The sequence below is a fragment of the Chlorocebus sabaeus genome, chromosome 21, assembly GCF_047675955.1.
Source record: "Chlorocebus sabaeus isolate Y175 chromosome 21, mChlSab1.0.hap1, whole genome shotgun sequence".
NCBI classification, from domain to species: Eukaryota; Metazoa; Chordata; class Mammalia; order Primates; family Cercopithecidae; genus Chlorocebus; species Chlorocebus sabaeus.
This window is the reverse complement of record NC_132924.1, coordinates 68,019,791-69,026,669: the sequence shown is the minus strand read 5'-3', so window position 1 is coordinate 69,026,669 and position 1,006,879 is coordinate 68,019,791. Positions and strand designations below refer to the sequence as shown.

At 34.4% G+C, this 1,006,879-nt stretch overlaps 3 protein-coding genes and 1 long non-coding RNA gene across 8 annotated transcripts; 3 read left to right on the top strand and 1 right to left on the bottom strand.

Annotated features, from left to right (window-relative positions):
• Positions 1–32,098: 32,098 nt before the first annotated feature.
• Positions 32,099–554,557, bottom strand: SEMA3A (semaphorin 3A). Of its 5 annotated transcripts, none has more exons than XM_038004552.2 (21): positions 554,276–554,557; positions 437,684–437,760; positions 375,768–375,852; positions 363,443–363,532; positions 252,946–253,139; positions 193,297–193,454; positions 186,552–186,614; positions 167,268–167,387; positions 123,564–123,657; positions 115,502–115,621; positions 83,700–83,842; positions 80,646–80,760; positions 80,485–80,554; positions 77,113–77,257; positions 75,116–75,335; positions 71,734–71,825; positions 61,349–61,390; positions 57,108–57,265; positions 53,249–53,316; positions 39,511–39,653; positions 32,099–38,132 (listed from the first exon to the last, which is right to left on the bottom strand). In XM_038004552.2, exons 5-21 carry the CDS (start codon positions 253,055–253,057, stop codon positions 37,677–37,679), a joined length of 2,319 nt encoding a protein of 772 aa, XP_037860480.1. In that variant the 5' UTR covers positions 253,058–253,139; positions 363,443–363,532; positions 375,768–375,852; positions 437,684–437,760; positions 554,276–554,557; the 3' UTR covers positions 32,099–37,676. The 5 variants fall into 5 exon arrangements, with proteins under 5 accessions (XP_037860480.1, XP_037860479.1, XP_037860477.1 ...); XM_038004551.2 differs by lacking the exon at positions 554,276–554,557 and adding an exon at positions 438,098–438,342; XM_038004549.2 differs by lacking the exon at positions 554,276–554,557 and adding an exon at positions 438,055–438,309.
• Positions 411,055–411,388, top strand: LOC119626236 (large ribosomal subunit protein eL39-like). Its single transcript, XM_038004554.2, has one exon. The coding sequence runs from the start codon at positions 411,096–411,098 to the stop codon at positions 411,249–411,251; it is 156 nt and encodes a 51-aa protein (XP_037860482.2). The 5' UTR covers positions 411,055–411,095; the 3' UTR covers positions 411,252–411,388.
• Positions 554,558–590,269: 35,712 nt separating the features above from the next.
• Positions 590,270–642,494, top strand: LOC119626182 (uncharacterized). The gene is made up of 4 exons (XR_005242341.2): positions 590,270–590,400; positions 608,293–608,399; positions 630,032–630,160; positions 642,328–642,494. It is a non-coding gene; the product is annotated as an uncharacterized lncRNA (long non-coding RNA).
• A 211,853-nt stretch (positions 642,495–854,347) lies between these two features.
• LOC140709591 (uncharacterized) lies at positions 854,348–950,199 on the top strand. The gene is made up of 2 exons (XM_073008677.1): positions 854,348–854,508; positions 949,719–950,199. The coding sequence occupies exons 1-2, from the start codon at positions 854,348–854,350 to the stop codon at positions 950,197–950,199; spliced, it is 642 nt and encodes a 213-aa protein (XP_072864778.1).
• The last annotated feature ends 56,680 nt before the right edge of the window (positions 950,200–1,006,879 follow it).

Here is a 1,006,879-nt window from a genome sequence, read left to right as displayed (position 1 = left end):
GGAGAACTCTGTGATCATTATTCTCTGTAGGTCAGAAATTGTACTGGAATTTGCTGCCCTGAACTAGAAGTATTAAATGCAATGGGGATAATCAGATCCCATGGTGGCAGAGTCCAAGTGGTGTCACTTAATTATAAAAGAAAGTGTTTGTGCTTACTGTAAAGCAGCAGAGTCAAAGCAGATCAGAATAGCCTGTCCCTAGAAGTGAAATAGAGGAGCATTCTATTAAATTATCTCTTGATCTTTATAGATAAAAGAGTTCTAGGTCAAGTAAATAGAAGTCTAATTTCACTTAGGAAAACATAGTTACAGCTTTTTGATCAATTCCCAGACTTGAGTCAGTTTATAGACCTGAAACTCTTTGAATGAAGGGGTGGCCAGGTTACCTTGAAGAAAAACCTGGATACACTGCCAAAAAATCCATACTGTTACTCTTTCATCAGTTTTCTGCCAAGGAATCTGTAGACTTTTACTAGGATGACTCTGCACTGGGGAAAGAAAACAATCAGACATTTGGTGTATTACTGGACACTGGCTCTAAATTAACACTAGTTTTAGAAGACCCAAAACATTACTATGGTCCACTCACCAGTCTTACTAGGGGCTTGTGGAGGTCGGGTGATCAAAGGAATTTTAGCATAGTTCTGTCTTACAGTGGGTCCAGCGAGTCTGTAGATACATCCTCTGGAAATTTTTCCTTTCTGAAATGCATAATAGGAATATACATACTCAGCAACTGGAAGAATCACCACATTTGTTTGCTGACCTGCAAAGTATGGGCTATTATGGTGAGAAATTCGAAGTGGAAGCCACTAAAATTGTTATACCTAGGAAAATAATAAACCAAAAATAATACTGTATTCCTGGAGAAATTACAGATATGAGTGCCATTATCAGACACTTGACAGGTGCAGAGGTGGTGATTCTCTTCATACTACTATTCAACTCATCTATTTGGCCTATGCAGAAGACAAATGGATCTTGGAGTATGACTGTAGGTTATTGCAAATTTAACTAGGTAGTGACTCCAGTGACAGCTTTTGTAGCAGATTTGGTTTCATTGCTTGAGAGAATTAACCCATCTTCTGGAACCTAGTGTGCAGCTGTTGATCCAGCAATATTTTTTTTTCTCAATATCTGCTAGTGAAGACCACTAGAGCAGTTTGCATTCAGCTAGCAGGGCGAGCAATGTACCTGTACTGTCCTACATTAGGGGTATATCAGTTCTCTAGTTCTAAATTGTAATTTAGTTCAGAGAGATCTTGACCACCTTCTCCCAACCCCTGGCCCCCAACAAACATAAGATATCACCCTGGTCTATTAAATTGCTAATATTCTGCTGTTTGAATCTAGTAAGCACTAAGCAGCAGCTACTCAAGACTAGGTAAGGCATTGTTATGTCAGGGGTGGGAAATAAATTGAACAAAAATTCAGGGATCCTCTACCTCAGTGAAATTTTTAGAAGTCTAATGATGTGGGGCATATAAAGATATCCCTTATATGGTAAAGGATAAGTTGTTGCAGCTGGCCCCTCCCACAATCAGAAAAGAGGCACAATGCTTAATGGGCCTCTTTGGATTTTTAGAGACAGCATATTTCTCATGTGAATGTGCTACTCTGGCCCATGTATGAATAGCACAAAAGCTGCAAATGTTGAATAGGGTCCTGAACTAGAGAAGGTTCTGCAACAGTTCCAGGTTGCTGTGGAAACTCTTCTGCCTCTTGGGCCGTATGATCCAGCAGATCCAGTGGTGCTTGAAGTGTTAATGGAAGATAGGGATGCTGTTTGGAAACTTCAAGAGGGGTCTCTAGATGAATCAAAGCATAGACCCTTAGGATTGTGGAGCAGTGCCCTAGCCTCCTCTGTGGATAACTATTCTTTTGAGAAACAACTTTTGACTTACTGTTGTGCCTAAGAAGAGGGCAGAACCACAGACAGACTTGATGTGTGTGTGCACACATATATGTGTATATCCTGAGAACCTTCTGTTATGCAGCCTCCACTGACCCCAAGAAGACCATGTTTGCTTCACTAGAGCGTAACTCAAATAGAAATGCACTGGACCAAATCTTTGAAAAATAGGCCAGAAAGAATGTACAGTTTTATTCGAAAATACTGAAAAGCATTTAAGTTATATATTTTTAGGCAAAATATATTTGCCTACAGTCACCAAGATGAAAATGATGATCTTCAAATAATGGAAACTCTATAGAAGATATCAAATTAATTACTGAATATGACTTAATTTTTCATGATTACTTGGAAAACATCAAAATGAAAAAAGTGACCAATCTGAAAACCCTTAAGATGAATGAAAATACGTACAGAATAATAATAAAGCAAATAAATAAATAAACTAGAGACCAATTTTTACTTATAGCTATAGATTTTACATCATATGACAAATGCCAATCATTGGCAATTACCTTGTCTTGCTGTTGCAATAAAAACCTTCAGAGTCGGAGTGATTTTTAAAATATGTTTTAGCATCAGAACATCAGTTATATGTGACTTTTTTTAGCACAGCATGCTTGTAACCTTCCTTTAGATTTTCAGTCTGCTGTAAGCCAATGTTATTTTTAAGAACTGTAAGAATTCTATGGAAACATCAGTAAATACACAGAATATGTGCCACAAGCAGCAATTAATCTCAATGTCATTAAAGAAAAAGCTACCTCTGTGGTACCAGATACTGCTTTAGTATTTTGCCATAATTACAATTTTTCTCTTTGGTTCTTCTTAAACAGTCTTGATAATTTGGGTTTGCCTCTAAAAAGAAAGTCTGTTCTTATTGTAAAGCTATAAATATACTTCTGAAGATTTGAAAGTGAAACCAGAACATAAGCAAAATGCAAAAGTTCATTTAAAAGTTGATAAAGTTTAAGTGTACTCTTTTTATTGTAATTAGGAAAGACAGTTAAAAATGTTTAATGAAACTAGAGAGAAATTACAGATTATTGACTTGGCTATTTTTGAAGGATACTTTCTTCTGTCATTTAAAATTTATTAAGAAACGGAGAGAAAGTTCAGATAAAGCTGAAATATAAAACAAAGTGATGCACAATAACAATAGGAGAAATCGTTCTCATATCCAGTAGTGAATTGTAACAAAAAATTAGGTAAACACTGAAAGTAGTAATGTAAGAAATAGAGATAAATTTTGAGTGTGACACACCAGGGCCTGTTGCGGGGTGGGGGGTGAGGGGAGAGAACTTAGAGGACGGGTCCATAGGTGCAGCAAACCACCATGGCACATAAATACCTATGGAACAAACCTGCACGTTCTGCACATGTAACTTTTTTTTTTTTTTCTAGAAGAAATAAAGAAAAAATAAAAATAAAAAATAAATAAAAATCTTCCCTGTCAAAAAAAATTTTTTAAGTGTAAGTGTTGAATAGGTTCTTTCATTGTATGATAATCAAGTTATTGAAGAGCAATAAATCATATGAACACATCTGAAAATACTGATGGTAAAAATAATATAAAACCCATAATGCACTGCTACAATGAGAATAGGAAATATTCAGGAAGCTGTGATATTCTGTAAAATACAGTATTATGGTTTATGCAGAGAAGTTACTTCATAGATGCTTTCCCCCATTTGATAACAATCCTAAGAATTTCATGACATTATCTAAGTTGCGAGGCTGAAATGTTTCTAAGCTACTAGCAATTTAAGACAGAGACATTTTTATTATCTCTATAGAAAATGCTATTACAAATTGTTGTAAAAGTAAGAGGTAGTGAAAAGGTATGTAATTAAAAATGTAAGAAAAAATGTGTTATTAAGGTGTATCAGTCAATTAATAAAATTTTTTATTTTATACTGTTTGTGTTATTTGTAGTTTTAAAAGATGGTTTAATTGTTGTAATTTCATTTCGCATTCTAAATAAATATTTGTTTTCTTATTTAAGTTTGTATATAGTTTGTATACAGTTTTGTGGGGTTTTTCAGTGAGGGTTTTTACAAATTGTATCATCTTCAGGTTCTATGGAACTGAGTCTTGCACTACTGATGAGGACCAATTCCTATATCACAAACTTAGAGGATTCTATTGAGAGTAAATAAGACTTTACTGTATGTTATTTTGATTTGGTATTTTGCTTAACCGTATGATGGATTCTAAGCAGTTTTTCCTTTCATTAATACACAAAACATATTTTTAATTCTACTTTTTTTTAGTTTTTGTCTCTAAGTACAATAGTAATAAAAGATTATTTTTCTAACTGATTAATATAAGCTGGATTCCTTCTCTGCTTTTCAGTATGTTGGTACCTCTGTGTGATATGAAACTATCAGAGAAAACTTTTTAATCAAATATTATGAAATAAATTATTTGTCAGGTTTAAATAATCTGTCCAGCCCTGTCACTGATAAGACTATTTATTAAGTCAATAGAAACATTATTCACCATGCTTTTTAAGATAGGCAATATTAAAACCTATTTTATCCTTTCAAAGGGAAGGAGTGTCATCTTCACATTTCCAATGTCATAACATGTATTTACAAAATACTAATCTGTATAATTATACATTATATATGAAAAAATATGTTATCTTGTATACCTAGAGTACTAGAAAATGCTAACTTCCATGACTCACTACTATTCTTTTGCAAATATTTGTTGAATGCACATTCTTTTAAAAATCAAAAACATGGGATTAGTTATCCCCTATATTAATTTCTTATTGTCACCAGAGAACAATACCAAACATTTGTAAATTTGTTGTTCACTTCAAGCAATATCCATTTATTATCTCTCAATTTCATTGGGCCAGAAGTCTAGGCACCATGCAGCTTGCTGCTTCTCTGCTCTGCATTGCAGAAGGAACACATCAAGTTGTTGGCAAGACTATTCTTTCATGGTGAATCTAGTGACAAATCCATTCCCAAACTAATTCAGGTTGTTGTCAGAATTCAGTTTGACTGGCATTGTTTTATATTTTAGCAAATTTGTATAATATCTGGCAGTAAAAAAGAGCTAGATTCTCTGTCATCTTCTGTCACACTGCACACAGGGAAGGGTGCCTCTGAAAAACTCCACTATACACCTATGAATATATGAAGGTGAAAAGGCAAATGATGCATTAGTATTATTAATGTATTTTTGACCTTATGAATCCACTGAATGGACTTGGGGTTCCCAAGGGGTCCACAGAAAACACATTGAGACCCACTTTTCTAGTGGGAAAACATAAAAAAAAAGATTATTTAGAGGAGTGACAAGTGAGGAGAAGGGTCATACAAAGTGTTCATTTGTAACTAGGTCTCTAGCTTATCATGCTATAGAGGGCATCATTCTCAACGTTAAACTATCCTTCCCAAGCCGGAGCATAAGAGGAAAGGACAATAATAAATTCCAACATGTATTTTAATTTACTTTAGAATGAATTTAAGAATAAGTAGGTGTGTGAGAAAATGTATGAAGATTTTCTATTTCCTTTAAAGAATAAATTCTTTAACAATTTATTCTTTTTTTTTTTTTTTTTGACCTGTAGTTGGAGAAGCCAATGCTCTTAGGTTTTCAAACTATCGTTTAGAACCAACTGCTCCTGACTAAAACTCATCATCTCAGGAGCTAGGTTTTCTACTAGCAACTGGTTTAAGTTGCCACCTACCTTCTATTTGTAATAAATTGTCAATACTTTTGTTTATATATTTGTTTTTCAACTTTTATTTTTATTTCAGGAGTACATGTGCAAGTTTGTTATGTATTAGGTTAGTCCAAAAGTAATTGCAGTCTTGTCATTAAAAATAATGGAAAAATGACAATTACTTTTGCGTTAATCTAATAGGTAAACTCATGTCAAGGGGGTTTGTGGTGCAGATTATTTCATCACCCAGGTACTAAGTCTAGTTCTCAATAATATTGTTTTTCTGCTCCACCGTTTCCTCCCACCTTCCACCCTCCACCCTCAAGTAAGTGCCAATGTCTGTCGTTTCCCCTCTGTTTCCATGTGTTCTCATCATTTAGCTCCCACTTATAAGTGATAACATGTAGTAGTTTTCTGTTCTTGTGTTAGTTTGCTAAGGACAATGGCCTCCAATTCCATCCAAGTTCCCACAAAAGACATAATCTAATTCTTTTTATGACTGCATAGTATTCCATGGTGTATATGTACTACATTTTCTTTATACAATCCATCATTGTTGGGCATTTAGGTGGATTCCGTGTCTTTACTATAGAGACACATGTGTGCATGTGTCTCTATAGTAGAATGACTTCTATTCCTCTGATATATACCCAGTAGTGGGATTGCTGGATTGAATGGTAGTTCTGTTTTTAGGTCTTTGAGGAATTGCCACACTGCTTTTCACAATGACTGAACTAATTTATACTCCCAATAACAGTGTATAAGTGTTCCCTTTTCTCTGCAACCTGGTCAGTGTCTCTTATTTTTTGACCTTTTAGTAATAGCCATTCTGACTGTTATGAGATGGTGTGACATTGTTGTTTTGATTTGCATTTTTCTAACAATCAATGATATTAAGCTTTTTCTCATATGCTTCTTGGCCACGTGAATAATTTATTTTTAAAAGCTTATAACCATTTCTCTCATTCTCTACAAAAACAAAGGAAATACTGGGCAGCTGTGTTAGTCCGTTCCTAGGCTGCTATAAAGATCCTACCTGAGACTGGGTAACTTACAAGCAAAGCAAGTTTAATTGACAGTTCTGCAAGGCTGGGGAGGCTTCAGGAAACTCACAATCATGGCAAAAGGGGAAACAGACACCTTCTATACAATGTGGCAGGAGAAACTGTGAGTGTGTGAAGGAGGAACTGACAAATACAAAACCATCAGATCTTGTGAGAACTCACTATCATGAGAACGGCATGGGGGAAACTGTCCCCATGATCCAATCCCTTCCACCAGCTCCCTCCCTTGACATATGGGGATTACAGGGATTACAATTAAAGATGAGATTTGGGTGGGGACAGAGCCAAACCATGTCAGCAGCTGAACATAATCTTTTAGTGGGTGTGTACTTAAAATAATTTTCTCTGTGGTTGCTGACAAACTGCTCTCTGGCCTCAGCTCTTTTATTCAGAGTCCTGTTAGAGTATTTAGTTCCTGAATATAATTACCTTAATCCTGAAGGGAAAAATGAATACGTGAATGTAATGTTCATATACATTTCATTCATTGGAACGATATTTTTTCATTCATATTACTAGTCGTTAGGCCCTATAATTCACAATTTCTTTTATCTTCACCTATAACAAATGGCTCTGTGAGTTTTTTATTTACCTGATGTAACACCAGATTTCTCTACTTTATTAGCTGGTTTATAAACTGGAAAATTAAGAGTTGTCTAGCATCCTTTGTGAATCATTTTAAAAGTTGATGCTTTTAGAGCAGATGGGAAAAGAGCAACAGATTAGGAAATGTGCACAGAGATACAGCATGTGATGTTGGGCAAAATATGTTTCAAAAATAAAATCAGTTATGCTTTTGGTGTAATAATAAGCTCTTTCCCCATTCATTTTGACAGATTCATCAGTTATTTAGTTATTTATTAACAGCTCTTGATCTTGGATCCTGGGTCAGGCACTGGGCTGGGCACAGAGAATACATATGTCAAAACACATACAGTCAGGCCTTGGTAAGTTTACCTTAATCAAGGGCATTTCAAGCTGGTAGCATGCAGCCTAAATCCAGCCTAGAGAGATCCAAAACAGTGTGCTTTGTTTTTGTTTTTGATAGTTTTACCACTTATCAAGTTTTATCACTGGCCCCAAACCACAGGTAACTGGCTTCTAAGCCATACTCTAGTTAGCGAAGCAAGCACACCACAGAAAAAGTAGTTTCCTTGAGATACTTTCATTGTACTGGGGGAGGTGGGTAAACACAAAATTCGTTGGGAAAGGCACTGTCATTTTATGAGATTATTATCAAGGGAGATGCTAATTCTTTGGTGGTAGAAAGAGTTGGAGAAGATTTTATAGAGGTGCCATCTGAGCTAGAATTGTAGCATTTTTAACAGGCACAAAAGCATCTTCTGGGTAAGGACTGAGAAAGGCAGATCATGGTATATTTGAGAGAGTACCAATTATTATAATACAAGTGAATTTTAGCCTGCATAGGAGGCTGAACAATGGGAAGTGGCCAGATATAAAAGTGAGGGGACTATAGCTTGGAATAATATCAGTGTATGCAAGGCTATGAAAAAGATGCTAAGAAAAAATGTAAATAGAGGAGTGGCTTCAGATTTGAGCTTCAAGTCAAATCCATGGGTGGTTACTATTATGCAATGTAGAAATAACATCCTGAATATTCCAATAATATTGAAAACTCTTCTACTTAGAGGAGAGACACATAAACAAGATATAGAGCTTGATTTGGTTACAAAGTGTGTGAGTCCACAGCATTAACTACCCAATACCATATGCCCATTGTCAAACATTAAGCATGAAGAAGGACTCAGGATTATCTAAGTTCAGTTTCAATATTACAACTTAACTGCTCATTTGTCTACATAGCTTTTGCTTGAGCAGGAAACTCAGTTATTTAGATTCAGTATACTTTAAAATATTATCACCATTAGGCCTGATCCCATATGTAGAATCTCCAAATTCCCTTGATACAAATACTTTGCATTAAGCTAAGTGTGTAAAGTCTCTTACTAAAAGCATATATATGGCACAACATAGAGATAACATAATGATCTTATTAGATAATATTTCCAGGATGTAGAATATTTTATAACCTTATTATTATTATTATTGAGACGGAGTCTCACTCTGTTGCCAGGCTGGAATGCAGTGTCACGATCTCAGCTCACCACAACCCCTGCCTCCCGGGTTCAAGGGATTCACCTGCTTCAGCCTCCTGAGTAGCTGGGATTACAGGCGCTTGCCACCATGCCCGGCTAATTTTTTTTTTTTTTTTTTTTTGTATTTTTAATAGAGACGGGGTTTCACCATGTTGACCGAGCTGGTCTCTAACTCCCAACCTCAAGTGATTCACCCACCTCTACCTCCCAAAGTGCTGGGATTACAGGCGTGAGCCACAGTGCCCAGCCATAGAATTATTTAAGTAGTCATTTAGAAAGGCTTTGAGAGTTTGTGGCATTCTTTAAGGATAGATACATGTTAAAAATTTTAAATTCAAAATGGCTATACATTATTAAAAATTCAAACTAACACTGTTTTTCATTTTCACATAATTTTTTTTTCTTAACCATAAAAATTTGTTATAAAGAAGCCTTCTTTAAATCAATTTTTAGCTATCAACAAAATGATACTCCAAGTTTGTTGCTGTTTGATAATCAAACTTATGGCTGAATATATTTCTGAAATGTTATAAAATGATGTGTAGCTGTTTGTCATTCTGTTTTCTTCTCCTACCTGGGAATATGAATGACCTCAGCTTTTAGACTCTTGCAGTAAGATGTTGCCTGTAAATAACCACTGGCCACAGAATGGCAGTGAAATGATACATGCACCTCAGACCATCTGTGTGATTACATTCCATCTACAAGCTGGAGTTTGATGCCCAAGTTCACCCGAGAGAGCATGAGTTGAAGGTATTACAGTTTCCATAACCTGAGACCCTTTAGGACTTCCAGGAGAATACGTCCCTTCCCTACTCCTCCCCACTCCTCATCAGCAACACTTCATTGAACTTCATATGGACTAAAGTAAACAAACAAGCAAACGCACACATTTTTATTATAATGTGCTACTGAGATTTCAGGAGTTACCTCGTATAGCAACTATCCTTACCCTGCGTTGAACTACTTGTAAAAAACGCTAAAACTGTGGATGTGTTTAAGAGACTGAAGTTACCCAGGAGCAATTTGTAAGCAGCATGTTAGGTCTCACTTTGGGACTAACTTTGACAAGTTCAGGGAATATCGATGATGGAGGCAGTGGGATCTTGTAGGATCTGGAAAAACTTTCTTTTCCCCATTGCTCATCTAATTGATAGGATTCAGGAATTCGCTTGAGTTTTATTTATTTTCTTGTAGTGGAGAGGAGGGCTCTGAATTGTTATGCATTTGTGAATCCCTCCTACTGGTAATACAGTGAGTTTCCTTTCCTTTGTTGTTTTGCAAAACCTGAAAAATTACTCTGTAAAATTTTAGGTGTGTTGTGTATGTGAATTAGTATTCCATAATGTCCCTGGACAATTGATTTAACTCCAGGTTCTCTTTCTGATTTGAGATTCTCGTTTTATACAGTCACATGTCTCGAATGTTTTAAAAAAGGAACAGCAACAAAGACAACCACCTTTAGTTCACAAAATATAAATTAAAAGATTGACGCTTCCTAGAAATACTGCCATAAATGACATTTAATAATTAAAGCAAGTTTCCTCTCACTGTTCTGTATCTCAGATTTTTGTTTGTTCCCTTCATTTTATATACTAAATATGGAATTATTTTAATTATTTTATTTTTGAAATTTGTCTAATTCTCACCATAATGCACATCAGAAGAGGCCTTCTACCCTTTTTTATTTTATTCACAATTGTGTCCTGGGACTTAACCAGAGCAACCAAAGCATAGTAGAAACTTAATAAATATTTGTTAAGCACATTAATTTAATACAGTAAAAAGTATTTTCTTAGTATTTACCACTAGAGGGCATTTTTCTTCTGTCTTAAATTTCTAGTTCTTAAGACAAAAAGCCTTTTTTTTTTTTTTAAGCTGAAGGTACTAAGTACCACTTTATTAACTTGTAAAGATAAAATCAACCATCTCAAGTTATCAAAAGCATATATTCTTTATGGTACATATTAGCTTAAAATACATACTTTAAACATTCATATTCTACAGTAACATCAGCTCAAATTTAAAACATTGATCTAATATTCAGGATTTACAATTTAGATTAATACATCAGTATTTTAACACATAGACATACACATAGGATTATGTAAAATATTTCAATGATGTAAAATAGACATGATGGCCAAACACAATGTATTTTGTAGCATTTTAGTTGTCTAAACTTATGGATTTGATAAGATTTGATGAGAGATAAAGATATTTTGATTAAGTTGAAGAATAAAGCCTTTTTTTATAGAAGAGGACAAAACAAAATCACATGGTCATAACAAGGCTGTCTTTCAGCTTGAATTGCTGTTTCGGTTTCTCTGGAAGCAGGAGATGGAGTTCCTGCAAAGTGTTCACCAGAGAATACTATTGGGGTCATCCCAGTGGACAAGAGGATAAGAAAGCAGAACTGGGCCAAGACAAAGGCCAAACTCAAGTTAAGAAGTTGAAGTTGATAGGAAACAGCCCTCCAAGAAGTTCCGGAGCTACCATGGCACATCAGAGGAGTGCCAAATTAACTCAAAATCGCTGGCTTTTATATTCTTGATCCCAGCAGCCAACAGATGTGGGTGGACAGAGGAACTGGAGCAGTCAGCTTGCTGCAGCTGAGGAATCTCTGAAGAAGCCTGCAGCCGAAGTGTAAGGCAGGGAGTCCTTGGCCAGGATCTCTGGGAGAGGCCTGGCTACATTTATCACAACTTAATTTTGTGAAGAATTTATGGGAAACGAGGGTTAGGTAGGGACTGTGGAACTGGTAAGTATATTTAGAAACACAGTATGTATTGTAGATGGAATAGAATTGTTTCAATGTAATAATTTTTTAATGCATGGATATTTAAATGACATTAAAACTTAAAGATCAGAAATTGAGAAAAAAGTGTAAAGTGTGCATGCATAAATGAGGTTTTAAGTAGAAGACGTTGTGAACATAATTTAACATTAATAAATCAATTTTATAATTCGGTTGTGTTTTTGATATATGCTTGCTCTAATTTAAATATTAATATTAATGTCCTTGAGTAAAGAATTTTTTTTGTTGTTGTTTTTATTTTTTATTTTTTATTTTTATTTTTTTATTTTTTATTTTTTTCAGACGGAGTCTCGCTTTGTCGCCCAGGCTGGAGTGCAGTGGCCGGATCTCAGCTCACTGCAAGCTCCGCCTCCCGAGTAGCTGGGACTACAGGCGCCCGCCACCTCCCCCCGCTGGTTTTTTGTATTTTTTAGTAGAGACGGGGTTTCACCATATTAGCCAGGATGGTCTCGATCTCCTGACCTCGTGATCCGCCCGTCTCGGCCTCCCAAAGTGCTGGGATTACAGGCTTCAGCCACCGCGCCCGGCCTATTTTTATTTTTTTAGACAGACTCACTCTCTCTCGTGCAGGCTGGAGTGTAGTGGCGCGATCTTGACTCACTGCAAGTTCCGCCTCCTGGCTTCACGCCATTCTCCTGCCTCAGACTCCGGAGTAGCTGGGACTACAGGCGCCCGCCACCTCGCCCAGCTAATTTTTTTTTTTTTTTTTTTTTTTTTTTTTTTTTTTTTTTTTTTGTATTTTTTAGTAGAGACGGGGTTTCACCGTGTTAGCCAGGATGGTCTCGATCGCCTGACCTCGTGATCCGTCCGCCTCGGGCTCCCAAAGTGCTGGGATTACAGGCGTAAGCCACCGCGCCCGGCCAAGAATATGTTTTGACCATCAAGAATTTCCACACTACTTAATAGCTAATTTACCTGAAGGAATTTACAATAAAGTATAAATAACTAGTTAGGAAATGAAACAAAAAGACCCTCTCTTCACAGTAAAATTAACTGCTGTTAATGTTCTCTGTCAAAATACATCCCTTTGTCCTCCTTCTTCCCCTTTCATCCCACTTTACTTTTTAGAGTGCATTTTTTACTTCATTTTATGCAACTGGAAGTGGAGTAATATCTTGATGAGGAAATGATATTTTTAGCAATTCTGTAATTCAGCTTCAAAGAAATGAAAATTCTTTGAGCAATAATTTTCTTTCCGAAGAGATTCAGTCTTCTGTGTGTGCTCAATGTTGTTACCCAGCAGATGGCACTCTTGCTCCTCGGCAGTGAACCTGGAGGCTTTGAAACTTGTCAAGAGTATGGGTCAAATATCTTCCTTTGAAAGAAGTGTAATAAAGAAGGCGCCTTCAGCCTGTATATCTGAACCAATTGAGATTCTTTATGTGCAGGTGCAACTAATCCTTTCAAGATGTAATGAAGCTCAATAAATCCTCCTTTTGCAATATCTTCACTGGTCTTTCAGGCTGATTTTGCTTTCTGTAAGAAGAAAAGTGCAGAACAGCTCAGCACAATGCTGTATGTTTAAGCAATAAGGAGACTGACCCATTGTCTCATGTCAAACTGCCTGGGACGCAATTTCCTTTTTCCTGTTCTCAAAATTAGCTGATGAGAGCAAGTTCCCTAGGCGAGCATAAGTTCCCCCAATTTTTTTTTTCTTTCTTTCCTGAAGTAGGTGGCCAAAGAACTACACCTTCACTAGCTGTTATTCTCTATTTTATGTGCTGGGAAATTCACTTGAGCACAATAAGTTATTTTTCATATCTCCATCACTGCTTCTTATTCATGAAACAAAGTACTTACCTGTTATTCATTTTCCTTTTAGCCATTTCACAAATTCTGAAACTACCCATTGGAAATAGTCAGAACTCTTATTAACACAGGGATCGATAGCATGCATTATTTATTTTTTTTTTTTTTTTGTACAGGTAAATTGTTCTTTGTTTATTTATATCACACAAGATAACCAACCTTTTGGACAGCATATTCAATACCAATCATTTCGTGTTCGCATTGTTTGCCATTTTTAAAGGAAATCTCAAATTCTCCGATGTGGTTAGCTAAGAATATTATTGCTAACTATCTATGTCTATAAGAAATAGTATAAATGAAAAAGAAATAGGACTTTACATTATTTTTAGTTCAAGAAAATTACAATATCAGTACTATCAATTGATAAACTATGAGTCTTAGCCCTTCTTCACACTCTTAGTTTGGAAAACCAGCAGTTGCTCCTGGGAGTGGATGGAAAACAAAATGAGAGGAAGGCTGCAATTACTCATATGACAATGATTTGTATTTGGTGTTGGCATTATCCTCCCTTAATATTCTTCCATTTTTCTACTGTCATTGTATTGATACTAAAACACGCTGCCAAAGACAGGATTAAGAGTCTGGAAATAGCATGTTGAGCCTACTCTAAGCCACTCCTCTTTATGACTATATGCTATAGACAGAAATACTGGGTAGAAGAGGGCAGTTACCCAGCAAAGGCCCCACCCTCAAGCCTGGAAACCTGTGGCCCTAAATGAGAACAGGTATTCCTATTTTCATGCCCAAATAGTTGCCTTTTGGCCTGCTATGCCCCCTATCCTGTACCCATATAAACTCCACATCCCAGGCTCCAGAAGTGGCCGAGCAGATGAAAGGCAGAAATGCGAGACATTTCGAAGGAGAGAAGAGAAGGAGTGTCTGAATGTCGAGAGGAGTTTGTCTGAGGACTATTGGAAAGGAGGTTGGCCACTGGACAGCCAAACTCCAGGGGAAGATCATCTCCCCAATCCATTCCCCTCCCAACTCCCCATCCATTCCGTGGAGAGCCACCTCCACCACTCAGTAAAACCCTAGCTTTCACCCTTCTAGTCTGTGTGCGACCTGATTCTTCCTGGATGCTGGACAGGACCTGGGTGCCAAGAGGATCCACTGAGCTGTCTAACACTTAAGCTATCCATGAATGGCAAGGCTAAAAGAGTGCACTGTAACTCACACCCACTTGGGCTTCAGGAGTGTCAGACATCCACTCCTAGATGCTGCCATGGGGCTGGAGCCCAAAAGCGCTCCCCTTGGTTCCTGCACCTGCCTGTCTGCATGCTCGCCCTCCCATAAAGGGTTTGAGCTTGTTCAAATGAGAGTTTGAGAGCTTGTTCAAACAGAGAGCCACACCCCTGTGGCAAGTCCTGTGAGGGTGGTCAAGGAACTCTCCTGTCTCACTAGTAATTGAAAGGCCAACAACACAAAATACATTGCCAGGTAGAAATCAGAGAGAATTTTTTAAATGTTAAATACTGATTCTACTTTTTGTTTACTTTAAAATTTTCACACAGTTTCAAATTGGATTTAGAATTAAAATCTGTATAAATTCCTATGTTATATGAATCTTGAATTCCTTTCTCACCTGTGTCATACCCTTCTATCCTTAGTCCATTTGAGCTTTAGCCTCATTTTGGTTCCTTAAATTTGCCACACTTAGGAGTTTTGCTGTTACCATTTCTTCTATTATGAGCATCCTTTCTGCTTTTCTTTTTTGTGGCTAGCTCTTTATTTTCACGCAAACCCCAGAATCAATCTCATTCATTGATTTTCTGTTGTATAATTATCTTCCTAGTTCTTTACCTCCAATGGATCACTGCTGTATTAGTGCTGCCATAACAAATTACCACAAACTAGGTGGCTTACAACTACAGAAATTTATTCTCTCACAATTTTAGAGGCCAAAAGTCTGAAAGTCAGGTGCTGAAAGGGTCATGCTCTGTACAAAGGATCTAGAAGTGAATTCTTCCTTGATTCTTCTGGTTTCTGGTGGCTCCTGGCATTTTTTTCCTTTTGGAAGCATAACTAATTCTGCCTCCTTCCAAGCTCACATGGCCTCTTCTTTATGTGTGCCTCTCTGTGTTCCTCTCCTTTTCTGGTCAGGACACCAGTCGTTCAATTTAGGGCCCACCCCAATCCAATATGACCTCTGCAAAAACCCTACTTCCAAATAAGGTCACATTCTGAGGTTTGGGTAGACATGGATCATAGAGGGACACTATTCAATCCGCTGTAGTCACTATTTGATATTTTTCTTGATTTATGTATTGTATACTTTATTGTTATCCTCCTTCACCCATGACAACCACCTTGAGACAAGAAACACTACATGCTTATGTGATATACTGATATATAAGAGAATTTCAAGAAATCTTTTTTTCTTTTTAATGAAGAAGTGATGGTTCCAATAATAACCTGAAGCTCTCAGACATTTGAATCATATAACTAATTCCTTTTGTCCAGATTTCATGCTAAATAGAAACATCCCATTGTATGCTTTTCTATCTCATTCACAGTTATATTTATCATTGCAAATTAGTAAATTATCATTCTGCTTTCCACATTGAATTTTGTACCACTAGATTCAGCATCTCTGAGTACATAAGCTCTGGAAATCTGGCAGATCAGATTTCTGAGCACGTAAGGACTAGACAATGGGCCTTGTTGAATATAAGATCATTCTTCTTTGTGTGGCTTTTTAAAAATTAATTTTTAGAATATTTCCTGGAGATACCCTAAATTTACTGGAGCCACTTTTTATTCAAATAATAGGCAATGGCAACAGAGGAAAACCAGCAGAGGATAAAGATAATATCATAAATCCTAGAATGCTCTTTCAATTTTATAATAGACATCATAGATTCAAGCTCTTCCTCTCCTCTATGAGTGTGTGTGTGTGTGTTAAATTCTTGTTATTGATATCCTATCACAGAAGGTTGCATCCTTGGCTGGATATAAATGTCACTTGAGAAGCTTTTAGAAATCCTGATCCTCCGGCAGCACCCTGAACCAATTTTATCATAACACCTAAGGGTGAGACTCAACACTTTTTTCAACACTAAAGTTGAGTTCTCAACACTTTTATTCTTTAAAAATATCTGGCAAATAAGAATTGAATATATTCAAAGCCAATGTAAACCTACATATACATTGTCTACCGATCGCCACAGTCACATTAATTAACACATCCATCACCACAGATAGTTTCCTTTTTAAACAGATTCCCATGCAAAAACTATCTGCTGATAGTCACTGTTCATCTAATCTGTTTTCTCTAGTTCAGATTCTCCTGTTTTATTTTTAATCTTTCATGGGGCAGATACTTTTAGGGTGTCTCATGATTCTATTGAAGTGTTCTTATTGGTAGTCCAGCTTCTCTTTCAAGTATTTGGTTATTTTAGCTTAGTAAGTCTGTCTGGGGTGGAACACTCAAACTACAGCTGGCCCATTTACTACCCACAGTTTTCAGTGATTCTAGCAGAGGGGCCAGATTAGCCTTAGGTAGAGGCTAACCCCTGCTCTTCTTTCTTTCATTTTTTTCTCAAGCATTCCCAGCTGCCTACGGCATCATCTTCTGTCTCCGTCCATGGAGTTCTAGCTGGAGACAAACACGAACGCTATAGATTGTACTGGTGGAGAAGTGTGTGTGGTGTGAGATGGCAGAGGAATAGGAAATGGGCTTGGGCTAACAGACTAGTCCTTTTGTGATACCCCAGTTAATTCTAATGTGCGTGCTCCAGCCTCCTCCCACTACAGGCCTCTACCATGGAATTTCTGTGGCTTTGCTCCTATCGAGTTTTAAAAATCACACTCTTCCAAAAGTTTGATGAGCTGGCTTTCTTCTGCATGATCAAAGTTTGTCCCTTTTCAGTCTCTTGGGAATAACTCTGTTTTGATCTTCAGAAACTTTACTTACCACTTCTGAGCATTACCCTACATCTATGCAACGTTTAAAAACATAATTCTTAAAAAATATTTGGTTCTAGGGTTTAATATGCGTGAAGGAGACTATGGCATGTCCTCAGTGTGCCTTTTTGTTCAATGCTATGGTGCAATATCAAGTTTTCTACAGTTGATACTATACTACGTATATGTGTACACTCATGCCCATTTGTCATTCATACTCAAATACAGCACTCTCATTTTAAAATATGTGTAAAGTCTGACATGTTTCTAATAGTAATGCAATTACAAATCAACCAATTAAACACCGATTGAGTACTTACTGCTATGTGTCTAGAACTATGCTTGCAGCAACAGACATAAAGACAAATCAGATAAGTCATTTTTTTTCCCAAAAAAGCTCACCATCTGAGTTAAGATGCCAGTCAGATTAAAATGTAAAGTATATGTTGTATGGATATATAAAACAGGAAGTGCTGGAACAGAGACATATGGGAAGCTTTTCTGAAGAAAACAAAAGATAAAATAAGTAAAATGGCCTATGCCTTTGAAGGATCAAAATTCAATATCTGTCATTACTTTTCTGGTTTGTGTGAATTGTTGGTTTCCTCTGCGTTCTTCACCTGAGTTCAGGGAATTTTACTGGAAGGATAGTGGTGCTTTTGTTCAGGCCTCATAATTGGGGTCATCTGACTTCCTATGGTCATGGTTATCTGAGCACTAGAAGTCTCTGTTAGTTTTCCATTCTTTATACACTTTGACATTGCCTATTTGTCTTGTGAACTGTGTTAAATTTGTGCTTAAAATGTGTCACTCTATCTTAGCTCAGTGTCAGACTGACCTGCCTGCTACCATTGTTTCATTGGTGACTAATCTACGTGGCAAGTGCATTTCATCAGTGGTGTTATTGTGTTCTTTTTGCCTGGGGTCACTATATTTGATTTTAGAAAATATCATTTTATTGCTGTTTTTCATACACACTTATCCCATAATAGTTTGAGTAAAGTATATCAATTTATTGGCATTAAAGTGGCTTTTCCTTATCCAGATCTTATTGGAGAATCTTGTGTTCTTTCATGACTAAACTCTTCTGAGAAAAATACATTTTCAAAAATTGTTACAACTTAATTGTATGAAAGTGTTAAGTGGTGGTTTCCTTTTTAATATTGGTTATTTTGATATATTGCATTAGCTGGTGACTATGAAAAATAGAGAAATTACTCTACATAACATCATTGCAGACTGATGTGTTTTATGACATTTCATATATCTTTCTAAAAATTGTAGTTGATAAACAACAATCAATCCTGATATTAGTTTCTGCAATTTTGCACAAATGTTTCAATATTCCTTTGTTTTCCTATTTCATTTTTGGATTTAATATTCTATAAACTTGATCAAGGCAATAAAAATATTGCATTAATTAGAAAGTACTGACAAATTTGAGGAACTATTGAGAAGTTGTGTATTAAAATATTTACATTGCTAGTTTAACTGCAGGGTTAGCTTTTGCCCAAATATTTTGGATAGTGGATATCTTTATTATGTAGCTAATTGCACATACCTAACTAGCTAACATTCGGAGTTGAGTTGGGTGGCAGTAAGTAAGAAGCCCAGTCTATTTTATATTTTTCTTTTTAGAGATGTGAGTCTCACTATGTTGCCCAAGCTGGACTCGAACTCCTGGACTCTAGAAAACTTCCAGCCCCAGCTCCCGAGTAGCCGGAACTACAGGCATTCATGTCCAGTAGAAGCCCACTCTATTTTAAATGTAATACGTTTTAAATACTTTGGGAAATAATTCACCATTTTTAAAACATAATTTTGTTATATCCTAACGGGAAAGTCTTTTCCTCAATTTTGATTTGACTCTTTTTAAAGTTATTCCTTAGTTTTAAAATATTAGGTGCTATAATAATATGTAATTAAGATTAATAGTCTCTCATTTTAAAAGTAGGGGAATTGAAGTTTTTATAAATGTACTTCTCATTTGAAACCACAGTCATTTGGAGAATTCATACAATATGAGTTTTCTCAGTTAACAAAGAATTTGGGAGAATCAATGCAAATAATAAAATGTAATATTCAACTCCGCTGGGATTTCAGAGTTAAGAGATAGTGGCAGAAAAGAGGTGTTGTTAGGAGAATGTTCCTGAATAAGTAGATTGTCTACATTTTTCCACGTTACTCTGTCCCACTTACTCATTTAGGTTTATATTACTTCCTTTCCCCTATTAACTAGATTTCCCTTCAATTGCCTATGAGAAAACTAAGAAAGAAAAGCATTTTCTCATGGTATTGTTTCTAACAAGGAAGGCCATGGAGGCTAAAGAAATATTTTTTAGGTGAAGGTTTATTTATTCTATATTTGCAGATGTACTTATTCACTTGTTAATTTTGGTTCTCCATCAGTGAAATATATTATAATTTTGTGATTTATGGTGCCTACTTACCTTTTAATAAAAATAGGTGAATTTAAGCAAATGAACTAAACTTATGTATGGAATCTACATATGTCAAACACTTTGACTCTATTCGCGTAATTACAACCTCAAATAGCATTAGTTAAGTTTTACCAACTGACACCAATGGAAACTATCATAGATTTACAATGTGTCATTTTTTTTCTTTTCCTGAAGGGTTTTCATTTGAAGAAGGACAGATGTTGAGATTCAAACTGAGTGAGGCCAGTTCTCAATTAAGTGGTTCCCACTTGATTATATGTTCATGGCATAATATTTGCAAGTGCAAGTTCTTACGTGGCTGGATAACAGGAATAAGTTTAAATAGACTGATTTTAAGGGTTAGTTAGCTAAATTTTATGTTATGATAAGATACAGAGGAGTTTGTCTCGTATTAAAGGCTTTCTGTGTGTATATGCATATTTTCTGGAACATTAGAGGTACTCAATTATTTGTTGAATTAATAAAGTAAGATATGTATTATCAAAATTTAATTATTAGCAATGATAAAAGGAAATGATTATAACACAAGTAGTGGAACTATCAAATTATATAATAATCAGTTTTAGCACTTATAACACATTTTATCCCCCTACTTGGTATGTCTGCCATTCTGGGTGCTTTCACCACTTCAGTTTGTATATTGAAGCCACTTTGAAAAGACTAATTTTCAGCCACAGCTGCAGAACCGCTTGACTATTTTAGCTTGCACACTAATACTGACCTATTACTCATTTTACAGAGGTATCACCATCACTTGTCAGACTGATTCAAATAATTAGCTGAAATAGCATACTCTTTTATATCTTTTGATTCTGATTGATTGTGAATTGTCAATTGTGAATTTCACCACCCTTGAAAGTGAAGAAGGAATAAGATGTCTTTATTCCATCCTTCCTGATTCATTCAGGTGCAGCCACCCACACTTAGCTGTATCTAACCACCTACCAGAACATTACTAACTCCATGTCTTTAATTTTTGTAACACTTACAATGTGTTGTGCATAAGTTTGTGTTGAAGTGAAGTGATGCTTTCCGTGATTTACTATGTGGTAGGCAGTGTGATTTGCACATTTAGTACATTGTGTTTTTAAAATCTTTACAGAAACACTGTAGATAACTCTTTTTATTCCCATTTAGCAAAGATGATAAGTAGCTTGTTAGTAAATAGCAATGACAGGCTATATCTTTCATTCAACAAATAGTTGTTAAGCACTTACTATGTATAAAGCACTTTGCTTAATGCTAAAGAAAACTGTGGGAAAAACAGATATGCCAGATATATACTTGTTTAATGTTTTATTGTGGGTTTCACACACTGAAATGTAAAAGCCTTTAGTGTAGGAATTTTGCCTTTTTCTCTTTCACTACAAAATCCTTAGCACTTAGAAACAGTTTTAACATAAAGTAGCAGCCCTCATAAAACATTTACTGAATGAATAAATGAATGAATGACCAAAATATGTCCTCTTGGAGTGCTGATAGGTGGGTCGGAGGTCTAGGTGAGATATCACCTTCAGAAGCAATTCCTTGCGCAGGATTCCAAATCCAATTTAAAAACGAGAGTCAATGATGACAATCTATTTTCTATGCTCATTATCTAACCTCATCAGTTGAGTTTTGTCAAAGATTAGACAGATTTACGATTCTGTCAAGTTTTTCCAAAATGCAAGAGGAAGAAGGCAAAAATCAAAAAAGGAAAGGAGATTTCACCACTGAAAGTGGGACTCTAACAGTTGGAAATAAGTTCAATGAGATTTATAAAAAGCTTTCACTTCATTCAAGGAAATCACACAAGCGTAGGTCCCCAGGGAAAATGTCAAGTGCAGGTGGGCTAAAATCATGGAGCTTTTAAGTTGCCATACTCATTTGGAATCGTATAATGTTACATTCTTCAAGATAATGACACATGGAGATGCCTTTCAACTGAAAAATAAAATGTCAAAAACAAAAGTTGCCACAAAATTCAGACAGACATTTTATGATGTGAAAATAGCCTTTGCAAAACTCCTAGATGCTCATATCCTGAGAGGTCTTTACTTGAAAAGTTGACAGACTGTTGATGTTTTCCCCCAATGCAAACCCATTCTCAAGACTGAACTCATCCCAAAGTATATTTTAAAAAGTGAACACACAATTAAAAGTTGTGCATTATATCAGCACAATGTGAAAGAAATAAGTAATCTAAACTCCTAGGATCTTTCTACATAAAAGCAAAATAATTATTAAGAAGGGGTTAATAGGAACCAAGTCATGGAAGCTACTAGTAGGCAAATTGGAAAGCAGAGCGTTACCAGTATATTTGTTTTGGAAATATAAAACATATTTACACATAAGCAAATTTATATAAAAAGTATATTTGTATAAATATTTCAATTATCATAGAGAAACATTTATGTTAGCTTCATACGTCATAGAGACAGTGCTATTTAGTATGATCAGCACTGTAAGAAACATTAATCCATCTGGGCGTGGTGCCTCACACCTGTAATCCCAGCACTTTGGGAGGCCGAGGTGGGCGGATCACCTGAGGTCACGAGTTCAAGAAAAGCCTAGTCAACATGATGAAACCCTGTCTCTACTGAAAATACAAAAATTAGCTGGGCGTGGTAGCATGCACCTGTAATCCAAGCTACTCGGGAGTCTGAGGCAGGAGAATCACTTGAACCTGGGAGGCAGAGATTGCAGTTAGTCAAGATCATGCCATTGCACTCCAGCCTGGGTGACAAAGCAAGACTTGGCCTCAAATAACAAAAAAAAAAAAAAAAAAAAAAGAGAGAGAGAGAGAGAGACATTAATCCTAGTGTCAAAGCCTTCGACTACATGCCAATTTCTCTGTATAATAGGGCTAAGAAAGCTGGATGTGCCTGACAGAAGGAAGTGGCTCTTGAATTATTTCTGAGGCTTTTTAATTTAACTACATGTCTCATGAATTGTTGTAGCATGTAAACCTCTTTTTTAAATATGCTCATCACTTTCTACTATATATTTCAGCATCAACTATCTTATCTCAACTGGCAGGTTGTAACCGCCTAGAAGTCAGGTTTATATTTCCTATGCTGAACACAGAGTAAGGATTTGATAAATAATATTTGTCCAGCAAGTAAATGAGATATATCAATATATTTTAGTCTTCCTGAGCCCATTGTCAATCCCTTCATCATGCATGTTTGATTAATTTTTATATATTCTAAGCACGTGACAGTCAATTGCCTATCATACACACCTGTTTCTGATTAATAGATCTCTAAATAAATCATCAAATTATGATGATAGTATGGATGTATTATAGGAGACAGCATGACATTTTTTAAAAGTGAACTCAGATTCTAACAATAGTACAAATGCCTGGGTATCCACAATTGTGAGCAGTGTTGAACAGGTCTCTCCTTGAAGGAGAGACTAAAGTAAAGTAAATTTCGCAGGAAGGCAGAAGAGGCAGTAATGTGGTAGAGGAGATTTGGGGAAGATCCTTCCTATTCCGGAAATACTTTCCTGTTAGTGTATTATGTTGTAATTCAGATAGTTTCAAAATCCATCATATACAGCAATTCTTTCATGTATGTTATGATGCACAACCTGGAAAATTGTTAGAATCACATTTGAAATCTGTTTGGAACAGTCCTGTGATACTTGTTGCATATCCCAAGGGTCTTCCTTGGTTCATCTTCTTTCCTCTGTAATCTATGGAAGGTTTTGAGGAAGAACTTGAAAAAAGCTTCTCCTAAAAAAAAAAAAAAAAATCACTCTAGGAAGAGAATGAGAACAATTGCATTTGGGCACTCTCACCTGAGACAGAAAAAATGTCTGATGCAAATCTTCATCTTGCCTGAAGTCTCTTCTGGTTAGGTTTACATGGAAAATTCTTAAAAGAAATGATTAAAGACATTTGAAAATGTGTGTAGACTTATTACTACTATTGTTCAATTGTGTGGATCAAACCAGGAACCAGAATATGTCAGATGTAGGAAGGCCAGGGTAGTAGAGGAACTGGGATGGCACCATCGAGTGGCATAAGGAACTGCTGTGGCTTCCGAGCACAGGGATCTGGTGCTGGGTATGTGAGCATCAGCTAAGACAGGCTCTTAGTTGGATCTAAAAGAGCAGAAGGAACTGAAGGTGGGTAGTGGCAGGGTCCAAGACAGAACTTGAAAGTCAAGAATTGTAGGAGGAATGTACAACCATGGGGTGTATATGACATTTTATTTCTCCAAGTTCTCCTTGAGTTTTGGGGGAAAGATGGAACTTTTGAGTTTCTTACCACTGAAATGTACAACCCTAGTGAAGCAGAAGTTACAGTCCGTTCTATAAGCGAATGGTGTATAAAATGCAAAGATGAGGAAGGTGAGTGGCTGCTTGCATCATAAGAAATATTGATTTCCAACAGCAATTTTAGCTTTGAATATAAGAATCCTACAAGTGACTTGTTTTTAAATATAAATAAATAGGGCTATAATGTGGACATGTTTAAATTAGTTCAAACACACACACACACACACACACAGAGTACATAGGTGAAACAACCCAAGATTTGAGAATCTGTGTTTCCAGCTAAATTAGCTACTCCCTGAACCAACCATTAAGTCTTGCCTTTTTTCAGATTAGCTCAAACCCCAAAATTATCTTTCCTGTAGCTTCACTGTAACTATTGTCTTGAAAATTCAGATTTCTAAAAGGAAGAAAGGTAAAGTTAGTTATCCTTCCATCTTTTCTCTCACTGATCTTCTTACTTCTACTTTTGGGCAATTACTCTGAACCCTCAATCATATGTAGCTCTTTTGCTTTGACCTGAGGAGACTTTCCTCCTCTCTGGAAGTGGTCAGAGTGCTCCTGTTCCCACCCTATGACCTTGCTATGTGCTTTGTGGTTCTCTCTTCAACCCCAAAGAGAAAAGGATGCAGGAAAGCATAGTTCTTCTTCCATACTGAACAATTTTCCACTATTTTTGACTAATTAACTAATTAAAACCTTGCCCACTTTACGTAACATTTGCGTCATGAGCTACTGGCCACTACTCTATGGTGGTCAGCACAGGATTTGAGCGGAAGGCATGTGCATTCTCCACTGCATCTGGCCAAGAAAACAGTTCCTAAACGGTCTTGGTTCTAAGTAACTTCCCATAAATATGTGTCAAGACAACACATTTATCAATGCGTACCTAAGAGTGGACTCTCTGCTATCAACGGAGATTTGGATTGTAAGATTCTGTAGCACTAGGCTTTGTGTCTAAAGACATGGCTGTTAAGGCTATATGAAATTTTTATTTAAGGGCTATCTTTTTAGGATAAAAATAGAAAAGTACGACTTTTATCATCATATTAAGAAGCCTAACACATAATGGTACAGATGAAATGGTTATGTTTTATAAGAGAGATAGTAAACTAGCACTTCTTTGTTAGTGTCTTAATTTTGTCCTGTAACAACTGCTCAGTTAGTGCATCATATCTGCTTTAGAAACTTTCCCGCACCTCACTTTGCCCCCTGATTCCCAATCCCATTGTTCCCAATTTATCCCTTCTCTCCAACAAAAATTTAGGAGCCTGTGTTACACATTAGCAAATCAGCAGTATTTTAAGATGATTTACAGAGAGCTTAAGATAAAACTGTACTTTTCAATCTCCATAGCTGGAAACTCCCTTGAGCTTTAATTTAAAGTCCCTGCTTCCTGAAATCTCATTGACATAAAACATTCAGGACTTCAGTTCTAAATGATTTTGTGGAAGTGATTTTTAATAGGCACAAAATGCTGCTGCTATTTAATAAACTATTTTCATACAAATAATAGTATAGGCACTTTTTTTTTTTTCAGTTTTCTTAAGGACAGACATTCTATTTGACAGAATGTATGATCTGTGACAATTGACAGTCCAAGAAGTTCACAGCTTTCTTAAACACATAGTGTCTGCTGCTTTGACGTGCAGCAGTGAGTACAACATAAAAAAAAAAAAAAAAAAATTCATTTCTTCATGATCCTACTTGAATTTTTCAGGGCAGATTATTGGGTGATTTTAACAGTATTGCAAAATTTTAATTGTACAATTAATGGTAGACATTGATGAGGGCAGTGAATGGGTAAACTTGCTGAAACCATTTTAAATATCCTCTGGTACTTAAACAATGCACACATGGATTTTATTTATGATGATTTTTCAATAACCCTGAACTTGGGATCATTTGGTTGTAGTGTAAAAAACAGTAGTAGACCACCCAGTAAGAATTGAAAAATAAATCTTAGAAATATACAGCATGTATGCATGCATACATTGTTAATGTTGGTTGTATTTTTAAATATTGGCTCTATATATTATTGGATTTCAATGGCACCAAAATTTTCTAAGGAAATAGCCTCTGATTACTGCTTTTGCTAAAGTTGCATAGTTTAGTTTAAAAGGTCTTTCAGTTGGTAACTTGAGTATTTCTATTTATAGGAAATATTTAAGTTACTGTATTTCCTTCATAGAATAAAAATACTGTGAAAATTACTGGAAAAAAATTGTTGAGAAATCAAACAACTCTCACTGCTGCCAAACTTCATGAAGCCTAATACTGTAATAATTCAGAAAAATGTGTACTTTCATTACACTGAAAGCCTAAAAGAAATGAGAAGATAACATTATCTATAAAGTATACTCTTCCATTACATTACCATTACATTGCAATGCGCTGACTCCCCTAAGGATGTTATTTGTCAGCTGGATAAAAATATTTCTATAGTTGAGGTGTTCCATATTCCTTTTTATCAATTTTTTAAATAAGGGATGCATAACTTTTGAAAAGCTAAATAGGGGCCAGGTGCAGTGACTCATGCCTATAATGTCAACACTTTGGGAGGCCAAGGCCGGCGGATCACTTGAGTGAAGGAGTTAGAGACCAGCCTGGCCAACATGGTGAAACCCCACGTCTACAAAACCTACAAAAATTAGCTGGGCATGTGGTGGCATTGCCTGTAGTTCCAGCTACTCGTGAGGCCGAGATGGGGGAATCACCAGAGCCTGGGGAGGTTGAGGCTGCAGTCAGCCATGATGGTGCCACTGCCCTCCAGCCTAGGCGACAGACCCTGTCTCAGTAACAATAATAATAGTAATAATAATAATAATAATAATAATAGGAAGAAGAAGAAGAAGAAAAACAGAATAGTAGAAATAGTAGGAGTAGAAATTATCCTACCTCCAATTTACCCTATATCATTGCTGAGTAAATATTATTTAGAACACAATACTTTCTAATGATTTTCATCACAACCACTCTGAGATATTTAATAGTCTCTTTTTCATCAGCGGACTAAGTAATTTTAACCTGATGTTTTAGGGCCCTTACATCTTAGTATCTGATCCTCACCCGTAAGGACAGCAAACCTTGGAAGCAGGTAAGCCTTCTTAGAATTCAGACAGGAGAAAGCCTGAGTGGAGCCACTGGGTCAGTGAAATCTTGACAAATCATTGGGTAAGAACACTCTAAATTTGTGCCCCTGAAAGAGTGAGATACAAATTTATATGAATCACTAGTTAAGCAGTGGTTCCCAACCTTTCTGCATCAGGGACTGGGTTTGTGGAAGACAATTTTTCCATAGTCGGGGTGTTGGGAATGGTTTCGGGATGAAACTCTTCCACCTCAGATCATCAGACATTAGTTAGGTTCTGATAAGGAGCACCCAACCTGGATCCCTGGCATCCACAGTTCTCAATAGGGTCCATGCTCCTTTGAGAATCCAAAGCCACTGCCAATCTGACAGGAGATGGAGCTCAGGTGGTAATGCTGGCTCCTCCACCACTCACCTCCTACTGTGCGGCCCATTCCTAACAGGCCATGGACTCGTACCACACTCTGGCCTGGGAGTTAAAAGCACTGGGCTCAAGCATTGTTTGCACACAAATCACCTGAGAATTGAATAACGTTGATTTTGATTCTGTAGGTCTGGTATAGGTCTTATGTATCTGTATTTCTCATGAACTCCCAGGTGATAGCAGTGTCCATATTCCACACTTTTATCACATGTTTTGAGTATACTGGACTTAGTGGATGGTTACCCATGTTAGACAATCTAAAGAGAGATGGATATCTCATAAGATTAGGATCTGCAGAAGGATAAAAAACAAACAAGACAGTAATCCAAGCATTTGCACTTTCGTTTGTTTGTTTGTTTGTTTGAGACGGAGTCTCGCTGTTGTCGCCCAGGCTGAAGTGCAGTGGCCGGATCTTGGCTCACTGCAAGCTCCGCCTCCGGGGTTTACGCCATTCTCCTGCCTCAGCCTCCCTAGTAGCTGGGACTACAGGGGCCCATCACCTCGCCCGGCTAGTTTTTTTGTATTTTTTAGTAGAGACGGGGTTTCACCGGATCTCCTGACATCGTGATCTGCCCGTCTCGGCCTCCCAAAGTGCTAGGATTACAGGCTTGAGCCACCGCGCCTGGCCGCATTTGCTCTGTTAATAAAAGAGATGATATCTTTGTTCTTTTTCCGCTGTTACTTCCTTTTAAAATCAATGCATTTTCTTTCCTTGCTTTTTTGAGCCCCTATTCTCTCTTTCAACCCTCCCAGCATTGAGATTTTTCTGGTTCATTATGTCTTCATTTTCTAAAGATTTTGAGCACTTTGCAATTCAATCTCTTAACATTGTATTAAGTATTTTAGCATGATGTGACTAATAAAAGAAAGCTGAGTATGTAAACTGAACTGTGTTGTATTCAATGAAAGATATTTAAACATAGGACAGCTGCTAAGAAGCACTCAGAAACTTAGATATGCCTAGACCTAGATATGTATAAATGGTGGATCTATAATCAATGCATGAAAGAAATCTTAGTTCAAATTTTATCTGAAAATTATCCTCAGTGCTATCTACCATGACTATATTTAGACACACTTATGTATAGCCTATTGGGTTTTTAAATTAATTCTCTTTGAGTTATGGACAGTATAAAATATTTGTGTACAGGCTTTACTCTTTTTCTCCCTTTTAGATTGTCTAAACTCTAATGTATACAATTGTCTTTTCTGGGGGCCAGCCCAAATCGTGTCTTTAAGTTTCTATGAACAAAATGATTATACTTCAAAGCCTGCACTTTCGTTTCATCTTTTTGTGCTGCTTTTTATCAATTTCCAAGATAGTTAAAGCTTAAAGACAACAATACTTCAAACAAAAGCAATTATTTAAAAAAAGATTACCAAATAATTGAAGTCAATCAGTGTTCACACTTTTGGAACTTTTATCCTTTCCTACCAGACCTTGAAGTCCATCAGATTTTGCTGAGACCTTCATATTAGTGAACATCTGGATCATGTCATAGTTTGGTTTTATTTTTGCCTAACAGTTTCTTTGTGGATTTGCCTCCCACAACACATATGGTTTATTTCTTATGTTTATCCCTAGCTTGGCAGGGTTTTGAGGTGTCACGTCTCTTTTCATCTCTACTTTTTAAAGGGAATGATTTTGCATAAATTATCATCTTTTTAGGTGTGAATTATGGTAGTGGTCTTTTCATGCATTCTTTAGAGACTATGAATAAATGCCTCTGCTTACATTTTCTTCCTGTGAATTATATCTTATTACAATACATAGAATTTTTTCAACAATATATATTTTTTGAGTTTGATTTTATTTTTGAAAGCTCTTCATCAGCACTTGCAATTGCTTGGACTGTGTCTCAAATCTTTTCATATATGAAAACACACTTAATATCATATAGTTTATTTCATTGAGCCTGTATAAAAATCATCATTTTGTCTTCTGGAAGATACTTTATTAGGTAGTGTATAGAAAACTGTCTCCTTTTTGAGCTGGAAAATGCTAACTTTGAAAACTATATATTAAAAGAATTAAATATGTGATTACTTAGTAAAAAATAATTGCCTAATGTATTCTAAAATACATTCTTAGAGGTCATGATGGCAGACAGTAGCTCCAAAATTAGGAATTAAAAGTTAACATGGTTGGAAATTAAGATAAAAGTGCTGGTATCTTAATGCAGTGTTTTTTTAGAGGATAAAAAGTCAAACATCTGTTATCTTTGATTAGGAGTCATTTAGAATTTCTTTTGCAAATATTTATGGGCAAAGGTAAGCTGTAGAAAAGTGCTCACATGAAAGACATGACTAAGGGAGATTATATCTATTTTTTACAACTACTACTTTAAAATGGGAAGCAAGAGAAATTAATGACAGAAAGCAGAGGCCTAAAGATCTACAGAAGGTGGTAATAGATATAATAAAAAACATTTTATTTGGAAATGAGAAAGAACATCATGTTCTCATCATTATCAGGATGGAAATCAAGAAAAGTGAGTAAATTTTAGTGTTAGCAATAAACATTATATGTCAATGTTAACTATTACCCCAATTCTGTGAATAAGTTTTCTATCATTTATCTCATATAGCTGGAAGAACTGAGATATTAAAATCTATACATGGGCGAACTGAGGTCCAGAGAAGTAAAAATAAATCAATACTAAAAGACATCACTAAGTACATGGGTATAGCAGGTATTCAACCCAGGTTTGCAGGTCTCCAAAACCTGTGTTTAACTACTCTGCTGATTTCCTATTTGATGGTCTCTCCTGTCTTAGTGAAAGATATATTCCCTTCTTTCTAGGTCAATTCACTCTCTATTCTCTCCTTCATCTTCTAAGAGTCTTTGACATCTTTTTTCTCTCTTTCCATACAGCATGGCACGTTAAATTGTATTTACAATAACTAGTTATCTTTCTGGAAACACAGGTTGTTGTAAACCATACTTGAATTAGAACTTTATGCCTACTGCTTTTGATCATGTGAATTGAGCAGTTAGTTATGTAACCATTCTGTACTTCAGTTTCTTTATTGAAAAAATAAGGATAAAATAGGATTTTCTGAGTTGTTATAATAATTTAAGTAATACAAATAAAGCACTTCATAAGGAAAACAGTATGTTGTAAACACTTGATATTACTGCTATCATTACTAATGTGACTACTACAACTATTATTATATCCCTTGTATGAGACATCATGTTAAATGTTGTGTTTCCCTCTCTTCAATAGACTGTGAGTTTCTCAAAGTCAGAGGCTAATTCTCACTCACCATAGAAAACCCAAGTACAGTATGTTGTGAGAGATCCTTAGGCTGTGTGTCCTACTTCATACGAAAAGGCCTACATGATATCATAAAAATATTTAGATTATAATATCTAAAAACACAATTAATATAAAAATAGGTAGTGAATATAATATCTAAAAACACAATGAATATAAAAAATGTAATGTTACTATCACCAGGCAGTAACTGTAGCACTTTAGGATGTATTAATGCTTCTATACTTGAGCTTACGTTGATTTTGTTTAATATTATATTATTACATTTAAATTAATACAGTACAATGTATTATAAAGACTTTCTGCTTTGGGCTTATTGATATAAATTTTATAAATTATATAAATATTTCCTTCTAGAAGTTCAAGAATATTGCTTCTCAATAATGAATATAGAGCTTCCTGATATGATGTAGTTTTTAGAAACAACGTCTAAGGACCAAGAGGATCTTAGAAGAAGAAGACCAGTATGGTCACAGTTGCAAATTACATTCAAATCTTCACTGAGGGGAAGAGGACCTGCTACTTTTTAAATGATAAGTGATTTTGCCATCTAGATTACTTGTTGATTTTTTGTTTGTTTTTGTTTTGGATTTTAGAGAGGTCAGAAAGTTAAAGAAGAAACCTAAACAATGTAATGTTTCTAAAGTTAATGACTACACAATTGTTTTGATCAAAATAGAATAATCCTGGGATAAGTATTCTCTTATGTTTTGAGTAAATAGTTTAAGAATTCAATAAACTCCTTGACAGTATTCTTTTGCATATGGATAACAGATTATTTTTGTGATGCTGTCTAATATTCATTGGGTAATAATTTAAACCACTTCTGAAGCCAAATACAATAAAAATAATTTCAACAGGCATGCTATTAGGGTCAAAAGTTCTGCAAAGAAGAAAATGAGCAATGATTCTGAAATTGATAGATGGCAACAATGCAAATTGGATACTTAGACCATTATTCATCAGAATCTAAATTTAAATTGAATACATTGAATGGTATATACAGACCTAGACTTAAACTAAGTTTTTCACATTTATCAGCAATTTAAAACACTGCATGAGTAAAATACAAATATTTGAGGGCTAATAAAACTGTCAATCTTTTTTGAGGGATGAAAATCCCTAAAAATTGTAGTGTATTTAAAAAATTCCTAAAGTGGCTGTTTGATTTTAGATGAAAACTTTGTCTGAAAATGTTTAAGCTTCTCTGGAATTAGTTATCAACAAGACAAACAAAACATTAAGAACTGAGCTACACAAATGCAATGGATTTTTTACAAATGTATTTACTTGAGGTCTAATGCTTCAGTGAGATTTACAGAGAGAGAAGACGGAAGTTGAGACTTCAAATTACCTGAATTGTGATGACATGAACACATCTATAAAAACTTTTGCTTAGGTCCTATATAAATAAACATTGTATATACAAGTATAGTGTTTAGATTAAAAGAAATAAAATCCATTCTTTTGTTATATGAGAAAAACATGACATTTAATACAATGGTGGTGTGGGATTGACATATTCAAGATGAAGGTGGATCTCATTTAAAAAAAAAAAAAAAACTTTTTTGGTTTGTTTGTTTAAAATAATAGAAGTCTGCCTATCTTGGCCATGGATTACTCCAACTAAGGTATGCCTTGAACAAATGCAAACTTCATATTTTAATGCTATCTTTGCTGAAGTCTTGTTTGTGTGCCACGTTGCTTTTTAGCAAGGCAATGTTGGAACTCATTGCTGAGTAGTCTAATGCTAGCTAAGTGAGGTAAGGCTGTAGGTAGGTGAAATATAACACAAACTTTCGTTTGAACTGAGTCAGAGCACCGAGGAGTCTCTGATGAAGTTAGCTTCCTGTAAATATTTATTTGTAGAATTCAGAGTTTCAGCTGATGCGTGGTGGTTTGAACTAGAGAAGAGATTATGAAATAAGGATTAGTTTGAAGATGGTTGTGGGAACACTGCCTAGTGCTATGACTTTAACTGAGTAAAGATAAATGAGGTGAACATTAAGAAGGAAGGTAAAGAGCTTGTGGGGTGGAAGTGTGGGAGGCTGAATGCATGACATATGACAGTCTGCGCCAAGGATGAGAATGTGGGGTACAAACAGAGGGCAATAAATCAAAACCCAGGAAAAAGTAAATGCACCATTTTGACTCATAGTACTGGGACATTTAACTTTTCTTCATGAAACCTGTGTTTTATCTGTTTGAATACTTGTTCTCAGAAAAAGGACTTTTTTTTGCACCTCTCCTCCTTTCTCCTTATTTCTTCTACTCAGATTGCCATTTTGTTTCTTCATCTAGGCATATCTGACTGATTCACAGCTGGAAAGTCACTTGTTCTCTGAAGCACCCATGATCTCTCTCCACAAGTTAATTCCTCCTTTTTTTTTTTTTCCTTTGATCCATACTACTTTTATTGTGAGCTTGTATTTGGCAATTGTCATATGGTAACTTGGTTCTTTTCAACAGTGATTTATTGAGCTCCCTCTTTGTGCCAGGCATCATGCTAGACACTGGGGACAGAGATCAATTAGATACAAATCCTGCCCTCAAGGAGCTCACAGTCTAGAAATGGAGATGGAAACATAAACAAATAAACCACACACTGGGGTAGTGTGACAATAAAAGCTATATACAAGGCACAGGTTTAGCACAGAAAAGGTGGTTAGCTTGAACTAGGGATGGGAGGATCAGGAAAGACTTGCTGGATTAGATGATGATAAGTCATCTCTCTCTGTTTCCTTAATTTCAGTGTGAGCTCTTTGAGAACAAGGGTTATGTCTTATTCACTTTAGTGTCCTCATCACCTAACATAATGCCTAGGACATTGTAGATACTCAAGATCTATCAGTGGAATTTACTCGGACATGTAGGAAGCTGGTTCTAAAAGGCAAAGTGTCTAGAGGCCCAGTTTTTTTATATTCAAAATCATCTTTTTGTTTGGTTTGGTTCCAGCTTTGCCTCTGCCTGTGTGTGCCTGCATGTTTGAAATGATAACAAAGCTGTTTTCCTTGGTTACGTTGATTGTGAAACTGTCCTTACTATATGGGCTGCCACATATATTGATTTCATTCTCTCTTTCATTTAGATATTTTCTTAATTTATTAACTTGAAAAATTATGTTCACTTAATTAACTAGTTTAAGAAAATTTTTAGAGATCCAACAAACTAATAAGATTTTACAGATTTTTGAAAAATACTGTTTTCTTTTTTATGGAAACGTGTATTTGTAACCATTAACATTGACTTCAAATAATTATTACAAATCAAGTTAAAAGTAATAGATGTCTTTGGTGTTAGACTAGTTAAATTCTAACATGTTATTACACAATACGGGAATGTTGAATCCTATTTAAGTCTGTCTTTGAAATCATGAAACCTGATTGAGTTTCATTAAATTGAATGGAAATTGTGTTTTAAAATGAGCTAATAAAACAAAGATTTTAACATATTATACTAATGGCTGCGTATTAATAAAACGCTTGTCTGTGACCTTTAAGATTAGCTATTTCAATAACAATCATCTGACATTTTTGTAGATCCTGAATAAAACCCAACTGATTATGAAAATGACACATTATAAAAATTTATCCCTACATTTCCTTTTTAGGTATGACATTAAAAAGAACAATATTTAATTTAAAGGGCGTAAAAATTCACATCCTCACTATAAACATAGAATCCAGTTTACAGATGATTACAATGAAGAAATCTGTTAGCTAATTATGTAGCAACCTGCCTCTGGTTCTCAACATTTTATGAGCTTATGTTCCTTAACACCATATGTTATAGGGAACAGTAAAGACATCTGAATTCAAATATTTTGAAGAAATGTGTATTTAGCAAGTGAATACATGCTAAAAGGAATAATTTACAGCAGCAGTTTCATTACATTTTTCTCTCCAGTTTTTCTAGTTCCCATCTGAAATGCAATGATAAATACAGATATGGAACATATTTCCTACCTGGCAAAAAACATGCTTATTCAATGGGCACGCACCTTCTGCCCTTATATAGTACATAAACCACCTTGTCACCTGCGTGGGAAAATCTTGCATTTTAGGATGTTGAACACACTGAAATGGAGTACCTATAGAAAGTTTTATTTTACACTGTTCTTTCTCTTTTTCTCCCAAATTATTTACATCTTTTTTGCCTGATGTGTAGGTAGCAAAAATATTAAACACATACCATTGAAAATTACTAAATAATACATAAAATGAAGTGTGCATTTACATGCATTTACATTTTACATTTGATATCAACTGGGCCATAAATATCTCTGCCGTGATGCATCTTTTTCATACTTTAAGACTGCTGTTGTAATTTTCGTAAGGTCACATGAGTCTCTCAAACAGTTTCATCTCTGATGATTCATGCATATGACAAAGTCTATTAAAGCTGAATTATTAAATGGGCTAATAATTCTTTTTCGTGCAAACTGCCCCCTCTCAATACACATGGGTAGAGATTATGACTGTAATGAGTTACTTATCTGCAAGTTATATCTACAATTTTCTTGGAAAACTTAGACCTGATGGTATATAAAGACATGCCTGTAGATTTGTTTATTTGTGTAACTTTTAATTGAAGTCGAGACTTTTTTCTATTGTCATTTCATAACGCTAAACAAAATGCATTCAGATTTTGAAAGGCTTCTATAAAGTTATCATATAATCTCTATCCCTTCAAATCCTTTATTTTTGAGGATGAATAATAAGATATTTCTGCTATTGCAAATAAATTTATTTCAGCTGCAAAATTTAGAATGAAACACAACACTGAATGTTAGTACAGTTACTTTATGAAAATAAAAGAATGACCTATTTTTTGGAGCACTCTTTGTTCTTTGATTTATATTTCAAACACTATTTTCTGCACAGTGGTGTGTCCTTCAAATAATTTAACGATTCGGCATCCATTTGAGGATATACAGTACTTCCAAAAGCAACACCATATTAGTCAATGGAGCCTAAAATTGAATGTAGATTATTTTTAGGCTTCTGTTTGAAACAAGTGGCAACAACTTGTTTATTCAAGGCAATCATTAAAACTGAAACATGAGCTTCCATCTGTGAAATATTTCAGCTGATAGAAAATAAAAATTCACTGTAGTCTGAGGTGAGAAATTGATGCTGAGTTAATTAGAATCCAAACACAGCTAGAATTAGAATTTCAATGTTGCTTCATTAATTACTAATAAGATGTTTTCTTTGCATTTTTGTGCATGATGAGGAACCTGGGGGAGGAGTCCTGAATAGGTGAGTGCAGTGCAAAAGAAACCACAGTATAATGCTGAAAGTTTTAAATATCTCAAAGTCAGTGATTCTCAATGAAATGTCTTAGGACAATGAAGGAAGCAAATCTTGAATTTTAGTCTTTTACCTTATTTTGTAAGTTGTTGCAGGAAACAAAGAGTTTTACATTGTTTAAATGTGAGTTGCATCCTGGAAAATACTTTGTAGAAAAGTCCCTCCCATTGACATGAAAAGAGTCATGTGTTTCTTGTACAAATAATTGTCTTAAATAAGGAAAGATAAGAGGCACCTGATACAGATGTAAATGGTTGGAAACTTTGCCTTTAACATGTTGCTCTGAATAGTTATTGATCTCTCTCTTTCAAAAAAATTAAGTGACACAGATAAAATTCTTAGTGGAATCATAAGAGAGATCTTTGTCTCAAATATCATGCAGGAATTCAAGCACAGAATTAAGACACATTTTCTATTAACAGTATATTAAGACAATGCTTATTATTTTCATGAAATATGCAGTTCCTTTTCCCTTCATTGATTCATTATAGTAAAATGCACTTAAAAATCAATTTATTTCTTCCTTTTTTCCTGGTTAAATGTTCCGTTTTTTTTCTAAGAACATTATGAAAGTAAAAATTGATTTAGATAATGCTTAAAGAAGGGGAGGTGTGAACAGCTTCCATTTGTTTGATTTTCTCAGAGAAATAAAGCATAATTTCTATCTTGGTTTTAGAGGTTCACTCTTAATGATGTATATATGTTTCTAGAACAATATCGTCTATCCCTCTTACAGAATTGAAAATAAAATGTCCAAAGAAAGCAGCACACCATTGGAATTTTTAAAACAAAAACTATATAGCACAATAATTGTAAGACAAATCCTACTCTAGCTTAGAAAACAACTAATTTTTACTGCATATTTGTCATGGTACATTTAAATTATAGTTTTAATAAAATACATCTTTAGATCAAAGCTGAAAGAAGACATCAGTAGTAGATCAGTGTACTCCATTTTTCTTCTGGATGATGGATGGCTTATGTTTTCTTTTTTTTTTTTTTTAATATTTCCACAGAACGTTTCATTCAGTATCATTTTACTCATTTTACTCCTCAAGTACATACAAACATGAGGGCCGGTAGACAAAATATATCCTTGAATCCAACCACATTTTGGAATATTCATCAGCTTAGTAAATCCATGCAGTTCATTTTAAACTTTTAGTTCAATACAATGGCTTTGCTGATGCAGTTTTTCTCCTTTAGATGGCAATATGGCAAATGACGTTTTTATTTCTCAGGCAAAGAAGAAAGACAAACCTGTACAGTGAAATCTCATAGGAAACATTAAGTCTGCTAAAGTGAACAACTGCATTCACCTGTGTTCTCTGTTAGGTGTTGGTATTAGGAAAAAAAGCCTATTAGGAAAGTTACTCATGGATTTAATTTATAATTGGTGGAACTCAGTTGAATTTCCCACCATTGTAAACATCCACATAATGCCATGAAAAAAGTTCATGTATATTGCATTTTTTTTCCAGTTATTGTCTAGGCAAGTTTCACTTGTTTGAGGTTTCTAGAGGTAATGCAGCTCAGACACTCCTGGGTGCCCTCTCAAATTCGTGGGTCCTCCTGTTTCTACCTTTCTTATTTTCCTGTAAGTGCTTCCATTTGTTACTGTTGCCTTGGGTATGTCCTGGCCTTTGCCGACGTTGTTTTCGGTCCCTTTTCCAAACTTGTTCACAGAACTCATCCATCGTGTTGAGATTGGGGTGGTTGATGAGCTGCATGAAGTCTCTGTACCAGACCTTCTGGCTAGGTGTCATGCTATTGGACATTTCTTTGGTCTTAGAGCCATCTCCATCATCATCTTTATGAAGAAGTTCTTCCAGATGCTCTGTGTCAATGACTTCCAGGGTCACCTTAAGAAGAGTTTGTATGAACCCATGTTCCACCGCATGGCAGAGGTAATTGCCTGAATCCTTCCGTTGTAGACTACGCAGCAGAAGGCCTTGATCTGTCCTGATGATATGATCATCCACTCTGATCTAGCAGGTTAAAAAAAGGCAGTGTAAAATATACATATTTAAAAGAAATACAAGCTCTGAAACTCTGTGTCTGTAAAACTTTAGATTATGTATCGAGGCACAGTTTAACAGTTAATAAAATTTTTAATTTAAGAAAATTGATAGCATTTTTCCATTAGGAGAATTATAATATCTGTCAATTATTTTTAAGATGTATTGGGGAGTATTGGTTATATTACTGTCTTCGTAGAATTTCTTATCATAATGATTAAAATAGTCAAGGTAACTGGAGGAAAGAGCAAAGATACTTTATAAATTTGAAAGTAGGTCTATAAATGTAGGATAAAGTTAACATTAAATATTGAAATTAGAACTACAGAACCATGATACTAGAAAGATATGGGACATTAGAATGAATTTATAATAAGATTTCCAAAAATGAAATTAAAAAAAATAGAAGTTGAACAAGCAGAAAATTTCATGCTTACTAATTATTTATTTCATTTAGTTGGTCTTGAATGGGAATATATATGAGACCATATTTTTGAATATTTGTAACGTCGCTTTTATTTTGAATACAGTTTACAACAGAGGTCTCAAAAAGCCTCACCTGGTAATGCATAAAGTCAATCTTGCATTTTATGATGGGATTATATAGTTTTAAGACTGATTAAAATGTGAAAAGATAATGGAGGAGTTTTTACCTTTAACATCGTATTATGTTTGTAAAATTGTCTGAATATAATACATTTTATTAATCAACTTAATAGTCTGTTTACACTTATTTAAGGCTGTTAAAAAGTTTTAAAGGCTCATAGTGCTCACTAAGATTTTCTGTATACAATTCTTTACTCTTAGGGAGTTATAAGTGGATCAAATGCGCAGGGAAATCTGCCTCATCCTGCATCAATAGTTGGTATCAGAGCTTATAGTGCAGACTTAAATCCTTCATCCTACATCTACTACTATCTTTTCCCAATCTCCCTTCCCCATTTAAAGAGGAAGGTAATGGATAAAGAAAAACAGATTTTGATAACATAATTAATTTAACACAATTTAAAATTAGTAGGAGGGTTTTTTTTTTAATTTGTGCACAAATTTAGATAACACAATTTCTTTGTAGATAAACACAGTAAGAAATAAGGGGAGTCTATTATGTATCTCTAAACTGCTTCTGGGACAGAAACTCTTACCAGGTTACCTTTCTTTGTCTAATTCATAGTACAGAGTCTGTCACATCATCAGTCTGCACCAAATACTTGTTTAATGAACGAGCGATTGATTGGTTCAGAAGAGGATAAGCATTCTCAGTGCTTTTTCTTTCCTCAAGTAAAAAATACAAGGGTTACTTAACAGTATATCTTAGATATAAATAATCCAGTCAGTTTCATTCCTGTACCTCTTCTTTTCGCTCTTCATTTCGCCTCTGGAATTGCCAGTAGACCAGTGCTCGCTGTGACTTCGGACTGCATTCCAAAAATGTGCTACTATTCTCTACACCGTAGATGATTCGCTCTTCAGGGCTGTGGCCATGGTGATTATCTGGTCAGTGATGAGAAAATGAAATGAGAAAATATTAGAGAAGTAATCTCAACTTTCCAAAGTTTTTATTTGGAAATTCAGGAGACAAGTTATTGCCAAGTTTCAAGTTGTTTCATATTGATTGAGGATGACAGAAATGTCAATGATGTAAGGTTTCAGAGCCCAAATGCCTACCTAAATCGACTAATCATTTTGGTATGGGTTACATAAAACAGACGGAGATTTGTCTACCAGAAAATGGCATTACATTTACAAAATCAGTCATGTGTGTAGCAGAACTATACGTCTTTATATGTCATGATAAATACTCTACAGGAAATTATTTTCACTGCAAAACTCCGTGCTTGGACTAATGGGGCCAGTTTGTATTATATTATTCTGTAACACAAAAAGTTATTGGATTAAGTTTTTGGAAACAAGGATGTATTTCAGAGAAATTATTTTGCCTCTGTTTATTTTTTATCTGTAAAATTAAATTTGCCAACTAATATTTATCTAGCATTTTACAGAAGGTAGAGTGCAGGAAGTTTATACTACCCACCAATAATTCCTAAATAATCTACAAGTTTGTTCTGAAGATCAATTGGTGTGAAAATTTAGGGATGGCTTTGAAAAACAGATGCATAATTACAATGCAATGTGGTTTCAATTGTTCTTATTTTAAAATGACACATCTTTTATTATTTTCAGGAATTAAGCTATGGAATAAGGCAAAAGTACATAATAAAGTGCAGCAAAAAGAAAACCTGTTTCCTGATTAAGTTGCTATTATTTTACCCTTTATGTAACCTCCTCCAATGTGGTAAATGAAACACAGTTCAGATCAAAAGTACAACACAGGGAGTCTAGGTAAAATTCATTTAGAGAACAAAACTGCTTATTATCTTGCATAATCCTGTTTCCATGATGACATCCTGTACAATCTGAAACTCATTAAATTAATTTAGAAAATAATAAATATGTTTTACATGCACAGAAAGCTGACAGTGTAGACAGATGAAAAATTTTTGCTCTCTACTTCAAACTCAGCTAGATTTTTAATTTAAAAAATGTTTCCCCCTTTTTTTGTCATCACTTTGACAGTTTTACTCTTGTCATAATCAACTGAATACTTTTGACTGTCATAGCTGATATGATTTGCTCTCACTAGGTTTAAAGCCTTCAAAAATGCTACTCCCATACCATCCCTGTACAAGGCCTGTGTCTATCATCTCCTACTCTCATCATACCCTACCTACTTCATTCCACCTTCTGGCTTCAATTGCTATCTCCAGGAGTGTTAACCTCAGCATCTATTTCTCAAATGCCCTAGGTATGAAACAAAACTCTTCCAATATTGGGAACTATCTGTCCCTTCTTACTGAAAAGATCGATACCCTGGAAATAGGAAAATAAATCAGAAATGATTGCAATGTAAAGGAACAATATTTAACTGATTCCAAGTCACATTTTAAAACATATTGGAGATGCATATCTTCATGTGTCAATCAATATCTACATTGTGTAGGCTGTGTTTTTTTCCCTTTGAAATTATTAGTGTGTCTTGAATTGAATGCATATGGAGCATGTTGCTATACTCATTTGTAAGATATTTGCTTCCTGGGATACAGGCGAATTTAACTGCTATGACCAACAGGGGCTGGAAAATCTGTAATTCAGGAGCTACCATGAATAATTAGAATGCACTATCACAGAAGTTAATGCTATTTACATTGAATACATTATTTTTCTACCTGTTCTGTGGTTTAAACTTCTTTTTAATTAAGAAATACTTTTAGGAGAAGACCTTTCACTCAATCTCTGTATATGAATGAATTATCATATAAATGACAGCATAACATAGAAAAATCCACTGGATTTAGAAACAAACAACCCAGTGATCTGCCAGCATCTCCTTTCTCAACAGCCATGTCTCCTAGGTCTATTTTCCCAGCTAGAAATTTACAATTATAACTGACTTGTCTCTTGCATAATCTGCTAAAGCTACTAAAGAAAACTATGGTATAAGTAAGTTATTACTCTCAAACATAGAACTTCATATAAATCTTTCAATATATTAATTGACTAAGATAAAAGGAGACATGTAACTAGTATAATAGAAAATAAGTGTTTCAATACCAATGTAACACCAATGGGTACATTTTTTTAAAAAATCACTGAGTTGTCTTCTTTCTAACTAATTTAATCATTCTAGTTAGTGCACAGAGATAATTTTCTGGTAATCTTTCTTGTAGTTCTAGGTAATCGCTCAGTTTTCATTTCCTCTTCAAGACATCCTCTGGTGGTGGCAAGCTTTTTCCAATGTACCAGAAAACATATAAAAATAATTCTTTCAATAGAAAATATTTTCTTATATTAAAAAAGTATTTCATTTGATCTGCTACTTCTTCATAGTGGAATCTAGAATATATAGACTATAAGATGGTGTTTGATTCAGCAATGATGATAACAAATTGTTTTTAGTTTAATATAGTAATATTTCACGCTCTTCAAGAAACATTCTGATATTCAGGTACTTTCTCACCTAAATAAGGCAAGAACCACAATTGGTTAATTTGGTTTATGAGCTTGGTGCCCTTAGTAAGTTTGCTTTGATAACTACTCTTACCAGTACCTAAAAGTCTCATTATTTCCCAAGTTGACCCTTTCTTTCCCCTTTTCATCCAACAAAAGGAAACAGAATCATCCAGTTGGTAACCAGTGAGGCTAAAAGCTCTGTCATGTTAACTATCAATCACGGTCAAGATACAGCAATACCATTGTATTTCTTTGGTTTAAGATCATCCTATTTTATGTTTTGTTAGGTTCTGTTGCGATCAGCAATAATTATTAAAATATATATATATATATATATTTTTTTTTTTTTTTTTTTTTTTTTTTTTGAGATGGAGTTTCACTCTTGCTGCCCAGGCTGGAGTGCAATAGCACGATCTCGGCTCACCACAACCTCTGCCTCCCAGGTTCAGGCGATTCTCCTGCCTCAGCCTCCCTAGTATTTAGGATTACAGGCATGTGCCACCACGCCCAGCTAATTTTGTATTTTTAGTAGAGACGGGGTTTCTCCATGTTGGTTAGGCTGGTCTCAAACTCCCGACCTCAGGTGATTCTCCCTCCTCGGCCTCCCAAAGTGCTGGGATTACAGGCATGAGCCACTGCACCCGGCCAAAAGTAAATTTTTATTGGATGCAGTTATTTCTATTAAGTCTTCTGCCATAGGATATTTCTACCATCAGCAACGTCTGACTTAGGAACAGAACTTTTATTCAAAATGACCTCAGCCAAGCACCCATATATTTGGGTGTTCAGAAGTAAAAAATTTTCTGTTAATTTCCCCTAACCTGACATCCTATAAACAGATACCTAATCAATATTTTAAAATAATAATTAGAAGGCATTCAATAAATATCCTTTCCATTTCCTGACTGTTCTAACGCAACCACTTGCATAAATTTTGTACAATATAGGAAACATTACAAATCCATTAACAACGTGTTCTATCTCCCTCCAACCTCCTTCTCTCCCCAGCTCCAGAAAAAAGTACAAACAGAAATAATATTTCAGTTCTTCTTATAACCTTATTAAGTTCTTCACATTTTCTTGGGATGTCAAACATATTATCAATTTTGCCGGGCACGGTGGCTCATGCCTGTAATCCCAGCCCTTTGGATGGCTGAGGTGGACGGATCTCTTGAGGTCTAGGGTTCAAGACCAGCCTGGCCAACATGGTGAAACCCCATTTCTACAAAAATACAAAAAATTAGCTGGGCATAATGGCGGGTGCTCACAATCCCAGCTACTCCGGAGGCTGAGACAGGAGAAGCGCTTGAACCCGGGAAGCAGAGGTTGCAGTGAGCCGAGATAGCCCCATTGTAGTCTAGCCTGGGTGACAGAGCAAGACTCTGTCTTTAAAAAAAAAAAAAAAACCAAAAACTATGAATTTTAACTTTTTGTTTTGTTTATAATTGACATATAATATGTGTACATATTTATAAGATAGTGTGATGTTTCCATACATGTATACATTGTATACATTGTATAATGATCAAATCAGGGTAATTACCATATCCATCACTTTAAACATTAATCATTTCTTTGTGGTGACATGTAAAATCCTCTAGCTATTTTGAAATATATACTACTTTATTATCTGCTATAGTCCCCCTACTGCATGCTATCAATTTGATTCTTTATTCAAGCAAACAGCCACGCACAGCAGAGCTCTACTCTAGGTACTTCTCAGAGAGTATAATATTTAATTCATGGTTACCTAATATAAACAAAAACTCAACTGAGGAAGTATTGGTGATTACGTATTTTCTGAAGGATATCAAATCTTATATATTCAGGATAAGAGTGATATAAAATCTCCTTCTGGATTAAACCAGTTGATCTGAGAGCAGTTTACAAGGAACACACCATGTTAATTACATCAGACAATTGATTTTATTAAATTGGTTTTGGCAGGGTATTCCCACCCTATGCTAAGTAAGACTTTTCTCAATTCTCCATTACTCACTGTATTTATGTCACAATATTTTTGATATGATATTGATGGCATTGCGGTGTTTACTCTGTGTTTACCTTTGTGAAATTTTTCTTTCAGATTTTATTTTCTAGAAATTATTGAGATTCTCTTGAACAACAGATTCTTTTATTTTTAAATGAACTTTGTGATCATACTTCCATCTACATTGACTGACAAAAAGCAGTTAGACAAACATATGTCTTACCCTTATAACTTCTTGGTAAATATTCTTGCCACATGTCTATCTTTGTTCTCTCTCAGTCTACTTGCTCTACATGTGTGATGTTGTTATTTTTATCTTATCTTTATTTTTACCGAACAATTGCAACTCATCTTGTATATATTAGATAGGTCATTTAGCAATTTTAGACAATGAAATATTTTTATAACCCTTTTTTTCTTTCTTTCTTTTTTCTTTTTTTTTTGAGAAACAGTCTCACTCTCTCACCCTGGCTGGAGTGCAGTGGTGTGATCTCTGTTCACTGCAACCTCCGCCTCCCAGGTTCAAGTAATTCTCCTGCCTCAGCCTCCAGAGTAGCTGAGATTACAGCTGCCTGCCACCACGCCTGGCTAATTTTTATATTTTTAGTAGAGATAGGGTTTTACCGTGTTGGCCAGACTGGTCTCAAACTCCTGACCTTGGGTGATCTGCCTGACTCAACCTCTGAAAGTTCTGGGATTACAGGCATGAGCCACTGCACCAGGCTTTTATAACCCTTTCTATTTTTGTTATTCTTAAAATATTCTTGTACAAAAATATTAGCACAGTATCTGGGCACAGCAATAGTCATAAACATGTCAGGTGACATCATTATTATTGCTGTTGTGATAGTTTCAACTGCTAATTAAATTAAATCTTAAAATCCTTTATTGAGAATCCAAATGAAGACAAATTACACTCTTCAGTGTGAATCCTACTCCCCTACAACCATCAAAGAAAATATTTCCTCTTTTATATTGCCAAAAAAACCTCTCTTTAGTTATCTCCTTAGAGTTTGTGTAGTTACATTTGTTACAATTATTCTTAATCTGGCTTATTCCCCTCGTTCACCACCTGTGTATTCATAATCCTGGCAGAATGGTAATCGTAAACGCTTAGCTGATGTTTGCTAAATGGCAAATCCAGATAACAGGTTGAATTTAAAACCTGAAATCTCATATAACTTTGACATTCTCAAGACACAGAGTTATCACAATTATATAAGAGTAATGAATAAAAGTTTAATCAAGCAAAAAGTAATAGGGTTTATAACTCTGATTATGATGGAATACTTTATTGAACTGCTGGAGGATGTAAGCATTTCAAATATTCTAAATTTGTTAAGTTGGATAATGTTATAAAAATTGACTTGAGAGAGGGTGGGAGATGATGATGACTAATCATGTCTACTCCAAAATCAAAAATTCCAAATAGGGAATAAGAAGAAGAGAAAGAGAACTGAGAAGTCACATGAATATCTTCTCACATCTCCAAGGATACCTGTAACACTAAAGGATGTCATGTAATAGATAATGTTGCGGGCTTCCAGAAAGAAAGCAATCTCACTTTAAATCATTTTTAAATAAATTTCACACTTAGAAAGCAACTGTTTCGAATACAAACTTTTGTCATGAAAATTGCCAGTAGAAAAGAAGGGTATCCTTGTTAAATTGGCATAGTGATTCCGCATGGGTTCAACCATCTGAATGGTTAGAACAAAATAATTGAGAGCAACAAAACATTAAAATTCTTTTAAAAGCACCACAGTGTGTTTGGATAACACAATGTTTCAATATGTTGCAGCTGTTAATGACAAGAAATAATGTTTTTAAGGAAGCAATCTTCAATTAATCATTTCCTCCTTTAGTGGGATAATTTATGGAAATGAAATGAAGCTAATAAACCAGAAAGAATGGGAGGAAAGAAAATAGTTAAATAAATTGCTTCCTTTTGTAACAACAAAAAAGTCATGATATCCATCATTTGACCAGAAATATCATGTTGCTAAAGGCCTTATTTAGCATTTGATTTTCTTCCAATATAGCAGAAACAGAAGGCATCACATTTCAGCTTTCTATTTATTCACTCTCCATTTTAACCCCGTAAATGTCTTGCAAGATTGAAATGTTAATAATGCAACCTATCTGAGGAAATTTGATGTTCTATAGAGAAGACAGAGATGGATGAGGTTGTGAATCATATTCATTCAATTTTGATTTGTTGTCAATTTTGGTGTTCTTCCACTTTATTATGAGTTTAATTTGTAAATAATAAATGTAAAACTAAAACAATTTAGGACATGGGTAAATGAATGCCAACTATTTTACATATTTATTTAGGTTATTTAACAAATACAGTTAGTTTCTGTACCACATAAAGTGAAATAAAATTCCAGTTGTTTTCATTATAATTTTAATATTTCTTTCAATAATACTCAATGTCAAAGGTCAAGAACAGGAGGAAAGGAAATGTTGCCCATAAACTCCTGGTGACACAGAATACTGTAACAATGCCTAACTTAAAGTATAAGCAGCATTACTTAGATTTTTCTCATTGGATTCTATATGATTTTCTGCAGAAATACAATAGATGCTCTATCAATAGAAAACACCAATTAACTTCAAGTGGATGGAAAACACTTCAAAGATGGGTCAATATCTCTTGCAAAGACATAAAATATTTAAAAATGTGTAAAATGAAAACAAAAAAATTCATTCATTCTTAACATTCCTGAATATTTTGAACCTGAGTGTTAAGATGGCTAACAGGCAGGGCATGGTTGTTCATGCCTGTAACCCCAGCACTTTGGGAGGCAAAGGAGGGTGGATCACTTGAGGTCAGGAGTTCGAGACCAGCCTGACCAACACAGTGAAACTCCATTTCTACAAAAAAAAAAAAAAAAAAAAAAAAAAATCACCAGGCATGGTAGTGTATGCCTGCAATCCCAGCTACTTGAGAGGCTGAGGCAGGAGAATTGCCTGAACCCGGGAGGCAAAGGTTGCATTTTGCAGAGATTGTGTTATTGCACTCCAGCTTGGGCAACAAGAGTGAAACTCCATCAAAAAACAAAAAAGAAAAAAAAAGTGCTAACAAACTATTTGATAATATCATATATTGCAGTGCAAATAAAACAAAGTCTACAGTATATACTGGAGTATATAACAGTGATTTTGTTTACTTTTCGAGGTAATGTCTAGTACAATGTTTTTCCAGTGTCTGGTATGATATTTTCACCAATTAGATTCTGTGTAAATATTCAATGTGAGTTTGCAGGCATGTATGTGTGCATGTACCAACAAATGTGGTTAAGAACATGCATCTGTGCTTAACCCATTTACTAGAAATAGGACCAATAAATATGAAGTTAGTGGATGTAACTTGCCAAGTACAAAAAGACAATGAAATCTTAAAGAAAATTTAAACTTGTAATTTTTCAACTGGCTAAAATTTTAGTTTTAGACTACTTTGTTTTATGCCCTAAATTAAGATGACTTTGGTGCTGGGAAGTAATTATTAACCAGGATATAGTATTTAGAATTGTATAGTTTAAGTGTTTCTAATCTTTCCTGAATCCATAGATTCCTGAGGATTTGAACTTAAAATTGGCTAATCTGTGTGTATATGTGTGTGTACATATATATGTGTGTGTCTATATATATGTGTATATATGTGTATGGATGTATGTATATACACACACAGAAATACACATACATATGCATAGATATAAGTATGAATATATATACAAACGGTTAAACAGTCATAGGGTCAACATATTTTAATGTTATTATTTATAAATATTTTTTGGGGGTAGAGTCACCAGTATCTTACTTTCAGAGATCATTAATTTGAAATATGATAAAATTTCATAACTTTGAAGCCACTTGAATAGTTACATAGAACACTGTACTTAATATCTTGTGATGTCATGGATAATATGCTTCCTTAGTATAGGGCAGGCTGAAACTCATTTACTTAACAAGCAATACCAATATGAAGATATCTACTGTAATATTTAGTTTATATTGAACATCTGGTATGTTTTATTTTCATGATTTTACAGCAAATGCATTACAAAAGAAAGCACAAATAATCTCTATGCCAGAGCAAAATTATCATAGGAACGTTTACTTTAAAAAATCAGGAAACATAGACTTTAATGTTTCATTTACTTTTCCCCAAGAGATATGACGGGAGATGGAAAACACCCATTTGCTGAAGCGGAAACCTTCCATAAACAATAATGGAAAAAGCATCTTGTATTTTAATAATATGTGATCCTTATAACTTTTGAAATAAAAAAATGCAACGAACTTAAAAAAAAAAATCTCAGTTTGTAACAGTTGAATTGTAGGTGTATGAACAGGTGATCTCTGATGACATACTTAAAGACTTCAGTGGAGAATAATGATACGTAAGCTATTTCAGACCTCTTCTTATTCATGTTATCTGTGCATTTGCCTTGCACACATATAATATGAATAATTAGATTTTTTTTCCTAAGCAGAAGACAAGTATCGTGATGACTGATTATCTCCAGTGAAAATATTCAAACATGGTTTACAAAACTCATAGAAGGTAATACTGCAAGCATTTGATTCTAAGATGCATACTTCTTTATACTTAAATATCTCTGATATCAGAATGTGTCTTACAATTGTTCTTGATCTGAGTTGAAGTTGCTTTCTTCTAGGAGAAATTCTTTCTTACTTCTGCCAGACATGTGGGATCCTACTGACACGATACCTCTTTAAATTAAAATCTCTGTCGGAAATTTGGGTCCATTCTGTTTGTGTGAATTCAGAAAGTAAGTCTTCATAAATACCACCTTGTAGTTCAAGGAGTATTTTTTAATCTCTTTCCAACCAGACATGATTATGATTGAAACAGACAATTTTCCTTGCTATTATCATCTGAATAAGAGTTTATTTCTCCTTTAGACTAGTTTTGAGTCATTTGGTGTCCCAGTTTGATGCTGGGATCATCTGGCAGACTGACCATCTTCAGCAGTTTTTTTTTTCTTAAAAGTACATAAAAGAATGGTATATTTTATATTATATCATCTGAGATTTGATGAAATTTGATAATTTATTAAAGGTAGGGATTATTTTTAAGGCTGACATCATGCTCATCTATCGAATCTTGAGGCTCCTCTTGGGGCTAAATGCTCAGATTCATCACTGGAGGAGGCTAGGGCACAGACTATAATAGCACTGCCCCAAAATACTAACTTTACAGTTCTGCAGATCATAAAGATGGCACTGCCAAAGACATTTGATGAAATTTTGGAATGATTCTGATGCTAACCAAGATATAATTGAGATGGACAGTTTAGGAGATAATTAAGAAGATTGAATTCTGTGGACATATTACTTTGAGGTGTCAGAAAGGTAATGAATGCATGCAAAAATATTAGAAAGTGAAATTCAGTCATACCATTAGACTAGAAGATAGGACATAAAGTATTTCAAAGATTCAGAAATCTAACATGATGATACGGTTAAAAAAATTAGTACTGATGGTGTAATTTTGTTTTTCCTTTCTGGACATGTAATCATAATATGGCCCATTCTTAGTGAGAAAGAAAATAGGAAGTAGTTTATAGGTAAATTACCTTGATCAATCATTTTCTTGAGTACAAAGTCAGATGAGCTCCAATTTTGTACACAGCAATTATTTTAGGGAAAGGAACAGATTGGAAACAACCTGAGATTTCTCTTTAGCATCCTGTTTGAGGTGTGAGTGGGAAGACAAGAGTTGCCAGCACATGTATATTAAGATTTGATACTAAAATCTACCCTAGGTGACCAGCCACGAGCAACAGAGGAGAGTATCCTGGGATCAGGAGGAGGTGTAGCTGGATTTTTCCGTTTCACCTGGCCTAGTTCACCACTTGGGCCACTTCACATATAAGGGAGCAGAGTGCCAAGTGAGTGTTAAATGTGTCATCTAAAGTGAAATTTCTTCCACCTTACTTCTGAGTTATTTTGTATACAGTCTCTCTATTAAAACCTCTGGATGTGTAAACTATAGAGTGTTACAGAATGTGTTCACCATTACAGCTGGAACTGATCATCCTGAAGTGCGTAATCTGGCTTCATATTGTTTACCAGCTTTCTGTGAAAATATCTCATATTTTTACATGTTTCCACATGTGCACATATATTTTATTCGATGAGATAATTGATATTAGCAAGGCAACATACATGATTTAATAGGGCTGGGTTCCAGATTTTTGCTCATTTTACTTTCAAATACTGACATCAACTATTCCAAAATAATCACTGATTCCTAACGGTAAGGCTCAGCCTGGGCAAATGGGAATGCCTGCCTTAGTTTCCAAATGTTTGAAATTTAGTGTAATCTATGATGTATATGGTTTATGTGTGGTCAGTTATCAAAACAAGCAGACAAGGGAAAAAGAGGCATTCAAAAAAGGAATGTTTTATGGCTGCAGGGTTTGTTGGGCGAGTTTACCCTTTCCTCCCAGATATCACAAACATCTCGAGTTGTTTACCACAACCCTCCCCCAAAAGACCCTGTAACATTAAACAGTAGCACTTTCTTTTCTCTCTCCAGTATGCATTCTGACATAAGAATCAGGAGAGAAATTTATTTACACTCACTTTACTTCTTACTTCTTGTAGCTAAGCCATTCTATATGCCAAATTTTAATAGTCTTTAACCACTCTAATTTTATCAAAACACATCTTTAATATCTGAAACTCTCCAAACCCCAGTCATTGAACAGTCAAAAATATTCATGTATCCACAGTCTTATTTTTCATAAAAATTCCTTTGGTCCATTTTTCCCTGTATATATTTACACTCATAACTCTAGCATTAATATAATTTTGAAATACAAACTGAATCTATAAAGGGATCGCTAAACAAATGAATGTGCCATTAAGATAATATATGCATATAATCTCTAACAATTTTCAAAACAGCATAATGTCCTACACATGATGGCATATAATCAATATTCATTAGCTAATTGATAAGTTCATAATGATGCTTCCTAAGAGAGATTTTGTTTTTGAATATAATGCTGTTAATAATAACATTATATTAACCTTACATGTTAATGTATGACATAAGGTATTTTTTACAAAAATCAATAAGTGCAATTAGTTCAAATCTCTACTGAAAAACCAAAGTAACAATACAAGTATCTAGATTATAACTTGAAATTTTTGGATCATTCAGTCAACAAATATTTGTTATCTACAATACTCATAATGTTGTATCGATATAAACCTAGAAATATACAATGAGCAAAATAATGTTTCATTTTGACATGGAGATTAATGTCTGATTGATTCAGTTACATTCTCTTGATTCTTTTACTTCCAGTAGTTATCATTAACTCTCCACATGTAGGCAAATAGATTATTTAGTGTAATGAATTAATATTTCAAAATATTACATTGCTGGAATGGTGCTGATCATAATTCAATATTTTCCCATGAAATAGATTAATGAAAGACTAGCAAATATTTTATGATCTGATTGAAATATGCCATTTGAAAAAAATTAAGGAAAGTGTTCAATAAATGCACCATACTAATGCAGGGACAGTCATAACATTTACTCCAGTTTTGTGGTATCTTTCTTATGTATAGTGAAGATAATCACAGATAGGAAAGTCCCTGGTGAGAAAATTTGTAAGCAAAGTGGTTCCGAAACACTGGCTTCATTCGTGGTTACCTGTCTCCTGGTATTAGGATTCCCCAAACAATCCTGTGAGCATTCAAAAATCAAATACCAACCCATCCAGCTTATGCCACAGGGGATCTGAATTTTAGAAAGTAAGTTTTGGAATGTATGCTGGGGTGCTATGTATGGTAATGTTTTCTTAAAATTCATAAACAGGAATATTCCACACATAGAATTAGTAAATCAAAGAAAAATTAACTGATAAATATTAACTACTTTTAGAATAAATGGCATCAAAAAATTAATAGAATAATTATGTTAAGTGACAATGTTTACATTGTACATTTCAGCCATTTTTAACTATGTTCATTAGCAGTATTGTCATTGATAAGTTTCCCCAGCAGAGGGAAGCATAACCTCATTATTATTTCCATAATAATATGGCATAATGTTTGAATTATGGAAAGTGGGGCATCATTACAATTTTACTCCATTTTAAGTGAACGTTGGTTGATGTTTCTGCATTTACTAAGCAACTTTGACATTAAATATGCTTTGACATCTTTTAGGAAGCAAAAAATGAATTTGGTATAAAATGCCCAGTGTAAGGGAGTACCCAACTAGTAATTCAGTGTAAGGATACCCACATTATCTTCTGCTTGACTAGAATGCCCAGTAATGATATATTAGATTTATATCATGAGCATAGAAAAGAATCATTTGTAAGGCATATTTTAAGACTATAGTTTTTTTCTTTGGTATATTTTAATGAAAATTTCCATTGCCTACTCATCTCAGGTTGCTACTATATGCAAAATGAAGTACTTGCACATGGCTTCTTGTTGTTAATATAAGAAAGTTGAGCTTTAAACCTTGTAAGCATCTAAAATTTTGAATTTATCATCATAATAAAACAAAATTCATGATAATAAAACGTAATTCAGTGTTTTTTTTTTGTTTTGTTTTTTTTTTTTTTTTGAGACGGATTCTTGCTCTGTCACCCGGGCTGGAGTGCAATGGCCGGATCTCAGCTCACTGCAAGCTCCGCCTCCCTGGTTTACGCCATTCTCCTGCCTCAGCCTCCTAAGTGACTGGTACTACAGGCACCCGCCACCACGCCCGGCTAATTTTTTGTATTTTTTAGTAGAGACAGGGTTTCACCGTGTTAGCCAGGTTGGTCTCGATCTCCTGACCTCGTGATCCGCCCGTCTCAGCCTCCCAAAGTGCTGGGATTACAGGCTTGAGCCACCGCGCCCGGCCAATGTTTTGTGTTCTTTAGCATTTACTTTCTGTAAGATTTTATTTCTCTTCGGCTGCATTTCTTTAAGTATTCCGGGAGAGATGCATACATTGCATGCATGTGCGTGAATATGCATTATTACTTAGGATTTTAGCCTGGTCTTAGCAGGTTGAAAGATGAAAAATGTGACTTACCATGGTGTTGTAAGTCGGAACAGTGAGTCAGTGGGTCTCCATTTCTTATATCTTGTCGTCTTGTGCGTCTGAAACAATTGCATTTAAAAGGTCTTATTGTATCCTTATTTTTCCATTTTAGGAATTTGTCATAAGAATGAAGAAAAATTTAAAAAAATATAGATATCATAGACTCTAGGAACTTACAGGAACAGATGAATCTACATCCAACCAAAAGACTTTTTTTAAAAACAGTTCATTATACCTGTAAGAGCAGTCTCCAAGATAATCAAAATGGGAAACAAGATCCAAATATACTAACAACGTATTAAAAGTCTTTAAAATAGTGATAACAGAGAATTCATGGCTTTTTCATGACCAGATGTCAATCAATAACAATCTAATGTCTAGAAACTCAAGGCTTAACTTCTGTGGAAAAAGCACAACATTTGAAATAATAATCCATTTTTTTTTTCAATAAAAGGAATTAAACTTTTTCTGATTATTAATGAAGAAATAAGTTTGAAAATTATAATTCACATGAATATTCTCTTTCTCTGAATGCTTATACATAATTCCTTAAATAGACTTTTGCTGAATTTTATATTAAGACTAGAAATTATATTTTTAAGCTAGTTTTAAAATTTCTTTTCTTGGTTGTTATATCGACCTGTTCTTTTTTAAAACCATTTCTTTTATGATCATACAGCTATGATTGCAAACCAATTTACCTGTGAAGTGAATAAAAGCAACAATAAATGTTGAACTTAAAGGCAAGGCTTCCTCTTGCCAGAGGAATGAAAGAGAGAATAGATGAACTTACATTTAAGAGAAAAGCAAAGTTTGCTTATAAAAAACAATTTCTTCTACATTCTATCCTCAGATCACATGTGAGCTGCAGCACATCGTGAGTTTCCTTTCTCTACGTTTTGCTAATGGTTGCCTGGGAAGGAGGAGGTAGGCTCTAGTCATTGTGGTGCAAAAAAGATGTGAAGTTCCAGGAAGAGGCTAAAAATGGAGACTGGCTATGTGTAACAGACTGGAAAAGATTGGGGGACACTTGCCCAACTGTTTGCTGCTGCTATTTTAATGGGTATTGTTTTGCTGCAAAATTAGTTACCATCCCTAAAAAGAGCTCTCACAAAGTCCATTGAGAATTGCAAATATGGAATTTGTTACTGTATTCATAAATTTAGAAGTCTAAAGTATTTATAGATTTCTATTTGTAGAATTAGTGAAACAATCAAACAGATGTTGCACATTTCAAAATTGAGCCAACAAGAGAACTTGTGAAACACAAACCACAAAGCATTTGGGAAGGCATTTTTCACTGCCATTTAAGCTTTTGAAAAATGCCATCACAAAGAATATATAAATCATGAGACTTCTAAACATCCTTTTTAAAGACAGAGTGTCACTCATGAAATTGGATTAAGTAAAATCCGTAAGGCATAACAAAAATGTGCTAATGAAAATTCCTTCAATCTTGAATTGTAGGTATACAATAAATACTTTTAAAATATGTAATAACATATAGGTTTTAACTTATTATAGATGTGTTTATGATTTTCTTTTTATCTCTTTCCTTATTAAGAAAAGCTTAAAATTCAAATAGATTATTACTAAATTATATAATATTATAAACTTTCTCATGAAGAAGAAATAATACTCATTTTAGTTCAAACATGGATTCCACTTTTTTTTTTTTCAAAACAGTCTTGCTCTGTAGCCCAGGCTGGAGTGTGCAGTGATGCAATCTCAGTTCACTCCAACCTCTGCCTCCAAGTTCAAGCAATTATTCTGCCTCAGCCTCCCAAATAGCTGGGATTACAGGCACCTGCCACCACATATGGCTAATTTTTGTATTTTTAGTAGAGACAGGGTTTCACCATGCTGGCCAGGTTGGTCTCAAACTCCTGACATTGTGACCCGCCTGCCTCGGCCTCCCAAAGTGCTGGGATTACAGGTGTGAGCCACGGCGTCAGACTGAATTCCACATTTTTAAGTAAAATAAAAGCCACCTAGAGTAAAACGTTTTTGAGAAGCATTAACTTTTAATCTTAAAAAATTTAATTTCACTGCTGTAAAGACTGCATATCACTACTCCTTAAATTACCTACAGTTTCTTTAATCAAAAGACATTATCTCCACAATAAGATTTATTTTAAATTTGAAATTTCAACAAAATGAATGTTTATATAAAAGTAATACAAACATGTTACCTCAATTCTGAATGTTGAAGGTTTAATAATTCTATTTCTTATATTATATAATACTGCCTATAGATTTAATATTATTAACAGGATACTGTGTTTTAATCCATTGGACTGATTATGTAACAGACTAAATTGTAGATTTTTCTACACTCAGTCAATGTTATCTAAAGTGTGTAATCAGAAGATTTAAGTAGGCATTAGGGCCATTTCTTTGGTCAAATATTTTACCAAATATTCAAGTTGATACAAATGTTGTAGGACATACTTCATTAGCTATAAAAATCTACATTCATGACTTCTTTGAATAAAATAGCTATAATAAACAATAAATAAATCAAATTATATTGCTTCTAAATGCAGAGGTTTCATAAAGCTGGTTTTCATTTTATGTTTCAATAGGTTGATATACATGCTGTTAATCTTTGGGCTCATATTAATGAGATACTGTATGTTAATTTCGTCCACCATTCTCATTTCCTAAACCCTGCTAAATAATGATAGAGAAAGACATCCTTCAGTGAGTAGTAAAGGATATGCTGTTGAAAGGGCTATTTTGTCAAATGAAGGCAAATGAAGGAAGAGTTATCTTAGCAACTTTTATTCAATCATGTCCAAAAAATACTTTTAAGTATTATCAAGAGTATATTTAAGAGATATATATGTATATATATGCCGGGCACGGTGGCACACGACTGTAATCCCTGTAATCCCTCCCAAAGGCTAAGGCAGGTGGATCACGAGGTCAGGAGATCGAAACCATCCTGGCCAACATGGTGAAACCCTGTTTCTACTAAAAATACAAAAATTAGCTGGGCGTGGTGGTGCATGCCTATAGTCCCAGCTACTTGGGAGGATGAGACAGGAGAATTGCTTGAACCTGGAAGGCAGAAGTTGCAGTGAGCCGAAATCGTGCCACTGCACTCCAGCCTGGTAACAGAGCGAGACTCCATCTCAAAATAATAATAATAATAATATATATATGTATATGTGTGTATACATATATTATGTGTGTGTATATACATATATACATATATGCATACATATATACATATATATTGCATATGCACAGATATTTTATTACATGGTTTTATGTTTCAAGTTCAAATACTGCAAATGCGAGGTGATACTATAATAATATAATACTTAAATTTTCTTGAAACAAATAGACGTATTTGGGGATGTTAATCAAAATTACATATATCACATATTAAAATGTAATATTTTTTAAAGTAAAAATAAATTATTCTGGACTTTTTATAATTAGGCACCTGTGTATTACCTAAGACTATAAAGGAAAATAAATTCCTTTCTCTGATCATTTTCTGTTCATCCAGAGACATAAATTGCCTTATTAAAGTTTAAAAATGAGACAGAATGTTGCTTTATAGAAATAGAAGAACACGTTTGGAAAACAGAGTATGTTGGTCTAAAGGGACAAGGCTCAGTCTAGATTCTGTTCATGACTTTCTCTGTGACTTTTTTTCTGATTTAACTATTTGAAGAAAAGAGAAAAAAAACAAAACAAGCCCCTCCCTCTGCCCCCACATCTTTTTATTCATTAGAAAAAGTTGAGTTGATGCACTTATTTGAAGAAAGCTATTTCAAGCTTGGAATCAGATAGGATAACTAGCAAACATTTCTTTTATTTTGAATATTGTTCCTACCTCTTTGCAGTGGGAAAATAGCGAGAGCATGAAGAACCATCCCAAGCACAGTAAGGGTCTCGGGCAAGGCAACACTCGGCACAGGCTTTCCCGTAAATATCACACCGGTGTAAAGGGAGCTGGGCAACCCCAGCTGTTGAACCAATATATAGTTGTTGCTGTGGAAAGAATTTACTGTTGTGACAAAAATTATCTTGTTTTTTAAATCTCTTTTTCTCTTAAAAAAGAGTTTATTTATATATAACTTCTCAGAGATAAATGAAGGGTTTAAAAAATCGTCCCTTTATTGATAATTTCTTTAAAGACCTTCTAGACAAGATGGCAGTTTAAAATGGAGCAAGAGCAAGTTCTAAATATTTGACTGAAACAGATGTCTTTTATTAAGTGTAAAACAAAGGGAAGATGAAGACAGTAATATACCAACCAATGTAATGTTTAAAGCTACAGTTTTGTAGCTTTGTCTTTGCAAGTTTGCTTTTTTACCTTTACTGTTTATAATACTCATACACCAAAATGTCTTTATTACCATGTGTTCCACATCGGCCAGAGGCAGGAATCATTGCTGCTGACTTCTCAGTACCCTATTGTATTGCCTGTGATGGAATGTGCCCTTTCCTATGATATGGGAAGGGGCAAAATTTTGGTGCTTACATTTGAAAAAACTTTGGGCTCAACCCCAAGAACTGTCTTGCTCTTGCACTACCTCCAGGAAGATTACTTTTAAAAAGACTACTAAATAACTACCCTTCAAAAACATCTTTCAAAAGAGGAACTAAGTGCACTCTGGTGCAGTCTGCCAAACCAAAAGCTGAGGTGTTTTGGAAGAAGCATAGGGTAGAGCATGAAGGTACCCGGATTCTAGGTCTCGTTGCCCATTAACGCCCTGTGTGATCTTCTGCTATTCATATACTTTTTCTAAGAATTAACTTCCTTATTAAGATGAGCATGTTTAACAGGTCTTTAAAGTATGCATTCAGATAAACATTCTACAATACATTTATTCTCAATGAAATTGGTGGTATTGAAAGAACCAGAATATGGAAGATTTAAAAAATTGTTTTTCTACTATTCAGGATTTCAGTACAAGCTTTAAAATGCCTTTAACAAAGTTGAGCCAATGTAGCGTATTAGCTGCAAATTTATGTAAGCACAAAATGAAATAAAATTATTTTGCACTTTCTCCACATTTACTGTTATTGGTACCATAGCTCTCTTTTCTTGCACTAGAGGATTCAATCATTGTAGTAAGCCTTAAATAAAACTTAAATAAATACTGAAACATGTAATGGTATACATTGAAAAGACATCAAAAGTGTATTTTAGTTTCTCTAAATAAGTTTAGTTTCTCTAAATAAAAAATAAGTTTTAGAAAAGTCGGTCTCTGAACAATGATATGCTTTTTCAATACTACACATTTTCTAATAGCTAACAATGAACATAAATAAAATTGCATTTCCAAAGACATTCATTTATAAACTGCATGTATAAGTAACCAGATAAGTTGAATGCAGACTGAACTGAAGTACCTATGGTAATCTAAGAAAATATTAAGGTTATAGGGAGTGTTTACATAGAAAATAGTTCCCTGCTTAAAACTCACCAACTAACTTATACCTTATTACAAGCAAAGTAAATTAGGGAAAATGTAATACAATAAAATCTAGACCATTGTGGAAATATTTATCTTCATTAATATTATTATTCCATTTCACTACATGGAAAAATGAAATTACAGTGTATATTACTAAGTGCTCAATATTTTGCTATATTCAACTTTTATTATAGTATTGAATTTTGCTATAAACCAGGACAAATTAGGAAATGATGGTTAAATTCTTTGGGAAAAATAGATTAAGTATTGTTAAGCTTTCCTTCTCCTTTTCTTTCTTTCCCTCCCTTTCTTCTTTTTCTTTTTCTTTCTTTTCTTTCTTTCTTTCTTTCTTTCTTTCTTTCTTTCTTTCTTTCTTTCTTTCTTTCTTTCTCTTTTTCTTTCTTTCTTTCATCTTTCTTTCACAGCCTCCTTTTTTAAAAATGAACTTACACACTAATGAAGGTAAGCACTTTCAGTATATGGACATGTCAATCCGTACATTGTGTTTGCAACTGTTTAGGAAAGCTACTCATCAAGTTAGTCCCACAGTCAAAGGATCTCTATGTTTGGCCAATAACTTCTAAGAAGCATGAACAAAATATATATTTATAGATTTTTTTTAAGAATATGACATTTAAGTAGGAAAAGTGTTATTACCTAAATAACAATATCTAATTATGTCACGTTCCTTTAGGGAAAAACAGAGAAATAGTATGTGCAAAGAATAGAAAACCAAAATATGGCAACTGAAATTATTATAACAAAAACCTGAAGTGCGATAAAATGCCAAAAGTAACTATAACTCAATGTCATGTTCGTTTTACCATAATTTTGCAGTATTATTAATGAAGTGCAAAAATAATTATGCTATCCACATGAAATATAGGGTAAGCCTTTAGGCACCATTGAGCAGAAACCAGTCACTAGTAAGTAACCTGATGTGCTTTTTCTGCCCAATTGAACATCACCACAGGCTTTCTCACTATCCTCCTTAACAAAGTGTGGGGTATAGGAGGAGATGGGTTCATTTATCCAGAAAATTACTTGAAACACTACTTGTCTCTCTTGAAACTACTATCTCACTTTAAAAATGCCCATAAGCCCATAAGTGTGAATGAAATTGAGTCACATCTGAACGAAATCAAATCATTTCCTCCAGTAATGGAAAATAAAGGAAAAAGACACTTTCTTCTCTCACGGTATTTTAAATTGATAGATTGTTTGTCTTTGTCAGTAAAATGTTGAATTAATATGTAATTTTTAAGTAGCTTTAAAAATGTAAAACAGAAATAAATGGTTTACAAAAATAGATGCAGATTTAGTGTAATTAAGATTGACAATGAGGCTTAGCAGAGAATAAATAAATAATTTTAAAAATCATTACAGGAAAGAATATCCCAGTCTAGCTTCCATCCTGGAAATCCCCAGATTTATTTGCCAACCTCTAACAATTTTTAGATTACAAGAACAGGTGAACACATACTTATGCAGTGTTAGATAACAGTATCAGGTCAATCATATCTGTTCTCTGGGTTGCTCTAAATATCTTGGAGATTATCAATCTATTTTCATATGTCTGTGTGGGGAAAGGATGCACACTGAATTTTACTGGCAGAGTAATTTAATGTCTTGTTCAAGGGATAAAGTATGGTCAGAGATAAAACATATAAATGGTTCAGAAATAAGATTTGCCAAATGATTCTCACTTTACAATTGTGTATATAAGTTTTTACTCCAGTAAGTGAGGCACACCCTACTTCATTCTGGCTTTTTCTACTTTTTTTTGTTTTTGTTTTTGTTTTCTGCTTTTTTTTTTTTTTTTTTTTTTTAAGTTACCATTGATATACTGACAGAAGAAAGTCTAGGTAACATTTATGGAGAAAATATAATTTATTAGATATTAAAACTATATTTGTTTACACATATTACACAGTATTTAGAAGCAATTGACTTTTCTGAAGCGTCTTGCCAAAGCATTTATTCGATATGAATAGAAAGACTATTAACATGCTGCCCTTAATCTTTGAATTCATGAAGTTTTAGAACTTATTTGGCAGTGACCTTTTTTTTTTTCCTTTGATATTTAGGCAAAGTTAAATGCACAATTTGTTTTCTCTAGCATACAATACTACTGGAAAAGTAAAATTAACTTTGAAGTCAAGGTCCTCCAAACACATATAGCCAGTGAATAATTTTACTAGCTTCTAAAAATGCATTTTTGTTTCTATTTGCAAAGTAAGAATCAATTATAATTATTTTATTCCTGAAATATCACAATGCTATTTCAGTGTATACACACACACACACACACACATATATATAATCAGAAAAGATGAAAATTATTATTGAGTATTGAGTAAATTATATTAAAATGACCAAAATATGCTGTAAGTAAAAATTTATAACAAATAATGATCTGGAAAATATGTTTATAGAACACAGATGAGATTGATCCAAAACATGAGGGCAATGAAAACTATCTTCAGTTTCTAATCTACTAGCTTATTGTAAGAATGATATCTGTTTTCTCCTGTATTTTTGTACAATTGTTAACAAATCTGTGAAATTTAATAAATAAATAGATGTATCTATTTGAAACACAAGAATTAACAAAATATTGGATATCAATGGTAATACATAATGATAGTACCTGCTTGGTGGAAAGCTCCATTGCTGAAATAGTAGTCGGTTCCTAAAGGAGAAAAAGAAATATGTGAAGTGTTTGGTCAATTAGAACAGTCAGCTATTAGTTAATTAACTCAAGGCACTGCTATTAGTTTTCAGAGAGAGAGAACTTCAGTGTCCACAAGAAGCAATGTGATTGGGAAATAAGACACATGAAAGAAACTGCATAGATAAGGGTTAAATATGTGGAGCAGGCAATAAGATTGTGTCAATGTCATACAGTCTACATACCTGTAGTTGACCAAGTTGGGGTTATTGCTTGCTAAAATATAAGAGAAAACACGAGCCTGCGCAATGAGCACAGTGTGAAGGTGTTGGAAAAAACATGTTTTGAACTTGTGTTAGGTGATTGAGGGAGGGTTCAAGGAAGTAGAGTTTTGTTCTACCTTGGATGTTGTCAAAAAGCAGGGGTAATTCTATGGTTAAGTGTCTTCATACATCATTTGGAAGGGAAGAACAAAGTAAGGCTAAAGCTGTGACTGGTGAAGAAGTAGCAATAACTCGTGATAGGCAGGATAGGGTATATATGGTCATTTTTGTGGTTTGGACAATGTTCATGTTTTTGTCTGTGGACGTGATTACAAAATGGTTTTGCTTTTATCTTGATTCATCATGGTGTCAGAGTGGTCCTTTCTGATATTGGTATTCTGTGAAAATTGTTCTGTTCAACTGGAGAACGCTGCCTTAGCTGAGAGTGCCAGCCTCATTCCTAACAACACCAATGACAGCTGATGAGAGTAGGTCACTTTCCAGCTAACAAGGACTACAAGAGCTCAGGTGGGATGAGATTACTTCATTATTATGAAAAACATGGTTTCATGTGCAAGGACTTACACCCAGGTCTTTGCCAGAGAATATAATCTCTTTAATGTCTATCAACAGGTTAGGGAGTAATAACTAGAGAAGTAACGCTCACCAATGCACTTCATTAATTGTTCTATCTGGAGCTTATCATGAATGTGTATAGGCTTGCATAAATAAATTGTGTTCTTTGATGTAGGCAGACTACCAAAAGCCTATATAACTGAACACATGAGTTTACATCCTTTAGGTTCACTGTCAACGAACTGTGCTGCAGGCTGTATCTTTCATTCAAGACAAACATGATGAGAAGACAGAGACTGTTTGTGGGTTTCTGAGAGGTCTGATAAGAAAGATGCTTAGGTGCAATGAAGGATCTTAAAAGACTTCACTGTGTAGGTGACTGAAGCTACTAAATTAAGTGTGAAGAGTTGGACTCTGGAGCCAAACTGCTAGGTCTCAAATTGTGATTCAAATCTGGCCAGAAATGCAGTATGAGGCAAAGTGTGTAAACTTTTTGGAATTCAGTTTTCTCATTTGGTGCCTCTTATAGGGTTGGTGAGAAGACTGAATGAATTAATACATGTAAAACACATTACAAATGTGCTTGGTATATAGTGTTTATTCAAATCTCTCCTCCCTCTCTTCCTCTCTCGTCTCTCTCTCTTTCACATACACCCACACCCACATGCACACACACACATTTCCATCTCATTTCCTTGCTTTAGTTTTTCTTTTTAGTGCTTATTACTGGTTATATATATATGTATATATATGCATACACATATTATCTAATAATATATTATTAATATGTCTTAATAATCAATAAATTTTATATAGATACATATAATTCATTTTTTTGTCTTGTAAGTTTCTTCATACATCCCAAAGCAGAATCTGAGATAAAATCTTGTTTGCAGGTTTGGGGCAAGAGTAAAGAATTGAGGATTGAGAAGGTGGAAAAAATCAATTAAAAAGTGTATTATGGAAGTCAATACTAAGAAAAAAAATCTGAGGATAGTTGACAATGACTCTCCAAATTGTCCACTGAGGTTTGTACCAAGAAAAATACTTATTCATTCCATTCCTCATTCCATGCTCTCAGGGGGTAAAGTCTCCCACAGCCCCAGCTGTGACTCTAGCTTGTTTTTTGGCCTGCTGGGGCATAAAGAAAAGATTCCTCATAGGAATCAGAAGTGAGGTGAAAGGATGTGAGGAGGCAGCTGAGGCATCTCATGTGTCTTTCCGATTGCCTGTCCCCCTCAATTTGGGACAGAGATTTTGGCTGTTTATTTCACAGCCAGATCCCTAGCACCTGGAATTATTCCTGGTATTTACAAGTTCTTAATACATATTTGCATGAATGAATAAATGAATGAACGAATTCTTTATCAATGTTCCTCTTTCTCTCCTCTCTTCAACTTACCTCACTATACTCTCTTTCTTCCACTTAATTTATATTTAAGATAAAGATAGCCGTTCTATTAAGTCTTTCTTTGTTTCTTATAGCTTAGCTGGAATTTCTTCAAAAATAATTTAGAATAGTCTACACTCACTGCTTTTGCTTGTTCATCTCTCATCCAATGCCTTCCCTGCTCAACCCACTGAGTCTAACTTTTATTCTAGAGAGGTGGCCTACTATCTTCAGAAGCAGAAATCACCAATGAACTGGGTATTGCTGATAGGACACTTTTCTGTATCCATAACTATTATTATTAGACTTTGTTTTATATGTTACTATTGATGACTTATTCTTTCTTGACTGCTTCCTCTAATAAATTCCATTATGCCTTGGGATTCTTTATTAATTATTCCTTAATGACCTTTAACAGTCTTCTTCTCATCCTCCAGCCACTCCTAACATATTTACTGTTCCTTGACTACTCCTTTCTACTCTCCTTTGGATGCCGTTTTTCTTCCCTAGTAAGCTCTTGTGTTTTTGTTTGTTTGTTTGTTTGTTTGAGACGCAGTCTCTGTCGCCCAGGCTGGAGTGCAGTGATGTGATCTCGGCTCACAGAAAGCTCCGCCCCACCAGTTCACGCCATTCTCCTGCCTGAGCCTTCCAAGTAACTGGGACTACAGGCACCCGACACTAAGCGCTGCTAAATTTCTTTTTGTATTTTTAGTAGAGATGGGGTTTCAGCGTGTGTTAGCCAGGATGGTCTCGATCTCCTGACCTCATGATCCACCCACCTCAGCCTCCCAACTCTTGTGTTTTTAATTACTCCCTATGTGCTATAGAACTGCAAATCTCTACTTCAAACCTGATGGATGAGCTGAGAACAGAATTTTCTTAACAAATTTAAGACAATCTGCCTGAGACACAAATGAAAGAAATGATTTAGGAGGTACATTAATGTAATGGTATAATTTAGAGATTTTCCATAGTTTCCAATTTTTATAGCTTAAATGAATTATATTAATTATTAAATATAATAATTTTACACAAAAATTATCAATCATAAAGACAACTATGATGAAAGGAATGTCTATCAACTTTTTCTATGCAGAGATATAATCTTTAGAATTTAGTAGCCTCAACTCAAAAACTAAGGGCACAACGTATCATGGATATTCAGCCTTAAAAAAAAAGTTGAAGACTGTATTTAGGTTTGTATAATATTAGAATCAATAACCAAAACAGAAAATTTAGAAGAGTAAGGAAAATTTTCCACAGATACTTCTTTCATTCCAACAATTTCACATGAAAAATAGTTATGCGGTTATTAAGGAGCTTATTTCATGAAGACTTTTATGACGTAAAGTTTACAATCAAATTTCAAAGAAAGTGTTTCTTAGGCAGAGAAGTATTAACAGCTAATGTAATTGAAGTGAAATTAGCTAGCTCTAAGTACTTTCAAAAATGAAGGCGATTAATATTTATACATTTCATGTTCCTTAATAATACAAAAAACAAATATCTATAAGATAGATAAAAAATATTTCATTTATGAATTGTAAAACATAAAAGAAACCCTAGTACATAACAGACTCCATTGTGTCATCTTAAGATTTTAACGTTCTTAAGATTCTAGAATCCATTAATTAAAGGAACCTTATTTATTATTTAGACCAGGAAATTAATAACAGTTTGGAATAAGATGAACTATATGCTGTCTGTGGTTGAATTTTAATAGACAATATATTAAGATGACATTCATTTAAATAAGCTATGGGGATTTTTTTCTGAGAAATAGCGGGTAGTGAATATGACTTCCATTTAAAACAGATGTAGCTTCATAAGCATGTTTTCATGAAACTGGTTTCAGTTGCATTTAATTGGTGTTCAAGTAAAAATAAAATTAAAACTTAGCATCTTTTCAAGGCTTTCTATGACTCCAATTTACAATTTTTTTCAGATATGTTAATCTAGTCCTTATTAAACTTTCTCACTTGCAAAGCTTTTCAACCTGCTGATCCCAGGAGATTCTGACACAGCCTGTTGGATGCTAAACACAAGGACACTTTTTTAGAATGAGTTAATAGACTAGGCTAGGAAAGTATCATTTATGTTTTCATTTGAACAAAAATTAAACTCTTTCATTTGTCTGCTCAGCTGTTCATGGAGTATTTCACAAATTGGGTTTAAAATGTGTTATCAATGTAACTGCCTTGCAATTCCATGCATTCGGTAGAACTATAAATAAAGCCCACTGTCCTAAGAGCATTGCAACTTGATATAACCTTTCAGTTTCAAAACTAAACCCTCTTTGATTGTACTGGAAAGAAAATCCCAAACTGACTAGTTAAATAGAAATCAACATAAATTAGGCTTTTGTATCTTCTGAGTATTTTTATACAACAAGGTATATGTATGGAATTTTCAAGCATTTTAAAAGAGATTTTCATTTGTATAACTAGTTAACAATAGCTACCATTTACTAGTAATCTTTTTTTTTTTTTTTTTTTTTTTTTTTTGAGACGGAGTTTCACTCTGTCGCCCAGGCTGGAGTGCAGTGGTGTGATCTCAGCTCACTGAAACCTCCACCTCCCAGGTTCAAGCGATTCTCCTGCCTCAGCCTCCTGAGTAGCTGGGATTACAGGCATGCGCCACCATGCTCAGCTAATTTTTGTATTTGTAGTAGAGACGGGGTTTCACCATGTTGAAAAATCAGTCTGGTGTCAAACTCCTGACTTCGTGATCCTCCCGCCTGGGCTTCCCAAAGTGCGGGGATTATAGGCATGAGTCACCGCACCCAGCCTTTACTAGTAATCTTAATTTTAAAACAAAACACTTTTTAAAAGTATTTATAATCACAGTCTTTATTGTCAGACGAAAAAATTGAGGCTCAATTGACTTTAACGTGTTCAGAATCACATAATAAATACGATTGAAATTCAGGTTTATGATTGCAAATCATTTTTGGAATTAGGCTTGTTTCTTAGTACTTTAATGTCATTTAGGGTATTTTATAGCAAATCAAAGTCATTTCTAGAGTCCTATACCAGTGCCAGTTTTATTTCACCTCTTATTACTTATTAAAAATTTTACTCAAAAATGAAAATGTTCATTACTAAGGAATATTTTTCTTTCTATACTCTGATCGAGATTTGATTTCACCCCAAATAAAAGTATATTGGATATAACTGAAACCACTGGAATATGTATGATTAGTCAGGGTGTTTTCCTGAAACCAACTCAAAATGGGAATGGGTGTAGTACCGGTTTTAATTCATGTATTTATATGAGGTTTGGTTATTCATTCTGTTAAGAACACGTAATGAACATGGTCTCGTGAAGATGATAATATGGTAAAATTAACTGGTTGGATATCATTAAATGTCTTTAATAAAATCCAAGAATATCAGATACTACCACTACTCTAAATCTTTAACTGTTCTATTTACCTTGTCAAATAATCCCTGACCTTTTTTATAGTATTTTATTTTAAATGGATTGCCTTACATGGCTCAAATAGAAACAAAGAAACAGTAAAATTTGTCTGCTTATTTCACTGTATATAGCTATGGCTTTAATGTGTTGTGGGGTTTTTCTTCCTTCCCACTGTAAAATTAAACAAAGTTTGACAGTGAAATATTCCAATTGCTAGACCACAATATATGTATGAACTTTGCCTGATAGAATAGAATGTGGAAAGTAAATATTTCTCTAAACTCTGCCCAAATATGTTTTGTCTACTTGAGTGCCAAAGAAATAATAATGACAATAATGCATAGCAGAGACTACAGAAGAGAACTGAAATGGTTTTCTATCAAAGGAATATTGTTCACGCACAATCTTTTTCCAAAATTTTAAAGTCCGAAACAAGCATTTCCATGCCAGCACAATAGTATTCATTTGCATTTAATTGTAACAGATTGATAATAATGAAACATTTTTTTTTTCTTTGAGATGGAGTCTCACTCCATCACCAGTGCTGGAGTGCAGTGGTGCAATCTTGGCTCACTGCAACCTCCATCTCTCAGGTTCAAACGATTATTGTGCCTCAGTCTCCTGAGGAGCTGGAATTACAGGCACCTGCCACTACACCCAGACGATTTTTTGCATTTTTAGTAGAGATGGGGTTTCACCATCCTGGCCAGGTTTGTTTGGAACTCCTGACATCGTGATTCGCCCGCCTCGGCCTCCCAAAGTGCTGGAATTACAGACGTGAGCCACTGCATGATATCTTAAATGCTACACAAATGTCATCTAATAGCTATCAAAGGTATAAGTCGGTTATGTATTTCTCTGGAAACTGCAAAAAGCTAAAAAAAAAAAAAAATCTAATAGATATTAAATACTCGTACCATCATGTATGGGTTGATGACAGAGATACATTCTGAGAAACACATCATTACGTGATTTTTGTCATTGTGTGAAAAATCATAAAGTACACTTACCTACTACCTAGGCTAGATGATACAGTCTGTTGCTCCTAGGATACAAACCTGTATAGCACGCTACTGTACTGAATATTTTAGGCAATCATAATACAATAGTAAGTATTTGTGTATCTAAACATAGAAAAGGTACAATAAATGTATGGTCGAAAAGATTTAAAAATGGTACACCTGTGTAGGGTATTTCTCATGAATGGAGCTTGCAGGACTGGCAGTTGCTTTGGTCAAGTCAGGTAGTGAGTGGTGAGTGAATGTGAAGGCCTAGGACATTGCTATGCACCACTGTAGACTTTGTAGTCACCATTTTTCTTTCTTCAGTAATACATTAATCTTAGCTTTCTGTAAATTTTTTACAATATAAACGAATTTTTAAAACTTTTTGACTCTTTTGTAAAAACACGTAGCTTAAAACACATATTATACACCTGTCCCAACATGTTTTCTTTCCTTATATTCTTGTTCTATGAACTATTATTGTATTTAAATTTTGTTATTATTATTTTACTTTTTAAACTCCTTTTGTTAAAAATGAAGACATAAACACATACACTAGCCTAGGCCTACACAGGGTAAGGATCATCTATCTATATCTCTGTCTTTCACCTCCATATCTTGCTCTACTGGAAGGACCTCAGGGTCAATAACACATATATTTGATATCTCTATATTATAGGAGATAACACATTATCTCCTACAATAACAATGCTACCTTCTGGAATACCTCCTGAACGATCTGCCTGAGGATGTTTTATAATTAATTTTTTATAAGTAGAAGGAGTACAATGTAAAATAACAACAGAAAGTAAACTATTGAAAATGTTAGGCAATAGGAAATTTTAGGCCCATTATAATCTTATGGGACCACTGTCATATGTGGGATTTATTCTTGTCCATAATGTTGTTATGCAGTGCATGACTATACTCGCAAGATTGTTGATTTCCAACATCTCATAATTTTCGTAATTTTGTTAAAAGTCATTTAGTAGGTCAGTTTAAATTAACACCTTTTTAAATTAAAATTCTTATTAATGTACTAAACAACATAGCCAAGATGTGAAATATAAACTTAAAATCCCTGGAGATACAAATAATAAAAATTCACTAAAATACAATATCACTGCAAAATTATGCACATTCTAATTCATAATATCAGAAAATAATTAAATAATAAAAAATAACCTTATTTTTACAATGTCGTGATATGATACAATTCTACAAAATAAAATGTAATTGCATTAATAGGTAGTAAAGTAAGTCCTAGAAACTGAGATTGATAACACATCATAGTCTTTGAGCTGCATGAAGTCAGAGACCACTTTTATAGTGTTCATCTCTGTATCACCAGAATTTAGCATTGTGCCAGTCCCATCATATCTACTAATATACATTTATTTACAGTGGAAATTAGTTAATGAACCCTGTTTTAAAAATGTATTATAACTGAAAGGAAATATGCAAATGAACCATGACAAATGCAAAAGTAAGAGATTCTGGAAATTAGAAATTCTTAAGATAACCATATTTTAGTGTCTCCTGTAACTTCATTTGCAATAGTAGTGGCAAAATTCGTCTCCAAATATATGTTGGTAAAGGTTTTCTACTGGAGAATAATATGGTGCAGAATCAGGATGATAACTTGTGACTATTCCTAGTTTATTTTTCTCATACTTGGGCACCTCACTTTAAGCATCGTCTCCTTGAAGAAGGCCTTAAATTCTTTAATTTCTTGTATTTCATTTTTTCATCAATACTAATTAATTCACTCATTTAATACATGTTGGTTTAAAAGACATTTTAGGTTTTGGAGATGTAACAATAAAGACAAGACAGCAATTTATATATCCACCCCTGAGTGCCTGTATAGTTTTCTAAATCTAAACATACTCTATAGTGGCCAAATAGAGTCCATTTGGATAGTTGTTAGCTGCTGTTGTTAATTTCTAAGATAAAGTACCAATGTGTTCATTGGGGTAACCTATGGGACATGGTGATTGATAGGGATTAGTCATCACTCTATACTGGACTGATAAATTAGATCACTTTGATACTTTAGCATACAAATTGTTATAAATAAATAAGGCTAATGTGCCTGATTGTAAAAATCATAATAGAATTATGATTATTTTATTATTTTGAAGACTTAAACCAAGAATTAGTAGGAAAGGCTACTGGGAATGTAGCTCATTTTCAGTTTAGCTAAACTAAAATAATAAAATTATATTAGCAATGACATTTTGAGCTAAGTGCCTGATACTGTCTTTGATGCACGACCTACAGTGTTTCTAAGTCTTCCAGTGTCCTGGGGAAATAGATATTATGCTCACTGTTTTACTGATGGTGAAGTTCAGAGGAATGGTTTAAGTGTTCCAAATGGATTTGTCATGTAGATATGAGTGTAGAGTCTAAACCCTTTCCAGTAGAACATTGTGTAGCTTGTTATCATAAAACATCTATGTTACAATTCACCAGTTATATGTTTCAATGTTAATTATAATGCCAGTTTAATGAATATGTATTACGAGCTTTCCATATTATACTTCATTTTTTCTTTAAAATACTACTAAAGAGTGAAGAATAACTTATTGTATATAGGTATGTAAGTATTGGGGTAAGACATCTTGGGAAAACTGCTTACCATTAAAATATTGAACCAACTGAAAATTTTAATCAAGCCCATTCATTTCATAGGTAAACTACCACAGACACCTAAAGACTAAATGAGATCACTTGAAGTTGTCAGACTAGAAGCGATATTTTCTCATTTTTCTGTCTATCAACTTCTTCTAATACACGGTTTTGGTGTGTGTGTGTGTGTGTGTGGTTTGTTTTTTTTTGTTTTTTGTTTTTTGTTTTTTTTTGCAGTTATAAATGTCTCAATAGATGTTTGCTCTATTCTTTTATCAAAAAATTCAAACAACACATTTACAGGCATATATTTTTCCGTCATATGTCATTAATGATCTCAAGGTGTGCTTCAATTTAAACTATTTCTATTAGCTGACTTCCCAAAAGGAATAACAGACATGTGGTATATGTTAGACTACTCCAGTTCTCCTCTTTCCCTTCACCCATCCAATGCCCTTCTCACCTGTACCCCCATTCCTCCAACCCTATACAACTCCCCCGGCCTGTCTGTGATTCAGGACAATGGGACAAATATCTGTACATTTCTTAAGCGTGTAGACTAGGAATCTATAACAAATTTACTGTCAGTGATATAGACCTCTCAAATTTTCTTTTGCTAACAAATGATTTCTTTAAGAAAATATAAAATAATTCATACATAAGCTAAAAATTGATTAAAATATCTTCACTATTCTGTCATTCTGAATGTATTTCCTTTAGTACATTCATAGAAGTTACATATCATTTCAGTTATACTATCATGTGTAAAATAGATTTTAGGAGTGGGGAAGAGTTTGTTCATTGAGATAACTTACATAAATAATATAAAATGTAAATAATATATTTTATCATTGGGAAAACAAAATATGAGCCAAAAATATATTTCTTTACATCTTTAGATTTAACCAGCATTGAAAGTTTCAAGGTTTATTTTGACTAGTGTCTGGTTTTCTAATTGACAAGCTAATTAGAAGGGTATGTATGCTAGACTACTTGTCCATACCAAGTTTGGTGTGCAGCTGTCCTGGGGGAAAGACGTACAACTGAACTTGTTGACACTTGAAATTAAGCAGAACTCACCCGAAAAACTGTCATTTCTTCCAGCAAAACCTCTTCTAAATCATGCCACGTCTCCTTAGGAATTGAAACTACTTTAAGGACGGTCCCAACATCTTTGAAAGAAAGAGGGGAGAAGACCACAAGTTTAGTAGATCTGAACAGAGTTTAGTGTTAATGAATGAAATATGTATTTATCAGACAAAGAACCTTTGATATCAGTCTTCCTTTTAATTTATTTTTTGGTCAAAACACGAGTAAAATACATATTTGAATGCATTTCTTGCAGTTAGACAAAGTATAAGGGTAAACTATAAAGACAAACTTCAATATAAAAGACTGAATTTTTAGAAATATGTTAAGCCTTGAAGGAAGTTTTATCATGAGACTGCATACATTTTTAAAAATATAATAATTATTACAGAGATTGCCTGGGTTGGATCAATTCTTTTCATTATTTCTAAAAATATCTCCTTAATTGCCTGGTGTCTCAGAAACAAAACCTAAAAATAATATTAGTTTGTCATGACAGGTTCTTCCACTTTTATTACAAAATCAGGGTCCTACTATGAAGACTCAATATAAATGAAAAATGCAAGGAATGTTGTCAAGCAAGGGAAGTAGTCAGAGCTTCAGAGCCCTGGTTGCTCATCTTGTCATCTAAAAGTCTTTAGTACTTAGAAGTTCCTAATGATGGCTCAATGGCCATTATGTGATGAATGACAATAACCCGATTTCTCAAAGTAAACACCTAGGATTACTTATTGCTGTGGTCTTTCAAAAATGCACACTTTGGTTATTCCATTTTAGAGCATTAAGGAAATTTAACATTCAGAAGCCAAAAGCATAAAAATATTGAACACATTTTATAGAGATTTCAAACCTTATTTGTTTTTCTAATTTGCATTTTTGAAAGAGACAACTTGTTTTAATAACAAGGGTTGTCACTCTTATTTTAAGTTGGGCTTAAAAGTTATTAATTTTCCAGTATTACAAGTATGTTCCTGTTCCTTGATGGAATGAGGAACAGGGGCTTATTAAATTCAAAAATTGTACTCTTCAACCTTCTAGTTCTGACTAAACTTGATCAAATCTAGTTGGCCTCAATTGGTTCCTTTTAATCAAGTTCAACAAAGTAATTGTGAAGAAAATCTTGTCAATGAAGAACAAATTATATGAGAAAAATAATTCATTGATAACTATTTTTAGAGAACCAACACGATATGTTATATGAGATCAAGAAAGGTTGCTAATTTATCCCTTGTAAAGTTAAACCAAAAAAAAGTACACTTTTAAGAAGATCCTTTTATATTTACAGGACCTTAGGCTACTCATAACACTAAAGATTAAAGGTAAATTAGGTTAATCTACTCAGTGCCTCTGATCGGGTCTCTGGTACCCAAACACAGCTTTATCTCTTTTCCAGATCAAGTTTTACTGAGTAGTATTTCAAACAATTTCACACAAATTGAATCAGATTACTCAACTAGGATCAATATACTATGATGTGCAACTTAGTTAAAAGATAAAATTACTGTAATCAGTTTACTTTGCTGACAGATGACCCTGGTCTGTACTGACCGATAGACATCCACATCATCAGTCAACACACTCATGAAATTGGTGCCTTTAAAGACACGTTGCGTCCAAGAGGAATTAAAAGCTCATGATTAGGTTTATTTGGTCAAATACCCGGAAGCAAGCTTTGTTGCTTTGACAGTGAGAGACTTCTCAATACATTTAAGCCAGAGGTGAAGGAAAAGGCAAGTGTGACATGACTGAACAAACTTAATTACTCTGAAAAGAAAAGAAATTATAATTTGATGTTGAATGATAAACTAATATTTATCTGAGAGAAATACTATTTCTTATATGTTCTAAGGATATTTATAACCAGAAATTGATACTGGCAGTTCATTGACTTTTATGAAACCCTGGGTCTGCTTGAGATTCTTTTATTTGGTAGAGAAACTTTCTCACTCATAAAAGTGGACTTTAATGTATTGCTCAGAACCTGACACTGTTACACCTGATAACATAAGTATTTCACAATTTTGTTATAAAACTTTAAGTCTTTAAAGCACTTACTATATGGTCGCCATTCCCCTGTAGTTAATGCAATTTTTTTTTTTCTGTTTCTCACTAAGGGAAAATAAATGTTATTATACAAGGTTTCAGTGGAGCACTCACTCTGTTCCCCATTGATTTATGTCAGTTAACAGTGTTAATGGAGACTAGAAATTTATTACCTTGGAATCTGACCCTAAGTAGCAAGTATCAGATTTGTAACTAGGACGTTCAAAAATAATATTACTGTTAAAAAGAGCAGGGAACAAAATAAAATAATATATCATAATAACAATGGAATTCATTCTTAAAATATACCTGAAAAAGTCTGTTTCTAATTATGGAATTAGTAAAATGAATTGTTAAATGTCCATAGAAATGTATCTAAGAATTATTTGAATCAATTATGTTGTTTTTCTAATGATTTTTTTTTTCTTTTCATTGTATGGCAGAAACACTGAAAAAATTTTATTGCTAACATTTATTTACTAGACAATGTTCACATTATTGTAATTTTAAAGTTCAGATAATTTTGCACTAATATTCTGAAACTATTATTGAATGTCTTGAGAATTTAAGGCAGAACTTGAGTCATATATCTTTGTTCTAAAAAGCCACTGGCCAGAAAAGTTATGATGCAATTATAAATATTGATTGCTTACCTAATCATTAGCTTTACCTGATTAAACTTACCAACTTTTCACTGAAAAGGGAATTTATTTTAAATTAGTATGTCTCAGCTTGTCTGAAAAGATAATAAATTTGTAATGAAAGAATATTCATGTTATTTACTCATTTATTAAAGGTGAATTATACCTTGAAGGTAACTACAGAAACTGGCCTCAGTTCTTAGTATACATTTGACCCTTGAACAACGTGGGTTTGAACAGTGTGGGTCCACTTATATACAAATTTTCATCTGCTCCTACCACCCTTGGGAGAGCAATGCCAACTCTTACTCTACCTTCTCTTTAACCTACTCAACAGGAAGACAACGGCAATCCAATTCCACTTAAGGAATATTAAATATATTTTCTCTTCCCTATGATTTTCAGAACACTTCCTTTTCTCTAGCTTATTTTATTGTAGGAATGCAATATCTAATACATACGACATACAATATGTGAAGCTAATCAACTGTTTATGTTATAGGTAAGGCTTCCAGCCAACAGTAGGCCATTAGTAATTAAGTTTTGGGGAAATCAAAAGTTACATGTGGATTTTCAATTGCACAGAGAGTTGGCACCCCAACCCCTATGATGTTCAAAGATCAACTTTACTTAATCAGTTAAACATAGTGTTCTGGAAAAAAGTTTACAGTTGAAATTTAAAAATTTACCTGTTCCGATAAACATAACATCATACTGTCCATCTTCTGCATCCACTCGGTCTACTACAATTTGTGTAAATTGATAATTTACATCCGTTTTGATCATTATCGGGCGATTGTTTATAGGAAACACTGGATTGTACATGGCTGGATGACTTCTTGCAAAGGTTATAACATCATCAGGAAGGTCCTTTGTAGAGTCAAAACCACCAAATGTTTTGCTGGGACACTATTATGATAAAGAGAACAGTATCTTTTGATTAAAATCTAATAAACATAACTGTACATCATATAATAACACATGGCCTCAATGGTTCTACTTAAAATAGCAGTTCAGGCCAGGTATGATAGCTCACACCTGTAATCCTAGCACTCTGGGAGGCCGAGGCAGGTGGATCACTTGAGGCCAGGAGTTCCAGACCAGCCTGGCCTAACATGGTGAAACCCCATTTCTACTAAAAATATAAAAATTAGCTGGGCGTGATGGTGCATGCCTGTAGTCCCAGCTACTTGGGAAGCTGAGGCAGGAGAATTGCTTGAACCTGGGAGGCGGAGGTTGCAGTGAACTGAGATCATACCATTGCACTGCAGCCTAAGCAATAGAACAAGAATCTGTCTCAAAAATAAAATAAAGGAAAAGAGTAGTGCAATATATAGTATATATTTCCCAAATATATCTTAATTCTCAGTGAGATTTAGTTATGTCACTAATTCTTAGGCAAAATTACGAATATATGTAATGAATTCAGTGTACAGGAGAAGTTTGGTGCCTCTATTAGTGCCACAAGCTTGAGTGTTATTAGTAAAATAGGTGAAGTATTTGACATAAAGAATGGAGTATACTACAACTAAATGCAATTAATCTTTGAATTAGAGATACTCAGAATAATTTTATTGAATACATTTAACTTTTTACTATGGCATCATGCTAAAATACAAATTCTCTTTTCAAACTGAAAAAAATATATTCTTTATTGTTTTGTTTCTAACATAATGCTAAAAAAGTACCATCGAGAAATGTAATAAATAAAATAATCCCAGTGATAAGGAAAAGTGTTATTCAAAGTGTTTAACAACCTGTATTGCACAAAACGTGACCAATCAGAATGCACGTCTTGACCAAGCAGAAGAGAAAATGGCCCCAGCAGCCAGAAAGATGCTGGTTTTGCACTGGCATAACCCCACCTCTGGATGTAAACACTCTATGTAAGACAATACAACAAAAATGACAAATTAAGATTTCACCACCTCCTTTCACTATAGTTATTGATGCAGTGCAAGCATTTATAGAGTACAATATCTCCAATCTCTTGCTTTTAGTCTCACACTTAAGTAATTTCTACCATTTAATGTAAAAGCTTGGGAGCTAAAATGTAATTATGAGAGATTCTTGATCTTACAAGAAGCTTAGAATGAGAAATCAATTGTCTTTGCCACTAGCTTGAAAAATATTAATAATTCATGAGAAATAAAATGAATGTGTTTTGATATGGTAGGAGTATATATAAATACACACATATATATATCTATGTATGTATATATAGATGCACAATAGTACAACAATATAACAGTTAAGGAATGTGAGGTTGTATTTCTTGTTTTGTATGTAAATTATAAAATTAAGGTTATAGAAATATCAAACATTTATGTAAAAACCTGGAAGACACGATAAAGTGTATTTTCATGAGACTGAAAATTATTTCTGCACTTCTCTAATACCATGTAAAAATAGTTTGCAAAAATTTAGAAATGTGTGATCAAAAATTAAAATAAGATTTAATAATTTTAGATTTATATCTTACACTGAATTTAAGCAGAGACATCTGTAAAGAACATGTTTTTAAATGTGAAATTTCATTCACTCATGGAAAATCTTTGTCTTGTTTATTATAATCTTGAAATCTTTTTTTTACATTACAGGATACATTTAATATCTGTCTGTAACTGCATTGTTTTTTGGCCTTTGGCAGAAATATATTCATCTCATAAACACCTAAGCTACTTACAGTTCCCGGCCGTGGATAGGGGACTCTTCCTTGATAAGGCACCCACTGATAGTTGGGTCCATCCCTGTGGGCATATGGACCGAGGAACACCCTTCTCACATCACTCATGCTATACATACACACGGCTGATCCCTTGAAAATGTTACTGAACAAGACAGCAAGAATAAAAACAGATGTTCATCTTTATACAATGGTAAGAGAAATACTGATACTGAGTTCTTACATTTTTGATATTTATTAAAATATAAATATAAATTGTTAGCAATAATGTTTAGGATTTTTCTAGTCACGTGTATGCATTTAACAATATACAAAAGAACAAAAAAATGTGATTTCTTAAAAATAGAAGGCATAGCTGAAAATGGCTTTAGTACTCAGAATATATGCCTTCATATGAAACAGAGTACTAGGTTTTGATAGGAAAAACAAATACATATAAGCTATAAATGAATATGTAATTTTAATATCATGGGGAAATTTTTAAAAATGTAGATTAAGTCTCAAGCATTATTACAGAACCCAGGAAACTTTTAAATTAGCAAGAATGTTTAAGAACTCACTTTGTAGGCTGAAACTAGTACAAAAAATAGTGTCAAATGATGTGTCACATTATATTATTTTTAAATTCCCAAAAGTATTAGATCAAGTAGGAAGTTGATTCTTGTGAAGACACTTAAAATCAGCTCTTTCTAACACAGAAAATAATTACGTTAGTACCTATTTCACTCAATTAAAGTGGAGAATTACAGCAATTATACTCATCATTTCACTAAACAAAAATTTTGTTCGCTAAACAAAAAATCAGGTAAACTGGAAGCAAGCCACTGAATTGCCACAATTTTCCATTTTATTAGGCTTATAGAAATGTGGCTTGAGTAATGTATTTATAAAGGTATTAAACAGTTGTGCACATTTAAAATATGGAATGCTTATCTTTTAACCAAACTTTCCCCCTTGAAAATTACATATAAATCAGACCAAATGAACAACATGTGCTCTCTACAGTTTATTACTGGAAACTGCTGCATATAGACAGCGTTTCATAGACTGCAAGCTTCATGAGGGAAGAGACCATGCCTGGCTTCTTTTTGGCTATCTAAATTATATATCATATGGCATTTCAGAGAGTAAGCCTCAATAAATATTTATAGAATTTAATAACATTTTCATAGCAGAACAAATAGCAAATTAGTGCATACTTGATACATCACACCATGTAATGTTTGGGTTATATATCCCCTTTCCGTTGTTATTTACTTTGCTTATCTTTGATTAAATCAGCTATCATCGAAATACTTAAGGAGTATGATATGTAGCTATTAAGACTCACATACAAATATGCATTCTATTGAAATAAAGCAGTGAAATTATTTTATCTCTAGCTCTCAAAAGGTGGTAGACGGCATGGGCATCACCTCGGTACTTGTGTGAACTGCACATTCTTAGGTCGCATTTAATTTCTATTGAGTCAGAAACTCTGGAGGCAAGGCCTAGGAATCTGAATTTTATCATGCTCTCTAGGAGATTCTGATGCAGACTCAAATTTGAGCCCCTGCACTGAGCAATGAGGAACCAGAAGAAATGGATTAATATTTGTTTGAGTATCTTAAGTTCTATAGATTAGTCATTCTGTTTTTTTTTTCCCAAAGGGAAGAAATATTATTTAGGTATGAAGAACTTCAAATAGTTTTAGACATACAGATTTTTATGTGATTTTTAAATTTTATTTAATTTTATTTAATTTTTATGTGATTTTTAAAAATTATTGAGTAAAACATCCAAGCAATTTGTAGTGGCTTTAATAGTCACAGAATAAAACAGTGTTGGACATTGCAGTTAATCATTTTCTTTACTATCAAAGTTACTTGCAGTACTTGTTCTGACTTTTGATTTTAAATTATTTTTCTTTTAACATTTCATCCACATCCCAGTGCAGATCCTTCTTTATCTGCATGTAAATGTACATGCATTTCTTTCAAATGTACATGTATACACGTACAGTATAACGTGAACTTTATACTGAATGTAATAGTCTGGAGGGAAATAATCTCTGCTTAATTGATAGCAAGAGACTTAGGGACCATGAAAAATAGGAAAAGAAGTGTGAGGAAAGAGGGAAGGAGGCAAGAGGAAGAGAGAGAAAAAGAGGAAGCAGAAGGGGAAGGAAGAAGGGAAGGAGCCAGTAGAGAAAGAGCAGGAAAAGCAGGGCAGGGATAAAAGGGGATAAAAGGACAAGGAAATTAAGTTTGAGTTTGACACTGGTTCCAAAAAATAAAAAATAATAATAAAAAAATCATGCTGCAGCACTGAAGGTTTTTGTTTGTTTTTATTATGTGCTGTAATGCTGAAGATTCTTGTTTGTTTTTATTGTCTTTTTATGTGGTTATAATGTAACCCTAGTGCTGTAATGCTGAAGGTTTCTGTTTGTTTATTTTATGTCTTTTTACATGATTATTTTAAAATCTGGGTTACAAGGTAGATAATAAAAAACCAAATGGAGTCTCAGGAAAAAAAAATAGTTTTTTTTACAAAGATAATCTATTTACTGACTTAAAAAGTTTTAAAACTATTTATACTACGTAAAGGGTCTTCCATTGCTGTATTAATAAGTTTTCACACAATCTTAAAGGTTGAGAAGTGATGATTGTATTAATAATTTTTTTAATTACCTAAAGGCAATTAAAAAATTTCTTTTGTAAACAATCAACTTTCTCCAAACATATACATTTCTAGTTTAGTTCTAGGGTTAAAGGTTTAAAGACCAAAGAAAAGCGTAGCAAATATCCCATCTGTGGAATAGACATGCTGGGAAGAACCATGAACTGTTTTGACATTTCTAGATGTATTTTGTCCCCAGATTCCCATACTAATCATCTGGTCAAAGATACGACTTTCAGTGGAATTGCTTATGGGATTTTCTCTTATCTCATTCATTAGCAATTGACTAAAGTGACAGAGAGATCAAGAGACAGAGAATTGTTTCCGATATATTTTCAACAAATTTAAATTAATTTTTCCATCCTTAATTTATATCCCTACAAACTCTTCCCAAACCTCAGACTTCCATCTCTATAATATTTTACATTTTATTCAAGGTTTAAAGTCAAAGATATGCATAAGATGACATAACCATTTCAAACTGTTTCACCATAACACATTCACATCATTACAATGATGATTTTTTGTCTAAAGTTCATTTAAAAAACAAACATCTACATAGATCATAACTTCTTTCAGTCACCCAAGAATACACAACAGCTCAAAGGTTAAAGCAACACTTGTCTTTCAAAAATATACTTTCACAAATTATGGGTACTTGGATACCACCTAAATAACATGAAGTTTCTATAAGGTAGTTAAAAAGTTGTTTACCTGGAAGTCGTAAACACTCCATATACAATTGGGTTTTTAGGATCTTTAAAGTTCATTAGGAATACATCCTCTGTTTAAAAACAAAATTGGAGAAAGTTGCTTTTTTATGGAATGGCAAAGTCTGAACAAATATTCTCTATACATAAACACTAGCTTCTTACGCAGTTCATCAAAATGAGTGTCAATGCCATTTGGACCTGGCACTGAGCAAATCAAACGAGCTTTGAGGAATGTTGTCCATTTATTCACCAGACTTCTGTGCCCTCCAAAGTCATTCTGAAAGAAGGGAACACCAGTATTAGGCACTGTGAATGCAAATGATAATTTCATATATTTCTGTTTTCTTTATATCTTCAGACAAACAAAAAATACAGTTCCTCATGTTTTAAAAGTTCCTAATCATTTTAAATGACCAGATATAGGTAGCTATCACTTATTGTTACATTTGTGGTCAAATCATTCCCTCAAGTTTTTTTGACTTTTTAAGGGATATTTATTGTGAGTAGTCCCTTTATTTATTCAAGGGATTACTTATAAAATCAATTCATGTTCATCTACAGATCAATGGATAAAGAAATTGTAGTCCATTTACACAATGGTCTACAATTCAGCCTTAAAACAAAGGAAATCAAGTAGATAAGAGGAAGAAACAGTTTTCTCTTTGAGATATGTTGCACAATGTGGTATCATAAATAATAATGTATTATACATTTCAAAATCATAGTAAGAAAGTAAATTTCAAATGTTCTCACCACAAATAATAAGTATTTGAGGTGATGGGTGTGTTAACTAGTTGATTTAATTATTCCACATTATATTCATAAATCATAACATTGCTTTGTAATCATAAATTTATGTAGTCATAATTACCAATTTAAAGTTTAAAAATAAAAATCAAGAAGAAGGAAATCTTGTCATTTGAGTCAACATGAATAAACCGGGGGACATTATGTTAAGAGAAATGAGATAAGCACGGAAAGACAGATACCACGTGACCTCACTTATATGTAGAATATAGGAAGCTGAACTCAAAGATGCAGAGAGTAGAGCGGTGGTTACCAGGGGCTTTGGGGGAGGGATGAAGAGATTTGGTCCAAGATATAAAATTTCACTTAGATAGAAGAAATGAGTTTAAGAGATCTATTGTACAACATCATGACTTTAATTAATAACAATGAATTATATTATTGAAATTTGTGAAAAGAGTAGATTTTAAGTGTCCTCACCATGAAGAATTAAAAGTATGTGAGACAATGCGTATTAATTAGCATGATCTAGCCATTTCACAGTGCCTACACATTTTAAAACATCGTATTGCACACAGTAAATATATACAATTTTTATTGTCTATTAAAATAAATAATAGAATCTTAAAAATCACTTAACTTTCCTTTCTACTCTGCAATGAATGAATTCGTTTTGTTTTGGTATAATGCTCTGTCTCCTACCTACTGTGCATTGAGATCTTACCTACATAGGTGGGTTCACAGCCAGTGCTTGTACACAGTAGGCATTCAGTGAGTATTTAAAGAATGGATGATAAACATATGCCTTAAATACCCATACAAAAAATAGATCTCAGACAAAAGCATGCTAGCGTCAAATATTTCATAAGCTGAAGAAGTTGAAGCAATTTATGTTTTACAAACAACACGTTGAGAAAATATTTGAATAACCCTTAATAAAGGAAACTCATTCCAGAGAAAACATTTTGAAAGGCTTCTCACCTTGAAGAAAACTGATTTAACCTAAGCATAGTAACAAATTCTATTATTGTGGTAGGTGTTTACTAGAAACTAGTTTTCAAAAATGGTACTTATGTACATATATTGAGAGAACATGCTCCTTTAGAGTAAAACTGATTTATATTTTGTTTATATACTTTTATACACCTCAAAGATTTTTTTAAGCCTTGAAAGTAGTGCTTTTAAATATGACATGTTTTTTGTAGAGAAAAAAGTCTCACCTACTTCATATGTTATTTGTATGTTTTCAAGTATTGAAAACTTTTAATTTTTCAGTAATTGAATACACTAGAGATAATAATTAGATCATATTGGGGTAACAGGTCACACATAGAAAGAAACAGATTTTTTAAATTTCAGGATGCCTTCTTCAAAAGACAGAATTCAATTTTAAGATGATCATGGAATGTGGCTTATGATTTTCTTTATCTGAAGGGTGCTTTAGTATATACTAACAGTTAACTTTTTCATATTGCATAAATACTGCACTATGCACCATAGAGGGAAACAAATGGCACTATTGTATTTTCACACTGATGATACTAATTATAAGTGTTTGTTGAGCAATTTTTATTCCATGTATCTAACAGTATAATGCAAAATTACATTTGACATTAAGCCATACAATGAGTGAAATACCTCAGATAGGTAAAGATCACAGCTTCAAAATTGTTTTTGTATGGGTGTTTGTGTGTGTGCTGTGTGTATATGTGTACATAGGATGCTATGATCAGTTTGTACAAACGAGCTTTCATGTTTTTCTCTCTTAAATGAATACTTCACATCTTCCAACAACAAATATTTATTCAAAACTTACAAGGTAGGCCGAGCGCGGTGGCTCATGCCTGTAATCCCAACGCTTTGGGAGGTCGAAGGGGGCGGATCATCTGAGATCAGGAGTTCAAGACCAGCCTGGCCAACATGGTGAAACCCCGCCTCTACTAAAAATACAAAACTTAGCTAGGCATGATAGGGAGTGCCTATAATCCCAGCTACTTGGGAGGCTGAGGTGGGAGAATCACTTGAACCAGGGAGGCGGAGTTTGCAGTGAGCTGAGATTATACCACTGTACTCCAGCCTAGGGGACAGAGCAAGACTGTGTCTCAAAACAAAACAAAACCCAACAAACTAACAAGGTATCGAAAACTATGCTAGGACTGAAAAAAACATAAATTGTCTTCTCCCAGGTAAAGTAAAATCATTTTATTACTCTAGAATTTCAAACAGATATTATGTAAGGTAATTATGAAACAATGCCAGTTACCTCACAACCTCTATCTGCATATTTGACTGTGTAGAGTTACTCATAACCAACTATAATATTCAATCATTATTTACCATTTATTTGTTATATCAGCCAAACTGTAGCCAGAATTTTTATTGTATGTGCACACAGGTAGAAAATTTTAAAAAGCAAAGTCCTTATGGGAAAATGACATCCTTCTCATTTTTTTTTTTTCTTTACCTCACCTTGCATATCTGACCTATTCTAGCGTGAGTAGCTTTTCCAGAGTGTTCTCCATCTATTGCATTTTCACGGAAGAAAAAGTATACTTTGTCATCTTCAGGATTGTCACTCTCTGGGATGAGGTGGGCACTAATGAACCTTGGATCTGAGAGACAAATTATAGCATATATATTAATTCACAGCTTAATAAATAATACCATTCTTTATGGTCCATTTTTACTTTTTCTTAACTCTTAATTGATATATTTCAAGAAATGTATCTTTCCTTTTTCCATTTTGTAGGTACATATTAACTGGTTTTTATGCATTATAAAGTATCTTATAAAATATCTTATATCTCTAGAAAAATTTATGTATTTTGTTCTGAAGGTTAGGAGTAGGTACAGAAAGAAATCTTTAGGGTGATCATACATTGCAGATCCATGGCTGGATATTAAAATATTTTGCAAACTGTAAGTACTATCAAATATTACTTATTGCTGTCACCATTGTTATTCTTTCTTTTAAGCATAAGAATTTAAATGAAAATACTAATCGGTCTATTTCAGTTTTCAGCAAAGACTGAGTGGGAAGGGAAAAGTGAGATCTATATAAAACAAAACAAATCCTCTCCTGTCATTCCGCTTTCCTGTAAATGGCAGTGTCATTCCACTAGATACAGGAAAAAATCCTGGTCATCCTTGAGTTCTCCCTTTCTCTCATACCCAACATTCTATCCATCAGCATATCCCTATTTATCTCCATTTCTTACCACATTCTTCAATACCACTTTCCCTCAGGAAACTGCTGCCAATATGAATTACTAAAGTAGATTCCTAACTAGTTTCTCAGTTTCTACCTTACCAACCCTTGTCTCCACACAACAGCCAGAATGAACCTCTGCTCTACCACTCCTTCTCCAAACTCTCCAATATCTTAATTGGATTTATTGTCTGATATGATACATCTCCCAAAGTATTTATTGATTAATCTATCCATTTGTCTATCTAATCTTCCTTTGCTTATTGTCTGTCTCCCCCGCCACCCCAATGAAATATACGTTCCATGAAAATAAGGATTTGTTGTATTTTTTTTTTGATGCAGTGAACCTAAAGCTTAAAACATGATAGGCATTCATGAATATCTGTGCAACGAGAAAAGAAAAGAAAAATGGTGAGGGGAGGGGACTGCCTAGGTTATGCAGAATGTATATCAGGGATATTTAGAGCTCCACTTCAAAAAGCACTTTTGAATGTTCTTGGGTTGATATGCCTGTGTCTCACAAACTATATAAAATATGTAATAGTTTCATAGCCTTAAGAAACTATGTGCTATGAAGCTAAGGGTACCTCACTGAAGGCACTTAGGGTACTGCAGACATTTATATTCTTACAATAATCTACATTTATCCCTTAGTGTATTATTTTATCCAGGTAACAATGAAATATACACGTACAGGTCAGCACCATTCTTAAGAGACCAGGAAGAGATCAGAACTTGAAACTAGCTTTATCCACATATAATCCAAGTTATTTAGTCTTGATCTTCACACCTGTGAATAATCATCATTATCATGTGTCCTATGCTTGTAACCTTTTAACGTTTGCTCTGGGACCATGCATTCAAGTATATTTCACAAGGCCAAACTTTGCTATCCTTTTCAGGCAAATTCTACAGACTCTGGAAATAACGTGAAACATATGAAATATTACCTGTTCATATTTAAAGCTCATTGTGCCAGTGAACAAGAGTAGAATAATAATAATTTTAAAGTAGAATTGCTTAGCACCAGATTTTTTTTAAAGATCCATACAATAATATATTACTTTAACCTGGATAACTGTTCAAAGCTTTCTTTTGTTCAAAAATTTCTACTTGTTCATACGCATACATATCTATTACATATGTAAATATGCATGTATAATGAGGAGTATATTTTCTCATAATGGATGGTGAGCAGAATAATTAATGTGACATGTTAGGAATTACTGTCACAAACTAAAGAATTACAATCACATTGGTAAAGTTAGGCTCCAGAAGTGTGTGTGTGTGTTTGTATGTGAGCACATATGTAACACAAACCTGTTTGTGCAGTGATTTAATTTAGTCACTTGCAGCTTCTGTGTCCTTTAACAAGACTCTTCCCTCTCTGAGCTCAGATACATAATTTTCATATTATGTTTATTTCAAATCGAGTTACTTCAAACTGGGATCTATTCACCTTGTCTGTCATAAATAGTTAATATAAAGACACATATTTTAAGTCTAAGACATGTGAAATGAATTTGTAAAATGTTAACAAATATACTATATTAATATTATTATGATGATACTGAAAGGAAGCCTCCATCACATGGTAAGTTTGAGGATATTATAATCCAACTGCAGAATAAAAATGAAAACAATCATACATTCTTCCGCTTTAACACTGGAACAATGGAGGGAGAAGTTAGTCTACTATTACCTCCAAAATAGTGTAGTTGTTCATACAAACACTTGAATAACTTAAAGAACTCCGAGTAATTAAATTCAGTTGCCTGTTGTTAGATCACAAGTATGTGCAAGACGCCATGTACAAAAGATAATCCATAATATATAATCCTTGTTCTCAGAACGTCACAGTCTAACAAAAGCAATGTTAAAAGCACGAAAATGACAACAAATAAAACAATATTTTACATGTGCAGATTCTTATGTTCTCTTGGTGTTTGGGCATGAGTGAAGATGTTATTGAGCACTGCACTGACCTCTCTAAAATATGTGAGGATAATTATTATCTTACAAATCTGGACTCTAGTGGGAAATAACTCAAACAAATTATCAAGAATATTCATTGCTGAAAGGACCTTCAATCTTAGTCTCTTCTTTAACATATGATAACTACAGATGTGGGGAGTTTTGCAGGTGAATTAACAATCTTATCCAGTGTCAGGTACAGCCAAAAAATAGAAGTACACACAGAAAATGAAAACCAAATTCATTAACACAGAAAATAAGACTATCCAAGAAAAACACTGTCAATTTAACATAACTTGTGTTCAAGAAATTTAGGTTATATCTCAGACTTGAAAATCAATCATTCCCATTTCCAAATATAATAGGCCTTGATTTTAGCTGATCTCTTCCAACAATTTAAAAGGAGCCATTCTTCTAATGTTTCACATTTAGAAAATCTGCTTTTTGGTCAAAACCTCTGCTCACCACACATTTTCTACTTCTTCAGTCCCACAAACATTGCCTTCCCCTTTCTTGTTATGTTTTGTCGTCTTAGCCTTCTCTCTTATTCTCTAAGTGTATTCATCCCCTCACTGATGAATCACCTCTTTATTCAATCCGAACCTTAAAATCAGTCATTCCAACTATCCTATTATCTAGGATTTCTTGGCTGCTGGAATCTCCACTGTAGCAGCTTTATAAATCCCCAGTTTTTTCCTTTTGTCCTTACACTTAAGCAAGGGTTTAAAAACCCATGTACGCATAGTAAATATATCTGCTATAAATTGAAGCTATTTTTCCTAAACAAGAACCCTAGTGTTGCTAAGAAATTGTTTTATTTTCTTCTAAGATCACTATAGATTTACTATCAACAACTATTTTAAAGCACCTGCTCTTCCTCAAATCGACAAATATACATCTTTAATTTGCTCTCTAAAGATGGTGTTGTTGCCTGCTGTACTGATAGGACCAAAGCCATTTAGTAGTAACTCTCTCCTTTTCCTTCCTTCACCTCTTAATTTCTCTTCTTTCAGGGAAGAATGATCTTTTCTTATTTTTAAGTCTAAAGTCTCTCACTATGTGCTCTCAATCCAATATTCTACAAACTTTTGCACAAATAACTTTATTCTTCATGCAATCACTTACCATTTATATTTTTGTTTATAAAATAAGTGTAACGCACCTACTCTATACTCTGGATTGTGGAAGATTAGGGCATATTAAGGTAAAATGTTTTTTGTCTAGATTGTAGTTATTATCTTCAAGGGAATTCTGGTAATGAAACTGAACAATTGTTAAACTGCACAGAAAGAACAAAAATAAGAGCTTAGAAAAAAATGCCATGGGAGATAGGGCATTGAAGGAATATACCAGAAATAATTTGCATAAGTCTTAGTCAGAAGATATAACATATACTTCAAGATCTGAAGAATAACCAGAAACATCTCAGGTAAAGGAATGCATTTGCAAAATCACAAAAACAATAGAGAAAGTTGTACACACAGAGAGTAGTCAAGAAAATGGGAGGTGGTCAGGAATGATGACAAAGTTAAGCAGAGACAAGAATATGCAGGAAGTCATGTTCAGGAATATATCTGTCCTACTGGCTCTGGACAAAGCCACTGACGTGTTCTAGACCTAGTAATGACATTGTCAGGAGTATATTTTCAGAAGATCACTCTGGCTGCTGCAGAGAAAACAAACAAACAAACAAACAAAAAACAACAAAAACAAAACATTTCCAGTGAGGCCAAAATGAAGAGAGGAAGACCAGTTTGGTGGCTGTCATAGAAACACAAATGAGAAAGGGCAGTGACCTGGATGTGGATGGGATAGTGAGGATAGAGAAAGGAGACATGCAGGGATCAATTGAAAATACAATTGATGAATTATGCTCATTGATAATATGTCAAATGTAAGAAATAGTGAGAACAGTCATAAAAAAGAAACTTCTGATTTGAATAATTGCTTGTAGAGGAGTTACTAAGATAGAGAGCATGTGAGCAAGGGAAGATTTCAGAGATGGAAGGAAGATGAATTCTGTTTAGTGTGTCTTTAGAGTGAGAGCCTTGTGAAGACCCAGAGGTCATGAATAAAAAAGCTTAGGAAGGAAATGTGGACTAGAGTTGAAGTTATTTGAAAGTGAGCCAGTGGAGTGATTAGGATTGTACAGAGTAAAAAGAAAAAAGAAAACAAAACAAAACAAACAAACAAACAAAAAAAAAACCAAGACAACCTAAGACCTTGAGAAAGGTGAGGAAAAGTAGAAAGGATTCTCACAAGTGGGGAGTTGCAGAAAGGAAGGAAGGAGATATATTTCTTCCTTAGATTTTTTATTCTTTCCCTTTTTAATGACACTCCTTACATACAAATATGCATTTAAAAATTTCTTTATCCTGAAAATAAACTCCCACAGTCACTGTATGCTGTAGAGTCTCATGATTCCTTGCATTCATTCTTTAAACCAGAGGACTTCTTCAATGGGTGTATATATATATATATCCTGCCATTTTGCATCCTTCACTGCTATTGTATTGATAATCAACAGGAACGATCAAAAAATAGATTTGTATACTTATCCTGTTTTAGTTGTCTTCAGACATTGGCACAATAAAATTTCACGTGTTTCTAATATTTCCATTGCTTTTTCTGGCTTCTTGTGGCTTTTCTGACCCAGGACCTGAATTGTAAGCTATATAAACTTCACTATTTCATTCATGACTTCTCTTTCCCTTTTTCTAAATTTCTATATATACTTCTTAAATTTTTCTTTAAGTGCCCTTTATTTTCTTTTACTTCTATATATGAAGTCATCACCTAGTGTTTCTTTCACTATTTCAATATTGTTAATGATCTTTCTTTCTTCTTTCTTTCTTTCTTTCTCTCACTCTCTCTCTCTTACTTTTTTTCTTTTTTTTCTTTCTTTAGACGGAGTCTCACTCTGTTGCCCAGGCTGGAGTGCATTGGCATGATCTCAGTACACTGCAACCTCTACCACCCGGGTTCAAGTTATTCTCCTGCCTCAGCCTCCCAAGTGGCTTACAGGCGACGCCACCACACCCAGTTGATTTCTGTATTTTTAGTAGAGATAGGATTTCACCATGTTGATCAGGCTGGTCTTAAACTCCTGACCTCAGGTGATCCACCCACCTCGGCTTCCCAAAGTGCTGGATTACAGGCGTGAGCCACTGTGCCCAGCTGTTAATGATCTTATATTTGCTTATTTCTCTTTGAGAACTTATATACTTCTGTAGCTTCAAGTTCATCAAGCTATGTCAACTTTCCTATTTTTTTTTTTAGACCTAATGCTGCATTTCAAAATTCTACATAAAAATTTCTATCTAGATACCTCACTGCAACTTTAATTTATCATACTTATTTTTTAATTTTATGAGAAATGTCTTAAGTAATTTCTTAAGTTTATAAGTTTCTTACTTATAAACTTTCCTCTTGAAACTGCTCCTGTTCCTACGTTTGTCATTTTGGTTAATCTCATCATCAGGCATATAAATAAAATGTTATTTTACCTTAAAAATTTCCATCTCTTGCAGGACTTCTTTTTCAGTGCTCTAAATTTAATACCAAAAGTATTCCTATGGTTTTCATTTCCTTTTCTTGTTTTATAATCTTAATGTTGCCAGTATAATTTGTGTCCTTATTATTTTACAGTGATATTTTGGAATAATGTAACTGGTCTTCTGCCTGCATTATCTATTTCCTCTAAGCCCCCCATACAGTGTATAAAAACAAATATGAATGCATTTATACGATACATTCTCCAGAACAGACTTCAGGTTTCATAGATTTGATAAATTAACATAATTTAAGACATACAAACAAAAAAGACAAAACTGATGTACTGACGTTATTCTGTCAGGACAAAGGCTAAAAGTATCTACCACGTGGATCAATATATACACTTGAGGTGGGTCACGATTTTGGCTCCCAAGTCTTTTAGCATGATAGGGAAATGGGAAACCTTGTCAGTTACATTTTCATAGTGTTCCTAATATTCATTAACTAACCTTGATGTATCTTTCCACCAGAACTGACCACAGACTCTCATTATGAATCCTTTAATTAAACTGTTTATCATTGTACAACACGTTACCTACTATCTTTTTTTTTTTTTAATCTACTATCTTAATAAACTTGTTGTTCATATGACATGGAAAGAATCTTTGCTTCTCCTTATTTTATAACATTTAATTCTCTTTATAATATCTGCATTTTCATACTTGTCTTATGACAGGCATTTGTCCTATATTTCTTCCTCTCTCGCCTTCAGCTTCTATATATAACAATGTTTTCCAGTAAGCTTATTTTTAATCTTTCCCACTGCAACTATCCACATGTAGGCCCTTATCTTTTCTCTCCTGGCAGTCACATTCACTCTGTTTTCTCTGCCTCCAGCCTTACCATCTCCAAACCACGTTGTATGGTCTATTGCCTTTTAACACACAAACCTTTCCCTGGCATCTGGTGCATATTCCACAATTAGAATCTATAAAACTCTCTCTTAATCACTTGTTTCCCTCCATCCATCTTCTTGTAAACTAATATCCCTATTTTTTTCTTTTTCTTTCTTGCTAAGCATAAATCCTGAAACAGTGTATAGTTCCCAAATGACTCAATGAATGAATTAATACATAAATGAATCTCCTAAACTAAAATGGTAGGTTCCTTTGAAAGAAGGAATTACATTTTCTTGTTTTTTGGCAAGGTTTACAAGTTTTTTGGATGAGTTGAGCTTACCATAGACTCGAAAATGTTTAGGATGTCAGTTAAAGAAATGCTTACACATGCTTCTTTAAATTTGCTACTATTTCTGCAAGCTATTATACAATGGCAGGTTTTCAAAATGCTTTTTTGAAATTTTATGAATGTTCTTTTAACCTAGAAGCTGTTCTTCTCTTTGCAATAGATAATTAATGCATTAAAATTTTCTATTTGCAATTCTTCAGAATTAGATTTTGTCAGTAGGATTAAAATAATAGAAAACATGTCTCTCCATTTTATGTAGCTAAGAACAATGCATATGTTGGAGATCAGAGATTCCCATTGTCCTGTGAAACTACAAGAAATTCAATAACTTGCCTTGTCATCAAAAACTCCCTATGGGAAAGGTTTACCAATATCTATTCAGATTGACCTACTTTATTAATTCCCCTTGGTAACCTAAGAAAGTTCATGATATTCACAAAGGAAGCTATTCTACGTCCAGTCACTCCCATTAAATGGCAAGCAGAAATGAAAAACTCAAATCTAATAATTAAGTTTTCTTTTTTAAACCTGTGTCCTGTAGCCCATTAAAGTAAAGAATACCTATTTTCAGCCTGCAGTTACAAATTGTTGATTTCAATGTGGCCGCTGAAACTAATTGACACAAATACAGATCTTTAATGATGTATACAGGGACCCTGGATGTCTTTCCACATGAAAATGCCATCTACTCTGTTCACAAAATGCCATCTAACAGTAGTGTAACAAAATAGTTTTGAAATTAATTTGAAAAGATTTATTGCTTTGTGAAGGAGAAAGTCATTGTGAATGTATATTAAAAGCTGAACATCAAAAGAAAGGGGCAATATCCATTTTAGCAAGATCAAAGTGCATTAATCTCACTGCCATAAAAACTGCAATGTAAACACTATGAAAGGTAAATAGAATTGGAAAGAATTCTTGGATTTGCATAGCTTAAATGGTATGCCTTTGGGGAATAAACTTTGTATTTACAGATACTAGGGCAATTTTGCAGTGTCCTCAGCACATAGTGGAAGCTGAACAAACAATCACGTTTACTAATCTTGGGCCAATGCTATCATGTGAAGCATGGAAACTTTACTTATGATAACAGCAATAAACGCTGAATAAATACACCACTTTTCTCTCTTTCCCCTTTATCTCCTTTACCACCCCCTTGACATTCTTCCATACCTCATCCCACAGATGGCATTTCTTGCAAAATTCACGTTTGGGCACCACCTGCCACTTGTAACAGTACCACTCTGTTGAAATATTTTTAGCAGCTGCAAATTAAACTGTCCTTCAGGTGCAATCTTACACTTAATGAAAATGACACCTTGGCACAGGACACACGCTGCACTTATGATTCATTTGGCAGCTTGAGCTTATTTAAATAATGAATGCATTTTGCTGCTCTCAGCATTAGAATCAGACTGAATGTCTAGTACAGCAACATTTTGACCAGCATTTGGCTGGACCTATCCCTTCCACCAACAAGCCCCCAAAAGGACAAGAACAAATTTTTTTTTTTTTTCTGAGAATGAATCAAATGTACAGAATGATTAATTAAGGCATTTGAGGTATCTGTAAATTTAAAAGTTGGGATATGTATTGGTTTTCTAGGACACAAATCATATAAATTTCATTTGTAAAAAGGGTGGAATTAATAATTATAAACTCTCTCACACAAGTGCTGCAAGGCCTAGTTAATTTCACACCATGAACCACTCAGCCGATCCTCTTGTAAAACATGTCAGAGGTTGCAGAGCAGGGAAGGAGGATCATAACCCCACTGCAGAAAAATGACAGAAATCCCCTCTCTCTGAATCAGTAGTAACACCCTCTATGAAAGGAAAAAACAAGGCTTTAAAATGTAGATAGTCCACAGAAATACACATACACATTCTTTTCTTCACACTTTAAAGGAGATCCCAGTGACATTATAACTATGAAGGAAAACTCTTTCAGAAAGAAACATAAAAAGAAGCAAGTTTTTCCTTCACTGTATTTATATAAAAACTGTTCTGTGATAGGATTCAGAGAAAATGGGTAGAAATTAGGCTTCTCCCAGTCACTAGATTTGTTACTTCAAAAATATCAACTTGGCCGGGCACGGTGGCTGACTCCTGTAATCCCAGCATCATGGGGAGGCCGAGGCGGGTGAATCACTTGAGGCCAGGAGGTTGAGACCAGCCTGGCCAACGTGATGAAACCTCATCTCTACTAAAAATAAAAAAAAAAAAAAAAAATTAGACGGGTATGGTGGCACACACCTGTAATCCCAGCTACTTGGGAGGCTGAGGCACGAGAATTGCTTGAACCCTGGAGGTGGAGTTGCAGTGTGCTGAGATCGCACCACTGCACTCCAGGCTGGGCAACAGAGGAGACTCTGTTCCCCCATGCCCCACCGCCCACCCACAATAAAAGAAAAAAGAAAAAAATATCAACTAGCCTCAGTTACTTTATATCAGAAAGTATATATCTTTGAGGAATGTTGGGAGAATTAATTAGGGAATACATATGCATCTATCTATCTGCCAATGCCAAGCATATTATTGGTCTTGAAAATTGCTGGCTGTTATTATTTTATAACATTGTTTTTAAAACTTTGTGAAATATTGTATAAAATATATGTTTAAAAGTTAATGGTAACATAAGATCAGGCGAGGTGGCTCATGCCTGTAATCCCAGCACTTTGAGAGGCCGAGGCAGGCAGATCACTTGAGGTGAGGAGTTCAAGACCAGCCTGGCCAATACGGTGAAACCCTCTCTCTACTAAAACACAAAAAGAAGCTGGGCATGATGTTGGGTGCCTGTGGACCCAGTTACTTGGGAAGCTGAGGCAGGAGAATCTCTTGAACTCAGGAGGTGGAGGTTGCAGTGAGCCGAGATGGTGCCATCCACTGCACTCCAGCCTGGGTGATGAAGTGACACTCAGTCTTTAAATCCATACATAAAAATAAATAAATAAATAATGGTAACGTAAACTTAGATTACCAGTGGAAGCAAGTTGATAGCTGATAAGGATTCTAAAAACCTGCTAAAGACAACTAAAATAACAAAGACTAATGATAAATCATGTACATTATAAAGTTATATTAATATTTCCAATATCACAGCCTCAGACTTCAAAATATTTACAAAGAAACTAGCTGGGAAGTTGGTAATGGGGAATAATTATCACCAGATGACTGCCAGCACACCGGGATGGCAGCCGCAGTGACCGGTTTCTTCCCCTTTCAGCTATGCCACAACATACAGAAAACAAAAGCCCCAAAGAATCAATAGACCATGAATGGGAACTTTCAGCGCATTAAGAATGCAGGGAATGCAACATAAGGTCATCTCACATTCTTAGCTAACAGCCTAAGCAGAGTAGATATATCATTTTTGGCTGTGGAATAGAAAAACCTCTGGCTGCCAAGGAACAGGCCTGGAAAAACTTCTGATGCTAGCTGGCTGGGAAACTGTGAATAGCCCTTGGGATAGTTTAACCCCAAGAAAAGTTCAAGATGAGTCACATCAGGAGAGAGAGAAGGGCTGATTAGAATGAAAGATAAACACACAAGGCAAGTGAAAATAATAGGTACTATTTATTGCACCCTTTCCTTCTGTACTATCTGCATTATCTAATCCATGCGTACCCCAGAAAGAAATCCTGGGATTAAGACCCAGTGAATGTTCCAGGTACAAACTAGTAACTGGCAGAGCCAGGGCATAACAAGAGCCTCGAGTTCCTTCTACTGCTTCAAGCTACACGGAGTGCTTGCACCTATGTAATTTGCAATATGTCTCTAAGTTGCAGGTACTTCTACACTATTTGGTTATTTAATTTACTATTTTAACATACTTTTTAATCATTAATCAAGAGAATAGTAGGAAAGCTTGCTACCATCTACCACTACAAAATAAGGCTATTTGAACTAAATGGACATAACCAAAAGAAATGGTTTATAGTTTTCCTCATAAAGGCAAATGACTGAAGAAGAAGTAAAAGGCTTTGGGATATTGGACTTACAAGCATAAATAGATAAAGTCATCACGAACATCACTGTGGTGTGGAGTGACCTTGACTCTGTACCTTAAATCAAATTAAGTACCTTGTATCTCTTATTCAACCCTGCCTTGAGGAGAAAATGTTTTCCACTTTCATCTTTTCAGTTTCATCTCCCATATCTATTTAACTGGCAATTACTACCAATTCTCCACTAATAATTTTTAGAATATTTTTCCCTTATTTACTTTTTTTCTATTTAAAGTCTTCCCATCTCTCTCCTAAAGGACTGATGTGACCTCTCGAACGAGTCCCATGCTTTGAACTACCATGCAACCCAGCAAACCCATTACTAGGTATATACCAAGAGGAATATAAATCATTGTACCATAAAGACACATGCACACAAATGTTTTTTGTAGCACTGTTCACAATAGCAAAGACATGGAATCAACCTAGTGATAGATAGATTGCCCATCAACGATAGATTGAATTTAAAAAATGTAATTAGTACATGTACACCATGGAATACTATGCAGCCATAAAAAAAATGAAATCATGTCTTTTGTAGGAACATGGACGGAGCCAGAGACTCTTATCCTTAGCAAACTAAAACAGGAATAGAAAACCAAATACTGCATGTTCTCACTTGTAAGAGGCAGCTAAATGATAACGACTTATGAACACAAAGAAGGGAACAACAGACACTGGACTCTACTTGAGGGTGGAGAGTGGGAAAAGGGAGAGGAGCAGAAAAAAATAACTATTGGCTACTAGGCTCAATACCTGAGTGATGAAATAATCTGTACAACAAACCCCTGTGACATGAGTTTACCTAAAAAGCAAACCTTCCCACGTTCCCCCAAACCTAAAATAAAAGTTAAAAAAAGAAACTGCGAGCAAAATTATGTGTGTGTACCTATAAAAAATGGACCACGGCTTTAAATAATTTTCTTCCAAATCAATATTTTATAATATTTACAAGGTATATCTCTAAATATACACAATTTTTTAATGGTTTTTCATTGGCTAAGCAAATTCAGATGCTTTTAAAAGACATGCAATGTCTCTGCTACCTAGCCCCAAAATACAAATTCTAGGCTCAAAAATTACATAATTCTAGGCTCACTTCCAGTTGAATTTCCTTGTATCCTCCTACCCTACCACTTGGGATTCCCAAAACTTTTATTCTTAAATTACTTTGTTTATGAAAATTGTTTTACCAAGAATCATGACAATTTTTCAAGACTATTTTCCAATATATTTCACAAGTCCTTTCTCTAAATTTGTCAGGTGGAAATTTCTCTTCTGCATTTTTATAATACAGTATTTTGTCTGATTTTCAATGAGTTACCTGCCAACCAGCACTAGTTTATTCTTTAGAGCAATACAAATCTGGGTTTCTATTTCTATTTCACTAAGTTTTTGTTTGTTTGTTTGTTTTTAGTTAGAGTTTGCCATCTTCTTTGAATCCTCTCTAGTTCCTAACAATATATTACACTTTAGGATACTTGTTTACTTGAACTTAAACAAACACTATTATATATACTTACATAATTGGCTTATGGTTTATAAACTGCCTTCATGGAGATGATGGCAGTGTTAAGAAGCTGTCACAGTATCCAGTTTAGCTACACCACTTAGTTACTGTGTGACCATGAGCAAGTTAACATCTCTGTCTTGAGTTCTCACTCATAAAGTGAGCATTTGGAGACATTATAAAGATAATAGAGCTGATACACCCAGGCTTAGAACAGCATACTATTGTGAAATATCTATCCTTATTGTTATCCCATGGTTGATTACTTCTGCTTCATTATTAAGAAATGTGTTTACCACCAAAAATCATTTTCTGAAAGTGTGTCATTGACGTCATCAAAATACAAGTATTCTTTCTGAAAACTGAAGTGGAAGACATATCATTAATCATGTAAGAAGGGTGTACCGATGTCTGAAGCTACTTTGCCTTAATAAAAAGAAAGATGATTGATGAATGGAGAGATGAGTGACTGGATAAATACATGATACACTGTAGTAAATTGTAAATTTGTAGAATCTAGGTGGAAGACAAAAGTTTATAGCAGTAAAATTATTTTAACTTTCCTGTATTTGAAATTTTTCATATCAAAATATTAGAAAAATACTTTTATGCTTCCCAAAACTAAAAAGCAGCATTTATTTTTAACATTCAGCAAAGGTGAACTTAGGTGAATATAAAGATTAAGGCAAAACTAAGAAAATACAATATGTAAATGCAATAATTATTATAATGGGTGATATATGATTTAGTTTCTTTTACCAGTACTGTACTTGTCCTAATGGTTCACACTTATCCTTAACCTGGAACAAAATCAACAAAGTGTGTTGTTTTTACTTAAATATTGTGGTCGTTAACATTTTATAATTCAATAGGAAACTTAATTTTTTTGGGTTTTTTTTTTTTTTTTTTTTTTTTTTTTTGAGATGGGGTCTCTCTCTATTGCCCAGGCTGGAGTGCAGTGGTGCTATCTTGACTCACTGCAAGCTCCACCTCCAAGGTTCAAACCATTCTCTTGCCTCAGCCTCCCGAGTAGCTGGGATTACAGGTGCCCGCCACCACACCGGGCTAATTTTTTTTTTTTTTTTTTGTATTTTTAGTAGAGATGGGGTTTCACCATGTTTGCCAGGATGGTCTCGATCTCCTGACCTCATAATCTGCCCGCCTTGGCCTCCCAAAGTGCTGGGATTACAGGCGTGAGCCACCACGCCCGGCCTTTTAGGAAACCTTTTATAATGTAACTGGCTATATGCTATAGAATTGCTTTTGAAAATTAAATGTATAATAAAGTTTGTTTATTTATTTATTTTTAGATGGAGTCTCACTCTATTGCCCAGGCTGGAGTGCAGTGGCACCATCTTGGCTCACTGCAACCTCTGCTACCCAGGTTCACGTGATTCTCCTGCCTCAGCCTCCTGAGTGCTGGGACTCAGGCGTGTGCCACCATCCCCAGTTAATTTTTATTTATTTATTTTTTGTATTTTTAGTAGAGACGTGGTTTCACCATGTTAGCCAGGATGGACTCGATCTCCTGACCTCGGGATCTGTCCACCTTGGCCTCCCAAAGTGCTGGGATTATAGGCGTGAGCCACCACACCTGGCCATAAAGTTTGCTTTTTAAGACAATTTATTCTGTCACATTTCAACTTTGTATTTCTATATTATTGATTGATTGATTCCCATCCTGATATCTTAAAATAGGTTTTCTACCATGGTGAATGAATGCCTCAAATTGAATTGCAGGAATGTAGTGCTGAGTACAAACATATTTTAAGGAAAGTGCTGGGCATATTAATCTAATTTGGACTAAATAGATATATGAAAATTTATTTAACTTTTTTGTTATTTTATATCATGATTTGATAATTATTATCTACTAAATTGTGACCTATGCTTAAACTCTTTTATCTTATAAGTATGTGGTGTTTTCTACTGACTGTTTAAGAGACAATTTTTCAATATTTCAATGTGGGATGACATAATTATGTGCCTTTAAAAAATTTTTTTACAGTGGTTTTTGTCCATTGCAGATGGCAAAAGTTGCATATAATGTCTTGTTATTTACAAGTTCACTATGAATAATGATTTAGAGGTCTGTATCTTATAATGCGAAATATGGATTAGAAGGATTTCAATGTGTTTTGATTAATCTAGCTACTTTAACTATAATATTTATAGGCATTTCTGTAATATTTGGTTATTTATTCCCTCTTAACTACAGGAAGCTGCCATATTTACAGATGCTTCTTTGCATTAGGTCTTCAATAAATAAATTCATAGTGTAAATGTATTCATCCATCATCATCAACTGTCCTTGAATAATTTACATTGTTATGCTTTTGAATTACATTAGGTATAAACCTAGTGTGTGATTAGATTAGATGTTCTTGTCATTTGAGTATATCTGATAGAATTTCATTAGGTAAATAATCTCTAGGAACAATTTTTTTATTATCTCACAAGGTTACACATATGCACACACATCCCTTCCACATACACACACACACACGCACACACATATTTTAGAAAGTAGTAATTTGGATATTGCCCTTGATTACATTTAAAGACATAAAGACAATACACATGTTTTTAATGAGTTTCTATAAAACTGAACAGATTTGGAGGACAAGATGATCATCTTTTTACATTGTCAACACAAGAATGTCGATTTAAAAGAAAAGTGGAGTATACATAAAAACATTCTGCTCTTTAGAAACAAAATGGTCCTCTCAGTGGGGCTCATGTTCAAGAAGTAATTAAAACATTTTTCTACAGTGCAATTAAAAATAACTTTTGAACTTGGATGAAGTAAACCAAGGCAGCAAACCTTCATATCCTACACCCAAATAATATAGAACTTTCTATTTAGAAAACCTTTGCTCTATGATAGCAAGTAATTTATATGATTTTATTTAATCGATGACTTCACACTAAAATGTTCTCTTTAAAGGGAAAATTGGTAGTGATTCAAGAAACATGGTATTTCCTAACCTACCTCATTTTTAAATTAGAGCACGTTTTTCTTCCCTTTGCCAGGAAGTTCATCAAATTTTTAAACAGTGTGCTTACTCTGCTTTATTAAATGAGATGAAACAAGTACATTTAAGTGTGTGTGATTTATTTTTCTTAAAGTTTCAGTGCTTCAGCAGGAGCTAAAAAAACTGAACACACCAAAAAGATATAGTAGAGGCATGATTTAAATCTCTCTGAGAAAAAAGAAAAATATACCAATTCTTGTTTCAACTCTTTCTCCAATCCACAGTCATATCTCACTCATTGGTTATGTTTAAAACAAGGAGTCTAGATAAGTTTAAGATGCATCTCATATACACATATATATTTTTCAAAGAACAATTATAATAACAGATTCCTTGAATTAATAACGTGTTTGTATCCATTAAGAACTTTAATTGGGATTCAACTGTTTCTTGGTTATGTTAAGAACATTTTCTTCTTCTCCTAGCTAACATATTTAAATTGATCACACACAAAAAAGATTTTTATCTAATTTTTAACATTGTACTGGGGAAAGTACATATTTCATTTTAAATATTAAGTTAATGAACTGAGCTAAGAAAATTCTTTAATAGAATTGATTGTATAATTTTATTTAGAATATTTGGATATTCATAAACATATTTGCTTCTAGTTTTACCTTTTGTACACTTTTTTGTTTTGTTTTGTTTTGTTTTGTTTTGTTTTGTTTTGTTTTGTTTTGATACTGAGTCTTGCTCTGTTGCCAGGCTGGAGTGCAGTGGTGCGATCTCGGCTCACTACAACATCCACCTCTCGGATTCAAGCAATTCCCATGCCCGAGCCTCCCGAGTAGCTGGGATTGCAGGTGTGTGCCACCACCCCTCATTAATTTTTTGTATTTTAGTAGAGACAGGGTTTCACCATATTGGCCAGGATTGTCTCAATCTCCTGACCTTGTGATCCACCTGCTTCAGTCTCCCAAATTGCTGGGATCACAGGCGTGAGCCACTGTGCCTGGCCCTGTCAAGTATTTTTATTGGTGATATTATAACTCCATGTAAGTTAGATGACTTGAAAATCTTTTTCATCTTTGTCTGTGCTCTAAAACATTTCTTAAAGGTTTCATATAATTTTTTTGCCCACATATTCTATACATGAGTCAAAGATAAACTGATTGACAATAAACATAGTCAAAAACCAAATAAGAAAACCAATAAGCAACAGAAAAACAAAAGCAAATACGTAATAACAACTTAATGTTTTTTTTGTATTAAGATGTCCTAAAATATAAGCAGATACTCAATTTATGCGTACTTTTTTTCCTCTGAAAAATAGGTTAGAATCTACAGATAAAAACATGGATATTTGTGAATTCCAGTAACTGTTTAATTCAAAATACAAAAAGATTGTCAAATGATCATAAAACTTACTTTATCAAAAATTGTTGAATACATAATCTCACAAAACATTTATACCGTGAAATAAAAAGTTAATTTTATGCAAAATGGAGAAAGTTTGTTTTGATGGCCACCTGTTCCCTAGGGCATGCGAGGAGTTCAAGTACTCATTAGAGGATGGCATTGGCAGCATGACTTGTCCTCTGAGTTGCCCCTGATTAGGCCCTAGGGGTCTAGTGAAAGGGATATATCTATAAGAATGTGGCCTGATTCTTAAAATAAAATAATGAGTTAGGGACCAGGAAAGATTTAGGTCAATTTTTATTTGACACAGACCGTGGCAACTTTTTAAATAACATGAATGTGATTATAGATAGAACCTAATTATACTGATTGCTACACAAGAGGAGCTTCAGCACTTCGATTATTCCATGGTCAAAAAATGTTCTCAAAAACACCAGAAATTCAGGATCTTTACAAAGAAGAAAAACATGTTTAACTGCAATATAATTAGCAGTTTCTATGGCTTTTGTTCATAAGAGACAATAAGAGTTTTGATTCTTGAGAATGCCTAATTATATGGGAAGGAAATTCAAGACAGAAAAGCAGATAATTTATAGCATAATTTTCAAAGTAATTAGAATTCGTACAAAACAATTCTTATCACACATTCTGTTTAATCTGAAAGATCTTATTATCTTTTAAGAAATAAGAATTCAAATTCAACATTAACTACCATGGTTTTTGAACTTTTCTAATCATAATATATTGAAAATAAATAATAATTATTTATTTGTTTAGTATCCTACCTTGGTGAACTAAATAGTACAAAAGTTGTTATATTTACATGAATTTGAAGAGTTCTTTTTATATTGGGGAAGTGATATTTTATTTATATAAATCATATTATATACCATAATTTAAAGTTTAAGGTTATGACATAAAATTCAAAGTTTTAACATAAGATGTATAATTCGTGGTTTCATATTTGAGTTTTAAGTTATTGTTTTGCACTAAAAATCTTCCTTGCTTTCCTTTCCTGAGAGCTTCTGACAAAAAGATGTTTACAGGGAAAAGATTGCAGATTACCACATATTATAAATACTATTTGCTGTTTTATCACTCTATTTATTATTTAAAATACACCATTAGTCTTTATGTGGTTCCAGTTAAAGGCAGTTAATTCACATTAACCTCTTCTCAAAACAACTTTGTTAAACCACTGTACTTTGAGACTTTTCTTGAAACCCAGAAGTCACGACTTCTACTACATATTTTTAAAATTCTTATTATGTAGTTATGGAAAATTTTTAGGCTACCATAAAGAGCATTTTCTTTTAAAAAGAAAGGTTTAAAACAAAACTTTGTAATAGTGCTAGCAGCTATGTTAATCTGACACTGCCTCAGTGAAATGATTCAAGCAGTGTTAGATGGGCTTTCACTGATTGTTGCTTGAAAATCCAACCTACCTGTTCAAAGAATACACTTAGACTATGTTTTCATCTTCCCAGCTTAAATGGAACAAGCCACTAATTTGAGATGCACAAAGAATTTATCCCTCTTAAATTGCAAAATTTGAATTACATCACAAATGAGCAGTAAACTTAATCTAAATAATGATGCACCTGCCCTGCCATACACATTATTTCGTGCTAAAAGTAGGGATATAAAAGAATCTATTCAGGTAAAAGGGAACAAAAACTATTTTTATGTCTCTTTTAAAAATCAAAAGTATAATATACTTTGGTAGTTTAGTTGAGTTCTTCTCAAATTTTAATGTGGGCTCTTGATAGAGGACAGATTCTCACTCAGTAGAACTGGGTGGGCCCTGAGATTCCACATTTTGAAAAAGATTCCATGGATGCACATCCTGTTAGTTCAAGTGCCGCACATGTAGTAGCGAGGGTCTACATAAGCTAAGTTTTCAGTGATTTTAACTATGTATAAATAACGCAAATCTTTGGTTTGTGAACTATGGTATGATAGAATCCTTCAACTTTGGCAATTTTTTGTTTTTATTTATTTATTTTTTTCTAGGCAGAGTTTTACTCTGTCATCCAGGCTGGAGTGCCATCGCATGATGTCAGCTCACTGTCACTTTCGCTTCCCAGGTTCAAGTGATTCTCCTGCCTCAGCCTCCCAAATAGCTCGTACTACAGGCACATACCACTACACTCGGCTAATTTTCGTAATTTTAGTAGACATGGGGTCTCATCATGTTGGCTGGGCTGGTCTCGAACTCTTGACCTCAAGGGATCCGCCTGTCTCAGCCTCCCAAATTACTGAGATTACAGGCATGAGCCACTGCACCTGGCCTGCTATGCTCTTTTATCTTACCTTGCAACAGTATGTATCTGACTCGACAAACTATTCCTTACATGTAAATATTTTGCAAATTGCAGAAATGTGTAAATTTTTAACATGGTAAAATTAATTTCATAAAATTAATTGTGAAATGAATTTAATCTCAGTTATCACTAAATATCAATTTATAACTCACTTTTTGCAGGTTACTTAATTTGATTATCAACAGTTTTCTAGTTCACAGGGTTATTGGGAAAAAGAAGTGCTCTTGTAGATAGCACTTTGAAGATAATTAAATACAATGCAAATATAGTCTCTTTGTTGTTCATGATTATTTCAGTTATTTACTTCTGTAGGACTGCCAATTTTTCAAATATTGCTTTTAATGATAAAACTGTCAAATACTCAGTGTAATAACTCCAATGTCACGACACCTACAATTTGTTGGGTACAATTTTAAATTCCTGCTTATGACTATCAAGTATTGGTCTTTGTTCAGTGCAGGCACGCCATTAATCCTATTTCCTGTTTTTGTTTTATTGTTGTTGTTTTCCCCTTATTGAGTGCTCATATGGAGTTGTTTGCATAAGTACCTTATCAAGACTAATAAAGGTTTTTCTAAACTAATCTGATACTTCCAACTTTCTTTTGAATAAGCACATGGTTCCTCTCATTTTATGTTATTAGCACAAAGAAATGGTTTCCAGTATGTTTATATAAAGTTAGGTTTACTTTCTAGTGGACCTACTATTTTCTACCTTTTCCCATAAAATAACTACTAGAAAATACCTAGAATCATTATTCCTGGACAATGCTGAGTTTTCTATAATTAGATATTAATTAGAATAAAATTATTAGACCATCTATAAGAAATGTTATACATATATTTATTTGTTAAAAACAACAAATAAAGTATATTTCACCACCTTTTAAAATAATATGCCTCCAGATCTTACTGAGACCAACGAAAATGCTTACAGATTTTATGTAAATAGAAAAGCAATTTAAAAAATATGCGAACAAACACAACTTACACATTTATATAGTAAAACCCAAAGAAGTTGGGAAATGACTGTGCTTTTTATTTTCTTTAATCATAAAATAGGAAGGCAGTAAAATTACTGGTATATAAAAATTCTATAGCAAATAACATGTTAAATATTTTTTGTCCATATTGTAAGTGTATTATTGTGTTTATCATTGATTAAGATTAAAAAAATTAAGAAATTTTCCCAGAACATGTATTTTTTAGGTTCCTATTTATTCACTCCTTTAAATGATCAAAGAAAAAATTAAAATCTTAAAGCAAAATAAAACCCCTTAACTTTGGGAAAAATGTCTGGACCAAGAACCACTATTATTCCTAATGATTAATTTATTATCATTTTACATGTGGCTTTTAAAGTGCAGAGACTAGCTGAAGAGACCTTATTTTACTGTGATAACAGTCCACGGTGTCAGTTATCAAGCTTCTACTGAATAGAAAAGAATACTGTTTCTGGTTTCTCCCCACTCTCTGATTACTTCTTTCTAAACACCAATCTTTTTCATCTCATTATTTTTTCCATGATTTCTGTTCACAATTTACTTATAGTTAGGGACATTTGTCACTGAGATAACATAATTTAAAAATCTACAGTCATATAATCTACAAATAATATATAGTTTTTCTGGTTCCAACTGATTCCTGTCCTTTTCTTCAAAACTTAAAAAAATAATTTCCAATTTCTTGTTGTTTTGAACTCTGTTGTACACACACTCTCTAACAGAAGACTGGATATATTTAAACAAAGGAAAGCCTGCCTCATAAGTTGTCATCTCCTGCTTTCATTTTATAGTGAAATCCCCAGTCTGTAGTTGTAATACTAGGTTGAGAGCCTGAAAATCAATCGATTCAAAAATTTGTTTAATCTAAAGGAAGATGGATAGTAACTCCTCCCTTTCCTATGGGTTAAACAATGGTTTTGAGATATAAAGACATTTTGGGAATATATGAATATGATCCTATTGATGTATTAAGACTTCTAGGGTTTTTCATTAGATAAAAAAGTACTATAGGTATTATCCTGGAAGGTAGGTTTTTCACTTAATTTTGTTTCTTATAACAACAGTTCCTTGAACCTAGTGAATACTATTTGCATGTAGAAAATGGAAGTTGCCAGAGTATATATTGGTAGCTACCTAATGTAGTTCATACACTGTGCTATTATCAGTGATTCTAGGAGGACTTATATTAGCAGTAGGGAAATGAGAAGAGAATAACATTCTGTGTAGGTAACTGGAGTGATTTAGAAACCTAAATTTTCTACAGGTAAACAAAAACATTGTTGAATGAGAGGAGAAGAGACTAGACTTGGGAATATAAAAATACTTACTGAAAATCAAAATTTCAAAAAGAAACAAATTGATAAACAGTAACTGAAATGAATAGCTTAATCTCTGTAGACAAATACCTAGTCTTAACTTCTCATTAATAATGTAGCTATTTTACCTCTATCATATTATATTACATAGTATCTTAATCGTTTTTACGGACAACCATATGGTCAGATATAAAATGGTAATCTGAGTATTCTTAGGAATTAATATATGTTCCAGTAGCATTTTTTAAAATGTTTTGAGCCTATAGAAAAGTCCTTAAGTATGTATCACCTATAACTTGCATTATAAAATTGAGAGTTAAACCTTTGGATAGAAGACTTTATACAGTTTGGGGATATTTATTTCTTTGTTGATGTCATTGATTTTATTAAGATGATATATGTTTAATATAATCAAGTAATGACAAAAATCTCATCAGGAAATTATTTTTAACCATTAGGAATTATTTTCTTTTTTCCCTTTCTTCCTCCCGCTCCTTCATCATTCTTTGCAGATTCCTTCCAAATAGCTGAGTGAGGGTTTTTTTTTTTTTCTTTTTCTAAATTTTGTTTTCTCTTTAGGATTACCTGTTTTCCTATCCTAGAGAACATGTAATAATTCCGATTCATCAATGAGAATAGCAACACCAGTTTTCCATAAATACCCTTACAAATGTATGGGAAAACTCTCTGTGATATCAAAGTCCTGGTATCTTTTGTTTATTTGTTGTTTTTGTTCTTGTTCTTGTTGTTTGAGACATGGTCTGGCTCTGTCACCTAGGTTGGAGTGCAGTGGCATGATCACAGCTCACTGCAGCCTTGACCTCCCAGGCTCAGGTGATCCCCCCACCTCAGCCTCCCAAGTAACTCGGACTACAGGTGCATGCCACCATACCTGGCTAACTTTCAAATCATTTGTAGAGATTATTATTTGGATTCATAAGAATTCAGACAAATTTGTAAACACATTGAAAAGTTACATTTTTTGATGAGTGTCTTATGCAATTAGCCTATGTGAAATCCAACAGTAATTAAAATTTAGCAAATCTTCAAGTAAAATAATAAAAACCATACTTCTACTGACAAAACTGCACCCATATTAATTTATAAAATTATTACTAGAAACAAATTGTGATTCATTTTAAAAGTAAAACTCTATTTTTGAATAGATTTTTAAATAATAATAATAAATATATAATGGTATGCAACTTAAAATGCAAAATGTATGTGATAATAAAAAAGTGCCATAGGAAACTGATAATTGGCTGAGAACAAGGACTTTGATATTCTCTTGTCTAATTTCTTTAGTCATGTAGTAACCGGTATATTTCTACCTTGAAAATGTTTATTTTAAGGGCATCTAAATACACATATTTTTTACCAGTATTTTGGGGAAACATTTTTAAAGACCCTTTACCTGAATAACATTTTTAGTTGATATATGAAGCTTAGAACATTTTTAATGCCTTTTTGTCGTGTGTAAGTAACTTAGCAATAAGTATATCACTAAGCTTAGAAAAATCCTTTTTCTTTTTATGGAAGCAGAGTCAATTTATTTTCATCAAAATGAGCAGACACCATTAAGCAAGAAATCCTGTATGTATAGATTCAGTCTAAGGAAAGGACATAGATCACTATCACTTCATCTGGTCTTGTTTTCCCTAAGCCACTTTGATTACTTTCCTAGAAATATGTGGCTGCACAGTTTAATGAGATTGTGCATTTTACTACATTTTTAGCACTTGGTGTATTTATGTATTTTAATTGTTCCATTCATTAAAATTCTTACACAATATTAACACAACATCAACTGAATTTCTTGTGATTTTTGTAGTAGTCACTTTTCCAAATGCACTACATAATTAATTCATATCTGATTCTCATAACAACCAAATGAGAGAGAAACTGCAGTTATTCTCATTTGAAAAGAAGAAGTTGGTCACAGAGAGCTCACACTAGGTCACAAAGAGATCTCTTTACAATTGCTGAAGTCAGACAGTAGGTCTCCAGAAACTCCATGCTGTTAACAGTCATCCCAAAGATTATAGTTGACGACTCCTCATGAAAAATTTAAATGTTAAACTGCGATGCAGCAGGAGAGTCATAAATGCAGTTAATGTCTTCTTAACCATTTTATTGAAAAAAAAATTACTGCAGAATTAACCTAATTGTTTATTTAAGTTTATTAAGTTATAAGTATTGTACTTACTAGAGATAAATTAACACGTAGAGAAACACATTTCATTACAATTTGGCCTTTTGCTCTTGTTTATAATTTCATTGTTTCATCTTCTAATTTTGTAAAACACAATGTGTTTTATGATTTTAATACTAAAGCTAAAACTATTACTAGAAACATATTACATATTCCTGATGTACTAATTTCCCCATATAATGATAGTAGCTATCAGTTAAAATATAACCAAATAGCTTGATAATATTTAAAGGAAGACAAACATAAACTTCAGAGTTGTTTCTTGTATCAATTTACTAAACATGTATTGTCTGCTTTGCATGGAGGTGGATATAGCTAACAGCAGCAGCAATGACAGTTAACATGAGCATTTACTGTATTATCAGATACTGTTCTAATTACCCTATATACACTGCCTCATGCATTCTCAGAAAAACAGTATGAGGTATTACTATTAATCCTTTCTTACAAACCTTAAATGTGTGGCAAATACAAATAACTTAAATGACTCCCAAAGTCATGTAAGTAATAAATAGAGGAACTGGGATACAAACTGAGGCAGATTAACTTTAGGGCCCCTGAAGAGATTCATTAGTTTCCTATTTCATATATCCTAGGGTAGGAGGCTGGATGTTAGGCCCTGTGATAACTACAAACATACATCTATCTGGTCTTGGGGTTCAAAGGTGCAAACACTTAAAATCCCGTGGGCAAATGGTAAGGCTATATGAAAAAGATAGCAAATTTGAGGGCCACCAGCTCTATTTGATTTGAGTATGGTAGAGTTTAATATTGGAGAGGTCACTTAGGATTAGATGATAAAGGACTTGACAGGCAGCAGAATCTGGATTCAATTTGCTTGTAAATTGAGAGACATAAACGATTTTTGAATGAGAGAGTATTGTAAAGTAATCAGTGCTGTATTTAGGGAGAAATCTATCAGTTATATCCAAAAAGAAATGTATATATGGCTTAAAGTGTTATGCAATCTTATAAAATTAAGCATAATCAATAACTTTATCAAAATAAATTTTCATTAATAAAAAAATTGCATCTAGAATTTGTCCTAAGCCTGTAGACACAATATCTAGGTGTAATTATCTAAAGTGATATTTGTAAAAATAAACACAAGAAAATATATTCTCATAAGTTAACATTTCCCTCTGTGTCAGTATTAATTTTATAACGCATCTGAGGATTGTATCTTATTTAAGAGTAGAGTAGATATATGAACACATATTTTATCAACATGGAAAGGCAGGTTATTTTGGAACTTTAAAATAAATATTATATGACATTTTGAGACATTGTCATTAATATCTTCCACTGTGAAAGTTTCTGAAATCTTCTATTCTGAAAGTATTTGTATCAAACGTTGAATATTTCATAATATTGTAAACCCATTTCTTTCACTCAGAGTGATTAGGGTATAACAAGTGGCTTTTTTTCTTTTTCTTTTTTTTTCTGGTCAAAACTGTCCATGCCATTAAAATTCAATGGCATTTCTTCCTGTCATTCAGCTTGATCTGGGTAAAATCCTTTAATTCCCCAGCCCCTGCTGCTGGGGAGCTCTAGGCTCATCACACTTAACCTCTGCCTGGGCTTCTCAGAATAGAATTTGTTTCACTCCATTCATAGCTTCAATAGTTGAGCAAGCCACACGCAAGTGCACACTGGTCTTTTACCCTGAGCACACTAATCTGATTGTTTTTCCACTCTACAAACTCTGGGTCAACAATCAAGCTGCCGCCAGAAACTAATTAATTTGCAAACAGGCTTCTGTTTTCACAGAGGGAAAGCTTTTGAGAGCCGTGTCAGGGAGGCCGGTCACACCATGGTTACATGCATTGTCATGGCATCCACTTCTCTTGGTAAATCTCTTGCTTGATGTCACTGCACACAGGAACCCAGATTACCCAGTCAGCAGTAAATCCCTATTGAGGCCCACCAAGCTTTGAATGTAGTGACTCTAGAAGAGGAAATTGGTATAGACAGGCTGTGTATTCATTAAACTGATGGTGAGACAAGAGAGAAAAAAATGTAAAAAACAAGAAGAAAAAGGAAGCTGCCTTTGATATAAAGAATTGTCCAATATATTGTCTCATGTGATCAACTTTCATTTAAAAAGCCGGATTACCTTGAGAAAATATAATAATACTTCTAAATCTTATATTTCTACTCTCATCAACTGTTAATTTCAAAGCAAGACATTCAAAATTTGCTGCCTGTATGCCACATCTGGGAGTTGTACATTTTAGCCCAAGATTTTAAAAAAAAATCAAATGGTAAAATTTGAACAATTTTATTCAGGTCGCTTTTCTTAGAAGCCTGGAAAAAAATAAAATCAGTTTTTAAACATATTGCCATTAATGAGTTAATTTTTATTCCAAAGCTTTATTCATATTTCCTCATTAGTAATTTCAAAAAACTCGCTAAAAGTCATTATGTTCCTTAGACAAAAAGTGACAGAGAAAGTATGTCCTTGATAAAAGATATCAAGGGATGGTATATTTTGGTAACTTTTAACTCTTTATGAAAAAAAGAAATATTTAGTGATTTGATTAAATGTACTATTATTTAGAGAGTAGAATAATTTCATGGTGTATACTTATTGTTTAAAAAGATACATTTCTAATGGCTGTGTATTATTTGTTAAGATGAAAATTTTTCTGAGTAATAGATTCCTGAGAAAACAAAACTTAACTACTAAGTTGTCTTTAGGTATAGACATAACTATTGTTCTAAAGTTTGCATATTCAAATTTTCAGCGTAATTTAAAGAAAATAACTGTAAGGATTGTCATTTTATTTCTGTTACTTTATACATTGATACTCCAGAATTGCTAGCTAATGCGTACACTGCTTACTCATAGAATGCATAATTCAAATGTTTAAAAATACTGCATTCTTGTTTTCTTCTTTCATTGACTATAAAAACTAAGAGGACCTTTGTTGTTGCTGTTGTTTTAACTGAATGATCTCTCAGCTCCTCTAACACTCATCTGCTCAAATAAGCATGAAATAAGCTTATAGAGGGCTTTTTCCCCAAAGGTCAGCAAAATATTACTAACTTGCTTAAGCCAAAGAAATAATCAAAAATGACATCATCAGAAGTCTGACATTATGCAAAACTAGATGATCTGTTTTACTTATTAAAGAAAATGCAATTGGATACTCTGACGTTTTTTATGTCTCCAAAGATAGTAAGATCAAAATAGTGTATTAAAAGAGCTGTACAAGTGATTTGAGATTGGGTATCTGGTAACGTGTAATGTTAACTTGTGTATTCATAGTTTATTTGCAGTCATATGTTCCGTCACTGGGTCTAGTTTTCTAAAAACGCATGTTGTGGAGAAATTCGAATCTTAAGAGAGTACGAAATATCCTAGTACATGACCACAGAGGAAGCTATGCTGATTCCAATAAGGGCAGGCCATCAGGGTATGAATATTACAAGTGAGAGGAAGTGGAGTGATGACTTGCATACCATTTCAATTACAGAAAAAGAGCAAGTGGGTTAGTCTATCTACAGGCACGATCCTTTTAGGAAATTCCACTAAAAGAAAACAGGTCTTCCTGAAATGAGTGGGAAGGCGTCACACTCCAGGCATTGTAATTAGGTCTGTTTGTGTTCCCCAGGCCTTGGAATCCATGTGGTTTCATGTATTAAACCCGACTCTGGCTGCCCTTTCACCCTGACTCAAACATAATCACTCACAGAGTGAGTCAGGCCAAGCTTCCTAAGTGTGCTCCACCCAACAGAAGTGGGATAAAGGGTACCCAGATAATTAGCATTTATTAAGTGCTTACTACATACCAAGAACTTGCTCAGTGCTTTTTATACATTATTATGTGGTCATTTTTCCACAATAACTATAGGAGACAGGTAGTACCTCTGTTCATTTCATTACTGTAAGGGCCAAAGTAAAGTGAAACCATGCCTCATTCTAAAGATATTCTTTCTTCCAAATCATGTATCATCCACTATTACTCCAAGACATAAACAATACTGGAAAACAGTCTCCATCAAATAAGAAAAATAAATTGGGCTAGTAATCCAACTGCTCTAATGAATTGTTAATATGGATAATAACTAGGTAGTAGTATTTTCATAATAAATGCTAAGATATCATGATAACAGCAGCATAAATTTATCTGTTTCCTTACTATAAATATACACAGAACAATTTTATTTTATTTCCACATTCAGCTGAAGTTGGAATTGAAATTTGAAACCATTAATACTGAGAGAATTTATGTAGTATCAGAAAAAACTACTGGATTTTGGCACATCATGCCAAATCCCTAGCAGTATATTTTCTGAAATAAAAAATTGTTATAACATTTAGAAACCCTAAATTAGGGTTTATCATAACTAATGAAGATGTTTTAAGAATGTTATTACATGTTAAAATGTAAAATACACAACAGATTCCATTGTCTGAAGTTTCTTAATCTGAAAGTGTTATTCACTCCTAAATTTTCCTGTTAAAACTGAATTTAAACGTTTATTGGCATCGTTATATAAACTTTCTAGTTATGAAAGTAGTGAAACTCCATTTTAATAAATCGAGATATTTCAAGTTCCAATTTTAGACAACTGTTTTGTTGTTTGTTTTTCCTTACCAGGAACAAAAATTAAAAGTCATCTAAAATAGGTGAACTGATTCTTCCAAAAGAGTTGAATTGATTTGAGAAAAATAAAGTCCTATGCTGAAATTAATTTTAATAACCCTGAAGACCCTTGAAAAAAAATACTTTGCAAAGCAATGTATTAATTCTGGAACACATATGATTGTGTACTCTATGCTGATGCCTCAAAACTCATTTATTTTATTCATGAATGTGTAAACATTACATTTTCAATTTTATTGTGTAACGGCATTTAATGTCACAAGGCTTGTGATTCAGAGTCCCTTGGTTCTATCTCAAACATGTCTGTATCCTCCATCTTGCAGCAGTTCTGTTTTTTGCACCCTGTCAGATGTAACCTTTGTGTTAATTTGGAAAAATCAGTTCTCACGTTTAGTGCTGAGAGACTGATAACTGAATTCTCAAATGAACTACACATTTTCAGAGATGAAGTACAGAGCTGTGGACAATGACTGTGTTTTCCCACAGTGTAAATTCTTCAGACTCAGCTGTCAACATGTGAGTGTGCAGCATAAAAGCAGCTTTAACTTGATGGCTTTTTTTTCTCCGAGGCCATAAAAATGAAATGGATACTATACTCTCCTTTATGTTATTCCATCTTCTAAATGAGATTTTGTTTCTCATGGACAGAGAAAGCCTGTATGCCCTTTAGGGTACTTAGTAGATCAAAGTCTTCTTTCTAAATAGAAAAACAAACATTCTCCCTCCCACACAAATATTTCAGTTTGTGAACAAACCAGATAGCAAAGTTAAGAGGGTTTTGTTTTTTTTTTTTTTCCTACTAATTTTGCCTCTGCACACATCCTAGGGCTAATAATTTATACTGGATATTCTAGAATATTCCTCTGGGTTTTTGGAGTTCTGCACATGCTCTTCTCTTCATCTCAGCACCTTTTCTTTTCCCCGGTGAGGCATCAAATTTCTCACATGGTCACCCAGGTACCATGAAACTCTGTCTACCCCCGGTGGGAGAGGAACATTTGACAACATGTCTAATCCCCTTTGATTACCACAGTGTTTGTATGCAGTCATCAATTATGTTAGGCATCATTAGGATTTAAAACAGTAAAGAAGTGATGTCAAATTTAGAGAAAACTTGGGAGGTCAAGAAATAGGGGAAGCTAAGAGAAGAGACTTTAAAAGAATGGGCTAGTTAATGATAAATACTGCAGGAGACATTGTCAAAGTAGAGATTAATAAAAAGTAATAGAAAATCATTAGTGTCCTTTGGAGGAATAATTTCAAGGAAGTAATTATTGGATGAATGCCAGGTTTAAAGTAAAGGTAGTGAAACATTGAGGAAACAAGTCCTAACCAGGCTATGAACTTAGATATATTGGGACTTTGTGGCATAGCATGACAGAACAGTTTTGCATAGGATAAGTAAGATTTTAGCTTGGGGGAAGAAATTAGTACTGAAAAAGAGATAAAGATAACAAATGAAATGTAAATTGACTAAATTAATCAAAGAACATCAATGCCATTAAGAGCCAAGGCTGAAGGGTCAAACGAGGAGGAAGGGAGCTTGCCTTTGTCACTACTACATGGAAAATTATAGGACAGTCAGAAATGCTGTCACAGGAGGGAAGAGATGCTGACTGAGGTAATTTGAGGTATGTTTTGTGTTTTGAGTAGTCACTTTGAAGTATAAGATGGATCAGAACAAAGGTTGTCACACAACTCATGGTCTCTTGGAATTTCAATGAGATCTAGAGGTAGACCTGTGATTTTTCTCTAACAACTAATGAAAGACAGAAGGGATGAACTATATTTTGAGGTTCCTGAAATAAGGCAGGAACAACAAGTGTGGCAGAAGTTCATAGAATGAGATATTCAAGTGTCTTACTGAGAACATGACTATAAACCATAAGTGTCTTTCTTTGTAATGAATTATGTATAACCAGGAAAAATTTCATGCTTCATTCTTTTTAATGAGTTATGTACAAGCAGGATAAATTTCATGGAGAGATAATTGGAGATTGGGTGGCTTTGTTTTTTAAGATTGGAGGTAGGCATAAATATAGATCATTAAGTAACAATAAAAACAACCATGGTTAATATACTAGGGACCTTTATAAAAATTTTTGGTAAATGTGTAAATGACTAACCAAAAAAAAAAAAACAAAAAACATTGAACTCTAGATAGGAGGATATGAAAAGATTGCTTAGTTAAAATTTTGAATAAGAGTAGTATTTATTTATTTTGGGTATATACAGCTTGTATATTTTCTGCTATGCCAAAATTATTTTCTATACTAAAAAGAAAATAGAGAGTAATAGTAATAAATAATAATAAGCATCTACTTGATCAAGTAGTTAAGCCAGTGCCTGAAGTTCAGAAAACTGGGTTTCTGTTCTAAACATTCTTCTACCGGATTAGATAAAATATTGACCTTAAAATCCTAACCTATAAAATGGGAGAGGGGTTTTAGGATGATTAAGATTAAATGTGAATCATATGAAATCATGATTTAAAATACCTTTGAAATTTTGAAAAGACTATTAATATGTTATTCACACTGCAATAACATTCAATTTTTGACATTCACTAGTATATAAGATGATGTTTTCAAGGAAATAATAAGAGATGTAAAGGGAAAAAAAAATACTACCCTGTAAGATTTGTTGTGGTGTCCCCATAAGACAGAATTGGTAAGTCATCTTATCGTTTTCCATTGCCTCCCTTCCGTAGCTCCGATCCAGATCTTTCTTTCCATAGCTAACTACTGAGAAACTTCAACTTTGGCACTAAATGAATCTTTTCCTGAATATTTAATCTCTCTTTTCTTTCTTTGCCGAACTTTCTCACACCCAACATCATGAAGTCACCACCATTAGCTTAACTGCACACTAAATTTCAAATCATATTTCATGTACTGTAAAAGAGTTCTCCAGTAACTTAATACAGTTACATATGTTATATGTCTATTTTCTTTCATAAACCACGTACCATTAAGCCACCTGGAATCATGCTGCTCTGTCCTGATTGGGTGGTGGTGCCCAAGAGTTCGGAAGATAGCAAAGTCTCGCCCCATAAAATCAGCTGCAGTTCCAGAGTATAATTCTCCATCTGTGTTGTGACAAAACCACATACACATTCTTTAATTCAGTTAAGGCAAAAACAAAGCAAAACGAACAAACAAAATGCAAGTTTCATGTTATGAGCATGCTAAGAAGAAAACTGAAATGCTCTCTGCATCATTATGCAGAGTTACTTATTTTTTAATCCTATGTCCTTATTGAAGGAATTATTTTATCAAATACTTATTCACTGATTTAGCGTATGACTACTTATCTGGTACAAACTTAGAAAATCTGAATAAAGTCCGATTCAGTGAATCTTGCTAAAACATAAAATTATATTCTTTTCTACTATGACCACTGACAAACTCACAAAATGCAAACTACATTTATTATATCATTTGCTGTTATATGTGTACAGTTACCATGGTTCTAATATCCTTATAACGTAGAGTGAGGTATCATTATAAAATTTTATTCATAGCTTTATTCTAATGGCAATTAAATCTTTTATACACTTCTTTCTCAGTGGGATCTGAATTAATGAGATTTTGCTATGATTCAGAAATGCTGATTTTTTTTGCCAGAATTTCTTTCTTGCTTCTTATTTTTTAATGTATCTAGTGGGAGAAGTGTTTTTATTTGTTATAAGCTATCAACCAGTCCAAAAATAAATCAACCACATGACCTCATATACAGCAGAAATGTGTTTTAAGAGGAAGGAATTTTGACAAACCCAGATCATAATCACTCCAATGCAAGATTCCATCACTTTTTGACTCATTACTACTTAAATTGAATTAACTCTAGGTCAGAGTTTAATAATGGAGGAATCATAACCAAACGGTAAAGAATAGAAGGGAAAAGACAAGAGGGGGGGTAAAAGAGAAGTTAATATTTACTGAATTTCACTCCGTGTTTGTCAGGCAGTTGGCACTGGCTTGACACATTCAAGTTATCTCATTTAGTTCTGTTAACAATCCCATAATGTAAATAATGTTATCCTTATTTTGCAGTTCAAGAAACTCAAGGTTGCTCGGCTAATGGCAAGTCAAGGTGAAGGTTCAAACCCAGGCTTGTTTAATCCCAAGCCTTTTATACTTAACCATACTATGTTTCAATAAACTAAAGTTTGTAAAAATCACTCTTTCTTACTTGGAAACAGAAAGGGCCTTGTATTCTCTCTTCCAGAAAACATGTAGTTGCCTTTCTGCATACAGTAAATTATTTGAAAACAAAACAACAAAACTTAAATATTTTCCTTCAAATAATCCATGACAATTACAGTATATCTTAATATTATCTTGTTGATCGAATAGGTTAATGTTTATTTATTGATTTGGAAAACATGCAGATAATAAAGAGGGCAAAGATAAATTATAACTTAAGCATTTGTGTAACATTACCATATGTTCACATACCTAATTCTTGCAAATAAAGGCTTTGCAATGTAAAATTGATATTCATAGTGGCCCAAACCAAAGCAATTCCTTTGGTAGAACCTTTGTCTCACTTATATGTCTGAACAGACTTGATTTTGGAGACCCTCCAGAACAGTGGAGAATAGCTACACAGAGAAAATCACTGAGCAACATAAACATGTTATTACTCTAAACATCCATAGATATGAATCTCATCTTGAAAACTGAGTTTAAAAATGTGATCTTTCATTTTAGATTGTTGTGACTGAAGATAAATAAAAATGATAGTTAGATAATTTATTGAGTATAAATTATTAGTAAGTGAATTGTTCTGTCATGTCATCCTAAATTGTCACAGCATGGTGTCTTTGGGATTCAAAAGCACTTTATACTCTCTTCACTTACTTAACTATCAAGTGGAATCTGACTTGTTCTCACTAAAATATGCCTTTTTTTTTTCAGAAATAGCCCTTTTCTGAAAATGCACAAATGTTATGATAATCTATGTATAAATTTCAAAGCCACTTTGAAATACATAAATGCCTGTTGTCTCCTTAATATTAACCAATATTCAAGCACCACAACATTTTTATTAAGGGTAATATCTAATCTTTTCCCAAAATGTTAGCAAATAGATGATGTATTTTTAAACATCAGGTGAATAATTTGTTATTGGTCTGAGTGAATAAGAGGGTCTCAGTTAAAAGTGTGTTGTCAAAACATCATAAAATGGTCATGCAAATTTCAAACATTTTCATGATGGAACACCTGTGAGAAGATAGCTTGTGTCTTCTTTTCTTAAAAAAAAATCAAAAAAATTAAATTACTGGTTGAACCTCTTTGCCTCTAAACCACACTTAAAAAACTAAAAATAGAATAATTAAAAAAATGAAAACTGAACAATTTAATATCAGAATTTAGTCAAACCATGCCAACAGGAGGTTTAATAGGAAATATTAGAGTAAATAATGTAATCAATCAATCATTCTTGTCATTTAGCTTGCTTTAGGGTAAGAAAATCCATACTTATGATTTTATTATATTTAAAGTCTATTCAAGAAGCAGTTGAAATAGTAAAATCAACAACTAAAACCTGTTACTTGGATAGAAAAGGTGTTTATCTCTCTCTTGCATTTGGTTGTTTTATAACATTTTTTAATCCACCCTCATATTAGAAAGACAAAAATCAATGCAAAGCAATGTAAAGGCAGAAATAATATTTTCTTTCTCTTTTCACAAAGGTTGAGAAGGTCCTTCAGAGAAAGCAGAATAGGTATGCAGTAAACGAGCTACTCCGTTTAAGACTAAAAGAGAATTAAACAAGTGACTTATAAACCAAAATAAGTATGCAGTTTAGGCACCAGTTCCTCCAGCTATAGGAAATTACCTCCCACATGAATATTATTTTTGGCAAGAGTTAGATGATTTTATTGAACTGGAGGGTACCAGATGATTAAGTGGCCATGAAGGGCACATTCCCATCTTGTCCATGCTTAATGTCAGTGACTGTTTAGTTGCACCAGGGCTTAGATCACATTTCCTGGTGAGAATTCTATGGGGAGTCTTATCAATGATGATTGCTCTAGATAAGGTATGACATCTTTGTTGTTTTGCCCAAAAACATAGGCAGTAGTATATTCTATCTTCTCTTATTTCTCATTAAGAAGAAATGTAATATCAAACCAGAGTATATGCCATTTAATAAACTTGAACATTTACATTCTGTGGCTTTCTGAAATAAACTAAAGGTATCTGATGACTATAAGAAATTTATAATACCTCAATTGACTTATTTTGGAGAATGGATATATTTTTTTTTAAATGTCTACTCAGCAAACTTCTTTTGTGGTTTCTAGGTCACTTATAAAGTTATCAAATTATATGTTGATTCTTAAGCATAGTGTTAATTTGACAATTTTCTGATCCTAATATATGTCTTATTGAGAATCTGAAGTAGTGTATTAATTAAGTGTTATTCTGCAATAATTCAAATGGCGTTATGATTGAGGTACCTACTTTACGGCTGTTCACATATACTAAGCCAATTGTGAAAGAAATAAACATTTGTCCAATTTTATTAAATTGATGGTAGAATCATATATCTAGAAATTATTATCTACATTAAAAGGTGGTTGTGAATACTATACCCTACAAGATCTTTAAGCCTCTTGAAAAAAGTACCACACGGGCAGTTTAACATTTCAAAAATAATATATTGAACTAAGACAAATTAGTGCTGACAGATGTAAACTATCATCCAGAAACTGTCAAATACAAAAGCTGCTATTTGAGTATATGACCATTCTTTCTTAACTGGAAGCTTTCTTAACTCTCTCACAGGAGAGCATACTGTACTGAGATGAACAAAAACAGTTTTGTGAACTGCATTTCTATTATGGCTTAGTTGCCTGAGAAGTATGTATTAAAAACAAAAGTTCATATATACTCTAGACTTTCTGTTCAAAACTCAAAATGAAGTAAAAATGTGGCTTAGATCAGTGAATGTATTGGATTACAATTCCTAAGCAGGGTGTGGTGAGGAGAAACAGAAGGTGGAAACAAAACCACATTTCCTGATGAAATTGCAGCATTACTAACACAGGTGAAAAGTGTGACATGGATGTGAGCAAAATATCAAACAAACTTAAACACCAAGCCATTATGTTGTTAACACCTTAAGTAAATTCCACTCACAGAGCAGCAAAGAAATTAGAAACAGAAGGGAAAAAAAGAAAGAAAGAAAGAAAGAAAATACCCCCTCTATCTCACACACACACATGCATACACACACACACACACAGCATGGATGAAATCCATGGATGTAAGAAAAATTTTTCACTATTACATTTATTGAGCACCTTCTCTATATCAGTAAATATAATATGTTGGCTTCATTACTCATGTTGTTCTTTTAAAATTAAAATTTTTCAACAGTTTATATGTCTACATGGTATAAAATTGAAAATGTAAAATTTATAAGGTACCAAATCTCCCTCTCAGCCTTTCTACAGGCAACCACTGCTACAAGTTTGCTTATTTTATCTTTGCTTATATTCCAGAATTACACAAGCACCGAAAATGGTAGTATGCTATTATGTTGTATTATTTCTCACAATGAACTAGTGAAAGCAAAACTGCCATGCCATTTCATGTACAAGGAAACTGAGCTCAGAGAGCTTCAAATAATTTTCTCAATTGTATGCAATTCACTTAGAGAGTTCCTTATTTGCTCTAATATCAAGTGAGAGCATTTTGTAATGTCAAATTATGCTCTTTCCTGAGACAAGACAGCATTTTGACTTCAGGATATAACCTTAGCTAAAAGCCTCAGGACTTTGAAATAGGACTCAGTAATACCTCTTAGGGGTGGAATATTTCTAAATTACTAGTGCTGCATTGCCTGGAAAAGATTTTAATGAAAAAATAAAATTGCTCTCAAGTTGACTATTCTTTCACATCATGAAAATGTGAGACAGTACTTAATTAGTGTTGGAAAATACTGAGATTTATCCTTGTGCTATGTTCACACCTGGCATTTATTATTAGCAGGTGTGTAATTGCTATCTGTAAAAAAAGATTTTTTTTATAACAAATTCATAAAAAAACATTTGCAGGTGGATGAAATAAGAAAGGGTAAAAAATATAAGGTCATGCACTGTGACTCACACCTGCAATCTCAACACTTTGGGAGGCCAAGGTGAGTGGATCACCTGAGGTCAGGAGTTCGAGACCAGCCTGATCAACATGGTGAAACCGTGTCTTTCCTAAAAATATAAAAATTAGCCAGGCCTGGTAGCACATGCCTGTAGTCTCAGCTACTCAGGAGGCTGAGGCAGGAGAATTGCTTGAATCTGGGAGGCAGAGGTTGCAGTTAGCTGAGGTCATGCCACTGCACTCCAGCCTGGGCAACAGAACAAGAAAAATAAAGACTGCAGCAACTTCATCTTGACAAAATTATCACTTTTAAAGGAGATTGCAAAATTAACTTTACCATGTTGGTTTGAAAAACTTAGGACATGTTCTTGGATTTGGGGACTTAATTTGGTATCAGGAGATAATCCAAATTCTCAACAGTCCTCAGCTTAAAAACCCATGCCTTTTTGGAGAGAAGTCATACTAAACCTTGCTAGTTTTGGAAACTAAAATTTGAAGCTGTCGTCTCATTTTAAAGTTTACTACTGTTTGAAACTACTTCTTTCCTAATGGGATTGATGGTATAAAAAATATTTGCTGCCAAGATCCATCTAACCAGTTTACAGATGGTTTGAGCCCAAGCTGAAATTTTATTTCCCAGTATTGGGGAAGGAAGCAGCCTGGAACCACCTTGAAATGTCTATCTTATTTATAAAATGAGGAAGGTATCCGAAAACTTTTGGGAAGATAGGTTTTCCCAACGGCCATTTTCTGATATACAAAGTACAACCTGTTTATTTCTGAGACAGCTGTTACCCTTGTATGTAAAAGAGTTTGGGAAGTGCCGTAGAAAATGTTTATGTTAAAAATCTCCATTAAACTAGTGAGCATTCTTTTTAGAGAAGTATGAGAGAAAATGCCAAGGAAAACCCAACAAGGAGAATTAAATGTACCATAAGAAGAAGAATTTATAGCACAGTTATAAAGAAAGCAAATAACTTCAACACAGAGAGTTACAGCTGTTGAATTAAAATGGTGTTTCAGGTATGAAGGATTTTACCAGGTATAATACGGCCTGTTTCTTTTTCTGTATCTTGCTATTCAATGAATTCAGAAGTTAATTTATTTGGTCTTGTCAATAAGCACTACATGCCTCTGAAAGTTACTAAACTATTTTACCATATTAGATAGGTTAGGTCTGCACTTCCATCTGAAAGTTCTTTTTCTGAAACACCTATTGTTCTTTCTGGCCATATCCTCTTCTTGACCTTCTGAACTTCACTCATTCTCTTTGCCTTTTCATAAACCTATATGGCTTTTTCAAAGATATTCAAATATAAAACTAGAACTGTGGAGTTTCATTTTCTTTGTGGACTTTGGGTGGTTGCATACCATATGAACTATGTAATACCTACTTGTCATCATTCTTTCTCAGCGGAATATTAAAATAAATAATCAAGCAAGTCCCTACTGAGAAACACAGCACAAATTAAAGCTGCTTTGAGCACACTTCAGCACACTGCTTTTTAAGGAATATCTATTCTTTTTTCAGTGTGCAATTTAAATAAGTATAGGCTATAAGTTCATACAAAATATGACTCCTACCCTTTGTTTAAAACAACGTTCAAATTTCAGCATGTATTTTTGAGGAAGTCATCCACAAATAATCACTAGGCCATCCGTGAATAGGAAAATTGTAAGTGTGCTAGGTATGCTGCATTCCTTCAAGTCTTAAACTTTTGTTAAAATGCTCCATAAATGCATGAAATGGACTAAAAGTGTCCCCATTTGAAAAACAACAGAGGAGATAATTCATGCCACAATGGATTTCTTCTTAATAGAATAAGGATCAGTGAAACATGGTGATAAAAGAAAACACTAGAGAATACAGAAAAAATATATATATCTTCATGGTTAATATGGCAGTCAATATGACTAGAGTTTATTTTTCTGAGTAGAAAAAAAAAAAGAAGAGAAACATGGAAAACTTTAAAAACTTATGACACATCAGATTACTTAAATTTAATTTTTTAATCAAGATTTATTATTTAAAATTTAATTAGAAATTTTAGATTTGAAAAGTTTCATTATTATTTTGTTTTGCTATTAAATAATTCTTTTGCATATTTTACAGAAAAGGGAAACAAAAAGGTACGTAATTTCTACACAATTATGTAGAAAAATACATTCAAGAACAGAATCATGACCCAGAATTTTTTTATGTTTTAGGTTGTTGGTATGCTCAAAATTTACAAAATAAAAAAGAAAGAGAAAACTGATACAAGAAAAACAAGAATTTTAAAAATTACTTCATGATTTGCCACTTTTTGTTTGTGTATTTAGTTAATTCCAGTACAGAGGTAGTTAAAAGAGTTTGGAAAAAATTCTTTGTTTTTCAGTACAGACTAAAGTTTTATCTTACTTGTATCTATGTCTATTATTTTGAACTATAAGCATTCCCCACTTATAAGCAATGCTAAATGAAAAGAGGAGAAAACTAGAAAACAAAGTGGTTACAGAAAAGGATAGAGGAAGTCACATCAAATATTTTGTTAGATTTTTCAAAAAAGAAGAGCTAATTTCAATAAAGGTGAATACAGAATGTATCTTCCCTTAGCCAGTATATGTAATATGATATTAGGATGAGCCAGCATAAGGTAACACAATGGGTCTTTGCCAACTGTACCAAGTGGGGATGAACAGTAATTGAGCCATTTGAAGATCCTATTCCATTTCAATTAAAAGAATCAGACTAGTTGGTGCAATAATGAAAATACCATTTAGTGTTTCTTCTTCATTTTCAAACATTTGAATATATCACAACTAATTTCCTTGTAAAACAATTATCATTTCAATAATGGAAAATCTTGGTAGGTAAAAAAGAACATGGAAACTGTTATCTGTAGAAAACTCACTGTTTGATTGTTGACTACGCACCTATTAAAAGAGATGCTGTCAGCAGCTTAGGGTCATATGGACTCTTCCCACGGCCGTTTTCAAAATGTGAGTTCTCCAGCTTAAAAATATTGTCCTGTAGATTTAAAAAAAAAGAGAGGAGGGTTTCCTTTATATATAAAAAGGAATGTTTTCAACATATCAGTTAATCAAAGAGATGTCAAGTATTCATGTCCAACACAAGAGTTATTTTTATTTGTTCAAACTTCTAAGATGGCAAAAAAAAAAAAAAAAATCAAGTGTATTGAAAGTAGGTAATACTAGCCAAACATCTACTTAGCTTAATGATATTTAGTAGCAATTAGCACGTTACAAGTAATAATGTGTAAATGAACGATAAAGAACAGGATGTGTCATGATAAGAGGAGAGTGATTATTTTGTCACACAGGTGTGTTAAGATCTATCATAATGGCTTTTGAGGAAAGAATGTTAAACTTAAATAAAATGACTCATTTCCTTCCTTTGTAGAAGAGAAAAATAGCAATTCACTACGCTAGTTGTCTAGAATAAATTACACAATCTTGTCTGTATGTACTTTCCGGAACACATGCTAAATAGCCATCAAATTTATTTTCCCCACTATGTCCTTTGTACATCTTTGGTGGCTACACGCTTCTTGTGTATTTTTAAGTTACATCAGCAGCAGGTGAAGTGCCTGAAATGCCTCATTCACTTCTCTAAGAGGGAAATATCCCAGGTTAGGAGAGCAGTGTGCCTGGAGGTGCTGTCATTGGAATAACAAGCGCATTATTACCACGGAAAAGCCTGCTCTGTTGGGTCCCTAAGTACTCAGAAACAGGAATAAACTTTTGACTACATATAAAAAATATACACATGTCTCAAGGTAGAATATGTGCAGGAAAGCGTGACATCAAAAATCTTGATAAGGAGATAACTAATTCATGCTTGAGACCCTGTTGTCAGAATGTGTCTACCTACTGCAATCTATTTGTGACAGTGGAGTATATCTGGGGACATTTCTGAGCATTCTTTTAAGAACCAAGTGCCCTGGGAATTAATTAGATAAGAATATGTATGCTTTTTCCAGTAGCACATTAAGTTATCCACAGACTGAAATAAAATAGCTTTTTATTTTTTGGCAATTTCTCTACTGTTCACATAAAAGTATTTTCTACCATCTTGGGATAGTAAATGATGTCCATTTTATGATCAATAAGGATCGTTTTATTTAACATTTAATATTTCTGATGGAACTAATGGCAGGGTTTCAAATTATTACTCTTAAAACTCATTTGAATTAAGGATGAAAGTTAAAAAAGAAGAAATTCCAAGTGTTCTGTTTTTATTACCGTGAATGAGAATTACTAATTATATTCTTCTTTCTTTGCATTTATTCTGTATTTGGCAATTAGCTGTCCCGTACTAATGATATTTCTTTAGCTTAGTTCTAAAATCTATACTGTGAAATAATTTATGGGCTTTCACAGAATTGTGCTAAGTTACAGTGGAAAACGCAATGAGCCAGGCACCAGACTTAGCTCTGGTTTTCTGGTCACTGTTTCATATCTCCAAGCCTCTAGTCCTAAAATGTCAGCGCAGATAAGGATATTTAACATCACAAGTTAATTGGGAGGGTTATATAATTTATTTGAACCATTTTAAAAGCAGCAAAATTTTAAAAATCCTTTTCATTTCTATTCTATTAATAATGTTAATATTACCAGTATAACAAAATAATACGCAAATTAACACAGGTTGTTGCCGTTATTTTCAACTTTCCTAACATAATAAGAAAGAAATATTACATTAAGACAGTTATATAAATCACTAAATTCCAAACTTTTTCACAAATACAAATTTGTCGTAGGCATTTAAATATTAAAATTATATGAAACAACATATTCTATTCAAAAACTTAGAAGAATCATTAAAGAAATACCCAGATATATGTGTGTTTTGATTAAAAATTAGGAAATAGTAAAAAGGAAACATAATAAAAGACATATACCCTATTGTCACAGTTCATACAAAATATTAAAATTTGTATATGTGACTATAGATTACAGATTAAAAGAAGCAGCACAACGAAGTGGTAGTGTGGTAGAAATTATTGCTATAAATATTATCTTTTCTTGTACTCGAGAAGATATTTTACACTACTGATACAGACAGAGGTGCTATCTCCTCAAAGCATAAGATACTTTATGTCTGGGATCATATGTCCAAGTTAATCAGACAATGCCAAGGTAGATGAGAAGTACTTCCAATTTCATGCAGTATTTGATTTACAAGGTAAAGGATTAGACCTCATAGGAAGAGAGGTTAAGCATGTCAGTTATGGTTCAAAAGAAGATGAAAAACCATCCTTCGTCATGGTGTCAGGTAATGTGTTCAAAGCTGGCATCCCTTTCCTTTCCCCCTTTTTGTTCAACCCCATAAATAAATACTAAGTTAGTCACCTCTTTTACTGATACATAATATGTTTCCTTTTAATATAACTCCTACCCAAATTTCTGGGAATCTACCCTGTAAATCTTCTGTATTCTTACGTGATTCCATAGAGAATCAAAATAAATTGAATTTCCTTTCCAGTCTAGTGAGATGAGGATCTGAAATAAATATAATTTGATTTTTGGATAGGGAGATAAAATGACATTTCTTACACATGTTTGTAGTGTAAAATTCATGCCCATTACATGTAATAAGGGACTTTAAGGATGTTGAAATCGGGCAGAACTGGGTGTTATCTCTGGCTATGCCTTTTATTAGCTCTATGCCTCAGGCAAGTTCCTACACCCTTCTGAAACTCAGACTCCTGTAATAAGCAGATACGAAAATCCCATAGTTGAAGTGAAGAGTTCTTGTAATAATGTCTAAAAAATATTTAGTATGCCCTTGAAAGAGATTTATTAATTTCCCTTAACCATTGGTTATAGTCGTTACAGTAAACTTATTCTGTTCTACTATGATTGAAATATCTTATGTCATAGTGGAGATGCCAGTCTGTATTTTTATCAGTCTTAATTATAAGGCGTGTTTGAAATATATGTAAATATTTCGACCTTTCACAATGCATTGAAAATTCTTCTTATAGGTAGATGAGAAGCTAATTGAAAATATTTCATGAAAAAATAATTTAAATTAGAAAAAGTACATTATTTTTCTAATATGTGACATTCTTTCAAAAGGACTATAACTGCCAATTCATTAAAATATTTTCTTGAGAATCTCTAAAATTTACAACATTATTACATAGAATGCGTGTGAAAATCATCAATTAAAACAGTGTCCTCTTTAATATATCTGACAAATTTAATGTCATTGATATAAAGAGACACTATATTGCTGTTTCTGTTATCTAATGAGCAGGACCTTAATTTAGATGTGTGAAGGTATTGAATTATCATGAAAGAACAATGCTAATATAATTGCATATTAACACCCTTTGTTATCATATGAAAAATATCACAGAGACCACTATCTGACTTTACTTGGAAGGACTTTCAAAATCTGATTGCTACCCAGTGGATTTCTGTTTTGGAAGAGTGTAAAATAGATCACATATGCAAGTAATAAGACTGAAAATCCTAAGACCAATGTATACAACTAAACTGTATAGCTTATATGTCTTACTTGGGCTGAAAGAGTTTTCACTGTAGAAATACATGAATAAAACTTTAGCTACACGGATTCTAATTGCTTTAGCAGATGCTATGAGCATATCATATAAGTTTTTGTGCTATATTTTATTACATGATTGCATCAGTTTTCAACGACTGTTTTTAGCTTTCAAGACCACTCTCTCCCCTTTGTCTTTTGGATTTCCTGAATGTTATTAGACTGTGGTGAGGTAAGGCATTAGAGGAAATAATAACTGTGCTAATGTCTAATCCAAAGTCTTATAAATTAGAAACCATTGGTGACTTCATGGCAATAAATTTCCTAAATCTCAATCTTGTCCAAGTCATAAATTTAGGTAACAAAGTTGTAATTTTAGTTGTTTTATTTAATGATTAAAACATAAATGATGTTTGTAAAAGAAAAAGAAAGGAAAGGAAAAGAAAGGAAACCTTTATATATGTGATAGGATAAATATTTTAGGTGGGAAATTGCATAAAATTATGTGAAAACTAATAGTTGGACAGTATTGAAAGAATGTATATTATCTTTTTTTTTTTCAAATTGTATTTCCTGCCTTTCTGTTTCTCACAAAATACACTTTCTATGCCAGTTATACTAAATTATTGAATATTCCCCTGGTCATGCCATCCTTTTCTCATCTCTGCCTGAGACCCCTTCATTCTGCTCTTACTCATCCTCAGGCCCCAACCTGAGGGTGACCTTCTTTTCCTTTGAGATTAAATTCAAAAGTCACTTCCTGGAAGTCTTCAGAGATTCCTGCTGATATAATTGGTTAGTCTTCCTTTGCACATACTTGAATTAACAATAGTATACAGGCGATAGCTATATAGGGTGAAACTACTGGCTTCAGCAAATAAAGAGTGTAATAAGATCTCAAAGGAAATATTGTGACATATTGCACTTTGAGCAAAAGAGATCCTTCTGCAGATCAAATTTATCCATAATTTACTTTTCCTTAAAAGGCAACTTTAGATATACACTGTGCAATACTACAGTCACACGTTGCTTGTGGTTATTTAACTTTAATCAAAAGGAAAAATTCCATTCTCCAGCTTCATGAGTCACATTTCAAGATGTCAATAGTCACGTGCAGCTAGTGGCTTCTATAATGGATAAAGGCAAATACAGAACATTTCCATTGAACAACACGTGTCCAAATCCTGAATCCTATGCCCTTAACGGCACACAATAGAGAGTCCACAGTCAGAGGACCTCCAGGAAGAGAAATTTTGACATCAGATCACAATCGTAGTAGAAAAAGTCCATGAGATCTACAAGGAGGGATCACACTGAAAACATCAGTTTAGTTTTTGGGTTAATTGTTTTTTTAGGCCAGGAGTTATGCTAAGTCGTATTTAATGGTAGTACAGATGAACAAATACTCACTCTGTTTTTCCTGTATGTCATTCTTCATGTACTTGGAGTCACTTTTCCCTAATCTAAGCAGGTACAAATTTTACTTATTACGTAAAGATTAGGCCATGATGCACAGTACATTAAATGTCCAGTTATTTTCCCCAGGAGAGAAAAATGTATTGTCTCTGGAACTTGCATAGCAATCTATCCACATCTTTCTTCTGTTATTTTCTTTAAACTTCAAACTTGATATTCGGTGATGCCTGTATTCCTTTATTTTATTAGATTTTTTTTAAAGGTGAGGGACAAATCTAACTGCATTTCTTTCAAATGTAAATATAGAGCTTTGCACTGAGTTAAAGCTCATAAAAGAATCAATGAATGAGTGAAAACATTAGTAACTGGATAGAAGAGACTGTGGAAAAACTACATACAAAGAGTAGCAAAGACACATCCCAGGAGCTAATAATTTCGCCTTCAGGAGTTAATAATTTAAGGATCTGACACAGATGTGAACACAATTGTGTGGGAGATGTTAGCCTACAAAATTCAAATATTACCAAGTTTTCAAGTGAGTTTTGGGAAATACTATACGCTTTACCATCTTGGTGATACGTGTGTTATTATTAATATATTATTGATGCTTACAGACTTCAAATATTAGTCTACTCTTGTTACAAAAGATTAAAAAATAAAACCTATAGTTTAAAGTCCCTTTATCTTTATACTAATCTTGCTCCTCTTTAATTTTCACTGGGCCTTGTAATTCTTCACCTGATTTTTATATTAAGCTAATCAATAAATGTTACCCCTCTCAAAAGGGTCATCCTCACTGATGGGTAAAATTATCAAATTATTTATTTGTGGAACATAAACTTATTTCTGATTAATGTAATGTCTCTCCTGTGTATCCCATCATTCCAGTAGTTTTTTTCCTGACTTCTTTTGCTCAGTAGAAATTACTGCAGGCAGCTCTGGGATGTAGGCAAGTGGAGGAGCAAACTGGAGAAACTGCTTGGGTTTGTGAAATGTAATTTTCTGTTTATGGAAATACATAATTGATTTCTGATATTTTCACCATTGTATTTGTTTTTGAGGCTTTATTAATTTATGTAAGTCTTTGAAGCACTAATATAAATATTGATGCCTCAGTAGATACATATCGAGCTGTTTCTATGTAAGATTTATATAGGTATTTGGAATATGGAGGTGGAAGATGTAGTTGCGAATCTCAGGGAGTACACCACAGAGTAGAACAAAAATTATATAACAATAATACATTACATACACTATTATAGAGTTTACAAATTATTTGTTAACTATTTTCATTTAAGTGTTAACATTGCCTTAAAACTTCATGTATATATTATTTCACTTAATCTTCATGACAACCGTACTGTTATAATACCTGCTTTGCCGATGAGAAAACTGGGACATTTTGCATATAATAACAAATCACAAAGCTAATAATGGAGGGAATAAGAACTTGATAACATCTTTTTCCAAAAACATGGTTTTAACCACTATAAAAAATGCAGGATTCACAAACATAATATTATTTACACAAAATAACACACTAAAATAGTAGAAACAATTTTATTTTAGTATATTTATAATACACTAAAACTATTTTATTTTTGAGTATTCATAACACACTAAAATAGTAGAAACTGGAAACCATAAGAGTTCAATATGAGTGGAGTGAATGTTCTGTTTTAGTATATACATAATACCTTTATTTGATTGAATTCTTGAAAATATATTTTGTAGAAAGATGTGTGTGTGTGGGTGTGGGTGTGTGTGTCTGTGTGGACTGGATATGAGTGTAGGAGGCCCATAGAATCCAGAGAGAGAGGGCAGAGGAAAGTAGGGAGACAGATTATTCTATCTAGAGGAAATAGCACCAGCAAAATTTCCAAAGAAAATAAATATAATTCATACTTGAAGAATAACATAAAGTTGAGTTTGGACAATGAAGAATATATACATACATTAAAAAGATGAGGCTGAAAAATAAATGTGGGACCAAACTTTGGAGAGTTTTCTATGCCAAAATAAGCAATTTAGTCTGTATTCAGAAGGTGCCAGTGACACAGTGATAATTTTAGTTGCAGAACAATAGCATCAAAGAGGTGCAATATGATGATGAATCTGACAGGGACGATTTAGAGACACACAAGCCTGGTAGCAGGCAAAGAACGATTTGCCATAGCTTGGGAAGGGAAGAATTAGGTCTTTTTATGCATTACGGCCGTTTATAGGAATTTTAAGTGTTGTATGCCGCAACTTGGTCAGGTCACTTAGCTTCTTTAACTCATGTTTCTCAACATCTGTAGCATCAGAATCCTCTTTGATATTCCAACAAAGCTATGGCTTAAAAAAAGCTATTTAAAAAAAGCTAAAAAAATGAAGCAAACCATACATATGTTTTATCAGCAATCTTAGAAAGTTATAGACTTTATGTAGTCATGGTAAGAACTTCTAAATTAATTATGCAAAGGTCTTTCCATTTCTAACACGGTGTAATTTTAAGGTCATATCACTCTGAACGTCTACATTTACGTCTGCTTTCATTCCCTGTCTCCATCCTTGTAAATAAATACAGAGATTATCCAGATTTTAAAAATATCTTTCCCTTTGCACTGTCTACATACTATTATATGGAATTCACTTATTTTTATAAATTCAATTATCAAACCTCAGCCCTCATTCTTCTGCTAATCAAATTGCTTAAACTTGGTTTCCTGACCTGTATGAAATTTCCTTACTTTCCATAGTTATTTCAAAATTGCAAGCTATTAAGAGTCCTTGGATCTTCAAAAGAATATGAAAGCAATTACTAATTATAAGCTTCATAAAATTAGTCTGTCAGAAGTAGTTATTTAACAATATACATTGTGGGAAGATGCAAAGAAATGTAACCCTGATCTCTGTCACCAAGTGCTGAGGAATTTAAAATATAAACTCACACGAATAAAAGAAAGTATAATTTCCTGCCTTGTTTATAATGTATTAACCTTACTTTAGATTTAGCTATGATTTACAGCCATAGTCCATTAGAATTTCACCTTTCCCTTCAATAAAACAAACAATAAATTGCTGCAAATAAGTTACTATTATAAATTGAAAGAAGAACTTCAGTGAAAGATAAAAGTTTAAGGAAGATGTGTACCTATAAGGAAATTTGGGTCTGAGTATAATAACTTTTTAATATTAATTTATAGTTTTGAGTAGTTTTAGATGTATAATAATTATAATATTTAGTTTTAAATCTAAAATGTAGTTGCTAACTAAAATGTTTTAATCATTAATTATAGTTATTTTGCTTACTCAAATAACAACCACTAGTTTTTCAAAAACTCCACACTTTAGGAAAAAAAATCTCAGCAACCACAACTACAAAGCAACTATAATTGCTTAATAATTGTTTTGACAAAAATGCATTTTACTTATTAAACAGTAAAATTATTCCATCTATATAAATATAATCCAATTTAATATTCATGTATAATCTGTATGATTGATCTTTAGTTGTATCTAGGCTAGAATTTCTTTACTGATTAAAACCTCTGTTCCTAGAGAATCTCTACTAGAATCTAAAATAGAAGGAAAGATCATATTTATTATCGAGCTAGACAATATTTCCAGAAAGTTGATCTACAGGCTGAATCTAAGTAGGAATGCTTTGTCTCTGCCCTCATTGATTTCAACCTTTTTTTTTTTTTTTTTTTTTTTTTTTTTTGAGACGTAGCTGTTGCCCAGGCTGGAGTGCAATGGCGTGATCTTGGCTCACTGCAACCTCCACCTCCCGGGTTCAAGTGATTCTTCTGCCTCAGCCTCCTGAGTAGCTGGAATTACAGGCACCTGCCACCATGCCAGGATAATTTTTTTGTGTTTTTACTAGAGACGGGGTTTCACCGTGTTGGCCAGGCTAGTCTCCGACTCCTGACCTCAGGTGATCCACCCACTTCAGCCTCCCAAAGTGCTGGGATTACAGGCATGAGTCACAGTGCTGGGCCTTTTTTCTTTTTTTTTGCTACAGAGTCTGGCTCTGTCACCCAGGCTGGAGTGCAGTGGCGCGATCTTGCCTCACTGCAAACTTTGCCTCTTGGGTTCAAGTGATTCTCCTGCCTCAGCCTCCCAAGTAGCTGTGATTACAGGCATGTGTCACTGCCCAGCTAATTTTTGTAGTTTCAGTAGAGATGGTGTTTCCCGTGTTGTCCAGGCTGGTCTCTAACTCCTGACCTCAAGTGATCTGCCCATCTTGGCCTCTCAAAGTGCTGGGATTACAGGAAGGAGGCACTGTGCCTGGTCATTGACTTCAACTTCTATTGTGTCCATTCAAGCACTTCTCTATTGTAGCAGAAATCTTACCTTTGATATTGGTCACCAGGCATTATATGGCTTTTCTGTGACTAAGAATTCCCCCATTACTTAACCTTTAAGGTGCATGTAGTAAAAATATTATGGTTTATCGATTATGAAATCTAGATTCTCTGCCTCATTGTAAAATTATTGATTGTATATTCTAAAACAAGTTTTAAAAATATCTTTGAAGTGTCAATATTCTTATCTAGGAAAGGGAAATCCTCTACCGATTCCAGGATTAAATGAAATAAAAATATGTATTAACGTAAGGAAGCATATGTAAAACCTATAGAAATTTAGTTAATTATAATTTATTACCACAGATACAGCTATGGTACACTTATGGTATATCTTTGTTATGATAGATAGTATGTGAATAATTCATTTTCTAGGATAATTATTGCTAATAACTGTTAGGCAGCCATCAGCCAAGAACAATCTTTTAAGTGCTTTGTAGATATTTACTTTTTTATCCGTATAATGCCCCTTGAAATACATGGTGTGGTTGTTCCACTGTTGTAGATAAAGTAGCAGAGACAGAGACAAAGTAAAGTAATGATTAATTTCACACAACTGGTTGGTAGCAAAACCACATAACCTATTCCCAGAACAGTAGTTAGTGGAGAGATCATAAAAACCTGATTTTTTTTTCATACTTGATTTACTCAACTATGCTACTTTACTGATACACTTCAGAAATAAAGAGTTGTTATACCATATATACTGTCTCTTAATATGCCTTTGCAGTTCCTTTAGTTCAAGCATGTATTAGACCTTGAATTCATCTGAACTGCATTGACCGTGACAGATAGTGTTGTATTTAATATGGTCTTCACGTTATAGCGTTAACATAGTAAAGGTAAATAGAATGAATTAACATATTTTCTACTTTATTTGCAAAAATATATAAAGTCACTTTGTTTCCAAGTTTGTGAAAAGTTAGTATCATGTTACCTATTCCCATTCTAATACAATATGTACATGCACAGAACCCTTAGAGTTGGATTAAATAGGATTTGCCCTCTTAAATTTAAGGGACCTGAATTTATCTGGGTTCCTCCAAAAAACATTGGGGTCATAATTCATCTGCTTTTTGTCATCATTAAAATTAATGGTAGAATCCAAGGAAAACAGAAAGCATGTGTGTTCAAACTTCAAGTAGATTATGTTTTTAATAGGAGCTTAATTTGAGTTTATGCAGATATCATATGCCTGCCATGGTATAATTATTCAGCTATGAATGCCTGTTAACTCCCAAGATATATAACAATGAAAGGGAAAATTCTATCTTGGCTAGAATGAGAAAGTCCAGAACATGAACAATTTACTCTACAACATTTTGCCCCAGTGAGACCTGGTAAAGTAAGCTGAGTCAGAAAGCAAATCAATGGTCTACAAAAAGTAAAGTAATAGAACAATTGACTTGATCTCTTCATATGTGCATTTTAAGTCTTCTACACTCAAAACACAGTTATTTTTATTTGTGATATTATAATTTCTTAAAGCATCAATGTTTTTAGTACTAAATTGTGAAAGTAAAGCTATTACTTTTTTACCACTTCTTTTTATAAACATGTTTGTCAAATCCATGATTAGACATCACTGGGAAATTTTATCAACCTAAATGTAAATATGTCAACAGAAAAGAGCATATGTCCTGTAAAAAGAATTGGAATCTAGTCATATGGTTTCTTTACATTTCAAGATTTTTTTCAGAGATGCCATCTGGGAAGTGACGAGGCCAAAAGTATTAACATTTTATTTATACCAAACTTTGTTTCAGCAAAGCCTTGTCATTCAAGCGCTGTCATAATGGTATGATGTAACTATATGATTTTCTTTTAGCAAATTAGCGAAGACTTCAAAAATAATTGTTATTTTGACAAAGTTATTCTGGGAAAGAGACAATTCTGTCAATTCTTAGCGATAATGCACATTTAGAGAATAATTTGGGAATTTGGAGGATCGTTAAAAATGTCCATACAATTTAACTTGATTATTTTACTGTAAATATATCTTTATGAAAAGAAAAAAGAAAAAAAAAATCAAAGCAAGAAGTTCATCATGGTGAACTCAGTATTTAAAATATTGAAAAATTTTAACGCCAGTTGAGGGAAATGGCAAAGTATTGCCTATCTATATAATTGATTATGAGATAGGTGTTAAAAACAGATGTTTAATAACTCTACTGTTTCATTGCAGAAGCAATATGGAATGCTGTGACAACTATTTAAGATGTGTGGAGAAACATTTTGAAGAAAATGCATTAAAATATTAGGTCTTTAACATATGGGATTTAGGAATTTATTCTATTTGTAAATTTTTTCTCTATTTAAAATATTTTTTACAAGGACCATACGAGACATGTATTACAATAAGTAGGGTCCCTGTATCCCGTTATGCAATTTCTTTAACTGACAGTGTACGGAGTGAATCTAGCCCAGAGACAGGCTTTATTTACTTGACACAGAGTTGTGAAATCTTGAATTTGAAGGCCTTTTCATGAAACCTAAGGGCTTTTCAAGGGCGAATTTAAAGTTTCAATTACTTCTTATTATTTTGCATTTTTAAAAACATCTATTAAGATGTTTCTATATTTTTATATCAACTGACTGAGCACTGTAGACATTTGAGTTTGCAAGCCTTCTAAAGCATTGTAACTCATCTGATCTCCAAAACTACACTGCATTTATGTTCTAAATACTTGCCATTCTCTAGCTTTACTTCAAATAGCAAAGTTTTCAGAGGGTTGTGGTCCTGCTCTCCTATCTCATGGTAGAGATACTATATAGTTTAGCAATTATGGTTGGACAAGGAAGTTAATGGGAACTTCAAAGTGATTTGGAACTCTAGTTTAATTGTCATAGTATCATAAATCTCCATAGCTTTTCACTCATTGCTTTATTATTTTATATATATGTAATTATGTAATATGTATGTATATATGTTTTATATGTATACATACACACACATACTGCTATTTAACACTATGTCTCTGTTTTATTTAGAAAAAGAAAACTCTGTTTCAAATATTTATGTCTACATTAAGGGTTGAACTGTAGGGATATGTATTTAATGATTTCAAAATACAGGCAGGGCGGTTCTTAGTTATCTAGATATTAAGTGACTTATTTTGCTATGAACTTAATCACCATAGAGGGTACTCTGTATTACCTGTTGAATTGTTTTTAGGTCATTATTTATAATCCACTATAATTAATACTTGAATTATTTATAAATAATTTATCTCACTGGTAAAAATTTTTGTCTAGAGAGCAAGACATCTTTGCATCAGATAAACAATTATGATTACATCATCTAGAATGAATCAGGCATTTAATTTGTTTTTTTAACTACAATGTTTGATGTTAAAAATTATACTGTAGGCTTAAAATTAGCATTCATATTTATTGAACATTTATCACTCCAAATTATATTTTCATTTGGAGAAAACATATTAACTATTTATTATAAGTTATTTTGAGTAGTTGAAAGTTTGATTAATATCTTACTCCACTTACTAATTGCAACTTATAATTATTTAAAAATATACTTTAATCTCTGTGATTAAGAACTTTTAAAGTTTACATGTGGGGACAATATTAACACATATAAAAATATAAAAATAGTAAAAATAATTACTATGTTATGATATGAATTCCTATATAATTTGTGTTACATTTGTTCAAATTAAAACAATGCAAGGTTTAAATAAGTTGAAGAAAGAATGCACATGATTCATATCTATATATGAGATCATTGCATATATATATAGTATATGTTAATTATCTTTGTAGCTAGATCTAGATATAGATCTATATTTAGAAGAATGATCCAACCTGAAGAGTAGACTGATAGGGGCAGGATAGGCAAAAAAATTGGGGCAAATTTGTGTTTTCGAGCTGTCTAGGCACTATTGAATTTAAAAAAACTGGTAAAAATTTCCCAAGCTCGTGTGTTACCAATGTTGATGAGTAATACAAACAATTATAGTCAGATAGCCCCTAAAAATTATGCAAGCAAATAAATAAACTTAATGGAAATATGCAGATATTAAAACATTACTTTGGACTACTTATTACATCCATATATACATTTGTACAAATGTACAAATAAACGTACAAATAAAACATATGTTTTATCTCATATATTTTAAGTAACATATAAATATGCATATGACTTAATGTTACGTGTTATATTTATAATCTCTTACCTATGCTCTTTTGTTTACAAATATTTAAACATCTAGATACACACAAAACTACAATGTCTATTTTTGAAGTTAAGAATAAAGAAACACTTAATTATCGGATTAACTAAAAGTTTCCCTGTTTTAATTTTAATTTATGCTTTCCTCCTTATTTTTGTTTTTATTTTTTATAACACTGCTGGAAACAAGGCTAAGGGTGGTTTGCCCCAAAGTGGTAGAAGAAAAGGACTTAAAAATGAATTTTACCTTTTGAGTACCTTATCTGTCTCACTCATGGTTTTGCTTTAATGTCGTTCTTTTCTAAAATGTATCATCCTAGTGATCTATTGTATTGACATGTCCTTGAGTACACAGAAGCAAGAGGTATATGATGTTGAAAGATAACATATTATATGTGTTTCATTCCTTTCCAATTGTAAACTATTTATCTGAGCTATGTTCTAGCCACAGAGCTACATGGCAAGAATGAGCAGCAGGAAGTGGGAAGTGGAAAGTGGAAGGAACCTAATTTGCTATTAACAGATCATAAGAAAGGAGTGCAAAACATAACAAAAAAGACACTGGGTACATTGTGAAGTAGTAACTCCTGAGAAATTAAAGTAACTTCTAATATTATAATCGTAACTCCAAAAATTCTTTATTACTAAATAAAACAAAAACTACTTGGAAAATAAATATATTTTAAGTCATCTTTATTTATGATCATGTATAAAGACACTATTCCTTACTTTGAAAAGAAAAGGTTATATTTTGTTAAACTTGAAATAATTTAGTACCAAGGTCCTTTTTAAGGATTGATTAAGAAAAATCTAGGAGCATGTTGAATATGGAATATCTACAAGCAAAGTCAAAGATGCTATTAGATTTCGAGTTCAAATAATTTCTATAAATTACTGCTATTATTCAAACTCAAAACAAGTCAGTAGAAAAACTAGATTTTGGCTTTGGCAAAATTAAAATATTGCAGATGTCATCATCTCAGAGCCATCATCTATACCTAAAAATGCACACATTCAAATCTTGTCTCCTTTTTACAGGGTCACTTAAATAATGTATGATGCCAATTGATAGTGATATTCATACCTGTATTAAAATAATTATAATAAAAATAGAAGTTTCATTCTCTAAATTTTATGTAATAATTTGAGTCATTTGGACATTTATCTTCACAGTAATATATAACAACATTTTAAAAACTTAGACTGTCAAAAGGTAAACCAGGCCCAAACTTGATTGAAAACCGATGAATTAAAATTTTTTGGAAAATAAACCAATGTATGATAAAATTTCCTATCTTTAAATTTGTATTAAAGGGCATTAAATGATGGGCATCTGATATGAGATGCTTTATTTATACATATATATATACACACACATATTTGTACTTTATTATATACTATTATTATATTGAATACTAATTTGAAACCATATTTCTTTTTCTTTTTTTTTCTTTTTACTTATTGTGGATACATAATAGTTGTACATTTTATGGGGTAAATGTGATGTTTTGACGCTAGTACACAATGTGTAATGATAAATCAGGGTAATTGGGATATCTATCACCTTAGGCATTCATCATTTTTTTGTGTTAGGAACATTCCAATTCTACCCTATCAGTTGTTTTGAAATATACAATAAATTATTGTTAACTAAAGTCCTCCTATTGTGCTATCAATCACTAAATCTTATTCCTTCTATTTAATTGTATTTTTATTCCCATTAACCATTCCCTCTTCATTTCTACCTCCCGACTATTCTTCCTAGCCTCTGGTAACCATCACCTGATTTCTTTTAAAATTTGCTATATAATTGTATATCAATTCAAATAATGGCAAAATAATGACTGACTCAGGTAAGTAATAACCATGACTGAGTAATAAAGACTTTTTTATCTTAACATTTTATATAATCCATCCAAATATACAAAAACACTAAAGTTCAGAGAAATTAAGTGACTGTTCAATATCAAGATTCAAAGTTTTCAAATCTTTTCCACTAAATAATTTGGCTCTTTCCATGGTAACCTCTGTGGGTTACTGTCATATCTATTATAAGTTCATAGCTAATGATATAAAAGGCATTATTCCATTCACAATAACAGCTAAATCTCCAGTGTCACTACTAATTATATTATGTTTCTTTTTGCTGACCTGTTTCAAGTCCAAATTTCTGCTTGGCTGAGCATCACTGATCATACAAGCAGTGGTCAAAGGGTAGGTCTAAAAGCACCAATCGTTTCAATGCAATTTCAGCTGGTCATATATGTTTAATGCCTTTTGACTTTTGAGTTTAATCTGGAAGAACCATGTATAACTTTTCTACAGTTCTCTATTCCTTTCAAGTCACTGAGAAGTATTTATTTACTTATTTTCCTAATAATGCTTTCAAAAAACTGATTATAAAAGCCAGACAATGACTACCTGGCTATTGTTTTTACTTAGTCTTTGAAATTATTTTGAATGGTCAAATAGTTATAAGAAAAAAACATATTTATATTTTATTTGAAAACAATTATGAAATTAGTAGGGGTAATAAAAATGACACTGTAGGAAAAATATGTCTAACTAGTGAATTGTAATTCTATTCATGCGGTATTACAAATTTTCATTCAGAAACTTTTGAAAATAGAAAGGATACCAGTCAGTTTGTTCGATAGAGACTGTAAATTGAGAATAAATGTAAAAAAAAAATAGGTAAAATCATTTACAGTGTAATCTGGTCACTCCAATGTTCCATAACATAAATCATAAAATAATTCCTATTCTATTGTGTTTAGAATGCCTAATGGCTAATTTGAAATTGAAAGTATTTGGGGGGAAAATGAATTTAGTACATTAAATGGTTAGCAAAATAACTCTGGCTGATCTACATGACATAAAAAAGTTATTTTAAAAAACACAAAACACTTTTTCATAGGGCTTCTTCTTTTGTGGTTTTAAAAAATCAGCATTCCTGGAATTTGACCTTAATTTCCCATCATTTAAATGTATGTTCCCTGATTTGGCATGTATTGGAAAGCTAGCTCTTGTTTATTTGAAGACACTGAAATATTGCTAATTCCAAGACAGTATGTGTAGGGGAAAATGGAAAACTTAGCTTTACAATTGATTACTACAGAGCCACAACAATACCTGTTTGCCTAAAATATCCTGTTGCTTAAGTCAAAATCTCTTACCTTAAACAAAATAAGATAGGGATCTAATCATAATGGTAAGTGAATTATTATTTTCTTCTTTATAGATACATTTAGAAAGGGATCTCTTTCAAATAAAGAGGATGTCTATGTAATGTAAGACCTACCAATGTGGATTTCTCAAGGAATGTTAAGAATAAGGGTCAAACATAAACATGTGTCAGTATTAGCGAGGGTGGATGCTTCATTTGGAATGAGATTTTTTTTTTTTTTTATTTTGTGGCTAACTACATCAATGGACTGCATTGAAGTTTAGGAGGAGCAAAGGGAGGATGAGTGGGGGTGTCATAGGAAATGAGAACATAGATGTAGGAGGATATCATATTACACAGGGATTTGAAACTGACCATAAAATCGTAGACACTATTCTGGGAGAAAAAAAAAAGTAAACTGGTGGGCTGGATGAGAGCAATGAGTGAACACATATGGAAGTAAAAAAACTGTAGCAAGACCAGTACAAGAGAAATAATGATAGGAACTGAACTGAAGAATATCCTGAATCATGCACTAAAGCTATAAACTATAGCACACTGTGAATTTTAAAATGTTTATTTTTTTTGCAAATAAAAAATGTCTATTAACATTTAACAGGGAAAAATGATTAGAAACATGGAATCAATTTGTTGAACTATTTATATCATAATATTAATTTCCTCTATAACACCCTTTATTTTATCCTACTTTTTTGGTATCTTTCTTAACCTTTTAAGGTAAATGAAGCCAGCATTCTCCTCTAAACTTTTGCATCTTCCTTTTCCTTTTAAAAATAAATGAAGCAAAATGGAAAAGATGCATATGCATGGGTTGTCAGAAAGTAAAGTTTTGTTTTTAGTCAGAAGCTCTGACATATCCTCTTTTTTGGAAGAGAGATGTACAACTGAACCTTAAATATATTGTCAACCCAAACTGTTTGGTTCCCACAATTTTCTTTTTGCCATTATTGGATACACTGTAAGAGTTTCAGCTTCTAAAGATATGTAGCCACACAGAATCAGGGAAAGGGCCAGAATAATGCTATTTTTCCTGCTCTTCTACTACTGTTGCTATTATAAATGCTCTATGAATGCTCTGTGTGATAAAGTCACAGAACCAGAGAATGTATGTCAAAGGCAGAAAGTCTGCTGCTGATGTGACTACTACAATCACTACTACTGCTGTCAACCTTTGTCAGCACTCTCCCTGGTACAAGCATTGAACTATAGCAGCACAAGCTGAGAACACAGGAAGATGCTGGGTCCTGCGCTGGTTCCTACAACAGTCTCTAGATTTAGCATACCTGACTTTGAGTCCAGAATCTGCTGCTCTGTAGTTGTGTAATCATGACCTTAATCTCCTTAAGGCTGTTTATTCCTATGTGATGATAACATATACACTCTTAACTATTATTATTATTTTTAATATTTCATATTATATTTATAATCCTCACAATTCTCACAAAAATAAAGGTCGCTTATGCTCCAGAGGGCACAACTCATAATTAACTATGCCTGAATTTATAATAATTATATGCATGGCCAAGATAGGCATAACTGTTCGAGTTGTTGCCACATGAAATATATGATTTTTACAAATTCATAGCACAAAAGATGTGGTTGGTATACTGAAGAAATATTCTGGGAACGAGGAACTATTATTTCTAATCTTACTCTGCCACAAGTTGTCTTAACTTCTTTCTTCATAGGTTCAAAATGATAACGAGGGGTCTGGTTAATCTGCTGGCTATGGGTTAACAAATGATAGAGCTGAGAAACAAAGGTAAGTCCTGATTTTTTCAAAGAATTAATTGGGAAACAGATTTCATACCTATAAAGATAAATTTAGTGGTCACACAACTTGTTTTGCCTCCTGACCAAACTCTCTTGAATTTGACTCTTTTCACCATCAAATTTCATAACATAAGTCATTTTATACTTGCTGTTTTCCCTCAATTACCCCTTGTACATTAACACTTTATTCTGAATTTCATTCCACTCTTCTACTAAAAGGTCATATAAGAAAGCACCAATGACTTTCTTGTTCCAACTCCCCTGGAGTTTTCACAAGTCTTTTATTGTTGCTTCTTTGAATATTAAAACTCTGAGTGCCTATTTATTTATTTATTTGTTTATTTTTATTTATTTTGACAGAGTCTCGCTCTGTCGCCCAGACTGGAGTGCAGTGATGCAATCTCGGTTCACCGCAACCTCCGCCTTTTGGGTTCAAGCAATTCTCCTGCCTCACACGCCCAAACAGCTGGGACTACAGGCACCTGCCACCACGTCTGGTTAATTTTTTTTTTATTTTTATAGAGACAGGGTTTCACCATGTTGGTCAGGCTGGTCTCAAACTCCTGACCTCATGTGATCCACCCGCCTTGGCCTCCCAAAGTGCTGAAATTACAGTCATGAGCCACCGCGCCTGGCCCTCAGTGCCTATTTTAAGTTATGGTTTTCCTTTTGACTCTACTCTGTATTTGTTCTGTCCCATCTCTATTTCTATTGTCCATTTCATTTAATACTTCCTTCGGTTTCTTAATCACTCCTCCCCCAGCTTAATTAAAGTATCTTTAGTAAGATTCAGTCTTTGGCTTTCTTCCATTGTCTCTCTCTAATAATATCAATAATATTGAATTATTACTCAGAACTTAAAAGTTATTGATACCTCTCCTTCTTTTTCCTTTTAGCTCAATACTAGCCTAAGTCATGGCTTGCTTGGATGCCCCTTCCCAATCTTAACCTCAACAGAGTGAAAGTCAAGCGTGTACCTTCTTACCTCAAACACCAGGATCCTATTGTCAGGCTAGTTCTCCTAATGATGTTTCAAATCTTAGCAATAAATCATTATTATTCATTACCCACATTAAAAGCTTAGAACATGCTTTTGGCTTATCAGGTTGATGTGTTCTTTATCATATCTTTTTATCCTTTACAAAGGAGCTCATACATACATATATATATATATATATATATATTTTTTTTTTTTTTTTTTTTTTTTTCCACACTCACCTTTCAAGTATTGGCTGTGCTTACATTAACTAGATTTTTTGCCCAGCTTCCTGATGGACTTCTTTGGTGCTCTATCCTTCTTTATCCAATTACTTCATCACATACTCCAATAAACTTTATAATGCATGCTTTCATCATGTTAAGTAGCTACTCAGTAATTCTCAGCAGCTCTCTCTTTTCATATACATGATTTTCTTTCAAGATTCTTCACAATTTGACTTAATCCAAATCATCAAATTTGTCTTTCTACTATTTTGTAATATTCAAAATGGTTTGTAAAGAACATTCTCTTTATTATGCAACAAAAATGGTACATTTGCTCTTTTATGTCTTTTTTGTTGTATTATTCTTAATGAAAATATTTACGTTGTTCCATCCATTTATCCAAATATTCCAGGCCACTATCAGTAGTTTATCATAGTTACTGTATTAAGAGGTTAGTACTCATAAGGATCTGAGTTCAAATCATGGCTCTGTGATTCCTTAGATGTGTGATTTTGTGTTATTTCACATTTAATTCTCATTTTTCTCATCTATAAAATGCAAAAATCCCATCTGCCTATTTAGAATGTTACAGGAATCACATGAAATTGGCATAGTGTGTAGACATGGAGTCATTCATTTCTACAGTATTTGTTGTGATCCTACTTCATGCCAGGGGCTAGGGTTCTACAACTGGATAAGACAGATCCAGTATTAGTCCTCTGGTGCTTACAGTGTTGTAGGGAAGATCAGCATTAAGCATATACTTTCACAATATTCATGTAATTGTAATGAATATTCTTACAAGGACAATATCATGTGAAAATATATGATGGTGATTTAACTTAGTTGGGGACTAGAAATGAAATAGAGATGGCTTCCCTAGAGGACATCTAAGCAGAGATGTGGGGGAGTAAAAAGAAGCTATGCCAAAATGTGTTTAGGTGTAACTCCATGTGTAGTAGTTGATTATTGTTATATTGGCATTGCTGTTACTACCTTCTTGAATCCTTTTCTGAACACTTCATTCCCATGAACTTCTGTTCTCTGAAAACGTATTGCACAGCATTTTATTATTTTACTATTGTTGGCCTTCCTCTATGTTTTTGCATTTCGTTTTACTCTGATTCCACTTTGCCTTGCAGTGTTCTTCTCATTTGCTGAAATGATCCTATTCTTGTTTCGACCCTTTTTGGAACTAGCTCAAATATTCCTAGGCATAATTAAATATCCCTGTTTTAGGGATCTTGTAACACTTTGTAAGTAGCTGTAGTATACCAGTCATTGTTCTATGTTACATTTATTTTTCCCCCAAATATGTAGTTCTGAGGGCGAGAAACATGTTAAATTTATCTTTTCATTATAAATCCACATGTTGTCATCACAAAATGAAAACAAAAAAGTGTTTATTGAAAGTATGCTTGCCGGGAGCGGTGGCTCACACCTGTAGTCCCGGCACTTTGGGAGGCGGAGGCGGGCGGATCACAAGGTCAGGAAATCGAGACCATCATGGCTAACACGGTGAAAACGCGTCTCTACTAAAAATACACAAATTAGCCGGGCGTGGTGGCGGGTCCCAGCTACTTGGGAGCTGAGTCAGGAGAATCGCTTGAACCCAGGAGGCAGAGGCTGCAGTGAGCCGAGATCGCACCATTGCACTCCAGCCTGGGCTACAAAGCGAGACTCCATTTCCAAGAAAAAAGTATGCTTGACAACTATACTAGCTTTATGTCTCTCAGTGAATTCTAAACGTTACTTAAGGGGAAGAGATTCCTATCTTAATTTCAATTTTATTTATCATGATTATAATATTGTAAAAATTGTATTATGTATGCGTCTATATGCTGGTTGATTGGGAATACATTTTTGACATCGATTTAAATATGATAAAATCATTAACATTTGACAATAAAATTTGACATATTCAGAAAACAATATGAAATGCATGATTCTATTTATTTTTCCACCTTCCTCCCCAACATTAAAACTACAAGAATATAAAATAGTAGTTGGAGAATTTAAAAATGCATAGGGTGCAATTTGATCTAGTTGATGTTTAGTTACTTGCAGCATGATTAATACATGAAAGTATTCCTTTGTGAGTGAGAAGCCTCCCTTGTTGCTCAGAATGTTCTTTCATGTTAATATTTTTTTTTTAGGATTTTAAACAGTGGGGGAGGGGGTTTTATTTGTTCAAAAAAGCAAAGTTATTTTCTTAACTTTTTAGAGCTTACAGTAAGAGTTAAAAAGAAAAGGCTTTGAAGTAATAATTCTCCTAAGACACAATAATGCGTCAATTTAGAGCTGTTAGGAAGAAGAATGCCATTTGGTGAAAACGTATATGTAAACACTCATCTTGAGCACTACTTTGCAGCATGTTGTCAGAGGAGTAGTGCAAAATACTTCCCTTTAAAGAAGAATAGAAATCTCAAAATCTCACTTAGTTTAGTAATAACCGTTCTGTTTAGTAGTCTGTTTGCAGGAGAAGATACGCTGTTGTACACACACATATAATGCAACTAGTATAACTGGTACTAATTTTGCCATTTTTTAAATGAATGAAGTCCTATGCAAATGCAAATATGTCAACAAAAGTAAGAATTTTCAACTACATAGGTAACAATCCTCAAAATTTGTCAATTATTAACATATGAATAAATACTATATGGTAAATGTTATTTCATAGATAAAAATAAGAAGTGTTAAAATTATTGATTTTAATGTAATTATGGGTTTGGAGTAGACCGTATAACAGTCTGTAGCCTTCAGTTATTGTATTGCCTGTCCATTATTTTAAGATCAATACATAAAGAAGTTTTAGAAATAGAAAGGAGGGAGTGTATCTAACGATGTAGCAGTCATTAGTTCTCTCATTGACAAATTCTCATCTTTTTATTAAATACACATGATGATATTTCCTATGTAATATTAAAACTCACTTACCTAGTACATAAACCCACATAGTTTTACTTATAAAGTTCTTACCAACTTCTTTCCAAATCAAACTTTAAATCTGGGGACTGCATAAAATTACTCCGTATGGTAAACGTTATTTCACAGATAAAAATAAGGAGTGTTAAAATTATTGATTTTAATGTAATTATGGGTTTGGAGTCAACCATATAACCGTCTGTAGCCTTCAGTTATTTGACTGAAATCATACATATCTAAATTACATAAACTTATGCTGTAATTGCAAATTGTCTAAACATCTAATAAAAAATATAGTCATTCCTAGGACAGGCGCAGTGGCTCACGCCTGTAATCCCAGCACTTTGGGAGGCCTAGGCGGGTGGATCACAACGTCAGGAGATCGAGACCATCTTGGCCAACATGGTGAAACCCCATCTCTACTAAAATACAAAAAATTAGCCTGGCGTGGTTGTGCTTGCCTGTAATCCCAGCTACTTGGGAGGCTGAGGCAGGGGAATCACTTGAACCCGGGATGCGGAGCTTGTAGTGAGGTGAGATCATGCCATGGCACTCCAGCCTGGCGACAGAGCAAGACTCCGTCTCAAAAAATATATATAGTCTTTCCTTTAAAGCAATTATTAGTATTTGAATAGTAAATCATTATGGGAATTCTTTTATAAATTGGTTTTTTTAATAATTATATAATTCTATAAGGACTTTTATCTATATACACATTTGGTAAATATATGTGTACAGATAAATAACTTATAGACATTTGTGTATCATTTTATATAACTAGATTTATTAATGGAAAAGGAAGCCTTTGGTGCTATCAGACTAAATTTTAAAGGTTATGAACTGTGCTGAAGATGCAATATTGATTTGTAAACTTGATACATTTAATAACTATATAGAGACTAAAGTAGGACATTTACAAAATTCATTCTTAGAAAAATATATTTGAAAATACTATTATTATATGATGGATGATTTGAAGTTAGATCTATTTTGTTATAGAAAATAAATTTGAAAAATTATGCTCATGAAAATTTGAAAGATTTTGAAGTTTAATCCCATTCTCTGAGTAACAAAATAATACAAAATATTATACAAGATGGTTTTCATTTTTTTTGTTGCAATGGAGGAGTAATTTTATGCAGTCCCCAGATTTAAAGTTTGATTTGGAAAGAAGTTGGTAAGAACTTTATAAGTAAAACTATGTGGGTTTAGGTACTAGGAAAGTGAGTTTTAATATTACATAGGAAATATCATCATGTGTATTTAATAAAAAGATAAGAATTTGTCAATGAGAGAACTAATGACTGCTACATCGTTAGATACACTCCCTCCTTTCTATTTCTAAAACTTCTTTATGTATTGATCTTAAAATAATGGACAGGTAATACAATGTTTGCAGACGATTTGTCTAAAACTATGCAAGAATAGCCTACTACATGGGAATAGCATGTTTTCTCTGCAAGGAGGAAAGATTCAACCTAAATGCAAAGAAAAGGAAACACAGGACACAAGTTGAACAAACAATGCAAACGTGCATTAAAGCTTATGTGTTGAAGAAATGAAAATAAATAAAAGGGGGACCAAATGTATGCTTTTAACTAAGCAATTTTTGTTTAAAAAAAAAGAATATTATTTAATATTGATAATTTTAAAGTTATAATTATGTTGACACGGGTATCTATAGTCATTTATTGAAATTAATAAATATTATCAAGTGTGCAAAATATTCCAGATACTACACTGTAGAAAACTGTGTAGGTTGGCCGGGCGTGGTGGCTCACGCCTGTAATCCTAGCACTTTGAGAGGCCGAGGCAGGCAGATCTCTTGAGGCCATGAGTTTGAGACCAGTCTAGCCAAGATGGTGAAATGCCATCTCTGCTAAAAATACAAAAATTAGCCGGGCGTGGTGGCTCATGCTTGTAATCTCAGCTACTCAGGAGGCTGAGGCAAGAGAATCACTTGAACCTGGGAGGCGGAGTTGGCAGTGAGCTGAGATCATGAGATCATGCCATTGCACTCTAGCCTGGGGAACAGAGTGAGACTCCAACTCACAGTGAAAGAAAGAAAGATGAAGAAAGAAAGAAAGACAGAAAGAGAGAAAGAGGAAGGAAGGAAAGAAGGAAGGAAGGAAAGAAGGAAGGAAGGAAAGAAGGAAGGAAGGAAGGAAGGAAGGAAGGAAGGAAGGAAGGAAGGAAGGAAGGAAATTGTGTAGGTTAATATAAAGAATATTCTTTTACGCAAAATATTTTATATTTCACATCTAACATAAAGAGTAAACTCCAAACTAAAATAACACACACCTTATCAGGGTGTGCTGGGTTAAGAATGTGAGTGGAGATTTAGAATGATAATTATTTACTGTCACAATCAGAAGCTATTCAGCCGAGTGCTTTACTAGGTTATCTACATTTGATCACAGTATCCCTTTGAGGTAAAACAATATAATTAAACTTCAGTCTAACACTGTGGACAATCCAAAGTGGTTTCTAAAAATTCAGTCAGGATTAGAGAAAACTGCTTTAATTTGGCTCCAATTTTTAGAGAATGTCTTCATACTTTTCTCAAGATGAATATCCAGAAACTTAATGATGTATTAATAACCATTAGCAAAGAGTTTAAATAGTCATTTTGATGATAATGTTCTTTTTCTAACCTGCAAAGCATATAATTCTGAGATGCTTTATTTAGAATCTAAATCAGTAAGTTATGAAAAAATGAAATTCCATAATATTAAAATGTTATACTTTTTCCTAATAGATATGCAGGTTGTATTTTTATATAAGTTTACACACTATGCTAAATTCTGAATTCTAGGCAGAGTACCACAAGAATACTCTATTAGTATTAGAGTATCAGAATACTCTAGAGTATTAGTGAATTAATGTTATACATGTGCCAAATATATACGTGCTGTTCACATAGATTTTTTAAAAGGCATTTTTTTAAATGCTCCCTCTCAACCTTCTCAACTTTCGAAATACCCGATTGTTAAGCAGGTTGTGTCATCTCCTGCCGATTGAAATCTTGATGGAGGAAGATAAAAGGCAATTTTTTTATCCAAATAAAATTTACCATTATCCTCAGAGAGCTTTAATTTGAAACTCAAACCAGTGGAGCATAGTTTTCTTGTAGTGCCGCTTTCAGTGATTATCTTTTGAATCCGCATGTACATACGAATGCATTTGTTTCTACTTGTCTCCTTTGCACTCTCACTTTAAAACTCCCACTTCCCTCCAGTGCCGGGAAGAAAGCTGCCGCTGAACATCACATCACTTTTCATATTTATTGCTTCCTGTGTGTCAGTTTCCAGGAATAAAATGTACAATTTAACATAAACATGCTACTTTTTTTCAATGTAACAAATGAGAGGGAAGATCCCCACAAAATTTTTGTGTCATACCTAATTCAGAATATTGAAGTTTACAGACAAAGCATTTCTATTCTATTTTAAGTAAAAGACATGAAATAAAAGTTAACAGATATTATTACCTAACAAATTCCAGTATTAGCCAGATTGGTTTTACCAAAATAGATCTCGAGGTATATTTCTTACTTCCTCCTTCCCTCCATGCCTCCTTCTTCCCTCCTTTAATTGTGGATGTGCATAACCTCCAACTATTTCTTTGCTGACTTGCTACAAAGGACTTTAACAGAGAATAACTTTTACTTGCACTTCTGTGTAAATGTTATTGTGAATAATTCATTTAAATTTATTTTCTGTTAGGTCATATGTATATAAGGGAAAAGACAATTATATAATACCAACCAAAAAAAAATCAAATGTGTTAAAATTATAGGATAATATTTGTTAATCAGTATAAATTATTCCTGACATCAGTATTGATTATTCCTGACATATATTGATATAGTTCAGATATAAGAAATGACTCATATTGAAATATGGAGATATTATATTTTATTTTTGAGAGACTTCTTTGGTGTTATTTATCTAAGAATTCGAACTGGCTGGGGACATTTATTTCATGCTCTAATTCTAATTTGCACCCTGTAACTTTTTGCAAAAATAAACACAAAAACAACTAACATTTGGGAGATGAAGAAATGGTCTTCAATAGTTTAGAGAGTTTGTGAATCCTACATGCAGATATATACCCTACTTCAGACAAATTCTTTAATTACTATTACAGCACTTACCACAAGATGTGTATTTATTTACTCATCTGACTTTTTGCTGTGTTGCCGTGAGAGCATATATAATAGTAGACTACAATACAAGTTAGTGGAACTTGTTCTGAAGAAGTAATGCATGAATTGAGATCAGAAGGATGAGATGGATTTATTAAAGCAAATATCCAAGAGAAGATTTATCCACCCAACAAAAACAATAAATGCAACGTCCTAGAGAAGAGAGATGAGCAATGAAAAGGAATGGAAAGAACAAGACACACAATGTAATATGTATATACATCATAAAATACTATGCAACCATAAAAAGGAATGAGATCATGTCCTTTGCAGGGACATGAATGGAGCTGGAAGCCATAATCCTCAGCAAACTAACACAGGAACAGAAAACCAGACACCGCATATTCTCATTTATAAGTGGGAGATGAACAATGAGAATACATGGTCATAGGGAGGGGAACAACACACATTGGTGCCTTTGGGGAGTTGGAAGGAGAGCATCAGGAAAAATAGTGAATGCATGCTGGGCTTAATACTTAGGTGATGGGTTGATAGGTGCAGCAAACCACCATGGCACACGTTTACAATGTAACAAACCTGCACATGCATCCTAGAACTTTAAAAAAAAAAAAAAAAAAAAAAAAAAAAGGATGCAGAAGTAGGAAGCACCAAGAACCAAAGGCCAATTTCTCCAACTGCTAGGACAAAAGGTAAGCAAAGGAACGTCTGTAAACAGAGGCTACCAGGCTACCATTTGCCTTTTTTGAAGTTTGTTCTGGCTTTGATGTGGAAGTCAGACTGGATAGTGTAAGTCAGGCCAAAGAGGGGAGAGATGGAGAGAGTGGGATGTCGATTAAGATTGTTATTTCACGAAGAGGAACCATAAGCCTTGGAACCATAAGCCTTGGTAATACTTACACTTCTGGTCTGCTGCCCAGGGGAAAAGTACACTTAGTTCATTACATACAGGCACCATCTTTGAGGCAAACGTCCTTCTTTCTGTATTTTTAAATTACTTTCTCCCTATATATAAGATCTTAAGTTTGTGCCTTTTTTTTTTTTTTTTTTTTTTGCCCATGTTATAGTTTCTCTGATCTTAAACAGGCTCTGTTTTCCTGAACTTAAATTACATATATTTTCAATAGCATTCTTTTTATCTTATTATTTTACAGAAATTAAGTCCAATTCGAGGTGAAAGCTCTGCTGGCATTATTTTATCTACTTGTATTCTAGAGCATTCATATGCACATAACGATGGATGTTCTTATGAAAGAATGTCACATATGTACATATCATCTGCTAGATATAAGATTGGGAACTGCAGCTATGGCATTCAAAATCTTAGAAAATACTATGTTACGTGATAGTGGAATCTATGTTTCTAACACCATAATATGACACCAATTCTAAAATTAAAAAAAAAAAAACACCACCACCATTAACAACTAAAACACACTTTGCAACACAAAAGTTCACAAACCTGAAAGTACATCAAATTTATTAATTGCCTATTGAAATATTTTTGCTTTGAGTATTTGCTGTAGTTGAGAGATGGACAATGCCCAGGTAAATACATTTGTATATAGAACTGATCCACTTCAAAGGAATCACCTTTCCCATAGCAGACATTTATTTCCTTAAGTGGAAAACTGATTGAAGCCTACATTACAAATATATATCCAAGCAGTCTAACATTAATTATAGTGTTTATATAACGCTTTCATAGTTTTGTCTAAGGTATTGTCACACACCATGAGTAAAAACACACACACACAATATATAGTGTATATATGTAATTTATTTATAATGTATATAAATAAATATGCTGTGGATCTCTCTATATATTGCATTATATGTAATTATATGTATTGTATATTATATAATTATATTTATATATTATATGTTATTATATATTATATATAATTATATATATAATGCTATATATATATATATATATATATTCCCATTGAAAACATTTTAAGAAACTCACTTCTAGATTTTTACCTACTTTAAACATAAATCAAACTGCATTTATTTCAATATTTTTTTCTAAGTCAGACTTTATCTCTTTTGACTAGTAAGGTCTGAGGCTATAAATAACTTGGCTTATGCATTTTATCTTTTTTTTTTTTTCGTGCCCTATGTCTTATGTCAAGTAGTCTCCATTCTGTTCACTAAACCTTTATTCTAACAGATGTTGCTTTTTTTTTTTCTTTTCCTCTTTCATGTTATTCAGGGGAGATCAAAGCATTTAGTCATTCTTGTCCACTGAATGCAGAGGTGTGTGTGTGAGATTTTGCATGATTCCTGTGTTCAGGTTGCTTCTCTAATGTTTCTAATTATTTTATTTGATAATATTTGATATGTGTTGACTGCTTCAACTGATAGAAATCATCTTATATCCAGCTACTTTAATGAAAATAAAAGTTCCTAAAGTATTGAAACAATATTCACATTTTGTCTACTTTGATTTGGCAGTTGATTAATTTTCAATAAGTAATACTATTTTTATAAAAGAAATCATAAATATTTTCCCTGAAATTACATAATATAGTTTATAATCAGACCATTTATGCATGAAGAGGTAAAAGACAACTGTATTTTAACAATAATTATTAAATGTTACTAATGAACATTCAATTTATTTTGATTTTTGAATACAAAACCTTATAAACATCTTGAGATACATGGAAAATTGTGGCTTTCATTTCCTTTTAAACATTTGGCAGTGAGAGTGAAGGCAATGTAACATAATGGAAAAGACTCTGAATTAGCTGTCAAGAGAATTGAGCTTAAGTTCAGCTCTTACCACTAAATAGCCGAGGGATTTCAAGATATTTTTTAACTAATTCGAGTTTAAATTTTTTATATTATAAAGTGAAGGATAGGAACTAGAGAAGCTGTACAGTAACTGAAAGCTATAGTATTTTATAGACATATTTTTTAGCAAGAATTTTATGGAAATTTTGGCCACAGCTTTTCTCTGGACATCCGTTTTTCTCAAAGTAAAATACCATATATTGTTGAGCTTTGTGTTCAGTATTGCATTAAGCATAAGTAGTTATGAGTAGATAAAAATTTACAAATTAATTTTTTGTACTACAATATTCCAGATGAAAATTATTTTCTTAGAAGCATTAGTTGAAAATAACTTTCATTTGTGTCTTAGGATATTATTAAATCTTTTAGACTTTTCTAAATACAAGATAGAAAAGTAAATAGGATAAACTTTTTGTCAGTTATGTGTCAAGCACATCATTTCATTTTGTCTTTTCATTTTACTTGAAGTTGATTTGAATTCACATACAGGAAATTACTGATTGCTTCTGATGCACCCTAAAAAGCAGGTACACAAGTCACTTCTATTTTGCTGGATTTTCATATGATAAAAAATTGAGATATTTTGTTTACCACTCACATAAATTGTTCCCATTCTTCTGTTAGATAAAGTATTATACATTTCTAGAAAATAAAATATTTTTACATATGTCTAAGATACTGTGCAATTTTAACGTGAATTTTAAAATGCTTCCATATTGCAGTTAGAAAAGTTTGATCTGGTGTCAGGGTAGTACCTAGGAATGCTATCTAGCATGACAAGAATAAGGATTCTTAAAGGCAAAGGTTACAGTTGTCCCCAAGATTGAGGCCAGCAAAGGGCAAGTAAATGTGGGACGCCAAGCATCCATCTGTTCCAGGTGAAGCAATTTAAATATGAGGTAAGACAGTTATTAAATGCCAACCAAAGATAAATCAGAAGAAGACAAATTTGCCAGAAGAAAAGCACTTAAAAGGATCTTGAACCCTGGCACGTATACAAAACCTCATTTGCAACACAAGAAAAATACAGACTTTTAAGCCTCTGTATAAAGCTTTGTGCTAATCTCAAGTGAGGTAACTGATTGAAACAGAAAGTAGTCTAATATTTATCAATCAGTAATCTATGTTCTTTAGTGTACATGCATAGTGAATAGATAAGTATTTTTTCAACACAACAAAAATACAGAGGTATAAAAATGCTGGTTTAAGAGACTGGTTTAATGTCATTTCAGTGGCAGCAAAAGGCACACAATGAATCAGTGGCAGACTTGCGAATTGATTTTAGATCCCATTAGACTCGCTTTTTAACCACTCAGCAATTCCTGGGATTGCTTTCAGGAACCAAAGATACACAATGGAATTAAAATGGCAGACTGGAAAATAAAGATAAAGCAAAAATGGAAAGAAGTCAATGGATGTGGTTTGATTTCTGATAATTTGAAGTAATATTATTTTTCACCTATAAATGTACAAATCTTAAAGCTGTATTTGTGTAGTATTACCAAATAGTCTATCATTTTTACAGAAATAGATTTTAAATTACTAAAGAATAATAGCAAAATATGCAAGGATAAAAATAATTGCATTCAATGAAAGTTGGATATCTATGGCATTTGCTTTTTTCACGCAATGATTAAAGGATGAACCTTCACATAAATATATATTTCTCCAAATACATTTGTTCCTGCTGGAATTTCCAAAGATTCATAAGTACAAAATTAGAGTAAAACATAGCCTTTGGGGAAAAAAAGGTAATATTTCAATATTCTTACAGCTAAGGATAGCTTGAAATGGCCCATTTACATTAGAAATAATAGAAAAAAGAGTATGCCCATCTTCTGATATTTAATAATAATTTATGCCATATAAAATTAAGTATTTGCTGATTCTTTGAGTATCTATAATTCGTTGATAGTATACTGGTATTCAGATGTTTTTGCGTATTTGAAATATTACACGATCAAAATATTAGGAAAAAGTAAAAGGACATGCTTCATTGGTAAACTTACTTTGAATGAGAGTTGGAAAACATTTATTTTTATTTTCATTTTAAGTACTCTATTTCAAACATATTTGTATTAATGCTACAAATCCTAACTTTTTCCTTTTGGTAAAAAACATAAGTACATTTTTCTCTGATTGTAATACATGTTACTATTCTTCTTGTCCCGGTAGATGTAAGGATAGGTGGGTTTCATTTATCTTTGCTCAGTCCCTAGAATTTCTACGGAGATAATTAGTAGTAACAAAATAACTGTTTTGTGGGTTATCTTAGCACTAGTTTTATTAAAACACAACTCCAGTTTATGTTATTACCATAATCTTTTAAAGGACTCTGTGAATTTGCCACTGCCAAGGAATTTTACCAAGGCGACATACACTGTCACTATTTCAGCATGAAGAATTTAATGCTACTTTCAAGAAGTAGCATTAATAATGCTACTTGTAATTTAATAATGCTACTTGATAATGCAAATTGTGATAGATTTGATTTGAAATTCAAAGTTTTGAGAGTGTTTAGAACTAAGTACTAATAAGCACATCATATAGCATAATCTCAAAGGGGTATATTATTGATGCCATTAGAGAGGCCATTTGTTATGACGGGTATGAGGACAGCTGATTTACTAGCTGTGTGATGCTATGTAACATGTTGAACCTCCCTGAGCCTTAGTTTCCTCAACTGAGAGACAGAGATAATGCTTCTTTCACAGAATTATTAAAATCAAATTATATAATTTTGATAAAGCTATCAACCATGCCTACAATAATAGCCTCTAATAGTAATAAAAGTAATAACAACAATCATGGACAATAGTTATAGCAGAAGATAAATTGGATAGCATAACCAGAGATTAATTAGGAATTGCATTTTCATTAAAAATTCACATAATTATTATAAGCTGTAATATAGTAAAGAAGTATAAATAAAGCATAGCTTAGTGAGTCTTGTTAAAATTCACTGTTTCTAAGTGCTATATATTAAATCTTGTTTCTTTCTGTTTAGTTGATTTTTGTGTTTTGAATTTTTTTTTTTAAGAAAAGTGCATTTGAATTATTTTCACATATACATTCCCCAAAATAGCATTTTCCTTATTCACAAGTATGGAGAAACTCTCCTTTGTGATATGCTATCAATGCAAAATTCACATAACTTTGCCTATAGTAGCTTAATGTTTTATGTACAACGTAAATGCAGCTTAATGCAGCTTATTTGCAGGCTCAGGAGTTAAAATTAAATGTGCATGAACCACAATATGCTATAAAATAAGTTTGACTAATTCACAAAAGAATTGTAAACTCTTTTTTAATGAGGAGTTTAAACAGTGTCATCACCTCAGTTATATTTCATCTAATGGCTTATGAGATCTGGTTATTACTCAGATATCTTGATGTTTTCATTTGAGAATTGTAACTTTATGCAGCATCTTTCAGTCAATATCAGAATAGGGTCTTATCATGTCACTACTGAACTTTTGCTATAGCCTCAAAAGAGTATGTTATGTATATGTCTATTAATTTTTCTCCCATATTTACGCCAGAAATATGTTTCAAAGTGAATCATGGCAATAGTGGTTGTGTCTTGCTGAAAACTTGCATGGTTCTTGACTAGCTTCCCTAAACTGAACTTGATCCTAACTTTCTTGTCTCCTTTTTTTGAAAAGCAGTAAACTCTATGCACACTGGGCTATTTGCCATTTCCCTGTTGGACTACAATCATTTATGTTTTTCTCCTTCCATTCGCTGTTCCCATAGCCTGCCTGTCTTTCAAATCTATCAATACCTTATCCATTTCCAAAATCCAGTTCGAATAAGATGGCCTTTGTTTACCTCATCAAGTGCTCCTTTATTTACAATCATTACTTTGTCCAAACGAAGTGTGCACTCAATATTTCTGAAGTATAAATCCAGGAGAAACAAATCACTCCGACATAGTCCTCTAAACTAGAACTAATCATTTTACTTTTCTTCTCCTACTGTTTGGTGCTGGAATTTCCTTTTAAAGGCGCAGGTTCTGGATTCAGATATGAACTACTTAACAGCATGATTGCCTCGGGTCTATTACAAAACGATCGTGAAAAATCTTACTTTTCTCATTAGTAAAATGAAGATACTGAGAGTAGCTACCTCATCAGATTTTGTGATAATTAAGTAAAGTAATACTTTTAAAGAACAGGATATATATTCATCGTTCAATCACTATTAGTTGTTGGGAGTATGATTTGTGTTATTGCAGATGTCTTTACCAACACTGAAGTTAGATATTTGTTTCTATGTGAGCCCTTTGAGGGAAGATATTTGTGTTTGTTATTCCTTACCATTAATATTAGAAAATTAAGAAAAAATATTCCTAGGTTTTTATTAAAGCTATTTTATCACTACTGAATCATTCATGTGAACACAAATTGCTTCCAAGGTCATCTGGGCATTGTTAATTGCAGTTGAGCAGTATTGTAGCCTCAAATCTGAAGAAACATAGAGATGAATGTTAAGCCTCCATTATTTTCTAGTACTCTCTCAAATATATGTAATAAAACCTTTATTGCAGAAGGTTTGTTCATGATGCTTTTCTTTTTGACCTCAATGCTAGTCTCATTACTTCATGCTGATTCTCATCCAAGTCCCTACTATTTCTACTTCCCCAGCTCTCATGCTGTAGGAGAATAATGGTGCAATGCTGACATTAAACACAAAGATACAGCAGACTAATCAGACTGCTTCCCCATGGTACCCTATGATGTCTTTTTTTTTTTTCTTTACATTGCAGTTGCATTTATATCAGTACAAACACATCTCAGCAACTTAGATTATGATATATCTTCTGGCTTGTTATAATTGCATGTGTATGATCTTACAGCGAAACTGTTAGATCCATAAGGTTAGGTCCTTTCCAAACCAAAAGCACAAAAGCTTTCATGAAATGTCATGGATAACAAGAGGAGTTCCATAACTTTGGATACAAAGCTATGACATCATTATCCTCCTTTTCACTATTCCAGAGTAACATTTATTTTCTCTTCTCTTGGAAATAAGGACTCTTTCCCCATATTTGTATATTGGTGAATGTCAACTGACATTATGCAATATTTGAATCTTTCACCATAAAATGATTTGAAAATTTACCATTATGTTAAAACCACTGTGCAACTATAACACAGTGGTTTTCTCATCCCACTATCTTGAAGTTCAATTGTGCAACATGCCAGCTTTGCTGGGTTATACTCCAATTAGTTCTAACCGCTAGATTTCATTCAGTTTTGTTGGGTACATGTAAAACAGGTTAAATAATATTATCATAAGCAACAATATTGGATTTCAACTATCAGATATTGATTTTTACACAAATGGTCATGTAGATATGATGATCACCTGTCATTCTGTATTCTATCTTTGCTTTACCTTGTAGTACTGAGCTGTCCTATACGGGAGCCACTAGCCAAATGAAGCTATGGAACATGGGAAATGAGACTAGTCTAAATTTATTTGAGCTATAAGACCCACAAAAACTCTAAATTTCAAAGGCAGTACAAAAATAATGTCAATGTTATTAACAATTTTATATTCATTACACATTTAAATGCTATTTTGGATATATTGAGTTAAAATAAATATATTAAAAATAATTTCACCTGTGGTTATTTTTATTCCTTTTAATATAGCTACTAGAAAAGCTAAAATTACATATGAGGCTAGCATTATACTGCCTTTGAACAGAGGTGTTCTAGAAAACCCTAACTTTGATAGACTCTAATGGAAATGACAAAAATGAAGTTTTAAACAAGAGTACTAGTCTATGCCCTATCATCAATAAACTGTGTGATTTTGTGTTAGTGATATCAACTCATATGATTTATTTCAAGATGCTAATTTAGGATAAAAATGTGACTATTAAAGTGTGCTTTTCTACTTTTCTGCCTTAAGAGAGTTTCTTGACTTATTTTTTACAAATCATGGTAATGTTTCTATTATGACATATGAGTTTTAGTCATTTTTTTAAACCACAAGCTATCTGACTTTGACTGTGGAAGACAATGATCTACATGTTCTAATTGGATGAGACATTAATCCAGTAAGGAAAAAAGCAGAATTAAAGCTATACTGACCAAATGTGCTAAGTCTGGAGCAGCAGAGAGCCATCGGGACCCATAGACCAGGGCTATAAAATTAGGGCAAGGAGAGTATCCTCTGGTGTGAACACAGAAAGGGAGATTGCATTATCTTTTTTTTTTTTTTTTTTTTTTAAACAGAGTCTCACTCTTGTTGCCCAGTGGCACAATCTTGACTCACTCAACCTCTGCCTCCCGGGTTCAAGCAATTCTCCTGCCTCAGCCTCCAGAGTAGCTGGGATTACAAATGCCTGTCATCACACCTGGCTAATTTTTGTATTTCTAGTAGAGAAGGGGTTTCACCATGTTGGCCAGGCTGGTCTCAAACTCCTGACCTCAAATGATCCGCTCACCTCAGCCTTCCAAAGTGCTGGATTATAGGTGAGTCACTGTGCCCGGCCTACACTATCTTTTTAAAAACACTTGTAAGGTGTCTTCTAGCATGTTGTCAGAGTTACTACATATTGTATGGGTTTTTTCGACAGCAACTAAGTATATGCTCTTTATATTTAAAATTAAATACCAACAAAATTGGAAAAAAAATCCGATCAAAATTAATTACAGTAATGTAACGTGACAATGACATTGCTATGTATACTGAAAAGTAAATACATTTTTGCTGTGTGAACATAGTCCTAGTGCCCAGAAGCTACAGTCATTGAGGCTGCCAATTAAACTTTCCTGTGCTCTGGGATGATTTAATTCTCGTACCATTTTTCTCTTTTTCAACCACAGCAAAATCTTCCTTCATACTGTGCACTCTGGCCTTACTTTGGCCCTTAGTTGGCAGAGTATAGCATTTGCATATCGAGTCAGGCTTTGTTTCTTTCTCATTAGCCCAATATCATTAAAGGAGCATTTTTGGCATTTAAATAATCACAAGCTTCAAGCAAATGAGGGCACTAAAATTAAAAAAGAAAAAATTATGACTATGGGGTAGCCATCCAAATAATTTAGAATGTGCTTACATCATTTTTTACATTATTATCAGAATAAATCATCACAGTTAAAAACAAGACTGAGAGATAACTTACTGATTCCATTTATTAGAAACACATTGCAGGAGGAGATGAAGGTATTCTGATTTCAGGAAATTCAGTCTAAGTTTGTTATGCTACTTTTCTTACATTTTTAAGAAATAACAAACTTACTCCTTTCTCATCTGCAGACTCAAGCTGTATTTCCACTCTTAAACTTTGGTTTTAAAATGAAATTATTTACACAAGGAGACAAAGAGATAAAAAATGAAAATAAAAATAAAACATAGAACTAGAGTCGAGAGGTAAAAGAAGGATCATGATGCCTGGAGAATGAAAAGGAGATGAAAAAGTACCAAACAGGTGAACAGGCAATGGGATTTAGTGTTGTTCTTCATGTTTTTGTAAATTTAATATTTATAACAAATAAATGGAAGCTTTGATGAATAGAAATTTCCTCTTAAAGTAGGTTATATGGGACATGTGTGTAAGAGAATCAATCAAAAGAGAAAGAGTGAGAATCATCTATGAGAAAGAGTAAGTAGGAGATAAATAACTCCAGTAACTGTCTCACCCCAGTAAATGTAGGAGCTTTGATCCAAACCAGGTATTAGTCTACAAGGAATAGGAAAACATGTTTATGCTTAATATTAACTGTATATGATGTAGCCCTTATCTGCATTGATTTCTGTTGAATAAAGAAATCATTCAAAAATCAGATACTATAGTGCTCGCTTCGGCAGCACAGATACTAAGACATAAAGTACTACAGATAATATATTATTTTAACAGGTGATTGAGAATGGCATTATTGCACCAATATGGCCTTAGAAAAACCATTTAAATTTATCCAAATACTTTACCTGACAATAGTGTGCTATATGTGCTAAAACACAAAACTAAATATCCTTCAAGGTAAAAATTTAATGCTAACATTTCCATTTCTATCTGTCACTGTTTTTAGGGGAAAAAAGACTGCCAAGTAGTATCAGAAAACTTTACAATTGAGCAAACAAGTGGTACAGGATAAATGAATGTTAATCTCAAAACTATGGTGTTTATATATCAAATATTCGGGGAAATCAAGTCAAAATATAAAACGCTGCCTTGAAACATTTTAATTAAGGGTGTGAAGGATGTTCATTTGGGTTTTGGTATCTTTTTTTAGCATTTTAAAATTTTTTCTTGTTTCAAATTACGACTTAGGTCACCTTACTCCCTCACTTAAGCACTAGTTCTATTAATTTTGAGAAATAGTCTTACTGATAATATTTAGAGTTTAGAACTTTAACAGTTCATGCAAAAATACACTAGTGAGTTATCTCAGAATTTATTAACTGTAAAGCTTCTCCTCAAGTACAAAGAGCAGATCATTTTAAAATTTAATTTTGAATATAAATGATGGTCTCCTTTATTAAGCAAGGTAACTTCTACAATTCCATCTTCCAACATGATTCCAGTATTGAAAGATTAGGAAAGAAAAACCTAGAAACCACTATGGACTTAACTCTAATCACATTTGGCTCGGGTCCGTAGTGCAAACGAGGGATACGCTGCATCTGATGGAGACACTGAGCAGTCGAGTTGTCAATAAATCTCAACTTTTCTCACTGAGGCTAGTGTGCTACAAAATAAATACAGACTCCAATGTAAAATCTCAGAAAGATGATACACCTACCCCAAAGCACCTCCTCATTATTTTCCCAAGATATCTGAATTTCTCAGCTCCAGTACCAATTCATAGAAATAAACTTGCTCTTCATTGGACTAAATAGTATAATAAATTGAAAGACGTAACTCAACTAGATTGGGTTAGATTAGATGGATAAATTAGTCGACAGAGCATTACCTCGTACTTAAATAACATTTTGGCCTGGGGGACTGTTACTAAGAGGATTGATTCAAAGTTTTGCATCAGAGCACACTCTTATTTCTAGTGGAAGGGAAGAACCAGACAAAACATTTTATTTCTTATATAGATATATTGGTTGTCATTGTGGAAATGACCTTAGAGATAGCCATTAAGCCTCATTGCATTTCTTAATGTACCTTTAGATCTATCATAAATCGCAATCATGACATTATGAGAGTATTTATGGAGTTAATACAATTCAGCTCTCATCTGTGCCTGCCTTTTTCTTTTTTTCTTTCTTTTTTCTTTTTTTTCTTTTTTTTTTTTAAATTTCCTGCCAGTAAGTAGAAAAGACCCATTTGGAATTTGAGAAAACATCCAGAGATGTCTTTGAAAATCTGTACTTCTAAATTCATACTTTGTTTTATTAACAGATGTACATTTGAAGGAGAAATACCATATACTGTAAGCCATTTGGGAATATTCTGCCTGTCAAGGATGACTCATGCTTTTCATTTCAATGGCATGGATGCTGAGAGCTTAAACTCCAGACTCATCTGTACTCTAATTCTAAATCATTTTTTCCATGAACTCTGCAAGCATTTTATGATAAACACACACATGTGTATGACGTATGTGACCTCACCGGGAGTTTTCTGCAGTGTCAAGTGTTATTGGAAGATACCCAAGAATTGATTGACACATATCTTACAGAACTGGAGTTAATTAATAGGTCTACCAATTCCCAAATGTACCACAGGAAAGAGAAAATCTGTTTAAGACAGCAATCAATGACATACTGTGTGTGGTCAGGAGGTATTCATGATATAGCAAAAGTAGATTTTGCAATACGCTATTCAGGAGTGTAAATATAGTCAGGTGGCACATAACATTTTGGTTAATGATGAACGGCATATAGGATGATAGGCCCCTAGGATTATAGTGGATCTAAAAAATTCTTATTGCGTAGTGACCTCATAGCCATTGGAAAGCCTTGTCTCTGTTTACATATGTTTAGATGCACAAATACTTATTATTATGCTACACATTGCCTACAATATTCAGTACAGTAACGTACTGTACAGATTTACAGCTTTAGGAGCAATAGGCTCCACCAGATAGCCTAGGTATATAGTAGGCTATCCCATCTAGGTTTGTGTAAGTACACTCTATGATTTTTGCACAACAGTAAAATAGCCTAAGGACATATTTCTCAGATTCTATCTCTGTTGTTAAACAACTCATGATTTTATGCTATTAAAATGCTTGAAGGGTGAAAGAGGTCTATTTTCATAACTAGAGGACAAAACTGAAGGTTATTTTGCAAATGGTTGTATTATTACTTTAAAGGAGCTATTAATTTCCTCCTATAAGATCCAAAGCTATTAAATAATTAAGTAAGCCCTGATTTCCTTCAAAGTGATGTTTTTACTTCTGGGGCATTCAGCCATATAGGATGCTAAGTCTATAATGTCATTTTCTGACAATGGAGTTTCAACATTCTTGAAAACAGAATGTAAGATGATAAGTTGTTTTAAAAGGAAGAACACTGCAAAGAAAAAACTGAATGTTTACATGTCCATAAAAGTCTTAATAAAAGCAACAAATGAAATGTCTTTTTTTTCTATGATAAAATTATTTGTAATATGTCTAGACAAAATTTTAAAAGGAGATTAGTCTTTCACCATTTTAAGTGGGGCAGGTAATAGCAAAGTACACACACAACTTCTAAACTAGAATTTAGGAGAAAAATGGGTTCTTTATCTGAAAAGTTGTCCTTGAGAAAAGAAGTCGATATATTCAAACTCTGTGAGAGTTTATGAACTCTAAGCCAATAATCCTGGCCTCTGTTTCGATTGCTATTTTGTTTCTCACTCTCTCAATCTTTCTATTACTGTCTTCTCCCAATAGTACGAAGTATACACTGTCTCTTTTTTTCAACTTCACAAACAGCATAACAATTTAAATCCAAAGGTAGTGTTTTAAGTATAATATAGATGAATTTAAAGCAGATTCTCTCTTAAGGCAGCTTAAGCATTGAAAATTAAATTTGATGTAGTCTAGACAAGCTATATTGATAATATCTTTTCCAGAATTTCATAGATTGACTGTCTAGACTGCTTCAAATTCCCCAGGTAATTGCATAATCATCTTACTTCTGACCCCCTAAACAGTCTGGAACAGCATTTCACAATCTATAGTTATCATGCAAATCAAAATCACTGAGCTTCTGAAGGAGGACCTCTCTCAAAGTCTGTGAGTTTCAGAGTCTCAGGAAAATACTCGCATTTCAATCTTCCACCTCAGAATGCTTGGACAGGAAGCTTTATATATTGGCTATTTGGGTAGAGGAAATCCTGGTAAATGGCCTGGCTCCAGAACCTGTACCTCTTCATTTCCCCAGCGGCCCACCCATAGGGCAGCAATGAGTAGTTGATGAGTGAAAGAGGAAATAGACTGTTAACTCTATTAAAATCTCAACTTCAAAAATCAACATTTCGGGAAAATGATAAAAATGCAAGGATAGCATATGGCGTTTTAATTTAAATGACCATCAACATCATGTAAGCCTCGCATTTAAAAAGGGGAAATTAAGAAAGGTGCAGAATCACCCGGCAGCCATGAGAATTCAGTGCCATAATTTACGATCTCTGATGAAGTGAGAAACATTTAGGAGGCAAAGTGACAACTGCTATTAAGCAAAACAGCAACACAGGTTTTAGGCTGTGATGCAGATTTATATTTTGTATTAAATGGGTATAGACTTGTATTTTAAAATAGTTACAGTTTCTAATATTAATTGACTTTTTTTTAGCTCTATTATCCATTAGACAATGTTTAACTTTCACAACTCTATGAGGTACAGACCATTTTCCTTAAAAATTTCTAGCTTAGAAACTTAGATACAGAGGAGGTAAATAATTTGCACCAGATTAAGCAGCTAGTACCAAGCTGAGGTTGAATGCAAGCTCTGCAGTCTGAGGCTAGCAGATATGCTTTTAACAATGGTGGGATTAAAACTCCTTGAGTTTCTACAGGGACAAAAAAAAAAAACTCAATGGGTCATACTGTGCTAAGAGCGGTAGAAGGCAGTTAGAGGTAATAAGTTAACCTTGCATTTAAAATATACAGACCCCGAGAATCAAAAGATTGTTTTTAGCTTGTGTTGCATGTGTGAGACAGAGTCTCAGAGAAGTTAAGTAATATTTCCAGTGCTCCACAGCTAGTAAGTTGTAGAGCAAGATCTGAAGACAGATGCGACACCAAAGTCCAGGTCCTTTCTGCTAATTTGTGCTAAAAGTTCGGCATTCCTGCTGGGCTCTGTCACTCACGCCTGCAATCCTAGCACTTGGGGAGGCCGAGGTCGGTGGATTGCCTGAGCTCAGAAATTCGAGACCAGCCTGGGCAACACGGTGAAACCCTGTCTCTAGTAAAATACAAAAAATTAGCCAGGCATGTCGGCGTGCACCTGTAATCCCAGCTACTTGGTACTTGGGAGGCTGAGACAGGAGAATTGCTCGAACCTGGGAGGCAGAAGTTGCAGTGAGCCAAGATCACGCCACTGCACTCCAGCCTGGGCAACAGAGCGAGACTCCATCTCACACACACACACACAATAAGTCAACATTCCTGATTCCATTGCCAATCATGTAGACCATAATTCCTGACGCATGTAAAAAGTGCAATACCATGACTCATGTAAAAAGTGCAATATCATGTGGAGGGGGTTCACTAGAGCTACCTTCAGAATATAGAAAAGTGAGACAATCGCCTTGGGCCCAAGCTTTAGGACAACTGATGTATTACAATAAGAACTGGTTGAGAAGACAGCAAAGAGAGAGTGACTAAATCAAGTGCTAAAACAAATTACATGTACAAAGTCTCCAGTACCATGTGCATAAATTTATCCCTAATTTAATCAATGTAAAACAAGCAACATCAGTAGAATTGCCTGTCCTAAAGTTGCTTTTTACTTAGAACTCTTCAGTCTGTCAGCGTAAATACTATACATATGGGCTTATAAAAAAGAGAAGAAGGAAGGATATGGTTGGGGAAATAGGATGAAGAGAGACTGGCAACTAGTGAGATCTTGGGAATGTGTCTTCCCTGGTTCATCAAGAAGAAAAAATAATTGTGTTTAGTCTAGAAACTGCATAATATCTAAGGTGATTTCTTATACAAAGAAGATATAACAGAAACTATTTTGATTTCTAATTCATTTGGGTCAAAAGACATACTTATATCACTTTGGGACACTTTATGAAATTTAGGGAGAGAGTCTAAAGTTTAAGTTATAAAGAAGTGAATACCATGTCAATTTTATTTTATCTTTAGGATATCAGAAATATTTCAAGAATAAGTCCTTTATTTGTTGAGTATTTCTGAGTTTCAGTTTTGAAGAAAATTCTGTCACCAATGATTTTCTCATCACGTGAACACTTTTGTTCCTCTTAGGATTTCATGCCAAAAATTACAAGAGGGTTTATAATTGAAGGCTATTGATGAGCCAGATTCACCAAACTGCTTTCAACATTAGCAACTTTTTCTTTATCTTGATTTTTACTTAAATGTACATAATTTATTCACTAAAACATCTTTACAAGGAATAGAGAGATTTTAAAAAAACGACATTTTTTTCTTTCCCATACCTCCAAAATAATAATCAAAAATATACAATCAAAGCTTAGCCAAGCAAGAATACAAATGTGAATAATGTGAGTCAAACCTGAGACCAGATCATTGTGCAAATGTATGGCATCCTTTCTTAATCCCTAGGCAGAAGAAAACAACTGGGTGGCAGACACTTCTGGCTGAGGATGGAAATGGAGGAGAAGGCTGGCAATATACAAATGAAGGAGAAAACACCACACATTCAGCCTGCTGACATCTGCTGCACATGCAAAATGGATTGGACTCTAATCCAGGGTGAAAACAAATGCTTTCTTCCTTCCTTCCTCCTGCTCCCTAGTTTTTGTTGAGTGATGTTCTCATTCTTTTTGCATTCACAGATTAAAATTAATAACAGCATCTGAATTTGAAGTAGGTCCCACTGAATAGTGAACCAGAAGCAAAATGAACTGAAGAAATTAGTAATGAAGCATTTTGAATAGAAAGGGGTCATGGACAAACACAATTTTTTAAAAGCCAGCTTTACCTCAGGATGATGTCCAATTTCAATGTAGGTGCAAATTGGATGAAAAGCCCCCGTTCCACAGGCGTACAAGTGAGTCTGATTATACGCCTTAAGTACCTTGATGAAATTAGCACATTCTTTCTGTAAGACAAAAGGAAAACCAAAGATTTTCAGCAATCAGCATGACTGAGGTATCCTCTAGGGTGCTAGGCATGCTGGAACAGATTTGTCTTTTGTTTTCTTTTTTTAGCATCCCTTTCACAACATTGTAAGGACTTATTTATTTTTCTATTGTTTTGTTTATATTATAACATGCATTAAAATATAGAGTTTCTTACTCTGGTGAGAACAATTATTTTATGACCTTCCATCAGTCTTTCATTAAAACTATTTTTAATTTATTTATATAAAAGCAGAAAAAAAAATAGATTATCAATAATCACAGGTGATTTTTCCAGAAATGAGGAGAGCAGCAAATTACTTGATTAACTAATGAATTAACTAAACAAAATGATGGTGAAAATTTACTTGCAAAAATCAGTTTTCAGTTCCATTTTAGGAAAAGAAAACAAAAATATAATATAATATGACCCTCTAATAAACATAAAGTTTAAACATCATTAGTAACCCATTTTGGAAATATCCAAATGAGTATTCACATGGTAAATAATAAAAACTGCATTCAAAATGATTTTGTTAAAGGCTATAGACTTCCTTAACTACCTTTTTTTTTTTTTCTATAAACATTTGGAATTAAGAACCAAATATGTAACTATAAATGCAATTAAGGATCAAGTGTGGACAACAGTACAAGCAAGGCAGGCACACATGACAGGACTGGGTTGTTCCTGGGACTTCTAAGTGTGTCACACTCCCAAAGTCATTCTCTATGACTTGCCAGTTTTCAAGTGAAAGCTCAGAGTGCTTTATGTAGTCAGTTGGAGCTTACAACTGAGGCGGTAAAATTATTTGAGTACATTTCCACATGACATCTGTATTCTATATTTGAGGCTGATTATTTTTATCTTAATTCCATTGCCCCCGTAAAATAAGGATCAGGCAACCAAACTTAAGCAGATTAATTGATATTTAAATTCAAATAATTGCTGTCTATTATCACTTATTTTTCTAGGATGAAACCTGATGATGACCCTAAAATACATTGCCCTAAAAATGAATGTGGCCCATTTAAAGTAAAATGCGAAAGTTTCTAGTTATGACTCCTCCCTCATTCTTTCCTAACATATGCTGAGTACTTTGGGGGTAACTAAAATAAACATAATTTCTTCCACTGTTTTGCTACACAGATCCTGAGTCTTTCTTTTGTCTGGTAAGGCACTACAATGTATAACTCACTGAACTAAATTGATCTTGCAAGTTGTTACGAGGAAAAATTTCCTAGCTTAAAAGGTATGTGGATCTCATCCGTGTTTCACTTTAAATAGGGTACCTCTTAGGTAAAACTATGAAACAGATATAACTTAACTTCCACTACTCTTAGCAACAAGCTCTCCATTCTGTAAGAGTCTCTCCTCCTTCCCCAAGAGAATAGAGCATGAAGGCTTGGGCAGAGGAAAGAGGTTGTGGAAAGGGAAACATCTGATAAACTCATTTACAAACCAGGCATTCATGAGCCTTACCCAAAGGATTTATTTGTGTTCTTAAAAAAATTTCAGTCATTTGCAAAGAAGCCATTTTCAGGAAAATGTTTACTTTGAAACACGTAGGTGGCCACATACTCTGCTTTTATATAAAGATAATCATCTCTGATTGTGGGCTCAATATTATAGTATTCCAGATTAGAAATAACCAGTTCCAGCGCCATATGCTGAAACTAAGAAATTGGCTGTGTACATATTGGTAGGCAAACAGATATTCTAATAAATAATAGTGGCAGACCCAGATGGATGTCTTTTTCATTCTAGAAAAAAACAGGATTTCAGTTTGCATGCCATGCCTTTATAGATATCATGCAATTTTTTCCACAAACCCCAATTTTTTAGTCTTATCAGTATCTCCTAACTGCCTCCTTAGAAATACGACAGTGGAACTTACTTCTCCATAATAAATAAGGAAGAACATATTTTACCAGTAAGAATACTTGTGAACAAAACAAAGGCTCATGTCACCTCTGCAACTGTTATGAATCATAATATCACAGAATTTGTGGGCTCTTTATCTCTTATAGATTGAATAACTGATTAGCAATTTATAGTGACTACATCTGTCCTTCGGAGGAAACTAGCAGATTGTAATTAATGACTGAAAAACTCTCAGGGTTCTTGCTAACTATGAAATTGGGCTCCACTGAATATCATAATTTTAATTTGTTCTCCATTAACTACTAAAGAGGAACCACTATAACATGACAACAATTCCCCTACAGAGCTGTTGGAACAAAATCAATCACAGGACTATGGCTGTGAAAGCTGGCAAAGGGTTCTACCGAGAGTGCTGATAACGGGATTCTATCTTTTTACTAAGCAACTAGACCCACCCTATTGGCCTAAGGCCTGGAATGATCCCCTTCATTTCCCCACTGAGCTCTCCCAGTTGGCAGCAGGTTGTATTGTTACCATGCCCTGGGGGCAAGCTCAATATTATTTTGAAAGTGGAGGTTGATGCAAATATAATGGAGAGAAATTTCTTGGGCTTAGAGGATATAAAGATGCTTGAAATAAAACAAAGGAATGGAAGGAAATACTTTCAAATTCGGTTAAAAATAGCTGAGAGAAGACCCATCAAGAACAATGGAGGAGGAAAGTGTATTAAAAGAACTGGACAGAGAAGAAGCAAAAACTTGACAGAGACATTGTTAGCAAGGATTTGTTCTTAACAGAAAACCTACATAAAAGAGTATCAATCCTGTCATTCATTTGCCTTCATTCTCTAGCTTGTTGCTGCCAAGGTTTTCGAGTGTTCCAAAACAGGATATTCATTTTATTTGGAAGCAGCTTGGACATTCCTCTAAAAAAGAAGGAAGCGTGGCAGAAAAAGGAAACACACTTCACACATTTCTGCTCTAGGGAGACAGAAGAAGAGTGTTTCTGACCTTTTCTTGAACCATGACGATTCTTAAAACTCAGAATGTAATGTACTTTTTGGCCTTAAACTACTGCACTGCTTTGCTCAGCACTGGAGGATTTACAATGTAATAAAGAGAGTGGAATCAGTTCAAAATGAATTCATTTTTCAAACCTTGATCCTTTTTGGAATATAAGTTGATGAACACAGACAAGTTTAGCAACAAGTTGACTTCCCCACAGTCAGGCAACCATACTGACCTCTTATTTTACTGAAATGTTCTCCAGAGCAACAGTGTTATAGATTGTTAGCTAGAAATAAAAGTAAGGGCAGTTATAAACCAGTAAAATCCAAGGCCACACCTGAGGAGTAATGATTCATCACCCTTAGTGACAAACCGCTTACACTTATGTTTTTAAGGGTCTCTGGTCTTTCCACATCAAAGGAATGAGGAATTATGTATAAAGATATTACCTGGAGTAATAAATTTAGAAGAAAATGTCTACCCCTAGAAAAAGATACAGGAGCCAAAAGCACAGTGATTCAAAAACAAACATTGCAGATATGAAGCACTGATTAGACTGTGTTACACAGACTTTTCCTGGACGGTTACAAAAATAAAGTCCATCCATCTGTCAAAACAACTGCTCCATGCATGAAAATTAAAACAGAACTGAGGTGTTTTTAACTAACTTCTGATAATTATACTTTCTACAAAAGAATATGATTTACCTCCAATTCCAATTACCTTCTTGTATGTTCTTAAATTCTGGATGGAGCAGTTAAATTTTACTCTAAGTAAGCGAAGAGAAAAGGAGAGAAGACTTGTGAACGTGAACAATCTCTATTCAAATATATTCAGTTCATGATTAAATCAAACAACTTGTTCTGGCTCAACTACAAATCAGTCCAAAATGAATGGGTAGCATATAACATTGACTCAGGTCAATGAGAATTCATGTAAAAAGAAAAAAAAATGCTTCTATCCCATCGATAGTTTATGCAGAAATATTTTGGTGCATAATCTAGCAGTTGGGAAAGCAAAGGAAATCTTTTCCTATCATGATAGGTGGATACATTTATGCCTGAAAACCCATTAATAAGCTTAATTCCTGAAGTTAATCTGTTGACTTTCTTTTTCTCTGGTCAATTTATTTGGCAAGCTAGCTGAATACTGGAATCTTCGTGCCAAAGCAGTAATCCGTGAGATTGTTCCTGTCACTCACTTTATCCCTTCCTCTATTTAAGCTTTTCCGCACTTATCTGGCAATAATGTTTAGTCTTTTTTTTTTTCTTTTAACCTTGTGCTATTACAGCTGTAATCCGATCATCCATAATTGTGTCTTTCTAATACTTTACTATTCACTAAAGGATGTTAGAAATCTCTTCTCCAAAGAGGCTTATCTAATAAAACTAAAATATAAACCATGTTATAATTATGATATTAGCCTTCTAATGTTGAATTTGTGACTTGGAATTTTTTAACATTCACCTTTTAAAGTGATGAATAGGCAGTTCTGTCCATTTTGGGAAGCATTTTTACCATCAGTATTTAGAATATGCCATAATAAAATGAATTGAACTTTCCATATCAATGCTTTTATATTTTTTAGAGATTTAAAATAATACTGATTCAACTAACACAACAAAGTTAGCAACGTTACATAGCCAGTAATTTTGGTATGTAAGCATATTCATATTAATTGAACTATATCACCATTAAACCTATAATAACTGAAAAACAACTTTTAAAGTGGCTTGAATTATATGATTAAACTAAATGAAGACTCTCTGTATAAGGTTCCCAAATTATTTTACTTAAATGTTCATTGCAGTTTAGTGCCCAATTTGACTGCTCTTTTCCCTCTAGATTGACTATTTGTTTTGAAGTTCTGGAAATATTGTTCAAGATTCTATAAACATTTTTCTTTCAAATTACTTGAAACCTTCAAACATGTTCAAAATGATTATCCACATAGGCACTATAGACCATGCTATTAGCAAAAGCTGACCGCTGTGATTTTCTTTTATTTAAAGGAGTTCAAAAAATTCACTTTGAAATTCTGTGTGGACCATAGAAGCTTATGATATCAATTTTTAGGCTTATGTTTTCTTTTATATTATACTGTCACTTGGATTCATCATGATGTGTGCTATTCATTTGCATGATTTGACTGTGGTCCATTATGTGTACCTAGCATAACCTTTCTTCATCTCATATTGCAATAAATGCAGAAAATTGCAAATATTCTGGGAAATCTACATAAATATGTTTCCTCCCAAACCAGGAAAATGATGAAGTACTCACAATCCTCATCCTTATTTCAAAAATGATATTCAGTGGTTTCCAATTTTATGCAAGGGGCTGAATATTTAGTGTTCATGCCTTAATGCAACCAAGTCATTTGTTTACATCAAGTAAGGAGAGTTACAATCTGAAGGAATTTATTGTGGACAAAATTATTTGGCATATTTAATTCTAACATACATGCCTTTACCATAACAGAAATCATTACACATAAAAGAGAGATGAACTGCATCTTTAATTGCACGTGAGATGTAGCCTTAGAGAAAGACAGAAAAACTGAGCCCATATTTTAGAAGAATGTTTGATTTCATTCACATCCACCTCCTTTCTACCCCCTGTCTTGCCTAATATCAAACATTAATTTTTGTTGGAGTCCTTAAAGTCCAAAGTACTAAAGTCTGTTTTTTGTTTCTGTTTTTGTTTTTTTTTTGAGACGGAGTCTCACTCTGTTGCCCAGGCTGGAGTGCAGTGGCCGGATCTCAGCTCACTGCAAGCTATGCCTCTGGGATTTATGCCATTCTCCTGCCTCAGCCTCCCCAGTAGCTGGGACTACAGGTGCCTGCCACCTCGCCTGGCTAGTTTTTTGTATTTTAGTAGAGACGGGGTTTCACCGTGTTAGCGAGGATGGTCTCCATCTCCTGACGTCGTGATCCGCCCGTCTCGGCCTTCCAAAGTGCTGGGATTACAGGCTTGAGCCACCGTGCCCGGCCCTAAAGTCTGTTTTATAGTTATAATATAAAATATTATCTTAATGTATCTTATAATAATTGAAGACTCTAATCAAGTTTAGTGTTTGTTACATACACACTGATATATCACTTATTCAAATGCAAGTGCCTATGGCATATTTCACATGTATACTCTTGTCCTTTTCTTTCTTTTTTCATGACCAAAAATTTAGTTGATTTAAAAGGAGATTAAAAAGTAGAACATTCAGAAAGAAAGAACTTTTACAATATAAAAAGGTTTGAAAAGAAGTCAAGTGCCCACAGGGTAAATGAACTATCAAACCAGAGTTGTGAGATTGTCTTATAGGCTGAACTCCATTTTCTCAAAATTTATACCTTGAAACCCTAATCTCTACCATCTGGGAATATGACTCTATTTGGGGATAGGGTCATTAAGGAGGTGACTAAGTCAAAATGAGGCCCTTAGCGTAGACTCTAATCCAACCTGGCTGGTGTCTTTATAAGAAGAAGAAACTTGGACACATAAGGAGACATCGGGGGCATGAGTGCAGAGAGGAAGGGCCATGTGAATAGGCAGCAAGAGGACAGTCATCTGCAAGCCAAGGAGAGGAGGCTCAGAGGAACTCAACTCTGCTTATACCTTGAACTTGGACTTCTAGCCTCCAGAACTGGAACATAAATTTCTGTTGTTTTAGCCAACCAGTCTGTGCCACTTTATTATGCTAGCCCTAATGGAGTAATACAAACATTAAAAAGAAAGTGGGTAATTGGAGGCAATCTGCTGCTTAGTCAAAAGATACTTAAATTTACCATTGCTTAAAATATTTTTGACCGTCAGAACATACGTGGTATCATAATTTTGTCACCCATAAGCCAACTTTGGATCTTCTGCTTTGTACAGAATTAGATATTAAAGAGGACGTTTTACAAATTTCATTTTTTTCTGGCATAATTTTATTATTTCTTCAAATATCCATATATCATAATCTTCCCAAATATGTACATATATGTGGATATTTGTACGTAAACCGTATGTATATACCAACTTGTAGAAATCATTTATGCATGCACTTAAATTTCAGAAATTAGGAATTGTTAAATTTATATTTATTGATATGTAATGAAGATGTTACTTTTTCAAGGATATTTGCATTTGAAAAGGTATTCTCAAGAACTTCAAGAAAAAACATGTAGGGCAAAACGAACAATTTCATAACGGTGAAACAGAAAGGGGGATAATTACTTGTATCAGTCTTGCACAGCAGGAGGTGAGCAGTAGGCCAGCCAGCACAACTGCCTGAGCTCTGCCTTCTGTCTGATCCGCTGCCGCATTAGATTCTCATAGGAGGTTGAACACTTTTATCAACTGTGCATACAAGGGATCTAGGTTGAGGTCTCCTTGTGAGAATCTAATTAATATCTGACGATCTGTGGTGGAACAGTTTCATCCCAAAACCATCCCCTTTTTGGCCCATGGAAAAATTATCTTCCACGAAACCAGTTCCTGGTGCCAAAAAGATTGGGGAACCACTGCTTTAAAGTCAGACATGGGTTAAAATTACTCAGGCATTTTCCATTTGCTGTGTGACTATAACAAAGTTACTTAGAATCTCTGAGCCTGAGTGCCCTCAACTGAAAATGAGATTAATGATATATTCATGTAAATTACTTAGCATGATGACTAGCACTTATTAATTGATAGGTAACTGGTTATCCAATTCTTTTTTTTTTTTTTTTTTTTGAGATGGAGTTTCGCCCTTGTAGCCCAGGCTGGAGTGCAATGGTGCGATCTTGGCTCACCGCAACCTCCATCTACCGAGTTCAAGCGATTCTCCTGCCTCAGCCTCCTGAGTAGCTGGGAATACACACATGTGCCACCACCCTGACTAATTTTGTATTTTTAGTAGAGACAGGGTTTCTCCATGTCGGTCAGGCTGGTCTTGAACTCCTGAACTCAGGTGATCCACCTGCCTCGGCCTCCCAAAGTGCTGGGATTACAGGCGTGAGCCACCGTGCCCAGCCCCAATTCTTAAAATAATTAAAATTCACTATTGTTTGGATATTTCTCTGACTGCTTAACTCTCACACTCTTCTACATATTATGCCATTTCAAAAATTATGATGAGCTCCATTATGAATAGTTCATTCTTTGTAAGGATGCAGTTAGCAGAGTTTAAGCCCATACTTAGTGCTAAACAGAGAGAGATTTTTAAAAATTGGTTTTGAGTATTACTTTATGCCCATTTCAGCTACCAAGGGCAATTGCATTTTGTTCAATAGAATTTATATGAAATCCTAGTCCTCTGGCAGTGAAGACTTATAAATTATAATCACTGTTGTTATCAAAGCAGTAAAAATGCCATGATTCATTGTCTCAATACAACAGCAAATACAGCATGTGTTAGTCAATAGCTGTGGCAGAATTGTACTGTGCCAACTGAAATACGCTAGAAAAATATTTCCTCAAATTCCCTTTCCTGCAGGTTGGTTTAGGCTGGCTATCAGTGAAATCTGCATGAGGTTTGGGAGGTATAAATTAAGCTGCAACCATTACACTCCCCAGGTTGTTCTGATCTGCTGGCCACATTGTTAGCGTGGGGCAGTACCAGGGCCTCCAGGTCCTCTGGCTTCCACCAAATCTCATTTGTTAGTTTCTACCCGACTGAGTCCTGATAATTGTATAGCTCCATGACAAAGGCATCCGTTTCTTCTTTAAGTCACCCAAATCGACCCAAAGAAAGTTAGAGGTAGTAAAAGACAGACTCTGGTCCTAGTTTGTGCTGTGGGTCTCAGTTCGTCCTTACTCTTTCTACTTCATGTCTGGCTTTTCTTCTATAAACATCAACAACTATAGTTACCTACAACAACTTCACACCCACTACCTGTCTCAGGCAGTAGCCTTCCATAGAATTCTTCACCAGCTCTCATGATTGTATAAGGTCTAATTCCCATAATAAAACTCTTTCCATATCAATCACACAGGTGGTCTCTGATAAAACCATGATGAAAAGATATATCTTACTGCCATAGACTAGCTCATTGTGATATGTAATATAAAGGGAACATAAATTTGACCTGTTTAAAAACACACACATGCTCACTGTATGAACTAATGACTAAAGGTCATTAGTTAATAATTTTATTTACTTCTAAATATGAAAGATTTCTGCTTTTTAAATGCATATTAAAATCTATAATCAAAAAGTTGTATTAATGTTGGTATCATTTCAAGCACAATACTAAAAAACCTTTTAGCGTTGAATACATGTGGAATAAACACATGCACACATATATGCATACATAATAATTACATTTAACACCATGGATAGCATGGATAGTACAGTATATTTTGCACCTAATTTGAATGGAACAGTGAGAAGCTTCAGGAATTTTCTGCTCTTAAAGCCAAAAGCCAAGATTCTCCATCTCTAGAAATAGTGTGTCAAGTTTTCAGAGCTACCATAATTTTGCAGTCTGTTTTCCTCGCTACCAACTAAAAAGGTTAAAAGTAAGTAGATGTGTATTAAAATTAAATGGCAGAGCTTCGGGAAAGTTTCATGAGGTCCTGTGGATATAAGAAGCTGATGGTTTTTATTGTTATTGCACAAATGAGTTTTACTGTTATTGCACAAATGATTTTTACTGTTTTTTTTACTAGGTCAAGCAAAAGGAAAACAGTCAAAAGTTGGTGATAGCATATTTGTCTTGAGACATAACATATCTAAGTAAAATACTATTAGAGTCCCTGTTTAATACAAGATATGATGGACAGTGTACTCTCAGAAATGAGTAGAAATCCACTTATGAAGATTATCAGACACATATAGAAGAATACTAAACACAAGTATTAGAAACTACATGTCAGTGGGACTTGGATCAACTTGCTAAATATGAGGAAAGAAGATATTGGCCAAAATCTTTTCTCCTGAAGGAACTGGAGAAATCATGATAATGGACCTTCCAGATTGTAAAATACTTACTGTACTCTAAAAGTATGTACACTGATGCACGGATGAATTATGGTGTCATTATTATTATTTAGATTTGACTGGTCAAATCTAAATAATAATTTGTTAACCAATGCCAAATATTTCATCTTCATTTCAGCCACTTAAGGACACAATTGAAATTTCCAGTAAAAAGGAAAATAAATCAAAATCTCCAAATCTTCTAAAAGATTTTTATAAAATGTCTCTATTTCCAATGTTAGCCTTACTTTGCAAAAATAAATAAATAAATAAATAAATAAATAAATAAATAAAATGCATTTAAATTTTAACCCTGACCCTAAAAGGTTTCCAAAAATTTCAGTTTATCTGTACGAGACTTGGTTCATGGCAAGTCAAACATAATTAATACCAACTTATTTGACTGTATTAGTAAAATGTATTAATTCAAAATATGAATACTATGTAACTTCTGAAATAAACTTAATGACAAAGTTTTATTTGCCATGTATCTTTTACCTTATATGCAAAATTTGCTTGTTTAATTCCTTGAAAAGAAATATGGACTTGCAACCAAATCCAAGTCATCTAAACGAGTTAATATACGAAATGCATTTAGATCAATACCAGGTATAAAGCAAGCTCTCCATAAGTGCTGGATATTATTATACTACTTCTGAAGGCTAGAGTTAAACTGTAAATATTTGGTTCAACATACCAGATATTTACCCACAAACAGATATACACATACATATGAAAGGTACATACATATGAAAATCTATGCTCATTTCTGTGACGTGTGATAAGGTATTTACTGGAGTTCATCAAAAATCAGTTATCTGTACAACTGAAGTGCCATCAAAATTCTTGATGAAAATCATATTTTAAAATGGATAAACTCACCGTATTCTTTCATTTGTAAGATTGTCCAGAGTGTCCACATAAAATTGCAATTGATATTTTAAAAAATTATAAAGGGTCTGGGGTTTTACCCTATTTGTAAGATAATGAGTTAGCCTACCATGCTTTCATGAATACTAACAAAAGATTTGTGACTCAGGGTTCAGAGATAAAGGACTTTATTACTCACAGAAATAGTACTAGCCAGAGTATTAGAATTTCTTGTGCTATTTCCACTGGGTATTCGGAAGAGGATCAGGTAATACCTATACATGTGGTGAGTTGCATTATTGGAGAGGAACTCTGGATGAGAAAACCGAAATATTATATAATAGGTATAGCATGCTGACCTTTAGATATTGAGGGAGATATTATGTTGATTGCACTGGACAGTGCACATGTCTGCCCTTTGCTTCAGAGGGAGGCATTCTCTCTGTTTCCCAAGACCATTTGCAAACCAACATTCTACTTCAGAGGAAGATACTATCGTAACTGTATAAACAGTTTTTTTAAAAAAAACTTAACAAAACGATTTTTTATTATACTTTAAGTTCTAGGGTACATGTGTACAACGTACAGGTTTGTTGCATATGCATACATGTGCCATGTTGGTGTGCTGCACCCATTAACTCGTCATTTACATTAGGTATATCTCCTAATGCTATCCCTCCTCACTACCCTCACCCCACGACAGGGCCCGGTGTATGATGTTCCCCACCCTGTGTCTAAGTGTTCTCATTGTTCAATTCTCACCTATGAGTAAGAACATGCAGTGTTTGGTTTTCTGTCCTTGCAATAGTTTGCTCAGAATGATGGTTTCCAGCTTAATCCATGTTCCCACAAAGGACATGAACTCATCCTTTATATGGCTGCATAATATTCCATGGTATATATATGCCACATTTTCTTAATCCAGCCTATCATTGATGGACATTTGGGTTGGTTCCAAGTCTTTGCTATTGAGAATAGTGCCGCAATAAACATACGTGTGCATGTGTCTTTACAGCAGCATGACGTATAATCCTTTGGGTATATCCCTACGTGTGCATGTATCTTTATAGAAGCATCATTTATAATCCTTTGGGTATACATCCAGTAATGGGATGGCTGGGTCAAACGATATTTCTAGTTCTAGATCCTTGAGGAATCGCCACACTATCTTCCACAATGGTTGAACTACTTTGCAGTCCCACCAACAGTGTAAAAGTGTTACTATTTCTCCACATCTACATATCTGACAAAGGGCTAATATACAGAATCTACAAAGAACTTAAACAAATTTACAAGAAAAAATCAAACAACCCCATCAAAAAGTGGGAGAAGGATATTAGCAGACACTTCTCAAAAGAAGACATTTATGCAGCCAACAGACACATGAAAAAATGCTCATCATCACTGGTCATCAGAGAAATGCAAATCAAAACCACAATGAGATGCCATCTCACACCAGTTAGAATGGCGATCATTAAAAAGTCATAAGCAGTTTTTTTTTAAAAGTGTGCAAAAAGGTAGTCAGGACCTCTGCTTATAAGATGTGAGAAATGTGAAGAACCATAAAAAACTATATTCCAACAATTATACATGAGGATTTTGAAATTAGAAGGTAATTCTAATTATCCACTTAATGCAGTTTTATTATGTCTCGATGTGCCCAAAAGAAAATTTTAAAAAATTAAAAGTTAAAGTCAAATTTGACCTTTGAAAAAGTAATGAAATTTAAGGGTTGACATAGGCATTTTGGAATGCACTGTAACTTAAGATGCATGTGCAGCTTTACATTCTCAATTGCATTCACTTGGCAAAAATTAGTGCTATTGAGGTCCTGCAATTTGAGCCACAGTAAACATGATAGACATTATAATATATATCATATCATTAAGAAGAGTAACAACTAAGGACAAATATATAAAAATAAATCCCTCAAGAATTTTAAAAAGTCTCAAAGTTCAGGTGCATGATACAACACTTTGAAATGTATCCAAGAATCAGAATGTTATGAGAGTCTGCTTTATTGTTCCTCTCAGATGGTTGAAATTTTGATTTCCAATGATGTTCAAAATATTTCTAACAGTCATACGGTTGCCATTTGGTTTTATTGAAATTTAGTGCAAAGAGAGATGGTTTAGTAGGATAAACAAAGAAGATTCAGAGAGCTATTGATTCAAAACAGATTCTTTTACCAGCTTAGAATGTATTCAGCTTTCATTTGCAAAACAGGGTCAACGAAGTTAAGCCATCAATAGAAAAGTTACTGTGTATAACAAAGTGAATTTTAAGCACTAGAAAAATACCAAAAATGGGAGCAAAGGTGAATAACGGCAGCCAGAATACAGGTATCTTGACTGTATTTATTTCCTTATCCAGGGTCTCTGTTCAATAGTATTATATACTGTATTATATATATGTTTTTCAAATAACAGCTCTCAAGTAACAGCAATGGAAAAATTCATGAGCATTTCACTACTCTAATGCTAAAAATTCCATAGCAATTTGAAGGTTTAGAATCTACAATACCAAAAAAGACATATTAATATGATGATTTGTTTTATATCCTGTACATTCTGTTCTACAAGAGAAAATTAAATTTAGATGAATATCATAAATGTCATCACCAGCAGATGCATGCACATGCATGCACAGGCACACACACTCTATATAGAAAAAATATATAAATATATAGAAAAGCAAATATTAAAAGAATAAGGGTTATCAGATAATATATATATATCAGATAAAATATATGTATTTAAAATATACAAATATTTTATCTGATAATGATATACATATATTTATCTGATAACCTGATATATATATATGAGAGAGAGAGAGCAGAAAGTATAACTATGTGCCTCAAGCTACAGGCTTGCTCTTTAACAACAAAGTCCATTCTTTGTGTAATAGTTGCTTGAATTACAGCTGTTGATTTAATATATGTGTTTGGTGCAAAACTGGGCAGAGAGTAATGATGAGTTATATTATCCCAGCTGCATGAGGGAATGTGGAGAGGTTTCGCTTTTCTGTATGATAGCATACTCAGTGACACAGAAACTATGTAGGTTCAATCCAGTGGCATGTCCTGGCTTCTGGTTTACTGTGTTGTCATAGCCATAGGAAAGAACTGTTTCTTAACTAGGCCTAAGAATGGCCCACTCTAAAAGTGCATAAGATTAACCAGTGTCTTGACCCCTCTTTTCCTATTGTAGCCTTCTATCTGAATCTAATGCTGCAACGAAAGTCCTTTACCCAGTGTGACTTGTTTAAAGGCACTTCATTTCCAGTAGACTTTTCAAGGAAATCAGTAGGAAATGGTAAGCACAGGCTCCGGAAATCAGGGATAACAAGTAAGGAGGTTGTTTGTTTATTTTACTATAAATGTTCAGGTCAGTTCCTATTTTGGTTACAATCCTGTCTTGCAGCCCTGATGGCTGCCACAGCCACTCACACCCATTCTTGTGGTTTTCAGTATTACAGGAGACCTTTGAAAGGAATCATTATCAATAAGTCACAGCTGACTATTATTTACTCAAGATACAGTGCAGAATTTCCATCAAACTCTCCTTGTGTCACTTTGGAAATCAGGTGTCAAATGAAAGAAAAAGTCTCTTTCTTCTTAATATTTATTTCTTACTGTTTATTTAAATCATTGTTAAAAATAATAATGCTATTTATTTTCTTATGTTTATTAAGGAAGGGATGGTACAAATCCCAGGGAGCCATCCAATAGCTATTTCTAAAATCATATATTAAGAAAGAAATGCAAAAATTGCATCTGTAAATTAAAGTCCAAAAATAACCAATGAATGCCATGAATCATCTTGAAGTGCACAAAATATTTAAACTGAAGCATTACTTAAATGAGGTTAACTGAAAATGAAAATAAATTTTAATAAATTTCTAAGTGAATAAAATATACCTTGCATTAAAAAAGTATGAAAAGCAATATTAAAGGATCTATAAGGGTTATCAGCAAAATAGCATGAAATATATTTTAATGCTGAGTAGAGCTGGAAGAAAAATATATTTCTCCTTGAAATAAAATATATAAAAACTTCTGTTTTCCTTTCACTATATAAATCTTAATGGAGAAAAATCAAAATCTTGATTTAATGCAGAATATGAAGAAATACCAAAACACAAATATTTTATAATGTTACAATTAATTAATTGATTTTTGAAAACATTAGTAAGGCAATATTATCACACCATCGCACTTTTAAAAATGTGTGTCTCTCTATGCACCTCTATCATAATGATTTATATTTTTTCAGGATCCTTATATACAAGGTACTGTGAAATGATCTGGTGTCACTCTATCAGATTCAGCAAACTCCATGTCTTAGATCCTTTTAATTAAGTTCCATAAAATTCGTAAAAAATTTTAGTAAGTGTGGAAAAATGCAGTGAAGTTGCTTTTCTTCTTTGAAAGTATTCTTGACCAGCCTGGCCAACACGGTGAAACCCTGTCTCTACTAAAAATACACAAATTAGCCGGGTGTGATGGTCACCTGCAATCCCAGCTACTCCAGTGGCTGATGCAGGTGAGTCTCTAAAATCATGATTCAGTGATTAAGTTATCCTCCACAGGGCATTGTGGATCATGAGTTTATTGAGGCTGCTGAACTAACTGCATTTGGACTAACCACAAGAATCCCTTAGTTGTTTGTATTAATAATAGGGAGAGAGAGGCAGAGACAGAGAGGGAGAGAGAGGAGAAAGTTCCATAAAAGATGTGGGAAATGCCTTGAGGTGAATAATTTCAGAAATCACAATCACAAAATACATCTGCTATCTCAGCCACTGAATGAGTTGATCCGATTATGAAATCAAATATGCTTGATTGGGTTGATTCAATCGTGAAATCAAATAAAGCTTCAGTTTGTATTATAATATGCAGATAATTTGTAAGATAACTAGATAAGCATGGTTATTACCTTCAACTTTCAGACCAAATCAGATTCAGAACAATGAAACACTGCAGTGGTCACAACCGTTAAGGAGTATTGAATTAATTTCATTAACAATGTTTTCACTTAGAAATTGTCCATACTACTCTATTACATATACCAATAATAGCAATAATGACTAACATTTTATTTATATTGTTAATTATTAATATCTCAGTTACATAATGTTTTGCATGGGTTCCTTTGAGCCTTACAGGAATTCTGTGAGTTAGTTATTTTATTTTACTTTTTTTTTTGAAACAGAGTCTCGCTCTGTAGCCCAGGCTGGAGTTCAGTGGCATGATCATGGCTCACTGAAACCTCCACCTCCCGGGTTCAAGCAATTCTCCTGCCTCAACCTCCCCAGTAACTGAGACCATGGGCATGTGCCACCATGCCTGGCTAATTTTTGTATTTTTAGTAAAGATGGGGCTTCACCATGTTGGCCAGGGTGGTCTCGAACTTCTGACCTCAAGTGATCCATCATCCTCAACCTCCCAAAGTGTTAGGATTGCAGGCACGGGCTACCATGCCTGGATGAGTTGATTATCATTATACTTACATAGTTGATGAGCCAGAAAAGGTAATATATTTGTTCAAATCCATTACTTATCATCTGTGTGTTAATGGGCAAGTTCAAATCCAAATATTCCAATTGATATCAAAACATCATCAGGGACACTGAAATTTTGATCTCAATGTCTAGAATAGTACCCAAAACATCTATAAATTTTTGAATGTAAAGATTTTTAATGAAGAATCTGAATCACTATATTTCCTGATCAAGCATAGGAAATCATTCTATTTTCTGATCAAGATCAAGAAAATGGGAGTAACTATATCTGCCTCATAAAGCTAGTGTTGAAACTACATTTACTAAATGCTAGTTATCATAGTAATTAGTAGAGGAAAGATTCGATTTTAACAGAAAGGGAGAAGTTTGCATTTTCAAAGGTAACAGCTGTATATAGGTAAATTAGCCATTTCCATCGATCTCAGGTATTATCTCACTGAATATTTTAACATAATTTGTTCATGGTAAATGTAGCTTTTTGATGTTAATAGATTTTCATTTGTTGAGTTATACTTTTAGCCTTATATTATTGAAGATTTTTCTACTTTTCAAATAATTTCCACAAAAACTATTAGAGTTGTTTCTCACAGTGATATATATGTTGTCTCACTTAATAGATGAGAAGCTAAAGGCCAAAGAAAGTTAGCATACTTGCTCACTATATTCATGAGTCAGTAGGAGTATCAGCACAAAATTCTCAACCTCTCCGGGTTCTTACTTCATTGTGTTTTCTATTTACTCCTTTCCAAAAGTTTCAAATTATGCATCAGCTAGGGATAGTATAAAATTGGATAGAAGAACACACTTTTTTTTTGATCCACTGTTACATAACCAGAAAAACGTTTGCTATACTATGAAGGTGTAAAGTGACTTTCAGTTGACAGGTTCTCTCCTTACCTAACTCTAGTCAGACTCCCCTGAACTCTCTTCACAAGAAGGCCCTGACTGTCTGATTTCCATGTTCATCTCTGCTTGGTCCAGTTTTCACAAGAATCCTGTTTAGTCAGTTTACAGAAATTCTCCCACCGTTGATACGTGTGATCAAATTCTTACCCCACTGCCCTACCTCACTGTCAATATCTTATCACCCTGGCCTGCCTTCAGTAATAATCCTGTCTAATCGATTTACCCACAATTCCCATTACTCCGATGTTTCCTCTGGGCAATTTTCCACCCACTAACTCCCACTTTGCTTCTTAGCTATAAATTTCCACTTATCTTTGTATTCAGGATATCCTGTATTAAACTCAATCTCTTACCCCCATTACAAAACTTCATTGTAGCAGTACCCCTGAATAAAGTCTGCCTCACTGTCTTTAATACGTGTCATGAATATTTTAACATAATAACTATATATTTAATATGCAATTGTCAAAGATGAATTTCCCGTGTTTGCTAATGTATAGGTATTAAAGATGAGGGATACCTTTGCTTTGTGATCTTCTACCTAACTTCCTTCACCTATAGGCAACATTGCTGCTAGATTGAGTCAGTCTTTTCCCAGGAACTCAGATTCCAACTCTAAATCCTTCTAAACATATACATCATTGTAGGCAGCTGTAACAAATCAATCAAGTTGTCCCTCAAAAATATCTATGTATCTATACACATATGTACAGTTTGATTTATGTCTTTAGGCAACACACAGAATAAATTTATTCTAAATCCTAATACTTTTAAACACAGATAAAACTTTTAAACATATTGCTTTGTATTTTAGACATCCCCAAATATCAATTAAACATAAAATTATATAAAATTATATATTTTAAAAATTCTGTAATTCATTTTAATTAATTTATTTATGTGATTATAATTACTTTTCATGATCTGTGCAAATACTGGGCTATTCCTCAAACCAGTCACCCACTTAATTTTCCTGACAGTTTACTTTACAAAAAATGGCCTGTGTCTTTTAACAATGGTAAAAACATTATAGGGATTTCTTACTATTCATCTTTCACTCCAGAGTGCCTAGGACAATTCCTATTACATGGTCCTTTTCCAACCCATATTTATTTAAAGGATGAATACATGGAAGGAAAGGAGAGAGGAAGAAAGAAAGGATGAAAGAAAAGAAAAAAGATGGGGAAAAGGAAAGGGAAAGAAAAGAGATAAAAGGAAAAAAATGGAAAGAAGAAAAAATAGGTAATTTAATTATGACTCAGAAATGGAAACATTTCATAGCATTTCAAGAAGAATTCCAGGGGAATTAACATAAATATCAACCTGTGGAAAGAACTTGACTTATTGAATATAAATATGTATGCTACAAAATCACATTTTGTTAATTAATTTTTGCATATATAAACAGCCAAAAAGACCAGATTTTTGCTTTATTAAGGAATATTATTTTTACATATATTCTATACATAAATCTGTCAGTGTTCCAAAATTGAATGCTATCATTTTATTTCTCGAGTGATAAAGTTTAAAAGTAAAATGTGGTGCTTCATAGAACACTAAACAAAAATAGATGACAGAGTAATAAATTACTTATGTCATTACTACAGGTAGAGCATCCCTAATTCAAAATCCTGAAATCTGCAATCCTCCAAAATCTGAAATTTTTTGAGCACCCACATGACACACAAGTGGAAAATTCCACACCCAACCTCATGTGATTAGTCACAGTCAAAATGCAGAAACACAGCAGAGTTTTTTCAGCATCCCTGAGGGGAAAATAAAATTACCTTTAGGCTATGGGTATACCATGTATATGAAAAATAAATACATCTTGCTTCTAGTCTTGGGTTCTATCTGAAAGATATCTTATTATATATATGAAAAGATTCTAACCTCTTCCCCACCAAAAAAAAAAAAAAAAAAAAAAAAATCAGAAATTTGAAACACTTTGGTCCCAAGCATTTTCAATGAAGGATACTCAACCTGTATAATAATTTAGTAGGTTAATGCTTACCAGGATGTCTTTTCCAGCCCACTTGCATTCATCTCTTCTGGTGTAAGATACTGGCCACACAATCTAAGGACAGAGAATAAACATTGTTTTATGTCAACTAAGTTGTCTCAGAGATCCAACACCATATAGTCTTTTAGATGACATTGGGGCAACTGAAGTAAAGTTTCGTAAAGACTCTTTCAGGAACCTTTCACTTTAGATCTTCCAGTGGCGTCAGTTAATTGGTGTGAACATAAGTCACTGATTCTCCATCTACCCAATAGCCTTTGCTGTATAAAAAAGTTGAGCAAGAGAGAAACTGACGCAGACAATAGATCTAAGCCGTGCAGTGTGACAAGAACTGGCACACAGATTGGGAGAGGGAGATCTTCTTGAGAAGATGTGAGAATTTAGTGAAGAGAAGTAGAAACTGGCATAGAATATGGCTCAGATTTTTCTAAACTGGCCTTTATCATGAAATAGTGATTTTGTAATTTTAACATTTGGGTGCTTTGGATACATTTCCCTGCAACAAATCTCAGCATGATATTTTAGAATAAGTAACTGAAAGGATTTAAAAAAAAAAAAAAAAAAAACTTAGAATGAAACTTCTCTTTTTTCTCCTCTTTACTGTTTTTGTTTTTTTGGAAAGGGAAAATATTTATAAGTAACATGGTATATGCTAGAGAAATAAAGGTAGATTGAAGAAGCAAATAGATAGCTCTAAAAAACTATTACCCTCTCTAATGTGGGCTAAAAGACTAGTTGAGAAACAATTATTTGTGTTTTTATGCCTCATATTTAGTCTTCATCCTTCCAGAAAGTCCCATATTGTGTGAATACAGTGACAGTAGTAGATGAACCAAGATGTTAGTGGTGGCTTGGAGGACAGTGGATTCATCCCCCCAACAATATTAATCCAAATACTCCGCTCATTTGATTTTAATATAAAATCCCCTGAGCAATTCCAATGACTCTTATCTGTATAGGGGCAGAACAATTTGTTTTTTATTCATTTTTCCTTTCTAGTAATATTATTAATAGTTAATTTCAGTGGGAAAAAAGTCATATATTAAAAAAAGAAATGGTGGCACTTAATCATTCGTGTCTGCTGGAAAGCTTTTAGTCTAAAATGACTGATTATCATTCATTTGGGAACTTCTAGATAAATCTTTTTTTTTTTTTTAAGACAGAGTCTTGTTCTGTCGCCCAGGCTGGAGTGCAGTGAGTGGCGCTATCTCAGCTCACTGCAAGCTCTGCCATCTGGGTTCACACCATTCTCCTGCCTCAGCTTCATGGGTAGCTGGGACTACAGGCACCCGCCGCCACGCCCAGCTAATTTTTTGTGTTTTTTAGTAGAGACGGAGTTTCACCGTGTTAGCCAGGATGGTCTCGATCTCCTGACCTCGTGATCCACCTGCCTCGGCCTCCCAAAGTTTTGGGATTACAGGGGTGAGCCACTGCGCCCAGCTAGAGAATTCGATATAAATGATCATAAACTTGGGCAAAAATATGATATTCAATCTGGAGAATTACAAAGCAAAACAAAACACATTTACAAACAAGGATTTGGCACATACTGAAGTAATGTATGATGACTTGATAAATGCATTTCAGGTTCATGTCAAAACAGTATGCCCTAAAAATTGTTGGATAGGGATAGGCATTCTTTTTTTTTTTTTTTTTTTTTTTTTTTTTTGAGATGCAGTCTCACTCTTGTCACCCAGGCTAGAGTACAGTGGCTGGATCTTGGCTAATTGGATAGGCATTCATTTTTAACATTAAGTTCTAAATTTCTTTCTATTTTATGTGCTTTCCTTTTCACATTTGCCTGCATATGTAAATTAAAATTATAGTTGACTTGTTCCACAGGCTTTTACAAAGTAGTCATATAAAAACATTCAAGATCAGTAAATGTATTGTTCTTATAATTAACATTACTCTGACTGCTGGATTTCTATAGTGATTGCTGGGCAATCCCAGCAGTTGAGTCTTCACATTGGATATGGAAAGGCAAGGGGATCTATTTTTATTTAAGGTTTATAATGTAAGAGGGTAAAACATAAGTTTTCTCTAGGGCATAACAGTAATAATATATAACAGTTAAGATTTATTGACTTTCATATTCAGCTTTCTAGCTAAATTGTGCTGAAATCACTGATTGTTAAAGCATATATACGTTTAAAAACAAAGTTACAACATATAAATATATATATTTTAAAAGACAAGTTGTTTTCTCATAGTTTCCTAGCTCTTGTTGCTTAATTGTTGAGACAGCATGGACGTCATTTTATGATTCTCTGTGATTCTATTATCTAAGTAAAATATTTATAAACAATAATCTGTATAATATTCATGCTAAAAATTCTTAGACGTAAAAGGGTCTATTAACTTTCTAGAGTTGCAGGGTTAATAATAATAATAATAATAACAATTAAAAGTTTAGAAGTCTGACATGAGAAAAATAAATTTTGATGCAGAAATGTTCTTTTGGAGAACAATTTAATGAGGATAAGTATAAGCCAGTGGAACAAAGGTAAATGTATGTTTAATAGTCTTTTAAGTATTCATTTCCACAAAGAATAATTACTAACATTTTGGTTGGATTTGTTAACTGTTGGTTGTTGGAATTGTCTTTTTATTCTTTGCTCACAAATTTCTCAGTTAACTATCTAAATTTCTTATTCTCATTTTCAAAATGCTTTATAATCTATTTTGTACTTTTTCATCCTTATGCCTCTACACTTCCACTCATGGCAGGCTCACTTACACATGTTATGTAATAAGCATTTATGCTTTAAAGAGATCATACCCTTTTATCAAAGCCAAGAATCTTTCCACAGTTCTTCCAAACCTGAACATGTGTTTTTGCCTCTGAGAGGGATTTGCCTAGTATTTACCCATAAGATTACTCATTTACCTTTACTGCTAACCTTGTAAGGTCATCAAGAATTATTAATAACATATCATAAATCTCCTGTAGTGTTCATCACAAAAAATAGGTGCTTAGAAGAAAGCTATTTGAACATTACATATGCTTAGGTTAAAAGGAATATTAAAACACCCCAAATATATGTATAAACAGATCTAATATGTATGTATGTATGTATGTATGTATTTATTTATTTTGAGACAGGGTCTCACTCTATTGCCCAGGCTGGAATGTAGTGGTATGATCACAGCTCACTGCAGCCTTGACCTCCAGGGCAATGATTGTCCTGCCTCAGCCTTTAGGTTAGCTGTGACTACAGGCGTGTGCTACCATGCCCAGCTTATTTGTGTATTTTTGTTTGTTTGTTTGTTTGTTTTTGTAGCAACAGGATTTCACTATGTTGCACAGGCTGGTCTCAAACTCCTAGGCTCCAGCAATCTGCAGGCCTTGGCCTCCCAACCTGCTGGGATTACAGGTGTGAGCCACCACACCCAACTGATATAAATTCTTAAGTAAATTGGGTTCAATTGTATAAACAATGTGACATAATTAAAATTAAATAATCTGTTTGTAATAAGATGTTTTAAAAATTAGAAATATACCTTTTATTGGGCCGGGCGTGGTGGCTCAAGCCTGTAATCCCAGCACTTTGGAAGGCCGAGACGGTCGGATCACTAGGTCAGGAGATCAATCGAGACCATCCTGGCTAACACGGTGAAACCCCGTCTCTACTAAAAAATGCGAAAAACTAGCCAGGCGAGGTGGCGGGCGCCTGTAGTCCCAGCTACTCGGGAGGCTGAGGCAGGAGAATGGCGTAAACCCGGGAGGCGGAGCTTGCAGTGAGCCGAGATCCGGCCACTGCACTCCAGCGTGGGCGACAGAGCGAGACTCCGTCTCAAAAAAAAAAAAAAAAAGAAAAAGAAATATACCTTTTATTATTAGTAGAATGATTTTAAACTCAAAGGCAAGCACTATAACAAGAATATCACAATTTTGGACAAATGATTTACCTTGTAATTCATTACTTTAAAATAGTTCATTTTAAGTATATTTGGTAAAAGATACTGTGATATATTCTGAGTGTACAAATGGCTGTAGAGATTTTCTTAGATATAAAATGGTAAATTTTTTATTTTATAATTTGATTATTTTCAGTTTTAGAAATAATGAAATAGTTTAACCACATTCAGAATATATAGTCACAGAAAAATGTTAAATAAGTTAAATATATAATCTTAGGTATTCTATGCTCATAATGCTCTCTGTCTATAGATATATACATACATGAATATCACAAAATGATAAATTATTATAAATACCTACAATTTTAACTGATACAATTTCCTAAAATCAATACATCTAATATTTCTTAGTTGAGTTAGATTTTTTTTTTTTTTTTTTTTTTTTTTTTTGAGACAGAGTTTTGCTCTTATTACCCACGCTGGAGTGCAATGGCATGATCTCGGCTCACTACAACCTCTGTCTCCCAGGTTCAAGCCAGTCTCTTGCCTCAGCCTCCCAAGTAGCTGGGTTTACAGGCGCCCATTACCACACTCAGCTATTTTTTGTATTTTTAGTAGAGACAGGTTTCACCATGTTGGCCAGGCAGGTCTTGAACTCCTGACCTCAGGTGATCCACCAGCCTTGGCCTTCTGAAGTGCTGGGATTACAGATATGAGCCACCGCACCCGATCTATTTTGTGCTCACTTTAAAAAGAATGGTTTTCTTTTGGTGAAACAACAATAAAAATCTGCTTATTTTATGATATTTTCAGAAGACTAAGATAAATATTTATCATTTCAGAAAAACAAGTGAATAACCAATATTTTTAGACAATAGATAACAGGCATTTATTATTATCATCTGAGGGGGCTATGAAATCAATTGAATTGAAAAATCAAAATAGAAACACCCAAAGTTACTTTTTTTGAGACGGAGTCTCGCTCTGCCGCCCAGGCTGGAGTGCAGTGGCCGGATCACCTCACTGCAAGCTCAGCCTCCCGGGTTCACGCCATTCTCCTGCCTCAGCCTCCCGAGTAGCTGGGACTACAGGCGCCCGCCACGTCACCCGGCTAGTTTTTTGTAATTTTTAGTAGAGAAGGGGTTTCACTGTGTTAGCCAGGATGGTCTCGATCTCCTGACCTCGTGATCCTCCCGTCTCAGCCTCCCAAAGTGCTGGGATTACAGGCTTGAGCCACGGCGCCCGGCCTCCAAAGTGATTTTTAAAGTTGGCATATCACAATTCTAAAGTACATTATAAGTGTATTACCATTTTATATGACACTATATATAATGAATCAAATTTCTTTATGCCGTGGTCAGATTTTTAGTGTTCAGGTAATGGAAGAAAAGCAAATGTCTTAGGTTTATGCTATACTCTATTAAAAATATAAATCAGCTTTGAATTTAAAACTGCATTTTTATCCCAAAAGCAACACTCTCCAACCAGATAAAAAAGCTTGTAAAAATTCTGTTACTTCTTAAAAATCATCACCAAATCTGTTATTGGTTGTGAGTAGTTGGGACATACCAGTTCAAAGCCCGCAATGTTAAGAAGTAAAACTAATACAAATAGAAACAGATAGGGATGTATTCCAAAATGAATATTCTACTATTACCTTTATGAAAGCTACTGCATAAAGACCTTTATTCTTCAGATAATTAGTATCAGAAATATTGACTGTGATAAAATGGTTCACTTAGACATACCACATGTAGACTTAGTAGCACAATTTTCACTAATTTGTCAATCCATGTTTTTATTTGTTAAACTGTATAGCTTATAAAAGGTCGGGCGCGGTGGCTCACACCTGTAATCCCAGCACTTTGGGAGGCCAAGGCGGGCAGATCACTAGGTCAGGAAATCGAGACTATCCTGGCTAACATGGTGAAAACCCGTCTCTACTTTAAAAAAAAAAAAAAAAAGTATAAAAAATTAGCCGGGCGTGGTGGCAGGCACCTGTAGTCCCAGCTACTTGGGAGGTTGAGACAGGAGAATGGCATGAACCTGGGAGGCAGAGCTTGCAGTGAGCCAAGATCACACCACTGCACTCCAGCCTGGGCGACAGAGCGAGACTCCATCTCAAAAAACAACAACAACAAAACAAAAACAAACAAACAAAAAAACTGTATAGCTTATTAATGAAATAAGCCAGAAATACTATAAAGAATAAAGACAGAACTTATATCCTGCTGATGTCTGAATGACCACATTTAAAAAAAATCTGATACTTTGATCTTCTAGATCAGGGTTTGGCAAACTCTTTGTTTAAAAGGCCAAATAGTCGTTTCTGTAGACCAGTTGATATCCTTTGTAACTACTGAATTCTGCTGTTGTAGCACAAAAACAGACACAGGCAATATGTAAATGAATGAGAGTGCTTGTGTTTCAATAAAACTTTATTTACAAACACTGATAGCATGCCAAATTAGGCATGTGGGTAATGGCTAGATAAACTCTTCATTTTCTGGAAATATAGAGAAATATAAATTTATACCTACACACATATGCATAGTTCATGAAGTCAATTATGATGTATTGCTACAATGGTTCAAGTATTTACTTTTATGTAGGAAAAATAGATATGAAAGGATAAGCTGAAGTTCATATTTCTTATACTGATTACTGCAAATACTGTGGTTTCATCCTTGATATTTTTTTAATCTATTGCATCCATTGATTCATTATTGTCATTTTTATTTGCAGCAGAAAAGACAAAATATTAATTCAAAACAACTTTCTGTCAGTAATCATGCTTTTAAGTAGCTACAGAATTATCTATGACTTGAGATGCTTCAAAATAACTATAGTGCATATATTAGAATACTGATACCTTTTGAAAATCCTTGATATTAACCAGGTTGAATGAAAATATGTGATCCTTTGCTCCAACATACAGCCTACTCCGTTCCTCATCCAAAAGGAAGGTATGATAACTGGAGCTGTTGGCCAAGCCATTGAAAGTGATCACATTGTTGGATTCCAACATTTCTGCAAGGTAACAAAGCAAAACATTGGGTATTAATGTGAAGCACTATACAAGCATAGACTGTTGGTACATGGTAACCTGACTATATTTACTGTTGTAGCTATCAATCAGTGCTTATTCTTCAGGGTACTAAGAAATATATTGGAACCGGAACCAAAATGTGTGCATTTTACTTTTTTTTTTTTTTTTGAGATGGAGTTTTGCTCTTGTTGCCCAGGTTGGAGTGCAATGGCGTGATCTCAGTTCACCACAACCTCCGCCTCCTGAGTTCAAGCGATTCTCCCACCTCAGCCTCCCAAGTAGCTGGGATTACAGGCATGCACCACTACACCTGGCTAATTTTTGTATTTTTAGTAGAGATGGGGTTTCTCAATGTTGGTCAGGCTGGCTTCGAACTCCTGACCTCAGGTGATCTGCCCACCTCAGCCTCCCAAAGTGCTGGGATTATAGGCGTGAGCCACTGTGCCCTGCCTGTATTTTATTAAAATGGGAGTTATATTCCTATTTGCTGGTTTCATACTTAACATGGTACAGTCCTAAAGAAGAGAGGAAGAGGAATACCTATACTTTAGTGACAGGAATTTAAGTCCACTTTTGTGTTAGGAAGGTAATTGTTGGCTTCTCAAAGATATGTTTTGCTCAATGCACACACACACCCACACACACAAACACACACCACTCCCATGGGATAGAATTTTTGAGGATTCTCCAAAACTGTATCTCCAAAACTGTATGTCCTGAATCAGTGCTTTAGATTTTTCGGGTGCACACTTAGTAGGAAACTTTCAGCAGCACACACAAAATGTAGAATGCAACGTGCCTTCCAAAGACAGAAAGCTGCAACGTAGACCTGTTCTAACACCTGTTCCAGCTGTTAACATCAGGAAACATATATTAGTCATGTGACCGATTGCCTTGTTTTATCTATTTGTCCTACTGACCTCTTCATTTTATCATTTTATCATCAAAAATATGATTTCAACAGAGGATAAAATTCATACTCTTTAACTTAACACTAAAGATCAGGTCACTATCATTGCAGTTTAGACCCTATCCCAGTACTTCTCATGTCCTCTATCATGCGGGAAGTCATGCACTGTGCTCATTCACTCCTTGGCCTTTGTTACTATTTTTCCTGACTCCGACAGCTACAGAATAGATCCACACTTAAAGCTAGTTCAAATGCAACTGCCAAGAAATTCTCAGAGAGCTTCCTGTTACATTTTGCTTGAATTACTCTTATAACCTGCATCCCACTGTCAATTATTGCAATCTTATCTACCAGAATGAACGTTCCCTCAGGAAATAGATAATTAATAGCTCATCATGCCTAACTCACATGTTTTTTTCATATTACTAGGTCAACAACATAAAATGGAATATCTATCTTTTTGTATATTTACCTATCCTATAGGCAAAAAATGTTAACTAATTGTTAAAAGATACTTTTCTCATTTCTTCATGAGAAATAGTATAATACTAGGCTGGCCTTAGTCCCTACCACACCCCATTCCCCACACACACACAAAAAAGAAGCAGGAGAGGAAGGAAGGGACAGAGGGAGGGAAGGAGGGAGGGAAGAAGGAAGGAAGGAAGGAAGGAAGGAAGGAAGGAAGGAAGGAAGGAAGGAAGGAAGGAAGGAAGGAAGGAAGGAAGGAAGGAAAGAGAAGAGTTTAATTCATGTGAATCACAGCTGAAATAAATGACAGCGGTTAGTCTCCAGAGAAGAGGGACAGATAATCCACTACATAATATCTTAATTGAAATGGAAGTCATTGGCTGGGCACAGTGGCTCATGCCTGTAATCTCAGCACTTTGGGAGGCCAAGGCGGGCAGATAACAAGGTCAGAAGTTCAAGACCAGCCTGGCCAACATGGTGAAACCCCGTCTCTACTAAAAACACAAAAAATAAGCCGGGCGTGATGGTGGGTGCCTGTAATCCCAGCTTCTCGGGAGGCTGAGGCAAGAGAATTGCTTGAACCCGGGAGATGGAGGTTGCAGTGAGCCGAGGTTGCACCACTGCACTTCAGCCTGGGTGACAGAGCAACATTCAGTCTCAAAAAAAAAAAAAAAAAAAAAAAAAAGACATAACATTCATTTCATTGGCATCCAAAAGATTACAACTGATCAATGCTACACTACGCAGAGTCAAAAGACTGAAATTTCAGGCACTCTGAGTTGTGTGAGGATGGAAATGGGCTGCTGCCAGAGGCAAGGGCTCTGTCACTGGATATGTTCAGGCCCTGATTGAATGGTCATTAGAAAAGATCCGTTTATCAAATGGATGCCCTTCATCCTTACTTCCAATTCTAAGATCTATAATTCTACCTTAGTTTCAGAGAGGCCAAACTTAAAAAAGAAAAAAAAGCCCACAAACTTTAAAAAAAAAAAAGCCACCTCGGCCTAAACCAAAAAAATTACATAGAGATATTCAGCAATTAAAGGGTCATGTAAGAGATACAAGAATGGATTTTAATTGCAAATGCATAGAAACTACATAAGGGATCTCTAAGCATTAATCGGAAGAAGTTGTAGGAAAATAAATACTATAGCTATAGATTTTGGAGTTATACAATTATAAGTAAGAACACAAGCATCTCCACAGTACTTATTTTTTAGGTGTACAAACAAGGACAAGTTCCTTAAACTCCCTGGCCCCAAGTTTTATAGAAGATGGGGTGAGTAATGTATCTTTTAAGAGTTCATGTATCTTTTAAGAGTCACTGAGGTGAAATTAGATAAAGCCTGTAAAAAACCTAGAACAAGCATTTCCTAGTAAGCACTCAATTAAATATTTCCTGTTTGTATAAGTAGAGGTTAAATATTTGTAGGTTGATCTTCTTGACCAGATGTAGCAAATTACAGTCCAGATGGAGTAGACTGAAAACTACATACATATATATGTGTGTGTGTGTGTGTGTGTATAACCTATCTTACTAAGTGTCCTAACTTGTTAACATCAGTAATTTTGTTTGGTAGAGGGAAAATAAGAATAGCAATATGTTCTTTGATTTACATTAATATTAAATGTAATGACATTTTAAGAACAATAAAGTATTCCTTCTTCTTTTCCAATGTACGTATTCTCAATTTTAAATAATAAAAGGAATGACTTTCTATATCACAGTTCCAAACAATGAAAATATTTTCCCAATTGAAAAATATGTTCTAGGGTGAATTTTGCAAATTAGTTTGGACAGAATTATTGGTCCCTACGTACAAACAATTTATGGAAGTTTCTGGTGGCTTATATGTGAAATCATCATGAAAACAACCCACAGTTTTAAAGTGTTACTTCTCAACAGTTTGATTTTTTTAAAAAGACAATACTTTCCTGGCGTATGTGTTAGTAGCTGTTTTCCATTGCTCTCAAATGTGCTTAATTTTGTCTCATTGTTCCTTTCACTCCAAATCCTTTAGATGTTCTTCTCCAACATGAGCTTTTTATATTGCTTTATAACTTAGAGAAGAGTCTTAAAAACAAATGTCAGTGAACAATACAAATTCTGGATTGCTTAGGTTATATCACTACTTTCCAGTGTGAGATTAAATATAAATTGGGTGAAATTTTATTAGATTAAATAGAAATTTGGGTAAAAATCAGACACATTTTTTTTTTCCAAATCTAGTTCTCAGATTCTTTAGTAATTTGTTTTCCTCAGTTAATGCATGACTTTGACTTTCCTAGATGTAGAGACAATTCTCTGCATCTGATAGTAAATAACTTTGAATGTACTCCTTCAGCATTTTAAGTCTTTCTTTTGTTTCATTTATGTATCTTACAATGACATAAACTGCTATGGGAAGTATAGTAAAATTCACTAATGTGAAATGTGTAGTATTCTTCTAACTTCTTACATCTTACCTATGCTCCTATTCAGTTAAACAACAATTGTTATTTTTAAAAAACAACCGAAGTTTCTATAAAATTAATTTGACTATGGTGAATCTGAGTAGGACAAAGCTTTTAAAGGCATTAATTCTCTTTGAGTGTAATTGTTTTTCTCTGGTTGAGAGATTACTTCAACTTCCACATGCTGTGTCGAATTATAAGAGAAGCAAATGTAGGATTGTAATTAAAGATGCCATTTCAGAACACTCTTTAATAAAGTATGTATTCTTAAATTTGGAAGGTGAGTAAAGAAGCATTCTGTTCACTCCAGATTCACCAAAGGATTTAGTGTATTTATGAGTTGCTTAATGACAGCATGGAAAACACACTGACTGTAAAACCAGACAGAGACAGGGAGTTTGTGCTCAATAAGTGCTAATTATTGTCACCATTCTTACTATTATATAATATAAGACAATGAATATGACAAGCTTTAGTGTAGATATCTGGCAAGGCCGAAAAAATCAACTTAAATAATTTCAAGTGTAGTGTTGTCAATTATAAATAAATTGTACTCTCTTGTGATGTAGTTTCACAAGATAGAGGAGTCTCATGAAATTCAAGACTCATATATGAAGTCCATTTGACAGATTTCTATTTAAGAGTATGTTACAAAAGAATAAATTATAATTGATCTATAATATGCTACCAGTTAATCATGGGAGAAAAAAACATATTTTATAATGAGTCAATTCTAATTTTTATTCTATTTATCTATAAATGTTCATATTTGCTTTTCCCCCCAGAGTAGTCATAATCTCTAATGTATATTTACTTTTAAAAACAAGCATTTGAAGGGAGAAATTCATAGCAATCATTATCAGTCCCACATTTGAGATATTAAAGGTTATTTTATAAACTAGTTTTCTTCTTATGAATGTGTTTTGTTACATGGAAAGAAAAAACACACTTACACCAGAATCATACATGATGATTGGGAACACTTACACAAAAATAATAAAAGATGATTCACCCCTACATAACAAAACTGTCTGTTTCCTGTTGTGTTCTGATTTCCTTTAGGATGAACACAGATTTACAAAGATGGTTACATTACAATGACTGGGTCAGAGTCTCAAAAAGGCAATGAAATGAATACAGATTTCTGGTTTGCAGGACTGCCTAGAACTAGAATTTTTATAGTGGGATGAAGAATTCCTGTATATTTGACCTTCAAATCTAGACAATATCCACCCTGTTCTTTATATTTCTGACTTCTGTTACATTTTTCTGTCTCTCTTTTTCCCTTCTAAGTTTTGTAACATGAAAGGTAATAGGACCCCACCAGTTGCTGGACTCAAATGAATTGCCTGTATTCATTGATGGCTTTAGGCTTATGTCCTTTTTCCATGACTTGAACTTTGTCCTTTTCATAGAACAGTCAAAGAACCCATTGAAAGTAGTCAAAGGCTGAGTCTATATGATGCCAAAACATTTTGGCTAAATGATGACCACATCTAGATATTTGTAAATATTGGAAAGTTCAGTAAGGTCCGACAATTTTAGATCCTATATTTTAGTACTTCCTAGATTTTATTTTTAATTTCATGAACCATAAAAGTTCCAGAATAGAGGCTGAAATAAAGGTTCACAACTTTTTCTTGTACTATAAGAACAAAAAAGAAACAAAGGCAAGGACTATTTGCTATCATTGTCATTTCATTAGGAGAAAAAGGAGGGGGGAGCCATTTTATTTTATGAATAAAATGATCAAAATGAGCAAAGACATGAACAATGAATAATCTTCAGAGATAAATATATTTGCATAATGGAAAAATTCTATTTATTTTCTTTATTTCACCAAGGACTAGTTTTTAACACTTTATTATACGCAAGATTAGGACCTTTTCACAGACTGATGTTTGGCAAATACAGCTCTAAGGTAACTGTGTGGAGGATGAATTCTACTCCTACTATTTCTGGTCAGTGCATCTTGTCATTGTGTAGATGGAGCCAATACCAGTGGGCATCTATATGCTTTTATTTATTCGGTGATGCTGAGAATATTCTTTCATTCTACAGTGTTTGCTAAGTATTGTTTGAGTCCATTTATTAAAAATTATCTTCTAACTTCTATCGTAGTAAACACTTAAAATATGCATCAAGCTTACACATCCTGATCTGTTACTAAGTTTTACCTTGACTAGTCTCTCCAGTTGGTGCCAGAGGCCACAGCAATCTATGAAACACAGCTCTACCACCTTTTCCTAGGACATGTTTCCAAGCTCTTCTTCCAACTTGTCCCTTTGTATTTATTGATGTTCTGTACTCTAACGTCTCTATCCACTGAATTTATGCCAGGATTCTCCTCTGCCAGATGCTTATTTTTAGTTAATATGAATAATTGGTTTTACTTGTATAGACTTTCTTTTTTTTTTTTTAACGTGTATTTTAAGTTCAGGTTACATGTGCAGGATGTGCAGGTTTATTACATAGGTAAACGTATGTCATGGGGGTTGGTTGTACAAGTTATTTCATCACTCAGTCGTTAAACCTAGTACCCATTAGTTATATATCTTGCTTCTCTCCTTCCTCCCACCGTCTACCCTCCAATAAGCCTCTATGTGTGTTGTTGTTCCCCTCTACATGTTGTTCCCTTCTATGTGTCTACGTGTTCTCATCATTTAGCTCCCACTTATAAGTGAGAACATGCAGTATTTGGTTTTCATTTCCTGTGTTAGCTTGCTAAGGATAATACCCTCTAACTCCATCCATGTCCCTGCAAAGGACATGGTCTCATTTTTTATGGCTGCATAGTATTCCATGATGTATATGTACCAAATTAAAGTACAAGATGCATGTACCTGAGTTTTGTACAACTAGTAAAGGTTCATTCTCATCCCAAGTCCAACTCCCATACTTCTAGACTCCACACAAGACACAAGTGTCCTAGGCCATGTTGTCAGGGAGAGACACTATATTTTTCCTCAAATATGCTTATAAAACTTCAAGGGTAGAACTATATGTTATATGAATTTATTTTTCATTTTGTATATGTGAAAAATATTTATGTAAAGTTGTTCATAATCTAATTTTATGATTCAGATTTTTATCACTTAACTATCATTCACCTACTAAGTCAACAAAAACACATTTAGTCCATAATATGTATAACACATAGACCTTGACTAAAAATTATGTGGAGTATTAAGAATAATAAAAACTTTTATGCAAACGTAGACAAATACCTTTAGAGAAGCAAAACCTAAATCAGTAAAAGCAACAACAAAAAGAGGCTAACTATAGTTAAGGAAGTTAATACGAGTTCATTCCCATTTTTTTCTCATGAGGAAATTGACTCAGTTAGTTAGGCTATCAGGAATATCCTAGGTCACAGAGCTAGTATGATGTAGAGTTGAGATAACTATTTCCATCTGACATCAAAGGTCTGGGTCTTTCTGTTTTTATCCATAATCACTACTAAGGAAGGTATATTTTGGAAAATACTAAGAACTGATTTTTGAAAAGTTTGTTACCTTTCACTCTCATATAATTTGCTTTAGCTAACAGCTCTTGCATATTTATATTATTTTATTTGCTCTGTACTTGGTCTTTTTGCACATTAATAACTTGGTGGCTAATCTTATCTACAACTATGGCTTTCATCACTAGCAGTATTTTGACATGTCTCAAATATATATCTTCCAAGAGATATTTCCCTCCAAAGTCCAAACAAAGGCTTACTAGAAACCTCTATTTAGATATTGTACAAACATCTCAGAGTCTGCACGACTTAAACAGAATTCACTCCTTTTTCTTCTTTCCATTACTGACATCACCTTTCTGCATGTTTTAAATTTGTTGTATCAATCATCACAGACCCATGCAAGTCAGACCCTTCTTTATCATTCATTGATCTGATCCATCACTTCATTTTTGCTTAACACAATAATTTCTCCTGTATTTTCTTTTGCTTACATACTCACTGCCACTATCCTAATTTAACTCCCCATAATATCTTCCCTCAATTACGGTAATCATCTTCTCACAGAACTTCCTTTCCAGGTTTCCACCAACAAACCATGTTACATACTGCCCCCAGAGTAAACTTTCTGCAAAACACATGCACCTTCTACTGGTGCAAGATGACAGAGTAAAACCATGTGTACTCTATCCCCTTCTTTTGACTCTCAGGAAAATAAAAAAGATGAAAAGTGTAAGAGGAAAATATACATATTAAATAAAGAAACAACACCAATTGATATCTAATTATTAAGGAAATATTTCAAATATAGTGAAACTTGAAACATTTTGATGTAAAATACTGAGATCTGGCATATCTCTCCATATTTTCCAAGTAGGATAGAATTAGTTAACAAATCATAGAGATCGCATCCACAAATTCTTGTATTACAGAAACACGCTCTAGGAATCTACACGACTATAAGATTATTGGAACAGCCCATAAAGAGTGGAGGCACAGATCGAACACAGTGGCTCAAGCCTGTAATCCCAGCACTTTTGGAGGCCAAGGTAGGAGGATCACTTGAGACCAGGAGTTCCAGACCAGCCTGTGCAACATAGTGAGGTCCCATCTCTACTTAAAAAAAAAGTTGCTGTGTGTGCTCAGGCTGAGCAGGAGGATGGTTTGAGTCCAGGAATTCAAGTTTGCTGTGAGCTATGATTACAGTGTGAGACCCTGTCTCACAGAAAGAAAGAAAGAAAGAAAGAAAGAAAGAAAGAAAGAAAGAAAGAAAGAAAGAAAGAAAGAAAGGAAGGAAGGAAGGAAGGAAGGAAGGAAGGAAGGAAGGAAGGAAGGAAGGAAGGAAGGAAGGAAGGAAGGAAAGGGAGGAAGGAAGGAAGGAAGGAAGGAAGGAAGGAAGGAAGGAAGGAAGGAAGGAAGGAAAAAAGAAAATAAAAAGAAAAAGCGGAGTTATAGGTAAAATATAAAGGCATGGTCATCATCATTATAATCATCATTTCAACTAACATGGGCAAGCCAAGCTAGGTACTGTTCTAATCTCCCTCTCCCTCTGTCTCTCTCTTTCTCTCTCTCTCTCACATACACGCACACTATTTATTGTGTATGCATTATCCTTCTAAAGGATATCACTGTAGGTAAATTAGTATGAGGGCAAAAGTGAAAGGTATGAATACCTGACTATCTCACAGGGTGTTTCTGATGGGGCTTCATGAGAAACACAACAATCACACCAATCAAGATATGAAAAATAATAATAATAATAAATAAAGTGAGGTGTATTCCCAGAAGAAAATATATTAAAGATCACAGTGTGTTTAAAGTCAAAACAACAAAAATCATAGGCTGTAAATTCCTCCAGCTCATTTCCTTATTGTCAGAAGGAGGAAACAAGTTCACTAAAATGTAAATAAAGGGCATAGGAAAGAAGAGGAGTTGGCACAAGAAACAGAGGATTAATTCTGGTTGCAAAAGTTACAAACTAAGTAATAATAAAATCTAATTTTTTGAAAGAGATGAATTGATTAATATGATAATCGAAATGAAAGATAAGGAAATAAAACATCAAAATAGAGTTGAATTTACAGATCAAAAAGTTTCTTACAGAAGTAATAATTAATGGAACTTACTAAATAAAGAAAAAATACATTTGGAATTTATGTGGAAAACTGAGTCACGTACAAGGGAGGATATCAGGTGGACCTCATACTTGTTCGAAACAGCGTTATTTGTCCCCAAACAGAGAAGCAATTTGCACAAATAACCAAGTGAAAACATCTGTGACTCAGCAATTTGTTTTTCAAATGAGAGACGTATCACCAGTCATTCTCAAACAAGTGAGGTTTAAGGAGCAAACATTCAAGAAACTATAACAATAACAACTTCTTAATAATGAAATTCATTCAAACAAGGCATGAATCAGAATCAAACAGATATTACATTACGTGCCTCCTTAAAACCTGGCTAGAGTTTTTCATTATCTATGTGATTTGGGCTCTTTATATTTGACATACTCATTTGTTTGCTCCTTCACCAATAGAGTGTGTGTAAGTGTATATGCATGTGTGTTTACCCCTATATACAGCAATATATAAATATGTATTTTATTTACATACACAAAGAATATTTCCAATTAGCTCGATGACATGCCATCTATAGACTCACAAATTAGAATGCTCTTTATCTCCCCAGTGCTTTCCATCTTCCACCCTCACCTGCTTAGGTAGATTTATTCACCTTTCAAGACCCACGTCAACCCTCTCTTGTGAATTCCTTGACCTTCTAAGGGACAATGCATCATGCTTTCCTTTATGAAGCATAGTGCCCTGTACATACGTAGATTAACCACTGCTTTATCTCCTTAGCTCCCCTTGTAGAGTTAAAATATGCTGCCTTTACTTATTTTTGTATGTCTAGCCCTAGAACCTACTCCTAGAATATACCTATTACTGACACACAGAAGCAAGTGAGTCAATATATGTGATTTGAACCACATTGTTTTTTTAAAGCAAAAAAGCTTTAGAAAGAGTAAATATGATAAAAATATCTAAGAAAAAGCAAATGTGGCAATATAAATTATATGTCAGGATATACATTAGCTTTGCTAATTAAGTTATAAATTATGTTCAAATGACTATTAAAATTATATCATCTAAACCTTAAATTATTTATAAATTGGCTATGAAATAACAATTAAATGGCTAATGTTTTTTAATTTTATGTGCTCAGCACTGTTATGGTTGTTTTACATACAATAATCACATGAATAAATTTCTTGAGAGTTCTGTTTTGCCAGCAGCATTAAACACAAAATCTACTGAAACAGCAAAGTAACTTGTCTTTATGTTCAATTTCTCTCAATTTTAGTATACTCTTCAAGTCACCGACATATAAATTAATGAGAAGACATTTCAAAAATGTAATGCAGCCGGGCGTAGTGTCTCACGCCTGTAATCCCTGCACTTTGGGAGGCTGAGGCGGGTGGATCACGAGGTCAGGAGATTGAGACCATCCTGGCTAACACGGTGAAACCTCGTCTCTACTAAAAATACAAAAAAATTAGCCGGGCGTAGTGGCGGGTGCCTGTAGTCCCAGCTACTCGGGAGGCTGAGGCAAAAGAATGGCGTGAACCTGGGCGGCAGAGCTTGCAGCGAGCCGAGATCATGCCACTGCACTCCAGCCTGGACGACAGAGCAAGACTTCGTCTCAAAAAAAAAAAAAAAAAAAAAAAATTAATGCTTTTATTAAAACAAAGCACAGACCGACACCCACCACCTTTACCTTAGTACCATCTTATTAACAGCAGTTGCAGTCCCTAATCTTGTTTTGCTATCTCATTTTATGCCTGTTTCTGTAAGTTTCCACAATTCACTCTTTTCTAAACCTGGGTTGCTGCCTCCCGCTTCTAGTTTATGTTCCCTTTTCTTGTGCTTCAAGCTGCAGTTACAAGCTATCTCTCCCATCAAAGACTTGAGAATTAGCAGACATCTATCCTCCGATGGATGCCTCACTGTGCTTTCATTATAACACACAGTCATAAATTAATTGCATGCCACTTTTCTGCTTGAGTATTAGAGTACACACATTAGTTCACTTAGATGTAAAGGTTAGCACAATGCCATATGGGTCAAATTATACGTGGAGGAAATGGTTAACTAGATAATCAATCATTAAATTAAAGATCTAGAAGGATCTTTAGACTGTCTGAAGTCTGACTACTTGCATTTAGAAAAGAGCATACATGACTTCACCATTAACAGTTGCAGAGGTCAGATTTAAATATAGGTCTCCTGGCTCTACATTCGATGTTCTTTCTAAATAATTTTCTGGAAAAATTGTGACTTTAATATTTCTCCACATTTTTTGCTCCCTGGTCCCTGATATTGATAGTAGCCTTTTGCACAAGAATATAGGCAAAAAATAAAAGTTGCAAACAATTTACAAAATAACTAATGAGCAATATTAATTTTTACTTCTTGAGGGAATAACGGGAGTTTAAATGTAATGATTGCATAAAACAAGTAAATGTCATAATGTGGACAAAAATGGATAATTCAAATGTGCATTGCCATCGGTCACTCGTTTTTGTGTGAGATGATTAGTCAGTAAAAATTTAGGATTAAAGTGCAGATTCTTCTTTTAAAATTCCCATTGGTTTTATTTAATGCTTTAAGTGATGGGCTAGTAATCTAGAAATCAAAATTTTGTTTCTGATTCTGCCTTATATTTTAATTATATATGAGACTCCTCTATAGGCAAGTCTCTATTATCAATCAGTCCACTGATAAGTGCTCATTAAATACCTATGAGTGGTACGGATTGTATTATCATTAGCAAAGTGAAAAAGAGGAAGCTTCTCTGCTTCATACAGTTGAAATACGATTTTTTCAGTCAGTCTTGCTCAATTATTTACTGTAACACAGCACATGTTTCAGAGTGTTCTTCAAATAACCATATTTCACATGGCTACAAGAAAGCACGTGTTTTTTAAAAAAAGAAAGCACATGTTTTCTGACATTTACAAATTATATATACTACATTTTCCAGTAACAAAACAGTGGAAAATATTCACATATGGAGAAATAAATAGTGATAAACCACTTTGTCACCCATTACCTGTTGCATATGTCTACTATAAGGCATTTTTAAAACTAAGAATGATTTATTTAAATTGTTTTAATGCTGAGCAAAATGAGTGTTTTTAGAGAAAGAAGCTTAGTATTTTATCCAGGATATTTCTATCATTTCCATCCCAAGATACATTTTGGGGAGGAAAAAAGTCTTCCTTATTCACTGACAAAAGCTGATCTGTATAAGTGCAAATATACTGGAGAACATATTCCTATCAGTGTTCATGGATGTTCCTTTTATATCTGAGGCAAGCGTCTATTTCATTCCCAGAGTGAAAAGAAAGAGAACTCAGGAGATCACATAGACATACTCAAGGATCAATCACGTAACCAGATCAGAGAGACAGGCTTGTGTGGCTGGTGGTACGAATTACCTAAACTGTAGATTTGTCTGACAACAGGTGCTTAGTATATACTTATTGAACGAATGAGTAAATGGATTACTGAATAGTCGGATAAAGTAGATATGTTTATGAACATGTAATAGTGCATATGGGTTAGATAGCTCATAATTTATCATGCTGCTTTTACTAGTTTTACTCTCTTCATTTTTTTGCAACGTGCCTGGTGTTATAAGCAAATGCAATTTAAATGTGTCATTTTAAAAAATAGTTGTTTCCCTCAGAGGTTATTTTCTTCTTTGTCTTTCTTACTCTCTCTTTTTTCCTTCCTCTCTTTTTTTTTAAGACAGTGTCTCACTCTGTCGCCCAAGCTGGAGTGCAGTAGCATGGTCTTGGCTCACTGCAACCTCTGCCTCCTGGGTTCAAGGGATTCTCATGCCTTGGCCTCCCAAGTAGCTGGAATTACAGGCATGAGCCACCATGCCTGGTTAATTTTTGTATTATTTTTAGTAGCGACGGGATTTTGCCATGTTGGCCAGGCTGGTCTCGAACTCCTGACCTCAGGTTATCCACTCACCTTGGCCTCCCAAAGTACTAGGATTACAGGCATGAGCCATCACACCCCGACCTCTTTTTTCTTTTCTTTTCTTTTTTCTTTCTTTCTTTTTTTTTTTTTTTTTAAAGAGGCTTCTAGAGAACATTGATATGACATTCCTAGCTATGTCCTGCACCTTTATCTAGAATAAATACATTTTGATTACAAAGACTTCTGGCTTCCCCATAAAAGGATTTCATTAGAATCAGAGCTCCATGCAGAGGGATGGAAGGAGATGGGAGAGCAGTATGTTGAAAACCAACAAATTCAAAGAATCTCTCATGAAAACCATACAGTGTAGTCCGGGTACATTGTTATCTTAGTAACAATAATGTCCTATGTCCTATTTATGATAGCACATTATAAAATTGTCTTCCCTAATAGTGTGCTTTAATTTTGGAGTGGACACATTTTGGAGTTCGTGAAGTCAGATACCCTAATGAAATTTGTACATAACAATTCATTGATATATTATAACTTTTCTAAGTTGACCCTTGAACAACATCGGTTTAAACTATGTGCCTCCACTTATATTTGTATTTTCTTCTACCTCTGCCACCCCTAACACAGAGAGATGAATCCTTCCTCTTCCTCATCCTCCTCCAACTACTCGAGGAGAAGACACTAAGGATGAAAGACCTTTATGATGATCCACTTCCACTTGAAGAGTAAATATTTTTTCTTTCTAATAATTTTCTTTCTTTTTTTTTTTTTTTTTTTTTTTTTTGAGACGGAGTCTCGCTCTGTCGCCCAGGCTGGAGTGCAGTGGCCGGATCTCAGCTCACTGCAAGCTCCACCTCCCGGGTTTACGCCATTCTCCTGCCTCGGCCTCCCGAGTAGCTGGGACTACAGGCGCCCGCCACCTTGCCCGGCTAGTTTTTTGTGTTTTTTTGGTAGAGACGGGGTTTCACCGTGTTAGTCAGGATGGTCTCAATCTCCTGACCTCGTGATCCGCCTGTCTTGGCCTCCCAAAGTGCTGGGATTACAGGCTTGAGCCACCGCGCCCGGCTCTAATAATTTTCTTAATAGTGTTTTTCTTTTCTCTAGCTTACTTCATTAGAAGAAAATAGTGTATATAGTACACAGAACATACAAAATATGTGTTACTTGACTGTGTTATTGGTAAGGTTTCTGATCAACAGAAGGCTGTTAATAGTTAAGTTTTTGGATAGTCAAAAGTTATATGTGGATTTTTGACTACACAAAGGGTCGATTCTTCTAACCCCCACCTTGTTCAAGAGTTAACTGTATATACAAAGAAAAGAAGGAATAATTGGATTATCATGTAGATAAGTTGGACAAGATTAAGTTCTACTATATCCAGCTCTCCCCAAGTAATTATTTAGTGAAAACTATCTGAAAGTATTAATTCTAGAAATTATTTTGATGGCAGAGAAAAAACAAATAACAACTTAAGGATTTTATCTTAATTGGCAAATGAGAAAATATTAAATTCTTCCATTTTGTTTCCAAATACTTTCTTGCTATTAATGTAATTGTCTAAAATTGGGTCATATTTAGAAATGTAGGATTGAAGTTAAATATTATGTGAGCCAGGTTTGGTTTAAGACCTCTAAGGACAACTCATGATTCCCTTGAATGAAGCGAAAATTCCAGCTTGTTTGTTGAAAATCCCTGCTCTCACAGGACCCATTAAATCAAGCACACCTCTGGGTTGGAAAGGACAATAGACTAAAGATTTTCTAGACCAATGCAGGACACACAATATTAATCCTCACAATGTCAAATGTCAAATTCAGAACCAGATTTACCTCTTGAAGATTGGGCAAAAACATAACATAAGCTAATTTCTCATTAAACTTCCTTCTCTACTTCACCATAAAACATGATTGTGTACCATTGACAAAAGCAAAACAAAAACAAAACACTACTAACAATGTTAAAATTACAAGTCATAAACCTTGTTTAGAGTGAAATATGATCTCTATTTAATCCCTGCTGGCCACAACATTCATTGAAAATGAGACACTAACATTAGTTTGAAGGCAGAGAATAACAAGGGTAAAATTCACCTTTCCACATGAAAGAAGGGGAAGTAAGTGTTATTGCTCTTAAATTCTAATAAACTCTCATGACAGTTCAATGTGAGCAACCAGAAGAGTCATGTAATATCACTAAGGTTGCTGATTTCTTAATTCTTTCATTTTTCTGATATTTATTTTGCATGTAAAGAGTTTAAAAATGAGTATCTTTGTCAATCACATCTTTATAACAATATTGTCATTAATCAGTTTTGGATTGAATAGTTGAAAATAGTTTTATGTATTTAAAATTGAAATATTATTTATCTGAGGATAACTGGTAGGAATTATTTTTTAACTTTACCCTCAAATTAATAAATTATTATGAAAATAATTACTTATGTATGTCTGTCTCACGAAATTGCTTTAGAAGCTGAGATTATGTACTTGGCTGTGCCTCTAAGTGGCAATATATTTTCACAAAAGTTACAAGATTTATTTATTTTATTTTTATATTTTCTATAAGATAATTATGTAAAGCAGGCATTTGTTTTTATTAGCTTAAATGCTATTGCATTTAAATGTAAAAAAGTTGTAAAAACTAGCAGAATTATAAAATTGAGAAAAAATTCTAGCTTTTCCCAATTATAACTGTTATTTTATCATTTCTAAGTACTCAAGGTGGAAAAATGACTTCCACTTAAAAATACTTCTACTTAAAAGATCAAGAAATTAGTTTAAAAGTTCATAGTTGAGTTTGTTTGATGATCTTAATGACTTTCACCTCATTTAGTAAATCAGAATCTAAAAAATGCTATCCCCTCCTTTTGATAAGCTCTGGAGTTTATCAGCCCTGCTTTGCCACTTCATTAGCTGTCAAGAACCAGTAAGTGATATTGCTATGAAAGTCTTGATTCAGGTAGTTGAAAATGCTCTTGTTGCAAAAGTACCAATTATCAACAGACTTGAAGTTAAAAGAGGGTCTATCAGGAGAGGCCTGTCATCCACATACATACAGTTGGTTATCATCTTTGTGGACATCAAAGAAAGAGGGAGCATTTGAACTATCAGTAGTTCACTTATAACATCCAGAGGAAAGGACACACACTGATTTAATATACACTGCAGCAGAGTTATTACTGACCTTAGAAATCTTACCTTATGATCATGTGATGGCAAGTAAATGAGAATAAAAGGTGATTTGTTTTTCCCCAAAGGAAACAGCATAAAATATGAAAAGATGCATGTTTTAATTTCTACGTTTAAGTAGTTTCTTAAATTTAGCCTTGCATTGTTTTATGGTGAATGTTTCCTTAAATGTGTTTTTGTTATTTAAACAACTCTGACATGAGTTTCCCCTTTAATATAGATATACCTTTTGAGGTCTAAAATGGTACTTTAATAAAATTTACTTTTAATTACAAAGACTTTTATTTCCTCTCTAGCTTCCATTACACTTCTCTACAGTTAAGCATAATATTAAACAAGAAAAGCATGTTGATATAAAATCTTGAATAGTTCAAATAAAAGTTAAAAATATTTTCTATTTACAGAACACTATTTACATATTAAGAACAATTCACCCATTTCTTTGCTTGAAGAAAGCAAACATACATATTAATGAATGAATCCTTTACAGAGATGTTCCATAAAACACTAGTTCCTTGTGATGTTCAATGGAAGAAAGGGTTCCATGAGAAAATGAATTCAAGAGAACACTACATATTTTATTATATTAATTTCAAATAAATATATTAAAGATTTTGGGAGGTCTAGCTGTCAAGACATTTTCTTATAGAAACCTTATTAAACCAAATGTCTCTCAATTCTGTACAAGATAGAACCATTTTTTTTTATATATAGTGTAACTTAATTTTCAAGGAATATTTAGAGAGATACTGTAATATTAATAATAAACTGATTATTAAAAATACAATACAATGTATGAGTAAAGCTGGGAAATATTTGGGGGAAAATAGTTTGATGGAAATTGGTTAAAAATCATAGACATTTCTTTGGCTAATTATTTTGAAAAGTCAATAGAGATAAGCTCCTTTCTTTAAGGTAAATAGAACATAAAGACAGGTGATGACGCCAGGCACGATGGCTCACGCCTGTAATCCCAGCAATTTGGGAGGCCAAGGCGGGCGGATCACAAGGTCAGGAGTTCGAGATCAGCCTGACCAACATGTTGAAACCCCGTCTCTACTAAAAATACAAAAATTAGCCGGGCATGGTGGTGGGCACCTGTAATCCCAGCTACTCAGGAGGGTGAGGCAGAAGGATCGCTTGAACCTGGGAGGCGGAGTTTGCAGTGAGCCGAGATCGCGCCACTGTACTCCAACCTGGGCGACAGAGCAAGACTTACTCTCAGGAAAAAAAAAAAAAAAAAAAAAAAGACAGGTGATGACATTAGTGCAATAAATATTTTAGGTCTAATTCAGATGAATCTATTAATTCATATTGTCTAAATAATAAATCTGGATGGCTTCCTAGAATTTCAATCATATGCCTAGAATTGAAAAAAAAAAAAAAATAGAACGTGTCACTTTATATTTGCTGTAAGTTTTAAGAGGCAAAATTTTTAGAAAATACATTTATATCAATATATTTTTGGTCAAGCCTGTTATTGGTTTATTTCGAGGACAATTATATTTTCATGCTGAAGCAGCATGTCTGAAGGTCTTGGGTCCAAATGTCCACCTCTCTTTGAGAGTTGTGGAATCCTTAAAATGACAGTAGCTAATTTAATTCCATTTGTGTGCAAGATACTGCATTTTACAAAAGCAGCTGTTTTTCGTGGACTAAGTCCAGGTTTTCTCCTCAGGATATGAACCAGTGACCTCATACTTCCAACTCAAGACCTATCTATCAACACTCTTTCCCATGAAGATTTTCATGACGCAGGATTCTGCCTATGATTGAATCAGCATATCCAGGACCATATGAAATAGTGTCTCTTTTAATTAAGCTCAAATATGCGCATCTTACATTGAATTTTCGTATTTTTAAAATTTACTCCAACTCTCTGGGAGAGCTGTGGTCTATTTTAGCTTTCATTAAACTCTATACTTTACTAGTCCACCGCTTCCACATTTTGAGAAGTCAATGTGCTTTGGGCAGGTATGCTTCCTTCTTCCCAAACAACTTGGCAAAATCATTTGACCTCAAATAGGCCATCTTTTCCACTTTAGGAATTTCTCTTCGTTGGATTATAAATTGTGTCAACTTTTACCAAACATTGCCTTAAGTGGTTACCAAATGCAGCGTTCTTGGCTTGCATTACTTGTTTCTGCTTTACACTCATTATCTTAATTTAATCATGTAGGAGAGGATAAGGAAGATTAAAGTCAAAATGTTTTCTTACTCTAACTTTTCCAATAAAACAGAATTTAAAGTATGTATTCCATTTACTGGTAAGAGCTGCTGAGATTTTTTTAGAAGTTATGTTAATAATTTTTTCCTTGTACTTATATCAACGTAATATAATTTTCAGATTCAAACATATTTAGTTTAACTGTAGGGTAAAAGAAGATTCAGAAAGCTCAGTTTTTGCTCAGATTATTTTATTTAACCCTATGATAGATTTATGACAGAACTAATGGCAAGATTCTGTGTCTTTGTCTGACTCTGTTTGACCACATATAAAATACCTGTCTCTAAATATTTTTCAAGCAAACTTTAAAAAGTATGATGAAATGTCTGACTATCTTTAAAGCCCTTTTTTTGAGTTAAAATGATTCCAATTTTTTAAAGTTCCTATACAGCTTTTTATAATTAGGATTTTGTAAATTACAACAAGTCACATTTTGTTTTTGCCTTATTCATATCATCCTTTAAAATCAAAGGTTATTCATGTTTACATGACGCATTAGAAAAAAATAAAGAAATTCTGGTGTTTATACTTTCTTACTTCTTAGGGTGTATTTCTGACTAAAGTATAACATTTTTTACTTATGGCTATGACAACAACTTGGTTATTTAGACTCAGTCAAATTTGAAGTCTCCACTGGTGAAAGTTATGTGACAAAGTAATCTTTCAAATATTACCCGTGACAGGTAATCATGAACCTCTGAAAGTGTAACATTTTATAAATGTTATTGTTAGAGCTATGATAGCATTCTCAACTTGCTAGCATTTCCAATATAATCCATTAGAAAAAATGATTTAATTATTGTTGCATAATTGAGGAGGCCACAGAAATGATTATTTTATCACTTCCTTTAATATTCATTGACTGGATTCTGTGTGAAGAAATTAATTGTAAAATATACATTCCGATTCTACGTATGTGGCATGTTTCTGTGGGAAAGTTTGTATGCATGCGAGTCTGTATACAGTGAAGATACACATGTCAAAAAGACATGAAATGTATGTGGGAAGATTATGTTTTTTTACCAGCTGTGTGTTTTAGCCATAAGATTTTTTTCTCTATATATTTATTTGAACGAAAGTCATAGTCCTCTAGCCTGACCCATAAAATGTTAATCCTTTCAAGAACATTTCAATTTCTTTTGTTAAAGGAACTCTGTATAACATTATCAATCCCAGAGCTGGTTTTACAATACATTATTATCAAATTCTTACTTGTAACTAACCTTTTCACCTGCAATATCATGGCCATGCTTGAAATGTCTACTATTCATGCCAGCACTGATTTAAAATACATGTATAGAATTTGTTTTGTCTTTAAATTCCTGAAAAATTGGCAATCAGCAATGTAATTTTCAATCTGGGTACATTTTGATCAAGAGATTAAATGCCCTATGCAATTTTCACATTACCTGAATATGTGCGTGAGTAAAAATGCACTCTTTTAAATGGCAGTAGATGAAATGCCGATTATTAACATATCTTTGAGTACTAAAGTCTGCTAATTTTCCTTCACACTGGTACTTCTGCTTTTCCAGACTTCTCATAACAATACTTTACAATGTGTGTTTACATGCAACAATGCAGGTATAACTACTGGCTTTAAAGCATTTTTCCATGCTGTAAAATGACTACATCCTTTGAAATACCATACTTCATTGTTGAGAGATGAATAACTTCTGCAGGCATCTCAAAAGCCTTGAGTTCACAGTCTTTTGAGTACTAATTTGAGAATTCACACACACGGTTTTGTTGTTATCATTGATGACCACAACACTGTTTAAAATCTCTTAATGTTAAGGGGATGCTGGAGAGCAGATCTGCTGGGAAAACATTAAAAGGTGGGTGTTGTGTTCTTATCTACTTTGTGTGTATATGAAAATAGCACTGGAGCATATGGCTAGTTCAAGCAATTTTAATATTCTGACTAAGGTATCTTCTACATTTTAACTATGAGGGAATTGATAGAAAACCAGTCGTTGAAATTACCCAAATTTGGAAAGTCATTGTTAACTCCGTCCTTAGAACACATCTCAATCTTACACATATCTTTCACTTGCCACCACTACTGCTCTAGTTCAAGACACTCTTTTCTCCTTGTACTCATGCAACAGAATTCTAAATAGGCTATGTTATTTGACTACAGCTTTAATGTATTCCACACAGAACTATCAGGCGTATACTCTTAAAACATAGGTCATATACAATTCCCTGTGCAAACTTCCTACTATGTTTCCCTTTACATATGGGATAGAAATCCCAACATTTAAATTTTCCTTAAGTCCCTGCCATAATAGAGTCAGTATCTAATTAATTCCTCCCTCTTTCCTTACACTTAGAGATAAAGTTCTTTTCTGTCATAGGTCTTTAGCTGATGCTATAACTTTGGTCTGCAATCTTCCAATCCTCTCTACCTGTTCTTCCCTTTGCTACATTGAACCTTATGCTTAATTTAACAGCTACTTCTTCTTTTTTTTTTTTTTTTTTTTTTTTCCTGAGACGGAGTCTTGGTCTGTTGCCCAGGCTGGAGTGCCGTGGCGCGATCTCAGCTCACTGAAACCTCCACCTCCTAGGTTCAAGTGATTCTCCTGCCTCAGACTCCCGAGTATCTGGGACCACAGGCACACACCACCACACCCGGCTAATTTTTGGGTTTTGTTTGTTTGTCTGTTTGTCTGTTTGTTTGTTTTTTGAGACGGAGTCTCGCTCTGCGGCCCAGGCTGGAGCGCAGTGGCCGGATCTCAGCTCACTGCAAGCTCCGCCTCCCGGGTTCACGCCATTCTCCTGCCTCAGCCTCCCAAGCAGCTGGGACTACAGGCGCCCGCCACCTCGCCCGGCTAGTTTTATGTATTTTTTAGTAGAGACGGGGTTTCACCGTGTTAGCCAGGATGGTCTTGATCTCCTGACCTCGTGATCCGCCCATCTCTGGCCTCCCAAAGTGCTGGGATTACAGGCTTGAGCCACCGAGTCCAGCCTAATTTTTGTATTGTTAATAGAGAGGGGATTTCACCATATTGGCCAGGCTGGTCTTGAACTCCTGACCTCGTGATCCACCTGCCTTGGCCTCCCAAAGTGCTGGGATTATAGGCGTGAGCCACCGTACCTGACCAACAGTTACTTCTTTAGTGATGCCTTACTTGATGTGACAACAAAAAATAAACCTCCCTGTTAGATTTTCTTATGAGGGTTTGCTTGCTTCACAGCATTTATCATAGGATGAAACTCTATATACGTACATTTCTCATAATTTTGTGCACTGCCTCTCTTCCCAACTAGACGATAAGTGTCATTTGGGTAGTGCCATGTAGGTTTGTGCTTCCTTACACAGTCTATACCTAACACGTTGCCTAGCACACTGTCAGTACTCAGAAGAAATTAATTAAATGAAATTTGGATTAAAAATTATTGAGACAATTTTTATTGCTAATAATTCTTACACTGACACTTGCAAATTGTTGTGATGCCCTGAATTTTAATTCCTTTCTAGATTTTTTATCATTAAAATATCCACAAGATGAGTCAGGCGCAGTGGCTCACGCCTGTAATCCCAGCACTTTGGGAGGCCGAGACGGGCGGATCACGAGGTCAGGAGATCCAGACCATCATGGCTAACACGGTGAAACCCCGTCTCTACTAAAAATACAAAAAATTAGCTGGGTGCAGTGGCAGGCGTCTGTAGTTCCAGCTACTCGGGAGGCTGAGGCAGTAGAATGGCGTGAACCCGGGAGGCGGAGCTTGCAGTGAGCCAAGATAGCTCCACTGCACTCCAGCCTGGGCGACAGAGCGATACTCCGTCTAAAATAAAAATAAAAATAAAAATAAAAATAAATAAAAATTCCACAAGATAATAGCAAAGAAAACTTGTAAATTTTCTATAAAAATTAATGCATATTAGTTTCTGTAGATCCCAAGCATTTCCTGAATTTATATAATAGGTCATAGCCCAGTCCTAAATTAAATTTTACAGACCACGTTTTAAAGTGGCATCTAGGAAAGTAGGCAATTAAAAACAATAAACCAAAAAAAAAAAAAAACACCTTTGCATTACTTGCTGGACCTGATAAATTAATGACTTCACATTATCGTTAACTCAGAAGGTTTAGCGTTTTTCTTTTTTTTTTTTTTTTAAAGAAAGGGACTGCATATTCTGTCTGCCTTCCCCTCTTTGTAGAAACTCAGAGCTATCTGCCACTGTACATAGTACATAGTGAACAGCCACTATAAATTGTTTACCAAGGTCTTAAAGGTAAAATAGTCATAAAATTATAATTCACATTTTAGTGCTTAATATAATTATGGTAACACTAAAAGATTATTTCTACATCGACAGAGGCATTTCATTCTAACTGCTACATCTTGCAAGAATAGCAATTTAAAAAAAAAATCTTTTTCCGCACCTTTTTATTTTTAAGTAATTTAAAAGAAGTAGAGTGATGTTTTTGGAAGCACTGATCTTTACAAATGTATTTCTCTCCAGGAAATATTACACATAAATCCTGTCAAATAGCTAAACAAGTTAGATGCAAAACTCCTACTTGAAGCTCTGTCATTCTACCCTTGCCTTACTTCCAAGAAAGTTGACATAGTAATTGTGGGGGAAATAAAATTAGAACACCACCTCTTCACACCAGTAGAGAAAAGCTTTCCAACATTAAGGCAATTTGCAGTTGGAGAAGCATGCTACTTAATGATACTATAATTCCATCACAGAATAAACCATCAAAAAATATAGTTTAGACCCTTAGCTCTTGATGCAGTCTCAGGATTAATGCTTCTTATAATTTGAGGACTGGAAAGACCCAATTTTGCTATTAGTTTTAGAAAATGACTTATATGCTAACTGGGTGTGAACAACTGTGTTCTAATGAGCTTAATACGAGTTTCATAATTTGGGCATTTTGCTGTTAGAAAGCCAGAAAACAAAACAAAACAAAACATCAAAACCAGTGTGAACAAGAGTTACATGATGGACAGCATCAATTTTCACAGCAGAAGGAATAAAAACAGGCAAAAAGACTGTAAGTTGACCCTTAAAATATGACTGATTTTTTTTTTTTTTTTTTTTTTTTTTTTTTTTTTTTTTTTTTTTTTGAGACGGAGTCTTGCTCTGTAGCCCGGGCTGGACTGCAGTGGCCGGATCTCAGCTCACTGCAAGCTCCGCCTCCCGGGTTTACGCCATTCTCCTGCCTCAGCCTCCGGAGTAGCTGGGACTACAGGCGCCCGCCACCTCGCCCGGCTAGTTTTTTGTATTTTTAGTAGAGACGGGGTTTCACCGTGTTAGCCAGGATGGTCTCGATCTCCTGACCTCGTGATCCGCCCGTCTCGGCCTCCCAAAGTGCTGGGATTACAGGCTTGAGCCACCGCGCCCGGCCCAAAATATGATTGATTTTAATCCTTATGAGATAATTGTGAAGTCTTAAAATCTGAGATATTGAAAACTTAGAGTGAATATATATTCTTAAGAATTATAATGATTCCACATTTATCCTCATTGACAGAATTGCACCAAATATTGGTACTTAAGTGTTTACCATAGACCATTTTGTGAGATTAAAAAAAACTATCTATCTGTCTATCTATCTGTCTATCCATCCATTCATCCACCTATCTATAGTTAGTTAGTTCTAACCTATGCGAAGTGTTCTATCATACCCTTTATATATAACACACTTAAAATAACACCATAGTCAGCCTGACCAACAAGGTGAAACACTGTCTCTATAAAAGAAAATACAAAAATTTGCTGGACGCAGTGGCACATGCCTGTAGTCCCGGCTACTCAGGAGGCTGAGGGAGGAGAACCACTTGAACCCAGGAAGCGGAGATTGCAGTGAGCCAAGATCGCACCACTGCACTCCAGCCTGGGTGACAGAGTGAGACTCCATCTCGAAATAAATAAATAAATAAACAAACAAACACAAATAAACAAACAAAAAAAACTCCGTGGGGGTCAGGTGCAGTGACTCATGCCTGTAGACTTTGGGAGGCCAAGGCGGGTGGATCACCTGAGGTAGGAGTTCGAGATCAGCCTGGGCAACATGGTGAAACCCCATCTCTACTAATAATACAAAAAAGTTACTTGGGGGTGGTGGCACGTGCCTGTAATCCCAGTTACTTGGGAGGCTGAGGCAAGAGAATTGCTTGAACCTGGGAGGAAGAGGTTGCAGTGAGCCGAGATCCCGCCATTGTACTCCAGCCTGGACAACAAGAGTAAAACTCCATCTCAAAAAATAAATAAATACATAAAATAAAATAACTCCATAGGGTAGGTAGTATTATTTTTACTTTATTGATGGGAAGACAGGACCCTTATCACAACTGCACTTTCTGTGAGCCTCAGCAGACATGGTCACCAGAATTAGGATGAAAGGTGGTTGTTACATGGGTAGAAGAGGATAATACTTTTTATTTAAGAATTTTAAAATTTAGGCTGGGCGTGGTGGCTCATGCCTGTAATCCCAGCACTTTGGGAGGCTGAGGTGGGCGGATCACGAGGTCAGGAGATCGAGACCATCCTGGCTAAAATGGTGAAACCCCGTTTCTACTAAAAATGTAAAAACTAGCCAGTTGTGGTGGTGCACTCCCAGCTACTCGAGAGGCTAAGGCAGGAGAATCACTTGAACCCGGGAGGCGGAGACCGCAGTGAGCTGAGATCACACCACTGCACTACAGCTTGGGCAACAAGAGTGGAATTCCGTCTCAAAAAAAAAAAAAAAAAAAAAGAATTTTAAAATTTAATCTAGAAATTAGCATGTAAAAACACAATCCTTAGACTACAAAACACTGTCTACAGCACAAATCATCCCTAACACCCTCATGGGACATCAGGTCCCATGAGGCTCTTCTACATTAGAAAAATCGGTGTTAGAAGGTTTTCACACTACCAAATTGTAAAAGTCGTTGGCAAGCTCATGAAATAGGTGGCTAGAAGTGATGTGTGAAATGATTTCATTGTACAGTGTGTCTTTTCCTGCTTTCGGACATTGTAGGAATGCCTTGATTTATGGAGAGAACTGCTAGATCTTTATGGTCTAATTTTGGAACTGGTACAGAGCAGACACAGGATAGGGGTTCATTCATATATAAAAATATTTGCATGTAGTCTTTACTAAAGAACAAAAGCAAATATATGTTTAAAATGTGAGAGGCTGACTAAGAAGAGATGATATGAGTATATTCTATTTTTAAAATATTCTAGAAAAACTAATATTTAAGTTCATTTAATACTATTAATGTTTCATTTTTCTAGCACCTTGATATGAGCTTATTATTAAAAACAACACTGACAATATGTCAGAAAACTGCTTGGCTCTGCAGTAATTTAAGTCCTGACCCTAATTCCCAGTGCTGAGAGTGTAGCCTGCTTAAGTATACAATATTTAACATATGGTCTTATTGGATTTACTAAAAATAAAATGTTTATATTTTGAATTTAATGTTACTGGGCAAGAATATTTAGCTTCATATAGTGCTTGTTGAATAGGATAAGTATATGTTTGAATAATTCATTTTATATCAGTGTGCAGAAGCTCTTTTATGTTTGGAATTTGTTCCAAAATGCCATTTATTAGGTCTATTTTTTTCTCTAATAAAAAAAGAGTCGCTACAGAAACAATTGGATGTTATTATGCTCTGTGAGTGGCTGGCAGAGTTGACCCTGTGTGTATACGATAGTATGATTCTACAAATGTAAATGTGCAAAGGGTGAGGAAGGGTAGGGAGAGAAGAGAAAAGCAACGTGATCAGCTAGAGTCAAACCTGGGATCCAGGCTTGGCTAAATTTCAGGAATTGGACCTGGGGACCCCTCATTTGATTTAGGGCCTGTGAAAGGAGAGACAAGAGAGAGAAACTTCATAACAGCTCTCAGGAATAAAAACTGAAGGATGATTCTGATTCTAAGTACAGCAATGGTATTAATTTGTCTTTTGGCTCATATCTTCGATTTTTTTTTTATTTTAGGAAAAAATAGATATGATTTGCTTAAAACACTTTTCAGAACACAAGTAGCAGCTTAACTCCCTTTATTGTAGAATGTTGCACAGTCTGGGAAGGCATCATTACTGTTAACTTACCCATAAACAACCAGGGAGCTTGGGCACCTCAGGTTCTTAGAAGCAATACCTTGCTTAGAAGCTCTATAAAACTTAGCAAAGCTGTAGTCATGTCCACCCAGTACTACTAGGCCCAAGGAGAGTAGAGAAGCACAATTAAGCAATAGTATTATCTGCGCAATAGTTCATGCCAGCTGCATTAGATTTGTTTCATGAAATAGACTCTGGAAACTTCCGTAAGTACCTAGGGAATGGAGGCTAGGATCTTGCATTAGGAGTTGTATACCAAAGTCAAGAAAATACAAGTGATTAATCAGTGTAATTGCTGGTAAGTCAAGAAACTCAAATTCTGGGTACTCTGCAAGATAAATACCACTAAATTTTATTTTATTTGTAACCAAAAGTAGGCTATTAGTGGTAAAATAATTTCTCAAAATCTACATAATAAATTGCTAGAGCTTAAATTTGATTTAAAATTGTTGATTCTAAAATCCAAGCTCTTTTCTGTATTTATATGCTTTGTAAAATATTTTAGTTCTAATAAATTATACTTAAAGGTATAAATGTATCATTTTAAGCCATATATATGTGTGTGTGAATGGGTGTACACAGGTATGCATACTTTTTAAAACACACTTTAAAAAGCAGCACAGTGAGTGAAGATAGATGGTAACAGCAAATATATAGTAAGAGACCAAATAAAAGAAATCAACTGTCCTTATGTTATATGAATATGTGTAGATCCACCTACAATTTTCAAAAAGAGCAAAGTTAAAATGATGAACTCATGACTCAAAATTCAGCTTAAATAATGTGCACATTCTGATATCAATGATGCATAGAAATACCTTGAACAAAATTATATAATAAAATATGAAATTGGAAGAAAGCAGTATCCCTCCATATATTGTTTTATATGTATTTTTACATGTTAAACAATTAATAAAATAAATGGTATAAATAAATATTTTTTCTACATCCCTAAAGTTTATAAATTCAGGTGGACCAATATTTGGGAGAAATCTTATATGTAAATTCTTGATCCCCATCCAATTGAATCATTTTTTCCATTTGCAAATATTTAGGCTTTTCAGATAAATCACATTCATATGAGAAAATGGCAATTGATTTCACGCAGTACAATTTTGTTTTTGTTTTTGTTTTTTTTTAGATAGAGTTTTGCTCTTGTTGCCAGGCTGGAGTGCAATGGAGCAATCTCGGCTCACCACAACCTCTTCCTCCTGGGTTCAAGTGATTCTCCTGCCTCAGCCTCCCGAGTAGCTGGGATTACAGGCATGTGCCACCACACCTGGCTAGTTTTGCATTTTTAGTAGAGACAGGATTTCTCCATGTTGGTCAGGTTGGTCTCCAACTTCCAACCTCAGGTGATCTACCTACCTCATCCTCCGAAAATGCTGGGATTACAGACGTGAGACACCGTGTCCAGCCACACAGTACCATTTTTACCAGATATGTTTTATCATAAAACCAAAGGTGAAAAATTATTTTTAAAATACTTGAATAAATCCTGGGAACCATTTTCTGTAACTCTACTAATTTATCACTAAATGCATTGCCGTGACTTATCCTAAATTTTTACTAAAATAGAAAGATGTTTCCAATAAAAAATTTTGGAATAAACTTCATACTTTCAGCTCCAAAACTTTTACGTAATTATGAAAAATTAGAGTTGTAGTTAAATAATACTCAGTGGCTGAGTAAACATTTCTTTATCATGCTTCTTTATCATTCTCTGGATGATAATGGGATAATCTTATCCCATTGGATAAGGTTGTATATTTGGATAATCCTGTGTATTTGTCAATCACAATAGTCTGATAACAGCATCAACTGCTTTGACTTATGGAATGTTTATACAGGCCACGCAGATCCATATGAACACATTTAGTCCTAGCAATACCCTATGAGGTAGATATTATTATTATTTCCAGTTTACAGTGAGAAAATATATGCTATGTATAATTTGCATGTAGTAAATCACTTGAGAACAGAACAAGGACAGCTTGGCTTAAGAATACTCTTGTCTATTGTACCACACTGCCTATATGCCCTGAAACAATGAATCAGAAAATAGTTCTTAACTCTTAACACATTCCTTACTAGCAACGTAGTAGTCCCAGGTAACAAATAATCTGCATTTTAATATAATCATATAAAGAGCTCACCAAGGAAAATTATTAATGTGTATATTTTAGAATATGCTCTAGTGCTACCTTAGAAAAATCTCCAAGTACCGTAAACCCAGCACTTTAGGAGATTGAAGTGGGTGGATCCCTTGAGCTCAGGCATTCAAGACAATCCTGAGCAACATGGCGAAACCCCGTCACTACAAAAAATACAAAAATTAGCCAGGCATAGTGGCACGTGCCTGTGGTCTCAGCTACTTGGGAGGCTGAAGCGGGAGAACAGCTTGAGCCTGGGCGTTGGAGGTTGAGTGAGCCATGATTGTGTCATTGCACTCCAGGCTGGGTGTCAGAGTGGTCCCTGTCTCTAAATAAATAAATAAATAAATAAATAAATAAATAAATAAATAAAATATCTCTACTGTGACAAGAACCCATCAACATCTCATCAAGAAATGCTGCTCTCTTGTCATCCCCTCTTAAAAGTAGATCAATATTTTGAAAGAAATTTGGGCAACAATATATATTTTTAGAAATAGCTAAATTAAAAACCATTATAATTGCGTAATTATATGGGGGCATTTAGGTAACACCTGATGCCAATGAGTTAAAAAGTAAATATTTATTGAGTACTTAATATGTTGGAAGGGAAAATCTTTTCTGTTCTAGTGAAAAAAAAGTATTATATATGGTGGGCACATGAGCTCACTTACAGCATGGCTAGTTATATACACCAGTAACTTCTTTTTTTTTGAGACGGAGCCTCACTCTGTCACCCAGGCTGCAGTGCAATGGCACGATCTCCGCTCACTGCAACCTCTGCCTCCCGGGTACATGCGATTCTCCTGACTCAACCTCCTGAGTAGCTAGGATTACAGGTGTGGACCACCATACCCAGCTAATTTTTGTATTTTTAGTAGAGACAGGATTTCACCATGTTGGTGGACCTGGTCTGAAACTGCTGACCTCAAGTGATCTGCCCACCTCTGCCTCCCAAAGTGCTGGAATTACAGGAGTGAGCCACCACTCCCAGCCTGCCAATACCTTCTTAATAAGATCCTTGTCAACTTACAATTCAGCTTGTATTTACACTAAACATGAGTATATCTAATATGTGAAAATATAAAATGTGGAGTGTGTGAAGCGGTAAGATAAGAAAGATGAGATAGAGACAGGTGAGGTGGTTCATGTCTATAATTCCAGCACTTTGGGAGATCAAGACAGAAGTATCACTTGAGCACAGGAGTTTGAAACCAGATTGGACAACATAGGGAGGCACTCTCTCTTCAAAAAGTAAAACAAATATTAGCTAGGCATTGTGGCGAACTCCTGTAGTCTCAGCTTCTGGGGAGGCTGAGGTGGGAGGATCGCTTGGGCCCAGGAAGTCCAGGCTATAATGTTAGCAGTGATAGAACCACTGCACTCCAGCCTAGGTGACAGAGTGGGACCCTGTTAAAAAAAAAAAAAAAAAAAAAAGAAAGAGGCCGGGCGCAGTAGCTCACATCTGTAATCCCAGCACTTTGGGAGGCTGAGGCGGGTGGATCATGAGGTCAAGAGATTGAGACCATCCTGGCCAACATGGTGAAACCCCGTCTCTACTAAAAAATATAAAATTAGCCGGGCATGGTGGTACATGCCTATAATCCCAGCTACTCAGGAGGCTGAGGCGGGAGAATCTCTTGAACCCAGGAGGCGGAGGTTGCGGTGAGCCAAGATCATGCCATTGCACTCCAGCCTGGGCAACAAGAGCAAAATTCCATCTCAAAAAAAAAAAAAAAAAAAAAAAAGCCAGTCGTGGTGACTCACACCTGTAATCCGAGCACTTTGGGAGGCCGAGGTGGGTGGATCACGAGGTCAGGAGTTCAAAACCAGCCTGGCCAAGATGGTGAAAACTCGTCTCTACTAAAAATACAAAAAAAAGAAAAAAAATTAGCCGGGCCCGGTGGCAGGCGCCTGTAATCGCAGCTACTCGGGAGGCTGAGGCAGGAGAATCCCTTCAACTTGGAGGGCAGAGGCTGCAGTGAGCTGAGATTGTGCCACCGCACTCCAGCCTGGGTGACAGAGTGAGACTCTGTCTCAAAAAAAAAAAAAAAAGAGAGATGAGTAGCAGCAATGTTGAATTAATAATGGACAATATATTCTATATAAATTTGTTTGTGCCTATTTTGCTTATTATTGTATTCCCACTGCCTAGAAGAGTGTCTATCACATACTGAGTGTTGAATACTTGCTGAATGAGTGAATGAATACTGCAAAAACAGCAGATTTGCTTGATCATTCATGCAAATGACAGATCAGAATTATGTAATAATAAAAAGACAGGCATATCCCCAAAATATAGTGCATCTTGTAGGACATGTCAAAAATATACATTTATCCAGAAGATGAAGAGGAATCATTGCAGAGGAAAAAATAAATAGAAGGGACCTAATCAGGATTTCAGGATTGAACCCTAGAAAGGTCGCATGTGGTTCTTAAGCTGCCTTTGGGGCATGTGGTTGATATGTCTAGGTGGCAGTTGAACAAAGCTTGAAGTCATACAAATTCTTAATATATATCACAGCCACAACCTTCCTCTGAATAATATAAACAGTAGTTCCTGGCCATGCTTTATATCATGCAAACACAATTTAATGGAATAGCTATCTTTGGCTGAGCCACAGTCTCTATTCTATATACATCTGACATGGACTGGTATCATAACTCTTTTCAGTAGTAGAAACATTTTGTTATTGAATCCTATCTGAAAAGATTATATTGAATCTCTTAGGGAGTTTGAATACTAGAGACACAGAGAGTTGAGTATGGCAAACATCCAGACACATAGAGAGATGATTGTAAGAACTCATGACAATAAACGTCACAAAAAGCAGAAACTATGAGGTGGGGTAGAGTGCAGAAGAATTGGTACCAAGTGTTTCAAATTCTATATTGTCCCCAAATATATTAATCATTGTGATGAAAATGACACATCTATTGTAAATTATAAATATTTCTATTGCTATTTAATAAAAATAAGTGGTGTTAACAGAGTAAGACAGAGGGAAATGATAATCATCTGATGCAGGCTTCTCTATGTAAGACAGATAGTCTGAGAAGTCCCAATTTTTTCATTTTTCTAGTTCTGCTTAATCTCACTCCAAGAGAATAGGATAAAAGTTAGCATAATATCCCTTCTAAAATACAAATGTAAGAAACAAGAGCCATAATATTGAGACAAATTTGATGTAATAGCTTAATTTTGTAAAGGATTCATGATCATGTCCATCTTTTGAAGCTAAAAATGAATGGCAATATCTAAGTGGATCATAGATAAAACCAACAGTTAAGTTATTAGAAGAAATTAGTGTTTAGAGTTCCTCTGTTTTGTTCAATCATATTTACTATTTTCATTCCTGTAGATTATAAAACTATATCTCACTCAGTAAGTGAGGTATTACCTATGAAGAAATAAGGCACCATGTTTTAAGGTCAAGGATAATTTATACGCAAGTGAAATAATATTTTGAAATTCCATGTTCAATTACAAAACACTGCTTCTGAAAAAAGGACAATGAAAAATAAACAAAGAGGTAGCAAGACAAAATATTGTGCCTCTTGGGTTGTTGTTTCCTATATTGTCATGATTTCTGCAAAAAATCAAACTAAATTAATGGGTATATCTCCCTCTTTAAACTTGTTTAATTTATGATGCATTTATAAACTCTTTTGTTCTATTTGCAACCCACATGCTGAAATAGCAATTTATTTTCTATTGCTTTAACTTCTAATACTTTAATATTTTGGTTTTGCCAAAAGATGAATGTATATAGGTCTCTTTACATGAAAAACAGCTAGGTTTCCACAATGTTGATTGTTTTATTAAATAAAAATCACAGTAATACTACAAATATACACAGAATTACTAAAAGGAAGAAATATATATACATTTATACAAATGTAACTGGCAGCAAGAATCAATGTATTTTCCAAATTAAAACATGTTCTTTTCAACCTACAGGGAAATAAATGATGCCTATCTAGTTATGAAAATTATAAACTTTATTTTAATCAATTTATGTCATTTTATAAACAAATTAGATAATTACTAGAAAGTCATATTATTTCAGAATCTGGTGAGAACTAATTGACACCTCACATTATACCTACCAGTTTAGAACATATGAGATTTTTTTCATTTACATTAATATTCTAATGTAAACTTTTACAATTATCTTCACTATCTAAATTTATCAGATAATAGTTTAAATTTCTTTTCTACTTGTCTCTAATATATAACTTTATGTTCTTGAGGGTTCAAGTTTGTATTGAATTATATAATACTAGAACAGTGAACATACATTAATGTCACCTGACAAGCTTAAAAAATGTTGAGGCTAATATAATTGATCCTGAGTTGAGGTCAGGAGCCACTATTTTATTTTTTAACAATCTCGCCAGGTGATTTTAATGCATACCAAGTGTTTCAAATTCTATATTGTCTCTAAATATATTAATCATTGTGATGAAAATGACACATCTATTGTAAATTATAAATATTTCTATTGCTATTTAATAAAAACATTTCCCAAAAAAAGAGAAAGCTTCTTTATTATTTATGAAAATAGTGCAATATGATCAAATGTTTTAAAAACCTAAAATGAATGGGCCATAAACTTATCTCTGCCACAAGTATTTGAAAATGAAAGCCTAAGTTAAAATTTCATAATTAATAAAGTTAATATATTGGCTTATAGGATGTCTAATGTAATATGACATACTATTCTAAAATTTGAATATTGCAGATAATCATTTATGTATTTAAATAAATGTTCTTCACTATAAGTTTTGTTTACTGAAGCAGTATATAAGTAGTAGTGAAGGATTTTTAAATTAATTACAATGAGTTCACTGTATTTCCATAATAATAATTATATAATTTCTATTGTTCAGATACTGAAACTTATATTCATAATATTAAGATGGAATAACTTTTCCAGAAGTTTCTTCTTGGCTTTAAAAAACAAAATACCAGGCTGGGTGCAGTGGCTCATGCCTGTAATCCCAGCACTTTGGGAGGCCGAGGCGGGTGGATCACGAGGTCAGGAGATTGAGACCATCCTGGCTAATACGGTGAAACCCCTTCTCTACGAAAACTACAAAACTTTTAGCCTGGCATAGTGGTGGGCGCCTGTAGTCCCAGCTACTCGGGAGGCTGAGGCAGGAGAATTGCTTGAACCCAGGAGGTGGAGGTTGCAGTGAGCCGAGATCAGGCCACTGCCCTCCAGCCTGGGTGACAGAGTGAGACTCCGTCTCAAAAAAAAAAAAATTTTCTTTGTTGTTAGATCACCATAGATAGTCTACAATTAATCACAAAAAGAATGATGCTTTCTTTGGAAGTAAGATTAAATAATGCAATTACAAACTGCAATGAGATTAACTTATTAAGGCACATACTAAAGTTAATTTAAAAAATAAGACGCTATTTGTTACAAATGACCATAACTGGTTACAATTCCTTTGCATAAATCTTCACAATTTTTTAGTAGAAAGGATATTACTCTTCTCATTAAATAGCTTCATACTTAACAAATATTAAAACCCAAAGTTCCTCTTCTAGTCTATATTTATTTAAAAATAAGGTGCCCTCATCAACTGAGAATTCTAGCAAGAAAAGTAAAAATTTTAAGAAGAAAAATGAAAAGAAAGGAAATGACAAATATTAAGTGTCACCAAGAACACTGCAATTTCAGTTTTCAGTTTGCAAAGATGAATGATACTTCAGGTGAAAATAACTTTGTTAGAATAGTCCTGATGTAAGTTATGGAAGATGAACACAGCCTGGAGCTCTCAGTTACGATGACTCATTATCTTGTAACGATAAAAAATTTTAAACATGCATTGCTTTATATTTTTTCAATATTTTTATTTTTAAAAACCTTAACATTTCATTTGGAAAGTAAAAGTTACTTTTGTAATACACAAAATTAAAATGTACATGATGTGCAGCTACTGCAGTTTCTCAAGGTGCTTGATTCCACATGGCAGTGATTTTGTAAATGAGATTTGAGTCTTTTTCACTGGTGCTTTTTATGCTAATAATGCTACACTTTAGCAAATACTTTATTTGGTTTATTCAGAAAATGCTATTGCAAATGTTATCTGTTATTTGCTATATTTATATTTGCAACAATCATATGAGACACATTTTATAGTGTGCATAAAACTTTATACAGAGTGAGTTTTCAAATTGAATAAAACAACTGAAAATTATTTTAGAGTATTTTGAATAAAGTAATTAACTTGTTTTATATAGATAATTATATATTAAAATCTCTGAGAGTGTTTTCAGATTTTTCTTGCATTTCAAATTTTAATTATTGGCTGTGCACAATTGATCCTCATGAAAAGCTCTTGCTGCATAAAGGGATTTCCAAGTTGGAAATAGACAGTGTGTGGCTTTATGTTTGCCAAGTGTTGCCATCTTAAAATCTTGACTGTTGAAACAATAACATTTTGGCTGCTTTTATAACACTCATTTAATGTTTACAGTTTAGTAAATGTGCATTTTTATAAACAGAGGGCTTACCTAATTAAACTGGACGTGTAAGAACTAGGTCAATGTATTATGAACAAAATAATCCCAATATGGTTGGGTTATGGAACAGCTCAATTTTGCTCATTGAGTTCTATCGATTTTTGGCAGAGAGAAAAGAAGGAAAGAACAGATGGTGAAAGAAAGAAATTGAGCTGCCGGTGATGGAATACACTATCACACTGAATTATAAAGAATGGTGCTCTAATCCCCTGAATAGTTATTTCAATTAGAGTACAAAATTAACACATACTGCTTATTTCGGAAGCAACATAATATTTTAAACAAAATGAACATTCATTTAAGTTTCATGTTGTGATGAATCAGTGTTAAAATATGACATCATACAAAGTAGGAAGGTTGCTTTGTGCAGTTAGATTAATGAAAACAATAAATTGTATTTCCCTCTTTGGGTTGGAGAGTGGAGAAAGATTTGCACTTCTTCATTGACAATTTCAGTGTTCAAATCTGAGGAACTTACAACACTTAGGAATACGTGAAACTTCTGAATATATGTTAATTACCTGTAAATATGTGAATTAACACCTTTGCCCTGACAAAGATTGGAAAATGTTCGACCTTCAAATAAACAAAATCACTAAAAAATTAATCTATTTCAAAATAATAACATAAAGGTCTCAATTTAGAATAATATGCAAATTAAGTTTCTATAGACAGTATCAATTCAAATGTTTTTTCATATAAGTTTTGATAAATAATATCTTAAACGGCTTAGCGGTAGTTTCATGTAAGACTTGTAAAACCTAAGATGATGCAAATATAAAAATATTAATCAAGAAATTATAATTCTCATACTTGAATTGCTTTGATTAAAAAACATATTAAGGGAGGAACAAATTATTTTAATGCTAAATATTTTAATTTTTTTTTACTAAAAATTATATTTTATTCTGCTTAAATGGAAGCCTTATTATTTTAAGTCTTTTACATTTGCTGTTTCATGAGAATAACAATTCAAACCGTATCAGGCTGCTTCAAGTAACGTTCAAAAAGAGAAACAACAGCCATTAACTTTTATGTTCATGTGGTAGCAGAAGAAAGCTTCCTCAAAATCAAAAGTAAGAATTCACTCTACTTTTTTCAAATCCCAATTTCTTTTTAAGTTTCAAATCAGAATCTGTCTATAATTTGTGAGTAGACTGATATATTCATTTTATACATCTCTAGGATTTTAGTCATTGGTATTAAATAGACCTTTGCTCTCTAAAAGAGCAAAATGAAAAGCTCAGTCATTTTCCAGTGTCATTTAGTTAGCCATACGCTCACTTTTCCTTTCCTTTCCTTTCCTTTCCTTTCCTTTCCTTTCCTTCCCTTTCCCTTTCCCTTTCCCTTTCCCTTTCCCTTTCCCTTTCCCTTTCCCTTTCCCTTTCCCTTTCCCTTTCCTTTCCTTTTCCTTTCCTTTCCTTTTCCTTTCCTTTTCCTTTCCTTTCCGTCCCGTTCCTTTCCAGATGGAGTCTCGCTCTGTCGCCCAGTCTCACTGCCCAGGCCCGATCTTGGCTCACTGCAACCTCCACCTCCCGGGTTCAAGCAATTCTCCTGCTTCAGCCTCCTTAGTAGCTGGTATTACAGGTACCCGCCACCACGCCCAGCTAATTTTTATATTTTTAGCAGAGACGGTGTTTCACCATGTTGGTCTGGCTGGTCTCGAACCTGACCTCGTGATCCACCCATCTCGGCCTCCCAAAGTGCTGGGATTACAGGCATGAGCCACTACGCCCGGCATATGCATACTTTTTCTAAGGGCCACATATATATAATAAATATTTTTGACACTCCAGGTCAAGAGGCAACACTGAAAATATTGTGTATTATATACAGCAAGAGGGAACACAGTGCCCTACATCTTTTATTGACAAAATTAGAAGCTTTATTTATGGAACTGAAGTTTAAATTTCATATCATTTTCATGTCACAAAATATTCTTTTGATTTTGCCTTCAGCCACTTTTTTTTTTTTTTTTTTTCTTTTTTGAGACGGAGTCTTGCTCTGTCACCCAGTCTGGAGTGCAGTGGCACGATCTCGGCTCACTGCAAGCTCCGCCTCCTGGGTTCACCCCATTCTCCTGCCTCAGACTCCCGAGTAGCTGGGACTGCAGGCGACCGCCACCACATCCGGCTATTTTTTTTTTTTTTTTTTTTTTCCAAGTAGAGACAGGGTTTCACCATGTTTGCCAGGATGGTCTCGATCTGCTGACCTAGTGATCCGCCTGCCTTGGCCCTCCAAAGTGCTGGGATTACAGGTGTGACCCCCCGCAGCGGGCCCGCTTTCAGCCACTTAAAAGTGTAAAAACTCTTCTTAGCTTGTATGCTATCTGAAAACAGGCAGCAGCCTGGATTTAGCCCACAGACTATGATTTACCAACCTCTCAGTTAATCTATTGTTTTACTTTTGTTTTGGAAAATATTGAAGTTCTAGAAAAAACATAAATTTATTTTCCTGACTTATTACAGGTCACTTAACCTGAGATTTTGGTTTCTGAGATATGTACCAGGGAAAGTTTTGGGAAAATATTAATCTATTCAATGACAATTCTAAATTATCTTGTGTTCCTGCCCACAAGGTAAAGGGTAAGTTTTTGTTTCTCCTACCACTTTATGACCGTATTTTCAGAGGAAAAGTACGGTAGGAAGCAATAACTTTGTGAAGCAAAAACATAGTTATTATTTAATATTTTACTTATTATGTATGCTCCAAGTTTCTCTCTTGTGGGCCTGTCTTTTGTCACATAATTTTTAAAGTATCTTTCCTAATCATTAAAAACAGTAAGAATCTTCTACTGAATCCTCTGAATTATCTTTAAAAGTCTTGGCTGGGCGCGGTGGCTCACGTCTGTACTCCCAGCACTTTGGGAGGCCGAGGCGGGAGAACCACCTGAGGTCAGGATTTCAAGACCAGCCTGGTCCACCTGGTGAAACCCCATCTCTACTAAGAAGATACAAAAAATTAGCCAGGCGTGTTGGCACATGCCTGTAATCTCAGCTAGTCGGGAGGCTGAGAGAGAAGAATCGCTTGAACCCGGGAGGCGGAGGTTGAGGTGAGCCGAGATCGCGCCATTGCACTCCAGCCTGGGCAACAAGAGTGAAACTGTTTCAAAGAAAGAAAAAAAAAAATTACAAAAATTGTTGTTTTACTTTTTAGGAAGATGTATTTGATTAGCAATCGAATACATTTCTACATAATGGAGAAACCCAGCATGACTCAAGGTTTCTACTCCGCTACCCCATAGTGCCATACACCAAGTGGTAGAGCACGGCTTCCCAACCTCCCTGCCACAGATGGGTACCAGCCCATGGTCAACTGGGAACTGGGCCGCACAGCAGGAAGTGAGCAGCAGGCAAGCAAGCATTACCGCCTGAGTTCCGCCTCCTGTCAGATCAGCGGGGGCATTAGATTCTCATAGGAGCGAGAACGCTATTGTGAACTGCACATGAGAGAGACCTAGGTTGCACGCTCCTTATGAGAATCTAATGCATGATGATCCAGGGTGGAGCTGAGCCGGTGATGCTAGCGCTGGGGAGCAGTTGCTAATAAAGATTAACATTAGCACTGAGGTTTGACTGCAGAGACCATAATAAATCAATTGCTTGCAGGCTTATATTGAAACCCTATCAGTGGGTGGCAAGTGACAAATAAGCTGCATCTGGTGGCAGGCTTTATAGTGGCAAGTGAGTTGAAAAAAAAAGGGGGAGAGGCACAATAAATGTAATGTATTTGAATTATCCCAAAACCGTTCCCCCCCACCGGCCAATCCCAGTCTGTGGACAAATTATCTTCCATGAAACGGGTCCCTGGTGTCAAAACGGTTGGGGACCACTGTGATACAAGACAAGAAAAAAACTGGAAATTTTACATGAACCAGGTCCAAGTTGCCAGCAATGCTGGAGTAATATTTGGATGTAAGGAAGGAACTTATGGTTTAAATAGTGAAATGTGTGAAGCATAGACGTTTTACGTTATTTCGGTCTCAACCAGCAATCATTTAGAAGTTTCACTTGAGCTTTGCATAAAATTTTCATTAAGTCTATAATATAATGGTTTATATACTGAAACAACTTATGCATCCACAAAAATCAGAAGCTAGAACTATTTACTTTTACAACAGTTACTATTTACTATGTTTGTTATTTCAGTAAACTTAATTATGTAATGGTATATGATTGTGTGCTACTGGAGAGCTATACATTATAATTCACCTCAAAAACAATGGAAGTTTTTATCCAAATCATTTATTAAACAAAGAGATAGAATAAGTGAAGATATGGTTTATAATTAGTATTCTTGTAGTTCTAATTATTCATCTTTATATGTAGTCAATACCTTTAGAAGAAAGCTTTCAGTTTTTCTGAAGATTTTAGGTATTGTTCTGTGTTTTAAGTGAGGAAAAGAAAAAAAAAATTCTGGTTAAATTCTTGCAAACATAATATTCTCTAAAAGGTTTAGCATCTCAAATCTAATAGCAGTAACTTATAGCAAGAATTTTTAGGACTCCGTGATTTGACTGTTACTTTTTAAATTTTTTTTTAACTGTAATGACTATGCATAGACTTGAACTCTTGCAAGACTTGAACTCTTGCAGCCTTTGAATGAAAGTCTCTTCCAGTTGTCTGGAATCATATATCTTCAGCCAGAGCAGTGATTAAAAGTAAGTAAGAGGCTTTGTGTCCAAAAGACTTGGAGATTCTAGCTTTTTCCTACTGCTTGTTCTACTTTGAGCCCTGGTTTCCTTATCTGTAAAATGATAGAAAATGCCTACTGTCTGGATTTGCCATGATGATTACATGGGATAATTTACATAAATTTATAGAATTGTTTCTGGCCAAAAATGAATATCCATTAAATGGGAATTATTAATATTATTTTTAATATCACTGTTATTTACTGTAACACAAACATAGGAATTATATTTTTCAATTAACATTAAAAACAATTGTTTTAACGCTAACTTTATTTCAAAATGCAGTATGTACGAACATTAGGAAAGACTGATCTCCAGCTGGCACCTGGCTGTGTTACCTAGTCCCATAGGGCATCCTGAGTGTCAATTTCCCTTGTAGGGTTCACCACCAGGAGGTATACAGCAAGTAGTCATCAGTAGTCTGTATCATTTAAGACACTGGTTCTAGGGTTGGAAAGGGGAATTTTCTTGTAAACAAGTTCCATTTCCTTCTTTCAGAGTCATCTGGATGTCTGGAAGGTAGAGTATGAAACAGACAAATGGTTTTTGTTATCTAAATGACAGCTGACAAATGTTTCAGTTGGAAACCTATAGCAACCTTTTTTTTTTCCTTTTCTCTGTTATTGCATCCATTATTTTGAATAAAACAAACTGATAAATAGTACATCAGTTGTAGATATGTACTATTAAAAGCTGGGTACATGAATCCTAAATGTCTGGAAGTAGGTACAGGAGCAGACTCTGTGAACCTTCCTTGCCCCACAAAAGAATGCTCTGAAGTTTTATAGCACTTTTTATTTATGGTCACAGTGATTCACCAACACTAACAAGCATTAAATTTTCACAGCACTCCTATCACTTTATTTGGCATGGGTAATTGTTAGTATGCTATGGCCTAAATATGCAAATTCTGAATTAAAATATTCAATGCTTATCTTCCTTAAGAACAATTATTTCTATTTAGTGTCTTCCCTTTTCAATAATACAATAATCTTGTTTCCTGGGGTTTATAAATTGTTTAGGATGCAGTTCTCCCATTTCAGTTGACAGAAATCTTGGTACAAAATGTACATTATGAGGCTATTCTGTGGTATGCTGTAAATTGCCAAAGCAATTTAAGTGAAGGTCCCAATTAGTATAAATAGTAAGAACTTTAAAGAAAAGGACCAGCAAGTCAAAATATTAGTATCCAGACTGGAATAAAAATCAGAGGGGTGTAAATATGTTTTCTGTTGGGATTTCTCCCACAAATGGTTCATTTTCCTTGAATTTAATGGAAAACATACGATGAGTTTGATGTAAACCTATCAAAAAGTATTTATTATCTTCTAAGATGTATGAGCATATTTATTTATGAAAGATGGTATGGAACATCACTAGGGTGCCAGATTAATGCCTATGAGTCTGGAACAGTGGCTCAAAAATCCCAAGGATAGTAGTTTAAAGGATCAGTATTTGTAGATCAAGTGAATAGTTTAACATCTAAGACTCAAGAGTGGTGTTTAAGAATGTACACACATTTTTTAAGCATTTAATCCAACTTTTGGACCTGAAAGGGAGCAATTCCTGACATTCCCTATTCAATCACATGTCCAAGCCACTCTGACAATGCTAGTTCGTGAAGTGGAAGCAATGACTTTGACAAAAGTAAATAATTCCAACAATTCAGTCTAGTCATTTTTCCTAATAGAATGAGCTAAAGTTTCGGGTGTGCAACATGCAATTTCAGTAGTGAAGATAACTGACTATGGAAACTGGAAAAATGCTACCATCTAACCCTTCTTTCACTTTTGCATAACAATGTCTAGTCCTAAGCCATAAAATTAGACTACTTCGGTGGTGCTGTCAAGTTTCTTGGCAGTACTTTTGGAATAGTCTTCTGTTATTAGGAACACATAGGGAACAAGTTAAGAAAATGCCTTCAAAAAGTAAAAAGAACATGATGAAGCATGTTCATTCAAGTAAAGCTCATGCATCTACATGAATCACTTAAGTAAAAATAGTTGAAAGAATAAACCCATAATCCAGTGGAATGCCTTTAGAACTGTTATATCAGAAGAGAGGATGAGAAAAAGATACAGCATTTACTGTATGTAGCTGGTATGACTCATGAAGTGTATTTTGATCTATCAAATATCAGAAGGCACTTTATAATAAATCAACATAAACATAGGTTACTTGTATTTGGTTTACCTCAGTAGGCCATGCATTTCATTCTCCTGTGTGGTTATAACATAAAGTTATCACCTCTGTTCTTTACCTACAGCCTCTGTCCATTATTGTTACACAAGGTAAAACACTCTATTTTCCTGGGCTAGAAGAAACTACATATTCTTAAACACAACTTCAATAATAAATGAAACTTAATGAAATTATGGGAACATGTTATTCAGTAATAACGATAAATTATTTTTATGTTTTGTTCCACGCATGATATTTATTATGCTCACTTTTTCTAAAGTATATTGAGAAAAAAAAACTAGTAATTTTTATCCAACAATTAAATATCCTCTACAAAAGTGTAAGTAATTTTGTAAGTTGGAGTTGTTTCCTCTCTAAAATGAATAAGAGATGTAAGAAGAAACAAAAGTGTTAACTGATTTATTTTTAAGGAAAGTTTCTCGTCCCCAATTGCACCTCACAACATCTTTTCTTTTCTCTGGATTCCATTCCTCTGACTTGATTTACTTCCATCCCTTTAATTGTCATGATAAAATTCTGGATATAACATTGTATTTAACATCTGTATTGTTAGCTGCAACTACTGGAATATCTTGTCATCTTACTCTTTCAACTCTCTCCTAATATATACATCTTGGCTTAGTCACTCTTCATCAATCCTTTCAGAAGACAAAGAGAATAATAGAAAGTCACACACAACAATTACTATGTAATTCATCAAATGTAGCCACACTGAATGAAATTATTTATTCAACTGAATGGTTAATACAATGCAGGGAAAAAGCAAACATATTATCTTTTTCCTCTCCAAACATAGCTTGTGTATTTACCTAATTGCCCACACCATTATCTTAACTCTTGAGTTATCTTACTTGTCTTGTTCCTTCAATCCACAACTCTTATCTAATTCCTTTGTAAATAAGGTCTCTCTTTTGCTTTTTTATAACACTTATTGTCTATTCAGCACTTTGATCACTTGACCTGATACTTCATATTGTGAGTCATTCTTACATTTTCTATCAACGTATAATATTCACTAAGCCTTTACCATGCCAAGTCCTTTGCTGAGTGCTCCGTGTGTCTCATCCATACACATTTTTAAACAGGCACTGTCCAAGTCTCATGTAATCTACACAACAATCCAAAAGAGGTAGATCTTTTATTATTATCCCTATCTTACAAATAAATATTAAATTTTAGTGGGCTATATTGTCCAAGGTCACAGAGAAAATTAGTGTCAGACTTGAGTTCAAATCTCTCTGATTCCTAAAACCAAGCTGTTAATTACTATACTAATTCCAACTAAACTGTAGTTCTTAGTGCCTTGCTAATGTACCCAAATATATAAATTAAATATAATAACTATTGCAATTTTATAAATTATTTAATTATTTCCATTGGAAACTAAAGTGAAAGAGGGAACAATTACTGACTACCTCTTTTGTGATGTCCTTTGTTTGCTTATAGAAGTTACTTGCCCATGGTTATTCAATTAGCACCTGACCTTATCTGATACAATTTTCTTACAAATGTCTTGGCAAAGTAAAATACTGAACATTTAATCAGATGCTGTTGACACTTTCTCTCTTATTTTTTATTCATTCTACTTCCTTCAGCTAGAATGTTCTCCATTATTTCCCACCCCTCCATGCCTGCCAAACGGTTCTTTGATTCCTACTTCAAATACTTCTCACATGAAGACGTTCCTGATTTCTTGACCCACTGTGATATCAAATTTTCTCAACACTTACGGTTCTTTATTGGGATATATTACACATCTTCCCCATAATGTGTGTTTTGACATACTTGCCTACCTTTCCCATTGACTGTAGGCTCTTTGGTGCAGTGTGTATCATACTTATCTATACATATTCCATAATTAATATTGCACCACCTTGACTATTATATTAGTACTTATTAGAAGAATGATCAAAGATTATACAGAGTCATTGATCACTGACATACTTGGATTTTCAAAATTGGCTCCCATTGTCTTATTATCTGCCACTCCATTCCATATGAGGTTAAATTAATTTGCTGTTTCTCAGATACACAGTATACATTAATGCCTCAAGTCTCCAGACAGTGTGCTTCTACTATAAAGCCCTTCTCCGTGTTTTCCTTGCAAAATTTTTCTCATCCTATGTAAGTTCAGCTTAATTTTCTCCCCCTGTAAAACATATTTTCCTCATACTCAATAGCATATCTTAGAACAATTAACAAATCATTGTCACCTGTAAACATTATAGCATTTGTTTTACATCTGAATGATAGACCAATTTGCTTTGTCATTGTGTGGTGTATTTTCTCCAGCACTATGCTGGGAGGTCTCAAAAAGAGAGGCTAATCCTATGTCTTTCTACTCCTAGTAATTATTACAATGATTGCTGCACAATCATACTTAATAAATCTTTGTTCATTTGAAATGGATTTAAAAGTTTTAAAGGAACATTTTTCTAATGAGAAAGAGAACAGTAAGTATAGAAGCAAGAGTGTAATATTATGAAGACAAACATCAAGAGTGATCAGAGTTACCCCAGAACCCTATACCAAATTGTAACAACAACAACAACATACAAACACTCACATATTTGAGTTTTCTCTCTTCTGGCAATTTTCATATCTAGTATGTTTAGTCAATGCATCTCTGCTTAGCTGTTCTATTCCTGGTCATTCTCTTTCACCTTCCTTCCCTCTACCATTGCTGCATGAAATGAACTCCAAATGGCAATTGGCATTTATCTAGTAGACTATAGAATTAATTCGATTCTTGAAAATTTTGTAGTTTTTAAAAGATTCACCTGACGAGGCTGGGTGTGGTGGCTTATGCTTGTAATCCCAGAACTTTGGGAGGCCGAGGCAGGTGGATCAACTGAGGTTGGGAGTTTGAGACTAACCTGGCCAACATGGTGAAACTCCATCTCTACTAAAAATACAAAAATTAGCTGGGTGTGGTGGCACACGCCAGTAATCCCAGCTACTTGGGAGGCTGAGGCAAGAGAATCGCTTAACCCGGGAGGCTGAGATTGCAGTGAGCCGAGATTGTGCCACTGCGCTCCAACCTGGGCAACAGAGCAAGACTCCATCTCAAAAATAAATAAATAAATAAATAATAAACAATAAATAAAAATAAAAATAAAGAAAAATAAATTAACTTGAGATACACTAAATCCTAAGTAATCCTAGCTATATTGAAGATTGAAGGTCTTTCTGTACAAAGACTGTCTTTTATCTCTGTCCCAGTTTCTCACAGGTCCCAGTTTACTAAATGAAGGACGCATGTTGACTCAAGATGTGAAGGCTATTTCCTTTGTTGAAATACTGTCAGTTTTATTTAGATATTGATTATAATGATTCACTTATTGGTTCCCTTAAGTAAATATGTTAAAATAAGCAAAGCTTTATTTCTAGTTTTTATAAGAAAATTGGGAGTACAATACACTTGATTTCAGTCTAACAAAATAAGACCTCATGCTTTTTCTTCCCTTGAAAAGTTGATAAGGTAATGGCTAAATATTTGTCTGTGATTTCTTTTCTTTTGCCCCTTTTTCTTTCCCACCTCAAATTTTATATATGTGTGCATGATGTCTAGTAACAGGACTTTGAATTTGTGTTGTTTTAATATCTGGGTTTACATATAGCAGATGATAAAAATATTTTATCATTGATTTTTATCATATCTATCTCTCTATATATACTACACACACACACACACACATATATATATATATATGAGTAGAAAGAGTATATGACAGGAAAAAATTGATATCATGCTAAAAGGAAAAGAAGGGGACTTTTTAAAAATGAAAGTTAACTGTAGTCAGTCTAAAATGCTACTCTTGGCAAAAGTAGTTTTTCAGAGATAGACTGACATAATTATGTCTAACTACAGCTACTTACATTTTAACAATTACTTAAGGAAAAAAATATTTGTCTTTGAATACTGTATCCTAAAAATAATGTAACAGCACAAAGTAGAACTATAATTTACATTTATTGGACTTTACTAAGAAAACACTAGTAGTTTTACAAATTCATCACTGATTATTTTTACATTTAAGTTGCTATTTTTAAAAACTTGTTCTTTGTGATGTGGTTATAATTTATAACCACAGACAGTCTAAGTTTTTAAGCTAAAACTATACCTCACCTTCACATATCATTTACATACACTGATTGCTTCCACATGTCTGGCATAAGGTAAAATAGTTTATGAGCATTGTAGTACAGCTAAAGCCACAATGAAATAAAATTCATCTTTGTCTAGAGTGCCTCAGAAACTTAGGTTGGTGCATAAGTGTTTTCCAAAAAATTTCTGTCTTCCAGAAAAACTCTATAAAATCTGACTGTGGTTAGTATCACCTCCTTTTCTAATGACGTCTAGATTTCTGAGTCTGGCTTCCAAGTGTCTTCTGTTAGACAAAAGCCCCTTTAAGTTGCTCTCAACATGTTCTTCATTCTATTTACTAGATTCAGACTGCAAGTTTATTTTCTTGAGTGACTGAATATCCTCTTTCCTGCAAATGAGTTATTTGCGATCACAGGTGGTTCACAGAATTAGTCAGCTAGACTCAGACTTTATATCTACAAGGTTTCATTCAGACTTGGAGACATATTAAATAATTCCTATGTGGATTCAATACTCCTTAAGTTGTCATGAAGGATGTTGTGTCTTCATGGACCAAGTCATAACAAAATAATATTCAAGGCAACCATTACGCCATTTTAGAGGATATGTTGTAAGTACAGAAGCAAATAAAACTAGTCATTTCCTGGTCATTTTTACTGAATATTAAATGACTGACTTCAGTTCATGTTGAAAACATAAACTGGAACTTACAGTCTGAGATGCAGCCAACCCTTTCCTGAAGAAACAGGTGCTTCCTTGCTCAGCCTGGCTCAGTAGGTACTCAGATCCAGAAAAACTAATAATTAGGTCTCCTTTCATCCTCATCATTAACTTCATGTACACACTTATATGACTCCAATGAAATTACACTGAAAACAATTACACAAATTACATTGAATTTATGCTTAACACACTTAAAACTGTGTTAAGCAATAGGTCTACAGTTAAGACATTTAGCTTCACCTAAATGTAGGTGAAAGACTGAAAATCCTGTTAGACTCAGGTTTTCTCATCAGTCGTTTACTTGAAACATTACCATTTTACAAAGCTTCCTCATGTCTTAATTGACTAGCAGCTATTGACAAATTTCATGTTTTAAGATATTCATGGTATTACGCTACATTTCTTTGAAAGACACACACTACACATATAATATTTGTAATTTAGTTTTCGTTATTACTTTTAATATAATCTCCAAAGCAAGTAACAGCTAGAGAATACACACAAGTAAACCACTACAAGGGAGCAAAACATTGTAATCCAAATCCTAGGCATTACTAATCTGCCTCAAGTAATTAATAGTTAATGAATATCTTCTATGTATCAAGCACTGGTTGGGCACCCTACATTCATTATTTACATTGTCTCTGTAACAGCTTCTAAGTGGTAGCTATTCTCCCCATATTAAGAAAGAGGAAACTGAAGCTGAAAAAGAAAATATCATGTTGCAGTCACCTCACCTAGAAAGCGTCAGAGCCTATTCAATGTTTTTGTCACTCTAAGGTTCCTCCTGTACTTGTGAAATTTGTTTCAGTAGCTATGTATGAAAACGCCATTAATTTTCAATAGGCCAACAAGTAGGTACTTGGATAGTATAAGCAGAGTATGATCTATCATTCAATAATAAGTAATGACAATGCATATTACCAAATATATTTTTAATTTGAATATATAAAATTTTAAATTGAATATATGAAAAAGTACTTTCTGACACCTGTGAAATTACTTAGCAAGGCAGATCAGTGTCTGCTTTGCCCACTCGTGCTTCATCAGACCTAAATTAATTTTCAGTAAGCCAACAAGTAGGTACTTGGATACTATGAGCAGAGTATGATCTATCATTCCATTGTAAGTAATAATAGTGCATATTATCAAATATATTTTAAAATTTAATATATGCTATCATTTGGACGTTCCAAGAAAGTAAAATTTTACCTGTTTTGAAATATGAAAAGGCAATAACTCTGGCACAATAGAGACATTCAGCCATGATCTCCTTCTATAAAGAACACTAAATGGTATAAAATATGTGGTATGATATGAACAAGAGAGCACTCATTTGTGTGAAAGTGTCCATAGTGTGTGTTATGTGTGGTACAGCTCAGTATTATAGACTGAGATTTGTATGAAAGAGATAAATTGCTATACCATCACTAATTTCACTTCCTTATATGGAATCTGCTTAAAATAGACTAAACAGATTCTGTCAGTATTAATGTGCTGATGTTTATATAGTTGTGAACAGAAGTATTGTCACAGAGGAGATAGTTTTTCCCTACTTGACAGCTAAAGAGAAAGGCCAATCTCAGATAAGTATTAATTTAGGTCTGATGAACCACAAATGGGCAAAGCAGACATTGATCTGCCTTGCTAGGTAATTTCACAGGCATCAGAATGTATTTTTAAAAATCATTTGGTCTCATTTTGTTATGTTAGATCTTAAATAGTTGTCTGGAAGAAGGGATTAAGTGACAGAGAGGAGGTCTGTATACTAAAATATGCAAAAGAAACCTTAATTCTGTACTGACTAGGCACCCTGGGAAGTAAAAGAAGTCTGAGACTCCATTGAACGTGGGGATCATGTGGTGGAAGTAAGAAACTGTAGCTCTGGGCCAGTGTGGGAGAGCCTAGCTTGAGATTGATCTGCTAAAAACAAAAGGTTTCATTTTTGAGGCTTGGAAAGTTTTCCCATACCCCAAAAAGAGAATTAACAGGATTTTGTTTTTGAAAGGATAGCCGTAAATGAGATTTATTTGGAGAAGTCAAAAGATATAGATTGAAGTACTACCAGATAAAAAGGTGGGGGCGTGGGTGCGGGGAGAAATACTTTTTTTTTTTTTTTCGATATATTTCAAACCTGGAAAGATAGAAGGCTATCATATTGGGGGAATCTGTGTGCTGATCAGACCCTGCAATGAACATAATCTCCACCCTGGAGGTGGACAAAACCGAATAGAAGCATTACGTGCATGCCTTCAGAGGCAAGGCAAGCACTAAGGTCCAGAGCCAATATAATGAGGAGGATTAGTGGAAGGGTGGCAGAAAGGAGACTCTTGGTAACTTTTTAAAGTAGCAGTGCCCAGAAAAGAGCAGAGAACTTGGTTAGACAGCAACATTGAACAATGGAACGTGCCCTGGGAAGGTCAACCACAAACGACAGATCACAGCCAATCACGAACTGCTTAAGACCTGACACAAAGCAAAGGGAGAGACTGTCTCTCAAGATCTGCGTCCAGATCCTTTATTCTTGTGCTCTAATAATTGGTGTTTTAATTTCAGTAATTCCCAATTAAATGTAAAAAAAAAATTAGAAAAATAACAGTATATGACTTTTCTTGTACTTGTATATTATGGATATACACAAACACACACATACACTAAATATAAACCCATGAATTTATTTATTTCTTTATCAATATACAACTATTCAAGTACTAGGAATTACACTCTTTTGAACAAAATTCCAGAAGTGACTTTTTTCTGTGTTGCCAGGTACCATGAACCTACATTATCTAATACATATTATCAAATATTCCCAGACTTGTTGTGAAGACTTTATTCACAACCTGTTGAATTAAAGAAATAGTAAGGGGCTGGGTGCGGTGACTCATGCCTGTAATCCCAGCACTTTGGGAGACCGAGGTGGGCAGATCACCTGAGGTCAGGAGTTTGAGACCAGCCTGGCCAACATGGTGAAACACTGTCTCTACTAAAAAAAATAAAATAAAATAAAAAAATAAAAAATATTACAAAATTAGACAGGAATGGTGGTACATGCCCATAATCCCAGCTACTCAGGAGACTGAGGCAAGAGAATCACTTAAACCTGGGAGGCAGAGGTTGCAGTGAGCAGAGATCATGCCATTGCACTCCAGCCTGGGTGACAAGAGAGAAACTCTGGCAGGAAAAAAAAAAAAAAAAAGAAGAAAGAAAGAAATAATAAGGAAAGCACGGTGGCTCAAGCCTGTAATCCCAGCACTTTGGGAGGCTGAGACGGGTGGATCACGAGGTCAGGAGATTGAGACCATCCTGGCTAACACAGTGAAACCCCGTCTCTACTAAAAAAATACAAAAAACTAGCCGGGCGAGGTGGTGGGCATCTGTAGTCCCAGCTACTTGGGAGGCTGAGGCAGGAGAATGGCGTAAACCCGGGAGGCGGAGCTTGCAGTGAGCTGAGATCCGGCCACTGCACTCCAGCCTGGGTGACAGAGCGAGACTCCGTCTCAAAAAAAAAAAAAAAAAAAAAAGAGTTAATTCAAAAAACATAAAGAAACCATCATTATAAATCATTTTATGTTATAGTTTTAAAAACTGATAATAAAAGTGTTTTCTACATCAGATAATCAAAATCAACATTCTTTTCTTTTTCCCTTTGGTTAGAAATAACTTTGCTTCTGTATTTTATAGATACATTCCAAAAAAGAAATAGAGAAGTCCAACTGACTGACCACTCTAGAAGGTCCTCACAAGTATGTGTCACTTGTCCCTACTGATCTCACTGTCTGTCAAACATAGACAAGCACGTATCAACTCTATGAAGTTCCTAGTCTGCTATGCTGCAGCTCTAAGTTATATAAATTATTTTAAATATATTGCTGTTTTCCTAAAAAGAAAATCAAATCACAAAGAAATAGTTTCTGATACAGTAGTTACCATTCTTCTCTACTTTTACCTTCTCATATTTCTCCTATCATTCAAGGCCCAACTCCTTTGTGTCCTATTTTTAAAAAGCCACCCTAAAATCTTTAGGTAGATGTGATATCACCTTTCTCAAAAATTCTACTATATTACCTTTATTTATCCAAGAATCTATTCATAAAGGAATCTGACAGATGAGTTATGTGGCTTTATGTGTCTATTTTACACATAGAACGCAAGTAAGAAATACTTAGTAATGGTGCTTTTGTAAATAAAGTTTGCAGAACTTATGAAAACATACTTTCATTTAAGCTAGTTCTTAAGGGATAGTAACAACAAAACAGCATTTATTCTCTTGAAATTCAAATTTGAAGGTTAAAACAAAACAAAATTTCTGACCCATATTATGAAGATTCATAAGCACTTTGACAGTTTGATTTGACCTCAGGTGTAAACAACTTTGTTTTAGCAATGCCCAAATATATTTCTAAGAGTTTGGATTACGTGTTAATCATTTTTCAGTACCGCTTGATAACTATGATTTGTACATAACAACAGTGCTATTAGTAGTTGTCCCATTGTCCTTTCCTGGCAATATTTCTACCATGTCACAATGACTATATATATGTATACATATATATATAAAGAATTTTCCAATGAACATTTTAAGTTCATTTTATTTTAAATACCAATCTACAGATCTATATATAAGTGGCCTGAGGAAATTAGCCTACCATCTTCTCCCACCCTCTCAATCAGGATCTTAAACAAATAACTCAACATATATTTTTCATATTCACACTTCAGCAAAGATTTCCGTGGTGTTTCCTATCACAACTAGTCTCTTGAGTAAGTCTGAGGATGGAAGTGGATCATACTCGGAGGCTGTGGAATGCAAGGCCAAAGGAAGAAAAAGGATGACTTGGAGATGTAGCTCAGGGAGCAATGGACAACTGTTGCTCTTGACAAGTGTAGGAGGGGAAGCAAGAAAGGCTCTGAATTGCTAAATCTCAGCAAGCTGTCAGAGAGCCATGTCTGGATTCTCCTAAAAGTATGGACAATGAAAAAGAACCAATTGAAATTACTCAAGGATTACACTTACAACTTCATTTGGTAGAACTGATTTGATCTACACAAACATCCAGATACAATGAGACTGAGAAGGGGATGCTTTCGCTTATCTTTAGCTACTACTGGGTTTTAGAGTAGAAACCTCACTTTCTTTTCTGGCTGTATATATTGTGATCTGATAAGAGGATAAGGAAAATCAGGGTTTTTATCCAAAGGAAAGCAATAATTCCTCAGCCTGGTTCCTGATTTCTAGAGCCTTCCAATGTATTTATTGTACGTTTCCTATCCCTTAGCTGCAGACTATCAAATATGACCTGGATACTTTCTGATTCAGTTCTGGAATAGGCCTGGTTCAGAAGGAGATACTGTTTATGGAGATAGTCTTACTCTCACAATCCTTTGCTCACTCTTAAATGCCTTGACTGATATCCTCCTGCCCTGGCACCTAACACTAAACTTACTTTCTCTACTGTATATTATAATGCACAATTCTTTCATAATGTATTGATTTATTATAAATTTTCATTGTTATTATCTCCAGAAATAATTTTGTTTTATTAACAGACATATTATTTGTTAATTTTTAAAAGGTGTGCCAAGTAAAGCACAAAATCATTCAACAACGAATAATTCCGTGCTAGCCATTGAGAATATAAAGATGAAAAATAATACATATCCAGCCTTAAGAACCTTAGAATCTGGCACAAGAAGATGATTCACATAAGTAGTTTCACAGACTGAGTGAGTCAATTGACGTATTCAATAGAATGAAGCTTCATTTGGCTTGCTGATGAAGCCTCAAGTGGGTCATGTTATATTTTATCTAAAGACATGTTTATGATTGCTGCAACACTTTAAGTTACTGTAAGTTTTGGTCAACATAGTTTCCCACGCCACATTTCTCCAAGTAAGGGAAACCTAGAAATGCAGGTTTAATGACTCATTCAGGAGATGACAAGATTCCTTAAAATGTGTGGTTCCTTTAAGTTTTACCCTAAGCTTGTAAAAACTACCAAGACCAAACTATTCTTCATATTTATCAACAGAATTTTATTTTTGCTTATCTTCATTCCCCAATTCAAGTATAAATTGTATATTTTCTTATCCTGGGTTTGACAGACTCCAGCTTTGTTACTGTTTGGAAATAGTGTGTGGATTGCCTATTTATACTGATGTTTATGTCTTGGCAATAGTGGTAGATAGTAGCTGGAGACATTCATACTTATTTGTGTCAGATAGAATGTATTGATTCTTCTATATGTTTAATTAAGATAACTATGTTAAAGAACCTACAAATTTAAAGGAGTCAGTCTTTTAAAAACATACCAAATGCAATTTTCTTAACATTATTTTACCTTTTCAACTACCTACTCTCCAATCATAAACGGTTGTAATAATGGGCCACAGGCAGGCTACTTCATTCTTGTAAGCACACATCATATAATATATAATATTTAATATATACAGGCACATGAATCTCTGCTTCCATCATTCTAATTTTTAGTATCATTGTTTCATTCACTATTTTCTTTTACTTTTTACAGATTAATTTCACATATCAAGTCTTATTTAAGTTAAAATATATGTATTTGCTTTTTACTTAGAAATTTTAGTTTTTCAGGATCAAAATGTACAAATAAATGCATGCAAATAGCACATCAATATCTTTAGCAAATTTCATTTTAACTAATGCTTCTGTTTTGTGAATGTTAAATTTCATGACTATTCCACCAATTTTTCCGAACTTGGTCTGCACACCTTATTCTGTGCATATTTACCCTAGTAGCCTGCCCATTTCCAAATTAATGAAAGAGTTGTCACAAATTGCTAGTGCCACCTATTAGTGGAAGCACAGAACTGCAAATCATGATAATTCCTTTATATAGTACCTTAGAAATCATGAAAGGTAAAAGCCATCCCAAGATTCACACTTGTTCAAATGTATGTTTACAACTGTTGGTCTTTTTAAAATAAACCTTCACCACATGTCCAAAACTTATTTCCAGACTGTCATGAGTGTTGGAGAGTTTGCCTCTATAACTTTGAAGCAATGAATTATTTATCACATATTACTTTTTCATAAAGGTTTGACAAGAGCAATATCTTAGTCGATTAATATGTAACTGTAATATCATGACTTTGTAAATAAAAGTTGTTGGATAATGATCAATTCAAAATTTATATTAGTATTGGTCATTTTGGAAGATTTTGTAAAAATTCAAGTTAAACGTTATTCAGAATAATCCTGACTTTAGATTTTGAAATTCTTCAAAGCTTGTGAAGGTGTGGTATTTTGACTTTTGGAGCTATGATACAAAGGTGTGTCACTGGAGTTAAAATGAGAAAAATTGGGATAAGTTAAACCACACAATTTCTTACAGAAAACTTAAAATTCATAATAACTTGAAAATACAAGTTTCTTAAAATGCAAACCTGAAAACATGATAGAAAATTTAATGCCCTATACAATTATATATTCACATTGAGCATAATATCCTCCATAACAACAATTTAACATTAATTTTTATTACTAGGAACATATGCAATCATATTAATTAATTCTAATTAAACTTATTACTGAAAGATCCTTGAGATACATTAAATCTTTACTACAGAAGTGTAATTGACTCCAAATTATAATATATGATTTATATAATAATTAAAATCAGAAAATAAAGGAAAATTAGATATTGCAGATCAATATATCTGTTTAGTTTGCTAATATTTTAGCAAACTATGTATTTCATGTCACTGACAACCGTAGAACTCTAGAAATCACTCATATGAAGAGAAATAAACCCTAAACCCTAAAAAGTTAGAATCGGGAAAATTATCTATTCAGTATCCATATTTATTTAAGCTGTTAATGACTGAATATCATTATTAAAGCTGGTGAGTTAGAGGCTTACATGAATTTGTGTTGCAGTCTCAGTTATTTTCTTATTTTATTGATTGCTAAAGTCTACACTGTATAAATTCTTTCAAAGGTCAATCAGGTTGGTAGCTTTAAGCAGAGTATCCACAAATTGGAGATTTATATTAGCCCTCATCTGATCTGACCAGCATTGTATCACAAGACGTGTGACTGTTTTATTTTATGTTCATTTTACATTATTTTGCCAGGGTATACTTGTTGTATAGATGAATAAAAAGTTCTAGTTTTCAGTGTGTTTAAATTCAAGATTTCAGAACCAAAATATGATTTATAAGGTTAATAGAATTTGCGAAGAAAAGGTCATCCAAAGACCTGGTGACAAATATACAGTGAGTATTTGAGAAAAGTCATTGCAAATAATTGATAACTTCATCGCTGTATGCATGTGTGTACGTATGTATGTGAGTGTGTGGGTGTGTCTTCCCCCCCAACTCTCACATCTCTTTCCTAAAAATATTTCATTTTAGCTGTGAGGAGATTTTTAGGGTAAGACTAACTCTATCTTATACTGTTATGTGAATGTTCAAGACATCCATGAAAACTTTTCATGGGACACAAAAGACAATACCCACTCTATTATTATATATATATACACGCAGGTATATATAATTTAAAATATCAATGTCATTTTAAACCGATAATTTTATTTATGAAGAATTGTATTGTGATTCGCAACTTGTAGATTGCTGAGGTTATTTTCACAATTATAAAATGAAGTTATTTTCTGAATTATAAAATTATAAAATGAAGTTATATTTCCTATGTATTGAAATATATGTATATGTATACCTATGTGTACACATAAATGTATTGGTGTATACACACACACAAACACACACACACACACAAATACTGCTCCGGTGAAAGTAAAGAAAATCTTAAAGGAAAGACAAAAAGTTTAATTAGAAAATCATTATTCATATTAATTAACTTTTGAACTAATTGTAATTTATTGAACAAAAGGTAAAGAACTTTTGCAAATTTTACTTCAGAAATTTTAACTAAATAAAATGATCTTCTCTTGTCACAAATATACATGAGAATTTTTATTTAATTGATAACGTCATTCTTATAATAACACCTTGACTGAAAAAAAAAAAAAAAAAAAACTTTAGAAAATAGAAAAAAGGAAGCCTTCAGAATGTCTACCACTTTTTAAAGTTCTATTTACTAAGTCCTTCCTATGAAGTTAAGGTTAAAATCATTGATTTAACCTTTGGATTCACAGGATCACCATCACATGGAGACATGCATGTGTCTTTGATTTCTACCAAAACTGAAGCACACAGTGTCCTGGAATAGCCCATTACATTGGATGATGGAACATTTGTCATTTGTTTAAAACCCAAACCCTAATTATTTTCTTGTGATTCACGCAGGTTTTTCTGAAGACTTCATTGTATCACATATCCCAAGTGGAAGATTATATAATTTTCCTGTATTTCATGAGAAAAGTGAAATTTGACTAGTTTTGTAGAAGAAATAAACACTTATGCATGGACCACTTTTTAAAAGAAGGATTTTATCATTTAGCCATATTACATATATTTAAAGATGACAAAAGTATTTCTGAGTAAATGTTTCTTAAGGATAATTTCCATGTAACTGCTGAGATTTACAGAGTTCTCACATTTTCTTCCCCCATAAGGATTCTAAATCAGATTGGTGCAGAGGAAAAGCCAGCATACCCCATTTTTCTAATATTATCACTTCTCCAGATGGTCCTGAACACATCTATTCAATTCCTTTTTCCTAGAAAGTAAAGAGGTATCTTATTAGATATGTACACCCGCTACAAAAGCCACCTTCCTGTTTTTACTTCTTTTTAACATATCAAGTCTCTTTCATCTCCTACCAGGCAAAAATGACAAGTAGAAACTAAGCACAGTGATTGCCTGAAACTTCATCTTGGCAACCTGAGCAATGACAGAGTTAATGGTGGATCTTTGAAAACAAGTGACCATGGGAAATTAAGGTTGGCAGGGATTTAACTCTTCATGAATCATGCTGGAATATTTTTAAGGGCAATGCAGTGGATGTTTTAACTGTGTTTGACATCTAATTAAGGAGAAGCAAGAAGTAGCTTAAAAAAAATCTCTATTGTACTTTAGAAACAAAGTACTGGCAATTGGCTACCACATACTTGCTTTGGCCAAACAAATGTACATGTAGAGAAAAAAGGTAATGACAGATTAATAAAATAACAGAAAAAAAGATTCCCCAGGCCATTCCTTTTATTCTTCTTGCTGTTGTTCATTTCACAGTTTATTTTAGCAAATTATTAAGCTCTAGGTGTATCAATGGAATTGTTACGTAGCTGTAGAGCAGTTTTTACTTAAAGGAAAGCAGAATAATTCTAATGGGTGCCACCACTAAAACAAGGCTTATAAAGACAGTATCAAATATATACACCTTGCTAATAAATACTGCTTGCTTCATCAGACAGGTTTAAAGCATATGTGCACAACAAAGGATATTCAAATTAAATGCAGTCTTTTTAACGTACAGCAAGAACAAGTGCCTCTTCTATCATGGAGAGTAACCTATTACCATGGAAATAAAATTCTTGCCAAATAAAAAAGTTTAATTCCCTATTTTTATTTTATTTTAAAATGTATTTATCATTTAGATATATTCAAACCTAGATTTTTAAAATATATTTCATGATTTTAAGCTGTTAAACTAAAAGTATTACAAATAGCTAGTCACATCTTTGAGAACTAAAGTTGCATGTAAAACTTACTCATAGGGAACATAAACTTGGATAAAGTGGACCATCAACTTAGACTTATTTGATGTCATCTTGTCAAGGAGTGAAAACAGAACGCAAAACTGATAAAAACACAGATACCATAATATCATATACTATGGAGATAATTTAAAGACAGTTACTAAATTAATTAAATAATTAATGCTATATGATTTTTTAAAACTTACATAAGTACAATTGCACTTCTGTTTGCTGATGTTTAAGTCTCTATTCCCAACTTGATACTCAGGAAAACATTACACCAAAAAGTAAATAAATATTCTAATTCAATGAATTTTATCTAACGAGCACTAAGTCCAAACAAACACATTACTAGGTGTTTAATTTTCTAATTCAAAGTGTGAAAATTACATCTCTCTTTCTGATTTGAGATCTTCATACACACTAGGGCATTCAGAAAAAGATGTTCCCCATCATATGAGAATTAAGTAATATGTTTTCTGGCATAAGGGCAAGGTAGAGTAGACATACATCTCTACAAATACCTTCAATAATTTTTCTTTTAACTTATAGGCTAAAAACTAAGCTTAATTAGAGCTTCTCACTGCTCCACTCCCAATTTTAGAAATCTGAGAATCATAAGAAATCAACACCTTAGGGAGTAAAACTACTTGAGTTAAAGCAGTTTAATCTTTAACTCCATTTTAATAATGCCTGAGCTATAGAAAGATTTACTGCGATTAAATTTAGGTATATCATTTTGGGATCTACTTTAGCATTACTTTACACATCATCTATTTATAAGATCTATCTAAGCAAATGTAGAACAAATATAAAAAATCCTCATTAAAATAAACACATACATTAAATTGTAACCAAATAAAGCACTAATGATAAAGCTCTTTTTTCTCTCTTAAATTTATAGTTTTTAAAAGAGAAGTTTACACAACTACCTATGCAAGTAGACAGTAATGCATCTGCAGTTCTCATTGAAGTACATATAGAATTAAATAACATAATATTTCAAAGACTTTAGCTTTACATAATTAGTCAAATACAGTCTTTTGTACAATCATAACACGCTGTGGAAAAACTAGTCTGTTCCATCCAGTTTATGTTCTCTTGGCAAACCATGATCTACTGCTTATGTTAAGCATCTGATTGTCAGATTTGAACAAACTGAATATTCATGATGACGATTAACCATTTCGTGTCTAAAACTAAGAAAATGCAATTCATCATAGTAATTATAGGTAAGGCATGCACATCTACAAAGAGACCATTTTTGCATTTCTATTTTTAAGAAAATATTTTAATAGAATTAAAGTCGGAAAAATTAACAGGCATAAGATAGGATAATAAGATATACAGATCAGCGTGTACCAGGCGTACAGCTCTTTTTGGCAAATGTGATTAAATGTTCTTTGTTTGCATTTAAATTGTCATATATCAAACAGAAGACATGCTTTTTACAAAAAGGGTTTAAAGCATCAGAGAAAGATACACATAATCACATAGGTTTACCGGGTTGAACTAAAGGTTTGATGATTTGGGGTTGGGAGGGAGTTCAAGGAATTAAGGGGGGGCGGTTATTACAAAGATAACCAAATAAAAGAAAAATAAGATTTACCTTTGTAGGATAATTTCAGCCTTGGCACATTATTCTTCCCATTTTGATAGTTTGCTCTTGCTGTAAGTAATACTCCCCAGAAAAGACAGACAATCCTAGTTAACCAGCCCATGCTGCAGACGCTGTAGGTCCCTTTGCTTCTTTAGTCTTCCTTCCTGTATTGTGCGGCCAGAGAAGTTCAAACAATCTGGAAACTGGAGGTAACAGGTGATTTAGGTCAGTTTCATTCATAAATGCAGACAATCAAGACCTCATGGCAACACTAACACCTCTTCTTCTGTAACAGTCACTGAAGCACAGAAACTTCAAACCCTCCAAAAAGAAAAAAAAAAAAAAAAAAAAAAATTCCGAGCCAGGCACCGGATAATGAGGCACAACTGTTGTGTGGAAAGAAAAAAAAAAAAAAAAATTAACAAGGTCTGCTGCAGTGGTGCTTAAGAAGCAGTTCCTTTTATCTAAGCTCCTCTGATAGCCGGTGGCAGACTCTAATCCTGCTCACTGCTTCATTCGGCTCCGGGGAAGCAGAATGAAAGGGAAACAGAGAGAGAGAGAGAGAGAGAGAGAGAGAGAGAGAGAGAGAGAGAGAGAGAGAGAGAGAGAGAGAGAAACCGTGAGCAGCGCGGACTTTTCCTGTACGCATGTAGGGGGAGATGACACAAGATCCCACAGACAGGTTTCCCCAACACTCACTAGACTGGCTGACAATGGGAGAACAGGCGAGCTCAACCCACTCCCCTTCCCTCCTGTCACACAACACATGCAAAAAACATCTCGTAGAGATTAGAGCCGGGAGCAGAACCCTCCGGCGTGCCTGTGAAAGGCATGTAGCTATAAATTTACTTCCCAAGGCAAGCGTTGTTTTATAGCCATTTTTGGGTGCAATTTTGATTTAAAAAATCTGAATTCTGCTACCTACAAAATTTACAATTCATGCTCATTATACAATCCTGTTGAACTTATGCATTGTGTGTGTGTGTGTGTGTCTATATATCCTCATCAATACAACTTTAACCACTGAAGGTTTTAAAGCCTTGTTAGAGATCATTCCCGCCTCCCAACAAACCCCCTGGGCTCAACCACCCCCTTCCTCTGTCCCACTGCAATTTCAGGGAAGAAATTCCTAGTAAAGCCCATTCCAACAATCAGTTCAAGACAAATATAGGTCCTCTGAGAATTATAAATTACAACGGGGGATTCTCAAAAGGATACTCAGAATTTAAAAACATCTATGGTTTTCCAGCTTCTGGAATGTTCTGTCTAACATTTTTAATGCATCACATCTCATTAATTAAAGACACTTCCCTAGTTTTGGTTTAAAGGGCAGCGGAAGATGACAAAGTTCACAAAAGTCCCTGCTGAGTGTCAAGGAGTAACATGAAAAGAATATCTCTGTGTCTTCATGAGCTGCTGAAGGGTTACTAAATTTTCTGTGGTTCGCATAGGCATGTGTTCATGCAGTCATACGAACACCATTAGTTCTTCCTTCTGAAACAAGTAGTTGTCTGTGGCCTCTCAGTTTTCTCTCTTATTTTTGGTTCAGTTTTACTCAAAGCTGATATTTTTATAAGAATCTTTAGGGGATGTACAAAAAAGTTAACAGAACAGAACTTTCTCTCCTTTATTCCCCCAACTGATTCTGCCCTACCCTCTCCTACCACCGCACCCCACCCCCCACCTCCAGATACAGCACTTGGAATCCAGAGACTCAACTTCAATAGTATGGAAACTTCTTGATTGAAGGGAGAGAGTGAGTCTCACAATTAAAAACATAAACACCTACTGAAAGTGGCTTAGTATTCTTAAGAAAATGATCTAAGCATTGTCACTACAGCTTTCATTACTTAATGTCTACAGACCAACAGAGAAAGCACAGCGCTGTCTCTCTCTCTCTCTCCCTCTCTGCCTTTGAATGTGTGGCTTGTGTGAATGTAGGTGGAGAAGGAGGAAGAGGACCAGGAGGATTTTAAAGAGGGGGAGAATGGGGAGAAGGGAGGAGGAATTCTCTCTACTTCACTAGATTGACTCATCAAACAGATCTTATTGTATTTGTCAGTTTCCGCAAGCCTATTGATCAGCCAGTATTGTTAAGAAAATAAAATCCAAAAATAATGTTGATTTTACTGATTCCCACACTTGTTATCCTGGGCACTTTTCATGCTCTAGGCAATGGATTAAGGATACAGATGACAAGAGGCTTGTCTGTCTTCCATGGATTACTCTCTATAGACATTCATTCTGCAGAGGAATTCATGTCGCTTTGGGATTATTTCAAGGATTGGACTAATGAACCAGCCTATTGAAATCTCACATATAATTAGTTTAAATACTTTAAATAGTTTTACCATTTTATTAGTATATATTTTATGTCTTTAAAATATTTTTATATGTTTACTCTTGTTTTCTAGAAGAGCAAGTTATTTTGTCAAAACTAAACAGGATAAAAATATGTATAAGCGTATCCATTTCACCTGTGTAATGTCTACTCCTGAAATATTTTGATATGCTCCAAGTAAAACAAAAGGCTGTACATTTAGATAAAAGAGGGTCAAAATTTGCTACCTGGGGGAAGAAAAACATAAAATCTGGATTTTGAATCACAAAATCAGGACAGAGTTATTTCACTTCAGAAAACGAAAAATTTAAATCAATGTTGATGCATAGAAGTTGGTAGCACAGACACCTCCACATATACACTATTTTTATAAACTGTGATCTGATTATTTATTTTGATATTTTTCTTACCCTCCAAATTATTTATGATCTTCGTGTTTTTCCAGATGTTTAAAAGTTTCATGAGTTTGCATTTACATTTGCTTTTCTGCAGATTTTTTATTTAAGAAATGTAAAAATAGTAAATTATTCAGGCAAACTAACTGTCCTAGACTGATTAAGTTGTAAAATATTAGAAATGTCCGGCCACACACAGATAATTCAAATGTTAAATTAAAAATGAAAGAAGAAAGTAAATGCCTGAAAAATACTCACAAAAGCATTTGGAATATTATATTTCTACTGCCTTCTCATTCGAGTTTGCTCAGAGTTGAATAAAATTGTATTTAAATTTTTTTAATATCCCCAAACACCTGAGGATAATCAAACTTCAATCTATTTCTCAACTAAAGTAGAAGCAAGATACGGGTAGACCTCGATGTGAGGTATCAGAATCTATCGGAATCTGACTGCATGTGTACATTGAAGATTTTAATCCACTCCTCCAAAGATCAGTCCTTTTTTTTTTTCTTTTTTCTTTTTCTTTTTTTTTTTTTTGAGACGGAGTTTCGCTCTGTCACCCAGGTTGGAGTGCAGTGGCATGATCTTGGCTCACTGCAACCTCCGCCTCCCAGGTTCAAGCAATTCTCTTGTCTCAGCCTCCCAAGTAGCTGGGATTACAGGTGCATGCTGCCACGTCCAGCTAATTTTTTTGTATTTTAGTAGAGACAGGGTTTCACCGTGTTGCCCAGGTTGTTCTTGAACTTCTGAACTCAGGCCTGCCTTGGCCTCCCAAAGTGCTAGGATTACAGACGTATGCCACTGTGCCCAGCCAGATCACTCCTTACTCTGAGACTCTGTGGCCTAACTTCTGAAATTAGAAAACCTGCTGTATTTGACACCATAACCATTGATTTTATTTTACTGTATCACTTACTACTTTTTAAAAGTCACAAATATTATATTATATTGGCTTTTTTTTTTTTTTTTTTTTTTTGAAACAGAGTTTTGCTCTCGTTGCCCAGGCTGAAGTACAGTGGCACGATCTTGACTCACTACAATCTTCACCTCCCAGTTTCAAGTGATTCTCCTGCCTCAGCCTCCCGAGTAGCTGGGATTACAGGTGCCCACCACCAAACCCAGCTAATTGTACAGCTAATTGTATTTTTAGTAGAGACAGGGTTTCACCACGTTGGTCAGGCTGGCCAGGTTGGGGTCAAACTCCTGAACTCAAGTGATCCACCCGCCTCAGCCTCCCAAAGTTCTGGGACTACAGGCATGAGTCACTGTGACCAGACTTATATTGGCCTTTTAACATTGAATTTTATTTAAGGTATAAGTGAAATATTCTTATATATTTCTTCCCCTAAGTAGCCTATTTTCAATTATTTTCTAACCCACAATTTACATCATGTACTATATTTAACTGTATTTGTAACTGAGTGTCTAATATGTTCTAACAATTCGAGTTTTCAAATATGATTAACTTCTGCCATGGAGTTAAATTTGAGCAGTTGCTTAATAGGATGATCATGCCGTTGTATACTTTTCTGTCAAATAAATCAGTAGTTTTTAACTTCACCTCCCTCTGTATTGAGAAAGAGTGCTAAAATTTTTGACAGTGGCAACTTTCTGGATGGTGTGCTTGATCTTCTAGAGGAACAATACTTCCCACTTCACAACAGGATAGTTAACTTGTTTTTCAGTAAAGACCTCTGTAGTCATAGAAGATACATATTAAAGTATTTACACATTGGCTATGTATTTTTTATCTTTTCAAGAATTGGATGAAACCAATGGGTATAATTTTAAAATGTTCACTCTCTATATTTTGCTATTATTGAAACACATTTGGATAATAATAAACACTGTAATTTAAGAGCAGCATTGTTTCCTAATTTGTGAGATAGTCGTCTAAGTACTTTCCTAGGTTACACATACCCTGATCTCTCTGCGAATGGTTAGGTAGAAATACTAGCTGTATTTGTGCATAAAAGAATATAAGGAGAAATTGTATTTTAGATCTATTTCAAAGATTTAGTGGACAAAATGTATCTGAAATTACGATGCACTTGATTAAATAATCTCAGCTCTTTCTGCAGTTCACCTTCCCCACCCATTTTATTGTGATCAGATACAGGAAATCCCCAAAAGTGTGCCACTCTCAGAAGCAGATGAACTCTTTAAAGGAAATTACTAAATTAGGAATTTTTAAATGAGTTAGTTAATCTGTTCTTCTAAGAAATAACACCAAAGAGGAAACCAGTACTAAAAACACAAATTTTAGTGTTCTTGGCAAGGTGTTTTTCAATTGAGACATGTAAAAAACATATTATTTTTCAATCAACATCTTTTATTTCCATTTTTATCTTCAAGGAATGCTTCATTCATATTTGAAAACGGCTTACAATCAACAGAATTTTAGCAAATGTCATAGTCAAACATTTGCCTTGCTCTGACTTCTGATGTTGGAAATTCATTTTTAATGAGGGTTTTTCTATACAAGAAATTTGAACCTTTTTTTTCTAAAAAAGAATTGTGTGGGTGAAAAAATTCTTTAGACGATCAGAAGACACTCTATTAATTGGGGAAACTAAATAGTTGATGTATTATTATTCATTCTAGCCAAAAATGATAGTGATTTAGGAACTATTACAGTTGTTGCTGGAAACTGGGGGTGGAGGTTAAAAGCAATGTTTAAGAAATTAAGTTAAACTTTTAGAATCTGACCCTTATGAATGCTTTCAGTATAAGCAACATGTGAAAGCATGAGTTGAGAGAAGGAATTGATAAAATGCAAAGAGAATTCAATCTCTAGGGAAGCATTAACTCTTCCCTCTCCCTTTGACTCTCCCACCCCCCATGCCCCGATCCACCCTCATCATGAATAGTGATTTCAGTAAAAGAAGCTCTTACTTCTCCTGGACTGAATTTGTAACAGTTTGGAGAAAAAAAAAAAAAAAAGTTTTGTGTTTTCCTGTTTTCTTTTGCAATATTAACGTTTATAATACTTTAAGGTAAATAGGGACTCAGAGCATAAAAATATTCCTTGTTTTTCAAATGAATTGATGTGATAAGTCTTAATATTAAAACAATATAGAAGGAGAACAAAAACTGTTCAAATAGTCATTGATGATGACGGTAGATTTGAAGAAAATCCTAGACAATTTAGGTTATCAGAAATTACAGAGAAAGTCTTCTAGTGGTAAACTGTCCTTTCCCTGAGAGTTTGAGTAATGGAGCCGGTAGGTGAACTTTATTAGGTTAGTAAGTTTGAGGGGGATGAAAGAGAGTGACAAGAGAAGGGATGCATAAAATTTCATAAGTTATGGTTAGTATCCCACTTGCCAAATGTAGCTAAAATCCAGTTATAGGAATGATTTATCATTTCTATGGTCTCTCTTTTCTTTTGTCTTCTTAAATTTTTAACATTTCAGATTGTTTGAAAGTGGCATTTTCTTTTTGCCATTTCTATCTGCTTAAGGGTCTTGTCATCACTACAGCTACTTTGTGAGATTATCTGAAGTATGAATGCAGTGTTCCGGAATACTAATATATTAAAAGCAGTGAAACACTGAAAATACCTGTTTTTTTCTTTTTCTTTTTCTTTTTTTTTTTTTTTTTTTTGAGTGAGAGTCTCCACCTCAACTCAAATGGAACAAGAAAGTTTTCAAGTGAGACAAAAATCCCATTGTTAATACTGATCAGTACAGGCTAGGCAGTGAGGAGGAAAAAATGAGGCATCTGTGGAATACAAATGAAATGAGCAGGTTGGCTATCGGGTGTTTCAGGATATTAAGTTATTAGTTATTCGCTTTCAGTAAAGGCATACACACACCTTTTCACTGAATAAATAAATAAGTAGGTCTACACTAAATAAACAAAGTGAAGAGACTAAGCAATATGGTTGAAAGGATTACTTTACATCTGAGTCACGCAAAGCAGATGCATAGAGTTTCCCTTTGTTATCCACTGAAAAAGAATGTTGCACCTCAGATGTAAGTTTATTACAATATCTATAGCCTAGGAAGAGGCCTTTTTTCTTTGTTTTAAATGTTTTTAATGAACTTGAAGCTGATAAGGATTAAGAACAGGAATGCTGAAACCTAGAATTAAAGCTCCTTAAAAGGGTTTATTATAATGGCAAAACCAACTGTTTGGTAAACGGTGATTCAAAATCTACTGTGCATTCTGCTTTTTAAGGGCACAGATTTCTCTAAGTTGCAATAGTTAGAGAAAAAAATGACTTCAATTATTTTTATTCCATATTGTCTCAAGTGTAAAATATCATTTGATCCAGTTTATGCTTTCCCCGCCCCCCAATGTGTAGAGTAGCATTATATTCCAGGTTTAATTTCACTGCCTTGGCTACAAAAGCAGCTGTCACCTTATGGAGGAGATTAGAAAATGCCTTGTTTATTAGTTAACAATGCTTTTATTATGGACAATAATATGTTTTTAAATATCCCCTTTTTTATTAGAGCATATCCTTAGAACTAATCCCTTTGAAAATCAATCGACATAAATTCATTTTCCTTTTCCTGTTGTATCAAGGAGAACAGAAATAACATCCAATACATCTAACTTTGAATCTTCTTAAATTACAGATTCAAGTTGAAAAAGTTTGACTTGAAGACTTAAGTGACAATGTGAGTATTCCTTTGGTTGATTTTTTAAAGTTGATACATAACTTTGGTGACTTAAAGCACTTTAAACATCCCCAAACATCTAATTAAATTTTATAATCTTCCTTTTGAGACAAAAATGATGTTTGCCCAATGCAATTGTGTTCTTACATACACCTGGCCATCTCAGCTAAAGCTTTATCAGTGAACTGCCATAATGTGCGGATTATACGTGAGGAAAACAAATTAATTTATTTTTTGAAACTATGATTTCAGACAATGAGTGTAGTTCTCATTGTGTAACTTTGTTGAAATGACATTCGATGTTTTTGATAGAATTGTACAACACGAGGCCGGGCGCGGTGGCTCAAGCCTGTAATCCCAGCACTTTGGGAGGCCGAGACGGGCGGATCACAAGGTCAGGAGATCGAGACCAGCCTGACTAACACGGTGAAACCCCGTCTCTACTAAAAAAATACAAAAAACTAGCCGGGCGAGGTGATGGGCGCCTGTAGTCCCAGCTACTCGGGAGGCTGAGGCAGGAGAATGGCGTAGACCCGGGAAGCGGAGCTTGCAGTGAGCTGAGGTCCGGCCACTGCACTCCAGCCTGGGTGACAGAGCAAGACTCCGTCTCAAAAAAAAAAAAAAAAAAAAAAAAAAAAAAAAATTGTACAACACGGCAACTGTAGTTTGCAATATATTGAATTCTAGAAAAATGCTAAGAGAGTGAATGCAAAGTGTTCTCACCACAAAAGTGATAACTATGGGAGGAAATGCATATGCTAATTAGCTAGGATTTAGTCATTTCACATTGTATATATGCTTTAAAACAATATGTCCTACACAGTTAATATATTCAATTTTATTGTCAATTTTAAAAATAATAATCTAATATTTTAGTGGTCTAATTTCATCTATTAAATACTCACTGCACATTTATTGATGCTGTGAAGCCTCTTTCTGTTCTAGTAAGTCAAAATTGCAATCACTTATGGAAATAGGAAAACTGAAATAGAGCAAATCGAGTTAATGTGGTAGTCTCTTTCTTGGGTTGTTGACATGACTTGGTAGGTGCTTGCCACAGTGTGCAATCCAGCGCACTTAATTTGTTTCTAGAGAAATAATTTTAAATATATTCTTTCTCTACTCTCAAAACCGGTAAACATTGAAAACATTTTACTTATCAAATATCTTGCATTGTTTCCTTTATATTTATCCATTCATTCAACAAAATTTTGAGATATGTTTAGGCACCAGTCTTTGTGACTTACAAAACTAATCACAGGTTATTTTTTTAGGATAGCAATGTATATTCCTAGTCATGAATGTGCTAATGTCAATTTATCTCTTTTTTCCCTGCCCCAAGTTATATAAACTATCTATAAATCTTCCTGTATCTATTTTGGCATAATGTGCTTAATTTTTTAATACATCTATGCTGTTATACTCATTTCATTAATTCCTGTGTTGTTTTTCATCCCTTCTATTAACATCTTCTATATTCTTCTAGAAGACTCTAGCAGATGACAGATTGTCTATATATTTTGTTGGATTACTCATGATTAAGGGCTATTGTATTCTCCTAAAGCTAATCTGCCTACAGTTTGCATTAGCGACTCAGGATATAAGATTTTGCATTAGGGTCTCAGTATATAGGATTACTTTACATACTTTTGAAAAAGGCTTGCATAATAATCACAATATTTTTCAAGTATTCTAGGAGCTCCTTCTTCCTATGTTTCTATGGTGTTGAGTGCATTTATCTATTATGGCACTTATTGCTTTGTATCACATTTCTTCAGTAGACTCTAAATTCAAAGGAAAGAGAAGCCTTTTTTTTTTCTTATTTTATTTTTAATGCTCAGCATAAAATTTGGCACAGAGTAATGCCTATCTTATTAATTAATGGATTAATTAATTAGTAAAGGGAAATGTATACTAGTTAAAATACTATGTTCAGAAATCTAGTTTTAACAGTTTTTGTAGAAATTATTTATTTGTGTGTATATAGATTATATACTATATACTATATTATATTTTATATAATATATAATATACAATATATGATGTATGATTATATATTGTATATTATATATTATATGACATATATAATATATAGTATGTATAGTATATATAATATATAATTATATATTATATCATATATTATATCATATCATATATTATATATGATATTATACATGATATAATATATATGTTATTTTATATATATATATATATATATTTTTTTTTTTTTTTCCCTGAGACAGAGTTTCACTCTTGTTGCCCAGGCTGGAATGCAATGGCATGATTTCGGCTCACTGCAACCTCTGTCTCCCAGGTTTAGGCAATTATTCTGCCTCAGGCTCCCAAGTAGCAGGGATTACAGATGTGCACCACCATGCCTAACTAATTTTTTTTTATTTTTAGTAGGGACGGGGTTTCACTATGTTAGTCAGTCTGGTCTCGAACTCCTGACCTCAGGTGATCCAACTGCCCCAGCGTCCCAAGTGCTGGGATTACAAGAGTGAGCCACACACCCAGTCTCTTTGTAGATATAATTGCACTAGTTGTTCATGCTTTTATATTAAGCATGTATTGGAAGGCAGCCCATGGCATTAGAGAGAATTCTAAAACACTGCTAAAATAAGTATATTATAGTTCACAAAACAAAATATGTTTAGTTTATCCTTCAAAACATAGAAAATTTCATTGTTACTAACTTTTATGCAATTATATATCTCTTTTGAGATTAAAGACTCCTCTTCAGATTTACCATAGTTACTATGATTATTATGTTACTCCTATAGATAATAATCAAAATGAGTATTCTACGGTGTTTCTAAATGTGTAGTGTTTCCAAATGGTAATGCTCCATTTTTTTAATTTAAAAATTAAGAATGATAGTTATGAAACTCTCAAGAAATAAAGCACCACAACTGTGAAAATTCATGTATTGTGTAAGACAGAACATCTGGATTTAAATCATAAGATCATAATTTGTAGCAATATAATATAAATGTCAGTTTCTTTGTCTAGAAAGCAGTTGATCACCATCATGGCTGTCAAATGGGATATATATTTTTTTATTGCCAAATACAAGGACATCCGGGGTTCCACACTCCCTGACATTGTGGAGTCGGATTTTGCAGTCACAGAGTTTGGGTAAGCTTCTGGGCATCAGAACTGAACATGGGGCATGAAGATATCAGGTAGATACTGAGGAGAAACATTAGTGATTCCGAAATGCCCTTTAGGAGAAAGAGGAGGCAACTTCTTGAGAATCACTTCACATAGGTACCACAAAGGCTAAATGAAAGAGAGGAGGATCTAGGCTTTTGTTAATATTATGGCTTGAAAAGTTGCCCTTGGCCGGGCGCGGTGGCTCACGCCTGTAATCCCAGCACTTTGGGAGGTCGAGATGGGCGGATAACGAGGTGAGGAGATGGAGACCATCCTGGCTAACACGGTGAAACCCCGTCTCTACTAAAAATACAAAAATTAGCCAGGCGCGGTGGCGGGCGCCTGTAGTCCCAGCTACACTGGAGGCTGAGGCAGGAGAATGGGGTGAACCCGGGAGGCGGAGCTTGCAGTGAGTGGAGATCGCGCCACCACACTCCAGCCTGGGCGACAGAGCGACTCCGTCTCAAAAAAAACAAAAAGAAAGAAAGAAAGAAAGAGAGAGAGAGAGAGAGAGAGAGAGAGAGAGAGAGAAAGAAAGAAAGAAAGAAAAGTTGCCCTTTATGTATTACATGTTAGATTTTAAATGTGCTAAATTTACATATCAAATGCAGTAGGTTTTACCATGAAGATTCAGATCATCTGTATTAAAACGTGAAGATTAGAGAGGGCAGTAGTAAGCAGAGAAAGCATGACTTAAGACTAACAAGTATGAGGTTGCCTTTGCTAATCAGCCCTGCAACTGCAGGCAGCTGCAAATTGAAAGAGAACAACATTTCACCACTTCACAAATTGCTGGTGACTCACTTGGCCAGATGTGCATTTGAGATCCTCCATCTTTCGTGGCTTGCACAGAAAGAATGTTATCTTTTATGGTAAATCAAGCCCTAAATTATTAGAAGACCCATTACTAGTACTAAATCCTCAACATGTGAGTGAGTTTTAATAACCTAAGTTACAAACCGCATGAGTTAGTGAATATTTATTTTTCAGAGCAAATTATTTTCCCAGATAAGTGTCATAGTTAACTTTAGGAAGCAGAGAAGTTAAGGTCAACAGGTGAAACACCTGTACAATTATTATGGGAATATCTCCTGCTACTATTTATATTTCAAGTCATTACATCTCATAGGTCAATAGCACTCTTTACTATTTTAACTACTCAACAAGTTTTGTTTCATGCTGTTTTCAGAACACTGGGGAATCCTGATTGGCTGGTAAATAAGTTAATTTTCCATTCTGGTGGAATTTTTACTATAATAGTTTCAACAGGAACATTCTCTCTTTACCTTTGATATCATTGTTAAAATAGCTTGGCAAAAACATGACAATGATTACAGTTATGCAATCATCTTTTAACAGTTTCTCAGATCTGCAAATGGACACCCACAAAAATATCATTTAAATTCATGAGATGAATTTTTACAGATATCTAAATTTACAAAATAATTCATGTCCATATTTATTTTTTCATAATAATTTCCAGAAGTCTAGAAACAGTATAAAGTTAAGCATGAAAATATAACTGCCATAATCTGAATAGAATTACAATTCCTATGCATAAGTCTCAATCCATGACAAAATTCCTAGATTTTTTAGCAATAAGTAGTGTGATATATTCAGTAGACTTTGAAGAATCATGTTTTATAACACTATCCAGAATTTTGAAAGTTCATTCCTATTGTAGTGCCTCAAAAATACTGTTTCAAATGTATTCAACAGTACTTTCAAATATGAATTAAATAAATGTAGAAAGCCACTTAGTCTCTTACTAAACTGAGTCTATCAGAAAGTGGTTCAAAGGTCACTAATTATTTTATAGCAATAATCATGTTGTAGCTTTAAACAAACTTAGGCTTCAGTCTACTTTAAAACTAGAGTGCCAGGATGAAATTAAAGACCTTTCTTTCAGAAATAGAGATGATTGAGTTACATTTAACAAGATGCAGGATGTGGCACTTCAACTATCTAACAGTGACGGGCTGTTTGCAATCCCAGCAGCTAGATCATATTTCCTTTCCCTCACACAATCTCAGAATAATTTCACAAAAATTACATGATTGACACTATGGCATTCTTCCCATTCCTATTTATTTAAATGTTAATACCTCCATAATAAATATATACTTAAAAAGTATTAAGAAAGAAAATAAAATAACCCAATTTTACTTGGGTGAATTTTTAAATGCTTAGTTTATTGTAGAAACCAAGATAGCATTTTATTTACTCCAAATAAAATTTAGATTAATTGAATGTTCTGACTGCTGTTACTTATCTATTAAATGGCCTCGAACTCCTGACCTCAGGTGATCCAACCGGCTCAGCCTCTCAAAGTATATACTATTAAATGGGTACTTCCTATTAAATGGGTACTTTCTATAGTTCTTTCTTGTTCAACTGCATAAACAAATGACAGGATATGGTTAAAAAAAAATAGTAAGATATTTTTCTATGTTTTATATCACAGCAATTATATATTATAGTAAATATCCTTTTCTGTAACTTATTCTATCTGTACTTTGATTACTCACCTTTAAATATTCAATTATTTACAGAGTCTTGCAAAATTATTTATCCTAATTATAGGCACCCAAACAGTGATTATCATTATTAGTTAAATCTCTATGCATATAGGTGTTTGGGCATGTTTACATGTATTCATCCTGTCATACAGTGCATATTTCATTAATATATTCGTCTTGCAGCACTGCTTTAATTGAGAGACCTCTTCAGTGGTGAGGCTCATATGGACTGTTTCCTGTGAGGTTCCTAGTAACATTCCTTTCACACAATGGGACCTCAATAAATGTCAGTGAATTACTTCCTGACTATTGTCATGGTTCCTGGGAGATGCAGGGTGGGGTTGACAGCAAGAGACAAAGCTGGCTGTCAAAACTATTATTTAGATGAACAGTGAAAGTAGGATTTAAAACAAAATCTGAAGGTTTTCAGAACTCTGCCCATTTTATCAAATCCTGATTCAAACGATTCTATGTACTCCACAACCCACTAAGATCCATTTGAAAAACAAACTCCAGAATTAGAAAACTGGTCAAAGACCATTTTCTTACTTAAAATATAATTGCTTAAAAGGGCTATATTTAGAAACTATGTTTAACTGCAGAAATTACTGTGTTCTGTTTTGGGATATGTACAAGAGTAGTTTGTTTTAGGATAATGAAATATGCTTAAATAATAGAATTTCATTAGGTATAGGTCTGGCAAAAGTGGCTTTCATTTTGCCGAGTTCTCTGACCCATAAGCTGAAAATCAGGCATGATAAAATTTAAGAGGTCAAGTCGTTTTCCTGTGGACATAGGTGTAGGAAAAATGTGTCTTCCTTTTCCTAGGAGTTTGGTGGGGCTGTTGCTGTGGGAGGCAGGTTTCCGTGCAATTGCGCTGCAATAAAGGAAGACTGCTGTGAGAGAATAAGGCTGTGTGTGGAATGAGGACCCTAAAACGGAGAAACAGTGAGGAGATTGCTGTCATGTGGATGTTTCTCTTCCCAAGGTTATAAGGCATTTTTAGTATTGTGTATTTTATATATGTGTATATGCACACACGCACATGTATACATACCTACACACATATGTATACATATTTATGTATAAACGTATATGTGTATATACTTATGTATACATGCATGCCTACCTTATATACACGCGTGCATATTTAATGTAATTCAAAATAGTTATTAAACTTTTATGCTAGGTTATATACTAAAATGTTAAGAACGGAAAGACAACCCGGGCGCGGTGGCTCACGCCTGTAATCCCAGCACTTTGGGAGGCTGAGGTGGGCGGATCCCGAGATCAGGAGATCGAGACCATCCTGGTTAACACGGTGAAACCCCGTCTCTACTAAAAATACAAGAAATTAGCCGGGCGTAGTGGCGGGCGCCTGTAGTCCCAGCTACTCCGGAGGCGGAGGCAGGAGAATGGCGTGAACCCGGGAGGCGGAGCTTGCAGTGAGTCGAGATTGTGCCACTGCACTCCAGCCTGGGCTACAGAGCAAGACTCTGTCTCAATAAATAAATAAATATAACGGAAAGACAAATGAATACATTCTCTGCCATCAAAAATTTGTGATTAAATCAGGGAGGCAACGTAAGACTAGCCTTTTAGAAATATACAGCAACAATCTACATGTCATTCAACTATAAACTTTAAAACATGGATGAAAGATAATTACTCTTATCTTTAAAAAAGTATTTAGTTAAGCTGAGGTAGTTTCCAATAAAGTGTCATAAAATAATTCTCTTCTCTACTGAATGATAGAAACTCATGAGTGATTTCTGGCATCTTAAGTATCAGTGGAACGGTTGACTTTGACCCATTTCCTTATTCCAAAGAATTGCTCTCAGATTTCAGTCTTGCAAAAAGTGATAAAGGCTGGTTTCAGAAATCAGATTCAGAACACAGAAAACTGCAGGTTTCTTATTACTGCATTATACATGGATCTAAAGGTAAACACTATCACCCGAGTCTCATTACCAGAATTGGATACTGAGTATATGTAATGCTCTAGAAATTATATTCAACATCTAAATAGAATGTTATTTTGCAACAGATGGACTAGTGGCCTATTTACACCTTAATTCAATTTTAAATATTTGTGACTAGTATTTGCACTTTAGAATCTTCTTGTTCCTCCAAGAGTTTTATTTCATATATGCTATGGAAGAAACATCACTTTTCAGACTTTCATTTTGTTACATATACCTGCATAGAATCTGGAATGAAACTACAAAGCAGAGAAGAACGTTGTGTAACCACTTCTTAGTGATTCAGTTAATTTTCGAGTTGGGCCTTTTATATTACTCAGTGATCCAAGTAGGAATGACAACACAAGGATTTTATTATTTAATCACTTCATGTAGTAGACTGTGTATGTGCGTATGTTTGTGCATGTGTTTGTGTGAGTGCAGGCTTAGGTTTAGGCCAAAAATGCATAGATTGTATTATTAAATAACAAAGGAAGAGGCAGTACAGTATGATGAGGGAATCCCAACCTGAGTTCCATTTACAGTTTGGGCACTAACCAATTATATATTATGGGTTAATGAATTTCTTGGGGGCTTGATATCCTTTTCTATACATGAATGAGATGGATTAGATAAATTCCACCTTCAGTTCCTTCTAGTGCTGAAATAGTATATCCAAAAGTGTATTTCAAAAGCATAGTGTAAAATGTATCACTTAAATTATTAGCAATATTTAATTATTTGGGTTAGGAATAAGAATTTAATGGTTCATATTTCTCCAAGCAAATCTATAATTTTAATTGGAGAATAAAATGTAGTAACTGTTATATAATACTCTGCCATTCAAACTATTCAACAGTAACTATGATAGCCCCAATAACAACATCTTAATTTATTAAATAAAAGTATTTGTAATATACCTCCTACACTAGACTCTCAAGTAAGAACCTGGGATAAAGTCAATTACACGCTTCTGACATTAAAAGTAATTGGTATGGTGCAGAAGAATTTGGCTGAAGTTAAAGTTTCTGGAGGGTGTCCACCATTCTTATTATTTTGGGAAGAAAGGTTACTTTTTTTTCCTAAGGGGATTATTAGAGACAATAATGTACATGTTTGATTTACGTTCTTTTACTCAATTACATCAAGATATCCATAGAGCAGAAAGAAAACCAGTATTATTGATAATAATTTTATCCATCTTATTTCAATGAATAGCTATCGTTTTCAGCCTTGGAATCATTTCGACACACTGAAGTATTTTTTGTGGGGAAGAAAAAAATGAGTAAGATGTGATTCCTGCCCTTGAGGAGGTTCCAATCTAATGAGGGAAAGAGTTACATAAAAATAAAAAAACAAACACAGCATGGTAATTGCTCAGATAACACAGATGTTAGGCGCTGAGCCCAACTGGTTTTACAGGAGGCTTCCTGTGGGAGAAGGTGTCTGACTTGGGTCTTAAATGATGAGTAAGAGTAGGTGAAGAAAGATGAAGAGGTCATTCCAAGCCTTTAGCCAAAGTAAAAAATCCACAACATAGGAGAGCGTGTGTGAGTGCAGGAAATGGGAACAATTTTGTCATTAACAGGGTGTAAATTGCAAATAGGAGAGAAAGGAGAAATTAGCAGGGACCAAATCAAAAAGCATTGCTGTAGTCATGCTTGTAACTCTAATGTAGGTGACGAAAGCCACGAAAGGATTTTAAGGAAGACGATGCCATGGGCAGATTTTCTTCTTAGAAAATGGAATGTGGTTGCAGTGTGGAGTGATGTATTTACTAGGAACAAACATAGAGCTAAGAAGGCTATGTAGGTTTCTTCTTTTTCTTTTTCTTTTTTCCTTTTTTTTTTTTTTTTTTTTAGAAAACGTATTTATTATTTACACCACTGAACCTTGTCCTGTAAGAACAATATACACCATGTTTCTTTAAAAGGATCAATTCCTTTCAAATACAAGAACTGCATAAAGCAATGCTGTCAACACAAAACAGTGATAACATTACATATCTGCAGGCTTAAGCATTGCAAATAATATTTTTTAAATTTTATGGCTAGATATTTTTACTGAAACAGTGTTAGCCCTTAGACAAGATATATCTGGAACAGAGCAAAAACCTTTTGTTCATGCTTTTTCGGAATGAATCAGTGATATGTCCCTTTTAAAAATTTATTGCTTTTAATTGCTTTTATGACAATGGTTTTAGGCAGATTCTACTTGGTCACCAAAAAGAGATTCATTCTCGTTCTTTAGTTTTTATTCTTCGGTCTATGTAGGTTTTTAATGGGATGGTCTATACCAGAGATGACTAAACCCCAAATCATAGCAACTGAATATGAGGAGAGAAGGCACATTAGGTTTGTATAAAGGCGGCAAATATGCTAGCCTTGGTGAAAGGTTGTGTAAAGAGAAGGATAAAGAAGTGGGATTGGCCGGGCGTGGTGGCTCACGCCTGTAATCCCAGCACTTTGGGAGGCCGAGGCGGGCGGATCACAAGGTCAGGAGATCGAGACCACGGTGAAACCCCGTCTCTACTAAAAATACAAAAAATTAGCCGGGCGCGGTAGTGGGCGCCTGTAGTCCCAGCTACTCAGGAGGCTGAGGGAGGAGAATGGCGTGAACCCGGGAAGCGAAGCTTGCAGTGAGCCAAGGTCGCGCCACTGCACTCCAGCCTGGGGGACACAGCGAGACTCCGTCTCCAAAAAAAAAAAAAAAAAAAAAAAAAAAAAGAAGTGGGATTTTAGGGAGGCAGAGCTTGCAGTGAGCCAAGATTGCGCCACTGCACTCCAGCCTGGGTGACAGAGCAAGACTCCATCTCAAAAAAAAAAAAAAAAGAAGTGGGATTTTTTAAAACATTTCTTGGCCAGGTGTGGTGGCTCACACCTATAATCCCAGCTCTTTGCAAGGCTGAGGCAGGCGGATCACCTGAAGTCAGGAATTTGAGACCAGCCTGGACAACATGGTGAAACCCAGTCTCTACTAAAAATACAAAAAAAAAAAAAAAAAAAAAAAAAAAAAAAAAAAAAAAAAATTATTTGAGCATGGTGGTGCACGCCTGTAATCCCAGCTACTTGGGAGGCTGAGGCAGAGGAACTGCTTGGAACCCAGGAGGTGGAGTTTGCATTGAGTTGGGACTGCACCATTGCACTCCAGTCTGGGCAACAAGAATGAAACTCCATCTAAAAAACAACAATGACAAAAAATTCTCATAATTCCTATTATTTTGGCACAGATAAATAGAGATATTAACTGAGACCAGCAAGCAAAGAAAAGGTGTGAATATGCCTGAGGAGACAGAAGGCAGTTGAATTTTGAACTTGCTGATTTTGAGAAGATTAACAAGTTTGTATTTTAGGTACACATAAGCACTTGGGAATCAGTTTGAAGCTCACATGCCAGAGACAAAAATTGTTCTATTGGTGGGACTCAAGATCAATGTAAAGATAAAAAGTAGGCTGAGGACAGAACTCTGCATTGCAGTGTGGAGCAGGCAAAAGAGTATAACTTTAGCTAAGATAATGAAACAACCAACCTGGGAAGAATCGTGGAAAGTAATCTCATGCTTATCCAGGTAGAAACTATTACGGCAGTCAGCCAAATATGGAAGATGAATATCTGGGAGCTGAGCATTGCATGTACTATTTGAAGGAGTTAGATGGAAAACATCGCTACCCCATGAAGAACAGAGGTGGCAATGGAAACAGAAACCACACTGTGATTGGTTTGGGAGACCAAACTACAAGAGAAATAATCAACTAATAATTATCTGATTTTGACAAATCAGTGCTCTCTCCTTCTCAAATATAAAAAGATTTAAGAATTATTTTCTGTCCTAGAATTTTGAATTCACAATGAAAGTGAAAATATTAACTCTAAAAACAAAAACTCTTTAGAACACACAGTTTTTCATTTAACATCACCATATTGGGGAAATTAATTCTCTTTTCTTTTAAATGATTCAATTTCATTTACTTCTCCATTTCCCCACCAAGTGTTTTCACAGGCCTCTAACAGAAATTGATTCAGTTATCACAATGTAATATTATGCCCTTAGCTTTTGTTTTAGGTTGCCATAACAAATGATCTTATGAAGAATACTCTTACAATGTCTGCAAAACCACTATTCATTATACTAGTCAGCATCTCAAATAATGACACACGTGAAAAATTTCTCCCAGAATTTAGTGCTAGAAAGTGTTTCTTCTGATGAAGAACTCATATACTTATTTTTATCAGTAAATTAAAATGTATTTCGTTTTTAACCTTGGTGTATAGGAAGTTTAACATGAAATAATGTGGCGTGGAAACCAACTTTTTCACATTTCTTAGTTGGTAGCTGAGTATATATTTTCCTTTCTTTTATGACTTTTCTTGTTCTGTAATAGTTTAATTGTTTATAAATGTCTGCATATTTGTGTTTATCAAAGTCATCATCAAGTTTTATTAAAAATAAGCAGTACATAACAACAATACAAATATTAGCAATATATTATTTGGTTCACGTTTTATTTCAGTCTCTCTTCCTTATTTCTTAATTTTTTTTAAAGACAAGTCTTGCTCTCTCACCCAGGATGGAATATAGTAGAGTGCAATAATAGCTCACTGCAACCTCAGACTGCTGGGCTCAATGGATCCTCCTGCCTCAGCTTCCCAAGTATCTTGGACTACAGGCATGTACAACCAAACTCAGCTAATTTTTTATGTTTAAATGTTTTATACAGATGATGCCTCACTTCGCTGCCCAGACTGGTCTTGAACTCCTGGCTCCCAAGTGATCCTCCATCCTTGTTTTTTTAAAGTGCTAGGATTATAGGCATAAGCTACTGTACCTGGCCTCTTCTTTATTTTTGAAGCTCCCATTTCCCTCCCACACAAACATTGGCATAATAATAATTTTTGTAGTATCACATTAATTCAAGATAAATCTTTCTCTACTTGAATTTTCTTATCAGTTACTTTCCTCCTTTTTCATATATTTAATTCCAAGAAAAGAGATGAAATAGAATGTAATACTGGCTTAAAAAGTGTTATTAATTTATTATGCTTCTCTTAATTTTTAACTACCTAATTTTGGGCCTAGTACCAAATAGTACTTTCATTGATAAGAAGGGAGGCTGTCCGGGCACTATCATGGAAATAGAGGCATTAGGCTATGGCCCTCAACAGGACATCCAAGTGTGTTACTAACCTACCTTTTATTTGCTCCAAGTGGTATTCTTATAAGAAGAGAATATGATAGTTATGAAAATATGAGCATCGTGGTTTTGTGACATTTAAGTTGCTTATTGTACCTTAAGAATAAACATTGCAATTGATTTCATGATAATAACATGCATCAGTTTTCAATGCCCACAATAAACCAGATATTGGACTATAAATAGATACTTTTTTGTACAAAAAGTTTAATCTCACAACAGTATGCTGCAATATAAAAAAGAAATTATCACCATATTACCAATGACCAAACTAAGCCTGGGCAACTTAAGTAATTTTATGATTGACAACAAAGCTCCTATTGCATTTTTTGTTAACTTTTCATCTATACAGTTGCAATTCAGTTGGACTTACATTGTATGTCTCGTTAGATAATATAATGCCAACATTATCTATATAAAGGATTATATTTTTTCAAATTCATCTGCCTTCTGAAATTGGGACAAACATTCTGCCAGCACTGTTATTCTTTAAATTATATTTATTAGAATGATACAGATTCTTTTTTTTTTTTTTTTTTTTTTTTGAGTCAGAGTGTCACTCTTGTCGTCCAGGCTGGAGTGCAATGGCACAATCTCGGCCCACCGCAACCTCTGCCTCCCAGGTTCAAGTGATTCTCCTCCCTCAGCCTCCCAAGTAGCTGGGATTACAGGCATGCACCACTACGCCCGGCTAATTTTTGTATTTTTAGTAGAGACAGAGTTTCTCCATGTTGGTCAGGCTAGTCTCGAACTCCTGACCTCAGGTGATCCGCCTGCCTCGGCCTCCCAAAGTGCTGGGATTACAGGCATGAACCACTGCACCCGGCCCGATACAGATTCTTATACTCACGAAACGTGATGAGGAGACATATTATTCCAACTTCCTGTACACAGGGAACAGTTGAATTAGGTACAATGTCTACCTTCTCACCTCAGAAGAGTTCCTAGAATAGAAGCCTAAGCTCTGCATTCTTACACATAAATAATCAAAGGCCAAAAGCCACTGTTCCTCCTGACATGCTCCCTAATTGCTACAGCTCTTTCCTGTATCTACTTAAAGCTTACTTTTTTTTTTTTTTTTTTTGAAGTGGAGTCTCACACTGTCAGCCGGGCTGGAGTGCAGTTGTGCGATTTGGGCTCACTGCAACTTTCGCTTCCCGGGTTCAAGCAGTTCTCCTGCCTTAGCCTCCTGAGTACCTGGGATTACAGGCACCTGCCACCACGCCCAGCTAATTTTTTGTATTTTTAGTAGAGACAGAGTTTCACCATGTTGGCCACTCTGGTCTCAAACTCCTCACCTCGTGATTTGTCTGCCTCGGACTCCCAAAGTGTTGGGATTACAGGTGTGAGCCACCATGCCTGGCCCTTATTTTTTTTTTTTTTATTATTTTTATTTTTATTTTTTACCTGGAGTTTTATTCTTGTTGCCCAGGCTGGAGTGCAATGGCACGATCTTGGCTCACGGCAACCTCCCCCTCCTGGGTTCAAGTGAACCTCCTGTTTCAGCCTCTCAAATAGCTAGGTTTACACCATGCCTAGCTAATATTTTTGCATTTTTCATAGAGATAGGGTTTCACCATGTTGGCCAGGCTGGTCTTGAACTCCTGACCTCAGGTGATTCGCCCCCCCTTGACCTCCCAAAGTGTTGGGATTACAGGCGTGAGCCTCTGCACCCGACCCAAATCTTATTCATTTTGAATAAGATTGTGTTCTCCCTGACAACTCAGTTTAAACCTGTAACTCTTTTTTCCTGTCTCCTAACTCTATTTTTCCCCACAGCCCTTATTGCCATCTGCCATATTATATGCCTTACTTGTTTATGTGGATTCTATTAACCACCTCTATTAGAAAGTACTCTCTACACCACATCTGTTTTATTCCATATTACTAGCATTTGGAATTGTGCCTGGGACATAGTAGGTATCACTAAATATTTATTGGATGAATAAATTCATAGCATACCTAGTATAACTGTGGAAAATTAATGAACTCATTTTTCATTCACTGTGAAACAAATATTATTTTTCTAGGTCATGTAGAAAATATGTAATCTTTTATAAAAGGGCAAAGACAAGATTGTAGTGTCAGTTAAAAATGCGTATATATACATATATATACACACATGTAATTACCTCAAAATTAGAAATGAACTGTTAAACATTAATATTCATTTATTGAACAAATAGCTGTCAAGGATGATCTTTTTGTCTTTTATTGAAAAATGATTCCTTTGGTAGTAAAAACTAATCTATCCTTCAGAGGTTTTTTGTTTGTTTGTTTGTTTGTTTGTTTTTTCTTGACGGAGCCTCGCTCTGTCTCCAGGTTAGAATGCAGCAGCGCGATCTCGGCTCACTGCCACCATCTCGGCTCACTGCCACCTTCGCCTCCTGGGTTCGAGCGATTCTCCTGCCTCAGCCTCCCGAGTAGATGAGATTACAAGTGCACACCACCAAGCCCGGCTAATTTTTATATTTTTAGTAGAGACGGGGTTTTACCGTGTTGGCCAGGATGGTCTCGATCTCCTGACCTCGTGACCCACCTGCCTTGGCCTCCCAAAGTGCTGGGATTACAGGCGTGAGGTACCTCACCAGGCCTCAGATTTTCTTATAGATAAGAGCGGTTGGAAGAGTAGCTCATTGCATTAGGATATTAAGAATCTATGATGAATATTTTTTAAAGCATTTTTTCAAACCTGATCCTTTCTCCAGCTCAAATTTTACGATTTTTTTTAAGATAGATTAAAACAGCACGACAGAAGAGTAACCTCAAGTTATGCCACTGAGAATAAGACAGAAATTGTTAAACAGTCATGCCTCTAAGTCACATTAGGCAGAATGACAAATGGACAATGATACACGTAATGACATGGGAGTCTCTGGCTTTGTACAGAGGTCCATAAATATTTTGCACATGCTTGGAATACATGGACGTCCAGTTGACAGACTCTCCAAGAAAATTCTAAAATTAGATACTAGATCTAAATTGGTCTCAAGAATTTAATAAAAAGGAATGTCCTCAGAGGCTTTCAGGTCATCACACAAAGGGGTATTCATTATGCTTTATTTAGCATTGCCTTACAAGCCATTTTGGAAAAATTGAGTCAAAAGAGCTGAATATTAAGACATTGATTCACTTTCCCCCCATATTGCAATCAATTTGAATAGCAGCGGATATGCGATTCATGTTAATTGTGCCAAAACAGCAGCAGCATGAATGTTAAATTATTCACCATGTTCACAAACTGTCAAATGGAGCAAATAGCCAACTATTCAAAATAATTGCAAAAAGATTGGCACAGCTGTAATGTGTTTTCAGTGTGTATTTTATATCCTCCTGAAACCAATAGTTAATGCAGAAAGGAATGCTTCTCTTTGATAGACTTAGATGGGAATTTAAATTTCATTCATAAGTGTTTCAAGCAAAAATTAATTAATTCATCTGTACTATAATTTCCTCCTCTCTAAAAAAGTAAAAAATCAAAATATTTTCAGGATAGAAGAAATCAGCAATAAAAAGTGAACCTTCAAAGATATGTTGATGATGCATTGAGAGGTGCTTTGTCTCCTATGCTCAAAAGGAAACGAAGTCATTATTTCTAAATTGCAGCCCTGTCAATTTTTATGCTAATAAACACACTTGACCCTATATAAAAAATTTGTTTCCATTCTAAATGTTATGTTATAATATGGTTTACTAAATCTACCATGTGCTGTGGTGTTTAAATGTGCTACATTTTGAAAAAGGTGAGGGGAAAAGATGGGGTGTGGGGAGGGAAGCACAGAATAGGAGGGCAGAAATAAGGAAGAAGTAAAACAGTTCAAGGTTTAAAAACTTTAAAATATCTTTATCAGATCTCTTGAGGCAAGAGTTCAAGAGTTCAAGACTTCATTGAGCTATGATCCTGCCAGGGCACGCTAGCCTGAGTGGCAGACTGAGACTCTGTCTCTTAAAAAAAAAAAAAAAAAATTATCCTCAGGCTGCTCAGGCTGGGTACCATTGCTCATACCTGTAACCCAGCACTTTGGGAGGCAGAGGCAGGAGAATCACTTGAGGCCAGCAATTTAAAATCAGATTGGGTGGGCAACAAAGTAAGACGCCATCTCTACAAAAAATTTAAAAAACGTATTAGCTAGTGTGTTGGTACGCACCTGTAGTCCCAGCTACTTGGGAAGCTAAGGCCTCAGGTTAGGAAACAAAAAAAAATTATCTCATACAAGGTTAATTGACTTTTGTCTTTATTTCAAAATGTCCTGGTGATTTTTTTTTTTGTATAATTTAATAAAATTCTTACCTAAGAAAAATATCTTAAATGTTACATTTGTATAATAGAATTTCAGATAAACTGTATATTTTGTTTCTAAATCTTTTATATTCAAAATCCTAATAATTTGAAATATTTTTGGTATGTTTCTTTAATCTGCATATTGCAGATCTTTGGTCCTTATTGATGGCATTTTTTAATACTAATAATGATTTAAAAATTAAAGATGTTTTATTATATAAGAAGAGTTTTGCCCCAACAACTAAGTTGCATATAGTACTTCAATCTGGAAAACAAAACAAAAAGAATTACAATTCGTAGACTTCTCATGAATTACATGATCTTATCTTCTGCATTCAGATAGGTTAAGGATCATTGTTTCATAATCCCTATTTTTCTTGCTTCCTAATAGGAAATTATGTATACAAGACATAAAAATAATTTAGGCAAAATTGCTTAGAAACATCAAACTGAATATTGAAAACCCCAAATCTGCCCATTATTTTTTGGCCTCAATGCAATTTGATATTCAATCTGAATTTTTGCTATTCAGTTGGTCTTCATTAAATAACGGAGATGAATGACGTTTTTTCTTAAAAAGATATAATGCATTGGTGATAGGTAGGGATTTCAACTGTATATGGTAATATAAATGACACGTTTAGCATGACCTTATCTTCCTATAGCTTGTCCCTTTAATTTTTCCTGACTTAGAGGAGATGACTCTACTCTGGGTGGTGAAGACATACAATATTCTATATTTAACCTCCCCATCATATTACTCTATGCCTTCCTATCTTCAATTATGTTGAAATCATGCCTACCTATCTTAGGCAGGATCCCAACAGGAAATTGACAACTCAATCCTACTCAAAATAGGAAAGTTTGAATAAGGTTTATCTATTTACAAAGGAAATATTTCAAAAAATATTGATATGGAGGATCCACAAAGCACTCACTTCTCCCCTCAAGGAGACTGACTCTACATAATCTTTTCTATCGGAGTTCTAGTAATGGCTCCACATCACCAACAGAAGACTGATAAACCAGTGAGAATAATGTGTGACAAAAAATCATCTTCAATAAAAATTAAAAGGACCTTTACTAAAGATACTTAATTATTTATTTATTCTTATATCTAATACTTTTATATTTTCACCTCACTTCCAAATAAAATGAATATGTGCAGCCTGTCAAAGGATAGGAAGTCTTTTCAGATGTCTGACAGATCTTCAGAACTACTCCTTAGTATGGTATAACGTGGGAGAACATATCTAAATGGATGTAGATCTACAGAGATCCTATTAAGACTTTAAGTATGATAATTAAGTACACACAAAAATAGTCAGAGAACTAGCTATAGACTGTCTGAGGAAGCCTGGCTTCATCATGTATAGTCATAACTCAGAGATATTGCAGGTTAGATTCCAGACCACCCCAATAAAGTGAGTATCACAATACAGTGAGTCATGCAATTTTTTTTTTTTTTTGTTTCCCAGCACATATAAAAGTGATGTGTCAACTATACTGCGGTCTATTAGTTTGCAAGCATTATGTCTGAACAAACAAGGTCTACATCTTAATTTTAAAATACTTGGGCCGGGCGCGGTGGCTCAAGTCTGTAATCCTAGCACTTTGGGAGGCCAAGACAGGCGGATCACGAGGTCAGGAGATCGAGACCATCCTGGCTAACACGGTGAAACCCCGTCTCTACTAAAAAATACAAAAAACTAGCTGGGCGAGGTGGCAGGCGTCTGTAGTCCCAGGTACTCGGGAGGCTGAGGCAGGAGAATGGCGTGAACCCAGGAGGCGGAGCTTGCAGTGAGCTGAGATCCGGCCACTGTACTCAAGCCTGGGCAAGAGAGCCAGACTCCGCCTCAAAAAAAAAAAAAAAAAAAAAAAAATACTTTATTGCTAAAAATTGCTAATAATCATCTCAGCTTTCAGCAACTAATATCCGTTGTTTAGTGTAGTTACCTTCACTAATTATCTTAGCTATATCTTCTGATGCCTTGTTGCAGCTTCTCTATCCGTGCTTGCTGCTTTGACTTGCACTTTTATGTTATGAAAGTGGCTTCTTTTCTAAACCACATGAACCAACCCCTGCTAGCTTTTTTCTGGTGAAGGGTCTTGACTTAATGTTGATGACTGTTGACTGATCAGGGTGGCAGTTGCTGAATTTTGGGGTGGCTGTGGCAATTTCTTAAACTAAGACAACAGTGAAGTTCACCATACCGACTAACTCTCCCTTTCATGAAAAATTTCTCAACAGTATGTGATGCTGCTTGAGAGCATCTTAGCCACAATGGAATTTCTTTCAAAATGTCTCAACCCTGCCACTGCATTATCAACTAAGTTTATATAATATTCCAAATACTTTGTTGTTTCAACAATGTTCACAGCATCTTCAGCAGGAATAGAATCTATTTTAAGAAACTACTTTCTTTCTTCATAGGAAGGAATTCCTCATCATAAAAGTTTCATGATGAAATTGCAGTAATTCAGTCACATCTTTAGGCTCCATTTTTAATTCCAGTTCTCTTGCTAATTTCACCACATCTGCAATTATTTCCTTCACTGAAGTCTTAAAACCCTCAAAGTCATTCGTGAGGATTGGAATGGACTTCTTCCAAATTTCTGTTAATGTGGATATTTTGACTTCTCCCCATGAATTATGAATGTTCTTCATGGCAACTAGAATGAATCATTTACAGGTTTTGGATTTACTTTGATCAGATCCATTAGAGGAGTCACTATCAATGGCAGATATAGCATTATGAAATGTGTTTCTTAAATAATAAGACTTGAAGTTCAAAATTACTCCTTGATCCCTGAGCTGCAGAAGAAATGTTGTATTATGAGGCATGAAAACAACATTAATCTCCTTGCACATCGCCATCAAAGCTGTTGGGTAACGAAGTGCATTGTCAGTGAGCAATAATATGCTGAAAGGAATCTTGTTTTCCTGAACAGAAGGTCTCAACAAAGAACTTAAAAGATTCAGTAAACCTTGCTTTAATCAGATGTGCTGTCACATGGACTTCATCGTTCCATATGCAGCACACAGGCAGAGTAGATTTAGCATGATTCTTAAGGGCCCTAGGATCTTCAGAATGGTAAGTGAACATTGCCCTCATCTTGAAATCACCAGCTATATTAGCTTCTAACAAGAGAGCTGGTCTGTGCTTTCAAATGTTGAAAACAGGCATTGACTTCTCCCTAGCTATCAAAATCTTGGATGACATCTTCTTCCAATAGAAAGCTGTTTCATTTACTATGAAAATCTGTTTAGGGTAGTCACCTTCATCAATTACTTAGCTACTTCTTCTGAATAACTTGTTGCAACTTCTGCATCAGCACTTCCTGCTTCACCTTGCACTTTTATGTTATGCAGATGGTTTCTTTTCAAGATCTCATGAACCAAGTTCTGCTGGCTTCAAACTTTTCTTCTGTAGCTTCTGCACTTCTCTCATCCTTCATAGAACTGAAGAGAGTTAGGACTTTGCTTTGGATTAGACTTTGGCTTAAGAAAATATGTCTGGTTTGATCTTCCATCCAGATCACTAAAATTTTCTCCATATCAACAATAAAGCTGTTTTAACTTCTTATCATTTATGTGTTCACAGGAGTAGCTCTGTTGAATTTCCTTCAAGAACTTCTTTGCATTCATAACTTGGCTAGTTTTTTGGTACAAAAAGCCCAGCTTTTGGCTTATCTCAGCTTCCAACTTGCCTTTGTCACCAAGCAAAATCATTTTCTAGCTTTTAATGTAAAGTGAAAGAGGTGCAACACTTCCCTTCATTTGAAGTCTTAGAGGCCAATGTAGAATTATCAATTGGCCTAATTTAAATACTGAAATTATTATTCTAAAACAAAATATTAGGAAGACCCTAGGAGAGGGTGAGAGATGAGGAAATGGCCAGTGAGTAGAGCCGTGAGAACACATAGAGCATTTATTGATTAAGTTTTCTGTCTTATATAGGCACAGTCTGTGGCATCCCGAAATAATTATAATAGTAACATCAAGGGTCAGTAATCACAGATTATCATAACAAATATAATAATCTGAAAGTTTGAAATATTGCAAGAATTACCAAAATGTGATACAGACATGAAGAGAGCACATGCTGTTGAAAAAATGGCGTCTATAGACTTTCTCTATGCAGGTTTGCCAAAAACCTTCAATTTGTAAAAAAACACAGTATCTGTGAAGTGCAGTTAAGTGAAGCATAATAAAACAAGATATGCCCGTATATCAATACTTAATCCTCTGTCATATGATTCTCTACAGTATTACTTACTAATATAATCTAGTCATTGCTCCCAAAATTCATTTTTATAACTCTGAGACATTTCTCAACATAGCAAGATATATGCCAAGGATAAAAAACTTTCCATCGATTATCATCTTACACCCAATGCTATTAAATGAAAAAATGATCTAATAATATTTGAATTAAAATATAAAGGGAATTAAATTTCTTTTTTTTTTTTTTTTTTTTTTTTTTTTTTTTTTTTTTTTTTGAGATGGAGTCTGGCTCTGTCGCCCAGGCTGGAGTGCAGTGGCCGGATCTCAGCTCACTGCAAGCTCCGCCTCCCGGGTTTACACCATTCTCCTGCCTCAGCCTCCGGAGTAGCTGGGACTACAGGCGCCCGCCACCTCGCCCAGCTAGTTTTTTGTACTTTTTAGTAGAGACGGGGTTTCACCGTGTTAGCCAGGATGGTCTCGATCTCCTGACCTCGTGATCCTCCCGTCTCGGCCTCCCAAAGTGCTGGGATTACAGGCTTGAGCCACCGCGCCCGGCTAAATTTCAATTTTTATATCTGTGACACTAAGTATAACCTCTAAACGATCAATATGACATCCTATCTTCAGGTACTCTTACACTTATGAATAAAGCAAAAGTGCACAGTCACCAATGATAAATACCTAGATGCAAGGTAGGTTACCATGACTTCTCTCAAACACACTAAAATCATGATATGGAGGACAGGACAAGCAGGAATAGCTATAAGCAGACGAATCCATCATTTGTAATATTGTAAGCAGATAAGATAAAAAACAATGACAACATTTAAAATTTCATAATTACTTAGCAATTGGCACTTCCTAACAAAGCAGCCTGTAAAGAATTAGTTTACCTTTGTTCTAAAGCTTAATATTAATTGTAAACATATGGTAGATTTTCCCTAAGAAATGCATATATTTTATATAAACAACAATTATTTTTTAATTGCAATAAACTTGGTTTTAATATAGAAATGTTTATTGATCCTAAGTAAATATTTTCAGTCTTATTCATTTACCCATTAAATCATTATTTAAGCACATAATGCCAATAATGGTGCCAAGCTGTTCAAGGGTAATGGTTCTCAAAATTTGCTGTGTTGGTATCACTAAGAAAGCTTATGCAAAATACAAATATGCAGAAATTATTCCAAACTTTCTCATTCAGGATCCAAAGATGTAGAACATAATTATGTTTTCAATAAGTTCTTCAGATGATTTCTATGCCAGAAACACAGATTAAACAAATTAAAAAGCTTTTTAATATAAAATCTTATAACAGAATTATTTCTGGACACATTATATAGGTACACAAATACTGTATATCAGGTTCCTTTGGCACAGCAACTTACAAAACAGATGTAGACTGAGAAAAGATTTGCACCTTCATTGAAACTTTGAGGACTAAAGACAGGCAAGGGAAGATCTTTGATAAAAGTCATGCTGACAATATGAAAAGTGCCAGAGTCCCACCAAACTTTAGTTAATATTTCAAGAAGAAGAAATAGGGTAGGAAGAAAAATCATCTGAGTAGTAAGTAAAGCTGGTTTATTACCTCTCTCCATATAGAGGTGTGTATGTATGCTTGCATGTGCGTACACATGTAAATGTGTGTGTGTGCATGCATATACATGTATGCTTGCCTACATATATACATATACATACACACATATTTACTCAACATGTTACACTATCTGTAATATTGTCTTTGTGATCAACGGAGCGGTTAAGCCACTGATAAAGTTCAAATCTTACTGATAGAATCTCTTTTTGATATCGTGATGCTTTAATATTTTAGAAAATAACAAACTTACTTGATGAGATTGCATATAATTACAGACACAAAACCTAAAATTTAAGTTACTTATGTTTCAAAATTCAACTCAATATACAGTGTGTTTCTCTTGTAAGAGTTAACCAGTTAGAATGGAGATTCTAAAAACCATAGAAAACAGGCTCTGAGGAGGAATACTTTATATGTATTTGAAAAACTAAGGCTTTAACATATGAAACCAATATAGGGAATAAAGATAATAAAATTAACATGACATGTAGAGAATTCCAGATATCATGAACTTTAGGAAAGATAAGATGATATCATAGTTTAGAAATAAAATAGAAATCTTAACTGAACCCAGTTGCAGAGTTCACCAGTAGAAAACCTTACGGCTTATATTACATACTTCTATTGAAATAAATGTCCAGGCATACGTAAGGATAATTACAAGAATAAAATCTTGCCAAAAGCAAGGACAAATATAGAAATAAAAGTGCATGGCCAAGGAATTTCTTTAAAAAGCTTCTATAGAAATGTATATTTAAAAAGGGGTTAACAGGATAATGTATTGAAATTGTACATTATTAGACGTTAAGAATAAACAAAATGAATTATAATTTTCTGACACATTTTCCCCATCTTTAATTTAGTCATTCGTTTGCCATGTATTCTACGTGTCCTATTTCATACTAATTTAAAGGTGATTAATTTATACCAAAAGATAGAGGAGACATATAAAAGTGACCTATGTAAGAGATGACACTCATAAATCAATTACTGGTGTTTCACTTTTTATCTGAAGGTTTAACTCAAAAGACATTGGCTTTGCATACAATTAAAGTGTTTTACTTTGAAAATTACAGAAAAATTCAAATATTACAGTGTTAATTGTGTTCTCTGTATGATAGAAAGGAATTTTAGAGATGATCTTCACAACTCAAATTTTCTGGATTTAATTATTTATAAGAAATTGTCTGGTAAACACACCAAAGGGTAAGAGGTCACTTAATTTTTTGCTCTATTTATGTTTTAAGAAAACAGACAACATCATGATGAATGAGTATTGACCCAGAGCTGAAACATTCCCAGGAAAATATACATTATGAACTATACACAATCCATTAAACAAGACAAAGTCCATTCCATTTTAGTTTCTTTCTAGGCAGTGTGAAGAAAGAGAGAGATTTAAGACACCTTGAGCACCCTTTCGAGTGCCACTAATGAAATAAATAGTATTTGTTGTCACATCACCCACTGAGAAGTAGGTATGACTTCATGCTTTTTCATTTGTCACTCTCCAGTTGAATAACGGTTCCTTTATAGGCAGACTTTTCCCCCATAGCTAGTAACTACCCACATAGAAGTTAATTGATTCATTGGTTTTCCCTAGAATCTGTGGATCCTTGGGATAGTAAGCCATCAACACTACATATTATTAGGTCCAACCCCTGCTATGAAAATAAGATGATCCTGCTTTATAGTCGCCCCCAGTATATGTAATGGAACTCTATGTCATTAGAAGGAGCAAAGTTGGGAAGAAATTAATTACAAAGTACAGAATGAGAATAAGTTTCTTGTAGGCCTAATAGGAAATACTTTAAAATAGTATTTTTGTGTTTTACAGCAAAGTTAGATTTACTTTTCTAATTGGTTATACATCAGTGACTTCTATTTCTATATCTCATGATTCTCAGTTTCAGACTTAATACAATTTTAGAAAAATATTGCACGTAGTGTAAAGAGAGATGAACCATGATCAAGAAGTCTAAGTTTGTGGTCACTGCTTTGTAGAATATGAACAGCATGTAATTCAATAATTAAACATTTTATCATATTGCACACATTGTGCTTGATCTTGATATGCCACAGATTGTTTCTTATGGGGAAAGGATGACACATCCAAAGTTGTGGTAACACATTAAAAATCTCCAAACCAGTTTATCTATTGAGAGAAAGTAAGACTATTGCTTTTGAGTGACGCATAAGAAAGTAATGAAGTAGGTCTTGGAGGTTTGTTGATCTGCCATTAGGGGAATATCTCTTTCACAATCAACAAAGAATGAGTGCAGAAGAGGTGTCTGGCCCCTTTGAAAAGTGAGGAGACTCTGTTTATAAACTAAAGAAGTTGTTTTTAATATCTTAAATCTTGTGCAACATATTCAGTGTGTTTGCCTGCATCCATCACCCTGAGGGCCAAATGTAAATTCCTAGGTCATCTCACGGAGGCAACACAAAGACACTCACGCAGTATGTGCTCTATCTTGTGGAGAAGCGTGCAAGAAAGCTGTGTGTAGGACGTGGACATAATAGTATAAAAGAATTCTAGGCAGCTACAGTGGGATAGTAGGAAGTGGAAAAAAAGTGAAAAGAGTAAGATAACGTGCTGTCTACTTTACAAGCAGTTGCACGAAGATTAATGGGCTAATTTCAGAGAAGCACTTAAACAGTTGTGGATGCCAAGTTTAAACATTATTATTTATTAGTTGGCTATGTGGTAAATTTCCCCTGAGAGCACAAGTGAAAGCCATATAAAAATGTATCTTGTTATGCAATTTCAATATGCATATTGCATATATGGTAGATTTTAATTGTGTAAGAGTATTTGGAAAGATAATAAATTATCTTCAAGTAAGTCTAAGATAAAAATTATATTTATCCAAATATGTAAGCATGATCAGTATTCCAGGGGTGAAGAATCAGAAATTACCCGTTAAACAAGACTTTTGGTCCCTAGAGAACAAGATTTAGGACAGGGAACATAAACTTAGAATGGTGTTGTGGGGTAAAGAAAAGGTGTCAGAAATCACACATTTTGCCATGGACTTCCCTATAAGAAAGTCTGAAAGTAAAATGTCTTTAAATATACAAGTAGAACCCATAAAGCTTTACAAACACACAAAAAACAGAGGTTTAGGGAACCCAGACTTTCAAGTGTTCTGGAGAAATTCTGAAGCACTTTGAAAATTTGTCTACAATAAAATTATAAGGCATAGCAAACAAGAATAAGTGTTCATGCAGTAAAAATCATATCTATAACTTTTTCAATGTAGTTTGGTGCCCATGAGAGTAACCAAAAATTTAAACCATATTATCACTATTTAAAATAAGTGTGATTTTTAAAGCGCCACATTGTAGCTGGGCAAAAATTTATAGCCAATATCATAGTCAAAATATCATATTCCAATTAAAAGCCAAAGAGCCAAATATTTACAATCATTCTGTATTTTCTATTCACATAGTTATGTTCTATAATAAATATCTGATACTCCACAGTAACCAATATCTGAAGTTTAAAAAGCAAGATAATTTTGGTATACAATTTTGAAAAACATCTAGTAGAAATGACATATTATTCTATTCTTAATGGCCGTGGCATTTTGGAAATGAAGATTTATAGTCAGTTATCATTGCCTATAATTATAGAGATGCCATTAAAAACCCTCTGTGCATTAAATACGCCTCACTGATTCAACCCTCATTATTTAATGCTTGAGGATTTTTCTTTGTAGGATAGAGAGACAATAGAAATGAGAGCAGCTATCCTGTACAAGGTTAATTTGTCAATGATAAATGAGTGGTTTAAAATGAACTGCATAGGTTACAGTTTAAACAGGTTTTGGCAGAAAACCAGTTTTCTCTATTGGGGAGATATATATACATATATATACACAGATAGATATAGATAGATATATAGATATATATGAGAAAGATTCAACAGCCAACAGCACAGGAGAAATATAATTGACTACTGTAGGAAGTCTTTCTTGAGACAGATTAAAGAGTTTATCAAGAATTTTTCAATCTCAAAGCAGCCAAGATTTGTGATCCTAACTTCAAACCAGCAAGCATTCATTTGCTACCTCATTTCTTGAAACAACAGCAAAACTAAAATTATATTTTTTTGCTTTAAATAAGTGTGTCTCGTGTGACAGTTGAAAAAACAAAATGCATTTCAATGAAATAGCTGCCTGGAAAAGTCATCCTATCCATCTTCTCAATTTATTCAATTAAACTCAGGTAAATCAAAGCCACTTTCTTATTATATTACTTCTCTTTCAAATAAGAGTTCTACAGCCATGAGTGATTTTCCAAAAATTCTGAGTAGGCGTCCTTACAGGCATTCTACTTCAAGGTATTAGTCCTGACGCCTGGGGTGCGGTGAGATTGGAGGTGTATTACTTCTTTACTATGTAGGACCACCTGTGTGATGTGATTTGAATGGAACTGAAATATCCGGCTTATGCAAAATAACTCCCCCACCAGACTATCAAAGAAACTAACCCTTCTTTGCCAGTTTGAAATTCTCATTGCCAAGTAATTTTCTCCTCTTTCCCTAGCTACTGAAAGCTGGTAGATGATGTAAATGACGTAAGTCTCTGTGTGTGTGTGTGTGTGTGTGTGTGTGTGTGTCAGGGTGTCGGGGTGGGGGCAGGTAGTAGTTGCATGGGAATGGTAAGAAAAGGAAACAGATGAGGAGATTAAAAAATTATTAAAACATGAAATGTGCCTTTAATACTTTGATAAATTCTTCCATTCTATTAATATGGAGGGCAAGATATGGGTTGGGTTGGTTGGGTGCAGAGATTTAGCAACATAGATGTGCTATAAAAATGGGTGATGAAGCCAGAGTACAATGAGCTAGGATGAAATAGTTGGGCCTGGAATAAATGGAGGACTAAGTGATGGGTAAATTGGAAACTATGAAGTAAAGGAAACATTTCACTAATAAGAAAATAGAAATAATCTTAACCAAGATTGAATCAAAATTAGGTGGACCTTAAGGAGACTACAAATACCATACCTCATCACACAAATATTCTGTACTTATTTAGCATTTATTGATTGGGGCTACTAAGAAACTGATTTTCTTTTAATGAAATGTTACCTCATTATATACATTATATATATATTATACACATTAAAAATAGACTATATATATGCTGAGGATTTTCTATTTGCCCATCCAAAACTTCTCTCCATCTTATTTATCTTCTGTGTGCACAAAATGATTAGCAGTTAAGGTAAAAATTCATGTATGTATAGTTCAACTATCATGTTATACATAGTAAATACATAAAAATGTATGCCAATTTAAATGAATACATTTAGAAAAAAAAAAAAATCAACTGAGTCTGATGTTTTCTGGGTTCTATTTTGAGTTTGCCAATGAGGATTAACAGCAGGAGATCAGAGTGAATGAGAAAGGGAATGAAAGCAAGTTAAGTACCACGTTCATTTGCCGGGATTCCTCCCTGCAGGATTTCATTGGCTGACTGCATGCTTCCTGTCCGTTTTTCCAAGTTCTGTAAACACTTCTTCCCTTCCACTCCTTTAAGTCCTCTGGCTGATCATGGTGCCTTCTATTGAAGCCCTGTAATACCTCATCGAGGTTTTTCACTTGAAATTTCCCTAAACCCCACCAATATCTTTCTAAATTGTCCCTTTATTAAACTTTCCTCAAATTAACCATTTTCAGTGTGCCAGCTGTTTTCTTCCAGGATTCTGACTTATTTTTCTTACTTTTTTTTTTACTAATTTGAGATTGTCTTTCATATCTCCTTTTTGGTTTTTTGTCACTTGTAACTAGCAGCTGAGGCACTCACACTAAAAGTGGATGATTAAACACGGATATAGTTTTACAAGGTTGCTTTAAAATTCTGGAGTAAATTTGGCAAAATAAAAATTTTTTTTGTTATGTTTTTCTCGTCTCGTTTTGAGCAATAGTTTTTTCCCTTGATAATAAAACCAAGTAATTCAGATATTTATTCACCATGAACAATTAAAAAGCATTTTTAAAAGTTTAATATAATTCAAAATTGCAAATGAAACTCATTAGGCTCCCTCTTAGTAGTATATTTTATTTCATACATAGAGTGAGTGACAGAGTATTTACTAGAATCTCATAGATAAACATACTATTTTTCCTTCAAGTTTCATTATCAATCTATTTAACCTTGGATTATTATTTAACCTTGGATTGCTGATTAAGCACAACATGCCATCTGGCAGAATTTGCTTTTCCAGGCAAATTCTCTTAAAAATATTTCTTAGTTTCTGGGGACTACCAAAATGAAATCTTGTGGCCTCTATAGTTTTTCAGTGTCTTCAAGTCCTATATTTCTATGTCAATGTTAGTTCTTAATGAAAAGTTTTCTGTAAAGTGGAAATAAAATAATAAAATTTAATTTTGATTTTTGTAATGGAACACAATTAATTTCTGGACTCTCTACCCAGAGAATAGTTACATTAATCCCTTTCTCTATTATCTCTGGTATACCTCCCCACTTTCATCTTTCCTTGGTTCTTTTCTTTCAAGTCAACAAGCGTGCTCAAAATCCTGACTTTATGGAAAGAAAAAGGAAAACAACTGCAGTAAAAAAAACCTCCTTGTCCTCATATGTCCCCCTTTTGCTTTGTATCAATCTCTATTTCCCTTTACTGTCAACCTTTTCAGACAACAAATTAACTGAGACTAGCTCTGATCTTACTCCCCTTTACTCTACTTAGTTCTCATCAGTCAACAGAATGCCCTAAGTAAATTACTGATGATCTTCTAGTTATCTAGTTTTCATCTTATTTCAAATCTCTGGCATTTGACATTCTTAACCAATTGAAATTCCTAAAATGCCACCTCCTTCCTTTTTTATGATATGGCCTTCCCTCAACTCTCTTACTTCACAGGTCTATAACCCCCATCATGAGCTTTGTTAATTGACTCTCTCTCTCTTCCTATACTCTCTTTTTATAGAAGTTTTATCCCTGCTCTTTTCTCTTTTCAGTCTAACAACTTTTAAAAATTAGATTTTACCTTATTATCATGACTTCAATTATGACATATATTCTGATATTTTTTTAAAATCAATGTCTGTAGCCTATAACTCTCTTTCAAACTTCAAAACTCATATTTCTAACTACTTTGGAGTGAGGTCCACATAAACAGCCTCAATTGAACTCAACTTTAACAGTTCAATTTAATATTATCCTAAATAAAGCACTCCTCTTTTATTTGTACTTTCTCCAATGCACATAACTTTGAAATCCCAAGTCAACAATGTTGTTTCAGTTATGTTAGCTCATGTGTCTCCTAGGTTTTATTTTGTTGTTAACCTAATCACCATGTCTTTTTTTTGATTCTACGGTCTAACCATGTCTTGTCTGGTTCGGCTCTTATGTTTGTTGTCATCAGCTTGGTTTGGTGTCTCAACTTCTCTTGATTACAGTTTTGCAATAATGTCCTCAAGCTTATAATCTTGATTACACAGTTATCTAAGTTAAATTAAAATTGTTTATATTTCTCTATTACACATGTTTTTAATGCCTTCTCTTTCTTTGTTGTTATTTTTAAAAAGTTTTTGATATTTTCATAATCAAGCTCCTGTTGTTATTTCTAACTTTATCTTCTAGCACGTCTCTGTTACCAGTCTGTCCCAGTTATTCCAACAGTATTTACAGTTTACCCCCAAATCTTAGGGTATCACAGTAAGGTCTGTATGTGCAATCATTTGGGCTGTAACGCTATACTACTAGGTTTCTGACTGGAATATCCTTGTTATACTTCAAAAAATTTCCTCACCTGATGCTTCTTCCCTGGGATGATTCTTGAATCTCATAAACAGAATGAATCACACCAACTTTGGAGTATCTACATATATTTATCTGCACATATCTCACTATACTGAAATGTTTCATTTACACATGGGATTCAAGTTATCCTATGGCCTTCTGACTGTAGCGTATGTGCCTTTGTTACTTTAATTCCTCAGTTCCTAGCACAGTGCCTGGATCATAGCAAGCAGTCAATAAATATGTGTCTACCCACAGGGAATAAGTGTAGGAGGGAGAAGGAATACATGACAATCTCATAGTTGTCTATCATGTAGGCCAGGAATAAGAATCCATGAGGTTAGATGGAGAGAGACAGTGAGTCACCATCCAGTGGAAGATCAGAAGGAAGAAAAGTTCTTTGAACATAATTTTTCTGGGAGTGGAAAGTATAAACAAGGTGGTAACAGCATTCTAAAACTAAAATAAAATGAGACTGTATGTTCCTCATTTAATTTTTAAGGAGAGACCTATTACACTACTTAAAAGCCAGTTAATATAGAGCCCCAGATAACCATGGGAAGCTGCTGATGTGGTACAGTGACAGAAAGAGTCTTGAGAAGTTTGAGACATTTTTTGAGGCCAGAAGGGACTGGAAAAACAAATCCTGTAAAATAAATTACCACCCTGAGGACATCCTTTTGACTGATCTTTACAAAGCAAGAGTGTGTTTTAGTAAGCTGAGTCTAAAAAGACAGCAGGCAAAGCCAAGGCCAATGTCAGGTTGGGTAGGAAGCCACTTCAAAGCCAGAAAAATAGCTCTTCTACTTTGGGAAACAGAAAAATAACTTCCCCAGAGAGGATATATGGAATGCTTAGCCTTGGTTCTTAAACTTGGTTCTTAGAGTAGAAGGAGAGCAAGACAGACAGAGTAAATAAAAACAAAGGTATGTGTGTGTGTGTATATATATACACACACATACATATGTAAATATATGTTTGTATATATATGTGTGTGTGTGTGTGTATATATGTGTATATATTAAGTCAGCCATGATGTATTGGTGTTTAAATAATAATTCAAATAACAATTCAAAGAAAGCCAGTATAGCCTTATTAATATCTGCCAAAATTCTCTTTAAGTTATAAAGTATCATTCATGAGAAAGAGGTTCACTAAACATGACAAAGCATTTAATTCCATAGATTTTATACATACATATACATATTTTTCAAATTTTCTTGCAACTAAGGTCATATTTTGAAAATATAAAAGGAAAAATGTCCAGTTTTCCAAACAGAAATTGACAGACTCATGACTAGAATAAAAGATTTTAAAATATCTCTGTGATAGATTGTTTAATATCTCTCTCTCTTTCCCTCTCTCTCTCTGTCACAAGCACGCATACACACACATGCTCATCAGTAAAGATACAAAAGATATAAACAACAAAACTAACAAGCTTGTACCTAACAGCTGAAGAATATAACTATCCCTTTGTAAATAAGAGCCATACTATCCTTTTGGTTTCAATTATATTTCTTTTCACGTATTCTTTTCTTCATTTTAACCACAGCATATAAGAAAACACTGTATTCAATATCACATAACTTGTCTGAGACAAGTTTAAGAGGTTTTCCTTCTAATTTTCTTACAAAACTAACTTTGTGTTTCTATTTTCATTCATTTTCTTGAAATGCCTCCAAGTTCTCTTTAAATGCAAAAGAATGCTTTACGCAAACACAGATTGCTATTTCACAAACATTTTGTCATCTTTGCTCTTCTAGGTGCTTTCCCTTCTCAGCATCACCTCAAGGATTATTTCCATGAGTCTGAGCCAAGTGTCAGCTCTTCCCTTCGTGGATAGCTTACATAGGGTTCGATGTCAACAAGCCCCTTCTTAGGATGTATTGAGCAGTGAAGGATTAATTTAATAAAGAACATTGCTTTACCCCTAGGAAAATGACAAGTTGCTAAGGTGGAATTGGTCTTTGGAATTATTCTATTTTTTGAGGTATTTCAATAATTTGTAGACTTTCCATTACCCAGTTTGGCTGACTTAATGAATTAACTTGTAACTTCTCAATCATGAAATATTTTCTTCGGTTTAATTTGTTTTTGCCCCTTTTATGTAGTTAATACATTCACTGGTTAAGAACAAACCTTTTCTTGCATACATGTATTGTCTTGGGTAAAAAAGTATGTTCTGTTGAACGCTCTAGCAGAGCAGAAATACTGACAAACATTTTAAATCCCCATTTCACTCCTTTAATAGTTGTGTGATTTGGCTACTTATGTAACCTCACTGTTCTTTGTTTTCTTTTATACTCCCCTTAAAAAGAGGCAAGGCAAATAGCATTTACTTAATAAAGTTGTTGTGAGGATTAAATTAATGTAGACTATCTGCTACAGGATATTCTGTGTCATATAATAAAATTTCATGGGCAAATTCACAACTATGCAATTTTTACACATAATGAGAAATGAAAATTGTTTATTGTCAATGAATATAATTTACATTAATAAAGGAATTTTAATTTAAAAGATAATAGAAAAGTGAGTCAACAATTTTAAAAAGCCTTGAGAAAGATTTCAACCATGGAATGATATATTCAATAATACCATAGTGCTGTCTCATTCCCTGAACACTTATTGTTAGCTGAATAGATTCTTCCTCTTGTTTTCAATTCAGTTTGACTAAATCAAAAGAAAAAATATTTGAAAAGCAATACCTTTACTGTATTTACTGAGTGGCCAAACAATGTCTGGCAAATTTTGCCATGCAAAGACATAGCAGTGATTTTGGTGAAGCATAGAGCCCTGGTAGAAATGCAACATTAACTGACTCTTCAAATGCCTGAGATAAATGGAATTAATAATAAACATACAATATTTTGACTATCATGTGAATCTAACTGATGCTCTATACTAAAAAAAAAAGTCCCATTTTTATAAAGTATTTTAGAACCACAGTTATTAGTCCTATTTGTTCATTTGTTTATTATAATGATAACCTTGAAACCATAATAAAATATAAGATGTCAATATGAACCTGCATAAAAAGTAAATACACTGTTTTAAGGGGAATGGGGTGGGTGTTAGAGATGGCCTTCATATCATTTGTTCTCATTCTCTACTTCTAAACTGGAATTGCTTCTAACTAAATTCTGGATCTTTTAAAGACGTTAAAAATCCTACAACCTAATATTTTCCTGAAATACAGTCTCCACTTTCTCACCTGAACCGAAAACTCTCCTTCCTCTGGTGCTGCTATTTACCCTAAAACCCTTCCACACTCACACTCATGAAGAGGTTAGTGTTCTCATAATGCTTGTTGCCATGTTGAGACCATTGCCCTGGTATCATTTATCAGTAACTCTTTTATTTTGAGACATGTACTATTCAGTTATGCGGCCTTCTTCCCATTGATTTGTCTTTATTTCTCTACTGCATGGGGTTCTTCTCTTTCCTCATTGATGTAAGTCTGCTGTGATCACAATATTCTTTGATTACCCTTCCTGCTCTGGTTCTTAACATTCAAATTGAGGAGACTTTGAACCACACCCTTGTTGTGCTTGGGCGTCTTCAACTCCAAAGACCTCGATTTGTATTTTACCCATATGTTTCTCTTGACTTTTCCTATTCTTGTAAGTTTTATCCACTCCATTCCAGCCCCAACACTCACTGTAGGCTTATTCCTTTTAGATTTAACAGCAGGCAGTTTCATTATTTATTTTATATATTTCTAGATTTACTAATTACTCAGTCTGACCTTCTGCCTGCCATGTGTGTGTGCCATTTCAATTTTCAAATCTAGGGTAATTTTTTGTAGTTTCGTTACTGAGTACTGAGCACTGTTGGAGAAGGTCAAATAACAAAGGTAATTTTATCTATTACAGATGAATTCTAACTAATATCATTTAATATCCCAATGCTGTTTTCCTGCATTTTTACTCTGCATGTAGCATAAGGGGAAACTTTTACGTCAACTTGCCTAGAGTGCAACTTCATGGAAACATTCTGAAAGGACATTTGGTAATATATATGAAATGATTTAAAAATAAATTCTTTAAAACAGGAAGGCCATTATTAGCCAGTTATCCAAAGACAAACATCAGATGTCTGTACAAATATGTATTTTTTCAGTTGTTCATAATAAATTTGTTAAATAAATTATATAAGTATAGTAGACTAGTATGCATTCATTAATTGCATATTATATTAATAATGACTAGATATTTTTCTGCATTATTGAGTGAAATGAAAGATAAGCTGCTATGATACATATGATTATATATATTACTTTATATTTAATATAGGCAATCATTTACAAGTGTCTTGTATGTGAATAACTATGTATTTTGTAGTTTGGAAAAATGTTAGCTGGATTATTAACAATTATTGATTTAAGGTATTGAAATTTTGATTACTTTTGATATTATTGTTTCTCCTTTATTTCTTTATTTTCTTCTCCATATTTTCAATGTTACTTGAAATACCTGCATGAATAAATACTATTGGAATAAGAAAAATGATACAGTAAATGCTATTAATTTTTTTAAAAAGTAGTTTGGGTATAACTGTTTTAATTCTTAATTCCTCTTCTCCATTTTGTGTCCAAACAAACTAGAATCTACTTTCCTCACTCCATCTACTCTACTAAAATGGTTCTCATAAAGACCAATTATCAATGAGCTTATTATCCAACCGAAATACCCTCTATTCTTGGGCAACAAGGAGAACTCTAACATGGTCGAGTATACCGTCTTCACGAAAACATAGCTACTTTAGCTCTGTTTTCCATAGTTTATGCCGTTGCATCTTAAGCTTTTTCACCAGTTTATTTTCCTTCACTTGGCTCCTAAGAACAGATGTTTCCTAAGGCCCCATGTTTAGGGTGCATTCCTTTCCACCCAACACACTTTTCACTAATCTATTTTCCTCCCACAACTTCAAATATCACCCTCACTGGATGATTCTCAAATCATTATCAAAACATCAAAGGCACATGCCTAATTGACTACTGTTTACTGCACAAAACAAGCCTGATGTCACCTCAAATTGCCTATGTGCAAATTAGAATTCATTTGTTTCTCTTCCAAACTTTCTCCCTATGCCTTCAATTTTAAGTGCACCACTGCCACTCTCCTTTGCTTGGGTTAAAAATTTCAGTTTTCTTGAACTTCCTCTTCCTCCTGTCTGTTAGCTAGTCACCACATCTGTATTGATTATGTGCCTATCACATATTTGTCAGTGGGTGAATGAAGTAAAGTTTCAGATGAGGTGTTATTTCCTTTATGCTCCCAGTTATACTAGCCTAATTTGGACATTAATCACTTCTATCCTGGATATCCAATATAACCTCCTAACAGAGGTTTCTAACTCTCCCTTCAGTTACACAGTCAGCAGCATTAATTCACTGTAAGTTCTGAATATGATTGCCTCTCTTTGCAAGAGAAAATGAACATTACTAAAACATTAGTCTGACATTTCAAGCCCTTCCTCCAAGATGTTATTGCAATCTTCCCGTTTAACTTCCTTTTCCATGCACAGTTTATCTTCATCTCACAAATACTCTATTAGTCACTAACGACTAATCCCATTCTCCTAAGGGCAAGTCTTTTCGGTCTATGATATCAATTTGATATAGTAAAAGAGTTTGAAATTCACTTGGAATACAGGTAATTATTGATTTTGCCCTATCCTCTTGGTCGTTTTGCCTCAGTCTATCAAAACCAATTCAAGTGCGTTATCTTCCATTTCCTTGAACAAATCTCTCTTCCTGTTGTTTATGGAGTGTACATCTGAGGTGCAAAGTATTTCAGTTAATTCTATATGTGAGTCACCTTCATGACTGTGAATACCCTCAAAGCAGAGGCCTTAAAAAGGATAGTCTGTATTAATTACCTGGAAAAAATGGCAGTAACTGATATATTTAAAGCAATATCATATATATTCTATTTAAAATAAATCTAACAGTGTTAGGGAGGGAAGGAAGTTAAACTCACATTCTAAAATTTAAAATGACCAAATAAATAAATTGGGAAAAGCAATGCCGAACATTAATAGTGAAAACATATTTTTGAAATAATTAATACCTGAATCATAATTAGCAACTAAGTGTAGGAAGAAACTGATGATGCTGAAAACAAAATGTGTTTACTTTATCCCAGAGTTAAGGAAAAGACAAACATAAGTAAGTAAGTGAATTTCTGAGCAACAACTTCTTAGCAATCAAAGTCTAACTTACCAAATTTAATATTTGAGATAGTTTATATCAACAGGTAAATTTCATTATTAAGCAATTAGCCACTCATTCTCTTACTCAAATTTATTACTCATTGAGTTAATACAACATACAAGACATAGTATTAGGGAAAATGTCTTTAAGAAGTTCATAATCAAGAAAAGAGAATAAGAAGGAAAAGGAGAAGAGGGGAGGAGAGGAAAGAGATGAGAGGTATGAGAGGGAGAGACAAAAGTAATATTGAATGCTTACAACATACCACCCATTTTCCTAAGTGGTTTACATTATCATCTCTTACACTGTGCCAAGATAGCTACTACTATTGTCTTTATTATATAGGTAAGGGAACTGAGGCATGATGTGACCAAATTTTTTTTTTTTTTTTTTTGAGAGTCTGACTGTGTTGCCCAGGCTGGAGTGCAGTGGCGCCATCTCGGCTCACTGCAAGCTCCACCTCCTGAGTTCATGCCATTCTTCCGCCTCAGCCTCCCAAGTAGCTGGGATTACATGCACCCATGATCACACGGGGCTAATTTTTTGTATTTTTTAGTAAAGACAGGGTTTCACTGTGTTAGCCAGGATGGTCTTGATCTCCTGACCTCATGATCCACCCACCTCGGCCTCCCGAAGTGCTGGGATTACAGGCCTGAGCCACAGCGCCCGGCCCCAAATAACTTCTTAACAGGAATCATTCAGCAAAGAAAAATCTGAGCTGAGTTTCAATCCCAGAACACGTAGTCACTATGGTTTACTAGAGTTAACATACTGTGCTGAGACCCCGATGCAACCAACCAATAGAAACATACTTCAGGAATGCCTTTAAAAAATTCTGTGAGAATGCAGATCAGTGTGGGAATCCCAGGCGACTGAAGTCCTAACAGAAAACTTAACCGTAGAAAGAAGACTGTACTATCATAGAACACCATCTCCACGGAGGAATAGCAAGACTGTATTGGAAGTACTAAGGAAGCCAAATTTGGTGGAGCATGGATGTTTTGGCGAACAGTAGATGAGAGTGCCCCAGAGGGATATTCAAATTTTTTGTTTGTTTGTTTTGTTTTGTTTTTAGATGGAGTCTCACTCTGTCCCCCAGATGAGTGCAGTGTGATCTTGACTCACAGCAACCTCTGCCTCCCAGGTTCAAGCGATCCTCCTGCCTGAGCCTTCCGAGTATCTGGGATTACAGGTGACCACCACCCCGCCCGGCTAATTGTTGTATTTTTGGTAGAGACGAGATTTCACCAAGTTGGCCAGGCTGACCTGGAACTCCTGACCTCAGATGATCCACCTGCCTCAGCCTCCCAGGCTGAAGAACAGTGGCATGATCTCGGCTCACTACGGCCTTCACTTCCGTGGTTCAAGCGATTCCCCTTCCTCAGCCTCCTGAGTAGCTGACACTACAGGCGCACGCCACCACACCCGGCTAATTTTTTTGTAGTTTTAGTAGAGGCAGGGTTTCACCATGTTGGCCAGACTGGTCTCGAACTCCTGACTTCAGGTAATCTGCCTGCCTCGGCCTCTCAAAGTACTGGGATTACAGGCATGAGCCACCACGCCCGGCTGAAAACTACAATGATTTAAAGCCATGTAGCAATGTAGACCAAAAGAATGTAGACCAAAAATAATTATATCATAATGCTAATATTAAAATAAGTTTTTAAAAATAAAAATAATATATTAACATTTCAGAATAGTCTGCAAGATTTCATGATTGTGCAACTGTGCATATTTGCTTTAGGTAAAACCAAGCATTTAAAAAATTAATAGTTTTTTAGTTTTCTACTTATTCAAAAGTTTGTCATAAGGAAATTATATTTATAAAACATTAGGCATGTTATCTAAAACAATCAAGCAAAGGCTTTTGTTGAAAATAAATGTAATATTTTGCCCATGGGCAATTGTATTCACTAAATACTCTGGAAGTAATCCACTTTTTGTGGCCAAGTGGTGTACTCATTTTACACCCAAATATGAAAGAGAAATGGAAGACATGGGTAATAAACAATATTTTGGAAATATTGGAACTGTTGCTTGAGGGAATAATTACAGAACAATTTTTGAGAGTCTTGTATAATGAATTCATTTTTAAAGCATCTGGTTATCTTTCTGACTAAAAATGCAGTGCCAATTATATTTTATAGGTAGCAATTTCTTTTTATAGTTTAGAAATTGGATCGTAAAAAAACAACTGTAATTTTTCTAACATATTTTTAAGAATAAAATGATCTGATACACTAAATTAGAGGACTTAGGACTTAAAGATAAACCACACACTAATTTTTACCATCTTTGGAGGCCATCTTAATGAAACTGATTTTGTGAATGTTACAGATGCATAAACATTTATTACTGTCACTGCAAGTCTAGTCAAAGAATATTCTGATTCGAAATAAAGAGATCATAAAAAATTCACCCATCCCAAATAAATATTAAGGTGGATGCAGTATGGTAGATTAATATTTTCTATTATTTCATCAGTCTGACTAATGTTAGATGAATGTTTTAATTAAAAGCAATATATATAACTATAAAGCCACAGTATCCTATAGATTTTTAAGTGTTTCAAATTACCAATTTATACCCAAGGGGTAGGTTGATCTGTAGGATCCCAAAAGAAATAATACTACTTGTAAATATTTTAAAACTACACCCAAACTTGCCTAGATATAGCATATTCAAATGGAGAGTAAAGAAAAGATGGGAGATTTATAAGCAGTCTTAAAATACATAAGCAAATATTTCATTTGTTATACATAATTTTTAAAAGAAGATTTTAGTAGGTTGAATAATGGCCATTCCAGGATCTTCAATGCCTGGAACCTGTGAATGTTACTTTGAGTGGTGAAGTTTTGCAGATATGATTAAGTTAAGGGTCTTGAGATTAAAAAAAATTCCTATTATCCCTGTTTGGGCCCTAAATGTCTTCACAAATGTCCTTATAAGAGAGAGGAAGAGGGGATTGGGCATATACCCAGAAGGCCAAGGCCATGGAAGATGGAAGTAGAAAGAAAGATTTGAAGATGTTGCATTGCTGACTTGAGGAAAGGGCCACAAGCCAGGGAAGACAGCTTCATAAATTGGAAGAGGCAAGGAAGAGATTCTCCCACAGAGCCTTGCAAAGGAGCATAGGATGGCTAACACATTCATTGGACCCAGTGGTACTAATGCTGAACTTCTGGCTTCCAGAATTCTGACAAAGTTAATTTTTTGTTTTTGTTTTTTTTTTCCGATTTATTTTTATGTTTGTTATTTTAACTCACAATTTATATAAAAGCAACGTACATTAAAGTTAGATTTAGATGTGAAAAGAGGTTTTGAAATAAATCAAAGTAGTAGCAATAGAGAACTTAACTATTTTGTTGATTGAAAGTAAATGCAGGGCTGGACGCCTGCAATCCCAGCACTTTGGGAGGCCGAGGTGGGTGGATCACGAGGTCAGGAAATCGAGACCATCCTGGCTAACACAGTGAAACCCTGTCTCTACTAAAAATACAAAAAAATTAGCCGGGCGTGGTGGCAGGCGCTTCTAGTACCAGCTACTTGGGAGGCGGAGGCAGGAGAATGGCGTGAGGCCAGGAGGCAGAGCTTGCAGTGAGCCGAGATCCCACCACTGCACTCCAGCCTGAGCGACAGAGCGAGACTCCGTCTCAAAAAAAAAAAAAAAGAAAGAAAGAAAGAAAGTAAATGCAACAAAGAAATTCTATTACTTAGGATACAACATAAATTTATTCTATTTGGATGTTTACCTTTCAAATATATATTTAATCTAATTTCATTTGATATAAGTATTCTGAAATCATTCAGAATAAATGTCTAACATATTAACTCAATATTTAGCAATTAATAATTTCCTTGATATGTTTCATAACTTTCCTTGACTCTAAATAAGATTCTTTTTAAAGATGTATTCCTGTCTCCAAGTTTTGTATTTTCTCAGTAATAGGTCTCTTATTTTGTTCCTATAAATTTATTAAAATGTTTTGTTGACACACCTCAGCAATGAAGTGAGTATCCTCATAAATAAAGCTTAGATTTTAGACTGTAAAATTTAACCATTACCATAGCAGGATTTGACACAAACTTTGCTTTGTTCTATGTTACAGCAGTGTTGTTTTGTTTAAAAAGCCTTCATGAGATACAATCCACATACCATGTAAATCACACATTTAAAATATACAGCTCAGTGCTTTTGATGTATTTAAATATATGTGCAGCCATCTCTCCACGGTTATTTTTAAAACATTTAATCACCTCACAAAGAAACTCCATATCCGTTAGATATCAATTCGCTGTCCCACCACTACCCACCACCCCTAAGAAACCACTAACCTACCTTCAAACTCTATAGGGTTACCTATTCTGCACATTTTCTTAAAATTATACTTTTTAAGTTCTGGGACACATGTGCAGAACGGGCAGGTTTGTTACCTAGGTATACATGTGCCATGGTGGTTTGCTGCACTCATCAACCTGTCATCTACATCAGGTATTTCTCCTAATGCTAGCCCTCCCTAGCCCACTACCCCCTGACAGGCCCCTGTGTGTGATGTTCTCCTCCCTGGGTCCGTGTGGTCTCAATGTTCAACTCCTACTTATGCGGTGTTTGGTTTTCTTTTCCTATGTTAGTTTACTGAGAATGATGGTTTCCAGCTTCATCCATGTCCCTTCAAAGAACATGAATTCATCCTTTTTTATGGTTGTATAGTATTCCATGGTATATATGTGCCACATTTTCTTTATCCAGTCTATCATTGATGGGCATTTGGGTTGGTTCCAAGTCTTTGCTATTGTGAGCAGTGCTGCAATAAACATACATGTGCATATGCCTTTATAGTAGAATGATTTATAATCCTTTGGGTATATACCTTGTAATGGGGCTGCTGGGTCAAATGGTATTTCTGGTTCTACATCCTTGAGGAATTGCCACACTGTCTTCCACAATGGTTAAACTAATTTACACTCCCACCAACAGTGTGAAGGCATTCCTATTTCTCTAAATCTTCTCCAGCATCTGTTGTTTCTTGACTTTTTAATAATCACCATGCTAATTGGCATGAGATAGTATCTCATTATGGTTTTGATTTGCATTTCTCTAATGATCAGTGATGATGAGCTTTTTTTCATATGTTTATTGACTGCATAAATGTCTTCCTTTGAGAAGAGTCTGTTCATATCCTTGGCTCACTTTTTGATGGAGTTGTTTGTTTCTTGTAAATTTGTTTAAATTCCTTGCAGATTCTAGATATTCGACCTTTGTCAGATGGATAAATCACAAACATTTTCTCCCATTCTGTAGGTTGCCTGTTCACTCTGATGATAGCTTTTTTGTTTGTGTTTTGTTTGTTTGTTTGTTTGCTGTGCAGAAGCTCTTTAGTTTAATTAGATCCCATTTGTCCATTTAGGCTATTGTTGCCACTGCTTTTAGTATTTTAGTTATGAAGTCTTTGCCCATGCCTATGTCCTGAATGGTATTGCCTAGGCTTTCTTCTAGGATTTTTATGCTTTCAGGTCTTACGTTTAAGTCTTTACTCCATCTTGAGTTAATTTTTGTATAAGGTATAAGTTAGGGTTTCATTTTCAGTTTTTTGCCTATGACTAACCAGTTTTCCCAAAAGCATTTATTATATAGGCAATCTTTTCCCCATTACTTGTTTTTGTCAGGTTTGTCAAAGATCAGATGGTTGTAGATTTGTGGCATTATTTCTGAGGCCTCTGTCCTGTTCCATTGGTCTATATATCTGTTTTGGTACCACTACCATGCTGCTTTGGTTACTGTGGCCTTGTAGTACAGTTTCAAGTCAGGTAGCGTGATGCCTCCAGCTTTGTTCTTTTTGCTTAGGATTGTCGTGGCTATACGGGCTCTTTTTTGGTTTCAGATGACATTTAAAGTAGTTTTTTTTCTAATTCTGTTAAGAATGTCAATGGTAGCTTGATGGGGATAGTGTTGAATCTATAAATTCGTTTGGGCATATGTGAAAATGGTCATTTCCACAATATTGATTATTTCTGTCCATGAGCATGGAATGTTTTTCCATTTGTTTGTGTCCTCTCTTATTTTCTTGAGCAAAGGTTTGTAATTCTCCTTGAAGAGGTCCTTCACATCCTTTGTGAGTTATATTTCTAGGTATTTAATTATCTTTGCAGCAATTGTGAATGGGGGTTTGCTCATGATTTGGCTCTTTGTCTATTATTGGTATAGGAATGCTTGTGATTTTTGCACATTGATTTTGTATCCTGAGACTTTGCTGAAGTTGTTTATCTGCTTAAGGTGATTTTGGGCTGAGACGATGGGGTTTTCTAAATATGCAATTATGTCATCTGCACACAGAGACAATTTGACTTCCTCTCTTCCTACTTGAATACCCCTTGAATACCCTATATTTCTTTCTCTTGCCTGATTGCCCTGGCCAGAACTTCCAATACTATGTTGAATAGGAGTGGTAAGAGTGCATCCTTATCTTGGGCTGATATTCAAAGGGAATGCTTCCAGCTTTTGCTCATTCAGAATGATATGGACTGTGGGTTTGTCATAAATAGCTCTTATTATTTTGAGATATGTTCCATGAATACCTAGTTTTTTGAGAGCTTTTAGCCTGAAGGTGTGTTGAATTTTATTCAAGGCCTTTTCTGCATCTATTGAGATAATCATGTGGTTTTTGTCATTGGTTCTGTTTATGTGATGGATTATGTTTATTGATTTGTGTATGTTGAACCAGCCTTGCATCCCAGGGATGAAGCTAACTTAATTGTGGTAAATAAGCTTTTTGATGTGCTGCTGGATTCGGTTAGTATTTTATTGAAGATTTTCATATCCATGTTCATCAGGGATATTGGCCCGAAATTTTCATTTTTTGTTGTGTCTCTGCCAGGTTTTGGTATCAGAATGATGCTGGCCTCATAAAATGAGTTAAGAAGGAGTCCCTCTTTTTCTATTGTTTGGAATAGTTTCACAATGAATGGTACCAGCTACTTTTTGTAACTCTGGTAGAATTCAGCTGTGAATCTGTCTGGTTCTGGGAATTTTTAATGGTAGGTTATTAATTACTGCCTGAGTCTCAGAACTTGTTATTGGTCCATTCAGGGATTCGACATCTTCCTGGTTTAGTCTTGGGTGGGTGTATTGGTCCAGGAATTTATCCATTTCTTCTAGACTTTCTAGTTTATTTGCATAGAGGGGTTTATAGTATTCTCTGATGATAGATTGTATTTCTGTGGGATCAGTGGTGATCTCCCCTCTAACATTTTTTATTGTGTCTATTTGAATCTTCTCGCTTTTCTTCTTTGTGTGGCTAGTAGTCTATCTATTTTGTTAATCTTTGCAAAAAAACAGCTCCTGGATTCATTGAGTGTTTTGTGAAGGGTTTTTTGTGTCTCTATCTCCTTCAGTTCTGTTCTGATTGTAGTTATTTCTTGTCTTCTGTTAGCTTTTGAATTTGTTTGCTCTTGCTTGTCTAGTTATTTTAATTGTGATGTTAGGGTTTTGGTTTTAGATCTTCCCTGCTTTCTCCTGTGGGCATTTAGTGCTATAAATTTCCCTCTAAACACTGCTTTAGCTGTGTCCCAGGGACTCTGGCACCTTGTGTCTTTGTTCTCATTGGTTTCAAAGAACTTATTTATTTCTGCCTTAATTTCTTTATCCACCCAGTTGCCATTCAGGAGCAGGTTGTTCGATTTCCATGTAGTTGTGTGGTTTTAAGTGAGTTTCTTAATCGTATGTTCTAATTTGTTTACACTGGTCTGAAAGACTGTTATGATTTCCATTCTTTTGCGTTTGCTGAGGAGTGTTTTACTTCCAATAATGTAGTCAATTTTAGAATAAATGTGATGTGGTGCTGAAAAGAATGTATATTCTGTTGATTTGGGGTGTAGAGTTCTATAGCTGTCTATAGGTCCCCTTGGTCTAGAGCTGAGTACAAGTCCTGAATATCCTTGTTCATTTTCTGTCTCATTAATCTAATATTGACAGTGGGATGTTAAAGTCTCCCACTATTATTGTGTGGAAGTCTACGTCTCTTTGTAGGTCTCTAAGAACTTGTTTTATGAGTCTGGGTGCTCCTGTATTGGGTGCATATATATTTAGGATAGTTAGCTCTTCTTGTTGCATTGATCCCTTTACCACTATGTAATGCCCGTCTTTGTCTTTTTTGTTCTTTGTTGGTTTAAAGTCTGTTTTATCAGAGACCAACATTGCAACCCCTGCTGTTTTTGATTTCCATTTGCTTGGTAAATATTCCACCATCCCTTTATTTTGAGTCTACGTGTGTCTTTGCACATGAGATGGGTCTCTTAAATACAGCACATGGATGGGACTTAACTCTTTATCCAATTTCCAGTCTGTGTCTTTTAATTGAGGCATTTAGCACGTTTACATTTAAAGTTAATATTGTTCTGTGTGAATTTAATCCTGTTGTCATACTAGTTGGTTATTTTGCCCATTAGTTGATGCAGTTTCTTCATAGCCTCGATAATCTTTACAATTTTGTGTTTTTTAGTGGCTGGTACCGGTTTTACCTCTCCATATTTAGTGCTTCATTCAGGAGCTCTTGTAAGGCAGGCCTGGTGGTGATTTTCTTCTCTCAACATTTACTAGTCTGTAAAGGATTGTATTTATCCTTTGCTCATAAAGCTTAGTTTGGTTGGATATGAAATTCTGGGTTGAAAATTCTTTGCTTTAAGAATGTTGAATATTGGCCCTCACTTTCCTCTGGCTCCTAGGGTTTCTGCAGAGAGATCCACTGTTAGTTTGATGGGCTTCCCTTTGTGGAAAACCCGATCTTTCTCTCTGGCTGGCCTTACCATTTTTTCCTTGATTTCATCCTTGGTGAATCTGATGATTATGTGTCTTGAGGTTGCTCTTCTCGAGGAATATCTTTGTGGTGTTCGTTGTATTTCCTGAATTTGAATGCTGGCCTGTATTGCTAGGTTGGGGAAGTTCTCCTGGATAATATCCTTAAGAGTGTTTTCCAACTTCATTCCATTCTCCCCATCAATTTCAGGTACACCAATCAAACACAGGTTTGATCTTTTCACGTAATCCCATATTTCTTGGAGGCTTTGTTCATTCCTTTTCATTCTTTTTTCTCTAATCTTGTCTTCACACTTTATTTCATTAAGTTGATCTTCAATCTCTGATATCCTTTCTTCCATTTGATCAATTTGGCTATTGATACTTGTGTATGCTTCACGAAGTTCTCATGCTATTTTTTTCAGCTCCATCAGGTCATTTATGTTCTCTAAACTGATTATTCTAGGTAGCAATTCCTCTAACCTTGTTTCAAGTTTCTTAGCTTCCTTGCATTGGATTAGAACATGCTTCTTTAGCTCAGAGGAATTTGTTATTGCCCACCTTCTGTTCATTAGTTTTCCTTCTAATAGTCAGGCCCCTCTTCTGCAGGTCTGCTGGAGTTTGCTGGAGGTCCACTCCAGACCTTGTTTGCCTGGGTATCACCAGTGGAGGCTGCAGAACAGCAAATTGCTTGTTCCTTCCTCTGGAAGTTTTGTCCCAGATGGACACCCACTAGATGCCAGCCGGAGCTCTCTTGTATGAGGTGTCTGTCGACCCTTGCTGGGAGGTATCTCTCAGTCAGGAGGCCTGGGGGTCAGGGACCCACTTGAGGAGGCAGTCTGTCCCTTAGCAGAGCTTAAGCACTGTGCTGGGAGATCTGCTGCTTTCTTCAGAGCTGGCAGGCAGGAATGTTTAAGTCAGCTACAGCTGTGCCCTCAGCCGCCCCTTCCCCCAGGTGCTCTGTCTGAGTGAGATGGGAGTTTTATCTATAAGCCCATGACTGGGGCTGCTGCCTTTCTTTCAGAGATGCCCTGCCCAGAGAGGAGGAATCTAGAGAGGCAATCTGGTTGCAGCAGGCTTTGTGGCACTGTGGTGGGCTCTGCCCAGTCTGAACTTCCTGGTGGCTTTGTTTACACTCAGTTGGAAATGCAGAAATCACCCGCCTTCTGCATTGGTCTTGTTGGGAGCTGCTGATGGGAGCTGTTCCTGTTCAGCCATCTTGCCCAGGAATATAATTTTGTTGTTTTAAGTCACCAGGTTTGTAGTAATTTGTTACAGCAGTGCCAGAAAATTAAAACAAGGACTTTCCAAGCATAAAATCAATAGAAAAAATGATTTAAAAATACACTCGACAACATAAAATCTTAAACTTACATATGTCGAAAATAAAATGAAATGTAAACTGTTCATATGGTTTTGCTAAAAACATTAAAAAGGATTAATAATTTCAATATATAAAAAATGACTAACACCCCCACATTAAAATAAGACAGACTTATATATAGTGACACAATCTCTGGAATAATAAATTCAAGAGATAAAATATACATGTATATTATATATCCACAATGAAAAGCAATCATATACATGCAAATGAACTAATAATTGCTACTAACTTGTCAAAATTCTCAAACTCTCTTTTTTTTTTCAGTATAGATGAGGGTATAAAATTTAAATACTAGCATCCTCTTCTCATGGGAGGACAAACTGTATCATCCTAGAAAAGAGCTTGATATGTATACAAGTACAATGAACTATAAGTGTGTGTTTTTGATTCTGTAATTTAACTTTTAAAAATTAGTCTTAAGGGAGTCATCAGAATGATTTATACAAGGTTATTTTTCACAGAGTTATTTATAGTAGAAAATGATTGAAATAAAAGCAAGAGCTTAACAATATGAGAATATATTTATAATTATTGCAAAATGATATAATGTAATACAGAGGGATGACATGATTAAAAATCATGGTTTTTAAGTGTCATTAATGACATTAGAAATGTTTTTAGTGGTGACGTCTGAAAGCCTAAGAAAAAAGTAAAATATCAGATTGATATTTGATATTAGTATATAAAGATTTGTGGCAGTAAAACAAACCAAGAAGAATTATGAGAAGGTACATTAAAAAGCAAGCACAGAAAGACTTATCTGATTTTCATAATAACTAATTCTGCATGGCAGTTATGTAGGTGAATTAGTTTTCTTATGTTTAATCTCTAGTGGTTTTATAATGAAGCTTTATTAGCTTTACAAATTTTTAAAATGTAACTACTTCAACTTCACAGAATATGTATAGTACACATTCATTCATTCAGCATCAAGATTAACATATTGTAATATTTGGTTCTAGTCTATCATATTTTCTAGTTTTTAGAAAAATTGAAAAAATGACAATATTAAAAGTAGACTCCCTCTCTGTTAACAGTTATCATAAAATTGGTATGGATAACCTATGTAATTGGGAAAAATGATATTAAAATTTTAAAGTAACACAACTTCCCAATATTTACAGCAAAACATTTTGACTGGCCAGGCAGACAAAGGAAGAAGAAGAAAAGGAAATTATCTGCAAGATGTAGAATAAATAGCTGTTTCTGCTTCTAAAATTCATTTAATAAACTCAGTGAGCCACTGGAGAGTACGTAAACCATAGTAACTCCCCTTACCCCAGTGACCACCCACCGCCTGGTAGCTGTTGGTAGTTGTCCAGAAGAGAGTGCGAGAATACTGCTGCCTGGAAAGTATGAGTCTTAGAAGAACTTAAAAAACTACAGACAGTGACGACTCAGTGTTTAGAAGGTAAAGTATGTGATAAGTTTAAATTATTTCTTAAAGGTCCTTTAAGCATGATTTACCTTCTGGATTACATCTGCATGAATTGACTACCTAGGCTCTTTTATAGTTTATATTTTATGTTTATATTTTCAACATGAATCATTCTGCTTTGTGTTGGGCAGTATAAAGAAGTCATTCTCTTGTCACCATCCAATAAATAAATGCGTACGTAAACAAATAATCATTCATACTATCTACCTTTATTGCTCCAATATAAAAACTGACATATGTGGTCTCCTTTCCAGTAAATGACAAACATAATGAATGCTTAAAAATATGTATTTAGGCCGGGCGCAGTGGCTCAAGCCTGTAATCCCAGCACTTTGGGAGGCCAAGACGGCCGGATCACGAGGTCAGGAGATTGAGACCATCCTGGCTAACCCGTTGAAACCCCGTCTCTACTAAAAAATACAAAAAATTAGCAGGGCGAGGTGGCGGGCGCCTGTAGTCCCAGCTACTCAGGAGGCTGAGGCAGGAGAATGGCGTAAACCCGGGAGGCGGAGCTTGCAGTGAGCTGAGATCCGGCCACTGCACTCCAGCCTGGGCGACAGAGCGAGACTCCGTCTCAAAAAAAAAAAAGTATTTAAAGATAGTTTTCCCATGTTGATGTTTTCCCTCAATTCTCTGCTTTCTCTTCAAATAACTTTTAGTTCGTCCTTTAAAATGGCTGTTAATAATTTATTTGAGGGAAAATTATTAAAATTGATTTTTTTTAAAGTACTTCAAATTCTTGACCATGCCACTCTGACAAATTAAAAGCACAAGTATTTTCTACAGCCCTCCTGTGTGTGTGTTGTATGCCCGGCATGTAAATACTTCACAGCAAAAGGGAACTGGGAGAAAAACCTTTTGCTTGGAGGCTGTGGCATGTGGTCAAGCAAATAATTTCATCATAAACTGAGCATTCACATGTCTTTTTGTGAGAGTCAGCAGATACACATTTAAGTTCCTCTACAATGTGTCTCTATTCTGCCTAGTGTTAAAAACTGCTTTTTAAAATTTTTTTTGGCTCTGTTATCTATGAGTTAAAATATTTTTTTCAGACACATTTCAATAAACAGCACGTCAGTGATTGTTTATAGTGTTAAAAGGTTTTCTCTAAGCATATCACGTAAAACAACTCCACTCTTTGATCTCTCTCTCTCTCTGTTTCTCCCTCCCTCCCTCCCTCTTTCTCTTTTTAAAATTACACAGTGTGTTTTAGGAGGGCCTCTATCTAGGAGAAACTACAAAAATGTTCCTTAAGACGTAATAGCCCAGCGTTCCCACTATGAGGAAGTGTAAGGCTTCAAGGAACAGGAAACGTACTGCTCCTCAGAGACTGCGTCTTTCCTCATGGCATGATCTGGGTCAATGGAAGGCTACATGTGACTAGATGTCTGTGAACAAGTTCTAACCTCATGAGGAATGAGAGTCATGGGTGTGTCTAGGCTTGGCAAATCATATACAATATTTCATGCAGTTCAACTTTTAGCTTCCCTGTTTCAGAAGAATAAAGTGCTTCTCTGAACTCTGCTAGATTGCCAGTCCTGTGGCTCCTCAAGGGAGCCATGTTCCTGCCTTAGCTACTGTATCTGGAGATTGCCCAGAATCTAAAGTATCTCTTAAAGGGTCATTCTTCAAACCGGCCCTTCCACTTGTATTTACCCACACTGAAACACTTTTATATTAACTTCAAGTAGATAGTATTTGTTCTGAGAATAGCAATTAAGACCAAGATGGAAAGGAAATTAGTAAGGAGGAGATTTGTGCTGGTCACAGTCTCTCTGTCTCTCTCTTTCGTTCTTTATAGATATAGATATAGATATAGATATATACATATTTAACTTCTTTTTGCCACCACATGCAGGTAAAATAAACACATCTAGCTTTCCTGTTCCCCATGATGATGGGTTAAGATATATTTGTCATATACACAAATTTCAGTAAATAGTATGTCAACTATTGTTTATAGTGTTAAAAATGTGTTCATTAGGAATGCCACCTGTTTTTTAAAGAGATAAAATGAAATACTCTATGATACTTAAAAGAACCATGATTCCAGGTCTTATGTCATGTACATGTAATATGTGGAATTAGCAGTGCATTTGAGTCTGGTTCCAACTCTTAAAACATTAAATATGTCATCTTGGGCAAGTTACATCATCTTCCTGATATTCCTTTCTAAAAGAAAATATTGTCAAATATCTCTCTGCCTTATACAATTATTTCAGAAGTCAAGTGAGATAAAAAATATGAAAATTATTCACATAAAATAAAATAGGCTGTGCTTGCTTAATGCTCTAAGGGAGGAGAAGCAGTTGCATCCTGTTTTTTTTAACTCTGAGACTGGTATTCTTTCTAATTGACTATGCTCAAACATATGAAATATTATTACCACATTTCAACAAGCCTGATTTCTTTCCTCTCTAATCCAAAATTATAGACTTCCCAAGTCTTCAGACAACATATTGCAAAGAGAAAATCTTATAATCAGTTACTTGCTGGAGATACACAAACTATACTGCTGTGTGATTTCTTTTGAAAAATTAATGTATGGAAACATATAATTAGGCATAAAATGCAATTTCTTATGTATCACTTTATTACTTAGAGATACATACAAATTTTCATTTTGGTTACGTTAATAATTTTTTTTCCATCTGTGGTTTAAAACCAAACCAAAAAAAAGAAAAAAAAAAGAAAAAAAAAGTAACATTTAACTGTTTAATTGCTTCCATTTTGTTTGGGAAACTTAACCTCAATTTAACCTTTGTGGCTACTGTGCAAGTCAAAATCAAATGACTTTGACGATCTCAGTCCCAGAATAATAAACTCATTGGGGGCTTTAAGACTCTTTACCTTAAGCAGGGGGAGCTGAGCAGTCTTCAACTTGTTTGTGTTCATTGATTGATAATGAGCAGTTTCTCTGTCTACATCTGTGTGGGACCCTGTGAGGTCTGCTTTAGCCTGCTGGGAGTTGAGAGGAGGGAGAGGCAATCACAGTGTGTTTAAAAAATTGTTCTAAGGATGACATTTGGGAGGCAAATATTTTGGCCACAAGCCAATGTAATTTTTTTAATGCTAAGACAAGCTTGGCACTTTACATTTTAACTTTAATCTGTTTTCATAATTCAATATAAATTGACACATCACTATTTCTATGTAATGGAAAGTTTCTTCAAGTGGTTACTTCTATCAATAGGTTATTTTAAAAATACAGTTATGAAATTTTATTCTGATTTCATCATTTGCTTAAAAAAATCTATTAGGCCCCAACTCTTACTTGTCAATCATTAAATACCAATTTCTTACTTTTGTTTTCTATTCAATTTGGCGAAGTATGCATGTGTCCAGGACGTAGATATTCTCAAGAGATAATTTTTTCTTAGTAAATTGAGATGAGACAGTAGTGATTAAATTCTTAGAGCTTACTGTTACTAAGGGTTTCTCTTATCTTTAAAATTTCAAAGTATAAATAGGTTCAAATATGACCATTGCATTTTGTTTTTCCATTTATGTAACAAAAGAAAGGTATGTCAAATTTCAACATATCCATGGTTTAATGACACCATTAATTTCTTTGTTCTTTGCTACTGACTAACTTTAATTATATCAACATTCTGGTTCAGTATTGTGTTTTCAGGAGTATTAGTTAAAATGAAAAATGTCATTTGTTGATCCAAGGTACTATGTTTTGGAAGTGATCAGGAGAGCAGCTGGGCTGGAATTTCTGATTGAGAAATTCAGCAGGTTAGGAGCCAGGAGAGCTGATTTACATGATTGTTAGCCAAGAGTGTGCTTCCAAGTGGACAGGAGGACTTGAAGCAGGTACACACGGTCAGAAGAACTAACTCCAGCATAAGAAGCAGGTTCTCATTTATTTTTAAGTGAGGACATCTATGCTAAAGTGAAGACAGAGAGATTGTCTTTGAGCCAGAAGGCTGACTCAAGAAAACTATATTCCTTTATATCTTGAAAGGCTATTCATGGAGTGGGTGTCCCACAGAAACCATGCTACACAGTTAGTGACCGCCCTAGCACTCTTTACATAAAACTTATTATTATGTGACTCATCCAGCCTCACCACATACTGAGCTTCTCCTAAGCAGCAAAAGCAGTTTGTTTTATCCTGAGAGTAACTGGTAGGATTTCCTGGGTCACTGAATCTGTAGAATTCTTACAAAATTTAGAAACTCTTTTCTGATTAACCTAGATCAAGAGAACCTAGACCTTCTTTTCCTACTCATGTAAGCTACTGATTAAAGAATGAGGATTAATTCTTTAATCCTCATTCTTAAGAATGTGATTCAGTGTTCACAGAATAAAAAGAAAACAATTGCAGAGAACATATACTTATTGAAACTAAAGAATTTGGAGGGGGAATTATTCTTATAATTAAAACCACAAAAATAATATGGCTTTCAAAATGTCCTATAATTCCAAAAAAGTAATTCTACCTGAGGTCAAAATGATGTAAATTTGAATACTCATCTGAATCCAACAATGGAGTCTTCTGAGTAACTGCTAGACTGGATAGAAAGTACATGCTCCCAGCAATCCTCTTCTCTGAAAGTCACTGTTCCCTGCAGAGACTTTGGTAAGCATTCAACAGGAGTAAGATCAGTGTTAGACCACTTAATTGTTACCTGGTGGGCATTATTCTATGGTGTTGCTGAAGTGTAGCATCACATAATTTAATAGTCAGTCATGGGGAAATAGGATTGACAGTCACTTATGAAAGAAGAAAGATGGGAAAGCAATTCATAATCAAATAGAAGAGTACTGACCTCCATATAAGGGCAAACCACACAATAACACAGAAAGAAAGAATTTTTCCAGATGTGGCATTGAGTCTGCTATAGCACACAGAACAAAATGGGCTACATGTAACAGAGCCATTGTTGAAAGTGAAGTCTCCTTCATCAGTTATGAGACTGTCATAAAAATTACTGCTTACCTCAGGCTTTCCTAATGCTTGAAAGACATTTATCATTTATTGAAAAGCAAATTTCCCCATATATCAACCAGGAAAACAAATCGTTACCTATACAGTAATTCAGGATGACATGAATATTAAGAGCTTCTGCTATATAGTAAATAATAAAAATATATGGATGATATAAACCATGATATTTCACTCTCTTATCTATTTACAGAAATTGTATATATAAAATTATCAATTTATTTTAAAATACTAAGTGTAAATTTTAACAAAGTTTCTAAGAGAACTTGAATCTAAAGACTTTGTGGGTATATATTTCTGTGCTGAAGTTACTTATCTTTATTTTTATTTTGTTTTTATTTTTTTGAGACAGGTTGGGGTCCAGTGGCAAGATATCGGCTCACTGCAACCACCACCTCCCGGGTTCAAGCGATTCTCCTGCCGCAGCCCCCCGAGTAGCTGGGACTACAGGCGTGTGCCACCATACCGGCCAATTTTTGTATTTTTAGTAGAGACAGGGTTTCACCATGTTGGCTAGGCTGATCTCAAACTCCTGATCTCAAGTGATCCACCTGCCTCAGCCTCTCAAAGTGGTGAGATTACAGGCATGAGCCACGGAGCCCAGTCCTGAAGTTACTTAGAATCATACTTTCTACAAAGGCCTGGTTAAGAGCTACATGGCGTTTTATAACATTAATTAAATCACACAGTAAGTATTTCTTGGGTATCTTCATTGAAGGGTTTGGAAGTATATGAGTAGCAAGACAGAACTAGCCTCAGATTATACAGATTCTCTAGCCTGGTGGAGAGTCCAAAAAAAAAAAACCCGAAAAGTGTGCTAAGGGTCACAATGTGTCTATTAGATTAAGTGACCCAGTTACTTGCTATCTACAACTTTAATGAGGTGAGTTTTGTAGAGATAAATTGTGTGCAAGATATTCATATATATTTATGTTATATATTTATGTGTATACAGTATCCATTATGTTAGATATGGATGTATAATGCATGTATTCCATACATATGCATATAATATGTATGCTTTATATTTAATACAGGTGGTGCAAAATTGGGGTGGTTCTCTCTCATCTGATGGTTAATATTTTCTCCATTGAAGTAAGCAGTTGAATTGTATCTTGGAAGGAGGGAGGGATAGAGATGAGCAAATGCTTTAAGAGAAAAAGGTAAAGATACCTTGAAATGACTTCTGTGGAGAATTGCAGAGAGGGAGTTGACACAACTAAGAATCTCTGGGCAGGATTAGGACCTGGCTGCTGCTGGTCATCATGAATGTGTACCATTACCAACTTGCATTGATCTGTGATTTTCTCCAGTAGTTCTAGTGGAAGCATGGAGATGCTAGACTAGTACCAACGATCCCAAATTGGGGTTTGGCAGAAAGATGCAAAGGTTTGATGAACTTAGATAAATAAAATATTAACATGATAGTAAATAACAAGGAGGATAGAAAGGAAATGACAAAAATGACAACAACTGAGAAAATAGAGAGATCAAGCCATCAAATGTGTGAATGAGACAAAATCTTGAACTGCTCTCCTGAAACATCTGAAAGAGAGAACTGGAAAGAAGGAGACCGTGAGAGATTTAGTTATCTCAGTCTTTTATTCTAAACTTCTCATGATGACAACAAGGGCCAGATGTGACTATTGGGATTTTTTTTACTGAGGTTGAATCAAGTGGAGATGAGGTCAAGGAACTGAAAGGGCAGGTTGTCATCTGAACAAAAATAAAGACATTAAATTTCCTTAAGATAGCTATAGGTTTTGCATGGGGAAAAACAAAACAAAACAAAAACTTGAGTTGGTATGCTAAAGTTTTCAGCAAATTACAGGAAATGATTTGAATGTGAGTGAAACTCACTAGGAAGTAGAATGAAGAGATAGAGCTGAGTGCTATGGCCTAAAAGTGTATGTATTTGTACCTGAGTTGATCTTCAGTGGCTTGGAAAGTTCCCTGAGAATTAAAACCAGAGGACAATGACCCATAATATTCCAATGGGAATTCTAAATATTGTACATTTCGTGAAAATCCTTAGTTCTTGATATCTCTTCTTCAAAAATGTAAGCAGTTTTACTATAGTATGATGATTATAAAGTACACATATTTTAACTGCCAATTGACACATGTTTACAAAGTGGACTTTCTATGTAATCACCACCCAGTCAAGACATGGACTTACCTACAACCCTTGCTTTGTAAACCTAATCTTTATCCATACTCTGACTTTTGTCATCATGGATTGGTTTTGTCTATTTTTGTCTGCTTTTATAAACTGCTTGACCTATTTGATGGTCTACACATATGAACCAAAAGTCATTTATATGAAGTTATTGAGTATTATTTGCAATTAACTTCCTCAAATTTTAATGAAATAAAATTTAGCATGTACTTCATTTAAGAAGAAAATGAGTCTTTTCACGTTCTAGTTTTTGACTGCTGGGGAAAAAGTTCAAGTGAAAGGCAGACAGAAGTAAGATGAGGCTCCAAAGCTTTGGAAGTAGAAAGTGGATTGTCATCATGGAGTGAAGCACTTGAGGACATTTCGTACCTAGCTATATGTATGAGTACTTGTCCATGGGCAGGACTTCATTCAAAGGTGAATTTATCGAAAACACCATAGCAAATAGAAATATTAGTTAATTTTTTATTAAGCACGGATCACAATACAGGCATTATTTTAATAGCTGCGTATATATTATCTTGGTTATCTTCACAGCCATTCTGTAAATTTGCTATTCTCCAACTTCCATTTTATATCTCTCTAAACTGAAACATAAATAATTGAGATTGTCTTCACCCAGGATTTCCATCCAGACTATTTCCCCCAAAGGCAACAGTCTTTCATAGTCAGACTCCTTTCAAACCAAACCTTGACCCCTTCACAAAGATTGTCGAATTCCAACTGGAAACAGACAGGAACCCATCTGTTACCCCACAGCAACTCTGATGAAATCTGATACCTGAAGAATTACTCAGATAGATAGTCTTTGGTGAGTGTTTCTGGAGTCTACATTCTCCTTTTTCTTTGGTCTAACCTAGAAAACTTCAAGGACAGATCTCTCCTATGTTCTTGTCATAATTCCATTGATTGCAAAAGTCTTAATGGTTTTATGCTAAGGTCACATTCATTATCAGCCTCATTATGAGAGCTGACTGGTAAAGAGAAAAATGGCACATAGATTAGTAAGCATACCAAAATCACCTCCAAAAATAAAAACAGAAACACTCAGCATTGATTTTTTTTTTCTGATCCTTTAAACAATTGCCAACTGATAAAATAGGCAAGACTTTTAAAATTTTAATGTCCTCTTTATTATGATGGCAGATAAAATAATCCTGCTTCTATCACTTTTTAATTCAGATTTATTGAGTATCTAGAGGTTTATAATCCTTTCCCCAAGCACAAGAATAAAATGTAACATATAATCAGCATCTGGAACTTTTTGAAAATGATGTGATTGACGGACGTGACAGAGATGATGTAAAGGTGTCAATAGCACATAAGTCAATAGCACTCAAGTCAATAGCACTCTGTATGTTTGATTGTGTGCATTTACAGTCCCATACCTGCTTAAATACATACCAAATGCAGAGAAAAATATGAATATGACTATCTTCCACAAGAAATGACATGCTACAGTAGGTGACAGAGTGTTGCTTTAACATATTTAGTAGTCAATAAGTGATATGTGAATGTGTGAGGTGAATGTAGTACATACAGATGCACTATATACCCTGTGATACTTAAAGTTACATCATTATTTAAAAATAATGGGCCGGACGCGGTGGCTCAAGCCTGTAATCCCAGCACTTTGGGAGGCCCAGGCGGGCGGATCACGAGGTCAGGAGATCGAGACCATCTTGGCTAACACGGTGAAACCCCATCTCTACTAAAAAATACAAAAAAACTAGCCGGGAGATGTAGTGGGCACCTGTAGTCCCAGCTACTCGGGAGGCTGAGGCAGGAGAATGACGTAAACCCGGGAGGCAGAACTTGCAGTGAGCCGAGATCCGGCCACTGCACTGCAGCCTGGGCAACAGAGTGAGACTCCGTCTCAAAAAAATAAATAAATAAATAAAAAATAAAAATAAATAAAAATAATGATTTGTCTCTAACTCATTTATCTTTGAACAAGGTAAATATATTCTTAAATCCCTATTGAAGTGTATTACAACTGCTCTGAGACTTAGAGATCCTTTGGACATTTTTAAAGCCATTATTTAAATCACTATTTTATCTAAAAATATTGTTTTAAAGAAAGGCAAATAAGGAAAACAAAAGCCTAGTGAATTTTAGCATCTGTCTGAAAGTAGTCTAGTAAACCACTGTAATAAAAATGATGTGATATACTGAGTTTGCTGAACAAAGGAAGCTTACAACACACTCCAGGGTAGCAATGAAGGGGTTACTGTTTATCATAATGTACAATGGGATGGAAAATGCATACTGGCTTTCAAGTTCAAAGGGCTTGAAGAAACTTTGGTAACTTTATCCCCTTTAGTTACAAACTGTGAGATGACATATGGTTAACATCCTTTTTTTGGTGTTATTTTTAAACTTGTTTATAAGACATAAATGCAAAGCATTCTAAACCCAATAATGACTTTTCTCTCTGAGTGGAAACTTGATTGTGATCGCCAAGCATTACTTCTTGCAGTTTGATATCTGATGAATTTTCTCTTCACTGGTGAAGCAATAATGGATGCTGGAGAAACCAGAATCTAAAAGGCTAATATATTATATTGTTGCTCTTCTTTTTTTTCTCTTTTGAGTTTTCTCACGGCATAGGTATTCCAGACATAGACAGCTTCGATGGTTGAAAAGGGGATTTAGAGAACTGTCAAAAATCATTTGGAGAAAGAGAGTGTCTCCACAATTTTCCATGAATCAAATGGTAACAAGGGAATATTATTTTCTGACTAACTTAATTTCTGACTCTATAGCAGCTAATGGTTTGGTCCTCCTAAATCACACAAGATTTTTTTTAAAGAAAAGAAAAGCCAAAGGAAGTAATAAATGTCAAACTCTCATCAAAAACAGGCTGGGCACTTTAATTTTTTTTTTTTTTTATTTTAGTCTTCACTGGAGCTCTTTGAACTTGTAAAAAATAACCCATCTGCAGTTCAAATCTACTGTAAAGCTGGTTTACCATGCTACCTGTTTTAAAACTTACATTTTTTTCCCAGGAGATTAGGAAACTGGGACCATAATACATTATTAAATAAAGGCATCTATTCCCTTTAATTTTCTTTGGTATATATTTAGAATCCTATACACTGTAATCAGGTAACATTTAAAGTATTAAGATGCATAAACATGTGGGTACTAGCTATAACACTGAAGTCATTTGTTTTAGGACAAGAATGTGTACCTGCTCTGAAACATTAATCCCCGCAGAGGATGGCCAGGGCCTCCCAGTAGAAATTAAACAGTGCCTGCTGTGATTTTCTCTAATCTGATTCATCAACTGTGTGTGTATTGGCTCTCCTTAAATGAAACTGAAAAGCAATAAAGACCCAGAATGAAACTTCATAAAGACACTACTTTTTTCTAGTGCTTAATTGTGGCAAAAAGTGTATATGTTTTTATTCATAAAATGTAAAGAAAATGGTTTAGATGGAATGAATATCATGACACAAACAAACTAGTGAGACAAAACATGTGGAGCAAAATAATATAATATGATTAACATTTTATTTCTATATTAGACATATAAACAGAATGGTATTTCATTTCTTGTGTTTCTTACTTTTTCTGTGACAACTCAAATGTTATTGCAAATACTCGTGTGACATATCTGACATAAGACAGAACAATGTCTCATTTCAAGCTCTGAGATACAGGTCATTGTCTTCGTGTTCAAAGACTGGTTCTCTCCTTTCTTCTAGCAACACTCCCTCACACAGGGTCAGCATATCACTGGTTCCCCTTTCTTCATCATGTGGATTCACATCCAGTATTTCATTGACTTAGAGTGTTTCTTCTTGGGGGTCAATTGGTAGAAGAGATCTGTGGCTTTCAAGCAATCCTGATATAAGCTGGTATTTCCAAAGGTCAGATGCTGCTATTGCTTAGTTTGTAACTGTTATTACCTTGACCTCACTTCCTATGTATAATAGGTATTCATGGATGGATGTTTAGTATTGTAAAGTTTCTACTGAACTCTTGGGGAATTCTTTCCCACCACATAACCATTCAAGGGAAAGAGAAAATGGAACATAGTAATCCAAAGAAAGATTTATATGCTATATTTTGAGAAGATAATTCTACCCAATTCAATATTATACTCTCAACCTTGTGAAAAATAATAGGGACAGTCACTTTGGTTTCTGCAGGATTTTACACATTTTCAGACTAGCAAAAATATCCCCTATGTTTCATTTTTTGCCATCTGAGAGTTGAATAATATTTTAAATGCTTCTGGTCACAATGAATATTTGCTCGGTGTGCTTTTCACAGAATCCTAGAAACAGTCAGTCAATTTTTATTTATTAATCAGTGCTGCTTTACTGCTCCATGAGACAATGAGTAAATGGTGCAACCAAAATTATAGCCCAAGATTCCTCACTTCTAGTCATAAATTCCAACCATAAAACCTCATTTTTCTTTTTAAGGTATTGCTGTAGGAAACTTGTTTTATTCCAAAGCCAACACTCTAGGAATTATCTAAACCAGAAGGGATGATTTTTTTTTTTTTTCTTTTCTGAGCTGTGGCCTTGCCATCTGCTATATTTCCCTTGTTTCACAAAACTGGTTTCTATGACCAACAAACTTAAGCTCCAGCAAAGAAATAGGATATCTTATGATGGTCTTTTAGTTTAGAGAACAGTATGTTTAAATAATCTCAATGTTGAGATACCTATATTTTACATATTTTCATATTATTTAGTTTTTCAAAAAATAAAATAAAGCATTTGAGCATTAAAAAATTCACATGTATCTTAAACTAGTCAGTAATAATTTCCAGCAACTTTTCACTTAGTTTACACTACAGATGACAGGTTGTATGTTATACTATTTTTCTATTAGTTCTATGCAACACACAATTTATGAAGAGAGTTTTGTTTCTTCTATACTTGGTCTGAATAGTATGCCACCTCCAGGATAAAGTATGACCAAAGAGATGAGTATGTTTTTTTCCTCTTTCATATCTCCACTCACTTCATTCTGAAAACAGAAATTAGTTCCCTACAGCTATGCAAGATTAACTTCTCAGTTCGAAGGTATGTAAGATATATATATATATATATATATTTGTCCCTGAGGTGGGGAGAATTGGGAGTGAAATGAGGAAGGGGTTTGGAGAAAGAGTTACTTGAATATACAACTGAGAAAAAAAGGAAAACATGAAAATAAATAATTATTATTTAATTTTCCTGCAATAAATCTTAGGTACTTTTTAAAGAAGAAAATAAAGGAATATTTATGGTACTGAAAAAAAAAAGGGAATCTTCCCTTGCTAAGATTAAATGTTGCCCAGGAGGAGATACAGATGTCATTAATGAAAACCTTGGGTAGGAAAAAAATTAAAGCAAGCTACAAGTGAAGATCTAAGTGATTAGTGCAGTTAAAACAAACAAACAAAAAACAAAACAAAAAAAGAAAAGAAAGAAAGAAAAAGACCAAGCAAGTAGAGTAGTTGACATAAAACGGCATAAGATGAAGACAAGCCCCTGGCTGTTCTCTGGAGAAGGGGAGTGGTCTAGACCACAGCTCACTGTAGATGCCAATACACAGCAAAACTTTTGATGCTTTGTGTCATGTGCCTACAGTTATTTTCAAAGACATTTTCTCATATACTTTGCTGCATCTACAACAAACAGAATGATGCTTAGCATTTAGTTGGTAGTAAATAAATACTTCTTGAGTGAACAAGTAAATGAATAAATGAGGGAATTAATAAAATATGAAAATAACTGAATCATTTAAGTGTGGTATACCTTTAAGAGATTCATAGAACAAAATAAGTAAAATGTTACTCTCTCCATAATACTAGGTCACTTTACATCAAATAAATAATGTGTACTATGTACCATAATAGGTATACTACTGATAGCAGTGGCAACCCATCTGTAGCTGCCATTGCAAGGATGCCAGCTGCAGGAGGAGAGGTGCAGCTGTATACTACATAGGTCCAGAGAGAGCCAGGAACAGGCTACAGGGCCACTCACCACCAAGTTTGTGGGGCAGGAGCCCACACTCCCAAGCTCAGCCACAGCTGCCCAGACACAGCTCCAGACCCCAGCATCCCTGTACTCTCCAGGGACCAGGAAGCCCTTTGTCCCTGAAGGCCTGAAAGTGTCTGCTCCCACCATCTGGCCTCTCCCCACTCCCGGCACCCACTCCAATTTTGGACCAGAGTTGTAGCCAACCCCAGGTGTTGTCACAACCCAGTCAGATATGAGTGCTCTCAGGGGTGGCTCTGATATGCTGGCCCCTGCTGCCTTGGCTCCCTCTGGATTTTAGGCACCAGTGAGCATGGGAAGGAGGTCAAGGGGGGACTGAGGGAGGCTTGGCATAGGCCTTCAGGCAACCCTCGGCATGAACAGCCTGTGCGTCATGGATGATATGTTGATGGCAGCAGAAGGCAGACAGCCTTAGGGGCAGAAAGGGGAGTATCCTCAGTGAAACCCCACCTTCAAGCCAGGGATGGCCTGAAGCTTGGGGCCCAGACTGTCCATTCCAGGTGGAGTCTGTGGCCAAGAGCGAGAACTTATGGGGCTTTGTCTGGGCCCACCCATGACTGTCCATGGACCAATCAACATGCATTTCCTCTCTTTTGAAGTCCATAAAAACCCCAGACTCAGCTCAACTCACACAGACATAGGAACTACCAACTGTGAGAAGGAGATACCCAATCTGGGTCTCCTCAACTCATTGGGATGACCTGGCTGTGGAAAGGAGCTACCCACTGAGGGTATCCTTTCTAATGAGAGCTGGAGAACCATCAGGACTACCTACTTTGAGTCTGTGGAGAGCTGTTCTGTCATTCAATAAGGCTTCTCTCTACATGGCTCACCCTCCAGCTGTCTGCATATCTCATTCTTCCTGGACACTGAACAAGAACTCAGGACCCACTGAAAGGCAGAACTGAAAGAGCTATAACACAAATAGACTGAAACAACCCCCTTGCTGACCACACTGTGGGCAATGAGAAGGAAAAAAAAGCTGTGGCCCTTTAGGTATCCCAGATCTATGGGCTCCCTGAGCTAGGACTGTAATACCTTATTTGGGGCTCTGTGATTTTTGGCATCTCCATGCTTCAAGAAGCCACCACATTCCCCTCATCCAGACATGGGTGCCCACAGCAGAAGCTGTTTGAGGTGCATCTGATCCAGCTGCAGGCTTGCACAGAGCCAGCACCTGTGCTGATGCCTGGAGCTGCCCACCTTGCTGCACCAGCTGGCATACTTGGCTGTGCACAGAGACCAGATCCAATGCTCGCTCACTCATGCACACCTCACTGCTCTCCGCCTGGCTCACCCTTGGCAGGCATGGCATCCAGGCTGGCTGTGCAAGCTGAGCACAGCCTGCCATGCCAAGTGTGTGGAACAAGCCCAGTGGGCCTAAGAAAAACCCAGGCAAAGGTGCCACCAGTCACAGAGGTTTCAGCTGGAAAAGTGATACCATAAGGATCTTGTGACATTACTAATATTTATAACGCTTATAGTCATTCTTTAAAGTGAATATTATTATCTTTCTTCTTAGAGAAGAAATCCTCTTTTAGCAGATCTGCAGGATCCTTTTGAAGCAAAACCATATGCAAAAGCAAGATTATATATTGTGACCTTGTTTGTGAAGACTTTGTATGTTTACATTGAAGATTATCACTAAGTTTAATGACACTTTTTAAAAATCAAATTACTGCTTTATATCAATGGAGAAACTATAGCAAGTATACTTTCAACTGACGGTCAGCACACTTTTTAGACTTGCCTCTATTTTCAAGATTTTTTTTTTTTTTTTTTTTTTTTGAGACCGAGTTTCACTCTTTTTGCCCAGGATGGAGTACAATGGCATGATCTTGGCTCACTGAAACCTCCACCTCCAGGTTCAAGAGATTCTCTTGCATCAGCCTCCCAAGTAGCTGTGACTATAGGCACCTGCCACCATGCCCAGCTAATTTTTGTATTTTTACTAGAGACAGAGTTTTGTCATGTTGGTCAGGCTGATCTTGAACTCCTGACCTCAAGTGATCCACCCGTCTCGGTCTCCCAAAGTGCTAGGATTACAGGTATAAGCCACCACGACCAGTCAATGTATTTTCAGTCATATTAATGTATTTATTCAATGAAACTTATTCAACATTTTAAAAAGATGGAAACTTTTGCCTTAAATTACTTTTTATAAGAAGAAGAGCTAAGGAAATCAATACCCATATTCATATCTACTTCTATATCTGTAAACTTGTAGATATATGGGCGATAAAAAACGCTTTCTTAGAAATATAATCAGTAGAAGTGCTTAAACTTAAACTAGTTTTTATTAACCAATTCTGAGAAGACTAGTCTAATGTTTGGCAAATACCTAAAAATTTTTCCTGTTCATATTCTATGAGCCTTACATGTCAGATGACTATTTCAGGAAGAGTAGACTAAGAACTTGTATAGCCTCTGCCAGGTTTTATTCAGTGTATCAGGGTCAAGCTCAGAAAAAGAACAGATATTTCATGGATGACCCGTGGAAGAGGAAAACATGTGGTTTGTTTTTGGAGGAAGTGAAAGGTTTGGCTTTAAGAAGCTGTAATGTTGGGTATAATATATACATTTATAAGTCTTCTTAAATGTGGCATGATTTTAAAAATAAATTATGACATTTATACATGTTCCCAAATGTGACTTTTTCATTTACTTATGGAATCTTCCCTCTATATTATTTTTTGGGCAAAATATTTTCCCACTTCCTTAATTTTTGAAATATATCCCCAAATTCCAAAATACATTGCATTATATAGATATGTGATGGAATTTGTGCTCTTATTCAGTCTTGTGGACAAAGAGCAGGCATGTGTAGGTGGGAATACTTGAGGTCTGGAAGTCCCAGTAACTCCCACTTGGAAAATTGTGTAGGTAGTGCAGAACACAAGGTCAGACTTCATTGCCTCAGAACAAAAATATCTGTCTTTTACAGCGTGTAACTTTAATATTGGCAACAAGAGCTATGGTATTTTTTCTTAGCTTGTCTTTGTATTACTTTTAGTTTCCCCATTGAGATATTTTATGCTGTATATACCTCCGTGTCTATGGAATGGGTTTAATAAAAGTATCTAATGTACAGAGTTGTTGTAAAGATTAAATCCGTTTATACACATAAATCATTAGCAACATGTCTGGTACATGGTCAATGCCATATAAGTGTTTGCTATTATTATTCCCTCTCTCTTTCTTCTCACTGACACCTCCGCCTATTGCATTTAAAAGTTATCTCTGAAAATGATGTTCCATGCTCCTCATTACTTCCTGTATCAGTTTTTGGAGTATTTGAATGGAGATCTGTTCTATATCGTTACAGTGCTTAGTAAAGATGGAGTACTTGTTAGGTATACATGATAATCATATAATCATAGCCATGACTCTTGGTCTTAAAAGGAAATAATGCATTCCAACCTAAATTATACTAACAATTAATAAAACTTTTCTTTATAGAGTTACAACGGAGATTTGAATAGTGGCAACACAATCTATTCTGGCATATTTCAAACTGTTATATGTAAAATATAACATATACTTATTTTTAAATGTAAATTGTAAATAAATTATGAAACAGTCAGCATTATCACTGCTACAACCACAAACAGACATTAATAATTGACCCTCCACTACTGTTTATGATAGTATATATATTTGTATTTTTTTTACATCCAGTCTTCTTTATTTTAATCAAATAATGAATATTTTAAATGTTTATAAGTCTATCTTCCTTCTAATACAAGTTTAGAAATCTTTCTCAGCTATTTGCATAGATGGAATACTTCAGAAAATTTAACCTGATGATTCCAGAATGTGTTAGGAAAGAATGTAAACATTTGACCTAAATAAATAGTAACCTAAAGCAAACTACTTGGGGGGCCTATAACAACAATGTGGATAATTCTTTTTCTTGTTCTTTTTAATTTTCCTGAATATTTATGCACTGGGCTTCTGGCTAAGGATGGCAGCAGAATAGCCAAGAGTCTGTAACAAAAATTACCCCTGCGGTTTTTTCTGGCTGCTGTAACAGCAATAAATTCAGGGATACCAGATACATTAAGATAACGTATTTTCATTAGCTTTCTAACCCAATTGTGGATCCATGTGGTTCAGATGAAATGCATTCATGTATGCAGATCTGAAATGCTCATCATAACCAAACTGAACTCAATGCCCTGGAGCATTATTCATCATGAGAATAAGCCACATTCATGCCTAAAAAACAAAATCCAGTTTGTAATTTGGGTTGGTAGGGGGAGGGTTTGGAAGGTCTTTATTAGACTGCTTAGAGCTGACTTGAGCCAGGGCAGACTTAGTCTTCTATCTTTTCTTTGTTCTGCAGTGAAAATTTAGGTACCAAGTCACTGTCTCCTGTAAATAATCCTGGGTCATAGCATCTTATGTTGACTAGTTTGTTCCCAGATTCTAATAAGATTTCAAATTGTCTAAGCTTGTGTCCCTATTTTCTGAGCCAGGTTTCTTGTGTGGTCTCCACTTTGAGTTTCTCTCTCAGTCATCAGTTTGCTTATCCATTTCCCTAGTACACTAAGGCTCTACCAATAGCACTACGAATAGCATCCACTTCCCAACCCAGGATAACCCACTTCGAAGATGAAGGCTTCTACTTGAGTTTTGTTTGGAATTTTCAAAATGTTATATGGCGCTTAGGAAGTTAAGGAACTCCCCAGGAACGAGGACTAATAAACAGCAAAGCTGAGTATATTATTACACGTAATCATATTCATTTCATTTCAAAGCCTGTGAATTTCTAAGCTATTACTTTGATTTAGGTTTTGTCTTTTTTTTCCCATGAATATAAAGAGTACAGAATATAAAAAGTACTTATATACATTCTGGAATCTGCACCCGATTCCAGAATGGAGCACAGCAACCCCTGGAACCACTCCTTAAATGCTGTTGGATGCCTGATCTTGAAGTAGTATTTACCTGAATCCACTGTAACTCCGTTCTGCTTTCTTTAAATATAATATATATGATATATATTTTTAAATATAATATATCTTATATATACTAAATGTTATATAATATATAATATGTGTTATATATAGTATATATAATATATATTTTTATATCTTATATATAATATATATTTATATGTATCATGCATATATATTTAAGACATATATATATTTGAGAGGCTCTAATACCCCATTAACTGATATTTTGAACAAACTGGAACTAAATATTTCATTCCTATTTGTCTACCATGCCTGCCTGAAAATTTGAAAATCTCCTTTCTTAGTAGTTCTGTCTATACTCCTAGGCCCAGCCTAGTAGACTAAGCTAGTAACAGGTCTCATCCCTGCCACCTCTCCCACTGTCCCCTATAATTCTGAACACTTTGCCTTTTGTGAGCAAAAAGTCTTATTTAGGTGAAGCCAAACTGTGGGTGAAAGCACAGAAAATGTAACTGATATATTGGCTACTTTAATAATTACTGAGAAACAATGCTAGAACATTTTTAGGATTATGTCATGGATGACTTCTTAAATGCTAAAGAATTTGAATATAATTTAGTAATAAATAAGATTCTACGGATTATTTGGATAGGTCAGAGAAATATTTTAGAAAAATTTTTCTAGCTGGGCATGGTAGCTCACTTCTGTAATCCCAGCACTTTGGGAGGCCAAGGTGTGTGGATTACCTGAGGTCAGGAGTTCGAGACCAGCCTGGCCAACATGGCAAAACCCTATCTCTACTAAAAATACAAAAAAATTAGCCGAGCATAGCTGTGCACTCCTGTAATCCCAGCTACTCAGGAGGCTGAGGCAGGAGAATTGCTGGAACTCAGGAGGCAGAGGTTTCAGTGAGCCAAGATTATGCCACTGCACTTCAGCCTAGGTGACAGAGCAAGATTCCGTCTCCAAAAAAAAAAAGAAAGAAAAAGAAAAATTTTTCTAATTGTATCACAGTAGCAGAATAAACAAGAGGCCATTTTAGAAATACGGAGTATGTGGGGGAGGGGGGAGGAATTGCACTGGGAGTTATACCTGATGTAAATGAGGAGTTGATGGGTGCTGACGAGTTGATGGGTACAGCACACCAACATGGCACAAGTATACAAATGTAACAAACCTGCACGTTATGCACATGTACGCTAGAACTTAAAGTATAATAAAAAAAAAAAAAAAAAGAAAAGAAATACGGAGTATGGGTGAGAATGGCTATAAAAGAGTGACTGCAAATTGAGAGGCTTTTTTATGGGTCTGTAAGTGTCCAATATAAAATTATTATTCTTTGATTTGAGCAAATTTGGAGAAGTTAGATTTTGAGTTAACAAAAATGTAAAAAAAAAAAAAAAAAAAAAAGACTCATGAGTCATCCAGAGAGAAAGGTGTACTACTTAAAACTGCAATGAAATGGAAGGCCAGATATAACTCAAAAGTTAAAAACATAATTGAAAAGAAATGTAAGGTGCCAACTGGCATATAAATGGAAGGAAATTGCTTTAGCTGGTGAGTGAGAAAATAGAAATGATGAATTAGCTGAGGTTTGGACACCACAGGACTTGCTAGTATGTTTCGAGAATGTTATGAATATTACACACAAGAGCTTATTGAGAATATTTACAACCTTAAGTATAATATAAGCATTACTTAATCACTGGTGTGTCTATCAAATTACAGTTACAGATTATTTATCATTATTATAGACACGATACAGATTATAAGCGAAATATAGTCAAATTTATGGAAATTGCTTTACATTCTCTAGCTTTATTTTTAATACATTGCATTAAAATATATAAAATCAATTTCACTTATTTTAGCAAGGGTACATATATGATGCCATCCTTTGAAATACATACACACTACTGAGTACACAGGTTGAACATCCCAAATCCAAAAATTCTAAATCCAAAATTCTCCAAAATTCAAAACTTAAGTGACAAAATGAACTCAAAGGAAATGTTTATTGGAGTATTTCATATTTTTTGATTTGGGATGCTAAACCAGTAGAATAAAAATATTCCAAAATTTTAAAAAGTCTAAAATCCAAAACACTTCTGGTCTCAAGCATTTCAGATAAGGAATACTCAATCTGAATTACCAAAATAATATGTTTTCATGACTCTCTTACCCTTATCCATCTTTCTTGGTCTTTTGTTTTGTTTTGTTTTGTTTTTGGAGACAGAGTCTCGCTCTGCCACCCAGCATGGAGTGCTGTGGTGCGATCTCGGCTCACTGCAAGCTCCACCTCCTGAGTTCAGGTCATTCTCCTGCCTCAGCCTCCCAAGTAGCTGGGACCATAGGCACCCACCACAAGGCCTGGCTAATTGTTTTGTATTTTTAGTATAGACAGGGTTTCACCATGTTAGTCAGGATGGTCTCGATCTCCTGACCTTGTGATCCACCTGCCTCGGCCTCCCAAAGTGCTGGAATTACAGGCGTGAGCCACTGTGCCCAGCCACCCTTATCCATCTGTCTTACACATGCATGTACACACCAGCACAATTAACAACTTCTCAATGTAGGAATTGTTAAAACATGTTAAAAATTCCCAGAACCTATTACTTTTGCTTGACAATCAATAAATTTGTTAGTAAATAGTGTTAAACTATGTCTCTTACCATACCCAACAAAGTATAAATATGATTTGTAAACAATATTTCATAGTTGTTTAAAAATTTATTTTTTTCTATAAATATCTGTGCACACGTAGGCCTATACTTGAAAATGTATACAGTTTTTTTTGCGAGTTTTCATAAAAATGATGACGTGTGTCACAATTAACAAGATGATTTTGTGGCTGTGTCTGCAAAAAGTAGACTGAAAGACAGCTAAAATAAAAGTGATTTCATGGTCATTTACATGTCTAAAATATTTAATAAAATCACCAACTGTTCTTTAACACACACATATGCAAACACATATACGTAGACTACTCAACCAAATTAAATCAACATTATATTTTATATGTAGCTAAGAAGTTCAAGTTGTAATTTTAAGGCAGCAAAACTTTATTCTTTTCTAAATATTTATAAATGCTTGCTTGTATTTGCCAGCTTGGTGTGTTAATTTCTACTTTTGTTTGTAATGTGTCTGATTTTCTTATAGAAATAAATATACAAAGTTTATTTGAATTACATTAGGGCAGCTATGAAAATGGAACTGATAGCTGTGTAACTATGTTACTTTATTGCTATTCTCTAAATACTATTGAAGCGACTAATTGGATTAAGTAGACATAGCACCCAATTTACTTCTGGTGGGAGCTGCACTTCATTAAACAATGGATATGGTACCTTTTCCATATGGTCATGGTGATTTTCCTGTAAGACGAAAGGGGCACCAAACTGAGCAAAGCGGAGATTTTTCCTGAGAGACACGTGCGGGTGTGTGTGTTTGTGTGTGTGTGTGTGTGTGTGCAGGTGCTCTGAGAGAACTCTGCCTTTCCTGCTTTTCCCTTTGGAGTTTCAAGGTAGGATGAGGCTAGTTGTGACATTTTCCTTCTCACCTCCAGCTTGGTAAAACACATGGTCTGCAGTACAGAAGAGTAAAGTTCACTTGGGACTGGGTGAAAATGAGAGGGTAAGGCTCTGTGAAATATCTGAGTGCCTACTTCAGTAGAGCCTGAAGCAAATCCTACTCCTGTCCTTCCTAGTATTTTCCCTTTTTCTTTAAGATAAATTGGGTTGGCTTTGTGTAACTTCAATCCATAGTATTTCCTTGACATTCTCAGCAAGAGAGGGACTCACCCTCAGGGTTACGGACAATTTACAGTCCTCTGTTACACCACCCTTCCTTTCCTCTCTAGATAGAATGTCAGAATGGAAGCAAGGAGGTTATTATTACAGGCTTAACCTAAATGTGTTCTGATTTACTTTAAAGAAAATCATTTGCAAACTTTGCTCCTTTAACAAATATCAAATTACTTGAAATTCACCTCCCAACTAATCACGATCCATCAGTGTATCCACACCTCTCTTGAGAATTGCAACTCCAGCACAAGGAAAATGAATGGTTTTAATTTGCTTCTCATACATGGGCCTAATCAATGAGCAATTTCACAGTGACTCCTCCTCCTGCTAGGAAAATGGACTTTACTGTACAACTAGAAGAAGGCTTTCATTACTCTTACTACTCCTTGGTTCTTTCCTTTCTTCATTCTTTCTTCTTTTTATCATTCTTTCTCTCAGAAATAATTTCTCCTTTCTCCCATCACTCTGGATCAATAAATAGCCTGAATTTGTTATGAGTAGATTTTTTTTTCTGTTTATATCTCGTATGTATACTGTATTGCAATTTTCATCATCCCATACAACTGGAACACTCTGCTCCTTCCATAGTTTATCTTATTTGGTTTAATTTATTGGAGTTAAAATGTTAATTATTTGATGAATAAACTTTAAATGTATTTTAACGAAACCTATAAAAATGTGAAACATGGCTTTGAAGTACTTTATTCTTGGACACACTACACATGTCAGTAATCTTTATGAACCCTGACAAAAACTGGGCCATGTGAACTGATGGAGATGGGAATTATGTGAGGTTAGCCTTCTAGCATCACAGAAATTTTAGAGCTTATAGGGACCTAGGAGATAATGCAGTCAAACTCTCCAATTTTAAGGATAATTAAATTTAAATCAAGAAAGGGTAGGGGAATTGTATAAGATAAAACAGCTAATTGATGGCAGAGCACAGATGAAAATTGGGGTCACCTATCTCACAAGTCAAACATCTTGCTTCTGCAACATGATCTATGTTAGTCTAATGTTAAGGAAATAAACATTACTGTATAATTATAGTGTATTTTTATTATTATTTAGGTTTGCAAAAGCAACTCTCCACTTAGAGCTTCATTTTCTAAATAATGTTGGTTGCTTCATATTCCATTAACATTTACCTCTGCAATATAAATTACTTTTAGGTAAAATATTTAATTTAGTGTTTTTGGCATATGTATGCTTTTTTTAACCAACTTTCATGAAATATATAAACATATTACAGTAATCATTTTAGAACAAAAAGTAATTTTTTAAAAGAAGCTTAATTTAACTTCTGAAGATGAAAATAAGGAAAGCAATTTCTTTATAATGAAGTCACATTTTCTCAAAACAAAAAATGCTTTTCTCCTCTACAAAACTTGTTGAGCAAGTATGGTTTAAAGCAGGGATATTTAAACGGAGAATATGATTTGGCATCCCCTGAGGTAAGATCAGTTTTCAAAGGATTAAGCTTGGGAATTTTCTCAAATGATTTACCTGCTAATCTGGTTGGCCACGAAAGCCGGAGTGGCACTACGTTTTGCTTTATTTCTCAGCCTGGGTGGGCTTAATTCTGGGAATAAGGTAGAGAAATTTGTGCTTGGAATAATGGAAAATAAAAACTGAAACATCTCTGTGTCAAGTACAAATATCTGTATGTTTTGCAGAATATCTGTGAAACACACGGTATCTCAGAACTTTATTTACCTACTGTGCAAGAGAATACAAGTGAAGGGAGTGAATAAAGTTGAAGATGACAAGATGAATAAATAAATCTATCTCTTTAGTTGCTCTCAGCAAGTACTTCTGACTGCTTGTTAGTTTTGTTGTTTATCAGCCTTTGGCAATAATATCTTTTTCTTTCTATTCATATATATATGAATATATATATTATTCATATATATGTGTATATATATTCTATTCATCTATAGATACATATGAATATGTATTCTATTCATATATATGAATATGTATTCTATTCATATATATGAATTTATATTCTATTCATATATATGAATTTATATTCTATTCATATATGTGAATATATATATTCTATTCATATATGTGAATATATATATACATATATGCATCTTTTATTTGCTTAGCTTTCTTGTTTGGTAAATCTCAGGAATACATTAGGAATAAGTGTTATTGGTTATAAGAATAAAAGTACTTGCAAGTATTAAATTTTAAAATAATCTAACAACATTTCTAAAAATAGAAGCACAATTTATAGGCAGCAATTGTGCTTTGCAAGTTCTAACAGTAAGGCAATTTCTATAAAATGGAACTTTCAGGCAGATTGCTTCTTTTAATCCCTGATTTTACCCAGTTCACCTATTGAATGGGTTGACATTTTTTCAGATTAGTAGTACTCGGTTTCGCTGTTTCTATTATTGATTTATATCCGGACTCAATTTTCTATTATGGGACAAATTTAAGAATAATTAAATTTTGTAAGAAATATATAACGACTATATATTGTGGACAATATCATCTTTCTAATCACAATCTGATTTCTTCTTTCCTCTTTCTTTTTTCTATTTATTTTTAGCTACCTCCTCTGATGTGTACTCATTTTAATGTTCATATTTTTTTGAGACAAAGTCTCACTCTGTCACCCAGGCTGGAGTGAAGATGCGTAATCATAGGTCACTGCAGGTTCAAACTTCTGGGCTCACGCAATCCTCCCACCTCAGCTTCCCATGTAGCTGAGACTACAGGTGTGTTCCACTACACCCAACTTGAAATGTGCTAATTTTAAAGACACAAGTACACACATTTAAAGAGACTAAGATAATGGACCAACAAAATGAAAGTGGCTCTGAAGTTTTCAACTTCAGAATAGCCTCCCTCAGGTCATTATTCTAATATCTGGACAACCACAATCACTAAATCTTTAATAGAAACACAAATGTAAATAAAGAGAAAATGAAATTATCAGCCATATAGAACCATGTTATCTGCTTTCTGACAACTGTTATAAACCTGTTGTATCAAGTGTCTAGGTAATTCTGACACTTGAGGAGAATACTAATAACACAATCCTAAGCAATCTTACATAAGCCACCAACTCTCTTTTATGTTGCAACCATGACTCCCTTTTTAACTTTAGCAACCAAAGATGCAAGATGAGGCAATGGAGTGGGCACAAATCTGTCAGCACTTTTCAAAGTTCACGCCCCACTAAAATCTAGTCAGAAAAGTCTTCCTCAGAAATTCCAGAAAGCACAGTATCAGTAATGTAAACATAACAATTGTAATAAAAATCTTCTCCTAGTTCAACCTTTGTCTTTGATATAAAATAGTACTTTATACTTCATGGGATTTCTCTCAATTACTAAATGCAAACACTGAGTCTGTTTACTCGCCACCGTCTGTTTTTCTCACCGTGCTATAAGCTCCTTACAGCAGATACTATGTATGTCCTGCTGATAGATATACTCAGAGTGTCTAGCACCTTGCCTGGCACAGCTAGGATACTTGATGTAATGAATGGATGAAATAACTAAAATAAAATATGAGCTTTATAAAAGTAATATCATAAATTATGTCAATAGGGTCATTACAATTAGTTGCAGGAAAAGATTGAAAAACAAAGAAAATTTAGAATCTATGAAAAAAGAGCGTGATATATTGGGAACTGGGGTAATTTCATGTGCACCTGCTGCTGATTTTGTAGACTTTGGAATCTGTTTCAGTGACAATCAAGAACATAAAACTTTCAGATGCTTGCCTCTCTAATAGGTTATTAACTGAATAATTATGTAATTGTTTATTGTTACATAATGGACTATTCATATACATTCTGATCAATAATTAATACAAGATTTAACTTAGTATTAACAGCAATGAAGTGATAGAAAAAAAAAAAAAACATTTGGTTTTCTATTCAAATATATTAAATGATTATGGCCAAAGGAACCTAGTTCTGAGGAACTAGGCAACAAAATAAGATTATATTGGTAATAGCATCTAGGACCTTCTTAAATACTATTTTATTTCACCAATTCTATTGGCTCTATTTTATTCTTCAAGCTTTTATTGATTGTAAATGAGACTAGATTACAAAGCCCAGTGCAAAGAGATATTTTCCCACACTTCCACCAAGTTAACCTTAGTATAGGCAGGTCAGGTTACGCCATTATCTCTGAGCATCTGGAAAACGGTAGTATTTGGTCCCTAGCCATCTCCAAGCAAATCTTTAGAGAATTTTCCATTTTTCCAGCTCAGCTTTTTTCCACCTTAAGAAATAAATAATAATCATGAGTTGAAATGTAAATGCAATTATTTACAATGGTACATTTTATCATCCCAATAGCATCAATGATGATTTCTTACATTATACTTTTGAGAGTATATATATCTTCTTTTAAAAATGTGCATATTGCTTAGAATAGATATAGATATGTGCATACTAACCTTTATCAAATCAGAGGTTTAATACTCAGGAATGTTTCAATATTATTTGTCAGGTTCCTAGTCAAGCAGGTCTTTTGCTGATACATTATTATTTTGCTACTACATTATTATTAATGTAGGCATGAAAATAACACTGCTGTTTCAGATGTAGAGGAATGCCCAAATAATTAAGCAATGGAAATACAAATTTACCTAAAATATTTTGAAAAAATTGCACAATGCTATCTTTGATATTCTTTTTTTTTTTTTTTTTTTTTTTTTGAGACGGAGTCTCGCTCTGTCGCCCAGGCTGGAGTGCAGTGGCCAGATCTCAGCTCACTGCAAGCTCCGCCTCCCGGGTTTACGCCATTCTCCTGCCTCAGCCTCCCGAGTAGCTGGGACTACAGGCGCCCCCCACCTCGCCCGGCTAGTTTTTTGTATTTTTTAGTAGAGACGGGGTTTCACCGGGTTAGCCAGGATGGTCTCGATCTCCCGACCTCGTGATCCGCCCCTCTCGGCCTCCCAAAGTGCTAGGATTACAGGCTTGAGCCACCGCGCCCGGCCTTATCTTTGATATTCTTTAAACTTAGGTATTCATGTCAAGGCCAACCACATGCTAGGAATAGAAATAAATCAGCAACATTCCTCTAGCCCCCAATTTCCATAATGTTTTCTGTGGGACACTAGTCTCCTGGAATATTAATAGACTGTATTCAAACTAAAAGTTCTGTAGTTTAAGAAGCATAATTAATGATGGAATAAACAACGTTAAACAGCTAGACTGGCTACTGCAAGGAAATCTAAGACATTTTAGTGCATGAATGCATAAAGTGAATTTTACTTAGGACAGTAATAGAGCACACAAGTTTCCTACATTTACTTGAATGTGGCACATTTTCCCCAAAGCATATTAGAAAAGCTAGTGTTCCAAGGAACACATTTTGAGAAATGTTGTCCCACCCAAACCATCATTATGTGAAAAATACTAACAACTGTTTTAGGCAGTGTTGAGGATGCTGAGGGAGCAATTGCATGGTGATTAGACATTCTGTAGTTTAATATATATACATGCAATGTAAACTTTTGACATTCCTTGTCAAATGCTTGTTATATTTTTGTAGGCTCTGTGTCCTGCTCTGTTTTTTTTTCTTACTATTAGAGTCATGTATAACAAATAATCCTATGTTTCTTTTATTTCCATATTGCAGGGTTATTTAATTGTTGATTCAGTACATCCCTCTTCACATGATTGGTCTGTCTCATTATGGATCATTGAAATTTCATAGTGCATTCTCCAAAATTTGTTAATCTCATTCTTTTCAGTTTAAATAAAAAATAAAATTATATTTATGTGGAATGGAAAAGTACATTTATGTAAGTCTTATTTTCTTGATATAGAGTTTTGGAGTTTCAAAATATTTTCAGAAATTACATAAGAATCCATTTATTTCGAGTTTGGCCCATTTTTAACCATTTAAAATTCAACTTTTGCTCTTTCTGCTTAAACATAAAATTTCTATTTCCAGCATAGGTGTAACTTATCCCAGGTGAACCGTTTAAGTGGATGATCCACTTTATGGTTTGCAAAGGCGCCTGTAAGGTCTCACAGGCCACTCTGATTTGATTTGGTGAAGTTGCTGCCTCCTGTTCTTGCGCCTTTCCTTTGGTCAGTAAACAATCCACCATGCAGGAAAGGCCCCTGAAATTCCTAACAATTATTTCTCCCTCTTCCCACAATTAAGGGAGTAGAGAGAAGAAAGAGAGTAGAGAAAAGTACACAGCTCTGCTTAGACTGTCACTTTGCATCAGTCTGAGAGGGAACACATTCCCAGGCTGAAAGGGGTTGCCCGGAACAATTAAGCATGGGCTAAGAGTGAAACTGGGAAACATTCCAGCTTCTCAGAAGTCAAGTCTTCATTGTGTGATCTTCAAAATAACAGAAAATAAATAAATGGATCTCTACTAGAATGCATGTTCATTCATTCTAAAATTAGGCATAGGTACTCTACTGTACTTATAAATTTTTTATATATTATAAAATACCCAAAAGATACATTTTGTGTGTGTGTGCATGTGATAAGCAGGGTGATCAAAAGATTTATTTTGCAAACAGGGCTGGGCTTCTTTTGAAAGCAAAAGGAGGTGCTTTAATACTTACATTGAGACAACTCAAATCAATTGGAACTCCCTAGGCAAACCTGGACATAAAAATGCCTAGCACAGATTAAATAAAAAATAGTAACAATATTTTGCTAATTATAATGGCTTTATATTATCATTAGGTAATATCTGTAAGTATGATACTTACGTGGAGCCAAGTTCACCATTAACTATAGGGTTGTTAACCTACATTTCCAGTAGATATTTTGATAATTTTACTACAAGTTTCACTCTGCCACTCAATAAGTCTGATGATACTATTATTACTTATTACAAATAATTCAGACTGAGAATGACTTTCTATAAGGATTGAAAGGGTTAGCTCTGCATTTGTTTTCTTATGTATTTGTAAAAATATTTTATAACCTTCATTTTGTGAGAGTTAGTTTAATCAATGCTAGGAAATATAATAATGACATCCATACATCTATTTACCAGACATAGATAAGAGATGATATATACTCTCTCTCTTTTACGTAACTTTAAGTCTTACCTCAGGCTGCCAGATATTAATGACATGAGACAATCTGATATTTGGACCAAATAAAGGCATCTATGTCAATACAATATCAAATATTTGTAAACTCTAATTCACTTTGTACTTTTAAGACATAATTAATATACTTTATTATCCTAATCCAATCTTCTTGAAGACCAATAGCATTTATATTGTCTACCATCTGGGATGCACACAGCTGACATTACAGCTGAGTCACCTGGACTTTTGCTTCTCTGATATCTACATACAGTCACCTGGAGAACTTGAGAAAATACAGATCTAATTTTGTTGATCTAGGGTGCAGCCAGGATTCTGCATTTCTAGAATGTTCTTAGGGGTTGCTGGTCTAGGGATCACATTTTGAGTACCAAGAATCCTACCCCTGTACTCTTTAATATAATAACCATTAGCTACATGTGCCTATGGAATATCTGAAATGTTGCTAGTCTAAGTTGAGAATTACTGTAAATGTAAAACGCACACCAAATTTCAAAGACTTACGTAGGGCACAAAAGGAATGTAAAATATTTCATTAATAGTTGTAATTTTTGATTACATATTGAAATAATTTTATTTTTATGATATATAAATGTTTAGTGTAGCATATAGATACATTAATTTAAATATGCCTCCTGGAAATTTAAAATTATTTGCATGGCTCATATTATATTTTTATTGGATGATACTACTTAAAACCACAAAATAATGTCCTGGTCATGTAAAGTGGTAGTGAAATAACTCACTATGTGCCTCAATTGATCTTCCCAGACTTGCCTTTTTCCACTCTCTGTCCCATGCCCTAAGTTCCAGCTATATGTTACTTGATATTCACCCAACATCTATTCTTTATTTCTTTTGTTTATTCAGTAAGTATTTATTGAGTGCCTACACTGAACCAGGCAAGACTAGTAGGCACTGTATGCACAAGGGTATAACACTGAAGAAAGATGAACATGAACCAAGTCTCATTTAACCTAAGAGCTCTAATTCTTCTCATTTCTTAAAAGGAAAAATTCCTTTTAACCCTTACTCTCTCTTTTTCTTGAAGTCACTCACTATCTCCTTAATCTGTACTTCTGTAGTGTTTTGTCTGTTTCATAAAAAACATTGCCTTATAACTGATATATATATATAGCACATGTTTTTCTTCAAACAGGTTGTTAATTAAGTCTTTGATGGCATGATTTAATTATGTCTTTGATTCTAGTACAATTTCCAGCACATAGTAGGTACTTAAACAATTTTGAATAGATTATTTCACAAATAAGATGGTACAATTTTAAAACAATTTAATTTCAAAAAAAGCACTGATTATTTTAATTTGATTTCCTTTTGATATGCTTCATTCCAACCCTTCTTTTGTTATTACAAATATTTTGTATAGTAATGTACTATCAAGCTCAGCTGGTTTAAAATCGATTCAACACAATTTGATCTATGCCTGACTAGTGCTGTTACTATACTTTAAGCATTTCATTTAGTCCTTCTGAATACTGATCTCATTAACAAAATGGATTTTTAATTCCTGCTACATGTTTTGTTGAAAAGATTGAAAGATTCAATTTATGAAATTGGTCCTAGATCATGGAAGTCCCTCAATAAATATGAAACTTAAATAGTTCAGACTTAGTCATTTTATTTCCTTTTTATTAACTAAATGTAAAATAACGTTTTGTGGGTAAAGCATTAGGCCACTTATGAGTTCCAAGTCAAATTTAGGGCTTTACATGTACCTAAATGTGTTGCTTTGCCAAGTAGTTTCACTTCCCTCTATATCAATTATCTTACATGTAAGATAAGATTGGACAAAATGGCATCCCTCTCCTATCTACAGTTGTATGAGTCTTTGAAGATGATGATGAAGTCTTTTTTGGAAATCAGCAATAACAAAGGCCTTTTAATCTTTTCCTTCCCTCCTTTCTTTTTCTCTACAGTTGCAAACATTATTAGGTACGCATGAGTGATAGTAGGTTAGAATTGGGAGTATTGGTATGAAATCATGGTTTAATATATAGAGATAGATGTAATGATAGATATAGATAGAGATGTAAAGTTGTGTGGGTGTGTCTGTGAGTACGTATACTTCCTAGTTCTGTCCACTTAAAGGGCCTGTGAATAGCGTAATCCACAAAATAATAAGCACATCTAGTACTGAAATTTTGGTTGCTACATACTTTCAACAGAAAGAAATCAGTGCTTCTTAAAAAATGGGCTGTGACTGAGAAGAACCTGAAATATTGTGTTGTGCCAGATAGCAATGAAATACTCAAAGAATGATGTTGTGTTAGTCCATTCTTGCATTGCTATAAAGAAATATCTGAGACTGGGAAATTTATAAAGAAAAGAGGTTTAATTGGCTCATGGTTCTACAGGCTGTCCAGTAAGCATAACACAGGCATCTGCTTCAGGGGAGGCCTCAGGAAACTTACAATTATGGTGGAAGTTAAAGGAGAAGCAGTGTCTTGCGGCTGCAGCAGAGTAGTGGGAACCTAGGCCTGGCTCACAAAAGCATTCTTTCCTTCTAGGCTTCAAGACCTCTGATGGGACTGGCTGCTGCACAGGTCTCTGAAATGTCTTGGAGGTCTTTTTCCTATTGTCTTGGATATTAGTACTTGACTTCCTTTTTGTTATGCAAATTGATCTAGCAAGTGGTAGCTACACAGCCTGCTTGAATTCCTCTCCCCTAAAAGCTTTTTCTTTCTCTGCCACATGGCCAGGCTGCAAATTCTTCAACTTTTTATACTCTGCTTCTTTTATAAATATAAGTTTCAACTTAAAGTCATTTATTTCCTCCTGCATATGAGCATTGGTTGTTAGGAGCAGCAAAGTGACATCCTAAATGCTTTGTTGCTTAGAAATTTCTTCCAAAAGATACCCTAAATAATCAGTCTCAAGTTCAAAGTTTCACAGATCCCTAGGGCAGGGGTACGATATAGCCAAGTTTTTTGCTGAAGCTTAACAAAAGTGACCTTTGCTCCAGCTCTCAATAAGTTTCTCATTTCTATCTGAGACCTCCTCAGCCTACACTTCACTCTTCATGTCACTATCAGCATCTGGGTTACAACAATTTAATGAGTCTCTAAGAAGTTCCAAACTTTCCCTTCTCTTCCCTGTCTTCTTCTGAGCCCTCTACCCTCTTTCAACCTCTGCCTGTTACCCAATTCCAAAACTGCTTTCACATTTTCAGGTATCTTTAGAGCAATGCTCCATCCCTTGGTACCAATTTTCTGTATTAGACCATTCTTATTGCTATAAAGAAATATCTGATGCAGGTAATTTATAAAGAAAAGATGTTTAATTGGCTCATGGTTCTGCAGACTGTACAAGTGTCAGGCCTCTGAGACCAAGCCAAGCCATCGCATCCCCTGTGACTTGCACGTATATGTCCAGATGGCCTGAAGTAACTGAAGAATCACAAAAGAAGTGCAAATGCCCTGCCTGGCCTTAACTGATGACATTCCACCACAAAAGAAGTGAAAATGGCCAGTCCTTGCCTTAAAGCTATGATATTACCTTGTGAAATTCCTTTTCCTGGCTCATCCTGGCTCAAAAACCTCCCCCAGTGAGCACCTTGTGACCCCCACTCCTGCCCGCCAGAGAACAACCCCCCTTTGACTGTAATTTTCCTTTACCTACCCAAATCCTATAAAACGGCCCCACCCTTATCTCCCTTCACTGACTCTCTTTTCGGACTCAGCCCGCCTGCACCCAGGTGAAATAAATAGCCATGTTGCTCACACAAAGCCTGTTTGGTGGTCTCTTCACAGGGACGCGGATGACATTTTGGTGCAGTGACTCGGATCAAGAGACCTCCCTTGGGAGATCAATCATCTGTCCTCCTGCTCTTTGCTCCCTGAGAAAGATCCACCTATGACCTCTAGTCCTCAGACCAACCAGCCCAAGGAACATCTCACCAATTTTAAATCGGGTAAGCTGCCCCCTTTTTACTCTCTTCTCCAACCTCTCTATCTCTCAACCTCTTTCCCCTTTCAAGCTTGGCACTACCCTTCAGTCTCTTGCTTCTCTTAATTTCAATTCATTTCATTTTCTGGTAGAGACAAAGGAGACATGCTTTATCCATGGACCCAAAATGCCGGTTCCGGTCATGGACTGGGGAAGGTAGCCTTCCCTTGGTGTTTAATCATTGCAGGGATGCCTCTCTGATTACTCACACATATTTCAGAGGTGCCTGACCACGCTGCAGGGACGCCTGCCTTGGTCCTTCACCCCAAGCAGCAAGTCCTGCTTTTCTGGGGGAGGGGCAAGCACCCCTACCCCTTCTCTCCCTGTCTCTACCCCTTCTCTGCTTTTCTGGGAGAGGGGCAAGAATCCCAACCTCTTATTTTTGTGTCCCCTCTTATTTTTGCGCCCTGACCTCTTAATTTTGCGCCCTGACCTCATATTTTTCGTCCCCTCTTATTTTTGCGCCCCCCTCTTATTTTTGCATGCTGATCTCTTATTTTTGTGCCCCAATATCTTATTTCTGCTTCCCAACCCCTTTCCCGCTTTTCTGGAGGGCAAGAACCCCTGATCTCCTTCTCTCCGTATCTCTAGTCTCTCTTTTCTCTGGGTTTGCCTCCTTCACTATGGGCAACCTTCCACACTCCATTCCTCCTTCTCTCTTAGCCTGTGTTCTCAAGAACTTAAAACCTCTTCAATTCACACCTGACCTAAAACCTAAACGCCTTATCTTCTTCTGCAACAACGCTTGGCCCCAATACAAACTTGACAATGGCTCCAAATAGCCAGAAAACAGCATTTTCGATTTCTCCATCTTACAAGACCTAAATAATTTTTGTCGAAAAATGAGCAAATGGTCTGAGGTGTCTTATGTCCAGGCATTCTTTTACACATCAGTCCCTCCCTAGTCTCTGTTCCCAATGCAATTCATCCCAAATCTTCCTTCTTTCCCTCCTGCCTGTCCCCTCAGTCCCAACCCCTAGCGTCACTGAGTCTTTCTAATCTTCCTTTTCTACAGACCCATCTGACCTCTCCCCTCCTTGCCACGCCGAGCTAGGTCCCAATTTTTCCTCAGCCTCCGCTCCCCCACCCTGTAATCCTTTGCCTTGCCTCCTCACACCTTGTCTGGCTTACAGTTTCGTTCCCCGACTAGCCCTCCCCAACCTGCCCAGAAATTACCTCTTAAAAAAGTGGATAGAACTAAAGGCATAGTCAAGGTTAATGCTCCTTTTTCTTTATCTGACCCCTCCTAAATCAGTTAGCGTTTAGGCTCTTTTTCATCCAAAAAAAAAAAAAAAAAAAAAAAAAAACTTAACCCAGTTCATGGCCCGTTTAGCAGCAATCCTGAGATGCTTTTCAGTCCTAGACCCTGAAAGGTCAGAAGGCCGACTTATTCTCAATATGCATTTTATTTTATGACCCAATCTCCTCCCGACATTAAATAAAGCTCCAAAAATTAAATTCCAGCCCTCAAACCCCACAACAGGACTTAATGAACCTCGCCTTCAAGGTGTACAATAAGAGTAGAGGTAGCCAAATAGCAACTTATTTCTGAGTTGCAATTCCTGGCCTCCACTGTGAGACAAACCCCAGCCACATCTCCAGCACACAACTCTGAATGCCTGAACTGCAGTTGCCAGGGGTTCCTCCAGAGCCTCCTCCCCCAGGAGCTTGCTGCAAGTGCTGGAAAGCTGGCCACTGGGCCAAGGAATGCCTGCAGCCCGGGATTCCTCCTAAGCCGTGTCCCATCTGAGCGGGACCCCACTGGAAATCGCGCGGCGGCCTCTCCCAGAGCCCCTGGAGCTCTGGCCCAAGGCTCTCTGACTAACTCCTTCCCAGATCTTCTCAGCTTAGCGGCTGAAGACTGACGCTGCCCCATCGCCTCGGAATCCTCCTGGACCATCACAGATGCTTTGAATAACTCTTACAGTGAAGGGTAAGTCCATCCCCTTAGTAGTCAATACGGAGGCTACCCACTCCACATTACCTTCTTTTCAAGGGCCTGTTTCCCTTGCCTCCATAACTGTTGTGGGTATTGATGGCCAGGCTGCTAAACCTCTTAAAACTCCCCACTCTGGTGCCAACTTGGACAACATTCTTTTATACACTCCTTTTTAGTTATCCCCACCTGCCTAGCTCCCTTATTAAGTTGAGACATTTTAAATTATCTGCTTCCCTGACTATTCCTGGGCTACAGCCACACCTCATTGCTGCCTTTTCCCCCAGTTCAAAGCCTCCTTCACATCCTCCCTTTGTATCCCCCCCCCACCTTAACCCACAAGTATAGGATACCTCTCCTTAGCGACTGATTAGTCACCCCTTACCATCTCATTAAACCCAATCACCCTTACCCCACTCAATGCCAATATCCCATGCCGCAGCACACTTTAAAAGTATTAAAGCCTGTTATCACTCACCTGTTACAGCATGGCCTTTTAAAGCCTGTAAACTCCCCTTACAATTCCCCCATTTTACCTGTCCTAAAACCAGACAAGCCTTACAGGTTAGTTCAAGATCTGCGCCTTATCAACCAAATTGTCTTGCCTATCCACCCTGTAGTGCCAAACCCATATATTCTCCTATCCTCAGTACCTCCCTCCACAACCCATTATTTTGTTCTGGATCTCAAACATACTTTCTTTGCTATTTCTTTACACCTTTCATCTCAGCCTTTTTGCTTTCACTTGGACTGACTCTGACACCCATCAGGCTCAGCAAATTACCTGGGCTGTACTGCTGCAAGGCCTCACAGACAGCCCCCATTACTTCAGTCAAGCCCAAATTTCCTCCTCGTCTGTTACCTATCTCGGCATAATTCTTATAAAAACACATGTGCTCTTCCTGCTGATCCTGTCCGGCTAATCTCCCAAACCCCAATCCCTTCTACAAAACAACAACTCCTTTCCTTGCTAGGCATGGTTAGTGCGGTCGGACTTCTTACACAAGAGTCCGGACCGCGTCCTGTAGCCTTTCTTTCCGAACAACTTAACTTTACTGTTTTAGCCTAACCCTCATGTCTTCACGCAGTGGCTGCCACTGCTTTAATACTATTAGAGGCCCTAAAAATCACAAACTATGCTCAACTCTCTACAATTCTCCAAATTGTATATTACAAATACATTTTTAATTTGGAAGTATATTACAAATACTTCCAAAATCTATTTTCTTCCCCCAACCTTTGCTCAAGACAATGGTTATGCTGATAAGGTAAAAAAGCAGCCATCAAAAGGCATCAGATCCCATTGCTCAGGACAATGCTTATGCTGATAAGTTAGCTAAAAAAGCAGTTAGCGTTCCAACTTCTATCCCTCCAACTTCTATCCCTCACGGCAGTTTTCCTCCTTCACAACGGCCACTCCCACCTACTCCCCGCTGAAACTTCCACCAATCAATCTCTTCACACACAAGGAAAATGGTTCTTAGACCAAGGAAATTATCTCCTTCCAGCCTCACAGGCCCATTCTATTCTGTCATCATTTCATAACCTCTCCCATGTAGGTTACAAGCTGCTAGCCTGCCTCTTAGAACCTCTCATTTCCTTTCCATCATGGAAATCTATCCTCAAGGAGATCACTTCTCAGTGTTCCATCTACTATTCTCCTACCCCTCAGGGATTGTTCAGACCCCCTCCCTTTCCTACACATCAAGCTCGAGGATTTGCCCCTGCCCAGGACTGGCAAATTGACTTTACTCACATGTCGGAAAACTAAAATACCTCTTAGTCTAGGTAGACACTTTCACTGGATAAGTAGAGGTCGTTCCCACAGGGTCTGAGAATGACACCGCGGTCATTTCTTCCCTTCTGTCAGACATAATTCCTCAGTTTGGCCTTCTTACCTCTATACAGTCTGATAACGGACCAACCTTTAATAGTCAAATCACCCAAGCAGTTTCTCAGGCTCTTGGTATTCAGTAAAAACCTTTATATATTTACTGTCCGCAATCTTCAGGAAAGGTAGAATGGACTAATGTTCTTTTAAAACCACACCTCACCAAGCTCAGTCACCAACTTAAAAAGGACTAGACAATACTTTTGCCACTTTCCTTTCTCAGAATTCAAGCCTGTCCTCAGAATGCTACAGGTTACAGCCCATTTGAGCTCCTGTGTGGACACTACTTTTTATTCAGCCCCAGTCTCATTCCAGACACCAGAACAACTTGAACTACACCCCAAAAACTTAGGGCCTAAAAACTCACCAACCAAGTAAGTAATTATGCTGAACCTCCTTGGGCACTCTCTAATTAGATGTCCTAGGTCCTCCCAATTCTTAGTCCTTCAATACCTGCTTTTTCTCCTTCTCTTACCTTGTGTCTTCCATTTAGTTTTTCAATTCATACAAAACCGCATCCAGGCCGTCACCAATCATTCAATAGGACAAATGTTTCTTCTAACGACCCCACAGTATCACCCCTGACCACAAAATCTTCCTTCAGCTTCATCTCTCCCACTCTAGGTTCCTACGCCGCCCCTAATCCCGCTTGAAGTAGCCCTGAGAAACATCGCCCATTCTCTCTCCATACCACCCCCAAAACATTTTCGCCGCCCCAACACTTCACACTATTTTGTCTTATTTTTCTTATGAACATAAGAAGTCAGGAATGTCAGGCCTCTGAGCCCAAGCCAAGCCATCGCATTCCCTGTGACTTGCACCTATACGCCCATCTGGCCTGAAGTAACTGAAGAATCACAAAAGAAGTGCAAATGCCCTGCCTCGCCTTAACTGATGACATTCCACCACAAAAGTAGTGAAAATGGCCAGTCCTTGCCTTAAGTGATGACATTATCTTGTGAAATTCCTTTTCCTGGTTCATCTTGGCTCAAAAACCTCCCCCACTGAGCACCTTTTGACCCCTACTCCTGCCCGCCAGAGAACAACCCCCCTTTGACTGTAATTTTCCTTTACCTATCTAAATCCTGTAAAACGGCCCCAACCTTATCTCCCTTCACTGACTCTCTTTTCAGACTCAGCCTGCCTGCACCCAGGTGAAATAAATAGCCATGTTGCTCACACAAAGCCTGTTTGGTGGTCTCTTCACATGGACACGCGTGACAACAAGAAGCATAGAGGTATCTGCTCAGCTTCTGGGGACATCTCAGGAAACTTACAATCATGGTGGAAAGCAAAGGAAGGGCAAGCAGAGCACGTGGTGAAAACAGGATAAAATGAGAATGTTGGGGAGGTGCTTCACTTTTAAACAATCAGATCTTATGAAAACTCACTCACTATCATGAGCACAACACCAAAGGGATGGTGCCAAACCATTCATGAGAAATCCATCCCCATAGTGTAATCACCTCACACCAAACTTCACCATCATCATTGGGGATTACAATTCAACATGAGATTTGGGTGGGACACATATCCAAACCATATCATATGTCAAAATGATTAAGGATCTAGCTTAAGGGACTTCCATTCATCACATGTGAGACAATAATAGTAATTATTAGAATACTCTAAATAAAATAGGTGTTCATTCGTTCACACTGATATAAACAAATGAATAAATGAGTGAGAAGGTAAATCTCTTACTTAGAATGCCAACTAATAAAGGCATTAAAATAATTTGAAAATAACAATTTGACAATCATAGTAATAATATAGGCAAGATTATCAACAGTTTATAAAGTAAATGGATAAAATATGATTAAGAATGGGATATGTTTTTAGTTTCAAAGTATCTCTCTTCAAAGTACTTACTGATTACAAAGGAAAAAAGAAATGCAACTTTCTAGTGGAGAAACCTAGCAGTGACCAGGTTACTTGGTCACTTAAGATAACTTGATAAAGATAACCTAATATCACCAAAAATGGAACACATCAATATTATATACTAACTAATGGGATGTAATAAGAAGGACATAGCATCACTCTTGTACTTTCCTACCCAAAATGCATAAAGGAGATAGAACTTTGGAGAAATCCTGGAAAATTCCGCATTGAGGAACATTCTACAAAATCAGTACCCTGTAAACTTAAAAAAAAAAAAAAAAAAAAAGTCAAGATTGTAGAAGTTACGGAAAGATTGTAGAAGTTAAGGAAAGACTAAGGAAATGCTCTTATTGAAGGAGATGAGAGAGACATGGCTACTGATTTCAAGGGACCATGCTGGATTGGATTCAGTTGTAGTAAATGCCCGGGAAAATGGGCAAAATTGAATTTGGGGCAAAGGTTATGTGGGAGTTCTTGTTACTACTGCAATTTTTCAATACGTTTGAATGTTTTCCTAATAAAATTAATTTTCATAAGAAGATATAAAGCCAACAAAAGATTTTCTAATATGAAATAATAGACTATATGTGAAAACTTCTTGTAGTCAAATACATAATAGTTGGAAGCCAGTGTACTCACTAGGAATGTGTGATATTGACTGTATCCATGCTCTCCATTGTTATATTTTTCTTTTTTGTCTCTTGATAAGTAATAACATATTCATGTATTTTTATTTTTACTTATTTATTTATTTTTGGCATAGGGTCTCACTCTGTTGCTCAGGCTGGAGTGCAGTGGTGTGACCACATCTCACTGCAGTTTTGAACTCCAGGGCTTATGTGATCCACCCACCTCAGCTTCCTGAGTATCTGGGACCAAAGGCACATGTCATCATACCTGGCTGATTTTTGTATTTTTCTGGAGAGACGAGGTTTCATACATTGCCTTGGCTTGTCTCAAACTCCCAGTCTCAAGCGATCCTCCACCCTGGCCTCCCAAAGTCCTGGGATTACAGATGTGAGATACCGCACCCAACCTCTTATTTTGGTGAAAGTTATTTCAGTCATTGTTCATCCTCCCAGTCAATTTAGATGTTACTCTTTCTGTATATCCACAGCATGCTTTCTATACCTTTATTAGCACAAATCACAGTATCTCCTAAGCTAAAATATAAGATCTGTGATGGCAGGAAGCTTGTTGGAAAAGACCACTGTACCACGGTAATTTATTTCAGAATTGAAGTTACGCTATGCTCATATTGTGAATTATGTATCATTTATCAATATGTAATTAATCCTTTGTTCCGTTACATCTCTTTATTCTTTAAAATGTCTGTATAGTGGCCAGGCATGGTGGCTTACGCGTGAAATCCCAGCACTTTGGGAGGTCGAGGTAGGCAGGTCACCTAAGCTCAGCCTGGCCAACATGGTGAAACCCCACCTCTACTGAAAATACAAAAATTAGCTGGGCATGGTGGTGCACGCCTGTAATCCCAGGTACTGTGGAGGTTGGGGCAGAAGAATCCCTGGAACCCAGGAGGCAGAGGTTGCAGTGAGCCAAGATCTCCACTGCACTCCAGCCTGGGTGACAAAGTGAGACTTGGGGTCAGAAATAAATAAATAAATAAATAAATAAATAAATAAATAAATAAGTTGTATAGAAATAATAATATAAAAATTGCATTGGCATTTTTCACAATAGCAAATTTTAAGCATTTGATCTTTCACACAGTTTATCATTGAATTTAGTTTATTTTTCTTTCCCTAAATGACAGATGAATCTTTTAATATGGAATGTTCCCACTTACTATTATAAATGATACACTTCTATGTCCTTTTCTTTAATGCCATGGCTCCTTGCCATCTCCTTTACTTTTGTTATATAGGTTATGTGTAATTTTATTTTGAATTCACTGCTATGTTAGAAACTGAATGCCACATTTGGACTTGCCAGCCATTGCTCTTGAATTTTCAAAAGCAGTTTCAAAACCGTTAGTATTTTTTTCTAGTTGTGAGTGAAGATTGATCTCTAGGATAACCCATTTCTGATAGAAGACTCTGTCTCCTTACTTCTCAGTTACTATCATAATGAGGGTTGGATTGAGGAGGATGGCAGTGGAATAGAGATCATCCATAGAGGAGGTCTGCTGTGCTGAAAGGAAAAACCAGCCTTATGATAACCACTTGAAGAGAAGAAACAGCAGCCTGGGGATACTGTCGACATGATCCACCGTAGATCCAAGGACTTACATGGAAACTGGGTGGAAGTTAGTCAACATGTGAAGTTAATGTGTTAACAATCCATGTGAGCATCACCCAGGGATTACACTTGGATAGGATTAGATAGGGATGACCCAGACTACATTCCACAAAAAAAAGGATACGCAGTTTAGTTAATGATAGCCTGGGTTTCTTTCATTAAAAATGTATTTTTCTCAGTTTATTCCAACTTGAAATCATTATCAATTTCTTATAGATTTTGATATTAGACAGTATAGTGTGGTGTTCAAAAGAACAGACTTTATCTACATTCAGTAGGTTCAAATCCCATCTTTGTTGCTCATTAGCTGTGCAGTCTTGAGTGTTTTACTTAGCTTCCCTGTCTCAATGTCTTCAGTTATAAAATGGTGGAAAATGTGGATAGCCATAAAATATTTGAAAAGAGAAACGCAGTCAATATTTATGGTAATACTTTTTTGGCATAGCTAGAATTCAACAAATGTTCATCATTATTAAAGTGTGTTTTGATAGTGTTGATATGTTTTCTTTTTCTTCTGTATCTTCATGGATATTTAAAAGAACAGAGAAATTGCCATTTGTCTGCTACCCAGAAACCATACTAAAATGGAATTTCTTGATCATCCATTTTAAATGATATTTTCTGTAATACTCAGAATCACCTGAGCCCTTAACTGCACCAACCTTGCACTGACCAAGATGATGTATATAGAAATCCCACCATCTGCGTGCATGTCACAATGTCATCCTTTTTGGAATAAATCCACCACTATTAATTAGCTCCACAGTAAATTCATGATTTTTAGTCACTGCTGGATCCTCAAAGCTGGTTTACAGTTAAAATAAATAAATAAATAATTCCTAGTTGACTCCTCATTGCATTTCCTTTTGTGGCTGTTATAAAATAATTTCATTCTCCTTGACCTTGCCAATTATTTACTCAACTTCAGCTAACCGCCAAAAGCTTTGTAAATAAACCTACTTTTTATGTTAGCAATTAAATTAATATGTATTCTAAGCATCCTCATATATTTTAGCAACATTGTAATTTATTAAAATGTTATTATCTTTACTAAGTTTCCTCCATTTATTAACAAACATAATTGTCTTTCCTATCCTAAAACATCTTCTGTTATCTTCTCATTTGTGAAGTTTGTAGGCTTCTCTCATTCTAACAACTGTGCTGTCTCTCACACTTTCTCCAAGAAAACTCCACCAAAACTAAACAAAAACTCCCATGATAAAATAAATTTTGGGGCCAGGTGCAGTGGCTCAGGCCTGTAATCCCAGCACTTTGGGACGCTGAGGCCAGCGGATGACTTGAGGTCAGGAGTTTGAAACTAGCCTGGCCAACATGGTGAAACTTCGTCTCTACTAAAAATATAAAAATTAGCCAGATGTGGTGGTGGGCACCTGTAATCCCAGCTACTTGGGAGGCTGAGACAGGAGAATCACTTGAACCTGGGAGGTGGAGGTTGCAGTGAGCAGAGATTACACCGCTGCACTCTAGCCTGGGCAATAGAGTGAGACTGCATCTTAAAAAAAAAAACAAAAACAAAAACAAAAAAAACACTTTTTTTTGAAGTAATGAATAAAATTATGTAAATTGTATTTACAGAAAAATAAGCATTTCAATAGGTTAATGTTGTTAATCTTTAAGAGTTGTGTGTGTGTGTGTGTGTGTGTGTGTGTGTGTGTGTGTTTGGGGTTTAAAGGTTATGAACAGTAAGAGGAAACTTGGCTTCCAAACCTACTGGAACACTTAAATCTTCTCAGCACACCCAACATTATACCATTCTAGAAGCAATATACCAATGAATACATACTAAACATTTCCAGAATGCATGGAAAGCAGATACATCAATACATGCATGTGTTAAACTATGGGTTGCAACTTTTAAAGTAATGTATCAAGTCAAATCTCACCACACCTACACTAATTTTTCTCCTCAATGTTTCTGTTCAACTATTACTGTTAATGTTACATATCATTAGGCTTAGAATCCGAAAAAAACACTCAAAATAGTATTTGATTATTTTCCAGTGCTCTAATTTACTAAAACACGAAGAGGACCCAAAAAAAGGTGTTATCAATGAAAATGGAACTACAGAAATAGATATATTTTATGGAAGAATGTATAGAAGTTGGCAACTGACTGCATGTGGCAGAAAAAAAAGAGGATATTAACAAAAATGACATAATAGAAACAAAGTATCAAGCTAGTTGCTTATTAGATATATATGCAGGGTTTTTTCCCACATAATTCATATAGTAAAAATGTTATTAAACATAATAATAAAATAATAAGATACTTGGAATTTACTAGTTTAAAAGTAAATGCTATATATGCCACTGATTCACTGGTCTTATTTTAATTTTGCATATGGAAACATAACTTCTTAAATTCCAGTTACAAAGATTGTCAGAATTTTTAAAATGTCACTTTCTTTCATTGTATAAACATACTTTGCATTTTTTAAGAATAAAAAAATTAACTTTATTCCTTAAATTTTTTTTTCCTGGATACTGGACAATCAATTATTTAAGATTTACGTGCTTTGAATGTGTTGGTTCCAGAATTGCTGACAATCCTAGATTGGGGAGGCAATAAATGCTAAGTTGCATACAAACCATATGAATGAGGCCATTATGGTTATTAACATCAAGTCTGAAAATGACCTTTTTGATTTGTTTTAAAATTTAGATAGTTGTATGATGCAAGGAAATCAGATGACTAATTTATTTATTTTTTATTTTATTTTATTGATAGATAGATAGATTGATTGATTGATTGAGACAGAGTCTCGCTCTGCTGCCCAGGCTGGAGTTCAGTGGTGCGATCTCGGCTCACTGCAAGCTCCGCCTCCTGGGTTCACGCCATTCTCCTGCCTCAGCCTCCCGAGTAGCTGGGACTACAGGTGTCCGCCACCGCACCCGGCTAATTTTTTTGTATTTTTAGTAAAGACGGGGTTTCACCGTGTTAGCCAGGATGGTCTTTATCTTGTGACATCATGATGCATCCGCCTCGGCCTCCCAAAGTGCTGGGATAACAAGCGTGAGCCACAGCGCCCGGCATGATGACTAATTTGTACTTAATTTTATATTTGAAGGATATTTGAACATTTACATTCTCTTATAAAGTAAATGCTATGTGTATCTGTCTCTGAGCAGGTCTTTGTTTCAAACTTTCGGCTGACACTAGTTGGTAAAAAGAGCAAAGGGACTACCTACTAAAGGAATGTTCAATCTAGTTCTCCTGACAGTCAAAGGATTCGATTATCATTTTCTAAGTATCATATTCTTTTTGTTCAATCGCTATGATTCAAGAACAATCTTCAAAATTGACTTTGAAATACTGAAACAAAGGCAAAACAGGAAACACAGCCCTAAATCTGTCCTAATTGAGAGTATTACCATCTGAGTTCATCAGAATCTCCTCCCCGAATTTTGGGGTGAGATCAGACAAGGCTAGGGAGATGGCCAAATGTAGAATGGTAAAATGCTTCATCTCCTAGAACTCATCAAAATGAAAAGAAAACTTGACCTTCAGCTTCAGTGTCCCTTTCTGTAAAGAGTGTTGAGCACTTTAAATAGGATACTGAATTCCAGTTCAAAATTGTGTCTTATGAACTGAATGATTTTTCTTTTCAAAGTTATTGATAACAAGGGTCATGAAGGAGGAGAGTGTGCTTATTTTTTTCAACTCACTGTCAAATCTATTCTCCAATTTTCTAAATTATGTTCCTTTTTTTTTTTGATTGATGGACCTATTAAGTTTCTGGGAATAAAAGCCAAATACACACATCATACAGAGGTTTGCTTTAGGCACACAAATTCAAGTTCTGTTTAACACAGTGGGGTCACCAAACATCTAGTAAAGCCTTTGCCAATGTTTGTGTTTTCTTGCAATTAGATGAAAATCAAAGCCATGTGGACACCAACAGGGAAAACAGCAGGTCTCAATGTGTGTTTGGCAGTGCACGTTCTCCACTTCTCTTGTACGCTTTTATTTTTTTGACAATGTAACCAAAGCTTTATTTTATTTTATTATTTGTGTTGTGGTGGTGGTGGTGGTCTCAAACATTTTTCTCCCATTTTACTCATATTGTTTATCTACAATTCCCAGGTGGCTTCAGAAAAGAAAATCAAACTTCCTTCTGTAATAAGTCTACTTCCCTTACTGTTTAAATACAGAAGACAATATAGCAGGTGCCTAAAAACCTGTGGGAAGACATTAAACAAAAGGCAAATACAAAGAATTTTTGACTTTATGCTCTACCAAAGGTTTTTTCCAGGAAATGAAAGCAATACAGGCATACCAAAAGTATATAAGAAAAAAATATGTGCACATATACACACAAGCATCCATGCGAAATTTAATTTTTAAAACATGCAGCTATGGCAGTAGGAATTAATAAATTCCTATTTATTTAATAGAAAACTTACTATATTTCTTTTTCAACTAAATATTACAATGTAAAGGCTGGTGATGTCAACAATTGTAAGTGACTAATATAAATTCAAGCATAAGAAATGTTTATTACTTTTCAATTTTCTCAGAGTTTCATTTAATGTTTTGTTTGTTTTACCTTTGGTTCTCATAAGGGAAGTTGAATATAAAGAAATAGTTGGCAGGGTGTGGTGGCTCACGCCTCTTATCCCAGCACTTTGGAAGACCTAAAGTGGGTGGATCGCTTGAGCTCAGGAGACCAGCCTGGGCAACATGGTGAAACCTAGTCTCTAGAAAAGACAGAAACAGGGCCGGGCGCGGTGGCTCAAGCCTGTAATCCCAGCACTTTGGGAGGCCGAGACGGGCGGATCACGAAGTCAGGAGATCGAGACCATCCTGGCTAGCATGGTGAAACCCCGTCTCCACTAAAAAATACAAAAAACCAGCCCAGGTGACAGAGCAAGACTCTGTCTTAAAAAAAAAAAAAAGAAAGAAAGAAAAGACAGAAACATTAGCGGGCATGGTGGTGTGGACCTGTAATCCAGCTACTGGGGAGGCTGAGGTGGGAAGATCACCTGAGTTGGGGATGTCCAGGCTGCCGTGAGCCGTGATTGTGCCACTGCACTGTACAGCCTGTTTAACAGAATGAGACCGCATCACAAAAAAAAAAAAAACAAAACAAAAACAAAAAAAAAAAAAAACAGAGGAAGAAAGAAACATTTCCTTTGTTAACAAAAGCATGACCCTCAAATTCAATGTATAAACTGTAAGGATTAAAATTCCATTGAAGTCTTGACAGGTTCAATTTTGTTAAAAAATTTTAAAAGTCACCTTCTTTTTCTATCTCAACTTTGAAAAGTACATATTAGTGGACTTTTTAATCTAAGGGAAGAAAAATTAAATAGCTATGAGGCACCTCAATGGAGCTGTAATGACTTTGACTTGACATTCATCCAAACTAAATTCTTTCATTCACATATTGAGTTCACATCAAATTCAGCGCCAGACAGTGAAGGAATGTAGAACAGATAGAGAGTAATGTAGATAAAGGAAGGAGTGGGCATAGAATTTCATTGTGAAGTATGATGCCATCCTTTAAAAATTATTTCAAGAATTGCTGAAAATTTTGTGTCTAAAATAGTAGACTTTGATAAATAATGAATATAAATATGAGTCTCTAGGAAATAAAACAGTATTTAAAGCTCTCTGATTTATTACCTTTAGTTTTATAGGATTCATATTTTATTAGATAATGATAGCTAATAATTTTTTGATAAAAATTATGTTAATACTTTTTCTGATTCATCCTCAGGATGGCTCTTTAAAGATACATGGCTCAGAATATGGGTAAAAGTTCAGAGAAATAGAAGACAAGATAACTAGAATTCAAAGGTAGTCCACTTTCCCCACCAAAAAAAATCCCCTTTCCATCCACACCCTAACTCAGATTTTTTCCAGCTTTATTGAGGTATAATTGACAAACAAAAGATGTATATATTTAAGGTGTACAATGTAATTATAAAATAATTACTACAATCAAGGTAATTAACACATTCTGCAACCTACCAAAAGACATCACTCCCATTTTTGTTTTGTTAATTTTGTCCTTACTTTTAAGGAAATTAAAAAAAAAATTTAGTATATTCCATTTGCTTTGAATGTATTTCTGTTTTTCAGTAATTTCAAAAGAGCATGTATTTCAGAAGTCTTTCTAATTGGAAGAATGGATTGTGAGAAACTGTAAACCTCAGTCAACAATCTAACAGATGATCTTCTCAAATAATGCAATTTTTCACTTCACTAAATTTCCTTATGACTTTCTTCAATTTGTTTAATTTTTTTCCCTATCTATATATTCCTTTACCTTGAAAAGTGGATAAAACTATTTTTTCAGATTTATGATTATGTGTATTACTTGGAGGAAAATGTATATTAAATGAAATTAGTACCACCAGTATTCTGTTCAGTGTACCTTTGTGTAGACCAGCCATGCCAAGCACTCAAATGTTGTTCGTTTGCCACTGATTTTTCATAGTTATCTGAAAACTCAGCATGTACTTTTGTGGTTTGTATTAGAAAGTTCTTATAGGACAGTGAGAAAGACTATTTGACTAGTTAATTTTTCAACTTATAAAAATATACAAAAATAATAGTAACAGGTTTCAAAGCTGGGTTTAGAAAAATGGTAACAAAAGAGAAATTTTCCTTTTATATTCCAGTATCTCTCTGAGAATCATCACTGCACCACATGTAAATACAATGTGAAGCCCAATTTTCCCATGCTTCAGGAAATAGATACTTCCATCTTTATTACTTAAAAATTTAACATCTTAAAATGTTTATATATGTAATCTTTTTTTTTTTTATTTTATATTTTTGGAGGCAGTGTCTCACTATATTGCCAAGGCTGGATTTGAACTCCTGGGCTCAGAAGATCTTACTATCTCAGCTTCCCCAGTAGCTGGGGCTACAGGTGTGGCCCACCATGCGCAGCTAATCTTTAAACAAATTTAAAGTCAATTTTTCTAAAAAATATTGAATTTTTAAATGATTTAAATTTATGCTACCCTATTTCACAAATAAGTGGCACCCATAAAGCAATTTATGTCATTTAAAAATAGTCAGGACATAAGATATTTAATCTAATCAATGCATTTTATAAATGAACACAATGAGGTCATAGAAGTTCAAAGACCATTTGGGAGTCCAAGGCGGGTGGATCACTTGAGGTCAGGAGTTCAAGACCAGCCTGGCCAACATGGCGAAATCCCATCTCTACTAAAAACACAGAAATTAGCCAGACCTAGAGGTGCATGCCTCTAGTCCCAGCTACTCAGGAGGCTGAGGCGGGAGAACTGCTTGAACCCGGGAGGTGGAGTTTGCAGTGAGCCGAGATTGCACCACTGCACCCCAGCCTGGGCAACACAGCAAGACTCTGTCTTAAAAAAAAAAAAAAAAAGGCAACCATGTCTGTGTGTTCTTTGAACTTGTCTTACATATTGTTTGGTGGGAATGTGAATTAATACAGCCATTTTAGAAAAGAGTACGAGGTTCCACAAAAAAATCTATAATCCAGCAGTCCCACTAGTGGGTATATATCCAAAAGAAAGGAAATCCGTACGCTAAAGAGCTTACGGACTTTTCCCATGTTTATTAGAGCACTATTTGCAATAGCCGAGAAATGGAAAAACCTATGTGTCCTTCCATAAATGAATGGATAAAGAAATTATCGTATATATACATCCAGTGAAGTACTATTTGACTGTTAAAAAAAAAAAAAAAAGTAATCTTCTCATTTGCAGCAACATGGATGAGCCTGGAGGACATTATGTTGAGTGAAGTAAGCCAGGCACAGAATGACAAATACTACCTTTTCACTCATATGTGGGAGCTGAAAGAGGTGATCTCATAGAAGTAGAGAGTAGAATAGTGATTGCCAAACTGGAAAGGGTAGGCGGGAGGACAGGATAGGGAGTGGTTCATTAATGGGTACAAAACTACAGTTAGATAGGAGCAATTAGGTTCCTGGGTTCTATAGCACAGCACGGTGACCACAGTTAACAATAATTTATTGTATATTTCAAAATAGCTGGAAGAGAGGATTTTGACTGTTCCCAACATAAAGAAATGATAACTGTTTGAGATGATGAATATGCCAATTATCTTCATTTGATCACTGCACATTATACACAAGTATAAAAACACCATACTATACCCCATAAATATGTACAATTATTATCAATAAAAAATTAAAAATAATACAGATAGACACACAAACATAAAATAAATGCAATTAAAACCACAATGAGACACTACTTCACAACAACTAGGATGACAATAATAAAAAAAATACAATAACAAATGTTAGCAAGGATATTGAGAACTTGGAACCCTCACATGTTGCTAGTGAGAATGCAAAATGATGCAGCTGCTGTGGAAAACAGTGTGGCAGCTCCTCAGAAAGCTATACATAGTGTTACCGTGTAATCCAGCATTTCCACTTGTAGATATGTACCAACAACGAATGAAAACATGTCCATGTAAAAACTTATACAAGAATATTCATAGTATTACTCACAATAACCAAAAAGTAGAAAAAATCCAAATGGCAATTGATTGATAAATGGTAATATAAATTGTGGTATATCTATTCAATGGGATATTATTTGGCAATAAAGAGGAGTGAAATATTGATACATGCTAAAATTGAATGAACTTTGAAAACATGCTAAGCAAAAAGTCACAAAAGAACATAAATTATATAATTTCTTTGATATAAAATGTCAAGACAGGAAAATCGATACAGGCAAGAATTTGATTAGTTCTTGCTTAGGGTTAGAAGTGGGAGAGAATGGGATGTGACAGCTAGTGGTTTCTTTTAGGGAAGATGAAAAAATTCCATTGTTAGATTGTGATGATAATTATACCATCTCGTAAATGTACATGGCATTATATACTTAAAATTGGTGAATTTTATGGTATGTAAATTATACATTAATAAAGCTGTTTTTACAACCAAAAACCAAACCAAACCAACCAAACAAAAAAACTGTCTGTGACCTTGACTCATCTAGAATCTGAGGACATCTTCTTTGATCTCAAATACCCTTGAAAAAGGGTTATCTTTTGTATTGCTTTCCATGTTATACTCTTTCCATTTTTAGATTTTACACATTTAATTTTTTTTCCCCTATTTATCTTAACTGTGTCTAAGGAGCCATAATATTCTGAGTACTAGCCAGTGGATTCACACAGTTGAAACTTCACCTTCCTTTCATCATGTGACAGCCTTCAAATTGTCTCCTTTCCCAAATTCCTACAGCAACCCCCACAACTCCCATGGCATGGTAAGTCCTCTCACCAGAACAGCAGTTCTCTTCTGAAGTAAGCCCTTTTTAAAAATTAACTATTCATTTGAAATCGAACATAATTTTGTGGATGTATTAAATGGGCCTATTGCTACTGTTGTTTCATGTACTAAACTTCAAGTAAATATTTTACCTTTACTGGACCACTTCATTCAGAGATGAACATTTAACTGTGGATTAGATGACTGTACCCTCTTGAAAAGATTTTACATGAGCAGACTGAGAAATAATTTGGAACAGAAAACCCTTTTCTTTGCCCCTAAAATCTTAAAGCATTAATGGTCTAATCATTGTATTGTATTTCTTTTACTTTGAAAAGGTCAGGTACTTAAATGAGAGCTAACATTTCTGATAAGATTGTTGATTAACTGTAAACCCATGTCGATGTTCCATAAAACCTGGACTTTAAAGAGTTAGACTGTATACCACATACTGTTCCTGCTGGTACCAAGGAATCAATCATAAATTATTCTCAATAAACTCCTTTCTGTGTGTTATATGACCTTGGAATGTTGTTTGTAGCATCTCATTATTTATCATATTATATTTAATGAACTATAAGATAAAAATTTTAGATAATGAATTTTTAGATAAATAAATAAGTTTTTAGGTAACATTACTTAGTATTTCTTTGTGTAAAGCTTAAAACAGAATTTATTATTTGCATGACATAGATTTGCATTTCAAATTATTTATCTGTTCTTAATATATTTTACCCATTATTGCAACATACAATATTTGCACAGAGCCAGTACAGAAATCTTGGAATCATAAGACTATGGATTATCAGTGGTGTATCTAACATTCAATTTTTATTTTAAATTTATTTTATTGAATTCCTTTTCCTTCTCCATTTCCATCTAATTTGCATGACCTATCAGGAAAAAAATTATGTAATGCTGCCTCTTCCATTAAAAAGAAAAAAAGAAAATCGATTTCATAAAACATTGAACATTTCCATTTGGAAATTTGTGTTACCATGTTCTTTCAAGTTACAAAATCAGGTAGTATGTTCCCATAAAATTTTTAAAATAAGAAAAGGCCATCCAGAAATATAATAGAAGATGATTTTCTTCCCATAAGTTGTTTAGTCTTTATTACTAGGCTAACATTATTGACATCTGACACTGGCCATTCCTCAGTTCAAAAGTGAAAAGCTTCTTAGAAAGCAAAACCGTTCCTCCATTTTAATTCCCTAAAGAGTTTATTCCTTTGGGCAAAATAGTCATGTGGAGCACCTGTGGTGCAAGTGCTAAAGAAATATCAAGCAAAACCCAGCCACAGCTGTGCTGTAATCATTGAAGTGTGCCCAGTGCATAATGGCACATTAGGTAGGCATTGATCTCTGCCAGTTTATGAGGTCTCTTACAGAATTAGGCAGACTTTTTCACTGAAACCCATGGAGCAGAAATTGCTACTTCTAAGCTAATCCATTTTCAAATTACCAACCAATTGTGACTGATGACCTCACTACAAATCCGCTTATCTACCTCTAACCACTCAACAAGCAAGGGAGAATAAATCATTATTTCCCTCTAATTTCAAATCTTTACAAAAGAAAACTCTTCTTGCCATTCTTAATCACCTTCAGTGCCACTGCAGCTGTGAAGATAAGCATGATAAATGTTAAATGCTGCCTAATTGTCAGTGCTTATTTGTAAGGAAAATGAGAAGGTAGAATATCTACTTACTATGATACATGGTTTTATTAAGATTTAGTTTAAAAATTTCTGCTAAGCATTATTACTAATTTTATGTATTTATTAAAATAATTTATTCAGAATTGAGTGATATTGAATACTTGATTTAAAAAAACCTATTAACACATTATGCAACCATTTCTTGGTGTAAACCTTGGGTCCAGTTTAATCACCTGAGTAGATAAAATTCAAAACATGTAAGAGAGGAGCCGTATTCTGAAAATAGAAGCAATGCTCAATACCTTTGTTAATTGAAGTCAATACTATGTAAAAATCTGTAGGAGGTAGAAAATGCACAAATTAGGGTTGGCCAAAACCTATTCCTAAACTCTCCCCAACAAACTTTACCACAGAAGGTAACATTAATGATGTTATGGTCCACAAAACTTGATAGTTTCAAGAATGTGTACGGAAAGAATGTAATAAAATAATGCTGACTTGCATTTCTTTCTATTAGAAATTGTATTTTATTTTACATTTCATAGCCTTAGGACATATATTAAATCAATATTTTAATATACTTTATAGGTTATTTATGTTGTGAAAAATATATTGCCCTATTCTCTGAAAGATTTTCATGTTGCCCATGTAGATGAGGCCTAAATGGCAAATATATTAATATATGTATAAGAAATTCATTTATGTGTTTATTGCATTACATTATATACACGTAGAAATTTAAAAACAGTTCTAGCAAAATTGTAGAATTTCTGTTTACAAATTCACTGGACAAAGCACTAGTTATAAAAACTTAGTCTTTGCAGTGTGACGGATAAGGAAGAAAAATCATTACTTCTATGTCTATACTTAAAGCACATTTTAAAAAATGTTTCTAACTTGAACTTAATTAAAATTCAAAGATCTGGACCAATCATTGCTGTGAAGCATCAGCCTAGCTGTTTTATCCAGACCATATGCCATAGACTGACATAAATCCTATTCAGAGTCAGTTAGTAACACTTTGTATTTTTGAAAGAATAGCTTCTCAATGGAGTTAGAATTGCTCTCTCATATTTGCCTTTTGATTGATGTAACTATGTCAGAGTTTCTTTCTGAACATGAATCAATAATTTTTTTTGTATTTGGCATGTAGTCTAGGGCAAGTCCTTTGTAAAGCAGGACAATATTATCTACTCCAACTTACTTACTGATAGGCATGAGAAAAGGTATCAAATTAACTTTCAGATGCAAAAAATATAACAATTACATATTTTGTTAGAAATCTTAAGTTTAAAAACAACATTAAATTCTTAATTATCTATACAAGTGGATGGGGAGAAGTCACAGTTCCATAACTTACAAACATTAGTAATAAAAAATACTTCAAGTTCATTCCTGTCATTACTTTACAACATTTATGTTTTTGTTACAATTAATATTTTCAAGCAAAATCATAATAGGTTTACCTAAATTAGTCAAAATATAAGAATCTGTGTAAGGGGAAACATGAACAACAATCCATATATGAACTGCATTTCTTATGCTATAGGTTTCTAAGGTTAATAACAGCCTTTTCCGTATCCTTCCTCACACAGATGAAAAGATGTGTATACCTATATATCATACACAATGAGTTTTATGTTATTTGTTTAAAAAACAGTATTACAGTGTCACAATAAAAACACTGGGAAAAATGACTTTTTCACAAAACATGTCAAAAGAAAGCCTCCAGTCAAATGTATGAATCTGACCAACACTTTTAATCAAGGTAAAATATTCAATAATATGGATCAAAACCATAATATTTAACTTTTCCCCAGTGATGAACATTTTGGATATTTTTGGAGGGTTTTTTTTTTTTTAACTTTTCTCCTTGTTTATTTGTCTTACTAGTTAGTTACTATTTTATTAAGATTATACGTGTTTATTTTAGTAGATATTCCTTTGCATGAATTAATAGTAATTTTGGATTTTTACAAGCCATGAGTGTGCCTACTTCCTGGCACCCTAGGAAACACTGACTGGCATCCCCACTTTTAATTTTCACTGACCTGAAGGAAGGAAAACAGTATCTCATCGCTGCTGTAATTGGCAGTTTCCTACTAGTAAGCTTTAGAACCTTTCATATGTTTGCTCCATATTTTAGCCTGGCTTGCAATAATCCCTTATTTATATGATTTGCCCAGTTTTATATTAGGTTATTTGTCCATATTTATCACCATAATAAAATAAATTAAATTCCTATATTCTTCTCATGGGAGTTATATGAAGGCTAAATGAAGACTGAGAAGTGGGCACTCTGCCATTTTAGCACTTAACATATTTCACTGAAAAGTTTACTATATTGCTCTCATGATGGCATTTTTTTTGATTGTAGGAAATTTACTTTTACTCCTCTTTTACTCCAATAATTTGTAATAATACTTGTAATACTCTAAATATTCAGAAAATAAAGGTTGAACTGGTAAAATAGTGAGAATACATCTTCAATCGAACTGTCAGATACTTTGATCAAGCTGTGAGTGCAGGAATCACATCTCAGACATACGTGTCCCCCCACAGAAAGTTGTTCAGAAAATACTACTGAGTTAATTGTAATTGGTTTCTCAATCTTGAAATCTTTTTCCTAACCTTCCCAATTCCTCCCTGGAAGTAACAATAGGTCAGCTTCAAGTTTAAATATGTGAGCCGAGAATGCTGGGGGCCCTTCTTTCCTGCTGCTCTCTGTAGAACATTTATACAGTAAAAAGTTTTTATGTTAATTTTTCTTAGTTTCCTTACTTTTAGTATTATGTTCATTCCATCCAAACTTGGCAATTGAAGACTGTGTGGAATTTCAACTAACACATCTCAGATGTGCATGATCTCAGCCTGTGGGATATAAAAGGATTTGATTTAGAAGGTAACTCCGTCCAACTTTGTAGTCTAGACTAGCAATTGGTCTAGAATATTTCTATAAGACAATGGTCTCTTGGTTCAAAATAGACATTAATCAAAATGCTGACAGTATCATTTTGTTGTTAAATGAGTGACATTAGATTCATTATTTTTTTGGATATCCTTGCATTAAGTCAACCAGGCTGTAGAGGTAAAGATTTCTGTCACTCACAAAATGTGAATGTTGTAATTTATCTTTTGCTTGGGGCAAAATTTTTCAAAAGAATACATTTTTAAATTTGGAAAATATCTGAAATGAAATCCACATGTTTGCAGTCGGAAAACTGTCTTTGTAGGTCTCAAAATTAGGTTTCCAAAACTAAGCTTTCTATCAACTGTGTGATTTGGGACAAATCATCTTGCCTTTCTTTTTTTTCAATCATTTCATCCTTATACTTAAGTAAATTATGCAGAACAATCTACAAAATCGATTCCAAGTTTAATTTTGCTGTCTTCGGTTTTAAAAAAAGCAACTGATAAGTTAACAAATTTGTAACTATGCCCTCTAATATTCAAGTCAAAGTTTAAAACATGATTTTTTTCCCACTACATTTTGTACATCTTCTTGGTTGCACTTTACTCTCAGTTATAATAAAATACTTTCATTATGATTCTGAAAATAAATAAACCAATATATTGAGGGTAATGATTGTAAAATATTTTCATAACATATTACCATGTGTGGATTTGACAACTCAAATTACATCTATACATCCACAATTCAAAGCCACTTTTACAATACATTACTCATATTGTGTTAGAAGCAGCAAGAAACCATGAAAATAATTCAGCAAAATACATCATATTTAGATGTAAGCTTATTTAATCAAGTTACTAACTGAGCAACTACAAGAAATAAAACAGTACATAGAAAGAGATTTAAAATTACTGACTTAAAAGAAAATGTAATATACAGAAGACCTGTCTTAAGAAACAAGTATACTCTCACTTCAGCTACCCTAGTAGCTGGGATTATCGTAAAATATGAAGGTATTTTATTTTATTTTATTTTATTTTATTTTATTTTATTTTATTTTATTTTATTTTTTTTGGTGGTGGTGCTATTTAGCTAAGATATGAAGGTTTGTATAGAGTTAGCTAGATTAGAGGATGAGATTAAAATTAGGCACTTTAACAGACCAATCATATGATGTAATTCTATCAAAATGGCCACTTCACATATGCACCCTCTTTTTAATCATAAATTTGAGCAACATACTCATCTACTAGTTTATAAGTTACATGAGATGCATGGTAAGAGGTGGAAGGATGTTTGTTTTACATATTATCCAGTAATAAAAATTTAAATTCCTCATTTCATCAGGTCTCATTGCTTTCTTGGATGAATCGATAGCAGAGTGGCAAGCCTATGGAGCAAGTTAGAGTAGTGTTGCTTTAGAGGGGCTTCTTTACCACTTAAAAAAGAAATTTGGGATGTTATTTAAATTTATTATAAAACTGCAATTGATTTTTTTCTAATGGTATAAACAACTAGAATCTAGATGTCCCGAAACATTTTTATGATTGCATATGCTTTTATTTTACTCATCTTTGTATCTCCATACTCTTTGTGATAGCTTTTAAATCAATATCCAAGGGAAATTTCATATTGTGAGTAGCAAATTCTACAACACGTTAGGGGAACAATCTTTTTAAATGCCATTATTATTTTATAAAAAAATGTTTTTAATGGTAAAATTCCAATCAAAATGTCATATATCGATGAAATGATAACATATTTAAAGGTTGAAAACCACTTCAAATTATGTGAATTTTGACATAGTATTCAGGAAGATAGCTTTTTTAAAACAGTTTGGTGTTCTTTTCTGAGATTTATTTTTATTTTTATTTTGGGAATGGAGTTTCAATCTTGTTGCCCAGACTGGAGTACAATGGCGCGATCTCAGCTCACTGCAACCTCTGCCTACCAGGTTCAAGCTATTCTCCAGCCTCAGCCTGCCGAGTAGCTGGGATTACAGGCATGCACCATCACATCCAGCTAATTTTGCATTTTCAGTAGAGATGGAGTTTCACTATGTTGATCAGGCTGCTCTCAAACTCCTGACCTCAGGTGATCTGCCAGCCTCGTCCCCCCAAAGTACTGGGATTACAGGTGTGAGCCACCGAGCCCAGTGGAGATTTTTAATCACACTTGATAAAGCACTACTTAAAATATAGACGGTTAAGTAATTTTATCTGAACTTCTCTGTTCTGATTGAAAAATAATTCCATAATTTGATCTTATTTTTTTTGACTTCACAATTGTAGAAACCAAACAGAATTGTCCTTAACAAAGAAAGCTCAAGGGCACTTGCAAAGATGTATTTAGAGTAAAATGAGACAAAATTCCCTAAAACTTTGAGGGTCTACTTTTCAACTTTTGTAGTATAGATGAAAATAAATTGTTCCAGAATAACAATCAAAATACCTAATCTACATAGATCTATGTGCAATGATCTACAAGTCTCACTTTTGTTAATGCCCTGCTGCTCTATAATAACTTCTTCACCTTTGTTATTGTAAGTTCTGGCTAACTGTTGGTTACATTTCCACTAAGGAAGAGGGAGTGGGACAGTTTTCAGAGCAACTGTCTCATACCTCAGGCAAATTCCCAATGACTGTGGGTAGCACTCCTAGACATAAATTGTTGCAAAGTCCAGTTGTAGCTCAACAGGGATTTAGTTTTAATGAAACCCAGATGAGCTGCAACTGTATTTCAGTCTATACTCCCACTTCAGCTCTAGTCAATTACCTATGGTAATAGGAGGACAGAAATAACATGAGTAATGGAATCTGCAGATAATCCCAAAGCATTATTTTAGCCAATAATTCCCAATCTCTCCTGTATTAAACCTCTTACTAAAACTTCTTAGCATGTATTAAAATGGACAGATGTGAATCTTTGTCTCTTCCTATGGTAAAGATGCCAATAAATTATAAAATGATCCTAAAAATATGGCCACAAAGGAGGGAGAACTGATTAATTACTGGCATTGTAGATATTTATTTTTGAGAACCTCAGGAAATTATTTCTTCTGCCTATCAAACCTATGGAAACATATTGCCATCATTCATAATAACATTTGAGTTAAATAAACCTATGTAAAATTATGTAATTATTTATTAAGAGCATAATATGAATTCTAATTAAACCAGACAGATTAAGCACAAAAGTCAACCTCCCCTCCTTTTCTTAACCCCAGGAAAAGCATAGCAGAGAATTAAAACAAACAAACAAATATATTCATCCATTAAGACAAGGGGGAAAGATAAAGTGACCACCTCAACATAAGATTTCAAGGAACTGGGGGAATAATGAATTCACGTAAAATTTATTAACTTAGCAAATGGGAGTTAGAGACCTCTCACGATAAGCAAGCCCATTCACTCTAAGGAAACTGGGAGATGATCAGCATTTATGGCATACTCTACGAGAAGAAGAGATGAGGAGGCAATAGTTGCCTACATCTTGTTCCAAAAATATCAGTAATCAGCAGATATTTCTCCTTTGTCAACTATTGAAGAAACTAGAAAGCACTGAAGAACTTTCTACATATTATCTGTGATGGCTAATATTGAATGTTAACTTGGTTGGCTTAAAGAATGCGAAGTATTATTCCCGGGTGTGTCTTTGAGGGTGCTGACAAAGGAGATTAACATTTCAGTCAGTGGACTGGGAGAAGCAGACTCACGCTCAACCTGGGTGGGCACCATCCAATAAGCTACCAGCAAAGCTAGAATAAAGCAGGCAGGAGACGATGGAAGAGCAGACTTGGTGTGTCTTCCGGCCTTCATCTTTCTAGTGGGCTAGATGCTTCCTGCCCTTGAACATCAGACTGCAATTTCTTCAGCTTTTGGACTCTTGGACTTACATCAGTGGTTTTCCAGGGGCTCTTGGGCCTTCAGCCACAGACTGAAGGTTGCACTGTCGGCTTCCCTACTTTTGAGGTCTCGGAACTCGAACTGATCCACCACTGGCTTCCTTGCTCCTTAGCTTGCAGAACTTGCAGGCAGCCTATTGTGGGGCTTTACCTTGTGATCCTGTAACTAAATTCCTTTTAATAAACTCCCTTTCATATGTATCTAAAACAGTACATATGTATAAATCTATGTATATGACTAGTTCTGTCCCTCTAGAGAGCCCTGATGAATCATTTGGTAGTCCTAAGTAAAAAGACGGATACACTTATTGGTCAATATAAACAGCAGTCTGATAATCTACAAAACACCCTCTAACCTCTTTCATACCCAGGCTAACTCCCACCCAGCACAGTATTTTCAAAAATGGCTTTATTTCTCACTTATAAATACCAATGGACAGCTTAGCATTACTTGACCATGAGGAAAACGGATAATATAAATAATGAACAAAACCCTCCAAAATCTCTAATATAAAGGGAACTTGGAGGAAATAATGAGGAACGTGAAGACCATGTCAAGTCAAAACTATGATATTCTCTAGCAGTAAGAAAATGCATTTAATCTATTAAAAATAAACAAGCAAACAAATGAATAAAACTATTAAAAACTTACGGCTGGGTTCAGTGGTTCACATCTGTAATCCCAGCACTTTGGGAGGCCGAGGCGGGTGGATCATCTGAGGTCAGGAGTTCAAGACCAGCCTGGCCAACATGATGAAACCTCGTCTCTACTAAAAATACAAAAAAATTAGCCAGGCATGGTGGTGGATGCCTGTAATCCCAGCTACTTGCGAGGCTGAGGCAGGAGAATTGCTTGAACCAGGGAGGTGGAGGTTGCAGTGAGCCGAGATCACACCATCGCACTCTAGCCTGGGCAACTAGAATGAGACTCAGTTCCAAAAAAAAAAAAGAAAGAAAGAAAGAAAAGAAAGAAAAAGAAACTTAGGAATTAAAACTATGATAACTGAAATAAGAACTTCAGTAGAAGTGTTGGAAGATAAAGTCAAGAAAGCTTTTCATAAAGGAGAAAATAAAATGAAAAAAATAAAATAAAACAGAATTAGTGGATCAGTTAAAGAAGTCAAATATCATATTTTTGGGACTAACAGACTAGAGGGAAGAACATATATGCATATATTTCATATATATATACACATTTCATACACATATACACATCTTGCTATAAATACACAGAAAATTTCCCATAACTGAAGGGAATGAGTTTTCAGGTGGAAAGCGTGTACTTAATCCTTAGTATAATGAAAACAAAATAAAACAAATCCAAAAGGCATAACATAATTACACTTGAAAATATCCGTGATAAAAATAAAATCCTAAAAGCTTTTTATTTTGGTAGGGGCTACATGTTACATAGAAACAGAAATCAGAATATTTTAAATATTCAACAGCAGTACTACACATATGGCTTAAAATGAAGACACAAATAATAAGCATGAGAATGCTGGAATGACTATATGAATGTCAGCTAAAATAGACATAAAAGCAAAAACATTATCAAATATAAAAATAAATATTGGATAATAACAAAATAGTCAATTTATAAATCTTTGAAAGAATTACAAAGTACAAACGAATACTTGACTGAATTGAAGGAAGAGAAAGAACATTGCATAGTTATTATAAGAGATTTTATTTTTTAAAAGAACCAAAAATATTGATGAAATCTTGGTGCATCTAAATAATGCTTTGAAGCATCTTGACCTAATTGACATTTTTAGAGGATATAGTCATTAACTGAAAAGTAATGTGAGTGGACTAGTCACTTAGATCTACACATTCTGGGTCTTAAAACAACTCTGAATAGATTTAAATTATTTCTATCAGAGTATGTTCTCTGACCATAGATTTAGAAATTAATAGTAAAAAGATATCCAGAGAACATTAATTGTTTTATGGATTAAAAAATTTCAATAAAAATTTTAGGAGATGTTTTTCCTGTAGGGTAGGGGAGTTAAATAGATCATAAATAGATTATAAACTTTGAAAACAAGTATAAAACTCTTAGAAGAAAACATTGGAGAAAATTTTTTAACCTTGGGGTAAGCAAAGGCATCCTACATAGTACTCAATAGCACAAGTAAAAAAAATAAGAAGAAAAAAATATTGTACTTCATCAATAATAAAATTTTTGCTTTTCAAAATAAACTGAAAAAGAAAATCACAGAATGGTAGAAAATATTCACAAAACACACACATGAATATATCAAAGAATTTGTCTTCAGAATGCATAAAATGCTCCTGTAATTCAATAATAATAAGTCCAGAAAGTCAACGAAAAAGATGAGCAAAAGTTTTGAATAGATACTTAAAGAAAGAAGATATGTGCAGATGGTAAATACACAAATTTAAATATGCTCAATATCATCAGTTATCAGACATATGCAAATTAAATACCTATTTAGATACCACCACATACGCATTTAAGACTCATAACATGAAGTTTTGCTAGGATGTAGAGCAAGGGACAGCAACATTTTTGTTTTAAGGGTTGAATAGTAAATATCTGATGCTTTGATGGCCATAAGGTCTCTTTCACAATTACTTAATTTTGCCTTTGTAATATGGAGGCAGCTCGTTCCTAAACAAGTGTGTCTATATTCCCATATATTTCTATTTACAAACAAACCCGAATCTGGCTTAAGAATTATAATTTGCAGAGCCCTGATGCGGAGTGACAGGAACTCTCACACACTGCTCAGGGAAATGTCAAACGGTACAACCGTTTTGGAAAACTGTCATTTCTTCAAAGTTAAACATACACCTATCAAATGACCCTGATTTTCCAGTCCACGTATTTTCCCAAACTAACTGAAAACACATATTCATACAAAGACTTGTATACAAATACTCATAGGAAAGCAATTCACAAAGGACAAAAGATGGACACAACTATATATCCATCAAGTGAATGAATAACCAAATGTATATCCATATAGTATATCCATTCAATGGACTACCATTCAATAACAAAAAAAAAAATCAACTACTGATACACATAAGTCATAGATAAATGTACAAATTTTTTGCTAAGTGAAAAAGTATACACTTACATTTATATACTTATTTATATGAAACACAAGTTAATGCATAGTATCAAAAAAGGAAAGAGGAAGAATTTTTTCTGGGTAATAAAAATATTCTAGATTTTGCTTGTGATAATGGCTTAAAAGATATACACTTCATTAAAACTCAAGAAACCTGAGCCCTTTAAAATAGATGAAGCTTGTTTCATTTAAATTATTCCTCAATTAAGTTAATGAAGAAAAATAAACATGTAGAGAGGACTCCACCAAAACATTTTTACATACCTCAAGGAGTTTTATGCAGAGTGTTGTGCCTTTCATATATATATCAACAAATATTTAGCCAGCCATAAAATCCCCTTCCCCAAACAGAGTGGTTTTCTGAAGTGCTATATTAGATGTGTATTTTAAAAATTACCCGATCTTTCTTACTCCATTAATTTTATTCATTGACAGACTTTTATTGGTAGAACAGGGGGTCACAAATTTATTTTGTTCACAAATACAAAAATTGCTGCTTATGACAATGATATTAAATAATGGAAATAATGGAAACTATCAAAAGATCCCCAAAATAAATGAAAAAGAAAGTTTAGTAAAAGGAATATCTTGAGAGCCAGATCTTACTACATAAGGGCAACAAATGTAGAATTAGATTTGGGGTTTCGGGTTCTTGGTTTCTATGATTTGTATTCATCTTTGCCCCAATTTCTTAATGTAAACATTGAGATGATTTTTCTAAGTTCCTTCTGGCTCGGAAATTCTGTAGACCTAAAAACATTCAGTACAGATTATCAAAGAAAAAGAAAAACAAAAGAACAGTTTGAGGAAAGAAGAACTAATTAGCCAGCAAAATAAAAAAATAAACTACTCCATCTCAATTTGAAGTTGGACTTGTGAAAATATGCAATGAAGTTTTTCAAAGAGGTAGGTGACATTCCACACCTACTCATAGCCATTCCAATCCCCACCCTCATTGGGAGCAGAGGAGGTTAGGCATGTATGCTAGATTTTCTCAGGGGCAAACCAAGCCTCTAAGCACTCTTTATGACCCTGTGGGCACTAACATTTGAGTCAAGGCCATGAGGTAAGAACTTGCTACTTGACTGGGTCACCAAGGTTGCTTGTTACTAAAACTGAATTTGAACTCACTTGCAGCATAATTTTCTTAGTATGCCCAAGCCATCTCTTTAAAAAAAAAAAAAGTCTAGGAATTTTTAAATAGGGAAAACATATTCTAGTTCCATCAAACATCTTGTAAGTGATCAGAAAACAGACTGAGATATAAATATGGTATAAGGTAAGACAACTTATTTGAAAATCAAAATTAAGTAACAATTAGTAACAGCTAAAATAATAGGTGAACATATTGACTATTCTTCATTTGAAAAAAAAAAAAAGGTATTAGTTTGTTAAAGACGGATGGTCCCCGACCTGGTGCTGGTTCAATTTAAAAATTTTTCAACTTCACAATGATGCAGAAGTGATACACATTCAATAGAAACGGTACTTGGAATACCCATACAATCATTCCGTTTGTCACCTTCAGTACACCATTCAATAAATTACATGAGATATTCAACATTGTATTATAAAATAGCTTTGTGTTAGATAATTTTGTCTGACTTTAGGCTAATATAAGTGTCTGAGCATATTTATTGTAGTTTAGGCTGCGCTACCATGTTTGGTAGGTTAGTTGTATTAAATGCATTTTCAACTTACTATATTTTCAACTTACTATATTTTCAACTATGTATGGATTTATCAGAACATAACCCCATTGTAAGTTTGGGAGCATCCATCCTAACATTTCCTAGAGAATTTTAAATGTTCTTAATGGTTTTGTTTTAACTCAATTCACTGGTAATATTTCTATACGAAAAGGTTCTTATTCTTTCACTCACTCACTGAAGTAATATTGTCTGTCCCTTTAAACTGGTGTGTGGAGGCAGGCATAAGGAAGAAAAAAATAGAGGTTCATAAAGCATTCAAAAGAAGCTCCTCATGGAGGAAGGTGTTTAAAAACCAGAAACATGGACAGAAATGCTTTAATTTACAAAATAGATGTATTTCTGAAAAATGTGTGAAGTAAACATTCAATTATATAATATATTGAAGTAGAAAGCTCTGAAGTATACTGGGAGAAGGCATAGAATCAGAAGTCATGTTCTAGTTTCTAATCCTGGCTCTGCTTCATTAGCCTTATCCAAGTCACTTACTCTCTCTGAACCTGTTTCCTCACCCAAAATATATGGGTAATTTTCTATCTGCTCCAAGTACTTCACCGGATTATGAGGATCAATCAATAATACAATTTTTGAAAAGTGTTATAATAAATAATTACTTGCCAAATAAAGAATGCTTTTCAAAAAAAAGAAGAAAAGTATTTTTCACTTCAAAATCTTACAATCTTGAAAAGAAAAATAAGACATACTCAAACAACCATTAAAAACAGTAGAATGCTTTTACAAATAAGATGAATATAGTTTCAAAACTAATCACAGAAAAGGAAAAACTATTTCAAAATTCAATTTATAAAATATTTCAAAATATTTGGATAAGTTTAAGCAAATAAAATTAAATACGACCAGCACTAATATATCAATGAGAAAATGAAATAAGGTAGAATAATTTTCTCAAAGTGAAATACTGATACAGCTTGGAATTCCAGTACTATCTGAGTCTGTAGTGCAATTTCATATGAGATCATTTACATGCAAACCAGATCAAACTTATTCAATGATCATGTAAAAATAAATGCATTTAAACTTGAAATAGCAAATTATATACTACTGTTGATCTTAGCATTCTGGTTTTTATCTATTTCCTTGTTATCTACATATTTTCAATTTCACTTTTAGCTAATGTGGAATTTTATTTACTTTCCACTTTTAAAATAAATGCTTGAAATCTTTATTATGAGATTGCTAGTAAGGCATTTGTATATATTTAATCTAGAATTTGTTTAGAATCAAACATATGTGGAGTCATGTTGAGGGAATAGTCAACCATGGCAGAACTATTCTCAGATTTGGAAGAGGAAATAGATTTATCATGGATCCTGCTATGTAGGCATTGCTTAAGCAAATAAGTTATTTACTGATAGACAAGAAAAATACATTGTCTATGTTTTTAAATCATTATTTATATAAGTTATTTCAAAACTCATTTGATACGTTAACAATTCTTTTTCAGGTTACTTCAATTAAAAAAAAAAAAAAAGCAAAAAGAATAGATAAAATGAAGGTCTGATAGCCCCCAATTTGAGATGACCAGATATTTTCCAACCAATTGATATTTATGTATGCTAGTTTATATGTGTGTTACCCAAAACTTAAAATCATAAATTAAGTTCTGCAAATAGTTCTATTAGATGCAATATCTGGAAGCAAAATTTCACCAGATTTTAGTTAGATTTGCTAAATATTTTATAAATTTTCATTGGTTGACTTCTATACACTATCCTGTTTCAATTCAATATGTATATTGTCAATTGCATTCAATCATTTAAGACTCATCCATATGAGCTCTTCATGTTTTTATAAATTAATTTTTAAGAACTGGCTTGATTCCAAATAAACATTACAAGACAATGGTGGTAATGACAGCAACACCAGGTCTATGTATAACTTTGGCCTTCATACATTTGAAACAGATTTTAATTAGTACTCAGGAAATTCATCTCATGAATCTTGCCTCCTTTACTGGTGAACTTGGAAGCAATTGTAAGTGAAGGAGCAGAGGTTTATTATTTACTGAAAAAGGAAGCAAGTGTTTAGTCTGTGTGTGTATGATGCACTCCTGAAAAATAGCATCCAGAAAATTAGTATTGTGGAAGTCTGAAAATTATTCTAGCCAAATAATGACTATATACACATATGTATTTATTCATATATGTATATATGCACATATAAATTTACATATGTGTATATATGTATGTATAAATGAATATGTATGTATTAGAGAAGTGGCACGACAAGTCGTTTTTGAAGTTTTTAGTGCTCTACCAATTCTAAAGATATGAGGTATACTTCCCATAAAAGCATTAAACATCCTTACCAACTTGATGTGAACTCTAACGATTTCAACATACTTCTTAAATCAGTAAATTTTTGCCTTATGTGATAAATGTTTTTGTGTCTGTAAATGATGTTTCCATATAGCATTGCATATTTTTTCATAAAATTTTTACTTTTATTGGTACTAATGTGGATAACCTAGAGACAAATGTATTCGTTCACATGAAATGGGAATAATCATCCAGTTAAACCAAAAGGAACCCAATAAAATTGTGAATTCTTCAGATTTACTGTAATAAAAATCAAAACAAAATTGACAAATGAATTTCATTCTACTCAAACTTCCATAAGAAAAAAAGAAACATATTTAAATTAAATGTTATTTTCTCTTAACAGTCCCATACAATATAGATCTTCAAGAATGTGTTTTCATTTCTTTGTTTATTGTAGCCATTCCTTCTAATAGCAACATATGTAACCATGGTGGAATGGTAAACTTAATGTTGCCAAATTTTCTTCCTACTTTATACAATGAAATGAATCCTGAGAAACCTTCATGGTTGAAAAGCCTTAAAATAAGTAATACGGTATGTACACATTGGGATTTCCTGACTGTATTTTACTTTACAGGTTATATTTCAATCTCACACGCGAGGTCAAAATTAAGATGGTGTAACACATTATAAACTGACTTCTCCACCCTCAGTGTGGCACTCAGCCTTTGAGTAGATTCTGGATGATAGTAACCATATGTGGGCCAAGAAATGTAGAAGGGGCAGGTTAGCCAAAGGATTTTTGTGGATAGAAATATGCTCACATTCCAGCTATCTCTGCTCTGTGGCTCCTGGGGAACATCACAAACCCAGTGAAATTCCCAAGTATGGAGGTGTTTTTTTGTTTTGTTTTGTTTTGTTTTGTTTTATTTTGTTTTTAACCAAAATGGTGGTAGTAATCCATCTCTTAACATTTTGAATGGCAATTCCTACAAACTGATTTGTATTTTAAATGTTGGAGTCCTCTCATCTACCCAAGTAATTCTACAGAAGATTATATAAACAAAAAAAGAAAGTGCTCTTAATTTTTAAAAATTATCTTATAAATTATATGCCACAGATGCACAGAAGTATCTCTAAATTTTCACTAAAACTTATTAACATGCAAATGTGTATAAGTTTAATTATCTTACCTTCTTTTAGGAAAAATTCTTAATTTCTGAGGTACATGTGTTCAGTCCAACTTGTTATTGTAAGTACCTGGACACTTTAAATACCCTATAAAAATAAACAAGTTTATTCTTAAAATTTAATATAAATCAAACAATTACCAATCAATTAATATATGCTCCACTTAATTAAAAGTCAGTTTAAATTTCTTCAAACAACCCCTCTGTCTTGTGTGGGATAATGTAATGTATGAAGGTAAAGGAATTATGGAAAGCAGGTACTGAATTTTGCAAACATTTTACTCTGGCTCATCTAAACAAATGACAATTTGTAATCACTAATCGGATTTGATGTACTTTGAAATAATTCATTATTTAGGCTCTGGTTCTACTAAAGAATAACTGATTTATTTGAGAATTAGGTGAAACACTAACATGTTCTATTGATTTGCCCATAATACTATGATGTCATTAACATTTGTCACCGCTGATGATGAAAGGCTCACACTGACAACCCAACTAAGCAGTAATTTCATGGCACTGTTAGTAAGTAACCGGATTTCACTTTAACAAAAGCTCTTCCTCTTTTTCTGGATAAAGGAAATATATCGGATATTTAAAGTAAATAGAAATTTTAAATAATTGGATTTTTCAAACGTGAAATTTAAAAAGTGCTTTGGAAAACTTCACTATACTAAAATAGATGCTCTGTAACATTAGTTGTACACATTTCATAGTTGAATAAATAATGTAAACAACTTAGAAGATAAAATAAAGACAATTCAAAGCTGGGCCAAAGAATTAACATATTTGACAAAAAAGTAAAATTTGGTGAAAACAAAAAAAGTATGCAATGGAGGTTCATTAGCTAACTTATTAACCTTATTAAACATTTTAATCTTATTAAAGTAAAAAAAAAAAGATACATATTCTAAAGTAGTGTGTCTTTCCAATCCTTGTTTTTTTCTTACTGTACTATTTTGAGAAATATAGAATATTTCTATATTACCATATATTTAAAAATAGAATATATTATCCTATATGCATTTTTCAGCAGACATTTATTGGATCTCTTACGTTGTGATAGGATTAGATAAAATTTAGTGAATTAATTTAAGCAAATAATTTATGCTAGGTGTATAGGTAAGTTATCAGAAAATGGTACCCCAAATGTATATACAAGCATTTAAAACTCAAATGTCGATACCATACCAAACATCCCTTGGATACATGCATCATGAGATGGTGAAATTATTTGAAGATAGTGATTAGATGAAAAACAAGCTCTTTGTGGGAGAGGAGTCAATCAACTGAGGAACTAGAATTTTTGAAGACTTATCTGGGTGGTTATTAGAATTGCTATAATATATGACAAGAACGGAGTTGAAGAGACTGACAGTAAGCTACAGCTAAAATCTTAACAGAAGAGGGGAAGGGGCCAGAGGTTGGTGGAAAACTTCTCTAAGGGGTAGTAGCAGAGTAGCAGAGAATATCTACTGATGTCTGGAGAACACAGCTAGGAGATTTCAGGGAGGAGAAATGGTACTGATCAGGAAGTGGCACTGAGGAGCAAAGAAAATTATACCAATCCCAATCTCAGTAACTTAAGTGGAGTGTGAGAAAAATATCACTGTTTTGTTTTTTTTTTTTTTTTTTTTTAGTTGGAGTTTCACCCTTGTCGCCCAGGCTGGAGTGCAATGGCGTCATCTCAGCTCACTGCAACCTCCGCCTTCCGGGTTCAAGCAATTCTCCTGCCTCAGTCTCCCAAGTAGTTAGGATTACAGGCACCTGCTCCCACACCCGGCTAACTTTTGTATTTTCAGTATAGACGGGGTTTCACCATGTTGGCCATGCTGGTCTTGAACTCCTGATCTCAGTTGATCCACCTGCCTCAGCCTTCCAAAGTGCTGGGATCACAGGCATGAGCCACCACACACAGCCAAAATATCCACCTTTTAAAAGTCGGTGTGTAATGCAGAGTCATCAGGCTTCATTTGGGGTGATGATAAGGGGGAAATATACAGAAGTGAAAGATAAAAGGGCTTTGTTGTTGAGTTCCAGAGAGGACAGTGAAAGAGTATCCAGAGACAGAGAAAATTAGAGGATGAGGATTAGAGTCTTAGGGATCAGGAATGACTTGGAAGTTCTGAGTTCCTTCTGGTGACTGACATAAAATGATAAAATGAACATGATGAGTTAAGTCCTAATTTTTCCTAAGCAGACAATAGTGATGAGGTTATGGAGGTCAGTGGGAACAGAGAGATGGTTGTAAGGTCATGTCAGGAGTGTTCAGATTGTTCAGGTGTCCACTTAACTCTTGATGATGGGCTTCTCTGACACAGCAAAGGGTGTGTAAATTCCTCTTGACTTCTACTGATGGACCCCTCTAGGCTAGCAATGGGTCAGCCTTTCTCCCTTGATCCTAACCAGCAGTGGCCTGTAGAACATATATCACGCATAGGCTTCTTTCTGACATACTCAGTGTTATGAAATAATAGGATAGAAGGAATCCCAGTATTCATTTGCTTGGGACGGTCAGGGCAGTCTTCTGTATTGGTAACGTTTTATCTGAGACCTGAAGGAAGACTATGCTGATATTTTGAGGAAGTATTTACTAAACCGAAGGGGCAATAAATACAAAGACCCTGAGGCAAGATCATGCATTGACTATTCCAGAAACAGCAATAAAGTCAGCAAGCAATGCGTGAGAGAAGGGTGATGAGGGAAATATGAAGATGTAAAATAAAATATGGTTATAACTATAAACCAAATTTAAATGATAAGAAAATAAACTGCAAACATTGGCAAGATCTATAAAATACAATTCTTATTTTTAAAAAGTGTATTGATCAAATCAAAATATTGTAGAAAACATACATAAGCTACGTTAAATATAATTAAAATAACCTAATTACACAATGGAGGTTTTAACTATTTCAGGTATCTCCATTTCATATTGACTCAATGCAGTCATCATGTTGGTCGAAGATATCACTCTAACACACAGAATATTGTTGAATTCAGTCCTGTAATGATAATTAGAATATACATGGCTGACAAGAAAAAATATACATCTTCTCTAATAATGTAGAGAATCTGCTGGTACAAATGAGTTTTTCACCTATTTTTGGGGAAATTATGTGAGCCAAGCAGGTACTGGCAGATACAAAATAACTGATTCAACCTGACAGTCTTTTTTTTTTTTTTTTTTTTTAATTCACACCATATAATTTTTCTTTAAAAAAAAAAATCTGTCAAAAGAGGTTCCATTAGTGTCAGGTAAAGATTCCTAACAAGCATACTTTTCACTTGTTCTAAATGATAGTAACAAGTAAAACTTAAATGGGAAACTCCTACTACAAATAGATGATAATTCTTTATCTTATCTATTTGTTTTCTTTGATCCTGGTGTTCTTCTGGAAATTCTAAAGGAGTTGTGACTTAGACAAATCTGATGTCTGCTAGTTCTTACAGGGCCATACTAAGAACAAATAAAATATTATGCTTTCTGCTGTACTTGTTTTCATTAAGCCATGATTTACTGGCAGTTAGAACTGCAACTTATACTGGTCATTTTCTTTTAAAATAGCAGAGTGAAATTATTGGAAAGACTTAAAGCTGTCATTAATATTGCTAGAAAAGTTCATTCCAAATTTAGAATATTTCCCTCTCTTTCTCTTCTCTCCATCCATTTCGCCTTCCATTTGTCTCTCATGAGAGGGTGGGAAGATGAGGTAATTTCGGCAATAGATACAAATAAATTAAAAATGAATCAATTAAGGTTTAATTTCATTTCACATGCAGATTTCCGAGTGATTTTTATTAGAATTAGTAGATGTAATATATATATTTTTATATAATGTTATATATTATTATATATTTATAATATATAATATATAACAACATATATTATATATAATATATAAATATATATATTTCTAATGGCTTGAGTTGTTACACTGAATATTGAATGTATACTAAAATTATGTAAATTTAAGTAATTTCAAACAATCTTATCTTTAAACATGCAATTTCAGTATTTTATTAATAATCTGAAAATACTTTTTAAACATACTATATCAGGCAAGGTTTCAGGTGCAAAATTAAATTAGACATACAACCAAAATATAACCTTTTAGCTGGCTGGGACTTGTTTTTTAGTTGCTTCCATACCTTCAGTGAATAGAACAGTGCCTTCAGGGAGTTACATTAAAAAATCTCTAACGAATATACATTTTATGTGAATGTCTCTATTAGAATAAATGTATGTATTTGAGTAAATGAAGGAATGTGTACCCATCTCCTTTCTTCTGTTTTACAGAGGGAGTCACACAAATAAGTCAGTACATTGTAGTATGTGATGAGTATAATGATGGCCATATATACTGAATGCTTAGCAAATGTAGAAGTAAGAATCTAAATCAGATTACAGGGATTTTTGTGCTCCCAAGTCTATGAAGATAAGATTAAAGATGAATGGTAAAGATTTATGGTACACACTTCAGGGGTTGGTATATACCTTAGGCACCATAGAACATTGCTCAAGGAAGGCAAGTACACTTTTCCAGTACCCAGAAAAATATTTAAATTGTGAAAAATGCTTTAGTTTCTATTAAAAAAGGTATGCAAATTAAAAACTAAGAAATTTTAGCTAAATGTCTATTAATTTACCCCCAAACTTATCAGTTGCTCAACTGAAACCTTTTCATAGTGAGATTTTCTCCCTTTGCAAGTATCTCCCAATATGCATAATAATTATTTTTTAAGATTACAGACAATTGTAATGAAGTGAAAACACATATTTATAAAATGTTTTCCAATTTTTGCAAACATGAAAACCCATAATGCTTAATATTGGGCAAAGGTAAATTTTCATATATTTAAAATATTATGGGGTGACGCCACCAAAACAAACAAATGACACCTAGGACATCAGAAGACCTACAACACCTCTGTATCATCTCGTCTTATACTGCCTCTGACGCAGGCTGAAAATAAACGTAATTGGTCTTGAATGTGTATGGCATCTATCTTTTAAGTAAGCAACTTCTAAACCTAATTTGTTGTTGATGGTCTCTAGAGTAGAAAGCTGAAACTCAAAATTTCATCATTTTTTTATTTTTCAGTGATATCATAAAGAATATACAAATAGAAAATTAACATATGTGTCCTTCAGTTAAGATTCTTTAGGAAAATTGCTGCCTTAAATAAAGTTCTTAGTGCCTTTTTCCACAGACTTTACATCAGCCTGGACAAATTTCTTGGGACAGTTTCTGTTCATGAAAAGGTCATGAAGAAAGTCCCAGTGGCAAAAGATCGTTCCTGAAGGTTTTTAAAAAAATTACACTGAAACAATATTTCCCTTAGAAAATAAACAGAAATTCTATAAACTATCATACAACATACATTTAAATGTTTGAGTTTATTCATATATGACGATCTTGTAAACTTTCATACATATGTATTTTATAATATATACACATTATTTACATGTATATATACCTTATGGAAACATACAGTATTAAATACAAAATGCATATCCACAACATATATGCATATGTACACATTTGTGTGCTTGTACACACATGCATGTACACATAGACGCTTTGGAGAATCCTTAGTTGATTTGCATATGCTTTGCTATCATTTTAACTTGGTAACCTTTGAACCTAAATCACTCAAGTGCCCAAGTGTTCAGTATCACCAACATTTCTGGAATCCCTATTTCTTTCAGAAGATATTTTGATGTTCTACTATACACACACACACACACACGTTACATATTATATATAATATTTATTATATATGTGTATACATATGTATGTGTATGTATATTATATGTGTGTGTGTGTATATATATACATTTCCTTATTCTGAATATATGACTCCTGATAAGAGAGTCTTTCTTGACTACAATTATGAACCTTGGTACAATCACTATTTTGGAACCTTCTAATGTTTGCAATGTCTCCTATTCTAAAATTATTTGCAGCATAGTTTTATTATTCTTCTCTTTGAAATATTATGTATAAAATATTTCTCTTTAATCACACTATCCACTTGACTCTAATTACATCATGCATTGGTATTTGTCACTGTTTTTTTGAGAATATCAGCTTGATGATTTTTGTTTGTTTGTTTGTTTGTTTGTTTTTTGGAGACGGAGTCTCGCTCTGTCGCCCAGGCTGGAGTGTAGTGGCTGGACTTCAGCTCACTGCAAGCTCCGCCTCCCGGGTTTACACCATTCTCCTGCCTTAGCCTCTCGAGTGGCTGGGACTACAGGAGCTTGCCACCTCGCCCGGCTAGTTTTTTGTATTTTTTTAGTAGAGATGGGGTTTCACCGTGTTAGCCAGGATGGTCTCGATCTCCTGACCTCGTGATCCACCCGTCTCGGCCTCCCAAAGTGCTGGAATTACAGGCTTGAGCCACCGCGCCCGGACCCCTGATGATTTTTAAATACTTATTTTTTTTCTGAAGTTCTGTTGTCGTCCTAAGCCACAGAATCCAATTTTGAAAGTAAAACAGCTAAAATCATAGGAATAGTAAAACTATCCTTCTATAAGCGCTCTCACGTAAGCTATTTGTTTTGTAATTCTGTGAAAACAAAAATATTGACTCATAGTTCTTTGAGAATAAATCAAATTAATTACTTAGTTTCCTCCTCTGTGGTCTTAATCATTTTAACAGTAGGCTTTCATTCTTTATATTATCTGGTAAGAAACTGGTATTGTTTTTCTTCTTCAGTAGGATGGCACCACATACAGCTTTACACTTAAGGCAATAGATAAAACTGTGCTCGTTGAATGAGTTTATGATAGCAAGGTCTTGAGGTGTATGCCCAAATATGTCTTATGATGAGTGAAAAGGGATTACCATTTTACAAATATAATACTCAACATTTATACCTTCCTATGTGTGTATGATAGCTTCTCAAGTTCACTCTAAAATTGGTCTGTATCCTAGACACTTTAACAGCCTGATGTCTATAAAATCCTGTCAGAATTCAGTCAGTGAGTCTATCTAGTTTTGCAATTAGATAAAGAGATAACATTTTAATTAAGGCAGAGATCATCATAATCAATGATTTAGTTCTTTGGTAACATTAGAGATGTAAACATTACAAACAGACATCCGTGCAATAGGATTAGACTTGCCACACTACTGATTTTACACTTAGTCATATGACTTATGTGGAGTAATGGGACATGACTACAAGTAACCTGTGCCACATCCGAGCAGAGGTTTTAAGAGCCAACTCATTGTTCTGGTCTTGCTCTTTTCTTTCTGCCATGAGACTAGTATATCTCAGATGGGGTTTGGTTCTTCATTTTAGAATGATAGTGCAGAGCCAAAGCTGTCCATGATAGACATATAGCATGTGCAATATATAAACTTTGTTGCAATAAGCTATATAGATAGATGTTGAGATCAGCCTGCACAATATAGGAAGATGCCATCTCAAACAAAACAAGACAAAACAAAACAAAAAACCTCCCTGTTTTCAAGCTAAACTTCTTTTATCATCTTTTTTCATTTTAATTTGAGAGAAGTTAACTGTGATGAAATTGCTCAAATTAGAAAGACCACTGGTTACTTTACTATGTATAATTTTTAACTTGCAGCATAACAATTGTAACCAAATTAAATCCAAAGTTAGCACCAATATAAAGAGTTACTTGGAAATAAATTAGTTAATATTTTCAAGTAATAATACTTGAAAATCCTTAAAATGAAAAAAGGAGTTATTTCACAATGCACAGAATGAAGGTACACAAAGTAAAAATTCACTTACAAACATACAAAAACTTCTTAGTTTTTGGATCATACATAGTATATTACGACCATATGAAGTCCACCATTAACAAGATAAAAGAGGTGCTATAATTCTATATATTAAAATTATGCGTGGAAGCATTAAGAGAGGAGATAGAGATAGAGAGATAGAGAGACAGAGAGAGAGAGAGAGAGAGAGAGATTTACCATTTAGAAGCTCCTGTGAATCTTCTCTCCTATTACTTAATGATATTTTTATAAAGTGGATTTTTTTTAATCTTCCATAATCACATTCTATTACTTTATTTTAAAGCTATAATCCAGAAGTGGATTTCTTTTTCCAAAACTGCTAGTGGTCAAAGAAAATAAAGGACAAGGAGAGGTTGTGGGGTGCCCACAATGAAGCCGATTAAATTGCAGGATATGCGGTTTGTCAAAAACCTTTTTGCTGCCTCACATTTCCTAAAAATGGAAAAGGTGAAGCTTTCACAAATAGCAGGCTCCAAATAAACCAGTACACCCAGTGCAAAGCTTGTGATAACAGCAAAACATTATTTTTTTTCCCCACATTAGGAAATTCTACTATTAGCTGGTAACCATCATCAGAATAGGACACTTCTACATATTAATGTGAGATTTGGCTTAATGGAGTCTAAAAACTCTTTCTATCCCTCAGGCTACATTTGTCCCAAAGAAGCATAGTCACAATATAGCCTTGAGGGACTTTTATACAAAACTTTTAGGAGTATACAGATTCTTTCCTTGGAAGGGAAACATACAAAACAAAACTGGGTCACTAATGGTGATTGTTAGTACAGTAAAGCTAAGAACACTCCTTTACTTTTTCTTCTTCATTTTATTTTCTGTTTTACTCTCTGATTTTCTAGAGATAGAAGTACTGTGTGTAGAGAATCCAATATGGACTATATGATAGTCACACATGATGCTATGTATCAGTGACAGCATACTCTATCAAAATTCATTTACTTCTGTCCATCACCCTATCTAGGTGTTGAAGTAATAGTCTAAGGCTTTTTATATGTGTGTGGAATAGAGCTTTATCATAAGATAGCTTTCTTCTTTTTATATTTTAACTTATATTTTTACAAAATCTTTCTTTACCTAAATATTACTATTTCTCAGCTTAAAATATTAAAAGCAAATATGACATGATTTTATTGACATTATTCTTCATTTTTCCAGGTGTCTGCTTTTCCTATTATAAAATTTGTGGTATATTTCACATTCACTATACTTGACTACTCCTTGTCTTAACATATTTCATCAGTTATTGTGGTTGCTGAGTTGCCAATAAATTATTTAACTGAAATAACTGTTCTCTGGTGGACAGCATTTCTTAGGAAAAACTCCATGAAAATGAAACTACTTTAGGAAGTCTTGAAAATGCAAAGCAGTATTAAAAGTATCTGATTTCTAGGTAAGCTTTGAAAAAAATATGATTTGGGGTATATTTGTTTCTTAAAATTCAATTTATCTAGAAACAACTGGTGTATTGTTATGCCATAAAAATAGCATGAATAATAAAATAAACAAAAGAAACAAACAAAAAAAGAGAGTTGTCCATAAAATGTTTTTAGGTCATATTTAAGCCTCCATTTTTAATCCATTAAAATTAATAAACAATAACAAATTCTTAGGCTTTTAGTACAATATTATTCTTTTTAAACATTTAAAATAAAAGAAAAATATGCACTTACAAATAAAAATATACATTTTTACATCTAGTACCATGATTGCTTTAGCTATTACATGTTAATACCAAATTGATAATCACCAACTAACTTAATAATGATGATTTGTGATGACAATTTTGAAACACAGTTTAAATAAGGAAGCCATTAAACATTCTGTATTTACAACTTGTGTGAATAAATGATTTATTTGTTTTATACTCAATGAGATTTATAGAATAGAGCCAATGGATCAGTGGGCATAAAAAGCCTTTCCTATACACTTATATTGCTCAATAATATTTTTCAACAGCCACTCTTATCTTGTGACTTGGGTGATAATATGCAATCCCATCATACCCAGATTATATATTTAGATATGGTCTTGGGAATGCATTGCTTAATGTATTTATGTAAATGGCTATCACAAATGATATAAACTCACCAGATAATACAAATAAACAAGGCTAATCAAACAGTAACCTTAATTTCAAGGGACTTATTGTCTCCTAATATACTACATAGATGTCGATTAGTGTAGTAATTCATCATGCATCAGTCACAGAGGCACAGAGGTAAGAATAACAGCAGCTACTCTTACTGGACATTTATTGTAATTCAAGGACTTTTCAAAGCACCTAATACCTATTGATTATTTTAATACTTACAATGTTTCAGTGAGTTTGTTGTTTTTAATTCACTGTACAGGTAAGAAAATGGAGGGAGATAAAGCTCAATGAATTTGGATAACCAGTGACAATATTAGAAAATTATTCAACCTGATTGAAAAGATTCAGATCTTAATCAGGAGGCTCTGTGGACTTTGCATCAATGTTGTGATCAGGAACATTTAGAGGGAAAAGGAAACATGGAAGAGTCAATAGACCAGAGTGCTCAGTTCATTGATGCTAGGCTCTAAGAAAGGGCAATTTTTGTAAAAAATACAAATGCATTTTTGTTGAGTAAGTCTGGTGCACCAAACAGGAAGGGGGCAAGGGGTAAAGAGCTAGATTATATCAAGGATTTACTTCAGTGGCATAATAATTTCCTTAACTTCCATCAGTAAAAATTACTAAGAATCCCAAGGCTTATTAGCCAGGAGATACACAGACCACCAAGAATTCCATGTAAAATTTGCCTGCTGGATGAACTTGCATTGGAAATTTTTAAAAATAACATTTAACTGAAGATTGGCATTTCCTTCATTTACAAAAATAGGTAACAAACCACAGTGGCATTAGCAATATCTGTGACATTATCACCAAAATACATTGCAGGTATTTTCATATCACATTATACTTCTTTTGTAAATCTTAAAATCTCATTTATACTCTCCACTTTTTGAAAGTTGTGTTATTAACAAGTCTTTCACCACATCCTCTTATTTAATGATTTAAATAAAAAGCACATGTATTACTAAATCACAAATTTGTATTTTTCAATACTTTTATAATTTTCACAATATAATGGATTTTGCTTGTAACACTATGTATGTTATATTATGCATTAAAAAAATCACCATTCTAAGAAGTGATTCAGAGAATTCACCACACTGCCAAAGACAAGAAAATAAATGATTTCTTGTTGCTAAACCCAAACTAGGAGCCCAATTGATAGCAAGGACTTCAGTTGAATCACTTATCTGTTACCATATCTGAAAATGTCACACTTCAGTTTCTTATTTTCTGGGCCTACACTATAATTATGATAATGGGAACACTGATTCCCTTGACCACACATCAAGATAATTTGGTAGTAAAAAATGTATATCTGTGTGTGTGTGTGTGTGTGTGTACATATATATATATATATATAAATATAAATATAAAATAATATCCTTCCTTCTACAAGAAAATAATTTTTTGTCTCTGGGTATTATAATGTATTGCCTTTTTTGTCCATCTTAAATTAATCATCTGTGTATAGGATTTTTACTTACTCTATTAGGGTACAGTTAAAATAATAAGTTTCTTCCAGTACAATGAAAAAGTTAAGTTTCAGCAGGAATTCCTCCAAAATTTTCTAAAATTTATTTAAAAAATCTAAGTAGTTGTTTCCTATGCTAGCCTAATTATATATTTTATATTGCTAGCATCAACTAATAATATTATTGAATGCATGTAGTTGGAAATGTAGAATTATTTATAAAAAGTAAAAGTGAAATACAATTTCTTTTTTTTTTTTTTTTTGAGACGGAGTCTCTCTCTGTCACCCAGGCTGGAGTGCAATGTCATAATTGCGGCTCACTGCAAGCTCCGCCTCCCGGGTTCACTCCTTTCTCCTGCTTCAGCCTCCCGAGTAGCTGGGACTACGGGCGCCGCCACCACACCCGGCTAATTTTTTGTATTTTTACTAGAGACGGTGTTTCACCGTGTTTGCCAGGATGGTCTCGATCTCCTGACCTCGTGATCTGCCTGCATTGGCCTCCCAAAGTGCTGGGATTACAGGTCTGAGCCACCGTGCCAGGCCCTGTGAAATACAATTTCATTTGCAAAAATAAACAAAGAGTTGAAGGTATTTTTGTTAGATCATTTTGGTCATAGAAGGGAAGTTTGTAATGTACTTTAGAAATAAATTAGGTATGATTTTTTTTTTTTCTGCACATGGGTTTCTCACTGTAAAAATATAAACTATGTATAATCGTCAAATTGCAATTATTATACAATGTGGAGTGTCATGATGTAGTGAGAGGGTAGGAGATTTGAAATCACATGAAATTTCTCCAAATTACTTTCTGTGTTACATTAGTGCAGGTTGCTTAATCTCTCTGTGCCTTCTTTCTTTCTTTTGTAAAATGAGTATGATAGTAATTTTCATGCAGAATTATTGTGAAGATGAAATGATAAGATATATGAAAATGTTTGACTCACTGGTGTGTTAAATATATTGTGGCCAAATTTGGTGAATTACCTCATATTAGTCCAATATGTATTTAGCTGAATTTTATTCTTCGTTGTTGACTTTAGGAAACAGTTCTTATTTGATAATAAGTTTGATTAGAATCACAGTTTTCTAAATCTTAGTTTACCTTGAAAAAATCAAGTGATTTGGACACAATGTATGGAGAAGAACACATAGTTTGTAAATCTAAATCCAGTTGATAATTCTAATCCCGTATCATAATCGTTAGTTCTCTATTTTGGTTAACTTTAACTGTATCATTGCAGATTTAACTCAACAAATATTTATTCATGAAAATTGTTCTTTATTGTATGTTTTTCCAAGTACATTACATGATTTGTGAAACAAAATGAACTATAATTATCACTAAAATTAAAATGTTAGGATAGTGCTTTATGAAAGTTCAACAGAGACTAAATACACCACCATGTCTCTCCACAGTAAAATCAGCAATAAGCATAAGAAAGTAAAATACACAAGATCTAAGACCAGACTGCCTGGGTTGATGTAATTGCTCTGCAACTAACCAGTTATGTGACCTTAGTTTAATTGTATGTAAAATGATACTAATACATAGCAATGCTATGTACTAGTCCTTTCTCACATTGCTATGAAGAAATACCAGTGGGCTCACGCCTGTAATCACAGCACTTTGGGAGGCCAAGGCAGACAGATCACGAGGTCAGGAGATCGAGACCATCCTGGCTAACACAGTGAAACCCCGTCTCTACTAAAAATACAAAAAATTAGCCAGGCATGGTGGCAATGCCTTTAGTCTCAACTACTTGGGAGGCTGAGGCAGGTGAATCGCATGAACCTGGGAGGTGGAGGTTGCAGTGAGCCGAGATCATGCCACTGCACTCCACCCTGGGCGACAGAGCGAGACTATGTAAAAAAAAAAAAAAGAAAGAAAGAAAAAGGAAATACCTGAGACTGCACAATTTTTAAAGAAAAGAGGTTTAATTGACTCATAGTTCTGCATGACTGGGGAGGTCTCAGAAAACTTATCATGGCAGAAGTCACCTCATCACAGGTGGCAGGATGGAGAATGAGTGCAAGTAGGGGAAATGTCAAACACTTATAAAACCATCAGATCTCATGAGAACTCACTCACTATCATGAGAACAGCATGGAGGAAACTCCCGCCGTGATTCCATTACCTCCCACCAGTCTCCGCCCTAGACATATGTAGATTATGAGGGTTACAATTCAAAGTGTGATTTGGGCGGGGACACAGAGCCAAAGCATATCATACTACTTACTCCACAGTGTTGTGAGAATTAAATGAATTAATACTTGTAGAACAAATGCCTGTCACAAGCATCTCACAATAAAATACACTTATTTTCTCACTGTTATCATCATTCATATTTTAATTGTGGATGTGGCTTAGCTATGTCACCAATCAAATCTCATCCTGAATTGTAATAATCCCCATGTGTCAAGGGCAGGGCCAGGTGGAGATAATTGAATCATGGGAGCAGTTTCCCCCATGCTGTTCTCTCGTGGTAGTGAATACGTTCCACGAGATCTGATGGTTTTATAAATGGGAGTTCCCTGCACAAGCTCTCCCTCTCTTGCCTGCTGCCATGTGAGATGTCCCTTTGCTCTTCCTTCATCTTCTGCCATGATTGGGAGGCCTCCCCAGCCATGTGGAACTGCGAGTCATTTAAACCTCTTTCCTTTATAAATTATGAGTCTCAGATGTGTCTTCATTAGCAGCGTGAGAACAGACTCATACAATTATTGTCAAGGAAAACATAACTTTTTAGAAAGATACAAAAATATTATTTGAGGATTTAAAAAATGTGAAATCACATCAGTCATGTTTAAACTACATACAGGCTTCCTGAAGGACTTTGCATTTGAGAAGAGGGACTTCCATTTCTAATACTGAGGGAGAATAGCATGGCAGGTATGTGTGTATCCAGTAGAGCCACACTGCCTAGATTGGAAACTCGATTCTACCATTGCATTCATTGGACAAAATTTGGCAAACAACCACAACTGTGGCCTTCATTTTTTAACCTGTAAAGTGAGGAAAATAATAGTACACCCCTTTTCAGTTTATAATGAAGATTAAATCACTATTTAAACGAACATGATCAAATCCTATGATTAAATGGAGAATAAATGCTCCATAAGTATTAACAACAATGCTTCCTTTAATGATCTCTGAAGATTAGCTACCAATAGATTGACATTAATTAAACTAATTGTGCATTTTGTTCTATAGTTTAATATTTATTCAATCAAAAGTATTGATACTCAAGAGTACTTGATTTGCTCTTCAAAAGATGCAATTCACTGTGGTAGGCTTGCTAAAGTTTGTTACTATTCATGTTAGCAAATCTCTTAATCTACATGTTTTTTGTCACTAATCACTACATAATCAAGTATGCCACATATGACAGACAGACCACCTTCAGCTAAAGCAGAACGTAAGTACTATTCCTTTCTTATAAAGAATACACTTCTCTGATGAAGAGAAATCATGTCATTTCCTGAGCGGAAGTTCACAAGGGGGTACTTGCAAAGCGAAGAGAGTGAAAACAAGTCCATTTTGAGTGGAAACATAGGGAAAACCCAGAAGAAATAGTATATAGTAAAAAAAAAAAAAAAAAAACTTCTTCAATGCTAAATACAACCCCTTCTTACAATGAACTATAGTTCTTTTAAAATGGAAAGCTTATTCTCTGATTATATTCTGTCATAAATCATATGGACAGATGTGCGCCTTAGTCATGCATCATGGTTGATTACCATCATTCAAGGTTTATGCAACACAGGCCGAGTATTTTATTTTTTAATTTAGAATTTAATTTTCTGATATTGTAACAGACAGAAAGTAATATCCCATGAATTTTTCTTTGTTATAGTACGTCTGCACAATAGAAATATTTACATGAAACATCTTTCTTTGTGACTTTAAAATCATATATAAATCTGTTTATTCTCTTCTAAAGAGTAGCGTATTTTAGTTTTTAAATGTGGTTTACAATAAAGTGTTTGAAAGTTTGTACTTATGTACTACCTTTCCTAGTTGTTAAAATAAATGGTAAATCAACACAATGTCAAAACGTGTAAATAAATAAGATTATCTGAAGAACTAATGTTTATCAGTGTGATGGCAGAGACAATTTAAATTTTTGGCACAAAGTCAAGGATTTTAAAAAATTACAGTGTGTGTGAAGACCTTTCAAATATTGTTGAGCTATAGCAGCCTGACTTAGGTGGGTGGGATAAATCCATAGGATGGTTTCCCTCAAAAGCAAACTCTATAGGACCAGAGTAATCTATTGGAGTTTCCATTCAAATCTTGTTGATTAGTGCAAGTCAGAACTGTTACACAGAGAAGATTAACATGAGATTACTCAATATTTCTATTAGACAGAGTTCAGATTTGACATTGGTCATGGATATAAAGTTAATGCTGAATTGGCTTCGGAATTCCAACTCAAAGTTATCTGCCAGCTCCAATGAATGAACAAAAACAAGACTGTCATAAAGCAAAAAGAAAAGAACATATGGCTGAAACAAAACAAATGCTGTTTTTGGCTGATAGATAGCAAAATGGTAATTATATATACATTGGCAATCATATTTTATCAAGTTAGAATCTAGATAAAAAAATATGTACTTTTTTTACCTGTAACAAGAAAATTCAAAATAAAGTCTGAATTTATTTTGCAAAGAGACTTCAATTTATTATGAAGCACATGGTCTTAAAAATCATTTTCTATTCTTGTGAAAAATACATAACAAAATATGCTTAGCTGAATAGACTATAATACATAGGTGAAAATGGAAAAAAAACAGACTAGAGTATAATCATTAATCATAAAAATAACTTCATTCTTTCAACATTGAACAAATACTTATTGATTGATAAAATGTATAAGGCATGTGTGGTATTGTAGAAAACACTATAATTCAGTAGATTCAACCCACTCTGCCCCTCAAAGACCTTACATTCAAAAGGAAAGACAAAAAGATACTTTACATAATATGAAGCATGAAAACAAGTGGTATCTAACAGAATAAATGCTATATATACCATAACTTATATTTGTCTTTTTAAATAACAGACCTACAGATCTGTCACAATGGAGAATGTATATCTCTATCTATCTATCTATCTATCTATCTATCTATCTATCTATCTATCTTCATATTTTTTAAATAGTTGTTTAGTTGGGTCAAGTGTGGAGCAGGGTTCTGAACTCTGAAGTTACAGTAATGGATACATGAAGTTCCTGCTCCTATAAAACTTACATTTAAGTGAGAAGAAATAGACAATCAACTAATCAACCAAACAATCAAATTATGATTTAAAAAAAAATACTACCAAAGTAGGACAAAAAAGAGAGTGATGAGAGGTGCTGTTTTAGATTGGAAGGTCAGGGAGAACTTCTCTGGAAAGGTCACATTTGCACAAAGATCTGAATGAAGACAGAAAATCTGCCACAGGATGTCTGAATCTGAGACAGAAGACACTCAAAGTATACAGGAGGAAGTATTCTAGGAGTAGCAAGGAAGGCTGTGTGGCTGCAGTGGCCCGAGCCAGGGGACAGATGGCAGAGGAGATCAGAGACATATGAGGGAGTATAACCACCAGTCTTGTAGACCGTCAAGGAATAGGCAGGCCATGAGGAAACTTGTATTTGCAAGGTTTTGAGCAGACGAGTGGTATGATTTGCCACATTTTATTTTATTTTAGAGAATAAAATATTTAATTATCCAGTAAAGATTGAATATATTCAAGGAACACAAGATGTTATTCAATATACATATACATTGTTTAATGATTATCACAATCAGATTAACACGTCCATCACCACTCATGCTGTAATTTAAATCACCAGAACTTGTTTATCTTATAACAGAACATTTGTATCCTCTGGCCAACATCTCCCCATTTCCCCACCCTCAAACACTAGTATCTGCTGTTCTGCTCTCAGCTTCTGTGAGTTTACCTTTTCAGATTCCACATGTAAGTGAGATCATACAGTATTTGTCTTTCTCTGTCAGGCTTATTTCACTTATCATAATGTCTTTCAGTTTCATCCGTGTTATAAAAATCGGCAAGGTGCTCTTCTCTTTATGGCTAAATAATATCCCTCTGTGATCTGGCCTACTTTAAAAGAACCACTCTGGCAACATGGTGGAGTATGGACTATAGAGCTGCCAGTGCAAGCATGGAGATAATTTAGAGAGCTTTTACAATAGTTTAGAGGAAAGATGCATGTTGGTTGCCTATGCAAGGGCATTCATAGTGATAATGGTTAAATAAGTATTTCTGATCAAATTCTACATTGATTAATTCTATAGTATGGGAGAAAAGTATAAACCAAAGTTAAGTGATTTATGAAGCATAAACAATAAATATTTTCTTGAATTATTTGCTTTTGACTGATTTGGGTTTTTGAATATATAACTAAAATCCATGGGTAAATCACAGTTTTGGAAAAGATACAGAGTGACTAATTTTATTTTGTAAAATTCCTTGTGAAAAATTGAATTTATAAGTGGTATGTATTTAATAAATATTTTATGCATATTAGTTTGATGATTATTTTTATTTAGTTTTGTGAAAATTTATATGCCATAAAAATGTATCCTTGTGTTGAAAATAGTCTAGAAGACTGTTACAGGCACAATACCATAGACCTGTTTTTAAAATGATAGTTTGACAAAAACAAGCAATAGGGAAAAGACTCCCTATTCAATAAATGGTGCTGGGATAGCTGACTAGCCATATGCAGTAGACTGATGCTGGACCTCTTCCTTACACCATATACAGAAATTAACTCAAGATGGATTAAAGACTTAAATGTAAAACCCAAAACTATAAAAATCCTGGAAGACAACCTAGGCAATATCATCATGAACATAGGCATGGGCCAAGATTTCATGACGAAGAAACCAAAAGCAATCACAACAAAAGCAAAAATTGACAAATGGGACCTAATTAAATTTAAGAGCTTCTTCACAGCAAAATAAACTAACAGAATAAACAGACAACATACAAAATGGGATAAAATACTTGCAAACTATGCACCTAACAAAGGTTTAATACCCAGAATCTATAAGGAACTTAAATCTATAGGAGGAAATAATAGGTTGTCTGAAATATGCAAAATCTGTTGACAAGTTTATTGCTACTCTTAATAGATTCACAATATTTTCAGAGAGGTGCAAATTTGCATATGAGAGAATTCCAAAAGATCTTTCAAAATAAAATACATAAAATAACTTAATTCTAGGTCATTGGGTATGTTCAATGACAGTCAGAAAGCAGGTAGTCAGTTTTCATTGAAATAATCAGGGGGCACTTCATATAAAATGAAGTAGTCATGATGGGGAAAGGGTGAAAAAAATGCTAGGAAGGAAAGGAAAAAGATAGAAAGGGAGGTAGTGGGAGAAAGAAAAGCAGGTAGGCAAAGGTAGTGAGAAATAATGAGCCATTGATATATGCCAAGAATTATACTAGGATTTTTTCACATATAGCAAGGTACTATCAAAGAGCATGTGTAATTTCTAACAGAATACATGACAGCATGCAAAATTATTCTTGATTTTTATAAGATCTCTCAGGATTTGTATATGAGATCTTTAAAAAATCTATAAAATTATGAATTTTATAGATTATAACCATCTTTTTTTACAGAATGTTTAATTTTTCAAAGTAGCATTTTTTTGAACTAGCTCCAATTTTATAACTTTCACCACTGCTAGCTACATGCAAGTAATGTGGCATTTCATCACAGATTTCAAGCATAAAAGCATGCAAATGATGCAAGCTTCAATATAGAAAAGCAGCTATGGAACACAGTCTCTTTGATAAATGGATAATCGTAAGGCTGTTTTCCTTTTTGCTAGATTTTTTAGCCAGAGTTAAAATGTAAACTAGGATTAATGGCAACAATGTAATGTAATATTTGCATATATTTTCCACACAATCAAACAGAGAGATAATTTATAGTATGCTCTAACTTATTGGGATAATGGTTGACAGAATATGATTTTGAGTTTATGAATTAAATCTTTATAAGTGCCTCCATTTACCTTTCAATAATCAATTCTGTTGGGTTGCATGTAATTTCTTTTGTACAAATAAGTGTGTTTTTAAATTATTTTTTAAAAGCCAGTGTAAATCTTTAGGGATATTACTCAGAAAACCCAAAATGAATCAAATGAATAAGGACTGGAAATAAGATAAGTCAGTTATTATTTATGGCAGACCTGTGTGGGAAAAACTAATTTAGTGTTCTCATCTTTACATTTCATAATACTCATTTACATCATCACAACACCGCTTGATAAACATATGTAAAGATGAATGACCCCTTTAACACCGTGTCCTAGAGAAAGTTCTGATATAACATAAATGTTCAGTTCTTGAAAGAAAGAAACAGTCAAAGAGAAAGAAAATGAAAGAGCAGGAGATAGAGGGGAAGAGAGACAAAATAGACAGTAATTTTTAGAACAAGAAGCTTCTTATAGGAGAAAAATATCTTTGAAAAATGCAATGTTGCTTATAATGCATACAATATTTGAAGGTTTTTCTTTTGATGAGATAGACTCTTATTTACATTGAATCAGATGATTATAACTGATCTATTTCAACAACCTATGGTAAATTTATACAGAATGAAAATATCTGTTATTGTATTGACTTTTATTCATTTTGACTCACTTCCTTCCTTTGTTTATTCAACAAATATTTTCTAAGGATTTAGAGCCTCTACAAGATACTACTAGAAACACAGTTGTGAATGAAATTCAGTCTCAGCAGAAAAGGAACTCAAATTCCCATAGGAGGGAAAGGCATACAAATACATGACGGAAAGAAATGCAAAAATTTAACTGAATCACAGACACAGAGTTATACAAACTATCTGGGAAATAATTTCAACTTCCTCTCACAGGTAATTTCCTAACAGAGGTCACTTTCGACCTGGAACTTTTTATTCATTTATTTATTATTGTTATTATACTTTAAGTTCGGGATATATGTGCAGAATGTGCCAGTTTGTTACATAGGTATACATGTGCCATGGTGGTTTGCTGCACCCATCAACCTGTCATCTACATTAAAACCTGGAACTTTTAAGGAAAAAAACCCGACTGCATCAAGCAAATGAGGATGCCGTGAAGGGGGTTAAGAGAAATCAATGACATTTTGGCAGAGGTAACATTATGTATAAAGGCATGAAGGCAGTAAAACATTGAGTGTTCAAGACATTACATGTAATTTTCTGTTTCAAACCAGACATTTTAATGAAACAAGTTGGACAAAGATGAGTTTTGAGATGTTGTCATTCAGCCATGTCCAACCCTTTGAATGTGAGAACCTTTTTGCTTAAATGTGGTCATGGATATCACCACATTATGCCTGGTCTTTATTTTATTTTAGCTCATTAACCATTGTTAGTGCTAATGTATTTTACACGTGGTCCAAGACAATTCTTCTTCCAATGTGGCCCAGGGAAACCAAAAAGATGGACATGTGTGGTCATGGCAAAAGATTTGAGGAAGACTGTAATCAAAGAAGAAACATGCACATATCAAAATTTTAGGAAGGACAGTCTCCCAGAGACCTAGAAGAAAGACTGAACAATTAGATCATGTGACTATTATAATATCCAAGTGAACAACAATGAGATTCTAAAATAAGATGGAGGCTGTCATTTTGCTTACTATACCCTTATAAAATATAGTGTTACATTACATTTTCTAATTGAAAATTAAAATAAATATTTAGTGCAAAATAAGAGGGAACACAATGTGTAATTTCAAAAGCTGTGTTATTTTATATTACATACTTGCACTTCTCTTCTTGCTCTCTGGCCTTGAAATAAATTACAGTCCCACACTGCAAAATTTTATGGTATTATTTTTCTGGCCAACTTAGGGCTTGTAACTGCTGGTTTAATTGATGTGTTCCACTATATGATTAATTCAATAATAGTGATTTTGGGCCAATCATAATAATCCATATCAGATGCCTGACACTTTTACCTAATAAGCAAAGACGAAGGCATAATCTAGAAAACACAGATTCTCATAACCAATAACGTAAGTAAAATAAAAGCAAGGCCAGTTATGTGCAATATATTTTAAGGCATCATTGGCTTATACTTAGCAGAAATAAATATTTTATATCCTGGATATATGTCTCATTGCTCATTTTTACCTATATAACAAACCTGCACATGTACCCCTGAACTTAAAATAAAAGTGAACTTAAAAAAATAGATCGCATTATTAGGTATTTTCATAGCACACTTCAAAAGTGAAGTTGATAATTATCTCAAAAGTAAAGTATGGGTGAGAAAAATGACTTTTTAAATGTACCTCCTGAACAATTAGGAATTATAATATCAAACTCTGAAACAAGTAAAAAAAGTAATAAATTATCATATGCATTTAAGTAATAAGATCTACTGACTTAAATGTTTCCAATGAAGTTCATGTGTTTCGATGAATATCATAGTAAACATTTGGAAGACACCAGTGGCAGAGATGGTGAGGACATAAAGCAGAAAGGCACATGTACATTTTCATTTGTCTTATCACTGCAAGGGTATTACCTAGTTTATTTTTGCTTTACCACCCAAAATAGTCATCTACAATTGACTTTCTATCACTTTTTTCCCCCTGTAGTGCATGGGATATGGTAGTGGTTTTTTATTTATTTTTTTGCATGCTTAAATGACTAGGTATTTTAGAATTCTACAAGCACTTTTTTAAAAAAAATATTTCAACTCCTCCATGAAGCATATGCTAATGTCTGCAACGGTCCTTCCCTCATATTCTGAGATAAGAATGGTTTGGGTTTTATTAAATCAAAGAAGATGAAAAGTATAGAAATGGATTATGTCCTATATCTATCTCTTTGATATGCATCTCTGAGGGTGGCTAGCCAAGGCATCTAAGACATAAACCAATGATTCCATGCCATGGAAAGAAAGGAAAGAATCATACACTGTTTTTATAGATCAAAGTCAGTATCCTAGGTTTTATATTTGAATGTCATGATCTATGTAGAAATGTACTGAATGAAGTTTCAAGTAGTCAATACCTGTGACAGACATGGTTTTCTTTTTGGAACTATTGATTGCTTTTCTGAGTAATCTCCAAATCCCACCTTGAAGCCATTCAATCTGGATCACAAAAAGATATCTTAGATGACTAAGGAATTTGCCAAGGGTATTTGGAAGAATTTTTGGCTTTCTTCCAAAGTATTTTTTAGCTTAAAATCAAGGCTTACTGTTTTATGACAAGAGCTTTTTACCTTAAACAAAGTCTGTTGAGTTTCTGCTTTTAATCCCAACACACAATTTTATAATAAAGTTTGAAAATGAAAGATTCAGGTGATTCTAGTTACATTCATTGTTTTAAATTCACTTAATTTTTAAGTTCTCATTGCCCCTTATCTACAATTCATTGAAATTGTTCTTTATTACTAGCATTTTGTGGTTTTATATGCTTCTAACTAATCATTGTTCATTATACCAAGAGAATCAGATTTCCAACTATGGTTTGATGTCATTGTGTATATACAGGACGTCCACAGGTGCCTGGAAGGCCATAAAGAAAAAGAAGGAAACCAGCCAAGATTAAAGTTTCACAGGTCCAGATGTGGCTGCTGCTGCTGTTTGGGGAAAAAAAAAAAAACATTTTAGACCTTGGCATTTCGGCATTACAGCTGGCAAGTAATAAGAGAGAATGAAGTCTGTGTGCGTGTGTGTATGCATGTGAGCATGCTCTTTTTGTGACAGAAAAGGGGGAAATGGAAGGCAGGAAAGTCCAATCTGCTGGAGTAAAATAGAAATGTGGATGAGAGACTGTTCAACCCCACTGGCAATGAGGTATTTCCCTTTTATTAATGAAATGTTCTGGCACAGTGGAAAAATATAATTTGCATGAACGAGCACATCAATCTAAAAAAGTAAAAGTCCTGACTTGTAGTCATTTCTTTCAGTTTATTCACAAAATTATCATAAGCAGGATTCAGTTGTCTTCCTCATTAGTTAAGTTATTATTATTTTTTTCACCATTATTCAGCTATATACATCCTTCAGAGAGAGTTCCAACAAGGGATCTGGAGACTACATAGTTCATTAAATCATGTGATATGTAAATATCGAGTGGCTCACAGCAGATGTTCCTATCAGGATATTACAAATAAATCCAAAATTCTAAGTCTCAATGACTCATTTCCAGAAAAAAAAAAGCATTATATTTGCTTAATATTAAAATGTCATCAATGTGATTGTAAATTATTTTGAATTATTTTTCATGTATATGTAATCTACCTCTTTTTATTTTTCACAGTGCCCATCACTGGATACACCACCAATGAAAAGAGATGTTCTTAATTCTAGTCTAGGAAGTCTTGGAGAGTAGTCTGCAGAAATCTAAATGGCAAGACAAGTTAACATCTGTTCATTCTTTACTGTAAGTCTACACTTACAGGATAAATTGAGAAAAGACAATTTAAAATCGTCCTAATCTGAAGAAACTAATCCTTGTTTTTTTCAATGGCAATTTAGTGTGGTAGTTAAAAGAACACAGCTTTAACGTGTGGCCGTGACATCAATCCAAGGCACTGATGAGTTGAAATGTATGTGTGTGTATACACACACAGACATACAGACACACACACACACACACACATAAAAATCTGCACTTTATTTAAAAGGCATAGAAGAAAAAATATTTTAACACTATTTATTAGTTCTTACCCCAGAGTAAATGTTCACATTCTTGACTATATTAAAACATTCAGTATCTTTATTAAGTTTGCTACACTGAAATATGTTATTGCTTACATCTCTCGACTTATTACATACATATTATCAATGTAGTGACTTAACATTTCAGGGTTATAAATCATTTTATCATTTAGGATAAGAAACTGAAATAATGCAATCTCATTCTATAAAGAGTCTTGATTCCAGCTAAGACTCTTATCATCAATAATATATCAGGACTTGATTTAGGGAGTCACTTCATTAGTTCTTTAGTTACCTCTATTGATACTATTTTCGTGAAATTGCTGGTCGCGATGGAGCATGTCTTATATAAGATGTGAAAAATGACAATAGTAACTTCGTAATTCTTGTGTCAAATTAGAAATTGCTTTTAAAACTTGCTGTCTTCCAAAATCCTCAGTTGAAGCACCTACCAAGATTTTTATCACAAAAACACTTTAAGACCTCCCTTGACACTCCCTAAGTTGGTGTTTTCATCTCCCCTAGATTGTACAAAATGCAACACAAGGAAGAAAGTATTCCTTAATACTAGTTGGAATGCTAGTTGGCTAGTATTCCAACTCAGTAACACTCTAACTTGACCATAAAGATATTGAAGCTTTTCTACAACACTGACTCTAGAGTCTTTAGCCTCATCATTTACTTCTTTACCATAATGCTTAGCACACATAGAGGAAACTAAAACAAGCAAAGAAACAACACAATGAGGTGAGGAGAGTGGCTTTAGTTAATAGAATGATACCAAGGAGTACTTTATTATTATTTCAAAATTTCAAACTGTTCTAGCTTGCTAGGATATACTCTACTTTCCAAAGAAAAATTGAAATGAAGAAAAATACAGTTCTAAGACAAGAAAGTAAGAACATAATCTGATAAATATGCTAATTTTGAAATGTTTTAAGGCAGGACATTTTCAAAGGTGTAGTGCCTATAAGCACTGACATTTTTCTCTTTTGTTTTCAGCTTGTGGCTTTTAACCAAGACATATGGTATACATACAAAGTTACTAAATATCTGTTATAATTTAAATGAATTCTAAGCCTTGGGGCATCAGGGAGGTTATTTTTAAATTTTAAAGGGAAACTACTTTTGAATTTGCCATACTACATTGTGTTCCATTGCAAGAAATTTAATCTGAATGCACTGAAAAGAAGAGATGTAGTTTTTACTTTCTGGATTGTGCTACATCCTATATTTAACAGATTTTTGTCATATTCTTAAAGTCCACCAAATGTACTGAAAAGTAATAGTGTATATCCATGTCTTTCTTTTCTTACAATTGACTAAATACTAAAAACAATAGTTTTTTTCTTAAAAGTTAATCATCTAAAACGCAGTAAGTAATCACAAACTAAACTTTGATCACTACTAGTTTAAGTTCTGTCTACATAATTGCAAATCTCCGAATTGATCTTTTTAAAAGTAAATATTTTGGAATAAAAATTCATTTTCCATTTATATATTTGCTATTCTATAAATTTTGTTTTCATAAATATATTTATAAATTTTATGTAATGAAGATTTCAGAGTAACAATGAAAATATTTTTATAATTAAATTCTAAAGTTATTCTCTATGTTTATAATCTGTAATTTACCTCATGAATTTCAATCTAATTTCATATAACCTGAGATGAGATTTTATGGATGAGAAAAGTTTCCAGAAAACTAGACTATTTACAATGTATAATTGAATAAATAATAAAAATATTTTATTAAACTAATGGCTTGTAATAAAATAATTTTAGCCCTCCATTCTTCCCCTTATTTCCTGCCCTCTTCCTCCACCTGTTCCCTCACGTTTCCTCTTTGCTTCCCGTCTTGCTCTTCCCTGGTCCTGGCCCTCGCTTCTCGCCACCTTCCCATCCTCTGTCTTGTTTTCCTATTTCTCCCCTAACCTGCTGCCTCCTGGTCACCCCCATCTTCTTTTCCACAACCTCGATCCTCCCTTTTGCTACCTCCCCTTCCACTTGCCCCCTTGCTTCTTCCCTCCTGTCTCGATCCACTTTTCACCCCTCCATCTTCTCTCTTGTTTCCCTCTCACTCACACCCTCTGCCCTCCCACCATTCCCACCCTTTCCTCCTGGCCCTGCTCCCTGGCTCTTCCACAGCCCTTCCTCTTCAATTTCCCCCTAAGTCCCACCCCTCATTTTCTACTTAGACCGTCCCCTCATTTTCTGCTTAGACTCATGCCCTCAAAAAAAAAAAAAAGAATAATCGTTTTATTTTGACATTTTGTGTAAAAATCTTTTAAAAATTTATTACAATTTCTAATATGCTGTATATACTTTCTACTATAAATACTTTAATATTTCCTTACTGATATGAATTCACCCTTAAAAATTTCAATTATTTGAAATACTTTGAATCTATTCTGTAAGATAGGGAGGACAAATTCTCTAAATTACTAGAATTTCCTATTGATTTTTGTATTTTTCTCCACTATTAATTTATTATGAATGTTGGTTGCAAGTAGAACTTAAAGGTAATAGGCTTATAAAATACGTGTAATTGTACATAATTTCAATGGGTCTTGGTATAATGACAGATTACACTACTTTTATAACAAAAAAACATGAGTTTTACAAATTTTGCATCTTTATTCCTAAGATAGTTTGTATTTATAGTTTGAGTATGAAGGGTCATTCCCTCATAAAAAAGATATTTTTACATTAGCAAATATAGGTTATCGTTGTGGAAGATAATAATTTATTAGTCCGACTAAGAAATTGTGATGTGTGTGTATGAGAGAAAGTGGGAGCGAAAAAGAGATCTATCTTGATATCTGTCATATACACACACAATATGTTTAGTCCTTGCTGAAAAGTGAAGATTATGCAATTCACATTTTCTTTGGAAATTTGATCATGTTATCTTTAAACGACAGACATTTATGAACTACGGAACGGCATCTAAAGCAAAGGAGTTATAATTAACAATAAGAATGAACGTATGACCTTAAAGAGTGAATATACTAACTAATTTTGTTTACTGACATTATCTCAAATTTCAGAAGTGGTCTAAAGAAGCCCTGCCTATTTGAAATACAATGTGGGCTACATATTTAATTTTAAATTTCCTAGCAGTCACATTAAAAATAAATTAAATTAAAAGGTGAAAGGAACTTTAATAGTATATTTTATTTTACTTAATATATCTACTAAAGTATTATTTCAGTGTGTAATAATTTAAAATTTATTGACATATTTTATGTTTTTTTTTTTTCCTTATTTTGTCTTCAAAATCTATACATTTCAACCCAGATTAGTCCAGTTTAAGAAGTCAGATGCCACATGTGGCTACTTGATATTTATAATATTGGACAACACAGGTCTATAGTGTAGCTAAAATCCAGTAACAGCATGATCTTCTTTAAAAAATATCAGAGCACCTTCTTCCTAGACACCATATTTAGAAGAATATAAGCAGGCAACTGTCACATTTAAATATTACAATGACTATAGAAACAAACCTTCTATGAGTGCAATTAAGAGGAAACTTTTCAAAACAGAGGAGTTAATTAAGTAGAAAATGTGTGGTTAAATCCACACAAAAAATGTTGGATGGAAAGATCCTTTTCTAAACAGAAGAACACCAAACATAAAAGGACAGAGGAGGGGCTGAAACTTAGCATAGGCAAAAATTACCATATTTACTGAATAGAAGGCCAGTTTGGCTCTGGAAAACTTCTTCTTTTTTCCCCCCAGAGAGAATGGCCACACGCCAATAGATACAGGCCTAAAATAGAGTATATACTATGGTAACCATAGTAATGAGTAGATGGAACTAAAAAAAGCTGGTCTTGGGTGAGCAGATGTTCAGTCAAAGCAAGAATGAAAACATGAACTGCATTTCACAACCTCCATTTTATCTACATACAGTAGGACAGTGTTCTATGAGCCTGTGGGAGAAATGTACTGAAGGAGGAGGAACCAGAATGCCAGGAACGCCTTGTTATCAGTACAGGCACACAAAGCTAGGTTCCAATAGAAGAATTCATCAGCAAGAAACATCCCCAAGTAAGTCTATGAGAGATTGATACATATTCCAATTACATCTATATCTACATTCATGCATGTACACTTTACTAAGTAAAGTAGCATGTCTTGTAATCTTGTAAAATAGTCTGTCTAGGTTGAAGTATGAAAAAATTATGTACTATTTCTCAATTTCCTTCAGGAAGTCTAACTTAAATATAATTTTTCTAAGAATAACATGGTTATCTATATCATGCCAACACCTTCCTAGACTTCAAGTTATTTTTACTGCAGAACTAGATCAGTGTTGTGGTTAGGAAGGAATATTATGCAGATTGCCTGGGTTTGAATCCTAGCTCACCAGATGACTTTGGACAAGTAACTTAAACTCCTTAAGACTCAGTTAACTCACCTTCAAAACAGAATTAAATAGTGTCAATTCATAGTATTGATATGAGGATTAACATGAAGAAATTAGGAGTGTCTGGCACACAGCATTAACAAATTTTAGTTATTTTTAACAATAATTCATTGTTATTTTTATGCCATATGCCAATAAATTCCCAAAGACCTGGCAAGAAAAACATTGAAACTATGTTTTACTGTGCCTAGCACATTTTTGTTGATGCATGTGTAATATATACATAAATGCACGAAAAATGCACAGAGACCCATGTCCACATATACTTCTATATTTTCCATACCTTGAAGCAGGCATCTGATGAGAAAATAAAGTCATACCCAGAGAAGACAGGTAGTTCTCATCTTCCAATGTGCTGTTTGGCTAACAATCCATCATTGCATTCATCTGGCAGTGTTTCAAAACATATCCCAAGCTGCAGAAGACTACTGAGCCAGAGGAGCACTGAGTCATAATTAGCTCAAGATTAAAGTTCACCAAGGAATGGATTCAAATTCAATTTAACACAAAAAGGCTTTAGAAGGAGGGATCATTGTGTTGAGATCTCAATGAAGCAAGCTTTCATTCTTGATTATTGGAAACTCCTTGATAAAGAATCTCCCTAGATCCTTAAATGCTTTGTGCAGCTGGGGTTTGAGGTCATACTTTTCACTCCACTTGGTGTGGGAAAGAGAGTTGGCACATGCTCGTCTTGATCTACATGTAGCCCCAAAGCATTCTCAAAGAAAGAACAAAAGCAGACAGAATTGCCTTGCAAGAAATGTTTCTCAACAATAAATTTCAGAAAGCAGTGCTATATCTGGGAGGAGAACATTTCAAATACAAGTTGAATGATAAACCCCACTGGTCAGGGACAGAAAGTCTTATCAAAGGTCTAAAAAAAGCTTTATGTTATCCAAAGTTTAACAAAAGCCTACACATAAAGACTTTTATCATAATGTTATACACACTTATACATATATATACACACATATCTCTATACACATATACCTATATAAATATGTGCATATACTGAGTATATGTGTGTTTGTGTGTGTGTGTGTGTATGTGTATATATATATAAAATAGAGTATGTGTATGTATATGCATATATATAAATAAAATAGTGGAGAATGTTCCATATATCCCAATAAGGGGTCAGTACATATGAAATGAATACGAATTATGTTCTTATGTAATACAGAAGAGAAAAAGAAACCCATTAAGATAGCTAGAGTAATACAAATCTGTGTGCTTCCATATCATTTTAACTATAACCAAAGTGTGGGTTGAGGAGGAAGTTAAACCATAAATTAAATAATTGTTTAGAATTACATTCCTCCCAAATTTTTGCATCACCCCACTCTTGCATTAGGATAGACAATAAGAGTAGATTATTCAAATGGTAATACTCTTAATGTTTTATAGATTGACATTTATGATGCCCAAGAGCTTAAAGAAATGTTAGTGTCACCTTGCATTTAAGTTACCCTCAGACTTTATTTATAACACTCCAGGATTATTCCTTTGCAGCTAAGGATAAATATTTGAAGAAGTAGGAAGTTTGGCACAGAGATTAGGCATAAATGAATACAATGGTACTAAAATGACAGAGATGTGGATTTAGAAAAGCTTGCATCCATACAAGAACAAAAATCTTTAAATTCCAGTTCTATCTTCACATGGACCTTGTCAATAATGTTCATTGAACTGAAAAAATTTAGAAGCTGTAAGAATAAAAGACCAATTTGCCAATGTAGTTTGCTAACATTCCATAAAAGAAGACGGACAAAGTTTTAAAATATTAGGTGAACTTGTTTTAATCACTGATGGGAACAAGAGAACTGCATGGCCAAATCTAGTTTTGAAAAATTGGAACAAAAACATGTATTAGGTTATTTTCATCAGATGTGAGGTTTTACTTGAATTTGCTCTTTGTTTTTATATGTTATAACTCAGATGTCTGTGGTAGGTTCCATTCTCCAATTTGGTATATATATATATCCCATATATTGGATCTGTAGTAATAATTTAGTGCCAAGAATTGCTTTAGGCTTTTCAGGAATTAACTATTCAAATGGTGTGCCCTTGGAAAATTACAAATCAAAGCATGGGCACTAACTGAATCAATATAATTGCCCTCTATTTGGTGTGGGCTTGTGTGTTGAAAAAATATATAATCCTAACAAAAGTAGATGTTTTGGGGACTAATAGAGGCACAATAGGAGAGATCAGACTCCCTTTGCAAGGTCAATTAGAGACTGCTTGTGCAATTTCCCTCCTGTCTAATGGCCTTAATATAACCACATATTCTTATTATTGCTCGAAAGTTATTGAACATATGTAATTGGTGTATCTGCCTTTGTGGGTCCCTTCAATATTTCTGTTCAAGGCAGCTGCACTTGAAGCTTAAGGGTTTGCAGCTGTTGGAAGCTATATCAGGAACGTGAGGGTTTGGCACTCATTTTCATAGTTCCTACTGTGTAGAAGTTTGGCAAGAACTGTGGAAAGGGTATGGTGACTTAAAGAATGTTTGTAAAACTTTCCCCCATCATTGTGGTTCTGAGCACATAAGGTCTGGAGTTGGAGAATATAAGGGTGGTTATTTTGATTGGGGCATTTGGGTTCCATTTATACAATTAACTGTAAGGGCAAAACATTCTGAGATTCTGCTTAAATTTCATTTTTTCCTTGATAAGTACAGTAAAAAGAATTCCGTGAAATAGAGCTCAACGGTGTGTCATTTTCTCAGTTCCAAAAACAATTTTCAAAGCTTTAACATGATCATTCATACATGTAACATCTTTAAGGAACATATTAATGATGGTAATCCTAAAAAATTTTTCAAGCTCATAAAACTATTTTATTCACATACATTGGGGAAAAATTACAATCTTCAAATCATCACATAGAATATTTGAAGTCACTTTAGAAATAAACCAGTCATGGAGGATTAAAAAACATTACTTTAGAAAGAAAATTTAATGAATTTTAGCTTTGCCCAAAAAGGATATTTTGTAAAATTACCATACTGTGATGTAGTGATATTTATGACAAGATTATTTAATTCTTATAAAGAAAAAGAAATAGTTAATATATTTTTACAATTTCTGAAAGTGAGATTATTATAAACTATGATTCTCAATGCTTGTAAGAGGAAATTTGAGAAGGTGACATTTTCCTGGGTAGATTTTAAAATAATATGTTAGAAGAGATTAATAATTCAAAGGTATCTCTATTTCTTGATTGATCATAGCATGTAATTAAAAGATATTTTTCAACTCTAGTAATTTTGAATTCAGTTTAGCCATAGAATCACACTAAATTCAGAATGAATTTATCTAGATGGATATAGATATAAATACTTCGAGAATATTCGTGTCAGGTTAGCTATGCTATTAATCAATTTGTAATTGTTTCAACATTTCTGATGAAAATGCATCAAAAGGCTTAGTGTGGTGGCTCACGTCTGTAATCCCAGCACTTCGGGAGGCTGAGGCAGGTGGATCACCTGAGGTCAGGAGTTCGAGACCAGCCTGGCCAACATGATGAAACACCATCTCTACTAAAAATACAAAATATTAGCTGGGAGTAGTGGTGCATGCCTGTAATTCCAGCTACTCAGGAGGCTGGGGCAGGAGAATCACTTGAACCCAGGAGGCGGAGGTTGCAGTGAGCCTAGATCACACCACTGTACTCCAGCCTGGGTGATAACAGCAAAACTCCATCTCGGAAAAAAAAAATGCATCAAAATAACTATATGTACATCAAATACATCAAAGTATGCATATATACTTTTTAATATATATACTCTGATGCATTTATTTACATATTTGATAGGTTTATGTTTTTGGAGAAAATATTTACATTTCTCAGTGAAAATATAATGATGCATAAAAACAAAATAGTAATTAATAATAATCTTCCATAAAAATATTTGGAATGTGAAAAGGAAATTTCAATTCTTCCGATAGGATTAATCTTGGTGATGGCTATATTTCCATGTACAAACCAAAATAAAGAAAAACAGATAAATGAATTCCTCAAAATTAGCTTTTCAAGCATATCAGTGGAATAATTTAACGAGTAAAGTTTCTGCTACACTTCATGTAGAAGTGATTTACCACAACATCAACCATATGGTATGCACATACTCTGTACTATCCCTTGTTCAGGCTGTTAGCATGAGAGTGTATCCAACTAAGAAATTCATCTAGTACCATTTATTAAACATTTCTTCTGTGTGAAATACTGGAGATTCAAATATTGTTTTCGAGTTGTTCTCTGTATGTTTGTTTTATCATCTTCAAAGAATATTTCAGGGTAAGATTAGTTTTTCCACCTTTTAGGAAATGTCATTAAACTCCAAGTCATTAAGATAATTTTTTTAAAAATTAAAAAGTAAATCACAAGCAAGTTGTCAACATTCTGATTCTTACACTCGTTCATAAATCTAGTTGTCTGAAACCTAGGAGTCATTATTTCCCCTGTATTCTTTTCCATCCCACATTCATTCCATCAGCAGGTCCTGTGAATAATACTTTCTGAGTAGTTCTTGATTCCTTCTTTGTCTCTATTTCTGCCCTGACAGTATCTATCTAAGCCTTTACCCTTCATCATCTCAAATCTGGGTGACTGAAATAGCCTCTTTATTATCACATTCACTGTAGTTGTCCTTTAATGTAGTCTCTACACTGCTTTCTGCTAAAGTGATTTTTAAAGCTACAAATCCGGTCATGTTAGCTACGTATCCCAGGATGTTCCCCCTTTCAGACTTTGAAATCAGCAGTATGACTGCAGAGACCACCTTTTTAACTAAAAACTTCCGGTGCTGCTTTTAGGAGTTTATGCCCCTCACACTTTAGAATCTTTGCCCACCCTGCCTTCTCCCCTCCAAATCAATTACTTTCTACTCATTCTTCACATGTCATCTCAACTCAGTGAAGCCTTTCCTAAATTATCAAGTCAGATTCATTTGTTACTTGCCACTATAATTTTTTTTTTTTTTTTTTTTTTTTTGATGGAGTTTAGTCCTTGTTGCCCAGGCTAGAGTGCAATGGCATGATCTTGTCTCACTGCAACCTATGCCTCCCGGATTCAAGTGATTCTCCTGCCTCAGCCTCTTGAGTAGCTGGGATTACAGGCATGCACCACCATGCCTGGATAATTTGGTATTTTTAGTAGAGATGGGGTTTCTCCATGTTGGTCAGGCTGGTCTCAAACTCCTGACCTCAGGTGATCTGCCTGCCTTGGCCTCCCGAAGTCCTGGGATTACAGGTGTGAGCCACCACGCTTGCCACTATAGAATTTTTTTACTTTACTATTAAAGGTTACAATCATATTTTTGTGATTGTTTATTTAACATCTACACGATGAAGATCATGAACACAAGAATCTCTATGTTCAAATGAATTAAATGAAAATTGAGATTAAAAATAATTCAGAAGGAATATAGGCCTTCAAATTATATTTTTCAAGTAAATGAACATTTCAGGGAAAATAATAGGTCTACAAATGCAGGAATAAAGAGAACCTTATGCACGTGTGCATGCACGCGTGTGTGTACGTGTTTTTCAATAGACTTGCTTCAGTTGTAAATTTTCCACATCTCTTGAACAAACACACTATTTACTACGGTTGGCAATTATGTGTATAAATAATTAGTTGCTAATATTATTCTTAAAATTGGGGAATAAACATTGAGTTATGAGAATGCAAAAGAAGAAAATAATAATTCTACCTGTAGACAGTGGGTAAGAAATTATAGAGATGAGGGATTTTGTGCCAGGCCTTGAATGGTGACAAAAATTTCAGCAAGCGCATGAATGGCAAAGAACACTATAGGCAGTGCAAACTATGTGAGCAAAATTATGGCCTCCTGATTGTGCTTAGTGTATTTTTGAAATTTTAAGCAGCTACTTATGAGTGAATAATACAAATAACAGGTATTTAATGAGCATTTACCAAGTATGCTTTGAAATGTACACTTTCACTTAATTCTCACAAGCATATCATGTATGCACTACTGTTACCACCAAAATTCATACACCAGAGTGTTCCAAATGCTCAAACTAAGCATTAGAGCATTTTAGTAAAATTTGCATGAATGAATAGCAAAGGAATAAATATATCTGAACTCAGATGCCCACAAACTTGACTACCAGATTACACTTACTCTTGAGGAGTAGAGGCAGAAAGGGGTGAAACTGGAATTATAAATGGTAGTTGAATTGTGAGTGTATTGGATTCCATGTGTAGGAGTTTAAACTTTGTCCTGTTGGCAACTGAAAACACTGGAAAGTCTAATCATAGGGTGATTATAATCCAATATAATTTTTAGAAAGATTTGTAGGGTGGACCATATGGGAAATTAATGAATGCAAATTGATTAAATTGCCTATGACTGCATTAAATTGCATATAACTGAGCTAGGCAGCTAGAAAACTTAAAAGTAATTTAATTCAGCCAGTTTCTAAAACTAACTATTGAGTGATTATGGAATCCTGCTTCAAATTCTGCCAAATGATGACTCTCTAAGGGAAAAGTGTCTGGTGAGGGTAAATTGGCTTTGAGAAATAGCTGAGGTGCTATGAGACAGCCAAGTGGAGATATCAATATAAAATTAGCAATATGGATGGGGAGAGGAGGGCTAACTCATGATACAAATAGAAAAATTGTGGCTGGGCGCAGGGGCTCACTCCTGTAATCTCAGCACTTTGGAAGGCCGAGGGGAGAGGAGAGGATCACTTGAGCTCAGGAGTTTAAAACAAACCTGAGGCTCTTTTCCTTTCTCCGCCATCGTGGTGTGTTCTTGCCTCCACTTCTCGCCATGTCTTCTCACAAGACTTTCAGGATTAAGCGATTCCTGGCCAAGAAACAAAAGCAAAATCGTCCCATTCCCCTGTGGATTCGGATGAAAACTGGAAATAAAATAAGGTACAACTCCAAAAGGAGACATTGGAGAAGAACCAAGCTGGGTCTATAAGGAATTGCACATGAGATGGCACATATATTTGTGCTGCTGAAGGTCACGATCCCATTACCATATCAAACTGAAAATGTCACCACTCTCTGGAGAGTTCGACGTATTTTCCTCTCTGAACCTATTATGAATGTGTTGGTTGGCTGGGTCCAGTAATACATATGTGAGGCTTTTCATTTCAAATAAATAAATAAATAAATAAAACAAGCCTGAGGAACATAATAAGACTTCATTTCTATGAAAAACAAAACAAAACAAGCAAACAAAAAATAGTCACATGTGGTGATATGCACCTGTATTCCTAGCTACTCAGGAGGCTGAGATGGGAGGATCACTTGATCCCAGGAGATTGAGGCTTTGCAGTGAGCTATTATCACGCTGCTGCACCCCAGTCTGGGCAATTGAGTGACACCTTGTCTCAGGGAAAAAAAAAAAAAGAAAATTTGTAATATTCATATAGACATTATTTAAAGAAGGAAGTAATTTGACTTTACAAAAATACATTAATACTTATGCAAAATATTTATTATATCAGAATATGGTTATTCCTGGCACTGCAATTCATTCAAATGGAAATGTTGGTCCATACACTCAGTATAGATTTTTTGACAATACTTTCAATATTATGAAGATAAACATTAGTGTTTCCAGCTAATGTTGCATAACAAGCAAGGGCCAGATTTACCCTTCCACTTAAACAAACAGAAAAACAAACACAAAATACACACACAAAAAAATGGTTGACAGGCATTAAACAAAAGGTAGAGCAAAACTGTGATCTCTCAGAGAAGAGCAATTAATAAGGTGAGCCTTACAATTGCACCAACGTGTTTCTGGGGAGTGGTATCCAGAGGGCAGTGCAGAGAAAGGGAGAAGACTCAAGAATTGAACAAAATTTTTACTGAGTTGAGGATAGAAAACTAAGTTCCAAAAGGCCAATGCAGTTAGACTTTGATGGTTAGAGTCATGGAAAAGAGAGAGATGCACAGGGCAAGAGAGAGGCCTCTGTCTGTTTGCCGTGTGTTCTGTCCTCAAGTCTTTAACTGACCACTGATCTACTCAGGTGTGAGAGTAGACTACAAAGGGAAGGAGAAAGAATTATTTTAAAAAGGAATAGGCAGAAAAATATCTGGAGCTCAAGGATTACAGTTCATGTTTCCATTATTTAGAGTGGGAAGCCTTCTTAGCACATGAAGAGTTAAGTAGAATCCTTAGATTTATTCAAAATTTAAAACATCACTTTGAGAAACACTGTTAGGGAAACAATAAGGCAAGGCATACACTGAAATAAAATATTTTCAAAACACATACTGGAAAAACACTTTTACCCAGAATACGTAAAGAACATCTACAACTCATTAATAATAATAGTATTTAAACAATGTCTGAAATATTTACATAGACACTATACCAAACAATAAACAGGTATACCTCAGAAATATTGAGGGTTCAGTTCCAAACCACTGCAACAGAGCAAATATCTCAATAAAGCATGCCACAGGAGTTTTTTGATCTCCCAGTGTATATAAAAGTTATGTTTACACTATACTGTAGTCTATTAAGTGTGCAATAGCATTATGTCCAAAAAAACAATCAATATACCTTAATCTAAAAATACTATATTATTTAAAAATGCTAGCAATCATTTGAACCTTAAGTGAGTCATAATCTTTTTGTTGGTAGGAGACCTTGCCTCGATGTTGACAGCTGCTGACTCATTAAGGTGGTGGTTGCTAAAGGTTGAGATGACTGGAGAAGATACTGAAAATAAAACAATAAAATTTGCCACATTGATTGGCTCTTCCTTTCACAAGAAAACTTCTCTGTACCATGCAAAGCTGTTTGATAGTGATTTACACACAGTAGAACTTCTTTCAAAATTGGAGTCAATCCTTTCAAATCCTGCCACTACTTTAGCAACTAAGTATATGTAATATTCTAAATCCTTTGTCATTTTTACAGTGATCACAACATTGTCACCAGGAGGAGATTTATACTCAAGAAATCACTTTCTTATACACCCATAAGAAGCAACTCCTTATCCATTGGAGTTGTAACATGAGATTGCAATAATTTAGACAGAACTTCAGGCTCTGCTTCTAATTCTAGTTCTCTTGTTATTTGTGCCACATACGCCATGACTTGCTCCACGGAAGTCTTCAATACTTCAAAGTGATCCATGAGGGTTGGCATCAACCTCTTCCAAACTCCTGCTAATGATATTTTAACCTTCTCCCGTGAATTACAAATGTTCTTAATGACATGTAAAACGGTGAAGGCTTTCTAAGCCAGGCATTGACATTTCTCCAGCTATTAAAGTCCTAGGCAACTTCTTCCATTAGACAGCTGTCTCATCTGCACTGAAAATCTGTTGTTTAGTGTAGTTACTTTTGCCAATGATCTTAGCTAGACATGGATAACTTGCTGCAGCTTTTACATCAGCACTTGCTGCTTCACCTTATGCTTGTAAGTGATGGAGATTGTATCTTTTCTGAAACCTCGTAAACCAACCTCTACTAGTTTTAAACATTTCTTCTTCAGCCTCCTCATCTCTCTCAGCCTTTATAGAATTGCAGAGAGTTAGGGTCTTGCTCTGGATTAGGATCTGGTTTAAGGAATGTTGTGGCTGGTTTGATATTCTATCCAGAGAACTAAAAATGTCTCTTTATTAGCAATAAGTCTGTATTGCTTTCTTACCGTTTGTGTATTCTCTAGAGTAGCACTTTTAATTTCCTTCCAGAACTTTTAATTTGCATTCACAACGTGGCTAACGGCTTGGTGCAAGAGGCAACGGCTTGGTGCAAGAGGCCTTGCTTTTGGCCTATCTTAGCTTTTTAAATTATTTATAGCTTTTTATTTTAAGTGAAAGACGTGTGACTCTTCTTCCACTTGAACACTTAGAGGACATCGTCGGACTACTAATTGGCCTAATATCAATACTACTGTGTCTCAGGGAATAAGGAGGTCTGAGGAAAGGGATACACATCAACAAATGGCTGGTCAGTGGAGCAGTCAGAACACACCAACATTTATCTATTAACTTTGCTGTCTTATATGGGCATAGTTTGTGATGTCCCAAAACAACTACAATAGTAACATCAAAGATTAATAATCACAGATCAACATAACAACTATAATAATAGGGAAAAACTTTAAAATAATGCAAGAATTACCGAAGTGTGACACAGAGACATGAAGTGAGCACATGGTGTTGGGAAAATGGTGCCAACTATTGCTTAACGCAGGTTGCCAGAAACCTTTGGTTTGTTTAAAAAAAAAAAAAAAAAAAAATCTACCGTTTGCGTAAAGTAAAGAACAATAAAAGGAATTACTCCCATATAGCAATGGCAAATAAGCACGTGAAAAGAAGCTCACCATCATTAGTCATGAGAGAAATAAAAATGAAAACAAAATGAGCTACTAATACAATACGGATAACACTAAAATGCTAATAACACCAAGTGTTAATAAAGATGTTAAATTTACCTGTGTTATTTGTGAAAATACAAAATTGTATGACTGCTTTGGAAAACAAGTCAGCAGTTTCTCATAAAGGTAAACACAGATTGTCTCATACCCAGGGAATCGCAGTGCTAGATATTTATCCAAAAGAAATGAAAACATGCATTTCCATAAAGACTTACTCAACTTTATTCTTAATAAACAAAAAAGGCAGCTTTATTCTTAGTAGGGAATTACTAAAAAACAAAACAAATTTCCAACAACTGATGAATAAATAAATAAATTATGGTGTATTCATAAAATGAAGTACTACTTAGCAATAATAAAAACAGCTTACATGCAACAAGAATGATTCTTCAAAGTTTGTGTGTGTGTGTGTGTGTGTGTGTGTGTGTGTGACAAGACAGAGTCTCGCTCTGTTGCTAGGCTGGAGTGCAATGGCATGATCTCAGCTCATTGCAACCTCCACCTCCAGGGTTCAAGTGATCTGGTGTCTCAGCCTCCTGAGCAGCTGGAACTACAGGCACGTGCCACCACTAGCTAATTTTTGTATTTTTAGTAGAGACGGGGTTTCACCACGTTGGCCAGGATGGTCTCGATCTCTTGACCTTGTGATCCGCCCACCTCGACCTCCCAAAGTGCCGGGATTACAGGTGTGAGCCACCATGCCCGGCTCTTCAAAGCTTTTTTTAAGTAAAAGAAGCCAGCCACAACAGAATATATTCTCTATAATCCCATTCTTATGACGTTCTAGAGAATGCAAAGCTTTAGATTCATACAGCAGATGAATGGCAATCAGTAGCCAGAGATGAGATGAGGAAAGTGACTGCAAAAGGTATAAGGCAACTTTCAGAGTGATGGACATGTTTTAGAACATGATTGTATAGGCGCATAGATGATTATCTAAACCCGTCTAAACTCATTAAATTGTACATTTGAAGTTGATAAATTGTATTATATGATTAAAACATTAATGCGAGTGTTGATTAGTAGAGGGGTTGTGTGGGGGACCAGGGAATATATGGGGATTCTGCATTTTCTGCTCAATTTCACTGTGAACATAAAAGTGCTCCAAAAAATGTCTATTTTTAAAAAGTCAATAAAAAATGCTGCAGAAAATTAAATTTCACTTATCAAAAAACTTAATGTGACTTTGCTAAAATCTTAATACCTTAATATTATAAAGGAAATAGATAAATAACATTTATAGGATTTTTAATTAATTATTGTTTTAGTAGAAATATTATATATGAGAAAATACGAAATATTTGTTAATATGTAGCCAAGGTTAGGATTAGTTTTCCCTCAGTAAATTACAAAATGTAAACTCTCTTAGCATTAGCTAACATTTCTGTTTACCTTCTTGGTTTGGGAAAGTATTTTTGTAAAAATTATTATTTAGTATTTCTGAAGGTATGTTCTAAAATTTTTAATTGATTATTTTTTTCAGAAGAGAAACAATCATTAAAACATCAGAAGGAATCTAGTAGTTACAGTGCTGGGTAAAAGCCAGACCCCTGAAGTACATACTGTATGTTTCCATTTACATGAATTTCAAGAAAAAGACAAAATATAGTGATAAAAGTCAGAATGTTGGTTCTATTTTTGGGGAGAGTGTCTGGAGACTGGCATGAAAGAATCTCTGGGGTTTCCATAAATGTTCTGTATTTTGGCCAGGTGCAGTAGCTCACGTCTGTAATCCCAGTACTTTGGGAGTCCAAGGCAGGCTGATCACGAGGTCAGGAGTTTGAGACCACCCTGGCCAACATGGTGAAACCCCGTCTCTACTAAAAAAAAACAAAAATTAGCCGGGCATGGTGGCAGGTGCCTGTGATCCCAGCTACTCAGGAGACTGAGGCAGGAGAATCGCTTGAACCCGGGAGGCAGAGGTTGCAGTGAGCCAACACTGCCTCACTGCACTCCAGCCCGGGAAGGGAGTGAGACTGCGCCTCAAAAAAAAAAAAAAAAAAAAAAACCCAAAAAGTTCTATATTTTTATTAATTCATCAAGTTGTATAAGAATTGTTCACTTAGTCCATGTATTTCGTACTTAATTTTTGAAGCACTTTTTCTGTATGGGAGTTACATGATCCATTCATTTTTTTTGTCTGAAAATCTATTAATTGCCCCCGGCTTCTTGTTCTTAATTTCTTCCCTTGGTAATACACTTTCATGTACTTCATGGCTTCAACTCTTCTTCTTTTTTCCTCCCTCCAATCCTTTCATCTTTCTTTCCTCTCTCCTATCTTTTCCTTAACAAATATTTTGGAAAACCTGCAATATCCTCAAATATGGTAGGTACTAGGGATTCAAATGAATTGCTGAAATGGGTATTGTCCTGCTCTCATGGAGATTAAATTCTAGGAAAAGCAACTTAATAGTTTTCAGAAAATTCAAATAAATTGAGAAATGATAAATTGTGCTAAAGGCATATAATGTCGGGTGGTGAGCAAGGCAGTAAGTTCACAGATGATTTTCCTGAATAAGCAAGCATAGGTGGATGAAGAAGGGGGAAGACACTGGCTGCATAGCACATGTGGACAGACTCTGTGACCAGAGGAAAGCATCAATATGAAAGAAAAATGTTCCCCTCACTTCAACTGGCTTCACCAAAACAGTACTCTCTCTGTTTATCTATGGCCTCTATATAAATTATTCCAACTGTATAGTTTTTAAACCTAATCTTAACTGATAACAATATTAAACCCTATTGTTATCTTGTCTTAGAATAAGTTATAGGTCTTTTTCCCACTTTTTCAATATAATCTCTAGACCTTTTCATACATATTTATGACTTCAATGAATAAGTCTTCAAAGATTTGTCCTAATTCTAACTCTAGCCCAGATTTTCCCTTTGCACCCCAGATTTATGTATCTGCCTTCTTGACATCTCCAGGGTATATAAATATATCCAAATTGGAAAAAACACCCTCTCTGCCCCAAATTCCCCCAAATTGACCTAGTTACTAGTGTTCCCTATTTTGGCATCATGTCTATTCTGACACAAAGCCAGAAACCTAAAATTTAACCTGGACATCTCTTTATTCTTGTGTTCCACATCAGTATATATTTCCATGACATTTCAGATAACCTCTATTGTTTAGATTGAATAAATGTTTCTCATACCAATTCATATTTCTTATTTTTATTTTCATTATTTTTGTTCATTCTACATCTCCTCCTTTATTGTGCCCCAACACACTTCCCAATAACTTCTCATGGTGCCTGATACGTGATATGGCCTGGTTAGGTACTTTGCAGGGGCTACGGAATGTCTTAGTCATTTGCTTTTAATCGTATATAAAGCAGAAAATTTTCACTGAAACATAGTACATTTATAATATTTCTAATTGAATAAAAGTTGTATATGTTTAGTAAGTTCATTTTTATTAAAACTGATTTATTTATACAATTTGACATGCATTCTGTGGAAATGATAGGCCAATGACCCAAATTACATCTGCACAGATATTGTTACCGGGGTAATTGCATTCCATATTTTCTTATATGTGAAGATGTGTTTACTAGTAAAAATGGATATATTCATCTTTGTTTCTCATTTACCTTGTTTAAAAATAAAATGTCTGCTATATACCACATTAACTTTTAAATGTATAATTCTTAGAAAGCATCATTAATGCTGCTTAAACTGAAGAGTGATTACAGCACAACTGTCTCAACAAACACCTAAGTCCTTAAATACTATATGGTTGCTATTTTATTTTCATAACTTGCACTTCTGAATTGTCTTTATCTCTCATTTATTATTTCCAAAGGTTCTTTATGTAACCTTTGAAACATAGTTAATATGATTGGTCCTGACACTTGGTGTCCTTGAAGAGTTGCTTGTGATTGAAAAGTGTAAAAATAAGGTGAGCTGTGTATAGTTTGTGATTCTCTTTGAAGATTAGATTATTTTCAATATGGACTATTACGAGTATAAATACAAAGTTATATAAACTTAGGGAAAGATAAATGCATGCAGATGTACACATGCATACACTCACACATACTCCAAAATAACACACTGGAACATGTTTTAGAGACACACATCAGAAGCTTGTAGAGGGCAAAAATTCATTCATAGTGCTTATATAAAGTCAATGCCCACATTTCTAATGATTTAGGTGGCTCTCAGTACTCCTTCCCATCTTTCCCATCATAACACCCTTTTTCTGATTTACAGGTGGACTTGAGGGTTTGCTTGGTTTCCTCCAGGGATGTCACACCTTACGTAAACCTTTGAAAAACAATGACTACAATTTGTTTTTATCAAATATTACATTAGAATTTGAGAACTTTTTGATCTTTAACTCAACACGATAACTTTTGCCTCCCTGTTCCAGAAAATGTAAACAGTATTTTGAAAATTTGACCATCCATATGGCAAAGGATTCATAACCAGAATATATAAGGAGCTCAAAATGTTCAATATGAAAAAAATCAGATAATCAAATTCAAAAATGGATAAAGATCTGAATAAACATTTTTCAAAAGAAGATATAAAAATGGTAAACGTGTATATGAAAAGGTACTCAACATTATTGATCATCAGAGAAACGAAAATCATAACTAAAATGAGATATCATCTTATTCTAATTAAAATGACTATCCAAAAGGCTGGTAATGCCTACTCAAGTGGCTCATGCCTATAATCCCAGCACTTTGGGAAGCCGAAACAGAAGGACTGCTTGAGGCCAGGAGTTCAAGACCAACCTGGCAACATAGAGGGAGCCTATCTCTACAAATAAATAAATAAATAAAGCCTAGTCTCCCAAAAGGCTGGTAATAAAAAATGTCAGCAAAGATGTGGAGTAAAGGGAACCCTTGTACACTGTTGGTGGGAATGTAAATTAGTACAGCCACTATGGAGTACAACATTAGGGAGGTTCCTCAAAAAACTAAAAATAGAACTACTGTATGATCCAATAATCCCACTGTGAGGTATATACCTGAAAGAAAGGAAATCAGTATATCAAAGGGATATCTGTATTTCCTTGTTTATTGAAGCACTGTTCATAGTAGCTAAGGTTTGCAATCAATATAATTGCTCATCATCAGATGAACAGATAAAGAAAAGGTAGTATATATGCACAATGTACTATGCAGCCATAAAAAAAAAAAAAAAAAAAAAAAAAAAGGTGAGATCTTGTCATTTGAAGCAACATGGATGGAACTGGAGGACGTTTTGTTAAGTGAAATAAGCCAGGCACAGAAAGACAAACTTTGCATGTTTTTACTCATTTGTAGGAGCTAAAAATTAAAACAGTTGAGTAAAGAGTTAAAAAGTTGAATGACAGTTACCAGAGGCTGGAAAGGGTAGTGGAAAGTGGGAGAAGTGGGGATGGTTAATTGGCACAAAATTATGGTTAGATAATATGAATAAGATCTAGTATTTAATAGCACAACAGGATGATTATGGTCAACTATAATTTATGATACATTTAAAAATATCAAAAAGAGTATATAATTGGAATGTTTGTATCACAAAGAAAGGATAAATGCTTGAGGTCATAGAAACCCCACTTACCTTGATGTGATTATTACACAATGTATTTTGTTATCAAAATATCTCGTGTACCCTATAAGTATATGCACCTATGTACCCATAAAAATAAAAATTAAAATTAAATAAAAACAAAAATTTGTCCACATTTTTAAAGTAGAACTCTTTCTAGAATGAAGCAATAAACTACTTGCCCATATAGTCAGTATAGTGAGGGCCAAGATTAAACATAAGCTGTGAGGCATCTTAAGGGCCGTGGAATGTCTCAGGTACTTGATTATGTAACATGGACACAGTGTAGGGGAAAAGAAAGATACAGTTTTTTAACAATATACTGTTGGATTCCAAAAAATTCCCAAACTATCGGAAAGTAAGTAGATTGGAGTTAGACGGCCACATCAATTATTAATCATTCATTACACCCACAGCTATTTATTGAGATAAAATAAGCTGATCTGTCATGTATGAAAAGGTATGAATTAGAATGTTTGGATTGGTAAAGATAAGTATCAAATTCATCTATACTAACTATACACAGTCACCCCTTGGTATCCATGAGGGATTTGTTCAGAACCTCCAAGGATAACAAAGTCCACAGAAGCTCAAGTCACAGTTATAAAACGGCATAACATTTGCATACAACTTATGCACATTCTCCCATATACTTTAAATAATCACTGCTTATAATACCTAATATAATGTAAATGTTATGTAAATAGTTGTTAACATCATATTGTTTAGAAAATAATGACAAGAAAAATGTCTGTACAAGTTCAGTGCAGACACAGCCATCCAATTTTTTGATTCCTAAGTATTTTTGATTCATGATTGGTAGAATCCATGGATGCAGAACCCATGGATATGGAGGGCTACTTTACTCTCTCTATATATTTTATATATTAATATATACACAAATATGTATACACATACACACATGTCTTCCTTTCTCTTTTAACATAATAGAGGTGTTTCTGAAATTGGGTTATTAATTTTAATGTTTCTCAGAATATCCTGAAATAAAAAAGGAATGTGAGCCAAAAATAACAAAATTTAACATAAGGGACTCTACTCTATGAAATAAATTATTTTTGGGTATAGTTTCCAGATGCATAATCTATTTTTGTGATCATAAATACCATATTTTATATAGCAGGTATAAAGATTCAGATGGGTAAAGCATAATTCAATGTCTATGAGTAAATTAATATAAAATATGAAGAAAAAGTGTTTCATTTTCTTTGTCATATTACAATAGGCACAGACATGCCATGCTAATTTACAGAATCTGAAATCAAATTCTCAAATTTTCCTTTTATTCCATAGTATATTTTGGGGGGAGGATAAGGAAGCATTGGATAATCACAATGTTAAAATATGGTAAAATATAGAATCTAACATAAAAAGTAATTTTGTACATGAGTTTTTAGGTTTACATTTTTTGTCGATTTTATCTTCTATTTAAACTGTATGTTACATTACAAATACTGAAATTGCATCATTAAATCACATTTTTCTTCTTTCATATGTCAGTTACCTATTGAGAACAGATGTTATCTCTACACATTAATGCTTACTCTCAAGTCATATACTGTAAGCTTAATGTACTGAAAAAAGAGAGAAATAAAAATGTCATCATATTTTAGCTGAAAATAAAGTTTCATCAAAATGATATTATAAACTTTTAAAATTAAAGCAAAAAATATAATGACCTAATAAGACATCTACAGATTTCTTGGACATTAAGAGATATACTAAAAAGTATTGACAATGTATTTCCCTCAGTATGAAGTCTCTGCTTATTATCTGCTTGATCTACACAGTTAAGACAACTCAGACCAAATTTGTGTTCAATTCAAGTGATGTTAGTTTTTAAAGTGGTAAAATGGCTCTGCATTTACACTTAATAAAAAAGTCTTATTTTCTTTTTTATACAACAGATATGGTGGTTTCAAATAAAATTCACCAGTAATTGTAAGATGGTATATATTTGTATTATTTTTACCCATTCAATTTTTACTTTCCCTTCCATTTCTTTTCCTATACTCCCACTCCCTTAAAATAAGCATTTTGAATAGCTTATTTTAAGAGAATTTTCAAAAGAAAAAAATAGGTAAATAACAGTAAATAAGTGCTCTACTTTATGTTAAGTCATACACAATGGGTTTTATTCTGCCAAACACGGATAGAGAAAAAAATAGTACTGCAGAAATTTTTCTGCCTTTGGGGTGGGGGAAAGTACCTATTCTGTCAATTATTTCATGTTTTTTTTTTTTTTTTTTCATGATGGTCCAAGAAAGAAGAATTTAATGCCTTTTTAGATGTGAATTATATATGTCATATTTTCTGAGTCCATGTGTTATGTATGCCCCACACGCAGAACAAATAGTTGTATAATTGGTGTTTTTAGGAACATGGAAGAGATAAGTATACTTAAAGTCACTAAATTCGGGTCATTTCTACAAAAATGATATGAAAATATGGTATCATTCTTTATATTATAACAGATTTTATTCTCCCAACTAAGTCATAAAATCAGTTTTTCTCCTACTGCAACTTCTTCAGAATGGAATAGAGCATCTGCATACCAGACCTTCATGACTGGATGAGAACACAGATTATTTCCAGTTAAGATTCTCTGGGAAATTAAGTATACAGAATGGAATTCTCTAAATCAGAATGTTCACAATATGAGAGCAAAAACTGCTTTGACCAGAAACCAAGTCTCTAGTGTTTCACAAGTTTAGTTTAACAAAAACAAATCGACTTTTGAAATCCTGAGCTCTGCTTAATTTCTCAGCTGTTTTGCAGCATACTATGATTTTATTCATTCAATAAACTGGAGATGAAGGCTATATTAAAGTACAGATATACCTTTTCTCTGATCAAAATACATGTTCCTCCTCTAAGCCTTGGACTATCACTGTGATTTTTGTATTGCTTACAATGATACATCTATAATATGTTATAGACCCACAGAGTCTTTAGTTAGGTAGGAAAAATTCATCATCAACACAGGAAATACACAAACACACAATTGTATCCTTTAGTAAAATATCAACTGCACAGAGAAAGACGAGTGCATATCTTAAGCTCTAAATTTACATAACTAATATTGACAAGAGTGAGAAGAGGTTGATACTGTAATAATGGGATAATCAGAACCTACATAACTATTTTACAAAAAAGCCCCTAATTTATCAACTCAACAACTAACTTCTATATTAATCTCATCAGTAATTTCTCAGTCCAATCTATTTTTATAATCTGATCAAGGGCCCATATCATATTGTTCCACTTGGAAAAAACTCTGTTTGCTCAATTCGGACAATCAAACCTAAGGAGAAAATTGAAGGAAGTTAAAAAATATATAAGCCCAAGTTAATGTTGTAATAAAAGACCAAGAAGAAAATATCTATCTGTAAGTGCTTGAGAATGTAATTTCTTAACACATATCCCTTGGCCAATAAAATGTGAATGAACATGTTGAACTGATGAGCCCATGGCCTTCATAATGCTATTCTTGGAAATAAATGGAAATATCCTATACTGAAAGGAAATATCTTGGAAAAATTCCACAGAAACTGCTTTAACAAGAAATAGAAATGTTATACTAATCTTTGCTACATGTCTAACTCATGAATTGTATTCTACAGACTTCATTTATCCATCGTGCACAATAAATGGTACAGATATTTGAATATTAAAATTATTGTTTTCCTTCTGAAAATTATTTTAGTGTTTTATTTGGAAAATTAATTTGACATTTTTTGAAAATAACATTAATGGGTAGGGATTTGGATTATATCAATATTATAGTATATACAATACATAGATTTTAATTTTCCCTTATTAAAAGGTAATTTAGGGGTTATGACACCTAATTATTTATTATAACTCAATGCAAATTAATTTTACTTCTTTTAAAGTATATCCAATAATGAAATCCAAAATTATACTTCACTAATTCACTCGAATTTCAAGAGTATAAATAGCACTCTACTTTTTAACCTATTGTATATTATAAGAAAATGGTGTGGACCTTACAAGTTAAATTTACCTGTATATTTAAATATCAAAGATTCTGAAATTTGTTTCTTTAATTATAAGCAGTGATTTAGTAGTGGCCTATCAAATAAATAAAAATTGAATTCCATAAAATAAAACTGAATCATTATGAAATCCAAACCTTTACAACATGCATTTTAATAAAAAAATATGCAGTTTGAAAAATCTGTGATTTTTTGTTTGTTTGATATAAAGTAAACTTAGTGCATGCTAGGAAGTCTATAAAAGAATTTCAATTAGGTCATTAAATTTTAACAATTATTTTTGAATTGTCCTCCATTTAAGTAAATATAAATATACCTCCATTTAAGTAAATATGAATATAAATACAGAAAAAAATACAATGATATGAATCGTGGTTTAAAAATGATAAAATAATTTAGTTTTGATAAGCCTGTACAATGATATTTAGGTTTTTACTATTTTGAAAATATGCTAGGTTCTAAAATTCCACTTATACATGATGTGCTACAAGTTAAAAAAAAAAAAGTCGCTAGGCAACCTTTAATGACCACGCAAAGCAGCTATAGTGTCAATATTGATTAAGTCTGTCTGAGAACCACACACACTAAATAATTTGGCACCTTTTTCTGTAATTTATGTTGATAAACTAATTTCTAAACAGACAAACAACTTCAAAATCCTGCTTTGCTAGATCTGGAAGGTGTTACATTTAAGCAGATTATAGTTTTAAAACTATTAGTACATTTTTTATTTACCCAAAGCCTTGCAGCATGTCAAGATTATATTATATTATACAATCTATTACACAGGTTGCTGCTAATGTGCATAGTATTCATAAATGTGCATAGTATTCATAAATTAGTTCAACGTCAAAGGGGAATAGAGTAAACCATGTATTTTGGCCAGCTATCTCTACTAACAGCAATTTTAAAAAATCTACCATTTTTTAATTTTTTTGAGATGGTGTCCCGCTGTGTCACCCAGGCTGGAGTGCAATGGCATGACCTTGGCTCACTGCAATCTCTGCCCCCGACAGGTTCAAGTGAAAAGTCTACAAATTTAAACAACACTCTACAAATCTATTTTCAGGAATTAAAATTTAACTTAAAATTTAAAATGTACAACTAAAAATGTTATTTTAAACACTATGCTATCAAGAATTCAAAATTAGTTTAATATTCGATTTTCCATTTTTTTCTGTTGAATACTTGAAATTGTTTTACAACTTCAAATGCTTAGTATAAATTTTATTGTGAGAGATATGATTTTAACAGACTTCATTGACCTTGGGAAAAATAAGCTGGTTTTCGCAGTTTCCAGAAGGGAACCACAATGACTGAGTTTCACCTGAGATTCTGATCCAAAGAAGAGAGAGTCAACCAGGAACATGGTCTTATGAAGTGCTAAGAAGTGTAGCTAACAAACTTCAATCACTTTTAAGATTTGTAAGATTTATATTGAATGGAAGAAATCATGCAAAATAGAAACCAGTGATTATAATATTCCTGAACAAGGAAAATAAATAAATAAAGGAAAAATAAGAAAACTGAAATAAAAATAGAAAACGGAAAGCTATTGCACGGTAGAGGAAATTCTACTACTCAGCTATGGAGCAATGTTTATAATGCAAATAAATATATCTATCCTTATCGAGCATGGGAGTTAGATTTTCTAAATATGAAGCAATACTCTATTGAAATAAAATGGATACATGGACACCATTAGGGAGAAGGAGTAATATAAAATAAGAGTCAAGGGAAGACTCTTAATTAGTAATGATACCCTAATTACAATGAATCTTATGACAGAGAGAAGGAACTTAAGCCTTCTGGAAAAGTACATTGAACAAGGGAAATTTTAAAAAGTCTATTGCTAACTCATATAAATACTAATGACATCATCAAAAGGGTCAGAGAAGCATCTTTACGGGTAGGCCAGGGAAGTTAACTGAAGGACTCTGTGGAGGAGATGGTGTCCTTCATTTTCATTACCTCTTGTGTAAAGGATCCTAGAAGAGAGAACTGCAGGGTGGACTTGGCTCTAGGCTCTCTCTTGTTCTATTTCTATGGTAGTTTTACGAATTCTTGGAAACACATTATAGCTTTCAGTTGTTTTTCTTTGGTTTTAAAAATTACTGTAAGTATAGATATTAATGTTGTGCATATAGTTTTGTATGGTATATTTAGTGGTTAAGAAACAGAGGTCTGAAGACAATCTCTCTAAGATAAGCAGTCTTCCTTCATGACCAAATAATTGGATGACCTTGGCCAGTTGTGGTGGCTCATAACTGTTGTAAACTTGAGAACAGGAGTTTGAGACCAATCTGGGCAATGTACTGAAACCCCCACGCTAAATAAATAAATAAATAAATAGCCTTGAATAAATTCTTAATTTCTCCCAGATTCAGTTACCATACTTATAAAGTAGCAAAAATAACAGTACCAACATTAGAGTGGTGTTGAGATAACTAAAAGTAATAATTCTCAATTTCAACCATACAATAAATGTTCAATGATTGTTAATTTTATTATCATTATTCAGGATTTTTATAGTTTCATTGCCAATATTGGAAGACATTTTTGAAAACTTGTTCTATAAACGTCAGAGAGATTCAGCACACTATTTGCTAGAGTTAAATAATGATGGATGATGGTGAACAAGGGTAAATATGTCACTGTGAAATCATTATTGTACTTTGTAATCTTATCCTTCAATTATGGCTTCTTGTAAAACTTTACACCTTTAAGTTTAATATGGTCCAGAACATATGAAATCCCTTTCTATAGTTATAATAGAATAAGTATTCGGTTAACTATTCGTGTTTACGTAATTACATGGAACTTTAGTATTTTTACTGATAATTTTATGTTAACATCCATTTTCTAACATTAAGGACGTATGTAAGAGTATGGGAAGGCAGAATAAAGATAAAAATGTAATTCAAATAATAAACATAAAGTAATTGTCGTAACATATAGGACTATCGGCTACTTCCGAGTAGGACTGAGTAGACTCTATCTAGAGCCCTGGTCTATGTCTGCAAAAAGCATTGTTCATTCATTAATCCAAGTATGGAAACATGCTACAGATCTAATGGATGAAGAAAAAAATGGGGAAATTACAAAGTAAATAGCGGTATGGGAGTACATTACTGTACAACTAGCTAGAGCAGGACATAGATGATATGCCCTGACCCAGATCACCATGCTGCCTCAGAAGCCAAAGTAGCAAGGGAAGAGTTAGTCTACCAACATCTGCTGAAATTCTCTTTCAGCAAAATCGCATCATCTGACAAGTTCCTGACACACCTTATTGAAAATTCCATCCATCAAAGATAAAGGAAATGAATTATTTGGGGAACAGCTCTTCTGGACCTAATTCTAAACCAACAAAGAACTGATTCATTAAGTGAGAGAAATAGAAATCCTGAGAGAAAAGTTTCATGTGATCTACAGTTTCATGACAGTTCAGGAGATAGAGACTAGATTCTCACTGCTTTTTCACTCTCGGACATTTGAAAATACATACCCACGTGCCTTTGCCTTAAAGGCAAGTGCTGATTTTTTTTAGTGCATGTTCTTTCAATTTTTCACCCCAGTTCTTTAAAAACAAAAGTTGTAACAGCTTTCTTTAGATCTATATCTATCTATAAAATATCTATATTTTTTAGATATTTTTTAGATATCTAATAGATATTTAGATATTTTTTATATATTTTTTAGATATCTAAACCTTTTAGGGTCCTCAGTGATTTTTTTAAGAATGTAATTAGATTCTGAAACCAATAAGTTTTATATATTGACATAATCCTTTGTCTTATTCCCTTAAAACATTCCCTGAAAACACTTTGTACGCGGACCTTAGTTAAAGAAAGAAAATACAGAGACATTAATATATAAAATGATTTTTTCAAATAAAACTTTTAATTCTGTGTTATTAAGTATTTACTTCTTAATTCCATTTCACAATTCAAGCCTGGAAATCCATCACCCTTTTGGATTACAGCTGTATTTATTATTTTTTTAGAATTTAAAAAAATCATTTGAATTTTGACATGTAATTATTAACATTTAATTGACCTAAACCTTTTAATTTTGTAGTTTTTGCATTTAATTTTATAACACAAACATGTATCCACTTAATTACATGGAACTGGCCTATTGTGAATATTTCAGTACAATAAACTTTATGGTTTATCCAAATTGTGATGTAACTTTCACAGCTATTCTTTTCTTCTTTACTTCTGTAGCAGCTGTGCTGTTTGCTATTTTTGAGATATTGTTATTAATTCCAGCTCCCTGTATAGTCCTGATTGGTCTAGGTCAATCTTTCTCATAGTGTGATCCAGGGAACTCTAAGTTTTCTTAAGAACTTTTCAGGGGCTCTGCAAGGTCAACATCACTTTTAAAATAATATTAGGATATACGCTGTTTCTTCCCCTCTCATTCTCTGGCGAGTGTACAGTGCAGTTTTCCAGAGGCTGCAGATGAGTGCCATCCCCACAGATTGAAAGCAGATGCAGGTACGAGAACCCATCTATTAAACCAGATGTCATAGATATGTTCAAAAATAATGAAACAATGGTACTTGCTCATTAATTCATTCTGTTTTGAAAATATATCTTCTTTAAAATATGTATTGGTTAACACATTATTAATTTATTACAGTTGTTAAATGACATAATAAATATATGTTATAAAATATCTATTTTAATTTCCAGTATGGTAAATACTGATAAACATAAACAAAACCTTTTAGGGTCCTCAGTGATTTTTTAAGAATGTAATTAGATTCTGAAACCAATAAGTTTTATATATTGACATAATCCTTTGTCTTATTCCCTTAAAACATTCCCTGAAAACACCTTGTACGCTGACCTTAGTTAAAGAAAGAAAATACAGAGACATTAATATATAAAATGATTTTTTCAAATAAAACTTTTAATTCTGTGTTATTAAGTATTTACTTCTTAATTCCACTTCACAATTCAAGCCTGGAAATCCATCACCCTTTTGGATTACAGCTGTATTTATTATTTTTTTAGAATTTAAAAAAATCATTTGAATTTTGACATGTAATTATTTCAGCCACAAAAAGTATATTGTTATATGGCACAATAAATGTTTATTACCCAAAATGTATTTTGTTATGTGACATGGAAACCTAAGCATTTATTGTGCTTCCAAACAGCAAAAAACAATTTTCTATTTGTATTACTATGCTGTCACTTTATTTCAGTTAATTATAGATTAGAGGCAAAATTTATTTTATAAGAAAAGGGGAAAAATAACCCAAAGTAACTTTTGGAACTAAAAGAAGTTAGTAAATTCAGAAAAATCTGTGCAGGTCTGGCAGGCCCTGAGGACATAGAGAGACTGAGGAGTGAGAGAAAAAAGAACAAGAGAAAAAAAAAAAAAAAGAGTTGGAACTGTAGAATTGTTTGCATTCTTGTAACCACAAGAATGAGGGCAGTTAAAAACACAGAATGCATCTGACCAAATAAAGCTACAATTCTTGATCAAAGCTGCATGGTGCATTAACTCTTTTCCCAGCTGCCCAGCAATAGGACCCTGCGTTACCATTACCTTGTAGTTATGGCACTACGAAGGGAATAAAAAACATATGACAATTAAACAATAATCATTAGGAGTAGTGATATAGGAGATAGAGTCAATTCAATCCTGTAGGGAGAATTGAGGGGTGTTTGGGTGGGGTTTATGCCACAGGAAAATAAATGATGTTGTGACCAGGAGAAATAGTTACAAAAGCCTACATACCGGAAAGAACATTATCTTAAACCGTTTACGCAAGTACTCATGTTTGGAAAGAAATACCATATATATTTAAAGTTTGGAACCAATAAAAGATGTCCTTTTGGTGCCTTTATGGTTCAGAATAGTCTAAGTGTTTGGTTTGAGCTCTCTCTCTCTGCATTTACTTTATAATGCCCACTCTATACTTGAAATACAGGCTGAAAGTGTATTACTTGTTCAGTGTCGCAGAGCTCATAGGTATTGAATGCAGGATTCAAAACCTCATCTCTCTTTGTCTCCAAAATTAATTCCCTAAATGAGTTCTTCACTTTTGCGAAGACTTCTTTCTCAAAGTAAATATGACTCTATCTCACACTGTATTATTATTGTTTTTTCCACTGATCTGCTAGTTTAAATTGGTAGCCACATTTTTAATATGCTGACTTCTAGTTATTTATTACTCATCATATTAACACTTTCATATTCTTACTTTTTTTGCTGCAACAACTTCAAAATCACTCTGATGTTAGTCTTAAGTGAATTTATACATTTAACATATTTCTATTTACAACCAAATCTAGACACAATCTGATATTGAGAACTGTATGAACATCACAAGATAATTATTCTAAGAGATTGTGAATAGATAACACATCCAGAAGTAACATGAATTTAACTCATATTTAAATATTTTATCTTGAGTAAATTAAATTATAACATTTAAATTATATCATAATTTACATTTGAGTAATTATAACATGGTTATGAAAACATAAACTAAAAAATGTGGAGACACTACTCTTTGACTGAATGATTGAAAAACAAAGGCATTTCCACTACCTTTGAAAAGCTTGCACTGAACCTGTCACAGACAGATACATTATTATTTTTAAAAAAGACTCTTGACCTGTCTATATGTCAAAAACCTCCTTCTCCATTAATTTTTTACTTCACTTTACCCCCTCTGATTTAATTTTATGTTAGCCAACATGGTACACTTGCTTCAGAAATGAAAATTTACCTCATCATGTATTTCCTGTGAACCTAGTAGTAGGTTCCACAGACCTGAAGTAGGCCCACTAAATACATTTTCAACTAAAGCAGAAATATATTATCCCATTATAAAGATGACAGTGTAGTGGAGAAACTTAAGCATTAAACAAATAAGTACAATTGTAATAAGCGGTACAATAATGTAATATTAAAATGGTAAATTATGATGACGTGATCAATATTCATTTACCGAAACAGTAAATTGCTCCTTTTTATCAATCTGCTATAATCAAGTTTCTAAGCAAACCACCGTAGTGGAAAATGGATCCTTGCTATCTAATTCTCACTTCGTCCTCTGTAACTCCGTGCTACACTCAAGCCTACTACAACTATGCTTTATGCTCAATCAAGCAAGAACATGGAACACATACTCTTTCTGCCTTCATAGACAAGCACTCGAAGGCAGAGTTACTTAAGTCTCCCCAAGAGATTCACTTGGTTCATCCATAAACAAAAACCGAGAAAAGGCCTTTCCGTGCAATAAAACTCCACATGTCATTTTCTGAGGTGATAAGCATTTTAAAGTGATAAGCATACTAGAGGTAAATTGCTATTCCAACACTAACCATATAAAAAAGATAATTCAGATCTAGCTACTAGGTTATGCAGGATTTTTTTTCTTGTGCTCTCACTTGATTCTATAGGCAGAAACCTGACAGTTCCAGCAATTCAATGTTCTAAACAATTTGCATACACTAAAAACAGCAGCAACAACAAAAAAAAACTTAGTTTTTGAATTAATTGAGGTGCAGAGAATTTAAGAAACTTGTTCAGGGGCTTGACCATTTATATGTGACATATGTCTATGAATCTGATTCACAGACAGTTCAATTAATGTCCTCAAGTAAGGGTCAGCCAGGCCCCTCTAAGAATTGTGGCTAGAGTCGAAGTAAGAAAGACATTTTCTAATAAAAAATAAATGTATAGGTGAGATGTGGAATTACCAATTATGAATATATGTCCACAACGTAGTTTAATTACTTAATTTTTCATCTTGTAGAAAGAGGCAAAAAAATGCTACTTGATTTAATTCAGGTATTATGCCATTGCCTTTAAAGGAAGTATTATTAAAGTAGGCCAGTGAATCCTCAAAAATAATCTACATAACTTGTTTATGTCTTTAAGAATCCTAAATATATTTAAAAAGCTAATGTATGTGTATAATTAAAATGCTCCTTCTTAAGAAAATAATCGCCAAACAATAGTTTTGCCAAATATTTCTCTTGATATTCAAAGGACAGATTTGCTACAGATGATCAGAAAAGATGGCGATCTAGTATAACTCCACACAGCTCTTCCAGTTACTTCAGAGAAAGAAGACTGGATGTGAGTTGAGGCTTAACAAGAGCCTAAGATTTTGATCAGATTTGCAGATGGAAAACCTTTCAGACAGGAAGAATGGAATGAAAAAGGCAGATAGGTGAGAAAGCAAGACTTGCATTTGGAATAATGAGTAGACTATGTATCTTTAGATAGAGGCAGATCCAGTTGAAAATGAAGATGGAAATCAAACTATAAAAAAATCTCAAAAAGTAAGCTAAAGAAACTGCACTGAATTCTTTGGAGTGTCATAAAACTTCCCTTAGTCAAATCTACAATTTTGTTTAAAAGAATCTTGAAGAAATCTTAAGTTTATAATAGTCTATGCTAATTACTAAAAATGGAAACATCACAAAAGTAGAAGTAATGCTTTCAAGGATGTTGCCATTTGAGTACATAAGTGAGCACAATGTAACGTTATATGTGCTATATAAATTAAATTTATAACAAAATATTTAAGCCTACTTATAGATAATAACCCATGGTATTTCTAAAAATAGGTTATAAGCTTCAAAAATTATATTTTCCTAGTTGGGTACGGTGGCTCACACCTGTAATCCCAGCACTTTGGGAGGCCAAGGCGGGCGGATCATGAGGTCAGGAGATCAAGACCATCCTGACTAACACGGTGAAACCCCATCTCTACTAAAAAATACAAGACTAGCCGGGCCTGGGGGCGGGCACCTGTAGTCCCAGCTACTCGGGAGGCTGAGGCAGGAGAATGGTGTAAACCCAGAAGGCAGAGAGTGCAGTGAGCCAAGACCGAGCCACTACACTCCAGCCTGGGTGACAGAGTGAGACTCCGTCTCAAAAAAAAAAAAAAAAATTATATTTTCCTTTACAACTTTAAAAATAGTCTGCAGATTCATTCACCATAATGTTAGTAAATCCTGCTTAACAAAACAGTGAGATTCTGAAAAGAACACAGTATTTTTTAATGAAATTTAATCCTTTATTTTGTATGCAATCCAATAGAAAGTGACTCGCATGTCACAATCACTTATGGATATAAATCATTGTCATCTTCAGATGAGTTGTAATTAAAATCATGTTATTTATCTTTGTAATGAGGATTATAAGGATAAAGATCATTTTAAAAGCAAGGTAGTTGTTTTATGCATAACTTAAAAATTACATCAGTAGGTCAGAATTTTGGTTTGGCTTTATAGTTTTATGTTATTGTTTTAATGTACTGTATAATGTATTTATACAGTATAAATGTAGTATATACATATAAACATACAGGCCATATAATGACCAAAGTAAGATAAATTTAAAGCAAAAGATGAACAAAAATAAGCATCTTACCTAAATGACCAGCAGTTTCTAACAATTATTATAATTAACATATAAAATGCATGTTAATTGTATATAAGTAATATATACAATTTATCTCACCTTGGTTATTATATAGCAAGTGTGTATGTATACAGATACATATACACACACATATCCAATATATAGACTTACATATTCACTGTATATATCTAGCATAAATATATATGCGCAAACACATATATAGGCTATATAATAACAAAAGTAAGACAAAGTTATATATAACTTGTGTACATTTGTATATACACAAGTTACTGGATTTTATATCAATCATGAATCTTCAGTACAGATTTTCCATCAGATATATATCCAGCCCTGAAATTGCAGGTATCACTAGAGTACAATGTTAATTCATCTCAATGGGAATTAGTATATTGATGTTTTCACTGGAAACAATAAATTCATGTGGCCAAAACTGAATCACAATGGAAATCAAAAACATAGAGATGGACAGATAAAACACACAAACCTATATTTGAAGTCCAGGCAAAACTTCAAACCAACTTAGAGCCAGACATTTTGCGAATTTGGGATGTCTGGAAGCTTTCTTAAAAATATGTATTTTAATATCCTGTGTTCTGTGTGGACTTATCCCTAATACACCAAATGTGCATTATTATCTTTCTTTGGAACCAAGCAGAAGAATCATTTTTAGTCATTCCAAAGTTAATAATGTGCTGTTGCAAGTGATTGGAATTCAACATACTTTTTTTCCATCAGTTTTGTAACTTCAAGCGACAAGAACAAAGGTGATAATATTTATCACTATTTCATAAATAGAAACTGAAATGTAGATTGTTTGTGAGAGTTGCCATGAAATGACAGACTTGGTACAAAAGAAGAATCTAGTCTTCAGATGTTTATATTGAACAGTCCTTTCAAGAAATATATTCAACACCCAAATTCTGCAGACTAGAAAAGACAACATATTCCTAATCTAGTTATTTGTAAATGTTCATTTATTTATTCAAGATGGATTAGTTGAACATCTAATATATTTCAGGTGATAATCTAGGTACTGTGGATAAAATGGTGAACGAAACAAAGACTCACAGATATGCCATTTTAAAAAGAGGCAACAGATATTAAACAAATAACCAAATAAGTAGAACATATAATGTTAAGTAGTAATAAGCATCATGATGACAAATAAAGCAGAGTGAGTGGATATTGAATGGGAGGATCTATTTATTTTAGGCTGGTCAGGGAAGGCTGCTTAGGGAAAAAATGTAGTGATCTGTGCTGAGAGGTGAAGCATGAGCAAAGCTGAAATCTCCAAACAGTCCTTGTCATGTTCAAGGAGCAGCAAGGAGGTGGGTGTTTTTCAGGTGAAGTGAACCATGGGAGGTACTTAGTAGTAATCTAGATGGAAACATTGAGATTACAGGAAGGAGTTTGGATTTTATCTTAAACTGTGAAAGGGTGCCATTGAAATGTCTGGAGAAGAGAATTATCTTATTGACATTTTAAAATGATCATTCTGGCTGCTGTAAGAAGATGGAAATGTAGAGGTAAAGGTGAAAGTAGATAGTCAATTCCAGATAAGAGATTATGATTGCTTGGCAGAAGACTGAGAAGCAGAAATACTGAAAAATGGTACTTTAGATTTGTGTAGAAAATCTATACAGTTACATGCAACAACTGTTAGTATTTCAAAAGCAAAAAGCTTTTTCTTGGGTTCCTACTATTTAGAGAGTATATATAATGTGGCACCTGTGGTTACATGAAATTATAATATCTCCTTCTCTCAAGTAATAATATAGTTCTTTACTAGTTTTTACATTGTTTTTATTATCATAAGTTGGAGATATAAATATATATATTCTGGATAAAGAATCACACTATAAGGTAACTCATAATACTTTATAGCAATCTGCAGTTTACTAACTTAATGACTCTTGTAACACTCATTATTTTTAGTCAATTAATTATATCCTCAGTAATAAAAAATAACATCAAATTTTATTAGCAATTAGCAAATTAATATTTTCTATGAATGAAAATTAGTAATATAAATATAACTAATTATTTTCAGATAATGGTGAGATAATTATCAACTAAGATGATCCAGAGGTACAGCTAGGTATTTAAAGGACGTATAAGCTTTTGTCAAGATGGAAAGTCATACCAAATAGGAAAGGAAGCTGCAAAAACAAAGTTAAGGATGTAGACTTCTTTTGAAATTGTAGATTGAATGAATAGGTTAGTCTAATCGAAACACAAAATTTTAATGGGCATAAGTAGAAAAAAACCTTAAAGAGGCAGAATGGGACCAGATTCTTGAGAACTTGGAATAGCAATCTTAGGAACTAGGAACTTATTCTGCAGGCAAAGGAAGCAACTGCTGGTTTTGAGTATATGCATAAACTGATAAAAGAAGTTGTGTTTAAGAATTTATAGGGATTTAGTGTGATAATATATGTGAGTCACAATCCATAAACTTTGTTTCCACACTGCACCATGCATGTTTCATAGCTCCAGAGCCTCATTAGAGAATGAGCAATGTGTCTACACATAGGCCAGTACCTTATATTTTAGCATAAGTTTCCTTCCAGATTTATATAGTTTAGCAGACACCTCTTAAGATAAAATATAAAATATCTATGGAAATCACGAACAATTTATAATTTTGTGTAAAAGATTTGATAGGCCTCAAATGCAATTAAAAATAAAAAGTCAGAAACATCTTGATTGCTCTGTTGAATTCCCACTTTTACCATGTGCCGGTTCTAGTTTTTCTTATTGTCTCAAAGCCATGCCAATTTATAATTATTTACCTTTTCAAGGAATTACATTTAATAGATAATATTTTGTTTAGACATTAAATATACCTTTGTAATTTATATTTTTATTCTCATTTATAGGGAAGGAAATAAATTCATAGGGATGAAGTTGTAAGATATAAAGTTTCTTTAGGGACAAAAATAAGGAGACATACAATGGTAATTATATAAACTGCAAGTTAATATAGCATGTTCTAGGGCAGAAGAAAAGATTCTCAGTTCCCCCAAGTTTTTCCATGCTAGCAACAGCTATGGATGAAACTACTAATTCATTTATTTGAAATAGATTAGTCGAGCATCTAGTATCTAGCAAAAGATAAATATAGAACATATAACCATATAGAACATGAGAATAGATGATAGAAGGAGGGAGAGGAAGGAGGGAGATAGGTCGATATATAGATAGATAATATGTATATCTACCCTATCTAACATATATACACAGATGTACATACATATAGGTTAGAAGCACTGGGTCGCATCAGTAGTTACTGACAGAAACTCCTTCCAGTAAGATTAGGTTGGTGCAAAGTAATTGTGGTTTACTTTGTTTCTTTTTTTACTTGTTCCTTCAGAAACTTGACACAGAATCAGATATGCATTTCTGTACCAGCATGTTGATGTTTACTAGTGAGCAACATATAACATGGCTCAGAGACTTTAATCTCTGCCACATAGTATGGGGGAAGTAGACAGTTGAGGCATTCAAAACAATAAAATGGGAACAGTAATCATAACATCTAGAATCAGCAATTATCTTTAGTTTCTACCCAGATGCAGAATACTTGAGTTTTTTAAAAGTAATTTTCTAACACAAAATTTTGAGTTGTTGTAAATTTGGAAGAGCATTTAGGTCTTAATTGTTCAGACTATAGCATCAACTCATAATTAAGATATAAGAAAATAAAATATTAAATCATGGAATATAATTATGGACATCTCATTACTTCTATCAAGACAAGCTCTATATCTCATAAAAGTTGAGAAACAATATTATATGTATATTTGAATTTGAAAAAATCAGTAAACACTTGATTAGATTTTTCACTTTGCATTGAGGTTATTATTTTGAAGATGTTGGCTTTAAGAATATAAAGATATTAATCTCCTTGAAACTTTTTCGGTTCCACAGAAAGTCAGACACCAAGCAAAGAGTCATGTGCCTTTTAAAGATGAAGGGTGTCCTCACACTTACCTGCTAAAGGGCCTCTTCTTGATGAATAATTCCCTTTGTTATGTTAGACTGTCCCATGGATTGTTTTCTTAAATATTCTGAAAAGTAAAGCAAACAAATAATTTATAAAGTTTAAACTTTGACGCAAACTTGAACCTTCTTAGTAAACTGGTTTAAAAATCAAAAAAGTACACTTCTGTCCTACTGCCAGCAGACTCTTCCATGACACCTTGGAAACATTACTGATCCCGTCTCTCAGGCATCGTTACCCTCTTTGTTCTCTCATCACTAGGCACTCAGAGCACTATTATCTCCCTCACTTCTTCCCAAATTGGATTCTCAGAGATTATTGCCACTATTTGTGTGTGTAAATTTGGCTCATGTCTTCTCACCCTCTGTTTAGCTGCCTTATCTTTTTAGACAAAATCTGTTCACCCTCTTAACTGCTTTGGACATTTCCGGCTATCTTCTTTCACACTCCGGGGCTGAGACTCCCTCTTTTAAGTTCCGGTTAACTCACAGTGAGTGAGTAATAGTCAACTTAGCATCTGGTTACAGAACAACCAAGCTATTTTTCTTACAATTATTCTCAAATGCTCTTAAACTTAAAGGCTTAGTGTTTTGGCACAAGTTGAATAGGAATTCCGGATTCTACAGTTTTCATGCTTATGTGACACAGCAGCCACAGATTCGGAGGCTGTGGCAAGAGGTTGAGTGGGTGGATACAATGGTGACTAGTTTAATGAGTCACTCATTGAGAGTTTTAGTGCTGAAAACTGCATTCAGAGAAACACACAAGTGGTTCTTAAAGGACATAGGCAAAATCATTTCATAGGTAGAAATCACCTGACCAGAAATTAAAACATCTGCAGCATACCCTCTCTCTCAGGAAACAAAAAAACTTCATAGTGTTCCATGACTAAACAATTAAAAATATAAGTTAGTTTTTAAGTTTAGAACCAGAATATCTTTTCAAGTAAAAACTCAGTTGCTTTGGTGCTAGGTTGCATTACTGGCACCACTTCTCCTTCCTGTCTTCCCTCTGTGCTTTTTGCCACATGAGTTTGCCATTCTTCCCTCAAAGGGGAATAACTTATTTCCCCACTCTTTGGCTATGAGTTTCATCATGAGACGTGCTTTTACAAATAGAATGATGTAAAAGTGACAATACGCCAGTTCCAAAAGCTGAGGCCTCAAGATATGTTGTATGTTTCCATTTGCTCTCCTGTCCTTTTGCCATCACCATAAAATGTACATACCTGGGCTAACCCACTGGTTTCAGGAGAATGATGAAAAATACGTGGAATGGAGAAGCCCTTGCTAAGTTGCCCCAGCCAAGCCCAGACTAAGTAAGTGTTCCCAGTCAACCTGTAGAAACTAGAGTGAGCTCACATCAGATAACTGCAGTGGACCAAGCTGACGGTTTCTTTAAGATCACCAAATTTCCTGTAGTTTGTTATTCCATAGTAGCTCTTCAATATACGCTGAATAGAATCATTTTTGAAATAAGCACAGAAATCGGTTACCTACAAGCTTGCCCAAATTGCTACTCCATTAGAGTTACGTGGACATATTTTCAACTAGGCATCTCTTAGAAGTTGTCTGCAATCATTATTAACAAAAAACAAATAGGGTCAGTAACTTTTTATTATGGACTAAAATAACACATATTTTCTGAAATAATATGAGATCAGCCTGACTTACCCCAAAGTAAATTTATATTTTTTATCACATAGTAATTTATCAATAAAATTAATTTACAAAATCGTGCCTTTGAAACGTTGGCAAAGCTCTAAATTTGTTCCTGAATTTCCAAATGCAGACAGTACATCATGGTGGTTAAGAACAGAATTGCACTAATACAACCAAGGATATAAGCCCAAATGTGCTATTTATATTTGTCCTTGGAAAATACCTAAGATTTTTCTGAGCTTCAGATTTTTATTGCAGAGGAAATTAATAATAATAACATTCAATTTTCATATAATGCATACATATACTTTGTCTAGTGTCTGGAAAATAAAAGTGAGTATTAATATTTTCCAAGAAAGTTTAAGTCACATTCATTAACATTAGTATTTATTATTTTGTCTTATATCTTTTAACAAGTAGTTGTTGAAAATATGGCATGAGATGAGTTTGGCTTTAGGTGACAAGAAGATTAGCAAGGAAGTCCTCAAGTTTGAAGAAAGGGCCAAGCTAAAAGAGTCATTGAAAAAGCACAGTCAAGAAGGCCTGGTCATGACATCACGGGAGAGGAATGGATCTCAGGCAACATCTCATGGGCAGAAGCCCAGAGGAGAAAACAATGTAAATAGAGAATGAAATTCATGCAAACTTTAAGAAACTGCATGTCAGTGAGAATAAAAGTTGGTAATTGATTTGTGAAAGCCAGTATGTATCAAAAATGTGAATGTGTGTATCCTTTACCCAACAATTCCATTAAAATAATTCATTAAAATAACAGCAATAAATATGTGTGCAAAGATATTTATACCCAAAGAAGTGCACTGATGCACTGCTAATAATAGTGGAGGTAGAAAACTTGCATGTTCATTGCAAAACATATTTAAGTAAATTATAGAATATGAACACTGTACCCATTAAGATACATATACTAAACACATGTATTTCATACACTTACATTTTATGAATTGGTGTGTGTGTGTGTGTGTATGTGCATATGCAAGTACAATGAAATGTTTAAAAGGACGATGGCCATCTAGTTTAAAACTGTCTCTGTTTTATAGGTGTTGTGCTTATATTATCATCTTTATAGTTATCTGCATTTATAGTTAAGCTAAAATAATAATCTAAAATTGTTCTGATCACAAAAGTATAACAATAAACCATTTAAGGTATTTCTAAAAGTATTCTTTTAAGAGAGAAGAGTTAGATGTAAAAATGGAAAAGCAAGTTTCTAATAATATAATTGGCCTAGTGGATTGGTAACTGTATGGTTGATGCTAGGTATATCTGGTGGAAGTAATTGTTTTTGAAGTATGTGATTGCCAGTATATAGGGAATCAGAGGCTTAACTGTGCTTGTGAGATACATGTAACTGGATCAGCCACTCTGCCATAACCTCTTCATGTGATAGAACCGTGTGCACTATGACTCGTCGTCTACAATCCTAGGTAGGAGTTGTGTATGTTCGAAGCATAAATTGGTAATTTAAAGAGACTGTTTCAGGGAATAAGTAATATTTTATTTTATTATTATTATTATTATTATTATTATGATGTTTGAGGCGGAGTCTCGCTCTGTCACCCAGGCTAGATAGAGTACAGTGGCGCCATCTCGGCTCACTGCAACCTCTGTTTCCTGAGTTCAAGCTATTCTCCTGCCTCAACCTCCCAAGTAGCTGGGATTACAGGTGCCTGCCCCCATGCCCAGCTGATTTTTGTCTTTTTAATAGAGATGAGGTTTCACCATGTTGGCCAGGCTGGTCTCGAACTCCTGACCTCAGGTGATCCACTCACCTCAGCCTCCCAAAGTGCTGGGATTACAGGCATGAACCACCGCACCTGGCTGGAAAAAGTAATATTATTGAGGGCATTGAGTGCACCAAGTACCAAACTCCATTCATTGTTTATGTATGCCACCTTATTTGTCTCTCTAATAACCCTATGTGATAACTGCTGCCATTCATTAAAATCCTTTTCAGTACCAGGGTTGAACAGAGTGCTTTGGGGAATTATTTCGTTTGATCCATACCCCAATACAATGTGGTAGGAATGATTTCTTTTATTAAAATTTATTCTTATTTTTATGGGACACATAATAATTGTACTTATTTATGGAGTACTGTATGATATTTTAATGCAAGGATACCATGCGTAATAATCAAATCAGGTTAATTAGTATATTCATCACCTCAAACATTTATCATTTCTTCGTGTTGGGAATATTCAAAATTCTATCTTCTAGCTATTTGAAAATATACAAAAAATTGTTAACTGTAGTCACTATAGTGTTGTTAACTATTGAACATGAGAAACTATTTCTCACATGTAGTTCCAGTTTTGTACCTGTTAACCTGTCTCTTCCTATCCCCAATCTGCTCTACACTTCCCAGCCTCTAGGAACCACTGTTCTACCCTCTGCTTTTATGAGATCAACTTTTTAGCTCCCACAGGTGAGATGAAACATGTAGTATTTACCTTTCTGTGCCTGACTTATTTCACTTAACATAATGACCTCCGGTTCCATCCATGTCTTTACTTGAATGATAGTATTTCATTCTTTTGATGGTTGAGTAATATTCCATTGGGTATACATTAATAGACTAGTTTTTATTCATTCATCCACTGATGGACACTTGGGCTGATTCCATATCTAGGCTATTGTGAATAGCACAGTAACAAACAGGGATGCAGATATCTTTTTGGACTACTGATTTCCTTTGGATATATACCTAGCAGTGGGATTGCTGGATCATAAGGTAATTCTATTTTTAGTTTTGTTGAGGAACTTCCACACTATTTTTTATGGTTTTGCTAATTTACATTCCATCAATAGTGTATAAGAAGTGTCCACATCCTCACCAGCATTTGTTATTCTTTCTCTTTTTGATAATATAAATTTTAACAGGTTTAAGATGACTTCTCATTCTGGTTTTGATTTTCATTTCCCTGATGATTAGCAATGTTAAGCATTTGTTCATATATTTGTATGATGTTTGTGTATCTTCTTTTGAGACATGTCAATTCAGATTATTTCCATATTTTAATCAGATTTTTTAATTTTATTTATTTATTTATTTATTTATTTATTTATTTATGTTGCTCTTGAGTTGTTTGAGTTTTTTGTATATTCTGGGTGATAATCCCTTATCAGATGAATAACTTGGAAATACTTTCTTTTATTCTTTAGGTTGTTGCTTAACTGTATTGTTTCCTTTGTTGTGCAGAAGCTTTTTAGTTTGATGTAATCTTATTTTTCTATTTCTGCTTTGGTTCCTTGTATTTTTGAGGTCTTCTCCATAAAATCTTGTGCAGATCAATATTCTGAAGCATTTCCCCTATATTTTCTTCTAATAGTTTCATAGTTTCATATCTTATATTTAAGTCTTTAATTCATTTAAAGCTGATCTTGGCATATGGTCAGAGATAGGGGCCTAGTTTCATCTTTCTGCTTGTGGATATCTATTTTTCCTAGCATGACTTATTAAGGGCACTGTCCTTTCCTCAATTAATGCTCTTAGTGCCTTTGTTGATAATAGTTCTTCAATACACATTGGATAGAATAATTTCTCAAATAAGCACGGAAATCAGTTACTTACAAGCTTGCTAATGTTGATATATGGTTTTGTTTTTCTGGGTTCTCTATTCTGTTCCATTGGTCTGTGTGTCTGTTTTTATGCCAGTACTATGCTGTTTTGGTTACTATAGCTTATAGTAAATTTTGAAGTCAGGTAGTGTGATGCCTCCAACTTTGTTCTTTTTGCCCAGAATTGCTTTGGTTATGTCAATGTCATTTGTGATATTCTTATTCTTATTTTGTAAATAAGGAATAAGGGACCCTGTTTGAAGCTAAGTAACTTGCCTGAGGATGTACAATATTAAGTGGCATTGCTGGAATTTGAATCTTTACAGTTTGATAGATAATAAGCTTAGATTTTTATTCACTGATCCCTGCTACCCATCATCAGAGAAAGAATTTTTTTATATGGAGGTGTCTCAGGGGGAGGTGTCCATCATTGCTTCAAAGTGGAAAACCAATTGAACTTCAGCTGTGACTCAACAGATGGTCTAATTTAGTCTGGAGGACCTTCATGTTATTGGTGGTGAATCGTTCAGCTGCCGCTGATCAAAAGCTATTTACCTGAATATAGCCATGTCTCCAGTAATGCGTGGTGCTATCTTAAGGGATATAATTTATACTTGTCCCCCGGACTCATCTGATCACCTATTCCAAAGCCCTTCCCAAGTGGCCAGAAGAGAGTTCCTCTCTTTAAAAACTTTCCAGTGATGGTCATTTCAATTTTGCACAGTGGTGAGAGCAGATCATCTTAGGCAATAATGGATAAAATCTCATTTTTCAATATTTCTGGGTAAATGAAGTTATCCATAATGTCATTCTATGATCAATATGATTTTATTAATATTCACAATAAATCTAAAATTTCTTCAGTTTATAAATTAACTAAAGAATATATATATAGTGGCACTATTTACAATAGCAAAGACTTGGAACCAACCCAAATGCCCATCAATGATAAACTGGATAAAGAAAATGTGGCACATATGTACAATGGAATACTATGCAGCCATAAAAAAGGACGAATTAATGTCCTTTGCAGGGACATGGGCAAAGCTGGAAACCATCATTCTATGCAAACTAACAGAGGAACAGAAAACCAAATACTGCATTTCTCACTCATAAATGGGAGTTGAACAAGGAGAACACATGGACACAGGGAGGGAACATCACACACTGTGGCCTTTTGGGGTGTTGGGGACAAGGGGACAGATAGCATTAGGAGAAATACCTAATATAAATGATGGATTTATGGGTGCAGCAAACCACTATGGCACATGTATACCCATATAACAAACCTGCACATTCTGCACATGTATCCCAGAACTTAAAATGTAGTTTTTAAAAAAGAATATATATATATACACAGTGAATTTATATATGAGCATACTTTTTATATAACTTAGACTATACTCATTTAAAAACTTAGAACGTAAATTGGAAGATTTTATGTGAGTCTACATTTCTTATTTGTTTTTTCTGATCAATAGGAAAATGAATGAATGAAAATGAATGAAAATAATGAATGAAATGAATGAAAATAATTTTTTTTTTTTTTTTGAGATGGTGTCTACTCTGTCACCCTGGCTGGAGTGCAGTGGTGCCATCTCGGCTCACTGCAAGCTCCACCTCCTAGGTTCAGGCCATTCTCCTGACTCAGGCTCCTGACTAGTTGGGACTACAAGCGCCTGCCACTACGCCTGGCTAATTTTTTGTATTTTCAGTAGAGACGGGGTTTCACCGATCTCCTGACCTCATAATCTGCCCGCCTTGGCCTCCCAAAGTGCTGGGATTACAGGTGTGAACCAATATGCCCGGCCATGACAATATTTTTAATTATTTATTCTAAGTTTTAATGAACTGGAGGAAGCCTTACATTTTTTCACAACTTTATAAGTTAGTTTGTACTTCATGGAGTTAATTTATAGCTCTATGGTTAATATCGCCAAAGCTTATCTAACACAAGTGAGCACATATATACAAGATGAAGTATATGTTTATGAGCAAAAAGTATTGACATCAAGGATAAACATTCCTCAGACTGAGTTGTCTCCATTGACCAAATTCAATTTTACTCCACAGAGGAAACTACCCATGAGAGACTGTCTTCAACAGGCACATTACTGAATTAGTCTAGCAAACATATGAACATAATTGTATCTATTTATAAGAACAAAGCTTCTATTTGAGGAAGTGGTCAGGTTTTGAAAAATATCCCTGAAATCACCCCCTTTTTCCATAACTAGAATGAAATGACAATCCTGAAGCTGGGAAAAAAACAACAACAACAAAACTAAAGCTCTATGTTCATCAAAATTAATATGGAAACCCATGTCATTTTTGTAACCAATAAACTTCAAAGTATTGGTGGCTTTTCCTTCATGTGTTACTGCTTACAGTATTTTTTAATTAGGGACAATTTGTTACAAGCAAGGCAAAATCACTGGCAGTATGACTCACACGCAATGGCTAAAAACATAATTAGATTTGTTTAGCATCTAATTTTGGGCTATTTTAATTCAAATATTAAAAACATAAATGAAAATTATGGTTTTGGAGTGAAATTGAGTTTAGTATATTGGACTTTGGAAATCTTATTTCTATGAACTACATGGCAATATGAGCAATTCCATGGCAGGTTTTGTGTGCATTCAAAAAGAGTTTAGCATATGTTCCCAAATAAATGAGACTTATTTTCTGCAATATATTTTAATTATTTACATCATAACAAAGTATCATAAAGATGGTCCAGTAAATGAAAATAAAGAGCTATTTTTCTGGTTTGAAGAAAAGAGGTTTGAATGATTGATGCTGTTGCTCTAAATGCTTTTAGATCAATAAAAATGCACATTGTCCCAGGTGTACTGGAAAACTCAAAAGAAAGATAAACATGAAGAATTCCTATGAAATGTTCACAATCCAGTTTGACAGCGTAATCTGAATGAACAAAATTGCACAGCAATTCAGTAGAACTCTCATACAAGTTCTCTTATGTGATATGGGTTACAGGAAAACTCTGAGTACTCTTCAGAGGAGGTGATGGTTTTCTCAAATGGAATTTACGAGCACATCTTGGGTAGGCAGTGGAAGGGTGAGGACACTTTGTTGGAAATCATGAATAAATTCAAGAAAAGTGAGTGAGTTTAGCATGGGTATTAGGTTTCTATTGATGTTATGAAAAATTAACAGAAAGTTAAAAAGTTAGTGGCTGAAAGCAACACCAATTTATTATATTACAGTTCTACAGGTCAGAAATCTGCAACTTTAAACTAAAATCAAGGAGTCAGCGGGGCTGAGTTCCTCACTGGAGACCCTAGAGGAGAACCCATTTCATTTCTATTTCCGGTTTCCAAAGGCCTCTCTCTGGTCCTTGCACAAAAACCCTTAACGTTCAGAGCCAGCAATAGGGAGTTGAATCCTTCTCATGCAGTCATCTTCCTTTGACCACCGCTGGGGAAGGTTCTCTGCTTTAAAGAACTCGTGTGATTAGATAGGATTTACCTGGCTAATGCAGCATAATCTCTCCATCTCATAGGACTTTACCTTAATCAAACCAGCAAACCTCCTTTTGCCACATAAGGCAACATATTTACAGCTTCTGAGATTAGAACATGGACATCTCTGGGAATCATTATTATTGCCTACCGGATCCTACATATGGGATGGAATAATTTTCCTCTCTTTCATTCTTAGAGTTTTCTACGCTTTTAAACCTTGTCCCTTACACTTTATATTAAGCTAAACTCTACCCAATAAAGAGAGTGTGATTCTAATTTGGGTGTGGAGATTGGAGCAATGATCATGGTGGGGAGAAAAATAAAAGCCTTGCTTTTAATTGTTTTCTAATTTGTAGCAAGTCAGTCATGGTGTTAGCCTAAAAGATTTAAGCCCATTTTCATAAGAATATTCTAGCTTGAAATCCCAACCTCATCCATATAATGATACACATAGACTTTATTGGTCATGGTTTACAGATGGGAAAACAGGTGGACTGCTCTTGTCTTGTCCCCAGTCATCCAAATTACTTCAAGAATGAAGACCAATATCTTCTGCAAAACAGTCTAACTCAGACTCTCTGGCCTTCAGACATCAAAACATACAGAAACCTAAACGTTTAACAAATTGCTAAAAGTACTCAATTTCTGCCCATCACCTTCTCTCCTATCCCTTTGGTCACACCTGCCACACAAAATTCCACTGTTTAATCTTCTATTTACTGTCCCACATTTGGGCTCATCCTTCTATATGCTGTGGTATGTAAAGCCAGCCCTGTCCAATATGGCCTACCCTTTTTTGTCCAAGTCCAAATCTTGATAGAAGAGACTAAGAACACATTCCTAACAAGCAAAAGTTTTGTCTTGAACCTCAGTAGCAAATACAGTTTGTTGGATATTTTGAGGTCATTCTATGAAGAGTCTTAAATTTGGGGCAGAGAATTTTGCCTTGATGAAGTAATTCATCAAGAATAAGAAAGTTTGAGGATTTAGTTGATATTTTTAAACATTTACTTAAGTATGCATACTAAAAGAACAAGAATTGGGTAGTTGAGGATAAGAGCCCAGGTATGAGGTTTGCATAGTAGTTGAGGCAATCAAGATTATGACAATTTGAAGAAGGACTGGCTTCATTCAGAAAGTTATAAAAATTTTTAAAGTGGCACTTCTCCTTTCAAAACACATATGCTATTTTTCCTTTCTTTTTGAGTTGGAGTCTTTCTCTGTCACCCAGGCTGGAGTGCAGTGGCATGATCTCGGCTCACTGCAAACTCCACCTTCTGGGTTCAAGCAATTCTCCTGCCCCAGCCTACCTAGTAGCTAGGATGACAGGTGCCTGTCACCACGGCCTGCTAATTTTTGTATTTTAGTAGAGATGAGGTTTCACCATGTTGGTCAAGTTGGTCTTAAACTCCTGACCTCAAGCAATCCACTTACTTCAGCCTCCCAAAGTGCTGGGGTTACAGGCGTGAGCCACTGTGCCAGACCTCATATGCTATTTTTATGTAAATGATATATTTTAGATACTAGTTTTTTATGTATGTATCTGTGGGTGCCTACATGAAGAAAAAATCAGAGACCAAGTGAGTGATAATTTTACCATTTTAGATTCTGTTTGAAATTAAAATCACCATCAGTTTTCAAAGTTGTATATGAATTGGCCGGGCACGGTGGCTCATGCCTGTAATCCCAGCACTTTGAGAGGACTAGGTGGGTGGATCATGAGGTCAGGAGATGGAGACCCTCCTGGCTAACACGGTGAAACCCCGTCTCTAGTAAAAATGAAAAAAAAAAAAAAATTAGCCAGGCATGGTGGTGGGCGCCTGTAGTCCCAGCTACTGAGGAGGCTGAGGCACGAGAATGGTGTGAACCTGGGAGGCAGAGCTTGCAGTGAGCCGAGATCGCACCACTGCACTCCAGCCTGGGTGACAGAGCGAGACTCTGTCTCAAAAACAAAACAAAACACAACAAAATTTGTGTATGGATACTCCATATCATAAAAGCTAACTTGTGTTTAGAAAATGGATTCTAGATTACAATAAACATAAGAGAAAACTGGAATTTTTTTCCTTATAATAGGCATGTGTAAAGGTAACTGGAATCACTTACTGGAATAACTCTCAAACACTTACGTCATTACGCATTTTAAAAAAAATTATATCTAAAGTTTTAGCCTAAGAAGATATGAATAAAAAAGAAACAACAAAGGAAACTTCTTCTACACTGCAAGCTATTAATTTTAATAATGAACTGGAGAAAACCAAGTTACTTGGTAATACATATTTAAGAAATTGAAAAATAATGAATGATTGAAGTGTGCTAAGCCAATGAACTTCTGTACTAAAGAATATTACATAATTTGGATAAGTATAATTGAATTTTCCAACTAATAACTAACTTTATCTGACACAATATTAAATAATGGAAGCATTGATTATTTAAACAAAGTATAAAAACTGCTATCTTTAAATACAAAGAAACTACCAAAGTACAGTAAACTTGAAAAAAAAATTATAGTTTACTTGCAACAGGACACTGCAATATTAACTTTTCCTTAAATTCACTTTTAACATTTTACTTCAAAATTACAGCTATAGCAAATTTACAGAAGTGAAAGTGAGAATTTAATCACTGATGCAGATAATTCCAGCCCTTAGCGAACCTAAGAAGGCATCTAATTATAATTTATTTAAAGGAGCTATTACTGTGATCAAATAGAACAGATTGCCATACAACTTTCTATGGTGTAAAAGATATTTTAACCAGTTCATAGAACAAGAAAGTGGAAAAATATCCAATAAATTATTACTTCTGTATTATTCAATGCATTTGTGGAAGGTTGTTACTACAATGAACAAGATTAAAAGATCCCTACATCTAAACCAGTCATAATGAGAAATTTGGAGAGAAAACTTTCAGAAATTACCCCCTTACTTATCTTGCGTATTAAGTTCTTTACACTTAAAAAATACATTTGTAAGCATTTAATATTGGACATGATCATGAATTATTTAAGAGACAGGTATCTCCTTTTTCCTGGGCCTCACAGAGGTTTGGCTAACCACAAGTTCACTCCCTTCCATGTCGGTCAATTTAGAATATTTGGAAACCTCATTAATCATTTGTTGGAGGGTACTTCTAGGACACGACTCTCTCAATTACAAACAGGGTCACATGAAAGTTAATGAGTCCTTTAAATAACTCATTGCTTCCTTGTTCCATTTATTTTTGTGAAGACTTTAGAGCAGGAATCACTTTTCTATGGCATTGGGAAATTAAAAATAATAATCATCTGCAGTTTTCATATTATTTTGATTTTGTTAAATGTGTTACATTTTATTTTAGGTCTATGTATTAGAATGTCCTAAACATAGAAACTAATTCTACTATTGTGGCTTCTGAAGAGTCAGAGAGAGTTAGATTTCTAATGATTATCATATGTAAGAACAGAAATAAACATATAAATCTGTTAAAACTATTAGTGAAACAAATTTTTCATTCTGACAACAGAAAGCAGAATTGTCTAACCATAATTTCCAATAATATGGTAACAGGGTATGTTAATCAGGAAAGGTTTTTTATACAGTAATCTAAAAAATGTCAGAGACTTAATACAACAAAGATTTATTTCTCATTCCTACAAGTGCACTGTACACTGTGGATTCCCATGACATCCCCAGGTCAGTATCCTGTGTGCAGTACACAGTGGTTAGGCAGCTTCAGTCACGTGATGGTGTCATCTCTTGTCCTAACTTGGGAACAAGTTAGAACAAGAGAGATATTGAAGAAACAAAAATAAGTCAAACTTCCCTCCCTTGAAATTTACACTCATGTTCACCATTCTTGAGTACGACTAGTTCTTGGACCTTCCTAACCTTTGGAGCAAGGAAACGTAGAGGAATAATGTAATATTTAGGGAGTATTATTTACAGTTGAAAACTGCAGATGAAGCAGTCTGCAATTCATCTACAAAGAAACACTCTCAACTACTATCTACATGAGACAATTTAAAGGATTAATCCAGTCCAATCTCCAAGATCACCCAGAACATTGGCTGAGATGTGAGAGCTTCTATATCAGTTCAGATGTCACTACTTTTGATTAATACATATAAACTAAAAAGCCAAGTGAAGGGAACATCCACAAAACACACACACACACACACACACACACACACACTCTCAAAGTGGGGGAACAGACACAGAACAGATACCATTAGGAGAGGGGAAGAGTGAGAGGCATGCAGAAGTCACCAGTCCATAGACGTTTTGGTTCTAGTGAGGAGGCATTGTGAGAGGTGCTGAACTGGTGAGGAGTGCTCCTCCATAGAGGCTAGATTTGTCTTTTGGGAAGTCTTGAGTCCATGGTTCTCTGTGCCTCCTAGCTTCAACTTTAAGGATGCATTTCCTTGGCTATTATACTTGTACCCATCAGAAGTGGGTTTTGGGAAATGTCCTCTACTTGGAGTCCAAGGAGTTTTCCCAGTTAACGTCCTGCTCACAGAAACTTTTAAATCTGTAATAATCTTTTGTTAATGTGTGATCCAAACTCATAGTTTCATTGCCAGTACAACTTTCAAACACCCAGTAATCTTTAATTTAAATCTTCTTTATGAACTGGAACATACCCAGCTCTTTCTATCTTCTCCATCTCTACTCTTTTATTCCATTATTCATTCTCTCAATATTACAGGGTAACTAGAAAGTTGTTTGAATTTCCCAGAAGAGCCACACTCTTAATCTGATCTTTGCTCTTAGTCGTTATACCAAATTGTTGAGTACCATGTCCGTAACCTATTTTTTGCTTTGATGCGGTTTAATCAATTGGAAATACATTACCAGACACTTATCTGTAAAGACCTTTTCACTCTTACCACTTTTTAGGACTATAAAACAATTATTTTTCCAACACTGAAAAGCTCTGCATTGGACTCTTCTCACCTCTTTCAATTCTACTTGCAAACTAGCCAAATCTATTCTAAGCTCATTTCTTTCTTATTATATATTGCCAAATACAGTTAATAGCAACTTGCAAACATTATGAACATTCTACTTTTAAACCAAAGTCACATATTTGTCAAGTACATGATTTGCTGCGGCTCACATTCTTCTAAGATTTTTTTATTATGTGAAATTTGTGCCCATTTTTCCAAAGCCACTAATATCAGTTCTGTCTGTTTGCTCACTGTGGGATCACTCAATTGATACCAAATATATTGTGTTTACTAAAATAACATCTCACTTCTGGTACTAATTTCTACAAAAACCAAGGTAAGCTGGGTTAGTTAGAAACAAAAAAATGCCCGTATCTCAGTGCTCAATGCAACAAAGGCTTATTTCTGATTCATTCCAAATCTGCTACATATTTGGGCATCTCTTTGGGCACTGTTCTTGTAGCAACTCTGTAATCCATAATCCATGCTGTTTCGATGTTTTGGATCCACAACACAAGGCCTCCTAGTAACCACAGCAGGGAGGGAGAGAGACTGAAGAATGGTGCCTGAGATTTCACTATTTTAGGCCAGCAAGGAGAGACATGATACTTCCTCCCACACTTTATTCTCCAAACTAGTCATATGGTTTAAAATAATTGTAAGGGTATCTAAGAATGTAGGGGAGAAAAATGGAATATTCAGTTTTATTCTGTGCCACAAGAGAGAACACCTTCCCATATACAATTTTGCCTAAATCTTTGTAAAAATAGTACTGTAATGTATTTACCTACTTTAAGAGAGTAAATAACATTATCAAATAAAAAACAGGCAGTATATTCCAATACTTAACAGTGCAGGTTATTTTATAAAGTCAGTTATGGGCCTGTAATCCCAGCACTTTGGGAGGCCGAGGTGGGTGGATCACTTGAGGTAAGGAGTTCTAGAGCAGCCTGGCCAACATGGCCAAACCCCGTCTCTACTAAAAATACAAAAATTAGCCAGGCATGGTGGCATTTGCCTGTAATCCCAGCTACTAGGGAGGCTGAGACAGGAGAAACACTTGAACTCTGGAGGCAGAGGTTGCAATGAGCCAAGATCATACCACTGCACTCCAGCCTGGGGGACAGAGCAAAAAAAGAAAACAACAGTAATAATAATAATACAGTCACTTATGGCGTATGTGTGATTTGGGGCCCAGAGAGGTTAAACGAGATAATTTGTATAAACTACCAGATATCTATGCTGTATTTGGTGGATATTAGCTTTAATTTGGAAATGCACACCATTTGCATTTTCTCTTCTTTTACATAAGTACTGTTAATATTTAATCCACAGTTTTCTGCTGTATTAAGAATACATTTTAGTAGAACCTTGCCAGAGAAATCTACTTCTTTTACTACTACAATAAATAAATAAATAAATAAATAAAGCCACACTTTTGCTTGAAAACTTCAAATTTAATTGGGCTTCCTAGAATTATTTGAAATGGTCTGAAAATTGAAACACATGGTGTGACACCATTCTAAGAAAACTATCATCTTAGGGGAAAAGGGATGGTGAAGGAGAGGTGAAAAGGTTAGAAGGACAGATTAAATTTAATGGCTCACAATATTTAATTTTGTTTTGGACAAAAACCTAACGGTAATTATGGTTAATTAATAGACACACATGCCTTCAACATCTTATTTTAATACTTGGCAATACGATTCCCTGTTTGATCTCTTTTCATTGGAAACATTGGTTAAATAATACAGATACAGATAATTCTGCTCTAATCAGAAAATGGGTTTTGACTTTGAATCTGATCTGTAGTCTGGCTCTTTTATAGCCATCCTGACTTCTAAAGAAACAGATCTCTTTAAAAACAGAAACTGTTAGAATGTAGACATGGTTGACATATTAAAACTCTACATTTGTTTGATCTTACCAAATAATTTGAGTTTATATCAACAGAAAGAAAGCTCACAGCTGCCACAACAGGCATGTTTACAATCATTTTAATGATACCATTAGATGTTGCTCTTCGGGGCTTGCTAGTCCAGGCTGTTATATAAAAACCATGTGAGATAAGTTTACCACCTGTGCACAATGGAAATAACCTATTCAGATGAATCATTCTAAACACAGATACAAGACACAAGTCAACTCAATTCCTATGTTAAAATACTGCCTTTAAAAAAGATGCTTAAGGCAGAGAAATACCTGTCCTCTAAACCTATATAAATACACACATACTATAAACAGACTTTTCCTAATCTCAAAACATTTGAACTTCAATGCCTCTGGAAAAGTTTCTTAGTTGACAGGTGAGTACTTAGCTCATATAAGAAACGTAAGCTTAAGATTTTGCGAGGCGTTTACCTGGTTCTTAAGCCGTTTTGGATTCAGATATTCTCAGGGAAGTGGGTAGTTAAGTAACCATAACCGTAACCTTTTATACTTCTCTTTAAAAAGGGGTGGAAATTGCTGTATGCTTTTTGAAGACTCAAAGAATTATAGGTTAATTCCTCCTGAATCCATACTGTTTTAAAGTACATGTTCTGTCATTTTTTAGCCCAGGGATTATATGAATATTCTGTTCATTACACTTAATACCATTATTGAAGAAATTCTTTTTAAAAAAATTGTTCAATTTTCACTCTCTTCACTTGCGTGTACTTTCTATATTTCCAGACAACAAGGCCGCTATTACCCAAATTTGTAGTGATATTTTATCCAACTATATATGATAATGTGGAATACAAAGGAAAACTGATTATACTTTTTTTACATGCTTTCTATGTGCCAGAAATTATACTTAGCCCTAGGAACAGAAATATAAATAACAGAAGCATAACTATGTTTCTAGTAGTTTGTAGGTTATTAGAGGAGATATGGTATTTAAGGGACCTTCAGTTTCTTAAAACAGGCTCAGAAGCATTTCCCCTGAAATGTTGTACAACTCTAGGAAAAATTCCTGATTTTCTTAACTGTTCTCAAGAGCTGTATAGAAGCAAAGCTTCATTCGTATGATTCTAAATGATTATACACAAAAGTGTGAAATTTAATTGGAATACTTGCTCACTATAATGATCGTATGTAGCAATCTAGAGTATCAAAATCAAAAGCTGTCCTTGAGAATTACAAAGGAACAAATTAAAATATGCAAATTACAAAAAGGAGACATTATGAGGGGAAAAATAAGTAAAAGGGCTGTATTTCTATGCCTCGGGTTGTAAAAATTTGGAATACTTGTAGGAGAGTTCTTTGCAAGGAAAGCTTTTTCTGTCAGACACAAAATCAAATGAAGAAAAACATGATGGGAATTTTCCTGTTTAGATAAAAATGGAGTCAAAGTGTATTTAAGCTTTGATCTTCTAGATGTATTGGAGTCATCCCACTCATGAAAAATTGCTAAAGTGAATCTACTCTTTCTATGCTTCTCCCGATGTCAACGTGATGTGATCTCTGATTTCTCTATCAACTATTTACAGGAAGGAAGACTATTTTGTGAGTCTGAAGTATGTAATGATTCACCCTGAGAGTGCATTTGGCTTTCCTGTCTATACAGCTTTTATGGTTTCATTTCCCCTTTTTGATTTTCAAGTATGTAATTGCGTAACTCAACAGTATACACCTGGTTTCTGAGCAGTGTAGTCCATGCGAGGAGGGAAACAATTCACAAATTTCTAAAGTCTTGGTAACATTAATATGTCAAATGTAATAAACCTGTACAAAGATCCTAAACATACCTGCTAAATACAGATTGGAGATATCCTTCCTACATATAATACAGGATTCATTGTTTTAATTAAGTAATTATACTTAGAAGCTTTAAAGTAGTCATTGTGGTAGGGACAGACATTATATACTTGAATGAAAATGTATTTCACTTATATTCCAGCTGCCATACACCAACAAAAATTTCCTTTAAAAAGTTTATAATATTATACAGAAATAGAATGAAGGGATGTTTATGTTTTAAACGTAACAGATAAAATTGTAAGCTAAAACCAAAATTAGACAGAGAGAAAGAGATAGATAAATGATAGCCTGCAAAACATTTAAAATATATTCAAGGACACTCAAAACTTTATAGAATTGGACATTGTCTATGCAAGCTGAGTTTAAAAGAAAGCTATCTAATTTCTTAACACTTTTGTCAGTCTTATTTCCACATGGTGACAAATGAAACTCAGTTTGTGATGATTATTTTTTACCAAAATAACAGCCACAAGTATCCTCTACATAAAGTGAAAACTAAATAAATATACAATAAATACCCAATTGTGTTTTGGGATACTTTATATTCATAAACCAAGGGCAACCACTGGTGGCCCTGAATATTCTATTGAGACTTGTAAAATTTCTTTCCAATCCCAATGCCATTATTGTAGGAACCCTCCTGCACATCTGGCAGTGCAAGATTTTTTTTTTTTTAATTGAAAAAGCTTGTGATATTCAAGAATTATTATTACTATTATTATTATTATAGCAGCTGGGAACCATTGCTGGGTCAATTTCAATGCCGTTTAGAATATTAACCCCTTTACTATGATAAATAAAAATAGCATTTCTGGTCATAAATATGATTTGTGAGAACACTATCTAGATTTTCTTTTGTTTTCTGTTTTCTCCCTGAAGTGCTACCATGCTACTTGATTCAGTGTATATAGTAATTTTAATGTCACACTTGTCATTCTAATACAGAGTCATAAAATCATGCGTAAGATTCTCAAGCCCTTAGTAAATGACAAGAAGTACTGTGAACAGAACAACTGAATTGGGTTTATACACGTACCTCTAAATGTAGTAGTGCTTGATAATAGGATAAAAAGGAACAAGAAATCAACTATTCCTGCCTTCCAGAGACCCTTATTAAGATGTGGTGAAATATTTTCTCAAACTGTTACCTGAATTATTTTGGGATATAGATAATGTGCTAAAAATAGTGGCTGAACTGCTGGTGAATGAGGAGTTAAAAATCAGAATGGTGGCCTGTGTTTGGTTACTTTTTGAGGCTTTCACGGGCAATAGTTAAAAGAGAATAATAAAGTTAGACCCGAAATGGTCAGTTTGAAAACAAAGAGAAAAGTACATATGGTTTTGTTAACACAGGCACTCTCTGACTGTAGCTTGCAATCCAGGGTTACCAAGGGTCCACTTTCGAAACTTACAGCTCGGCAGGGTTAGAAAAGTCAACTTTTGTTTGTGAAGTTGAAGCTTGTATAAATGTTGGCATAACATCAGCCTGATTAGGAGGATTCAAGTGACATGAACTCCTCAGCACCTCTCATAGGACAAACTTCTAGCAAAGACTCAATTATAAGCCTTGCCCACCTATTCTAGCTTAAATATTGTCAGCAATTGATGTTGACTATAGATACAGGAGTACAAGATTGATTAAAGGCAAATAGACAAGAGCCTACTAAAATCTGAGGGAAATACACTAGCAACAAAATACTAAATCTGGCTAGGAAACATACGTGGAAATCCCCAGGCCTCCATGCTTTCATCAATGTGAAGAGGGATGTTAAGACGGTGGATCCTATGGAAGAAGGCTCTTCCCCAGTAATCAGTTTAGATGTGGATGGGAAGGAAAACAGATAGAAAAATACCTCCTTCAGTGATAGAAGTAAATATTTTGGAACAGCAGGAACAGACAGACTGCCTACTCTGGAAATGTACTTCATTTCCAGGACAGGATTTTCTGCTGTTATTATCTAGCAGGGTAAGATATGTGCTCTCAATAGCATTTATTGTGTGTTTGCAATGATTCTCTTGAAAAACGTTTTAAAAATTACCCATTGACAGACCAGGCATGGTGACTCACATCTGTGATCTTAGCACTTTGGGAGGTCGAGGCAGGAAGATTGCTTGAGTCCAGGAGTTCAAGACCAGCTTGAGCAACATGGTAAAACCCCATTCTCTAAAAAAGTACAAAAATTAGCTGGGCGTGATGGTGTATGACTGTAGTCCCAGCTACTTGGGAGGCTGAGGTGGGCGGATCACCTGAGCCTGGGAAGTAGCCATGATTGTGTCACTGTACTCTAGCCTGAGAAGCAGAGTGAGACCCTGTCTCAAAAAAATAATCTATTGAAAAATTTTAGTTTTATATATTTATTGAGTATAAAGTAATGTTATAATTTTTGAGTACAATGTGGAATGATTAAATCAAGCTAATCTTTCTATCACCTCAAATATTTGACGTTTTTGTGATGAGAACATTTGAAATTTATTCTTTTAGTGATATTGAAATGTACAATATTAAATTATTACATTTATTCATCATGCTGTGTAATAGATCTAAAGCACACACATAAACAAATTTATTCTGTCTAATTGGTGTTTTACACCTTTGAATATCATCTCCCTATTATTTACACCCCGCCAATCTCTCCTTTTATGAATTCAATTATTTTAGATTCCACATATAAGTGAGAAACTTGTGATATTTGTCCTTCTGTTTGGTTTATTCCACTAAGTATAATATTCTGCAATTCATGTTCTCACAAATGATAGGGTATCTTCCTTTTTTTAGGCTGAATAGTATTCTATTGGGAATACATGCCACAATTTCTTATCTGTTCACCTAGTGATGGGCATCTGGATTGATTCCTTGCTTGGCTATTGTGAATAGCGCTGCAATAAACATGGATGTGGAAACGTCTCTTAGACATACTGATTTTACATCTTGTGGGTGAAAACCCAGAAGTGACATTGCTGGTAATTGAATTTTTAGTGTTTTTTGGCAACCTCCATACAGTTTTCCATAATGCTTGTCCTAATTTACTTTCTCATCAACAGAGTATAAGGGTTTCCTTTTTTCTACATCCTTTCTGACACTTGTTAACATTCATCTTTTTAAGAATAACCATTTTAACAGATGTGAGGTGTTAAGTCTTTGTGGTTTTAATTTGCATCTTCCTAATGATTAGGTATGTCAAACATTTTTTCTTGAATCTGTTAGCCATTTGCATGCCTTCTTTGGAGAAATGTCTATGTAGGTCCTTCATTCATTTCTTAATCAGATTATTTGTTTTCAGCCTATAGAGTTGTCAGAGTTCCTTATATATTTTGGATACTAATTGTATGACTTGCAAATATTTTCTAGTAATCCTTAGGTTGTCTCTTCACATTGTTAGTTGTTTCCTTTGCTATGCAGAATCATTTTATTTGGATATAATCCCATTTGCCTATTTTTGCTTTCGTTGCATATGCTTTGAGGGTCAAATCTAAAAACTCAATGCTCAGAATATTGTTGTATGGTTTTTGACCTTATGTTTTCTTCTAGACATCTTAAAGTTTCATGTTTTATGTATTTAATCAATTTTGAGCAGATTTGTGTATATGGTGTGAGATAAGGGTCCAATTTCATTGCTTTGCATAAGGATATCCAGTTTGCCCAATACTGTTTATTGGAGAGTTTCTCCCATTGTTTATTCCTGGGACCTTTGTTGAAAATCAATTGACTATAAATGTGTGGAATCCCCAAAATCTGGGATAGTCAAAGCAATCATGAACAAAAACAACAAAGCTGGAGGCATCACACTACCTGATTTCAAACTATTGTGCAAAGCAACAGTAATTATAATAGCATGGTACTAGTATTAAAGTAGACACATTGGGCAATAGAACAGAATAGAGAGCACAGAAATGAACCCATGCATCTATGATCTATGCATGGGTTCATGAATCTATGATTCACTTTTCAAATTACAAATTAAGTGATGGTGTTTCTTCTCCACAATTGTATTAGCTGTGCTATTCAAGGCAAATGTCTTCTGTTTTAACCATAACTATGAGTTGTCATACCTGTTTTATCAAAGAGTAATAGATGCTATTTAGATAATCTTAGAAAGGGTGCCATACATGATAAATGGATGAGCCCTTGGCGGGGTCCCCCTCGGTCAACAGGTGTGTATCTTACATTAAAAAATGAATAAGGTTGTTGAAGAGCCAATGGTGGAACTACTATAAGCACCATTAGTTTATTTTCCACAATTCAGTCCTAACTTTCTTGCCCCAAGACAATTCATAAAAGAGCTTACTTTGTAGTCTCTCTTGAAGCTAGAAATTGTCATGTTGCCCAATTCTGGCCAAAGTAATCAAAGAAGAATTGCTGAGGACTTGTTCAAATATAATTTTCTGAGAGGAAACAAGCACAAAAAAATAGCTGGCTGGTATCACTTTTTATCTTCGGTTTCTGCCTTAAAAATGTGATTTCTACAGCTGTGGAAATTATTCATCACAATATACAGGAAGGATTAGGAAAAATAGCAGATTAAGAATTAGAAATAAAATAGTTATGCTTGTAGTTTTCTTTAATTGCTGGATTATCCATAAAACAATCATCCTTTTGCTGCCTTTTAAAATAAACAATAAATAACATTATAGTGAAAATTTGTTACTTGCAGTTTAAAGTATTTTTAACTTCTATGTGTTGATAGACCATTAATTAATAAACTTTACCTCAATGCATACCATATGATTTAAAAAAATAAGAACTTGTAGACTGTCATGTTGGGAGAGATTTTTGTATAGAATCAATGAGTCATAGCATTCTGTGCATTGTTTGCTAGTCTTTAAAGAACAGCTCAGGTAAACTGGGATGTGATTTGTAAAGTATAATTTCTAGAATCCCAGCTGTCTATAGAAGATAGAGGCTAATTTCATATGTTATATCTAAACATTAAGTTGCCTTTTGCATCAGTTCTAGCAAAGGGCCCAGTATCAGTATGAGAGTCATAGTTGATGGCTGACTGGAACAACAAATAAATGTTTTAAAACGAAAACCTACAGATTTAATATGTGAAAAGCAATATTCACATACAAGAACATAAGAAAGCACATGTTACTGAAGTTTTGAAAATGATACAAATAGAATTTTCATTGCCAGCAATTAGTAGAAAAAACTGCAATGGCTCTTCTGATGAAATACTAATAAAAGAGCTACGTAAAATGTAACAAATATGTCTTTAAATGCGTTTCTGAAGTGGAAATAAATTAAGGCATTCACAGAGGTTAAAAACAGTGAAAGTGCAATCTAGGAATGAGGTGTACTCAAAAGTTAACTTTTACCCTTTGTTAAGACACCAAGCCCAGGGGATCTTAAGTGTCCATTTTGATGGCTACTCTGAGTATAGAAGACATAAGATAAAGCCCTGGACATGCTTAAAGTAAGGGAGAAGACAGGAGATTGGTCTATAAAGTTGAGTTCCCAAAAGATTGCACCTAAAATAAACCCATAGCAGAAAGGATGGTAAATACAATTTCTTATGCCACTAGTATTGTATGAGGAGGAAAAAATTATCCTTTGAGAATGTATTAACATAACATAGTTTTCATGTAGACTTGATCCTCAGCTTTATAGAACTCATTTGGTTGGAGTCCCCAGGCAACTAACTAAACTAACCAACTAACTAAATGCAAAATCACCACTAAAAAATGTTAACTGCCATTCAGAATTCTTATGCATAGATAAAAATCAAGAAACCCATAGGAAAAAAATGTACCATGAGTGAAAACTAGTAGAAGTATACTTTCAGAGACATCGTATATTAAGTATCTTAGAAAATGATTTAAATAAACCTGTTGTATGTATTTCAGAAGTTTAAATAGTTTAAACATTTGAATGAGAATTGATACGGTTTGGTTCTGTGTCCCCACCTAAATCTCACCTTGAATTGAAATAATTCCCACGTGTCAAGGGTGGGACCAGGTGGAGATAACTGAATCATGGGGGTGGTTTTCCCCATGCGCTTCTCAAGATAGTGTGTGAGTTCTCATGAGATCTGGTGGTTTTATGGAGGGTCCTTTTCCCTGTTTGCTCGGCACTTCTTCCTGCTGCCCTTTGAAGAAGGTGCCTTTCTTCCCTTTCATCTTCTGCCATGATTGTAAGATTCCTGAGGCCTTCCCAGCCATGCAGAACTGTGAGTCAATTAAACTTCTTTTCTTTATATATTACCCAGTCTTGAGTATTTATTCATAGCAGCATGAGAACAGACTAATACAAGGATCAAGAAAGGTAAAAAATGTATGTATAGATTTAGAAAGAAATCTAGTGGAAGTTTTAGGAATGGAATTTTTACCCAAAGGAAACAATTAAGTTTATAAAAGCAGAATCAATAACTGGAAGACAAACTAAAGAAAATGTTCATGAGATAATTCACAAATATTTAAAAATATCAAATACTGGTTATGAGACACAGAAGGTGAATTAAGGAAGGTTGAATTAAGTATAATTAAAATTTTAAAAAGAAAGACTAGCAGGAATAGGTGAAAGGCAATAATTAAAAATTAAATATACTTATGAATTTTGAGATATAATTACAAATTATGAAATTGTGAATATAATGTACAGAATAAATATAAAATATTCAACATTTTATTCTGCAAAAAGATGAAGAAATCAGCAACAGGGTCAATACAAATAAATTCTGAACAAGACATAATACTATAACATGCAGTATAATAATAGTACTATAATGGTAACTATAGTAATATAGTAATGTAAAAAGACAATAAAACCTCAATGACAAAGAGAATCTTTGAAGTGGCAAGAAAAGACAGATCTTTGGTAACAAAATTACAATAGGCTGGTATCTCAGCAGCAACAATGGAAAACAGAAGGCACTGTAATAAGAAGTTCAATATGTTGAAAGAAAATACCTTATAAATTTATAATTTCATAATAAGAACTACTATCTTTCAAGAACCAAGGTGAAATAAAATATTTGCTTTCAGAACAAAAAAAAAAAAACTTGAAGAAATTGACTTCCAACTGGTCCACTGAACAAACCTCCAAAAGTTGTAATAGCTGTAGTTGGAAAACGATTTCTGCTTGAAGCTTTAACATATAAGTAAATAAGAAAAATAATGTAATTTTTCTAACTGTATAATCTTTATTTTACTTTCTTATCTCAAAAAATCACCTAGGATTCATACTCTTATCCTCAGTTTCCTTATCAAGGCAGTATTTACTTCATTAGGTTTATATAAAATATGGATAAATTATTAGCCAAAAAATTAGATAATAAACAATAGATATACATTACACATAATTTTAATGATGTCTTTGTATCAATATCCAACATAAGCTAACAAAGGTATGTGTTTATTTTTGTTCTGTACCTATTAGAACATAAATGGCAACATGACAATTTATGGCAAAGAAAGTACAAAAATATAGTTATGGTTTGAGATGTCAAAAATCTTGATTTACATTTCCATGTTTATAATGAAAGTTGTGAAAGGCATATAAAATCATAAGGTTGAAAATCTGAAATTTAAAAAAAAATTTTAAAACCTAAGGCTATTGTGTATGCTTATGATATCAAATGATAATCTACTTTTTCATGTCTATGACTTTAATTATCTGGTTCTGATTAAAATTGTAATCTCTAGAGAAAAGTATGTGAAAAGTATCAGTCAACTGCTCAAAAAATATTTACTAAAAATTTATTTTACTTAAAATTTATCTTTTGGTGGATAATTGTGAACATTTAATGTTTCTCAAATCTATGCATTGCAAAAACAAAACAAAAACCAAAATATATATGTAATAAGCATTATATATAAAATATAGAATATATATTTTACATATATAACGTATACATAATATGTATTATGTATAACATGTATACAATACATATATTCTATATAACATACATACACACAGAGTGTGTGCATAGTATAATTTTTTTAACTTTTATTTTAAGCTAAGGAGTACAAGTGCAGGTTTGTTACCATAGGTAAACTTGTATCGTGGGAGTTTTTACAATTCCTAGCATTTCTGTGAAAATACATTGTGAACTTTGCCAATGTAATCTCCATGAATTTCTTCCCTTTTTATAGATACATAGGGACAGGTAACTTTGAACACTTAATGTGGCACCATGAAGAGGAGTCAGACAAAATATTCTAGGTAAATAGTTTGGAAAAGTTTAGTGTACCTATAGGGACCTTAGTTCCCTTATGTTTTGACGTAATAGAATGATATGCCATTTCTGGGAGGGTGACACATAGGCCATGGGGTTTTATGATAATTAAATAAGATAAATCATGCAAAGTATGTAAAAATGGGCATGACACATAGTAAACAAAAATATTACTTCCCTTTTGCACCTTATGCCATGAATTGTGCTAGATGATTTATTTCTTATTTGATTTGCTTTTTCTAATGACCAGAGAAGTCTGATTTTGAAGAGTGAAGCTAAGCAAATCAACCGAACAACCAAAACACATTTTGATTGACATCCCTTTTTCAAAGCAATTTCCTCAACTTTCTAATACGAATATTCTAACTGCTTCCTCATTTTGCTAGCCAACAGGTCTTTTAAGACACCAAAACTAATTTTCCTTCCACCTCTCATTATTGAAACTAATAGTAGCTACCATTTATTGTAGAAATTGTATACAATTGTATGTATATGAGGAGCCTTATACCATTTAATTTGACATAAATGTCTGGTGCCTTTTTCTTAGTTTTTGTCCTGATTAGTATTATTGTAGCATGTGACATTCATGACAATTTGTGTCTTAGAAAAGTGTTTTTCCTTATTCAGAGGTATCGCACACTTCAAACACATCACCCTCCTTTCTCAGTTCCTGACTGAAGCCGTTAAAAAATCATACTTAAGGTCTAGTAATCCTAGTATTTGGGAAGCTGAGGCAGAAGGACCGCTTGAGGCCAGGAGTTTGACACTAGTCTGGGCAGCACAGCAAGACTCTGTCTCTACAATTTTATTTTTTATTTTTTGCAACATAGCAAGACTCTGTCTCTACAGAATTTTTTTTTTGTTTTAATTAGCCAAACCTGGTGCCATGTGCCTGTAGTTCTAGCTACTCAGGAGGCTGAGGAAGTAGGATCACTAGAGCCCAGGATTTTAAGGCTGCAACGAGGTATGATTGTGCCACTGAACTCCAGCCCGGGCAACAGAGTGAAACTCTGTTTCTTAAAAGAATAAAGTAAAACAATTAAATTAAAATTAAAATCACAGTTATATTGAGACTATAGAGCAAGATAGCCTAGTAGAACCCTCCAGCAATTGTATCCCCCTTGCAGAAACATCAAACTGAACAACAACGCAAGCAACAAGAAAGCACCTTTGTAAGAAATAAAACATTATTTGAGAGAACACAGTACCTGGTCTTAGCATAATGACAAGAAAATATGCATTGAATAGGATTGGAAGAACAGTCTTGAACTGCCTATACCACACCTCCTCCAATACCACACCTCCTCCAACCCCAGGGAGCACAGCCTGAAAAGACAATCTATGTGCTTGGGGAGGGAAAGCAAAGTGAGTGTAGGACTATGCATTGGAACACAGTGCCACCCTGTCACTATGCAACACAACACAGGAAAAAAATCTGCCAGTGCCCACAGAGGAAGCATTTAGAATAGCCTCAGACCTGAGGGGAAGCCACTGTCCTGGCAGAAAGAATGTAAGTCCCAACCTTCTTTACCACTGGCTGACTAAAGTGACCTTGAGCCTTGAATAAATTTCAGTGATAATTAGACCATCCTGACTGCAGTCCTTGAATGAGCCCTGGTACCACACTGCTCTCAGAGGCTGTGGGCTCGGGGTACAACCCAGAATGACACTAGCTGCAGTGGCCACGGGAGAGCCTATGGCACCACTCCCCCAATGCCAGACAGTGCACTGTAGAGACAGACTCCTTCAATTTGGATGAAAGAGTGAAGAATACAGAGGACTGTGTCTTCCAACTGAGTATCAGCCCAGCCACTTTAAAATAAACCACCAGGCAGAATCCCAAAGCCCCCAATTCCAGGTCATTGTTACTAGGTCATTGCCTCTAGACCCATTGCGATCCAGAAAGAAATCTACTTCCCTGGTAGGATAGACCAAGTCTAGCAGGATTCACCACCAGGCACTGGTTAAAATGGCCTCTGGCCTTGAATAAACATTGGTGGCAGTCACACAATAGCAACCACGGGTCTTTGGCAAGCTACAGTAATGTGCTGATCTGGGAGACTATGGGCTTCAGGTGCAAGGTGGTGTAATGCCAGCTGCGGCAGTCATGGGATTGCTAACATCACCCCTCCCCCAACTCCAGGCAGCTTAGCATAGAGAGAGGCTCTTTCTACTAGAATAAAGAGAAGGAAGAGAGCAAGGGACTTTTCCCTGGGAACCTAGGGAAACCTCCCTCATCTTCATTATGCCCAACAGGGCTGGATATCTAGGAGTCTGCAAGAGTTGCAGCATATTGGGCTTTATGTGCCACATAGTGTGAAAATGGCTGCAATGACTACAGACTTACAGAACTCAAAACTCAGTCCCCTTTGAATTCTTGGAAGGCCTCTGAAGAGGAGCAGTTACAAACAAGACCAGACGTGAAGACTAGAATAAATACTCTTCAGTGCCCAGACATCAATGAATGTCCATAAGCATCAAGGACATCCAGGAAGATATGATCATGCCAAATGGAAAAAATAAGGCACCAGTGACTAAACCTGAAGGACAGAGACATGTGATCCCTTATCCAGAGAATTTAAAATAGCTGTTTTGAGGAAGCTCAATGAATTTCAAGAAAATAGATGGAAGGAATCCATAAATTTATCAGATAAATTTAACAAAGAAATTGAAATAATTTTAAAAATCAAACAAATTTTGGAGCCACAAAATAACAATTAACAAACTGAAAAATGCATTAGAGTGTCTCAACAGCAGAACTGATCAAACGGAGGAAAGAATTAGTGAGTTCAAAGTCAGGTTACTTGAAAATTACATAGAGGAGAAAAAAGATGAAAGAGTGAAGAATGTTTACAAGATCTAGAAAATAGCCTCAAAGAGGCAAATCTAAGACTTATTGGCCTTAAAGAAGAAGTAGAGGTAGAAATAGGGGTATGAAGTTTATTCAAATAAATGACAACTGAGATCTTTCCAAACCTAGATGAAGGCATATTCTTTGAAACCATGTGATCATTTTAATAAACGCCACAAAAACATTCAATAACATTCAACATCGTTTCATGAACAAAGTTCTCAACAAACTGGGTATAGAAGAAATACATTAAATCAATATAGGTCACATGTGAAAAACCCATGGCTATCATCACACTGAATTGGGAAGAACTGAAAGCTTTTCCTGTAAGAACTGGAACAATAACAGATTTCCTATTTTCACCACTTTTATTAAATATAATACTAAAAGTCCTAGCAGGAGCAATTGGACAAGAGAAAGAAATAAAGAGCATCCAAATTAGAAAGTCAAATTGTCCTTGCAGATGACATTATCTTATACTTACAGAAACCTAATGATTCTTCAAAAACACTGTTACAACTGACAAATTCAATCAGATTGCGGTATACAAAATCAAAATACAAAAACCAGCAACATTTCTATATGCCAATAGTGAACAATTTGAAAAAGAAATCAAGAAAACAATTCCATTTAAAATAGCTACAAAAAATACCTAGAAATAAATTTAACTGAAAAAGTGAGTTATCTCTACAATGAAAGTGATAAAACACTAATGAAAGAAATTGAAGATGACACAAACAATGGAAAAATATTCCATTTTCATGGATTGAAAGAATTGTGTTAAAATGTTGATAATACCGAATGTAGTCTACAGATTCAATGAAATCTCTACCAAAATATCAATGATTTTGTTCACAGAAATAGAAAAAAAAAAAAAAAAAAACATTAAAATTTGCATGGAACCACAGAAGATCCTGACATAGCCACAGCAATTCTTGGCAAAGAGAATAAAGCTGGAGGCCTCACTTCACCTGACTTCAGAATATACTGCAAAGCTATAGTAATGAAAACAGCATGGTACTAGCATAAAAGCAGACACATAGACCAATGGAACAGAATGGGGGACCAAGAAATAAATCCACACATTTAAAGCCAAGTGATTTTTCGGAAATTCACCAAGAGCATATGTTGGATGATGGAAAGTGTCTTTAATAAATGGTGCTAATAAAACTGGATATCCATTTGCAGACAAATGAAACTAGCTAGACCCCTTTATCTGTCATCATATAAAAAATCAACTCTGGGTTAAAGACAAACCTAAGACCTGAAACTATGAAACTATTAGAAGAAAACAGGGAAATGCTTCAGAACGTTGTTCTGGGCAAAGATTGTCTGAGCACCTCACAATCACACACAATCAAAGCAAAAATTGGCAAATAGGATTACATCAAACTAAAACCTTCTGCACAGCAAAGGAAACAATCAAGAAAGTGAAGAGACAACCTCTTGGGGGAAAATATTTGTGAACTATCCACCAGACAAAGAGTTAATTGCCAGAATATATAAGGAAGTCAAATCACTGTGTAGCAAACAAACAAACAAATAAATAAAACAAAATAAAACAATAACCTAATTTAAAAATAAAAAAGCCCTGGATAGACATTTCTTAAAATAGACACCACGGCTGAGTATATGGAAAAATGCTCAACATCATTTGTACCTAATTATCAGAAAAATGCAAATCAAATATCACCTCATCCTCGTTAGAATGCTATTAACAAAAGTACAAAAAATAACAATTGCTGGCAACAGTGTGGAGAAAGTGGGGAACACTTGTACACTGTTGGTGAGAATATAAATTAGTACAGCTATTATGTATAATAATATGGACATTCCTCAAAAAATCATAATTAGAACTACGATATAATTCATCAATCCCCCAGCTGGGTAAGTATCCCAAAGAAAGGAAATCAGTATATCAAAGAGGTATCTTCACTTCCATGTTTATTGCAGCACCATTTATAACCAAGATATGGAATCAACCTAAGTGTCCATCAATGGATGTATAAAGATAATGTGGTGTATGTACATGGTGGAATATTATCCAGCCACAAAAATAATATTACTATTAATGTATGAATAAATATAATGTGGCACATATACATGATAGAATATTTTCCAGCTACAAAAAGTATAATATTCTATTACTTTCAGCAACATAGGTGGAAGTAGAGGGCATTATGTTAAGTGAAATAGGCAAGGTATAGAAAGACAGATATCATATGTTCTCATTCATGGCTGGGGGCTAAAACAATTGACCTTATGGAGATAGTGACTAGAATGTTAGTGAGGCTGGGAAGGGTAGTGGGGTAGAGAGTTGAAGATAGATTCGCTTATAAAAAATACAGTTAGATAGAAGGATAGGTTCTATTGTTTGATAGCACAATGGGGCACTATCATTAAAAATAATTTATTGTACATTTCAAAATATCTAGAAGAATTGGAATGTTCCCAACAAAAATAAATGATATATCTTTGAGGTGATGGATATTTTAATTACTTTAATTTGATTATTACACATTGGATGCTTGTATCAAAATACCACATGTGCCCCACAAATACATACAACTATTAAGAATCAATTTTTTAAAATAAAAAATATAGTTATATAATAATCTAGTGTTCTATTTTGCTTCTGTATTCCTCTAAAATCTGTCATACTGCCACATTACACATACAAATCCCAATTGCATCTTTCACATTAGCCCTTTTTGTGTCAGTTCCTTGGCATTTTACAACTGCCCAAATGTTTTTAGATCAAGACATAAGGGGGAAAGAAACTTTTACATTATTACATTTAACTTAATATTTACTTCTGATTCATAGCTGAAGTTTACTTCTCTGAAACACATTTAACCATCCATAGGTACAAAATAGCTATTGTGTAAATTGTTTTTGTATTAAAAGGAAAAAAAAGCTGATTTGTGTTTGATTTAGTAGTTCCCAAATGAGAATAATGAAGCAAATGTGTTTTCTCCATTACTGACTTTCTTGGACCAAATTAGTTAGGTAAGAAAAACTAAGCTATGGCATATGATTTGTGGAAACAGGTATTATTGAAACAAATTAATTTAGAGAAGTTATAAAACTTATGTACAAATTTTATTTATTAGATAATTATGCATTAGCTTCCAGTTCTCCTATTGTGAGGTATAAAGTACAGAAATATGAATTTTACTAAAATAAATGTAAATTTTACTTAATCTTTTCTTAAAAGCTTTCATTTTTCTTGTTTGGAAAAATGGTTCATAAGGATCACATAGAAAGTAGCATTGGTTATACCATAACTGATTTTAAAGAAAATTTTTCCATGGAGAAAGACAAAATTGAGTTGAAAATACAAGACTGTTAATTGTTGTTTTGTTCCTGTATAAGAATCAACAAAGGTAAACTAATTGTTTCATCTTATGTTATATAACTGTCTACTCTTAAATAAAAACACAAATTCACATAATCCTTTATACTTTCTATACAATAATATACATGTATTATTTTGTATATTTACCTTTATGTTTATAAATATTCACAATATATTTTTCATTTGTAAGAACTGACTGCAGTTGTTCATCGGTGGTCATTTTCTTGTATGGTTTTCAAGGTAAAAGACGTTCTTTGCATGTCAGCCTCATGGCTACATGGCCATGTTTTATGCTATTAAGCAAGCAACCTGGATTTAATTCCCAACCCAGACTACATGCTCCCCAGGCTACTTTGTTCAACACCTGTAAAGAAGAAATTTACTTATGCTACATGAAAGCACCTATTTTAGTTTTAAAGAGAGGTGCTAGTTTCCAATAAAGGAATAGAGTATATTTTTCTTTGTTTTCTGTTGGAAATGTAGTAGTTGTGGCCTTTCAGCAGAATATGTCAAGCCACCCCACAAAGAGCTCCTTTCCCTGTGTATTTATTGCTGCGTGCGCTACCACATGTTTTTCGCATAAAGAAAAGAAAAATGCAGGTATTAGAGATTCTAATTATATGTTTCTACAAACTGAATTAACACGGAAATGTCAAATTGCTTGGGGGAGCATTTAACCCTGTGCCTCTAGAGCATTCCAAAGTATTTGTGTTTCTATACACTTGGACTCTTAAAAGCTATTTGACTGTTTTCCCAGGGTATCTGCACCTAAGAGACTAACTAACTTTATACTGACACAGTGACAACTATTAGATAGAACTTATTTCAGGTTTTTGTTGTTGTTGTTGTCAGGGGATTGCAACTTTTTATTCCACTCCAAATCGGAAGATTTAAGATAGAGGAACACAAACTTTCAATAGGTCAGTGTATTAGCAGATGTTTATATTGTCTGTGTGTTTGTGTATCTGTGTGTGGGCGTGTGTTTACGAGACAGAGGGAGAGAAAATCCAGCTAACTGTATCTTAGAAACATCAACTGAGAGGTGCAGAGAGACCACTCTTCCCCTACCCTGTAATACTTGATTTCTGGACTAGGAAAAAAATTGGTAGCAGTCCACTTGGGATTTTTTGTAATATTGCAAAATGACTATGATTATTAATTTATGTTTTAACAAATAATCACATTAAGGGACACAGTAGAAAGCACAGTCATTGGAGCATAAACTTGAACAGGAATAATAGGACATTTTATTGTCAGGAGAGATTTCTCTCTCAGGGATGCTAGAATGCTGGGTTTCCTTTGCTTACCATGAATTATTGATGCTATGTCCTGTTACTTTCATTATGGTGTTTCCAAAATATCAGCCTAACCAGTCTTTTGTATTAAACCTATTTGAAAAAAAAATAGACTACTAATATAATTGCATCAGTTTCTTAAAATATTGACATTGGGATATAATTATATATATATATACACCTTTATAATCTAGTATTATGTAAAAATAACTGAAAAAATGCTGTGGCCTCAAATATATTAACTATCCAAATTTCAAAATCCATGTAAATGTTTTATTGAAAAATTGTTAGGCTTTTCCTTGTGTATGTTGAGAAATTTTTTGGTATTATTTATTTTCTCCTGGCAACATGAAACAGCTGGGTTAAGACAACAGTTTAGATTCAGGTTTGTTTTCTTTCTTTTCTCTTTCAAGAAGAGGTCATGGACCACCTGTAAACTGGATCTTGATGGATTAAATAAAACTTGTAAAATTGAATCCTGGTAATAAAGTAGATTCTATAAAATAGACACCTTGTATCTCTCTCCATTATTCCATTCTTTTGTGGTTTCCTTGATTCAAAATGTGCACTTATTTTAACATATGTAATTTCTATAAATTCCACAACACTTCTTGCTTTCTTTTCTAAGACACCTATAGGGACTTTTCTTATTATGCTGGGCAAACTTTGAACTCCTAGATGCCATTTATGACAGCTCAAAACGAATGCCTTGATAAGGCTACGAAGCAAAGTGGTGGTTTGAAAAGACTTTTGATGAAAGGTTGGCAGGGAAGCTGTGGTAACCACACACAAGGATCATGCATGAGGCTACAGGAGGTCACAGGTTTTTAAGGAGCATGGATCAAGCAGGGTCAGATTGGTTACAGCCAATTGCACAGCACATTCTTCTCCATTCATCCCCAGCTGAATCTCTAATTATGACCTACACAATCAGCGATGAAGCATTAAAAAGTGGAACTGTATTGTTTCATGCTGAGTGCTTAGCAAAAAAAGCTGGAATTTGATACTTAGTCACAGTTTGCAAACAATGTGGTTGAACCACCTGAGGGGTCACATTTTTACGTTCTGAGGCAATTTATTAGTAATGGTACCTGTCAGTCAGAATCCCCCTAAAGCTCTTTCATTACTAGTCATGACTTTGATACAGAAATGGTTCAAAGTAATAGGCAAATAAAACAAGAGCTAGATCATTTACAAAGAAAGATCACCACATTCCCTTTATCCCTTCCTGATGAGCCATCTTTGTAGTTGAGCTCTAAATGGTATAAAGATTATACTGGATGGGTTATTTTGAAAGCAAGCCTTTTTATTTGTCAATGAGGGATTGTTAAAACTTCTAAACTATTTCCATGATTTCTTCCATTTTAACTCAAAATATAAACAGAAGCAAACACTGTGGTTGAGGCACTGCAATGACACTTCTCCCAGCTATAGTAATCTAGATAGGAATGACTCAAGTTTACAAAGTTGGTATAAATTTGAAAAGAGTCCTGCATAAAGATGTTTCACAACTTTCTTCCAAAACACACACCCCCACACCCCCCCACACACACAGACACACACACCACTCATACACATACATACATGCATTTATTTTCAAGACAAATTTAAAGAATTCAACACAAAATGACTTCATATTTTTGGATGGAAATGCCACCTTTCATCAACAGATGCAACATTTTAGTAGTTTTAATTTTTCTATACATGCTTCTGGAATGATCACTGTTACACATTTCTCTTTTCATCTACTGACTTCTATGTAGGAATTTACCCTTCGTAACTGCTGCAGTTATGACATCACAAGATGTATTATATGTGTAGAACAATGATTCTATTGCCAAAGTCTCTCTAAGTGAAGGTTTTTTAACAATGAAAGTCACGTTCTTAAAGATTTTATAGGGTCTATTTTTAAGCAATAAACAAAGATTTAAAATAAGAAGTAGAACATACTACAGAAAGTAGGCTGAGTGTGGTGCCTCACACTTGTAATCTCAGCACTTTAGGAGGCTGAGTCAGGAGGATTGCTTGAGCGCAGAAGTTTCAGACCAGCCAGGGCAATATGTCAAAACCCTGTCTCTACAAAAAGCACAAAAATTAGCTGGGCGTGATGGCATGTCCCTGTAGTTCCAGCTACTCAGAAGGCTGAGGTGTGATGACCAACTATGCTTGGGAAATCTAGGCTGTGATGAGCCGTGATCATGCCAGTGCAGTCTAGCCTGGGTGACAGGGTGTCAGAATGAGACCCTGTGTCAAAAACCAAAACAAAACAAAACCAAAAAAGACTTAGTAGTAGTAGTAGTAGTAGAAGAAATAAAAAAGAAATCAATCAATTGAAATTGCATATGTAGAGAGAAAAGACTTGAAAGTCGTCTAGATTTTATTCTATTTCTTTGTTTTTTACTAGTCATTAAAAAAAAAACAATAAATAATGGGATGTGTAGGAAAAATACAATGTAGCGAAAATAACTAAGATTTACAAATCATTTTTACATGTCAGGACGTATCATCTGTGATTTAGATGTAGTATCTCAATTAATCCTCAAAACAGTCCTATGCATCATTTGACTCTCTAAAGCCTTATGAAGCATGTCTTATTATTCCAAATTTAGAAGACAGAAAAATTAGGTTCAAGGTCACATATACTGCTTCACTGTAAGTTTCTGATTACTCTATTAACTGATACTTTATTAATCTTATAATGATGTTTGTGACTTAACCCCTGCACCAATTTGAGCAACTTGATTCCAGTTTAAAAAGTAAATTATAGTGTTTGTTTACTTCTTTTATACTTAAAAGTTTTCTAATCGATGTTCACCATTAGTGTTTGAAATCTGGAATCTATGTACCTGTGTATGAACATCTACGCATATATCTTTTGATCCCATTCTTAAACTCCCCTAACCATTTCCATTGCCCATAAACATTAACATTTCAGAGTGAAAAAATTGGTTGTGTAAATGTTAATGTAATAATTAACTCAAGCAAAAGTCATCAGGACATGATAAGTAATTGGCTAAAAGTAAAAAACAAAACAAAACAAAACAAAACAAAACAAAACAGTATCGTTATGTAGCCTCAAAGCAACACCCCACAGATGGCTTGATAAATACATGCAACAAAATGAAACTTTACAATGGAAATGCCCACAGAAATCACCTTCACCAACAGGCTGAATTTAGCATCTTCTAAAAAGACACAAATGGTCATTATGTAATTCTAATATAATAGGAAGTACACAACATCACTTGCAGTATTCTTGTCAAAGTTGTTTAACCTTAGTGTAATCATGAATAAACATTCAAAAACAATCAGATGGTGGGACATTCTATCAGAAAATTTGGTTCTATTATTAAAAGAACAAATGTCAATATCATGAAAAACAAAAAATAGTGAAACGAAGAAAGTGTTATTTCACATTGAACTAAAAAGACAGGTAACCAATTAAAACGAAGAATCATTGTTTGAATCCTGGATCAAAGTAATCAAATAAATAAATGAATTAGCAAGGAACTATTGAGATATTGGGGAAATTCAAATAAACACTATGTGTTAAATAATATTATTGTTAAAGTTTGATTTACAGAAATTTAAAAACCATGAGGAACAAGTAAAAAATAAATACATCTAAAATATTTATCTAGCTCACATCACTTAATAAGGGAACCAGTAAGATATTAATCCAAAGATTATATGAAGGGTTAGGTTTCTATAAGGCAAATTAATAAAGGGTTATTAAGATAATATTGCTGGATTAGGTATAAAACTAGAACAATGAACTATAGTTGTAGAGTTGTCTTTTCAAACAGCTAGAAATAATTTGCATCTGTATAAACAGAAATCTACCAGATAACCTCTGCTATTTCACAAATATGTGTTATAAAAATCTGTTTCGTTAATTTCATAAATCTGTTATAAAATATAGCAGTCAATAGAAAATTTACCAAAATTGTAAGTCTAGAACTAATGGGTATACCAAAGGGTATCTAGTAATCTCTTTCACTTATTAACAAGTATCAGAATTTGTTTTTTGTTTAATATTAATATATCAAAGTTAAAGTTCTTGTGTGAAGTAACAGAACTTCCATTTTTGTAGAACACTGTCCTAGCTTTTAAAAATTACATGCAGAAAAATTTTGAGATTGTATTTCACAATTTTTTTGAGATTGCTTTCAAATGGACATGATATAGATACCACTTGGGGTAGGCAGAACGTCAATTTGGCAAAACCATTTACACCTGATGAATCTAGATAATGGGTATGCAAGTGTAAATTTGCTAATCTTCCAACTCCTGTTCAAGTTTGCAATTTTTTTAATTAATCATTTGAGGACATAAATAATGAAATATTTAGCATGTTTTGGCATTTTTTCTTTTATATATTTTAAGGTGATATCAATTTGCTTCTATATGTGTCCTGATTTTTCAGTCATAGAAAAACCATAGTCCTTAGGACATAGCTTTGAAGTGACAGGGAGTTTGTATTTTTTTTTTTTTTTAAGCAATTTTCAAATATCGTAATTGCTACTTGCAAGCTGTGTATCATTGGAAAACTTAATTACACTCTGTGTTATGTTAGGGATATGGCACCAAAATTATCAATCAAATATTTAATACTCAATAAATTCTGTTAATAGTATTAAATTTTATTTCCTTAGTAAGTCAATCAGCAATCTCCGTTTAGTTAAATAGACTCCAAAGATTCTTATAAAGTATAATGTGGGACTAATTTTAAAAGCCTATAAAAGTATTGATATGGTTTGACTGTGTCCCCACCCAAAATCTCAGCTTGAGTTGTATCTCCCAGAATTCCCATGTGTTGTGGGAGGAACCCGGGGGAGGTAACTGAATCATAGAAGCCAGTCTTTCCCGTGCTATTCTTGTGCTAATGAATAAGTCTCATGAGATCTGATGGGTTTATCAAGGATTTTCGCTTTTGCTTCTTCCTCATTTTCTCTTGCCACTACCATGTAACAAGTGCCTTTCACCTCCCGCCATGATTCTGAGGCCTCCCCAGCCATGTGGAACTGGAACTCCAATTAAACCTCTTTTTCTTCCTAGTCCTGGGTATGTGCTTATCAGCAGTGTGAAAATGGACTAATACAAGTATATACCTGTAATGTTGACTTGCTTGTATTGCACTCACTTACCAAAACATACAATATCTTTTGTTATTGGCTGGGCATTTATGAGCTCATTTTATTGGTTCTGATCATCCCTTGCTGATCAGCATCTATAAAATACAGTTGTATTCACAAATATCTAGCTTACAAATGCAAAGCTTTGAAGTTGAAAAACCTCTTTCAAACATGAATCTTTGGGTTTCCTATTGACTTAAGTGAATAAAGGTAAGAGCTATCTCAACTTTTAGTTGGAAACCAGATTGGAAAAGTTATAGGAACTGTAGATTTCGAAAAATCGTTGTTCTCAAGTGTTCTCACTTTTCTTTGAAATTGGACAGATACAATTTACAGTATTTGAAGAAAAACTTGGAGCAAAAGACAAACTTTCAGAAGAATAAAATGATCCAGACACTATTTTTTAATCCAGATGGAGTTGCAGCTATAATATAGCAGACTTCCAGGGAGAAATGCAAATTCAGTTCTTTGCTTGTTCATTAAGAATCCCATGGTACTTGAAAATTTTAAAACTTTAAAAAAAAAATTTAATTTGTTTGATTAGTGTAACTGACCATAGTGTTTTTTTTTTTTTTTTTTTTTTTTTTTGAGACGGAGTCTTGCTCTGTCGCCCAGGCTGGAGTGCAGTGGCCGGATCTCAGCTCACTGCAAGCTCCGCCTCCCGGGTTTACGCCATTCTCCTGCCTCAGCCTCCCGAGTAGCTGGGACTACAGGCGCCCGCCATCTCGCCCGGCTAGTTTTTTTTTTTGTATTTTTTAGTAGAGACGGGGTTTCACCGTGTTAGCCAGGATGGTCTCGATCTGACCTCGTGATCCGCCCGTCTCGGCCTCCCAAAGTGCTGGGATTACAGGCTTGAGCCACCGCGCCCGGCCATAGTGTTTTTTTAAATTTAGGGTCTACACTACACAGTTTGATTTGGCTACATTTACAATAAATACTTAATTCCAGTTCAGAGCAATCTTACTCCAACCATGAACAAAGGGTACATTACTATATTGTGATTTAATACTTTATTACAAGTAAATAGCACACAGTTATTTCAGATATTCTGTGCATAATACAAGACTCACTACAAAATATAAATGTGAAGTAAACATAGAGAGCTACACTGTTGTTTGGTCCAGAACTGGTAACTTGATGAAAACCTTCCTTTAGCATTTGAATCAATGTAGAGTATTAAATTAATTAGATTGATGAATAGTATAGTGTAAAATGTTTATTTACATGAAAGAAGGCAGAGACATTCACTTTAAAGCTTCTGAAAAAATAAATTGATAAACATTTATAAATGTAAATATATTTCTTCATCAAAAATTTATGATGAGCTTGTTTTCACATAACATCAATGATAAACTTATTCTCATAAACCTCATAAACAATTTCTGTTTAAAGTTTTAAATATTTCAGTGATTTTACCTAATACTATGGAAAACATATTTGTTGCTTGAATTTAACTATACAAATTATAATAACAAATTACTAATTTTAGAAATTACTTTTTCTTTTTATTTATTATATATTGCTGTTAATACTCAGTTATTCCTTAACATCACCTTAGATATGAAGGATATAGTAATTTAATCTAAATTAGTTCATAGTTAAAAATGCTGAAGTAGTTTTTTTTTTTCATGGGGGTTGGATGAGTGGATAGAGGACTCTTCATAAATTTAAATTACAGCTGTAAGGATTCAGAATTATGACTAAACACTGAATGTATGTATTTAACATTATATAGATAGCAATTACTAAGTACCAAACACTAGTCTAATTATTAACCTAATATTAAGTATTTATTTCTCATACCAACCCTTCCAGGAAGAATGATAGTGTTTAGGGATTTTCACATATAATTGATGTGACTGTTAATATTAGGCGTCAACTTGACTGGATTGAGGGATGCCTAGGTGACTGGTAAAGTTTTGTTTCTGAGTATGTGTGTGAGGGTGTTGCCAGAGGAGAATGACATTTGAGTTAGTGGAATGGGGGAGGAAGACCCACTGTTCTAATCTGCTCTCATGCTGGTAATAAAGACATACCTGAGACTGGGCAATTTATAAAGGAAAGAGGTTTAATTGACTCACAGTTCCACCTAACTGGAAGGCTTCACAATGATGACAGATGAATGAGGAGCAAAGTCACATTTGACATGGTGGCAGGCAAAAAGAGAGCATGTGCAGGGGAACTCCACCTTATAAAACCACAGATCTTGTGAGACTTATTCACTACTATGAGAACAGAAAGGAAAAGACCCACTCCCACAATTCCATTACCTCCCACCAGGTCCCACCCACAACATGTGGGAATTATGGGAGCTACAATTCAAGACGAGATTTGAGTGGAGACACAGTCTAACCATATCACTTACCCTCAATGTGGGTGGGCATCATCCAATTTGCTGCCAGCGTGACTAAAACAAAGCAGGCTGAAGAAGAGGGATAAGCAGGTTGCTGAGTCCTCTCTTTTTCTATCTTCCCATGGCTTCCTCTCCTCCTGCCCTTGGACATCATACTCTGGGTTCTTAAGCTTTAGTACTCTGGCACTTGTACCAGTAGCCTCTGGGGGCTCTTGACCCTCTAGCCTCAGACTGAGGACTGCACTGTCAACTTCTCTGGTTTTCAGGCTTTGGGTCTTAGACTGAGTCTTGCTGCTGGTTTCTCTCTTTCTCCAGTTTGAAGATGAACTATCCTGGGACATGGCCTTGTAACTGTGAGTCAATTCTCTCTAATTAGATCTCACACATATATATACACACACACACACGCATATATATACATACATACATATCTTACTGGTTCTTTCCCTCTGGAGAATGCTGACTAATACAATTGGTTTTCTCTTTCATGTTATATAGTAGGATTCAACTTCTCCATGGATTGAATTTATGTATGACTACATGAGATTACTTGGTCAGTTAAAGTCGAAATGATATGTGTCACCCTCAATTCTAAATAATCAGTGTGAAATTTTCTCTCGACTATTTGAAGAGGCAATTATTTAGATGTAGTCTGTATCCCTAGGTGACTACTTTAACTACAGCCCCTTTCTGACAATCAATACAAATATGTCAAGAACATGAAAGAAGCAAATTTGTTTTAAACTACTGAGATCTGGGAAGTTTTTGCTATAGTCACACAGCCTAGTGTATCTTAAATGATACAACTATGTATTGTTATCTCCATTGTATACATAAGGGACAGGAAGGCTAACTGACTTCCAAAAAAGCAGAGCTTTCAGCAAAATTAGAACTCTTTTAGGGTGGAAAAGCAATGGATATACTTCAAAACCTTGTAAGGCAAACATAATCCCACAACTGCATGAGACCAAAAAAAAAAAAAAAAAAAAAAAAAAAGGCGAGACCTTAAATAGACTGCCTAAAGCCTAGGGGGAAAAGCGTGGGGGTTTGTTTCCTTGGGAAGGTTTGACATTCAAAAGTGCCTATGTAGACTGGAGGATTTAGAAAGCCATGTACAGGTTCAGAGCGAAATGTATGCTTAGCAAAAGACTTGAGAACATCATAAGCTTTCACATCTGGGTGATCTCTATCTGATAAGTGCAATAACTAAATTGAAAATTTCACTAGGGTATTCAGCAGCAGATTTGGACAGTGTAATCAGGAAATAAAGGCTAACAGCATTGCTAACAGCATTAAACAGCATTGTTAACAGCCTGAAAAGTACTGAAGGAATGCTCCAGAACAGACGCAATCTACAAAAACTGTTTTTTTTGTTTGTTTCTTTATTCATGTATTGCCTCTGGCATTCAAGGAAATTTCTGCCAAAATACTAGCTGAACACACGCTAAAGGAACTGACAGCTAAATGACCTACATGACATTGAATACAATCTTTGCAAAAACAAGAAAAGTTACTAAATATATTTTTACAGTCAAAGATAGTGAGTTCTGGGGAAGAAGGAGAACTTAATTCCCAGGATTTTTCATAGGATTCAAATATTCAGATTTGGATAAAATAGTCACATGACATACAAAGAAACAGGAAACTATATCTCATTCACAGGAAAAAAAAGTGACAGATACCATCCCTGAGGAATCCCTGACATTGTGTTTACAATATAAATAGTTTAAATAAACTGTCTTAAATATTCTCAAAGAACTAGTGGAAACTACAGACCAAAAACTGAGGGAAACCAAGAAAATGATGGATGTACACGTAGACACAAAAAATATTTTAAAAAGAAACAATTAGACATTATGGAACTTAAAAGTACAATAATTGAAATAAAAAATCCACTAGAGTGTTCAATAGGAGATTTGAGTAGTCAAAAGAAAATAACAGCAGACTTGAAGATAGATCAATTAAAATTATCCAGTCTGAAAAACAGAAAAAATGATAAAGTGAACCAAGTGACCTGGGGGATGAAAAATATATGAAGAATAATTGCAAAAACTTTTCATATTTGATAAAAAACATAAATCTCCACATTTAAGAGTTTCAACAAATTCTAACTAGGATAACCTCAAAAAGATCCATTTTGAGAAACATTACAAACTTATCATTGAAAGTCTATGAGAAGATGTTAATTTTGAAAGCAGCAAGAGAAAGAAACTCATCATGTAAAAAAAATCATTACACTGATATTTTATGTAAAACCCTGGAGGCCATATTTAGAGGGGTGACATATTTAAAGTGCTGAAAGAAAAAAGTCAAACAAAAAAATTTATATCCAGCAAAAGTATCCTTCAAAAAATCAAGGAGAAATTAAGACATTGCCACATAAAAGTTGCGAGAGTTTGCCATCAATAGATGTGTTCAGAAGAAATGCTAATGGGAGTTCTTCAGGTTTAAGCAAAGGGACACTAGACAGTGACTTGAAGAGATACAAGAAAATAGACCTCCAGTAAAGTAACTGTAGAAGTAAATATAATTTGACTTCCTTTCTTCCTATTTGAATACGCTTTATTTTTTTTTCTTGCCTGATTGCCCTGGCCAGAACTTCCAATACTATGTTGAATAGGAGTGGTGAGAGAGGGCATCCTTGTCTTGTGCCGGTTTTCAAAGGGAACGCTTCCAGCTTTTGCTCATTCAGTATGATATTGGCTGCTGGTTTGTCATAAATAGTTCTTATGATTTTGAGATACATTCCATAAATACCTAGTTTATAGAGAGTTTTTAGTGTGAAGGGATGTTGAATTTTATCAAAGGCCTTTTCTGCATCTATTGAGATAATCATGTGGTTTTTGTCATTGGTTCTGTTTATGTGATGGATTATGTTTATTGATTTGTGTATGTTGAACCAGCCTTGCATCCCAGGAATGAAGCTGACTGATTTTGGTGGAAAAGCTTTTTGATATGCTGCTGGATTCAGTTTGCCAGTATTTTATTGAGGATTTTCGCATAAATGTTCTTCAGAGATATTGGCCAGACATTTTCTTTTCTTGTGTCTCTGCCAAGTTTTGGCATCAGGATGATGCTGGCTTCATAAAATGAGTTAGAGAGGAATCCTTCTTTTTCTATTGTTTGTAATAGTTTCAGAAGGAATAGTACCAGCTCCTCTTTGTACCTCTGGTAGAATTTGGCTGTGATTCCATCTGGTCCTGGGTTCTTTTTTGGTTGGTAGGCTATTAATTACTGCCTCAATTTCAGAACTTGTTATTGGTCTATTCAGGGATTTGACTTCTTCCTGGTTTACTCTTGGGAGGGTGTATATGTCCAGGAATTTATCCATTTATTTTAGATTTTCTAGTTTATTTGCCTAGAGGTGTTTAAAGTATTCTCTGATGGTACTTTGTATTTCTGTGAGATCAGTGATGATATCCCTTTACTATTTTTTATTATGTCTATTTGATTCTTCTCTCTTTTATTCCTTACTAGTCTGTCTATCCGTCTATCTATTTTGTTAACCTTTTCAAAAAACCAGCTCCTAGATTCACTGATTTTTTAAAAGGATTTTTCATATCTCTATTTCTCTCCTACAGTTCTTCTCTGATCTTAGATATTTTTTGTTTACTGCTAGCTTTTGAATTTATTTGATCTTGCTTCTCTAGTTCTTTTAATTGGGATGTTAGAGTGCAGATTTGAGATCTCTCCCGCTTTCTCCTGTGGGCATTTAGTGCTATAAATTACCCTCTAAACACTGCTTTAGCTGTGTCACAGAGATCCTGGTACACTATGTCTTTGTTCTCATTGGTTTAAAAGAACCTATTTATTTTTGCTTTGATTTTGTTATGTACCCAGTAGTCATTCAGGAGCAGGTTGTTCAGTTTCCATGAATTGGTATCAGTAAAAACTGGAATGTTACAAATTTAGAATGTTAATTGTAACCCCCATAGGGACCAAAGAAACGTATCTCTAAAGTACCAGCATGCAAACTCAGTTTAATTCCCCAGTCTATCCTTTTAACCATATTATGCTACTTCTTACTGTAAAAGGAGATTTGAATCATTCACAGATTCATTGAACAAGTACGTATTTTGACCATCCAGTGATTAATATTGTAATAGATTCTGGAATTATAATGATGAATAAAATATTAAACATAACTTCCAATAGATGATACTTTTATCATTGTACAATATTTATTGTAGCAATTGAAAAATGTACAAAAATCAAAACATTTTCTGTCAAATAAGCACAGTGTAAGAGAAGACATGTTTGTAGTTCTGGTACTGTGAGAATACTATGGAAAGACTTGTAAGTGTTAGACTCTAATATGAATTTGTTACTAGGTTAATGTTTGTAAGTTTCAAGTAGTTTCTCCACCTCTTTTACCTCAATTCCTGTCCTTCTTCCACTGCAGTACCACCGATATCCTTGCCATTTCTTAAAAATACTGGACATATTTCTACCTTGAGACCTCTGATTTGCTATTCTTTCAGCACAAACTCAAGTCAATGCACATACCCTGGAGGCTCCTCCCTCACGTATGTCACTTAACCCAAGAGGTCTTCTGTGGCCACCCTGAAAAAATGAATTTCATTCCTTCTCAGACACTTTCTATTGCAATTTATTTCCTATCCCTTTCATTATTTTTTGTCAAAACAGATAGCTATATCATCTATATCTATATTTAAATATCTATCTGTATGTTCATTTGTTCATTTTGTCTCCCCAAATGGATATAAGCTTTAGGAGAACAAACATTTTATCTGTTTTGTTCCCTAGTTCGTAGAAAATGTATTTCTAAAAATATTTGCCAACTATACATCCAACAATGGAGTAACATTCAGAATCTACAAGAAACTCAAACAAATCAGCAAGAAAAAAATAATAATAATTACATCAAAAAGTGGGCAACTGACATAAATAGACATTTCTCAAATGAAGATATACAAATATATTTTAAAAAATACTCAACATCACTAATCATCAGGGGAATGCAAATTAAAACCACAGTGAGATAATACCTTACCCCTGCAAGAATGGCCATTATTAAAAAATCAAAAACAATAGATGTTGGTGTGAATGTGGTGAAAAGGGAAAGCTTATACACTGCAGGTGGGAATGTAAATTAGTAAAACTTCTATGGAAAACAGTATGATAATTTCATAAAGAACTAAAAGTAGACCTACCATTCAATCCAGCAATACCACTACTGGGTATTTACCCAAAGAAAAAGATGTCAATATATCGAAAAGACACCTGCACATGTATATTTATTGCAGCACAATTCAAAATTGCAAAGATATAGAACCACTGTATGTGCCCACTGACCAATGAGTGGATAAAAAAAGTTAAATATATATATTTATATATAAATATAATACATGTATATAAATATATAAATATAATTTATTTATATAAATATATAACATATAAATATATAAATATAGTATATCTATATAAATATAAACATATTATATATAAATATATATTTATATAAACATAAACATATATATGCCTGGTTGTTAAAACTTTATGTAACTGTAATGAAGATTTGACATGAAAAAACATTTTGATGCAATCCCAGCACTTTGGGAGGCTGAGGTGTGCAGTTCACAAGGTCAGGAGCTTGAGACGAGCCTGACCAATATGGTGAAACCCTGTCTCTTCTAAAAATACAATATATCATATATATAATATATAATGTTTATATAACACACACACACACACACACACACACACACACACACACGTACACCATGGAAAAACTACTCAGTCTTAAAACCAAACAGAATAATGTCTTTTGCAGCCACTTGGATGGAGCGAGAGACCAGTATTCTAAGTGAAGTAAGTCAGGAATGGAAAACCAAATACTGTAAATTCTCACTTATATGTTGGAACTAAGCTATGGGTATACAAAGGCACACAGAGTGGTATAACACACTTAAACTCAGAAAGGGAAAGGTGGGAGGGGAGTGAGGAATGAAAAACTACATATTGGGTAAAATGCACACTACTCAGATGATGGGCGCACTAAAATCCCAGACTTCATCACTATAGAATTCATCCATGTAATTAAGAAACACTTGTACCCTAAAAAGCTATTAAAAGATAGATAGATAGATAGATAGATAGATAGATAGATAGATAGATGATAGATAGAGAGATGACAGATAGGTAGATAGACAGATAGATACATAGATGCCTTGAAAGAAATAAAAATATATCTGTAATTCCTAGAAAAATGTCAGGTTCTAAGTATTTGTTGATTGATATGGTCGATGAACCACAATCAATATTATATAATTTATATTTCACAGAGAATGTAGCAGAATGAAACTAACATTGCACAAATTATGTAGTGACAAGATTAAGAGAGATTTCAATATTCCCTGAATCTGTTCTTCTGCCTTGAGGTAAAGCAGTTTGTTTTACAACTTATAAGAAGAAAATGTTATAGCATAACATTTCTCTACTCCTATCATTAATTCATGAAATCATAGGATTCTTACAAATTTATCTTAAATATCTCCTGAGTTTTAATCTTTCCTTTTTCACTATTAGCTGAGAAAAACTTGTAAGTACACCCATTGTAATAGCTTTTGAGACGTAAGACCATTACAACTTCTAATCTTTACCATTTCAGAATAAGTATTTTAGCTTTATTTCTATGTTTCATATTCAGACTTATAATTTTTTCTTAATCTCCTTTGGAAGGTGATAACTTCAGTGTTGGTACATATGCAATTCTCCATTTCAAAATATTTGGGAACAAAGTAAAGTAAAATGGTAGCAAATTAACGTATTACCATATTTATGTACATTCTCTCTAATCAAGAGCCAGAAGATTGACCCTTGATGTGGGGACATGCATAATGAACGCATAGAGGTTCCAGAGAGAGGGTTATAACTGTCGAGTAAAGAAGAAAATAATGTTAACACAATTCTGGGATGTTAAGTTATTCAACTATTATAATAAATACCATCCCTTTTCTCTATGTTTTCTAGAAGCAGTTGAACAGAACCTGGAGAAATTCTCTGAGATTCACTATGCTCACCTGCCTTGACCCTCCAATCATTCTCCACAATGAAGAGAGATATCTATGAATTGTTTTTTTGCTTATACCATCACTTCAAAATAAAAAATTTAAAAAACGACCATGACTAGGAATTACGAAGGCATGAAATGAATGCTTGGTGGTTAAAGTTTTATATAATTGTAAAGAAGATTCGACATGAAAAAACATTTGATGTAATCCCAGCACTTTGGGAGGCTGAAGAAGGTAGATCACAATGTCAGGAGTTTGAGACTAGCCTGGCCAGTATGGTGAAACCCTGTCTCTACTAAAAATACAAAAATTAGCTGGGCATGGTGGCAGGAGCCTGTAGTCCCAGCTACTCGGGAGCCTGAGGAAGGAGAATGGCGTGAACCCAGGAGGAGGGGGTTGCAGTGAGCCAAGGTGGCCCCAGTCCCACTGCACTCCAGCCTGGTGACAGAGGGAGACTCCATCTCAAAAAAAAAAAAAAAAAAAAAAAAAGTATTCACTCATATGTAACAATTAATAGTTTTTTATGTATTACCTTTTTAGATGCTGTGAATAAGAGCTACATGGTCCATTCATACTGAATGGGGAATAATAAATACAAATAAACCTGGTCATTTTTGCTGATATACCACAGGTAAACTATCTTTGATAGCAAGTGCATAAAAAAATTATGAGAAAAATACATAGGTGATAATTGCAGTGTATTACTACTTTCTATTGTATAATACATCTATATAGCATTGATATAGTAGGTATATATCCAAGAATCAATGTAGCGTGAGTCAGAGTTTATAAACTCAAAAGTAATGAATATTGTATTTAGCTTCTTTAATGTCATCTTTAAAAATCCTAATATGAAAAGAGTTCAACAAATACGTTAATTTCTATTACTTTAAAAACTCAATAATGAGAATATTTTAGTCTCCAGAGCATATTCTCCCAATGCAAATTAGAGAATTTTGATTACAATATCAGATTCAGTAACGTTTTCCTATAGAAATCTGTATGCTCATAGATAATAAAGCAACTTATTTTGCGTGGAAGTCAAGTTCCTACTTTGTAGTGAATTTGATGTGCTTGTCTTATTTGTGTGAAAGCTTTGGGAATATCTCTTTAGCAATTATTATAAATGTGAAATAAAAGTATGACATGTAAATATAAATTTTTCTCCTTAAAGGTAGTCAAAAGCAAGCACAATATTTTATATTACTAACAAAGTAATATTTCATAATCACATCAAATTTCATATTTATACATGATTTCAAACATAACAGCTATCCATCACATATGGTTTACCTCTTAAAAAATATTGGTACTACATTCATTCTACTCTAGTTGTTCATAAAAAGCATTTTCTTGTTTTCCATAATGGTTGAACTAGTTTACAATCCCACCAACAGTGTAAAAGTGTTCCTATTTCTCCACAGCCTCTCCAGCACCTGTTGTTTCCTGACTTTTGAATGATCGCCATTCTAACTGGTGTGAGATGGTATCTCATTGTGGTTTTGATTTGCATTTCTCTGATGGCGAGTGATGATGAGCATTTTTTCATATGTCTGTTGGCTGTATGAATGTCTTCTTTTGAGAAATGTCTGTTCATATCCTTTGCCCACTTTTTGATGGGGTTGTTTGTTTTTTTTCTTGTAAATTTGTTTGAGTTCTTTGTAGGTTCTGGATATTAGCCCTTTGTCAGGTGAGTAGATTGCAAAAATTTTCTCCCATTCTGTAGGTTGCCTGTTCACTCTGATGGTAGTTTCTTTTGCTGTGCAGAAGCTCTTTAGTTTAATTAGATCCCATTTGTCAATTTTGGCTTTTGCTGCCGTTGCTTTTGGTGTTTTAGACATGAAGTCTTTGCCCAGGCCTATGTCCTGAATGGTACTACCTAGGTTTTCTTCTTGGGTGTTTATGGTATTAGGTCTAACATTTAAGTCTCTAATCCATCTTGAATTAATTTTCATATAAGGAGCAAGGAAAGGATCCAGTTTCAGTTTTCTACTTATGGCTAGCCAATTTTCCCAGCACCATTTATTAAATAGGGAATCCTTTCCCCATTTCTTGTTTCTCTCAGGTTTGTCAAAGATCAGATGGCTGTAAATGTGTGGTATTATTTCTGAGGACTCTGTTCTGTTCCATTGGTCTATATCTCTGTTTTGGTACCAGTACCGTGCTGTTTTGGTTACTGTAGCCTTGTAGTTTAGTTTGAAGTCAGGTAGCGTGATGCCTCCAGCTTTGTTCTTTTGACTTAGGATTGTCTTGGCAATGTGGGCTCCTTTTTGGTTCCATATGAACTTTAAAGCAGTTTTTTCCAATTCTGTGAAGAAAGTCATTGGTAGCTTGATGGGGATAGCATTGAATCTATAAATAACCTTGGGCAGTATGGCCATTTTCATGATATTGATTCTTCCTATCCATGAGCGTGGTATGTTCTTCCATTTGTTTGTGTCCTCTTTTATTTCACTGAGCAGTGGTTTGTAGTTCTCCTTGAAGAGGTCCTTTACATCCCTTGTAAGTTGGATTCCTAGGTATTTTATTCTCTTTGAAGCGATTGTGAATGGAAGTTCATTCATGATTTGGCTCTCTGTTTGTCTGTTACTGGTGGCAATTCCTCAAAGATCTAGAACTAGATGTACCATATGATCCAGCCATCCCATTACTGGGGATATACCCAAAGGATTATAAATCATGCTGCCATAAAGACACATCCACATGTATGTTTATTGCGGCACTATTCACAATAGCAAAGACTTGGAATCAACCCAAATGTCCATCAATGACAGACTGCATTAAGAAAATGTGGCACATATACACCATGGAATACTATGCAGCCATAAAAAAGGATGAGTTTGTGTCCTTTGTAGGGATATGGATGCAGCTGGAAACCATCATTCTTAGCAAACTATCACAAGAACAGAAAACCAAACACCGCATGTTCTCACTCATAGGTGGGAACTGAACAATGAGATCACTTGGACTCAGAAAGGGGAACATCACACACCGGGGCCTATCATGGGGAAGGGGGAGGGGGGAAGGATTGCATTGGTAGTTATACCTGATGTAAATGATGAGTTGATGGGTGCCGACGAGTTGATGGGTGCAGCACACCAACATGGCACAAGTATACATATGTAACAAACCTGTATGTTATGCACATGTACACTAGAACTTAAGGTATAATAATAATAATAAATTTTAAAAAAGCATTTTCTTGTATATTTTAAAAATTTCTTTGAATATTGTACTATTTGAGTCTTTTAAAAATATTTCTTTTCTATTATTGCTTATACCTCAAACACTTCATAATTTAGAATTATCTGTGAATTCCATTAGTATAAAAATTTGCATTCATACTTTTGAGTTTGACAATGCAATTTTCATTAAGTACTTTCCACCAAAACTGTATAATTTATCAGTAAAAAGAAAAACATAATAAAACTTGATCAATACAAGTCAGATACTGTCCCTATAAACAATTTAATAAATATAAAACAATGACTATCAAATGTAAGTAACTTATCTGGGATGAAATTTTTTGACTAATAGAATGTAAGTTATTTAATGAAAGGAAGAAAGGAGCAGAATAACTGTTCTCATCTTTATTCTATGGGAATCAAAAATTTCTATAAGAAATTACTTTTCATTTTCACCAAATTTTAGGAGGCTCAAAGCGAGAAGGGATCTATGATGAAGTTCAAGGGTGAAGTGGAAAACCAGAGCTGCTTATTGGGAGACTCATGTTCCAACACAAAAGGAAGTTATGAGGAATCGAAGAAGAGGGAGATAGTGGTTTAAACCAATGTGAAGATAATTCAAGCTGAGATCAGTTAGCATAATTAAGTTACTAGTTGAGAATATCTACTTTATTTATACCTACATCAAATAATGTCTCAGTAATTTACATTTTACCTACTAAGTATATCTGCTTGATACTATAAAACATTTCTGTACTGTTCCACCAACTTTCTTACCAATACAGATACTTCAAAATTGAACTAGTAGGATATTCAAGTTTCCTAATAATAGTTTCATTCATTTGTAACCATAGTGTGAACAAGAGATCACTAAGTTGTTTAATCGTTTCAACTATTTTATATATAAAAGTTGAAAATGAATATATCACATTAACAGAAAAAAATATGCAATAGATTACGTAACATGATTACATTTTGAGTTTTGTATTAGTAAAATATAGAATTTGTTATAAATATATAAATATTTATAATATAAATTATAATATACAATATATAATACACATAATATAATATAATATAAATGTAACATACATACACACACACACACACACACACACAGAGAAAGAGAGAGTTACAATCATATCTAGTGTATCTGATTACATGTTATCATTCAACTTCTTCCTTCCCTGGTCATCCTACACCCTTCTCCTAAAAATAGAAAGATAGAACCTCAGCATTTTAGGTGGGGGTAGGAGAGGATATAGGGCAGATCCCTTATCCAAGGGTGTCCTGTCAGGTAAGACACACAGAAGAAAGACATGTTAAAGAAAGAAAAGACAGTTTAAATACTTACATCATCTTAGTTTTATTTACTGTCAGGAATAATGTTGGGAAGAAGAAAGTGAGGCAGGAAAATGGACATGAAACCTTTCCTTCTGATGGCATCTTTAACAAGAATACCAACACGTTGATCATCATACAAATTCGACAGGCACTATAATGTGCTACCTAGGAGCTTTACGCTGTTGCAAAAGTGACTTTCAAGTTGGAGAAACAGAAAGAGAAAATACACATTAATCTTCAAACTAAAAAAAATCTCACTCAAAGTGTTGAGTAGTATAGGATTGTTTCTTTGTCAATCTGAATGAAATGTAAACCCAATCGTGGAAGCTATATCTTTGACAATCTTTTTATTTCATTAAAATATGGCACAATTTTCTTTCATTTGTCGTCTATTTTTAAATAATCGTATTCTCTCAGTGTACTCATTATGACACATGTTGAAAATAAAACATACATATTTCAACAGCCTTTAGTTATTGAGAGAATAATTAAAATGAAATGTACTTAAGGTAAGCAAAAGTAAGTTTTAAAAATTCTGACATACTTATTTACCAAATATAGTTAACTAAATAACACACTTTCTAAGCAAGGAAACATTTTGCAAAAGTACTATGAAATTCTTAAAACACTTAATAAAATAGAAAACCTTTGTTGACAAACATGGTTGTTAAAGAATAAAAACAGGTAAGATTTCACATAGAATGGACAAAAATACAAATTATTGCAAACTTGTAAGGATCTAAAACAGTCAGTTTAGACACATACTTTTCAAATTAGATTATTCAATCACATCAATGGGAAAAATAGGTAATAATTGTAACTCTTTGTATGTAACATAGTAATCTGACTCCGTGTTTGATAATTTAGCAAAGAAGTAGGGTTCGTGGGATGAATATTTGGGAAACAGTTTGACTGAGAGGGACAGGCGTATAATATAGGTTAAAGGTGAAGACGATTTGTTTCAAGGCCTTCCATCTTTCTTCTATACCCACACGACATAAAATTTGTGTGTGTGTATGTGTGTGTGTGTGTATTTAGATTTTATTGTGTATTTTTACTGTATTTAGATCAGCATTTAGTTTTGGAAAAGAAATAAGCAACTACACTGTGTAACAGTAGCATATATTTTATTTTTTAGAGCACTTTCAGATTGATAGCAAAATTGAGAGGAAGGTACACAGATTTTCCATATACACTCAGATATAATAAAAGTTGTATAACATTTTCAAGAAGTTTATGAAGCATAAAGCCCTAAAAGCATTAGATATGCAAATATAGTCATGCAAATATTATTTTCCCAACTCACTTGATATAATGAAATTTAACATTGATTGCTACTATGTGCAGTTATTTAGAGAATTTATTTCTCCTAATAATCTGGCTGCTCTAATTATTTTACACAAAGGGCAGCCCTAATGAAAACATTTTAGGATTTTCAAACAATTTTATTTCAAGTCTGAGAAAAGCTAAGTGCATTTAAACTTGCCTTTTCTGCCCATGAATATTGGAAGGGCAATTTTGTTTCCATGACTGTGATTCATTGATATCTAATTCATCAAATAATGCCTTATGAGGGCTATTTGATGTTTACGGGATCTCATGAGTCTATTAGCCTTTTAAAGTTCTTCTTCTTTGAACCAGGAGGCTATGCTTTGCCAAGCTTAGAATATAACTAGTTTTCCAGAAAGCATATGCCCACTCTTAAGAGTCAGATTTTACTAGATTTGAATTGCACTCAATGACTAACGAAGTTTTTTGTCATTTCCTCAGGTAAATATGAGAAGAAAATAGTGTTTGCTCTAAAGAAGTTACAGAAAATTAAAAATCAGAGGTTTTTTTTTAGCAAGGCTACCTAGAATTAACATTAAAAATAATTTGATCTAAGAATTATAGAATAATGGATAATGCCTGCTTCAATAATTAGTAACAAAGGGTGAGTTCTGAGATTCAATTAATTTAACAAGCATGTATTGACATTTACATTACAAAGATTCAAAGACTTAAGGGTATCCTGCCTTCAAAGAGTTTACAGTTGAGCAGTAGAGGACTCTATGTAAAGAAATTATTATATATTATGATAAGTGAATTAACAGAACTACCCACACTGACTATAGAAGAAAAAATGACCTTCTCCCTCTGGTGAGTTCAGGGCAGATTATATAAAATGAAATATATTTGTAGTTGACTATTAAAGATAACAGAAGTTTTACACATAGGCAAAGAAGGGGGACTGTGGATTATTGATCCCCAAAATACCATCAGAAGTACTTTTTTCTAATGGTGAGGCAGAGTGATTTGTCTTCACTGTAATAATAATAGATAAGAAAAATCCACCTTATCTGTCATTTATAAAACCTTGTACAAAGCCTAATAATGATGAAAGTCATTGAATGCTTTAATGTCAAAGTGACAGAACAAGATATGTGTTGCAGAGACAAAATCAGAATCAACATATGTAGATATATATTCTGTTTCCAGTAGTGCCACCAGTGTGCTAAGAATCATTTTGTTTTTTCAGCTTCACTAATCTAATTTTTCTCTTTATTCTCTTGTTTCTCTTTAGTACCACAATTATTTTTACTATTTCAACATTTATTTTAGAATCAGAGGGTACATGTGCATGTTTGGTACATTGGTATACCGCATGATGCTGAGGTTTGAAATATGAATGATCCCATCACTCAAGTAGTGAGCATAATACTCAATAATTCTCAACCCTTGACATCTCCCTCCCTCCTCTTTCTAGTGGTTTCCAGTGTCTGTCGTTGCCATCCTATTCACTTAGGATAATTGTCTCCAGCTTCATCCATGTTGCTGCAAAAAGACATAATTTGTTTTCTTGTTTTTTTTTTTTTTTTTTTTTTTTTTTTTTTTTTTTTTTTTTTTGTGGCTGCATAGTATTTCGTTGTGTATATGTGCCATATTTACTTTATCCAATCCACCATTGATAGACATCTAGGTTGATTCCATGTCTTTGCTATTATGGATAAATGCTGTGATGAACATACAAATGTGTATGTTTTTGTTGCTGTTGTTGTTGGTAGAACAATTTATTTTCTTTAGGGCATATACCCAGTAACAGGTTGAATGGTAGTTCTGCTTTAAGTTATTTGAAAAATTATCAAACTGTTTTCCACAATAGCTGAACTAATTTGCATTTCCTACCACAGTGTATAACGGTTTCTTTCCGCTCCATAGCCTCTCTATCACCTGTTATTTGACTTTATTATTATACTTCAAGTTCTGGGGTACATCTGCAGAACATGCAGGTTTGTTACATAGGTATACACATGCCACGGTGGTTTGCTGCACCCATCAACCCATCATTGACATTAGGTATTCCTCCTAATGCTATCCCTCCCCTCCCCCATCTCCCAACAGGCCCCGGTGTGTGATGCTCCCCTTCCTGTGTCCATGTGTTTTCATTGATCAACTCCCACTTATGAGTGAGAATATGCAGTGTTTGGTTTTCTATTCTTGTGTTAGTTTTCTGAGAATGATGGTTTCCAACATCACCCATGTCTTTGCAAAATACATCAACTCATCCTTTTTTGTGGCTGCTTAGTATTCCATGGTGTATACGTGCCATATTTTCTTAATCCAGTTTATCATTGATGGGCATTTGGGTTGGTTCCAAGTCTTTTCTATTGTGAACAGTGCCGCAATAAACATACGTGTGCCTATGTCTTTATAGTAGAATGATTTATAATGCTTTGGGGTATATACCCAGTAATGGGATTGCTGGGTCAAATGGTATTTCTAGTTCTAGATCCTTGAGGAACCGTCTTCCACAATGGTTGAACTAATTTACACTCCCATCAGCAGTGTAAAAGTGTTCATATTTCTCCATGTCCTCTCCAGTATCTGTTGTTTCTTGACTTTTTAATGATCACCATTCTAACTGGCATGAGATGGTATCTCATTGTGGGTTTGATTTGCGTTTCTCTAATGAGCAGTGATGATGAGCTTTTTTTTCATGTTTTTTGCTGCATAAATGCCTTCTTTTGATAAGTGTTCGTTCATATCCTTTACCCACTTCTTGATGGGTTTGTGTTTTTCTTATAAATTTGTTTAAGTTCTTTGTAGATTCTGGATATTAGCCCTTTGTCAGATGGACAGATTGTAAAAACTTCCTCCCATTCTGTAGGCTGCCTGTTCACCCTGATGATAGTTTCTTTTACTGTGCAGAAGATCTTTAGTTTAATCAGATCTAATTTGTCTTGACTTTTTAATAGGAGTCATTCTGAATACTGTAAGGTGGTGTCTTGTGGATTTGATTTACATTTCTCAGATAATTAGTGATGTGGATCATTTTTTCATGTTTTTTGGCTGTTTGTCTTCTTTTGAGAAGTGTCTGTTCATCTATGCACACAGACTAGAAAATATAGAGGAAATGGCTAACTTTCTGGAAACACATAAACTCCTAAGATTAGATCAGGAAGAAATTGAAACCCTAAATAGACCAATATTGAGTTCCAAATTGAATCAGTAGTAAAAATTCTACCAACCAAAAAAAGCCCTGGACTAAATGGATTCACAGCAAAATTCTACTAGACATATAAAAAGAGCTGGCACCAATTCTACTGAAATGATTCCTAAAAATTGAGAAGGAGGGACCCCTCCCTAACACATTCTAGTAAGCCAGAACCACCCTGATACCAAAACCTGGCAAAGACACAACAAAAAGAAAACTACAGGCCAATATCCCTAATGAGGATAGACGTAAAAATCCTAAACAAAATATCAGCAAACCAAATCCAGCAGCATGTCAAAAAGTTATTTTACCATGATCAAGTAGGTTTCATTCCTGGGATGTAAGGTTCATTCAAATTACTAAAACAAATAAATGTGACTCATCACATAAACACAATTAATAACAAAATGCTATATGATCATCTCAATAAATGCAGAAAAGGCTTCAATAAAATCCAACATTCCAACATGATAAAAGCCCTCAACAAACTAGGAATTGAAGGAATATATGTCAAAATATTAAGACCCATTTATGATGAATGCATAGCCAACATCACAAACAGGCAAAAACTGGAAACATTCCCCTCGAGAAGTAGAATAAGACAAAGATGCTCACTCCCGCCACTGCTATTCGACATAGTACTGAAAGTTCTAGCTAGAGCAATCAGGTAAGATGAATAAATAAAAGACATCCAAATTAAAAAAAAAAAAAAAAAAAAAACAATCAAACTATATCTCTTTGCTGACTACATCATTCTATACCTAGAAATCCCTAAACATTCTGCCAAAAGACTGGTAACTAATAAACGACTTCAGTAAAGTTTTAGGATACAAAATTAAGGTACAAAAATTGGTGGCATTTTTATACACCAATAGTATTCAAGCTGACAGAGAGTATGATCCCATGTACAACAGCCACAAACACACACACTCTGTCTCTGTCTCTGTCTCTCTCTCTCTCTCTCTCTCTCTCTCTCTCTCTCTCTCTCTCTCTCCTCGGGAGCACATCTGTCCAAAGAGATGAAAGATCTCTAAAAGGAGGCAGGGCGCGGTGGCTCCCGCTTGTAATCCCAGCACTTTGGGGGCCTGAGGCGGGCAGATCACGAGGTCAGGAGATCCAGACCATCCTGGCAAACACAGTGAAACCCCGTCTCTACTAAAAATACAAAAATTAGTTGGGTGTAGTAGTGTGCACCTGTAGTCCCAGCTACTGGGGTGGCTGAGGCAGGAGATTCGCTTGAACCTGGGAGGCGGAAGTTGCAGTGAGCTCAGATACAGCCACTGCACTCCAGCCTGGTGAGAGAGGGAAATTCCGTCAAAAAAAAAAAAAGTCTCCTCAAAGAGAACTACAAAACATTGATGAAATAAATAATAGATGACACAAACAAATGGGAAAATATTCCATTGGACTGGAAGAATTAATACTGTTGAAATGTCCGTATCACCCAAAGCAATCTACAGATTCAACACTATTTCCATCAAACTACCAATGTCATTTTTCACAGAATTAGAAAGCACTATTGTAAAATTCACATGGAATCAAAAAAGAGCCAGAGTAGCCAAAGCAATCCTAAGCAAAACAAAACAAAGCTGGAGGCATCACATTACTCTACTTTAAACTGTGTTATAAGGCTACAGTATCCAAAACAGCATAGTACTGGTGTAAAAACAGACACATAGATTAATGGAACAGAGTAGGGAACTCAGAAACAGAACTGCACACTTAAAACCACCTGATGTTTAACAAAGTCAACAAAAATAAGCAGTGGGGAAAGAACTTCCCATTCAATAAATGGTATTGGTATCACTGGCTAGCTATATGCAGAAGATTGAAACTGGACCCCTACTTTTTACCATATACAAATATTAACTCAACCTGGATTAAAGGTTTAAATGTAAGACATCAAACTATAAGAATCCTAGAAGAAAACCTAGGAAACACCCTTCTGGATTTTTCCCTTGGGAAAGAATTTATGACTAAGTCCTCAAAAGTAATTCTAACAAAAACAAAAATTGATGAGTGGTACCTAACTAAACTAAAGAGATTCTGCACAGCAAAATAAACTATCAACAGTGTAAACGGACAACCTACACAAATGGAAGAAAATATTTTCAAATTATGCATCCAACAAAGATGTAATATCCACAATCTATCAGGAACTTAAGCAATTCAATAAAGAAAAGTATTTTCTAAGCTAATACAATATGCGTAACATTTTACTGGGCCAAAGTCTTTCTTTTATCCTTTGTAAAACGTTGAAACTTTACAAGATTGATATTTAAACATATTTTGCACTTCTCAGGTATAAGTTCAAATTTCTTTGTATTATAATATGATTTTTAAACTTACATTTATGTTTGCTTTGATACTGAGTAAATTTGCGTTTATGCTATTTTCTCATAAAACAATCTATAAGATCATGTTTTGGAGGCAAGTCTGAACGTAGATTGCTTGTAGGACACTTATTTTATGCAAGTGTGGAAAAAGTAAACACATTCACAATTTATAGAGACTAGATTTAAGCCACAGTTTCCTTCATAAATTACTTATCCTATGTTTCCTGAAGATGTAAACATTAAATTTTAAGTGCATGTGAAAACAATGAAAAATTACTTTTGTCATGAAAAGTCTTTTCATTCACCTTCCTCAAAAGTCTTAAACTGCCATTTATGTTAAATACCAATAATTCAATTCCATGACAGGAACACAGACAAAACAGAATTGCAGTGACTGCCACTTAAAACAGCTTCTCAGATCTATGTATTTTCCATGTATCATCTTTCTGAACGAAAGATCACAAGGGGTTTTTACAATAAGCTCTCTTGGTTGCTGAGGTGATTCTTAAAGGGTTAAACAATGAATGATCTATGGTTATTCAGAGGAAAGTATATTTTAATGGCTAAAGGTTCCTAGAGATCAGCTATAATAAAGAAAGGAATAATGGGATGAACTGAAGTAGACAGAAATGGAAGGTGGAATTTGGCATCATGTGAGCTAGTAATTAGTTTTATCGCTAGTATTCAAAGTCACTCCCTGCTTTGGCCATTCTCCTTTGAATGTTTATTTCCAGTTAATAGTCCGGCATGAACATCTATTATTTAAACTGATATTATTATTAAGACAGTATTAATAGCTCATAAGATTGAATACATTTTCCTCTTTTTGTTTTATTAGAGCATATTTTATTTAAAAACATTATAAATTGAATTTAAAACATAACCTGATGCCTTCATATCATTGGCTTTCTAATGCTGGTTTTTTTCTTAAGTAAAAGAGGAGAAAGCTGCTTTAAAGAAAAACATTTAAGGAAAGATTTTGAAAATCTGGATATCCATCCTGATACATAAGAACAGAGTATTCTGGAGAAAATTACACACTGGGAAGGCCAATAAGAAATTATCTTAAAAGGTACGGTAATCAGATTGACAGAATGAATGCAAATATTTAATAGAACATCAGAAAACTGTAACATGTAAATCTTCCAAAATATTTGCCATAATCAGGAGTATATAGATGATACTTTTCAGAAACAATTCATATAAACTATAATGCAGTCCAATTTTTTGTTTCCTCAGGCCAATATGGCACTAATTACTCTCCTACAAGTCTCAGCTGATTTTTTTAAAAACCTAAAAGAAGTTTTCTTTTTACAGAACACGAAAGTTGCTGGCTAAAAAGATCAAGAATGAAAGAAAGTCTTTGTGAACCAAGCAATCTATCCAGAAAAGAGCTAGAGAAAAATTTGTAAAAATTGTATATTTTCAAAAATTTCCTAAGATTTCAGACTAGGGGATATGCTTTATTAATTATAAGGAGGTTAAATACTATTCTCTCAGCAGTCAACAATGATGTATTTGCTGTCTGTCTATTATTGGCATAAAACAGAAAGACCAGAATGACTTGGATACAAATACTGTATCCAAGAAGTTTTCAGTGTTTTAGAAATAATTTTATATGTATTTATGTATGTGTGCAGGCCTAAATTATAAAATAAAAATAGCCAGAGGAAGATGGCCTATGACATTTTGTATTAGGCTCAATCAATTCATTTAACTTTTACTACCACTTCGAGGAACCAAACTGATGTGTTACAATGGAATCCACAAAAGACCAATACAATACTTGTAGTACGTGTGCTACAGTAAGTATGGTAGTCATATAGCTAAATTTCACTAGTCTATGAAGCTGTAATGAGCTAGATAACATTTCTTTAGACAGGATGTTGGGGTTAGCATGAAGTGTGAGCTACTTCATTATGTGAATTATCACAGATTGCCAGAAAACCATTGGAAAGTCATGCCTTTCAAACCAAAACTTGAAAGCAAGAACATTTTCCCCATGATCTGAGTAAGGACAAGCACTTGATATCTTAAAAACTTCTTCCGTATGGTAAGTAATAAGATGGTACCCACCACATAGAAACAACCAAGAGTTTGAGAGATCAAATAATATCATCAAGGAAATGACTTGAATTTTGAGGTTTCACAGATATTGGAAGCCCATCATCTATATATTACAATAAAATATTTTTAAAATTTTCTTATTTCAGCTTATAACAGATTTAAATAGCGTTACTTCTTTAAATTACTTTTAAACATGTAATAAGGCAACAACCTAAAATATCAGTGTGTCTCAACTGTGCAAAAGAAACTAAAGGAGTCCCTGTTTGCAGATGACATGATTGTATATTTAGAAAACCCCATTGTCTCAGCCCAAAATCTCGTTAAGCTGATAAGCAGCTGCAGCAAAGTCTCAGGATACAAAATCAATGTGCAACAATCACAAGCATTCTTATACACCAGTAACTGACAAACAGAGAGCCAAATCATGAATGAACTCCCATTCACAATAGCTTCAAACAGAATAAAATATCTAGAAATCCAACTTACAAGGGATGTAAAGGACCTCTTCAAGGAGAACTACAAACCACTGCTCAGTGAAATAAAAGAGGACACAAACAAACGAAAGAACATACCATGCTCATGGATAGGTAGAATCAATATCATGAAAATGGCCATACTGCCCAAGGTAATTTATAGATTCAATGCCATCCCCATTAAGCTACCAATGAGTTTCTTCACAGAATTGGAAAAAACTGCTTTAAAGTTCATATGGAACCAAAAAAAGGCCCCACATTGGCAAGACAATCCTAAGCCAAAAGAACAAAGCTGGAGGCATCACCCTACCTGACTTCAAACTATACTACAAGGCTACAGTAACCAAAACAGCATGATACTGGTACCAAAACAGAGATATAGACCAATGGAACAGAACAGAGTCCTCAGAAATAATACCACACATTTACAGCCATCTGATCTTTGACAAACCTGAGAGAAACAAGAAATGGGGAAAGGATTCCCTATTTAATAAATGGTACTGGGAAAATTGACTAGCCATAAGTAGGAAGCTGAAACTGGATCCTTTCCTTGCTCCTTATATGAAAATTAATTCAAGATGGATTAGAGACTTAAATGTCAGACCTAAAACCTTAAAAACCCGAGAAGAAAACCTAGGTAATACCATTCAAGACATAAGCATGGGCAAGGACTTCATGTCTAAAACATCAAAAGCAATGGCAACAAAAGCCAAAGTTGACAAATGGGATCTAATTAAACTAAAGAGCTTCTGCACAGCAAAATAAACTACCATCAGAGTGAACAGGCAACCTACAGAAAGGGAGAAAATTTTTGCAATCTACTCATTTGACAAAGGGCTAACATCCAGAACCTACAAAGAACTCAAACAAATTTACAAAAAAAAAAAAAAAAAAAACAGAAAACAAAAAACAAAAAAAACAACCCCATCACAAAGTGGGCAAAGGATATGAACAGACACTTCTCAAAAGAAGACATTCATACAGCCAACAGACATATGAAAAAATGCTCATCATCACTCGCCATCAGAGAAATGCAAATCAAAACCACAATGAGATACCATCTCACACCACTTAGAATGGCAATCATTAAAAAATCAGGAAACAACAGGTACTGGAGAGGATGTGGAGAAACAGGAACACTTTTACACTGTTGGTGTTATTGTAAACTAGCTCAACCATTGTGGAAAACAGTGTGGCAATTCCTCAAGGATCTAGAACTAGAAATATCTTTTGACCCAGCCATCCCAATACTGGGGATATACCCAAAGGATTATAAATCATGCTGCTATAAAGACACATGCACACGTATGTTTATTGTGGCACTATTCACAATAGCAAAGACTTGGAATCAACCCAAATGTCCATCAGTGACAGACTGGATTAAGAGAATGTGGCACATATACACCATGGAATACTATGCAGCCATAAAAAAGGATGAGTTCATGTCCTTTGTAGGGACATGGATGCAGCTGGAAACCATCATTCTCAAAACTATTACAAGAACAGAAAACCAAACACCGCATGTTCTCACTCACGGGTGGGAATTGAACAATGAGAGCACTTGGACACAGGAAGGGGAACATCACACACCGGGGCCTATTGTGGAGAGGGGGAAGGAGGGAGGGATAGCATTAGGAGATATACCTAATGTAAATGACGAGTTAGTGGGTGCAGCACACCAACATGGCACATGTATACATATATAACAAACCTGCGTGTTGTGTACATGTACCCTAGAACTTAAAGTATAATCATAATAATAATAAAGAAACAAACAAACAAAGAAACTAAAAGAAAGGGCATTTCCTTCATGGACTGTTGTGTCAGAGGGGTCTGAGCAGGTTGATACAGCAGTAGCAAAATTTTAAGAGTATCAACTTCTACATACATTGACTACTCTGCTAAATCTAGTATGGAATTAGAATAATACACATTAACTACCTGTACTTCTTGGGGTGTTGTGATTTAAGGACTTACAGATAAGAGACTGGCAAATGACTTTTCTTCTTTCTGATTTGTATCTATTAGAATATAGGTAAGAATTTAGAGAGGAAGAATATGCACATAGCTTCCCACTTTAAGCCCAGGAAGAATTTTCTATAACAGGATGTAGAAAGTACAAGGAAGCATGAAAGGGTTAGGACAAGTGAAATTTCATGTGTCTACATGGATAAATTTTACCTTACTTTCCTCCCTGCCTTAAATCTTGGTTGTATTTCAAAAAGTAAAACTACTGTGTTATTTTAGGTTACTGACTGCAATGCTAGTTTTATTTACAGTGTTTCTATTGAGCATAAGCAAGGCAGCAGTTCTGATTATTTTATTTTGACAGAACAAATATGTGTGCTATGTAAATTTCTGGATTATGTCTGATATTAAAACAAAGCCGTGAAAATAGATATTTCTGATGAGACTTTTCAAACAGTGACTGTCAAAGGTTAGCCACCCACTAAGAAGATTTAGATTAAGGCTATAAAAAGCTTGCTTAAGAAATTACTCACTGTTCGAAAGTGGAAAAGAAATTAAATCTGTAAACACAAAAGAAATGGGTGAAATGTGAGAATTTATGACAACGTTACCAATGCTCTAAGAATCACAAAATAGAAACAAGCAAATTGAGTACATAATTATTAAACCAAGAATATATGTATTTTTAAATGATAAAAATGTAAAGATGAATTTAAAAATCAGGTTAAAAATTTAGTTAGTAAACCCAGGATATGCAAGATGGATTTAATTCATATATTGAAATATTTATGAGTACCTACCATGTATTAGGCACTGTACTTGATAAGGTGATAGAGAAGTAAACAAATATGCATGACAATTACATTTGGAACAGAGGAAAGAAGTAAGTGAGGAGGTATTCTGTTAAAAAGCAATACATCAACAGAAGATTCTGGGAAAAACGGCAGCATGTAAAGCACCAGGAATCTGTCTCCTCACCTAGATAACAATTACAATGGCGCAATCTGTCTGATGTAACTATTTTTGGAAATCTGGAGTCCTTTGATGGCTTACATCTTTCAGGGGAAGATCTGGATGGGAAACTGTGATTAATTTTGATTATTTTCAACTCTTAGCACAAAAGTAGCTACCAATCTTCCACCCCTTAGCACCATGTCAAGCAGCTGTCCATATGCTCGTGGTGCAGCTTGAACACAGCTTGTGGAAGCCAGGGTAGGTGAAATGGGTCTTGCTTTCCAAATGTCATAATCTATGCTCTGATCCCTGATTGTTTCTTCTGATCATAGAGGTACAGACATTGTTGTGAGCTCTGGCTGAAATGACTTTTAGGGGACTTAAAGGGCCTATAAATCTCTTGCTTTTCTGTTTTCCTTTTTGTTCTGAGCACCAGACATTGAGACTAGAACATCAAAAAGTAACTGCAAATTCATAGGATAATAGAATGCCACCATGCATGCCCAGGGGAAGGCACCAGCAGAGAAGTCTTGAGAAGACCCTAAGTTTATATCTCAGTTTAGTCCTCAGCACAGAGACAGCTTACAACAATCAAAGAAAGAAACAAATAACAAAAAAGGGCAACAAATCCTGGAAAGGCAGGGAATCTCTTTTTTAGTTACGTTATTAGATTCAAATGTCCAGTTTTCAACAAAAATTCACAAAGCACACAAAGAAACAGGAAAGTATGGCTGACTTAAAAAATAAATAGACCAGGCACGGTGGCTCATGCCTGTAATCGCAGCACTTTGGGAGGCCGAGGTGGGCAGATCACCTGAGGTCAGGAGTTTGAGACCAGCCTGACCAACATGGAGAAACTCCGTCTCTACTAAAAATACAAAATTAGCCAGGTGTGGTGGTAATTGCAGCTACTTGGGAGGCTGAGGCAAGAAAATCACTTGAACTCGGGGAGGCTGAGGCAAGAGAATCACTTGAACCCGGGAGGTGGAGGTTGAAGTGAGCTAGGATCGTGCCCTTGAACTCCAGCCTGGGCAATAAGAGTGAAACTCCATCTCAAAAAATAATAATAATAAAAATTAAAATTAAAAAATAAAATAAATAAATGGAAACTGAACCTGAAAAGTTCTTATAACAGACATAGTAGACACTTTACCACAGATCTATTTTAAGTATGCTCAAAAAAACTAAAAGAAGACATTAGGAAAGTCAAGAAATGATGTATGAGCAAAATAGAAACATCAATAAAGAGAAACTGTAAAACAAAACCAAAAAAGAAATTCTAGAGCTTGAAAATGCAATAACATAGGCCGGACGCGGTGGCTCACGCCTGTAATCCCAGCACTTTGGGAAGCTGAGGTGGGCGGATCACAAGGTCAGGAGATCGAGATCATCCTGGCTAACACGGTGAAACTCCGTCTCTACCAAAAATAGAAAAAAATTAGCCAGGCGTGGTGGCAGGCACCTGTAGTCCCAGCTACTCAGGAAGCTGAGGCAGGAGAACGGCGTGAACCTGGAAGGCAGGACTTGCAGTGAGCTGAGATGGCGTCACTGCACTCCAGCCTGGGCGACAAAGCAAGACTTCATCTCAAAAATATACATACATACATACATATATATATATATAAAATATATATGTGTATGTGTATGTGTCTGTGTGTGTGTGTATGTGTATATATGTATATATAATAACGTAATTAAAAAATACTAAAGATATTAAAAGTGTGATTTTAGCAGGCAAAATAAAGAATTAGTGAACTTGAGGATAAGACATTAGAAATTTTTTAAGGTGCTGACAGAAAAAAAATTAAAAAACTGAACAATGCCTTAGAGACTATAGAACACCATCAGTCAGACAAACATACAAAAAGAGAAGAGAAGAGAGAAAGAAAGCATCATAGAAAATGTTTCAAGAAAAGATAGCAAAAACTTCCCAAATTTAGTGAAAGAAAAATATACACATTAAACTTCAATGAACTTCAAATGTGATGAATTTAAAGAGACACACATGGAGATATATTATAGTTAAGCTGTTGAAAACCAAATAAAAGACAGAATTTTAAAATAAGCAAAATAGATGTGACTTGTCCTATGCAAGATATCCTCAGTTAGATCATCAAAAAATTTCTTGTTAAAAGCTTTGGACACCAGAGGTAATGGGCTAAATTCAAAATGCAACAAACAAACAAAACAAAACAAATCTCAAGGAGAAATTAAAACATTCCTATATAAACAAAAATTGATGGAGTTTGCCAGCAATAGACATGCTCTGCAAGAAATGCTGAAGAGACTTACAGGTTGAAATGAAAGAACACTAGATAGTAACTCAAAGACATATGAAGAAATAGTGATCTCAGTAAAGATAAATACATGAGCAATTATAAAATATAGTATTGTAGTGATGGTGTGTAACTCCACTTTTTGTTTTTGACAAGTTGTAGAAGACTAATAAATTACAAAATTATGTATTTGCCTAAAACTAATATCATTGTAACTTTGGATTGTAAATCCAAATTTTGTTTTCTACCTAATTTAAGAGACTAGTTTATTGTAAAATTACTATTTTCACTTTTTTAACACACAATGTATAAAGATGTTAATTTTTAACACCTAAAACTAAATGGGATGGGGACAAGCCTCTTAAATAAGGAGAGAATTTGTATTTTATTGAAGTTATGCTGGTGTAAATTCAAATTGGAGTGCTATAATTTTATACAATTAAAGATGATTCCCATTATTACAATACAGAACAAACACAATAAGCAATGAAGATAAAAATCTCAATGTTTTACTACAAAAAAATCAACTAAACACCAAAGAAAATGTAGGAAGTGAGAACAAAAAAAAGGCATGTCATATAAAAAACAAATAGTAAAATAGCAGAAATCTTTCCTTATCAGTAATTACCTTAAATTTAAGTGGACTAAACACTGCAGTCAAAATTAAAAGATAGCAGAATGGATTAAACAAGCAAATGAATATAAGCTAACTATGTATGGTCTATAAGAGACTCGCTTTAGATCCAAAGAGGAAAATGGGTTGAAGATAAAGATTATAAAAGGATAGTCCTTGAAAATACTAATAAAATGACAGCAGGAGTTGGATTTAATAATATCAGACAAAATAGACCAATAGGAGACCATCAAAATATATGAAGCAAAAATTGACAAAACTGAAGGGAAAAATAGACAATTATATGATACTTGTTGGAGACTTCAATACATCCCTACCAATAATGAATAGAGCAATCAGACAGAAGTATGCAAATAGAGGATTTAAACAACACAATAAATGAATTAGATCTAACAGACTCACGTAGAACACGCTATCCAACAATAGCAACAATGTTCTATCCAACAATAGAACATTCTTCTTAAGTGCACATGGAATAATTTCAGGATATATCATACATTCGACAACAAATTGCACCTCAGAATATTTTAAAATATAGATCATACAAAGTACAAGGGAACTTCAAAAAGTTCATAAAATGGAATTAAGAGACACAAATTAAAAACACAGACTTTATTTCTCAAAATAAATTCCATCAAGGTCAAGACACTTTTTTTTTGTAGATATTAGCCATTTTGTCCATCCCTAAAGAACTGAAGGTCCTGCGAATCTAACCACGTCAATGGTTAAACCGACTTTTTTTTTTTTTTTTTACATTATTAATGGAACAAAGATCAATGCCCTTTACAGAACTTTTGAGAGTAGGAAACAAAAAGCGTCAGAAGGAGCAAATCAGAATGGTAAGGTGAATGACTCATGATTCCCCATTGAAACTCTCACAAAATTGCTCTTCTTTGTTAAGAGGAATAAGCAGGAACATTGTCATAGTGAAGAAAGACGCTCAGGTGAATCTTTCCTGGTCGTTTTCCTGCTAAAATCTTTGGCTAAGTTTCTCAAACTCTCATAATAAGCGGGTGTTACAGATATTCTCTGGCCTTCCAGAAAGTCAACAAGCAAAATTCCTTGAGTATTCAAAAAAACTCTTGCCATGATGTTTGCTCTAGACCAGTCTACTTTTGCTTTGACTGGGCCCACCTCTTGGTAGCCATTTTGATTGTGCCCTTCCTTCCTTCCTTCCTTCCTTCCTTCCTTCCTTCCTTCCTTCCTTCCTTCCTTCCTTCCTTTTCTTTTCCTTCTTTTCTTTTCTTTTCTTTTTTCTTTTCTTTTCTTTCCTTTTCTTTTCTTACAGAGTCTCATTCTGTTGCCCAGGTTGGAATGCAGTGGTGTGATCTTGGCTCCCTTCAACCTCCGCCTCCTGGGTTCAGGTGATTCTCCTGCCTCAGACTCCGAAGTAGCTGGGATTACAGGCACCTGACATCATGTCTAGCTAAGTTTTGTATTTTAGTAGAAACGGGGTTTCACCATGTTGGCCAGGCTGGTCTCAAAACTCCTGACCTCAAGTGATCTGCCCAGCTTGGCCTCCCAAATTGCTAGAATTACAAGTGTGAGCCACCACACCCAGCCTGATTGTGCTTTTCTTTAGAATCATACTGGTAAAGATATGTTTTATTTTCTGTTAAAATTCTTTGAAGAAATCGTACAGGATCTTAATCCCACTTCTTAAAATTTTTAATTAAAAGCTCTTCTTTTCTCTGCAGCTTATCTGGGTGCAAAAAATTGTGTCACCCATTGAGTGAAAAGCTCTCAACTTTAATTTTTCAGTCAAAAACAAGTGAGAAGTCTTTGGTGTTGGTCATATTTCTGCTGTTCATCATTGGTCTTCTTCAATTAGAGTACAAACAAAATTAATTTTTTTCTTTACACATTAAATTAGATGAGCCATTGCTGTGGGCTTTATCTTCAACATAGTCTTGTACATGCTTACGTGATTCCCATTTTTTTTTTTTGAGATGGAATCTCGCTCTGTCGCCCAGGCTGGAGTGCAGTGGCACCATCTTGGCTCACCGCATGCTCCACCTCCTAGGTTCACACCATTCTCCTACCTCAGCCTCCCAAGTAGCTGGGACTACAGGCACCTGTTACCATGCCCGGCTAATTTTTTTGTATTTTTAGTAGAGATGGGGTTTCACTGTGTTAGTCAGGATGGTCTTGATTTCCCGACTTCATGATCTGCCTGCCTTGACCTCCCAAAGTGCTGGGATTACAGGTGTGAGTACAGTGATTTTCTTATTTGTAAACTGATAATTTCCTTGGGCATTGTTCATAAACTTTTCATAAAGCATCAGTGATTTCACCTTTCTTTCACCCAAGAGTCTACACAAATTAGATGTTTGTTCTTGCTTCAATTTTAGCAGGATTCATGTTGCTCTGATGGAGGCTCTTTTGAAACTGATATCTTCTTCTGAGTGCCTCAAACTAGATCCCGTTCTGATATAAAAAAATTAGTATAATTTTTTTCTGATGCAAATAAATTCTGAAATCAACATTTAGTTTTTAAATAATATGCATTTTCCATGAACATTTTTAAGTCCCATATATCTTCTCTGACCATGATGAGATGGTATTAGAAATCAATAATGAAAGGAAAACTTGAAAATTCACAAACTTATGGAAATTAAATAACACACTCTTAAACAACCAATGGATCAAAGAAGAAATCACAAAAGAAACCAGAAAATTCTTAGAGATTAATTGAACCAAAAATACTACAAGCTGAAACTCACAGTGCATAGTGACAACAATGATAAAGAGGAAGTTTATAGTTATAAATGTTTACCATAAAAATCAGGAAAGATCTCAAAGCAACACCTAACTTCACGACTTGTAGATCTAGGAAAAAATACAGCAAAAGGAAGAAAATAATAAAGATTAGAGCAGTTGAAAACAAAATAGAAAAGATAAAGAAAAGCATGAAGAAAAGCAATAAAACCAAAAGTTCGTCCTTTTAAAATATCAACAAAATGGACACACCTTTAACTATATGTACTAGGAAAAAATGAGAGATGACTCAAATTACTAAAATCAGAAAGGAATGTGGGAATATTATTACTAATTCTACAGTAATAAAATTGATGAGAAGAGGTCACTATAAGCAACTTCATGCTGATAAATTTAGTAACTTAGATGAGTTGGACATACTCCTAGAAACAAAAATCTACCAAGATAAATCTTGAAGAAATAGAAATTTGAATACAGCAATAACTAATATGGAGATTAAATCAATATTCAAACATCTCTTGGTAAAGAAAAGCATCAGCTCTGATATCTTCACCAATGAATTCTACCAAATATTTAAAGAACACAAATCTTTCTCAAGTTTTCCAAAAAAATAAATAGAAGGGAACGCTCTCTAAAATTCTATGAGGTCAGTGTTATCTTGCTACCAAAACCAGCCAAAGACACTATGAGAAAACTAAAAACTAATGTCCCTGATGAATATTGATGCAAATGTGCTCAACAAAATATTAGCAAACTGAATTCAGCAACATATTAAAAGGATTGTACACCACAACTAAGAGGAATTTATTCTTGGAATGCAAAAAAATGGTTCAACATAAGAAAAAATAATTTTTTAATACACATAGACAGAGTAAAGGGAAAAAAGTCATCTTAAGATGTACAAAAAGCATTTGACAAAATTTAACACTATTTCATGATAAAAACACTCAACTAACTAAGAATATAAGAAATTACCTCAACGTAGAGACCATATATGAAAACACACAGCGAATATCATCGTTGGTGAAAGACTGAAAGCTTTTCTCCTAATATCAGGAATAAGGCTAAGATACCTGCTTACACTACTGATAGTAGTGGTGGCCCATTTGGAGCAGCTGCTGCGAGGATGCCAGTTGCAGTTGGGGAGGCACAGCCAGGGTTATGTGCTCCGTGGAGCTGGCGGGAGTCAGGAACAGGGGGGAGCCCCACCTGCTTCCAAGTTGGTGGCAGGAGCCCCGCCTGGGTGCAGCTGCAGCTGCCCAGTCATAGCTGGGGACCCAGGCATCCCGGCACTCTTAGGGCCTGGGAAAACCCCTGCTCCTGCAGGTTTGGAGTGCTTGCTCCCACTACCTGGCCTCGCTCTGCTCCCGGTGCCTGCTCTGATTTCAAAGCAAAGTTGAAGCGAGCCCGGGTGCCATCACGACCTGGTCAGGTGTGCACACATGCGGGTTGGTGCTGACATGACATCCCCTTGTCGCCTCGACGCCCTCTGGTCTTTGAATGCTGACGAGTATGGGAGGGGGCACCAATGGGAGGCTGAGGACAGCTTGGCATGGGCCTGCAGGGTATTGGGGCAAACAGCCCAGAAACTGTGGACAACATGATTGATGGCAACAGGAGGCAGATAAGCTCCTGGGCAGAGAGACGGTCCTGGTGAAGCCCATCTTCAAGCCAGGGATGGCCTGAAGCCTGGGGGCCAGGCTGTCAGTTCCTGATGGAGTGTCCCCTACAGAGAGAACTTGTGCTTTTTCCTGGCCTGCCGATGGCCGCCCATGGACCAATCAACACGCACTTCCTCCCTTCTGAGCCCATAAAACTCCCCGAACTCAGCCAGACTCAAACAGACGTCAGAACTACCAACTTCAGTTAGGAGATACCCACTTCGGGTTTCCTGGACTCATTGGGATGACCTGCCTGTGGAAAGGACCTACTCGCTTCATGTCTCCTAAGAGCTGTTCTGTCGCTCAGTGAATCGTCTCTCCACTTTGCTCACTCTCCCGTTGTCTGCATACCTCAGTCTTCCTGGACGTGGGATTGAAAGAGATGTAACACAAACAGGTTTGAAACGTCTCCCCCAACGCCTGCTTGCCACGTTGCGGGCTATGAGGAGAGAAGTGCTGCAGGCCTTCAGGGAGCCCAGACCTAGGATTACCCTTCTGGGGCTCTGCAGTTCCTGCCATCTCCAAGTTTCCAGGTGCCACAACGTTCCTCTAGTCCAGACACAGTTGCCCACAGCAGAATCTGCATGCGGTGCATCTGGTCCAGCCACACAGCCTCACACAGAGTTGGCACCTGGATTTGCCCACCCTGCTGCAGCAGCTGGTGTGCCTGGTGTGCCTGGCTGTGGTGTGCTGGACCCCGCATTCACTTGCCCATACACCCCTTGCCACTCCCTGCCTGGCTTGCCCTTCTCAGGTGTGGGATCTGGGCCAGTATTGTGAGCCCTGCACAGTCTGCCATGTCTAGTGGGAGGAACGAGCCCAGCAGGCATGTGCAAAACTCAGGCAAAGGCGCCACCAGCCACAGAAGTTTCTGGCTAGCGAAATGACACCCCAATTTTCCCGTGAAACTACTTCTATTTCACACAGTATTAAAAGTTGTAGAAAGAGCAGTTGGGCAAGAAGAAAGAAAGAAAATCCAAGTTGAAAAAGAAGAAGTTAAAATCATCTCTGCAGCCGATCTCTTATATATAGAAAATGCTAAAAATTTCACACAAAAAAATTATTATTAGAACTAATAAATGAATTCATTAAAGTAGCAGGATACAAAGACAACACATTAAAAATTAGTTGTATTTCTACAAACTAACAGTGACTAATCTGAAAAGGAGATGAAGAAAGCAATTTAATGTACAATAGCATCAAAAACAAAAACAAAATTAAAATCTTAGGAATTAATTTAACAAGGAGGTGAAAGAATTATACAAGAAAAATTACACAACATTTCTACAATGAACATTAAAAAAAGTAAAGACATGGAAACATTTAGTTTTCATGATTGGAAGACTTAATAATGTTAATATGTCAGTACTACACAAAGTGATTTACAAATTCCATGCAATTTCTTTGAAAATTCCATTTTTACAGAAAAGAAAAAAAAAAAAAAAACTAACATGTGCATGATAACACACAAAAAAATCCAATACCTAAAACAATCTTGAAGAAGAATAGCAAATCTGGGGGCATCACACTTCTTGATTACAAAATGTAGTACAAAACTACAGTAACCAAAACAATCTGGTTCTGGTGTAAATATATATAAACAAATAGAATAAAATAAAGACTCATGAAATATACTCTCACATATATGGCCAAAAGTGTTTCAACAAAATTGCCAGGACCATTCAAGGGAGAAAAGACAGTATTTTCAACAAATGGTGCCAGGAAAATTGCATATGCAAAAGAATAAACTTAGACCTTTACCTAACACCATATACAAAAATTACTTTAAGATGAATTCATGGTCTAAAGGTAAGACCTAAAACTATAAAATACACAGACAAAACATAGAGTAAAAGTGTCACAACATTTATTTGTGAATTATAGCTAAAGTAGGACTTTGAATGAAATGTATAGATATAAAGAGAAAAGTATGAAATCACTTATCTAAGCAGCCATCTTTAGGAAGCTATAAACAAGAAGAGAAAATTACCTACAAACTAAGTACGAATCAATAAAATTAAAACTGACAAACACAGAGAACAATCAACAAATTGTTAAACCTCTAATTAGACTAACCAAGAAGAAGAAAAAAACAAAGAGAAAACACAAATTACAAACAACAGGAATGAAAGAGACACCACTACAGATCATGCACATATAAAAGATTAATAAGAGGATATAGTGAACATTGTTATTCAATTAAAATAATTGAATTTATTATAAAATCCTTCCCACACAGAAAACTCCCAGCCTAGATGTCTATACCAGTAAATTGTCTCACACAATGAGGGAGGAAATAATATACTCAAATATACATTGAATATATTAATAAATATACTCAAATATACCTTATAGAAACTTTTACATTCAATAGCAACTCCCCACTTCCTCCTTCCCATGTCCTCTGGCAATCATCATTCCACTATCTGCTTCTGTGAGTTTGACTATTTTAGACATCTCATGTTAAGTGGAACCATGCAATATTTGTCATTTTGTGGCTGAATTATTTCACTTAGCATAATATCCTCAAAGTCCATCCACGTTGTTGAAATGCCAGGATTTCCTTGTTTTTAAAAGCTAAATAATATTTCATTGCGTCTATTACAACATTTCCTTTATCCATTCATCCATCCACGTACATTTGGGTTGTTTCCACATCTTGTCTATTGTGAATAATGTTGCAATGAACATGGAAATGCAAATATCTGTTCCAGATTCTCACTTCAGTTCTTTTGGATAAATATCCAAAAGTTGGATTGCAGGGTCATAAGATAGTTTTATATTTAATTTTTTGAGAAACCTCCATAATTCCATAGCAGCACTTTTCACATTCCCACTAACAGTGTATAAGGGTCCAATTTCTCTACATTCTCTCCAACACTTCTCTCTCTCTCTCTCTTTTGATAACAGACATCTGCAGGCATATAGGGCCCCAGATGGTCTTGGATGACCAAGCTCTTCCACTCTTGCATACAATTCTTGGACAGAATATACCAAGAATGCAACATTCTGAGATTAAGAGGAACTTTCTGGGAAAACCTGGGCTGTGTCCTTATTCCTCCCAGAACAGGACGTTCTGCAACTCTTGACCTCAGTGACATGAATGTGTTCAGGCTATAAAACCCAGAGCTTAGTGCTTTGAGAAACACTCATCTGTGATGCAATGTATGGCACATGTAGATAAGACTCCGTCCATTCTGGAATGCTTTCCTAAACTGTGGAGCACTAGCTTGCCATTGATTATAGAATTCATTTAGTCTTTCTGCCTTTTTGTAAGTAGTAAATTTACTTTGTCTGAATTGTGGGAGAGTTCTGTCTCATTGTACTAGACCTAAAAAATTTACAATATCCTAACAGGTGTAAAATATCTCATTGTGCTTTTGATTTACATTTCCCTAATTAGTGATGTTGAACATCTTTTCATAAACTAGACTATTTGTTTGTCCTCTTTGTAGGAATATCTATTCAATTCTTCTGTCAGTTTCTTAAAGTTGATTATTTGTTTACTGCTACTGAGGTGTTAGAGTTCCTTCTATGTTTTGGATATTAACCCCTTAGCAAATATATAGTCTTCCAAGTATTTTCTCCTTTTCCATAGGTTGCCTTTTCACCCTGTTAATTGTTTGCTTTACTTTGTAGAAACTTTTTAATTTGATGTAATTCCAAGTCCGTGTTTGCTTTTGTTGCTTGTGCTTTCAGTGTCATAGTCAAGAAATCAAGAAATCATTGCCCATATCCATGGTCATAAAAATTTTCCTTATGTTTTCTTCTAGAGGTTTTAGAATTTCATTTCTTAGATTTAAGTTTTTAGTCCATTTTGAGTTGAATTTTTTGTGTGATATAAGATAGGTTCTATTTCATTATTTTTCATGTGGATATCCAGTTTTCCCACCACCATCTCTTAAGAAAAAAAATATGTGTACACATAACATTTCTTCTAACCCTATATAGACACTTTTTTCCTTCCCCCTTGGGTCATATTTAAAGTCATTTCCACCAGTATTCAAGGTCATAGGGAAAAGTCTCTGCTGTCAGTTTTGAATCATTCTGGAACAAATTTTGCACAGCTATCACAAATAACTCCTAAATTGATTAAAGATGTTTATAGCCCTAAAATGTTGTTGAATAGCAAAACTAAATGGTTAACCCAAGATTTTGATTACTCTTACCGGTGAGAGTGATGACTTTTATAGAGTACGACAATAGATAGAAATTTGCCTCATAGATGCATGAATATTTGGTGCAGAAGGAACTAAGCTCTCCTGTTTATAAAGCCTCTACAAACGTTGAAATCCAGCACTACTTTACAAATTGATATGGTTTGAAAAGTTACAGCAAATTTATCACAGAAAATATGCCTTGGCAGAACTTCTGCTGGAAAATCATCAATGACCCAATTTTATGTTGAGTTCGTGTTTCATTGACACTTTATTGCAAATAGGAACATAGTTCCCATTTGTAAAGATGTGTTATGCCTCTAAATTCCCCTCTTCTAAGCTAGTTCGATGAAGTTGGAATCCAGTATTTATGTTTTTAACTTCCTAGTCTACATAAACTTTTTTAGTATCATTATATTTTCCATAAATAAAGGAACAATTACATGGGTTAAATTTGCAAACTTTATTCTCCTGCTCTTAATCTATAAGTGAATTTAGTAGCATATATTTAATTGGTTGTTTTTCAAATATATTTTAAAATTATATTTCTCTCTTTACTTGTTACTTATTTAAATATAGTTTTAACGTCCTTTGTTTTACATACCTGACAATAGCCTGAATAAAAACATTCAAATAAAGATCACACATTTTCCCTATTACTTTTTAAGGCTTCAAAGTTCAGTGTTTAGCGAAACAGAATTATCACTTAATAAATACACTCAAAGTTATTATTTTAAGGCAATATTTTTTTAAAGTAGCCCGTACTAAAATAATTGAATTTAAATATGAGCCTACTTAGATGTTATTTTGGATGACTGATGTGCCATAAGGCTCGCTTTATGAACGACAGCAAGGCCATGGGCACCTTAGTGGAGAATGAATCCTATTATTTGAGAGTTGACATTGCCAGCAAAACAGATAGGTATCATACACTTTGTGAGTATGATATGGCCATTTGAGAGAATTTTGTTATTCCCAGAAACATTCATCAAGATAATATATGGTGGCATGATTGACAATACAAATATGGTGTATGCTTCTTTTCCAAACCTACAGGTTCCTTTTTTATCAGCTCTCAGCATGAAATTTTAATACTGTTATGTTACTATGTATAAAAGATAGTTTTAAAAGAGTTTAAAAGCTAGAATATGTAGTTACACACTCACAGGACAACTATGTATTTTGCCACAGGCACACCTACATAGGGTGCTGCTGATGAAAGACTGCACACAGCAACAACAATTCACCTAGCTGTTTTCCTTCTAGCAAGCCTATGATGGATGCAACGTTCGTCTGTCATTGACCAGAGGTGTCATTTTTCTTTTTTGTTTTGCAACTTGTCTGAACTTGATGCACTGGGTCACTTGTCACTCTGTGTGACCATTTGTGCAAGCAAACAAGGGCCTTTTTAGGGGGGAAGTAAATCTTTATACACTGTCAGAGTCTTTGCCCTTCTTGTTAACATTGGAAGTTTGCATGGTAACATCCTATAGATTTGTTGCAGGTCATTTTTACTAGTAGTAGCTTTAAAATTTTCTCAGTTAACCTAATCCAAAACCTTCCAGTGTTTTGTCTCAACTTTATCAAATGCAAGGCAATCTGGAGAGAAAAAATTAGTTGTACCCTTATTCACATTGAATACCTGCTGCTAAGCAAATTCAACAGTGAGAAAGGTGGAAAGAGAGATTTGAATCTAGTTTCAGGGAATATTGTGGTTCATGAGACTTTGTTTCTATTGAGTGATAGTGAGAATGCATCCTGATTCACACAGTGAAATGCTCCTTTCTTCTGAGTAAAGTCAAGAAATGAGGTATAATGGAGTCACCAGACAGACACATTCTCAGTTTCTACTTAAAGTGTACATTGTCTGTATTAAATATTCTTCTATCATGTACATTATCTCGGTAATAAGTACCCCCTAACTTATCAAGAATAGCTGTCTGCCTTTCTTTGCAAAAAAACTTGTGTAAAATTGTTTGCTAATATGCAGAGGACAGTTGTTGTTCAAATATCACTTCAATAAATGAAACCTGACTTGATTAGACAATTTAATTCTAGTTACACTTTGTTTCTAGAAAAGAAAGTAATACCTAAACTTATTGATACTACAGTGATATATTATTGCAAGATAAAGAAGACTACTGCCTCAAAAAATGAAGTAGATGGGCTAAATTATTCTTAACAGAGCAATAAAATGTATCCACAAATACATGTGCTACAATTATTTAAAGTACATGGAGATGTAATTTGTTAAAATATTTGCCTCAATTATCTGGCTTGCATTCAAAGTGTTAAGGCATCTGAACTCTTTTCTTTAAAATGTAAAAATATAAAAGAACTGTGGAGTCTTGCTGCAATTTTGGGAATATTTTCTCTCTTTTGCCATTTTTTATTCCTGCTTTGTAATGGCTTTTTAAAAATTACCTACAGAAGATGTCAAGCAGTGTAATACTAAGACTTTAATGTGTTTATTCTGTGAAACAGTAAGACATACATCAGACACAGATAAGTCATTTCTTGGCCTTGACCAAAGTGTTGCTAACATTAAGGTAACAGCTTAGTTACTTTTTCCATGCACTTTCTTTCCACCTGTGTGTAGAGGAGCTGAGTAACCAGTTATTTGACATTGGCAAGTCTGAGGATTCAAAGTACCAATTATTACAGGAATTTGAATGTTACTAAAACAGTAACTTTAAATATAATTTAAAAATTCATGACAACAATAGCATAAATATGGTAAATGGTATAGCACAATTACAGTGAAAAATAGAAAACATCAGTGAGATATTGTATATTCATGTAATACAAATGATGTCTTGGGCTGTGTATGAAATATTGATAGAAAAACACCCAAAATGAAAACAAAAACAAAAACCCTCATTCATATTGTTCAACAAAAACTATTTGACTCTGATTTTTCCTGCCATCTGGTGGCAAGATCAAAACTTAGGCAATACATATTTAATCATATAAACAATACACCATTATTTTAAATATTTTTACAACTGTCAAAGTGCACTCGAATTAATTTTATATGAACCCAGTAAGAGATTGTATAAGCCTAGTAATTTCATGTAAAATCTAAATATAATAGTTATTTTAATTATATTGACAAGTAGCACCTCGAGGTTTAACGTAATGTTTAAAATTATAGGACAAATACAATAAAAAATGAAACTCTCTCAAATGAACCTGAATGTGTAGGTCAATAGTTCTCATTTTATGACATTGAATAATTATTACAAATTAAGTAGATAGTATTGTAATATATTAATTCTTTCTATTAGAAAGTGAATTTTGGTTAAAATCTGAAAGATCATTTTTCAACAAGAATATGACAGAAATATGAATACTCTTACTTTTAATTTTTTATGAGATTAAGGGGTGGGGAAGAATAGCTCTTTCTAAAAATGTTTGATAAAACAAGTAGTTTAAGATTAAAATAAATATAGTTTCACATAAAAATTATATAAGTTAAATACTTTCAATGCATTCTTTTCAAATATGACTTCGATGTTTATTTTACAAAGTGCATTTAAAACTACTTTATTTAATATTTTCCATCCCATTGAACAATAATATTTAAAAGGCTGTATGTTAAACTAATATTTCTAAACGTTCAATATGTTTGATTAATAAAAATATTTTATAACCTCTTTACAATAGCTTAGAAGCTATGAGATAGTAACATGTATTACATGCTAATTTCAAGGAGGCAAGCTGAGTTAGTGATATCAACAGTTGGCAAACTCAGTTCTTCATTTGAAGATTTTTTTTTTAGAATGGCAATTTATATAATTTCAACGTGAATAATTCTTATAGTTTGGTCTGAAGCTTATTAGAAATATATTTGTGTACAATTAAGAGTATTCTTAAGTTTAGAACTAAGTAATAAGAATTTTCTTAAATTCATAACTGTAAACCACTTTAAAAGTTATTAAAATTTTCCAAATTTCAAGAAGTAAATATTTGTTTCATTTTATATATGGGAGAGGGAAAAATATCAGAAAAAGATTTAACCAATGTAGTAACCAAAAAATACTCTAAATTTCATGCTAATGAATATCTTTTCTTACCTAGTTGGCAATAGGCAATAGCTGACATAGCTTGTGAGACAGCTGAATAGCTGATTCATGAAGGTCATATGGATACATATTCTGTCTACACAGCATAAACTGAAATGGAAATTTGGCAGCTACCCAGTTTATGTGATCCTTGGCAATTCAGGCCTTAAAGTGGATTTAACACTTGTGAATGAGATGACTAAAAGTAAGGATGTTTGAGATGATATTCTAAATTATTTCATGCAATTCACAACTTAAGATCTCCTATGTAAAAAAATATTTAAAAAAGAAAATATCCTCCTTTTTAAAATCCTCTGTGCTTATAAAGACATGCTTATAAAAATAAATTAGATATTTCAACATACAGGTTGCTTTGAATCAAGTCGATTTGGGGAGTAGGAGGTGGATTAAGTCTTAATATGGTAAAATCTATTATTCTATGTTGAAAGCCCAAAGAATAATCTAATTCATAGTACTCTTGGAATTCTAAATCAATACAGGAGTCATTCATCAATTTTTTAGCATTCATATATCAGACACCCTGATTAAGAGATTTTAAAAGCACCATCTTTTAACCATTTAACTTTGAATGGGCCAGATACCAAATGATAATCATTCAACCATGTAAAACTAGAAGTCTGACATTAATCAAATAGAAAGATTTACATTTTGTAAATATTGATTGCTTAATAATCATTAATATATTGATTTAGGTAACTGCATACCTAGATTTAGGTAACTATAACATACAGTAAAGCCTTTAGAAAATAACTTCATTGGTAAATTGTTCAATTGAAAAACAAAGTTATCATTTTAAAAAATAAAACAAAGAACCATGTTATATTTGGCTTTATTTACATTTAGTATCTAGAATGCTACTTCAATGCTTTGTAGGGGTACATAAACAAACACAAGGCAAATATATATCCATTTGTAGAAAATGTTTTAAAAGACTCTTAATCTTTGAGCAATTTTGTAAGTTAAATCATATATTCACTATGATGATAAATAAAACAACTGAGGCTAATGGACCCTAAGTTACTTGCTAACGTCAGCTAATAAGTGATAAAGCCAGGATACTCCAATTCAGGTTTTCAGATAGCAAGCATATTGCTTTGGGTAAGCAAAGCAGTATATTTATATATTGCTTATGTAAATATACTTGCATTTTGGTATCAAAAATAAGTAGACCCCTGTCTCAAATTTCCCAGTGACATAACTGGTACCATTGAAAAAAAATCTGATAAGATTGTTGCTAGTGTGAATGAAGTGTTAGGACGAGTGGATGAATAGGAAAAATGGCAATTTTCTAGTTTCTCCCAAATCAGTTATTCCACAAGCACAAATATACTCTTGTTCGTATATACCAATACATTGTATATTTCATCACTATCCAAGACAATTTTACAAATTTCAGTTTTGCAGCTCCTGTGCTCTCTCATGAGTAATCAAAATCTACATGCAGAGCAAACTCCTTGGAAGTTGCTAATACTAGGTAAGGGGCTGCAGTCAATGGTGAAAGATTTGATATTTAGAAGAGGATGATTTGCCTTTTACATTTTTTTTTTTAAGTGACTGTGAAAATTCAAAAATAGTGCTTATGTTATAAAATTAAAGTAATTTAAATTTAAAGAACTTTTAATTGAATTGATGTTTTTTCCCAATGAATCCTTTGAAAATGGGACTAGAAAATATTTTGTTTAGATGAGGCATTTCTGCCAGATTAAAAAACATAACCTCAAATCTTCCTGTTTAATCAACTATTACATTTACTGAATGTAACATGACGTAATGAACCGCTGATTATCCATTTGAAGTGTTCTGACTTCAGAATACAAATATACCTAATTGTAAGTAAGGGAAAATATATTTCTAACTATTCTTAATTTCTTCTCAAATATATTGGTCAACCAATCATTAGAGAAAGATAATTATTCGACAAAAAATTCACTTATGTAGCTATGGAAACAAATATATACATCATACGTTAACTGGTGTATGGGAAGCTAACAAACATAGATAAACAAATAAATGTATTAACTGATGTAAATGAAAAGAAGAAAGTCACCTTGGTAAGTGACCAGCATCTAAGTATACTTGACTTTTAGTCTTAGTACTTCCACTGATCCATTATGCAGTCTTAGGAAAGACTTTCTGCTTACAACCTGTTTCTTCAGTTGTGTTGATGCTACCTTAAGCTCTGTTTGATGATGACATATTCAAATTTTATGAATAATTACTCTAATCACAGAAGCATTATATGCATGGGAAGATTCTGAATTTGTGGTATGGCATGCCTCATGTTTATAGGCAATGCTTCACATTTATATCAAGGGAGTGAGTTTCCTTCTGTAATTTTTTCATAAAAAGAATACATCTTGACTGTTAATTTAACATGTATACCAGCTTTTATTTGTGTCTCTCTTTAAATAAAGGAAATTCATAATCAAAAACATCTTCACTTAACTTTAGTATTACTCAACATATTATTGCCATATTAATTCAGAGAAAAAATTACCAGTCAATTTTAACTATTGTTGCTATTTAAATCATACAAAATCTATTTAATAGGAGGTATTTTTTTGAATTTTGATTTCATTTTCTAATGTACTCCAGTAGAATTATTTATTTTTCAACTTACGTTGTACACCTGAAACTTAGATTTCTGACTTCTTGCCTTCCCTTTCTTTGAAGAAAGATCCTCTAGACTGTCAGGTTTGTTACTAGAATCCCACCTCTCTGCCTTGTCATCACCAGAAATCACTTTTGCTTATTGATATATCATAGTTGATCATATTTTGGTGGTATCTGTGATATTTTGATACATGCATACAATGTTTAAGGATTAAATCAGGGTAATTGGGATATCCATCACTTCAAATATTTATTTTTTCTTTGTTTCGAGAACATTCTGATTCCTCCAGTACTTTAAAAAATATAATATGTTATTATTAACTATACCTTTCCTGCTTTACTATTGAATACTAGAACTTCTTCCTTTTATTTAATCATATTTTTGTACTCATTAGCCAACTCCTCTTCATTCTCTTCTCCTGCTACCTTTCTCAGCCTCCGAAAATTATTTTTTGACTCACCATCTCCCAGCTCTTAATAAAATTCATTTGTGTCTGGAGCACTAATATCATCACCCTCCCAGCACCTGCTTTTTTATTTTATATATGTATAATTTTATTCTTACTCCATAAATATCACCTAAGGACCCATTACTTTTCCAGCATGTCACTTACTGTCATGTTGCAGAGAGCTGATGTGGTATTAGGAAAAAAAGGCCACGTAAGATGATAAATGAGTTGCAGTTAAAAACACATACTCATCTCTCTAAACACTTTCTCAAAGTTTGAAAAGGAGATAATGTGGCTACAGAAATATTAAAAGTAAGAAGGATTCACACTAGATCTTTTGATACAAAAGAAATTCTCCACAGAATGCTGATTATTACACTTTGTGTTTTATTTCCTATAACACACCAAAAGTAGTAATGATGAGTTGCAACTGTTTACAATTCTTTCTAAAAAGTTAAGATTTTTTCCAAACAATAAATGGTAACCTTTGTAGCAGGTAAACAGTAAATGCTATTAATATTAGTAGAGATGAAATAAACTAGATATTCAAATCAATAGTGTGAAGAAAATCAGTAACAGAAGAATTGAAAGAAATACAGGATCTGAATCACAAATTTCCTGAATATTTACTTGACAGCCTAAAAAGTGATTTTTGCATTCAATAAAGGTTTTATGATTTCCTTAGAAAACTTTAATAATCTTAAGGAATACATTTTTCTCCAAATCACTTTTGATTTGATTAATAAAATATTTAATCCTGGCAGAGCATGGTGACTCACACCTGTAATCCTAGAACTCTGGGAGGGAGGCCAAGGCAGGTGAGTCACTTGAGCTCAGGAGTTTAAGAACAGCTTGGGCAACATGGCAAAACCCCGTCAATAAAAAAATACAAAAATTAACCAGACATGGTGGCACATGCCTGTAGTTCCAGTTACTCAGAAGTCCGAGGTGGGAAGATCGCTTGAGTCTGGGAGGTCAAGGCTGCAGTGAGCTGAGAGAGCATCACTGCACTGCAGCCCAGGAGATACAGTGAGATTTTGTCTCAAACAACCAAAAACACCCCTAATTCTTATCACATATAACTTTTCAGAGACATTAGGCAGGATTTCATCAATTCAGTTCCATAATGTTTTTACTTCTACTTTTCAAAATGGTAAGAATTTTTGGTGTAGAATGTTTTAAACCAATGTAAAGAAATTATTATAATCCTGGATGCATCTTTCTGATAGATTTTCTAATCCTGCAAATAGAAAGACAAAGAAATCAACGGGATAAATGTTTGGATCTGTTTTCCTAACATATTCAAGAACTAGTCATATAGTGCTCATCTTTGTGTCAGGACTTATGTTTTTGGGCATTTTTCCAAAAATATAATGAAGCATGTGGAGCTATAATTTGCAAATCAATTCTCAGAAAAAAAAAATAGTGAGAAAGAAGAATAATATTAATAGTCATTTTGGACCATGCTTATGCAACTTGAAGGTTACTATGTATCTATTTTTCTACCATTTAGCCATGAAGAAAATAATATAAACTCATTTACTCCTTAAATCTTACCACTTGATAAAATCAAGTTAAATGATTATTCACAATTTAAAGGCATAATAGCCTTTGCACAGTTTCCAGTCCACTGGTTGACCATAACCTGGAAACCAGCAATTTGAATTATAATATACTTTCCTGTTTGATCAATGTTTTATGTTTTAACCAAAACTTTATTATATGTTATGCAGTTTAGGATACACAAAGCTCTATGGATAGACAAAGATTTGTCCCTATTCAAAAACAAGGAAGCTGAGGCTCAAAAAGGAAGTCGAAGGAGCCAGGGCTTCAGCTTCCTGGGTTCAGGTGTTATTTTGTGACTACCTGCAATTGACACCTAAGTACTCCAAAGTGCAAAACTGAGTCACATAGCTTCATGAAAATGCCAATACTCATACATAGAGATTGCCTTACATTTCAAACCAAGAGAAGTCCCAAAACATACAGTTGAACATCAGGGTTATTTATTCCAATACTTTTAAAATACTTCCCTTTCTTTAAAATTATTTATCAGCCCAAATGGAACCTTAAAATTCATAGGGTAAAGGAATGTTGCTTATTAAAAAAAGGGTGATGTGCTTCAATAAACTTCACCCTAAATGCCATGGAATAGACATGATCTTCTATACTTGGGCTGTGAAATGAATTGCCGATTAAATATGTTGATAAATGTTCTTGGTAAGCAGTCTGCAGCTGCCTTATGTTTCAGTCATTTACATCCTTAATTCAAACAGAGTGAAAATTCAGTGATATCCACTGAACGTCCTACTGTGTCCCTCCAGGAAGGACACAATACCACAGTATAAAGACAGGTTGTAACTTTTTCAAAATTATAATGTTTTCCCTTGAAAAGAGCACATTTTTAGTGGGTAATTTTCCGTCATGAATATGTATTTTTGATGCATAAATACTTAGAAAGCTTTTTTTTTTTTTTTTTTTTTTTTTTACAGCTGTCTTCCCTTCTTTTAAAGAATACAAACTTCAATGCATAATTTAGGAGACTTATGCATGAAGAGATAATATTTTGTGAATTATAATCAAGCAAAGGCCATGAAAAAACAATGGAGATGTCTGCCATTACCACCTTCCTTTAAATTACGTACAAACCTTTTGGGACCTAAACAATGGCATTCAGACAAGGGTTAAATCCACTTTAGAATACATAATCTATTACTGTTCAGCTAATTCATATACTATTAGGGTACATTTGATTCATACAGAAAAAAAACTAAAGCACATTGAGAAAGTGGATTTGTTTCACGCTTATGTACGACAAATTTAAGATTTATTATATTCTTCTCTGAATCTTATTTCTCATTTAATTCTACATTGTTCAACTCTTTTACAATTTATGTTAACCATCTTGGGCATAAAGACTAGTGTTTCAATAGTAGGATTTGGAGGTTTTAGGAAGACTCTACTGCCTAGCCATATTGTTAAAATGATGCGATATTCAGGCTTCTGAACATCTCTTTTAATATTTAACTATCTCAAAGTCTCTTTCTGATACTTTTAAGCATTGGTGATAACCAATATATATTAATAATCTCTCTCTTCGTGAATATACGGTGTTTCATACAAGACTAGCCCCTTAACATTTATAAAGCATTTTCCCATATAGCATTAAGCATTGACATGTTATTTATTGGATGATTTTTTTCTCATAAAAATATACCTTATTACTGAAGCATTCTGAAGAATTAAAAAAAGATATATGGCCTGATTTTCAGCGAATATTAAATTTTCAGGATATCATTACTGTAATATTTTATAGTATAGCATATAATTTAGGGAGCTGAAATTAATCAAGTAACAAGAAATGACAAAGTTTTACATATAACAACTGTGACTTCTGGAGTCTTCCCAAGGAATTTTATGTGAAGAAGCCAACATGTCCCTGAAAGAACGTGAGGAACTAATTTTCCATGATCACTGATACTGACACTAGCTCCACAGGATCATTACAGACTCTAATTTTTGAAATTAGAATAGCTATGGTCTGTGCTTTTGTCTGGCTGGTTTCGTTAAAATCACATTTATTCTTCCTCACAGTCCGGCACTCTTAATTAGTCATATTCCTTAGATCTTTATTTTAACTGCATCTGTAATAATAAAGGCCTGTTCTAAAGAAGAAAGTAGGTATCATGTGTGAATACCTACTCTAGTAGAAAAGCTCACCTTTGTAGCATGTAACCACATTGGACCCACAGTAAAGGAGATATGAGGGGTTTGGTGAAAAATTGTCGAGAAAGAACATCTACATAGCTATAGCGATAGATAGATAGATAGATAGATAGATAGATAGATAGATAGATAGCAGTTGTTCAACTCACAAGGACTCAAAATATCTTTGATGGAAATCCTCATCTCTTTTCAGGGAGAAACGTGTCTGAGTCCTTCCACCAAGGCCTTGATTACTTGTATTTTCAGATGTCCTCTGTTTACTAGCCCTTCTTCTTATGGTTAGAAATTTCTTCCATCTTAATAAACTTCTTCTCATTACTGTAGTTTCTACACATTTTCACTTAATGTTTTACTTCTTTTGAATAACCACTAAAGTATTGAATCAGCAGTTCTACTGTTTTCCATTTTTTTAACATCTCTCTTTCCTCAGCACTCAGAATCTACATTCTGCGTGCGTTATTCTAAGGCAATAATTGTTCAAAGATTTACCAGACACCTCTTCATATTCAAAGCTTATCATTACTTTAATTTTTTGTAACGATGTTTTTTTAATTAATTAATTAATTAATTAATCTATTTATTTATTTATTTTTGAGACAGAGTCTCACTCTGTCGTCCAGGCTGGAGTGCAGTGGCGCGATCTCGGTTCACTGCAAGCTCCGCCTCTCGGGTTCACGCCATTCTCCTGCCTCAGCCTCCTGAGTAGCTGGGACTACACGTCCGGCTAATTTTTTGTATTTTTAGTAGAGACAGGGTTTCACCGTATTAACCAAGATAGTCCCAATCTCCTGATCTCGTGATCCACCTGCCTCGGCCTCCCAAAGTGCTGGGATTACAGGCAGAAGCCACCACGCCTGGCGGTTTTAGTTAACTATTTAGCTTTTGCAACTATTTAGCTTTGAAATAGTTTTGTAACTATTTAGCTTTGACCTTTATTCCTTAAAACTCGCTACTGAAGCTTCTTATTGCATTCTTGTCAGTGTTAGAATCTGCTGAGGTTTCATCCTTGGATTTCTATTTGGAATGGCTTTTCTTCTCCCTGTTAAACACCTGTTCAACTTCTGAGAATCAACTAAAATTGAACATATATAAAACTATCCTGCCATCCCTCCCTCCGTCCCTCCCACTTTCCTCCCTCCTTCCCTTCCTTCCTTTTCCCATAAAACATATAACTTTATTCCTAACATATATTACAATATAATTATGTGCTTTTTCCTCTATATATTTTGTATGCCACTGTTATTCTTCCAGGGACAAGGTCAGTACCTGATATACAGTGAACACTTAGCATTAATGAATAAAGAATGAATGGATTAATTAATTAATGGTAGGTCCTGGGCATGGCTGATGATCTAAAAATGTTACTCATCCTTTGACATAATTGTCAATTCAAATGCTCACATTCCTAGTTTTCCTCATCTTTAAACTCAAAAAAAAAGGTAACTCTAATTCATTTTAAGCTCAGGAGAAACAGAAAACAGAAATTAACACAGATAACAGTTTTCCCGTATTCAACTCTTAATTTTACAACAACCCTGACAATAAAGTAATCCTAGCCACATTTTTTCAGCCTAAGCAATGTTCAAAATGTTATGTGCCTGAGTTTGCATCACAAGCGAGTTGCAGAACACAAAGTGGAACTCAAATATTTCATCCCAAAATTGTGCATTAAGTTATAATGAAGTGAAGATGTAAGAGAAAGTTGCTTTGAGGAGCTGAGATTTAAGCTGAGCTCTGAAGAATAAAGAGCTTGCCTGGGAAGATATGGGGAAAGAATCTTCTAGGCAGAAAATAGAACCAAAACAACAACCTAAATTAAAATAGCACTTTTTATAGGTTTAAGAATGAAGAAGTAAATGAAAAAAATGAAATAACTCCTGAAGTGAAATAATGGCAGAGGTAGGCAAGAAATACATCATTTGGAACCTTAAAATTCATGGTACAAATTTACATTTTCCTCCAATTGCCATAGAAATCCATTAAAAGGTTTTAAGCTGAATAGTAATATGATCTGTAATTTGTTTTCAAAACATCATTGTAATCAATGCATAGAAATTAGCTTAGAGAGAACAGATATCAAAGATGGGGAAAGTTAGGAATAACTAAGAAATATATGAAAGTCATATTTAGTTGGTTTTGGAAGACAGAGGTATGAGAAAATAAACTTCTCATGATACAGTTGATATCTTTTTAATTTTCTGAATCATGGTCATGTATTACTCTCGATGTAATAAAGAAAGAGATGTTTAAAGTAGGAAGAATTGTTTCAAGGCTACGTGACTATACAGAAGTTTTCTCTGGAAACAGGGACCTATGTGAGGTGTAAACATAAAGACCCAGAGACTGTCACATAAAAGCCATCTCCTGTATGGCCTTAAAAGATGAAAAGACTTAAGGATAAAAAGTCCTGAAGATTTTACTCTACCATTATTGAATTCTATAATTGTATATAAATGTGTCTGGATTTCATGCAACATTAAGCAAATAATCTAATTTTTTCTAGTATCAGTTTCATGTATATTAATTAGGAAGATTATATACAACCAGTGATTTTCTAATTGATCCTGGGAGTCCTAAATATTCTGTAGGAATAGCAGGGTCTTCAAATTGGATAATCATTGACTGTATTGGCAAGGATCCTCATCCATACCCCAATCAAATAACTCAATTTTTTTCTCTTGTGTATGTTAGACATATAATGAGGCTAAAGAACATTGAAAACCAAGTGCTAAATTATCTCTGAGGTTACTTTCAGATACAATGTTATGTAGATCTATTATTGACTTTTTTTCTGATTTTTTTATATTTATTCATATGTGTTCTCCTATATGCTATTACCACATAAATACAGAAAATTTCCATTTTGTATTTCAAATGTAGTCTTGCTTTCTAAATGTAGATGATCATTTCTAACTGCAAATGTTTATCTGAAACTCTTAAAAAGATCCCAAACTCAACATACAACAAATAAAATACTTGATTTCTGTTTATTTAATTTTTATTACATAAGCCAGAGATCCAGAAGAGTCATTCTATATTTTTCATTTGCTTTATTTCAAGGTACATCCTTGGACCCTATATTGTACCTCCTAAATATCTACCAGATCTACTCTACTCATTTTGACTACTTACTGCCTTCATGACAAGCATCAATATTTCTTTGGAGGGTATTATATAGCTTCCTGAAGAGCTTCTTGCCTCTAATTTCCTCCTCTTCCCCAATATATTTATCCCAACTTTATCTCAAAACTATCTTCTATATGAAGCTGATCACTTTTATTTCCTTATAATGGCTTCACAATTTATCCAGGACACACTTCATAGTTTGACATAGCTGACATCTCAGGTATTCATCACTCATTCCATGCCAATCACATTTTTGTTGTTTTAATGCGAATCCAGTATTTGCAACAAGTTAGTCTATGACAATCAAAATGCAAGTTAGTTTTTGTCTCCAACTACTTTTCTTTTTTGTTTTTGTTGGGTTTTTTGTTTGTTTGTTTTTGTTTGAGACAGAGTTTTGTTCTTGTCTCCCAGGCTGGAGTTTAGTGGCGGATCTCGGCTCACTGCAACCTCCGCATCCCTGGTTCAAGTGATTCTCCTGCCTCAGGCTCCTGAGTAGCTGTGATTACAGGCGCCCACCACCACACCCAGCTAATTTTTGTATTTTTAGTAGAGACGGGGTTTCACCACCACATTGGCCAGGCTGGTCTCGAACTCCTGACCTAGGGTGATCCACCTGGCTCAGCCTCCCAAAATGTTGGGATTACAGATGTGAGCCACCGTACCCGGCCTCCAACTACTTTTCAAAAACATTTTTAAAAGAAGATTATATTTTCCTATCCATGCAAGCAAATTCTAGCAGGCCTATTAACTCTCTGCTCTTTCTTAAGTAAGAGATAGCTCTGTGATCTCTGAAATCTGAAAACACAGCCTCAATTTTGTATTAGAATGTAAGTCTTCATCCAAGATGTACCTGATTTACCACCAGATCTTCTCCCATATGCCTGCACAGGCCAACCTCAGGCTGGAAGATTAGATGGTACCCTGGACCTGGAAGAAGCTAGAAGTTGATTGTTTCTACTGGGGCGACTTTGTGAGTGAGTTCTGCTCCAGCTGGGATCTTCTCCTACCTGTAGTTTACCATTGTGAGCTTGAGGTGATAGAGGTAGCACCACTTTATCCCTCACTTTAATAGGAATAGATGCCTACAGGTTGGCAACTACTCTTTTCAAAGAAAGTTCTTCATAAACTTTCCTCCTCAGTCTTCTCTCTCAGCCCATAAAGAGTTTCAAACTGGATTATTGGTGTTCAGAAATTTCCCTCATACATCTGCATGTGATGATTCAGTATATCAATTTTAAATTTAACTTTTTTGGGATTTTGGTATTTAGTTGAAGTTTCAATATCAGTATGCATGATCTCAGTTACTCTTTAGCACAACCCCGTAAGAGAAACAAATCTAATCATCTTTATGCACTTGTGGAAACTGAGGTTAAGATGAATTAAATATATTTTCCTAAATTGTAGACCTCATAAATGACTAAAGTAGAAATCAATTCCAGGGCTGGGAGCAGTGACTCATGCCTGTAATCCCAGCACTTTGGAAGGCCAAAGCAGGGTGGATCATGAGGTCAGGAGATCGAGACCATCCTGGCGAACATGGTGAAACCCCATCTCTACTAAACATACAAAAAATTAGCTGGGTATGTTGGTGCACAGGTGTAGTCCCAGCTACTTGGGAGGCTGAGGCAGGAGTATTGCTTGAACCTGGGAGGTGGAGATTGCAGGGAGCTGAGAGCATGCCACTGCACTCCAGTCTGGGTGAAACAGCGAGACTCTGTCTTAAAAAAAAAAAAATCAATTCCAGGCACTGGACTATGAGTCCATGACCCTAAACACTGGACTATGACTTCCTACTCAATTTCTTTTATGATCTTGTCTCTGTCTACTTTTAAAGCTATTTTCCTGTTTTCAATGCATCCCAACATCATTGACTTTCTAAGAACTCTTTCCATTTACCAAACTTTCCTCACCTTCTGCCTTCACACAGACCATTTTCTCTACCGAAAACAGCCTTCCTTTTTTTTTTTTGATGTAAAATACCTAATGAATTCTTGTTCAAGACAGCTACTTTCTTAACCTCACCAAAAGACTTAAAACATTTCCTTCAACATGTCTGTGTATAACATGATTATAGTATTTTTATATTTTCTAATACTCTATTTACATTTCTGTCTTGCCTGCCATAACTCTGGGCTCAAGGCAGATACTGTTTTTATGTATCAATCCCTACCAAGAAAAATTTTTGTTGAATGAGTAAGTGATAGACTGTAGGTAGGCTCCCACTAATGAGATTAAATGCTGCTAAAAATTCTAGAGAGTAAATCCTTGGAAATAATCTAGTCCAACAAACTCATTGAAGAGTCTGGAAAATTTAAAACTAGGGAGAAAAAGTTACTTGTTGGTAGCAACCAATACTGTATTTTTAAATTGGAGCTCTCTTCCCCCACGTTTTGGGATATTTTGAATTTCTTATTTGTGCAAAGTTTTCATTGTGCAAAATCATGTGGTACAACGCCAGTATGCAGAGCCATTTTTCCCATCTTCCTAAGACCTAGCAGATGTGACCAGGCTGTGCCAGTACCACCTGGGACTCATTCTTAAGTGGTAACACAGTCTTATTTATGTAAAGGTTATAACTACAATCCATAGCAGGTGCCTAGTTTACTGCATTTAAGGTCATTACAAAAGCACTTTGCGAGGTTCTTAGATGCCATAAAGTTTTGATCTTTTTTTAATACTTCTGTCACACTAGTCGCACCAACAACATTAACTTGGACTGCTCCTTCTCCTTGTTGTTATCAACTTTTAAAATCAATGGTTTTTGTTATCTATAACTTTTACCATGAGTCCTCTTTAGAGCTAATGTATAAATTCTGAATGAGTAAACTAAGGAACTCATGTTAATATCAGTCAAGAAGAATGAATTAAAAATAGATGTGAGACAAAGAGATTTCTTACCTTCATGTTCAGTATAAAATTGTGCTAAACAATCTGATTCCCAGGTTTTTCTAATAAAGATTTATAAGTATTAGATTTATATCAAGAATAGTTTTCATTTTCTTTTTTTTAGAAAAAAGGCTTCTCTTTAGTAAAATGCTCTTATTTCATAACAGCTGGGTCAATCTTACTGTTAAATTTTAGTTTTCAAGTTTTGCTTGTGGTTATATAGGTAACCATATATAGTAAAAGCATAGGTGATTTTCTCTTTTTTATTTTATTTCAGGAAAAGTAAATAAAATGGTGGAAATGTAAAGGAAATTTTTGATCTGCTGAGGATAGAAAATTGATTATTTCATTTATAAAATAAGAACAGGCTGAACTGAAAAGCATGCCACATGTGTTTTAAAAGTACTATCCATGTCTTATGTTTTGATATTTTTGAATGATAAACTGTCTATTCCTTTCTGGGAAAGAGAATGTATGATTATGCATATGAATAGCTAAATGATGTAATACTACTTCCTGTCTTTGGGAGACTTTCGCTCTTGTTAGTACTGCTATCCTATTCAACTGTAACTCTGTATAAGCTTTCAAGAATGTTTTTAGTCATGGACCTTCACCTTCCAGTGATTTCATCCAGATATAGTTTCCATAACTTTTACTGGTTTGAACAGAAGAAAAGAGCAGACCATCTGAACAAAATAAAATATCACCATTAAATTGGTTTTTGTAGCTTAAGGTATAGTGTAATGATATTTTTCCAGCAGCTGCTTTCACTTGGATTTAAAGTTTAGAGAAAGCTTTGCATCTGATACAAAATAATAAAGTGCAGGTTGAGTTACTTCCTTCTTTTGTGTTCCAAAACATGAGGAATATTTTTGTGCTTTTTCCATGGTGACTTATGATCATTAAGATTTTTTTTTTGTTAACCTAAATCATTGTCCACATGTGCTTAATGAAGTATATGCAAAAAATGCTTTTGAAGAAAGGAAAATCATTCTTCTAATGAATATAAGAGTTACATGGATCAATTTCTATTATTTCTCACACACAATTTACTCCCCTTTACAAAATGGTTTAATTGCTAATGTAAAATGAGATGTCTTGGTGATAAATCTATTGTAATTGCCAAGAGGTAAGGAGTTCTTACATATAGTGAGAGTAATGAATTTTAGTTCCAAATCATGTTGATAGTTTGTCCTGTTCATGAAGAATACAAATGTTAGAAAAGTGTAAACGTTTAATATAATATAAAATAATGTTTACGTGGTATTAGATTTTTTTAGTTGTTAATGAAATAAAAAGGATAAAATGAAACAAAAACATTAAATATTCTAAACAAAAATTAATTTGGAAATGCTTTTATCAGTTCTATTATTAGTACAGGGAATATGTACTCGCCAATTACTAAATTTATTAGTAGATAATCTAACAAAGAATGAAAAGGAGAGAAAACTTGTTAGGAGATTTCTTAAGTGCCTGGGATTCTACTATATTTATAATTTTAAAGAATTCACAAATGCTCTTTTGTTTCCATTATCAGAAGTTTCAATGTCAGAATTAAATAAGGAGAAGTGTTTTCCTTCAAAACAATATTCTTAACAAATCTCATTTTTATTTCTATTAATTTGGTCATATTTATCTTCCTAATCAAAAATATATTTTATTCTAGATTTGAACTAAGCTGTGTGATGAAGCATTTCTGGAGACGTATATGATCCTGTAAACAGAAGAAGACAGTAACAGTCGTAAAACATTGCTAAAACAAACAAATTGATAAAATAAATTCTGGAAGGTGAGAAGACGGGAGAGTCCAGACTGTGCCTTTGTGGATGGGTCTTATCTTTGCCATGCCCTAATAGTTTAACTTAAAGTATCATGAATGTAAGACTATGACTGTCAGTTGATGCTACAATCATAAGGCTCATATACAGATCATGGCTAATAGTTAGTAACTTGTGGTACATAGCAAGGTTTACACACACAAATCCCAGAACTCTTCTCCAATTATTATTATTTTTAAACACTTATCTTTTAGCAATAATCCTTAGCATTAGCTCTAGAAGAATACTCTAAAAGAATAAAAGCAGGTCCAGCTCAACCCATCCCCATCCACCCATTAGGCTGCCTAAGATTTTAATTCTTTCTCCTTATAGACTGTACTTGACATCTTTTTAAAATAATTGGATTTCACATGTAAAGTTATTTGGGTCAGAGGGAAAAATAGATTATGATTATCTACTGGCTTGCAACCAGTAAAGATGGGAACACTGATAGTGGACAGGAAAAAAAAGAGAGATGGGCCTATTTTAATAGGCTTTCCAAAAGGCAAATACACTGAAATAGGAAATTAGGATGTTTTAATTATGTATTCCAGCAAAAACTTTGAGGTTCATAACCAGCAATACACAAATAGACTGCTTTTTGAAGCCTATTAAACACAGACTAAGTCATTTTCCCCCATCTTCTGTAATGTTTCTTTTCTGTCCGGGATCACAAGTATTAATGCTTATGAGTAGCCTTGCAGGTGAACTGATATAAACTACGTTGTTGGTTCCCACATCCCAAACAGTTTTTCTTGTTAGCGATCAGAGTGACTGCTTGACTCACTATCATTTTAAAAGGCTGACAACTTTTCTGATTCATTATATTTATATTTCACTTATTAAACAGATATATAAAGCTTTAAAAGGATATAAGGACATCCCTAAAGGAGACACATTCAAGTATCTTTTTTTCAGTGTAAGATTTTTAATGAAATGTTGGAAATGTTGCTTAATGTAATATATCTTGTCTTTCTATGGCATAAATAAACACATCTATGCGGGAAGAATCAAAAGACCTTGAAATATACAGTGATGTTAAAAAAGCAAACCTTAGATTTGTGAGACAATAATACCAGGTTTTTCAGGGATAAAAATAGAAATTGTGTTAGCAACCTATCCCAATGGCTTTATATCCTCATGAGAGAAACAGAGAATGAAAGCGTTATGAAATCTAGACCTGGAATTGCTAGAGTGCAACAAAATCCCCAATTCCCCCAACCAAAAAGAAACAGTCTAAACCATCCATATTTCTATGCATATTTTTCCTGGTTTCTAGGGAAACATACTTTTATACATAAGGCTGGCTGGGGAAATCTTTTTTTAGATCCCTTATTCCAATACAAATTTGCTGCTTCTAATTGTAAAAAGCACATTAGGATTAGTGGATCTTCAAATCATCTGTCTTTCAGGTTTTTTTTTCTTTTGGTATCTTAGGTTAATGCCCATGATTATTATTAGTTGAATTGACCTGACACTGATCATTAACCACATTTAATACAGTTTTAAGAGACTAACTCAATAAGTAAATAGTATATAACTCTAAGGATTACTTAACCTAAAATGAGTGTCCAGTCTATAATAAAATGCTAATACATATGGCTATAATAGAAAAGAAGGCATGCATGAGTGTATGTGATTACATGTTCATATAAGTAAAAGAGACAAATGATAATATTGTTCATGAACTGAGGAAAAGTTAGGTTGGAGTCAAGAGCTACAATGACAAACATGAGTTATATTTTCCCACTCCCCTACTCGAACACATGCTTCAGAAACATGCAGAAATTTTGAGGAGGATTTTGGTCTTTCATGGGATGTTGGTTGGGACAAGGAGGAGCTGAGGTAAAGATGTAGATCTTAAATTGCAAGGAGAGCTTAACTAACATCTTCCTTATTAGACACATAGGCTAAAACGTCTTAGTGCTTTGTATTGTTTTATGTGTATTGTATTTGTATGATGAAGCTCCCAATGCTTGTTCCATATTTCAATCTGTATTTTGTGTGTCTTTCTTTCTGTTTTTCAGCTAAAACATGTCACCACATTTCTATCAGATACAGTGTTAAATGTTTGTCAAATTTCAAAATACCTTTAAATATTTTAGAACTAAATAAAATCTTCTGTTAAAAGTAAACTTATATGCCACACAGGATCATATAAGAGGACCTCAATTGGAAAACAATATCCTGCTCTTAAACTGTTAGCATTACATAATTTACCGCATTAATTCAGAAAAACATAATCCCACTAAACCACAGCTATCGATAGAATCATATCAGTAGCTTATAATAGGGAAAAATAAACTTCACACAAAAGGAAACATTGACATTTGAGAAGTAGTACTACTTCCCAAAGTGGTAGATGATATAATTAACAACAGTTTTTAATACTGCTCTTAGTTTAGATAGAGAGTCATGTGACAGCATTAGTGGCAGTAAAAATGGTACTGTATATTCGGTGTTATAAAACTCAATTCTGGAATTAGGTCTAGGTGTAAATTATAGCTCTGCCACTAGATCTAGATAAGAAACTCTACAATGTACTTAATCTCTTTGGAATACCGTATATAAAATTGCTTCAGAGAAGTATTGTTTGGGCCTAATGCGAAAAAAGAAATGGGGTGTGTGTGTGTGTGTGTGTGTGTGTGTGTGTGTGTATATGTGTGAAACCTACATATTTCTTAAGTATTAGTTTTCTTCCTTGTTATTTCCCCTGAAGGTTTTATTATAAATTTTTGTGTTTAGTCACTTTTTTATTCTCTGTAATTATAACTTTACAATGAATAAAATTATTCACAGGAACAAAGAATTGGGAAATATTAAAATGCCATCTATAGATACATATTATGTACTCCATAGTTTTGTATTATTATTATTATTATTATTAGTGATTGACTCTCACTCTGTTGCCCAGTCTGGAGTGCAGTTGTGCACTCTCGGCTCATTGCAACCTCTGCCTCCCCGGTTCAAACAATTCTCTTGCCTCCGGAGTAGCTGGAATTACAGGTGTGCACCACCACGCCTGATTTTTGTATTTTTAGTAGAGACAGGGTTTCACCATATTAGCCAGGCTGGGCTCCAACTCCTGACCTCTAGTTATCCACCCTCCTCAGCCTCCCAAAGTGCTGGGATTACAGGCATGAGCTACCACTCCTGCCCTAAATATTTTAATTTATATGGAATAGTTAAATACAAATATCTGATTCATCAGACTGCACAGAAACTAACAAAAACATTTTAAATAATGACTAGGAGCCTCAAAATTACAGAAATAATACTAAACATTTGTTCTAAGAGTAAAATTTTAAATTAAGAAAATTTAAAAAGACAAATATGAACAACAGTGCGTTTTTCCATACCTTTATTGTTCTATTTTCCACACCTTTACTGAGCAAAAGACCAGATCCCTGAGCCATACGTAAGTCAGGATCTTGTTGGAGATCTGAATCAGTTCCAAACCCTCCATGGTTGTGTGTTTTCCATCACTGCAACAATGGCTTTCAGTCTCACCTACTAAGAGGTGGGAGAATCCTAACTCTTTCAATTTTCTTATCTCTCAGCCTTGGAAATAAGTTTCTTTCTGATTTATCTGACTATAACATCAAATTATGAAATGATATGATTAGAGAAAATAAAAGAGCTAGATCTGAACTTTGCTGGAGAAAACAGTCTATTATTTTAAATGAAAAAATGACTAAAAAGATGCAAACTGTATTTCAAAAACAACATTACATAGAAACTTCACCTAGGACAAGTCTTTTTGGGTAGTGAAGACAGACTTTGAAATAAGTGAATGTAAGTCTTGTTCCTAAGACAGGTTGTTTCCCAGATAAGAAAAGAACTGTATGCTCCCCTATACAGATTGTGTAGTTCCCTCCTTTGATAATATGTTCAGGACTGCTCCTTTCTTTTTTCCCTCTCCCAGAGTAACATTTGAAATCACTTCGAAACGCTTATGACTACTCTTCTTTGTAGCAGTTTTTACACTTGACACTGTATCCTCTAGGTAGGTGTAAGGAGGAAGATGACTCTTTTTCCCCATGGAAAGTGTAAGAGCTGGTGGGTCCAGAGCCCAAAGAAGAGAGCTGAGTTATTACTATTTGGCATTTATATAGAGTGCTTCCTCTGCAGAACATGAGACACATCATAAGCTGTTAATTAATAGGTAGTATTCTTCAATACATCCCTAGAGATGGGAACTGCTGATGATGATCTTAACACCCTTGCTTCTACCCTGAGAAAAAAATAAGCACTATCCACAGTAAAAATGGAGATAAAATACAAAGGACCAGTAGGAATAAATGTTTATATTCAGTCAGAAGAATTGTCTCTCTATTTTAGGGGATCACAGAGCTTTGGAGAAATGTTAGAGGTTTAAAAAAAAAGTAAGAGAAACTATAAAGAGAGAAAACTATTTAAAGTCCTAAGAAGAGACAAGGAAATAGGATGAAGAAAAAACAGTGAAACATCTGTGACATCATTCTTCTTACCTAAGGCCTCAGATGGGCTAGAGGCGCCAGAGTTCTTGCTCCCCCTTCTACCCCCACCCCCAAGAGTGCCAGGTCCCAGGGGTGCACGGGTTGGGAAAGGGGGGAGTGGTACAGCCCCTCTCATACTCCCTGGTGAATGTGTGTGTAGTGTGTGTGTGTGTGTGTATGTGTGTTTAAACTATACATGTTCAACCTGAAATTTCCTCGCAATAATGGATTGTTAGAGAGAGTCTGTTTTTGTAGTTGGTTTGTTTTTTCTGCCTGCTTATATGTTTGTTTGTTCATTCTGTGTCAGGGTGTCTGTGAATGTGATGAGTGCTTGCGCTGTTCCTTCTCATTGCTTTTGGAGTAGTGGTGGTTTGTTGGGTTGCTGTTTTAAGGTTAAAACATTCATGTGAAACAGATAGAATTGCCTAAATTTTTAGCATTTGGGAAAATCTCAAGTGAGAAAAGCAGCCATACAGATGTTAGAGCAGACTTTATTGGGGTAGGTTTAACACGCTCACCTAAATCTTTTACATAAAAATATGATCACAAAATGAATTTCAAGGGCTGACTTTTAAAAAGAAAATTCATATAACATGCAACCTGGTGGTTTAGTTGGAAAGTCAGAGGTGCACCTATTTGCTTTACTTTTTTTCCAATATAGTGTTAGTAACTAGTGCTGAGCAAAAAAAAAAATGTTAACTTACAGATGATGAGTAGAGGAATATGGGTTTACTTACAGAACTCCAGATTACCTGTGGCACTTGTTTCTGCTTTCATCCCTAGACACTTGGATCAAAGCAAACTATTCCCTATAGAATAGTCTCAACCTTTGGAATTCTCCCTAAAATGTTTCAGCATAATTTTTGTGGACTGGTTTTGTTGTCACAGTAGACTTAATCTGTGGTTTTCACATGAATCTAGATTAAGACACATCTTAGTAAAACATACAAATAAAGCCAGTTTTGCAGGAAAGATACAATATGCATGATGGTAGTTTCCAATTTCCATAAAAGTTTTATGTTTCCTTAGAACTTAGAGATAAGGTAAAGAAAGTTAAGAATTTTTTTCAATGTGTCTTAATTGTCTAAATGTAGAGCCAAACAACAATGTAGACTCTGGAAAACAATGCAGTAGAGTAGTAAAACTTGAAGTTGGTTTCATTAAATTAGACTGACAGTGATTAATTGAACAACATTCAACAAATAGCATGAATGCCTACAACATTGTAGGCATTCAAGTGCCTGAAAAAATATAAAATTCTATCATTTATAAATACTGAATATATTGTATTGCTATTAACTAGAAAAATAAGATATTAAAATCTTTTATTCCTTAGATGCAATAATTAAAATGGATAAATTAACCAAAAAGTGATAGAGTAGAAAAAAATAGAGTTAGAAAACAAAACACAAATTATTTATTCCAGATTCTTTACATTGTAGCTGAAAATCTAATGCAAGAAACAAACTAACACAATATCAATACTTTGCTCTTCATCGTGCTGACATTAAGTTGGCTATTTCTTGTAACTTAGAGACATAGTTATCATTATTAATAATTCTTAGCTATGTTCTGAAGGAAAAAATAATAAGGTAACATTTTGATCAGTTTTACAGTATTTAATTAACCTCTTTTACAACACTTAACACTTGTGCTAAAGGAAAGAGACTTATCTTGCTTCTAGTTGTTCCTCTGTAAAATAAAAAGCAGTATGGTAGAGTATATGCCATGTGTTCGGAAAAAACAAAAAACAAAAAACAAAAAAAACCCCACATCCTTCATGTGTTTACATAACCATTTCAACAATTAAAAGGACTTAAAATAGGCAGGGTGCTGCGGCTCACGTCTGTAATCCCAACACTTTGGGGGGCCAAGGTGGGCGGATCACAAGGTCGGGAGTTCGAGACCAGCCTGGCCAATATGGTGAAACTTCATCTCTACTAAAAATAGAAAAAAATTAGCTGGGCATGGTGGAGGGTGCCTGTAGTCCCAGCTACTCAGGAGGCTGAGGCAGGAGAATCGCTTGAACCTGGGAGGCAGAAGTTGCAGTGAGCCGAGGTCACAGCACTGCACTCCAGCCTGGGCTACAGAGCGAGACTCTGTCTCAAAGAAAAAAAAAACAAAAAACTTAAAATATTATTTGCATAAAATAGTTCCTCAAGCAATGTTGTTTAAATAAATAAAATATGTATTTTGGAGGAGACATTCTGTAAAGATAGAAATTTACTCCCACTTATTTGCTCAGATTCTCAGCTAAATTTGCTTGTTTTTTCATCATCTTGTATGAAAAGAAGGCCTATGTATAATGATATAACTAAGATATATTTCCATATATATAGAGGTGTTGGGGTGTGGGATCTACAAAATAAAGAATGAAACAGTGAATTAATATCCTCTTAGCGTATGTCTATCTCTGAGAGCATCCTCTTGGTCATGAATGACTGTATGGTGAAAATGTTCCGTGAGTGAAATAAACATACGACCTGCAATTTGCATGAAAGTTATTGATTTATTGATTTTCAAAACACATGGTCAATGTTGGCATTTGATTTGCCTTTGTGGAGCTCATTCTGCCTGGACTTTGTTTTGCCAAGTCACCCTCATTATCACCTTTCTCCTATGTTAGGTAACTGTAAAATTCCAAATGAACAGCTAAGCAGCCTGGTGTTGAGGTAACATCTTTTTAGAGTTGAAGTCATCGTGTTACACTGGTTTGTTATTCCAGTGAGATTTCACATTTGTTAAAATATACTTTGAAATTTAGTGGTAAGAGAGACCCTCCCCTGCCCTCAGTTGCTCACACCTTCTAGTGTCAGTTCCCTGCGGGACTTGGAACAAAACTGAGCACTCTGGCAAAGCTAAAAATAATCAGTCCATTAGTATCAAGTTGCTTTCCTGAATACAGCAAGGTGTTCCTTCTACCTCCCCATCCCCAGCCATCCTCCCACACTCTACCTGACCTCACCCTAAGATGTATTATGTTCAGAATACAATGGGAACTTCCCTGACTTACAGTTTTCACCCCAAGGATTAGTCATAAAACATAATTGCATATAAAATCACGCACAAAACTTTTTGCAACTTTGTAATGTTATTTTACTAAATTCATACTTCGTAAATGTAGATCTTGGTGAAAATAAAACCATGATATAAAAAATATAATAAATTGGAATATGCTGTCATTAAATTTTGTTTCTTTCCAATAATGCATAATTATTATTTTATGTGGTCTTTGTGAAACACCCAAAAGAGAAAATATAGATTTTATAGACTACAAAGGATTATTTTAAAAGGTAATATTTCAATATAATTAGTTAGATTTATGGTACAATAATATTTTAAAAAATCTAAAATGTTATGTTTAAAGAAAGGAATTTCATTTATTCTTTTTCTCAGTTATAATTTGACATTAGTTAGAAAATATCAGTCTCTATTCTTAAAATTATTAGCTACTTCCACATGCCTGGAATTAACAATAATTAAAACTTTTTAGCAATAGCTATAAAAATATTATTTTTTAAAATAAATTTTCTAAGTTAAATAGAAATGATATGATATGCTTGTGATTATCAACCTTATATAAAATCATACTTATAAAAGCATCCTCTAGTCCTTCTCTTGTCAAATATATACTAATGTGCTCCTCAAAATAATTTCCCAATTTCTTATCTTTCTTTGGACATCTGGAAAATACATTAGTAACTATAAAAAAAAATTAGGTCAAGTGTTCTTTTTCAAAATATAATTTTTACAGCTATCCACAGAACAATAAAAACATTCTACTAAGATTATTTTTCATGGTAAAAAAAATGCAACGAGTAGGGTCTGCTTTGGGGGATTGTAAGGGGAGAAACCTGGGGTGCTTTAAGGTTAATGGACAGTGATTAAGGTTAATGGCTAAGTGCTTAAGGTTAAGTGCTATATTTACATAGCTGTCAATTCCGTAAAAAAAAGTCTTTATGTCTATCAATCAGTTCTAGCTAATAGCCAATTAAACAGCAAATGGGGGATAGAGACGTAGGTAAAGACCCTTTAACCTGCATTTATAGGGTGGAATGGTCAACTTTCAATCAAGAAGTACTTATTGAACACCTATTTTGTCATGGTTGTGTTGCACACAAAAACGTAGACATCATGGCCCCTGTGTTAAAAATGCTTAGTATCTAGCAGGGAATAGAACTAAGCATGGAAATACATCAGTATGGGCAGCTATCAAATAAACGATACAGACGAGACATGCTATAGAATTCGGAGGAGGTAAAGATACTATGTAGCTCAAGATTTCAGAAAATCAGGAAGGATATTTAAAATAAACCTTAAAATTAATGTTTGTCAAAGAGCTATATTTTATTCTTAAAAAAATATATAATCCCAAATAATGTGAACATATGTCAATGACATGATGCACCATACATACTGCTCTGCATTAAGATGACTTCAACAATTTAACAACAATACTAATAAATAAGAAGCTCAATAGTTAGGAATATACATATGTTCCTCTTTTTCACACACAAAATGTCAAGATCAATTTAAAGCAGCAGCAACAACAAAACAACACAGATAGCCAAAGCAAAGCTAGGTTAGTGCATTAACTGTGAATCCAATGCAAACATTTTTAAGCGAGGCAAACCAGAAAAGTTTAGGATAATATAAGGTCTAAAGTATCCAGCAGTTGTTTAAGGCAAACTGCATCATGAACCTTAAATGACAATATGATTAATTAGATAAAGAAGTTTACTAAAACAAGATTAATGTTCATTTCTACAAAAAACACTGAGAACAGTGCTTCATAGATGGAACGGCCTCACTTTCACTCAATTACCAACATTCAGGCAGGGCTCTGGGGTTTTTGTTTGCCTGTTTGTTTTTTATTTTAACATCTTTCACTCTCCCTGAATTTCCAACTGCAAGACTGGATTTTGACTGCAGAAGGAAGGTATACTAGAAATGGAGAATGCAAAGGTAAGGGACTGAAGACAAACGCCTGGAATGAAGCAGAAGGTGAAAAATAGTAACACAAAAACATTAAAAGTAAATTTTAAAACTGCTCGTAGGGAATCTTTCTATTCAGTAATTTTCTTCCATTAGCTAACTGCAAAATGTTAGAGCCTGAGCATAAAACAGACAGAGATAAATGAGTACCAGAGATTCATAGCAAATTTTAATACATCCCAATCTCCTGACAGCCAGAATGCTGTCCAGGTAGCAGTGCCCAGGGTCAGAGTCGGCCTGGGCAGCAGATTAGAGCTCTAAGGCAAGACTGAAGGGCCCCTCAGCTCCTTGGACTGAAATTCATCTCCTTTTGAGTTTTTCTGAAACTGAATAATTACCTGTTTTTGAATTCGAAGTGTCCTCTTTTTAAAATATAATTACCCCCAAAGTGTTAGAACTTTATCAATTCAAGGTTGTCCCATCAAACTGTATTTTTCAACATACTGTGTCTATGTTTAATTATCTTTGCTCCCATAATGAATGTTTTGACTTAGGAATTAGTGGGAAAGAGCATAGAAATACCAAAAACAGTAATAATAAAGACTTTAATAGCATGGAGCTTTATGAATTGGAAACACTGATGTTGGTAGAAGTTCAGTATTGGAAAAATCTAAAGTCAGAAGTCTATGGCATGAAGGTGACTGTTTTGAAAGAAAGGTAGAGAAGTTACCCTGATTTTGGAAAATTGTGAAGAGAGATAGAGTGTCAAAAATAAAGCTCATGACACTTGAAATTTGCTAAGGAGCAATCCTGTTATTTGTATTTTCTAGCTCCACAGGCTTCTAAGTAAAGAAAGATACAACCTAATGGTGGGGTTGATCAATGAAAAGATACGAGGGCAAATCGAAATCTTCAGGGATCCACTGGTCTTTCAAATATTGACTACCCTCACCTTTTGCATGCGTCTCATTATTAATGGCTTCTGCTGCACAGGGTGGACCAAACCTAATTAAAAATGAATATTATTTCAAAGCTCTTTTGGGGTAACTCTGAAATGTTCTCCTAAAGGAAATAAATTCAAAAACTCTTTAAGTATATTATCCATCTAAATTGAAAGAGCCAGCTACAACTGATGTTGAAATCCAATATCTGTTAAATAAGAAATGCAGTGTTTAATAGAAAAAAGATCTAGCATAAACTTTATGTATCTGATATTTTCCCAAAATTTATGTCTTTGATTTCAAAAGGAATATGAAATAATTGCAATACTTTTTTTATTTAAGTAATGCTAAATATGATTTCCTACGTTTTTTCTTATTACACGTAATTCAAGATAAATTAAGTTCACTCTTTTCAGCTAATTACATTGCACTATCTTCATTTTATTACACTGTCTATAGCTTGACAGAATAAAATGTTACCTTTAATAGAAAAAACGCAAATTATTATCTATTTAAAGTAGAAGAAATGAATTTTAATTATTTAATTCATGATAAGCACTGAAAAGAAGACAGCAAAGTTAACTAAAATAATCAATGCCCTCATTTTTCAATATTCAAGTAATGAGGACATTTAATTACTCAAGAGTAGTTTATTAATTTAGTCATGATTGACTGTAAGTCATTAAAAAGCATCATAAAAGTAAGATCGGTTTAAATTAGTACATATCTTTTTAAGAGTAATATAGCTTCTATCTAAAGTTTATTTTTAAAAGCTTGTTTTATGTCTTAATGTTGATTGATGTTAACATACATGAAATTATATATATAGGCATTTGAAAAATTAGGCATAAAATCAAATTCATCTATTTCAAACTTCTCATTTTACAAGTGAAAATATTGAGGTAGTATTATTAATAATGTAAGAAGTATGTAAGTGCTATTAATGTTACTTGTCCAAGCTCATGTTTATTTTGACTTTACTACAGTAGAATCCCTAAACTTTTGATTAATTATCTATTTATCATAAAACAATGTACATATAAATACGTATGTATTTTATAATTATTGTATATCTAATATCTATTCCTAAACAGTAAATCAGTGGACTCAATTTTATTCAACATATATTTAGTGTTCATTAATGAAATACTATTCTTTTGAATTTTTAGTGGTGCTTTTAAAATCTAATAAATAGCGTTAGCAATAACATAGCAAAAGCACCTAAAATGTTCTGAGACTGTTCAACCCAGGACCCTTCCTAAAAAAACAGTTGGAGTCAGTCTTTAAACACTGATGATCATAGCTATAGGAGTTTACAAGGTGTTATTTGTCCATTACACTGCTTCCCTATAGAACAGCCCAAGTACCGGCCACATTCACATTTTTCCCTTAAGGCATGCCTACCTCATGTGTGGCCTATATATGACATTATTGTTGTGGCCACAACTGCTGTTAGATGGCTGGCTCCTGTTATAGCTTCTTCCCACTGTTAAAGGTGGTGCTGCATGACTAGTATCCTGAGTTTTGGTAGAAAATCTATGCTTTTCTTAGGTGAAACCTTATTTATTTCAAAAACTTACATGATAGACTCAAAATTCTAGTTTTCTTTTTTTTTTTTTTTTTGGAGTGTAGTCTCAAACTTTCTTAGTCTAGTCTCATCTGAAAGACACAACATACCCTTGGAATGTTTAATTAACAAATCTAAATCTCTTTCAGCCCTTTGAAATGTTTACTTGTAGGTGTAGTTTTTAAAGTTTACAGAAGAGGCAGACATACATAAAATGTTTTGGAAGCAAATCAAAACTATAAATAATGAGAGCCCTATGTGCAATAACTATAACCATAAACTAAAGCACAGGATTGCATTTGTAGACATAATGGGAATAGGCCATGCTAGTCCTTAAAATTAATTTTCTCAAACTCCATGTTAACTACCTGTGGATAAAGAGCTAACAATAAAATTTTCACTTTGTGATAATTTGACCTTTTGTTAACTATCTAGTTCCATTCCCCTTGAAAACGATAAAAATTAAATGTCAACCACATTGCTAGGAAAATAGGCCTACAGGAAAAATGACCCTTAACTGCTACAACGAATCAGGACTAAGACAATTGTAAATACCTGATAGTAACCCTAACGTTGGGTATCCCTGAATATGGTGATGATTTTTACTGGGCAGGCCCCTTGCAGGAATCCTAGAAGCTGTGTCTCTCTTGTTATAAAAGGTATCAGTTTTTATAGAGAAGGAGGCTTTCAAGTCAGGAATTTCCCTCACTTGCCCCATTTTGACCTTGCCTGCTAGCACCTGAGTTGTTGGACTACTTAAGGACTGCCTGCATTGTTGCCCCAATGGTGCTTTGCTGGTGGTCCATAGTTCATCCTTATTCTATCTTTTGAGTAGGGTAGCATCAGATGTAGCCAATGGTAGTCTTGCGAGTAGGTGTTAATGAAGTTTTCAAAGACTTTGAGTGGGGAATATACAACTCATATCATACTAATTAAAAAAAAAAAAAAAAAAATCTGGGCCAGGCGAGATAGCTCATGCCTGTAATCCCAGCACTTTGAGAGGCTGAGGTGGGCAGATCACCTGAGGTCAGGAGTTCGAGACCAGCCTGGCTAACACAGTGAAACCTCGTTTCTACTAAAAATACAAATAATCACCGAGGTGTGGTGGTGGGCACCTGTAATCCCAGCTACTCGGGAGGCTGAGGCAGGAGAATCGCTTGAACCCGGGAGGCAGAGGTTGCAGTGAGCTGAGATTGCTCCACTGCACTCCAGCTTGGGCAACAAGAGAGAAACTCTGTTTTAAATAAATAAATAAATAAGAAAAAGAAAGAAAATCTGGGTTTTGTCACAGTCAAAAAGGAAAGTTCACAATTTCCAAAATGGACTACTTAAAAAAAACAAAACAAAACAAAAAAACGAAAAATAGTGCTGGTAATAATACAGTACTAAAAATATTATAATCTACCTAGAAGACCATTGTGTAAGGCTGTGGGTAGCTTTAGCACAGTTTAAAGTTACACATTAAATAATAAAAAAGAAGTGTTCCTATAGCAGCAGAGAATAGCAAGTGGTTAACCTAAATGTTCAAGACATTAGAAGTCTGAATAAAACAGGAAACAAATATTTTAAATGCATACATTCTTCTTGTTGGTGCATACAAAAATTTGTGATGAGAGCTTTTTAAATTATAGACTATAGTTATTTAAACAAAATAAAAATTCTTCTTTTTAATTTAACAAACCTATCACTGTGGAATATCTAATAGGAATGCTGCCAAGTAGAGGGTTTTACTTATGTATGCACATATTCACTTGTTCACTTTCACACACACACAGAGAGCAAGTTTTTATCATATTGTAACACTGAAATTAATAAATATACCTTAACATAGGATGTAAAGATTTTATGTAAAAATATAGCATTTCCAACTGGTGACATCTTCTTTAGCATTATATCCTCATAAAAGTAAGTAGAATACATTCCAAAGAATGGCATTACTAGTTTCTTAAATCAAAATATGATGGCAATACTGACGCTCTTAAGACACTTATGACTCATACAAATAAAGTTTGTGTGCTCATCCTTAAGGATCATAATGTATTGAAGTAGTACAAGTCTCTAAATTCCAGTCCAAAGGAATGGAACTATAATACAAACAGTTTCTATTGCAACCTGCACTGCATGTGGGCATCTTGGCATGTTTGTACACATTTGCTGCCTTTATAATTGGATTAGTCATCTGAATAGATTTCTGTGTACTTAATCTTCCTTAGAAATTCAAGAAAGTAGAACACATTGCTCATCTGTAAAATGGAAATGACAAATCTACCTTTATTCATTAATATAAAGATTACATAAGATAATGTAAGTCACATGACACATAGTAGTTACTGCAGTAATGTTCCTTTTCCAAATTTAACATATTTTTAATATTTTAAATAAAATTTAAATGTTTGCACATAAACTAACATTAATAAAATTTTCATGTATAAAGTAAATATTTGGCCACAGTATTGGATGTGATAAAACACACTTTTATCATTATTTAAGAAGTGAAAAAAAATCAAAGTTTTTTTGGTACTATTTGATGAGGTAGCTGAGAACAAACATGAAAATACATATTAATATTTTATGTTTTTTTTTTTTTTTTTTTTTTTTTTTTTTGAAAAAAAGGGTCTTACTCTGTCACCCAGACTGAGTGCAGTGGGGCGATCATGGTTGATTACAGCGTCAACCTCCTGGGGTCAAGTAATTCTCCTGCCTCAGCCTTCTGAGTAGCTGGGACTACAGGCACTCACCACCCCTAACATTTGTATTTGCTTTTTGTAGAGGTGAGATTTCACCATGTTGCCCAGGCTAGTCATGAACTCCTGGGCTCTAGCAATCCTCCTACCTAAGCCTCCAAATGTGCTGACACTGCAAGTGTGATTTACTGTTCCCGCTTTATGTGAATTTCAGACATCCTTACCAGTACTAACAATTTTCTCTTCTTTACCGTGCTTCAAGCCAATATTAGCTGTGATTGAATGGGTAAACCGAACTTAATTCAAAGGTTCAGTATTGTAGGGCTTACTTTCTTTTTTTTTTTTTTTTTTTTTTTTTTTTTTGAGACGGAGTCTCGCTCTGTTGCCCAGGCTGGAGTGCAGTGGCCAGATCTCAGCTCACTGCAAACTCCGCCTCCCAGGTTCACGCCATTCTCCTGCCTCAGCCTCCCGAGTAGCTGGGACTACAGGCGCCCGCCACCACGCCCGGCTAGTTTTTCATATTTTTTAGTAGAGACGGAGTCTCACCGTGTTAGCCAGGATGGTCTCGATCTCCTGACCTTGCGATCCGCCCGTCTCGGCCTCCCAAAGTGCTGGGATTACAGGCTTGAGCCACCGCGCCCGGCCTGTAGGGCTTACTTTCAAGTAATAAAGATTTGGGGCTCCCATTGTTAACTTTGTTTCATTTCTGAAATTGTAGAAAACTGGGATAGAGAAGAGGCTCATTTAGAAATAGTATTAATCAAATATGAGTCTTTCATGAAGTTTACAAATTGGGAAAAGGTTTGATAAGTGTTTTCTTGGCCAGAGAAAGAAATTTTGATTCCTTGGTGAAATGGAAATTAGACTCAGAAAAATGTTTAATGATTAAATATCATTACAACATATTTTAATCTAAAGAGGAAAATAGGCATTATGATGTATATGATATAAAACAAATTACAGGCCGGGCACAGTGGCTCACGCCTGTAATCCCAGCACTTTGGGAGGCTGAGACAGGCAGATCAAGAGGTCAGAAGATCAAGACCATCCTGACCAACATGGTGAAACCCTGTCTCTATTAAAAATAGAAAAATTAGCTGGGTGTGGTGGCAGGTGCCTGCAATCTCAGCTACTAGGGAGGCTGAGGAAAGAGAATCACTTGAACCAGGGAGTTTCAGGTTGCAGTGAGCCGAGATTGTGCTATTACATTCCAACCTGGCAACAGAGCGAGATTCTGTATCAAAAAAAACACAAAAACAAATACAAAAAAACAAATTACATCAAACATTTATTCTTATACTACAGCTAAAATCTTTTACAAGTCTACCAAGCATATTACATGAAACATCATATATATGGCTTGTGCATGCTCCTGTGTTCTGTTCTATCTTAAAATAACTTCTTAGAATTTCCTATAGTACTTTACAAATGGTTTTGCAAAGTTTATTCACAAGTATTCACACAAATGTTGTATGATGGATATTCTGTACATTTTGAAAACAAGGTACTGATTGCCACAAAGAAGACCCAAGCCCCAGTATTTTTACTTAATGCTCACTATTCTCTTTCTAGAGAATTTTGGATTTGTGAATTAGCCAAGTATAATTATAAACACAGAAATGTATCACATAGTTAATAGCATTTAATTTATTTCAGGAAAATAAATTTCAGAGTGACCAAAAATATTATTTATCAGAAAAACACGATTATGTAGCATGTAAAAGTCAAGCATATTAGTGCATCTTACTAGAAAAAATAAGGTTAAATCTTCAAGCTTTTAATAGAAGTACAGATAGAATACTAATGATTCTTCTCTGTCTCTTCCATACAAATTTGAAATGCGCAATATTAAGTAATAAAACAAAAGTGAAGTTACTACTACTTAGATGCCTCTTTGATTTCTTGCTTTAGACATACCTGCAGCTAACTTCTACTGCGAACATATAGCAATGATAATAATAAAAATGTATACCCACGCTTTAAAAAACGGTATTTTAATGGGCCTCAAATGAAAAGAAATATTTAATATTAAGTAGGGCTAGAAATGAAAAACTATTAGATTTTGGCTGCCTGCAAATCCAGACCCAGGTGGCCAGGAGTCTGACTCATGTAGGGAAACTTGGACCAAGCCCCCCCCCACCTGCCCCACCCCATGCAAAGGGAAAACCATGAATTGGGGTGGTTGTTGTGACTGCTGGCTGGGACTTCAGGGTGTTTGAAACTGTGGAAGTGAGCAGAGATAGCTAGCACCCAGATCTGGATAGAAGTGTCCACCAGCAATGTCTAGGTCTGCAGTTTTCCCAATATTTCCCTGGAATATGAGCCAGAAGCAATTAGATTAAGAATTAATTCCAGACTGGTTCCCTGGTGAAAGGCTTGTAATGTCGAGTAAGAACAGAAAGAGGGAGAGAAACACTTTTCCACTTAAGATGAACCTACAAATAAAAATAAAGTAGTTACTGGATAATTCAAAAAGGATTTATGAGGATAAGATTAACTTCAAGAAATTAACCTGTGGATCTCCTGACTAATGATAGTGATAGAGGAAGTCTTTGACCACTGTTTTCAAGTAATCATCAATCCTCAAGGTATTTAGAGCTTTCAGATCCTGTCACCACAGATTAATTTTTCCAGGATCTTGAGATTAGTTTTTAAAGCCTGTTTTTTCCTCTTTAAAAAAATAAGAATAGTCTATGACTTTATAAATGCTGATCATATTTAGATATCTTTTATGTAAACCAAAGGAAAAATGAGAATTAAAGGAACATTTATTTCTACCTACTCTTTTGTAGAAAATGAGTTGGTGTTGCTCAGGTTTGAAGGAATTTCCCCATGTTCATTCCATTTGCCTTGCATAAGTCTGCTTGTGTTTGTAAAAGTAAACTACGTATTAGTTTAATAATTATAATAATATGGACTGTTAAAAATAAAATAAAATCTCTCTTTAAAATGAATATTCTGTGTTTATATGGGAAAGGATAAACCCATAATATTGAAAATACAAGATATAAGGATTTTGTTTTTATTATCTTCACTAAGAATCTCAATCATAATGATGAATGTCTGTCTTGAGAAGAATGTTTTCTGCTAGATAGACATACCACATATGTAGGTTATAGGAAATTATATTTTAAATGAAATATTACAAAAAGGTGTTTTCCAGGCTATGTTTTTTACAAGTCTACCAAGCGTGTATATATGTGTGTGTGTGTATGTGTATATATACACACACATATATACACCAACCATGTGTGTATATATGTATATACACACACACACACCCAAGCGTGTATATATATACACACACACACATACACATGCATACATATATACATACTCCCCACAGATAAGGAGAAAATTCAATTGGCATTCTATCTTTCAAAAAACAAATATCCAGATAGTCCTATTGAATAACTGAGGCCTAAAAGTCTTTGAAAGTGGTTGACAGCTCTTTTTTTTTTCACTGCCTTGCAGGTGGGAATGTGTTTAGGTGACTCTCATTGAAAGACTATTGTGATTACAGTGATCTCTGTTTGTCAGTCAGGCAGACATCAGTGGGTTGGAAATACCCTGAGGAGACAAACTTCCCAGAGGCCCACTATTAACAGGTGTGGACATGTGAAATGAGTGAGAGTTGAAGGGTCAGCTCTTCCTCACATGTCAGAAATATAACTGCAACTCCTTCTTTACCTATAGTAAAACCTCTGAAAATAGTGGGGTAAAGTACTGAGTGACGTAACCTGAAGTGAGATCATACTCACTGATTGACAACCAACTACTCACGCTTTATTTGATTGGGCATTCCATCAATTTCATTCTGTACCTTCGTTCTAAATTCAAGTAGTCCAGATAAGATGGTCAGAGATAAAGCCAACTTTTCACTAATAATGAAGTCACCCATTAGAGAGGTAGTAGATTCCGGCTGTTGGGGTAGCATCTTCCCTCAAGCAAAGTTAATTTGAACCCAAATTACACTATTTACTACCTGTATGAGTTTGTTCTCACACTGCTATGAAGAAATACCTGAGACAGGATAATTTAAAAAAGAAAAGAGGTGTAATTGACTCACAGTTACACATGGCTTAGGAGTCCTCAGGAAGGTTACTATCATGGCAGAAAGCACTTTTTCACAGGGTGGCAGGAGACAGAGTGAGTGCTGAGCAAAGAAGGAAGCCTCTCATCAAACCATCAGATCTCGTGAGAACTCACTCACTATCAGGAGAGCAGCATGAGGGAAACCATCTCCATGATTCAATTATCTCCACCTGGTACTGCCCTTGACACATGGGGATTATTACAATTCGTGGTGAGACTTGGGTGGGGACACAGAGCCAAACCATATCACTATCTGCATGACGCTAAGCAAGTCCCTTAACCAATCCGTTTTCGCATTCGTAAATGGGAAGAGGAACGCTGCCTACTTCATTGGACTATAAGAACTAAATAAATCACGGCATGTTTAGGGCAGTTTCAAGGAATTTATATTGTGAGAGCCCCACTAATGTTATTCATTAGAACTCTGGAAGTAGTTGGCTTCCAATTCAGAGCAAAAAAAAAAAAAATGGAATTTTGAATAATAGAGTACTGGGAAGACGTAGCTGTGGCCATTGACAAAATGTGACACATCTGGGAAGCACTGGGCCCATTTTACAGAAGTACTAGATTTTTCTCTTCCTTGAGTGGCTGTTGAAAACTCCTCTTGTGTGATGTTGGCATTTAAAACTGAACTCCTTTTTTCTACACTTTCAATCTTGATATCTAATATAATTCCTTCACTATAAGTGAACATGAAGTTATTAAGTTCTATATGTGTTGACATGTGGTTAAAAAAGAAAATTTATTACAAAGAGAATATCCCTTAGAATAAGTTGATATATCCTATGTCTTCTAATGACTTTCCTCTAATCATATAGCAATTTTCATATGTGATAAATATAGTATATATACTTATATTATTTGTATTCTTTAATTACTTATATTGCAATCTTATTTGAAAACATGTGTAGATAAAATCTACAGGGACACAAAATGAATAATACATGAAAAAAAATTTAAAATATATAAGGACCACTTGATTTATTCATTTCCTTAACTTTATATGATATTTATTAACAAATTATAATTCCAGTAAAAAAGAATCACTTAAAAAATATAAGTTGGATATAACCACAATGTTTTTCCAGCAAAAAAAAACCCTTTAACTTGAAAGACTATAACACCACCACTATTATAAATTTGATCCTTTGAGATTGTCACTAGGTTTAAAATTATTCTCTTCATCCTCACTCAGCTATATTCATCAATGATTTTTCGCCATTAGTAAAAAACCACTATCTTCATGAGTTACTTGTGTATATTCACTTGCTAGCACATTTAAGCATAATAAACTTAGGTTAAAAAATCAAACCTTTTCCCCACTCTACCTTTATCCCTACAGAGCCTTTTAAAAGTTCATTAAATTAACTGAAACTTAAGCGAAGTTTATATATTCCATTTGGATAAAGAGTAAAATTTTCATTCACCAATTACTAGCTCGATTGATTTTTTTCACGTAGTTGTTATTTTTTCTTTACTAAACCAAATATACTGTTGTGTTGCTATCATATGAAAGCAACCACAATGCATTAAAAATGTGCAATATAATACTACTTGATTTTTATTACACTTTGAAAGGCAAATGGAGTAAATCAAGAAAAAACAAATCTAAATGCTGTGCTGAAGTGAGGTCCAGCCTTTGAAACCAGCTTCCTATTAATCACAGGGCTGACCTTTTCATTAAGGGGCACTTGTTGAAGTCATTGACACGGTTACGGCATTCATATGTGTGAACTGTACTCTATGGCATTCATGTGCTGGGGAAGGCATAGTGAAATTAGAATCTCTCCCTGTAGGGGGTAGACATTGACCGCTATTCAATGCCAACGATTGTCGGTTAAAGTATTTCATGAAGAATGACTGTGAAACTCCGTTTACTCCTCCATCAGTAATGTCAAATGCAATTCTTAAAGAAATATATTTAACTAGAAATAATTAATTAAACCTCTCATAGCAGCAACTTTATCCAAGCTAAATCATTTCTGAATATACACAAAGGAGTCATCAGGATTCTACCGTCATGGCTTTTAAATCATCATTTTTAATGATGTCCATCTATAATAGTTAGAAAATAAAAACAAAACATTAGCCGATGGGGAATTATGTAAACAGTGCAATACTGTTTTGTCTAATTTTGCCTGTCTATCTACTCTACATATGTGCACTGCCTTTTGAGATGACAATGTCTTCCAGACTAATTTTTCAAATTAATAATGGTTAAATTTTTAAAAATCAACTCAAAGGACTATTAATAGATAAGAAGTGCGGACAGTTTTTGTTGCATTTTCTTTAATCTGATCAGCTTTGTGCAATATTTGATGGATTAATTTAGAAATAATGACTGGAATCTTTGGTAGGGCATATGTTTATTTCTTACATGAAGCATCATACATTTGAGCAGCAAACATGTTCTTTTACATTGGCTGACATTCCACCTGAAAGTCCACCACAGTTAGCCTGTTAACACAATTCAGAATATATGGTATGGTAGTAAAAAGATTCCCCATAGTCAAGTAAAAATCAGAGTAGGGGGCTCAAGGAACAAGTCCGTACCTAGATCAAATCTGAACTTCAAGTTCAAACATAGTTTAATGGTGAATCCAAAGTTGTAAATGCAAAATAAACGCAAAGTGAAGACTGCTTTAAACCAAGCATGAAAGACTAAAAAGTCAAAGTTGAGATTTCATACATCTGGTTTTAATATATCTTCTTATGTTATTAGACAAATGACCTTTTGTTTTGTTTTGTTTGTTTTAAAAATTCACTCCCATTGTCATTGCTGCTACAACCTAATATTCTTTTAAAGGAGTTTTTAGTGTCACTTTTCTAGTAAGAGATCAAGCTATAGAACAGATGTGTTAAGCAAAAATTATAAGCAAATTCCTCACATCAATGTATGAGGAGTAATGTAGCAGTATAGTTATGCATAAAAGTGAAATCCATTTTCAAGAAGGGTATGTGCTTCTTAAAGATTCTTTTTTGTGTTCTTGAAACTGACAAAACACTTGCCACCATCATTTTTGACAGTAATAAAGGACATTTCACCCAGAAGTAGCAGTTAATATGCCAAAATACAGGATTGAATTAACAGTATTATTAGCACCACATTTCAGTTCCGAGACCTTCTGAATGAGGAGTCACTTCAGGAGTATTTAAGTATTAATGACAGTGCCAGGGCACTGTGCAAAATGAAACTGGAGAAAATTCATGGGGTTATGAACATAAGCTTTGTCTTAGTTCACTTTTGCACAGTCTTTAGAGGATTCCCTGGGAGTAAACACCCTTAATTAATTCCCAAGTAAAAGAAAGAAAGATAATTTTTTCCACTTACTGCATTCGTTGTCCTTTGTCCATGCGTTGAAGTCAAAGGGCTGTTCTGTTCTTACCTAGCTCCAGGTTGCCCTCCGGATTAGGCATAAACGTGAGCAGCAAGAAGGGTGTTCACTTTGTAACTGTACCAGGAGCAGCCCGTCGCACTGATGCTAGAGAGCCCAACAGGACACAGTGCTAAACTTCAGCATGAGAGCACAGCATCTATTAGCCCTGAGGCTCTACCATTTCACCTACACCTGGGCGGATCTATCCAGCTTCATCTCTATTAGAGCTATTTGACTCTGTGGTTTAAGAGAGAGGAGGAAAAAAAAAAAAAAAAAAAAAAAAGAGGCTTGCCGTTGTCACACTTGTTTCCTATTAAAGAGCCTTACGGAGGATTGAGTAATTGTGTACGAAGGTAGTCTGGCTGGCAGATGTGTGCAGCCCCAGTGGAGCACTAGATTCAAGGCAGATGGGTTGTACCAGGGCGCAAACAACATTGAGAGAGAGAGAGGCGTGATTAAAACAGCAGGCCTCTGTTTTATAGTGCTGGAAGTGGGGTAGCATTAAAACTCCTAGGAGACAGAGTTCCCCAAATGGTATTGCTCTGTAGCAAAGAAAACAATAAATTCAATAAAAAAGAAAGATTCTCAAACTATAATAGTTACAGAGATATTTATAATATTCACATTAACTATTAATGAGGGGCTAAATAATGCACCCTTCCCCCAATACCCTAACCGAACTTAATTAAAACTACTCAATCATGGGTCATAGTGGGTTATTGATAGTGTTAACGTGATGGATTTGAAACAGATCCCTCATTCTGCTACATAAGCCAAGTTATCTTTTTAATCTGAATTAAATTGCTTTAAGGAGATTTACACTGTCAGGCAGATTGACATTCTCCAATTGGACATTTATTTTAATGTTCTTGAAGCCAATTTTTATGGAAAATGTCCTCATCTAGGTATTTCTGTATATTACTTATTATTTCAGGCACCTTAGCCCATCAAAACTTTAGGGTTTTCTGTGTTACCACTCTTTTTCACAAGAAAAAAAAAATGCACAAGAAATCAGAATGCGTATAACTAACTTCCAAAAATCAGGCTGTTGGATCTATTTTCCTATGTTGCTGAGAGCTATTTTCCCGTGTTAAACAGTGTGCGGCTACCATTGTTAATCATGATGATGATGGTAATTGAACAGTTGCTACATGACAAACTATGTAAAGAGCGTTACACAATCATTTCTTTTGAGTCCTACAAGGACACTGTAAGGTCAATATTGCTATTATTATCACCTTTCTTTTTTTTTTTTTTTTTTTTTTAAACAAATGAGGGAGTCTCTGAGAGGTTACTGTACCCAAAGTCATGGTTTTGTTATGGTTGGAAGTAGGATTCAATCTGATCTGCCTCTAGACTTCTCACTCTTCCCCATGTCAGACAGTCTCCCTGAAGAATAATTTTTATCCAGTACAGAATCAGATGATTATTATTGATCTCTTTTATAAGAAAATAAAACATAAACTCTTATTTATATGAATACTTAGAGTTTAGAAGTAGATATTCTAACTTCATGTGCCCAGACAGGTAGTAGAAATATAGTCTAGTCTACTGATAGAAGTGTAGACTCACGTTAGAGGGACCTAGTAAGTTAGGAATTGCCTAAGCAGTTATATTTTTAAAATAATTTATTGGAACTTTTTAATAATGAAAATCTCTTGAGCAAATGTTTCTTTAATATCCCTAATTCATTTGCAGCAAACTTGTAAAATAAAGTACAGGATTAAAAATTTAAAATTATCCATCTATTTTCCATGTTTCCATAAGTTGTCCAAAATTCATTCATTGTTTGATTAAAAATTTTTATGATCCTTTTCAGATTTTATCATTTCTCTGTAAATAATTACTTTATTCTAATAGAAGCTTGTTTGACTCATCAGTAAAATAATATAATTTAGCAGACTAAAAAGAAAAAAGCTCATTTCACTTCTGAAAACAAAAAAGACAATAAAATAATTATTTAAAAAAAGGTATGTTAAACTTCAATAAAAACTGTATTTAAGTTATGAGAGTAATATTTATTGAAAATTATAAAAGATAAACAACAATATAAAAGTCTGATTTTTAAATAATTGCATTGTTTTATGCTGTATGGCAGATCACACTAGCATCCATATCTTTTGTCCTCTGATTTTGGATATTTATAATAATCACACTAAACAATTAGAAAAGTGTCCTCTCTGTCATTCCATCTAAAAAAAGGAATGAGAACAAACAAGCTTCAAAACGTAAAACTATTTTTAAGGGAAATATTAAAAGGCAATAAAGGAGAATAATAATGTATGGGAAAAATGGGGATAGGAAACCAAGGAAAAGACAGATGGAAGCAAAGAACACAGATAACAGAACCCAAGAAAAAAACTGATAAACAGATTGTGATTTCAGTGTACCCCAAGGGGCCAATACAATTTGAAGAAGTCTAAACGGTTCATAAATATCATTTGAATATAGCTGTGGTATGAGAAGAGGGTATCTTTAACAATGTCTGGTTATTTTAGAGAGTGTTTGTGTATAAATATATGTATGTATGTGTGATTTTCATATTCTAAAGACAATACAAGCATGTGTTGATATTCAGGTTTCAGAAATCATACTACTGGATGAGCAAAAAATTACCTGCAGAAATATTACATAAGAGAGCCATTTATCATAACTTTCTTTAATTGGATTTAAGTAAATTAGATTGAAGTTTCTGGCTATCTGAACTCTCTATTATGAACTTTAGCATTTTCAGATTTCAGAAATTTTCACTGGAAAAACAAACAAAATTTCTGCATTTTCATGGTTTCACATAATTTGCCCTGAAGACTGTCATTGTGATATGTTTTTTCTATCTTAGTTGAAAATGAAACAAATTGGAAACATCCCAAGAAAAAAATATCCTGGGGAGTTTCCAGTCTAACTTTTATACCAAAACTTGGATAAGATTTAGAGAAGCATACAGTTTCTTTATTTTGATTTATATCTATGTTTTTTTCCCAACCCATCATACAAGCCTATTCACAAGGGGGTCCTCTTTAACAAATGCTGTCTAATTTATGAACTAATGATTCAATGCTTGCTGGTTTTTCTTTTACCTGTAGGAAGGCAAAAATCAAAATTTCCCCAACTCACGTCTAGCTGGCCACATCATTCCTGATTTGGATCTGTTTTCAATTCTATTTATTACCATTCTATTAAATCACAAATTCACCTTTAGTTTTACTAATGGAGGCTATGGCAATGGTTGTGGTGTCTGTGAAGTTACTATTAAAAAGATTCTTTTAATAAACTTCAATATGGTCTGTCATTTCCAATTAAATATCAAAATAGTTTGCTGAAATGATGTACAAATATTTCTCTTTAATAAATATGTTCGACTATTTATGATATGTGATTGAAACAAAAATTTAGGGCTCTTTTAATAATCTGGTTTAAGACTTGATTCTCTTTTAAATATGTGTCTTGCTTTGATCAAGCTTTCAAAGTCCAAATGGTAAATAATTTTAGTTCCAAGCCACTTATTTCTGAGTTAAAGGTAATGGAAAAACAGCATGATGATCCCTAGTATCAAATTGGCATTTCTGAAAACAGTGCTTCAGCTCCTAAATGTAAACACACTTTACGTAAATTCCTTTAAAAAAAAACTTTCTGCCAGACATGGTGGCTCACACCTGTAATCCCAACACTTTGGGAGGGCAAGGTGGGCAGATCACCTGAGGTCGGGAATTCGAGGCCAGCGTGACAAACATGGAGAAACTCCGTCTCTACTGAAAATACAAAATTAGCCTGGCGTGGTGGTGCATGCCTGTAATCCCAGCTACTCGGGAGGCTGAGGCAGGAGAATCACTTGAAACCAGGAGGCAGAGGTTGTGGTGAGCCGAGATGACGCCATTGACCATTGACTCTAGTCTGGGCAACAAGAGCGAAACTCCATCTCAAAAACAACAACAACAACAACAAACAAACAAAAAAACCTTTCCATATTTTTATATTTTTCACGCCATAGTTTCAATTTTATGCCTCATTAACACAAGGATATAAAACATATGGAGTTCCTTAAAGCACAGGATTCACTGACTCTTTTACAGATATATCGTCTTCCCAGTGTGGTTTATTGGAGTGTGATTATATGTAAGGTGAAGATAAAACAGGGTTTGTGTTTTTGTTGATTCACCAGTTTTAGAGAATGGGACTGAAATGTTACTTTATGTTGTTGTGGATTCACCAACTCTAAAATATGTCATGCAATGGGCAAAGGAAGTAAAAATTTAGGTACCAGACCATTAATATATTAATATTATGATATTACATTAATAGGATAAGCTATCAATAGAAAAAGATTGGATAGAATTGTAGAAAACGGTATATTTCTGTGAGCAGATCTGATAAAACTGTCAGAGATTTGCCAGTTGGGTGTGAATAATCAAGAATTCAACAAATATTTGGGGTAACTCCTTCTATGAGACTAGGCTTGATTCATATAATTTTATGATATAAAAATATTTCCAACATTGGTTCTCTTCTCCTTCTATTACGCTGGTGCAAAAGTAATCACAGTTTTTCCCATTAAAAAGTAAAAAGTTACAGTCTAATATTAGATCTTAAATATCATCCTAAAAAGTAATCCGGCCAAGGTAAGAACATTCTCTCCAAAATTTTTATTATAATAAAAATGTTAGTGATCGAGGAGGAGGATAAAATGTACTAATTAAATATTTTTAAAACTTGTTCTTTATTCTCTGTGTTAGTTTAGGACATTAGCTAATAGTAGTATGGTATAGTATACTTTTCAAAGGACAAGCTGCATCAGGGAATAATTTCTTTGGGGAATATGAATAGTACGGGTTGTCAAAAGTGGTACAGGTGGTGTGATCAAAAAGGTTCCAGGTAGGTTGAAGTCCTTAAAATCATAAATCTCCATGAGGTGACCAACCCAAGGAAAGCCATTATTTAAAAAAAGATACATTTGGGTGAGTTCAAAATTAGGTAACATTTAGGGGTGGGGGACAGAGAGATAGAGGAAAATTTAAAGGAAAGAGGTCTCAAAAAAGTTCTGCCAACTTTACAATTTTGCCTAGGCCAACACTGGGAAATATGTAAGATAACTGGAGGCTATTTGTGAGTCAGTTAGTGAAAAGACTAAAACCCTTGCATAAAAATTATTATTTTACCATATTTTTAAGATTTGCCAGACAATTTTTAATTTAGCCATCACTGATACATAACAATGCCTAATGTCTGACCTCAATATTTTACAAACTCTAGGGGATGAAAATATACACACAAAACAAATTAAATAATATTTCATTTCAAGAATGATATATACAGTAAATTTAATAAAAAGTAAGAAAATGTGAGTTCAATATGGATTGCATGAATTCATAAGTACTCAAGGACTTTGGTTCAGAAACGATGACAAAAGTAGTCAAATAGAAGTTTTAATTTGGGGAATCATGAATAAATGTGGGAAGGGCAAGATTGTGTAGAACAAAGAAACACTGTTAGAAGTTTTCTGGTAAGTGTCTGGCATGATAAATATCATGTTTGGGAAAGATTAATTGGAAGGGATTAGCAAAATGCAAGACTGCCTTTGAGGCTGCTGCAATAACTCAGGCACTGACCTACTTTCCTGATTTGATCTTCACTTTTCCCTCAGCATAAAAGTATCCCTGCAGACTGATACACTCTAGTCCTTGTAGCATTCCATTCTCATTTCTGCTCCCATGTTTATGCCACGTGCTTGTAGTTCACTGGAAAGGATAGGATTTAAAAACAGTCTTTGACCCAAATCCTGATTCCACCACTTAATAGTAATTTAACTTCCCTAATCCTGTTCAATAAATGAAATTGCAACACCTACTTTTGAAGTTGAGCTATGATGAGGTCTCTAAACTGGAACTTTATAAAATGAATTAAATATAAACGAGGTAGTTAATTAATGTCTTTATATCTCCAAATTCTTACATAATGACTAGATTCTAGTATAGATGTCCAAAATATTTTTTTTCAAACGTTTGTGTATCATAATATTTTTCATAGTGTGTCTCAAAAATGTAAAAACACTTACCAGGTTTAATTTTGTAGAATTACCAAATGGACTTGGTTAATGATAATGATATTAGAAACAAACTAACAAAAAAAAGTCTTATATTCAAGAGAAATTTCAAAGCTAAAAGCAACAATACTTGATAACAAATTAGAGATGAAGGAGGCTGAGTCAAAATTGATTTCACAAATAACAGAAAATTACAGTGGATTAAACAAGACTACTGTTTATTCAATGTCTCTTTCTTGTTCAAATAATGGAAGTCCACCAGTTACATTCCAAGTCTTGCACGGCATCATTTCTCAAAACATAAGAGATCCACCATCTTCTTTGTTTCTGCCCTGCCATTTCTATCTAATGGATGTAATTTTCAAGGTAAGGAAAAAAAAAAAAAAAGCTGCTGGAATTCTGGTCATTGTTTTTGTGGTGACCAAAAGTTTGGTAGAGAGGGTAAAAACAAACCCATACCAGGTGTTAAAGGGCTAATCCAAAATGCTCCACATATAAACTTTTGCTTATATAATGTTGGCTTCACTAGCGATAAGGAAGGTTGATAATGTAGTGTGTTAACTGCCTGAAATATAAATCAGAAGTATATTACTGAGAAGTACAGCTAAATACTTTGGAGAAGAAACTAAAAGTCTCTTCTTTATCAATTAAAATGAAGTTTAGTATTTGGGAGAAGTAGAAATATTTGGAGGAGGAACTATTTTAAGATGGAATTTATTGACTTTAAATATGAGTGCATCTTGTAATCCAAGCATTTTGGGAGGCCAAGGAGAGCAGATCATTTGAGCCCAGGAGTTCGAGATCAGCCTGGGCAACATGGTGAAACCCCATTTCTGCAAAAAAAAAAAAAAAAAAAAAAAAAAAAAATTACAAAGATTGGCTGGGCATGGTGGCATGTGGCTATAGCCCCAACTACTCCAGGGAGCTGAGGCAGAAGGATCACTTGAGTCCCGGAGGCAGAGGTTGCAGTGAGCTGAGATGACTATTGATTGTGTCTTTTGATGCACAAATATGTTAAATTTTGATGCAGTCCAGTTTACCTCTTTTTTTCTTTTGTTGCCTATGCTTTGGGTGTCATAGCCAAAAAATAATTGCCAAACCCAATAATATAATGATTTTCCTCTGTGTTCTTCCAAGAGTTTTATTGTTGTAGCTCTTACATTTGTGTTTTAATCCATGTTTCATTAATTTTGGTATATGGCATAAGGTAATAGTTCAAATTATTCTTTTGAATGTGGATATACAGCTTTACCAACACCATTTGTGGAAAAAAAACAGCCTTTTCCTCATTGAATGGTCTTGTCAATCTTGTTGAAAATCACTTCACCATATACGTGAGGGTTTATTTTTGGGCTCTGTATTCTACTCCATTGGTATGTATGTCCAGTTTTATGCCACCTTACGCTCTTCTGATTACAGTAGCTTTGCAGTAAGTTTTAAAATCAGAATGTGTGAGACCTCTAACTTTGTGTTTTGTGATTTTTGTTCAAGATCGTTTTGCCAATTTGTGGTTTTTTGAGACTGCATATAAATTTTTGGAAAGCTTTTTCTCTCTTTGCAAAATCATCTTGAAATTTTGATAGAGATTACACTGAATCTATAGATCACATTGGGTAATACTGAACTCAACAATATGAAGTCTTCCAGCCCATAAGCGTGGGATATCTTTTCATTTTTTATGTGCCTTTAGTATCTTTCAGCAGCTTTTTAAAGTTTTCAGTGTACATATATTTTGCCTCCTTGGTTAGATTTATTCCTAAGTATTTTACTCTTTTTGATACTCTTTGTAATAGTATGTTTTTACACTGCTGATAAAGACATACCTGAGACTGGGTAATTTATCAGGAAAATGAGGTTTAATGGACTCACAGTTCCACGTGGCTGGAGAGGCCTCACAATCATGATGAAAGGTGAAAGGGACATCTTACATGGCAGCAGGCAAGAGAGGATGAGAACCAAGAGAAAGGGGTTTCCCCTTATAAAACCTTCTGATCTCACAAGACATGTTCACTACCATGAGAACAGTAGGGAGGAAACTGCCCCCATGATTCAATTATCTCCCACTGGGTCCCCCCAAAAACACGTGGGAATTATAGGAGCTAAAATTCAAGATGAGATTTGGGTGGATACAAAACCGAACCATATCATTGTTATAAATTAAATTGAAAAACTATTTAGTATTTGTAAGAGTAATTATTACAGAAAGTTTGAAGTCTCTAATATTCTCTGTTCTCCCAAGCTTGATACCCCTTCTCTCTGTCCAAAATCTATACTGAACATGAATTCGATTTTTATAATTTTAAAAGGTAATAGTATTAATTTGCATTAATAGTATTTTCTGGGTTTTAAAGTTTACTTTTTAAAATCCGGCATTACAGACAGATTTTTTTCATGCTAATATAAATAGAGTTAATTATTTTAACAATGGTAACAAAGTTTATCATGTGACTCATATTTTTAGTCAGTAAACAGCTTTAATCTATATTATTTTGATTGTTTTTGCTTTATTTATTTATTTACATCTATTTTTTATTCTAGATTCAGGGATTACAGACACAGGTTTAACATGGCTGTTTTTTGGATAATATCTCTTTCTTGATACATTTTTAAACAATATTTATTTACTTTTTAAAAATCAACACAAAGTATATATATTTATGATGTACAACATGATGTTTGGAAATACACACACATCATAAAATGGCTAAATTAAGCTAATTAACACGTGCGTTATTCCATACAATTATAATTTTTTGTAGTGAGAAACTTAAAATCTCTGTTATTAATTTTAAAGACAATGCATTGTTATTAACTATAGTCACCCTGTTGTAAAACAGATCTCTTGAACTTATTCCTCCTAACTTAAATTTGTATCCTTTGCTCAACATCTCTTCAACCTCACTCCACCCCACCCCTAGCACTTGTCAACTACCATTTTACTCTGTGCTTTTATAAGGTCAACTCTTTAGATTTTACGTGTAAGTGAGATCACAGCGTATTTGTGTTTCTGTGCCTGGCTTCTTACATTTAGCATAATGTCCTCCAGGATTATCCATATTTTTGTAAAATGACAGGGTTTCCTTCTTTTTTTTGAAGCCAAATAGTATTCCATTATATATTTATATATATTTATATATATATAAAATGTTTTTTTGTTCATTCATTAATTAACACAGATTGATTATAACTTAGCTATTTTTAGTAATATTGTAATAAACCTGGGAGTGTAGATATCTCTTCAACACACTGATTTTATTTCCTTTGAATATATATCCAGTTGTGGGATTACTGGAATATGGTAGTTTTATTTTTGTTTTTTAAAGAAGCTTTCACACAGTTTATCTAATCACTATGCTAATTTATACTTCCCCTATAGTGTGCAATGATTTTATTTTCTTCACATCCTCACCAGCACTACTTATCTTTCACCTTGTTAATAATAGTCATGAAGTAATACCTCATTGTGGTTTTAATTTGAATTTCTCTGATGATTAGTGATGTTGAACATTTTTTCATATACCTGTTGACCGTTTTTATGTCTTCTTTTGAGAAATAGAAGACATTTTGGTCCTTTGCCCATTCTTTTAAATGGGTTGTCTCTTTTCAAACTATAAACTATTGAGTTGTTTGAGTTTCTTACATGTTTTGGATATTAACACCTTAACAGATATGTGGTTTGCAAACATTCTCTTTCATTCTATCGGTTGCCTCGTTACTTAGTTAATTGTTTACTGCACAGAAGCTTTTTAGTTTGATAAAATCTTAGAACTCAGAATGTAAATTTATTTGGAAATAAGGTTTTTGCAGATGTAATTTAGTTAAGGACTGTGGAAAGAGATTATTCTCTATTTAGGATTACTTCTAGATTTAAAGATTGGTATTCTTATGGGAGAAAAAGCTGCAGAGACACACAAAGGAATGTGCCATGTGATGACGAAGGCAAAGATTGCTCTATGTGCCAAGGAACAGGCAGTATTCCTGGCAACACCCAGAAACGAAGAATTATGGAACAGATTCTCGCTCAGAGCCTCCAGAAGTAACCAGCTCTGCCAACTCCTTAATTTTGGACTCTGGTCTCCAGAATTGTGAGAGAATAAATTTTTGTTGTTGTTAGTGATGAAGTTTGCTGTAATTTGTTATACCAGCCCTAGGAAACTAATGCATTACTTTACTTGTGTTAATCATTTATCTCTCATAACAGCTGTATAAATTAGTTACTACTCTTATCCAATTTTATAGATGAGGAAATAAAGTTACAATATGCTAAATAATTTACCAAAAGTTACACAGCTAGGAAGTGGTGGAGACAGATGGTAAGATACAAATTACTAGAAACAAGCCACATTGACTCTTAATCTGGGCTAATTTAGTAATTATGGTCATTTAAATGCACATAGCTAGCTTGACTTGCTAGCATTGACCATCAGAATGATTACTAAATCTTTACTTTCTACCTTGTATGTGTTAGAAAAGGACAGTTAACTGTATTTCCATATGTCAGGAATATTTCTATAAGTTTTTATATAAAAAACATTTTCTACCACCAAGATTTAAAACTTGTCACCATGATTTAGTAGAAGTTTACCATAGCACATTTTGATTATACTTATTTGGACATCGCTTTTCAAAGAGCACTGAAGGAATTTGAAAAACTAAAGCAAATGTTAAAAATCCTTCAGGCAGGAAGTATCAGAGGAGTGAAAGCTGGTTTTCATTGTTCAAATAATCATTCTACAATATTTCAACATTTCACAGTGGCATGTTACATGTGTCATTTTATGTATGTGATGGGAAAGTACAAGGAAGTACAACTTATTTAGTAAATCCAGATTTTGGTAGAGTAATAATCAAGAATAAAATTTTATTATAATATGTCCAATCATAAATTAGCAAATTTTTCTAACTCATCTAAACACAAGTAATTCTTCTTAATTTTCTAACCAATCTAAACTCATCTAAGTTTTCTCAGATCTTTATTTTAACAATGCTATGTTTACATTTAAAAAATAATAATCAATTGTTGATACTTTAGCCATACATGTATGAGTTTCTTTTATTTGTGGGCTTCCCCCACCCCCACAAAATCTCACTTTGTCACCTAAGCTGGAGTGTAGTGGCATGATCTTGGCTCGCTGCAAACTCCGCCTCCCAGGTTCAAGCAATTCTCCTGCCTCAGCCTCCCCAGTAGCTGGGATTATAAGTGTGCACTACCATTTCTGGCTAATTTTTGTGTTTTTAGTAGAGGCAGAGTTTCATCATGTTGGTCAGACTGGTCTCGAACTCCTGACCTCGCGATCCGCCCTCCTCGGCCTCCCAAAGTGCTAGGATTACAGGTGCGAGCCACCGTGTCCGGCGTCTTTTTGTTTTTTATCTTTAAATTTTCTCTTTTTTAAAAAATTGTATTTTTCTTTTAAATGTTCTATTGCTTGAGTTCTTTCTTGATAGAGTTTTTATAATCTTTTAGACTTTTAAACATTGATTGAATCTTTAATATATGTTAAATATAATTAGGGTTTATGGAATTGTAAAATGTATTTTGTACCTTGTCGTTGCTTAATGAATGAAAGTAATTTCATCCAAAAGGAAATTCTTTAAATTTAGAAATAACCTCATATAATTTTATATATCCTTGTATTTTCCCTCATTAATTAATCTTTAACCGCTGTCAAAAATTGCCTATGATGCCCCAAAAGCATCGTGCTTAACAGGTGCTATGGAAACCTAGTATTTCTATAAGGTTTTCTTATTCTCTCTCATTTTTCACTTCCCTGTACACATTTATAATATAGGAAAATGAAGTTAGAAATGTATGTCTTTATGTGCCTATGCTGACAAACAAATAATTCTTCAACAGTTTTTCATTGAAAATCTACTATATACAAGCCATTATACTAGATGCAGTGGGTAAATATAACATTATCAATATTGTTTAGATAAGACATACTACAGTTAAATTATTAGTAAATAGTTTTAAAATATTGTCCTTTGACTTTTTGAAATTACAAAAACCTGTTAGGTAATGTTTTTAAAGGTTCTTTTGTATTCTCTTATAGTGGCATTGATTATCAACGATGCCAATAGCAATCTTCTTTAATTTTTTTTTTTTCAGTCAGTAAAGCCCATCAGCGAATATACATTGTGTTCAAAACTACTTACTCTACACGGGAATTCTTCAAACTACTAGTGACTTGTGGATTGGTAAAGATAAGCAAATTGATAAAATAATAATGATAATAATCCTGCTAATAAAAGCGTATCCTAAGTTGCCAGCAAATGTTGCTTTAAATTACGTTAGTGATTATGGAGACACTGTGTTGGTAACCGTGCTTGCTCATCAGAATACTATGTGTGAACTGAGCTTTAAGCACTGGAGAGTAAATGTTAACAAGGTGAAGGCCCTGAATACCACATTTCGTGTTTTATTTTGAGTGTCAGTTGAAAGGCACTTGTGTATCTTCAGAATGGGGATCATGAAACACTATATTTGACAAGACATTTCCCTCTGAGAGCTTCACAAGAGTTTAGAGGCAAGAATGCCATCATTTAGAAAAAAAAAAAAATTCAGTAGTTTGGCTACAGGTAGTGATGACTTAAGCTACAGCTCTAACTGTAATAACATAGCAAAGAAAAATTCCAGAAAATAGCATGATGAGCTGCATTTGGTAATTACTGAAACACAGGGGAAAGAGCATAACAGATACAAATGAGACTTGAAAACAAATACAGAATATTCTGTGACAAAACAAGAGTGATCAACTATCTTTCTAATCACAATGTTTACAAAAGGCCACATTGCTAAGTTGACTACACAAACCAAAAATATAATTCTCCATATACAAAAGAGATTTAATTTCTAAACAGCATGATCCACTGTTCTGCATATTTTTAGTGTGGCAGAAGACAAAGTGCTTTTCCTGAAACTTTTAAGTGAGCTCATTTTTTTCTGCTCTGTTATTTTATGCCAACAATAGTCAGTAGATTGAATGGCCATCCATACCCAGAAAAATGTTACTGATGAATTAGTGTCAGCCCGGGGAGACATAACAAGTGATGTTTTGAAGGGGTCACCTTTACATCGAGGACTGCTTAAGTGTTTCTTCAATGACCTGGAAAATGAAATAGAGAATAGGCTCATCAAATTTGTAGATGAGTTCAATCTCCTGAAGAGAATAAGGACAGAACGACTCACGGAAGATGGATTCGGTATTCAAAATGAACTTGGCAAATTGGAAAGGCAGTGAGAGATGAACAGAATAAAGTTCAAAGAGGTCAGATTCAAGTTAGTGCAACACAGACAAAGATCCAATGTCAAAGGATACACAACAATATATTTGTACTAATGGGGTAAAGGTGATTTAGAATAGTGTTTGAAATACTCTCTTTAGTGATGCCATGCCAAAAAAGAGTGGGGAATGGTACCTGTAATGGCAGCCTGGCACAGAAAAATCAAATTCACCACATTCTAAAAGTTTCTTTGGAAATTACCTAGGGGCTCAAATCCTCACAAAGATTTTCTATGTCACAGTTCAGCAATAGATATTTACTAGATGGATTTATCTGTGTTGCTTTTGTTATTTTAATGCTACATCACAAACATTTGCTACATACATGTGTTATGTAGCATTAAAACTATATTTAATGTAGCTAATAAGTATACATAAGTCTAGTTCAAAAAATTAGGCTCAAGTAGTTAAAGAACAACTTATGCTCATAAAAAATGGTTTTGTGTATTTTGAATATTTTTTCTTAATCACATTGTTTACAATATTAAGTCATTCAACAACCAGTCAATAAATAATAGTTAAGTGATAACCATGTGTGGCACTCAGTTAAGTACTGACATGCGGCTGTGGAATAAGCAATAGAATCTCTGACTTCAATGAGCCCATATCTAGAACAGAAGTCAGCAAACTGTAAAAGGGCAGACAGTAAATATCTTAGACTTTTGTTGACCATATGGTATTTGTTGCAATGACTCAACTCTGCTGTTGTAGCACAAAACCAGCCACATATAATACACAAGTAAAGAGGTATGACTGTGTTACCATAGACATTTCTATATATATATAAAAAAAAAATAAGCAGTAGCATTAAACAAGTAAAAACTTGATATAAACACAAATAGAGTGTCATGTGGTAAAATACTGAGCGATGGTCAAGAAGACTATCTTAGAGCGGGTGGTTTGGAAAGGTTTTACTGAGGAAGTGACATTTCAGATGAGACATGAAGAAGGTGCACGGTTTGCCAATCCACACTGCGACAAAGGCTCTGCAGCAGAATGACATTTGTGTAGGTGATGCCCTAAAACAGGCCAGGCGGCAACAGATATAGGTCCTGTTCTAAGTAAGGGGGAAGGAGATGGTTAAAAAGAAAAGGTTGCTACCATCCAGACTGAGTATTATGTTCCGATGGAATGAGGCAGTTTAAAAAATAACTGTACACACATAAATGAGGTAGAAAATTTCAGATCATAAAAAATGCTATAGAAAAAATAAAACAAGTTCATATGATAGTATGATTGGGTAGCAAGGGATGTATGAGCATGACACATTTGACCTGAATATAAAGAAGAATACAGCTTTGAAAACACATGAAGGGAGGGAGTTCCAGCCTGAGGAAACAGTAAATGACAAGGCTCAAAGATAAAAGGAAGCTTGGCATGATATAGGGTCAGAACAATGGCTGAGGTGGACACAGCGTCTTTTGGAAGTGGTGACATTTACTGTGATATACAAGATTGAGGGAGGAGCAGAACTAGAAAGAAATGTCATAAATTCTGTTTTGGTTTTATCGAGTTTTCATTGCTTCATAAACATCTAAACCAAGATCTACAATATGCAGTTGGATACATGAGCCCAGGGCCCAGAGCTAAGAAAAAGGCTAGGGCTGCAAGTGTAAATTTGGGAAGATGTTTTAAATGCAGAAAGTCAATGTCTTTGGGCATAGTGAGTTATGAAGACTCTGGCACAAGAAATTAGAAAGGTAAGCAGAGTCATATCATGTAGGGCCTTGCATGCCATATGTTAACTAGGTTATATTTTATTCCAAAAGTACTGAGAAGAAATTGCATGATGTTTAAACAGCGGAGTCATATGATTCAGTTTCTAGGAGATTGTCACTATTTGTGGATTTCCTATTTGTGAATTTGTCTACCCATACCCACGAAATCTATACTCACAGCATTTGTATGGTCACTCACAGACATACACAGGTAGTGAAAATTTGAGTCTCCAGATGCCCGTGTGCCCAGGTGAGGCTGAACAAGGTCATGTTCTACTTTCTTGCTTCAGTTCTCATACGATGTAAGTTTTCTTTTTGTGGTCTATTTAGTGCCACATTTACATCATGCTTATGCTTTCTGTTGCTGATTTTGTGGTTCAAAATGGCGTCCAGCCATAGTGCTGATATGCTGTCTAGTGTTCCCAAGTGCAAGATGTCTGTGATGTGCCTTAAGGGACAGATATCTGTGTTAGATAAGTTTTATACAAGCATGAATTATGGTGCTGTTGGTCCTGAGGTTCAAAGTTAATGAATCAATGCTATATATTAAATAAAGTGTCTTTAACAGAAACACACTTAAAACAAGATTATGTATTGACTGGCTGATAAAAATTTTGCAGCCAGAAAATCTGCAGGAACCTAACCTTGTGTTTCCCCAAGGAGCAATTGGTTCCATATTCGCTAATTCAGTGTTTGCAGCAACGTTTGCAGCAAGTTCCTAAAACATAACTACCTTTAATAAAGAGGATTGACTGAATATCTCAAAAAGGTTACACTGAGTTACATAATGAAACAGTTGGGTTTATTATAAGGAAGCTTTTCCTGTAGTTGTATATAACATTGGCAGAACTTCTTTAGGGAACAAGAAAGAAAAGTAATTTCTTTTTCTCATGGCTGTGTTTTAAAAAAAATCAACCAGTAATTGAGAAATTTTAGCACACAGATTATGCATACCTGTTGGATTATTTTATCTGTCATTAAATAAAATGTAAAGTGCAGTTTTAGTTGGCTTTTCCTGTCCTGGTCTTGAAATCAACAAATACAATTATATACATGTGTGAAACTAAAGCCAAGGGCTTAGCACAGTGCATGACGAATACTCTTTCCTCCAGGAAGTGTTAGCTGCTGCTGCTGCTGCTGCTGCTGTTTCCAATGCCCTATACAGGAATGTCCTATTTCTACCCTGAGATGGCATTCCTGAGGAACAAAGGTGGCAACCCCAGCAGATTAACCAAGATATGTTCCCTAAAGGTAGTTATGACCGAGACAGTCTCTGCCCATGCCTGTTGTTTCAGCCAGTATCCCATTCTGTTGGTGGTCCCTTTGTTGGTACAAAAAATTATTGCTCATGCTATGCAGAGATGTTTCAAATATAAAATTATGAAATATGGATTTACTGGTGGAGCAGCTGCCACTTAGCCTCAGAATCAGTTAGATAAGGGGCTAGGGATTGGGGAGTGTTCTAGGCCAGTGTGTTCTAATCAGGAACAGAATGGGAGGTGGCTGCCTTAGAGTCCAAGAGAGATGTTGGAGCTAAAAGTCAGAAGAGCAGGAAATTTTCAGAGAAGGATTTTGGCAGTGATGGAGCAGAAAATATGTTTACAACAGCATCATGGGGAAAAGGAAGTAACAGGAATGCTGCAGAAAGTTGAATTTGGAGAGAGTTAGCAAATCACAAAACGGAAAAAGCAAATTTTTTTAAAATGTGAAAAAAACATAGTCATAGATATATAATGAAAACAGAAAGGATTACATAAATGTAAACATAAAATGTTGATTTCATTCTTGACTTTATTTCTTCAACTCTCTTTATTTCCTGTCATTCTCTCCTTTTCCTTCATGACCTAAATTATTTTAGAAATCCATTATTTAATACCTAAGCTCACAGTGATCCATTCCATCCTCCCTTGCATCGCACATCTAGTCCCTTTGGTCACTCAAGTTCTTCCTTCTCGATGTCTTATTTTTCCCCAATCCCTCCTGCTCACACTCTTGCCTGAACTATGTCAGCCACCCTCAATTCTTTGCCTCATTGCTGATATTTCTTTTTTTTTTTTTTTTTTTTTTTTTTTTGAGACGGAGTCTTGCTCTGTCGCCCAGGCTGGAGTGCAGTGGCCAGATCTCGGCTCACTGCAAGCTCCGCCTCCCGGGTTCACGCCATTCTCCTGCCTCAGCCTCCCGAGTAGCTGGGACTACAGGCACCCGCCACCTCGCCCGGCTAGTTTTTTGTAATATTTAGTAGAGACGGGGTTTCGCCGTGTTAGCCAGGATGGTCTTGATCTCCTGACCTCGTGATCCACCCGTCTCCGCCTCCCAAAGTGCTGGGATTACAGGCTTGAGCCACCGCGCCCGGCCCATTGCTGATATTTCTAAAGTCGTACCTTATAGACATTTTTAAAAAGTAAATTAAAGATTTTCTAAAAATTTGTTTGTTTTACTTTTCTCTTTCGTCTTTATATCTGTCTGTTTAATATTGTACTAATCTCTTTATCATTCTAGAACCCTGTTTTCACTCTCAGTCAGCTTTTATTCTCTGTTCTCTTCTATGTTAGTTTTATTTTTCTTTTCCTGTTTTTTTCTTTCCTTTTTCTTTGTTTCAATTGGTCAAATAAAGTACAATTTTAATGTTTCTTCTTTTTTTCTTATGTTCTAAATTTTAAGTGAATTGTTTGTTTTCTTTAAAAAATATAGTTTACTATAATATTATCATTTACTAAGAAGACTTGCTGTGTGTGTGTGTTCTGACTCTTGTCCAACTCTCCTGCTGCATCTAAAGCCACTATTTACTAACCTGTACCCAATCCAGAGCCTTCTTTCAGTTTCTCCCTAGAGCAAGCTCTTGCTGATTTCAAGGTTTGTCAAATCACAATTCCTTCCTCTTTGAATACCTTTTCATAGTCTTCATTACTCTTAGTAATTTCTTAGTTTAAATGTCACTTCCTCAAATAGGTCCGCCCTGACCAGACCAATCAATAGATATTCACTGATTACTGTGATCATTAATATTGTGTGTCAACCTGATTGGATGCAAAATATTGTTCCTGCATGTGTCTGTGAGGGTGTTGTCAAAGAAGATTAACATTTGAATCAGTGAACTGGGAGAAGCTGACCCACTCTCAATCTGGGTGGGCACCATCCAATCAGCTGCCAGCACAGCTAGGATAAAAATCAGGCAGAGGAAGGTGGATGGGCTAGACTGACCTGAGCCTTCTGCATTCGTCTTTCTCCATGCTGGATGCTTCCTGCCCTTGGACATCAAACTTCAAGTTTTTCAGATTTTGCACTCTTGGACTTATGCCATTGGTTTGCCAGGGGCCCTCAGATCTTCAACTCCATACTAAAGGCTGGACAGGCTTCTCTATTTTTGAGATTTTGGGACTCAGACTGGCCTCCTTGTTTTTCAGCTTGCAGACAGCCTACTGTGAGATTTCACCTTGTGATTGTGTGAGTCAATACTCTTTACTAAACTCCCCTTTATATATATACCTATCCTATTAGTTATGTCCCTCTAGAGAAACCTGATACAAGTACTTACTACACAGCAGAATTTGTCCTAGACAATGCGAATACAGCAGTGAGTATATCAGACAAAAACCTCTGCCCTCATGGAGTTTAAAGGGTAGTGGGAAGACAGACAAGAAAGCAAGAAGTAAAAGCCTGTTGTGACAGATGGTCGGAGTCACAGGAAACATAAGGAAGGAAAGAGAATGAGAAAGACCTGTGTGTTTGGAAGTTGTACGTTTCAAAATGTTCTTCAGGGAAGGTCTCTGTGAAAAATTAGTTCTCTACTAAAGACTCAAGAATGTGAAGGCATGTGCCACATGGAAATATGCAGAAGAGTATGGTAGGATGAAGAAATGTGAAGTCCAAAGGCAATGAGGAGGAAAAAGCTAGGAAATGCAAATAGCTGGAGCCTGCTGAGTAAGGGCAAGTGCAGCAGAAGATGAGGCCAGGCAGGCAACTGGGCACCAGGCTGGGATGACCTTAGGTTCTAACCCTGATTGAGATGAGAAGCCATGGACACTTTAAGCAGAGTGACATGCTCTGTATTACGTTTGAACCACATTACTCTGGCAGTGGGTTGAGGCCATACTGAGGCAGAGCAAAAGTAGTCTAAAGGAGCACTTCTCACTCCTCATAAAGTGCATTTTTATGTATTCAATTTTACATTCATTTATTTAGTATCATCTCTCTCATCTGTTGAAATATATTCACCATGAGGATCAGAACAAAGTCACTTTGTTTACAATATCTCTTTTCCCAACAGGTGTTGAGCCTGGGTTTTTGGACACATAGTAGGTACTGAATAAATAATTGCTGTTGAAAATATTAAACAATCCTATGATGCATAATTTCCACCTTAGAAATAGATAAACTGCATTTCTGGGAAGTTAGATTGCCCAGGAAAGTGGGATAATGGGAATTGAATTTTTTTCCATTTCCAAAGTCAAATGTTTTAAATAAATACAATATTCTGTTAATATTTTATATATTTTTCTATAAAGATTGCAATCAATACTTGAGTTGTAAATTAATGGAACACATTAAAATTCAAGTAACTCTTTTTGATTGCCATTTCAACTAGGAAGATTCACACTTCTTATCATACCTTAACAATGCATTTCCCAATATTATTCATGGAGTGTTAGTCCATTATATGAACTACATATATATGGAAGACAAGGGGGAAAAAAAAAAAAGCAATCTTCCCTCTTCCTTCCACAATGATGGAATACGTTTCAAAAACAACTGTGGTTTTTGTTTATGGCAGCATGAAGATCTCTAGGGATTTGAATCTTTACAGTATATCTTGGACTCAGCGAAGGTAGAATAGAATCACATTTCCAGGAGGTTACCTAATATCATAAAAGGCTTTTGCTAAATCTCAAGTGATTTGCAGTAACATTTTACTGCTCCGTTGCTATAGCTTTCCACATGTAAGTATATGTAAGCTGTTTGAGAGTCTTCAAAAGTGAACTTCGATGGACAATACATCATTAGTATATCTTTCCCATTAAAAGAAAAAAATGGTTAATGTATTTCACCAATGATGCTCAAAATTCTGAGATTTTTTTTTCTATTTTAAAAAATATCATTCCAAACTAGGTTAAATTAATCTGTTTTTTTAAAGTAATTTTAAACACAAAATCTTTCAATAATATGTTTGTCTAAAGCAAAACATCAGTTGAGCAGTCTTTTAAGTGGAAAAATGGGAAGATGTGATAACATAAATTCCAGGAATTTCTCATAAAAATAATATAATCTTATCCAGAATATTCATGTGTTCCTATGTCTCAAATATGTGCTTTGAAGGAGGAAAATAGTAGGAATGGTGGAAAGAAATGCTTTCTACTAACATCAAAGATTTCTTCTTCAGAGTCTTGCAACTACCACAAATACAAGCTAACTTCAAACTAAGAAATTAACCTATATGATACAGTCTGCTTTGTGAGCAATGAAATAATGCAGTTTTGTTATGATGTTTCTTTAGAACATTAGTTACCAGTCAGATACAAGTTTCAGGGGAATAATATGCAGTAAGAATTGTTCATAATTTATTTTCTTTATCTTCTGTTCAAGAACATGTTAGTAACTGTAAATAAGACCCTGATAATACAAATTTCATTTTAGCAAACCTTATTTTCCCCATATAACACACTGAAGCTCTGTAATATACCAGCTAGTCAATTTTGGCAATTCAACTCACTATAAATTGAACTAACAATTAAACTAATCTAGATATTTATCATTTTACGGCAAACGTTCAGATAGCTAATTGCATATTTCAAATTAAATTTATGTTTTCTCTGAACACGCTTTTAGGTTTATTTTAAAGTTTGTAAAGTGGTCATTTCAGGCTTTTGGAGTTTATTTTTCCTGTTTAAAATTTAGTCAGAATAAATGAAGCATACAGTAGGAATTCTCCTGGAAACATATAGTTCAAAGAAATTTCTGGAGACGTTGTTGTAGCCCTGCAGAGCCTTTCTTTGTTGATACAGGGTTTCCCCCAATTAAATATTCTATCAGTGCTGTGGGCCTACCAGTATTTTTATAGCTTCTGATATCCGGGATCTGGTATCTGCTTCTGTCATAGTTCTATTTATTTCTTTTGTATGCCTTGCCACTTAGGAAGAAAACATATTTTATGAAAAATACTTTTCTTCTACCCTTGGGAGCCCCAGAGAAAAGAAGCACAAGGTTGGGATGGCCTGTAACACATTGTTTATGGCAGTATCCACAAGCAACATTTTGTATGTCTACATATGGTACAAGTCTTATTTTAATTCAGCCCTTGGGACTTAAATACAATAATGCTGCCAAAATATACTCTTCTAAGTTCAGTGATAATAGAGTCTGAGGACAGCACACTTCCAAGCTTTCCAGCTTATAGATGGCTTAATTTTTCTACATATTTTATACATATGCATAGTAAAATATATGCAAGTAGTATTTGTTACTTTATTCTATGCTTAAGCCCGAACTCTGATGTGGTAAGTCAATGTCTGTTTACTTTTACTAATAGAATTATGTCTTTACTATTTTGGTGTATTTTTCTTTTGTTTACAGTGCAACCAAATACAAGTGACATCTGTTAGGTGCTTGAACTTTCTCAAACACAGGTACACATTTTTTTTTTTGGTAACTCAAATGCTTTTTTTGCAAAGTGAAATATGGAATGTCCAAACACGTTGTAATGTCCCATCAGAACTGTTGCTTTTTCTGGATCTGTTTCAGGGTTTTGGGCCCAAGCATAGAAAGGTGTCCACTGATTTTACAAGCCAAGCCTGACATATGTTTTTTACAGAACTCTAGAATGGAGTAAAGAAAATTGTTCATATTTAGGTCACAACAATGCCTTGGGGAAGAACAAGTGTGCTCACTAAATCTGTATTATACTTAATGCTCTGGCCTCTGTGTCAAGGCTTTATTTTGTATTTTTTTCTAGATTAGAGGGTTAATTATTACTACAAGTATATCACATATTTGTCTTTAAACCTTGACTGATTGTGAGTAGAAAAGCAGCCTAGGTTAACATAGCTCCCGTTAAAATGCAAACTATGTACGGGGTTTGTTTTTTTCTTCTCACTGCCATGTAATCAAAAGGAAGGACAGCAAAACCACTACAAATGGCTTTGCAGTATTTTTTCCATGATACCTTTAGTTTATTTTTGGGCTTAAGCTAGGTAAACAGTCACTTAAAATCATATTCCCCAAACTTGTCACTTCTTATTAAAAGCCTAAGTCAGCCAGATGAAACAAAGATTGTTTTTATTTACAAAACATTTAGCTTCTCCATCCAAATCTAATAGTATTGAAACATTTTAATTCAAATATATTGGATGTAATTTTATTGCAAACTAACACAATTATTCATATAGATCAAATAAGAAAGTATTTAAACAGAGCCACATCTATAGACTGAGTAATGGTAAATCCAATATTCTTAGCTTTATAGTTACAGCCTAAAATAGGTTATCTAGGCATTCCCCATTAATGTCAGTAATTCATTTCTGAAAATCAGAAGTTCTGTTTGAAAATAACTACTGGAAGTCCATTTCATATTGTATCAATGGGAGAAATTACAATGCATTGCGTGCCAACCTCTAATCTTCAACCAATTATCTAATATGAGTATGTGTAAGTAACAAAGTACCACGTTAGAACATTAAATGTTTTAAAACATTAATTCCTGATGACCAAAAGAATAATATGTGCTGTTTAAAAGAAGCAGTAGGTGCAGTACACTGTGTGGTTTGCACTCCTTACCATAAGCATTTAGTTTTGATAAGGCATGTCAAATGCAATATAATAAACATTTAGAAAAAAAAACGCAGTTATACGAAATATAATGAAATTATCTAAAAATATAGAATGACAAATGAAAACTAGGGGATTGTTCTGATTATCTCTTAATACCTAATATTATTAACACTTACAGTTCTGTGGGTTGACTGAACTCTGCAGGATCCTTCTAGCTTAGGGTTTTTCATGTGGTGACAGATGGAAGCTGGCATTGTAGTTATCTAAAGGTGCAGCTGGATTGGATGTCCAAGATTGTTCATGCACACAGCTGGCAGTTAATACTAGCTGTTGCCCAGGACCTGGAGCCGTCAAGCAGAGTACCTACACCTGATCTTCTCATGGTATTGCGACTAACTTCATATAGGAAACATTCCAAGAGAAAGCATTTCAAGACGTCCAAGCAGAATCTGCAAGCCTTCTTATTTAGCTTCAGAAGTCCCAGAACATTATTTCTGTTTCATTCTCTTAGTGACAAGTTTATTTTAAGATCAGCTCAGATTTAAAGAGAAGGAGATTTAGATTCTACCTCTTGGTGTCAGATGCAGCATAAGCATGTGCATATAAGGAAAGAAAATAATTTATAGTGAGCGTATTTGAAGATTGTCCACCACAGAAATTATCAAACTACAACTTCCAGGCAAAATCTATCTTACCATCTGGGTTTTGAAATACAGCTTTATCGTAACAGTGCCACACTCATTAGTTTACATATTGTCTATATCTGTGTTCACTATATAAGGGCAGAGTTGAGTAATTGTGACAGAGAACATATGTCCCACAAAGTCTAAGGTACTATTAGGCAAAGGTTGCTGAACCCTTCTTTAACAGCAATTTTCTGGAGCAAACGGTTATTAGCTGAGTAGGGACTTGAAGCTTTAAGAAAAGTTCAGAAATAAAGTGGGAAAGAGAAGTAGATCAGTGTCACTGGGTGTGAAAGATGATGGTGTGAATGAACCAAGTGAAAAAGGGAGAGTTTTAGGTAAACTATTAAGACTCAGAGCCTCTACTTTAGATTTTTCATTGTTTTGGTGTTCCTATTGACATTCCTAAGCAAAAAATCTTAAAATATTTTTATTGGGTTTAACAAAGTCTTTTGAATATTAAAACCAATGCAAAATGCAGCTTTACTCACGTTCTTATTTGTGTGTGTGTGTGTGTGTGTGTGTGTGTGTGTGTGTTTGGAATTATGTGAATGGTGTGTTATAAAGGACATCAGACCATTTTAAAAGGAAGGACACTCATGATACATTTAAGGACAATGCTTATTGTTGCATAATCCACATTTCTTCAAGCTAATGGTGTCTTGTGTTTTGATTGACTGCTCTTTTAGGTTTTTTACACCATGGTCTTCTTCACACTAGGTGAAACTTACAGGCTTTACAAAGTTATGTCTTTGATTTCTTCTAAGCTAGTTACTATTGCAAGAGGAAAACTTTTCCTTTTGGCATTGACTATCTTTTCAAAGCTTTTGAAATTAACAACAATTGCAGGATCTGTTTCTTCGATATTCTGTTAATCATTTGTAGAGATACTCTTTGTCATGCCTTATCAATGATTTCTAAAACTGTTTTTATGTAAAAGCATTTCCAAAAGCCTTTCAGTGAATCTTCTTGATTGGCACTCACACTGTAGACCACATATTGTTTGCATAGGGAAATAAGCACGAGAAGCTATAAAGGAGGCAATACCGTACTAGTTCACAGGATGCATTGGAGAGGTCCGTTTGGGAGAAGGAAAGCCAACTGAATGTTGTCACTGCATATTACAACGCTGTGTGATTGTCTAGGAATATTGTCAATAATGTGGAAAGCCTTCTTCGTGAGGTTTTATTTGACTGTTTTCTCCTTCAGGAAGCACAGTTATTAGAATTGTATGTAATTTACAAAAACCTTCTCATTAACTAGTGTTGATATTGAAACTCCAGAAACTTGATAATTTTTTTGAACATTTTTTAAGCACTTGGAGATTTACAAAATGATCATTAGAAAAGGTTGAAAATTAACTCCCAGCAATGAAGTTGATCTCTTCCGGAGGCTTTGTGATCCAATGCTTTCTTCTCCTCTAGTAAAATAAATACTGAGAAAGACATACACTTTCACAACTAAAATTTGTTTTGCCTATAATTTTTTACATTGAATGATTGCTCACTTGTATAGACTCCTTCATCAATACTTTTTAAAAATTAGATGGTAATGTGATGTTCACCTCACTGTCAGCTACAGGTATCTCCCCTGTTGTCTTGATATTGTGGAATATGGCTTAAATATACAGCAAAACTCAGGACTTCCTCCTTTATTAATTTATCCTTCTCTACTACATTCTTCCTCTTAAACTTCTCAAACATGTTCGCAGTCTCCCGATCAACATAGTACAGAAAAAGTGTCTTGATCACTTTGGTTTAACATCTACTTTTCCAGGTTTATTCTAAGCTTTCCTAACATAGAACAGTGTATTATTTCCCTCACTGCACGTATTGCTACCAAAGTGCTTTATGGCTTTTTTTTTTTTTCACTCCTTATTATAAGAGTATACAAGGTGATGATTAAATAGTGCAGTATGCACATGATGTCTTTGGTGGGCTGGCTGTCCATCGTCAAAACACTATTAACTTCATTTTCTCTTCTATTGTAATCATCCCTCATACTCTTTCCTAACTTTTTCATACTTTTTTTTTTCAAAACTTTTCCAAACTTATGAAGACATTTTATAACATGAGACAAAAATAAAGGCTACATATAAGTATACATTGTAAAAATAAGTTTAGGACATTGTATAGCTGAGGAAAAATAATTACACTAAGTATGATCCTGTGATGACCGTCTTGGTGCTATCAACAATTGATATTCACATCCCTTTTATTAGCACTCAAAATACCTTTTAAAATATCACGTGATTTTGCTATTTCACTGTTAGATTTCAAATGTAACATGAGACGTTACTTCCACATAATTTTGTAAAAATATTTCAGTTTGGAGATTCATACACCCACACCCACGCACACACATACCCCAAAATGACCCTCCAAACTTAATATACACATATTTTATATATAATCCATGTTTAATATCTGTATGTATAAACTTCAAACTTAAATTAAGCTTATATTTATATGTAAACTTTAAAAATTGTATATAAACATGTGCCCACATGTTTACATATGTATTTAAACATATATGTACAAGTATATACATGTATGTATATATAATTTTTTCTTCAACAAGCATCAGTTGAAAAACCTACTACTGAGATATGTCCTAAGAAATTTTGATATTAAAAACTAGATGGTATTTCAGCAAGATTTATTACATATATGCCTACATAAGTTTTGTTAACAAAGGAAATGTTTATGAAAAATGATAAATAATTTATTAAATTATATATAACTTTTACCTTACTTTATTTTAGATATATTACTTTCACTTCATTAGATATTAACATTTATTGCACTCTCTAAAATAATCTTTAAAAAATTATTAAAGAGATATATCCTTTATTACACATAGAAGGAAAAACATATGTATAAATGCACCTAATTGTGCCAGTAATATCAGAGACTGAAAGTCAAAAAAATCAGACTATGTTTCTTCTTTTTGTCAAACAAGTATTTTAACAGAAACTGGTAAAATACCACTACCTGTCCACCAAATTCCATTTTTTTTTTTTTTTTTTTTTTTTTTCTGTGCAATAGAATTAGAGCCAAGCACATGACTGGACTCCATTCCCCATCCTCCCCAAAGGTGAATATGACCATATTACTAAGTTTATCCAATGTTACAGAAGTCGAGGCTTCGATAAGGGCATATGTGCCCATTCCACTCGCACTTTCTGCTTTGTCTCTCTGGAAGTGGCAGGTGACAATGTCATAGAAAAGGGTGGAGCCTGAAACTCCTTGTATTGCCATATGAAAGATAGCTACCTACCAACAAGGAATGTCTATTTTGGTTCATTATGGGAACAATAAATAAATTCTTGCTGTGTTCATGTCATTAAGCATTTTGGGTTCTGGTTGTTACTGCAGTTTAGCTTACCCTTACTATTACAGAAGTAATTTAATACATTGAAATTTTTGTGCAAAAACATCAAAGACTTGTAAATATTTTGCTTTTTCATTAATAAAGTAAGAATTTAAAAATTCAGTCATCAAAAACATTAAGCATGTAGAGTTCTAAGTTTGTTATAACCTCTAAATATACTAACTCTTTATATCTTTATTTTGGCTACTTGCCTGGGAATATTAGCTATATGGTATGATGACTACCTTTTCTATCACTTTTAATTTTATTTTATACTTTTTTGTGTTTATAGTTTCCGTCACAAAAACTATGAGACTCTTCAGGATCATATCATGTATGTTTTATAAATGGTCCATCCCACCTAGTATATACTAGTTACATGTTAGGTTCATAACAGATGCCATAAATAAAATTGAGAACTTTGGTGTTTTTTGTCATTATTCCCTCTTATATATACCAGTCTTTGTCCATAAGGTAATTCTATGAAAAAGGATAATGATATGTATCTCAAGTATTAAAGCAAAAATGCACAATTTTCATATGTTCTTTTCATTGTAAATGAAGATACGAATACATTTTTAAAAATTTGTTATAACACTGGTTTATCTTGGGAGTTGCTTTGAGATATTTAATATTTTTCCCTCTGATAGTTAACACAAAAGTTACAAAAAAAAAAAAATGTGAATCTCAATGATCTCACACATTGTGTTATTTTAAATTACTTTATAACAGGGCATCATTATAGAATTAAAACAAAATGAACGTGAACAATATTATATTACTATAATAACAAATTCTAATTTTTTCTGCACAATATTTCAAAAATAAGCTATTTTGAGAATAAAGCAGTTAAAAATAAATTGAATAGGTTTCAAATAATTTTCATTTAGGCAACTTTTCATTCTAACCATAAATAGTGTAAGCATGCAAGCACAGGCTTTGAATGCATATATATGAAAATGAAATACTTACTTTTAAATAACCCAGCCTAATCACAATATTGAAAATAGTGATATATCATCAACCATTGAAACTGCAGTAAAACATTTTAATATTCTGAATTCATTTTATTTTTCATAAACTACATCACCAGTATTAATAATAATTATTAACTGGACAAAACAGGATCCATATTATTTATTACTTTTAATGTGGTTAAATCACCAGTTGAATCAACACATTGTGAAATATAAACTGAATCATGTGCCTTTTCCCTCAAAGTTCTTATTTCATTCGTGGTTAACATTATCTCTTTTTATTTTTTTTTTTTTGCTTGTTTTAAGGCTACAGTTAGAAACATGCTTATATAATCAAACACTGCCTAGTGTATTGGGTAACTATAAATAAACAATAATTCTTAGTTCTTTCCTTATGTCATCAAACACTGCATTTGATTATTAATAATATTAATAAATTAGCATCATTGTTTATACAAACTTGCTCTTTTGCTGTGTCATTTTCAGCGTCAGTGTTGGCATCCTGTTGAGTCAAATGGAAGATCATGCACAGTGATGTCTTAAAAACAAATCAACAAAACTTAGAAAGAAACAACAAGAAACAGCTAGACAGTTTGCCAAACATTTAGATGCCAAGAATTCTTTACAGCAATCCATCTCCCTCTTTTACTAGAATAAAATATGCAGGAGTAGGGACATTAGACTTTTGAAATACTTTTCACCACATGTAGTTATGCTAGCAATTTTTGTTAAAGTTAATGAAAAATCTATTACAGACTAGGCATTATCACAGATATGCTATTCTTGGATCCCTCTCTCAGGTCAATAGGACTGCAGTACTGGCTAGCATGCTCTTCGGAGTTTTGTGGAATTTGAGATGGTAATTCTTCATGTAGGTAATGCAAGCAATGCCTATGTTACCAGAGAACTAGGAAATATGAAAATTTGTCATTTATTCATTTTTTCCTATTTCTTCCCAAAAGTCATGAATAATAATGTATACTTTAATTTGCTATGCATATTACTTTACTACTTTCATGTCTTTTACTTTCCAGTTTCCACAATCATATGAAAACATTCTAGGACCTTATATTTAGAACTTTCATCTTACAGATTCTTTCTTATCCACAAGGAAATTTACATTGCCCTCAGGTTTACCCTAACACAATTTGCAAGTATGATTGGGGTAGGGAGAAATGTAACAAGTTTTCACCTTAAACTTACTCAGGTTAAAAAAAAATTACACACAATGAGGGCCAAGAAAAAAAAAAAAACATTGTTTTATGTGACAATGTTTTTTCTTTTTTTATCAACAAGGTAGTCTGCTATAAAAACAGATTGGGATTTTTTTTCCATTGTATTTGAGGTATTGCCTTATATTAGAATTATTAAAATCCCAGTAGTTAATGATGTAAGTTATATATTAGGTCTGGAAAACAAGCATCATAATTTTTCAAGCAATACAAAATTAGGGTAGACTTTAGAGTCTTTGTGGAAATTAAGTCTAAGTGGTTAGAGTCACTGAGTTGTCACTTTCATAAGGATGGCTGAAAATAGGGCAGACAACCGCTCCACAAATGACTGCATCTCTACCATGTTTAATGTGTTTCAGATCCTCTAAGTTATTCCATTCTTTTCTAAGTATAAAAGTCTATAAACTAATTATGAGCATGGTTAAGAAAATCTAAACAGAAAGTAATATTTAAACGTTTATTATAAAAAGTAATCATACACTGAATTCAATACATAGCTAGCAGCTATTAATATGATTATTTAACTTATAATAGTAGATTTTTACATACTCCTCTTACCTTTTTTATAATACTATGAACACCCCCAAAATGAGTCACACTGCTTGTATGCATGTAACTTGGTAGTCTGTTTACAAAGAACAGTGGTTTCCAATACTGACAAAATATGTATTTTTCGTTGGCCTCGAATTTTTTTTTTTTTTTTTTTTTGAGACGGAGTCTTGCTCTGTCGCCCGGGCTGGAGTGCAGTGACCAGATCTCGGCTCACTGCAAGCTCCGCCTCCCGGGTTCACGCCATTCTCCTGCCTCAGCCTCCAGAGTAGCTGGGACTACAGGCGCCCGCCACCTCGCCCGGCTAGTTTTTTGTATTTTTAGTAGAGACGGGGTTTCACCGTGTTAGCCAGGATGGTCTCGATCTCCTGACCTCGTGATCCACCCGTCTCGGCCTCCCAAAGTGCTGGGATTACAGGCTTGAGCCACCGCGCCCGGCCTGGCCTCGAATTTTTATACCTAAGAATGAATATAAAGGATCTAAGTGAATGAAGTAAGTGATCAGGATTTAACGAATTAGCAATAAGGATTTCATCACAGTATTATTTATGGTATGAAAATGTTGATAACAGCCTAAAAGTAAATAAGTTAAATAATGAGTAAAGGATTATTTGGTCACTAAAATGATATCATACATATTTCATTATGTATGTGGAAAGATAGTCACGTAGTATCAGGCAAATTTAAGCTTAAAAACAATGTGTGGAATATCAGCTTACTTTTTATGAAATAAACACAAATATAAAAATTTCTGGGAAGATATAAAATCTGTTGATTTTAAAAAGTAATGATCAGACATCTAATACTAAATAAAACTTAGTTGTAACATATTGCATATTTACTTCACTCTTTTTCTGAATTATTAATATTATTATTATTTTGCTGGGACTGAAAAATGCTTGATAATCAAATGCAAAATACTTTAACATCTACTGAGTATTAAGGTAAATTAACAAAACATTTACTGCTTACATAAAGCCAAATGTGTTGGCAGTCTTTCTACTGGCATCAGGCAATCGAAAAGAAAAAATATCAGTGATGTGATAAAGGATGTAGCTCATGAACTCATATAAATGTTTTGTTAATTCTACATTAACACTCAGTAGATGCTAAAGTACTTTGCATTTAATTATTAAGCATTTCTCATTTCCAGCAATAATAATAACAATAATTCAGAAAAAGAGTGAAGTAAATGTACAATATGTTACAACTAAGTTTTATAAAAGAGAGTTATTTCTAGTAATTAAATGTCTGATCATTACTTTTTAAAATCAACAGATTGTATACAACAGTGAAAAGGATGTTGAAACTAAATGTAGCTCAAAGAATACCTCTTTCTTGGTTTTGCTCCATTGATCATAGTTTCCTTATTAAACATAGAACGTTGTGCTTGGAGTTGCCTTACATTGTGTCATGTCAATCGAATTGAGTTTAGGAGGAAAATGTTTTGAAATACTAACTTAAATGGAAGTAAAACCTTAGAGTCTCCTCTTCATGCACTGTGTGCTATCCTCCTGATAATACCACAGAGCTTGTGCCAAACTCTGCAGACCTGTTCCAGAGGTACGTCTAGCCCGCTGTGTGTGAGCAGTGAATTCTGGGCACTCTTAGAGCTTGAACAAATCAACTTTGGAAGTTCAGTGAATCATTTCAGCCCACGTGGAAATGTCAGTAGCTGAAATCTTAGTAAAAACAATTAGTGGTCTGAAATACTAAACTCATGTGAAAGTTTGTTTTCACTTTAAACATCTTTTTGGCTTGTTGTACGTCGAATACAGGTCATATCCGTTGCCTACATACTTGTAGATTAAACAAATAACAACCAAGGATGTCAGCACTGTAAACTATAATTGTAATCAACATATATGATGGGTATAGTTGCTTTATCTTTTCAAAAGTAGACACGTTTATTAACTGACCAGGTAACAAAAATAAACACAGCAAATATCTTAGTTCATCCTTCTAAGTCTTTTGATTCTTCTAAGGCTTTTGATCTGGCCTTCCCTGTTGTCAGCATCTCCACCTTCTACAAAATGAGTGGTCTTTTCCTTTACTGAACATCCTGGAGAGGATGATTTGAAGGGCCACAGGGAATTATCTGCTTCTTTGAATCATTTTCTAACCGTATAGATCTCATGAATGAGGTATTCCGTGCTGATGATGCCATATTTACCAAGAGATGGACCAAAGTGTTATCTGTCAAGGCAATTCACTTGTTACTGATTTGGCCATAACCATGCTTATAGATTAGTTCATTTACTGACTTCAGGTTTGGGTACTCCCGTGCAAAATATGGTCCACAATTCTCACGTTGTTAATTAAAGCCTCGTTGAGGTTAAAAAAAAGTTCCTTTCAAGATCTGATGAAGGCAAAGAAGCTGAAATACCTTTTGGACATTTGGACTCACACCGTTAATACCTCAGATCATAATGACAAATGCCAATTTGGGTTCTGCAGGTACGTATAACTTGTCAGTTTTTCTTGCCATCTTATCCAATCCCGTATCCGTTCTATACATTTGCCTATATTCTTTGTAGCAGTGCTTCACTTTTTCATAGATAAGCTTCTTCCTTGCCTTCAGAAGCATCTTTTGGGCTAAACTCCTTTCTCAGGCATTTGATCTTCAGGTCTGCAAAATTCCTTCACAGTTTCTTAAGGGTTTCTGGAACAGCAGAAACTTCTTCTTCCCTTTGACATCCTTCTTGGTTCCAGCTAGGAAAGAGTGGTTGCTTTTTCCTTTTAAGAAGTTGTCATTTTTTCAAAACATTGAATTAAGGATTTCCATGGTGGTAAGAAATGCAGAGAGAACATGAAAATTCACTGACAAGGCAAAAAGTTGACAATTGTTTGTGGGCAAGCATCTTTTTCTTAAATACAAAGTGTGAGTTAAAGAAATGAGCCAAAGATGTAGGTGCAGATGGATACAACTTTCATTTTATGTTTTTCTCACACCTGTATAAAATATTGGTTTAGTTCAAGGTATTGGTGTGAATATTCAAGTCCCACTCAAGCCGCCCCAGAATGTTAAGATTAATAATGCATGTCAAATAAGAAAAGCAAACATTATGGATCCAGGTGTAAATGTTATTTGTCATGTTTCTAGCTTTGCTGAGGACTTTTTTTCCTCTCTCTGCCAATTAACTTTTTTTTTTTTTTTTTTTTTTTTTACAGGAAGTAATCTTTTATTCCATGGGTGAGGTGTGTTTCTAATCTTTTACTCCATGCAGAATAGCACCATTAAGGAAACTTAACTTTCTTTTCTTTTTTTGAGATATAATTTTTTTTTAAGCCACAGGTTTAATGTGCTGCCCTTGACCTGAGAAGAAAATCTTGGATTTGTCTTTAGAGGAGGGATTTTGCTATGCCCCAGTGTTTATGACCAAAGCACATATTTGCTTCCTTTGTCACTGCTGTGGGGTTATCATGTGCAACTGGGTTAAACAAATGAAAAATACATTCCTATCACACACCCACCTCTGAGTCCAGATAAAAACAAAAGAACGGGACCATAAATGTCATCATTAGTTTGATTTCATATGTATGCGTATATATTAAATGTGTGCTTGGTACATACCTATTTGACAATGAGTCGAAAAATATTCTACTATCATCTTTAATAACTCTTATGTAAGCCAAATGTGGCATGAAGTGATGTGATCCAGAACTCTGAGTAATCCCAGCCACAGTTTACTAGGATTTTCAGTAGTTATTGAAGCCTATGAATGTGTGTAGCTTTTCTTTAAGTCCTTCTGAAAACAGGTCTGTCCTTGAGGTGTCAGATTAACACTCCACTCAGAAGACAAATTGTTCATGGGCACACTGGACATATGAGAGCCATTAGAAAGTGTGCTCTGCATTCTTGAAAAATGAAAAATTCTAGGCAACATTACATCTTATAAATGCAAGATGTTTATTATTACAGTACCAGCAATAAATGTTTAGAAACTGGAGAGGGTTCACAATGGTTCTGACTAGGAACATATGCCTATCAAGTTCATTGGAAGCGGAGCCATTGATTTTTGGCATTAAGCAAAGGGTCTGGAAGCTATTATGCGTTTAGGCTTCTATGAGTATTTAATTATATCAATAGGAGAACACAATTTCTGTTGTGTGTATAGTGCTGAATGTCTCCATTTATTCATGTTACTGTGCATGATAGATGAGTTTAAACCAGATGCTGTAACTTTCTTACTATTTGGCCAAATTATTTAAATCATATTCTTTGAAAATTCAGAAAATACCCTCCTGAACATCATTAAGGAAACTTCACCCATGGAATCTGTTTACAGACTTTTCTAAGGATGCTATACACATTAACATACACACATACACACACAACTGTGTATAAACATTTCCACCCCTTGATGTAAACTAATATATACTACTATGTTGCTCTTACCCTTATGCACTTTTCCAGGTCTGTCATTTCTGTCTTTCAATGATGCTTGCTTGAATATGTGATTACTACTGTTTATTTTATATTTGCCACTGCACACTCAGACATTATCTAATGATGCAATCCAAAGCTTTTTGTCTGGCAGCTTTCTTTTTATATGACTGCAGTTAAGATATGGGCTCTGGTACTCTTCTACTGTTTTTGATAAAGGTGATTTTACATTTAGAGTAAAACATCTTTTAAATAAACCCATTCCTAGTTTGAATAAGATAAATACATTTTATATATAAACTAACACTTTGCGTTAGCACTTAGAACAATCAATAACTTACACGTAGTAAGGATACAAAAAATATATATCAAATGAATGACTGAATGAATGAGCTTATGAAAGCCTCCAAACAAAAGAACAAACAATAAACATACAACTATTTCCAAAGTAGTCGCTTTCTACCATAAACTACTTCTTTTATTTTTATTTTTTAAATTAACAGATACAATTTTATGCGTTTACCATATACAACATGATGTTTTCATGTATAAATCCATAGGAGGCAATGCATTTGTTAATTAGCTATACTGAGCCATTACTATGTAGTTCTGATTTAAGTAAGATTGTTGTTCTTGAATTGTTCTGTTGGCCTGTTGGCTTGGGAGGAACCATTGTTGGGATTTGGAATTTATAATTCCATTTAAGTTTACACTTTATTTAAGCTCTGGATCATTACTATCCAATAGGTAATGCTAGTCATTATTTTTTAGGCCTTGTGCTGTGCCCACATATTTCTTATCTTTTTTGTGTCTTCAGATACATGATGTATTTGTTCCATTTGCAGTTCCTTGTTACTCCATGACAGACTCCATGACAGAGAGAATCTCGGGAGACTGAAAACAATAGGCTCTGAAGTCAGATTTGGCAATAGCAGTAAGTTGCCTCATTTCTAATATAAGAATAATTGTATTACTTGGGTAATGATTTTGAAAAATACAGAATTAATGAATATAAAGCAGCTACCAATATGAGTATTATAAATTAGATCCCCTCATTAGGTAAGCTACTAGTAAAATATCTCCTAGAAAACAATCATCACCTGTCATCTTTGGGCTCTCAATGGGTATAATTTTGTCATGGTGCACACAATATTACTTATCCCTGGTAAACTGGTTAAAAAAAAATAGTGAGTCCAAATCATTTTAAATAGCAAAATAGTTACTAAAACTGAAATTCAATAAAAAGTAAATATGAAAAGGATAAATCAATACAAAAACATCATATTTGTGTTTTCATTCTTGTTTTTTCCTCTTCCAATGCATTAAGTTAAAGTTAAAATTCTGAATCTAGTATAACAGCATCAATGACAAATTTAAATGTGCAAGTCAGAGGAAGTTGAGGTAGTCAAAAAAGTTAAATAAGACTAACCAAAAAAGGAAATCTTAAAAAAGTTAGATGGTAAAACATGGTACTTACTGTCAAGATGTAACTATACCAGTTTTCAAATTCAGGAAAATTTTCCACATGGGTGGAATGAAACACAGGAGAAGAAAGTAATTTGCCAGTGTTATAAGGGTAAGCCCATGTGTGAAAAAAAAGAATAAAACAGAAGAACAAGGGAGAGTAACAAAGCTAGGCCATTACTTTTGGGTTGGGAACCAGATGATGAATAATCCAAATGCAACATAATTGTGCATTTAAACTAGGACAAGGTTTAATTCCTTTAATATGTTTATATCTTTTTTTTTTTTTTCTTTTACTACGTTTTTCCTGTCCTCCATGACAGTGCTAGGACATAAATTGAAGACATGGGGCGGAGGGGCAGTAATCAAAACCAAACAAAATAACCCTCTTGTTATTTAGTAATCCCTCCTTCTGTGGTATTCTAGGAATTCAGATAACTCATTAACAGCTATCTTTTATTTACAGTGCCTCAAGCAAGAGGAGTACTTTCTTTTTAAATGTTTATGGTAGAAGAACATCAAGTATAGTTGTCAACAGACTTCTTAACATTACTGGTTGTGCCTTGCCTCCAAAGCATGGATTTAATACCTCCAATATTGTAATCTAAATTTCCTGGTAAGAATTTTGTTGTTTCATTACTTGCTTAGGTAAAACAAAGTCTTGGTACTTTTTAATGGCTCTGACACCTTATTTCTGATAAGACAAATATGCTTTAATTTCTTCGCTTGTCTTCATTTGGTTTTAGCTTGCAAATAATTCCATGACGTAAACATGCATGATTAATACTAAACACCATGAGAATATCAAATAGTGTTTGTTACAGTAGTAGGAGTGGGAGCAGGAGGAGTAATAGCGTCAGTGACTAACATTTACTTTCAAATTCCGGATTTTGTTCTATCTACTCCATATGTATCATCTAATTCTGAGTAAATGCCCATTTTAAAGATGAAATAACAGAAATTTTAAAACCTTATGTGTCAGGCCTCTGAGCCCAAGCCAAGCCATTGCATCCCCTGTGACTTGCACGTATATATATATATATACACACACACACACACACACACACACACACACACACACACACACACGCCCAGATGGCCTGAAGTAACTGAAGAATCACAAAAGAAGTGCAAATGCCCTGCCTCACCTTAACTGATTACATTTCACCACAAAAGAAGTGGAAATGGCCAGTCTTTGCCTTAAGGGATGACACTATCTTGTGAAATTCCTTTTCCTGGCTCATCCTGGCTCAGAAAGCTCCCCCACTGAGCACCTTGTGACCCCCCACTCCTGCCGGTCAGAGAACAACCCCCCTTTGACTGTAATTTTCCTTTACCTACCCAAATCCTATAAAACGGCCCCACCCTTATCTCCCTTTGCTGACTCCCTTTTCAGACTCAGCCTGCCTGCACCCAGGTGAAATAAACAGCCATGTTGCCCACACAAAGCCTGTTTGGTGGTCTCTTCGCACAGACGCGCATGACATTATGTAATTTGCCCAATGTCACCTAGCAAGTAAGTGACAAAGTCACATTGGATATTAATACTTTTACCCATTAAGATATATAAACTATTTTTTTCTTATTAAGTTTATAATTTAGTTAAGATAATTATTTCCTTTATTGAAAAAAGAACAGTCTCTTGAAAACTGTTTTTGAATATTTTATATTTAGTTGTTTATTCATAGGCCCTGGCCCTCATTAGATCATGACTATGATGCAAAAAATCATCTTTTTTTTTTTTTTTTTTTTTCTTGCCTATGACAATTTTGTAGCACTACACAGGAGGGGAGTTTAACTCTGCTTTCCTGTCATCCAAAATGTCAGCTTCTACTTCTTTTGCCACCTCCTAATGGAGCTGGAACTCAGCAGGGCTTGCTTGATAATGGAGCATTCTACAATGAATGCATCACACACTGCCTGGCCCCAGAGTGGGCTGCCTTTACATAGTGCTACTACTGCTGCTTCTACTTCAGAATACTGTGCTGTTGTTGTCTGCTTTGTCAGGTTCATGGAGAAAGACCATACATCATGCATGGGAGTCAGATTTTCCTTGGGAAGTCATTAATTACAGCCAGGAATACTGTAAGTATCTGACTTGAGGTGAGGAGGAATATACTCTATCTAAATCCAATGGGAGGCTGAGTTTACACGATGACGTATGGAGAGTTCTGGATCTCTGCCAATAATGGAGTGCACCAGCATAATTAGTGAGAAACAAATAGACCAGGAGTGACAATAGGAGTGAGCAGTAATACCAAGATTCAATATTTAATGAGAGGTGGCAATACAACAAATCAATTCTGCTTAAGACTATTTTCCAAAGAGATTACTGAGTGTTCTTTCCATGAAGTGTGGTGTGATGCTTAATTGACCCTCTACGGGTTATCTGATTCAATTAGAGTTTGGTTTTCTATTGAAAAATAGCCCAAAGCTCTCACCTTCAATACAAAACACTCTCCACCTTCAGTCAGGTAGTTTCAGGTAATAGATGATAATGGGATAGACAGAAGCAAAGTCTCAAAAAATTCTGGATCAAAGGTTTATGTTCACAACAGAACCTGGTAATACGGGTTCATTTTTGAATGCAGAGTAAGAAGTTGTGGTTGAAGTTTATCAACTAGAGGGTCCATAAAAACATATACGCTATAAAAGTTGATTTTCATCCAAGAAACAGAAATATATACATCACATCATTTCCTGAACATTAGGAATCTATTTTTGAAAATTCATAGGTTCTGCATGAAAATACTAACTGGGGGCCTATATTAGTTTCATGTGGCTGCTGTAACAAATTACCACAAACCGGGTGGCTTAAAACAACAGAAATTTATTCTCCCACAGTTCTGCAGGCCAGAAATCTGAAATCAGTATCGCTGGACCCAAAACAAGGTGTTAGCGTCATTGCACTCTCTGGAGGCTCTACGGGATAATCCATTTATTGTCTTTTCCAGTTTCTGGTTGCTATCAGCATTCCTTGGCTTGTGACCATATAATCCAACCTCTGTCTCCCTGTGCAGAGTGTTCTCCTCCCTATCCATGTCTAATTTACCTCTGCCTCACTTTTATAAAGATACATGTAATTGCCTTTAGGGTCCACTCAGATAATTCAGAATAATCTCCTCATCTCCAGACTATTAACTTAATCATATCTACAAAGACCTTTTTTCCAAATAGTGAAACATTTAAAAGTTACAGAAATTTGGATTTATTATAGTATCTAGAGAATATTATTCAGCCTAACACAGAATGTATTTTCTGTTAAGTTGGAAAAATGATAATGGGCTACATGTTAACCCAAGACTCTCAGGCGATACCATGTAACTGAAACATGGTAAAACACTTTTGCGTAAGAAGTATACTACCATGTAAATATATAAAATACATACTTAAAATGCTACTTCCTGACCATTACCTGATGAATATGGATATTAAAATAGAGTTGCATTGTTTGTGTTTGTGTGTTTATACTCTACTAGGAGAGTATAAACGAGGAATATATTCTGTGGGGCATGCTTAAAATGAGAATGTTGTTTTCTGAGAATTGCCTATAGATGGGACATAATGACCCATATAATAAATGGATCATGGGAGAGAAACAGTTTCTCCTTAGAGAAAAAGAATGAACAGATGACCAATGTGACAAGATTGTAGGTTTTACAACCACCAAGATGTATTTGTGAGTCTTTAAATCATTAAGAAAAAAAATAAATAAATAAAGTCCAACATTGGGAGAGTCAATCCTAAAATGGATCTTCCTTTCACTCAATCCAAATAACACTTCTCACTTTTGTGTGTGTATGTATGTGTGTGTGTGTGTGTGTGTGTGTTGTGCTGTGCTTTGATTCGGTTTGTTTTTTACTCTAGGACTCTAACAATTTTGACTTTCTGATTCTGGAAGATACATTATCCAAAATACATCTAAAATTTTTAAATTTACTTCATTTCTACTACTACCACTCTGGTCTAAGCTATCAACTTTTGCCTCAATTGCTCTAATAGTCTTTTAACCAGTCTTCTTTATTCCACTCTTGCTTCTCTGCAATTCATTTCCCACACAGTGATCATTTAAACATGTAAGTCAGATTATTTCAGTTTACCAGCTGCAAGCCCTCTAATTTTGGGATCTAATCCAAATTTGTACTGTGATGCTGGTTGATGTGCCCCCAGCTTGCCTCATCTCCTACCACTCCTTCCCACTCTCACTAGCCACATTAGCCTGTTCATCATTAACTGTGCTGAGCTTATCCCCACTTTCAGAGCTTGCTGTATCCTGAGCTGGAAGGTAATTAATTCCCCCAGAAAATACACCACTGTTGGGAATCATGCAAGTCTCAGCTGATCTTGAGACAGCCCTGTCATGTCGGTCCAATCTAAAGCAGACTCTGAACCCCAGTCACTTGTGAATGCCTTACTCTGCTTTATTTTTTTTCAGGGAATCATCATCCTAAGAATTGATCTTATTTATTCACTTGCTTATAGTTGGTAAGCACCACAAAAGACTTACTGCTCTGTTTATAGGGATGAGAATAGTTTCACTTGCAAATTTGCTTTTAAGAAGAGAATTCTTTATGTCCTGGTTTTAAACACCAACTCATCAGTCTGTTTATACTGCTGGACTAAGGCATTTCTTAAGGACAAAACTTAGGCATGAGGCCACACTGCAAGTTGATATGTGGTTTCTTTAGCATATCAAATCCTAAGATGTGTCAATATTGAGAGTCTGCTGAAATTGGACCAGAGATTTAACTGGTACATCAAAAATGGGTTTTAGGATGCCCAAATATTTATCTTTTTTTGGAGTCCGTTGTGTGAGATCTAGGATGTCTCAGGAGGATGTCATGACAATCCTCTTGTGTTTACCCAAGTATGCAGTGTAAACAACAAATGAATCATTTTCTGAGTTGCCATGACATTTAAGGAACGTTGAGAAGTGCTGCACAGACACGACTAAATCCTTGCTGTGCCCTTCATAAATACCTATGCTTTTCCTGGTACAGAAGACATGCTCCAGTGCTCTCCTGACCCTTGCCTCAGTCCATTCGTGTTGCTGAAACAGAATATCATGGACCAGATAGCTTATAAACAATATAAACAACAGAAATACATTTCTCACTTTTCTAAGTCTAAGATCAAAGAGCCAGCAGGTCTGGTGTCTGGTGAGGGTTTGTTTCCTGGTTTATTGTTGGTGCCTTCTTACGTAGTCCCTCACATGAAGTCAGCTTGCAAACAAGCTGAGGGATCTTATCACATTTATGAGGGCTCTGTCTTCATGACCCAAATACTTCCCAAAGGCCCCACCTACAAATATCATCTCCTTAGTGGATAGGATTTTTACGTATCAATTTGGAGAAGACACACACTTTCAGACCACAGCATTCCTCGAAGTCCTGGACTTTGGGTAAACTAAATAGAAGTTGTCATCATGTTTAACAAAAATTGCAATAATGGTACAGTGTCTGCTACAATTTATATAGTCTTTGAATATTGTTGTTGGCATTAATAGTGAATTTTTATAAATAAAAATAAATAAATTTATTGGTTTGAGGTTGACGAAACCAAACAGAAGAGTCAGTAAATTCCATTTGATAAAGGAAAACATACAGGAAATTTTAAAACAAGCAAAACAAAAATATAAGCAAAAACAAAAACAAAACACAGTTTAAAACAAATTATAAGTGGCATTTATTTTTTCTGTATGTCATTCCAGAAACATATATATTAGTGACACAGATTCTTTTAGGTTGCCCAGGATGTTAAAGGTACCTTATCCTTTTTGTTCTAAGTATCAATTAGGTTGAAACACAATTTCACATCTTAGCTCCCATCAACATGCCTTGGGTTTAGTAAGGGGCTTGAACTTTGTGCTTGATCATATGTGGTCCCTATTTATTGCTTCTCAGCAAACTCTTCATCTCCCTCAAATCTTTCTACCTATGGCTGTTTCTGTCTTTCCTCTCATGTCACCCAAATCAGTCCCTCTTCCACCCATCTATTTGAGTAGGAGACTTCTACTAAAGATTGAGGAGTAAGGGAAACACAGTTGATGTACAAGAAATAGTGCTGCATCAAGGAACAGCACATAATTTAAATTGGTACATTATACAGCCTTCTTTAATATAAAGGTGAGGTCAGTTCCACAACTGAAAAAAATATTCTTTTCACTTCTGGGGCCATCTCTGAATTCACATCTCAGACACATGTATATTTCTTCATAGAAAATTACAAATTGCACATTTCTTTACATTTTCTTTAGCATTATTTTTATTACTTTTTTTCTTTTCTTTTTTTTTTTTTTTTTGAGATGGAGTTTCACTCTTGTTGCCCAGGCTGGAAATGCTATGGCGCGATTTGGGCTCACGGCAACCTCTGCCTCCTGGGTTCAAGAGATTCTCCTGCCTTAGCCTCTCGAGTAGCTGGGACTACAGGCATGCACCACCATGCCTAGCTAATTTTGTATTTTTAGTAGAGACCAAGCTTCTCTATGTTGGTCAGGCTGGTCTCAAACTCCCGACCTCAGGTGATCTGCCCACCTTGGCCTCCCAAAGTGCTGGGATTCAGGCATGAGCCACCGTGCCAGGCATCCTCTTTGCGCTTTCATTTTCAGCTAGCTTCTCTAGTCTAGGCACTTACATAAAACTGTTTTTTTCACAAATTGAAGACCCATCAAGGTAATCCTCCAATCAATTCTTAAAAATTAAACTTTTTCTGCCCTCTAAGATTTGTAATTATTTAATATATTTGATAGCAGATCTTGTAAAAGTTGTAATGCTACATGAGTCTTCATAACATAAAAAAGGTGTTTTTTTTTTTTTTCATTATCCTAAATTAGTAGGAAAAAGGATTAGGTCTGAATTTAGTAACCAGATTCTAGTTAACATTTAAAACCTAGAGGCCCTGTTTATACATTGGCAGAAAACAAGGCCAACAAACAGAGCCCAGTGTGACTGCTCTGGAATAGTTTCTTCTTTCCCATTGAGATGAGACACAAGAAAACTCTATAGCAACTGGAATCAAGAACCAAATTGGGAGGTAAGATAAATACACTTTGGTTCAGCCAACAGTTGAATTGATAAATGTCCACTTCAAGCCAAGCTGTTTTTAAGAGCATACATTCCTTATAACAATATCTGGGTGGTGGGAGGAGGAGTTTGCAGTGAGTCGAGTTCTTGCCACTGCACTCCAGCCTGGGTGACAGAACAAAGCTCTGTCTCAAAAAAAAAAAAAAAAAAAAAAATAGTGTTACACAGAGGTGAATCCTAGTCTTAAAGGGGATTGGCCTGGAATACTTAAGAATACAAATATCAAATGAGTAGGGCCTTTAAAAAAATATGGGAATTTATAGGGTAGTTTTCGAAGTGGAGGAAACCATATCCTTAAATGCCTTTCCTTTTCCGTTCTTGAGTTTCTCAATGGTAGAGATACTCAATCCTCCATGCCTTATATTTCACACGTTAGTCTATTGACCTCAACTGGGAATGTTAGAGAGGTTAGACACAAGTTTAACATTGGGTACACGACTTATATATCAGTAAATAGACCAATTCTGTGGTTCTCTGACTTAAATTTCACTTAGTACATTTCAAAAATAAATATTAATTCACTATAGCTACTAAGTTTTGTAATTTGGGTAAGTGAAAAGTTAAAAAACAAAAAAACAAAATAACCTCTACATATAATCATTTCACAAAAGAAAGGGTATTTTAACACCAGAAAGAGTAAAAAAGCTTCTTAGACAAATAATGAAAAAGTCCTTAAAGAAAATAAATGTAGCTTTGTAAAAACTTTTAAATATTATGTTCTAGTTTTCATTTGGCCCAGACCCAAGGGGAATTATTCACAGACTGACTCCAAAGTACAAGCAAGTGATTGGGTATATTGGAATAGCTCTTTTTGTTTTTTCTTTCTGTCACCACTTTTCTCACTATAATTACCTGGAAGAAACTTGCATCTTCAAGCACATAGGTTCACATAGCTTCTGAGTCTCCTTCTGGTTTTCATTTGTTTATAACTTTAAACCACTACTGACTTTAAAGTGTTCAGCATAAAACTCAATTTGTGCTTTTATTCATTTACAACAGATGGGGTCAGAGTGAAAAGAGGGGCAGCTTATAGCTTCCCTTTTTTGTAGCCCCCTTTATTAAAATCACTTGCATCATTTTTATAAGGTTCACACTTTTCTCTAAGACGTAATGTTTATAAAGGATACTTTATTTAGAAGTGTTTAGTAAGTAGTAAACCTGGACCCTGAAAGTCTCTATAAAAAAGTTATGGCCAAACTGACCTTCATCTAAATCACAATACAGAAATCTAATAATTTTTCAAACATGCAGAAGCCTTAAGCAGAACGAAATTCCAATAACACATGCTACAACTGATGACAATGAATGCAGCCAATTGCTTACCAAGAGCTATTGCTTACCAGGGTGAGAAACAAGATGAAAAAAGACTTATTACTCTTTTTGACTGAAAAGACATTGTCAGTCAGTCTGCCAACGGACTGGTACTTAAAATTCGTTTTAGACTTACAACTACGGGGATATTAGTAACCGTTACTGATAACACACACACACACACACACACACCCTTTATATATTTCTAATTCCAATTTTAATTTGAAAGGGATATGCAAGAAGCAGGCCATGAAAGTGAAGGGCAAAACATGATAGGCATAAAACAAATTAATGAGTAATTTTAATAAAGAAAAATGTGTTGAAAGAAGGAAATTGCTAGAAAGGGAAGCACACCTCCATCTTCCAGAATATGCCATTTCTTTCTTAGCATGTATGTCACTGGACCATGTAAAATTCCTGTCAACTATCCTCATACGTTGCAGTTTAGCTTACAATATACAGGATAGACTATGGTAATAAATTGTGTTGGTCTGATAAGGTAATATGTGAGCTGGATCGCTGAGTATGTTTTTATAGTGACAAGTATATAAAAAGTACTTTTAAAAATCACTTAGCAATGATGAAGTTCTTTTCACCATTTATATAAAAATGCAAAATGTATTTTCTATTTTATACAGAAAAGGACAAGCAGATACAAAATTCCATGTGCATCACCAGTTATGCCCCATAGAAAATATTATTTGCATGACTAAAAATAAGTGTAACATTAAGTGGCATTTGGTAGAAGATAAACTAACTTTAAGAAAATCACAGTCTTTCAACAAAGAGTGGTTTGAGATATTTTATGTATTTAAAATTATAAAATAATAAATAATTAAGACTTCAGTTTTGACTCAATTTGATTGATATTATTTCTCTTAAATGTTCTTTTTGTTTAATACAAAGGATTTATATTCTCAGATATAATGAAAGATAAGGGGAATGATTTTAATGATTATAATAGTGTTTTACATTTATGTAAAAGAAAAATATCACTGACTCTAGTATAGAAAAAATTGAGAAAAACTGAATTTATTTTTAAAAAAAAACAAATTTCTATTATTACTGATAGTAAATATACATTGTAGAAAATAAATGAAGCAACAAAATTAATATTTTCCCAATTTAAATCATAACTAGTATATTGAATTTTGGATCTTTTTATGTGTAAGTATTTATATTTTTTTTCTTTTTCTGATCTTATCTTACATTCTCTTGTGACCTGTTTTTTTTTTTTTTCCCACCAGCATCTATTTTCATTTCTCTGTTTCTGTAAAATTGTAACTTTTAAATACATAATTTACATTTAAATTATCTGAATGGACTCCAAAATGTTCAAATCAGTGGCTAGTTCCAGACAAAATATTGTTTCTGCTTTTTACTTTTTTTTTTTTTATTTTTTTTAGACAGAGTCTCCCTCTATGGCCCAGGCTGGAGTGCAGTGGCACGATCTCGGCTCACTGCAAGCTCTGCCTCCCGGGTTCACGCCTTTCTCCTGCCTCAGCCTCCCGAGTAGCTGGGACTACAGGCGCCCGCCACCACGCCCAGCTAAATTTTTTTTTTTTTTATTTTCAGTAGAGATAGGGTTTCACCGTGTTAACCAGGATGGTCTCTATCTCCTGACCTCGTGATCCGCCCACCTCAGCCTCCCAAAGTGCTGGGATTACAGGCGTGAGCCAACAAGCCCGGCTGTTTCTGCTTTTAATGTTTCTTAATCTTCTTTCCTCTTTATTAGACATTTCTTAAACCTCTTAATTTAGGATGTTTTTCTACTGTCTCTTAAAAATGTTTTATCGGTGAGAACTTCTAACATTTATACAATAGAATAGGATGATTTCCTGTGTACTCATCAGCTAATTTCAACATATGTTAACTCAAGTCAATCCTTTATCCCCAAAGACATACTTCCTGTCCCTGCATAAAGCAAAACTAAATTATTTGCAGTAAATCCTAGTCTTAATATTATCATATCATTTTCCTCTTTTTTTTTTTTTTTTTTTTTTTTTTTTTTTTTTTTTTTTGAGATGGAGTTTTGCTCTTGTTGCCCAGGCTGGAGTGCAATGGTGCAATCTTGGCTTACCACAACTTCCGCCTCCTGGGTTCAAGCAATCCTCCTTCCTCAGCCTCCTGAGTAGCTAGGATTACAGGCATGAGCTGCCATACCCAGCTAATTTTGTATTTTTAGTAGAGACGACGTTTCTCCATGTTGGTCAGGCTGGTCTCAAACTCCTGACCTCAGGTGATCCGCCCGCCTTGGCCTCCCAAAGTTCAGGGATTACAGGCTTGAGCCACCATGCCTGGTCTCATATCACTTTATCTGTAAAACTACAGTTATATATCTGTAAGACAGGTGCTCTTTCAGGGAATAGAATGATGGTCACTAGAGGCTGGGACAGGTAGTGCAGGGGTTTGAGGGATGAAGGCATATGGTTAGTGGAAACAAAATGGACTTAGAAGGAATAAGAAATAATGTTTGGTATCACAGTAGGATAACTATAGTTAAAAATAATGTATGTATATTTCAAAATAACTAAAACGGTGGAATTAGAATGTTCCTAACACAAAGAAATGGCAAATGCTTGAGGTGATCAATACCTGAATTATCTTGATTTGATCTACACCTTGTATGCTAATATCAAATTTTCACATGTATGCCATAAATATATACAATTATTTAGTCATAAAAATGAAAATTAAGGCCGGGCGCGGTGGCTCAAGCCTGTAATCCCAGCACTTTGGGAGGCCGAGACGGGCGGATCACGAGGTCAGGAGATCGAGACCATCCTGGCTAACACGGTGAAACCCCGTCTCTACTGAAAAATACAAAAAAACTAGCCGGGCGAGGTGGTGGGCGCCTGTAGTCCCAGCTACTCGGGAGGCTGAGGCAGGAGAATGGCGTGAACCTGGGAGGCGGAGCTTGCAGTGAGCCGGGATCGCGCCACTCACTCCAGCCAGGGCCACAGAGCCAGACTCCGTCTCAAAAAAAAAAAAAAAAAAAAAGAAAGAAAATTAAAAAAATTATAAACAAAAAAGCAAAAAAGTGCTCTTTTAAAAATATAACATAACATCAATATACATACTATGTATATGTAAACATGTAGATATGGGTTTTTTAAGTATCTAAAAAGACATGTACGGCCGGGCGCGGTGCTCACGCCTGTAATCCCAGCACTTTGGGAGGCCGAGGCGGGCGGATCACAAGGTCAGGAGATCAAGACCACGGTGAAACCCCGTCTCTACTAAAAATACAAAAAATTAGCCGGGCGTGGTGGCGGGCGCCTGTAGTCCCAGCTACTTGGGAGGCTGAGGCAGGAGAATGGCAGGAACCCGGGAGGCGGAGCTTGCAGTGAACCGAGATCGCGCCACTGCACTCCAGCCAGGGGAACAGAGCGAGACTCCATCTCAAAAAAAAAAAAAAAAAAAAAAAAAAAGACATGTACATATACACACACATTTCCTGTACATGTGTTTGCATATGTAATTACATGTGTCAGAATTAAAGTATTAATATAATGAATCACATGTAGTAGACTAAAAAATCTATTGAAAACAGTCTATTAATATTTTTAAAATTGTTTTTTTCCTTGTGTTGTATGTATAGGGGTGTACAGTCAAATTATTGTATTTTAAAGGCATTTGGAATAATTTCACTATGTGTGTTTTTATCATCAATTCAATATATAGTTTAATTTGCTTCACTTTGTTTCAGGTTTTAGGAATTACTATTTTTTCCCCACTTAAAATATTTTTTAGAATTATGCAAAACATTTTCATGGATATAGAATACAAATCTACAAAACACAGTATAGTCGGAGAAGGCCAACTCTTATTTCTTTCCCTCTAAGCCTTGTCTCTCCTTTTCCTATATGTATCTGTGTGTGTGTGTGTGTGTGTGTGTGTATATATATATATATATATATTTTTTTTTTTTTTTGAAATGGAATCTCGCTCTGTCACCCAAACTGGTATGCAGTAGCCGATCTCGCCTCACTGCAACCTCTGCTTCCCGGGCTCAAGCGATTCTCCTGCCTCAGCCTCCCGAGTAGCTGGGATTACAGGCGCACGCCAACACACCCAGCTAATTTTTGTTTTTTTAGTACAGACGGTGTTTCACCACGTTGACCAGACTTGTTTCGAAATCCTGACCTCAGGCGATCCACCTGTCTCGGCCTCCCAAAGTGCTGAGATTACAGGTGTGAGCCATCATGCCCGGTCGTTATCTCTATATTTTCTAAATTTAAAATTACTTTCCAGCTTTTAACATACCGATATACATATGCATATATTAACCTAGTCAATACATGTTGCCGATATCCTAACATTTTGCTATTTATACATAATATTCTGCTTATGTTGTCTCTTTCTTAGATAAATGGTCACATATTATACCCACTTTTCTTGAACTTGCTTTCTATATCTAACAATATATATTAGAGAAAACTTAGTAGTTTGTTGAGGTATTCCATTTGTCATTTTAGTATTATCTGGATTTCTATTGTGTTACTATACTGTGTTTATTCAACCAACTGCAGTATCATACTTATGTACATTTGTTTTTTTCCCAGTTTTTACAATTCAGATATTGCAGCATAAATGGCATTGTACATATTGTTCTCTTTTTCATATTTTTGTCAGTATATCTTTGGGATATGTTCTTCAAAGTGGGATTGCTGGGTCACAAGACAAAAGCATAAATGTTGCTAGACTTTATTAAATTTCCCTTCATAGTGGTTTTGGACATTTTGCATTTTTGTCATCAATGTATGAGACTGTTTTGTTCATCCTTACTCACAGAGGACATTGTCAATCTTCTGGATTTTAGCCAATTCAATATTTGAGAAATTGGATCGCAGAGTATTTTAATTTGCAGTTTTCATATTATGAACAAAGCAGAACATTTTTTCATATTTTAAAGGTATTTATATTTTCATTCTTTTTGAGCTATCTGTATATTTTGCCTATTTTCTACAGTGTTAAGGCTTTTCTTTATTTTTAGAAGATATTAATATGTTTCACATACTAACTTCTTTTGTTGTGTGCGTTACATAGTTCCAGTTTCTCATTTGCCTTTTACACTGAATTTTTTTGCATTTACAAATTTTTATATGAACAAATTTATCAATATTGTCTACTGTTTTGTCTATAAATTGTCATAGTTTGAACAATTTTCTCCATTCTAGATGTACAGTGAAATTAACCTTTGTTTTTACCTAGCACTGGTATATAGTTTTTTCATTTTAGATTTTTAATCCATTTAAAATTTATTCTGGCATAATAGGTAAGACTGGAACAAAATTTGTTTATGTTTTCTTACGTGGCTATTTCATCACAAGATCTTAATTATTAAAAACTAGTATATTTTACTCACTGACTTGAAGTCTTACGTTTGTCTTATACCAAATTTATATTCACAATTTGGGCTATTTCTGGAATATCTATTATAAGGTACCAGTTTTAGTCATATGAACTTGTTGAAATTAATGAAGCAGCTGTCCAGAAGAATGTCCTGCCTCTTGGGTTTGTCTGCTTGATTCCTTTTGAGGTATTTCACTTTATTTTTCATTTTGCTAGAAGTTAAATTTAAAAGCTTTATACAATCAAATGAAGCATTTTTGACTAGAATAAAAACTGATGAAATTATATCCTTCATAGTACATCATAGCAGAATTTATGCAATATCAGTTTGATCCACCATTAATTGTACTATAATTTGTCACTAAACAAGTTAACATTGATGATCCCTCTGTCATACATTTTTCCTTGAAATTTGTAGAAATAAAATTTAGAATACATCAAAATTTAATCAGTTAATTTTAATTAAACTTAATTTATTTATAATTTTAAAATAAAATTTATCAATGATTTAATATAGATTGCTATATTTTATAAAAATAGTACTCAAACTATAAGATAAAACATTGAAAATAGGTTATGGCAGCTAGAATTATAGTTGCCTAATTTTTAAAAAATTATCTCTAGTTTTCTGTTTTCCTCTATGTTTATTTTTATAATTATATTAATACTTAATATCATTATTAAGGTAAAGGTCTAAACTTGCCTTAATAATGATACAAGTATTAATACTTATTATATCAAATCATATCAAACCATCATGTAATCAGTAGATATTTTAATGACAAATGAATGATTTAAACAATTTTATTTTTACTTGACAAATGAATGATTTAAACAATTTTTCTTTTTATTTGTTCCCTTATTCTAGGCAGACAAAGCGAATTGCAAAAAAATAAAATCACATTCAACAAAAATATGTGAACAAGTTTTTAAACTGATAATTGTAAACTATGAGTTTCAAAAATATTTTTGTATTCAGTTTTACTAGAATAATTGAGTATATATTGTACTTGTTTTGATAAATAATTTTTAAACTTTTTTTTCACTTTTTAATGAGAGCATGGATATTTCCCCTCTAATTATTTTGTGCATGCATAGGTAAATATGACTTGTTTCTAAAATCATCCAAGATGCAGCCTTAATTGTTTTCCCTTTTTTATTTTCAGAAATGTCAGTAGTTACTAACATTCTTCATATTTCAAATAAATAAATAGATGGGAATACAAGGAATTCTAACATAGTTGTATCACTTAATTATCTAAATCCCTTTTGTATTGTATGTGGAAACTGTATTGTGATCATTTACCAAACATTACTTTTAATGATTTATTAACTGACAACCGTATTTGACCATCTTTCAATTTTGTTGAAAGCAAATATTGGAAAGCACTTGAATTGTAAAAGCATTTGTTATCCAATCAGCAAAGTCATGCACACTTTCAATTTTGGGGAAGTCTAAAAATTGACATGACCAAGATCTGTCAAATGTCTTAGTTTTCGTACACATGTTAGAAGTTAAAGGATGCTTCTTAGGCAACAGTAAATTTAATTGTTTTTTGTTTAGTAATACAAAGTAAGTGAGAATGAATGATGGCAGGGAGTTGGTCAGAAAGTGTGGGAACTGACAGAACATCTTTATAGCAAGTGTCTTCTCAGGCAAATAGATTTTAGCAAATAGTATCTATGAAAGTGAGAATATGATCTGGAAAGTGACTGCCTAAAAAGTGTCCATGTCAGCTTCTCCCTTGCTAAGTATGTATTCCAGGGTACACATGTCTCTCAGTTTGAAGAACACTGTCCATAGGTTCCCACAAAGTCATGTAGAATGCCTTTCAAAAGGAAAGAAATGTTGATAGAGGAGATGCTGATAAGTTTCAATAAAATAATTCAGGAACAAGCCCTTCAAATTTGTTTAGATTATCGTGGGTTTTAAAAAATATATATTCTGGGAGCCTGTGTTGTCTCTTTCCTTAGAAGACTCTAAAAATAGTCAACTGGAATCTGCTTCTCCTTTGCATTAATCAGCTTATGTTAATCAGCTCAGTTAGAACCTCTGCCTATTCGCAAGGACAGAGGGCTTTCTGTATCCTGAGTTCTTGCCTTAGTGTACTGGAAAAATCGGATCACACATGAGCTTGAAGAATGAGTGCAAAGTTCTGTTGAGTGGAAGTAGCTCTCAGTAGTTCTCACTGAGTTGAATGGGGAGGACAGCAGGGAATGGAGTGGGAAGTTAGAATTGAGCTGCCAGATTCTCCTTCTGCCTTGACGTCCTCATCATTCCTCTATGGATGGCCTTCCAGGATCTGACAATGGGTTCTGCCAGGGTGTTCCTCTAGACATCTAGCCGCTTGTGTCTGTGCCCACTAGGATCTCGGGGGTTTTATAGGTTATGTGGGCGTGGTAGGCCAGGGTGGTCTTAGAAAAGCAACATTTGGGCATGAAAACAAAAGTGCTTGTCCTCACGTAGGTCAGTGGGCACAGACTCAAGGGTGGAGTTTTGGCCAGGGAACCACCCTTCTCGATGCAGCACTTCTCTGCCCATCTGCAGTATCATGTGATATATACTTATACACAGTTAGACATTATATTTAATATACTATTTAACATATAGTGCCTAAGGAAAGCACATAAACAATTCCACCTATTATTTGGTATGGTTTTTGGCAAGAGGAATTGTAGCCTTCTCTGTAAACAATTACTATTATTACCAACTTATATTACTTAAAAGGTAATCAGGAAAGCATTGGTAGTGAAATGACAAATGTTGTATAGGATGAGATACGGTAAATCGGACAGAGATGACAAAATGAATGGAAAATGGCATGGAGGCTAAGCATGATAATAATGTATCTTATTCAATTATAGAATTTAATGATATTTTGATTTAAGGTTAGATACAATCCAAATCTCTCAAATTTTAGATTATTAGCAAATGTAAACTATTTTTTATTTTTCCCCCCAAAACTGAATTAAGTTACTTATAGTGTATTAAATGGGGCCATTTGTACATTCAATAGCTCTATTTAATCAGAAACATTCAAACTGTTTCCTTGAAAAAATATATGAATGTAAATAATAGTGGAAAATGAGCTTGGCAAGGTATCTTTGGAGCATGCCAAACCCCAGACATCTTAGAAATACTTGAAGATGTTATAATGATCAAAACATACTACCAGTTCACTGAACCTTGGCGAAATGTGTCAGGAAAGCAGACAAAATACCAAATATGTTGTCATACTTTCACTTAACCAAAGCCATCCTTTTTCATTTGAATTTTACTAAAGACTTATCCCATTTTTAGTTCAGCTCTGAGATGAATTAGTGTGATTAAACCAATGGCAGATTCCAATAAAACTTTTCATCAGTTGCTTATATTAATCTCTGAAATGGAATTGGGCCTGTATGCTTTGAAGACTTTCACGAAAGGACACAACATTTAATGAGTTGCCCAAACTTTATATTGAGGAATGAATTTCCTACTAGTGGTACATGGAAATTTTTGCATTAGAAAAATGTTAGTAAAAACACACACCATATGCTTCTGTTGCAGGAACTTTCAGAGCCTTATTATGTCTCATAATAGACAGAGAGCAGTACAAATTCTTACTTTTACATTGTACACTGTCTATTCTTCGTGTCAATGTGTACAAAATGAGTTCCTCTTCTACTGATCCAAGACTATTTTCTTCTTCCTTTTTTTACCTGAAGTCTACTATGTTATCATTCTTTTAGATGAATTGAAATTGAACGCATATTTTATGCACTACATGAAGTGCAGCATAGCTTATTTATATATGAATTATTTTGCTTCTAATAAGAGAACAATCCACAATCCATCCTATATTATATATTACATAAAGTGGGTTAACAAAGAGGAGATTCTAGAATGTATAAAAACTACTGGGTGAATGTTCTGTTTTTAGTTTGCTGCTTCCATTTGGATGCCTCTAAACTGAGCTAAGAGAAACTCTTTGATTTCATTCTGAGGAATTACTAAAAAATTTCTGACATTCAGGTGAGAGGGCAGAAGGAACCAAGAGGCATGTAAAGCTAGCGGCATGCAGCTCATTCTGATTTAGAAATATCCAAAAGCCCAGCCACAAGTGGAAAAACCACTGGAATGCCAAGAGTGCAAATGTTTTAAGAAGACAAGAATTCTAATTAGCCTGGATGGGAAACTCAGCATGATGTTCGATAGCTGGTTTGATGTTTAGAGTCATTACACTGAACTATGTCAGTAGGATTATACAATACTGTTGTGATAATACAAATGTTAAATAAACCACCTACCTCAGAAATTTCTAAACAGAACTTTACAGTTTTTGGAGCAAATAAAAAAAAAAAAATCATAGTATTTTTCTTTGTTAGATTTCCTAATGAATTTAGCAGTCTTTACACTTAGCAGGAAATCTGGACTGATCATTTGAGGCCTGTTTTCTTTATACATTTTGGAGTACGGGTTTGCTATTGGACACCTAATAAATCATGATCTAACATCTAAGAGAAACTTATTGCTATACTGTGAAATCAAGGGAAGAAAAAAAATAGAAAACAGTGTAAATACTTGTACTATCTTGCTATATTCTTTGACCTACAGCACAGTAATGAAACAAAAAGCAAAATTCTCTAGCAATGATATGTTAGTGCCCCAGTCTTACTATGTGGAGTTAGCAATCGTTTTGTGTTTGAAAATGTTAAGCCTTACCTTGTTTGTAGTTCACCAAGGAATACGACCATATGTGATGCTTTTTCTATTTCAGGCAATGCCCCCACTGCTGGATAGATTGCTGTTGACAGCTTTTGACCAGAGGGAGTCATTAGATTTTGCTGGCTAGCAAACAATTACAGCTTTGATATGAGCTACAAGGTAAAGATTAAAAGGAATACCAATGCCCCAAAATATGCTAGGCCTGTGTGGTCTCTAGTCCCTTCTTGTGCAAATGAAAAATTGTTTAGATGTAAAAACTAACAAAAGAAAACCAAAAATAGCCAAACTTTTTAGGATTCTAACAAAGGTCATCTGAATGGTGAAAGATCCCTTTAAGAATAGTAAAGACTTTATACCATTATAAAGAATTCAAAAGTTTCATTTAAAGATAACAAATATCTTTCAAATGATGCTATTAGTAAGGGAGGTTTAAAAATAATTTTCATATTTGGAAATGTGCTATTTTTATTTCTAGCAGTGTAGTCTTACGGGAGCAGTTATATCTTATATATTATGGTGCAATAGTGCATTTAAACTGACTAGGCATATGGGTCAATACATGCTGTCAAACAATAAGATAAAAAGATTGTTCATATTGTTTGGGCATTGCTGAGAATAAGCTAAATCCCTAGTTTGTTAGTTTGAAAACATTGCTTGGCATAGAAAAAGAGACAGGAACTATAGTAAATTTAGTATTTCATAGATCCTGATATTATAAGAAAAATGAACTTAAACATTTTTATAGGCAAGCATATCTTCCTTTGGCAGAAAGGAACCTTACACAGATTCTGAAGGGAATCTTACAGAGAAAAGATAAAAATACTAACTTTTTTTGTGTGTGGAGTGTTCTGTGCTCTGAGATTTTCAAAAATTGGAAGGAAATAGTGACCTATGAGTTCAATTTTAAGAAAGTAAAAGCTTTTGATGTCCTAAGACAAATGCAACCTTACAATCTTTTACTGTGGTAAAGTGAGATATATTACTCCTTATGAAAAGTCTATGGATTTGATAATTTGTCAAACTACTAACATATAACTTAATTTTTGTTTTGTTTTTAACTGCATGAATATTAGAATCATTTTTCCTCTGGGTATTTTCATCAGTATCTATAAGTATAAAGTAGAAACTGATGTATTAAACATAACATATTTAGGTTGACTGTAGTATGAAAACTGACATGGTTTGGATGTGTGTACCCTCAAAATCTCATGTCGAAACGTGACCTCCAGTGTTGGAGGTGGACCTGGTGGAAGGTGTTTGGATCATGAAAGTGGGATTCTCATAAATGACTTTGCCATCCTTGTGGTAACAAGTGAATTATCACTCTATCAGTTCATGCAAGAGCTAGTTGTTTAAGAGTCTGGCACCTGTTTCCCTGTTCTCTTGCTCTCTTTCTCTCTCTCTCACCATGTGACAGGTCTGCTTCCCCTTCCCCTTCTACCATGAGGAGAAGTTTCCTGAGGGCTCACCAGAAGCTGAGCAAATGCTGGTGTCATGTTAGTACAACCTGTGCAAGAATGAGCCAAATCTCTGACATTTAGAATTTACCCAGGCTCAGGTATTCATTATAACAATGTAACACATACTAACACAGTAGTTAAAAAAGCCTAGTTTTATCATGTTATGTTATTTTCAAATATAGGCATCTTGTATAAATACAAACCTCCCTTACTTAACAAATCCATAAACTAAATATTTTCCCTTGCATTGTCTCTAACAAGATTTCTGAAACAACTTTAGTCTATTTTAATGTGTTTGCTACCCTCTTCAGTTAAGACCAATAATCTGGCTTTTGGAAATGAAAATATGATTATCATACAACTGTCATGATGACAACAAAAAATATAGTCTTTTTTGGATTCCCTGGATCCAAAATTACTATTAAATAACCTGCATAGGTGAGAGAGATGACTTACTTTACAATAAATATGGAACGAAATAAGAATCACTTCCTATTCCATATCTGAAAGATTACCTTAATGGACACTCTTCCTCCAAATTTTGGGTTTATGAAAGGTCTGGCTGTCTGGCATGTAGAACTACAAGTAGACAACTGCATTCTCATTTGGCTTATTTTCCAAAGTACACCATTTTTTCCACTTTGCCTCTATGTCTATATCTGTTAATGAAGAATAACAATACTTAGCACAAGAGTTGTTACGAGACTCTTAAATTGCTTTGTGCACTGTCTGACGTATGGTAAGTGCTCAAAAACTTAGCTAATTTTATAACTGTAATTGTTTTTACCTACTTTTAGGGTACAGAGTCTTTGTCATATCATTAAAAGAGCAAATGAGTGATTTAAAAATCAATGAATCTTCTGTGGACAGCTTATGAAAAATATGTTGATTTAAAAATGTCTTAAATGATATTTATCTTCTTGGACATCACCTAATTGCAAGTCTTTCTCTTTTCTTTAAAAAATAAACACACACACACGAACGAAAAACAAAGCAAAACAAAAAGAAAAACAAAAAAATTACAAATCTCTGCTGGGCGCGGTGGCTCACTCCTGTAATCCCAGCACTTTGGGAGACCGAGTCTGGTGGATCACCTGAGGTCAGGAGTTCGAGACCAGCTTTGCCAACATGGTGAAACCCCATCTCTACTAAAAACACAAAAATTAGTCAGGCATGGTGGTGTATACCTGTAGTCTTAGCTACTCAGGAGTCTGAGGCAGGAGAATTGCTTGAACCCAGGAGGCAGAGGTTGCAGTGAGCTGAGATCAAGCCCCTGCATATTGCAGCAGGGCTGCAGAGCAAGACTCTGTCTCAAAAAAAAAAAAAAAAAATCATTAATATTCTTCAAAAGAATCAATAGAAGTTTGCAGTAGCTAATAGCCTATTCAATCTCTAATAGAATATGCACATTTTAAAAATTCTGATAAATGAATTAATATATATTTGAAAGAATCAAAATTAATTGAAACAACATAAAAAACACTCAAATTTTATAAATGAATGATTTTGAAAGAAGTAAACATTTTTATATTAAAAAATACTGAAAGAGAAAGTAAGCTATACATTACATTGTACTGCTGGATATATTTTGATCATTTATTGGTTTTGTATCTGTTTAGGGTGTTTACACATATCTCTCTATGTTGGTGACTTTGACTTTATTCTTCTACCCTTTACTTGAATCTTTTCCTTTTCAGTTTTCTTTGCCTCTCTACATTTGCCTAAGTGAGAAGGCTTATTGTCACCCTTCAAAACCCTCCTCTCCACCTTCTGTATGCAGTCTGACACAAAGATATGGGAGTGCTGGGAAGGAAAGAGCGCAGTCCCTTTAAATGTTATGGAAGGTGGGAAGAGAAGTGCTGGATAGAGAAAGGCAGGTCCTTGGCTAGGGTTCTACCCCCACGGACTTCCGTGAGGACAGGTATTTCCTGCCCAAATGTTGCATTTTCCAAGACCCTGCCACTCCCTCATCCTGGGTATATAAAAACTCGAGACCCTGGCATGCACAGAGGTGGCCAGATGTTGACAGAAGTGCATCAGTGGAAGAAGACACAAGTGGCTGGCTGTGGAGAGGGGCACACCAGGAGAGGAGCACACCAGGGAAGGAGCACACCAACAGATGCCAGAACTCAGGCAGGCCATTCATCAGTGGAATGACACAGAGTTCGGCTGGGGTGGTCGGAGAAGAGTCAGGCCAAGCCTGACTCCAGGGGAATAGCATCTCCCTTCTGGCTCCCGGATCTCCTGAGAGCTACTTCTACAACAAAACGTTGCACTCATTCTCTAAGCCAACATGTGATCCGATTCTGCCAGTACACTAAGAGAAGAAAGCCCTGTATATAGGAATCCCTCTGTCCTTGTGATAAGGGAGTCCAATTGAGCTGGTTAACACAAGCTGCCTATAGATGGCAACTAAGAGAGTACCCTGTTACACACCCACTGGGGCTTCAGGAGTTGTAAACATTCACCCCTAGACACTGCTGTGACTTCGGAGTCCCACAGTCTGCCATCTGTATACTCCCCTAAAGGTTTAAGCAGCAGGGCACTGAAGAAGCGAGCCACACACCCCCATCATATGCCCTGCAAGGGGGACAAGGAAACCTTTCCCATTTCAATGATTCCACTTCAAACAATATCTTAGATTGGTCCACGTTCTTCTGCTTACACTACCATCGTTTCTTTCCTGAAGAACAACAATCACCTTCGATTTAGTGTCTCTTAGAGTCTTCCTTTAGTCTTCCCATAATCTAATGCAATCTTAAAATGTAAACTTGTTTTCTGCATTTCCCTTCTTAAAATCATTTGACTAGTTTCCTATCGTGTGTGAATAAAATGAATATTCCTTGCTGTGGTGATCTTCTCTCAGGTCCATATCATCTTTCACTGTACTCAAGCCAAAGCGGCTTTTTTTTTTTTCTATTTCTAGAAATGTTCAAACTCTTACTTTTCTCAGAGCTTTAATATCTGTCCTTTCTTTGCCTCGAATGCTCTTTTCCCAATTGTGCCTCAGGAAATATCTATCTAAATAAAAAGTATGAGTTTTAAAAGTTAAAGTGTTAGAGAGAACTGTCCTAATTGAACAATGTAAGTTATGTTCTTTCTGTTACTCAGCTTTACAGACTCACTGTTATTTTGCCTGGTAGACTCAATGTACTTATTTTTTCTTAGGACCTATTTACTGTTTTTTTTTTTTTTTCTATTTGTTTGCCTATGAAATTGATCAAACAGAAAAGTATAGGCCATTAAGAAGTACACAATAGTGTTCCTACCACTGAGATTTAATCTTACATACACTGCCCAATTTTCTTAACTATGTTGCAATAAAAAGTTACCAACATCAGCATTTCTAGAGGGCATGTTTATTTTATCCTTTTTGGCAATGTATGGAGCTGTTATACTCTCCTAATCCTTGTTAACACTAGCAACACTCATGAGTAGTAAATGAAGTCTCCTAGTTTTAAATTGTTTACTGATTGCTGTTTTCTTAGGGAACTTTCTCCCTGTGTACTGCTTAAATATCCTTACTCTTCTTTTGTGACTTGCCTTCATAATATTTATCTATTTTATTCTTGAGTTGTACCACCCTCTCACACCACCATTATCAGCTTCTGGGAGATTTTTAGATGTTCAGCATCTTATCATTTGTTTATAATATATGTTGCAAATATTTGCTCCTAGTTTGTGTGTGTGTTTAATTCAATTTAATTTTGTTTTACAGTGTCTTTAGTTACACAGGAATAGTTCATTGTAGTGTAATACAATTATCATTTTTTAAATTATGACATTTAAACATTACAAAGAAGGATTGGGTCACACTTAGGGGTAGAAAGGAATGAAAAATTGCTTTTAGGACTTCCAAATCTGAAGTTCAAATATGAAGATACAGGACTATGGGTAATGTGAGGCTGCAACATAGGAAGGATCCATGGGACTGAGAGGAAGGAGAAGCTCAAGGAGGAAGAAAAGAGGTGCAAGCTGAGAGAATGTAGCAACCTGTGGAGTTCTAAGGCTGCAACTTTATTAGCGTTGCAGTAGTTTAGGGAAGGAGTATAAAAAGAGTATGAGGTGCGTATTGAGATCTAGGAGATAGTGCTAGAAGGACTAAGTGATGGTTTTTCAGGGCTAACCCAGAACTGGAGACAAGTTTGAGGAAAATGTTTTTAATATGAGCTCAAGGCCCCTAAATGAGTGAAGAGAACAAGGAAAATGGGCAGAGAAAAGTGTGCATGCAATATGAGTCCCAATAGATCATTCTGTGCTTGCTGTTTTCTCAAAACTGGATGATCAATGCCATGCACGCAGTAAATGTCTGGTGAGTATGACCTACATATGAATGAAGTCCTTGTCATGCCTCAGTTATTTTGCACACCATAGATCAGACATGCTTTCACTATAAGGATTCCCCATTCATGGCACAGTTCCACTCAGTTGTGAGAAAAGCCCTCAGTTCCCAACTTCTCCCTAGGGAGGAAGCTGGACTATGCATTAAACATTCCACCTTTTTCAGCTATTTGTTGAGGAACTGGTTTTCTTGTATCACTTGTCTAGGAGTACTGACAGAACGCAACATACACTAAACATCTCAGGGCTACTGTGAAAAAAGGCAGCGGTTTGACCTAGTATGTGGGCACTCACCACAAATCATCTCACTAACTCTGCCTACAGTAAGTGGATAAAGAAGAGCCTCAGCTCATAGCTTTTCACTGGAAAGAAAATAGTTGGACCACAAATCCAAGGTTCCAAATTTTTCAGGCGCTGCTCAAGAGTCTGACTTCTGTCTTGCTTTTCTCAGAGTGCTGACAGAACCAATCAGTCTAGAAGCCTAATGGTCACTGAAAATAAATATTATTTTTTTAAATTTCATTTTTGTTTAATTTGAATATTTTATTGTTAAAAATTCCATTTATATTGAAATACAGATAAAAATCAGTGCATACAGTTACAAAATACAGACAAAAAATTTCCCTTCCAATATCTCTAGCCTCTTACTCATGGGTTCTATTTCTTAATAGCAACTACTTTTTACTGTTTTATTTTTAGTCCTTCTGGATGTTTCTTTCATAAATTTAAATTATATGTTCATCCCTGTATTTTTGAATAATCTATGCTAAATAACGTCTAGTAGTTTTTATTTAAAAATTAAAAATTATTTTGCTTTTAACATTATGTCATCTCTGAAACTTCTCTTCATTGTTGAAAATATTTTTATTTTTATCTTTTTATAGATTATGTTTACTTTTTAATTGAAACATAATTGTACCTATTTATGGGGTTTAAACAAGCACAAAAGCAACCTCCATCAACTCTCTCCCCTGCCTCGTGAAGAGTGAGTGAGTGAAAAAACTTTATCTTCTGTCTTCTCCCTGGGGAGGTAAAGAGTTGGACAATGAACCCAATGATCTAATTCTCTGGTTTCTATATGAGAGAATGGCTTCTGTCTTTGATATCTTGGAGCAGTGTCAGGATCTGCTGTACTCTAGACACTTGAGGGTGGCTGGGAACTAAGGTAGCAGTATGGACTACCACAAAGGTTTGGGAGATCCACAGATAATCTGGCCAAACTGATTGAAGAAGGTCTTTTCCTGCACAAAGCAAATATGTGAAGACTGAGTGAAGTGATTTTTTTCTAATGTGTAGATCATACCAATGTACAAAGTAAAGGAAATGAAAAAACAAGAAAAAACAATCCAAATAAAGCAACAAGATGAAACTCCAGAAACCAACCCTAATAAAACAGATAAACATAAATTAACTGACAGAAAACATGCAATCACCATTATAAAATATTTAATGAGTTTAAGTGAACAATACAAGAAAAATAGAAGAAGTTCAACAAGCAGATAGAAAATTTTTAGAAGAACAAAACTCAAATCTTAAAGCTGAAGAATATATTAACTGAAATAAAAATGTAATAGAGAAGTTTCAGCAGCAGATTAGAGCAATCAGAAGAAATAATCAACAAACTAAAACGCAGGTCATTTGAAATTATACAGTGAGAGTTGCAAAAAGAAAAGAAATGAAAAATAGTGAAAAAAGTTTAAGGGGCTTAGGGGAAAACATTAAGCAGATCAATATAAGCATTATGGACATTTCAGAAAGACAAGAGAGAGAGGGAAAGAACCATAAAGTTTACTCAAAGACATAATGGCTGAAAACTTCCAAAATCTGGGGAAGAAACGGAAATCCAAATGCAGAAAGCCCAAAGAATTCTAAATAAGATGCACCAGAAAAGAAACAGAAAGAAAAACACACCAAGACACATTAAAATCAAATTGTCAAATTCAAAGAAAATTCCAAAATCAGAAAAAAACGCAACTTTCACATACAAATAATCTCTATAAGACAAACAGCAGATTTTTACTTTTCAGGCCAGTAGTTAGAAGTATGATATATTCAAAGTGCTGAAAGAAACAAAAAAGCCCTGACAACCAAGAATATTATACTCATTAAAACTATCTTTCAAAATTGAAGGGAACAAAGATTTTCCCAGGTAAACAAAATCTGAATAATTTTATTACCACTATATCTGTCTTACAAGGAGTACTAAAGGGATTTTTTTCAAGTTGAAATGAAAGGATGCTAAACCATAACATGATAGTATAAGCAACCATAAAACTAATTGGTAAGGGTAAATATATAGACATATAGAAAATACTGTAATAGCAGTGGATAAATAACTTTTTATTCTAGTAAAAAAGCTAAAAACAAAACATATTAAAAATGACTAAGTAAAAATATGTTAATAGATACACAATATAAATAAGTTGAAATTGTGACAAAAATAATATAAAGTCTGGGAAAGGGAGAAATAAATATGTAGAGCTTTTGTATGCAGTTGAAGTTAAGCTGTTATCAGCTTAAAATAACTTATATAACAATAAGAAATTTTATTTAAATCTCATTGTAACCACAAATAAAAAAATATATTTATATAAATCACACAACAACACAAAAGAGAAAGTAAATAAAGCATATAAAAAAATCTACTAAAGACAAAGGAACACCACACAAGTGGAAGAGTGACAGACCAAAAAACAAAACCTCATAGAAAACAATTAACAACATGGCAAGAGGAAAGTTTTTCTAATCAATAATTACTTTAAATGTAAATAGATTAAAGTACTCAAGCAAGAAGCACTGAAGGGTTTAATTAATCAGAAATAAATATGATCAATCCATATGCTATCTATAAGAAATTCACTTTATATTTAATGATACACAGTGACTGAAAGTGAAAAAACGGAAAAAAATACTCCATGCAAGTGGTTGCCAAAAGATAGCAGAAGTGGCTAGACTTAGATCAGGCAAAACACACTTTAAATACAAAACCTTCACAAGAGATAAAGAAGCACATTATATAAGGATACAAGAATAAAATTGTCTGAAAGATATAATTATATATATATATATATAATTGTGATGTTGCATATGTGTGTGTGTACGCAACATCAGAACATGTAAATATATACAGCAATCATTGACAGACTTGAAGGAATAAATTGACTGCAATATAATAATAGGAGACCAGAAACAGTCAACATGAACAAAAATACAGATTGATAGATCTACCAAACATATACAGAACACTCCACCCAACAGTAGCATATATATTGAGTAGAATATACATTCTTCTCAAGTGTACATAAAGCATTTCTCAGGGCAGATCACATTTTAGGTCACAAAAGAATCTTAACAAATTGAAGAAGATTGAAATCCTACCAATTATGTTTTCCAATCACAATGGAAGAAAACTAGAAATCAACAGAAGTAGGACAATTGGAAAACACACAAACATGTGAAAACTAAACACAATTTGAACCACCAATGAGTCAAATAAGTAATCAAAATGGAAAATGGAAAATATCTTGAGATAAATGAAAATAAGAACACAACATACAAAACTTACGGGATGCAGCAAAGGCTATGTGTACTAAGGAAAGTTTATAGTGATAAAGCACTAACATTCAAAAAGAAGAAAAATCACAAATAAACAAATTAAATTTAAACCTCAAATGATTGGGGGAAAAAAACAGCCTAAGTCCAAATTTAGCATAAAAAGGAAATAATAAAGATTAGAGCAAATATATAAAATAAAGAATAGAAAAATGATGGGATAAAATCAACAAAACTGAGTTTTTTTTTTTTTTTAAATGAAGTATTTATCTTTTCAAAACTAAATAAAATCTTTAGCTAGACTAAGGAAAAGAGAGAAGATTTGAATAAATAATCAGAAATAAAAAAGGAGACATTGCAACTGATGCCATGAGAATAAAAAGGATAATGAGAGAATATTACCATTGTATGCTTTCTGAATAACCTAGAAAAAAAATGAATCAAACCCTAGAAAGATATAGCTTACCAAGATTAAGTCAAGAAGAAACAGATAACTTAACTGATGAAATACAACTAGATTTAAAGAAAAATTAATGCTGGGTCTTCCCAAACTCTTCCAAAATATTGAAGAGGAAGGAACACTCCCAAACTCATTTTATGAGGCCAGTGTTACCCTGATAACACAGCAAGACAATGACACAACAAGAAAAGAAAATTGTAGGTCAGTATCTCTGATGGATATGGAATTTAAAATCCATAAGAAAATACTAGCAAACTGCATCCAACAGCACATTAAAATATTCATACACCATGACAATGTAGGTGTTATATCTAGGATACAAAGATGACTCAACATAAAAACATCAATATAATATACCACATTAAAAGAATGAAGAATATAAATTACATGATCATCTTAATAGATGCACAGAAAGCATTTGAAAAATTCAACACACTTTCACAATAAAATCTCAGCAAATTAGGAATAGAAAGAAATTAATATAATAAAGAATATACATGAAAAGTCCATGGCTAACATCACATTCTATGGTGAAAAACTGAAAACCTTCCCTCTAAATTCAGTGAGGCAAATATGCCTATTCTTATCACTTCTGCCATAATAATAAATGTCCTAGCAAGAGCAATTAGACAAGAGAAGGAAATAAAAGTCATCAGAGAAAAAAGAAGTAAAATTGTCCCTGTTTGTGGATGACCTGATCTCACATATTGAAAATCCCAAAGACTCCACTAAAAACCAAAAATGAAAAAATCTTTTAGAATGAACAAATAAAACAATAAAATTGAAGGATACAAAATCAAGATACAAAAATAAGTTTTTTATAGTAAGTTTTTGTGTTTCTGTGCATTAGCGATGAAATATCTGAAAAGGAGATTACCAAAACAATCCCATCTAAAAAAGCATTTAAAAAATACTTAGGAATAACCTTAACTAAGGAGGTGAACAATCCTGTGTAATGAAAAGTACAAAACATCAATGAAATGAAGAAGACGCAAGTTGAAATACATCCTGCACTTATCAATTGCCAAGCATAATGTTTTTAAAATATCCATAGTTAACCAAAATAATCCACAGATACAATGCAATCCTCATAAAAATTGCAATCGTTGTCTTCAGAGAAGTAGAAAAATAGCTTAAAATTTATATGGAAACCCCAAAGACCCCAAATAGCCAAAAAAATCTTGAGAAAGAATAAAGCTGGAGGCATCACACTTCTTGATTTCAAAATATAGTACAAGGCTACACTAATTGAAAGAGTATGATACTAATATACAGATAGACATATAGATCAACAGAGCAGAATACAGAACCCAGAAATATATCCACACATTTATGGTCAACTAATCTTTGACAACGGTGACAAAACTATAAAATGGGAAATGATACTTTCTTCAACAAATAGTATTGGGAAAACAACATCCTCAAATGTAAAGACAGTTAATTTGAACCCTTATCTTATATCATACACACACACACACACAAAAAACTCAAAATAAATTAAGGTCTTAAATTTAAGACCTGAAACTGTAATAGTAACAGAAGAAGAGATGGAGAATAAACTTCATGACATTGGTCTTGGCAGTGATTTCATAAATATGACACCAAAGGCACAGACGGCAAAAACAAAATTAACAAGTGGGATTACATCTAACTAAAAGCTTGTGCGCAACAAAGAAAATAAGCAACAAAATGAAAAGGCAACCTATCAAATGGGAGAAAATATTTGCAAACCAGATATCCAATGAGATTAATTTACGAAATAAAAAAGGGATTTCTACAACTCAAAGTAAAATCATATCAACAAAAACAAACCTAATCCTATTTTAAAAATTGGCTAAGGATTTGAATAGACATTTTTCTCCAGAGAAGTCATATAAATGTCCAGCAGGCCTATGAAAAGATACTTAACATCTCTAATCATCAGGGAAATGCAAATAAAAACCACAATACAAGTTATCACTCCACATGTTGATATGGTTAATATTAAATAATAATAATAATAACAAATCTTGGCAGTTAAGGAATTGAACTCCTGTGAACTGTTGGTGGAAATGTAAAATGGTGCAGCTCTTATGGAAAACCATATGGGTTTTTTTTAAAAAAAAAAAAAAAAAAAAAAAACAAACCATATGATCTAGCAATTCTACTTCTAGGTATTTGTCCAAAATAACTTAAGTTAGGATCTCAACAAGATAATACATTCTCATGTTCATTGTACCATTATTCACAAATGTCAGAGTGTGGAAACAACCTTAAGGTCTATCAGCAGGATAGGTGGATAAAGCAAATGTGATATATAAATACAATGGAATATTTTCAGCCTTAAGAAAGAATTTTTGCTATATACGACAATGTGGATGAACCTTGACTACATTATGCTAAGTAAAATAAGCCAGACACAGAGAGGCACATATTTCATGATTCCACTAATATGCACTATCTGAAATAGTCAAATTATTAGTAACAGAAAATGGCATAATTGTTGCCAGTGTCTGGGGAGATAGAGTGACATGGGAAGTTGCTAATCCATTGGCATAAGTTTCAGGACTGCAAATATGTCAGTTTTTTAGAGATCTGTTGCAAAATACTGTGCCTGTACTTGGCAATACTGTTATTGGACACGTAAAAATTTCTTATGAGAGTAGATCTCATGTTAAGTGTTCTCACCGCTATAAAAACTATAAATAAATAAATAAGAGTAAGATAACTATTTTCTAGCTGTCTTACAATGTGCAAGGATCCTCTCTCTGGGACAATTATTTTGTCAGTCAGGTAAGAGTGCGCCAGTTCCATTCCTTTATCAATGAGTTCAGAGTAAACACTTTCAGTGTATCTGGAATATGAAAGTAGTTGAAAATGTAGAGATTCATTGTCCACTCTCTGTGAAAAGAATGGAGTCACAGAATTTTGGGATTACTATTAATACAGGTTAAATTGTAATCATGGCTCAAAGCTCTCGCCTTCCTCAATATGCGGGAAATCGGGAGGAGTATTCCTTTGGTTACATTAGAGTAGAGCAATAGTTCAAAGACCTGTTATATAACTAGAGAGCTTAGACAAGTATGTGTTGTATGCATGATAGTTGATTTCTAGTTTTACATGCACCAAATAATTGTCAAAGTGTTCTACATTCCACTGCATATAAATTTCTTCATTCAGTCTATTGATTTATTTTTTATTTTTTTGGAGAGTAATGATTGAATGTACTATGTTCCAGAAATACATTAGAGTCTGAGGTTACAAAAACATGTTAGATGTAGTGCTTGCCCACAAGGAATATTTGAATAAGGGATATAGGCATGTAATTCATAATTATAGTGTTATAAGTGCCTATAATTAGAGTATGGAATGGGTAGTATTGAATTACATAGAAGGGATATCTAAATAAGGTGAAGGATTAAAAAATTTTTGAAGAGATAAACTATTTCAGTTATACATAAAAAAACAAGAGAGTAATGGGAAAGATATAATATAAAATTTCATAAAGCTATTAAGTAGGGGGATTAATAACCATTGAGGGAGAAAATACTGTGCTTAATATATCACTAAGTCTAAGTCATAAAGTAATTATATTTGATATCAATTTTGTTAATTTTGATCATTAAAAAATGATCTATTTAGTTTTTGTGTCAGGGCTGCTCATTGTCCCCATAAAAACATTATCTTTCTTATCAGTAAGGGAACTTCAGTGTTTGGTTAGGTACAGGGCCTAATATAAAGCTTGCAGCTAAGATTGGTCTATAATTAATGATTAAGTTCTGGTCCATAGGATATAAACAGGAGTAATGTCCTTAAAAACAGTAACATATCCTTCTCCATCCCTTCCTCCTTACAGGTGGTGAGAATACAGATGTGCTGGCTGGAGGTGGAACAGTCTTTTTGGACAATGCTGTAATAATTGCAAGTTGAAGACGACAGAGAAAAACATAGAGGAGCCCAAGTCCCTGCTGACCCCATGGACCAGCATCCCATCTCCACCCATGGATTAGCTATCCTGGGCCTTTTTTTTTTTTTTTTTTAATTGGAGAGAGACACAAATATGCATATCAGAGTTTTCAATTACTCAGAGCCAAGCGGTCATAATGAATATAGTTTTATTCTTACAACACTCATTTAAAAAATACTTTGTAAATGAATGACAACACTAATTAGAATAACAGTTATCATTTTTAGATCACCTCTGGTGGTCTAACACTTTACCTAGGTATATGTATCTCATCTAAGTCTCTCAGCATCCCATGAAGTAGGCCTTATTATTAGCTGCTCCAATTCACAGGGGTGAAGGCTCAAGGTCAAAGAAAGAGATCAGTCAGGATTTGAACCAGGCCATTGAAATCTAGTGTCTGACTCTTCCTGTTTTGCATATTCTGCCTTCCCTAACTAGATACAAATTAAGAAAAACAAAACAATTTATTTTTTTCTGAAATCATGAAGACAAAATTAATAAATTCATTGAGTTTTCGAAATGTATTTTCTGTCTTTTTCAGTAAGCATGCAAACTGCAATACATTTCAAAAAACAAAGCCATCTGAAAATAATACATTTTAGATATGTGCGTTCTAGGAATCATGTTCGTGAAATTAAGATAGAAAAAGATGAAATATCAACAGCATATAGAAACATAAACTTCTGAAAATATAAATTAAATAACAACTTGTTAAATTACTTTTAAATAGACAGTCATCCAATTCATATGACTCTACCATTCCGGTATGTTTTCAACTGATGTGTGACTTCTCCTATTATTCAGTCAGCAATGAGAGTAGGAAATTTTTCCTGTACAATATAGGTGGTCATATAATTTATAGCCTGGATTGGACTTAGAGAAATCCTAATTCAATCTGTTTAATTTATCAATAAAGAAACTATTAGAGAATAGTTTTTCTATTAGAACGACATGTTATAGCAACTTAATTACAGTTTGAATTGTATTTAGATCTAGTTCTAATTGTAAATCTAGTAACAGTTTCACTACGTCTCATAAATGAAAAGAATCTTCTGCCTCTATTTGATGGAAAAGTAGGCAAACTGCTTAAGATATTTGCAGGCTAAATATCCTTGAACAGATTGAGGGTTTCATGGTATCTATTATTTTATTTATTTATTTATTTATTTTTATTTATAGAGATGGGATCTTGCTATGTTGCCTAGACTGGGCTCAAACTCCTGGCCCCAGTGATCCTCTTTCCACAGCTTCCCAAAACACTGGGATTATAGACATGAGCCACCATGCTCAGCCAAGGTGTCTATTATTTGATAGTAGATATAATATTATTTGAAAGTAGTAGTAGTTTATTGTACTCAATGTATCAGCCAGGCAAAAGTTTCTAGTCTGGAGATGGTTATTTGCAGGTTTATAAGCCACTGAAATTGCATAGTAAAATATTTACATGTAATCATACATTGCTCTGAGGAATGAGTATATAGTTTTGTTAGATATTCAAAGTATTGAATAATTGAAAAACATTGAGAGAAGTGCCTACTTCAAATGTCCTGATTATCTGCTGAAGCATTATTATGCACCACTTCATTCACAATTATTTGCTCTTGTTTTTTTTTTTTTTTTTTTTTTTTTTTTCTGCCATAATTTGGAAAGTGAGACATAATCCAGATAAAGGGATAAAAAGGATGTCCATAATTGCTCTGGGACAATTGCCCCATTAAGTAAAACAGTAAAACAAACAAACAAAAAACACAAAATGTGAATGGCTTGGATGAAATAGTTGCAATGAGAAGGCAGCAGTGTATTTGTTGCCATCATAGAACACACAGGTAATCCTGAGAATGAGGCAGAAGAGAAATGTTCCTTGAATAAGCTCCCTTCTTATCTTTTAGCAAAAAAAAAAAAAAAATAGTGAGCTGGTTTTTAAATATCACACCCTTTATGAAAATGGATCATGAAACACATTTGACTTCACAGGTATTTCACATTAACTTATTCTTTAGGAATGGTGATGGCTGAAAGACACAAAAGAAATAATTGTTCATGAGACTGTAAAAAACACCAGTCATGCAGCACACCTCACACTCTTAACTAAGAACATTCGGCTCAGTTAGGAGTCTCCATCTAAAAAGATTTTCAATATAAAGTAAACATGGCAAATGAATTCTCCTCCTTCCTTTGGAGAGGTCACATTTGAGGTTCACTGGCAATGCAAGATGGGAAGGCCTGGCTTGTGCTCACCTGCTAAGAGTTCAACAGAGAGCTTGTGCAATCAATGCCTGGTGTTTAATGGGCAGCACTGAATTTATCACCTGAAACTCTAACAAGCTAATAAGCCATTTATTAATTTGTGTTAGTTTGGGTACCATAGAATTGCCCTAACTTGAAAACAACCACCCTCTCAAGATATGCGAAAATTCTCAGGCAAAATAGTTGCATTCATTGCTTTGGAAAACCCAGTTTACCAGGCAGTTTTGTCATGCTCTTCTCAGCATGGTTCTTAGCATCTAAAGTGCCACCACATGTTGTAACAATAAAGCTTTTGCTTATCAATCAGACCAAGTTGACAACCAACAAATGCTGCTATGAGTTGTTGTAGGCTGGGTTACAATCCTCTCCTTGGTTACCCATCAGTGTGTGTCTAATAAGCAGTGTTCAGTAATGTTCAGGGTAGTAAATTCATGTAGAAACACTTAGAAATTAAAACAAAAACAACAACAACAAAACAAACAAAACAAGAAACAAAGGCTATGTGTGGAGAAACTTTTCCAGAAACAACTAATTGTGAAAGTACACAGTTTCCACAAGGGGAAAAATACACTATTTTTTAAAGACTTGAAAAATTCTAGACAACACCATGTTTTTTTATTAAAATCTAACCTTACAAGTAACACTGAACTATTCTTAAAGATGGATGGGCATTCATCACCCTCCTCTTTGATGGAAGGTGTTGATACATTTTTTGGTGGTAGCTTAGCTACATTGTTTTTTAACTCTTTCAGTTTTAGATGAAGACCATTTGAACATGGTGATTTATGGCCACTTAATTTCTCATATTTTTTCAATCAGGTCTTTGTTTTGATTTCTCTGACAGTTCTCCACCTTCTTTCTTTGTACAAAGTAATTCCAGAGTAGATACTTCTTCATCATCCTGGAAAGCAAGCTAGGCACAAAGCATCCATTCAGTCTCTTTGTACTTTTTACTATCTCTTTGGAATGTTTCATTCCCAACATGGTCTAATAGGTCAATATAATCTTCAGTGGATTTTGCATTTCTGATATACTTGTCACCTGCCTGAAGGGAATTCTTTTATTATGCACTTGGGAATGACTTTTGATTTTTTTTTTTTTTTTAACATTATCCCTAAAGATCAGTATTGTGGTCTCCGGTCACATCTCCTCCATCTTTTCCAAACTCAAACATTTAGCCTCATATTTACTTTTGTCGGTGTTCACAAGTCTCTGATAATGTATCCTTAGTCAGGGTATATGCTATTTTTATGTATTTAAGTTTCCTACCTTTTTGCTTTTGGACCTTTCTAACTAATCTCTTCGTTGTTGTTTTTCTTAAACTTATCAAAATTTGAGTATCCACATATGTCTCTTTATGTAAAGATTTCTACGAAAATGTCAAATGTGATTGTGTCATCACTACTGCTAATTTTTTAAATTTATCATCTTTCACCTTCAGACCAATGTGTCAAAAGTCACAGAAGCTATAACAACTCTCTAATTTCCTAAATGGTGTGCATTTAAAAAACGTATTCATCCCATAGTGATACAAGTTTCATGACTTAAACTAACAATGTAAAATCTTGTTATTTTTATGTCACCTTTTGAAATGTGCCACTCATGCCCAAATAGCCAGAACAACAAGTTTCTCCATCTACCAGACCTGCCACTGCTGTCCCATGCTCTATATAACATGCCTTTACTGTAATGCAAAGCTTATGTCTTGTATTTTAATATGATAAATCAATCGCAATGAAACATAGGTTTCTTATTAACATATGTCAATCACTCTTTGGTACTCCACCAACACTTATGTATAGTAACCATAGTTTATCCTTCTTTGTATAAATAAAACAATGTGTCTCTCTCACTTTTCTAACCATTTCAATGTAATGCCTAGTGTCAGACAAACCAAACTAAGCAGTGGTGAACCTATTTTTACTCCTTCCAGATTGAATAAATCTAATCAAATAGTTTTATATTACCACAGATTCTCTTTTGTAAGAAACCATGAAAGAATTGCCAAATTCCTGGATTAACTGAAAAACATACAAATATTTCAGCAAAATCTTAAAGTGACTTTGTAAAAAATCATAAAGCCAGTATATACTTTGCCGTTACTAGGGACATTTGTACGGAACTTAGATCTTAGACTATTTTATAATCATCTATTTCTCTTATATGGATTATTCAGATTGTCAGATAACTTGCAGACCTCATTGTCAATTTTTCCCAAATGTCCAAAGTTTACAGAAAGCACACCTGGCTCTGTATCCATTTGTTAACATTTGCATTTAAATTCAGATTCAGAGTATCCTATCCTTGGAGGGAACTCAGGCCTTTCACAAGATAACCAGGCTTCAAAAAAATGTTATGGATGGATTGTCTCTCTCCCAGATTCACATATTGAAGTCCTAACCCCAAAAATACCTTGAAATGTGGTCTTATTTGGAAATAGGGTCATTGCAGATGTAACTAGTTAAATTTAGGTTATACTACAGTGGAGTAGACTCCAAAACTATATGACGGGTATCCTTATAAAAAGGAAATATTTGGACCGAGAAATACACACACAGGGAGAATTCTATGTGAATATTGGCATTAAAATGTCACAAGCCAATGAACAACCAGGAGCTACGAAAAAGGGTTGGAATTGATCTTCCCATATCCTTACAGGGAATACAGCCCTGTCAAAACCTTGATCTCAGACTTTTGGTCTCAAGAACTGTGAGACAATTCCATTTCAGTTGTTTCAGCCACCCAGTTTGTGATATTTTGTTATGGCCTTTTTAGCAAAATTCAGTATAGTTAATATCAAATAATGAATCAGGCAAATAACGAACGATGGGCAGAGTAAAGAGAAATTTGTAATATAATTTTGAAGGAATGTTATTTTATATAATCCTGAAGTATAAATTTTTTTCTATAATTGCTGGGTAATTATTAGCTTGCTCTTCAGAACCCCCATAGCACTTGTTTCATATGTACATTAATAGTGCTTTTCACACTGTTATGATCACTTCTCCTCAAGTCTGTCTCTCATTATCTCGAAATCGAGGAAGCCTGGGACCACGTGTAGCTTCTTCATCTCAGAATCCTATGACACATAATACATGCTCACTAAATGTCTTCAAAAATGATGAGACTATCTTTGCCATCATATTTAGAATTTTTGCCAGATTGTTCTTTAAGTAAGATTTTTACTCAAAATAGTAATAAACGAGACACACAAAACAGTTCAAGATTGGACTCTCACCATATCTTTTTTCAACATGATTACTACAAAGGAGATATATTGTTTTTTAAAAGGTTTTTAAAGACCAAATTTACTGATGATATAGTGGACTGAAAAGTAAGAGTGAAGAGACAGAAAGCAGTCCCTGGCCTCTGAACTAGATTTCTATTTGTAGATTCGTAGTTGTTGTCTGTTTCTCAGAACTTAGTATTAAGAGAAGGCATAAAAATATTGCCATGTGTTAACCTCTATCATAGACACAGCTTGTCCTGTTAGGCCAGGGATGGAAGTATGCGAGCTGAAACACATCTTAATGTGAACCAGACTTGGTGGGGGATTCACCACTGTATCTTGCCAGGTATTCAAGCCTTCCAGATACTCTTCGTCTTTTGATGATCTGCCTATAAATTCTTTCAGTCTCGGAGACTGAGCCCAATATTTCTTCTCCTCCTCCTCCCTCTGACCTCCGCTGTGTCTCATCTGCATTGTACAGTCTGACACAAGCTACCATGGTTTTGTCTCACTTTCATTTTACTGCATCTGTTTTACCGCATAACACAGATCATTGTGTTTCCAAGCATAGACTGGAAATCTGACTTCTGTTCCTGATAGATAATTTAGTTTTATTTTTCTGACTCTGTGTCTTAACCCACTAAGAAATATCCAAGACATAGCAGTTAATCACAAGTGTGGAAGCATAGATTTCTGATCTCTGTCCCCAGATGTATGTGAAGTGGCCCTGCATTTGATCTTGAAAGATGTGTTCCCCAGGTAACTGTGCTATGAACAGGAGCTACTATTGGTGGGCTCCTGTATTTTAATCAAAGGGGAAGAAATAAAGCATTTACAAACACTATTTCTCAATTTCATTAGTTTAAAACATATTTGGTGTATATATACAGCATTGCTGATTAAGTTTGCTTTGCACTGAAACTCTTTATTGTAGATTCTTATTGATTTTCAACAATCTTCTATGAAATTTAAGTTATTTAGAAAAAAATTGTAAGTTTTCTCTCACTGTCATTATTTTCCATCTCAAAAACAGTTGATAAAAATATCTGATACTACTGTAATGGAGATTGAAAGTTGAAAGACCCCAGATTAAATGAAGTTTAAAGTAGTCTGTTGGGCTGATAAAATGTTTTTAAGGTTTATTTGTCAACAAAATTTAAAGGCAGTATATTTCCACCCACCTCCCTTCATGCAAAACAAAAACAAAACTAAATTCTGAATCTCCAACTGATGTTGAAAAATAAAAACACGAACGGTCTGGCAACATAATATTTCCATTTCCACACGACCGAAATTCATTCTGATATGGTATGGTTAGTTTGCCAGATTCCCCACCTCTCCCTCTTATCCCTACCAAACTTACTTCATTCATGAGAGATGGCTGCTGGCTCCTGTATTAATTTAAATAACTTGTAAATTGCCCGATATGTTGATGTTTTATGCAAGTGATTTCAGTAGGATGAATCCTACATCTTACTGAAAAAAAAAAAATGTTTTTCAATAGAATTGTGTTTACTGTTGTGTGTAACTTGCCCATAAACTGACCCACTCAGTACAGATACATATGTCCCAACTGTTAGCCTTTCTTAAAGAGCAGAACTTTGACCTTGTGGATATAGGCTTTTTGTTCAATAAGGAAAACCATCAATTACATTACGTTGTTTGGTACCAAAAATGCTTTGATCTTTTTTAAGGGTATTTATTACAAAGGAAAGCAGGGTGAGAACCTTCTGACAGACATGAGGCCATGAGGCTTTATGTGAAAACCTTGAGCATCTGTGACTGACCGGCATAAAACCATGGGTATAAAATGTTTCAGATCTCATCCACCTCACCTTTCTGGATTTGATTTCTAGCTTTTCTACTTACTAGTTATGTATTTGTGGAAAAATCCCAACCTTCCTGTGCCTGAATTTTTAAGTTTGTCACATTATTTCTTTTTTTCATATATGTTTTAAAATTTTTATTTTAGGTTTGGGGGTACATGTGAAAGTTTACATATGAAGGTTTGTTACATACATAAACATATGTCATGGGGGCTGTTGCACATATTATTACATCACCCAGGTATTAAGCTCAGTACCCAATAGTTATCTTTTCTGCTCTTTTCCCTCCTCCCATCCTCCCCACTCAAGTAGATCCCAGTGTCTGTTGTTCCCTTATTTGTGTTTATAAGTTCTTATCATTATTTCTAAGATTCCAAATATGATCTCTGAAAACCCACTGAATTTCTTAGAAAACCTCAATAAGACTCCATGGCATTTTAAAAGTTCTCATTCTAATTAGCACATTAGAAATTCATGGCCACAACTCAAATGTTTTACAGTAAAACCATTTTGCAAATTAACCTAAAATTGCTGAACTCATTGTTGTTCTATGGGTAGTGTATTGAGTTTTTATTTATTTTTGCTAAATCCATGTTTTCATCACAGTATATTAAATTTCAGGTGGAATTTCACCCTAGAATCTATTCCAACTGCTAAAGGTTTCGAATGTATTAAATTGCAATTCAACTCTCTTGACACCTCCCCACTTTCTGTTTCATCTTGAAAATAGGCTCTACCTCTCCCCTGAGTATTAGAAGTCTGAAAAGAAGAGCTGTCTCCATGAAAATGGGCCACATGTCCTCCCTCCTGTGGCTGATTGTGCTACATCATCCCAGCATGATAAACCATATATCTTTGAGTGAGTTTAATTTCCTATCCCTCCGTGATCCTGCAAAACCCAACTAGTCATGTAATTTGTGCATTACTTATATCCACCCCTCAGCCAAACTGCTGAGGTTTTGTAACAAACTCTTTGCCCAAGGCCTGCCCCCTTAAAAATCTGTGACAGTATTTTCAAACTGGTATTTCTGCAACATGTGCTTAACTATTTCTTTCTTTTTCATAAAACCATTGTCCTCTTTCTCACGGCATTGTGAAGTCAGCATGTGATGGTCATAAGAACACAGATTTGGGGAAGGTGACAAGCCAGGGTTTATATTGATGCTCTCCATTGTCAACTATGTAGTCATAGGAAGTAGCTATGTTTGAAATGCAGGTATGAAAAACATTACTTTAGGGAAAAGAGGTATATAGGTTTTATATGTCACCACAGAAGGCAAAACTAGGACTTCCTGATAGATATGATAGGAGCATATATTTTCAATGTAATACACTGAAGAATCTTCATTGAAGCAACTTCAAAATGAAATTTAATGTTTCATGAAACACAATTTCTCCATCCTTAAATGTATTTTAGTAGAGAAAATATGACTATGAGTTAAAGAAAGAAATGCATGTATCAGATGGAAAAGAAGCGAGGTTGCATGAGGAAGCAGCAAAGGATGTTTCCAATCTGAGATTTTCCAATTCTCTTGTTTTAGTTTAATTGAATTGGCTTAAATTAAATTCTCATTCAAGTATATTTTATACTTGAATTTCAGGACTACATTCATTTATAGAAACAAAGTTTACTAAATGTAAAACTTCTTTATCAGGTGGATCTATACTATAAAATAACTCTTTCAAACTTAATTTGTGTAGAACTTGTACTTGGATTTCAGGATGTATGAGATGATATTATGTTTAATTCTTTGGTGGTTAACTTGAGAAAATTTTAATACATTTCTTGGGGAATCTATATACATGTACACACACACAACAGAATTATCACAAAAATTCAAAATATTTTACTTTCTTTGAAATGCATAGATTATTTATCAAAGAAATTACACTATTAATCTTAGAGTTTCTATAGTGATTTAGACATCATTTACATTTATTTACATTTACATATATTTCAAGAGTTTTATTTTGAAATATTTTTTTTTCAGCATCTGAACAATTTTTGTCCTTGAGAAAATTTGTTGTTGTTGTTTTGAAATAATGTTTTTGTTTCATTTAAGCCTAAATGTAAGGAGATAAATTGCTACAAACCCTAATGGTCTTCTTTATGATGTGAATACCTGTCCGTGGAATTGAGACCACCAACCAATTTCCTATAAACCATCAAGCAACATCATGTGCTAACAATTTTCGGTCACTTTTAATCTGGTTTGGATTCAAAATGGTAAAACAGAGGTGAAAGGTCGGATTTAAAAAAAAAAGAAGAAGAAATTCTCCTGGGATAACCAGCCTTTTGAATTTTCTGAATTTAAGTTAATTATATTATTAGAATTTAATGAAATTATCAACATGTTCAGTTTCATTTCACAGTAACACTTCCCTGTTCAGATTAGAATCAATCTTTTAATGTTTATCTAGGTGTTTATAAAGAGAACTATGGAGGACCTAGTGTTTTTATAATGCACTTCATTATTAGATTTTGAAGTGAGACCAAAATTTAAGATTTGGTGAGGGAAATGCTTTTTTTAATGGTAAATGAACAATGTTTTTGTTATGTTCTTATGGAATTTATACTTAAAATTTACTCACTGGTTAAATATTCGTCTCAATGCTGCAGTGCTGTTTTTGACCTGACTGTTACTATATTTTTGTCACAGTTACTTATTTGTAAAATTAAGAAAATATTTAATATTTAAGTAGTTTAATAAAATGACTACTATTTCTTTTAACCAATATAAATATAAAATAAAATAAATTATTCTAAACTTTAATATATGGATAATCTTTTGAACTTAGATTCTAAAAAGTGAGAATGAGTTTATAACTATATTATAGGTTTCCTACTTCACATATTATTGTGTTTTTAGATTATCTTACCAAAATAGATGATTCTGTGAAGGCCTTAATGACTCTAGCTTAACTTTATGAACTTAGTCATTAAAAAAAAAAAAAAAAACTTAAATTTTTTGGTCACGTTATTATTGTAGGTTGCTTTCTCTTGTTATTTTAAAATTTATTTATTGTGTGGTGAGTTTTTTAGGCATGCTTTGCCTGTGCAGAGAAGACCTGAAATTTCTTTCAGTAGGGATGCAAATGATTGGATTAAGGGAGATATCTAAAGCCACATTATCTTATGAGCATCACCAGAAATAAAGCTCTTATTTAAAAAAATAATAAAATAAAATAAAATAAAATTTATTTATTAAATAACAAAAATTTAGATAAATATTAATGGAATGTGACACAAAAGTGATAAAGATGAAAGATAACATAGAGTATTTGTAAAATTTGTTTGTTTTTCATATGATACCATGTGAAGTAATTAATTAAGGAGATATAAATTTCTGAAAGAAGAAATAAATAGGCTCTTGGATTTCTGACAATCTATTTAATAAACAGTAATGAAATAAGAACATATTTTAAATTTTTTTTAAATGGCAGTTTGATAAAAAATGCATTCGTAAAGAGACTATATAACTCAGAATACATCTCAAAATAAGGACCACTATAAGTATCTCCTGATTCAATAAAAATATAAGTTGAAATAAATATTTAAATTTTAAAATTAAAGACAGTTTATAATCAACTGTAATCGATTATGATCATTCTCTTCTACTACGATGATAAAGGTGACCTTTATAGGCTTTATAGTTGTTAAATATTTGTATGTTTGTGGCATTTTTTTTATTTTCAAAAAATCCTTTAACACCCAATGTTGCATTTATAATTTTATCTTTGTTTTATCTTAAAGAGGATAAAAACATTTTTTAGGCTTCGGGCTCCACAAAACTTAGATCATCTCCTTTGTTCAAAGTAATATTGTTTAAGAAATATTTAAAATTCACTCAGATGAAGAATGATGTAAATTTCTAAACAAGAAGGGGAAATTACAATTACTTTGACTTTCTTTTACATTCTTCCTCCCCTTCCATTTTCATCTCTGTGCAATGCTAAGTTGTCTAAGGCAAAGCCTTCTCTAACTGTGCAATCGGGAAAAGGTTTGAGTACATGGAATGAGAAAGCTCATAATGTATACCTTAACAAAATGTCTTAGCCCAATTTTTGAGACAAGAGATTCTTATGATACTCATTATTTCCCATTTATTTTATTCCTTCAATGACACATTGTTCATCAGTATAACTAACTTGAAACACAACTTCAACTCTGCCAACGACTTCTGCTTTGGAAGATAAATTAATCTGTAATTAACAGAAAATCCAAAATAAGTGTGGCTTAAACAACAGAAAAGTTTATAACATTCCAAATTAATTGTAAGGCAGTCTAACACTGGTCTGAAGCCCCATATTATCAGGGATGCCAGCTCTTTCTCTTTTGCTGATCTGTTGATCACAATATACAGTTTCTACAACATTTTCCAAGGCAGCTATTCAAGTAAATGCCTGAAGTAAGAAAAAACATGTTAGTAACATATTTCTCCTTTAAGACACTTCCTGGATATTCCACAAGGCACTTCTACTCATAGGTCATTGGTCAGAATCGTGTTGCATGGAAAATGAATTATTTATTCTGAGTGTCCCGGGGCATAGCTAACCTCCAGGGTTGATATAAAATGTCCATGCCGTATAAACTGTGTTATGTTTGTAACTACCGTTTTCCAGTTCATTGTCTTTATTGTGGCTATCTAAGAACTTGAAAGTAGCCTGCTCAATTCTTGTCACTGCACAGTTTCCATTTGTATAGAGATGAATAAATTATTGGTGTCATTCACAGCCACTATTTTTAGTTGTCATTCTTAGAAAGTATAATTTCAGATAGGAAGTTAGTATTCTTTTTAACTTTTTTCCCTTAAGGCTAATCTTAAGAGGTGAGCCTAGGAGTGCACAGTTCTCTTAATGCAAATGTAATATTATATTAGAATATTGTGTATCATGATATTCTTAGACCTAAAAAAGTAATATTATTTCACATCATCTGAAATCCTAAGAAATAAAACAAGAAAATAAATAATTTAATATGACATATCAAAATTACATATATCAAAAATAAGATAAATTAGTAAAGGAAGAATACTTAGTTAATGAACTACGGAAGAAGTAAACCACCAAAGGTGCTTAAAGTTTCAAATAATAGCAAGGAAAGCAAAATGGAAAGGGAAAAGGCAAAATGATTATATTTGTATTATATTTTTACTAAATGGGAAAAGAATGAAGCCAATAATACAGTTAAAATTGTGGGGGAAGGTGAATAACTTTAATGGCTAAACAATACATATTCATGAACAACATAGAAGGGGACAGGAAAGTAATATGATTTTATGTACCAGTTCTTTATTTTAAAAATATATATGGTAGGCCTACTATATTCCAAGTTGTATTCTACACTCTGGCAATAAAAGAGTGTATAAGACGAAGTCTATGACTTCAAGAGTTTATATTTTAGGAGTGATAAAGGCAATAAAAAATAAACAAATATAAAATTAAGTGATATCAGTTAATTGTTAGTATGTTGAGGAAAATAAAACAGCATAAGAAGACACAATGATTTACAGGAGGTAAAATGGCAGGCATTTACAGAAGGTGGAAGGGCAGGGCACAGAGTGATTTACAGAAAGTGGCAACTATTTTGCAATTACAGTCTGAGAATGTCTTTCTGAAGATGCTGTATTGGAGCAGAGCAAAATTGTGACAAGAAGATTCTTGCAGAAAAATGTTCCAGTCAAAGGAAATGTCTCACCTTGCACCCAAATTCTGAAATTCGAAGATAGATAAGGCTCTAAAAGAATTGCTGTTAGGTTTATTACAGATCTCATCATTCAGAGGAGTAAACATTACTTTGAACATGTTACAAAAGCACAGAATAGAGGAATAACAGGATGTTGCCATCATTTATAAAAGGCTGAAGGTCGTGAAGCAAATTATTAACCCTACAAACAATGCCAAATGCACAAAAAATCAACTGATAACTTAGATAAGTTTCCTAAATTTCCCTTTTTTAGGTAATTAGCAATGATATTTTTAAATAAAAAAAAGAAATGAAACAGGATTAATATTCTCTGTCATATTTTGAAAGGACTCAATATCCCTCCACCTCTTCCATGTTGAAAAAAGATAATATATCAAATTGCTCCTATTCTAGAAAAATAGACATAAAACTAAAATAAAATTACATTAATATGTACTTGATGCAATGATATCAATTACTACATGTTACTAGAAAACCACAGAACAGGGGTTTCTAATTCACCCCAGAGAACATTCAGTGAAGGCATCAGTGATTAAGTGTTATTTGATAAATGGTGTGTTGCTGCAGTTTTCAGGCAAAATATGAGCAGCATAACAGAACTAGGAATGAACAAAAGAAATGACTGGAGAAATATCCAGGTGAGAAATTTTTTGATTAGCTAGCAGGACTTAAGGAAATGGACAAATCAATCATGACTCCCAAAATTTAAATGTAGGGCTACTAATTTAAATGGACTCTACAAGACTAGGAGATGGGAAATGAGTTAAGCATACCACCCAAGGCCTATTCTATTAATGCTGAATTTAATTACCTGGCATAACTAGATCAGTAAGGGACCAAGGGGAGAAGAGTTAATTTATATGCCCCATCTCCTCTGAGTTGCTATTTAGGTTATTAGAAAAGCACATAGTAGGGGTTCCTAACCCCTAGTGTACCTCATTTTATATACTAAAAGGTTTGGAAGCTGTTACTTCCTTGTATTTCCTCTCTCTTGGTATTTACTCATGATGATAGTTATGATTTCACATGAGACTAAGAAATAATGGGATAATATTATGCTTTTATTATAATAAAAGATATCCAGTGGCAGTTGAATACAAAAATCTCAAAATCAGGGTAAATTTTGGAAATCGTCAGCATACGAGTTGGGGCAAAATCATAAACACAGATAAAATAACACAAAGAGAGTATAAAGAGCAAGAAAGAAATTTAACTTGGAGAAAGGGACTCACAAATAAAATTAAGCACCAACAGTAACAGAAGGATAAGGCAAATCCCATGTATTCAATAATTCAATCAATTATATAATCCTGCAGTTCCTAGATAATAAGTCAACAATGTCAGATTCTATTTAAGTTACGCACTTTTAATGTTTTGACACGAATTGTTATTTGATCATTCCAAGTAAAATTCAAATGCTCTAACTGCTAATATTTTGCTTGTGGTAGTACTTGAGTACTCTGAAAATCATATTGACACATTTTAATTATAAATTAGTAAAAACAATTATGTAAATATTTACTTAAAAGCTCTATCATTGGTTGTATTTACAAGAATATCTTTTGGTTACAAGTCACAAAAACTCAATCAATAGTAGAATATGTTGGTTCAGAAACATAAAAATCCAGGGTCATTTAGGTTTAGCTGGATCCAGGAACTCAATAAAATAATCAAGTATCAGATAGCCTGCCTCTTTTTATGCTCTGTCTCTGCTCAATTTTACTTTCTAATGGTTTCAGGCTCAAGAAGTTTGTCTCCTGGCCATCATCAGATATAGTTTGGATTGTAGTTAACAACTAGCAATGCCAGAGAAAAGTGCATAGCATCCCATTCCCAAGATTTATATCAATCTTTGGAAGACAAAGTCACTGAAGCTTTTTCTTTAATATACACCATAAAATTCAGGAAGTGAAGCCAGGTGATTATAGACTCTACCAAGTGAAAGAAAGAGCTGTCCTCCTTAGAGGAAAAAGATGCAAAGAACAGGATGCCAGGAAGATAAAAACAACAAATATCAACCGCACTACCTAGGCATGTTATAGGTAAAAAGGATCAAGAGAAAGTATTTGAAAAATATTGTGACCCATCAAAGTATGTTTTTTATTCCTATAAGGAAACATAGTGTTCTTTCACTCCTTACTATGATTTAGAATAGTTCATAGTCCAAATCAAAATAATTAGCTATTACTATAATGTTTCTTCACCAGACATACATAGAAATGAATACTTCTAATGAAGGATTTGAATTGCTCTGTTTTGAATTTGTTAACTATTTGTTTAACCTGTGCTGTCAGAAGTACTATAAATCTATCTTGGATAATTGTATGTGTCTTTTTCTTTGGCTTGATACCCTTAAATGTCACTAGAGACTATCTTTTCTCCACGAATGATTAATTTTAAAAAATTATACATTTAGATTGAAAGACGTGGAAATAGCATAAAATATCAGTAAATCCACCTAGGAAGGAAAGCCAAAAATAACACACCTGAAAAAGTAAAGAGTATAACAGTTATGCCAATGGAATATCAATTTAAAACATAAATAATTATAATTTTGATTGACTATTTCTAAAGCGTTTTTACATATGCATATGAAAGCAATGCTAAATTGTGTTTTTCTGAAAGCTTCTCATCTATGGTTTAAGAAAAGATTTACATATTTTACATAAAAATAAATTTTGCTGCTGCATTCATTAATCATTCAACAGTTATTTGATAGCACCTGTGGCATGCCAATCACTGTTGTCAATTTTGAAGATAGAGAAAAGTACCTACCTTTAGACTTTGCAAAATTAAGAGTTTAAATGATTACAACTTGGGTATAAGATATAAGGAGAAAAAAGAATCAAGAATGACTTCCAGGCCTTTGGCCCTTACACATTGTGTGAATAGTGATTCTATTCAGTGAGATGGGGAGGAAAAGTAGATTGGGATGATATGCAGGGAGAGGGTAGTTCTGTTTTGGACATAGTTTGACATGCCTGTTATAATGCCAAATGAAAGCATGAATTAGACAATTGGATACAGAGGTTCCTGTTCAAGAAAGAAGTTCAGCCTGCAGACAAACATTTGGAAGTAAAAAATGGAGAGATGTTAACCAAGGCCATCAGACAAAATGAGATTCTGTAGGGAGAGAAAAAATTAGAGAAGAAACGGCCAATGATATCCTTGAGGTGCTTGATAATTTAGAGTTATGGAAAAAAGCAGGAGTCAGCTACAAAGATAAATAAAGTGATGTAGGAATGTAAGGCCAAATAAAGAAAGGATTTCAAGATAGATGCAGTTGAGTTAACAGTTGTTAAGTAATCAAAAAGGTGAGGACTGAGAACTTGGCAAGATGGTGATTATTAGTAATCTCAATAGGACAAGTTTCAATGATGTTGTTGAAATAAAGAAATAATTAAGTTGAGGAAACAGATAAAAGGAGAAGTAATAATTGCTTCAAAGAGTGTTGCTCTAAAAAGAAGTAGAATAATAGGGTGGCAACTAGAGAATGAGTCAAAGTTTTCAAAACGTGGGTCGTACCATGATGGGAATTACACAGCAGAGAGTGAAAAACTGATTATATAGGGGAAACAAGATGGATATTTTAGGGAACAAAGCCTTGAGAAGTTTAATGAATTGGATCTAGCAAACCTGTGGAGGAATTAGCCTTCAATACAAGAAGTGACATTTCATCCATAAGTTCAGGAAGGAAGATCTTATGTACAAATATAGACACAAGTGGTTTTGTAGATTTTCTTCCTTCCCATCTGGGATACAATAAACAAGATCATTAGTGAGACCCAGGGTTGGAGAAAGTTGTTGACAATTTGAAGAGAGAGGAAAAGGTGCAAAGTAGTCCAGGAGACTGGAAGAGCAATGCTGGAGCCCATGAAGGGTTACACTATCAGAGAATGTGCTGGGAGAATGAGTGTGATGGTGCATGATATGTTTAGACAGCAACCACAGGGCATGATCCTGATCCTATCAAGTGAACAACTGAGATTGGGCTGCAGGGCATAGTCTAGGTCATAGATTAGGGAATATGTTTTTGACTCGATAGGAGTTCGTTGGTAGAAAGTTTTGCAATTTGTAATATGCTGAAAAAAAAGAGCTATAGCCATATAGATATAAAACCATTTAATCTCACTGGTAAATAAGGAAATACAAATTTAAAAAACCATAAAATACCATTTTATGTTTTGAAATTTGCCAAAAAATTAAAACACCATAATATAAAGTCTTACAAGGATTACATTCCCTGCTGGTAGAAACATAGTTATACCCAATCACTTTCAGATTATTTTGTCAATATCAAGGAAAGTTGAAGGTGCCCAAATTTATGTGGGAATATACATTAAAGAGACTCTTGTCAGCTTCATTAGACATACACAGGTAATTATAATAAAAAATACATGTATATTGGTAGGAAAATAGGACAGTCAATTGTGTTATTGTTATAAGTTAGAGTGTTGTGGAGAGATAAAAATGAATGAATTATCTCTATGGACCAATATAAAGTGAAACAAGAGGGAAGATAAATATTTCAGTGCTGGAGAAAGTTGGCTTATAGAATTGTTGGTGGGAAGATAATGATATTTCCATCCTTTTGTTGTCTTAATGAATTGAAAGATGAGATTAGAAGCTAAAATAGGATGGAGGAAAGAAGAGCAATTTGGAGACTTGAGAAAAAGGAACACTGTACAGTAGTCTTCAGAAAAAGAAATGAAGAAAATTCACTAGAGAAATCTAGCAATCATAAGCAGAGTTACAATTCCTACAGTTTTCATCATTTCGATAGCAATAATCATTTCAGTAATATAACTGAAATTAATTTGTATCTACAAGGTTATACTGCTAGACCAGAATGATTTAAAGTTTCCAAGGGCAATTAGCTGAAAATTTTTTAAAAGGGTGGAGGTAAGGAGGCTAAATTTCTCTGAGCCTTGAAGATGCTTGTGCAATTGCAGCTCTCTTAAAGGATGATACACAATCTTACAGAAGCATTTTACCAGAGAACACCTAATTGGACTTGACTAGCGAGACCACTTTATATATAGCCTCATAAACTTAGTAAACTATTGTTTATCATTATTAATATTCATTTAAAAAGAAGTCTTGATTTAGCAAAATTTTGCCATGTTAAAAAAAACCATTATAAGTACAAGGATCTAGTAATATACTTAACAGCGCTCAGGCATTGAATCAAAGAGGTTTGAAATACTATTGAACATGTTTCTTACAAATACAAGTTGTTGTACAGTTCTTGCAATTATGAGAAGTACTTCAATATAAAATCTCTGGAATGAGATGGAATGTATTTTCTAAAGCAACTTTAAATTTCAGAGATATATAAATAATAGTATATCACATAGTGGTTTTTCCAAGTATGTGCTCTTAAATTTAGATATTTCCTGTTATTTTATTTCCTAGGAGTAATTTTTAAAGTACAATTGGTTAAGGTTTTAGCCTTCATTATTTCCTAATACATATCTATATGGAAAAAGTATTCCAGGTATTGTTATTTATAGAAGGGATTATTTTGCACTGTATTAACAAGAAAGGAGTGTATCCAGCCGAATATTAGTATTTTTCTTCAGTTTCCAGGAGTGATTCGAATTCCTAGTCTCAGATACAATCTTAAATTTCTGAAATGGAAACCTCTGTTCTGACTGTTCCATATTTGGCATCAATTTTATTATTAAGCTATTAATACAGAGTGCTTCAAACACTCATCTCCAGATTATTTAGTTTAAGCAATTCAAGTGAACTAGAAATATATAAATTTATTTTTCAATGCTTATTGGAATGATAATTTGGGGGATAAAAAATGTCAATTGAAAGCATTCAACCACAATAATCTTATTTAATAGTATCTTTCAGGCAAGGTAATATGTATCAATGACACAGATAACTTTTAGACTAATTTGATCGTTTTCAAAGAAGTACCCTCTTTATGAACAACTTACCTTGAAGAAGAAGGACTGGGGAACAAACATTTTAGGATTTACAGATCAAATAGTCTCTGCATCAAGAACTCAAGTATTCAGCTCTGTTGTTGTAGCGTGAGGGCAGCCATAGATAATTTGTAAATGAATGACTGTGACTGTGTTTCAATAAAACTTTATTTACAAGAACAAGTTGCAAGCCAGATATTGTACCTGGCTGTAGTTTGCTTACTCCTGGATTGGATCACTTCTATATAAATAAAATCCATTTACTCAAAGTTATGTATTATTAGTAAATATCTGTCATATGCGGCTAATGAAGTAGAAGAGATTTTCCAAGAAAAATATTAATAAAATACTGATGTAATAAGATAAATTGTATTGACATAAGAAAAATCACTTTTGTATGTAACCTTAAGATAAGATATAAACACAATAGTTGATGCCTTCTTTCCGTTTTCTTCTGTTAAACGATCCCTCTAAACTCTCCAATGTTGCTTTTAAACACATTCTGTATTGGTCAAAGACTTTTTTCTTCTTTTTTTTTTTGTTTTTTGTTTTTTGTTTTTAAGTTTCCAGTAAGTTACAGAGTACATGTTAAAATCCACATCTTTGTATTCCAATTTTGGTTTATTATTGTCAAATTTAAACAAAGAGGCATCTGTCTAACTCTGAAAGACAGGAGTTTACAAATATTAATGTTACTGCAAGTGGAGAGCTATTTACCCACTACTCCAATGGAATTGTCATTCTGCCAGAAGGCTTCACTGGTATCTATTAAAACTCCACTACACAGAACACTGATCCCCTCCAAAGCTCTAAAATTTTCAGGGCTTTGCAGTGTTTTAATGATGTATCTCTATAAACTCAGATTTTTTTTTCCTGAGTTGGAACTGTTTTATTTCATCTCTAAAAATAGATGCAAACCCCATTTTAAGTGCTGAATTTAACATTTTTAAAAGTTTAATTTACCAGAATGTTTAAGATTTTAAATAATGACGACATAATTCTGTAGCTTTGTATTTTTCATCTTATATATTTTCTCTCTTGCTTATTCTATTTCATTCTCACATACATATATACTGTGTATATATATAGATATAGTAATTTTGTTCATTATTGTGTGTAATTTTCAAACAAATAATTAGAAATAAAATAAATACTAATTTTTATGTACTTTACTAATATCTATAAGTTAAATTCTGATATATGGACTCCTATAATCTTTTATAATTTGTTATATTGTTAATTGGGTGGCAATTTCAGTTTAATAATTTTCTCTAGGCTAAATCTATAATTTAATGGCTAGAGTAGAAAGAGTATAGAAAAATATATAATCTATAAATGGTTATAAGAAAAAGATTTCTGAAACATAATTTTCTTTTTCAGGTACCACATCTTTATTCTTATGAAAATCCAGATACCACTGATACTCTTTGGAGTAAGCATGCAAAAATATGTAATCTGCTCTTACTGAAGAAATCTGAAAGCATAATTTTTGTGACAAGAATAATAACTGCGTGAGAAATGAAAGCATTAATTTTTCAGTGTTTCCAGTTCACCTTTTATTAATTTATTTTCACTCTTTAAACAAAGAAGGCCTAATGGGATAGCATAGTATTAAGATATTAGGAGACTTGAGGTGTATACAATTGTTTTATAAGATATAAGGATTCTTTTGATGGCAGAACACAATTGCATTCAGGTAGAATAAAGACAGAGTTCTTTGTTATTTATATCTCCAAACAAGAAAAGGCTGACACACAGGGTCAGGCAGGGAGTTGTACCTAGGGCCAGGGGAGCAGCAAGCTGAAGTTTGGAGAGTAATTTATGTGGGGAAAGTGGGGTGACACTAGCTAGATGTCAGGAGCTCTCTGTGGACTGGTTAATTTGACTAACTTCATGGGCTCTGAGCATAGGTGTTGTCCCAGCTAGCTGGTGCTTGTGCCCCAGGCAATTAAGGTAGGTTTATATGGTCATGGAGTCTGAGAATTCTAAAAAAATAAGTGTTGGAGGTGTGGACTTCGCTGCTCAAGAAAATAAACTGTCAGTCTCTAGTGAAGGCCTCAAAACTGGGTAGACAGCATTTAAAACAAAAACCAAACTATGTTATAATTGACCCCTTTGTGTCTTGACATCAGTTTTAACATAAATTATTTGGGGTATCTGAATGGTCTAAACAGTAGAATCTCCCAGTAGATATTCCACACATTACCCCCAACTCTGTAGAAAATATTTTATGATGACAGTAAAAAGGAAGAAAACAAGTAAAAGTACAAGGCATCTTTATAGGTTTCCCTTAAAGGAAGTTTCCCATGTATAGAGTATTACCTAGGAAAACAAATCTGAAATATCTGGGGTGTCTAAGAGTATTTTTGTGGTGTTATAAAGTATGTTAGAAGTATGAATTAATTTGTATGCCAATAATATCTTGGTGTATTCCTGAGTCAAGGCAACAAGCCCAGTAGTTATGTTGTAAAGGGCACGAACTCATATTCAGTAAGGGACATGCAAAGTTAGGAATAATCAAAGTGAAAGGGACAGTTGTGGTGCTCCTGGTCTGAGATGTAGTATGCGCGGTCATGGTGGAAAGCTGGACCGGGGTTTAAGAGAAGGAGCTGTGGCATGGGAAATTCTCCCTTCATGGGGCCGAGGAGTGGACTGATATGAGGCAGTTACCTCCTAGAGAAAGTAGTAATCTTGATCAACTTTTAGAATGGCACAGATAGTAGTAATGGCTACAAGATTTCCCTTTAGGCTTGACAGCGTAGGAATGCATGTATTGGAAGAGTGCAAGGATTATGAACTGAGGAAACAGTGGACTCAGAGAATATAATAGAATCTGAAATAGCAGAGGAAGAAAAGCAATAAATGCTCCATCTCCAGTTTGTCTGCATCTTAGGGGAGGCAGCCCACGGGAATTGCTGAGGCAGTGTTCTCAGTGCACAGGATGCCATCTTCTCTGGCAGCAAGCTCCTGTCCGAGAAGATGTTATCTAGGCTGTGGAATTAGGGTATCTTTCTCAGGTAGATAATCACTCAGGCCTTGTGGATCACATTTTTGTGGTTCTATAGTATAACAAGTCTGAACCACCTGTGAAATTTGAAGGAAAATTTTGGCCTGGGAGCTTTATTTGAAAATATCTTTTAAGTCAAGGGCCTTTGGGTACAGGTGATGCCAGCATCTCAGATATGGTAGTAACTGGAGCACAGTGTCAAAACCTGTCTGGCACAATTAAAGTGTCAATTATTGGTGACTGAATCTAAAGACCCCCAATGCTCCATGTTTTTCTCAGATGGATGAGGAGTGGGTTTGGAAACAAATATGTTTTAAATCATATGGCCTGATTTTGGTTTATGTGGTTAATATAGTGTGAAGTTGTTTGCCAATTAAAATACCTGTGGCTATGAGTAGAGCTGAAACATTAGCCTGTAGGCAGGCCCTCCAGTTTCACCGATTACTATGGATCCGTTGCATCAGACAGAGTTTGGAAAATGCTACTGTAAAATCTGGTACCTTGGCATTTGATGAAAGAGCAGAAGCAGGCCCTAGAAACTAGAAAGAATCCCCCTAGCTATCCTGAAGCAGGCCATAAAACCCGGCTCATCTTTCCCTTAAAATAGATTATAATACTCTCATTCCAGAGGGGTCTTCCTTCTACCCAGAGAGGGGAAAGATATCCTTAATCCTGAAGATGCAAAGACACAGAGAAGAATCTGAACACCAGGTCTTGATGAATTTCTTCCCCAATTTGTTACCATTACCTCAGACCCCTTTTTGTCCAATTACCTTTCACCACAAATATCTACTTCTTCTTCAGACTTAGCATAATATATACAGAGTTGACCTCATTTTTCTGAGCATTCATTTTCTGAGAACTTTCATGTAACATAAAGCATATTAAATAAATGTTTATGCTTTTCTCTTGTTAGTGTTTTTTGTTTGTTTGCTTGTTTTTGTTTTTAAGAAATTACTTTTTCTTCCTTCCACATCAGTTGTCGGTTTTTTTTTTGGTGAAGGACAAGCTGGTGAGGCCTTTGGGTTTCATTAGTCAAATTCAATATTTGCCATGTTTGGTTAAAACAATGACCTGGAAAGTTTAAGTCTGTGTATCACAAATCAATGAAAGTATCCAAACTGAGAGTAACCAGACTAATAGCCTGCAGAATGGTGTGCAGTTAGATTTGACAGGATTTTTCTGCTTGATGTTGCTTTTCCACTGGTGTGTTATTACCATGGAGGGTTTGTCTGGTTTAATCTTTATGAAATATGGTGTAAATTCCATTATTATCTCTGAAGATAATTTTAATTTACTAAGTTGAGTTTTCTGTCTTCCTTCTGTATAGTCTACACTGTCTGTAGGATTGACCCTGGACCACCAATTTTAATTTTATGGAGGGATGAGAAGGAGAACTCAGATTAATTATCCACCCTTTGTAACACAAATATTGAGGAAAGTATTTAGGGTGGTGGCAATTCAAGTTCAATTGGGTCCCACACTACAGAGGCAGGTATCTGGCCTGTGAGACAATCTATAGCTAATGAGTCTCAGGAGAGTATGTGCTGTTCATATGACTTCCAGGCCTTTTGAACCAGCGTTATAACTGGAAATTTATAAAGGAAAGAGCAGACATTATTGAGGGAACTCATAAATAAACAGTCTCCATATATACGGAGATGAAACCTACCCCCCATTATATATAGGAATGGGCAAAAGGTAGGATTTTAAAAGTTGTATAAGGTGTAAAGTAGGCCAGTGGGCCTTCAGTTAAGATAGATGAAAGTCTGGGGCATGATATGGACCCATTTATAAGTCTATTTGTCATTTCACAACTTAAATATAGTTCTCTGAGGAGCCCATTAGGCCTCTCAATTAAACCATCTGTCTGAGGCCTATAGTGGAGATGAAAGTTCCATTGAATGTCTTTTCTAAGAGCTGTTACTGGGTATTCTGAGATGTGAGATGTGTGCATTAGTCATGTCTGGAACTTTGAAGGGAATGGAAAACACCCTGATGAGGCTTTATGTTGTTGTCTTAGGATATGTGAAGATACACGAGGACTTGATTTAGTTTGGATTTCTGTGAGGTGAAACATCTCAGAACTCTTTATCCTGAAGAGAACAGACCAGGAAATGGCCCAAGTGTTTGTAAAAATGGGCAGATGGGGTCATTTGTTGACTAGGGCATTCAATGCTAAAATGACTTTCTGAAGCGTGGCCAATTGTCCTGCCTATTATTAAGGAATTCTTCATTAACTATGGAAAGCAGCAACATTCTACTGAGCTTCACCACTTATAATGGTTTCAATGCCGTATGTTCAGTCTATGCGATCCCACAGCTATTCACTCAGTTAATCTCACTTAATTTACAGGTAGCCAAGGAGCTAGACATCCAGCAACATGACATCTGGCAAGGAACTGAAGACAGACAAGGCCATTCTCTCCTGCAAGAGGAATATGCTATAGGGCTCAGGTTCAGGTACATCCTGTACCAAGGATTACTCACTAGCCATGCTGAACTTGTAGGATGTTGTTGCCACGATCCAGGTCATAATGTGCAGGATGGTATGCAGGGCCACAGGCTTAGGGTGTTCAAGAGCTTCATTTTCCAACAGATTCCAATACGTGGCCAGAAATTGCCACTCTAATGGTGGATGTCTGAGAAGAGAAGTTTCCAGCATTGGAAACCCATGGGCAATTTATGGCCATCATAGCTGATTCAGAGACACCATAAGGCATGAGGGGACACTATTAAAGCTTCCACAGTGAAGAAGCCTTTGAGGATACTAACAGGAATGTCTGTTGATTTTAATTTAGACAAAAAGATGTACTCATATTTCCACAAAATGTATGTCCAACAAATCTACTCAGTAGGAAGTGTCATACCTGTGTTCCTGGAGAAAGTGGGATGCAGTTAAGATCTTACCTGCAAAGATGACATGCAAAGACAAATCTGTTGAGATATCGCATGAGTAGGCTAGGAGATATTGTAATCCCTTCAAAGGTGAAGGTAGACGGCAACTGAGAGACTGCTGAAATCAGCACCAAATAGAACATATTCGTCAAATGTACAATATAAAGATATTTATCAGCTGCTAATTTGATAAAGTTATTAATTTCAGTAATACAGAATTTTGGCTAGGGAGGCCTTAATGGATGGGACCTGAGAATTAAGATTGCAGTAAGACATTGTAATGTACTATTCATTTTTTATAGGTTTAAGAACAGCAAAACTGAACCTCATGCTTCCTGGAAATAAATAGTGATGCAGTGAGACCCTCTCCACTCCACACCCAGGCAGATCTCCAGGTATTCAGAGTATAAGCTCACCTGGATTAGCAGCCTGAGCTGTCCCACCCTTCCTGTGAAAAGATCCTGGTGCAGGGCACGGTGCAGCGGGGGAGTGGGCTCTCTGCTACATGCCCAGGCAGATCTCCATGCATTCAGAACACCTACTTTTCTGGTTCGCCAACCTAAGTCACCTCCACTCCTGTGAAAAGATCTTGCTGCAGGGGAACCTTCACTCCACACCCAGGTAGATCTTCAAGTATTTGGAGCACCCACTCACTTGGTTCAGCAAGCTGACTTGTCCCAACCTTCCCATGCAGAAATCCTGATGCAGAAGGCCTTCTCTTCTTAAAACCCTGGCAGATCTCCAGACATTCAGAGCACCCACTCATCTGGTTCAGCAGTCTAAGCCACTCCTCCCTTCCTGAACATAGATTGTGGTATAGCAAGGCCCTATCTGTTCCACACCCAGGCGGATCTCCAGACATTCAGAAAACCTGCTTGCCTGGTTTAAGAGCCTGAGTTGCCCCACCAGTCCTGTGTAGACATCTGGGTGCAGTAGGTCCCTCTCTGCTCCAGGCACAGGGAGATCTCCAGGCATCTGGAATGCCCAATCTCCAGGATTAGAAATTTAGTATATCCTCATCCTCTTGCAGAGAACTTGAGCCCAAAGAGGTTTCCCAGCTCCACACATAGACACACTTCTGGGCACCTGGTGGCCACCCACTGGCTTCTCCTTCTGTACAGGTATTTGTGCCTGCCCTGGGGGACCTTTAGGAGGACCTGCCAGGTCTGGCTCTACCCATCATGGCCTGATGGGCAGGTGGCTCAGACCACTGTGCATTATATGAATAAACCCACTCTCTGAGACAACAGAGAGCTTATTCCAGTAAGCAGGGATCAAGCATACACTCAATCATGTAAGATGCAGCCAGCTTTTACCTGTACATGCTTTTTATTGGCTCATGCATTGAACTGCACAGGACAATATAAAATCTGCTAAAATAATTACATAGGGCTATAGAAGCAAAACCCAAATACCCCACTTAGCATTCTCTATAGTTGTACCCTCTAGGGAGTGGGAAAGAGGGAAAGAGAAAGAAAAATAATAATACTACAGAAAAAGGAAGAAAAAGGAAAATATATATATACCCACACAAAAACAATTTAACAAATCAGAAGTGCCAGCATTTCCAGCTGACAAGGAACCAGTGCAAAACTTCTGGCACCATGAAAAATCTAAATGTTGTGACACTACAAAAGGATCACACTAGCTCTCCAGCAATGGTTCCTAACCAAAACAGAAATTCAGAAATGACAGAGAAAGAATTCAAAGCATGATTTGCGAGGAAACTCAAGGAGATACAAGACGAAATTGAAAGTCAACACAAGTAAACTTCTAAAGCATTAAATGAAGTAACAGGTAAACATCTTAAAAAGAAATTATTCAGAGTTTCTGAAATTGCAAGCTTACTTAAGGAACTTCAAAATACAATTGAAAGCTTTGTTAATAGACTGGACTATGCAGAAGAAATAATTTGAGACTTTCAAGACTGATTTTTGAGTTAACCTGGTCATACAAGAATAAAGAAAAAATAATTTTAAAAAGTAAAGAAAGTCTTTGACAAATATGAGATTATGTAGAGCAACCAAACCTACAAATTATCAACATTCTTGAGAGAGAAAAAGAAAAAGAAAATTTAAAAAAATTACGTATGAGGAAATAATTTAATAAAATTTCTCTAATCTTGTTAAGGTAGTCAACATCCAGAGACTAGAAATCCAGAGACTAGAAATCCAGAGAACACCTGCAAGATAGTATATAAAAAAACATCACAAAGGCATATAGTCACCAGACTGTCCAAGGTCAACAATAAAGAAAAAACCTTAAAGGCCGCTAGATAAAAAGTTAGGATCATATCCAAAGGGAATCCCGTCAGGCCTACAGCAGACTTCTCACAAGAAACATTACAAGCCGGGAGAGATCATGGGCCTATTTTCAGCATTCTTGAAGCAAAGAAATTCCAACCAGTAATTTCAAATAACCAAAATAAGATTTATAAGCAAAGGAGAAATAAATTCCAAATTACTGAGATAATTTGTTACCATTAGATCAGCCTTACCTAAGATCCTTAAGGAAGTTTTAAACATTCAAATGAAATGATACCCACTGCCACAAAAACAAACTGAAGCACATAGCCCACAGACCCTGTCAAGCAGCCACACAATGGAAATTACAAAGTAAACAGCTAACAACTCCATGATGGAATCAAATACTCTCATAACAATATTAACTTTGAATAAAAGTGATCTAAATGCCCCACTTAAAGGGCATAGAGTGGCAAGTTAAATAAAAACAAATAAATAAATAAATAAAAAGACTCATCAATCTGCTGTATTCAAGAGACTCATCTTGCATATAATGAAACTCATAGGCTCTAAGTAAAGGATTGAAGAAAAATTTATCACGAAAATGGGAAGCAAACAACAAAAAAGCAGAGGTGACTATACTTAGATAAAAGAAAACTTTAAATCAAAAGTAAAAAAGAACAAAGAATTATGTCAAATAACGATAAAGTGTTCAATTCAACTAAATATATATGCACCCGGAATTGGAGCACCCAGATTCTTTAAAAAAGTACTATCTATTTTGTTAATCTTTTCAAAAAACCAGCTCCTGGATTCACTGATTTTTTTGAAGGGTTTCTTGTTTCTTTATCTCCTTTAGTTCTGTTCTGATTTTAGTTATTTCTTGTCTTCTGATAGCTTTTGGGTTTGTTTGCTCTTGCTTCTCTAGTTCTTTTAATCGCAATGTTAGGGTGTCGATTTTAGATATTTCCTGCTTTCTCCTGTGGACATTTAGTGCTTTAGATTTTCCTCTAAACACTGCTTTAGCTGTGTCCCAGAGATTCTGGTATGTTATGTCTTTTTTGTCATTGGTTTCAAATAACTTATTTTTTTCTGCCTGAATTTCATTATTTACCCAGTAGTCATTCTGGAGGAGGTTGTTCAGTTTCCGTATAGTTGTATGGTTTTGAGTGAATTGCTTAACCCTGAGTTCTAGTTTGATTGCACTGCAGTCTGAGAGACTGTTTGTTATGATTTACATTCTTTTGCATTTACTGAGGAGTGTTTTACTTCAAATTATGTGGTCAAGTTTAGAATAAGTGGCTATGTGGTGCTCAGAAGAATTTATATCCTGTTGATTTGAGGCAGAGCCAAAATTTAAAAATGGGATCTAATTAAAGTGTTTCTGCACAGCAAAAGAAACTATCATCAGAGTGAACAGGCAACCTACAGAATGAGAGACAATTTTTGCAATCTATCCAGCTGAAAAAGGCTAATATCCAAAATCTACAAGAAATTTAAACAAATTTACAAAAGAAAAACAATGCCATCAAAAAGCAGGCAAAGTATATGAACAGACACTTCTCTGAAGAAGACATTTATGCATTCAATAAACACATGAAAAAAAAAGCTCATCATCACTGGTCATTAGAGAAATGCATTATCAAAAACACAATGAAATACCATCTCACTCCAGTTAAATGGCTATTACTACAAAGTCAGGAAACAACAGATGCTGGGGAGGATGTGGAGAAATAGGAATGCTTTTACACTGTTGGTGGGAGTGTAAATTAGTTCAACCATTATGGAAGACAGTGTGGTGATTCCTCAAGGATCTAGAATCAGAAATACCATTTGATGCAGCAATCCCATTACTGGGCATATACCCAAAGGATTATAAATCATTCTATGATGAAGACACATGCACATGTATGTGTATTGCAGCACTATTTATAATACCAAAGACTTGGAACTAATCCAAATGCCCATCAGGAACAGACTGGATAAAGAAAATGTGGCACATATACGCCATGGAATACTATGCAGCCATGAAAAAGAATGAGTTCATGTCCCTTGCATGAACATGGATGAAGTTGGAAGCCATCATTTTCAGCAAACTAACACAGGAACAGAAACCCTATTACCACAAGTTCTCACTCATAAGTGGGAGTTGAACAAGGAGAACACATGGACACAGAGAAGGGAACATTGCACCTTAGGGCCTATCTGGGGTGGGGGGCTAAGGGAGGAATAGTATTAGGAGAAATATCTAATGTAGATGATGGGTTAATGGGTGCAGCAAACCACCATGGCACATGTATACCTATGTAACAAACATGCACATTCTGTACATGTATCCCAGAACATAAAGTATAATAAAAAATAAACTATTAAAAAAACAAACAAACAAACAAAACAAAAAAACAAGTACTGCTAGATCTATGGAAATACTTTGACAGACAAACAATAATAGTGAGGAACTTTGAAACCCCAATGTCAGCATAAGACAGATAATCCAGGCAGAAAACTGAAAAAGCAATTCTGGACTTAAATTAGACACTTGACCAATTAGACCTAATAGATATCTATCAAAAAACTACAATGACCAATGACAGAATATATAGTTTTCTTCTCTATAAATGGAACATACTACATGATTGATTCAACCATTTGCTTGACTATAAAGCAAGTCTCAATACAGTCCAAAAAATCAAAATTATGCCTGTCATACCCTTGGGCCACAGAGAAATAAATTTAAAAATAAAGAGCAGATGATCTCCTCAAATCACAGAATTATATGATATTAATCAACTTGCTTTTCAATGACTTTTGAGTAAACAAGAATAATAAAGTGGAAATCAAAAAGTTATTTGAAATAAATGAAAATGGAGACACAATATACTAAAATACCTGGGTTGCAGCAAAAGCATTGTTAAGAGGAAAGTTTATAGCATTTTATATCTACCTAAAAAGTTGGAAAGACCTCAGATTAACACTCTAACATCAATCACAGAGGAACTAGAAAAACAGGAAGAAAAAAAAAAAACTACCAGAAAAAAATGAAATAACTGAAATCAACACAAAACTGAATGAAATCAGACCCCAAAATCCATACAAAGAATAGACAAAACCAAAACAAGGGGCGGAGCAAGATGGCCGAATAGGAACAGCTCCAGTCTCCAACTCCCAGCGCAAGCGACACAGAAGACTGGTGATTTCTGCATTTTCAACTGAGGTACTGGGTTAATCTCACTAGGGAGTGCCGGACAATCGGTGCTGATCAGCTGCTGCAGCCCGACCAGCTAGAGCTGAAGCAGGGCGAGGCATCGCCTCACCTGGGAAGCACAAGAGGAAAGGGAATCCCTTTTCCTAGCCAGGGGAACTGAGACACACAACACCTGGAAAATCGGGTAACTCCCACCCCAATATTGCGCTTTAAGCAAACAGGCACACCAGGAGATTATATCCCACACCTGGCCGGGAGGGTCCCACGCCCACGGAGCCTCCCTCATTGCTAGCACAACAGTTTGTGATCTCCTGGCAAGGCAGCAGCAAGGCTGGGGGAGGGGCGCCCGCCATTGCTGAGGCTTAAGTAGGTAAACAAAGCTGCTGGGAAGCTCGAACTGGGTGGAGCTCACAGCAGCTCAAGGAAACCTGCCTGTCTCTGTAGACTCCACCTCTGGGGACAGGGCACAGTAAACAAAAGCAGCAGAAACCTCTGCAGATGCAAACTACTCTGTCTGACAGCTTTGAAGAGAGCAGTGGATCTCCCAACACGGAGGTTGAGATCTGAGAAGGGACAGACTGCCTGCTCAAGTGGGTCCCTGAACCCTGAGTAGCCTAACTGGGAGTCATCCCCCACTAGGGGCAGTCTGACACCTCACACCTCACAGGGTGGAGTACACCCCTGAGAGGAAGCCTCCAAAGCAAGAATCAGACAGGTACACTCGCGGTTCAGCAATATTCTATCTTCTGTAGCCTCTGCTGCTGATACCCAGGCAAACAGGGTCTGGAGTGGACCTCAAGCAATCTCCAACAGACCTACAGCTGAGGGTACTGACTGTTAGAAGGAAAACTATCAAACAGGAAGGACACCTACACCAAAACCCCATCAGTACGTCACCATCATCATCAAAGACCAGAGGCAGATAAAACCACAAAGATGGGGAAAAAGCAGGGCAGAAAAGCTGGAAATTCAAAAAATAAGAGCACATCTCCCCCGGCAAAGGAGCGCAGCTCATCGCCAGCAACAGATCAGCTTGACGGAGAATGACTTTGACGAGATGAGAGAAGAAGGCTTCATTCCATCAAACTTCTCAGAGCTAAAGGAGGAATTACGTACCCAGCGCAAAGAAACTAAAAATCTTGAAAAAAAAGTGGAAGAATTGATGGCTAGAGTAATTAATGCAGAGAAGGTCATAAACAAAATGAAAGAGATGAAAACCATGACATGAGAAATACGTGACAAATGCACAAGCTTCAGTAACCGACTCGATTAACTGGAAGAAAGAGTATCAGCGATTGAGGATCAAATGAATGAAATGAAGCGAGAAGAGAAACCAAAAGAAAAAAGAAGAAAAAGAAATGAACAAAGCCTGCAAGAAGTATGGGATTATGTAAAAAGACCAAATCTACGTCTGATTGAGGTACCTGAAAGTGAGGGGGAAAATGGAACCAAGTTGGAAAACACTCTTCAGGATATCATCCAGGAGAACTTCTCCAACCTAGTAGGGCAGGCCAACATTCAAATCCAGGAAATACAGAGAACGCCACAAAGATACTCCTCGAGAAGAGCAACTCCAAGACACATAATTGCCAGATTCACCAAAGTTGAAATGAAGGAAAAAATCTTAAGGGCAGCCAGAGAGAAAGGTTGGGTTACCCACAAAGGGAAGCCCATCAGACTAACAGCAGATCTCTCGGCAGAAACTCTACAAGCCAGAAGAGAGTGGGGGCCAATATTCAACATTCTTAAAGAAAAGAATTTTAAACCCAGAATTTCATATCCAGCCAAACTAAGTTTCATAAGTGAAGGAGAAGTAAAATCCTTTACAGATAAGCAAATGCTTAGAGATTTTGTCACCACTAGGCCTGCCTTACAAGAGACCCTGAAGGAAGCACTAAAGATGGAAAGGAACAACCGGTACCAGCCATTGCAAAAACATGCCAAAATGTAAAGACCATTTAGGCTAGGAAGAAACTGCATCAACTAAAGAGCAAAATAACCAGTTAATATCATAATGGCAGGATCAAGTTCACACATAACAGTATTAACCTTAAATGTAAATGGACTAAATGCTCCAATTAAAAGACACAGACTGGCAAACTGGAGAAAGAGTTAAGACCCATCAGTCTGCTGTATTCAGGAGACCCATCTCACATGCAGAGACATACATAGGCTCAAAATAAAGGGATGGAGGAAGATCTACCAAGCAAATGGAGAACAAAAAAAAGCAGGGGTTGCAATACTAGTCTCTGATAAAACAGACTTTAAACCATCAAAGATCAAAAGAGACAAAGAAGGCCATTACATAATGGTAAAAGGATCAATTCAACAGGAAGAGCTAACTATCCTAAATATATATGCACCCAATACAGGAGCACCCAGATTCATAAAACAAGCCCTTAGAGACTTACAAAGAGACTTAGACTCCCATACAATAATAATGGGAGATTTCAACACTCCACTGTCAACATTAGACAGATCAACGAGACAGAAAGTTAACAAGGATATCCAGGAATTGAACTCATCTCTGCAGCAAGCAGACCTAATAGACATCTACAGAACTCTCCATCCCAAATCAACAGAATATACATTCTTCTCAGCACCACATCGCACTTATTCCAAAATTGACCACATAATTGGAAGTATAGCACTCCTCAGCAAATGTACAAGAACAGAAATTGTAACAAACTGTCTCTCAGACGACAGTGCAATCAAACTAGAACTCAGGATTCAGAAACTCAATCAAAACTGCTCAACTACATGGAAACTCAACAACCTGCTCCTGAATGACTACTGGGTACATAACGAAATGAAGGCAGAAATAAAGATGTTCTTTGAAACCAATGAGAACAAAGATACAACATACCAGAATCTCTGGGACACATTTAAAGCAGTGTGTAGAGGGAAATTTATAGCACTAAATGCCCACAAGAGAAAGCAGGAAAGATCTAAAATTGACACTCTAACATCACAATTAAAAGAACTAGAGAAGCAAGAGCAAACACATTCAAAAGCTAGCAGAAGGCAAGAAATAACTAAGATCAGAGCAGAACTGAAGGAGATAGAGACACAAAAAACCCTCCAAAAAATCAATGAATCCAGGAGTTGGTTTTTTGAAAAGATCAACAAAATTGACAGACCACTAGCAAGACTAATAAAGAAGAAAGAGAGAAGAATCAAATAGACGCAATAAAAAATGATAAAGGGGATATCACCACCGACCCCACAGAAATACAAACTACCATCAGAGAATACTATAAACACTTCTACGCAAATAAACTAGAAAATCTAGAAGAAATGGATAATTTCCTGGATACTTACACTGTTCCAAGACTAAACCAGGAAGAAGTTGAATCCCTGAATAGACCAATAGCAGGCTCTGAAATTGAGGCAATAATTAATAGCCTACCAACCAAAAAAAGTCCAGGACCAGATGGATTCACAGCTGAATTCTACCAGAGGTACAAGGAGGAGCTGGTACCATTCCTTCTGAAACTATTCCAATCAATAGAAAAAGAGGGAATCCTCCCTAACTCATTTTATGAGGCGAACATCATCCTGATACCAAAGCCTGGCAGAGAATCAAGGGTATTCAGTTAGGAAAAGAAGAAGTCATATTGTCCCTCTTTGCAGATGACATGATTGTATATTTAGAAAATCCCATTGTCTCAGCCCAAAATCTCCTTAAGCTGATAAGCAACTTCAGCAAAGTCTCAGGATACAAAATTAATGTGCAAAAATCACAAGCATTCTTATACACCAGTAATAGACAAACAGAGAGCCAAATCAGGAATGAACTTCCATTCACAATTGCTTCAAAGAGAATAAAATACCTAGGAATCCAACTTACAAGGGATGTAAAGGACCTCTTCAAGGAGAACTACAAACCACTGCTCAGTGAAATCAAAGAGGACACAAACAAATGGAAGAACATACCATGCTCATGGATAGGAAGAATCAATATCGTGAAAATGGCCATACTGCCCAAGGTTATTTATAGATTCAATGCCATCCCCATCAAGCTACCAACGAGTTTCTTCACAGAATTGGAAAACCTGCTTTAAAGTTCATATGGAACCAAAAAAGAGCCCGCATCTCCAAGACAATCCTAAGTCAAAAGAACAAAGCTGGAAGCATCATGCTACCTGACTTCAAACTATACTACAAGGCTACAGTAACCAAAACAGCATGGTACTGGTACCAAAACAGAGATATAGACCAATGGAACAGAACAGTGTCCTCAGAAATAATACCACACATCTACAGCCATCTGATCTTTGACAAACCTGAGAGAAACAAGAAATGGGGAAAGGATTCCCTATTTAATAAATGGTGCTGGGAAAATTGGCTAGCCATAAGTAGAAAGCTGAAACTGGATCCTTTCCTTACTCCTTATACGAAAATTAATTCAAGATGGATTAGAGACTTAAATGTTAGACCTAATACCATAAAAATGCTAGAGGAAAACCTAGGTAGTACCATTCAGGACATAGGCATGGGCAAAGACTTCATGTCTAAAACACCAAAAGCAATGGCAGCAAAAGCCAAAATTGACAAATGGGATCTCATTAAACTAAAGAGCTTCTGCACAGCAAAAGAAACTACCATCAGCGTGAACAGGCAACCTACAGAATGGGAGAAAATGTTTGCAATTTACTCACCTGACAAAGGGCTAATATCCAGAACCTACAAAGAATTCAAACAAATTTACAAGAAAAAAACAAACAACCCCATCAAAAAGTGGGCAAAGGATATGAACAGACATTTCTCAAAAGAAGACATTCATACAGCCAACAGACACAGGAAAAAATGCTCATCATCACTGGCCATCAGAGAAATGCAAATCAAAACCACAATGAGATACCATCTCACACCAGTTAGAATGGCGATCATTCAAAAGTCAGGAAACAACAGGTGCTGGAGAGGATGTAGAGAAATAGGAACACTTTTATACTGTTGGTGGGATTGTAAACTAGTTCAACCATTATGGAAAACAGTATGGCAATTCCTCAAGGATCTAGAACTAGATGTACCATATGACCCAGCCATCCCATTACTGGGTATATACCCAAAGGATTATAAATCATGCTGCTATAAAGACACATGCACACGTATGTTTATTGCGGCACTATTCACAATAGCAAAGACTTGGAATCAACCCAAATGTCCATCAGTGACAGACTGGATTAAGAAAATGTGGCACATATACACCATGGAATACTATGCAGCCATAAAAAAGGATGAGTTTGTGTCCTTTGTAGGGACATGGATGCAGCTGGAAACCATCATTCTTAGCAAACTATCACAAGAACAGAAAACCAAACACCGCATGTTCTCACTCACAGGTGGGAACTGAACAATGAGATCACTTGGACTCGGGAAGGGGACCATCACACACCGGGGCCTATCATGGGGAGGGGTGAGGGGGGAGGGATTGCATTGGGAGTTATACCTGATGTAAATGACGAGTTGATGGGTGCAGCACAGCAACATGGCTCAAGTACACATATGTAACAAACCTGCACGTTATGCACATGTACCCTACAACTTAAAGTATAATAATAATAAAAAATAAATTAAAAAAAAAAAGAAAAAAAAAAGAATAGACAAAACCAAAAATTGGTACTTTGAAAGAATAAACAAAGATTTTTATCTTGCACATCAAGATATTTTATCTTTTTTATATTTTATCTTGCATATCAGTGTACACTGATATATACATTTACAAACAGAAAAAGAGAAAATATTAAAATAAGCACAATCCGAAATGACAAAGAACACATTACCACTGACCACACAAAAATACAAAAGATCCTCAAAGTCTACTATGAATACCTTTGCACATACAAAATAGAAAATACAGATGAAATGGATAAATTCCTGGAAGCACAGCATTCCCCATGGTTAAATCAGGGAAAAATAGAAACCCTGAGCAGACCAATTTCACATTCTAAAATTGAATAAGTGTAAACACCCTACCAACTAAAAAAAAAAAGTTCTTGGCCAGATGGATTCACAGCTGAATTCTGCCAGACATACAAAGAAGACATGGTACTGATTCTACAGAAACCATTCCAGAAAATTTAGGAGGAGGGACTCCTTCCTAATTCATTCTGTGAAGTCAACATCATCCTGATACTAAAACCTGGCAAAGATACAATGAGGAAAGAAAACTACAGGCCAATCATCCTGATGGATGTGAATGCAAACATCCTCAACAAAGTACAAGCAAACTGAATCCAACAGCACATCAAAAATTTAAGTCATCATGATTAAACACACTTCATTCGTGGGATGCAAGGTTGTTTCAACATATGCAAATCAGTAAATGTGACTTACCGTATAAGCAATTAAAACAAAAGCTATATGATCATCTTAATGGTTGCAGAAAAAGCTTTCAATACAATCCAACATCCTTTTCATACGGTTTTGATCTGTGTCCCTGACCAAATCTCATGTCAAATTGTAATTTTCATTGTTGGAAGTGGGGTCTGGTGAAAGGTGATTGGATTGTGGGGTGGTTTCTAATGGGTTAGCACCATCCCCCTAATGCACTCTTGGGATAGAGTTCTCATGAGATCTGGCTGTTTAAAAGTGTGTGGCACCTCCTGGCTCTATCTCTCTTCCTCCTGCTTCGGCCACATGAAATGTCAGCTTCCTCTTCACCTTCTGCCATGATTGAAGCCAAACAGATGCTGCCATGTTTCTTGTACAGCCTGCAGAACCATGAACCAATTAAACTTGTCTTCTTCATAAATTGTTCAGTCTTAGGTATTTCTTCACAGCAACGTGATAACAGACTAATAATGCACCTTGATGATAAAAACCCTCAACAAATTAGGCATCAAAGGAACACACCTCAAAATAATAAGAGCCGTCTATGACAATCCCAAAGCTAACATCACACTAAATAGTCAAAAACTGGAAGCATTCCCTTGAGAACTGGAAAAACTTCAACACAGTAGTGGAAGTTCTAGCCAGGGAAATAAGGCAAGAGAAAAAAGTTAAAGGCATCCAAATAGAAAAAGAATAAGTCAAAGTATTTCTCTTCACTGATGATATAAATCAGTATCTAAAAATCCCTAAAGAGATGTCCTAAAGGCCCTTGGAACAGATAAACCACTTCGGGAAAGTTTCAGGGTACAAAATCAACATACAAATATCAGTAGCATTTTTATATGCCAGTAATGTTCAAGCTGAGACCCACATCAAGAATGCTATCCCATTTACAACAGACACACAAAAAAGTAAATACCTAGGAAAACATCTAACCAGGTGGCAAATAATCTTTATGAGGAAAATTATAAAACACTACTGAAAGATATCATAGAGGACACAAATAAATGGGAAAAACTTTCCATGCTCATGGACTGGAAGAATCAATATCATCAAAATGGCCATATTGTCCAGAGGGATCTACAGATTCAAAGCTATTCCTGTCAAACAACAAACGTCATTTTTCACAGAAATAGAAAATAAAAACAATTCTAAAATTTTATGGAATCTAAACATAGCCCAAATATCCAAAACAATTCTAAGCAAAAAGAACAAAGCTGGAGGCATCACATTATCTAACTTCAAAGTGTATTATAAGGTTATAGCAATCAAAGCAGAATGGTACTGGTATAAAATGGAGCAGAATAGAGAATCCAAAAATAAGACATTATTCCCAAAGCCATCTGATCTTTGACAAATTTGACAAAAATAAGCAATGCAGAAAGAACTCCCTATTCAATAAATGGTACTGAGATAGCTGGCAAACCATGTCAAAAAGAAATGAAACTGGACCCCAACTTTTCATTATATACAAAATTAACTCAAGATGGATTAAAGAGTTATATGTAAATATTCAAACTACAAGAATTCTAGACAAAAACCCAGGAAACACCATCTGGCCATCAGCCCTAAGAAATAATTTATTATTAAGTCTTTGAAAGCAATTGCAATGAAAAGAAAAAGTGAGAAGTAGAAATGAATTAAACTAAAGAGCTTCTTCACAGTGAAAGAAACAATCAACAGTGTAAACATATAACCTACAAATAGGGAGAAAATATTCACAAATAGATATCTGACAAAGGTCTAATATTCAGACTTTATGAAGAAATTAAGCAACCGAATAAGCAAAAACCAAATAACACATTAAAAAGAACAGACACTTCTGAAAAGAAGACATACATGCAACTAACAGACATGAAAAATTGGTCAACATCACTATTTATCAGAGAAATGGAAATGAAATTCACAGTGAAATATCATCTCACACAGTCAGAATGGATATTATTAAAGCATCAAAAAACACAAACATTGGTGAGGCTGCAGGTGAAAGCAAACATTTATACACTGTTCGTGGAAAGAAAAATTAATCTGGCTATTGTGAAAAGCAGCTGATGATTTCTTAAAGAACTTAGAAAAGAACCACCATTCTACCCAGCAATCCCATTACTGGATTTATATCCCAAAGAAAACAAATCATTCTACCAAAAGACATCTGCATTCACATATTCATTGTAGCACTATTTACAATAGCAAAAGCATGGAATCAACCTAGGTGCCCATCACCAGTGGACTGAGTAAAGAATATATGGTACATATACACCATGGAGTGTTATACAGCCATAAAGAAGAATGAAATTATGTCCTTTGCAGCAATGTGGATGCAGCTGGAGGCCATTGTCCAAAGTGAATTAATGCAGGAACAGAAAATCAAATATTGCATGTTATCTCTTATAAGTAGGAGGTGAACATTGGGTGTTCAGGGACAGAAAGACAACAACAATAGAAACTAGGCACTATTAAAGAGTTGTGGTAGGGAGGGAGGGAGGTAAGTATTGAAAAACTTTTGGGTACTATACTCAGTACCTGGGTGACAGGATACTTTCTACCCCAAACCTCAGCATCTTACAATATACTCATGTAACTAACCTGCATGTGTACCCTGTGAATCTAAAATGAAAGTTGAAAAATAAATAAATGAATGAATAAAGAATAAAGAATGGGTAAAACTGTCAAATGCAGAAGCTAACTAAGACTTATAGAGTGAGTTTTGATTCTTTAAATTCCTGTTTTACTTACATTAGGTCACATTAACTATTTTAACCAGAATCTATAAGTAATATTTTGTCATACCAATTTGTACAAGTTCCAAAGATTTAATTCAATTTTAATTTGTTAGTCATTATATCAGTGATTCTATGCCCACTATGAGATATTTTAGGATATTGGGTACTACTATCTCAGGAAATTTAGGCACGGCTACAATTAAAGTGAGGTATACCTATATTTCCTCCATTTTATATTTAGTTATTTTCCTCAGATTATAGAAGATAACATGTTTATATTCAGTGGGACCCCAGATATAATTGTAATTTGAGCTCCAGAATTAAGTCCACAAATCTTTGCCAATTGGTGAATTATAGTAAAAGTTAAGTTAATTAAGAACTGTAATAAAAGCCAATCAGCACCCTTTTAAATATGTTTCTTATATAAATTATTTTTTCTAAACTTTGTATTTCCAAATGGGTCAAATTGTCAACCATTGTTTCACTTTGATAATAAATCGCCCTCTCTCTCTAACACACACAAACACACACACACGCACACACACAACACACACACACCCCACATATACTTTCCCTCCTTGTTTTTAGGTTTCCTTCTTTCTTTGGTGTTATTGTTGTTGATTTTTTGCACTGGATATATTTTGATGTCATCTTTTTGCAGTAGTCATAACATATATATTATATAATATAAATTATATGTTATGTATATAAATTATATATATTTATACATATATTACATATATTATACACTATTATATATTTATATATAATACATATAAAATAGTATAATTATATATTATATATAAAATATACATATATAATATTTTTAATATTTTTTTCTCTAGAGAATTTCCAATTAGTATTGTCAGGGTTAGGAATCTCCTCCACAGTAAGGGTTGTATGTTTTAAAGACCCTGGGCCTGGCTTACGTTTTGATTAAACTAACCCTTTTGTTGTGGCAAAAGATACAGGAGTGTTTTCCCTTGCAACTCTGATAATTAGGCTACTATTTCAACAGAGCCATAAGTAGGATAGTTGTATAACAGAAAAGCACTAGGTCTCAGAGTACACAGACGGTTGGATTGAAACCACACTGTAATGTAACTCTGAATTTTCTCTTTGATATGGTATATTAGTTAGGGTTCCCTAGAAGGACTGAACTAAAAGGATAGATACATATACACAAGAGGGAGTGTATTAAGTATTAACTTATGTGATCACAAGGTCCCACAGTAGGCTGTCTTCAAGCTCGAGGAGGAAGGAGAGCCATGCCAAGTCTCAAAAGTGAAGAACTTGGAGTATGATGTTTGAGGGCAGGAAGCATCCAGCACAGGAGAAAGATGTAGGCTGGTAGGGTAGGCCAGTCTTGCCTTTTCACTTTTTTCTGCCTGTTTATATTTGCTGGCAGCTGATTAGATGGTGCCCACCAGATTAAGGGTGGGTCTGCCTTCCCCAGCCCACTGACTCAAATGTTAATCTCCTTTGGCAACACCCTCACAGACACACCCAGGATCGATAATTTTCATCCTTCAATTCAATCAAGTTGACACTAGGTATTAACCATCACATATGGCTTTGCTTTTTCTTTTCACACTGTCCACTCTATTCCTAATCACCTCCCCACTTATTTCCCTTGTTTTGGGTTTCTAGCTGTGTGAAGCTGTCATTCTGTTTTTGCCATCTTTCTGTGATTTATAATGTGGACCTTCGGGTGTTTACAGAAGAGGACAGGAGTCTTGGTAACTTGCCTTATAGGTGGCTGATATGGCCTGGATACTTGTCCCCTCCAGATCTCATGTTGAAATGTAATTCCCAGCATTGGAGGTGGGACCTGGTGGGAGGTGAGTGGTTCATGGTTTCAGATCCCTCATGAATGGTTTAACACCATCCTGTTGGTGATAAGTTAGTTATCACTCAGTGAGATCATGTGAAATCTACTTTTTAAAAGTGTGTGGCACCTCCCACTCTCTCTCTTGCTCCTGCTGTCGCCATGTGACATTCCTGATCTTGTATCACCTTCCACCATGAGTGAAAGTTCCTTGAAGCCCCAGCAGTAGCTGATCAGATACTGATGCCATGCTTCCTGTGCAGTCTGCAGAACTGTTAGCCAATTTAACTTATTTTCTTAATAAATTATCCAGCCTTGGATATTTCTTTATAGCAAAGCAAGAATGGCTTAATACAGTGGCCATCTCTTCTTTCAAAGTTTGTCAGTAAGTCCCTCGTGGAGGCATCTGAGTTTGTATTTCAGAGAGCTCTAGCAGCCTATCCTTGGGACAGTTAACTCCCTGTCCAAATTTAGTCCCTTCTCATGTTGATATGAAGTAGAATTTAGTAAGACCCAAGTATACTAGCTGAGTGTTTGACACTTAGTAATTGAGTCACTTTGGCTGGTGTTCTGCAGGCCCCAGGAATAAAGTATGTATACCCTTGCCCCTTTGAATTAATCACTAGTCCCCATGGTTGAATCTACAATATCCCTGCGGGTCTGGGAATTGTGAAGTTTTCTGGTGTCAGCAGCAGTGTATGAAGCAACAAAAAAGGCCAGCAAGTCAGCTACTGCCACTTGAGCAACACTGACATCAAGATCAGGATGCCCTTTAAATTATTACTTGTATTATTATGATTATTCTAATATATTATAACATACACTATGTATAATAGTAAAATATAATGTAACAATTAATTAGCAGTACTATAATATACTATTGTAATATTTTATTGATAATTATGATTACAGTGATGATTATGCATCCCCGTAACTATATTAAATATCATTATGTTGTACAATTTTAAAAAAGCAAAGTGGTGACATTAATACCAAATGAAATAGATTTAAGGATAAGGAAATCTGCCGGAGACTAAGAGAGATATTACATAATGATAAAAGTGACAACCCATAAAGAAATCATAGTAATGCTAAGTGTGTATGTAACATATAACAAAGCTGAAAATTATGTGAAGCAAAAACTGATAGAAATGAGAGGAGAAACAGACACTTCCACAAAGATAGTTGGAGAAGTCAATACCCTCCTCTCAACAACTGACAGAACAACAAAAAAGAAGATCAACAAAGATACAGAATAATTCAACAACGTCATTACCCAACAGTATCAAATAAACCTTAACAGGACAATTGACCCATCAACGTCAGAATACCCATTCTTTTCATGCATCCACAGAATATACAGAATATATAATGATATAGACTCTATCCTGGGACTTAAGAGCAATCTCAACAATTTAAAGAACTAAAATCATACAAAGTTTCTTTTCTGACCACAATAGAATCAAACAAGAAATGAATAACAATTTATTTCATTGGTATGAAAATATCCACAAAGTAGCTAACAACCATGTAAATAAATGGAAATATTTTCTGATATTTTTGCTACCCAAATCCATCATTAATTTTAGGTGTTCATCTTTAAAATGAGTAGGATGCTCCTCTAGATAAGACAGATATATAGTAAAAATCACAGACTTGTATCCTAATCTCACATGGAACTCTAAGAGGCTGTGTTATACTGAATAAGGCATTTATTATTCCTCAGAGATAGTACAAAAATGAAGATATCTACATGCCAAAGTTGTGCCAAATTATGAAGTAATCTCTGTAAATACCAAGTATAATACTTTGGTCCTACCAAGTAATACAGTAAATATTGTTTCTTCCTTATTCTACAAGTTATGGCTTCTTAGAGATTGCAGACACAATACTGAGAAATGATGTTTTCAGCTAAAATACAACCTTGGAAAAATATTTTCTAGATTTTAGTATTGCTTCCTACCAAATATATGATATACAATATAAGAACTGCAGAAAGATGTCCAAAGTTATGAAACTACTTAGTTTTACAATAAGAAAATGTATAAATAAGGGTTTTTAGGCATTATTTGTATTTAAAATAAAGTATGTCAACATTGCGTAAACTAGAATTTTAAAGGTGTAGAAACTACTATTTGATTATCTCTCATCAGTTTAATTCTAAACATCCTTTCTTTCATTCATCTGTTTAGAGATAATAAAGGGAAAAATAGCAAGTCAAGTGAGACATACGGTGTTAATGGAATTATTTCTTTTCAAGATTGTATACATGTAATTCTGAAATGAAGTTCAATAAACACTACACAAAGTAAAAATAAAATTGTGAAGATGATTTTGGGAAATGTGCTTTTGAAATTTAGGAAGAGAAAGAACAAGCTTATATCTGTATGGTTAAAGTTCAAAAAAAAGCTCTGTAATGTAAGTTCCATTTCTGATAGTTTTATACTAAAGGATAGGATTTTAGAAGACAAAGATGGAGAGAGCATTCTAGATGATGTCAATATTATAAAGAAAGCCAAATTCAGAGTGTGAGCATGTCTTGGCATAATAAGTACACCAGTTTGACAGAAGAGAGGTTATTGGCATTGGAATAGTGAATGACATTCTGAAGACAGTCTGGTATTATTCAAATTTATTGGATTATTGTGTACAAATATATCCTTCTTCTGTTTTTAAAAATCTGCTTATAGTGGGCTAGTATTGTGTTTAATAATATAAACTTGAAAATATGAAAGATGGTTGACTAGATGCAATTAGTATGTGCCTCCTCCACAGAGGGGAACCAGGATAGGAAGTATATATTCACATTTCAGATAGTTTAGGAGAAAATGCCTGGGTTCACTAGAGAAGAAACAGGAAGCACCAGAGGTAAGTAGAGAGTTCAAGGCAGCTTGCCCAGCTGCCGTGAGAGGCTCCTACACATAGGAATAATAGTAAGAGAGAAACCCTCTAGGCTCAGATTTTATAATCATGGCTATGAGAGAAAATTTTGATCCACTAGGGACTTCAGCCTGACATACAGAGATGCCTAAAGATTGCAGAGAGACTTTACTCCAGAAGGGGCACCCAAAATAGAATCTTACAGGCATCTGAGCCTAGTCTATCCTCAGTTGGCCTCCATTTTGAGAGTATAGATACAGGGGATCTACAAACATGGCTGCTGCCACTGTACTGTGGATGGAGGGGGGAAACCAGGTGTTCCCACGCACTGCAGGAGGGCCCCTATCATCCTACTGTGGGCTGATATTAAGACTGATATGTGAGTGAAGTGCACTCCCCAGAGCTTCTTGCCTATGCTACTTGCCTTGAAGTTACCCTGCCCTCTCTGGTTTGAGGCCATTTTGAGAGTTTAAAGCTGCACTGCACTCCACTGCCTCCTGGCCAAGTTAAGGCTGATGTAGTGCTAGCTACCACCTGGACAAGAAGTGACAGGGAACCAGGCTATCCTAACCAAGCAGAAATTCTGGAGCTAAAAAATTCACTGAAGGAAATACAAGGCACATTCAAATACTTCAATAATTGACTATATCAAACACATACACACACATACACACCCTCTCCCACAAAAAATGTAAAACTTGAACAGGTATTTTTGAAATAATCCAGTCAGACAAAAATAAGAAAGAAAAGAATGTAAAAGAATAAGCAAGACCTTCAAGATGTCTGGGACTACATAAAGCAACTGTCCTTATGATTATTCATATTTCCAAAGAGGAAGAGAGATCAAGAGGTTTAAAAAACATGTTAAAAGGAATAATCAATGAAAACTTCCTACGTCTAGCAAGAGAGACACACACTCAGACACAGGAGGCCCAGCAATCCCTGGGAAAAGACGTTGCCAAAAGGACTTCACTATGGCATATTATGCTCAGAATGCCTAAAGTCAAAGTGAAAGAAATAAGTTTAAAATTAGCAAGAGAAAAGCATCTACATACCTATAAAGGAAACACCTTCAGGCTAACAGAAGACTTTTCAGCAGAAACATTACAGGTCAGACGACACATTTTTAAAGTGCTGAAAACAAGCAAGCAAGCAAGCAAACAAACAAAAAACCCATCACCCAAAAGTTTTATATGCAGCCAAAGCAGCTTAATAAATGAAGGAGAAAAAATGTTTTTCCTGAAGAAGCTAATAATGAGGGAATCTATCACCACAAGACCAGTCCTACAGGAAGTGCTGGAAAGGATCTTAAACATGGAAATTAAAGGTAGATATTCACCATCATAAAAACCCATGATAATATAAAACTTAGAGCTCTTATAAACCAATCACACAAAGGCAAAAGAGAAAGGAATCAAATTGACAACAGATTCTCATCAAACCACAAAGTCAAAAAGACAAAAATAATAAAACAATGAATTTATTTAAAACACTTGAAAACAATTAACAATATGACAGGAACAAAACCTTGCATATCAATATTAACTTTAAATATAAATAGATTAAATATTCTACTTGAAAGATATAGATTGGTAAAATGAATACAGCCATGATCAAACTATCTGCTGCCTACAAGAAATTCACCTTACCCATAAAGACACATGTAGACTTTTTTAAAATATCAGATAAAACATCAAATAAGCCAACTGATCTTCAACAAAACATACAAAAACATAAACTGGGGAAAGGATACCCTGTTCAATAAACGGTGCTGGCAAAACTGACAAGCCACATATAGAAGAATGAAACTGGATACTCATATCTTACTTTATACAAAAATCAATGCAAGATAGATCAAAGACTTAAATCTAAGACCTGAAATCATAAAATTTCTGGACAATAATATCAGAAAAACTCTTCTAGATATTGGCTTAGGTAAATAATTTATGACTAAGACCCCCAAAGCAAATGCAACAAAAACAAAAATAATAAATGTGACCTAATTAAACTAAAAAGCTTCCACACAGCAAAAGAAATAATCAATAAACAGACAACCTACAGAGTAGGAGAAAAATATAATAATAATAGGGGACTGTAAATTATGTTATACTTGACATGTCTTTCAAATGCCCTAAACAAAGAATGGAAATGCTTTGTATTTCTTTTTGACCAAACAGTGATTCTAGAATGTGTACCACTCTATGGTAAGTCAATTTAATCTGTCTAGATATGTGAAACCAAAATGTTTAACAAGAAAATAAACTTGGAGTGCAAAGAGCTTGGCATCAATAAACTGGGAAGCATTGGTAAGATACATTTTGATGAGGAGATGTGTTAGGGATAAGATGTCAAGCATAGGACAATTCCAGAAAGTCTTCTATGTGGTCTCTAGGAAATTTGGAATTGTCACACAGAGAGACAGAAGAACAGCCAGTGTGATAACCGCTACAAGTCAAATGTAACTCATTTGGCAAACTCGCCTATAACAATGCTTATCTATAAACATTTTTAGTGTCATGTCAAATAATTATTTAAAATTTAAATTTTAACAAAAGTTTATTAAACAAATATTAACCGGTTCTTTGGTTTTCACACTGTTTTAAATGGAAGGCATAATAATGTCCTTAGGAAATTTCTGGGAGTCCTTTGGAAGAGAAAACTGTGGAAGAATATTTGTTCATTTTAATATTCATCACTTAAGAGTAGGTTTCTGAGAGTAGATTGTAAGAAACAATAGAGTAGGGTTCCCAAAAACATAGAAATATTTAGAAAAGCAGTTATGTAAAATACATGAATAGCCAGGTGCAGTGGCTCACACCTGTAATGCCAGTACTTTGGGAGGATGTGGCAGGAGAATTGCATGAGGCCAAGAGTTCAAGATCAGCCTGCCAACATAGCAAGACCTTATATTTATAAAAAGTAAAATAAAAATAAACATATAAATAAATAAAATATATGAATAGACAAATATTTATAAACACATACCCATTCCTACATATATCTTATAATAGTAATATGTTAATATATTTATAATATATATAAAATAAGTAAAGAATACAAATTACTTTTAGTTGAAGAAAAAATGATGTCATATGTTTAACAAATGTGTGCACACACACATATTCATGCACTTAAAAACTAACATTCTAACCAATTTCTGAAAACCTATAAATATTTTGAATGCAGATTAATTTCAGGATTATTAGCTAGATTTTCCATTATCAAGTTTTCCTTTAGGAATTGTCTATGGAACAATAAATATATAATGTAGCTTAGTTTTTCCAACACACTAAGAATCTTTTCAATTAAGCTATTTGTTTGTAAAATCAAAATGGAATGATATTCATTTCCTGTAGTGAAGGTTCAGTTCCCCTGAAAGCTGCCAATCACTTTTCTCACATTCAAGTATGGTTGGTCTAATTTTTTCTTTACCAATGCATTCAAATTATTAAGATCTGGCTAGACTTTTGGTTGGCAACAAGCATGACTGAGAATCAAGATTAAAAAATTATGTATATCTATACTTAAATAATTTCTTCTTCCTGTTTCTTCTGGTTATTCTTCTATTCAGTGTTCTTCAGAAAATTGTAAAATTAAATACCTTGAGTCACAATAAAATGTGTTTCAGTGTGCAGTCTTTACAAACAGATTTTCCCAAATGTATACTGATTGCATTGCATAGATTGCTTCAAAATTAAATCAAATTTATAAAAGCTAGGAAAAATAAAATTATTAAAAAGCTTTAGAAAAATTAATAAATGAAACACTCTTAAAAGTTTGGCATAAGGTAAGAGACAGATATGTTTTGAGGACTTTTGGAGAAGTATCTAAAAACTACTTCTAAGACTTAGTTGTACATACAGAAAGAAATGTTTGTAATACTCATTCTCACAATCCTTTAGATAAAGAATGATTAATGGGAATGTTACTCATTTTCTATATATTTCTATTGGCATATTCTATCTTTCCCCTTATTATACCCTCATTCTCTAGTCCTGTTTAACTAACAATTTCATCTTTCATTGCTTTTTCAGTATTTTCCGCAAGAAATTTTTTTTATTAAATCATCAGAAAACCATTTAAATGTGCAAGAATAGTGCAGTAAATAAGTAACATAAACCCTAGAATACTACAAGACTGTGCTGAGTGTTAGACAAAAGATAAACAAGTAGCATTTCTCAGAGGCCAAGTGCACGATAATAAAAAGGATAGTTTATAAAGAGGTCAATAACTTTCTTTTCATTTAGAGAACCCATTCATCTCAAATATAGGTCATTGCCCTTGTGGTGGACCCTTGACCAAGATGGGTTAACTTCATTTTCTCTCCTAGAAACTTAAAATGAATGGGCACAACCCATGTATTTGGGATTCTAGATCACCATTTTGGGGTGATCATTATGTGTGTGTCATTTATCATGTGCAAAACGATTAATAAAACATATTTAAAAGAGAAGCAGAGACCAAAGCTACTGAAAAACTAGGAAGAAAGAAAAATGCTTTGGTTTCTGTGTTCTATTTGTCTTATTCCATTTGGGCTGCTAGACCAGAGTGCCATAAACTGGGCTTGGGAGGTAAAAGTTTAAAAACACAGACTGTATTGAACTCAAAATTCTTGTTAATAGAAAAAGAGGAGTTTGGAGCTCCAGGGAAAACTCAATGAAAAAGGGTTGTCAAAGAGGAACAAATAGGTAGAGGTTAAAGATTGCAGAAAAGTTAAAAGAGCCAAGAAAGATCTTGCAGATGGAGGTGCAGTTTAAAGAAATTTTCAATAAAATAAGTTTCAAAAAGAAATTGTAAATTTGTTTTGTAGTGCAATATAATATCCCCTCTCTCCTCTAGCACTTCATCACTATCTATTAAGCTAATTATCTTTTTTTGTGTGTGAGAGATTATATATTTGTTTGTGTGTGTGTCTGAGGGAAGGCAATGAAAAAAGGTGGGATTTCAGGTTCATATTAATATGGTAACTTCCTTGAAGGAATCAGTCAGTTGGAGCCCTGAGAGTGTTATTTGTTTCCTTCCCCCACCTCTCCATCCAAGAAACTCTTGGAAACTTTGGGGGAACAGTTTAGACATCTCCAGATCTTAGAAGTGAGGAATTTGATGTAACTTTTCCTGAATTTGAAAAAGTGGAGTTTTTCTGTTTATATCTGGGTTGCATTAATATTAAGCCTCCTTTTTACCTGAAATGTTTTTTGACTGAGCTCTGTTCTTTTAAACCAGACAAGTCCACTTCATTGAAGAACTTGAGTGGTCACCTGGAATTGTAACAAGTGTTAGGTCTGATTTTAACCAGATGATGGCAAGTGCAAAGGATACATGAGGAATTTGGATTAATAATTATGACACAGTGTGGTAAATGCTGTAATAGTAGAAGCATGCAACATTATAACAGTAAAGAGAAGACACAGTTGAGTACTTTTGAGATGCAGTAGTTCAAAAATGTTACAGGAAAGGGGATCCATAACTAAATCTGAATTGGTAATTCTAAGATTAGACAACTGACTGAAAAATGAGTAAATGACACAGAGATATAAAATAACTTAAAATATTTAAGATATAAGTATTTTTATGTATTATATAATAACAATATAAGACATTAAATGATTTGGTTTTGATTGAACACCGTGTTTGTTTCTAATTGATTTTATGTAGCTCAAATAAGGAAGATTCTGAAGGCAAATGGGAAAAAAAATTAAATGGATATATTTCAATCCTGTCAAAGGCAAGTTTATGATAAGAAAACCCACTCTGGTGGCAATATGCAGTATTTATCATCTGGACAATAGATACTATGGGGTAAGGGGAGAAGTTTGGAACTGTTTATAGAAGAAAGGATAAGTTTTAGAGTCATATAGAAGGCAAAATTAATACAGCTTAGTATTGGTGACTAAATATGTGAGTATAAACATAATTAGTAAATGATGGAATGGGGTAAGACCGCTGGATGAAACTCCAGGGCTTCTGTCTTGGGTGACTGGCCTCATAACGTTTGCTTTCAATGAGACAGAAACCAGGGTCAGTTTATGCTATATTCCTTCTATGAATATTCAAGAGATATAATAGATATATAATAGACTCATTCTGAAGATCAAGACAGCCAAAGACATTTGTGAATCAAAAGCATACAAGCAGTAGTCAAAACCATAAACAAGAATAAAATTTTATCAGAACACATAGTTTGAGAAGAAAATAAGGATTGACAGAAAACTAATATTTTCTAAGGGGGAAGAAAACAAAAGCAGTTAGAGCCAGGTTAACAATAGAAAGCCAAAGATTATCGACACGGTGGTCAAAGAAGGTGAGTGCTAAAGAAGAGGAAGGCCTGCAACTAATTAAAGATAAAAAAGTGTCAAACAGATTCAATAATTAATTAAAGAAATTGACAGATGGCTTTTTAGAGCTTACTATTGGCTGACTCGATTGATGCTAACCTCTGCAGACAGAATGGTAGCTCAGAGGCCTAGTCCTTATATTTGTGGGTGTTACTGTCCAATGACATAGACAAATAATGAATACATTAACAAAGATTATGATTTAAGTGGCAAGAGATAGTCTCTTTCAAGTTGATATTGAGTTTATTTGAATAGTATTTTAGCTTAGAAATGATAAGCTAGGATAAGAAGGAGCTAACCAGGAAGAAAAATCATGCCAGGAAGAGGAAAAGTGTGGTTAAAAGGTGTCAGACAGGAAAGAGGATGGCATGTTTTCAGAAACATGAATAGAACCCACACAGTTGAAGTGATGATGTAGGAGGAGTAAGCACATCCAAGTCATGTTTGTTTTAAGCTTGGAGAGACATGAACTTGTGACATTTTCCTAAAAAAAATTAAGAAGAGTACTTATGCTGAGGTAGAAATCTGTGAAGACTGAAAGATTTTGTAATAAATGAGGAAAAATGTGTATGTTCTATTAAAAGAATTGACAATGAAATAATTACTCCTACTTTGGAGTATGAATTTTTCTGATGTGTATTTCAATACCTTCTCCTAGTTCTAGCTTCTCTGTGAAAAAGTTTTTCAAAGTATATGAATCTGGTATGACCTACACTGGAAACTGCCTACCTGCCAGAAGGCAGGTGAATGACCCAAAGTGAACACACTGAAGTGCTTCCCTGTTATTTTTCATTAAGTGTACCACATCTTCAGGGATAACCAAGGAAATAATTGCCTGCCTCATGGAGAAGCTTTTCAGAAGAATGAAATTAATGCTGAGAGCAGCACAGAGGGACAGGAGATGAAGGGAGTTCTTAGGATGTTCAAGTCTTTGCAGACAGTCATCAATGAGACCTCTGGCCTTCTCGAAGTTTACCCATGTGAGCTAATAACTTCATCTTTTCATCTTTTTGTTTGTTTAAACCATTTTTAGTTTCACCCTTTTGAAATGAAATTGTGCTGATTCATATGATAATTAAATTGGCTGGAGGTGGTCTCTTTTAAATCGACATTGAGTTGATGATCTAAGTTGGTATTTCAGTTTAGAAATGAAAGATAAGAAGGAGCTAACCAGGGAGAAAAATCATGTCAGGAAAATCATGTCAAAAATCACGCCATTTATCTACGTGGTTTGAAGAAAGAGAAAAAGTTACTTGGAAACAATCACATAAAGCTCAGAATAATCAAATATAATGGGGATAATAATACTGTTTTAGTTGCATTATTTGTTTTGTAGAACATTGCTGTTATTATAGCAGGAGTAGAAAGAAAATAAGAGTTCACAGTCAGTTTTGACATTCAGAGAACAAACAGCAGAGATGAGCAGAGAATCAGCCACAGACAAGCCTTTACCTTCCCCAGGGCCATGAGAACTAGAACTCTTCCCCTCACAAACATGCATTTCAGAAGGAGAGGAGGGGAAAACAGTCTCTTAGGGACTGGAACTTTACATTGACTGAAAGCTTAACTGCGACAGACTAAGTTACTCCTATTGGTAAGTTTATGGATTTCTAATAAAATGTGGGAGGTTTATGAGAAAAATTAGAACAATTATAAAAAATACAGTTTTTAAACTCTACATCTTTATTGTCCATGTGAGTGCAAATGTATGATCCTTCCAGACTAGCAATAAAAGTGGAAAAAAAATCCGGATAACTTTATTAAAGAATCACCAATGAGGTGCTCAAGTTAACATATATTTAATAATGTCCAGCTGTTAGCCAGATTCCCCCACCACTATTACCCACCTGCTGGCAGAAAGTTTTTATTTTTAATTAAAAAATTATCTTTTCATCCCTACTCCTGAAATAAACATGCCATCACATGACAACTCATTTTATCAAGAGTTTATAACATTCATAAATGGATATGCTTTGATCTGGCAGGTCCCCTATCTCCAGTAAAATCTCACATCCATTTTTATTAAGTACCTTTGTGACATCGCTTTTTATTACTGCTATGAAATAAAAATCTGGGCCTCATTCAGGTTCAAGGTCACTTCTGTAAGCAAGGTAAAGTGCAGGACTTGACAAGCTTATGAAAATTATAAGAAGGATTAATAGTATCAAGGGATCATTAAGGTCTCTATGATTGTACAAAGACTATAAAGTTCCCGTGCCTAATAGCTAGAGATTATCTTAGTTTCTTGCTTTCTTTTTTTTTCTTCTAAATATTTGCTCCCCAGAAGATGACCACTTAGAATACTAGTTGTATATATATCGACTGAAAATGCATTATTTCTTTCTCTTATGTAAACTGTATTTAGACAAAATTTAATTGTTTATTATTTGGGAAAAACTAAAGCATTTATTAAATATAAGAATTTCATGGAAATTGACTTTATAAGTTAATTTTTGTGTTTCAAACAATATAAGTTTGTTTTTACTTATGTTTCAGCGCATTTAAAACTTGATGCTACAGAGCATTTTGTGGTACTTCTAGAACTCTTATGGCTAGATGTTCCAGAGAAGAGAAGTGTAATAAAATAGATAAACTGAAAATGGCATGCTAATGGGGAAGGGCTAATTATCTACCTTTCCTGTCTAAGTAAAGTTAAATAACAGTATGAAGAGAAATTCTAAACATCACAAAGAACATAAGGGCTTACAGCTATGTTTTGTTAGGGGCATCCTGAAAGTTATTTTATGCTGCATTTAAATTCAAAAGATAAAAATCACAACAACAATTCAGGGTTAAATTTGAATTCAAAGTTTAAAGTACATGTTAAGAATGCCCAGGATTAAAAATAACTTGCAAGTTGTTTGATAATAGCTATAATTTTCTCCTCATTTTTGTCCTATTAGTGAATTATATCACCAGATAAGCAATTTAAGGTGCTTGAATAAATATTCATTGTATTTACAAAAGAAAATCACATAGAGCAATAACACTCATTTATTTACTCTTTTATTCACAATGGATAAACAAATATGCATGAACAATATTTTCAGGTAGAATTGAAAAGAGATGAAAAAATAAGTCAGTTTAAACAGTAGAGTTCATTAGGACTGCAAGCTTTTCTAAATCTGTATTGTTTTATTATAATCATACACTTAGAATAATTTGGTTATGATTTTATTAAAATGTAATATTTTACTCGTTCCCAACGGTGTTGTAAAGAAATTGCAGAACATTTGGAAAGACTTTAAAGACTTATAAATACTTAACACTTTTTAGTATTTAAAAATATATTAAAGTCTCCCTCTTCCCAAGAAATACATTTCTGGAAAGTCAAATTAAGTTAATAATGTAAGTAAAGACAAACTGAAAATATATTCTATGTAGATCTATCCTTCCTTATGATTATAATTCATATGTAGATAGGAACATTCCCAATTATTAGAAGTTGATGGCTGAAGTTTAATTCAAAGCTGTAATACCATGATTTGCATAGTTTAATTGACAGATGTAAAATAATAATATTTAGGACTCTTTTCTGAATATGTTCTACATATGAAATACATTACAAATTGAACTGCTGTCAGTTCTCCTTCCGGATTGGCTGGGACCATTATTACAGTCCATCAACTCACCATCAGACCATTACTTGCTCAGCAGTGTTCCCTGAGGACTTACATTGCTCACTTTGAACATATTGCTTTAATAAGGAGAATTATTTCAGAAAGCTTGAGTTATCTCAGGCCCGGGAAGAAGCACTTCAGAACCTGACAAAGGGGTTTCTGTAGTAAATGGCTTTGGAGATCAAAGAGTAAAATGTATATTTGACTTCATTTACATAAAAACATCCAGCACAGCATTTTACAAATTAACACAAATTTGATATAACACGAAATGATATATGACTAAATTCTTCCATTTCTAGGATTCCAGATGTGTTTTTTATGTTGGTTGATTTACTTTTTGATTAGTTGTTAGAACGTAAGACATCTGTTGCCATTGTACAGTGTAGAATATTTTAATGGTATTACTAAATGCCGTGCATCTCTCAGTGCCTAATCATGTGTCTAGTGCTAAAGCAACTCCCTGGGTAGGGTTTTCTAACAGATGTGGAACACTAGACTGCTGACTATGAAATTCTTCCAAAACAGCGCTTATGAAAAGCAACTTCTTAGTATTAAATTTAGGTAGCAAAAAAGTGCTAAAACTGTACAAATATAATTCAGTAAGTTTCATAATTTTATTTGATTTTTTATTGCTGCAGCTGTAATGGCATATGTTTTCTGTAGTTGCACTGTATGTTTAAGAAACTTAATTTCATTATTATTGGTTACATCAGATTTTTCTGTTTTCTCTGAAGCTCAGGAAAGTAAGTCATAGTGTGCCTAGTGTCTAATAACTAACCAAGGTGGAACTAATGCAAATCAGACACTGATTAGAAAGATAATCATATAGTTATCCCCAAATAAACTGTATATACACTTCTTTATTCCTGCTTAATTATCTAATTTTTATGGAATGTATGTCTGCTGAGAGGATTTACAGCGTTTATTGCCAATCCAGACTTTGTTTTCTTTAACTATTGATAAGAAAGGCTATGAAAAGATAATGACAGGATGAACAACTAGCTACCTGGTAAATTTAAGAAATCAATAAAAGATCGCAGTTCAAAAATAGTTACAGTGATATATTGCCAGGTGATTTTATTTTACATATATAGAATTCTAATGATAAATAGAATTCTGAACTTATTTAGGTCATAAATACTATCACTGTGCAAATCTTATTAAGAAGAAGACAAAAACGCATTCTCTCTGCACTGATGCACAGCTAGACCTAAAGCAGTAATGACTGATCCCTTCAAACTGTTATGAGAATAGATCAAAGTTAGAATTTTTTTTGCTAAACTCTTTGTACATTATAAGGACGTAAGTAGGCATCATTTTAGATAAAGTCGGAGATATCTCCTGGCCAAAGGAAGTAAAAATATGGTTTTTAAAAAAAAAAAAAAGTTTAGGGATTCGTTGCTTTCATGAATCTTTGAAGTCAAATAGAAGAATGCTCAAGTTATGACTTTGCCGTTACCTAGCTATGTTATCTTCAGTGAGTTAAATAGCCTATTTTTGTCTCTGTTTCTTAATGAAATGTGGAAATAGAGATGACTGCTTGGTAATAATTGTGAGAATTAAATATCATGTACCTCATGTTTCCCGCATAAAGTTCACATATACCAAATTCAGTAAGCCTTAGTTATTATTATATTGTTTATTATCATTACACTATTATTTTTATTTTCTCTGATAATTACGTGGAGTTATTCTGAGCTAAAATGTCCTGTAAAGGAACAAAACCAATGCTTAATTCTCATTGAAAATAAATTCTCACTCAACATCAATTATGGCCAAAAGAAATATTTGTTTTCACACTGTAACTGTTTAATGGAAAGAATGGGAACTTCATCTAAGTGTTCAATACATTCTGCCACGTGGGGGCATATTTTGTGCTTAATTTATTATGATGTATCAACAGGAGGCAGATTATTATGGCCTAATAGATATAAGACCTCTATAAGTAATATTAAATTAATCAGAATGTGCAATAAAAATAGAGGCATTCATTTCTAATACTAATTTTTAAGATGTATACTGCATCTCCAGTCAACATGTCTGTTTTATATAGAAAAAAGGAGGAAATACAAAAGCATTCTTCAGGGCATCTTTAAGATGCTTACTTGGTAAGTTTCTACCAACTGCTCCCACATAGCGCGTGAACTGAACTGTGTCACACATGCACATTATTTTTAAGGAAGACCTAAGAGGCAGAGTTTGCATTGTTATTGTTGCTGTTATTGGTTTGTTTTGTTTATTTTTCACTGGGTGGTGCACCACTCCCAATCAAACTGTTTTCAAGGAAAAAGGATAAACTAAATATTAGGTAGACAACAATCACTCCTTGTCACGATAGGGTACACAATAGTTAACAAAATGTGATTAAGGCAAACATCATCAGTTCTACAACATGGGAAATCACAAGAAGGAAAGAAGGAAAGAGGTATAACTCTTGGAGATCACACGTTTCAATACTCGTTAAAAAAAATAACTCAGGAAACAGTTCAGAACTTATTTGGAACGTGAACTTGCTATAATAATTACAGTTCTTATTTTAATTCTCTTTACCAAAAAAAAAAGTGACTGAAGTAATGCATGTCAAACCCTTAGAAAATCCAAGAAAGCTCCAAACAGAAAGGAAAAATATTTAATATAATCATAATCTCAATGCAAGGACTAAAGTTAAGATTTTTACTAATATGTACATTTTTTAGTTATGTATTATATTTACACACACACAGTTTATAAATATAATTCTTTACCTATTTTATCTTTATTTAAAAATAAATTTAAAAACCTTCTACATTATTATTTTTTATGATTTTAATGTTACAGTATAGGCAATTTGAAAGTAACAGAAGATATATTGCTCCTTTATAGGAGGATACAATTGCTTATTATAAAGTTCTGTTGTAAAGAAGATCATAATCATGAACTAAGTGACTTAGTGAGATTATAATGCAAGAATTTCAATAGGGATTTTCATTTAAAAATTCATACGTTCTCTATTGTTTTGGTTTTTCCAATATTATTTATGAACTCTAGACTTTCAAAACAGACACACACACACACACACACACACACACAGACATATACATACACATAGCAAAGGAAAACAAAACACATTATCATAACTCAACTTTTTATTGTTTCCCAAATTATCTTCTCTCATAATATGTACCCATTGAAATCACAATATTTTCAGCTACCACGACTTAAGTCAGAACCTTGAAGAGGACTCTATCCAAATGGAATGTGCTCCACCTGCTAGAGTTGAATCCAACTCAACCACGGATACTTAGAAACTTGGATTATCTTTTGTGCTATTTTCTAATCTATAAAATGGGGGCAATAATTTTTTTGTCTAATTGTATGATTTGGAGAATTTAATGAGACGGCATGTTAAGAATTGTCCATTATTACCCATTCTATTTTGGTCATATATTGGCCTGTTTTTTCTACCTCTGTATTAATTATATGCATTTCAAACTCTTTGTTCTCACTATAATTAATCATAATCACAATAATCACTTTATTATCTTACATTCCAACCAGTCTCACAACTTCCAATTTCCCCCTTTTAAATTTAATTTATTTATTTTTTATTTTTTGAGACAGAATCTCTCTCTGTTACTCTGTCACCCAGGCTGGAGTGTAATGGCATGATTTCAGCTCACTGCAACCTCTGCCTCCCAGGCTCAAGCGAGTCGTCTCCCTCAGCCTCCCAAATAGCTGGGATTATAGGCACCTGCCACCAAGCCCAGCTAATTTTAGGAGAGATGGGGATTCACCATGTTAGCCAGGCTGGTCTCGAACTCCTGACCTCAGGTAATCCACTGCCTCAACCTCTCAAAGAGCTGGGATTACAGGCGTGAGTCACCAGGCTGGCTGGATTAATTTTCTTAAAGCAAACCTCTGATATACTTATGCTGCTGCTCTAAAGTTGGTGGCAATTCTTCATCAACAATGAATGAGAGGCCACCTGACATTCAACATCCTCAACAATCTGGCTCAAACTCACTATCCACCTTTTTGGTCCTTTACTTCACTTTTTTATTCATAGGGTACAGCCATAATAATATTTTCTCTAAATCTCCCTATCTTTCCCCACTGGATATACTTTCCTTACATTTTCACATATTTTAATCTTACCTGTTCTTCTGGATTCCACTAAAAATACTTTTTTTTTTTTTTTCTTTTTTTTTTTTTTTTTTTTTTTCCGTAAAATGTAGGCTTTTATTGTCTTCCTATCATATGCAATCTCTCCTGGCACTGAAATCCTCTAGAGTTTTATTTGCATTTCTTATGAGTCAGTGCTTTTTACATTTGTCTGTGAGTTATAGAATCCATTTATGATTTCTACATATTTTAAGAATTGAAGAATTTTTGAAGTGGAATTAAGCATTTTTTCCTGTCTCCATAGCATCCGAGTTTATATAGTTGGGATACTCAATGAAATGTAATTGGCCCAATTAAGTAAAAATTACTCTTTTAAGTATTTCCAAAATTGCAAGAGTGATAAAGAAAATTGGCAAAGGTATGGTAATATTACTTCAGATTCTAACACTCCGTTCTATGATTTTATGAATATCTTCTAAAATTTTTAAGAAATGAGTAGACCGATGGAATTTCACAGCTAATTAGAGATTTTAGGAATTACCTATTCCAACTTCCTCTTGTAACTGATGAAGCTTCTGAGGTTTAGAAATGTTAAGGAACTTGCAAACACAACATTTTTATTGGCAAGAAGCTGGAACCTGGAATCTTACTTTCTGACATGCAGTCTAGTAAACTTTCCACTATTTGTCAGCCTTAATTTGCTCTGTGGTACAACCTAGAGTTGGGTGTTTAGTGAAATGACTTCTGTTGATTTCTTTTCAACTTTGAGATATATTTTACATATTATAATTTAATTTATACAACTCAATAAATTTTCAGTAAATTTATTGAATTACGAATAAAATTATACAATATGTGGTCTCTTATGATGAACTTATTTCACTTACCATAATATTTTTGAGTTTCACTGATATTGTAACATTTATCAGTAGCTTGCTCATTTTTAATGCTGACTAGTATTCTGTTATATGGATATATAACACTTCATCTATTTCTTCATCTGTTGATAAGCATTTAGGTTGTTTTTAATTTTGGCTATTTGAATAATACTTCTATGAATAATTTATAAGCAGATATTTTGTGTGGACATCCACCTTACTATCCACCTTTATGTCTCTTTCTTTCACTTTTGCATTCATATGGTACAGCCATAATAATATTTCGTCTAAATTTATCTATCTTTTCACGTACTTCTCCCCACTGGATATACTTTCTTCACATTTTCACATATTTTAATCTTAACTGTTCTTCTAGATTCCACTAAAAATGTGTTTTAAATACCTAAGAACAGAATAGAACAGGTTTTATAGTATATTTATGTTTAACTTTTAAGAAACTGCCAACTGCTTTGCAAAGTGGCGGTACAATTTTACCTGTCCATCAGCATTATAGAAGGCTTCCTGTTTCTCTGATCCTCAACACTTGCTATTATCTGTCTTTATTATAGCTAAAATAGTGGATTTAAGTGATTTCTTATTGTGATTTTAATTTACACTTCCCTAATGACTAATGATGTTGAACATCTTACATTCTTACACATAAATACACACACACATACATACATATACATATACACACATGCATTAAATATACGTATGTATGTGTATGTATGTTTGTTTATGTGTGTGCATCAGTGTGTGTGTATTCTCTTTGGTGAGCTGCCTATTCAAATCTTTGCCTAATTCAAGGTCTCCAAGATTTTTTCCTGCTGTCTACTAACAAAATTTATCTTTTTCGTTCTTAGATGTAGCTTTATGATCTATGTATAGTCTATTTTTTGTGTGTGGTATGAGGCAAGGGTCTAAGTTAATATTTTTTGTGAATTACTTTGGTACCTTTTTTGAAAAACAATTGACCACAAATGTTAGAATTTATTTCTGTACTCTTAGTTTTAGTCTATTAATCTACCTGTGTATTCTTATGCCAATACCACACAGATCTGATAAATACAACTTTCAATAAGTTTTGAAATTGGAAAATGAAAGTTCTTTAGCTTTGTTCTTTTTCAAAATTGTTTTGGGTCTTTTAGATTGTCTACAATTTAGAATCAACATCAATTTCTGCAAAAAAAAAAAATCTGCTGGAACTTTGTTAAGATTTATATTAAATCTATTAATTACTCTGGGGAGAATTATCATCTTAGCAATATTAAGTTTTCCAATTCATGAACAGAGAATATATTTCCACTTACTTGGGTCACTTTTAATGTCTTTCAACAATGTTTTATAAATTTCAGTATACTCTTCTTGGACTTCTTTTGTTAAATTTATTTCTGAATAAGATATTTTATTTTATTTATATTTTCTTCAGAGACAGAGTCTTCCTCTGCTGCCCAGGCTGGAGTGCAGTGGAGCAATCATAGCTCACTATAACCTTGAAGTTCTGGGCTCAAACAATCTTCCCACCACAACCTCACAACCTCCTGAGTAGCTAAGAACACAGGCACACGCCACCACACCCAGCTATTTTTTACGTTTTTAAAAAATTATTATTTTTCATTGTTTTTCTCTTCTTCTGCCTCTTCCCCCTCCTCCTCCTCCTCTTCTTCCTCTTCCTCTTCCTCCTCCTCCTCCTCTTTTTTTTCTACTCTTTTTGCAGTGATGGGATCTTTCTGCGTTGCTCAGGCTGGTTTTGAATTCCTGGCCTCAAGTCATCCTTCCACCTCGGCCTCCCAAACCTCTGGGGCTATTAGTGTGAGGCACTGTCCCAAGCTTAAGTATTTCATTGTTTTTCATAGCAATGTGAATAAAATTTTCTTCTTGATTTTATTTTTGGGTTGTTCATTGCTTATATATTAAAATGCAATTCATTTTAGACATATCAATCTTGTATGATATAATCTAGCTTAAGTTGGTTATTTTTTCTAATACATTTGAAGATAATTTCTTAGAGATTTTTTTGTATACAGGATCATATCATGATACATAAAGACAGTTTTACTTATTTTTTCTAGTCTACATACCTTTTATTTCTTCTTCAGTTTTATTCCCCAGAATGTCTGAAACAATGTTAAATGATGTGATGACAGTGAACATCCTTGAAACTGTTCAGATCTTAGAAGGAAAGCTTAATTTTATTATTAATTATGATGTTAGCTATAGGGTATTTAGTATGTGGACTTTACTAGGTTAAATATACTGAGAGTTTTTATTATAAATGGGTGTTGGTTTTCATCAAATTCTTTTTCTACATATTGAGATGATTATTTTGATATAAACATCCATATATACACACAAAACATCTATATATATATACACACGTGTGTGTGTGTGTGTGTGTGTGTGTGTGTGTGTAAGCACTTTACGTTCTTAGGATACATCCCATGAAGTAGTAGTGTATAAATTTTTATATGTTGTTGTACTTGGTTTACTAACATTTTGTTGTCCTAAATAGCTTCTGAAAAGATTACTCAAATGTTTTTCTTTGAGTGTCTGTATGTTTCTAACATAAATTTTAGACTAGATATGCTACTTGAACTATTTGCTGATAAAGAAGAGAATACCTTATGCTTTTAATTATAATGCAGTATGGTGACTATAAGGAGAAACAGACTTCCAACACCAATTTAAATACCTCTGGGGAATTTCATAGCATACTCATTATTAGTCCAAAACTACTGTCATCAGACAGCTGGTGAGACAAAGAATGGGGATTTTCTATTTCATCTAACTCAATTTCAAGCCATAACACCTTGCTTCTGAACTCTCTCCAACTCTTTTGGGTATGTTAATCCTCATCTTTGATCAAACTATATCTTTGACTTTTTTTGTCATCTTTCAGTTCATTCATTCTGGCAACCACCTTCTGGGTACATTGTGGTTCCTTAATTCTACTGGACCCACTGAGTCATCCTTCTTAACTTTTAAATTCTGAGTTATTGGAGAATATTTCTATATGATGTTGGCCAGAATCCTTGTGAAATCGCATGGCTTATTTATCTATACCCCCCTCCCCTGAATTGAAGCTGTTTTTGTGATTTGTCACATAGAGTATGACAGAATTAACATTGTTCAAATTTCAGATTCTAAAACTAAGAGGTGTTACAGATTACACTCTTGTTCCTTTGGAACACTGTGAAAAAATACAGACTGGAGGATACGAGGTCATGTGGGTGTGACCTAGGACAACCCAGCTCACAGCCAACACCAACTGCTAACATGTGAGGCCACGTCAGAGCATCCAACCCAGTGAAGACTTCAGATAATTGCAGCTCCATGAGCAATCCTAGATGGTACAAGCAGAAGAAATGCCTGAACAACCAATCCATAGAATTATGAGGAATAAAATATTTATTATTCTTTTAAGTCACTAAAGATTGGGATAGTGTGCCACACAGTTATAGATAACTAATACACTAAACGATCAAGGCATTTCATCTACAACTTTTTTTTTTTTTTTTTACTTACCACAGTCACTTTCATTAATATTTGCACATATTTTTAAAACCAAAAAACATTTCTTTTACCATGAAAATTCTCTTTGAGTTTGAATAGATTTAATTTTAAGAATTCTTTCTACTATCAGTGAGTCCTAGTAAATTATTAATATTCAACCTACAACTTCCATCATGTACATATTTGTTCTGTCAGTATATAACCATACAAACCGTTTCCTGACCCATCCAGTATATTGAACAGCTCTTTTTTCTACACTGTGTATCTACTTTACATATGCTTCTATAGTTGTATTGTTCAATCTCTACGGTAACTTTATGATTTTACTTGTCTATCTCGCTTTTTTGACTGTGTACTTCTCATGGTAAGGGATTGTGTTTTGTCAACGTAGGTATCCTAGATATCCACACACTTCTGGTGCAATTCCAGAACTCAGTAAATATTTAATGAAATAATGAACGGATTAATGATGAATGTCAAAGCCAGCGATGGATGAAGAAATGACTAAATGAGTAGCTTATTTAAAAATATTACTTTGTTAGTTACTTTCCACTTTTACTTGTAACACCTCTAGAGTTCTAACATATTTTTCTTGTGTTTTTCTTGTGTGTTTCACTTTCTTCCCCAAATAGATTTTAATGGCTTGGGTGGTGAGACTATAACTGATACTATGGTATATATCTTGTACATAAGTGATTTTCTCCTATGACTACTTGTTGTCACGTATTTGATTGCTTTATTCTTAATTTCTCTACCTAATTCTCATAGAGATATATGAAAGTTTACATTCTCATAGTTAAATATTTTTGGTTTTGAAAATTTAATGACAACTGGCATTACTGGAAACACCACAGCATGGTACAGAAAAAGGCAAGAACTCTTAGCACTAGGAACTGATACAATTATTGTTGGCTAAGACACCTAAATGTAAATCTTAACTGCAATAAGTAGTCCCCCATCTCCCTTCAACAGTGCTAGCAAAGCTTTAACTTTAAAGTAAAAAATCTAGTAACTGCCTAAATTTTACATGTCTTGTTTCTGTTATTTGGTAAATTCAGTTGTTGAAAACATGATAGTTATTTCTGGTCCAAGGATGCCCTACTCCAGCCGGAGAATATGGATCTTTTGCGAAAGGATTAATCACTTGCATTAAAAAACAAGTTCAGAACATATTCTCATTATCAAGGGTCAACAGCATCAATGTTACATGAAAATAGTAATGAATGGTATTCTTATTTAGATATTTTTAACTTTATAGACTAAGATATACATATTTTTTTCTCAAACTAAGCTTTCTATACTACTAATTGACAAGTACATTACATAGAGGGCTAAATATGCATATGTAGACATATATAGATATATAAAATATATGTGTTATACATGTATCTTCTGGAGAGGGAATTGCTTGTGGATGTTTGGTATACAATACTAATGAAGTCCTTTAAAACTTTCTATCTTTTAACCACTTAATATTATATATTTTGTATATTTTGAAATTTTACTTGTGAGACTAGTTCCATAATTAACAATCTCAATTATTGTACTTCTGACTGCTGTTTTCTTGCTCTGGTAGAGACAAACAGTAATTGGAATAATTACTACATTTATTACATGCAGTCTCTTGAGATTTATAATAAATTTTCCAAAAATCTAATGAGAAACAAGAGTGCAGTGTTCTTTCTATAATAATTGCCAGAATTTTTTTAAGTAATTTCGATTATTTTAAGAAATTCTCTATTCATCGATTTGATAAACAAGTAGATTACCAAAGTTTATACTTTATTTTATGAATAGTAACCTTAACTCTTTTTTTTTCAAAGTTGTAATCTAACAAATATTTTGAAGAAAAAACAAATAGTACACAATCATCTGACTCCTGTCTAAAAAATGTTAGTTTGAGTATTTTGAACAATGAGTATTGATTGCTGGGAAAAAGTGGGTTATAGCTTGACTAGACCTCACTGAAAGGATAAAAAACTACTTCAGAGTTTTCCCAAAGCAATTACTTCACCAAGTCACCTTTTGTCATCTTATGTTAAGTACTGATTGTCCTTTTGGGTAAGAAACATTTGACTGGATTCACAAAAGCTTTAATGAATCCAAAAGAAGTCAGAAAATAATTGCCACTTGTAAAATTCTTCTGATTTAAGGCAACAGCATCTTTGTAGTCAATCTACAAACTGAATTACATTCAAGCTACTGCACTACTATTTACTTATACAGACATGCTGTAATGTGATTCAGTATTCAAACAAAAATAGAAGACTAGCAAAGGAATCTATCTGAACAATGACGTTTAAATAAACAGCCACAGTATTACAAAAGATATAATACACAATGGCATGTCTTTAGAATTTTTTTAAACAGAAAGGAAATGTGGACTTGTAAAGATATAAAACTTTTCATTAATTGAATGGTCATTATTGAAAATTTCTAGCATAATAAATTATAAAATGATAGGATATTTTATATTTCATGGCACAATCAATCAGCATTGTGGAAAACTCTATAATATGCTAACATGTTTTCTAAAAATTAATAAGAAACATATATGCTCTTTCCTGCAGTGGACTTTAGTATAAATAAAATTACCATGGGATTGGTAGTCACTACTTCTGATTCTTAGCTTATTGAGTGATGCTGATCTCCCTCCACAGATATTCCGTCCTCTAAAATCCTTTATCTGCATAGATCAGACCCTCTAAGTTTGAGTAACCAAAAAAAAAATGCAAGGACATGAATTCTACAGATTTCAAGGAACAAAAATTTACAATAAAATCTATTGTTAGAATCACTATAGGATACAATTTTATATTTAGAGCTTTTGCCAGTTTCAATATATGTGTATCAGCTGCTAGGGTGCTTCAAAAATTATGGTGGTCAAGATGTCTTAGTTGGTCCCAAGGAGGATAAGGGTTAGCAGAGTTACTTGAATTTATATCTCCTGTTCTAACGCTCCATTTTCTCCCTAGAGATCAAGCACACGTTTTTCTTATTAAAGAAGTTTTGGGAGAGTAGATCATCATATTCCTGTCAAGATCACCCTTTGTCATGAGTCAAAATCATCTAGCTAATCTCTCGTGATTTCCTTTGAGCACACTGGTTCACTAGGAATGATCTTTATATTAATTTTAAACCTCAGTGTTTCTTCTCTCAATAGAAAAACTTTGAGAAACATTAAAAATGAGTATGTTCTGGTGATGTGGAATACATTAGCAATCTAAGAAAGGAGACTTCTTATGATGTGTTTTCTTCAATCAAAAAATGGCATTAGAAATATTCATATTTCACTGCCAACTTTAATATTAAATGCTAAAACCATGAAATTTTCAATGAACTTAACCTGATCCTGTGGCTATATTGACATAAGACAGGTTAGAGAGCTATTAGTCATTAAGAATTTACCATGATGATTAGATTCTTGTAACATAAATTTAGAGTAAAATCATCCTGCTTACTTCATACCCTGTTTTCCAGAAAAGGAAGTTAAAGAGCACATATACATACACTGTAACCCAATATGTGAAACATTAGGGAGTTTTAAGAAATTCCTTTTTCCCCAAGTGTGTTCTCTTATTTTATATGTCTGAAAAGGCTCGCAAGACTAAGAGCTGTGATGAAAGCATCCAAGATTTCTCAGAAAAAAAGAATCAATGTAAGAAGGAGGAAAACAATATAGTGATCTATAAGAAGCGTCACCTTCTTCTTAAAAGAGTCTAAAGCCCAATGTCTCATGTATTTTCAGTTGTAATGATATTTTTCTAATTATTAGGAATTAGAAAGGAAGCTATAATAATTGCAACTATTGTGGAATAAAAACAAATGTTTGTGCACATTTTTTATAACTGCAAATGTTTATACAATTTTAGTATCACTTATTGTGAAATTAGTATAATGTTATTTAGATTTTTTAGTGAATTATTTTTATTCATAATCATAGTATTTTAGCATTTCTATCAACTATTTGATCCAAATCAAAACAAAGCTCTGTAAAATTATTATTCATATTTATGATACAGAAATTTTTCAGAGATGAAAATCTCATGTTGGTTTCCCTTAACACACTTATTTATTTATTTTTTTCCTGAAAGCCACTCCTAATAAAGTCTGCCACATAAGTGAGTCTTTGGTTCTCAAAATAGTATTCTTGGTACTTAACACAGTACCTATTACACATTTATGGCTATTTGGTGAATGAATAAGTTACTACTATCTTGAAACTAAGCAGTAGCTCAGTATTCTTCAAACTTTTTAAAATGTAAATCTCTTAAAGGTTCAGGTTCATATAAAGGAATACTCATATACTTCCAATGTTTTATTTAAAACTAAGGAAAAACAACATCATAGAAATTCTGAGATAATAAAAAAACTACAGATTAATTTTTTTGGGGGAGGCAGGGCACTAAATTATGCATTTAATGCAAGAGACATTGGTCTTTATAGTTTGCAGAATGAATCAGACAAATGAATTGGATAATGAATTATACAAGTGATGTCAGAGTCCCAAGAAATAGAATAAAATGAACCAAAATCCTATTTTAAATCTAATGAAAGTCATAAACTAGAGCCTAATTGTTCTTGGGTATCAGACAGATTCATTTCAGCATGTATTTACTTATCCCAGTTTCCTTGATCAATGATACTCACTTTTGTTAAAGCAGTTTTCCTTTTATTTTCTGACTATTTTTTATGTCTCACTAATATATTTTCATGCACATAACTCTGACATTGAAAGGCATATTCTATTTTTGTAATTAGTATTCTATTATTAATATTGTTTTAGAATTAGAAAACAAATAAAAATGCTTTATATTCATCCTACATATAGGTACACTTTTATTACTATAATTAAAAATAGTATTTTATGAGGAAACAAATAACACATATAAAAGTTGTTTTTAGCAAGCAAATGGATAAATTACTCAGAAAGTTTCTTCCCTGTGTACGTTTCATTAGAGTGAGACATAATTGCAATACTGATTTTATACCAGCGACAGATTTTCATTGATTAAACTCTCATGTATCGAGTTAAAAAAATAATCAGTCTCATGGCTGGGCGTGGTGGCTCAAGCCTGTAATCCCAGCATTTTGGGAGGCCGAGACGGGCGGATCACGAGGTCAGGAGATCGAGACCATCCTGGCTAACACGGTGAAACCCCGTCTCTACTAAAAAAATACAAAAAAAAAAACTAGCCGGGCGAGGTGGCGGGCGCCTGTAGTCCCAGATACTTGGTAGGCTGAGGCAGGAGAATGGCGTAAACCCGGGAGGCGGAGCTTGCAGCGAGCTGAGACCTGGCCACTGCACTCCAGCCTGGGCGACAGAGCGAGACTCCGTCTCAAAAAAAAAAAAAAAAAAAAAAAAAAATTCAGTCTCACAATACATTCTCATCTCTCTAGAAGCCTATAATTTAAGGAAATGTTAGCATGCACATTAGCTGAAACATGGAGAATACTAAACCTTTTAATCATTGAATAGATAGAATTCAACCATTCCACATAAGGGAGCTCCAGAATTATCCGTCCCAGCATTTACAATTTGATTGACAATACAACAAGTAAAAATGTCTCAGAATTATCCTATCGCCCTTACATCGGAGGAAAAAAACCTCCTTCTGATTTTTCTTTGAAAACTTAAGTAGCTACCAAATTTTTGTCTGTCAAAATTGAATCAAATTTTTCTATTTTTATTCAGAAATATATCTTTTTTATGATTTTTACTTTAAATAAAAACAAAAGTAGATTAAATAATTAATAACCCAAAGTGGCATTAAAGTATGAAGACTGACTGCTTCTTAATCACAAATTCCAGGGAATATTTGAAACAAATGACAAATGTACATAATTAAGAGACCATTCCATCCAACTTAAACATGAACTCTGAGTGTCATCCCACAATCATTTAGTTAGTTCATTCTTAATAGAATAGAACTATTAAGAATAGTTAATAGAAATGCATCGTTAATAGAAATGTTTTTAAATATGTGAAAACAAAATTCAACATTCAGAAAAGCAGCAAAATGGATAATATTCACTACACTTTATTCCACAGGTTTCTCTGTTTGTATATTACGCACATTATTATGCACATTAGAGGTTGTGTCATTGGTTTACTCTTATCAGAGTCAGTAAGAATGTATTAGCCTATTTCTGGATTTTGAATTCACAACAGCCCATCCATTTATATCAGTGCCTTAAGTTTTCTGGGCAATCTATTTCATTACACTTACTAGAGTTTTCCTCTATCCTAGAACTATAGCTTCCTAGCAGACAAAGTTATTAACCTCTGTGGCTTACCTCGCTACAATTGGGAAAACTTTTCCCATCTCATCACAGCCATGTTCCTATTTGTGCACAAAAGTAATTTGCAGTTCTATGGATCTGCTGAGAGGGGCTCACTAAAACGTCTCAGATACTTCCCTTGAATAATATTAAATGTCTCAAAATGCACACAAATAAAACTCTAGAGTACAGTCAAATTTTATCCAACCATGAATTTGATATGTTAAACTTACTATAAATTTGTTGGAAGTTAGCTTAGGGATAAGTCTCATTCCTTCTAAAGTATAAGCTATTATATATTGAATATCAGTCATTGTGCTATGCACTTTACATGCAGTTTCATTTATTCCTCCCATTAATTCTAAGAGTCAGGGCCCATTATTTTCTCTGCCTTGCACATGAAGAAGCTGAAGTTCAGAGAATAATTAACTTACCCAAACTTAATGGCAAAGCAGAAAATCATACTCTAATTGTATTTCTTCAAAGTTCTAGTTGAGGTTGTTACATATATGTCTGTTTTTGTTTTAGAAAAACCTTTTTGAGAGATAACTTTAAGTATACATATAAAAACACCTATATGAAATTTACATGTTGATGTCTTTTTTAAAAGCATAAACCTTTAGAATCACCAGCATAAATCAAGATAAAATGTTCATTATTCCAAGAAATTATTTTATATACCTTTTCAGTCAATTGCCCCCTTATTGTGAGCCACAAATAACCACTGGTCTGCTTCCCATCATGATACTTTGGTGCTTTGTGGTTGCATAACATGGAATCTCCAATTATGAAATTTCTGTGTTTGTTTCTATTCCTCAACATAATGTTTTTAATATTCATTTATGTTATTGTGTATATCATTCTACTTTGTACAGATTGTAAGTTGTTTATATCAGCTATTGTATAAATCAGTGAAATTTCTTTCTATAGTTGATAGTACTCATTGATCTGTTTATCTATCTATCTATCTATCTATCTATCTATCTATCTATCTATCTATCTTTCTATCTTTCTATCTATCGATACCAAAATTTACTTAGCCATTCATCAGTAGACAGACATTTGAGGTGTTTCCAGGTTTGGACTCTTATGCATAAAACTTCAATGAACATTTGTTTCAAGTCTTTGCGTGGATGTATGCATTTATTTTTCTTAAGAAAATACCTAGGCATACAGTTTTTGGGGTCATTAAATAATAGCATTTCTAACTTTATAAGACACTACACTAATTTGTAATTCTCATTTTCCTAATGGTAAATGATGTTGAGTATCTTTTCACACAATTTTTGGCTAATTGTATTGCGTTTCTTCCTTGGTAAAGCTGTATTCTTTTTTTTTTTTTTTGTCAAAATGTTAATTGGGTAGTTTTTCTTTTTACTACTAAATTGCAAGTGTTCCATATTTTTTACAGAATTTTATATCATGTGAATGTATTTGTTTCTCCCCATTATTTTCTCCTAGTTTGTGAATTTATGGTTCTCTCAAAAACAGAAGTTTTAAATTTTGATAAAATATAAAATTTTTCTCCTATGATTTGTGCATTTTGTGTCCTAAAATATGTTTGCCTATTCCACATTGTGAAGGCTTTTTTCCCCCTCCATTTCTTCTAGAAATTTTAAAACTCAGCCATACATTTAGACCTCCTGACCACTTCAGGTCAACTTTTTATCTGATATAAGGATCAAAGGCTTTTTTTTTTTTTTCCATATGGCTCTCCAGTTTATTCAGCACTGTTGAAAGGACTCTTGCTGAAAATCAATTCACCAATAACTTTTCCACGACTGGCAGGGCAGTAGGTTTATTTAGACCTGCATCACCACAAACATGTGAGTAATGTGTAACCTACTGCCCTGCCGGTTGTATAAAAGTATAGTACATACAGTAATAGACAGTACATAATATATAATAATAATCATAAACATCTTGTTACTGATTTATTTATTTATTATATTATACTTTTTGTCATTATTTTAGAGTGCACTTCTTCTACTTATAAAAATAAATGAACTGTAAGACAGCCTCAGGCAGGTCCTTTAGGAGGTATTCCAGAAGGCATTGTTCTCATAGGAGTTGAAAGCTCCGTATGTGTCATTGCCCTTGAAGACCTTCCAGTAGGACAAGATGTGGAAGAGAAAGAAATACTGATGATCCTGACCTTTTGTAGGCCTAGACTAATGTGTGTGTTTGCAGCTTAGTTTTTTAAGAAAAAAGTTTAAAAAGCAAAAATAAATAAATAAATAAATAAAATAGGAAAAAGTTTACAAAAATAAGCATTTAAAGAAAACCATATTTTATAAGCTGTACATATTTGTATTTTAATTTGTGTTATTACAAAATCAAAAAGTTAAAAAATTAAGTTTCTAAACTGTTACAATAAGCTCCAAAAAATGTATTATTACAGAAAAAATATTTTAAACTAACTTAGTATAGCCTAAGATTATAGTGTTTATAAAGCATACAGTACTATACAGTAATCTCCTAGGACTTCACATTCACTTACCACTCACTGACTCACCCAAAGCGACTTCCAGTCCTACAAGTTCCATTCATGGTAAGTGTCCTATAGAAGAGTACCATTTTTTTAACTTTTAGAGCACACTGTTACTGTACCTTTACATGTTTATATATATTATATACGTTAAGATACACAAATATTAACATTGTCTTACAATTGCCTACAGTGTTCAGTACAATAACATATTGTACATGTTTGTAGTCTAGGAGCAGTAGGCTATAAAATATAGCCTATGTGTGTAGTAGCTAGACCATCTAGGTTTCTGTAAGTATACTCTATTATGTTCACACAGTGACAAAATCAGCTAATTTATCAAAATATATCCCTGTTGTTAAGCAATATGTGACTGTACATATATATGCACATACATATACACAAATATATAAAAATTATATCCATATTTATATCTGTATACAGAGAGACTTATTTTAAGGAATTGGGTCATACAATTGCAGGGCTGGCAAATTCAAATTCTGTAGGGTAGTACGGCACGCTGGAGACATAGGGAAAGGCTGAACTAGGGAAGTGTTGATGCAGCAGTTCAGGTCTTAAGGCAATCTGCTGGAAGAATTTCCTCTTTTTTTGAGAGAGATCAGCCTTTTTCTATACACATTTTCAACTGACAGAATGAGGCTTATTCACATTATGCAGGGTAATCTGCTTTACTCAAAGTCTACTGATTTAAATATTAATCTCATTGTATTAGGTCATTTTTATATTGCTAAATCTCATTACCTGAGACTGCAATTTGTAAGAAAAGCAGATTAATTGGCTTACGTTCTGCAGGGAATATAAGCATGATACCATCATCCTTACACTTCTAGGGTAGCCTCAGGGAGCTTTTGTTTATGATGGAAGGCAAAGCAGGAGCAGGTACTTCACATGGTAAAAGCAGGAGCAAAAGAGAGAGAGAGAGATTATATATATACACATACATAATATTTGTACATGTTTATGGGGTACATGTGATATTTTATTACATGCATAGGATATGTAATGATCAAGAGTAGGTATTTATGGTATATCTCATCTTGAGTATTTCTCATTTCTATGTGTTGGTGATATGGTTTGGCTTTGTGTCCCATCCAAATTTCATCTTCTCATAATTCTCACATGTTGTGGGAGGGACCCAGTGGGAGACAACTGAATCATGAGGGTGGGTCTTTCCCATGCTGTTCTTGGGATAGTGAATAAGTCTCACATGATCCAATGATTTTTAAAAAAGGAGTTTGCCTGCACACGCTGTCTCTTTTCCTGCTACCATCCACGTAAGATGTGAGTTGCTCCTCCTTGCCTTCCACCATGATTGTGAGGCCTCCCTAGTCATGTGGAACTATAAGTCCATTAAACCTGTTTCTTTTGTAAATTGCCTAGTCTTGCGTAAGTCTTTATCAGTAGCATGAAAATGGACCAATACAGTAAATTGGTACCAGTAGAGTGGGGCATTGCTGAAAAGACACCCAAAAATGTGGTAGCAATTTTGGAACTGGGAGGGCTCAGAAGAAGATAGAAAAAATGTGGAAATGTTCGGAACTTCCTAGAGACTTGTTGAATGCCTTTGCCCAAAAGCCTGATATCGATATGGACAATAAGGTCCAGGTTGAGGTGGTCTCAGATGGAAATGAGAAACATGGGAACTGGAGCAAAAGTGACTCTTGCTATGTTTTAGCAAGGAGACTGGTGGCATTTAGCCCCTGCCTTAGAGATCTGTGGAACTTTGAACTTTAGAGAGATGATTTAGTGCATCTGACAGAAGACATTTTTAAGCAGCAAAGGATTTGAGAAATAACTTGGCTGCTGTTAAAGGTATTCAGTTTTATAAGGCAAGCAGAAAATAAAAGTTTGGAAAATTTGCAGCCTGACAATGTGATAGAAAAGAAAATTCCATTTTTCTGAGGAGAAATTCAAGCCTGCTGCAGAAATTTGCAGAAGTAACAGGAAGATGAATGTTAATCCCTAAGACATTGGGAAAACGTCTCCAGGTCATGTCAGAAGTCTTCATGGCATCCCCTCCTATCACAGGCTTGGAGGTCTAAGAGGAACAAATGGTTTTGTAGGCCAGGCCCATGGTCCCCGTACTGTGTGCAGTCCAGGGAGTTGGTGCCAGAGTCCTGGCTGCTACAGCCGTGACTAAAATGGGTGAAGGTACAGCTCAGGATGTTGCTTTAGATGGTGCAAGTCCCAAGCCTTGGCAGCTTCCACATGATGTCGAGCCTGTGGGTGCACAGAAATCAAGAATTGAGGTTTGGGAACCTCTGTCTAGATTTCAGAGGATGTATGGAAATGCCTGAATACCCAGGAAAAAGTTTGCTTCAGGGGAGGAGCACTCATGGAGAATCTCTGCTAGGGTAGTGCAGAAGGAAAATGTGAAATGGGAGCCCCTACACAGACTCTCTACTGTGGCACTGCCTAGTGAAGCTGTGAGAAGAGGGCAACCATCCTCCAGACTCCAGAATGGTAGATCCACTGACAACCTGCACCATGCCCCTGGAAAAGCTGAAGACACTCAGCACCAGCCCATGAAAGCAGCCAGAAAGGGGGGCTATACCCTGCAAAGCCACAGGGGAGGTGCTACCCAAGACCATGGGAGCCCACCTCTTGCATCACTGTGACTTGGATGTGAGACATGGAGTCAAAGGAGATCATCTTGGAGCTTTAAGATTTGACTACCCCGCTGGATTTTGGACTTGCATGGGTCCCATAGCCCTTTTGGCCAATTTTTCCCATTTGGAACATTTGTATTTACCCAATGCCTGTACCCTCAGTGTATTTAAGAAGTAACTAATTTGCTTTTGATTTTACAGGCTCATAGGCAGAAGGGACTTGCCTTTTCTCAGATGAGACTTTGGACTGTAGACTTTTGGGTTAATGCTGAAATGAGTTGAGACTTTGGGGGACTGCTGGGAAGGCTTGATAGATTGGCTTCGAAATGTGAAGAAATGAAATTTGGGAGGGGCCAGGTGTGGAATAATCTGGTTTGACTCTCTGTCCCCACCCAAATCTCATCTTGTAGCCCCCATAATTCTCAGGTGTTGTGAGAGGAACCCAGTGGGAGATAATTGAATCATGGGGGTGACTCTTTCTCATGATGTTCTCATGATAGTGAGTAAGGCTCATGAGATCTGATGGTTTCAAAATGGGAGTTTCCTTGTACAGGCTCTTTCTCTTTGCCTGCTGCCATCCATGTAAGAAGTGACTTGCTCCCCTTTGCCTTCCACCATGATTGTGAGACCTCTCCAACCACGTGGAACTGCAAATCAATTAAACCTCTCTTGTAAATTGCTCAGTCTTGGGTATGTCTTTATCAGCAACATGAGAATGGACTAATATAGTTGGGAACACTTCAAGTCCCCTCTCCTAGCTATTTTTAAATATCAGATACGTTGTTGCTAACTATAGTCACTCTGCTATTCAACATTAGGTCTTATTTCTTCTACCTAACTGCATGTTTGTATACATTAATCAAACTCACTTCATCCTGCCCATTTCAACCCACATACCCTTCCCAGCCTCTAGTATCTATCATTATGCGAACTTTTTGGCTCACACATATGATGACTGAGAATGTGGAATATTTGTCTCTTTGTGCTGGTCTAGTTTCCCTTAATGACCCCCAGCAACCATGCTGCTGTAAGTGACATGATTTCATTCTATTTTATGGCCAAATTGCATTCCATTGTTTATATATGCCACATTATCTTCACTAATTTGTCTGTTGATGGACACTTAAGTTGACTTCATATCTTTGCTATTGTGAATAGCGCCACAATAGACATGAAAAGGCAGGTATATTTTTTATATAATGCCTTTTTATCCTCTGGATAAATACCCACTAGTAGGATTGCTGGATTGTATGGTAGTTCTATTTTTTTTTTTTTTTTTAGTTTTTTTGAGAAATCTTTATACTGTTTTCCATAGTGGCTGCATAATTCACATTCTCACCAACAGTGTATAAGAGTTCCCCTTTCTCTGCATTTTTACCAGCATCTTTTTTTTTTTTTTTTTTTTTTTTTTTTTTTTTTGTCAATTTAGTAACAGCCATTCTAACTAGAGTAAGATAATCTGTCATTGTGGTTTTGATTTGCATTTCCATGATGATTAGTGATGTTGAACTTTTTTTTTTTTAATATACTTGGCCATTTGTATGTCTTCTTTTGGAAAATATCTATTCATGTCCTTTGCCAATCTTTCATGAGTTTTTTTTCTAACTGTTGAATTGTTTGAGCTCCTTATATATTCTGGATATTAGTCCCATGTCAGATAGTTTGAAAGTATTTTCTGCCATTCTGCAGGTCATCTCTTCACTCTGTTGATTATTTTCTTTGCTGCACAAAAGCTTTTAAGTTTAATATAGTCACATTTTTCTATTTTTGTCTTTACTGTCTATGCTTTTGATGTGTTAGCTTATGCAAATATACTGAAGTGTTCCCCTACATTATTTTCTAACATTTTTATAATTACAGGTATTTTATTTAAGCCTTTAATCCATCTTGAAATAGGTATTTTATTTGCTTAGTGATAGGCATCCTGTTTCATTCTTCTGCATATGAATATCCAATTTCCCCTGCACCATTTATTGACGAGGTCATTCTTTCCCTGATGCATGTTCTTGGTACTTTTGTCAAAAAGAAGTTGGTGTAAATACATGGATTTATGTCTGAGTTTTCTATTCTGTTCTATTGGTCCCTGTGTCTGTTTTTATAGAAATACCATGCCATTTGTGTTAATATAACCTTGTAATATATTTTGAGGTCAGTTAGTGTGATGACTTCAGATTTGTTCTTTATGCCTAGGACTGCTTTGGCTATTTGGGCTCTTTTTGGATTTTATATGAATTTCAAGATTATTTTTTCTATTTTTGTGAAAAATGACATTGATATTTTGATAGAGATTGTACTAAATCTATAGATTACATTGAACGTATAGATTGCTTTGGGTAGTATGGTCATTGTAACTATGTTAAATCATCTGAGTCATAAACATGGAATGTTTTTCCATTTGTTTGTTTTCTCTTCAGTTTCTTTCATCAGAGTTTTGTATTATTATTATTATTTTTGGTAGAAGTATTTTATGTCATTGGTTAAATTTATTATTAGGTATTATTATTTTCAGTCCATATGTATCTTTTTAGGGGAGATGATTTTCTTGTAGGCAGCATATATTTGGGACTTTAAAAAAATCCACCAGCTGGACTGTATCTTTTAAGTGGAAAATTTAATTTGTTTACATTCAAGATTATTATTGATATGTGAGGCTTATGCCTGTCATTTTATTAATTGATTACTGATTTTTTTGTATATCCTTTGTTCCTATCTTTCTTACTGTTTATCATTGTGATTTGGTAATTTTTGGTAGAGATAACATTTGAATACTTTGTTTCTTATTTGTGTGTTTGTTTTACCAGTGCATATTATACTTTTGTGTCTTTTTATAATGGTAGATACTGTTTTTTACACTTCTAAATGTAGGATGTCCTTAAGAATTTTCTGGGGGGGGGGGGGTGGGTGCTAGTCTAGGCATGATGAATTCCCTCAGCTTTTGCTTGTCTGTGGGAGACTTAATTTATCTTCCTTTATGAGCATAATATTTCTGGGTACAGCATCTCCGATTAACAATTTTTTTTCCTAGCACTTTAAATGCATCATTCAATTTTCTCCTGACCTCTAAGGTTTCTGCTGAGAAATCTGGTGTTAGTCTGATGTGGGTGACCTTATAACTGATTAGACACTTTTTTCTTGCTATTTTCAGAAATCTTTGTCTTTGATTTTGATAGCTTAACTATAATGTGCCATGAAGAAGACATTTTTGCATTGTATCTGTTTAGGGATCACTGAACTTCTTTTCTGTGGAAGTCTAAATCTTTTGCAAGACTTGAAAAGTTTTCAGCTATTATTTTGTTAAATAGGTTTTTTATCACTTTCATTTTCTTATGACCTTCTTGGATGCTTTTTTTTTTTTGGAATGGAGTCTCATTCTGTCACCCAGACTGGAGTACAGTGGTGTGATCTCGGTTCATGGCAAACCTTCGCCTCCTGGGTTCAAGTGATTCTCCTGCCTCAGCCTCCTGAGTATCTGGGATAACAGGTGTGCACGAGCACTCCCAAGCTAGTTTTTGTATTTTTGTGTAGAAACGGAATTTCACGACGTTGGCCAGGCTGGTCTCGAACTCCTGACCTCATGTGATCTGCCCGCCTTGGTCTCCCAAAGTGCTGGGATTACAGGCATGAGCCAGCACACCAGGCCCCCCAACATTTCAATATATGATTATATTATGGTGTACCATATGTCACAAAAGCTTTGTTCGTTTAATTTTTTTTTTGTCTGACTGGATTATTTCATATGACCTGCTTTCAAATTTGGAAATTCCTTCTTCTGCTTGATCTAGTCTATTGTTTCAACATTTGAATGTATTTTTTATTTATTCAATGAATTATTCAGTTTCAGAATTTTTGTTTGGTTCTTTTTTAATGATATCTATCTCTTTGGTAAATTACTCATTCATATCCCAGATTGTTTTTACTGGTTGCTTTGCATTGTTTTTCAGAGGTTTCTGAGCTTATTTAATATCCCTATTTTGAATTTTTTTATCTGGGATTTATACATTTCTTTTTCATTGGAATCTATTGTTGGAGAATTATTGTTTTCCTTTGATGGTGTCATATTTTCTTGGTTTTTCATGTTTCTTATGTACTTAATGATATGTGTCCATCTGACATAACAGTCATTTCTTCCAGTTTTTTGAATTTGCTTTCATTCAGTGGACTTTCTCCTGAAGGTGTACTCATGATGTTGTTTGGGTAGGCCACTTTAGCTTTGATTCTAGATGCATGTAGTAGTGTAGACTTTATATGATTTCTTCAGTCATAAACAGTGTCATTAGTGTCTGTGATTTCCTCAGTGGCTTAGGTTGTGTTTGTTCATGGATGCTACAGTACAGTTTTGATGGGGACATGGATGTCTAGTAAGCCAGTCCTTGGACCCCAGTGGTGGCAACAGCAGGACAAGCATTTTTGTCCTTGAGCCCTAAAGTGGCATATGCTGGCACCATTGTTAGCATGTTCAGGAAGACAAATTCTTGGGCCTCCAGGTGGCTTTCTTGGGTGCCAAAAATAGCAGCACTAGGCCAACCAGGTGGGTGGACTCTCGGGTCCCTGGGCTTGAGTATGACGTGAATGATGGAAGTAGCAGTGGGAAAACAATCCTCTGGCTTCCCAAGTGGTCTGCACTGGTCTTGACAGTGGCTTCAATCAGCTGTATGGGTCAATCCCCATGCCCACTCATGGAATGGGTTGGTGGGTGCCAGCTGTGATGATAGTGGCAGGTTAAGTGGACCTAACTTCATGCCTCCAGAAGGAGGGGTCTGGTGCCAATGGTGGTGGATAAGGCAGGGGATCCCCAAATCCTTGGATGACATGTTTGGGCAGTAGGATGAAGTATGGAGTTGGACCAAGCAGGCCTGTTCTCCAGCCCCTTAGTGGTGTGTGGGGGTGTTGGCTGTAGTAGGTAGGAACAGGGTGATCTCTAGGACCTCAGTAGAATACTCGAGTAGGGGTGAGGGGCAACAGAAGTGCACTGTGGCTCTGCTTCTGGGGGTAGCAAGGTCATTGCCAATGGCTCACACCTTGGGCCTGTTTGCAGCAGCCAGCAGTGCCACCAGGCTGTGTGTATGTGGGATATCAGTGGGGCTCCAGGGCTGGGCTTGGCCCCAGGACTGGATGCAGTCTGGTGAGAACTGGACTCTCAAAATGGTACCTTGTTTTATCTGCTTAGGGCTTGAAGTGTGTGGGACATGGTGTGACATCCCCAGCACCCCCCCCCCCCCCACCCATTCCTGAAGCAATACCACTGCATGGTTTTCAAATGGCTTTCTATGTTAGTTTCAGGACCTGCAAGGATCAAAGGGCTCTCTTGTGGCTAGAATTATAGGAGTTATATCCGTTTTATTAAAGAACTTCTTTCATTTCATTTAGTTTGGAATCCAGTCATACATATTCTTAAGATTATCTAACCATTCACTTCTTCTATCACCTAGAAGCATTTATTTCCCTTATTCATAAGGTACAAGGAGAGATTTTTGACAACTACGATGGCCTATGTCTTCAGCAATCATTTGATCTAGGAATCTAATAATACAGTTAAAAAAAAAAAAAAAAAGGAAATGACACTTGTTTGACATGACTAGCTTCTAGTAAATTCATGCTGACTGCCAGCATTCTCAACATTCCTAAGTCTAACTGTGTCATGTGCTAAGAAACCAGTCAAAAATTCCTTGGTGAGCTATGCAGTTTTGAGCTTTACTCATCTCCTTTGTTTGAAAATTGAGATATTTACTTCTCTGCTTATTTCTCATTAATCATAAATTCTGAAAAATTATCAAGAGTGGTTTTACTAACATAATTACAATTACTTTCAGCCTAAAATTTGATTTTCTGGGCCTAGAATAATTGAGTGCTTTTAATTAAAGAGCTCATGATAACTACTTTTTACCCATTATAAAATGTCTGAGCTTTTAAAATGCATAAAGATTAATGTAATGGTATCTCACATTAGTAGGTATTAGGAAGCAAAGCAGACATTGTCCTCATCTTCACAAAACCCACAGTTCAGTAAGAGAAAAATGTAAAAATATTCACATTAACTACGTAAAATTACAAATGTGAAATGTCTTAAGAAAGAACAATCAAATAGTGTTAAAAAGGCAGGAGAATCTAACTGAATTTGGGATGCTGCAGAAGGCTTATCATAGGGAGGTTTTAAAAATGAGTAGCAATAAACTAGCAAGGTAGGCAGTAAAGAAAAGAAGGCCAGCATTCTAAACAGACGGAACAAACAACACATGCAGAGGGGCTTGAAAAAAAAAAATAATAATAAAAACAGGCTTATTTAAAGCCTTAGTGTTGTATATCCAAAAATATTTCTCACTAGTTGCCTTTTCTTACTTTTCATTTATAATAAAATGGAAGTTTCTCTTTCCTAATGTGCATCTAGACCTTAGAAAAAACCCTCACATGGTGCACATGCAGTAAATATTTGTTAACCACCTCAATGAATAAAAGAATGTTATTCATCAGTCAAAATTATCACCCAGTTTTAGTTCATTTACCATATTTATTCTTACCTTGGTTTGGTGTTGGGTGTCTTTTATCACTTGGTGCATTTCACCTTTTCTTCATAGTCAAAAATTTACTTTTATGTCTGAAGTCAAACGTTCATCTACAAATCCCTTTCTCTTGCTCTACTCTGGTTTAGTCTTTCTTCTTTTGCATTCCTGTCACATCATAATATGTGCTGTACTATTAATATTTAGTATCTCACCATATGCAACCATTATTGCTATTTACTTGTTTGAGTTTTGTTCATCTATGTACATATCTTTGTTTTTAAATATAGCTACCTTCAAAGTGGTCAAGTTTATAGTCTCCCCTAAAATATTCCCAGTTTCATATCCTAACATTGTGATTCTTGAAGGCAATGAGTGCTACATATGTGTTTCAATCTTCTCTCAAGTTTCAGTTAGCAATGTGCTCAGTAGATTAACACATTTATGTATTTAAAAAATTCTTCTTGTTAACTTATTGAAATATTATTATTACCTGATAATTATGAAGGTTGTATTGAGAAATTGGATTCAAGATGAAATAAGAGCAGTGAGGATTAAAGGAGTCTATAGGTACTAGAAATCAAAGCACACAAATAATCAAATTCAAAGAAGTCAGACATCAAAGGAAGCTAGTGGGGTAGAGAGTAGTTAAGAAATTAAAAGAACAAACAAAACAAATCACTGTAAAATAAATGTTTCTTCTGATACATCTGATGAGGCATGGTTTTTGGGGTTTAGTGAGTGGTTAGCAGTGGAGCAGGAAAATACTATACCTTAATTTAGTACCTACTAAATTTCCCTTGCTTTTCTTACTTTACATATTAAATGTCATTTAATTCTCACAAATACAATGAAATATGTATTGTTATCCCTGTTTTATAAATAAATGATTTTAAAGAATATTGGTATATTTGGATGATATATGTAAATGTATATTCTCCAAAAGAAAAGACTTAACTACAACTACCTTTTCTTGGTATAAGTTTTCAATGAGGTTTATATTAAACAATACAATGTGGCAGGTGAAGTTTGCCGTTTTGTTGTTTTTGTTCTTATTTTCTGGTAATGCATGTTGAAATTTGTTTATATTAAAAGTTGAATTCCTAAACATTAGGCATTTTATATATGCAATGCGTTTTATGCATGTTGAGATATTAATAATAAGCTCTCTGCAATTATTAGAATATCATTAATTCAACCAAATGCTGTGAGAAGATTTAAAAGTATTATTTATTTGTTCATTTTTGATGTAATTCTTGATCTTTATTTGGAGGAAGATCTTGGTAATACCTTGTAAAGTGCTCCTTTGACTGCCTGTTTTGTTTTGTTTGTTTTGTTTTGTTTTAATCTGAGTTATGTTTTAACACCTTAATTTACTGAAGAATCTATCAACTTTACCAGCAGATCAAGAATGATCTGCAACATAATATTTACTCTCTAAGTTTTTACTGGAGCACATAGCCCATCTTTTTGATACAAAATTCTTATCAAAAGCATATTTGTAAGATAAAACATTTGTGGAAGTTTGTGTAAAAAATATGAAATCTATTCATAAACCCAAAAAAAGTTTTCTTATGAATTCTCTTTATTCCCATGTGTATATGTATGTATGTGTGTGTGCATAAAAGTGGAAGATTTCACGTTAAAATTAAGACTTCTCTGGAAAACAAAATCTGGCTGCCTGACAATCACATTTCTACAAGACAATGCCAAGATTAAGCTGAGAATGGCCCTCCAGTTTTCTACAGTTTTCTACTATCCTCTTAGCCCATAAGACCCATTATCTAATCTGCCTGGTCTCTAATGGTCATGTGAGTTTACAAGTTCTGAACTAAGATTTTGGAGAACTGTATGCTTAATCGACATTGTTTTCATACCCTAAAGATTGATTTTATTGAACTATACTTGGGTGGTATGCATGTATTTTACACCAAGTATTGCTTATGCAAAACAGTTACATATAATTCCACATGGAAAGATGTGAAAATTGATTATTATCATCCACTGTGTCCTTTTCCCTCTACACAATAGGTTAAAACAAAGAAATAAAAAACAAAACAAAACAACAACAGCACTATTCTTTTTTGTGCAGTTGGCAGTAAATCATAGGGATTAAGGGGCCTGAATCTAAAAGCACACCGTCTGCACCTGAATCCCTGCTTTAACACTTACTACTCTGTAATTTTAGAAGTTATTGAACCGTCCACTGCTCAGCTTCTTCATCAGAAAAAAAATCTGAAGGTGAATAATTATAATAAGATAAATAAGGTAATTTTTTTTTTTTTTTTTTTTTTTTTTTTTTGATACGGAGTCTCGCTCTGTCTCCCAGGCTGGAGTGTGGTGGCGCGATCTCCACTCACTGCAAGCTCCGCCTCCCGGGTTCACGCCATTCTCCTGCCTCAGCCTCCCGTGTGGCTGGGACTACAGGCGCCCACCACCGTGCCCGGCTAATTTTTGTATTTTTAGTAGAGACAGGGTTTCACCGTGTTAGTCAGGGTGGTCTCGATCTCCTGACCTCGTGATCCGCCCATCTCGGCCTCCCAAAGTGCTGGGATTACAGGTGTGAGCCACCACGCCCGGCCAATTAAGATGATTTTAAAGAGTAAGTAAATTAACACTTGTAAATAACAAACTAACAGTAAGTAAATCCACATCTGTAAATAAATTAACCAAGTGCCAGAGACATAGTTAGGACTCAATAAATATTAGTTATTATAACTTATATTACAAAAAATTAACAAAACTGAAAAATAAGTCCAATCATAAGCCATATATCTTTCAATCCTAAGTAGTATTGAAGCCACTAAGGGATTTTTCCAGGGAAATGTATTTAGTTCAAATCTTTGTTCAAAATTAAAGATTGCATATTGTGCAAAATTTGCTAATTTTTGTTCAGTAGAAATTAAATTACTTCTAGCACAGATAATATCAAAAGTTTAATATCTATAGGATATTAAACAGTTTCATCTCTAACACAAGAGACTTACAATATTAAATTATATATAATCATATCAATTTATATTTTTGTGTGTGTGCGTGTGTGTATATATATATACTTCTCAAATGATCTTTAGCTCTTTGAGCTAATTTTAATATCTTACTAATATCCTCTTGTAATAAGTTGAAAAAAATTCCCTAATACATGTTCATTTTGTATTTGTGTTATATCACTATTTTACCTCTTTTAATATTTACTCTAATGCCTATTATACTCCCTTCTTGGTTTTGTCTCCTAAGAAGCTCATACCCAGTTTATGACAAGTATACAACTCTAATCCTGGCTTCAATATATGATTGTACCCTTAATAGCTAAACCATTTTACCTATATCTTCATAACACTATATAATACTATCAATCACCTTAAATGAGTTTTAATGAGGCAGACTGTACATTGCCCTAGAATCAATCCAATAAACAAAACAATTTATACTTTTTATAATCATTTCCTATTTGCATCACGTTTTATCATCTTCTCTCTTATGACTGTCTTGAAAATTGAAACCATATCTTGTTTTAATTTATTTTCTTATTTTCTTCTTATTAAACAAAACAATAAATATTTTAATAATCATAATATTTAAGAAACATTCACAGAAGGGAATGGCAACAAGAGAATGCACAAACTTAAAGTTGTGTTTAAGACAGTACTAGGAAAATATCTCACAACCATGGCAGCTTCCACTTCTCTAAGGAAGAGTTTTTCATGGAGGGATGCACCTTTTCACATAACAAATCAATTGAATAATATTTTACACAGATGTATCACATTTTCCAGTGAACAAATCAATACCACTGACTATTTTACAGCACTGGATCCTGACAGACACAAAAATTTCCTGACACACCTTAACTCACCCAGCAGGCATACTGCAAATCTGAAAACATAATTCACTTTAAAATTAAAATGTTAAAAACTTTTTTCTACGTTAAAACAATCAGATTGAATGCTTTTCAGTGAATAGAGTAGGTAGTACCCATCTGCGGGGAATACTGAAGGAGATAACAGTGATGAAAACCTGACAACAACCTGACACATGAAAGGAGATTCCCACTATGATGGGAGAAGTGAAAGTCACATCTGTTATTAACATTAAACAGAAATAAAGCCAGTCAATAAAAAGTGGTAGAAGGAAATGCAAACAAAATTGCAATTTTGATTTTGCCCTTTTAAAATGTCAGAACTTTCTGTTAATAGAATAACTATTGAACAAATATGATATGCATAAGACTATTAGCAATTTTATAGAGTTTTAAATAAGACAGCTGGTAACAGTCAATACTACCTTTATGAAACTATAAAAATAATCTTTATATTTGATGAGATATTTATATTAATTTTAGAATTATGAAGAGATTAGATGCTTAAGCAGTTGAAGTTTTTTTAATTAGCAGATCAGATTTTTTTTTTCATATTTTGTGGGTACTATCTGTTTATAAAGCAGTGTTTGCTCTACAGAATATACAGGCTATGCCACTTTACTGCAGTTTTAGTTTAGCCATTCGAACATACAGAACTCAGCTGGGAAAAGAAATTATCGTCCTTACTATCCACCCTTTTCTTTTGGAGATTCACTGTTAAATGTAAATGCAACCTTGGGCATTTCTATGGCTCTAAAACATTTGCAATTTCTTGGGAATGGGTTCCAACCATATACCAAAGTATCTGTTTCTAAGAGCATATATGCCACATATATTTGACATTACCTATCAACTTGCATCTTCTCCAGAACAATTATTGACCACGGTTACTCTTTTTTATGTAAACTTTGACCCTGCATCATGTATGATGGCGTACATTGATGTAGTCAGAATTATTCCTTTAGCTGTCCTGAGGAGACATGTTTTCACATCAAAAAATCTTGTGATTTCAGTTTGAGGGAAGATTGAGTGCCACTACCACTTATTTAAATGATCACTCATGCATGAAATTATAGAGATTATGATTATGAGGATACAGTTCTAAAAACTGCATCATATGTTATTTAACAACACAGAGACTGTTAGTAAATGCTAATTAAATGATCAACTGAAAAAATCACTAATTCTGTTCAGAAAACAAAAACCCTAGAATGTTTGAAGAAATGGATTTTCTCTTTTACGTTTGGCCATCATCATCCACATACTATAGCGCGCTAATGGTTTTGTTGCATATGGATGTTCCTTATTCCCTGATTGAGCTGTGGTTTTTCTAAAATAGGATAAAAGTAGAAGATGGGGGCCATGACTTTACTATTTATTTCTTCAGCTTTTTAGAAGGTAAGATGCCCTTTTTCATAGTGAATAGGTTTAGATAAGATTCAGAGGAATTTGAATTTCTCCTTTAAAAGCTAGAGGTGGTCCCTACAGCTAAAGTTCCATCAGTTGAAAAACTTCGATCTGTGTGAACTTGAGATGCTCAATGAAAATTATAATTTCTGCTGGACAATAAGGGATACCTTAAGTGACAGAATGATACTTAGATGAAGAAAACTTACTGCAAAAGATAAAACTAAAGGAATGAAGAAAGAATTCCAAAAATCTAAACTCTTCAACGTTTAGCTCTTCCTTGAAATTGACTAGAACATCGTTATCTCAGTTATTTGTCCTTTTGATTGTTGATCACTGAGGAGGGAAAGGGAGGCATGAGGATTATGACAATAATGTAAACTTAGGACACTCTTTAATAAAATTCAGAATTGTTAAAATGGAATTGAGCAAGTTAAATATAGGAATGATCTTGGGCACCACACATATCTTTATTTGAATTGCTGCTTTGCCAAATTCTCCTTAGGGTAATAAGGGGAAAACTAATTAATATTTATAAATCTTTATTCCTTCCTGTCTAAAATGATAACAATAATAATGCCTATTTCACTAGATTGCTAAAAGTAGTTAGTGATATAAACATGTAAAGCTCCTAACACGTTGCAGGCACTTAGTAAATAGTAACAATTACAGTGGTAGTAATAGTAACATCTTTAGACGTGAAAAAATACAAGACATAAGTCACAGAAAAAGTATGTAAACATTAATTGTAGGTGACTAGATATTACCTCAGAAAATTATTACTATAGTTAAAGATGAATTATGATAAAAGAAAGAAATTTATGAATGAAGTTGGTCAGCCCATTTTCTATATCACAGTATTGAATATTAATGCTGTTTAATGAACAGGACACCTTTACCTATAGATTTAATTATACAGTCTGTCTCATAGATATACTTCTGTAATGTTGACAGACACATCTGGCCATTGTAACATATAACATATATTTTATACACACACACATACACACATATAACACACATATTGCACTATTGACCACTATATTTTGATTGCATGTTCACCAAGCAGTTGTCTAATTATTATTTGGTATTATGTTTATTTTGCCTACCAAGGTAGAATGTGCTTGTCAGTAAGCCTAATAAATGGTTGTTATTAACTAATGAACTAGCCTTTCTTATGCATCAACTGCCATAAATTTGGTTGATATTACATTAGCTCAATTTATTGAGTATGATCATTATGAATCACCCTCTTTGAAATCACCCTGACAATGTGACATTATCCAATAAACATTAGCATAAGCAACAATTTTAACTTCTAGGAAGAAGTTTTAGGAACATATGTATGAATTGTTACCGTCTCTTTGCCTGCTTTAATGATTATGGAAGCATGTACCAAGATGGAGTTTCTATCACTGTGCATGCTTGAATGATTACAATGAGCCTTTAGACCTTCCTCCCCCTGCAGTTCCTTGGTCATATAACAGAGTAAGCAGTTTGAATTCAACCCCTGATATGTGGGCTTACCTGCTACTACAACATAATCTACCTCATTCTAAGTGATGTAATAACTAATTGCACACTTTTGAGAAATAATATTATAGTATTGTACTAGTTAAGACTTTTTTTTTTTTTTTTGCCTAAACATTAAATGATGTGTTCCCATATCATTTTTTTTGTTCCCTTTTTGTTAGTCTTCTGAAGTATGGGAATTCATAAGTAATAGGAAAAAAGCATTGTTTTGTTCCACTAAACTACCTTAACTGTAAATGTCAATATTGTAAAGGCTCTATTAATGGAAATATATATCTCTGTACCTCATACTCAAGTATTTTTGAGGGATATGTTGTTCCTGATATGAGGGGAGATGAAATTTTATTCTTTAGAAAGATTTTCTACAAGTAGACATTCCTAGGCTTCTCACTAATTCTTGTTCACCTAAGTGTAAAGCCAATTATCTAGTTTAGTTCAAATTCATTTAACACTTATTATGTTGTTTATATTATGCTTAGTGTTCTTATTTATTATTCTAGTTAACCATTGCTATAATCCTAAAAGCTACTGCTATGTTGTCAAACAGGGAGAAAAATTAGGGATACAAAAATTCAAAATATGTCCCTGGGTATGAAAACAAAAGGTGATTGAGCAGCTGCCACTTAGCTCTCTTGTATTATCAAAAATATTTGATCAGCAATTGATATTCTAACATTATCATTAACTGAGCATTTGTCCACTGTATTTTAACCTGTGTTTTTGGTCTAACGGTTTTCTTAGTAATTAGGAAGTAAAAATACCAAACATATCAAAATTGTAAAATCTGATGCATTTTTTATGTTCAATCATGATTAATTATATTTCAATAAATACAATGTATGTTTAAACACACACTCCCACCACAGAGATTTAAAAAAAAAAAGAGTATAGGACAGAAAGAGCAATGTGTGTGTATCTTCTATGTGTGTATCTTAGGTCTCCAAATTGAGGTTGACATAAAAAACCTAGTTAGTAGGCACAGTAGTTTGTGGAATAGAACTATCAGCTGTTGAGCTATTCTGCCCTTTGGTGCATTGCGGTAAAGCTGCTGATGTCATAATGTATTAGCAGCATGTTGCCTTTCACTAAAGGCAATACCTGTAAACTCAAAGGTGGGTGAGGAGTATTATTCATTTTCAATTTAGTATTCAGCACAAAGCACATTTTTCTATTGGTATGCTTTGTAATGGGAAGATAAACATATCAAGAGTTGAAATTAACCGACAGAAAACAAGTGGAACAGACTGTTAGTAGAATGTTTGTTCATGGATGTCATAAAATAGATTAATACATTCATAAATAATAAGCACACAATAAAATTTTAATATTAAAAATTAAAACTTACCAAGAATTGAAAATAACTAGCAGAAAACAAGTAGAACATAGTGTTAACAGAATGTTTCTTCCTGAAAGACATGAAAATTAATTAACATGTCCATAAATAATAAGAACCTAATGAAATTTTAATATTGACCAAATAAAATAGCTGAGATAGTGTTTCCATAGACATAGGAAATTTTTTGTTTTTCCAAAATAAAAATTACCCTGTAAGGTAACAAAAATTTTGTTTTCTCAAAACAAAAATTCTCCTTTTAGGTTGCCCAATGAATGATAATACATGTTTTATTATAAAACTTCATTTTGTCGTTAATTTGGAACAAGCTATAATGACTATTTTTCATAAAGTATTTCATTTTTTTTTCTGTTTCTCTGTGTTTTCATCTAACATACACTTAATCAGCTATTGCCTGAATGATACTGTGTAACAGATCATTCAGCATTATCTGCAATATATATCTATATAGGAAACTGTCTATATATTTTTACTATAAATTAAAGTAATCCTATTTTAGTTTTCTTAGAATACAAGAGTGAAGATTAAAATGAATTGGTTAGATTTGTCAGTCACTAATTTAAATAGGCTGAAATATTCATAAGAAATGTCTTTCTTTATTAAAAAAGTGCATATATTAATACCTTACCTCTTTCCTAAAAGACTTGAGGCAGCAGTGGAATATTTCTTAGAATAAAGCATTTTTTTTTTTTAGTCAACAAAAATTATAGCAGGCTGTTGGAACTACTATATGAGCTTCTTAATTTAAATAACTCAGGATACAAGGAGTAAAAATTAGAGACCACATGAGTGAAATATAAGCTCTGAACTTCCTGAATGATTCACTTAGGGCAATAACAGGCTATCAATAAAAAGCTATGAATTCTCTCAACCATATGTAAAAAAATAAATAAATAACATTTTGCACACACAGCTAAATCTCATGTTGCAAATTGTTTTTATATCCATGCTTAAATATTAAGTTCTAAAGAGAATACCCAAGAGAACTGTGGAAAAGGGCTGGTGAACTAGGGACAAAAAAATGCATGGAATGCCTGGAAAGAGCTTATTTTACTAAGCTATGAAGTAACTAAAAATGGCAAGAGAATGGTGGGAGTACTCTAATTTCTGGGCCCTAAGCCTGTTCTTTAGGAACAATCTGTGTGCATTTGTTTATTCTAAAATGCTAAAATTCCTGACTCAAAGCTTATACAATGAACCTCATTCTGGAAATCATTCCAGCAACTGCAAGAATCAAATGTTGTGAAGAAAAAACTAAGATGAATGGGAAATTATATCCAAAGCATCTGCTCTCAGTGTTGCTCTGATTGGACACAAAGACAAGAACAAGTCATGCAAAAGCTTAGTTCTCACAGAAAACCATGCAAGTCGGGTGCCTTTTTGCCAAAAAAAAAAAAAAAAAAAAAAAAAAAAGAGTAATATACTAAATTTTAAAATGGTCAATAAATTAAAGAGAATTGTATAGATGATGTGATACTAAAACATCTGTGCATTTTGGGTTTTATATCTTGTGCACATTAAATTTTAAACAGGGCAATCACAGAAGGTATATCAGTTATTGCCACACAGTACTAAGTAAAAACAACATGGTAACATACAACAACACATGTTTATTTAGCCCACAAGTCTGGGGGCCTGTTACAGGATGGTGATCTAGGCTGGGCTAGGCTGGGTAACCTAGCTCGGCTCCATGTGTTTCTTGTTCTCCTTCTGGGACTGATGGATCAGCCTGGATATATTCTTCTCATCTGGATAGCAGAGGTGCAAAAGGGAAGATTTAATATTACAAATGCTTTTCAAGCAGAAACAATCTGTATAACATTCCACTGGCAATTCACATGGCAAAGGCTAAAAGTCAAGGGAGCTAGCGGGGAGTGTAGGTAAGTACACAGCTCTTGTGCAGGTGGGATGGGGGAATGCATGTTTCTAATCTGTAATATACCAGAGAAATCCCTTCTGAAAATAGCTCATATAAACAAAGAATAATGGAACTAAGGAAGCAGAAAGCTGTGCTTATATCGGAAAAACAGCATTACTGGAAGAAGTAACACCAAAGAGCAAAGATACAGAGTTGGGAACATGACAATTGATGTATCCAGGAACTAGAACAGCATGATTGCAAAGTAGAGGACAGAAGAGTCACAGAGGTTAAAGAAGACTAGGCTGTGTATGACATTTTGTTCATTGTAAGTTGTTTGATATTGATTCTGAAATGGGTAGCTTCTTAAAACTTTTGTATAGAATAACAGGTTCCTTCCAAATGATCACCATAACAGCTCTTTCAAAAACAAAATTTTGAAAGCATAGCTGGCACCAGCAAGACAAGGTCAAAGGCTAATGCAGAAATTTATCTAAAGGTATAATGAAAGAAAGAGTGAATAGAGTGAGATTTGGTATATTTTGTCATTCGTCTCGTCTACGAATATTTATTGATTACCTACTATGTGCCAGATACTTTATCTAGCTTATATCTAGAGAATAGATTATGAAGGCATGTAGAATTTGCTAATGAATTAGATATGGGAGTAGGAAAAGGAGTCAAAGACTCCTTTTAGCAAGGGCTTTGGCCTGAGCAAGTGGGGTGGATGGAGTTGGAGAAGGCTCTGGGAGGAAAAGATTCAGGTACAAAGAATAGCTGTCTAAATTTTCTCATGCTGAATTAATGCTAACTACCCAAGGAGAGATATCCAGGAGACAAATAGTTGCATGAGACTAGAGATCAGGAGAGACGTCTGGGCTGGAGATATAAATTTGGAGCCATCAGCCTGTAAATGTGTTTAAAGCCATGAGAGTAGATGAGATCAGTAAGGAGTGAATGACAGACAGAAGATAATTATGAACTAAAATCTAGTACATTCAAGCACTGAAAATCAGGAAGACGAGGAGAAACCTCAAAAACAAATGATAACTGACTAACTGAAATAGAAGAAAAATCAGGAAATACATTGTTCCAGAAGAAAAGTAAAAAGAGTTATTCAAGGAAGAAGTAGTCACCTATAACAAACAGAGAAATGTCATGATTTAGGAGAGGAAAAGGAGCCTCCAGATTTGGTGAGGTGTCAGATCAAGCAGCTTAACTGTGTACAGCTGCTTCACCAAATCTGGAGTTCCGTTTAACTCCTAAATCTTGGGGCTTGTGTGTTTTAACAAGAAAAGATTTTCACTCACAACACAGGAAAAATGAAGAATGTTGTATTTAACCTGTATTTTTAAAGCTAAAAGTAAAATAAAAATTAATCATAAAAAGAGAATATGGACTGGGCACGGTGGCCTATACCAATAATCCCAGCACTTTGGGAAGCCAAGGCAGGAATATCACTTGAAGTCATGAGTTTGAGACCAGCCAGGGTGATATAGTGAGATACTATGTAATAATAACAAAATATTAGTTTGGTGTAGTGACGTGTGCCTATAGTCCCAGCTAGTCAGGAAGCTGAGGCAGAAGTATTGCTTGAGCACAGAAAGTCAAGGCTACAGTGAGCTATGATTGTGTCAATGCACTCTAGTATGGGAGACAGAGCAAGAACTCATCTGAAAAAATAATTTTTTTTTTTTTTTTTTTTTTTTTTTTTTTGAGGCGGAGTCTTGCTCTGTCGCCCAGGCTGGAGTGCAGTGGCACTATCTCGGCTCACTGCAAGCTCCGCCTCCTGGGTTCACGCCATTCTCCTGCCTCAGGCTCCCGAGTAGCTGGGACTACAGGCGCCTGCCACCACGCCCGGCTAATTTTTTTGTATTTTTAGTAGAGATGGGGTTTCACCGTGTTAGCCAGGATGGTCTCGATCTCCTGACCTCGTGATCCACCCACCTCGGCCTCCCAAAGTGCTGGGATTACAGGCTTGAGCCACCGCGCCTGGCCATGAAAAAATAAATTTTTTTAAAATTAAAAATTTTAAAACAGAGGAATATGAAAGCAATATCAGACTGCAAATATTCTACTTATTTAACTCAAGTTTAAAGCTTTACTTGCTTCCTTTTGCATAAATGACAGCAGAAAAAAGGAGATAAATAATGACAGCGAGTCAATCAGAGGACAAGGGACATTTTTCACTACCTAACACACATCCCTCCACGTGACCCGTGAAAAACAGAAATAGACCATTTACTGAGTACATAAGACAACAAACTCAGAGAAGATTTAATGAAAGGATGTAGCAGGAAAAAAGATGAGTAGAAATTGAAACCAGCTCTTTGAGGTGGTAGCTTTTGAGCCTCTCTGATACATTCTTCTCTTACTATGTGGTACACATGAGGAGGTCATTTTATAAGGCTGATGTGTCTAATGATGATAAGTAAAGATGAGCTGGAACTGAAATCTGTGACATGACTTCTGACAAAGAGTGCCAAAACGCACATGGGAGATCCAACCTGAGCAGCTAAAAAATAACAAATCCCATATATGGACTTATACTTGCTCTTCAAACTCTCCAAATCCCACTAAAGATACTTATGTCATGGAGGATTATTCTACATATTAATTTATTAAGTCATGGAGGATAATTTTATTTACTATTCTGCCTTAATCTGATTTCTCCTGAGCACATTGAAGATATATATGTTGAATATTTTATTGTCACCAAATAGTATTAGCAGTATTGCCTTTGATGAAATTGCTTAAACTGAGAACCGGTGAGATTACTTATAAAAATATGCACTATTTCATTCAGTAATTCTATTTTTTGGCTGCTATCATCTAGAAGCACATGGAAATACATGTTCATTTGTAATTTGGAAGCAAGTTAGGTTTTAAGAAATCTTCTTTAAGACAGAAAAATGTAAAGAAAATACCTTTGAATAGTTAATCCAAATATAGTAATTTTATGTACAGCTCCTTTTTGACTCTAATTCTGATCTTAAACATACATGGCTCAGTAGAATGGTTACATTACATCAACTACCCAAATAACTATTTACAGGAAGTAGCTCAGAAATATGAAAATTGTAAGCTGTAGAGAATATTGGAAATAACGTTTGGACGAGTCAGGTTTATGGTTGTAAATTTGAGCTAAATTTATTTGTGTTGCTATTGAGCGATGCTTATGATATTTAAAATTTGTGTCAGTGCTTTCATAATAATATCTTAAATTTATTATACTAAGAGATGCCAAGAATGTCTGCTATATCTATGATGGCATACTGTGTGCAAAAATAGAGATTTAATTTTGCCTGGTATGGTTGCAGATAAGTTCGACAATCCCTTCAATATCTTTTGAGACTGAAACATCAATTCTTCAAATTTTGTTTGAGCCCTGGAGCCTTCTGCTATCAACAGACAAGTACAAAAGATCACAACCTGCTCAGGCTGAGATATTTTAAATTCTAAAATATTTTTTTTCTACAATATGAAGAATTATGTGTTAAATGAAATCAGTCCATGTACAGCATATTTAACACACCAGATTTTTGCTCAGTTTCTAAAACAAAAGTTGTCACCCATAAACAAAAGCATGTGATGTGTCCTCAAACAGCTCATTCAACGTCCTTATTACAATTCTACTCACTTAGCTTATATTCAGTTCAATAAACATTTGAGTGACTATTTTATGCCAGGCATCAGAAATGCTTTCAACGAATTTAGAGTCTAGGGAAGAAGACTGAAACAAAATGAGAAATTTCAATAGTGAAAAGTGCTAAGTTAGAGGTTTGATAGCTCTAGGTTAGAACCCAGAAAAGTGCTAAGTTAAGGGTAGCTAGCTCTAGGTTAGAACCCAGAAGATTGACATTTAGCCTCTGGTGTATACTCTGTAAAAAAGTAGGCTCTGAAATCTAGAATACCAATGAGGGAAAAAGGTAAATAAACTTATATTTAAGCATCCATTTTCAAGATGAATTGAATGTTAGAAAAAAATATGAATTTTATTCACATTAAGGCTGACAATTTTTTAAAAGTACGTGATAAAAATTGTCTTGTAATTTTGTGACTGTATATTTTTGTGGATAACTATATTAAAGATGAATATTATTATGTAATAACTGCTCATGGAAAGATACTTTAAAAATAAAGATAAGAAGTGTTTATATATAACAAAAGAACGGACAACACAAAAATAAGAAATTTTTTTTTTTCTACAGTTTTAATCAGCTATATTTATTTCAACTTGAAATTTAGATGGTCTTTTTCATGGGTTTAATAAAAACATAAATGAATGTAAATTCTTTATATCTTTAACAATGTCCAAAGTTAGCATTCGTTTGGTTGCATAAAGCTAGCAGGTAAATAATGCTGCTTATATTCTTTTAAGAATTTATACATAAATTAGAATAGATAACCGAAGATGTAGTGATTTAGGATAAAAGAATGTGGTTTAAGGACACTGGAGAAAAGTACCTTGAACATTAATGAAAAATGTGTTTCTTTTTAGGCTGGGCACGGTGGCTCATGCCTGTAATCCCAGCACTTTGTGAGTCCAAGGAGGGCAGATCACAAGGTCAGGAGATCAAGACCATCCCGGCTAACAAGGTGAAACCCCGTCTCTACTAAAAATACAAAAATTAGCCAGGCATGGTGGCGGGGCGACTGTAGTCCCAGCTACTAGGGAGGCTGAGGCAGGAGAATGGTGTGAACCTGGGAGGGGGAGCGTGCAGTGAGTCGAGATTGCACCACTGTACTCCAGCCTGGGCAACAGAGCGAGATGCCATCTCAACAAAAAAGGTGTTCCTTTCTTACATGAATGAAGAAAGAAAACTTTAGAGGATTACAATAACAAATAGAGTCTATGATGTTGGAAGTTAGAAAAAGTTATTAAAGAAATAACCTAGAATATCATTTTTATACTTAATTAAATATATTCCACTATTCATGATAATAATTAGAAATATTTAATGTCAGCAAATATATCTACACTCTTATTTATATTTTCTACAAGTACTTTTCAAAAATGGCTAAAGAGTGAACACTAAAACTGTAAGCTCAAAAGGGAAATGTGAAATAGGCTAAAGGGCATTAACTTTTTGGACACATAGTGCCTTGGTTTCCACAGTTTTGAAGTCTTCCAAGCTGTGCAGCTAATATCGGTAGATGTAAGGATTTAAATATAACTCCATTTTATAAAAAGACCATTTGTAAAAAATGTTAATTATCCCCTTTCCCATCATGTTGTTTGTGTGATTTATAATAGATTCTAAAGGTATTTACTGAGAAACATAGCTCAGTCTAATATGACACTTTAATGAATATATATGACTGCATGACCCCTTAGAGCAGTTCAGTATTTTATTCTTTAAACTTAACTTTTCAATAAATTAACATATTGCTTTTTAGCACTTATTGTTAATAGTCATGTTCTCTGAGAAACAGTAGAAAAAGTGTAAACAAACAACCCTTATAATGTCATTTAGCATGATTTTTAAAAAAATTTTTAGATTTAATAGCACCTTTATACAATATTTGCAATAACTACTTAAAAAGCTATTTTTTCTTGGGAAGTTACTGAGATATTACACATTCTATTGAACAATATGACATTATATATTGTAAAATCTATTTTACTTTGATGTACTAAAAAGAGATACAAGAAGGTTCTAATTAAACCATAATGAAAGCCTATAACATCATCAATGTTAAAATCTTGATACCAAAGATGGTTTTAAGAGAAGTTAATTCTAGATTTGATAAAACACGCCATAATCAAAGCACTTATAGCTACTTAAATAAATTGCAGAGATTGGTTAACTTCCTCTTCTTTCTGCATTACATTTCTTACTCATCATTGCAATTAGTTATAGCCATGTGACTGAGTTCCTGACTGAGGGCAGCAGTAGTAATATATTACATTTAAGGGTCTAGTTCCAAAGATCTCTCCTATGCAATCAATCATCCACGTTCTTCCCCTTCTGCCTGCTGAATGCAAAAACTCAGGAAAGCTTGGAAGTCATGTGTGGAAGACTGTAAAAAATTGGAACTCCATATGACAGCGTGAAACAGAACACTCTGTCCCCCAGCCACCCGGAAGAGCAGTATGGGATTGCTGCTTGAAAGAGAACACGCTTTTCCTTGAGTTAAGTTACTGGATTTAGGGATCCATTTACTGCAATAGTTATCACCCTAGTTAATATAATTTTCCATATAATTGTTCCTTATGTTCATATCCTATGGACATAAAGAACCTTACTAGTATAATACATATTCTGAAAATGTAAGATTCAATCTTAAGAGTGAAAAGCAGGGGCTATTCAGCTCCTTCTCTAAATGCTAATGAACAAATAACAGAATTGGAGAAATGTCAAGAAATACTTATTAATAGCTATTGCATGCAAAATAAAGCACTAGATGTTGCAAGAGTACAAACTATATCTAGGGAAATGCAAAGCCCAATTGCAATTATAATGTAGCCTACTTATAAGTATGCATAAAATGATTAAGAAACGAGAGCAACAAACAAAAGACCTTAAGCCATTACAGCTAGAGAGAATATTTGCCAGAGTGTTAGGTAAAGAATTACAGAGAAATACCTGTTAAACGTAGAGAAGGAAATAAAGTGAAAGACAGAGAGACTGGGAGAAATCACATTCTGGAAGAAACAGAGACTTCACATTCTCTTGTTAGATTTTGTGAATTATAAATATATGTAACTGCTTAATCTATATAATGTGCTCATAAATTTATTCTTTTATGAAGTACAATATTAATATCTTATAGGACACATAGACTTCATTAAGCCATTTGCTGCCATTGAGAAAAATAATTAAAATATTTTCAATGAATAGAAAGAGCATTACAAATACCTTCCCACCACTACCACAGAGATGGACAGGCATTCCTCAATAGCTTAGTGGTCAGTTTTGGGCAGTTTGAAATACAAAGGTTAATCTCATTAGATTTCTTGAAACTAAAACCTGTAGGAATAAGAAGAGAGATGTTACTAGTGAAGTTTATGGAAACATAAATTGCAGAGTTTCTGCAATTTGTTTCAAAAAATCTGATGTGATGTATCATATATCTACATAATATATGGATATCAGCCACTATATGCTAAGTTATACTATGGTAACAAACAACCCCTAAATTTCAAATACTCAAAACAACAAGGTTTATTTCTGGTTCACACCATGACACACTCCTTCCTTTCACCAATCCCTGCCTCACTTAGCTGCATTTTTAGTTTTGTATCATCATTCTCTTCTCCTGGCAAGTAGCTACTCTCTGGAACTGTGGCAGAAGGAGAGTGTGGCAATTCAGAGGATGGTTCTTAAAGTTTCATTTGGAAGTGATACACGTATCAGTTTTACTCATATTTCATCAGTATGAACTTGTTACATGTCCCTACCTAATCACAGGATGCCAAAAAGTGGAATACTATCTGTCACATGAGTGAAAAGTAAAGATGAAAATGTTTACTTTGCAGCATTAATAACAACTGGGTGAACCCACATAGGTCACAAAATGGGATGAATGTGGCATATGCAGTAGACTACTTAAGTAGAATTTTGACACGAATGGAAGCAGAGATATTTCCTTTATACTACATTGTTAGGATTTTTACCAATTTCTTCATGTTGATTATAAGGGTATTGGAATTACAGCCATTAAAAAGGCATCTAGTTAGAACTGTAAATTAATGATCAATAATACAGATAGACATACACAAATACATATATCACCTGCCAACTTAATTACATACAAGTTATTAAAGGGCATGGTTTTGATCACTTTTAATTTAATCCTTTTTGTTTCAACTAATAAAGTTGCAAGGGGAAGTTGCTAACTTCCGTTGTCTAGATGCTATGGCATCCCTGGTCAGTTTCAGCCAAGGTTCTGGATTTCAAAGTCAGTAAATTATAACAACTGAATAAGGCAGGAACAGTTTCTGCTATGATTTTGTGTAAATTCCATTTAACAGTGCAAAATATGCTAGGGTGAAATGCATTTAAAGTTATACAAAGATACCCAGTATACTATGGGGCTTAAGAACATTTATCCTGGAGTAATTCTGGCTCAGAACAAACTTAAGTGCCATTATGTATTACTTATATTAACTAGATAAAGCTGAGGTTAAGGGTTATAATAGTACCCCTTAAGAAAGTTGTTGTTAGGATTAAATGAAGCAAATCATGTAAAACATTAGCACAGTACTTGGCACATTGCAAGAAGGTGAACGCCAACAAAAGCAACAAGAGTAACTAATGTCAGGAATTTCGTGTTACCTCTACAGACCGCAGAGTTTACTCATCTGTTTTTCAACCATGCCGAATTACTACTATTACTATCCAGAAAGGCAAGGCAGTGTGTACTCAAAGTTGGTAAAAAGCAAGAGAAAACTTGTAGTACCTTTTGAAAAGCCACCTGCAGAAGCCCAACACTGTTTTTTTCTAAATGGTGTGGCTTTCCTCCACATCCCTTTCCTCTTTCTGAATAAAGTTTCTCCATCCACATTTGCAAATTCAGGAATCATCTCTGAACTAGTCCAGGCTTATTTATTTTAAGTCTTCCTAGAATGTATCCCATTATGTCTGGTGTGTAGGCTGACTGCCTAACAGCTTGGTTAACTCTTCTTAAATGTGTGTTTTTTTCTTCCATTCTTCCTAGTTTATCCCCATGTTCCAGAAAGAAAAACATAACACAAAAAGAGGTTAGTTGGGTGATTTGACAGGTGATAGCAGAGCATGGTCTGAAATGATTGCAGAATTATTTGTGAAGTCCCATTTGATCACATAATTTCATTCTGGACAAATGAAAGATTCATATTGATAATCATGTGAGAAAATCGGCCACTTCTGTACTTCTATCAGTCATTCATGCTAAAATCCCTATATCTGGACTCCGTGAAGAACAAGAGTTGGACACATATTACAGGTATTCTGAAACAGCCCCATCTCCCCAGCTTCTTGCCATGCCCCCTCAATCTCCAACACTTGTTAGCTCATTGAAAGTTTGAACTTCTTTTCTCAAAATAGAGCAGCACTTCTCATCATATAACATTTATTGATTATCAGCTCCTCCTCCCCGAGCTGTTTCAGGACTTCCAGTTTTTCATACTCTTGCTCTCATTCTTACAGCTGATGACCTTGTGTTGGACTGACCTGAGAATGTTTCAAATTGTCCATTCTGTTCCTATCTAGCTGAGAAACATGCTTTTCAAATTGCAGTATGATACACACATACTTGTTGTTATTTATTAATAACATTTGCTGTAAATTATGACAGCATTTTTATGTGTCTCATTTTCATTCTTTGAAGGATCTAGAAATTCAGGTATTTCTGCCTCAGAAAACAAAGGCATGTAATGATCTTATGTTCTACAAAAGACAAGATAATTAGAGGTGAAAGTGGAGAAGAATCTAAGAAGTCTACCAATGAACCATGTGGTTTTTGGCACATAAAAACATCATCTTTAAAGATTTAGGAATAAAGACAATTTGTATAAAAATTATCTCCTGCCACACATATACCTTCAGATTTTCATTCAGGATGCCTGAATAGAAAATTCCTTTGATGATGTATTTATATGAAAAACATTTCCATCTAATTTAATGCCCTTTCTATAATCTCTGAATTTAAGAATTTGAGCAAAAGTTAGACTTAAAAAAATTAAAGAATAAAGTTACATGAGTGGGCTCATATTGGTGATTTGGAATCTTGCAACTTAGATTTCCTTTCTGTTATTGCTCATGATCGATGTGCCTCAATATCCCTTTTAGTAAAATTCTGTTTAAAAGATATTTTTGATCCTCTGTTTCATGTTTAAATTAAGTTCATTAGCAGCTGTCAACCTCCAAGGAAAAATGTCAACACTAATCTAGACAACATCTGAAGGTGTCAGCTTTCCTTCATTTATCTCCTGTCCCCAGAAGGAACAGAGCCATCAAATGAAAAACTCCAGGTAATGACTGCATTTGTCATTTGTTAAATGTGATTAGAATGCAGTTGCACAGACACGAATGTTGTTTCAAGCTGCCAGTGACACCTGTCTTTACTTTTTTAAGGAAATAAAATAATAAATATTACAAGCCTTACCATTACTGTAGGTCTGTACATGACAGTTCACATTGTTTGTTTTTGTACATCATGATACTGTGTTTATTTGTTTCCTTGCATCTGTCGCAGGAGGCACATTCCTTTGTTACCTACTACTCCTTTTCGGCTTTTCCAATTCACAAACGAGGTCATATAAGTAATCAATAATTTTAATTCTATTTTCTTCAGCTTATAAAATAAGAGAAACCTTAGTAAAGTGTTAATGTCTCTGCGCATAAATTCATCCATATCTTTGAGAACAAGAGTATTGCTTAACTTTGAAGCTTTATTAGAGGATTTTTTTAAATGATGTAACTGAAGTGACACCTTTAAAAACAGAGGGTTTAGGAATTTTTCCATTTCAATTATTCATGTTACCAGAATGTGATGTGGTTTATTATATATGTATAACAAGGTTATACATTTATATTTTCAAGATACTTTCAGAAGAAAAGAAAATTAATCAAAAGCCAAGAAGTATTTTCAGTATAATTTCATGAATTAATGCTGTTTTAAAAATTTTGGGCAACAGAGAATAATGCTGTGCTTTTATATATATCAAGTGGCAATGATAGAAAAGCTGAAAGCTGATATGTGTTTAATAAATCACAATTAGTATTCATTTACTAAGTTTCTACAATAATAACAGTCATTGAATTTCAGAGCAAAAGGAAGTATTTGAAATTATTTTACTTATTGTTCTTGATGTACACATGATTATATTCAGGCCTTGAAAGATTAAATTATTTGGTGCAAATCCATTAGTTAATTTTAGCAAAATCTAAACTAAAATTCAGACATTCTCCCAGTAGTCTAGTATAATTTGTCCAGTATTATTTCCTATCAACTTTTGTATTACTGCTATTTCTATTATTTTTGATAGTAGTAACTAATATCATTGAACGTTAGCAAAATACTAGACCCTTTGCTAAGCACTTTGCATAGATACCCAGACTGAGGTAACTTCTGTTATTACTCTTATTTTCAGATTGGGAAACTGAGCCTCAAAGTTATCAAGTAAATTTTCAAAGTCATTTGGATAAGTGGCAGAATATTCTCCCATTTAAAATGGCTTTTTCATGGTATCTAATGTTCTTGTTTTAGTAATCTGGTAATATGTAGAGAGCTGGAGTGGCTATATCAAACTGTACAAATGAGAAGGCCAAGTTTTCAAGAAGCTTACTTATCTGAAATCATCAGTTTAGTAAGCTACAAATACGTGAGTTCTCCCAAAGTTTCCAGCATCTGGCCCCTTGCTATTTGCATTATATCACATTATGGTGTTTTAAGTTTATTAGATGTTATGAGATAAGAACAAGTTGTCACGTTCTTAATGTGCTAATGCTATGGCACAGAGCTAATTAAGTTTTAAATGTCAGTTAAATTCTAATTACTTAAAAATATTGGTTTAAGAAGCAATTAAAGGTAAATGCTCATTCAAAACAATGTACAATAGAAACATTTAAACAATGTATGTGAGATGAAAATACAGGTAAACCTTGTTCAGATGAAGAACAGGTCTGAGCTGTTATTTTAAAATCTCCAGAGATGTATTTCTTTCGACACTTTTAATAAAACAATCAATTATTACCATAGAAAATGCAGCTTGGTCAGACACAATGGCTCATGCCTATAATCCTAGCATTTTGGGAGGCTGAGGTGGGAGAATTGCTTAAGGCCAGGTGTTTAAAAAAATGCAGTTAAACTCACAATAGAATGTTAATGATTTTTTTTAAATTATGCAAAAATTAAAATTATAGGGATTGGCTCAAAGTACTTTTTTATGGTCTTAAAACTCAAAGAAGTTGTGAAACATTTCTGAATAAAAATTAGTATGATATTATCTAATCATAAAGTATTAAAACAAGGAGAGGCTTTGTTTTAGTTGATAAAACTAAAACTCAGAAGAATTAATTGTCTTAGCCCAAGGTGCATAAGAAAAATAGCAGAATCCAGGTTAGAATACAATTCTGATCAGAGTTCTTTAAATGACATTTTCTTTTATTTTCTGTAAAAAAGTAGATGCATAGATATAATTAAAATCAAGAGTTTCACAAAACAAAATGACAATCATTAAACATTAAATTAAATTAGATTGCTCATATTTAAATTTTCTTCAAGTTCACAAGATCTGTTTTTAATCGAAAATGTTTATGAATTAAGTCATAAAATGTGAAATTGGCCCACAGATTTATTTGCTTTTTCTAAAGATCAGAATACTGTAGATTCAGCATAATACCTAATAGATCAGTAAAAATCCAAGAAAGCTTATGTTTTTTTGTAAAAATTGACAAACTGATTCTAAAACCTATATGGAAATTCAGAGGATCTAGGACAGTAAAAATGATTTTTAAAGGAACAACACAGGTAGAGGACTTAGACTATCTGATTTCAAAACATAATATAAAATTACAAAAGCAGGACAATGGGGATATTGGCTATGGATAAGCATGTAGATCCATGTAACAGAATTGAGAGTTCAGAAATGAATTCTTACATTTGAGGTAATTTTTTTTTTTTTTTTTTTTTTTTTTTTTTTTTTGAGAGGGAATCTCTCTCTGTCGCCCAGGCTGGAGTGCAGTGGCCAGATCTCAGCTCACCGCGAGCTCTGCCTCCCGGGTTTACGCCATTCTCCTGCCTCAGCCTCCCGAGCAGCTGGGACTACAGGCGCCCGCCACCTCGCCCGGCTAGTTTTTTTGTATTTTTTAGTAGAGACGGGGTTTCACCGGGTTAGCCAGGATGGTCTCAATTTCCCGACCTCGTGATCCGCCCCTCTCGGCCTCCCAAAGTGCTGGGATTACAGGCTTGAGCCACCGCGCCTGGCCGAGGTAATTTTTTTTTAACAAAGACACCAAGAATCCTCAATGCAGAGAAGGTCGGCTTTTATACCAACTAGTGCTTCAAGAATTGCAGATGCACACGCACACATTTGACATAGACATTTACTTCACTCCTTACACAAAAATGCATTAAAACTGATTTGTAGACCTAAATTTAAGAGCTAAAACTATGAAGCTACTACTAGAAACAAACAAACAAAAAAATTTTGTCACTCTGGGTTAGGCAAACAGTCCTTGAATACAACAATAAAGACATAATCTACAGAAGAAAAAAAAAAAAAGACAAATAACACTTTTTCAAAAGTCAAACCTTAAAAGACTTTCTTTAAAAAGATGAAAATGAAAACAATGAGAAATAATTTCAAATTATATATAGAATGCATTAAAAAATCTCTTACAACTCAAAAATAAGAAAATAAATAGGTATTTTAAAAATAGAGAAAAGACTGGCATTTCACCAAAGAAGACACAGGAATGGCTAAGAAGCACATGAAAATGTACACAACATCGTTAGTCATTAGTAAAATGAAGATTAAAACCACAGTAAAATATTGATACATACTTACTTGAATGACTATAATCAAGAGGCAGAAAATGGCAGGTGTCGGTGAGGATGAAAAAATCGTAGAGGGAATTTGGAACAACAGTGTGGTCCTGTCTTCAAGAGTTAAATATGAATACTCACATGGCACAGCAATTCTACGGCTGGTAATGCATGATGATAAATGAAGAACACATCCATGCAAAGATCTGTAAATGAATGTTCATAGCAGTGTTAGTATCATAACCAAAAATGGAAATATAGTAAATGTCTATCACCTGCTGAAGGAATAAGCAAATGTAGTATGTCCATACAATGGAATGCTACCCTACAATAATAAAGAACAAAAGACCGAAAAATGCTACATCTTGGATAAACCTCAAAAACATTATGCTAAATAAAAGAAGTCAGATAGAAAAGGCTATGTAACATATGATTCTTTCATATGAAATGAACAGCAAAGGCAAATTTATAGGGACAAAGAATGAATCAGAAATCGCCCTGAGACTGGGAATTAAAAAAATGAATTGATGGCAAAGAGGCTCAAGGGAAGTTTTTGGAGAGATGAAAATGTTCTAAAATTGAATTGTAGGGATACACGCACAATTCTATACATTAACTAAAAATCATTGAATTGTATACTTACAACGAATAGATTTTATGATGTGTATATTGTATCTCAACAAAGTTAAAATGTCAGTTGAATTTCTAATTAAAATTATAATCTTCATAAAGAAAGAACATTATGCAAATAAGAACTCCATTTATTCTGAAGTGATGATTTATATCAGTATGTTTTTATCTGGGGGTGTGGCCAGTGTTTTTAAGCAAGGGCAATGATGAGAAGGGAATAGTACTAGATGATAACACTGACATTGTAATGAATTGTAAAATACTTTTTCTAATTTTCCCCTTGTATAGCTGTGCACATTGTCATCTACACATTCTTGTTATATAAGAAGACAAGTACAGGTCAAGGGATGTCACTTCATATTTTTAAACAGGAGTGCAAGAAGGCTAACCTTTCTACTGACATTTGAACTTGTCCTTGCCAAATAAGTCAATCAAGATAAGATTATTATTTTAGTAGATGTATATCAGTATATTTAATGAAAAGAAAAGCTGTTGCAATGCCATACTAATAATTCAGTTTTTAAACATTTACTACCATGTAAAGGTTTATGCTCATTTGACATTTTCATTATTGTGCAATGACTCACAGAATGTTTGATAAACACATTATTAACTCTATATACTATAGAAAAGATAATTTAAAATATCATAGACATGAAGTCTAAGCCTTTAAATATTAAATACCATATTTTATGGAAATAAAATAGAAAATAACATTTTTGCCTCCAAACTATTTTAACAGAATTACTTCAGATTAAAATTCTATTGTTAAAAACTAGGAAAGAGAATTTAAAAGGATACAGTCTAAAATTAATGCAATAAAAATAGAAATATAGCCATGTGCCACAAAATGACATTTTGGTCAATGACAGATTAATATTGTAACAGTGGTCCCACAAAAAAATAATGCCATATTTTTACTGTACCTTTTACATGTTTAGATACACAAATACTTACCATTGTGTTACTGTTGCCTACATTATTCAGTTTGGTGTCATGCTGTACACGTTTGTAGCCTAAGAGCAATAAGCTGTACCATACAGCAACATATGTAGTAGGCTATACCATCTAGATTTATGTAAGTATACTCAATGATGTTTGCACAATGATGAAATCACTTAGGGATGCATTTCTCAGAACATATTCCTGTCATTAAGTAACATACGACTGTATACTAAAATGAAAAATAAGTTCTAAAAGCTTGTTCTTCACAAACACCAGTAAGACAGATGCAGAAAGTCATCTCTGAGATCTGATAACAGCAACAGAGAGAAAAAATACATACAAAATAAAAAATACCTAAACATAGATAAAGAAACTTTAAAAAGTTAAGAGACTAATGCATGCCACTATTGCAATGAATCTAAAACACAAGGAAAACATATGACTTTGTAGCAAAGTAGAAATTACCAAAATTGACCAAATAGAAAGTGGAAAGACTTCAAGATAGCAATTAGTAAAGAAGGCATGAGGAATAAGTAAAAACACTGTCACTGGGGAAAAAAGGCATTAAGACCAAAGGTCTTACAAATCCAGAATCTTTACAAATACAGATAATTCAAATATATTGAAGCTTTCCTAGGCTTGATAAAAAGATGGAAAGCTTCTCATTTTATTGTATTATACCATAAATGTGATTTATATAATAAAACATGACATACTATACCAAGATGGCAACTGTAGTCCAATATTACTAATGAATATGTATGTAAGACTCAGATTTTTGTAAACCACATTTAAAGTTGTGAAGTAGCATAAATGTTTTCACACCAAAAGAAGTGATAGTTAGGAACAGAAAAGATTTATTATCCAATCTTGTCTGAGATAAGCCCTAAAACAAAGAGCTTTATTAATGACTATTAATTTGTACTTTCAGTTTTCAAGTAAAGGAAATATTTCATAGCATTGAGATAAAGTAAGATCAGAAAAAAATACATTAAGATGAAAATCTGTGGCATTCTAATAATGTGATCATCTTAAACATAATTTCTCTAGCCCTCAGGAACTCAGGTACTGAAAACTATTGACAAATAAGAAATATCTCTGATAAGGTATTGATTTTCCCTTACTCAGTTGAGATCAGACATGATTAGGCAAAGTGTCTCTGAACCACCTTAACTGTTTCTTTCTTCCTTTAAACATCCATGATATCTTTTAACTTCATTTTCTCCATCAAACCTAGAACTCATATACTCTCAATCAATTATACATTTACCAAAAGCAGAGTAACCAATACCTGGCTCTTTATCCAAGGATATTTACATTCTAGTTTTTTGTGTCCTGAGTATCTCTTCAATGGTATGGAATGAACAACTATGTCTATTGAGATAAGAATACGTTCAAATACTAGGAAGCCAGAAAGGAGAGAATTGCCTGAGGGAAGATTTTTATTTTCTTCTTCAAAAAATCTCTAAATTACACTTCCCAATTAAGATCAAACTTGTAGTTACAACGTCTTTAGTACCTTTCATGTGGTTTAGTGTTTCGGGTGTAGAAGAAGAGGAGAAAAGGCAATAAAAATGAAGATTGACTTTAATTCCCTCCTATTTTTCTAAGTAGGAAAAGTAGCCAAACCTGTTTTGAAATGTAGAGGCCTTTTGTCAGTAAAGAGCAAGAGAAAATTTAGGGCCTTAAATCTTTCTGTTGTTCAATCTACCCATAGTCCATGTGAGAGGCACTGGGAATACACATATAATGTACCAGTTCTTGTGGAATTATAGTAAATTTAAACTATTAAATTTGCACTTGTGGAATTTACAGTCTGGTAAAGGAGACAGACATTTAAATATAAGTGGTAGTTATTTCCATAGAAGCATAAACTCAATGCTTCTATGCTATGAGATGCTATGAGAAGGCAAAAGAAGGGTGCTTCGTATCACGTTGGCAGGTTCAGAAAGGGAAAAAGTTTTGGAGGAGAATGTAGTTGAGTTGAACCTTGAAGGAAGGAGAGGATTTAGGTCTGTTGAGAGGATGTCTTACAACATGGACAAAAGCAAAGAGGAAGTCAAACAGCATCTGACTGAAGACTTGCCCTGCCATCTTGTTCTTTGCTTTGCGTTACTTACTGTTACATACATAGAATCCTTGCTTTTAAAGAATGTGGTTCTGTAGTGTGTGGTTTTATTCCATTAGCATAAAATTCAGGCCAGAACAGCAGTGGTGTGTGTAGGGAAGGTTGCCTGTTCATGTAAAGATGCCTTCTGCTTTACAGGGTATATGCTTTTAAAAGGATTTGGAAATAGTCCAACCTTTTTATTTTTTTCTTTTTTCGCTGACTCTGTTGTCTGCATAGTGAATTAGGGAAGACAGTGCTGGTCCTGCTAGATTTTATCTTAATCTTCACATAGATCCTTTTAGTACTTAATGTTCTTCAGCAATGGACCAGAAAGAAATGCCAGAGTGTCTGCTTTTTTCCTTGCTTTGCTTTTTCTTTGGACTGTTCATATGTGCAATAGCTTTACAAACAGCAGGTTTTAATCTATCTCTTTGAAAGAATGACTTTAAAATGAACTGTGCTTTGTGCTTTTAATTTAGACATACTACCTGCAAGAGTAACCTAATATTTATGTTTGTGTGTGCGTATGTATACACATATTAAGTTGGTGCAAAAGTAATTGCTGTCTTTGCCATAACTTTTAATGGCAAAACCTGCCATTACTTTTGCACCAACCTAATATTTGCAACTAAATATATGTATAAACATTTATGTATGCATAAATGTATATAATGTATATAATATACATATTTATAAATGTATGTAATATAAACATATATTTAAATTAGCATATAATTAACATTATATATATTTATGATCGACAAACCTCTGCAGGTGTGATCTCAAAAGCCTCTTTTTATTTCTCAGCTTTGATAGAAATCCATATTATAAAACGGATCACCTCAGGAGTGCTAGGTAAAGGTGGCTGTACTTAAAATATGAACCTGATTTATAGGTAGAGAACTGCAGAAAAGTTCTATAAAATTTGAGTTTTAGATACGGGTTAAATATGAAGGTCTGTTCCAGGTTTCTGTGTTTTAAAAGAAATCCTTGCCATCTCAAATATCTGTCAATAAATCATTGCAACTGGAAACTGAGCCACCAAATTTAATTTGAAATAGACTTCTGATGATTTAAAAATTTGCCTATGTAGAATAATGATAATATACTAAGCTCTGTCTGAAATAATAAGTAAGTTCTTGTTTTTTTGTACTTACTTCCCCAAGTGGGCTGTATATTTTTACACAAATTTTCCTTTTTTTAAAATGTGAGCACATAGCTACAGGATAGATTGTGTCCTTTAGTAACATACTGGGTTCTTTAGGGTTTGCTTCGTATAATCTCTTCTTTTCCCTTTTGTACTTTACATACTTAACACTCAAATGCTAATATTAGCACTAATGCCTGAGGCCTAAATAGCAATAATTGCTGGATGACATACTGGCTTCTATTTAAGTTGACAACTCAATAACTTGACATATGCATTACATCTCTATTACACTGGAATCTAAATGACACTTTATAAAGAATTTCTTTTATATTTAGTTCACTGACTGATCAGACTGGAGCTTGTGCTCATCATGTGTCTATTAAAGACTAGTGAATGTGTCATTATTTCTAAGTCCTTGCCAGTGGATAATGCAATCACAGAAAGCTGTATTTACAGAGAAATGTTGGGGTTGTGATAATATTATCGTGTTTTTTCGACAAGTAAGAGTCAAAGATATTTTTATAGTTTTTTTCATATATATACTAGAAAAAGTGTTTCTAAGTATAAAATGGCATACTTAAGAAGTCAACCTGAGATATAAAGTGTAACTTTTATAAGTCCATTTTATTTTAAAAAAATAAAAGATGTTCAATAAACAAATCTACATTACAAAATACTAATTTTGGGTTTTAGCCATTTTGTTATGGCAGTATTTCAGTTAGCAAAATATAAAGCATAATAATTATAAAATGCCTCTATTGTTGATCTCAAAATCTCACACAATCTGGAATGTTTCAATTCATCTTAAGGTATAATATAAATAGTGTGTAAAATATGAACACTGTTTCTTCCCTTCCATTCTTTATTCTCCTTCCCCTCCTCCCCGTTTGCTCTCCTCTTTCTTCTTCTCCTGTGTCAGCTCTCCCCTCTCCTAAACATAACTCTCTTCTTTTCTCTTCCAAGAGACATCAGTCAGTGATAGTAATGATGGCAGATATAGGGGTTTAAGCAGAGTGAGAAGTGAATATGGCCAGAGGTGGCCAGTAATAGTAGCCAATGTGATTGCCTGTCAAGAGAATTGTTGAAGGCAGCCTGGCAGTTTGGGAAGATTAGCCACATATAGGGGATTTAGCAAATATGTAAATATGTAAAGAATAATAAGAGCCAAGTTTCTCACTCACAGAATAAAGGTACAAATGTTGGAGAGCTTTGGCATTAAAAGATTCCATTAATAATGAACACACACAGTGGGCTCATTTTACTTCTTGACTTTTAAATTCCATTCTCCAGTAAACAGGACTGGAGACAAGAGAAATAGTTGATTTCAGAGCTGGGGCAGAAAAAGAATAATATGTATCAGGAACATCTTGTTGTGCCAATAAAAAATCTCTCAAAGAAAAATGGGAGTATAATACAATAATTAAGAAGCCAATTTTGTGTAGGGAGGTCCCAGTGGCCAAATAGATGATGATCTGACCATTTAATTAGATAATGATACTAATAGTCTACATACCATTGAATAAAAGAGGAATCAATGAGTCCATACTGATAATTTAGGTAAAAATAGTTGTACCAGTTAAATATATCTGAAAGAAAACCTGATTCACAGGTGGAGATTGCAGGATAAAATACACGAATGGGTAAATAAATCAGAAGTGATACATGTAGAAAGAATTTTTTTTAAAAAAAATCACAATGTGACATCCTAGCCATAATTAATTCACACAAGATACATTAATGACTGCTAAAACTTGAGTGTGACAGTGGGATGGGGAATTGCATATTTACATAGCTTCGAGTTGCCTCTGCCAAAAATACTTACTAATTATGAAGAAAAAATGCAGAAACGTTGCTGTCACCATCTTAATTATGTGAACAAAGTTAACACAAGTATTAGGCAAAAAAACACTATGTGTTACCTGGTAGGATGCAATAAAAAACACATACGCACAGTATCATTTCTGTGATATTCCTGCCCCGAATATATAACCTAGGTTTACTCATGAGAAAACATCACAAAAACCGAAATGGAAATATAGTCTACAAAATGACAGTGTTGTAATTTTGAAAAATATGAAGGTTATTACATAAAGGAAAGATTGAGGAAGGTTCTAAAATGAAGACATTTAGAATAATATGACAACTGGGTACATGTATGATTGATTCTAGGTTGGTTACCGTTATAAAGGACATGAATGAGTAGAAACTTTAAAAAGGTTTACGGGTATACACAGGAGTGTGTTGCACTTTTCTTGCACTATTCCTGCTACTTTTCAATAGGCTTGAAATGATTTCAAAACCTAATTAATGCTTTTAAAATGAAAAGGATATATTTATTTGCATTTCTAAATGCTTTTAAAAAACAATAACTTTATTAAAGTATAACTATATACAAAAACTGCAAATATTCAATGAGTTTAGATATATGCATATATCCACGAAACCATCACCACAATCAAGGAAGTAAACATATCTGTCACCTTTAAAAGTTTCCTCCCGCCCCCTCCCTCTTTATTTGCTAAGAACAATTAACAGGATATGTACACTTTTAACAAATTTTTAAATGCAAAATACCATATTGTTAAATATAAATGCTTTTTGGAGAAGTTTTTTCTTTTCTTTTTCTCTAACTTGTTTTATTTGCTTGACATGCAATTTGTGTTTTGCCTAATTTCCAGCATATGCTCACATAAAAACTTCCCATGACATACTAATAGAGATATAAGATCAGCAACTATGGGAGGAGTGCTTTTGAACTTCCCTTTTATTTCCTTTGACCTGGACACCTGCATCCGGGATGGTATCACGCTAAGTTCGTCATGACAGTTTAATAGGAAATGGCAATCTTATCAAACTTCCTGGAACTCTCTTTCCCAAGGAAAACATGGACAAACCCCACTTAAGCAAAGTTTCTCTTCAGAGTGCTTCACTCGGTGTCCTCCAAAAGTGAATTTGTTAAAAGATAACCTAAAGGAATGCTAGTGTCATTGCAGAAGGCAAGAGCATATCCATATTTATTAACTGCCCTTCAAATACAGTGGCAATTTCCCATGAGACTGTGCCCTTACAAACAACATAATATAATGTCTAGCACTTCACATAAGACATGTCATTAACTGTAGTGCTATCTATCATGTGGCTTGTCTCATTGTATTCATTTATTTCTTTTTTTTTTTTTTTCATTTTTGCTGATGCCAAATGAACACAAAATTTCCCAGAAGGAAATAAATGGAACATCACTAAGAATAAATGCACAAGGCAGTTCATGTGCCTCATAGAAAGTAAGAAGAAAGCCAGATCAGGTCAAGGAGAAAAACAAGGCTGAAGGGCACAGTGGAGCTGAAGATTGGGAAAAAGCTGATGGGAATTTGAAAGTGTGTATGAGTGAATGACCAAAGCAGATCAGAAGACACATTTGGCTATTCTGACAGTCTAAAATTGACCATTAAAACAGCCAAAAAATAAGTTGAAAATTATCAAAATGAATCTAAATGGCAGGTGTCAAAAGATTATCAGTGTTCTCTAAAGGGTCTGTGTAAATATGTTTTCACTATGTTAAATTCACATCAATTTCACATATATCTGAATACCTACTACTTCCAAAACAATGTTGGAGATAATGAAGGGTATACAAGAATGAATACGGTATAAGCTCTGACATCAGAAAGCTGAAAATCTATGAGATGGCATTACCATAGTCTGGAGTACGACATGGTGTATTGAGTTAGCGCTGCTAATTTTTGGACCAAATGCCTCTGAAAGGACAATTCAGAAAGCCATGATTCCACATGCATATGTTTGCAGAAGAGAGAAGATGTAAAAGGTCCTGTGAGTGGTAAGTGTGGGTAGGGTACAGAGGGTTCCCATTGTAAGGTGAAAATGACTCTTTCTACAGTGGGGCTATGCGGTATTATTAAGCTCAGTCCCTGAGAAGTCCAAAAGCAACTGTGGAGTCACAGGCTGTGAGGAAAGTGAAAGAGAAACTACACAAGGAGGAGAAAGTAGGAGGAACAGAGAAAATACACCTGACCTCCTTCAATTTTGGCCTAAACCCAGCCTTAATAGTCAATCTGTCATGTTAAAACTTATATTGCTAATAAGGAAAAGAGGGACCCCTCACATTGTCCCTCACAATCCCTTTTTGTATACACCCCCCAAACCGTTACTGCCTAAATAAGATTCTGTTGTTAATGCCTGCTACTACTATGAATTTTGAGGAAGTTTCTGTTAAAATTTTAAATAAAATAATTTTGAATTTATTTTCAAATATTTCAAATGCATTCAAATATGATTAAAAACTATAAGGCATAAAAACAGTTTTCATTAAAATCATGATTCATATAGGGATTATTTAGAACATTCTGCATTATACCTGGGCAAAAGATTGTTTTCCCTTTCTCATAAGGGAATAAGGGATAAGAAAACCTGTCCTATATTGTCTGCAAATAAGCACTCTTGCTCAAAGTTCAAAATCACCTTGAAAGAGACTTGCTTACAAGAAATATAAAAGTATGGAATTTCCAATGTTGTGCTTTACTTAATCTGTTTGAACAGAAAAATAGCAACATGGAGCAGAAAATATATGTATTTTTGTTATTTGCAGTGATTTCTTTTTTATTTGTTTTACTGCTTGGTCTGGGCATTTGGTTTATTAACTGTAACTCTTAAAAGCAGAGATAATTTTTGGAAAATATGAACCAGAGAGAGAAATGTAATGAAAACAAAATTAAATAAGGCTTTCAAGTGCCAAAAAGAGCACCAAACCCAACAGAGGTTATTTTTAAAAATACAACCGTAATATCCTGATTTTGGTTATAACCTAGAATGTACACAATCCTCCTGTTGAGTTAGTGAGGACAAATTTAACTTTAGGAATTCTCTGGGGAAAAAGAAATTGTTCATTCAAGGAATACTCCAGTTAATGTTTATTCCTTACCCTTTCCTTCCCCTAAAGTCATCCATTTTTCCATTGCTTTGAAGCAGCTTATAAATTATTAGTAGTAATAACTACCATTGCTGAGTGATAATTACTCTGGCATCCTGTGAATGAATTTATTACATGTAAATTACCACAGTATATCTTCAAGCAGGTTCAAATGCCCATGTGTATATCATCTGTGAGAAATTTTTTGATCAACTCCAGAATAGTGTAAAACAGTTGGGAAAAGAGTTGTCTTCAAAAAAACAATTTTAAAGAAATTGAACAAATTATCTCTAATTTTAGCAATGCTAATTTCATACGTTACTTTATTGAAACTTTGAGGTAATTCAAGGTTTTTAGATTATAATAATGTTTCATTTACTACATATAGGTATATATAGAATATGGATAGACTATACAATAATTATTCATTGAAAATCAGCTTCCAATATACTTCCTTATTTTAATTATTATTATTATTTTTAGAGACAGTGTCTTGCTCTGTTGCCCAGCCTAGTGTACTATAGCATGATCATACCTTATTGCAGCCTTGAACTCCTGGACTCCAGTGATCCTCCCACCTCAGCCTCCCAAGTAGCTACGGCTGCAAGCATGTGTCACCCCATCTAGATTATTATTATTATTATTATTATTATTATTATTTTTTAGTAGACAGGATCTCTCTGTGTTGCTCAGGCTTGTTTCAAACTCCTCACCTCAAGCAATCCTCCCACCTTTGCCTCCCAAAGTGCTGGCCTTATAGGCATGAGCCACCATCCCTGCCCTCCACTAAATTTTCTGTGCCCTCTCATGTGTTTTATACTTTGTCATCGTAATTGAGTATGGCATCAATAAAACATAAATATATGCAAAAGCTTTGCAACTTGGTTAATTGTTTACATACTTTTAAAAGAGTTCTATGTTGGCTATTTTATTAAACATATACCCAAATATTTGTATCTTAGAAATGTATAATACTGTATGCCTAATTAATATGTCTAAATATTATTATGTATGTGCATATATGTATATGAATTCTTTTGTAATATTAAATATATTGCTCCATTGTCTGTTAGCTTCTAGTTTTGCTGCAGAGAAATCAGAAGCTATGTTGATTCTTGATTCTTTTCATGTATGTTATTTTTCCCCTTTATGGAGGTATATAGAATTATCTATTTGTTCTCATCTGTTTCAGAATTTTACAGTGATGTACACTGGTGGAAGCATATTTTCATTCACTGCGCTGGCATTTGATGTGGACTTTTAATGTGGAAACTTGTCCTTCAGTTATTGAAAATTCTTGAAAGATTTATTTGATGACTTTTTTCTCTATTTTTATCGATTCCTTTGTTATGGAACTCTCATTAGTTGGATGTAGAACCTTTAGAAATAATCCACTTATTCTATTTTCTTATCTGTATGTTCCTTTTTAATATTGCTCTGTGTTTTATTCATAGTTTTTTCTTTTGCGAAAGGCAGTCTAATTCACGCAATCTTTCAACCTGCACTTGGCCACATATGGATGGATTTTTTCTAGCAAGAGATAAACAGTGCTCACGGCTTGGGCTAGGCTTATTGCCTTTTGTGGGAATACATTTATCTGTTTCAAACTCAATGTGCACTCCTTTGTTTTGTTTAAGAGAACGTGTCAGTGACTGTCAGGTACACCACTAGCTTTCTGTATTTCCTACTCCATGGGTGAGAGGTTGAGATGCTTCTACCGTGGCACCAAGTGGGTTCTGTGCAGCTACATCATCCATCTTCACTGCAGAATGGATCCACCGGCCAAGGGAGATTAACCCGTTGGCACAGGGCCTGATCTTGTGCACTTTTTCTCTACTTTTGCTTGAAGTAGATGCTGTACCACTTGAGCCTAGTGTCTGTGTTGTCCGTTCACAGTGAACTTGAATCACTCACTGGCCTCTTCCCTGGATGGCACACGCTTATCTGCCTTGTAAACTGGCTGCACATCCTGGCCACCCAGGGAACAGTGGAGCATTATCTCCTTAAGAATATTTAATATATATATATATGAAATTTACTTTTCCCTGCATATGTTATTTTCTTCAAGTGTTTTGTTGTTGCTTGTTTTGCTCATTGAATTCCATATTGGGTGATTTCCTCACATGTGTGTTAATCATTGGTTTTCTGCTTATATGTAAGAGTAGGGGATCAAGATGCTGTTCAGAAACTCTGAGCACATGACTGTGGGTGGTCAACTGTGACTTTCATTGAAGACTGGAACGTTTTCACTGAAAAATCAACTGTAACAAAACATTTATATTTTGCCTTTTGATTTGGTCAAATTCTGCAAAGACTTCTCTGTCTTCTGCCTGGAGCCAAGATTCTGAGAGCCAAGGAAGAAATGAAGCAGGGGGCTGTGAGCATGTCAGCATTTTAAATAAATATACATACATGTGCCTAATACCTTAATAGCTGGATTATCTGGTATACCCCAGTTTAGAGATCCTCTTCTTTATTCTCTCCAGAGAAAAAATCTCCATTGTTCTGTCAAGATTCGACTATCACCTGGCTACTTATAGTAGTATACAAGATTCAGGGATTATGAGTTTTTTAAATAGACTTTTAACCAATTCTTCCTCTCCTAAAACTCTTTCCTCATTCAATTCATTTCCAGAGATAACAGGTCATATGTAGCAAATGAAATGTTCCTAATTTAAATGTCAGTCTTGAGAGTACAGCCAAAATCAGCAAACAGATCAAAAGACAAAACAAATCCCTTCCCCATGCAATCTGAAGTAAAGAGCAGAGAAAGGCAAATTACTATTTAGAAATAAAAGAAAAAAATACAGTAGCCCCTGGCAACCAGTATCTGGACTGATACTTAAAGCCAGGATGTGCAATTCACAAAAATAATCTCACTGAACACCACCTTCAAATAAGTGTCATCTTAGTCCATTATAAAGTGAAACCAAACAAGGTCAATTCATAATTTTGTCTAAGCCCTGACAAAAACAGAGCATTGTGCCAACCGCAAAATACCAAACACCTCCCTTTTTTGGCTGCAAGGATGATTGCTCAGTATCCTTCAATAATTGACTTTATACTTATTCTAATCTTCTCTACCTATAAATAAAATGTATTAAAATACCAGTCATGAAATTGCTCCACTTTCTCACAGCATCCAACATAGAGCAACTCTCCTCCACCACTCCACCACTGCTGCTTCCTTAAACCCTTCCCCAAATCACTCAACCAAGCCCTCAAAATGCTATAATAGATTCTAACACCTTCTTACTGAGACACCTTATGATTACCCATTGTGATGGTTAATTTTATGTGTCAACTTGGCTAGATGCCCAGTTACTCAGCCAAACACCAGTTTAGATATTGTTGTGAAGGTATTTTTTAAAGATATGATTAAAATTTAAATCAGTAGACTTTGAGTAAAGCAGATTACTTGCTGTAATGCAGGTGAGCATCATTCCATGGTGTGTGTCCTTCCCATGGCAAGGTGTGGGAAGCCTAATCTGTTTAATCATACAGTGTTCTTAGTGGTCTTTTGTTGAATGACATTGATACAGTTCTTCTCTGTGTTCTTTCATGTAACCAAAAAGAGAATAAAAAGATACTCTGCATCTCCATTTAACAAAACAATCTGGGAAATCAGGAAATTTTTTTCTCTTCATATTTAATTTACTCTTTCATATAAAGAGAATGCTGAATATTTGAAAGTAATACGCAACGTGTTTTACACAATTATTGAAGACTTTAAACTTACTTAAAGCATCAAATCAATTAAAAATACATCATTTTAAAGAAGGTTGTGTGCTAAATATGGGTAAATTTCAGTTCATAAATTACATATATCTTGATCTTATCAAACCTAATAAAAATACTGCTAAGCAGTTAAATAGTTAAAGCATATGAGCAATGTTAAAAGTATCTCTCTGAGAATTACAGGTTTCTCTTCAAGATCAGTGCTTCTTTCTCTTAAAACATCAGCAACATTACAGGAATTGCACATCTTGCTGAATTCTGTTTCATGTACTTCCTATGTCCTAGACATCATTTTTTTTTCCATTTATTTGTACTTCCTGTACACAGAATTTGGACAATTTGTAATTTTCCAGTCATTCATTGCACTTTTAAAAATGTTATGAGAATCTTGAGTGTTAAGGCTTGTGACGAAAGTTAATCCTAATGGGAAACTGGTGAGTTCATTTACAATCAGGAAACCATTAAGGAAATTCTATGTTTCAAGAAATCCCATTTGGTCATACGTTAGTGACTAGTCCAGTGATTAAATCACCCTTTACGTAACTATCAGAAAAAAATAACCACTTGCTTTCATATGCTCATGGCCCACTGCCACCGTACCCCAGGCTATAATCTTATCAACCCTTGCAAACAGATCAGGTCAGATATGATATACATTTGGATGGAAACATTCCAAGAAAAACCCAGGTGCTACAGGAAGTGATATGGGTGATACAGTAGGTGGTGATCTTTCCTCTGAGTCATTTCTGGACCAATTACCCAGCATGAGGCAAGGGAACAGTGCTGTGTGATGGCCTGTCAGAAAACCAAGTTCTCCGTGGTGCAGTTTCTTACAGTCAAAACATTTTTACAAACTGCCAATTTATTGTGTCTCTCAAGCAAATTTTTACATAAAATATCTTGCATTTTTGTATATTCTTTTCCTATCAAATAAGAACTATAAAAATGTTGTCAATTTAAATAATTTCAGCTCTGAATACTACTAAGGTTGTCGAAGGATCCTTAGGAGTCATTTGACCCAAATCTTAATTCTTTTTTTTTGTTTTGTTTTTTGAAAAGGAATTTTGTTCCTTTCACCCAGGCTGGCTGGAGTACAATGGCCTGGTGTCGACTCACTGCAACCTCAACCTCCCCAGTTCAAGTGATTCTCCTGCCTCAGCCTCCCAAGTAGCTGGGATTACAGGCGACTGCCACCAAGCCCAGATAATTTTTGTAATTTTAGTAGAGATGGGGTTTCACCATGTTGGCCAGGCTGGTCTCAAATTCCTGAACTCAGGTGATCCACCCGCCTCAGCTTCTCAAAGTGCTGGCAGGACAGGCGTGAGCCACCACTCCCCTACCCAAATCTTAATTTTGTAACTAAATAAACAATTTTGCAACTTAATTTTGCAACTAATCATTAATGTGAGTGGTTGCATTGGGACTTGGGCCAGGTTTTCTGACATTCATCTATGTTTTCTCACTGCTGCTTCTCCTCTGTTTCACACTTTCGTCTTTAATCTTAACAATTTATTTCATTTTAATTCCAAACAGGTTATATGATAGTCCATTGGTGACTAAATAGCACACTGTTAAGTTTTTCAACATAAAATACTACTAGAATATTGCTTTTTCCCCGTTTTTTTCTTCGCAGTTAATCAACCCATAGCAAATTTAACCCAGATTTTTTGGGTGACCTTTAGATTTTTAATAAAATCACCAATGATTTCCAATCACTATGAATTTCATAGAAAAAAAATACAGCATTTTAAAACTAACCTTTGTAGCCTTACTTATTGAATCATTACATTCTTCTTTTAAGGAAAATTTGTAGTAAGTCAGCTTTAACATTGATATTTCTATTAAGAAACACTGAATAGGAACAGATTAAAAAGTGAAGCATTCTTGGCATTATATATGAAATGATAACTTAATAGATAGTAAGACAAGTTAGAAAATAATGTTAATGTTAGTTGCTACTTTTTTTTTTAATGTAAGGAAAATACTAAATTTCTCCTTTGTCATTTAAACTAGGAAGAAATGTTATTTCAGCCAAGTTTAAAAATCAATTTAGTAATTGTTTACAAAAACCTGCCAGATAAAATGGAAGTGATGTGATTTCTCATCATTAAAAGGCAAAACTTTGTTATTTCAGTATGATGGAAGTAAATAGATAATAGACTGACTAGATGAAAGCATTTTTATCTACCCAACTTTTGAACTATTCTGCTATACCCATATACCTGATCCATTGAGGCAGTTAAAAGCATTGGCACTTATAACAATTTATTTAGAAATTTCCCTGCCTCCAAGTACTTGTGCCATTTCCCAATTCATTCCAACCCTAATTCAGCTTCTGCGTATTTCCAAGTTCCTGACTCAGTGATCTATGGCTCTGGGCCCCAGATTTGTGCTTTGGCTACATTTGTTGTTGTTGTTTTTGAATCATAGCTATGTTCATTGGTATGTGACTTGCCTCTCGGCACCCAGGAAACATCTGTGCAAACACCTCTGTCAGCATAAACCTCAATTTTTGAATCCAGTAAATTGGTCAGTACACAGCCCACACCAAAATGTCACTGAATTTGGCTTTGTATATTTGGCCACTTGATAATCATTCTGCAAAACTGGCCCAATTTTTACTGGCTAAAGAACAATATTGCAGGAAAGCAGAGGCAGACAGCTTGTTAAGTCCTTTAAAATGATACAACTGGTTAATATAATGATGTCTATTAGATAGAGAAAAAAATCTAGATATTTTAATTTTCAAATCCATAGCTGTGCTGGATAACATTTTAGCTTAAAATATTGACACATTTCACAGGAAACAACAGGTGCTGGAGAGGAGGTGGAGAAATATAAACACTTTTACACTGTTGGTGGGACTGTAAACTAGTTCAACCACTGTGGAAGACAGTAGCGATTCCTCAAGGACCTAGAACTAGAAATACCATTTGACCCAGTCATCTCATTACTAGGGATATACCCAAAAGATTATAAGTCATGCTGCTATAAAGACACATGCACACGTATGTTTATTGTGGCACTATTTACAATGACAAAGACTTGGAACCAACTCAAATGTCCATCAATGATAGACTGGATTAAGGAAATGTGGCACATATACACCAAGGAATACTATGCAACCATAAAAAAAGATGAGTTCATGTCCTTTGTAGGGACATGGATGAAGCTGGAAACTATCATTCTGAGCAAACTGTTGCAATGACAGAAAACCAAACACCGCATGTTCTCACTCACAGGTGGGAACTGATCAATGAGAACACTTGGACATGGGGACAGGGGTGAACATCACACACTGGGGCCTGTCGTGGGATTGGGGAGTGGGGAGGGATAGCATTAGGAGATATATCTAATGTAAATGATCAGTTAACAGGTGCAGCACAGCAACATGGCACATGTATACATATGTAACAAACCTGCACATGTACCCTAGAACTTAAATTTAAAAAGTTTAAAAAGTAAAAAAAAAAAAAACAATGACACATTTCACATCACAGCAGAAACATCTTAAATTGGGATACTACATCTTACTCTACTCTACTGAAATAAAGTCTAGTTTGTGTATATTTTTTCCTGAAGATAGTATAATAGTATTTGATTTTAATACAAATAACCAGCATACTACTTTATCATCTCTTGTAGTGCCCACAAAAAGTTTATTAATAAGAAGTAACATGTTTAATTTATTCATTTGTCCTAAGGATTAAATAAAAAGATAAGTTTAATTAAAATAAGAGATAGGTAGAACTGGGCCTTATAGAATGTGGCATATTGCAATAGTCCCTACATTATAATCTAACTTGAACAGTTAAAAAACTGATTCGGTTTACCATTCTATTTAAAGGCTGTTAAAAGAACACGCTGAGTTTGTCTTCATAGCTATTGGAGAAATTCTGAGCATTTTCCTAAGGATGACACCTACTCTATGTCATACATTACAATGTATTTTAAAGTACAAGACTAAACACACACAGTCCTTGCTCTCCCCTATTGCCTATTCTACTGAAGAAGATATACAATTAATAACATTGCCAGAAGTTTCGTGATAGTCACATGTTGATGGTACAATGACACTACAGAAGAGAAATACATACTTAATCTGAGGAGATTTTTCACAGTAGTGATATTGGGTCAGATTCCTGAAAGGTAATAGTTAGGGAAGTAGAAAAGTGATAAATAAATTGTTAAGGTAAAGAAGATAACATGGTTTAAGGATAGAGGCAAGGAAGCTTGGATTCTTTGGGAAAATATTAACAGTTAATTATGACCAGTGTTTAAAGTAGGTGAAATTCTGCTGTGAAGTTTGGCCTGTGTGATGGCTTTATACTGTATCAACTTAGCTAAGCTGGAATTACATTTTCTACAATTTCCTTCCCTGAATGGCTTTGACAATGATTTGCTCCGAAGAGAAAGTTATGTGAGTTTGGGAAGGCTCAAAAGTGAAGCAAAAACCATGTTTATGCTTGAAAGGATAGTGTAGTTAGGATCAGGTGCTTCCAGCTCACACAGGCTGCTGTGGATCTGCTGACTTACTTTGTTGGCTTGAAGAAGCTATTTGGTTCACTGGTTCTGCAGTTCCCAATATAGTCCACTTTCAATTTTCCAAGTATGCATTTGGTTGCCAGCTTCTCCTTCGGGTCAACTGCAAAATTATTGGAGGCAAGGAGCCAATGAGGGACCAATGCAGGTGTCAGCTCATCCAGACACGTTCTGATTAATCCATCCATGGAGGTCTCAGCTCATCCTCATGGGTTTCAGTTTGTCTTTTCTCTCCCCAAATTTATATCCATCTTTCTTTCCTGGGTGGCTGCTCTGCTAACTTCAGACCCAGAGCCAGATGCAGATGCAACAGACACATATGCACCTCTTAAGCAGTTCATACAATTTCTTAACAGCAAATCCTATAATAAATACATTATTTTGTTGGTTCTGCTTTTCTGACAGAAACCTGATGATACAAGTGGAATCCAGAAAGTGATCAGAAGCTCTTGAAAGACATTAAGTGGTGAAGAAACATGATCAGATATGCAGGTTTTAAAACCTATTCCAATAAGAATAATTGACTGGATGGGGTGAGTCAAAATTGGAAGCAGAATGACATGTAAGCTAGTTGAAGTTATAATTCGTTGTAAAAGACATAGAGCCTAAGAAAAAGTACAAGTAAAAATGTAATCGAATGAAGAAGATGGATTCAGAAAATAGTCAAGAAATTAAGTTGTCAGAATTAGTAACTGGCTCTGATGAGTGCAGAGGAATAATAACGTTGTTTTACTGAGATGTGGTGTAGAGGCATGGTCAGATCTGAAAATGAATCTGAAAGTGTGTTTTCAACATGGGGAGTTGAATGTGGGACCACTGCTCTCGATTGTCAACGAGAGATTTTTCAGTACAAATCTAGCTATATGAGTTTGAAATTCAAGAATGAGATCTGAATTGGAGTTAATGTACGAGGAATGGAAGAGAGAAGTGTATTTAAAAGAAAAGCTGGTAATACTTAAGGAAAGAATGTCATGGCGGGAGGGGTGAGAGATAGTAAAAAAAAAAAAAAAAAAAAAAAAAAAAAAAAAAAAAAAAAATTGGTGAAGATGTCTGTAGGAAAGCCCATTTTTATTTTAAGAGAAATGAGAATAAGGCAAAAGGAGGAAGGGTATTCACCTTAACATTGACCTTACAAAGGCATACTTCTGAGGCTTTCCATTGTTTTTATCTTGTAGGTATTGAGTAATAGTACTGTATGATATTTATAGACTCTGGACCTAATGCATGGCTCTGCCACATGTTCGTGATGTGATCGTGGATCATCAAAATATCAGCTTTCTTAAATGTTAATGAGATAAAAGTAGTATTGGATGCATAAAAATGTTAAGATGATTAATAAATACAAAAGAAGTGTTCAATAAATGGTTACATCATTTATTGCATCATGTATTACAAATGATAATTACAGCTACATCACTATGTAACAACACATTTGACATTGATGATTTTGCCACATTTTGATAAATAAACCATGTACTAAGGACTCAAAACTAGAAAAGATACAGATTCTCTACATCCCATTAGTAAAAGAAACATACTTTGTATGCCTCAGTCTATAGGTCTAAAACCATTAATTTAATTGTAAAAAACTTAAAAATTACTATTAACATTTTTAAATGTCTCTGTTTATTATTATTTATAAAAGTTAAGTATACTAATTATAACAAAAAACATATATAAATTATGTGTGTATATATGTAGATACATGATATATAAAAATATTTATTTGTCTTCATATTTTGTCTAACTGCTCCTATTTCTAATATTTTCCAGGGTCACATATTTCTTTTCTGTATAATTATTATGAAGTACTTGAAATTTAAATATTTTATGTTTAATATATTTCCTGTCAAAATGGAGACATAATAAAAATAAAATGATTATATTGTCAATAAATATTTACATAAAGTGGGATATTTCACCATGATTTAATGGAGTTTGAAATACTTTTTTACAACTACATCTATACTAGATCATGAATAAATATTGGAGAGACCTTTGTTATCTAGATGAGCAGCTATACCTTCCATTAAAAAGAATGAAAAGCGCATTTGTAAATTCTTTTCACCTTGCCAGATCTCAGTGCCAAATAGCTAGAAATGTTTTGATGATAAAGCTCCACATGGAAAAAAAGTAAGTACATATTTGGAAATTGATTAGAAGAAAGTTCAATTGCTTTATAGTTTGATGAAAATGCAAATATTGAGACTGTGCTCATGGAATTTTTTCCTTCTAAAGCATATCAAGAAATATTTTTCCCTGAAAGTGGATTTATTGTAACCATTTTTAAGCTAAATAACTCCATATAGCATTATGTTAATTTCAGAAGAAGCAGACATTCTTAAGAAACTGAAATATTAATCCTAGATTTTATAAATAAATAAAATGATTAACAATGTGTTGAGAATAGTAGAGAATATTTTATCTAGATATATTTTACATATTATTAAATGGTTTCATTATTTAATTATATTTTTGTTTTGAGCTTAGATTATAATTGTGTGAAATTTCACGCATTTCTATGTGTGTGTATAAATATGTATGTGTGTGTGTATATATATATATATATTTTTTCAACATAAAGTTTATACAGATGAGACTGCTGAGACTCAAAAAATTTATGTGACTCAGCCAAGGTGAAAAAGTGACAGAGTCAAAACTAATACTCAAATTTTCATAGGTATTTCTTAGCATAAAACTGTGAGAAACCAACTCTAAATGGCAGAGCTTCCTCTGATCTTTAAACATTGCAGGGGAACAAGCTTAAATTATATTTCCTACACTAATTCCCAGAAGTAGCAGTGAAGTAGGAAATCTCACCCGGGCCCCAACACTGCTCTGCCACATATTTATGCTTCATTGGTCACTACCTTTTTCACATTTTATCCTTCTTCTCAACTAAATTCAAATACTTCCAGCCTAAAACAAAGTCAACAAATCAACCAATCAGATCACCAAATAAAACTCACATTAAAAATTTTAAAAGGCAAAAAAACTAAAAACAAGCAACTCTTTTCATTTTACATCCTCCTTTAGTCATTGCTATCTCTCTCCTTTGTATCATGACCCTTCAAATTCATCTGTTCATTTCCTTGTCTGCCATTTACTCTCAAAACAAAAGTGCTCCCTGCCCCCCATTATTCTAGTTAAATGTTTTTAACAAGATTGTTATTACATACCCATCGGACTTTTAAATATATTCTTATCTAACTAGAACCCACAACATCATTTGATATTTTGGGTCTTCTCCCACCTCTCCTACTTCACGTCTATTAAAGCACACACTACTAGTTTTCTTTCAGTAACCCATGTTTCTTTACCTACTTGGAAATGCTGGTATGCATCACTGTCATGTTCAGGTCTTCTTCCTTTTCAACTATATTCATGGATTCAGCAATCTCACAAATTGTATGACATTAATTTTCATTCATTTTCAAATGACTGTCTCAACCCCAACACATCCAAAAATCTAACATATTCCACTTGGATATTCTGTGAACTAGCATCTCCAAATTTGAACATGTCCCAAATCATAGAACTGTTCTTCCTTGTGTACCACAGAGCCTAGAGTACAGAACATATCTAATAAATTGTTGTGTGAATTCATGAAAATGAGTGCATATAACCATGCGTCACTAATTATAAAATTAATTCCCGTTTCACCAAATCCCGGTGAAAAGCTGAATAAGTTATTCCATTTAAGTATGATTTTCCTATCTATGAATTAAAAGTTTCACAAATATGAAAGAGAAAAGTTGCATAATTATGAAAAGTTGCATAATTGTGAAAGTGAAAAATCTTAAATAACGGCTCAGGCTTAACATGAATTGAAGTAAATACAAAGAAAAGTTTGGGAATACACTCTTGGTTAATTTCTTTATATTTGTTAAGATGTAATAAGTGAGGTCACTTTAGAACTAAACATAAGTTCAGTTATGAACTAAACAGTAACATTTTCAAATAATTCTACAGTGTTTAATAACTGTTCATTGCTGATTCTCTAACTAATTTTACACCTTAGATATAGTAAGTATTCAGGAAAATATTTGGATTCTCTGTTCTTATCTATTTGAATATACAACTATACTTGATAACTTCACCAATTTGATTTTGAAAAGAGAAGTTTTGGCTGCTGCAACAGTTGCCATATTGTCAAATATTGAATTTACAATTTGTATTGCATACCACTTAATGTATTCCCAAGTAACTCAATCCAAAATAAATATTAAGCATACCAATTTTAAAGATTTAAGATTTCTGTTACTATAATACCCAAAGTCAGGAAGAAATTTTGCCAAAGCCATTACATAATCTATTATGTATTATTTATATTGCACTGAGTAGTGTAAGGGAAAATTAAGCATTCATTCCACAGTTACCTATATAATTAAAATGATTATGAATACAACAATGAATATGGGAGTGTAAGAGTGAAATATTGTGGACACAGATAAAGAACAAATAATGTGAAGAAATTATTTTTCTGAAACAAAATATCAGAGTTTATTAATTAATATGCTTATTTTAGTCAATAGCTGGATCATTGATAATTCAGTTTGAAAATTGATCAATACTGTCATAATCAGAACTATTATATTTAGAAATGCCAATTATATCATCTACAGAACTTGCACTACAGAGGAATAAATACATCATTTAGGAAAGCATCAGATTGAACACTTTCTCTAAAATTTAAAACAATTTAGATTATTATGGTCAACATGGTCAGGTGGCAATTTTAGTATTTTAAAAATTGGAAAAAATAATAAAATCTTAGAACACAAAGAATTTACAAAGTAAGCACTGGATAATATTTGCAGGTATTGGTAGTACATTAAGTAATAAGCTTGATGATGCCTGTCTCTCTTAGATACCCTAAAATGAAAATCTCCAGACTACTGTGAAAGCACTTTGGTCTGGCTAATCCCCAGTCTCATCCTAGATGAGACTTGGATGTCTAACCCTTCTTTGTGCAAACTTCAACCAATCCTTACCTTCTGAGCTTTACAGCAATCCCTCATTTTTTAAAAAGCCATTTGGTTTCCAATTTTGAAAATTTTCAGGGTTTTGAAGAAAAATTAGGGAGGTTTTGATTGCTAACCTCCTCCCCTATTCGTTGAAGAAGGATCTAAAACTTTATCAAAATCTTGTGGTCAATCAGCTTGGCCATGAACATTTAATCAGCAATGAAAGGAACTTGGAACCAGCCTTTAAAACCTAGCCTTTAAAACCTGAGGTATTTTCCTCAACAACATCTCAAGACCACTAGCTACTTACTAACAGTTTTGATGACATTTCTTAAGCAATGTTTACATAGCAACTAGAAGGTAAAAAAAAAAAAAAAAAAAAGACAATAGGTTTAGATTATACAAGACAACAGATCCAGATTATGATAAAAGTTATATCCTCTGTTACCAAGGTGATTTTTCTCTAGCGTGCCACCTTTCAGATAAAGATAAAAGCTATTTCATCAATATTATTTATTAAGCTTTCATTTACCGTGGCAAGGGGACAACATGTGAAATACACAAATACAAAGCAAATTAAGTACGCATGGTTTTTGCCCTCCAGATTCTGAACTCAGAACCCATTATATACACTTTTCTATAACCTATGAAAGGTAATATTTGCATATTAAAAATTCTAGAGAATATTATAGTGGGTGTTAATTAGCTGGAGGAAAGTCGGCACTTAAATCATAACACTTGTTTGAGTCAGCAAAAATGGCATGTTGCACCTTTGTAATCTGATAGACCACAGGAAAAATTGAAATTATACCAGTTAGTATTTTTTTCAATCTGGAAAATGGAGGTGATAATAAAAGACATGCATAATTGTGGAAATTATGAAAGCATATATCCTGTGCCTAATGTTTCCTGGAATATACCAGGTACTTTTAAATGTAAAGTGCTGTTATTTTATTTTTTAGCAAGTATCTTTTATGCAAATATTGTGCCTCAGGTCCTGTGTCATGCTCTGGATAAAATGAGGAACAAAAATGATAGGATCTGTATCTAGAAGGAGCTCCAGCAATGGAATTCATTCTTTCATTATTTTTTTAAATTTTCCACTTGTAGTTTAGGTTTTGTGCTGATACTATGATGGTGAATAAACAAAACTGGGTCCTTATTCTTGTGGAGAGATAATATATGTAAAATTATCAAGCTATAATAATAAATTCAAATAAAAGCCCAGAATATAAAAAAGGAACTTGATACTAGGGTTTAGGGAAGGAATATCTTGGAAAGGACATTTACACAGAATCTGTGGGGGTAAGATTAGGAGGCTGTAGATAAGGGAATAAGTTGGTAAAACAATTCTGGAAGAAGAGTCAGTATAGTCAATACAAGTGAAGTTCTACTAAGGGAAAGTATATGTTGTTTCACAGAAAGAGCATTAGTATTAGTACACTGGAGTGGAGAAGGAGAATGGCTTAAGATAAAGATGGAGAAGGAACAAGGGCCAGGACAGAATGTAAAACATTGTAGACTGTGTACAGGTAGAACAATATAGACTGTGTAAGCATTTTTAAATTTTACTCTTCAAATAATGCATAGCCTTGGAAGGACTCTTACAGAAAATTGACATGATTTGATTTAAATATTAAGATTACCGTAGCTGCTTAGGGAAAAATGAATTCAAGGAAATATTGATGTAGGGAGACACAGTGGGAGATTATTGTAATCCTTCAGGCAACATAGGTAATTCAGAATTTTTAATGACAGCTAGAATAAAATAAACATTATGAATTGGCAAATAAATAGTATCTAGGTCTAAAAGAAAGGTGCATAACCTTGCTTTACAATGATGAGGCATTTTGACTAAATTGGATTTGAAGGGATTACATTTAATTATGGGTTTTGTCTAGATTCTATGAATAGTATGTAGTAGGTATTAGTTTGAATACTCTTTCCCCTTTTCCTTTTAAGACCACCGTCTCAATATCCTCTTGGGGAATTTCCTCACTCTGTGTGAAGTCATAGTTGGACTTTGATTAGAATGTCTTGCTCTTCTCTAATTAAGGGATAGGACAACTGATCTATTTCTCCAGATTTTGAATCTTTAGAATGCTCAGCAAAAGGGGGAGAAAGTTTGACTGTCAATTATTTACAGAAGTTACTGCCTGATAAAACTATCAATTAGCTTCCTCCACTTGGAACCTTGATTCTGCTCCAGTTCCAGTTCCTTCAAAATTGGTTACACATTATTCTCTTAAGTGTCTGAACTGTTTCACATGTTTACAATAAATTCCTATTTTTGCAAACACCAGCTAGACACTGTTACTGTTAATTGCAATCAAAGTGACGCAACAAATATGCACCAAGTGATGAGTAACAGGTAGAACAAACTGGAAGACCTCCAGGAAGAAGCTCTTGCCACAGTACAGTGGTTCTTAACCTGTCGTTAATGTGAGAGTGCTACAGGTCTTCCTTCTCTAAAACTTCATATATGCACAAACACGTGATACCTTGCATGCAATTTCAGGGAGTTCATGAACCCCCCGAATTGATTCCCTAGAACCCCCTAGGTGTCAGTGAAACCCAAATTAGGAACACTTGTCTAAATACACAACTCTCCTCAAAATGGTAATATAGTAAAGTACTGCAATATCCTTCACATTTATTTTAATTCTGAACTCCTCTTCAAAAAGTTGGTGATGTAGAATATGAAAGAAGCCACCAGACAACAATTGAATGAAAATACAATAGCTTTAGGAGTATACATCTTACATCAAAGGAGAGTTTTCTTAAAAAAAATTACATTTGACAATTTTACCAGAAAAAAAAATGACCCATGTTGCTTCTAATGATACCAAAGCCTCAATAACATGAAAAGTTGAATCTACTTAGAAATCACATACAAAAGAATGGTTGTTTGTAGGGATCTCTCTATAAATATTCTCTTATACTCCAAATTGGAAATTTTTGGTACCATGGTAAGTATCAATTAAGAAAAATACCCAAGTGAATATTTTAGTTTTTGTTTTTCTAAAGTCTTTTTTTTGCTCAAAATTGGTGCTCAGCAATTCATTATCAATTAGAGAATTTTCTAATTTATTAATATTGTCATATTATTATCATTGGCATACATTTGAGATACTAGATGCTTTATAAAAGCATTTCAATATTAGCATTTTATAAAATAAACTAAGTGACATTAATTTGGAGAATTGGGAAAAATAAAGGGACAATTTTTCACTTTGGGAGAAAATTGGAGAAATCATTGAGTCTAGCAAAATATAGGTGGCAATAATTGTTTTAGTGACTTAATTTAGAGAAAGTTTTCTTACCATTCTACCTGTCATGAAAAAATCCTAATTGATAAATGCCAACTATAGATTTTCAGCAACTTTTTATTATTGAAAATATTTACTAAAATTGCTTTGAACAAAATAAGTAAAAAGGAAGATCCTTTAAAGCTTTGTTTTGTTAAACATCAAATCTACTTGAGTTACACAAATATACATAGATAAATAAAATATGTATTAATTAGGTATATTTATATTTGCATATATTCAAATTAAATACATTTTATTTAAGCAGTTCTGCGACAGAGCTAGGCATCACCATGTGTTTAAAATGCATCACATTTTTTGAAGATTATGAATGTTGTCAATGTTGTAATTCTATCACATACTTAAAATAAATATGTGAAATGCATTTCATTAGGCACACAACATATGCAGCCGATGGAAAATAAAGATTGTTTCCGTATGGGGCTTCATATTCTGACTGCCTTCAGAAAGATAACTGAAACGTAATAAATTAAGATCATTTTACAGCCTGGATAGTAGCATTTGGATTTGGAACAACAACAACAAAAAATACCTGCTTATTAAAGTGGCTACAGTACAGCCACTGCAATTTGCACAAAGAATCCTGAAACTTCGATGCTCAAGCTTGTGTGCTCACTGTTTGAAACAACTAAATGAAACTCAGGTTAATTATCTCTCAGTCTGTGTAACCGCAGATGTGCCAGATCTTCTTTTAAAAAAAAAAAAAAAAAAAAAAAAAAAAAAAAAAAGATGTTGCTGATCAGGGTGATGATCTGCAGCTTATCAGAAAACATCTAAGATTCATTTTCTTTTTATAGTTAAACTGAACTCTTTTCCAGAGAGTCATGATCTTGCAAATTAGCCTCTCCAGACGCAGGGAAAAGCTTGTAAAGATTTTTTTTTTCTCTTCACCTGCTTGAATTGAAAATGAGAAACAAGTGTGAAAATGCTTTAACATTACAAATGTGAAAATCAGGACTTTGATCAAGAAGAAACTCTAATCAAGATACACAGAACTGAAACACAGTTAAAAGTATAATATTTTATTTGGAGCAGATCTTGGATTGAATATAAAGTTTTAGATAAAGGCTAAGAACATGATAAACTATGAAAGAGAACATATTTAATCTGTAGGCAATAAGCAAGTGTTTTTAACAGTTCCTCTCTAGTAATTCTTCATTCTGTTGTTCTAAAGGGAAAGCCCTATCATTTTTGCAATGGATATACATTCCATATTTCATGAAGCTCTATATTTCCATTGTGCTGTCTTTAATCATAGACATGGTTTCAGCTCTAGTCTGGGATTTCAGGAAATTGCAGAAGTAATTGTCATCACAGACACAGCTTAATTTCTAGTGTGGTGATGACATAACAATTTGCCCAAGGCCAAACCAAAACAGAAAAGTCTTTTATAAAATGATAGGGTGGTTTATTCCACAGCTTGAAAATTCACTATAATAATATTAGGGAATGTTAATTAGAAATTTAGTTTAGATTGAACTTTGAAACCTTAATGCAATTGATTGCATGGGAAATATTCAACATTATGATAATGAAAAAATTATATTACACCCTTTCTTACACATAGGAATTTCATTTAGTTTTTACGGAAAGCAGATGTTACATGGCCAAGAAATGAAGAGAAACAAGAGATAAAACCAAGAAAGTGGAAAATAATATCTAAATACTTATGTATGACTATATTCATATTTGGAAGTTAAGGAGACTTGTTTCAATTACTATTTGTTGCTATATAGTTACAAAATTTTGGTAAGTTTCTTAACTTTGAGTTTTCAACAGTATCGAAATTGCGAGTTTTTCCTGTGTGAAAATGACATTAAGGAAAAAAATAAGATTGTGAGCTATTTCATATAATACCACTTATTAGAAGCACAGTAAATGATAGCTATTGCATTTTTCTAGAACTGTGTTATGCAGATCTTTTGGACATCTTTATATTTGGCAGAATTAAGAGTCCTGAGACCAATAAAATTGGAAGTGAACAAGATCTAAAATGCAATTTCTCAGGAAGAAGTGCTTGTTTATAATGTATAATCAACAACCTAATAGTTTCAGGGATAATAAAATTGTGTTCTTTGAACTGGAATTAATTCTGCTTTTTATCATGTACTCCAACCCTTTCTTTTTGTTTCATTGTCCTAAACTAGTGTATTTTATTTCAATGCACAGTTTGAAAACCTTAATAATGTTTATTTTAAACCAAGCTGCATAGATTAAAACAAACATGCAAACAATTGGGGAGAATGCTCATCAAACTCTCATGTTAGTCAGAAATTAAATACCACAGAAAAAAATATACAGGGGAGATGATTGGTGAAAGTTGGCACTTACAAAAAGTAATGTCCACTAAAAAGATTTTGAAATCTGAACTTTTATAGCCTTCAAAAAAAGTTTGGAATGTAATTTACTTCACCTTCCTGCCTTACATAGAACCTCCTCTAAACAAGTTCAGATATATGGCAATCTCCTTTGCTTTTAAAGAGTTCCAAGTTCTGAAATTCCGACAACTCACTAGGTAATTCATTATATCTTATTGTAAATTTGTTAAATGCCTATGTTTAAGGGGCAATATGGTTGTTTTGTAAATGTGGTAATCTGAATAAAAAAATTGAGGCCTACCAAATTACACTGCTTTGCAGGAAATTAATAAACATTTAATAAATCAGTTATGAAATATATATTCTTTATATTTAGGAAGTACTAGTTGGTTGACTGCATTGGGGGGTAAGGTATAGGAAGGTGTCATATAAGACACAATGTTTCTGCTGTACATTTAGATGAGCAGCCGATTAGGATGTTTCCACCATGAGTTCAGTTTTGAACACACTAATTGTGAAATACCATTCAAGAAGAGGTATTCCCTATGCAATTGGATACACAGTCTGAAACAGAATAGAAAGAGGCCTGCACTGATGATAGAATCTTGGAAGTGGTCAGCAGGTAAACAGCATTTAAAGCCATTGAAGTTAGTTGGATGACACAAGTAAAGAGTGAAAATGATTAACAAAGGTGTGAGCTCTGAGCTAACAGACTCCTGAAGGCAAAAAATAATGAAAAGGATCTGGGAGAAAGGTAAAAATAAAACTGGAGAGTTGAGTATCTGGGAGGGATAGGAGGAGAATTTTCCAAAACAGAATAGTCAACTGTGTTGGAGGCAGTTAAGACGCAAGGAAAGTAATGAACGAATTTCCATTAGAAATGATTTGTAAATATATCAAGATCATTTTTATACAAAAGTTTGGGGTCTGGGGCAGGAAGGAGTTGAAATGGGTTGGGAAGAGAATGGGAGGTAAGAGGAGGAGAAAATCTAATACTACAGGAATTACTTCTGTGAAGTATAAGTGGAAGTGAAGTGAAGAAGAAGAAGGATATGGTTTGGATATTTGTACCCCAAAGTCTCATGTTGAAATGTAATCCCCAGTGTTGGAGGTGGGGCCTGGTCAGAGGTGTTTGGGTCATGGGGGTGGATCCCTCATGGTTTGGTGCTGTCCTTGCCATACTGAGTGAGTTCTCATGAGATCTGTTTCTTTAAAAGTGAGTGGCACGTTACCAACCCCATTCTCCCTCCTTCTCCACTCCTGCCATGTGAGACACCTTCTCCCCCTTCACTTTCTACCATGATTATAAGCATCCTGAGGTCTCATCAGAAGCAAATGATGGTGCTATGTTTTGCATACAGCCTGCAGAACCTTGAGCCAATTAAATCTCTTTGCTTATAAATTACCCAGCCTCAGGTATATGCTATAGCTATGCAAAAACAACCTGATAAAGAGATTATTTTTCATGAGGAAAAAGAGGAACAACAGATAGAGTGAAAAACTGGGAGGTGATATGAACCCAAGGAAATTTGAGGAAATAGCCTTTGATAGGAGGAGCATGTTTTTTCATGATTTAAAACTATCAGCTTAGAATGAGAGTGGTAGATGGAGCATCTCAGAAACCGGAAAAAAGAAGTGGCTAGAAAAATATTAAGACGTCTTGCAAGCATTGAGGACCCCGTTAGGGTTAATAATAATGTGTTTACATTGATATTATTACAAAGGTTATTAGTTTTCCCTAGCTGTATTCTGATGGCATGAAGAAAGTGAATGCTTTGTTGTAGAGTTTTGGGAATTGGGGTTTAGTCCAGCCTAATCAGGTCTTTGCATATAGTGAATCCAAGCATGATGAAGTGAATATAGCAAGAAACTGATGGGTAGGAAAAACTGGACAGGTCAAGCATTTATAAGAATGAGTGAGGTGGAAAATTATTAGCAGTGGAATAAGTTGTTTAAACAATTTAAGTTTGTGGACAGCGAGTGGGTTTATGTGTAAATATGTACTTACGTAATTGAGATTATCCTCAACATAGTGTTTTCAACTTGTCACTAAAAAGTCTTTGTACATGTATTACTAGCTGAAAGAGTCTACCATGTGAATGTATTTAACCATCCTCCCCCCTTTGTAGTTGTTTCCAGCTTTTGTTATCCTAAATAATGCTGTGATAAACATTCTTGTACATAAATTTAAGAGCCACTAAGAAACAAAAAGACAATTGTTTTTGTTCTCAGTAGCCCTTATTATTAACCTAATATTACCTAATATTAACCTAATAACAACCTAATATTAATAACCTAATATTAAGGTAGAAACCTTAAACATTAATTTTTGCAATACTGACACCTTTGGTGTGGTAGCATTTTCAATTTGCATATTTTTCTTTAAAAAATTATTTTAAACAATTCATGATTAAATGAAATTCGCTTTTGAAGTTTGAAAAAAGATACATTGCCCGTAGTACTTGGTTCAGGATGTAACTCTTTAAAAATATTACTTAAAATTAAAGTTTTACAGTACTTTAATGGTAATCTATTCCAATTCCTTCAGTTTAAGATTATAAAGTTGTTGCTTAGAGAAATGATTCCTTTTTCTAGTCACATAATGATTTCCTTAAATAGATAAATATTAAAGATAATATTTTTTGAAAAAGGCACAATTAGGACCCTTAAAAATATTAAATGGAACATGTCAAAATGATACTTAACTCATTAAACATTAAGGAATCAGTAAGATGTTATCACTGGTTCAAAGAACCATAAATATAATAAGACTATTAGGGATGGTGGAATACATTTATTCAATAGATGACAAACTGTTAAACCTGGTCAATATACACATAGTACAATAATCAACTGAAACTACACCAGACAGTTTACATTTCTAAGGACAATAGTAATTTGCATTACTTTAAATATTCTGTAACTTAACAGAGCTGTAAAGTAGTCCAAAGACAATGAAACACATAGGTAACCAGAAATTGTGCTAGCTAGTCAGGACACCCAATCATTTTTTTCTTGTTTATTTATGAGTATTTTGCAATTATCTAGCATCTCGCATTTCCCATTTATTAATAGAAAACAATGATTATTATTTATTACATGATAAAACTGGTCTCATTATGGTTGGCAGGAGTATTTAGGAAGATGCTGCAAAAATGTTACTTTACCATGTAGTACTCTTGTAGTTTTCTTAGTAAATCTAAAGATACACAGTCTTAAAAAGTTACTGAGATCACAGGATGCCTAGATGCCTAGATGTTTCATAATGAAAAATCTCAGGTGGAACTTTGAAAAGTCTCTCTCAATTGCTATTCAGAGTATAGGAAACCAAGCCCCACAAACTTTACACAATTGGATTACACTTGTGGTATCTAACAAGTTGGGTAAATTCCTCTCTTCACAAGATCCCACAAATTTACTTAGGTGCCTGAACCCACTAAGTCTGGAAGCAGATATTTCCTTGGAAGAACTTTGTAGGCATTGGCTCCAGGAGTGAAACCACCTTCATTCCATAACAGTGGTTTCTTATGCCATTTTATTTTGTATGTTCTATTTTTAATTGGCAAGTAAAAAATAAATATATTCATGATGTACACATAACATTTTGATACATGTATACATGGTGGAATGTCTAAATCAAGCTATTGAACATGTGCATTACCTCATGTACTTATTATTTTTGTGGTGAGAACACTTGAAATCCACATTCTTAGCCATCTTCAAGTATAAAATATATTGTTATTAATCATAGTCACTATGATGTACAATAAATGTCTTGAATTTACTCCTCCAGTCTATCTGAAATTGTGTATACTTTGACCAACATCTTCCCAATTCCCTCAATTCCCAGCCTCTGGTAACCAACATTTTACTTTCCATTTCTATAAGTTCAACATTTTCTACCCTCTACAAATAATTGGATTATGTAGCATTTGTCTTTCTGTGTTTGGCTTATTTCACTTAACATAATATCTTTCATGATTTTGCAAATTACCAGGATTTTCTTCTTTTGTATAGCAAAATTGTATTCCATTTATACACATCACATTTGCTTTATCCATTCATTTGTTGATGAATTCACATAGGGTGAATCTATGTCTTGAGTATTGGGAATAATGTTGTTATGAGCATAGAAGTGTAGGTATCTCTTCAACACAATTATTTCATTTCATATATATATAACTCTAGTGGTGGGATTGATGCATTACATAGTTGTCCTATTTTTAATTATCTGAGGAACTTCTATCCTGTTTTTCTTAGTGGCTTGGCTAATTTACATTTCTACCAATGATGTGCAAGAATTTCAATGTCTCCACCTCCACTCTGACACCTATCTTTCTTTTATGATAACAGTCATCCTAACAAGCATGAGATGATATCCTTTTTTTTTTTTTTTTTTTTTTTTTAATGAGACACCGTTCTGCTCTTGCCCAGGCTGGAGTGCAGTGGGGTGATCTCGGCTCAACACAACCTCCGCCTCCCAGGTTCAAGTAATTCTTCCACGTCAGTCTCCCTGGTAGCTGGGATTACAGGTGCACACCACCACACCCAGCTAATTTTTTGTATTTTTGGTAGTGACAGGGTTTCAACATGCTGGCCAGGCTGGTCTCAAACTCCTGACCTCAGATGATCCACCAGCCTTGGACTCTCAAAGTGCAGGGATTACAGGCGTGAGCTGCCACACCCAGCCCATATTGTTTTTATTTGCAATTGCCTGGTGATTAGTGATATTGAACATGTTTTAATATATCTATCAGGCTTTTTATGTCTTCTTCTGAGAAACAGGTTCTCTAACCACTTTTTAATTCTTGCTATTGAGGTATTTAATTTCTTTCTATACCAGATATTAACCTCTTACCAGATATATGGTTTGCAAATATTTTCTCCCATTCCATAGGTCGTTCGTTCATTCTGGTGGTTGTTTTCTTTACTATGCAGAACTTTTTAGTTAGATGTAATCCAATTTGCCTATTTTTGCCTTTTTATCTGTGCTTTTGGGTCATATTTAAATAATCTTTGCCGAGACCAATGCCATGGAACTTTCGCCCTATGTTTTCTTTTAGAAGCTTTACAGTTCCTGGCCTTATACTTGAGTCTTTAATTCATAATTCATTTTAAGTACTTTTTTATCCTTGGTATGCAAATATGGTCTAATTTCATTCTTCTCCATGTGGATATCCAGTTTCCCCCGTGCCATTTATTGAAGAGACTCTTTTCCTTATTGTGGTACCTTTGTCAAAATTCAGTTGAATGAAATTGCATGGAATAAATTCTGGTCTTTCTATTCTGTTCCATTGGTTTATCTGTTTTTATGCACTGTGCTGTTTTAATTACTATAGCTTTGCAGCATATTTTGAGGTCAGGAAATGGGATACCTCCAACTATTTTCCTTATGCTCAATATTCCTTTGGCTGTTAGAGTCTTTTGTGGTTCCATACAAATTTTAGAATTGTTTTTTCTATTTCTGTGAAAAAAAAATCACTGGAATTTTGACAGGGATTGCATTAAATCTGTAGATCACTTTGAGTAGTATAAACATTGTCATAATATTAATTCTTCCAGTCCGTTAACATGGGCTTTCCATTTACTTGTGACTTTTAATATTTATTTTATTAATATGTTACAGTCTTTAGTGCCATGTGTTTTACCACTTTGGTTAAATGTATTTATCTGAATATTTTACTTTTTGTAGATATTGTAAATGAGATTGCTTTCTTGATTTGTTTTTCAGATAGTTCATTGTGTGTAGAAATACTATAGATATTTGCATGTATATTTATAACCTGAAACTTTACTGATTTTGTTAGTTCTGAGAGTTATCCAATAAAAAATTTTAGGGATATATATATAGTTATGTAATCTGTAAACAGAGACAATTTAAGTTATTCAATGTGGATGGCTTTTTTTTTTTTTTCTTTTTAACTTGTCTAATTTCTTGAGCTAGGACTTCCAGTGCTATGTTGAATAGAAGAGGCAAGGATGGAAATTCTTGACTTGTGCCTGATCCTAGAGGAGAAGCTTTCAACTTTTTACTGTTCCGTGTGTTGTTGGCTTTGAGCTTGTTGTAGATGGTCTTTATCGTATTTAGGTACATTCCTTCTGTACCTAATATGTTGAGAGTTTTTATCATGAAAGGATGTTGTATTTTGTCAAATATCTTTTCTGTATCTACTGAGATGATCATAGGCTATTTTCTGTATTCTGGTAATTTGTTGTATGACATTTATTTATTGTTTTGCATACATAGAACCATCCTTACATGCTAGGGATAAATCCCACTTGATCATGGTGAATGTTCCTTTTAATGTGATTTGAATTAGGTCTGCTAGTACTTCATTGAGAATGTTTGCATCTATATTCATCAGGGATATTAGCTTGTAATTTTCTTTTTTATAGTGTCTTCATTTGGTTTTGGTATCAAGATAATTCTGGAATTCAAAAATGACTTTGATATTTTCTTCTGCTCTTTAATTTTTTGGAAGAATTTCAGAAGGATTGATATTACTAGTTTTTAAATGTTTCGCAGAGTTCAGTGGCAAAGCCCTTTGGTCCTGGGCTTTTTCCTTCCTTCCTTCCTTCCTTCCTCCCTCCCTCCCTCCCTCCATCCCTTCTTTCTTCTTTTGCTCTTCTCTTTCTTGCTTTCTCGCTTTCTTGCTTTCTCTCTCTCTCTTTCCTTCCTTCCTTCCTTCCTTTTCCTTCCTTCCTTCCTTCCTTCCTTCCTTCCTTCCTTCCTTCCTTCCTTCCTTCCTTCCTTCCTTCCTTCTCTCTCTCTCTCTCTCTCTCTCTCTCTTTCTTTCTTTCTTTCTTTCTTTCTTTCTTTCTTTCTTTCTTTCCTTCCTTCCTTCCTTCCTTCCTTCCTTCCTTCCTTCCTTCCTTCCTTCCTTCGTCTCATTCTGTCTCCCAGGCTGGAGTGTAAGGGTGCAATCTTGGATCACTGCAACCTGCACCTCCCAGGTTCAAGCGAGTCTCATGCCTCAGCCTCACAAGTAGCTGGGATTACAGGTTTGCGCCACCATGCGCAGCTAATCTTTGTAATTTTAGTAGAGACAGGGCTTCAATATGTTGGCTAGGCTGGTCTTGAACTCCTGACCTCAAGCGATCCACCTACCTCGGCCTTCCAAAATGCTGGGATTACAGGCGTGAACCACTATGCCCTGTCTGGGCTTTTCTTTAATGAGACACCTTTTATTACTGCTTCAGTCTTCTTTATCATAACTAGTCTATTCAGATTTTCTATTTCTTCATAATTTAGAATATAGTCTTGGTAGGTTACATGGGTTTAGGAATTTATACATTTCTTCTAGGTTATCCAAATTGTTGAGATATATATATATATATATATATGTATAGGTTGGCATATATAGGCATATATATATAAAATATATAAATATACATATATATAAGTTTATAATGGCTTTATTAATAATTCCCCAAACAGAAAGCAGCCAAGATATCCTACAAAAGGTAACTACCAACAAAGTGTGTTATATCTATGCAATCCAATATTATTTAGTGACAACAAAATTATTGAGCTATTAAGCTACAACAAGATGTCAAAAATCTTTTTTAAATAATTTCAAATTTTATTTTAGATTCAGGGGGCACACATGCAGGTTTGTTACATGAGTATATTGTATGACGCTGAGAATTGGGGTAAGATTGATCCTGTTACTCAGGTACTAAGCATAGTACACAACAGTTGTACAGTCTTTGATCTCCTTCTTCCCTGCCCCCTATTAGTCCCCAGTTTCTATCTTTTCCTAGTCTGGCATGTGGACACCCACAGATGGTCATAGCTCTGAGGTCAGGGCACAGGCAGGGTTGTGAGACATGGTGGCTCCTTTTTTGAAGGGGCAGAAGAGTAGCTACTATGTGAGGTAGAAGAGTGTATAGCCATGTCTTATACTTGAGTTCCTCCATAGGAATGGCTATTGGTCACCTCAGTGGCAAGCAATGCTGGTATCCTCTGTGAAAACAGGCTACTTGGGACTGCAGTGTTTCCCAAGTGTGGTTAATGTCGATAACCTTCACCTTTCTTCTTTGCTCATTGCTATCTCCTGCTCTCCGAGGTATGCCAATCTTACCAAGAACCCTACTATGTAGATGCTATCAATACGCTTGCTCTACTGTGTTGTTCCAGATTCCTTATGGACTTTTGAGCCCTCTTTGAGCTATTCTGTTTTGTGAATTTCTGTATGTATTTGTTTGTAGGGGGATGAGGCAGATATATTCTACTCCACTATCTTGGTGACATCAGAGTCAGATCTTTTTAAATAAATGGGCATTGTACTCATCAGTTTGCTCAAAAAAACATCCTGACTAAAAGGAGAATAGATTCTTATTAACCTAATTGCCATAAAAAGTAACAACACTTAGAGTTTCTGGATTTTGTGGGAATCAGTGAGAATCTGATATTATTTAAAATGTTTTATTTTACAAAAACAGAGCTTCTGAATTCTTAATAAAAGTGTGATAAGGAAGACAAGATTATTTTTTATAAAACCAGAAAATAGAACACTAAAGCAAAATCAACATGGCTATAAGGAACTAACTATAAGACATTCCATTTATGAATTAATTCATACTATGTAATTAATTCTTGTTCTGAAGCATCTTGGTTCAATAGTTTGTTTTTATAAAAGTTGTCTGCTTCTAGATAAAATGGAGCCCTGAAATTCTGACTCAGTCCACTGGTTTAATGTGAAAGTTATCTAAGTGATGCAAGCTCAGAAACCTGTACCCAAGGAGACCCACTGAAGCTTAAACACATATTTTTGTAGTACCCAAGTTTAAATCACCTGCCATAGTCCCTTCCTATGAGGATCTGACACTGTCATTTTTTTTTTTTTTTTTTTTGTGAGAGACACAAGCTGTTGTGTAGCATATATACAGAACTTTCAGGCAAGTATCAGAGTTAAATTAAAACCATCTGTGGATAACAAGAATTTAATAAATATTACTAATTTATTACTGCTAATTTTAAAATATGGAATGTGTGATGAGGGATCATAATAAGAATAATACAATCAACAACAAAATTTGTTTTCTTCTGTGGCATGCACAACAAAGATATTAAAGTCATTCCAAAAAAATAATTAGACAAAGTATCTCTGAGAATAATGATCAAGTATATTTTCAAAGACCTCACTGAATTTTATATCTGATGTATTAAAATTGATGAGTGTAACTTTGATGGAAAAACTATATATTGAGATATATAATATTCAGAAACATAACTTTTAAATATGTCAAGAATATTAGAGAGAGACTCTGTAAGACGAGAGTAGGCCTAGCTACCTGTATTTTTATAAAACGTCATGGGTAAGTCTGATGCATATCCCCAGTGACCTAGAAGATGCAAAGTTCAAATGGAAGAAGTTGAGTTGTGGTTAGTAAATATTTTATATACCTGAGGGGGTTCCAAGATGACCGAATAGGAACAGCTCCAGGCTACAGCTCCCAACGTGAGTGATACAAAAGATGGGTGATTTCTACATTTTCAACTGAGGTACTGGGTTCATTTCACTGAGGCATGTCAGACAGTGGGTGTAGCCCACTAAGTGAGAGCTGAAGCAGGGTGATGCATCACCTCACCTGGGAAGTGCAGGGGTAAAGCTATTCCCTTTCCTAGCTGAGGGAAACCATGACACACAGCACCTGGAAAACTGGGTCACTCCCACCCTAATACTGTGCTTTTCCAAAGGTCTTAGCAAATGGCACACCAGGAGATTATATCCTGTGCCTGGCTGAGAGGGTCCCACGCCCATGAAGCCTCCCTCATTGCTAGCACAGAAGTCTGAGATCTAACTGCAAGATAAAAGCGAGGCTGGGGGAGGGGCGCCTGCCATTGCTGAGGCTTGTGTAGGTGAACAAAGTGGCTGGGAAGCTCCAACTGGATAGAGCCCACCGTAGCTCAAGGAGGCCTGCCTGCCTCTGTAGACTCCACCTCTGGGGACAGGGCATAGCTAAACAAAAGGCGGCAGAAACCTCTGCAGATTTAAATGTCCCTGTCTGACAGCTTTGAAGAGTGTAGTGGTTCTCCCAGCATGGAGTCTGAGATCTGAGAATGGACAGACTTCCTCCTCAAGTTCCCTGACCCCCGAGTAGCCTAGCTGGGAGGCACCCCCCAGTACAGGCAGACTGACACCTCACACGGCCGGATACCTGTCTGAAACGAAGCTTCCAGAGGAATGATCAGGCAGCAACATTTTTGCTGTTCAGCAATATTCTTCTGCAGCCTCCGCTGCTGATACCCAGGCAAACAGGGTCTGGAGTGGACCTCTAGCAATTTCCAACAGACCTGCAGCTGAGGGTCCTGACTGTTAGAAGGAAAACTGACAAGCAGAAGGGACATCCACACCAAAACCCCATCTGTATGTCACCATCATCGAAGACCAGAAGTAGATAAGACCACAAAGATGGGGAAAAACCAGAGCTGAAAAGCTAAAAATTCTAAAAATCAGAGCGCCCCTCCCCCTCCAAAGGAACGCAGCTCCTCACCAGCAACGGAACAAAGCTGTACAGAGAATCACTTTGACGAGTTGAGAGAAGAAGGTTTCAGATGATCAAACTTCTCCAAGCTAAAGCAGGAAGTTCGAACTCATCGCAAAGGAGCTAAAAACCTTGAAAAAAGATTTGACGGATGGCTAACTAGAATAACCAATATAGAGAAGTCCTTAAATGACCTGATAGAGCTGAAAACCATGGCACGAGAACTATGTGACAAATGCACAAGCTTCAGTAACCAATTCAATCAACTGGAAGAAAGGGTATCAGTGATTGAAGATCAAATGAATGTAACGAAGCGAGAAGAGAAGTTTAGAGAAAAAAGAGTAAAAAGAAATGCATAAAACCTCCAAGAAATGTGGGACTATGTGAAAAGACCAAATCTACATCTGATTGGTGTACCAGAAAGTGACGGGGAGAATGGAACCAAGTTGGAAAACACTCTGCAGGATATCATCCAGGAGAACTTCCCCAACCTAGCAAGGTAGGCCAACATTCAAATTCAGGAAATACAGAGAACGCCACAAAGATACTCCTCGAGAAGAGTAACTCCAAGACACATAATTGTCAGATACACCAAAGTTGAAATGAAGGAAAAAATGTTAAGGGCAGCCAGAGAGAAAGGTCGGGTTACCCACAAAGGGAAGCCCATGTGACTAACAGCAGATCTCTCAGCAAAAACTCTACAAGCCAGAAGAGAGTGAGGGCCAATATTCAACATTCTTAAAGGAAAGAATTTTCAACCCAGAAATTCATATCCAGCCAAACTAAGTTTCATAAGTGAAGGAGAAATAAAATCCTTTACAGACAAGCAAATGCTGAGAGATTTTGTTACTACCAGGCCTGCCCTACAAGAGCTCCTGAAGGAAGCACTAAACATGGAAAGGGACAACTGGTACCAGCCACTGCAAAAACATGCCAAAATGTAAAGACCATTGAGGCTAGGAAGAAACTGCATCAACTAATGAACAAAATAACCAGCTAACATCATAATGACAGGATCAAATTCACACATAACAATATTAACCTTAAATGTAAATGGGATAAATGCTTCAATTAAAAGACACAGACTGGCAAATTGGATAGTAAAGACCCATCAGTGTGCTGTATTCAGGAGACCAATCTCATGTGCAGAGACACACATAGGCTCAAAATAAAGGGATGGAGGAAGATCTACCAAGCAAATGGAAAACAAAAAAAGGCAGGGGTTGCAATCCTAGTCTCTGATAAAACAGACTTTAAACCAACAAAGATCCAAAGAGACAAAGAAGGCCATTACATAATGGTAAAGGGATCAATTAAACAAAAAGAGCTAACTATACTAAATATATATGTACCCAATGCAGGAGCACCCAGATTCATAAAGCAAGTCCTTAGAGACTTACAAAGAGACTTAGACTACCACACAATAATAATCAGAGAATTTAGCACCCCACTGTCAACATTAGACAGATCAACGAGACAGAAAGTTAACAAAGATATCCAGGAATTGAACTCAGCTCTGCACCAAATGGACCTAATAGACATCTACAGAACTCTCCACCCCAAATCAACAGAATATACATTCTTCTCAGCACCACATCACACTTATTCCAAAATTGACCACACAGTTGGAAGTAAAGCACTCCTCAGCAAATGTACAAGAACAGAAATTATAACAAACTGTCTCTCAGAACACAATGCAATCAAACTAGAACTCAGGATTCAGAAACTCAATCAAAACCGCTCAACTACATGGAAACTGAACGACCTGCTCCTGAATGACTACTGGGTACATAACGAAATGAAGGCAGAAATAAACATGTTCTTTGAAACCAATGAGACAAAGATACAACATATCAGAATCTCTAGGACACATTTAAAGCAGTGTGTAGAGGGAAATTTATAGCACTAAATGCCCGCAAGTGAAAGCTGAAAAGATCTAAAATTGACACCCTAACATCACAATTTAAAGAACTAGAGAAGCAAGAGCAAACACATTCCAAAGCTAGCAGAAGGCAACAATTACTAAGATCAGAGCAGAACTGAAGGAGATAGAGACACACACAAAAAATCCCTTCAAAAATCAATGAATTCAGGAGTTGGTTTTTTGAAAAGATCAACAAAATTGATAGACCGCAAACAAGACTAATAAAGAAGAAAATGGAGAAGAATCAAATAGATGCAATAAAAAATGATAAAGGGGATATCACCACCGACCCCACAGAAATACAAACTACCATCAGAGAATACTATAAACACCTCTAGGCAAATCAACTAGAAAATCTAGAAGAAATGGATAAATTCCTGGACACATACACTCTCCCAAGACTAAACCAGGAAGAAGTTGAATCCCTGAATAGACCAATAACAAGTTCTGAAATTGAGGCAATAATTAATAGCCTACCAACCAAAAAGAGTCCAGGACCAGACGGATTCACAGCCGACTTCTACCAGAGGTACAAGGAGGAGCTGGTACCATTCCTTCTGAAACTATTCCAATCAATAGAAAGAGAGGGAATCCTCCCTAACTCATTTTGTGAGGCCAACATCATCCTGATAGCAAAGCCTAACAGAGACAAAACAAAAAAAAAGAATTTTAGACCAATATCCCTGATGAACATTGATGCAAAAATCCTCAATAAAATACTGGCAAACCGAATCCAGTAGCACATCAAAAAGCTTATCCACCATGATCAAGTGGGCTTCATCCCTGAGATGCAAGACTGGTTCAAAATACACAAATCAATAACTGTAATCCAGCATATAAACAGAACCAAAGACAAAAACCACATGATTATCTCAATAGATGCAGAAAAGGCCTTTGACAAAATTCAACAGCCCTTCATGCTAACAACTCTCCATATATTTGGTATTGATGGAATGTATCTCAAAATAATAGGCACTATTTATGAGAAACCCACAGCCAATATCATGCTGAATGGGCAAAAACTGGAAGCATTCCCTTTGAAAACTGGCACAAAACAGGGATGCCCTCTCTCACCACTCCTATTCAACATGGTGTTGGAAGTTCTTGCCAGGGCAATCAGGCAGGAGAAAGAAAGAAAGGCTATTCAATGAGGAAAAGAGGAAGTCAAATTGTCCCTGTTTGCAGATGACATGATTGTATATTTAGGAAACCCCATCGTCTCAGTCCAAAATCTCCTTAAGCTGATAAGCAACTTCAGCAAAGTCTCAGGATACAAAATGAATGTGCAAAAATCACAAGCATTCTTATACATCAAAAACAAACAGAGAGCCAAATCATGAGTTAACTCCCATTCACAATTGTTTCAAAGAGAATAAAATACCTAGGAATCCAACTTACAGGAAATGTAAAGGACCTCTTCAAGGAGAACTACAAACCACTGCTAAATTAAATAAAAGAGGACACAAACAAATGGTAGAACATTCCATGCTCATAGATAGGAACAAGCAATATTGTGAAAATGGCCATACTGCCCAAGGTAATTTTTAGATTCAATGCCATCCCCATTAAGCTGGCAATGACTTTCTTCACAGAATTTGAAAAAACCTACTTTAAAGTTCATATGGAACCAAAAAAGAGCCCACATTGCCAAGACAATCCTAAGCCAAAAGAATAAAGGTGGACGCATCACGCTACCTGACTTCAAACTACACTACAAGGCTGCAGTAACCAAAACAGCATGATACTGGTACCAAAACAGAGATATAGACCAATGGAACAGAACAGAGTCCTCCGAAATAATATCACACATCTACAACCATCTGATCTTTGACAAACCTGACATAAACAGAAATGGGGAAAAGATTCCAGATTTAATAAATGGTGCTGGGAAAACTGGCTAGCCATATGTAGAAAGCTGAAATTGGATCCCTTCCTTACACCTTATACACAAATTAATTCAAGATGGATTAAAGACTTAAATGTTAGACCTAAAACCATAAAAACCCTAGAAGAAAACCTAGGCAATTCAGGACATAGGCATGGACAACGACTTCATGTCTAAAACACCAAAAGCAATGGCAAGAAAAGCCAAAATAGAGAAATGGGATCTAATTAAACTAAAGAGTGTTTGGACAGCAAAAGAAACTACCATCAGAGTGAACAGGCAACCTACAGAATGGGAGAAAATTTTTGCAATCTACTCATCTGACAAAGGGCTAATATCCAGAACCTACAAAGAACTCAAACAAATTTACAAGAAAAAAACAAACAACCCCATCAAAAAGTGGGCAAAGGATATGAACCGACACTTCTCAAAGAAAACATTTATACAGCCAACAGACACATGAAAAAATGCTCATCATCACTGACCATCAGAGAAATGCAAATCAAAACTACAATGAGATACCATCTCACACCAGTTAGAATGGCAATCATTAAAAAATCAGGAAACAACAGGTGCTGGAGAGGATGTGGAGAAATAGGAACACTTTTACGCTGTTGGTGGGACTGTAAACTAGTTCAACTATTGTGGAAGACAGTGTGGCGATTCCTCAAGGATCTAGAACTAGAAATACCATTTGACTCAGCCATCCCATTACTGGGTATATACTCAAAGGATTATAAATCATGCTGCTATAAAGACACATGTGCACGTATGTTTATTGTGGCACTATTCACAATAGCAAAGACTTGGAACCAACCCAAATGTCCATCAATGACAGACTGGATTAAGAAAATGTGGCATATATACACCATGGAATACTATGCAGTCGTAAAAAAGGATGAGTTTGTGCCCTTTGTAGGGACATGGATGCAGCTGGAAACCATCATTCTCAGCAAACTATTACAAGGTCAGAAAACCAAACACTGCATATTCTCACTCATAGGTGGGGATTGAATGATGAGAACACATGGACACAGAAAGCAGAACATCACACACCGGGGCCTGTTGTGGGGTGGGGGGAGCGGGGAGGGATAGCATTAGGAGATATACCTAATGTAAATGACAAGTTAATGGGTGCAGCACACCAACATGGCACATGTATACATATGTAACAAACCTGCACATTGTGCACATGTACCCTAGAACTTAAAGTATAATAAAAAATAAATAAGAAAAATATTTTATATACCTGACATTTTGATTGATAATGCTGTACTATTATTTCTAATATAATTTAAATAAGCACTGCCAGGACTCTAATAAATATAGGAAAACAACAGACTATCTTGAACTTGGTTTTGATCAATGTGTTATCTGTGGGTAAATACACATGATGGAGAGCATGGGCATTTAAATATCTGTAGAAATTTCTCAAAAAGCATCAGTTTCAAACATATTCATATTAGTAATATTTTGCCTATATAAATTTGACCTAAAGCCAAAAGTATTTATATTAATAATATTTTACCTATATAAACTTAACCTAAAGCAGGATGTCTTCATATTTGGGAACTCTTCCATGGCAACCCTTAAAATTATAATATATCAAACATGCTAATTATTTCCACTATGTCTCTTTCTGTAATATGAAAGAACAAAATACTTTATGATTTTCCTGTTTTAAGCAGAAATACATACTTAAAATTTTATTTTACTTTAAAAAAAATTTAGGATCCAATTTTGGAAGGCCAAATGAAGTTTTCAGAATGTGTTTAAATAATAAAGATAAAATATCAAGTGCCAGAAAAAGAATGTTTTACTATGTATTTAAGTAAATGACAATAAAATAGTTTAAAATAAACACAGAAGTTATCAGGTTTAAATAAATTAGCTATTTTATAAAGGAAGGAGAAATTTTTGTTCTTTAAAAAAAACATGAGTGTAATAAAATCAACAAAGATTGCACAAAATTACCCTGGTTAACCACAGAACCTTTGCTATCTAGGGTTACATAGGACATAAGGAAAATCCTTTTATATTATAAGTGAAATAATTAATTACCAACCCAAAGGAAAAAATAAAAATCAAGCAATTTTTCTAAGATTTTAACATATTTCATAGATTATTTTAAACCTCCTATCTAATAAAAAGCTAAATAAAAGTTACTAAATAAATCATTTAAAATAGAAAATGTATTTATTATTTAATAGTAGAGACCTGGCCCTGACAAGCAGCATGCTGTGTCTTCTCCCAGAATTTGTTTTTAACAATAATGTGAAAATTACACTTACCTCAGAGATGAAAGATTACATTCTAGAATTAAATATGGTCAGCTCTGAAAATTGTTGCATGAATGGGTAGTTATTGCTATAATTAACAATGTGATTCATTAACATAACTATTTTGTATAGCTACAAATAGTTTTTCTTTATTTATGTAGTGATTTACTAAATAATAGATGGCTTTAAAAAGTCAATTCGCTAAAGGAAAATAGACATAGTTTTATCTATAAAGTTCCTATCTTCACTAAATCTGCCCAAGATAACAAGCTAAATTACAACTACTGAGCCATATCCTACACCCTTCAAATTGATGGTGCTGGGTGCAGAGGCTCATGCCTGCAATCCCAGCACTTTGGGAGTCTGAGGCGAAAGGATCCCTTGAGGCCAGGAGTTGGAGACACACCTGGACAAGAGAGTGAGACTGTGTCTCTAAATAAATAAGTAAATAAATAACTGATCATATCACTGTACTGCATCCTGGGAAACAGAGCAACACCCTGTCTATTAAAAAAACTAAAATTAATGGCATAGGAATGAGATGGGAGATTATAGCACCTCATTTTCATTAGTCATTGGGTAACTTTTTTTAGAATGTTCAAATTTATTCATTTATATTGACAGATAAAATTTTACTTATTTTGTAGACCATGATGTTCTGAAGTACATATGCATTGTGGAATAGCTAAATCTAGCTGATTATCATATGCATTACTTTACATAATTATCATTTTGTGGTGAAGACACTTAGTATCCACTGTCTTATTTTTCAGGAATACAATATATCATTGGGTAACTTCCTTATAGTACAACGTAATATTTTTCTGATTTTAAAATACCTAGAGTATGTTAGTTTATATTCCTTGTTTTCTTTTTTCTTTCATTTTCTAAGGAGATTGAAGTAAAAGATAAAGGGATTATCTTCTAAACAGAATCAATTCACCCATTTATTTGGAAGACAGAATATAAAAATGTAATAACTGTTCAATCAGTATAACCTTTTAGAAAACCTCAGAATTTTAAAAGATTTTGAGATTACTGGATTTACTGACTTCTAATTACACCTGTAGGATAAGCAAATAGATGGTCATCATTACATTCCGAGATGTTAATAAGCACAATTACTGATTTTTGAAACATGTTTACATCACAGTGTAGAGGTGTAGAGCACCATACATTTTTCCAGCTTTGTTAAAGTATGACTGACAAATCAAAATTGTAAATACTTAAGGTATACAATGATATAAGTGTACATTGTGAAATGAATACCACAATCAAGCTAATTAACATATCCATCACTTTACATAGTTACTTTTTGATTTTTTAGCTGAGAACACTTTAGACCTACTCTCTTGGCAAATCCCAAGTAAAAAATACACTATTATTAGCTATAGTCATCATGCTATACATTACATCTCCAGAATTTATTCCTCCAGCATAATTGAAACTTTATATGCTTTGACCGACATCATACATTTTTGATTATATAATTCATAAATAAAACTGGATATTTTGGAAACTATATCTTTCTTGAAACATGATTCTGAACAAAGTCTTAAATTGAAAGCAATTGTGTCTTTGATGTTTATGAATTCACACCTTTTTTATTCAATAATTTGTTCATCACTGTTTTTTAAATTTTATATTTCATAAACAATAATTTTCACTAAGGGTCTGTGATTCAGGTTGTCTGAATCACAATGCAGCTGTGTGAAGACAGAGACATAAGCACTAGTGTCAGATTATATAGGAAACACATTGAATTCTGGTGTGATCATCCAAAAATTTAGACAGAAACCACTGAACAAGAAACAGTTTGAATTTTGATTAAAACTTTAAATCCAGGAATGTTTATGATTTTGTGTCATTCTATCTTTACAGTGTAAGAAAATATTAGAATTGTTTAATCAAATAAGGAATAAGAAAATGTAATTATCATAAACAAAAACATAAAGCAGACAGCACAGTGCCTGGCCAAAAGCAAGTGCTTAAGGATTGATAGAGATATTATTGTTACTCCCTTCAATTAACGTCCTAAAAATGCCTGAATAGTTGAATCCTATATGTACCGAGGAAGAAGATGGGAAACGTATTCTATGGCAACAGTTCTGTGTTGAATTTGGATGCCTCTTCACGCTTGAAATGCCTGGTGGAAAGCATGACTCTTGACACACTAATTTGTATGGCTCATAAAGCAGATTATACCCCCAAAATGAAAACTTCCTTTTAACTAATATGTGATGAAATATTTTCAAGAAATTTGAAAAAAAAAAAACCATATTACTTAAATCGAAAGGTAGGATTTTGTAATGTATGAACCAAAAAGTAAAAACTGTGAGGCAGAGAAATGTACCTTTCATTAATGTTTTAGTCAAGGTTCTTCAGAAAGACAAAAACAATAATATACATATATAGAGGGAGAGAAAAATAAATATATGAGAAGGAAATTCTTAAGGGAACTGGCTCACTTGATTACGGAGGCTAAGTCTCGTAACAGGCCATTTACAAGCTGGAGAACCAGGAAAGCCAGTAGCACGACTCAGACCAAGTGTAAAGGTCCAAGGGCATGGAGGCTGCTGGTCAAAGTCCCAGAGTCCAAAGGTCAAACAATCTGGAATTCTGATATCCCAGGTCAAAAGAAATGGGCCCCAGCTTCAAAAGAGACAGAGCAAGAACTCACTTTTCATTTGCCCTTTTGTTCCATCCAGACTCCTAGTTGACTGGTTAGTGTCTGCCCAAATTGAGAGTGGATCCTACTCAGCCGGACTTAAACAACAGTTTCCTCCAGAAACACCCTCATAGACACACCAGGGGCAACCTAATTATTTTAATCAAATGCCAAGTCACCTGGGTTTCCTTTTCAGCAGAGAGGCATAGGCTCAGTGACTACTGAGGTGTGGAGAATAATTAATGCAATTATTGAGAATAAAATAATGCATCACCAGCTACCCACTTATCCCTTAATTCAGTCAAATTGACACTCAAAATTACCCATCACAATGAACAAATATTAATAATAGTTTACATGTCTAAGTATCTACCACTTGGTAACATTATGCTGTGCTAGAGTCTTCAAACATCCAAATGTAGGTAGATTTGAAAAAAATAAAAATTAATAATCATTTAATAGAATATACATATACTGCAGACTAACAAAATGTAAATCTTTGACTCTTTATACAGTTGTATAAAGTGCTTAATAGTAGGCAATTATGTGTTTTTATTCCTCCAAATTATAATCATTTATTTATCCCCTCTTAGAGAAACCTCAACATTTACCCTCAATCTTGTTGATACAGTTTTCTATATTCCAAATGTTATTACTGCAATATTATCATAGATAACTTTAATGATTACTAAAGTAGATGTTCCAAATAATTAAGATAAAGTAATACAATTTATTTCCCAATATGTATGATGACTATTCATGGCTAAATATTGTTGGTCATTGGAAATTTTATCAATGTAGGCAGAGGGAACTAAGAATTTCCTCTTACGGGTTTTACTAATTTCCACAAAATATTTTCACCACATTCAAAGTAATTCTGGAAGGAGGAATCAGTCTTGTTCCTTGATGATAAATAACTCAAGTAATTATCAAATGATTGTGTGGCAAGCCCAAACTATATTTTGCAAAATAGTTTCCAATTTTATGCATATATTTATAGCTATATATACTTTAAAGAGAGTTTATCCATATGTTTCTGATTCATTTACACTGAACTCATCAAAATGCTGTTTTTAAAAGCATAGAAAATTAAGTAGACTTTTTAAGTCTACGTTTATTTTTGAGAACTAGGAAGACAGAGTCTGCTAGCTGTAAATTAATTCAAGAAAATATAAATATTTTAGGCTTGGCATAAGACATTTTCTCTTCTGAGAATTTTCAATAATTAGATAAATTGTTTTTCCTTTTGTTCTTGAAAACTAACCCACTGAATTCTTTCAGAAGGCTGAAATTAGACTGTGTTTCATAGGAAATCTCAAACTTGCAAGGATTTAGGATGATCCTATAGTAGGTATAATTAAGAAATAAAGGTATTAATTTCCATGGTAGATTTAAGAGTATACTACCTTCATTATTATTATTTTTAGTTTTAAATCTCTTTTTTTCTTTATTTATATAGAAAATAACAAGTACAATGAAAACACAGTTATGTGTTCTTAAGACCTGGCTAATTGGTAAATTTTCTTCTCCATGTTTTAATTCTTAGAAGGAGGTTAGCTTCTACTCTATCTGCTGTTAGAATTTTATACAAGAATATATGGACCCCACTTAAGAACTTTATTATAAACTTTTCTTCTTATTGAAATGATAAATTTTGTCCTCTAAGTATATCGTAATTTTCTGAGGAACAAAATATGGAAATTAGATCTAAAATGCCTATGAAATTGGAATTATTAGAAAGAGAATTATCTACAAATAATTCAAATTTTTTCACTTACCTTCCTTGGTAAATGAATATAAAATGTACTAATATTGTTAGGTTTCCTTTTGAGTTTAAATATTAAATATAAAATTATAAAGACAGTGTTCAGCAGTGTAACTCTTATCATATGTCTTTTCAAATTTTTAGTGATATCAGTATTATTTGATTACCAATTAAAATTATCCGATAGCACGTAAAGAAAAAAAATCCTAAAGAAGTTTATGTGTGGAATATATAAGGTTAAAAAATATATCAGTTACTGAGCACAGGTAATAAGTATCATTAATGGCATCAATATCAATCATAATTATTCATTACATTTTTGATAGGCTTTAATATTTAATATGAACTCTATCATACTTTATTCCATTGCTGTCATATGCATTAGTTATTATTACATAGAATGTTTAATAAAGAACAGCAGTCATGAAATTCATTTGCAATTGATAGAAGAAAATATATTTGTTTTCTATATGTATTCAGTTAGAATTTAGATAATATATAGATAATATATCATTAATGTCAACTTCATTGGGATTCTGGTCATATCTGTGTTAGTTTCCTTGGCCTGGCTTAATTAATTATCACAAACATGATGCCTTAAACAACATAAATGTATTATATTGCAATTATAGAGTCCTGAAGTCTGAAATCATGTTGTCAGTGGGGCCATGCTCCCTCCAGAGGCATTAGAGGAGAATCCTTCCCTGCCTCTTCCAGCTTCTAGTGTCTCCAAGTGCTGCTTGGCTTGAGTTTTCGTGACTTGGATCTCTACCTCGGTCTTAACATAGCCTTCTTCCCTTTGTGTCCTCCTTTTCTGTCTGTCTAATCTCCCTCTGCTTCATTCTCATAAGAATAACTGTCATTGGTCTTAGGGAACACCCAGGTAATCCAGGATGATTTCATTTTGAGATCATTAAGTTAATTATATACAAAAATACCCCCCCACCCCCAACCCCAGTAAGGTCTTCACAGGCTGTAGGAGTGAGACCATGAACATATCTTTTCGGGGAGACACTATTCAACTCACTACCTGTCAGTAAATGATTGCACTAGGTTAACAGTTCTCTGGCTAGTGCAGAAATCAAAGAGAGATGAAAAGCAACACTAGCCTGGCTTTTTGGCAACCGCTACCCACTGTGTAAATCAGGATCCAATTAAGACAGAGAAACCACACTGTAACTTGAATGGGAAAAAGCTAATATACAGAATCAGTTATTATAACAGGATATGTGAATAATGAGAGCTTAGCTAGTAAGAGTTAAAGACAACTCTAATGAATATTGTAAAGCTGTAAAGCAACTGTAACGAAGAAGGCATTACTTTTATATTTGAGGCAAGGCGAAAGAGAACCCTTCCCCGTCAGGGCTGAGATCTGAACTTTGTTATAGAGGGCATGGCTGTGATCACTAAAAGGGAGAGAAATTGCTGTGGTACCGGGCATACTGGCAGAACTTGTTAGGGAGTTGCCTTTTAGCATGCCAGAAAAAGCCATTCACAAGTAAGTGCTATACCGGAGAGGCTCCAGTATGAAGCTACTGACTACTAGAGAGGTTTCAGAAGCCATGTTCTGTAGGAGCTGAGTACTGGGGAAGCCATCTGCACTACAGGAGCTGGCTGCTGGGGAACTTGTATGCAAGAACTATCCAATGAAACACCCCAGAACCAGGAAGAAAAACCCTTTACTCCTACCACTTCTTTTAAGCATCCTCAATTGACAAAGCATAGCAGAGTGCCAGGTGGCCAAAAAAATAAATAAATAAATAAAATAAAAATAAATGGATTACCTCTATTTTCATAGAGCAAGCAATGAAGGGTGGGTTTAGATCTGAGAGGCAAAAGATTGATAAATGACAAATATTTGGAGAATAAAACTTGAATGAAACATGGTGTCTCATGCCTGTAATTCCAACATTTTGAGAGTTTGAGACCAGCCTGGCCAATATGGTGAGACTTTGTTTCTATAAAATACAAATTTAAAAATTAGCTGCACATGATGATTCACACCTGTAATTCCAGCTACCCAGGAGACTGAGGTGGGGGGATCACTTGTGCCCAGGAGTTCGAGTCTGCAGTGAGTCATGACCATGCCACTGCACTCCAGTCTGAGAGACCTTATCTCAAAAAACAAAACAAAAAACATAATAAAAATTAAAAATTTAAAACAGGAAACTTGAGAATATAATTGGGAAAACTAAATTTATGAAAGTCAATCAGGTTTTATGTATAGGTGAAGAAGAATTGATGATGTGGATGGCATTTTCACAATCGAATCCTCTTGGTGAGTTCATGAAAAATGTATGAAAGTTTTTACATGTCCTTTTCTCATACAAGACATTTGGCTCATCATTTCTCATGAATTATTTCTCTTACATTTCCAATGTTTTACTTCAGACTTCCAACTACCTTTCTATATTTTTGCAATATAAACACGTTTTTAAATTTATAGTCTTAAATTATAACCTACCTGGCCATTTTCCCTATGTCTTCTGATGCCAAAAGGATGAGAAAATATGAGAACTATTTTATAAAATGAAGTCAAAAAAGAAACTTCAAGAAGCAAATACAATATGAAGAAAGATCTACAGGAAAGATTCAACTTGCAAACTCTTGAATTAAACTGGTTGCATAAAATGTAGTGCTGTGCAGGAATAAGTATTTAAAATTCTCACAAATAACTGGACAAAATGGTCTAATTGTTACTATGTTTTGATTATGTGAAACCTTAAAAACTACAACCATAAGCTTAAATTTACATATTCATATTTTAAGTGCATACTGTAAAGTCTTAATTAAGTTGAAAACACATATTCATTAAAATGATTATGACACAGTTTCTGCCATAGTCTGGAGGTAAGGAAAACAGAAAATTTTATTTTTTACACATTAACTATATATCAAAAAACAGTGATAATAAAATAAACCCCTTGTGACTGAAAATGACTCACTTATACATTTTTCTCTTAAATATTACTTTGCTGAATTTACCAAAAATGGTGACAGTTGATACTTTGTATGTGAGTAGAATTTGGGGTGTAAGCATTGATTTGTTAGGAAATAATCGGTTTTACTTGGCTTTCTAAGTAGTCTTCAGTGACCTTTACTCAGACAGATGGATTTGAGCACCAAGATGCTTTTCCATTTCATGGGGTAATGAGCAGTTAGTTAAATGAGCTATAAAGTACATAGTAATTGTGCCAGAACAAATTTCATTCTTTAATGATTTTGATATAGCCAAAGAATTCATCATTTCCCTCTTATTCCACTCAATTTAATGCTTCCTTTGTTAGTTCAAGGAAGAAATTTAACAATCATGAGCAAAGATAAGTTATTTTTTCTAATTTTTTTAAAAGTCTTTGTGAACATTGCTGCACTGGACCCATGTGGAGATCTAAAGAGTAGAATACTCTAAGCACAGTCATATCCCTTTAGCTTTATGTAAATCTGATAGAACTATGATATCCGGTATCTTCACCACTATCCGTATATGGCTATTTTAATTTAAACTAAATAAAGCATAAAACATAAAATACGATTCTTCATTTGTACTAGATGTATTTCAAGTGCTTAGATAATATATATTATCTGGCCATTACTGTATTGAATTATGTTATATTAGATTCAACTTGCAAAATCTTGAATTAAACTGGTTGCATAAAATGTAGTACCGTGCAAGAATAACCATTTAAAATTCTCACAAATAACTGGACAAAATGATGTAACTATTACTATGTTTTGATTATGTGAAACCTAAACATTTACAACCATGAGCCTAAATTTACCTACTCATATTTTTAAATGCACACTGTAAAGTCTTAATTAAGTTACAAATATATACTCATTAAAAGGTGTATGACACAGTTTCATTATACTAACATTAATATATTGCTATAATAGCTATTATAGTTAACACTGCAGATTTAAATAATATTTTCAATAGCATAAAAATGTTTATTGGACAAGAATATTAAATCATGTTTTCATGCTTTTCCACCTATCAGAATTATTTTTTAAAACAAAACATTGGCCAAAACATTAAATTTGTGGTGGTATTCTGTAAGCAATATAATATGAGTATCATATTTATGTAATGTTTTCTAAACAAGGTGATAGTGATTTTTTTATGACATATCATTTTACCTACTTTTGGAAGGGGGCATTAACTCAGAAAATATAACAATTAAGATATAATAATTATGATGAATAGAGTGTGAGAGTGAAATTTTTGTAATAATTTTATGTTACTTAAAAGCATTGATATCCTGTAATCCCAGCATTTTGGGAGACCGAAGCAGGAGGATCACTTGAGCCCCTGAAGTTCCAGACCAGCCTGGGCAACATTGAGACCCTCATTTCTATTAAAAATAAATAAATAAATGATAAAAAATAGAACAAACATGAAATATAAAAATAATGGAGATCACTTTTTAGTTTGATCTGTCTTCCAATATCCTATTTACCAAGTTTGAAGAATAAGAAAAAAATTGTAACACAGAAACCCAGGACACAGGATTATACAAACTCCTGGTTCCATTATGAACTGGGTATTTGTAATTTTATAATGTTTCTATTAAAACTGATACATGTAGGACAAACACTTACATATGAATTATCTTCATTACTCTGGATCCAAGTATGAATCCAAGTACTCATGAATCCAAGATGAAAACCTAATACGTCTGGCAAAACTGTGTGAAGGACTTGTATTTTTTTTTTTTTTTTTCCTTAAAGGAAGGCCTAAATTCTAGGAGCAGGTTTCCAATTGCCTACATTGATGCTTCCCATCTAAAAACACATACAAATTTGAATCTTATAATTTCTGTGTGAATTGATTTGTGTTACCCAAAAAAAGATGTTGAAGTTCTAAACACCAGAACCTCTGAATGTGACCTTATTTGGAAATGGGATCTTTGTAGAGGTAACCAAATTAAGATGAGATCATACTGGCTCTGTCTGGGCTCTAAGTCCAATGACTGCTGTCTTTAAAAGAGGGTACTTTGGACACAGGCAGATCAGACATACAGAGGTAGTATAGCTATGTCAAGACAGAGACAGAAATTGGAGTTAAGCTACCACAGGCCAAGGGTCATCAAGAATTGTTGCCAACCACCAGACACTAAATGAGACATGGTAGAATTCTTTCTTAAAGCCTTTGGAGGGAACAAGACTCCACCAACACTTTGATTGCAGACATCTAGCCTCCAGGAGTGTGAGAAAATAAATTTCTATTGTTTTAAGCTACCCAGTTTGTTGTATTAATAATTTGTTATGGCAGCCCTAGGAAACTAATGCATACTCTGGTAGTTTACAAAGACTGTACCACTGAGAAGCAAATGCGAAAGCCTAAAAGTCACACAGTTTGGCCCATGAAAGACTTACTACCTATGGAATGTGCCTAATTCGTGGTATTTCTTTGATCAGGCTTAGCGTCTCTCCTTGTCCTTGGTTGTGATGTAAGGTGATGTACTTGTCTCTGCTTATGGTCATGATCAGTAAACTATAGCAATGTAATAAATTCAGAGAATAATAAGAATCTGAATTAAATTAATTAAGTTGACCTGAATGAATATCATCTTGATATCTTTATTCTTTCCATTTGTCTATTGCATCACTGATTTTGAAGCATTTTGATTTATAATTTTATTTCATCTTCACAAACACAATATGAAGCTGGAGAGATAGAACATACAAAAGAAAGTAATCTGTGCATTCCTTGAGGACATAACTGCCATTTTATACTGCATATTTTCAATGAAAAATGCTATGTGGAAAGAAGATGATTTTTTTACCTGAATCTCCATTTCCCAGATAGAAGAGAAGCTAAGTCTAGAGTGGTAGATGTGAATTTGAACAATGCCTGACTGTGACTCTCTTTCTTTCTTTTCTTTCTTTCTTTCTTTCTTTCTTTCTTTCTTTCTTTCTTTCTTTCTTTCTTTCTTTCTTTCTTTCTTTCTTTCTTTCTTTTTCTTTCTTTCTTTTACTATGAATAGGCTATTTCTGCCATGAGTTCATGGGTGTTAAATGCATTTAACCTTTTCTTTAATAATTTCCAAATTACATCAAAATTTACTGATTCAATGTATGGAAAATACCCACTAATTTGGGAAATTAAAAAAGATATTTAACCACAATGCATCCAGATTTCTTCTCAAATAATTCACCCACATAGGGAAGAGAGGAGAGGAACTAAATTTTCTCATTGGTTTGCTTTTATAAATTTCTAGAACAGAGATTACTATCTGTGCTACATTTGGCCAAAGAAAATTCAAGACTGAGCAAGATAAAAGTCCCTTCGGTGATTAAGATAGCAATATGCAGTGGTACAAAAAGGATATTTAGAAGTACAACAAATAAACAATTTTCTCAAGAAGAGCAAGAATTAGTATTCTGGGCAGCTTTGCCACCCAGAGTGTTCATCAGGATATGATCAAATAATTCACATTTTTGTTTATTTGCCTGAAGGAGCTTACCCGCCCTAAGAGCAATCTTGTAAAAAGCTGAAGTGCATATTTTATGCAATATAACTACATACAAAACTGAAGCAAAGTGATCTCATGCAACACTGGATGGCAAACGGTGGGCTTTCTCTATATATAAAATAAATAGAAACAGAAATAGATGAAAAACAGCTGGAGTTCAGAATTATATGGAGTCCATATTTCCATGCACCTTTAGGTGTGATGTTATTTTGACTAAATGTTAGTATCTTCGAGGAACTTTCAGGTGCTTTGACTAATAAGTAGCTCCAGAGCCATCATAAAATAATGCACTGGGAAAGAATGTGCTCCACCCTAAAACTAAGTGCCCAAAATTCAAACAGTTTATTATGCCTAGAATGACTTACAAATAAAACATAAGTTCAGTTTTATAAGGCAACATAAAAGATTGTTACTTAAGAGGCAAACTGGTCTAGAAAGCTTTATTGCCCCCATAATTTATTATGGAATTAATCCATTGCGTGTTTGCACCAGGTCAGCTCGCTGAAGGAAACCTGCATCTTATCGAAATCAGATTGAGAGGTACAAATTGAGAATCCCTAATGGAGTACTAAGCAGACTTCAAAAAGTCAAGCATATGGACTGTGTTATAGTTTCTGAATGGCTTCACTTGAGTCATAAAGTTAACCCCCACCTCTCCCCAAAAAAGCAGGGCTATTTTTCCTACCAGTCTGCGAATAATCTAGAAAGAAAAAATATTTTTTTGTGAAAATACAAAAGCAAGTTATTTTGTTTCAAAATAAAGATTTCTTCAAAATGAGCTCTTGTTTTTCTACTCTTTTGGTTCCTTACTATCAGAATTCTGAAAAATATATTTGGATATCTCATCCTAAAATATGATAGCTATATGAGCTAATACCTATGTTAATTAACTCAATTTAGCCATTCTACAATGTATACATATTTCAAAACATCATGTTGTACACAATGAATATGTATATATAATTTTAATTACTAATTAAAAATTAAACAATGTATTTATTTGTACAAAAATATCAGAGGAAGTATGATAGGACATTTATTATTAGATCTTTAGAAAGATATCAATTACTTCTTCTTAAGATACAACAGTTTTATCCATCAAGACTTACTGACTGCAACCCTAAGGTGATATTTTATGGAAGACTTGATGACTGCAAAATATCAGATCAATCACATATTTAAATGATGTTCTTTTTAACAAAAACTCGCATTATACGTTAGACAAAAGATCAGGTTAGTTAATCAGAAACACTGAATTTGGATACTTCATCACTTATTAATCATCTAAGCTATCATAAAATTCATTATATTCGACTCTAAATTAGGAAAAATAATAACTACAAGCCTTCTGAAGGTTAAATGTCAGTGAGAAGGTCAAATGAGATTCAGTTTGTGAAAATATTTACATCTGTAAATTGTACTAACCTCTAAGGCATTTTTGTTAATAGATCTACTTAATCCACGAATAAATAATTCATGCAGCAACATTTAATACCATTTTAAACTTTCTACAAAAAAGCATAAGTCTTGGCCGGGCGCGGTGGCTCAAGCCTGTAATCCCAGCACTTTGGGAGGCCGAGACGGGCGGATCACGAGGTCAGGAGATCGAGACCATCCTGGCTAACACGGTGAAACCCCGTCTCTACTAAAAAAATAGAAAAAATTAGGCGGGCGCCTGTAGTCCCAGCTACTCGGGAGGCTGAGGCAGCGTAAACCCGGGAGGTGGAGCTTGCAGTGAGCTGAGATCCGGCCACTACACTCCAGCCTGGGCGACAGAGCGAGTCTCCGTCTCAAAAAAAAAAAAAAAAAAAAAAAAACATAAGTCTTTAGTTAGCAATGGTATCTTTTTCACAGTTCAATAATACCTAAAATATGTCATTAATATATTAAGTGAATAGCACTTCCTTCCATAAATATATACGATATACATACACAAATACAAACATGTACATCCACATGTATGTTAACTTTACATTTATAGATAACAGTAAAACCTAGAAATTGTGTCTACAAAAAATATACAAGAAATATGTGTATATAATAGCCAAATCTCCCCTATCAGTTCTTTTTCCTAAAAGTGAGTATAAAATAAATGTATTTCTACTTTAAGCATTTTTTTCTCAAGTGTTTTGTTTTATTTTGGATATCGTTATACGTATTATGAATAAGACAACAGGATGACAGTATTAAGATAAATCACCATGTTTCAAGGCATTAAGATAAGGTAAGAGGGGAAGGTGTTTTCCTTTACTTTCAGGTTTACATCCTACTTTATCCTTGATACCCATTTCTTTATATTTTTCATTGTCAGTATTTTGCTGACAATACATTTTGGTAGCTTTAACGTTCTTTTAACAATAATTTTTACTTATATTGATTTATAAAAAAGAGTTTAGCCTTCAATCATGCCATGAAGTATTTTATGTCTTTAGAGACTTGAAAGCCCAGCAATTTATTTTTCTCTGTCTCCTTTGTGCTACTGCAAGCCTGGAATTTGACCCATAACTTCAACGAAAGACCCCATTCACCTATCACTTTTCAAAATGTTTAACCAAACACTCTTCACTAGTCAAAAGTCAGCGATAGGAGAGCCTCCTACTGTGCATCTTCAGTGTGGTGTGGCTCATTGACAGCTGGAGAGACGGCTCTTGTTAAGCATATTTGATGTGCCCTGGTTTATGTCTCTTCTGTTTTACTGGAAAAGCCTTCAGCAGGTCACTGGCTGGGCCTTCACAGCTGAGTACTAAAGATGAGAAGTGTAAATGATGATTAAGTGCCGGCACGACTCTCAGATTTCCAGAGTCCCAACCTCACAGGTGTTCATATTGCAGCTGGAACTAAGGTCTCATTTTATCAGAAGTTGAGTATCTACTTTAATTGTGGAAAGTGTAAGGTATTGATTAAAAGGCAGTGGTTTTGTTGATCGATGCTGATGTAGAGAAAGCTGGGAAGTTTAACAAAAATGTTTTAGAGAAAATCTTCTGGAGCCAGTGAAGTATAAAGGAAAATAATGGCATACTGTCTGAGAGAAAAGAATAACACTAACATATTGATGGTGCATTGAGCAGTATAAAGAATTACACCAAGATGGTGAAGAATATGAATGCTTTCTTAGGTGATTTAGACAATTGACGATATTTCACTAGTAATGAAATTGTGATGGCTATTTTCAAATATTTAGAGGGGCTGTCTATAGAAGAGAGGGATAATTGTGTGCATGTGTGTGTGTGTGTTTGTGTGTGTTTGTGTGGGGGTGTGCCTTATTCCAGAGGACAGACTGTGGGCTAAACTGTGAAGATAATATGGCCACAGATCCAGTTCAAAATAAGAAAGAACTTCCTAGCCACTTGGACAATACACAAATGGAAGTTGGAGGTTATAAAGTCGCCATTATTGAAGTGTAAAAGTGAAAGTTGTGACTATTTTGTATGGTGGTTGGAGTGGCAATTCCTACATTGAATATGATTATGAATTGAATGAAATATGTGATACTTTGATGCTAATATTTAACAACTCTAATAGTAAATGAGATTTGAGTACACAGAGGAAATGTATTTTAGGCCAAATTCTAGGCCCAAAATACATAATAAATCCTTTCTTATTTACTCTTTCTCAGTAAATAAGAAAGAATATAGTTTTGGGAGTTACCAGGAGTTAAATCCTGGTATCTATATATTGGTCACTTGAGAAAATCACTTAAATGCTATTATAGCTTTCTCATACCTAAGTGAAAACTGATATCAAATTGTAATAGTGGGGATTAAATTACTAAAAAGTTGATTACATTGTAAGGAGAATGTCTAGCATAAAACAAACATTTAATGAAAGCTACCTAGCAGTACTACTTTCATCTAATATGTTTTGATATGTCATATGACTTTCAGTGCACCACTACACATGACATTTTACTCATGTAGCTGGTGCATGTGTGTGTGTGTGTGTGTGTGTGAGCTGGATCCACCTCCCTTTCTCTTTCCTCCACCATTAAACGCAAGCTCTGGTTATGCTACACTGGCATCATGGAAAAAATCTAATCTCCTAAACTCTTCCTTTCGCTCCCAACTTGGTTTGAACTTTTCTCTCCAATTACATATTGGGCTCAATAATGCAATGCTCTTTTCAAATCTCCCTAACTAACTCATCCTTTGAATATGAAAAATCACTAACCATATACTGAATCATTATATTAGTTTGAAGATTAAATCCAATTATTTGATAACAGAATTATATATTTTTCTGGTATTTGCCCTTAACAATAGAACCTCTATTTTTGTTGCAACATTAGCTGGTCTTTTCCATTCCACTAAACAGGCATGTTTGCCTCTTCTCCATTAGTCCTCTGCTTAACACCTTGAAGTTCTTACCTACACCACTCAGCTACTATGAGAACTGCCTTCTTTATTTACTCAGCCTAACCCTCTCACTCTAATACTTTCTGCAGAACACGTTTTCCAAGACACCTTTCCAGATAAACACCAACCGCAGACCACCCTGCTCATAAGTTGATGCATATCTTGTTTTACTGAATTTATGTCTGCTGCTAGAGTATCTGCATAGATTTCCCCAGAATCTTTTAATATATACTTTATTTTCTCCATAATTCTTATTATTGGGTAATGCATGCAATAAACACTATACACATAGCTGAGACTAAGGCTCTTAAATATTCACTGACCTTTTATTTGTGAGAAGTACTGCATTTTATAATTCATGATAGGATTACAAAATTTGAATCTGTAAAAGCAAAGCAATTATGAATAAAGGAAGTGGTTAAAGAAAATTTGATAATGTCTGAGAATGTAACAACATATTAACTTATAAATGTATGTATGTATGTCCGTGTGTGTCTGCAAAGAAGGAGATTGTTCATATTACACAGAAAGAATATATATTCTTTATTAGCGTGCAATTTTAGGTCTTTCTTAGGTAAATACAAAATAAAAGTTATTACAGACATGTTATATATGATGTTTGATGGTAAAGTAACTCCTGCCTAAAGAAAATAATTGTCTTTCCTATTTTAAACTAAATTTTGTTATCGCTCCTAGCACCTGATTTTTTTTTAAGTACAGGGAAATTTATTTTTTCGATAATGTTTAAGTCAGGAAAATTTGAGATGAATATAAAACATTGTCCAGGAAGAATCACTATAATTAGTAAAAAGTATGTGTACAAGAAATACTGTGGTAGACAGAGTAATACCTCCCCAAAGATGTCCACATCCTAATCTTTTAGACGTGTGCTTATATTACCTTACATTGAAGAAGAGTCTTTGCAGATGTGACCAAATTAAGGAACTTGAAATGGATAGATTAGCATGCATTATCCAGGTGGCCCAGTGCAACTGAAGAGTTCTTAAAAGAGTTAGAGAAGGAGATGGAAAGATGAAAGCAGGGAGTCGGAGGATGTGATTTAGATTTAAAAACGCTATTCTGCTGGCTTTGAAGATGGGGAAGGAGGTCATAAGCCAATGTATGCAATCAGCTTCTAGAAGCAAAAATGGAAAGGAAACGGATTTTCCCCTAGAACCTCCAGAAGGAATGCATCCCTATTGACAGCTTGATTTTGGCCTAATAAAACCAATTTTAAACTTCTGACTTCTGAAATAGTAAGATAACAAATTTCTGTTGTTTTAAGCCACTAAGTTCATGGTAACTTATTACAGCATCAACAGGAAAGTATTACAGATGCTAGCTAAAGATTCTGTTGTGATAATTAGCTCCTGTACAGAAGTTTAGAAATAAGTCGACCTAAAATTATGATTCAGTGGTGAAATTTGCCTTATGAAGAAATTTTCAGGAACACAGAAAAAAAAAAAAAAGATGAAGCAAAAAATTGTGTTTCTTCCTCATTTAGATAAGTCTGCCTTTGCAAGCTGTAGCAATGGCTGGCTTCATAAACATGTGGCCTGTCCAGTCATACAGGGCCCAAACTTACAAAGGCCATATGCTTGTGTAAATGCTCTGTTGTCATTTTTAAAACTTTAAACAATTCTTGAATTAGGCAACTTGAATTTTCATTTTGAAATGGCCCCTGCAAATTATGTGATTAATCCTGGCAGTAGTCTTACTGTTTTACAGTAATGTTAATACAATATTCACTCAGAAAGACAAGAATTATAAGTCACAACAAAAAATAAATAAAAGGAAAAGAACAAGAAGGAGAAAAAGAAGAAAAACAAATAAATGCAACATCACTATAAAATATTCTGTATATATAACCTCTCTCCCCTTCCAAATATTTACGCAGCATTTATGCAACCAATAATTATGATAGTTCAGTCACGGTCACCTTCTATGTAGTGGAGTTAAGAAAGTAAAATGTATTTCTGGACTTTCAATTCAATATGCATGTACTGGACTACATAATATTGTGATATAGTTAAAATACTGCAGAAAAAAACACCGTAGAACAATTGTATAGCAAGTAGAATGACGTATTTTCAAGGCTACAAGATGCCGTCCTAAGAAAATAATTACAAAATTTGAATTAATGAAAAATCCATAAAAACAATCAATCACAATAAAATAAAATCAGTAAGGAAAGTTAAACCTGATGATATTTGTGTAAGATAAGTAACATTATAAGTAAGATAACTATACATTACAGAACCACTTATCATCAAAAAAAAAAAAAAACTTTCATAACCAACTTCACTCTATCATTATATAAAAGTTTCCTGATTCCTGAAATCCTAAGCCAGACTTAAATCCTAACTATTAACAGTGAAAGACTATTGCACATTAGCCTTTCCTTTCTGGAACCTATGTTAATCCAAATAAAATATTTAAATCAGCAGGTCAAGCAAAGATTCTAAATATGGCATAGCAATTTATAAATTTTATATATATGTATAATTCAAATATATATATATATTTGAATATATATTCAAAAATATGTGCAAAACTATTGTTTCATTTGTTATATAATTAGGAAAACAAATAATGCATAAGTTAAGCTAATAAAGAAAAATATTCCTTTAGAATATATACTAGAAAGTTGCATAAGTAATAGCTGCTTTATTTTAGGGGAGAGGGTATAAAACAGAAATCACAAAAGTACAACTTGTTAATACTTAAAACAAACCTTACTGACAATTAATAAAGCCCCTTTGCAAGGTTATCAAATGAAAGGAAAATATTGTATTTGGCAGAACCCAAAACAAAACTGATACTTCAAAATATTGACTAAAATAGTATTTGAATTGAAAAATCATTGAATTGAGGATAAAAGATCTGTGTTTGATGGCCAGGTATCTTTCTGTGTTACTTGAACGGGGTCTTTTTTTTTTTTTTTTCTCTGACTTTTAATTTTCTTATCTACAAACAAGAAGTCTAGACCAAATCATTTCTAAGGTGTTTTCCAACTCAGTTCAAAATCGCTTCAAAGGAAATTTTCCAAAGAGAAAGTTGTTGCTTCTATGACTGGTTGAAGGATAATAAACCATGGGAGTGAAGATCTTGCTTTTCAAATTCTATCACCTCTTAAATGAGAATAAATTTAAATGTTTCTCAAGTCCAGAAATGATCTAAGAAAATACTCTAAAATTTAAGTTCCATGGACATACCTATTGTGTCAATAATTTAGACTCATGCAAAAATCTGACTCATATTAATAAGCAAAGAGTTGCTATTTGGTTAAAGATAATTTTCTGTTAAAATTTAAGAATAGTTTAGTTGCTTGACTTTTCATACCAATGAGACCTTAGTTTAACAATCAATATCATGTGTTATCAGAAGTCTAGTGTCAAACTGACAGTCAGATTATTTATTTTTCTAACCACAGGAAGGAAGGATGTTTCTAAATGAATTATTTATAACCCCATCTTGAATAAAATGTCTTATTTTTTTTCCTATTTAAAACAACTCTTACAAAAATGTTTATTTGAGTTTAAGAAGCAGTTTACAATTCCCTACTAAATAAAGCCCATGTATTTTAGCCTGTCATTCAAGAGCCTACACAACCTGGCGCCAACCTATCTTTAGAGCTTTATCACCTACTACCTAGTTTGACACATCCCAAACTTCTGAAACAATTAACTTGCTAAATATGTTTTGTGTTTTTCTGCTTACCTTCTTTGTTCAAGCTACTCCTCTTGCCATAAATACCTTCCAAGTCGTACTTGCATTTCCAAGTCTAATCTACTTCAGGTCTAAGATTTAGTGCTGAATCATAAATAAAAATGTTCCAGAGCTAGAGCTTGCCTACATATCCATCTTCCTTTACCACATCAGTGTTAGAAATCATCTCATTTTTTTTTTTTTTTACAATTCTAACATAATCTTTTCAAAATATCCTTAAGCTTATTTAGCATATCCAAATACTTATTTAAAAAATCTGTACACATTTACCTCTCTGATGTGTTTGAAAGCTTCTTGAGACAAGAAACCATAATTTTAGCTGTTTTATTCTCATGTCATAAAGTATTTCTTAGTTTGAGGATATGCACACCCAAAATAATACATGAATGAGTATATAACTTGTAAAAAGAACGGAGGGGGTCTTGTTGATTTAATTCCATAATAACAATATTATAGGGTGAAGTGTATAGTCTTTTAACATCATGGTTCTATTATAACTGCTTGTACAATCTTAAATTATTCAATATAACTGCTTTTAATTTTTAGGATGTCCTTAGAAGATTTCATGTGAAAGTAAGAAATAATCAGATAAAACACTACTTTTTGAAATTCTTACAATCCTGGAAGACAAGTCATTACTCTTTAGTTCCCCTTTCCCCAGACTTTTCCCAAGGCTATAATAATGTTTTATTATTTATATAGAGATTTATATTTTCAAAGCACTTTAGAGCCATTAATTTGTAAAGCCAAACAACATACAGTAGAACAAGGTAAGTGTGATTAAATGCATTTGACAGATAAGAAAACAGCGATAATGCCAAAGTGGTCTTTTCACAGCCAGTGACAATCTGGAGTTTCCTGCTGTAATTTGTCCCCTGTAAAAACAACAAAACAATATAACTGATTTTATTTATTTTATCCTCAATCCTTCATTTTCATAATCAGAGTTAGGAGCAAACTTGTGTTATTAATCTTTACTTCAAAAACATGACTATAAGGTAAAGTTTTCAAATTTCTTTATCATAACTGTGGAGTAAGACTATCATTCTGTTTTTAGTTTAGATGTGTGAAAATACTATAATCAAACAGGTTTATTCTTTAAACATTACTTAAAAAGTAATAGTAGCTGGATTAATCAAATGAAATCTATAACTCCATTTTATAGTATTGGTCATTTGTATTGAGTTGAAAACAATTTTTCCCAAAGATTTCTGATATTTTTGACTCTAAAATTAAGAACAAATAAATATCTAGATGATAAAAATATCACATATAAGATGCATTTATCTTCAGAGATATAAATCTTTGCAAAAGATAACTTTTCCTGTCAGAGTTCCAGGTCCCCACTTGTCAATGCAAAATTGATTTGAAAGTAGATTTTTTCCTTTTATGTTCAAGGTTGTGATTTGGGGCATTGTGATGATAAATTATTTAAATTCATTTTCTCTCTACTCTTGCACCAAACAAATCTCCAAAGAAATTGTCTGTCCCTAGTCAGGGTCTCAGGAAAGTAATGTTATTTTATCCCAGTGGGGATGAGAGTTTTTCAACTTTATTTATGGCTGGCATTTTTATGCTTTTGACTCACACCGCCACTTTCTCACTATGAAACTATTCGTATTTCCTGAGAGAGGTTAAGATAATTTACTATTGCTGAATGTATTTTTTGCTTACACTGATGCAAAGGATTAGACATATGACTCCTGTTAGCGTCAATTCTAATGATCCATAATGTAAAAATCAGGACTTTGCATAAAAAGCATCTGCTTCCTTTGATTCAAAACCAAAAAGTAGGTTGGGGCCAAGATGGCTGACTAGAACGCTTGGCATTCGGAGGCTCCCATTGGAGGAAAAAAAAAACAAAACAAAACACAGAATAAGCATTCATCCGCAACCAGGGTGTCCAGATTCTCTCATCAAAATTGACTAGAAGGCTGACTTGACCCATAGAGAGAAGGAAGAGCAGTGTGGTGCGGTTGCCCACCTGAGAGCCCCAGGGAGAAGGGGAACACCCTCCCTCCAGTCAAAGGAGGCAGTGAGTGAGCAGGTTACCCAGCCAGGGAAACTGTGCTTTTTCCATGGAACTGTGGAACCCATGGATGAGAAGATACCATTCGCAAACTCAAGCCACGGGGACCGAGCATACCAACCTCAGATGCACAGATTCTTACAGCCTCTCAGCTGGAATCTGCTTAAGCCTACTGAACTCGTCTGGAAAGGGGTGACCAGCACGGTCTGTGGCTGCCTGCTGTCTAAGCCTAAGCTGTTTGAGTTCCTGCAGGGAGGGGCAGCACTGGGGCTCACAAATGCATAACATACTAAGCTCCCTGGGCAGTGGAAGGATGGCACCCATTTCTATAGCTCCAGGTTGCAAACTTGTCCCCACAGCCTAACACACCAGTTGTGGCCAGAGTGCCTCTTCAGGCCTAACCCGGATCCATCTTTCCTCAGTGGTGGGGGAGGGGCTTCCATGTAGCATCTCCAATAACTCCTGCCAGACGCTCAGGGAAAGAATTTGGATCTCCTGGGCCTGAGGCCCAAGGGGAAGGGGTGGCCACAGTCTCTGTGGACCAGCAGACTTAGCCTCTCCTCCTGGTAGTTCTGACGAATCCGGGCAGCCCAGACAAGTGAGCTTCCCCTCAGTGAAACACAATCTCTCTACCAAGGAACAAAGTGCTTCATTAAATGGGTCCTGCTCCCCATGTCACCCAACTGGTTGAGACCCTCCAACAGGGGTTGTTGGACACCCTCTAACAGGGGTTGTCGGACACCACCCAACAGGGGTTGTTGGACATTCCTACTGTCGTCAGGTTGGTGCCCCTTGAGGTCAGAGTTTCCAGAAGAAAGAGCAGAACCCATCTTTGCTGCTTCCAGCCTCCTTGAATGAAATCTCTAGGCACGGCAGCGAATCAGATGAATAAGGCCTGAAGTGAATGTCCAGCTTACTGTAACAGCCCTACAGAAGAGGGGCCGGACTATTGAAAGAAAAAAAAAAACAAGCAGAAAGTGGCAATAGCATCATCATCAACGACAACAAAAACCCCATCCAAGGGTCAGCAGTTTCAAAGGCTGAAACTAGACAAACTCACAAAGATGACAAAGAATCAATGAAAAAATGCTGAAAATCCAAAAAGCCAAAATGCCTCTTCTCCTCCATGATAAAAGCGTCTCTCCATCAAGAGCATGGAACTGGACAGAGGATCAGATGGACAAATAAACAGAAGTAAGCTTCAGAAGATGGGTAATAAAAAACTATAATAAGCTGTAAGAACATATTCTAACCCAATGCAAAGAAGCTAAGAACCTAGATAAAAGCTTATAAGAATTGCTAACTAGAGTAACCAGTTTAGACAGGAACATGAAATACCGGATGGAACTGAAAAACACAGCACAAGAACTTTGTGAAGCATACACAAGTATCAAAAGCCAAATTGACCAAGTGGAAGAAAGGATATCAGAGTCTGAAGACGACCTTACTCAAATAAGACATGCAGACAAGAATAGAGAAAAAAGAATGAAAAAGAATGAACAAAGCCTCCAAGAAATATGGGACTTCATAAAAAGTCCCATGAACCTATGATTGATTAGAGTTATCAGAAGCAGACAGAGAAAATGGAAACAAGCTGGAAAACACACATCAGGATATTATCCAGGAGAAGTTCCCCAACCTATCAAGACAGGCCAACATGCAAATTCAGGAAATACAGAAAACACCATTAAGATACTCCACAAGAAGGTCAACCCCAAGACATATAATCATCAGATTCTCCAAGGCTGAAATGAAGGAAAAACTGTTAAGGGCAACCAGACAGAAAGACTAGGTCACTTAAAAAGGGAAGCCCATCAGACTAACAGCAGACCTCTCAGCAGAAACTCTACAAGGCAGAAGAGATTGGGGGCCAATATTCAACATTCTTGAAGAAAATAATTTTCAACTCAGAATTTCATATCCAGCCAAACTAAGCTTCATAAGCCAAGAAGAAGTCCTTTCCAGACAAACAAATGCTGAGGGATTCCATTACCACCAGGCCTGCCCTGCAAGAGCTCCTGGGAGAAGCACTAAATATGGAAAGGAAAAACCAGTACCAGTAACTACAAAAACATACCAAAATGTAAAGACCAATGACACTACGAAGGAACTGGTAGTGCATCAACTACTATGCAAAATAACCAAATAGCATCATGATGAGAGAATCTAATTTACACATAACAATATTAACCTTAAGTGTAAATGAGCTAAATGCCCCAATTAAAAGACACAGACTGGCAAATTAGGTAAGGAGTCAAGACCCATCAGTGTGCTGTATTCAGGAGACCTATCCTATGTGCAAAGACACAAAGAGACTCAAAATAAAGGACAGAGGAATATTTACCAAGCAAATGGACAGCAAAAGAAGCAGAGATTGCAATCCTAGTCTCCAACAAAACAGATTTTAAACCAACAAAAATCAAAAAAGACAAAGAAGGGCATTACAAAATGTTAAAGGGAACAATTCAACAAGAAGAGTCAACTATTCTAAATATATATGCACCCAATACAGGAGTACCCAGATTCATAAAACAGGTTGTTAGAGACCTGCAAAGAGACTTAGACTCCCACACCATAATAGTGGGAGATTTTAACATCCCACTGACAATATTAGACAGATCAATGAGACAGAAAATTAACAAGGATATTCAGGACTTGAACTCCGCTCTGGATCAAGTGGACCTGGTAGACGTCTACAGAACTCTCTACCCCAAATCAACAGTATATACGTTCTACTCATTGTCATATGGCACTTATTCTAAAATTGACCACTAATTGGAAGTAAAAGATACCTCAGCAAATGCAAAAGAACTGTAATCATAACAGTCTCTCGGGCCACAGTGCAACCAAATTAGAACTCAGGATTAAGAAACTCACTCAAAACCATACAATTTCATGGAAACTGAACAACCAGCTCCTGAATGACTCCTGGGTAAATAATGAAATTAAGGCAGAAATCAAGAAGTTATTTTAAACCAATGAAAACAAGGAGAAATTTTACCAGAATCTCTGGGACACAGCTAAAGCAGGGATTTTTTTTTTTTTTTTTTTTTTTTTTTTTTTTTTCCTGAGATGGGGTCTTGCTCTGTTGCCCAGAGCTGGAGTGCAATGGTGTGATCTCGGCTCACTGCAACCTCCACCTCCTGGGTTCAAGTGATTCTCCTGCCTCAACCTCCCAAGTAGCTGGGATTACAGATGCATGCCACCATACCCAGTTAATATGTATTTTTAGCAGAGACAGGGTTTCACCATATTGGCCAGGCTGGTCTCAAACTCCTGACCTTGTGATCTGCCTGACTTGGTGTCCCAAAGTGCTGGGAGTACAGGCATGAGCCACCATGCCCAGCCTAAAGCAGTCTTAAGAGGGAAATTTATAGCGCTAAATGCCCACATCAGAAAACTAGAAAGATCTCAAATTGACACCCTAGCATCACAATTAAAAGAGCTAGAGAGTCAAGAGCAAACTAAACCAAAAGCTAGCAGAAGAAAAGAAATAACTAAGATCAGAGAAGAAATGAAGGAGATAGAGAAACGAAAAACCCTCCAAACAATCAGTGAATCCAGATGTTTTTTTGAAAAAAATTAACAAAATAGATAGACCACTAGCTAGACTAATAAAGAAGAGAGAGAAGAATGAGATAAACACAATAAAAAATAATAAAGCAGATATCACAACTGACCCCACATAAATATAAACTACCATGAGAGAATACTATAAATACCTCTGCACAAATAAACTAAAAAGTATAGAAGAAATGGATAAATTCATGGACACATACACCTTACCATGACTAAACCAGGAAGAAGTTGAATTCCTGAGTAGACCAATAACAAGCTCTGAAATGAAGGCAGTAATATATAGCCTACCAACCAAAAAAACCCCAGTACCAGATGGATTCACAACTGAATTCTACCAAAAAAGGGGAGCTGCTACCATTACTTCTGAAACTATTCCAAACAATTGAAAAGGAGGGACTTCATTTTATGAAACCACCATCATTGTGATATCAAAACTGAGAAGAGACACAACAAATAAAGGAAACTTCTGGCCAATATCCCTGATGGATATAGATGCAAAATTCATCAATAAAATACTGGCAAACAGAATACAGCAGCACATCAAAAAGCTTATCCACTACAATCAAGTTGGCTTCATTCCTGGGATGCAAGACTGGTTCAACATATGCAAATTAATAAATGTAATCCATCACATAATCAGAACCAATGACATAAACCACATGATTATCCCAATAAGTGCCGAAAAGGCCTTTGATAAAATTCAACATCTCTTCATGTTGAAAATCCTCAATAAACTACATATTGATGGAACATATCTCAAATTAATAAGTGCCATTTATGACAAACCCACAGCCAATATCATACTGAATGGGTAAAAGCTGGAAGCGTTGCCTTTGAAAATTGGCACAAGGAAAGGAGGCCTTCTCTCACCACTCCTATTCAACATTGTATTGGAAGTTCTGGCCAGGGCAATCAGGCAAAAGGAAGAAAGAAAGGGTATTCAAATAGGAAAATAGGAAGTCAAGTTGTCTCTGTTTGTAGATGACATGATTGTATATATAGAAAACCCATTGTCTCAGCCCAAAAACTCAAGTTGATAAGCAATTTCAGCAAAGTCTTAGGATACAAAATCAATGTGCAAAAATCACAAGCATTCCTATACACCAATAATAGAGAGCCAAATCATGAGTGAACTCCCATTCACGATTGCTACAAAGAGAATAAAATACCTAGGAATCCAACTTACAAGGGATGTGAAGCACCTCTTCAAGAAGAACTACAAATCGCTGCTCAAGGAAATAAGAGAGGACACAAACAAATGGAAAAACATTCCATGCACACGGATAGGAAGAATCAATATCATGAAAATGGCCATTCTGCTCAAAGTAATATACAGATTCAAAGCTATTCCCAACAAGCTACTATTGATTTTCTTCACTGACTTAGAAAAACTGTTTTAAATCTCATACAGAACCAAGAAAGAGCCTGTATTTGCAGTTACCTCCTCCACTGAAGGCTTAAGACCCTCAACATCATCCATGAGGGTAGGAATCAACTTCTTCCACACCCTCACTAATGCTGATATTTTAGCTGCCATTCATGAATTACAAATGTCCTTAATGGCCTCCAGAATGGTGAATCTCTTCCAGAGGATTTTTAATTTAATTTGCCCAGATCCATCAGAATAATCACTATCTATGGCAGCTAAAGCCTTACAAAATGTATTTCTTAAGTAGTAAGACTTGAAAGTCAAAGTTACTCCTTGATTTATGGGCTACAGAATAGATGTTGTGTTACCAGGCATGAAAACAACAGGAATCTCCTTGTGTATCTCCATCAGAGCTCTTGGGTGACCAGGTGCTTACGCAATGAGAGGTAGTAATATTTTGAAAGGAGTTTTCTTTGTTGTTGTTGTTTGTGTTTTGTTGTTGTTTTGTTTTGTTTTGTTTTCTCTGAGCAGTAGTTCTCAACAGTGGGCTTGAAAAATTCAGGAAATCATACTGTAAACAGATATGGTGTCTTTAGGTTTTACTGTTACGTTTTTAGAGCACAGGCAGAGTAGATTTAGCATAACTCTTAAGGAACCTAGGATTTTTGGAATGGTAAATAAGGACTGGTTTTAACTTAAAGTCATCAGCTGCATTAGCCCCTAACAAGACAGCCTGTCCTTTGAAGTTTGAAGCCAGACATTGCCTTCTCCTTTCTAGCTATGAAAGTCCTAGCTTGTATCTTCTTTTAATAGAAGGCTGTTTTGTAAAAATCTGTTGTTTAGTGTATTTACCTCCACCAGTGGTCTTAGCTAGATCTTCTGTATTACTTGTTGCAGCTTTTACATCAGCACTTGCTGCTTCACCTAGTACTTTTATGTTGTGGCAATGGATTCTTTCCCTTAAATTCATGAATCAACTCTGCTAGCTTCAAATTTAGTTTCTGCAACTTCCTCACCTCTCTTAGACTTTATAGAATTTGAAGAGTTAAAGAAAAGTTAAGGCCTTACTCTGGATTAGGTGTTGGCTTACGGGAATGTTGTGGTTTGTTTGATCTTCTATTCAGACCACTACAACTTTCTCCCTATTAGCAATAAGTTTTGTGTTAGGCCATTCTTGTGTTTCTATAAAGGAATACCTGAGGTTGGGTATTTATAAAGAAAAGGGGCTTTATTGGCTCAGGGTTCTGTAGGCTGTACAAGTATGGCACCAGCATCTGCTTCTGGTGAGGGCCTCAGGAAGCTTCCAATCACAGCAGAAGCCATGGCGAGCCAGTATATCACATTGCGAGAGTGGGAGCAAGGGAGAGAAAAGGGGGAGGTACCAGACTTTTAAACAACCAGGTCCCATATGAACTAACTGAGCAATAACTCACTTACAAGGGAATGGTGCTATACCATTTATGAAGGATTTACTCCCATGATCCCGCCATCTCCCACCAGGCCCCAGTATTGAAATCACATTTCAGCATGAGATTTGGAGAGGACAAACATCTAAATTATATCAAAGGTGTTTTGCTTTCTTATCATCCATGTGTTCACTGGAGTAGCACTTTTAATTTCCTTCAAGAACTTTTCCTTTGTGTTCGCAACTTGGCCAACTGGCTGGTACAAGAGGCCTAGTTTTCAGCCTATCTTGGTTTTGGACATGCCTTCTTCACTAAGCTTAATTAGTTCTAACTTTTGACCTAAAGAGAAAGACTTGTGACTCTTCCTTTCACTGAAACTCATAGAGGCCATTGTAGGTTATTAGTTTTCCTAATTTCAATATTGTTGTGTCTCAGGGAACAGAGAGACCTGAGGAGAAGGGGGAACAGCCTGTGGGTAGAGCAGTCAGAACACACACAACATTTATTGATTAATTTTGCTATCTTATATTGGCGTGGTCCATGGTTTATGGTAGTACAAAACAATTAAAATAGTAACATTAATGATCACTTGGCACAGATCACTTATAACATGGTAATAATGAAAATACTTGAAATACTGCAAGAATTACCATAATGTGACAAAGAGACACTAAGTGAGCATATGCTGTTAGAAAAATGGTGCTGACAGACTTAGTCAATGCAGGTTTCCCACAAATCTTCAACTTGTGGAAAATGCAGTATCTGCAAAGCATAAGATAGTGAAAGGCAATAAGCAGGGTATACCTGCACCTGCTGCTTTGCTACACACCTGTACCCTGGCTCTGGAACTCCTTCTAGAATCTTTGAGAACTCGAGTGTTCAACCCTTTCTCCTCTCTGATACTGTTCTTTAAACTTGTGCTTGCATAAAAACAAACAAACAGACAAACAAAAAATTAAAAATCTTCTGCACAGCAAAAGAAACTATCATCAGACTAAACAGGCAACCTATCGAATGTGAGAAATTTTTTGCAATCTACCCATCTGACAAAGGTCTACTGCTCAGAATTTACAAGGAACTTAAACATATTTACAAGAATAAAACAACTCCATCAAAAAGTGGGCAAAGGATATGAGCAGACACTTCTCAAAAGAAGACATTTACACAGCCAACAAACATATGAAAGAAAGCTCAGCATCACTGACCATCAGGGAAATGCAAATCAAAACCACAGTGAGATACCATCTCATGCCGGTCAGAATGACAATTACTAAAAGTCAGGAAACAATAGATGCTGGTGAGACTTTGGAGAAGTAGGAACACTTTTACACTGTTGTCAAGAATGTAAATTAGTTCAACCATTGTGGAAGACAGCGTGGCAATTCCTCAAAGATCTATAACCCCAAATACTGTTTGACCCAGTAATCCCATTACTGAGTATATACCCAAAGGATTGTAAATCATTCTACTATAAAGACACACGCACACATATGTTTACAGAAGCACTCTTTACAATACCAAAGACTTGAAGCCCACCCAAATGCCCATCAATGATTGACTGGATAAAGAAAATGTGGGGTACATATATGCCATGGAATACTATGCAGCCATAAAAAGGAATGAGATCATGTCCTTTGCAGGAACATGGGTGAAGCCGGAAGCTATCATTCTCAGCAAACACAGGAGTAGAAAACCAAACACCGCATGTGCTCACTCATAAGTGGGAGTTGAACGTTGAGAACACATGGACAAAGAGAGGGGAACAACACACACCAGGGCCTGTTGGGGGATGGGGGGGTGAGGGGATGGAACTTAGAGGACAGGTCAAGAGGTGCAGTAAACCACCATGGCACACATACACATATGGAACAAAGCTGCACATCCTGCACATGGATCCTGTTTTGTTTGTTTGTTTGTTTGTTTTGTTTTTGAAGAAATAAAGAAAAAAAAATGTTTGCATATGTCCATATACTCAGGTGCTGATTCACACGCACAACACAAGAGGGGATTCAGGAATTTGGGCGGAAGATAGAGCCAATCCATGTAATTTTGGTACCAAATGATCATCTTTATCAAGCAAGACCTGAATTGGATATTGAACCCATACATTTTAACTCTTCTGTTAATTCTCCTTTTGAATTTATTATGTACATCTAACAAAAACACAAAGGTTTATAACAAATTCATAAGGCTTATAACATGTTCATAAGAATATGTAGATTTGATCAAATTATTCATATCCTTCAAGAAAAATTCTTCCTTTCAATTCCACACATCTTTTTGGTTAATACGACTTCAGTCATGTTTCATATATGCAAAAGAGTTACCAACACTTAGAGCACTATCACAGACCTAGGGTGCCTAAGAAAACAACTTCCTCTAAAATGACTGATACCGGCACCTCTGTATAAAAATACAAGGCTCATCCTCTGAAGCAAACAGCACAGGTTAAACTTTTAATGCTTTCAAGCTACTCTTCTTTCAAGTATCTTGAGGGAAGTAAGAGTGTAAGGGTCAAACATACATCTGAGTTTCATTATAGGACACTGTATTGGGATACCTCTGAGACCTTTTTTCTTTCAAGTAACAGCATATGTTATGCTTAAAGGTGGAAAGGTTATTTTTTACCTCCACATCACTGGAAATCCAGACTTCTTACTGCATTTAGATACTTTGATGTTTTCATTGAGTTGGAGTTACTAAAGAAATTGATTTAAGAGAGACTTCTGTTTTAGCAACATGATTTCTTCAAACAGCAAAATAATTGGCAACTGGCTGGCTCAAATAAGGTCTTTAAAAAGAGACACAAAGGGATGTCTATTTTTCCAATCTTTACAATGTTAGTACAATCTTCCATAAGTCTGTCTCTAATATGTTAAAGAAAGTAAAGTTAATGAGCACAGATGAAAATTCACTTTCTTCAGTGGATGTATGAATATATATACATGCATATATGTGTGTATAAAGTAGAATGAGAATTGCATGAACTACACAGGTCTCTTGAAATTGCATATGCTGCTTAGTGACTTTAGTGTTTGTTTAACATCTGCTTTCATTACATAGTAAAATCCATGAGGCACTAATCACTAAAGATTACCTCTAGGTAAAGTAATAATAACACTCTGACCTATCCAGTTAGTGTTTCCATTTGCTTATACCATATGTTGATTTTTTAAAAATGCAAGGTGGAAATGAAACAGCATCTGGAGAGCATTCTTCCCCCATCTCAACTATACCCTTCTTCCATCACCTAAGCACAAAAGTGCATTGTGTTGAAGTTTAAATATACCCACTCATTTCTTTTTGTTGACTGTCTACAGTGTGAAGGCTTAATACATAGATTTATTTTCAAGTGAATTCTAAAGTACATGGTAATAGGCTCTAAATAAAATAAGCCACTAAAATAGAAGCTATTTCTCATCCTATTCCTGCAATGACCAGACAAGTTCCAACAGTTAATTTTGAGACAAAACAATATAAAAGTCTGTAAAAAGAGACATAAAGGAATGCCTGTTTTTCCAGTCTTTAAAATCATAGTACAATCCTCTATACTTCTGTCTCTAAAATGTTAAAGAAAGTAAAGTTAAATAAATGGACAGAGATGAAAATTCACTGTCTGAAGTGTATATATCATATATATGCATGTGTGTGTGTGTATATATATACACACACATATATATGTAGAATGTATGTAAGTATAATTTGATTTAATGTACCTTTTAGTATTTTTGTTATTTTTCTTTTTAATAAAGTTTTAATTTTTAGAATAGTTTCAGATTTACAGAAAAATTATAAAGATAATATAGAGACTTTTTATGTATCTCATACTCAGTTTCTCCTATTATTTATATCTTAAATAAGTATGGAACATGTCTTACAATTAATGAAACAATATTGATATGTCATTATTAACTGAAGTCCATACTTTTTTCTAATTTTTATAGGTTTTAACTTAATGTCCTTTTTTTTCATTTCAGAATCTCCTCAAGGATACCATATTGCATTTAGTTAGCATGTCTCCTTAGGGGCCTCTTGGCTGTGACCGTTTCTTAGACTGTCTTCCGGGTTTTGATAACTTTGACGGTAGTGTTCAGTACTGCTTAGATATTTTGTAGAATATACCTCAATTGCAATTTGTTTCATAGTCTTTTGATGACTACACTGGGGTTACAGTTTTAAGAGGTAAGACAAGAGGGTTAAATTGGCATTCCTACCAAATCATATCAAGAGTACATCTTATCAATATTACTTATCACTGTCGATCTTCACCTTGATCACCTACAAGGCTGAGGAGATGTCTGCCAGTTTTCTGCACTGTAAAATTACTCTTTCCACCCCTTTCCATTTGTACTTTTTGGGAGGAGGTCACCACATATCACATTTAAGGAGTAGGGAGTTATATTCTAACTCCCTATTGAGAGCAGAATATTTACATAAAATAATTAGTCCTTTATATGGAAGATTATGTTAACTCTAATTTCCTTATTTCTTCAACCACTGCATTATATCAATATGGTCACATAGATATTAATTTTATACTTTAAATTATAATCCAACCATTTTTCTAGTTTTGGCTACTGTTTTTTAAGTAGCTTCTGTATCCCTTTGACATATACCCTGTGTGTATATGTCACTGCTGTTTGTTGGGACTACAAGATGCTCCATCAGGATCATCTTGAATACGTTCCTTCCTTTAAATCAGACATTAATCCAGGAATTCCTGGTTTCTTTTGTTGGAATATGGTAATAGAAAAAAAAATGGCACTAGGCGAGGTTTTGGTTTTGGTGAGGAAATTTAGATACATATATAATGGAATCTTGAGTAATCTACACACTAACTCCGCTTTTGTTGTTTACATTTAAGGAAGTTATTATACTTTACCTCTAGTTTAAAAGTGATATATCAGAAGTTATATTCTCTGTTGCATTAAACATATTTGATATTGACAAGATAAAGATGGAGAACAATTTTTGATATCACAACCTATGCAAGTTAACATGCTTTTATGACCATTTTAATGTTCAATCATGACTTTTTTTAGTTTATTGTTATCATGGAAATGAAACTTTCTGATTTATGTGAGGAAAAGCAAAAATTAATTTTTAAAATGTTTCGTGATTGGTGATCCTAAATTGAAACTACTTTGGAATTTTGAATAATAATACAACCATTAAGAAATTGAAAGCCATGTTAGGATATGTTATAAATATTTTTTCATTTCAAGTCACCACTTTCATGACTACGTTTCTAGAAGTAAATTGCCATTGACATCACCATCGTAATCAATGCTATAGGTAAATTCTACTGAGAAATTGAAAAACATTTTATTTACTGTTCAGCACAGTTGGAAGACAGAAAAATAATTATATACAGAGATAAACTTATCTAGCATGAACTACGTCTTTGTGTCACCCCAAGATTAATAATTCGAAATTTTAACCCCCAGTGTGATGACATTAGGAGGTGGATCCACTGAGAGGTTTTTAGATCATGAGGGGATCATGATCCCCTCATGAATGGGATTAGTGCCCTTATAAAAGAGACTCTGAGGCCGGGCGCGGTGGCTCACGCCTGTAATTCCAGCACCTTGGGAGGCCGAGGTGGGCGGATCACAAGGTCAGGAGATGGAGACCATCCTGGCCAACATGGTGAAATCCCGTCTCTACTAAAAATCCAAATATTAACTGTGCATGGTGGTGCGTGCCTGTAATCCCAGCTACTCGGGAGGCTGAGTCAGGAGAATCGCTTGAACCAGGTACTCAGAGGTTGCACTGAGACTAGATCACGCCACTGCTCTCCAGCCTGGCAACAGAGCGAGACTCCGTCTCAAAAAAAAAAAAAAAAAAAAAAAAAAAAAAAAAAAAAAAAAAAAATTAAAAAAGAAAAAAGAAAAAAAAAAAAAAGAAAAGAAAAAAGAAGAAAAAAGCCTCTGAAAGCTTTGCTAGCCCTCCTTCCACCATGAGAGGACACAAAGAAAGGTTGGAAGTTTGTAAACTGAAAGAGGACCCTCACCAGAACCCAGCCATGCCGGGACCCTTATCCCAAACTTCCAGCCTCCAGAACCTGGGAAATTTTTGTTTATAAGCCACCAGTTTATGGTATTCTGTTATAGAAGCCTAACCGATTGAAGTATCGTTTTTTTTTTTTTTTTAATTTTTTCAACAAAGTCTACTCCATAAGCATCCTGGTTGCCAGCTAGACCCAGTTTACCTTTTCTAATCTCTTTTTAAAATGTATAATAATTAAATTTACCTCTCACATAGAACTGCAAGTGGTGGGCTGACATTATTTTGTAAAATTCTGTGTAAAGTACATTTTGCATTTAAGTAGAAGGTCTTCTGAATTCCTTAACATACTCTGTTTTTTCCCCAGCCCTAATGTGGTTATTATTAAATTAGGAAGCATTTTAAAATAACTCAGACATTTATGTTTTGCTTAGATCTTGTCTATTATCTTTATTTGATCCTAATGTCTATGAGGTTATTGAACACTTTTTATAGAGACTCTTTTTCCATATGAAGAAACGAAAGCTCAGAGTTACTAAGTAGTTTCCTTAGGACTTTAAGTAGTATTAGTGATAATTTTAAATTAGTGATAATTTCAGAACCCCCTTGAAAGCCCCCCAAGAGTTCTTCTCTTGGGAGAAATAGTCACACGTCTGTACCAGAACATGGAGCAGTCTCTGGATATGAGAAAAGGGAAAACGTTCCTCTGCTCTCAGAGTTAACACAGGAAGACTGAGGGGGTGGCAGATTCTGGCCAGCATGAAACGTAGACTGGAAGGTACTCGATGTTTGCTCAGACTGTAGTACTAGCAGAAGGGGGCAGGCAGAAGGAGAGAGTGGCTCTGTATATATAAACTGAAAAGGGTTGCCTAGCTAAAATAGGTTTTAAAGTGGAATTCTAGGGCATAGATAAATGAAATATTAGAATAAGACATTTTTATCCTTCTTTTGGAGAAATCAGAGCCTAATTACCATAGTGGCATAGTAAGTCACAAAAAATATTTTTGTTCTGTAGATAGAGCCACCCAACCACCACATAACCGGCCATTAGTGATGGCTCATGTTTAGGTCCAAATTATCTAGTGATGTAACAAGAACTACACAAACTGAGCTATATCTGTGTTACAACAGATATTTGTGCTATAAACTGATAATATAAAATTTCATATGCTTAAAAAATGCCTCTGAAATCAAATTAATGTGTCCATTATGTCTCAAAGGTATGATAAAGTTCCTTGCATAGGCATCCGTATTAATGTAAAACTTTATCCTTCAAGACAATTTCATTTAAAGGGAGAATAAAGCAGAAATTGAAGATCAAAACTTCAGTTTAACCTGAGTAGACCTCAGTTCATATAGACAGATGATAGATAGATAGATAGATAGATAGATAGATAGATAGATTTGTTGATGTAGTTTGAACTTGATACAGTTTTTCTTCTCTCACTGAAATCTTTTCTTCACTATATCACTTTTAAATCTAGCAACAACTGTACATTCCAAAGTAATTTTTTTCAGAGTTATATAAGTAATAATTCCAATGTCCCCATTGCTAGTATTATTATGCATTCTATCAAAAGGGTAACATTAATATTAATCCAACACTAGAGAAAATAACTTGAACTATTTTATTATAGGAGACAATCATCAATTTGTCTTCTCATTAAATATGAAAACTGTGGTAGCAGTGCCATTTTATATTGGGAAATTTAAAAATGAATCTCTTAAAATAATTTTTATTTGCAGAATCTCTCTCACATCCTTTCAACCCCGAATATATCAAAAACATACAGGTATTGAGCATCACGTTAAGCAAGGCCAAGAACATATAGATAAATGAGGCACCATAATTACTCACAAGGAGATTCTAAACTAATGGGATGAGAAAATGAAAATAAATCACAAGGGTGAATGCAGCTTTTAGAAAAAGACAAAGGCATGGAGGCAAAGCTCAGGATTCAGATCCAGAACACTGTGAAGTACAAGTCTTACCAACCATTACCTTTTTATTTATTCAATGCAATCACCCAGAATATTGAATTTTAGTTTACCCTTCTGCAAAATGGGCTTTTATGTGGAATCAAAGGAATACTTTTTATGTAGCCCAACATAACTTGAAAAATACTGCAAAATACAAGCTGATAGGTTTTGAAAGATGGATGGTAACTTTATTCAATTGTTAATGATAAGGAATGCATTGTATCTGCACAAGTGTGCATTAATTTGCTAAGAAAGTGGTAGTGGAAGCTGGAAGACTTACAACTGCAGAAAGCAAGAAAGAAGACATTTCCAGAGTAGAAAACAGTGTGGAAAAGGCATGGAGACTGTAAAAGGTAGGCTGTGTCTGGGAACACAGTATGATTGTATTCAGGCAGAGAATACTGGGTTAGTGGAAAGTCACAAATACTGGGTTAGTGGAAAGTCACTTGAAAGACAGTTTTGGGTCATGACGCTAGGGCCTTATGTACGTGAAGAAATAATCTCAATGCAATTTTCAATATAATAGGTAACAAGGAAGCGATTCATGAAATAGTGACACAATCTATTCTGAATAGAAGAAAGACACAACTAACAGCAACATTAAGGATGGATTGGAGTTCAGAGAAAACAGGGTAGAAGAGTATTACAATCATGTGAGTGATGCTGAACTATAGTAGGAACAGTGTGAATGGTACAGCTACTGAGTGAGAGACCCTGATGACTCTGAAATTCCAATTATTAGTGAAGGCCTCACTCCAAACAGCTAGACCTCTTTATTTAACCATGAAATATAAATTTCCAACTTGTGATCTTAATAGTATCTCAAATTCAACAAATCTTTTTTTTATTCTCTAAATGTGTTTTTTCCACCATATAACCACTGTTTCACCCCTAGATTTATTCATTCAATTGTCCCCACAAATGTTGAAGCCAGAATTTCCTATTTTGGCTAAAGACATCTGCAATGCACCCAGCTTCCTTTATAAGAAACATTGAATGAGATATTCCTTATGTTTTACATCCGGTAATTCACCATGTCTGGTCCCTTCCTTCTTGTAAATGTCTTTGCCGTCTAAATCCTGCTTTTCCCTGTAGGCCACTGTCTTGAATTTGACTTTTATCATTTATCTTCTACATTATTGCACGTGTTTTCCTGCCCACCCCCCAGACTTCTTAAATCTTTCTCTTTCTAATTTAAGTTTATTAAGATACAATTTAAAGTAGTAAATTGTATCCCTTTTAAAGGGGGCATATAGTTCAATGTTTTTTTACAAATTTATATAGCTATATTGCCACCTCAGAAAATACAGTATATTGCCATTAGTCTTCACACTCAGTTGTGTAATGCCCTCCTCTTAGCCTCTCCCCTGGCATCATCTATTTGAAATATGTTATGTAATAATGCACTCTGCATTGCTGTCAGAATGCTTTTTCTAAAATAAAAATCTCCTTGCTGAAAGACTTCAGTGAGTGACTTCCCATTACATTGATGGTCTATGTATTAGTATGTCTGCTAAGACTCCTCATGATCTGATACCAAGCATCTCTCCTGTCTCGTACTTACCCTTGTCCATCATGTACAACCTCTTCAGTCCTTTCATGCTTTTTAAAATATTGAGTTTTTGTTAATTTTGGCCTTTAAACTATACCTCTTCTTTATTAATTTTATTTTATTAAAAAACAGTGGTTGTTCCATACAACATTAACCTACCATAGTCTGCCTTTAAGTAAAACTATACTATATCTTAATTTACATAAGCATTATTCTTATTTCTCTCTTCTTGTTTGCATTATTATTGTCATATAATTTATTTTTACATGTATTAGAAAGGTTCTAGGAAAAAATATTTTTCTTTAAATACTTAACTATCCTTTAAAAATAATTTTAAATGAATTAATTATTTTATGATCGCATATATCTAGTGCTATTTATTGTTCTGGTAGTTGTGAATTTCAAACTGATGTCATTCTCCTTCAGCTGCAAATATCATTTTTATATTTCTTGTAGTACAAGCCAGCTGCTGATAGTTTTTTTTTCATCTTTGCTTCAATTAAAATGTCTATTTGGCATTCAATTTTTGAAACTTTTTTCCAGATAAAAAATTTTATTTTATTTTTTTTCTCTTATTACTTTAAAGATGTCATTTCACTATTTTGGGTGTGTGTGTGTGTGTGTGTGTGTGTGTGTGTTTTCTGTTGTTAGTTTGCTTTGCATTGTTCCTGATGGGAAGGCAGCAGTAATTTTTTTACAGTGTATACAAGGTGTTCTTTCTTCTGGTGGCATTTAAGATTGCCACTTTATGATTATTTTCCAAAATGTGAGTTTAATGTGCTTTGGATTTGATTTATTTTATTATCCTGCCTGTGTTTTGTTGTGCTCCCTGGATCTGTGCATTTACATATTTTTTATTCAATTTGGAAAACTCTTAGCTAGTATTTTTTAAATATTGCTTTTACTTCCACCTTTTCTATTTTTTGGACTCCTATTATACTGATTATATTAGACTAGTTGTCTTATATATATTGTCTCATTTATGGCGGATTAGTTCCTTCCTTCCTTCCTTCCTTCCTTCCTTCCTTCCTTCCTTCCTTCCTTCCTTCCTTCCTTCCCTCCCTCTCTCTCTCTCTCTCTTCTTTTTTGAGAACTTGGTCTTGTTCTAGTCACCCAGGGTGGAGTGCACTGGTGTGATTAGGGCTCACTGAAGCCTCAGTTGATCCTCCCACCTCAGCCTCTTGAGTAGCTGGAACTACAGGCCCCCACCAACATGCCTGGATAATTTTTGTATTTTTAATAGAGATGGGTTTTTGCCACGTTGGCCAGGCTTGTCTCGAACTCCTGACCTCAAGTGGTCTGCCTACCTCCACCTCCCAAAGTCCTGGGATTACAGGCATGCGCTGCTGTGCCCGGCCTCCTTCTCTTCTTTTCCAGATTTTGTTTATTTTTCTCTCTGTGCTTCAGTTTGGATATTTTCTATTTTCCTTCCATACAGTTCACAGATCTTTCTTTATAATCTGTTGCAAACTCTGTCTAGGGTTTCTTTTATTTTTTTATTTTTGCATGTAAGATATCACGTATTTAGAATCTGGAAGCTCCATTTGATTCGTTTTAACAGTTTCCATTTCTTTCTTCATTGAATGTAAATATTCTTTATAAAGCTTGAACACATTTAAAATAGTTCTGCATGCCTTTCTCTGATTTCATCATCTCTGTCACTTTTGGGTCTATTTGTATTCCTTTTTATTCTTCTGGTTATAAGACAAAGTTTTTTGTCCTTTGTATACCTTTTTCTTTTTTTAATCATAGGATAACTGTTGTAAAGGTGGAGTTGTTGAGAGTCTCCCTGTTGCTGGTTTCCCTTAATAAGGGTTGACCTTTGTGCCAGCAGGCAGTTTATTTACTTGAAGATCAGCTTAATCACTTTAATAGTTTGCTTTTTATGATTTTAGGGTGCTGTCAGCATAGTTGTTACAGCTAGCTTAACCCTTACACTAATATAGGGTATGTAATGGATGCCTGGTGTTCAAAGAGGTCTTTCCATTTGAGCCAGTGTGTATCCTTTCATTCTTGGACTCATGAAAGCTCTAGTAGTTATTCATATAACTCCCAGTGGTCACTTTTTGCCACTTATTATGAAGTCTCATCCTATAGATGCATAACTTAGTATTGAGCAAAATCTTCTAGGGGATAAAAAAAAATGTATGTAGCTGTTTCTATGAACGCTCTCTTCTTTCTGGTATTCAGATTGCAAATTCCAGCTGTCCAACCTCTGTGAACTCTAATTTTTCTCTCCTCAGCTCAGCAAATATGTTTTATTTGTTTTCAAATCTCATTCTCTGTTTTATGGTTTGGAAAGCATCTCCAGGAAGAAGAAACGTAATTTTAGAACTTATATGCCTTATTTTTCTATTCTTAGGGATCATAGTCTTGCAATAATTTTGTCCACTATCAGAATACCATATACTCTCTCTTATTGGTGCTTTTAAAAAACAGAAATTAAAAATTTCCATATAGTCTAATTCATCAGTTTTTCCCTTATCTTTTCCTACTTCAAGGTAATAAAGATATTCTCTTATTTTTTTCTTAACATTTTTTGTTGTGCTATCTTTCACATTTAGTTTTGCAATGGAATTGATTAGTGGATTGATGGAAGTAGGGTTCAGTTTCACATTTGTTTATCAAAATAATCCAATACTATTTATTGGAAAGACAACTATTTTCCCCCACGGAACTACAGTATTTTATTTGTTACAAATTAGATGAGTGATCTGTAAAAGTATTTTTCTTAACTCTATATTCTATTTCATCCTTTAGTACACCTAATGTTGCTTCAAAACTTTTTCTTAAGTATTATTGCTAAATAATAAGTATTCATATTGGTAATATAAATCTCCTATATTTGTTCTTTCTGAATTTTTTTCTTTTTGTTATTTCAGTACATTTTAAATTTTGGTATCAATTTTAGAATCAACTTGTTATGTATGCAAATATATCCTGCTGGGCTTTTAATTAGGATTGTATTATATCTCTTTATATATTATGTGGGTGTATATACACACATGTGTAATACATATATATAAATTTGGAAAGGATTTATATCTATGCAATATTAAGTATTCGATGTATTTTTGTTTGTTTGTTTGTTTTTGAGACAGGGACTTGCTCTGTCACCCACCCTGGAGTGTAGTGGCATGATCATTGCTCATGGCAGCCTCAGTCTCCCTAGGCTCAAGCGATCCTCCCACCTCAGCCTCCTGGGTAGCTGAAACCACAGGTGTATGCCACCACACAATGGCTAGTTTCTATTTTTTTTTTTTTTTTTAAAGAGATAGGGTCTCACTATTTTCCCTAGGCTGGTCTTGAACTCCTAGGCTTAAGTGGTCCTCCCACCTTGGCCTCCCAAAGTGCTGTGATTACAGGTGTGAGCCATTGTGCCTGGCGTCTCTCAATCTATTAATATGGATTTTCAACTTCTTATTTAGATCTTAAAATTCTCTCAATAATGCTTTGTAGTGTCTAGAGGATTTTCATTATTGTATTAGATTTATTCCTAAAATGAATGTTTCTTATATTATTGTGAATGGCATTGTTTATTCATTTTTCATTTTGTGTACTGATACTAAATATAAGAATTTTTATAACTGCACAGTGAATATAGCAATCAAGATGAATTATATATGGCTATATGTAATAAAGTGGATGAATCTCACAAATGTACTAGTAAACAAGAGAAGATAGACAAAACAAGGACTCTGGTATGATTATACTTACAAGAAGTACAAAAAGAGGTGATACAAATCTCTGCTGTTAAATGTCATGCTAGTGATTACATTTGGGGCGTCATCACTATAAACTTCAAATGAGATTATGAACTGATAATGTCCTATTCCTTTATTGGAATGCTGGTTACATGGATGTTTTCAGTGAGTGATAAGTCAGGAAACTGTACAATTATGTGCATATTTTTGTATATTTTTGGTGAAAAGTAACAAAATTAAAAGGGCAGAGATGAATCTAGCTTCCAATTTGCTTTTACTACTTACCATACTTCATGTTTGAAAACTTATGTACTACATAGAGAATAAAAATGGCAAGAATCAGTGATGGGGGTGGGGAGAGGTATAAACCTTGGGGGTGCTTTGCATGATTTGTATACTCTATATTTCTCAGAAATGCCCAACCTATGACATCTTTCCTTGTTTCGTTTTGAAACAGCTGGCTGTAGTTGACTTCCTTCTAAATTACAAATATTTTTTGACTACTAAGTCTCTAGAGAGAAGCTGGGATGGGAGCTTCACTGAAAACATATTTGCTTTGCCAGCGACAGTCACGCAAAGCCACAGTAGGGGTGGGAGACAAGGCAGTGCTTGGTAGTGACAACAGCTGCTAAGCAGAGGCAACACATAAGGGAACATAGGTCAAACTTTATGGAAAAATGTTAACACACTACATTCCAGTTTTATCTTAGGCACTGGGATGGCTTGTATTCTGTCGGGTGTGGTATTTACTTCCTAGTAGTTGCCATTAAAAGTATGCTAAATAGCCATGTGATAAGCATTAGAGAATTTCATGTTTCAGAATTGCATTTTTTTCTCAGATAAAAAAAGTACAAAATAATGCAACTGTATTTTATTCTATATATTTATTTATGGCCTGCTTTTAGTGGATATATGAAATGAATTGCATTATGACAAACTCATGTGTTTAATAATGAAAAAGCCTTCCAGCAATCTCTCAAAGATTTCAATCAGATTGTTTTAAGAATGTTTTTCTGTATCATCAGGTTTGATCCATATGCATATAGTGAGGATATAGAATTCATCTAAATAACCACAGTACATGTCTACATCAATTTTAGCTCTGTTTTTAATGAATTTCCAGACTTGCTAACAGATCTTAACAAAATTATGGCCAAACAAAATAAATATAATTTCCCTCTCCAATTATAACCTTAAGAGCTTATGCTAACTCTAAGTAAAAATGTACTAATGTCTAACTTGCACTCTTTTAAATTAAGTAGAAATTCTTAGCAGAAAAAAAAAAAAACTATCTAAAATAATCCAACTTTATTTAACCCCTGTGATCAAGAGAGCGAAATACATTTTGGACACAGGTATTCTTAGACATTTGGATTTGAGATTTTAGGTTTTTTTTTTTTTTTGGAGTCTCACTCTGTCGCCCAGGCTGGAGTGCAGTGGCACAATCTGGGCTCACTGCAAGCTCCGCATCCCAGGTTCACACCACTCTTCTGCCTCAGCCTCCCGAGTAGCTGGGACTACAGGCACCCACCACCACAACTGGCTAATTTTTTGTATTTCTAGCAAAGACAGGGTTTCACTGTGTTAGCCAGGGTGGTCTTGATCTCCTGACCTCGTGATCCACCCGCCTCGGCCTCCCAAAGTGCTGGGATTATAGGCGTGAGCCATGGCTCCCAGCCGGATTTGAGATTGTTAAATGTAAATTAACAAAGAAACATACAACTACATTTGAAAGCTGTCCTTGAACTCAGCCTAATCATTTTACACTTAGTTAAGAATTTATACTTGGAAAAATCTTTAGTGAGAGTTTTTAATCTGCCTAGTTTCTTTCTAGTTCTGTAATAAATATTAATTCCATAGTAAGTAATCGTAATTCCATGATTCTATGTTCATCTTTCTATGTGTTATCATAAAGTTATATTTAATAGTGCTATTGATTAGTCATTGTAATGGCTGGTAAGAATTTTTGTAACTATATTCCTTAATGTTACACATCCAACACATTTAGTGTTCTGATTTAATGTTACACTGCTACAGTGTTATTAAATCATATCCATAAGTCTGAAAGGAATAACTACTTCAATGTTACTGTTACCCAATAATTATTACATATATTGTTCTAGCACCAGTTTTAATTATTACTTCTATTCCTGTATAGGGAAAACATTTTGAGTATGTTAAATTAATTTTCAGGACAGACATCAGCAAGGTGGTGGAATATGACTTTTCAGCATTTATACACTTACAGAAACATCAGTCTAAACAACTATCCATGTGCAAATGTATCTTCATAAAAGCTAAGGAAACTAGGTGAGAGACCACAGTACCTGAGTGTAGCACAGAAATATTAAAAGACACATGGAAGAGGGTAGGAAGGACTGTCAGTTTTACACTACCTGCAACATCCCTTTTACCAACCCCAGGAAGTACAGTATGGAGAAATACCCTCAACTTAGGGGAAGGAGAGGAAAGTGGGTACAGGACTTTGCCCTGGACTCCAAAACCAGGCTTGCCCCAGTAAAACTCACTGCCAGAAAGGTCCCTACAGCCCCAGATTCCAGGCTAGCACGTGAAGATTGAACCTCCAAGCCTGCCTTGGCACCAGATGGGATCCCACAGCCTCAGACTCTAGGCCTGCCCAGCAGACTTGACCTCTGGATGTGCCCCAGTGTGGGGACTCAATTGGCACTGGAATGGGCCCAAAGCCCAACATCATTGGGGCCTACCACGTTGCCCTGGGCATTGGACCCATCCCAGTGCTAATTGAGTCCCTGAAGACTGAGACCCTGGGCCTGCCAAGTTGGCCCCAGAACACAGCCAGCCCTGGTAGTCCTAGGCTTCAGGTTGTCCTCAGCACCAGGCTAGCCCCAGGATACCAAGCTTCAGTCCCACCTCAGCACAAGCCAAGCTCTGCAGCCCTATTCATCAGGTCAGCGCTTATAGACCCAGCTTCTAAGCCAGTCCCTGCAGATACAAGCTCTAGGTCTGCCCAGCCCCAAGTGATCCCCTGTGGTCCTAGGCTCCAGACCTACCAGAAATTTCAGAACAGCCAAGAGTCAGGTCAGTACACATAGCCCAGAAATCAGTCCTGCCTCAGCTCCAGGTCAAATCTCTTGGCCTCAGACACCCATGGACAAAAGCTCCAGGCTTTCCTGTACTAGGCCCATAACCCTACCCTTGAGTCTGGCCTCTATGGCCCCACACTTCCCCAGACTCAGGTTCCAGACCTGCTCAGCAGAACAAGGCTCATCCCAGTAGATCCCAGCATTGGACAAACTTCCATAAACCCAAAACCCATGATGGTCCCTGTGGACTCATTTTGCAGGCCAATCTTCACAACACAGGAACTCAGACCAGCCCTTGTGTACCTAGCCTTCAGGTCAGCAGCTTCATACCCATCCTCCAGGCTAGCTCAAGCAAACCCAGGATCCAGTTGAGTCCCCATGGTACCAGACTCCAGGCAAGCCCTGTAGCTTCAGGACAGTCCTGTGGACTCAGGATCCGGTCCATCCCAGCACATGCCTAGCCCCTGTTGACCCAGGCTCATGTTCCATCCCAATACTAGGTCAGCTCCTGTGAGGCCAGACTTCATGCTGGCTTCCACAGATACAGGCTCCAAGTCTGTCATCATGGACCCAGCTCTAGGAACACCACATGGACGCAATCCACATGTCCATACTAGTAGATCCAGGATCCACACCTAACTCTGTGTACATCAGCTCTGGTCCTACCCACCTGCTGACCTATGTACCAGGCTAGCCTTCCTGATGACTGCAGCAGCAAGCCTGCTCATGGACCACCCAGAGAGCCTGCTTAGAATCTCTAGAAGGGCTACTTGATGTGAGATATTAAGACATTCTCAAACAAAGCCAGTCTTCAAGGACTAGAATAAAGTCTTAATTCTTCCAATACACAGACATTAACATAAGGCAACAAGAAACAAGGAAGGTCAAATAGACACAGCACTCCCCAAATAGTATGATAATCTCCCAGTAGTTGATCCAAAGATACAAACTGCCTGACAAATAATTCAAAATAACTCATTAAAAAATGCTCAGTAAACTTCCATAGGATACAGGGAAACAATTCAATGGAATCAGGAAAACAATAAATTGCCAAAAAGAGATATTTACCAAATTACCAAAATTACAAAATTACAAAATTACCGAAAGAGATATTTAACAGAGAGATTGAAATTTTAAAACAAACAAACAAACAACACCACCAAAATCAGACAATTTCTGGGGCAGAAAATTAGAGTGAATGAAATAAAAACTACCAGAGAAAACAGTAAGAGAACTGATCAAGCAGAAAAAAAGCTTTATACATGAATTTGAAGACAAGTTATTTGAAAATAGACAGTCAGAGGAGAAAAAAATAAAACAACAAGGAATAAAGAAATTTATTTTTAGAAATTTTTAGGACTTATGGAAAAATACTCAAAGGACAAATTTTCAAGTTATAAGAGTTCAAGAAGGAGAGATGAAACAATGGGTAGAATGCTTTAAAACTTTAATTAAAAAAGCAACAGCATACATTCTGCAAATCCAAAGCAACATAAATATTCATGTACAAGAAGGTGGAGGTCTCCAGTCAAATTCAATCCAAACAAGACTACACCAGGATATATTAATTGAACTGTCAAAAATTAAAGGTAAAGAGAGGATCCTGGAAGTATAAAGAGAAAATAACTAATTCAGATATAAGGGACTTTCAGTAAGGCTGTCAGCTTGTTCCTTAGCAAAAACCCCACAAACCAGAAGAGAGTGGCATGACATACTCAAAGTACTGAAGGAAAATACTGATAATAAAGAGTATGTGGCAAAAGCTGTCCTTCAGAAATGAAGAAGAAATAAAGACTTTTCCAGAGGAACAAAATCTGAGTGTTCATCATTATTAGATCTGTCTTAGAAGAAATGCTAAAGGGAATTCTTCCAGATTAAAGAAAAAGACTCTAATAACAGAAAAACATGTGAAAGTTTAAAACTCACCGGTAAAAGTAAGTACACAGTCAAATAATGAATTCAGAATAATCCAATGCTGTAATGACGGTATGTAAATCACTTAAATTTTTAACATGAAGGTTAAAACACAAAACTATTAAAAGTAATAATAGCTACAATATTTGTTAAGGGACACACAGTATAATAAGATGTAAATTATGACATCAAATCATATAATGGGGGATGGAGTAAAAGTATAGAGCTATTGTATGTGATAAAAATTAAGTTGTTATTGGCTTAATATATCCTGTTACAACTGTAAGGTGTCTTATCTAAGCCTCATGGTAATCCTAAAGCAAAAACCTATAGTAGATACACAGCAGTTAAAACTAAGAGTTCAAAAGACACCACTAAAGAAAATCATCTAATCACAAAGGAAGACAGCAATATTTCTAAAAAAGAGAAAAGAACCTATAAAACTATCAGAAATTAATTAACAAAATGACAGTAGTAAGGTCTTACTTAATAATCACCTTGAAAATACATTGATCAAATTTTCCATAAAAATATAGCATTGCTGAATATATATATATGTGTGTGTGTGTATATATATGTGTGTGTGTGTATATATATATAAATAAAAAGACCCAACAATAAGTTGAGACTCACTTCATCTTCAAGAGCAAATATGGACTAAAAGGCAAAGAATGGAAAACTATTTCCCATGCAAACAGAAACAAAAAGAGAGCAGCAGTACTCATGCTTATGCCAGATGAAATAAGCTTGAAGTCAAAAACAGTAACAAAAAAGAAAAAAAAAAAAAGAGAGATACAGAAGGTTATTGTATAAAGATAATGGGGTCAGTTTAGCACAATGATATAACAATTATAAATATATATACGCACCCAATTATCAGAGCATGTAAATATATAAAGCAAATATTAATAGATGTGGAGAGATAGACTGTCATGTAACAATAGTCAGGGACTTCAATAACCTGCTTTCAGCAATGAACAGATCATCCAAACAGAAAATCAATCAGGAAACATTGGACTTAAACTGCACTTTAGTTCAAGTGGACCTCACAGACGTATACAGAATACTTCACCCTATAGCAGTAAGACATGCATTCTTCTCAAGCACACATGAAACATTCTCCAGGATAGAATATATGTCGTCAGGTTACCAAAAAAAAAAAAAAAAAAAAAAAAAACCTCAAAATTTTAAGAAAATTGAATAATATTGCATGACTTTTCTTACCACAATAGAACAAAACTAGAAATCAGTAACAGAAGAAATTTTAGAAAATTCACATTGAAATTAACATAAACAATCCATGGGTCAGAGAAAAAAATAATAGGGAAATTTAAAAATTCCTGATACAAGCAAAAGTGAAGGTAAAATATACAGAAGTTTATAGAATGCGGAAAAGACATCTCTAAAAGGGAAGTTTAGAGCAATAAATGCATTTACCAAAAAAGAATAAAATGTTAAATAAATAATGTTGTACCTCAAGAAACTAGAAAAGAAAACAAAGTCCAATGTTAGTAGAGGGGAAAAAATAATAAAGATCAGAACAGAAATAAAGGAAATGGAAAATAATCGGGGGGCGGAGTAAGATGGCTGAATAGGAACAGCTCCAGTCTCCAACTCCCAGCGCGAGTGACACAGAAGACCAGTGATTTCTACATTTTCAACTGAGGTACTAGGTTCACCTCACTAGGGAATGCCGGACAATCGGTGCTAGTCAGCTGCTGCAGCCCGACCAGCGAGAGCTGAAGCAGGGCGAGGCATCGCCTCACCTGGGAAGTGCAAGGGGGAAGGGAATCCCTTTTCCTAGCCAGGGGAACTGAGACACACAACACCTGGAAAATCAGGTAACTCCCACCCCAATACTGTGCTTTAAGCAAATAGGCACACCAGGAGATTATATCCCACACCTGGCCGGGAGGGTCCCATGCCCATGGAGCCTCCCTCATTGCTAGCACAGCAGTCTGCCATCTAACCACAAGGCAGCAGTGAGGCTGGGGGAGGGGCGCCCGCATTGCTGAGGCTTAAGTAGGTAAACAAAGCCGCTGGGAAGCTCGAACTGGGTGGAGCTCACAGCAGCTCAAGGAAACCTGCCTGTCCCTGTAGACTCCACCTCTGGGGACAGGGCACAGCTAAACAACAACAAAAGCAGCAGAAACCTCTGCAGATGCAAACGACTCTGTCTGACAGCTTTGAAGAGAGCAGTGGATTTCCCAACACGGAGGTTGAGATCTGAGAAGGGACAGACTGCCTGCTCAAGTGGGTCCCTGAACCATGAGTAGCCTAACTGGGAGTCATCCCCCACTAGGGGCAGTCTGACACCCCACACCTCACAGGGTGGAGTACACCCCTGAGAGGAAGCCTCCAAAGCAAGAATCAGACAGGTACACTCACGGTTCAGCAATATTCTATATTCTGCAGCCTCTGCTGCTGATACCCAGGCAAACAGGGTCTGGAGTGGACCTCAAGCAATCTCCAACAGACCTACAGCTGAGGGTCCTGACTGTTAGAAGGAAAACTATCAAACAGGAAGGACACCTACACCAAAACCCCATCAGTACGTCACCACCATCATCAAAGACCAGAGGCAGATAAAACCACAAAGATGGGGAAAAAGCAGGGCAGAAAAGCTGGAAATTCAAAAAATAAGAGCACATCTCCCCCGGCAAAGGAGTGCAGCTCATTGCCAGCAATGGATCAGCTTGATGGAGAATGACTTTGACGAGATGAGAGAAGAAGGCTCCAGTCCATCAAACTTCTCAGAGCTAAAGGAGGAATTACGTACCCAGTGCAAAGAAACTAAAAATCTTGAAAAAAAAGTGGAAGAATTGATAGCTAGAGTAATTAATGCAGAGAAGGTCATAAACAAAACAAAAGAGATGAAAACCATGACACAAGAAATATGTGACAAATGCACAAGCTTCAGTAACCAACTCGATCAACTGGAAGAAAGAGTATCAGCGATTGAGGATCAAATGAATGAAATGAAGCGAGAAGAGAAACCAAAAGAAAAAAGAAGAAAAAGAAATGAACAAAGCCTGCAAGAAGTATGGGATTATGTAAAAAGACCAAATCTACGTCTGACTGGGGTGCCTGATAGTGAGGGGGAAAATGGAACCAAGTTGGAAAACACTCTTCAGGATATCATCCAGGAGAACTTCTCCAACCTAGTAGGGCAGGCCAACATTCAAATCCAGGAAATACAGAGAATGCCACAAAGATACTCCTCAAGAAGAGCAACTCCAAGACACATAATTGCCAGATTCACCAAAGTTGAAACGAAGGAAAAAATCTTAAGGGCAGCCAGAGAGAAAGGTCGGGTTACCCACAAAGGGAAGCCCATCAGACTAACAGCAGATCTCTCGGCAGAAACTCTACAAGCCAGAAGAGAGTGGGGGCCAATATTCAACATTCTTAAAGAAAAGAATTTTCAACCCAGGATTTCATATCCAGCCAAACTAAGTTTCATAAGTGAAGGAGAAATAAAATCCTTTACAGATAAGCAAATGCTTAGAGATTTTGTCACCACTAGGCCTGCCTTACAAGAGACCCTGAAGGAAGCACTAAACATGGAAAGGAACAACCGGTACCAGCCATTGCAAAAACATGCCACAATGTAAAGACCATTGAGGCTAGGAAGAAACTGCATCAACTAACAAGCAAAATAACCAGTTAATATCATAATGGCAGGATCAAGTTCACACATAACAATATTAACCTTAAATGTAAAAGGACTAAATGGTCCAATTAAAAGACACAGACTGGCAAACTGGAGAAAGAGTCAAGACCCATCAGTCTGCTGTATTCAGGAGACCCATCTCACATGCAGAGACATACATAGGCTCAAAATAAAGGGATGGAGGAAGATTAACCAAGCAAATGGAGAACAAAAAAAAGCAGGGGTTGCAATACTAGTCTCTGATAAAATAGACTTTAAACCATCAAAGATCAAAAGAGACAAAGAAGGCCATTACATAATGGTAAAGGGATCAATTCAACAGGAAGAGATAACTATCCTAAATATATATGCACCCAATACAGGAGCACCCAGATTCATCAAGCAAGTCCTTAGAGACTTACAAAGAGACTTAGACTCCCATACAATAATAATGGGAGACTTCAACACTCCACTGTCAACATTAGACAGATCAACGAGACAGAAAGTTAACAAGGATATCCAGGAATTGAACTCATCTCTGCAGCAAGCAGACCTAATAGACATCTACAGAACTCTCCACCCCAAATCAACAGAATATACATTCTTCTCAGCACCACATAGTACTTATTCCAAAATTGACCACATAATTGGAAGTAAAGCACTCCTCAGCAAATGTACAAGAACAGAAATTATAACAAACTGTCTCTCAGACCACAGTGCAATCAAACTAGAACTCAGGACTAAGAAACTCAATCAAAACCACTCAACTACATGGAAACTCAACAACCTGCTCCTGAATGACTACTGGGTACATAACGAAATGAAGGCAGAAATAAAGATGTTCTTTGAAACCAATGAGAACAAAGATACAACATACCAGAATCTCTGGGACACATTTAAAGCAGTGTGTAGAGGGAAATTTATAGCACTAAATGCCCACAAGAGAAAGCAGGAAAGATCCAAAATTGACACTCTAACATCACAATTAAAAGAACTAGAGAAGCAAGAGCAAACACATTCGAAAGCTAGCAGAAGGCAAGAAATGACTAAGATCAGAGCAGAACTGAAGGAGATAGAGACACAAAAAACCCTCGAAAAAATCAATGAATCCAGGAGTTGGTTTTTTGAAAAGATCAACAAAATTGATAGACCGCTAGCAAGACTAATAAAGAAGAAAAGAGAGAAGAATCAAATAGACGCAATAAAAAATGATAAAGGAGATATCACCACCGACTCCACAGAAATACAAACTACCATCAGAGAATACTATACACACCTGTATGCAAATAAATTAGAAAATCTAGAAGAAATGGATAATTTCCTGGACACTTACACTCTTCCAAGGCTAAACCAGGAAGAAGTTGAATCCCTGAATAGACCAATAGCAGGCTCTGAAATTGAGGCAATAATTAATAGCCTACCAACCAAAAAATGTCCAGGACCAGATGGATTCACAGCTGAATTCTACCAGAGGTACAAGGAGGAGCTGGTACCATTCCTTCTGAAACTCTTCCAATCAATAGAAAAAGAGGGAATCCTCCCTAACTCATTTTATGAGGCCAACATCATCCTGATACCAAAGCCTAACAGAGACAAAACAAAAAAAGAGAATTTTAGACCAATATCCCTGATGAACATTGATGCAAAAATCCTCAATAAAATACTGGCAAACTGGATTCAGAAGCACGTCAAAAAGCTTATCCACCATGATCAAGTGGGCTTCATCCCTGGGATGCAAGGCTGGTTCAACATTCGCAAATCAATAAACATAATCCAGCATATAAACAGAACCAAAGACAAGAACCACATGATTATCTCAATAGATGCAGAAAAGGCTTTGGACAAAATTCAACAGCCCTTCATGCTAAAAACACTCAATAAATTCGGTTTTGATGGAATGTACCTCAAAATAATAAGAGCTATTTATGACAAACCCACAGCCAATATCATACTGAATGGGCAAAAACTGGAAAAATTCCCTTTGAAAACTGGCACAAGACAGGGATGCCCTCTCTCACCACTCCTATTCAACATAGTGTCGGAAGTTCTGGCTAGGGCAATCAGGCAAGAGAAAGAAATCAAGGGTATTCAGTTAGGAAAAGAAGAAGTCAAATTGTCCCTCTTTGCAGATGACATGATTATATATTTAGAAAACCCCATTGTCTCAGCCCAAAATCTCCTTAAGCTGATAAGCAACTTCAGCAAAGTCTCAGGATACAAAATTAATGTGCAAAACTCACAAGCATTCTTATATACCAGTAACAGACAAACAGAGAGCCAAATCATGAATGAACTTCCATTCACAATTGCTTCAAACAGAATAAAATACCTAGGAATCCAACTTACAAGGGATGTAAAGGACCTCTTCAAGGAGAACTACAAACCACTGCTCAGTGAAATAAAAGAGGACACAAACAAATGGAAGAACATACCATGCTCATGGATAGGAAGAATCAATATCGTGAAAATGACCATACTGCCCAAGGTTATTTATAGATTCAATGCCATCCCCATCAAGCTACCAATGACTTTCTTCACAGAATTGGAAAAAAACTGCTTTAAAGTTCATATGGAACCAAAAAAGAGCCCGCATCTCCAAGACAATCCTAAGTCAAAAGAACAAAGCTGGAGGCATCATGCTACCTGACTTCAAACTATACTACAAGGCTACAGTAACCAAAACAGCATGGTACTGGTACCAAAACAGAGATATAGACCAATGGAACAGAACAGAGTCCTCAGAAATAATACCACACATCTACAGCCATCTGATCTTTGACAAACCTGAGAGAAACAAGAAATGGGGAAAGGATTCCCTATTTAATAAATGGTGCTGGGAAAATTGGCTAGCCATAAGTAGAAAGCTGAAACTGGATCCTTTCCTTACTTCTTATACGAAAATTAATTCAAGATGGATTAGAGACTTAAATGTTACACCTAATACCATAAAAATCCTGGAAGAAAAGCTAGGTAGTACCATTCAGGACATAGGCCTGGGCAAAGACTTCATGTCTAAAACACCAAAAGCAATGGCAGCAAAAGCCAAAATTGACAAATGGGATCTCATTAAACTAAAGAGCTTCTGCACAGCAAAAGAAACTACCATCAGAGTGAACAGGCAACCTACAGAATGGGAGAAAATTTTTGTAATCTACTCATCTGACAAAGGGCTAATATCCAGAACCTACAAAGAACTCAAACAAATTTACAAGAAAAAAACAAACCCCATCAAAAAGTGGGCAAAGGATATGAACAGACATTTCTCAAAAGAAGACATTCATACAGCCAACAGACACATGAAAAAATGCTCATCATCACTGGCCATCAGAGAAATGCAAATCAAAACCACAATGAGATACCATCTCACACCAGTTAGAATGGCGATCATTAAAAATCAGGAAACAACAGGTGCTGGAGAGGATGTGGAGAAATAGGAACACTTTTACACTGTTGGTGGGATTGTAAACTAGTTCAACCATTATGGAAAACAGTATGGCGATTCCTCAAGGATCTAGAACTAGATGTACCACATGACCTAGCCATCCCATTACTGGGTATATACTCAAAGGATTATAAATCATGCTGCTATAAAGACACATGCACACGTATGTTTATTGCGGCACTATTCACAATAGTAAAGACTTGGAATCAACCCAAATGTCCATCAATGACAGAATGGATTAAGAAAATGTGGCACATATATACCATGGAATACTATGCAGCCATAAAAAATGATGAATTTGTGCCCTTTGTAGGGACATGGATGCAGCTGGAAACCATCATTCTTAGCAAACTATCACAAGAACAGAAAACCAAACACTGCATATTCTCACTCATAGGTGGGAACTGAACAATGAGATCACTTGGACTCGGGAAGGGGAACATCACACACCAGGGCCTATCATGTGGAGGGGGTAGGGGGGAGGGATTGCATTGGGAGTTATACCTGATGTAAATGACGAGTTGATGGGTGCAGCACACCAACATGGCACAAGTATACATATGTAACAAACCTGCACATTATGCACATGTACCCTAGAACTTAAAGTATAATAATAATAATAATAATAATAATAATAATAATAAAAGAAAATAATCAAAAAAGCTAAGACAAACCTTTAGCTAGACTAAAGAAATAAAAGAGAAGACTCAAATAAATAAAATAATAAATTAAAGCAGAGACATTACAGCTGACACCACATTAATATAAGAGATTATAAGAGACTATTATGAACAACTGTATGCCAACTAATTGGATAACCTAAAAGAAATGGATAAGTTTCTAGACACATATGACCTACCAAGATGAAATCATAAAGAAATAAATAATCTGAATAAGCCAATAATGAATAAGGCAAATGAAACAGTTATAAAAACTCTCTGATCAAAGAAAAGGCCAGGACCTGAGGGCTTCACTACTGATTTTTATCAAACGTTTGAAGAAAAAATAATTCCAATTCTTCTCAAGCATTTGCAAAAAATTAAAGATCAGGGAAAACTTCCAAGTTACTTTTCGCTACCCTAATGAGAAAACTATACAAGGACACTGAGGCAGGTGGATCATGGGGTCAGGAGATCGGGACCACCCTGACTAACAGGGCAAAACCCCGTCTCTACTAAAAATACAAAAAATTAGCCGGGCGTAGTGGCGGGCGCCTGTAGTCCCAGCTACTAGGCGGGCTAAGGAGGGAGAATGGCGTGAACCCGGGAGTCAGAGCTTGCAGTGAGCCGAGATAGTGCCACTGCACTCCAGCCTGGGCGGCAGAGCAAGACTCTGTCTGGAAGGAAAAAAAAAAAAAAGAAAGAAAGAAAGAAAAAGGAAAAGAAAAGAGAAAATAAAAGAAAATTATAGGCCAATATCTCTGATCAATATAGAGGCAAAAAATCCTCAACAAAACGGTGGCAACTCTAATTCAACAGAAAGTTTAAATAATCATTCTCCGTGAACAATTGGAATTTATGTTAGGAATGCAAGGATAGTTCAGCATACACAAATCTATAAATGAGACACAACAGAGTGAAGGGACAACCTGTGAAATGGGAGAAAATATATACAAATTATTCATCTGATAAGAGATTAATAACCCAAATCTATAATAAATTCAAATGACTCAATGACAAGAAAACAAATAACACAATTCATAACCCAATGAGCAAAATACCTGCATAGACATTTCTCAGAGGAAAACACAACAGTGCCCAACAGGTATGCGAATAAATGCTCAACATCACTAATCATCAGGTAAATGCAGATTGAAACCACAATGAAATATTACCTCATACCTGTTAGGATTAGTCTTATTAAAAATATGAAAGATAAGTATTGATGGGAATGTGGAGAAAAGGGATTCCTTTCACATGGTTTGTGGGAATGTAAATTAGTACAGGCGTTATGGAAATCAATATGAACGTTCCTCCAAAACTTAAAAATAGAACAACCATCCATCTCACTATTGGGTATATATTAAAAGGAAATGAAATTGGTATTTTGAAGAGATATCTGAACTCCCATGATCATTATAGTGTTACTGACAGTAGTCAAGATGTAGAATCAACCTACATGTCCGTCAATGCATGAATAAAGAAATGTAGTAAATATATATCTATATATATAGATATATATTCTAGGAAATATGTATATATTCTACTGTGTATACGCACACACATACAGTAGAATACTCTTCAGTCCTAGAAAAGAAAAAAATCCTGTCATATGTGACAATATCAATTAACCTGGAGGACTTTATATTAAGTGAAATAAGCAAGGCACAGAAATATGAACACTACATGATCTCACATATGTAGAATCTAAAGAAGCTGAACTCGGAGATGTAAGAGTAGAATGGTGGTTAGCAGGGGATGGGGTGGAACAGGGATGATTGAGGAGATGTTAGTCAAAAGGTATGAAAAGTTTTAGTTAGGCAGGAGGAATAATTTTAAGAGATGTACTGTACAATATGGTGATTCTAGTTAATAATGTGTTGTTTTCTTTAAAATTGCCAAGAGAGGAGATTTTAAGTTTTCTCACCACAAAGAAATAAGTATTTGAAGTAATGCACATATTAATTACTCCAATTTAGCCATTCTACAATGAAAATATATTACAAGACTTCATCTTGTACATATATACAATTTTTATTTTTCACCAAAAAACAATAAATTAATTTAAAAAATAAAATAAAAACTTTTAAAAAATTTTACAACTCTATCAAGGATAATTTGCTGTGAAATGATTAAAAATTAAATAATAGAGTGATGAGAATTTTAAAATATAAATTCCATGTCTTTCGAAATAATGAAAGTCCATATGACAAGATTTTACACTGGTGTAAATATAAGTGAGATTTTTCTAGAGAACAAATAAAAACACAAATAGCAAGATACACATCTGCCTTTTTTGTCCTCTTTGCACAATACAATTAAAAGCTGTCAGTATGGCGAGCAAGAATGATAGTAAAGGCTAAAGTATCAGCTCAAATAATGAGCGTTTTTTCCAGTTTTATCATTTTCTATAAAGTCATAATACTTCAATAGCTGTGAATTGTCACTGCTGAAAAATCATCTAGAACACCTGCTCAACAGATACTTTTTAAAGCAAATCAAATCAATTACACCAGATTGAATCAAATTGTACCACTTTTAGCTTTAAAGAGAAAATAACTCTCTGTATATATATATAGTTCTATAATCTCATATGTTAACATGGCTTGTCTTTAGTGAGCAAAGAAGTTTAAACTCTCAAAAAATTATTTTAACTAGAACTCCAGGTGCAAAATCAAAATAATAATGTTCTTAATGAAATGTGAAGCTTTTCATTTTCATTGATTCCTACTATATGGAATTATTTTATATTTTATCTATTGATCCTCAATAAAGGGAGGTATGTCAGGGTGAATTACATCCCATCTCAAGAAAGCCAACTCACAACATGTATTAATAAATGCCAGCTCAGACAAATGCAGCTTCAGTACAAAGTAGAACTTTCAGATTCGAAAGAAGTAACTTTTCTAGTGAGTAGTCAATAAGATTTCGTTCAAGAAGTAAACTCTCTATTTGATGGATTGATTAAAGAAGAGGCTAAAAATTCAAACTCTTATTTCCTTAAAAAGCATGACTGTCTTTGTCTTATCCTAACCCATTCTGATAATGTCCCCTTTTATCTTCTTGTTCTATTATTCCATGTAGAGGAAATGACTTAGTCTCATTGGGACACATTAAAATTGATCTAAAAAATGTATCTATATATCAGCACAAAACCAATTAAGAGGATGAAATATTTTTAATTTACAGCTGCTTATAAATAGCCCAGGTTAAAAGAAAATACAGAAATAGAAAGCACCTCATCACCACTAATTTCCTTTAACCTATTAAATCTAAGAGGCATGTAGAAGTGCATTTGTAAGTTCCATATAATTAATATTTTCGGTGTTTTATTGCTAGTATGTTTAATATAAATACAAAATGTAGCCTCTAATTTTAAAAACTTTAATCAACATTTTAACAATTAGTTTTATTTACTATCAGATGCATTATTATTCTTATAAATATCTACAAACATAAAGTCTATAGTTGCAAGATGAAAATTGACCTTTTCATATATCTCTATTTAATTGAGTTTGTTAATTATTTAGTACTGATATCATGAAATATTTAGGAGACAAAAGTTATAAAAATGTCCAACATTATCCAATATAATAAATATATTATGCTGACTTAGAGGGCTACATTATTTATTTAATTTACATTCTTAAGTTTTGTGTTTTTCACAGGAGCTAAATAAAGTCCTTAAGGAGATACACAATTCACTAGTAAACCTGAGTGCAATCTCAATTAAATATGAAGTAACTTCAATTTTAGATGAAATTGCTATATGTCTACCTCCAAATCTTTAGAAAATTTAGTCATGCAATACTTTCATTCTAATATTCATTGAGATACATGCTTTATAATGTATTTATCTAATCCATGGCCTGGTGTTAGTAATTTTCATAATGGTGCATTTAAACAAGATGTATTTTTAGCATAGGGCTATTATACCGGAGTATTAATTGGAACATCTACATTTTCAGATTTTTCTAGATAACATACACATTTATAAATGCTTTAGTAATTGTTTTACCTAGAAATGGCAATGTGAATACTTGAGTGTAGAACCCTGAAACCTGTAATGAAATGTTCCGGAAATATAGAGAAGAGCATGAGAATAAGGAATTGGTCTGAGGTCAATTCCTTGGCCACTCAAATTCTTTGCTATGGCTCATAGATCCAGCAAGCTAATGTGTGTCATCTGGTTGATATTCAGTTTTTAGAGCTACAGAGCTCCTTTAAAGATTTCTTTCTCTGTTTGTTGAATCTTATTCTGCTTTGGAAGTTCCATAACCGCAAATGTTTGGAAGATAAATGGTCTGTGTCCTAAGGGAAGATGCTGTAGCATCAGAGACCTCCAGCCTCCTGCAGGAACACCAAGAAGAAGGCTTCCTGCTCCTTATCTTTTTACCTCTTCCTAGTTCTCATAAGTAAAGAGGACTTGGCACATCCATCAAGCTTCATGGGTATCAGGGAGATCACTTTTAAACTCATAAGAGACTTATGTGGGTCTAACCCATCAAGCACCCATGAACCTACCACATTCTGATCCTTACCTCAGGGCTGTTCAATGCTGGTGTCTAGACTCTTGAATAGCCCCCCAGGACTTCAAGAAAGCCAAAGGCTTCACTCCCACTTCACAGCCTGACAGCTCTAGCAGCTGCTTGGCTGTAAAGAAGCACATAGATTGGAGTTAGCAATAGAGGGGAAGCAGAAGGTGTCCCAAAAGATGTCCCCAGAAATCACTCTTGATTAATTTTAGAATAGTTTTTAACATAGTTGATTTATTATAAATCTGTACATTTTGTTGATCATAATACAGCTTATCACAAACCAAGTTCAGATCATAAAACATAATCTTCAAAGAGCTCTTGAAATACGTTTTCTAATTTTCAAGTTAGACACAAGTCTATCCAATAGACGAGCTTACAGCAATTACAATAAATTGATTGACAGTTACTAAATGGAAAGTACTAAGATTGAAGACGGACCTTTTTGAATACAAAAAAAAAAAATTATTAAAGTATTTATTTCCAAGTAAAATGGGTACAAGAAACCAAATAGATCATTTTATTTAACAGGTGCAGGCAAGCTCTGGGTACGGAAGACCACATCTTGACCTTGAAAAATACTTAGCATATGTGCCAGCAGGAGGCTGCAGCACACCCCGAGAGACCACAACCAGATGCAGCTGAGGCAAGGATTCAATTATGGAGAAAAGAGGATCGATCTGTAAAGGCCTTTTAGGTGTTAGCAAGCAAAGCATTATTTGCTGCTTTTAAATTTGCAAGGTAATTGAATTTAGTATGCACTACAGAGCACGAAGGAGGGTCTATGTTTAAATTATTTGTGCCAAAGGGGAAATTTTAATTAAAATATTTTGAATATTGTGGAGGTGAGAGAAAGAAACCACAAATAAGGCCCCCTGACTGTGGCTGCCTCCACTGTAAATTGTGAAGCTGCATAAGAACACATCAAATGCTATTCTCCGAGAGATAAAAGTATAGGCGTGCATAAATTGATATTTTCTCCAAAGAGAGAAAACGAACGGTTCCAAGTTTTTCTCAATTCAACCTTAGTTCTCAGTGGATTTTGGACAACTGTCATAAACAGTCGAACAGCCTGGTAAGACTAAACATAAGAATGTGCCCCATATCTACACTGCTTCATTCAAAGTCCATGTAACTTTTATTATGATCTGTGGCAATGCTTTTAGAAACAGAACATAATTTGACCAGCTATAACTGCTATTCGTATAAGCATTGACAAATCTAACCTCAGTAAGCGGGGGTCAGTACTGTGATAATCTTGTATGTCCTATCAAATTTTTGACTCTTAAATAGTAAAGCTCAAAAGAGATTTGGAGTTGAACAAATATAATTTCTGACTACCTAAAGGAACTACACTTGCTTGAGTTAGAGACAGCCTAGGTTGCTACTAAAATAATTCCAATGTATATAAAATGAGACCTTAATTTGTGGGTTTCAGCTTGTTAAGTACTGCATTACGTTCACCCCAGAATTTATATTTATAACCCCCAACACCTCTGACTATGACCATAGAGGGTCTTTACAGGTATGATTAAGTTAAAATGAGGTCATTAAGGTTGATCCTAATCTAAACTGACTGGCATCTTTTTAAGAAGAGGAAATTTGGACATATACATGTACAGAGGGAAGAGGATGTGAAGATAAGGTAGAAAAGTGCTATCTATAAGCCAAACAGAGAGAACTGGTACAGAGTTCTCCTCCATGTGCTTTAGAAGGAAACAACTCTGCTATCACACTGAGCTGGGACTTCTAACATCCAGAAATATGAACAAATAAATTCTGCTGTTTAAGTCACCCAGTGTGTGGTACTTCTGACAGAGGCACTAACAACCTAATACACAGCCTTTGGTCAAGCTTACCTTTAGTGAAACGAGTTTGTCAAAAATTCTGTGAAAAGCATATTTGGTCATTTTGCCTTCCTTTCTACCTAAGTAGAGGGAGAGATTAAATAAGTTTTCCCTCTCTGTAAACTTAGTTTCCCTCAGATAGGTCATTTCATGGTGTAATAGTCAGCTCTGGCTGCCATAACGAAATGTCATAGACTGGGTGATTTAAACAACAGAGACCTATTTTTCCAAGTTCTGGATGCTAAAAGTCAGAGATCAGGGTGCCAGCATGGTCTGGTTTGGCGAGGGATCTTTTCCTGGCCTATAGAAAGCTGCCTTCTCACAGTGTCCTCACATGGCAGAGAGAGAGTGTGCTTCTTCTTACAAGGGCGCTACTAATTCCTTCATGAGGTCTCCAACCTTATGGCCTGATCTAAACCTAATTATCTCCCAAAGGCCCCATCTCCAAATACCATCATATTAGGGATTAGGGCTTCAACATATGAGTTTGGGTGGTGGGGCATACTATTCAGTCATAGCAGATGGCCTCCACTGAAGGGGGCTGAAGGGTAGTAAGCCCATTCTGATACCTAGGTATATCTTTCCAGGAACATTCTTGTCATTTAGGTTTTTCATCTCTTGACTCTTGTTATTTTCTCAATTGTTTCAGAAATTAGGTAACCCAAAAATGGGAATGCTGGATCATATGGTTGTTTTATGATTTTAATTTCTTGAGGGACCCCCATACTGTTTCCCACAGTAATTTACATTCCAACCAATAGTGCACAAGGAGAATATGGGTGCTATTTATTGGGCCCCTCAAGGTCTCCAGGAAAGTAGAACCTAATTTTAGATTGGATTGATGGAAAGGAGACTGAGCTCTGCTTTGATGTTAATGAAAGTTTGTATGATAATCACAAATTCCAATTTCTTTTTCAAACTGCCAAAATCAATTCTTTTTCTACCTTGCCCACTTTCCTGAGACACTGCCCAGTTCCCTGAGACATTAAGGAGGCCTTGATAAACATCATATTTAAGAATATCACCCGGATTAACTTTGCCCTAGAGTTGTTTTCACTTCCAAGACTTTCTTTTGATGTGTATTGTACCAGGAACAGATGAACAAACCACATTTGGGATTGTTAAACTATTTCTCAAAATATTTTTCAAATTTTTAAAAACCAAAATGCATCCTCATAAACACTTTTCCCATTAAAGCAATGTGTGTTGCAGAGAAAATTCTTTCCATATGGTTCTGATTTGTTTACACTTAACTCATCAAAAAGCTGTTTAGGAAAAAAATACTTGATTGCCTAGGAAATTGTTTTGATCTTTTTATTTTAAAAACAGAATAAGTTATCCAGAGTAAACAAAATTTACAGTGGACAGTTGATAGCTGAATTCTATTCTGGTGTTCTAAGCTTCAGTGTTCTACACTCAAGCATTCACATTGCCATTTCCAGGCCAAACAATTACTGCAGTATCTATAAATGTGTATTGCTCTCTAGAAAAATATAAAGATGTAGTTGTTGTCCCACATACCACTGGTATAATAACTATTCTGAAAATACAACTCAGTTAAAACACAATATAATGAAGATTACTAAAACCAGTTCCCAGATTAAATAAGTACATTACTAAAACATGTGTTTCAAAGAATATTGGAATAAAAATATTGATACTACTAAATTCTATAGGGATTTGGAGATGCAAACAATAATTTCATATGAAGTTATACTTATTTTATACTTGAGATTGAGCTCAGGTTTACCAGTGATGAATACAGTATGTCCTTAAGGACTGTACTTAACTCTTGAAACAACTCATAACTTGGGAATGTGAATGTTATTGAATCAGAAATGTGTCTTACCAATAAACTTTGAAAGATAATAAAAATTGATATTAAAGTGTACCTCCAAAATTATTATGACTTTTAACACATTTTGGAAGGTTAATATATTCTAACCAGATAGGCCACATTTCAGCTTTACTACCTTGTGAGTTATCACAGAAACGCACATTAGCATCACTATAGTATTTCATGGAAGGCCCAAATTAGAATGAGATGTTGAAAAATGTTTTAACATTTAATCATAAATAAGGCCATGAATACCTAACTTCAAACTTTTAGATATAAATTGAATCAATTCAGATATCAATTATATGCAAATAGAAACAATTTGCAATATTCAGATGATTAACAGGGTATAGGCATACTACTAGTGGGATATTAACTTTTTTTATAATCAGGTTATGTAGGGAATAGAAAAGTTTTTCTTCAAAGTTTCCTAAATCCATAAAAGGTGTATCATTCCCTGGTTAAATGTTTGAATGTACATATTCTAAGATGGCTGCAACATGTTCCAACCAGTTCAGATAAGGCTAACCGAGTCCCAGATCCGGATGCATGACATTGCTTATTTGGGAACCCCTCTGACCTCTTATCACTAATTTCCTCTTTTCTTTATCCTCTTTTCCCTTCTCCCTGTTTAGGAAAGCTTAAGATTTTTAGCCAATCGAGTTAAGTTTAGAGTGTGAGGTCCCATCCCAGCCAATGGGAATGGGACACAGCCATAGAGGATTGTGTCGGGATGTAAAATTTATAAATGTCCTTGTTTCCTTTGTTTGGTGTGTTCTCATTGCTAGACAGCTGATGAGTGCACCCTTTCTAGAGAAAGTAAACTAGCCTTGCTGAAGAATCCTTTGTCTCAGTGTTGATCTCTCACAATATGGAACACCCGTGCCCAATAGGTTATTAATCGTTATATTCCTCCAGATTATTTGTACCAATAGATTAACAACATCCAAAGATGTGAAATTGAAATTAATAAAGTAAAATTATCTCCTCAGCAGAGTATGGTCAGTTATTTTCTATAAATCATGTCTATAAATAAAAATTTGCCTTCTAACAGATTTATTTTGTAAAAGCATACTAAATAATTATGACAGTCATTTTGAATGTCTATATATTTTCAATCAAAATTGTCTTGCCTTTTAGAAATGCTGTCTTAATCTTTTACACAAGAAAACTGAAGATCAGAGCAGTAATGTAACTTTTGAAGCTAATGCAAAACTAGGTTTGCCTTGAATCCAAGTCTGAATTGTTCTAATGAATTAGTTATTCGCAGTGTAATGTTATTTCTCTTAAATCTCTTGATTAGAGTCTGAGGTAATTTTCTCTTTAACAGGGACTGCTACATATTTTTACAAGTTATTCAAGGCTAAAATTCAGTAACAAGAATAACTTTGTAAGTTTTTTTTTTCTGTAAAGGCATAGTTTCATGTTTACTTATTATTAATATATAAAAAAATTGACAAAATACAGCTTATAAGTAAAATCTATCTTTCCATCTATTTTTATACAACTTGGGGGATAAGAATGGTTTTAATATTTTTAAATGACTAAAAAAATTAATAAGAACAATATTTCCTGATGTGAAAGTTATATGAAATTTGAATTTCAGTATCTGTAAATAATGTTTTATTGGAACACAGCTACACTCATTTGCTCATTGTCCACGGCTGCTTCTGTGCTACAATGACAAAATTAAGTAATTTCCATAATGACTATATGGCCTGGAAAACCTAAAATATTTATGACCTGGCCCATTACAGAAACATTTTCTGATCCTTGATATATAATAATATATTAATAGTATATGCAATTTACCATTTAAATAATATGATCACCATTTTAATAATATGAACCAAGGTTCTAAAAAAATTAAATGGTAAAAATAAACTTGGAATAAATTGGAATAAATGATAACTAAGCCAAAATATAGTTACATACAGGTCTTTAAGACAATGTGATATTATATACTATTTAAATTTGTTATTCTATATACTACCTTATATTTACACAACTTTTGATTCCTAAGTGGTGTTATGTGACATCATCGGTAGAGTGGGTAGCTTCACAGAGAAAACTACTAATTTGGATATTCAAAAAGTGAAAGTAACTTCGATTCTCTAAGAAGAATTATTTGCACATATGTGAAAAAGTTGTGTCCTTAATAAGATTTAAAATGTCTGACTGGTTTGGGTTTAGTAGAAAGAGTTACATGTAGGAAATTAACTGGAAATCAAATATGTGAAAAACTGGAAAAATATAAAATAATTGCATTAGTTAGCAAGTTTTCCAGCTAGAAAATAAACACTGTCCTTTTGTCTTGCTCTTTAATTGTATAAAATATGAGTTATGGCAGGAGGTCATCTTGCAAAAATGAAAATAATTTATTTTAATAGAAAAGATATTTTTTGGTCAAAAATGTATACATATCAGCTTCCACAGCAACTTTTGATTAAAATGATGTACTACCATGCAAATAATGGATACCATAGGACACTTAGCATGAAACTGTCAACTTTCATCTTCAGCTTTCTTTAGAAACCACAAACATTTAGAATCAAAATGTATGAACTAATATAAGATTTGCTGTTGTTATTTATTTAAAAGTCTGGGAAAAGACACACTTACAAAACTAATGTAATAAAATACAGTGGGGTATTCTGAATGTATTTCCTAGGGCTATTTGTGTGTCTAGCACAGGAGTCTAAAGAGAGAGGAAGGGTGTGTATCCTACCACCTTCACATTAACCTAATTCCAGTGTTCCTCAGAGGCTTATCTTTGAATAGAAGTCTAATGATTTATTGTGTCCTCTTTTATAAAAGCCTTGTGAACATTTACATAAACTGAACTCAGGCATATAGTGCTGTGATTAAATTGTTTTTTCCGAAAAAGTAGTCAACGTAGATCACTGTAGCACAACCATACGATAGAGCTATATAGAGAACAAAATAGAAGTATATTATGTAATTAAAATAGTAAATAAAAATGAATAAATTATTGGTACCTCTAAGCAAGTTTCATAGCTTATCATATTTTCATTCACATAAAGCATATACAATATAAGTAAATTTTACTTTTAAGCAAATTTGGGGTGTAGTAGAGATCATTTCATTACACAATTATTGACAGTAATTTTGAACTTTTAAAAAATATAAAATATTATTTCTGTTGTGTTAATGAATTATATGTCACATTTCTTTGATAGAAAAATAACTTCTAGATTTGTAATATAATCTAATAATCCTGAAAAAAGATATCATATACATAAAGATAGGTAAATTAATATATGATTATTAACACGGTGTGCAACACATTTAAAAATTCACAAATATGCTCACAACTGAAGTCATCTGTAGTACTGTAAAACATTTATTGGTACATTTATAGTAAATACTGGCAACAAAAAGAAATCCAAATTGTAAGATAAATATTAAAATCAAAATGAGACAGAAAGGAAAAGTAAATACATCAGTAAAACATTGTCAAATGCAACAAAATAAATAACTTGAATGGATTTCTATACAGGACATCAACAACTTATGTAGACAAATGTGTCAGTAAAATAAGTACAAAACACATAAAATAATAAATCTGAACACTTTCAAATAACATCATGAATGAAGTAAAAAACAAGTATTTCATTAAGTGTTCACATCAAAAAACGGGAAAAAAATAAGTGAATTACAATAAACACTTTAAGCCCATTGATAGCAAGTACTACCATTATTTTGCACAATGGATTATAGTTACAGTACATTTAAATCTAAATCAAACATACAAGGTAAATAGCATAGAATCTAGTCCTCATCAACTGTTTGGTTCTTGGTTTTGAATTTTGTTAAAATAAACACAATTGGGATGTTAAATTCATATCTTCACCATGATAATTTTTACCATTCTCATTCTAAAAACAGTTACATCATCACTGGTCACAGAGGCCAGTAGACCTCTTACTTTTGAAGCTTAATATTCATTCCTAATATGGGTGTACTGGATTGATGAGTTTATGACAACTTTTAGAAAGCAGCAGACTAAAGAAAAATGTGTTTAATATAACAGTAATAAAATAACAACCACACAGAATTAAGTAATAAAATCTACATAAAGTGTGTAATACCACATCTCGATAATATTCCGTCATATGGATATACAACAGTTGGCTTTTACATTCACCTACATTGAAGGACATCTTGGTTGCTTCCAGTTTTTTGGTGATTATGAATAATTCTGCTATAAATATTCATGCACAGGTTTTGTGTGGAGTTGAGTTTTCAGTTCATTTGGGTACATACCAAGGAGTGCAATTACTGCATCATATGGTAAGAGTATGTTTAGCTTTGTAAGAAACTGCCAAACTGTCTTCCAAAGTGGCTGAGCCATTTTGTATTCCCACTAGCAGTGAAAGTTCTTATTCCTCTGAATCCTCCTCAGAATTTAATTTGTCAGATTTTTGTATTTTAGTCATTCTAGTAGCTGTGTATTGGTATCTGGCTGTTGCTTTAATTTGATAAGGAGGCAGCTTTGTCTGAAATTAATACAAGTAATCCAGTTTTTCTTTGACTTACGTTTGTCATGTATATCTCTACATCCTTTTATTTTCTGGTTACCTGGGCCATTATATTTAAAGTGAGTCTTATGTAAAAATAGATAGTTGGCCTTTTGAAAAACCTACTCTGACAAATCTATAATCAATTGATATATTTAGACTATTCACATTTAAAGTATTATTGATAGAGCTGGATTAATGTCCGCTGTGTTTGCAACTATTTTCTATGTATTCATTGCATTTTTAAAGTTTTTGCCTTATTTACCCTCTTCTCTGGTTTTATCTTTAATTTTTTAAAATTCTATATTCATTTTAGATTCAGGGTTACATGTGTAGGTTTATTACAAGAGTATATTGTGTGATGCTGAGATTTGGGCTTTTGTTGATCCTGTCACCCAGATAGTGAACATAGTTCCCAATGGGAAGATTTTCAGTCCTTGCTCCACACCCTACCTCCCTACTTTCAGAGTCCCCAGTGTCTATTGTTTCTATCTTTATGTCTATCGTCATGCCCATGTGTACCCCAGATTTACCTTCCACTTATAAGGGATAACAGGCAATATTTGGTTTTCTGTTTCTACATTAATTCACTAGTGACCGCCTAGTATTCCACGGTATATGTGTAGCACATTTTCTTTATCCAATCCACCATTGATGGGTACCTACATTGATTGCATGTATTTGCTATTGTGAATAACACTGCAATAATTGAGCATTTTGGAGGGTGGGGTGGGGACAGTGTCTTGCTCTGTCACCAAGGCTGGAATGAATGCGGTGACATGATTTTGGCTCACTGCAGCCTCCGCCTCTTGGGTTCATGCAATTCTCATGCCTCAAACACCTAAGTAGCTGGGATTACAGGTGCACACCACCATGCCCAGCTAATTGTTGTACTTTTATTAGAGACAGGGGTTTGCCACGTTGACAAGGCTGGTCTTGAACTCCTGGCCTCAAGTGATCTGCCAACCTCTGACTCCCAAAGTGCTAGGATTATAGGCATGGGCCACTGTATCCAGCCTTGATTGAGCATTTTATGTGATGTAGTTATACCTCTTCTCTTAGCATATAAATTATGTTTAAAAAAAGAAACTGGTTTTTCTAAGCAGGTAATATACGTTTTCAAAAGTTTCTCTTGCGATAGCACTGTACCACTTTAAGTGTAGTGCATGTACATTTTTTACATATTCCCAGTTCCTTCCTCTTGACCCTTATAACATTGTTATCATTCTTGCAACTAATCCATGTGATAACAGCTAATACATTGTTGGTAATATTACTTTAACAGTTATCTCTTAAACTGATTAATAATAAAAAAATTAACTTTATTTATTCCTTGTTTTATACTCTTCCTTCTATTACCCAGGATTTCTGTCTTACTACATTTTCTCTCTCCCTGAATAACTTCTTTTCATGTTTCTTTTTAGGGAGGTCTGTTGGCGATAAATTCCCAAAGTTTCAGTCTGAGAAAGTCTTTATATCTCTTTCACTTTTAAAACATACTTTTATTGAACATATAATTCTAGGCTCTTTTTTTTTTTCTCTTAACACTTTAAATATTTCACTCACTCTCCTCTTGCTTGAAATTTCTGAAGAGAAGTCCACAGTAATTATCTTTTTTTTTTTTTTTTTTTTCTACTATAAGTAAGGTGATTTACTCCTCTGGCTTCTTTCAAGATTTTCTGGTTTTAGTTTTCTGCAGTTTGAACATGGTATGACTTGCTATAGATACATTTTTTTAAATCCTGCTTTGTGTTCTCTGGGGCTCCAGAATCTGGAGTTTGGTATATGCCATTAAATTTGGAAATTTTCTCCTATTATTTTTTCAGCTATTTCTTGTGCTCCTTTCTGTATTTTCCTTCTGACATTCCCAGTTATCCATATGTTACATCTTTTGAAATTATCCCACAGTTCTTGGATGCTCTATTCTTTCCTGTTTTTCATACATTGTTCTCTTTGCATGTCAGTTTTGCAGGTTCCTATTGACCTAACTTGAAGTTCATTCGTTCTTTTCTCAGCATGCTGAGTTTACTCATGGTCCCATCAAGGGTATTTTTTGTTTTTATTACAGCATCTTGATATCTAGCATTTTCTTTGATTTATTTTTAGAATTTTCATCACTCTACATATATTGCCTGCGTGTTCTTGCATAATGTCTTCTCTTTCCATGAAAACCCTTAAAATATTAGTCAATATTATTCAAAATTCTTGGTCTGATGACGCCAACATTTCTATCCATCTGAATCTGGTTTTGATGCTTACTTTGTTACTTCAGACTATGTTTTCCTTGTCTTTTCCCTTGTCTTGTAGTTTGCTGTTGAAAACATTACAGAATATATTGGCAAATAAGAACTAGGGTAAATTGGCCTTTAATATGAGGTTTTTGTTAATCTGGCTAAGACTTAGAGTGTGTTTGATGTTTGTTGTAGCTGTAGATGCCAGAGACTTCAAGTCTCTCTAGTGTCCTTGTTTCTGTCTCTCGTTTTGTCTTTGGACTTCCCTAAGTACTTCCCAGAAAGTGTCTATATTTTGCAGTTCTTTCAACTGTACTCCTCTGTTACTACACTAGTGTCCTGTTGGTGTGCTGGTAAATTATGGGAGAGGAAAATATCCTGTAATGTTATGATTATATCTCGGTCTTTTAGTTGCTCTCTGTCATGGGACTGTGACATTCACAAGTGTTTTCTAGCTTCACCTACTCCCTCGGGGGAAACAGAAAAGCTAGCTAGGGCTGGAGTTAGAGAAATGTCCTTTCCCCAGATGGGATAAAGCTCTGGTAAAGTCTCCTGCAGAGTAGACCTTGTTTATTAGAGAATGCTCTGGGCATATTTCACAATGATTACTCTTCTCCTTCTTTTGACAGAGACAAGAGGGGAATCTTTTGTGGCTCTTCACTATGAGAAAACAGTAGGGTTCCTAAAGGTAAATCTATAAAAGTATGTTGTCCACTCTCAGACTGCAGGTCTAGATATTTCTCACTCTCAAGTTCATTCACTCTCAGCTTTTAGGAAATGATCAAAATTGCAATTTGAATGTCGTTACCACCAGTGGTGACTTCAATGGCTTCTGCTCCAAGTAAGCAGACCCTGGCTGTGACTCCGTATTAACCTATCGCTTCAGATTTTGGAGTGGCAGTTTGCCCTGCAAATTCTGTACTCTTATAGGTCCAAGAAGAACCATTAATTTTCAGTGTGTTTAGCTTTTTCTTGTTGTGAGGATGGGAGTGACCACTTTGAAGCTTTTTACGTTTTGGAGATGAAACCAGAACTGATTTATTTTTAGCAATGGACAAACTGATTAAGTTGTCCATACTGATGTAATTTTCTGAATCTGTTCAGCTAGATTCATATAATTCCTAATTCTTCTTCAAAATCTAAGCATTTTTAGAACATTAAAATCAAAGAGAGGATGAATTGTCTCCTAACTTTCTAATTCAGTTTCAAGGTGTGTAAAACAGGAGTGTGTCTTGCTTTGCCCTTTAAGTACAGTCATGCTCCTCATAGTGATGCAGAGGCCAATGACAGGACACATATATGATGGAGCTCCCATAAGTTATACTGTATTTTCACCGTAGCTTTTCTATTTTAGGTATACAAATTATTACCACTGTGTTACAATTGCCTAAAGTATCAGTAAAGTAACATACTGTGCAGATTTGGAGCCTCAGAGCAATAGGCTGTACCATATAGCATGGGTGTATAGTAGGTATAACATCCAGGATTGTGTAAGTACACTCTCTGATGTTTGCACGATAACAAAATTGTCAAAGGAGCATTTCTCAGAACATATTCCTATTGTTAAGTGACACATGACTGTATTTTAAAATATCTCAATGAATTTTATATAATCAGAATAAATGACCTATAACACTTGCAAAGGAAAATAATTTTTAAAAAAATGTAACTTGATTTATCAAATGTGCTCAATGAGAATAAATCTCTGCATTTATTTCACTTTTGTAGCCAAGAGCAAGTTAACAGTAATTTAAATTTCTTCGAGGTTCTCCTGAATGTCAAAAGGAGTGCAAATAATAGCTTATAACAAGTCTATAAATCCTCTCTTTCTGTCCATTGCTTTCTTATTCATCTGCAATTCTTAAATCTATCTCAACTTTGCTGTAACTTAAGTAAGCCTCTCTTAACCAAATCATACAGTATCAGGTTCTGGTCTTTATTCCTCTTCCAATATCTTCTTCTGCTTTACCTCTCGTTGATACCTTAGTCCTTTCCAGTACTTTTAATTTTCCAATAAAAATACTTTTACTTTCTTATTTATATTTCCTTCCATTCTTAGGGTAACAGGAAATAGAGGGAAGATTCATACGTTATATATTTTGGTCTCCAATGCATATTTATAGAGATTTTTCCCAAAAAAACATTACTTCATTTACCAAATCATTACATTCTGTAAGGAAGTCAATTATCTTACTTAAGTAACAGCAACACAATTTTAAAACTATGAATCAGCAAATAATATTACAGTGATAACATCAGAAGTTCCATAATATAATAAATTAACAGTTCAAATTGACCGTATTAATTTATACCATGATAAGTCAAATCACCTAGTTAACTGGGATGCAGTTAACTGGAAGCCTATCAGGCCTTCAAAAAGAATGTAGCTCAACTAAGACCATTATAGAAACCGATGTATTCTTATAGTCAAATGAGAAAACAGGAAAATATTTCTTGCATTTTAAAATATAAGATTGACAATGAATGTATTCTTTATCTTATACCTTTTACTCTGGCTTCCTAGACCTATATCATCTGATGTCCCCAACTATAGGCTCAGACACTCCTAGTTTCTTCTATATTCCCTAACAAAAGCAAAATATTTTACAATTGCCTCAGACTTATTGGAATCCACCTGCCTCTGTCACAATTTCTATAATTTCTCTACTCTAATTCCTTTCAGAATTCAGTTAGCCCTAAAGGTGCCCCTTCAGTAGACTTTGAATTCTTTCTACACTTGTCCAATTCCCAGGATTGAGTTTCTGCTTACGCTTTCTTTCCACTGTACCACTGATTACATTACTACCTCATTTCCTACAGACCTGGACTCTTTTCCTGATATACCACCAGTGTTTGAATCCTTAGAGCCCTGCTTGACTTTGGCCAGTTACTTTTTCTGGAAATAGAAATGCTGGATTTCTGTCTCTTTACTCTGACTCATCAATAGATGAACCCAAGTTCCTGAAATTCCATCATCCTTTCAACTATGACCGAAATTATGTCTACATTGCTCTTTTTGTTGCACTCACTGGCCTTAGGCAAAGTGTCAGAGATAAATCTGGATCACATTCATAAACATAATTTGATTTTCCCCCAACTGCAAAACAAAAACAAAAACAAAACAAACACCCTGTAATCACTTTCATTGCCTTCTTTACTTTCTTTATAAACATTTAGCTTTGTTTTCACTTTCTCATATACAAAGCATATGGATTATCTTCAAACATTATGGCCAATAATTTGCACTTCATATTTTCATCACGTAGTTTGACCTTGCACAGCTTGTTACTAGGACTCTGTTAAAACTTCAGTTTAGATAATTAATATATAAAAGGTTATTACATTTAGAGCATTCTATCATTTAATCTGTCTAGGTGTTCTAAATTCTATTTCTCAAGCAAGTTATATGACATGAAAGCTATGTACCTGGAAGTCATTAGTTCTCCTTGCAACATAAAACACTTTCTATAATATGCATTTTAGTGTTGTGTTCTCAGGTTTTATTGAAAGTCCATATAGATACTAACCATAAAAACAGTGTTTTGTATATGCTTTAAAAGCATTCCTAAGATTGATTTCAACTAACAATTATTGGATGGGTAACAAAAACCGGATACCACTTAAGGCACCAGTGATACAAAATAGATAAATAAGTCTATTTATCTACTTTCAATGGATTTATAGCCAGAGAATTGGCAAAGAATTGTATATAAACTAATAGGTATGTTTCATAATCTCCATTTAATAATTTTATATGATAAATATTTTTATTAAATTAATAATTTCCCATTAAATACATGTTTTAAATTAGTAAAAATGTTTCCTCTCATTAAATAATAGACATATACACTTTCTACCATAGATTAGCTATTAGAAGGATAGAATTTTATTGTAAACCCATACTAAGAAATTTATTAGCTTCAGTAATAGGAAGGTTTGAGTTCCTCTTCATATTCATTTTCCCATATTGTATGTATAGCCTTATTATATGTATGGTAAAATACGTTATTTCTTAATCACTACAAGCAAAAATAAGTCCATTTCTAAAATACATACTCACAACTTTAATATCAGTTTGTATAGTCTGTTATAATAAAATGTTGATAATTCATCTTATTAATAGTATACCTAAAAATTAATCAAACTCATCATTTGATGTTAGTCCACAATGGTACTTTTCAATTTAGCCTTTTTTTTTTTTTTTTTAACTATGTAGGAAATGTTTAGGTAAACATACTTTGTAAACTAACTGCATAATAAAGTGCCCCAAGTTTGTCATCATAGATTCAGATTCATATTTACTTCTAGTCATTATACTTTTAAAAAATTCACATAGTCAACCAGTATTCAGGAAATGAAAACATCTTGAAACAAACTGGAAAATTCTTGACTCATGAAAATTTTAACTATGTCAGTTAGTGATTTGATAATAACTATTATTAAAGATTTATGCTTCTGTTCAATCATTCTTTAAATGAGCATTATGTTGATATCATAAAACTATTTTATAATCATCAAAGTATGGTAAGTAAAGTGCACATAATGTTGAAAAATGAGCAAAAAATTTACCTTTCATCCCGATGCTCAAACTTATTTGATGTATAAAAAATTAAAAATTTGCCCCTATAGACTTTCTGAATGGTAGAAGAAAAGAGGTTAAGAAGCAATTTATAGCTAACTCTCTTGAGGAGAGTATAATGAAGAACCAAGGAATATTTAAAATACGGGATATAGTTAATAATGCATTCCTTTTGCATTTTAACATACTTAAATAGTACAGGAGTATTTTACTTATTTTATGCCAAAAATGCAAATGCTATTTATTAATTACTCTTAAGAGAGAAAATCGTGTAAGCTTTAAAAAAATAGGGATTAATTATTTCATTTATTCATTTTATTATAGGATTTATTTACTTGTTATAATTAATTTTTTAGAGATCACTGAGCTTTAGGAGAGAAAGTATTATATCATACTATATGGTAAGATCATATGTCAATTCTTAAGCCTAGGAATTGACCTAATTTATCAACTACAAAAATTAAAGTATCGTCTATTTATCCACTGGAAATATATATGTCCATGAATAATTATGTTTTATAAGTATGTTAACTGACATGGAAAGAGTCACAATATGTGGCTAAATGATAAAAAGCAGACTACAAAGCATGTATTCAATGTGAGATTTTTTTATTTTCACAAAAAGTACATACGAATAAATATAGAGCAGTGATATATCCAGAAACACATTCATAGAATCACCTACCATGCTAGTTTAAATGCAATCCTAATCACTGACTCAAACTTGCTGAATAATTATCCTAGGGCTGGAGTTCAGTAAATTTTATCTTAACTAGCTTTTCTATATTTCATACTCATTATACTTTGACAACTACTAGTCTAGGAATGAAGGTCATAAACATTAAAAAAGTATGTAACTTTTTATTTCTAATTAAATAGATGTATAAGAGTAACAACATTGAACTCCTGAATACTTATGCCAGTTTTAACTATTTTTCCTTCCTAATTCTTCAATTCCTAGGAAGTCCAGAGATGATGTACTAATGTATTTTAAAAGTAAAAAGTGGGTTGAAGAAAAGTTGTAAAATATATACAAGTACGTTGACCTGTAAGTGAGGCTAATGTAACAAATTATGTCAAATTAGTCTCCTTTTTAACTCTAAAATACTTGTGTATAGGCTATATTTCTGCCATCATCTCTTTCTCTCACACACACACACATATATATACATACAATTATTTTCACTTCCTTACCCATATGCTATTATATCAATTTTCCCATGGAGAGAAGCTGATAGCTTTACAATAGCTTCCCTTGCACATGAAGTCAGGAAATTAAGTGAAGGTTTTTAATTGTAAAAAACTATCAACTCTCTTATATTACAACTTAGCCATTTTCCCTAACAATAAGTATTAATGACCTCTCTCCTTAATGAAAATTAATTGCTATTCTGCCTTAACAATTACATTGTGATCGATCAAATTTATAAAACCTGCAAGGGTCACTTGCTTTAATTCTACTGCAATCCATTAAATCTCCAGCAGATGATAACCTTTAACTTATTCACATATTAGGAAATTTTAATGGCAGTTATAGATGTCACTATTTATATAAAAAGTTATACATCAAATTGCCTCCTTTTCTTAGCTCAATTAAAGTGGTTTGTCTTACTGATATGAGACATTTCCAATTCTACCAGGGTGACTTCAGAGCTAAAACATTTACATTACATTTTTTAATTCACATTACCAACAATAACTAAGAAAATTAATGTTGGTGTGCTGTCAAGCTGATAGCAAATAAAAATGATAGTTTAATATGATAAACTTTTTCCATAAAAAACATATTATGTATCTTTTAAAAATATATTATTTACTTCGAAGAACAAGAAGAGAAGATATGAGTTTATACCCATAAGAAAGGCAAAAGTGCAAAAAGATGGATAATACTATTAGAAAGAATGTGAAGAGATGGGAGTCAATTGTGTTTTGGATGTGGCAATCTAGAGAGTATGGCCAATCCAGAAAGATCTCTATTTCCAGAAGCTCTAGGGTATGAACTATATATGCTCTATTTCCAGCAGCACTATATATGAACCAATGATCTTACTCCTGAATACACATCCCAGAAAAGTATTACAAAGTTCATACAAAGTGAGGGGTTGAAAAAAGTGGATGCTGACGCACTGTTTGTGTCAGCAGGAAGTTTGGGGGCAATTTGTGTTCATCATTAGGAGAACAGATAAGTAAATGATTAAAGAAAAAGAATAAAATATGAGATGTTAGACTGAAATATTAAGACAATTTACAATACTATATAAGAAAAATATTATTTATCAATTCATTTATTGCAATGCATATTAGCACTTTTTTATTGAACTCATGTTTGAGTCAACTCAGTTTCACATTAAACTGAGGAATCTTACCAAAAGTTTGGTTTTTCCCTCTTGTGTTGTTTTACTCACTTTGAGACTTCTTATTATGTTTTACATACTTCCTGTGCTTGCTCATGTGAAAGAATTTGTTGATTTTTTTTTCCCTTTCATTTGGTGTATATTTTCTTTCTTCTATCCACCCAGGAGGCCAAGATTAAGGCCAACACTCTCCATAACTTCCCTGATTCTATCCCTAAAGACGTTTCTTTTCTTTGAACTTCTATAGCACTACTAGCCTACATTACACATAATATTACTCTTATTACAACAGCTTTATGTCATTAATTTGTTAGTCCTTTACAAGACTTCTGATGAGTGAGACCAGATCTCATGTTGTACATGCCCCTTACTTTTCTTGGCATATGGCTGAACACATTATGAATATTTAAGAAATGCCTCTTCACTCACGACCAAATATGTTTGAGCCAGGCACTGTTCTATTTGCTATAGATATTTCAGTTAGTAGGATAAAAATGTATTCCCTCTTAAACTTGTATTTCAGCAGCAAGGAGAGAGGAAATAGGTCTGTCAAAGTGTTCTATCAGATATTCTTTAATAGCTATAAAGACCTCCAACTGGCAATTGTAATCTATGCCTATGCAGAGAAATGATGGAGAGGAAAAATACAAAGTACTAAAGGAAGCTTTAGCTTTGGAATCTGTGTCAAGATATGGCAAAGAAATTGAGGAAAGGGCATGGACTTCTCTTCGTTCCTAATAGCTCCAGTGAACAGGCCCCTGAAAAACTGAGAGCCACAGCTTTGCTGAAGCCCTAAAATCCTTCATCACCATATCGATTCCTAAAATTTCTTTATTGTGGAGACTAAGTTTTGTATTTCACAGTTAGAGGTAAAAACATAAAAGTCAAAATCTGATTGATGTTTTTCATCGAAAAAATTTGTTAAGTATAAAGTAGCAACCATTCTATTGTTCAATGTAAATAACAACAGCGACCTTAAAATGTGTCTTTCAAACCATGACACTTTAAGGCAAAGGGGGACCCTACTAATAATCATAGCAGGACAATATGGATAAACAGACTCTTCCAGGCAAATTAGGATAAAATATCTTCTAAAATAATAATAGTCACTTTCCTGCTATGCGACTTGCAAGAACAAAACCTATATCCCAGCTGTTAGAATGAAGACAGAATCTCTACTCCATCCGGGAATGATGTGGACATACAGAAAATCAAACGTACATTGAGATATTGACTTGTGACAGCTCTTCAACCATTGAGAAAAAGTCACGCATTAAGATATTTTAGCCACGTATGATTAAAATGCATGCAGCACAGTGGCTCAAGATTTCTCTAAAATGAGTTTCAAATTCCCAGGAATTTGTTAATCAAGCTGTCATTGATTAATTACTTACTAGGAAGTCTCTTGGCAACAAATGCGTAACAAACTTTGATGATGTGAGACAAACCATTTATCTCCTAAGAAAGTCTATTTTCCTAATATTTCTTAACTACTCTAAAACATCTTTGATAGTCTTCCTGGTTTTGAGATTAAAAAGTGATTGATGGTAAATATTAACACTGAATTAGAATTTATTTTGCCCCTGTTCATTGCCATAGCACTGTGCACATATGAAGTACTTACTTCAACCACATTGTAATTACTGTTTCTTGACACATATCTCCGTTGCAAAAATGAGATCTCTAGGATGAATAAATGGATTTCTGTTTTATTTATCTCTGTTTTCCCAACATCTAACTTTCTTTTGCTTTATTGAGATATAATTGACAAACAAAGTTGTATATATTTAAGTTGTATAATGTGATTATTTGATACACTAATATATGGTGGAATGACTGCCACAATTGAATTAGTTGACACATCCATCACCTCACATAGTTACTTTTTTGTTTGTGGTAAAAGCATTGAAGATCTAATCTCTTAGCAAACTGCCTGTACACAATATTTCTATTATTAACTATAGTCACCATGTTGTACATTAAATCCCCAGAACTTACCCATCTTATAATTCAAAGATTATACTCTTTGATCACAACTCCTCATTTCCCCCAACTCCTCAGCTCCTAGCAACCAACCTTCTACTGTTTCTATAAGTGTGACAAATTTTAGATTCCACATATGTTAGATCACACAGTATTTATATTTCTCTGACTTATTTCACTAAACACAATGCCCTCCAGGTTTCTGTATGTTGTAAGGATTTCTTTCATTTTTTTTGTTTGTTTTGGTTGAATCACATTCTACTTTGTGTGCATACAGACACAAACACACACATACCACATTTTCTTTATTCATTCATCACTGACAGGCACATGTGTTGGCTATTGTGAGTAAAGCTACAGTGAATGTGGGAGTGCACATATCTATTGAAGATACTGCTTTCTTAACCTTCAAATATACACTCAGAACTAAGATTCTGGGTCATATGTGATGTGATTTAGATATGTCACCACCAAATCTCATGTTGAAATGTGATTCCCCAATGCTGGAGGTGGGGCCTAGTGGGAGGTGTTTGGGTCATGTGGGAGGAAACTTCATGAAAGGCTTGGTGCCCGCCTTATAGTAATGAGTAAGTTCTCACTCTGTTAGTTCAAGAGAGAGCTGGGTTGTTTAAAGGAGGCTAGTACCTCCCCCTTTCTCTCTTGCTTCCTCTCTCACCATGAGCACACCTGCTCCCTCTCCACCTGTGATGAGTAAAAGCTTCCTGAGGTCTCACAAGAGGCTAAGCAGATGCTGGTCCAATGCTTGTACAGTCTGAAGAACTGTAAAGCAAATAAATCTCTTTCTTCTATAAATTACTGTCCTTTGATCTAGCATTTTTTAGCAAAACGTTAAAAAACAGATATTTAACATATCATTTTCAATCCAATTCAGGCCAAGTGGATTAAAGTTGAGTAAGTATATAGCGGTCTTAAATATGCATGCCCGTGTCTTCACGATAGAATTATTTATTTTTCTACTATCTCAGGTATCCCTTTCTAGCAATGCAAAATGGAATAAGACAATATGGCAGTTCTATTTTTTATTTTCTTAGGAACCTCCACACCGTTTTCCATAATGGCCATACCAATTTATGTACTCACCAACACTGCTCAAGAATTCACTTTTCTTCACATCTTCACAACAGTTATCTTTTGGTTTTGTAATAATAAACAGGTGTGAGGTAATATCTCATTGTAGTTTTAATTTCAGCATCTAATTTAAAAAAACAATATACTGCAATCTATCCATTTGACAGAGGGCTAATATCCAGAATCTACAAAGAACTTAAATTTACAGGGAAAAAAAAAAATCAAAAAGTGGGCAAAGGATATGACAGACATTTCTGAAAAGAAGACATTTATGCAGCCAACAAACATATGAAAAAATGCTCATCATCACTGGCCATTAGAGAAATGCAAATCAAAACCGCAATGAGATACCCTCTCATACCAGTTAGAATGATGATCATCAAAAAGTCAGGAAACAACAGATGCTAGAGAGGATCTGGAGAAATAGGAATGCTTTCAAACTGTTGCTTGGAGTGTAAATTAGTTCAACCATTGTGGAAGACAGTGTGGTGATTCCTCCAGGATCTAGAACTAGAAATGCCATTTGATCCAGCAATCCCATTATTGGATATATACCCAAAGATTACAAATCATTCTACTATGAAGACACATGCACACATACGTTCACAATAGCAAAGTCTTGGAACCAACCCAAATGCCCATCCGTGATAGACTGAATAAAGAAGATGTGGCACGTATTTACCATGGAATACTATGCAGCCATGGAAAAGGATCAGATCATGTCCTTTGCAAGGATATGGATGTAGCTGGAAACCATCATTCTCAGCAAACTAACACAAGAATAGGAAACCAAACATCGCATGTTCTCATTCATAAGAGACAGTTGAACAATGAGAACACATGGTCACAGTAAGGGGAGCATCACATTCTGGGACCTGTTGGGGGATCGGGAGCTAGGGGAGGGATAGCATTAGGAGTAATACCTAATGTAGATGACAGGTTGATGGGTGTAGCAAAGCACCATGGCACATGTATACCTATGTAACAAACCTGCACGCTCTGCACATGTATCTCAGAACTTAAAGTATAATAAAAATAAATAAATAAATAAGAAAACAAACAAAAATAAACAACACACTAAGAGGAACTAAGGAAACACACAGAAATACTGCAAGTTTTATACAAGCCAAAATAAAAATAAAATAATAAGCTTGAATTGTGTAAGGAAATATGAACAGACAATACATTTATTAAAACAATGAGAAGACAAAAAATTCGGGATAAAAATTTTACTAGACAAAATAGAATTCAGACCACAGGGATTAAGTGTTAGTATGAACATTTCAAATACTGAAGGTTAAGATTAACAGTGAAGACACAGCAGAAGGTCTATGCACCAAAAACACAGCAACCACTTTTGTAGTACAGAAACTATAGAACATGTATAAAGAAATAGAAAAACGCTAAAAGTAAATATTTAAAACATCATTTTCAATTTAATTGAGGCCAAGTGGATAAAAGTTTAGTAAGTACACAGGAGTCTAAATAGTATATTCCATAGAGAAACATAAACTTTACAACATAGTAATAAAAGACCCTATTCTCAACTACACATGAAGTACTCACAAAAGCTGACCAAATATATTAGAAAACTCCAAAACTTTTATAAGTAAAACTGATACAAATCAGATTATCTGATAACAATACAGCATAATAATGATATGCACAAAGAAAACTCTGTCCATATGGGAATTTTTTATACTTTTATTTTGGGTTCAGGGGTATAGGTACATGTTTGTTACACAGTCAAATTGCATGTCATAGGGGCTCGGTGTACAGATTGTTTTATCATCTAGGTAATAAGCCCAGTACTTGATAGGTAGTTTTTTGTTTCTCACCCTCTTCCCACCATCTACCCTCAAGTAGGCCCCAGTGTCTTGTTCCCTTCTTCGTGTTCATGTGTACTCAACATTTAGCTCTCACTTACAAGTAAGAACATTCAGTATTTGGTTTTCTGTTCCCGCACTAATTTGCTTAGGATCATGATTGCTGTAAAGGACGTGATCTCATTATTTTTATGGCCATGTAGCATTCCATGGTATAAATGTACCACATTTTCTCTATCCAGTCTAACAGTGATGAGCATTTAGGTTGATTCCATGTATTTGCTTGTGAATAGTGCTGGGATGAACACATGTGGGCCGATGTCTTTATGATATTAACAAAGATATTTATTTTCCTACAGGTATATAATCAGCAATGTTATATGATAAATAGAAGTTCTTGTTGTAGCTCTTTGAGAAACCACCAAACCACTTTTCACCATGGTTAAACTAATCTATATTCCCATTAGCAGTGTGTAAGCTTTCCTTTTTCTCTGTAACTTCGCCAGCAGCTGTTTTTTGGCTTTTGAATAATAGTCATTCTGACTGGTGTAAGATAGTATCTCATGGTTTTGATTTGCATTTCTCTAATAATTAATTAAAGTAGAGCATTTATTCGTGTGCTTGTTGGATGAGTATATGTTTCTTTTGAATAGTCTGTTCATGTCCTTTGCCCACTTTTCAGTGGGGTTGTTTTTTGCTTGTTATTTTTTTCATTTTTATTTTTTTTTTAAGTTCTGTATAGATTCTGGATAGGAGACCATTTCTGGATTCAAAGTTTGCAAAACTTTTCTCTCATTCTATAGGTTGTCTGTTTACTCTTTTGATAGTTTCCTTTGCAGTACAAAAGCTCTTTAGTTTAATTAGGTCCCATTTGTCAATTTTTGCTTTTGTTGCAATTGCTTTTGGTTTCTTTATCATAAAATCATTGCCAAGGCCTATTTCCAGAATGGTATTTCCTAGTTTATCTTTTAGGATTTATAAATACCCTAGAAAGCTTTAGGTCTTACATTTAAGTCTGCAATCAATCTTGAGGTGAATTTTGTATATGGTGTAAGGAAGGGGTTCAATTTCAACCTTCTGCATATGGCTTACCAGTTACCCTAGCACCATTTATTGAATAAGAAGTTTTTTTCCTGTTGCTTGCTTTTATTGACTTTGTTATAGGTCTCTGGCATTATTTCTGGGCTCTCTATTTAGTTCCATTGGTCTATTTGTCGTTTTTTGTATCCATACGAAGCTGTTTGGGTTATACTGTTGCCCTGCAGTATAGTTTGGAGAAAGGTATGCCTCCAGATTTTTTTTTTTTTTTTCTTAAGATTACCTTGGCTATTTGGTAGGTTTTCTGGTTCCATACAAATTTTAAAATATATTTTCTTTTCAAATTCTGTGAAGAATATCATTGGTAGTTTTATAGGAATAGTATTAAATCTATAAGTTGCTTTGAGAATTATGGCCACTTGAATAATATTGATATTGCCTATCCATGGGCATGAAATGTTTTTCCATTTGTTTGTGTCATCTCTGATTTTTTTTGAGCAGTGCTTTAATAATTCTTGTTGTAGAGGTCTTTCACCTCTCTGGTTAGCTGTATTCCTAGGTATTTTATTCTTTTGTGGCTATTGTAAATGAGATTGCATTATTTATTTAGCTCTCAGCTTGGGCATTGTTGGTGTATAGAAATGGTACTGACTTTTTCCATAGACTCTTTATTCTGAAATTTTCCTGAAATTATTTATCAGCTTAAGGAGCTTTTGAGCAGAGACTATGGGGCTTTCCAAGTACAGAATCATATCATCTGCAAGCAGAGTTAGTTTGACTTCCTCTCTTCCTATTTGGATGTCTTTTACTTCTTTATCTTGCCTGATTGTTCTTACTAACATTTCCAGTATTATGTTGAATAGGAGTGGTGAGAGTGGGCATCCTCATCTTGTCCTTGTTCTCAAGGAGAGTGCTTCCAGCTTTTGCCCATTCAGTACAGTGTTGGCTGTGGGATTGTCATAGATGGCTCTTATTATTTTTAAGTTTATTCCTTCAATGCCTAGTGTGTGATTGTTTAACAGGAAAAGATGATGAATTTTATCAAAAGTCGTTTCTGTGTCTATTGAGCTAATCATGTGGTTTCTGTTTCTTATTATGTTTCTGTAATGAATCACATTTATTGATTTGCACATGTTGAACCAACCTTGCATTTCAGGGATAAATCATACTTGATGGTGATGCATTAGTGTTTGATGTGCTACTGGATTTGATTTGCTAGTATTTTGTTGAGGATTTTTGCATCTATGTTCATCAAAGATATTGGCCTGAAGTTTTTTTTTTTCTTGTCGTCGTTGTGTCTTTGCCAGGTTTTAGCATCAGAATGAAGAGTTCTAAATGTTGAAACAAATCCTTGAAATACATCAAAATAGAACCTCTTTAAGAACAAATTTCACAGGACCTACATAAAAATAACACAATGAAAAAAAGGTATTCAGCAACAAATAGCACAATGAATAGAATTGTACCTTACATCTCAATACTAATGTTGAATAAAATGGCCTAAATGCACCACTTAAAAGACACAGAATGGCAGAATGGATAAAAATTCACCAACCAAGTTTCTGCTGTCTTCAGGAGATGCATGTAACACATAAGGACTCACATAAACATAAGGTAAAGGGGTGGAAGAAGATATTCCATGCAAATGGACATCAAAAGTAAGCAGGAGTAGCTCTTTTTATATCACATAAAACAAACTTTAAAGCAACAGCAGTTGAAAATGACAATGAGGGACAATATATAATGATAAAAAGATTAGTCCAATAGGAAAACATCACTTCATTCAGGCAGTGGCCACAGAATCCGTGCTTGCTTGCCCATGCCATTAGCCACAGCAGTGTGGTGAGGTACACATGTGTCAGCTGAAGCAGGGTAACAATGTCGATTGGGCTGTGACATTCTTGCATGTGCTTGTAGCAGCAGCATAGTGGTGGTGGGGCACTGGTAGGGACAGGGTTGCTGGCACCTGTGCTTGCATTAGTCCCAGTGGTGATGGTGGTAGGCATGGGGTGCTGGTATGCATGGGGCTGCCAGTACCCCTACACATTTGCACTGGCCGCAGCGGCGCTGCTAGGGGGCAGGGTTGCTGATGTTCACGCACAAGTTCACACCAGTGATTGTGACATGGCCAGGTGCCCTCACATCAGCAGGCAGGGAGCAGCAAGGTGTGCTTGCCTGGCAGCAGTGGCACAGTAGAGTATGTGTGCTGGAGAGGGAGGGGAGGTGAAGTCTGTCTATGGGAATGCTGGCAAAGCAGTGGGTGGGGAGGGGGCTGTGGGCGAGTGCATGCCAGCAAAGAAACTCAGGGGAGGCTGCAGTAGGGGAAGAGTGCCTGTGGGCTGGTGCATGTCGGCAGGGGCCAATCTGTGGGAGCTCTCCAATGGTCAAACATGGTCTGCCAGCAAAGGAGCTATAATGAGGGTCCTTCAGAAGTACCCTGGTTGGGCCCGCGAGGCTGCACTGCAAACAGGTATAGCCAGGCTAGGCTCCTGGGAAGGGCCAGCAGAGAAGAGGGCCACTCACATCAGGCTGGGTCTGTCTCATGGGCAAGACCTCTCTGCTCCATCCAGGTCTGACAGTTATTAAGGCTAGTCTCCTAGAGGAGCATTGCTCTCTTTGAGGGAGGGATGGGCATTTCTGGCCATGCTCCACTGCAGATGTTTCCATACTAAGCCCTCTGAGCTCTGCACTGGCTGAAGTCTGCCCCATCACCTCTAAGCAGTTCCCCCTGCTAGCTCAAGTGTCCATGATGTTGTGAGGTCTCCTGCTGCTACGATTATGGAGGTTCATGGCGAAAGTGAGCCACTCCTCGCCTGCCCAACTCACCCCTTCACTAGGAGTTACTGAGGTCCAGGAACGAGTCCTAGTGCTCAGTAGCCCCTGCACTGTTTCCAGATTCCTCCCCATTCAGCTCAACATTTATGTCCTCCCTCCATCGACTCTCAGTGCCTTCCCTTGAAAGATCTGCTAGGAGTGTGTCTGTCTCCCAAACTCCCTTTCTCTCTGTGGGAGATGTTCCTCCTGAATGCATCTATCCTGCGATCTTCCAATTGAAAATTTATAAATTTTATTTTACACCTTTTGTGTAAAACGGAAAATACATAATACAATTGCAGAATTTCTAAAAATTAATGAAAAATCAAAACACTACATATGAGAAATTATGAAATAAAATTAAACAACTGTATAAGAACTTAAGGCTATGAGTTTTCTTGTGCTAGCAATAAAAATGAAAGAATGAAAATAAATAAATTCCTTTTGTGACTCATTATATAATGGAAAAAGAAATAAGGTTAACAAAGAGAAAACTGTAAAGTAATACATCATGAAATAGATGCAAAACTCTGTAATAAAATATTTACAAATTGAAGTCATCAATCTATAAAAAAGATAATATATCATGACCAAATGGGTTTATTCCAGAAATTCTACATTGGCTTGATATTTGAAAATCAGTTAATGTAATTCAACGTATTGACAAAATAATGAAAATTAATATATAATTAACCCAGCAGATTAAAAAAAAGTGGGGAAATTCCATACTCATTTATAAAGGCTTTTTGTGTAAGATCTGAAGCAAGGTTAGAATTTCACTGTCAGCACATGCCCAACATTTTTCTGCATTCCTAGCCAGTAAAAAAGTTGAGAGAAAAAAGATATATAAAGGAACAAAGATTTAGGGGGAAAAAAAGCAAAACTGGCTATTTACAGATGACATAAATTTTTTCATAAATTTTTATGTTCAGTGATCAACAAAAAGCTAGTAAAATTAATGTCAATTTACCATAATTGCAGGAGAGAAGATCAATATGCAAAAACAAATTGCATTACTAAATTATAATTACTAAACTAATATTAGAATAAACAATTTGAAAATATAATTTTTAAAATAATTCTGTTTATGATAGTATTTACATTTTGAAAATAATAAAGATAAATATAATAAAAGATGTGTAAGACATACACTATGAACTACAGAACATTACAGGAAAATCAGCCAAAACAATTGATGTGATATATAATTGTTAATGGAATGGAAGACTAAATGCTTAAGATACTGTTTTCCCCCAAATTGATTATCAATTCTAAAAGATCCCAAACATAATCTCAGCATGTGCTTACATAAATTGACAATATAAATCTAAAATGTATATGGAAAAATAAAGGATTAAGAATAGCAAAAACACCTTTGAAAAATATGAGAACTTATTCTCTCTGATTTCAAGATTTACTATAAACCTACAATCACCAAAACAGTGTTTCATTGGCATAAGATTAGATCTATTAATAAACGAATCAAAATAGAAAGTTCACAAATAAACTGAGATGTGGTCAGAATGTTTTTGATATGGGTATCAAAGTATCAAAGTAATTCAACTGGATAATTTTTTTTTTTTTTTTCCAAAATGATACTAAAACAACCCACTATTCCTAGAGGATGATTAGCATTGTCCCTTTCTGACTGATACCATCGCAAAAATTAACTTGAAATACATACATACCTGAATAGAAGCACCTGTGTACATGTGTGTATGTGTGTATATAGTGAGATAAAGCAAATATGACAAAATGTAAAGTTAAAATGGGTGAATTCAGGAAAAGGTGTAAAAGATTGTCATATATTACCTTTCAACTTCTTTGTAGCTTTATATTTTTCAAAATAAAAACTTTTGAGAAAAATTTCTGAAGCAAATACATAAAAAATTAACTTTTGTTCAAGCTGGTTGCTTGATATAAGATGGTCTATCATTATTCTCTATTCAGTATGTATTTGATATATTTTAACATTAAAAAATAAAATTATTAAACTAATAGAAATATTATATAGCTAATTTTATTAACTTCATTTTACAATTAAATGCTGCATTCATGAAGAGACGATTATCTTATAAGTGCTTAGTGTTCAAAATGTAGATTAAATTAATCACCTTGGGTTTGCTATGAGGATATATATTAATAGTTTGTTTATATACAACTTCATAAATAGGTCATACTCCATGAACTTCAAACAGGTCTAAGTGGCTGTAACTTCTTATCATCACCATGAATGTACTGAGAAGAAAACTTCAACAGGTTCAAAATGAAGACAGTCCTTGATCCCTATTTAGATTCTGAGATTATTATATCAGATTAAATTCCATGACACTTGAGAAAAAGCATTCTATTGCAGTCTTGCCAGAGATAAAGCCAGTAAAAATTTGTTTAGTTTCATTTTAATCCCAAAGCAATACCTTTCTTCTTTGCTGTTATTGTCATTCATCTCAGAAACTCAGCATGTTTTACAAAAGACACAGTAGTATTATCCATTACAAAGAAAAGAAAAAGGAGGTGGCAATGGACTTAATCTATTTCAGAGTGTCACCCAGGGCCTGAAGGAGTGGCTAGGGAATTGAGCAATCTAAACCTCTCAGAAGTGGTGCAAAGTTACATTCACTCAAATACAATGCCTGTTCTGGGTTAGTATTCATGTTTCAGTAAAGTTTCTCTTAAGTTAATTTTTTTCTACAAAGCCAAATACAAATCAGCATTGAGCAAAGGTATTATGGCTTTCAGAAGTGGGCTTTTAAACATTGATAGGAGCACTGTGATAACGATGTTGTAGTGTGCTTTAAGGGAAAAGATGTGTGGGAAAAATACAAAGAAAGAAACAGTAGTGTGCCCAGTAATCTGCAAATCAAAGTCTGCCCCTTAGAAATAATTATTATGTTTCAGGAACTGAAGATGAACAGAAAACTCCAAAGTATATGTCATTTGTATACTGAGACATTTGAAACCTTTTACATGGGTCATCTGCAATGGTAAAGGGGAGTGTTTCTAAAATTTCTTTGTTCAGAATTCAAAAGAAATTTCTCCACAGAAGCCACATTATTCATGATGTTTTTTAGGCTAGGTTTCAGAGCAAGACCACAAAAACCTCCTGTGTTCCAAATGGACCTAAAATGTGGTATATATAACCCTTTACTTTTTCCTTTGCCTCTGGAACCAATGCATAGTCCCTCTGAGGCTTTCTTAGACCTTTCTTGCAGGAAACGGTGGAAAGCCATGCATGGTAAAAGAATAACATGCTCTATATAAACTGGTCACTGGGGTCAGAATGTGACTTTATGTCAGAAATACCTGTCGTGAGGTGGGGAAGCTAAATATATCAGGCCCACTTCCCAAGCGGACCTGTTTTCTGGGTAAGGGTTCTCACAAAAACGTAGGAAGATTAACGTAAGGAGAGTCTGGAAAAAGCCATGGATGTGACATTGGTATCTTCACTTCGTGCAAGTCCGAACGCCGTATGTTATCATATGACTCATAGGATGTTATCTTGTATTTCTAAGTGTTCTTATCATTGATGCCTTATTAATTATCAATAACAATTTTAAATTATTAATAATAATGATTAACCATTGGTGAATAATATTCTTAAGTATTATGTTTAATTAATAATGTACAATATTTTATTAATAATATTAGCTACATTTTACTGAGTACTTATATTATATATATATAAAGCACTTAATTCACTTTATCCCTCATACTCATAACAATGCTGAAAAAAGAGATCTTATCCCCAAAGCACAAAGGAGGAAACTGATGTTTAAGGATATTAAAACTACACTTTGAGTTATTCAGCTCTAAATTGGTAGAGTCATGCTTTCAATTTAACTCCTCTTGCTTTAACTACTACGTGTATTAATTAATTTATTCAAGAAATGTTTTAACTTTAGGAGGCAACCTTGCTGTAGGGGATTTTGTCCAGCCAGTAGTAAAGGGGAGTGACTCGAAAGGAGAGCTAGGAGAAGAGCAAAATGGACAAGTATAGGTTGAAGGAAGAGAAATAATATGATAAAGGCTAAAAGGTTTGAGTTGTAATTTAGGGGATCAAATAAGAGATTTTTTAAGCATATACGTGTGTATGTATGTATATACAATCTCCTTCATTTCATGATGATAAATCCCATCTCAAATATTATAGATTTTTACATTTGATTCCATTTGCTTTGAACAATAAATCCACCTACTGGGCAGGCTATCAACCAGGAAAATGTGATACTGTGTATGTTTCCCTATTACACGTTTTTGAATATGTGAAGACAATGTTGCTAGTCATGGAAGTATGGAGTGCTATAAAAATAATAACTTTATGTGAAGTAAAAAGTTAAGCTTTTGACAAAAATGGGACATAGTGAAAATATTCTATGTGGGACATTTTAATTTTTTTTTTCAACTTCTAATCAGTGATGGCAGTACACAAATGGCAACCACATAAGGAAGACAAAAAATCTGCCAATACCTAAGTATATTTAGGAAAATCTGTGACTGGGAAATATGTGCTGGTTTGGAGAAAACAGAAAAAAATCGTCTTCTATTACATGAGATGACAGTACTTCAGAAACAAAACTATATCCGTGCTCGTAAAACTAGGGATATGAATATTTTGTGTACACTTGCCTGTTACTAAAAGTAATCTGGTGAATACGCATGGAAAATTAGGAGTTCTCTAGGATTCTCGTCACAATACGAATACCACATCTCTAATATTTGTTGGCACTATGACATTTCTGAACCCTTGTTTTAAGAGCTCTCAAATGAAAAACACTTGTCTGTCTAGTAGCATGTTTTCCAGGTATGCTGATTTGAGCTCCAGCTAAGTGAATGTTTATTACCAGCATGCTCTCCTTGCCCATCCAAGCCTTTATGTCAGTGGCATTTCCAACATAAAAGTTATATATGTATAAATCTGTTGAAGTTCAAGAGAATCAATATAGACACCCCACTTTTTCCTGTCTGAGTTTTGGAACAATCAAGGTGGACAGAAAAAGAAAAAAAAAAAAAAAAGGAAATAAAAATACCAGCTTCACCACTGATGAAGTAAATATAGATTGTGGCTTATGTGGATTGTATCCTAATCCTTAAGTGTTGACGTCCTCATCTTCACCCAAGAATCAGGAAGACTCCTCTGTACAGTTACAGGTAGAGGTGCAGAGCCACAGGTCTCCCCCTGTAGGCTTTATACCTCCAAGCCTACCACATGGTCAGGAATGGACCCAGGCTCCTGCTCTACATTGAGAGGTGGATCCCAATATGACATGACATAAGGACAAAAAGGATTAACAAACAAAGCAATCCCAGTTTCTAGTTCCAGAGTCATCTGTCACTTGCATCATTTCTTGGCTCCTGGGAAGGCATGAACGGGGGCAGAGGGAGATCAGGAGGGTTATTCCGATGGATATATCTCCAGATGGAAGAAAACAACAAGACTAGGCATGACTATTTCCTCAAACAAAAGCAACACGAGTAGTATAAAATTACACACATAGTATGGCTCATCAATGCATGAAAAATTAGAAACCTTCCATCATTCAGAAAACATTTACTGAGTGTCTGCCTTATGACAAGCACCATGCTAGCAACTGAAGTACAAAGCAAATACAATATAATGTCAAATCACAGTTTATATTCTTTAACTATGCAATGTATCCAACACAAATATTCAAAAGATAATTTAAAAAATAATGTGAGGTATTCAGAACACATTAGAGATCGACATTAGAATATTAGAACCTTTGAATATTATTTAAATTATGAATGATACTCAAGATAACATCTGTATCATTTTATAGACAAAACATGGCCATAAAAATCAATAAGCTGCTTTAAATTCAACCAACTTCAGTAATTCGATTATTTGGCATACTACATTCTCAATACTTTAAGGACAAAACTTTAAAACGTTTGTATTTATAATGATTTGCATTTATTTTATTTTTACCTCCCAGACAAGTGATGCCTTTCTGTTAATGCCTATACTCCATTTATTTAGCATAAATACTATAAGAGCTCTGTAAAAGTAAAGAATAGTATTTTGTTCCATTTTTCTTCCAAAGATGGACGTCATTAAAACATGATTTTTTGGGTCTTTGCCAGGCAACTGAGATAAAGATAAAATAATATAACAAGAACCTTCTGGTTCTTTCAGTAACCAGCACCAATCAATGGGATTATGCTAAATTTCATGCTATAGCAGGTCATATTTTATCAAGGTTCCACTGCATTTACAGTGAACAATAGACCACTATGTAAATCACTTTATTATAACCTTCAAGGTAGTTCTTTAGGCCTGCAGACCTTCTCCACAAAACTTTTAATATAAAAGTTGACAATATTATTTATTAAAACAGCAAAATAAAGTATTTTCATGGAACCTCTAAAAGCATACATTCTTAAAAAAGGTTATGTTATATAAAGAAGTATTTACATATAATAATGTAAATAAAAATAGCTAATCCCTATTCAGTGCTGTCTCATGGCTACCAGCCTTAAGAGACTTACGCATATTATCTCAAATATTAACTTCACCATGGCACTATGAAATAGATACTATTGTTTCTGTTTCACACGAAAAGACACTGGAATATAAAGGAAACAAAATATTACTGAAAACTTAAACATCTAAATAGTTTCTTAAAAATCACAGTTAATTAGTATGAGCAAACCTGGAGATGAACTAGGGTCTGAAGAACTCTAGATCTACACTCTTAAAATTTTCTGCCTCTAATATTTCAACCAAATGGCAGAGTATGTATCTATATAAAATCTACATAAAGTTTATCATTTGCTGTTAAATGACAATAAAATATTTTATATAACTCAATATAATATGTATTTATATAACACATTATATTATCTATCCATATATATGCATAAATACATTACAGGCACCTTTACCTTGTTTATAGGCATTATTATAGATGGATTTGAAACTTTCAATCTCCATATAGATTTTTAGGTACTCAGATTATGCTAAATGCCTACTTCTGTCTTAAAAATTCAAACCACAAAATAAAAGCAAATTACCTCAACTACTTATAGCAGTGATGCAAAAATATACCTCAAAGAAATCATAATATTATATAAACATATTTGATATATCTGATATAACATTATATACACACACATTTTTGTGTGTGTGTGATGTGACTGGTGAAATAAATAGATTAAAACCTTACCATGAAGTTGAATCTGAAAGAACGGGAATGTAATATAAAATGTAAATTATATGTTCCTTCAAAATATAAATTATAAAACAAAATGAGCAGTATTTTTTTGTTTGTTTTAAATCTTCTACTGAAAAATGGGAAAAAGGTATAAATACCTAACTGGGTTCTTTGGCCTTACAGTAGTTCCCAAACTTTAGTGGGTGTCAGTATCACCTGAAGGATTTGTTGAGCTAGATTTCTGGATCCCACTGCCAGGTTTCTTATCCAATGGTCTAGATTGGGTCTGAGAATTTATGTGCCTCGCTTGTTCCCAAGTGATGCAAATATTGGTTCAGGGCTCACACTTGGAGAAACACACTTGAGAACCTGAAAGATATAAAGACTCTTACCTTCATCTGTAGCAGACCAAATCTCTGAGCATCAACTGCTTTGCGAGGATGTGAGCAGGGAAGGGGTATGCCCATCAGCAAGTATAAGCTGTTCCCAAGACTCAGAAACCATTAGAATCACCTGAGGATGTTTTAAAACACCTGTTGCTCAGGTCCTATCCCAGACCAATTAAATACGAATCTCTGGGTGTAGGATTCAGACATTAGTAACACTAAAGCATCCCAGGTGATTCCAATGCAGTCGAATTTGAGACTAACCCATGAGCAGAAGCCAGAAGAAGCCACTCTGCGCATGCCCAGTGGTGGCAAGCAGAAGCCTGCGTATTACAGATCTCAAGGACGTTAAGATTAGAAGCGGTGTATGTTCTCAATCTTAAGTAAGTCACTGCATTTTGTTTTCTTATCAAGTGCATAAAACTTTATAACTGTTTATAACTTTACATCAATACTTACATGATTCAGCTTTATGTGTATGCTTAAATACTAAAGATATTTATGATACAATTATAGTTCCTCTCAGTAACCTCTCTCTTTTCGTTTCTCTCTTTTTCCTAACATTTGCATTTGTCTTAGCTCTTCAAACATACCCCAGACTTACATATAATGTTCCATATACCAGGGTAATACAATGGATAAACGGAAAGCTGTACATAATCATTAGGCATACTTAATCCAGTGCTCGAGATTAAGGACTTGAATTTTGGGTTCATGCTTGTTAGCTTTATGACCTTGAGTAAAGTCTTCCAACTTTTGATCTGCAGAAAGAAGCTAATGACAGTACCTGCTGCCTAGAATCATTGTGTGAATTAAATGAAATAATGCCAGGAGGTATTTAACAAATAGGAAGGGCTCAAATATAAGCTTTTTCATTATATTTCTTTTCTCTTTTAAATTGGTATGTCATTTACTTTGGTTACAAAAAATAAAAACTCAATAGTTTCATATGAAATTTATGACTAAAATATTTCTGGTTGTTGCATGTGTATTGAGTTTTTTTTTTTAATAATTATAAACAAAAACTCATGTTGCTGCCTTTAATAGAACTAAATAAATATGGCAATGAAAGTGGGTAGGATTTTGGTTAAGAAACACTGGAGTCAGCTGACAAACGGAAATCAGTTGTAGAGAGATAGAAGGGGAGGTTTTCTGAAGAGAATGCAAGAAATTCTGTAAAATTCAGTTCCCAGTCTACTCCTGACACTTATTAATGAAATCTTTTTAATGAATTAATCATTTGCATTTTATGCCTCTATTCTTTGGGCTAGAAATCACTAAATTTAAACATATAGCTTTAACTAGACTCTATATTTTTTCAATTATATATTTAGCATTTATTTTTATAGCTAAGTGAAGTTCTCTTACATACCAAAACATGGTAATATACCATGATAAAATATTTACATGATTGATCTCATTGGAAAACCTATATATTAGCCAGGCGCAGTGGCTCACGCCTGTAATTCCAGAACTTTGGGAGGCCAAGGCGGGTGGATCACCTGAGGTCAGGAGTTCAAGGCTAGCCTGGCCAACATGACGAAACCACGTCTCCAATAAAAATACAAAAATTAGCCAGGCATGGTGGTGTATGTCTGTGGTTCCAGCTACTAGGGAGGATGAGGCAGCAGAATTTCTTTAACCTGGGAGGTGGAGGTTGCAGAAGTAATTTCCTCACATGTTTTTTTCGAACATGTTTTATACAATTAACTCAAATTTGATAATGTATTTTTAAAACGTTTGAGTATCATCTCTTAAAAATCATTTTCCCCTGCTTCGGATAATATAAATGATAATGTCTTTTATTTTTAATTAGACAATTTATATAAATAAAGGCATGATTACTCTAATAATTTATTTTCTTTTTACAGTAATATTAGTTTTTGTTACAATTTTATAAATAAAATAAAAATTACATCACTGAAGTGAATAATATGAGTATACAATGTATTTTATTGAATTACTACTATGAAAAAGGTATTGTAAAAGCAGCAACTAATTATGGTGGAATAACCTAAAACCAGGAGTCGATAAACTCACCATAAAAGAGGAGATAGTACTTATGGGCAGTCTCTGCATCATTCTTTTTCTTCTTCTTTTAAACAAGCATTTATAAACAACAAAACTTTTCTTGGCTTGAAAACTATACCAAAATGGGCTGTGAACTGGATTCGGCTTCTGGGCTGTAGTTTGTCAGCCCCTAATCAAAAATACTTTTAGAGTCTTTTACCATTAATATCAGTGTGGTTTTTGAACCAAGATTTGAATATTGTCAGAAAATTTTCAATGACATTTAGAGAACATTCATGAAGTGACCAATAATTGAAAAATGGTTAGAAATCAGCATAACTCATACAAAATTACGGACACAATGATTCAGTAACACCGAATTGCACAATAGCAACACTACCAGAACAAACTTTAAAAAAATGCCTAAAATAGAGACAGCTGTGCATGATTTACTTCAGTTTTAGTCATAAAATTCAGTATTATGTGCCAAGAATCTGAATTATGAAGCAAGGAATAAAAAGGCACAGACTTCTTGTAATGAAGTGTTACCCACAGAAGGGAAAAATGAATGCAAATTGTACCTATATTTGAATAAGGACAATTGTCAGTAACATAGGGTGCAATTATTTGTTCATGAATCGATGTGCAAAAATATATACATAGTTTTATTTTTTAAAACATGCACAAGGAATTCTATTTTCATGCAAAAATATTTCTCATATCCTCAAAATATATATCTTCAGAATATAAGCTTTATTATTTGGAATATATTAAGTTACACTGTATAAATACAGCATAAACATAATTTAGGTAGTTGATAGTATTTCATTAATGATGTTCTGGCTGAACCAGCTAAAAATTGCTTTGCAAAACTTTTTTAAAAATTTGTTATTTTTATTCCTTGGAAGACTTTTGAAAAAGCAATTATATGACTGTATGTGCATATTTATATATTTTATATATACACACACACATATATTTAAGTAGCAATTCATATATTTTAAGAATCATAGGGTTTGAAATAGTGTATTTTCATAACAGACTATCTTTACTTTTGCCTGGAAGCTTTCATAGTCATTATCAGTCTTCTATCTCAGGGAGAGGGGGAAAAAAAGGAAAAAACTAAAAACTGTACTAGAAGAACCATTTCAAGACCAATTGATTTTATTGCCTGCATACCGATTTTGCAGAATTATTTGGGAAATGAAACAGAAGGAAGCTTCTGGGAAAGCACAGTAGAAATCCATCAAGAGAAAACAATTTGTAAAAACTAAATCACATCATCTTGGTATATTACAGAATACTGTGAAGAAGTATGAAAATGACTATGTCTCAATTGAAAAATAAAAGCCAGAATTATACACCTACAACTTATGAAAGACAGCTTATATTATACACACACAAATAATATATATAATGTTTATATTACAGTAAATTATATTAAGTATATATATAAAAATATAAAATGTATACCAAAATACATATATGAAGATTGCTCTTTCCTGCCTTTGAAAAATGTTCTAAGCAATTTAGCTCTAGTTTTCATGTTGTGTAATTAGAGAAATTCATCTTATTGCTAGTTAAAATGTGATCAGTGACTACAGTTTAGTGTTTGAGACTCACTAAATGTTCCAGTGAGACTCCAGGGGCAGCCATTGTGGGTCAGTTAGAGCATTACGAAAGAAGGGAAAACAGTTGAAAGGATTGCTATAATAGAAATATGCAAGAAAGACATTGAAGGACTAAGAAATACGGTGGTAAATTTTACCCATTGGGTAGTAAAAATTTTCGATAAAAGATAATGTTAGAGAATAATTTTTAAAAATTAGTAGCTGTTTCTTAGACATGATAAAAGGAGAAATTGAAGATGGATTATGGTTTAGAAGTGTCAGAGGATTGTTAATATATTTGACTAGTAGGAAATACTATCACAAGAACAGAAAACCAAACACCACATGTTCTTACTGATAAGTGGGAGTTGAACAATGAGAGCACATGAACACAGGGAAGGGAATACCACACACTGGGGGTGGGGGCTAGGAGAGGGATAGTATTAGGAGAAATATCTAATGTAGGTGACGTGTTGATGGGTGCAGCTAACCACCATGGTACATGTATACCTATGTAACAAACCTACACATTCTGCACATGTACTCTAGGACTTAAAGTATAATTTAAAAAAAAGAAATTAAAAAAAGAAATGTTAAACTGTAAAGGGATAGTTTTTTTTTACTTGTTCTAATATTTTTTTTTACTTCTAATAACAAAGTGGCAGAAATCCAGTAAATATAACTTGTATTAGAAAAGAGCAAAGACATTAAAATATTTAAAAAACTGTCGTTAGAGGTTACTAATAAGAGAACCACAATAAAGACATTTGAATTACTTATTTCTGCTTTTAATCTGCTATAATAAAATTTATTTTGAAGTAGGCTATTTACCTGAAAGTATCTAAAAAATTTATTCAATGGTGAAATGTAGCATAACTCAGAAGATGTTTGCAAATTGTATTTCAAAACTAAAATCTATTTAATCAATACTACATAAATAACTTCATGGATGGATGAGAAAACAGTTTCTTCTGTTTATAGTAAGTGACATACAGATTAATTACATATAAAAAGTTATCATGGTCCCCAAAGCAAAAGCCCTCATGATGACAACTCTGATATCTGCTAAAGAAAAGTCCATTACTTTTATTTTCTGATGTAAGCATGTATTCATTGCTTATGCTCCATTTAGGTCAAGGAAGTGGCTAAAACCTATTCAGCTGACAGTAGCAGGGGGTGGGGTGGGGGGGGGGCGGGAAATAAATCTGAGATGAAAGTTCTTTATCATATTGAAAAAAATAATGTATTCTATTAACATGAAATTCTTACTGATATTTTTACTTATACAGAAAAAATAGATAACAAGGATTTAGGCCAGGTGCAATGGCTCATACCTGGAATCCCAACACTTTGAGAGGCTGAGGCAGAAGGATCACTTGAGCCCAGGAATTTGAGACCAGCCTAGGAAAAATGCTGAGACCTTGTCTATTTAAAAAAAAAAAAAAAAAAAAAAAAAAGCCAGGTGTGGTGGTGGCACACACCTGTGACCCAGCTACTCAGGAGGCTGAAGCAGGAAGATCTCGAGCTCAAGAGGTTGAGGTTGCAGTGAGCTGTGTTCGTACCACTGTGTTCCAGCCTGTAGTGACAGAGCAAGACCCTATCTCAAAAACCAAAGAAAAATGAAAAAACAAACAAAAATAATAATAAGGTTTTGATGTTATGTATTATTTCACATAGCACATAACCATCAATGAAAGGAAAGTTATAAGGATAATATCTTTTTTTTTTTTTTTTCCTCTCCCTGTCGCCCAGGCTGGAGTGCAGTGGCGGGATCTCGACTCACTACCACCTCCACCTTCCGGGTTTTCGCCATTCTCCTGCCTCAGCCTCCCGTGTAGCTGGGACTACAGGCGCCCGCCACCTCGCCTGGCTAATTTTTTGTATTTTTTAAGTAGAGACGAGGTTTCACCATGTTAGCCAGGATGGTTTCGATCTCCTGACCTCGTGATACACCTGCCTCGGCCTCCCAATGTGCTGGGATTACAGGTGTGAGCCACCGCGCCTGGCCAAGGATAATCATTTCTTAAACCAATATTCTCAAATACTAAACTCTCAGGTTTTGCTTTATTTAAAAGAGAATGAATTTGGTTGAATATTATCATCTCAGACTTAAATAAAATGGCAAGCTTCCAGAAATATTCTACTTTATTTACTATTAGTATCTGCAGAATATGGGGATAACAATGATCAATTTGTTTGATAATTGACAATAAGGCTTTTTTCAAGAATTGTACGAGATACCAAGATTGATACTTGCTTTATCTTCAAAATTATTTTTAATATGCTGAGCAGCCAGGAACTGGTTATATGTATGCCATCACACATTTTTTTCAACTACCAGAAAGTGTTGTGCAGAATCTTTCCAACAACACAGGAGTATACATCAATTAGAAACAGAAATGTTTTTGTGTTCCATAGGAGCAAAATGTCAAGAAGTGCTCATGTATTTTACAATAAGCATTTATACTTTTTATATACTATGTTTAGTCCTTTCAAACTTTTATTTTAAAATAAAATTATTAAAATTTATTAAAATTTTAATTTAATTTTTAAATTAAAATTATTCCTTTATGTGTACCATTAGAAATAAAAACTATGACATGAAGATAGTTCTTTTGTATATCAAAAAATTTTTCTTTTGATAAAATGTATATAAAACTGGCAATACACATCTGGTATTGAAATACTGTCACTATTTCTGAATCAACTCCTATCAAAGTGTCCATTTTTTTCAAATTGAAGAACTATTACATGAAAAATGGAAACAGAATGTGTTTTTTTTTTCAATTTTACAAATTCCGGGGTACATGTGCAAGTTTGGTACATGTGTATATTGTGTGATGCTGAGGATATGATGGATGCCATCACCCAGGTACTGAGTATAGTACCCAATAGGAAGTTTTTTAACCCTTGCCCTTCCCCTTCCCTCCTCACTCTAGTAGTCCCCAGTGTCTGTTGTTGCCATATTATGTCCCTAAGAAACCAGAAATGTGGGTTTAGCTCCCGCTTAAGTGAGAGTATATAGTATTTGGTTTTCTGATTCACTTATGATAATGTCCTCCAGCTGCATCCATGTTGCTGAAAAGGACATGATTTTGTTCTTTTTATGGCTGTGTAGTATTTCATGGTCTATATGTACTACATTTTCTTCATCTAATACATCACTGGTGGACATCTAGGTTGATTCCATATCTGCTATAGTGAATAGTGCTGTGATGAACATATGAGCACATAGGTCTCTTTGGTAGAACGGTTTGGTTTCTTTTGGATATATACCCAGTGATTGGTTTGCTAGGTTGAATGGTAGGTCTGTTTCAAGTTTTTGGGAAATCGCCAAACTACTTTCCACAGTAGCTGAAGTAATTTACACTCCCATCAACAGAGCATAAGTGTTCCCTGTTCTCCACAGCCTCACCAACATCTACTGTGTTTTGATTTTTTGGTAATAGCCCTTCTTACTGGTGTGAGATGATATTTCATTGTGGTGTGATTTGCATTTATCTGATTTTTAGTGATATTTAGCATCTTTTTTCAGGTTGGTTGGTTGGTTGCTTGTATATCTTCTTTTGATAAATGTCTGTTGATGTCTTTTGCCCATTTTCTAACGGGGTTATTTGGTTTTTGCTTCTACAATTGTTTAAATTGCATATAGATTCTGGATATTAGACCATTTTTCAGATGTAAAATTTACAAATAATTTCTCACATTCTGTAAGTTATCTTTTAACTCTGCTGGTAGTTTCTTATGCTGTGCAGAAGCACCTTAGTTTCATTAGGTCCTACTTGTCCATTTTTATTTTTGTTGCAATTGCTTTTGAGGACTTAGTCATAAATTATTTCCCGAAGTCAATATACAGAATGGTGTTTTCTAACTTTCTTCCAGGATTCTTATAGTTTGAGGTCTTACATTAAATTTTTTGACCTATATTGAGTTAATTTTTGTATATGGTGAAAGATGGGGGTCTAATTTCATTCCTCTGCATATGGCTAGCCAGCTATTTCAGCATCATTTATTGAAAAGGGAGTAGTTTCCCCATTGCTTGTTTTGTCAATTTTGTTGAAGATCAGATAGCTGTAGGTGTGTGACTTTATTTCTGGGTTCTCTAGTCTGTTCCTTTTGTCATGTGTCTATTTTTCCACTAGTACCATGTGATTTTGGTTACAACAGGGTTATGGTATAGTTTGAAGTAGGGTAATGTGATACCTTCAGTTTTGTTCTTTTTGCTTAGGTTTTCCTTAGCTATTGGGTTCTTTTGTTTCCATGTGAATTTTAGAATAGTTTTTTTGTGTTTTTTTTTTTCTACTTCTGTGAAGAATGTCATTGGTAGTTTGATAGAACCTACAAATTGCTTTAGACAGTATTGCCATTTTAGCAATATCAATTCTTCCAATCGTGAGCATGTAATGTTTTCCATTTGTTTAAGTCATCTATGATATCTTTTAGCAGTTTTTTCTAGTTCGCCTATTAGAGACTTTTCACCTCCTTGGTTAGATGTATTCCTGGGTATTTTATATGTTTTGTGGCTATTGTAAATGGGATTGCATTCTTGATTTGGCTCTCACCTTGAACGTTATTAGTGTATAGAAATGTCACTGATTTTTGTACATTGATTTTGTATCTTGAAGCTTTACTGAAGTCATTGATCAGTTCCAGGAGCCTTTTCATGGAGTCTTTAGAGTTCTCTAGTTATAGAAACATCAGTGAGCAGAGAGAGTTTGTCCTCTTCTTTTTCTATTTGAATGCCTTTTTTTTTCTTTCTCTTGCCTAATTGCTCTGGCTAGCACTTCCGGTACTATGTTGAATAAGGATGGCTAGAACTTCCAGTTCTATGTTGAATAGGATGATGAGAGTGGGCATCCTTGTTTTCTTCCAGTTCTCAAGGCGAATGGTTCCAGCTGTTGCCCATTCAGCACAATGTTAGCTGTGGGTTTGTCATAGATGGCTCTCATTATTTTGAGGTATGATTCTTCAATGCCTAGTTTGCTGAGAGTTTTTATTATACTGGGATGTGTCATTTTATCAAAAGCTTTTACTGTGTCTCTTGAGATGATCATATGGCTTTTGTTTTTTATTCTGCTTATGTGTTGAATCATTTTTTATCTGTGCATGTCAAACCAACTTAGCATCCCAGGAATGAAGCCTATTTGATAATAGTATAGTAGTAGTAGTAGTAGTAGTAGTAGTAGTAGTAGTAGTAGTAGTAGTAGTAGTAGAATGCTGCTGGATTCAGTTTGGTAGTATTTTGTTGAGAATTTTTACATCTATGTTCATCAGGGATATATTGGCCTATAAGTTTTTTCTTTTTGTCATATCATTGCCTGGTATTGGTATCCATGTGATACTGGCTTTGTAAGGTGAGTTAGGGAAGAGTCCCTCCTCTTGGAATTTTTGGAAAAGTTTCAATAGAATTGGTACCAACTATTCATTGTACATCTGGTAGAATTCAGCTGTGGATCCATCTGATCCAGGACTTTTTGGGGTTGGTAGGTTTGTTTTTTTTTTAATTAGTGATTTGATTTCAGAACTTGATATTGGTCTGCTCAGGGTTTCAATTTCTTCCTTATTCAATCTTGGGAGATTGTGTTGCCAGGAATTTATTCATTTCTTTTAGATTTTCTAGTTTTATATGTCCACAGGTACTCACAGTAGTCTTTGAAGATGTTTTATATTTCTATGGGATTGGTTGTAATGTCACCTGTGTCCTTCTGATTGTACTTATTTGGATCTTTTCTCTTTTTTTATTTGCTAATCTAGCTAGTGGTCTATTCATCATAGTTATCCTTTGAAAGAACTAACTTTTGATTTCACTGATTCTTTTGGATCTCAGTTTCATTCAGTTCCGCTCTGATTTTAGTTATTTTCTTCTGCTAGCTTTGGGATTAGTTTGTTTTTCTTTCTCTATTTCCACTATGTGTGATGTTAGATCCTTAATTTGAGATCTTTCTAAGTTTGGGGTAGGCATTTAGCACTATAAACTTTCCTCTTAATACTGCTTTTGCTCTATCCCGGAGATTTTGGTATGCTGTGTCTCTGTTTTTACTTATGTCACACATATATACTTTTTTTTTTTAAATTTCTGCCTTAAAATCATTGTTTATCCAAAAGTCATTCAGGAGCAAGTTGTTTAATTTGGATATTGTTGTATGATTTTGAGAGATCTTCTCGGTATAGATTTCTATTTTTATTCCACTATGTCCCAAGAGTATGAGTGGTATGGTTTTGAGGGTTTTTTTAATTTATTAAAACTTGTTTTATGAGTGAGCATGTGGTTAATCTTGGAATATATTCTGTGTGAAGTGACAGGAATGTATATTCTGCAGTTGATAGGTGGAGTACAGTGTATGTTTTAAATATCATGAATTCACCTTTTTTATTTACAGAAAGCCCCAATTTATTTTTGAATGAAGAAAAAGATGTAATAAACTGCATTTTCAACTGACAAATTTTCCAGAGTTTATATCCTCTTAACATTTTCCATTAAATTGTCATTTTATAATTTACAGAAAGTATGCAATCGCTTTTCTCTCAGAGATAAAAATAATAAGCTAAGTAAAAAAATAATACCTTCTTAATGGTGTATCACAACACATGAAACACATTTGGCTTTCTCTTACAAATTATAAATTAGACTCTCATAAAACTTATAAAATAATAGTCATTATAAATACATATAGTTGCTCTAAAATTCTCAAATGTAATAATTACTATTTAAACTAAGAAGTATACAATGGGATAATTTAAATTATTAGATATCTTGCTTGGTTTTTGAAAGGTTATGGTTTTATACTTGGCAATGTGTCAAAAATAATTTGGCCAAGAATAAAATACCCAGAAGTATTTGGTAAATAATAAGAAGTAAAAAAAATTTAGAATATATCTATTTCAAAATTATTGTAAGTATTTTTTCTATGTAAAATTATATAATCAGGACTTATTTTTAATTTGCTCGTTCCTCTCCTTTTTATGTCCTTTATTATGGAGCCACCCAACGGAGACATATTTAGAGGCACTGATCTCAGTTGTTTCTCTTTCAAAATATAAAGTTAATATTTGCTTGAAAGGAACTCTGTAGGGACTGTTTAAGCCAACTGTTCCCCCAAAGTCTTTCCACGTTGTTTTACTGTGATTGTGTAACTAAAGAGTGTTGCATTTTGTTACCAGAATAAAATGTACGACTGTGGGTAAGTTTTGCCCTTTGGCCAGAATTTTAGTTATTGCCCCAATAATTCTGTGTAACAAACCGCTTTACAAAGCTCATTTACTTACCAATCACTTATATCCTAACAGCTCTGAACTTCTATAGGCTGTGGTCTGCCTGATCTTCAGCAGAAAATTTCTGCTTCAGGCTGCATTAATGCAGCAGCCCTTCCTTTGCTGCCCAGCTGTGAGTTGGCTCTGATCCACATGTCTCTCATCCTCTTCCTCATATCAGCGGGCTAGCCAGCACATGTGATAGGGCTTGAATATTTGTCCCTTCCAAACCTCATGTTGAAATGTGATTCCTAACGTTAGAAGTGAGGCTGAATAGGAGATGTTTGGGTCATGGGGTTGGACTTCTCATGAATGACTAAGCATCCTCCTCTTAGCAATGAATAAGTTCTCGCTCTAAGTTCATGTGAGATCTAGTTTTTTAAGAAAGACTCTGGAAGCTCCCTGCTTCACTCTTTTGTTCCCTCTCTCACCATGTGACATGTGACCATGAATTTCCCATTTCACCTTCCACCATGAATTACAGCTTTCTGAAGCTGAGCAAATGCTGGTGCCATGCTTGTATAGCCTATAGAACCATAAGTCAAATAAATCTGTTTTCTTAATAAATTACCCAATCTCAGGTATTTCTTTATAACAACACAAAATGAAATTTGACAGCATGTTTACCACAAGTAATAATAGAACTACAAGAGAAGGCATGACCTGCTGCACAAGTGCTTTTAAAGCCCCTACTTGCATCATAACTATTTCTTTTCTCGTAGCTAAAGCAAGACACATGGCTGAGGCTACAATCAAGGGGCAGACAAGTACACTCTCCCCTTAGTAAAAGAATTGAGAAGTTATGTAACAAAGGGCATGAATACAGGTATGCAAGAAGAATTGGGTTAATATAATAATGCAATGTACCAGAATAGTATTGGCAGATATTGTCTCAGCATATATCTAAATTCAGCTGTAATTTTAAAGACATCTCTTCTTTATTATGAAGACATAGACATGACAAATTTATTTATCAAAACATACAGGTACCCTTCATTAAAAATATTCCCTAAAATTAAAAATGAAAGCCATTGTAAATGATATTTGAGTGCATTTAGTATCATAGAGTATTTTTAAATGAATGAAGATATACATTTTATTTTAATCATCTTTCACATAGTTTTTAAGGTATACCTTAGAAAATGATTGCCTCAATAATATCTAAACTTTTATTTGATTTGGTAAAAATTAGAATTGCTAGTCTTTGAACCCACCTTCTATTAAAATAAGACTAGCTCATATTTCTTTTTTCCACTCTCATTTTAGGAAATAGTAAAGTCGTGTTTCCAATTTATCTTTTTACCCTGGATTTAGGTGATCCGTAGCTTCTATTTATGTCAGTGTTTCTGAAACTCTGTTACATATTAGAATCACTCAAGAAGATTTAGAAAAACAGTGATAACCAGAACATAACCCTAGAAGCTTTAGAAAAACACTCATGCCCAGGACACAACCCTAGAAATTCTGATTTAATTGGATTAGGTGGGACTTACACATCATTATTCTTTAATAATCTCCTAGGTTATTCTAACAGTCATGATCAAGAACCCAATGATTTACCACCAAATTTAGTGTATATAACTCTATAAATCTTTTGGCAGCAAATAAACAACAATGTCAACAAGAGCTGCCAAATTAAAGAAAGGAGATGTAATATATTGTGTGTCTGAATAGACTAGCGTGGTTTCGGGTTCAATTTGAGCAAAGACTCAAATGCTATCCCAAGCCTCACCTCTCTTATTTCTTCCCGCTGGGTACTATTCTTTGTCTAGCTTTCCACCCATGGTTACAAAATAACTGCAGGCAACTCTTGTGGTAAGGCCACATCCCTCTCCATTTATATTCAACATAAAAAGGACATATTTTTCCTCCAGTTATGGAAGAAAACACTGTGCTTTATTTAAATCATATGTCCTTCCCTAAGTCAATCACTGTGGTCAAAAAGATGAACTCAAGCCTTTTGATTCAGACCTAAATCATAAGCCATACCCAAGAGCTAGGAGTAAAAATAGCCTCCTCTTAAACAATGGTGAACAAAATTTGACATTCTGGTTCCAAAATATAGGATTATAGGAAATTATCACAGAACAGAAATCAATCAGTCAATTTTTTTATATTTGCATTTGTAATTTAATGCTATGGAGCATGTATCTGTTGTGTTATACAGTTTATATTATACAGATACATCATTCTAAGTTATAAAAATCATGGTATTAGAATACGTAGCAATTGCAAATTACTACAACACCAAAGTCTTTGCACTAAGTATTCAATAAAATAAAAGGAAGTCACATAAAATCAGTTTGCCTTTCTTGGCAGTAAAATATATTTATTCAGTAAATTTACTTTAAAAAAAATGTTCTTTGGAACTATTTCCTGTTTTTGCCAAATACTAATTGTAGCTGGTACAATATGAAGTCTAAACTAGCCTCTACATGACTACTGATAGATTGTTGTAACTGAATTCCCAAAGTAGAGGTAATCTAGGAAATAAAATCAGAGCTTGACGTGTTCCTAATGTTTAATAATGTTAAGATTTGAAACTTTGCAATTATTTTACTACATGAATCTAAATTATAAAATTATGGATATAACCAGTTATAAATTCCCAACCATGATTTCAAGAGAATGTTAATATAAATAATCAGGATACATGTATGCAACAAATTGATAGATCTCATTGTTCTCAGCCTAAAATCATCATAAGATCACTTTTGTAAGATTATATTAACTAATCTAATTGAGACTTCATTCATAAAGGTCTAAAAAAGTTATTTATTGTTTTTATATAGGCATAGCTATATATTAAAGTGGAATATTTTCATATGAAATGCCTAGGTATATTTTGCCTATGGTCAACTTAAGTTAGAATAATCTTTTCAGTTAGGATATGACAATGTTGTTTCCTCCTTTACAAATGGTAGCATTGGAAAATGATAGGTGGGTGGTATCATGTTGTACGAATTTGACAGACTTCTGAATATTTTTAAATTAATCACTTTAAAATTAAACTTATCCATTTTATAATTTAAATAACTTTAAAAGAAGTTACTTTCTTTGAACTTTTAAATAAGATGTAAGTAAATTCATAATTATATTTCTGAATAATTTAATTAAAAATGGATAGCAAGTTTCTTTTTCTAATCAAAGGTTTAAACTTTTAATGAGTATTTATTAAAATGCTAAACAGTTTGAGACAATTCTGAAAAACTGTAGAAATAGTAATTAAATGCAAGATGAAAAATCAAATGTATTACAAGACCAAAATAAGACTCCAAGATGATGAAGTTGAAGAGAAAAAAGTGAGAGAGAGAGAGAGAAAGGAAAGACAGACTGGGGAGAGAGAGCCTGAGTGAAAGTAGCAGGTCATGGTAGAAAATATAGAATATAGGTTCTTATACATTTTAAAATTTCATAGGGAGAACTTTAGAAATTTCAAAATCTAACTTCAACTACATACAACTTTATGCTATTCTCTCAAAATTTGACATTTAGACTCATTAAGTGATAGATCTGAGAATATGATTATTAATGGTATTCATTCACTCAGCATGTATTTATTGAGTCTTCTGTGCCAGGGATTCTTCTAGGCACTGAGGATAGTTTTGAGAAAAAAAATAAAATCACAAAATATAATTTACTGCCTGGAGCTTCTAACGTATATAAATATATGTGTGTATATATGATATTTTATATGTATATGATATTTTATATATCATCTTACCTCCTGGAGTGAAACAGTCAGACAAAAGTAAAATAAAATTAAGCAAATTATTTGGCATGTTAGAGGTGACAAGTATAAGAGAACAAGTTAAACATTAGGTGGGAATAAAAAGTAATGGAAATGGAGTGAGTGTTGAAAATTATAATTGGCATGACCTAGGAAGTCCTTACTGAGAAGCATTTTAGTAGAGACCTAAAAGAAGCAATGAAATAAATCATATTAATATTATATAGACTGCATTTTTGTGTCCTCTCAAGATTTATATGTTGAACCCTTAGCCCCCAACATGATTTTATTTGGAGATGAGGACTTGGGGCTTAATTAGAGTTAGATCAGGTCATGAGAGTGGGACTCTAGTCCCATGGGATAATGAATTTGTAAGAATATAAATGCACTTTAAAACTGTCATGTGAACATGTGAAGTCACAGCAATTATTTTGCAATTATTTGCGATTTTTAATTGCAAATTAAAAAAATTAAATTGCAATTTAAAAAATTGCAAATTAAAATGTGGCCTTCCTCAAGCCATGAAGAGAGATCTTACCCAGGACCAGACATGCTGACACTTTGATATTGGAATTCCAACCTCCAGAACTATGGAAAATAAATGTCTCATGTTTAAGTCACTCAGTCTATGATATTTTCTTATGCCAGCCTAAGCTGACTTCGACAAATATCAAACAGCATCCAGCATGCTACATCATTCCTGTGGTAGGAACGGGCCTGGTGTGTTTATGTTTGTGAAACAAAAGGACACTTTGGATTAGATGTGAGGCGGCTGATAAGGAGAGTGGTAGGGGTTTACTTCAGAGAGGTACTAGGGGCATGATCATGTAGGTCCTTGTAGATCACAGAAAGAGCTTAGCTTTCACCCTGAGTGAAATGAGACACCAAGGAGGGTTTTCAGCAGAGCAGTGCATTTTTAAGTGTTTAATAGAATTGTCTAATGAAAATACCTGGGCCAAAGATCTCTTTTTGGGTAACTTTTTAAAAATTTTTTTCTCTTTTGAGACAGGATCTTAGTCACCCAGGCTGAAGTGTAGAGTGCAGTGGGGCAATCACAGCTCACTGCAGCCTCAACCTCCTGAGTCAGGTGATCTCCCACCTCAGCCTCCTGAGTAGCTGGGACTGCAGGTGCACACCACCACAGCTAGCTAAATTTTTGTATTTTTTGGTAGAAATGGGATTTCACCATGTTGCCCAGGCTAGTTTCAAACTCCTGGGCTCAAATGATCCACCCACCTCAGCCTTTCAAAGTGTTGAGATTACAGGCATGAGCCACTATGCCTGGCCTGGGTGATTTTCAATTACGAATTTAATATTCTTAATAGCTATAGGGTTATTCAAACTACCCATTTTACATTAGGTGAGTTGTAGCAGTTTATATTTTTTGAAAAATTTGTTCATTTTATCTAAGTTGTTCAATTTATGTGTATAAAGTTGTTCACATTCACTTATCATTTGGTTATCTAATTTCTTTGTAATAATATACCCCCATTTTGTTCCTGAGACTGGTATTTATGGCCTCTCTCCTTTTGGCCCTGTTTATCTTGCTAGAGTTTTGTCAATTGTATTCATCTTTTCAAAGAGCAGCCTTTCTTTCACTAATTTTCTCCATTTTCTTTTCTGTTGTCAATTTCACTTATTTCTGTTATTATTTTCCGTATTTCCTTCCTTTTTCTTGATTTAGATTTATTGTGCTCTCTTTCTAGTTTCTTGAGCTGGAAGGTAAAATTATTATTTGGAACTTCTTCTCTTTCTTAATGAAGTTATCTTTTGCTAGAAAATTTCCATTTGGCACTATTTGAGCTGCATCCTGTAGATTTTGGTATATTGAGTTTTCATTTTTATCCTGTTCAATATGTTTTAAAATTTCCTGTGAGACTTTTTTTTGTTCCATGGGTTTTTACAGTTGTGTTGATTAATTTCTAAATGTTTGGAATCTTTTTAAATTTTTTTTGTTAAAAGGTTTTAGATTGATCACATTTTGGCCAGACAATATACCCAGTATGATTTTCGTTCTCTTGAATTTGTTGAAGAAGTTTGTTTTATATCCCAGGATTTGATATATCTTGGTTTATATTCCATCAGCCTTTGAAAAGAGCATACGTATCCCATTGTTCTTGGTTGGAGTATTCTATATATATTGATTGGATCCTGTTGGTTGATGGTGGTGTTGAATTCTTCTATTCTTTCAGTCTTCAAAAGTAATTTTAGATTTCTCTTACTTTCAGTTTGTACTTCACTTATTTTTCATCTTTGTTATTGAGTGCACACACATTTAGAATTCCTATGTCATTTAGGTGAATTGATTACTTTATCATTACATAATGTTCCTTTCTGTTCCTGATAAATCTCTTTATGCTAACATCTGCTTTACCTAATATTAATACAGCTAGTCTTGCTTTCCTCTTAATATTTGTGTTGTATATCCTTTTTAAATCTTTTTACTTTAAAACTGTATATGCAATTTTATTTAAAGTGAATTTCTTACAGACAGTATACAGTTGGATCAGTTATTTTAATCCACTCCTCCAATCTCTGCCTTTTATTAGTATATTTGAAACATTTGATGCAATGTGATATTGAAAAATTAAAGCTTAATTCTGCATTTATATTGTTTGTCTTCTGTTTGTTCTTTCACTTCTCTGTTTCCTTCTCCTTCCTTACTGTGTGTTACTTAAATATATTGTGAAAGTCCATTTTGAGAGATTTATAGCGTTTTAAAGTGTATCACTTTATAGGGTTTTGTTGTTGCTGCTGCTGCTGCTGCTGCTGCTGCTGTTATTGTTGCTGCTGCTGCTGCTGCTTTAGCTATTACATTTTTGTATTAGTCTGTTCTCATGCTGCTGATAAAGACATACCCGAGACTGGGAAATTTACAAAAGAGGTTTGTTGGACTTATAGTTCCACATGGCTGAAGAGACGTCACAATTATGGTAGAAAGTGAAAGGCACATCTCATATGGCGACAGACAAGAGAAGAGAGCTCCTGCAGGGAAGCTTCCATTTTAAAACCATCAGATCTCTTGAGACTTATTCAGTATCACAAGAGCAGCACAAGAAAGACCCGCCCCCATGATTCAATTACCTCCCACCAGGTTCCTCTCATAACACAAGGGAACTGTGAGAGTTACAATGCAAGATGAGATTTGGGTGGAAACACAGCCTAACCCTATCAGTTATGTATGCATAACTTATCAAAATCTACTGGTGAGTACATTTTACCATTTTAATTGAAGTATAAAACCCTTGTCTCAGGCCCAGCACAGTGGCTAATGCCTGTAATCCTAGCACTTTGGTAACCAAAGGCGGGTTAATCACTTCGGATCAGGAGTTTGAGACCACTCTTGCCAACATGGCAAAACCCTATCTCTACTAAAAATACAAAAATTAGCTGGGCATGTGGCACATGCCTTTAATCCCAGCTACTCAGGAGGCTGAGGCATGAGAATCACTTGAACCTGGAAGACAGAGACTGCAGTGATCTGAGATCACACCAGTGCACTCCAGCCTGGGTGGCAGAGTGAGATCTTAGTCAAAATCAATCAATAAATTAAAAAAAATAAAATCCTGTATCTCTTTATGTTCCATATTTTCTCTCCTCCATTTATAATATGTATGTCACAAACATTTTTTTCTACATACATTGAGAATCACAATTGATGGTTTATAATTATTGCCTCAAACCTGAACATAATTTATAAAGTTCAAGAGGAGAAGAAAAGCTTACTGTATTTAGACACATGTTTACTCTTTTTGTATTCTTCTTGCTTCCTTATTTTCCCAGATTCCTTCTTTTATCCCTTAATTTCTGATTGGAGAAATTTTGTTAACTCTTATTTTAGGGTGGCTCTGCTACCATGAAACAGGGCTGCCATCTTACTCTTGCCAGGTGGGTTGGAAGCACAGGTTCTGCATTTAGCCTCCATTGACACCTGAGGTTGGGAAAGGGGTCCTCATTATTGCTGAATGAGAGTTAAAATTCTGACTCCCCAAGAGGTCTCCTCTGATACTATGTGTGTGTGTTGTGTATGTGAAGGGATGATTTTGTTACTGCTGTATGATGGTGGGTGTCCTGATTCTCCACTGGGCTCCTTTGATATCACTCTGGTAAGTAGTAGGGAGGGATGGCTTGTCACTACTGGGTAGTGGTAAAAGTTTATGCTCCCTACATAGCCTCTACTGTTATTATGGGGTGGGTTTGTTTGTGTTGGGGTATGCATGGTGAGGATGAAATACCTGGCATCACACTTTACCTTCTCTAATATCACCCTGATGAGGTTACTCCATACTTGGCCTTTGCTGGCAGAAATAGAAGTGTGGCTATAGTTTTTTTTGATGATGTTGGGTGGGAGTATATTCCATACCGTTTGCTGCTTCCCTGATCCTTTTGCTAGAGAAAGCTGGCTTTGCTAGGGCCATTTGTTTGTTCTGTCTCTATCTGTTGGTGTTTCTAAGTTACCTCTTTCTCTAATATCCAGGCTGGGATATATAAAGTCAAAGAAAACCCAGGAAAATTACCACCACAATTTTTCTTGGGTCTTGAGATTCTTAGCTGGTTTGCCACCTTCTCTCTACTGTTAAGAAACTTCTTAAGTTTCTTTTACATTTAATGTCTAGAAATTTTAGTTGTATTTAGTGGTAAGAATAGGACACAGTCTATCTTCCCAAAAGCAAATGTCTTGACTTAACCATTATTCAGATTACTGTCTTTTGAATGGGAACAAAGTTTAGAATGGGGCAGAATAGTTAGACATTTTTGCTGTTATCCAGGAGACTTATGTCAGCATAGTAACTTTGAAAATAATGAGCTGTGATTGGATTCTGTATATATTGTTAAAATAATGGCACAAATATTTGGTGTATTAGATACAGAGTGAGGGGAAAAGAGAGCTATGAAGTATGACTTTAAAATTTTGATCTAAGCAACTGAAATAATGGACTTGCCCTAAACTGAAATAAGGAAGACTGTGGGTAGGTGAAATCTGAAGAGAGCAGAAGACCAGAAGTATGGTTTTCACATAACATAGTGATTTATATTAAACATCAAATACAAATATTGCATAGCCAGTCAGAGATGTGATCCAGAGTTTGGTGGAAAGGCCTGGGATAGACACATAAATTTGAGAATCATCATGTTAGTTAAGACCCTGAGAGCAAAGATCACTAGGGGAAAGACAAAGCTAGAGACCAGAATGAAAGACTGAGTCCTAGGGCCCTGTCATATTAAAAGGTCCTGCAGAAGAAGAGAAACAGGCAAAAAATAATTGGCCAGAAAGGTAAAGGAAAATCAGAATGTGACATTTTGAAAGCAAGAAAATATGTCAAAAAGAATGGGGAGATCAACAGTAATAGAATGTTTCTGATAGGTCAAAAGAGAAGAGAAGAGAGATTTCTAATTGGATTCCTGTATTATCGTTTCAGGCTGTTATTGAAAAAAATACCTTAAACTGGGCAATTTATAAATAGCAGAAACTTATTTCTCTCACTGTTCTGGAGCCTGGAAAGTCTAAAATCATAGTGCCAGCAGATTGTGTCTGGTGAGGCCCCATTCCTCATAGATGGTGCCTTATTGATACATTCTCTCATGGCAGAAGGGACCGGGAGACTCCCTCAAACCTCTTTATAACGGTATTAATCCCATTCCTAAGGGCGGAGCTCTCAGAGTCAAATCACTCCCTAAAGGCCTCATATTTGAATAATATCACATTGGATGTTAGGTTCCAACATATGAATGTGGGGAGGGTATGAATATTCAGATCCTATGAAGTTATTATTGTATAATGATAGATACATTAGTTTATTATTGTTTCCATAACAAATTATCACAAACTGAGTGGTATAAAACAGGAGAAATATATTGTTTTCACAGTCCTGTCATCAAGATGTCTGATATCAAGGTGTCAGCAGGGCTGCACTCCTCCAGAGGCTCTAAGAGAGAATCTTTTCCTTCCCTCTTCCAGGAAAAGGTCGGTAGGGTTCCTGGCAATCTTTGGCTTGTGGCCTTAAAATGCCAGTTTCTACTTTCCCCCCAATATGTGGTCTAACTTCCTTTTTCCTCTCCCTGATAGACACTTGTGGAATTCAGATCCTAAGCAGATAATTCAGGATAATTTCCTTATCTCAATATCCTTGAATTAGTCATGTTTTCAAAAACTTCACAATATAAGGTAACATTCAAAGGTTTGATGGATTAGGATATTGGGCATATATTAATATTTAGGAACTATTATTAATCTCCCGTAATGGATAGAACACATAAAATATACTAAATTCATATTATTGTATCAGGATATTAAATGAGGCGATTCCTCAGTTTTCTCAGAATTCCAGCTAAAAGGTAATGCTGAGGTCAATAGTAATAAGGATGCTTTGTGAAACTTGAAACAAGAAAACAAAATGAGCCTTACTATGCTTTTATAGCATATCTCACTGCTGACCTATAGGAAAGATGCCGAGAGGCCTTGCAGAGATTCTTGAGAGATAATGTGGAGGAGAATCTTTTTGTGGCATTTCTCTTACTATGGACGAATGAGGAAAGAAGAAAAAAATAGTTACAGAAGTTAGAAAGGTAGTTGCCAGAAAAAAAATACTTACTTTAGCTGAATACTTGGAAGAATGCAGAAACTAAAAGGCCCAGAGTTGTCAAGAGGCTGCAGCAGAGAGTGTCAAAGATTAACATGTATCTCTTTGAGCCCGGATATCCTTTGCTAGAGCTGGAGGTTATCAGCATGATAAAGTTAAGAAAGAGAAAATTGGCTAAAATGTACAAATCCTCTTGTGCGCCAAATGGACACATGAGACTGTAGCCCGGTTCAAACTATCTTGAACAAACACAATCTGAGAGAACTGGCTGCTTCTTGGACTATGTGGATCCCCACTGGATGTACTTGAGACACCAGACTGGTAATGGAGGAACCTATAGGAGATCACACAAGGAGTGCAGTAGCTGCACCAGAAAGAAGGAACTAACAACTAGAATCCAAAAACACGAGAAGGTAAAGTGGTCTCTTCCTCACATCCTTCTCTTCCTGCCCATCTCACTGTCCTTGGGAAACCAAAAAAAGTAGAATGAATTGTGGAAAATAAAGAGATAAAGGACGTACAAGGTGCACAGTCCTCACAGCTGAATGCAAAGGACTCCAACCTCAGTTGCAGTAAATTTCTTGTAAGATGGATGTTTTATTTAGATACAATAGTACTGGACTTTTTACTTAATAAAAATTAGGCTGCTGGTACCTGAAAGTACCTGAAGACTTATGAGAGCAATTGAATAAAAGGAGATTCTAGGCTGTTGCTACAGGAAAATATTGAAACGAAAATAACAAAAAGATTTATTTTTATTTTTATTTTTTAAGTTCCAGGATACATGCACAGGATATGCTGGTTTGTTACTTGGGTAAATGTGTGCCATGATGGTTTGCTGCACCTATCAACCCATTACATAGGTATAAATCCAGCATGCATTAGCTCTTTTTCCTAATACTCTCCCCACCACCCTCCCTCCCCTGACAATTGTACTCTTCAACTTCAGATTTTTTTTTTTTTTTATAAATAGATATATAGTAGTAACGTATTGGGCTTGTAATATGTGAATAAATGCACTCTCTTGATTTCACCATTAAATCAATCAGTGCATTGATTTAGTGCATCAAGACATGTATAAACTACCTTAACAATTTTGGATCGCTTCCTATCATGACCACGCCCTCTCTCCATCCCTTTCTGCCTCATGCTGGCGCTGAAGAATGATGATCTCTTATTTTACAAAAGAAAGCTGATATGGATGATCTTCCTCCACAGCAAAGAAAATATACAGAATACATTTCTCTATGCACCAAACTGTCCTAAACTCACTACATATTTTCAGTGTATATCAAAATGACAGTGCCAAAACTGCCCTAAGGGAACTATGAATACAACTAAAAAGAAAGAAATATAATTTTCCCATTCAAAGCTGAAGCAACAAATCTGAGCTTTTTGTTTTTGTTTTTGTGTTTTTCATTTTGGAAAAGAATGGAATCTTTACAGTGGACATACAGAATCTGCAGTCCACATATTTTGTTGAGTGAAGCAGTGCATAAAAGGAATCTATGACAACATACAGAACAAAACAAAACAAACAACCAGAAAAACATTCAGAGTATCTTGATGTGCAGAAACTAGCAACCAAAATAAGCTTCACTGATGATTTGTGTGATTTGGGGAATGCAGCTGCCCATCCCACCAGCTAACCCAGAAAAGGTAACCCAGCTGTTTCTAGTGAAGAACCACAACAATGGGAATTCTGTTCTCTGGGAGACATGAGGATTAGCTGGTGATGATCCGGGTTGTGTGCAGGACCACACACAACTCAGTTCAAACAGAAACCCAAAGTGCAGCATTTGTGTGCCATGATACTTTTAAAAATCTGAACTAATCTCTTAATGCAATGCACCATTGATAAAATAATTCTATATAGAGCAGTACTACTGCATATTATTTTTAGAAATATGACTTCAAAAATGTTCAATGGTTTCTGAGCTGTTTAAATAGCTACCTATTTTATCTTAATTCATAGTAAAAGATTTTGACTTTTCCTCCCTTAACATGTGTTTAGAAGTAAACATTTATAGGAACAAGACTGCCTCCGTTGACACCACTCCCAATTCATTCAATATAATTCATTCATTATGTAGTTAGCCTTCCTTTGAATATGTACTTTTCCTTCATATTTTTATTTAAGCAAATAAAATTTGGTTCTATTTTAATTAATGATAAACCTTTTTGAGAACAATTTTTTTTTTTTTTAGAACCAAAGGTCTCAATATAAAAATAGAAAACTATCAATGCCAAAAAGCAAACAAGGCTGATCTTTGGCTTGTTTTACACTTGCTTAAAGTATTTATATAGTTCGTCATTACCCATAGGAGAAAGTTCAAACTCTTTCAGAGCTTAAAACTTTTCATTCCTTCATTTCATCTTCAGCCACATCTCTGACTGCTCCCTGTTTTACCCCTGTAGTAAGTAGCATTTCAGTTTTCCAAAATTTTCATTTTTTAAATTCCTCTGTGGCTTGTCAGAGGCAATGTCCTCTGCCAGTAATAAATGCCTCTCTGCCAACTCCAATCAACCTAGAAAACTTCTGCTCATTTTTTACAAATCCAGTTCAAATTTTACTTCATTAGGTAAATCTTTCTTGAGCAGTTTTATGCAGAAATCCTGTACCATCCCTTGTGCTTTGACATATTCTTATAATATTTCAATCACATTGTATTAAAACAGGGCGATTATGGGTATGTCTCTCACTCGTGGATTTCTACTTCTTCAAAGACAAGGTCTTTTATATTAGTATCTCTGTGTTTAAGGGCCAATATGTTGATTGTTTAGAATATAGTAGACATTAGGTAAATATCCCTTGGAGTTTTAAAACAGTTAATGTGTCAATGAGTAGAGTTTTCATGTATTGGTTCTAGAAATAGAGTGCTGCCTCTTAGACAGCCTGCCCAACCCTGCCCTCATGATCAGGACTTGGAAATAAAAGATGGACACGTCTTTTGGTTGACTTAGCCCTTAACCAGGAGTGGAAAGATAAGCTAAAGTGAATTGCTCCAAAGTATCTTCCTGTTCTCCTGTCCACATCTTGTAAAATTGTCCTATTTTTAAAAATGTAAATAGTTAAGCCATCACCCAAACTCAATACTCGTGTTGAGAGAGAGAGAGAGAGAGAGAGAGAGAGAGAGAGAGAGAGAGAGAGATTTAGCTAGAGACCATTGTAAACTGTGGATGAATAATGCAAAGGTATGTTATTACTGGACCTTTTTGTTTCCAGGCCCTTAACTCATTCAAGCAAATGCTACATTTCCATTGTAACATTCAAAATGGTACAGAGAGATCTACAGAAACATGCCTCCCATACACATCTAATTCCATCTTCTAAAGTAACTGGGAATGTCAATTTAGTATGTGTCCTTCCACATATTTCTCATTTGGTACGTATGTGTGTTAGGAGTGTTTTGTTTGTTTATTTATGATACTGAGTTTCAATATTATTATGCATCTTTTCCAGGTTTCACTTTTTTTCTTCTTTTTGTAGTTTTTACTAATGTCTGAAACATGTCAGGACTAGAATTCCTAGTAGGTATTATATGTTTGAAAACTTTCTTCCTCCGTCATTAAACACTAATTGTGACATATTTTGCTCCACTTTGAAGCCCTTCAGTCAACTAGAAAATCAAATAGGATGATAATCCCTACACTTTAAAGAATGCCGTTTCACACAATAACAACCTGCAACACCCAGACAAGTCTGATTAGATTCTCTCTCCCTGTCTCCCTCTCTTTTTGTCTCTCTTTGCCTCTGTCCCTTCTGTGCAAAGACCATGGTTTAACATGTGAACTCCAACAAACTGTCTTTTGTAAATTGTGGCTACCAAATAAATAGTTGTCAAAATGAATGAATGAATTTCTCACTGCATTCATCCTGTTCCAGCTTTCTTTACAGATTACAAAATCAGTGGTATTCTGTGGATCTACATTATATTCCTTTGATGATTATCAATGCTTATATTAATACTGTATAAAGTCATATATCCATATATATGCCACATATATGAGTGTGTATACATATATATATCTCTCTCCACGTGTGTGTGTGTGTGCGCGCGCGCATGTGTGACATTAGTAGTAGCAGTCCCCTTAGCCTTTCTAGTTATTCTCACTGGGCCTATGACCTTTTGTTTGTCAAACCAAAGCACAAAAGATTTTAACAGCATAAATCATAAACTACAAACATAATTTATGTTACAAGCTACCCTCTGATTGACTGAGAAAATAATAACAGCATTTCCAAATATTTAGGAAACTGTCTTAAAAAACAAGTAGGTTGTCTCCAGGGCCTTAAGGAAAGCACTATATAATGAGATAAAGAAGAATGTGGGAAGGGATGGCATCTATAAAATATTCTATTAATAAAATATGCAAATTAAAATATTTTATCTATGGAAATTTTGACATCAAGCTTCTGAATAGACTGCACCATAGTGCTCATGTGGTAATTGCAATTTACTGGCAGGTTGGTTTTCCTTAAGTTCTTAATATGTGAGGTCTGTTCATAGGTGCAAAATGCAACACCTATTAGATTTAGTGGCAGAGACTGATCATATGTAGATATTGCCCTGAATTAGCTAAATTCTTATGGTGTTCATTCTGATTTTTTCCAGCAGTCAGAATAACTGGAAAAAAATGTGACTGCTAATTTTGGGAAGTGCCAATAATATCTTTATATAGGGAAATTCTTTTCAATAATATTTTCTGTTAGTGACATCTTGAAAATATCAAAGAGTATAATTATTTTAAAGTGTTTATACATGTGCAATATATACATCTATAAAAGAGATTCTGGTTCACAATCACTTAATCATTCGTAAAGGCTAACCACAAACATTTTTTCCCCATTAAACTATTTCTATTGAATTAAAACAGAATTTTGATTACCTGCCAATCTTTGGCTGAATGAAACAGATTTGAAAGTGGCTCACGGCTTACTTTATAGAAGGTTTGTAGTCATACATTATTTACTATGAGATACCTCTTAGATACCTATTTTAAATTCTTGATTATTCAAAAAAATCATATTTGAGTACTTTAGCAGGCAATGAAAAGTAATGTTTTAAGTGCATTATAAAAAACAATTAAACATACAATGTTTATAAATCTGTGAGAAAAATCTTCAATTAGTATAACCAGTGAAGTCTTCAATGCCAAGCCAGCAAGCCACCATTTCCTTCTGCTGTAGTCTGCCAGGTTCCCTTCCTCCCTCCCTCCCTCCCTCCCTCCCTCTCTCCCTTCCTTCCTTCCTTCCTTCCTTCCTTCCTTCCTTCCTTCCTTCCTTCCTTCCTTCCTTCCTTCCTTCCTTCCTTCCTTCCTCTGTCTCTCTCTCTTTTTTTTTTTGACAAGGTCTTGCTATGTCACCCAGGCTGGAATACAGTGGCAACATCACAGCTCACTGTAGCCCGGAATTCTGAGTAGCTGGGTCTAAAGGAGGCCACCACTACACCCAGCTTGATCATTTTGTTCTGTCACCTCCTCAGTGCTTTATACTTCTGCAGCACGTGTTTTGACCTTGCCCTTTACCTTTTAAATCACGGCATGCACATAGGTATACTAGTAAGGACCATTAAAATTCAGAATTATTTTATGCTTTAAAATACTGAAATCATTTACATGCTATGTAAGCACAGGTTTAGCATATGGATATTTGATATTAATGAGTTCTCAGAAAACTATGCCAAGAAATATTTGCCAGAAAGAGGAAATACGCAAGGGGATAAAATATAATATATATCATAATGTAATTTATTTTATAATAATATATATTTAACCCTGTGCAGACATTCAGTTGTGTGTTTCTAATTTAAAAGTAACAAAATCTCACCAACCCTACAAGACATTTTTAACAGAGATTTCTTGAAATTTATCAATTGTGTGGTTTTTTAATAGAATCAAGAGTTTCATTGTTATATATATATATTTATTTGAGCATTTTATAATATGAAGTACAAAATATCTACCAAATACCCCAAAACTCCTTTCAAATTAATAAAAACAACATAATCTTTTTTTATACAATATAATATAGCCAAATATTTTTGAAAACATTTTTTAAAGGTGAAAGTGGGTAAGCTAGTTGTTCTAAGCAAATTAAATTTCTTCATTAAGTTATTTGGCAAAGCTCCCTCAACAGTTTGACAAAACTGAATAGTTCAATGCTCATCAAATTAAGGTTTATACCCTTTAAGAATGGGACTTGGTACTTGTTTGCTGGAAAGCTGCTAAATTTGGGATTAGCAGGAGGAATGTTCCTTTATTTGAATGTATTTTGAAAACTGACTGTAAATATTACATACCATCTGCAATTCATAATACTGCTAGTAATAGCTACCCCTTAGTTTTTTCTACCTGTGGCTCAGAATGTTATTTTATCATCTGAGACTGTCTCGTTTTATTTGCACAATTCCCAATAAGGAAGTTTTACATGAGAAAACTCTTTCACATATGAGAAAACTGACCCTCAGATAGAATACGTATGTTCAAGATCACGACAACAAAGGGAAGTGATCACAAGTCTCATGAAACGCCAATAGTAGTGATTATCAGAACAAAAAAAAAAAAAAAGTAGAAGCATTAAGGCCGCTAAAACACACTGAACAAACAAACAAAAAAAGGCAAAAATATGTGATATTTATAGAACATGAGAAGAATAGAATTGATTCAATTCCAATAATTCAGTTATGCTCAATATTAATGACAGAAATTTCCATCAGAAGAGGGATGTTGGAGTCTCCTTTCTGGTCCTCATTTAGTCGTCTCTTCAGTTCAATTGTATGGTCCTTACAATGAAAACTATATATTCACACTGTAGTTTCCATTCATGTAAGCTTGTAAATGTTAGTTAAATGACTTAGATATTCACAGGATAAACTCTTCTTATCTGAGGTTCTAAAATATTTAACCTAACTAGAATTTTTGAGCTTATAAAAATAAAAGCTGTTATTAAACTTTTGCATAGAAAATGACAATGAATTTTCTGACTTATCAAATGCAGAATCGTAATTACTAAAAATCATCACTCTAGAAGTCCAAAGGTATGATAATTATCCCTTTGACAAAGGAATTATACAATTGCTAAGATGTGAACATGTCTTTTATATTCCACTGTGCGATATCTGGATTTCTATATTACTCTTAGAGACCCTGAATGTGCTTTAGGAAAAAAAAACATAAGTAACTAAAAATATTTGTCCTTTTATTTCTCACTGTGACTCTATTTCTGAAAAGAAAACTAGCATAAATTCTTAATATCTAGGGTCTTAGAAGAAGCCAATTACTCTTTTGAAAATGTTTTTTACATGTAGAGCAGCTTCTTATTTTCTCACCAATTCTAGATGACAATAATTACTAAACCATTAGGCAGAAGCTACTGGAAATGTTATACAGTAGCAATTACACAGATATCCTTAAATTTACTTATCTATAACCAATTTATATTACTCTATTATGAATTACTTTCTCAGACCACCAAAATCATTCCACATACATTTCACTCAGCGATGGTTTTTCAACAGTGATTAACCAGTATGCGCTGTGCTTGGTTAAGCATTCCTTTCAATTTCTGTTCTTCACATTTTGGCAACTAACCTTAACTCCTTGACATGTGGAATTTACAATCATAACTACCTCAAATAAGCTGTTTCATTTAACATCAATGAAGAATGATGAAATTCAAGAACTACAAAAACATCTCAGACTCATTCTTTCTGTTTTCAGAAAACTATCAAAATACCAGCATTTAGTGTGATTATAATTTTTCTGCTGCCATAATTGAAATTAACTCCCAAACAATAATAATCTCCAGACAGAAACATCAGGGCTAAAGGAATCCTAACATTGATACGTAATGTTTTCCATACTGGATGGTAAAGCAGTTAAAATCAGTGCTACCATGCTAGTGTTTACATTCCACTTTCATGCAATAGATAAATTATTATTTGTTTTGAACTTTAATGGTGATATACTTTGTTGTTTTTCTTGAATGTCTACAATAGAAATGCCAATAAATTTATGAATTTTTATCTGAACCTATTCATACTACAGGTAAAATACTCACACACAAACATGCGCTCACACACATGAATGAAAAGTATTCTATTAAGAGACAGAGTGAGGATATAAACCACATTTATAGCTGAAATTTTAAAATACTATACTATACATGAAAATTAAATAAAATCTCGCTTCCTTGCATTTCAAACACAATTATTGCATCTGATTTGGAAAAATTTGAACATTGACAGAAAAACCAATTTACTCCCACCAGGTCCATCCCACGACATTTGGAGATTATGGGAACTACAATTAAAGATGAGATTTTGGTGTGGACCCAGACCTAAGTTACTTTGAAAATGAATGAAATCTGTAAAACTAAAGGCAAAAAGATAAGAGAAAAAAAATTACATAAGCACTATACTATAATTCATAAAGTTGTTTCCCACAGTGATGTGGGTTAGAAATTCTGAAACTATTATATATGTATACTGGAATTACACAATTAAATACATGAATGGCAGATGGTTAAAAACCGGATTTTCATTTTTGGAGTAGGAGGTTATAAGTAAACAAAGAAAAGAGACTTGAATGATCCATGTAGTAATGAATTAGAGTTGGACACAGTATGAGCTCATGTTTAACTTAATATCAATACAGAGGGTTACGTATAGAAATATTTATGGGTATGCAAATCTACATGGGTTAGTATGAACACATACATTTTCTTGCTCTGTCTTCTGAAAAGGCCTGGGAGCAATGACATCTAGTAGCAACAAGCATATCCAGTTATCAGATAGTTGTTTCTAATAGTCTTCTTCAATAAAATAACAAAAGCCCTTAAATAAATTGTGACCAAACTTAGGTTCACCTGCTTAAGGGTCAAAAAGCCAGACACATAAGAATCAAGGTTTCAGGGGAAGGAAAACAAGTTTATTTAGGTGATAGCAGCTTGGGGGATGGCCAGATTCAAGTTTCAAAAAGCCATCTTAAATTTTCAGACTGCCTAAAGGGGTTTTTAGGAAAAGTGACATGGAAACTATGTGCAACAGGGATGTGAGGTAAAGTCTGCTTATTGTTTTCTGATGGATGTTTTGGATAATGGATCATCCAGAGGCCTGGTTGATATCATCTCTATGGGAGTCGGGTTATGGATTAACTGGGCACTAATTTCTTCTTGCAAGGCAGAACATTTCAACCGCCATCTCCACTTGGTTCCTGGATTGTTTCAAGATTGGCCTTTGAAATTCTCAAGCAAACAGGTAGATGTATGTGTAGATACAAAGCAAGAGAAGGGTTACTTTTAGGGTAAACTAGCAAACTAGCTGTACCGGTTACACATTGGCTAAAAAATAAAAATAATAACTTTAAGGTGGAGAAACCTAGCAAAAATTGGTTTAGCCAGATGATCAAGATCAGTGCCAACAGTGATAAGTCATGTTGACTGTAGGTACCCTTAATATGATGTGACAAAAGTGGCATTTTTCCTCTGTGGCCTTCCTCCCAAGGATCTATAACCCCAATCAGTCTAACTGTTATTGGAAAGTGGTTTCAATCCAGACCCCAAGAGAGGGCTCTTGGATCTCCTGCAAGAAAGAATTCAAGGCAAATCTACATAGTAAAGTGAAAGCAAGTTTGTTAAGAAAGTAAAGAATAAAGAATGGCTACTCCATAGGCAGAGCAGTGGCATGAGCTGCTCAACTAAGGATATTTATTTTCACTTCTTGATTATATACTAAACAAGGAGTGGATTATGCATGTGTTGTGGGCAATTCTCAGAACTGAGGGTTCCTCTCCTTTTTAGAACATATAGGGCCTAATGTTGCCTAATGTTCCTAATGTTCCTAATGTTCCTAATGTTCCTAATGTTGCCATGGCATGTAAACTGTCCTGGGGTTGGTGGGAGTGTCTTTTAGCATGCTAATGAATTATAATTCATGTGTAATGAGCAATTAGGATGACCAGAGGTTACTTTCATCACCATCTTGGTTTGGTTGGGATTTGGCTGGCTTCTTTACTGCAAACTAGTTTATCAGCTGTGTCTTTATGATCTGTATCTTGTGCTGACCTCCCATTTCATTCTGTGACTAAGAATACCTAACCTCCGGGGAATGCAGCCCAGTAGACCTCAGTCTTACCCAGCCTCTATACAACATGGAGTCACTCTGGTTTAAACGCCTCTGACATAACCGTCAGAAAAACATCAGACAAATTCTAATTGAAGGGCATTCTACAAAATATATAACCAGTACTCCTCAGAACTATCAAGGTTTTCAAAAATGAGGAAAGCCTAAGAAACTGTCACTGCCGAGAAGGACTTAAAGAAACATGACAACATGACTCCAACATGTGGAGTCCTGGATAGAATCCTGTCACAGAAAAAGGATAGTAGGTTAAAACTAAGTTAAATATGAATAAATAATGGACTTTATTTAGTAATACTCTATCAGTAATGGTGCATTGATTATAACAAATGTAGCATACTAATAATGCAAATGTAGTAATGGGGGTGGAGGTGGGGACTGGGTACAGTATAAAGGAAATTAAATATTTTACCCCAAAATATTTCCCTTTAACATATTTTGAAATGGCTGCCACTTGGCACACAAACAGAAGTGGCCTTGCAAAGCTGTCTTTTATGGGGAAAATTTGCACCTGCAGAGAATCTTCATCAATGCAGCCATTTGCCCCTCCCCTTTCTATGCCTTCTCAGTTACAGGAGAGATTGAGCATCTGACACCTTTAAAAGTCTGAAAAGAAACACTTTCCATCTATTCTCTCTGAGGAAGCCTTCATCTATATAATAAGGTCCACATTTGCTAGCCAAGCCTTTACTCCCTCAACCCTTTCCATAACCTGTTTTACCAGATTCTAAGCCCTTATTCTTTCTAGAACCTCAAAATGGTATATAAATTTCTGTAACTCATTAGGAAATTGAGTGTTCATTCTGAAGCCTCTTGTGTACACAAATTAAATACATTCATGTGCCTTTTCTTCTATTCATCAATATGCCTCAATATGTCAGTGATTTTTAGCAAACCTTTAGGGGTACAAGGACCAGTGGCCCCTAGACAAGTATACAAGAATTCTCTGTACTATCTTTTCAGTTTTTCTGTAAATCTAAAACTGGTCTATAAATAAAGTTTATTTTTAAAATAGCAGCATTTGAGTATAAGCCTGATTGCATTCAAGGAGACAGTCATGCCTACATTTGGCGGGAAGAATATCCCAAGAAACGTGGTGGCTCACGCCTGTAATCCCAGCACTTTGGGAGTCTGAGGCACGCAGATCATGAGGTCAGGAGATCGAGACCTTCTTGGTTAACATGGTAAAACCCCATCTCTACTAAAAATACAAAAAAAATATCTGGGCGTGGTGGCAGGTGCCTGTAATCCCAGCTACTCAGGAGGCTAAGGCAGGAGAATGGCGTGAACCTGGGAGATGGAGCTTGCAGTGAGTCAAGATGATGCCACTGCACTCCAGCCTGGGCAACAGTGCAACACTCCATTGAGAGAGAAGGAGAGAGGGGGAGAGGGGGAGAGGGGGAGAGGGGGAGAGGAAGGAAGGAAGGAAGGAAGGAAGGAAGGAAGGAAGGAAGGAAGGAAGGAAGGGAGGGAAAAAAGAAAAGAAAAGGAAGCAAATGCAAAGAGGAATAGGTTTGGTGTATTCACGTATGAGTTAACAGAAAGAGAAATGCATTGAGTGGTGTATACCCAGGGGAGAGTAATGAGAGATGCCATCAGGGAGGTAATTGGGGTGGCTAGGTAATGAGGGACTTTATAACTCATGATGAGAAACTTACATTTTATTCTGAAACAGTTAAGAAGCAATTGGAAAGTTTCAACAAAACAAGTTATACGATTGGACTTAATTTTAACAGGACAATTGTGATGTGTCATGTGACTAGTGTTGGGATTCCAATTCTGAGATGACTGCATGGGCTCCTACCAGCCAGACCTCACACAAATAACATCCCTAAATTTGAGGGGGAAAAAAAAAAGCAAATACAAAATTCTGAAGGCCTTGGAGCATGCACAAAATTAGGAACTTTCTGAAGTACAAACACTTGTCAAAAGGGATGGAGAAGGGCAAGTTACCTCCTTTCATGGCTTGGAGACAGGAACAATACAGGGTGATTGCAGAAGAAGAAAATTCCAGGTAGCAATTTCACATGATTTAGCAAAAAGAAATTCTTGAAATAACTGCTTTAAGCTAGGGGCCAATAAGACCCTGGAAAACAGGTTGTTGGCCCAGCCAGATAGAACCAAATATACCCAACAGGGTGCTAGATTTGGCCTTGGTTTCACCTACGACCTAGTTATACGCTCATTAAAATACTAAATCACACACCCATCAGTACCATGACATTTTCAAGCACATCCATATTTGCTGTAAAAATGGATGACACCAGCTGTAAAAATGGATGACACCACAATTCTGAGAAAACTTCACCTTTTTTTTCCCAGAAATCTTCATGAATATTCCACCCCTTCCTTAAAGAAACCAGTAAAGATGGAAGCCCCAAGCCCCACTGCAAGTGACTCACTCTCTTGAGTTTGCCCATACTCCTTTTTCTTGAATGTGTACTTTTGGCTTTGCAATACATCTTCATACTTTCACTATTTTCTGACTTGTCCTTGAGTTCCTTCTCACAATGGTGTCAAGAGGCTAGACACTGGCCAGGGTCATGGTTATGCTGGCATTTGGGGACCTCCCTCAGTCCACTGGTATCAGCTTAAAGCTAGGTGCAATGAGAGAAAAAAATATCCATACGTATTCTTTCTAGATGAAAGAACTTTAGGATAGGGTTCACGGAAAATATGGCCACTGAATAATGTGAGAATCTTCCTGAAAAGATCAGCTCCAATGCTAGCCAACCATAAATTCTATATATAAACTAAGCCTGAATCTGTCCTTGACCTCTGCACAATACAAGTGTAAGGCAGACTGCAAAGACACCAGTCAAATTGATAGTGTTTGCAGTTTGAGCCCATGCAAGTTAATTTCTTGCTAAAGTAAAATTATCAACTCCATTTGAAGGAATCCAATAGAATTCAAAGTTGTGAATATAAAATCACAATGTCTCAGATATAATGCAAAATTACTCAACATATAAAGAGCCAAGAAGATGTGTCCCAGTATCAAGAGACAAGCCTCAGATGTTGGAACTAGTAAAGGCATCTTTCAAGTAGTTATTTTAATTACACTGAATGAAGGAAAAAATATGCTTCTATGAATGAAAATATTTAAAATATTAGCAAAGAAATGAAAACTATGTAAAAGAACCAAATGGAAATGTGAGAATGAAAAAGTTATTTTATGAAATCAGTGAAGATACAGATTATCTGAACAACACCTTAATCTTAAGCATACACCTTAACCTCTTGTTACTTGTAGAAAATTAAATTCATCAAGCACAAAATATACATTGTTTTCAAGTGAATATAATTTGTTCACCAAGATAGACCATATCCTGGGCCATAAAACTAGTCTCAATAAAATTTTTAAAAATTTTAATAAAAGAAGTATATTGTCTGGACACAATTAAGTTAGAAATCAGTAACAGTAAAATATCTAGAAAATATCAAATATATAAAATTAAATAATATGCTTTCAATTAAGTCATGTCAAAATACTACAAAGGCAATTAGAAAATACTTTGAGTTGAATGCTAAGAATTTAACATGTCAAAAATCTGTGGGAGATTACATAAATAATGTTTAGCAGGAAATTTGTAGCTTTAAGTGTTTGTATTAAAAAAGAAGATTAGGCTGGTCGCGGTAGCTCACGCCTGTAATCACAGCACTTTGGAAGGCCAAGGCGGGCAGATCATGAGGTCAAGAGATGGAGACCATCCAGGTCAACATGGTGAAACCCCGTCTCTACTAAAAATACAAAAATTAGCTGGGCGCAGAGGTGCACACCTGTAATCCCAGGTACTCGGGCAGCTAAGGCAGGAGAATTGCTTGCACCCGGGAGGTGGAGATTGCAGTGAGCCAAGATCGTGCTACTGCACCCCAGCCTGGGCGACAGGGCGAGACTGTCTGAAAAAGAAAAAAGAAAAAAAAAACAAAAAAAAACTGTGAAAGGGTAGAGAATAGGAGACTCAGGAATAAGGATACCAATTTGAAGACTTCACAATAATCTAGGCTAGATGCTAGATGCTTATGCTTTGGGAAACAAATATAACAATGGAGGTAGAAAGTAATAGTTGAATGAGAATCTGCGGATAAATGTTAAAGGTAGACCCAACTTTAACTGGTTGATTTGATGTGGGGTGAGAGGGAAAATGAGATATGACTGTATGACTCCAAGTGTTTTGCTCTCATATGTAAGTATGTACATGAAATATATGAAATTAACCCTCCATCAAATGTAGAAGTAAAGACAAAAGATATATATTTAAAATAATTGTGAATGTGGCTAATGACTTAGTTAACTAACCCAAAATCAGATTGATTTAAAGGATAGAGTTTTCATTAGCCAACATAGAGAGGACTGTGGCCGAAGCAGCCCTGAGGAAAAGCAGCAGGTCCTTCTTGGACAGGTCCAGTTGGAGATGCCTGTTTGATAGTTATGAGGAGATGGCAAGTAGTCAGTTGGACATATGAGTCTGGAGATAGAAGAATTACCAAGGGTTGTCAGTTTTGGAATTATACGTCCACACATTGTAGTGTAAGTCAGGAGATTACATAATATCAGAAAGAGAGGATTGAAAGATGATTTCGGGGGGATTCTCTTTAATATATAAAGAGGAACATGCCAAGCAAGTTGGCTCACTCACACCTGTAATTACAATACTCTGGGAGGCTGAGATGAGAGGATCGCTTGAGGCCAGGAGCTTGAGCCCTCCAGCCTGATCAACAGAACAAGATCCCATCTCTACAAAAGACAAAACAGATCAAAAACAAGCAAACAAAAAACAGTCATAGTGGTGTGCATCTATAGTTCCAGATACTGAGGAAGACACAGCAGGAGGATCGCTTGAGCTGAGAAGCTGGAGGTTGAAGTGAGCTGTGATGATAACACTGCACTCCTGCCTGGAAAACAGAGGGAGACCTTGTCTCAAACAAACAAATAAACAAACAAACAAAGCCAAACCAAAATATATTGGGCCCTTCCACGTTTACCAGATTAGGGAAAGAGGAAAAGAGGAGCCAGGAGAGAAAGATGAAGAGGGAGCAACCAGAGATATAGGAGGAAAACCAAGAGAAATGACATCCAAGTGAGCAAAGTGTTTCAAGGAGGAGGGTGTGACCAACATTCTCACCTTTATTTATTTGGAGTTGGAATTTTTAGGTATTAACAAATATGTGGTTAAAATTAAAGTAAATGAAAGTAAAACTACATAGTAAAAGTATATAGATTTTAAGCCTATACAACTATGGGGCTCCAAAGAAGCAATTTGGTTAAATTTGGATTAAAAATGCAATTAAGTTAGTAATGACTGGAAGCAAAAGTTTAAATATTTTTACACTTTTAAAATTTTAATTTAGAAATAATTTTAAACTTACAAGAAATTGCAAAACAAACAATATTATAAGGAACAATTGATTAACCTTTACTCAGATCTGCCTATTGTTGATATTTGATATCATTTTCTTCATGATACTCTGTGTATGGGTAAATATAGTATGGGGGAAGAGAATAAAGTTTTATCTTTTTTTATTTGATGGAATTAACTTTGAATAAATATATAAATAATTACTATAAATTATAAGGATTTTTAAACTCTACTTATCTTTTTGGCATACTTTTTAATTAACATGCTCTAAGAATTGATAAAAATGAACATTGAAAAGAAAATTGTTTCGATTTTTTCAAACTTTCTTTTTTTAAAAAAATCAATATTATTTTTACCATGATCAGAAATATAAAAATTTGGGTGACCTGATTTTGCTGGGATAATAAAAACAGAACTTTTTCTGTCACAGGACTTTTTTTTTTCTTTTCATAAATTTCTTCATGGTAAAATGTGTGGAGAAAAGGAGCAGTTAGGTGTTATATGTCTTTAAAGTGTTATTTTCTAGGTATTCCTAAGCCAACTACAGTGATTAGGAATCTAGAATCTTATAAATTTTAAAATATAGTAGTTTTAGTAAATTAGTGAAAAATTATCTCATGCTTTTGCTTTCTATTCTGGCACGTGACCACCTAAAACTAATAGTGAAAAAAAAAAAAACAAAAAACACCTGTTCAAATGTTTTTTAGATTCGTATTTTCATGACAATTTTGATGACATAATCTTGTTCTACAATTAAATACAAGGCTAAACATGTCTTAAAATTCACCAGTTATTTGGCACTAATATATAACTATAAATATTACCATTCTAATCTACTTTTCACACTATACTTATCCCATTTCTAAAGCAACTAATTATTTTATTTTTAAATGTGTATATACAAAATATACACATATGTATGTATACGTGACACATATAACATCAACTGTAAAACTGAAAATTATTCAAATATGAGATTCTTTTTGAAAATTTTAATTTCATAAAAAACTGTTTCAAATCTGTGTTTCTTTTTGAATATAGCCTTCATCTTAACATTTCTATCCCAAAACAAAGTACTATGTTAAATTATATTACAAAATAAGTTTCTGCAATGAAGTCCTACAAATAATTTCAAGTTTTGCCTAAATTCTATTCCCCATAGCCCTCAACCCCACCTAGATTGTAATTGTAAAGCACACAATTATTTAAAACAAGGTGCAATTCAAGTGGAATACATTATTCAAAACAGTACATTTAAAGCAATTTTCTAGAATCTTGCGGAATAAGGTTAGCTGGATAAATCATGTGTCTATATTTAGCTTAGATTAAATTTTAAACATTTTTTTCTAACAATAGCTGTTACAGAATTTATAGTAAAAGAGGCATCTCACAGTATTCGTGCACACGTATCTCATTTGCTCTGTCTGAACTGTGCTTGGGGTCCTGTTTAACATTTTAAAATAAGTGAGATTTATCACCCATGGTCTAACTCCTTCTCAGGATGAATCCCCTCCAGCCATCTCAGCATTTCTAAGTGGCTTCAATCTGCATTTAACAGGTTTCTCATTTAGAAATGGAAGTATGAGAGCTATTATTGTGTTCACAATATAAAGGCTAATTATAATATATGATTACATTGATTATACCCTACAATAATTTTAAAGCCCCAAATATAAAAAGCCTGTCCTTTTAGGGCATCATCTTAATTAAGCATATTCTGTTGCCTTTATAAAACTCTTCTTAAAGTTCTGTCGCCTCTTCGAAGAAACACAATAGCATAACTCAGGATGCTACTCAGATGTTATTGCCATCTGTAAAGTTAAATAGTGACTTGAAAGTCAGATCAGATTTTATTATAATATATAATTCTACAAAAATATCAGTCTGGAAGAATAAGCTTTGCTTTTTAATTCATAAATTAGATCATGCTTCTACAAGGGCAAAAAGTTACATTGCTCTAAGTTTACAAACTTTTGAATTATTAAAATATAACTTAAAAGACTGTTGAAGGAAAGAAAGAAAGTTTTTTTGATTTTACTACAAAAGTAGAGTAGGGAAATCACTGTTTTTCTAATCAGGCTAAAAGGCACAGCAGGGACAATAATTCAGGCAAGAGAGTTTATCTGAAAGAACAGTTCCCTGATTAGAGCACTAGTGATAAATCAACCACACCATATTCTCCAGTGGAGCACCCTGTTTGAGCCACTCCAACAAATGGAAACCCCATTAGGCTTGAAGTGTTAGTGAATGGTACAATGAAAGGGAATTTAGTAATCTACAGAGGTTAAGGTGTATGCAAATATTTCATTTCATTTTTCTTAAGCTTTTAAAAATAGTTTCTTCCTGAAAGTTTTCAACAAAGGATTTAAAGTTTATTCAAACACATCACAGTATTTAATTTTAAATATTTATAAAGTTATTGTTTTTAATATAGGTGATTGGCAGTACAAATCCTTAGACTTTGAACAGTTTTTTATTTTTTTAAAACAGAACCCAAATGATCTTCTAACAGGAAATGTAAAGTTTATCATAGAAAAACTTTTAACTGGGCTGAAAAAAAAAAAGTCGGGCCATCCCTACACAGTGAAATGAAAGTTAAAAATAAGGAAATTAACCAGTTAATTCTCATATCATTTCTCTGGAGGACTCTTTTTTTCCCCAAACTTTCTTGAGAAATTGTTTTATTTTGTATACACATGGCCAAGGAAGAAAAAAATGAGGAAAAAAAAAAAAAAGCTTTATTTTTGTCACTTTGAGGTAGATGTTGTAAGAAACAAGGAGATGTATCTCAATTCATAGCCATTTTTATTATGAAATAAAAATGGGAATGACTCACTTATTTTTGATATTATACTAAAATGCTTGATATTGGCAATTGATTTATTGTTTTTCTCTAACAAAATTGTGTTTTAACTTCTCATTGATTTATAACTATCCATCAAGAATTCTTTGATTCACACATCCACAGAAAAGTCAAACTGTCAAATGTAGTGTTGCAGAGAAAATGCCCCTACAAGAGGGTCTGATGTAAGACCCTCGGCCCTCAACCATCTCTTCATCTACCTAATGCAGAACCCACAATTTCCATCATCTGCCTCACTCTTGACTTATATCCTTATTGAGACATGTATGATTTAATTGAGAAAAGACAGAAGCGCTCAGGGTGAAATAAATGCTTGATAGAAATGTGGTTACTGTGTTTATATATGAGAAAGTAAAGCTTTAAAAACTGTTGAAGTAAGACGGGCAACGAGAAAAGGTAAATTAGAGGAGAAAATTTACACTGGAGATAAACTTTTCCTTCTTCAAAATGGCTGCAGTTTGCTTTCTACTGTATGAAGTAATAGTGAATTCATGACCAAATATAAATGAAAGTCCGTTAGAAAGAACTGACAGTGACTTAGTACAGACTATACTCCCGCATGATGGAAGCTTTGAACATAATTTACTTTTTTTCCCCAGCCTTTCACTACAATCTTGTCATTCAGTTATCAATTTTGTTATTAAACAAGTTAGAAAATTAAAATCTAAAAACACTAAAACTTTAAAATTTTCAGCTAGTAGGAGCAGATGCAGATCTTTCTGATTCCAAAGCCCATATACATTTTAATATAATATGAAGATAGGCAACTGACTGCAGTGGACATATCAGTTTCTTCTTGCCCTGCATTAATTCTGTCATCTGATAATTGCAACTTAATTTTCTTTTGATGAATCCACCTCCTCACGCATGAGTTTTTGCAGCAATTGTAGCATTCTCTAGTGTCCCTTAGTCAAGGTTGTGGTGTGAGGAGGGACACCACAGTGAGTGAGTGGTAACATAACAAGGCAAAAAGTTGTCCTAGTATGGATGCTAAATTGGATAATAAATTCCAGTGTGAGATGAAACTCAAGATAATTGTCAGCTATGAGTAGGACTTAGAAGCCAAGCCAGTCTCAGCATTAACAAGGAGTGCATGCAATAGTATCTTCTAGAAGTTGTCCCTGCCTTGCTAGTGATCTTTCTAGGTTGTTTGGTTTCTAGGTCTATTAGGGAAATTCATGAAATAAATATTTATTGGATGGATAGTATCACAATCTCTACAAGGATTTTGGGCTCAGTTAGTGGTGTAAATCTCCCTAGAAGGGGAGCAAGACGATGATGTGCATAACAGAACAGGCTTTGGAATCAGTCTTTGAATTGGTTTCATGATGGGATAAACTTTGGGGGATATTTTTCTTAGGAAGTGATAAGTGTATTTTATATGCATACAGAAGAGAGAGAGTGAACATTTGTGGCCAAGTTTGAGCAGCATGGTATCTTATATTATCATTTGTAATTATTTGCTGTTATCTTTCCTGTGAGAGGTTTGTGTATTTCCAGTCATTGCCATGTGCTTGCAATGCCTTTCCATAGAAAAAAATATATATATATATTTGTGAGTACTATTGAAAGACTGTGAATGAGAATTGCTTTGGTCAAAAAAATGTGATTGTAACTGATGTATACCTGGTTTTGATCAGGTTTTAAGATTCATTGGTGGATGTTTCTGCTAGATCTCTTGTTTTTGTTGTTGTTTCTCCCCTTTGTTACTAAAACGATATGCCCCAAATAGAAGTAAATATCTCAGCTTGAATTCTGAAATGAAGGCATATGAAATAGAGCCTCACAAAACCCCTTGAAACTGCAGTCAAATATAACTCAAATGTAACTCATATGGACATAACCACCTTGGAGGAATTTTGCAAATTTAGGTTATGATTTTCAGCAAAAATGCTGCTGGTAATTTATATATAGGAATAAAAAATTCCATACAATAAAACTAAGAGTGATCCTCAGCTCATTTTTGGCAGCAGTATATATATAAATCATCAGATAATAAACCAATAAAACATATGAGTAGAATTTCTTAAATTTCAGAAGATTATTATTTTATGACTTGTCAAATTCTTATGAAAGCCTCAAAAGAGTTATTATAAATTGTTCTCCATTTTTCATATACATGAATGGACTTTCTTTCCCATTGTTCTTCATGGATACAATTTCTGGGAATTAGGAAGTATTACAATGAATGCTTGGGAATAATATTTTTAGCTGCCTGTTTTATTAGTATGGTTAATGGGTCACCATAATGATGCCACCAATGAAGAATAAATATATATTAATATATTAATGTATTAATAAAATATTGGTTTATATTTGATATTTTTTAACCGTTTGCATAAACTTCCTGAAAAGTCTTTTCTAAAGATCTTATTGACCAATTTTTCTCAAATTTTGTGAAATCCAAACAGCATAGTTTGAAGAGCATGGTTACAGATAACAGGTTAAAAAAAGCATGTTACATCAATTAAAATTCTGCATCAACCAGAGAAATAATACATCAAATTTCAGGTTGTATTGACAATCAAGGAAGAAGTAGACAATGTAAAGTAGAGAATAAAAACAACAAACAAAAACTGTAAATTTACCCTTCCTTCTTTTATCAGAAAAATGGTATATCTACAAAATTTAACATATCCAGTCAAAGACAAATCCCAGAGACATATTTAAATGTTTTATTTTATTAATAAATTCTAGAAAAATTGTTATTCATAAAAATATGGAATTGATCATTTTTAAATAAAATCCACATGAATAAATGGCTACATTTTATTCTCTTGACTACACTTGGGTAATGTAATATGGAGAACAAAATAAATTTTATGTACAAGTTTCACAAAACAAAAACTCAACAACTCAACAAATTTTTTTCTCCCCTTTCAATGATATGAATGTTCTAGATAAAACTGACTCATGGCTCAAATCATTTAGGTAATTCTTTACACTTTTCATTTTTTCAGTAGTGCTTTTTAAACTACTGAAGGTCAATATGCTTAGCCATACTTTCAACCCTCTGTGATCATCTATCCTTGATTTCCAGCAGAAGCGTGTTTACCATGAAATGAATGAAGCTTGGTTGCAGGTCACATCAGACCTTGGTCGCAGGTCCCCTTCTGTGGTCCCAGGAAGGAGCTCTTGTTTTGTGTTCACATGATCATATATCACTTATAAGATGCACAAAATTCAGATATGTTAATGACAATTGGTTCAGGCACTGTCTCTTTCCACACTGACTCTCATCCATCTCACTTCCACTCAAGTTCAGTGTCAGTTAAGAAGTGTCTAGAGGCGTTTTCTTCTTTCAATATTGGGTTCTTATTTTAAAGAGGTCCCAAAATTATATAAGACCATTGCTCCACAAAATCCGAATTTTACTTCTGATCTCCATCCATAGCTATAATTATTTCTGTATTCCAGCCAAATTGAGATAACGCTCTCTGAATAAAACCTACCTCCTTGCTTTTATACAGGTAGTTAAATTCCAGTATTGTCTAAGATCCAAATCAAAAGTTACATTCTCCTTCAAATATATTCACCACCTCAAATTAAAATAAAAAATGTCCTTCTTGGCCATTTTCCCCATACCCCTGCATATTAATTCCTTTATAGATTTTGTCTGATGTACAATATTATGTATCCTCTGAAGAAAATATTTTAGCATAATTAATTAGGTCATTCTTCATAGCACCATAGAGTGTGATTATTAAGGAAATAAGTTAATATGAGAAGAGGACTATATACTGAACCTAGGACACTCCGATATTAAAAAGTCATGAAAGAAAAGCTTCCTAGAGTAAAAACACCATAGAGTAACTGACATGTTACTTACTCTATAAATATTTGCTTAAAAAATCAAAATAACAAATCTATTTTTATTGGTTTGATTTTGCCAACAACCTGAGGTACTTGGAAAATCTCCCCTTAGCTGAGCCTCCAGATGAGAGAGAAGCCAACTGATATCTGGAGAGAGAACCCAGTTAAAACATAGTGGACTTTACCTATAGAAACTATGAGACGATAAATTATCTCATGACTGTTTGTGATGATTTGTTATATAACAATATATAGAAGAGTAATATACATTATTTCACAAAGCAGCCAAATTTGACATAGTTTGTTACTCTCTCATCAATCATACACTTATTTTCCATTTGGCTTCTATAGCACCAAACTCCCTTTTTCTTCTTTCTACTTCCCTAGCTATTTCTTCCTAAACCACTTGAATTAAGCTCCTTTTCTTTCATGGCTTTTTAATACTGGAGTGTCCTAGGCTCAGTATATAGTCCTCTTCTCATATTAACTTATTTCCTTAATAATCACACTCAGTCTCATATTTTAAAAAGTACTCTGTCTATAGTAGTGACTCCCCGAGATTTATCTCTAGCCTAAACATTACTTTCTAACACTAGTCTTATATCCAACAACCTTCTTAACCATCCTAATAGATATCTCAGACTCAAGCAGACCTGCTCTCAGGGTCTTTTTGCACTACCCCACAGTTTTTCCTACTTCATCATTGATCCATTTTTCTAGGTGCTTGGGTAGAAAACTTTGAAGTCCTCCTTGATTCCTATCTTCTCCAAGTCTAGTACATAAGCAAATGTTATTAGCTCTACATTCAACATACACACACACACACACACACATATATACACACATATATATACACATACACACATACACACACATATATATATATATAGAGAGAGAGACTATATATTTCTCATTGTCTCCACTGTGACTCCTTTTCCTTGGATGACTGTATCAGATTCCTAATGCAATCTCTCCTTCTGTCCTGTCCTCTTCATAGCCTATTTTCAAAACAGTATCTCCAATAATTCTTTCAAAAAGAAGTTGGGTTCTGCTACTCATATGCTCAAACCTTTCAGTAGTTCCAAATTTTATCCAAAAGCCAAAGTCCTTACAATGGCACACAGTATGCTTGCTAAGTAGCATTCATGGTCTGAGTGAAGTTACACACAAAAATATTTAAGGGCACCAATCTTAACGGTTGTGTAATTTTCTCAACAAGTTAATAATAAAATAATAAAATATCAGATTAGACTTTTTTATTGATCTATGATTGAGATTTTGCAGGGACATTGAAGAAAAACAAAGGAATGCAGAAATTGAAATCAGCATCAAAAGAGAAGGAATAAATGTGCTGAGTTCTAGTTGGATTGGAGAGTCAGGAGGAATTAAATTGTGAAGGAAGGCTGGGTGCATTGGCTCATGTCTGTAATCCCAGCCCCTTAAGAGGCCTAGGTGGGAGGATTGTTTTTGGGCCTAGGAGTTTGAGACCAGCCTGGGAAATAGAGTGAGACTCTGTCCCTACAAATAATAATAAATATATTATTATTTAATAAATAATAAATAAAATAATAAAATAATAAAAAATATATATGACTAATATATATATTAGTCAGGGATAGTGGTACATGTCTGTGGTCCCAGCTACTTGGGAAGCTGAGGTGGGAGTGTTGCTTGAGCTGGGGAGATTGAGGCTACAGTGAGCTGTGATTATGCCACTGCATACTAGCCTGCATGACAGAGTGAGACCCTGCCTAAAAAAAAAGAAAAAATTGCGGAAGAACCCAACAGTCAAGGATGGCACAAGAAGGAGGCGTGGATAAAGAGTAATAAAATAGTATATGAAGGAAAAGGAGACATGATAAAGAAATGAGATTTTTCAGCTATAAGATTTTAGAGTCAATAATGGAAAGGATATGCTATTACGAGTAGGATTTGAAGTAGATGTATGTGGGCCATTATAAAATCTAATTATATTGAGTTTCAAGCTATTGTCAACTTTCTGGTAACCTAGGATTTAGCTATCATATATCTATACCTGCTAACTTCATACAAAAAAATAAAATATTAAATTATTGAAGACTGACAAGTAGTAATAACAATTGGTGTGCTCCCAAAATAAAATATATGCTAAGTAGGACACTTTTTTTTGTTTGTTTTATTTTTGCTATTTTCAGTTTTATTTTTCTTGGCCCACAAGATGACTCAAGCATCCAGATGTAAGTTGATAGAAAGATAAGACTAGAGGAGCAAAGAGAGATAATGAAGGGCAAGGTAACACAGGTTTAAAGAGCACTGACAGACCAGCACAGCATACAGCACCCAGCACAGCCTCTGCTCATAAGTAGAACCATCTAGAGTGGAGAGAAGCCATATAAGATGCAGGGTTTCTATTAATATTATTTTTAATTGACAAGTCATAATGCATATGTTTTTGAGATACAATGTGATGTTCTGATAAATGTATACAATCTGTCAAATGTTTAAATCAAGCTAATCAATGTATCCATCACCTCATTACCCATTTTTGTGGGGAGACATTTAAAAGTGACTCTCAGCAATTTTGAAATATATAATACATTATCATTAACTGTGGTCACCCTGATGTGCAACAGATCTCAAAAATGTATTCCTCCTGTCTAGCTGAAGCTTTGTCCTCTTTGACCAACATCTCCCCGTTAAGAAGTTGTTTTTATATATGCAGATTAAAGTCTAAGATAATGTGATTTTATTACTTGAGTGTTTTTTCAGGGCTAGAGTTGTCTTCTGAAAAAAGAAAATCCAATCTGCCCTACTTCATGATCATGTGGAATATTTCTAAAGGCCTGACCACCAGCACATCTGTCCTCTTGCTGGCTTTTAGATCAGTAGACCATAGTGTAATAAATCCTTCAAGACTAAAGCATGCCGGGTTAATCTATGGCAATGCAGTGTGTCACCATAGAATATAAGTTTACTAACATATTATAGGCGTCTTTAGAGGTTAAGGAAAACTGGATTCCTTCAAGTCATCATCCAGAGGAAGATTTATTCTTGGTGCAGTAGAACTTACGTGACTGCACTTTTCTTAGTCATAATCAGGAACACTCAAGTTTACTTTTATCATGCTTTCATGTTTTCCAATCTCGAAAGGCTTACATGATAATGGGTCAGTTAACTTAAATAGCTCCCAGAATAACTTCTTCAAAAGCAAAGCATTTTATTTCAAAGACATGGAATAAATCATAAAATTCAGTGACCCTTGTCTGAAAAGTGAGTGTTAATAATAAATTTTGATATTGTTAATGATCCCCATTTTAAGTTCTAGAAGTTTTAGTCAGAAACTTGTTTTCCTTCCAGAATTGGATTAGATACAGTCTATATGTGTGAAACGTTCTGATGAAGTCAGTTACTAAAAACATAAAGTTGGTAATAAATTAACTATACAGTAATGAGTATTTTATTTTGATAGAATTGTGGTATAAGAAATTCTATAGTATATAACAAATCAATAAAAAGTCACTATAGATTATTTAATATGTACTAAATATAAATTTAAAATTTGACTTACTATACTTTCTCTTATTTTTTAGATTTCTATGGTAGTCATGAAAATGATTTTATTGGCTCATGAGGAGAAAAATACTTATAATATTTCCCAAAGATATGTGTGCAGAATATTCGGTAGTAATCAGAAATTATAACATAAAGGATTTAATCAAACTACAGTACTAGTAGTTTAGCATTCACCGAACAAGTGGACTTTGATTTTTAACTATATGATCAGCAAATTTGAAACTGAAAAATTCAAGAAAAAAGAATAAGAAGATCACATAGCTCTACAAAGTCAGAGAACCTTTCACCAGAGTGTGAGAAGCTTCCCTACAGAATACTGCTATGCTGATTCTATAGTAGTGGTTTACAAACTATTTTTTAAATTATTTTTTTTTAAATTAGATACACATCCATATAAATGGTACACGCCTAATGTTTAAATAACAATAATAGAGCACTCATCTATGTTCCTATCAGAGTTTAAGAAGTGATAGCAATGGTTTAAAGCCTCAGTTACTCCTTCACAAATGCACCTTTAGCTCTCTCCCAACTTGTATACTAACTTTGCATGTGTAATTCTCTTTCTTTTCTTTACACACAATAGTCTTAGCAGCCGAGTGCAGTGGCCCATGCCTGTAATCCCAGCATTTGGGGAGGCCGAGGCAGGTGGATGTCTAGAGCCCAGAAGTTCCAGAACAGTCTGGCCAACATGGCAAACTCTATGTCTATACAAAATATGAAAAATCCATTGGGTGTGGTGTCACAATCCTACAGTGTCAGCTAGGCAGAGGGCTGAGGTGGGAGGATCACCTAAGCCTGACTGAGAAGGTCAAGGCTGTGGTGAGCCAACACGGTGCCATGCCACTGTGGGTAACAGAGCAAAACTCTGTCTCAAAAACAAACAAAACAAAACAAAATAAACAGTAGCCTTAGCAATTTGCAATGTGAAATGAATCATATCACAGAAGGTATACAACATATATATTTTAAAATTTATATATGTGTGTTTATAATTATAAGCAATATACACATGCCATTTACACAAATAAAATAATACATATTTATGCACAATTGTAATTATTTATAAGAACTGAAATTATTTATAAATAAGGAAATAAACTCAGAAAGGCTAAGTATAATAACCTAATTATATTTATCTAAGATTAAAAGAGGACTTGAACCCAATTCTTCTGACACTAACTCTGGGGCTCTTTCCAAAAATGTCATGATATGTGTGTATAGGTTATCTTGGTAAACAAATACTTGATAAAATATCACTATACATTCATTTATTTTTAATATAAATTTTTGCATTATAAAACATGACATAGTGTTACATATCTATGCAAAATATTTTTTTTCAGACTGTGAAGAATGCTTGCTACATGTCTCAATTCAAGCACCTCTTCCCCTAAATCCAAAATCCAAAGATTTCCAAATTTCTTGACCTTAAAGTTGGGAACATGATTAGTCTAGAGTCTAATCACTTCAGTTTTGAGTTACTCTGTATTATAATGCAGTACTTAATTTGCTCTATTTATAAAAGTAATCAATCCTTTGAGAAGACAATCACTTTACAGTAAAATCCGAACTGGAGTGTCAAATTCTGTTTCATATGGGAGATGTTATCTTTCCAAAAAACTGTATGTATGCATAAATCAGAAAATTCTCACCTAAGCCAGAAAAGAGATTATGGTCAGATTACTGCTTAATGCTCTCAGGAGATCTTTCATTCTGATCTGGGAAAAATACTAGGTCTCCTTATTATACTTTCTGTACTGCAATATTCTCTTATAACAGTCACAAGACAATGAAGAAAATAAAAATATTTGAATAATTAATATCATAGTAATACTATGCTGACCAGAATTAGAGAAAGTGGGAAGATAGTCTCCAGAAAGAAAAACTATTTTATGAATAAGCAAGTAAGGTATAATGAAATTATCACATAGACTGTATGCATACCTGCAAATTTTAGAATTATGCAAATGCACACTCATGTTTACTAAACCTAAGACTTTTGTTTTACTGATCTGATCGGAATTATCTGTGAATTTGCCTTAGTCCACACTGTATTGACTTCATTGTTACACATTATCTTGGAGGGGCCATATAGTAGGCCATGTTAATGTTCTGCTCTTAATTCCTGGGCACAGCTAGTTCATCTATTGCTGCTATAAGATTTATAGGTTTCCATTAAGCTGACAGCTTTTCTCTTAAGTATCTTTGTCTCTTGTCTCTTCCTGAGGGTTTTCTTCAGCACCAGTAAACCTTGGTAACACCTCCACAAGCAATCTTAAGCCAATGGGGTTGTGCTGTTGTTCGTGGATAAATGCCCAGCCTTCTTTTTCCTTCCCCTTCCTTACCTTAGTGGGGTGATTCTAAGACATGTTCCACATGGGTTTTTGCAGAATCACCAGCAGGGCTGAGATCCAATACTCTCAGTAATAACCCAATCACTAACACTCTCCTTATCTTATTTCTGTTGCAGATTTTACATTCTTGTTTTCCACTATAATGCATTCCAGGCAGATCTTGCTCTTAACAATCTACCTGCAACCAAACCCCTGTATTACAGTCTGCTTTTGTGGAACTCAGACTAAGACATTTTTCTCATTGTGGTTGCCATCATCATCATCACTACTTTCATCTTCGTCTTCATAAGAAACACGGATTAAGTACTTCCTATGTGCCAAATACAGTTCTAACGAGATTTATTAACACCATTAGTCTTCTCAAAAAAATTTTGAGATAGCTATTATTGTCATCCTTAGTTTAAAGATAAGAAAACCAAAGCGAAGTACAAAATAATTAAATATATAGCCGAAGCTGTGACACCAGAATTTGCACTACAATGTAGTACACAAATTTAAGCTTTACTTTCTTTGTAGGTATATCTGCATAGTTTGTAAGATGATCTAAAACCATGGCTTTTTCCTTAAAACATGTTGATACATACATTTTTGTCAGTCTTCACGGCTAGATTAACTTTGTTATTCACTCAAGGGAACCCAAACAGACATTTCTGCTGTACCTTTCCAACACTTCAAGTTCATGTGTGCACAAACCCTGTAAGACCTGGAGATGACAGGTGTTTCCTGAGATGACCAGTCACATTACATATGTTGCTCTGATAAGCAGATCACTCAACAAAGAAAGCCCAACTTGAATATGTTTGTAAGATCCTAGTTTCAAAACTTTATAATAAAACACCAGGTAGGTCTTGATAGGTCGCATATGCTTCTCATTTGGTAAATTTATTAAAATAGCCCATTTTGGAAAGTGAGGCCATGGCAGAAATTGATCATTTTCTATTCTCAGCCAAGCTTTTGATTTCTTGAACAGCATCAGAGATGAGGTGCACATTTAGTAAGTAACATGTAGTTTACTAATGACTCAGTATTTAGGTATTTAGCAATATTAAAATATTACATTAACATGTATCATAATACATACAAAATCTGTATATATTTGTGTGCAGATATACTTATTCTAACTGTAAGAATGTATTTAATGCCTTTGCCTTTTTTCCCATCTCTCCCTGTGAATGCTGGTTTTTGAAAAGCCATTAAAAAACAAAAATCAAAAAACAAAAATAAAAAACCACTACATTTTGAAAATATTAAGATGAGAACTAGATTCATTGCAAGGGTACAGATTCTGATATTGCTCAGGGCACAAAAAAAGTGAAGTTTTGAAATTAAGGAAAAGCTAAAGAAGTAAAAAGTTTGTCATGGTTTGAGTATCAAGACACTGATGTTCACATGTATATTTGGTGGTTTATTCAATGCCAAAATGAATGTTCACTGTCAGGGAGATTCTTCAAGTGATATATAAACGTTGGCTTAGTTTGCTGCTCTGTGAACATTATAACTCTCCCAGATAGAAAAATGTGCTAAAGTATATATTTCCACATATCTAAAGTCTGTATTTTTTCCTTCGAATACCAAATATTTTAAGAATTTATATGTGTCACAGAGATAGAAGGTTACTTAAGAGTGTTAAAAAAATAGATAATTTATTCCACATATTCTGAATCTTCTAACAAATGTAATACTTTTAGTAGATAACAGCTAAATTATTATCTCTCAGATGTTCAACACTTGATAATAGGTGGCTAGATACATATATATTTAAAACATGAAGCTCTACATATAAATAAAGAAATATTTTGACACTTTTATGTGTTTTCCTTTTTATAGTTAATATTTATAACAATTTATATAAAATGATGTAAATTATCCCATGGATGTCATGACCTTTATTTGTATATTTATATATAATAGAATTGATATCTAAATGTAATATCTCCATTAGTCTCTTTCAGTGCCACTATTTGTTTTGATTTATATGGTAAAAATAAAAAAGATTATTTATTTTACTTGATAATTTAATTTATCCTTTTGAATATTTATATTTTAATCTTAAATTGATAGATGTTGACATCTTGAATTACTTCCCAACTGCATTATAACAACTTTTGGTTTTTCTAATATAATGATGTAGCTCCAAAATTTGCCATGATGTAAAATGAATCCCTCCGTATCTTCAGGAGATTAGGTCGAGATCCCCCTTGCTACCAAAATCTGCAGATGCTTAAGTCCTTTATATGAAATGGTGTAATATTTACATATGACCTAAATATATTCACCCATATACAATTGATGCTTGAACAATGTGGGTTTGAACTGCATGAGTCCATAGATTTTCTTCCACCATTGCCACACAAGAGACAGCAAGACCAACCCCTCCTCTTCCTCCTCCTCAGCCTATTCAACCTGAAGATGAATAGGATAAAGTGTTATGGCACTCCACTTCCGCTTTATGAATAGTAAATATATTTTCTCCTCTTTTTGATTTTCTTAATAGCATTTTCTATTTTCCAGCTTACTTTATTGTAAGAATATAGTACATAATATATACAAAATATGTTGATCAATTGTTCATGTTATTGGTAAGGCTTCTGGTCAACAGTAAGCTATTAGTAGTTAGATTTGGGGGAGCCAAAAGTTAAATGCAAGTTTTTTACTGCCCAGGGATCAGCACCTCTAACTTTCACTTTATCCAAGGGTCAACTGTACATTAAGTTATCTCTAGATTACTTATAATATCTAATATAGTGTAATGGCTGTGTAAATTGTTATTCTACTATTTAGGGAACAATGAAAAGAAAAAAAGTCTGTGTATGTTCAATACAGACAAAATTTTTCATTTTTTTCTTACGAAATTTCTCAATCCTCAATTGGTTGAATCTGTAAGTATGAAATCCACAGATAGGAAGGACTGACTGTACTTAAAACAGGACATACCTTCCATGTGAATATAAATGTAACCAAAATTTATAGTATGTGGTATATCAAATTATCTAATATCAAAATTAAATGTGACGTTGAAATTACAGAACCATCCTGTCAATAAGAAAAATTAGGTTTAAATCAATACCAGCAGTAAAAATCTATGTTTAAAGCCAAGATATTAAATAGGATGTGCTAGCAATAGGTGGCAATATTTATATATTTCTTACTTTGCTTGCGTTGGATTCAAGTTTTAAATAACACTATTTTTGTCACAAAATGTAACATTTAGAGTTTCTTATTTTGTAATGTATATGTGTTTTATTGATACTTTTCTAAAATTATACAGAATTGCACTTAGAATGCAAACATTTTAAGTTAAAAATTTTCCAATAGGCAAAAGAGATTAGATAATTAAAATCAAAATGAAAAGTGACTATTACTTTTATAAATGTGTTTATTACCCATAATGGAAAAGCTCATTATATGTCTGTATTATTATTTATCAACTTATCTAACTCCAGCAATTATTCTGTAGCTATCAATTTATTGCTCTAAATTATAATTTATTATGAAGTGGGTAAACCTGGCTTATTGTCTTCTGGGTTTCCAATTTAAACCTTTGAAAAAGTGTGCCCAGTTAGACTGGAAATAACATCATAAAAAGCAAAAACACAACTTTATTATTATTATTTCCTTCCCTCCCTCCCTCCCTCCCTCCCTCCCTCCCTTCCTTCCTTCCTTCCTTCCTTCCTTCCTTCCTTCCTTCCTTCCTTCCTTCCTTCTTTCCTTTCTTTCTTTTGAGACAGAGTCCTGCTCTGTTTAGGCTTGAGGGTAGTTGAAAGATCTCCGTTCACTGCAACCTCTGCATCCCTGATTCAAGCGATTCTCCTCTCTCAGCCTCCCTAATAGCTGGGATTACGCTCCCACCACCATACCCGGCTAATTTTTGTATTTTCTGTAGAGACAGGGTTTCACCATGTTGGCCAGGCTGTTCTTGGACTCCTGACCTCAAGTAATCTGCCCACCTCGGCCTCCCAAAGCCCTGGGATTACAGACATGAACTACCACACCTGGTCAACCTTTTTTTTTTTTCTGAAATTGCAAGCTGTAGTGTGTAAAACAGGCCAAGGCCTAGACTTTTTTTTTTAATCTCCCCTTAATAGAGCACTATTTATGCTGGGTTCAATTACAGAGTAGTCCAACATACTACAATACACACAGGTCTCTGTTAATATGTAATTGGTGATTTTAGATTTAAACGCATGTGCGTTTTAGCTTTGAGAACATGAGTTGTCCAATACATTTGGAATATTTATAGAGTATTTTTATTTAAATTTATTATCTATGCTGTTTCTGCTTCTCCCTTGCTTATTTTATATACAGGAACAAAACTCTACTCTTAAACTCATAGAAATAGTACAGTTCATGACTTCAATTGCAAGACTATTCATCACCTGCAGTATATTTTTTAGTTTAAAAATTGTATAGTAAGCATCAAATATTGAGTACTTTTTTTTAGGCACTGCTGACAATGTTGAAAACTGATTAATATTTCACTTAATATTTCTATTTTTATTGTTTGTTTTCAATTTGATTTATATTTATAAACCTAAAAACGGATATTATAAATAGTTGGTGCTGACTTTGTTTATAAGGTCATTTATTTTTCAAAAAGCATAATTCTGTACAATATAAGCTTGTAATGACATAAGCTATTTAAGTTGTAATTACCTAATATTTCTATTCAAAAAGGTGTTATCTTAGGGAAGAAACTGATGTTTAATAGCAAGCTCTAATGCAGTATGAAAAATGCTGTAATACAAATGCCAATATCTGAATTTAATAAAAATGAGTCTTAAATTTATTGAAACTCATAAAAGTATGTAGGAAGAGAACTGTAAGGAAAATACCAGAAAATTATGCAAAATAATGTAAATAATTTTTAAAAAGAAATAATTTACATATTAAATACACTTTTAATGAAGGTATGTATTTGCCACCTATATGACTCTCCAAAAATACTTCTTTGCCACTCATATCATTTCTGAAGCTAATTTCCAAATTTAAGCTGAGCCTTGTCAGATTTTCTTTCTTACAATTCCCTAAAGGAAAACCATGTTAACTTTTTAGGCAAGACTTACATATATAATTTTGTATTTAAATTTCTAATTTTGAGAACTTTCAGTGTAAAACATGTTTTGCTTTGAAGAAGTCATCTGTTTCTATTGTGTATTTGTCATGTAAATTTTAATTCTTTACATTATCAGAATTGTTTGCATTGGAATTAATTAGGGCCTATGAAATGGAGAGCTGAAAGACGGAAAACTTGGCAGTGTGCTGATTGCCACAAAATGCTCAAGTTATATTTGAATGTTTTGCATATAGAAATATTTTCAAGAAAACTTGCAAACAATTTTTCTCTAAACTGTGCCAATCTGCAATATGTAGGGAAAAAAAAAAAAAGAAGTGTAGTAAATATGATCCCTTAAACCCTCTGTGGCTATTGAACACTATCAATGAGTCCACAAACTAAAAATAAACACTTAGCTCAGGCAACATTTTCTATTGACTTTATTTTACCCAGTCCTAATTAAATACAGTTCTATTTTAGTTTCCTGTGTTCCAACCTAATGTATATTTATATTCTACTTTTAAGATAAAGTATTTCAGAATATTAGAATATTAAAGGTAGTTAATGGTGAAAGAAGGTTGCAAAAAAAGAAGAAACTATCAAAATATGTAGCCTTACCGCATATAAAAAAATGTAGTCATATTTTTTCCTATGGATCTTTTAGTAGAATGAGCTTTTTGGGTTTATAAAAGTATAAATTTTTCAAAAAATTTAATCAAAATTCAAAAAAAAACTTATCTGTATGGTTTCAATCAGTATACTCTAGACTTATAGAAAGTCTCTGGTGTTCCAGAAATGCTATGAAAGCTACTTCTTTGAACCGGGAAATCATATTTCTATAGCAATAAATCAAACTTGAACTTTAAGTGTTAAATTCACTACAATATTAGATCATATATACTGTTTCCCTATCCTAACTAAAATTTGAATTTGAGTTGAATAATAACAAGTAGAATCATACAGATTTTTAAATACCATTTTCAGAAACATACATTAGGGAACATAAAACCCATAAATATTGCTTAGGTGTCTCCAATAGAGTAAATATGTCTTAATAGGTAATATAACACATACATTGGGTAAAGTAAATAGGGCAAAAAATGCTTAAAGAATAAACAAATTTGAGCATTTTATGGATAAATCATGTCAACCCATGGTTTACTGCTTACCTCACACAAATGTGGTGGCAACTAATCAGTGATGGAATACTGCTCTAGGAGAAAGAGTATAATTTAACAACATAAATTGTCATTCTACTATTACTTATAACCCTTTCTCATCATTGTAATGCCATTTACTTAATTGTCTTTGTGTGATTTCTCTCAGCCAACCTACATGTTCCAATTTCATAGTCAATGCAGAACTTTGATCACTCTCTTCTTGATATACTCCAACCCATGTTTACTGAACATTACATATATCATGGACTTTGCTAGGATTTGTGAATGTCACCCCATTACTGAAGCAATTATAATATACCTGTGGAAAGAGATGACCATAGAAGTTTAATGTTTTTTGTAGTCATTGTTATGATAAATATGTACAGAGAATGATGGGGGAGTTTGTTCTTGGGGAATTAATCAGCTGAATAATGAAACATACATAAAAGCTAGAAGAATAAAGAGGACTAGTAGATGAATATTTACACTTAGGAAATATTAGTAAAGGCATGGGACTATGAAAAATTATTCAATACAACAAATGTTTGATACATGAGTCACGGAGTCACGATTAAGGGGTTATTGAAAAGGCATAAAAAGGGGTTATTGAAAAGGCATATGCATTTTATAGGCATAAAATGATGAGAAGGTTTTACAATAAAGACTTGTAGACAATTAAGCTTATTGGAAAAATATCAGGATTCTATGATTGATTAGAGGTGAATGTGAGAGAATAAAATTCTGAAATAAGGACTCAAGTTTTGAGATTGTGTTATTGAATATGATAAACTGAGATAAAGATTATGGAATAGGAAAGATTAGGTAGAAAGATGGATATTTTGAGTGTCATTGGCTTATGGGATATCTGATTAGAGGTATTCAGAAACAATAAGGAATGTAATTCAGAAACTCGATAATCATGTTTATGTAGAATCATACATGTATATGAGATCGAGTAGTGGACAAATCACAGAGAAACCATGCATACATAAAAGAGTGTATGGAAGAAAGAGACCTGGATTGCAGCACTGTTTAAAGTCTGAGGACTGAACGAGAGACCAGAAGAGGATTGTTCCCTTGATTATAGATTGGAAAGTATTAAGAAGGAAGAATATATAAACAGTGTAAAATACATCTGTGATAGCAAAATGATTGAAGAGTGTTAATAGGATATTATTGGTAAACTGTAGAAGTTTCCGAGTTTGGGAAGCATTTCAGAAAAAAGAATAATTAAATAAATGCCAAAAAAAAAAAAAGAAAAGGAAAAGCCAGATAAGGGTAATAGCTGAGGTGTGGATAAAAAATGAAGAAAAAATACTTAGTATAGACTAAAACAAAGTTTGGCTGAAAGGAAGAGTGAAAATGAGAAGCTTCTCAAACTGAAAAAGAAACTCTCCCCATCCCAGAGTTTTGTTGTTGCTTTTTCTAACTTCTCTTTTTCTCTTTCTGCCTTTTATAAAAAGTTCTGGTACCCTTTACTCTGTTGATCATAATCAATTTCACACTAGAAACTGAAACATTCTTCAAATCATTCATAGGTCTAGAAGTACTCTAGGAAAAAGTAAGTTATATATTTGTAACTTAAGGGAAATTTTAACCAGTAAACAAACAAAAACACAGAACTACTTTTCTTAATACTGGGATTTTGTTACATAGAGGACTTTATTATGTTTAAGAAGTGGCTCAGAATGTTCCACATTGCAAAACTTCCATTCTATTTCCATTGCACATGTTAAAGCCTGTTTTTTGAGATGGAGTTCCACTTGTCACCCAGGCTGGAAGGCAATGGCTCAATCTTGGCTCACTGCAACCTCCACCTTCCAGGTTCAAGCGATTCTCCTGCCTCAGCCTCATGAGTAAGCTGGGATTGCAGGTGCCCACAACCAAGACTGGCTAATTTTGTGTATGTGTGTTTAGTAGAGACAGGGTTTCACCATGTTGGTCAGGCTGGTCTCAATCTCCTGACTTCAGGCAGGTGATCTGCCCGCCTTGGCCTCCCAATGTGTTGAGATTACGGCTCACTTTGGGGAGGTAAGGTGTCTTTATTTTTTCCCCATGGCATTTTATTTATTTTCTTCAGATTCAGTTTTTTTCATGTGTGAATTTAATATAAAGTTGGGGAGTCCATTTTGCAATCTAAAAACATTTACTTATTATAACTATATTAATATTTTTAAAACTACAGAAAAAAATAATGAGACAAACATGTACACTTATGGAACTGCATGTCAATCAGGCCAGTTCCCTGCAGAAGGAATTCCCAGCATGACTTCATTCATCTGTGAGGACAAAGAGCAGTCCCCATTTAGACACACACATTTATCATCTGCTCCAGCATGATCAACCCTCCGCTTCTTGATGATTTCCTTCTGCTATGAATGTGTATGTCCAGTTGGCTGCTTCTTAGAGCAGACATTTACCTTTCTCATCCACCAGCCGTGGTGGCAGATGATTGATCTGACCCTTTCTTTGGGGAGGGTTTCCTGATGGCCCTCTTCCATCATCATATCTGGAATCAGATGAGTTTCCATAGCTTCCTTTTATTTATTTTATTTATTTACTTACTTACTTACTTATTTATTTATTTATTTATTTGAGACGGAGTCTCGCTCTGTCGCCCAGGCTGGAGTGCAGTGGCGCGATCTCAGCTCACTGCAAACTCCGCCTCCTGGGTTTACGTCATTCTCCCGCCTCAGCCTCCCGAGTAGCTGGGACTACAGGCGCCTGCCACCTCGCCCGGCTACTTTTTTTTTTTTGTATTTTTTAGTCGAGACGGGGTTTCACCCTGTTAGCCAGGATGGTCTCGATCTTCTGACTTCGTGATCCGCCTGTCTCAGCCTCCCAAGCTTCCTTTTATTAAGCCTTTTTGAAAGTTTTCTTAGGAAATAATTGCCAGAGAATGGTTGCCCCCAATACAAAAAGAACAATAAAAATTGATTGCAAAATGCAAATGGAATATTCAGCAAACATTAAAGCCTTAATAATGCATTCAAGAAAATGGTATCTGGAATTCTTGGAACTATCAGCAAGTATTTATGACGTAATAATTCATGCAGTTGCATGCTTTCCAGATATGCACTCTCTGCCACATGTATGCATTTAATTTAGCATTATACATGTAATTTGAACAATTTATTATTTAGACCAACTTTTATATAATAATTCAATATTCATTGCCCTATTCTTTTTGAGTCTATGGTTTCAGACATGAGTTTTCTTTTTCTTTTTTCTTTTTCTTTCTTTTTTTTTTTTTTTTTTTTTTTTTTTTTTGAGATGTAGTGTCGCTCTGTTGCCCAGGCCGGAGTGCAGTGGCGCAATCTCCGCTCACTGCAAGCTCTGCCGCCTCCCGGGTTCCCACCATTCTCCTGCCTCAGCCTCCCTAGAAGCTGGGACTACAGGCACCCGCCACCACGCCCGGCTGATTTTTTTGTATTTTCAGTAGAGACGGGGTTTCACCGTGTTCGCCAGGATGGTCTCTATCTCCTGACCTCGTGATCCGCCGGCATCGGCCTCCCAAAGTGCTGGGATTATAGGCGTGAGCCACCAGGCCCGGCCACAGACATGAGTTTTCTTAAGTCCCAGAGGTAAGAATCATATGAAGATACAAAGTAGCAAAGAAACTAGATTGTGCTTTCATATTTATTATGTTCCATAATTATCAGTAAGAGTATGCCAAAATAAAACCATATAGAGAGCAGTTGGCAACAAAAGAAAAATTGCATATGTATCTGAGCTTTGACTCAGAAGTTCCACTTCCTATTTTCTTATTTTGCTCAGGAAAAAAATATAGAAGGATTCATGACAAGGCTATTCATATCTGCAGTAGTATAAATGTAGATGAAAAAAGAAAAAAATAAGAAACCAAGTGTTGCTAATACAAACTTTGGAACATGCACACCATAAAGTATGTAAAAGTATAAATAAAATGAAGAAAATCTCTGTATATTGCTATGAAAGAATCTCCAGAATAGAGAAAATAACAAAGTGGAGGAAATTATATATATTTTTCCAGTGCTTATCAAGGAAGAGAGAGGGGAATGATATGGTTTGGCTCTGTGTCCCCAGCCAAATCTCATGTTGAATTGCAATTCCCAATATTTGGGGAGGGACCTGGTAGGAGGTGACTGGATCATGGAGGTGGATTTCCGCCTTGCTGTTCTCATGATAGCGAGTGAGTTCTCACAAAACCTGGTAGTTTAAAAGTGTATAGCACTTCCCCCTTTGCTTTCTCTATCTGCTCTGTCTGCCTTGTTCCCATATGAAGATGTGCTTCCTTCCCCTTTGCCCTTTCTCCATGATTGCAAGTTTCCTGAGGCCCCCCAGCCATGCTTCCTGTACAGCCTGCAGAACTGTGAGTCAATTAAACCTCTTTTCTTCATAAATTACCCAGGCTCAGGTAGTTCTTTAAGCCAATGTGAGAACAGACTAGTACAGGGGAGAATTGATTTAAATACACATCAGAATGTATATGATTTGTATATATACACATATATGCACACACATGTAAATACACACACTATACCTATCTGTGTGGACATATTTTCTTATATTTCAAAGGGGAAAAAGCATATATTTCAAAATTTTTACTTATAAAAGGAGAAAGAGAAAATCATGTGGAATGTGTTTGGAACAACACTTAGGTTTATTTGAATATATCTTGTTTGTACCACAGGACTTCAGAAACGTGCAAATATTTTGCTTAATTATAAAATAAAATTCAATATGTAAAAGACAATTTTTTAAAAAAAGCAAAATACAACAAATCAATTTGTGTATTAATTTGATGGAATATTTCAGGTAAGTTTAAAATCCAGCAATTTGACTTCACATACTTAATGGACTACTTTCTTTTATCCTCTAATAGAAAAACAGAAAGCTACCAAAGAAAAACAAAAACTTACCCTGTAGTTATATGTTTGGTAATGTTATTGGTACTTTGAGGCTATTGACTTTGCACTGAGGGATAATGCAAAAGAAAAAAATTAAACTGATATGTCATGAGAAGTGGAAATTTTACGATGAGAGAAAAAAAGACATAGAAGTAGAAAAGTGCAGTTAAGTAAAACTCTTGAAATTAGCATGGACATATCAGAGTAATCTCAAATGTAACTTATGAAAAAAGAAATGCTTTCCCTGGCTCTGTTCACTGAAAAGGCTAAGAAACAAGAATGAATCTTATAGTAAAACATAGTAAGTTTACCTGTGTCCAGGTAAGCATTATGTTAGCTTTTTTCTTTGTCTGTTTGTTCGTTTGTTTTTTTGCTGTGTAACAAATTGCTACAAATGACACAACTTAAACTATCAAAAATTTATTATTCTCAAATTTCCATGGGTCAAATGTCTGCATATTGTATTTAGATTATCTGCTCCTTTCATGAAATGAAAGGGTCCTTCACTGTCTCTCATCTGGAGTCTCAGTAAAGTAAACATCTGCTGCTAAGCTCCATAGGTTGTTAGTAAAATTCAGTTCCTTGCATTCATAGGACCCAGGCCTCTGCTCTCTTTGTTGGCTGTCAACTGGTGTAAGTCCCCAGGGAATGCTCTCAGACCCTTGCATGGGTGTGAGAATCTCTCTCATGTCGAATCTCCCTTATGTCAAATTCTTCTTATGCTATGAATTTTTCTTTTGTCCATTTCTGCAACCAAATGGAGAAAACTCTTTGCTTGTAAAGGGCTTGCGTGATTAACTTAGAGATACCTGGACAATCTCACTATCTTAAGGTCAACTGCATCAGATAATAAATCTAATCATGCAAGTAAAACCCATTGTTTTCAGGATCCTGGGGATTATGTAGAGAGGGTACATGGGGTAGAAGGTGGGGGCAAATCTTGGAGAACATCTTGGAATCCTCTTTATTACAGTCATTATGCTCATTTTCCACATAAATGAGTCTTGCAGAATGTCTTAGAATCCTGTTTATCACAGTCATTATGCCCATTTTCCACCATAAGGTACCAGGACATGCTAAACAAATTGATCACTCCAATTCTATAATAGGGAATGTACAAGATGAGTCTCTAATATCTTGTTAGATCAGAATCAAGAAATATATCAAATTATACTAGTTATCAAAATTGAGGAATCAACTTGAAAAAACTACTACTACCCAAAGAGGAGGCAAACTGTGGATCAATAAGAATAATTACAATGGGTTGAATCATACCAAATATCCGTGCAATGAGTTTGCCAAATAGCAGTGTCAGAGGGAACAGTCCTCCACAGGACTGCCTTCACTCCAAACACCAGCTGAAATTTCAGAGGTCAGCAGTTCCACACTTACTTTTGACCGACTGGCTACAAAGCTGGGGGTTCTCATTACCACCCTCACATGTTGGAAAGACTGACAGAACTTACAAAAGTGCTATCCTTATGATTACAGTTTCATCCGAAGGATAGAAATCAAAACTAGGCAAATGGAGAGAAGTGTACATGAAGTCTGGGAGTGGTCCAAACTAGAAGCTTCCGCCCTCCTCAGGGTCTCAACCTCCCAGGACATCAGTGTGTGACAATCAGTAGAGTATTGTCAAATACGGAAGCTCACTTCAGTTTTCACTGGAGTTAATTCACATACTGCCCATGTGCCTTAACTTTTTTAATCTGCAACAATCGCTCTTGGAGGTTATTGTCAATACTGTTAGTCTCCAGAACATTGGTGTGTTTCAAATATCCCATCATATCTCACATTGTTAGACTAACTGGTGGTCAAAGACCCCAGCAAAAAAGACACTCATCTCAGGCAGGAAATTTTAGGGTCTTGGAGATCAGTTCCCAGTAGCTGAAGGCAAAAACCAGACATCTCTTTCAGTAAAGTAAATTCTTCACTAAACAATATGATAATCCATTAATTCATAATAATGCTTAAAAATAATGGCACACACAATGGTCAAACTTGAAGGATGTCGTGGACCCAATTCATGAATTTTTAAAATGATAAGTAATTGAAAAGAATTAAGCATGTATTTTGCCTTTCCTATGTGACCTGTAACTCTTGAGTAGCAAATTGGTCTATGCTATCATATTAGTGTTAGCTAATAAAAATAATCACCATTCCTAATGAATTGATAGATGAAGCCCATGATTTTTGGTGGCTTCTAATATCACAGAAAGTGAAACAAGGAGATGTTATATGCCTCTTGATGAAAGTACACAGAAAGTGTGTACTTTCAAAGTACACTTTTCCAAAGTACAGTTGTAAATAAAATCTGACTATTAATTTACAGGAGATACATAGAGGGGAAAATATTACATAGCACCACAGAGATGCAATACTCCAAATTCAGAGTATAAAATTGCAACAGAAAAAAATCACCTGCTATTAAAGAAAGAAAGAAAGAAAAAAGATGGAATAGGAATCTAAAGGTTAAAAAGAATTTAGAGACGTATCATCAAGTACAAAGGAGACATTAATTGTATTCTGACATAAATACTATAGAAAGTAATGAAACATTTGTGACAACTTTATGGCTATTTGGTAATATTGAAGTAATTATTGATATCCTTGTTTGGGGTGTGTTAATGCTATTGTGAGTTCATCTGGGGGAAATGAGAGTATCTTTTCAAATGCTTATTACAATACAGAAAAAAAATATAACATCTGGAATTTGCTTTTCTATAATGAAGGAAGAGTGGGCAGATACATATCTGAAATGACATTGGGGAAGAGTTGATATTTGTGTCATAAGCTGTTTGATGAGGTATTAGCTTTCATTATACTGTTTTATATCTTTAATCCTGCCTTTGAAATTTTTCATAATAAGAAATTTAAAATTTTGAAATTTTTCATAATAAGAAATTTAAAATTTTGAAATTAAAAAATGTATGTCAATCGATTGGAACTTATCCAAATTAGAGCCAATTGGTATAAAAGTAAACACTATAGAAATAGATTGAAAGAAGAATTCAACTCTATGATAGCAATCAGGAGAAAATACAAAGAAAATCTTATTCCTTTCTAGTTAGGCTAAACTAATTTATCTGTAACATGAATTTGTTTATTCTTGAATAAACAAGTGATTTCATTCAAACAATAAGTTATTGATCGCATTTTTCTAAACCTGCTTTCAATTTAGCAAACACAATTTCTATTTACATATAGTTTTAATAATGAACCTTGTTACTTAACAATAAGGTAGACTATTTTTCCTCTTTGAATTAATAATTTGTGTTATAATCTTCAGTGCAAGTTATTAACTTCAGAGATAGTTCAAATTGTTTTAAATATATATTAAAAAGAAAACCTTTAGATATTTAAAAAGGCAGTAGAAAGCATCTTCACATTTCCAAAATTTATGATGGGTTTTAAGTGTGTGTATATGTGTTATTTTTGAAGATTATAACTTAATTATAAATGATATTTGTATTATTTGGAAAGTTTTATGTATCAATCTCCAGAATGGTAAAAAAAAAAAAAAATTAATCTTTGCCAAATATAATAAATGTAATTAAAAACACATTTAGGTACTTTATTAGCTTAGCTTCCAAAATGGTTACAGAAAACAGATGTTGTTTCAATCTAACATGAAAGCATCATTTTGTCATGATTACAAATAATATTCTACATGGGTCTCTATTATAGCTAAGCATAAGAGTTTTTTATTTAAATTATTATTTTAAATTGTATAGTTTTCTTTCTTTGATAAAAAGACCACTGTTTTCAATTAGTATGTAGAAAGCTGGTAGAAAGATATTACCAATATTTACCTTTCTGCAGGATGACCTTATATTGTAGTTGAGGGGTGGAAAGTAAGCAAAAAAATGCCCTAAGCGAATGCAGAGTTGTCATTGAAAAAGGATTGCCATTCCTGTAGGAAATGTGTCACCTTAGGTGTTATTTCAAAGTAGGGGACACAGTAATTTCTCTTGCATTGAGACATTGAAACACAAAGAGTTTTTAAAACAGTATAAAAGAAATTTAACTAAAGAAAGAAATATAAACTAGACACATTAGTACTTTTTTAAAACAAGTATGTTCCTGTAAGCATCAGTCTCTATTAATATGACTCATTTTATGCTTACTATTTATATATATTTATTGTAGATCTTTCTACTTTTGTTGGCAGATTGTTGAATCATTTTACATAAAGTTTTTAATTTGTCCTAATTATCATATTTTCAAAAAATAAACAGCTATTTCATACTAGACACTAATTTCTCAAAGATTTATAATATTTAACTGCTTCTTAACTACCTGATTTCAAAATTTTAACATATTTAAGAATAATATTTTTCACAGAAGTATATTATTTCTTCATTGTGGTGATCCAGGTTTTATTGAGCCTGAAGCATTTTGTAGATAGATAGATATAGATAGAAATATAAATATTTGTGGGGAATACATATATTATATGTGTGTGTGTATATATATATATGGGGAAATTAGAGGGGGCAAATTAGGAGTCAAATTATAATAAAAAAATAGGAAGGCCTCAGGACACTTACAATCATAGCAGAAGGCAAAGGGAAATCAAGGCACCTTCTTTATAAGGTGGTAGGAAGGAAAATGAACATTGAAGGAACAAATGAACACTTATAAAACAATCAGCTCTTGTGAGAACTCACTATCACAAGAACAACATGGGGGAAACTGTCCCCATGATTCAATTACCTCCACTTGGTCTCTGCCTTGACATGTGGGGATTACGGGGGTTATAATTCAAGATGAGACTTGGGTGGAGACACAAAGCCTAAACCTATCATTCTGCCCCTAGCCTCTCCCAAATCTCATGTGCCTTTCACATTTCAAAACCAATCATGCCTTCCTAACAGTCCCCCAAAGTCTTATTTCATTCCAACACTGACCCAAAAGTCCAACTCCAAAGTCTCATCTGAGACAAGGCAAGTCCCTTCTACCTAGAAGCCTGTAGAATCAGAAGCAAGTTAGTTTCTTCCAAAATACCATGGGAGTACAGACATTGTGTAAAATGTTCCTGTTCCAAATGAGAAAAATTAGTCAAAACAAAATTGCTACAGGTCTAATGTAAGTCCAAAATCCTGCTAAAACACAGCAAGGTTCACCTTTACTTCAGTTCCCAACAAGTTCCTCATCTCCCTCTGAGACCACATCAGCCTGGACTTCATTGTCCATACTACTATCAGCATTTTGGTCAAAGCCTTCGACAAGTCTCAAGGAAGTTCCAAGCTTTCCCACATCGTCCTGTCTTCTGATCCCTCCAAGTCTCTAGGAAATTCCAAACTTTCTCACATCTTCCTGTCTTCTTAGCCCTCCAAACTGTTCCAACCTCTGCTTATTACCCAGTTCCAAAATTGCTTCCACATTTTTGGGTATCCTTATAGCAGTACCCCAAACTCTGAGGTACCAATATACTATATTAGTTCATTCTCACACTTATAAAGACGTACCCAAGACTGGGTAATGTATAAAGAAATTTAGGTTTAATTGAATCACAGTTCCTCATGGCTGGGAAGACCTCAGGAAATGTACAGTCATGGTGGAAGACAAAGAGGAAGCAAGGCAATAGGAAGGTGATGAACACAGGAGGACCTATCAAACACTTATAAAACTGTCAGATCTTCTGAGAAGTCATTCACTATCACAGTAACAACATGGAGAAAACTGCCTCCATGATCCAGTTACTTCCACTTGGTTTCTTCCTTGAGAAGTGGGGATTATGGAGATTATAATTCAAGATGAGATTTGGGTAGGAACACAAAGCCTAACCAAATCAGGCCTCAAGGACTTTTGTTCCTTGAAACACTGAAACTGACAATACCCTGAACCAAATAAGTATAACAAAACTACAAATGAATTTGATGTTATCTATGGGGTCAAAAAAAGAATCATTTTGAGAAATTTGTTTGCTGACACTAGAAGAATGAATTTTCTCTTCCTATCTTATTGTGTTTTACTTAAATTGCTGTTGTTTTTTATTTTCATTATGAAGGCTATTTATTCTATATATTAACGTAAACTATCAAAAACAAGAAGTAAGAAATATGTTTCTGTCTCTTTGGGTTACTATTTCAAAAACGAAGGCTGTAGAGTTTATATGTAAGAAACAGGTATATAATTAATAAGCATTTATTGTTCACCTATTATGTGACATACATGGTAGTCTTGTTATAAAAAGACAAAGGGTGATCTCAAGGGACCTATTTTCTGGTTAACAAGTAACAGGCAAGTAAGTACATCATTAAAATAGACTACAGTCAGTGCCCAGAAAACAAGAATCTAAGAATGTTTCGGGAGTGCAGTTCAGGTGGAGCTTCCTGGAAGAAGTAAGTAACAGGCCTAAGTCTGAAATGATGAGCAGTTATTATCCCGTCGAATGTGTGTGTGCTGTGTGGAGATCTGGGGAACTGGGGGTTCACTGAGATACAGAGGTGGAGGTGGAAGGGAAAGAAAAGACAGTGTGAAGGGCATATGCACAAAGGGCTCTGGGTTCAGGGAATACCACTTGTAACTGTAGGGCTGAAACATGAAGTTCAAGAGGGAAAGCATATCATGCATTCACTGGAGGGGAAGAAAGCTGCTATTCTAAGCTGATGATTTTACATCCCTTAAAGGCCATGAATAATTACTGAATGGCTTTAAGTAAGGGAATGATATAATTGGGACTACATTGTTTATTTGTTAAAACCCATTGTAGCTCCATGGTTTTTGTTTGTTTGTTTGTTTTTGTGTGTTTTTTTTAATTTTTGAAGAATGTTATATGGTTGTAAAAGTGAAAACAGGGCCACAGTATAGTAATAGAATGTTTAGAGTTCTCAAGTCCTAGTAACACACCCACATTCAGTTTCAAATCCTGTGAAGTTTTAGCACTTAAACTCCATAAAATACACAGGGAGAGATTGGAAATTTAGGGAGCAATAATTTTATATGCAGGGAACCCTGTGAACACAATACCTGGGAAAAGAGTAAGTCACAAGAATAATCATTTAACTCACAAATTACCAATACTGATCTTTTAAGTACTATTCCTTTTTATTTGAAGTCTCTCTGAAATAGACATTTGATGCCAAATTTTCCAGCTGGAGACTATATCCATAGGTGATTCCTTGGATTTAGCTTAATCTTATCTTTTTTACAATGTGACATTTTCTATCTATTTTCATACTGAAATTACCTTTATGACAGTAAAATAAACCTGACCTAAACAGCTCCATCTTGCTTTTTTTTTTTTTTTTTTTTTTTTTTTTTTGAGACAGAGTCTCACTCTGTCACCCAGGCTGGACTGCAGTGGTGCAACCTCGGCTCACTGCATCCTACACCTCCCGGGTTCAAGTAAGTCTCCCGCCTCAGCCTCCAGAGTAGCTTGGATGACAGGCCTCCGCCACCATGCCCGGCTAATTTTTGTATTTTTAGTAGAGACAGGGTTTTGCCATGTTGGCCAGGCTGGTCTCAAACTCCTGATCTTGAGTGATCCTCCCACTTCAGCTTCCCAAAGTTCTGGGATTACAGGTGTGAGACACTGCACCTGGTCAAACTTGCCTTTAACCTCCAAACTACCCTTGGTCATTTCTAGGCACAAGCCAAGCTAACTTTGGGAAAAATTTAATTTATAGTTTGTAGTATGATAATAGCCCTTTCCAAAACTAAACTACCTTTGTAAAACTAATAAAAAGAGGGTGGGAGGGGGCTGAATTCTTCTAAGATATAGGTGTAGTTAAATGATTACCAGCCATTACTCCAGAAGCCACAAGTTTTGCAACTTTCCTCGTTACTCCTATAAATAGCATAACTATTGAAGAATCTAAGATTGGCCTTTTGAGATGTTCTTTCAGTTTTTTTGTTTTGTTTTGTTTTGTTTTCTCATTTCTGATGACCACATGGCCCCACCTGGACCAGCGAGTCCTCTGTGGCCCCCACCCAAGAGAGGACTCACACAGTAGGACTGTTTTCCATACCCTATGTTTGCATCCCCAACCAATCAGCAGTATCCATTTCCTAGCTCCCTGTCTGCCAAACTATCCTTAACAAACAATAGCCTTTGAATTTTGGGGGAGGCTGATCAGTAGTAATAAAATCTCAGTCTCCCACTCAGCTGGCTCTACATATATTAAACTCTTCTCTGTTGCAGTTTCCCTGTCTTGGTAAATCGACTCTATCTGGGCAGCAGGCAAAATGAACCCAGTGGGAGGTTATAATATCCTTTTCTTCATATGCCATCGTGTAGACAAATATTTCTCCCTTATGTTATTATGAATAACCAAATTTACATGTGTTTCCACACACACACACACACACACACACAACAAATAAGTAAATTCACTTAATACTCTTCTATTTTTCTGCTTAGTGCCAAATTTCTCACGGCTATGCTTTATACATCTTAGTCTCTTACAATCTGACTTTTGCTCCCATTATTCATTGGAGGAAATGGTGAAAAAAAAAAAATAACTGTAATCGTCCTTTATTTTCCTGTCACATCGGATGCTCAAATTTGAAAGCTTGAAATCACCTATAACTTTTTAAATTTACCTCTCATTTAATTGATCATATATGGACTATTTCTTCAGAGCTACCTTCTTGTGATGAAATCTCATAGCTGTTATAAGGGCCTCCTCAAGGTCATCCCTTGTAATTTGCCTGGATGTCAGACAGGAACATTGGTGAGAATAGTTGATCCTTGGTGAGAATGGGGTTACCTAAGTGATTACCTAAGAAAGGTGTGGCTGAAGACCTCTTCTCCTGGGCATTTTGGCCAGTGAAGGAGAATGGAACCAGAACTCCCAGGAATTAAATTGCTTTCTGTATAAGTGCCCATTGAAATTGTTTTGTTGAAAAATAATTGAATTTGATTATATGGCAATTTTCTGTAGAATAAAAAGTGAGGAGTGTGTATGTGTGTGTGTATAATTTTTGTTCACATTACACAACCTTCTTCTCTTGCTCTTCTTTCTTCTGCTCTCAGTCACTCTTACTGTTTAGTTTCTGAGGTCTCTGGAAGATGTTTATTTGTCTGTGAGGTCAATTAATTCCATTATTCTATTAATGTTTTCTTATTCTTTAAAGATTTTCTTGGAGATTAAAGGTTTTGCAGCTATGATGATAAGATTTCACAAAGCTTTCCAAACTGCCTGAATCAAGCACTGCAAATCATCCGAACTTACCAAAAGAATTAAGAAATAGGAATGCAGAGAAAATTTGGAATCAAGGTATTTATGCTAATTGATATCAGAATCAGCATTCAATAATCTGCAATGCAATACCTTCTTATAACAGAAGAACGGAAGAATTGTAGTACATTTGTTATGCTTTAAGTCTAAAGTAGGGACTTCTACACTGTCCCCCCTTCCCTCTCCAAACATTACCAACCCAAATGTCTTAACAGGAGATTAAACTTGCTACTCCTATGTGTTCCAAAACTCAAGATGCTCTTAGCCTGATGCTGCTACTGATATTGACCTTTCTAAGTTTTTGGCTCCAAAGATTCAACAAAAATACATGATCTCTGCCACATGGCTTGCTTTCTAAATCTTGCTGGGTTTTTTTTTTTTTTTTTTTTTTTTAGTTTCTTTATTTTTTTATTTTTTTATTTTTTTTAATTTATTTATTATTATTAAACTTCAAGTTGTAGGGTACATGTGCACAACGTGCAGGTTTGCTACATATGTATACTTGTGCCATGTTGGTGTGCTGCACCCATCAACTCGTCATTTACATCAGGTATAACTCCCAATGCAGTCCCTCCCCCCTCCCCCCTCCCCATGATAGGCCCCGGTGTGTGATGTTTTTTAAATTGAATTCTCTGAGCCTTGTTTAACATCAACTGTGATTGTTTTACCAGGAATTACACCCAAGTATCTTGATGAAAACCAGCAATGGGAACATGTGAATACAGAAGATAATCTTAAATTAAGATAATCTTAAATTATTCTTCACAGCCATAGCTTGAAGGAGAAGGCAAATATGGTCAGACACCTTGTTGCCAGGACCACCTGGTAGATGTATACCATTATTTGCTTGTGTACTGCAGAGAGAGGACAGCACACAGGTATTACCTTTGAACCATAGGAAGATAGCTTATTAGGGAAGAGTTATCACTATAATTAGCCTGTTCACTAACTCGTATTTGATAAAAATGATAGGGAAACATGTAGGAGTAGGGGAGAGGAGAGACAAGCAGTCAACTGTTCGTAGGTGTTTCACACCGTGTGCCCTATATTAGAATACGTGTATAACTAGGTTATTGAAATTGCTATTTTGTAGGCCAAATTATATTGAATTTTGGAATTTTTATGTGATTCAAAGTCAAGTGATCACAATTGGTTTCTGTCTGTAGGAATGATGAATGAAATGTGAGGATGCGTAGGAAAGTATCCGGAGTGACTCTAGCTGGCTAGAAAATGTGACCTAGTACACCCACTCACAGTCAAAGATTAATTCTGTATTCTTAACAGGGACCAGAGAATGTTCTACTGGCTACATTGTTATAAAATTTAAAGATTAGTTTGAAAGGCAGAAAACTCTTTGCTACCTACAGCTCTTAAGAGAGAAGGCTGCCAGCCAGGGTCACACCCAAGAATAGGGTTGTACTCAGAGATAGGGAAGCAGCAAGCTGGAGCTGTAGGGGCAGCTTATGTAAAGCAAGTATAATTGGCTGGGTTTTGTGAGTGTAGATTGGCTGATTTGAATCACATTCTGCACATCAAGGCATAACACTGTCTCTAGATGTCTTGTACTTGGCCACAGGATGATTAGGGCAGGTAGGTGTGTAGTGGCCCAAGATGGGAGAATCAGATAAGAGAAATGGCTGAGCATATATTTAATTAGTTGCTCAGGAAGGAAAACTGATTTGTCCCTAGTCAGGACCTAAAAACTGGGTCAAAATAGCATTTTTTAAAAATCAAAACGTAATATGATTGATTGTTGTTTCAATCCCAGTTTTGAGCTTGATTATTTGGGGCATTTGAGTGGCCTTTATAGTAAAGAAGACTTTCAGAGGATCAGGCTGAAGTTGTCTTAAACAGCATAGAAAACATTTTTATGTTGATAGTAAAAAGGTGGAAAGCAAGTAGAGGAATAAGACATTCTTGTAGGTCAGCCAGTAACCAAGTTTCCAATTTATATGGCCTTAGCCAAGGAAATAAGTCTGAAAATTTGGAGGTATCTAACAATATCTTGGTGGAGATTAAAAGTGCACTAGAAGTGGGAGTTACTTTTTTTTTTTTTTTGACAATAATATCCTGGCATATTCTTGGGGTCAAAGTGGCAGGTGTAGCAGTTACAGTACTGGAGACTATTAACTGATGGTTTAGTAAGGGGTATGTAAAGATTAATGGTATATGTTTTATAGCTAAGGGGAGGGTGTGGTTCTTTGCTCATAGAGACAAAGCATGGGAAGTGTTGTGGAAAGCTGGACAGGATGTAAGAGATGGCACCTGGAAGTGAAAGGTCCTCCTCCTAGAAGTGTGTTACCAATATGCGATAGTTGCCTCTTGGGGAAAGTAATAATCTCCATTCATTTTCAGAACAGTGCAGATAGTGGAGCATCTACCAGATTTCTCTCTAGCAATGGAAGTATCAGGGTATACACCAGGCCATTGATTGAGCAAACAGCGAGCTCCCTAATATCAGCAGAATAAAAGAAACACATGTTCCCTGTCCAACTTGTCAGTGCTTTAGGAGAGACTGCCCATGGGTGTTGCTGGGGCATTAGTCTAGTGTTCAGAGCAAAGTTGCCTGTGACACAGGTCTTGGGTTGGAACAATGTCATTGAGGTGATTTCATCTCTAGAAGTGAGCTTCTGGACTTGGACAATATTGTCTGAGATGTGGGACTGCAGTATACTTCCCAAGTGTATACCACTCGAGTGAACATGAGTACAATATTGGGCTTGACAGCTAGACCTCCACCTGGAAAGGTGATACTGCCATAATGCATCAAAGTACCAGAACCTGACTGGTAAGAGAGTCATCTCAATTAAACACGGCCAGATCTAAACTCTCCCAACAGTTTAAAGTTTTCCCAGATGGGTGATGAAAGGGGTTTCACTGCAAATAGGTCTTAAATTATATGGCCTGATTTGGGTCTGTGTGGTTAATAGAGTGTTACATTGCTTGACAATTAAAGCATCCAAAGCTACTGTTGGAGCTCCAGCATTATCCTGTAGGCAGACCCTCCAGTTTAGCCAATTTCTATGGTCTCCTCCTTTCTTCAGTTGTCAATGTGGTTGATGAGGGCAAATTAGCAATGTGTTTATGATAAAGGGCTTGTGTTAGCCACAGCTGAGCTTTTAAACCTCAGAATTTGTCCTGTTTGGTTGAAACAATGACTTACTTGGAAGGTTTGAGCTTCCAGATTGCAAAGCAATGAGAGCACTCAGACCAATAATAACAAGAATAGTCAACAAGTTGGTGCGCAATTGTACTTGACAGGCTTTTGTTATTTGATGGTGATTTTTCTCCAGCATATATTATTACCAAGGAGGGGTTCTCTGGTGTTATAATTATGGGATAATGTGTTGATTCTATTACTATCTTCAAATGTGATTTTATTTACTGAGTTAATTGTTTAATCTCCATTTTTGGCAGCTCTTATTGTCTGTGGGGTTTTTCCATATAGGTGATGAGAAGGGTTTTGCTGCAGATAGATCCTGTGTGTGTGTTAGGCCATTCTTGTTTATTTTTTTGAGATGGGGTCTTGCTCTATTGCCCATGCTGGAGTGCAATGGCATGATCTCAGCTCACTGAAACCTCCACCTTCCAGGTTCAAGCGATTCTCCTGTCTCAGCCTTCTGAGTAGCTGGGATTACAGGTGTGCACCACCACGCCTGACTAATTTTTGCGTTTTTAGTAGAGATGGAGTTTTTCTATATTGGTCAGGCTGGTCTCAAACTCCTGTCCTCAAGTGATCCACCCACCTTGGGTATTGGGATTACACACATGAAGCACCGTGCATGCCCAGCCCAGGCCATTCTCGCATTGCTATAAATAAATACCCGAGACTGGGTAATTTATTTAAAAAAAAATATTAAACAAACAAACAAAAAAAACAGAGAGAGAAGGCCAGGCTCGGTGGCTCACGCCTGTAATCCCATACTTTGGGAGGCCGAGGCAGGCAGATCACCTGAGGTCAGAAGTTCGAGACCAGCCTAGTTAACATGGTGAAACCCCCGCCTCTACTAAAACTACAAAAATTATTCGGGCATGGTGTCACTCGCCTGTAATCCCAGCTACTCAGGAGACTGAGGCAGGAGAATTGCTTGAACGTGGGAGGTAGAGATATCGGTGAGCCGAGATCACACCATTGCACTCCAGCCTTGACCCAGCAGAGCAAGATTCCGTCTCAAAAAATAAAAAAAAAAAAAGAAAAGAAAAGAGGGAGAGATTTAATTGGCTCACAGTTCTGCATGCAGACTTTATAGGAAGCATAGTGCTTGCATATGTTTGGTTTATAGGGAGGCCTCAGGAGGCTTACACTCATGGCAGATGGTGAATGGGGAGCAGGCACATCACATAGCAAAAACAGGAACAAACAAGAGAGAGTGTGGGAGGGGAGGTGCCACACACTTTTAAATGTCCAGATCTCTCAAGAACTCACTACCATGAAGACAACAGCAAGCCATGAGGGCCCATGATCCAAACACCTCCCACCAGGCCCCACGTTTACATTAAAGATTACAATTCAACATGAGATTTGAGCAGGAATCAATAGCCAAACTATATCATTGCAATGCTAATTGCAATTTACTAAATTAAATTAGACCATCAGAGGGACAGCCCAGATTAATTATCCTCTTCTTAATCTGAATATTGAAGACGATTATTTGGGTGGTAGCAATGCAGCCTCAAATGATTTCCCTAACAGATGAACAGGTTCCTAGCACATGAGATAATTTGGGGAGGCATATGGGGAGACATTACTAAAGGACCTAGTATGTAAAGAGTCTTTACATGGAAGTTAGACATATTCTATTTTAAATATATTAAAAAGACATGAAAAGGTTTTTTGAGGTTTGTTGTTGGTGTTTATTTGTTTTGAGTTGGTGTGAGGTATTTGTTGGCTAACAGGTCTTGAGAAAGATTAAGACCTGGGGCAAAATTATGTGGAGACATAAATGGGTCTTTTATGTCTCCACTTATGTCTCCATTTATGTCTCCACTTACCATTTCATAATTTAAATAGACATCGTCTGAGGAGTTCAGTTGGACTGTCAACTAAACCAGCTGCCTGGGACCTATCAGGAAAATGAAAGTTTTAGGGAAAGTCTTTCAAAAGCCCAGCACTGTGTACTTTCAGAAGTGAAATATGTGTCTTGGTCATGATCAGCAATGTCTACAACTCCAAAGGGAATAGTGTCCTGGTGAGACCTTGTGTTGTGGCTTTAGTATATGTAGTGATACGTGTGATCTTGATTTACATTTTTTGTTTCTGTAAGACAAGAGATTTCCACAAAGGGAGAAACTCTTAGGCAATGGCCCAAGAGTTTCTAAAAATGTGCAGATGAGGTATTTGCTGATCAGGACATCCAGTCCTACAATGACTGTCTGAAGTTTGGTCAGTGGCATCCAATCCTTTATCATGACATCCTGGTTAAGAGATAGAAAGCAGCAATATTCCACTCACCGCCTTCACCAATGATGCTGGAAACAACATCTGTACAGTCTACAATTCCTATTGCTTTTCATTCAGTTAATTCCAAGGGAGTCCCAGGTACAGGTAGCCAAGGGGCCTTTTTGGGGGATGACCTCTCCCAGCACCCTGTCTATTGCATCTGGCAATAGACTGAGGACAGAGAGGTCATCCCCTACCAGAGATGGAATATACCAGAGGGGCCCCGGTTTGGCTCCACCTTTTATCAAGGGGGCCTCAGTAGCTATGTAGAGCTTCTGATGTATTACTTTCATTGCTAAAGGCATAATGGGCAGCTGGCTATGAAGAGTCACAGACTCAGGATATATGACAGGCTCTATTTCCAGAAGAATACAGAAAGCAGCCAGTAATTTTCATTCTAATGATATACAGGCTGGAGACAAGAAGGGCAATATTTTGCTATCAGAAGCCTATGGGCAACTTATAGCTATCATAGGTTGTTCAAAGACCTATTAAGAAGCACAAGAATAAGTTACTAAAGCCTCTACAATAATTCACCTTGGGGTGCATTTATTCTTTCTAGGTTTAATAAAAGGTATAATTGGGCTATGAAACAAAAAAGTAGTGGGCATAATTACCTCTAGTTAGGTCTTATGTAATAAGTTTTAATCCTTGAGGACCCTGTTTTAACTTACATTGGGCCATTTTAGCTGTTTTAACTGGGGATTTATGGGATTCCATTTCATCCAGTCAATTTGCAAGTGTCAAAAGTGTGTTTTTCATTTTTTACTCATTGCATCAGTGTATCTATGCCCACTATGAAAAGTTTTAGGGTAATGAGTACTATAACAATGGGAAATTTAGGCAAGAGGATAGTTAAAATGAAGCATACTTATTTTTCCTGTATTTTATATTTAGTTATTTTGCTAAAATGATAGAGGATATTTTATGTAGATTTAGTGGAATCCCTTGGTGTAACTATATTTGAGACCCAGTATTTGGTCTATGAAGCTCTGTGAGTTCAATTGGTATCTTTTAGCAAATGTAAAGTTATGTTAGAACTTGTGTTGTAGATATACAAAAGCCAATCAGTGCCCTTTGACCTCTTTTGTTATGTAATTTTTTTCTTTTTCTCTTTTTTTTTTTTTTTTTTTGAGACGGAGTCTCACTCTGTTGCCCAGGCTGGAGTGCAGTGGTGTGATCTTGGCTCACTGCAAGCTCCACCTCCCGGGTTCATGCCATTCTCCTACCTCAGCCTCCCGAGTAGCTGGGACTACAGGCGCCCACCACCACGCCTGGCTGATTTATTTGTATTTTTAGTAGAGACAGGGTTTCATCGTGTTAGCCAGGATGGTCTCAATCTCCTGACCTTGTGATTCACCTGCCTTGGAGTCCCAAAATGCTGGGATTACAAGCGTGAGCCACCGCGCCCGGCCTGTTATGTAATTTTTACAAATAATTTTTGAATGTCCAATTGGGTAAGATTTTATATATTTATTTTAATTTAATATGATATTTGTAAGTTTTTTTTTACTTCTTCCCTTTGTATCTTGTTTTTTAAAATTATTATTTTTTTAACTTTCTTTTTGTTTTTTGTTTTTTTGTTTTGTTTTCTTTTGGGCTCCTAGCCCCCCAAAGCTATGATTTTTAGTTTTTATCTCTGTCTGATAGCTCATAGTGCCAATCTTCTAGACAGTTACAGGAAAAGGGTTAGGGACCAGGTCCTGTGACCTGTCTCCTTGGTAGCCATCTCTAGTTCCAAGGCTTCTCAGTCCACCTCTGAGGATCAGTGTCAGCGCTTAGAGTGCTATTAGTAGCCTCTCCTTGGATAGCTTCCTTGTCTGAAATTTCAGTCCCTTCACATGTTGATATACAGTGGCAGTTACTGGGGCCTGAACATGGTAGCTAGGGTTCTTGCATTAGATAAGCAACTAGGTAACTTCTATAGGTGGAGAGTAGGGGAGGGTGCAGGGATGAAATATTTGTCATCCCTTGCCCCCTTTGAATTAAACAACAAAGTGCTGGCCTCCAGTGGTGAAACCTACAATACTCTTGAGGTTTGGGGAGCATGAAAATCACAGTCATCCAGCAAGTTAATGCAGGAGCAAATAAAACAGGTTGAAAATTAAGTATCTATAGTTTTAATTATAAATATGTTAGAGAGAGCCTGCTTTGGTTTTCTCATGGATGATATAGATCTATTGAATTTACATAACGCAGTGGTTATCATGCATTGGAAAATTCCACCAAAAATAACATGTCTTCTTTGGTAGATTTTTAAGACTTAGAAATCATGTTTGACTGTGATTAACAGTTAGTCAATTCATTATTTGTTCACTATATTGACAGTTATATTTTCCCACTCATCTCCATTATTCATGTGAAACCCCAATTTCTTAATAATAGTAATAATAATGGTAATAACAATTTACAATTATGGAGTGTTTAAGCCAAGACCTAGGCCATTTTGTAATCCTTATTTACTTTCCTCTTATAGTAAAACCCCTTCACATCCAAGCTGACATTCTCTTCAAATAAGTAACTTAGAATTGGCACAATACTAGATATGTTACACACATGTTCCTTAAGTGAGAGTACAATGAACCTGGACCCTATATTCCTTTAAATTTTAGAGCTAAATAAAGTCCATTTTTCTTCAAGATTCTCTGAGTCTTTTTTTTTTTTTTAATTACATTTGTAGACTGAGATCCTCAACAAAGTTTAGCAAAATAAAGTGATCATGGCCAGAATTAAAGTTAAATTCTTGTGAAAAAAATCTCAAGTGTAGGTCAACTGCCCCAGAGTCTCGCTCTTCTAATTGCCTCTGTCTGAGACCCATCACGTACTCTTTTCCATGAGAGGAGAAGATGCCTTGCTTACTTTCTCTATCTCCTGCCTCAATTATCAGGACTTCCCTCACAATTCCATCTAACATAGCTCCTTCCGTCTCTGCCTAACAGCTTTCACTCTTTACCATCTCACCTTGCTCTATTTTTCTTCAGAGTACTTTTATTAACTGACCTATTTTGTAATTATTATTTATTATCTAACTCACTTTTCAAGAATATCCTCACCACTTAGAACAATGGCTGTTATATAGTAGGTACTTAATAAATGTTTGTTAACTGTATTAATCAAAAATGTATTTTCATCATTTTTAAAATACATTGTTTTGTACTTATATAAAACACGCCAACAAATTTATAGAACTTAAATACAATAAACTCCTACCAGTGTTAGAACTTTCTGCACATTTACTAACAAAAAAACTTAATGAAAAATTATTTATTATAACTGGTTTATCTTTTAACTTGCCAAATCGCTTAATAAAACTATTTCTAATCATCTGACCTTCCTAAGTGTAGAAACCATGGCAAGAGTTTCCAAAGTCCTGTGGAAAACTGTTTGAATAGTTTTCCCCAGATAGTAGATTTAATAAATAAAAAATACTAAGACGTAGAAATCTTGTTTGAACATAGCAATTATTTTCTATTAATTAATTTTTTTCATGCTAGTTAGTACAAGTTCCTGCAATAATTATAATTGTAATAGGAATGCAAATTCCCAACTGCATTTTATTGATGTTATCTCAACTGAGATACTCTGAAGAAAACTAAATAGTAGTTTGAACTTTTAGGTTGTGTTTTGATTTTATATCAGATCTCCCAATTTAAAAAGCTAGTCACACGTCAAACAAACTTCATTTGGTCCAAAACATTGACTTCTCATTTCTAGGAAATACAGTGTGTTTCCTAACAAACTTATTTAAAAGTTGTGCATTTATAAAATTATAATTGCAAACAAGGAAAATATTTTAAGATAAATTTAATGAAGTATTTATCCTATTAGGTTTAATTTAACCTTTAGCTTACCAGAAATTCAAATATACTTTATATAGTGAAATAGTCACAAAGTTAATTAAATACATATAAAGAGCGAGAATATTACCTTCTTTCTCACACACACACGTGCATGCGCAGACACCAACACATACACACACATCATAATGTTTGACTGGAGAATACAAGCAAAATTTAAGGTCAAATGCACAGCATCAGAATGAATTTACAAGATAAAAACTAAAAAAGATTTAAAAAGTAGAGCTACATGTATAAGAAAATAGAATTATTTCCAATGTTTTAAAATAGCTTAGAAATAGAAACAGCTACTTATGGGGAAACAAAGGGGATGTAACCAAGAACCTTCTAGAGACCAGAAACATGAGTAACATTATGGTCCAAATCCATTCTTGATTTTTATAAGGGACCAAATATTCATAAGGTTCAGTCTCTTTCAACATGGTTGCCAGGAAACACTCATATTCTATACTGCCACACTGCTTTAATAGAGTTAATAACATTATACACACGCGCACGCGCGCCTGCAGATGCATCTTTGGTTGAGTTCTAAAGATAGACTCTTAAATTCAAGACTTCTTATATTCTGCAACTCATGGAATAATGCTAGCCCCCTATTTATTTAAACCCAATGAAAGTCATAAGACATATATGCCTTTGAGTTTTATTATCTGTTTCTCCTCTTAAATTATAAGAGTGAAGTGTTAGTGACCTGTTTATATCACAAAGCCAATAATGTAAAAATGGAAACTCCTTGTTTTTATCTTTCAATGCAAATTCAATAACTTTGTGGATCAGAAATAGTAAAAAGTTAGATTTATTGCTTATTTGCACCTTAGTTCTCCCACAAAAATTATTTTAATTGAATTTCAAAAATTATTTTTGCTTATTTTAGGAAAAATTATTTTTGTGTTTCAGAATTAGTTTCATTAAAGACTGAAAATACAAATCCCAAACATAAACCACAACATAGTTGTTTTTTAAAAAGCAAATTAATATAATGCAAGAAAAAGGGATGCACGCATACATTTAATGCCAGCCTTATACACAGCTTGACTGACAGAGTTTTAATTCTCAGGAGACTCTGCCTACTGTGAATATATTCCTTCAGCATTTCTATTTAGAGATATGTAAGGTATAAAGATCAACATTGAGATGTATTTGGAAATGATTGAACTGCTCAACAATTTGTTAAAATACAAGGTAAACCAATTACAATTTATTTCTGAATTCATTTATAATCTTTTATTCAAAATAATTTGTTTAATATTTGGTTACATGTAAAAATGTTATTTTTAATCAACCACTTAATTGCCACATACAGAGTCACCTTGTAAATGTCACTGAGTACTTCTACATGTAAGTAACAGTTCAAATGTAATGCCAACATCAAATAAAGATTTTCCATATTGCCAAATAAAAGTCATTATCTGAAACAGAAACCGGGGAAATTTTAGAAATACTATCTCATTAACCATTATTGGTCTACAAAATGATGGCAGTAGAAATGCAGCCTACGATAATAATAAGAGTTGTGTGTGTGTGTGTGTGTGTGTGTGTGTGTGTATGTGTGTTTCTATAAATCTAATCTTATGCTTTCATTGGCTTCATGAGGGCATGGAGAGGGCAAAAATGTCTGCACCAAGAAGTGGGACATGAGAATAAGATTTCACTTTGGCAGTTAAATTCTAAATTCAACACAGCGTATGTAAGATCACAGATACACAAATACATGAGAACAGAATCACTTGCCAGCAAAAAGAACTTGACAGTAAATGGATCAATAAATTATCTGCTAAATTTAAAAATGTGCCAACTGGAAAAAAAATTGTCAGAAATGTATACAAAGAAAAAAGGAGGCATTTTGGCGGTGGTCATCCACCATTAAGCAAGGAAGAGATTGCCTTGAACCAATTACTGAACCCTCATATGGAATAAAAAGTAAATCTATTGAGAAAATGGATACATTTGGTGTTTTAGTCTGTGGGCATTAAATATTCAAATGATATAACTGCTCAGCTGTATCCCAGCCTCTCTAACACCAGTTCTGGTTCCATATTCAACCAGCAATCTTCTGATAATGGTCTTCTCATGTAGCTTGCCTAAAGGAAATGTGCTATGGCAGTTATATTTCTATTTTAAGAAAATAAATTGGCATTGTAACTTATATATATCACTTTTGATTTTAATCAACATGAGATAGCCTTTTCAAGCTTGATCAGCTTGATACTGTTGAACTGTACCAAGAATTTGTCCTTACAAAGTGGGAGACCAGGTCACCCTATCCTACACTATGTTTAAATAAACATGATAAATATCCTTTTGCAATATCTCCCTTTGGCAAACTTGTGATCCCTTTTTCACAATATCTTTAAGAACAAATCTACAAATACGATTGCAGTATACTACAAATAATTATAAACTTCTAAGTAAATCTATTTTCTAATTTTAGGAAATACTTATGTATTCTTTGTAATTCCATTATAGATCTTATCATAGACAAAAATATTGTTATGTATCTTCTTCCCTTTACTAGAAATTAAAATTTTCTCACTCTGATTTAAATATCTAATTTTATTAAGACTTTTTAAAGTATGCATACATGTGAAGAAATTTGCATATTTTCTAATTCCTTCTTAATAGAACTCTACTTATTATAATACTAAGGTATCTATCATTTGGGAATTCTGCTCCTATTATTTATGTCAAGATTTTACTTCAAGCACCTGAATTCCAAAAGGACATACAGATGAGTTATATTTAGGCCTCACATAATTGTCTCTGAATAATGCTTGAATTCGTTCTTAATCAAAAGCAGGAATCTTTCCACGTAAAGGTTGAATCCTGTTAAATAAAGACTGAATTTTATAGTATCTCAATGCTAGCCCTGTTACACATGACAATGACTATTTGTGATCTTCGCTAGTAATTTAAAATCCCTCAATTAATAGATAGTGAGATAAATGTTTAAATAAGCCTTTCATGCCTTTAGGCTTGTACCTCTGGGTTCAAGTTTCCTACTCAGACTCCACTTTCAACTAATTTGATAATTAAATGTTTAATATAAAATAATCATTGAATAATAAAATCAATACCTTATACATTTGGAGTGATGTGGGTCATTCATTCATACATTTATTCTACAAGTACTATGTCTAACTAATGGACACTGATAGATTACAAACTGGTAACAGAGGTACCTCAATGCACAGAGAATATATACACATAGAACAATAAGACACATAGAAGTAGGTATTTGCTTTAGATAATTATTTGATTTTAATTAAATTGAAATAATATTTAGTTGAATACTTCATGCTAAAAACATGCTAGATAAAAACTGTGCAGATTTGTAGAAGAAAGAATTAAAGAAGACACAATTCAAAACAGAACTTATGTATGCTTTTATGAATACATATAGCATGAAGCTGGAAGCCACAATTCTCAGCAAACTAACACGGGAATGAAAACCAAACACCACATGTTCTCACTCATAAGTGGGAGTTGAACAATGAGAATACATAGACACAGGGAGGGGAACATCACACACTAGGGCCTATCGTGGGGAGGGGGGCAAGGAAAGAGAGAGCATTAGGACCAATACCTGCTGCATGTGGGGCTTACAATCTAGATGACAGGTTGATAGGTGCAGCAAACCACCATGGCACATGTATACCTATATAAGAAACCTGCACGTTCTGCACATGTATCCCAGAACTTTATTTCTATATATGCATATATACATATATGTAAATTTGGAGATAGGACAGATTGAAAAGAATAACTCTCTGTAGCAAAGATGCAAGGGGTGGTGGTGGAAAAAAAGTGGAATTTAGGGGAAAACATCACAGAAACAATTTGGATCTTAAAAAATAACTGGATTGTCAACAAATAGTGGCATTCCAAGCCAAGGCAACAGCACATACAAAAGCGTAAAAGTTCACAAGTGCAGGCTTTTTATTCTGGAATAGCACTCAGCTTAATGTCCTTGTGGTGGTATTTTAATGGAGAATGGTCTCTGAAGATATTGCTGTAAAGACAATTTAAGTGAGAATCATTTAATTCAGGTATTATCATTCAACAGCTCCCACATGATAGTCACTCTGACTGGCACTAGAAGTACAGAGAGAATAATTGTACCTACCTTATAGAATTGTTGTGTGAATTAAGTTATTTGATATTCTTACAGCATTTAATTCAGTGTTTTATTTTTAGTGGAAGCTTCTTGTAGAACTGTTAGCTCCTTGCAGAACTCAAAAGTAGAGCTGAGGCTAAAAAAATACAGATTTCTGAAGTCACATGCATATGTATGGTTGTTTCAGCCATGGCAGCACAGAAGAGACGACTCAAGATGAAAACCTGGCATAAGAACACAGTAACATCCACACTAACATCCTCAATGCACAGAGAAATTGATGAAAAATAGGCTTATTTTAAAAAGCATTTAGCTGAGTCAGATTGAAAGGAGACTGGAATCTCATAGGCCATGGAAGATGAGAGTGTCAAAATTGAGTGTTTGTTCATCCCTATCACATTCTTAGAGAGGTGGCAAAGTAATTGATCTGGAAATAAGTCAATAAGGTTTTGGTTTCCAATGACAAACACTGTTCCTAAAAAGTGAAAATAAGGAAGAAGTCAGATTTTAATGGGATGACCAGGACCTACATTGTACAACAATCATTGGCAACATTTTCAAGAAGTGTGATGATAAACAGAGGAAGAGAAAGAAGGTATCTTTTAAAGAGAAGAAAACTCAGCGATTTTTAGTGTTTCTGTTCATTTATTTTACATTTATATGTGTGAACTTTAAAGATAGGGAAGATGAGTATTTTGTTTAGAGGAAGGAGAAAGGGAAGCTTCTTGAAATTAAAGGAAAGGTTAATGGATAAAGTTCTCATCTGAGGTGAATCATCACAGAGTTTAAAATTCAGGACATTGACATTTAGGCAAGGAACAGCTACATCTATCTCTAACCCTCCCTGATTTATGAAGTAAGATATCCTGATATTCTGCTTGGCTTGGTAGTAGGTGAAATAGCCTACAGATAACAGGAAATCTCAGCTGGCATATTTAAGATGAGACAAGGAGAGGTTAATTAATGGGATCAATCAAACACATATAGGGAAGTCAAGGCATTTTAGGCAGAGGAAATGACAAGAATAAAATGAATAGCTTTTCATTTTTGCTTGCGGTCTTCTTTCCATTAGTAATAAGTATAAGACAGGCAACATGGCATTATAGCTAAGAGCATGGAAACTTGATCCAGCATGAGATTGGATCCTGACTCTACCACTTATTATATGTCTAACTCTGTGATAGGTCATATGTAAACAATTCCCAAGGACAGATTCATCTGATGGCTCCAAAACATACAGCAACTGAGGGAATGAGCACAGTAGTCCTAATGGGAAATTTGGGTTGCATACTTTCTATGCTTGATTCTCCTAATCTATAAAAGTGGTTTTCAACCCATCTAGAAGGCAGAGGCAAGTAATGCTGCTAAACATCCTACAGTACATAGTAGCACCTCCCACAGTATATAATTATCCAGCCCAAAATATCAGTAGTGCCAAAGTTGAGACATCTTAATCCAAAAAATGGAGCAATAATTGTCGTGTACCCAGCTCACAGAGCTGTTGTAAGGTTTAAATATGTTAACCCTTGTAAAGCACGGAGAATAGTGCCTAGTGTTTAATGTACACAATGAAGGCCAACTAATACAAAAATAATAATGACAATGATGATAATGTCTCAAATTCTTTCCTATATTACTTCTTAAAAGTACATGAAATTCATCTCACTATTGTACCCATGTATAAAGATAATTCAAGAGGTACATATCTATGTGAGTAAAGAAGGCTTGTTAGACAATTTAACTGATGTAAATATTTCTGGTTAAAAAGTAAAATATTATTTAGGATAGCCATTGTTTTAAGACAAATAACAAACTTAACTACTTTTGTTTTCTCATTGAATTGTGCAAACATTTCAATGATAAATATGTTCAATTTTTTTTCTTGTGACAGAATATTTGATTTTATATAGAAGTAATACGTATTTGTAGGAAAAATAACTGTGTTGAATTTTAATACAGGAAAATAAATATGAAACCAACACTTGAGCAGAGAAAAATATGCAACCATGACTATAAAACTAATGATGGATATTTTCTTTCCCTACCCAGCAACAGAACTTACATTTTCATTTCCTGTCATTCATTCATTCTTTCAAAACTTGTATGGGATAGAATCCCCTCAGCTGCAACATTAAAAAAAAAATAACGATTAAAAAAGAGTAGTTTCCATTTTAGTTTACTTAAACATGTAAGTTTGTGTTGTTGCTTTGTTTCAATTTGTTTCTTTGTTTTATCTCAGTTATCAAGAGTTCCACCAATGCCGCCCCGGTTACAATAGGTTAGGGTTCTGTTTCCATTTGTCTTTTGTTTTTCATGGCCTCATCTTTCTTCTTTTTTTGGATTCATTATCAGACAAGTAGAAAAAAGCTAAGACACTTCTTGAGTCTTTTAAAGGTCCAATATACAACAACATCCAGAGATAAGAAAAGGGTTTTTACTCTTATTGAAATCATAACACCTTGACCGGAAGTTCTCCTTCCGGCAGGTTTTCCCTTTTAACTCATTGACTTATGAATAAACAAATTTATTTCCAACAGAATTATGCCATCACCAGTTTAGACAAATATGGCTTCTCTTCTAAATAAATGTTTTCCCAGAATAAATGTCTATGAGGCAGAGAAGACTATTTTACTAAAGCTGAGATTATCTTAGGAAAGAATAAATAGAAAGGATAGACAAGGGTTCTGTATCACTTCATCCTTCACTTTAATGTGTACATGAACCATTTAGAGATCTTGATAAAGTGCCAATTTGGAACCAGTAGTCCTGTAAGTAATCTTAGATCCTGTGTTTCCAATAACTTTCCAGTGATGCCACTAATCCTGGCCTCTGGATAACAATTAGAGTAGGGAGGTGTGAGAACCTTCATTATGCACTTACTCTGAATTTGGTCTTTACTGGTACTTGAAATGCAAAGTAAAATAATCATGGTCTCTATCCTCAAGGAAATCAAGACTAATGGGGAATTTACAGTGTAGGACTAGTCTAGATTTCCAGTGAGAAAAGAAAAATACACAAATATACCATTACAATCTTGACATTTGAAATATGGTTATACTTACACTCTCAATATAAACTAAGTTGATATTTAACTCTTATGGATTACATGATAATGTAATCACCCCACAAAACTATTTAAAAGCGTTAAGTCATTTGTTCCTATTGTTAATTTTAATAGATGTGATATGGAGGTAAACTCTATATTTTATCTCTACATCTTTAGGTACCGATATATAGTGAGTACTTTTTTAAGTTTATAATTTATAGCTTCTCTATTCACCTAATTATTTGAAATTACTCATAAAATTATTTCTTATGTTCTCAAATATTTTGTAACAACAATGCCCTTTATTGTGATAAAAATAATACGTCTACATATTCATGGAGTTTTTTTTTTTAAAAAAACTTCAGAATATAAGAACTGGTCATTGTATTAATTTAGATTCTCTGAGAAGCAGGCACCAAAATAAGATTTAATGAGAAAGAAATCTCACAGAGGAAAAGCCTGTGAGAGAAAATGGGGAGACAGCTAAGGGTTGCTTACAGACTCATTAAACCAAGATACTGCTAAAAAATAAAATAAAAGAGGGAGGTACATTTTAATCAGTTAGTGTGGCAGCATTTCAAACTGCCGTGTAGATCTAAGGCAAGTTAGGCAGTTAGGCATGGCAGATGAGTCCTCAAGCAAAAGTTGTGCATCAGAGGACAGCTGCATCTCCCAGGAACAGGCCTGCATTGGTATGCTGCCATACTCAATCTTTGGTTGGGGATAGCCTGAGAGTTGTCCATCAGCACAAGAACCTGTGTGAATTTCAAAGCACTGCTGCTAGGCCCTTGGACAGTTAAGCTCCCTGCAGCTAGAGACTTGAGAGGCACATTCTCATGGTCATCCTGGTTATATCAAACAGACAGTGTCCTTTACAGAGCTAGTAGAGCCAAACCGAGTGCCTTACATTTAAGTTTGTTCTACTCAGCCATAGACATAAAGTGACAATTGATCTAAAGGTGCCTTCTGATATCTTGAAAATAACTCCAGGAACAGTGTGAAGAAGAAAAGGCGAGAACACCAAAGACTTCGCGAGATCAACCAAAGCCTTCGCACCGCTGCATCCCCTGCCCAGTGCCTACATCCAGCCGTTGTCGCCACTATAGTGCCCGAGAGAAAGGCTGAAGGAGATAAAGCCAAGGTGAAGGATGAACCACAGAGAAGATACGCGAGGTTGTCTGCTAAACCTGCTCCTCCAAAGCCAGAGCCCAAGCCTAAAAAAGCCCCTGCAAAGAAGGGAGAGAAGGTACTCAAAGGGAAGAAGGGAAAAACTGATGCTGGCAAGGAGGGGAATAACCCTACAGAAAATGGAGATGCCAGAACAGACCAGGCACAGAAAGCTGAAAGTGCTGGAGATGACAAGTGGAGTGTGTGCCTTTTTGATAAGTGTGTACTTCCGGTGACTATACAGTTTGAAATACTATTATTATCAAGTTTTATAAAAATGCAGAATCTTGTTTTACTTTTTTAAAATCTATGTTGTTAGCACACAGAACACTTCATTGCTATTTTAGGTGGAAGGGGCGTATGTAAATAATAGAATGTCTCTGAACCTGGATTGATGTAGTGAAAACACCTTTCTCTTCTAGTTTTGAAGGAATTTTTTTTTTTTTTTTTTTTTTTTGTCTCCCAGAAGAATGGATTCCCTGACTTTGCACACATGGTCACCTTGGCACAAAAGCCTTGTGGTATGGAAAAAGAAATTCATTTTTATGTCCTCACTCCCTTTCCATCTTTCAGCATAGACTTAACTCCCATAAACCAAGACATCTGTTGGGACCTGACCCCCAATCCTTGGTAACCAGTGTGTCAGGCAATCTGGACTTCCAGTGATGCCACTGAGATGGCACCTGTCAAAAGAGTATTGGTTCCCGTTTCTAGGTTGTGGATCTTAAGATAAATTCTGCCATTTTCATTTCACTTCCTGAAAATCAGGGTCGGCTCATGAAAAGTCATTAAACAACATGCTAAATGTGAAATGTCAACCCTCACTCTAAACCTTCCCTGTTCAGAGCATCAGATGAAGGCTTCATTGAGTTTTGTAGTGGCTTTCTGATTTTTGGTAGTCCATTGAAGAAGGGAGTTTGAAAGTTGCTGTATGCTGTTAATGACTGTCTGCCCATGTCCTGCCTGAAATACCATTATTGTTTATGGAAAGTATCTTTAAAGAAGATGAATATAGTTTGGCTTGGGAAAAAAAGAAAATAACTTCAATTTATCTTATTATGTACATAAGCAAAAATATTAGATTTAAAATTCCAGTATAGGTGGGATTTCTGGATGCTTTGTGGAATTCTCACTTTGTGAGAAGTTAGGTATTAAAACTGGACATGCTGAAGGACACATTTCAGTACGTTCCAGGAAAGCCTTAACATGCAAACTTAACACCACAGCTACTTGCTACTGAATTGCGTAACTTGGGCAACACAGAAGTAGGAAAAAGCTAAAATGATGAAAATCACACCTGGAAGACTCCCAGTGTATTGCGTGACACACAAGCACAGAGCAAATGTTGAGAACAATATAAAAAGTATAGTGTTTAATCCATTTATAGATGAAATCTTGAAATTTATATACAACAGATATATGTGATGGTGTCATGGTCAATTTCTTTAGTAGTATTTATTACCTTCCTTTCATAGAAATTTCTATATTAAAAAATTAATTCAGGGTCATCAAAATTATTGCAGTTCCTTGAATTTTCAGTCACTGTTGCGATTTCAGTGGCACGTTCATTCACTGAAAGTGTGAGCAAGATGCTCAAATGTTATGAAATGTCAATGACTATATATTGTGAGAAAAGAATAACTAATTTAGCAAAGCATCAAGACTTGGCTTTAAATTATTGCAACTGTCAAGTTCCGAGAAGAAAACAATGGCTGCCCGGTGCCTACATTCAGGAATGGGGTTGTTCTGCAATCAAGATATCTGGGCAACCACAAGTCAGAAACAATTTTTCAAATAGTAACTAGTTTTTAAAATGTATACTGTAGTAGCAAATCAAATAATCAATTTTATTAGTGGATTAATGTGGAACAAACTTTTGGTTTGTCTTCATGCAATTTATATTACAAAACTAATCAGTTCAACAAAATATTGGGTACCCACTGTTATGGTCAACTTCTTGCACGGCTGCATAGTATTTCTGGAAATATGTACTAGGATAAATTGGGAGCAATAAACAAAATTTTATTACTTTTATTTGAAGTAAAGTCTTATTCTATGAGAAAAGCATTACTTTATCTGCTACAAAACATCAACATTGTGCTTTTTGATGGTTAGTAGATTTAATAAAAAGCTAGTTGTTTCTTGTCATAGTTGAGCAAAGTCAACTAAGAAAGTTAGTTGAAAAGATTTCAAGTCTTGGGGAGATAAAGAAAAGCCGAAACAACCTAGTTAGAAAGTTGAATTTAGTGTGTTAAAATTTCAAAAGCAAAACATTTTGTAAAGCTTTGAGAAAAAAATATAGTTTAGAACTTAAAAGAATAAATTTATGCTTCAGAAGTTTTGAAATACTATGGAAATATACTATTAATAAACACTATACTCCCACAATTATTATCACAAATATAATACACCCAACAATCAGGATAAAATTCAAAGATTGCTCTTAGGAATTTGAAAACCTCTCACAATTACTACTAAAAGGAAAATCAGTGTGCTTTTAGAATATAATATTTTAGAAAATTGCTTATAAATATTAAAAGAAGCATGTGCAGTAGCTTTCTTTGTCATAAATTAGAAGAGGCAGTCGCATATGCTTTTCAGTTTACATTATTGCTTCCATTTAAATCCTGAGCAGTTTTTAGAAAAAAAAGATTAAAAAGAGCTGCTTAATGGTTGAAAAGTCTCTATGACAGAGGTAACTGAATTTTAAAACTGACTTCTTCAAGTCAAAGGGCCATAGGAGATTATCTCAACTCTTTTAAATTACAAATCTTTTATTGAAGGTCTCTGACACAAGGACCCAAATGAAACTTTTCAAAAAAATATTTAAAGTTTGTAAGCAGATGTAATGCTAATACAGAAGCATGACTGAGAGCTTATCCTTTCCCCCTCATCTTTAAGGAGAATATGAAACAAATTTGCAGAAGAAAATAGCAGATAGCTTCCTCGAAGGCAAATTTTCATTCCAATTTTACTAGATCTTAGCTACAGTTTGCACAATTCACTTCTGATGTTTTATGCTAAGCACATCTGTTGTTAGTAGCTGGAAGACAAGCAGGCTCATTTTTTTAGAAGTCTATATAAATGGAAAAGAGTGGCATTATGCAAAGGCTTTTATAAGAATCACTTAGGATAAAATCAGAGCTGTTTAGTACATGTAAGCATATTCAAGAAGAATTTGTCTCTGAGCCTCAAAACAGATTTCTGTAAATTATTTTACCCTAAGAGATGTGAATACCTCTTGTGGATTAAAAACAGAACACTTCACAAAAATTTAGATTCCAATAATCAGGTACCTACACACTATAACAAACTATACAAATAATTAGATCAATTGAAGTAATTTAAAAAGTAAATTTCAGTTCCTTGGTTACACTATTTAACAAATTTGAGGGATATTGCAGTAACTAACATATTTAACAAATAAGAGAGAAAATAAAATATACCTCCAAAATAGGTGTCATTACTTGCTGTAAATAGTATTAACCAACTCAGAAAAGTACCAACTTTTCTTTAATAGTAAATTCAAATAATATTGGAGGGCTGTGTGTGTGGGTGTGGAGTGGGGAGCGGTATATGACTTATCTTACATTAAATATATTTGCCTGCCACAGATCGTTAGAACAAGGTGAATAGGTCTCTTCAATACTCAACATATTCCACTATTGTAAGCCTCTTTAAGAAGATACTATTTAAGTTTAGAACCCAATAATGACAAGGAGCCAGACTCATGAGGGGAATAAGGTATTATGGAGAGGAGAATCATTCTAAGCAGAGGAAAAAAAAGTCTTGCAAAGGTCCAGGAGCAGGAAAGTGGTTTGCACTTGCAGGTTTAATAAAGGGCAATGTGGCTAGGCAGTGGCTTTCAAAATACTTGACCCTCAACCACAGTAAAAAAATTAATTTTACATTGTCACCTAATACACACCTAGAGACACCAGAAACACACACTTACACGTGTATAGCTTAGAGTTTTATGAAGCATTATTCTCTTACTACATGTTATGCACTTTTACTTTTGTTTCTATTCCTTTCTTTAATTTTGTTTTGTTCTCTCTCTCTCTCTCTCTCTAGTTAAACACAGACAGGCTCCTGAGTTGACTTCACAACCCACTGATGAGTCACCTTGCAGTTTGTGAAACAAAGGAATAGAGAAGAGTGTGGTAGAGACTGATACAACATGATGCAGTCAAAGCCAGCAGATGCCAGAGTGGGTAGGGTGTGTAGGCCACTAAAAGGGGTTTACTATATCAGCTAAACTAGGATGCCAGACTTAGCAAATAAAAATAGAAGCTGCCTAATTAAATTGGGATTTTAGATAATTACTTTTGGTGTAATTTGTCTCATCCAATACTTGTTGTGCAATAATATAATACTTAAAACATAACACTTGTCCTATGTTTTGTCTAGCAATTCTTTTCTAAGGGTGACGAGATGACATTATAAAATTTTACTTTAGAGTGATTAATGGAGAGATAAATAATCTGATCTTTTAAAAAGGTGCCTCAAGTTGCCATGGGGTGAATTATTAATAGTTAAAGAGGCAAGAAAAGCCTAGGTAGGCGGCTGCCATTAGAAAAGCTATTATTTCCTTCAGGGAGTGGGACAGTGACCCAGAGAGCACAGAATACTGGTTTCACATTATTTAGTACAGTGAGTTGTAGAAATATGCAAAGTTTCAGAGAAAAAAAAATAACTGAAATAAGTCTGCTTATTCTATGCTAATATACTCCTTATACAGTCTCTCAATTGTAATATTTATTTCTCAAGATAGCATTAATTAAAGTATTATCCAGATAATAAACACAAATTTTACAATTCTAATTAAAGAACATTGTTCTCCCCGCTCCTCACACTCAGCCAGCCTGGCTCCACCGAGAAGGACCTCCACATTCTTGCAATGCTCTGGGACTGAAAGTTGGGAGGTTTGTACATGGTTTCAACCCTAAAAAATGAAAATGGCCCCCCGAACTGTAAAAAATAAATTTCTGTCTTTGTAAATGTAACAACAACAAAAAAGGTAAAATGAACACAGACTGATAATCACCAAGACCTCCTCGGAACAGCTTGTGAGACTGTGTCAGTAGATGCCCCTGAGGTTTGGGGAACAGTTTTAGAATGGAATTTTTTATGAGGTAACATGTTTCACAGATAATTTATATAGTGGTGTCTTGATTCAAATTCTTTGGGTTTAAATTATCTTTATATAATATTGACAAAATCTTATTAGATGTCTTGGCTTCTTAGATGATATGTCGAATCATAGCTGTATATTTAGTACAGTAAGTCACATAGTCATTCAAATGTTTATTTTACCTTTTAGATTTTTCATACTTTTTTTTTCTGGCTTTAATGTTCAGTGGTACATGTGCAGGTTTGTTTTACGGGTAAACTCATGTCAGAGGGGTTTATTGTACAGATCATTTTGTCACTCAGGTACTAAGCCTAGTACCCAATAGTTGTTTTTTCTGTTCCTTTCCCTCTTCCTACCTTCCACCCTGAGATAGGCCCCAGTGTGTTGTTCCCATCTTTGTGTCTGTGTGTTCTCATCATTTAGCGGCCTGTTTATCACATGTGGTATTTGGTTTTCTGTTCCTGCATTAGTTTGCTAAGAATGATGGCCTCCAGTTCCATCCATGTTACTGAAAACAAGATCTCATTCTTTTTTATGGGTGCATAGTATTGCATACTGTATATGGACCACATTTTATCTATCCAGTCTACCATTGATAGGTATTTAGTTTGATTCCATGTATTTACTATTGTGAATAATGCTGCGATGAACATATGCATGCATGTGTCTTTGTGGTAGAATGATTTATATTCCTTTGGGTATATACCAAGTAATGGGATTGCTGAGTTGAACGGTAGTTCTGTTTTTAGTTCTTTGAGGAGTTGCCACACTGCTTTCTACAATGGCTGAACAAATTTACACTTGAAGTTGTTTATCTGCTGAAGGAGCTTTTGGGCTGAGGCTGGGATTTTCTAGATATAAAAACATGTCATCTTCAAACAGGAATTGTTTGACTTTCTCTCTTCCCATTTGGTTGCCATTTATTTCTCTCTCTTCCCTGATTGCTCCGTCTGAGACTTCCAATACTATGTTGAGTGGGAGTTATAAGAGAAGGCATCCCTATCTTGTGATGGTGTTTAAGGAGAATACTTCCAGCTTTTGCTCATTCAGTATGATGTTGGCTACTGGTTTGTCATATATGGCTCTTATGATTTTGAGGTATATTTCTTCATTACATAATTTATTTAGTTTTTAACATAAAAGGATGTTAAATTGTATCAAATGTCTTTTCTGCATCTATTGAAATAATCATGTTGATTTTTGTCTTTTTTTCTGTCCATGTGATGAATCACATTTATTGATTTGCATACTTTGAACCACATTTACATCCCAGGAGTTAAGCCTACTTGATTGTGGTGGATAAGCTTTTTGATGTAGCTCTGGATTCAGTTTGCAAGTATTTTGTCTAGGATTTTTATGTCAATGTTCATCAAGTATATTTGGCTGAAGTTTTCTTTTATGTGTTGTCTTTGCCTGGCTTCAGTAACAGAATGAGGCTGGCCTCATAGAATAAGTTGGAGAGGAGTTTGTCCTCCTGAATTTTTTGGAAGAGTTTTAGCAAGAACGGTAGCAGCTCTTCTTTGTACCTTTGCTACGATTCAAATGTGAATCTCTCTGGTTCTGAGATTTATTTGTTTGATAGGCTACTTAACACTGGCTTAATTTTGAAGCTTGTTATTGGTCTGTTCAGGGAATAAATTTCTTGCTGTTATCAATCTTGGGAGGGTGTATGTGTCCAGGAATTTATGCAGCTCTTTGAGGTTTTCTAGTTTGTGTGCCTAGAGTATTCTCTGATGGTTATTTGTATTTCTTTGGGTCAGTGTTAACATCCCCTTTGTTGGTTCTGATTATGTTTATTTGGATCTTCTCTCTTTTCTTTTTTTATTAATCTAGCTAGCAGTCTGTTTATAATATTATTTTTTTCAAAAAAAAAAAAAAAGTCCTGAATTTGTTGATCTTTTGAATGGTTTTCCAAGTCTTGATCTCCTTCAGTTCAGTTCTGATTTTCGTTATTTCTTGTTTTCTTCTAGATTTGGGGTTGTTGTGCTTTTGATTCTCTAGTTCTTTTAATTGGGATGCTAGCTTATTAAATTGAGATCTTTCTAACTTTTTGATGTAGGTGTTTAGTGCTATAAATTTCCCTCTTAACACTGCCTTAGGTATGTCACAGAGATTATGGTATGATTTATCTTTGTTCTCATTAGTTTCAAAGAATTTCTTGACTTCTGCCTTAATTTCATTATTTACCCAAAAGTCATTCTGAAGCAGGTTATATAATTTCTATGTAATTTAATGGTGTTGAATGATTTTTTTTTAGCTTTGATTTCTATTTTTATTGCACTGTGGTCCAAGAGTGTGTTTGATATGATTTTGGTTCTTTTGCATTTGCTGAGAATTGTTATATGTTAGATTGTGTGGTCAATTTTAGAGTATGTGTCATGTGCAGATGAGAAGAATGTATATTTTGTTGTTTTTGGTGGAGAGTAATATAGAGGTCTATCAGATTCATTTAATCTAATGTTAAGTTCAGGTCCTGAATATCTTTGTGGATTCTTTGCCTCAGTGATCTATCTGTCTAGTACTGTCAGTGGAGTGTTATAGTCTCCCACTATTATTGTGTGGAAGTCTAAGTCTCTTCATGGGTCTCTAAGAATTTGCTTTATGAATCCGGGTGCTCCTGTGTTGGGTGCATATATATTTGTTATAGTTAGGTCTTCTTGTTGAATTGAACCCTGTGCCATTATGTAATGCCCTTCTTTTTCTTTTTTGATCTTTATTGGTAAAAGCCTGTTTGTCTGAAATTAAGATTGCAATCCCTGCTTTGTTTCTGATTTCTTTTTGCTTAGTAGATTTTTATCCATCCCTTTATTTTGAGATTATGTATGTCATTGTGTTTGAGATGGTTCTCTTGAAGACAGCAAACTATTGGGTCTTGCTTTTATAGACAGCTTGCCACTCTGTAACTTTCAATTGGTCATTTAGCCCATTTACATTCAAGGTAGGATTGGTGTGTGTGAATTTGATCCTGTCATTTTGTTGTTACCTAGTTATTGTTCCAGCTTATTTGTTTGGTTGCCTTATAGTGTCACTGGTCTTTCTACTTACAGGTTTTTTTTTTTTTGTCTTGGCTGATAACAATCCTTCCTTTCTATACTTAGTGCCCCTTTCAATATCCCTTGTAAGGTGGGACTGGTGGTAACAAACTCTTTTAGCATTTGCTTATCTGAAAAGTATCTTATTTTTCCTTTGCTGAGGAAGCTTAGTTTGGCTGGATACGAAATTCTTGGTTGAAGATTATTTCTACAAGAATGTTGAATATAGGTCCTCAATCTCTTCTGGTTTGTATGGTTTTTTTGCTGAGAGGTCCATTGTTAGCCTGATAGGGCTCCCTTTGTGAATAACCTGCCTCTTCTCTCTAGCTGCCTTTAATGTTCTTTCTTTCATTTCAACCTTGAAAAATCTGAAGAGTAAGTGTGTTGGAGATAATCTTCTTGGATAGAATCGTGTAGTGGTTCTCTGTATTTTGTGAATTTGATTATTGGCTTCTCGAGTGACAATGGGAAAGTTTTCATGGATGAATCCTGAAATATTCTTTCCAAGTATTTTACTTTCTCTCTGTCCCTTTAAGTATGCCAACTATTCATAGATTTGGTGTATTTACATAATTCCACATTTCTTGGAGTTTTTGTTCATTGCATTATTATTATTATTATTATTATTATTATTATTTTGGTCTTACTGTCTTATTTCAGAGAACCAGTCTTCAAATTCTGAGATTCTTTACTCAGCTTGATCTATTCTGCTGTTAATATTTGCGATTGCATTGTGAAATTCCTGGAGTGTGTTTTTCAGCTCTATCATATCATTTAAGTTCTTTTTCATACTGGCTCTTTTGTCTGTCAGCTCCTGTATTATTTTATTGTGATTCTTCATTTTTGTGGATTGGGTTTTGTCATTCTCCTGAATCTCAGTGATCTTCATTCTTATCTGTATTCTGAATTCTGTTTCTATCATTTCAGCCAACTCAGCCTCGTTAAGAACTTTTGTTAGAGAAGTACTGTGGACATTTTGAGGACGTAAAACACTGGCAATTTGAGTTGCTGGAGTTTGCATTGGTTCTTTCTCATCTCTGCATGTGGGCGGTCCTTAACACTGCTGGGCTGCCTGTGATTGAAGTGGTCAGGTTTGGGCAAGGTGGTTATTCTGGAGTCTTAATTTGGGCAGCCCTGCCCAGTGAGAAGAAATGACAACTAGGATCTGCAGGGAAAACAGTTCAGTCAACAGAGGAAAAACCTAGAGGCTGGTTAGGCAGATAGGGAGGGAGGGTTTCAGGAGTGGAAAAATACCTGCAGGACCACACCTGCTCAGCCCCTGTACTTAGTGGAAAGAAATGTGGTTAAGAATTTCCTCTTATGCCAGGATCTTGCTCAGAAGGAAATGTCCCAGCCTAGGCACAGGGATAATAAATCAGCCTAACTGCCTTTAATTTGACTCAACTCATTAAATGTCATTAACATGATGTTTAGCATTGTGGTTTTAGCACCTCCGTGAGTTTTTCTTAGGCTTTTATGGGTAATAACCAAGATGGACTCACTCTGGCCAATCCTAGGCATATGCAAATGCAACACCCTTAGGAGGGAACTTTGGCCCTCCTATTTTGGGCAGATCCCTCAGAAGACTTCCTTCTCTTTACCACATAAAAGACTGAGAACTCAGCCCCATTTCTGACAGCCTTCTTTCAGGTCCCCTTTCTTTGCTGAGAACTTCCCTTTTGCTTAAAAATCCTACTCTATGCACTCTCTGGTGTCCGCACGCCTTATTCTCCTTGGTTGTGGAATAAGAACTCAGACCTAACTAACCTAGGGACTAAGCAGGCTGCAACGCAGCCACTTTTCTGTGAGATGTGGGGTTCCAGACCAGTCCCACATCCCGTGGACTCTGCAGAGCCTGGAGACAGCAAGGGTGAGGGCTTCAAGACAGCAAAGATGGCAACCTGCCCCTTCCACTGGGAGCTCTGTCCCAGGGAGTTGCAGAGCTGCTACTGGCTTGATAATCCTAGTTCAAAGACACTTGTGGGAGAGGGTACCTGGAGACCCTGGCCAGTAAGTAGATATCGGATCAAGGTACCATGTAACAAACAGTCTGGCCACTTTTTTACAGGGCTGCTTCAGTATGCTGGGATTCTGTTCCAGTCCCTAGTCACCTCGAATTTTCCAGTACCTGAAGGTATTAGCAGTGAAGGCTTAAAAAATATTTATAGTTCTAACAAAAATAATTTTACAGAATCATACCCTTGGATCAGTATAGCCTTATATCTTGAACAACATTTTAGTTTAATAATGTAATGTTGTATCAGCATCTCTTCAATGAGATTTTGGAAATTTAATTCTAATTTAGAGAGATTTACTTTCACTGTATAATTATCCATGAAATCACTAGGATTTCTCTGCATCCTTTAAAAGGATGTGAGTAAAGTACTTAAGCTCTATGAAGTAAGTTAAACAAACAAACAAAAAAATCAATCTATTGTTCTTCAAAACTTAACTAGCATCAGCTGAAATAGCATAAGAAAATCATTGAGACCAATTGAAATGTAGATGGTGAACAGCTTATTCAAATATCAAAATTAATTCAAATATAGTCACTCTGAATCAGTTGTAATCTTAAAAGATAATGTCTGTATGCTTTAAATCCAATGAGTGGCATCTCAGGCATGATAGTAAATACTAGAATTTTTTCTCTTGTAACTGTAATAATATATAAACTTATTAATATCAAATATGTTTTTGATAATGGCATTTTATAAGAAGACAATAAATGCATTATATGTAGAAGTTCAGTTGAGTCATAAGCTGTTTCCATATGTCTATTATGCTTAATAAACATAGTTAAAGTAGCATTTTTTTACATTAAATTGAAGCCACATTTCACTTCACTAAGCATTCAGAATATAGATTTCTTGAGAGTTAGAGTAATTGTAATCTACATATTTCCCTCCCCCAGCAATTTTCTATTTAAAGTGAATTTATATCTTTTTCCTTCTCTAATATTACTAAAGTCTCATGTTAGTCAATAATGAGTATTCATATTTATTCATACCCGTGGGAAGTTGACATACACTTATGATAAAGATTGTATTGCCAATTATTTAAAACTATCCCTGGTTTTAAGTCACCTCAGAGATCTCTAAAAAAAATTTAGATGAACTTACACACATCACATTTGTCAAAATCACTGAAAAATCCTGCAGTGTGATATAATTCAGTTTGTTCCAATGCAAATATCTTATTTTTGTAAAGTGAAGTTAGTAGAATTTTTCTTTATTCAAATATTAATGTATTTTAAATTTATTTTTTGATGCAAATATTTTAAAGCTAATCCATGATTAGTATAATCGAGATATGATTCTAATTTCTTCTGTATAAAATAGCTGTAATTACACATAATGGGACTAAGAGGAAAGTTTTAGTAATTCCTGAAAATCAAAAAGGATTAAATTATCTAATTTCAATGATTATGGATTAACAACTGCTTACCAAGTCAATTACTTTATCTCACTTGGGAAGGTAGGTTTGTTGTTAACCCACTACTTTAAAAATCTGGAATCTGTGGTAAATGTGAAAAAATTACCTATTGCTCTGAATATTTCCTTTCTATTTGATTTTCCTATATGAGAGAATATTTTGAGATCAGTATATATTTCAATTAATTTTCATCAGGCAGCTGCATATGAAAAATATAGTAAGTCATTTTTATTTTGTTTTGTTTTATTTTAGACTTTATTTTCTGGTGATGAGACATTTTGGTTTTGTTGAAAAAAGTTAACAACATGTATAACCTTCAGAACAGTTTTTATGTGACTAGTCTATATGAGACTTCCCTCATACACACATTATCGTGCATTGCATAATATAATTCAATATGTAATATCTTTCATTAATAGATAACATTTAATAGTTCAATATGTTAATAGATTAACAGAATCCAAAATCTCCCAGTTACGAAAGCTAGAGTTTCTCAAATACTTCCACTTCGGAATGTAGAATTTTATCTCTTGAAATCTACAACTGATAGTAATGCTATGAAGTGTATAGATATATTAGCAACTTTGACAACTGTAATTATAGAATGAATGACAGAAAGTTAGCCTCAAGGGCATTCATGTCAATATTTATAATGTGAAACACTTGACAGAAAATGTCAAATGTCAACAATGAGAAATTATGGTACAAGTAAAATAAGACATTAAAAAAACTTTTAAAAACCAAGCTACAAAACAGTCTTTATAAAATTAACATATTTCAAGAGGAAAATGCATATTTGTCTTTGTCTAAAAAGATAAACACCAAAATGTTAAAAACAGATTATTATCTCTGAGTAAATTATGAGTGTTTCATTTATTCTTTTTTGTGTATTTTCTCACTAAATTTCTAGGAGGCTATAACGTTTGTAAACGTTTACAAATCAATTGAAGAGATTGTATAAAAAGTGATTTTGTAGTTACAAAATATTGCCTTTGCCAATAAAATCTTGAAAAAAAAGATAATTTCTTTATAAACCTGGAAGTTAATATATTGGCTCTTTTCTCTCCCTAAGGTTAATATAAGTTGTTTCCTGGGCATATATATTCTATCATCTGCTTAGAATATCAATTTAATACATGTGAGTGCTAACCATTCACTATTGTCAATTTGATTACTTCATTTATTACAACCTAAGAAATGTGTAAGGTAGGTGCAGCACACCAACATGGCACAAGTATACATATGTAACAAACCTGCACATTATGCACATGTACCCTAGAACTTAAAGTATAATAATAATAAAAAAAAAAAGTGTAAGGTAGCCCTTTCTTAAAGCAATATTAAGGAAAAAATTACATAAAAACACCATATTAATCGTGGTTTACTTATAGTTGTGATTCCTTAAGGATCTAGAGCTATAAATACCATTTGACCCAGCCATCCCATTACTGGATATATACCCAAAGGATTATAAATCATGCTGCTATAAAGACACATGCACACGTATGTTTATTGTGGCACTATTCACAATAGCAAAGACTTGGAACCAACCCAAATGTCCATCAATGATAGACTGGATTAAGAAAATGTGACACATATATACCATGAAATACTATACAGCCATAAAAAAGGATGAGTTCATGTCCTTTGAAGGGACATGGATGAAACTGAAAGCCATCATTCTCAGTCAATGATCACAATGGCAGAAAGCCAAACACCACAAGATCTCATTCATAGGTGGGAATTGAACAATGAGATCACTTGGACACAAGGTGGGGAACATCACACACCGGGACCTGTTATGGGGTGCGCGGAGGGGGGGAGAGATAGCATTAGGAGGTATATCTAATGTAAATGACGAGTTAATGGGTGCAGCACACCAACATGGCACCTGTATATATTTGTAACAAGACTGCACGTTGTACACATGTACCCTAGAACTTAAAATATAATTAAAAAGAAACTAATCTTATTGTAGAAATACTAAATTTAACTTTTCCTGTCAAAGACTACTATATTATTAATTACTTGTGCATAATATGCAGAACATTTACATCAAAAAGTGTGTTTTAGTAGAAAAACATATTAGACTAATTTTCAGAAAACTTGAATTGTAATCCTATTTTGAAATAAGGAGATTGATTTTCTGCATAAGTGATCTTCATCTTTATAAAAATTAGTTTATTTACCTGGAAAGTAAAGTTCATATGTTTCTAGAATTATTGCCTATAAGGGTACACATTTTTCTTTGTCTGATAATGTTAAATTTCCCTATTAGTTTTTCATATAATATTGATAATAATTAATGATCTAGCTTTTACAGTTGTTCTCAGTTCAATTAAGCCATGTATACACTGAGCATCTGAAAATACAAAATTCAAAATATTACAGAATCTGAAACTCTTTGAGCACCTACAGGATGCCACAAGTGGAAAATTCCACACTTGGCTTCATGTGACAGGTCATAGCCAAAAATTTATTCCATGTGACAAAGTTATTAAAAATTTTGTATAAAGTTACCTTCAGGTTATGTGTTAAAGGAGTATAAGTTTATGAAACAAAAATAAATTTTGTGCTTAAATTTGGGTCTTAGTATCTAATGAGATACTTAGGTATCTCATTTTATATATGTATATGCAAATATTCTAAAATATGAAAAAATCAAAATCTGAAACACTTCTGATCCCAGGTGTATCAAAGAATGAATATTCAACCTGTATTTTATTCTTTTTGTATTTGGCAATTCTATTATTACACTATTTTATTCATAATCTTTTTTACTTTTAAAAATTTATTTTATTTATTTTTTATAGAACTTAATATCACTACATGATTTTTCATTTTGTTTTGGTTTATATTTTAGCAATCTTTTTGTGTAACTTAGTTTCTCTAGGAATCAGAAATGTTATATTTCATACATTGTTACAGAGAACTAGGAAGTGTAAACAAGTCATGAATTATTTAACTCTTCAGATATGATTTGCATTTCCTTAATGATTAATAATTTCAGCATTTTTCATATACCTATTGGCCATCTGTAGGTATTCTTTTGATAAATGTCTATTCAGATAATTTGTTCTATGTATGTATGAAAGTATCACATGTACTTCAGAAATATGTGCAATAAGTATATGTTAATAAAAAAGATACAAGCACTTCCTCTGTCTACAATTTGTCTCCAGAGCAATATTTCTCATATCAGATAAACTAAAAGAGATCAATGTTTGAACATATTAAGGTTAATTTTAATATTTGTACAATTTGTATTCATAAAAGCCATATAATGCATTTTAATACTTACTGTTATATGTTGATTTTTTATTTATAACATATTTTTCCATTTTTAGCAATAGGAACAAACTCTCCAATAGCAACAGACTAAATAGGTGAGCATAATTTAATTTCTGCTCCATATTAATTTTTGAAAATATTATATATAGGCTTAAAATGTGTGAAACCTTCTGTTTTGGAAAAAATGGGCCTACATCCTTTTCAAGATATTAAATTCTCATTAATCTGTATAATCTGTGTCTGAAGGACACCAATATGGAGATCATGTAACTTAAAACATGGCTCAGCCTGATTTTAAGATAAAGATGTCTTTCAAAAAAGAAGAAACACACAGAAGAATCAACATAGGAAATGATAGCAGGTCTTCCTTCAATCATACAATAAATTTGAAGCAAATGGCAATGATATGTTAGGGCAAAACACACATGAAAAAGAAAGGAGACAGCAGGAAATAAACAAATTAAGACATTTCATGATGGTATGCTAGACTATCAAAAGGAGGAGGAAGTATTACTGTCAGACCATATATACGTACAGGTTTTCCAAATTATAGGTTTGGGAGTAATAAAACATAAAACAGACATGAGTTCCTTTGAGAGGAATGATTTTTATATGAAGAAAACTAGAGCACTTCTGAAGAGCATGAGTGTACTTGAAAGTAAAGACTTGCCATCTTTGGATACGAAGAATTAAAATCACACAGAAGTCAATGATCTCTAACAATTTATGAATTCAGAATACCAATAAGTATTTTTACGAAAGTAAACAAGTAGATTTTGATGTTGCTATGGAAAAAATATATAAGACATTCAAGAAACAAACAAAAACTTGAATCCAACAAGCTTTCAAATGCGCATTCACATTTGCAGAAAATATAGGGATAGAAAAATAAGTCATGCAATATCTCAAGGAAACAACCAGACAAATTGAGAAAATACATCAATCTGCAGGACGACCAGCCTAGTCTGTTTCTCAAGTCTTTGAAACAAAAACTGAGTCAAACAATAAAAATATTCTCCTAGGAGAAAAAATGTTAATGAACTTCTGGAGAAGTTGATTGAACAAATTTGTGTACACACAATCACACACGTACACCACACATACACACACACATGCACACATGATCACACATGATCACACACACACACATATGTGTGTGTGTGTGTATTATATATATATATATTTTAAAGACAGAGACTTAAGGGACATAACAAGTAAACACATATAAGCCTGGATTGAATCTGGCTTAGCTAATCCAGCTATAAAGGATACTTTGGGTAAAATTGAAGAAGTCTGAATCTATAAAGTGAATATATTAACATGCAAAAATAGTGATAATGAAAATAAGCACATTGCAAAACAACTGGAAAGTCTGATCTCATGCATATAATTATGTATACACATATATAGAAAATTTAAGTATGGATAAGTTTTTAAGGATATTAATAAGGTTTTAAGACTAAAAATACCTGTATGATCAATACAGATTTTACTTGTTTACTTTTGCTTATTATTTTTATGTTTTCACATTCAGAATGCATAAATTTTATAATAATAAAAGGCTGCTTTTAGTCTTTTTGAAAAATGCATTGGTTCTAAAATGTTGAAAACACTTTAATTTTTATTTTAGGTTCAGGGGTACATGTAAAGGTTTGTAATGTATGTAAACTCGTGTCACAGGGGATTATTGTACAGATTATTTTATCACTTAGGTATTAAACCAAGTACCACACAGTTATTTTTTCTGAGCCTCCCCCCACTCACCGTCCACCCTCATATAGACCCCATTGTCTGTTGTTCCCTTCTTTGTGTTTATGAGTTTTCATCACTTAGCTCCCACTTAAAAATGAGAACATGCAATACTTTATATTCTCTTCCTTTGTTAGTTTGCTAATGATCATAGCAAACTACAGCTCCAACCATGTTCCCACAAAAGTCATAATCCATTCTTTTTTATGGCTTCACAGTATTCCCAGTTGTATATGTACCACATTTTCTTTATCTAATCTGTCATTGACAGGCATTTAGGTCAACTCCATGTCTTTGCTATTGTGAATAGGGAGGCAATGAACATTTGTGTGCATGTATCTTTCTGGTAGAATGATTAATATTCCTCTGGGTATATACCCAGTAATGGGATTCCTAGGGCAATTGGTAGTCCTGTTTTTAGCTCTTTAAGGAATCACCATACTGCTTTCCACAATGGTTGAACAAATTTACGCTCCCACCAACAGTATATAAGTGTTCTCTTTTCTCCATAACATCACCAGTATTTGTTATTTTTTTTTTTACTTTTAGTAATAGCCATTCTGATTGGTGTGAGATGGTATCTCATTGTGGTTTTGATGTGCATTTCTCTAATGATCAGTAATATTGAACATTTTTCGTATGTTTGTTGGCTGGATGTATGTCTTCTTTTGAAAAATGTTCATGTTCTTTGTCCATTTTTAATAGGGTTATTTAAAAAATCCTTCATTTAAACATTGTGTAATGTCCATTGGTCATTCACCCGAAGAAATATATAGGTATCTTTAACATGTGATTTATAATTCTCCTATTTCACAAGATGTAGTTGTGTATGTTTTTGTAAGATTTCAAAACCTGAAGAGGAGCAACTGTAAAGGTCAAATTGTTGCACATTTTATAGGAGAATTTGATTTTGATCTGCATAGGAACAAGAATTCTAGCAGAACTGTTGAAGCTTTTAAAATTCTGTTGTCCTTATTTATTTTCCTCCCACTTTGGTGTTTTAAACTTTAATATTTTGAGGGGAGGAAATGATGGTTTTACACATATTTGAGGTACTTTGTCTTGCTTTCCTGGGCTTCCTGATTTTGTGAGCAGTTTTATCTTTTCCCAGGATTTAGGTAATGTAGTTTGCCCTCATAAATATTTAAATAAGCATTAATAATATTATTCACATATATTTAATAGCAGTGCTTCATAAAAGTAGAGCTGCTGCCACCTATAAATCTAAGCGACACCTTTTGATGGATAGTGTTTTGAGAGGAGCAGTAAAGAACAAAGTAGCAGCCTGACAGCTGCAGTAAAGCAAGCATACCTTCATCCCAGGACAGGCCAGTGATTGCCACTGGAGGTACAGTCTCCAGGTGGTTTCATTTATCTCCCTGATACCTTTCAAATACCTCTCTAGCAAAATGCCTCAAGCAAAACACTCAGATTTCCAGGTGTGGTCTTATTAGGAGAATACTGTAGAGGTGTGCACAGCATTTTCAGGAAATAGTTCCAAAAAATCGTATTTTTAGGGGAATAGTTTAATCATTTACCTTCTAAAAGTTGACTTCCAATAACTTCAGTTAATCTTGTGTGGTCTGAATCATTCAGTATCCATCAAACATTCAGGATCAAAAGGAAATTATCTTTAATCATGCTTTCCACTCTAAACTGAGAATAACCAGATTACAGGGACTCAGTTTTAAACTTAAATTCTAATGAAAATAAATGTATAGAATAGTTTACCAGAATTACTTTTATTTGTTAAATGAAACCTGTTCAAACAGAAATCTCCCAGTGCAAATATTTATGGCGCCTATGAGTGTTTCCTCATGTTCCCCCAAAATATGCTCTACTGGTAGCCAAGAATGAAAAGCAAAATCACTACACACACACATGCACCCACACACACAAACGTGCAAATGCACTTTCTCTCCATGAAAGTAACAGGATTCACAATTATATTGCATGATAATTGTCCACACATATTACAGAGAACAGACAGACATGATCATTTGCTGAATGTAATCCCCTGTAGTTTCTTTCTCTTTCTCCCTATGGATGTGCTCTAGTAGGTGTGTGTTTTGCAGCTGTAACTGCTCCAATGTGGGGGAAGCTGGGAAAAGATATGAAATAACTTAAGGAAGAGAAGGAAAAGGTGAATGGAAATGGATTGTTTCTGTTTTGAATTAATAGAAAAACTAGCAGAGGAGCTTTGCTCCCACCTGTATCTTTATCAGTGCCATTTATTCCAATATGGAAATAATCTAAACTGATGTACACAGAGGAATAAAAATGAAAATAAAAGAATATATGGCCAGTCAAGTAAAATATTCTATCCTAGTTCAGTCACTTAAAACTATGAAAAACCACACAAGTAGAGAAGCGCTGTCACCTTTCTCTCTCTTATCTCTGACTTATTTGTCATCTGTATTACGTGTTTTCCCTCCTTTTGTCTTGAATTCATTACCTTACCTTTTTTATCCATTTGCCAATCCTGTGAATAGGTGGTCTGTTTCATGTTTCTAGACACAATATTACTGCTTAGATGTGATGGGTGACATAAGGTTTGTGTATTCAAATACCATTTTATGCACTATTCCACACTTCTCATCCTCAGGATCATTAGCCACAGTATGTGTTCTACTCCATGCACAGAACGTCCCAGCTGATAATGACAATCATCAAGGAGCATTTTGAGTCTTTTTATTTTATTAGCAAAGTATCAATATCCCCCACAATTTTCCCTTGTGATTCTACTCTTTCCAAATTGTATGTCTTAACATACAAGCAACATTGCATTGATCTCTTTAGAAGTCCCAAAATGTGTTTTAGTAAACTGACAGTTTTTCAGGATTAACAAAAAGAAAGCTTATTTTGTTTAAGCCTGAGTTTAGCGATGAAAAAATTTAAACAGGCTAGAATTTTCAGATATATTATTCCAAATTGATTCCACTTTAATTATGCATGTCATCCACAAAATAGCATAGTGTACAAATTTAAAGAAATGAGAAAATTACCATAATTAAGTCCCAGGTTTACATGTAAATTATTTTATTGGTATAAATTATTAATTTTTATAATAACAATTAGATAAAATTGTAATACATCTTTGAGGAAAAACACTACATCATTTTAGGGTGATATTTACATAGTCAATAGAAGATTGCCATAGATCTTTATGAAGGCTTCAAAAAAAATCCCAAGAGAATTTAGAATTCCTGGTGTGTTGATTTGTTTTAATCTTAAGAATGAGAACATGAAAATTACACAACAGTGGAACTAAATCGAGATTATAAATTTTAACATAATTTGAAATTCCAGTTTATCAAAAATGCTTTTATAATATTCTGTGATCTACTTGGCACCCAGCCACTTGTTTCACTTGAACAATAAGCATTTTGGTAATGATCCCTCTTGATATTCATACCCCCCCCAACATTAAATCTTCTCTGACCCCATGTAACTAAAAAATTGTGGCATAAATAATGCTGCATGAGTTTTAGGCTAGCTTTTAAGCTCTGAAACTTCTATCTTGGAATACTCATTTGTTGTAATACACATGTAAAAAGTCTAACAATAATAAAATCACCTGGTTAAAGAGGGGAAGATGCCATGTGGAAAAGAGCTACTTAAGTCCAGGTACAAGGCATGTGAGTAAAAGAAATATCTTGGATATTCCAGCTTCAGCACATCTCAAAGGGAGAAAAAAACTAAAGCTGCAAACTTATGGTCCTGTGCAAGCTGCCCCAGCCATCTCCAGACATTGACCTTTACTACTTTTGCTAAGGCCCTAGAAAGCAAGCCATCCTTACCAGGATGGTTTGATTCCTACCCCACGGAAATGTAACCAAAATTAAATAGTTTTTATTTTATGTCACTAAATGTTGTGGGTGGTAGTTCATTATGCAGTGATAAATAACCGTAACAAAATTTGGTTTCTAGATGTGGAGTAGTTGCATGAAAAAAATATATATATATACACATATATATACACACACACATAATGGCCAAGCGGCAGTGGCTCATGACTGTAATCCCAGCACTTTGGGAGTTGAAGATGGGCAGATCACCTGAGGTAGGGAGTTCGAGACCAGCCTGACCAACATGGAGGAACTCTGTCTCTACCAAAAATACAAAAATTAGCCAAGCATGGTGGTGGACTCCTGTAGTTCCAGCTACTCGGGAGGCTGAGGCAGGAGAATCACTTGAACCCATGAGGTGGAGGTTGCAGTGAGCCGAGATCACGCCATTGCACTCCAGCCTGGGAGACAAGAGTGAAACTCTGTCTCAAAAAAAAAAAAAAAAAAAGATGTAGAATATGTAAAATTAACTTTCAGGTCAGACTTGGGAAAAAGCTGGAAGAACACTGAAGAAACGGCATTTTAAGCTGGAAACGACTCAAAGAGGCTGTTGGCGAGGCTTAAAGAACAGTGAAGAAAAAGTTATCAAAAGCTGGAGAAAAGGCACAAATTATACTACACAATGACAGAACTTTAGAAACTGTTATCCATGGTAAAAAAGGATTATAATGGTCTTGAGGCTAATTAAGGATATTTCATCACTAAATATCACAAATTATAATCTTTTTTTGATGTGTATAATATAGAAGAGAAAGATGTTTTATAGAAAAAGTTTTCACCCTCTGTTTCTTTGAGTTGCACTTGTTTTAATATACAGATGCTGCGAATGGGGGGATTGAAGAGATGTTGATCAAAGGACACAACATTTCAGTTACACAAGAGAAATAAGTTCAAAAAATCTATTGTATATCATGGTGACCACAGTTAATAACAATACATTGTATATATGAAAATTGCTATTTCTCCACATCCTCTCCAGCACCTGTTGTTTCCTGACTTTTGAATGATCGCCATTCTAACTGGTGTGAGATGGTATCTCATTGTGGTTTTGATTTGCATTTCTCTGATGGCCAGTGATGATGAGCATTTTTTCATGTGTCTGTTGGCTGTATGAATGTCTTCTTTTGAGAAATGTCTGTTCATATCCTTTGCCCACTTTTGGATGGGGTTGTTTGTTTTTTTCTTGTAAATTTGTTTGAGTTCTTTGTAGGTTCTGGATATTAGCCCTTTGTCAGATGAGTAGATTGCAAAAATTTTCTCCCATTCTGTAGGTTGCCTGCTCACTCTGATGGTAGTTTCTTTTGCTGTGCAGAAGCTCTTTAGTTTGATGAGATCCCATTTGTCAATTTTGGCTTTTGCTGCCGTTGCTTTTGGTGTTTTAGACATGAAGTCTTTGCCCATGCCTATGTCCTGAATGGTACTACCTAGGTTTTCCTCTAGGATTTTTATGGTATTGGGTCTAACATTTAAGTCTCTAATCCATCTTGAATTAATTTTCGTATAAGGAGTAAGGAAAGGATCCAGTTTCAGCTTTCTACTTATGGCTAGCCAGTTTTCCCAGCACCATTTATTAAATAGGGAATCCTTTCCCCATTTCTTGTTTCTCTCAGGTTTGTCAAAGATCAGATGGCTGTAGATGTGTGGTATTATTTCTGAGGACTCTGTTCTGTTCCATTGGTCTATATCTCTGTTTTGGTACCAGTACCATGCTGTTTTGGTTACTGTAGCCTTGTAGTATAGTTTGAAGTCAGGTAGCGTGATGCCTCCAGCTTTGTTCTTTTGACTTAGGATTGTCTTGGAGATGCGGGCTCTTTTTTGGTTCCATATGAACTTTAAAGCAGTTTTTTCCAATTCTGTGAAGAAGCTCATTGGTAGCTTGATGGGGATGGCATTGAATCTATAAATTACCTTGGGCAGTATGGCCATTTTCACGATATTGATTCTTCCTATCCATGAGCATGGTGTGTTCTTCCATTTGTTTGTGTCCTCTTTGATTTCACTGAGCAGTGGTTTGTAGTTCTCCTTGAAGAGGTCCTTTACATCCCTTGTAAGTTGGATTCCTAGGTATTTTATTCTCTTTGAAGCAATTGTGAATGGAAGTTCATTCCTGATTTGGCTCTCTGTTTGACTGTCACTGGTGTATAAGAATGCTTGTGATTTTTGCACATTAATTTTGTATCCTGAGACTTTGCTGAAGTTGCTGATCAGCTTAACACTTTTACACTGTTGGTGGGATTGTAAACTAGTTCAACCATTATGGAAAACAGTATGGCGATTCCTCAAGGATCTAGAACTAGATGTACCATATGACCCAGCCATCCCATTACTGGGTATATACCCAAAGGATTATAAATTATGCTGCTATAAGGACACATGCACACGTATGTTTATTGCAGCACTATTCACAATAGCAAAGACTTGGAATCAACCCAAATGTCCATCAGTGACAGATTGGATTAAGAAAATGTGGCACATATACACCATGGAATACTATGCAGCCATAAAAAAGGATGAGTTTGTGTCCTTTGTAGGGACATGGATGCAGCTGGAAACCATCATTCTTAGCAAACTATCACAAGAACAGAAAACCAAACACCGCATGTTCTCACTCGTAGGTGGGAACTGAACAATGAGATCACTTGGACTTGGGAAGGGGAACATCACACACCGGGGCCTATCATGGGGAGGGGGGAGGGGGGAGGGATTGCATTGGGAGTTATACCTGATGTAAATGACGAGTTGATGGGTGCAGCACACCAACATGGCACAAGTATACATATGTAGCAAACCTGCACGTTGTGCACATGTACCCTACAACTTGAAGTTTAATAATAATAAATAAAAAAAAAAAAAAAAGAGAAAGAATCGCAAGTTTCTACGATAGTAAAAAACTTCACCATTAAAGACTGAAAAAAAAAAAAAAAAAAAGAAAATTGCTGAGAGTAGATTTTGATTATTCTCACCACAAAAATACGTGAGGTAATGTGTATGTTCAATAGCTTGATTTAGCCATTCCACAGTGTATACATATAACACACCATCATGTTTTACACATAAATATATGCAATTTTTACTTGTCAATTTTCTTTTGAAAAGGAAAAAGATTTTTTTTTTCAGTTTTTAAAGATAATTTAGAGGACGTGTATAGAAACCAGGGCTTTATGGACTCAAAAAGATCTTCTTTATCCCCACCAAAATATTCTTAAAACTAAGAAATGGATGAAGACAAAATTCAAAGTTAGGTTTTTTGTAAGGATTGAAAGTGCTGCCCTATAAAAAATTTCTGCTATTCTAAAGACTTTGTAAGGGTCTTAAGGACATACCTATTGAATATTTTGTTAAAGGCCATTAGGACTTTAAGGGATTTGTACCACAACAGCCTTATATAGGGTCCAAAATAGAAAATGGCACATCTAAAAGGGACTTGTGGTTGTGGCTTTTGTTTTATGTAATAGACCCCAATATAACAAGAACTTTATTGGAAGAAGCATTACTTGTTTAACTAAAAGGCCCAGAGCCAGTACAAAATGAAGTGATACTTCCTAGAGAGAGAGGTGACAAACTGGATCTCAGAAATTCCTGCCATCCCAGTCCAGGTGCCATACCCCATGAGTGTAAAAGTCCTCAGAGGTCACAGCCTCAGTCTCCATCTAACTGCAACCTAATTGTATGAGGGACCCTAAGTGGGAATCACCCAGCTGAGCCTGTCCTTCCAGAATTGTGAGTGATAATAATACATTGTTGTTTTAAAACAATACAATTTTGAGGAGGTTTGTTATACAGTATCAGATAATGAGAATGAGAATTATCTCTTGAATAACCTTTACTAAAACTTCATTGAGTAATATAGAAAAATTACAAAATCCATTAGATAGATATTTTAATGCCTACCTAAAACCTTAGTGTATGCAAATTTGAAAATTATGTTTTTCCTGGTGTTAGTGAGTTATTCAAAAGCAATAGAAGAGTTCCCTGATTAAGTTTAAATTATATGGAAAGAGGGAAAAGAGGGGGTTGAAATAGCATGAGGAAATTTTTCCAAACATTTGTGACCAACAAAAGCCTTTTTCAAGATGCATTTAATGATTTTAATGTTATTATATGAAATAAACATTAACAAACACTGCTATTATCTCTGGGTCACAACATATAGTGAGTACATGAGCACTGTTTAAAAGCTGGAGATGAAGTGGTAGAGGAGATGAAGTCTTTAAACTTAAGTAACTTACATTTTATCAAGGTATATCATGTTTAATAAAAGCTAAATTAACCTTGTTAAGCAAACTTATCAGTGTCAACTTTAATCCTAACATACAATCCAGTCATAAGCTTAAGGAAGCCTTAAAACATGTTAGTCCTACATGTTATAACACAAAAATGCATATTATGTGTTCTAATTCTGGCTCTATCACTAGCATCTTCAGGTGTCAATTTTACCTAAAATATGAGATAATTAGACTAAATTATCTCCAGTATTTCGCTCATATCCAGGAGTTTTAGGGCAACTAGATTTCTATATACAATGTCTGTGGAACTCATATATTTTAATGGCACTAAATATTTTTTTACGGTGGCTGATATTGCACAATAGCATTTAAGATTGTCTTTGTTTTGATTCTTTCAAAAAAAATTACTTTACTATTTATCACAACAAAAAGTAATGTATATCATTCCAAAAGTTCATACCTGCTAATACCAAATGAGCCAGTCCAAAAGAATATTTGCCAGATCAGCCAAGAATCTCCAAAATTGGAAAGCATCAAAATCCCTGATTTTGTTGAATACTATTCAACTATTATTTCATATACTCTACTTCAATTTCAGCATGAATTGCAATGTTTTTGGAATTTGAGTTGAGAATATTAGCCTACATATTAATTATCTTAACCTAGCTGCACAATTTACCTTTAAAACTTGAGAAAAGAATAGACAGAGGCAAGATGAGCAAGACTGCCAATCTGTATGTTAGCCAAACTAAAAAAGGTCTATATAGAACCTAAGTGTAAATGAAAGTAAAAGTCATGTGAGATGGCTATATGTGAAATTTGAAATGCAAAATGTACAGAATGTTTTTCTACACATTTTTATACCAATAGAGTGTTGGCATTTACAGATGTTTTGGAAGTTTCTTTTTAAATTTATTTATTTTTTATTATACTTTAAGTTCTAGGGTACACGTGCACAACGTGCAGGTTTATTTCCTATGTATACATGTGCCATGTTGGTGTGCTGCATCCATTAACTCGTCATTTACATTAGGTATATCTCCTAATGCTATCCCCCCCCTCTCCCCCGACCCCACTGGGAATTGAACAATGAGAACACTTGAACACAGGAAGTTTTTATATAGTAATTTTTTTTTTTCTCAAATGAAACCAACTTTAGAGTCCAGTATATTCTAAACACAGATTTAAAATATCCCTGCTTTGGTGCTTAATGTCAGATGTCAGATTGACTGGATTAAGGAATACTTAGAAACCTGCTAAAGCACTATTTTTCAGTGCATCTGTGAGGATACTTCCAGAAAAGATTAGCATGTCAGTGTGAGTGAAAAGGCAGGGAAGATCCACCGTCAATGTTTATGGCACCATTCAACTGGCCTGGGACCCAGAGAGAGCAAAAACAGAGGAAAGGGGAATATGTCTCTCTGTCTTCTGGAGCCGGTATACACTCTTCTTCTCCTGTCTTTAAACATTAGAATTCCAGGACCCCAAACCTTAGGACCCCAAGATTTACACCAGCTAGCATTCATTCTTAGACTAAGAATTATGCTATCAAAACCCCTGGTCCTGACTCCTTTGGACTTGGGCTGAGCCACGCTACTGACATCTCAGAATCTCCAGCTTGCAGATGGCCTGTCGTGGAACTACTCATTCTCCATTATCATGTGAGCAAATGAGTCCTCAGATATAGTCACTTTCAATAACACTTTCCTGTGATCTGAAATTGAATGAGAAAAAGAAGCAATGTGTTTATCATAGGTATTTTTTTTTTTATAATGTGCTCTATTCAGTTTCCAAGTAAATATTTTATTCACTTTTATTAGTTTGCAGTCAGCTCCAATACAAAGAGTTCAACTGGGAATCACTGTGTTTATAAAATCTTAGAGTTGGAAAAGGCTTTGCAGATACTGTTATCCAAATTTCTATTCAGTGCAGCCTTTTCAATTGCATTGCATCTGCATCTCATCATTCTTAGGTATCATGCAAGCCCTAGATCTTTTCCTAAGCATTAGAATCTGCCCCCTACACTACTGAAAAACTTCATGCTAAGCCACTTCATACAAGGTGACTGACAACCTACTTTAAATAATTTACCCTCAAAAGGATCAGGAATCCAAGATTAAGATTATTACCCTTCCCATTTTAAAATCAAGAAGTTTGAGAGATTTGATAACATTTACACTGTCTCCTTATATAGTGTCTAAACTTAAGGTAGATTAGAAGTACCTTTAAAGGTATAAAAGTGTTAATTACTAAAATTCTAATCTAAAAGCCCAAGCTACAGTATGAATAATGAAAGAAGAAAAATAGTAACTGTAAAAACAAATATATTTTCCCTTCTTTTTACTCACTATATTTTTTTCTATTGTTATGTCTCTATTATTCATTTTCAATTTAACTCCTTTTCCACTACTTAAATCAATCTACTCTTATTCTGTAGCTTCTATATCATATCAGACATATGACTCTATATTAGACAAAGGATGAAATGGCTCATCAAGTCTAAGTTAATGAACAACCAGAGAATTTTCTTATAAATAAAGAATTGAAAGATGGCCAGGAAGTAATTGCATTTTTGCCCTCTCGTATATCACTCAATTTTTTTTAAGAAACTGTTTTTTATGGCCATAATAATCTGGATTGGTTCATCTTCACACTGCTGATAGCAACATACCTGAAACTGGGTAAAAAAGGCCGGGCGCGGTGGCTCAAGCCTGTAATCCCAGCACTTTGGGAGGCCGAGACGGGTGGATCACGAGGTCAGGAGATCGAGACCATCCTGGCTAACACAGTGAAACCCCGTCTCTACTAAAAAATACAAAAAAAATAGCCGGGCGAGGTGGCGGGCGCCTATAGTCCCAGCTACTCGGGAGGCTGAGGCAGGAGAATGGCGAAAACCCGGGAGGCGGAGCTTGCAGTGAGCTGAGATCCGGCCACTGCACTCCAGCCTGGGTGACAGAGCGAGACTCCGTCTCCAAAAAAAAGAAAAAAAAAAAAAAAGAAAAAGAGGGTTAATGGACTCACAGTTCCATGTGGCTAGGGAGGACTCACAATCATGGTGGGAGGTGAAAGGCATGTCTTACATGGTGGCAGACAAGAGACAATGAGAGTCCAGCAAAAGGGGAATCCCTTATAAAACCATCAAATCTCATGAGACTTATTCACTACTAGGAGAGCAGTACAAGGGAAACTGCCTCCATGATTCAGTTGTCTCCTACCGGGTCCCTCCCACAACATGTGGGAATTATGAGAGCTACAATTCAAGATGAGATTTGAGTGGGAACACAGCCAAACCATATCAATATTATAATGTTTTGGGGATAGTTAACTGTGAATATTTCATGGTAACTACACTAATTGCAACATAAAGAACAACAAGTGTGTCCAAAGTACAGACAATTTCACAAACCAGGTCAGCAACTGACCAGGTAGCAATGATTCTGAAATTTAAGTTTACACATTAGCACACTCTTAGGAAAACTCCAATTTGAAGATAAAATTAAGTATAGGAAACTAACTGTATTAATAAATGTTAGTATTCCAATAAGGTTATGCTTGTAAGAAAAGCTAATCTATTGGAAAAGTAATTATATATTTCGGAAACTGACTGAGAAAAATAACCTATGCATATGTCCCAAATTTTAAACCACCATTTTTTCTTTCTAATGGATTATGACATCTTTCTGTAGCTCCAGAAACATCCAGTGCCCAGAAATATTAATGTAATCATTACCAAAATATTCTTGACAAGGAACTGAGAGTTTAGAATGACCAAATATTTGTGTCATATCCAATTTTATTGCTTGAAAATGGACATAGCAAGTGCACAATATTAATGTCAGTCTAACAAGATTACATAAAAATTAAAACAAAAATCCTTCATCTGACCATATTTAGTTTATCATTTCTAACAATTGGCTTTCAGGCTAGCCAAATAATTTCCTCTCTTCACCAATATTATGTCCTTCATATTCTTATAAGCAGATATGTTGTTTAATAATAAGTCTTTCCATATTTCCTTGTAATATTTTGTTATAAATTGAATCATCTATTAGTCATTCCATGAGTCCTGTACACATTCCTCACCATTTGTCAACACCAATAAGAATAACCTCAGCACTTTATACTTGGCCTTACCTGGCTTTCATTGAGATTGTCACCTACCTTCCCTGAACTCACAGACCTAGTTAACATGGTATCAAATATAACAAATGGATTATTCTCTTCATATATAATTATCTACCTGCTCTCATTGTGATTTCAGAATCTGATTTTGATCATTACAATGTTTTTAGTATAGAGTATACAAACTATGTATTTTACAAACTTACAACACTTTTTTCTGTTACTCTATGATATCTGTCAAGTTGTTTATTCTAATAATATAAAAGAAAATCAATTTTATCTTAGTACATCCGGGCTGCTAGAACAAAATACTATAAATCAGTTTGCTAAAAACAAACAAACAAATAAACAAAACAGCAATTTATTTTTCACAGTTCTGGAAGCTTGGAAGTTCAAGATCAATGTGCAAAAAGATTCAGTGTGTATTAAGGGCCAATTTTCTGGTTCACAGACATTACTTTCTCACTGTCTTTCTCATGGTAGAAGGAGCTAGCTAGCTTTCTGGGGTCTCTTTTAAAAGCACAGTAATACCAATCATGAGGGCTCTGTCCTCTCAAAAGCCCTATCTCCTAATATCATTACCTTGAGGATTAGGATTTCAACATACAAATTTTTTTTCTTTTTTTCGAGATGGAGTCTCTCTCTGTTGCCCAGGCTGGAGAGCGGTGGCTTGATCTTGGCTCACTGCAAGCTCTGCCTCCTAGGTTCAAGTGATTTCCTGCCTCAGCCTCATGAGTAACTGGGATTACAAGCACCCACCACCATGCCCAGCTAAATTTTTTTGTATTTTTGGTAGAGACGGAGTTTTACCATGTTGGCCAGGCTGGTTTCAAACTCCTGACCTCCAGTGATTCACCCACCTCAGCCTCTCAGACTGCTAGGATTGCAGGCATGAGCCACCACACCTGGCCTCAACATATGAATTTGGAGAGGACACAGATATTCAGACCATAGCAATTTTACTGATATAAAAGTAGGGATATTAATGTTAAACAAAATTTTGAAAGACTTATAATAGTTAAGAATAAATATAGTAGCAAAAGGGCTAATACTTGCCTGTTACTCTACTCTCTAAATTTTGAGCATCAAAACTTTTCAAATACCCTTTTATAAAACAAAGAAGGAAACATTGCTATTCAATATATATGTGAAATTTATTTTAAACTAAAACTATCTTAATTCTCACACTAGAGCATTACTTTAGTAAAATGGAAAATGATTTTTAAAGCTTTTCATCCATAAAGAGAAATTGTGGCTTATATAACAAGAAAAAACATTATAGAAAACATTATAGAAAAGCTCTGTTATAATTTCAAATTCATGCAAATGGTAGGCTCTCATTGCTTCACCACATTATGCTCTTTTCTCTTTTGAATATTTTCGCTCATTCGCCACCCACCACCATCTATCAAACTCTATTGATCCTCCAAGGTCAATTCAAATATTACCTTCTCTATAAAGTTGTTCTGCAATTCTAGCCAGAATGATTTGATAGCACATTGTTATGGTTATGTAGAAACATTATTCTCCTCTATTAAAACATAAATTCTGTCATTAACAGAGTCTATTCCTTACTAATTTTGTAGTTTAGTAACAGCTAGCCCAAATATTTACTCACTCAACTATCAGTATATTGCTAGAGCTACAGAGTCAGGGAGAATAGCATGGTTAAGTACCCAGAATAAGGATTAAAAGGGGGAAAAATCCATATCAGGATCCATGGGTTTGGTGAGCAGGTACCCCTAGATATGTCCCATACCAAAGCTGGAATAAAAGTTTGTGATACTCACATGAAGTAATCTCTACCTTTTTTTTTTTTTTTTTTTTTTTTTGTCTCATACCCATCTCCATTTGATCCAAAATATTTGGCACCACCTTTTCTCTAGAGTAAGATTTGGAACTAAGTAAGTCGTTGATAAAATGCTACTTTAGAGCCACAAGTTTAGGGGGGTGCAAATTATTGATTTCTGACTTTAAAACTGTAGCCCATAGCTAAAATCAAAATACTGGAAAAACTATGTAATCCTAGAAAAAATGTCTTGTCCCTCAAACTCAATCCTCCACTTCTCAGATTCTTAAACTCTTGTTGAGTTTGGGAGAGAAGACGGGATTTGTAGACATGAAGGAAAACAATCAGTTTTGAACATGGAGGCTCTCAGATGAAGGCACTCATTCAAGTTTGAGAATCAAAATGTGAACAGGATGTGAACTTCTTATTTATTTCAGAATTTGGCAGCCACACCTAAGGTTGGAGTGACAGCAGTAGAGATGGCAGTGGGTGGATTTAGTCAAGTGACTGCTGAGTGCAGCCTACTGAAATTTCCAGAGACATTCAGTGGCATCAATTGCCATCAAGGTCTACGAGTGGTTCTTTTATAATTCTCTCAGTTGACCAAATATGAGGGGATACACACTCCTTCTGCTATACAGTGTGGCAACAGATATTGGAAGTTCCAGAGAAATTTTCCATCCTATTTGTCTAACATCTTTCAGGCCCACAAGTTGAGTGATGTAAGATGATTTTATAAGGCTTATTTCTGAATCAATGTGATGTTCAAAAATGTTATGATGAAGTTCTACTAATCTGATTTGCAAACCCTCCACAATATGTCTTATGTAGGTCTTAAATGTGTGATGGCTAGAATGTGTGTTTTCTTTTATTCTATGAAAAATTACTAAAATGTCAAAGAATGTATTACAAAGATCATTTGCCTTTTACTTTTCTTTTCATCTTTTTCTCTAAATATCAACAATATAGATATATTGAATCCAAGAAACACTGACATAACATTTCTCCACGTGCTTGCAAATGATAACTAGGGAACAATAAGCATGTTTAGAAATGTTTGGGAAAGCCAGACAGGGACTGGCTGGAAGTAATTTAATGATTTATAAGATTAAAGTGATCTGAAGAGTTTAATAATATGAGTTAGGGAGTGGAATTCCATAATTATATGGCCCAACTTGCTCAGATGCTGTCTTGCATTTCTTGACATTCACAATCTTTACTTTGTCCACTGTAAAATCGTGAATGTTTGGTTAATCAAATGATTTTTCCAAATTCCCTTGGCTCTCCACTATCCAATTATTTTTATAATACAGTGCCTTGAATATCTTAATGGAGTAACTGGCACAGGCTCTCCTCTCTGTTAATATTGGATCTTCAAATACCTTCATTGCTACAACAAGCTTAGGGAGACAATTAGAGTAAATATTTTTGCAGGATGCTTGAAGTGAAATAACTTTGAGTTATTCTTTATATAAACTGATCTATTTAGGGCTTCCTAATGAAAAGAAGGAATGTGCATTGAATATAGAAAAGCAAGCTACTGTTGGGAACAAAAATATGCTTTCACAAGTGTCATATTTTAATCAAGCTTCTAGAGAAAAATGATATTTTTCTCCTTATTTAAACATATTAGCACACCCACACATGTGTCTGTCACTGTAGAAGATTTCAGTGGTGACTGTTCATTTTGACTATCTAGCCCTAGTGTCTTGGGTTGTCACTCACGTGGACAGTATTCTTATTATCTTGGGTAGAAACCACATTTTTTTACTTCTACCAAAGGTCTGGTTATCTTCAAATTGTCAAATGCTTTATACTGTGAAGAATGCTTAGCACCTGGGCTTCCAAACAAAGCTGAATACAGTGCCAGAGAAAGTTGTGATTACTGTAAGAAATTCAGGCTTCAAAATTGCTTTACTGTGGTAAATCATGTTCAAGAATAGATTTTCTATATGTTCCATGAAAGTAGGTGATTATGCATTCCACCTTTATTCATAAAAATCTAGTCTGTTTTACAACTGACAGGTGAAGTTTATCCTGCTCACATTTAAAATTGTCTATAATCAAAAGTTAAATGAGAAACATACTTCTGGCCTTAAATTTCTATAGAAAATTGATGCCTCAGACATAAAAATAACTACTCATTCTATGATTCTATGTTCCTCTTTATCTTGTTTTTTTCTTCTTTGCTTTGTCTATGAGTTACAAACTCAAAAGGGCATATTCCTTTGTTTTTGTTTGTTTCATTTCACTTTGATTTTATGGTAAGAGTGGTTATCTTCCTTAGAGACTCATAAAATAATGTATTCAAGATTTTATAATAATTTCTTTAGATATACTATATATTAAAGTTTTCAAAGACATTATCTCTTTTAAAAACAGTGTCTCTTTTATTAATGAAATTCAGAATCCATAATTGATAAATTATGAATGATGAATTCAACTAAATATAAATCAAATAACATATAGGTCAAAATACATTTATGCAAACATATATGAAAAACTAATACAAAATTATTTACAATACATCATAATGAAGAGGTAATGTACTCTCTATATAAAGAATCCTATTAAATAAATAAAAAGAAGGCAAAAGGAAAAAATGGAAGATGATTACTTAGTATAACAGTATATGACATATAATAAGATCATTAAATGTTTTATGAAGCAATGGGTAAAGAAATAACTCTTTGCACAACTGTCCAACTATTTCAATTAAAAGCTTCACTTCTTCTGATATATAAATTTTCCCTTTATATTATCACATAAATAGGAAACATAGAATGTCTTTTCCTATTTACAAAAAAGACCAATATACAAGTGTTAACTTATGAATCATATTATCCCATTTTAGATTAAGTTATAGCTATACCTTTATTTGTTACAGAAGAATTAAGAGACATGACAGATGATGAAGATGAAGATAGATGATTACTAGATATAAATTCAATTGTTGTTTTTAATTCCTCACTGCCTTTTTCAGTTAGATGACTTTTCAGTGAACTAGCGTGGATGGAGTATATTTCTCCACTTCATCTATATTGGGTTTTGCCCATGGGAATTGCTTTGGCCAGTAGAACATTAGCTGACATGATTTAAGGAGAGAACTCAAACATGCTTGAGTGGTTTGGCGTGGGTGGCTTGGCCTCCCATGCTCCTAATGCCTGGATAGCTGCTTATCAACAAGAAATGCAGAAACACATGGAGCATAGCTGAACCAAACCCACAGCCTTGAGCTGGAACCTGGCCTGTAACCATTATGCAAAATCGTGAGCAATGTAACTATTATGCAGAAACATGAGCAAATGTGTGTTTGTTATTACAAACCACTGAATTTAAAGGTAATTTTCTGTACAACATTATTTCAGTATGAGTTGACTAATTTTTATAAATGGAACCAAAAGTAAAACACTGCCATAAACAACTTTCCCCTGCCCCAAAAGAAAATGGCTTCACACTTTGGTAGGGAGTGTTGAAGCAACTAATAGAAAAGAGTGAGAGAATTGTAACCCATATTGTATGGCAGCAAAATATTTTCATAAAATTGTCACCTGTAGAAACCTAGAAGTCGGAAAATGTATTTAATGAACTCCTGGCACTGGGCAAGTTTGTTGCCCAAATTTGGCAGTATGTTGATATCAGAACTGCCTGTTATTTGTTGCATGCTATGGTGTGTCGAGGTATATGAGTTCAGTGAAAACTCGCCAGTTTGCAAGCAGAATTTCAAGGAAATATAGAGATTCCCTTCCCAACAAGACTACTTTTCCAGATAACCACAGGGTAGTTAGCATTAAGTTGAGAGATGAACGAGAGAGACAATGCAAAGAAATACCTTATGTTGAGAATTAGTCCTAAGAAATAACTTTTGGCATAGTTACTTGAGACAAACAAGTAGATCAGAGGTGTGGCACAGTGGCTCACGCCTGTAATCTCAGCAATTTGGGAGGCTAAGGTGGGCGGATCACAAAGTCAGGAAATTGAGAAATGCAAAAATTAGCTGGGCCTGGTGGCGGGTGCTTATAGTCCTAGCTACTTGGGAGTCTGAGACAGGAGAATCACTTGAACCCAGGAGGCAGAGGTTGCAGTGAGTCAAGATTGCACCATTGCACTCCAGCCTGGTGGCAGAGCGAGACTCCATCTCAAAACAGACAAACAAACAAAAACAAAAGATCAGAAGTCTAAAGAATTTTTTAGTAAAATGTATTCGAAAAAACCCCATAAGCTTGTATTTTAAAATCATTTGATTATTTTTGACAAACATTAAGTGTCTGACTTTAAAATATGAGGACTTTTCTGTAAAATGTTTACAGTACCTGATGAGAAAAAAAATTTATGATAATTTTTAAATAGTAAGGCAGATCTTTTTTAGGTCCAGCATGATAGTTGTAGGGACCACAGCAGTGGGGTTTTGCAGTAGGGCAGAGAGATTTGACTCAGCTGCAAATACAAGGAAAAGTAGAAATCTACAGTGAAGGAACAGAGTGGGGCTCAGTGGACATAAAATGACTAAAAGAAAATATCAAGGATAAGGAGGGATTACGACTAAAATGACTTAAGAGGATTTTTGCTGAAAGCAGGCCATGGTGATCAGAAATTACCTAGGGGATGGTGGAGGATGAGGAACCCAATCAGATTTGAGAGCGATCAGATAATGAGAGTGTTCAAGGAGAGAACTTTGCGTTGTCATACTCAAAAAGGTTTAATCATCAAAGCCTAATTTGACTGTGTTCATGGAGTATAGTAAGCAAGGAATAATTTTCTAGAACACGAACAGAGGCCATGAAGAACAAAGAACAAGGGAATTGCTCCCAGAGAGCAAAATATGGATCTAATTCAGGAGCTTCCCCCTTGCCTCCTCACCCTACCTTAACTAGGGCAGAATTACCTCCAAGTAAGTAATTTGTAACTATATTCTTCAATATCTGAGTAATAATCACCTATATAGTTCTATCTTCAAAACTATATAATACTCAGACTAGTGAGTAAGATGAGAGGAAAGTGATTTTCAATGCTACAAATAAACTTTTATGTATGTTGAACCCTTTGTGTTTAACTTCACCTCCCACATAGCTACAATCTAAGGTAAACCTGTAAAGGAAAAAATGTTATTTACTTTCTGGAAAGTCTGAGTAAACACTTCTTCCTAAGAAAAATATAAGATTTCATTATCTGGTAGCCTTTTAGTATCTACAAATATTTTAGAGATATTTTGACTTCTGAATAAATACAGAAAAATATCAAATGTTCTGAATTCAAACTTACCCTGGACTTGCTAGTGAGATGGATTGACTCATTTACATATGCTGTTTTTAGAATAAAAAGCTAAAAGACTTTCTTTATAATTCCTTTTTAAAAGGAGTTTAATTTAATAATTATTATACACAAACTTAAAGGAAAAGTTTCTAAAAGAAAGAATTAATTGTCCTTCTTTTGATGTTTTCTTACAAACTAATTTGTATCTCAATAGCTTTTTTCTTCTAGAATTTCTATAGCTTTTTGTTAAACTAAATAGATTCAAATTATATTGTTTTCTCAGTTTTCTTATGTTAAAAATAGTCTCACAATAGATATCAGAATCAAAGAATTATACATAATAGTTCATAAGAAAAAGGGTGCTTTTATTTTAGCTTGAGGGAAATTGATTTGAATAAAGTCCAGTTTTTATCAAACTGTATTCAACTAAATTGATTCTCTCTACTTTAAATAAAATTTTCATACTTCCTTTCTCAGTGTCTAAGACATTCACATAGACTGTTTTATAATGCTGATTAAGTTCAATGCTTGCTAAATACTGTGGGAATTAAAATCCATGAAATCTTGTTTTAACTGTTATTTGGGTTTTTTTTTTTTTTTTTTTTTTTGGATCTAAATGTCTCATTCTATGCCCCCCCACACACACCTCATATAAGGGGGTGATTGACATTTTTTTTAAAAAGAGTCATTTATTTGGGTAATGTTAAGATTCTCTTTTCAAATGTTTTTATCTCAGGCCAAGTGAATGTGACAGTTGGTATAAAGTGCCAAGAGTAAATTATGTTTTGCTCCGTAGAAGGACACCATATTTAGATTTTATTTCACTAAGTAGAATATCCATATCAGCAATGTAACAAAATGGAAATACTTCTCATTAATATGTTTACTACTGTGCAACTAATTTGTATTATTTTATGTCACCCCTTAGAATATATTTAAATCTCAGACTTGTAAGCTATTGTGCTAAAATCCTAAGCTATAGTTAAAAAATATATATTTTAAATGACTTCGGAGAGAGTTTATCAACAAGAGGAAACAAATGTTTATAGTCATAGTTTCAGATATTTTTAATTTTTTTATATTTTAAAATATTTTTTAAATAATGCTTTGAAATGCATTGTGAGATTTTTAAAAATATTCCACCTGTAATATTTTTGTCAGAGGCATTTGAACCGGAGCAACTCCATCTTGAACAGGGACTGGGTAAAACGAGTCTGAAACCTGCTAGGCTGCATTCCCAGACAGTTAAGGCATTCTAAGCCACAGGATAAGATAGGAGGTCAGCCCAAGATACAGATCATAAAGATCTTGCTGATAAAACAGGTTTGCATACAGTAAAGAAACTGGTTAAAACACACCAAAACCAAGATGGCAACGAGGATGACCTTTGGTTGTCCTCACTGCTACACTCCCACCAGTGCCATGACAGTTTACACGTGCCCTGGCCATGTCAGGAAGTTATCCTATATGGTGTAAAAAGGGGAGGCACCCTTTCTTTAGCATACCATCAAGAAACAACCATAAAAACGGGGAACCAGCACCTCAGGGGTCCTCTGTTCATGGGGCAGCCATTCTTTTATTCCTCTACTTTCAAAATAAACTTACTTTTAAGGGAGGAGACCACCCCTCATATCATCTTATGCCCAATTTCTGCCTCCAAAGAAAGAAGAAGTAAAAACTAAAAGGCAGAAATGAAATCCACAGGCAGACAGCCCGGCGCCGCATCCTGGGCCTGGTAGTTAAAGATCGACCCCTGAACTAATTGGTTCTGTTATCTATAGATTACGGACATTGTATAGAAATGCGCTGTGAAAATCCCTATCTTGTTTTGTTCCGATCTAATTACCGGTGCATGCAGCCCCTAGTCACGTACCCCCTGCTTGCTCAATCAATCACGACCCTCTCACACGCACCCCCTTAGAGTTGTGAGCCCTTAAAAGGGACAGGAGTTGCCCACTCGGGGGCTCAGCTCTTGAGACAGAAGTCTTGCCAATGCCCCCGGCCGAATAAACCCCTTCCTTCTTTAACTCGGTGTCTGAGGAGTTTTGTCTGCGCTTGTCCTGCTACACTTTCACTTTCTGGATTCACCCTGAATCCTTTCTTGTGCAAGATCCAAGAACCCTCTCTTGGGGACTGGATCAGGACACCTTTCTGGTAACATTTTAATCAAATTCACATGCCTTCTCTCACTGGAATATGTCAGGAGAGGTGTATTCCCCCTTAAAATATTTTGTTTTCCCGCTCAAAATATTATATTGGTCCTGAGATTGCAAAATACACCCTAGCATGATGGGAAAGATGATTTGTTCTCCCTCTGAGAATATGTTTACCTTAAATATTGATGAGACTTTTCTCTAATAGCTACCAATGGAGCCTGACCAGACTGACACTGTGTGCACGCCAATAAAAAAGAAAACTGGCAGCTAAGATAACCCTTGAAACAAACTTTTCTCTGGCTATGTGGTCTTGCATTTGTCACTTGGATTTGCTAACAATGTTTATACTGTACAATTATGAATCATCTACTAGTTTGAGTCTTCAGATAGAAAATAGATGAGAAAACACTGTCTCCTTGTAAAGGAGTTATTTTTGTTCTCTTTGAGATTTAAATATAATCGATGTATACAGAAATAAATAACTTATTGTTAAGAATTTAATATATTCACTTTATATGAGCATAATTGTCTAAATTTAGATTTAAGCACATAGAGTTGTAAAATTTACTTTTTAAGGTTTTAGAAAATCAAAGAAGACCAATCTGAAAAAATTTATTTCTTATGGCAATAATATATAATGCTGACCATTACTATTCTTAAATTTAGAAAAAATAGAGAAGACCTTTTATTTTAGCTTACAGTTACTTTGTTGTGCTATAAAATGGTGAAGACCATGCTATAAGTCAAACATATGTCTGTGTTTCTGTAACACACTGGAAGGAAGCTGAGAATACTCTTCCATTGATGTACTTGGAATTGAGGATGAATTCAAGCAATAATTCAAGGGACGTACTGCAAAGAGTTACAAATCACTTTCCTGTAGTAGAATGCCAATGCATTTGGAGATACATAGCCAGAGTATATTTGACATGTTTTATGCATGAACACTTGCTCATAGAAGGGAGTTGAAATACATTACTAGATATTAGACATGTTATCTTTTTCTAAAATAATTGTTATTGGAATAAAAGAAAGTACCAATATTACAAGCTAATACAGGTTCCAAAAATATGGAGACTTTGAGTTTTGGAGACACTGGCAGGAATCCTAAGCCTGAAGATGCCACAGAGAGAGAAAATGGCTAATGGCTCTCAGTTCCATGTCCAACAACTCACCTCAACCCTTTGAAAAACCACTAGGTTGCCCAAAAGTACTTTGGTTGTAGTGTGGGAAGACCTTCAGCCTACAGCAAAAAGGAACAGGGTTCACAAACAGGTACTTTTAAATTCCTTTTATCTATCCCCCAGCTTTCACTGGGCAGCATAAAGTAACCACATTAAACTCAACAGAAAAAAAAAAAAAAAAAAGGTGATATAAATTCACAATCACTTAAGCACAAATAAAATACAAAGTTATTACTTTACTCAAAGTGATTTTGAAGAAAAAATTGCTACAATTCAGGGTACTCAGCAAGTTTACCTTTAGGTGTATTACATAATTTTCACAGAGTTCTATGTGGAAGCATTGACAAGGTTGTTCATTTCAATGCTGTTTATGGAAGAAATGGATCATCTGGGTGCCATGACCAAGGAAATAGGAGAGTCAAGACTGATACATACATGTGCTAGAATACCATTGCAATATTCAGTCAAGGAAGGAATTTTACATATGTCAACATTATAGATCTCAAAAATACAGTATTTTCAGTGAAAAATAGTAAGAAATGCAAAGTATTTATAATTAATGCAAAGTAAACATGTACAATTTAATTAACATTTTATAAAAATTCTAAATAAATCTATAGAGAGGAGGTTGCAAAAGTGTTCATTTAATATACTAAAATAGGTACCTGGAGTGGGTGAAGAAGTGAAAAATTGTTTTTTTTAAGAAGAGTATAGGCAGGATACTAAAAGCAATATCATTAGGTTTTCCTCTGTAACTTGTACTTCATTATTAGTAATTTCGAAAGGAAATTGAAAAGAAGAAATCCCTTGCAGACTAGAAATTTATTTTAATTATCTCTTTATTAGTCAAATAAATGATGTGAAATAAATCTTTGCAAAACCTGAGTAGCTTATAGCAAAGAGCGTTTATTTTTTCTCACTTACAGATTTGCAGTTCGAACTATGCAGCCTTTCATCAGGTTCCACATTGACTCAGTTCGTGACCACACTTAAGGCTGAGTTCAATTCGGCCCACATGTCTCACACTTCTTAGGTCAGAGGTCCCCATGGCATTTTCAGATGATAATATATCACTGGAGTCCGAGAGGTAAATCCAAGAAACGCAAATACTTTAAAAATCCTTGCTTGCATGGTATTACATAAAGATTTATTTAGACAAAGCTGATTATGTGGCTGAGCCCAAGGTTAGTGGTATGAGGAGATATATCACTTCACTTTAGGTACTTGAAAGATCCCACGCAGAAGAGAAGAAACAGGAGTGGGAGTGGAAGGGTGGGATTTTGTCTACTGCTGCAAAATTTACTTACTTGGTCCCAACCCCCAGATTTTCATACATTCAAAAAATCAGGCTTGAAGACTAGGGCTTTATGATCTACCTCAGATCCAGATGAAGATCCTCTTGCTCTGAAAATCAATAAACTAAAAAGACAGACTGTCATCCACACAGCATTGGTAGAATAATTCAATAAACATTCTCATTTAAAAAGGACAGTGAGGCCGGGCGCGGTGGCTCAAGCCTGTAATGCCAGCACTTTGGGAGGCCGAGACGGGCAGATCACGAGGTCAGGAAATCGAGACCATCCTGGCTAACATGGTGAAACCCCGTCTCTACTAAAAAATACAAAAGACTAGCCGGGCGACGTGGCGGGTGCCTGTAGTCCCAGCTACTCGGGAGGCTGAGGCAGGAGAATGCCGTGAACCCAGGAGGTGGAGCTTGCAGTGAGCTGAGATCCGGCCACTGCACTCCAGCCTGGGCGGCAGAGCGTCTCCGTCTCAAAAAAAAAAAAAAAAAAAAAAAAAGGACAGTGAGAGTCACATAGTAACTATTGTTCCACAGAAATTCTGAAATTCTGGCGTGTCAAATGTTGCGAAATGTACCTAACATGTGAGTAGATAAACATGACCCTTGATCAAGCCTCTTATCTGCTTCCTGAACATAGTTCCCCAGAATATTCTTCCCCCAGGATTCTTGCTTTATTGTATGAGGCGCCCCTTTTAAATTATTGCCCTTGACCATATCTGAAAAGGGCATTGCATTGCACATTCTTAATGGCTGAGTGGCTTTGTAAGCTCACATTGTGCTTGTATGAAATTAGAGGCCTGTAAGTATTTTTATACCTTGAATATCAAAGGTTTTTTTTTTTTTTTTTTTTTTTTTGTGCCAAAAATTTTGAAGTTTTTCTGGGTTTTATTCAAGTCAATTCCATAAGCCACAACTGTTTTTGAATCAGACCTTTCCCTCTGCACTTATTTACTGAAGCTTGGAACGTATCAGGTTCCCGTAAGCCTTGCACTTCAGCTTTATGGGATCCCTTCTGTCCAACTAATAGAATCTGCAAGGTACCACCTTAATCCTTCCAGAAGTCCACTAAAGGTTATGCCAGCTACACTCTTAAGTTTGTTAGGCCCTGAAGCCTTGTCTTAATGGTAGCACTCTGCATATGTTCTTTGTTCCGAGCCGGTTTTTTTTTTTTTTTCTTGAGATGGAGTCTTGCTCTGTTGCCTGGGCTGTAGTATAGTGGTATGATCTTGGTTCTCTGCAACCTCTGTCTTCCAGGTTCAAGTGATTGTCCTGCCTCAGCGTCCCAAGTAGCTGGGACTACAGGTGCAAGCCACCACACCCGGATAATTTTTGTATTTTTACTAGAGACGGGGTTTCACCCTGTTGGCCAGGCTCCTGACCATGTCTTGAACCCCTGACCACAGGTGATCCGCCCGTCTCGGCCTCCTAAAGTGCTTTGATTACAGGCATGAGCCACCGCACCTGGCTGAGCCTGTGTTTTAATGGCATGAGTTTCTTATTAAAAATACGTATTGTTATAGTTATTCTTGGTGAACTCCAAATCTGCTAGCTGTACGCCTGCTAGTTCAGAAAACAGTTTCACAAAGCAATTGCCTTTGCTTATGATGAATCTCCTACTTTCCAAACTAAGATATCTGTATCTTTACCACCTGCCACCTGACCATTAAGCCTATGGCACATATGCTAATTTTTGTTTATAGCTTGCATCTTCTTCCAGTACCAATTTCTGTATATGTTAGATTAGCACTTGCTGCAGTAAATTCTAAAATTTCAGTTGCCTATCACAATGTTGGCTTTTTTTTTGCTGAGGTAAGAATATAGTATAGATGTTCCTGGTTAGCAGACAGACCATCCATTCAGCAGACACACACTTTCTATTTATTGTTCCTTTTTTCTCCAGGGTCTCTCTCTCTTCTGCCTTCCTCTGAAAGATAGGACATGATTGAGTAGAAAAGACACATCTGACTCTTAACTTGTTTGGTCCAGAAAGAAAATATAGCTTTCACTCATGTTCTCTTGGCAAGTACTGGTTACGCTGCTAAACTGAGTTTTGATAGGCTTAGGGCTGAATAGACATTCACTGTTGGGCAGCCTCTTCTCAGCAACAGTTTTGCAGTACAGAAAGGAGTGCACGCAGCTAGTCCTCTACCATAGTAAAACTTGTCAGTCTTCTGATAAAATAAATATTATTTACTCTACAAGTGATTTTATATAAAATACTGGTATTATATTTAAGATATCACAAATATGCAAATAGCTAAACATAGAAAAAATTAAGGACAAAATAGCATTGATTGGAATTAGCTTTTATTGTTTCAAAATCATGAAAATAATCTATATTTTTATTATTTCTATAGAAGTTGTTCTTCTTATTCTTTTATTTCAACCTCTATATGTTTACTTGGTCCTGTATCTTATTTCCAAGTTTCCTCATTTGATATTTTTTCCAATCCTTCCAATATAAACCATTTTTACAGATTAGAATATTAAAATGAGGATTTCAACATGTAAAACGTCAACAGGAAATTGAAGATTATAACACTAGCTCCTTTCAAGTTGCCAAACTTAAGGATAGAAATGAAGTCTACTCGTAAAATTAATCCAGCATGTATAAAGTAGTATGATATTAGAACTAACCATGAATAAAATTAATTTGTGTGTTTTGAGTTGATGATAGACATGGTTCTGTGGTTAGTATGATCAGACTAAGAAGACAGTGAAAATAAAGGTAGTGAAAAATTGAGGTATACATATCGGAAAATTCCTATGCTTAGAAAAATAGAAAATGCTGAACTAAAAATATTTGAATACTGATATGTACCCGACACTCTATTAGAGCTGTAATTACAAGAAGAGATTAAAAACCTGATTTTAAGGTGTTCATTAGACACACCAACATGTGTTTCTAAGACACCATGCAATAAATGACACAACGGAATAAAAATCAGTCAACAAAAGGACAGATGAAGAAGAGGAACATGCCTAGGGACTCAGAGTGGATGGACTAGTGTTCCCCTCCCCCAAAATTAACAGCCACTCTATTAGACCATTCTCACATTGCTATAAAGAACTACTTGAGACTGGGTAATTTATGAAGAAAAGAGGTTTAATTGACTCACAGCTCCACAGGCTGTACAGGATGCATGGCTGGGAAGGCTTCAGGAAACTTCCATTAATGGGGAAAAGCAAAGAGGAAGGAGTCATGTCTTACATGGCCAGAGCAGGAGGAAAAGAGAGAAGCAGGAGGTGATACACACTTTTAAGCAACAAGATCTCATGAGAAGTCACTCACTATCACGAGAACAGCAAAGGGGAAATCCACCGCCATGATCCAATAACCTCCCACCATGACCTTCCTCCAACATCGTAGATTACAATTCAACATGAGATTTGGGTGAGGACAAAGATCCAAACCATATCATTCCACCCTTGGCACCTCCCAAATCTCATGTCCTTCTCACATTTCAAAATGTAATCATGCCTTCCCAACAGTCCTCCAAAGTCTGAACTCATTCCAGGAGTCCAAATTCTCAAGTCCAAATCATCTGAGACAAAGCAAGTCTCTTCTGCCTATGAGTCTGTAAAATTTAAAAAAAAAAGTTAGTTACTTCCAAGATACAGTGGAGGTTAAGCATTTGGTAAATATTGACTTTCCAAAAGAGAGAAATTGGCCAAAAAAGTTAGTTACTTCCAAGATACAGTGGGGGTTAAGTACTTGGTAAATATTGACTTTCCAAAAGGGAGAAATTGGCCAACACAAAGGGCCCCAGGCCCTATGCAAGTCCAAAACCCAGCAGGGCAATTGTTAAATCTTAAAGCTACAAAATAATGTCATTTGACTCCATGTCTCACATCCAGGTCACACTAATGCAAAGGGTGGACTCCCAAGGCCTCGGGCAGCTCTGCCACTGTGGTTCTGCAGGGCTCATCTCACACGGGTGCTCTCAAAGGCTGGTGTTCAGTGTCTGCAGTTTTTCCAGGGTGCATGATGTAAGCTATCAGTGGATCTGAGGTCTGAATGATGGTGGCCCTCTTCTCACAGCCCCACCAGACAGTGCCACAGTGGAGACTCTATATGGGGACTCCAATCCCACATTTCCCCTCTGCACTGCCCTAGTAGAGGTTCTCCATGAGGGCCTCATCCCTGCAGGCATGCCATCTCTTTATGTCCTCTGAAATGTAGGTGGAGGCTCCAATGTCTCAACTCTTGCCTTCTGAACACCTGTAGGCTTAACATCACATAGAAGCTGCCACAGCTTATGCGTGTATCCTCTAGAGCAGCAGCCTGAGATGTATCTGGGGACATTTTAACCATGCTTGGAGCTGGAGTGGTTGGGACACAGGGTACAGTGTCCCAAGGTTGTTCAGATCAGTGGGGCCCTGGATCTGACCCACAAAACCATTCTTCCCTACTAGGCCTCTTGGCCTGTGATAGAAGGGGCTGTGCTAAGTTCTCTCAAATGTCTTTGAGGCATTTTCCCCATTGTATTGGGTATTAACTTACAGATCCTCTTTACTTATGCAAATTTCTGCAGCCAGTTTGAATTCTTCCCCAGAAAATGAGTTTTTCTTTTCTATCACAAGGCCAGGCTGCCAATTTTCTAAGTTTGTATGTTCTGCTTCCCTTTTAAATATAAGTTCCAGTTTCAGACCATCTCTTTGCTCACACATACGATTATACTGTCATGTGTATGACTGTACAATGTTAGAAGCAGCCAAGCCACATCTTGAATGCTTTGCTGTTCAGTAATTTCTCCTGCCGTATACCCTGAATCATCACTCTCAAGTTCAAAGTTTCATAGATCCCTAGAGCAGGGACACAATGCATCCAGTCTCTTTGCTAAAGCATAGCAAAGTGGACCTTTACTCCAGTTTCCACTAAGTTCCTCATCTCCATCTGAAACCACCTCAGCCTGAACTGCATTGTTCATATCACTATCAGCATTCTGGTCACAACAATTTAAAAAGTCTCTAGGAAGTTTGAAACTTTCCCCATCTTCCTGTCTTCTTCAGAGTCCTCCAAGCTGTTCCAACCTTTGCCCATTAACCACTTCCAAAGTTGCTTCTACATGTTCAGGTATCTTTATATTAATATCCCACTTCTCAGTACTAATTTCATGTATTAGTCTTTTCTTATATTGCTATCAACAACTACCTGAGATTGGATAGGTTTGTAAAAGAAAAGAGGTTTCAATGACTCACAGTTCTGCACCCTGTACAGGAAGCATGGCTGTGAAGGCCTCTGGAAACTTACAGTCATGGCAGAAGACAAAGAGGAAGGAGGCACATTTTGCATGGCCAAAGCAGGAGGAAGAGAGAGAATGGGAAGGTGCTACACCCTTTTAAACAACCACATCTGATGAAAACTCACTTACTATCACAAGAACAGCAAGGGGGAAGTCCAATTCCATGATCCAATCACCAGTCACCAGGCCCGTCCTTCAGTACTGTGGATTACAATTTGACACGAGATTTGGAAGAAGATACAGACTCGAATCATATAATCCACCTAGAACCTCAAAATGTGACCTTATTTGGAAATAGGGTCTGTGCCTATGTAACTAATTAAAGAACTCAAGATAAAATCATCTTAGATTTAGGCTGAGCTGTAAATCTAACGACTGGTCTCTTTATAAGAGAAATAAGAAGGATATTTGGATACCGAGATACAGATAATATTCTAGAAATGAATCGTGGTGATAGTCGCACAATAATATGAATGTACTTAATGCCACTCAGTTACATACTTTATAAGGAAAATATATGATTCCATCTATATGAAGTATCTATAACAACAAAATTCATAACATGATGCATGTTATATATGACATATATAATATATATTATGCTATATCACATATGATATAATGATATGATATGTTATACATTATGACATATATAATCTCTCCCTCATATATATATACACACACACACACATATACACACATATATTAGAAGGCCTGAACAGCAAATCTAAAGGGTCAACAACATGGACCAACAGATGTACACTACAATACTTCATCAGAGAACATCTTCCTGAGGGGAGAGTGTTGAAGACGCCTGATAAAATTTGGAAGAGAGAGAAAATATTAACTCTTGAGCAGTGTGTTATTAAAATGATTCCTAAATTCATCTCCTATGAACTTGCATCTGAGTCTTGGCAGAGGAGGTGTACACTTAAAGTGTAACTATATATGTTCAGGAATCCCAAGGAGTTAATCTTGGGAGCATTTTGAGACTCCTTTCTAACAGGAAATGCTTACAATTGCTGGGAGGGATCTGAAGGTAACTAAATTCTCACAGTTCTGCAGTATAATTTTCAAACTACAATTGTGACACTATTGAATTTTTAGTCTAGTGTGGCCTGAGGAAATACTGGTTATACAAGCAGCTCACATTCCAACTTGTATAATAGTTTTTATCAGTAGCACAATACCTTCCAACTTCTAACATAAGGGTAAACAATAATAGAAAGGAAGTTTCCCGAAACTGTTAACTGCAAAATTACCTGTTTCATACTCTCATCACACCAGTAATTTCTACCAGGAGCACATTAGTTGGTTCCTCTCTACATCCATAAATCTAGCAGAAAGTTATAATTTTAACATTTTAACAGAGACAACATAAAATGTTCCTCTCAGAATTACAAGTGCTTTTAAGCCAATTGCTTGAGGGAAATATACTCCTTGCATCAACAAGTCAGTGAAAGTTGACTGAAAGAGGAGAATAGCTGAGTCTCTCAGTGATTGATAATGACAAACACCTGTATTAAAGGGCTAGCCACTAAAAATTATGAGAAGTAATGAAGCAGCAACAAATCTTATGTTCACCATTGATTCCTTGACAACATAATTGTGTCTTGTTTGCTGATATTTTAATCATAGTACTGGAGAACACCCAGTTAAACAAGCAAACAGAAAAAGAATTGAAGGTACATGTCCATATCTTTCCATCTATAATGGTGTGTGTGTGTATGTGTGTGTGTGTGTGTGTGCATGTGCGCATGCATGTATATGTGTGTATATTTAATTTGGTCTGCATAAATATAGAAATGTCTTTCAATGGTATGCATAAATGCAAAAATGTATAACTGGTATGCACAAATATATACATATATTTAACTTGTCTTATTTTTTAGAAAAAGTGCAGTAGCCAATGAGAATGTATGGTATTATATATTTCACTTTTATCTTAAGACCCATAATTGCTATTAATTTCACTGGTACCATTATAAAAATAAATTTTAACCTGCCAAAGACATATGACATAAAATGTAACAGAAATCATTATGTTCTTTAGATATCTTTGAGCAATAAGATTGCTTTAGTTATAAATCTTGTATAAATATGTATTATTTTACTCTAAATATAAACAATGTTATGAATGTTATATTGTTCATGTATTCAAAAATATACATTTAAAACTCCTTGATCTATATTAAATTCATGGAAAAATGGCTAGACAACAAAAGGTACTGTACATTTTAAATTTTCAGAAGTGTTTTTAATGTATTTATTACACAAATATTTTGCTGAGAAGCACAGCCATATGCAAAATCTGCTGAAATTCTACAGGCCCTTGAACATTAGGCATCTATCATGGGGTTAACTTCTCATAAATCTACTTCAACAGATTTCATAATGGAATTATGCTTCCACTGGGGTGGGAGAAATGGAGAGTACTCTCTATTTGCATACGAAATAACTTTGCATTTTTAAATCAAATTTCTGTTCATTTATTATCCCAAATAGCATGGCCTTCTATAATTAGAATCAAAGGCATTTTAGGAAACTTGTTTTTCTGATTTGTAAGCTTCTTGACCTATTAAGATTTCAACACATGAACCTATTTATAGTAGCAATGGATATTGCCACTTCTACTTACGGTTTCCTTGCCCCTATCCAAATTGAATCCCTAATATCTTTTTCTATGTCTCTTACAAGGTCACCAGAAGGGTAACAGAGACTACCTGGACTACTATAGATTTTTCCCAAATACAACACAATCCTAACCTGAGTATGTTTTTTATTGTTCAGTATTTTCTTTTAGGAAAATACAACTCAGCCTCGTGGTATGTCTTAAGTATTGTGTTATCCTGCAGTCTATAATAAGGTGAAATCATCAGTGATATGATAAATGCTATATTATTGCTTGTTATTTTTTCTAAATTCAGTAATTTACTGTGTCACAGACAAGTTAATCTTAGCCTTAGCTTTATTTCTCATTTCCATGTACAATTTGACAGACATCCAAACTTATTCTAGTTAAAGTTGAACTTCTTCTGTTACCTCTGATGTCTTTAATTTGATCTAACTTTATTAACTATTGAATATTTTCCTTGTTATTTTAACATAAATTAAAAGAGATGTTGGTAGAATATTTATAGAAAAGAAAATTTTAATGAAAAAAATACATAAGAATGTCCACCCTTTCATATGGGACTTTGAAATTAATGGAACATCAAGTTTTTAAAAATATTTTAATATTTAAATTGCCTTAAAAAATATTAAGATTTCTATTATGCCATCTAGACCTAGGAAATACAATACAAGTTAAATTTGCACTTGGGTACAAGTGCTTTATAAAATTTTTATAATATATTCCCATGGTTAATTTGCACCCTCCTCCTATTAAATGATGCAAAATACTTTAAACCTGAGATGTTATGCCGTATCCAAATCCAGAATCAAATAGCTACAGGAGTGAACTATGTGAGTTGCTAAAATCAGGGCCTTAAGGATTGTGATGCAGAAAATACGTTCATCTTAAAGCGAAGCTAGGCACTGTTTATACATTCAAGGCATTTTTACAAGTAGACTTTGAAATGTTTAGGCAGGTGGCTAGGTATGGCTTTGGTCTGTTGAACAGATGTGTATCTATGCCTAACAGATTGTAAAAACCTAAAGGTTAATAAAGGGATAAGAGGTGCGATCATGAATAGGGCTTGGTATGAATCCATCGTGTGATTTAACTATGAGGTTGACACGGTATATAGAGAGGCACATTAACAAAACCATTTCCTTTCCTCCAAAGAGATACTTAAATATTTCCATCTCCATTGGACTTGGCTAGGTGTAACCCTCTGCTAGATTATTTTCAGGTGGCATGGAGTTGTAATGAAATGAGTCATTAGAATGAAATTTAGAGGCCAATTATTTCCAAAAAATAAAAATAAAATAAAAAAACATAAAAATCTACGAACACAGAAGATTTGTTAAATACATTCTATCATAATTGCATAAAGCAGTGTTTCAAATGAAATTAAGTATTAGAGACTTTTGAGTTCCCTCATAAAAGTTGAAGTTTCTTTTTGAAACAAAATTACTTGTAGGAGGTAAAATTTAATATTTGAATACTATAGTCATTGTCCTGACGTTATTGGCATGTGAAATGCACGTCCTCAGAAATGTAATTCTGAATTTGAATTGGCTTAAACTCATACTGATAAGTCTTAAACTAATTTATGAAATATTACTTAGTAAATTTATACTGTAGGAGATGGTATTTACATTATTCCTACACAGCAATTATTTGGAAAGCTCTATCTCTGGAAATCTTTTAAACTGTAATAAATAGCTGTTGTTGAGATGAATATGATTCAGATATGAAACAACAGCCAATATAAGAAGTCTTGTTTTTCTAAAATAATTAATAGTGATTAGCATAAGGGGGATTTATCCTGAAATTATGAGGCCAGGAAATTAAAATTGTGCAAATAATAATCACTTATATGGGAGAGTTTTTTTTTTTTCCCTTCCAAATCTGCATGGAATAACTGAAATAAATTTACTAATATCCAGCACAAAAATATGAAGCACTCACATTCACAAGGATGGGTGCATTATATATTTTACGTTTTAGAAATTATATATAACTTTTGAAGTGTTTTTTTGTTGTTCTTTCAGATATTCAGCAACATATAAAGCAGAATTCCAGAAATACAATAATAGTTAAAGCCCAGCTTTATCTCATGTAGTTTGTTGGTCTGCCTTTAAGATGTTAAAATTGTGTTAGAATTTCTATGGGCAACTCTTTGTGCAAAGTGTGATATTGAAAAAACACACCTAAATAAAAGTTTTCTAAAGGTGAATTTAAGATCACTTTCAATCTCAACAAGCAGTAAAGAAAATGCTTTCCACATGGCTTTCAACATACCACAATCTAGTTATCCTCATTGAAGATCATTTAGAGTGGCAGAGAGGGAAGACACTGAAGGCAGTGTGATTGTAAGTCCAATTTTGTGACTAGCTTTCTGTCTCCAAGAGACTATCTGTCCTGGGCAATTATAGTCAACAAGATTCTGGATCCAAAGCTCAGCCTTTCAGATGCCTTGGGTTCTGCATAATGTTTCTATTTTAAAAGTAAATTTCAGTCAAATTTTAGAACATATATTTGCTAGTATGCAAATTTAATTTGTAATTATAAGCAATTTTAAAAAGTGAGCAGGATAAACTTCAACTATCAGTTGTAAAATAGACTAGATTTTTTTTTTTTTTTTTTTTTTTTTGAGACAGAGTCTCATGCTGTCGCCCAGGCTGGAGTGCAGTGGCCGGATCTCAGCTCACTGCAATCTCCGCCTCCCGGGTTTGCGCCATTCTCCTGCCTCAGCCTCCCGAGTCGCAGGGACTACAGGCGCCCGCCACTTCGCCCAGCTATTTTTTGTATTTTTTAGTAGAGACGGGGTTTCACTGTGTTAGCCAGGATGGTCTCGATCTCCTGACCTCGTGATCCGCCCGTCTCGGCCTCCCAAAGTGCTGGGATTACAGGCTTGAGCCACCACGCCCGGCCTAAAATAGACTAGATTTTTATGAATAAAGGTGGAATGCATAGTCACCCACTTTCACAGAACATATAGAAAATCTGTTCTTGAACATGATTTACCACAGTAAACCAATTTTGAAGCTAATATGTAATATTTACCAAGAAATACCTGAGGAAATTGTAAGTACTAATTGCTACAACAGTGTTTATCTGGTGTTTAATTAATTTCTTAGTTTAACTGAAGACAAATGCTTAATGTTCTAGCTGTCTTTCACAAAGCTCAAAAATATGAAAAACATAAAAAGACAATCTCATTAAATTTCATTTTCCCAATATCTAAAAAATGGTATTGAAAATAAGAATTAAATGAAGTGAGGAGTATAAAATGCCTGGCACATATATATGCTCAACAAATATAAGGTATGATTAGACAGTATTTAATTTCATTATTTTTAAAACTTTAGTCCTCATTTTTTTTTTTTTTTTTTTTTTTTTTTTTTTTTGAGAGGGAGTCTCGCGCTGTCGCCCAGGCTGGAGTGCAGTGGCCGGATCGCAGCTCACTGCAAGCTCCGCCTCCCGGGTTTGTGCCATTCTCCTGCCTCAGCCTCCCTATAGCTGGGACTACAGGCGCCCGCCACCTCACCCGGCTATTTTTTTTGTATTTTTTAGGAGACGGGGTTTCACTGTATTAGCCAGGATGGTCTCGATCTCCTGACCTCGTGATCCGCCCGTCTCGGCCTCCCAAAGTGCTGGGATTACAGGCTTGAGCCACCGCGCCCGGCCTAGTCCTCATTTTTAAAAAAAATTTGAAGCTCTATTTCATAATATTTGAAATGTATAGATAGATAAAACATTTACATGGTAGAAAATTAAAGAGTAACAAAGGATGTATTTTGGAAATTCTTAATCGCCTCACTTGCTTTCCAACAACTGGTTCCTTGTTTGAAAATAACAAATATGATCATTTTTTTCTGTATCTATACAGGTATATTTTATATATTTACAGGCAAATACAAAAGTATTATTCATTTTTAGAGATTTTGTCAGAAAGCATGCTTAACACATTTCTGTCTCTTACTTATATTCAACTTTTGTTATGGAGAGGTTCTCACTTCATTTGACCTTCTTGTAATTGACAGCTGGCTTAGTTGACATTTAGTGCTTACCTACTATCTCTAGGTCTAAGATCTCATTCTACCTCTTCTGACGTCCAATAGAAAATTTTAGTTCTTGTCCTAAAATTTTCCACACACTCTTCTCTCCCATTTTCTGGAATAAAAACTTGAAACTTTGGAAATTTAATCATTTCATAATTTTAAAATAATCATTAATATTTATTCGCACCAAAACCCATATACTCTGGTTTTATTTATCTCTTCCCTAATATATAAGGACGTAATGCAAGGTCAGAAAAGTACCAAAAACAAACCTTTTCCATTTCAGAGTTATGATTTGTAAAATATGTAGAGAGTATGTTAATAGGACACTGGAACACAATAGTTGTGAATGATAGCTCTTCTTCCAAACATCTGCCATTTTAAGCAATTCATATTTCTTCTCTGTAAGTCTATAACATTATCTTTAAAATAAGTAAGTGGAACCAAGTTGGTTCTAAGTTCCTCAGAACTAACGTGGTGGAACTTTTGAAGGTTAATTTTAATGTATCAACTAAGTGGGTCACAAGGTGCCCAATATTTGGTTAAACATTATTCTAGGTGTCTCTGTGAGGGTGTTGCTGGATGAAATTAACATTTGAATTGGTAGACTGAATAAAGCAGACTGAATAAAGAGCCTGTGGGTCTGCTCCCCATTTAATGGATTGGATGCAGACCCACAGGCTTCCCTCTGTGGGTGAGCCTCATTCAATCCATTAAATCCTTTGAAGTCTTCAATAAAACAAAAAGGAGGAGTAAGAGAGAATTCCTGCTCTTCCTGATTGTCTTTGAGCTGGGACATTAGTCTTCTCTGGACTTCAGAATTGGGCACAAACTGGGACTGACACTCTTGGCTCTTCTTGGTTCTCAAGCCTTCAGATTCAGGTTTGAACTATACCACTCGCTCTTTCTGCTTCTCCAGCTGGCCAACTGCAGATCCTGGGGCTTCTCAGCCTCTGTAACCATGTGAGCCAGTTGATTACAGATAGATGCTCCTCAACTTTTGATGAGGTTACAGTCTCATACACCCATAGTCAGTTGAAAATGTTATAAGATGAAAATGGGTGTTTGTAGACATAATGGGATGCAAAAACACAAAATACAGTATCAAAAAATGCTGGCCACACAGCACATTGCAGAGTATTGGTTGTTTACTGTTCCCCAGAATTGAGAGAGAATATTGTATCATGTATCACTAGACCTTGAAAAGATCAAAATTCACAATTTGAAGCATGGTTCTTATTGAATATGAATCACTTTTGCACCATAGTAAAGTCAAAAAATTGTACGTCAAACTATGGTTAAGACAGGGACCATCTGAATAATAAATATTTTCCTCTCTCCTCTCTGTGTATACACATATATATGTACACATACATCCCTCTCTGTCATATACACACATGTATGTGTATACACATATATATGTACACATACACATGTATTTATTTACATACTTACACATACATATACACGTATACCTATTTATCTTGTATTAATTCTTTTTATCTCGAGAACTCAGACTAATAGAGTATTTTATGTCTACAAAAGCCTTTTTTGCTACTGTTTCATAATACGAGTGCAATACAAAAGAGACATGGAGAAATAGTGAGAATTTGGATATATCGAGAAAATTTTTAAACCAATAAGTACCATTTGTTGTTGTTGTTTTTCTGAAGAATGAGGCTTTCATGTTGGGTTGAAAAGTTGGCATTTCCAATTTTTAACATAGGAATTATTAAAAAGATGCATGTAAGTCATTCTATATTAACTTTTTAAGGGCACATATTAAAAGTATAATTTGTTTTCTCTTCCTTTAATTGTTTAAAATTATCACAAAATAATATGCAAAAATAAAATTCAAACAGGGAAGGGAATGAAATACAAATTTAAAAGTAATGAAATGAAGATGCAATTTAAAGAAACATTGAAAATATAAATGTCCAGTCCCTTACCCAGCCTCTCAGAAATAACTGCAGTAGCAGACCCTGTTAGTGACACGCTAAGATTCCTTTTCTGAGCCAGTATACCCATATTCTAGATGTTGTGAGTGCGAGTATTGGCTGCTGAAGTTTTACAACAAATGCTTAGTTAGTAGGTCAAAAAGCACATGTGCAAATTCTGTCATTTGCTAAGTGCTTTTATTCAACTGTCTTGCAGAACTGGATAAACAAAACCAAAACAAAATTCAGTTGAATTTGTGGACCCACTGGTCCCACTTTGAGATGATCTGGAGCCATACCTCTGTTGGTCATCTAATTTCCATAAGCCCCCACTCAGTCATGGGCCAGAGTAGTGTTTGGTGTTCCTGAAATTAGGGTCAATTCACAATCAGTGCTTGGAAAAGCTCTGTTTATTACCCCTTCCCAAATTCTCAGTCACTCTCAAAAACAACTACAAGCTCTTTGAAGAAGAAAGAAGATTTATAGTATACGATTTTGGCAGTTAACCCCTTAAGTTCTTCCTTAAGGATCCCTGGCCTTCCATACATTTCAAGAAGAGTTCTGAGTCTGTGAACTGGATCAAGTACGGGAACTGTTGGAGGGATCGTAACTGTCTATTTTGATCATTCAAGTCAGATATCTACTAACAAGATTTAGAATTTTTTGGAATATGTACATTAAATTAGAATTTTGTAGACTATCTATGTATTTCAGTTATAGGTAGACCATGATCAATTAGCCAATGGCAAAGACCCTGCAGGTCAAATCATTCTAATTACTGCATTGACTGTGATGTCTTTTACAAGAACTACATTCACATTTGCTCTGGTTATTAATTAACACTCAGTTTCTGCAATCCCAGCTACACATCATCTAACTTGAATTTAGGGAGCCCTGTTCAATGGCATTCCCGTTATATTCTTAGCCTCCACAGAGTTCCTCAAGAATTTCTGGGCACTGCTCAACACTGCTTTTTTAAAAAGCTTTGTAAAGGTGTCTTCTATAATCTCCCAGGGGACATAGTTTGGGAGTGACTGAGCATGACTTAAGTGACAAGTCTACTCTAGGGTCCCAGACTTCACAGTCTTTTGTAGACCTTCTTCTAGAGTGTACCACGGAAGTTCTGCAATTTCAATTTCATTTACTGTAGACCAACCAGGCAAACTGAGAGAGCCACTCCTATTGCTTGAGCTAATACATTGATCCAGACTATGCTTTTTGACCTCCCTGCTGCCTTACGCTTCAGCAAATTCTTCAGAAATTAAGCTTTCTGTTGGGTCTTCTCAAATATTAACTTTCATTATTCCTTCTCCATAAAACTGCTTAAAGCTTTGCTAAGTTTCTCTTTTACCTTGAAGAGGTCCTTTGGTTGTGACACACCTGTATGCAAAGCCTATCCTCAAAATCACCAAATGCTACCAAAGGAAATAAGATGCATACTATTAGCTCATGTCTGAATGGTGATCCTATCTCTGGACTGTTAGCTCATCAAGACTTCTTTTCCTGCATAGCTTTCTGATACCTTTAAAAAATATGAACTTTATACCATGAAATTTTGTCTTGCTTAAACTTATTACATCCTACTTAGAAGCAGTGTTCCCCACTTGGTTATGCCAATTAAGAATTGTGTATATTTAGTTGGAACTCCTTGATTCCTTGATGTTTTAGAGTTGAGCAGAGAGTTGGTTATTGTTGAAAGCTTGAAAACCTAGAATACAGGCCTCTTTATTTTGGGACACTACATTCTCTAGTTAACCTGGCAAAATTCATTTATTTCTTTATAAAAATATTTATTTTTATTCATTTATTTCTCTGGCTCTAAGTTTCTTTGTGATTCTTCAGGATACACATGCTTCTTCCAGGCTGTACTCTAGGTTGTAACCTCCTTCATTGTGTTGTCCATCTGTTAGATAACTTCTCTCTCTCTTTTTTCTTTTTTTAGACAGAGTCTCACTCTTTCCCCCAGGCTGGAGTGCAGTGGTACCATCTCACCTAACTGCAACCTCTACCTCCTGAGTTCAGGCAATTCTCCTGCCTCAGCCTCCCAAGTAGCTGGGACTACAGTTGCGTGCCACCACACCCAGCTAAATTTTGATATTTTTAGTAGAGACAGGGTTTCACCATGTTAGCCAGAATGGCCTCGATCTCCTGACCTTGTGATCTGCCCTTCTTGGCACCATCACTTGGACTTTTCAGAGACTCAAGGGATTTTCCAGAGTGGAAAGCTTTGTAGTGAAGAAAAATAAATAAATAATAATACTAAAAAGGCTTTAGGTATGCTCTGATTAGAGATTGTTGGCATGGGGAAGCTGGAAGTGCATTAGCTAGAAGTGCGACCTCCTGTCACTTGGTTTAAGGAGTGTATTTTACTTTTACTTGTTGATCCTGAGTTGGGAGCAGGGCAAAACTTTAGGGAAGCTGACAGTCATTGAAGAAAACCTGTTCACTCTGGGGTGAGTGCTGCAGAAGTCCGATTTGACTTCCCTGCAGGTTGGCTCAGATTGTGGGTCAGAGTTTTATCATCATTTATGCTCTGGCCATTGTCTATTTGTACATTCAGTTTCTCCATATACAAAGAGTAGATGTTTTTCCAGTAAAAATTTGATCAAA

Bases quoted from the DNA above. Each gene is read 5' to 3' on its own strand.
- SEMA3A (XM_038004552.2), bottom strand. From the start codon at position 253,057: ATGGGCTGGTTAACTAGGATTGTCTGTCTTTTCTGGGGAGTATTACTT. The intron at 53,317-57,107 runs GTAGGAACAATA...CAATTGTTTCAG, and splicing joins TATTTTCCCACTGCAAAGAG to ACGCACAAGACGACAAGATA. The intron at 38,133-39,510 runs GTACAGGAATGA...TTAACCTGCTAG, and splicing joins ATGAAGAGCGAAAAGAAGAG to ATCAGAGTGGATGATCATAT.
- LOC119626236 (XM_038004554.2), top strand. From the start codon at position 411,096: ATGTCTTCTCACAAGACTTTCAGGATTAAGCGATTCCTGGCCAAGAAA.
- LOC140709591 (XM_073008677.1), top strand. From the start codon at position 854,348: ATGGGGTGCTGGTATGCATGGGGCTGCCAGTACCCCTACACATTTGCA. The intron at 854,509-949,718 runs GTGTGCTTGCCT...AAATAACTCCAG, and splicing joins AGCAGGCAGGGAGCAGCAAG to GAACAGTGTGAAGAAGAAAA.